Source organism: Schistocerca gregaria, chromosome 6 (assembly GCF_023897955.1).
Source record: "Schistocerca gregaria isolate iqSchGreg1 chromosome 6, iqSchGreg1.2, whole genome shotgun sequence".
Classification (NCBI taxonomy): Eukaryota; Metazoa; Arthropoda; class Insecta; order Orthoptera; family Acrididae; genus Schistocerca; species Schistocerca gregaria.
In genome coordinates this window covers 229,807,382-230,960,814 of record NC_064925.1, presented here as the reverse complement: position 1 = coordinate 230,960,814, position 1,153,433 = coordinate 229,807,382, and the positions used below count along the sequence as shown (strand labels likewise).

At 42.7% G+C, this 1,153,433-nt stretch overlaps 1 protein-coding gene, 1 long non-coding RNA gene and 1 other non-coding gene across 3 annotated transcripts; 2 read left to right on the top strand and 1 right to left on the bottom strand.

The window, feature by feature from the left end:
* The first annotated feature begins 184,618 nt into the window (after positions 1 to 184,618).
* LOC126278974 (vesicular glutamate transporter 1) lies at positions 184,619 to 1,070,430 on the top strand. Its single transcript, XM_049979269.1, has 13 exons — positions 184,619 to 184,720; positions 249,897 to 250,156; positions 899,304 to 899,363; positions 912,298 to 912,470; positions 914,651 to 914,715; positions 935,023 to 935,141; positions 944,948 to 945,062; positions 999,853 to 1,000,027; positions 1,008,736 to 1,009,025; positions 1,019,650 to 1,019,893; positions 1,026,114 to 1,026,241; positions 1,036,479 to 1,036,730; positions 1,069,883 to 1,070,430. Exons 2-13 carry the CDS (start codon positions 250,098 to 250,100, stop codon positions 1,070,072 to 1,070,074), a joined length of 1,872 nt encoding a protein of 623 aa, XP_049835226.1. The 5' UTR covers positions 184,619 to 184,720; positions 249,897 to 250,097; the 3' UTR covers positions 1,070,075 to 1,070,430.
* Positions 997,930 to 998,004, top strand: Trnas-cga (transfer RNA serine (anticodon CGA)). The gene has a single exon. It is a non-coding gene; the product is annotated as a tRNA-Ser (tRNA).
* A 4,439-nt stretch (positions 1,070,431 to 1,074,869) lies between the features above and the next one.
* Positions 1,074,870 to 1,104,451, bottom strand: LOC126278975 (uncharacterized). Its single transcript, XR_007550773.1, has 3 exons — positions 1,101,268 to 1,104,451; positions 1,081,549 to 1,081,660; positions 1,074,870 to 1,074,953 (listed from the first exon to the last, which is right to left on the bottom strand). It is a non-coding gene; the product is annotated as an uncharacterized LOC126278975 (long non-coding RNA).
* Positions 1,104,452 to 1,153,433: the final 48,982 nt, after the last annotated feature.

Below are 1,153,433 nucleotides of genomic sequence, written 5' to 3'. Positions count from 1 at the left end.
GACCTTATTTACAACTTGCTCTCCAAGTTTCTCACACCGAATTTTGGTATCATTTACTTTACATTCTAAGGCGGCATGATTAATTTAATTGGAATTCTCTACCACTTTTATGTGCTCACATACTTTATCTAATTCTGCATCAACATGGGATTTAAATTGCTGTTGATCCTCAGTAACCTGTTCGATTCGTGTCGTCAATTCACTTTGCACTTGAACAATATTTTCTGTACATTCTAGTTTAACCTGCTGTATTTCAACATTTACTTTACTACTGAGCACTGCTAAATCTTGCTTCCAACAGTCTCTGAGATCGGATATTTTGGAATCTAAATCAGCGCCCATTTTAGTCATCTCATTACTTAAATCAGATCCTAATTTAGACATTTTTGAATCCATTTGTGACATATTAGTTTCCAATTTTGATATACTGGAATCCATTTTTGACATACTGGAATCCATCTTACTTGACATATTGGAATCCAACACGTTCATCTTAGTTAATAGATTCATCAGCATACTGGCGACATTATCCTTCGCCCCCTCATTTGCTGATACAATGTCCCTATTAACATTAACTACCGGCATGGGTAACTGTAACTCACTGGGCACTGACATATTTGGATCTGACTCCAAACTATAATTAACATAGGATGAATCAGTCAAACTACTACTGAAATTGGGTTGAGACACGTCTAAACTAAAATTCATGGGGTCATTTTCCCCTGTCTCCATCCCACTATCACAACTTAGTTCCGCCTTTTTGTCACTTGGTTGAAACTCAGCCATTTTTCTCAGTTTGACTCCACAAACACACAAAGTTTTCAAAAGCACTGTACTTAACTTTGTGCTTCGGCGTGCTGCGTTGCTGCTAGATGAAACTGCGGGTCCGTTCACCATACACTGCAATGCTGTACCAGTTTCCGGGCCCCCGCTCGAATCAGCGCTGCCAACTGCCACTACTGTCGTCGCCTCTGGGTAGTCTCCGTAGCTCGTCGTCTGCCAGACGCCGTCGTAGACTGCTATTCCAATCGGCGCGTAGTCACCGAAAAATTCTTCCGTTCCGTACAACACATTACAGTTCACGGACACTTTCACTGTCCTTCCTATTCACGTGGCGATATCAATTTGTACGCTACACAGTTCCTACACATAGCGAGCACTTCTGTATTGTCCGGTAATTGTCACTACTGCTTTTTTTTTTTTTTTGAAATTCACTGGAATTTACTATTTTTATTTCCCGGCCGATGCACCACTTGCGACGGGTCAGGCTCTTATCGCGCAGTTTCCTTTCCCTGAAAGAAAATCCACCTACCTCGTTTCTTAGGTAGTTGCTGCACTCGCCTCTCCTGATAGCAGCTACTGGAAAAATTGCAGAAAAGCAGTGTTAAAGAAACTGCAATTTAATAGCCGCTCACCGGAGGCCGCGATACATGTTTGCTGAAATACAATCTATGAGCAATCTTCCTAAATAAATTGAGTTATTGGAATGGTAGTAATTGTTTACTCAAACGAGAACGCGAAGTTGGTAATTCTATTTAAGCTCTTTATTGTCTTTAAGCCTGATCATCAGCCCGCTAATCTACGTTTGAAGAAAGTTCAGTTCACAATTCTATCCACACTCAAACCCCGCCAGAATTAGCTTTCAAAGTTACGGAATTTACTTAACTGCAACACAGACGATTTTCTAACATACACGTTTGCAGTCGATGTTCAATAATAGTTCGTTTTTTAACGTTAATGCTCGCCATAAGCACTTAGTAAAAGTTTACGAAGTACCGCCACGCTTTTAATTATTAAAGTTACTCGCGTCTTTCGCGGAACGAAAAGTCACAACTCGCTCAAACTCACACTACGCGTTACTGGACTCTTCCAGTCTCAAATCGCACAGTACCGAACCGATGAAGCCGTTTTATGACTTCATTTTACACATTATTCGCGAGGACACATCAAGCATGTCTCTTCTCGATCACAGTTCCTTCGCGACTCTTCATCCACTCGCGACTCACTCTCCTAGTCTGCTAACCGTCCTCGCATCTCATTGGCTCACACATCACACAGCCAATCAGAATTAACTCTTTGGGTGCGCCTCGCGCCAAAATCTAGCACGCACCAGTCATGACTTCTGAATCATTTACGTCATGATTACAAAATTTACTGTATAATTTAACAAACCGAAAGGAAAACTAGACTTTACTTTATTTCCAGAAATTATTTAAATACTCGCGAACGTTCTGGCTGCTTGTACAATACCATACACTCTTGGACATCCGACATTCACTAAGATGGGGAACCACTGGCGACTCTGTTCCCACGGTTACATCGTCTGAACACTTGCGAGTTCCAACCTAGATTTTATACACTTGCAAAGAATGGCGAATGTCCCTCTTTCATTCACTCAGGCACACTCATTCACTCTCACCTACTCATATAAAATAACTGTTCACAAAAATTCAAAACATTTATGGTTTTAACAAAGTTATAGGTGAATTTCTAAAAGTAAAATTCTCAAAATAAATACAAAAGCACGGAAGGTGATTTTGTTTCATAGTTGGATGGTCACTGAAGGTGATCTATACATAATGGTATTTATTTAGACTCGAAAATTGTAGAAATTTGCGTTTTCTGTAAGATTTTTCTAATTTCCAAAATATGCAGGTTTCAAAGCTCAAATTTGGATGACTTATTTTTATTCATAACAGAAACTAGTATATTAACTTTTAATTTCCTCAGGTTCCTCAGTTAGAAGTTATTAAAGATGAAAGTTCCACGTTATACACGCGGCTAGTTAGCGCACAGGTCTTACATTCTCACGGTACAGACATGCCATATGGTCGTGACGTCAGACGAACGGACACCGGTAATCTGCCCGCTACAGCACATATGCTAATCTGATGGCTACTTTACAGTCTGTCTACATTTCACAGTAAATATTTGATAGAAAACTGTGCGCTCGCACTAGTTGCGACGCCACAAGGTGAATTTGTATTACGCATGGCTCTGCACACAATGCCTCGTTTACAATTCCTGCGTATAGACTCATTCCTTTAGACTGTCGCTCCAGCCCAGGCTTCTGCTGGCGCCGCGACATGTAGCACGGCATTGTTCTGCTGGAGTCCTGTCTCGACGAGGTACTGCCCAGTCCGTCCTGTACAGCTGTGGGCCTTTCCGGCTAGATTTACTAAGGGATGGGCTCACTGCCAAGTTCTTTGAACTCTTAACATGCCGTTCCTATGAGGTAATAATCATAAAAATACCTCATGCTCTTAGCTCCCTACCAGGCTCCATCAACGTCTGCTCAGGCAATTAACTTTCTAGAGTCTCGCTCAAGGTGCGTCAGGATGTATGGAAATCTTTAATAATTTTCTGTATGCGAAAAAATAGGTTTGAGAGTGTTAGAGAGTAACTTGTCGTCTCTTAAGAATGACACCAGTGTGCAGGACACTCACGAGGTACAAAGTCATAAGCAATGACCTTCGTGCAAATCAAACTGCAGGACGAAATTCGCTAGACATAGAGGTGAAATATATGTAAAAAATGTGAAGGATGTTAAATATGTGTGAAATGTATTTGAAGAAAACTTCAGGTTGGAATATCAGTAACAAAATGAAAAGAAAAACTGCTACTTACTGCTAACGCTACATTTCAAGTTACAGACCCTTACACATTTGATTTCGAAGGAAAAGGAAACACACATACATTCATTCACACAAGCAAGCACACTTCATTACGCATGACAGCTATCCCTGGCAGCTCGGACCAGAATTGCTTGTGCAAATGAAGGCTGTGGGCGGAACCTATGGTGTATGTGTCTTTTAGTTGCGCTTGTCCACAATTTGTCTTATATTTACGGAAAGTAGCATTCTGTATTTTCCTTAAATTGTTGAGGCATGTTTGATGTGTGCGTATCCGGACAAAGTCATCGGTAAAAACGTCATCCTAACCTACTGAAACGATTTCAATAAAATATGACACAGATATGAATTACAATCCGAAAAACTACCAGCCTATTAATGTAGTGACTATGGTAACGTTGAGAGAAGTGAGGACTTGGAAATGAACAGACAGCGAGGGGAAAGGAGGAGATAGGAATAGATAAGAGGAGGAGGTGGACAGAGATAGGGAAAGAGGAATGAACAGTGACGGGGGAGAGGACCAGATAGACAGAGAAAGCAAAGAGGGACAGGGACAGGTGGAGACAGAGATAGGAAGAGAGACTGAGGAGGAAGAGACGAAGGAGGAAGTGTACAGAGAAAGAACAGAAGGGGAGATGCGCGCAGAAAGGAAAGGGGACAGATAATCAGGGAAAGGTGGTAGGAGGAGATGAACAGAGAGAGGGAGGAAAAGGAGTTTTACGGGTGGGAGAGGAGGAAATTGATAAAGGTGGAGTGAGGGGAGGAGATGGAATTATAAGGAGGAGGAAGAAATCAACAGAGGGGAAAGGAGCAGATGGGCGGAGAGGGAGATGCAGATGACAGAAAAAGATGAAGGAGGAGATGTACAAATGGAGTGGCAAGCGGTGACGGACAGAGAGTTGGTGTAGAGGAAGTGGACGGAGAGAATTCTTGATGGACATGGACAGAGACAGGAGAGGAGGAAATGTACTAATAGAGGATATAAATAAATATATACCCAGGCAACAATGGAAACTCTTCTAGTATTAAATAAATGTAAATTAAACTGTGCTATTATCTTTCATTTCGTGCCATGACACCTTTCCTCACTTAGTCACTACTAAACCATGAAAGAATGGAATAGTTTCAACAGTCTAGGCTGTGGAGGGGAAGTGACTGGGATTTGGGGGCCGCAAAATATTTCATTAGTCACACATAACAAATAACAAGTAAAGCAACAACAAAAAAGTATTAATGCCAAACTGGACACACACTATTTCTAACCATAAAATTAATGATACATATTTACTCTCACGGTGTGCAGTATAATATTACTTTTCAAGACGGGATAATTGTACTCCAATATGAAACTGATTGGCATCCTCTAACCATTTATTTTCTGTCTCACAAGGATTCTCAAGATTCGGCCAGTCTGATTCCTTTCTTATATCGGTTTAAGTCTTTGAATGGGTTGCAAATTTAAACCAGTATATTTCGTCCATGGAGCACCTGTCGAATCAAACACTTGTTCACTAAATGCGTCCAGCCTATTACTACAGCCACATATACAGAGTAACTCCGTGATGATATTACAAACGATCAGGGATGATCCACAACATCTGGCACTGCTAAGAGTATCATACGACTACCACATCGCTGGCAATGGGTTATACACAATGCTGGTGACTACTTTGAAGGTCACTAAAACTTTGAAACATGTATCTATTTTGTACGAGCTGTAAATAAATAGTTCTCACTATTAAGGTTCCAACCTTCATATTTTTGTACTTCTGATTTCGGTAATCAATCGGTCATTCGTTTCTGATAGAAATTTTCAAGAAATTTCTCAAACTGATGCCGGAATCTGCGATTTGGTCTTTTTTCGTTTTGTAATTCAACCATATACCCACTTTCGTCAACGAATAAATAAGTACGGCACACACACGACCGCACGAATGCTCACTGATCCAACCTACGATTTCACATCGAGTTCACTTGTAACACTGTCGCAGTGCTGCCATCTGCTGGAGACCCCTCACACCTCATGAAGCATGGATCAGTCATCTGTCCCACCTTTATGCTATTCACCACGATGTCTACACAGCATTTTGGTAAGTAATACTTAACATTTGTCTTCATATCCATTCAATTCCCTAACGATCGATTTGGTATATTTTCGCATGTAGAATCACTTCAGACATTACGTGACGTTCCTCCTGAATCACCCAGCATAGTATCATCACGTCGCCTCCTCTTGTCACTGTTTTCAGCAATTTTTATTCCTGTCCCATCTATATCACCACTTAGCCGGCCGTGGTGGCCGAGCGTTCTAGGCACTACAGTCTGGAACCGCGCGGCCGCTACGGTCGCAGTTTCGAATCCTGCCTCGGGCGTGGATGTGTGTGATGTCCTTAGGTTAGTTAGGTTTAAGTAGTTCTAAGTTCTGGGGGACTGACGACCTCAGAAGTTAAGTCCCATAGTGCTCAAAGCCATTTGAGCCATTATATCACCACTTCTCATACGATTCGATTATCTTTTTTTTGTGTTGCAACTTTCCATGAGTCGCTGCCATACATTGCTGTGTTCCAAATGGACCATATCAGAAATTTCTTTCTAAATTTAAGGCATAGGTTTAATTTTACTAGACTTTTATTCGGTAGGATTTCCCTCTTTAGCTGTGTAGTCCGCCTTTTATGACCTCCCTGCAACGTCCACAATACGTTATTTTGCTTCCAAGATAATGGAATTGCTTTGTCTACTTCGTGGTCATGAATGCTGATGTGAAGTTTATTGTTAAGCCTACTTACAATAATTCTCTCAATTCAATTCATACCGAACACAGTAGGTCAGATAACAACTAACACATAATCAGATTAGTAGCTCATGCTTCCAGTTGTCGATAAGAACAACATACAGAAGAATGGAGAAGGGTATTGAGTATCTTTTAGATGACGATGAGTTTGGCTCTCGGAAAGGTGAGTACACCGGAAAGGCAGTTCTAGAGTTGTGATTGATAATTGAAGACCCGAGAAAAATCAAGACGAATTGACAGGATTTGTCGACCAAGAAAAACATTTTTCAGTGTAAAAGGTGCAAGATGACCGAGAGAAACTGAAGTGACCTATAGGTAAAGACGGGTAATATACAATATGTAGAAGAACCAAGAGGGAATAATAAGAATGGAAGACCAAGAACAAAATACTGTAATTACGTTGAGGTAATGAAAGTCATAGGAAACCTCCTAATAGCGTGTTGGTCCTTCTTTTTCCTGGTGTTTTGCAGCAACTGGACGTGGCATGGACCAATAAATTGTTGGAAGTCCCTTGCAGAAATGTTGAGACACGCTACCTCTATAGCCGTCCATAATAACGTACTGAACTCTCGATCATGTCCATAAGTACTCGATGGGATTCACGTCGGTCGATAATTTACTGGAACTGTCCAGAATGTTCTTCAAGCCAATTGCGAACAGTTGTGACCCAGTGACACTGCATTGTCATCCATATATTTGCATCGTTGTTTGGGAACATGCAGTCAATAAATGGCTGAAATTGGTCTCTAAGTAGCAGAAAACAATTGAGGAACCAGTCTATTCCATGTAAAAATGGACCACAACTTTATGGAGATAGCAGCAGATTGTACAGTGTCTTGTTGACAACTTGGGTCCATGGATTCGTCGGGTCTGCGCCATACTCGAGTCCTACCATCAGCCATTAAGAACTCGTCTGACTAGGACACGGTTTTCCAGGTGACTCGGTCCAACTGATTCAGTCACGAGCTTAGGAGGGGCGCTTCAGGCGATTTCGTGCTGTTAGCAAATGCACTGGTGTCAGTCGTCTGCTGCCATAACCCATGAACGCCAGGTCTCGGAGCACGGCCCTAGTGGGCACGTTCGTCGTACGTCCAACACTGACTTCTGCGGTTATTTCACGCAGCGTTACTTGTCCTGTAGCGCTGAAAAACTCTACACTAACGCCGCTGCTTTCGGTCGTTAAGTGAAGGCTATCGGCAGCACATAGCTCCAACTACATTCCTCGTACAGAGTATGTTAACTAACATCGTGCAGCCATAATCATGTCGGAAACCTTATCAAATGAATCGCATGAGTACAAATGACAGTTCCGCCAATGAATTTGCGTTTTATATCTTGAGTACACGGAACTACCGACAGTTGTATACGTGCATATCGCAATGCAATATTGTCACCTCAGCGTAAATTGGGTGTAACAGAGTGATGCAGCCTTTCGCCCCTTCTGTTCAATCTGCATATCGAAGAAGGCACGATGGAAATAAAAGAAAGATGCAAGAGTGGTGTTAAAACTCAGGGTGAAATGTTGTCAGGGGTAACATTCGCAGGTGACATTGGGAGCCTTAGTGAAAGTGACGAACATCTGTTGTATGGAATAAGCAGTCTAATGGCCGCACACTATGAATCTCTCGTTGGCATTATTTACTCGATTTAAAATAATCGATAGTTAACCATCATTGTTCTCGGTTAATAGTAACCTATTGTCTTTCTTCCTTTCTCTTTAAACCATTATGGTTTCTTGATATTAGTGCTACCAGTCGCCTTTTGCTTCATTCTTCAATTTTATAATCCAATTACCGTTTAGCGTTACATCATCAGATGGTGCATATTTATTAATTGTCTGCAGCAGTGTGGGAGTCGAGGAGCTGTGGCAAGATGTTTGAACGAAACACGTAAGCACTGAATTTGGCGAGAATTATTCATATAACGAGATCCATTTTGTGCCGTTACTCACAACTACTAGTATACGTTGGATGGTTGTTGGTGCACGCAGTATTCTGAAAAGCATAATGAATGTTTTCCTGTGACGATAACTTTACTGCACTTCACACTCTTAGCTATAGGTAACATGTTCCACATGATTTACGAAACGTACATGAACCAAAGGGTACAGCTAAAGTTATGTCAAAGAGTTTGTCTTAGGGCAGACAGTCTCTTTGTTCTACTCTTGTAATATACAGTGGCGACAATAAGTATGCACGTATTTCTCTGTTACTAAGATGGCATGTAGTTATATGGTAAAGCTGACATGTGCTACTTATAAATTTTACTATGCAATGAGTTTGGAGGATATTACATGTACAATTTTAGAACTGAAATTTCATTTGACAATTCATTTATAATTTGTTTAACTAACAATGGTCAATACTTTTGAAATAAAAAAATAAACATAACACCTAACATCTTTGACCAAAATATTCGAAAACTAAATGTGTACTAGAGCAGTTTCTCACTTAAGTGAAAACTGTTTATGTAGCATATCACAGTTTGAATTCCGGAAGGGTTGCTAGGCTGAGAACGCCATTTACACACTCACTAGTCAAATAGCATCAGCTTTAAAAAATAACATCGGTGAACTTGAAATCTTTTGTGAGATCGCAGATCATATAACTCTGTTAGAAAAATTTAAATTTCATGGTATCGATGGCTTTACACACTGTTCGTTGAATCATAGGTACTAAACAGAGTCCAAAAGGTTATGCTAAATAACTCACACAATGTCAGAAGAACAGAAATTTTAGTTACTAGTGAGAAATCACACAGCGAGTCTTACGAGGCTCAATTTTATGGCCCGTCCTAGTCCTTGTATATGTGAATGACATTCTGCTTAACATCCAACAAGCACAACTGGTACTTTTTGCAGACGACAGTAGTGCTGTAATAAATTCCATTAGCCAGAAAGCAACATAAGACACTGTTAATGATGTTTTCCAAAGAATTATTAGCGGGGTTCTCTGAATACGGACAATTCATAATCTTGAGAAAACACATTACACTGAGGCGAAAAATGTCACGGGATACCTCATAATATAGTGTAGGATCTTCTTTTGCTTGGCGTTGGGCAGCAACTACAAATGGCATGGACTCAACAAGCTCCATTCTGCCTCTAAAGCCGTCCATAATAATGAAAGTGTTGCCGGTGCAGAATTGTGTACTCAACCTAACCTCTCGATTATGACCCATAAGTATTCAGTCATGTCACCTTATCTGGGTAACCAAATAATTCCCTCGACAAGGCCACAATGTGGTTCAAAGCAATCGCAAATAACTATGGGCCACTGACGTGGCACATTGTTATCGTCCATAAAAAACATCGTTGTTTGGGAACATGATGTTCATGAATGGCTAAACGTGGTCTCCATGTGAACACAGACCACAAAATTATGAAGCCACTACGTGATTTCACAGTGCTTTGTTGACAAATAGAGTCCATGGGTTCGTTGGGTCTACACCACATTTGCAACCTACCATCAGCTCTTACGAACTGAAATCATGGATCACCTGACCATGCCATGGTTTTTCAGTCGTCTCTGGTCCAACCGGTATGGTCAGAGTCTAGGATAGGAGCTGCAGGCGACGTCATGCGTTTAGCAAAGTCCCTCTCGTCGGTCGTATTCTGTCAGAGCCCATTAACGGCAAATTTAGCCGCACTGTTCCAATGCATATGTTCGCCGCACGTCACACATTGATTTCTGCGTTTATTTCACGCAGTGTTGTTTGTCTGTTAGGACTGACGATTCTATACAAACTCCGCTGCTCTCGGTAATTAAGTAAAGACCGTCGCCTACTGCGTTGTCCGTGGTGACAGGTAATGCCTGAAATTTGGCAATCTCGGAACGCTCTGGGTACTGCGGACCTGGAATGTCCCATGTGTCTATCTCCAACCACCATTCAGCACTCAAAATCTGTTAATTCCCGTTGAGCAGCCATAACCACGTCGGAAATCTTTTTAAGTGAATTAGCTGAGTACAAATGGCAGCACCGTGAATGAACTGCCGTTTTCGACCTTGTGTATAACCCGTGGTCTACGGGTAGCGTCTTTGATTCATGATCAAAACTTCTTCAGTCCCGGGTTCGATACCCACCACTGCCTAAATTTTGATAAATAATCAGCATTGGCGGCCGAAGACTTCCGGCATAAGAAGTCAGCCCCATTATGCCAACGGCCTTGTCAAAGATGGCGGAGGAGCGGATAGAGGTTCAGGGCACTCTCTTGTCCTAGGGGTGAGAAACTGAGCCTAAAGGCGGAAGAATCAGCAATGACGAACGACATGAGGATGCAGAAGGCAGTGGAAACCACTGCATTAAAGACACGTAACGTGTATCCACAGGACATGTGGGCTGTAGTTGAAGAAGTGTCATGATGATCTCTCCATTGGCAAAAGATTCCGGAATAGTCCCCCATTCGGATCTCCGGGAGGGGACTGCCAAGGGGGAGGTTACCATGAGAAAAAGATTAAATAATCAAGGAAAGGATAACGTTCTACGAGTCGGGACGTGGAATGTCAGAAGCTTGAACGTGGTAGGGAAACAAGAAAATCTGAAAAGGGAAATGCAAAGGCTCAATCTAGATATAGTAGGGGTCAGTGAAGTGAAGTAGAAGGAAGACAAGGATTCCTGGTCAGATGAGTATCGGGTAATAGCAACAGCATCAGAAAATGGTAGGTGTAGGATTCGTTATGAATAGGAAGGTAGGGCAGAGGGTGTGTTACTATGAACAGTTCAGTGACCGGGTTGTTCTAATTAGAATCGACAGCAGACCAACACCGACAACGATAGTTCAGGTATACATGCCGACGTCGCAAGCTGAAGATGAACGGATAGAGAAAGTGTATCAGGATATTGAATGGGTAATGCAGTATGTAAAGGGGGACGAAAATCTAATAGTCATGGGCGACTGGAATGCAGTTGTAGGGGAAGGAGTAGAAAAAAGGTTACAGGAGAATATGGGCTTGGGACAAGGAATGAAAGAGGAGAAAGACTAATTGAGTTCTGTAACAAGTTTCAGCTAGTAATAGCGAATACCCTGTTCAAGAATCACAAGAGGAGGAGGTATACTTGGAAAAGGCCGGGAGATACGGGAAGATTTCAATTAGATTACATCATGGTCAGACAGAGATTCCGAAATCAGATACTAGATTGTAAGTTGTACCCAGGAGCAGATATAGACTCAGATCACAATATAGTAGTGATGAAGAGTAGGCTGTAGTTCAAGACATTAGTCAGGAAGAATCAATACGCTAAGAAGTGGGATACGGAAGTTCTAAGGAATGACGAGATACGTTTGAAGTTCTCTAATGCTATAGATACAGCAATAAGAAATAGCGCAGTAGGCAACACAGTTGAAGAGGAATGGACATCTCTAAAAAGGGACATCACAGAAGTTAGGAAGGAAAACATAGGTACAAAGAAGGTAGCTGCAAAGAAACCATGGGTAACAGAAGAAATACTTCAGTTGATTGATGAAAGGAGGAAGTACAAACATGTTCCGGGAAAATCAGGAATACAGAAATACAAGTCGCTGAGGAATGAAATAAATGGGAAGTGCAGGGAAGCTAAGACGAAATGGCTGCAGGAAAAATGTGAAGACATCGAAAAAGATATGATTGTCGAAAGGACAGACTCAGCATACAGGAAAGTCAAAACAACCTTTGGTGACATTAAAAGGAACGGTGGTAACATTAAGAGTGCAACGGGAATTCCACTGGTAAATGCGGAGGAGAGAGCAGATAGGTGGAAAGAATACATTGAAAGCCTCTATGAGGGTGAAGATTTGTGTGATGTGATAGAAGAAGAAACAGGATTCGATTTAGAAGAGGTAGGGGATCCAGTATTAGAATCGGAATTTAAAAGAGCTTTGGAGGACTTACGGTCAAATAAGGCAGAAGGGATAGATAACATTCCATCAGAATTTCTAAAATCATTAGGGGAAGTGGCAACAAAACGACTATTCACATTGGTGTGTAGAATATATGAGTCTGGCGACATACCATCTGACTTTCGGAAAAGCATCATCCACACAATTCCGAAGACGGCAAGAGCTGACAAGTTCGATAATTATCGCACAATCAGCTTAACAGCTCATGCATCGAAGCTGCTTACAAGAATAATATACAGAAGAATGGAAAAGAAAATTGAGAATGCGCTAGGTGACGATCAGTTCGTCTTTAGGAAAAGTAAAGGCACGAGAGACGCAATTCTGACGTTGCGGCTAATAATGGAAGCAAGGCTAAAGAAAAATCAAAACATGTTCATAGGATTTGTCGACCTGGGAAAAGCGTTCGACAATATAAAATGGTGCAGGGTGTTCAAGATTCTGAAAAAAATTGGGGTAAGCTATAGGGAGAGGCGGGTCATATACAATATGTACAACAACCAAGAGGGAATAATAAGAGTGGACGATCAAGAACGAAGTGCTCGTACTAAGAAGGGAGTAAGACAAGGCTGTAGCCTTTCGCCCCTACTCTTCAATCTGTACATCGAGGAAGCAGTGATGGAAGTAAAAGAAAGGTTCAGGAGTGGAATTAAAATACAAGGTGAAAGGATATCAATGATACGATTCGCTGATGACATTGCTATCCTGAGTGAAAGTGAAGAAGAATTAAATGATCTGCTGAACGGAATGAACAGTCTAATGAGTACACAGTATGGTTTGAGAGTAAATCGGAGAAAGACGAAGGTAATGAGATGTAGTAGAAATGAGAAAAGCGAGAAACTTAACATCAGGATTGATGGTCACGAAGTCAATGAAGTTAAGGAATTCTGCTACCTATGCAGTAAAATAACCAATGACAAACGGAGCAAGGAAGATATCAAAAGCACTCTCGCTATGGCAAAAAAGGCATTTCTGGCCAAGAGAAGTCTACTAATATCAAATACCGACCTTAATTTGAGGACGAAATTTCTGAGGATGTACGTCTGAGGACAGCATTGTATGGTAGTGAAACATGGACTGTGGGAATACCGGAACAGAAGAGAATTGAAGTATTTGAGATGTGGTGCTATAGACGAATGTTGAAAATTAGGTGGACTGATAAGGTAAAGAATGAGGAAGTTCTACGCAGAATCGGAGAGGAAAGGAATATGTGGAAAACACTGATAAGGAGAAGGGACAGGATGATAGGACATCTGCTAAGACATGAGGGAATGACTTCCATGGTACTAGAGGGAGCTGTAGAGGGCAAAAACTGTAGAGGAAGACAGAGATTGGAAGACGTCAACCAAATAATTGAGGACGTAGGTTGCAAGTGCTACTCTGAGATGAAGAGGTTAGCACAGGAAAGGAATTCGTGGGAAAAAAAACGCGATATTACCGCCATCTGTATATGTGTCTGTCGCTATTGCATGACTTTTGTCACCTCAGGATAAATTCAAGAGAAGTATACCAGTAGTTGGTATGGCACTTGAACAGGAGTCAGTAAATAAAGTAGAACGCTCCAAATATTTGCATGTAGTTACTGATGGAAACTTGAACTGGAAGAAGCATATTACTAAGCTTTTTAAACAATTCAATTCACCTACTTTGGCACTTCGTGTGAATGCTAATCTTGGAAACGAATCAATCTCCCGACGTATTATGCATATTTCCACTCAACAACGATTTATATAAATATTTTCCATGTTACTTGACCAGGAAGAAAGTACTGCGCAAAAGCAGCAATGAGAATAATACATGGTGTTCACCCATGGATGTCATGTTGGTACTTCTTCAAGGAAGTAGGCACTTTAATTGCGCCTTCACAAAACATATATTCGTTAATGAAATTTGTCATGCATAATCCATCACAGTTTGAGAAGAACATGATGTCCGTATCTACAACACTAAAGGAAAAAATTACCTTTATTACCAATTATTAAAACTCTTACTGGCTCAGAAAAGTGTTCAATATGCAGCAAAAGAAAAAGATGTTTTATCATTTGCCGACTAACATTAAATGTTTGACAGGTATTAAAGCGTATTTTAAATATGAGTCAGAATCATTTCTCATGGAAAACTCCACCTATTCTAATACTTAAAAACTGGAAGCCAGAAGAAAGGGAAAAAATTATTTTAAGTGTAACCGGATGAGTAGGACTATACTTATGTTCGAGTATTTATTGATGTTAATACTGGCCATTATACATAACCTGTAATCTGTGTCGTCACACATCACTATCATAAAAGGATCGTTCAAATGATCTCCTGGCGTCCTGGTGACAGACTTACTAGAACTTGGTTGTTGCCCTCCTCCTCCGTTCTACATGAATTTATCGTAGGTTGCGACATGATCTTTAGAAATGAGTAAAATTCTAGGAATCGGAGGAAAAAATTTAATATCAAGTGTACTCCAGCATCACGTTGGAATTGACTCGCCTGATGATGTAACTACTTTTATAAGTCATAAGTCTTTTGACTGGTTTGGTGCGGTCCACCACGAATTACTGTCCTGTGTCAACCTCTTCTTCTCAGAGTAGCAACCTACGTCCTCAGTTATTTGCCGAATGTATTCCAGTCTGTGTCTCTCTCTACAGCTTTTGTACTCTACAGCTCCCTCTACTACCATGAAAGTACAGTAATTCCCTAACTGATGTCTATCATCCTGTCCCTTGTCTTTGTCAGTGTTTCCCATATATTCCTTTCCTCTCCGATTCGGCGCAGAGCCTTCTCATTCCTTGCCTTACAAGTACACATAATTTTAAACATTCGTCTGTAGCAACCCATCTCAAAAGCTTCATTTATGTTCTGTTCTGGTTTTCCCACAGTCCATGTCTCACTACCATACAATGCTGTGCTCCAAACGTACATCCTCAGAAATTTCTCCCTCAAATTAAGAACTATGTAAGTAACGTTACGAAATCGGTCGTAATTTTTGGAACAAAGTAACCATACAGCTGCAGCGGTGTTTCTATTCAACATGATCTATGGAATTTTCAGATAGTTAACTAGGTCTGATATTTCCTTTCTTGTCTTCCGTGTTCATGGATTAGGTGATCAGCTGCTCCCGTGAGCCATCGGTTACGTGGTCTTCCCCCTACGTAGTCCCTCAGGTACGTCATACAACTGCAGCGGTGTTTTTATTGAACACGGTCTATGGAACATTTAACTGCCGGCCGCTGTGGATGATCGGTTCTAGGCGCTTCAGTCCGGAACCGCTCTGCCGCTACGGTCGCAGGCTCGAATCCTGCCTCGGTCATGGATGTGTATGATATCCTTAGGTTAGTTAGGTTCAAGTAACTCTAAGTCTAGGGGACTGATGACCACAGATTTTAAGTCCCATAGGCTTAGAGCCATTTGAACAGTTTTGGAACATTCAACTAACTAACTAACTAGGTCTGAAACTATTTTCTTTTCGTCACCTTCCCTCAGGAATTAAAGTGATCAGCTGTTCCAGTCAGCCATTGGTTACGTGATCTTCCTCTCCTATGGCAGTGATAGTAGCCAGTTCTCCACTGAGCCCTTCAGTTCGTCGTCAGAGACGAAGCGTTCTCTTTTGATTTTTTGCCATCTGTATTCGTAGTCAATAGTTTGTTTTGTTTTAAACTTTTGCGGGCCGGAGTGGCAGGGCGGTTCTAGGCGCTACAATATGGAACCGAACGACCGCTAGCGTCGCAGGTTCGAATCCTGCCTCGGGCGTGGATGTGTGTGATGTCCTTAGGTTAGTTAGGTTTAACTAGTTCTAAGTTCTAGGAGACTGATGACCTCAGAAGTTAAGTCGCATAGCGCTCAGAGCCATTTGTACCATTGTTTTTAACTTTTAAATTTGTGTTAAGGTCTTATGTGAAAACACTTCTGAGGTCATCGGTCCCTAAGCTTACACACTGCTTACTCTAACAAACTTTCGCTAAGGACAACACACACACCCATGCCCGAGGGAGGTGTCGAACCTCCAACGGTGGAAGCCGCGCGAACCGTGCAAGGCGCCTCATGTCACTGAGATACCCCGTGGGGCTGTTTGTTTTGAAACTCTATTGTCAGGCATACTATCTACGTGTACGAACCGTTTGTTTCTGTCTGCATCTGAAACTCACTTTCCCCCTGACAGTCTCTTCGTAGCGTATCGGGTTTTCTTTTATCCAGCAGCGTATTTACGCGAAGCACTCCTCGGTTCTCAGCTTCGGGATCCTCCCCTGGGTAGAAGTGAGACTTAAACTTAATCCCCCAGGAAAGCCGCTACACAACGAGAACAGTTTTGTACATCCGACAGGAGTCCACAGGGGCCGTTCTCTTTATTTTACTCTATTTCGCTGCGCTGCGGCTGAAATAATAAAGAGCCGGGCAGGCCGGGCAGCAAATTGTTTTTCTGGAAACGCAATGTAACTGCGCTACCGCGGCCCCGAAAGCTTTCAATAAACGGCCGCGGAATCCCTCCACCCTCCCTCCTTCCCCGCAGGGGCCTCGGCCGCCCCCCTGCCTCTGCCGCCGCTCTCCCCCGCGCGTACCACCAGGCGGTCGGAGGCCCGCGAACGCCGTGTCAGCGCGTTTACAGCAAATGAATACTGATGAGGGGAGCCGATGTCTGCTACACGGGCCGTAGTGGGCCAGCCAGCCAGCCAGCCAGCCAGCTAGGCGGGCAGCGGTGTCCCGGGCCAGCCAGGGACGGGATGGGACGGGACGCCACGGCGCGGAGCGGCGGCGGATGGCGTGGTGCGGGCCAGCCGGCGCAATTCGTATTGATCCCTCCCTCCGGCCCCAGGCGCCAGTGGCTCAGCGCGAGCACAGCCCCCGGGCCGCTGCCGCCGCCGCCACACTGGACGCTAAACGACGCCACCCCCTACCCCGGCCCCACGGCGACGTGTTACTCTAAACTGCCCTAATCTGGTTGGCGTTACGCTATTGTGACCACTTTGCAGCTGTCACCAGTAGTGTCCGTTTGCATACAGGAGTTACGGTTTCAGATTTCTTATCCTCACGGAAAGAGTGGCCATTAAAATTGCTACACCAAGAAGAAATGTAGATGATAAACGGCTATTTCTTGGACAAATATATTATACTACAACTGACATGTGATTTTCGAGCAATTTGGGTGCATAGATCCTGAGAAATCAGTACCCAGAACAACCACCTCTGGTCGTAATAACGGCCTTGATACGCCTGGGCATTCAGTCAAACACAGCTTGGATGGCGTGTACAGGTACAGCTGCCAATGCACCTTCAACACGATACGACAGTTCATCAAGAGTAGTGACTGGCGTATTGAGACGAGCCAGTTGCTCGGCCACAATTGACCAGACGTTTTCATTGGTGAGAGATCTGGATAGCGTGCTGGCCAGGGCAGCAGTCGAACATTTTTTGTATCCGGAAAGGCCCGTAAAGGACCTGCAACATGCTATCGTGCATTATCCTGCAGGGACCGAATTAAGGGTAAAGCCACGGGTCGTAACACATCTGAAAAGTAACGTCCACTGTTCAAAGTGCCGTCAATGCGAACAAGAGGTGACCGAGACGTGAAACCAAAGGCACCCCATACCATCACGCCGCGTGATACGCCAGTATGGCGATGACGAATACACACTTCCAATGTGCTTTCATCGCGATGTCGCCAAACACGGATGTGACCATCATGGTGCTGTAAACATAACCTGGATTCATCCTAAAAAGTGACGTTTTGCCATTCGTACACCCGGGTTCGTCGTTGAGTACACCATCACAGGCGCTCCTGTCTGCGATGCAGCGTCAAGGGTAACCGCAGCCATGGTCTCTGAGCTGATAGTCCATGCTGCTGCAAACGTCGTCGAACTCTTCGTGCTAATGGTTGTTTTCTTGCAAACGTCTCCATCTGTTGGCTCAGGGATCGAGACGTGGCTGCACGATCCGTTACAGCCATGTGGATAAGATGCCTGTCATCTCGACTGCTAGTGTACTCAACGACGAACTTTGGTGCACGAACAGCAAAACGTCATTTTTTCGGATGAATCCAGGTTCTGTTTACAGCATCATGATGGTCGCATCCCTGTTTGGCGACTTCTCGTTGAACGCACATTGGAAGCGTTTACTGGTCTTCGCCATACTGGCGGATCACCCGGCATGATGATATGGGGTGCCACTGGTTACACGACTCGGTCACCACTTGTTCGCACTGAGTCACTTTGAACAGTGGACGTTACATATCAGATGTGTTACAACCCGTGCTCTACCCTTCATTCGATCCTTGCGAATCCCTACATTTCTGCAGGATAATCCACAACCGCATGGTGCAGGTCCTGTACGGGCCTTTCTGGATACAGAAATGTTCGACTGCTGCCCCGGCCAAGGTATTCTCGAGATTTCTCACCATTGAAAACGTCTGATCAATGATGGCCGAGCAACTGGCTCGTCACAATTCGCCAGTCACTACTCTTGATGAACAGTGATATCGTGGTGAAGCTGCATGGGCATCTGTTCCTCTACACGCCATTCTAGCTCTGTTTGACTCAATGCGCAGGCATATAAAGGCCTTTATTACGGGCAGAGGTGGTTGCTGTGGTTACTGATTTCTCAGGATCTATGCACCCAAATTTAGTGAAAATGTAATCACATGTCATTTCTAGTATAATATATTTGTCCAATGAATGCCCGTTTATCATTTGCATTTCTTCTTGGTGTAGCAATTTTAATGGGCAGTAGTGTAATAAATTTAGTTTTTCTCTGGCCAAGATCCCAGCAGCATATCTTCAATGACTTACCCCATGACGAGCACCAAGGACTCACATACGAGTGCCACTCCTTATCTATCATAAAATCCCTTACATACAGTTCCTAATCCAGTATCTGATTTCTTTATAAAGTGACCTGCCCCTCACTAACTCATCTGATATAGATCCCTATAGCAGTTGGAAGGCTCAAGTTCTTATCTTCGGTGGCACGTGTTAATGTGATTAACGTGTTAATAGTTTTCCATATCTTGAAAATGAAAATCTGTATTAGTTGGTAGTAGCTTACATTTCAGTATGTTTACGATTGGTTTCTGATAATGCTTCTTTCTTTGATTTCACTCGCTTGAGTGTAGTATTGTTATAATGTAATATATTGACCATAAAACATATTACTGTCGAAGTTTTCTCGACTGGATTACTTTCAGGTTTGAAAATAAAATGTTCTTCCTATGGACGTGAGCATGTCCTACCTTGGAACACTTTTCACATTTGGGAAACTCTTAATTTTTTGAAGCAATTTTTGTAATTTCGGGAAAATAAATCATTCCACATAAAGTAAATGTTACCATTGTAAAATACAATACAGAAATTTAAACCTCTATTACAAGACTGGCTAGAGGTGAAAGTCCGAAAAATGTTCCAAGATCCAAAATTCTCCCTCCTCTTAAATATGTGGTTTATTATTTTATTGATACCGCTACATTTCTGACTCTGAAACTGCAAAGTAGCTGGTTCTTTGCACTTACCAACCAGTTCACCATTCTCACAGCAAAATGTCAGGAAGACTAAGTCAATAACTACTGAACCATCGTGGCACCATAATACTCATACCTTCTAAATGATATTTTGTGACCAGTTAAAGCCACGTCTGCATACAATGTTTTGCTTATGTCCTGTGATGTGTAGCACTTGGAGCACGACATCTTCAAAATCACTGGATCAGCTACATCAATAGTGGCACTTTTAGAATCTTGCAACTCCCTGAATAAACTTCTGTGGAAAACTGTGCATCCTACAGTGACTTTGTTTAGCAGAGTAGTATTATGGCACAGAATAGTAAAGGGTATAAGTTAGAAAAATTTTATTAGAACTAACTCACATTGCCAAAGGGAAAATCAAGGCAAGCCGGGAACTGAGGCACAAGCAGGAAGTGAACCAGTATGTCGAAAGTGGGCCGTATCATTTACACATTACCACACTATCTGCCTGTTGAAGATACGCGTTCAGCAGAAAGGAGACCGTGACAGGAAACTGAAGAAGGAAGACAACCACATTCGTTTGCCCGTAAGACATGTTCCAAGAAAGACTATCTCTTTCAGCAGAGCACATAGTGAAAAACTGACACAGCGGTCAGCAGCTTATTATTTGAACATAACAGGATAAGGAGGACACATGCACACGTTATAAACCAATCCCTGCGTCATGACCTTACGTCAGCTCTCTTTAAATACCCAGCTATCCAGATCTCATCATGAGTTGATCATTGGGATCCATGGCATTCACATTAATAGCACTCGGTTCCATTATTATGACACTGTAGCGAATGTATGTCCTGGATGTTGCAGCACTGTCTATGAACTAGTCAAAGATGCACTCGTATGTTGGCCTTCACCTGACGAACGCCGCTTGCCGCCTCGTACCTACTGGTAGAGCATGTCTTAGGAGCAAACGAATGTGGTTGTCTTGCTTCCTTAGTTTTATGTCACGGTCTCCTTTCTACATCTACATTTATACTCCGCAAGCCACCCAACGGTGTGTGGCGGAGGGCACTTTACGTGCCACTGTCATTACCTTCCTCTCCTGTTCCAGTCGAGTATGCTTCGCGGGAAGAACGACTGCTGGAAAGTCTCCGTGAGCTCACGAATCTCTTTAATTTTACATTCGTGATTTCCTCGGGAGGTATAAGTAGGAGGAAGCAATATATTCGATACCTCATTCAGAAACACACGAAACCTAGACAGCAAGCTACACCGCGATGCAGAGCGCCTCTCTTGCAAAGTCTGCCACTTGAGTTTGCTAAAAATCTCCGTAACGCTATCACGCTTACCAAATAACCCTGTGACGAAACGCGCCGCTCTTCTTTGGATCTTCTCTATCTCCTCTGTCAACCCGACCTGGTACGGATCCCACACTGATGAGCAATACTCAAGTATAGGTCGAACGAGTGTTTTGTAAGCCACCTCCTTTGTTGATGGATTACATTTTCTAAGGACTCTCCCAATGGATCTCAACCTGGCACCCGCCTTACCAACAATTAATTTTATATGATGATTCCACTTCAGATCGTTCCGTACGCATACTCCTAGATATTTAACAGAAGGAACTCCTACCAGTATTTGTTACGCTATCATATAAGCATACAATAAAGGATCCTTCTTTCTATGTATTCGCAATACATTACATTTGTCTATGTTAAGGGTCAGTTGCCGCTACCAGCACCATGTGCCTATCTGCTGCAGATCTTCCTGCATTTCGCTGCAATTTTCTAATGCTACAACTTCTCTGTATACTACAGCATCATCCCCGAAAAGCCACATGGAACTTCCGACACTATCTACTAGGTCTCGTCCCGTCTCCGTTGTGCTAAATGTTTATCTTCAGCAGACACATAGTGCCGTAATATCTCAATGATACAGCCCACTTGCGACATACTGGTTCACTTCCGAGAACACCTCATCGCAGATTGCTGACATGGCTGAACTGAGTAGAAGCCAGCAACAGAGCCTCTTTGGATCCACATTCCTGTATAACAGTTGGCCATCTCAAGGTGCTGACGTTCCGGGCATAGAGAGGAGATCAATTGAACACACAACTTCTGACACCAGGTACATTGTAAATGGGTCATCAGGGTCATCACAGAATTCGAAGTTACATTAGAGGGCACTCTTGCCACCAGCCTGAGAACACATCGCAATGAGCAATGGCCTCGCCTGCTCGCCAGCAACCTGCGCCGAGGTAAGTAGAGCACCCCTGGACGTGTAACCACTGAGCTCACTCGATGGACATAAGCTATAATTCAACGAAAAGATGAACGAAAAACAGCTTGGGATGGTGCGGAAAAACGATAACTAATAAACATCGAGAATAAATGATGGAATTCTAATAATGTTTCACTAGCGTCGTTGACACTTCACAGGTTCCCACCAGCTAGTTCCATACAGAGGTATCGTCTCTCGGCCATTTGTGGCACTCATGCAGATGTAGATAGCTATACTACTGGCCATTAAAATTACTACACCACGAATGTGCTACAGACGCGAAATTTAACAGACAGCAAGAAGATACTGTGATATGCAAGTGATTAGCTTTTCAGAGCATTCACACAACGTTGGCGCCGGTGGCGACACCACAACGTGCTGACATGAGGAAAGTTTGCAGGCGTCAAGGGTAACCGCGGCCGTGGTCTCCGAGCTGATAGTCCGTGCTGCTGCAAACGTAGTCGAACTGTTCGTGCATATGGTTGTTGTCTTGCAAACGTCCCCATCTGTTGACTCAGGGATCGGGACGTGGCTGCACGATCCGTTACAGCCATGCGGATAAGATGCCGGTCATCTCGATTGCTAGTGATACGAGGCTTTTGGGATCTAGCACGGCGTTCCGTATTACCCTCCCGAACCCACCGATTCCATATTCTGCTAACAGTCATTGGATCTCGGCCAACGCGAGCAGGAATGTCGCGATACGATAAACCGTAATCACGGCATGGTGCAATCCGACCTTTATCAAAGTCGCCAACGTGATGGTACGCATTTCTCCACCTTACACGAGGCATCACAACAACGCCGGTCAGCTGCTGTTTGTGTTTGAGAAATCGTTTGGATACTTTCCTCATGTCTGCACGTTGTAGGTGTCGCCACCGGCGCCAACCTTGTGTGAATGCTTTGAATAGCTAATCATTTGCATATCACAGCATCTTCTTACTGTCGGTTAAATTTGGCGTCTGTAGCACGTCATTTTCTGGGTGTAGCAATTTTAATGGCCAGTAGTGTACATTGTCAATGTCCGCACGTCATATGTAACATTAACAGGAATCTTAATTGATCACACAACTTAAGCAACATTTAACAAGCACAAATAAATGACATAGAACAAGCACTAGTCGCCTTCGCAAAATTTTCGTAAGAGGGATCTGAGATTTCATAGGAAATTAATGTACTAAAAGTCTTAATTACGGGAGACATAACCTCTGATTTTTAGACAATGACTGTAAATGGCTCTGAGCACTATGGGACTCAATTGCTGTGGTCATTAGTCAATGCCTGTAAAACCGAGCCAAGTGGAAATGGAAAAAAACGTGCAGTTTTTCTCGCTTGTCAGGTCATTGATGAGTGCATATGAATTTAACTGAGTGACGGAAAATGCCGGAGTTCACTCCTTCTCAACCAGCTGACGATGTCAGACGATTTCACCATAATTTATGTGTAGAGAGGCAATCAGCCCAAGGTCCTGGTGGCTGCCACCACAATTCTTCAGACAATGTACGGGCTGCCTCTTAGAGCAGAAGTCTCACTCGCCACTGCATCTCGTTGCTAAAGCCCCCAAGCCCAAATAAATGCACTCTTCGAAACTGTACACCAAGTCTTCTCCTCGCAGTCCTCACCCTAAGTAAGTCTGCGCAATGTCTGCGGTCACTGTTATGAGTAGAATCCATATTGCAATGTAACAATCACTGACAGCATTACTGTAATTATTAACCCATATAAATCAATCAGTTGGAACATAACTGCTGCTGGGATTGTTGGTGTTTATGGAATAAAAGTGACATGTATCCAACCAGGAATGGGCTGACGCATTTCATCATTCCTACCTCATAATAAAACATCGGGTGGGTGGCATTACCATGATGGATTTGTGTGACACCAACAATTGTATTTCCCGTTTCCATTCATTCCGTATCACAAGTAAAAGTAAGAATGTCAACGACATAGAAAGAAGGTTACTTTGGAATAGTTAAACAAAACAATTAGTCACTCATACTTATAGAAACCACCAAACTCATTATTCCCTGTTTATTTATTTATTGTTTTATTTTACTACTGATATCACCAAAATTTCATTTTAAGAACAACACAGCCTGGAAATTCCATTCATTCTAAAATAAAAAAATACAAATATTGCTAGTTTTAATCCTGATTCGTTATGGTGCTCTTGATTCCTTAAGTCTGCTGCAGCCTTCTCTTTATATTTTTACTGTAAATAAAGCAAGAGCTCCATTCACTTACCACTGGAGCTATCAGTATTATTTTTGTATCCACTATGGTACCATAGATGTATCCGTAAACAAAATTTTATTTTCTCCTATTACCACGATTTACTGTCACCAGTAAACGTGGTGACGAATTTATATTTCTCTTAACACCTGGTCAACCTTACTTCCATGTAATCTCACATAGAATTTATTTATGAGGTCATTGTGTAATTACATTATAGGGAACATTTCGTGTAATGGTAAACAGTACGCAGCGATTTTGAAGCCAACGCTTGTCAAAGTTTTTAACCAAGTTATGTACAGTAGTGTACAGTTATTGCGAGTGATCGCTTCAGCTGTTTCTTCTGAGGTTATATATATATTGTCATCAGTCTACTGACTGGTTTGATGCGGCCCGCAACGAATTCCTTTCCTGTGCTAACCTCTTCATCTCAAAGTACCCTTTGCAACCTATGTCCTCAATTATTTGCTTGACGTATTCCAATCTCTGTCTTCCTCTACAGTTTTTGCCCTCTACAGCTCCCTCTAGTACCATGGAAGTCATTCCCTTATGTCTTAGCAGATGTCCTATCATCCTGTCCCTTCTCCTTATCAGTGTTTTCCACATATTCCTTTCCTCTCCGATTCTGCGTAGAACCTCCTCATTCCTTACCTTATCAGTCCACCTAATTTTCAACTTTCGTCTATAGCACCACATCTCAAATGCTTCGATTCTCTTCTGTTCCGGTTTTCCCACAGTCCATGTTTCACTACCATACAATGCTGTACTCCAGACGTACATCCTCAGAAATTTCTTCCTCAAATTAAGGCTGGTATTTGATATTAGTAGACTTCTCTTGGCCAGAAATGCCTTTTTTGCCATAGCGAGTCTACTTTTGATGTCCTCCTTGCTCCGTCCGTCATTGGTTATTTTACTGCCTAGGTAGCAGAATTCCTTAACTTCATCGACTTCGTGACCATCAATCCTGATGTTAAGTTTCTCGCTGTTCTCATTTCTACTACTTCTCATTACCTCCGTCTTTCGCCGATTTACTCTCAAATCATACTGTGTACTCATTAGACTGTTAATTCCGTTCAGCAGATCATTTAATTCTTTTTCACTTTCACTCAGGATAGCAATGTCATCAGCGAATCGTATCATTGATATCCTTTCACCTTGTAATAGACTTATTATAGTCTATTAAAGATGAAACACGACAATCGACTTCCAAGCTATTAGATAGCCGCCACCTCCTCAATGTTCGATCCCTACCACGGTGTCTTTGGTGGGTCTCGCTGGAATGCAGTATTAATGTTAGCAAGACATTGCTATGGTAAATAATACGGACATTTCTGCTAAGTCTACAGCTGACGAATTGATAGAAATGCCCAAAGAGGGTGGTCTATATACAAAACCGATCAAATCATGTCTGCCATTGTACTTATTTATTTGAAGAAAATTTCTTGTGATCTATAATCTATGTAATTTTTTGATCAATTTTACTATACTGTTTAATGTAAAACACCTCTCGTAATAGTAACATGATTGCTTGTCAATGATGTAATGCGTTATGCGATGGGAGGGGATTACAGTATATATTCTCGAGGAATGCTGTTCTTCAGCAGTTGACGTCTGTGTTCTTTCGGATTTTGGTCCATCCACCGTCACCAGACGCTATCACGGGTATAACATTTTAATCCGTTATTGTTCTAGTTTTTCTTCTTCAGGTTTTTTGCCGTGTTAGAATTTCTTTCTGCAAAAATCCCTCTGAATATGTAATACTATTGTACTGCAGTAACTATGGCATAAGATGATTTAAATTATAGACCGAATCCTGTTGCTAACCAAAATAGGAGAACCGCCCTTAAGAGTATCACAGCAAGTCGGCCTAAACTTCGACAATTTAGTTGTTTTACTAGTTTACAGTGATGCGGCTCAATACCCCCAATTATTTCATCCAAAATGGTCATCTATTGCGATCGAGATTGTTTCACTAAATTTTTAAAATATTTTACACATATTGGTGTCCACTCTCTATTCAAAGAATGCCTTACAGAGTACTGACTTACGTTGCTTCAATAGCGAAACTTGAAATCATCTTATAATAGCTGATGTACATTCTTTATAGTTGTCACCCTGTTGTGATGTCAAAGCCAACTGACAAAGCATTCACTTGGCATAGATATGGCTTTTTGTATTCTGATACGGTCTCGTCAGTAATTTTGTAGCCGCTTTTGAATAAATACATTCATTCCTTCCTAGCACAAAAATATAGTTTTAGTGTAGTAGTACTCTAGTGATAAGTAGCCAAACATAGACATGAGTTTTACGAAAATAATTAATAATAAAGATAACTGTAATGAAACATAGCTACTGTTGCATACTGAGGTGACTCATGAGCAACATTTCTTTACATTTACTATCACACTGAGCCTGACACTACATTCAACGATACAGAATATCAGAAACGCTTACCTGCAATAGTGCACAGAGAAATGTAAGCTTACACATAATGTGTATCAATAGCATTGACTTTAAATGTACACAGATACAGTTCACGAAACACTGTACAGCGTAAAATAATAGAAAGGTAGTACTCCTGAAATAGAAGAACTTAAACGTGTGTAACATAAAAGGTACAGTAGACGATATATAGAGAAAAATTTTAAAATAAATTCTTAGTTTAATGCTCGATAGGTGTTTAGTGGACAGATCCACGGAAGAAATGATAAAAATACTAAGTACACTATATTACTATCTTCTTCATCTTTACCTAGCCTTGTGCAACCTAGCATCAACAAATAAACATCACATATAACACTCAATAACTGAACACAGACACTGGCCGAACGAAAAACAAGAAGCAAGAAACAGATGTGTAAAGAGGGTGGGGAGGGTGGGAGAGCTTTTATCGGTTGTCGTTGACTACTGGTAGTTGCGTACACAGTGGCAGGTTACGTGACGTGGCCTTCCAGATAAGCTCAACATTGCATCTGTTTGATGCGGAGTGATGGCGAGTTTCAAGATGGAAGTCAGGCACAAGCCTCTGCTCCCACATCGTATGTATCGTCTGGGTTGCATCGTTATACAATATAAGAGGAAATCACTCTTAACTACCGGCTCTACTGGGCGTGAAAGACCAAAGACAGAACTTCTGTGAAAGGAGTTGCTTCTTTGTTGACATCGGCGAGATGCTAATGTTACCCACAGGAATATGAGAATGAGCTGTAGCCTATACGCAGTAGTACTACCGGACAATGTATTGGTGTCCACACATATTTCTTAAATCTGGATTGCTTCTCTCAGCTACTTGAACATGGGGGTTAGCTTGACAAGTCCTTAAGAAGACAGGCTGGACAAAGTCGACTACATCAATAAAAGGTGAAGCAACAAGCGATCTGTAATCCCGCAATGTTTACCTCTCCAACCTGCACAGAGGTGTTTCTGAAGTCTGTTTGCTGTTGTTGCATAAGGTGCATGCAAATCATATTTCATCTCATCTCTCAGCATACATTTCAGGGTGGTAATAACAGGAGTGAGATCTATACGTCTTAACATCACTCAATTCAGCTGTTATGGTCTGCCAATAGTAGCGAAGCGAGTCGTCTACCATCCCTCGAGATTGTTTCTCCAAGCAGGTGAACATCCCATCAGCTACGCTTGTTCACAATAGTGAAAGAGAAAATGGGCAACTCTTGTCCAGGGTCCTCTCTTAGGAATGATGGTCTCTTATCACCTCTGTTCCATGGTAGTTTATGCAAGGCACAAGGGTTCGAGGTCCATGCTACATTGACAGGTAGTGAGCAGCCTGAATTTTTTCGTGCTCGTCCTGTTCCTTATGCATTACAGGATCAGTCTCTAAAGAGTTTCGACAGTTGCACTACGGTGACGTCATCAAACGCCGGCTAGCCAAGGGGCATCACCCCTGGTGGTTCTTACTAAAATGTCAGGTTATTTGAGACTCTGTGAAGACTATAAATCCACCATCAACACACAAACTGTGGTTGATTCTTTTCCATTGCCCTGGCCTGAGGATCTGACGGACAAATTGCGTCAGGATCACTTTTTCTCAAAAATTTGGTGTCGAGAGGTCTACCGCAACTGCTTTCAGATGAAGAGTCAACGAAGATTTTTGTGATCAACACATACAAGGGATTATTTCAGTTTCAGCAATTACCATTAGGTAGCGCTTCCAACCCAAATATTTTCCAAAGGTACCTTGAGCAACGGACGTCTCAAGTACCTTCTTGTTCTATTTAGATGATTTAGTTAGCTCTGGTAATAAACCTGCTGCACACTTACAGAATTTTGACGCATTGCTTCAAGTGTTGTTCAAAGTGGGACTGATGTGCACCTGTTGTAAATGTTCCCTGTTTCTCACTTAAATTGAGTGACTTGACCACATGATTAATGCACATTACATCCCTTCCGTCAATCACAGTGGCCATTTACGACTTTCCTACACCAACCAATATATCAGAGTTGCAAGCTGTGATGGAGAAGCTACCCTGTAACAACCGTTTCATCCTATATGCCCCTCAGTTCATGATACCGCTAAATATGTTGCACCCCAAGGGCGTTCCGTTTGTATGATCGGCCGAGCGTCAGACCAAATTCTGGCAGTTGAAAGAAGCACTACAAAGCGATCGGTGTTTGGTTCACATCGACCCCAGCAAGCATGTCATTCTTGCAGTAGATGTCTCATCCTATGGCAGCCCAATTGAGTTTCCATCAAGGACAAGATCCAATGCAAGTACAGCCAATTTGAAAAGTAGGGGTTAGCTATCATTAATGAGGTCATGCACTTCGATCAGTATATGCTTAGTCATCATATTTTTTCAGAGCAAAGACCACTGATGGCTCGGTTTGGGTCTTCTGGTCTCTCCTAGCGTGCACAGTGCAGAAGTAAAAACGATGAGCCCTTCTCTTGTCCAATTTCAAAATCGAGATGGCCTCTCAGCTCGCTACCAAACTCTCCAACGCCGATCTCCTGTTAAGGCTCCGTATTGTCTCTGATTCTGCGTTTAATTCCTCTGAGGACTCCTGCCATCACGTTGATTAAGAAGAAATCCCGCTTTTGGAAGATTCTCCGGTCACCTTCCGCCATTAGGTGCAAGAGATGGCATCTGATCTAGTGCGGCATATGGTGGTCGAGTTTGTTCATCTTAGGCGGCCACAGAATCTGAAGGAGATCCGCCAACTGGTGGTTCATCGCTACTCTGCTCATCGTCGTGCCATCTTGTATAGGGGGTGTCCTCTTGATGCATACCGAAAGTGGCAGTGCAAGAGTGATGGTCCCTCAGTCCCTCCAGCGGGGAGTTCTTTGCTCGTTGCACCTACGAGATTGGCAAGCGCCATTGTACATGGCTGGGAGTGGATGCACAAGTAGAGGCCAGTGTGTAATGAGTGCACAGAACCAATCCACTGCCCCACAGCAGTACTTTGAGAGGCTTCATCCTGTGAACGTTTGCAAATACATGGACATAGGTTTCGCTGGACCACACTGGAACATAAGCTAGCTAATTCTTGACGATGCATACAGCAAGTTCCCCTTCGTCGTTCCAATGAAATCTACTTCATCAGTCAGCACAGTATCGGCATTCACGTTGGTCTCCTGCACTCAAGGCTTATTTGAGGTGACATATCTCGGGAGTTTGAACAGTTTTTTGCCCTTTCAACCGCAATCGAATGGATGCACAAGTACAAGCCACCCACACGCGGGAACATGATTTAAAAGTTCTTCTGTCATTGTACTGCTCCCTGCCCAAAGATGGAAAGCCGCTAGCACAGCTCCTGCGTGGTCGATGCAATAGGGCTCTTATTCATTTATTTCCGCTGCAGAGACCTTATCTCCCTCTTTCTGAATCACAATTTTGGCTTCAGCAACTAAAGTTGTTTTGTGTGTTAGGCAGGAGCTGCAGATGGGGATGTGGTGTGGTGGCTGAGGTGTTGTCCCATTTCACCTACATCATCCATGTTCCGATGGGTTTGCACAGGCGGCATCGGAACCAGCTCTGACCAGTCCACTCGGGAGATTCTGTCGCCCATGTTTTTGTTCACAGATCCAGCACGTAGCCAGGGCGTGGGGCAGTCACCGTCACAATTGCTGATATCGCCCCCGGCAGCACCGTCCTCTACGTAGTAGGAGACGCCCATGGACGTCGACCTGGCGTATCCACCAGCGTCTCAGCCGCTGGCAGCCCTTGACTCAGCCAGCAACTGCATCTCGCACAGCCAAACGTCCCAGATCGCCCTGACGTCGTTTTCAGCGGCTCGACAGTCTATTCCTATGGGCGCAGACGCGCACACTACTGCTATTTAGCGTTTGAGCACCTGTTAGGGTGATATTGGGGTCCGAGTGGGTGCACGGCACCAACTGAAGTTTCAACATTTACCCCCCTCCCCCCCCACTTGCGTCGGCCCTGTATTCTGTTCGCTCCCCCCCCCCCCCTCCTCTTTGCTCCTGCCGTCGTGTCCCAAATCCATAACCGACGCTGAGGGGTATGCTAGTGAAGATGCACGCGCAATCGTCGGCTATCGAGAGCGGTGCAAAAGTATCGACCGACGCAGAGATACTGCACAGCAAAGTGGTGACATGATGCACCAATGAGATGCTAGCACTATGCACCAGTGAGATGCTAGAAAGAGGCCTAGTCTTCCGTAGTTACGAGGCGCCATCGCCCTGTAACAGCGTCGGCAGAGGCCACGATGTCAGTTCTCTTCGAGCTCGGATCGTGCCCATTTCTATGACGTTCCTGCCAGAGCAACGCTGTTTCTATCAAAGTAACAGCCCGTTCAAAAATGGTTCAAATGGTTCTGAGCACTATGGGACGTAACATCTGAAGTCATCAGTCCTATAGACTTAGAACTACTTAGACCTAGCTCACGTAAGGACATCACACACACCCATGCCCGAGGCAGGATTCGAACCTGCTACCTTGGCTGCAGCGTGGTTCCGGAATGAAGCACCTGGAACCGCTCGGCCACAGTGGCCGGATAAAAGCCCGTGTCAACCATCTGGAAGAGAAGAAACTTCCGCCTCCAGTGAACTGTGCCTATGCACCAATACTATAAAACTGTGTCAAGAAGTGTATACAAACTTTTGTTTTCTGGTGACTGTGGCAAAGCCACAGTAAGGCCATTGTCAACTTGCGTCAATTCGCCGCTCAGTACTGTTGGCTCATTTAGAGTGTTCTGAACCGCAAATTCACATGTGTAATTTCATAGCTATAGCAGAACCTAGTGAGCAAAGAAAAGTTTTTTGTCATTAATAAAGTATTACGCATTCAGGGTTTTCTGATTGTATTATCACTAATCGCCTAAGCGTCCAAGAAGTAGGACACAACAACTGAAACTTTTTTTAACAAAATAGTGCAACCATGAAAACTCATTGCATCATCAAAACATTTCAATTGCAGAATAGCTTAGCGCTCATGAATAAAAAGGTTTTATTACTGAGAGGGGTAGGTTAGGTACTTGGTTAGTCAATTTGTTAGTAATATCAAGACTCATAACATGTTTCGTCAGTCCATGTATCCCGTTATCTCACCTTGCAGGTACTTAAATTCAATATTGTCGTATCTACTGTCATCAAAACCTATTACACTAATAATAATAATAATAATAAGAAACAAAACACAATCGGTCAACCATTCTATGGCTACTGTCAAATAATTGGCTGGCCTGCCCTTCTACCCTTCGATGAATGAAGTTGTTTCTCCTTTTGTCATCATCTATCACCCTCTTCCATACTGCGAGTGCTCAGTACTAAGTTATGGCCTCTGACTTTCAGTTAACAAAGAACACGAAGCATCTACCAAACCTGTGAGCAGTAAATAGCGAAAAACACACAACACAAGATTTTCTTTCTCCATGGGCACATAGGAAACAGTATAAACAGCAGCATACCTTTAAGTAACAGATCACTTATTTACGCCTTTCACGCACATGCTCACTTGTAGTAACGTCAATAGGAATCACTTTCTTCTTACGTTATGCTGTTCAGTTATTTTCATTCTGTTTTCAGTGTATTCTGCTGAACGTGTTGCAGGGTACTCATACTTCTCTTCCTTAGTTCTGACATTCCGATCTCTGCTGTATCTCACTTCAGTTACTTAAATTGTAAACAATTATTATCTGAACCGTGTGGCTCGATCAGCGATATTCCCGGCGCCCGTAAGGGTCATCTTTCCGGCAGTGTGCGCAGACTGCGCGCTGGCGCCACCTACCGGGACGAGCGGGAGCGAGAGGAAATTCCGAGGAAGAGGGAGTGATTTTGCTTTGGGACGCCGAGCAGTAACGGCGTTTTTGGAACTGTGGCAGACAGCTAAGCTCCGGTGTCAGCCAGCAAGCAGAGCACGTCCAGAAGGGACTGTTTACCCGGGTGGCAAATATCGCCAGCGTGGAAAGAGATGTTACTGGGAAGCCGTTGGTGTATATCGCCTGCTTTATGTCTCCTGGCACCGGGATATGGGGTGACTGGCTTCGTCGAACAAGCAAGAGGGTAAGGGCCTTGCTTGTCCTGTAAATTGTGATCGGAATCCACTACTGGGCTCTGTGCGGTTGACTGTATTTTCTTGGGCGGCCGTCGCTACTCCTACTGAGTCTGGCCTACAATGTGTTGATTTTAATTGGATCAATACGTAATGTTTTAAGGTGTATGTGGTGTGATCATTAACGTTTAACAAGGCCTCGAGTGATGAGAATACCGTTTTAGAGCCCTACTGTCAAGGTTTAAGCGCCACTGAAAACAGTTTGCTGGTCCTTGTTTAAGTACCGCCTTGTTATTGTGTTTGTATCACACCACGGAGTTAAGATGGCCATTCGATATATAAGATATTTCCCTGGATATGTTTATCTCTGAATTGTAATAACGTTGCTTTTACGTTTCTGTTTGCACTAATAGCCTGTCTGAGAGATACGTGTATGATTTTGAAATCAATAGTTTCCTAAATTCTTACCAGTTATTGAAAGGCCAGTTTTTGTTGTTTGTTTAATGGCGTGAAACGGATTCCATTGATGGTGGAACTAGAATTACTTCAATGACAGTAGATCGATATTGTAATTAATTTCATGTTTTAATTTTACTGATGTGTTGTAATGAATTATTGTGTTTCTAGTTATTTAAGGCAGATGTCAATCTGTTGTAGATACCCACTACTTCTAGCATTTTCTCGTGCTCATTCGCGAGCGTTGCTGCTCCTGGATGGGGTTCCATGTCGAGCCTGTATTGGAAACAGCTGAATGGCCGGGCGTCCGTTTTCTGGGGTTTAGTTGTTGAATCTCACGAGCTTGTTTGCTCACATGAAATTTTATATGTTATATGCTAAATTAACTGAATTACTTTGGTACGAACAATCATTGTCGTAATGAAAGAGTACATTAGTTATAAAATTTAACTCATTTCAGTAAATGTTATAGTTCTATTTGTCAACTTCTCTTTTTTTAAGATACCAAATAAAATGTTAGGTCCAAGTGTCGAAGGTGTTTGCCTGATGTGTTACTTTGGTTTAGTCCTACCACCCTACAGCCTATGGTGCTGAGTTTGTGTCGTTGGGTGAAAGGTGTAATTACATGTTGTCTCAACACTTCATTAACAATTGAATTTCCAGTCGATAAACTGTATCATCTCTAGTCATATTCCTTTGGATACTCCATGATCTCAATTTCTAATCATCCCCTGTAAACCATGTAAGGCAAGATACTTGGTTGAGAAAAATGGCTCAAATGGCTCTGAGCACTATGGGACTTAACATCGGAGGTCATCAGTCCCCTAGAACTTAGAACTACTTAAACCTAACTAACCTAAGAACATCACATACATCCATGCCCGAGGCAGGATTCGAACCTGCGGCCGTAGCGGTCACGCGGTTAGAGACTGAAGCGCCTAAAACCGCTCGGCCACATCGGCTGGCCGGTTGAGAAAAATCTAGTAAATCCGCACGTTGTGTGCACCAAAACAATTTTTCTTTCTTTTTAATGAACCAAAGTCGACAAACACTCGTTTGGCGAGGACTCTAATACTGACTTCCTCCTCACATATTTCTCCCTATCAGTTGAGGTCAGTTACAGACTAGGAAAATTTAGAGATCCGAAACAACGTTAAATGAACAAGAAAAAAAGGAGACGATCCACACGTTACCAGTAACTTGATCGGGATTTCTCTTGTGATTTCCGTCAGACTGCTCTTTATTTGGCTACCAATTTGCAACTTCACATATATTTTACTTACTTTGCTTCTCTCTGTTATCTCTAATTCCATCCTCTACTTCATGAAATACGAGAGTAAAACGCAGCTAAGAGCTGAGCACTGTAAATCTATTACAGAACCTATCTAGATACCCAAAAAAATTCTCCCTTCCTGTTACTAGCAAATCAAAACCGAACTAGTCTATTGGCACCTTTCCAACGAAGGTTACGACTTATGACAGCAACATTAGAGGGAAACACCTCCCAGAAACAGGGCTTAATGTACTAAAGTCACAGTCATGACAAAAAAAACAGAAACAATCAAAGCAAAAGTGAAACACTTACCGAACATTTGTAATGGACTATTTCTATCACTGAACGAGAAAAATCTTCACCTAGCTCTCGCATATTACTTTACCAACATGCTGCAGTTTAGTTTCACTGCACCAATGCTTTGTGCAATACTTCTCACAATAGGACAAATGCAGGGATTCACTCATTATCTCCTTCACTAAAAATACACATGTAATGGTATCCCATCTCTTCCACATTATCGTGAAGGCAACGTTTTCATTTCACCCTTGCGGCTCTACTCAGACACTTCCTCTACTATTTCCATGTAATCCTTTGTATACTGTCGTCATACCACAACTATACCTTTGTGGTCCTCATTGCACTTCATCAGTAGAAAGAGGGTGGTTCTCCTCCTTCTTCCATGTCTTGTCAGTCACGTACCACAGTTCTTGCAACACCTCCCAGCATTTCTCAAGACGTTCCTTACCATGACAGGCAAGAGCCCGTGTATAGCTTTAGAAGTTACAAAGCACGAAATGAGGTGTAAAGAAACTTACTTTTATTTTTCATCTCTTGTTATATTTTGACGGGGCTACCTGCGTGATATTCTCACAAACTACAGCGCTGCACTATCTCTCGTCAATATTTTCGTGTTTCGCTTAATGCCAATAAATAGCCATAAATGCTTGCTTTTCCTCCTCGCATAATGTACACTGTTACGTCCACATTGTTGTAGCTGCATCTTGATCAAGGTAGTCACACAGAAATGCTAAACGATTTCTTAATGACCAATTATGGAGAAAGTATTGATCAAACTGCTCAAGCCAGGCCTTTGGATTTATCGTTTTGCCATCATCTACTTAAACCTGGAACCTCCACACAAAACAGAAGCGTTTGTGATTGAAAGACTCCTCTTCTTAGCATTCAACTCGAATCTCTGTCGTTTGATGCAGCTCTTCCTCATACATATGTGAAGTGGGAGCAACTTTCTTTACATCGTCTACTCTTTGTTCAGTGCAATTTTATCCTCCTGCGGTTAATTTCTGCTGGTTCACAGTGATAAACCAGACAGTTTTTTATGGTTCGTTCACTCAACGGTCTATGTCCACTGACCTTTGCTACACTCATTCTTCCCTGTTACCCATGAGCCTTTCCATTCTAACCATTTAGTGCTCCTGTACGTTTCGTGTTCGTTCTCCACTGCGGATGCATTTCTCAGCTCTCATCATTCATCCCAACCGAGTCAGAACGTCTGCTAAGTTTTCTCCTTGACTCATTTGTACCCTGAATGTTACTCATTCCACCTTTTGTCTTTCTCTTCTCCCATTATCCCCTTCTTGTCCCCAGCTGTGTGCTGTGCGACATCATGCAACAATACGTAATACTGCTCTCTAATATGCCTTCCGTTCGCTGTAAGTCACCCAAACATTGTGCCAATGATACAACATTTTTGCCACCACTTTCACCAACACAGCCATGATTGTTGCAGGATAGTTCGTCTGGAATTACAGGAAACGCATTACTCCATGATACTCCTTGCTAGCAAAGGGATATTCCATATTTTGACCCCTCTAGCAGTGTTCTACGGTGCTGCTGCATGGTAATTTCACGTGTACTAGGACTCTATGAACCGACCTAAGAAAGGGGAAGAAATATAGAGCATTTGTTTTTCGAAAGAAAACTTCGTGTCTACCTTTGGTACACTTATTTTCCTGAGGATTTAAAATACCTTGCTCCACTTACATAATCTAAATAAATTCCACGACTTTTTAACAGTAACTGACGAATAGTATACTGTTCGGCTTGGAAAATTCCTAAAAAATAAATTAGAAGCGTCTTGTATATCTTGGACTAACAACAAATATTTAATGAGGCCACTGAAAGTGATACTCCGTCATAAGGATATATGTGCGATTCATAACACGAATTATTAAAACAACTTACTCCATTTCCCTTTCTTTCTATTTCGGTCCTGAAAAATGTTTGCAGGAGCGTCTATAGAAAGGTCCCAGACCTGCTCTCATTAATAAACGGTCACAACGACCATATAGTTCTAGGAACAGAAAGTTGGCTGAAACCAGACGTAAACAGTAATGAAATCCTAAACTCTGATTGGAATGTATACCGCAGAGATAGGCTGGAGAGTGAAGGGGGAGGCGTATTTATAGCGACAAGAAGTGCAATAGTATCGAAGGAAATTGACGGAGATTCGAATTGTGAAATGATTTGGGTGAAGGTCACGGTTAAAGCAGGCTCAGACATGGTAATTGGATGTCTCTATAGGCCCCCGGGCTCAGCAGCTGTTGTGGCTCAGCACCTGAAGAATAATTTGGCAAATATTTCGAGTAGATTTCCCCACCATGTTATTGTTCTGGGTGGAGATTTTAATTTGCCGTATATAGACTGGGAGACTCAAACGTTCATAACGGGTGGCAGGGACAAAGAATCCAGTGAAATATTTTTAAGTGCTTTATCTGAAAACTACCTTGAGCAGTTAAACAGAAAACCGACTCGTGGCGATAACATGTTAGACCTTCTGGTGACAAACAGACCCGAACTATTTGAATCAGTTAATGCAGAACAGGGAATCAGCGATTATAAAGCGGTTACTGCATCGATGATTTCAGCCGTAAATAGAAATATTAAAAAAGGTAGGAAGATTTTTCTGTTTAGCAAAAGTGACAAGAAGCAGATTACAGAGTACCTGACGGCTCAACACAAAAGTTTTGTCTCAAGTGCAGATAGTGTTGAGGATCAGTGGACAAAGTTCAAAACCATGGTACAATATGCGTTAGATGACTATGTGCCAAGCAAGATCGTAAGAGATGGGAAAGAGCCACCGTGGTACAACAACCGAGTTAGAAAACTGCTGCGGAAGCAAAGGGAACTTCACAGCAAACATAAACATAGCCAAAGCCTTGCAGACAAACAAAAATTACGCGAAGCGAAATGTAGTGTGAGGAGGGCTATGCGAGAGGCTTTCAATGAATTCGAAAGTAAAGTTCTATGTACTGACTTGGCAGAAAATCCTAAGAAATTTTGGTCCTATGTCAAAGCGGTAGGTGGATCAAAACAAAATGTCCAGACACTGTGTGACCAAAATGGTACTGAAACAGAGGATGACAGACTAAAGGCCGAAATACTAAATGTCTTCTTCCAAAGCTGTTTCACAGAGGAAGACTGCACTGTGCTTCCTTCTCTAGATTGTCGCACAGTTGACAAAATTGTAGATATCGAAATAGACGACAGAGGGATAGAGAAACAATTAAAATCGCTCAAAAGAGGAAAGGCCGCTGGTCCTGATGGGATACCAGTTCGATTTTACACAGAGTACGCGAAGGAACTTGCCCCCCTTCTTGCAGCGGTGTACCGTAGGTCTCTAGAAGAGCGAAGCGTTCCAAAGGATTGGAAAAGGGCACAGGTCATCCCCGTTTTCAAGAAGGGACGTCGAACACATGTGCAGAACTATAGACCTATATCTCTAACGTCGATCAGTTGTAGAATTTTGGAACACGTATTATGTTCGAGAATAATGTCTTTTCTGGAGACTAGAAATCTACTCTGTAGGAATCAGCATGGGTTTAGAAAAAGACGGTCGTGTGAAACCCAGCTCGCGCTATTCGTCCACAAGACTCAGAGGGCCTTAGACACGGCTTCACAGGTAGATGCCGTGTTTCTTGACTTCCGCAAGGCTTTTGACACAGTTCCCCACAGTCGTTTAATGAACAAAGTAAGAGCATACGGACTATCAGATCAATTGTGTGATTGGATTGAGGAGTTCCTAGATAACAGAACGCAGCATGTCATTCTCAATGGAGAGAAGTCTTCCGAAGTAAGAGTGATTTCAGGAGTGCCGCAGGGGAGTGTCATAGGACCGTTGCTATTCACAATATACATAAATGACCTGGTGGATGACATCGGAAGTTCACTGAGGCTTTTTGCAGATGATGCTGTGGTGTATCGAGAGGTTGCAACAATGGAAAATTGTACTGAAATGCAGGAGGATCTGCAGCGAATTGACGCATGGTGCACGGAATGGCAATTGAATCTCAATGTAGACAAGTGTAATGTGATGCGAATACATAGAAAGATAGGTCCCTTATCATTTAGCTACAAAATAGCAGGTCAGCAACTGGAAGCAGTTAATTCCATAAATTATCTGGGAGTACGCATTAGGAGTGATTTAAAATGGAATGATCATATAAAGTTGATCGTCGGTAAAGCAGATGCCAGACTGAGATTCATTGGAAGAATCCTAAGGAAATGCAATCCGACATCAAAGGAAGTAGGTTATAGTACGTTTGTTCGCCCAATGCTTGAATACTGCTCAGCAGTGTGGGATCCGCACCAGGTAGGGTTGATAGAAGAGATAGAGAAGATCCAACGGAGAGCAGCGCGCTTCGTTACAGGATCATTTAGTAATTGCGAAAGCGTTACGGAGATGATAAATAAACTCCAGTGGAAGACTCAGCAGGAGATACGCTCAGTAGCTCGGTACGGGCTTTTGTTAAAGTTTCGAGAACATACCTTCACCGAAGAGTCAAGCAGTATATTGCTCCCTCCTACGTATATCTCGCGAAGAGGCCATGAGGATAAAATCAGAGAGATTGCAGCCCACACAGAAGCATACCGACAATCCTTCTTTCCACGTACAATACGAGACTGGAATAGAAGGGAGAACCGATAGAGGTACTCAGGGTACCCTCCGCCACACACCGTCAGGTGGCTTACGGAGTATGGATGTAGATGTAGATGTAGATATAGTGGCCTTACATTTCGAAGACGCTATGACATGCCGATATGCGGGATCGTCGAAACTCAGCCATACAACAGGAAGGGAACGATCGTTTGCATACGTTAAAAGCGATGAGCACTTACACATTTTCAATAAAGTGAAACAAATCTCTTCTACAGCAGTCTCCTTGCTTTCCACATTTTTGGAGGAGGTAGTATGGAGAAAACCAAGAAAATATAGTCCTCATCAGTAATAAGAAATAGACAGCTATCAGTCGCCAAATCCTTCGTTTATTGGGGCGACAGAGACTTCGGCTATTACATAATCATCAGTGCAGTTGCCACCAGCTGACGTAGATCCCAATGTGTCGCAGGATAAACACTAATAAATGACATGAGCAATCATGTAACTTACAGTTCCCATTATCACTTCGATTGAGATTTGGCGGTCCTCGACCACCAACACCTCTTGAGGATGTGTGTTACTGACAACTACAAGCATGCCCATTTCATATATTAGAGTTTATACTCCGACACATTGGCATCCACGTCACCCATTGGCAGTTTCACCGATGATGACCATGCACTTGTCGAAATAAAGACCTGTTCACATGAACGACGCATTTTCGGACTGATTACTTTCCTTTCCTAAATCTGAAATTTTCAACCGTCTCTGGTCATACAGGAGTACAATGGATTCCAGTTTAGTTAAAAATCGTCTAGTTAATATGGGTTCTAAGCTGCATACCTTAAGGACTATCAGCACTCGTTCAACAAAAGAGATGCATTCACAGTACCTCTTACGAAGATAAAATACTCGTTGCTATTAGGTAAACATTTTAGACCCCATATTTACAAGATTTTTTTCCTTTGAATGATCGTTCCGATGATATCCGTGAATAATGAACATTCCTCCTGGGACACCCTGCCTCATGGAACTTACGACATTCTGTCTCTCTTTCTCCACCTCTCTACATCTTTCTCTCTGTCCCTCTCTCTGTCTGTCTGTCTCCCTCTCTTTAGAAACGGTCCGAGTTGCTTTAACATGTTAAGATTTCTCTCTGTTAAGAAAGATTTTAGAAAAGTAGAGTAGAAAATTTAATTTCTGTTCTCTCTTTCATCATTCTCTTATTTTATACTCAGTGATCTATTGTAATTATTAAAATAAAATATCATTCAATTCTCTGTACATTATCAGAAAATAAAATATATGGCCATTAATAATGATATTGCACATTTTACAAAGATCGATGAGCTCCAATTACAGAATGATTTCTAAAATTTTATATTGCACTTTATTATACCTGTTGTCTACTACCTTATTGTACTGTTCTTCCTGCTGTTTTTCTTCAGAAATTATTGGCATCACGATACTGAAATCTTAAATGATTTAATGGTCAAACATTGTCAGGAAATTCGCGTCTACCATAACCAGCCCTGGACAAGGATGTAAAGTTTAAGTAGCTTCAGCTGACACCATTATAAGCTCTTTCCGTAACAAGTATTACCAGGGACAAGTTAGTCTCAACGCCCGCAGTTGACTGGCTGTCGTCTTACAGCAGTAGTTCAACAGCAGTTCACATTCGACTTATAGAAAGTTGGAAAGTTTTACTCTATTCAACAACTGTCACTCTGCTATGATTTCATTATTTGATTGTTTTCCTCCTCCCTGTATGAGTCTAACCAACCACCACACACAAGAAAGAAGCCTACACCTTGCCGCAAGAAACTTCTCATACGGGGTTTCTGGTGTTTATGAGATTACTCACGCGAGCAGCAGCTATTACACTGTCGTCCCTATGTACAGTGTCAAAACGTTGTGCAAAACATCTGTGGCATGATAAAGCAGCTGCCGAACAATGTGTTGAAATCAAGCACAAAGATGGCAGTGACTCACATTTTGGAGGACAGTGACTGAAATCACTGTCCAGTCATCTAGGTTTAGGTTTTCTGTGGTTTCCCAAAATCTCTTGACGTACGCGCTGGAAAGGAGCTCTGAAAGAGAACAGCCAACTTCATTCCCCAGTCTCAGCTTGTTCTCCTACTCTAATGACCTAATCAACGACGTAGCGATAAATCCTAATCTACATCTACACAACACATCTACTTTATGATGTGTGGCAGTGAATTTCTCTCATTTTCTCGCCCTAATCATTTGATGTGATGTATGTTGGAGGAAGTGATATCTTGCCTATCTCTTTTTGGAGTCTACTGTTACACCACACAGCACGAAAGTGAAAGGTGAAAGGCATTAAAATTTTTTTGACTTTCACGTTAGCATAGCCTCAGACGTCATCAAGCATAGGTGGTGACATAGATATGCAGCAGGAAGAAATAGTGAGCACTGTAAGTCTTTCAGTTATATGAGCACATATTGCTACATCAGTATCAGTTGCAATGAAAAAGTACCACATTCGGCAAAATGTCAGTTGCCAGAGAGAAGGAAACACAAATATATTCGTTACCTCTTGTTATGTGAAGCAATTAGCACTACCTCAGACGCAGTAACATGTTTCAGAGGTTTGACAGTGCAGTAAACAGCCTGTAACAAATTGTTAAAGAACTACAGAAGAAGAGTTAAGAGCCTGAAAAAAATTACTAAGCAAATGGAGCAGAACAAGGACTGAGGACCATTAGTAAAGAAGCACGCCACATTTTGTCACAATGAAGAAAACTCCTTATTAATACTCCTGCCTGTCTCCATAAATACCACAATTCTCCAGCTCTGAATTTAGTTGGCCATTAGGATCAGTGGTGTTCATACCAATGCACTTAATTCAATTATTAACACAGTGTGGCGAACTGTGTACTAAATGTCGCACCACTTCTTCCAAACACACAACTTGCCCTTCTCAAGATCCAAGTAACCATGACCTGCACTCATGGGAGCCGGCATTGGCCACCAACTACCACATTGCTGACCAGGATTCTGAGTGTCTTCCAACACCAGTGCATCTCAAGGTACTGATCACATTAACATCATCATTACTGCTCAATGAGAGGGCCATCTGGTGTGTCGTTACTGATCATCACCATAGGCACTTCTAGGTTCCAAATGCCTACATCTCTGATGGGACCAGGATCAAAACAGATTAGGTAACTTCCACCAGTACAGTACATCCCAAATGGTCATTTTGGATCATAGTCATCTTCTGGAGCCCCAGAGTGTAATGGAGGATTAACACAGTCTGGGCAAGTGAACGATGCTGAAGTATCTATCGAACAAGTGTTTTGTAGGCCACTTCTTTCGTTGATCTTACTTTGTTCACCATAAACAAGCCTGGGTATTGAGAGGCTAGTGAGGACTATTGTGAGTTGTTTGGTTTTCTACGGTATTAGAGGATTTAGTAGTGTTTCTGCAGGACAATGACCATGATCTCGTGGAACATATGTCAAATTTTCTGATCTTTTCTTGAGACCTGGAAGATGTGAATGGCCGTTACACACAAGGTGTTTTGAAAGTAAAGCGTCCCACATTCTTTGAAGAACAAGACTTGTTGAAATTTGAGCCATTCCGTCCTATTTTATTCATCCGTCTGTTTACACTGCTGGTGGTACCATATGGAATTACCGCTCATCTTTACACCCCCCCCTCCCCCCACTTCTCAAAGAATCACGAATCTACATGGCCACCGTCGGGCTTGGTTACGTGCTTGGATTACATACGTGCCGAGCAAGCAAGTCGTGCGACTGTTTGTTGTCTCTACTGTTGCCCGCAGTGAACTCCAAGCGCCACAAGCTGCTCACAGCTCTGCTTTGGTCTTAGTAGTTCTCGTCCCACATATGACAGTGGTGACGTTTAATTCTTACTAATGGGACTTTACTCGATAAAGCCCCCTTTCTCTTTTTGCGGATCTCTGTAATTTCCCCTTGAGTCACCATTTGATTCATGCATGTTCACTTGCCTGTCCCCGGAATGTACAACCATTCAGTATGTCTCATTTATGTCTTAATTTGGCGAGATCCATTCTCATTCCGCGAAACCATTTTCTTTATAGTTTTCCTTTGCTTGTAGCTAAGAATTTTGTTCATAATTCTTCTGTCGTCCATTTATAGTAGCGCTACTAATCCTTCCGGAGTCTGGTATTGTTTTCTCTTCTAAGCCTCTCCTCCCTCACTCCTGAACTGTCTATTTTTCCGATTACGTTCGATATTTTTTCTATGTGAAAGCACTTAGGTCTGTTAACTGTATCCAAATATTTTCATCTAGGTTCGCTATTTGAGGCTTCCGCAGTTGAGTGGCAATTAATTTCTGATTTCCCCATAAAAAATCGCCTCCAGTCCGTCCTCTTATACTGCTGCTCTCGATTACTTGAAGACACGTACCCTCTTCAGTTTCCCCTCTTTCAGCTCTGGCGTATGTATGACACGTTTATGTTACAGCTTCAGGTCACACATATCAGTTTTGCTATCCCTTGCTAGTGTTCTGATTCCTTTTTTGCCAAATGCATATCCGTGGTAAATGTTGTAACTGCGACCAGGACGGTTGCGGGGTAGCAATGACGGAAGGCGCGGCGGGACCCGAAGAGAGGACCGCGAGCAACAACACAACGGAAGAGGACGGAAACGACCAACGTAGGACGGAACGAATACAACAAGACCGAACAACAGAGTCACAAGGAAACAATCTCGTACACGAACTAGGAAGTAAGTAGTCTAGCGCAAAGCGAGGTGTAAACCGACGTGAGCGAGATTAGACTGACTGGCCGAGCTTTTTTTTTCTTTATTGTAATTTTAATCACCTCATACAAGGCGGGCTGGGAGCAGCATATTACCCTGCTCTTCAGCCTTGAGTGGTACAATAACATGACATATAGGTGGCACAGACAATAGAATAAAAACAGCGGGCAAAAAATGTAGATACAAAAAACAGTAAACATGAAGCTGTTCACGCTGGATGAGAAAAAACACTAACACTTGTTGACACAGCGCACATAACACGGATGACTGCGACGGCACACGTGAACGGTGGTGGCGTGACAGTGAAACGACACTGAAGACAAAACGAAGGCACACACACGAGACACTGATGGCGATGATCTCCGGCGCGCGAATGTTCACTGAGCATGTGCGAGTCCGGGGACCTACCAAGGGAGGGGGAGGAGGAAGGGGAGTGGGACAGGGAGAGTGGAGGGCAGATGCCATGGGCAAGGGAGACAGGGGGAGGGGAGGAAAAAAAGGGGAGAGCCCGAGGGAAGAGGGATGGAGGAAGGGGACAGGGGAAAAGGAAAGAGAAGGGAGGGAGGGTGCCAAGTGGAGAGGCCACAGGAAGTGAGGGTGGGTAGGATCAAAGTTGATAGGAGGGGTAGATGGAGGGGAGGAGGACTTCATCAGGGAGGGGAGCTGCCACCTTGGGAGAGGGTAAGGAGGGTGGAGAGATGAAGACCGGGTGGGACGTGGAAATACAGGTGCGGCAGTGGGCGGGGGTGGGAGAGGATGGGCGAGACAAGTGGGTGAGGAGGGTCGAGTTTGCAGGAGGTGTACAGGATCCGTATCCTTTTAAGAAAAATGAGGAGTTGGGGGAAAGGAATGAGATCGTACAGGATCCACGTGGGGGAGGGGAGACCGATGCGATAGGTGAGGCGGAGAGCATGGCGTTCAAGGATTTGAAGGGATTTATAAAAGTTAGGGGGAGGGGCGGAGATCCAGGCCGGATGGGCGTAGCAGAGGATAGGGCAGATGAGGGATTTATAGGTGTGGAGGATGGTGGAGGGGTCCAGACCCCACGTACGGCCCGAAAGGAGCTTGAGGAGGCGGAGTCGGGAGTGTGCCTCGGCTTGGATTGTCCGGAGATGGGGGGTCCAGGAGAGGCGATGGTCGTGGGTGACGCTAAGGTACTTGAGGGTGGAAGTGAGGGCGACAGGACGGCCATAGATAGTGAGATAGAAATCAAGGAGGCGGAAGGAAGGGGTGGTTTTGCCTACAATGATAGCCTGGGTTTTGGAGGGATTGACCTTGAGCAACCACTGGTTGCACCAAGAGGTGAACCGGTCAAGATGGGATTGGAGAAGGTGTTGGGAGCGCTGCAGGCTGGGAGCAAGGGCAAGGAAGGCGGTGTCATCGGCAAACTGGAGAAGGTGGACGGGGGTAACGGCGGCGGCATGTCCGCCGTATACAAAAGGTACAGAAGGGGGGAAAGGACGGAGCCTTGGGGCACACCAGCGGAGGGAAAAAAGGTGTAGGAATCCGTGTTATGGATGGTGACGTAGGAAGGACGGAGGGAGAGAAAGGAGTCGATCAGACGGACGTAGTTAATGGGAAGGGCGAAGGTTTGGAGCTTGAAGAGGAGACCGGAATGCCATACACGGTCATAAGCTCGTTCGAGATCCAGGGAGAGGAAGATAGCGGAGCGACGGGAATTAAGCTAGTCGGAAAGGAGATGAGTGAGGTGAAGGAGAAGGTCGTCGGAAGAGAAGGACAGCCGAAAGCCACACTGGGTAACTGGAAGGAGGCGGTGCTGGCGCTGGTGGATGCGGCGGGAGAGGATAGATTCCAGGACCTTGCTGAAGACCTAGGTAAGGCTGATAGGACGGTAGGAAGAGACGGCAGACAGCTGTTTGCAGGTTTAAGGAACATCAGGAGACGGGAGGTTTTCGACAGGTCGGGGTAGTAACCGGTGGACAGGACTACATTGTAGAGCCTGGCCAAGGTGGAGAGGAAAGAGGCAGGAGCTTCGCGATGGTGACACGATCGTGACCAGGAGTGGTGTTGCGTTTTGTGTGGAGTGTAGCAATGAGATCCTGTGTAGTGATTGGGGCATTGAGTTCCGTGTGTGTAATGTTGTCCAAGTACTGGAAACCAGGTGCGAGGGGAGGGATAGAGGTGTCAGTTCGATCGCGGACATCCGGGAAGAGGGAGTAATCGAACTGGGGATCATCGGGGATGGAAAAGACATCAGACAGGTAGGAGGCAAAGTTATTGGCCTTACTAAGGGTGTCAGGGAAGGGGTGATCATCATGGAGAAGAGGATAGTAGGGGGAGGGTTTAGTTCCGGTAAGGCGACGGAAGGCGGACCAGAACTTGGATGAGTTGATAGGGAGGGTAGAATTTAAACGGGTGCATGTCTGTCGCCAGTCCCGGCGTTTCTTGGCCGCGAGCAAATTACGAATGTGTCGTTGGAGTTGCCGGTGGCGTCGTAGTGTATCCGGGTCACGCGTGTGGAGGAAGGCACGGTAGAGACGGCGGGATTCACGGAGGAGGAGGACGGCCTGTGGGGGTAAGGTAGGACGGTGGGGGCGGATAGCGACAGTAGGGACGTGGGCCTCCACGGCCTCAGACAGGGTTTGCTGGAGAAAGGTGGCGGCATGGGTTACATCGTCAGGGTGACGGTAGGTGAAGGGGCGGCTATCGACCTAGGTGGAGAGGGTATCCCGGTAGGCATTCCAGTTGGCACGGGAATAGTTATGGACATACTTAGGGGGAGGGTCATGAAGAGGGTTGGGGCGGGGGCGACGACCGTCTGAAACGGTGAGGAGAACAGGGAGATGGCCGCTACCAAATTGGCTGACCGAGTGGCCGACGCTTAAGTACGCTATCGGGGGCGCCGCTATTGGCCGCTGGGATCACGTGTTCCACTGTGGCGCCTCTACACTAGAAGAGGCCAGGAGGCGCGCACCGCCACAGCTTAAGGCGTGATGGTGCAGAGACCTCTAGGGGTCTTCGACGTCCGTGACGTCTGGCGCGGATTCAAATTCCACCGCGCGCGGTACCAGAGTAAAGACTGCAACATAGCACGTGCATACCAGACAGCCCTCCCACCCTTCCACACCAAACTTCTCCCGATTCGGAATACGCTTTATGTGGAATTTCTTCCTTCTGTTGTCTCATCACATTGTGGATTAAATAACTGAACAGTACTGGGGAGAGACCACCTTCTTGTCGCACTCTGGTTTTCATCTGTCTTTCATGTATTATTAATTTCTTTTATAGAACATACTTCATGAAACTTCCACCATATGACAAAGGCACCTGGGACGACACTCACATAATCAATAGAAATATCTTACAGTCTAACACACATAAATAATATCTTGTTCATGAAGATGTTGTTACAGGCAACAAGCGCTTTTGTCTTAGGAGGTCACCACCCAACAGGTCCTAGAGTAAGGGATCGTAAAACTATAGAACATTATTTGTAACTAAGAGTACGTACTCTTTAAAACAGTTTATAAACAGAAAATAATATTAAGATTAAAGCGTCACTGTAAGTTACCTCACCTTGCGATGCTAGTTAACGTTAATAGTTTCGGGCTATATACACACTTAAAGCCGGAACTGCTACCGGCTAAGGATAAAAAAAATGGCTCTGAGCACTATGCGACTTAGCTTCTGAGGTTATCAGTCGCCCAGAACTTAGAACTAACTAAACGTAACTAACTTAAGGACATCACACACATCCATGCCCGAGGCAGGATTCGAACCTGCGACCGTAGCGGCCGCGCGGTTCCAGACTGCCACCGCGGCCGGCTTGCTGAGAATGTCAGGAGTTGGAGGCCAAATATGTAATACGAGATGTGTAAGCCCTTTTAGGTCGAATCATTGCTGAGGCAGTCGGAAGGAACAATGTCGTACTCTCGACGAAAATCGAACCGCACAGTTGTAACTAACTTGCACCCGTTGAAACAGAGTTCGTAAAACGCCTTTTCTTGCTGTTCCATGAAGGACAGCTCGTTTTAAACTATCAGGCTGTAGGGGACAGAGTTTCACGGGTCTGATAAGCGAGTTGGGGTGAGATTTTTCAGATAATTTCCGTTACCAACTTTCTCCTACGAATGTGAAATTGTTGACGGCCACGTACATGGGCAGAAAAGACCTTAGTTACCATATAAGATTCATCAGATATCGCAAAGAATGATATAGTTGAAACTTAATGGCAGATTACAACTGTGGACCCTTACGACTCACGACCCGTCCTCACATCTTTACTTCCACATTACTACACCTCTTAACTTCGATTCTTCACTGCAATTTTCCTGCGTATCTTGCGGGGGTAGCACTCCAGGGAGAACTCAACCCGCATTCTCATCCAGCCATCCAGATTTAGATTTTTCGAGGTTTCCCTAAATCACTTAAGTCAAATGGTGAAATGTTTCCTTTCAAAAGAGCACGACTGAACTCCTTACCTATCCTTCGCTAATTTGAGTTTCTGCTCCGTCCCTAATGGCCTCGATGGGCGATGGGACTTTAAAACCTGATGTCCCGTCGTTTTGAAATAAAGGATATTGCGAAGACATGGCTTAGCCACAGAGTGAAGGATTGACTCCTTTGTAGAAGCATATAGGTGTTCATTTTTCCCACGTTCTATTACAGAAAAGTCGAGAAATAGTCTGTAACTGGTTCCATGAACTCTCTCCCTAGCGCGGAATTGTGAATGTAGAGTACTCATCTCGATGTAAGTGTCGGTGTAACAAATTTCTGAAAACGCCGCTCGCAGAAATGTGCATTGGGTGGAGGGGGCGGTGGGGGGGGGGGGGGGGGGGGGAGAACGGAATCGGTTCCTATTTCTGCTAGGAACATGGTGGAAGAAGATTTTGTTTTAGGCCACACCAGCGGCCGTTTGAACATCTGATTTACTGCTGTTATGTATAGTATATTAAACAAGGTTTGACTGACGAACCGTATCTGGTGTTCGTCAAAGTTGTGCCAATCGATTAACTCCTTTAGAAAAAGATTTTAATTCGGCTGAAATTAATCCTGAGTTAATGCCACCATTAGTGAGTGATATTAGATGCAAAAACAATCATCTTTAAATAACTCCAGACCGGAGCGAGACTAATGGTGCAAATTTGAACCACTGGTGTATCAGACCCCGGCCTACGACAAGTTTTCACCTTTTAAAAAAATCTTGCTATATTTGGATTTTACGCACAAAAATACGGTTTTTGGTAGGTTCTCGAAGTGTGCCGATATGTGACGAGATAGTCCGCACATTTCCTCTTGACACCATGTGCCTAACCCTGTGTGAATCTCTTCAAACTTTACAAGAAGGTAGATGAATGGAGAAAGTCAAAACGACTTTTTTTATCCAGTAATCTTCGTCCGTAGCCGAAATACAATGATTTAAAGTCGAGCTGAATGTACTACGTAGTATTCTTTCTGATGTGAACTGAACACGCAGAAAAGGTTTAAAGTGAACCATAAAACATACATTTTATGTAAATTCGAGGTGTATGGGGGAGCAAATAAAGGAAAAGGAACTGATGAACTGATGATATTAGCTGCATCGAGATTTATGTGGAATCAACGGCGACAAGTGAACATGTGTACTGGACTGGGACTAGAATCTGGAATTTCCCTCCTTACAAGGTAGCTGTGTTAAGCGCTGCTCCTCCTAGGCACAACGTTAATCGCGAATATGCAGACTATTTCGACACTTTCCACAGCCAACCCAAATTTCCACCTAGCGCCACTACCTATCCGCAGCACCACTTCATTTTCTTTGTGCTCGCTGATTTTTAGATCCCCGCTGCAAGTCGAATGTAAATGTGCCTCTGCACTGATGTTTTGGGATTCCTAGCCCATCGGGGCTGTCAGCGCAGGACCCGATTCACGTTCGACTTCCAGTTGAAATCTAAAAGTTAGCTAGCACAAAGAGAACGAACTAGTGCTGCAGGTAAGTGGTGGCACTAGGTTTCAATATGGGTCGGTCGACGAGCATGCCGTGATAGTTCGCACATGCATTATTGACACCACGTTCAGGTAGCACAGTGGTTACAGCAACTGCCTCGTAAACAGAAGGTCCCAGTTTCACGGCCTGCTCCAGCACACATTTTAACTCGTCGCTAATGATCCTGTTTTAAGTCTCGATGCAGCTGATGTCATCGGTTCCTTTCTCCTCCTTTCCTTTCTCCCCCCATCCACCTTCAGTTTACATAATATATGTATCACAGCTGCAGATTTTGGGTGGTGTCTGTTCCTTCGGACATGTCCAAAAGAACACAAACCATGCATTCATACATGAGAACCGCATTGTTACAGTGAAATTGGAAACTCGCTTTCAGAATTCAGGCCTCATTTGGATGCAAAAAACACTTTTTGTGCCACTTCTGTACTTTAAACTTACCGATTCAAATTTTTTCAGAAGATAGGCAATGACACGTACTTAATGGCGGCCTTTGTTTTGTGGAAGCTCAATTTGCTGAGACGACGTAAGCAACATGGTTTGAAAGACAATAAGAAGAAACCTGCACCGGATCAATCATCACCTGAGACAACAAGTGTCTGCATCGTCTGCGAAGGTCTGTTGGTGTAATGTCAAGATTATAGCACAATACAAGTTCGAAAACACTACGGAAAATGATCCCACAACAGCAAAAAAAGGCGAATATGTCCTAGGCAAGGATAGGGATGCAATAGAAGGTAACTAGCTTTTAGACTTATGTGGCAACTTCAAAGAAATTTAAGCCGAAACATCTTGACATATACGCGCTTTTTTTACGAGTTAGTCGTACTGTCCAATGAGGTGAGCTCTCTTAGACCCGTTCCTGTTACGTCTATGGTGAAAAATGAAAGAACAGATACACACAATTTCATGTGCTTGAAGACAGTGGGATCCGTCCATAATAGGAAGTATCCCAGAATTGGAGTGGATCTAAAATGGGAAGTATCCCACAATAGGGAAACATGCATTCTAAACATTAATTACACGTAATGTTGAGCGACGTGACATACGCCATGTTGGGTGGCATGATGCCATGTGTCGTGCTACACGACGTGACAACATTTGTCGTGTTAGTTCGCTTGAGACAATGAATTATGTTGCATGACACGGGTACTAATGCTAAGAAATAGAAAATCGCGAATTTGACATTGTGTTTTGATTTAAACATCTTAGAAGCTGTCACACGAGGAGAAAGGCTAGTTCCCTTCTTTTATATCCCCAACTCTGCCTCGGAGCATTTTTCATTCCCGTTCGATAATGAACGTTCGAACGAGCGAGCTAGGTGCATCACGCGGATCGTTCTGCGCAGTCACAGGAACCGGTGATTCGTCAGCTGCAATATGCCCCACGTTCCTTCGTCGATTTCTGTAGAAGATACAGTCCGGTGAAAACGAAGGACGTTTTCGAAACACCATATGTTGTAGTTTGGAAATAATTCCAGACAATTACAGAATTGTAAGGAATGTAAATGTTCAAGCGCAATTAGAACTCTAAGTGAAAGGATAGCAATGATAAGATTTGCTGATGAAATTTTTATATGTACAGAATGTGGATTGTGACTAAACCAGAAAAAGTGAAAAGTAATGAGATATAGCTGAAATGAGAATAGCGAGAAACGTATGAAAATCATGAAGTAGACAAAGTGAAGGAATTCTAATATATTGGAAGCAAAATTACTGATGACGGACAAAACAAGGAGGAGATGAAAAGCAGACTAGCACAGGCAAAGAGGGCATTTCTGGCCAAGAGAAGTCAACTGGTATCAAACATGGTACTTAATGTGAGGAAGACATTTTTGCGAAAGCACATACGGAGCATAACATTATATGTTAGTGAATCACGAACACTGAGAAAACTGAAACAGAAGAGAATCAAAGCATTTGAAATGTGTTACAGAGACGGCCGGCGTGGCCGAGCGGTTCTAGGCGCTACAGTCTGGAACCGCGCGACCGCTACGGTCGCAGGTTCGAATCCTGCCTCGGGCATGGATGTGTGTGATGTCCTTAGGTTAGTTAAGTTTAAGTAGTTCTAGTTCTAGGGGACTGATGACCTTAGAAGTTAAGTCCCATAGTGCTCAGAGCCATTTTGTGCTACAGAAGAACGTTGAAAATTAGGTGAATAATACGGTAAGGTATGAAGAGGTTGTCTACAGACTCTGCGAAATAAGGATCATATGGAAAACAATGACAGGAAGAAGGAGCAGGGTAACAGGACATGTGTTAAGTTATCAGGGAATAACCCTCATGTTGCTACAAGAAACTGTGAAGTGTAAAAACTGTAAAGGAAGGTAGAGATATGAATACATCCAACAAATAACTGAGGATGGACATAGGGTGCAAGTGCTATTCTGAGACGAAGAGATTACTGCAGGAGAGGAATTCGTATTAAGCTGCACCAGGCAAGTAAGAAGACTGACGACGAAAAAATTTTATTTAATAAAACAATTAACCACAAAACTATGGATGTCGTCATATGAAACATTGAGCACAGTTCTTTCGAAATGATGAGAAATGGTGCTCGTAATCCACTAAGTGTTCTACTTTCTTGATTTAATCATTATACATTTAATATTCTTTTTTTTTAAGCTGCACTAAAATCGAAGGTTTTGGTCTTCATTTTATTCATGTTCTCTAAACGGCCTCCCTATGACATAACTGATTTCCGTTTTTCCTCTGGTCCCTTCCCCCATCTTTAGAAAAACCACTGATGACTTTCTTATTTTCTCTCTTATCCTAGAAAAATCCCAGATTTTACTTTACTTTACTTTACTTTAAAATGCATGGAAGAAGCATGGAGATACTGACAGGTTTCGGATTATATAATGGTACGACAGAGATTTAGGAACGAGGTTTTAAATTGTAAGACGTTTCCAGGGGCAGATGTGGACTCTGACCACAATCTATTGGTTATGACCTGTAGATTAAAACCGAAGACACTGCAAAAAGGTGGGAATTTAAGGAGATGGGACCTGGATAAAGTAAAAGAACCAGAGGTTGTACAGAGTTTCAGGGAGAGCATAAGGGAACAATTGACAGGAATGGGGGAAAGAAATATAGTAGAAGAAGAATGGATATCTTTGAGGGATGAAGTAGTGAAGGCAGCAGAGGATTAATTAGGTAAAAAGACGAGGGCTAGTAGAAATTCTTGGGTAACAGAAGAAATATTGAATTTAATTGATGAAAGGAGAAAATATAAAAATGCAGCAAATGAAGCAGGCAAAGAGGAATACAAACGTCTCAAAAATGAGATCGACAGGAAGTGCAAAACGGCTAAGCAGGGATGGCTAGAGGACAAATGTAAGGATGTAGAGGCTTCTTTCACTAGGGGTAAGATAGGTACTGGCTACAGGAACATTGAAGAGACCTTTGGAGAAAAGAGGACCACTTGTATGAATATTAAGAGCTCAGATGGAAACCCAGTTCTAAGCAAAGAAGGGAAAGCAGAAAGGTGGAAGGAGTATAGAGAGGGTCTATACAAGGGCGATGTACTTGAGGACAATTTTGTGGAAATGGAAGAGGATGTAGATGAAGATGAAATGGGAGATACGATACTGCATGAAGAGTTTGACACAGCACTGAAGACCAGAGTCGAAACAAGGCCCCTGGAGTAGACAACATTCCATTGGAACTACTGACGGTCTTGGGAGACCCAGCCATGACAAAACTCTACCATCTGGTGAGCAAGATGTATGAAACAGGCGTAATAGCCTCAGACTTCAAGAAGACTATAATAATTCCAATCCCAAAGAAAGCAGGTGTCGACAGATGTGAAAATTACAGGACTATCAGTTTAATAAGTCACAGCTGCAAAGTACTAACGCGAATTCTTTACAGACGAATGGAATACTGTTCCTACGTCTTACCTTAGAGGCTAGATTAAGGAAGGGCAAACCTACTTTTCTAGCATTTGTAGACTTAAAGAAAGCTTTTGACAATGTTGACTGGAATACTCTCTTTCAAATTCTAAAGGTGGCAGGGGTAAAATACAGGGAGTGAAAGGCTATTTACAATTTGTACAGAAACCAGATGCCAGTTATAAGAATCGAGGGACATGAAAGGAAAGCAGTGGTCGGGAAGGGAGTGAGACAGGGTTGTAGCCTCTCCCCGATGTTATTCAATCTGTATATTGAGCAAGCAGTGAAGGAAACAAAAGAAAAATTCGGAGTAGGTATTAAAATCCATGGAGAAGAAATAAAAACTTTGAGGTTCGCCGATGACATCGTAATTCTGTCAGAGACAGCAAAGGACTTGGAAGAGCAGTCGAACGGAACGGACAGTGTCTTGAAAGGAGGGTATAAGATGAACATCAACAAAAGCAAAACGAGAATAATGGAATGTAGTCGAATTAAGTCGGGTGATGCTGAGGGAATTAGATTAGGAAATGAGACTCTTAAAGTAGTAAATGAGTTTTGCTATTTGGGGAGGAAAATAACTGATGATTTGCTATGAAGAATGACGATAAGTAAATACTTAAGCTATTGTCTTTGCGATAACGTCAGATACCCCAAGGCGCCTGAATCTTCGGGTAAGTGTAGTTCATGATGTGTACACCACTCCTGCCACTCCCAAGCCGTGCCAAAGCATGATGCATCGGCATCTGCAGGCTCGCTGTCGATCACTGCGTACAATGGGTCATGGGAGGAGTAGAGATATGTGAATTGCACTATTAAAGTACGTATACATTATACAATGTGTAAATTATTGAAAAAATGGTAGAAATATGGCTTAAACACAATGAAGTTTGTATAAGCATGTTATACATTATTTTTGATCCCATCACATACCAACTGATAGAATCGTTTTCACAAATATGATAAAAATCAGAAATCAAAGAGTACCTACACTACTGGCCATTAAAATTGTTACACCAAGAAGAAATGCAGATGATAAACTGGTATTCATTGGACAAATATGTTATACTAGAACTAACATGTGATTACACTTTCATGCAGTTTAGCTGCATAGATCCTGAGAAATCAGTACCCAGAACAACCACCTCTCGCCGTAATAACGGCCTTGATACGCCTGGGCATTGAGTCAACACAGCTTGGATGGGGTGTACTGGTACAGCTGCCATGCAGCTTCGACACGATACTACAGTTGATCAAGAGTAGTGACTGGCGTATTGTGACGAGCCAGTTGCTCGGCCACCATTGCCCAGACGTTTCCAATTGGTGAGAGATCGAGAGAATGTTCTGGACAGGGCAGCAGTCGAACATTTTCTGTATCCAGAAAGGCCAGTATAGGACGTGCAACATGCGGTCATGCATTATCTTGCTGAAATGTAAGGTTTCGCAGGGATCGAATGAAGGGTAGAGCAACGGGTCATAACACATCTGAAATATAACGTCCTCTGTTCAAAGTGCTGTCAATGTAAACAAGAGGTGACCGAGACGTGTAACCAAAGGCACCCCATACCATCACGCCTGGTGATACTCCAGTATGGCGATGACGAATACGCGCTTCCAATGTGCATTCACCGCGATGTTGCCAAACACGGATGCGACCAACATGATGCTGTAACCAGAACCAGGATGCATCCAAAAAAATGAAGCCATTCGTGTTCCCAGGTTCGTCGTTGAGTATCTCATCGTAGGCGCTCCTGTCCGTGTTGCAGCACCAAGGGTAATTGCAGCAATGGTCTCCGAGCTGATAGTCCATACTACTACAAACTTCATCGAACTGTTCGTGCAGATGGTTGTTGTCTTGTAAACGTCCCTATCTGTTGACTTAGGGATCGAGACGTGGCTGCACGATCCGTTCAGCCATGTAGATAAGATGCCTGTCATCTCGACTGCTAGTTATACGAGGCCGTTGGGATCTAGCACGGCGTTCCGTATTACCCTCCTGAACCCACTGATTCCATATTCTGCTAACAGTCATTGTATCTCGACCAACGAGAGCAGAAGTGTCGCGATGCGATATACCGAAATCGCGATAGGCTACAATCTGACCCCTATCAAAGTCGGAAACGTGATGGTACGCATTTATCCTCGTTAAACGAGGCATGACAACATCGTTTCACCAGGCAACGCGTCAACTGCTGTTTGTGTGTGAGAAATTGGTTGGATACTTTCCTCATGTCAGCAAGTTGTAGGTGTCACCATCGGAGCCAACCTTGTGTGAAAGCTCTGAAAAGCTAATCATTTGCATATCACAGCATCTTCTTCCTGTCGGTTAAATTTCGCGTCTGTAGCGTCTTCTATGATTACCCCTATGTTTCCACTACAACCTCGCCGTTAATTTCCCTCTAACCGGCAACTACTTAACGTGCGATTTTATCTCACTTACTAGCTGTGGGACACAGCACATCAACGGAGTAGCATTGACTCAATATACAAGTACCTTTTCAAATGTCAGCCGCAGGATCTTCAATTAAACTTTAATGCGAGATCCGAGAAGTTTATCACTTACTTAATCGGGCTCCCTGGGAGATTTATGTTCTAACCGCTCGCTCCCTGCGTTCCTCCCGCGTTGAAAAGAACTTGCACGAAGTTTCCCGATTAACTCCTCCTTTGCTAATGATCTCAGCTGAAACAGAGTTCTCAAGTTTTCTACTTAGGTGCTCTTAAAACCAATGAATTCGTGCGCATTGACTTGAAAGACAGGTGTAATAAGACTAAGATGAAAGTAAGAAAAGGACATTGAGGAACTAATATCCTGCTAGGTCTTCAGAGAGGAGTAGAATGCCAGTTTCCAGGAGGATTCAACAGAAAATGGTCCACCACTTCTTTGTAGAAATGAGCACGGCATTCACCTAAAGTAATGTTCAGACACAGTGTAAATCTCTGTAGCCCTACTAGGAATTGAACTCTGCTCTCCTCAAAAACGACTACAGCTGCGTTCAACACTGTACACAACATAATTTCCCTCATTGTCAAATCAGTAGTTTATGCAAGCTGACTATTAGATTTCAAATGCCTTAATTTCCATGTCATCACCACCACTTTGCAACGCAGGGTACCCGCGCGGCTACACCTGTCGGAGGTTTGAGTCCTTCCTCGGGCATGAGTGTGTGTGTCATCCTCAGCGTAAGTTAAAGTTAGGTTAAGTAGTGTGTAAGCTTAGGGACCGAAGGCCTCAGCAGTTTAATTCCACAAGGCCTTAGCACAAATTTACAATTTTCCACCTCCACTTCGATTTGTTGTTCAGCGAAACACACGTGCAGTCAGAAATCTTCCCCATCCATCCAGATATTATTGAAGGACCTTTACATGTCCCAAATGTCGATTATCCTTCTTGACACAGTTACCGGTCTTCTTTTCTCTCTCTTGTACAAGATATATTCATATGGAGTACATTCGCATACAGCATACGTGAATGTCTCGATGAACGCACAGGAGGAAAGAAATGCAACATCCTAAAGAGCTGTATTAAGTACCACCAGAGTATGATACACTATGTTATCAAAAGTATCCGGACACCTGGTTGAAAATGACTTACAAGTACGTGGCGCCCTCCACAGGTAATGCTGGATTTAAACATTTTTTTGGCCCACCCTTATTCTTGACGACAGCTTCCACTCTTGCAGACATACGTTCAATCAGGTACTGGAAGTTTTCTTGCGGAATGGCAGCCCATTCTTCACGGAGTGCTACGCTGAGGAGAGGTATCGATATCGATCGGTGTGCCTGGTACGAAGCCGGCGTTCCATGTTCTATAGGATCCATGTCAGATGTCTGTGCAGGCCAGTCCATTACGTGGATGTTATTGTGGGGTAACCACTCCACCGTAGACCGTGCATTAGAACAGGTGCTCGATCTTGTTGACAGATGCAATCACCATCCCCGAATTCCTCTTCAACAGTGGAAAGTAAGAAGGTGCTTAAAACATCAATGTAGGCCTTTTCTGTGATAGTGCCACGCAAAACAACAAGGGTGCAAGCCCTCTCCACTAAAAACACGACCACACCATAACACCACCGCCTCCGACGTTTACTTTTGGCACTACATACGCTGGCAGATGACGTTCTCCTGGCATTCGCCGTATCCACACCCTGACATTGGATCGCCCTGTTGTGTACCGTGATTCGTCACTCCACATAACATGTTTTCACTGTTCAATCGTCCAATGTTTACGTTCGTTACACCAAGTGAGGCGTCGTTTGGTATTTACCGGGGTGATCCGTGGCTTATAAGCAGCCACACCACCATGAAATCCAAGTTTTCTCACCTCCAGCATAACTGTCATAGTACTTGCATTGGATCCTGATGCTGTTTGGAATTCCTGTTTGATTGTCTGGATAGATATCTGCCAATTATACATTACGACGCTCGTCAACTGTTGGCGATCCGTCTCTTCACGTTTCCACTTCACTATTATATAGGGAACAATAGAGCTATTGCAGTTCAGCAGTGTGGAAATCTCTCGTACAGACGTATGACACAAGTCGCACTCAATCACCTGACCACGTTAGAAGTTCGTAAGTTCCAAGGAGCGCCCCATTCTGCTCTCTCACGATGTCTAATGACTGATGAGGTCATTGATATGGAGTACATTAGAGTAGGTGGCAGCACAATGCACTTAATATGTAAAACGTATGTTTTTGGTGGTGTCCGTTACACTGTGTGTTGTAACGACTGTCTGGACATCCTTCACTGTGCCATGCGTGTTTAAGTTGTTCTGAATTTGTTGTCATATACTCCTACACAGGTGAACAACCACTAACCTAACTTGTCAATAAAATGACCTTGTCCTTAAAGGTGTTGCATTTCTTCCCGCAATGCATTTGACTAACAGAACACATTATATCACATGTAACAGTGAGTAATCCACAGGAATTGAAGTCCCATCGGCTGTGCCCCAGAGAAGAACAATATGAAAATCTTCTCATCACTAGAAGTGTGTTCACTGTCGACGCTGGTGTCTAGGAAAACATCGTCATTGAACCACCGTAAAGAAATGCAGAAAGACGGAAAAAACTTCAGCTGCTGTAATAAGTAATAGATCGCTCTAAATGCGAATAAATGCAAGGTAATATCTATATCAAAGGGAAATAACCCCACGATTACATGATTAAAGTTGCACCTCGAACGCGTGACATCAAATAAGGGAGAGTAATTATAAGAAGGAATATGAAGTGGCGCGTTGCGTAGAATCAATGTTAGGAAATGAAAATGGAATGTTTAGATTTAGTGATAGTTTTTTGGGAAACTGTTCTGCAATTGTGCTGCGTAAAAAACGCTAGTACGAATAGATCTAGAGGGTTTTCTGAGTATTTGCTGTTTTTATTAATCAATTCTGCTGACACCATCTTATTACTACCTTATGTTTCGTGAGAATACGAAAGATTAGGGTGTGTACAGAGGGACACAGAAAGTCATTCCTCCTTCGCTCAATGCGTGAATGACGTAAGACAAAAAAATTGATACCGTTGATGAACCGTGAACTTACGTTCTTTACTAGCGATTCATCAAGAACATTAAAACATTTAATCACACTATGTGAGAGTGGAAGTAGTTGCCAGTGGGTAACTGATGAAAACAAATTTCTTTCAACACATGAAAATTTTATTCCTAAAAGCCCCTTTTTTAAACAGATTTAAAATTATAATCAGAAAGCACCCTCTAAATATCAAGTTACAATTTATTCGGAGGCAGAAAGAACCATTTATGACAGTATGAGCTTTCGGGCTGAGAACCTTGCCGCTCCCTTTTGACACGGCCGTAGTCGCGACCGCTCACAACAACCTCTGAAAGACTACACTGGTGCAAATCTGCAACACACCACGTTACTTTAAGCCAAGAATTTCAACAACTCACACAAGCACATAAACTATGCACCCCATATGAGGGATGGAAATGGTACAAAACACTAACATTAAAAGAAAATTAACTTGCCACTGAAGGTGCAACTTGATTATAAAAAAAAACTCTTACGGTGGAAAATGACCATTTAAATAAAAAGCCATGAAATGCAGTCTTACATAAAATATACTAACATGCTATTCATTACACATATAGCGCCTCTCAAGATGATAGACGAGATAAAAACATGTTTCAGGAATTCGGCCGTTGCACTTCAAGGAATAAATTCGTTAACACCGAATCCGACAAACATGACAGAGGCAGCTATTAAAATATGGCAGATTGACAGAGAGATTACTGAACAACCCGAACCGCAGGTTGCTCTAAACCACCCCTACTCCACAAGGGAAAAACGGACCACCCACTTCATAAATAACCACCTTCCCGTGGATGGGCAAACGGAGAAGAATGGTGGGACGACCCCAAAATAAAGCGGCTGGTGACCTCACCAAGAAAATAAGTAGAATTTAACAAGAGTAAATCAAACAAGATATCACCAATCACTTAACTTATAAACTGCGATATCTGGCGAAGACTTGGCGCAGCACCCCTAACTCTCTTCCGAACAGTCCGCTGCCAGCCACTTTAACGGACGCAGGAAGGCGCGCCGATCTCCCGTCTCACGGCGTCGCAGCTCGTACCGGCTAGCCCGATGTCGTGGGTTGACTCCTGTTGCGCTCGTGTCGACCGCGAAGTCACTACCCCTCGCTATGCGGCGCGGCCCACTGGACTCGCGTGGCGACCTCACGTGCGCCGACGCTCAAGGCTGACAAGTCATCGTGTCTCAGTGCGTGACTGACCAACTCGAGCAGACTGGCGGCCTAACGCGCGGAATCAGATGCAGGAACTCAGCCCCGACGGGGCGACCACTCACTATGTTCTCTTACTGGCGGAGTGGCAAGACTCTCATTTTGTCGGCATTAAAGTTTGACCCAAACGACACACATAATAGCACTCCGACGACAGACAGACAGACACTAACCGCCGCACAAATGCGAACGAGAGACAGACCAGCAACTGGTGATGCGAGACTGACCCAGACTCACTCCGACTGACCAACCGCCATTGGCGACCTCATCGCACCCTTTAAATGCACGTGAACGGGGCAACCTTTCCCCTTTCCCACCAGAGGGAGACACCAAAGCTTCGACTGCCACAGCGGCGCCACCGCCAGAAACGGAGGGCGACTGCTTCACATAAAGCTGTGCGGCGCGCTCTTCAAAACAGCAATTTTTACCACGGCTCAAATGATGTGATTCAACTTCTCACGTGGGAATTTATGAAGAAGTAGTTCACAGGTGAACGGCTGGATGCCAGTGTCCAACTATAATATTAGTGGCTACTGCTACCACTACTCCTTTTACGGGAAAATACATGTATGGCACTATTGTTTATTCCCACATCACTGCCAATAAGGTTACGCCTGCTTCAGTATTTTAGGTCGATCGTAATCGTGTACTAATTTTAAGGAATCTGAATCTGTCTCGTTATCAGAAAGATTACTTATTGATGGCGGGAGCAGTAGTTAATTTAACGGGAACCGAACCAATGTTTCTGTGGTTGTAAAGTGAAACTATAGAACTGTAAATGAAAGACGTAGCCAGCCTAATTAGCCAATGTGGTTCCAAGTAAATATACTATTAGTAAAGGAAAGTAACTACTGTATGTATCTTTGCTTGGAACTTAAATCAATTCTTTAAACTGGACACTGAAACAACAATACAATCTAGCAAGCACTTTTAGAGGGAGCTAACCATTATGAACACGAATAAAAAATTAAAACTTTGTTGGCAATGAACTATCTCCCACTAATGAGCACTGTTTGTACCAAAGCAAGAAAAGTTAGTGTTAGGAACACAGTGCCATTTAGTAAGGAAGGAGCACGGCTAATTTGGACATGAAGTGGCTGTACCACTTGACAATTGAAGGACAGTAAAACAGGACGAATTGTCAAACTGTCACGCTAATTATCATCGTAACTATTAGTTTTCACATAGACCACGTACACTGTGTTATCGAAAGTATCCCGCCACCACCAGAAACATACGTTTTTCATATGATGTGCACTGTGCTGCCACCTTCTGCCAGGTACTCCATATCAGCGACCTCAGTAGTCAGTAGACGTCGTGAGAGAGCAGAATGAGGCGCTCCAGGGAACTCACGGACTTCGAACGTGTTCAGGTGACTGAGTGTCACTTGTGTCATACGTATGTACGCGAGATTTCCACACTCCTAAACATCCCTAGGTCTACTGTTTCCGATGTGATCGTGTAGTGGAAATGTGAAGGGACACGCACAGCAAAAAAAGCGTACAGGCCGAACGCGTCTGTTGACTGACAGAGACCGCAGACAGTTGAAGAGGGTCGTAATGTGTAATATGCAGACACCTATCCAGACCATCAACTGAAATTCCAAACAGCACCAGGATCCACTGTGAGTACTATGACAGTTAGGCGGGAGGCGAGAAAACTTGGATTTCATGGTCGAGCGGCTGCTTATAAGCCACAAATCAGGGCGGTAAATGCCAAACGACGCCTCGCTTAGTGTAAGGAGCGTAAACATTAGGCGATTGAATACTGGAAAAACGTTTTATGAAGTGACGAATCACGGTACACAATGTGGCGATTCCGTGGCAGGGTGTGGATATGGCGAATGACCGGTGAACGTCATTTGCCAGCGTGTGTAGTGCCAACAGTAAAATTCGGAGACGGTTATGTTATAGTGTGGTCGTTTCTTTCATGGAGGGCCCCTATCACAGCTCAGGCCTACATTGATGTTTTAAGCACCATCTTGCTTCCCACTGTTGGAGCAATTCGGGGATGGCGACTCCATCTTTCAACACGATTGAGCACCTGTTCAGAATGTACGGCCTGTGGCGGTGGGTTACACGACAATAACATCCATGTAATGGACTGACCTGCGCAAGGCCCTAACCTGATTTCTATAGAACACCTTTGGGATGTTTTAGAACGCCGACTTCGTGCCAGGCCACACCGACCGACATCGATACCTCTCCTTAGTGCAGCACTCCGTAAAGAATGGAAGAATGGGCTGCCATTCCTGAGGAAACCTTCCAGCACCTGATTGAAGGTATGCCTGCGAGAGTGTAAGCTGTCATCAAGGCTAAGGGTGGGCGAACACCATATCGAATTCCAGCATTACCGATGGAGGGCGCCACGTAGTTGTAAGTGATATTCAGCCAGGTGTCCGGATACTTTTGATCACATAGTGTACGACTTTGTGTTATGTAGAGCATAAGTGAATTATGGGGACTGAATCTGTTATGGGTTCAGTAAGTTGTTGCCAGTTATATTTAAAAGAACATAAATGTGTCTAGAATGATTATTGCACTTTATAGAAACTTTCATTGTGAGAATTACAGAACCATACAATCAACATTTGGTGTGAGGTCCGAAATAGTGTTCTATCTACGGCTGTGTTTTAGACAACGATTTCAATCACAACACAGTAAAGATACACACATAAACATATAGGGTGTTTCAAAAATGACCGGTATATTTGAAACGGCAATACAAACTAAACGAGCAGCGATAGAAATACACCGTTTGATGCAATATGCTTGGGACAACAGTACATTTTGAGGCAGACAAACTTTCGAAATTACAGTAGTTACAATTGTCAACAACAGATGGCGCTGCGGTCTGGGAAACTCTATAGTACGATATTTTCCACATATCCACCATACGTAGCAATAATATGGCGTAGTCTCTGAATGAAATTACCCGAAACCTTTGACAACGTGTCTGGCGGAATGGCTTCACATGAAGATGAGATGTACTGCTTCAGCTGTTCAATTGTTTCTGGATTCTGGCGGTACACCTGGTCTTTCAAGTGTCCCCACAGAAAGAAGTCACAGGGGTTCATGCCTGGCGAACAGGGAGGCCAATCCACGCCGCCTCCTGTATGTTTCGGATAGCCCAAAGCAATCACATGATCATCGAAACATTTATTCAGGAAATTAAAGACGTCGGCCGTGCGATGTGGCCGGGCACCATCTTACATAAACCACGAGGGTGTTCACAGTGTCGTCTAAGGCAGTTTGTACCGCCACCAATTCACGAAGAATGTCCAGATAGCGTGATGCAGTAATCGTTTCGGATCTGAAAAATGGGCCAATGATTCCTTAGGAAGAAATGGCGGCCCAGACCAGTACTTTTTGAGGATGCAGGGACGATGGGACTGCAACATGGGGCTTTTCGGTTCCCCATATGCGCCAGTTCTGTTTATTGACGAAGCCGTCCAAGTAAAAATAAGCTTCGTCAGTAAACCAAATGCTGCCCACTTGCATATCGCCGTCATCAATCCTGTACACCATATCGTTAGCGAATGTCTCTCTTGCAGCAATGGTAGCGGCGCTAAGGGGTTGCCGCATTTTAATTTTGTATAGATAGAGGAGTAAACTCTGGCGCATGAGACGATACGTGGACGTTGGTGTCATTTGGACCGCAGCTGCAATACGGCGAACGGAAACCCGAGGCCGCTGTTTGATCACCTGCTGCACTAGCTGCGCGTTGCCGTCTGTGGTTGCCGTACGCGGTCGCCCTACCTTTCCAGCACGTTCATTCGTCACGTTCCCAGTCCGTTGAAATTTTTCAAACAGATCCTTTATTGTATCGCTTTTCGGTCCTTTGGTTACATTAAAGCTCCGTGGAAAATTTCCTCTTGTTGCAACAACACTGTGTTCTAGTCGGTGGAATTCCAACACCAGAAAAATCCTCTGTTCTAAGGAGTAAACCATGTTGTCCACAGCACACTTGCACGTTGTGAACAGCACACGCTTACAGCAGAAAGACGACGTACAGAATGGCGCACCCACAGGCTGCGTTGTCTTCTATATCTTTCACATAACTTGCAGCGCCATCTGTTGTTATAAATTGTAACTACTGTAATTTCGAAAGTTTGTCCAACTGAAGATGTACTGTTGTCCCAAGCATATTGCAACAAACGGTGTATTTCTATCGCTGCTCGTTTAGTTTTTATTGTCGTTTCAAATATACTGGTCATTTTTTAAACACCCTGTATATTAATAAGAGCACTATTACAAACCTGCAAAGTTTGTAATAAGAATGGAAATTATATATAATTACAACATTTTCTTTGAACTCTTTCTTTTGAAATATTTCAGCTGTGGATTTTACTAATCATGTGGAACAAAGAACACCAAAGGCTAACTGAACACTTGAGAAAATCATTACTCTTCAAAAGTGAATGAACACTTCCGAAACATTAAATATTCTGTAGCCCATAAGAATCAGGATACACGGAAGTATTTTTACCACTAGCAATAGGAAACTTTCCAGGTAAATGTCTCAGGAATAAATCAGAGTTCGTAAAACAATTTTGAGATTATATCACTTTTCATTTGCAACATACTGAGCCATGCACATAAACACAGTTCTAAACTTCACTTGTACTGAGGGTAGTGCCCACAGCGATCTTCTGTGGCGGAAGTCTAAAGTCGTCGTACATGTTCATGGCTCTCGATGTAAAACTGCTTGGTAAATTATCTTCTTGGTTTAGGAATTTTATGACTGAGAGCAAACCAATAAATGCCATAACCTGATAGCCAATACACATCTCATCCGAGGCATAATTAATCCAATCTTGCAGCTATCCTTGCCTCATCAGTCCAGGGGCAGGGGGGAGAAGGGGATTCCCGCCTTTTACATATCGTGAGTACCATCGAACCCACTGGTATAACGACTGTAGGCAGTACCATGTGACCACTATCGAAGTACGTCATGGCTTCGAATATAAGTAGCACATTTAGCTGGGCGGCTTCCCAGGGTTACCTTGATCAACTCCCGGTGGATCCCCGGCGAGATGCAGTGGCGGTTCCAAGGAGCCTAAGTGTGTACACTGATATGATAAGATAGTAGTCTCGGCCCAGTGTGCTACAAATTAACTGATCCTACTACCTAACACTGTGTGCCATTTGAAGCGGCACATGTGTGTACATATAGCCCCGGCGACGGGACTCCTGGCGATTTGTGGTTTTATGTTCCACAAGATGGGGGCCTCAGATGGGTGGGCATCAATGCCAGCGCCTCTCGTTCGGATCTCGGTTAGCGTACAATGTGTTCGTCTACGGCCAGCAAGCGAGCATGATAGACCGGAATGTCGAGGGCCGTGGAGGCGGGCATCGAGTTTGCAGAGCCACAACGGTCTATGCCGTAAGTGACCAAGCTATGGGTGCATATCATCTACTTCGGTAGCGGCCTGTGTCTTTTGACGGTGTCCAGAAGAAGGCGGCCCACAGCCAGAGATGAGAAACGCTGAAGAGTTTATTTCTTGCAGTACTGTGCAGAGCACCAAGTGCTGCGCTTTTGCGACCTACATTTACTATTGAGTGGCTTGTAGGTTTTGTCAGAATAAACTAACGCGGGGTAATTTCCAAATGTGGTGCAGTCAGCTGGAGTTTTGATACCCGACGATCCCGCTATAAATTTGTGAAATGCATATCTGTATTGGACAGCAGGTCCGTGATAAATAAGAAAGTATCCAGAATGAGATTTTCACTCTGCAGTGGAGTGGGCACTGATATGAAACTTCCTGGCAGATTACAACTGTATGCCCGACCGAGACTCGAACTCGGGACCTTTGCCTTTCGCGGGCACGTGCCCTACCATCTGAGCTACCGAAGCACGACTCACGCCAGGTGCTCACAGCTTTACTTCTGCCAGTACCTCGTCTCCAACCTTCCAAACTTTAGAGAAGCTTTCCTGCGAACCTTGCAGGACTAGCACTCCTGAAAGAAAGAAGGAGACGAGGTACTGGAAGAAGTAAAGCTGTGAGTACCGGGCCTGAGTCGTGCTTATGTAGCTCAGATGGTAGAGCACTTGCCCGCGAAAGGCAAAGGTCCCGAGTTCGAGTCTCGGATAGGCACACAGTTTTAATCTGCTAGGAAGTTTCAATAAGAAAGTAATATTTTACTGCATTACCAATATTGAACTCACGCACAAAATGTGACTCACTTATTGTGCTTATACTGCCACAAGTTGTTTGTCTTTGTTGTGCTGCTTTCCTCTACGTGTATAGTAGGTATCCCTGTGTACTTGTGCTTCCTGTTAGCTTTGGTGGGCAGCAAATGCAACTTGATTCGGGTAAAGCGTATCTCTCTATGTGGCAATGCCTTCTTCTCATCACCGGTTTTTGTCCAAATTTGTGGCGTATGCAGCACACGTCCAGAAATAAAAGTGGCAGAAGTGAGAGCTGCAGATGGTCAAGCATTAAGAGTAAACAGAACTTTTGTTGCTTTGGGCGAGTCATGAATTAATTACGTTAGGCTAGATAACAGGCAGTTGTTGGCGCAGCAGAAAGAGGACAGAACAGTAGTCCAAGGGTCATTGGTCCGAATCCCTAGGTGGAAACTCCTTCTTCTTTCGTTTTCAGTCTTTACGTTACGTGCATTGCAATAGTGTCTAATGCATTGTATCGTGAATATATTCATGAGAGACGTGAAAAGGAAGCAAATGAAAACTTGCTATTGCAGCCGGCCGCGGTGGTCTACCGGTTCTAGGCGCTCAGTCCGGAGCCGCGTGACTGCTACGGTCTCAGTTCGAATCCTGCCTCGGGCATGGATGTGTATGATGTCCTTAGGTTAGTTAGGTTTAAGTAGTTCTAAGTTCTAGTGGACTGATGACCTCAGCAGTAGAGTCCCATAGTGCTCAGAGCCATTTTGCTATTGCAAATGTATTTCCAGGATACGATTTTCCTCAAATGGACTACGCTAGTGAATCCTGTGATGTACATTTTTATTCGTCAGATAGAGAATTTGATCTTAACGTTTCTAATATAATCTTATCTCAACAAGAGGGAAGAATCTCATCCCGAGAAGGCAGTATCAAATTACATCATATTGTACATCACCAACTATCCCCACTAATCTATAGAGAAATGAAACGCTACGCGTGGTTTGATGCCAAACTGTTGGATGAGAGGAAACATTTTGTGAATGTAAACCACTTTGCCTTTGATAAAATTGTAAAATTATGTCGTTTAAACATGAGTAAAATTCCAAGAATATTACTGTGTCTCCCGTTTTTACGATGAATATTACACCAGCAAGGGTAAAATAATAAAAGTATCTAACTTCACATACGAATTTCTTGTTTACGCATTACAATCCCTCGCGGGATATTTAATTGCAATTCAATATTAACTTTGCGTTTTCTTTTCGTGTCTTATATGAAAATATTTACAAATACGATACCCCGAGAATTGTTTCGGATTATTTGCAGCGTATGTGACGTAAAAGCGAAAAAAAAGTGCCTGGCAAGGGTCTCGACCCCACGATTCTCAGACTACCGTTTGGTACTCTTTCCGCTGCGCCAACTGCTGGCTGGACACCAGCCTAACATAAATGGCGCACGCTTCACCCTACCCGAGAAAAAAATGCTATTGTTTTAAAAGCATAAGTTATTCGCAGCTAAAACATCTACTACTTTCATTCATGGGCAATGGCTGCATGTTCAGTAAATTGGCACGAAATCGGTGATGGCAAGCAGGCTTGGTCCCCTTCTTAGTTACGTATTGTGATCCTGTGTCCCCTCTTGTAAAGCTACTACGGTGTAATATTGCGGTTCTTGTTGATGCCCACGTGTAATGTCACATGACACAAATGAGATTAGTGTTTATGATTATTTGAATCTGTTAGGACAAGTTTTTTATTGTTATAATTTTTTGTGTCCATTTTTTCTAAGATGTAGTCCTGGGCAGGACAGTGTTCATTTCTCATTTTAACTGTGGAAGTGATTTCTGTTGAAGTTATCGTATATTTTCATGTCATGGTTTATTGTGGTAAATAAAAGTTATCTAAAAACTAGCCCATGCTAGTACAATCCACAGTCCATACCTCAAACTGTGTACTTTGAAAATGATTCGTTAATTATTGTCTTAAAATAGTTCAACTGTCTTTTTCATGAGTTTGCGTCAACATGAACTCTTCGATTCGCAATTTAACATGTTTTAATGTACAATTTACTCATTTACATTATTCAACAATTGCTTATTCATGGTGTCATATTACTCCACCACGGTTGAGAAGTAGATCAATCCACTTAGTCGCGTTATCAATTTGGAACTCTCTTGAGCTTTTACACTGATGAGACAAAACATTATGATCACCTTTGTAAACAGATTTGATGCAGCTATGAAACATAATACAGCAGCGAAGGCCATTTTGCGTGGATCCGGAAAGATCTGGGTAGCTTTCCGGCGGTATGTGGGACTGAAGTCTATGCACGTATCAGCAATGAATATCTCTCGTCTCAGTGTCACGACTATAGAAGTTTGATGAGCGCTTTGCAATCACGCTCTTCCATGGCTGCGACTGGTATTTCTAATGACAGTTCGCCATTTACCATTTTGCAGTGGCTGCTCGTATAGGCTGGTGTGGGCCGGAATGTTCTGACGAGTCGGGGACCTCATCATCTCGGGTACCGATCGCGGATACGGAAAAAAAAATCTGTCCCGAATAAGTCCAGTTTTAAATTTTAAGACTCGGCAGATGGCTGAAGTGAAGAAAAAGTGGAAAGCGCTGAACCACGAGTCACATCCAGACCAAGAGTAACCCTCCATTTGTCGACAGCTTTCCTTGAGGCGTCGGGAAGGCACTTGACACAATCGTTCTAGCCACTCAAATAGAGGACTTAAGTGCTCCTGCAGTGAGCGATTTGGGTCAGTACATTAGCTCCCAACCACAAGATTGAAATGTATCTACCAAGGACCTTCGTGTTTTCAGAAGTGGTAACAGAGCGTAGCCACATTCCAAAGGTAGCATGTGGAACGGAGTTTGAAGACCAAACATAGCAGGATATCTGCAAGTGGTCAGCTGCAGACACAACCAAAAGATTACCGACAGACGGAATTCTCAACCTCATCACTACCGGTCTCCCATTCTGCTACTGAAAGTACTGGACGCTCATTTAACCATACGTCCATTCTATTGTCCAGGGTACCAGCAGGATTAGTACTGAAAGACTCACTCGACTGTTTGTGTTTTCTGCTACCGCGGAAACCGAACTTTGAGTGACGGCTGGTTCCTCGAGATCTGTGCGAAAGCTTCACCTGCTGCCTCTCTCAAGCGGAAGGAGTTCCCGTAGTCCCAAAGCCAGATATATTAAGGAGAAACAGCTATACAGGTATGAAATCTTAAGGAGGTGAGTATTGTTTAACGCCTCATCGACCACGAGATCATTAGAGACAACCCACAAGCACGGACTGGAGAAAGATGAGGAGATTGATCGGCCGTACCCTTTCAAAGGAAGTACCCCGGGATTTACCTGAAGCGATTTGGGGATATTGCGGAAAGCCTGGATCAGGGTGGCCGGACGCCGGTTTCAGCCGTCGTCCTTCCGAATGAAAGACCACTGTGCTAACCACGGCGCCCCTAATTCAGGAGCCCGCTTCTCGTGGTCGTGCGGCAGCGTTCTCGCTTCCCACGCCCTTCTTATCGGGTTCGATGCCCGGCGGGGTCAGTGATTTTCTCTGCCTCGTGATGGCTGGGTGTTGTGTGATGTCCTTAGGTTAGTTAGGTTTAAGTAGTTCTAAGTTCTAGGGGACTGATGACCATAGATCTTAAGTCCCGTAGTGCTCAGAGCTATTTGAACCATTTGAACCTTAATTCAGGATGGCTGGACGAGTGCTTGAGCCGTTGACCTCTCGAGAGAGCCACTGCACCACCTATGAAATCTTAAATTGAGTACAGAGAGATGAGATGTCTGAATTGCAATAAACTACGCCCTAAACACTCAGTGCGTACAAGTGAAATGTTAGAAAATAAGAACCAATCGGAAGAGAAATGAAGTAAGAAAAATCTCGAACGCAAATCAAGTATTAAATTAGATAAAAACGTGAAAACGCCTGAAACAGGTCACCGGCACACATAGTGGTTTGTTGGCGTCCCATATAGTCCCATATGCGTTATGTAGGTTCAAAGGACGTTTATGTGGTGGTTAAGCCATCAACGTGAATTCATTATGATTCTCCTTAAACCACTGTAGCATCATTATGATTACATGGACACTTATCACGTTGAAAGATGACATCGCCATCAGGAACGAAATCAAGTATGAATGGACGCAGATGTTATAAAGTAATAGTCGTGTTGGTCAAATGGCTCTGAGTACTATGAGACTTAACATCTGAGGTCATCAGTCCCCTAGAACATAGAACTACTTAAACCTAACTAACCTAAGGACATCACACACATCCATGCCCGAGGCAGGATTCGAATCTGCGACCGTAGCAGCAGCGTGGTTACGGACTGCAACGCCTGTGATTGGCGTCCATACGGCAAGAATACCGGTGCCAAAGTAAGCAGTCAAAATTCTAGAACGGTTGTGATATAACTGTGGATATATGTTGAGTTTAGAAAGTCTTTAAGACTTTCCTAGATTATTAATGCCAAAATTTAATATCAGCACTTCAGTTTTACTATATTAATGTGCTGTGCCATTTTATGTAGTCTGCTGTAGCAGCGTGCTACGTAACTGTGGCGCGGAGATACCATGGTACACCAGGGCTGCAGACGCACTTACACCTGCAAAATAATTAAACAGTTGTATTTTAATGTTCCTAGGTTTTGGTACTGAATCATCCTTTCCAGAGTCTTTGGATTCGACGTTTCGGCTGTCTTTCTTACAAGGAACCTCGTGAGTGCGAGGTCACAGAAGGACAATGTTGTTAACTGCGTTCGACTCCTCACATATTGTCTCGTCTACGTCTAAATCTACGTTATTCCTCTGCCTGGCAGAGGGTTCAATGAACCACCTTCGATCTGATATTTCCTGGCAGATTAAAACTGCGTGCTGGACCGAGACTCGAACTCGGGAACTTTACCTTTCGCGGGCAAGTGCTCTACCATCTGAGCTAACCAAGCGTGACTCACACCCGTCCTCACAGCTTTACTTCTGCCAGTACTGTGAGGAGGGGGCGTGAGTCGAGCTTGGGTAGCTCAGATGGTAGAGCACTTGCCCGCGAAAGGTAAAGTTCCCGAGTTCGAGTCTCGGTCCAGCAAACAATTTTAAACTGTCAGGAAGTTTCATATCAGTGCACACTTCACTGCAGAGTGAAAATCTCATTCTGGCACCTTCAAGCTGTCTCTCTACCGTTCCACTCTCGAACGGCGCGCGGGAAAAACGAGCACTTAAATTTTTCTGTGCGAGCCCTGATCTCTCTTATTTTATCGTGATGATCATTTCTTGCTACGTAGGTGGGTATCAACATAATGTTTTCGCAATCGGAGCAGAAAACTGGTGATTGAAATTTCATGAGAAAATCCTGTCTCAACAAAAAACGCCTTTGTTTAATGATTGCCACTCCAGTTCACGTATCATGTCTGTAGCACTATCTCCCCTATTTCGCTATAACACAACGCGGAGCAATGGTAACAACAAAGAACCTAATATTCCATTATTTCTACAATAATAGTTGCCGAAGTTGACAATTTGTCAGAATGGAACTCAAGGAATTTCGTAGAAATGGCAGATGAAACACTGGCGTTGCTGTAAGATGAATGCCGGTAGCTGTGGCCGAGTGGTTCTAGGCATTTCAGTCCGGAACCGCGCTGCTGCTACGGTCGCAGGTTCGAATCCTGCCTCGGGAATGGATGTGTGTGATGTCCTTATGTTAGTTAGGTTTAAGTAGTTCTAAGTCTAGAGGACTGATGACCTCAGCTGTTAAGTACCATAGTGCTAAGACACATTTTTTTTGTAAGATGGATCAGCGGTGTGGTGTCGTATACGCTTGACTGTGGGGACGATATACACGAGAAATATAATCATGACTACATGAACTTAACAAGTAGTTCATCATCCTTCTCGAACACAAATCGCGGCTGCAGCGAAGCTTAGTAAAGCACAATCGCTGTCCAAGGATCGGTACTAAATACACTCCTGGAAATTGAAATAAGAACACCGTGAATTCATTGTCCCAGGAAGGGGAAACTTTATTGACTCATTTATGGGGTCAGATACATCACATGATCACACTGACAGAACCACAGGCACATAGACACAGGCAACAGAGCATGCACAATGTCGGCACTAGTACAGTGTATATCCACCTTTCGCAGCAATGCAGGCTGCTATTCTCCCATGGAGACGATCGTAGAGATGCTGGATGTAGTCCTGTGGAACGGCTTGCCATGCCATTTCCACCTGGCGCCTCAGTTGGACCAGCGTTCGTGCTGGACGTGCAGACGGCGTGAGACGACGCTTCATCCAGTCCCAAACATGCTCAATGGGGGACAGATCCGGAGATCTTGCTGGCCAGGGTAGTTGACTTACACCTTCTAGAGCACGTTGGGTGGCACGGGATACATGCGGACGTGCATTGTCCTGTTGGAACAGCAAGTTCCCTTGCCGGTCTAGGAATGGTAGAACGATGGGTTCGATGACGGTTTGGATGTACCGTGCACTATTCAGTGTCCCCTCGACGATCACCAGAGGTGTACGGCCAGTGTAGGAGATCGCTCCCCACACCATGATGCCGGGTGTTGGCCCTGTGTGCCTCGGTCGTATGCAGTCCTGATTGTGGCGCTCATCTGCACGGCGCCAAACACACATACGACCATCATTGGCACCAAGGCAGAAGCGACTCTCTTCGCTGAAGACGACACGTCTCCATTCGTCCCTCCATTCACGCCTGTCGCGACACCACTGGAGGCGGGCTGCACGATGTTGGGGCGTGAGCGGAAGACGGCCTAACGGTGTGCGGGACCGTAGCCCAGCTTCATGGAGACGGTTGCGAATGGTCCTCGCCGATACCCCAGGAGCAACAGTGTCCCTAATTTGCTGGGAAGTGGCGGTGCGGTTCCCTACGGCACTGCGTAGGATCCTACGGTCTTGGCGTGCATCCGTGCGTCGCTGCGGTCCGGTCCAGGTCGACGGGCACGTGCACCTTCCGCCGACCACTGGCGACAACATCGATGTACTGTGGAGAACTCACCCCCCACGTGTTGAGCAATTCGGCGGTACGTCCACCCGGCCTCCCGCATGCCCACTATACGCCCTCGCTCAAAGTCCGTCAACTGCATATACGGTTCACATCCACGCTGTCGCGGCATGCTACCAGTGTTACAGACTGCGATGGAGCTCCGTATGCCACGGCAAACTGGCTGACACTGACGGCGGCGGTACACAAATGCTGCGCAGCTAGCGCCATTCGACGGCCAACACCGCGGTTCCTGGTGTGTCCGCTGTGCCGTGCGTGTGATCATTGCTTGTACAGCCCTCTCGCAGTGTCCGGAGCAAGTATGGTGGGTCTGACACACTGATGTCAATGTGTTCTTTTTTCCGTTTCCAGGAGTGTATAATTACTTACATGGAAGACTATCCGCAGCATAGTTAAAAACCAATTATGTACAGATTTCATAAGTCACAGGAATATGACGGTTTAGTGCATAAGAAAAACTACGGACATTCTTTGGAGGACAAAGCGCACTTGTTACAAAAACTGGGGTTTGTGCGATTCAAGAATGCTCGATGTAAATTTACCGGCTGTGCATGGCACTGACCTACTACGTTATGCACATCAAACTGGGCGCCATACACAATGATGAGCCAAAACATTATGACCACTGCTCAATGCGAGACTGAACGGCTCCTGTTGCTGTTGCAGGCGCGTAACGCAGTAAGGAATGAATGTAAGCGGAACAGAGACGAATCGGTGCCTTTGTAGCAGAGATACGGGCTGCATATGCTAAATCCACTGACGTAACGGTTTCGACAAATGTCATGTTGTTTTGGCACTGCGGATGGGAACGAGAATCTCTGAATCGGCGTAGCCGGTCACCTATTCGAGTACTACTCTCGTGAGTACATATGGAAAGTATTTTAAATATGGTAAAATAGCGAGACGACTGTATGGTATTGGACGACCACGTCTCGTCACAAAACGTTCAGGTCGGAGGATCCCTAGTGTTTAGTCCAAGACAGACAGCGTTGTGTGGCAGATATGATGACTGAGCACATTGACGGTGCAGGCATAAGTGTTTCGGAGCACAGCGTTCAACATGGAGCTCCACATCGTACGTCCGCTACGTGTTCCTGTGTTGACCCGATGACGTTGTAATTTATTATTACAGTGGGCGCAACATCACCGAGTACTCACCACGAATAAATAGAAACCTATAGCCTATCGAGTGTAACGCTGTTTTGTTACACCGGGTCGATGATTGGGTTCTTACACGACGTCAACCACACGTGCCAGTAACATGCAACGTACCACATTATTTGTTTATTTAGAGTATGGCTGTGCACATCATTTTACCCTTCTTACAAATGTTTAAACAAAGATATAGATAAAAACACAAAAAACATACAGATAATGGGCAATGCAATTAAATAGACACCAAGATTATATATGGTCGATACAATTAAGTACAAAGATGAAGATTATATATAAAGTCTTTTGCGGCGTCTGCTGCCATAAGAAAAACACTGAACTTGCCACTGTGTGCTCTTCTGTCGCACTCTTCGACGATACGGCGAATGGTCTGTCTGTTGGCTCCGCAGTCACCGTTGGGAGTTCCCCATTTGTAAAGAGTATCTGTACATCTTCCGTGATTTGTCCGTATTCTGTTAAAGGATGACCATATTTGACTGGTAATTTATATCCGGGCTGTCTCTCAGTGATGCAGGGGAGGGCGTGACAATGCTCAGGGCACACCTCTCGCCATTGTTCCCTCCATATCTTTATTGCACAAAGTTTATACTTTGCAATTCCTTGTTTGTTGTCATTGTCGGAAGTCTCTTTCTTTCCAGGTCAGGCATGTCGCAGTGTATAGCGAGCTGGGCGTTGTCGAGAATCCTCCTATATTCCTGGAGAAGAGCATTATTCAGATGTAGGTCCGCAGGTGGTATGTGACTTAGAATTGGCAGCAAATGTGTTGATGTTGATTTCATGGTTCAGCTGACAATTCTCATCGTGCTATTCAGCTGCACGTCGATTTCTCTTTTGTGTGCACACTATTCATCCAGACCGGAGCGCAGTACTCCGCGGCCGAGTAGACAAGTCCGGGTGCCGACGTGTGTAGCGTGTCAGCCGACGAGCCCCAAGTAGTGCCGCACAGCTTCTGGACAATATTATTCCTCGTCTTTAGCGTCGCTGCAGTATTTTCCAGATGTCGTTTATAAGTGAGCGCTCTGTCCAAAGTGACTCCGAGGTACTTTTGATGCTCATTAGATCGGAGTCGATTTCACTCGAGACGAACGTCAAGTTGTTTGCTTGCTAAATTATTATTGAGATGAAAACTTGCAGTTTCGGCTTTTTGTAGGATTTGGCTGTAATCTCCATTTACGAAAGTATTTACGTAATGTCTCCAGGTCAGATGTCAAGGTTGTTTCCATGACTTCAGAGTTCTTGTGTTGTTTTGACAAGACCCAATCGTCTGAGTGCCCAACCTCCCTGGAAGATGTGGATGGCGTAACGGCAATATACACTCCTGGAAATGGAAAAAAGAACACATTGACACCGGTGTGTCAGACCCACCATTCTTGCTCCGGACACTGCGAGAGGGCTGTACAAGCAATGATCACACGCACGGCACAGCGGACGCACCAGGAACCGCGGTGTTGGCCGTCGAATGGCGCTAGCTGCGCAGCATTTGTGCACCGCCGCCGTCAGTGTCAGCCAGTTTGCCGTGGCATACGGAGCTCCATCGCAGTCTTTAACACTGGTAGCATGCCGCGACAGCGTGGACGTGAACCGTATGTGCAGTTGACGGACTTTGAGCGAGGGCGTATAGTGGGCATGCGGGAGGCCTGGTGGACGTACCGCCGAATTGCTCAACACGTGGGGCGTGAGGTCTCCACAGTACATCGATGTTGTCGCCAATGGACGTGCACGTCGACCTGGGACCGGACCGCAGCGACGCACGGACGCACGCCAAGACCGTAGGATCCTTCGCAGTGCCGTAGGGGACTGCACCGCCACTTCCCAGAAAATTAGGGACACTGTTGCTCCTGGGGTATCGGCGAGGACCATTCGCAACCGTCTCCATGAAGCTGGGCTACGGTCCCGCACACCGTTAGGCCGTCTTCCGCTCACGCCCCAACATCGTGCAGCCCGCCTCCAGTGGTGTCGCGACAGGCGTGAATGGAGGGACGAATGGAGACGTGTCGTCTTCAGCGATGACAGTCGCTTCTGCCTTGGTGCCAATGATGGTCGTATGCGTGTTTGGCGCCGTGCAGGTGAGCGCCACAATCAGGACTGCATACGACCGAGGCACACAGGGCCAACACCCGGCATCATGGTGTGGGGAGCGATCTCCTACACTGGCCGTACACCTCTGGTGATCGTCGAGGGGACACTGAATAGTGCACGGTACATCCAAACCGTCATCGAACCCATCGTTCTACCATTCCTAGACCGGCAAGGTAACTTGCTGTTCCAACAGGACAATGCACGTCCGCATGTATCCCGTGCCACCCAACGTGCTCTAGAAGATGTAAGTCAACTACCCTGGCCAGCAAGATCTCCGGATCTGTCCCTCATTGAGCTTGTTTGGGACTGGATGATGCGTCGTCTCACGCAGTCTGCACGTCCAGCACGAACGCTGGTCCAACTGAGGCGCCAGGTAGAAATGGCATGGCAAGCCGTTCCACAAGACTACATCCAGCATCTCTACGATCGTCTCCATGGGAGAATAGCAGCCTGCATTGCTGCGAAAGGTGGATATGCACTGTACTAGTGCCGACATTGTACATGTTCTGTTGCCTGTGTCTATGTGCCTATGGTTCTGTCAGTGTGATCATGTGATGTATCTGACCCCAGGAATGTGTCAATAAAGTTTCCCCTTCCTGGGACAATGAATTCACGGTGTTCTTATTTCAATTTCCAGGAGTGTATAAGCTGAAAAGTAGTGGAGCCACACGGAGCCCTGCGGTAGGTCGTGTTTTTTCAGAATTCTGTGGACGCTTATCTGTTCAACTGTTACTAGTTGGAATGTTCTGGCAGCAAGGATGGCATCTATAAGTCTGGTAGATCTCAGGCAAGAGACAGTTAGCATGAATTTGTACAATAGGGCATGTCTCCAGACAGTGTCATAGTCTGCAGACAGATCTGTGAAACCAGCTGTTTAATTTCCTTTGGTACCCAGCCTCTGTGTATGTAGTTAGTGACATAAACTAGTCTGTACAGCTGCGGGCAGGGTGGAACACGGCTTGCTCCACGGAAACTGACTTCAGAATTTTGATGGAAATGCGGTTATAGAGAAGTCTTTGCAGGAGTTTACAGACAGAGCGCAATAATGCGACCTGACGGTAGCTCTTTGTTTCGTTGCTCGGCTTCCCTGGCTTTAGGAGAGCAACGGTTTTTGATCGTTTCATTTGCTAGGGGGCTATGCCGTGTGTTATAATATCTGTAAAGAACTCTGCTAACCATCTTTTCTCATATTTTCCGCAGTTCAGAAGCAACTCCGGATGGACTCCATCAAATCCAGGTGCTTTTTCCGATTTTGCGTCTTTGAGAGAACTCGTTATGCCTTCTGCCGAGAATGGACGGTTCACATGTTCAAATTGCTCAGAGCACTATGGGACTTAACACCTGAGGTCTTCAGTCCCCTAGACGTAGAACTAGTTAAATCTAACTAACCTAATAAAATCACACACATCCATGCCCGAGGCAGGATTCGAACCTACGACCATAGCAGCAGCGCGGTTCCGGACTGAAGCGCCTAGAACCCCTCGGCCATAGAGGCTGGCAGAATGGACGGAAAAATTCCGTTTGGTCATCGCAGAAGGATTTTAATGTTGTGAGTTCATTCTTTATCTGAGTGGTGTTAGCTCTATCTCGCGGAGGTTTAGAGGTTGACACTATATGGGAGGCAATTTTGTTTGGATGTATGGCTGTTTCTTTGTGGATGCTGTTATTGCCGTCATTTAGTTTTCTTTACAGGGAATATGCTTTTCTACTAGACGTTTTGAAGTCTAGTTCTTGAAAGGCTTCCAACCATCGTTCTCGCAGAGCCACATCAAGATTGTGCAGTAGGTCGTCAGCAAATTCCTGGTCGTTGCTGTTGAGCAATTCCTGGTATTGATTTTCACATCCTTTGTTCCATCCTGGGATATTTCGTTTAGGGTACCCTCTAGGTACTGCCTTTTTTTGCAGAGCTTATGACCGCTTCAACAGACCTATTGCAGTTCTTTAGTTTAGGAGGTGTCCATCACAGGCACTTATCCAGGTTGTTAGAAAAAATTTCCCAATATGCTTTCTGGAAGTGCCACTGCGGGCTAGGAGAGGAAGTAAGTAGGGGAATGCACGCTGCAGAGGGCACAATTATGCTATGGGATACTCTGAGTTGGGCTTCCTTGTGACCTGTGGTGGTAATCGAAGGTATCATGTCAGCAGTGAACTACTTGAACATTACTGCAGACCATCTCGTGCGGCGATGACATCTACCAGCAGGATAATTGTCCGTGTTACAAGGTCAGATTCGTGCTACAGTAGTTTGAGGAGCATTATAGTGAACTCACACTGATGTCTTGGCCAGAAAATGTGCCTGATCTGTACCCATTGTAATATATATCGGGTACTAGCTGTGTGCCTGTAAACTACCATCCAGTAATTTGCGAGAATTGCTTGACCTGTGCGTCCACATCTAGTGGCGCATACTTCTGGGATCCTGTCTGTGACTTGTGCAATCCATGCCAAGCAGAATCTCTGTTGTACTGTGTTTGGGAAAACATGCTATTCAGCATGTGGTCATAATATTTTGGATCATCGATGTAGAGCACAGTGATTTCAAGCGAAGCATTGGATGGCTGCATAGCTTCAAACAGTGCTACAGAATTGGAAGCCGTAAGACAACGAAATTTCAAACAAAGTATCAACTTGATTATGCACAGCAAACTGCGGAATCGCCCCAAAAATTTTTGGATGAGATAAATAAATTTATCCCATTGTCCAGTAAGGAATTTCTGTCCAACTCCGACCAATCGGGATTTGAAGAGGAAATGTACATGAATGGAACCCTGGAAATTAGACGCACCATGGGAGTTGCACCAAGATCTTTTAACATCAGTGTCTTAGTGTATTCCTATAAAATTAGGCAGACGATTAATTGGTACGGTAAAACAGATGGAAAGTTGTCAACTGTTCTGCGAGAGGTTGAAGATGGTCTGCCCCCTAGGATTCTTTCTCGTGTCCGTGATCTTACAAGGGTAGTAGGGAATATTTGCGCCACAGCAAGCAAGAGAGGGAAAATAGACTTAAGAGAACTATAGTTACGGTGACAGCGGTTTAGGTCAATAGCTGATGAAAATGAGTTGAGTCGCTTTTGTTTCGTTTCTGGTCTGCGTATATTAAACCATATTCCAAGTTCGTACCACTTCGAACCATGTACAAGTTGAGTCTCTGGAGATTTGTTTTTTCTTGCCTACAAAACATATAATTCTTCTATTTGCTGTTACACCTTAAAGGATAGAAAGTTTCACAATAATCTCCATGAGAGACTTCCCACCCATCGGTTACACGAACGTGATTGTAATGCAGTCTTTAGCAGTTGATACCTAACAGAACGTCCTGTACGGTTTCCAACTCCCAATGAGTTCTCCTTCGATCTTGTTGGCGCGAATCTTTGTGATAGCTGTGGCGCGCCATTTCACATTCGGTGTTCTTGGTGTAAGTTAACGGTTTGTTCTGAATATTTCTTGAATGTCGGCGATGTCAATTTCGTGAAGCGTTTTACATACATCCCATAGAAGGTTCAAATGACTCTGAGCACTATGGGACTTAACATCTGAGGTCATCAGTCCCCTAGAACGTAGAACTACTTAAACCTAACTAACCTAAGGACATCATACACATCCATGCCCGAGGCAGGTTTCGAACCTGCGAACGTAGGAGCACCGCGGTTCCAGACTGAAGCACTTACAACCGCTCGGCCATTACCATAGAAGGTTGATCTCTGCACCTCCCGGGCGTTTTCTGCCACACTCATGATGCCATTAACAGCTAACATATTTCCTTTCATAATTGTTAACGCAACACTTTCAAATGAGTCTTACTAATGATTGAACCTGCAATTGGTTCCTTGTTAGAGCTGCATTTGTGAAGTCGCTCCACATTGTGGCACACTGTCAAACGTTTGAATTGTAAGGGTAGCACGTCACCGTAAATATTCATAACGGATTATTCAATGATGTTTCCGTGATTGCAGAACGGCATTAACGGTTTCTACTATCTAGAGGGAGGGTTGTTTATGGCGCCTTATATTTTTTTCTGTTTATGTTTATGCATACAACAACGTCTATGCCTGCGCGTCTCTATGACGTCCTCGCAGCATAGACGCTCAGTAACCCAGCCCCTGACATCTTGAAGTCGTTGTCAGAATTACAATCAACCTTTAACAATACTTCAGGTCGCTGTATAACAAAAATGCACTTATTTTAAGAACTTTATACAGTGTGTTCGGAAATTCCCGTCACAAATTTTAGAACTTTCTGAGGGGGAGTGAGTGCATAATATTATGAATAGGAACCCAGGCCGGAAAACGTACCGGTTCCGTTCTACGACGGGTTCAGCTCATATGTTCCTGAAGAACTGAATTAGGCGTGGCTCTGTACAGTTATTAATTAATTATTTGAAAGGAAACATAACGGAACATCTGTTTATCACCTATGCACAATTCCTTGTCTTAATACTTAAACATTACGGGTTTCCATTATTTAAAAACAAGCAAACTCTACGTACAGAACAGTACTGATGCATTACAACGGCGTCTCGATGTGGACCTGCGAAGCATGCTGTGGTACACGCTCTCCATCCCATCTGGCACCCTTTCAGTTTCTAGTGCAGTGGCCAGAATTCGTGCCAGCCAAACCTTCCTTCTAATTCTACAGGAGTCTCTTGAATTAAACTTAGCATGCGACCCAACGAGAAGTAGTCCATAGGAGTTAGGTCCGGTGATCGCGACGGCCACACTGTTGGACCACCTCGTCCTAGCCATCTTTCACCGGATCATATGCACAGATGTCTCCGAACCGCACATGAGAAGTTAGGTGGACCGCTGTCATGCTAGAACCACAGTTCCTGACGCACATTCAGTGGCACAGCCTCCAAGAAGGGATGCAATACGTTTTCTAAGGAGATCAAGTGTGCAGTAGGAATTAGCTTGAGTGGAAGAGAGAAGGCTCAGTCTCATGGCCGTCCTGAAAACCTGACCACACGTTAATACAAACTGGTTCAGAAATCCCTGAACATGCGTCGTACAACGGCTTTCGTCTATTCAGACACGGCTATTAAGCGTATTCGGAAAACATTACCTAGTGAAACAAGGGCTTGTCGACGCTGCGGGGTAGAAACTAAGTGCAGTAGGGAAGATGTTCTGGAAAATCGGTTGGACCCATAGTGCTGTAAGTGACAGTGATGTAATTTTGCTCACGCAGTACGTCCCAGACGAAGCTGTGATTAATACTCTTTGCATGCGCAGTTGTTCGAGTACACGTTCACGGCTTCTCTCCAACATGATGCAGTATATTTTCTCCAAATTCTGGTGTGCGGCATCGCCGTAGACCACCACAGACCTGCCTCCGCAACTTGAAGGTACCTGTTTCTCGGAACCGCTGAGTAATTTGGGCAAAATATTTGTGCGACGACGTACTACGTTGCTGAAAACGTTCATGAAATAGCCGACTAGCCGCTCTTTCGTTGCCTCTATCTTCACCATATGCAAGGAGCATGTCTGTATTCCGAAACCGTGTCTGATCATGTTTACTGTATCGGAGGCGAACATGCATTGAATGTGTCTCGCAGCGAGGCAGATGTTAAGTGACATCAGGTGACCCGTCTCACGTCATCCTGTCTAACCTATTGCATACCAGGGCAAACGTTTCTGAGACTTTCGTTTTTCCTTCAGCAGACGTGAACGCCTTGCACATCTGAATCAAAAACGTCATAGAACTGAAACAGTATGTTCCCGGACGTTGAAAATTATGTACTAGCTTCCCTTTACAAATCCTAGAAGTTTGTAACGGGAATTTCCGAATACCCTGTACACACTTTTCATGCATAACCTGTGATCATAATATCATAAAAATGTTTGATGCAAAGAATCGTAGTAATGCGTAATCCTACCAAACTAGATACTCGAGTATAGTTAAGAGTCTGCTAGATAATTCGCATCGGCCGGCCGCTGTGGCCGAGCGGTTCTAGGCGCTACAGTCTGGAACTGCGCGACCGCTACGGTTGCAGGTTCGAATCCTGCCTCGGGGATGGACGTGTGTGATGTCCTTAAGCTAGTTAGGATTAAGTACACTCCTGGAAATTGAAATAAGAACACAGTGAATACATTGTCCCAGGAAGGGGAAACTTTATTGACACATTCCTGGGGTCAGATACATCACATGATCACACTGACAGAACCACAGTCACATTGACACAGGCAACAGAGCATGCACAATGTCGGCACTGGTACAGTGTATATACACCTTTCGCAGCAATGCAGGCTGCTATTCTCCCATGGAGACGATCGTAGAGATGCTGGATGTAGTCCTGTGGAACGGCTTGCCATGCCATTTCCACCTGGCACCTCAGTTGGACCAGCGTTCGTGCTGGACGTGCAAACCGCGTGAGACGACGCTTCATCCAGTCCCAAACATGCTCAATGGGGGACAGATCTGGAGATCTTGCTGGCCAGGGTAGTTGACTTACACCTTCTAGAGCACGTTTGGTGGCACGGGATACATGCGGACATGCATTGTCCTGTTGGAACAGCAAGTTACCTTGCCGGTCTAGGAATGGTAGAACGATGGCTTCGATGACGGTTTGGATGTACCGTGCACTATTCAATGTCCCCTCGACGATCACCAGAGGTGTACGGCCAGTGTAGGAGATCGCTCCCCACACCATGATGCCGGGTGTTGGCCCTGTGTGCCTCGGTCGTATGCAGTCCTGATTGTGGCGCTCACCTGCACGGCGCCAAACACGCATACGACCATCATTGGCACCAAGGCAGAAGCGACTGTCATCGCTGAAGACGACACGTCTCCATTCGTCCCTCCATTCACGCCTGTCGCGACACCACTGGAGGCGGGCTGCACGATGTTGGGGCGTGAGCGGAAGACGGCCTAACGGTGTGCGGGACCGTAGCCCAGCTTCATGGAGACGGTTGCGAATGGTCCTCGCCGATACCCCAGGAGCAACAGTGCCCCTAATTTGCTGAGAAGTGGCGGTGCGGTCCCCTACGGCACTGCGTAGTATCATACGGTCTTGGCGTGCATCCGTGCGTCGCTGCGGTCCGGTCAAAGGTCGACGTGCACGTGCACCTTCCGCCGACCATTGGCGACAACATCGATGTACTGTGGAGACCTCACGCCCCATGTGTTGAGCAATTCGGCGGTACGTCCACCCGGCCTCCCGCATGCCCACTATACGCCGTCGCTCAAAGTCCGTCAGCTGCACATACGGTTCACGTCCACGCTGTCGCGGCATGCTACCAGTGTTAAAGATTGCGATGGAGCTCCGTATGCCACGGCAAACTGGCTGACACTGACGGCGGCGGTGCACAAATGCTGCGCAGCTAGCGCCATTCGACGGCCAACACCGCGGTTCCTGGTGTGTCCGCTGTGCCGTGCATGTGATCATTGCTTGTACAGCCCTCTCGCAGTGTCCGGAGCAAGTATGGTGGGTCTGACACACCGGTGTCAATGTGTTCTTTTTTCCATTTCCAGGAGTGTAGTTCTAGGTTCTAGGGGACTGATGACCACAGATGTTAAGTCCCATAGTGCTCAGAGCCATTTGAACTTCGCATCAACGCTAAAATTGATGTTCTGTGTTTTTGGAGGAAAACCTCAATCAATATTGGAAAAAAAAACTGTACTGTCCGTCTAGATGCGTGTTTTTGTAAAATTTGTGACTAGTTTCTGTTCGAGCGAGTATGTGGGCTACAAGAGAATCTCTTCAGTATCTGTAAGAAAATTTACGTACTTCGTAACAGCGCAATTATTTTTCAGTCATATTCGTAGGTGGCTTAAAGCATCCGAATCAGCCCAAATTTTTACAATGCACTATCTGATGAAAATTATCCGGACACCTATCAGTAGGCATTAAATTGGCTGTGTCCATCCTTCTCATTTATGACGGATTGAAATCTGCTCGGAACACTTTCAGTAGGGTGGAGGAATGGCAGCCAATTCTTCCTCCAGAGCTGATACCAGATACTGTAGATACGATGGACACTGGGTTCCAAAGCGAAATCAGCGTTCTAGCTCGTCCAAAAGGTGCGTTATCTTTGGACTCGTGGCAGACCTGTCAACTACAAGAAAGTTATTGTTCACAAACAGTTGCCTCACACGTGCTGCTTTATGCCATGGTACATTGTCATGCTTCTACAATTATCGGCTGCGAACTGTACCTCTACTTTATCCAGCACACAGTGCTTTCTCATTTAGCGCTTTCTTAAGAACAGTAACAGGAGAATGAAAAACATCCCATGCCGGAACAGCATCTCCTCTGTATTTCACTGTAGGCATTTCACATTGTGAGAGTTAACGTTCTCCAGGGATCCGCCAAACCTAAATCTATCCATTTGATTGCCACGTGGTATAGCGGGACTTATCCCACCAAAGCACTCGTTTCTAGACAGTCAGTGTCCAGTGGTATGGATCTTTCCAGCACCTCAAGTGTCGCTTGGCTTCTTTGACTACAGAAATGTGTTGCTTATGAGGAACTGTTTGATCATTGTACCCATGGTCTAGGGATAGCATCTTTGATTCATAATCAAAATATCATTGGTCCCGGGTTCGAATACCGCCGCAACTAAAGATTTGATTAATAATCAGCATTGGAGGTCGAAGACTTGCAGCATAAGAAGTCACCCTCATTCTGCCAACCGCCTTGTCAAAGAGGAGCTGACAGAGGTTCAGGACACTCTCTTGTCCTAGGGGTGGGAAACTGCCCCTAAAGGCGGACGAATCAGCAGTGATCAACGGCATGAGGATGCAGAAGGCAATGGAAACCACTGCATTAAGGACACGTAACGTGTATCCACAGGACATGTGGCCTGTAATTGAAGAAGTGTCATGATGATGTGTCCATTGTGAAGAACCTCGTCCTATTACTCATCAAGCTGCGAACTGTCATTACAGACCGCGGAATGTGTAGGACCTACGGCTGGGGGTGTTTTCATTGACGCCCTTCATGCCACTGTCTGTGGCCTTTTCGTATCGATTCTGAACGGCGGTGGGTTGAAATGTTACCTTCAGCCACCCACAAGGAAACCACGTTATTTCAACCCCGGGCGCCGGACGTTTGACCTCAAACGTAGAGGAGCCAAAAGAAGGGTTGAAATGGAGATAAGAGAGGATGTGACGACTTTACAAACATGTGGCACGTCCACGGTGGCGTCGGACAGGATTCTGAAACAACGTGATGTCAATGTGACACTCTTCGCCCATTTAAGCCTCACATGAAATTCTGAGCTGTGGCCTTCTTTTAGCATGTGTGGACACATTGCTGTTTGAAGCCTCCCTGACCCCTAAGTTGATATCGCAGAGCTCCATGCAATTGCACCATTACAGAAAAGGTTCTAGGGACCTTTGAGCCTAGTTGCAAATTAATGCGTTGTAATGAGAGACAATGACGGGATCGCGAAAATTCATTCCCATTGTTACACAATGTACTTTAATTTATAGGAAGTTCAGCTCACGGGTTATAGCCCTTATTAAGACTTATTGGAAAAGGAATGCACCAGACTGTGAAATCTTACATTCTCACGAAATAATAAATAAATTGTATCAGATATTTTCGTGGTGATAACTGAAATTGTATGAAGGCTCCTCCCGTGCGTGGGCTGTTGCCTGGCGTTTAATAAACTGCCCCTACGAGACCCAGGCAGATACGACATTTCTCAGCAAAGTCTTTGGAGGTGCGCATTGTTCACTTTCCCTTGCTGCAGTTCGACGCTGAGCCACTCTGGCGGTGGGGTAGGCCGGCCAGACGCACCCGCCGCTTGTTGCTGCCGTGGGGGAGCGCTGCCCGCGCCCGGCCGGCACAATGGCTGGTAATGCGATTGCCTAAACGCCGTCCGCCATTAGGCGGGCATCGCGTCCAAATCAGATTATCGCTCCGGCGCTCTGCGCTGCTCTCCGCTCCCTCGCTGCACCCGTCGCCGCCCCCGCACTGATTCCTGCCGCCCACACCAGACCGCCCCCCACCTGCGAGTAAATCCAGCATTTCTGGCTGCGCGTCACTCACAAAGCCTGAGCCAATGCCGTCAGCTGCATGAACGACAACAAACAACAGCAGCAGCATCCACAGTCCGCGAAACTCGGCACGCGGCACGTTTCGACAAAAATGCAATATATTCAAGAAAACAGTGACTGGTAACAGTAAACTTATTGTTTCATTTAATTTAATATTCAAGAAATGTTAACAAAAAAAGCACAATTTCCCACTAGCAAGAAAGCATGTACAAGAGTCATTTAATAATGAAAAAGACAAATAGCTTTACATCAAGGACGTTTTAATAAGTCAATATACACTCATGCTGATATATTAAGGATAATGCTGATACATGGTGAAACAACGCTCTGGTGGGTGGTTTGCGGGTTTTTAATCACCTCGGGGTATGACCATGCGGTGCATTTGACTTGAGGTCGTCGCACGGCGGCGCTGGCAGCAGTCCACATACGCAGAGGTGTGTTGGTGCATGTCGGAGTGCGGTGCAGCGAGTAAGTGTGCAGACGTTTTCAGACGTGCTAATGCTGACTGCGTGTTGACAATGGCTCAAAGAACACATATTCATGACGTTATGAGGGGTAGAATACTAGGGCGACTTTAGGCTGGTGAAACACAGCAGGTCGTAGCACGGGCCCTGCGTGCGCCACAAAGCTAGAGATTGTACGGGACGTCTACACTGTACAACACCACAAGAAGACCAATATGCCACCATTAGTCCCCGCAAACCGCCACGGAGTACTGAAGGTAGCCTTGCTCGGGACCTTACCGCAGCCACTGGAACAGTTGTCTCCAGGCACACAGTCTACATACTACTTAACAAACATGGTTTATTCACACAGAGACCTTCAAGGTGCATTCCACCGACCCCTGGTCACAGGAGGGCCCGTAAAGCCTGGTGTCGAGAACACAGTACATGGTCCCCGGAGGTCTTTGATGGTGTGGGGTGGAATTATGATTGGCGCACGTACACCCCTGAATATCTTTGACAGATGAACTGTAACAGATCAGGTCTATCGGGACGTCATTTTGCACCAGTATGTCAGCATTTTCAGGGGTGCAGTAGGTCCCACCTTCCTTCTGATAGATGATAACGCACGGCCCCATTGAGTTGCCATCGTGGACAAGTACCTTGAAACAGAAGATATCAGGCGAATGGAATGGCCTGCCTGTTCTCCGGACTTAAACCCCATCGAGCACATCTGGGATGCTTTCGGTCGACGAATCTCTGCACGTCTTCAAACCCCTACGACACTTCAGAGGCTCCGACAGGCACTGGTGCAAGAATGGGAGTCTATACCGCAGCAGCTGCTCGACCATCTGATCCAGAGAATGCCAACCCGTCGTGCGGCCTGTGTACGAGTGCATGGTTATCATATCCCATATTGGCGTCGGGGTACATGCGCAGGAAACAGTGGCGTTTTGTAGCACATACATTTCGGGACGATTTTCTTAACTTATCACCGATTCCGTAGACTTACAGATCTGTATCGCGAGTGTTCCCTATTTGCCGATGCTATTAGCGCCAATTTTGTGTAGTGCCACGTTTGTGGCACCACATTATTCAATTATCCTTAATTTATGAGCATGAGTATAGTTTTGGTCTACTCATTCTTCGCAAGCCACCTTAAGATGTGCGTTGGAGGGTACTTTGTACACTACTGTCACTTCTCCCTCTCCCCCTTCCAGTCACAACCGGCTCGCAGGCAAAATGAGTGCTGGTAAGTCTCCCCGTGAGCTCAAATCTCTTACATTTTACCTTTATCGTCCTTTGGCGAGATGCACTTGGAGGGAGTAACTCAGTGGTTGACTCTTCTAGAAACGTACGCTCTCAGGACTGTAACACTAAAGCACGTCATGATCCAGAACGCCTCTCTCGCAGCGTCTGCCATTGAAATTGGCATACCATCTCCGCGACGCTTTTGCGCGTGCTAGATACGTGCATCTAACATTCTGTAAATGCAGTAAGTCACCTTCAGCGCTCTATTGCCAAATAGTGGTTGAATTCCACTGCCTTCTGGTTCCTAATCGCCTTCTACGAACTCTGTTGTCCACTGTTTGAATTGTCTTTTGTAATTTTAAAAAGATCGCCTAGTAATCCCTTGATTAAAAAAAAATTCTAACGGTGTCTTACAACGCTTTCTGTGTTCTCTGTTACCATTTTGGAATTTTCTTCAGTTATTTTTAAAAGGTTATCTAATGATCTTTCGATTAAATTTATTTTCTAACTGTATGTTGAAAACGCCTTCTTCGTTTCCTTTTATCATTATGGAAATATGTCCAGTAATTTTAAAAAGACTGTGTGTTCATCTTTAGGTTTAAAATTTCTTATATTCGTGTGTTGAACATTCATCAACGAAATCTTGTGCGATATTACTGCAAATGAATTTATCACTGGTGAATTCCACTCAATTTCTCTCCGCCCTCCCATTACCACCCATTATCAATGCCAACATGAACTTACGGCCATAACAGGAAATAGACAGTGTTCCTGATAACGTTTACAACAAGTTTTGACCTTTTATACTTTGAAATTTAACACCTGAACGGTGCTAAGCATTTAGCGTCCGAATGAGATGTTACGTCAAAATCGTGGTGGGACTTGGATGTTATTACAATGAATCGCTATATCACATCTGCCTTACCTGCGATATGTTTTATATGATCGGTCGTCTTTCAATCACTTCTTAAGACCCCTTTACAAGCTCCGGTTTGTCTGAGTAGACCTTGTTTGCAACGGCCGTCTCCACATGTGGTCCGCAGCATTCAAGGCGCATTCGCACCTTCCAACCACAACGTGCACAGTTCTGAATCAGTAGGTCGCAAGTGCAGAGATTTTTTTTCTGAAAATAATCAAATTAAGTAAACTTGCTTATTAGGTGATTAGGTTGGTTGGTTTGTGGGATTAAAGGGACCAGACTGCTACGGTCATCGGTCCCTAGGTAATTAGTCTGTTAACGCTATTACTTCGGAAGCTATAAAACGAAAAAAGTCAGTACGTGAAGAATGGACAAAAGAGTCGATTTTGCATCGTTTGAATGAGACAATAATTGAAAAATACCTAGGAGGAAGAGACATTCTTTTCGTTGATGAAGTATCTCACAACGTACAGAGAGTGTTTCATAAATGCTTTGACAAACTTTGGGGCAAGTTCCTTGCATCAAATCAAGAAAAACTGTCCAACAGACATAGGCTCTGAACTAGATAAGTTAAGAGATGTTTCACATTAACTAAGATGACATTTTTACTTGTTTTGGTCGATACTACCGTTCCCAAAATATGGAAAGCAAAGAGACTGCATTAGATCAGTTTAACACTATCGTATATGAATCAGTCCTCGTATCTCTAAAGGTATTCATTCCAGAGCCCCAGTTTATTAGACTTTTTTTTCTTCTTTCCTTGTGAGGAACCTGTTCCCGAAGTTCTTAAAAGCATTTCTGAGACGCCCTATACAAGGAGAAACTACACTGTAATGAGGAAATCATCAAGTGATTATGAAAGGATTACAGTAACACTGAGGTACTTGACATCTGGCAGAAGTTGCTCGTATCGGAAAAATTTGTTTTGATATCACCATCACCATTCAACCATATCATTCCCCATACACGTCGTGCCATGCATGAAGTACTAAAGCACTTCATCTGGTCTGCACACGTGGTCTGCATAAATTCAAGCAAAACCAGAATTCGCAACAAACTGAACACACACAGCAACACAGATGATTTTTTTCAGTCGGCGACTGATTCACACGCAACTGTTTGTCTGCGCAGAAAATGACTACAGACAAGACGGTGTAGGTATGTACATATAATATTAAGCATACTCCTAAACATGTTCTGGGTGTGACACCTAGCAGTGACTGCTCTACAACCGTGTTATCACACAATAATGGGTCTTTCTGCTAGCAACCTCTATGCACTTGCACCAGCTTCTTACGACTCTTCCTATCTCCTCATGAAAAAATCGTTTAAATTAATCGCAAAAAGTTTGTAGTTGTTTCTTTACCTCTTCCTTGCCATTGAACTTGAAGCCACACAAAGTTTTTCACATCGTACCTAACAGACAAAAATCCACAGCGGTAAGGTCGGTGCTGGAGCAACAGTTCTCAACCCATTTTGGCAATAGTTTCCACGGTCGGTTTTGCCATGTGAGGTCGATTGTACCTTGAAGAAGAAGTATGCAATTCCCCTGTCATCCGGACCGTTTATTCTTGAATGAGCGCTTGAATTTATTCCCAATAATCACTTATTAGTAAAGGCTGTTGACAGTGTGTTGTTCCTTCAAAACATCAGACAATATCGGACCATGTTCACTGCAAAAGAGGGCTATCATAACGCACGAGGTAACAGCATTTTGAACTTCTTATGGAACGGAGATACTAAATGAGGACAAATCACTCTTTCACTTATTTTCCTATTCTAGACTATTAATTAAGGTTATTCTTACACCCTAGATATCATTTTTGTGAGACGACAGGAAGTTATCAAAATAGCAGCATTGTTAATGCATGTGGGATCTTTACGGTAGCTCTCCTTCTAACAGCATTTTCTGGAGTTGGGAATAAACAGGAGGCTTGGTTATTTAACAGTAATCTGGCAATGGTCATTCAGGGCTTGGAAGCCATGATCAGCTGTTAGGGAGAGGAACATCTCAAAGAACTTATCGGGAATAGATCACTGGTCCAAAGAATTTCTCGCACTGGTGTGCAGACAATGCTTTCGGCCGAAGAAGCTAAAAACTGCCTACCTGCATCCACCCGTTAGGCGTGTCTGGCAATGTCAGGGGAAGAAACGCAGGAGAAAAGTGGGTCACCCGGCCATTGCATTTCGACAGTGTCGAAAATGCCCATTATGTTAAGAGCTCCATAAAAATCCACTAGTTTTCATGTTCAGCTTGGGCTGGACGCTATCGATGAAGCCATCAAGTTGTGTGGTTCCTGTGCCTACTTAATTTTCTTGGAAGCCTCATGTCTTCAGAAGAATTTTGGGATGGAATGCTACATTTATGGCTGCTTTTAAATGGTCTATGTTGCGACACAAAGCACTTTTCTTACTTTAGTGAAGGCCCCCGATCGAACTTGCTGTAAAGTTTGCCCCATCAAGATAATGACCTCTGTGATAACTGTGTTATTCATTTTAGGCCTAAATGAAAACTCAAAACCGGCTGTCAAAACTGGCAGTGAGGAAAAGATTTTGGAGTGTAACGTCTTTTCCTCCCTGTGCAGAAATTTAAGGTCATGGATTGGCTGCTTCTCATGTAGCGAAAATAATAATTCTAATTTTGGTTAGTGTTGGCCAGAAGGCAGAAGAGATGAGCTAGAGGGGAGAAATGGTGCTTGTGGTGTCTCGAGATTGACACAAAACCTTTGTGGGAGCTGTTGTATGGGTGTACGTTTCGAGTATACAGAGGTCTGATGAAAAGGGATGAACGGAGGATCGGGGCTTCTGATTCAGATTCTGGTCTTGACTCTTGTTATGAGTGTGTTGCACTTGGAACACTCGTCCTAAGCGTGACGTAGCACTTGCACTGATATGGCTGGGGAGCTTGCCGTGAAGTCTTATCTTAACCAACAGTTTCGACCTCAGTCATCGCAGACAACTCGCTGAGCCGATGAGAACCTTATTCGTATCAGATCTGCTGCCTTGACATTTGATCTCCTTGAGGCCACGGTCATGTATGTGAGTCAAACTTATCCGTGGTATGAGTGGTGAAGGGGAGTGCCACACGCTGGAATCTGCCAAGACTTCAGAATCGATCAGAGAGTAGCTGCGATCGGTCTAACAGATCGCCTACCCGCGATTCGTGCCCAAGATAAGGAATTACATGCGCTGCACTTCGCTACTCTGCAGACACTTGCGCTATGACCGTCACCTCAAACAGTACTACGCATCAAGAACGGGATGTATTATTGCTGATCTGGCTTGTTGGGGCAAACAGTATCACAGCCTCGCCACTTGTTCTCTGCTGCACTAACGTAGTATAACTCCTGTGTAGAATAAATCCATGGACATATTCTCAGCGTTAGATAATTTCACATTACATTATGCATGTTTTGAGCCAGGTTAGATAGATTAAACAGATGAACCTTAGTCTTTGCCAACCAAACGCCACCTAGTGGAGTGTTACGAGGGTTGTCCAGAAAGTAAGTTCCGATCGGTTGCAGAATAGAAACCACAGTGAAAACAGGAGATGTTTTATTAGCAACAGGTCGATACGCCTTCCACCTACTTCTCTACATAGTCGCTTTCGGCCAGTTATCTGCACTGGTCTGTAGCTCGATGTCTGTGGAAAAATTTTGCCTTCATAGCCAGCGGCTTTTGTTAGTAGAGATGAGACTCAAGGGGAGCCAATTACGGACTGCATTGTGGGTGATCAAACACTTCTCATCGGAAACACCGCAGGAGCGTCTTCATTGCCCCTGCAGTGTGCGCCCGAGAATTGGCATGAAGAAGGAACTGCTCGACAGTTGTGTTATGTGGGCTGCATGACACAGGCGAAATCTGTGACCTGGCCCTCCTATTTGGCGGGAGTCCCTACTCCCTACGCATATTTACATGTTCACTGTTCACTCAGAACAGAAAAGTGCGACGCGACACGATTAATGGGCATACTAGAGACATTGCCGAACACATGTGTGCATAGTTTTACCGGATTTTCCCAGTGGTTTCCATTTCGCGACCGATCGTAACTTAATTTTCGGACAATGCTCGTAATTATTTGTCGTTTCTACCTGTGTTGCCAATAGTTCATGATTTATTTGTCATCTCGCTTAACTTGTGTGGTTTGTCCTATTTTATGTTTAGTCAATCATTGCCATTTCTTACTAAACCAGAGGTATTAGACAGGTACATCGACGATTCCTTTGTCTCGCGTGCACCGCGGGGGTTTGATGTGACCTCCCTCTTCACCTCAGAGTAGCACTTGCAACCGACTTCCTCAATTATTTGCTGTATGTATTTCAATCTCTGACTACCTCCTCAGTCTTTACCCTCTACAGCTGCCCCTAGAACCATGGAAGTTATTCCCTGATGTCTTAACAGATATCCTATTATCCTGTCCCTTCTTCTTGTCAGTGTTTTCCATACAGTTCTTTACTCTCCAATTCGGCGCAGAACCGACTCATTCCTTACCGTATCAGTCCATCTAATTCTCAACGTTCGCCTGTAGCACCACATCTCAAATGCTTCTGTTCTCTTCTGATCTGCTTTTCCCACAGTCAATTTTTCACTACCATACAATGCTGTTCTCGAAACTTTCTTCCTAAAAAAATTACTCTGAGCACTATGGGACTTAACTTCTAAGGTCATCAGTCTCCTAGAACTTAGAACTACTTAAACCTAACTAATCTAAGGACATCAAACACATCCATGCCTGAGGCAGGATTCGAACCTGCGACCGTAGAGGTCGCGGTTCCAGACTATAGCGCCTAGAACCGTTCGGCGACTCCGACCGGCTTTCTTCCTAAAATTAAGGCGTATGTCTAATACTTGTAGACTTATCTTGGCCAGGAATGCTCTTTTTGTCAGTGCTACTCTGCTTATGATGTCCTCCTTGCTCCGTCTGTCGTGGGTTATTTTACTGTCTAGGTAGCACAATTCCTCAGCTTCATCTTCTATGTGAGCATCAAACCTAATTTTTTTTCTCTGTTCTCATTTATGTTACTTCTCATTACTCTCAACTTTCTTCAATTTACTCTCAGTCCATATACTGTACTCATTAGACTCGTTCCATTCAGCAGATCTTGTAGTTCTTCTGTACTTTCACTGACAATACTAACGTGATCAGCGAATTATCATTGATATCCCTTCATCTTCAATTTTGATGCTACTCCTGAATCTTTCTATTATTTCCAACACTGCTCTAACAGTAGGAGCGAAAGTCTACATCCCTGTCTTACACCTTATTCAATCCGAGCCCTTCGTTCTTGATTTTCCACTCTTATTATTCCCTCTTAGCTCTTGTACATGTTGTATGCTACCTGTCTCTGCTACAGCTTACTATTGTTTTCCTCTGAATTTGAAATCTAGCATTATTTGACATTGTCGAATGCTTTTCCCCGTTAGACAAATTCTATTAACGCGTCTTGATTTTTCTTTATTCTTGCTTCCATTATCAACCGTAACGTCAGAAATGTCTCTCTGGTGGCTTTACCTTCCCTAAAGCCAAACTCATTATCTCTAGCAGATCCTCAGCTTTATTTTTAATTCTATTGAACATTATTCTTGTTAGCAATCTGGATGCATTAGATGTTAAACTAATGTGTGATAATTCCAGGACTTTCCAGTTCTTCAGTTTCTGGAATTATGTGGATAACATTTTCTGGAGAGTGGGATGGCATATCGCAAGACTCATAGATTCTACACAGCAAGGAGAGGAGTCATTTTGTTGCCACTCCCCCTCGCCCTCCCAGTGATTTTAGAAATTTTGACGGAATGTTATCTGTGTCTTCTGTCTCATTTGATACTAAGCCATCCGATGCTTTCCAAACTCTGATTCTAATACTGGTTCGTCTATCTCTTCTCTGTCGACTCCTGTTTCTTCTTAAAAACACATCAAATATGTTTTCCCCTGATAGAGACCTTCAATGTACTCCTCCAACGTATCCACTCTCTCCTTCGCATTTTTTCGGTAGAATTCCCATTTCACTCATGATGTTATCACCCTTGTTTTTAATGTCAGCGTTCGTTGTATTAACTTTTCAATATGTGAATCATTCCTTCTGTCAATCATATCTTTTTCAATATCTTCACATTTTACATGCAATCATTTTGCATTAGTTTCCCTGCACTTCCTATTTACTTCGTTCCTATGTGACTTGTATTTCTGCATTCCTTAATTTCCCTGAACATATTTGAACTTCCTTCTGTCGTCGATCATCTGAAGTATTCCATCTGATAGTCACAGGTTTTTCACAGTTGTCCTCCTTGTACCTACGGTTTTTCCAGTTTCTATGATTTCCCTATTCGGAGACAGTCATTCCTCTTTAACTATACGGCCTATTGAGCTATTCGTTACCGCAGTGTCTACAGCCTCAGAGAAATTCAAACGCATCTCAACACTTATTGGTACTTTAGTATGCACTTCTTTGCACACTGATTCTTCCTAACTAGTCTCTTATTCGCTGTTACTAACTGATACTTGTTGCAGAACTCAGTTGGTCTTTATCGTCTCTCGTTTCTGCTACCAAGCCCATATTCTCACATATCCATTTCTTCCACCCCCTACAACCGCTTTCCAGTGCATCATGACTATTAGATTTTAATTTCACTTTACGTATTGAATAACCTGTTCAGCATCCTCATATGATTTCTCTATCTCTTCATCTTTAGCTTGTGTCGTCTTCATGTATATCTGAACTATTATTGTCAGTGTTGGTTTTCCGTCGATTCTGATGATAACAACCGTATCACTGAAATATTTAAAGTAACACATTCTCTGTCCTACTATGGACGCGCAAATGGATGACCAGTTACCCTTTCTAGATGTTCTGGTTACTAGGGACGGTGAGAACTTTGGACAATCGTCTGTCGATAACCGGCACTCAGGGAATTGCCGTAAAATCACCCTAGCCATTAAAATGGAATAATTAATATGCTTGAAAATCACCTAAGACTGATATATGCTCTTCAGAATCCCACATGAGAGATGCAAAACCTGAAAGTATATTGAGTGGCAACGCGTACTCCAGAAGTTGCATAAGAAGTCTTACAGAATCCAGCACTCGGCGAAGTGACACGTCGGAAGCACAAATGTCAGGTACCGGTTTTCTGCCATTTATTACCAATGTGACCGACTGAATCTGATCTATATTGCACAAAGAGTGTTTCTATCCCAGCGAAGAAGATCAAAGAGTGTTTCAGATTATATGTGCGAGCTCGCTTATCGGTAATTATTACCCTCTCCGATCTTTGTTCGGAGAATTCTATCTTCTTTGCCCGTCCGAGAGAGAGCGCAAACGAGAAAGTGATTTAAGCTGCTCTACCGGCGTGGAGAAGGGGGTATTTGGGTTAAGGTCTTATGGGGCCAAACTGCTGAGGTCAATCTAACTTAAACTAACTTACGCTAAGGACGACACACACAACCGCAACGAGAAGGAAGTTTCCGACTGCAGTGATTGTGGATAGTTTTCCTCGTGGCTGCTGGCTGGTCACAACACCGGGAGGCGTCTTAGTCGTTAATTGTGTGTGAGGCTACTCGGCGAACTTGGATCTACATTGAACCTTATACTCCCTGTGTTGCCGAAGGTGGTTAACGAGACTGATTTGGAATGTTTGGCATGATAGACATTTGTAGATGCTGACGTGGGAATAGTAGTTGACCCAGTTTCAATATCGAGGTGATAAGTTGGTAAAGCAAAAAATAATACAGTAGCCTGGCTATCCTGATAGTTTTCTTCTGGGTCGAGTTGATGAGATATATGTATGCTATCTGGAAATATGTGGTTCCTCGTATTTCCCGTCTTAATTCTACAGAATTTAATAGTGTTTAATAGTGTTTAAGTGTATGTTTTATCTGTTGTGGTACTGGCCACTATTGTGCGGCCTATAATTAGTGTTGGTTCAAGGTTTTAGTGGTCGGCCATTCAGCCGCAGTTGATCTGATGGTCCAAGAGCAGCTGAACTCTTGGAAGGCTACTGGCTGGGAACCCAGTAGTTCACCGTAAACTTTGAATTATCACCAATAAGAGGAAGCAATCTGTGGTGACTGGATTTTGGACGTCCTTGCTAACGAAATGAAATTAATTTTACTCTTTGCCTTTGTTTATGGGAGGCATTTAACAGTCCGTTCGCTGAAACTTAGCATTTCGCCAGTTGTCGTGTTTCTGTTCCATTTCACATATTCATAACATAATTTTCTGCGCGATTCGTGTTTCAGCCAAAGGCCTTACACTTGCATTTACTTTAAAATTGCTTTCCCTGAAGAACTCTAATTGAATAATATCAAATTCCATTTAATCAAGAGCCTAAAGGTCTTAGTTCTTGTGTTTCATTTTAATCTGCTCCCGTGTCTGGTAAATTGCTTTATTATTATGGATGCACATTTGCTAATTATTTTGTAAGTGTACTATTCTCCAAATGCAATAAAGTCGCCCTCTGCGCTATCTTGCCAGATAGTGGTTGTACTGCACTGTCTTCTGGTTCGTGATCGCTGTTTTAAGATACACGACAAATTAACAAGCCCAGGAGGGAATCGCACGCAAGCGTCAGTAACGGTGGCCGCTTGACACGGAAGCCCAACAAGTCGAACACGTCAGCGCACGAGAACCAAGAAAAACCAACGAATCATCCACGACAGACCGATCTTTGTTAGCTACAAACAGAGCGGCCGAAGCAGACTGTACAACGGCCAGTCAATTAACGGTTTGTGCAATTAGTCTTTATCGAAGTAAACTTGACGCCAAGTACGAACAGCTCATTCAAATGATATTAAATAACAGACATAATATAACACTTGTATCGAGACATTACTTAAGTCATTGTAAATATCCCTTGGATGACATGATTGAATTAATCACGGGTAAATACTTTCCACAGCTCGTGGCCGTGCGGTAGCGTTTCCGCGCCCGGGTTCCCGGGTTCGACCTCCGGCGGGGTCAGGGATTTTCTCTCCCTCGTGATGACTGGGTGTTGTGTGATATCCTTAGGTTAGTTAGGTTTAAGTAGTTCTACTTAAAGTAGTAAAAGAGTTTTGCTATTTGGGGGGCAAAATAACTGGTAATGGTCAAAGTGGAGAGGATATAAAATGTAGACTGGCAATGGCAAGGAAACGGTTTCTGAAGAAGAAAAATTTGTTAATATCGAGTATAGATTTAAATGTCAGGTAGTCGTTTCTGAAAGTATTTCTATGGAGTGTAGCGATGTATGGAAGTGAAACGTGGACGATAAATAGTTTGGGCAAGAAGAGAATAGAAGCTTTCGAAATGTGGTGCTATAGAAGAATGTTGAAGATTAGATGGGTATATCACATAACTAATGAGGAGGTATTGAATAGAATTGTTGAGAAGAGGAGCTTGTGGCACAACTTGACTAGAAGAAGGGATGGGTTGGTAGGACATGTTCTGAGGCATGAAGGGATCACCAATATAGTACTGGAGGGCAGCGTGGAGGGTGAAAATCGTAGAGGGAGACCAAGAGATGAATACACTAAGCAGATTCAGAAGGATGTAGGCTGCAGTAGGTACTGGGAGGTGAAGTATCTTGCACAGGATAGAGTAGCATGGAGAGCTGCAACAAACCAGTCCCATGGCTGAGGACGACAACAACAAGTTCTAGGGGACTGATGACCATAGATGTTAAGTCCCATAGTTCGCAGAGCCATTTGAACCATTTTTGGGGTAAATACTCCAAATCGTTACACACCAGCTAGATATTTATTACAATTTAGTGTCTCCAGGCCGTTTAAATATTCAATAGATGTTCATTCATTCGTGCTGCACCACGTAATCAAAAGTTACGTACAAGGCACTGTCATGAAGCATGAGTTAGATTTAGGATGAACAGGAACCGCCGACAAAATACTCAATATTCGTGCTAATGGTCCTAGTCCATCGCCAAAACCCTTCCGCTAACGCACAAAATTCATTGCGTTACGTCAGTTGCAAGCCGCTCTCACCCACAGTAAGTTGACAGTACCACTCTCGAGGCAGCAGAAACATCTCCATCCAACATGTCGTTCTAATAACTCCGTTGAAAACACAGGGAGGTGCCACGCCTGATGCCCACGCGGTTGGGCCGACTGAGGAAATACAGAAGAGCTGCTGGCGCAACAGCCTTCCCATAACAGAGCAGCAGGAAAGATAAACCACCAGGCTGCAGCCCGAAGAAGGTGAGCTTCCCTCAAGTGGAGTGCCTGTTGTCAGCTCCCTAACTCGCCATGCCACAACACAATCTTTGTGGCCTCAAACCAGACAGCCATCCCGCGACAAATGGATCTAGTGGCGCTAGGAATTCGAAATGCGACGCCAACAACCACACCACATTTCATACAGCATTCCTGATAATTGCTTACATCAATTCACAATGTTACACAGTTAACATCCCACTGAGATATTATGTCGAAATCATGCTGGGTCTTGGCCATTGTTAACGTTGTCTGCCAGCCTCACTCTTCAACATCGAAATGCTAGACTACCGAGTGCAATGTTCGTTATATGTTAATTTAAACAAATTAGTCACCATCTCCGATTTGTGGACACCTGTATTGCAATGGAAATACCGTCGCAGTGATACAACAAATTAGCAGATGTCTATATTTGTTGTTGTGGTCTTCAGTCCTGGAACAGGTTTGATGCAGCTCTCTATGCTACTCTATCCTGTGCAAGCTTCTTCATCTCCCAGTACCTACTGCAACCTACATCCTTCTGAATCTGCTTAGTGTAGTCATCTCTTGGTCTCCCTCTACGATTTTTACCCTCCACGCTGCCCTCCAATACTAAATTGCTGATCCCTTGATACCTCAGAACATGTCCTACCAACCGACCCCTTCTTCTGGTCAAGTTGTGCCACAAACTTCTCTTCTCCCCAATCCGATTCAATACTTCCTCATTAGTTATGTGATCTACCCATCTAATCTTCAGCATTCTTCTGTAGCACCACATTTCGAAAGCTTCTATTCTCTTCTTGTCCAAACTATTTATCGTCCATGATTCACTTCCATACATGGCTACACTCCATACAAATACTTTCAGAAATGACTTCCTGACATTTAAATCTATACTCGATGTTAACAAACTTCTCTTCTTCAGAAACGCTTTCCTTGCCATTGCCAGTCTACATTTTATATCCTCTCTACTTCGACCATCATCAGTTATTTATCATTTACTAAAGATTAGTTATAGGACAATCGGATTTGTAACTGTGAAGCATTAATGTGTGAACAATACAGGTTGCTTGTGAACAAAGTTCTATATGAACCGAAGATAATGATTACTAGGCAGTTACTATCACCAGAATAATCATTCCTCTGACTACTAACAGCAGACAGAGGCTCACTACAATTTTGTATGTGTTTTAATGTACCCCTGACACATTGCAGGACATGTCAGATCTAACTGAAAGATTACTTTTGAAGTGAAGCAAACGTTCGTAATCTTCATATGACGTAAATGCAAAGTTATCGAGTACCAGACTACCGAAATAAGACAAGTAAACAATATAAATTTTACTGCCAATCCTGCAAATTTTGAACAGCTCAGATAATGGACAGTGCTAATTGCAGCACGAGAAACTTACTTAGAACTCAAGCAAACATGCCTCCAAATGCGCAAATCAGCACCGAATTCAAAATGGCTCAGTTCATTGCTGAGAGTAACTGACACCAATGTCAGAACTGACCTCATGTCATCTCCATGGTAGATCTCGAAACATAACCTCTCTACCTTCCGAAAAATTCAGCATGGAGGGAAGGATTTCCAGGTGTTGCCAATGATAAGCAAGAATTATTTGGGTGAATACTGGGGAACCATGAGCAGGTTTACTTTTCTCAGTACACTGAATATGTGTTAGTATGCAGAAGGTTGATACTGACTCCTAGCTGGGTTCCACTCACTGGTAAGTAGCAAGAGGCCCTGCCCACTGCATATTATCAACAACTACAAAATCATCAGTTCTTTGCTTGAATTACTTTGACAGACACTGCCGCTAACGTCGCAACACTCCTCGTGTATGATGTCAGAAAATCATATTCGAACAAGAAACGAAGTCACACTCTTACATGACCAGCCCGCATGTGTAAAACTGGAACCACATTCTGCATTGTGTAATACGTCGCTGTAAGACACTTGCAGCAATGAGCATGGAGAAAATGAACGTCATATGGATTTTATTAGACCAAAGCCAGACAAAGAGAATGACAGCAATACCATTTGACAATGCTGGAGCCACTGATGTGCGCCATGTTCCGTGCTAGCAGATGGATCAGAAAACACTGGCCCTCTTATGTGCCTGTTGATGATGCACTAACCCATCATATAAAATCCATAGTTAATTTAAAGCATCTGTTGTCCATGCACTTCCACGTAATTCCCGTCCTGTTCTTGTTTATAGGCAGATGACCTCGACCTATTCGCACGATATTTTGGCTGGCAACCATTCACTCATTTTCAGTTGAGTGTTTTTCACTATAGATTGCTAGTTGATATTGTTAGTACTATGTCTAAGAGAGTTCTGATGCACAGAACATGCCAAAGTCAATTTACAGGATGCCAAACAAGAATCGAATTTCACAGTTTCCCCCAACCAATAAATTTAATTTGCCTATATCATAAAAGCTAGATTCTATATAAGTACAATGGAAAAAAGCGGAAATTACCGTACTGGAAATCTTAATTTAATTAAAAGGGAAATACAAAACCTTAAAAATTTGTTTGTTGTTGTGGTCTTCAGTCCTGAGACTGGTTTGATGCAGCTCTCCATGCTACTCTATCTTGTGCAAGCTTCTTCATCTCCCAGTACCTAGTGCAACCTACATCCTTCTGAATCTGCTTAGTGTATTCATCTCTTGGTCTCCATCTACGCTTTTTACCCTCCATGCTGCCCTTTAATACTAAATTGGTGATCCCTTGATGCCTCAGAACATGTCCTACCAACCGATCCTTTCTTCTGGTCAACTTGTGTCACAAACTTCTCTTCTCTCCAATCCTATTCAATACTTCCTCATTAGTTATGTGATCTACCCATCTAATCTTCAGCATTCTTCTATAGCACCACATTTCGACATTCAAACGTAATCATGTGAGTAGGTCGACCTTTATGCACTTTTTTACCTCAATAAAAACATATAAATCCACAGTTTCACCTAATTTACCATCATCATTGTTAAAGACTTTAGTATTTCGATCTGGAAGAGTAATTTTGTATTTTTGGTCTAAAAATAGCAAAATTTTACTAACATATTTAGAAGGTTCAACTTTTGAAATTATATATGATTCGTGTTTTTTTAAGTTCTGATAATTTAGTGAACAACTCTGAACAACCATTACTGTATATTTTCAGTCTAGATTGTAATTCATAGACATTTTTGTTTGTATAGAAAAAATTAAAGAATAAAAGATTAAAACATTTGAAGCCAGGAACGTTTTGTTCCTCTCTTTAAAAGTTTTAAATTTTCAAGAACTAAAGTTTTCAGTTTATATCATCTCTAGTTTTCTGAAAATATTTCAAAAGGAAATTAAAACAAAGAATTTAAAACTTCTATACATTTTTATAAATTTCCCTTTATTTATTAAATTAGAAATTTTCATTTAGTATTGTGTGTTGTGAATCACAAGTTAAATTATTTTTACAATATATAATAACATATACATTTCTATCATTAGGGATATTTTCATTATAGAATGCACATAATTTCGTTTTAGTTTTTTTGAGTAGTTAAAACATTTATCGTCCTTATCATATTAAGTACATAAACAGGATGGTATTGAATAAAACTAAATGAATTTACTTTTACATCATTATTTAATAGAGTTATTCTTTTAAAATCGCTAAAAGAAACACAAACTTATAAAAAAGTTATTTTGTGGATTAATGTTCCATAACTCTTGTGGAAAAAAAACAATCTCTTACATTTTTAATATGGATATTTTGCAATTTACCATGTTCAAATAAAGAAGAATCAAGTCACTGGTATTTTTCAATTAGTTTGGAAAACAGCAAAGATAAAGTAAGAAAGTCAAATTTTGTGGAATTATAAAAATTAATAATACCTAGTTCATAATTTCTTTTTCACTGTAAACCAGCCAATGCTGTTCTTTGTAGTTTGATGATTGATGAATTAAAGTAAATATTCTGGTTCATATTTCACAATAGAAATTCAGAATGGAACGCTATTTCCTTTTCTAACTGTAATAAGATCAATCAATTCTGGATAAGTTTAATGTTAGTTTAATCGTCATAAACACAAAAATCAAAGTGAATAACATAATGAAATGAAATGAAATGTCTTGTGACAATGGCCTGCCGTCAGGCAGACCGTTTGCTTGGTGCAAGTCTTTCAATTTGATGCCACTTTGGCGACTTGCGCATTGATGGGGATTAAATGATGATGATGAAGACAACACAACACCCAGTCCCTGAGCAGAGAAAATCTCCAACCCAGCCGGGAATCGAACCCGGGCCCTTTGGAATGACAGTCTGTCACGCTGACCACTCAGTTACCGGGGGTGGACTGAATAACATGAAAAGTCATTTAAGCTGTGCAAAGTTAGCATGAATTCAACCATCATCAACATTAATATTAAAATCAGTCTCCTTGTTAAGAAGATTTAAACTATGCTTTATTTTGTCATTAACAGGAAATAATTAAAATTAATAACATTCGACTTGGTTTATGAATAATTAAAAAATAATAAATTTATTTCCAAATAACTGTTACATTAGCAGCATTAAAGTCAATTAATCTCTCATTTTCATAAGCTATAGTTATTTGTAAATTCTGAAAAGTATAGAAAATTCCAAATTATATAGGATAACTTTTTCATAAATTATTGGGCCACCAAATTCTGCCTTAGATTTAAATGAAACAGGAAATTATTCTTGATGTGAATGATCATTATGTGAATGATCATTATGTTTAAAGAACATTCTATCAGTAAAAATAAAATTTATGTTAAGTAATTCAAATGGAACAATTTCAGGAACACATTCAGCAACAGTTGTTCACTTCCAACAAAAATTGAGTATTGATTCATGATTCATTTGCAATATTATTTTCTTTTAAGTACTTGTATAATTTTTTTTATCTCTTTCGATGGCAATTCTATATAAAATGTAATTTGTTTTAATATGAAAATTTGGAATTTTTAGGTGAATACATTCTTATAAATTTATCAAACCACGTTAATCAGCAGAAATTTCTATTGTTTCTCCAACACAGTAACTTTTTTCAATTTTTAGCATAATATTTGGAGTTACAACAGTTAAAAACTACCAAATAACGAAGCAATTTCAAAATTTCTCTTATTGGAACAGCTAATCGTCCTTTCAGAACAAAAGATTATCACTGAATTTAAATAATGATTTGTCTATATTAGTAAAAATTGTGAAAATAAACAACTGGTTGGAAATAAAATATAATAATTCCCAGAAATAAGTTAAAATACAAACATTCAGAGTGCAGTTATAGGATCAAGTGGTTGTAGAAAAACAGCAATAATAATTGATAATGCAATTAAAGCACCAGGTTGATTAAATTGGAGAAAAATTTTCAATTGTATGTTTATTAAAAATGTTAGATCAACCAAAATATCAAGCATTTATAGAAAGATCTGAAAAAATTGTAGATAAGGTTAAAGAAAAATTTGCTAGTTTTATTGCAAATTATGGTGAAATTATTCTATTAGAATAATGTGAATATATGTCACTTATAGATTTTGATGATTTGATTTTTAAAATCAAGATAGATTTTGTAATATAATTTCTAAAGGAAATATCAAGGAGTAGATAATTTATTTAAATCAAACACATTCAAATATTCAAGAACAATTAGAGATAAGTGTAATTTGTAAAATAATTTTTAAACAAGATGATAAAAATTTACATCATATTTATCGTGAATATTTTGTTCCAGATTTTATGTTTGATAAATTTAATTAAATATGTAGTAAATTTTGCAATAAAGATAAATTTGGTTTTATGAACATAGATACAAGAAGGAAAATTAATTAATGTCAATACAGAGAAAAGATTAAAACTCTTTTTAAATGTTGAAAATAGACGTTGAATGAAAACATTGAATTGACTTTGAAACAAAATGTTAAAAATGAAATGTTGGATACAAATGAGAAAAATAAGTATAAAATCTAAAATAAACAATGATTACTGTGTTTTATTCTTAAGAAAGTTTTGTGAAATAAGCTAATATAATTTAATAAGACAAAACATAAAACTACAAGAACAATTAAAAGAAATTGGATAAAGCCACTAAGATTAGAATATGAAAAATTACAAAACTAGATTGGCCAGTTATACAATTTAAAAAGTTAACAAATGAATTGCAGGATTAAAGAGAGAATGTTATAAAAGCAATTAAAGAAAACAGAGAAGTTGAATAAAAATGGCTACTTAATCACCAACATTAGTTAGAAAAATTAATGGAAAAATGTAAAAGATATAAATTTCTTAAAAAATAATTATAAGAAAAATAATTTTAGAATATATGAATCATAGAGTAGAACCTGTTATTGAAATTAGGCATTTGGTCCTTATTGATAAATTAACCACTAGAAAGAATTGGAAAAAGTTACCAAGACCAGAATATGAAAAATTAGAAAATGAGATCATGTAGTTGTACAATTTAAAATGTTAACAAATGAAATGAAGGATTACAGAGAGAATGCTGTAAAAGTAATTAAAGAAAATAGAAAGGTTGAATAAAAATAGTTTCTTAATCACCAACATTATTTAGAAGAATTAATGAGAAAATTAAAAGAAATTTTTTTTTAAAATGTTTACAAGAGGAAGAATTTTAGAATTTATGAATCATAGTAAAGAACTTATTATTGTAATTTGACCCGTTGGTCCTTAGTAGTAAATTAACCACTAGAAATCAAAAGAGATATTAAAAAATTTGCGCAAAAGGTGAAGGAACTTATGGATTAATGTAACTTTGAACCAATAAACAAAAACTATGGATGATCTAGGAACAGAATTTCATTGTCTTGATTTACAGTATTATGCAATAATTTTATTTGATTCAATTGCTGTATTTAATGAAAGTAATTGAAATATATTATAATTTAATTATTTGATTAAAGAAATTAATGTAGAATATTTTCCTCATTTTTTAGAATGAAAAAAACTAATTATTCATTAGAAAAAGTTTGTCGAATTAAGTAATAACATTCTGAAAAACCAATCGAATATGCTGAATGGATTATGTTTGACAATTAATTAATATATTAACAGTTAACATTGCTAAGAATTTAACAAAAATAAATTTATCACAATGATAAGATTGGAATAACACAAATAAAAACGAAAGAATTTAGCGATTTCATTATTAATAATGAAAAGGGTTTTCCATATTTTATTAGATTTTTGAATAATTTACCACATAAAATCTCTAAAATTGAAAAATGTGGAAACATGTTGGTTAATAGTACAATTAACAAATTACCATTTGAAATACATCACGTTGCCTATATATTTTGTGGCTCCTGAACTAAATTACCGAAAGATTAGCTAGATGAAATAAAGGAATTAAAACACTAGACGAAACATGTAAAGAACATAAAATTTCTTATGCAGATACTAAAGAATTAGAAAAAAGGAGATGAAGCTGAAACAATGTTCAGTTAGCTCCAAAAGAAAGAACGCATGCAAGTAATGGTTGATTAAGAGAAAGAACCTGCCACTTCATGTATATGAGGAAAACAACTATGAATGGACTTAGAAGTGGATTAACAATGGAAGTAGTTTATAGAAACTAGTTTATTACTTTTGAGTCTTTATAAATGAACACCTTTTAAATTGATTAAACTTTGCTTCCAAGTGGTAAAACTGAATCAAAACTAATTAAACTTAAACTCAATCATTATCAATTAAATATTACTGTAACATATTTACTGATGTTCAAATAAGAAATAAAGAGAAAAAATTGTTGAAATAAAATCCTTTCATTAACTACTCCTGTTGTGCATTACATTATTAAACATCAAACAAAGAAAAAGTTTTCTCATTACACTGTAGCAGTTGCAAACGCAGTTATAAATGAGAAAAAAGTTAATAAATAATTAGATGAACAATAATGACACAATTCGAAAATGGATAAGCAGGCTTCAGCCTGTGGCAAGTTAAAGGAGTAAAAAAGTTCAAGGAAATAATTTTTGAATGTTAATAACTATTCCATTTATCTAATTCTGACCTAGAACAGATAAACAAATAATCATTTTTGAGGCTTCTTTATGATTGATGAATTACCTAACCAAGCTGGTCATGTTGGAACACATTCCATTCCCGTTTATGAAAAAGAAGATATAAAATTTATTCTGATTTTATGGAAGATAGAGTCTAAAACACTTATAAAAAAAATTTTATACTAAAGTGTTGGAAGATCACAAAAATTCAGTGAACTAATTAGAAGTTATTTGTGTTTATTTTGCATGAATCACCACTGTTAATGAAAATGTTGATGAAAAACGTTCAGTGAACAAAGAATATTTACATGATGATTTATCATAAATTGTCATAAAATTTTTAAAATTGTTGAATAATGATATCAGTGAAACTGATAATCATATAAAAAAGTAAATGATAAAAATTAAGTGAATTTACATTTATGACTGTATATGAAGAAAAGTTGATTAATTTTAGTGAATACGATTCTTGGTTAAAGAAGTTCTTGTTATTATTGTATATGTATAAAGAGCTTTAAGATTTAATCATTTTTTATTTCAATGATTGTCGTTTGATAAAATAGCTCCTGCAATCCTTTGAATATAAATTGTAAGCACATCAGTATATCTAATTGCAATATTAAATGTTATTGTTAAAACTGTCCTCTTTAATGTGATGGTAATTGTACTTGGTGGAATATTTTAATTTTTCTATTATGTATAAACAATGAGCCATAGTGACCTTAACTTTTTGTTGGGCAAAAAGTTTACTGAATCAGTTCATTCTCAGAGATTTATAACTAAAAAAAGAATTAAAAGAATCAATGGACATTGCTCAATTTGTGAAGCAAAGAAGTAAATTAGTTAAAAATTTTTCATGAGAAGGAGTTGTCTCTGACACCCCATCTAATATTCGTGAGAAAATAAATCCTGAATTAGGGAAACAATTTAGAAAGAATTTCGAAATAAAAAATGTATTTTGATATGGATTGATAATTTATGGCAACCTAGTTCTTTGGAAATGTGATCTGGAAAGTTGATATGAATTTCCCTAATAATAAAAGCTATAAATATTAACAAACTATCATTAACGTTTTATTTTCAAAAATTTTCGTGGGATTCCTGTTACAGATATAATAGGTGAATATTTGATTCGAGAAAACACAAAAAAATGCATATAGTAGATGTTAAAAAATTTTATAATAAAGACTTTCTAGAAATAATGAAGAAATGAAACATTACCTATTATTCAACATTTAGTGATCTGAAAGAAAATGTTATTCACAGATTCAATAGAACGATGATGAAAATTCGAAACTAAATTTCCCTTCAAGGAAATTATAAATCTGTCAACTTAGTGTCAAAATTAATTGTTGAATATAGATACATAAAACTATGAGCAAAAATTGACCTAAAAGACTTAAATACAGAAGCTCGAAAAATCATAACAAAAACTATTTACATAAAAATTTCTTAGTTATTATCACTTAATATAGAACTGCTGATAGAATTCCTATAATTAAACTAATTGAATTTTTTCAGATAGGATATATATTATATTGGTCAACAGAAATTTTTCAAAACTGTAGATGTAACGAGTTCCAATTATATCAGTTGTAAATTAAATGATTTAAAAGGGAATGAGTATCAAGAAGAACTACTAAAATTCTTAAATATGACGGTAATAAAGTTAATATTAAATTGTTAGGTTTCAATAATTAACTCAATTTACAGGTACTTAAGATTAAATAATTTTTTTATTGTTAATAATGTTTAATAAATTAATTATGCGTATTGTTTTATTCAAAAAGATAAAATATGTTTTGCTAAGCAAATAAAAGGTAATAAAAACGGTTTAATGAGAAAATAATAAGAGAATTTTAGATTACAGTTGTGGAATAAAATGAAGGATTTATTGAATATTGTTTATTAGATAAAAATAAAAACCTTTATGGCTATTAGATTAAAATTTAATTACAAAAGAGTACTTGGAATTTAGTTTTACCTTCTAAGAAATTTTGTAATATAATTTGCATCTTCGTCAATTTGTTCTCGTGAAAATTATCTAAATTACTGAAATAACCCTGATGGTAAATTATTCCTACATTTGTTTCATTAGATTCCAAATATTTACTGAATTTGATACATAAATTGTGCTTACAATCTCTTCTCAATTAGTAGTCTGGCTGTAAAATATCTATTTGATTTTTAGTATTCTTAAATCTATTTGACTATCATAATAATCATTATTGTAACCATCATAATACAATCTTAAGTATGTCTTGAAATACGTAACTATAGAGCAACGAATAATAAGAGTTAACAATGCATTTAATTCTTCATATTTTTAGTTAACTCCTTCTATGGCCATATTATTGTTTCTTCCAAATTTTCTATTCATTTCTCATCCAATTTACTTACTTCTCCTGAGTATTTCATTTGACTCTTATAGTCATGTCATCAGGAGAAAGAAAACTGGCGTTCTACGGATCGGAGCGTGGAATGTCAGATCCCTTAATCGGGCAGGTAGGTTAGAAAATTTAAAAAGGGAAATGGATAGGTTAAAGTTAGATATAGTGGGAATTAGTGAAGTTCGGTGGCAGGAGGAACAAGACTTCTGGTCAGGTGACTACAGGGTTATAAACACAAAATCAAATAGGGGTAATGCAGGAGTAGGTTTAATAATGAATAGGAAAATAGGAATGCGGGTAAGCTACTACAAACAGCATAGTGAACGCATTATTGTGGCCAAGATAGATACGAAGCCCACACCTACTACAGTAGTACAAGTTTATATGCCAACTAGCTCTGCAGATGATGAAGAAATTGAAGAAATGTACGATGAAATAAAAGAAATTATTCAGATAGTGAAGGGAGACGAAAATTTAATAGTAATGGGTGACTGGAATTCGAGTGTAGGAAAAGGGAGAGAAGGAAACATAGTAGGTGAATATGGATTGGGGCTAAGAAATGAAAGAGGAAGCCGCCTAATAGAATTTTGCACAGAGCACAACTTAATCATAGCTAACACTTGGTTTAAGAATCATGAAAGAAGGTTGTATACGTGGAAGAACCCTGGAGATACTAAAAGGTATCAGATAGATTATATAATGGTAAGACCGAGATTTAGGAACCAGGTTTTAAGTTGTAAGACATTTCCAGGGGCAGATGTGGACTCTGACCACAATCTATTGGTTATGACCTGTAGATTAAAACTGAAGAAACTGCAAAAATGTGGGAAATTAAGGAGATGGGACCTGGATAAACTGAAAGAACCAGAGGTTGTACAGAGTTTCAGAGAGAGCATAAGGGAACAATTGACAGGAATAGGGGAAAGAAATACAGTAGAAGAAGAATGGGTAGCTCTGAGGGATGTAGTAGTGAAGGCAGCAGAGGATAAAGTAGGTACAAAGACGAGGGCTGCTAGAAATCCTTGGGTAACAGAAGAAATATTGAATTTAATTGATGAAAGGAGAAAATATAAAAATGCAGTAAATGAAGCAGGCAAAAAGGAATACAAACGTCTCAAAAATGAGATCGACAGGAAGTGCAAAATGGCTAAACAGGGATGGCTAGAGGACAAATGTAAGGATGTAGAAGCTTATCTCACTAGGGGTAAGATAGATACTGCCTACAGGAAAATTAAAGAGACCTTTGGAGAGAAGAGAACCACGTGTATGAATATCAAGAGCTCAGATGGCAGCCCAGTTCTAAGCAAAGAAGGGAAGGCAGAAAGGTGGAAGGAGTATATAGAAGGTTTATACAAGGGCGATGTACTTGAGGACAATATTATGGAAATAGAAGAGGATGTAGATGAAGACGAAATGGGAGATACGATACTGCGTGAAGAGTTTGACAGAGCACTGAAAGACCTGAGTCGAAACAAGGCCCCCGGAGTAGACAACATTCCATTAGAACTACTGACGGCCTTGGGAGAGCCAGTCATGACAAAACTCTACCAGCTGGTGAGCAAGATGTATGAGACAGGCGAAATACCCTCAGACTTCAAGAAGAATATAATAATTCCAATCCCAAAGAAAGCATGTGCTGACAGATGTGAAAATTACCGAACTATCAGTTTAATAAGCCACGGCTGCAAAATACTAACGCGAATTCTTTACAGACGAATGGAAAAACTGGTAGATGCAGACCTCGGGGAGGATCAGTTTGGATTCCGTCGAAATGTTGGAACACGTGAGGCAATACTGACCTTACGACTTATCTTAGAAGAAAGATTAAGAAAAGGCAAACCTACGTTTCTAGCATTTTGTAGACTTAGAGAAAGCTTTTGACAATGTTGACTGGAGTACTCTTTTTCAAATTCTAAAGGTGGCAGGGGTAAAATACAGGGAGCGAAAGGCTATTTATAATTTGTACAGAAACCAGATGGCAGTAATAAGAGTCGAGGGGCATGAAAGGGAAGCAGTGGTTGGGAAAGGAGTGAGACAGGGTTGTAGCCTCTCCCCGATGTTATTCAATCTGTATATTGAGCAAGCAGTAAAGGAAACAAAAGAAAAATTTGGAGTAGGTATTAAAATTCATGGAGACGAAGTAAAAACCTTGAGGTTCGCCGATGACATTGTAATTCTGTCAGAGACGGCAAAGGACTTGGAAGAGCAGTTGAATGGAATGGACAGTGTCTTGAAAGGAGGATATAAGATGAACATTAACAAAAGCAAAACGAGGATAATGGAATGTAGTCAAATTAAATCGGGTGATGCTGAGGGAATTAGATTAGGAAATGAGACACTTAAAGTAGTAAAGGAGTTTTGCTATTTAGGAAGTAAAATAACTGATGATGGTCGAAGTAGAGAGGATATAAAATGTAGACTGGCAATGGCAAGGAAAGCGTTTCTGAAGAAGAGAAATTTGTTAACATCGAATATAGATTTATGTATCAGGAAGTCGTTTCTGAAAGTATTTGTTTGGAGTGTAGCCATGTATGGAAGTGAAACATGGACGATAACTAGTTTGGACAAGAAGAGAATACAAGCTTTCGAAATGTGGTGCTACAGAAGAATACTGAAGATAAGGTGGATAGATCACGTAACTAATGAGGAGGTATTGAATAGGATTGGGGAGAAGAGAAGTTTGTGGCACAGCTTAACTAGAAGAAGGGATCGGTTGGTAGGACATGTTTTGAGGCATCAAGGGATCACAAATTTAGCATTGGAGGGCAGCGTGGAGGGTAAAAATCGTAGAGGGAGACCGAGAGATGAGTACACTAAGCAGATTCAGAAGGATGTAGGTTGCAGTAGGTACTGGGGGATGAAGCAGCTTGCACAGGATAGAGTAGCATGGAGAGCTGCATCAAACCAGTCTCAGGACTGAAGACAACAACAACAACAAGTCATCTACTATTTCTTTTCTAATCATATATTCACTATGTTCACAAACTACTCGTGAAATTTCAGCATATACACAGTCTGGAAAATTTTCTTCAAATGGCATTTTGCATTTCATACCAGAAGGGTTTAAACCACATTCGCTAATAAATTTCTTTGAAGATTTTTTTTAACTGCACAATTTCACAGCTATTGAAAATTTCATATTTTTTAAACGTTCTTCTTTAACATGTTAAGAAAAGCACCTGAAGAATATTGATATCCTTAATTATCAGAGACTTGATTTTCATAATACTAAAGTTTATTGTTTCATCAGTAATTACTAAACCTTTTTTGTTATTATAAATGGGTTCAGGTCCTTTAAACTTACAATTAACTCCATTTTAACATAATATTATATTTTGAATTTTGCATATTTTTAATTTTTTCCATATAATTTAAAAGTGGAATTAAAATTATTTGTCCATTGTGAAATCAAGATCAATGAATTCATCAGCAAATTAAAATAACAAGACAAAATTTGGCATCCAAGAGTGGTTGTAAAAATTGTCATACAAAGAGACAAATAGAACTTCTTCATAGTTGGCAGATTTTAAAAAAATGTTCTAAGAAATTTTTGAATTTTTATATTAAATGTATTTTATTTACACAGGGAACAAAGTAACCAGAGCATGAAAAACTATTAGAAACTAATCGATTTTTTATTTTTTATTTCATCTTCTGTCCAACTTTTTAATTCCTTTAATTTAGGATTGATATGTAATTATATGTCACAACGTGTTATTTACTTTGGTGATGCATCATATTTCACATAATAAAAACTTAAAAAACAATTTTATTTCTTCCAACTGTATATAATTCATGTTTAAAAATTCCAATCGAATTCATAATTCTGTATTGTTAAACTTTGTCAGTTACACATTTTTTGTTATCATTGAAACAAAATCCATTTTTCTCGCCCAATTTCTTAAGTGACTTAGATGTTCCTCTTCTTTTTCACCCACTTTAAAGCATAGATTATAATCTGAAACTAATAATTTGTAAAATAATTCTTTCAAATTTGAATCTTCAGTTTTCCTAAAGTTGCTTATTGAATTGCAGGAATACATAAATATTTCGTTTGGATAATCCATTGTATAAAATTCATCAATCATTGATTTCATGTTTCATAGAAATATTCAGTGCATACGACATATATATAGGTAGCAGATAAGATACATCAATATTTTCACCACTCCACTCGCTAAAAGCGTGCGGGAAAAACGAACACCTAAATCTTTCTGTTCGAACTCTGATTTCTCATATTTTATTTTGATGATTATTCGCACCTATGAAGGTTAAGCTCAACAAAATATTTTTGCATTCGGAAGGGAAAGTTGGTGACTGAAATTTCGTAAAAAGATCTCGCCGCGACTAAAAACGTCTTTGTTGTAATGACTTACATCCCAACTCGCATACCATATCTGCCACACTCTCTCCCCTATTACATGATAATACAAAACGAGCTGCCCTTTTTGCATCCTTTCGATGTCCTCATTCAATCGCACCTGATAAGGATCCCACACCGCACAGCAATATTCTAACAGAGGACGAAAGAGTGTAGTGTAAGCTGTCTCTTTAGTGGACTTGTTGCATCTTCTAAGTGTCCTGCCAATGAAACGCAACCGTTGTCTCGCCTTCCCCACAATATTATCTAAATAGTCTTTCCAAATGCAGTTGTTCGTAATTTTAACACCCAGGTCCTTAGTTGAATTGACAGCCATGAGAATTGTACTATTTATCGAGTAATCAAATTCCAACGGATTTCTTTTGGATCTCACGTGGATCACCCTACACTTTTCGTTATTTAGAGACAACTGCCACCTGCCATATCATACAGCAATCATTTCTAAATCGCTTTGCAACTGATACTGGTCTTCGGATGACCTTATTAGATGGTAAATTACAGTATCATCTGCAGACAATCTAAGAGAACTGCTCAGATTGTCACCCAGGTCATTTATATATATCAGGAACAGAAGAGGTCCCAGGACGCTTCCCTGGGGAACACCTGATATCACTTCAGTTTTACTTGATGATTTGCCATCTATTACTACAAACTGCAACCTACCCGACAGGAAATCACGAATCCAGTCGCACAACTGAGACGATACCCCATAGGCCGGCAGCTTGATTATAAGTCGCTTGTGAGGAACGGTGTCAAAAGATTTCCGGAAATCTAGAAATACGGAATCAACTTGAGATCCACTGTCGATAGCGGCCATTATTTCATGCGAATAAAGAGCTTGTTGCCTTGCACAAGAGCGATGTTTTCTTAAAGCATGCTGATTACGCATCAATAGGTCATTTCCTTCGAGGTGATTCATAATGTTTGAATACAGTATATGCTCCAAAACCCTACTGCAAACCGACGTCAATGATATAGGTCTGTAGTTAGATGGATTACTCCTAATACCCTTCTTAAACAATGGTGCGACTTGCCCTATTTTCCAATTTGTAGGTACATATCTATCGGTGAGCGAGCGGTTGTATATGATTGCTAAGTAGGGAGTTATTGTATCAGCGTCATCTGAAAGGAACCTCATCGGTATACAATCTGGACCTGAAGACTTGCCCGTATCAAGTGATTTGACTTGCCTCACAACCCCTAAGTTATCTACTTCTAAGAATCTCATGCTAGCAGCTGTTCGTGTTTCAAATTCTGGAATATTCCATTCGTCTTCCCTGGTGAAGGAATTTTGGAAAACTGCATTCAATAACTCCACTTTAGCGGCACAGTCGTCGGTAACAGTACCATCGGCACTGTGCAGCGAAGGTATTGACTACGTCTTGTCGCTTGTGTACTTTAGATACGACCGAATTTCTTCGGATTTTATACCAAATTTCGAGACAATGTTTCGTTGTGGTTCCTATTAAAGGCATCTCGCATTGAAATCTGTGCCAAATTTCGCGCGTCTGTAAATTTTAGCTAATCTTCGGGATTTTGCGTTCTTCTGAACTTTGCATGCTTTTTTCGTTGACTCTGCAAGAGCGTTCGGACCTGTTTTGTGTACCATAGGGGATCCGTTCCATCTCTTACTCATTTATGAGGTATGAATCTCTCAATTGCTGTTGCTACAATATCTTTGAATCTGAGCCACATCTCGTCTACATTTGTGTAGTCAGTCCGGAAGGAATGGAGATTGTCTTTTAGTAAGGCTTCTAGTGGCACTTTATCCGCTTTTTTAAATAAAACTATTTTGTGTTTCTTTCTGGTGGATTTGGAAGAATCGGTATTGAGCCTAGCTACAACGACCTTGTGATCACTAATCCCTGTATCAGTCATGATGCTCTCTATCAGCTCTGGATTGTTTGTGGCTAAGAGGTCAAGTATACTTTCGCAACCATTTACAATTCGTGTGGGTTTGTGGACTAACTGCTCGAAATAATTTTCGGAGAAAGCATTTAGGACAAGCTCGGAAGATGTTTCCTGCCTACCACCGGTTTTGAACAAGTATTTTTGCCAAAATATCGAGGGAAGGTTGAAGTCCCCACGAATTATAACCGTATGAGTGGGGTATTTATTTGTTATGTGACTCAATTTTTTTTGAACTGTTCTGCAACTATATAATCAGAGTCTGGGGGTCGGTAGAAGGTGCCAATAATTAACTTAGTTCGGCTGCTAAGTATAACCTCCACCGATACCAATTCGCACAGAGTATGTACTTCTACTTCACTACAAGATAAACCACTACTGACAGGCACAAACACTCCACCACCAATTCTGCCTAATCTGTCTTTCCTGGACACCGTCTGAGTCTTCGTAAAAATTTCTGTAGAACTTATTTCAGGCTTTAGACAGCTTTCTGTACCTATAACTATTTCAGCTTCTGTGCTTTCTATTACCGCTTGAAGCTCAGGGACTTTCCCAGCACAACTACCACAATTTACAACTACAATTCCGGCTGTTCCTTGATCCAAGCACGTCCTGTATTTGCCATGCACCCTTTGAGATTGCAACCCACCCCGTACTTTCCCGAGGCCTTCTAACCTAAAAAACCGCCCAGTCCACGCCACACAGCCTCCGCTACCTGTGTAGCCGCCTGCTGAGTGTAGTGAACTCCTGACCTATTATGCGGAACCAGAAACCCCACCACCCTATGGCGCAAATCAAGGGACCTGCAGCCAACACGGTCGCAAAATCGTCTGAGCCTCTGATTCAGACCCTCCACCCAGCTCTGCACAAAAGGTCCACAGTCAGTTCTGTTGACGATGCTGCAGATGGTGAGTTCTGCCTTCATCTCGTAAGCAAGACCGGCAGCCTTCACCAAATCAGATAGCCACTGGAATTCAGAGAGAATTTCCTCAGATCCAAAACGACACACGTCATTAGTGCCACATGTGCCACCACCTGCAGCTGGCTGCACCCTGTGCTCTTCATGGCATCCGGAATGACCCTTTCCACATCATGAATGACTCCTCCCAGAATGCACACAGAGTGCACACTAGATTTCTTCCCCTCCTTTGCCGCCATATCCCTAAGGGGCCCCATTACGCGCCTAACATTAGAGCTCTCAACTTCCAATAAACCCACCCTCTGCAATTGCCCGGACGTTGAAAGCTGAGAATGATCCTTTGAAACAGGCAGGCAGTTGCATCTGGCTCAGCCAGAGACAGTGCTTTAAACCGATATTGTTTTGTTTATTGATCTAAAACTTTATTATTGAATTTTTTCCGATCTCTTTTATATTTTTTATCAGGAATATTGACTTTATTTCGTCTTTAAAAATTACAATTATTTTGCAGCAATTTTATCATGAGGATAAAATTCTTTTTCACTTATTAAATCTAATTTTCTACCCCAAAATAATATGCTGTTTATCTAAATTGTTCTTTTGTAAGACTAGAATATAATCTAAGGCTGTTGGAAATGTTTACTTAAAGAACCATATTTTTTGTTAAAAATTTTGAGGCGCATCAATATTTTTACTATCAAATGCAAACTTTTTTTAAAAAAAAAAAAACTTCATAACTTGTTAAATTACGAATACACACTAGCATAAATTAGGATTTTGTTAATGAAGATTGTAATCTTGATAATTTACTGTTGAATGGTCATGCTCTCTTACTTTCGTTTTTTAAACATGTGACAAATTTTTGAAATTGCATTAGTTGATTACATATTCTTCAGTCAGCTTTTTAGAATAGTTTGACTATAAATTCAAGGAATTTCTGTTGATCCTACTTTAACCATTTCAACGAAATTTTCTGCTGCATCTGTACCTGTGTGTGTCACCATTAGAATATATAAACAAACGATTAAATGAAATTGGTAAATAATTTTGTTATTTCCTAATACAAGATTTTTTCAAGATTTGTTTATCCTCTTTTTATATCCTTTAATACATAATCAAATTCTGCATAAACTACAAAAGCTATATGTCATGAATGACTAGAAATTTAAAATTCATTGTTTGACATTGAAAAGGTATAACTAATAAATTTTTACTTCTTTATGTTCTTCAGTATCGTTTCAGCATTGCTTAAATTTTCTTGAGAATAAAAATGTCTTTAACATATGTCACAAAATAAATCCCTCCATTGTCTTTTCTTGTTTGTGTACAAGTTTATCTGGCTAGACCTTTTATTGAACAATAACGTGAATTACTTTTATTTGTCATCAAAAAAGTTTAAATATTTTCCTTGCTTATTTTGTGTCTCGTGAAAAGGATGTACTACAGTATCTTCTTCATTTCCTTCATACGCAGAAATATTAACTGAAATATTCAGTTTTTTTCAGATTTTGGGATTTACTTTAACTGCACATCAAAATCAGTTTCCTTATTTCCAAGACTCTCATCTAATTCTAATACAACATTGTTATATTTCATATCACTCTGATCATCTTTTACAAAATACAGTGCTGATTTTATTGAACAAATAAAATATTTTTGATGTTTCCTTTTTACATTAACTACAGCTTTTTTTATCTATATTTACTTGTGGTAAATCGATATAAGAAGAACCAAAATTGGATTGTGTCTAGTAACATTTAGTCCTAAACGATCTATATAAAATAAAGACAAACACGATTTATCATCTCCATTTCTTCTACTTAAATTGATAGTTTATATGTTGATTACAATGATAATCTTCTAAATCAGTTGTTCTTAATAAATCGTCATAAGCTGTAAAAATATTAATTGTTGTATTTCATCTTGTCTTTTAAAATTATAATAAAATTTCATATGAACTTTAATTTCCCGTCTTGGAATTAAAATATTCACTAATTTGGTGATTATTTCTTCTTCAATTTCATTAATAAATTCTTGTGATTCAACAATATTTTCAGTATTATAATAAGTTGTTAATCTTGATGCAAAAGTGGAATGTTTTGTATATATACGTTTGGTTGTTTTGAAAAAGTCTTCATCTAGAAAATTAATACTTGGCAACTATTTTTACAATTTTTGCTTAATTTCTTGAATTTGTCATCGAGACGTTTTTGATAGTAATTAAGATCATTATTTTCATTATTAATATTTTCTTAGATATATTGAAAAGAGTGATTAATTGTTGCTTAATAAGATTACATTTTTGTTACATTTTTTATTTGAAGATTTTATGAAGATCGCTTAAAGATATTTTATTGAAGTTGTTAATTTTTTTAATTTTGTTTCAGAACTTTCAATGAGATTATTAAACTGATTTTTTCTAAATCATGAATTATTTTATTATTTTTTCGCTTTACAGGTTTGATGACGTTCTTTTAAGGATTTGTTATTCAGTTCATACTGTTATCATTGATATTAATATTGTCAAGAGGGTTTACAAAAAGATCAATTAATTTTTGTCTATTGAGTCATAAAAATTCTTTTATTTTCCTTCATTAGCAATGATCAAAGTTCTTTCGAAGTTTTATATTTTTCTTCTTTCTTCTTTGTTTGGTTATTTATCTCATTAGTATTAAAATAACCAATAAATTGAAACTGATCTTTTTTAGTTTCATTTGAATAACCATTTTCCTTAGAATAACTTTCTAATCCTTTATAACTCAATGCATACTTTCTTTTGTTGTAATTTTCTAAGTTCTTAAATGGTTTCACTTTGTTTGTCATTTTTGTTTCCATTGCATTTACAGAGAATGAGATCTGGTTTTAATTGTTATTAAAACAATTTCAGTTAAAATATACCTTTGAAATTTCTTGGGTTTATTTATAGAGACTATTACTTATTAGTTTGAAAAATTTTAACATGAAGAAATGAGATTTTGATTTTTTAGATGTAGGCAAACAAGATATTTCAGTTATTATTTATAATGAATAAATTTAATAGATTTGAAAATTTAAAATTAGATAATGGGAATTAGTTTTATATATATATATATATATATATATATATATATATATATATATATATATATGCAAATATGATCTTTTATTTCTTGTTGATAAGAAATGAGATATATTAAATTTGAATTTTTTTGAATGGGTAAATGAAGAATCAGTTTTTTTAGAGAAACATAGACGAGATTTTCTTGTTGGGGGAAACTGAAATTAGATTCTTGTTTGGCAACCTGGAAATTTGACTCAGAAATCCTCTTTGCACCAGAACTCTCCTACACATACTACCACCATTACTTTTTTTTAGCAAAAATTGGTGTGAAGATGCATGGGCGAAGGCAGTCACTGCATGTGCAGTCTCTCTTGAGTTACACACCCACTTAAGAAATTCCTCCATTGTGGAATAAGAACCACATTAGGTATTTATACCTTTTTGAGCAGGAGATGATGTTACACATCCACAGCCTAAGAGTGAGTGAGATTTTTATGTACTTTGTGTTTTTAGTGAGATGCCCAGACATCATCCTCATTCCACAGTTTGCAAAAGTTATACATTTCAACAACTCCGCCAATATGAAGTTCGTCTCACGCAGGGAAAGCCTAGCAATAGTGAAGGAGTGGATTGGTTTTACTCTCTGTGCATTGGACACCATTTCAGAATAGCCTTTTCTTTCTGCGCATGGATATTGCTTCGACTCTCCCTTGTCACCTCACTCTTGTGTATGGTTCAGTTGTGTGACTGGAGACAATCTTCGAAATTTGCCTACCTCTCTGCAACGTTACCCCAAGAAGATCCTTTTTGTCGCTCCATGGTCAGATTAATTGATAAGGTTTTGTTTTAGACAAAATGATGCTGTAGGTAATTGGGAAAGGCTTGAACTTTGCACCTATGCCTAGAACCTTCCCTTTATACGATTTTATTTAGTTCTGCTGAAGAAGCTGTTAGATCTCTTAGCAGTGACACTGTAGAAATCAAAAACTTAAACATGTCGCACACTTACAAGAGCTCCATCTTAGAAGGAGAATATTTCTTCGTTGGTAAGTGCTGCACTAAGCATGGTACGAGAAAAGTCTTGCAAGACTATTCTTCCACCTAATACAGGAAGCGGCACTTTGATGCTACCACATGATATCTTTGACCAGGAGATTTATAGCCTTTTAAGTGAACCAACGTAACGGAAGACTGGTAAAGACCCAAGAGGGAGAATAGAAAGGAAAAAAATTTCAAAAATATTAAGACCTCACAAACAAGGTCTTCCATTTGTCCTATTGTAAGGAATATCGACGTTCCAAAGTATGACTTAGCTAGACATATAGCGTCTTCACTGAGACTTTTTGTGGGGAAGTATTCATATTACATTCGGAACTCGGGTGACTTTATTAACAGACTGAAGTCGCTTCGACTCAACGAGTTGGACTTATTAGCAAGCTTCGACGTCAAGGAAAGGAAGGAAGATTAGTTTTAACGTCATTAGAGACGGAGCACAATTGCGGATGGTGTCGTGGATGAAGAAGGAAATTGGCTGTGCGCTTTCAAAGGAACCATCGCGGCATTTTACTGGAGCGATTTAGGGAAATCGCTAAAAACCTAAATCTGGGTGGAAGGACGAAGGTTGGAGCTGACGTGGTCCCGAATGCAAGACCACTGTGCTTACCACCGCACTCAGTGTTTCGATTTCGTCTCACTCTTTACAAGGGACCTCCCATGGATTCATTGTCACTAATCAGCAGTAAGTTCAAAGCTGATATACACTATCTGATCAAAAGTATCTCGACACATTATGAACAGGTGCTCGTTCGTGCTGAAAGATACAATTGCTCTTCAACAGTGGGAAGCAAGAAGATAATTAAAACATCAATGTAGGCCTGTGCTGTGATAGTTACAGGCAAAACAAAAAGGGGTGCAAGCTCCCTCCATGAAAAAAAAGCGGCCACACCATAACACAACTACCTCTGAATTTGGCTTTCGGCACTACACAAACTGGCAGATGACGTTCACGGGGCATTCGCCACACCCACACCCTGCCACCGGATCACCACACTGTGTACCGTTATTCATTCATCACTCCCCACAACGTTTTTCCACTGTTCAATGGTCAAATGTTTATGCTCTTTACACCAAGCGAGGCATCGTTTTGCAATTACCAGATTGATGTGTGGCTTATGAGCAACCGCTCGACCATAAAATCCAAGTTGTCTCGCCTCCTGCCTAACTGCCATAGTACTTACAGTGGATCCTGATGCAGTTTGGAATTCCTGTGTGATGGTCGGGAACGATGTCTGTCTATTACACATTATGACCATCTTCAACTGTCAGCGGTCTCTGTCAGTCAACAGACGAGGTCGACCAGTACGCTTTTGTGCTGTACGTCTCCCTTCACACTTCCACTTCACTATCACATCGGAAACAGCGGACTTAGTGATGTTTGGAAGTGTGGAAATCTCGCGTACACACATATTACATAAGTGACACCCAATCACCTGACCACGTTCGAAGTCCGTGAGTTGTGCGGAGCACCCGATTCTGCTCCCTCACGATGTCTAAAGACTACTGAGGTTGCTAATATGGAGTACCTGGCAGTAAGTAGCAGCACAATGCACCTAATATGAAAAACGTAGGTTTCTGGGGTGTCCGGATACTTTTCATCACACAGTGTAACTGTGCTATTTCATCATGTCCTTTCCTCAACATATTTTTTATTTAACAGTAAAAATCTTGGGCAAATTGACGGTGCTACAATAGGTACTCCTCTCACCCCTCTGGTAGCAAACGTTTTTATGGAATACTTTAAAGAGAGGGGACTTTATTCAGCAGAACTTAAATCAAAGGTCTTCTGGCTTCGCAGGTGAGGAAGAATGTCACGTTTCTTGTAGCATCTGAATTCTGTCCACGAGAGTATCAAATTTAGGATGGAAATCCAGAAGAGCGACTGTCTGTCATTGCTGGACGCCTTGATCAGACGGAAGGTGGATCAGTCATTGGGGCAATGCGTTTACCGTAGGCCCACACAAACACTCTTGCATCTACAGGCTTGTTGCTGCTACCACCCGTCACAAACTATGGGCGTCCTTCGAACGTGTGCACTGGGCACATGTTCTGTCTGATGGCAATAGCCTTGCAAATTAGCTCCATCGCCTGCAGTCTGTGTTCAAAGGTAATGGATATGCTCCACGTGAGATTAGAACGGTGTAAAGGATGAAGGGACGTGGTCACCCAAAAGATGAAGAAAAGAAGGAGCGGTTCAAGTTCAGAGTTTTCCTCCCGTACGTCAGTAATAAATCGTCGAAATTAGGCATAATCTTAAGAAAACATCGTATCACAGTGCGTGGAAGATGCGTTGAATATGATCGCCACACTCGCCTTTCGCAGCCGAGTAAGTCAACCTCATAGCTGAGCATTGTATCTCCACAGGACGTTCGGACGTTCCACGGGTTTCTCTGCCACGGAAATCTTCTGGGAATCAGCTATTAAGAAATCGGTGGAAATGCCTTTAGTGCAAGATCTTATTAATCGTGATGGTAGCTTTCAATTGGCTGAGTCGTGGGTCCCCTTTAATTTCTATAATTTCTTCAGACAGAAAACATTGTATGATCAATGACACGCCTAGTGACTGTTAATGTTATTAAGTTTGTCATCTGAATCTTAACTCCGTTAGTGCGCTTTTCGATAGAGAGCACGTATATACAGTTTGGTGCAGGTAAAAGTAGTCCGTGCCAGTACAAAGGAAGTATTGTGAAGTTACAAAAGTTAAGACCTAAACCGGACTTCCCATTTATTTGCAATAAAAAATGCAGTGAAAAGTACATTTACAGAAAGTGCTGGAAGTGACCTTATGCAACACCAGTGCACGGCTGAGCACGTCCAAGCATACTCGGATACATCCAGCCTGTCTCCAATATCGATGACGGCAACTTCATGGTCGATGTTTTACAATTTTTGTATTGTCTGTAGATTTGTTCCATAGAGCTTGTTGGTCTTCAAGTGTCCACACAGAGGAAAGCCACATATTGTTAGATCCGGCCAATACGGTGGCCGTAAATGTTGACAGGCTGTTTATTCCTGAGTGAAGATGAAATGAATTCGTTGCAGGGACACCTTAGACGTATGGCATGTTGTTCCATCCTGCTGGAAGAACGGTATCGTCGTTCATATTCAGTTACTCGAACACAAAATGTATCAAAAATTTCCATATATGCAACCGTGTTAGGTCAAAAAATATCGGTCCAATGATGCCCGTTCCTTTTACACAGCACCAAACGCCGATTTTACTGTAGATTTATTTGGGCTCTGATTAATTTTTAGCAAATGACTGCAATAACTTCTGGTCAGCGAACAGAAGGAACTCTTTGTGGTTTTACATTTTGCACAGATCCGAGGGTGCGAAAAATTTTATACAGACTCTGTATTTCTCTTTGCGGATACCTGACCCCTAAAATTATACGTGTTTCCTTAATCGACTCAGTTTTCACATATGCTTCCACAATTTCAGTGCTTCTGTCGAGAGAGCCATTTTGCGGACCGCAGAAAATAACGTCTTACTTCACTAATAAAATAAGCTGAAATGCTAACAGAAGAATGCTAACAATCAATTATTGCATAAAAATGTCACTGTTGTAGCTGTTTGTTTCAGAAGTCGAAATATCGCATTCGTATGAAGGGGGAGGCGGGCAACTTTTAACTACGCCACACTACGCCTGCGCCTGCACGTCATTGATGGAGCAATACTCGAAGAGGGCACGAAAGTCGACAGAGGTCGCCCATGTAGCAGCAGCGTTTCAACACGAGTTTTCGCGCCAGTTTTTGGTATACAGGCAGCGATGTGAACTAGCAATCTACAGCCCAAAACACTCACCTGAAGATGGCTGAATGGTGGTCAGACGAAATATTGTGGAAAGAAGTCGATGTTGTGCGGCTGCACTCCAGAAACGTTATAGAAAATACTAGTCCTGGTCGCAGCACACGCAATAGCACCTCTTCTTACGATAAGAGGTTTTCTGTAAAACAATAGTGAACCCTCGTTGAAACACCGAAGGGGCTTGCAGTAACTTGGAACAAAATCCGAGTACATCCCAGTCACAATTTGGAAGATCAGCGTTTGTATAAGCAAGACGGGCACCAATTACGGTGAAGAGATTAATCTCGGAATAGCAAACATAAGGTATGGGACAAACCAATCAAACTCTACATAAATGATCAGGTGTTACTTTTTTTTTTCACTAACGATGCCACACAGTATTGTACAGGCATTCTAACAAACTGATAACTCAGACAAATCGTGCGGATTTCACGGTGGAAAAACTACAGACAAACAACGTGTTCACAGAGACCATCCTTTAACAATTTGTCCTATTATCCGAATCCCCATACCGTTACTTCCCTGATGAAATGATCGTGTAGCACTGACGGCCGGAAGCCGCCACCTCGAGAAGTTCGGCTGCCACGTTGCAGGTATTTTCAGTGTTGATTATAATGATATGGTGATGTGAACTACATAACAACCAGTCCTCGAGCTGAGAAAATGGCCGACCATCCGGGAATCGGGCCCAGGTCCGCTGCATAGCGATGAACAGAGTCGACAGACAAGTCCCCGCCTCAGCTGCGCACTATGTGACGACCACAGAGGGGGCTCGATCAACGGCCTAGGAGATAGCCGTCGGGTTGCGCCGACAAGTGAGGTCCCTGGCAAGTAGACATCCTGCATAACGGGTGGGTTTGAATGGAATGATGGACAGAGCACTGAAGGAGCAACATCACTTCCTGGAGGCACCACCGATCGAGTGGGCTTGCTGGATTTGACCGCATTCTTGAGTAACCGTGGCTGGGTCGCCACCCATTAATAAGAATTTGCTACCGAACTGTCGCAACACGGAACGCCTGATGCGGTTTGCTACAGAGCTATCTGACGTGTCGTTTCCGGTAGGCACAATTTGGGGTAGCTTATTGATCTGTGAAAATGCATAGTCATACAGTCGTTCCCTAAACTATTGCTGCAGCTGCTGTTAACGATCTCCCTATACCCTCGGTTGCTTAATCATAGGAGAGAGCAGAGCTGTTCTGTGTCTGCACGTTCCTAACAATGCTAGGGTCACACTATCTTTTGTAACAAGATTACAGCTATTAGGAATTCAGCGTGCGGTTTATTCAGTTCAGTTTTGCTGTACTACTCAGTTATTTCCGTCTGTTATTGCACCTTGCTCTTGTGAGCAAGTGTTAAAGTCACCCGGTAAAGACAGCAATGACCCTCAGAATTACCGTCCACTATATAAAGTCCTGCAGATAATGATTGTGAACAGCTTGACGAAAGCAACTGTGTCTGCGCCTGCGCCTCTCAGTCTTGTTTTACACTTGGTAAAAGCTGCACTTTTTAACTTCTCTCCCCCTGAATCTGAAGTTCAATTATGAAGACTGAATATTATATAGTTATAGGAATGGAAACGTTTGGCTGAGAGAGATCGCTTCCCCAATATTTTTACACAACTTCAAATGGTTCAAATGATTCTGAGCACTATGGGACTTAACTTCTGAGGTCATCAGTCCCCTAGAACTTAGAACTACTTAAACCTAACTAACCTAAGGACGTCACACACATCCATGCCCGAAGCAGGATTCGAACCTGCGACTGTAGCGGTCACGCGGTTCCAGACTGTAGCGCCTAGAACCGCTTGACCACCCCGGCCGGTCAATCAGAAGTAAGTAAGTCCATTGTACACATAACGTTCTACATTATATCCACAGAGTCGTTATATCACGAGTTTGAGGTAATCTCTCGCAATCGTAAGGAGTCTGCGAGCCATATAAATCACTTGCTCGGTTATGCATAGACATTTGTGCTAGATCACAAGAAGTTAGAGAAAGCGTGACATTACATCGTCACAGATCCTCAGTCTCATCCCTCAGTCCTGAATCACATATGAATACCGTTAGGGCTTTTTTTCATCTGTCTGCTGGGTATGACAGTGTAAACCATAAATTACTCTTGAAAAATACGACGGCATTACTAATGACTTGATTTTAACCAATTAATTGCCATCTTTCCCAGAAACAGGAGTTCTTGTAGTTTTTCAAGGATTTCGCAGTAGGTGGAGACTATAGAGACCAGTATTCTGGACTCTGCACTCTTTTAATATACACTGGGCTGACAAAAGTCACTGGATACCTCCTAATATCGTGCCGGGTCTCCTTTTGCTCGGCGAAAGTGCAGCCGTCCACTTTTCAGACTCCACACACTACTTTCTCTAAACTTTTCTGTGCTATCCCTTTGGAGCTAGTCCATAAGACATATACAGTCCCCGACATTCATTTGTCCATTTGGCAGCATTGTTAACCTGTTGCCTATGGAAAGTGTTTGGGAACCTGGCTGTCATCCTACAAAATTGCGAGGCTATGCATCCACTTTTTCTCATGTGCACCTTTCTTAACCTTGAAAAGTATCACCAATCCCCTTAACCTAGTTATCATACTTTGCAAAATTATCACTATTTCTTCAGGCTAAGCTACGAGCCCTAGATTTCCATTAAGATATTATAATATTATACATTCCCTGTAATTAGATAGTTCACCTAGGAGTTCCTTTCACCTACTTCCTAACCACCAAACCGTCTCCTTTATACACTTATGCAACCATTTTGCATGAATGCATATTTTTTTCTGATTCGAATCTTGGCATTCTCAAATGCATTCAAATGGTGCCACAGGTGATGATGTGCTGTTAGTAAAGTCACTCACATCTGCCGTCAGCTAAGATAGCCTATTAACGCCAACATCAAGAAAACTCACATAATACTAAAAACACTATGGTAGTGGAACCACAAAGAAATGCCGACCAAAGTAAGAACTAGTCAAAAACTTTTAAATTACTTAAAACACTTAAAATTAACTGTTTTACCTCGGCCAAAGCACCACATATTTACTCTGCTATAACAGAACACATTCTTGAAAGCTTGCTGTAAATGATAGTACTCACAGTCTGGCCAGCAAGACATATATGCTTTACCGACAACATTATCAGACACAAGCAGTACTGAAGCAATTTGAAAGTACAAGAAAGTAACCAAATGCTTTCAAAAGTTCTTAAAAATTTAAACGTTGTAATCAGAATGGGTTTATAACAACATTAATAGAAAGAAGCAAGTCTTCACTAACAATCATTGCAATAAGGAACAAGATCGAGACACAAACACTCTTAACAGAAAATATGCCAAGCACTTGTTTCATTTATATATCCTCAGCTTTTTTTTTTCTTAAAATTCGTTTCAAATGCATCAGTTACAAGGAAGGAAACAAAGAGCTTAACAGTTACAAACCTGTGTGAATGGACCATAGACATTAATACATTAAAACATGGAAACAGACAAACATGACAGCAATGAAATCATTTTCACCAATTAAATCACTTTCACGCATTAAGTTAGTATACAGTTGTCAGAATTTGTACATGGATAAACAGTCATACATGCATTTAATGGTGGATGGACATGAAATTTAATTTCGCCCAAAAATGGGTTCCGTCTAAAGCATTAGAGCTGGTCAGCATTAGAGCGTCTTCGATGCTGATAACCCTCGTCTACTACGTCAATCACATGGTTGTTTATCCACGACAAGTTTAGATGGCTCACATCATCATCTGCTGGTTGAGAACAGAGTTATTACATTTCGGAGGTTAGCATTAAGTACAGGCAGCTTTTCCCAGCATCAGGCCAAACGCAAGGCAGTCAAAGTAGCATGGAGAGTATTTCATTTCTATTTCCCTTTAAAAGATGAAACGTAATCTGCTTTTCTCTTAGTCTGTTGCTGAGAAAAGACGTCTGTGCTCTACACCAACACCAGGAATGTAATAACACAGTAAAACACCTGAAGATCATTGAACCACTGAACGGTGTAGTATCTATGCAAATAAGCGAATGACGCTGAAAGCTATTCCGTTTGTGTAACGGACGATTGAAAAGTTTCAGTTTGAGGTCGTTGCTGCAGCGTATAGGCAACGTACTACGTCGTCCATGCTGGTTTATAAGCACTGAAATTTAGGCATAAGATTAGTATAGCATTTGTGCTTTTCCGACGTGCATGCCGTAAATGTGGACACGAGAGCAATGGTAACATTATTACCAAAACGCGTCCAAGGATGACCGACAAGCTGTTATTCTTTTCTTGGCTGCCGGAGGACAAACACAGGCAGTCATTCATAGTAGAATGAAGAATGTGTTTGGGGAAGCATGTCTATCGAATGTTGTGGAATGGCCCACCAGGTTTCTTGCTGGTCGCAGTTCGACACGCAGAAGTTACGCCAACTCAAGTGGGAAGGAATCGGCCCTACAGTCATGATCTCTCCTCATGCGATTATCACACATTCGTTCACTTCAAAAAAGCATTCAATGATCGAAGATTGTTCTTAGACGATGTGCAGCGCTCAATTATGGACTTTCTGTGGGATTATTGCCTCAATGTGGTGGGTATATTGTCTGACTGGCATACCGATTCTGATCTGTGCAGCCTTCGAACGGAAATTTTGATTGCCACTTACTTTTATCAACAGCTGCAGCCCTCATAATATCGTCCTTAATGATGAATGATTTGCAACTGATTTCGAACTTCGGATCATCTTCCATATATCTTAAAGTTCTTTGCGACGTCCTAAAAGAGAATCTTAATAAACATTTTCTTAGGTGGCTATTAACAGCCGTCAAGTGCCAGTTGTTTTATTGAATATCTTAAGCATCAACCGGCTTACATCTTACAGGAGCAGCAACTTATGTGTATGCATAGGTATTAACATGAAAAACATAGTACACAGAAATTTGTTAAGAGATGACGAAGAGGTCCCAAACGAACTTGGGTACTTACAGGCTTGAAAACACTTCAAATAAATACATCTCTCATCTTATTGTTGAGAGTGGTTACCTCTCAGAAGTTATAATATCTAATAAATTCCAATGTAGTAAGTTCTTCATAAGACATTTGTGGGTGCAGTCAATAGTGATTTCAGTTAACAGAACAGTATATGCACTAATGAGAAGCTAGAGACTTAAGTACTATGACGGTACAAAAACACTGAAGAATTAGTCAGAGACCTTCACTTAAGTTTTTCATCTTGTAATAAAACGTATATCGACCATGAGCTAATTTTTGATTCCAGGAGACTAGATTATCTTTGGTGGTTCTCATGTAAACAGAAAGTGGAAAACAAAGTTGCCATTACGAATATCCTACAGCAAAAAGGTACAAACTTCTATAATTAAATGCCAAACAGCAGCATAATCATTGCGTAATACTCCATGAGATGTGTAAAGGCAAAAATCAACCCTAACATAAACGTAATGTAAACAAAAACTACTGTAGGCTTACACTGTTAATGAAACGTTAACCTTCAGGACATAACTCCATAACACAATATCTGTAATTTCTGAATACAAGTCGGCAAATCTCTATACATAAAAGGTAATGTCCTGAGTGACTCTCTGACTGTACACTGCCCAGCCCAAACCTCTAACAACAGAAACTTGAAATCAGGAAATTTTCGAAATTTAACCCTGTGGGGGTGAAACGATGGGTGACAATATTTTTTTTGGAAATATGTCATTATGAAAGAACTACTAAGGTATTTCTGAGGGCAATCTATGGACATTGGTATCTGAATTCTTGGTTACAAATGTAAAGTATGTGTTTCATTGTTTTTGAAAATTTAATCCCTAAGAGCGTGAAATAGAGGATGAGATTTTGGAAAAATATTTTATTGTGAAAGCGTTTTTAAAACTCGATGTTTGAAAATTTAAACTAGGATTCTCAGTTGCTTTTCTAAATTCTATTCCTAAGAGGGGTGAAACGTGGGATGAAAGCTTTTTATGGAAATAATTCATTGTGCAGTCATTTTCGGAGCTTAGTTAATGTCAATTTGTGTTTGGCTTCTTTGATAATAATAGGACACACGAAAGTCACTGTTTTTGAAATTCAACCACTAAAGACGTCAAATAGGGAGTGAATCGTTTTACGAAAATATTTCATTATGAAAGCATTTGTAAAGCAGAATCTCTGAAAAGTGAAAAAAATACGTGTTTATCTTTTTGAGAAAAGCAACATCTAAGGGGGTGAAATAGGGTCAGACTGATTCACCAACTCATCGTTGCCCAGGCCAAACGGCTAGAAATAGAAACTTGAAGTCTGGAGAGGGTGTGGATCTTATACTGTGTGCATAGTTTAACGAGGGATTGCCAGAATTTCCATTCCCAAGGGGGGAAAATAGGGAATGAAAGGCTTTTTTAAAGTATGTCACTATTAAAGGAATTTTGAAAATAGAACTACAGAAACTTGTATTTTGCTTCTGAGTTAGAAAATAAAAAGTATGTGTTTCATTAATTTTGTAAATTCAACACTACATTGGCATAATGGTGAGCAAAAGTCTTTTTGAAAATAAATACTTACTAAAGAACTGCTAAGGGTTTTTTAAGGCTGCATCTTTTTACAATTAGTACTAGACTTCTTGGTTAGAAAAAAAGAAAAAAACCGGTTTCAGTGTTTCTGGAAGTTCATCCAACAAGGGAGTGCAATAGGGGATGAAAATTTTTAAGGAAATATCTACCTACATTTAAAAAAATTTAAAGCTAAATTTATGAAAATTGGTTTTTCACTTCTCAGTTAGATATACATTAATGTTTGTTATGCTATGGAAATACCTCCACAAGAAGCAAAAGGCATGATTCACAAAAATTTTGGACTGCAGCTACCAGAACCGCTTTTTGGCCAGAAGTACATTCGGAAAAGACTATTCTTATATGGCCTTAATTAGCATGAAAAACGTAGAAGGTACAGCAAATAATGAACAACACAAAAATTCAATTAAGTCAAATGAAAATCTCAGCAGGCCATGCAGGCTACATGTGCAAAGCGGTGTGTGCTACCCTAGTTCAAAATAAAATTCCAACTTCTTCTGAGTAGAACTCAGAAGATTTACAATAAAAGCCCAACTTCTTCTAACTTGTATTCAGAAAATTCAACATTTATATAGTGGAGTAAGGCTCTAACACTTATCGTTTAATTTTTTTTTCATCTCCATTATTCGAACTTAAATTTCTATTCAATAAGTTGTCTTTTGTGTGAAGATATTTGTGATACAGTTTCTTTGTGCCTCAATGAATATGTGTAGTATATTTCTCAAAGAGGTACTATTCTGTGAAATTATGTAATGTGCATCCACTTCATGAAGTGTCACCACTCACATAGATACATGGCAGAATTTGACTACATGTTTGCTCTATGCAATACACAAATTGAATAAGTCAACTGTAGCCTCAGGACTATGCTCCTTGGTTTGCTTTTGGGTCAATATGCCTAAAAATCTATCTTTTTTTTGAGAATTATAATCCATGATTAGGTGAAATATTCCAATAGCTTATAAAATATGCCAATGAAAGATTATTTGATTCCTTTTAGGTACAATATATTTGTAAAATGACGATTGATTGATCTACATTATTGTGATATACGCTTACTACTAGCACTTCATAAAGCAAAAGTTTGTCACTCCTTTGGTTATGCTATGGTTAGCTATATTCTTGTGGTATAAATATTACTAATAGATCTGGTTTTGAAGTAACAAATATGATAATCACATATGATGTGATACTTCATATGTAGTTGTTACCCTGTGGTAAGAGTTGGTTACTGTAACTATGATGCATATGAGTAGTAGCTGACAATTTGTTCCTAGAGTAAAGCACTTTATTTTTAACCTTTTTAATGTTATGAATACCAATTACATAACTTTATATTGTGGCTGAGTTTTATTTTTGCACTCCTCATGTTTTGTTATGAAATGATAGTGCTACTGTTAATACTATTTGCGTTATCTATCATGAAGCCTTCTATGTCATCTGTTAATCTTCACCTATTGTTATAAATGGATATCACCTGCTCACGTGGAAGCTATCTATAGACTGGTGACTGTGCATATGGATTCTGGTTGTGGGCCAATGCAAAGATGCAAGATGGGATTTGATATTTGATGTCGTCACATTACTATTGTTTTGTAGCCTCTTGTAAACCACTTTAAGACACCTGAAGCTCATCTGAAGATTAAAATCATTTGTAAATGAAGAATTATTTATTAACACTTCTTGACAGTTGAACCATGAGTTTCTTCACTATGTCATCGAATTAAACAAAGTGATGGTGAAAGGTAGAGTCTTCAGAAAGTAAATTACAAATGTTGCCCCACTGGAAAACAACATTCGCAAAATGTCACAAGATAGGGCATGTTCAGAGTTTCCTGAAGACACAGTTCTCATGTAGTTCTCCCTTCTTGTGCATAACAGCAGGTGCATCACATTATGGGAGGGAAGTGACGTTGCAAATGGAAACGTACTTCATAGTTAAAGGGTGGATGAAAGTACGATTTTTGGGAGTAAGACTTCAAAATTGGACACAGATTCACCATGAAATTCTGCTGGTATATGGACCTAATGTACGTCGCATCCAGTAGTAGTGAAATAGTGCCAACATTTACACAAAGGCTGGAGACACTTTAGTGATGCTTATATGGAAGTTCACCTCTTGCACCATGACATTTCGATCTTTTTTGCAAGATGAAAGAACATCTGGAGGGAGTTTTCCAATGATGAGGACATTCACACAGCAATGCTCGAGTGGCTGAGAAACAGAGAGCGGATTTCCATCAAGGAACTGATTACAGACTTGGCTGTGATGTGGAATTATAGTGTGACGTTTGTGTGTCACCTTGGAGTGAGGACTGTATTCAAAGAAAGTTACTTGATCTGCCTTAAAAATGTGTAACGTCATTTTTAAAGGGCCACATAGAATTGGGTTAGGAAGTAAGACACTAAAAGTAGCCAATATGATTTGCTACACAAGCAGCAAGACAACTGACGACGTTCAAGCTACAAAGGATATAAAAAGCATACAGGCAATAACAAGAACAGCGTTTCTGAAGAACATAAATTTGTTTCTTAGTATAATTTTAAGTGAATGTTGAACTCTAAAAGGATCCCTTTCTGTGCATCGACCGGGGATACAAAATTATAAAGAATATAACAACCAGTCGCGGAAACGTTATTTATTTATCTTGTTGCAAATTGATTTCGACTAATATCAGTCATTCTCGGTGCATTTTTCTAACCGATACATGCCGTAACTAGAAGTTCTGTCCTTGGCAGATTTCTATAATTCAAAATCGATTTGTAACGAGATAAATTATGTTACCGCGACTGGTTGCTACATTCTTTATCATTTTATAGTTTTAAGTGTATCGAAATCTTTCCTGAAAGTATTTGTCTGGATTATAGTCTTGTACAAAAGTGAAAAATGGACGACAAACATTTTCGACACGAAGAGAGCAGAACCTTTTGAAATGTGCTACAGAAAAAAGTTAAAAATTAGATGGGTAGCTCGAATAACTAATGAGGAAGTAGTGAATATGTTCTGTGGAAAAAGAAATGTATACACAACTTGAATAACGGAAGGATTTGGTTGATACGACATATTCTAAGGTTAATTAAAAATTAGTCTACATAATAAAGTTTAGGTCATTGCATAATCATTTCCAGACCTTCAAAACTGTAATATAATACATGATATAGGTTAAAGAAACGCATAAAAAGAACTTGAAACAAACTATAAAATTATATATCATATATACACCCATATTAATATAAAAAGGCTGTACAAGAAGCAGGAACTTCTGAATGATGATAGTCAGCTGTTGGGGGAACAGTGCTGCTATTTCGTAAATACAGGAGGCTGTACCTACAGCTGACAGCATGATGTCAGCGTTAGTCAATCAGATCTAAGTCGAAAGAACTATATACAAAAAGTTGTACTTGTAAGTAAGTAGAAAGTCAAAATTACGTAGAATAATTTTATAATAAAGAGGAAACAGCTTGTTAAAGCAGCTATCGTCAAATAAATATACTGAGAACTTTGAAAAGGAACATGTATACATCGCAGTCGTTTCGTACAGGCTGCCCTCCAGGGGTATGTTCGAAAAATAATTACGATGTTTTCAGTCTCTATGGAGATGGTGGACGCCATTCGAAAGACTTAGCAGCAGACTACGATCAGCATTCATATGTGTCATCCAGCAGACGACATTTCATCTCCATAGAGACCAACGACATCGTTATTATTTCTTCAGGTTCCCTTAGAATGCAAGCTCTACATAATGAATGCAAAGATTAGTTGTTTCGCTTTCAAAATTCTTAGTATATTTATTTGACAGTAACTGCATTCACAAGCTGTTTCTTTTTTACTGCAAAATTATTCAACGTAGTTTTGACTTTCTGTTTATTAATAAGTGAATATGATTCTTTCGACTTATACCTGTCTAGCAATAAATTTATGCTGTCAGCATTTGGCTCAGCCTCCAGTATATAAGAAATAACTGTACTGGTTTCTTTAGCAGCATGCTCCATGTGCAGCCATCACCCATCAATATGGGTATATGTTTTGTAATTTTATAAGTAATTCCATATTATTTTTTTATATCCCTGTAATTTAACTCCCACATCGTAGTAAAGTTTTGAAGGTCTGAAGATGATGGTGCAATGATCGAAATCAGTCATTTGCCTTGGAGTTGTAATGGTTCTTTATTTTCGAAACCATTACCACCTGCTAAACCTATTTTTCGATACCGTAGATTAATGAATATTTTTCTACGTAATGTATCATATTTTTCACTCTATTCAAATTTGGTTTCATTTATATATGTAAGTACGTCGATATTTTGAGATGTAGAAATCTATATAATATCTAGTGTAAAAATCTTTGTACTTATTGTAATCTTTGATGCTTGTTTGTGACTTTTGGAGTGGAAGCGTACAGAGTAGTCAAGTTTTCGTGTTGAATATGAAGTCTTGACTTTCTGTTGGAAATGAAAAGATGAGTCTGAGTTGTGGACAATGGCCGGCCAGAGTGGCCAAGCGATTCTAGGCGCTACAGTCTGGAACCGCGCGTCTGCTACAGCCGCAGGTTCGAATCCTGCCTCGGGCATGGATGTATGTGATGTCCTTAAGTTAGTTAGGTTTAGGTAGTTCTACGTTCTAGGGGACTGATGACCTCAACAGTTAAGTCCCATAGTGCTCAGAGCGATTTTTTGTGTACAGTGAAAAGTATTGTGTGTTTTATTAAGAGCAGTAACGGCTGCGAAAATGTATGATGAAGTAATGTTTAGAACATGCGAAAATACAAAAAATGAGTGTCATGAATGCTTTTCAAATGAGCATTGTTTTAAAAGTGTCAAGCACATTGCAATGAAAAACATAAATCATCAAATTAATCCTGAAAGATTGTCTTCGTAAGTTCTTCAAGTTGGCGTAATTAACACCCAAGTGCCTTTCGCATCAGCAGAGATAGTCATGCTACCTTGACAACCTTTTTAATTACGAGAAAAAACCAGAGTGAGATCATCGTTGGATTGCAAATACAAGATAACTGATATTATTGTTAATTTTCTTCAGTTACTGTAATCAATTGATGCAGCCATACCTGCCACATTAGAGACCTTTTAGGTGCGCAATAAAAAGATCATACTTTGAGTGCGGGACGTGATAGTTTTTGAACTAATTAACTGTTAGTGGAGGTAGTGTTATAGAGTCTACACCATTTTATAATTTCAAATATTCTGTTTTGGTCGATGATTTGCAACAGAACAAAAATAACGCTTTCCGAGGCATCGAGAAAGCTTCAGTGTGAGTAATAAAAATATTAGAAGGTGACGAACGTTCAAATATAGTCACTTGCTTCAATAGATGTAGGTTGCAGGGGTCATACAAAGATGAAAAGTCTTGAAGAGTGGTCGGAGTGATGACCATGACAACAGCAACAAGAGCACGAATTTTAACGCCTTTGATTTTATTGGACACTGGCCAGCATACCCATTTCGTGGTGATGCCTGTGAAACCGTCGTGCCTTGACTTCTATGGTTTCTGCAGCGACGTTTCTGCACGCCGCCTATTGTAGTCCATTCACACGTAGCGCGCCTTCCCGCCAGCATGGTAGGCCTCCTGCAGCCGCTGGCGCCGCGCGGTCTGCAGAGGACGCCAACATGGCGGTGCGGCTGTGCGACTCGTGGCAGCGAGCCACGCCGGATCGATGCCCGGGCACGCTTGAGGCCCCGGCAGCCGGCTCAGGAACTGGAGCACGCAGCGCCGCTGCTGCCGCCACCGCTACGCACAGCAAAACACTCCAGTCCCCCATCATATGACTGAGAGTCTTGAGAGATCCAACACACGAGCGAAAAATTGCTGGCGATATCGCAGACGACATCATTTGCAACTGGTCTTTCGCTTAAACATCGCCACACACGTGGATTCACTAAAAAATTTCAACCAGTATTTAGAACGCCAACGTGTCAAGTTATGCTATGCAAAATACAGTTGGACAGTGTCCGTCTCGTTAGCTGCGGGTTCAGTGCGGTAGACTGCTGACCGAAGTGGTCCGGATTCCAATTCCGGTTGGTTCTGAGATTTTGTGTGCTCGGATAATGGGTGTTGTTTTGTCCGTATCTTCGTACTGTCATAACTGTGACGAAAATCGCCTGCACAACGTCACATGACAACTATAAGCCTTTTTAACTTCTTCGGTCTGCATGGAGGAGGCGGTGGAGGTGGTAGCTATGGCTGGAACCTAATCAGTGCTCTGAACTGTTGAAACACACTGTCGTTTCGTTCCACTGCTGACAAGGCCGTATGAGCTCGTAACAAAACACAATAAATAAAAAAAACACTCGTGACGGAATTTACCTCCAGTGCTTATTTATGTATTTTATTTCCATTTTAACACTCACCGTCGTCTTCCGGTAGCGTCGCTGACTAATAAGCAAAACGTTCTGGGTCTTCGGTTCGAACGCGTCCACTGTTTAACATTGAAGTAAATCATCAACAAACGTGGCAGAAGACTCCCGGCATAAGAAATCACCATTGTCCTGCCAATGGCTTTGTAAAAGAGGTTGGAGGAGAGAAGAGAGGTTCGGCGCGCTCTCTTTCGCTCGGGGTGGAAAATACCTAGAAATGGAGGAAGAATCTGCAATGAGGATGCAGAAGGCAATGGAAGCCACTGCATTAAGGCGCATTATGTATATACACAGGGTTTGTCGCCATTGGCAAAAGATTTCGGATTTGTCAACCGCATTCCGACCTCAGAGGGGAGGGGGGAGGCCGGGACGGGTGGGGGGGGGGGGGTGGGAGGCTTCCAAGGGGAAGATGGCCATGAGGAAAAGTTTGGAACAATCAACGCCGGTATAAAATCCTACGAGCCGAAGCATGAAATGTCAAAAGTATGAACGGAAACGCAAAGTCTCACTCTAGATATAGTAGGGACAGTGAAATGGAATGGGAAGAAGAAAAGAATTTCTGGTCATACAAATATTCGCTAACATTAACAGCAGTAAAAAATCGTATAACGGGAGTAGAATTCTTTACTAATAGGAAAGTACGGCACAGAATCAGCCTTGTGAACAATACAGTAATAGGGTTATTCTTATCAGAGTCGACAACTAAAATTTATGGAAAGGAATCATTTTATAAGATATTTTAGTTTCGATGTTTTTAACCGATAAGTAATAGTTCTAAATGTACTGTTAGAATTACTATTTTTTAGAAACACTTGAAATTATGAATGATTTGTATACTTCAAGTTTATATTATTAATTACGCAATCCCGTACTGTTTACTTTGTTCATTTCTGGGTTCATTTATGAAATAATAATCGAAATTAATAACGTAACGATTACCATTAGGAATTAATTTGTTAAGGAAAAGTGTAAACCCTTTGGAATATTGTTATTTCCGGAGAGTTTGAGAATAGTAAGCTTGCCTATGATATGGTCGGACGTATTTTTGTTAGGTGTGAAAAATGAAATTTCGGCTTTGTTAATGTGAGAAATCAGAATACTGCATGATATACTAAAATGTGAGAAAATCAGTCGAAAATATTGGTATCTGGTTTCGCAGGACAGAGAGGACCAGGTTATGGTTGTGGAAACCTTATTTTCCTGAAAATGCTTAATTGCACATGAACTTAAAAGAATTCAAAACAATACGGCTGATAGCCCGAACACAAGTTATTACAATTACTTCAAGGAATACAAGCGGCTGAAGGCCTTACATAAAATATTTCAGATGAAGGTTCGGCTGAATGCCACATACTGAACGTAGAACTAGGCTTAAGGCTTGGATAATAAGGATTTCAAATAGAGCAAAATCGCCTTTCTTTAAAATAAGTTTTAAACAAATCATTCTGGAAACCTTAATTTAAGTCTGCTGAAGGCCTTATTTTAAAATTGGAACAGACTAAATTAACAGGTGGCTGAAGGCCTCGCACAGTACTTGAGACTAAAAGAATATCACAATCTAAAAACAACAGAACAATGGTGCTCAGAAGTGTTCCAAGGCTCAGGCAGCCAAGAGTTGAAGTTAAATAATCGAATGGCAACCCAAACTAGGGACGGTCCAAGGACCCACCAACAATTTAACCAATTCCCTTCCGTCCGACCAACGGCACAACGAAGGAAAATATCGGCCGAGGACGAGGATAGGAACAGCACTACGTCTTCAGAAATTGGCGTCTAAAAACAGCCCAGGGAGCAACAACCCGCAAATGAACGAAGAGCTATCACAATAGTTGAGGTTTCATAACAGATTAACTGATCACTCAGCGTCAGCGTCCAGGTTCGGTGGGCAACGAACTTTGTCGCCCTAGTAGCTAGCGCCTCACGATCCGACAGCGCGTACGCACCGCCAGCAGTCTGGATCTTGGCTCGCACCGCGAAGACTTTCTCGCTGCTCCGTCCCAGCCGACTGACAGCCTGCAGCACGCAGACAGCATTACAATAGCTTCTCAATCGAACCACACAAGCTACACACAGTTCCACGAAACACTTCCACAAACAGCTCGAATAATACTAAAGTCAGTGACTGTGAAACAACAAGCACGAAAAACAAGTCGACACACACGGAGAACCCAGAAGCAGTCGGCGACCAAATACACGTCATCCGATGAGACGACTGACTGAACGACCATCCAAGGTCCCGCCCACTCAAGTCATGTGTGTCGGCAATTGTCGGGCGAGTCATGGCTGTCCGGACCTCACTGCTACTTCGCCACAACTCCCTTGATGTTCGTTCGCAACTCGGACACACGACGACAAGGAAACACTGACTCGGACCCAACCAGGCACATGGGACACCAGCCCCTTGGCCACCCGACATCTTTGTACAAGAAAGGAATCGACTCAAGTCCCGCAAGATGACCAAATACACGTCACCCCATGAGGCCACTGACCGAACGACCAAACAATGGTCGTCCCCGCTCAAGTTTCCTTCCGCCGGACAGTGCATATGTGTCGCCAGTGGTCGGCGAGTACTGGCTGCGCAGACGTTACTGGAGCTCCATCCCGACTGAACTCCCGACACACGACGACCCGGAAATACTAGCGGTCGCTCCAAAGGTATTACGACAGTGCTCTTATCGATAAGCGCTGCTGCTGCCACTCAAGGGCAGGCAAGGCACAAACTTAGTGACGCTAGTAAATCGAATAAGAAACGTGACGGCAGTACCGCAAAGACAAGATGTCAAGTAATAAACGGCACGAACAAGAGCCGCGCAAGGATCAAATATAGTTACGTAAAAAATTTTGCAACAACCTTCCAATTTACTTAGTTCAAACCAACCATGAGGAGCTGAAGTAAGATTTTCAGCTTCAAGAGCCAGAGTCATAGACAAGAATTGCAGCCATCTCAACATGACAAGCTAAGTAAACTGGAAAATTTATTGTAATCTTCCCTCTTCTCAAATGTTCATAAAAGACTTTTCTTTGCAATTATTTGGACTGGGAATTGTTTAATGTGGACAGAAGATGGAAAGAGGAAGGAGATTACAAGACACAGTAAGATTCCAGCTGCGTTAGATCATGGTCAGAGATTCCAAAAGCAGATACGGGATTGTAAGACTGACGTAGATGCAGGTGTACTCAGATCACAATTTAGTAATGGTTAAGAGTACAGAGAAGTTTAAGAGAAAGGTCCAGCAGAAGCAGTGTGGAACAGAGTGGGATACTGGAATACAGAGAAATGACGAGACGTGTTTGAAGTTCACTGAGGATGTGGATGCTCTAATGCGAAATAACAGTGGAATGCAGTTCAATCAAAGAGGAATGGACATCTCTAAAAGGGGCGATTTCAGATGTTGGCAGACAAACATATGTATAAGAAGTGTAAGTGCGAAAAAACTTTTGGTAACAGAAGAAATACCTCAATTGTACGACGAAGGATGTACCAAAATGTAGAGGGAAAGGCAGGATACAGCAATATAAATCCATTAAGATCTAAATAAATAGGAAGCTTGAGAAGAAAAGGCTGCAAGATTTATGTGAAGGATCGATAAAGAAATTATTGGTGGGAGGACTGAGTCGTCATATAGAAAATTCGAAAAAAATCTTCTGTGAAATTAAAAGCTAGAGTGACAACATTAAGAATACACTGGGAATTCCACTGTTAAACACAGAGGAGAGAGTGGATAGGTGCAAAGAGTGTATTGAAGGTCTGGTGTCCCGCTAGAATCAATAATAATCTAGAGAAGACCGGAATAGACAACGGAGGATTTGTTAGACGACGATCAGTTTGGCTTTAGGAAAGGTAAAGACAACAGAGGCAGTTCTTGGTAAGGAAAGCAGTACTGAAGAAAAATCAAGACACGCTCAAAGGATTTGCCGACCTAGAAAAAGCATTCGACGATGAAAAATCGTGCAAGATATTCAAAGTTCTGAGAAAAAATAGGAGTAAGCTAAAACGAACGGCATGTAACATTCAATATGTACAATAAGCAATAGGGAAGAACGACACTGGAAGAGAGAATGAAGTGCTGGGATTAATAAGAGTATGAGACAAGGATGCAGTGTTTCATCCCTACTGGTCATTCTACACGTAGAAGAAGTGGTGATGGAAAGAAAAGAAAGGTTCAAGGGTGGAATTAAAATTCAAGGTGAAAGGGTATCAACGATAAGATTCACTGATGTTCTCAGTGAAAGTGAAGAGGAATTACATAATTAGTTGAAAGCAGTGAACTGTCTGATAAGCACATAACGTGGATTGAGAGTAAACCGGAGAAGGACAAAGGTAATGAGAAGTAGCAAAAATGAGAATAGCAAAAACCAACATCGGGCATCATGAAGCTGACGAAGTTAAGATCTTCAGCTACCTTGTGCAAGAAGTGACTGTTGGGAGGGTGGAGGTAGAGATGATTCTGTGACACAAGGTACTCTGCCAGTTCGCTCCCTACCACCCATTTCAGGTCCAACCGTTTGCGACGCAGGCAGGCCTTGGTGTTGGACTCTGTGACGCGATTATGGCCACCTCTCCCAGTAGCTGCTGTCGTTGTTCAGTAGCGTGCGAGAAATCTTCAGCAGGCTTATAGAAGACGTCCCTTTACTGTACTCAGGAAATCGACAGTGAACGTTACGTGCACCATCGATCCGTCTAGCCGACTACCTTCCGAGTTAAAATGCTGAGGTGTTTATAGAGTGTAGTAGTAGATAATGTTTACCCGATGTCACTTGCCATGACCGCGTAGGTCTTGCTACTACATAGATACGCTTAAGGCGTTTGTTATAATATAAGACTAGCTCGTGAAAACTGTTGATGTGCGTTCGTTGTATTAATGATAACGTTTCATTCTTCTTCAGGCCTTAACTGACTGTGAGGGAGTGAACTGGAGTCCCATACATGATCCCATCAGAGGCCAACGTTCATGAACTGTCTTCGGAAAACCCCATAAACGCGACATTGTTTCTACAGTAATCAGCTATCAAATCAGTAGCTAATAATTGCAGACACAACAGCGCTTTTACAGTATTCTGCTAAAGTCAGGTTACAGTAGTAGGCCACCGACGGGTTCGTTTACACGAGTAGAGTTCACACTCTCAGAGTCGTTTAAGGCCTGAATATGGTATATTGAGGCACTGAAGTTGGCTGCAACATCGGTACGGCGGCTGTGGATGTTTCATTTTATTACACAGACATTCGAATACTCGCCCTATAGCCCCCTTATTTCCTCTTGCCATTGTCACGACTTTGGTCAATTAAAAAAGACCATGAAGAGTCGACAGTTCCTGTCGGACGGGGATGTGGAGCAGGCAGTTTGGGGTTTCTTCACGCAGCAAAACATGTTGCTTTACTAAAGGTATATCTTTAACCAGATGCGTCGGTGGGATGATATAGCCACAGCGATTTTGCCTTGTTAGAGTTCTGATTCTAGACTGTATGGGCTTCGAACGGAAACTTCTCATCGCCCCTTGTAATATTTTTTCCGATGAGTTCATAAGTCCTTGTAATCATAATTATTCTCATAATGTAAGAAACAGTGCATTACAGGATCACAAATATACCTCTGATTTTGTCCATTATAGATGGTTTTGTGAAGGCATGTGACTGTGAATGCAATGGATTTCTTTATAAATAACTTTTAACTTTCTGCTACTGTCACCATATTATTTTCATATTTTACACGACGCGTTTCGGGAAATAATCCCCATTTTCAAGTGCAAAGAGAAAACACATTACAAAATGGGAATCATTTCCCGAAAAGCGTCGTGTAAAATATGAACAAAAGAAAATAGTGACTGGTATCAGAAAAGTTATTTATAAAATAATACGCACTTAAAATGGTAATGTTTTGTACGTGTATTCGGTGTGTATAATTTCTCGGCTGATGCTACAGCGGTCTTGAAGGCCCTAAAGTACCAAGCTTAATAAAAGACTAAATAAGTTTCCACCTGAAACATGCAATCATGAGGACGCCAGAAGAGTAGCGTGGACCGGTATGACGCAGATACGTCATGTGCGCCACCCCCTGCCCGCAATGCGGACGCACCGCGGCCTTGCCTCGCCTTTACGCCCACGCTGTGCAGGGGCGCCTACCGCCCACAGCCCACCGCCCCCCGGCGCCTGTCGCCGCCGCTATTTTCGTGGCTGCCAGTCACCGATGCACGCGTAGGTGGCATCGGCACACCTCCCCACCCAGCGCTGATGACGACACGGCCAGCAGAATGGAAAGCCTCTATCTACCTTTTTTTCTCTTTGCATTTTCCCCGCTGCTTTTAGCCCGTGGTTTTTCAACTGCCGTTTCCTTCAAAACTCTTACCAGCGAGCGATGGTGGCCTTCGGACATGCTGTTTCCATCGCTTGAGATTTCTATTTGAAACAGAAATCAACTATGAAATGTGTTTGCCAAGGAGTACGATAGATTATGATAAGTTGTTTAATTAGTAGTGTGCTGTTAGATGGTTAGCCTTATGGGTGGACAGCAGTGTGTAATGGTTCTTTATTTACGTGACCAATACGGCACTCCAACCCCAGTTCTCGATACCAGTAATATCGTACTACTTTTCTGCGAAGTAACAGACATATTTTTGTGACAATATTCACATTTGGTTTCATTAATGTATAGATACTCCGACGTATCGAAATATTACATTGATATGTTTTTTGTGTGTATTCATTTCTGTGAAACTGTCGTAATCTTTGACTTTCTTGTAAACGTTTTGGCGCGAATGCGCACAGAGCAGTCTTTGTTTCACTTTGCAGAAGTTAAGTTGTTATTTCGCTTTGTAAAAGAACAGTAAGGTCTTGAGTTTGGTTAAAGTGGAAATTAAATATATGAAGATTGATACAAAACTGTTTTCTTGAGAATGTTTCAGTTAAGAAGAAGTATATGTGAAATTACAAGAAGTTTAATAAGAATGTAAATCGTGAACACCAAGTCAAAAATTATTTCTTCCATACCACTGTTCTGGTCTGAGATTGTTTGAACATTAAAAATTTCCTGAAAAACGCATTTGTTAGGTCTTCAAATATTGCTAACATACAGATCTGGACCTTCTAGCAGTCGAAGTGGAATCACCCTAGAATCAACAAGATCGCAATAATAACTTTGACGAAATCTACGTGGGAATCCATTCAAGATAAGCGCCAAAATTAATGACCTATTTACAGTGACTTCATTATTTCTATCCTGACGATACGATCCATAATCAAACACTTTGTTATTGCGCGATAAAGCGAACATATGCTGAGTGAGAAACATTATTAATTTGATTTCTAACCTACTTTGCAAGTGGTGGTATTGTTAGAAGCGGAAGACATTTTAGGAAAACACGTAGGCGAAGGTTACACAAATGAAAGGAGGGACACGCACACACATCTACCTGTTCTCGTTTTGGTGCTTTTGCCTAGAATTTATGTAGTTCTCTGCAGTGTTAACTCGAAGGCTTTGCCTTCATCTGTTTCGATTTTCTCTCCTCTCCTGGTTTCACAACACGTATTTTTCAAACCGATTTCTTGTCTGTTTGTTCTGTTAAAATTTCGCAGTTCATTTAGAACCAATTTCCGTGCGATTCACAGACTTGAATCTTTGAGATTAGCATACACATGGATGACAATAGTACAGGGTGTTTGTAAATGAATATCGGGGTTTTAAAGCTTTGTATTTATTATATTAAACCTACAGTTACAAATGATACGTCAAATGAAAGAGCAACTGAAACAGTTTTACCAAGAACCTTGTCAATGTTCACTGTGAGCACTATTTGTCACACGACACACATCAAGTCTATAGCGGAGTTCTTACCAAACGGCAATAACAGGGCTTGCTTTGCATGGCCTCCACGTTCACCCGACATAAGGCCATGTGATTTTTCCTTTGGAGATTCATCAAGGATCGTGTGTACGAGCCTCCGCTACCAACAAACCTCCCTGAATTAAGAAACAGGATTGAAGCAGCTGTTGCTACGAGGGCGAGTCAAATAAAAACCTAATGTTCGGTTGCTACATATCACTGGAGACTGGTGCCCTGTCTGAAGACATTTGTACTTGAGGGACAACGGTCAAAGGGTCACGCCTCCAAGGGCACATAACGCTGCGCTCACCACAACCTGAGTGAGAACAGGGTGTGAACGGACTCTTTCTCGGTCAGCTGTCCTTAGATCGTGGCCGGGCCCCTTATACAACGGCAAATATGTACATTTTGACTTGTGAAAAATAATGTGCATAATAAGTGATTAAATCAGTTATTGTCATTCACTAAAATCCGAATGGATTCGAACCAATATTTAGTCTTCCTAAATTCATAGTTCATTGATAGATTACACATTACATTTTCGTCTGCCGACACTAACGCACCCCATACAGACAGTGCTGAAAATTCGTACTTGTGAATTTTTAACAGCTGGGACAAAGCTTGTAACATTCGAAACGAAAATCAAAGAGCGCATACAGTGGATAAATAGAATGTGGGTACAAGCTATCGTTGAGAAAAATCTGTCCATATCACCTGTTCTAGAATAAAATTCTTATTGGCTTAAGTGAATTCTTCATGCATGAACAATGTATTAGATTTGTCCAAGTTTATGGTTATAAATTTTACAATTATTATCATAGCTAGTAAATAATTCACAAGCACACATTTTCTGGCGCATTTATTATTTTATACTTTTTAGATTTTTAAAACGTGTTGTAATAAATATTCTTTTATTCAAATAATTCTTGCTATTCTCATTTATTTTATGTTGTCAGGGTAAAGTGTGCTGCTTGGAGAGTAGTTACCTTCTTTTGGGGTGCGTTACGACTTAAGTAAGGCAACTACTAGCTTGTCGCGGTCGGTTTGTTAATTTCGCCTGCCAACTTGACGAATGTTGTGCATTAACTTTTTCAGTTTAGTACTTTCTACATCTACATATATACTGCGCTAGCCACCAAGCGCTGTGTGGCGGAGGGCACAATTCGCGCCAAAGTCATATTCCCCACTCTCTTCCACTCGCGGATCGCAAGTGGGAAAAACGACTGTCTGAACGCCTCAGTACGAGCTCTAATTTCCCTTATCTGTGAATGGTGATCATTGCGCGATTTGAAAGTTGGTGGTAATGATATATGCTCTACATCCTCGACGAAGATCGGACTCCGGACTTTAGTCACCAGCCCCTCCCCCTTAGCGAGTAGTCTATCTGCAAGTGTACCCCACTTTAAACTTTCTATGAGATATTTAACGCTCTCGCGATGGCTAAATATACCAGTCACGAATCCTGCCGCTCTTCTTTGGACATTTTCAATCTCTTGAATGAGATCCAACTGGTAAGGTTCCCATACAGACGAACAATAAGACTGAACGAACTAATGAAATGTAAGGAACTTCCTTTGTTGAAGGACTGCATCACTTCAGGATTCTGCCAATAAACCGCAATTTAGAGTTTGCCTTGCCCGTAACTTGTGTAATCTGATCATCCCATTTGAGATCATTTCGAATAGTCACACCCAGATACTTGATGGATGTTACCGCTTCCAAAGACTGGGCAATTACTTTGTACTCGTACATTAATGGGGATTTTCACCTTTTTATACGCAGTAGGTTACACTTAATAATATTGAGAGATAACTGCCCGTTATTTCTGGACACATGATAAGCAGTCATACATAAAATGTCAAGTTTCATTTCATGTTCCCGATACAACTTGTCGAGACTTCTAAGATTTGCTAGCATGTAATCATAAAATGGATTCTAAGAAGAAACAATTGAATTATCGTAGCTCTTAATAATAGATAACTGGTATTCTAACGTGAAGATAAAATTCGCATCTGGACGCAGCTACGGCGTACACTCAGGACGCTGATGTATGGCAGCAAACTCTCGCTGGCGGCCACATTGATTTTTGCGTTAAGCGAGGTCCTAGCGACGAGACACGAGGCGCTAGGTCAACGGCATCGGGCCGGTCGTTCGCCCAAAAAAGCAAATATGCCGCGTTACCTAGCACTCTACACGGTTGCCTTGCTTTGAACAGCACTAGCACGTCAGTGTGACATACAGAAAGTAATTTGAATGGAATTCCAGAACATCGTCCCGCGGCAGTAACCATTTGCTAAAATCCACGTTTTCCCTGCTTCCCTACAGTGGCCTGTAGTTCTTCGACAAGTTAATAGCCGGTAGCTCGGGTCGCTTTTGATAGGGAGATGTGCGCTATGGAAATATCAAACGCTCTCATTTTATGAAACTGTTATTGCATTCCTTGATATTATTTCTGATGCAACTTCCCTAGCGCTGGAACACGAGGAATTTGTCATATCACGTAGATCCTTACGAGTGCCAACTTGAGATTTTACTGGTAGGAATGGAGAAACAGATTAACTCACAAATGTCATTTTGTTATGGCTCCTCCTAAATGCACAGTTATAAGAAAATACGTCTTTAACATGAAACGCCGGCCGGTGTGGCCGTGCGGTTCTAGGCGCTTCAGTCTGGAACTGCGTGACCACTACAGTCGCAGGTTCGAATCCTACCTCGGGCATGGATGTGTGTGATGTCCTTAGGTTAGTTAGGTTTAATTAGTTCTAAGTTCTAGGGGACTGATGAGCTCAGAAGTTAAGTCCCATAGTGCTGAAAGCCATTTTTTTTAACATGTAACCCCTTAAGACACACTCAGAGCCAACCTCTGGCACATGATTCGCACTAGGTCTTAACATACTGTAAAGGCATTGTAACCACTATATTGTATCTATATTGTATCCTCCACACATGACTGGGGCACCGCATGTAAATAAAGGGCTTGTCCCAAAAGTTTCGAGCGAACCAAAAGTTTCTAGCGAACGAAAAGCGCTAGAGCGATGCATCATTTTAGCGGAAATTGCGGCGGGAGGTCTTGGCTAACGAATCTGACGAGGCATTGTCACCCCAGAGAAGTGATGCTTTCGCGTACTGTGTTTTGTCGTGAGCCAAGTTGCAGCGGTCTAAGGGACAACGACACGTAATTAAATTTTGCCTTAAGCCCTGGCTCTTGAGATCGTGGGTCTGATGCTGGACGCGTTCGGGGAGGAAGCCAAAACCATCCAATGGTTAACGGGTCGGACGACATCTTCCTGGAGGGCCGCACAATGTCGAGAACAACGAGCCCTTTTGGTGTTCGGCGGCACTACAAACGTGGAAAACGAGAATTCAGCCCCGGACGTAAGAATTATCTCTTACGACTGCAATATGACGAAATCGACTATTTATTGCGTTTTGCGACACGATTTTTTGGGAAGAGTAGTGGCTGGCGACGAGATTTGATTTTTCGAGTAAGTTCGTGAATCACGGGTTGTTGGATGCGGTAAAAGAGCCTTCAACGCACTGCCTTAAGGAGGTTCCTGAAGATACCTTCCAAAGAACATATGTAGGCTGACGAAAGGGTACCAGCGACGCCAGGATGCTGAATGAAATTACTTTCAAGATTTTTAAGATTGTACGTTAAAAGTTAATAAGTCATTCCTTTTAACACATTTTGTATAATTTCTGTCAGTGAAATTGCATTTAAAATGGTAAATTGTGAAAAAATTAGCATTAAATTACCAAGAAGTTCGTTCTCAATGGAACAAACTCTTGTGAGCGCTGCTAGCTTTCCTGTGGGGATTTAATTTTGTAATACTGTGCAGAGCTTGGTCTTTATTCTGAGTCTTAATGGTCAAGCATGTGAGAAAGTGTATGAAACGCGCGCGATGAGAAGCAATATTTAAGTCACGATTATAGGTTTTTCAGGAAAGAGGCTGTAGATGGGAAAGTCCAAACGGAGGGCATTGACAAAAGGCGTAAAGCTCACGGTGAAAATTCAGAGACAAGTGTAAGTGAAATGGATTTTTCAGCGATAGTGCTGAGAGATAGAGGGAGAGGGAGACAGAGACAGAGGAAGAGAGACAGAGAGAGAGAGAGAGAGAGAGAGAGAGAGAGAGAGTGAGTGAGAGAGAGAGAGACAGAGCAGCCAGTCTTCCTGATTAAAGCTCGCGGAATGGTGCGTGGCCATTTGGCCCTGTAGTTCCACCTGGTTGGCTCCCACAAAGGGAGAAGCATTGTTGCATCAACAATACTACTCTTATTTTGTCCGGTCCACTATCCGGCTGCAATTAAGTACACTGACGGAAAATAAAATCGCAACACCAAAAAATAATCAGAGCACAGTAATAGAACTCCGGGAATGCATTTGTCTAGGTAATATACACTACTGGTCATTAAAATTGCTACACCACGAAGATGACGTGCTGCAGACGCGAAATTTAACCGACGGGAAGAAGATACTGTTATATGCAAATGATTAGCTTTTCAGAGCATTCACACAAAGTTGCCGCCGGTGCCGACACCTACAAAGTGCTGACATGAGGAGAGTTTCCAACTGCTTTCTCATACACAAACATCAGTTGACCGGCGTTGCCTGGTGAAACGTTGATGTGATGCCTCATGTAAGGAGGAGAAATGCGTACCATCACGTTTCCGACTTTGATAAAGGTCGGATTGTAGCCTGTCGCGATTGCGGTTTCTCGTATCGCGACATTGCTGCTCGCGTTGGTCGAGATCCAATGACTGTTAGCAGAATATGGAATCTGTGGTTCAGGGGGGTAATACGGAACGCCGTCCTGGATCCCAACGGCCTCGTATCACTAGCAGTCGAGATGACAGGCATCTTATCGGCATGGCTGTAACGGATCGTGCAGCCACGTCTCGATCCCTGAGTCAACAAATGGGGACGTTTGCAAGACAACCATCTGCACGAAGAGTTCGACGACGTTTGCAGTAACATGGACTATCAGCTCGGAGACCATGGCTGCGGTTACCCTTAACGCTGCATCACAGACAGGAGCGCCTGCGATCATGTACTCAACGACGAATCTGGGTGCTCGAATGGCAAAACGTCATTTTTTCGGATGAATCCAGGTTCTGTTTACAGCATCATGATGGTCGTCGAGCGGTTCTAGGCGTTTCAGTCTGGAACCACGTGGCCGCTACGGTCGCAGGTTCGAATCCTGCCTCGGGCATAGATGTGTGTGATGTTCTTAGGTTAGTTAGGTTTAAGTAGTTCTAAGTTCTAGGGGGCTGATGACTTCAGATGTTAAGTCCCATAGTGCTCAGAGCCATTTGAACCATTTTTTTTTTACTTTACAACTGAGATTTATGAGAGTCTTATTCCAACGAAATGAGCTATTCAGGGTAGAGTCTTGTGCTTGACAGTGCATGTTTGTTGCTGGATTTTTATTTCTTGCGGTACCTAATGGCATAGTAACTTTAAAATTTAATAATGGGATAACGTAGTGTAAAAAAATGTGTTAAGTATATCACACATCCGTGTTTGGCGACATGGCGATGAACGCACATTGGAAGCGTGTATTCGTCATCGCCATACTGGCGTACACCCGGCGTGATGGTATGAGGTGCCATTGGTTACACGTCTCGGTCGAAGTCTTATTCGCATTTACGGCACTTTGAACAGTGGACGTTACATTTTAGATGTGTTACTACCCGTGGCTCTAACCTTCATTCGATCCCTGCGAAACCCTACATTTCAGCAGGATAATGCACGAACGCATGTTGCAGGTCCTATATGGGCCTTTCTGGATACAGAAATTGTTCGACTGCTGCCCTAGCCAGTACTTTCTCCAGATCTCTCACCAATTGAAAACGTTTGGTCAATGGTAGCCGAGCAATTGGTTCGTCACAATACGTCAGTCACTACTCGTGATGAACTGTGGTATCGTGTTGAAGCTGCGTCGGCAGCTGTACCTGTGCACGCCATCCAAGCTCTGTTTCACTGCATGACCAGGCATATCAAGGCCGCTATTACAGCCAGAGGATCTCAAATCTATGCACCCAAACTGCGTGAAAATGGAATCACACCTCTGATCTAGTATAATGTATTTGTTCAATGAATACCCGTTTATCATCTGCATTTCTTCTTGGTGTAGCGATTTTAATATGAGATTGATTAACATTGTAACATTACCTCATCAATAACCAGTGTAGCAGCCAGAATGTTAAATGCATGGATTCAAACGTGTATGAATTGCTTCATAGAGGTGCCGAATGTCAGTTTGTGGCATGGAGTTCCTTGTCTGTTGCGGCTGGTCGGTTGGAAGAGGGACCATTAATGCTGGTTACGGATAGCGCTGGAGTTAACGACCGATGATGTTCTACCTCTGTTCCACCCGAGACAGATCTAGTGACGGAGCAGGTCAAGGTTACATTCGATATCCTGTAGAGCATGTTGGAATACAAAACCAGTATGTGGGCGAGCATTATCCTGTTGGGAAACACTCTGGAATGCTGTTAATCAAAAGCGGCATGACAAGTCGAATAACCAGACTAACGTATAAATTTGCAGTCAAGGTGTGTGCGATAACCACTAGAGTGCTTCTGCTTTCATATGAAATTGTATTCCAGTCCGTAAGTCCAGATGTAGGTCCAGTATGTCTACCACGCAAACAGGTATGTTGCAGGCCCTCAATTGGCGTTCTCCTAACCAACACACAGCCATCACTGGCACCGAGGCAGAACCAGTTTTCATCACAAAATACAACAAACCTCCACCCAACGAGCTCTCGTTTGACACATCACAAGTCGCAAATGGGGGCAATTTTGGGTCAGTGGAATGCACTCTACGGGGCGTCTGGTTCGGAGCTGTTCTTGAAGTAACCGGTTTTTATCAATGTAGTGTCAACTGCTGGTCAGATTGCTACTGCACCTGCAGTACGATGCTCGAGAGCTATACGCAGCAATCGATGATCTTCCCTCTCGGGTGTGCCTTGTGGTCTTTCTGAGCCCGGTCTTTTTACGACGTGCGTTAGCCACGGAAGTGCTTTTGCTGGCACACGAAATTGTACCCCAGCAATCATGTACAATGGCTACAGTCCTGCTAAGTGGTTGTGCAGTACTGCAGAAGGAACATCCGCTTTCTCGTAGCCCTATTGCACGAACCAATTCAAATTCAGTGAACTATTGATAATGACGTCTTTGTCGCGTTAAAGATATTCTTGACATACATCAATTAACCACATCCAATCTCGAAAGTAACCAGTTCACGACCGTTACAGCGTGTATTTAAAGGAAGCCTGATTTTCGTCCCCATAGTGTCGCTACAAGTGCCACTCCTATATATCTGGCTTGAAATTTGAATAGACATCATCTTTAACCCACCATGAATTCATCTCATATACATTTCTCTTCATCTCAGAGTAACATTTGCGTCCAATGGACTCTATTATCTGTTGGTTATATTTAGATTCTGTAGCCATAGAGTTATGGACATCAGGTCGTACAGAGGAGCCGACTGTGCGTCAGACCACTTCCTCATTGTGTGCAAGCTTAAACTCATATTCACCTACATGCATAAAAATAAGGGAACACTAGAACCTGCTTCGAATGTTGAGAAACCACGAGAAAGTGCCATTTAAGAACAATATGCTATAGAAATCAAAAACTGTTCTGAGGTCCTAGAGACACTAGAACCAAGAGAGAACATGGAGGAAAGAAATAAAGTACCCCCTTCTAGTGGATCTTGGGGAGTCCACAGAGTCTGGGTGGTACAGGTGCTTTGGTATGAAGCCTCTTGTTGACCTGTTCAGCTAGACCTGTCTCCTTCAGCAATATTCGGGTCTTCTTGTCGACCTTGTTTGGGGTCGCCATCTAGTGGTTTATAAGCAGTGTCTTCCAGAAGTTGTTGCACCTTCCTATCATACTCCAACGTGTTTAAGATGACCGTGAAGTTACCCTTATCAGCTAGCAGAACTACAACGCTGTCATCCTCCCATAGCTGCCTAAGTGCCACACCCTCCTCGCTCGAGATGTTGGATTTGGGGCTTCGTCCTGGTGAGTGCCCTGCAGTTCTCCATGCGGATCTCTTCAGACATGCTGGAAGGTAGCGTGTTGACGACTTGCTCAACTGAGCTGATGAAGGCTGTAGCAGGTATGCTTCAGGGAGTCCCTGCAAAATTGAGGCCCTTGCTAAGTGCTTTTGAGGTGTCCTCATCGAGCTGTTGTACCTTCTTGTTAAGGCGGTCAAACATGGCCTGTTGAAATGCTGTTGATTTCATCATGGTGCATTCAGCCAAGGACCAGGAGGCACCATCAACTGGTCCCAGTCTTCTCAGGTCAGGGTGACTGCTATTGAAAGGTGGAGATGCAGCAAATTCTGGGATGTGACATCTAGGTGGTGGTGCATGTCACGCACTATTTCTCTTACCAGCGCAAGGCTGGCTCGGTGTTTGATTGTCTTTGCCATTCTGGTGTTAATATGATGCTTGAACCTGGCGAAGACAGGACCTACATCCCCCTCTTGGCATCTCAGAAGCAAACTATGAGAACTCAGCATCCTCCCCTTCCTCTGTCAAAGCTTATCCAGACTTTTGATGTTAAGGTACATCTCCTCCCCATAGAGTCTTCTGATGTAACTATTCAGGCTTTCCTGGCTAGACCTTGACATGTGGAATAATCGGGTCTACTGCCGGATGTTTGTGTCGCTCTGGAAGAATATTTCGGCCACGTAACTCGTTGCCTTCTTCAGGTGCTACCTGAGACTACCGTATTCTGCAGCTGCTGCTGCTGCTGCCTGTCAGGGACAGATGAGTCCCTGTGGGTCGGTGGAGTCTAAGCCGGAAGGCTATTCCTCCAAACTTACGGAGCGTGCGATGTGGCATGACTTCATCTTTGGTGTCCTGTCCGTCTGCTGGGACGGTGGTCTGGACAGGCTGGCAACTCAGTGGTCGCGAAGCAGGTGGGGCCACCTGGTCGCGTTAAGACACTACACCCGGTGGCCAAGGGCTCGAAGGAGCGGCTTTTCGGACTGCGCGGTCTTCTTGTAAAACAGCCGTGCAGCCTGTCGAAACCTGTCTCGAACAGTAGGGATGTTGGAGATGCGGTTGAGGTCGTCCGACCGGAAGTCTCGAGGGAGGTGCAATGCCAGACGTAGAATCCGGTTCTGAAGGCGTTGCAGGCGAGACTGCCGTATTCTGCTGCTGTGCCTGACAGGGACAGATGAGTCCCTGTGGGTCGGTGGAGGCTAAGCCGGAAGGCTATTCCTCCAAACTTACGGAGCGTGCGATGTGGCCTGACTTCATGTTTGATGTCCTGTCAGTCTGCTGGGACGGTGGCCTAGACGTGCGGGCAGGTGGGGCCACCTGGTCGCGTTAAGATGCTGCACCCGGTGACCCAGCGCTCGAAGGAGCGGATTTTCGGACTGAGCGGTCTTCTCGTAAAAGAGCCGTGCAGCCTGTCGAAACCTGTATCGAACAGTAGGGATGTTGGAAATGCGGTTTAGGTCGTCCGACGGGAAGTCCCCAGGGAGGTGCAATGCCAGACATACAGGGTGTGGTAGATAAGTAATGAGACTGGCCGGCGCGCGGCGCCTCAGTCGCTCGCAGGGCGGCCTCCACCTGTGCGTCACGTGGTGGGGGATCTGAGCTAACAATAGAACCGGTTCGCAGTCGCGTCGGAGCTCTGGTGCAGTGAAGGTCGAGCTTCGCGTATTACGTTGTTTGTGTGCCCGTGACACTTGTGAAAACGCTGAAGATGGATCGCTCGATAGAACAACGGTATGCAATCAAATTTTGCTTTCGCTTGGGCAAAGCTGCTTCGGAAACTTTTGCTATGATTACAGAGGCCTACAAAGAAGACTCCCTATCAAGAGCTCAAGTGTTCCGGTGGTTTAATGAATTTAAAAACGGGAGGGAATCCGTTGAAGACATGGAACGATCTGGACGCCCTTCAACGAGCCGTGTGAATGAAACGGTGGCCGAAGTGAAAGAACTCCTGGACTCCGAGCGTCGATTAAGTCTCAAAATGATCGCCGATGAGGTCTCCGTGAATAACTTTACGGTTCACCAAGTTGTTACGCAAGATTTAATGATGAGGAAAATTTACGCAAAATTGGTTCCCCGAGTGCTCACCGCCGAACAAAAGCAACAACGAGTGGACGTTTGCCGTGAGATGTTGAATGATCTGGAAAATAATCCAGACTTTTTAGACAACGTAGTAACAGGTGACGAATCGTGGACATTCCAGTACGACCCGGAGACGAAAGCCCAGAGCTCAGAGTGGCACACACCGGCATCCCTGCGGCCGAAGAAAGCAAGAATGTCAAAGTCCCGCATCAAGACAATGCTGATTGTGTTTCTCGACAAGCGGGGGTTAATTCACAAAGAGTTTGTCCCTCAGGGGAAGACTGTCAATGCCGAATTCTACAAAGAAGTCCTTCAGCGATTGCACAGAGCCGTCAAACGGAAGCGACAGGACCTTGCTCAACGCTGGCGTCTCCACCACGACAACGCTCTGGCGCACACAGCGTTCCTCATGACCTCCTACTTGACCCGAATTGGAGTTGAAGTTCTGCCACAGCCACCATACAGCCCTGACTTGAGTCCTCCTGATTTCTTCCTATTTCCGAAGGTCAAAAGATGCCTGAAGGGTCATCGTTTCGACGATATTCCGAACATCCAACGTGCTGTCACGAAGGCACTAACTGGGATAACTCAAACGGACTACAGTGGGGCCTATGAAGCTTGGAAAGCGAGATGGCAACGTTGTGTCGACGCCCAAGGCGAGTACTTTGAAGAATATTAACGATTTGTATAAATTGGATCAATAAATTTGTTTTTCAAGACTGAGTGTCGTTACTTATCTACCACACCCTGTAGAATCCGGTTCTGAAGGCGTTGCAGGCGGTCGACGTGGGTAGCTGCAGCATTGCCCCAAACCACAGCGGCGTAGTCGATAAGCGGGCGTAGAAGCGTAAGATAGAGCGCAACACCCAGTGAAGGCAGGAGCGCAGGTGTCGGATTGAGAAAGGGGTAGAGTTGAGTCAGTCTACCCCTGACCTTTTTGACGATGTCGTCGATATGGTGTCTCCATGTGAGCCCTCTATCCAGCGTCACACCCAGGTACTTGGCGATATTGCCCCAAGGTACGGCGGTTCCCCTGATGGTGATCTGCGGTAGGTCGGCTGGGATACGCTTCTTTGTGATAAGGAGGGCTTGCGTCTTAGCCCCATTGAAGCTGAGGCGCCATCTCCTGGCCCACTGACTAAGTGGGTCAGCCGCTGCCTGCAAGCGTCGTCGGAGCAGAGCTGCATTCATGCTGCGCGTGTACAGTGCTGTATCATCCGCATAGAGGGTGAGGTGGACCCTGTCCACTCGCGGCATGTCTGCGGTATCCTGGATGTACAGTATGGAGCCAAGGATGGAGCCTTGGGGAACTCCAGCCCTAACCCAGCGGCGCGTCGACAGGTTCTCTGTGCGTACATGAAAGCTTCTGTCGGCGAGGTAAGATTTTAAGAGACGGACATGCAGCAGGGGCACACCGAGGTCCAGGAGCTTGAAGAGAAGCCCCTCATGCCATACAGAATCGAACGTCCGTAAAACATCCAGGAAGATGGCTCCGAAATATTCCCGCCATTCGATGGCATTAAGGGCCTCTTCAACGAGGCGAAGCAGTTGGTGCGTCGTTGCGTGTCCAGGGCGAAATCCACATTGTTCGTCCGGTAGGAGAGGTTCTTCCCTGATGTGACAAAGGAGGCGGCAGAGACACAGCCTTTCAAAGACTTTGCTGACAGCCGGCAGCAAACTGATGGGCCTGTAGTTGCTCAGGAGACGAGGGTCCTTCCCAGGCTTTCGGATGGGGACGACCTCGGCGTGTTTCCACTCCTTAGGATAGCAGCCAGTGCGGAGGATGCTATTGAAAAGGCGAGCCAGATGTTCCGCGGCTGTCGGTGGCATTCGTCGCAGCATTTCATTCGTAATCTGGTCAGGGCCTCCTGCCTTGCGTTTGTTGAGCCGCCGAAGTTGATCGGAGACTTCAGCAGCATCCACCTCGTCGATACGTTCGTCACCTGTAGGGGCAGCGAGGAACACCGGGAGACGTTGAGCAACCAGGCGAACGTGATCCGGATCCATGGGGTCCATGACGGGCTGGAAATTTCGTTCGAAAACGTCAGCAATGGCGTTGGCCTTGTCCACGGGGCTGCTGACGATGTGTGTAACGGCGGAATCCGCTGACACCGGAAGAGCTGTGTGGCTTTCCAGGCAGTACCATCGTCAACCCGAAGAATGGCCAGGCGGTTGGACAATTCCTGATGGCGGTGGTTCGTAACGGCAACTTTTATGTCCCTCCTCATCCTGTTGAGAGCCCTCTTTGTCGCAGCGTTGCGCGTCAGCTGCCATTCACGAAAGAGGCGGTTTTTGGCAGTTATCGCCTCCATGAGATGCGGTGGTAGTTGCCGGGATCGATCAGGTGGGCGAGACCGCGGCCTCGGCGTGGCTCGGAGTACCGCTTGTAGAGTACAGTCGGGGAGGAATCGGGCACAGCCATCAACCCCAACATCGTCCGCATTAGGTGTGTCACGGAGACTCTCTTCCAACAGCACCTGATACTGGTTCCAGTTGGTGTTCCTGGTAGGGATGCCTCTCCGCATCACTGGCTGAGCATCGACATCGATGTCAAATAGAACTGGGACGTGGTCGGAAGACAAGGCAGTGCGAGTGCTGGCGGATATAACATAGGGCACCCCCTTTGCCACCGCAATGTCGAGCACGTCCTGAGGCCCACCGTTGTTGGGAAAGTGGGTGGGTTCATGAGGTCCGAGGATGACGGCATTCCACCGCTGGGCAGCTCGGAGAAGGTTGCGTCCGTGGTTGTTGGTGACACGAGAATGCCATTCGGTGTGCTTAGCGTTAAAGTCACCACCAGCAAAGATCTTTCCAGGTAATGCCAGCAAGGCTTCAACGTCCTGGAGGAGTAACTGTCAGCCAGGCGGACGGTAAATTGCAACAAACGTGATGCGCCCATGCGAGGTGTCAACAGCTACACCAGTGGCCTCCATCGCTTGTAGCCGTGGAAGAGGAACTTGATGGTGCACCAGGGAGGTCCGGATGGAGACTGCAGTGCCACCGCCATGACCTGGCCTGTCGGTCCGGTAACACACGTTGGCAGCCCGGACATAGACACCAGGCTTCAGAAAAGTCTCGGAAACCAGGCAAATGTCGACGGCCTCATCCCGCAGCAGCTGTCAAAATTCGCCATCTTGGGTGCGGATGCCCTGGGCATTCCACACGCAGACAGTGATGCCTCGTTGACTACGGGCCATGCTGGGAGGCCAGTGGTCCGGTGGAGATCGCCTGAACGGCTGCACTGACAGCGGCAATGAGTTGCTGCGGGATATCTTGGACAAGCTCCCGAAGTTCTTGCAAGAGGAGCTTCATTTCGGCCATGCTGGAATCGGCCGCCTGGGATGGGACACTAGCAGCTCGTGTGTGTTGAGCCGGGGTCGCAACGACGTCAGCCTGTCGTCCCTGTTGGGAGTGGTCGTGTTCGCCCCGGTCGTCACCCTGCTGCTGTGCAGAGCGCTGCGCCGCGGCCCGTGGACGGCGGTTCATCTCGGCGTTGGTAGCAGGTGCAACAGTGGCCGGCCTCGGCACGGGTGCGGAGGCCTGCGGTGAGGAGCCAGAGGTAGTAGCAGCAGCAAAACTGACGCCAGGTCGGACCGGTGCAGGCCGCTTTATGGAGCGAGGTCGTTGACCATGGCTCCGTGCCGCAGTCCGCTGGAAGCTGGAACAGCCGCGGTAGGAGACCACATGTTCCCCACCACATCCTGCGCATTTGAGCGGTCCATCTGTCCGCTGCCGTGTGCAGTCTCGACTGGCGTGCTCCCCCGCACACTTAACACAGCGTGGGGGCAGCGTGTAGAACCGGGCCACATGCCCAACCATTTGACAGTTGAAGCATTGCGGTTCTCCCCTCTTCGAGCTCAGCTTTTCAGTAGTGACAGGTGTCGCCGCGATCTTCGTGACCAGCCACAGCCCGCGGTTGTGTGGGATATCACAGGTGACCACGAGGACCAGCGGAGTCTCCTTTCGGGTGCGGCGAGAGGGTAGGCGGGTTATCGACCGGAGACCAAATCCATAGCCCATGTCCTCCAGTTGTCGCCGGACGTGATCCAGGCTGTAGTTTCGAAGGAGGTCCCGAAAGACGATCTTGAGCGTCTTGTCCGTTGCAGAAGGGTAAGTATAGAACGGCTTTCCGCGTTCCACGAACGTAGCCGTGACTTTTCTGTACTCTTCGGCCGATTTTAAGGTGACCTTATAGAGGTTGGCGCCAGCCGGCTTGATAATGACGTTATCTTGGCCAACAAGACGAAGTAGCAGCATGTAGAGGGCGTCGTAGTCCTCCTTGTGTTGGACCACAATAGGCGGCGGTTTGGGTTCTCTCTTCTGAGCAGGCATCTCCACACCGTCAGCGAGCTCCTCAAAGGCGTTTGCCGTCTGAACCGGCGGCGCTCAGGAGAGCTGAGCCTTCCTGGCAGGCCGTTTGACGAGTTGAAACCCTTCGTCATCGATGGCGACATTGGGCTGTTTCGCCTTTTTGCCCTTAGGAGGGGCGCGGGTGGTTCCTGTCGCAGTAGTCGCGCGCCTGGCGGCGGGAACGTAATCGCGCAGCGGAACTTGCAATGCATCCGAAACGTATTCCACTTCCGTATCCATATTCAGTGCCACGGTCGGCGTAGATGGGGGGCCGGATTGGGCCGCCGACAAAGCGGGTTTTGCCAAACGGAGATCCGCCACCCCCTTGGCTGTTCGGACATTCTCTTGCTCCGACATCTCAGCGCTCGCGTCGCGTGCATGCGTAGACTGCGTCAAGTGCGTGCGTGCGTGCGCGTGCGTGCGTGCGTGCGTGCGTGCGTGCTGCCGTATTCGAGGATCTTGTCCAGTATTTATGCCCAGAGGGTGCTGGGCGCTCTCTTTGCCGTCCGCGCCCACGCCCATGGCGCTGCTTGTAAGGTGTTGTCTCTTCCGCGGTGCTCCCTCGGACGTCCGCAATGGCAGGTGCTTACTGTGGTGTCGTCAGAAGAGCAAGGTGCCAAAGAAAGAGAAGATGGTTGTTGCAGGCTGCATTGACGAATTGCAACACAGACGTAACCACGCTCAGACCAGTCTGCGATCATCAGGTAAGCCGACAGTATCGTCTTCTAGTAGGTCATAGAGTGATCATTATACTAATCAGAACTCGTATTTTATATGTACCAAGTGGTACGTTAATGTTCCGAGACAGATTTGCCACGGAAATGGACTGTACAAAATTAAGTAATTCTGCTTATCTCTGCTACAATACAGCGAATCAACGTTTTATGTCTCCAGAATTAGATTTTCACTCTGCAGCGGAGTGTGCGCTGATATGAAAGTTCCTGGCAGATTAAAACGGTGTTCCGGACCGAGACTCGAACTCGGGGGCCTTGCTTTTCGCGAACGAGTGTTCTACCATCTGAGCTAACCAAGCACGGGTCACGCCCCATCCTCACAGCTTCACATCCGCCAGTACATAGTCTCCTTTCTTCCAGGAGTGCTAGTTCTGCAAGGTTCGCAGGAGAGCTTCTGTGAAATTTGGAAAGTAGGAGACGAGGTACTGGCGGAAGTAAAGCTGTGAGCACGTGGAGTGAGTCGTGCTTGCGTAGCTCATATGGTAGAACACTTGCCCGCGAAAAGCAAAGGTCCAGAGTTCGAGTCTTGGTCCAACACACATTTTTAATCTGCCAGGATGTTTCAGCCTTTTATGTGTTATAGTATTTACTCAGTTTCCTGCCTGAACAAAACAATGTACGTGCAAGTTTACTTTGGTCTGGTACAAAACTAACCCCATTCCAAATAGCATGAAAACCATTCATAATCTTGGGCAGTGCTGGTGTTTGTAGAAAATGGGCTTTAGGGGGTGGGTACTATCAGTTAGAGATGGCTCCAGATGATAGATGAAAGACTGCAATTTCAGTACCTCGGGAACATTATCGAAAAAGAATAATTCAGTTTGGTTTAAGGAATGCACCAGCAATATTCCAGCAACATTTCAGCATTTGTTAGGGTGCTGAAGGAGTGAAATGTAATACATCTATCTGTTTCTAGACAATGTAATATTTTTTCAGGAAATACGAGAGAACGTATGCAGTCACTGAGGAAATATTCAAGAGGTTGCAAGTTGCAAATTTAACACTGAGTACTGAGAAATGTCTTTTGAATCGGAAGAAATGAATTACTTGGGTCACGTAATTATTATTACGGTGTGACGACTGATATGAGGTACATACAGTCGGTGTGAGGTTTTCCTGTATGAGGGACAAGCAAAGACTTACACTCTTTCTCGTGCCCCATAAATTATTACAGAATTTTTGTGAGAGGATTCGCAGATATAGCACAACCACTTATGGAACTACCGAGAAAGGGCATCGAATTTATGTGGTCTGAGGAGTGCCAGAAAGCATTTGACAAGCTAAAGTCAGTGCTGATTTTAAGTTCAGTTTTGGCTTTCCCGAATTTTCAGAAGGAATTTCCATTATCTTGTGATGCTTTGAACGATGTCCTCGAGTTCATTTTGATGCATGAGATCGATGGAGGGTAACACACTATTGCTGTTGCGCCAAGAACATTGAGTGGAGCTGCGAGTACTTATTCTATGATGGAGAAGTAGATTGTTAGCCTGGTGAATGAAGTAACTTACCTTTCACAGCCACTTGTGCAACTACTGAGAAAGGGCATCGCTACCTGTCCTGGAGTCTTTCGCCGACCGAGATGTCATCGCCGCAAGACCTGGCATTGTGGAATCGACCCGAAGACTCAAAGTAGACCTAGTTTCGTGTATAGTAATATGCCTTTTACTTTGTAGGAGGTTTAGAGTACTGACTGACCATGTCGCTTTGAAGTGGTTATTAGGTTTGTAGGACCCTTCCGGTACAGTTCTAAGATCAGTATTAAAACGCACTAAATCTGTGTATGAAGCGATCTAGAAACAAATGAAGAAGCAAGAAAATGTGGACGCAGTAAGCAGAAAGACGGCTGCGATATGAATACCAGGTGAAGACCTTGCTGAGTGCCAAGCAGTGTAGAGTACTGACAGAGTGTGTAAGCAGCAGAAGTTCAGCTTGTGTGACGGCTTGTTATGTAAGAAGACAAGATTAAAATCGCAAGTGGTTGTACAGTGAAGCTAAGAGGAAAGGTACTGAAAGAAATGAATGATCACGTTTTGTCTGGTCATGGAGGATACAGAGAGCAATGAGGTGGTGAAGGGTAGTGGAGAAATATTGGTAGAGGCGAAGGAAACTTGCTTTATGTTAGCAAGTCATGAATTGTGTGCACTGTGTGCAATGTGTAGATCTCAGTCAGAAACACGTACTGTTTCAGAGGTTGAAGGAAGACATTCGTTTCGATTGATTGGGGTGTTAGGACCTTTTATCCGAACTAAAGTGGGATATCTTTTGTACTGACCGTAATAGATCATTTTTCTCGTTATATCGAAATGGTGCCGACGCCGGCCCAGGAGACTGTCATAGTCGCACAAGTGTTGGTGAGTGGACGGGTGTTGAATTTTAGGTCCCAAAGACAGTAATATCGGATCAAGGGACGAACTTCATGTCAGAACTGATCAAGGAACTGCGTTGGTTGTTGAGAGTGAAAAAATTAAGAACTATTCCACTTCATCCTCAGTCTGACGGAAGGCCGAAACCGGTTCGTAGGACGATCAGGAAGAAGCTTTGTTGTTATATTAACTCGAAACACACAGTCTAGAGTATATATTTATCTGCTGTAATGAGTGCTTTTAATACGAAACTACACACCAGCACAGGATTTTACCTATTCGAGATGATGTATCGTGAAAAGATGCCGTCCTCATTCGACATGATTAAACTGGAAGAGAGCAAGAGTGGAATGATTGTCCGAGAGTTGGCGAGAACTGTGAGAGAAGTTTTGAAGAGGGTCCAACAAGTGAACATCAAGGAAATGGAGAGGCAAGAGGAGGCAATGAAGCATGAATTTTACATGGTGGGCTAGTGGGTGATATTGTGCAGTCCATCAACCCCGAAAGGGTAGACACAGAAATTTGTAACATGGTAACAGGTACCATACCAAGTGATCGAAACAACGTCACCAATGAATGTGAAGCTACAGTTGCCACCGAGTTCAACGATTATCCATGTCAGACGCTTACGGTCGTTCAAGCGTGCGACAGAGTCGATCTCTGGAGGAATATAGGTGAAATATAAGGAAAGAGCCAAAAAATAAGGAGCGTAAGAATGAGTAACCGGAGGAGGATCGTGTACCTCGTATAAAACGCTCGTTAAGGTCGAGGAGGCAATACGTTTGATGTATTTTCTGATTCTTAAGCTTTTGCTTCCTTTTTTGTGTTGCGTAGGTTGTTAAGGTAATTGGTAAGGTCACGTGTTTACATCAGGGTAAGGATTATCTTTGATTGCTGTGTGAGAGATGGTGATTCGAGACAGCAGTCTTCTTGGGGGAGGGGAGCGAATAGTAGTCCCTTCCCCAGGTTACCGTCAGCGACGACGAGGAATGGATGCTACTAGTTTTGGCAGCGGTATACCTCTTCATCAGGGCAGAGGAGGGGCGCTGCTGTGTCATTGCCTGGGTGGAGGAGTTTTGTTTTTAAGGCAACAGGATGTGGTATTGTCCAGTCACAAATGGACGTTAAGTTCGAGACTTAATTTTTGGCAGCTATGGACGGAAGTAAGGACGTTGAAAGAGGTATTTTTGGCTTTCCAGCAGTTAGCAAGTAGTAGTGGATAACTCTTGGAGGTGTCTGGGGACCACAAAAGGCTGAATGAAAGTGATACGAATAATATCACATGGATATAGAGAGGAAAAAATGGTGGTATCTCAAGAAAACTTCACAAGCCAAGATTTACTGGATGACCGGTTTCTACAGATCTAAGCTGTCATTATCAGAGCTTATGCTTTTGAATCTGAAGCATAAGATTCGATGATTCCAGCAAGGCTCTATCGAAACCGGTCACCCAGTAAAATGTTCCTTTTTTATCAATCTTGACCTGTGAAGTTTTCTTCAGTTACCTTACATTGCAGTCCACCCCCAGATCGACGATTTCAGGAGTAAAACAGAAAAATGGGGATGGATAGATGCTATGGTGAGGAGAGGGGAGGATATACAAGACAATGTTTGGGGCAGCGGACGCAAACGACGCGAGTGGTCTGAATGAGAGAGCAGAAGCCACAAAAGAACTGGCAGAAGGGAATTGATCGATTGTAGAGTCTCGGTCCACACGGGTTGTAAATTTACTGAGCGTACTGAAGAACACATGCACACTTCGAAAGCTAACTACAGTGGTAATGAGACATGCCAGTTTATCATGTGGTACTCTAAACCGGAATTTCGTGGTAGTTCAAGCACGGATGAAAGAGATCGATGTAAGAATAAAGCTAATAGGAATGTTGGTAAGCTTGAAGGAGGCCGCTCCTCAGTCGCTACAAGGGCATTTGAGTCGGATCCTACGATCACCCAAGTAATTGCCAAAGGGGTTAAGGAAAGTGCGGAAATAATTACCACCGGAGCTATCTTTAGTTACAAGGCCTAACAGTCAGAAGCTACCTGTGTGTTATCATTGAAGCAACAGTGGAAGTAAAAGAGGATAGTGCTTGGCTGAACATGTCAGTGAAGATGCCAATAGCCGCAAACCACACATTGTTTTTGTGTTAGTAAGACGGGAACAGTGGGGAAATTTGTCCTGCAGATGGTATGTTACTGGTAGTGGAAGACGCGGATTGGTGGACGATAATAGCCAATGGTTTGTTGCAACAAATTCCGCAAAGGAGCTGTATTATGTGTCCCACTCGCGAGATACAGATGGGACCAAAGTCATGTGGCATGCAGGTGTACAGGGGCAAAGCAGAGCGTCGATATGCCGAAGCAGATGATGGAAACAAAGGCATACTTTCAGCAAACTGGTCAGCCTTAGGTGTACCGGATATATGATTATGCACAAGAATAGGTGATAGGAACAAGACACTTAGAGCTTGTAAGAGGCAGTGGGTTGTTGATTAATGCACCTGTATATGATATTAGGAGGCCCACATTTCATTTAGCAGCGTAACTGTGCCCTTCAGAGTCACAATGCCTAGCACAATAATGACTCTGATTTTCTTTGCCTAGCTTTTATTCATCAACGATGACGAGCCGTTTAGAAACACGTTCCACGGTAACCCAGATTCCAGTGGACTGGATCCTTCGAGCCAGGGATGAAGAGTGAAATTGTAGACTTCATGGAAGAGGGAAAGCAGCCGTAAAATTTAATGTGGTATATGTATAGTGTTTAAAATACCAGTCTAATATAATCTTGAGAGTATGTCACTTATGTTATAGACCCGTGTTGAAAGTAGTCACCTTGGGGAACTGGTCAGGGTCTTGGACCATTGGCGGACCGCCGCCCACTGCACGATCTGATTGCAGCAGTGCAGGGTGCTGGGGTATTTACCTCTTACCTGGGACAGAGGCCAGCCACCTGCTGGCCATCGGTGGCTTCCCATGTCGGGTCATGACTGACTCAAACTTTGAGCAAAGAGATGCGTAATTTAAGTCTAATTAAGTATTCCTGTCGATCAATAGACTGTCACTGGGCCACAGTGGCCCGTCACTCCACCGCTCGCCCTTTGGAGTGACGCCAGAAATCAGCCTCATTCCTACAACAATTACCTTCTTAAATTTTTGACGTATTTCTATTCGAAATAATGGAGTGTTAACTGTAAACGTTCATGGGTGAGAAAGTCAAATTTAGAAAGTTGTTCAGGGCTATTGTGCCGTGGTCCAATAGATATCTCTTAAAACCCAACGTTTCGTCCCCTCTGGTGTCGCACTGGAAAAGTTAGATGAGTAGGCATTGGATACTGTGAACAAGAAATCGAATATTTGGTTCCGGTACGTGGATTAGAAGTTCGTTTTGTGGTGGCAGGTCAGAGAAAAACTAGATCATTCTGATAAACATCAGAACGGGATCAATCCGAATATTCAGTTTACCATGGAGGAGGAGGCAGGCGAATGATTTAATTTTCTCGATGTGCTAGTTTTCAAGAAAGAAGGTGGTAGCTTGGACCACACGATTTACGGACAACTCACGCACACAGACCGTTTCCTACACCAGGCTTCGAACCACCACACACAACAAAAGCGAGGCATCATAAAAACATTGGCGGATACAGAATGGATAATACGAGGACCGGAGTTCCTTGATGCAGAATTAAAACATCTCACCAACTCATTGCTCAAGAATGGTATTCGTTCTTTGAGGTATAAATCGTGGTGATGCTCAAGCGCCGGCGATACCGAAAGCTTTTCCGCCTTTCATTGAGGACGTTGCTGACCGCATAAGAAAAACCTTGAAGCAGCAGAACATCGCGGTAATCTGCAGATCCACCAACGAGATGCAATATCACCTAAAATGGCTCACGCATGCTCGCAACCGCTGGAAGAAACAGGAATTCATAGGATTCCGTGTAGTTGTGTGGAGGTGTACTTGGGTACTACTGAAAGAACGGTCGAAAAAAAATGTTAAGAGCACAAGGACAATTGAAGAAGAGTGGAGATTGACAGATCAGGTGTTGCGAAACATACTTTGTAGCCAGTTGACCACCACATTCATTTTATAAGACTGAAGTGCTGACAGCTACAAGAAGACGCCATGACAGGTTACACAGAGAGCACATAGAGACTGTAAACGCCCAGTGAATTTCATTAAGAACGAGGAGGGCATGAAATTGAATGACATCTGGATTCCTGTGCTGAAGAAGATGAGTAATAGTCTTCCATCTCGAGGTGATAGAAACAGCGGACGACGGCAGTCCACAACGGTCAATTTTGCTCGCGCATTCGAAACATGTGACGTCACACCACTGCGCGAATGTGGAATTTAGCCTTGGTCAGAAGCGAGCCAGTGTGTGAATCGGATCTTCAAAGAAGCTACGATCCACCTTGAAAATGTCCTCCGAGGATGCGTACGAAACGTTGGGTTTTAAGATAAAATCCATTAGAACACCGCACGATAGGCCTGAACGTTTACTTTGAACTGCTCAATTAATACCTTTTCCTTTCGTGTTCCATTCTATGTTTCCCTCTTCTGTCCACTTTTGTCAAAATGATTGTCCCTACATACACTCCTGAAAATGGAAAAAAGGACACATTGACATCGGTGTGTCAGACCCACCATACTTGCTCCGGACACTGCGAGAGGGCTGTACAAGCAATGATCACACGCACGGCACAGCGGACACACCAGGAACCGCGGTGTTGGCCGTCGAATGGCGCTAGCTGCGCAGCATTTGTGCACCGCCACCGTCAGTGTCAGCCAGTTTGCCGTGGCATACGGAGCTCCATCGCAGTCTTTAACACTGGTAGCATGCCGCGACAGCGTGGACGTGAACCGTATGTGCAGTTGACGGACTTTGAGCGAGGGCGTATAGTGGGCAGGCGGGAGGCCGGGTGGACGTACCGCCGAATTGCTCAACACGTGGGGCGTGAGGTCTCCACAGTACACCGATGTTGTCGCCAGTGGTCGGCGGAAGGTGCACGTGCCCGTCGACCTGGGACCGGACTTCAGCGACGCACGGATGCACGCCAAGACCGTAGGATCCCACGCAGTGCCGTAGGGGGCCGCACCGCCACTTCCCAGCAAATTAGGGACACTGTTGCTCCTGGGGTATCGGCGAGGACCATTCGCAACCGTCTCCATGAAGCTGGGCTACGGTCCCGCACACCGTTAGGCCGTCTTCCGCTCACGCCCCAACATCGTGCAGCCCGCCTCCAGTGGTGTCGCGACAGGCGTGAATGGAGGGACGAATGGAGACGTGTCGTCTTCAGCGATGAGAGTCGCTTCTGCCTTGGTGCCAATGATGGTCGTATACGTGTTTGGCGCCGTGCAGGTGAGCGCCACAATCAGGACTGCACACGACCGAGGCACACAGGGCCAACACCCGGCATCATGGTGTGGGGAGCGATCTCCTACACTGGCCGTACACCTCTGGTTATCGTCGAGGGGGTACTGAATAGTGCACGGTACATCCAAACCGTCATCGAACCCATCGTTCTACCATTCCTAGATCGGCAAGGGAACTTGCTGTTCCAACAGGACAATGCACGTCCGCATGTATCCCGTGCCACCCAACGTGCTCTAGAAGGTGTAAGTCAACTACCCTGGCCAGCAAGATCTCCGGATCTGTCCCCCATTGAGCATGTTTGGGACTGGATGAAGCGTCGTCTCACGCGGTCTGTTACGTCCAGCACGAACGCTGGTCCAACTGAGGCGCCAGGTGGAAATGGCATTGCAAGCCGTTCCAGAGGACTACATGCAGCACCTCTACGATCGTCTCCATGGGAGAATAGCAGCCTGCATTGCTGCGAAAGGTGGATATACACTGTACTAGTGCCGACATTGTGCATGCTCTGTTGCCTGTGTCTATGTGCCTGTGGTTCTGTCAGTGTGATCATGTGATATATCTGACCCCAGGAATGTGTCAATGTTCTCCTTCCTGGGACAATGAATTCACGGTGTTCTTATTTCAATTTCCAAGAGTGTATTTATGTCTCGACTACCCTTAGCTACAGATGCATCACCCATCATAACATCTTTTCATATACCTGCGAGAACCGAGTCTTCAGTCTTTGCGAAATTTATTTTCGAACCTCACCGGTCGTATTTTTTCTTTAAGATTTTTTAACATATAATTAACCCTTTATTCTTGCAAAAGTGATCTGATCGTCAGCGAAATTTATGGAGAGCAGTATCTCATCACCTACATCAGTTCCCATGTTTTTGAACTTACATTTCCGATCTTTCACTGCTTTGTTCAAAAATATTTTAAACAGTGTTACTGCTAAGCAGCATCCTCGTCTCAGTTCTTTGCTCCCTTACGTTTCTGTAAAAGTAACTTTACAATAGTAATACAAAAAGTATCATCTGAATACAGATTGTTAACGGCTTGCGCATAAAGTTTATGAACGTTCTGGTTGATCATAACTTCCCACATTGCAGAAAGTAATACAACGTCATATGCCTTATGCAAGTCTGCCAAAACCACGTGTGCCTCTAAGTTATGTGCCACTCACTTGTCATTCGCCAGTCTAATACTGCAAATATTATCATTAGAATACCTGCCTGCACGAGAGGAACTCTGCTTTTCTATTTCCTCAATTAATCTCCCAGTTCTGTTTCTAAGGATCTTGCCATACAGTCTCGATGCAGAACTGAGAACTATGATCTCTCGATCATTTGTGCAGTAATCCTTGCTTATCTTGCTAAATATGAATGTAATCAAACTGACCAGTGTGCATTCCAGTTTTCTGTTATGCACATTGAATGCCAACAGCTATGACCCTGCTTTGCGTATCTTTCACCGTAACCTAAGAATGAGACTACGCTGTCCCGCAAGGTGGCGGTCGTATAGTGATTGAAGTCAGTGTGCCGACTTTCTTAACCCTCTGGGAACCAGTGGTTTCTGCCTGACACCACCATTCTATTAATCTTTCTTTTAAAATTGTGATCGTATTGAGTTGTCTGTTGACAGGTAATGTAAGTGTGTCTAAACTCATTCAACCTCAATCATAGTTTGTACGTCTGCTTTTATAAGTAGCTTCGAAATGAAACCACAGGAGCAGTATGAACTGCTGACACAAATTTATTTAGCTTGTTATTTAGGACTATAATCCGATTCAGGCATTAAGAATTCTTTGAAGTTTCGAGATGTTGGATTGTATGTAGGAAAACTCGAAACTGCTTTCAAAGATGTCTCATGAAATTGTGGGTGGTTGAAAACTGCATGTCCCAGTGGTTATAAAGTCAAACAATCGTCTTAAAACTGATTGTTTACTTTTTGAGAATTTTCTCGTTTATTTTCACTCACTATGGCAATAAAAGTTAATTTGGTGAAAAATTTTCAGAATTACATTTTACAATGAAAGCATTTCGTTAAAACAATTGATTGTTGACTTTTTGCCAATACATTCTTGAATTCGTTTCTTACTATGATGATTATAGTCAATTTTATGAAATTTTTGTAAATAATTTTTTATATTGTTGGGAGTCTGGTGGTTGAGGGGGCAATTAGATTGACAGATTGGAGGTGCTCAGTGCTGCTGACCAACCGCATTGGCAACGGTGCGTTTTCCCTTGCAGTGCTCAGCTGGTACTAATGCAATTTGCGCGTGGGATGCGTTTACGTTGAAAAGTCCTCGAGTAGTACTTTAATTGGTGGCGGTCATTTGATATTTCAATGGCTTTGCCAAACTGGTGCTTAAGCTAATTCTATATAGGATACGTTTATGGTGTAATGTCTGTTAATAGTACCTAAGTTAGTGCTGGGGCGCCACCTTAATGATTCCATAGAACCGTTGCTACGTCCTATGCCAGGAATGTCGATCGCCAATGTTTATGTACCGAAATTGTGTTTGTAAAATGGTAGCAGAGTGGGTTGTATTAAAACGGCAGGGTTTCGATCCAGTAGTGTCGTGGGGAGCATTAGGATTTGTTGTGTGCACTGTATTTTAGATAATGTCCCAGGTAATTGTAAAGGCCATGTGACTAGGATGCTTTGGTACATTCTCTCCCTTTATCCCGTCCCCTTCTCTGCTCCTCCTCCCCCCTCCCCCCCCCCCCCCACCTTGTTTATACTTACGGGGCGGAAGCTATGCACATGATAGTTTCCTGTCGCACGCATCGAATATCGATACCTTGATCCCTTTTTCATGACTTCGGCTGTTGCCTGGGAACGAGACCACGCCATCCTGCGAGGTAGCAGGCCAGTCGTGCGCTGATTGAAGACTGTGTGGTGGCTGGCTTCAAAGGACAGTTGAATTGACGGACTGGAGGTGCACAGCTGAATACGAAGGAAGTGAGGGCTTGGCCTCGCGTCCGTTGCTTTCAGTTAGTTATCTGGATTCAACCAGTCTAGCACCTTAAAACCTTGCGGTGCTAACCGCGGAAAGGATGTACTTTATTTTCTCAAAGCGGAGCAAACATTAATGGTAAGCGAGGCCTTTGGCGTTGTGCGAAGGTTTCTGCCTCGTCCTCGAAGTTCTTGCTTGTGTGAAGCAAGTGTCTTCCTTTCTCTTAGAGTGTCGTTCTGTAGTTAGATGTCTGCCAGTAGTTCTTTACTTGGCAGTTGGTATTTTATATTTCAGATCGGCACCAAGTTGGTACTCGAGTTATATGCACGTAGGACATGATGATGTTGTATTCACCTTCTGTAACGTACTAAATTATTACTACGTGTCATCTTACATTGAAAGCATAGCTTGCCGTGGAGGCGGAAGGAGAGCAGATTTTGTTTTCATACTGGCACAGCTGGCGCTGGCTACTGGGCCGAGCATAACGTTGCGTGCAATACGTTACGTATACCCTCTCTGAATCTGAAGAAGTACTATTAAATATAATTGGTCTTTTGCATACTTAGTAGATTACATTCTATGGATAACACAACCATACTGCTGTAATTTCAAATCAGTAACTTCAATACTTTTGGAGATGTAAATTTTATCTCAAACACACAATAACCGTGCTGGCATTGCGAAACTGAGTTAGGGACTGTAATGTATTCATTTACCCGTGAGAAAGTAGTTGTTCAATAGGGCACTTATTGACATGTATGTCCGAGGGAGCTTGATTTTGTCAAAGGCAACCAGAAGAGGCTTTGAGTATTAAATGTATTAGTAATTTTGTGGAAAGGAATCGTATTTTGTTTTCATTAAATTTTATTCAATTTCGGAATTACGAGTTTTCTAGTCTAAATGACTTGTGGTAAACTCATTGGCTGACATTATAAATACCGCGAGTATTGAAGTGCTGGTGATCATCTGATTAGCTATTTAACATACTAGCCAGTTGGGACTCACCATTTCCAGCGCTTTTGAGTAGGGCTTTGTGCCTGAACTCTATGAGTCGTCCTTTCATTCTACAACTAATGGTAGTCATTATTTGCAATTGCGAATTCATCTGATATAATATAATTTGGTCTGTAGTTGTTTTACTTTATCCAATTTGATTAAGTTGGTACTTGTGCTCTTAGTTGTCCATGTTTTCCTGTTCCGTTTATTTTGGTGTAATCTTTTAAGCACTTACATTTATAATATTCTGAACTTGCTTGCCATTGAAATTGTAGCTCTCAAGTTTTACTTATTGATTGTCTAGAAGCACTTATGGGTGAGTAACATATAATTATTTTTTTGTTACGAAATGTTTCGCCATCACCATGTCTAATTCTCCTATTAGCGTTTCATTAATTTTATTATTCATAGTTCTTTTGGTGATCTGCAGCACCGTATTTTATTGCCCAAATTTTATTTTCAGATTAGAGTTGAGTGTAACGGTCTAGTATTCCTAATTTGTCATGATTAACTGTGATAATCTTAACTGTTTTATCTAATGGTGATTGGAGTGTAAATTATTTAAATGCGTAATATGAGGCATTGTGGGTAACATGTACATTTAAGTAATTTATGTTGGAAGCTATATATATTTTACTCTCGTCCTGCCCTTTTCTCTGCCCCCATTTGCCTTCTGTACGTCCTGCTTCGAAGTTGCTGCACTTTGCTGTCATTTATGAAAGTTTCATCGTTGATTACTCATTTATCAATGAATTTCGAATGGATTCCATCCATCATTGTAATGACATCGAATGAGGAGTCGCACTTCACGCTTGCCGGGAAACTATTATTCCAGATACTTTTACGTGCTCACTGGGCGCTCAGAAATGACCAGAGCGACATGACACCATCAACTTGCATACTAGAGACACTGCACTACCCATTTGCGCAATGCTTCATCGGATTTTTCTCTGTGGTTTTAACTCTGTTTTGGAAAAAAAACTCTTGCATAATCATTAACCGAGTGATGTGGCGTGGTGGTTAGTATACGGGACTCTTATTGTAGAGGACGACCCCCATCCTGGTTTACGTTTTCGCGTTATTTCCCCAATTCGGTTTGAAAAAGGATCCATTATTATTACCTAGTACTTGCCTGTATACCTTTAATGCCTTCCTTGTCGACCATACGTTACAATCTAGCCTTTCGTTTCACAGACAATGCATTCCGCAAGACGTACGTCGACTTTTCATCACACAGCCAGACCAGTTTCACATTGTGAGAGAGAGTTATTAGCATGTTAATCTAAATTGACAAAGAGTAAAGAATATGTGAAACGGGAATGCTACTGTAAAGGTGCAAGCGTCGTATTAGAGCCCAGAGGGTTGTAAGTCCCGGAAAATTAATTATCTAATTGCACGACTGGAGAAGAACTGCACAGTGCTGAAGATGTAGGTAAGAGCTGTCCCAACGGGCAAGCCTGATGTAGCACCAACTAAGCCGTCCTAGACGAGAGAGCGACCCGTCCAAGAGGACAATGAGACTGAACGCCTTACAAGAGACAGCGGGTGTCGGCGCTGCACGGTGCTGGACCGTTCTACACCCACTCAGTCTCGTGCGAATCAGGATTCTCCATTCTCGGAAATCAAACGACCACCAGAATGTTGGCCTGCGCATTGGCCAGAACCATTCACCTTGTCCCACAGTTCAGAGGGACAAGGATACATTCAAAACTGCCCTTCGAGGTGGATCCAGATAGGAGGGATAAATGCACTGGTAGTGTACATTCGTACCATCTATACTTGAAATGAGGTGGATCAGAAAAGTTGGATTAGCCGTCCATATGATTTCCTACATCTTAGTGCTAAGATGAGTCTTAAGTTTATTGTCGTAAATATAAGATCAGTTGTTTTATGGGAACGTTATTACTTGTTAAAAGGCCATCACTTCCTAATCACTCGGGTGAACAGAATAAACTTCTGCATAGTAGTAAACATTTCATTCGCAATTACAGCATCCATCCTAACTTTACTTGTCTTGTGAATGAAATTTCTAAATTATGGAGGCAACTCACTAGTTTTACCAGTTATTAATGTGTTCGGTTCTACAGATTATGTTACTGCGAACCGTTGTGCACAGCAAGGGCCAAAGAAACGGAGATACGATGTGGTTGTAGAGTTTTGGTAATTATTTACTTACCAATGATGCGTTTCGCCTGATTCAGGCACCTCCATATTGGTCTATACAAAAAGATTGGCATTTCGCTGGAAGTGGCATGACCCCATTTCCAAAATGGGAGTTACTGGGAATGAATTGTAGATGGTATTGAACACATGGGGTACAGAATATGCTGAACGTCCCAGTAAATAATATGACTCGTCAAATACTCGGAAACATTGCGTAGTGTACTATAAAATAGATAGAGTGGATTATAGCCATAAAATAGTCACACTCGGCGATCGGATTTCACTTAAAAAACATTTTACACACCATAAAAATAGCAGAAGAATAATGAGAAAGCGACCGATTACCTTATGGAGGCATGAGGCGCGGTCCAATGAATGGAAACTGGATCAAGCCTAAAAAAAATGGTTCAAATGGCTCTGAGCACTATGGGACTTAACATCTGTGGTCATCAGTCCCCTAGAACTTAGAACTACTTAAACCTAACCAACCTAAGGACATCGCACACATCCATGCCCGAGGCAGGATTCGAACCTGCGACCGTAGCAGTGGCGCAGTTCCGGACTGAGCGCCTAGAACCGCTAGACCACCGCGGCCGACGATAAAGCCTACACAGACAGTGTATGCAGGGGTCCAGTGCTATGGTCTCAGATATATGTAGGCCTAGAATCTGGTCTACATAGACCTGAACACATAGCACTGGACCGCTGTTTTGCATTCATTGAACTATGTCGCACGCCTCAGTAAGATGATCGGTTGTTTTCAGGCTTTATTCTACTATTTTAATGGTGTGTGTTTTTGTGACAATGCCGGTCACAGGGAATGACAATTTTTCGGATATATTCCGTTCAATTTTTTTTTTTTGTAGAACACGGCGCACTGTTTCCGCTTATTTGACGAGAGCAGTTATTTTCTGGGATGTTCTGAATACTCGGTATCCCATGTGTCCAATTCCATCTAATAGCAATAATCAGTATTACAATTTCTTGTCAGTAACTCCAATTTTGGAAAATTGTGTCATTCCACTTCTAACGAAATGTAAAGTAATTGAGTAGGCCAATCTGAAGTTGGCTGAAGCAACCGAAGTGTGTCATTGGTAAGCAAATAGTTATTACAGACCTACAAACAAGACTGTTTATTTCTTCTTCGCGTGTTACTGGTTGCTTTACCATCCCTGTCATGGGTTGGAAAAAGTTTTAATCTGCAAGGTAGTGCGTGAAGCAGCACACGTGGGAGCGCAACATACTCACGTACTAGCATAGCCAAGGCGATCACGGACATAAGCTTCAACTGAAACGCTTACCTTATCCCTTCGGTGGGTGCGCCTTTCATACTTTCATGAGTGGAAGCGTCGCGGCTTTTACACCGCAATAAATATTACATTTTTAACCGAATTATAATTTAGAATAATATTTTAACAGAATAGGTACTGGTTTGTCACTTTGTTTTCTTTAATTCCGGGTATCCTGGTCGTCGAATCTAAGAGTTCTAAGCAGAAAGCGAAGCCTTTATAGCTGAAGAGAGCTCGTAAAATAATCATTTTTGTACCATTCACATCCCACAAGTCGCAGAAAATCGTGTGTCCTCCTTTCTTTATACCTATTAGATTTAATGCAGCTAAAAGAGTCTGTATCTTTGGTTTTGGGGTGTCTGTGCAGTCACGTTCTCCTGAATATTGAACTTCAGTTCTTTTACTATTCTGGATGTATAGGTTTCTATTTTCCACAATGTTGTCAATCATTCTCAGTAATAAATCGGTAAAACGCATCAATTTATTTTCCTGTAATTTCAGCACTTGCTTTTGGACCTGGCAAAACTTTTAGAAGGAGAAGGAAGCGGTTCATTTATCCAAATAACTTCTTTACCTTTTTCTGCGTAAAATCGGTAATCATCTGTTTGTTGTCTCCCCTCTTCAACCAGGTGGTCATCTGTTTCCTCTGTTGATTGTTCGGAGTCACTGCTGCTGTTTTCTGCTTCAGTAACTTCCTCTTCCGACTCAGATTCACACGAATCTGACAATTCTTGTAATTCTTCTTCTGAAAATTCTCGCAATACTTTCTCATGGTCTTCAGGACGTACAATTAGACAGTGTCTGTCAAATTCCTCCGTTTTGTCCATTTCCACGCTTTTATGAGACCTAAGGAAACACATGTATTTTATAAAAGTAATAAAATGTAGCAAATCAATATCCAAGATAGTAAAAAGTAATGAAAATTGCATATGAGAACTTTGATTCGATTCGAATATAAAAACACAAGTATAGAAAATACTTACATCCCAAGGCACGTAGCGGCAAACACACCGCAAACGCAACACTCACGTTTCAAATAACAATTGCGACCAAAGTGCTGAAAGCATGAATCGCGCAAATGTAAGTGGTGACATCTGTTGGTAATAACAAATACGTATCTGGAAGTGGACGCAAGTGTAACACTAACTGCGATACTAACAGAAAACTAAATCGTGCGGCTAACTGCGGCAGGCGCGCTCAACGAAGGGTAAGCGATCATAGTCACTTGTTTTCTTAGCCGTGCTTGCAGGTCTCTGGCAGTCGATATCATGGATGCTTGCCGCGAGTGTCCTGTGGTGCTGGTGACCTGTGGCCGACGTGGGTGTCGAGCAGCATCCGCTGGTGCGCAGACTCAAGGCACGAGTCGAGACCGGCTTGTTACGAGGAAGGAAGCATTCGATCCGCCACAGTGCCTTAGGTAGCGGCCACTGAGCACGGAGGGTACTCTTAACGTACGTGTACCGAGCGCAGGCTGTTTGCCACTTCTCGGTGTCAAGCACGGAAGGCGGCGGCTGCATGGGTGTTATGGCATCTGGAACAGGGTAGTACGCCCGTCGTTACCTTGATGCCATCTACCGAAGACTAATGCCAGGTGGATGCTGTGGATTCACCAGCAACGGTCGACCATTTTCTCGCTACTATGTGTTTGGGGTCCGGCAACCCTCGGGATATTAGCATGGTGCTCAGCTGAGGCTGCTACAAGTCGAAAACATGTGCGAGGGCCGTGTTATGTCCGTCGTTAGGCTTGGTATGGCGTTGAGTTATTTGGTATTTTAGCTGTCTTCTATGTCATGTTCGTCTTGTTCCTGATGCTGAGTTGTTGTTGCCTACTGCACGTGAGTCAGTGTCCTGTTAAACGGTGTGTGTCAGTTTGTTGATGTCTTCCGTATATGAGGGCGCCTGTTATGACACACCAAGTTTCATTCACGTTCGCTTCCGTTTATTACAATTAGCCTTAAATATGGGCTGGCGCTGGTTTATGGTTCAAATGGCTGTAAACACTGGACTTAACATCTGAGGTCATCAATCCCTAGACTTAGAACTACTTAAACCTAACTACCCTAAGTACATCACACACATCCATGCTCGAGGCAGGATTCGAACCTGCGACAGTAGCAGCAGCGCGGTTCCGGACAGAAGCCCCTAGAACCGCTCGACCACAGCGGCCGGCGCCAGTTTATATTTGTAATCATGTCCTTAAGTGCTGTAGAGGTTTGTCATGAGACGTAACGATTTCCATGGGTCTCACATTAACTGGTCTACATGCCATTCATGTTATTAGGGTAAGTTTTACGTCAATATGTAACTGCAAGTTAACTTTGAATATGATTTTTTTTTCTTATTTTCTTGAGTTATCAGATCAGAGTGGTTAAGGCCATTCCTGTTCACAACAAGGTTCCTGTTATATAGTAATTTTTAGTTAAAATGTTCTCATAATTTACTGCAACAGTAGCTGTAAGAAATGAATTGTGTTTATCGCCGCGCGGGATTAGCCGAGTGGTCTCAGACGCTGGAGTCCTGGATTGTGCGGCTGGTCCCGGCGGAGGTTCGAGTCCTCCTTCGGGCATGGGTGTGTGTGTTTGTCCTTAGGCTTATTTAGGTTAAGTAGTGTGTAAGATTAGGGACTGATGATTGTAGCAATTATGTCCCATAAGATTTCACACACAATTGTACTTATCATTGCATGACAAGGCACAGATTTGAAGTATTCCAGATATTTAATCCAATGGATAATTTTATGCGTAATCCCTCTGTAATATTGCGTACTGTTTTACTTCCACTTGAATTATCATCAACTGGGCTCTTAGAATTTAGTGTACTCGGAAATACTACGTGGAAATGTTTATTGTTGGCGTTCACGAGCACTCCATACTTCGACGCTTGTAGGCACGGTATCAAATCGGAAGTTAACTGTGTGTGTCCTGTGCTTGACATACGTATGGAATGAGAGGGGCAGATTCAAGGTTTTATGGAAGGTGAATAACTCTAATATAATCTTATTTTCCGTAAAAGGGAAGATATTTATGAGTTGTGTTATCTAGAGACTTACAGATTCGTGGTGCAGTCCTCACAATATCAAGGGAGAGTGCGTTTTTTTATGGCCATCTTTTGAAAATGTTGCTGTCAGCCAGAGTAAATTCACTATTGTAGTGATGTTTAATGTCTTGGTGTCTTTTAACAAATGCTAAATTTGATCCCTTAAACAAAGAGCACCTTCCACTACATCATTTCCTGCGGTCTCATTTTCATTGTGAAGTGCCGTATACAGAATAACAACACACTGAAAAAAAATTAAAAAATTACAGGTAGGAAGTAGGAGAACAGTTATGAGGAGATTACGCAAGTAAAAAAGGCTCCCGTTCATGGAAAAGAGAGCAGTTTTATTCCTCGCTTGGCATCAAAAATATCTTCCACAGTCCGCTTGTTGGCTTGGTGTATCCCGAATTACCCCATGTTATTACATCAGATATTGACTGATTTAACTGCTACACAGGCACTAACTTCATTCCACGCGGACTAAAAGCGTTGTGTGTTAAGTGAGAGGTGGCTGTGAAAAGGGGGAAAAGGGGGGGGGGTAGGAATTGAGCGATGAACACTGCCGAGGTGGTGGGGGACGGTAGGGGAAGAAACTGACTGTTCGCAGTAAGCTTCGAGATCGCCTAAAACATTCAGTTGCTGAACGTGGCAGCGAAAGGCACTGTTGGCTGAACAGCAGCATCGGATTTCGACATCGGTAATTTCAAAGTATTCAAAGAAAACAGAATGAATAGAGCGTGGAAGAGAAGATATGTGAATGGAAACACATACCCTCCGCCACACACCGTCAGGTGGCTTGCGGAGTACGGATGTAGATGTAGATGTAGATGGAGTGGACTGTAAAATAATCTTAACTCTACTGTTTTTGTGTCTACATTAGCCTCTATCATTTCTGGAGGGTGGAGGTGGTGGTGGTGGTAGTGGTGGTGGTGGGGGAGAGGGTATATCGTCACAATACTGGGGACAGACGTCACGCAGAAGCGTCGTGAATCAGACACCATTTGATATTTAAGCAAAAAAAAAAAAAAAAAAAAAAAAAAAAAAAAAAAAAAAAAAAAAGATTCTAATGGCTCTGAGCTCTATGGATCCTAACATCTGTGGTCATCAGTCCCCTAGACATAGAACTACTTAAAGCTAACTAACATAAGGACATCACACACATCAATGCCCGAGGCAGGATTCCAACCTTCTACCGTAGCGGTCGCGCGGTTCCGGACTGAAGCGCCTAGAGCCGCTCAGCCACCCCGGCCGGCCAGCTAGTATCTCGGCGACGTGTAATGTTCTGCGCCTTGCAGCTTGTGAGAGAAAATTACTTGCGCTAGGGGAGTTTGATACCTGTTCAATAGTACCATCATGCAGTTTCGTCCTTAGGATACAGGGTAGGGAAAGTAATCAATTAAAATTTCATGGAACTTCTGACGACTTGGTTCTCAGTGCTGAGTAAATAACGTTAATTGCAGTGGTTATGAACATTTAACGCTTAGTTTACCAAAGTACTTCTTATAAGGTGAAGTGGACTACTTTTATAACTGGCAGCTGTGGTCGAGCGGTTCTAGGCGCTTCAGTCCGGAATCACGCTGCTGCTGCAGCCACAGGTTCGAATCCTGCCTCGAGCATGGATGTGTTTGATGTCCTTAGGTTAGTTAGGTTTAAGTAGTTCTACGTCTAGGGGACTGATGACCTCAGATGTTAAGTCCCATAGTGCTCAGAGCCATTTGAACTGCTTTTTTCAGGAATGTGGACCACTTTTAATTGATACAGTCTAAATTAACAGTTGTGCGCTCCGGAGATGACGTGTCTGTCCCCAGTGGCTCCATACTGTCACACGAGATGGTGTTCTGCCTGTACGTACGATGGTGAAGAGTGTGTTCTAACAACGTTAGATCTGCTTGCAACCTCTACGAAGGGATTCGTCCATTATGAGACAGTACATAGAACCGGTATTCGCTCGAAAAGGTGAAGTGTCACCTTGTCTTCATCCAATATTGCGGCTTGGCGCGTCACCATCGGTCTACTTCTCCACATCTCTCTGCTGTCGCACCATGGGAAACCACAATAATGATCATCGTGCTGACAGCGCGTGATGCTCGAGATATCGTCGCACTGTACTGGTGGACAGGTTTTTCCTGCAAACTACCCCTTTTCCTAACTGAAGGTATCTTCTGTGGCTACTCTTGGTCGCATGCTTCAGGATCCATGGTGCGAACATCTCAATCGAAGTGGTGCCACAGATTCTCGACTAGGTTTTAATTTGTAAATTTTGGTGGCCAGGGGAGTATGGTAAAGTAGTCCTGGTGCTCTTCAAACTACGTATTCGCACTGTGAGCCGCGTGACACGTTGCATTGTCCTGCTGGTGGATGCCATCCTATCGACGAAAAAACAAACTGCATGTATGGAATGTACATGTTACCATAGGATAGACGCGTACTTGTGTTGATGTAGTGTGCCTTCCAGACTGACGAGATCACACAGGGAAAGCCACGAAAACATTCGGCAGACCGTAACGTTTCCTCCTCCGCCCCGGAATCTTCTGATGATTGTTGCAGAATCGTACACACCAACGGACATCAGTTCGCTGGAGCATGAAACGTGGTTCATCTGGAAAGACGACCTGTCACCATTCAGTGGACATCAAGTTGCGGTGTCGGCGTGAAACGTACAGTCTTCGTGGGCAATGAACAGCAGTAACCAAGGTTATGTGATCCAGGCACCTGCTCCGGGGTCCCACACGCAGCAACGCTCTCTTGGCGATCGTTGAGGAGACACGGTTAATCTAGGTGGTCATTTCCTCAACAGTTGCACGTATATTCGCCCACACACATCTCCATACAGCCGGCTGTTGTGACCGAGCGGTTCTAGGCACTTCAATCCGGAAACGCTTTGCTGCTACGGTCGCAGGTTCGAATCCTGCCTCAGGCATGGGTGTGTGTGATGTACTTAGGTTAGTTAGGTTTAAGTATTTCTAAGTCTAGGGGACTGGTGACCTCAGATGTTAAATCCTATAGTGCTTAGAGCCATTTCAACCATTTTTGAACTACAAGAAATTTGATGATGCATCGTAGGATGTTCAATATTAAAATATATAAAATCGAAATATTTTTTTCCTGCAAAAAAGCTTCGAGAACTGGGAAGCTTTGCCGAACTTGGTTCCATAGTGAGTACCACAAGTTTCTTTAGATGTCCATATGCTTCCAATGCTACTACTGTAGACACTGCTGTCCTGTGTATGATCCAGATGAACAAAATATCACCCTTCTAACTCTTGAGATTTTAATTCAAAGTTAGTTATGGGGATCGGTAAGACGTGAAATGCATGATTATAACATAGAAATGAAGACCACGTATGTTATTGTACACACTGTGCGAATATTAAATTATGATCTCATTCACTGCCTGCACTTGTTGTCGCTTTGTTCAATCGGCACATGTCGGTCTCCACTGTCATCTACGCCCCATGGTACACCACAGTTGCATCGGCATAAGTTTTGGATAGCGCGGAACATGTACAGTATACTTCAACCGAGGCGGCACGCGAACACTTTACAAACTTGGCCGTTTCGGAAAAGCTTTCTCCCTTGGCCCTCAAGCCAATGGTTATGCCATTTTGGACGTCAGATAAATCACTGCGTTTCCGCATTACGACAACGACTGCACTCTTGTCCGCGCCTCCATCACTCGCTTTATACTGCAAACCCTCCAATGTGGCACAACCTTACTAGAGGAAGGGATCGGTTGGTAGGACATGTTGTGAGGCATCAAGGGATCACTAATTTAGTATTGGAGGGCAGCGTGGAGGGTAAAAATGGTAGAGGGAGACCAAGAGATGAATACACTAAGCAGTTTAAGAGGGATGTAGGTTGCAGTAGGTACTTGGAGATGAAGCAGCTTGCACAGGATGGAGAGCTGCATCAAACCAGTCTCAGGACTGAAGACACAGAACAACCCGCCAATGCTACTCCTGCCAGCTTCCATATGTGAGTGATTGTCGCACGGCGGCATCGAACACAGGTGGTGGTCGGATTAATGAGACTGGATAGTTTATGCGCTGGAGCGTTAGTGGCATTGACATCCTGCCCTCCTAAACCCACCATTTCCATATTCACACGACAGTCTTTAGATGCTGACCAACGTGAGCAGCAACATTGCTGAACGATAAACCATAGGCTGGAGGGCCCAGGATGTCGTCATCTTTGAATTGCGACATGTGGTTCGAGATGTTTCTGCTTTTTACTCAAGTCATAAGCAATCTTCTCACCAACAAGCAACATTTATTTTTGTACAGAGTTTAAATGACGTTTTTATCTGCGGTGTGCATTTGTGCCAACAATTTGCATTTGCATGTCCAAGTGGGTGGTACACTACGTGGATATTTGAAGTACGTTTCACCTAGCCTTCGGCCGTGTTTCAGTTGTTGTAATGGCGAGGAAGCGCACGCCAAAATCCGATGTTCAATGCATGCATTTCCAGCGCGCCAATGTGTAAGCCCATATTTACAGAGCGACCAAGATGCAGCAGCTGTTGTCTGCAAACCAACATCGACCGGCCTCCGGTATACTGTGTACAGAGAGACCACGGCCGGAACTGTGACTGCAGAAATACGCCGAGCCCACGTGCCGGCCAGACAGGGCCGCAAGCCGACGCCGACGCCCGGCTGGTCTTATCGATCCTGAGCCGCCGGCTGGCCTATGAAATATAGTTTCCCGCTATCGGATAACGCCACAGCGCCAGCGCGCACAAACACTCGCATACAAGCGCGCGAGCACGTACACACAGACGGGCTGAAAAGTAATATTACATTGTGCCCGGCGGAGCGGGCCGTTTCGGAAGCTGTGGCGGAGGAAGGCGCGTGGGGGAGGGGGGGGGGGCGGCGGGGGTAGCGTCCAAGATGGCGCCGAGTGGGCGCCGGGCGTCGCGACGCTGTTGGCGGCGGCCCCACGGCCAATAGGCTGCGCCGCCCAATGGGGGCGCCTGCTCTGCGCACGCGTCGGCGGGGAAGCCCCCGAGGGTGGGGGGCGGCGGAGGCGGCGTAGGTGGCGTCGCGGTGTGGCGCTGCGCGTCGGCGGCGGCGTCGGAGGCGGAGGCGGCGGCCGGCTGCCCGCGAGTCGCACAGTGCCGCTGCAGCCACAGCAAACCAACGCTCCACGCCTCTCACAGGTTAGTCCGGTGGACGCACTGCGGGTACAAGCTTTGCAGTCCGCTTCTTTCTGTACTGTGCGCTATTCTTCTTGCACCAACATCTTGATGTTTTTAAAAGAGTAGTAGTGTTCAACAACAAAGTTTTCTCTATATTATACCTATACCTGTTCACATCTTAGTCTCTTTTTTTTAAACTTTTTACCGTCAACTTTGGCGTCTCATTTCCAAATTTATTTTCCCTTATGACTACTTACGATCAAATTTGAGCGTCTTTAGAGCTATGTAGTTGTGTAAGCAACGAGTGGTGTCCACACAGGAATTACACATCAGAGGAGAGATGTGTACTTCCCGCGTGGACACGACGAGTTGCTTACGCAACTACATAGCTCTGAAGATCTTCAGCTATGATCGAAACCATACCGCAAAACAAATGTGGAACTTAGATGACCAAAGAAACGATTAGCGATTTTAAATGTCAGTACTGTGCTGAATACTCTCGTGATGAACATGTCGAGAGCAGTGCGCAAATCTTGAGCAAATTTTTCTTTCATATTTTTATTTTCGTAATCATTCCTCGTGACATCTACAACAGTATTCGAAATTCAGGCAGCACGTGAATTTTGTTAGTATTTGCCCATAAACGCTACGTTATATTCATTTTTATTGAAGCTGTATGTATTTCGAATGTGAATTATTGGTTGTGAAATCATGGCTGTATCCAATTTCAGAAATGACACTATTGTGAGAACTTCGCACTGATGATCTTTTGTAAACGATTTCTATATTATGAAGATTCTTGTGAGATCTTCTAAACGCATTAAATTAGACATCTACGTTATTTATGGTTGAGGCAATATTTTAGTTTCTAAACTGTATGTGTTTCAGACCAAGGCTCCACTTTCATAGTAGATGTGTTTTAATTTAGGCGGCCTCTTGGCGGCCAGTTGGAGCAGTACTGCCTGTGTTTTCGGAAATTAAATCCATCTTAGACCAAGCGAGAAGCAAATTTTGGTGAGATTAGGCAATGCTATTTTCCAAGGGTACCTTGGGGCATCTAAACTACGACCTAGCATAGATTTCTTTAGCGTATCTGTTTCCGCACTAGTAATGTATTTTGTGGTCTTAATTCAGCTGCCATCTTTGTCGAACTGAAACTATAGAAGCAAATTTTGCGGCATATACTGTTATCATAAGCAATATTTTGTGTGGAAAACACATCCGTTTCTTAATTTATAGATAAATTTGTGATGTAATAAAGGTCTGATGGTGAGAGAAGAACCTTTATCATCGGCATTCTTATTTAGAACGTCTGTAGCTTTCGTAAATTACATTTCAGTTTGCTGTATTCCCCAAACTGACCTGTACGCACGCACACACACACACACACACACACACACACACACACACACACACAACCAACCAAGCATATACACACATTGTCGACGTCTTTATTAATTTTTTATGACGACAATGTGTGCATTTCATATCTCTGATCTACTAACCAATTTCATTTAACTTATATTTAATGAATGCTTACGAGTCAGAAACTTGGCATCATCCTATGCCTATTTGAGAGAAGTTATAATTGTTTACTAGTTGAAGTGAATTTAATTTTGTTGTGTTACTAATGTTTACAATAAACCTGTGAAACGAATCCTCAGTTTAACTTAAAATAGTACATTGTACAGCTGGATACGTGTTACGATTTTTTCCCTGTTGGAAACTTCTGAATATATTGCCACCAATGCTGAAATAATAATTATGTCTTCAGTTGTTGAGTTACCCATCAAAGTTGGTCGATAAACGAAAGTAGTCGTTCAGATTCAAATGGAATGGCTGTAGGAAAATGGATAATGGTTGCCATCAATAAGCAAAATGAATGAAAAAGGACGTGTCTAGAGCAACACCAATACCACTTCTTATTTTAACGGAACATTTATTATGAATGAGGATAACTAGAGAAAATTATTCTGTGTATGGAACACTAGATATTATAATTAATTAAGCTTCATCCCGGAACACCCACTTCTAAAATATGCAATTATAATTGTATTTTAAGGAATTTTTTTTCTAAATTTCCAACTGTTGGATGATCTGGAGTTGCCATGTTCAATACTGTTAACAGTGTTTCATCTGTATTTCTTGCAGGCTCGCTTACGTTGTCTACAGAAAAATCCGGTGACAATCACACTTCCCTTAGAGACTTAAAACTTGTACCAAGAGTTCATGGTGATAATTAAAGTGTTGCAGTATTGGTAAAAACCAGTAGCGGTCGCGCGGTTCCAGACTGAAGCGCCTAGAACCGCTCGACCACACCGGCCGGCTCACCTGCCTCGAGATGACTGGATGTTTGTGTTGTCCTCATTATTTCACTTTCATCATTCATGAAACTGGCGAGATTGGACTGATTAAAGGTTGGGAATTAGTACGGGCGCTGACAACCACGCAGTTGAGTTCCCCACAAACCAAACATCATCATCATCATCATCATCAATTTTCTGTGAGGTAAAGTTGTAGCCATGTTTGATTCTATGTCGGGGAAAAACATATATTCATCTAAATCCGTTTGAAAGATGCCATCGCGCAATTTCCTCAATCGATTTTGGAAAACCAGAAAAAACCTTAACTTGAACTGCCTGATCATTTATGAACCACCGTTCTCCCGAAAGCGAGTCCATTCTCTTGCTACTGCGTAACTTCGTTCTCTCATTAAACAACTTAATCTCATTCGTTAGGATAATTGGCTTCAGATGAATACCAGAATCATTCCTTTTCAAATACTACGGTCGTTTCCCCTTCTGCGCGCATTATAAATTTCTAATTATCTTAATGTTATCGGGACACACAATTGTACCTTCTCCTTCTACTTTCGTTTTTTAAATAGCTATTTAATCCTATAGCAACAGCACCTTGCGCTAAGATAGGAGTTCCCTCGCTTCACTCAGCAGTTTCATCACCTGTTTTTCTTCTTCTTCGTTCTCTTTTTCTTATGATAACAGCCTTTATAAGTTCACCAACAGTCTATGGCTTGTTCCATAAAATGTTCTTATTCCTTCCGTCACCTCATTAGTTGCCACAGATTCATCAGAATACATCTTACAAACATATATATTCAGTTGAAATATCCTTCTTTTCTTACTCACCCTCTCTAACTTATCGTCAGTTAGTTCTTAACATGCAGGTGTGATCTCTTACATTCTTTTCCAATCCCTGTAACTCAGTTACAACATTGTGCCTGTAACACTGCCACTTGTCTTCGCCTAGCTTGTAACACGCAGGTATTTTTCGGTTGTTGACTATTATTTGTGTTTGTTTAATTTCTTTCCCCAAAGGAAATGTTACTTGCTTATGTGAATAAAGCTTCTGCCGGCTTGTACAAATTTCTCACCTCAGTACGAGCAGTCAAGGTATTTCCTTCACTATATCCAGCTTTACTGGTTTAGGCAGATAAATAGGATATTATTTACGTTTCTGTCTTCTGTGTTCTCTGTGTACCGAGATATTTCTAACTTGTAATCTTGCGTCCTTCTTCCATTCATCCAGTATCTACTTTCTTAAAAACTGAACATGGCTTTTAAATGAAAACATGAGTGACGGACGAAAATAAAACCTTGTGTTCAGCGAGCGTCCAAAAAGTCTTTTTCCTAGACTGTGTGTCCGGAGAAACAAAATCTCAGCATCAAAAAAGTCAGAGTTGTCACTAAACGACAGTAGAGTAGCATAGTTGTTAATAATTGTTGGGAACAGCACTAGAGTCCAGTGTGGCTTTTGAAGATACAGACGCATTAGTTTACCCTCACGTTTCCCGAACAATACATAATATAAAGTGTCAAATATGTATCAGCGTTGTGTCAATAGTTGCAAGTGCTTCTGGTAGGTAAATCTGGGAATATGGAAAGAAAAACTGTCACAATCTCTGCCGGCGTATATTCTACTCCTCTTGAATTGCACAAAAGTGGGAGAGAGGCGGCATATTTCATGCCAAATTCCGCCGTCATTAACAGTATAAGGCCTTCTATCCATGAAAATGTGAAGAGAATGTAAAATTAAGAACACGTTCAGCAATCCATATTTTGAAATTTGACGTATTTTGGCGACCAGTTTCGGCGTTTCACCCCGTCATCTTCAGTCCTCCTGACCAACCTGTAGGAGGAATCCAACTCATTTGCAGTCGAAATAGGGTCCAGTATTAGGCAACTTCTGGTTCCAACAACGTGATCCCTTCGTTCATCAACTGAAACCGGAAGTCTACGGGTACCAATTATTTAGTGCTGACCCCTGTTTCGACTGAACATGAGTTTGGATTCCTCTTACACGTTGATCAGCGGGCTTGAACGTGGCCTAGTGAAACGCCGGAACTGGTCTTATAAACAAAGTAAATAAGAAAAAAGAGCGCTGAAGATGTTCTTCATTTTACATTATATACTGAACATCGTAAGTCCCACAACCATCTTTTACAAACGTCGACTTACAGAGACTTCTTGGACAGAAGTTTGGAAGCTAATTTAGGATGTTCGAATACAGCCTGGAGATCATAAGCTACGTGCCATAAAAGCGAGAAATTCCACACGAAACAATACAATCTGCGCTAAAGGACTACAAGAGATTTGATGATGCATCGAATGATGTCTAATATTAAAACATATAAAATTTGGATATGTGTTCCCTGCAAAAATAGCTTCCACAATTGGGAGACTTTGGCGATATTGGTTCCTTTGTGAGTACCACAAGTTTCTTTAAATGTCCATAGGAATCCGTTGCTACCACCGTATACATTGCTGTCATGGGTATGGTCCAGATAAACAAAACATCACCCTTCAAACTCTTGTAGTTTTAACTGAAAGTTACTTGAGGGGATCAATGAGACGTGAGATGTAATGATTATAAAACAGAAACGAAAACCACGGGTGTTACTGTACACACTGTGCCGATATTAAGTTATGATCTCATTCATTATCTGCACTTCTTGCCCCTTCTGTTCAATTGGCAAAATTTATGTCTTCTATGATATGAAGCTTATTTCAAAAGCAAGCCCTAGATAAAATTTTACATTACTCCGAAATAACAAGTATAAAGTTTCTTTACGCTCATTATGAGTAACCTGTTAAGCGTGTGGGATATACATTTCTTCAGTTCACAGCGTCCTTCCAACAGTTTTTACGCTCTGAACACCGAACGGGCGAGGGAGAGGCGCATGTTCCCGCAAGTGGAATGACCTGCAAGAAAGACTATGAATGTCGTCCGTGCCTGTTGCAGCTGTTTCGTGTGATGTTCTGTGGCATTCGGATCTAAGTGCAAGACTAGTGTTCGATCAACATGCGATGCATCAGAGAAAATAAATCTATCAGTGAAGTCGGTGATCCATACCTGATTGATGTAGGGTGTTGTGAAGCCAATTAAAGTGTGTTGGAGATTGTGTCCCGGCAGCGGTAGCAGTGAGGCACCGATTCTACTGGAACTGCTGATTCTGTTTCCCCCTTGGAAACACATTTACTTACAGTGTAATGGCTCAAGCTGGAGGCGTAGTCATGGTTAACAACAACAAGATCCTTATGCTTAATCTGTCAAACAGTTCTACTAAAAGTGGTGATGTAACACAGAATGAATGAAATGACTAGATTAATTGTAGTATCCGTATTTGTTAGCTTTGTAAGACGTTCACTCTTCCAATGTAAATTAAATAATCTTCTTTATTTCACTTCATTAAACATTTCGAGTAATACCAAGGCGACAAAATTCAATAAAAGGATCTTGACGCATATATTTTTATCTGTGAGAAAAGGGCGCTCAGCCGGAATATTACTTAACAAGTTTATATGAGTTTAAAAAGTCTTAGTCCGCAGCTCGTGGACGTGCGGTAGCGTTCTCGCTTCCCACACCCGGGTTACCGGGTTAGATTCCCGGCGGGGTCAGGGGTCTTCTCTGCCCCGTGATGGCTGGGTGTTGTGTGATGTCCTTAGGTTAGTTAGGTTTAAATAGTTCTAAGTTCTAGGGGACTAATGACCATAGATGTTAAGTCCCATAGCGCTCAGATCCATTGGAACCATTTTTAAAAAGTCTTAGTCTTTCCTATAGCCTGCCAAGGGTTTCGTTCTCTACTAGAACGTTATAATGTGATATTTTTTAACATCGTTGTACGACCTGTATACATTTACATTCTAGAGTCAGTGTGTGAGATTATTTGTCGGCACATATTTTTACGATGAAACCTGTGTATTGCGGATCATGTCGTTTTATGTCTCTTGTCCCTGCTTTCCCCCGTCCAGAAGGTGTGTTGTAGGACCCTAGGTTATCTCCTTCTTCTTCCAGTCTGTGATGTCAATCAGTTCCTCAAATGGTTCTGTGTAAAACAGTTTCGTAATAATGTCCGCTATGAAATAAGTCTCTTTCGACAGTTAATATGTTCGTCTATATGGTGCTGTTTTTCGTTTCAAGTGCCAGTTTAGTCGTCTGGATTTCTTCTATTCTTTATCACCAGTCTTACATTTTCCTCATTATATCTGTATTCCACATTATGATTGGCATTACTGCAGCTTTGAATGGGGTCACTGCCGTGTTTGTCGATTGATGAGTTGTGTTCGGAATACTACATGAGGTTTTGAAGGCTCCTGTTGGTCTTTCATGAATATTCATACCGAAAGATGTTGTTGTTATCAGTATCGTAATACCTAGATACATACAGGGTCACCCAAAAGTCCGTCAACATTTGAAAGTGCACTATTTCACGGAATAGTGTAGGCAGAGAGATAAAGCTTTGGGTTTTTATTGAAATCAGAAACAAGTCCAAAACTGGCCAACACATGGCGATGGACAGCAGTACGTCAGTGACGCCGCGTAAGAACCGTGTATAAAATGAACTGCAGTTAAAGTAGGTTTCAAATCATTCCTAGCCTAGCTGGAAGATATGACTTTCATGCAGGATTATGCTGCGCCTCACATTGCTACAAGTGCGAAAGAACTCTTGGGCACGTTGTTTGGTGAGGATCGCGAGCTGAGCCGCCACTTCTGTCATGACCGGCCTTCCTAGCTGGAAGATATGACTTTCATGCAGGATTATGCTGCGCCTCACATTGCTACAAGTGCGAAAGAACTCTTGGGCACGTTGTTTGGTGAGGATCCCGAGCTGAGCCGCCACTTTTGTCATGACCGGCCTCCCAGGTCGCCGACCTCAATTCGTGTTCGGGGGTTACTTGAAGTCGTAAGTGTGCCTCGTTCGTCCGACGGTAATTTTTCACCTCACCTACTGATATGCTGTACAGTGCTGTTCACAACATTGTTCCTCGATACTTCTTATGAATCACCGACACGTTGAGCATTTCTTTCTTTGCAAAACATCAATTGTTATGCTAATTATGGATTTTTCTCGCATGAAGCGCTATCTGTTGTTCATTTTGTGCACTTTTTCTTAGTTACAATAAAATCTCATGTCGTTACAAGCATGTGTGTCAATTTTTACTTCTCTACCTACAATATTCAGTGAAGTATTGACTTTACAGAAAGTAACGGACGTTTGGGACACCCTCTATATATTTCTATATTATTTGTATGAATTCAATGCATAGCTGATATTTTTACTCCCTTCCTTAGTGTCATTTGGACTGCCTTGCCTTAGTTTACCATTAGGTCATTTCGATTTGACCAAGTTTCTAGTCTTTGCAAGCCCTCCCTCACAGCCGGTCATAACACTATAATTTCGAACTCACCGGGTTTTCTTGAAAAATTGGTCTGTGTAATTTTCTCTAAAATTTCAACATTGTTCCTTATTTGGATAAGAGTGCACTGAAGGGACGCTTCGATTGCTTTCATTAGCAGATCTCCATCTCTGGTCACTCCCTTCAATTCTTACATTGGTTTTCTTCCAGTCGTATTTACTTAATCGAACGCTTTACTGAGATGGACGAATACTGCGTGGTATTTTCGTCTTTGGTATCTCAATGCCCTCCATCTGGCTCATTAAGTATTTCACTGCACTTCATATCAAGCTACATGCGTCCAAGGAGCCCTTGTAATAATGTGCACATTGGTGATTGATACTTCTTAAGTGGTCATAGTTCACTTGAGTTTTAGCACGCTATTGCTGCGCTCGTCGTCCGCTAATTCATTCTGCAGGAGATGCCAGATTGTGGTTTATTGCGCCAATATCCTCCTGAGCCTACAGTAGCGCTCTGTATGTGTGACGAACTGCGAATTAAATTCCGTTACCTAGGGGGAGGACCGCACCACCTACTCGCACTCACACAGGCGCCATGTAACCTCCTGGACGAGTCTTGCTTAGCACGACTGGCTGGTACACGTTTTTATTCTCACAGCAGTAAATACGGCAAAGCTGTTGTCAAGGTGGAGATATGGTGTAACACTATTGTGGTTTACTAGAGACGGTCCCATTAGCGGTTGTGTGCCCTTACCTACCTCTAACTTTCGGACTGACGTATCCGGTACAGGGAACATTCAGTTTGACGTGGACTCTGGAATACGGTCCAACTCAGCATTTTTCACATAAGAATCCATAAGTGGCAAAAACCAACCAAGAGCTGAAAGTGAATTGAGACCTGTGCGTTTACATTTCTAATCTGACACCCACATTTATTCTACAAGATTTTATTTTACCAATCGTAACATTTCACACAAGTACATCACAGCAGAAAACCAACTCATATTATAACTAACTGATTGCCTTGTAAGATGCACAGTTCACTGTTCAGTATGGAATATATGGAGTACGCCTTCTCCTTGTTATGCATCTTGATTGTCGTCTTTGGGATTGGAATCAATCAACGCTGTTCCTTCGTCGCAATTGTTTGTATAATATCCATTCGACTGTGGCTGTTATTTCTTTCTGGGTGTACTTGTTTTAAAATTACACATATTAGTGTAGCACAGTGACTATCAAGGACCTCTGAAGTTGTCGTCGTATATCCAATGTTATGTTCTGTAGCAATGTAGTAACTGTTGTCCGCTAGCCCTGCGTCGCTTCTCTTCGACATCAGGTAGTATGTTTAGCTGGCCAGTAGAAAGTATTAGCCGGCCGCGGTGGCCGAGCGGTTCTAGGCGCTTCAGCCCGGAACCGCGCGACTGCTACGGTCTCAGGTTCGAATCCTGCCTCGGTCATGGATGTGTGTGATGTCCTTAGGATAGTCAGCTTTAAGTAGTTCTACGTTCTAGGGGATTGATGACCTCAGATGTTAAGTCCCACAGTGCTCAGAGGTAATTGAACCATTTTTGAAGAATTCGTTATTTTTATTTCTGGACACGAGCTACACTAAACTCCTAACTTGACCTAATAGCAACATCGGGCCACTAATCATGTGGGCTGCACTTCGGTCTCTGTGTGTCTGTGCACTGCTGGATCAACAGAGTGGAACAAGAGTCATCTAGCAGTAGCGCCATTACTTTTTAACTTACTTTCTCTCGTTCAACTGTGTACAATGGTGCGGCTGAACAGCGCGTTTACTCATTAACATATACAGCAAGGGTTGGAGTGGACGACAATCTACCCTACCTATTTTAAAAGTTTTAAAATATACTGTAGTAAGAGATCAGTGTTACGTCCCAGTCCTATCAATCGTGTGTCTCACTGTCCGCAGATTTACGGAAATTATTTTACTCTAGACATATTTTCTAACAGAAACCAAATTCTGAAGGAACATTTTGCTGTTACTTCTTAAAATATTTAATCCGGTTATGAACATACTAGCAGAAATTTATGTAAAATCATGTTACGTACAGCATTGCTTATATATGAAGGTGATTTAGTTATGACGAATATAAATACGCCAAAACTGCAGAAGACGACAGTTTAACCTACAATACAAATATTATAATTACTTGTTGCCAAACTCTGCACTCAATTCTCAGAATCAGAGAGCGCGACACAGTGGAGACGTATTCAAAAGGTGATCGGTTCAATGTTGTGTATTACGGCACATTCCTCTACGGAAAACAGATGTGCCAGTTACAGAAAACTTTTACCCTAGCCGGCCGGTGTGGTCGAGCGATTCTAAGCGCGTAAGTCTGGAACCACGCGACCGCTATGGTCGCAGGTTCGAATCCTGCCGCGGGCATGGTTGTGTGTGATGTCCTTAGGTTAGTTAGGTTTAAGTAGTTCTAAGTTGTAGCGGACTTATGACCTCAGATGTTGAGTCCCATAGTGCTCAGAGCCATTTGAACCAATTTACCCGAATAACTGCTCGTTCTTCATGGCTATTTTGACAGAAACCCGTTTTCCCTCTCTCGGAAAACTGAAGCATTCACGTGAACAGCGCTCTACAGTGCATTCACTTAAATTTGCAGAAACGGGCACATGCATTTTTCTGATAAATAACTACAAAGCAATTGCTTAGCCTTTGTTTTAAATTTTTGTACATGCTCTTAGTACATAAGAGTAGTACTGGCGTAATAATGGATTCTAAACATGTTTTTCGTAAGAATTTTGTCCCTTACTGTGGAACATCCTTATGAGGTGTCACATATGCAATTTTATTCCAGAGCGTAGGGTTTCTTTATTGAAAAATGCAGTATCCATTACCGGTAGGTAGACTGAACCAAAAGAAAGCAAGTGTAACACGTTGTTTACCGTAACACAGTAGTAAAAATAAATGTTTAGTCATATGACGAGTAATACAAAATTAAGTCACTGTGTACACTTGGAGTCACTGGTAACATTCCAAACTATCATAAAATGGTTTTCAGTTTAATCCCAGAAACCTGCCCAGACCTAACAGACCTAGCTCTTCTCTTGCGTTACCTTGAGTGGTCCTGGATAGAGTAGATTTCTTCCAGATGATTGTTTCACTTATATCCATCCATTCATGAAGTAACTACACTACTTATCGTGTGTCAGCCAATGTTATTCGCAGCACAGGATTCAGCTGGCTTCAGGCTTATGAACTTAATATACTTTCACATTAGTTACTAGAATTCCAGACTCGGTTCTAGAAAAAGAAATGACTCAAGAATTCTATCACGTTTTGAAACAGTCGTATGTTATTTCACTGTGCTTGTGTGCATCGACAATTTCACACCACCTTATATTATGTGTCATTGTGAAACTAACCTACAGCTTCTTTGATATCTGTTGTATTCTAGCTTTCAATTAGAGTTATGTTCGAGTTAGTGCTTCAGATGCTTTTCTTGGGATTTGGGACGTACTGTTTACAAGTCATGCACTCATTAGAGTACTGGATTAAGCAAATTCCTCGTAGAGACAGTAGAACTGCAATACTAGGATGCCACATTATTTATTAACCTTTGTTGTTGATTCACCGAGACCAACTTCCCATTTTGAGAATGAGATTCTCACTCTGCAGCGGAGTGTGCGCTGATATGAAACTTCCTGACAGATTAAAACTCTGTACCGGGCAAGTGCTCTACCAACTGAGCTACTCAAGCACGACTCACGACCCGCCCTCACAGCTTCAATTCTGCCAGTACCTCGTCTCCTATCTTCCAAACTTCACAGAAGCTCTTCTGCGAACCTTGCAGAAATAGCACTCCTGGAAGAAATGATACTTTAACTTCTCATTTCTTGATATGAACTCCAGCTGAATATCCCAAAGTCTGTTCACGTCTTTGCAGTGATCATTGTTACTTCTCGTTGATAGTCTGTTATTCTCGTGTTTCTGTTACGAGCACGAGGCTCAACAATCAGCCACGTTTGCGGTATACAGCACTGTGCAAGTCAGCATATTGTATAGCTTGAAAATCACGTGACAGTGATCGTTGTAGTACTGCACCCAAGCGTGTACTACGGTAAATATTGCCACTAGTGTGAGAGACTGTTGTAAATAGTATTATTCCATCACAAACCCAACATTCGACAATTGTACCACACAGTGTTATTCACATGCAAGTTTCCAATTACCTACTCCTAACAACTGCTTCGAACTGAGGTCCACAGTCGGCGGAAAGGTATTAAGTGAACTGCCTTCTTTTATTTGCTGTGATAACTACGCGAACGTTTATGTGCATTGCGGAGTCAAAACTGTATTGCTGTACCTGAGTGAGCAGTTGTGTGAATTCTGCCTGTCGAACGTTTGACCTCAAGTGACTGAGAACGGAAAGGTACTGTTTATTCCTAACGTTATTGTAGAGAATTTGCAGCCTGGTAAATAGCTGAATATGATGTTAGGACGTTAACTGAATCTTGTTGTTGTTGTTGTTGTTGTTGTTGTTGTGGACTTCAGTCTGAAGCTCACCGCGCCAGTCTGTCCTATACAAGTCTCGTCATCTTGGCATGAAACTGCGCCCGACGTGCACTTAAATCAGCTTATCGCACACCTCTTCCTCCTACCACTACCAAAGCAACACTGCTTAATGCATCTAAGTTATTTGCACCTACAGATTACTTGAAAATAGGCATAAAGGCCGCAGCCAGTTGATTTTCTACATACATTTGTGTTATTACAGCCAAATATAAAAGAAATGATTTTACGTAATAATCATCTGCTTCTCAATTTTTTGAGTGATGTAGAAACGACTTTCTTGTGTCCACACAATATAGTTGCTGAAAGAAGCGTGAATCTCTTTCACAAAAATATGAATGAGGAAAATATAGCGCAGAAGGAGGAGGAGAAGTAAGAGATTAGTGTTTAATGTCCCGTCGACAACGAATTCATTACAGACGGAGCACAGGCTCGGATTACGGAAGAATGGAGAAGGAAAGCGACCGTGCACTTTGAAGAAACCATCCCGGATTTTATTTTAAGTGATTTAGGGAAGTCGCGGGTAACCTACATCAGGATGGCCGGACGCCGGTTTGAACCGTCGTCTTCCCGAATTCGAGTCCTTACAATGAAGATGACTACTCTTTTGAACATATCGTGAAAATTTGAGCTTTCAAAAGAATCATCAAAGAATATAACTCTCTCATTTCTTCCAGCACAAATATCCAAGGATAATCAGCTCTGAAAACCGTCACAATATCTCTCTGATACGCCAAAGTTCCAGCAAGAGGAACTACATTGTTACTTTCCCGCTCCTGGACGGTGTGACTCAGTTAGTGACATTCTGAGCCGCGCTGTGCGTCGAGTGGACTTTGCTGATGTGCAGATTCAGTGATCAGTGTCAGTGTAGTGCAGTGTCGTGTCTGTGTTGTTACGAAATGAGTGTGAAAACCAAAGGAGGCCAGACGCTGATGAAGCCCGAACGTAGACCACTTAAGAGACCGGCCAGGATTGAAGTCCCCCATCCGAAAGGTAGACCACCATCTGTAAAGCCACGTGCTCTTATTTTGTCAGAATAGGGCTCTAACACACAGTACGGTGACCAAGGAGCCTACCCATCACCAGCCTTCTCGTGCTGACCAATTAGTGATCATTTAACACACTGTTACAATTGAATCCATCTAACTGAGTCGAGCACCACCGCTCAAGCTTGCATCAACGGTTTGACATAGAAAGTGACTACATAAGGGCCTCATTTTCGTAATAATAAAGTCGCCATTGGTATTTCACGGATTGACCGAATCTACAACGCTAATTTTGCAACTCGCACTGATAAGTTTAAAATTCAGTGAATTTATTCTTGGTCACATTTTTTTAAAAATAAGAGCTCTTGACGGAAAACCAATGATATCGTCAAAATAAATTCTCATAGTGATATAAAATAATGATCTTATCTTTGTGCAAGGCTTCTCACATGACAACATGTAAAACTAGCAATTGGGATTTCAGTTAGTTTTACTAGGTTTCTTTATCGCAGTAGCACAGTAGCTATAAACTGATAGCAAGACATTATTTCCTACAAGAGTGTGTGTATACTGTGTGTAGGTCAATCTTACCGACATTAGACAATTTCTGTTACAGGGCGATTTTAATGCTGGTGTTGCACCAAACTCACATAGAAGGCACCAAACGATTTGTAGGCAATTTACAAAGAATCACTGCTCTTGAGAATTTTGAAATTAGAATAAACTTACTTCACTGTAAAAGAAAGTGCATGACATCCAAATACAAGAGATATACTACCACACGTAAACAACCACGGCAATTAAATACGTGACGTATCTGCAAACAAAAATACATTCTATGCCATGCACAGGGTAGTGATTGGGCACTCGTAAAAATTGTATTGTGTGCTCATATACAGATAGATGGCGTCATTAGGTGGCACAGTTGCTTATATATGGTTGGAACAGCCTGTTATTAGGATGGCATGTCCAGAGTTCAACTATGTATAGCGAAGTGAAGAACCGTTTAATTTTTAAATTTCCCGCCAAATTTTTTTTTAAAATTGTAGTAACCGGTATTTATTAGTATTATTACTCTTTAAGGATAAGGAATACTACTCAATCCATGATAAGAAGCTGCAGCACTGCAATGATACCAATGGTCATCACTTCGAACACCTTATGTAAATGGACGTTCATACCACCTTTTTGACCCTCGGTGACCATCAAAGACCTTACTGTTACACATCACTGGATTCGTCTCGATAGCCGATATCAGAAAATAAGTACCAAACTGTAGCATCCCGTTTAAAAAACAACGTTGAGCATATCTCTCCTGCCGCTCCACCTAGTAACAGAAAACTAACGTCATATTATGGCCTCCGTTGTCCCATGCAACTTTTGTCCCACAAACTTTCGCAGTTATCCTTGGTGGCTATAGTTAGTAACTCACCCTGTATAATACTAATACATTTCTGAGTGAAAGTGAGAATTCGAACTAATTCATATTTTGTAATACGTCGGTTGCTGTTACAACCTGTCGCCTGTCACCATCGCCTGGTAAATTGCTTCCAAATGTATTGAATCTTGACCAGCTTTAGCTACATACCTAGATAATGATTAAGTCAGTTATTGACTGTACACAAGTCTGTTAACATTGTTTTATTCATGCTACTCATTATGTGATTTCGGTAATCTGTTACGGAGTTTCTATTTCTCACGTCCTGCATTTCTGCTTCACTCATTGCAACACCCTTGGATACAGTACTCAGTACTTGTCATTGTAACGCGATTATTTTCGCTCAAATTCGTCATTCAGAAAAACAAAGGAGAGGAAATATTACGGCAATCATTTACGAAATGACATCAATATATTCACACCACCCAATGTCAGAAATTTCCTCGATATTATTACATAATTTTAATGTCAGATTTTATCATTTTAGGTCAAGGTTTCAAGAGATACACTTAGAACCGTAACGGTCTAAATCAGATCGTCATCGACTGTGAGACTGTATCATGTATGCATGCTCTAGACATCAATTCAACTTGCGGCGAATCAGTCTTATCTGTATAATATTTATCAATATTCACGAACAGCTGTCCCACCGATTTCTCGGATGCTTGGGTAATCGTTTCCATATAAGCTCAAAGCACAAAGCATATATTTGTTGCTGTGGGCTGCTCAATTGTTTTCTTGGTAGTGACAACGTAATTCAGTGTCCACATCATGTCCGCAGCAGTCACATTTCATAATCGAAGGTGTATTGGCAGCTATAGCTGAACCCCAACACACAGAATGTCCGTAATGAAAACGACGTTCACGAAGTGTTGGTGCACGCCATAAATGTGTGTGCGATACATTTAATAGTCGTTCTTTATGTTCTAAATCTAGTTCCACATTAACTACAAACCTTACAATTGTCAAAAAACACGATTATCACTAGCCTATATGTGGAACTTTTGTTACCTAACAATAATAATATACATAACCTGAAGTATCAATTAGTATTTCATATCATAAAGTCGTTTCATTATGTTTCATAGGCAGTACAAAATGTTGGAATTTAGTTAAAAAACGATTCTGTCCTATGAGACTGGTGGTTCATCAATAAACCTAATTTTCAGAAGTATTTATTTTTCTCAAAACTTTGTTTTTGTGCCTCAGTTATTAACGACTAGATTAGCGGGCTCTGCTTTCCTTGCGTATGGCCTGTAGGGTCTTTATTTTGTTTTTATTTCATCGAACTTCTATGTTGTTCACAAACTGCAATAGCTTCTAAGCTTTTCACGTAAATTAACGCCCTTTCCCAATGTAGTTCCGACCAAAAAGCGATTCAGCTCGCTCGAGTTCAAAGTTTTTGTTCGTCATGCCTTTTACTTACTTGTGGAGGTATTTCAATAGCAACTTTCATCACCTAACAAACATTTCTTTATGTCTAAGTGGGAAGTGAAATACTTATTTTCATGAATTTATCTTTAAAACTTTTATAATGCAAGAAAATATTTACTCAAAAATTTTTGTCCTCTATTGCACTCCCTGAGGCGTTAAATTTCCAGAAACAGTGAAACAAGTATTTTTTTCATCTTTAACTGAGAAAATGAACGGCAGATTTCAAAGACGTACTTTTAAAAATGCTTTCGCAATGAAATATTTACATAAAATATTTCACCCCCTACTTGAATTTCCAAAAACACTAGCAAGCGTATGTTTCATTTCTAACGGAGAAACCAATAGAAAATTTCATTGATTTAGCTTCAAAAATGCTTGCACAGTAAAATATTTCCATAAAAACTTCCACCCCGGTTTTCACCCTCGAAAGGGTTCAGTTTACAAAATCAGCCTCCTTAATTTGACAAGAAATACTCCATTAAACTTCTTTTGTTGATACTGACTGGTTCTGTAGTGATTTATCCATCTTGCTCTTTGTTAGAACTGCTGTCGCTGTTTTGCATTCCCATTCAAACATGGAAATTAATGTGACCGAGAAAAAGGAAAAAAAAATAGACATCCTTGAATCGTCGGTGTACCAAAATAATGTGCACAACATCAGAGCTCTGATCATATAAAGCACCTCATTCTTTAAGTAGCATGAAAAGCTTCAATCTTTTAACAGCCCAGAGCGTAACAACTACATTACCCTAAGGCTCGAAAAGTATCACTATCGACTGACTGGTTCAACGTAACCTGCATCATTAAGTGATTAAATGTCACAATAAAGTTAGGCGCTATTTTCTCTCAATAAATGTGCTTTCTACATGAAATTTCGTGGGAAGTGAAGAAAACATACCGAAGAAAATATAAAATAATACTGCAGTAAACAACTCTTCAGTTTGTTTATTCAATCATCGTAAAAAAAGAGATGTCATACTACAGAAACTAAGATAGCACTGGGAAAAAGGACAATTGGGAAGATTTATGAAGGTATTTCTAGCTTCGGTATTCACGTGATAATGAAGCGAGACCACCCGAAAACCTTTGTCGAAACAAAGGGTCTGGACTAATTGCAGTTCGATTACTGTTTCGGACAAAAATTGTAAGTGTGCGTGTTTCGCTCATAGGACCTTTGATCCTCAGGCTTCCAGCTTTGTTTATGAGTGGGAACGTTGAGCAGAGTTCGCTGTGAACGTCGTAAGTTTTTACTGTCGTGAATGCTGAAACTGTACTTTCTACTCTCAACCTTACGCACTGATGGTACTAGTGATAATTCTGTTCACCCCTGGATTATTTTTACAAGAATACTGCACTTGGGTCAATCGTTCTGTTATTGTGATCCATATTGTTGAACTAATATTTTCTGATCGAACGTTGAGGGAAGGGTATTAGATAATGAAAGGGACTGGCATCCTATTTCTGAATGGAAACCACCGAAAATAAGTTTTGGAACAGAGGTCGTATAGAAGAATTTTTAGGAAGTTTAAGATCCGAAACATCTCTTGAAATAATGAGTTACAGGAAATAGGGGGCCGCCACGCAATACTAGTTTTCCTAGGGAAAAAGGAGCTCAAAGAATTACAAAATGAACTAGTAGATCGTACGAAAAATCGTCGATGATAATCAGAGTCCACATCGACTTCTATATCATACTCCACTAGCCTCCTAGCGGTGTGTGGTGGAGGAAGTTTCTGGTATTCTAACTGATAACCCCTTTACTGTTCCATCCAGGAGTGGCGGGAAGGAAGAACGTTTGTCGATTTTTCTTTTTTGTTGTGGTCATTTCACGATATGCGTGGTGAGAGGAAGCAACGTTTCCTTCTTCTTTCCGGAAAGTGCTCTCTCGAAATTTCTATACTAAACCATTCCGCAATGGACAGCGCCTTTCTTGTGACGTCTGCCCTAGAGTTTGTTGAGCATCTCCGTAACGCTCGCGCTGACTAAACGAACCCGTGACGAAATGCGCCACTCTTCGTTGGATCTTCTCTGTTTCTGCTATCAGTCCTACCCGGTAAGAATCTCATATAGATGAACGAGTATCAAGAATCGTTTGAATAAGCGCCTTTTATGCAACTTCATTTGTGGATGAGTGATATTGCCTAAAGAAAAAAAAAAGTTCAAATGTGTGAGAAATCATATGGGACTTAACTGCTCAGGTCATCAGTTCCTATGCTTACACACTACTTAACCTAAATTATCCTAAGGACAAACAAACACACCCATGCCCGAGGGAGGACTCTAACCTCCGCCGGGATCAGCCACGCAGTCCATGACTACAGCGCCTCAGACCGCTCGGCTAATCCCGCGCGGCTTGCCTTAAGATTCTTGCTTTAACTCTCACTCTGCCATCTGATTTTCCTATTATTTGTTTTTTGTGATCATTCCACATAAGGTCGCTCCGGATGTATAGTTCTATACCTTTTACAGCAGATACTGTCTCCAGCAATTTGTCACCAATAATGTTATTGTACAATAGCGGATTTTTTTTCTATTTATTCACAGCACACTGATCAGCCAGAAATATCCATCATTCCTCTTGTTTTGGCAATGTTTTTACAGCCGGATGCCCTTCCTGCCACCAACCCTCTTCCCTTGTTAGAGGGGCGGAGGTTTGCTAGTTTTGGTTCACTCTGAATATTTTATTTCCCCAGTACCCACCATATCTGGTAAGCGTTCCTCTATCCGCCACTTGGGGAGGCGCCCAATGGGAGACTAGCAACTGTGTTATGTGACAAGGTGAGCATTGGGTTGAAAGGGAAAGTGTACAAATCAGTGGTAGGGCCTGCTATGATATACGGGGCAGAGACATGGCCAATCACAGTAGCCCAGGAAAGGAAGATGGAAGAGGCGGATATGAGGATGCTGAGGTGGATGTGTGGGGTAACAATGAAGGACTGTATTAGAAATGAATCTGTTAGAGGAGCTGTGAAAGTGGGACCCATGGGGAAAAAGATACAAGAGAGCAGACTAAGGTGGTAGGGACACTTACAGAGAAAAGGGGGAGAGTATATCGGAGACACAGTTGAAGGAGCGAGAAGGGGAGGAAGGCCGAAGATGAGGTGGAAGGATAAGATATCCGGGGACATAAGGGAGAAAGGATGGAAGAAGGAAGAGGCAATGGATAGAGTACTATATAGGAGAAGGATCGAGAAGAGCAACGCCGACGATACGTCACGTGGGACAAGGCGACGATAAAAAAGGAGAAGAAAAAGAAGAAGAAGAAGGCACTGATCAGCCAGAACATTATGACCACGGACCTACTACCGATATAAGCCCGTGCAGGTGATAGCAGCGTCGCCAGGCAAGGAAAGACTTCTGGTCAGACACACGCACGGTGCACGTAGTGTCGGTGAGCGTGTTGTCCATGTTGAGACTGGAGAAAGCCCGCCAACTATCTGAGTTTGACCGAGGGCAGATTTTAATGGTCCGGAAGCTCGGCGCGAACAACTGGGAAATTGGACGAACTGTCGGGTGTTCGAGGAATGTTGTGGTGAGTATGTCTTCAACAAGTGGAGAACACAAGGTCAAACCACGTCCAGACGTCATGGTATTGGGCGTCCACCTATTACTCTAGATGTCGGACATCTTAGACTGGTAGAATGGTAAAACAGGATCTTAGGCTGGGCTTACTCGTAACATGGGATATGCGGCGAACTTTGCCGGAACTATCATCAGACTTTAATGCTTGGCCGAGTAAGAGTCTGTCTGAACACACAGTGCACCGAACATTCCTAAAGATGAGACTCCGCTGCCAACGACCCATGCATGTGGCAATGTGAAACACCATGACATTGGCAAGTACGACTGAAACGGGTACGTGACCATTGGCACTGCACGTTGGACCGGTGCCAGAGATGTGCATGGTCTCATGAGTCCCGATAAATTTTTCATCACGCTGATGGGAGGGAGCGAATCCGTCGTCTTACAGGGGAACAGACCGTTCACACCTGAACTGCAGGACGGGGACAAGCTGGCGGAGACTATATTATACCCTGGGGAACATTCAAGTGGACCTCCATGGGTCCAGTGGAGCTCGTGCAAGGCACTAGATGGTCAGGGGGTATCGTAGGCTGGTTGCAGACCACGTACACCCTTTCATGACGATCACATTCCCCGACGGCAGTGGCATTTTTCAGTAAGGTAATGCCATTTGTCACAAGGCCAAGAGTGTGATGGAGTGGTTTGAGGAACACAGTGGCGAGTTCCAAACTATGTGCTGGCCCCACAACCCGCTAGATCTGAACCGTATCGAATACATCTTGGATTTGACTGAACGTGACGTCAGAGCCCCTCTTTCCCGGAATTCACGGGAGTCAGGTGATTTGTGTTTGCAGATGTGGTGTCAGTTCCCTCTACGAAGGTCTCATTGCTTTCATGTCACGATACGTCGAGGGTGTTATCCTGTGCCGAAGGTAGACATACCGGCTATTAGGTAGGTGGTCATAATGTTTTGGCTGATCAGCGGATATTACGTTTATTATGTACGGGGTCAGCTACCAGTCCCTGCACCACCCATCAGTCCTCCTTAGGTCTTTCTGCAAACCCTTACTGTCTTCTGGTGTTTTACCATCTTATAGATAACCTCATCATCTGTGAACAGCCTGAAAGAGCTTACAACGATTTATACTACATCATTTACATACATTGTAAACAGCAACTATCCCAAAAAGTAGTCGTTCAGAAGAGGTTCTCCTATAAAATTTATTTGCGCAGGAATTGAAACAGTTTCGCGAATCGTCACGAATTTTCCAAGTTCAAAGGGAAAGTATTTCTACCTGGTTGTTAAATATTTTGTAGGTATGTTGGTCTTGTTTAACTGTACTGCGTACATGCCCACCTGATACATCTGGATGATAAGGTGTCTTTTTCCAGATGACAGTGATAATGTGGTACGGACACACTGGGTCTTCAATTTCTAATTTGTTTCAACTACTTCCAATACATGTGGGTATAATACAAAACTTTTCAAGAGGCAAATGATCATTTCTTCACTAGCACAGACGCAAGGTACAATACATTACTTGTCTGGCTACTGATTTTGTATATTTAGTGATCTTCTCCCTTTACAAGCAATTTTATTTGCAGGTGCTAATTTCCGATGATTATGGGTTTGAAGAGACTGAACGTCTCAGGTCATCAGTGTCTTACACTATCTGTGTACCACAACCGTCTGCGTCTAGAGTAGACCCCATGTGCAAGAGTGAGAACGTTTTTAAAATTTTTGCCTGTTGTACAACTTAGGCGGGACGTGGGTACCAGCCCAGAATTCAACTAGTGGGATGAGTGTAACAGTCTAAAAAGAACATCCAGGCTGGCTGTCGCACCAACCTTCGTCGCTAAACCGCAGAACGGATTTGATCCAGGACAGGCTCCTCTCCTATGTCTCCGAAGCGGCGAGTCCACGCGCTTGGCTATCTGGGCGAGTGTTTTATTTGCTTTTCAGTACTGTTAACAGTACATTTAATGACTATTTTTTCTTTCTCCTGTTAATTTTCTGCATATTCTTACAGCACGAAATGGACATTCCGCCTTCTGTCATCGTATGGGGATATTTTTTACGTTTTCAGTGATTTTCTTTATTTTTAACGAACCCTTCTCAGCACATTCTCGATATCGTTTTATCTGTTTACAAATTCCTTCTTTTTTGGTTTGCTGACTCTTTTGCTTGTTTGGTCTCAGTTTTCTTTATTCGGCGTCATTATATATTTATGGAGCGATCATCTATGTATAGTTGAAGACTTTCTTTGTTTGGCAATATTTTTTTCTTTATTTGGTGTCCTTTTTCCCGTTATTTGGCAAACGTTTTCACCTCTCGTTCATTTTTAGTTGTTCAGAGAATTTTTTGTATTGTTTAATTATCTCTTTTCGTTATTTAGCAATGCAGTTCTCTTTGTCTGTATTTCTCTATGGTTTTGTTTGTTTCTCAACAGCTTTTTTTTATTTGGTACTGGTTTCCTCTATTTAGTACTATTTCCTCACAATCGTACCTCCTTTTCAAAAATCTTTATAGTACAGATAAAAATTGTTTCGTTTACGTCATTTTGTGAACATTCTTCCAGCGTTTTATTCGTCAGCGTACAGAAACGATTCACCTTGCTCTAACCATTCTTGTCATTCAGATGCACCATTCCATATTATCTTCCATTTTTTTTATAATTAGCTGCTCTGTAGCCTTCCCCTCAAATTTTGTTTATTTTCATCACTACAGATAGGTTCATTTCATTCTGGGAGTTATTAGTTCCGAAAGCTGGATAGTGTGTCCCAGTGCTACTCATTTCGCATCCTAGAAGTAAGTATCGGCCAGCTGTTCTGTTTCATAATTTATGTTTTGTCGATTTAATGTTTCTTTGATAAAACACTACATGTTACGACGTTCACACCGCATAGAGCGTCTCTGCGCGTCGAGCGCCCGAACCAGCAACTTTTACGACAAACACTCGCCCACGTACGGTAATTAATACAATAAGAACTTCATACCTTACATGTAACACCTTACTGTTACTTGAAGTCATAGTTGAGATCAACGATTATCATTTATTATGTTGAAGTAACCTATTCCCAACCACGTCTGTTCACTGAGAACTGACCGGGACATTCATAGACAAGGAATATTCTGCCCCGTCCTAGCTGCAACTTTAATGTAGTGTTTCAGGTATTTTTTACCATGATGGTATGGCTTCTAGGCTATGAAATCGGTGTTTAAAATTTACAGGAGCTGCCAAGTGGCTATTATTGCAGATGAATGTAACTATTGTTGTATCGTCAACAGAGCCATTTGTTCAGCCATAGATCCATCATTTATGACTACTCTTGAGGTGAAGAAATCTTTATTTCTGTGTTTTATGAATACGCCACCTCTCACAAATAGACATAGGATTCATACTTACGTGACAATGTGACTAATGATTACTCTCAGAATTCTCTGCAGCATGTCATTGACACCGCTTCGGCAACTTGCCCGCCGATGGGGATGGAATGGTGATGATCAGGACAACACGACACCCTGTCCCTGAACGGAGAATATCTCCGACCCAGCCGGGAATGGAACGCGGGCCCTTAGTATCGACATTCTGTCGCGCTGACCACTCAGTTACCGGGGGCGGACGAAATCATAATAAGTCACCCATATATTTTACTTGTGGTATCTGTTATCGAGTAACCTCGGTATCTCTTACAACATTGTCTATGTTTTATACCAGGAAAAAGAGCGATAAGAACTATTGTACGTGCATAAGAAAGAGAGAGAAAGAGACAAGAGTCTATATAGAAAATATTCCGTAATATGAGACTGTGCCCCGTGCTATGGCCCGGTGACCCATAAGATTCCGTGAAGTATTACGAGTAGTGGGACGAATGATGAAAGAAACAGCCTGGATGGTGGTTAAAATGCCACATCCGCTTCCTCCACTAGTGCTCATTTAAGGATATAATGCTGTTAAAATCATCATTATGGGACTAGAAGCTCGAGGTCCGAAGACAAGTACTTGCTGCTAAAGCCGGTCGTTGTGGCCGAGTGGTTCTAGGCGCTTCAGTCCGGAAACGCGCTGCTGCTACGGCCGCAGGTTCGAATCCTGCCTCGGGCACGGATGTGTGTGATGTCCATAGGTTAGTTAGGTTTAAGTAGTTCTACGTCTAGGGGACTGATGACCTCAGAACCCATAGTGCTCAGAGCCATTTGAACATTTTTGAACTTGCTGCTAGATGAAATGACTAATGAGAGACGTTGCCGTAGACGCACACTGCAGGGTTCCAGACTCCCGCCGCCATCACATGCTCACTTACGTCAGATTGGAATGCTGCTCATTCCCAATCTACAGTCACCGCCAAAAGAAATAGTATCGTCTCACTGCAGCCAGCAGGGCGGGGAGTGTTGTTTTACACAAAACCATGTATCAAAGTTTATAGTGAATTGTACTTTGAGACAAGAGCCTACTATCTGTACTTCATCAAAAGCTACCCTAGTATTCAAAGTGCTGAAAAGTTACTTATTTTATTTCGCTGAAGTTATAATGTAGTAGTCTAATAGTCTGTGTACGTTGTATTTACGACTCGCCTTCCTTCAGAAGTGTATCTACGAACTCAGCACAGAGCAAAGACTTATTTAGTTCATTAGAAGACTCTGTAGGATATTTTCACAGAAGTAAACCAAGACGCACTTAGGTGTCGAAGCGTGCCTTGGTAAATGTAAGAAACGATCAGAACGTTGGGTTCGAAGGCCGTATAGTCCAGAATTTGTATATCGATAAGGCAAATTACCGTGAGTCATCCCACCGACGTACCATGTTGAAGATACATTTTAGTAAAAGACGGCGTTTTGCTGTGTGAAGAAATCCGTAACAGTTTGCTTCACATCCTCGGCCGTTAAGAATAGTAGATCCTTTAAGGGACCGAGGGCATAATAATCGCACAGGCTAGCGGCTGCAGAATCGTTCTACAGTCTGTCTCAAATGGCGATTCTCTAAACTTTCTCAACATCGTTTCGCGAACAGACTCCAGGATTTCCCAGCACTGAACTCGGTCCACGTTTCCACAACGGTTGTGGGTTTTCAACAGACGTCCTGCTGCATAAACATTCTTCATTCTCCCGAGGACGTCTACCGCTGTTTTTCGTTCAGCAGCCGGAAAAGAATAAGAGAACGTTGATGCTGTTTGGACGCATTCGGTAGTAATTTTTCTATACTTCACGTTTCAGCATTTGCCGTACGAACAACGGGAAAACATATGAAAGCCACACTAAACTCTTTGCTTACATGTCAGTACATATATACCCGTATCGGAGTAGCTCTATGTTGCATATACGCTGTAGCGCCTTATAGAAAAGAAATACTGTTTTGCAGTTCATAAACTCAAATTCAGTATTGTTTGCTTTGCCACAAAAGACGTAGACAGTAATTTTACGATATTGTGAATAAAACAGGCCTTTTTACGTTTCCATTTGACGTATCCGAATGTAGCGATAGAAAACAAGTGTGTTCTTTAGAGCTGTTAGGAAAATTGGCGTAATGCCTGCTCCATTTTATTATTTATTTCCACTGAGCAAGGTGGGGCAGTGGCAAGACAAGACACTGTGCTAGTTCAAAATGGTTCAAATGGCTCTGAGAACTATGGGACTTAACTTCTGAGGTCATCAGTCCCCTAGAACTTAGAACTACTTAAACTTAACTAACCTACGGACATCACACACATCCGTGCCCAAGGCAGGATTCGAACCTGCGACCGTAGCGGTCGCGCGGTTCCAGACTGTAGCGCCTAGAGCCGCTCGGCTACACTGGCCGGCACTGTGCTAGTGTTCTGGAAGACGCTGGTTGAAGAGAGATCCAAGCATCAAGATTTATATTTTCCGTGATTTCACCAACTGACTGAGGAAAATGCAGGAATAGTTCCTATTAAGAGGACTAGGCCATTTCCCATCTGCATCCCTGTCGTAATGGAGCTTGTACTCCTCTAATAATACGCCGTCGACGGGACAAAGATCTTCCTTCCTTCCTTTTCTGCTGTAAGGAAAACGGGGAATTAAAGAAATATTTCAAATTTTAAACACTTACAATCTAGTTGAACAAAGCTGGCATTACTCATCATTTGCGATTTGTTTGAACTTGAACATAAAAAGTTGTCTTCCTGTTGAAATGTTCCTCAGACAATATTTTACCAGACAGTATTCTAGCTGTATTAAATCTGTTTGAGTTTATGTTTAGGAAATCAGAGTCGCTTCTGCAGATTTGTGGATATAATCTATCAGTACCCTGTGAAATTGCTCATAGCAACCCCTGGAACAAAATAATGAACTTTGTTTTCACTGGAAACGACTGAAAAATAATGTAAAAAATTCACTTAAGGCTAATGGAATAAAAAAACAGCACGTAAATGTTCACTCCGTATTTATGTCTACCAATCTGCGACTCACTGACGTCAGGAAGTCGATAGAGAAGAGTCGACATATGGTATAAACGTGATGATCTGGTGGTTCCTTACTTGCCAAATAGCCTCACTATCTGTTACGAAATAAAAAGTTTTGAACATGCAGTTTTATAACTCCATATAATGACTACCTGTGTAGTTTCTAATTCTAGAAGTTTCCCTTTAAAAAGGTCATTTAGAGAGAGCTAAGTAATTTCGTACGAGCTACTTACTGCGTCTGTTTACCCTATGATCAGGTACAATAAGGACAAATAATACACTGCTTGACGAAAGGAAAGGAGAGGACCACCCAGAAGATATGATAGGATGTCAATGTAACTATGTCCACATACACAACTTCGGCGCCTGAGTAAAAGATTGGAGTTGCAATGTTGCAATTTTGTATGACAGAGTGGCCACCAGTGCACATTAGTGTTGCCCGCATGTGGTGTTATTACTAGGTCTAGTGTGCTACACAAGAGGCTTGAACAGAATCAGTTGTTGAGCGATCACTTCGAAGGACACGACGACGACACGTACTCGTGTGAAACAAACAGCACAATCGGTATTTGACACAGTTTGAAAGGGGTCTCATTATGGGTCTCCATTTGCCTGGCTAGTTGAATCAGTCAATATAAGGATTTGTGGACCGTTAGGATGTGACAGTAGCTCGACGTTAACCGTGTCAGACCGCCAGAATGGAGCACCGCCGTCTTGTGCAATAAGTGTGCCGTAATCCCTTCATATCTGCCACTACCACTTGAGAACAAGTATTAAGAGTTTAAATGACGACCGCTACATGGCGATGTCGAGATACGACATTACCACGTCTACAGAAACAGTGTCATGAAAAAAAAAGAAGGAAATTTCACGTGAAAGTTTTCACTCCAGGTAACGAACCACTCAGACAAATACCGTCTATGTTCACAGTTTTACACATTAGTTGGTCACACGAGATGTTATTTGAAGATGAAAAGCTCCTGTAAGGTTTTACAGCTCCAAACCATTTGGCATTTCTAATTTTAGGGCGAATATGGCCAAGAGGTAGTGTGACTTTCCCATATATTATATTGTTACTATGTACACTTACGGCCAGTAACACATAATGTTGTTTTTTTTTTCACACTAGCACTGAATTAGTACGTCTGTCTGTGTAGTCGGGAAGGAATCAAGTCTGAATTGCGAAAATAATTTTTCTGTCGGGAGGGGGGGGGGGGGGGGGTGAGGGTTGAAGAAGAAGATCCAGGCTTGCTTGAGGTTGTTACTAAGAACATGATTCATGCCGAGCGGTTCTAGTCGCTTCAGTCTGGATCCGCGCGACCGCTACGGTCGCAGGTTCGAATCCTGCCTCGAGCATGGATGTGTGTGATGTCCTTATTTTAGTTGGATTTAAGTAGTTCTAAGTTCTAGGTGACTGATGACCTCAGATATTGAGTCCCATAGTGCTCAGAGCCATTTGAACCTTTTTTTTTTAATTTTGCGCCATGATTCAGGACTCATGAGGAACATCAAATAATAATTCTCTGTGTATGGTAGATGGAAAATGTTCAAGCCATTATTCTCGGGTGTTAGTATCACAAATAATTACAGAAAATGAAGCTTATCCTCTGTATCACCTCTGAAGGCAATGAAAAATCAACAACTGTCGAAGTGAGGTCACATACATTGAAGATGATTAAGTGCTGGATTGTTCTTTATTCGTCATTGCCCTCGAATACATTTGAAGTGCACGTCAGCGACGAATCTTGCCATTTCGTGAATCTGCAAGTATGTGACCAAAGGAAAGTTCTGATTGGAGCTGGAGCGAAGAATTCCGACAGTGAATGCATTATCAAATGGGCCGCTATGTTAGTAGTAACGAAGTAGGCTTTGATATTTACGAAAAGCCAACCATGACAGATCTTGCCATACACACGCAGTCAAGGCGCCCAGTGAAATATAAATCCCCAGCATTCCATGTTAAACCGTATGTAGGAAGTGCCCCTTACCAGAGATGCCGAAGTGGCTGAATATGAGTTTTTACAATACATAGCGTATGAAAACGGCTACTATCCCGAACCTGTTAATGAAATTAATAGAAGGATAATGAAAAAAAAATCTTCCTTCCCATCGCGTATTGAAGGCAGATTTTATTACGCTTAGACCAGCCGAGCAGACAAAGGATCGCCCTATTTTTTTTGTAGAATATCATATCTCGATACAATATCCAAAAAAATTGGCAGACGCATATGATCCGAAAACATTATTCCAGCGTATTTTACATTTTTATACCTGGGCAGGAAACTCAGGCACAAATAAAAAGACGTGTGAATAAATATAATGAAGCAGGTGTATACTTCATTACATGCAATGATTGCCCTTAGAAATATATGTAGGACAACCCGGTAGGTCATTTCGAATAAGATTTCAGGGATACCTTAACTTAAATAATCCGCGATCTGCATTAACAGCGCACCAACATGATGATGGCCACAGCATCACAAGCCCTTCAGAATATTTTAAAATGCTTCAAAGAAAAGGAAACAACCATATATTCAATGTATTAGAAGAGGTGGGCACCATAATATTCAGGCTAATTTTGATTGCTTGTATGATTAAACGCTAGTATGCAATAAAATTGAGTTATATTCGTGCTTGTAAAGGTAGTGATCCGGCGCTCCTTGCAATAAGTATATGACGCCATACTGTCCACGTGGGTAACTTCCGTTCGCCAGCCAGCTAGTCTTTGTCGTTACTGCTTGTCGCCTTTGCCTTGCCCTGCACTGAGTTGCCCTGCTGTCACACTGGAGAGAGACTGCCACCTGATTCTTACCATATAGTATCTTGGGTGTGCTGCGACTAATCATATTAGCATTGACAATTCTTTATCTCTAAGCCAGCCTTTTTTTCAAAACAACTTTTAGCGTCCTTTCACTATAAAATATCTTCTTTTTTCTTTTTATACAGGTCGTTTTTTAATAAACAACAGTTTTACCAACTGGAATATAAGTTCTTCATAACATCATGCCTTTCAACAGCTGCGGACGTCTGGAATATAAAATAGTTTATTCCTAGAACAGTCAACCAAGTACATCTCATGAACAGTCCTCGGCGGTAATAATCAGAGCAATTCAACAGTTACCAAAATTCATTGTTCCTGCGGACCATTCGTAAAACAAGTACCATCAATCTGGTCAGACCACAGGGAGACTGCCAGCGTGCACAAAGTACGACACTGATGGCCAAGAGCTTTTCTCTCTCTCTCTCTCCCTCTTTTCCGCTGCGTGGTTTGTTTAATAGACCTGCCGAAAAATAATCTTATCTTGGAAACACCCGAGGAAAGGCACTAAACCGTGATATTCAGCAAAGCAGCTCACTTCATATACGGTGTGTTTCACGTGTGTCCAGCGTTGCGAGCGAACCAATGACAGGGAGGTAGCCTCCGGATTCCCCTCCGGATTGCGTAGCTCACTAGCAGTCGCAGAAGACACAGCAACAATTTGTATTGTGAGTAATAAATGGAATAATCCTGTATACCGTTCTATTGCGTCTAACGACGTAACACAGGTCCTCGGTCTCCAGCCAGATAAAGAAGTAGGTGTTTCCAGCCCGGCAGTAGGCGACTCCTACAAATTGGTTACACAGTCACTGATACAAGCGGCAATGTGGAGAGACGTCATGGCGATCATGACAAGCCCCCTCTCCCCAACAGAAAATTTAGGAAATATTCACAGCAATCTATCGGAAAAAAAACGTCATGAAAACTAATAATCTGGAGAACTGTAGAGATCACAAGCTACGTTTATCGGATTGAAATGGATTTATACGTTCGTATATCGCTCGCATGATTCCAGTCATTTCATTGGAGTGCTCCACTGGACGACGAACCACAGCGATTAGCTGGAGATTACCGCGACATCGACAGTGAGTGGGCTATGGAGAGGAAAGAATGAGTATTGATCTGTGGAACACGGACTGAAAAGAAATGTTTGTGGAGAACTGAAATGGAATTTGACGGGTTTTTCGTAATGTGGTTTCACGTGTGACTATTTGCTTATATTTTTTGTGAAGGGAGTAAACTGGAATTACTGCTTACTTTTGGACATTAAATTTTGTTAGCGGTTTTAACTATGCAAAATGAAGACAAAATCACGAAAATGGAGCTTTATCGTTGATAAGTCCTTCCTCTCCTTGTGTTTCTAATTACAACAAAACAAAAATACAGTTTTTGACTTTACAGTAAAATGCTCTTCACTCAGATTAATTATTCATACACCCATCTCTACCCATTCTGAAAATTCATAGGAAGTCGTGAAGACAGTCGTTTCTCCCTCGCTCTATTTCCGAGTGAAAGAGGAAAGGAAATGTTTATTATGGGTACGGGGTAGCGTTCGCCATGCAACATACAGCGGTTTACGAATTATGCATGTACATTTGAATGTGGATGCAGGAGGAATCAACACTCACCTGTTTCTATTTGATGTTCGATGCCTTATTATAAGTAGTTAATCAAATTATTATTTCAACAGTCTTGCAAGGGAAAACGTAATACACATAACGGCATTTACAGACTTACTAGACTGCGTGCAGTCAGCTATGTATACTGAGCACTGGACACACTCACAAGTAATTTTGTGACGTAATTGAATACTTTTCAGGCACTTAGCATATAGTTTTCACATACTGAATTTATTTTTGTCCTCTTTTGCCATGCAACTAACTGCACTATCGTCGACTGCAGATGCTACATAGACTTCACACAGACTTTTGTGAATATTCCTCATAGTTTCATTCTCCACAGCGAGAAATTAAACGACGATCCGCTTCATGTAACGTACGTCACTCACACACGCCATTTTCAAACTCTGCGGCAGATACGTCATCAGCTACAGGAAACAGAAATGTTGCGTGTTAACTTACTGAGACGCAAAGAATTTATACATAACGTTTCACATTCGCAAACTGTTGCTGACTGAAAAAAAATGTGGGGCATTACTCTCTGGGCTAGCCTCTTATTCATTCACATAGCGATTAGAAGTTATTGTTGGGTGGAAAAAATAGATTACCGTACGCCGTTGACTTTCTAATCTAAAGTGCTAAATGACACTATGCTTTTCTCAGAATTCTCTCCAACGCTGTTCGTAACTGGTCTGGTTAGGCCTAAAACTGACATTCCGCTGCTTGAGTCCGAGGAATCGAACGCATTCTATAAGGTGACGTTTCTGGTTCCTGCCCAGTGCCGGGCACAGCGCGAGCACCTTGTAATTTACAAACAGTTTGCACACAGCTTAACTGCAAAAATGTCTCAATAAAGAGGTGTATGGTCTCATGTAGCAACTAGAAGGTGATTCCGTGAAGATATACACGAAATGAAATGATATGAGCGTATGGCATCTTTGGCCGGGAGGTCCCTTCCGGAGAGGTTCGGCTGCCAAGTGAATGTACTATTTCAGTCGACTCCACATTCGGCGAATTGCACGCCAATGATGAGGATGAAATGATGATGAGGACAACACAACACCCAGTCCCCGAGCGGAGAAGATCTCTAGACCGGTCGGGAATCGAACCCGGATCCGCTTGCATGGGAGGCGAGAAGGTTACCACCCAGCTAAGCAGTTGGACCACAATATACAAACTTTCGGGGATGATGAAGAAGGGCAAACGTATCAATTTGAGCTAAGGGACCTGGTACGGAAACTACGGAGTATCTTTCTGATACCTCTGACAATGCAATACATGTACCGGCATTATTGCTGCTAAGGGAGAGTAACCAACTTTCGAGGTGGTAGTATGGACGAAAACAAGAAAATGATGTCTGAAATGCATGTTTTATGATCTACGAGCACTTGTTCATCTTCACAACTGCGATACAGATCTCTTCTACTGAACAAGTGGACATACCCAGGAAATTTTATTGAAAGTCTACATAGCTCTTAGAGCACACAGTAACTGGATATATTTTCCTTCTTTTGGTCCATACTACTTTCTCGAAAAATATAGAAAACAAAGAGCTTGCAGTAGAAAACATGTGTTTTGCAGTAGCGAAGATGAACAAGTGCTTATAGCTCTTAGGTCTTCCTATTAGAGTCCATGTTTACTAGATTATTTTTTCTTGCTTTGGACCATACTAACTCTTCCATTAATGTGAAAGCAAAGAGCTGCCAGGAGAAGATGTCCAGTGTCAGAGTTATCACTTACAACTTTCGGCTCGGTCGTTTCCTTGAAGTTTCTCATACTGAGATCAAGTGAGGAGCAATCTGTAATTTGAAATGTTTTTTTACAGTGAAGACCGCATTAATAATGATTATTTATTACTGACGACCGGTTTCGAAAGTTGAAACTGTTACGTTCTGGTCTTAAAAAAGTTTTGCTTGTAAATCGTGTTCCATTATGAGTTAATCACTCATGTTGTGTCGTAATGGTACAGAATAAACAGCACACTATACATAGGTCTGTCAATAGTAATGGCATATACAGATAAAAAGCACAAATCCATTTATCTGTGTGTACTCTCGAAGTAAAACTGTCGGGATCCTCTCTTCCACCTTTAGCAATCATTTGTTAATGTGACAACTGCGAAGGTGTGCCGTGGTTCGGAGTATAAATCTACGTCTATACTGTATACTTCGACACAGACTTACCCTTGATGTACGTAACATGTCAATTAAACGTGAATATTTGTAAAAATGTTTTATATCGTGCACTACATGAACTAACAAGCCCCAGCGGAGTTATATGTGTACGAACATGCCCATTTGCACAAGGTGCTTTATGTGTCTATATGGTATTACTTTTGATAATCCTATGTACAGTGTGCTGTAAATTCTGCACCATAATGAGGACACGACCAGAATGATAAAATCATTATAGAACACAGTGTACAACGAGAAATGTTATAAAATCAGAAGATAACAGTTCCAGCTTTCGAAACATAAGCTAGATAATAAAAATTAATGCGATCATAGCTAGAAAAAATTCTTTCAGTACTTGCTGACAAGAGTCTCTTACCTAAAATAGATATGATTACCGTTTGATATCACCCTTGAAAGTCAATAACGTCATTACTCACTCACGCTGAATATTACATAGATATCAGCATCAACTTCGTAATTTTAAAATGAACAATAATAATGTTTGCTGTTAGTATTGCAGATAGCAGAGGGGAGGAAAAACGATCAGTAGTTTCGGAGTAATTACAATATTTAGAGAGTAGGATCTTCGTCTTGCACACACAACTGGTTTCTGACAAGTATGGAAGCTCGTCTCGGTATATGGAACTCTCAAGTGAAGCTGATTATGTGCTTCACCTTCGCGCAACCAATCTACATACCAGTTCGGAGTAGGTTGAAGAAGTTTAATTTGAAACTAATACTAATCTCTCTCGGCTTCATGTGGTTGCTCCGATATACCAACAGCAAGGCAAATGACGTGGCATTTAAGAATGATTCATCATTGTTCTATTGATAAATAAGACCTCTGACGTACGAAATAATTAACTTGACTTTATAAAATAAATTACAGGAGAAGCAAATCACAAAATAAATTTCATTTATGTTACGAAGTGCTTGAATATGCAAACTATACTACAGATTAAGTCTGAAGTTACTGTTAGAGGGATTTCTGAATGTGCTGAACAATTTCTAAGAATTTTTTGCACATACTCGAACAACATGCTGAACAGATTCCTCGAATTCGTTGGACGGTACAACAATAAGTAGTTTAAATCCCCTTGGGTCACCGGAAATTTTGAAAACACGTCATCATTGAGTTTACTCTAGAGAAAATTGTCGTTAAATCAGGCGAATGTGCACACCAAGTGATAACTCCTACACAGCCAATCCAAAGACGACGAAAAAGCTTTCCCTGTCACAAGTAAATAGTGATGCCGAAGATCTACAGTGCTGCTACAATATACACCTACTTATAACAAAGCCGGCCGCGGTGGTCTCGCGGCTCTAGGCGCTGCAGTCCGGAACCGCGCGACCGCTACGGTCGCAGGTTCGAATCCTGCCTCGGGCATGGATGTGTGTAATGTCCTTAGGTTAGTTAGGTTGAACTAGTTCTAAGTTCTAGGGGACTGATGACCTCCGATGTTAAGTCCCATAGTACTTAGAGCCATTTGAACCATTTTTGAACTTGTAACAAGCTTTGCTTCACCTGGAAGAATTAGAAGCACTTCCGTTAGAAAATTTGCAACTCTGTTGCCAGTTGATATTCAATGAAGATTATTAATTACATGACCTTAAATAATCACAGTTCAGACGTTCACTCTCCACTCCCTCTGATGTTCAATCTGACTCAACCTGTGCGGAATATCGAAATCAATTTAATGCGTATATCTCACATTTAGTTTTCCACGACTTGTGAATGTGTCTTCTATGGTAAAGCGATTTATCCTCCTGGCGTGGCCTCAGAATCGAGCAACAGAATTCCATACGTTCTCAGCAGTCACGTCGGTCTGTTTTCTGACGAAGTGACACATATACGATTGGAAAGCGTTCGTTTGTAAATTGCGAGCAACATTGGACTGATTTATGGCACTTACTCTGGAGCCGATGTGTTGATTAACAGTAACAGCGGCCAGAACATTTATTTCATTAGCGTAACATGTTCCAGGATGGCTCTTATCTTCTGCGCAGCATTAGAGTGCCCTTGCAGTAACTGTGTTCTGGACATCGACTGAACTGTCGTTTATATTTGACTCCGTTCATCAAAATACTTTTCTGCGTACAGTTCAAATGTTCAATAGTTCTTTCTGTGTTGCTTCTACTTTCTACTTTTAAAAAAATCTTTAATTATTCCTTTTTTTAAAACTATTTTTTCTTTCAAATTAACTCTAACTAAATTAAGTGAACCACACAGACGAAACAAGAAGGAATAATTCCTATACGCCCCTTTCTGCCGGAATACAGATGTGTGGGTAACTGGGGATATCCGCGAACACAGGTTGCACTGGACTGCAAAACTAAATGGCCTGGGTAACTTTCGCGTGATATGTCATTGCCAAGTAACATAGATGGATGAAATTTGGACCATACACGGAAAGAACTGTTACAGTATCGTACTGAAGGTAATTGAAAGAACCAAGCAAAGTGTCCAACAGAAGCGATATTTTCATTCAAATACAATAATTTAATCGAATTAGATGCGATTGCTGATGCGCCTCCGGACATTACACAAGGAGATAAATAATTATTAAAGGGGGACGTTAATGAAAAACACACACTATTTCAAAAATGCACAAAATCCACAGTTTTTGAGATACGGCAATGAAATTTTGTACCAAGCTTTACATGAAGGTAGCATTGAATGAAATTTGAAGCTTTCTTTTCAAAACGTAGTGTATGTTCCTCTTTCTCAGAAAGTATTCAAGACGTTTGTACTAAACTTTGTTTCATCTCTTTATACGTTGCAAGCTTCTCTCATTAGGTTTATGGAATAGATCAAATAGGAGAATTTTCATAATTTTTTAATTGTAATTCCACAAGTACAATTTTAAATTCATGTAAAATTCAAAGTACTTTGCCCCGTACCTCAGTTTGCAATCAGAATTTCAAATTTTGCTCTTGAGACAACGTTTATTAGGTCTACAGAAATATGTGTACAAAATTTCATATTTCTAGTATTCATAGAATCTGAAGGAAAGGTACATAAACTTTAAAAACCAAACTTTTCAGGAAACGCAATTTAAAGTTCATCCTATCTTTATTTCCTTATTTAACTTCTATAGGTGGCACCACTTTTGTACTCTGGGTTGTCTTTCCCTTCAAGGTTTCTCTTCTGGTTTCTCGTTGTCTGTCTTCTTTCCTTTACCAGATCTTCAACTGACTTTTCAGCTGCAGAGAGGCGCTGTAACTCTATTTTTCTCAGGATATCTTGAGTAAAATTTCCTATCTTGAAGCCCATTCTTTCTAATATCTTCATCCTCCCAACGTTCCCATCATTAAATACAGTAACTGCATCATAAATTGCAATTCTGACAACTGTACCAAATGCAAATGCTTTAGGGCATCGTTTTCATAAGAGTGAATTAGAGACTCATTTGGATTTTGGGTTTCGCTATGAACACAATTTCTAAGAAGTGCAGGATGAGCCAGAAACCTTTAAGGGGGCTTGACAAGATCCAGGCCACGATTTGGAAGCTCTCCTTGTAAATGTAGGGGTTGTTATCCCTCTGAGCTTGCAGATATTTATACCAGTTAATGTGACACAGATTATGAACAGGGTGTTTGTCTGACGGCCACTATGGCCGAGCGGTTCTAGGCCCTTCAGTCCTGAACCACGCTGCTGCTACGGTCGCAGGTACGAATCCTGCCTCGGGCATGGATGTGTGTCATGTCCTTAGGTTAGTTAGGTTTAAGTAGTTCTAAGTCTAGGGGACTGATGACTTCAGATGTTATGTCACATAGTGCGTAGAGCCATTTGAACCATTTTTGGTGTTCATCTGTTGTCAACAAACGGAAATATGTAGCCCATACTACACTTTTCATGGCATTTACACTGGATAGGTTATGTTTGATAGCCGTGACATAACACACTTGAAGAGAATCTCTCACCTTCTTTGTGAGTCTGTTGTGTCCACCAATGCCCTTTCCAGCATTTTGACCTTCATCTCACTGACAAGTTTCCTCAATCTTGAGCCCATTCTCATCTGGATGTGACCTATGCATTCAGGTTTCTCAATGAAGAAAGAACTGAACACTTGTATAAATCTCCGTCAGTATTGCAAGGCAGAAATAGAATTGCTTCGTCATAAACGATGCAGCTAGTTTGTTATTGTTTATAAGATTATGGAGACGCATTCCATCGAACCGTTGCTACGAGATGACGATGCTACTCGGCTGACAACCCGTGAATACTTCGTATAAGAGTCAAAGTTGATCTATAAAACCAAAGAGTGTGTATCACGGCCTTCTAGATGTATCCCGCACACGTTTGGTTGAAAGTAATACACAGAACCGTTGTTCAATGAGCTGGTGTTGAAGTGCTGCTTCAAAACGTGGGCGTGGCAGGGAGGCCGCGTCACACTTTTAATTAATTTTCAGGCACTTCGGTTGCGATTTCAACATTGAAACTTTGGTAACTTACTGTCCATGACTGGCCTAACAAGTAAAAAATAAATCGAAAATGGAGGTTATTGGTGAATTTCATCAACGTCTCCCATTAATAGGACTTGTGAACACCATGGCCGGCCGCGGTGGTCTAGCGGTTCTAGGCGGGCAGTCCGGAACTGCGCCACTGCTACGGTCGCAGGTTCGAGTCCTGCCTCGGGCATGGCTGTGTGTGATGTCCTTAGGTTAGTTAGGTTTAAGTAGTTCTACGTTCTAGGGGACTGATGACCACAGCAGTTGAGTCCCATAGTTCTCAGAGCCATTTGAACCATTTTCGATCACCATGGACGGCTATGCACGCTCTGCTACGAGCTTCCACTCAGGCCATAAAGTTGATACGAAGTTTTCGCGTTAGAGCGATCCAGTCCTCCAGCAATGTGGTTACAAGCGGCTGGCTGGTCGTTGGTTCATGTGAACGTTCTGTAGCACGTTTGTCGAAGGGATTTCAGTCGGGGAAACGTGCAGGTCCGTCCACTCGTCGAAAATCTCGTTCCAAGAGCTCGTCCACATGCACCGTTCGGTGCGGTCGCACATTGTCATCCATAAAAATGAAGTCAGGCCCGAATGCATCCCTGAAACCTGAAAATAGCCTCATGGTGAAGGAGTACCGTGTCGCAATAACGTTGATCCGTGAGTGTATAGGGTTCAAAGATTTGGAGGTCAGTTCGCCCATGCAACATTATGCCTTCCCACACTATAGCACCTGGACCAAGTTCGACAATACTCCTGGGTGCGCTGCGTACCTCCAGGTGGCGAAAGGGGAAACGACTAATTTATTTTTTATTTATTTATTGTTCTGTAGGACCACATTATGGAGAAGTCTCCATGGTCATGGAACGAGTCAATACATGAAATTATAACACGATTGTAGAAACAGATAAAATGAAATATAAGAAACATATTCAGGCGACAAGTCGTTAGTTGAAACAAAGAAAATCAAGAATGTAACACTGGAATTTGCTTAATTTTTTAGCTCTTCCAGGAGCTCCTCGACAGAATAGAAGGAGTGAGCCATGAGGAAACTCTTTAGTTTGGACTTAAAAGTGTTTGGGCTATTGTTAAGATTTTTGAGTTCTTGTGGTAGCTTATTGAAAATGGATGCGGCAGAATACTGCACTCCTTTCTGCACAAGAGTCAAGAAAGTGCATTCCACATGCAGATTTGATTTCTGCCTAGTTTTAACTGAGTGAAAGCTGCTAACTCTTGGGAATAAGCTAATATTGCTAACAACAAACGACATTAAAGAAAATATATACTGCGAGGGCAATGTCAAAATTCCCAGACTATTGAATAGGGGTCGACAAGAGGTTTTCGAACTTACACCACACATAGCTCGAACAGCCCGTTTTTGAGCCAAAAATACCCTTTTTGAATCAGAAGAATTACCCCAAACAATAATACCATATGACATAAGCGTATGAAAATATGCGAAGTAGACTGCTTTTCGTGTTGAAATGTCACTTATTTCAGATACTGTTCTAATGGTAAATAAAGCGGCATTTAGTTTCTGAACAAGATCCTAAACATAGGCTTTCCACAACAGCTTACTATCTATCCGAACGCCTAGGAACTTGAACTGCTGCGTCTCGCTTATAATATGACCATTCTGTCTGATTAAAATATCAGTTCTTGTTGAATTGTAAGTTAGAAACTGCAAAAACTGAGTCTTACTGTGATTTAGCATCAAATTATTTTCCACAAGCCATGAACTGATTTCATGAACGACATTATTTGATAATGTTTCAATATTACAAACTAGATCCTTCACTACCAAGCTGGTGTCATCAGCAAACAGAAATATTTTTGAATCGTCTGTAATACTGGAAGGCATATCATTTACATAAATAAGAAACAGCAGTGGCCCCAGCACCGACCCTTGGGGAACGCCCCACTTAACAGTGCCCATCGGAACTGAACATCACTACTACTCTCAATACTGCGGAGAATTACCTTCTGCTTTCTGTTCTTATAGTAAGAGGCGAAGCAATTGTAAGCTACTCCCCTTACTCCATAATGGTCCAACTTCTGCAGTAATATTTTGTGGTCAACACAGTCAAAAGCCTTCGTTACATCAAAGAAAACACCTAACGTTCGCAACCTTTTATTTAATCCGTCCAAAAGCAATTGTAAGCTACTCCCCTTACTCCATAATGGTCCAACTTCTGCAGTAATATTTTGTGGTCAACACAGTCAAAAGCCTTCGTTACATCAAAGAAAACACCTAACGTTCGCAACCTTTTATTTAATCCGTGCAAAACCTCACAGAGAAAAGAGAATATAGTATTTTCAGTTGTTAAGCTATTTCTAAAACCAAACTGTACTAATGCATCCAAGGACCCTACAGCAATTGTCAGACGTGCTGGTGAATGAGTGGACCGCCTACCAGAAGAACTCCTTAACAACCTCGTGGCCAGCATGGGAGCATGTCGCAGAACACAGCATATTCAGAACCACGTCCCGTCTTGTTACTTTCTTTGAATGAAATTGTAATTTCCGTTCGTCTCATTGCGTATTTCTGTCAGTTGCCTTCTTTTTGTGTATGGTCCAAGTTTCATCGGGGAATGTTAGTTGGCAGTGACAAAGGATGCTACAGCTACTTTCGTCATTAAGTTTGTGCACATATGTACATTATACTGACTCTGAAGGTAAAAGCCTACGCCAATGCAAATATCAACGCCTGTATCTGTGGATACCCGCAACATAAATTTCTTTGTTAATTTACAGTGTCGGCATTACAATTCTTTACATTCACATTGCAGGGATATAAATAAAATATGGCAGAATATCTGTGAATATATCAACATAATTACTATATTTAAAGGGTTCTGGAAATATTTAAGGTGAAGAGTTAATTGGAGACATCCAGTTCACATCATATAAGCTCGCTTTAAAAATAAAGGAAGTTGATTTGAAGGTGGAAATGTGCTATACCACACGCTACCTGCCGACCTTGCACGTATTGTGGGAGACATTATTACACCCGAGACGAGGCAAACATGCAGCAATTCTTCCACACTCCATCACTGACTGAGACGTGAAGGAACTTTAACACGCACTACAATACAGTAAAGCGTGTGTCACACACATTTCAGTGATTTTTAGAGAACAAACAGTAGCTCTAATGTCACCAGTACTGTTGTACTTTGGAGCATATGGCAATTCTGTGCTTTTTTATCAACGAAATTCTCACTTTTTCTTGTTTTATACACTGTTTGCGAAATGGAACTTACTTTTATATTCTCGGAGGTGGAACATATTATAAACTGACGGAAGACGTGTTCCTCATTACCTTTTCAGTCAAAAGAGTGCGCGTATTCTCAATATTATTTTCTGAATTTAGGTCAGAATGACCCTTTAACGAGTAAAAATAATAATTTCTCATCCACTGCGACCAGTCAGTTTAGACTACGTTATCTACATACATCAGAACAACATGCCGTAAACGTAATAAGTGCGGAAAATACGGCTGTTGGGGATCCGCCATTGCAGAGCAGGTGAGCAGCGACCGAGCCTGGTGTTACCTGTAACTGTGCGGAGGAGCCATCTGTCGGCCACAGCCGGTACTACCACGCAAGCGGCTTTCAAGCGCCAGCTGAAATCAATTTCCCGTTACTCATACACTTCTGTTACAAACATCGTTAGAGTGATATTTTCCAACTGAATATATTACACGTAAAATAATTCGCTGAGATTCACTAAAGGAAAAATCTGATTAAAAAAATATGGTGTAGTACTGAAGGAAAATGGTATAGCTCTCCACCAGTATTTGCGAAAGAGAAACCTTTATGGTTCAAATGGTTCTGAGCAGTATGGAACTTGACATCTATGGTCATCAGTCCCCTAGATCTTAGAACTACTTAAACCTAACCAACCTAAGGACATCACATGCCCGAGGCAGGATTCGAAGCTGCGACCGTAGCAGTCGCGCGGCTCCGAACTGAGCGCCTAGAACCGCTAGACCACCGCGGCCGGCAATTCTTTATGGGTCTCCAATAATTAATCATATTCAAATAAACATTAATCGGCCTTTCTGTGGCAATAATCAGCTGAAAATTTAACTATGGCTGCAGGGAAGATGTTGCACTAGAGACTTCGTATACACCATCCGTTCAAAAGTCTCCGGACAGCCTTTCATAATTGACCACTTGGTGTAACGAGAAGCAGACCCACCAGTGTAAAACAGAACGAGGAGTGTTGTCGTTAGAGAAGTGTTAACTACAGAATAGGGCGGCGAGGAGAGTTCAGTGACCTCTGGCATGGACGAATTACTGGGTATCCCTCGGGTAACAACACTATTGGGGACATTTTAATCTTCTAACACTGCCCAATGAATTCCAGAAAGTAAGGAAGGCAGGATTAGGTTACGATTGTGGACGAGGCCCGAATCAATTACTATTGGTTTGCTTTGCAATTTCACTCATTTATTTTAATAAATGATTTTTGAAAACAAGCCAATGAAGTCGCAATCAGAATTTTAAGACAAATAACCTCTATCACGACTGAAGGCCTTTAAAGACGAAATGGCAGCTATAAAAAATTTAACAAATATACTGTCAAACGGGAAATGGCATAGCAATATTTAATTTGAAAAAAAAAACAGATGACCAAAGAAGGTAACTTAATAATGCAATAATAAGATATAACACAAGAGCCAGTGACAGACGGTGTTCCAGGAATCGACCTCTGAGTAGGTCACACCAAAAACACTTTTGCGAAAGAAGAAAAGGCAGCCAAGAGTTGCATTCAGATCACAATATGATACGTTGGACAAGTGGCAGTCTAACGAGTGACTAATGATAATCTTGGTGAGGCTACCTGACATCCAACCAAACGAATGCCAGATTTAAATTTACGCCAAAGCCCGAACTGGCTGTCTTGGCTTCGCCCAAGGAATACTGTGCCCGGAACAGAAAGGAATGACTACCAGTAAGGTAGAAGAACGTTTCCCAACCTACAATCAAGAAGCTGTCAAACTTTGCACGCCTTACCGGACAGCAGTGGCGAGACGAGGAAATGTACACTGCCGTTACATACACTAGCTCCCAGGGCATGTAACTGGGGCATTATAGGCCACGAGAAAAAATACCGCTGGTTGTACTTAACAATGTAAGACGCTGAAAATAGTAAATAGTAATTAGAAGCTCAGGAAGGCTATCAGATCCGCCTTCCTCAGGTACTCCACTCGCTGCTTTTTGCCTCGGCGACGCCATGAGCAGCAACACGAACCCAAGTCACTGGAAAATCGCGAGATTTTACAGTGGTGGAGGTTTCTCTACAAGAATTGCCGACGCCGCCAGCGTTCCCGGCGTGTTGTCGCTCTACACGCGCCCTGCTGTTCCTGCGTCCCCAACCGAACTCCACATTCACACTCCATGGAAGAAGAACGAGGTCGCCCTAAAGATAGGGCACCAAAACCACATATCGGTAAGCACCGCTGCTGCCACTAGCGGACAGGCAACGCTTACGAAACCGAGTGAACATGAGAAGAAGTCAAGCAATGCAACCATGCCAACTAAATGATACCGTCTGGCAGAAACATACACACGGCATCAACGCGAGCCGCAGCATGGCTCACCCAAGTTGACTGTTGATGAAGTGATTGTAAAGTAGAAACGCTAAACCAAATCTAACGATATGAAAAGTATTCCCTGTCGGGAATATGAACCACCTCCAGCTGTATAATGGAATGACGACACTGAAAGTTTGTGCTGGGCCGGAACTAGAACCTATACGACTAACGATATCTGTTCTCAAAGAGTGAAAATACTGTGACAATTTTCCATGAACACATACTAGCTGTGCCGACACGATGTGCGGTCCCTTAGTGATAAAATCTATTTATCAGTTACATCGTCGAGTCACACTGATGTGACCACCTGTCAGAATCCTGAACAACAACCTTTTCCAGCACGGACCAGTGAGAGACGTTCAGGCAGAGTGTCACTGAGGATCTGGAAGATGCTGACGCCTAACTCCAGAGCAGTGGCCAGCTGCGCTAGGGTTTTAGGTTGATGATCCTTAGTGCGAACGTCCCGGTCTAGGCGGTCCCAAAGATTCCCGATTGGGTTGAACTCATTAGTTTCGTGGCCAAAGGAGTGTGGTAAGTTGATCATGGAGCTCTTCGAACTAAGCAGGTACACAGCGAACTGTGACACGCTATTAGATACAAAATGCTTATATGTAAGAAAAACAAACTGCATGTATGGAAGAATATGGTACACTAGGATAGATACATATTTGATACACTGCTCCTTCCAGAGTGACGAGTTCACCCAGGGAATGTCACGAAAACATTCTCCAGAACATAGAGCTCCCTCCTCCACAATGGTCCGTTCCGACGATTTCTGCATGGTGTTCGCCTTCAGACGCTTCAAGACGATGCACAAAACACGTGATTAATGTGAAACGGCCACCTGTTGCCCGTCAGTGAACGTCCAGTTGTGGCATTGGCTTGCAAATTAGAGCCTTCGTGGCCGATGTAAAGCAGCCAGTATGGGTGGCGCGGAGACCAATACGCAGCAACTTTCGCTGAAGGGTCGTTAGGAGGTAATGTCGATAGTCCCTTGGGTTATCTGGGCGGTCAGTTGCTCGTCATCAGTGGCACGTCTACTCGCTCGTAGACTTCTCCGCAGCCATCGTTCATCCTCGTCGCCTATGGCTCGTAGTGTACCACAGTTGACGGCCGCTGTGGCCGAACGTTTCCATGCGCTTCAGTCCAGAATCGCGCTACTGTTACGGTCGCAGGTACGAATCCTGCCTCGGGTATGAATGTGTGTGATGTCCTTAGGTTAGTTAGTTTTAAGTAGTTCTAAGTCTAGGAGACTGATGACAGATGTTAAGTCCCATTATGCTTAGAGGCATTTGAACCACTTTTTGTAACACAGATACCTCGGCGCCAGTTTCCGATAACACAATTTTGCACAGCACGCTATACTTTAACCACGGTGGCGCGTGAACAGTTTACAAACTTCGCTACTTCCACTTTTGGCCTGAAAGCCAACGATCATGCTGTTTCTGACGTCAAATAAATCGGTCCGTTTCCGCATTATGACAACGACTGCACTGGTTTCCACTTCCCCCGACTTCCTTTATATACCCTCCACCTGCCGTCTGTGAATGTTTGTTGCATATTGACGTCGAACACAGGTGGTAGTCACTTTATTGTGACTGGATCTCGTACTTCACTTCACCATGTGTTTGGAGCAATGTCCTTATGATCTGCTGCGTTTTATGTATGTCTGGCTGGCTGGCTTCCTTTTCTCAACGTATTAGGTGGGAGACACATCACAAAATTTTAATATGCATGTTACTGGGTGGCCACCGTCATCTGGGATAACTGACAGGTCTTCAGTAAAGCGGAAGGTTAGCCTTAACGTTGTTGTGTCCCATCCCATTAGTGTAATGAGCGAAGGAGAAACGACGATCTACACGTATAAGACAAAATTTGTGGCCCAGTCTTTCTAGTCTTATTCCCATGTGACTACGCGAGATAAGCGCTAGTTAAAGCTTGCTTGTTGGATAGACTGTCTAGAATAAAGGTCGTCCTAATTTATGCATCAGGGTTAAGTGTGGCATCACAATTAAGAGTGCAAAAGTAATTACACTGTTAAACACAGAGGAGAGAGTGTAAGTGGAAAGAGTACATTCAAGGTCTCTACGAGATGTAGGAATGATCTACATAGGTAACAGTCTTCCAGAATTTCTAAAATTTTGCAGAGAACTGGCAAACTGGCGACTATTCAGTCCTTAAGATTGGAGACATTTCATCAGACTTTCGTAAAAAAAATGTAGTCTACGTCGTCCCTAAGAGCGTAGGGGCTGATAAATGAAAGAACCATGCCACAGTGAACTTGACAGCTCATACAACCAAGTGGCTCACATGAATAATATACAGAAGAGTTGAAACGAAAATCGAAGAACTGTTAAATTACCGCCAATTCAGCTTTAGGAAAAAGGCAAAACACCATATGGGAGTTCTGCCATTGCGAATAGTAATGAGTACAGAACTTGAGAAAAACGAGAAGACTTCCATGTCCAAATGTAAAACGGGCAGCAGTCAGTAGAATAATCAATAATATGTTGCAGACGTGCATCTAGACTATAAAATAATCATCTCTGGTGTTAAAATTCATAATCAGAAAGAATCGAAAACTGGTACAAAATATGTATTAAGGCTGATATATGAATCCATATAGGTCCCTAAGTGGGAACATAGCGATAACATACCGTTACCAGAAAAGTCATTTAGGTACAACTATGTTAAAAGATAAACATGTGGTAGTTGATGCTACTGATTACATGGCAGAAACACAACTGAAGCCTTTGCTTACAATCAACGGAGACAGCAAGAATATGCATCACCGAGGACCAGTAGTGCTCTCTGTTGCAGCATGCATCCGAGCAGGTATAGCTCAAATTTTATTGAAGACTGCAACCTTGAAATGAGTATTAGATGGTTCAGATGGCTCTGAGCACTATGGGACTTAACATCTGAGGCCATCAGTCCCATAGAACTTCGAACTACTTAAACCGAACTAACCTAAGGACATCACACACATCCATGCCCGAGGCAGGATTCGAACCTGCGACCGTTGCGGTCGCGCGGTTCCAGACTGTAGCGCCTAGAACCGCTCGGCCAAAAGAGTCTTACTACGCAATACATCAGAGATATGCAAATTACATAGTGAATATATATGTATAAGGACAAAAAACGAGCTACAGAATTTAAATGTAAATAAAGTCATAGAAGACAAGAGGCGTATCCTACAGAATTAGACTGCAACAAAACCATGCCGAATTTTATAATAGGATTAATCGATTAAAAATCCATTAAAAATCTTTTATACAAAATATTTTATCAATACATGTCAAAAGGCATAAAGAGACATTGTGAACAGCATCTGAGAAATGTGCAGTATACAATGTAACATAGATTAGTGCCACAAGTGGCAAGAGGCGCCCTGTCTGGGACTACACTTCGGAGATCTAATAAGCTAAAAACATTTGTTTATCAAAACACTCCTTCACAACCTAAGTAGTTCTCAAACACGCAGTTGAAATATTACTAAGAACTAAGTTTACATGTCATGTAAAAGAATTTAAAAAAAAGAGCTATTACATTTTTTTTAAAGTTAAAATTTTTTTCACTGAGATTGTCGTGGAAAGACAATGCACAAACCGATGACAGTAAGAGCTATGGAATTTTTCACATTCGATAGTGCTGAACATCAATGGTGGCGTAATATTAACTCATCTACTAAGATGGGAAGGTAGGAGACGAGGTACTGGCAGAAGTAAAGCAGTGAGTTTAGGGGGTGAGTCGTGCTGGGTAGCTCAGGTGGTGGAGCACTTGCCTGCGAAAGGCAAAGGTCCCGAGTTCGAGTCTCGGTCCGGCACACAATTTTAATCTGCCAGGAAGTGTCATATCAGCGCACACTCCACTCCAGAGTGAAAATCTCATTCTGGAAACATTTACGAAGATGTTAAATTGGCACCATTAAGTCAAATATACAGTTGGTTTTCAAACGATTTTTTGACCTAGAAATGACGCTCAACAACGTAAACCGACGTAAGTTGTTTGAGATCCTCAGAAAAATGGATATGAACTGGTGTCGTCCGAAGAATGAGGTCCCGAGACTAAACTGATGCCACAAGACGGAACGACAAATAAGCATAGTCGCTGTCAGGTACAGCGACGAATGAACCCTCAAGAATTCCATTCGCCACCTCTGCAGCATGCTAACTGGCGACAGAGCGGAGTGCCGCTCAATCACAATCTGCGATCATCGCCGAGGACAACAGAACCGTCTCTCTTTCGAGCCACCAGTGAGAGTAGTATTACACGGAATCATGTAGGAAATTTTATAATCAATTGTACTCGGAGAGAAGAGACTCTATGTCGTACCACATGAAGTGATACATTAGTGTTCACCAATTCAGCTTTAGGAAAAAGGCAAAACACCATATGGGAGTTCTGCCATTGCGAATAGTAATGAGTACAGAACTTGAGAAAAACGAGAAGACTTCCATGTTCAAATGTAAAACGGGCAGTCTACAATCCTGTAGACGTGGACTGTTTGAAAGTTCAATATTTCATCTTGTTCAAGATAAAAACGATCTAACATTATCTGCGTGTTGTAATATCCAATCGGCCTCCTCCAGAAGTACCTCTAAAGACCCACTACAGTGCTGACAAGTGCTTTCTCATGTGGCACAACATGGACTATAAGAAGTGATGGGTAATATGCAATACGTACTAGAACCAAGAAGGGACAGTAATGTAATGTTTTCGTGTTTGTGTCGACCAATACGCTGACATCAGTGTTCCAGGTAGGCCACATATGACCCCAGAATAGAGTGTGTGGTAGGTTGTAGGAACTGGATCGTCTAGTTCCACTCTAGTGTGGAATCAAGAATTGTGGCTCATTAAAAGACGCTTTATTATTCGAAGGTTCTCACACAGTTGGTCGACGGCTACTTCGCAAGTGCCGACTGCAGCTAGCGACATCGAGTGAGTCTGCTGACAGAGCAGGATGCTGAGACAGCGTAACAATCACTGGTGGCGATGATAGACTTGCTGACGCAAGATCTGTGTCCACTCTGCAACACAGTGAGCCTATGGCTAGAATGGCTTACCTCCGCTCGTGGCTCTAGGCAGCTGGCAGGGACTTTCAAACTGCTGGAGTCGAACTTAAGAGGCTGTCTAGAGTACCAAGTGATGGCACACAACGAGAGGTGCTTCCAGTTCGAAGCCTGTGACCATGAGGGTTAGCTGGTGGGTCGTCAACCAGCGGCTCCACCTAGTCTGTGGCGCTGCTCGATGGAGCTTGGCTGCAAATCCAGATGAAGACTGCCTCAGAGACTGTGCCAGACTAATGAACGGTGTGATGGAATGAGGTGACGGTCAGAACTGTGGGCTTATACAATTTCCGTTTCTGGGCGTGATTGGGTTCCGTCAGTTACCTGACTGTGGGTCGTTGTGTTACGGTACTAAACGTTGTTTTGTCGTACAGCATGTAGCAATTTAGCACACCACAGTATTATATGGTTATATTGCTGAGTTATTGCAGCGATCAACTGCAAAATTCTGCAGGCTTACATTCCCCTGGTTCAAATGGCTCTGTGCACTATGGGACCTTACATCTGAGGTCATAAGTCCCCTAGAACTTAGGACTAGTTAAACCTAACTGACCTAAGGACATCACACACATCCATGACCGAGGCAGGATTCGAACCTTCGACCATAACGGTCGCGCGGTTCCAGACTGAAGCGCCTAGAACTTCGCGGTTATTTCAGTGACGATTACAAGAATCTGTAAGGGTTTCGTTGTTACCGACTGAGGTACAGAACCCTAAAAACGAAGTGCTATGTAAAGAAAACAGATTCTGATTAATGTTTTAACAGTGTAATCACCTTTATCCATTCTGAGAATTTTATATTTCATTTATAATACACGGGTGTTTCTTCCAGTGCAGTATGATTCTTGATAAGTAAATATTTGATATTTACATACACCTGGGCTGGTTGCAGTGCACTCCTCGCGGATACTGGCGCACAAGGAACAAAGAGCTAGGATTAAAAAGGTTATAAAGCAGGGGTACAGTCTTTCGCCACTACTATGCAATCTGCACATCTAAGATGCAATGACGGATGTATGGCAAAGAAGAAATTTCCACTTCTAGCATTTTGCCAACGAGGGTTGGAAAGAAGTGATGTAAATCTTCTGACCAGCCCTTGCGGTAATGTACCGAATTAAATTCCAGTCCTCAGCAGTTTCTCCTGTAGGGAGGGTTTGAGACACTGTTGATTAGGACCCGTCCGTTAGATGGGGACATTAAGCTCGGCGAGTCCCTAGCTGTTATTTCAGAGTAGGAGCCTACAGTGAGTACCGAGTTTCAGTGTCACCGTTCTCCTTACCACAAAAATGACCTAACGCTACACTCAGACACACACACACACACACACACACACACACACACACACACACACACACACACACACAGCTGCAGTTCAAATGGTTCAAATGGCTCTAAGCACTATGGGACACAGCATCTGAGGTCATCCGTCCCCTAGTTTAAACCTAACTAACCTAAGGATATCGCACACATCCATGACCGGGCAGGATTCGAACCTGCGACCGCAGCAGCAGCGCGGTTCCGGACTGAAGCGCCTAGAACCGCACGGCCAGTAGCTGTAGTTATCTGTGCTCAAAACACTTAAGTCAAAACTCTCACTCAGCTCACTCAGTGTGGGTAAGGTGCTACTGTGCACAGAGAAAGAACGTACAGACTTTCAGTATTCAACCCGTTATGGTGTGGTCAGCGTTTAGAAAAGTGGATATAAGATGAACAGCAACAATAGCAAAACAAGAATAGTGAAATGTAGTAGCATCAAAACTGGTGATGCTGAGGCAACTGGATAAGGAAACGAGACCTGAAAGTAGTAGATGGTTTCAGCTATTTATGTAGTAAAGAACTGATGATGACGGAAGGAGGGAGGACTGGCAATGGCAATGACAAAAAGCTGTTCTGTTGTAGAGAAAAGTGTTCACATTGATTATAAAAGTTTAAGTGTTAGGAAGACTATCGTAAAAGTATTTGCCTGGAGTATAGCCTTGTATGGAATTGAAACTTGGGCGATAGCTGTTGAGATATGAAGAGAATAGAAGATTTCGAAATGTGGTGCTACAGAACAATGCTGAAGATTAGATGGGTAGATCGTGTAACTAATGAGGATGAATTGAACGGAACTGGGGAGAGAAGAAATACGTGACACAACGTGAATAAAAGAGGGCATCTGATGGTAGGAAGCATTCTGAGACACCATGGAATCACCTATTTACTACAGGAAGGAAGTGTGGATGGTAAAAATCGTAGGTAGATGCGAAGATGTGAACAGAGTAAGAAATTTCAGAAGTATGTGGGCTGCAGTAGTTATTCGAAGATGAAGAGGCTTGCACAGGATAAAGGATAATGGAGAGCCTGCATGAAACCACTCTTCGGACTTAAGACCACAAAAAACAACTCACATTGTAGGGAGATGTCAGATAGAAAAATATGAAAAGTGGTTGCATACAAATCTGGATGAAGTCTATCGTGGTAATATAACTGTAAAGTTTTTACTCAACTTATTTTACTTCCTCACAAATGTTAGCTTGCTACTTAACTTCGGTGGAAAAACTGCATTCACAATGCACATACAATAGTTATACATTGGATACTTACAAAGTTTCCAAAATACGATAATTTCTGCTAAATGAAAGTGTAGTTTTCCATGCCTTCAATTAGCTCATAACTGGCTCCAAATTATTTTATCTATTAATGTACCTCTGGCTACAAAGTTCCTCTCATTACATGTTATCAGCTGCGATTGTAATCTTTAATCCCTTGCTCTCCAGCTCAACTAAATAAGTATACCAGCAGCACCGTTAATGCCACCGCATAGTTTACTTCTAAATAAAGGATAGTGATAATAATAATAATTACCTAGTCGACTTTAATTGATACACACCAAAATGATTAGTGCAATTCTTGGGGAAGAAATTAGCTTATATCAAAAAATGTTTCTTTAGATGTATAAAGAAATTCGGAGAATTCTATCAAGGAATATCAAGGTGCGTCCAATATTTTCAAACTAATTTTTACATAGAGCAGATAAGGCGCACACACTAGATATTCAACGTACAACAGGCTTTCTGCACTCATATTTGATCGCAATGCCCGATACATAAATGTAGGAACGCAGTGATTTATTGAACACAAAAGACCTAAAGCGATTAGATGTACTTTGTGCCTTGCTTAGTAATTAACCACACCGCACTGTATTTCAGTGCAACGTCACTTTATTCCTTCATTTACAGCACACAGCTTTTCTATGCCGTGCTCAGAATCTCAGCAACTATAATTACGTGGAATCATACGTGCTTTACTCCTCTTTTTTCACCAGTGTTAGTCCTCGACGCCTTCATATCCTCATTCCATACACTTAATTAACACAAGTTTTTACACCAATTCTCTTTTTCCCTCCCTCTTTCGACTTTTATCCAAGTGTCCGCTCCGCGGATTTTACAGTGATATTAGTCTGTCTGGGCATAGCTCTCACACAGTTTAAAATATAAATGTATAACCACTGAAAACATACAGCTTTACATATTTGACGTGACACCGACAGTTTTACTTAATATATACGCGCAAGTAAAAGTTTCTTCTCAGCATGGCGACCTTGTCGGGGTTCCCGAATGGCGCTGCGTTACTCGCCGCCCCTAGCACGCCAGTCTGAGCGCACAGCACGATCGCCGGCAGCTGCTGCATTCCGGACACGGGGTCGCATTCCACACCACTGGCCGCTGTCCCCTGCGTTCCATCCGTCCCGCTCTGCTGGTAGTTGCTAGGAGACAATCATACCCTGCCGGAAAACACTCGTCCGATCACTGTGAAAGAATGGCCACGGCTACCTCACTGAAAACCTATTCACAGTCTTACTTAACTTTTCTAGAGTTGAGAGCCCCTATAAGAAGACGATTGGTAGTTCCGTGAACATTATCAGAAGACAGTGTTGCATGTGACACACCAACCAGCACATCCAGTAGCGTCATTCTGCCACATTTGTCTACAGCACGCGCTTATTGGTGCGCGTTGAACATTTGGAGATCACTTTTCCCTTGATAACGTATAGTGTTGGTGCCTATACTGTTCATTCCGGCGAGCACAAAAAATATTATGTTAGAAAGATATACTAATGGAGCTAGGTCACAGAAAAAAAATCGTTGTTGCCATGGTCTACACAGGTCCAGTTTTCTGTTCTCGGGGTGGGGGGTCACAATTTGTTAGTGTCTATGTCACTCCCTACTTTTCCCTGGCCGCCCCGCCCCTCTCCAAATTGATTTTTAAAGTGAAATTTCTTTTCGATACAGCGGTCCTAGGTTAGTCTAGTGTGACATTCCTTTAATTAACATACACTCCTGGAAATTGAAATAAGAACACCGTGAATTCATTGTCCCAGGAAGGGGAAACTTTATTGACACATTCCTGGGGTCAGATACATCACATGATCACACTGACAGAACCACAGGCACATAGACACAGGCAACAGAGCATGTACAATGTCGGCACTAGTACAGTGTATATCCACCTTTCGCAGCAATGCAGGCTGCTATTCTCCCATGGAGACGATCGTAGAGATGCTGGATGTAGTCCTGTGGAACGGCTTGCCATGCCATTTCCACCTGGCGCCTCAGTTGGACCAGCGTTCGCACTGGACGTGCAGACCGCGTGAGACGACGCTTCATCCAGTCCCAAACATGCTCAATGGGGGACAGATCCGGAGATCTTGCTGGCCAGGGTAGTTGACTTACACCTTCTAGACCACGTTGGGTGGCACGGGATACATGCGGACGTGCATTGTCCTGTTGGAACAGCAAGTTCCCTTGCCGGTCTAGGAATGGTAGAACGATGGGTTCGATGACGGTTTGGATGTACCGTGCACTATTCAGTGTCCCCTCGACGATCACCAGAGGTGTACGGCCAGTGTAGGAGATCGCTCCCCAAACCATGATGCCTGGTGTTGGCCGTGTGTGTCTCGGTCGTATGCAGTCCTGATTGTGGCGCTCACCTGCACGGCGCCAAACACGCATACGACCATCATTGGCACCAAGGCAGAAGCGACTCTCATCGCTGAAGACGACACGTCTCCATTCGTCCCTCCATTCACGCCTGTCGCGACACCACTGGAGGCGGGCTGCACGATGTTGGGGCGTGAGCGGAAGACGGCCTAACGGTGTGCGGGACCGTAGCCCAGATTCATGGAGACGGTTGCGAATGGTCCTCGCCGATACCCCAGGAGCAACAGTGTCCCTAATTTGCTGGGAAGTGGCGGTGCGGTCCCCTAGGGCACTGCGTAGGTTCCTACGGTCTTGGCGTGCATCTGTGCGTCGCTTCGGCCCGGTCCCAGGTCGACGGGCACGTGCACCCTCCGCCCACCACTGGCGACAACATCGATGTACTGTGGAGACCTCACGCCCCACGTGTTGAGCAATTCGGCGGTACGTTCACCCGGCATCCCGCATGCCCACTATACGCCCTCGCTCAAAGTCCGTCAACTGCACATACGGTTCACGTCCACGCTGTCGCGGCATGCTATCAGTGTTAAAGACTGCGATGGAGCTCCGTATGCCACGGCAAACTGGCTGACACTGACGGCGGCGGTGCACAAATGCTGCGCAGCTAGCGCCATTCGACGGCCAACACGGCGGTTCCTGGTGTGTCCGCTGTGCCGTGCGTGTGATCATTGCTTGTACAGCCCTCTCGCAGTGTCCGGAGCAAGTATGGTGGGTCTGACACACCGGTGTCAATGTGTTCTTTTTTCCATTTCCAGGAGTGTATACTAATATGAACAGTAAAACACAGATCAATCAGTTTTCCTGTAACGGCGGCACCACAGTGGTCCATGCTGACTGCAGCGGCATGCAGCAGCGCTACCCAATTACTTGTTTATTCTTCGTGTTTTACTGTTCCTGTTAATACGTGTCGACTAAAATAATATCACATTACACTAACTTTGGACCGCTTATCGTATGGACACCTAAAATTCCGCTTTAAAAATTAATTTCGTCATAAAGGGAAACAAATCGTCGCTTTCCGTCGGTGAAGAGCAGTATTTGTTTGGGCTGACAGCAGCTACAAATTGCAGAGCAAAATTGCAAATATCTGCAGAGTCTTAGGTAACATGCGTCTGGTTACTCTTAAGACGGACACCTGTGTCATGTATTTTTATGAACGGTGGAAACTCGTTTTCCCGGAATTTCAGAAAAAAATTAAAATCAGGCAGGTTAATTGCCATAAAGTCCGCCCCTGGTAGCTGAGTGGTCAGCGCGACGGAATGTCATACCTAACGGCCAGGGTTCGTTTCCCGGCTGGGTCGGAGTTTCTCTCCGCTCAGGGATTGGATGTTGTGATGTCCGTATCATCATCATTGCATCCCCATCGATAAACAAGTCGCCGAAGTGGCGTCAGCTCGAAAGAATTGCACCAGGCGAAGGGTCTACCCGACGGGAGGCGCTAGCCACACTGCATTTACATTTTATATTGCCATAAACACAACAATGAAATTTATTTTCATGTACACACACAAATTATACATTACTTTGCGTAAATTTTCTCAGGATACTTAAAGAAGAATAATAATGAGTTTCATACAGTGAATTAACCAGGAAGGTTATTTTTAGCCAGATTAGTTCATGTCTCAAATGATCACACGGGCTATGTTAACTGATTTTTCCATCCGTTCTTGGCAGAACAACATTATAATAAATGAAAAGCGTATGTTGCTTACGTTCTACAAGATAAATTCATTCAGTTAACCGATTTTCTGCTTCCAAGGCCATCATCATACTTTATCTAACTTTCGTCCCATAAGAAGTTACAACGTTTTTAAACAATATTGGAAAAGATCTTACTTATCTAGATTGAGCCACAAACACACGGTAAACGTCGTATTTGACAGTGAGGTGGAAATGAAATGTAAAAAGTACAAAGTTTTGCAATAAATGAATACAGGATAAAGGGACCAACCAAAAGAAAAATGTTCAAATGTGTGTGAATTCCTAAGGGACCAAACTGCTAAGGTCATCGGTCCATAGATTTAGACAATGCTTAAACAAACTTAAACTAACCTATGCTATGAACAACACACACAAGCATACCTCTGGGAGGACTCCGGTGGGAGGGGCCACGCAATCCGTAACATGGCGCCTCGAACAAGGTGGCCACTCCGCACGGCAACCAGGTGATTCATGACACTATATTCGAAAACTGTGCCCATATAAAGCTTACGTTGATAAATAAAGAAAATAAAATGAGAACTTGCTGAGACTACATCAAGAAATATTAAAAAAGGAAAGTGATGGATAAACCAACTAAAAGAAAGAATTAACAGTTGTAACAATAGAATATATGGAATTCATAGGCAATCAATTACTATAAAATAATTAGAAATGAATAAAAACAGGAAAATGGAAGAAAATGAAGGAAGAGACACTGAGAAAAGTAATGTAAAACTGAGAGAATTACGTGAAGTTTAGAAGAGGGGAAGTATTTAGCTGTGAAGTTCAGAAGAGGAGAAGTATTAAGCTGTCATAGGTTATTTAAAATTCAATCAGGACTGTGGGTGAGATGTATGTTAATTTCCAGGGCTTCCAGCAGGTGAAGCTTTTAGCCTTTTTTTGCTAAGTGGGGAACATGGGCTGTGGTTGATATTTGTGACCCTCACGCAGCTAAGATAATGTGGAGCCATAATCCTTCTACCTCCAGCTGCGTTCAAAGCAATAATTGGAACCTGCATTCCTCCTGCACACCCAAGTTACTGTCTCCTCCACTGTCTGCAGGAAGGAGTACAATACCTAGGACAGGTATCAGACGCAGTAGCAAAACGGTGAAATCCTGCAGCTACAAAATTTCATACTATGTGAAGAACACTACAACCCACAGTATTTTCAAAAGCAAAGGTAAAAACCAATTGCTAAGCAACAGGGTGTATACAAATTTACTTGCTCTGGCTGTGGTAAGGTTTATATTGGTCAATCAGACAGAAAAATAGCTGCTAGCAACTTGAGGTTGTAGCATTCTGGCTCTACATTTGCAGAACATGTACTGAGTGAGGGCCGCAGCTTCCCAGCCACAGTCCTATGCCATTCACTTAGCAAACAAGTCAAAAAACTCTGTCTGTAGGAATCACTGTTAATCAATTAACGTCTAGTCGAGAGCCCTGATTTAATCTTAATGACCTAACACAGCTTAATATTTCCTCCTCTTATAAACTTCACATAATCCTCTCAATTTCCCGTAACTTTCCTCACTGATCCTTCATGTCCCTCCATTTTCCTGTACGTATGAATTTTATTTTATTTTATAGTGACCACTTATGTACTGCAGAAGGGAGACTAAATTTTCTGGATGTGCTAGTTTACAAGAAACAGGATGGCAGCTTAGGTCATACAGTTTACCGGAAACCCACGCATACGGATCGTTATCTACACCGGGATTCGAACCACCACCCACAACAAAAGCGAGGCATAATAAAAACGTTGTCGGATAGAGCGAGGAACATCTGTGAACCTGGGCTACTGGATACGGAACTGGAACACCTCACTGATGCATTACTCAGGAATGGTTACTCGGCTACTGAGATAAAAAGAGCGTTAAGACCGCCGCGTGAAAATCATAGCAATGCACAAGCGCTTGCAAAATCGAAAGTTTTCCTGCCTTTTATTAAGGACGTCACTGACCGCATAGGGAAAATATTGAAAAAACGGAATATCGCGGTGATTTACAAACCTACCCGGAAGATACAAGAACACCTGAGATTGGCTAAGGATGCTCGTAAACCGCTGGAAAAAGGAGGAATTTACAGGATCCCGTGTAGTTGTGGGGAGGTATATGTGGGTACCACAAAAAGAACGGTCAAAAAACGACTAGAAGAGCACAAGGGCAATTGTAAAAGGGGAGAGATTGATAGATCAGCTGTTGCGGAACACGCATTGCAGTCAGGAGACCACCACATTTATTTTGATAGAACTAAAGTACTGGCAGCCACAAGCGGATATCATGAAAGGCTTTACAGAGAGGCTATAGAGATTATGAAACACCCCAGGAATTTTAATAGGAAGGAGGAGGGCGTGAAATTGAATGACATCTGGATGCCGGTGCTGAAGAAGATGTGTACCAGTCTTCCGCCATGGGATGATAGCAACAGCGGACGGCGGCAACCGACAACGGCCAATTGCGCTCGCGTATTCAAAACATGTGACGTCACGTCTATGCGCGGGAGCACGCGAAAACAAAAATTTGCTGCAGTCAGTAGTGAGACAGTGTGTGTTTCGGAAGTTAACAGAAGCCACGAACCCCCTTGAAGATGTCCTCCGCAGATGGGGACGAAACGTTGGTTTACAATGCGAAATCCATCAGACCACGGCATAACAGCCCGGAAAAGAATTTTATTAATCATGACAGTTCCGGCCGTGAAAGTTTACATTTTACAATTGCTTATGTACTCCATACATTCGGTTGTTACAGCTATTTAATCTTTCTTTTAATTTGTTTCTGTATCACTTTTTATGTTTAATACTTCTCGAAGTATTCCTGTCAAATAATAATTTTATTTGGTTTGTTTACTGATGTCAACTGTTCTGCAGACATAATTTTCGAGTTCGGTACTTACGTTTTCCTGTTTTCCCCTTTGTATCTATTTATTGTTCAACATTTAAATTACAAGTTGCATTACCAACACACTCTCAAAGACGACTTTTACTGTGTGTTCTTCTATGTATCAATCAAGGTTACATCTTTTCAAATGTTGTTTATAAATATTGTAAGTGCATCGGTAGCAAAATTATGCAAAAATGTCATGCTAGCCTTCCAAGACGAAAATCGATTACAACAATACATTAATCCTGTGCATCACAGGCGTGTCACCACAAATTCTTTGGACGAACTTGTTTACCGCTGCCAGCCGGTGTGGTCCAGCGGTTCTAGGGGCTTCAGCTTGGAACCGCGCGACCGCTACGGTCTCAGGTTCGAATCCGGCCTCGGACATGGATGTATGTGATGTTCTTAGGTTATTTAGGTTTAATTAGTTCTAAGTTCTAGGGGGCTGATGACCTTAGATGTTACGTCTCATAGTGCTCAAAGCCATTTGAACCATGTTGTTCACTGCTGGCATTCCAAACAAAAAATTTATTTGGTCCAGATGCGTTGTTGCTCCTGTATGAGTCCTAATGTCTTCATTAAGAGCGCCAGCTTCGTCAGAAAATCCATCATCACCATCGTCATTGTTGGCAGATGAAAACAAATGGCTATAATTTAATCAGGAATCATCGCTTTGAAACAAGAATTCTTCCAGTCTGACGCCATTGAAGTTTCACCAAACCCGTGGACTACTTCTTCTAACTATTACCTTTATTTAATCTATGAAGTGAATCCAATTTTATTTCAGATCGACACCACCTTCTATATCTTCGCCAAGATCCATTAAAGGCGAATGGATGAAATTAAAATTAACTATTGTTGTCGCTGTTACTTCCGAGTTATCAAATACTGCACAGTTGTTGTACAGAAAGTATAAAATCGATCCAGATTCATTGTTGATTGGGATTAATAAAGGCTGAAGGGGTGGGCATCGCATGGGGGAGGAGCGGGGGGGGGGGGGGGCTTGGACAGACGAGGCCCCAGTGGAAGAAAAATTTGTTTAGCTCAGTGAACAGCCGCAACATATGGTCGAAGAATTTACAGTTCAGAAAATGTGGCCTTTGATAAACGTACGTCCGAAAATATGAGAAGTATCAGTGTCACTGAATTACACAACACAGAAACGGAGTGTTTACTCAGAGTTATCAGTATTTCACTAATCACTGCAACTACGAGCACTGGTCTCAAAACTGTGGCTATATGAGCTTGTAAATTAGTCGTTTCCGCTTTCGTTCGGGAAGTCAGCTTCTTTATTGTTTTGTGGGTCCTTCACTTTCTGGCTTGCTTTACTGAAATTCCTTTGGTTCACCGATTTTATCCGTGGATTTGCGAACCGCATCGGATTTGTTGTTGGCATCAGGTACTGCCAGCCTGGGAATTCCAAGTGAGCAAGATCTCATTCGGCTAACTGAAAAGTATTCTCTTGTAACGGAATACGTCACATGTGCTGGTTCTCTTAACTGGCGACAATAGACTTACACGAAACACCAACCCAAAAACCACGGCTAATGGTCCTCTTAAGATGACCAATATAGGCCTACTTATAGAAGTGATTTATTCGGAACTGGGAATACCATAAGACTTCAATTCCACAGTTTACTGGCGACGTACAACATTCCTAATATGAGCACTTCGTTCTTAGTCTTTCACTGCTATTTTTCCCTCCTTGTTCTTGTGCATATTGTATATTATCCGCCTCTCCTTATAGCTTATCCTTAGATTTCTCCTCATTTTTAACATATTGCACCATTGTACATTGTCTAACGCTTTTTCCAGGTCTACAAATCCTATGAAAGGGGATTCATTTTTTTTTCAGTCGTGTTTCCATTATCAACCTCAAAGTCATGATAGCCTCTCTGGTGCTTGTACCTTCCCTAGAGCTAATTAAAGAGATCCTCAGGGATACCGTGCGAAATTATGCATAACTGAAGGGTTAGGTCATCAAAATCCCGATCTGGTGGGAGAGCCCTGCCCATAATCCTCGAAACATTCTCATTTGGGGAGCTGGAGAATGTAGGATTTAGTAAGCACGAAGAATAGCGGTAGAAACTCCCCCGGTGTGCCCTCGAGCATTAGTTTCCTGAAATGTAAGCCAGTATGGCTTGCCACGAAAGGCAACAAAACGGTGGGTACAATATAGTCGCCGTACAGCTGTGCTGTATGAATGTCGCGGGATGAGAACCAAAGGGGATCCCGCTATGACAAAAACTGAAGCATGCGATTATCACTCCTGGTTATCAGGCTGTGTGGCGGGTGACATTCAGATTGGTATCCCACCTCTACAATGAGAGCTACCTAGCAGCAGAACCTTCTTCTTTCTGTTAGACTTTGCAACTGACCCGGGCTCCTAACTGCTGATGACTGCTGCATGTTCCCTACATCTACAGCTACAAGAGGCTCCTCTCCACTCAACTCTGACAGTTGGTCAAATCCATGTACGCAGAGTATAACTGTCTGAATACCTCCTTCTCCTAGCTGCCTTCTTCCCAACTGCCAGTTCCCGTTCTCCACCACTCTTCACCCTCCTCCACCTATCTAGTTCCTCCTTTGCGTGTCGTAACTGTACCTGAAAGGCACAGCTCTTACGCTCCGGCTCCTCTATCAACTTATTTCTACTACGGGTTCTGCATTCTCAGGAGAGAATCTCGCTAGATTGCCCACTGCCTTCCCCACCACTTCCACAAATGAAAATATTTTGAACAAATCCCACACAGTACACAAACCTACGACAGAGCCCACATTTGTCACTTATGGTAAAATTTTGCAGTTACTGAAAAAGAACTATACATCTACGTTATGGCTTTGAGCACTATGGGACTCAACATCTGTGGTCATCAGTCCACTAGAACTTAGAACTACTTAAACCTAACTAACCTAAGGACATCACACACATCCATGCCCGAGGCATTCGAACCTGCGATCGTAGCGGTTACGCGGTTCCAGACTGAAGCGCCTAGAACCGCACGGCCACACCGGCCGGCTACGTTATTTGAGTTACACCAGTAGAACTATTTATAGAACTAACAAAAGGAACTAACAATAGCCGTCTCTAAATTCTCTGTCTACTAAGAAAGCAACGAAACTAAACTAAACTCATTCCGAAGAGGCCCAAAGGTACCGACCGGCCGCCGTGTCATCCTCAGACCACAGTTGTCACTGGATGCGGATATGGAGGGGCATGTGGTCAGCACACAGCTCTCCCGGCCGTATGTCAGTTTCTGATACCGGAGCCGCTACTTCTCTATTAAGTAGCTCCTCAGTTTGCCTCACAAGGGCTGAGTGCACCCCGCTTCCCAACAGCACTCGACAGACCGGATAGTCACCCATCGAAGTACTAGCCCAGGTAATACCAATACCAACAAAACTTCACAAAATTATTAGCTTCATGAAATTCAAGCCGCCACTGGAACACTCAACGAAGTTAAAAGACTGAATGAAAAATTTATTGAAATATTTCATTGGAAACTATAGGAAACGTCAGCTGAAAACTACAGCACGAAATTTACTAAACGACTTCAACGCGCAGAAAGCTGTAAAAAAAACAACACAGTAAACGAACGTTTCCAAACGTTTATTAAACTGTTATTTCGCCACAAACAGAGCGAAACACCACTGGAAACTGTTAAATTTAATAACTGTGTAACAGTGCACAAATAACTTTGTCAGTACTTAGCTTTATAATCGCGACAGCAACAACTGCACGCCGCAAAATGTAAATGCTCTACTCCTGGCGTTAATGTTGGGTAATCAGTCATGGCGCCAGCAGGACAACCATACAAGAAAAGTATCTCCTTCTGCTACACTGTCTGCAATAAAAGTTTGAACACAACCGTTCCGAACCTTAATGTTCACGCCATCTTGTGGATGTCTTAATTTAACTTATTGACTGATGTTAAAAAATGATCCACACCAACATTCGAAGGGACTTCACTTAGACAACGCACCAGAAAATTTTGATTAATGTATTAATTTGCCGATTGAGATTATGGACATGCCACTTAGCTATGCAATAGGCCCATCATTACTACCATTGGACTCTTGAGTACGTATACTGCGTTAAGGGAACCACAACCTGCCTATCTAACCCATATTAATTCAGGCATGTATTTGACCCATTTCTGTAAAAACTATTTGACGCAGGACCTCAATATTTTTCTGTATGTTACATGATGCTAGTAGAGTGAACTGTACTAAAACCTACTTTATCCATATTATACTTTTTAAGAAATACGTTTTTAAATTTATTATCAATAAATATTAAGACGTTTCTGCAGAAAATATTTTTTGTGACCTTCCTAATGGGAGAATATTAATGAATGTAGTAACAGAGGTGGCTTTCTACGTTATGCAGCGTCTGAAAATTTCATTCATTTATCTATGATAGTTTCTGATATTATGGGGCATATGAACTGAAAATTTTAGTCTGCTGGAAATTGACTTAAAAGAAAAAGCTTTTGTAATTTGTTACGATACATACAGTTAATTAAAACTGTCCTGCTGCATATGCTGGCCCTTCTTTGACCTCTAGCAGGTCTTCAAGCTTCTTTTCACGTTCCTGGATGTTTGTCTTGATTTCTTGGACATATTAGATGCAGACCTGTCTGCATCGACAATCCTCATTTTATCGCAATGTTGCAGCCCAGTGATCATATTTTCACCAGGATTAATTCCCACCATTTTCAGTACCCAACAATTCATTCATTTATCTAAGATAGTTTCTGATATAATGGGGCATATGAACTGCAAATACAATACAACTGAATGTAATAACAGCATCATGAAATCCTAGTTTCATGGTAAGCACGCCTACAAATACAGTTTTAGGAAGGCGGTTCCAAATTGTGCTGTTGAAACATTAATTTGGGTTCTGCGTCTGCCCATGCAGGCATTTACTTATAACGTTAGGATGACCCAAGTCTCTGAAAATAGGTTTAATTGCTGTAATAACAGCAGCAGGAAGAGAATGCTGGTGAGAATAAGATTCTCCGGTTGCCTCAGACCTATTATATTTGCACCACAAATTTTCTCCTGATGGACTCAATCCATGACATAGCTTATCATCAGTAGAGGACTTATGGAAGAATATGCCCAAACATCTCACTTCATTGCCTCCAGTTTTTTTTTATTTCTCCTAATTGCTTGCCCATAGTATATCTGCAAGTTTTCTATAAAAACTACTCACAACCACACTTGAACAAAACTAACTGTCTGTTTGAAAGTTCGTTGTTTACAAACAGCACAAACAAAAGAATACCGACCGTTGCATCCCAAGGATATCCAACATACACGGGAGTAAAAAAAAAAAAAAAAAAAAAAAAAAAAAAAACGTAACGTGCAATGTAGGGGATATAAAGATCTACATCTAAATCTACAGCTTCATCTACATCTCCATACATACTCCGCAAACCACCATAAGGTGCGTGGTGGAGGGTACCTCGTACCACAACTAGCATCTTCTCAACCCTGTTCCACTCCCAAACAGAACGAGGGAAAAATGACTATCTATATGCCTTTGTACGAGCCCTAATCTCTCTTGTCTTATTTTTGTGATCTTTCCACGAAATGTAAGTTGGCGGCAGTAAAATTGTAATGCAGTCACCCTCGAATGCTGGTTCTCTAAATTTCCTCAGTAGCGATTCACCAAAAGAACGCCTCCTTTCCTCTAGAGACTCCCACCCGAGTTCCTGAAGCATTTCTGTTACACTCGCGTGATGATCAAACCTACCAGTAACAAATCTAGCAGCCCGCCTCTGAATTGCTTCTAAGTCCTCCCTCAATCCCACCTGATAGGGATCCCAAACGCTCGAGAAGTACTCAAGCATAGGTCCTATTAGTGTTTCATAAGCGGTCTCCTTTACAGATTAACCATATCTTGCCAAAATTCTACCAATGAACCGAAGACGACTATCCGCCTTCCTCACAACTGCCATTAATACTTGTCCCACTTCATATCGCTCTGCAGTGTTAACGCCCAACTATTTAATCAACGTCACTGCGTCACTACTAATGGTGTATTCAAACATTACGCGATTCTTTTTCCTATTAATCTGCATTAATTTACATTTATCTATATTTAGAGTTAGCTGCCATTCTTTACAATAATCACAAATCCTGTCCAAGTCATCTTGTATCCTCCTACAGTCACTAAACGACGACACCTTTTAACATTTTTAATGTTCGGATAATAAGTTGCCGTCTCTTTAATCTAAGAATTGAAGATCAATGCAGCTAGCCGCTATCTCTGTGTAATGTCTTGTCTGTATAGACGTGTATCTGTTGTCTTAATATCCCTTCACCTTCACACATAAGTCTATACAGTAAAGTAAGGCCCTCCCAGTTCTTGGCTGATCCGTGATGAGACAGGCGAAAAATTAGACTAATTGAGAATTATTAGTATTATCTCTATTTTCATTCGCTCTCTCTCTTTCTCTCCTTTATCTATGTATAGTTTTTAATATAAGATTTCATTACATGATACAGTGATAAAAAGAATCAGCCAAATAGAATCTTTGGTGGAGTCCTTCGTCTTGGTAATCAGCGGCTGGCTTGCTGTAAGAGACCTTTACATTTATTATTACTGTTAAACACTGCAGTCAGTCGGGAGAATCAATCGTTTGTACAATTTGTTCCTTTTACGAAAGATTACTAATTCCAGATGTGTACGAAGCCTGTTTGGACGATCTAACAGAGACTCAGTGATAGCAGGCTCTCTTCGACACAGCTGAAACTTCCCCACTAATTACAGGGCCCACGTGATCAACAAATGATTCAGAAAAAAACTCATTCGTTCATTCACTCCAGAACAAAAAATTTCAAACCTTATTTATGGAGGAAATCGTATATTAAACCCATCTGCATTACATGTCCAGATCTCCGGTGATTCCACGCCTTAATTATTTTTCTTTCTCTTCAAAACAAACCGCTAGCGGCACAAATGTTAATTGGCTCGCTTTAGCGAGAAGAAAAGCAGAATATATATCTCTCAGAAACACTTCAATCTCTCAACAGATACTCCAAAAGCTGTACTAGTTACCACTCTAACATCCATGGAGAATGCAAATATGCATCTCTGTTATTTCAAAGAAGAAATGCACTAAAAAATACTTTGGCGTCGACGAGTTGTCACCGCATATATTACCAGAAAATCAGCTTAGATAACTTTTCTAAAGCGAATGAATGTGGATGGTTTGATTGAAAATGATTAATTGGTGCGTGGTAGAGGGTATATGCTGTGGGGACATTACAACCTTCCCATACACCACAGCATCATCATAAACAGCCGGACATTGCTATCCACCCTATCCAAAAGATCATTTCTGTAGATAGAAAACAACAGCGGACCTCCACATATCCCTCGGGCACTTCAGATGATGCCCTCACCTCCGATAATCATTCATCATCGAGGAAAATGTACTGGGTTCTATTACTTAAGAAGTCACATATTTAGGGCCCAATCCCATGTGCTCGTACTTTAGTTAGGAGTCTGCAGTGCAATCTAAAATATATATGCAGAAATCTGGGTGACAGAAAAGTGAGCGTGGCACATAAACACACGTGATAGGATAACGCTCTTGAAATGCTGTAAAAAATTTTTTTTCACCAAAATCCTTTTCAGAGTGCTTAAATAAAACCTTAATCTATCGAAATATGATGAAAACAGAAAATTCATTTTTTTCGGCCTGAACCACGGTGTAGTCCCCTTAATATGTGATTGGAAATATGATTATTACGTAATCAAACATACTTTCTTTGTATGGGAGTGGAGTACACAGCTGCTGAGGCTTCTCCAAGTGTGGCTGATACGTCACGGAAAACTCTCAGGTTCACCCTTGCAGGGATTGTCGGTGAGACGCCCCCCTTGTGTTTCAGGAGATGGGCGGCGGCAGCACTGGGAGCAGCAGTACCGGTACCAGTAGCAGTAGCTGTAGCTGCAGCAGCCGGTGTAGCGCCTAGCGGCCTGGAGTGCTGCCGTCCCCGCCGCCGCCGCGTCGCCCACCGACCACCGGTCGACCTCCGCTCCTCTACACTCTATACTCTCTCGACCGCGCCGCGCACCCAGCAGCCGCCACCATGCCCGGCTTCGGCGCGCTGTCCGCCATCAAGGACAAGGCGTCCAGCGTCTTCTCAGGGTGAGTACCATCTCCTCAATTACCTGCTACACTACTGGACATTAAAATTGCTACACCAAGAAGAAATTCAGATGACAAACGGGTCTTCACTGGACAAAGATACACTCCTCGAAATTGAAATAAGAACACCGTGAATTCATTGTCCCAGGAAGGAGAAACTTTTATGACACATTCCTGGGGTCAGATACATCACATGATCACACTGACAGAACCACAAGCACATAGACACAGGCAACAGAGCATGCACAATGTCGGCACTAGTACAGTGTATATCCACCTTTCACAGCAATGCAGGCTGCTATTCTCCCATGGAGACGATCGTAGAGATACTGGATGTAGTCCTGTGGAACGGCTTGCCATGCCATTTCCACCTGGCGCCTCAGTTGGACCAGCGTTCGTGCTGGACGTGCAGACCGCGTGAGACGACGCTTCATCCAGTCCCAAACATGCTCAATGGGGGACAGATCCGAAGATCTTGCTGGCCACGGTAGTTGACTTACACCTTCTAGAGCACGTTGGGTGGCACGGGATACATGCGGACGTGCATTGTCCTGTTGGAACAGCAAGTTTCCTTGCCGGTCTAGGAATGGTAGAACGATGGGTTCGATGACGGTTTGGATGTACCGTGCACTATTCAGTGTCCCCTCGACGATCACCAGAGGTGTACGGCCAGTGTAGGAGATCGCTCCCCACACCATGATGCCGGGTGTTGGCCCTGTGTGCCTCGGTCGTATGCAGTCCTGATTGTGGCGCTCACCTGCACGGCGCCAAACACGCATACGACCATCATTGGCACCAAGGCAGAAGCAACTCTCATCGCTGAAGACGACACGTCTCCATTCGTCCCTCCATTCACGCCTGTCGCGACACCACTGGAGGCGGGCTGCACGATGTTGGGGCGTGAGCGGAAGACGGCCTAACGGTGTGCGGGACCGTAGCCCAGCTTCATGGAGACGGTTGCGAATGGTCCTCGCCGATACCCCAGGAGCAACAGTGTCCCTAATTTTCTGGGAAGTGGCGGTGCGGTCCCCTACGGCACTGCGTAGGATCCTACGGTCTTGGCGTGCATCCGTGCGTCGCTGCGGTCCGGTCCCAGGTCAACGGGTACGTGCACCTTCCGCCGACCACTGGCGACAACATCGATGTACTGTGGAGACCTCACGCCCCACGTGTTGAGCAATTCGGCGGGACGTCCACCCGGCCTCCCGCATGCCCACTATACGCCCTCGCTCAAAGTCCGTCAACTGCACATACGGTTCACGTCCACGCTGTCGCGGCATGCTACTAGTGTTAAAGACTGCGATGGAGCTCCGTATGCCACGGCAAACTGGCTGACACTGACGGCGGCGGTGCACAAACGCTGCGCAGCTAGCGCCATTCGACTGCCAACACCGCGGTTCCTGGTGTGTCCGCTGTGCCGTGCGTGTGATCATTGCTTGTACAGCCCTCGCGCAGTGTCCGGAGCAAGTATGGTGGGTCTGACACACCGGTCTCAATGTGTCCTTTTTTCCATTTCCAGGAGTGTATATTATACAAGAACTGACATGTGACTACAGTTTCACGAAATTTGGGAGCATAGATCCTGAGAAATCAGTAGGCAGAACAACCGCCTCTGGCTGTAATAACAGCCTTGATACGCCCGGCCAATGGGTCAAACAGAGCTTGAATGGCGTGTACAGGTACAGCTGCCCATGCAGCTTCAACACGATACCACAGTTCATCAGGAGTTGTGACTGGCGTATTATGACGAGCCAGTTGCTAGGCCACCATTGACCAGACGTTTTCAATTGGTGAGAGATCTTGAGAATGTGCTGGCCAGGGCATCAGTCGAACATTTTCTGTATCCAGAAAGGCCCGTACAGGACCTGCAACATGCGGCATTGCATTATCCTGCTGAAATGTTGGGTTTCACAGGGATCGAATGAAGGATAGAGCCCAGGATCGTAACACATCTAGAATGTAGCGTCCACTGTTCAAAGTGCTGTCAGTGCGAACAAGAGGTGACCGAGATGTGTAACCAATGTCACCCCATACCATCACGCCAGGTGATACACCCGTATGGCGATGACGAATACACGCTTCCAATGTGCGTTCACCGCGATGTCGCCAAACACGGATGCGACCATCATGATGATGTAAACAGAACCTGGATTCATTCGAAAAAATGTCGTTTTGCCATTGGTGCACCCAGGTTCGTGGTTTAGTACACTATCGCAAGCGCTCCTGTTGTGATTCAGCGTCAACGGTAACCGCAGCCATGGTCTCCGAGCTGATAGTCCATGATGTTGCAAACGTTGTCGAACTGTTCGTGCAGATGGTTGTTGTCTTGCAAATGTCCCTATCTGTTGACTCAGGGATCGAGACGTGGCTGCACGATCCGTTACAGCCATGTGCATAAGATGTCTGTCATCTCGACTGCTAGTGATACGAGGTCGTTGGGATCCAGGACCGCGTTCCGTATTACCCTCCTGAACCCACCGATTCCATATTCTGCTAAGAGTCATTGCAGGTGTCGGTACCGGCGCCAACCTTGTTTGTATGCTCTGAAAACATAATTATTTCCATATCACAGCATCTTCTTCCTCTCGGTTAAATTTCACGTTTGCAGCACGTCTTCTTCGTGGTATAGCAATTTTAATGGCCAGTAGTGCATTACACGCCCATTCAGATGAATTGAGCAGTCTTAAGGATATAAACATTCAAGTGAGCTTTACCACGCACCATTGTTATTTTTCCGTGACTATTCTTACATGATGATGGAAGATACATTTTTGGGTTACTAGCTGGAAGCTATACAAGATGTTTCACCGACGTATAATCACCCTCTTAAAAGTGAAACAATTAGATAAACAGATATTGAAAGTACTATGTGATAGCAGAGAGGGGTAAGCCAGTGAGGCAATGAATAAAATCATCTCAGTGTGCAAGCTCCGTCACCTCGAATAAACCACAGGAGCTTTCGATAGCTATTTCTGTCATCGTCATCTGGTGTAAAAACCATTAACAGGCGGAGCTGGCCTTCTGTTCTGGTTCTGTAAGTGCGATAGCAGAGCATACAAAATTCGTTAGAGGGCAGAAGTGACGGATGCCCGGAAAGCGAGCTAGGCGTCACAATAAATTCCAGTCCGGAACCTGTGACATCAGGTAGTGCAAGGGGCTACCGCTTCTATATGAACAGATCACCGTGCCAGCCACAGCATTCAGTCGGTTTTACTCCTGATGATGATGATGATGAAAATGAGAGGGACAGCTATCGAAAGCCTGACTATTTTAAACAAACTGATGCGGCTTGTAAATCGAGAAGATTCTATTTAGATAACCCAGGGCATAATATGCGAAAGACTCAGAGGATCAATGAAGCTATTAGTAACACCACGGCCACTTAGAAGCAGCCATCTGGCATGCAACTTGTGAATTTCATTTCGACCGGAGGTCATACGACATGTAATGCAGGCAGAGAAATACACGAGATAAACAACGGTTTCTTTCATCTTAACGTAGTTTGTCTACTTCTCTAGTTTTCTCACATTTTGTAGAGAACAAGGAAAATGCTGGAGATAGCACATATAAGCTACAAACTCAACGTGTTGTCCAGTGTTATCCGCTTCACCCATTCCCCATGGAACAAACCTATGTGCTGGAATGCGAGCACAACCAACAAAAATCCTCAGTTTCCTCCGTGATATGTCGAGAACTACGACCCCTACTGTTACCGGATGATACTGGAAGAGCTTCATCAGTAGCCGCTTTCGATCGTCCAGATTTCTCTTTCTCCTTATCTGAGCTAATTTCATGGAATTTTGCGAGATGATTCATCACAGCACTGCGTGTAAACTGTGGTTCGTCTAGGTAAGCCTTGCTTGTAATCCTCTGCAATAATACAGGTGCTCCTCTCCTCATGTCATCAGGATGACCTCAATGTATTAGGCGTAGGTTAACGCCATCAGCTTTCGCAGTACAAAGAACAAATATCAGTCATAACTCTATACTGAACGAACACTGTTAAGACCGAAATCACTCGCCGTCCCTGTAAGTAAAAGCTGCAGTTCTGACCAGATCAGTATTGATATTCTACAGCAATAAGCTTACGAAATAGGAAATCTACAAAACAAAAACGACTAAGATGTGGAAATATGTCGATGTTTTACACGTAAAGTGATAGTACAATCTGCCATCTACGCGCAGATAAGAGGAAATCTAAACTTCAGTCGGAAAAACTAATGAGTAATAATACATTATTGTAAAGACTGCATTGCGAACTGTTTCCTAAGCTGTAAGTACCCAACAAAAAAAGCAAAGCTGTATTACTCCAGATTGTATCCAGTGAGCATGTGTTAATGTAAAAGGTGAAATGCATCGTAAACTAAACAAATATAGACTGCATCAAGAAAAATGTGCTTCATTTTGTGAAACGATATTCATTTATTGCAGTTCGTAAAAGAGATGAATTACAAATATGTTTCTCATCGATGTATAATGGTTTTCCGTAATTGTGTTTCACTTATGGAGTAACTATCCAACACAGATTAATATTAACAGCAAAATTTAGTATTCTTTATATTAATTTTAACCAGGTGAAGTACTGCATAATACTGCGAAATAAGATGAACTATTGAATTATAGTGTTTTACACGTCTCTGCACACAGTGTTTAATCCAGAATGTTCCTACATTAGTTGAAACTACGTGTTTTTACATGATTCCGGAGAGACGATTTTGCATCACACGATTTGGTTCGGTTGGCAATGTTTCTTCCACCATTTAACATGAAGTACAGTTTCGCTTATTTCAGTCATCAAAATCGTATGCTATTAGCTATTAGCTATTAGAAAATGAGTTAAATTGCTTGTATTAAATACCATCATTAAATTGGCGATATTGACACAGTGGATCGCCATGTTTATAAAAGTATAGCGTATGGTATAAACCGTTAGAAATATATTACGTTGACAGAACTTCAATCAAATAAATCATCTGAATGATGGAACAACGCAATTGTGTCGCGATTATAAGAGTGATGATAGAATTCTTGAAAAGTGACGTAAATAAGATAAGACAGGCTGACTGAAAAAGTCACGTTTCTACCCTAGTGTGAAGCATCCTTCTTGTGTTTATATTGCAGCCCCATTTGCAGTTGTAGTATTGCTATAAGAACCCTCAAACGAAGCACATTCATAAAATGCAAGGATTATGTTATCGCTATTGCCTGGATTATGAAACGTGAAATTAATTTGTTCCCTACACTTGTAAGAAAATACAGGGTGAAGATCTGACATACTTGTCTTCTTCATTTTTGGAGTTATATCGTTACGGTACTTTTATGCATAAAGCTAAAAATTTGTGCCAAGGGTAAAGGAAAATGTAGCAAAGTCACATAAAAGAAACCATGCCTTTATGAGACCAAAATTTGATCTGCTTCAAAAAATATGTAAGTGAATCAACAGTTATGCGACGTTTCATCCCAAACTGTAGCCTATAAGGACTGGGTTTTCTTGAAATGTAACAATGCTGTCATAAATGATTATGAATCAACGTCATAGTTACTGAAAGCGAAATATTTTTTACGAGGGTAAATAAACGAAAGCGAGAACATCTGTTTCCCATGACGTGGCGTACTGCCACAGCGCCTAGCTACGGAGACGATAGGCATATCGCGGCGCTACTGGTTATCAAACTGTCTATACGAATAACGTTCACAGTCAGGATAGTATTTCGCTGGATGATGACGCTGATGAATTTGATTATCCTCCAGACTTCTCACAGCGAGATGTGATTATAAACTGTTAATCTGATGCGCGAATAGAATATATTATTAAGATACGAGTGGAAATGTCTCTGGCGTCACACACACACGCACACACACACACACACACACACACACACACACACACACACACACACACACACACACACACAGTGCTAACTGGTAAATAGCTCGGACGTAGAAGCCAAATAAGTTATATATAAAATAAAGAGAGTGATAAACTGACGGTAAAATATTACGTTAAATGTATTCATCCTTTCTCGCATCTGTAAAAATTTCTTATTCTATCTAATTTTCTAGAGTAAAGGGGCCCAGATATTCTGCAGCGAATAACTGAAAGCAAATGATTTGGGTAGCACCTACAAGATATCTTTATAACTCCTTTAACGTTAACCAGTGGCTTAATTTGAAGCTGCATACCAGAATAGCCACAGGGCGTAAAAACCTGACATTTTTATTTCACGCTGTACCTATGAAAACTGAGTTAAACTTTTTTCCGTCAGCCTTCTGGTTTGAGGCGTCTTACAAGACCTTCTCTTGTCTGCCAACTCACCACCTCAGAGTAGCAACTGCGGGCAAATCATCAAATATTTTTTGGATATGTTCCAATCTCTGTCTTCCACTACAGTTTTTCCTCCTCTACAGCTCCCTGTAGTACAATTGAAACTATTCCCTGAAGGCTTAATAGATGCCCTAAAATCCTGTTCCTACTACTATTATTTTTAGTGTCTCATTTTATGATCTAATTCAGTTATCATCATCTGATCTATAGTGAGGTGACGAAAGTCATAGGAAGCGTTATGCGCATATACAGATGGCAGTAGTATTGCGACACAAAGTATAAAAGAAATACTCTGGCGGAGCAGTCATCTGTACTCAGACGATTCACGTGAAAAGGTTTCCGACTGATTATGGCCACACGACGGAATGAGGCTTTGAACACGGAATGGTATTTGGAGCTAGACGCAAAGGAAATTCTGTATCGGAAATCGTTAATCAATTCACTACTCCCAGATCGACAGTGTCAAGAATGTATCGAGGATACCAAACTGCAGGCATTAACTGTCACCGTGGACAACGCAGTGGGCAACGGCATTCACTTAACGACCGAGAGCAGCTGTGTTTGCGTAGGTTTGTCAGTGTTAAGCAACAGTGCGTGAAATAACGGCAGAAATCCATGTGGAACGCAGATAGCACGACGATATTCTGCGTTGATTTCTTATGGCAACAGTCGACTCATGTGAGTGCTTTCGCTAACAGCACGGTATTGCCTGGAGTGCCTCTCGTATTCTCGTGACCCAGTCAGATGAGTGCCGATTTTATTTAGTAACAGCTGATGGTAGGGAAGTGTGTCGCGTAGATATCACGAAGCCTTGGACCCATGTTGTCAACAAAGCACTGGCTCTAGAATGATGAAGGTTGTGTTTACATAGTATGCACAGGATCCTCTGGCCCAATTGAACGGATTGTTGGCTGGAAATGGTTATGTTTCGAAACGTGGAGACAATTTGCAGCCATTCATGGAGTTCAAGTTCCCAAACAATGACGGAATTTTTATGGATGACATTGCGCCATGTCATGGGGCCACAATTGTGGTTGGTTTGAAGCAGCCTAAATCACTTAATAAAGGCAAGGCCCCCGGTGCAGATTGTATACCAGTCAGGTTCCTGTCAGATAAAATAGCTCCACATTTAGCAGTTATATACCACCGCTCGCTCACAGAAAGATTAGTACCCCAAGATTTGAAAATTGCTCAGGTCACACCAATACGCAAAATGGGAATTAAGAGTAATCCGCCGAATTACTGGCCTATATCATTAACGTCGACTTGCAGTAGGGTTTTGGAACATGTACTGCATTCGAACATTATGAAGTACCTGGAAGAAAACGATTTATTGACACATAGTCAGCACGGATTCAGAAAATATCGTTCTTGTGAAACACTACTAATTCTTTATACTCATGAAGCGCTATCGACAGGGGATGTCCAATTGATTCCATATTTTTAGATTTTCAGAAGGCTTTCGACACCGTTCCTCCCAAGCGTCTTCTAATCAAACTGCGTGCCTACGGAGTATCGCCTGAGTTGTGCGACTGGATTCGTGATTTCCTGTTAGAAAGGTCACAGTTCGTAGTAATAGACGGAAAGACATCGAGTAAAACAGAAGTTAAGTCCGGCGTCCCCCAAGGAAGTGTTATAGGCCCTCTATTGTTCCTGATCTATATTAACGACATAGGAGAGAATCTGAGTAGCCCTCTTAGATTGTTTACAGATAATGCTGTCATTTACCGTCTTGTAAAGTCATCAGATGATCAAAACGACTTACTAAATGATTTAGATAAGATATCTGTATGCTGCGAAAAGTGGCAATTGACCCTGAATAAGGAAAAGTGTGAAGTTATTCACATGAGTACTAAAAGAAATCAGCTATATTTCGAATACGCGATAAGTCGCACAAATCTGAAGGCTGTAAATTCAACTAAATACTTAGGGATTACAATTACAAATAACCTAAATTGGAACGATCACATAGATAATATTGTCGGTAGAGCAAATCAAAGACTGCGATTCACTTGCGGAACACTTATAAGGTGCAACAGGTCTACTAAAGAGACTGCATACACCACGCTTGTCCGCCCTATTCTGGAGCATTGATGTGCGGTGTGGCATCCGCATCAGGTGGGGCTGACAGACGCCATCGAAAAAGTTCAAAGAAGGGCAGCTCGTTTTGTATTATCGCGAAATAGTGGAGATAGAGCCACAGACATGAATTGGAGTTGCAATCATTAAAACAGAGCCGCTTTTCTCATGACATTTCAATCACCAGTTTTCTCCTCCGATTGCGAAAACATTCTGTTGGCACCCACCTACATAGGGAGGAATGATCATCACGATAAAATAAGAGAAACCAGGGCTCGTACGGAAATATTTAAGTGCTCGTTTTTCCTGAGCGTCGTTGGAGAGTGCAACGTTAGAGAGAGCTTGAAGGCGGTTCGTTCAACCCTCTGCCAGGCACTTTATTGTGAATAGCAAAGTAATCACCTAGACATAGACGTAGATGTAGGACATTCTGGACAGTTCGAAAGATGTCGTCATCCAGATCTCTTGACATGAATCATACAGAGTGTTACAAAAAGGTGCGGCCAAACTTTCAGGAAACTCTCCTCACATACAAAGAGAGAAAATATGTTATGTGGACATGCGTCGGGAAACGCTTACTTTTCATGTTAGGGCTCATTTTATTAATTCTCTTCAAATCACATTAATCATGGAATGGAAACACACAGCAACAGAATGTTTCAGCTTGACTTCAAACACTTTGTTACAGGAAATATTCAAAATGTCCTCCGTTAGCGAGGATACATGCATCCACCCTCCGTCGCATTGAATGCCAGATGCGCTGATGCAGCCCTGGAGAATGGCGTGTTGTATCACAGCCGTCCACAATACGAGCACGAAGAGTATCTACATTTGGTACCGGGGTTGCGTAGACAAGCACTTTCAAATGCCCCCATAAATGAAAGTCAAGAGGGTTGAGGTCATGAGAGCGTGGAGGCGATGGAATTGGTCCGCCTCTACCAATCCATCGGTCACCGAGTCTGTTGTTGAAAAGTGTACGAACACTTCGACTGAAATATTCAGGAGCTCCATCGTGCATGAACCATATGTCGAGTCGTAATTGTAAAGGCACATGTTCAACATTACCTTCCTTCAATTGGGCCAACTGGCGGTGAATCGAGGAAGTACAGTACTAACGGAACTAAAATGAGCTCTGACATGGAAATTAAGTGTTTTCGGACTCATGTCAACATCTTTTATTTATTTGTGTGTAAGGAATGTTTCCTGAAAGTTTGGCCGCACCTTTTTGTAACACCCTGTATATGGGAAGCAACCTAGAGGTCGTTGGATAAGATGCTGTACTGGCATCACATTAGCAGTTATGGACGGCTGTAGAGGCAGCATGACTCAATAATTCTTCAGGGGACCTCCAACGACTTATTGAGACCATGCCACTTCGAGTTGGTGCCCAATGCTTGACAAATGAGGTGCGACACGATATTAGAAGGAATCCGACGACTTTTGTTACCTCAGTGTAATTCGACTACAGTCCATTACTGTTACTATGCTTTCGTTGACTTACACTCGTATCGTTGTTGGGGTCACGTGGTAGGTAGTGTGGTGATCTAACCAAAGTCCGTCTAGACTCCTGCACCCCTCCAGCGCCACTGCTCTCGTCCCCTTTCCCACTCGCCGCTCTGCCCAGTGGTGGCTTGTTGACCGTCAGCGCCGACTCGGCCTCGTGCAGTAAGGAGGCGCGTTATTTACGAGGTGGCGGTCCGCAGACATTGATTGAGGCCCCGGGGGCCATCAGTCTCTGCGGCAGCGCCGACAGCAGACGCGGCTGCCTGGGGAGAGGTTAATGGCGGGGAAATGGCGACGCGGGCCACCGAGGGGCGCGACTCCAGCTCCCTGCTGCAGCACGGTCGCCGCAGTCTGGCTGGCGAACTCCGTCCTAGCTGTTAAACGCCGCGCTCAGCTGTAGTAGTTAGCTACCAGCTCATTACCATGTATTATCTCCCTCCAAGGGGCATTCACACCGGCCTTCTACGAGTTTCTTTGAACGCCAGTGCCCACTCATCAATTTCTTAAACTGGCACGATGCAGTTCTCTGAGAAATTGCTCCACAAACAGGACGACACACGTCCACGTATGGCACATATTTCTATAACTGGCTGCATGATGCTGAGGTCCTTCCTGAACCAGCAAGTTTTCCATATCTGTCCCCATTAGCGTGTGTGCGACCAGCTCGGTCGTCAGCGTATAACACTATCCCACATCGCATATTATATCAACACACAATGTGCATTACCAATTAAGGTATTACGATTCAGTAAATGTTACCGTCTTGGAGTATTTAAGTAAAATGGACCGTGAGGTACCTAATGGGTTTGGCTTATCGTACCTGAATATCAATGTTACTAAAGGACATAGAAAGTGACAAATCCAATTTAGAAAATGTTGTAGCTAGTCACGTATGCTCCATGGTATAGAATACGGTCGCCAGCCTAATTAGGCATAGATATATGAAACATTTCTGTTAAATAAACAGTAAATTGTTTTGATAGAAAAACACAACCTTTTCTTCTTCCTAAAACAAGTGCAACGGACCCTTTTACAAGCAGGCAAGTAGTGTAGTGGATATAACCAGTTTCAATAGTAAATGCAAGTTCTCACAAAGACATTTAACACTTTAGCACTCATCAACAAATACTTTACCTGGCATAAGTTATTTCATCAACAATAAAGGCCAGCCGGAGTGGCCGTGCGGTTCTAGGCGCTACAGTCTGGAGCCGAGCTGCCGATACGGTCGCAGGTTCGAATCCTGCCTCGGGCATGGATGTGTGTGATTTCCTTAGGTTAGTTAGGTTTAATTAGTTCTAAGTTCTAGGCGACTGATGACCTCAGAAGTTAAGTCGCATAGTGCTCAGAGCCATTTGAACCATCAACAATAAAAGTGGAAATCAATGTTATACTAAAAATGAACATGGACCTAGTTCTGTTCCATCAGATACTCTCTAAAGGGGACAAATTCAAATAAATTCACTTCCATTAAGATTTACACATTCCATAATAAGTAATGTTGTAACTGTTCTCATTATTAAGGGGCCTCATAGTAACTATAACTTCAGAAAGGAAAAAAAAAACATCAAATGGTGGGTCGCAAGCTGATATTACATTTTCCATCACACAATGTACACAAAACTCAACATTAACTTCAAATGCATTTAGTATATTCATTAATGAAGTAAGTTTATGCATTTTGAGCAATTTAAAATGGAGGACTCTTTATCTTGTCCATCTCCTTAAAACGATCTAAACACACTTTTATGAACAAACTACAAAAAGCAAACTTTGGAAACACTCTTCCTCAACTTTCATTCGCCTTGTATGAACTTTATGACAGTTAATGCAGAACATCTTTTCAACAGTATTTTCAAATATGACTTTAAGATCATTTACATCTAAATAACCTCAATATCGCGTTGCCCATTTGTCATCAGCACAAAAATTAATATTTTCAGACAGAATTAAATCAGTTAATTCTCATAACAGTGACACTTTGGATTAAAGCAATTCAGTTACTGCAGAGGCTTTCATAAAAGCAACATTTCTTCCCTCCCTCAACTTAAATAAATTCCACAGTAATTTTAGGGAACTTGTTAGCACTCAGGTTTAAGTAAAAGAAATTAAAAACCTGTTTTTTTCACCAGTTCCCACAATCAGGGTACTCAGAAATTGCCGTGTAAGGGGAGTGGATCCTATGAGGTATCATGATAAGAAACAAATCAAGGTTAGTACACAAATTTAACATGAGTTACCTCATTTCTGCACATACTTTAGTAAATGTGCTAATCCATACACTTTACAAAGATCTGACTTCTCCTCTCTGCTGAAGTGATAGCGCAATGATGGTGGCGAGCACATAACAACAGCTGGATTTCCCGTTGTAAGTAATTTTGCTCTGTTATTATCTTCTTGGCGATGATCATAAAATTTTATGGTGTTTTCCAGAAACAGAGCAATGTTTTAGAGTCATTTATCCACCTGAGGCATTTCCGCAATAACTCCAAGTACTGAAAGCTTCACTCGGCACCTGCGCTATGTACTTTCCAGTTACTAGTTGCCGACTGTGTGGTTGCTAGTCTCCGACTGACTATCGTTTCCACCTTTTCCTTCGCACCAACCACATTTTGCGCGCGCTAACTCACTTTCGCTGTAGAGGGGAAGCACGAAAAGTTTTTATTTATGCAATTCAAAAGTCCTAAATGTGAATCAGTATATACATAGTTGTGTATTCATACCTTTTATAAAATCCTTTCATTTACACATATTAGTTAAACAACAAAAAATTCATATAATTACAATCATCCTCCTCCAAATGATGGAAAGTGTTCTAACGGTGAAGAGAAAACATAGTGCATATCTTTCTACATCTTTACAGCATATCAAAGATTACATGCCGAAGAAAACATACTTTATATAAAGCATAATTAATCAGAAAATTGTTTTTAGGATTTTAACTATGGCGTTACAAGCTCCTTTCCAGTGAGAGTATCTGGGATATAAAGGACCAGTCGATAGAACGGCTTTGTGACACCCGCCCCAACGACATGAGTACATGAATCTAGGCTAAAGAGGGCGCAACGTCATACTGATAAATGGGCTCGTACATCCAAGTTATTTGTAAAAATGACACGATTTTGTAATCACTGAAATAATATCACATACCCTAACCACCAGTGAATTTACATTTCGTTTCCTCCTCCCCTTTACTTCTTCTGTCAGACAGGAATTTTCTTACGAATATTTATTAAATAAAAGATATTGTATTTCTATTAAAAATTATGAGCCGCGTGGAGTGACCGCACGGTTAGAGACGGCATATCATTGTTTGCGTAGCCCGTCCCACCGGAGGTTCGAGTCCTCCCTCGGGCATAGGTGTGTGCCTTGCTCTTAGCATAAGTTAGTATAAGTAGTGTGTAAGTCTAGGGTTAGATCATCTCAGTAGTTTGGTCCGTTAGGAATTCACACACATTTTGAACATTTCTGAAAAATTAAGATACAACATTAAGTAACAAACATTTCCAACTATGGCAGATACAGAATTTAAATAAGAATTTAAAAAAGTAGTTACTAACAAGAATTGAACCAGCGACTAGGAAGATACTACAGGTGTACGTCACACATTCTGCTTCCGACAATTTCTTTGAAATATGCCAAATGCTTTGTGATTAATTATCAATGGCCACTATTTTGAGTTTTTCCTGACAGTTTCCTCGTAATTCATTAGTAAACTAATGTCTGTGTACTGAACTACACATCCAATAAGTCTGGAGAGGATCAGTCTATGAGAACCCAGAGTTTGTTGCACAGGTAGCTTATAATTAGTCATTCCCAACTTGAGAGGGTCCCCACGAAAAACGAGTGATCGTACGGCACACAGCTTTGCGGAAACGTTTGTATAAACATGCGGAGGAGGAATCATTAAAGGAAATACATTTTCATATCCACGTGAGAGGGGTAACATTCGTTAATTGCTTACCATATTTACGTCCTAGGTTACAAACTTCCCTCAACGTTATTACCATTACATCCACGACAGCCTGGGACCTCACTAGGGATTGCTCTACTGCTGCCTGGAACAACAGTGAACCACGTAATGTTCAACTATCGTGACATGTCGTGCTCAGATTGAGGAACGCACATTTTCTACAACATTATCAGCAACGGCAAAATTAACATCTTCAACAATTTTTGGCGCAATTGCCCGTCGGTCTTCGCAGGAGCAATTCCCAAATCGCCATTTAATTTGAACATCGAGTCATGTGAACATTGATGTGGAAACAAGAAGTCTCTGCATTCCTATAATGTGTCGATACTCTCGGGCTTTAGGCATGTGGAGCTATTTACATCATTCATGCTGTTCAATCCGGCTGATCGAGTCCGTTCTGTTCTAACAGATAACTAACATTCAGATCTGATTTCATAGTGGAATACTTGTAGTGATACGAATATTTTGATTTCTTACCACAAATGTAGAAGTGTGAAGTTGAGGAAAAGAGATGTTTACAGACATAAGTTTCCAATCTGTCAGGTGAGCAAGAGAGGCGCCAGTGAATAACATGGCCCACATTTGGTGCCAGTTGGACGTTGGGCGCGTGCTGGGGGAAATATTGGAAAATGGCCGCCTCCTGGGACAGGAAGTGTAAGCAAGTCGATAAGTTCAAACTCAACGAAACAGAGATATTGTCAAACTCATGCCCATAGTAACTCGACCTTACCAGAAGTCTTATCATACACAAATTCCTCTGCAGTGTAGTGTCTGAGACACTACAATGGTGATTAACAACTTAATTTAGTTAAGAATAAACTACAAAATTGCGATCATGGTTCCATGTCAGCTGTAGAATGTTTGAAAACAAATGAAAATTTGTGCTGGAGTGGGACTCGAAACTGTATTTAGCACATGTCGTGAGCGGTTGCCTTGACCACTTTGGCTGTCTCAGTACGTTTCCATGTGTGTCCCAACTCTCCATTTGTCCTGATGTATGTTCTCTCTAGTACTGTATTACTATGATTCCTGCACATAGTGAGACACTGTTTTCTGCCACCATTGCCTTGTTATGGCATTAAATACTGCAGAGTAGTCTGAGACACTGCACTACTGACCAACAGCTTCATTCAATTAAGAATGAACTCGCAAACTGTGATTATGTTTCCGCGTCGACTGTAGAATATTTCAGTAGACACCAGGAAATATACAGATTTGGAGCTGCTCATGGAAGTGTGCTCATATAGCCAAAGTGCTTATGGTGACTGCTCATGACATGCGGTGTATCTCGGTTCGGGTCCAACTTGGCACAAATTTTCATTTGCTCTGTAATATTCCACAGCTAACGCAGAACCATAATCGCAATTTGCGATCTCATTCGTAACAAATTCATCTCTTTTTCCTGTGGGAAATGCGTGTCTACAGCTACGTGGGAAGACATGTTCTGAACCCAACTGCAGATGAGAGGCCAACGGTTTCTGCAGTGGCAGAAGAGATCTATCGCAAACAGAAAGTTGCAGACATGAAAGGCGTCCTCCTGCAGTCTCCTTGAAGAATAAGTCTGTGCTTCCGACCTGAGGTCCGTGTGTCTCTGATGCCAGTGTCGCCGCTTCAGTCCAGGTTGCAGTACGCCGGTGAACACTCCTTCCATGTCAGAATCCTGGCACAATTCTTCCTGTGTTTCCTCTAATTCTCATCGAATTTCGGTGTGCTTGTAACATTACAGCTTATGCACTGAAGTTCATTAAGAGTATAGGCAGTTTTACAAGGAGTATCATTGAATAACATGAATCTGTATTTTATGCAGTCACGGGTCCTTTCCTTGTGGCTCTACCAGTGTATGCATATGATGTATATATTTAACATTCCCCCCCTCACGGTCTGTGTGTCCACCTCAGCCTCCCTCGGTATGTCCACCTTCTCCTCCTCCCCACTCTCTGTGTGTTTTCAGTTCCTCCTCCAAATTCTTTGTACGTTTCCTCTAGTCCCTCTCTCTGACCATAGCTTTCTCCATCCTCTCTTTCTACCTTTTTCTCTTACTTTTCCACCTGCCCACAACCCCTCCACTCCTTCCACCTGCCTCCTGCATCTTCGCCTCATCCCTCTGTTCATTTTTTCCTCCCCCTCACTCTGTCCATCCCTACTCCTTCCATCTCAACATGTTCCTAGCCACACCTATCAGCACATGTAGCTCCCCCAATATAGTTCAATAAAGCAGGGAAATGTCACTGTCACAACACACCTGTCACACAGACAGGTTAAACACCAGGTGCTTCAAAATCATTTGTTTTCTCCTGAGGTCAGGCGACCGTGAAAAGCAAGTCAGTAAAGCAGGCCAGTACTACGTCAACAGAACACAACTGTCATGCACGCCAGCCTACATGTTGGTTCCTGGAAAACCATTTCTTGCCCCTGACATGCAGGCTGCCCTGCAAAGAAGGTTTATATGGCAGACCAATACTGTATGGAAGTTTCATTTCCTGCTGTGGAACATTTGTAAACTCAATGTTTCTCTTTCAGGATCATTAACCGTCTGTGTTACAAAATAAGGAAAGGAAATTGAATAGCTCTGTGCTACAGAGACAGCAAAGCTACTTTGACAGCATATAAGTTCTGTTTCCAATAACTGTGATCATGTACATTTCCACAGTCACAACATATAACTTGTATCATGCTTGATACGTTGCGTAAAATGTCCTTGTGCAGGGAATCACAAATAACGTATATGTCAACGAGTAAATTCAGTACCGAAGAAGATTACACGTCATAAGGATTGCGTTAGATGTAGCAGTTCTATTGCTTTCACTGTCTCTGATTATATGGTCTTAGCTCATCGCAATTAAGCAGGTCCACCTCATTCGGATATATAGGAAGTGCTTTTGAATATAATAGGCAGTTGTCGTATTAATCGCCGTCATTCTAACAACTACCAATAATGTTTGAACCAGAGATTCCCTGTCAGTGAACCTCTATAAATAAAATTTTCATATAATGTAGTCAGAGTAGTTTCAGTCTATGTACAATACATATTTTTCGCCAGATCTATGTAAATGGTAATATTCTTTCCTCTGACAAACTTATTCTATGGCGTAGTTAATTTCATTCGGGATATTTTTGAGTAGAGATAACTGTGTGTTGCATTATTGATAACTTTCACTTAAATTAACTTCTGGTCATAACGTCCAAGCAAATATCATTCCCCCCTTAATCACTGGAAATAACACTTGTCTTTATCGGGCATGGTAATGAAATGGCATAAACCAGTTGATCACTCTTCAACAAAACACGTGAATACTTGAAAGTCTCTTCGGGTTTGCAGCCGGATCCTAAAATCAACGCTATTCAATATTTTGGGAATCAAAATGTTCTCAGTGGGACTCAGCTACACCATAAGGATTCTCCAGAATATGGAGTACATATGGATCGCCGAAATGTTGAATCGAGTTCATTTTAGGATCCAGCAGCAAACCGAAGAGACTTTCAAGACATATTAGGCCAAGAATGACTGCAAAGTCACACGAGAATACTATTCATTCACTGTACTTGATAGGAGTAAGTACACACTTGGCGTTGTAATAAAATGCAGTGAACTGTGAAATACTGAATATATGACTCAAAACGATAATGGACTGAGTTACGATCATACACCATCTTCAGTAGTAATTCATACTCTGTGACTGGGTGTTGTGTGATGCCCTTAGGTTAGTTAGGTTTAAGTAGTTCTAAGTTCTAGGGGACTGATGACCATAATGCTCAGACCCATTTGAACCATTTTTGAACAATTCATACTGTACAATGAAGGCTTTCACGATCGGATGTTTCAGCTGCTGATAATTCTTCCGGGTTGTATGGCCGTGGTCCATGGAACTCTTCTACCCATAAGATTTCGTCCGAGGCTACGCTGGATATCTTCTGAGGTGCCCCTGGTTGTGCTGAGTCTTGCCGACTGACGAGTCAGACGTCGAAGAGCGGCGTAAATACCGTGGAAAGTGGGTGTGGTCTGGATGTCACGAGATAGCCAATTTTTACATGGAAAAATTTGAAGAATTAGCTGTGGAAAAGCGAATAAGTAACCATGCCGATGGTACTGATACGTGGGTGATACAATCGTGGTTTGGTTTCATCGCAAAAAAGCTTTAGAGGAATTCTTTTGTTATTTAAATAGTATAAAACCTAAAATACAGTTTACTATGGAAATGGAGAAAGACAATGCAATATCCTTCTTGGATGTCTTCGTTATGAGACAGACTGATGGCAGCTTGAAACATAAAGTCTTTCGGAAGGTTACACGTACCGACATATACTTGCATAAGGATTCCAGTCAAGAGAGGTATAATTGAAAGTCTCGTACACAGAGCTAAATGGATTTGTGCGTCGGAAAACCCTGACGCCGAGTTAAAACATCTAAAGCAGGCTTTTGAGAAGAATGGGTACTCTAGTAAGAAAATAAATAGTGTTTTTCGACCGAATAACAGGAGGTCTAAGGACAACGATAGGACACAACAATGGAACGACGCGGTTTCTATGTCCTTCATCAAGAAAGTTACGGATCGAATCGGCAAGATTTTAAGGAAACATTACGTTCGATCGATTTTCAGACCAACTAAGGAAATTGGCCAAGCACTTCGTTCTGTTAAGGATAAACGTTCCCCTCTGTCTGCAAGTGGTGTATACAAGATTCCGTGTCTGTGTGGAAAGGTCTACATTGGACCTACAAAGAAGTGTGAATACAAAGTCCAAGGAACATAAAATTCTTTGCCGACTAGGCAAAAAAGACAAGTCACCCGTGGCGGAACATGTTTTTCAGTCAGGTGATCACGTAGTGAAATTTTCGTAAACTGAAGTTTTATGTACTATGACGAACTATTACCCACGGCTATATAGAGAAGCCATCTATATACATAAACATGGGGTGATTTCAACAGAAAAGAAGAAGCCATGAAACTAAGCGATATATGGACAGTGGCGCTACAGAATGGAGGAGAAGTTTTTATGTTTGACGTACTATGATCTATAGTTATATTTTATCTTTGAGAGTGTTTACCTCTGCTATAACATGAAATCCAGACCACGCCCACTTTCCACGGTATTTAGGCCGCTCTTCGTCACAGTCGGCAAGACTCAGCACAATGAGAAGCACCTCCGAAGATTTCCAACGTAGCAATGGACGAAACGTCAGGGATGAGTTCCATGCAACACGGCCAGACATGGCGGAATAATTCTCAGCAGCTGAATTCATACTGTCACATCACAATAGCAGCGGGAGATTTTGTGTCACTTCGGCTTATTCTTTCAGCTGATGGTTGTCAACCAGCTACAATTTGCATCCATTGATGGATGATACTCAAGTCACGAGAGTTTTACCTATCCACTCTTCCAAACTATCCCCAGATACACAAACTATTTCTAATAACTGTGAAAACAAGTAACAGTAGTACAATCGTAAACCAATAATATTAACAACGTACAGCACCATATGTCGTGAGGCTGGTAATTTTTTTTGCGATAAGTTGTAGGTCCAGTATCACTACGACGGATAACGTCGTGCTCCTGTTTGACAGTTATACAGCTCAGAAATCTTCATCCTTCCGCAGCAGCAAACATCGACTGAAGAATCATGGGATTACCGACCGCAGAAATTGGGGGAAAAAGTTCGCTAGGGGGACGAGATGGAGGCGTCTCCGGGGGATTGCTCCGGCCTCACCCCGCCCCACCCCGTCGAGATAAGGGTTTGTCGCGACGTCGCGCCGCAGCACTGCTCTCGAGTCGGCAGCGGCGCCCGAGAATCGCCCAAGGCGGGCAGAAGGGGGGCGGAATACTGTTGGCCCGGGGCCAGGGGATTATTTTCGCTATCAGCGCTGCGCAGTCAGGCTGAAGAGGAACATTACATTTCATGAGGCCGGCAAGCGGGCGGGCTTACCGGAGTAAATCACCGCCCGTGGACGCCCACCCGGAGCAAGTTGTCAGCTGGGCGCCTAGCTGCCGGCGATTTGTTGCCAAGGGGGGCCGCACGCAGTGCCGTTGTTGTGCGCGATTAATTGGCCCGTGCCGATCAATATCCATAAACGCATTGTGCCACCATTTACATATTCTATCGCCCTACCATTTCTGAAAATTTGCGACAACCCGAAATAATCGAAACTCCAAAAATAAAAAAAAGCAAAGGCAAAACATGCTTTCCGAAAAACAAACGCTTATTGGAAATAAATTAGAGTGGATTTAGGGAAATGGTTGGTTAAATTCTTCGCGTTGAGTTGCTTCCTGTACGGTTGTGAAAAGCAGAAGAGAAAAAAAGACGAAATTGAAGAATTCAAGATGGGGATTTGGAGGAGAATGAAGGAAATGGATGGATAGAGTGAAGCATTTTGAAGTACAGCAAAATGTAAAGAAACGAAAAACCCTCCAATATTTAGTGAAGGAAAGAAAAGCAGCCTGGATGGAACATAAAGGATGATTGAGGTGCCCCTACCAATTTCGTTTTATGCAACTCGTAATGTTATACCTGGCCTTTAAATACCACGCATGAAACTATCGTATTCTCTCGCTCGCTACGCAAAAACTGTTGGTCCGTCAGAAAATTTAATGTACTTTTGCACTGGAATACGTCTTCGCTGGAGGCCACGATTTTCGAGTTGTAGAAGAAAACCGTACAAAACTGACCATCAAATTCACCTCCACCCTCACAACTATTCTCCAGCAGTCAGGATTTCTACTATGTTGTTCGTGGCACTACCCGCTACCACTGTACAAAAATTTCTGATTACACGAACTACTACTGATATCGGAATGTTTTTTGTCTCTATGGATTGGGCTGTTACGCCGCCAGCATATTCGGCTATTTCGTTAATACTGTTAATTTAAATGTGCATGTGATAACGAAAGGGAAGCAACATTTTTAAATGTTACGCTAAAGCTAATAACGTTGACAATTTGATCCAGATTTAACCCTTCAAAGCACGGTGGTTTCCCAGTCAAAAGGCCTGAAGAATCCGTTGTTAAAATTCAGAAAATTGTTAGCTAATATCTACACAAACGTCAATTTTTACAATTTGTAAGTGCTCGACAAAGCCTGAGGCGTAATAAGACCTGTCAACGAAGATCAAAACAGTCCGAATGTGGGAAATAATTCGTATAGCCACAAATTTTTGTACCATGGCAGAAGCGAATCCCATGAAGAACACACTAGAAATTCTCGCCGGTGTGGGTTGAATGTGAGAGCGAGTGTGAGCTTGAAAGTCACTTTTGCAGGTTTTTCTCATGTAACTCGGAAAATACGGCCTCTAGCGAAAACGTATCCCAGTACAAAATTGAACTAAATTAAATTTCCTACAAAAAGCCATCGTTAATTTTTTTCTGTAGGTATAATAGTTGGCGCATAGCGAGCTCGCCTGTGGTTTTTTCCGGTTGCATAAAACGACACAGCTGACTCACCACGTATACGACGAGGAAAATGAATTCTAACAAAACCTTTTGAAAATGCAGTGAACGGCTGGAAGAATATGCGGAGCAGAATAATAAACATGTTGGATGAAGGGAGAAGAGGGAAACCGGTCTACGAAGCTGTTGACATGGAATAAGACCGGATGGAAACCGCAATCGTACAAGAAACATTCCAATAGCCATAAATGTATTTTGTGGTGAAATAACTACAGCACGAGCAAAACATTGATCATCTTTGTAAGGCACGATCCGTAATTGAAAACTGAGGGCCGTATCAAACGAAATATTTATGGGAAGAAGACCGCTCCATTTTGAAACTAAAACCATCTACATCTACTTGATTAGACTGCAGTTCACACTTATTTGATTGACAGAGGTTTCAGAGAATCTCTTTCCGACTATTTCCCTATGGTTCTACTCTCAAATATTTTAGATTGGTCCATTAGTTCGTAGCGTTTCTTTTCCACATGTTGGTATCCCGGTTGCTTTATGTTTATTTATCGATTGTCATTTTGCAGGTCACTGTTGCTACTTGAGTTAACATGTTGTCATTTTGTCTTATGGAGATAGTGAGTGGAATTACGGACGCTTAAGTATGGAGTGCCAAGAGGAGAAATCGCGACATTTCCGACACATTCTTCTGTTTGAATTCAATAGAAATGTGACAGAAATGGAGGAAGCCAGAAATATTTGCACCGTTTATGGGACAGAGTACGGCAAAAGAAAGGTTTTCTCGTTTTAAGGAGGATCGTTTAGACTTTAGTGACTCCCCGCGTTCAGGTAGCTTTTCAGGTTTTAATGAAGGTCGTTTAAATGCCATAATCCTCAATGATCTGCTAGAGGGTACTCGAGAGCTGACAAATTTGCTGAACGTGATCATTTCACCATCGTGAGACATTTTCATACATTGGGGAAAGTCAAAATATGAGGCGTATGAGTACCGCACGCTCTAAGCCAAAATCAAAAAACTGCGGGTGGTCATATGTTCATTTCTGCTTGCTCGTTATCGTTTGACTCGTGAACAACGCCAAACATCCGGTATCGTTACTGCTGCCGAGAAATGGTGTTTTTATGCTAACATAAGAAAAAGAAACGACTGATTCAGCCCAAAAGAGAGCAACAACTCCGTGTATAAACACCTGCGCTCATCAACAAAGGTAATGTTTTGCATCTGGTGGAACAGCGACGGTGTTGTGTACTCCGAATAATGCTTCTCCGAGGTGTAACCACCATTGCTGACATTTGTTGTCAAGGAATACTGCGTGAAGTGATGCTGCTCCACGATAAAGCCCGGCATCATTCTACAAGACTAACAAAACACCCTGTGTGAGAGTCGGGGTGGGAAGTCAGTCCGCAACCACCTTATTCACGCGCTCTCTATCGAACACCCTGCAAGAAAATTCCTTTCCGGAGGAAAATGCACTCCTAACATGGCTCGACGAGTTCTTCGCCTCAAAAGTACGTGATTTCTAGAGTCGCGCAATCAAGGAGTTACCCTAGCGTTGACAGGCTTTTTAAATGGTGAAGGAGAATATGTTAGTGATGACTAAAGTCTGTGTATGATCATCTGTTGTGTTATTAACAGTTCCCCACAGTCGTTTAATGAACAAAGTAAGAGCATACGGACTATCAGATCAATTGTGTGATTGGATTGATGAGTTCCTAGATAACAGAACGCAGCATGTCATTCTCAATGGAGAGAAGTCTTCCGAAGTAAGAGTGATTTCAGGTGTGCCGCAGGGGAGTGTCATAGGACCGTTGCTATTCACAATATACATAAATGACCTGGTGGATGACATCGGAAGTTCACTGAGGCTTTTTGCAGATGATGCTGTGGCGTATCGAGAGGTTGCAACAATGGAAAATTGTACTGAAATGCAGGAGGATCTGCAGCGAATTGACGCATGGTGCACGGAATGGCAATTGAATCTCAATGTAGACAAGTGTAATATGATGCGAATACATAGAAAGATAGGTCCCTTATCATTTAGCTACAAAATAGCAGGTCAGCAACTGGAAGCAGTTAATTCCATAAGTTATCTGGGAGTACGCATTAGGAGTGATTTAAAATGGAATTATTATATAAAGTTGATAGTCGGTAAAGCAGATGCCAGACTGAGATTCATTGGAAGAATCCTAAGGAAATGCAATCCGACAACAAAGGAAGTAGGTTACAGTACGCTTGTTCGCCCAATGCTTGAATACTGCTCAGCAGTGTGGGATCCGCACCAGGTAGGGTTCACAAAAGAGATAGAGAAGAGAGCGCGCTTCGTTACAGCATTATTTAGTAATTGCGAAAGCGTTACGGAGATGATAGATAAACTCCAGTGGAAGACTCTGCAGGAGAGACGCTCAGTAGCTCGGTACGGGATTTTGTTAAAGTTTCGAGAACATACCTTCACCGAAGAGTCAAGCAGTATATTGCTCCCTCCTACGTATATCTCGCGAAGAGACCATGAGGATAAAATCAGAGAGATTAGAGCCCACACAGAAGCATACCGACAATCCTTCTTTCCACTTACAATACGAGACTGGAATAGCAGGGAGAACCAATAGAGGTACTCAGGGTACCCTCCGCCACACACCGTCAGGTGGCTTGCGGAGTATGGATGTAGATGTAGATGTAGATTAAACTTACAGAAAAATGCTACGAACTTATGTACCAACACAACAGAGCTTGGGAAATGGACATGTAAATCTTACCACGAGCTCTGGATCCTCTTATTTATTTACGATAGTCATTCCTCGCCATTTAGCTGGGAGGCAGCTAAATATTTTTGCATTAGGTGGTGAAAGTAGGTCACTGAAGATTTCGTGAAAAGATCTCCTCCCAACGCGGTCAGAAGAGATCGGAAAACCGTAGTGTAGGCAGTCTCTTCCTAACGTTTGTTGCAGCTCCTACGAGTTCCGACCTCTCGCTATATGAATCCAAGCAGGAACATAGTCAGACATGATCGTTTGGATGGTCAAGGCTGTCGGGAGACATGATTCTGCATCGGTGAATTGATCTCCAAATCTTTGATCACTGTCCACTCACCATTCAACATTATTATGACCAGGAGTACATTCGGCTCAGACTTCATCTTTATGGAAGACAGTGCGGGACCGCATCGAACTATATGGAGGGGCTCTTAGAAAGACAGGTTATTCGCCGAATGGAACAGCTTCTCGTTCTTCCGACTTCAATTCCAACAGCTGTCACCCGCGCTGGAGAAGAATAGTACGCCCTACCACGAGAACTTCTTACCACACTTGTGACGATCGTGGGAGTACGTTGCAGAGCATGCACTGCCGTCCGTGGTGATCACGCATCGTACTTATAACCACGTCCTGCCGTTTTTAATTTCAGAGTAATTATTGTTTTTGAATAGAAGTGTTATTTCTGTTCGTCTCGTTGTGTGTTCCTTTCAGTCACCGTATGTACTGTGCTGTATTGTACTGTACTGAAGGTATTCTTTCTATGTGTGGTAGAAGTTGAATCGAGCTATATCTCTTGGCAGTGACACACCAGGAGAAAGCTGTTTTCGCTCTTCAGTTTTTCACACCGTTGTATACTCAAGAGACAACAGAACCAGCGAATCAGGACACCTGGCTGCCTAACAGATACCACGTTGTGTGTGTGTGAAGTATCTAGGACATTATATGGACAATTACCTGAAATGTTCCCAGAACATAAATCAAAAGTATGTGGTTCTTGGCCATTGCACTTAAGCATTGAGTTAATGATAGTGAAATTATTTTGAAATTTAATAATTTTTTTGGAAAGCCAACTGTGGTGGTTTGGACGGGCTGACTGTTGCACCCAGAAACAAACAAAATAAAACCTATAGACATTAATTTGTGGGTGAAAAGAAACAATAACATCTAAAATCTATATTTCTGTCTGTTACGTTCTATTTATTGTATTTCGTTTTTGAGTGCAAAAGTGGCTCATGTTATTTGGAGTCATGTCTGCTTTTGAGTCTACACCAATGTTTGAAGTAAAGGCTAGACAGTGGTGTCAAGACTTTTAAAGAGTGTCTGTCCAACATGCATATGTAGAGCAGAGTGGCAACCCTAGGATCCACACCGATGAAATCTTGCAGCAACTGGACCAAACACTTTGCAGTCTTCTTAAGCCTATTCTAATTTCGAGCATATTAAATTTCCAGTTTATTTACAGGTACATTAGCCAGCACTAGCAGTTCTCATACTGTGTAAATATTTCTTGTTTGTGGACCTAACTTTCAGTAGCATTCCACAATGAAGATGTTAACTGTGGCCTCCGATGCATCCCAAAAAAACAAAGCTTTCTGCATTTTGTTCGCAATAGTCTGCGTCCTGGACCTTGCTAAAACCAACATTTTACCTGTTTCCGACTTCGATTCTAACATAGTAGCTTCTGGAGACCTTAGGCCTTGGAATGTCATATTTATGTTGTCTGTAGGATGCCCAGCGTCTTGTCAGGGCAACTCGAAAGGGGACCATGGTCAAGCGAGCGACACTGACCAGCGGCCCGTCCAGCACGTCCTTGTGAGATCACTCTCGGGGGTTGTTGCTCCATAGCTATCCTAGGTGCTCGTCCGAGGGCTTCCAGCTCGTCCAAGTGTGCTTCCCAACGGCTTCACAGTTATATACCCCAAGCAAAACTGAATAAGAATTGAAATTAAGATAATTAATTACTGACGATCGCTGATATTAATATGCATTTCACTTCTCGGTGTTGATTAACGATTCTGATCTAATGGATCTTTATATTCTCATTATATATTAGTAAAGAGAGAGTTTTGAAGAAAACGGTCCCATAACGCTATCCACAAAAGAAAAGGGGTTTATAAAGCATCGCACAAGATAAATTTATTTTGTTTTATCGCATTATATCTTATAAACCTGGTTCCATATTATTCCATATAATTAATTACTGACGATCACTGATATTAATATGCATTTCACTTCTCAGTGTTGATTAACGATTCTGATCTAATGGATCTTTATATTCTGATTATATATTAGTAAAGAGAGAGTTTTGAAGAAAACGGTCCCATAACGCTATCCACAAAAGAAAAGGGGTTTATAAAGCATCGCACAAGATAAATTTATTTTGTTTTATCGCATTATATCTTATAAACCTGGTTCCATATTCCTATATTTTAAGAAAACATCTGACACAAAGCCACACTGCAGACTGTTAAAAAACATCTGAATTTATGGAATAGATTCTGAGATATATGAGTGGTTCAAAGACTTTTTAAGTAGTCGAACACATTACGATGTTCTGGATGGTGATTCTTCATCAGAGACAAGGGTATCGTCAGAAGTCCGCAGGGAAAAACCGCTTTTGATCTCTACTAATGTGAACGGTCTGACGAGTTTTCTGATGACGTTGTAGCGTATGGGACAGTTGCATCCTTATGTGACTGTAGAAGAATGCAAGATGAACAGAATTTCCATTTTCACTAGTTCCATTTCAACTTTTGTACAGTTATACAAGTTACATAAAAATTAATAAGTATACATACGTATTTTTCAGCCAGCAAAAAGAAAAAGGTGCTTGTCTCTTCGTCGTTTACATACTTATGAAACGCCAAGCTTTGCTTTGTTTTTTGCTTCCTTTTTTTATCCGAACAAACCGAGTAGCCATTGATTCTTTAATTCATAGATTTTTTTTAAACTTTAGATTACATAAAGCTTTTGATTTCTTATTTCTGCCAAAAATAAAACATGACACGTAGGAAGGTTTTTATTTTTGAAGTTGATTTGTTTCTTTTTTGTATCCCGTAGTTTAGCTTCTTTGGACAAGAAAGGGTGTTGTGCGGGATTGCGGATCTCCATTTTAAAATCCGTAAATTGGATAAAATCGTATTTACTTATTCCCTAAAAAATATTGATTAGTAGTAGCGTTTTAACCAACAACGTTGTTACTTTCAACTTAATTATCCATATTACTACTTTAACTTAATTGTGAATATTGCTGCATTAACTTAATAACACAGCCTTAAAACTCATTATTTGCAAAGAGTGTGAGGCAGATATGAAGAGAAAATCACATTTTATTTGCAGCGTAATTATGCTTCGACAAAGTCCCTTTTTGCCATGGAACCAAATGGGAATATTCAGGCACAACCAGAAGTATTATCAGTATCTATTATTTGCTTTCATGTTTTTTTTTTATTTATTACATTTTTCTATGTTGACTTCTGTTTCAGCCATAAAATGTACAACTTTTAGTTTAGTAACTAGGTGTACAGGTTTGACGATTATCATCATTTTCATGCCACTGTGAAGAATCTGTCTGAAGGAACCTGTCACTCGAATTAAATCTATTTAAAGATTCTCTTATTTTATTATTAGCGAACTGTTCATCACGTTAGTCATAATTTTTGGGATTTAATCGACTCTTACTTGAATCATTATATATCTTCGTCTGTTGGTTCTGCATCACTACTCACTGTACTCACAGATTTCACTTTTCATTCAGAAGATTAAAGGAACAGAACATCGGATAGGAACTGTAAGTGACTTTTGCTTTCTTTTCTAAAGCCCTACGCATGATATCACTATCGACGACTTCATATTCAACTGTCAAGTATTGTGAAATCCAAATATCGTGATTCGTTTCCTGAAGCAGCACAGGTTCATGCTTCGATTTACACATTGTTAAGGAGAATACAAGTAGTACAAATTGTAGTCTCTTCTTGTGGTCGTAATTCAACTTCATCACGGAATTTAAATATGTTAAACACATCAAAGGCTTCGCTGTCCACCTTGCATGATGGATTCTGTTGGAAGACGGAAAAATAGTACATGAAATGGTTGTTCAAGAAGAGTAAATTCAAAACCTATCAATATTATCCTTTCGTACATTTTATGTGTGCAATGTAAATATAACAGATTCTTTCTCCACAGCTATTTTAATCAGAGTACATGCACCTCTATAAGTTTTCTGTCTTGAGAGCAACTAGTGATTTAACTAGAAAGTCATTCACTGCGAGTATAATGGACAACGTCTTCTTGCCCTTTTCTGTAATAAGTTAAATGACCAAATAAAGGCTTAAATTTTCAACTTAAAATAGCAGCGAACTTTTCTTTTATCTGGAAATAGACTTGTGTGTAAAATTTATATTTTAATACATTAATACACTTATACTGACTTGTTGAAATTCATGTCCAATTCTCGTCTGTTAGTGGCTGCCTTTGCTTGCACAGAAGTCCACTTTTTCAAATAACTGATGATTGATTGACTCCTTGTAAACAACTTGCGGCCCCTTTCATCTGATGATTAATGAAAAACTGGTTGTGTTTTTCTATTGTAAAGATCTTGAAAGCACTGATGTGTGGCATGTGGTAAAGATATTGGAAAAATCCTTGTTTCTTTTCACTTATGAAGTTCCGTCGATATCCCAAAACATTTTGTTTTCCCCATTGCTAATAGAAAGCTCCTAATTTTAGTATGCAATGTCTGAGCTCCTGTGTCGGAGTCGTGATTTTTCCTAATAAATATTTACTGTCTACACAGATGGCATGGGACTTTAATGCATAGTTAATTTTCACACCCACACATTGTAAAAGTAAACTATTAATGTTAATTTGACAGCTTGCCCTCAGTTACTTCATGTCAGTATCTATGACAATGCTCAGTCACATTAATGTTCCCACCTTTTAAAAACCTGAATAAGTACCTTTTGCACCGTGAGCAGTTGCGAGACGTACAAGAAGACAGTGAATGTGTTTCTGGAAGACACTGAGAGGGATGTGTAGCCAAGCCAACTCGGTTTATGATGCCAGCTGAGGTATGTTTCTCGGTTGAGTATCCGTGGCGCGAACAGTCCGTAATAGAAGGCAGCACAGATTCTCGACCGGCTTTAAAGGCGGGGACTTTGGAGGTCAGGGGCGTAAAGTAAACTCACTGTAGTGCTCTTCATGCACGTGCATTTAGAGGTGTGTGACACGCTGCATTGTCCTGCTGGTAGACGTTAACGTGCCGAGGTAAAACAAACTTCGTATAGGAGCGGAAATAAGTCCCATAGATTGATAAATATTTGCGTTGATCCATTGCCCTTTGCAGAATGAGATTACTCGGTGAATGCACCAAAACCATCCCCAGCCCATGACGGTTCCTCTTGGTTGCAGGGTGTTTGTGAACGCCAACGGTCATCTGTCCGATGGAGCATAAAACGTGATTCGTCTGAGAAGCCCATTCACTGGAATTCCAGATCGCACTAACGTGGCTGTACCGTTTATTTCTGTAAATGAGCTGAAACTATTAGGAACGTACCTTGAAAATGAATGACGACTGGGGTGGTTCATGTTGCATCGTAAAGAGAGTCCGTAATCCACACTCCCGTCCAGCCTGTTGTGACGCTTCTCTTCCTGTCATGTGAACACTGGCCCGTCATATCAGATTTTTAATGTGATGCTTCCTAAGGGCGCATTCAGCTAAGAAAATCAAAGTAGGCACTCCGTCTTCCTAAGGCTAAAGTAATGAATGAATTTATCAAGTATGTGTAAAATCTTATGCATACCTGATAATTTTTCTGAAAACGTTTCTAAATTCCAAGGAATATACACAATTATACAAAAAAGAAACGATCAGTGTATAAAAATGAAAGGTCCCCGAAGTGGAACCATTACCAGTGAATTATTCCCCAAAGATGAATGATGGTTCCCGTCCCTACGCAGCATATTGGAATTACGACTGCACTTAACGGTAGATCGCCACGTTGCAGAGCGCTGCAACATTCAGCTGAGGAATCACATAGGTGGCTGAATGGCATGTGTCCTGGCAGGTTGTAAGGTCTGCTTCAGGTAGATTCCACAGCATAAGGACGTGCAAGGACTACTGGACCTGATGGTGGCAATTGACTGACGTCATTATGAATCCTGGATATTTAACCCTCATAGAACCAAGGATTTTGAAAAATATATTACTGTTTTTAAAGAAGACTTCTTCCACATTACAGAAATGGTTTAAAATTTTAGGTAAACATAAACCAAAAATCTGAATCTTGGTAGTGAATGTCACATTTCACAACGAATGTTGTAATCAATATTTTCAGGTTCCGGTCATTACTTACATTTAATGTTCTTTAACCCTTTCAGATCCAATTTTTTTCTGTAAGAAGGAAATATTTTATTTATGTTCTAAGGGTCATAGGCGATTTTTGAATGATTTTAGAAGCAAGATTTTCAGAAATATACGTATTGGTTTTCAAGATATTCTTTGTATACTAAGGCCGTGCGGTTCTAGGCGCTTCAGTCTGGTACCGCGTGACCGCTACAGTCGCAGGTTCGAATCCTGCCTCGGGCATGGATTTGTGTGATGTCCTAAGGTTAGTTAGGTTTAATTAGTTCTAATTTCTAGGTGACTGATGACCTCAGAAGTTAAGTTTCATTTTGTGGAAAAATATTATTAATTCAACAAGATTCATTGTTGTAAAGTGTTATTTTTGAGGTGGTCCACAGCATCAACGTGTTTGGGAATGAAGACGTTGTCCAGGTAGTCTGTACTGTTTTTGTTATCTATACGACTGCTCAGTTTTATCCTTTGGTCATTTTCAAACATTTATCTTAATTTTACATTATATCATTTGTACATGAGGGCAGGAATACATCTTACTTCTGTGCATATGTGCCATATATGCACAGGAGATGCCTTCCTGTCCACTTGTACCAGCGACATATTATAATGTAAAATGAAGGTATGTTCTTGAAAACGACCAAAGGACGAAAGAATACCGCGTACCTGGACTATATTTTCATTCTCAAATCATTGTTGCAATAAATAAATCGATAAATGCACAGTTACCACGAAAAGCAAATGTAGTATCCTTCAATTGTAAAATTCGTGGTAGGTTCCTGTGGGACCAAACTGTTGAGGTCATCGGTCCCTAGGCTTACACACTACTTAAACCAACTTTAACTTACGCTAAGAACAACACACACACACCCATGCCCAAGGGAGAAATCGAACCTCCGACGGGAGAAGCTGCTCGAACTGTGGCAAGGTGCCTCAGACCGCGAGGCTCTTCAATTGTAGAGTGGAACATAAGTAATCAATAACTTCCTTGTATTGTGTTGTTAACAGACAGCAGCACACTGCTTTATTCACTTGTTGGTATTTTTATAGTGATATTGGACAGATAGCAGCATTTGTACGTGATGAAAGATTGAAATGTAACAAATGCGTTCATGATTTTCCATAGAGGAAACGTGTTTGTGTTGCAGCTAAGAAACAGTGAAACATTATGTACATGATTGTAGCCAGAGGGTATCAAATGGTCGAAACATAAGTTGTCAGTAAACGTTCAAAACAATTAACGAAATTTGATTTCAAAATTTTTTGTGGGGGTCATAGAACAGTTGGTAGTAAAGTTGCTGATATTGCCTTGACATTGCTAAGAGTGAGCTAAAGTTTATTTTCAGGTTCGGTACCATATTTATATAATAGTACCTCTTTAAAACATATCAGTTTAATCAGTCACGGCTGCCAAATACTAACGCGAATTCTTCACAAACGAATGGAAAAACTGGTAGAAGACAACCTTCGGGAAGATCAGGTTGGATTCCGTTGAAATATGGGAACACGTGAGGCAATACTGACCCTACGACTTATTTTAGAAGCTAGATTAAGAAAAGGGAAATCTACGTTTCTAGCATTGGTAGACTTAGAGAAAGCTTTTGACAATGTTGACTAGAATACTCTCTTACCAATTCTGGAGGTGGCAGGGGTAAAATACAGGCAGCGAAAGGCTATTTACAATTTGTACAGAAACCACATGGCAGTTATAAGAGTCGATGGATATGAAAGGGAAGCAGTGGTTGGGAAGGGAGTGAGAGGGTTGTAGCCTCTCCCCGATGTTGTTCAATCTGTATATTGTGCAATCAGTAAAGGAAACAAAAGAAAAATTCGGAGTAGGTACTAAAATTAATTTGGGCAGCAGAGGATCAAGTAGGTAAAAAGACGAGGGCTAGTAGAAATCCTTGGGTAACAGAAGAAATATTGAATTTAATTGATGAAAGGAGAAAATATAAAAATGCAGTAAATGAAGCAGGCAAAAAGGAATACAAACGTCTCAAAAATGAGATCGACAGGAAATGCAAAATGGCTAAGCAGGGATGGCTAGAGGACAAATGTAAGGATGTAGAGGCTTATCTCACTAGGGGTAAGATAGATACTGCCTGCAGGAAAATTAAAGAGACCTTTGGAGATAAGAGAACCACTTGTATGAACATCAAGAGCTCAGATGGAAACCCAGTTCTAAGCAAAGAAGGGAAAGCAGAAAGGTTGAAGGAGTATACAGAGGGTCTATACAAGGGTGATGTACTTGAGGACAATGTTATGGAAATGGAAGAGGATGTAGATAAAGATGAAATGGGAGATATGATATTGCGTGAAGAGTTTGACAGAGCACTGAAAGACCTAAGTCGAAACAAGGCCCCAGGAGTAGACAACATTCCATTAGAACTACTGACAGCTTTGGGAGAGCCAGTCCTGACAAAAGTCTACCATCTGTTGAGCAAGATGTATGGGACAGGCGAAATACCCTCAGACGTCAAGATGAATATAATAATTCCAATCCCAAAGAAAGCAGGTGTTGACAGATGTGAAAATTACCGAACTATCAGTTTAGTAAGTCACAGCTGCAAAATACTAACACGAATTCTTTACAGACGAATGGAAAAACTAGTAGAAGCCGACCTCGGGGAAGATCAGTTTGGATTCCTTAGAAATACTGGAACACGTGAGGCAATACTGACCTTACGACTTATCTTAGAGGAAAGATTAAGGAAAGGCATACCTACGTTCCTAGCTTTTGTAGACTTAGAGAAAGCTTTTGACAATGTTGACTGGAATACTCTCTTTCAAATTATAAAGGTGGCAGGGGTAAAATACAGGGAGCGAAAAGCTATTTACAATTTGTACAGAAACCAGATGGCAGTTATAAAAGTCGAGGGACATGAAAGGGAAGCAGTGGTTGGGAAGGGAGTAAGACAGGGTTGTAGCCTCTCCCCGATGTTATTCAATCTGTATATTGAGCAAGCGGTAAAGGAAACAAAAGAAAAATTCGGAGTAGGTATTAAAATCCATGGAGAAGAAATAAAAACTTTGAAGTTCGCCGATGACATTGTAATTCTGTCAGGGACAGCAAAGGACTTGGAAGAGCAGTTGAATGGAATGGACAGTGTATTGAAAGGAGGATATAAGATGAACATCAACAAAAGCAAAACGAAGATAATGGAATGTAGTCGAATTAAGTCGGGTGATGCTGAGGGAATTACATTAGGAAATGAGACACTTAAAGTAGTAAAGGAGTTTTGCTATTTGGGGAGCAAAATAACTGATGATGGTCGAAGTAGAGTGGATATAAAATGTAGACTGCCAATGGCAAGGAAAGCGTTTCTGAAGAAGAGAAATTTGTTAACATCGAGTATAGATTTAAGTGTCAGGAAGTCATTTCTGAAAGTATTTGTATGGAGTGTAGCCGTGTATGGAAGTGAAACGTGGACGATAAATAGTTTGGACAAGAAGAGAATAGAAGCTTTCGAAATGCGGTGCTACAGAAGAATGCTGAAGATTAGATGGGTAGATCACACAACTAATGAGGAGGTACTGAATAGGATTGGGGAGGAGTTTGTGGTACAAGTTGACTAGAAGAAGGGATCGGTTGGTAGGACATTTTATGAGGCATCAAGGGATCACCAATTTAATATTGGAGGGCAGCGTGGAGGGTAAAAATCGTAGAGGAACACCAAGAGATGAATACACTAAGCAGATTCAGAAGGATGTAGGCTGCAGTAGGTACTAGGAGATGAAGAAGTTTGCTTAGGATTGAATAGCATGGGGAGCTGCATCAAACCAGTCTCAGGACTGAAGACCACAACAACAACAGCAAGCCAACAATAACTAACGAGTGTTGCTTTTACTTAGAAATTTTTATTTTGTACACCTGCGCCCTCTACCCCCGCTATCGGTAAAGGACTTTTGGGAAATGCGTTCGTTCTTCTAGGGTTAAGTACCATATGAGGCTGAAATGAGAGCTACAGAGCGAGTCACAGGTAACCCAGTGTCTTGAATTTTGTTTGACAATTATTTAATCAAACGTAAGCGGCACGCAATCGGCGTCCTGCCCCTGTGTTACAAGCCATTAGCGGTGCTGTCCCCGCGGCGGTTGTGTCACCTGCACCTCCCCGTGCTCCGCAACCCCTCAGCAGACAGAGTGGAGTGGCGCCAGGCGATACGCGGTGAGTGCGCGGCTGTTTGCCGCTGTCCGGTCTGCGGCGCCGGCAGATGGGCCTCCTGGGACAGGGACAGCTACAAGCGGCGGCGAGGGGAGCCGAAGGAGCAGTCACGGGTCAAGGGGGCAACCGGCTCCTCCACACAGCGCCTCCGACACATCGTCCGGCCGGCCGTTCTCTGAGGCAGAGGGAGCGTGAGGCGGTATCACACACTGTTACGTCAACCATACCACGAACACTTGCCAACTCAAGTACGACAACATTGTGACCCCATAAGCCGTGACAAAAGTAATGAGAAGTAGCGGATGTGAAAATAAGCGAGAAACTTTTCAAAATTTGTGGTCATGTGGTAAACTAAATTAACGAATTCTGCTACTCCGAGCCGGGCGTTGTGCCCGAGCGGCTCTAGGTGCTTTAGTCTGGAACCGCGCGACCGCTACGGTCGCAGGTTCGAATCCTGCGTCGGGTATGGATGTGTGTGATGTCCTTAGGTTAGTTAGGCTTAAGTAGTCTAAGTTCTATGGGACTGATGACCTTAGAAATTAAGTTCCATAGTGCTCAGAGTCATTTGAACTATTTTGATACTTTGAAGGCAAAGTAACCCACGAAGGATGTAGCGAGGATGACATAATAAGCATGCTACCACAGGCAATGAGGGCATTCTTGGGCAAAAGAAGTCTACTAGTATCATACACAGCCCTTCATTTGAGAAATAAATTTCTGATAAAGTTCGATTGGAGCACAGCGTTGTATGGAACTTAATCATGACAGTGCGAAAACCTGAAAGGAATAGAAGGCTTACCTCGGCATGGTGAAAGTCCTGGTTTTAATATGTGAATGGTTTAATGAAAATCCCTTTACCGATTTATTGTTGCCTCTATCCCCTTTTCATTTTCTCAAGCACAGTAGAACTCCCGAGTGTCTTACACGGTGAAGACTGATCAAATATCATAAATCCAGAAAAGAAATATGGTAATCTGTCTAACAAATAACTGGTGACGTCGAGTGTAGCGTTCGCTCTGTGATGCTGATGTTGGTACAAGAAAGGACATCGTGGCGAGCCGCGTAGTACCGCAGACGACACGATAAATAAAAGAGAATAATATTTCCCTTCTTGGTACACATGTTTATCTTCTTCGTGAAACCGTTGCGTTGAGCATTTTGTACGGTGGCATGCTCAGGTGAAGCGACAATGAACACATTCCATTCGCCTCGATGTCAGTGCAGAACATTTATTGCTCCAAGATGATATCGGACAGTATGAAAAATCCAGCTTTCTATGTGTGGCTCCAAATTTATTGCTTGTAGCCGCGGTGTACTATCATACTTCTTAGCCGCCTCCATGTCAACACTCCGCATGCAGCGCGGAGCTGCGCGCCAAGTTTGTGAGAATCATGTTCGCCGCCAGCTCATATGAACGATACAAAGATGGTTCAAACGGCTCTGAGCACTATGGGACTTAACATCTGAGGTCATCAGTCACCTAGAACTTAAAACTACTTAACTAACCTAAGTACATCACATACATCCATGCCCGAGACAGGATTCGAAACTGCGACCGTAGAAGTCGCGCGGTCCCGGATTGAAGCGCCTAGAACCGCTCGGCCATCGCCGCCGGCGATACAAGGATGTTAACGGTGTGTATTTTGTCACTTGGGTACATTTTAGCAACTGTATGTATTTTATCGACTGGATCTACATCAAAACATGAATACGTGGGAATTGATTTTTATGCTTGACTTCATGTAATGAAACATGGCAATTTTATAGAAAATCCCAGAATGTATTTGGAGCATGATACATTTTATACATTGCAGTCTTCCTCCACCAACACCTCCACGCCCGTTATTATCTTTGTTTTTCCTTTAGATCAGATGATGGAAGCATAAGACCGCTGGAATCGCTCATCCTGGAGCAATAAATGTGTCTGCACCGCGATCGGGGCTTATGCAGTGTATTCATTGCTGTGCTGGATTACGCATTTCGTTCTGGTGAGTGAGTGAGCCAGCCGGCACCGCTGTCCCACAGCACCCTGCCTGAGGACGGGAGGCACGTTCTGCGGCCGGTGGCCGAGTAGGAGCAGCGCGCCTGCGGTCGTCTCATTACCGAACAACGTGGTCCTCCACAGCCGTAGGTGTGATGTCACGCTGCAGTTTAGCGAGGTGTTTCTGCTGTTCCCAGGCACTATACTATAAAAAAAAGAGAAAACGTTTTTCACTCCCCGGAGACATTACGTTAAAACTATGTAATTCTGCCCTTTTATTTCCCTCGGGGTTGGGGAACACCCATTAGTCTTCACATTGGTTTGAAGCGGCCCCTCAGCTCCCAACGACCTCAATTATTTGTTGGATTTATTACAATGTATGTTTTGTCCTATAGTGTTTGTACTCTATGCCCCCTACCATGGAAGTTATCCGCCAGTGTCTCAATACGTGCTGTCATCCTGTCCATTCTTCTTGTCAATCTTTTCATTATGTTCCTCTCCTTGTCGTTTCTGCAGAGGACCTCCTAGTTTCTTACCTAATCTGTCAGTTTTCCATACCAACACATGTATCGATTCCCTTCGTTTTCGGTTTTCTCACAGTCTGTGCTCCAAAGGTACATTTTTCAAAATTTTTCAGCTGATTATGCTGATGTTCGATGCTGCCCGACTTCTGTTCGACAGGAATGTACTCAGACCCTGTGATAATCTGCCTTTTATGTTCTCCTTGCGTGTGCGCCATGAGCTATTTTGCTTCCGCGGTAGCAAAATTCCTTAACTACATCTGCTTCGTGGTCCCCAATTTTGACGAGTTTATTGTTAACCTCATTACTGCTACTCCTCATTAATTTAGGCTTTATTATTTTATTCGCAGTCCTTATGTAGCCGTTAGACTGTTCATTCCATTCCACATGTCCTGTAATTATTCTTCACTCTTATTAAGTATAGATGATGTATACTACTTGATAGAAAACACTTGATAACTGACTGTCTGAGCTCGTAGTTTACATTACATCGTATTCCGCAGGCCACCTAAAGAAGTGGTACAACCAACTCATCAATCTTTCCCCGTTGCACTCGCGAATGGCTCGTGGGATGAATGATTGTCGATAAGTCTCTGTATTATGTATTATTCCGCGTCGTTAAAGTTTCGTGAGATGTATGCGGGAGGAAGTAATACATGAAACGTCCTGTCAGATTAAAACTGTGTGCCGGACCCAGACCGTGGTCCGATACTTTGTTTTAAACTGCCAAGAAGTTTCACGTCAACGCACACTCCGCTGCACAGTGAAAATCTCGTTCTGGAAGTAATATATTGTTCAACTGTACTCTAAAAGCAGTCACTAGAAATTTCCATAACAAATCTTTCTGTGACGCACAACGCCTCTCTTGTAACACGAGTTACTGTAGTTTCTTGTGCATTTCCGTAACGTTCTCACGCCGACTAGATGAGTCTGTAATGAAACGCGCCGCTCTTAATTGGATCTTCTAACAGTTACATCTGATAAGGATTACACAATGGCGAACAGTACTTAAGAACCTTTAGTGGATGAATTACTTTCTTTAAGATTGTTCGTATGAATATCATTCGGGCATCTCATTTTCCTGCTGTTTATTTCGCTTCAACATTAGGCTTAAGGTCGCTCTGGATAGTTACTGTTTCCAGCAATTTATCATCAGTAATGTAGTTACACAGTAGTGGATATCTTTTCCTACGTAAGCGCAATACGTTGAATTTATTTACGTTCAGAGTATATTGATAGATCCTGCACCGTTTAGCAATCATCTGTACGTCATTCTGTCGTCCGGCGTTCCACTTTCGTACAGACAACCGCCGCATTTGCGAACAGTTTTGAAGAGATTTCGAACTTTTTGCTAATCACACGCAATGTGAACCCTAACGTACGTATCACACGGTGCACGAAGACTGGTATTGTTGTGTGGTATTTAGTTTCTCAGTTGGGCTCAGTAGTTACCGTCCAATACTACCATGAGGACTTCGCCTTTATCGCACTTCCTGAACGGGGGAGGGGAGGGAGGTAGTGTTAATTGAAAGTACGACTTACTACTCATGTTGTAAAAACTAGTGCAGTGATCGCCATCATGGTGATTTCTTCTGTTGAACTTACAGACTTCATGAGCAGAAACTAAATAATCTTTATCTTTATCAGTCATTAACATACGGTTAAGTTCAGTCGGCAGGCAGTTATTTAATTCTATTTCTCGCAAAAATGCAAAAATACAAACTTCATCGACACTGATTTAGTGTGCTGACTCGATTTCAGTACAAGTTTGATAGACTTTCAAGCACAATAGAAGGAATCAAGACGACGGTAGCCTGTGAACTAGTATACAGTACGTACTAAATAAGACTTTCATTCAATTATCACTGTCGCCGACTCAGGTGGCAACGGCCTTGCCGCAGTGGATACACCGGTTCCCGTGAGATCACCGCAATTAAGCGCTATCGGGCGTGGTCGGCACTTGGGTGGGTGAAGATCCAGGCTGTCATGCGCTGTTGCCCATTTTCTGCGTGCACTCAGCCTCGTAATGCCAATTGAAGAGCTACTCGACCGAATAGTAGCGGCTTCGGTCAAGAATACCATAATAACGACCGTGAGAGCGGTGTGCTGACTACACGCCCCTCCTATCTGCATCCTCCAATGAGGATGACACGGTGGTCGGATCGTCCCTGTAGGCCACTCATGGTCTGACGACGGAGTGCCGACTCAGGTAGTGCGCCGAAGACAAAGTCCGTTTGATAGTATAGGAAGACAACTACTAAGCACAGTTGAAAGTCTGAGCTTTACGCAAGAATACCAGTCTAGCACCAGTGTGTCCATGGGGGGCCAAATTGGAGGAGGCAATGTACTCTTTTCAATGGTTGGCTGAGTGTACTGGCTGCAGACTGTGATGCTTCCAGAACAGCGTGATTTAAGTCCCTGTGGTTGAACTGGTTTAAACTATTTGCTGTGGCTCAGTGGACTGAACTGACAGAGAGAAACCAGCAGGCTGACTGGCGGAGTGATACCTACCCGATTCTTGGAAGACGGGTGATTCGCAGAAGCAAAGTTATGCTTCCAGTTGTAAGACTGTTGCCTGAGATACGTGCGTCGGTGATGTTTCGGTTGATGCCACTCCTAGCTAGAGGCGCACGTTTCCATCGTGCCGCCTGGTTCCACTTCAAGCACTTCCAGACAATGACTGTTTTGGACACAATCGCACTTCTTATTGTTGATTCGCCATTCCCGCAGTACTGTTGTCATCTGATTCTGGCAATTCTGGCAGGGGAGTGTCCCCTGCAGAGCCAGGGCTTCGGCAACTTACAAGCAACGTCTGTAATGCGGGTAGCTGGGGCCACAGGCGAAACCCTCCATACATCAATCAGCGAATCTTGTTAGTGATACCTTTTCACACTCAGTCCCATACTGAAACTTTATTTTATTTCCGTCACTGCTTCTTCGATGTACAGACTGAACAGCAGGGGTGGAAGAGTTCATTCCTGATTTTCCCCCTTTTTAAACCAAGCACTTCGTTTCGGTCTTTTTTTTTTACGTATTGTATTAGATTTTCAGTTTCCCTTACCTACTGCATTACCCATAATGTGTCCTCATATTCTTCGTCTTTTTTTGTGACATCGGTATCTATACAAGAACTGTTGTTGTTGGTGTCACTTCTGTCGACTCTTATGAGAATAGTACTGTCTCTCGATTTTTCATAGTAGCTCACCTTCTATTCACGATGAATCCTAAGCCGGTTACATCATTCTCTGCTTCTTTTCATATTATCTATTTCTCCTGACCAGACATTCTTGTCTTCATTTCACTCCAATAACCCCGTACATCTAGGCTCAGCCTTTGTCCCTTTTCAGATTTTCTAGCCTCCATACCTCATTCGGACATATAACATTACGCTCCGCAAATCGTAGAATTTTACCCTCTCAAGAAACATGTTATATCCGAGATTGGGCTCTACGCTACTTTTTATTGAGTGGTTTCGACAGGTAAAACCTCCATCTTCAGGACTCCAAAATGTTTTCGTGTTGTATGCCATGTTCCATTGTGCCTTCATTACTCTTGCCGTGTTAACACTTTAGTCGAAAGTATATTTTGCATTCCACAAAGATGTGTATTTCGCATTCCAAGTATAATTTTTTAAAAAAATTGAAACTCCGAGTATGACAGTTTTAACTGTCGAATGAGATACTTCAATCAATTAATTACACTGTCATTTGTTATGCAATCTTTTTCTTATGATTACATTCTCTTTGGCACTTCATTACAGGGGATTAGAATGGTTGCGTAATCTTTTACCAGCGAAGAGATTATCATGACGTTTCTTCAATTAGAGGCTCAATGTCCACAGGATATACATTACGTGTCGTTACTGCACCGGTTTCTATTGCCTTATGCATCCTAATGGCATTAATCATTTCTGATTAGTCCGTCTTTTGAGGCAGTTTTCCATCCCAAGAGCAAGAGGATGCCCAAAACCTCTGCCTTCTTCCGCATTTTTGACGAAGGCCGTTGGTGGAACGAGCGTGGCACCTGATACCGGATGTCTTAAGCAACCATGATTTATTCAAAATATGACAGCGACTGGAATCCAGTAACACTTTGAGGCACCATGTTGCGGACTGGCCAGAAAGATCATTGGATCCATTTCCAAATGAGACCTTCTGGAGCATTATGGAAAGGACCTCCAACCTGCTCAGAAATAATTATCTGACGCGTCAATCGAACAGAATTTGGCGCGATATCTCTCAGGATAAGATCCAACAGCTCTATCAATCACGCCGTGTAGCTGGTTGCATAAGTGCCAGAAGTGGACCAACACATTGCTGATTTGCTCAATTTGTAAAGGTCTTTCTCTTGGAAGAATCATCCACTTTTTCTGAAATTGTAATCATTCGTTTGGCTATACATGTACGTCAAAATTATCGACTTCCATCCCATTCGTTTTATTCCTTCGTGGGGCGTCGTTTCTTCGGTCTTAAAGTGGATATAGCTCAATGCGAAAGAGAAACGTCGGATGTCTCTTAAAGGGTTTGCGTAAAGAATTGGCTCAAATGGTTCAAATGGCTCTGAGCACTATGGGATTTAACTGGTGAGGTCATCATTCCCCTAGAACTTAGAACTACTTAAACCTAACTAACCTACAGACATCACACGCATCCATTCCCGAGGCAGGATTCGAACCTGTGACCGTAACGGTCGCGCGGTTCCAAACTATAGGGCCTAGTACCGCTCGGCCACCCTGGTCGGCGCGTGATGAATTCCACGGAGGAAGAGGCCAAAAGGCCCAATCCTCGAAGACGAAGATGATGTAAGGCGGTAAACAACTAAGGTCGGAGTGTGGAGTTAAGACCTATTGACACTGGGACCGTCACCACCCTACTCTGCGCCTGTAGAGAGATGCCGCCGGCCCGTAATCCCAGGCCATTAGTCTGACCCGAGCCAGGCTGGAACGAACGCCACCACCTATCGACGCGCTAATGGCTGCTAATGCCGGCGGCGTGCCCTCACATAATGTCCAGCGACTGCGGGGGAGGCGCGGACGCAGGCAACCCACCTCACTGCCACGGGGGCGTCCCCAGCACTTGTTGCGGAATGCTGACCCATCACCGTGGCTGACCACTGCCAGAGTTCAGCGGTTCATCCTTGGCGAATTACACACAGGACATTTCAAAACTAATGGCCCATACCGTCGACATAGAAAGTTTATATGTAAGATATAAGGTATGCCCAGTTGATAACGAGACCTTCCTTTTGTGATCCATGCTTCTGCCGAGAGACGCTATGGTGGTATTCTCGGTCTCACATGCAGAGTTAACGGCTCCTAGCAATTTCCTCCTTTTTGGAGAGTTGTTTCAAAGTTCGTTGCATGATGGATTCCTCCCGATTAGCACAAAGGCGGTTATCCAGTTTCTTAACTTACAAGGATAACATACCTGAAAAATTTATCGCACGACGAAAGTGTTGTGCGGAGGGTTTGTAACTCACAGTGCGCAATTCCGGCCAGCCCCGTCAGGCATGTAAATATGAAGGACAGTCACGACCTGGGAAGGCGTACGTTGTCACCAGCAGTGCCCCGATTTCGGCTGTTGAGGAGGTGATATGGACGAATCGTCGGATCACCGCACGTGACATCGCTGTTTAGCAGTCCATAAATAAAGGAACTGTGCATCGCAAAATTACAGACGGTTTGATTAAGCTTTGCTTATTGGAACGCTGTGGTTGTTTGCCAAAGAGTACAGCGATTAAGTAGTATTGCAACGTGTTCTGCCTATGTCTGTGGGAGTCAACAAAATATTCCGCAATTCGCTTCAAAGGGCTGACTGGCACCTCTGACTTAACAGATAATAAATGTTTCAGAGACAAGCCAGCTGGAACGCGGTGTCGGCGCTAAATTGTCTCACTCTTGGTTGTCTAGGGGAATAACTACAGTCACTCACACTACGTTCCACTCATGTTCAGAGTCTCTTAATTGTAACACCAGTGATTAATGAAATACAGTAAGTGAGAAATCAATAACTCTGCTTAATTGACAAAACAGGGCAATAAATGTAGGTAATGTAACACCTGTGATTAATGAAACGCAAATGTGAGAAATCAATAACTCTGCTTAATTGACAAAACAGGGAAATAAATATAGATATTGTAATGGAGATTGGGTATCTGTATATCTAGTTCAACATAAGAATGTTCCAGAGTGCTGTTTCCCTTCAGATCTAAGTTACTGTTTTTTGTCAAAAAATTCTGTAGCTTTTAGTACTGGAAATGAAACTGGAGACTACCAACTAGCGATTTTAGTTCAGAGTTCCAAATGTTTATTCTAAATCGCTAAAGTTCGATATCACTGCACCAAAATTCTGCTAACTCAGATGCGATATGCCTGACGAATGATTCAGAATTCCGTAACAGTACACACTTATCTTTTTTCCAAGCTGTCTGGAATATGTCTCGGTAGTACCCAAAAACACTTTCGACTCGTATAAGATGTGAATCTCACTCAGCTACCCCCTAGTCTACACACTGTACCTCTAACCCGCTCAGTCACTACACTCCTGCATCCAAATCTGATATTTTGTTGCCAAAATGAAGAAAATATGAAAATAAAAACTATGTCTTATACCACAGAGTGCCGCTTTTAATTTAGTTTCATTACACCATATGATTAAAACGAAGTATGGGCCCAATCATTTCCAGACGCTATTTTTCGGCTTTTTATACTTACGGTGATCATTTGTCCCTAACTTCAGCAGTTCTTACTATATATTCATATTAATTATATCTGAGATTTACGAGGGTCTTTCAGTAAGTAATGCCCCACCTTTTTTTCTCAGAACATATTATTAAGAGTCAGAATTTGGTGACAATATACATCGAAATGTCTTGCCAATGTCGTATTTTACTAGTAGTCACCATCACGTTCTATGGTCGTACTCCAACGTTGTGGAAGAGCAAGCATACCCTGCTGGTAAAAGCTTCTGTCCTATAGGCGTAGCCATGTTTTCACTTCATGACTGACAATCCCGTCATCCTCAAAGTGAGTTTCCAGTAGAGAATCATTAAGTGGCCCAAAGAGATGGAAGTCCGAAGGTGCCGGGCCTGTACTGTAGACTGGATGAGTCAGTGATGTCTAACCCAATTAGGCGATGTGTTCCCGGGTTCTCAGACTTGTGTGTGGGCGTACATTATCGTGTTGGAGCAAGATTTCTGCTGGATTCCTGTCCCATCGAACACATCGGAAGCGGTTCTTGAGTTTATTCAGGGTCTTCACGTATGCCTTTGATTGATGGTTGACCCTTTTGGCATCACATCCACGAAAATGACGCGATCACAATGCCAGAAGAATGTCACCATGACTTTACCAGCAGAGGAGGTTGTCTTGAATTTTTCATTTTGTGGTGGATGAGGATCATAGCACTCCATTGACTGCCTTTTTCTTTTGTTTTCGGCCCAAAGTCTTGCACCCAGCTTTCGTCCCCCGTAATGGGCCACGACAGAAAGGCCTCTCCGTCGGTCTCAGAACGCTGCAATTCATATGAAATGGCCTTTCTTTGAATCTTGTGGTCTGCTGTGAGCATTCGTTTAAAACATCGTGAGCAGCTCTTTGAATATCCGATTGTATCGATCATTGCAGACGCACTTCCGATGATGACTCACAACTGTAGAGCCAACTGTCGAGTTGTGATGCGCCGGTCGGCACGAATAACGGCATTCGCACGATTCACCAAGTCTGGAGCAGTGGCTGTGACATAACGTCCCGAGCGTGGCTGATCATGGAGCTCTGTTTCTTCATTTCCTGAAGCTGTTACCTTCTTTACCCATCGCCCAACTGTATTATAAAGTGCAGCATCGCCATACACTGCACACAGACGTTTATGGATGTTCACCACGTTTTCTTTTTCTGCACACAAGAATTCAATAACAGCACGCTGCTAGTAATGTGAGGTCATATGTAGAGGTCATTTTGACGCTGTACTACTTCTTTGCCATCTACCAGAACGGTTCGAAACTTCACCGGCGCACAGAACAAACAGCACCACAAGGGCATTTGTCTATGTATATTAATAGCTTACAAAATGTGGGGCATTACCTACTAAACGACCCTCGCAAAATAAAATCAATAAGAGAACAACAGCTACAAAAATTACTGCACAACTGAATGTCGCATAAGTAAGATCCATAAGTAAGGAATTACAGGGCGAACTGGAGGTCCAAAATCTTTCATCAGTTACGAAAATGCCCACGACTAGAAAACGTGGTGCCCAGGCCATAAAACCTAGGCTATGAAGCAATGGAAGGAAGTGATTCCGTCGGATGAACCATCTTTCGGACTATTTCCAGCCTCTGGCCGCGTTTACGACCCAGGGCTCACTGACGATTAGGGCAGCCATACGGTAGTATTCCATGGGCCCCTTGGCTACTCTGCTAGGGCGCATTACTGCCAAAGATTATCGGACCATTCTGGGCGATGAGGTTCGTTTCACGGCAGAATGTTGTTTCCCCAGTGGTGATATAGTGCTCCAAGGCGCCCAGTGGGCAACACAAAGTACCTAGAAAGCCGCACATAGTACACTAGTATATCTAAGATATATATCGTAGCAACCGGCAGCAAATGAATGTTTATTTATATACATATATAATCAAAGATGGGAGCACAGCTCCCCCATTGCCATGGTTCCCTCCTCCCACCCTTCTGAGATGTCAGCGGCTGTTGGTGATTCAGTATTTGAATGACTTGAGATGGGTCACTTACCATGACCCAATACGTTTCTATTTTGCTGTCATGTAATATTTTTTTTTATTTTCTCAAGGAAAGGACATGTACTTTATTTCAGTTTCTATTGTAATGTGTCACATCACCAACAATTTTAATCTTGGCACAATTCAGTGCACCTTTAACTTATACGGACACAGACACTGACTCATTTACTTTACGATTCCTTGTCCTATTAACCAACGGCATTGTAGACATATAGTAAGATGAACGGCGATCTCTGTTATCCACTTCACATATCTGAAATGTACGATAAGTAATAACTTCTGAGCTGTTAAAAGTCTCCAGCCCTGATACAGCCTCCACTTTACCACCACGAACTAGAGCCACAGTAGCCCAACCATTACCACGTGCATTAGTATCAGCATTAGCAAGCGTAAAATTCAGTACGCATCCACAAAACACTGAAAGACCATGAAGAATAACTTGCGCACCTACTCCACTCTTCGTAGTCATATTTTCAATGTGGATACTGTATCAGGGCTTGAGACTTTTAACAGCCGAGAAGTTATTGCTTATCGTACATTTAAGATATGTGAAGTGTATAACAGAGATCGCCGTTCATCTTACTATATATGTACAATGCCGTTGGTTCATAGGACAAAGAATCTTCCTAAAGTAAATGAATCAGAGTGTGTCCTTATGGGTTAAAGGTGCACTGAATTGTGCCAAGATTAAAGTTGTTGGTGATGTGACACATTACTATAGAAACTGAAATAAAGTACCTGTTATTTCCTTTCCAGTGCTGGTTTAGCGAGTGCAAGGATGAACTGTCGCCTCTACCCTTGCCAGAATATTCACTATATCTCAATGTTATTTGGCCATTGTGATCCGAGTCGGCACCTGAACTTTCCACTATTTTGCAGGAATTCCCATGAAACCTATACAGGACCTATATGTACCCATTTTGAGACGACTAGAAGCTGTTTTTATCGCCAAAGGATTTCCTACGCCGTATTAGGAATGGTAATGTGATTTATTGAGTTTCCATATTTTGTCCATCCCTGTAGGTGTAGATGTAAAGGACAAACAGTAGGAGAAGTTGAACGAGGAAAGAAGAATGAAAGCGGTTCTAAGAAGGAAAGCTGCTCCGTAGCATGAGGAGCGCCACACAGGGTAGGTGTGTGGCGGCGGCTGCAGCGGCAGGAGGCGTTAGCTATTCCGGGCACGCAGCGCGTTGCGTATTGCGGTCACGCCAACCCCCAACTCGCACCCCAGCGTCTCCCTCGCGTTCGCCGGAGACGGCGGAAGCGGCAGAGGGGGTATCGATGGCGATGGAAAACCACTTAATTAGAACGCCCTCACCTCCCCTAACGCATCACAACGTATGGCTCGCCGTGGGTCGCTCGTTTACCACCTCGAACTGCGTCTTTTCGGGAAACCTCGAGCACAGCTAATTGCATGCACTTTTCACTCCAATATCAAGGAAAAACTAGAGCTGTTCAAATTGAACGTTATGTGGTAAACTTGCCTTGATCGTCTGAAAGCAGTAATACGATTCAATGACCATATACAATAGGTAATATCCTTCAAGATTTCCTTATTCTAGTGTTCAACCCTGACGTTGGTTTGCAGCAGAGTGCCATTAATCTCTTCTGCCTGCCCTCCTCTTCATTTTCACGTACGTGTTACAACCAACGCCATTTATGATCTGTTGCCTATATGATATCCATGGTCGCCCCCGCCGATTCCTTCCGTCAATACCTCCTCCTGCTATCGTTCAAATGATGAGTCGTAGGATGTGCCCTACAAGTTTGTCTCTTCTTGCCTGGATGTGCCCCCACAGAGATCTGGTTTCCGGAACTCTTTTAAGCAACTTGTCATTTGTTACTTTCTCTCTCCAGCTGATCTTCATCATCCTTCTATAAAACCACATCTCCAGGACCTCCAGCTGCCTTCTCTCTTCTCTTTCCATTGTCCACGTTTCACATCCGTATAGCGCCACACTTTTTCCTGGTGACAGGTCCTAATCATGGCACACATCATTGTTATAAAAACTGAGTATCACACGGATGTCTGTGTCCGTCATTCCACTTTTCCTCAGCACTCTGAATATTTCTTTCCAGATAACGTTATCAACTGCCTTTTCCAGGTCTTCAAAGGGAAATACGTTGGTTTATTTTCTTCTAATTGCTTTTCGATATGGTGTCTGAGTGCGAGAATCGCTTCTCTTGTTCCCAATCCGCTTCTCAAACCAAACAGATCTTCACTCAGGATGTCTTCCACCTTCTCTTCAGTTCCCCTCAGAATTATTTTTATGAGAATTTTTGATGCATGTGATGTTAAAGTTCGGTGACGTTCACATTTTGTAGCTGCTGCCTTGTTTGATATAGGAACAATGATGCGCTTCTGGAAGTCTGTCGGTGTCTCTCCTGTTATAGATGGGCCTAATAAGTTTAAGCAGCATCGTTTTCATGCTGTTACCAGCATTCTTTATTAGTTATGCAGGAATGTCATCAATAACCGTTGATTTGTTGTCCCATATATCTTTTAGAGCTTTGTCAAATTCTTCTTGCAGAATGTCATCTCTCTTGCCATTTTCAGCTACTTGCTCATGTCTTCCTATTACTTCCCCCGAAAGAGGTGATCCGGCATACAACTCCTTAATGTATTCCTTCCATCTCTTCACCACGTCTTCAACAAACAGCGTTTTACCCTCTTCATTTTCTATTGTGCCTGAAAGTGTTGTCTTATTTACTGTTCTGTAGGCAGAATCAGTTCTTCCATTTTGTATATTTTCTTACACTTCCCTGGACATTTCCCCAAGAAAATTTTCTTTCCTAGCTTCTCTACAGACTAAACTCCTTAGCCTTCTGTATTCGGTTTTTCCTTGTCCGTCAGCTGCGTTTTTGTGTAATATCCTGTTTTCTAAAATCTCATTAACATCTGATGTGATTCAGTTCCTCTTGTTTTTGGGTTTAGTTTTTCCAACTATCTGTTCTGGTGTTTTTTATACACCAGATTTAATTTGATCCCAGTCTTCATTCACTCCACCATGTTGAAAATTTTTATCTAGGTTGCAAGTTTCATGAGCATAGCGCTTTGTCATTCCCTCGGTTTTCAGTTTTTCTAGCACCGCTTTATGTTTTACTGTCTTCTTCAGACAACTGAATTTTTTCTTGAAAACCATAAAGTACCATTTCTCTTCAGACAAAACTTGAGCCGGCAGGATTTATACGTAACGTATCTCCATGGAAAATGAGGAATGGGTCAAGCAGCCACTTTTACTATTTGGGAGGAGATTCGTGTTACAACCATAAACTAGTGTCAGTTTCTATAGGAAGTATCATTTTTACGTCAACGTAAAAACACATTGTAATATGGACAGCATGGTGAAAGAGGTTAACACATAAAACGTCATACTCAATTTAGCAGTTGTCTTGGTCAAAAAAAGGTACATAAAAAACCACCTGTACTGCTGTCATATTTTCTCTACATCACATACTTGGTGTAGACAGGATGTAGCAGCAGTACTGATGATTCTATTATAAATTTCTTTAACTGAGGCCACTTATAACTTGGAAATGACGTTTTACTGTCTTAATTCTTAAGCTCCTTATCAAGGAATTTTAATATAATGTATTTTTCCCCCTACTTGAAAACATTACTTCCTACCGAAACTAATCGTCCATGAAACGCTATTCATAAAAGCCAACCTATGGTGGCAACAAGGATTTCTTCAAGTATATTCGAACTGTGAAGCACATTTTACAAGAAACTGCTTGTGAAATTAAGTAACTGAATAATATATGGGTCGATCCAAAAGCTTCCGTCTGAGGACGTTGCTGCTGCGTACGTGCAATGTAGCGCGACTCCGTTGCGAGGATATAAGCACCAACATATAGGCAAAAGGAATTAATGCGGAATTCGTATATTTCGACCTGCGTGTGGTAAATGTCTAAAGATGAACCGTGACGACATTATTGCCAAATGCATCCAAATATCTATTGTTGTTAGCAGATGGTTGGAGACAACACCTTCGTTACAGGTAGTCTGTTCGTAGATGTTGGCCACTGCCACAGGTGAATCGTATATTGTATTGGAATGAACGCCCTCAGAGTCAGTGAAGGTCTGAATATGGTGTACTGAAATCCGAAACTGGTTTCCATGTAATAAATAACATCGTATGTGTTCCGTTTTATTAGGAAAGTTTTCTTGGTTATCATTGGGTGTAGATGCTGAGTTTTAATCCATATCCAGAGCCCGTCCGAGGTGGCCGATCGGTTCTAGGCGCTACACTCTGGAACCGCAAGACCGCTACTGTCTCAGGTTCGAATCCTGCCGAGGGCATTGGTGTTTGTGATGTCCTTAGGTTAGTTAGGTTCAAGTAGTTCTAAGTTCTAGGGGACTGATGACCTCATATGTTAAGCCCCACAGTGCTCACAGCCATTTGAACCATATCCAGAGAAAAACAATTCTGGATGTCATTTAAAGTTCAAACATGTACACAACTAGCTGCTCATGAACACCTTAGAAATTTAATGTCAGTTCTTGCTGGATGCTAGAAGCAATATGAAATTTCACATAGATGCACATGTCACCCTAAGAATAGCGAAATTGCTGTTGAAACGTTGTTGATGTTGGGGTTTCCGTAGTGGGCTTGGCGCTGTTAATCGTAAAAAAAAATTATAACTGGTTTCTTCATTAAGCAGGTTATGCAAAACCACTCGCCAAGTGAACCACGGGTAGTGAGTGGTTAGAAAATCTTTTAGAGAGCAAGAATACTACGAAATATTACAGAACGTTGGAAGCCCTGATATTCTTGCCTAATCTTCTATTCAAAGAAAGTAGTTTTGACTAAGATTCAAATGGTTCAAATGGCTCTGAGCAGTATGGGATTGAGCTTCTAAGGTCGTCAGTCCCCTAGAACTTAGAACTACTTATTCCTAACTGACCTGAAGACATCACACACATCCATGCCCGAGGCAGGATTCGAACCTGCGAACGTAGCGGTTGCGCATTTCCAGACTGTAGCGCCTAGAACGGCTCAGCCTTTTGACTAAGGATTTCTGAATGAGTTATGCAGTAGAGCTGTGGATATTAGTTCTCTCAGATACCATTTAGAGTGATACGTTTTGTAACGTCACTCATTGCAATGAATTTTGGACGAATTGTGTAAGTGCTGAGGACTGTCTCATCCCCAATAATGTGTTTCGTGATACTTGCAACATCGTGGTATTAGTTTACATCTGAATCGATTACGTTACAGTGCAGTGTTTTCCGGGGCTTTGTTGTGCCAAGACGACAGTAACGAAATCAGTGTAAAGGACCTTCAATAAAGTTTCATTATATGATGTGGATGCAAATCGGGCGAAAAACAAATAAAGTAATCTGGATACTTTTGAGCAAGATAGTGCATTTAAGAATGTCTTGAAATGATAAGTGAAATCTATGGCATAGTGAAATAAATGCTTCAGTCACACACTGAAATATAAGAGGCAGTCAAATGAGAACCGAACACCCCCCACAACCGCTCTATGGAATGGTTCCATTCAAAAGTAACAACCATGTTCCATAAGACATTTATCCCGATGGGAGACTCGATGATCATTTTCCGGTTCGTAGAACGAGAACAGCCGCTGACGGATCCACAACCGCATCCACTGTTGCACTTCCTGGTTTCACTCAAACCATCGTCCGCGCATAACTTTCTTCAGGTCACCAAAGATATTAAAATGACACGGTGAAAGATCGGAGCTGTATGGAGGATGTTACAGGGTTTTGCAACGAAGTTTCTAAAACATAGCCGTCGTCTGATTGCCAGTGTGATTCCGTCCGACAGGATTCCTAGGAGTTATGACTTTACGGCGGGCCGCTGTTTCTGAAAAGTGTCCTCGTAACGCTGTGCACTGATGTGATTCCACACTAGAGTAACTCGATAATAGGAAGGCCTCGGCAGTCGAAGAAGAACTGGAACTTATGTGAACAGTTTTCGATTTCTTTCTTGGAGAGGTGCGGGATGTTCTCAGTGTAACCTTTGCATTTGCTCTCGGACTGTGGGACTGCAGTCAAACGGAATCATTGTGTTGCTAGATAACGCCCGCGTACAAACTGTCAATCGGTTGAAGGCCCTCCCTCAGCGACTACGTTGGGAAACGCTGCAACGAGCTCCGTACAGGAAGGATCTTTCACCGTATGATTTTCACATCTTCAGCGACCTGAAGAAAGAGATGCGCGGACGTCGGTTTCAGTCAAACCACGAGGTGTAAAAATGGATGCTGTTGTGGATCCTTTAGCAGCCTACCGCTTCCAATGAAACAGGAATTTATCGTCTCGTCTCCCAGTGTGGTGATTACTTTTGAACGGAACCATTCCGTGATCGCGCTGTGGCGCGTGTTCGGTTTCCATTTGACTGCTCTCATATACTGGAAGTCCACTAGTTCTGTCTTATGCCCTCCGGAAAACTCACTATGGAGCGTCCACAAAACGAAATGAACCGTTAAGGTGGAACGAACCAGAAATCCTAGCCGGTGATGAAAGACAAGAACAACAAGACTCCGATGATGATGATGATTATGATGATGATGATGATGATGTGGTGGTACATGATATCCCTTAAGAGTTAAAATCGTCAAACAAGTTTTGCAGCACCCTCAAGAGTTGCACTGTTTAGTTTTTGTTGTTTTTACTGTAAATCTCTTTCTCAAAATAATTTTCACCACAGGAAATGGCCACTTACAGCAACTTACACTGATGAGCGAAAACATTGTGAGCAAGAACCACAGCGAGGTTCAATTAACCCTGCCGATGCTGCAGGCACTTGACGTGGTACGGAAAGTACGAGGGTTGGAACTAAAACAGTGGCAAGTATTTATTCACAACCGATACCAAACGATTGGGTTGTTTGGGGAAGGAGACCAGACAGCGAGGTCATGAGTCTCGTCGGATTAGGGAAGAACAGGGAAGGAAGTCGGCCGTGCCCTTTCAAAGGAACCATCCCAGCATTTGCCTGGAGCGATTTAGGGAAATCACGGCTAACCTAAATCAGGATGGCCGGACGCGGGGATACCAAAGAGTTACAAGTTTACACCTGTTACTGTCCTTCAGAGTAGACATCAGCGTTGTGTAGAACTCGTTGCCAGCGATGTGGAAGACATAATAGTGTACCGTTAATAGAGCCTGTTCTGTTGATGGTGCGAATGGAGCGGTCTACTGCCTTTCGAATCTCTGGAACAGCTCTGAAGAGAATGCCACGATGTAGTTCCTTCATGGCTCTGAGCACTATGGGACTCAACTGCTGTGGTCATCAGTCCCCTAGAACTTACCACTACTTAAACCTAACTAACGTAAGGATATCACACACATCCATGCCGGAGGCAGGATTTGAACCTGCGACCGTAGCAGTCGCGCGGTTCCGGGCTGCGCGCCTAGAACCGCGAGACCACCGCGGCCGGCAGTTCCTTCATCTTCGGAATCAAATCAAAGTCACAAGGAGTTAAGTCCGGGGAGTATGATGGATGGTACAGTGCTTCCCAGTCCCATCGACCGAACAGAGCAGCCACAGCGTACGCTGCATGCGCCCGCGTATTGCTGTGCAAAATGATGGGTGGGTTACGCGGAAAGTGTCACCGCTTCTTTCGCAAATCTGGTCGCAAGCGATACTCCAAATAAAAGCTTTGCGAAAGAAGCTGTGGCTGCTCTGTTCGGTCGGTGGTGTAACCTCCCAACAGTTTAATTCCATAACCTATGAATAAAAATGTGACTAACCTCCCAATGAAAAAGTGACTCACATATAACCTGTCAATAATTAACTGACTGAGAACCTGAACTGGTAAATCTGGGCTTCAGCAGTGCTCCGTCATGGCCCTCAAAAATCATTCTGAATAAACTGAAAATTCTTACCTCAGTGAAGTCGCCGGATAACGCGTATATATCTGCTCCTATAAGGAGTTTTTCTGGCACAGCCCAGTGCAATGCTGGGCACTTCGTTATGCATAAAAAGAAACGACTGGCTTTTTTTGCGATAATCGGGGTGAACATGGATAGGAGGAATTACTAAAATCTTTAAATTCAGATGAATGATTGTCAAAAGTCATCTTTGTAAGAAAGATTATTATTAAAAGTTAAAAAAACCTTTACATGGGACATAATATAACAATAGCACAAAATCAGTTGTTACAAATTACATATGTGCGCTGTTATTAATAGTAATTTTTGGTTTTACCTTATACTACATTGCTCAGGCATCGCCATCGCTCTCTACGACCAGCAACCTGACCCAACCGCCCGACTGCGAGCTACTACAACTACTACTACTACTGCTGCTGCCGACACTGCTCTCTGGTCTGCGATTCTGTTGTAGCACACATATCGCAGGCAGCGGGTGAGCAATCCATCGAAGTTACCTCTGCTCGAGTGTACTATACATAAATTCCTTACTCACGGACCTCTTACAATGGGACTGGGAAGTACTGTACCCTCTACCACACTCCTAGGGCTTATGTCTTTGATTTGATTCCGAAGATGAAGGAACTACATCGTGGCATTCTCTTCAGAGCTGTTCCAGAGATTCGAAAGGCAGTAAACCGCTCCATTCGCACCATCAACAGAACCAACGGTATACTAAACTTCAACATCGCTGAAAACCGGTTCTACACAACGCTGGTGACTACTTTGAAGGACCGTAACAAGCGTAAACATGTAACTCTTTTGTATCGGTTGTGAACAAATAGCCGCCACTATTTTAGTTCCAACCCTCGTATAAGAGTGGAACAGAGACAAATGGGAAATAATCCCATCGGCAATCCGGGCTGCAGGCGGGGAAACACACTGACGCAAGCGTCAAAGAGCAGTCGTTGCCGTTCGGCGCCTGGGTATGGGGATCTTGGAACCGGAAAGCTGGTCAGCTGTTTGAGTGCGCTGCCCTGATCAGTTATGGAAAGCGGTTGACGAAAAAAGGTGTTGGACTTTGACACCTCATTGCCGTACGTGGATATCGGAGGCTTTCCCGCTCTGTAAAGTAGGATAGGTTGGGCCTGTAGAAGGTGTGATGGCAGAATACTGTGCTGGAGCTAGCACAGGTGCTTCGGATCACACAATCCAGAGCACTATCGAGATAGAGCTTCGCAGCAGACGACCCCCATCCGTCTTGACTCAAAGACACCATAGTGCGTTTGGCACAGGATTATATGTACTGGACCGTGGACTAAGGATAACGTGTTGTTTACTTGGATTAATTACGTTTCTTGTTGCAGTAGATTGATTTTCGTGTCTCGACACCAAACCATTCAGGCAAATGGCTGCTCGAAACATGCGCATTGAGACAGACACAGGCCGGCGGGGGCAGTACTATACTGTGGGGGACATTCACCTGGACTCCCATGGCGTTGTGAGAGAAATCGAATGTACCATGATAACTGTGAACTATTCGCATAGTTAATGAGGCCCATCGGGTTCTCTCCATACTTGACGTATTCCCCGAAGACGACTTAATATTCCAGCAGGATTACCCGTTTCACAAGGCCAGAGTCGTGCGGCAGTGATCTGAAGAGAACGGCTTGGCCACCGAAGTCACCTCATCTCAAACTAATGAAACACTCTTGGAACGAAACCGAGCGTCAAGAAGAAATGCAGATGATAAACGGGTATTCACTGGGCAGATATACACTCCTGGAAATTGAAATAAGAACACCGTGAATTCATTGTCCCAGGAAGGGGAAACTTTATTGACACATTCCTGGGGTCAGATACATCACATGATCACACTGACAGAACCACAGGCGCATTGACACAGGCAACAGAGAATGCACAATGTCGGCACTAGTACAGTGTATATCCACCTTTCGCAGCAATGCAGGCTGCTATTCTCCCATGGAGACGATCGTAGAGATGCTGGATGTAGTCCTGTGGAACGGCTTGCCATGCCATTTCCACCTGGCGCCTCAGTTGGACCAGCGTTCGTGCTGGACGTGCAGACCGCGTGAGACGACGCTTCATCCAGTCCCAAACATGCTCAATGGGGGACAGATCCGGAGATCTTGCTGGCCAGGGTAGTTGACTTACACCTTCTAGAGCACGTTGGGTGGCACGGGATACATGCAGACATGCATTGTCCTGTTGGAACAGCAAGTTCCCTTGCCGGTCTAGGAATGGTAGAACGATGGCTTCGATGTCGGTTTGGATGTACCGTGCACTATTCAATGTCCCCTCGACGATCACCAGAGGTGTACGGCCAGTGTAGGAGATCGCTCCCCACACCATGATGCCGGGTGTTGGCCCTGTGTGCCTCGGTCGTATGCAGTCCTGATTGTGGCGCTCACCTGCACGGCGCCAAACACGCATACGACCATCATTGGCACCAAGGCAGAAGCGACTCTCATCGCTGAAGACGACACGTCTCCATTCGTCCCTCCATTCACGCCTGTCGCGACACCACTGGAGGCGTGCTGCACGATGTTGGGGCGTGAGCGGAAGACGGCCTAACGGTGTGCGGGACCGTAGCCCAGCTTCATGGAGACGGTTGCGAATGGTCCTCGCCGATACCCCAGGAGCAACAGTGCCCCTAATTTGCTGAGAAGTGGCGGTGCGGTCCCCTACGGCACTGCGTAGTATCATACGGTCTTGGCGTGCATCCGTGCGTCGCTGCGGTCCGGTCCCAGGTCGACGTGCACGTGCACCTTCCGCCGACCATTGGCGACAACATCGATGTACTGTGGAGACCTCACGCCCCATGTGTTGAGCAATTCGGCGGTACGTCCACCCGGCTTCCCGCATGCCCACTATACGCCCTCGCTCAAAGTCCGTCAACTGCACATACGGTTCACGTCCACGCTGTCGCGGCATGCTACCAGTGTTAAAGATTGCGATGGAGCTCCGTATGCAACGGCAAACTGGCTGACACTGACGGCGGCGGTGCACAAATGCTGCGCAGCTAGCGCCATTCGACTGCCAACACCGCGGTTCCTGGTGTGTCCGCTATGCCGTGCGTGTGATCATTGCTTGTACAGCCCTCTCGCAGTGTCCGGAGCAAGTATGGTGGGTCTGACACACCGGTGTCAATGTGTTCTTTTTTCCATTTCCAGGAGTGTATTATACTCCAACTGACATGCGATTACATTTTCACGCAATTTGGGTGCATAGATCCTGAGAAATCAGTAACCAGAACAAACACCTCTGGCCATAATAATGGCCTTGATACGCCTGGGCATTGAGTCAAACAGATCTTGGATGGCGTGTACAGGTACAGTTAACCCAAGCAGCTTCAGAACGGTAACACAGTTCATCAAGAGTAGTGAATGGCGTATTGTGACGAGCCAGTTGCTCGGCCACCATAGACCATCATGATGCTGTAAACACAACCTGGATTCGTCCGAAAAAATATACGTTTTGCCATTCGTGCACCCTAGTTCGTCGGTGAGTACACCATCGCAGGCTCCTCTGCTTTTGATGCAGCGTCAAGGGTAACCGCAGCCATGGTCTCCGGGATGATAGTCCATGATGCTGAAAACGTCGTCGAACTGTTCGTGCAGACGGTTGTTGTTTTGCAAACGTCCCCATCTGTTGATTCAGGGATCGAGACGTAGCTGCACGATCCGATACAGCCATTCGGATACGATGCTTGTCATCTCGACTGCTGTTTCGATCCAGCACGGCGTTCCGTATTACCCTCATGAACCCACCGATTCCATATTCTGCTAACAGTCATTGGATCTTGACCAACGCGAGCAGGAATGTCGTGATACGATAAACCGCAAACGCGATAGGCTACAATCCGACCTTTATCAAAGTCGGAAACGTGATGGTACGCATTTCTCTTCCTTACACGAGGCATCACGACAACGTTTCACCAGGGAACGCCGGTCAACAGCTGTTTGTGTATGAGAAATTGGTTGGAAACTTTCCTCATGTCAGCACGTTGTAGGTGTCGGCAACGGCGCCAACCTTGTGTGAGTGCTCTGAAAAGCTAATCATTTGCATATCACAGCATCTTCTTCCTGTCGTTTAAATTTCGAGTCTGTAGCACGTCATCTTCGTGGTGTGGCAATTTTACTGGCCAGTAGTGTAATTTACGAGATCGTACCACCTGTGATGTGACTTACTACCGAAAATGTACCAAAGTCTTATCGAATCCATGGTACGCAGAATCGTTGCTGGGTTAAGTTCTCAGATTTGACTGATGCGCTGTTAAACAGTTGATCATAATTATTTCTGCTCATTAGTGTTTATTCCGGGTACTTTTGTCCGGGCGGTAGTCCTCCCTGTCTACTAGGAGCAGCGGCTTTAAGACAGCCTGGGAGGGCCAGACGGAGATCGGCGTCCATTAGGGGTGATTAGTTTCACGAGATTAAAAGCTGGTGCGTCTGGGTGGCGCTGGCGGTGCCGGGCGGTCTCCGGCCCGCGCTGCCGGCCTGCTGCGGCTCGCATTGTCTGCGCGCGCTGGCTGGAACATTTGCTTAATTGAAACGTCGCGCGCTGGTCGCGCTTGCGGCTGTAATTTTCGGAACGGCGTGGGGAGGCGCCGTTGTTGATATATCGCACCGCTAACCGGGTTTCTGCTGCCTGCCGCCGGCTGCCACGCCGCCACGCTCATTTGTTCGCCACCCCTTGCCCGAACGCGCTGCCCCTCGCCGCCATTGCTATTAGTCGATTAGAATTCCACTGGACGCACACATGGACACTCGGAACAGTCCGGGCAGGCTGTCAACAATTTGCCACCGTACCGCAGCAGGAGGGCCAGAGAATAAGTTCCACAGCATAAAACTGAACTAGCATCCGTCGTCTGCTGAGGGAACGTGTCAGCTGGTGATCTACGAACGTTTTTTATCTGCCGAGCCGGGAATTTCTTTTCGCACTCACGCTGACGGACGTTTTGATTCACCTCACGGCTGGTTTGTCGTGTCCCTCCACGAAATTCTCTCATGTGCCAATCTACTCATTTCAGAGTAATTCTTGTGCCCTACGTCGAGAACTTTTTGTTGTAGATATTCCGAGAATAATATACAGAAGAATGAACAAAATAATTAATTTGATACATAATATTCAGATTGGTTTTCAGAAAGTTAAAGGCACCTGAGGACGGTTTTGATGTTGTGTTTGGTAATGGAAATGTGACTGAGGAAAAACCAAAACACGCTCAAAGTACCTAGAATAAGCGTTCTACAGTGTAACGTGGGGGAATATGTTCGAAATGCTGAGAAAAATAGGGGTAAGCTACAGGGAAAGACGTGTAACATACAATTTGTACATGAACCAGGAGGGAACAACAAGACTGGATGAAGTGGCACGAAGTGCTAGGATTGGAGATCGTGTAAGACAGAGCTACAGCCTTCCGCCCCCGCTATTCAATCTATACATCGAAGAAGCAGCGACAAGAATAAGAGATAGTTTCAAAAGATGGATTAAAATTCATGGAAAACGACATCCTAGTTGTTCAAATGTGTGTGAAATCTTATGGGACTTAACTGCTAAGTAGAGCATTTGCCCGCGAAAGGCAAAGGTCCTGACTTCGAGTCTCGGTCCAGCACACAGTTTTAATGTGCCAGGAAGTTTCAGATAAGTGAAATGTTTCAAGAAGGTACTTTTCGTTTATCTCCGTCGTCACGTGAGCACTACATAATTGCTTTGTATTGTATTGAACTCGGGACCCAGAAACGACGGAGATGCATCGTCCCCGCCGTAGGCTACAGCAGTCCACTCACCCCTCCGCCAACCCATACCGAACCCGGGGTTATTGTGCGGTTCGGCCCCCAGTGTCCCCCCCCCCCCCCTCCCCCGGGAACGTCTCAAACTAGACGAGTGTAACTCCTGTGTTTGCGGGGTAGAGTAAGATTGGTGTATGCGTACGTAGAGAAAGTGTTTGCCCAGCAATCGCCGACATAGTGTAACTGAGGCGGAAAAGGGGAACCAGCCCGCATTCGTCGAGGCAGACGGAAAAGCACCGAAAAACCATAAATCATCCACAGACTAGCCGGCACACTGGACCTCGACACTAATGCACCGGGCGGATTCGTGTCAGGGACTGGCGCGTCTTCCCGCCCGGAATCCACATTGCTTAGTGCTTACTCAATATGCATTTGCGACAAATGGTTGTCTAAAGACATGCGAGCTTTCCTGTGGCTGGCGTTGGTGCTGTTTCCAGGTTTCTGTCCTCTGTTGGAGGCCAGACCGTATCGTTTAGTTGACATGGTTACAGTTGTTTGTCTTCTTCTCGTGTTGACTGGCGCCACTTGGTTTCAAAAGCGATGCCTGTCCGCTAGTGGCAGCAGCGGTGGTTATAGATATGTGGTAAGTGTGGCCCTATCTTGAGTGCGACGTGGTGGTTCTTCTGGGTCGTGTGAGTGTGCAGTACGGCTGAGGACTCGGGAGGAGCCAGATCCACATGTGCGCGAACATGCCGGCACCGCTGGTGGCGCGCATGAACTGCTGGATCGAAGGCCTCTGGTCACGAGGATGCACGACCTCGTCGTAAACTGGATCCTGCAAGTTTTGAGTGCGTTTAGATTCAAGTAGAGAAACCTCCACCAATGCGAGATCTTGAGATTCACCCGTGACTTGTGTTCGTGATGCTGCTCGTACTGTTGCCGAGGCGAAGAGCAGCGAGTTGAGTGTTTTGGGAAGGCGGATCTGATTACCTTTCAAGGACTTCTAATTCCTATTTATTGCGAAACTTCCTGGCGCATTAAAACTGTGTACCGGAACGAGACTCGAGCTCGGGACCTTTGGCTTTCGCGGGCAAGTGCTCTACGAACTGAGCTACCCAAGTATGACTCACTCCCTTTAATCACATTTAACGTGTTCAGTTTGTTACTGTTTGTTAAGTTCAACCATCGGTATTTTTCCTGCCTGGTGGCCGCTAACGCCCCAGTTACCTGCCCTGGGGGTTAGTGCATGTAACGGCAGTGTACATTTCCTCGCCTTGCCGCTGCTGTCCAGTGAGGCTTGAAGTTTTGACAGCTTTCTTGACTGTAGGTTTGTTGGTGATTCTTCTACTTATTCTACTCCTTCCTCCTTCTGGGCGCTCTAAGCACAGTATTCTGTGGGCGGATTCGGGACCTCCGATTCCGGCTTTGACGTATTTTTACATCTTTGGATTTGGTTTATTGGACTTCAGGTAGCCTCAGCAAGATTATCACCAGTCATTCGTTAGACTGACAATAATCTGAGTTACCATCTTGTGAAGTGAATGCAACCCTTGTCTGCTTTTCTCATCGCTAACGAAAGTGTATTCTTTTTCGGACTTACTCAGAAGTCTTCCTGGCGCACCGTGTGTGACTGGCCCTTGTTTTATTATTGTATTTTCTGTTTCACTGTACGTGTTTTAAATTTTTCATGTAACTTCCATTCTTGGCTTTACAGTAGGTTTAAATGGTTGTGATATCAAGTTTACCATCATTTTGTATCACCCGTTTGGTGATCAGTTGCCTGTGTATTTAAATTAACCTTCCTATTGCGTTGCTGTTTTACAGAACGTTGGTTTAAGGCCTTCATCCGTGACTATGGTTGCTTGCCTTAAAATTCTAATTGGGCCGGCCAGAATGGCCGAGTGGGTCTGGGCGCTACAGTCTGGGACCGCGCGAAAGCTACGGTCGTAGGTTCGAATCCTGCCTCGGGCATGGATGTGTGTGATGTCCTTAGGTTAGTTAGATTTAAGTAGTCTATGTTCTAGGGGACTTATGACCTCAGCAGTAGAGTCCCACAGTGCTCAGAGACATTTGAACCATTCTAATTGTGATCACGTGGCTTGTTTTAAAAACATTATTTGTTGTGTCTGTATTTTATGTCTACTTGGTAAATTATAACGCACTGAAAGCACTAATAATTACACAGTTGTTTATTCCTTCATTAATAACGTGTGATATCCTTATTTATTGCTGAGTCTCGAATTACCGTTTTAAAATAAATGTGTGTTACTGGAAAAGGGAACAAACAGTAGCTGGTTACGGCCCGGTCCACTATTGTAACCGAATCCTGCCGTCCTTGATTACCAGGTTTCAATACAATATCGGTCAGTTTTGTATTTTTTAACACATACTATACGGCCAACCTAGATGATGAAAGGAACACAGCATGAACCTGGAAACCGTTGTCTGCAGTCACCTGTATGAGGACCAATGATAAGACAAAATGTCAACAACAACAAAAAATACAGTAAAACTGTGGTATCAAGCCGTTCACAGAGAAGTAATACAGGACCCTAGAAGAGTGTATCAGAACATTGACGGTGTGGAGACTAACCGTACAGCTGGTAACTCATATGAGCCAGGGTGGAGCGAGCAGAGTAGGGCAACGCACGCGTCCTCTCCCTCGGCCGAGGTGCACCGCGACCCTGGAGAGGCTAGCAAGTGGCCCATGAAAGGCCGATAGCGGAGCGCCCGCAAAGTGCTTGCTAAGCGCTCACTCATCCCACCCCTCCACTTGTCCGACATCACACCACGGGGCCCACGCTTTCGTGAAGTCACGGTAAGGACAATGCCTACGGTTCGATTGCAGATCACTGGTAGACCAACGCGTGGATAAAATTTCAAACATATCACCAATAGTGAACTGTGGACACATAACCATCTTAGTGTTTCATGCGTCCAGTTAGGTTGGTTGCGATTACCGATCGCGATATCTACTTTAACGGAACGTCTGCATGTACGAAGGCCAGTACCTAACGTCAGAGGTCAGTTGTCTTATCTCAAGGAATCACTGCACCCATCCACTGGAAGAAAATAGTCGCCGACTCAATAGTTTAATTTTTTATTAAGACAATTCTCATTTGTTCTTCCGTCCAAACTGCACATTTTTCGTTAGATTACATGTTTCGATAGCTCTGGATCATCTTCAGATCTAAGTAGCAGCGTTAACATCCCGCCTTGTAAATTGAGAACCACATATCACAGTATTCTGATATGTGGCTCTGAGTGGTCATCACGGGTTGCTGCTTAGATCTGAGTGCGTCCCTGAGTGATTGAAACGTGTAGCCTACTTAAAAATTTGCAGCTGTGACGGAACAATGACAATATCAACGCAGTTCTTGTGTTTGGATTCCTCTTTTAAAGCAGCACTCTACCATCAGTTTTATCTGAAAGATGTCAAATTGATCCTTATGAGAAGAAGGATCGTATTAGCCAACAGAATAATGATGTTCTTTGAATAAAGGTAAGAAATTTCTAATACGCTTCGTCAGTGCTAGGATGCTCAATGAGTAGTTCCACAGCCGTGGCCCCGATAACGTTTTTAATCACTCACAGATGAAATCGAATTGTCTGCACGTGCAGTTCAGTGAACTCTTCTTGCGTCGCTAGGAAGACAGGTGCGTACCCATTTCTTTATATATTGGTCTCACATGGCTTGGCTGAATGACTCATACAATCGAGTATAAAATTCAGAAAAATGGGTCAAAATTAAATTGCGTTTTTCTTTACCTAACAATTGAACAAAGTGAAATTTTAAAATTAATGTTTTGTTTCTGCTCCCGTGAGTATAAAACTGGCACAGCGCTCTTGAAAGCCTGCAACTACATTAAATTTCAACCTCATAATATACTATGACTCCAGTTTCAATGCCCTGAGACATTCACGTTATATGAATTTTGAGCCATAAATGAACAAAAAAGTGATCTAAATGACTTAACATGAACTTTGTCAAAGCGCATCGGAATAATGAAAGGGGCATTTAACATCAAATGACCCGAGATAAATTAAAATCACAAAATGTACAGCAGAAGTGCTGCACCTGCTCCCTATATGTGTTAATGAACCACTTTTTATAGGTGTAATGCGTGCAGTGCAAATGGATTGTATTCTACAACAGCAAATAAATTGGATGGTGCTAATATGGAACTAAATATCGACGTTTTGTCACTGGCAACAAGTGTCTTAAAACTCCACTTCAACACACACTAAATGAGAAGTTCATTTAAAAATTAGAACGTATCCCCTCTGTTGAATGCAGTTTGTAACACCTTTGCTGGATGAAGTTTATTTTCTCTTGTGTTTAAACGTAATGAAATCGGAGATACTTGTCACTTGAACGAAATTGTCCAGTGAGCAAATATGAGGATTTGAATAAAGATCAAACGAGTGAAAGATTCGAATTATGAGAGTACTATAAGTATATTGCAGGAATTAAATACAAAATTCACGCCTTACATACAAGTGGCCTTCAATGAAACTACATGACTCTATGTGACCATACATTTACAAAGCACAACGGAAAATAGCACTACGTACATATTGACGCGCTCAATATTATTCGATGAGCAGAAAAGCGTTCAGATAAGCAACATGAAGACTGAATTGAATTTTGAATACTAATCCATATGCCATACATTCCAGAATCGGTATGCCAACCGGTCAAAATTGCTGTGAGCATTGAAGCAATCATCACGCCAACGCACCGGGTTGCAGGTACCTGTTTGGTAGAACACCGTGCTACGTGAAGTAGTCGGTAACTGCCTGCTGCAAATCCTCGTCCGACAGGAATCGTAGGCCCCTCAAGGTCTTTCGTATAGGACCGAAGGCGAGATAATCGCATGAGGAGATATCACTAAAACAGAGTAGGTGCTCGAGAGTTGGTTGAGGCTGGTCTCCCAGATCGATCGACGTGTTGTTTAGAATCTGGACCACATTGGAGCGGCGCTACACTGTATAATCTCTCCGGCAGCGCCCTCGGAAGGAAAGTATTTGATCGCCCCTTATACAACTGCGAATCATCATGCGTAAATAAGGTTCATATTCCACGTAATGCATAATTACGTGAAGTTCGTGCAGAAAAGTAACAATCTCTCAAAAATCCGGATAAATAAAGCGTCAAGACTTCGACTTGTCTATCCGGGAGCAAGCAGCGTACGTGCACGGCAGCAACTGGAACAGAATAGTGTCCATTTGTCCACGAAACCATGGGGCTCTCTCTAACCGATTCTCCGCGGCAAGCAATCCGATTCGCTTGCTAGTCTCAGAGTTTAAGCAGCTTGCTTAAGACGTGTCTTCACAGATGAAGATACTGCAACAGACGGAAGAGTGATTATAGGTTTCTCGATACATACCAGAGCTTAGCGATACAGCTATGGTACGTAGCGTGAAATATGTCTACAGCCTGTCACCCTGATAGCAAAATACTACATTAACGCGTCTTTGCAATGCAGCTGCAGTGACACGTAACTCAAGATTCGTGAGCGATCGCATTTCGCATTTACGGGGTGCAGCCCGGTGCGCAGCGAAAAAAAAAAAAAAAAAAAAAAAAATGCTCTGAGCACTATGGGACTTAACATCTGAGAACATCAGTACCCTAGAACGTAGACCTACTTAAACCTAACTAACCTAAGGACTTCACACACATCCATGCCCGAGGCAGGATTCGAACCTAAGACCGTAGCGGTCGCTCGGTTCCAGACTGAAGCGCCTAGAATCGCTCCGCCATTCCGACCGGCGAAGTGAAAACTAGCTGAGCTATCTAAGCGGGACTGACGACTGGAAGTAAGGCAGTGAGGTCCGATTGTGAGTCATGCTTGGCTAGCTCAAGACCACTTTCCCGAGAAGGTCCTATGTTTGAGTCCCGGCCCCACACAAAGTGTTAGGAATTTTCAAACCTGCTCACACTCAGCTTTCGAATGAGAATTAATTCCGGATACATGCGCATATTAAATGGTAGAATCTTTGTCGATTAACGAACACGACATCGTGCCACCTCGCGCCTTCTATCAAATGACTGTTGAACCACAGTGCAATAAGAAATGAAAGTGCGTTGTACAATTATTCGAACAAAAGTACTGCTGCGAGCAAGCGGCTTGCCGGACAACATTCTCCAGGCCGCGGCGGGTGCGGAGTTACAATCAGCACGGCACGTGCATTTGTCTCCGCGGGCGAGGGGCCAGCGGCGAGGGGCGTGGGGCGGGTGTTTTGGTACAGCGTTCGGCTCTCGCAGTGATGCTCGCCGCCGAGCCGTGATTTGCAGCGGCAATACCCCGAGCACGGCCGTGACTCAACGCATCCATCTCGCGTCCCCCGGCGCTATCCGCCTGCTGACACGAGACCCTCCCACTTCGAGGAGACTCAGACGCCGTCTCCCTGTCCTCCGCCCTGCTGCTGCTGCTACCGCCACCTTGAGCTTTCCATTCACTCGTCTGAACAAGGATTCTACCACACAGAACCACATCACACAACACACTTGTTTTCTGGCAAGGATACCAAAAACAGACCGGTTAAAACCATTAACGGTATTTTAGTTCCAAATAACCAGTATTTTGAGTGGTCTCGATTGTAACTGATGTTTTTCTTTTTATTCATTTTCGCTGAAAGCTGAGTAAATAAAACCTAAAATATCAGTTAGCCATAAGAGCAGTACTAAAATGTTTCGTTTTTAAATAAACCTTTCTTAAAGAATAAATAATTTTTATACAAAAAATTTGAGTCATTTTAAACTATTGTGTTGTTACACGAAATGAGAAAAGCAATCAGTGCTCTTTTAATAACAATGTCGACAGGAACGAACACCAAACACAAGGCATAAGAATAGGTACAGAATTGCTGAGACAGTAATGTCGCTGTTGTCCGTGTCGTGGCGTAAGATACGCGGATACGTACGGCGTGCAAGACTTGCCCCCACCTGATCTGCACAGTAGTTTATTGGGGTCATCGCCGGACATCCTTTTTATTTTTTATTTTATTCTTTTATTTTATTTTGGAGTAGCAAAGTGGTTTTTTCACTTGAGTGCGTGTTTTCTGTAGGTCGTTAGTGCCTGGATGGTCAGATCTGCCAAACTGGTGCAGACAACAGCGAGATAAGTCGGCAGCAGAATTTGCCGTGATTGAATCATTGTCACAGTTTGATTGCTCAGTTTTGATAATTTGTCATTGAGTATGAAAAATGGGGCAGTTCAGTTTTCTTGTGATCATAACAAGCATGTTACTTTTCACTTTGTTTTATCACACTTGCAGACAACACGCACAGGTGGTACACAACCTGTTATTTTCTATTCTGTTCAGTTACTAATAAATCATTACTTTTAGAAAGTGACGTAGCATTGAAGTACAATGCTTCATTAGCTTTAAAAGACTAAAGATTTTTCTATAATTTCTACGAAATAATAAATGGGGAAGGAGATTATGATAACAGTAATAAATTGAAAACTTAACAACCGTTCGTTCATAATGCACAATAGAAAAAAAGAAAGTTGCTGATCTGCCGCAGGGGACTACATAATATGCCTCTATTTGCTGTAGCCGTTGAAACCGGACAAATTAACATGAAGAATAGATTTCTTCAACCTCAGTTTTGCCCTTTAGCACTGACTATTCGGAATGCCCAAATACTAATACGATCCCTGATCACAACATGACTTCTGCGCAAAGTTGAAAAAAAATTAGTGCCAGTGCGAGAATACTGGCGATTATTTATAGTATTCAACGACTTACAATTTTCTAGAATAGAAGCGAACAGTGGACGACGTTTTCTTTCACTTTCCTATTTAATTTCATATTTTGATTTTATGAATCTCGAAATTGAGAGAGCCAAAATTTTTCAATCTTTGTTCGATTTCTACATTTATTACAGGAAAGAGTCGGAACAAAAAGCCGAAAATGTTTCAGAAACAGGTTAGTTTGAGCGGTATTTGCAGTCAGGTTAAACTGGCATGGAAAAAAACCTATACAAACGAAATCTGGTTGTTTCAGGGATAACCGCCACCACTATTTTGTGGTCGACCTTCAGCCGTGCTTTATTTATAATAAAAAAGTGCTTATGGTACTGTGACGTTTCCGAAATGTAGACTTCTTAAAACGATATTTTAACTCTTTTCCGAGCATATTAAAAGAGTGTATACAACATCTGCACCGTCAAAAAAAACAAGTCTATGTGCACCAACAATCTTTTATTACGTGTTTATTAATTAAGTTATCTATTACCTTTCAATTTAATTTTTGATACGAAACAAATTACAATAAGGTGAACCGTCTGGAACCGTTTAAACGCGGTTTTACATCGCTTCAACCGCAGCAGAAGTTCTACCGTACCACATCTCAAAAACTGCAGTTCTGATTTTTTTCGTCAGTGGTACGAGATATCAATGCGTACCGTCACAAATCAAGCACTGATCATCACTGCTACTTTGTTAGTTAGTTGGTTAGGTACTTACGTGTTCCATATATCATCTAAAGGATTATTTTATCTAATTTACAGCCGTCCGCTGTGGGCCAGTGGTTCTAGGCGCTTCATTCCGCAACCACGCTGTGTGTGATGTCCATAGGTTAGTTAGGTTTACGTAGGTCTAAGTCTAGGGGACTGATGACCTCAGATGTTAAGTCCCTTAGTGCTTAGAGCCATCTGAACCATCTGAATTTACAGGATATGTTCACATGATTGCAGCTAACATTCGCGAACATATTATTTTTAGTCAGATACACGCAACTAAGCTATTTCTTTGCAAGTTACGAGTTTTTAAATAAGCGTTTATTTTACTGGGCAAAATGACCAAAAATTTTTCTTGCTTCGTATTGAACACCTTCCCGACTCACTGGCAGCCTTAGTAAGGGCGATAAAGACCACTAAGTCCTCTGGTGTGGAAGATAGGAACAGCACCATTTTTCCCAAATTCTCATGGATTTTCACGACGAGCAAATATACGTGTTCTTATAGGGCAATTAAAATTCCTTATTCCATGACGCAACTGCGGGTGAGCACCACATATCACTTTTACTGTTCGCGCTCTCGTGTAATTACTACTTCCCTTCTGAGTGATGAGCTACTCCAGAAAAATACTTCGTGGAAGAAAATACGCAAACTACACACATCAAAAAATGTTTTGCAATAACGCGGTTCCGAGAGTTCCGGAACCTGTACAGAAAATTGGAACAGAGATCAACATAAACATCATTTCTGCCATGTTTATTGCTAATGAAAACAACATATTGCATGTTGTACCACGATACAGCGAACCTTCAGAGGTGGTGGTCCAGATTCCTGTACACACCGGTACCTCTAATACCCAGTAGCACATTCTCTTGCATTGATGAATGCCTGTATTCGTCGTGACATTCTATGTACAAGTTCATTATGGCAATGTTGGTCCAGATTGTCCCACTCCTCAACGGCGATTCGGCGTAGATCCCTGAGCCGGACATTGTGGCAGAGCGGTTGTAGGCGCTTCAGTCCGGAACCGACTGCTACGGTCGCAGGTTCGAATCCTACCTCGGGCATGAATGTGTGTGATGTCCTTAGGTTAGTTAGGTTTAAGTAGTTCTAAGTTCTAGGGGACTGATGACCTCAGATGTTAAGTCCCATAGTGATCAGAGCCATTTGAGCCAAAACAGAAACGAATAGAATAGAACCTTTTATTCACCACTCAAAAACAGAATATGCTGCTCCGCCACTGACCGGGTAGAATGCCCATCGGCCGAGCCTTACTGCTCACGAAAGAGTGTCATCAAGGCAAACTACCAAAGCTGAGCAACAACTGACTGCACCACATATATCGACTCGTTGAAAAACTTCTCACGAGTTAGCAGATGCGTAAAACATGAGAAATTCGAAGTTGACAAATATAACATGTAAATATGAAGTGTATGCGGATTCGTGGTCTTCGACTCGAGCAGTAGTACTCATGATTTACTTGTGTAACGGAGGACTTGTGAGAATTTACTTATTATTATCACTCCGTTGTATTAACAGGTTTCTGTCTACCTGTCATCGATTTAGGTCATCTATAGATTCTTGCTCGGTAAATTTTGGCTGGTATACTCCGAGAAGCCAGCCGCGGTGGCCGAGCGGTTCTAGGCGCTTCAGTCCGAAACCGCGCGACTGCTACGGTCGCAGGTTCGAATCCTGCCTCGGGCATGGATGAGTGTGATGTCCTTAGGTTAGTTATGTTTAAGTAGTTCTAAGGTCTAGGGACTGATGACCTCAGATGTTAAGACCCTTAGTGCTCAGAGCCTTTTGAACCATACTCCGAGAGTATATGCTGCTTTTGTAATTCGGCATTTTCAATTGATAGGGTCGCTAATCATGTTACAAGAACTATAATGAGTGATACGCTAATGCCGTACCATTCTTCTGAGCTATTCTAGTCATTATGACTTGAGGCTGCCACTGTTTCCCACACGGACTGGTGCGAGGACGTGGAGAAGTACATGGGTCACAGTAGAATTTCCGTGGTCCTGGTCTGACCAACGAGTGTCTACAATGTGTGCAAACGATAGGGCAGAGAAATGCGAAGAAACAGTGTAAAATTATTTTTGATGTTGTGGGTTATTGTGATGGAATTTTGTGTTATTAAAATATCATCTCACAACGGAGACCAACGGAAGTCTTTGTCAAGACTTTGATCCAGTATTTAGTAGGATGGATTTAACTCTGCACGGCCATTCTGATTTATATTTTCGGTGGCTTTCCTAGATCATTTCATTCCGTTTCAGATATGTTACTTCTACATAGCCACGACGTTGACTTTTTCTGTTACGTTAAAAACATCCATACACATATATTGGTGGTTTATATGGATATAACAGGCAAACTGTCGTTTTTGAATTAGATAGATTTATTGTACTGTTAACTAGTTTTCGAGTCACTGTAGGCTCATCGTCAGCTGGAGACGTCACAGTAACACTACATGTTGGATGAAGTACAGCTAGATCTAAGGGTTTTGTTGATTGCATAACATTTCGATATTCATTAAAAATTCATTCTGTATTTAGATGCACTTTATTGCGCAGTAAATATTGCAGCGGCTCGAAAACTAGTTTATGTCACAGATTCAAGAAGCGGTGGGTTGTATATTATTCATATATAACACGCCAGCTTATGATCCTAGTTGCAGTTCGTCATTCATAATGGATATAATGATTAATTGTATATTCCGTGTTATTAAGTTGGTGCATACATTCGTAGCGTCTTTTCTTAAGTTTTACAAACGCAACAGATACACATAAAAGAGACTTTAGTCATGAATAATACATTATTCACAACTGAAAACAGCCTGAGGCAACTTCTCGTTTCTGCGGTTATGGAAATAACGTGGTTTTGTGGCGACGAACTCGTCGAACCATGTTCGGACCCCATTTTCATTCGGAATGGTAATTCCTTGAAGCTTGTTTGATAGGGAGCGGAAAATCTGAAAATATGAGGGTGCAATATCAAGTGAATTAGGTTGGTCTGGAATGACTTCCCAAACCAGCTCCCGTATACCGTTTTTTGTCAGTCCAGCAGTAAGGATGCGGGTCCTGACGCGGTGTAGCATCACTTCGAGCAGTATTCCTGGCCGTTGCATTTGAATTGCTTCTGCAAGACATCTCAGTTGTTGTGAATAAATGTCAGCAGTGACGGATACAGCGCCGTGCGGAGTGGCCGCGCGGTTTGAGGCACCATGTCACGGATTGCGCGGCCCCTCCCATCGGGGATTCGAATCCTCCTTCGGGTATGGGTGAGTGTATTGTTCTTAGCGTAAGTTAGTTTAAGTAGTGTGTAAGTCTAGCGACCAATGACTTGAGCAGTTTTGTCCCTTAGGAATTCACACACATTTGAAAATTTGGACAATGCTTACACCTCGGGGAAGCGATCTGTAATACGTCACACCTTCGATTTTCCACCAGACGCATGTTATCTTCTGTCGATGAACGCAGGTGTTGACGGCGAGTTGCTTTTTCGTTTGAGTTCAATCATTCGTTTCTTTTTCTTATGTTGTCAGTAACGATACAGGATATGAACGGTCTGTGTTGTTCACGAGCCGGTTGACGACGAGCAAGCGGAGATCACAAATAAAGCATCTGATTTTTAACCTTCCCAATTCCGTGCAAATGCCGCATGGTCACAGTTCATCACGTCTGCCAGTTTTCGAGTACACTGACCTGCAACATTTAAACGATGCTCATTAACCCCCGAAGGTCTTCCCGAACATGGAGAGTCACGATCCGCCTTAAAACGAGAGAAATATTTGCATATGGTGCTCTGTCGAATGACACTATCCCCATTCAGGGCGAAAACGTTCATAACTGCCTGCACCTCTGTGAGCTTTCTACCGAAATCAAACAGAAGAACACACTACTGGTCATTAAAATTGCTACACCACGAAGATGATCTGCTAAAGACGCGAAATTTAACCGACAGGAAGAAGATGCTGTGATATGCAAATGATTAGCTTTTCAGAGCATTCACACAACGTTGGCGCCGGTGGCGACACCTACAACGTCCTGACATGAGGAAAGTTTCCAACCGATTTCTCATACACAAACAACAGTGTACCGGCGTTGCCTGGTGTAACGTTGTTGCGTACCATCACGTTTCCGACTTCTATAAAGGTCGGGTTGTATCCTATCGCGATTACGGCTTACCGTTTCGCGATATTGGTGCTCGCGTTGGTCGACATCCAATGACTGTTAGCAGAATATGGAATCGGTGGGTTCACGAGGGTAGTACGGAACGCCGTGCTGGATCTCAACGGCTTCGTACCGCTAGCAGTCGAGATGACAGGCATGTTATCCGTCTGGCTGTAACGGATCGTGCAGCCACGTCTCGATACCTGAGTCAACAGATGGTGACGTTTGCAAGACAACAAGCATCTGCACGAACATTTCGACGACGTTTGCAGCAGCACGGACAATCAGCTCGGAAACCATGGCTGCGGTTACCCTTGACGCTGCATCACAGACATGAGCACCTGCGATAGTGTACTCAACGACGAACCAGGGTGCACGAATGGCAAAACGTCTTTTTTCGGATGAATCCAGGTTCTGTTTACAGCATCGTGATGGTCGCATTAGTGTCTTACCACACCGCGTTGAACGCACATTGGAAGCGTGTATTCGTCATTGCCATACTGGCTTATCACCCGGCGTGATGGTATGGGGTACCATTGGTTACACGTCTCGGTCACCTCTTGTTTGCATTGACGGCACTTTGAACAGTGGACGTTACATTTCAGATGTGTTACGACCTGTGGCTCCACCTTTCATTCGATCCCTGAGAAATCCTATATTTCAGCAGGATAATGAACGACCGCATGTTGCAGGTCCTGTACGGGCCTTTCTGGATACAGGAAATGTTCGACTTCTGTCCTGGCCAGCACATTCTCCAGATCTCTCAACAATTGAAAACGCCTGGTCAATGGTGGCCGAGCAACTGGCTGGTCACAATACGCCAGTCACTACTCTTGATGAACTGTGGTATCGTGCTGAAGCTGGATGGGCAGCTGTACCTGTACACGCCATCCAAACTCTGTTCACTCAATGCCCAGCCGTATCAAGGTCGTTATTACGGCCAAGGTTGATTATTCTGGGTACTGATTTCTCAGAGCCTATGCACCCAAATTGCGTGAAAACGTGATCACATGTCGGTTCTAATATAATATATTTGTCCTATGAATCCACGTTTATCATCTGCATCTCTTCTTGTTGTAGCAATTTTAATAGCTAGTAGTGTATGTCGGAAATGGTCCAATTTATCCACTCCGTACTGCATGTTTTGTCGTTCACTCCACTCATTATCTTTGAATGACGACATGACAATATGTAAACTGAAATGGCAACAGTAAACTGCAATTAAAAAATTACAATCGTAAATAAAACCATGTCAACTGGAATATAGAAATGAAAAACATGAATGCTACGAACTTAAGCACAACCTAGTATTAGTCTATGGTAGAGAATCCTGTACCATTGAGAGATATTTTCTGATTGATTAAATGAGTAAATTCATAGATAATTGCTTTGTAACGCAAAAATCACATTGTGAGCATAAATATTTGGTGCAGGGAGCCTTGATTGCCCTCTGTCTCAGCACAGATGACGAGTTTATACAATCGCAGAAGGCCCGGGCTTCCCCGGCCGTGGCCGCTCACCCTTTAAGGCGGGCCGTTAAGCGGTCCCTACAGAGCCGGCCGGCGTACACCATTAGCGTATTACGGCCCGGCCACCCTCCGCATACTGAGTCCGCAACTCGCCGCATAAATCGCGAGGCGCCGCTTTAAAAACGGGGACACTACTGCCGCGGGGTGGCCGAAGCGCCGGAAGTTGTTCTCGGCAGAAAAATTCGTGCTTTCGGAGAGCAGCGGGTGCCGAAACAATGCCCGGCTCAAGCTGCCATCGTCCCGATAAAGACCCGTAACTGCAATTTGGCTGAGAGCTCTGCGCAGGGAGCCACTGATGAGCGAAGCCCGTTTGGTGCCATTGAGTTCATTGTTCTCGTCTTGTCAGAGTTCCGGTAGCGCGTTTGCCATTCCGATGATTGCACAGTTTTCTTCAAAGTAACAAAAAAAAAAAAAAAAAAAAAATCGGACTCTAAAGATGCTGCTGTAGAATGGAAAGGATTTATTAAGATTCGAATTAAAGTGATCTAGTTGCCGTGATAGTTTTCTCGAAAGAAATAAGTTTTCTGCGTCGGTTCTTATTCATTTTAATTCTATTTTTATTTGACGTATTACGACATTTCAGCTGTGTAGCTATTCTCAAATCATATGTTTAGCCCGTTAGCTACATGAGTAGTGGGTTAGAGTCATTTTGATGGACAGTAGGTGATTGACAGTCCTGGAAAGCTGTAGTCAAGACATTCAGTACAGTACGAACAGTAGCCCACAATCACGCCATTTAACCTATTCGCAGACAGCGGCAAGTCGAAGCAAATAAGTTAAAGATAAACCTCATGGTTTGGCAACACAGCTGAAACATGGTAGCACGTAAAAACGTGCTCGACTTCCATTTCCTTAAGCTTCTCCCCGTCAAACTCAGCCTGTAATTTGTTCTTGCGTTTCCTAGTTGACTACCTGGCGTTGCACTTGTATGTATTTATCGCACTCTTAATATCCTTTCCTACTCCCTCCACTCTCTGCTCATCTCCTCCTGACCTCCTCTCTATCCATCTGCTCCTCTTCCCCCCCTCTCTCTCTTCATCTACTCCTCTCCCCTTCCTCTATCCATCTACTTCTCCCCTTCTCTCGGTCCATCACCTGCTTCCCTTCTAAGTTCATCTCCTCACACTCTGTCCATCTCCTCCCCACCCTGCTTCTCAGTTTTCTCATCCCCCTCTTATTCTCTATCTCTTCTTCCTATTTCTGAACATCTCCTCTTACCTCCTCCCTCTTACCGACTATCTCATTCTCTTTTCGTTCTCTCTCCTTCTCCTCCTCACCTTTCTCACTGTTCACATTCTCCCTATCTGTGTCCATCTCGTCCTTCTCCCGCTCGTCCCCCAACCACTGTTCATCTCCTCCTTCCCCCTTCTCCTTCCATAACCAAGTTATCATCCTCATCTGGCCGGCCGGTGTGGCCGTGCGGTTCTAGGCGCTTCAGTCTGGAACCGCGTGACAGCTACAGTCGCAGATTCGAATCCTGCCTCGGGTGTGGATGTGTGTGATGTCCTTAGGTTAGTTAGGTTTGAGTAGTTCTAAGTTCTAGGGGACTGATGACCACAGATGTTAAGTCCCATAGTGCTCAGAGCCATTTGAACCAGTCATCATCCTCACCTAAATAACAGGCTGGTGTCAGTTGCCCCAAAAATATTTCTTTTAAGATAATAAATACGTTCAAGTCTTGTCGAAATCGATTCAAAACGCAATAAGCGATTAATCTCTTCCCCTTCATCATTTTATGGAGGATTTTAGTGAGGAAAAAATTTCGTAATAGTTTGAAATTATATGTGAAGTTTATTGCAGATCACTAAGTGCTCTTATTCTTTACACCCATCCGGTTGTAAGGTTTTCTACCCCCACAGTGATTCTTTCTAGGCAGTAAGTGACATGTGTTAGCACCCGTGGTCTAGGGATTCCGTCTTTGATTAGTTATCCAACCACCGCTTAAATTTTGAATAAAAATCAGCGGCGTTGGCAGCCGAAGACCTCCAGCATAAGAAGTCCCCCTTACTCTGCCAAAGATTTGTTAAACGGCGAAGGAGAGGACAGATGTTGTGGGCCCTCTCTTGTCCTTGGGGTGAGAAACTGCCCCCAAATAATGAGCAATGACTAATGGCATGAGGATGCTGAACGTAATGGGAACCACTGCATTAAAGACACGTAATGAGTATCCATAAGACATGTGACGTGTAACTGAAAAAGTGTCATGATGATCTCTCCACTCGTAAAAGATTCCGGAATAGTATTAGTTGAAAACAGTCTTGGTTGCAATTTTAGTTTTTTTATTTATCAACTATGCGTTTCACCTTATTTAGGCATCTTCAGACTGATCGTATTATGCTAATTACTGAAGCCCCATCTTATTCTATTATTTGCTCCTGTGAACGTGTAAGCGATATGGAGGTCTAGGAGTCACTCACGTCTATCTCAAAAGTATTTACGGAGGTTCACGAAGGCCATATTTGCCTGATGTATTAAACGATGCCCTTTAGCTACTCTGTCTAATGGATCGCTCTAAGAAATATCAAATTAAGATCAGCCTGAAGATGCCTAAATCAGGTGAAACGTGTAGTTGATAAATAATGAAACTAAAATTGCAACCAAGACTGTTTTCAATTAATACTATTAAACACTGGTTTGCTGAGTCATGCCACAGATGGATTTGGAGGATTTTGGAATACCCCACTTCAGATTTCACTGCCAAGGGTGAGGTGACCAGAAGAAAAGATTCAATAACCGAAGAAAAGGTAACATACTACGAGTGGGGGCGTGGAATACCAGAAATTTCAACGTGGTATCGAAGACAGAAAATCTGTAACGTGAAATGCTGAGAATCAATCTAGATACAGTGTGGGTCAGTGAAGTTCAATGGGAGGAAGACAAAGGTTTCTGGTCAGATGAGCATAGGTTAATAACAAGAGCAGCAGAAAATGGCATGACGGGAATACGATTCGCTCTTAATAAGAGGGTAGTGAAGAGTGTGAGTTATTGCGAGCAGTTCAGTGATAGGAATGTTTTTATCAGAACCGAATGAAAACAATTCCGCCGGCCGAGGTGGCCGAGCGGTTCTAGGCGCTACAGTCTGGAACCGCGCGACCGCTACGGCAGCAGGTTCGAATCCTGCCTCGGTCTTGGATGTGTGTGATGTCCTTAGGTTAGTTAGGTTTAAGTAGTTCTGCGTTTTAGGGGACTGATGACCTTAGAAGTTAAGTGCCATAGTGCTCAGAGAGTTTTGAACCATTTTTGAAAACAATTCCGACAATAATAGTTCGGGTATAAATGCCGACGTCGGAAGCCGACGATGAAGAGATAAAGTATATCATGATACTGAGCGGGTTATTCAGTAAGTAAGGAAAGACGAAAATATAACAGTCTTGAGGGACTGGAAAGCGGGTGTAGGGAAGGAGTAGAAGAAAGGGTTTAATGGACAATATGGGCTTGTTACTAGGTATGAGAGAAGAGAAAGACTGAGTTCTGCAATAAATTTCATTAAGCAATATGGAATACTTTGTTCAAGAATCACAGAGGAGGAGGTATACTTGGAAATGGCCGGGAGATATGGGAAAAATTCTGTTAGAGTAGATTGTGATCACACAGAGATTCTGAAATCAGATCCTGGATCGTAAGGCGTACCCAGGAGGAGATAGAGACTGAGATCACAATATAGTAATGATGAAGAGTTGGCTGAAGTTTAAAGAGATTTGTCAGGAAGAATCAATACGCAAAGAAGTCAGACGCGGAAGTTACTAATGAATGAAGAGACACGCTTGAAGTTACTTAAAGCTATGGGTTCTGCGATATGGAATAACTCAATAGGTAGGTCAGTTGAAGAGCGTCTCTAAAAAGAGCAATCAGTGAAGTTGGGAAGAAAAACATAGGTACAGAGAAGATAACTGTGAGGAAACGATGGGTAACAGAAGAAATAGTTCAACTGATCGATGAAAGAAGCAAGTGCAATATGTTCATGAAAGTTCAGGAATACAGAAATACAAGTCAGTGAGGAAAGAAAAAGATCTGAAGTGCAGGGAAGTTAAGACGAAATGGCTGCATGAAAAACGCTAAGAAATCAAAAAACAAATGATAGTCAGAAGAATTGACTCAGCTTGTAGAAAAGTCAAAACAACTGCGGTGTAATTTAAACAAAGGGTGGTAAAATTAAGAGTGCAATAAGGTTCCAGTGATAAATGCAGAGGAGACAGCCTTATACGTAGATAGAGTACATTGAAGGTCTCTGTGAGCTGGAAGATTAGCCTGACGTGATTAAAGAAGAAACAGGAGTCGATTTGGAAAAGATAGCGGATCCAGTACTAGAATCAGAATTTAAGAGAGCTGTGGAAGACCTGAGATCAAATAAGACAGAAGAGATAAATAACATTCCATCAGAAATTCTAAAATCATTGGGTATAGTGGCACCAAAACGACTATTCATGTTGGTGTGTAGCATATATATGAGTCTGGCAAGCTTCCCTCTCTCTTTCGGGAAGTATCATCCACAAAAGTCTGAACATAGCAAGGGCTAACAAGTATGCACATTATTGCACAATCAGTTTATCAGCTGATGCATCCAACTTGCTGACAAGAGTAATATACAGAAGAAGAGGAAAAAAGGAATTAAGTAATTTAGATTCAAATACAGCAGCTGGTTTTTTCATTATACAAGTACTACGGTACTATTCCGTCTGGAAAAGAATCAAGGAGAAATTTCGAAAGAGAGCCAGAGTTCGTGGAGATAATCAAAACTTTACGGTCTGCTGATGATACTATAATTCTGTCAAATTCGGAGAAGGACTTGGAACAGGAGCTGACCTGAATGGATAATGATTCGACGTGAGGTTATAAGACGAACATCAGCACCAGTGAAACATTCTAATGGAATGCAGTCGAATTAAGTCATGTGGCGCTGAGGCACTGCAACTCTGAAAGTAGTATATGTATTTAGCAGTTCAGGCAGCAAAATAACTGATGATCGCTTAAGTAGTAATGCAATAAAAAGCAGACGTAATAGCAAGAAACGTGTTTCTCGACAGAAGGATTTTGGTAACATGGAATATAAATTTAAGTCTCATGAAACCTTTTCTGAAGAGATTTGTCTTGAGTGAAAAGTGGACGATAAATTGTTCAGACAAGAGAACAGAAATTATTGAAGCCCTTTACTACAGAAGCATTTTGTAGATTGGTTAGATAAAAATAGCAACAAATGAGGAGGTAAATTTTAGCAGAAGTCTATTAAAAAGAAGAGAAAGGTTAATAGTATATATCCTGGGGCATTACTGGAATCGTTAATTTCGATAGTGGAGTGAGGTGTGGGATGCAAAAAATTGCACAAGACGACCAAGACTTGAAAACAGTTATTGATTCGTATGACGTGGGTTGCAGAGATGCAAATTGTAGGGGTGAAGAGACTTGCACACTATAGACCAGCACGGAGAGCTACGGCAGTGCAGTCTCCGGAGTCAAGACCACATAAACAATACTCCCTTGCAGCACTCTCTTAATTACCCTTCTTAAAGTTCTTATTTTTATTCTCTCTATTATTTAATGAGCGTTTTATTAATGTGATTGCATATTATCAACTGATTTTTATTTATGGTTTGGTTTAGCGATTCCTTTTAACTGTTTGCTCCTTATATTTAAGTTGAGTCCTTTTAATTGCCGTGATTATGAAGTCTATATTGCTTACTGTTCTCCGTAAGGTAAAGAATACGGTAATACTATATGCGTTTCGCAGCAGCAGATCTCGTCAAGTCTCCTTGCTGGAACGTCTCCACCTGAAATCGCTAAAGATACTTTATCGCTCTACGGAAATAGATCGGTACAGCCAACTGCTATGCTATGTCATGTGTATAGAATGTGGGGTCAAACTTCAGTTCGTGAAATTGTTTAGGTCTTCGGAGAAATATCCCGACGAGCCACAACAGTGTAAAACTGCAGGTTCGCACCATCAAAGCACACAACACTTCCGAATGACTTGCGTCTTTATAATCACTGAATATTTCATTTGAAATGATTAAGGGTTATGAACTCTACACACCTGATACTCTTTTGTGCTTGTATATATATTTATTTTCTTCAATACCATAAAACATAGATTACTGCCTTAATGGTGGATTCCAACCAACTCCTCTCAATCCGACATGGAACATCTCTCTTCCACTGTCCAACATGGAATAATTATCTCTTTGCCGTATCTTAATACAGTCGGTATATCTTTTTTATCGAGTTCGCACGTAGATGCTTAAATTCCACTGAGTAATTATCTCTCGCGCAGGTATTTTACATTTGCTGTCTTATTAATATTCCCTCGCACTTTACTTATTTTTCCATCATAAAACATTATTTCAATTATGCCTAACTGTTAGTAAGTAGTGTTGTGTCTGATAGGAACTCCTGAAAAAGTTTCGCATCGGGTCTGACTCTCGGAAAGCATTCTTTCACATCAAACAACAGAGCGTGACTATCGAAAGCCGTAAACGGCGCCAGCTGTGTTAGTGATCTCGTGCTTATCCTCTGTTCGATTTCGCGGTATAAACTCAACGGGATGAAAAAACCCAGCAGGGTTGTGGATAGCCTTCGAGGTTCCTACTGGCGAAGGCACGTCTGCCACAATTAGCGCGTCGCGTCGTGGACGCTCTCAGGCTAACCCCCGGTAGCACTCGCTGCCAGAAGCCACAGACTGTCCCGACGCGTGCACTCAGCGTCCTCGTGTTTGCTCTCGCATCCCCCGGCAGCTGACTCACTCACACGCAGCGGCGGAGGTCCGGTATCACCGGATGCCTTCAGATGTTTAACTATTCGATCAATGATCATAATGCTGCTCTGCCCTGCAGTTTACTCTTAAAAATATACACCATGTTGCGCAGAACTCTACAGGTAGACCCAGATATATAAAAGGAGGTGGGCAGTATTGTGTTGACTGTAAAGAAGTGGTAACAGCAGAATGGATCCGTCAGGAGAACTGAGTGACTTCGAATGTGTATGTTACCTGAGTAACAAATCAATCAAGGACATTTGAACACTTCTAAATCTGTCCAAGTCGACTGTTGGCGACGTGACTGTGAAGAGGAAACGCAAAGCAACAACAGCAGTTAAACCAAGGCAAGGCAGATCTCATGCGTTGGCAGAGTCTGTGGAGCAATGTCGAGGGCGAGAGTAAAATGCCGCATGATATCAGCGGGAGAATTAAGTCGTGAGTTCCGAAGTGCTATTAGTAGTATGGCTGTGCGTAGGGACTTAAGAAAAGTGGATGAGGTTGGTCGATCAGTTCTTCACAAAACACACATTTCTGTAGTCATTGCAAAGTGAAGCTAGACGTATAAAAAGCAGCACCACCATACAGGGTGAAACGTCCCCTTAGAAAATTAATAAATGACAATTAAGGAATTACTGTGCTTAAACTGACAAACAATATTTTTAGCGCAACGCAATCTGACTTTCGAAAATCCCTACAAAAGAATGGTCCTGACTAACAATTACCTATACCTTTCATGAATCACTTACCTCACAAAAATCTTCGTTACCCGAACTACTGCAATACAGCGAGCGCCACTACTGCCAGCTAAATAGAAGATTCAAACTACTGAAGGGACTAACTACTGATACGCATAGTTAGCAAATGAAAGATTTTGATAAAGAACAACCAATGTATTTACTTTAATAGTGTTCAAAAGTCATTATATATATATATATATATATATATATATATATATATATATATATATATATATATACTTGTATTTACTTTAATAGTGTTCAAAAGTCATTTTATATATATATATATATATATATATATATATATATATATATATATATATATAATGACTTTTGAACACTATTAAAGTAAATACATATATATCAGTTCATGAAATCCAGTCTTACACATTTACTGTCTCTGATGGACACACGTCCAGATAATCCGCTCTTAAAACTCCGCCATCTCTGTCCCCACATCCAGCACTGCTGGCGGCTCACCTCCAACTGCGCAACGCTACGCGCTGTTAACAGCCAACTGCACAATACTACAATAGCAAATTCCAACAATGCAAACTAGCCACAGACTTCACACAGCACAGTCAGTGATTTTCATATAAAGCGCTACATGGCGTTACCAACAGAAAAACCTAAACAGCCTACTTACAAGGGGTACCGGAATCAAATTATTTGGAATGATGAATCAAACTATACCCCTGTGCAAACCCGATGGAAAACCTTCTGTTTGGTGAATGCTCGGGGAACGTTACCTGCCACCATGTATAGTGCCATCAACGAAGAACGAAGGAGGGGGAGTTACGGATGAGAATGTTTTTCGTAGTGAAGGTGTGACCTCTTTACTGCGCTTGACAAAAGATTAATCGCTGAAACATATGAACACATTTTGCACTGCCTGTAGTAGAGGGACAATTAGGAGACGATGACCGCTTTATCAGCATGGGAATGCACCCTGTAATAAAGCAGCATTTGTGAGGCAATGTTTGTGGGCAATAGTATTCCTGAAAGAAGCTGGAATGCTCAGAATCCCGACCTAGACTCAAAGGAATATTTTGCTTTACAAATGCTTCATACATATATATTTATACCTTAAGGAAATTTCTCTGAATTTCGAGAGTCATGACCCGTTTTACGTTGCCGAGTGCTTTTTCGAGATCGACAGATCCTACGAACGTGTCTTGATTTTGCCTAAGTCTTGCATCTGCTGTCAGTGGCAACGTCTTAACTGCCTCTCTGGTGCCGTTGCCTTTTCGAAAGACAAACTGATCACAATCTGAAAGAACCTCAGTTTCCTTTCCCACCTTTCTATATATAGACCACATCGGTAACTTGGGCATGAGTCGTTAAGCTGACAGGCGACGGTTCTCGGTCTTATCTATGCTACCTTCGGAGCTTTCAAGATAATATTTTGCTGCATGTCTCCCAGTTTGAACAGTCATTTACTTGCCACTTCCACAATGATTTCAGACATCCCAAAGGAATGTTATCGATCCATTCATCTTTATTTTGTCTGAAGGCTTCTAAACCTCTGTTAACAGGCAGAGTAATCGGCTTTACTTCTGCCTGCCTCGTGCGGTTATCCTGAATTGGTAATATGACGTTTGTGGCTTTCCACGGTACTGCAGTTTTTGTGGCCATGAGTGTGCAAGGGAAGAAAAGTATCTGCCTTAATCTCTCCACAATTTCAACTTTCAATTTTGGTTGTAACTTAGGTAGCTTTAAACCTCGCCCTACTCTCCGTGACGGACGCTGGTCGATTCCTGGTTGGAGATGTTGTCGGAGTCGCGTGGTGGATGCCGAAGACCCCTGCGGTCGATAAACAGCTGGAAAGCACGGCCCGGACAGTTGTGTGACAGTTCCGCCGCGTTAAGTACCGCCAGTGCAGCGAACCACCTACGCGCCGTTTATTGTGTCGTTCCAGTTAAACGTAGGCAGTCCCCGATTACCCGACTACAAAGAATTTAGCCGAGAACGATTCCGCGAGTGACCCATTCCACGAAGTAGAAGTTTGGGACTCAGTGTGGTGGAGTGCTTGCCGTCATTCGGAGCAGTCTTCCACGTTCTGCTTTCGAGGCAAGTTACTTGTAAGAGTGAAGAACTTTTTAACTAATATTGGAATCTACGAATGCCCGTTTTCCCGTCAACGCTGGTACGTACGAGGGACACCATTTATGGTTTTACAAAACGACAATGAAAGAAAAAGAACAGTATTCTTCCATTCCGTTTGTAATTCTTCGAAATTTCACGTTTAAGTATTATACACTTTTGCTTGCGATCTGACCAATGCTGGATACATTTTTTCCACGCTGATTTTCTTGTCTTGGAAACCCTGTTTTTCAAAAAATCAAATGCTTCTTTGCCATATACGTTGGTCAATACTGCTTTTTTTGCATTCGACAACGGACCGCTCCACAATGTATGTTTTTTTTTTATAAAATGTTATGCACTGTATGGAGCGACGTCGCCCAATAGTAACACGCTGGACTCGTATTTGAGTGGTTCGGGGCTTCAGATTCTGGTCCGCTTGTTCAGATTTTCGTTTTCCATAGTTTTCCAAAGAAGTTTATAGTGAATACTGGGATGGGCCCCCATGCCGAGTTTGTTCTTCGTCTCTCATTATCATTCATTTAGTGCCATACTGTATTATCTCCATAAACTCAACTGAGGGGAGGCGTGGCACTTTCTGTATGCACCCCTCTTCTTTCCTTATTTCTTGTCAGTACTGAACAAGGCATTGTGTTACACCACGGAAGTGTTTGTCCAACTGAGCTATCACTGTTTTTCTCAGTGTTTCGATTATCACTGGTCGTCCGCATAAAGTCGCACATCAAGCAGCATAGAGTTGTCAAACTAGGAGGGGCGTTTGAAAAGTCCGAGCACAGTCCGAGAGGTGGCACCACCGGCGCGTATCTAGGTCATGTTTCGTTAGTAGCATCTCTGGAAAGAACGCACACCAAGTTTCAGCCATATTGGTCTATTTCTTTGTGTGTAGAACTCGTGTGACTCAAAGAAGTCGAGTGATTTACTAAAAATGGGCGAAAAAGAGTTTCGTGTGGTGATTAAACATTACTTTATGAAACGCAAAACGCCTTAGGAGACAAAAGAGAAGCTTGATAAACATTACGATGACTCTGCACCTTTGATTACAACAGTTTATAAGTTGAAACTTCCTGGCAGATTAAAACTGTGTGCCCGACCGAGAATCGAACTGGGGACCTTTGCCTTTCGCGGGCAAGTGCTCTACCATCTGAGCTACCGAAGCACGACTCACGCCCGGTACTCACAGCTTTACTTCTGACAGTATCTCGTCTCCCACCTTCCACACTTTTCAGATGCTCTCCTGCGAACCTTGCAGAACTAGCACTTCCTTTCTTTCAAGAGTGCTAGTTCTGCAAGGTTCGCAGGAGAGCTTCTGTAAAGTTTGGAAGGTGGGAGACGAGATACTGCCAGAAATAAAGCTGTGAGTAGCGGGCGTGAGTCGTGCTTCGGTAGCTCAGATGGTAGAGCATTTGCCCGCGAAAGGCAAAGGTCCCCAGTTCGAGTCTCGGTCGGGCACACAGTTTTAATCTGCCAGGAAGTTTCATATCAGCGCACACTCCGCTGCAGAGTGAGAATCTTATTCCAGTTTATAAGTTGTTTTAATTTTCGGAGTGGCCATAATGGCACAAGTGATGCTGAACGCTCTGGACGCCCTGTGGATGTTACGACTCCAGAAACCATTGTTAAAATCCATGATATGGTGATGGATGACAGAAGAGGTAAGGTGCATGAGATTACATGTGTTGTGGGCATCTCGAATGAAGGGGTACATAATATTTTCCATAAACATTTGGAGATGAGGAAGCTATCCACAAGATGGGTTCCGCGATTGCTCACGTGTGACCATAAACGGTACCGTGTGAAGTGTTGCAAGGATGGTTTGCAGCTGTTCAGGAAGAATCCGCAGGTCTTTAGGCGTCGTTTCGTCAATGTGGATGAAACATGGATACATTACTATACTCCTAAGACCGAACAACAATGTAAACAATGTGTTACCAAGGGAGAATCTGCACCAAAAACGGCGAAGACCATTCCTTTGGCCGGAAAGGTTATGGCGACTGTCTTTTGGGATTCTCAAGGAATAATCTTCATCGACTATCTGAAAAAGGGTAAAACTATTACAGGTAAATATTATTCAACGTTATTGGACCGTTTGAAAACCGAGCTGCAAGAAAACTCTGGCGGTTGGACCGTAAAAATGTCATTTTCCATCACGACAATGCACCAACACACACCTCACCAGTTGTGGTCGCAAAATTAATGGGAATAAGATTCCAACCCGTTTCACATCCCCCCTATTCTCCTGACTTGGCTCCCTCGGATTACTATTTGTTCCTCAATTTGAACATATGGCTGGCGGAACAAAGATTTTATTCAAACGAGGAAGTGATTGCAGCAACTAACAGCTATTCTGCAGACTTGGACAATTCCTATTATTCGGAAGGGATTAAGAAATTAGAACACCGTTGGACAAAGTGTATAAGTCTAAAAGGAGACTATGTCGAAAAATAAAAAAGGTTTACCCCAAACACGTAAGTATTTTTTATGTTTGCACGGAGTTTTCAAACGCCCCTCGTATTTTATGCTGTCGCTCACTATCGTAAGTAATCGTAGACTAATGGTTATTTTCCTAGTAGCCTTGGTAAGTTAAGGTCGTAATAGTATCATCTGTACGTAAGATGTGTTGCATACCTATGGGGCATCACCTCTTCTCAGTCACGTTTTATTTGTGTATGCGATCAGTTTCTTAATAAATTTCTTTAGAAGCTTTAAGTGTTGAACCGTCTAGACACTGAGGATATATAAAGGGCAGCGTAACCTCCTGGAACACTGTTGTTCTAGATAGTAATTAAAAATAAATATTATTTATATATAAAATGGAAACTGTCAATATTTCATTGTGATTTTATTCGCGAATTGTCGATTTGTAACGTGAAGCAGAGGGACGCTGTGGTAAAAATAAAAAAAAGCAATTCAATTTAAGCATGTAGCGTTATAAAATGCAATTTACTCAAAAACAGGAAATATTGAAATAAAGAATCGGAATGAAGAATATATCGAAGATTGCTTGATAACCTCATCAAAGCTTATATATAACATGTTTCTGTTATCCATAAATAAGTTTCGGACTTACCAATAATAACAGAAAACTTCCCTTTGATCATGATGAATTTACTGTTGAGGACAAAATGACGACATTAATAAGACTGATGTTCTTATATTTGTGTGTGGTTACTGTACTTGCATCAAAATTAATTGCTTTTGTTGGATAAAAAAGTGCAAGTTACGCGATGAACGAACTTTTACTTCGTTACGGAGCACAAGCTCGGATTATGTCAAGGATGTGGAAGGAAATATGAAGTGCCGTTTCAGAGAAACCAACCAGCCATTTGCCTGGAGCGAGTTAGGGAAATCACGGGAAACGTAAATCAGGATGGTCAGACGCGGGTTTGAACCGTCGTCCTTCCAAATGCGAATCCAGTGCGCTAACCACTGCGCCACCTCGCTCGATAAGTGTGGTTCTGTTGCGAGATGTCAACCTTGCTTTGGCACCCCGTTCTTAGCACGACATCACAAGGTGAATGACATCTTTTATGAATTCCACCTAACGATTATGGACGGTTAATGCCATGATACTCTTTCCTGTGTAAGCTTCTTCATCTCCCAGTACATACTGCAACATACATCCTAATGAATCTGCTTAGTGTATTCATCACTTGGTCTCCCTCTACGATTTTTACCCTCCACGCTGCCCTCCAATGCTAAATTTGTGATCCCTTGATGCCTCAGAACATGTCATACCAACCGGTACCATCTTCTTGTCAAGTTGTGCCACAAACTCCTCTTCTCCCCAATTCTATTCAATACCTCCTCATTAGTTATGTGATCTACCCATCTAATCTTCAGCATTCTTCTGAAGCACCATATTTCGAAAGCTTCTGTTCTATTCTGGTCCAAACTGTTTATCGTCCATAATTCACTTCCATACATGGCTACACTCCATATAAATTCTTTCAGAAACGATTTCCTGACATTTAAATCTAAACTCGATGTTAACAAATTTCTCTTCTTCAGAAACGCTTTCCTTGGCATTACCAGTCTACATTTTATATTCTCTCTACTTCGATCATCATCAGTATTTTGCTGCCCGAATAGCAAAAATCCTTTACTACTTTATCATTTCCTAATCTAATCACCTGAGCATCACCCGACTTAATTCGATTACATATCATTATCCTCGTTTTGCTTTTGTTGATGTTCATCTTATATTGTTCTTTCAAGACATTGTCCATTCCGTTCAACTGCTCTTCCAAGTCCTTTACAGTGTCTGACAGAACTACAATGTCATCGGTGAACCTCAAAGTTCTTATTTCTTCTCCACGGATTTTAATACCTACTCCGTATTTTTCTTTTGTTTCCTTTACTGCTTGTTCAATATTCAGATTGAATAACATCGAGAAGAGGCTACAACCCTGTCTCACTCCCTTCCCAACCACTGCTTCCCTTTCATGCCCCTCTATTCTCATAACTGCCAACTGGTTTCCGTACAAATTGTCAATAGCCTTTCGCTCCCTGTATTCTACTCCTGCCACCTTTAGAATTTGAAAGAGAGTGTTCCAGTCAACATTGTTAAAAGTTTTCTATAAGTCTACAAATGCTATAAACGTAGGTTTGCCTTTCCTTAATCTAGCTTCTAAGATAAGTCGTAGGGTCAGTATTGGCTCACGTGTTCCAACATTTCTACGGAACCCAAACTGATCTACCCCGAGGTTGGCGTCTACCAGTTTTTCCATTCGTCTGTAAAGAATTCGCGTTAGAATTTTGCAGCTGTGACTTATTACACTGATAGTTCGGTAATTGTCACGTCTGTCACCACCTGCTTTATTTGGGTTTGGAATTATTATATTCTTCTTGAAGTCTGAGGGTATTTCGCCTGTCTCATACATCTTGGTCACCAGATGGTAGAATTTTGTGAGGACTGGCTCTGCCAAGGCCGTCAGTAGCTCTCATAGAATGTTGTCTAGTCCCGGGGCCTCGTTTCGACTCGTACCGTATGAAGTAAAATATTTATGGCCGAGCCAAAATTATTGATTTCCATTTTACATCGCAGCCCATAAAAGACGAAATTATTATTGTTGTGAAATGTTCTGAAAAGTGTAAGTGATTTTTGAAAGCTTTCGCATGAAAAATCTTGAAAATGATTGTGCCTCGCAATAAAATTGTTAAGATCAATTACGAATAGACTCAGGATGACAGGCAGTGGTTACTAAGGGAGTCCGATAAAGAGAGTAGAAATTTTGACTGTTGGCCGCCGGGGACCGGGGCTGGCTGAAACGTTGCTAAAAAAATGTCCTAAAGTAGCCGATGGATTGCACTTCATCCCGGGGGAGCAGCCGAATGGAGCTAAGACGGGATCGATTCGGACTACATCGCCGGCAAACAGGCGCCGACGGCAGCTTAGCAAAACACGGAGGAAAATAGCGGCGGAAGCTGGGCTCGCTGGCGCCGAGGGGGCGCGCCCGCTGCCGCGATAAGGGGTGGCCCCGCCGCCACCGGCGCTGCTGTTTGTCTTGCCGCGCGCAGTTCGGGGCTGTGGCGCCAGCCGGGCCGCCGTCGCGACGCCCTGGCGTCGGCATCCCGGCCGCGCCTCCTGCACCGCCCGATCTGGGTCACCTGCCGCTGCACTGGCCCGCACTGTGTGCACACCACTTCCTGATATGAATTTAAGGGGTTAATGTCAACATGGATGCGACAACAACATCACTGCACACAAATTGAGTGGCCAACCGTGACGGGGAAGATAGGTTCATTCCAAGTTTCTTATTTATTGGCCTTTGGCATTAACCGTTTTGCCAGCACTCTCTCCGTCTTCAGACCACAAGTGGTCCATCGGGACCATCCGACCGCCGTGTTGTCCTCAGGCGATCATGTGCTCAGCACACCGCTCTCCCGGTCGTTACGATGGCATTCTCGACCGAAGCTGCTACAAATCGATCGAGTAGCTCCTCAATTGCCATCACGAGGCTGAGTGAACCCCGAAAAATGGCAACAGCGCATGGCGGTCTGGATGGTCACCCATCCAAGTGCCGGCCAAGCCCGACAGTGCTTAACTTTGGTGATCTTATGGGGAACCGGTGTATCCACTGCGGCAAGGCCGTTGCCAAACCGTTTTGCCACATCTTAATTATTTACAGGTTTCGTATACAATACCCTATATACAGCATAGGTACTGGAAATTACATTAATACCTGTTAAGCTTCATCGTACAACTATCAGGTAGTTATAAATAAAGTGTAGCTACTCACAGAGCTCGTGTGTGGGCTGCAATCTTCAAATGTTCAAATGTCTCTAAGCACTATGGGACTTAACATCTGAGGTCATCACTCCCCTAGACTTAGAACTACTTAAACCTAACTAACCTAAGCCGGCCGCTGTGGCCGAGCCGTTCTAGGCGCTTCAGTCTGGAACCGCGCGACCGCTACGTTCGCAGCTTCAAATCCTGCCTCGGGCCTGGATGTGTGTGACGTCCTTAGGTTAGTTAGGTTTCAGTAGTTCTAAGTTCTAGGGGACTGATGATCTCAGATGTTAAATCCCATAGTGCTCAGAGCCAATTGAACCATTTTGTACTAACCTCAGAACATCACACGCATCCATGCCCGAGGTAGGATTCGAACCTGCAACTGTAGCAGCAGCGTGGCTCCGGAGTGAAGCGTCTAGAACCGCTCGGCCATAGCTGCCAGCCTGTAATCATCATATGTTATCTAAACTTAGTAGATGTTCTAATGCGATAATGTGGAATCGATTTACGATGAGAAAAAAATTATTTCCAATTTTGAGTCGCCAGTGGCAAATCTACCAACGGCCTTGTCGCAGTGGTAACACCGGTTCTCGTCAGATCATTGAAGCTAAGCGCTGTCTAGCTGGGCTAGCACTTGGATGGGTGACCGTACGGTCTGCCGAGCGCTGTTGGCAAGTGCGGTACACTCAGCCCTTGTGAGGCAAATTGAGGAGCTACTTGACTGAGAAGTAGAGGCTCCGGTCTCGAAAACTGATACACGGCTGGGAGAGCCGTGTGCTGGTGGCATGTTCCTCCTTATCCTCGTCCAGTGACGCCCATGGACTGAGGATTACACTGCTGCCGGTCGGTACCGCTGGACCTTCATGGCCTGACTGGGAGAAGATTTTTTTTTTCAGGCGCAAATCTGGGACTATGAATGCAAGAAAGAAGTATAGAAATGTTTCTATATATAATGGATTAAGAATGGTTCGTAAGCAGAAAAGGTAAAACATGTGAAAAAGGCAAAACATTGATTTTATGATTAATCGCCGCTTACACAGCTTGTTCAGCATCAGCATCGGAGAATTAGGCTTCATCCTGCATCCGTAAGACGATGTGTTGCTCGCAGCAGTTCTGGTGCAATCAGAGCAACGTGGCCTTCAGATCGCGTAGAGACCGAAGGTGTTCCTGGTAACGTTTTCCCTTAGATGTCCCCTGAGCGAAGTATCACATGGATTGAGATCAGGTGATCTTGTAGGCCATGCATCTCGAAAACCACTGGAGATAATACCTTTGTGGAAGGTTGCATTAAGCAGACCTTTCCCTAAACAAGTGAAGTGAAGTGTAGCAGCATCGTACACGAAAATAGTGGTTTTCACACAGTTGCGCACTTCGTCGACAGAAATAACATGCTGTGCAACGAGGTCTCTTAAGCAGGTGCACCTGGTGCAGTCACTTGAAAGAGGAACCGACCAGTAAAGCTGCTTCTGATTTCACATACGGCGAGTACTCTGATTGCTCATACGGCTTAACAGTACCCCAAGCCGGCAGTTCTGTGTATTCACTGCACCCTGTAGCGTACAATGTGCCTCCTCCCACCACAGAATATTTCCCGGCCACATGTCATCAGCTTCCATCTATGTCAGAAACGAAAGTCAAAAATTAAAAACGCTGCTGCGAATCATGAGTAGGTGTACCATCTGGAACTTGTTCTGGTACCAGTCTAAAATATACTGCAAAACGTGTCATACTGTTGACTGTGGATGGACAATTCTCGTGACACTGCATGAACATTAGCACTACCACGCTCACATGCTGCAACCTCTCCCGTTACTTCCACCATGATAGGACACCTTCCTCTTCCAAGAGCATGGGTTCGGTGATGATCTGGGGCAACTATATCGTGCCCACGTGGTTTATCTCAAAGTCACATTTCTGCCAAGGTTCACGTGGCCGCATTGGCTGATCAGCCCCCCCCCCCCCCCCCCATGGTATAGTGTTTGTTCCAAAATTAAATGTTCAAAGAGAACAAGGTCCCAGTTAACACAGCTCGCATCGTCCAGAACTGGTTTTGCAAGCCCGAATATGAATTGTCGCAACCTTCCCTGGTTACCATAGTCACCTGATTTCAATATTGTGGATCATTTGTCGTCTGCTTTGGAGAGAATGGTGTGTGATCGCTATCCGCCTCAAATGTCCTTACCTGAAATTGCCTGTATTTTTAAATAATAATGATACCAGATTCCCTTGAAAACCATACAACAACTGTATTTTTCCTTTCGTGACGTCTGGGAGCTGTTTTTAATGCCAACGTGTTTCCCACAACGTTTTAGGCATGGTTAATGTGTCGTGTTTTTGGCTTTTGTATGTTTTTGTCCACCATGTTTCCAGGCAAGACTCAGTTATGGTCTACACTGTGTGCACTGGATAAAATTATTGGATAGCGTAGAAGTACGATGAGATTTTCATGGATGATGCTGTTGTGTACAATGAAGTCGCAATGCTAGGAAATTGTAAGGAGATGCAGGAATACCTGCAGAGAACAGACGGTTAGCCTCGGAGTGGCATTTCACCTTCAACTTAAATCTATGTAACATATTCCAGATAAACAGGTAGAAAAACCCGTTATGGTATGACTATACGATTACAGAACAATGGCTGGGAGGAGCCACATTTGTAAAATATGTAGGAGAATGCGTACGAAGCGATTTAAAATGGGACGACAACAGAAAACTGAGGACAGGTAAGGCAGATGGCAGCCAAATTTACTGGAATATTAATTTGGAAATGAAGTCCACTCATAAAGGCGGATGGTTATAAAACCTTTGTTTGATATGATTTGGCCCCTGAGACCCAACCGAAGATATTTGGGATGATATGGACACATGTGTACACTAGATGAAAAGAGCGCCAGGTAAGCAAGAACACGTTGTGGGTAGCACTGCAGGATGAGAACATTTTTTTTTCGGCAACCGTTAGCAGCATACGTATAATTAGAATAATGAGTGACACAAATGACACAACCTTGTCTTATTAAATTATTTATTTACCGCCATATCTGCTTCTGTTCTTTCCCTAATCCGCACTTGGGCTTCATCTCTGCTCGCTACGTCGCCAGGCGGACGTCCTTTTTCCCCGAGAGGCAGCAACAAAAACGAATGAATCAAGAAGGAGAGTCGCATTTATGATTATCACTGTAATGAAATGTAAATGGAGATGGACGATGCAATCTGTGTAAGTCACAGATATGTAAATAACAATATTTAGGTCTATCAGCAAACGCTGCAAAATGTTTCAAATCCAATACGTCTGACAGGAAACAAAAGGCGAATATAAGGAATAGATGTGCGTTAAGTTACCAGACATCATCTAACTGGGAAATAATTGCATGCCATGTCCCACAAGGTTTCGTCTTAGTCCTCTTACTTTTTCTTGTGTATATCAAAGGCCATTTATCAGTAGCATTACCAGAGGCCAAGTTTGTTTTATTTTCAGACGATACAAACATTGCAGTAAATAGGAAATCAAGTGCAGTTTGAGAAAGATCTATCAGTGAATTTTACATGGCATTTTTCGAGGATCCATAGAAAATTCTTTGTTCCTAAATTTGGAAGAAATACAATATATGCAGTTCATAACTTGTAAGAAGTTTCCCTCCGATATATGGCAAGCAGATAAAATAAGCTTGCAATGTTACTTTCTTGAGATTGCAGTTCGAAAATAAATTCCACTAGGAAGACCATACCACATAACACAATCTCTATTTGCCATGCGATTTGTTGTCAGACATACTGTACGGGCACAAAATAAAAATGCTAATATACTTTACCCACATTCATTCCATAACATAGTACGGGATTATTTTTTGTGGCAACTTATTAATCCAAGCTAAAGTTTTCCGAGTCCAAATACGTGTAATTATACGTGTCGCGAGCTCTAGAAGATACTGCAGAGGACTGTTTAAGGACACAGGAATACTAACAATTGCCCACAATATATTTATACCTTCAGGAAATTCGTCATTAAAAAAAAGTCTCTTTTTCGGAACAACAGCTCATTTCTTGTTCTTCTGGACTTTCTGTACTAGGTCATTTGTGGTCTATTATGGAGCTCATCATTTTCTCGGCTGTCATATCCATTTCCTCATCTTTCCGTTTTTGTTTCATTTCACGTGGTAGTGTCTCTGGATCCATTCTGTGTAGATGTTTGTTCTTCTTTGTTTTCCTCCATTATTTCACTCCAAATCCTTAAAAGCTTTCGAATATCTTCATTTCGTAGTTCATCTATTCTTTATCATGCCCATAAGAAATCTCATTTGTATTACTTGTTTTGTTTTGCCTTGTATTCACTAACCACAACTCACTTCCATATAAGCGAGGAATCAACCCATAATCACCGTAAGTACAAGTCAATTTATTCTTAACGAACCGGGTTGGATTGTTTTGGGGAAGGAGACCAGACAGTAAGGTCATCGGTCTCATCGGATTAGGGAAGGACTGGGAAGGAAGTCGGCCGTGCCCTTTCAGAGGAACCATCCCGGCATTTGCCTGGAGCGATTTGGGGAAATCACGGAAAACCTAAATCAGGATGACCGGACGCGGGATTGAACCGTCGTCCTCTTAACGAACCGTTTTTCGATTTAAAAGCAATTAAAAATGTAAATAACTTAATTACAGACCGCTGCTGGTGCTTTACCTCAATAAAGTAAAAGGCGTCTGGTGAAAAATTACGCATTTTTATAGTTGCAACTACAGAACAACAATACCCTTAAGAATTCAAATAAAATGTCTGGCAGTGCGACTGTTTTGTAGTTCTCACTGAATGTTTTTCACAAAATTCCATTGACTTAGATTTATTGGAAGATATTTTCATATTGTATTCTGTATTCATTTCATTCAATTCATAAAGTCCTGTTTGTAGAACATCTTATATTGAAAAAATGAGTGTAAGACCACTAGCATATACACAAAAGAGTGAGTTTAGTTTTACCGAATTGTTTAATTGTATCCCAATGTTTATCTTACAGTTCCATCAGCGAACTGCATCGTACATGTAAATATTGAACTGCTCAGGAGGAAAACTACATCCTTGTCTCATCCATTTATTTGTTTCTATCGGTTCCTCACTATTGCCATTTACAACCAAGATTATTGATGTTTTTTATTCAGCCTTTTGGTAGTTGTTATAAGCTACAAAGGGTAAACTCTGTGCTCCGTTATTCTCCACAGCTTCCCCTAAGTGTATTACCCAAAGGCTTCTCAAAAATTGTTAAAGAATTATGTGTCTCCTTGCCAAACACTCTCTGCATTTCAATAAGCTGCTGCAAAACGTTGGTCTTCACTTTCTTAATCCGATTTGTTCTTCTACTAGTAAATATTCTGCTTTTGTTTTCGATCTCGTGGTTAAATTCAGGAGTCTGCGATGTCAAGTGAACTTATCCCTATGTAGTTCTCACATATATTTTTTGCCTTTTTATGTATCAATATTTTGCAATCCACCAACTTCTACATTTTTTTTTTTTGCTTCCAGCTAAGGTAGCAATTAAAGGTGTGGAGATAATCCTCCATAATAATTCATTCTGCTCCTCTTTTTAGTTTCTGAGATTAGTGCAAAATCTATCTGTTGTTCTGTTGATCTTTGAAAACTATTATTAATGCACTCTATGCACCTAATCTTCCATCTAAACCTATGCCTTTTCCAATTTTTGTGCTGTTAGAAACTGCTATAAGTTCTTTTACTGTTGTGTCTTCCAGGCTTAATATTTCTATTCCTTGTTCTTTCTCTTCTTGCATGGCAGCATCATGCCATGGGGTCTTTTAGCATTTAATCCATTCTTCTTTCGTAATATTATTGAAAGGGAATGTAACCTCTTCTGTTTTATTTAATGTTTCCAAATCTCATGTTTAACCTGTGGATAGCGATGAATATCATGTTCTATATTACTACTGCATATGTGCAAAGCTTGCTGGTGTGCTTCGTTCACTATTCTTTCAGTTTGAAACCTTTGCTCTTTATAGATTTGTTTACTTCCCAGGGAAGACTACTGAAGTGGTTTTTATATGTTCTTTTTTCTTCTTGTATTGTAATTCTTATTTACCAAATTTTTACTCCACAGCTTTGCCGATATTACATTTTCTTCCTTAGTATTTCAAGTGCAACTTTGAATGTTTTTTTCAATATTCGTCTATTTCTCCTCAATAGTGTCACACATAGCTAATTGCCCTAATTTGTGCCCTTCATAGTTCCATCCTCGAGTAGGTATATTTTATTGAGCTATTCTTACTTTTGTGAAGTAAAATGTTTCTTCTCTTTCCAATTAACAAAAATATAAAGTTGACATATTTCGTGATATTTATCAGTCCTGAAATCAAATCTACTGTATGCTCTTGTATTTTATACATGACCTTGAATTCTTCTACTCAATATTACATAATCTATGAATGATACGTATCCCCTATTGGTCCAAGCGTATAGTTGCAAATATTTTCTTCCTAGAAAACGGCAATAGCTATTTGTTAACCATTAAAAGTCGAAAAATCGCCATGTAATTGCCCATTTTGATTACAAGTTGTTTCTCCATACATTCTAACAACAATAAGTATTGAATTGTTTCCTACCCTTGTATATAGGCTATAACCAAACAGAACAACTTATTGTTTTTTAGCATACTGGTCCACAATTTTTGAACTGTATTATAAAAGGTAACTGATTCCTCAATTTATAAAGTACTATCAGTCATGTTTTCTCTTTCTCTTTTTATCATTACTATTATCATTCTTTGATTTATATATTCATAATTCTTCATATATTTTTTCTATTTTCAGTTTCCTAACATTAACATTTCTCTCTGTTATACTTCACTACAAACCATTTTATGTTTTCCGACAAATATAGTACCTTTCTGTTTCTCTTTAATTCCTGACATAACTGCAAAACTTTTTTGTTATTGTGAGGATAAGTTTGCTATTTTTTTCTTCTTCGTAAGCAATTCCTCTAACGTTCCATGTATTCAATCTTACTTTTTCAGACATTCATTTTATCCTATCCTTTTCTCTGGCTGACGTCATTATAGAGAATCCATTTTGTTCAAGCAAATTTCGGAATATGGAGTCTCTGGAAATGCCCCTGGATGGATTACTAACCCAAAGCAGATAGCGCTGGTGAAGGTGCTCCACCTTTGAGCTAACCAGTCAAACCAGTACCTCTCCTTAAATAAGTAGTGCTGCAACATTCCCTAAACAAACGTCCTCACAGATACCGCTGATACTCTGTCGTCAGGGCCTTGGACAGGCGAGGTTGATATATGAATGGGAGGGGCTTGGCATCAGTAGCCCATTAGTATAGCTCAGTTCATTGAATCTATACTAGAAACAATAATAATCCAAATAAAGCTTTAGAGTCACATTCTTTAGTTCAGTTAAGTCTCCACTATTCAGGAACATACATTTTCAATAACTTGCCAGACGCCATAAAACGTTAAATAGTAATACAGTTCAGTTTTAGAGAAGTCAAAAGGATTTATAGGTGGTCAGACTCTACCCCACTGATGAATTCTTAACAGTACCGTCTGATGTGTGTACGTTGTTACTAAAATCAGATAACGCGAATATTATGAACACTCTGACTTCTGTACGAATTCAGTGCATAAATTAATCAATGTAAATAAATGCTACAAAATGATTTTTTTGGTGTTATGATGCATCTTTAAAATGGCCTACAATTATCGTATGCGCTTTTGTGTATTGAACATGTAAGTATAATTTCATGAAAATATTCTTTCGATTCTTTTACCTGTTCCACGTCCATTAGGACCATTTCAATAGGGTTCTATGGAAGGTACATCACTGTGTATTCTTGTCGTCTGACATGTTATACAATCTGTACGATCTCTTCGCTGTGGATCTACAGGAATGAAAAGAACTTCTAATCTCATCTAATGAATAACACATTGAATATGGAAGTTTATTGCTTGATTCAGATAGACAAGAAAAGATCGAGACGACAACCTAGAGGAAACTGGTGTTATAATACTCGTACATACTTCAACAGCATAGATGCATCACATGATTGAATATCCTAATGGATGAAAACATTTTGTGGTGGTACATATATGTCTAAGCATACTCTCGTACCTATCTTTCGCCAGTGCAGCAAAGTCGAAGCATCGAAGCCTCCATTTTCCATAGTAACAATTTTCGTTGGTATTTATTGTTCGCATGATTTCCATTTCCTCAGAAGAGCAACAGTTTGTAAGCGATTCAAATAAGGGAATGCCGGTTACCTCGTCCACACCAGACTCTGGTTTTCTTAGGAAAGCCTGAGAAATCCATTTTACCTGTGGCTGCAATGTATCAGTACATAACCTCCAGACAACTGAACGTGTTAGCATTGGCTTTGTTCGTTAGCTTAAAATTCCAGAGCCATTTGGCCGCGCTGAGAGTTTTGTTACGCACTGCTCGTTGCCCTTCTGGGGGTGAGCCGGGATTTTACAGCCGATCTCAGCCCCTCGGGCAGCTGTGGAGGTTGCGGTCCGCTCGCCACTTTGCTGATTGGGGTTGCTTTCAACACACTGCGCCCTGCGCTCCTCGCCTACCGCGGTAATGGGACCTCGCTTGAAGGTCGGGTCATTTGGTAGCTCTTCTCCGTTTACCTTAATGCTAGACTTTCTTGTCCAACAGAAGCCGCGAGTATCAGTCGTTCGACGGAGTGGGTTCGCATCCAAACTCTCCTGAATGACAGATCAGAGAGGAAAGGTTCTTTCCTGAAAGCTTGAAAATATATGTGAGTACGTCCTGAAAAGTAAAGCCTCCGAATTTTTTATATGAAAACTCTTAAAACTTTTTCAATGAAACAAACATAATTAACATTCTGCATCTTTACGCTACATGTCTACATTTTTATTTCTCAATAGTCACCCTAGCGATGTACACATTTCTCACAATGGGAGACCAGTTTCTTGATGCTGTCACTGTAGAACGTTTGTTGGCTGACCCACATCCTCATCTCTGCTTGCACCGCTTCACGAGCATCAAAGTGAAGTTCTCGGAGGTGTTCTTTCAATTTTGGAAACAAATGAAAATCGGATGTGGACAAGTGAGAATGTATGGAAGATGATCGATGACAGCGAAGACAAGCTGTCGGATTGTACAAATGTCGCAACACCCGTGTTAGGTCTGGTGTTGTCATGTTGAAGAAGAATGTGTACCATGTGTGGACGAACACTTTCAATTCAAAACTCTATTACAGCAATGTACCGATATAGTTACGTTACATACCGCGACGTTACACTCTACTCTTGAAAACGCTGTAGCGGCATAGCGCTGGAAATGTGTTACAGTGAGAACGAAAATGTAGAATGTTTAAAATGTTTGTTCTGTTTTAAAAGCTTCAAGAGTTTTGATAGAAATTCAGAGGCATTGCCTTTGAGCAAGTACAGGTAAAAGAAGAATAGGTAGTTATGATCATATTTACTTTGTTTCTAATCGCGGAGAACACCTTGTAGTGGCTCCAACAACCCGGTATGCCGAAGTGAAATCTAACTTCAGTTCTTATGTATCACGTGTGTAGTAACATCCCGGAATCCAAGAAATATTATTCATGGTAGATCATACATTTTTAACTGGATTACTACCCAAGTATCAGACCAATGAAAAATGAGCCGCTTTGAGAGAATTACCGACGAGCATGGACTTGCAAGAGATGATGGTGCTAGTCCCTCCAATGTGACACATTTTTCCAACAATGAAAGATTTCGCGCAGACCTTGATTATATTGTGTGTGCCAGCAGTAATGACCAGGGATATGCCAGGAGCGATCTTTCAGGGCAAAATTCTCTAGTAAACGGGTGCTCTAAAATACTTAAGAGCTAAGAGAACTTCTTCATCTTCGAAGCTGTAAAGAAGTTTCTTCTACTGTAAGCTGTTTGCTTTATGTATTTTGAGAGACTGTAGTATTAACCAAAAAGGAAAAAAAACATAAACACTGGCTCGAAAGTGCGTATCTAAATAACTGTGAGCTCTTTAACAACAGAAGAAATGTGTTTCACAGTAGCGAAGATGAACAAGTGCTCATAGCTCTGGGAAGCCAAGACCTTGCAGCAGAAGGAATTTACTTCACAGCATCGAAAATGAAGTGCTCGTAGATCTTCAGACATGAATTTTAGTGCACATGTTTACTATATTTTTTGCTGCTAATGGTCGTTCCTGTCATGTCTCTGAATTCTGACCATACATCTACGGTTATTTTATAGATCTTGTGATATTATGTTGTACACGCATATGGTAAAGGAGAACAGTTTCTTAGCTCTCATACTCAAATAACACACCTCTTCATTTAGTACTTGATGACATTTATCGTAAGAGCTCTATACAAATGTGGCAGATGTGAACATGCTAGATATTATTTATACAAACAGTGGCAGCTGGTTATCGTTCGCTCATGTGCAACGGCGTACTGTATATATTGCACTAAAACTATTCCATTTTTCTTTGAATGCGAGCCAGAAATCCCACTGATATCATACTATTTCTCTTTGAATACAAGTTTATATAGAAATAATATGGACGAATACATGGTTTTTCACGCTCTCTCCGTGGTAACTAGAACCCAGTGTCGAGTGCTGGAACGATGGGTCATCCTACGATCATTTCAGAGAATGGATGCAGCTGCCTGGTTTTCACTGTATATGCTCCAATGCGATGTCATCCCCTTCGCCACTGCGAGGGCTACGTTGCTCACAATATCATGTCACCATTTTTCTTAGAATTTTTTGTAGTGTGTTGTGCTAACGTATAGTATGACGGTTTTATGTGGCCCTTGTTGACGTAAATGTGCCACGGCCAAGTGATCTAGAGCACGGACCGGAAAACGTCGACTTTGATTCCTGCTCCATGCACCAACATATTTTCTTTTATCTTTTATTTTATTCCAGAGTGAGATTTTCACTCTGCAGTTGCGTGTGCGCTGATATAAAACTTCCTGGCAGATTAAAACTGTGTACCGGACCGAGACTCGAACTCGGGAACTTTGCCTGTCGCGGGCAAGTGAACTACCTACCAGGAGCAGCAGCTTCCGCGAATAGTGGTTGATAATAACAGAAAAGCAACACTGTGTGAAATAATCGTAGAAATCTATGTAGATCGTACCACGAACGTATCCATTAGGACAGTGCCACGATATTTGGTGATAAATGGCTATGAGATCAGGCTACCGATGAGAGTGCCGTTGATAACAGCATTATATCGCCTGCGGCGCCTCTCTTTGCCACATGTCCATATCGATTGGATCCGAGACGACTGGAAAACCGTAGGCTGGTCAGATGAGTCCCAATTTAAGATGGCAAGAGATAGCGGTAGTCTTCGAGTGTGGCACAGACCCCACGAAACCATTGATCAGGTTCCCAACAAGGCATTGTGCAAGCTGGTGGTGGCACCATAATGATGTGGGTTGTGTGTGGGTGGAATGTACTATGTTCTCTGGTCCATCTGAACCAATCACTAACTGTGAATGGTTGTGTTCGGCTGCTTAGAGATACTTTCTAGCCATTCAGTGATGGAGTATGTATGGATGACTATACTCCATGTCACCGGGCCACAATTGTTCGCAAGGGTTTGGAAGAACATTCTCGAAAGTCCGAGCCAATGATTTGGCCACCCAGTTCGTCCGACTTGAATCCCATGGAATATTTATCAGGCACAATCTAGAGGTCATTTCATGCACAAAAACCGTGCACTTCCAACACTTTCTCAATTGTGATGTTAGGCTGACCAGATTTCAATAACAAAAAAAAAAGAGAGATCGGGGCACTTGAGTCTATATTTCAACCAATCTAACTTCATTACTACACTTACTCTTACGTTTCTTGTTACTTGTCGTTATATTTTGAAATCGATAATAGGTATATGATGATGCAGAAGCTGAAAAACCCATAGCAATAATGTACCTTCATTTTCTGAATTCGAAAGTAAAATGTAGGTACATTACACGTAAATAAAATTATTTTCTTCCACAAATAAAAAAGAGATATATTTTTAATAAGCTGGATATATTATTTGCAATATTTTGTCACTTGCGATTTTAAACAGGTATAATTTGTTAATCCTGGAAAACTATGCAATGTTACTAACAATTACTCGGGTACAAATTACACGTTTCATCCTATGATTTGTCCTTGCTATATTCGTCAGCAGAGTGAACTGATTCTAGCAGTTCCCCGTTAAAGATGAGTAATCTTAAAATTTCGCGGACAGATTGAAATGATGTATCACAATGATAATAGCTGTCGTATCAAAATTAACACAATATTTTTCATCTTGCTAGAAAGTATTGATCAAACTTAAGCTCCTTCCTACTGCAGCATTTGTAAGTGGTAGATACGACGCAAAATTAACGATTACCTCTACTTTTCCAAACAAACTTTACATATTTCACATGTTTTTAATATTTCAGTCCATCTTTCATCTACAGTCACTTTCTTTGTTACCCAACCTTCGACATAGGGTTCCGCTATGTTCTTAACATGTTCAAACTCACAGAATAATGAATTTTCATTGAAAGCAGACTGAGGAGCACCATAACGAGACAATAATCTGAAAGCATCCTGAAGATCAGTTCAGAGAGGCTAACTGTCGCAACGAATCCAAGATAAATCCTGAATGTCTGAATACAGACCTGACGCACACTTTCTATCTTATTCACACAGTCATCATAAATTGTTCCAAATAATTGGAACAATGCTTTTCCTGGAATAATTCCTTCTCCAACAGCATTTTTCAATATACCTACCGAGCGAGGTGGCGCAGTGGTTAGACCTGGACTCGCACTCGGGAGGACGACGGTTCAATCCCGCGTCCGGCCATCCTGATTTAGGTTTTCCGTGATTTCCCTAAATCGCTCCAGGCAAATGCGGGGATGGTTCCTTTCAAAGGGCACGGCCTACTTCCTTCCCGTCTTTCCCTACTCCGATGAGACCGATGACCTCGCTGTCTGGTCTCCTTCCCCAAAACCAACCAACCAATATTTCTCTAACTGCTGCTGTTATGACCCTGTTGCCCCTTCTCTAGAAGGGTATAAGGATGTAATGAGGTTGTCAATCAAACCAGAAATTTCAACGAGTGAGGTATTTTGTATTTCAATTTTAGTAATGATAACAACGAAACCTTCTGACATGCTAAAAATCTCAACCATAATGGGGAAGAGCTATTAGACAAAACATTTAGAAATATTCGAGGGCAGTTTTTAAGAGACTAGAAGATGAGACTTTTACTTTACTTGTGATATTGCGGTGTCTGTTTTATTCTGATTGCCATGCAAAGTTACTTTGGACATGCATCCTATTCAGATTTCTATGTTGGTAACGTCACATAGCGCTCTGTATGAAAATCACTGGCTGTGCTTTGTGCAGTCTGTGGCTGGTTGGCATTGTTGGAATATTTGCTATTGTAGTGTTGGGCAGTTTGATGTGAACAGCGCGTAGCGTTGCGCAGTTGGAGGTGAGCCGCCAGCAGTGGTGGATGTGGGGAGAGAAATGGCAGAATTTTGAGAGCGGACGATCTGGACGTGTGTCCATCAGAAAGAGTAAATCTGTATTACTGTATATCATGAACTTATATATATATATATATATATATATATATATATATATATATATATATATATATATATATATATATATATATATATGTGTGTGTGTGTGATAACTTTTGAATATTATTAAGGTAAATACATTTGCTTACTATGCCTATCAAAAAGCACTTTCTCGCATTGCTTCGAGTATCAGGGTAAGCGCTTCGGTCACTGGCGAACGTCTCGCAGCGCCGCGGTGGAAGTTCGCCACTAACGAGGAGGGGCGTTGACAGCTGACAGCCTCTGCAACCCGACGCCCACTGCGTCACGGTGCGGCGAGGAGCCGACGTGGGCCGGTAACGACAAAGACGTGGACTGGCCCGCTAAGCCGACCTAATGACGGCAGGAGAGGGCTTACTAGGCGCCACGGGCGGTGCGGTAGAGATAAAGCAGGGCGGTGTGGAGGGGGGGTTGATGTGGGGGAGAAGGGGGGGGGGGATTTAGCCGCACTCCCAGCACGATTGAAATACGTAACTGCCGGTCTTTGCGTGCACCCCTCCCCACAGCAAACCCTGCGTCCGAGAAACTGCCACTGGCAACCGTCAAACAAGTCCTGTTACGGAGATTGGCAGTTGAATCCGTCCAGTGACTTTAATGCGACCACCGCCTTTATTCGACATCAACTTGCAGAAACCATTCATAGACGGCACGTGGCAGCACTCTGAACATTCAGAGTACCAGGTAGAAGGAATGGTGGCGCGCGTAAACACGTTCAGAGCACACAAGGACCGGTACAAAGGCTGGAATATATTGGAAGAACCTTGAGGAAGGGTAGTTAATGCACGAAAAAGATCTCACAAGATCTTCGTTCGACTAATTCTTAAGTAGTATTCGTCGGTCCTGAACGAAATTCGATTAAAGTGACAGAAAATATTCAAAGGAGATCTGCAACATTTTTACAGGTTTGTCTGTAGCGTGTGTGGGTATTAAGGTAACGACAAAAAAATAACAGTGGGAGTGTGAGATGTAATATGTGTCATACGTTTCGATCACAGAGCCTTACGCACAAAATTACGAGATCCCTCATTCCAAAATGAACGAACACTTCCTTCGATATACACCACGCGTTGAAGGGTCAGGCGTTTGTAATACTCGTACAATGATAAGCCAACACATTATCACAGCTGATTAACAGAGTCAGGAACGCAATGCAGTGGCTGTTCTTTATTCACCAAGTCTTTGACAGTTTTCTGAAGATATTTGGCGCCAGATGTCACCACGCAGGTCACGCAGTTCCCTCAAATTACGGGCCGGTGATTTGTTGTAGTGGAGATGGTGCCCGATATCATCCTAGATGGTTTCCGTCGCGTTTACATCACGCAAATTTTGTTGGCTAAAACACCAATGTTAGTTCACTATTATACTCCCCAAACGTCTGTAGCGTGATTCTGGCCTTGTCAAAAGGATAATTATGCTGCCGGTAGATGCCATCACCGTCAGAGAGTACATCAAGCAGGAACGATGACGCTGGAATGCAGTAAGTTTAGATAGTCCACATCTACTGTGGTATCTCCGACTGCTACCACGGGTCCCATAGAATCCCATTCCAATGTCCACCACAGAATAATGCAATATTCAGGTATACATGGCGACAACACAAGCGGAAGATGAACATAGAGGGAAAGTATATGAGGATATAGAACAGATACTTCAGTTCATAATGGGAGATGAAAACCCAGTAGTCATGGGTGATTGGAAAGTGGTTGTAGGGAATAGAGTAGAAGAAAGAGATACGGGAGAATACGGCTATGGTAGTAGGAATGAGGGGGGAAAAAGACTAATTGAGTACTGTAATAGCTAGTAATAGCGAACGCTCTGTTCAATCATCATAAGAGGTGGAGGTATACTTCGAAAAGATAGGGAGATACGGGAAGATTCCAGTTAGATTACATACTGGTCAGGCAGACATTCCGAAATCAGATACTGGACTGTAAGGAGTACCCAGAAGCAGATACAGTCTCAGGTCACGATTTAGTAATGACGAAAATAGGGTGAATTTTAGGAGACTATTCGGGAAGAATCAATGAACAAAAAAGTGGAATACGGAAATACTAAAGGATATAGAATACTCTTGAAACACTTTGATGATGTAGTTGCGGTGGTAATAAATAGCTCAGTAGGCAGATCGGCTAAAGGGGAATGGACATCTCTAAAAAGCGCACTCACAGAAGTTGCCAATAGAAGAAAGGTAACTGCGAAGAAAGCGCGGGTAAAAGACGAATTACTTTAATTGATCCACTAAAGAAGGAAGTATAAAAATGTTCTGGGCGATTAAGGAATACAGAAATACAAGTGACTTAGGAATGAAATAAACTGGAACTGCAGGAAAACTAAGGCGAAATGGCTGCAATGATATCGAAAAGGAATGATTGCCGAAAGGACTGAGTCAGCCTACAGAAAAGATAAAAGAACCTTGGTGAAAGTATAGACCAGGTGTGGTACCATTAAGAGTCCACTACGAATTCTGCTGCTAAATGCAGCGAGCAGTTAGCTGGAAAGCGTACATTGTAGGCCTATATCAGGACGAGGACTTGCCTGATGACTCTTTAACAACTCCTGCATCCATGCAGCTGACAAGAATAATATATAGAGAAATGGAAACCGAAACTGTGTACCAGTTGGATGACTATCAGACTGGCCTTAGGAACGGTAAAGGCAATGGAGCGGAAGTTCTGATGTTTCGGTTGATACGATTGAACAAAATATCAGGACAAGTTCACAGGATTTATCGACCTGGAAAAAGAGTTCGATGATGGAAAATGAAAAATGTTTGAAAGGCTGTGAAAAATAAGGGTAAGCTGCAGGAAGTGACATGTTATGTCTACAAGGAACAACGGGGAACAATAAGAGTGCAAGACCAACAACGAACTTCTCGGAATAAAAATAGTGTAAAACGGGGTTGTAGTCTGTCACCCCTTCTGTTCAATCAGTACTTCAAAGAAGCAATGACAGAAATTAAAAAAGAAAGTTCAGGAGTCGGATTAAAATTCTGGGCGAAAGGATATCAATAATAAGATTCGCTGATGACACTGCTATCCTCGATGAAAGTTAATACGCATCACGGGATGTGTTGAATGGAATGGAAAGTCTGATGATTAAAAAATACGACTGGGAGTAAATTAAAGAAAGACGAAAATAATAAGAAGTAGCAGAAATGAGAACAACGAGAAACTTAACATCGTAATTGGTTATCACTAAGTTAAGGAACTCTACTATCTAGGCAGCAAAATAAACCATGACTCACGGGGCGAGGACGACATAAAAAGCAGACTACCACTGGATACCAGAATTCTGCTGGTATCACACATATATCTTAATTTGCTAAGGAAATTTCTGAGGATGTACACTTTAGGGCGTTGACTCACCACTACGACAAACGTCTTAAGTCCGACAGATGACTATACAACGAAGTAGCTGAAAAGTGTAGCTAAATGTTGCAAATAAAGTCCCTCTGATTTTCACTGCGTTTTTCATCATCAGGATGAAGGCAGCAGCCACAGGTCAGTCAGTTAACATTTGACAGTAGCTGAGATGCACTCGGCCGAAGACCCTGAATGTGTGAACACTTGATACTGTTGACAAGATTTTACTGCCATCACTGCGAAACTATGTGTTACGCTTTCACATTAATTGTTGTACTGCTATTGATAAAGGAATAACAGATTAATACTAGATTGCTCTTGTAGGCTAACTGGATTAATACGATTATTAGACGATATCTGAAGTGTAGAAAAAACCTTGGGGACTGATGACCTCAGATGTTAAGTCACATAGTGCTCAGAGCCATTTAGCCATTTGTGGAAAAATAAAATCATCTCTTACCAAGAAACTACACATACCAAGAAATGCAATTTAGCATATAGGAATAGGAAAGCGAATACTGGGAAACCTAAGCTGCCTGTCGTGTTAATTGGGACCTGCCACCGGCTCTAGTAATCCGTGTGGGAGCCAGCGCAAGGCCTAGCTGGGATTCCCCCCAGAGGTCGGCCTGCGGTGTGGCCTAACTCGCGCCTAATGAGGCGCCAATCAGACGGACTTCCGAGGCTGGCTGCGAACTCTCCGCAGTTGCTGCCGCTAGGGGTCGCTCCCCTCACTGTCACCACGGACCGTGTCAAGAGAACTACTCAGGAGCATGTCGTGAGACCGCGTCTGGTGGCGCCTAGGCGTAACTCTCAGCTGTCGGTTCCCAGTCCAACCGGACGGCGTCGCGGCCCCTCCCGCCGGAGGTTCGGGTCCTCCCTCGGGCATGGGTATCTGTCTTGTTCTTAGCATAGCGTAGTTTCAGTAGTGTGTAAGTCTACGGACCGATGACCTCAGCAGTTTCGTCCCTTAGGAATTCACACACTTTTGAACCAGGCGGCGTGGTGGAGCAAATAGTGGAACGGTCGTGGAGCGATGTGACATAAACATGAAACCGAGTCATGGGAAATAAATTATCTTAGCTTTTTATACGAAGCACGGATCGTACTTTGAATCTCTCAGTAACAAATATAGCAATTCATTTGCAAGATTTTCTTCAGCTAGTTTGATTGGAATATAGTTATTGGGATGTGTGTGTGAGAGAGAAATGTACGACGAACTTTATATATATATATATAATACCTAACATTACTGCACCGCCAGAGGGGCAGCGATCAGTGCTTAACAAAATTCTCAGCGCAGCCAAATGGCTCTGGAATTTTAAGCAAACGAACAAAACCAATGTCAACATGTCCAGTCGACTGGAGGTTACGTGCCGGCCGCGGTGTTCTCGCGGTTAAGGCGCTCAGCCCGGAACCGCGAGACTGCTACGGTCGCAGGTTCGAATCCTGCCTAGGGCATGGATATGTGTGATGTCCTTAGATTAGTTAGGTTTAAGTAGATCTAAGTTCTAGGGGACTGATGACCACAGCTGTTAAGTCCCATAGTGCTCAGAGCCATTTGAACCATTTTTTGGAGGTTACGTGCTGTTACATTGTATCCACAGGTAAAACGGATTTCTCGGGGATTCTTAAGGAAACCAGAGTCTGGTGTGAATGAGGTAAATGGAATTTCCTTATTTGGAACGCTAGCAAAATCCAACCTGTTGCTCTTCCGGGGAAGTAGAAGTCTTCTGAACAGTAAATGCTGACGAAAACTGTTCCTATGGAAAATGTTCCTACACTCGACAAAGATAAGTAGAAGTGTGTGCCTAAACGTATATGTACCATCGTCAAGTATTTGAAATTCATTGCTGTGTAACTCCCCTCCCCCGTCACCACCAAATGTTTTCATCCATTAGGATATTCAATCACATGCATCTATGCTGTTGAAGTATGTACGAGTATTATAACACCATCTGCTCAGTTTCTACTAGGTTGTGGTCTCGATCTTTTCTTATCTCTCTGAATCAATCAATGAACCTCCATGTTCCATCTGCTATTTATTAGATGAGATTAGAAGAACTTTTCGTTCCAGCAGATCTACAGCAAAGAGATCGTGATGAATGTATAACATGGCAGACGACAAGAATACACAATGTTGTAGCTTCTATAGACCCCTACTGCAATGGCCCTCATGGATTGGAATAACTAAAAGAATCGAAAAAATAATTTCGTTTAATTGGTAATAACAAACTCGAGGATATATATGTAAATATTCAATACACAAAGGCGCATATGTTAATTCGAGTCCATTTTAAAGATGCATCACCAAACAGAAAAAATCTTTTTATAACCCTTATTTACAATGAGCAAATTATGCACTGAATTAGTACAGAAGTAAGATTTTTCACAGTATTCGCATTATCTGATATTAATAATAACGTAATACACTACGAACCTTAGTATTTGGCATAAATTTCAACTTGATACGTTTAACGGTTTCTGAGAAAAGGTGTTTTTAGTACTCAGACAGGGACGTATGGAACCTTAATAACGTGATCTATCTGACTAGACGCCACTTATCCGTTAATCGTGGTCCACTCTCGATGATCCCATATCCACTGCAGTCGTCACTGACGATCTACACTCATGCTCATAGATTAAGGATAATTGCAGAATGTGGTGCCACACAACGTGGCACTACACAAAACTGGTGCTAATAGCATAGGCACATAGGGAACACACACGACAAAGATCTGTAAGTCCACGATATTGGTGATAAGTATAGAAAACCGTCCCGAAACACATGTGCTACAAAGCGCCACTGTTTCCTGCGCATGCACTCCACTATCAGTATGGGATATGATCACTATGCACACGTACACATGCCGCACAACGGGTTGGCATACTCTGTATCAGGTAGTCGAGCAGCTGCTGAGGTATAGTCTCCCATTCTTGGACCAGTGCCTGTCGGAGCTCCTGAAATGTCGGAGGTGTTTGAAGACGTGCAGCGAAACGTCGACCGAGAGCATTCCAGACGTGCTCGATGGGGTTTAGGTCTGGAGAACAGGCAGGCCACTCCATTCTCTGGATATCTTCTGTTTGAAGGGAATCCTCCACGATGCCACACGGTGGGGCCGTGCATTGTCATCCATCAGGAGGAAGGTGGGACCCACTGCACAACTACAAAGGTGGACATACTGTTACAAAATGACGTCCCGATACACCTGACCTGTTACAGTTCCTTTGTGAAAGACATGCAGGAGTGTGCGTGCACCAATCATAATCCCACCCCACACCATCAAACCACGACCTCCATACAGGTCCCTTTGAAGGACATTAAGGGGTTGGTATTTTTGGTTCCTGGTTGATGCCAGATGAAAACCCGGCGAGAATCACTGTTAGGACTATACCTGGACTCGTCGTTGAACATAACCTGGGACCACTGTTCCAATGACCAGGTACTGTATTCTTGACACCAGGCTTTACGGGCTCTTCTGTGACCAGGGGTCAGTAGAATGCACCTTGCAGGTCTCCGGGCGAATAAGCCATGTCTGTTCAGTCGTCTGTAGTCTGTGTGTCTGGAGACAACTGTTCTAGTGGCTGCGGTAAAGTCCCGAGCAAGCCTCCCTGCAGTACTCCATGGAGGACTGTGGGAACTGATGGCGCGATATCGGTCTTCTTGTGGTGCTGTACACTGTGGATGTCCCGTACACGTTTCCTGTCTGCTGAAATCGTTGCCATAATCTTGAGATCACACTTTGTGGTAAACAGACGGCCGGTGCTACGTCCTGCTGTGTTTGACCAGCCTCCAGCCGCCATAGTATTTTACCCCTCCGAACTTCATCAATATGTGTTCTTTGAGCCATTTTCAACACACATTCATCATTAGCACGTCTGAAAACGTCTGCACGCTTACTCGCTGCACCGTACTCTGACATACACAAACACACCTCTGCATATGTGTACTGCTGCCAGCGCCAACGTGCGACGACCGCAGGTGAAATGCACCGCATTGTCATACCCCGAAGTGACTTAAACCCACAAACCGCCCACCAGAGCGTTGTTTCACCATGTATCGGCATTGTCCTTAATTTGTGTGCATGAGTGTAGTTGCGCCAACTTGGGAACAAGTTCTATGGCGAGGTGTAGAAGTCCAACACTTTGTCGCCTAAAAGTGGTTTCACTACCCGCCACCTACATAACAGTCTACCTGTGGGGTCTTGTGCACTCGCCTCTTATAGGGTGCCTAAAGGATGCTGCTTTCTCAGGTAGCTATACAACAATTCAAGCAAATCACATTAATGGTTTTCATTACAACGAAGTGGATTGACAATACTTCACTTTGGTTGACAAGAAGTTGTCGCAAGCGAAGACCGACATGGAAGTATTCAGAGTCCTTCGCTATAGACAATGTCCGTACAAGGAATTAATATGTCTCAGTTTAACAGTTAGGATGACGGCTCTGTTATTGTGCATCTCCTACTCTGCAGTTCCTTGTCCCTGTCTGCTAGTGCCGGTCTACAACTGTCTGGCCGAAGCTGGCTTGAGCGGCGCTTACATTCTGTTCTTGTAGAAGCCGCTCCTGACGTGGTGGCGTCATACTCAGTGTCTTATTGGCTGACGTCGTCTCACGGCCTTCTCTGCTCTTGCGTTCTTCATTTTTGTGCCGGTGCTTATCGTTACGCCGGAACACTCTCGCGTGAAGTAGAGGTCATAATGCTCTGATTCATCAGAGTAAGGCAATGCAGTGAAAACATGTGGTCTCTCGTGTCAAATATTTTGATATTCGCAAACTCATGCATTAAAACCTGTAAGGTATTTCCCTTTGGCCTAGAACTACGAAATTTGGCAAGAAGCAAGATTTCACAGCACAAGCAGAGGAAAACATCAGGAAATTTTTAATATGCCATCATATCACCGAAAAATTTTCTTTTGTCAATTGTTATTCGACTTCAAAAATTACTGTTGTATCCATATTAGTAAGTGGCAAAAATTGTCGATATTCTTGTTTCCAGGGATGGGTAATCTACCTGTGTACATATCTAATTTTGTACGTAACTCTCAGAGTGCGCGTACTTTCCCTCTATTTTTTTTTTTTTTCATCAGTCTTCTGACTGGTTTGATGCGGTCCGCCACAAATTCTTCTCTTGTGCCAGCCTCTTCATCTCAGCGTAACTCTTGCAGCCTACGTTTTCGATTATTTGCTAGATTTTTTTACAGTCTTTGTCTTCCTCTACAGTTTTTACACTCTACAACTGTTTCTAGTACCATGGAAGTTATCCCCTGACGTCTCAACACATTTCATATTGTAATGTCCCTCCTCCCTGTAGGTGTTTTCCGTGTATTCCGTCCCTCTCTGATTCTGGTGAGAAACTCCTCATTCCTTACCTTACCAGTTCTCCTAAGTTTCAACGTTCTTCTACAGCACCACATCCCAAACGCTTCGACTCTCTTCTGTTCCGGTTTACCGACTGCCACTGTCTCTCTACAATACAATTCTGTGCTCCAAACGTATGTTCTCATCATAGACGGCAGCTCCTATTCTTTCCGTCAATTCTCTACGCTGGTCTGCAGCGTGTTGTTCGTGCCAAAATGCTGTCATAATTGCCAGTAGTTGATGTGAGCGAAAAGATTAAAGTCATAAGGAACCAATTCTGGCCGTATGGTGAGTGATGAAATACAAGCGACTTGGTTGCGAATACATAGGCGACTTTGTTGCAAACCAATAAACGAATGTATTGGATTTAAAATTAATTATTAATCAGTCTAGATCGTCAGGCACTTTTATTAAAAAGTTGGCTATCGTCGTTCAGCGACCCCTGTGCCATGCTCAGCTATTGCTATATGATTCAAGATCTGAAGATGATTAAGTGATGATTGAAAGAGGTCACCTTTTAACAAACTTGCCTTGCTATATAGACTGATTTATAGTTTATTTAAAATATTTGATTGTGATCGCTGACTTTACCCAAAACTGTTCATAAAAGTAAATGTTTGTTGCAGCTGCAGTGTGCAGCCGAGCATTGTCATGGAGATGGACAGTACCAGATGACAACATTCGTCTTAGCTTGTTCTGAATTGTCCTCCGCAGAAAATTTTCTCGAATCGCCTGATCCACGCACTGAATTAGCTCATCAGCTGACACTCGCTTTCCTTCCCTGATCACCGATCACCTGCGTCATGAACATCGTGCGTCAAACTTCCTGCACGGTTGCGCCACTTCGCTGTCGCACATAGCAGTTCGTTACGTGGGCAGCGTGAAATCAGGCGGAAAACCTCAGCATGAAAAAATCGCATGACAGCACGCACCTCAAACTTGGAAGGAGACACTATCGTTCTAGGCAAATATTCCATGCTCACTGTGCACTCAGATCTGAAATGTGCGACGTGCAGCGATTGGTCGGCGTACTAGACACACTGCGCCAGACATCTGCGCAAAACTTCATCAGATTTTCACTATGGTAGCGATTGGACCTTGAAAAAAGAAAAGAAAAATAGCCTTCCTACATCCATTGTACCGTCTGTGACGACACTGATGCGGACTCCATCGCCATGCAAGCCAATGTTTCTACATCTGTACTTGGCAAGATATCTTACGGTGTGTGGTGGAGGGCACATCTGGTACTACTCTTATTTACCTCCTACTTTCTGGGAAGAACGACTGTCGATAAACTTCTGTTTTAGCTCTCATTTCTTTCTTTTTCTCTTCTTTGTCATTTAGTGAAACATATGTGGGGAAAGGAATATTTTCCTGCTCTTCTTGGAAAGCAAGCTGTTGCAATTTCAGCAACAGTCCCCCCCATGTTACACAACGACTGTCTTGTAGCGACTGCCATTGGAGTTTGTTGAGCACCTAGTGAACGATCCCGTGACGAAACGCGCAGCTCTTCATTGGATCTCCTCTATATCTACTGTTCATCGTATATGGTAAGAGTCGCAGACTAATGAACAGTACTCAAAAGTTGATCAGAAAAGGATTATATAGGAGATTTCTTTCGGGCGTGAATCACATTTCTTCAAGATTTTTGCAGTTAAGGCCAAGTTTTCATCAAAATGAGCAAAAAGTTGGCAAAATTTAGAATTTTTTTTGAGACAACGAAGAGACATACAAATGATATGTTTGGGGATTATGATTGGTCATATTTTGAACTTTATTTCAGATTTTCAATATTAAAAGGAAAGGCACCCACAATTATGGTTCGATAAAGTGCCTATGACATTTGGGTACGCAGACTCCTCAGGACTTATCTGAAATCAAAAATGAGTAACATAACTCAATACTACATTAACTTTTTTGGGAGGTTACTTCTAACCACAATGAATTAAACTTAATTTTAACCATATAGTTGTAACTCGATTTTGAGTTCGAGATTTGGGGGTTTGTTTCAGTACTTATGGCTTTAAAAGAAATAATTAATATTAACAAATTCATATTTTATAGATATGAGATACCAAGAAAAGAGTTTTTCGAAGTTCAAAGGTAGATAATAGGCTGAACCGTTTTTATTGTATGCTGCAAGTAGTTTTGGAAAATCTTTTTTCGAGAAAAACCTGTTTAAAGTTTATGGGAAACTTTTATATATATTATCAGATCAATTTGCATAAAAACTAGATGTTATTGTATATTTTTGATGCCACTGATCACAAATCTGTAGAAAGATTTTCAAAATTCAAAATGATTAATCGAATATGGTGGATCAAATATTATGTTCTGACAAATTTTGAATAAAACTAGATAAAAAAAGTCTTTTTGTTACTTACGTTTAGTCTGCAATGCCAGGTCGGTATATGAACCTTTCCTTTAAACTGTAACCTTTCCTGGAGAGCAATTCCCTCATTCTTCTTGGTGAGAAAAGCCGACCTGGCTGAGGTGGTTATGCTCCGTTCGGTAGACTGCACACGTTGTTCGTCAGCTTTTTCGACGAATATGTTTCCATCCATACTCCAGTGTAAATCGTTTTGTGAACGTGCGTCCGGCTGAGAGCGCCCCACGGCGTCTGTCACACTGCTTCGAATAACGGGCTTTAGAGACTTTTGTAGCTGCACGCATTAAAAAACCTTTTCGTCCCAACATTGCAGACACATATGCTTTTCAAAAAATTTAGTAAAAAGAAAATCGAATTTTTAATAATTTTTAATGAGACCCTGGCCTTAATCCCAGCCTCCCGTCTGCTTTTCTTAATGTTTGTGACATGTGGTCATCCTATTGTAGGTCGTTCTGTATGGTTACTCCTAGTTTATTTACGATAGATACTAGTTCTAGTGATGTGGCTCAACCAGTGTAATCGAACAGTAGAGCATTTCGTCGTACATTTACTTGCAACACTTTACATTTCTTTATGTCCAGGTTCATCTCAAAATTCCTGCACCAATTACCACATCTTCCTCTGCTACGCTACAGGCTTTTGGCACTGCAATATTCCTACAAAAAAAAATCGTAACCAGCAACAAGCCTGATGCATCTTCTGCAGTTACCCGCATAGAATATATGAGCTCTAAAGAGTAATTTCCCCTATAACGCTTCATTCGGGCACTGGTGCCCCAAAAGTTACCTTTACATGTGGTATCAAATGAAATGTATATGGACACTCATAGTCAATGTAGAAGTTACCATAAACAGAGGCAGGGCGTATTGCGTTGTTAGTAGAAAACCACTAACAGAAAAATGCCTCGGTCACTTCAGACATATACTAGTCTTTGGATGTCGCCTAATAAGTGAAATTTCAATCTTTCTAAAGATGCCTGAGTCGATTTATACTTATGTCATTGTGAAGAGGAAAAGTGAAGGAACGACCACAGATGAACCAGGACCAGCCGAAACTCATGTACTGAAAGCGCACCAGCAGTTCATCTAACATAGTAACTGTTAGAATGAAGTTAAAGGGAATGGGGTAAAAAGATACCACACATTTATATAGTGAATGTTAACTGACTCCTGACGGAGGCGTAAAGAGGAATCGCACCGGACAGTGGATGGTTGGAAACGACTGATTTAGACTGATGAATCACGCTACACGCTGTGGAAATCCGATGGAAAGAATTGTGTTGAAAGAATGCCTGGAAAAAGTTACCTGCCCCCATGCGCAGTGGCAACATGACAGAGGAGGTGGAGGACGTTTACCTTTGTTGGATGTGCTCCTAGTACTGTGCTTGACGAAACGCTAAAAGCGGAAGGATGTGAACACATTTTATAATTGTGAACACATTTTACAAAATTGAGTACTACATACAGTTTGGAGACGAAGATTATGTCTATCACCATGTCAGTGGAAACTATCAGATAGCAGCATGTGTGGGGCAATGGGTTGTGTGCGATAAAATTCCTGAAATGGAATGGCCTGTCCGGAGTCTCGACGTGGACCAAGTGAAACCGTTTCGGGGTGTGATTAGATCATCGACTTTGCTCCAGACCCCAGTATCCAACATTTATACCTCCTGTTGGTATAGCTCTTGAGGAATAATTACTTGCCATTTGTGGTGTGCGTAGTGTAAGACCTTCGGTACACACACCATCAGATTATTTGACTTGTCGCTCTAGCGAAGTAGGCGAGTGTCAGCAATATGGTAGATATCGAAATAGACGACAAATGGGTAAAGAAACAATTAAAATCGCTCAAAAGAGGAAAGGCCGCTGGACCTGATGGGATACCAGTTCGATTTTACACAGAGTACGGGAAGGAACTTGGCCCCCTTCTTGCAGCGGTGTACCGTAGGTCTCTAGAAGAGCGTAGCGCTCCAAAGGATTGGAAAAGGGCACAGGTCATCCCCCTTTTGAAGAAGGGACGTCGAACAGATGTGCAAAACTATAGACCTATATCTCTAACGTCGATCAGTTGTAGAATTTTGGAACACGTATTGTGTTCGAGTATAATAACTTTTCTGGAGACTAGAAATCTACTCTGTAGGAATCAGCATGGGATTCGAAAAAGACGGTCGTGTCTAACCCAGCTCGCGCTATTCGTCCACGAGACTCAGAGGGCAATAGACACGGGTTCACAGGTAGATGCCGTGTTTCTTGACTTCCGCAAGGCGTTCGATACAGTTCCCCACAGTCGTTTAGTCAACAAAGTAAGAGCATATGGACTATCAGACCAATTGTGTGATTGGATTGAGGAGTTCCTAGATAACAGAACGCAGCATGTTATTCTCAATGGAGAGAAGTCTTCCGAAGTAAGAGTGATTTTAGGAGTGCTGCAGGGGAGTGTCATAGGACCGTTGCTATTCACAATATACATAAATGACCTTGTGGATGACTTCGGAAGTTCACTGAGGCTTTTACGGATGATGCTGTGGTATATCGAGAGGTTGTAACAATGGAAAATTATACTGAAATGCGGGAGGATCTGTATGGAATTGACGCATGGTGCAGGGAATGGCAATTGAATCTCAATGTAGACAAGTGTAATGTGCTGCGAATACATAGAAAGATAGATTCCTTATCATTTAGCTACAAAATAGTAGGTCAGCAACTGGAAGCAGTTAATTCCATAAATTATCTGGGAGTACGCATTAGGAGTGATTTAAAATGGAATGATCATATAAAGTTGGAAGAATCCTAAGGAAATGCAATCCGAAAACAAAGGAAGTAGGTTACAGTACGCTTGTTCACCCGCTACTTGAATACTGCTCAGTAGTGTGGGATCCGTACCAGATAGGGTTGATAGAAGAAATACAGAAGATCCAACGGAGAGCAGCGCGCTTCGTTACAGGATCATTTAGTAATCGCGAAAGCTTTACGGAGATGATAGATAAACTCCAGTGGAAGACTCTGCAGGAGAGACGCTCAGTAGCTCGGTACGGGCTTTTGTTAAAATTTAGAGAACATACCTTCACCGAAGGGTCAAGCAGTATATTGCTCCCTCCTACGTATATCTCGCGAAGAGACCATGAGGATAAAATCAGAGAGATTAGAGCCCACACAGAAGCATACCGACAATCCTTCTTTCCACGAACAATACGAGACTGGAATAGAAGGGAGAACCGATAGAGGTACTCAGGGTACCCTCCGCCACACACCGTCAGGTGGCTTGCGGAGTATGGATGTAGATGTAGATATGTCTCGTGTTCTTATTTTGGCGTGTTTATCTTCTGCCGTTAGGTCAGACGATAGAAATGCCACTTGCACGCTTAGAGTAGCAGATAGACTATGACTAATTTTAAACAGACCTTGATTAGTTTTCACACACATTTATTAAAATAATAAAAATCATAGATATTACGTAACTTGATTTTGGATGCTGTTTACAATTGACAATCTGAAGTTCCTTTCGTCTTGGTACGTTAATTTTATTCTCACATATCTCTGATATTTGACAAAAGTGTATATACATTTATCTTCATGGTTAAGTACAGGAATATGGTAGTCTTATTAATCGCAGACTGAAACTTGACTGTACACTGGTACAGACTGGTGCAGACAAATGCAGACTAATGCAGACTGACTAATCGGAAGACTGTACACTCGTTAAAATACCTGGCGCGTTTAGGTATCACTGCGCGAGTATGATCTGCGAGGAGAAAAGGTTCTACGTTAGCAGTAATCTCATTGGCTGCGTTACATATCAATACGCGGATCGGTGGAAGCAGAATTTGGTCCGTTTTTAAGACAGCGCCATCTCGTAGTGCGCTGTTGTGCTTAGCGGAACCACTGGAACGGTTTCGTCCAAACCTGACACTCAAATATCACTTTCTGTATGGAAAGAAGTTCAGTGAGTGTGTTCGGACTGAAAGACAAGTATAACACAACGAGGTCTGACACCCAGGCTAAATTTAACCAGTATTTTCAAATGTGAGTACTTGCCAACTTCCAATAAACTGTACACAATTGCAAAACTTTTTTAAACGTTTTCCGCTGTCACGCCTCACGAAACAATGAAAGAAACAATTTATCACTTACTATGTTTTCGTTGATCATCCAGTAACACTGCTGTCTTAGGTATGACGCTTAAATTTACTATCTCTTTTTTACTAATTATACTGCTAACATGTCATGCAGGCAGTACCCATCTAAAGCAAAATTTGCGTGCAAAATTAAATCATTGTACGATAAACTGTTCAGCACACATGACGTGATAAACAATGAGATGCGTGAAAAACTAATTTTTGTTTAAAATTGAGACCAAATTATCCAGACTGTACTCATTCAGAGTTTGACAATGAGAGCACTTAGCGACTTTGAACGAACTTTAAACATAATTTCAATATTTTCTAAACTTATTCTCGCTTGCAGGGCTAGCGTCAAATGTTTAACACATTAACTCCTTATCAAGCAACCACAATTTTGAAATTCCGATTTGAGTTCAATTATTTAAAGAACTGGGGAACTAGCAGCTACTTACTATCTGCAAACAAGCACTGTGGGGATCGAAAACGTAAGGTTTGGGATGAAAAGGGGTAGCTTTGAAGCAAACTCAGAACACCTAGAGGAATTTCAACCCAATTTGTTAGATAAATTATTTGTGTATACAAAACTATGGTGGTAAGATTCGCTATGACGATCGTAGTTGAGAAGGGGTGGTGTAAAAACGTTCAAGAACGACCTATTATTGGTATTTATTTCCTTTTGTTTATGTGACTTTCAATACTGTTAAAAGTATGGAGTGCAATTTGTATCTTTTGTTGTCCAGTGTGCCATCCAAGGCTCAACAATGAGCACAGTAAGGAGGCAATAATTTTGTCAACATGTTTCAGGATCTAAGATCAAGCCACACTGCTGAATACCACAGATAAAATTAGCATGCTCTCAGGACTCATATGGTGTAAAATAGCAGAGAAACAGACATATGTGTGAAATATATGCCACATACACATACATTCAACATTTCTTTCTAAGCCCCTGGATTGATTTCAACCAAATGTGATACACGTATTACATATTACCCAGAAAGAAAGACGCTGGGGATAAAAACCACTACCTTCTATTATGGTGGTGACAGGGGTAACAGTGGGGTGATGAACAGGGAAGGGAAGAGGAAGAGGTGAGGGAGAAGACGAGATGGACAGACAGATAGGGGAGGACTTGGAGAGATTGAATGGACAAGGAGGAGATTTTCAGAGACAAAAGGAAGAAGAGACGAAGAGAGAGGGGGAGAAGCTGGGTGGAGAGAGAGTGGGAACAGATGGGTAGAAAGAGGGGTTAGGAGGAGATGGACAAAGAAGGAAAAGAACAGAGGGCGGCATGGATAGGGAGAGGGGGAACAGAAGATGGATAGTGAAATGGGGAGAAAGAGATGGACAGATAGATGGTTCGGGAAGAAGATTTGCAGAGAGGGGAGGGAAAAGGAGATTGGCTAATCAGGTGGTACTGAATCGAATTGGGGAAAAGAGTGATTACAATAAGGGTTCAGTTGTTAGGAGACATTCTGTAACATGAGGGAATGGTGAGTTCGTTAGTAGAAAAAGTTTTTGGGTAATAGTGGTAGAGGGACACCAAGAAGTGAACACAGTAGGCAGTTTCAAATGAAGGGAAGTTACAGTAGCTACGTAAAGATGAAGAAGCACAGGATAAAGTAACATGAAAAGCTTGATGACACAAGTCTGGAATGAAGACCACAATATTTTTTTTTTCATGTAATGTCATGCCTAGCACATAATCGAACAGACAATTTGAACATCATAGGGGATTACACAAAAATTAGAAGACGTCGGCGATTAGAAGGGAGGGGGTAAATAGTCAAAGTGTTCACAAGTGTCCGGTTGCCCTAATTACGCCGCTAGGGTAGCGCGGTTTTTCTCAGTGTAGAGAAGTCGACTAGCTATTGCGGTCGTAAATGCCCATCACCGTTAAAAGACAGCTTAATCTTTTTCACAAATTCGCTGACATGCGATTGTTGAACCTTATTCGACAGTGCACTAGAACATAACGATGAAACTAACGATTTGAAGAGTAAATGCAGCTTCGAGTAACTAGATGCACCGGGGAAGTCAGTGGGCCTCCCCTTGGCCAAAGCGCGGCGCGGCTGTCGCGCCCGCCGCTGCTGGGTAGTGCGAGCTTTTGCCGCAGTGCGCCGCCACCGGTACTGCTGATGGTTCGTGGCAGCGGAGTAGCGGTCTTGTACTGAGTACGCAAACGTCATCTCTTTCTATATTTTCCTTTCAGCTATTTCCATCAGGCCTGTTCGTTTGAAACCAATGGTGCACAGTGATTTTCTCTAATTTACACAGATTTCCGTTTACGCTAAGAATCGCTGATCATCATTGATTTAATTAAAGCACATCGTTTTAGTTAAAACGGAAACAATCAGCTCCACTACGTCACATAAAGGCTCTGACACCTCTCCCCGTCTCTTGAGCCATCTTAATTGTGGCCTCCATTATACGCCCACTTCCAGCCCAATAATAATCCTGTCAATCCAAGATCTTTTCATTCAATTGAATTATTTATTTATTTATTTGTCATTTTTCTGACTGGTTTGATGCGGCCCTCCACAACTAAACAGTTGACTGAGTTTCAAACGCAGTGGAATGAACAGTATATACGCGTCATAAGGGCCATCTATGTACATGCTACACCGTTTTCAGTGTATCCACAATCAAGTATTCTAGTACCAAAAGCCAATACGATCATTTTATCCAAGTCTTTGCCGGGGGCTGTTTCAGTATGCAGTATTGTGATTACTTCAGTGAGATTCCACATGTACTTCTCGATGGCAAATAAGCGACGAACGCGTCGCAACAAAGCAAGATTTGTGACAAAGGCCACGGGAGCCTCTGTTTATATTTAAAGCAAGTTTTGTTTTGGGAAATATGACTAACAAGAGAACTCTCCCAAGTGTAAATAAACAATCATGATGAAACTAGAGGGTATGTAGTTGGCCGAAATAAGGCAATACATATGTTTCGCTTATGACCAACTGAACTTTTAAGGGGTAAAACATTCCTCGAAAGCTAATATGGCCTACTAGGTTTAGAGGAAATATTTTCAGAATCATGAAATACATAAAAATGTGTTTCATGTAAAAAGTGAAAGGTAATTAACCTTATTGAAAACTGTATGATCAACCTTCGTAGTAATTCGTAATTTTGCAAAATACCCCCGATCACCTTTCACGGCAAGTCCGCTCACGTGTAAGAAAACTGGTTTCTGAAACACTATTTCTGTAAAATACGTGGTATACCACGAGCTGTCGAAATGTTTTCAACATATCCAATTAAAATACACAAACGTTCATTGTTATTCATATACAAACGTTCGCTCGTAGAAAGATCCGTACCCACGGACTGGAAACTTCCACAAGTCACATGAATATCCTAGAAAGGAAATAGCAGTAATTCGCTGAATTACAGACCCATATCATTAACGTAAATTTGCAGTACGATTTGGAACATATACTGTGCTTCAACACATTGAATCATCTCTCAGACAGCGATTTATTTACAAATAGCCGATTGGATTCATAAAATATCGGTCTTGTGAGACACAACTTGTTCTTTATTCTCACGAAGTATTGTTATCCATAGGTAACGTCAAATTTATGTAATATTATTCAATTTCGGGACGGTTTTGTGACACCGTTCCTCACAAACGACTTCTATTGAAACTGCGTGGCTATGGATTGTGTCTCGGTTTCGTGACTGGAATCGTGATTTCCGTCAGTTCGTAAAATCTTACGGAAAGTCGTCGAGTTAATCAGACGTAATATCTCGAGTTTCCCAAGGAAGTGTTGTTCCCGATCTGCATAAACGATTTTGGAGGGAATCTGAGCAACCCTCTTTGACTGTTTATAGGTGACGCTGCCCTTTACCGGCTTGTTAAGTCGTCAGATGATCAAAACGGATTGCAAAATGATATAGACAAGATATCTTTATTTTAGGAAAAGCGGCATTTGACTCTAAATAACGAGAAGTGTGACGTCATCCACCGACTAATAAAAGGAATTCACTGAATTTCAGATAAACGATAAATCACAGAAATCCAATGCATGCCTAAACTCAACTAAATACTTAGGGATTACAATTACGAGCAGTTTATACTGGAATGTTAAAATGGCTCTGAGCTCTATGGGACTTAGGGACTTAGTTTCTGAGGTCTTCAGTCCACTAGAACTTAGAACAACTTAAACCTAATTAACCTAAGGACATCACACACATCCATGTCCGAGGCAGGATTCGAACCTGCGACCGTAGCGGTCGCGCGGTTCCAGACTGTAGCGCCTAGAACCGCTCGGCCACCCTGGCACTGAGATCGCGGTTATTCCAGTGACGATTACAAGAACCTGTAACAATTTCGTATTTACCGACTGAGGTACAGAACCCTAAAAACGAAGTGCTAGGTAAAGAAAACAGATTCTGATTAATGTTTTAACAGTGTAATCACCTTTATCCATTCTGAGAGTTTTATATTTCATTTATAATGCATGTGTATTTCTTCCAGTGCAGTATGGTTCTTGATAAGTAAATATTTGATATCTGAATGTATGGAATTGATCACTACTGTAGACACCGGACGAGAAGACTAGATAAGGACTATGGTGGAAGGGCTGGTACCGAGTGCGATGCCAACTAAGGACCTACGTGAGCTCCAAGATCTGGAAAGTCGGGAAAATGGCTGGGATAGCGGTATGCTACCCCTCAATACCGCATCCACCGGACACCGCAGAACATAGGATATCACGGCGGCCGGTCGCCATCCCTCGGGCCTTCAAGGCCTGCACGAGGAGCTCGTTCTCTCTCGTTGTTACGTTTACGCATTAACTAAGACTTACCCACGATTTTGTGCTTCGGATCACAACCGATGTATCTTCCATTTATACTAAGTATTAGCCATCCAATATGAGGAACTGGCTGCTATTAATCAAATATTCACCAAGCCAGCCATGTCTAAAGGAATTTTCACGCGTTGAAAGAGCGGACTACCCATCTTAACATCCATGTTACTCATTTTTAGGTTTCAGTATCCTAACGGAATCCTTATAGGATCACCTCGTTATCCATCTGTCTGTCTTCCCGACAGTTCATTACCTTTTCCTCAGTAACAGGTAGACTTACCAAGTTGGATTCTATGTCACATATTAAGTTCTGCGGTCCCTCGTGGATGTAAAAAGCTTAAGCATCTAAGTCAGTGCAATAAAAAGTTACGGCAATATATGTCATATACTTTGACACACGCAAACGGAGTCATGAAAATCTATAGGGTACTTCATGTTCTCCTACAATCATTAAATTTGCCAAGAATCAAAGTTTCGCACTATAACCAAAGGAAACATTCCGAAAAAAATGTTATCTCACCCAGTGCCAAAGCATCTGGTACACCTGCCTAATATCGCATAGGGCCCCCGCGACCACGCAGAAGTGCCGCAACACGACGTGGCATGCACTCGTGTAATGTCTGAAGTACTGCTGGAGGGAAGTGACGCCATAAATTCTACATTGCTGTCCATAAATCCGTAAGAGTAAAAGGGGGTGGAGATCTCTTCTGAACGGCACGTTGCAAGGCATCCCAGATATGCTCAATAACGTTCATGCCTGGGGAGTTTGGTGGGCAGTGAAAGTGTTTAACTCAGAAAAGTGTTCCTGGAGCCAGTCTGTAGCAATTCTGGACGTGTGGGGTATCGCATTATTCTGCTGGAATGCGCAATGGACATGAACGGATGCAGGTGATCAGACAAGAAGAGTAAGTACGAGTCACCTGCTAGAGTCGTATCTAGACGTATCAGGGGTCCCATATCACTCCAATTGCACACACCCCACACCACTACAGAGCCTCTACCACCTTGAACAGTTTCCTGCTGACATGCAGAGTCCATGAATTGATGAAATTATCTCCATACCTGTACACGTCCATCCGCTCGATACAATTTGAAACGAGACTCGTCCGACCAGGCAACATGTTTTCGGTCACTAATAGTCCAATGTCGATGTTGGCGGATTCAGGCGAAGTATAAAGCTTTGTGTGGTGCAGTCATCAAGGGTACATGAGGTGGCCTTCGGCTCCGAAACCCCATATCGATGTTATCTCGTTGAATGTATCGCACGCTGTCACTTGTTCATGACCCAGCCTTGAAATCTGCAGCAATTTGCGGAATGGTTGCATTTCTCTCTCGTTGAACGGTTCTCTTCAGTCGTCGTTGCACCCGTTCTTACAGGATATTTTCCGATCGCTGAGATGTCGGAGATTTGATGTTTTACCCGTTTCCTGATATTCATGGTGCACTGGTGAAATGATCGTACGGGAAAATCGCTACCTCGGTGATGCTCTGTCGCATCGCTTGTGCGCCGACTATAACAGTACGTTCAAACTCTCTTAAATCTTGGTAACCTGCCATTGTAGCAGCGGTAACCGACCTAACAACTGCGCCAGACACTTGTTGTCATAAGGGCATTGCCGCCCGCAGCAAAGTAACCTGCCTGTTTACATATATATCTGTATTTTATTTGAATATGCATCCTTATACCAGTTGTTTTTGGCGCTTCAGTATATAGTCTTTTGTTATCCAAGGAAAGGTTTTATGCATCACGTTGAAAATTATGGCACAGTGAGTAAAAATGTTAAGCTTCTTAAGACAGCGCAATGAAAAGATACGACCATGTATGTCACATATTTTGTTACTCGCGAATTCACACGTTACAACATATACGGTACTTCGACTTGATGTAGAATCAATAAATTTTGGAAGAATCAGAAAACTGTTAATAAGTAATTATTCCAAACGACAAACATATTTGTTTTGTCTTTTGTTATTAAACTTCACACTTAAAATTAAAACGTTCTCGAAAGTCTTTGAACGCGTGACACTGACATCTTGCCAATATCAATATCGATAAAAGGCACACATAGTCAGTATTCTCGATTCCCGGTATGGATGAGCTGCCTATATACATAACTAAATTTGAACGGAAACCTCGTGGAGTCCTACTCACATCTGAGGAAGTTTTAAATTTTAATTGCTCATTTTTTAACACTTTCATTTCTCCTGCACATCGCACCATACCGTAAAAGGTCATGTAGATATGCACAGTATTTTTCCAATGTTACACTAGTTCTAAAGAATTCTTAACACACATTGTTACTTATTCAACCCTTTTTTCTGCCAGTCAAAGTATCGTGTCACATTTATTGATGAACTCAACAAGTTCTAAGAACGTGTAAGGTGTCTGTTCCATTCCAAAGCCCCCTAATTCTAAGAGTGTACTGCTTCTGGGTTCTATCATTACATTATGTCTACTATGTTTCGATAGCCATACATCTGTGAAAGGATGCAGTAAGAACAAAATGTAACACTTATATTGGTTGCTCAAATCAAACAGAACCAAAGATCCAGGCCACTCCAATACAAACTCATTGAAACGGCCATAAACTGCGGTTTGTTAACACGTCTTTATCTCTAAAGCGCGCGCAACCTGGCGTTAAATCACTGACAGGTGGAATTTTAAGTGCAGAGGAATTACGTAAATATAATACCTGTGAATTTTATATTGCTGCAGACAGTAAATAATACAACCACGTAGTCTTTATAAAGGATACTTTCCAGACTTTCACCTCTAGCCACCCCTGTAATAGAAGTTTAATATGGCTTATTATCCCATTGGTAAAAGACGCCGTTCACCTCTTATGTGCTGTAGTATTTTTCCAAAATTGCAAAAATTACTCCGAAAAATTAAGGTTTTTCCAAAAATGTTCCAAGTTTAAACTTGCCCGTGTGTCAGGGAACAAATATTCCAATGAATTTGAAAAGCGTTGCAGTTGAGAAAGTCTTGTCAGTACTGTATTTAATTGTATACCTTTTACATTATCAGTCTACATCGAAATAATCAGCAATCAGTTGTCAACAAGATTTTTGGTTTCTTAAACAGTTTCAGGAACTTAGTGCCCTTCTTCGTGTTGCATTATTTGCTAGTGTCAACAATAAGTGGTCATGCGGTTCATAGTTCATAGCGCCATTTGTTTTTTCCCTTTTTTTTGGGACACTTGCAGATAATGCGATCGCTGACTGTTTCGATATATGCAACTACAGTTGCTGAGGACGAACAAAATACTGCATTACTAATCTACTACACACCAACAAACAGAAAGTGAAATCAAATTAACCGAAGTATTATCAAACATACATTACGTCTTTAATACATTTAGAAATAGAAGCTGCTGGAAACTAACAAAAATTTCCAGTTTCAACAACAGATAAAATTGTTAAGACATTGAAGAAACTCAGTTCATTTTCAGGTATCACGTTTCCATAGTAAAAGATTTTCCGTTTAAAGGTACCAGATGGTGCACAACCGACGAAGTGTGGCTTAAGGTTCATTCGTTATATAAATAGTTCTAAAAACATAAAGCGGTTTACTCACCATAAAATTGTATATCAGAAGAATGAACAATATATTCTAAATATCTTTAACATAGAATACGACTATTAAATGTGTAGAAGGCGAAATACCGGGTGATGAAAAAGACAGTATAAATTTGAAAACTGAATACTCACGGAATAATGTAGATAGAGAGGTACAAATTGACACACATGCTTGGAATGACATGGGATTTTATTAGAACCAAAAACTTACAAATGTTCAAAAAATGTCCGACAGATGGCGCTTCATCTGATCAGAATACCAATAATTAGCATAACAAAGTAAGACAAAGCAAAGATGATGTTCTTTACAGGAAATGCTCAATATGTCCACCATCATTCCTCAACAATAGCTGTAGTCGAGGAACAATGTTGTGAACAGCACTATAAAGCATGTCCGGAGTTATGGTGAGGCATTGGCGTCGGATGTTGTCTTTCAGCATCCCTAGAGATGTAGGTCGATCACGATACACTTGCGACTTCAGGTAACCCCAAAGCCAATAATTGCACAGACTAAGGTCCGGGGACCTGGGAGGCCAAGCGTGACGAAAGTGGCGGCTGAGCACACGATCGTCACCAAACAATGGGCGCAAGAGATTTTTCACGCGTCTAGCAATATAGGGATGTTTTTTTTAGGTTCTAATAAAACCACATGTCATTCAAAGCACGTGTGTCAATTTTGACCACTCTATCTACAGTATTCCGTGGTTTATTAAGTTTTCAAATTTACACTGACTTTTTTATCATCCGGTATTTACAAATGCTGCGCAAAACACAACGCCATGTCGAACAATAACTAAAACTGTAGAAAATGGCGGGAACTCTTGAAGGCGATCTCTAGCGCTCATTCCTCCATGTGATTCTAAAGGTCGGCTGGTGTCGCCGTGCGATTCTAGGCGCTTCAGTCTGGAACCGCGTGACTGCTACGACCGCAGGTTCGAATCCTGCCTCGGGCATGGATGTGTGTGATGTCCTTAGGTTAGTTAGGTTTAAGTAGTTCTAAGATCTAGGGGACTGATGACCACAGATGTTAAGTCCCATAGTGCTCAGAGCCATTTGAACCATTTGATTCTAAAATCTGGCACTAGAGGCAGTGCCGTGCAATGAACGTGTAAGAACGGCACTGTCACCTACTGGCAACAGCAATAGGCTAACACAACACTATCAGCTGACGTCTATGTCGGAAGGCTACAAGGGAAGTCAATTTGTTTCCTACTTTTTACGAGGACAATAACTGTCTCTGCGTGAATTTCACGCACAGCTGGTTCTCCGCAGCGGCGGGGAGTAAAGCCCTCCGCCTCCCACCCTCCCACCGACCCTCGGCTGCGATGAAAGAACGCCGACTGCCTCCGGTTGCCAGGCAACGCTGTGAAGCCTGCTCGGCTCGATGTCCGTCAAAAGTGTAATGGGAAAAGTTGGCCCTCGCTGCTGGAACGGGGCCTTGTTCGAAGCCGGCGATGCGTGCTTATCACCCTCGCGACTTCCACACTTTGCAGAAGTGCTCAGCCGTACCTGACTTTAGAGCTGAAGGAAGAATTCCAGCATCGGACAAGGAATTGCAATGCTAGGGACTGTTCTGAAGTGGCCGGTTCGATCACCGCATCATTTTTCACTTCTTTTTAACAGAAAAATTTCGAATTTTACGTTGTGAGTATTGATTACGAGAGATAAGGCAGGCTCAAACTGCCGGCCGCGTCGGTCTAGCGGTTCTAGGCGCTCTGTCAGGAACCGCGCGACTGCTGCGGTCGCAGGTTCGAATCCTGCCTCGGGCATGGATTTGTGTGATGTCCTTAGGTTAGTTAGGTCTAAGTAGTTCTAAGTTCTAGGGGACTTATGACCACAGATGTTGAGTCCCATAGTGCTCAGAGCCATTTGTACCAAGGTCAAACTATCTTTTCGACGATCTCCAATCTGATACATAGGTATTTTCTGAAAACTACTGTGAAGTGCATGATAGTGCCTACTTACTAATGTATCAATTTGTAGATTTTCTTTTTCTTCCATTCGCGTATGAGGAATGGGATAAATGACTACTTAAGTGTTACTGTGTGGCCTCATTTATCTGCTATTAACGGAAGCAATACTTTGTGGTTGAAGTATACGTTCTGTTCACACTAAAGTGACCGCCGCCTATGCTCGACGTCAACGACCGACAACCACCCCCTTTCGGCAGGCGACAGGTTTCTCAGTGGACGGTATATCAACAGGTCGAGGGCACACGGAAAACAATGCAATAGTTGTCGCAGTGTGTGACGTAGTGATTTATCTGACGTCCAAAAGGGCACGACTGCTGCCTTTTGGTCCCAGGGTGGCCACGAAGTAATACTATTTCATTCATCCTTGTCCTCCTCACTTGAGATAAAATACGAGTATTAGGAGATACCGATGTAGGACTGGAGCTATACTCACTCTCTGAACAGAGCTTAAGATCGTTTCACTCTAATGAGATTAATAACACAGCTCTCTATCTGTTTCAGTGGAACATCGTCAGTTTCTCTTACAAGGGGAGACCGCCAGTTGTGAAATTCAGATTCGATTCATAGTGCGCATAATAAAAGATCATGGCTAGAGCTGTAATGTGGCAAAGCACCAAGATGCACTTCTCAGACATTGTCGAGAAAATCGACAGTTAAAAGAAACCGTTGCGGTGAAATACTCTGTACGATTAATAATTTTCCACAGCGTCGTGCCGCAGCGGTAAGCGCTCGGGTTCGTAATCCGAAGGTCGCTGGATCGAATCTCGCGCTATGTAATTTTTTTATTATTAGTTTTTTGTAATTCATATATATAAGATACCGTCGCCGTTCTATACAGACAGTGTACAAAACCATCGAGAACATTGAGTTTGCTACAACGTCTGGAGACAAGAAGAATCGTATACCAGTCAAGTCTGTCGCTGCTCAAGCCTTTCTGGACGGACCTTCTGTGTTCTGTGGGTGCCGACTTAATTTTAGTTTATATATTAATGATTCGTTTGGTCATGGTAACCCATGGTTTACTGTAGCCATTGTCCGTGGAGGTTCTGGAGTACCAAATGTTGGTGGATTCGAAAGTTTCGTTGACAGAGACATTATTGCATTTCGCACCTACCCTATGGCCGAACTTATTAAAACTATTAATGAATACCTGATCCATGTTGGTGAGGCCGGATCACTCTCCATTTGTACCGCCTCCATTTTTCCGTTTCTTTAACAGGGTGTACCAAACCTCTCCCATCCGCACTACTTTTCGACGATGTTATAATTTGCGCTAGGGACAGCATCTACTTTCTTTCGAAGTTAGCAGGCAAGTACGCTGTTATGCGCCAGCTCGTTTCGGCCCATTCAACATCTTTCGTTCAAGTGTAACGAGCGAGTAACGGAGTTGATATTTCATACCTGCCACAGCAAATTTGTGATCGTGGGGTCTCTATTCTAATTCGACTGTTTGACTTACGCTATACGTATTCGTTTCGGAATATCGTTTCTACGTCTTCCGTTAACTATACGTGGTTAACATTATGAAGACAATTAAAAACATTTGTGAAATATAACTTTGTTTGAAGAAAACATAATGATGTTCGAAGTCGGCAGTTTTTGAACGACAAACCACTTTCAACAACTTATTATATGCATAACTGTTGCAACTGATTGCCGGGAATTATATATATATATATATATATATATATATATATATATATATATATGTGTGTGTGTGTGTGTGTGTGTGTGTGTGTGTGTGAATTACAAGAAACAAATACTAAGAAAAAAGTTGACTGGTGCGAGATTCGAGCCGGCAACTTTCGGATTACGAACCTCAGCGCTTACCGATGCGCCACGACGCTGCAGAAAGTTATTAATCGTAGAGAGTGTTGTGGTTGGCAGGAGAGCCAACCGTATTAGTAAAAGGAGGCCGAAATGCTCGCGTTTTAGCTCACGCAGGCTGGCGTGAGGTTTGGAACATGACAAGGGAATTAGAATTGAGACAAGCGGACGTAGCTGGTGGAATACTTAACTTTAATCCATTAATGACGAACGTCACTCTTTATGGTACATGATTCACAATATCAATAGTACGGATACTGGCGCCTTGCTAGGTCGTAGCAAATAACGTAGGTGAAGGCTATGCTAACTATCGTCTCGGCAAATGAGAGCGTAATTTGTCAGTGAACCATCGCTAGCAAAGTCGGCTGCACAACTGGGGCGAGTGCTAGGAAGTCTCTCTAGACCTGCCGTGTGGCGGCGCTCGGTCTGCAATCACTGATAGTGGCGACACGCGGGTCCGACGTATACTAACGGACCGCGGCCGATTTAAAGGCTACCACCTAGCAAGTGTGGTGTCTGGCGGTGACACCACAGAGAGTATTTCACTGCAACGGCTTCTTTTAGCTGTCGATTTTCTCGACAACGGCTGAGAAGTGCATCTTGGTGCTTTGCCACATTACACCTCTGGCCATGAGCTTTTATTATGCGCAGTATGAATCGAATCTGAGTTTCACAATTGGCGCCTCCCCCTGTTAGATACAATTACAGCTACACTAATTTTAACACGTAATACTTCTGCGTACTTTTCTTTCCATCGCTTGACATTCTTAATTCGTACTGGTCGTGACAGAGGACTTGCGCAAAATAGTGGTAGTGTGGAGAAATTCATAACACCTGAACCATGACGCACTTCGAAATGATATTTCAGATATCCAGTGATACAACACAAGAAAATATCCAATAATATACTGTTAAGAGTCCGCAGCTCGTGGTCTCGCGGTAGCGTTCTCGCTTACCGAGCACGGGGTCCCGGGTTCGATTCGCGGCGGGATGACTGGGTGTTGTTGTGTCGTCTTCACCATCATCATTCATCCCCATTATGGTCGGAGGAAGGCAATGGCAAACCACCTCTTCTAGGACCTTGCTTCGTATAACAGTGGGGGTCTCCCGCATCGTCCCCTACGATCTGTCATGGAGTATGGGACTTCATCATCATCATACTGTTAATCTGGAAATTCAGTCAGTAACTGGCTGGGTTTTGTGATAAATATGCTAGTCGGCGTTCAGTCACAGTAAAGAGAGATCTGGCTGCATGTTTCAAGGTAGAATAATGAATGAGCAAGTCTCAACGCATAGAAGATTCTAGCGAAGTTCACAACTGGAATATCATGAATTTTACAACAAAGAACTGCTGGTAAGAGTGAAGAAAAATTTGAACAACGCCGAAATCAAAAATATCCTAACTGGAGAAACTGCGAGGCTCTGACGTAGGAAAGACAAACTCTGAAACTCTGATACTTGGATAAAGGCTTCACGGTTTTCTCGCTCGTCAAATTTCTAAGTAAACTCAAATTCTCGGCGCCTCACTACGTCGCCATCTTCAGGATTAGCTGCATCTACATTATATTCCGCCAACCACCTAGTGGTGTGTGGTGGAAGGTACTTCTGGCACCACGAAATAAACCTCTCCTTCGCTGTTAAACTCGTGAAAGGCGCGTGGTAAGTATGATTACCGGTAAGCCTCTGTGTTAGCTCTAATTTTTCAGTCGTTGTCATTTCACGGGACGTATGTGGAAGGTAATAACATCTTGCCCGAGTGTTTATGGAAAGTACTCTCCCGAAGTTTCAATAGTAAACCTCTCAGTGATGCTCAGCTCCCTTTGTAACGCCTACCAGTGGAGTTTGTTCAGCATCTCACTGACGATATCGCACCGGCTATACGATCCCTTGACGAAACGTGTTACTCTTTGTTGGATCTACTTTACCTCTTCTGTCAGTCCTTCATGACAAGTATCCCACAACGATGAACAAAACTCAAGAGTCGGTCGAGAAAGCATCTAATGAGAAACTACTTTCGTGGAGTAGTTACATTTCCTCAATATTCTTTCTTTGAATCTCACTGTGCCATCTACTTTTCCTAATATTTGCTTTATGTGGTCATTACATTTAAGATCGGTCTGGATATTTTATAACAGATACTGTTTCCAGCAGTTTCTCATCAACAGCGTAGTTGGACAGTAGCGTTTTATTTACGTTCAGAGTCAACTGCCAGAGCCTGCACCATTCATCAGTCCTCTGCAGGTCATTCTGTAAATCGATATACGAGGTGCGACAGTAAAGTAATCAGACTGATTTTCTTTGCAAGATGTGGCAACCCTGCAAGCTTGCGTAGGCACAATATCTTTGACCTTGGTCTATAAACTGCACATCGATACAACTGCTCGGTCGTGAATTGTGCTGTAGTAAGTGTTTGTGTCTCTTGTCAACCCGCATAGTATTACGCAACGGTATGCCATTTCTTTTTGCGTTAAATTAGGTGAAAAAGCGACGACAACCTAACGTAAGCTTCATAAGTCTTTTGGAGAGGAGGTTATGTCTACAGCTCAAGTTTTTCCTTGGAATAAAATATTTGGTGAAGGCAGAACGAATGTTGAAGATGAAGACCTCAGTGGACGACCATCGACCTCACGGACGGATGTCAACTTCTCCACTGTGCGTGAACTCGAACAACCCGATCGAAGATTATCCGTGAAAATGATTACAGAAGAACTGAACGTCAATCGAGAAACGGTTCGTCTGATAATAACTGAAGATCTTGGTATTGGATTCTGCACGATGATGCGACTTGCCCATACTGCTCTGTCAGTACAGCTATTTTTAACCTCACAACAAATTTCAGCACTACCACAGCCACCTTATTCACCAGATATCGCTCCGTGCGACTTTTTTCTATTTCCAAGAGTCAAAACGGCAATCAAGGGACATCATTTTCAAACAGCAGAAGATGTCCAAAAAGCTTGACGAGGGTCTTGGACGATATTACAGAAGATGAGTTCCAGAAATGTTATCAAATTCAAATGGTTCAAATGGCTCTGAGCACTATGGGACTTAACATCTGTGGTCATCATTCGCCTAGAACTTAGAACTACTTAAACCTAACTAAACTAATAATATCACACACACCCATGCCCGAGGCAGGATTCGAACCTGCGACTGTAGCATCGCGCGGTTCCGGACTGAGCGCCTAGAACCGGGAGATCACCGCGGCCGGCAGAAATGTTATCATCAATGGCAGAAACGCTGGGAAAAGTGTGTGCAATCAGAAGGGATCTACTTTGAAGAAGACAACACTAAACTTGACTAAAACGGTAAGCAAAATTTTTTTTTTCATATCAGTCTCATTGCTTTATTGTCGCACCTCACAGTCTTCTTGCGTCACTACTTCATTATAGACAACTGCGTCACCAGCGAACGGACCCAAAGAGCTTCCAACTCTTTCTACTAAGAGGATCTATGTACATCGTCAACCGTAACTGTCTTATCACACTTCGTTGGGGCACTCCGGACATCACCTTTACGCCATTACATTTTGTTCCGTTAAGAGCGACGAGTCAAGTTCTGTCTGCAAGGAAGTACTGAATTTCGCCCAAATCTTATACGTTACTCTATAAGCTCGTATTTCACTCATTAAACGGCAGCGTGTGAAGGTGTCAGATGCCTTTCTGAAGTCAAGGCACACGGCATCTACCTGAGCACCGCCGTCTTCAACCCTATGAATCTCGTGGAGTAACGGAGCGAACTGGGTTTCGCTAGACCTCTATTTGCGGAATCCATCTCTCTTTCTCTAAAAGCGTCACAATTCTTGAGCCTAAGGCATATTCCGTAATTCCACAACAGACTGACGTCCACGATATATGTCCTTAATTTTGCGCATCCGTCCTGCGACACTTCTCGAAAAAGGGAATGACCTGTGCTTTTTTCCAGTTGCTAGGTATCCTTCGTCGATCCAACGCTTTAGGATTAACTGCTGCTAGAAGAAGAGCGTGTTTTTTCGAATAATCTTTTTAGATCTTATATTACCGCATCTGGTCGTGATACCTTTCCACTACCAAGCGCTTGTAGTTGCTTTTTGTTTGGCGATCGGCTATCTCACTATGTGCCATTTCGATTTAGTACGATAGCTGAGCATGTTATGATCTTCCTCGGTGAAACAATTTCGGAAGACCAATCCAGTAATTCGGCCCCTTTCTCTTTTATCTTCTGTTTCGTTCATTGAACGCTTGTCTCATTGCTCTCATTACGTTCATTTGCGCTTCGTTCCGTTTTTCGGTTTGTCAGCTAGATTTTGAGTTCTCTTGAACCTGTGGTGAAGCTGCCTTTGTGTATACAGTAGTTTTCGAACATGACGATGGGTCTTTTCAATCGCTTAAGACACTGCTCAGAACGTACTTGTCTAAGGTATATTCGACAACGCTTTTCAATGTTTTCCATTTGCGTTCGATGTCTTCGGTCTCAGCACTGAATATTTTATGCTGACTACTCAGACACTCTGCAGTTCGTATCCTGTTACTCTCAGTAATGAAAAATATTTATCTGGCTTGCTTAACATTTCTTTTAATAATCCTGTTCATACTTGTTACCATAGCCTTATGAACGCTGATACCTTCCTCTACGTTACGTGATACGATACGATCAGGTCTGTTTGTTATTAGGAGGTCTAAGGTACTACCTTTTTGTGTTGGTTCTCTAATTATCTGATCGAAGTAATTTTCGTACAAGACATTCAGAATAGTGACACACGAATCACTGTTTCTGAAAGTTGTCTCTGATATAGTCTACCACTAGAGCTTATGACCTTAGCGGTCTATAAAATGTATCCAATTACCATTTTTGATCGACTTTTGATGCTTGATTTAACCCCGTGTAATTCACTTTTGGAATCTCAGAGAACCATCTACATATTATCTAGTTCCTCTCTGCAATAATTATGTCGCCACCATTGGCAACTAACCTATCCTTGCGACAATTACTCCAAGACGACATAAGACGTCACGAAGTCACCTAACTTCCTTATGTTGATGTCAATGATATCGTTAGATGGTGGATGACTCAGATTATTTCTGTGTAGTTTTCTGCATCAAAGTTCCTTTCGGCTACACCACTGAGGGTATAGGTTCTGTCCCGGTTAAAGACGTCATTGCACATTGTGATCTCAACGGCTTCTTTGATGGCGGAATCCTAGTGCATTGGATTTACGTTTCATCAAATATATTCGTACATTATGAGGTTGTGTTTGGCAACAGCGGATTTATCAGTCTCGCGATATTTAATGTGCGGTTAACGCTCTGCGCAGTGTTCTGAAATCGTTTTTGTTAGCTTACCGATGTAACTGTTATCATATGCACAAGGAATATTATAAACTCCAAGTACACTGAGACCAAAGCTGTCTGTCATAGGGCACAACATCTCTTTAAGTTTCTTGAGTAGTAGGAAACTGAAACGAATACCGGGACTTTCCAGGAATTTTATTTGTTGTAGCTCCTAAGGAAGAAACGAGTGATAGGCTGTTCATCTTTTGATGATTGAGTGTCTATGTGTTTTTATTTCTTAGAAGCGGCTAGCGTAATATCTCTTTAATTATAGCCGTTCTTCAGGAACACGTTTCTTAGTTATCTAATCTCTGACTTCAAGTGGCCACTATCAGAAATCCGTGTAGCAGTTACACATGAACGTCGCCTCGAGAAGCTATGCCCCTTAAATTTGACGCTGTCTTTCAAATCAACTCAGATGCAATAAACAGTTTTTGACAACAATCAAGTCTCAAGGTGAGCTAAACGCCAAAGAGAGGACTTCCACTAGAAAAGCGTTTTTTCTTAAAAATATAGCTTTATAGGTGCAGTGTGGAAATCTCTATCTGGAGGGGGACTGATGACCATAGATGTTAAGTCCCATAGTGCTCGGAGCCATTTGAATCTATCTGGAGGCGGATAGTTACGGAGTGATTATATACCTGATTAAAAACTTGGTCAGGCTTCTTACAGGCCTTTGCAGCTCCTCTCTCACTAGCGGTATATATCCTACTGCGAGAAAGATTAATTACAACTGTTCCCAAAAATAGATGTGCTATTGCCTTCCGGGTCAGTAAATTTTAATAAAAATTGATTTGAACGTATGTAATGGTAATAAAAATAACAGCACAGACCAAGAACTTATCAAGTTAATTATAGCATTACTAATCCGACAGTCGCTGCTACTACCACCAGTAATAATCTTATATAAAAGACGATATCACTAACTCATCATTACGTAATTCAAACCACTGAAGATAGAATTTGCAGAGAACATTTATCTTGTACGATAGGCTTAGTTTAGTAAAGAATTTTTTGAAATTCCATCGCTAAGGTGATCAAGTAGGGGACGAAAATTTGTAATAAAGTTTTTCGATATGTTAAAAAAAAAGAGTTTGAACCTAAATCTACGGAATCTGGTATTTCACTTCTCAGTTATGTACAGACAAATATGTGTTAGGGGATGAAAAATTGTATCTAAATATCACCACAAGGAAGCAAAAGCTACCGTTAACAAAACATTTCGACTCCAGCTACCATAGCCACTTATTATTCAGAAGTACATTCAGAAAGAACCATGCTTCTGCGATCTTAATTAGTGTGAACTATTTAGAAGGTATTGCAATTCGTGCAAAATACAAAAATTCGACTGAAGACAAAACAAAACAAAAAACTCTGTGTGGAACATAGTGTACACAAGTGAAGCAGTGGGCGATAAACTAGTCCTTTACGTATACTATGTGATCAAAAGTATCTGGACCCCTGGCTGAAAATGACTTACAAGTTCCTGGCGCTCTCCATCGGTAACGCTGGAATTCGGAATGGCGTTGGCCCACCCTTAACCTTGATGACAGCTTCCACTCTCGCAGGCATACGTTCAGTCAGGTGCTGGAAAGATTCTTGGGGAATGGCAACCCATTCTTCACGAAGTGCTGCGCTGATGAGAGGTATGGATGTCGTTCGATGAGGCCTGGCACGAAGTCGCGTTCCAAAACACCCCAAAAGTCAGGTCAGGACTCTGTGCAGGTCATTTCATTACAGGGATGTAACTGTCGTGTAACCACTCCGCCATAGACCGTGCATTAGGAGCAGGTGCTCGATCCTGTTGAAAGATGCAATAGCCTTCCCCGAATTGCTCTTCGACAGTGGGAAGCAAGAAGGTTCTTAAAACATCAATGTAGGCCTGTGCTGTGACAGTGCCATGCAAAACAAAAGGGGGTGCAAGTCCCTCCATGAAAAACACGACCACACCATAACGCCACCGCCTCCGAATTGTACTGTTTGCACTACACACGCTGGCAGATAACGTGCACCGGGCATTCGCCATACCCACGCTCTGCCTACCATCGGATCGCCACATCATGTATCGGGATTAGTCACTCCACACACCGTTTTTCTACTGTTCAATTGTCCAACTTTTACGCTCCTTACACCAAGCGAGGCGTTGTTTGGCATATACTGGCGTGATGTGTGGCTTACGAGCAGGCGCTCGACCACGAAATTAAAGTTTTCTCACTTCCCGCCTGACTGTCACAGCACTTGCAGTGGTTTCTGATGTAGTCTGGAACTGCTACGTGACGGTCTGGATAGACGTCTGCCTATTACACGTTACGAGTCGGTGGTCTCTGTCAGTCAACAGACGAGATCGGCCTGTACGCTTTTGTGCTGGATATCAGGGCACGAAATGGTAGGTCGGCCTGTACGCTTTTGTGCTGGATATCAGGGCACGAAATGGTTCCTCTGCCCCAACATGTAGGCTGTCGTTCATGATACGTATCTTTTAGTAGTGTCGCTCTGCTTTTCCAACGTGCTTGCATGGTGGCCTATACATCAGGGGTAAATAAATTACACTCCTGGAAATTGAAATAAGAACACCGTGAATTCATTGTCCCAGGAAGGGGAAACTTTATTGACACATTCCTGGGGTAAGATACATCACATGATCACACTTACAGAACCACAGGCACATAGACACAGGCAACAGAGCATGCACAATGTCGGCACTAGTACAGTGTATATCCACCTTTCGCAGCAATGCAGGCTGCTATTCTCCCATGAAGACGATCGTAGAGATGCTGGATGCAGTCCTGTGGAACGGCTTGCCATGCCATTTCCACCTGGCACCTCAGTTGGACCAGCGTTCGTGCTGGACGTGCAGACCGCGTGAGACGACGCTTCATCCAGTCCCAAACATGCTTAATGGGGGACAGATCCGGAGATCTTGCTGGCCATGGTAGTTGACTTACTCTTTCTAGAGCACGTTGGGTGGCACGGGATACATGCGGACGTGCATTGTCCTGTTGGAACAGCAATTTCCCTTGCCGGTCTAGGAATGGTAGAACGATGGGTTCGATGACGGTTTGGATGCACCGTGCACTATTCAGTGTCCCCTCGACGATCACCAGAGGTGTACGGCCAGTGTAGGAGATCGCTCCCCACACCATGATGCCGGCTGTTGGCCCTGTGTGCCTCGGTCGTATGCAGTCCTGATTGTGGCGCTCACCTGCACGGCGCCAAACACGCATACGACCCTCATTGGCACCAAGGCAGAAGCGACTCTCATCGCTGAAGACGACACGTATCCATTCGTCCCTCCATTCACGCCTGTCGCGACACCACTGGAGGCGGGCTGCACGATGTTGGGGCGTGAGCGGAAGACGGCCTAACGGTGTGCGGGACCGTAGCCCAGCTTCATGGAGACGGTTGCGAATGGTCCTCGCCGATACCCCAGGAGCAACAGTGTCCCTAATTTGCTGGGAAGTGGCGGTGCGGTCCTCTACGGCACTGCGTAGGATCCTACGGTCTTGGCGTGCATCCGTGCGTCGCTGCGGTCCGGTCCCAGGTCGACGGGCACGTGCACCTTCCGCCGACCACTGGCGACAACAACGATGTACTGTGGAGACCTCACGCCCCGCGTGTTTAGCAATTCGGCGGTACGTCCACCCGGCCTCCCGCATGCCCACTATACGCCCTCGCTCAAAGTCCGTCAACTGCACATACGGTTCACGTCCACGCTGTCGCGGCATGCTACCAGTGTTAAAGACTGCGATGGAGCTCCGTATGCCACGGCAAACTGGCTGACACTGACGGCGGCGGTGCACAAATGCTGCGCAGCTAGCGCCATTCGACGGCCATCACCGCGGTTCCTGGTGTGTCCGCTGTCCCGTGCGTGTGATCATTGCTTGTACAGCCCTCTCGCAGTGTCCGGAGCAAGTATGGTGGGTCTGACACACCGGTGTCAATGTGTTCTTTTTTCCATTTCCAGGAGTGTATTTTCGAGCATCTTGTGTGTAGCTTGGCCTCCATAGCAGGCATGTTGTGGTAGTAGTATTGAGCTGATTTATTGAACTACACGTGCCAATGAGCATGGCTGCGGGCAGATAAGATGGACAAAGCAAGGAGAGCAAGAAATGGAGAGAGAGAGAGCGAAAAAGAGAGAGATTCAAGAGGTAGGTGATAGGCGTAGACGCGTAATGGGGTGGAAAAGGTAGAGGGGAAGGTGAAGATGCAATGTGAGAGGAGGTGGAAATATTCAGAGAGAGGGGGAGGAAGCGACGTAGAGGTGGAGAGAGTGGGGAGGAGGAGATAGACAGTTGTGGTAGGTTGAGGTGGACAGACAAACGGGGAAGAGGTGAACACAGGGAGGGAGGGGAAGAGGTGTGTTCAATATATGTCGCAAATGCATACGCTGGCGAAGCTGATTGGAAAAACCCAGCAATAATAAGGATAATAATAACAGTGGCATTGACAGTAGTTGAAAGATGGCTTTGTACGTGTATTAAAGCGATGTTTTCCGAGATAGCGAGATCGGAGTGAGTGAAATTCAGGTACACTGCGCCAGTTGTAGCTTTGAGATAGGGCAACAGGAGGAAGATCTCGCTGAACAGAAGGATACTTGGTTGCGATGGAACAAATGGTGGTTACAGCAACACAGAAATTATTGCTACTTCAGTAGTTATGTCGTTAGACCTGACATGATAGCCACGCACGTTAGCACGCTACTTCAGGGATGTGAGGAAATGTGCTGGCGAGGTAGGTATCTGTCCAGCGAATTAATGACGAGGGTTGGTGTTCTAGCCAACCAGGATATCATCTTAATAGGTGTATACTGGACCGGTGCCCACGTCTTGTCTCAGTCATACGATTTGCAAATAGAACATGTTTTCACACTTTCAAAATCTGAAATTCCTTGCCAGGATGTGCGAGGTTGATAGACGAGATAGAGAAGATCCAACGGAGAGCAGCACGCTTCGTTACAGGATCATTTAGTAATCGCGAAAGCGTTACGGAGGTGATAGATAAACTCCAGTGGAAGACTCTGCAGGAGAGACGCTCAGTAGCTCGGTACGGGCTTTTGTTAAAGTTTCCAGAACATACCTTCACTGAAGAGTCAAGCAGTATATTGCTCCCTCCTTCGTATATCTCGTGAAGAGACCATGAGGATAAAATCAGAGAGGTTAGAGCCTACACAGAAGCATACCGAAAATACTTCTTTCCACGAAAAATACGAGACTGGAATAGAAGGGAGAACCGATAGAGGTACTCAGGGTACCCTCCGCCACACACCGTCAGGTGGCTTGCGGAGTATGGATGTAGATGCAGCTGTATGGAGGGGCGGGGTACAGGAAGGGCAACTAGCCATGATCTACTACTAACATTCCCAAATGTAATACGTAATATGCTGACTCTGTCAAGATACGGGATAAAGACCTGTGTTTTGAAGCTGGAGTTGTTAGTGAGTTATGTGGTATAATGCGCCAGATCATTTGAGACTCGCGTTGCTGCTCCAGATAAAAATTTTGGGAAAGCTACTCACTACTGAAGTCTGGCACAAAGGATCTGCTCTTTTGGAAATTATTTCTGCTGCGCTGTTTGGACGAGAGCGTTGACGTTGAGGCTGCTGAAAGCATAGCCGCTCATTCATTCAAAGGCTTCAGAAAAGTCTATAATGATAGAAAACTACACTTCAGATGTGTTTTTCATTGGACGATCCTCGGCGTGAATTCTCGAGAAATGGTACATTCTCCGACGTGCTCCTTTTCTCTCACGACCCTTAAAGTATAATAGAAAAAAAGAACTATGAAAAACGAGGAGATTTCCGTAATCGGCCTAAGGCTACTTGCGAAACAGCGGCAGAGAGATTTCTGAGGCGATTCGTCGTCATGGCTGGTAGCTGCTCGCGGGTATCAATATGGAGTGGGCCTGGGGGAGCGCCCGGCGGGGTTTATACCGCGGCGTGGCGCGGGATTTGCTGCAGGGAATCGCCGCTGCAATAAAGGAGATTTTGTTGTCGAGGGGGCCGAGGCGCAGTGTTGGCAGCTTTGTGCGATCGAGTGGCGCCAGCGAGGGACGAGCGGCGAGCGGCGAGGGTGTGGATCGCTGGCGCCAGCGGCAGCGGCAGCGCCAGCGGCTGGCCACTCGACACGAGGGCCGCAGCACAGCGGGCACCTCCTGCCGAGCAAGTGGCCACTGTCCTGGCGCCAGTACAGCTGGCGGACGCTGGCGTATTTGTCCACTGCGGCACGCGACACCCACATCAGTGTCTGAGTGAATTCAGTCTGAACATCTTGAGAACCCTTTTTTCTTTATTCGAAGATCGCTTTTAGTTTCTGTGTTCGCTTTGACAATAAAGAGGCCCTACGGTGCCCTCAGAAATTGTTGGCAACAGCCTACTTAGAAGAGCGCCGAGCTTACTACTTCTCAGGCTGAGTTCCACTGAGGGTGCCCCCAGTAAGACCATGCTACGCTTCCACCTTACGTAACACAAATAGCTTGAAAGCAAAGATACAGACATGGATATAAGCAGACACACGGCTCTACTGAGCAGATAACGATACGGATGCGACATCATGCGCTACCTAATATGTTTCAAAACAATGCGCACAAAAACGGTATTTTTCTAGCATTCAGTCATAGGATTCTATTGGTGGCAGAAATGTGGGGATGAGGTATTTTGCATATATCTTGGGATAGAGACCATTTGAATACGTAATAAAGTACAACACAGGGTCAAAGTTTCAATATCATACACTTTCTCCAACTCGTAAAAGGAGGAAATAGCTTAGTCCCTTTGTATTCATAGTGATCTTTGGTGATACTTAATGGACTTACGGGGGCACCATCAGTTCATGGGCTATTTCTTAGAAAACCCCAAGAAATTACCTTTTTACCAATTTTTCGTACCAAAACTCAGCCGCGGATTCCAAGACTCCTGTGCACAGCAAATGACACATTTTGCGATATATTTCTAAGATTCCGATCCCAAAGAATCTTGAAAAATCGATATCTTTATCCGTTACCGAGATACAGAGGTTCAAACTTATCTTACATGTATACGTAAGAGACATGCGTAAAATCCGGTGTGAGGCGAAATCTAAATAATAAATAGTAGCAAAAAATTTCTCACAGTTTAACGGTTTATGCTCTAGGCATTTATCTAGAAGTAGCATCTTCCCTTTGTAAAAAACATTCATCCGTTATCCATAACACCCCCCACCCCAACTTCTTTTTTTAATCAAAACCGGAACACGGTTTCAAGATGGCTATGCGCAGCCGTTTCCGAGATAAAGAGGGCGAAAGTTACCCTACTTGTGCATGTAAAAAGCTCAAGTGGAATCCGATGTGAGGCGAAAACATTAGTTTGTAAAGTGATGCAGCGCGACGACATATGCGGTATTATTATCAGAATGGTTCTGGGAACCCCGTGTTGTATTACTGAAGCACATATAAAATTTCTGTAGGTGTGGAATCCGGTCTGAGCTTAAAATTAGTTCTGCGTTATTTCAATTTCACATACTTAAACTGCCAGAATTTACTGACCCATACAGTTCTTTTCATATGAGTGTCATGCTTTACAAGGGAAAAGAAGGGAACCAAAGGAAAATTGCTCCTACCGGTACACGAGAAAGGCGAATAAGCGGCTGTTTTAAGACTGACTGAAAAGTCGGGTACCAGCTGCCTCAGTGTACGTTCCTCAGAACCATCTACAATGTACCAAAAACTATTGGGATGCGAACATAATCGCACTTTTTTATGTTAACGGAGATGGAAACATTGGCAGGGTCAAGTAGACGAAATGTTATAAGTCCTCGAAGGTAGTATACGTGGTTGTGGTACAGAAAGAGCGGACAATGGTAGTGTGAGAGAAGCAAAGGGGAGTACTGGCAGTGGAGCACAGGTGACAGTGCCAGATCAGTACTAAGAAAAGAGCGAAGCAGACAGTGCCTGTGGGAGAGGAATAAAGATAAAGAGAAAATGGTGTGAGTGAAAGCCGTTCATAATGACAGAGTGTATGACATTGACGAGGGAGAGAGAGAGGTAGTGACAGTAAGAAGAGACAGCAGCAGTGGGAAGGAATCAATAAGATAGTAGCAGAACAAAGAAGACTGAGGCTATAGGACAGGAAATAGTGACAGTTAGAGAGGCACGAAGAGAGAATGACACTGAGCTGGGCTGAATGAGTGAATGAGAATGGGCAAGTCGGAGTGAGTAGGTATCAGCGGTGGATTAGCGGGTGTGAGCAGTTACAGTACTAGGTTCCAGTGGGAGTTAGACGTGAGTTGCATGTTAAAAAGAGCGCGATTGTATCCGTGCCATGTTTGGGATAATTTTCAAAGTTGATGTGGAAGGCAGAATGACGCAGCTGGTAACCCGTTTTTTCGTCAGTATTTTTAAAACAAGAGCATATTATCTTTTTTTGTGCTCCGATAGAAGCATTTTTCCGGTGGTTCAGAGAGTACGCCGAGGCTGTGTCTCAGGACTCGTCTAAAGTCACCGCCTAGATGAGCCAAACTAGACGTTATAAAAGTAATATTAGTCCTCTTTCATTTGATACGGGAATATATGAGTATTTAAAGACAAGTTAGTGCAAGGACATATTGAACTAACTTGCGACACAATCCTTCTACTACAGTTAGTACTGCAAGGCTTCCTTCAATAAATCGTCGTAAACTTTAGCCAATCTGTGTTGCCATATTTCTTGTCCAGCCCTGTATGGCCTTGTAACTATTCTGTGTAGTAGCTGCGAGCAAGCAAGCCACTTATTAACACTTTGCCGTCCGCACGTCTCCCACAAATTTATTCGCTTGGGGCCGACAGCGCTAAGACGGATTACTTGTCTTTTCGCCGGCCGCTTGTCACCTTTCCGTTGGTAACAAGTTTCAAACACATTGACCTTTGCGCGTTCAAATTTTCCGGAAATCCTCTATTTTGCCGTATCGTCCCACAAACTCAAATTTTCTTTTCACGTAACTTTTCTGAGCGTTCTACACTGCTATAATAATTATCCATGCAGAGGTGAAAACACTTTCCATCAGAAGGTGTCAATAGTTCCGTCACTGTTTTTGCTAAAGGCTGTTCAGCGCTGGAATATATCTTGAGTGAGGAAATGTATCCCGTAATCGAATCACACAGCATCCGAATGAGTATGCTGTATTTCGTAATTTTCGACGGATTGTAAACTTTAAAATTTAACCGTCCACGCCACGGTATCATTCCTTCATCAGTTGAGACGTTTTGACTTAATCTTTCTGGAAAAAGTAATCAATTACGAATTGCACTTTGACAAGCCGGTTGAAATTATCCGGTTTATTGTTGCTGTTGGAAAAATGTAAAAATGGTAATATTTGTCTGAATCGGTTGCGGGACATCGTTTTGCGAAATATCGGTGTGCCTGTCAACGGATTCGCTGACCAACAATACTCGATCCTTACTTTTTTTACAATTCCCATAAGGACAGCAAGCCAAAACCGTTTTCTAAGTTCGGGTCCCGCATCGCCAACAAATTTGGCATTTTTAAATCCAGTTTCCTTCTGTTGCAATTTTAACAGTAGTATTTATTGGTTTCGTTGCTAATATATTCAAATATATCGTTCCCAATATATAATTCTATGATATCCTCGACGCTCTGTGTGTCTTCGGGAAATATTTTTGCAGCCGGGGTCCTTCAAATTTATTATTGGTCCTCGGTTAATCAAAGCCTGACCACTGTGCACTGTTTTCTTCGTCTGATTCAGCCGAATCAGTTGGCAACCGTAGCGTTCGCCGAATTCTTCTTGGACGTATTGCACTATATCTTCCTACGATTCTGCTTCACTTTGATATCCCATGTCTTCTTTCCAAACGGCCAAGTCGTCCGGAACGACAGATAAGACGGCCGCGCATTCTTCGTAAATAATCCTATTACCTGTTTCATCCGCCATGATGGAAGGGCACAAGTACTTATAAAAACAAAACAATTGTTGAGGTGTGTAGCTTATCGTTACCTAAACAAGACACCAACAGAATGCAAAAGATACTAAAGTGGTGTCGCCGGCCACTGCGCCATAGTATGCTCACAACATCACTGTGTTGTCGCCGGCCACTGAGCGATACTATGCAGACGACACCAGTGTGGTGTAGCCGGCCTCTGACCGCCATTTCGCGCATGCACTACTGTGGTGACGCCCGACAGCACAGCATTAACAGCAGCTACTTGACGTTAGGGACTTCTCTTCCTGTCGTCCTCTCATGCTGGACACCAACTACATTTGGAGAAAGCAAAAGACATATGTTTTGAAAGATACTGCCTTCAAACACACTTCTTGGTTTTCTTCTCACATATGAAGGTACGAACAAAAATATGGAACGCAGTGACTGTTCAACGTAAATGAAGATAATAGTCAAACCTACAGGTTTCGTTGTTGTGTTTGACCACGAACGGCGTCTGTGCTATGTCCTCAATAGCAGCTGTAGCAGCTGTGGTCGTTCGGGTGTTGTGTGAAGTTGTGACTGCATTATGACGGAGCTAAGTGAATTCGAAACTGGGGAAACAGTTGGTGCTGGTATTGCGGGTGCTTCCGTAAGCAAGGCAGCCGAAATGTCTGCTGTTTCAAGAGCTACGGATTCGAAGATTTATACCGTACACAGGGAAAGCGGGAAAACGTCACCCACTAGTCACAACGCAGATGAAAGTGTGTGTCGAGAGATGTAAAGGATAGTCATCGAAGAGAACTGTGACAAAACGTACGAAAACGATAGCTGCAAAAGTCGCGGCAATACTCACTATCACATTCATGAACTCTGTCAGTACCAAAACACAAAGGGAGCTCCAAAAGCAGGAAACTGAGTGCGAGCTGAAATTAAAAAAACAGCACACGGTGCCGAAGCCACAAAACGTGGACTGTGAAGCAATACTAGAATATCATTTCGTCACACTTGTGTTGTTTCGCACTGTTTGCAACTTCTGGCTGAGTTTCCGAACTATGACTCAAATGTGGAGGTGGTTCGGTGACGACCTGGACAGCCATATTGTGGAGCTCTATGGGCCCCATGCTTATTCTGCAAGGTCACATTACCGCCATTGGTTATGTAACCATTTCAGCTGATCACGTCCATCCCATGGATCAATGTTCGTTCCCCAAATGCCATGCTGTATTGCAACACCACAGGCTTCCTGTTCACATAGCTCTCATCGTCCAGAACTGGCATTGTGAGCACGAGGGTGAATTTTCATTTCAGATCTAAGTATTACTGGGACTTTGTAATGTACTTTGGAGAGAAGGGTCCGTGATTGTTATCCGCCTCCAACACAGTTACCTGAATTTGCCACTATTTTGCAGGAGAATAGTATGAGGTTCCCTTGAAAACTATACAGGACCCGTGTTAATCTGTTCCGAGGCGACTAGAGGGCGTTTTATATGTCAGTGGCCTCCCTGCCCTGTATTAGACATAATAATGTGTTTGTGATGTTTCCATATTTACGTCTACCCCCTGTGTACTGGTCATGTTCCTCCACATTCACCGTTTCCTCTCCAAATTTGCTGTCGAATAATAATTAAAATTTCTATAACAATATATACTGGTTTCAAATTAGGATTATTTAATTCAAAATGTTTTCACATAAATAGATGCTTTATTAGCAAATTCTTGTCTTAGGTGAACAGCTGATATTTGAGTGTAGTTTGTCAATTGCGACTGCGAAGTACTTATCACACAAACTGTGCTTTACATGTAATGATAAAGAGTGGCCCTGTAATAAACTACAGATGTTGAGTTGTTTCATGTTTTTTAGTGTTATTTGTGGTTTATTTGCAAATTTCTGCTGTCAACGCTGCCCCATTAACTGTATTTATTGTACATTTAGTTAGTCATTGCAAACGATTAAGAAAAATGTTTCTCCTTGTCAACTGACACGCGTTCTGTTAAAATCGCAGTATCCGGCGACCCCTCAGAATCTGTTAGTGCATAGACTGGCCACAGTACTTCAAATCACTTGGCAGTTTAGTGCTGTATAAGAGAAACGAGTGAGCAGCATATCATCGAGACTAAAACAGGCGTTGTGAGGCACGGGATCACTAGAGCACACAGGTTACTTTGCTCACCATGTCACCACAGGGTAAACGGTGATGTCTTGAATGTGAGGGAGACGCCAAAATTGTAATTGTAAAGAAAATACCGAATCGCCTGAGCTAAGCAACAAGCCCAGAGACAGGCCACGCAGCATTGTTTTGGTGTGGCCTGGAGTGTCAGGAAAACGCCAGAATTGTAGTTCTGAACAAAATATCGAATAGCCTGAGTTAGGTTACAAGCCCAGGGAGAGCCACGCGTTGTGCCGGTGACGTCTTGAATATTATTGAGACTCCAGGATTGTTATTCTAAACAAATGCCCGGAAGTGGTGATCACCATTGTTTCTTTCTATCTTGCCCTATCTGCCAGAATCGTTCCAAATTATCATATCAAATAACTAGCCAAAACATAATGACCACTGCTCGCCGCTGGATTGAATGCCAACAGGTGGCGTCGCAGGGACATGACGCTGTAAGCCAGTGGAGCAGATACGATTGATTCTAGGGACGACAGAACCAATTGACATAAGGGACTTTGACAAAGGGAAGCGACACGACGCAGCTGGTCGCTTTTTCGCGTGATATGCCTTCGTCATTTATGGAAGATGGTTGAAGAACGCAGAAACCTCGAGTAGATAAGGTGTTGTACGTCCACACCTCGTCACATGACGTGGAAGTCGAGGACTTGGCCACTCTTTAAAGCAAATTTGTCCTTTATCAGACGGCAGATTACAGTATTGGTGCAGGTACAAGTGTTTGGGAGCACAATGTCCAGCTTACATCGTTGCATATTGAGCTCCGCCTCAGGCGACGTCTACGCGTTCGTATGTTAAATCAGATGGCTCTGAACACTATGGGACTTCACTGCTGTGGTCATCAGTCCCCTAGAACTTAGAACTACTTAAACCTAACTAACCTAAGGACATCACACTCATCCATGCCCGAGGCAGAATTCGAACCTGCGACCGTAGCGGTCGCGCGGTTCCAGACTGTAGCGCCTAGAACCGCTCGGTCACTCCGGCCGGCGTTCGTATATTAATCCAACGACATAATCAGTTACGATTACAGTAGGTACGGGACAATGGAGATTGTACCGTGGGTCAATGGAAACGTGACGCGCGGTCAGATTAATAAAATTTCCAGTTACACCGATGGTACGATCCGGAAAGGCGGTCAGGTAGGCGAACGGCTACTTGAAACATACTTCGAGCCACGGATGCAAATTGATGCGGACTGCATATTCTATGGGAGACATTCATCTTGGCTTCCGTGGGACTTGTAGAAGTAATCAAAGGCACGACGAGAGGTATGGACTGCGTAAACGTTATTACGGACCTCCTGACACCACTTCAAACATGATATATTCCTCGGCGGTGACTTCTTACAGCACAATGTTTTGTGTTGAGGCATAATGACCCATCTAGACTCTGAGAAGATCATCTGCAGAAACCAGCGCGGTTTTAGGAAACAGCGCTCATGTGAGACACAGCTGGCCCTCACTGTGCATGATATACAACAGGGTTTAGATACCGAATCCCAGGTTGATGCCATATTTCTCGACTTTCCAAAGGCGTTCGACTCAGTTTTGCACTGTCCCTTGCTCCAAATAGTGTGCGCTTACGGTCTATCCTATGACACATGCGGTTGGATAGAAAGTTTTCTAACAGACAGAGAGCAGTATGTTGTCGTGAATGGGGTGTCTTCAACAGAAATAAGCGTAACTTCAGGTGTGCCCCAGGGCAACGTAATAGGTCCGCTGCTTTTTACGATTTACATAAACGATCTGGTTGATGGTATTGACAGCGGCATTACACTGTTTGTCGATGATGCTGTAGTCTACAGGAAAGTAGTATCACACGAAAGTTGTGAACAAATCAATGAAGATTTGCAGAAAATAAATGCGTGGTGTAATGACTGGGAGTTATCTCTCAATACTAGTAAGAGTAACGTACTGCGTATAATAAAGCGAAAATCCCCATTAATGTACGAGTACAAAATAAATGCTCAGTCTTTGGAAGCGTTAACATCCGTCAAGTATCTGCGTGTGACTATTCGAAATGATCTCGAATGGAATGATCACATTACATAAGTAATGGGCAAAGCAAACTCTAGATTGCGGCTTATTGGTAGAGTCCTGAAGCGATGCAGTCCTTCGAAAAAGAAATTGCTTACAATACGTTAGTTAGTCCAGTCTTAGAGTATTGTTCGTCTGTATTGGACGCTTACCAGTTGGATCTGATTCAAGAGATTAAAAAGGTCCAAAGAATGCGGTAAGATTCGTGACTGGTACATATAGCCATCGCGAGAGCGTTACAAATTAAATAGAAAATTTGAAGTGGGACACACTTTCAGATAGATGACGCGTAAAATGGAAGGGGCTGCTTACTAAATTCCGAAATTCTACCTTCGCCGAAGATGTAGAGCACATATTATTACCACCAACTTTCAAATCGCGCAATGATCACCACTCAGAGATAAGGGAAAATAGAGCTCGCACTGAGGCATTCAGACAGTCGTTTGGGTTGGCGAATATGACTTTGGAGCGAATTGCGCCCTCCGCCACGCTTGGTGGCTGGCGGAGTATATACGTAGATGCAGGTGTAGAATAATGAACCGTCTCACATATGCAGAGTCATGCTACAATGGCTTGAGGAGCATGAGATACAACTCGCGTTAATGCCCTGACCACATCACTCATCTCATCTGAAGCCGATAAAACACATCTGAGACCCTGCCGAAACTCATATCCGCTCACAGAAATCACTGGCCCATTCTTTACGTGTATTTCGTGCCCTGTAGGTAGACATCTGCTGCCGCATTCATGTAGCAACCGACCAAGGAATCCATGCCACGGAGAACTGCTGTTGTATTGTGTTCCGAAAGACGGGCAACACGTTGCGGAGCTGGTGGTCATAATGTTCTGCTCTTTAGTGTATTGTAAGATCTTGCAGCTCGTTGGAACAAGTTCCAGAAAATTAGAGATGATCGAGTAAACAGTGGGATCTCTCACGAGTAACGGAGAAGAGTGAGTTCAACTAGGATCCAGAAGACAAAATACCAAGATATATGCATAAGATGTTGAGCTGTTGGTACGACTGCCGACTGATAGATATTTTGCAGCTACGAGATGTGGTTGCAGTCTTTTCCCCGTCATTGTTTTATTTCCTCTTCAGACATCAGTTGCAGTAACTGATCGGTGCAGTTTCTTATTGTTGGCCCTAAATAAGATTTTTACTTATTTTGACGGTTATTAACTATTTGCTGCTTTTGGATAATCGCTTACAATTAAATCTACCCATGGAATACTGTTCGATTTTGATCGTCTTTGAATGTGTTGTAGCGTAGAGCAAATTAAGAGACGTGTATCTTTTTACTCGCACCCATACTGCCGTTAAGAGGATAAAACACTCCGTTGAAACAGTAATAGCTATACTGCGGTTATTTACGTGGTTTCCATTTAGAGACGGTTTTGAGACATCCAGCTCGCACTACCCTCAAAGAGCTAAAAGAAAAGCAGAACAAGTGCAGGGAGCTATTCCGGTCTTTTCGCTGAAGCTACCTCCCTCGGAGATCCTTTTTTTAATACGAGTTTCCACTGAGGCCCTTAAAGGCGACGCCAATTTTGGAAGCAATACGCTGCCCCGCTTTTGTTCGCCGGCACACGGCTCTTCTGCACGTGTCGCGTCGAGTCTGTGACGTCAGACGACCACGTCGCAGGCACGTCTCGTGGTACGGGATCTGTGCGGGTTGCAGCGACGGTTCCTTTAGGCAACTGTCCGCATTTAAACATCCTCGGAACACTCTAAACGGCAATTCGTACAGCTAAAAAGAGAGGTAATAGCAGTACGACTTTGTTATTATTTATCACACAAAAAACTATAAAAAGTGAAGCTGCCGACTGTAAGTAAAAGATATTTCGCCTTGCAGTGACGTGACTTGAAACTGAGAGGCAATATACACTAGTGTCGCAAATAAATAAATAACAGGCCTGATTCAAAACACTCTTTGAATATAATTACACCTTTCTGCTACAAACCGTTGCTGCGAGGCTAGGTTGCTAACTACAACTGTGTACTGCACCGTATAATATGTTATCCGCTCTCGTAGCAAAATCTGCTTCCTGTGTGTATTGCCTATTGTTGTGACTGACAATTCACAATTTTTCACAAACATAACCTTTATTGACGTAAGTTCACAAGGTAGGTGGCAGAACCACAAACGAAAGGTAACAAAACCGATGCCACTAAAAGTCTCCCAATTCAACTAAACAAAAGTTCAATTCTAATTTCCCACAAAGGTTCGTGGTAACGCACACACACTAGTGCTCCCTGCCGCCGTTGGATAAGCAGCTGCCAGCAGCAAGTCGTATACTCTTAGCTCACTTATTTGTTACATAGTTTAATTCTTAATTTCTTTGCGTGTTTTTGGTACTTGCATTGTTTAATTCATAAATTTCGGGCGTATTATAGTATTTGAGAGTTGTAGAATCGCGTTTTAGTACCTGAATAGTGCAAATTCGCGTAGTATCCTTCCGCCGCCGAGCAGTGTGTCAGCAGTGCGCAAGTAGCAGCATTACTGCATTTACTAGTCAATCTTGTATTTTAATAACCATTTAAATTTTGTGGCGAATTGTTTGTGCTCTCTGTAGATTAGTTCAGACGTTCTTTGCACAACAGTTTTTAGCATGGATAGGGACTGCAACTGCTGTGTTCGGATGCAGGCTGAGTTGGCATCCCTTCGCTCCCAGCTTCAGGCAGTGTTGGCTTTGGTCACACAGCTTGAGGCTGTTGCCAATGGGCATCACTGTGGGGGTCCGAATGGGGGTCTGTCGGGGACGGCCAGCTCGTCCCACGCATCTCCCGATCGGACTACACCTGTGGCTGCCCGGGATACTGACCACACTGAGGGTGATCCCTCACCTGCGGTAGAGTGAGAGGTCGTCTCGAGGTGTGGCAGGGGGCCAAAGACATTCCAGAGGGCTGAACGGAAGGCCTTTCCAGTTTATCTGACGAATCGGTTTCAGCCACTGTCTCCGGCTGATACTGATCTTCGGCCGGACATGGCTGCTTGTCCTGTTCCAGAGGTTGCCCCTCAGTCTGCAAGATCCGGGCGGTCGCAGAGGGTGGGCTAACTGGTAGTTTGGAGCTCCAACGTCAGGCGCGTAATGGGGCCCCTTAGAGATATGGCAGCAAGAGAGGGGAAGAAAACCAATGTGCACTCTGTGTGCATACCGGGGGGAGTCATTCCAGATGTGGAAAGGGTCCTTCCGGATGCCATGAAGGGTACAGGGTGCACCCATCTGCAGGTGGTCACTCATGTCGGCACCAATGATGTGTGTCGCTTTGGATCGGAGGAAATCATCCTCTCTGGCTTGCGGCGGCTATCTGATTTGGTGAAGACTGCCAGTCTCGCTAGCGGGATGAAAGCAGACCACACCATCTGCAGCATCGTTGACAGGACTGACTGCGGACCTTTGGTACAGAGCCGACTGGAGTGTCTGAATCAGAGTCTGAGACGGTTCTGCGACCGTGTGGGTTGCACATTCCTCGACTTGCGCCATAGGGTGGTGGGGTTTCGGGTTCCACTGGATAGGTCAGGAGTCCACTACCCGCAGCAAGCGGCTACACGGGTAGTAGGGGTTGTGTGGCGTGGACTGGGCAGTTTTTTTTAGGTTAGATGGCCTCGGGCAAGTATAGAAAGGGCAACAGCCTCAAAGGGTGCGGGGCAAAGTCAGGACATGCGGGGACCAAACAGCAATCGGTATTGTAATTGTAAACTGTCTAAGCTGCATTGGTAAAGTACCGCAACTTCAAGCACTGATAGAAAGCACGGAGGCTGAAATCGTTTTAGGTACAGAAAGCTGGCTGAAGCCAGAGATAAATTCTGCACAGACGGTGTTTAGAAAGAATAGATTGCATGCAACCGGTGGTGGCGTGTTTGTCGCTGTAGTAGTTCATCTTGTAGTGAAGTAGAAGTGGATAGTTCCTGTGAATTATTATGGGTGGAGGTTACACTCAACAACCGAGTTAGGTTAATAATTGGCTCCTTTTACCGACCTCCCGGCTCAGCAGCATTAGTGGCAGAACAACTGAGAGAAAATTTGGAATACATTTCACATAAATTTTCTCAGCATGTTATAGTCTTAGGTGGAGATTTCAATTTACCAGACATAGACTGGGACACTCAGATGTTTAGGACAGGTGGTAGGGACAGAGCATCGAGTGACATTATACTGAGTGCACTATCCGAAAATTATCTCTAGAAATTGAACTGAGAACCGACTCGTGGAGATAACATCTTGAACCTACTGATAACAAACAGACCCGAACTTTTCGACTCTGTAAGTGCAGAACAGGGAATCAGTGATCATAAGGCCGTTGCAGCATCCCTGAACATGGAAGTTAATAGGAATATAAAAAAAAGGGAAGAAGGTTTATCTGTTTAGCAAGAGTAATAGAAGGCAGATTTCAGACTACCTAACAGATCAATTTCTGTTCCAGCACTGACAATGTTGAGTGTTTATGGAAAAAGTTCAAGGCAATCGTAAAATGCGATTTAGACAGGTACGTGCCGAGTAAAACTGTGAGGGACGGAAAAAACGCACCGTGGTTCAACAACAGAGTGAGGAAACTACTGCGAAAGCAAAGAGAGCTTCACTCCAAGTTTAAACGCAGCCAAAACGTCTCAGACAAACAGAAGCTAAACGATGTCAAAGTTAGCGTAAGGAGGGCTATGGGTGAAGCGTTCAGTGAATTCGAAAGTAAAATTCTATGTTCCGACTTGACAGAAAATCCTAGGAAGTTATGGTCTTACGTTATATCAGTAAGTGGCTCGAAACAGCACATCCAGACACTCCGGAATGATGATGGCAATGAAACAGAGGATGACACGCGTAAAGCTAAAATACTAAACACCTTTTTACAAAGCTGTTTCACATAGGAAGATCGCACTTCAGTTCCTTCTCTAAATCCTCGCACAAACGAAAAAATGGCTGACATCGAAATAAGTGTCCAAGGAATAGAAAAGCAACTGGAATCATTTAACAGAGGAAAGTCCATTTGACCTGACGGGATACCAATTCGATTCTACACAGAGTACGCGAAAGAACGTGCCCCCCATCTAACAGCCGTGTACCGCAGGTCTCAAGAGAAACGGAAGGTTCCAAATGATTGGAAAAGAGCACAGGTAGTCCTAGTCTGCAGGAAGGGTCGTCAAGCAGATGCGCCAAACTATAGACCTATATCTCTGACTTCCATCTTTTGTAGAATTTTACAACATGTTTTTTGCTCGAGTATCATGTCGTTTTTGGAAACCCAGAATCTACTCTGTAGGAATCAACATGGATTCCGGAAACAGCGATCGTGTGAGACCCAACTCGCTTTATTTGTTCATAAGACCCAGGAAATATTAGATACAGGCTGCCAGGTAGATGCTATTTTCCTTGACTTCCGGAAGGCGTACGATTCGGTTCCGCACTGTCGCCTGATAAACAAAGTAAGAGCCTACGGAATATCAGACCAGCTGTGTGGTTGGATTGAAGAGTTTTTAGCAAACAGAACACAGCATGTTGTTATCAATGGAGAGACGTCTACGGACGTTACAGTAGCCTCTGGCGTGCTACAGGGGAGTGTTATGGGACCATTGCTTTTCACAATATATTTAAATGACCTAGTAGATAGTGTCGGAAGTTCCATGCGGCTTTTCGCGGATGATGCTGTAGTATACAGAGAAGTTGCAGCATTAGAAAATTGCAGCGAAATGCAGGAAGATCTGCAGCAGATAGGCACTTGGTGCTGGTAGCGGCAACTGACCCTTAACAGAGACAAATGTAATGTATTGCGAATACATAGAAAGAAGGTTCCTTTATTGTATTATTATATGATAGCGGGGCAAACACTGGTAGCAGTTACTTCTGTAAAATATCTGGGAGTATGCGTGCCGAACGATTGGAAGTGGAATGATGATATAAAATTAATTGTTGGTAAGGCGGGTACCAGGTTGAGATTCATTGGGAGAGTCCTTAGAAAATGTCCATCAGGACACTCGTTCGACCCATACTTGAGTATTGCTCATCAGTGTGGGATCCGTACCAGATCGGGCTGACGGAGGTGATAGAGAAGATCCAAAGAAGAGCGGCGAGTTTCATCACAGGGTTGTTGGGTTAGCGTGATAGCGTTACGGAGATGTTTAGCAAACTCAAGTGGCAGACTCTGCAAGAGAGGCGCTCTGCATCGCGGTGTAGCTTGCTCGCCGGGTTTCGAGAAGGTGCGTTTCTGGATGAGGTATCGAATATATTGCTTCCCCCTACTTATACCTCCCAATGAGATAGCGAATGTAAAATTAGAGAGATTCGAGGGCGCACGGAGGCTTTCAGACAGTCGTTCTTCCCGTGAAGTATACGCGACTGGATCAGGAAAGGGAGGTAATGACAATGGCACGTAAAGTGTCGCCCGCCACACACCGTTGGGTGGCTTGCGGAGTGTAGATGAAGATGTAGGTGTAGTAAGAGTCCAATTCAGAGACGAAGACTTAACCTTCAGCAGTTGAAGTATACGAAGTCGGCATCCGGAGTGAACTGTATTTCGGGGCTGGTTTTAGTCCCTAAATAGCTGTCTCCAGCCAATCAGCTTTTGGCGTAGTGATACTTCCCGCAGGCTCTGTCTCGAGCTCCCCCTGCAGGACGTAGTGCTCGATATGTCTGTTTCCATTATCTTGTATGTAAATAGCCAGTGTTTACCATGGTACATTTGGTACTACTCGGCCATAGACAACCTAGTCCCCTGTAGTGTAATATGGGACACCGGCCCTCAGGGACTACCTTGGATCCGGCTTAACACCTACACTTACGTTGGACTTCGTGTGCAAGAATCCAAATGCTACGAGAGTGAGCTGGCTGAAATTATGAACATTCTATTATTATTCATGTATTTATACAGTGCTACAGCGAATGTCAACACTCCAAGGAAATTTGTGATTCGTTACATTTACTTTTACTTTTTATTATTATCGTTATTTGCCATTACTGACGCGTGTAGCATAAATTTACGTCGTAGCCACCTCAGCTGTGCAATCCTTAAGGCCGAAAGTAATTTTCGCTTGATGTGTCACTTCCATCTAAAATAGCTAGATATATGGACCAGTTAGTGTGAGCACCTTAGAATATAATACGGAATGTAAATGAAAAAAATACGCTATGTGACGAACACAAATGACACTTTTATTCAAACACAGTAATTATACTGAAGTCATCTCAATTATTTATAATAACCCCTGGGTATTAAAAAAGGTGGGACACGGTTGTTAATATGGTTTGTCAACACCACTGACGGATACGTAGGCTCTGCAATGTGCTCACATCCCGCCCACAAGTTTGATGAAGAGTTCGTCTGGTACGGCGTTCTATTCCTACACTAGCTGAATCGACAGCTGGTGCATGGTCGTTGGTGCATGTCACCGAGCTAAAATGCATCTCCCCTGCGCATTCCACCTGTGCTCAGTCAGATTTAAATCGGGCACGGGGGGTGGGGGGGGGGGGGCGAGCAGGCCAGTGCATTCGCTGAATATCCTCTCGATCCAACACCTCCTGTACCTGTGGTGTTCGATAGGGCTGCACATTGACATCCATAGAATTGTAGTCAGGGATAAGTCCTATCCCTCCCCCCCCCCCCCCCATCCCCAATAACTCTGTAAGAGCCATAATTTCTCTTATCTTCGTGGTCATTGGCGGCTGTAGAATCGATCTACAGTCAGCTTCTGTAAATTTTCTCAACAGTTTATGCTTATCCATAACGGATATTTTAGCGTTAAATAAAACTGAAGGTGAAAATGTAAAGGTTCTAAAACCGGTTCATAGAATAAAATATAATTATTCAAAACCCGATTCATGGAATAAAACATAATTATTCAGAAGAGTGACTGGTTGCAGTTTGGTGTAACTTATTTACATTTCTCAACAGTGTTCCGTGAAAAGAACTTCTGCCCTCCAGGTATTCTTACTGATTTCACGAAGCATCTCCGTAACACTCGCACGTTGATTGAATCCTCCGGTTCATCAGACCATCCAGAAATTGTGTCTAAGTCATCATGTTTCCACCTACAGTCGCTCCAGGACGAGACCTCGTCATATTGTCACAGTATCATTTACGAACAGCCGCTAACTGCTATTCACCCTGTCGGCCAGATCATTTATAAATTTGAAAAATGAGAGCGATCGTAGCACAATTCCATGGGGACTCTTGGCAGTGCCCTGTCTCTGACGAACACTCGCGGTCAAGGAAAGAGTACTGCGGTCTGTTACTTAGGAAGTCTTCGAACGGCTCACATGTCTGAGAACCAATTCCGTTTGCTAACACATTCGTTGATAGTCTGTAATGGGGCACCGTGTTAGACACTTGCCGGAAAGCTAGCAATATGTAATTTGCCCGTAGTCCTTCATCCATTATTCGGACGACATAAAGTGAGAAAAGGACAAGAAGAGTATCGCATGAATGATGCTTTCTAAAGCTGTACTGGTTTATGGACAGAATCTGTTTCGTTTGAAGGAAATTTATTGTATTCGCACTGAAAATATGATCAAGATTTCGACAGCAGACCGATGTTAAGGATATTGTGGGTTCGTTCTTTTACCTTCTTATACACAGGACCCACCTGCAAATTTTCGCAATAGCTTGGGACTGCATTGGGCGAGAGATTTGCGAGAAATGCAAGCTAAGTAAGGGCCCAATGCCTTAGACTAAAACCTCACTGGCATTCCACCCTAACCTGGCGACTTACTTGTTTTGAAGTCTTTCACTTATTTCTCTGAGTCAGGGTTGCCTATTACTTTGTCATCCATGTGGGAGTCTGTACAACAGTCAAACAACGGTATGTTTGCACGACCCTCCTGCGTCAATCATTTCTTAAGCACAATATTTAGAACTTCAGCTTTCTTTTTGTTACCTTCTATTGCTACACCAGATTGGTCAGCAAGCGACTGAATGGAAGCCTTCGATTTCAAGTAGAACACGGATTTTCTGTGGTTCTGTGCCAGGTCTTTTGCTGATGTAGTTGCTGTACACTTTGCACACCAGCCAATTTGGAAACATACGAATTTCTACCGTTGCTTGCTGGACAAACTATACTCGGTTGGTTAAAGTTACCAACAACTAATACCGTATGATGTCGGTATTACCGCGCTACTGCGCATGGAATGTCTTTGAATGATTCACAGGAAGATCAGGTGGCCAGTTAAAGTATCTCATAATTGAGTTCACCTAGATCTGTTATATGCATCCATATAACTTCTCAGTTAAGCTTCCATCTCATTAGCCACAATATTTTTGTGAGCTGAAGTGAACACTCCCCTTGCTATGATGTCTGATACGTCCTTTCGATATACGTTCCACGCTCCACTAATATTCACCCACCTCTCGGTTCTGAGAATAATATTAGCGTGAACTTCCCTGGAGAGCGAGCGGTAAATTCAGGAACTTTGTTACGACTGTTTCCACAGTTTAGTGTTAAATTTTGACAATCGAAGTGTCCTTTTTTCCTTTTGTATTCCGCCTCGTAGGTGGCTCGTGGGTCTGCTCCTGTAAACTGAAGGGTAGGCCGAATGTAGAAAGCGAACAGGAGCAGGTGAGGTAAAAATCTCTCGGTACAGCTTTTACGGTAAAGGTGGTTTTACTATCTCACCAAAGTAATAACTTGAATACATAATAACGTGAATACCTAACTGAGGAGCACGTAGGTGCGAAGCCGGATGTATCAAGGCTCACAAAAAGTTACACAAGCAAAATCTGTAGTAGTTTGCCCACTATGAAATAGAAACAATGATGCTTGGTAGTCTACTCGAAATCAGAATGGGCTCAATCCGGAGCGGCGCTCGTAGAGCTGCACAGCGCCGGCTAGAGGGCGCTGTCGTCGGTGTCGTAGTGCCAATGTAGCAGAGACACCTACGTTGTGGCATCGTAGCTATCGATACCACACTTTCCTCACGATTTTTGTCTACTGATTGGCGAGCATTCAGCAGAGGATCTCAACCTACTAGGTAGCCTAAAAACGCTATGTGCACTGCTCAAGTATTCTGCTACCCGACTAGCTGCTTACTTTGCGTTGTGCATCCCGTCCCTAATAAGAGGAGTCCTACACTTCGCCACCGCATAAAACAGGTCCAGAAATCTGCATCCAAGACCGTAACAGAATCTATGATTGAGACCTACCACTCGTCTCCAAATCAAAGGATTTCGATCAACTCTGGGAACGATGCTGCAAACTGTGAGATCTGCTTGCACTCCATACATGAGGCCAGTAGCCTTCATCACTTCTACCAGCTGGCCGTATCAACTTAGGATGGCCTCAGAATGCAAGCGACAAATGTCTGTGGTAGCGACGTGAGCCACGACTCTGAGACTACTTACATCCTGCACGATGTCTTTACATCGAGTCATCTTACTGTGCTTACTCCATACAGTGGACTGGGAGATACACACCACTTCCCTTCTATAGTATGTGCCAGTGGTGGAGTATCACGTGATCGGCTGTTACCAGATTTACAAGATCTACAGAACTCCGAAGTGGCCAAATAACAAATACAGGGTGTACAAAATAAAACTAGGTCGGAAAATACACTTCCGGGAAAAATGCAGCTTTTTCAAAGACAAGTTCATTTTATTGACAAGTGAGGTGACAGATACTTCATTACTGTAGGAATATACAGAGCGATTCAACTTCCCCCACCTCAGGGCTTTACGCAACCCGCAGCACCTTTAGCTACCACGTACAAGATTCTCATACTGTCTCTCTCTCTCTTGCTACGCTGAAACTATTAGTCCAACACAACAGAAAAACAACACTTTTTTGTTGAGAATTTAAAAAGTTAGACTTGATATTCGGATAGGTTTCCGCTTGAGACGACGGTTTTCAAATTATCAGGAAGAACGCTTTCGAAGGTCATTTTTGTATGGTTTTGTTGAGTAATTCGGAAACTACTACCTCTAGTGAAAAATTATCCCAATACAAAGTATTTCCTTCAAAGAGGTCCTGTTCATTTTTTCTGTAGTGCTGATACTTTGAACATAGCGATCGAAAGAATATGAAAATCTTGGGCGTCATATTTGAAGGCGTAATGGTTGCACGAAACCTAGCAGCAGGGGCAGCTCAAGCATCCACAAATATCCCAGTAAGGGGTGTCCAAACAGTGGCATCATCACACAGTGTATCCCAATCTGGTGAAAGTGCAGGCGTATATTATTGCATGCAAACGACCTTAACGGTGCCGAATGGTATCAGGTGACAGATTGTCACAAGAATCTTGCTCATTTTTTTTGCGATTCGGCAATGATTTTTGCAGACCCTGAAGTTGACGCATCATGATATCACATCCTTGTTCAATATGTTAGAGATCCAGCGACCTTCTTGGCCAGAGTAAATGCTGTACACCACCAACAACCGCAGCAGCCGAGCACTGTCATCCTGAAATGGACATCATCTTGCTTTCGAAGCAATGGCAGTTGCACAGCAATAACGGTGTGTGGAACAATGGGCGCTGGTTACTTTACACTTCAGGAACACCAGATCTGACCCTGAGTTGTAACTGATGGCCCCCATTCCATGAAGTCGGGATTGGACCTATGTGTCGTGGGCGAATGCAGTATGGTGTAGGCAGCTCACCAAGTCGAATCCATACACGTGTACATCCATTACTGGCATGCAGACTGAACATACTCTCATCAGTGAGGACAACAGAACGCCATTCCATTCTCCACCAACCCTGTCGCACTGTCTGTGGTAGCCCGCCCAGGCAGACGGGTCCAAAAGTTTCCTGATCAAGCTGCAGATGCATCTCTGCATGATGTTCGGTCGGCTACCACGGCTCGCACAATTAGTCGATCTTGACGCGCGTCTGCACTATGCAGACGTGCAAAACCTAGTCTACAGGTGTGGAATTGTTCCATATACGACTGTTGAAGGCAGCGACACACCACCGATACATGGTGACTACCATATGCATCAGTCTGTCGATTCGTCCTTTCAGTTCTGCACTGGCTCACAGTGCGATCCTGCTCAAATGGCTGAATCTGCTCAACAGAAATATGTACTAACCGGTGGGGCGTGGTTGTACCCTAGAATGAATGTTTTTAACACCGTTCATCTCTAAACTCAGCACGGTTACTGCCAGCAGAGTCAAAACAGAGTCTACATCTACATCTACATGACTACTCTGCAATTCACATTTAAGTGCTTGGCACAGGGTTCATCGAACCACAATCATACTATCTCTCTACTATTCCACTCCCGACCAGCGAGCAGTAAAAACGAACACCTAAACCTTTCTGTTCGAGCTCTGATTTCTCTTATTTTATTTTGATGATCATTCCTTCCTATGTAGGTTGGGCTCAACAAATTTTCGCATTCGGAAGAGAAAGTTGGTGACTGAAATTTCGTAAAAAGGTCTCGCCGCGACGAAAAACGTCTATGCTGTAATGACTTCCATCCATACTCGTGTATCATATCTGCCACACTCTCTCCCCTATAACGTGATAATACAAAACGAGCTGCCCTTTTTTGCACCCTTTCGATGTCCTCCGTCAATCCCACCTGGTAAGGATCCCACACCGCGCAGCAATATTCTAACAGAGGACGAACGAGTGTAGTGTAAGCTGTCTCTTTAGTGGACTTGTTGCATCTTCTAAGTGTCCTGCCAATGAAACGCAACCTTTGGCTCGCCTTCCCGACAATATTATCTATGTGGTCCTTCCAACTGAAGTTGTTCGTAATTTTAACACCCAGGTACTTAGTTGAATTGACAGCCTTGAGAATTGTACTATTTATCGAGTAATCGAATTCCAACGGATTTCTTTTGGAACTCATGTGGATCATCTCACACTTTTCGTTATTTAGCGTCAACTGCCACCTTACACACCATACAGCAATCTTTTCTAAATCGCTTTGCAACTGATACTGGTCTTCGGATGACGTTACTAGACAGTAAATTACGGCATCATCTGCGAACAGTCTAAGAGAACTGCTCAGATTGTCACCCAGGTCATTTATATAGATCAGGAACAGTAGAGGTCCCAGGACGCTTCCCTAGGGAACACCTGATATCACTTCAGTTTTACTCGATGATTTGCCGTCTATTACTACGAACTGCGACCTTCCTGACAGGAAATCACGAATCCAGTCGCACAACTGAGACGATACCCCATAGCTCCGCAGCTTCATTAGAAGACGCTTGTGAGGAACGGTGTCAAAGGCTTTCCGGAAATCTAGAAATACGGAATCAACTTGAGATCCCCTGTCGATAGCGGCCATTACTTCGTGCGAATAAAGAGCTAGCTGCGTTGCACAAGAGCGATGTTTTCTGAAGCCATGCTGATTACGTGTCAATAGATCGTTCCCTTCGAGGTGATTCATAATGTTTGAATACAGTATATGCTCCAAAACCCTATTGCAAACCGACGTCAATGATATAGGTCTGTAGTTAAATGGATTACTCCTACTACCCTTCTTGAACACTGGTGCGACCTGCGCAATTTTCCAATCTGTAGGTACAGATCTATCGGTGACCGAGCGGTTGTATATGAGTGCTAAGTAGGGAACTATAGTATCACCGTAATCTGAAAGGAACCTAATCGGTATACAATCTGGACCTGAAGATTTGCCCGTATCAAGCGATTTGAGTTGCTTCGCAACCCCTAAGGTATCTACTTCTAAGAAACTCATGCTAGCAGATGTTCGTGTTTCAAATTCTGGAATATTCCATTCGTCTTCCCTGGTGAAGGAATTTCGGAAAACTGCGTTCAATAACTCCGCTTTAGCGGCACAGTCGTCGATAACAGTACCATCGGCACTGCGCAGCGAAGGTATTGACTGAGTCTTGCCGCTTGTGTACTTTACATACGACCAGAACTTCTTCGGATTTTCTACCAAATTTCGAGACAATATTTCGTTGTGGAACCTATTAAAGGCATCTCGCATCGAGGTACGTGCCAAATTTCGCGCGTCTGTAAATTTTACCCCACACAGTGTACACAGACGGGCGCCCCGAGCGCCATCCGATCGCCGATGAACCTGACAAATTAACACTACGACTCCTCAGTACGCACATAGTCCTTGAGGGTGGTGTATTCTTTTTCCGGATGGGTGTTTCATACATCTTAAGGTAGGCAACCCAAATTACAACCTCGGTTAATGATGTAAGTTGGGATGCCTCTCTTAAGGTGCGTGGAACATCTACCGTGATACCTTAATTTGCGAACACTGTGCTTCCATGTGCAACACGATTTAGCGAGGTCGTTGTTGAAGCGATGTTTAGAGACTAACGCGAGTGAAGAGGAAATGCAGGGCAGGATGAAACCGTGAAATGGCTGCCGCATGTGGATAAACACTGGATAGCGGTGGCTGCCGGCAGTGACCTGCAGTGAGACTGGGAGACTGGTGTGTTACGAGTGAGAGTCGAGCCCCCTCCCTGTGGTCTCCCTGCCACGATTAGCGCTGCTGCGGCCTGCGGTCTGCGGCGGAGTGCCGATGGCTGTTGCCAGCACCAGCGCTAATAGCTTCCACCCAGCAGCCAGAGGGCGCGCTAAGCGACGCCGCCTCACATCCCAGGGAGCGCCCAGCAACATGCAGAGGCAACAAGCATTCCGTCCGGCCGCCACCATGGGTGAATCTCGAACCCGTTTTTGTGATTCACGTACGAAGGTGGGAACGACGGACCATGTGAAAGACACCAAGGCCTTTCTAAACGTAAAGAACATTTTGAGCTGCCAGCCGCGTAGTTCCTCTCTTCATTCCAGCCCGGAGTGGCATAGGCCTTACCAATCGGTGCCACCAGTGTGACACTAACAGCGTGCAGCCACGTAATGGACGGACGAGGGAATATCTTGTCATCAGAAACAAATCCCTCACTTTCGCTAGATGTTCTTACACTAATAAATGGTAGAACGATTTTTCACCTTGAGCCGAGTGTGAACGTTTATCATAGCCAGATCCAGATAGTTGTAGGAGACAAGTACTGGCCAGCGCCTCGTTATGGCTCTTACACTATATTTGCGTGTCGTTTAAACAGTCACATATGCGCCGGATTTTTGTATTATTGTAAAAATCAATTGTTTCTGAGATGCTCGTTTCTGCTGCCTCATTGATTGTTACAAAAATGTTCAAATGTGTGTGAAATCTTATGGGACTTAACTTCTAAGGTCATCAGTCCCAAAGCTTACACACTGCTTAACCTAAATTATCCTAAGGACAAACACACACACACACACACACACACACACACACACACACACACACACGTACAATGTATATCATATACAGAGGCCCAGCAGCCAGGTCGAAGCTGTAGCGTAGTTGATAGTTCGTAAACCTTATAGATAATGGTAGCAAGTTCGTGTCTACCTCCTTTAAATTTTTTGCTTTTGTTTTATAAAAGATTCTGGACCTTTGTTTTTAATTTAATACAAGTCTTATCTCAAAAGTTTTATTTATTATCAAAAATATATTTTTCTGTAGTTGTTCTTGCAAAGGTTAAGGATTGGAAAGTTTAACCATTGGCCAGAAATTTTAACGTGAGCGCCATTCTATGTCAAAAAATAAATAAGATATTTTGACAGCTTGAAAGAAGTGAAGAAATTGTTTGTAGTAACATTTCTCCCTTTTGTAAGTGAAGTTCCATGAAACGTAGCGGTATATGTTCTCCCAGTCTAAGACGCGGATCCATCGTTTCGTCTTTTACCAAATAATAAAACCACTTGGAATAAATCTAATTTAATCGTCTGTATTGAGTGGTGGCACGTCAGCAATTGCCTCATTTGCCACATTTACCAGTTGCCCGCGAAAGCCGAAGGTCCCGAGTTCGAGTCTCGGTCCTGCACAGAGTTTTAATCTGCCAGGAAGTTTCAATATGAATCTAATTCAGCAAAGTACTTCGAAAACTACCCATCTCACAACGAAAGTATTGTTTGAGCATAGACCACTGCTCGTTCGAGACCTGGAAATGCTGTAAATACCACCACACAAAGACTTGCATTATGAACCAGAAACTAGTCTCGCATTTATAACCCAAGGTCTGAGAATGTACATCAGAAACTAACTTCAACACAGCTTAATATCTAATTCAACCACAACAGCATCTCGTCACTAACCAATTAGGACCGATAGCACTGAGAGAAAATTCGCTTTGCGCATTTAAACTAAACATTCCCAGCAGACCACGGGCGCATTCGTCAGTAATTGACCGCCATAGTTGCCTCGCTAGAACGTTTTCTCAATTGCTCCTACTAATGGTTTCAAGGACAGTTACGCACTCGGAGATGGACGGCTCGACACGTGAACCGCCTTTGCAGAGCGTCTTCGATTTACAATGTTGTTGTTGTAGTTGTGGTCTTCAGTCTTGAGACTGGTTTGATGCAGCTCTCCATGATACTCTGTCCGGTACAATCGTCTTCACCTCCCAGTACCTACCGCAACCTACATCCTTCTGAATCTGCTTAGAGCATTCATCTCTTGGTCTCCCTCTACGATTTTTACCCTCCACGTTGCCCTCCAATACTAAACTGGTGACTCCTTGATGCCTCAGAACATGTCCTACCAACCGATCCCTTCTTCTAGTCAAGTTGTGCCACAAACTTCTCTTCTCCCCAATCCTATTCAATACTTCGTCATTAGTTATGTGATCTACCTATCTAATCTTCAGCATTCTTCTGCAGCACCACATTTGGAAAGCATCTGTTCTGTTCTTGTCCAAACTATTTATCGTCCATGTTTCACATCCATACATGGCTACACTCCATACAAATACATTCAGAAATGACTTCCTGGCACTTAAATCTATACTCAATGTTAACAAATTTCTCTTTTTCAGAAACGCTTTCCTTGCCATTGCCAGTCTACATTTTATATCCTCTCTACTTCGACCATCATCAGTTATTTTGCTCCCCAAATAGCAAAACTCCTTTACTACTTTAAGTGTCTCGTTTCCTAATCTAATTCCCTCAGCATCACCCGACTAAATTTGACTACATTCCATTATCTTCGTTTTGATTTTGTTGATGTTCATCTTATATCCTCCTTTCAAGACACTATCCATTCCGCTCAATAGCCCTTCCAAGTCTCTGACAGAATTACAATGTCATCGGCGAACCTCAAAGTTTTTATTTCTTCTTCATGGATTTTAATACCTAGTCCGAAATTTTCTTTTGTTTCCTTCACTGCTTACTGAATATACAGATTGAATAACATCGGATAGAGGCTACAACCCTGTCGCACTCCCTTCCCAACCACTGCCTCCCTTTCATGCCTCTCGATTCTAAAAACTGCCATCTGATTTCTGTAGAAATTGTAAATAGCCTTTCGCTCCCTGTATTTTACCCCTCCCACCTTCAGGATTTGAAAGAGAGTATTCAACATTGTCAAAAGCTTTCTCTAAGTCTACAAATGCTAGACACGTAGGTTTGCCTTTCCTTAATCTTTCTTCTAAGATAAGTCTTAGGGTCAGTATCGCCTCACGGGTTCCAACATTTCTACGGAATCCAAACTGATCTTCCCCGAGATCGGCTTCTACCCGTTTTTCCATTCGTCTGTAAAGAATTCGCGTTAGTATTTTGCAGCTGTGACTTATTAAACTGATAGTTCGGTAAATTTCACATCTGTCAACACCTGCTTTCTTTGGGATTGGAATTATTATATTCTTCTTGAAGTCTGAGGGTATTTCACCTGTTTCCTACATCCTGCTCACCAGATGGTAGAGTTTTGTCAGGACTGGCTCTCTCAAGGCCCTTAGTACTTCCAATGGAATGTTGTCTACTCCGGAGGCCTTGTTTCGACTCAGGTCTTTCAGTGCTCTGTCAAACTCTTAATGCAGTATCGTATCTCCCATTTCATCGTCATCTACATTCTCTTCCATATTGTCCTTAAGTACATCGCCCTTCTATAGACCTTCTATATACTCCTTCCACCTTTCTGCTTTCTCTTATTTGCTTAGAACTGGGTTTCCATCTGAGCTCTTGATGTTCATGCAAGCGGTTCCCTTATTTCCAAAGGTCTCTTTAATTTTCCTGTAGGCAGTATCTATCTTACCCCTAGTGAGATAAGCCTCTACATCCTTACATTTGTCCTCTAGCCATCCTTGCTTAGCCATTTCGCACCTCCTGTCGATCTCATTTTTGCGACGTTTTATTCCTTTTTGACTGCTTCATTTACTGCATTTTTGTATTTTCCCCTTTCATCAATTAAATTCAATATTTATTCTGTTACCCAAGGATTTCTACTAGCCCTCGTCTTTTTACCTACTTGATCCTCTGCTGCTTTCACTACTTCATCCCTCAAAGCTACCCATTCTTCTTCTACTCTATTTCTTTCCCCATTCCTGTCAATTGTTCCCTTATGCTCTCCCTGAAACTCTGTACAACCTCCGGTTCTTTCAGTTTATCCAGGTCCCATCTTCTTAAATTCCCACCTTTTTGCAGTTTCTTCAGTTTTAATCTACAGGTAATAACCAATAGATTGTGGTCAGAGTCCACATCTACCCCTGGAAATGTCTTACAATTTAAAACCTGGTTCCTAAATCTCTGTCTTACCATTATATAATCTATCTGAAACCTGTCAGTATCTCCAGGATTCATCCATGTATACAGCCTCTTTTATGATTCTTGAGCCAAGTGTTAGCTACGACTAAGTTGTGCAAAATTCTACCAGGCGGCTTCTTAGCCCCAATCCATATTCATCTACTACGTTTCCTTCTCTCCCTTTTCATACTACCGAATTCCAGTCACCCATGACTACTAAATTTTCGTCTGCCTTCACTACCTGAATAATTTCTTTTATCTCATCATACATTTCATCTATTTCTTCATCATCTGCAGAGCTAGTCGGCATACAAACTTGTACTACTGTAGTAGGTGTGGGCTTCGTATCTATCTTGGCCACAATAATGCGTTCACTATGTTGTTTGTAGTTGCTTACCCGCATTCCTAATTTCCTATTTATTATTAAATCTAGTCCTGCATTACCCCTATTTGATTTTGTGTTTATAACCCTGAAGTCATCTGACCAGAAGTCTTGTTCCTGCTGCCATCGAACTTCAATAATTCCCACTATATCTAACTTCAACCTATCCATTTCCCTTTTTAAATTTTCTAACCTACCTGCCCGATTAAGGGATCTGACATTCCACGCTCCGATCCGTAGATCGCCTTGTTTCTTTCTCCTGATAACGACATCCTCTTGAGTAGTCCCTGCCCGGAAATCCGAATGGGGGACTATTTTACCGCTGGAATATTTTACCCAAGAGGACGCCATTATCATTTAACCATACAGTAAAGCTGCATGCCCTCGGGAAAAATTAAGGCCGTAGTTTCCCCTTGCTTTCAGCCGTTCGCATTACCAGCACAGCAAGGCCGTTTTGGTTACTGTTGCAAGGCCAGATCAGTCAATCATCCGGACTGTTGCCCTTGCAACTACTGAAAAGGCTGCTGCCCCTCTTCAGGAACCACATGTTTATCAGGCCTCTCAACAGATACCCCTCCGTTGTGGTTGCACCTACGGTACGGCTATCTGTATCGCTGAGGCACGCAAGCCTCCCCACCAACGGCAAGGTCCACGGTTCATAAGGGGGGGGGGGGGGGGTGGAAACATCAGTGTTCAATAATGTTGCAATTGTGACAGACTTTCAAAAACATAGGGTCGAGTTCGATCAGCATCGTTCAACGAGCTAAGGCCGTCCTCTCAAGCAACGTGGAAACACACGTGAACGGGGATCTGGTGACGTCACAGCGTAGAAACCTACCTTCCGCTACAATGCGGAAGGTGAAATAAAGAATCTGGCACGCCAGATTATTCCCACGTCGGTAGGAGCATGGGCAGTTTTATATGACATCCCACGTCGGTAGGAGCATGGCCAGTTTGATATGACATCATTTTAGGTCAGTAGCTGAACTTAGGATCCGCCTCATTGTATGGCATTTTAAACATCGTATTTGGTCGGGTTTCTTTCTAACAGAGCACGTGGAATGAATACAAGCTGTTTCAAAGCATCAGCAAATTCAAGATCTCTCGAAAACTCGTCGTTTAGTCCACGATTTGTCTGAACAAGGTGACAGCAAACTACGTATCGACAGTCAAAGACTTCGTGCATTTTCCTAGTATGATAACTTGTGTGTGCTATGTAAGTACACCTTTACAGTGCTAAGTCACATTGATGATCTAGCAAAAGCGTCCCGTTTTTCTTCAATTTGTCGTAGTTAAATATGAAATAATAACATTTCTACGTATAATGTATATCATATACAGAGGCTCGGTAGCCAGGTCGAAGCTGTAGCGTAGTTAATAGTGCGTAAGCCTTATAGATAAAGGTAGCAAGTTCGTGTCTACTTCCTTTTAAATTTTTTGTGTTTGTTTTCTAAAAGATTCTGGACCTTTCTTATTAATTTAATACAAGTCTTATCTCAAAAGTCAATTTAATTTATTATAAATAATATATTTCCTGTAGTTGTTCTTGCAAAGGTTAAGGATTGGAAGGATATTGTGCATGTGGAAGGTGACATTTGGCACTGTACCATAAGTATATTCAATTTCAAACCCAAAGTTGGATGAAGAATCAATTGACTAACCAATAACTTCTACTAGTACATAAATAAGATTGTTGTTCCTCTATCACCAGTTCGCTGTTCAAGCCGTCGACGGGTCTAGAATCTTCTTCGCGAGTTTCTCCGCTCTTCGTCGACAATCGCTAACAGTGTTATCGCAGATACTTTAAGCGGTTCCATTTTCGTAAAGAAATTGTGCATTGTGCGCCAGATGCAGCCGGGCACTGCCACTGGATAGCGCAAAAGTTGCAAATCACGACGAGGAGCACGTTCCGTGATATGTAGTTGGTAGTTTCGGAGCGTGCCGCAACCACGAACTATACCACGTCCGGCGTGCTGCTCGAGGAAAAACACGGCCCATGTGAGGAGGTCTCTGTATTCCACCACTAACGATCACGCCGTCGACTGCATGCTGGCGCTGCAGTCATGGACTCTGCGGCTGGTCGCGGCGGAGGTTCGAGTCCTCCCTCGGGCATGGGTGTGTGTGTTTGTCCATAGGATAATTTAGGTTAAGTAGTGTGTAAGCTTAGGGACTGACGACCTTAGCAGTTAAGTCCCATAAGATTTCACACACATTCGAACTGCATGCTGAACACTTATCTTCCTTCCTTCCGTTGCCGAATAGCCCTAGACAGCTCGCCCAACATTTCCTCCGGCTGGCCTCGCGGCGTGGCCACGCGGTTTGAGCCGCCATTCACGGATTGCGCTGCCCCTTCCGCGCTAGGTTCTAGTCCTCCGGCGGGCATGGGTGTGTGTGTGTTGTTCTCAGCGTAAGTAGCTTCAGCAGTTTGGTGCCTTAGCAATTCACACACATTTGAACATTTGAACATTTGAACCTCCAGCTGTCAGTACTTTCGTTCACATTTGCCCGCGCCTTACCGTGCGGCCTTTCCTCCACCCGACAGCCACTTCGGCTCCACTGGACCTGCGGACGTTTCGGCGACGCCGCGCTGACTACCCTCGTCAGCGTGCCAGCAGCCCCTGACACGCTCATCCCACGCTTAATGGAGACTGATGACGCCGTCTGCCGCATCATGATTTATCACCACAGGCAGTCGCCAACTTGCTAATTCTTATGGGCGTCACTGCTTCAGATGACAGTGTCCTCGAAACGCGTCCCAAGTATCGCGCTCAAGTTTTCCGCATTAGCCTGCGCTCACTGCAGCGAACGATACAGTCACATGGAGGGTCACATGCCACAGCGAATCAAGAACATATTTCATGTTTGAAGCCATTCAGCCTTGAAGGTCAACCACACGAAAAAAATTAGTTCAGATATTAAGAATTGTATATGGTAGTCAACGGACCACTAGCACATACTCAATGTTGTAAGTACTTAACATTGTTCCAGTTTGGGGGCGGTTTAGATTAATATGAAAACAGAGTTAAAAAAAAAAACAGTCAAGCTCGCTGTTGTAGAGCCTTTATTTAGATCACTTGTTTCGGAAAACTGTGTTGCCATCTTCGGATCTACAATGCATAGACCGAGTTGTAAGCATAATGCGGTTGTACAAATCACGTTTGACGTGTCTACATAATTCTTTTTACAAAATGTGGATACGTAACGTACCTGCTACACCACGCTTCAGAGAACTTCGGCAATACTCCCATGCCGTGTCACACCATAAAAAGACATTTCAGAATATGCCAGTCATAGTATACAGGAATGCCATAAGTAAAGCTACCATTACATAAAATCTCACTCATAGGTCGCCGATTGTAGATGCTCATGTTCGCTTAATAGCTGGAGTGAACATTGCAGATGTCATGATCAGTCACCAAATGGCCCTATAGTAGTAGCAAATAGTAATACGTGGTATGGTATAAAGCAGAATTATAGATTTGAATTCACAATATTGTGTACATTGCTGTTATACAATATTGCTATACAAGGAGCCATCCAAATCGGAATACATAAGAAAAAATTTCTAAACAACTATAAATTTTTTAAAACATTTTAAATATTGAAATTCTTTGTGAAATATGAAAGAAACTACTGTATATTCATACTTATCATTTCGTGTATTTGCAATGAATCCAAACATGTAACATTTTCAGTTCAAATTCAACGACAGACAACTCACAAAAGACCACTCAAGGTTCAAAAAGTAAGAAATATAGTATAGATATCAAATATAAATTTTAAAAAATTCAAAGCCTCCATAAAATGAACTGTAACTCATTTCTATTATATGCTGGTGAAAGTGCAGTATGAATTCGATGTACAATGAACTTACTTCGATGCTCTATGCCTGGGTGAAATTAATCAGAATGTAGCTCAGAATGAAAGGGGGGGGGGGGGGGGGTAGGGGGAATTCTCAATTTTTGTTACATGTACAAATTATTTAATCACTGATTTTACAAATGGAATCGCACTATTCAGTATTGAGCTCGCAACATATAGTTCGAAGCTTACGTTCTGACATGATAAACGAGATTTAGTTGTAGTGAGAGGATAAAAGGTGGGAAAGAAAGTTTTAAACCACAAATATTAGTATTAAAAGCATAATATGCACTAAAGTATGAGTGCAACATGACACAATGTCAAATTTTTTGCTAAAAAATATTTCCTAGATGCTCCCTTAAAGATCAGAAACAAGTATACAGATACAACATAGACGGTATATATCAAGTATAGGATGCACCATGATAGGAATTGACTGTTACATTCTCCACCATTGTATGCAATGACACGAACAGTATAGCGCGTAATCCATGTACTACATAAAACTGTCGCTCGATGCCTAGGTATAGTTCAACAAAAATTTAAACTTCAGTGAACAGCATTTGGCTTTCCACATAAAACACACATGTTACAGGCCTTAGGAAATCCAGAAACTACATAAAACTGTCACTCTATGTCTAGGTATAGTTCAACAAAAATGTAATCTTCAGTGAACAGCAATTGGCTTTCTATAAAAACACAGACGTTACAGGCCTGAAGAAATCGTGCTCAGTACAAGGAAGTGCAATAAAACTTGAACGCCTTCATTTTCTCATCGTAGATGTTAAGAGTATGGCAGTCTTTCTTCACTCATCTATACGAAATGTTATGTGCCATTAATAGAAAATGTCTTTTAAAATTTCAACAGAATTGTAGGCAGTCTCATTCAACTTCTGATACTACATCTTCTTTGTAATATCGGGCGGTCTGTGTATTATTTGATAAGTCCGTGTAAAGATCACGGTGAACAGAAGAAATGAAGCAAGTAGTGACTCAAGGTCTCTCTTCATTGGACTGTTAGGTAGACGTCCTGTGGGGTACCAGAGGTTCAGGGAAATGTTGTGAAGTTCAGCTGGAAGACCTGTAACTGTTTTAGAGAATCTCACATTATAATATTGTACGTCGTCATTGTGAATGTAGTTAAAGAGTCTTACACTGAGCTTTATGTTGGTTATTCTGATGAATTTGGTGTTCATCCAGTCTATGGTTAGTCTATAACCTCTTTTCCTGCGCGTATAAGCTGACGTTAAACTGTCACAGCTGAAGAAATTGTCAATTTTCATATCCACCAAATAGATCTTTTGTTACTTCGCATGTTTAGATTGCCTTTATTGATCTTTTCCTTCATTTTTATGTGAACCTACAACGTACATATTCTCAGTTTTTGTCCTCAGGAAACCAATATGGCGTACATAGAATTTAAATAAAGTTTGACAGCAAGTGCACATTGAAAACGATGATATTTCGTACACTTTAAATGCAAAAGGGTACTAACTATGTTCCTGAGTTTCACACGGCTATAATAATCTATCAAAATCTATCGATCATTGTGTCTGTTCCAAGACATCGTTCACACTTTACTTCCAAGAGGGAAGCAGAGCATACCGATATACAGTTAGTTCACTTTCACGTATGACCATCGACTCACATAATAGTACACCACAAGGGAGTATTTTACATATTTTAACCAAGTTTTTGTAGTAGTAAGTGTAATACTTAACTTAAATACTTGAGTGACCTGAGAATTGTACGTATTCGTCACTAGAACAACACTCAACGTCAGCATCGCTGCCATTTGACTCGCATGAGGTAGATCTTCAATGTGGTCTGCCATTTTGTCATTGTAATTAGTTCCTTTCCCATCAGAGACAACTGTAGATAGAGATACGCAGGAAGCGAAAATTTTAAAAAATCCCTCACTGTGAAATCACAATCTTGATTCGTAATGGTGCATGAATATTTATGATGTTCTACACAATTTGCTGCAGCAAACTCAAAAATGTCCAAATACGTGTTTGCTCCACACTGGCGTAGTAACCTCCATACCCTACTTTAAAAATTATCTCAGTTCTTACCTTTCAATTATTCAGGCATTATTCTAGTTAATTTATTTAATATCTGGCAGGAGATATTGTGTTATTACACATAACTTGCTACCTACTCCAGCTTCGCACTGATAGCAATAAGTTACTGTACACTACCAAACGGCTTGTCATTCTTAGTGGTAATATATTGTGTACACTGACCTCACTCCTCAATAAGTCTACCTATTAGTGAATAGCGTTTTGAAATCCCTGAAGCGGCTACTCAGATTAGCCACCACATACAGACAGAAGAAAACGCAGCGTGGAGGACAAACATGTGTTCTGTGGTGGTGTTAAAAATTTTGAGGGATGGTGATAGAAGAGGCTAAATGTATCAGTTTGAGGTAAGGGACCGCGGACCGTAAACAACCAGGTCGAAAGTTATAAGCGAAAATCTCTTTGATATATCTGACAGTGGAACACATTTACCGGTCCTGTTGTTGCTAGGATTGAAACTTCCTGGCGGATTAAAATTGTGTGCCGGACCGAGACTCGAACTGGCAACCTTTCGCCTTTCGCGAGCAAGTGCTCTACCATCTGAGCTACCCAAGCATGACTCACGTCCCGTCCTCACAGCTTTACTTCTGCCACTACCTCGTCTCCTACCTTCCAAACTTTACAGAAGCTCTCCTGCGAAGTTTCATATCAGCGCACACTCCGCTGCAGAGCGAAAATCTCATTCTGTAAACATCCTCCAAAGCTGTGGCTAAGCCATGTCTCTGCAAGATCTTTTCTTTCAGGAGTCCTAGTTCTGCAAGGTTCGCAGGAGAGCTTCTGTAAAGTTAGGAAGGTAGGAGACGAGGTACTGTCAGTAGTAAAGCTGTGAGGACGGGGCGCAAGTCGTGCTTGGGTAGCTCAGATGGTAGGGCACTTTCCCGCGAAAAACAAAGGTCCCAAGTTCGAGTCCCGGTCCGGCACACAGTTTTAATCAGCCAGGAAGTTTCATATCAGCGCACAGTCCGCTTCTGGCTGAAAATCTCATTCTGTTGCTAGGATTGTAGGGTAAGCAATCCCGACGTGCACTTCGAGGTATAGGTTGAGATAATAGCTCTGATTATCCAGTGCAGACATTCTACTGTGTTCTGACGCGACCAGTCCCGGTGTACAAAGTCTGTACTGTAGTAGACTGCATTCAGTGTTTACATGTATTAACGTCGATCATCCCGAAGGAAATGTATTTGTTTCTGGTGACGAATCTTGCAGACTTGACAAGCATATGGAAGCAACAGAGAAGGGGAAATGTTATACAGGACCAAATATCCGCGTAGAAGACATTCGGCTCACATCGTGTTTCCAACACTGTTCCAACGATTAAGTGAAACAGCGTAACTGATACCACAATACAACGACCGAGGACGACGACGAACTAGATGGACGCTCGACGTAGAAGATGCTGTGTTTGCTCGAGTGAACGAGACGTGTGCAATCAGCACTCGGTCATGTGCACGTGAAATGAATGTTTCGAAGAGTACTGTGTGCCGAGTATTGCGGGACATGCTGCTACACCCCTACTACCCACATAAAGTGCATGCTTTTATGTCTGTTGACTTTGGACGTAGTGTCCTGTTCAGCCAATGGTTCTTGCAGGGCTTTAACATCTACATCTACATGTACATGGTTACTATGCAATTCACACTGAAGTGCCTCGCAAAGGCTTCACCGAATAATTTTCATACGACTTCTCTACCATTCCACTCTCGAATGGAGGGTGGGAAAAAGGAACACCTAAATCTTTGCGTTCGAGCTCTGATTTCTCTTATTTTATTATGATGATCAAATCTCCCTACGTAGGTGAGTGTCAACAAAATATTTATGCATTCGGAAGGGAAAGTTGGTGATTAAAATTTCGTAAATAGATCTCGCCGCAAAGAAAACCTCCTGTTTCAGTGACTGCCACCCCAACTCGCATATCATGTCAGTGACACTCTCACCCCTAATGCGCAATAAGACGAAACGAATTGCTCTTCTTTGCGCTTTTTCAATGTCTTTCGTCAAGCCTACCTGGTAAGGATCCCATATCGCGCAGCAATATTCCAGCAGAGGACGGACAAGTGTAATGTATGATGTCTCTTTAATGGGTTTGTCGCATCTTCTAAGTGTTCTGCTAACAAAGCGCAGTCTTTGTTTCGCCTTCCCCACTATATTATCTATGTGGTCTTTCCAATTTAAGTGGCTCGTAATTGTAATTCCTAGGTATTTAGTCGAATTGACAGCCCTTAGATTTGTGCGATTTAACGTATACCCAAAATTTATACGATTTCTTTTAGTACCATTGTGGATGACCTCGCACTTTTCTTTGTTTAGTGCCAATTGCCACCATACAGAAATTCTCTCTAGATCATTTTGTAATTGGAATTGATCGTCTGATGATTTTACTAGTCAATAAATTGCAGCGTCATCTGCAAACAATGTAAGGGGTCTTCTCAGATTATCACCTAGATCATTTATATGAATCACGAACAGTAGAGGGCCTATGACACTACCTTGCGGAACGCCAAATATCACTTCTGTTCTAATCGATGATTTACCGTCTATCACTACGAACTGCGACCTCTCTGACAGGTAGTCACGAATCCAGTCACACAACTAAGACGATACACCGTATGCACGCAATTTGGTTAATAGTCGCTTTTGTGGTACGGTATAAAAAGCCTTCGGGAAATCTAGGAATACGGAATCGATCTGAGTTCGCTCCTCACTTTTGACTATTGGTAAGGCTACAGTTGTGAAGAGTCATAGGCATATGTTATCAGTCGACGTGAGGGCAGGCAAAGTTAATGATAATGTACTAAGGCGGTTTCGTCTTCCTTCGCACTGAAATGTAGTGGTGTACACAATGTTTACCATAGACATATTACCGGCGTTTCAGGAACATACACCACTTTTTGTAATGAGGGATGTGTCATTTCCAGAAAATTAATGGACACAGGTGGCCTCTGCCACTTCATGTTTTCGTGCTTCCAATACAATTTCAATGCGGCCTTGCTTTGCTCAAACGGCAATCTTACTTCATTCCTTGCTATTCTGCCATCTGCTGGAAAACGCGTTCCAAGATCTGCTGAGAAAACAAAAACTGCGCAAAATTGCAAAGATATGTCGTATCGATCCAGAGGTATTAAGTTTCATGAAATGTCTACAATTTTCTAGGCATCTCTGCTGGTGTGAAAGTCCTTCTTTCCATTAAGAAACTAAATAAATCACGATTACTTAGCAACGCGTGTGCGAAGTTCTGTGAAATTGTTTGCTTCTGTCCTTATGTCTTTACTGCTTGAAAAGTTATTAAATAATACTGACAGTTTCTTTTCTTTGTGATCCTTGCTGTTGAGAAAAGTGAAATATAAAACCAAGTGGAATGTAATACACGTGTATTGCCTTTTACACGCGGTGCGTTTTTAGTTTCCCTTCCTCACGGTCAGACAGCTTGCCTTTGTGGTGGAGGGAAATGTGTAGCCATGCAGAGTGCTATTGTACTCATGTCAGGGCACACCTCGCATATCAAATTCTCTGCCGCCCCTACTACAGAGCTGCACAAGCACATCAATGGCAGTAATGAAATACAAATAAAACAAAGAGTGCAAATAACACCAATGGACAAGCTATTATGCACCCCTTACAGCACTACACTGGTCGATTTGGAGTGCAGTATTTGGCATAGAACCGATATCAGGGACTCATCCGACTCTCTATCACTGACATAAGTTACGGCTGTCAGGCTATACAGTGATGCGAATGTGCCAGTCGGTTGCATGAAATCAGCGCAGAAAAGGTGGTCTTCCAAGGATCCTAGACGCCAGGGTCCAGAGACAAATGTTTCGCCTTCTCAGTCAACTCAGTTTCTTACTAAACAGGACTTGCGAATTCTGGTCCACCTTAACCAGATCCACTGTCATGTCCCATTTTCAGTGGGTCTGTTATCCGTAGAACGAACGTTTGTGTTTAAGTGAATAACAAAAGGATTAATAAATCTTTCACTGCGACTCAATCGGTGAACTGAACTGTATGTGCAAATAAAAGAAAAAATTCTGGTAGAATAATAAGTAAATCTGAACTTGTGCAATCATGTATTTAAAGACTGTCCAGTCACATTACAAATGTCCACCTGTCAAAATCCCGAAGAACCACCTATCGCAGTGGAGGAAGAGAAAGTTTCTCTAACGTACCAACAGGAATATGGAGCCATACTGACTCCAGTCCCGTGGCCAGATGCCCTTCGTTGTTCAGTACTTTACGGATTATTGTTGAGTTGAGTTGAGGCGGCGGATGTGCAGTCAGCTTTGGCAGCAACAGCGCCTCTCCCCCCCCCCCCCCCCCCCTCCACCCGCCACCAGTCTTCACGGCGTCGGAAAGTCGCTCTCGAGAGTCGACGGCCTCCGCGTAGTCGAAGTCGGCGCGTCGTTGTGGGTCAGTCCGCACTGCGTCCTGCTACGTCGACTCGAAGTTCTGCGTCGTTACATGGTGGCGCAAATGTAGCGCCTACGCCTTTCTTGCTTTGAATTCCAATATGCCTAACCTCAAGGTCCGTACTTCCAATTTGGGTCCTACGTTGGGCGCTACTTGTACATAACGTCGCAGTCTGGCTAACTAGTGGTAGAGCTGAAACTTCCTGGCAGATTAAAACTGTGTGCCCGACCGAGACTCGAACTCGGGACCTTTGCCTTTCGCGGGCAAGTGCTCTACCATCTGAGCTACCGAAGCACGACTCACGCCCGGTACTCACAGCTTTACTTCTGCCAGTATCCGTCTCCTACCTTCCAAACTTTACAGAAGCTCTCCTGCGAAACTTGCAGAACTAGCACTCCTGAAAGAAAGGATATTGCGGAGACATGGCTTAGCCACAGCCTAGGGGATGTTTCCAGAATGAGATTTTCACTCTGCTGTGGCTAAGCCATGTCTCCGCAATATCCTTTCTTTCAGGAGTGCTAGTTCTGCAAGTTTCGCAGGAGAGCTTCTGTAAAGTTTGGAAGGTAGGAGACGGATACTGGCAGAAGTAAAGCTGTGAGAACCGGGCGTGAGTCGTGCTTCGGTAGCTCAGATGGTAGAGCACTCTCCCGCGAAAGGCAAAGGTCCCGAGTTCGAGTCTCGGTCGGGCACACAGTTTTAATCTGCCAGGAAGTTTCATATCAGCGCACACTCCGCTGCAGAGTGAAAATCTCATTCTGGAAACATCCCCTAGGCTGTGGCTAAGCCATGTCTCCGCAATATCCTTTCTTTCAGGAGTGCTAGTTCTGCAAGATTCGCAGGAGAGCTTCTGTAAAGTTTGGAAGGTAGGAGACGAGGTACTGGCAGAAGTAAAGCTGTGAGTACCGGGCGTGAGTCGTGCTTCGGTGGCTCAGATGGTAGAGCACTTGCCCGCGAAAGGCAAAGGTCCCGAGTTCGAGTCTCGGTCGGGCACACAGTTTTAATCTGCCAGGAAGTTTCATATCAGCGCACACTCCGCTGCAGAGTGAAAATCTCATTCTAGTGGTAGAGCTGTATATATTGACGTTATATAAAAAATATATTTGGTCTGCGCTGAAATCCCACTTAGTGCGTATTATTTGTCTCGATCAGGTCAAGCAATTACGTGCTCCCCGACGTATTTAAACACGGCTACACGTAGGAATATATCATTTCCTATTTCGGTATTAGTCATAGCTTCAGTACATACACAACACCAACATCTCCACTAAAGATTTTCAGTTTAGTTGAGCCTAATAGTTCGTAACAGAGCGATAATTTGTTAATGTGGCGAAGAGTACTTATGCATGCCGCGTTCCTTGGACAATCAGTGTCGTCGCCCATATAATTATTTACTGAGGACACAATACTGAAAGAAGTTATTAACACAGTAATAACAATGAATGCTGGTTTATTGCATTATTTTCACATTCTAACATTGCTGTAAGGAAGTAGCTTTTTCTATGTGGGTGGAACTAATGACATATACTTCAATCAAAGATATTAGGCAAGTTCCAGAGCCGATTAACTGATTTTACGAAAGTTAATTCGTTTCTGACAATTCGGTTCAAATGGCTCGGAGCACTATGCGACTTAACTTCTGAGGTCATCAGTCGCCTAGAACTTAGAACTAATTAAACCTAACTAACCTAAGGACATCACGCACATCCATGCCCGAGGCAGGATTCAAACCTGCGACCGTAGCGATCGCTCGGCTCCAGACTGTAGCGCCTAGAACCGCACGGCCACTCCGGCCGTCTGACAATTCGGTTTCAAAGTTTAATCTCTATATCGGTCCATCATTAATAGTTTCTAACTTTGGGTAATGTCCAGGCTTTTATTGAAAATATTCAATTTAAGATAGTTACGAAGCCGGCTGTTGGGGCCGAGGGATTCTAGGCGCTTCAGTCTGGAACCGCGCGAACTCTACGGTTGCAGGTTCGAATCCTGCCTCGGGCAGGGATGTGTGTGATGTCCTTAGGTTAGTTAGGTTTAAGTAGTTCTAAGTTCTAGGGGACTGATGACCTCAGATGTTAAGTCCCATAGTGCTCAGAGCCATTTGAACTATTTGTACAATTTCGAATCTTTCATTATCTGTATTCTACGTGATATCCTATTTGAAATTACTGATTTACTTCTTACAAGTTCAGTGCGTCGTAGTAGATCACAAATCTTTAGCGTTCAAAAAAACAATTTCGTCACGCCCACGTAAACGAGCACACGTTGTGGTACGACCTGCTCCGGCAAACTCTCGTACCCAAGTAGCAATGCATGGATCTTCTATGAGTTTATTTTGAAACTAATGGGATTTTATCTTTTTTATTTTTATATTTACAAAACACTAAGCTACTTGGCACTGAATTTCTTTTCTGTATACATGCTGCTATTCGGGCAACATTGTTCCAAAAGGGACTTGGTAATTTTTCTTTTTCTTCGTTTATGAAATTTGGAATTTGATTTTTGGGACTTTTGGGCTTTGGGGTACTATTTTTATATTTTTCATTTTTCGTCCAAAGGAAGTGGCGTTACAGGTACCAACAGGGGTATGGAGCCATGCCGACTCCAGTCCCTTGGCACTAGGTTTCTGGATTGTGAAACCACGATGCGAACAGCAGCCCTACTGATCCCACACATTCCCGATTCTGTTTAAATCTGCGGAGTCTGGTGGCCATGTGAGTGTTGTAATTCACTGTGGTGCTCTTAGAATCTCACACGTTCACTGCGAGCTATGTGGCACCACACTTTGTCCTGCTGGTAGATGCCATTGTGCCGGAGAAAAACAAAACTGCGTGCAGGCGTTGACATGGCCCCAAAGGATGGGCGCATACTTATGTAGATCCAGTGCGCCTTCCAGAGAGACGAGCTCACCCACGGAATTCAACGAAAATATTTACCATTCCATAAGGCTCCCTCCTGCAGCCTGTATCCTTCCGACGATTGTTTCAGACCTTTTGCTTTCAGATATTACATCCCGTACACGCCAGCCGTCACTTGTCTGATGGCTCATAAAAGGTGATTCATCTGAAAAGGCCACCTGTCGCCACCAGCATAGATTCTCGATGCAGGTACTTACCACGGAGGCCCACACGCAATAACGTTCGCCGAACGGCCGTTGAAGAAACACTGTTTCAGCCGTTTACATATGATAAAGATTGCCCAAAATTTCGGATTAATGAGCCCAGGATGATCATACACGTCTGCTTTTGTTTTGCCTGGACAGAGATTGAGCACCATCTCCTGTACCCATTCTGATAATACTCAGTAGTGGTACGACGTCCGGAGAAAAGAAATGATTGGATTACTCGAGGAGAGGAGACTCAGCCGTGGCTTAACGAACACAGAGCAGCAGTGACAGAGGGCGGACGACTTTTAGCGGCGACTAAGTGCTCGCTGCGCGCAGACTCGCGGGCTGGGGCGCCTAATGTGAAAACTTGGCGGCAAATCGAGTTAGGCAGGCAGCGTCGGGGCGCTGTTTGCAGGCGGCGGGCGGAGCCCCGCTAAACACGGTTACCGCCGCGACGCCGTAATGAAATAGAGACTTCCGGCAACATGCGGGGCAATCTGTGTGACGCACTGCGCCAGCGGCAGCAGGCGGGCCAAAGCGAGCAGAGTGTTCTTCTCCTCCATGCTGCGACAGTCTTAAGTAGTAACTCGACGTTTCAGCGGCTTCGCTGAACCAGTGGCCTTGCTCGTTGAATACATCGGTTATCATCAGATCACCTGAGTTAACCAACGTCGGGCTTGGCCAGGGCGTCAATGGGTAACTTCCTAGGTACGCCAAGTGCAATTGGCTTCTGGATGGTGGCGTAAAGCCTATGAAACGTCATTTTCCCAATGTCTGGGATTAAATTCCAAGCCACTCCGCAGGTCTCATGAAGTAATGGCATGTGTCACTGTCCAAGAGGCCGGCCGGAGTGGCCGTGCGGTTCTAGGCGCTACAGCCTGGAACCGCGTTACCGCTACAGTCGCAGGTTCGAATCCTGCCTCGGGCATGGATGTATGTGATGTCCTTAGGTTAGTTAGGTTTAAGTAGTTCTAAGTTCTAGGGTACTGATGACCACGGCAGTTCAGTCCCATAGTGCTCAGAGCCATTTGAACCCTTTGAACTGTCCAAAATCGCCCCCTTTTTTTTTCTCCCAACCCAGAAAACTAACTCTGGTCCAGCCACTTCTCTAAGAACAATTTTAATAAACATTTTTGGAACAGCGATCAAAAAATTTTTCTTTTTTTTCTTTTTAAACTGGTCAGTTGACATCACAGCAGCTGAGAAGAGTGCTCCACCTACAATTTTCGAAGGATGCCATGGGTCTGATGATGGTCATGTGATATGACCGAAACCGGTCACCTATGTTCTTGTAGCATACGTGGTGCGATGAAGACTGAATTTTAAAAAGAAAGAAATTTCAACTTCTCTAAGAGCTATCCTACTAATCTAGATGTGCACAATTTTACATGAATAAAGTGCTATTAGGCCTTAGATATAAGATCCTAAAATGAGAGATTTGCATAATAACTCTGACAAGAAGGTATCTGACAGAAATAATCTTTTGTTTGAAGAAATGTATTTCATTAAAACATTAATTATCATACTCATGAGAGAGAGACAGTGGAACAGTTGATATATTATGTTTGTATTAATTTGCTTATTATAAATAAATATGGACAGTAGTATTATTTTACTACCTGACAAAATTACCCCCAGTTAACTGAAATCCCGACCTGAGACTCAAATACAACCCCTAAAATTCCTGCCGAAAAACACGGTAGCTGGAAACTTGGTGATTGATTATATCGAAAATAGATTTAACACATGAACGCTGAACCTAAGGCGGGGACTGATGACCTCAGAAGCTAGGTCCCATAGTGCTCAGAGCCACTTTTGAACAGACAACGAACTGCAGACCAGCGTATAAAAATGGCGGAAAGCACAAGTGGCAGCCTTCTATGACGAAGGTATTGGAAAGTTGGTGCAACGCTCCGACAAATATCTAAGTCGGAGAGTCAACTATGTGGAGAAGTAGCTGGAGATGTAACTAACTGCAATGAATAAAACAGTTTTGATTTTCGCTGTAATTTACATTTTGTTACCAATCGGATCTTACTTTTCGAATAGCCCTCGTATTGTCAACAGCGAATACATTTTCAGCGGTCAAGATCAGCAGTTAAGTCCTATAGTGATCAGAGCCATTTGAACCATTTGAACGAAGGCCGTCAGCCAAGCTAATGGACCACCTGTGAGCGAAGTCCGTCTGTGAAACTCAGTGGTTGCTACCAACCGAAGTACGAGTATCAATGCTAAAGCTTTCCCTTCCTTTACACAGCGCGCTCTTTTATCCTCCCGAACAGTGTCTGTTGCCAATAGCAAAATTATAAAACACTGTGGCCTATTGGTGATGTTTCTCTGGAGCTTAGAGAGTCCCGCCGAAACAAAGCGTCACCTTCAGACACTAATCATATCGTAAAACTCTTTCCTACTGCTAAAAAACTCCCGCACTATCTCTGTGCTCCAGACGATAAACTCTAACCAACCAGTCCCGTGTCTTGACCCCACGGGTTTGGCCCCACTTCAAAGAGCCTCTGGAATTAGAAATTGCTGCTCGTGAGGCTAGCTCATTATTCTGTGCCACTTCTGTTTTCGAAAGTACGCAGTAAATATCTACAAAGGCAATCTGTACAGCATGAGAAAGCAACCCTTTCCTGCAGCTCGTGGCGCTTCTCCACTCCCTGGCGGTCTACTCTCCCGTCAAACGTTGAAAGTAGGACAATGCTCAGCGGCCCCTTGGGGCCAGTTCAACGGTAGTGGAAGTCCCTCTGGTCGCCACGCAATGTGCCGTTTGCAGTAACATTTTCTGTTCGCCCATCTCAGCTCCAAGCGTTGTGTCTTTCCACATACGCAGTAACGTTCTGAAATTTCTGAGTCCTTCGTTAAAGAAAGAAGGCACTGTGCTAACAGTCAGTAAGGTAAAAGATTCTTTAATAAATAATTGCTCATTGAAATCCTGGCCATTATCACTCTGTAAATTATTAAACCAGTATCAGCATTAATGGAAAAGGAGTGAAAATTTTCCTGCCGCATTTCAGTCGTTGACGGTGGTCCACCCATTGATTGGGAACATTACGCTTGGCAGCCTCCTTGGTGCTAATCGAGAGTAATAGCCTATTGTAACGGAACTCTTACAAAAAGGAAAGAGAGGATGGAGACGAATGGTTAATGCTTGCACTTAATTCTTGGAAAATTAAGTTTTAGGAAACGGGATACATCACAGTGACCACAGAAGGAGCGTAATAAAGAAAGATACATCATCAGTAGTTCAATTTTCATTAAACGCAACCTGCCCCTTGGTCGAAATAGAACTCCTGTGTTACCTGTTTCCTTTGCATTCAAGTGCAGAGTCGTTGTTGGGGAGCGAAACGTTCATGACAGTGGACCCTGGTAATGTTATGTATAGCAGCGCGGAGTGGCAGCGTGGTTTGAGGCGCCATTTCACGGATTGGGCTGGCGGCCCCTCCCGCTGGAGGTTCGAATCCTCCCTCGGGCTTGGGTGTGTGTGTGTTTTGTTCTTAGTATAAGTTAGTTTAAGTAATGTGTAAGTCTAGGGACCGATGACGTCAGCAGTTTGGTCCCTTAGGAATTCACACACATTTTTTGTGATATATAATGCAATGGAAGACGAACTGTCAGGAGACGGAAAGAGTAACAATTCCGAAACATCGCAGTGTGATCTCAAGAGATTGGAAAACGGCGAAGACTCTACTGTGTATGTAAGTTGAAGTTGGAGGGGAAGAAATGAAATGAAAGGAAGGGGAAAGGAATATCGATGTCAGTTGCATTGGGAGTATACGCACAATTAGTGGCGACGAGTGAAAATGAGTCCCGAGATGGAATTGGAACCCGTGATCTCCTGCTTACCCCGCTGTTGCGTTAATCACAGTGCCACCAAGACACAGTGTGTATCGCGACTGCGCGGAATGTCTCTGCACGAGTCTCGGCCAACACACACTCCCACCCAGAGCCACCTAACTGCAGTCCCCGTCTATGTTCTCCATGCTCGCTGCTTAGTGATTCCTGCACGTCAGACGTAACTGTACATACGCACTGAAGAAGGTGGATTCGTCGCCCAGCGAGCTGAATCAAGTAAATGCATGGGTCGTGCCTGTTCGCTTGGACACCTGTGAATGGGTAGCACAAGGTGGGCCGTTAAAAACAGTAAAGTGTAAAGTCGTAGGGCATGACTGGTTCGGAGACCCTGAGACGCAGGTTCAGGTGCCTACGGAAAGGGTTCTCCTATTATTCGCACACACTAGTAAATTTCCTCGCTAAGTCGGAGAGTTGTGTGTCTAAGAGCGTATGGAAAGAACTGGTTACAATAATTTGTGTGCATGTGTGTGTGTGAGTGCGTGTTTGTGTGTGTGTGTGTGTGTGTGTGTGTGTGTGTGTGTGTGTGTGTGTGTGTGTGTGTGTGTACGTCTGGTGTCATATTTGTGACGGGTAACGACGAAGGAAGAGGAACTGAACGTAATAAATCAATTTGTTGTGGTAAGTCACAGGTCCGGTTGTACCTAGTATCTCTTTTACTGCTTAAAGTAATTGCTTTGATATCGTTCTTCAACTTTAAAAGTAATTGAGGCATGTATAGCCTCCTTCCCTCTGCGTTCACGTAAGGACGCATTTCTTTGTTGCTTATAATTTAACGAATAATGATTATAATAGTATAATTCTTTTAAACTTTCATTTCGTACTAATTTAGTAGAGACCTTTTTACTAGTGATGTGTTCAGAATTTGTTCCTGTTTAACTTTTTTTTAATAAGATTACAAAGCGGTTGATTTGGTGACGGGTCGACTGCGCACCATCCATGCGTTCAAAATGTTCAAATGTGTGTGTAATCTTATGGGACTTAACTGCTAAGGTTATCAGTCCCTAAGCTTACTCACTCCTTAACCTACATTATCCTAAGGACAAACACACACACCCATGCCCGAGGGAGGACTCTAACCTCCACCGGGACCAGCCGCACAGTCCATAACTGCAGTGCCCTCAGACCGCTCGGCTAATCCCGCGTGGCTCCATGCGTCAATACATGCACTTTTGCATTTTTCGTAAATCGAACAGTGCAAACTAAATTTCTGGTCACGGAGTCCGGCTGCGTTAGTGCAAGACGTTACTGTGCAGAACATCGCTGACAAGAACCAAAGGAAATGAAGCTTGCCGAAATGCAAGATGACCGGCACACAGGAAATACATTACGACGGATGCATTGGTGTTTCTCAAACACGCGTGGAAGCGTTGAACTACTCCGCCCAGTAATATTACGGCGATCACCTGTCAAAAGCCTAAACAACCACCTTCTGCAGCGCGAGAACTGCAGAAAGAGAGTCAATGAGATTCTTGAAGGAACCGACAGGGAAGCGGAGCCATGCCGAAGAAAGTACCGTGGTCAGCTCTGCTAGGATCCTCGGTTGAGGCTCCAAGACGCGAACAGCCCGGTCGACGTGGTCCGACAGATTCTCGGCTGGGTGTAAATCAGGGGAGTTTGTGGCCAGAGGAGTACGATAAACCCATCTTGGTGCTTTTCTGCTCACATACATACACAGCGATCGGTGTGACACGTAGGATTGTCCAGTCGGTAGGTGCCATCCTGCCGAGGTAAACAAACTACATGTAGTGGTGGACAGGTCCCACAAGTATGGATACGTACCTGACTTGTGTTGATCCTTTGTCTCTCCCGGAATGGCCAGATCTCCAAGGGAATGCCACAAACACGTTCTTCCAGTGTAGCATCGTGCTTTTACTATATACGCATACTTTCACCATAAAAAAACACCATTCAGAAAGTAGCCTTCTACATTAACAGCTTTCTAATGCTGCACTTGTGTTTATCTCGTGTCGGATGAAACCATTCGCTTGCGTTCCTATGGTTACTTGTATTATTTGCTTGTTGCATTGTCCTCTACTCACCCCATTCGTTTGTACGAGGTCACACTCAGAAGGAATGCCTCTGAATTTTTTACGTAAAAACTCTTAATTTATTTGTCAATATAGTCCCTCTGGTGGCGAATACGTTACTCTCTCGTTGGGAATACGATTCTACCAACGAGAGAAGAGTTTTTTGATGCCGTCACTGAACAATGCTTGACTTTGTTGACGGAGCCACACCCTCACCTCTGCTTACAACGCCTCATCACAATGAAGTGAAGTCAGTTCTTTAAATTTGGTAACAGATGAAAATAGGATGGGAGCAAGTCGGGGCCGTATGAGGGGTGATCGATGACAGGGAACTTAAGGTGTCGAATTATTGTAGATGTCAAAGCTAAGCAACGCTCGCGGCAGCATAGCGACGCCACTCGATGCTGGATGACTGGCACTGAGTGACTGGAAGTGATGAATAACGCTATAGCCAGTGGCAATGTGACGGAAGGGTTTGTAATTATCGAATGCCTGGAGAAAGTCACCTACGATCATGTGTAGTGCCAAGATTGAAGTATAGAGGAGATACTGAGCGGTATGGGAGCTTTTTTCTTGCTTAGCACGTGTCCCCTCATTACAATTGTAAAGGCGAAGATGCGGAAGATTGTGAACACTGTGGACAGTATACAGTACATGAAACATCGGTAGACGATGATTATTTGTATCAGCCTCAGAATGTACGCTGTCATAAAGCAGCAACTGTGAGGCAATGGTTTGTGGACCACAACATTCTCGAAGTAGTCTGGTATACAACGACTGCAGTTCTGAAACCTATGAACACCTTTAGGATATATTAGAACGTCGACTTCACTGCAAACCAGAGCTCTCTACATCATTGCCATCTCAAATTTCCGATCTTGAAGAAGAATGGGCTACCATTTCTCCACAGACATTCAGACACCTCATTGAAAATGTCTCCAACACAGCTCAAGCCGTCATAAAAGCGACGGGTGGACACATCACATATTAATGTCCACTAATAGATGTCGGGGCTTTTGTCATATAGTACATAGACGTGTGGCATTTTTATTCTAGGACTATTTCTCTGTCGTCAATTGTACTGCATTAACTGTGGGCTGTGTCTGCCCCGATAGCTGAGTGATCAGCGTGACGGATTGCCTTCCTACGGGCCTGGGTTCGATTCCCGACTGGGTGGGAGATTTTCTCCGTTCAGCGACTCAGTGTTATGTTGTCTTCATAATCATTTCATCCCCATCCGGCGCGCATTCGCCCAATGTCGTGTCGAATCTAATAAGATCTGCACTACGGCGGCCGGATGTGCCCTGCAAGGGGCCTCCCACCCATTAGCGCCAAATGCCCATTTCCACTGTGAGCTGTGAAACGAGGAATCCACAGCAGAACTCACGTGGACGCAAGGTCGCCTGCCTGCAAACGTTTCTGCGGGCGACTTGTGAGGGTATTAATTTGTGAATGGTAGAGTGTGTGCGTGGTTTGACAATGCAATCTGCTGCGGGAGAGTTATTCCTCTTTATGTTACGGATTACTCCTAATATCAGATGAAATGTCACTATTTTCTCTAAGCTATTACAATTATGCAGTTCCTCATCTCCGAACAAGTTTCAGCCACCATTCCTTCTCCTTTGGAGTCCGGCAGTGAGCTGATACGGGTGTGCGGTGTAGCAGAAGAAATTACCCACTGTGGGAGCGTCACTCCAAAGAGGCCTGCAGCGGGCAGAGTTGTGGAAGTCAGTAACTGTGAGTGACGCCCGCGGGGGGCGGCCTTTATTGCCGGCAGGTCAACACCGGCGGTAATCCCGGCCTGATGAAGAAGCCGCTGTTGACTCGCCGGATGGAGATCAAATATTTGCCGCGGAAGTCCGGGGGCGAAAGTCGGCGGCGGCTCGCAATGCGGCGCCGAGCCACGGTGCCTGCCAGCTAGCCGAGTGCTCCCACTGGCTGCTGCCCTCAGTCACTCCACGATGCATGGTCATATCAAAATTGACATCTAGCTTCAAAAACTGGAAACTTTATTTTCTTAAACAGATGTACGATATTCGATTATCAGCTTGTGGTTTAAAATATACTGTTGTTTGATCACATGATGTTAAACGAGGAATCGTAACAAGACACCGCTTGAGTGCGACGTCGCAAAAGGACAGTGATGTTTAGGCATCAATGCCCCACATGTTGTCTACCTTGCAACCACAATATTGGCTGCTAATTGCAACAGGGGGCGGGACTGGGGGTATCCAATGATGAGCAAAGCATGAGGCTACGGGGCGTAGTTGAAGTGCTTAGTCGACAAGTAACTCACATCAGTGCTACACTGCTAGTGGTGCTGACACAAAAGAGCAATGGCAATGAAAAACGAAGCAAACATTGCATTATATGTACAAAAACAGTTACCGAAGTTGCCATTTCGTCAGAAATGAACCGAAGATTGGTGGCCAGACGAAGTGTTTCATTTCAGAAGTGTGATTCTGGAGCCATTCTGTAGCAATTCTAGACATGTGGTGTGTCTCATTGTCCGGCTGGAATTGCCTAACTCCGTTATAGTGCAAAGTGGGCATGAATGGGTGCAAGTGATAAGACAGGATGCTTACGTATGCGTCACCTATCAGAGTCTTATCTAGGCCTATCAGGGTCCCATATCACTTCAACTGCACACGCCCATTACAGGGCCTCCACCAGCTTGAACATTCCCCTGCTGACATGCAGGATCCATGGATTCATGAGGTTGTCTCCATACTTGTAAACATGCATCGGTTCGATGCTGTGTGAAACTATACACGTGCGATCAGGCAACACATTCCAGTCATCGACTGTCCAGTGTCGGTGTTGACGGGTCCAGGCGAGGCGTAAAGTTTTGTGTCGTGCGTTGATCAAGGGTACACGAGTGGGCCTTCTGCACCGAAAACCCATATCGATGATGTTACGATGAATTGTTCGCACGCTGACACTTGTAATGGCACAGCACTGAAATCGGCAGCAATTTGCGGAAGGTTGCACTTCTGTTACGTTGAACTATTCTCTTCAGTCGCCGTTGGTCCCGTCTTTTTCCGGCCGCAGCGATGTCGGAGATACGATGTTTTACCGGATTCTTGATATTCACGGTCTACTTGAGAAATGCTCATACGGAAAAGTCCCACTTCACCACTGCCTGCGCCGATTATAACACCATTTTCAAAGTCACTTAAATCTTGATAATCTGCCATTATAGCAGCAGTAACCGATTAAAGAACTGCGCCAAACGCTTGTCTTATATAGACGTTGCCGACCATAGTGTCGTATTCTGCCTATTTACATATCTCTGTGTTTGAACACTCGTATCTAGACCAGTAAAATTAAATTCGTATTTAACGGATTGCTTCTTTGCTAACAAAACACAGCTCAGTCTTCCAACATATATATGTCCGCTTCTGTTTTTCAATTTCACTACATGGCAACTAGGTCATGGGTAATTTCGTTTACGTGATAGGGGGAGGGGAATCCGGACCTCCGTAGATCACCCTCTTTGCCTACGTCCTAGCACAGACTTTCACCGGTATCTGAAAATACTTCAAATATACTTCGTATTTGTCACCAATGTTTCTGAGGCATGCTGCTAAACTGGCAACACAACCACTTTATAAAATATCATTGTCATTTTCTTGGATAAAGTACTTCAGATTACTGCGCAAAGAGAGACACATGTTCATTGGTCTGTTGTCTAGGATTAGTTTTGATAGGATATTTGCCTCTAAAAGCCTTATTCTTGCTTTTCTGCAGAGGTTTATGTATTATACCCCAAGAAGATGCACTGAACACAACACGAAAGTGGGATTTCATTCTCAATTTGTTCAATGATACCTTGACCATCAGCTAACAGCATTGTGTTCAACAAGGCATACAGTGGACTATGAATACGACCTTGTGCAACTGCGACTTTATAGCATCCCAATCAAATTCAGTTTAGCTACCAATTTGTCGACACTTGAGAGCCACTATCAGCTTCGGCTTTTCTCTGTACGACAAGAACAATTGTCGAGCGTTCACTTAATCCCGCAGTATTTAACTTCTGCGAGTGTATACGGCGGTCTCAAGAGTCACATGCTTGTGTTAAATGGTAGAATGCACCTACCTTTCTTGGAAGGCCGAGTAAGAGACTGGAATTGTAACAGGCAAATACTTGAAGTTCACAAGAAAAACAATTAGTACCTACTTCATGCAGCTATACATTTAGTGCTAATGTACTTCGCTAAGAAAAGAAAGAGTTATTTTCCCCGTTGACGATCTATCATGTATCCAATGTGGCAGCCTGAGAACCAGTTACGAATATTTGTGATACGTTACTATGGTTGTTTTCATGACATTGTCACAATCCTTCGAAAACACTGGGAATCTAGAGGCCAACATTTGCAGAAAAACAGCAAGTCGTTCATCAGCGATGTCTTCCACGCCTCACATTTCCGATGTTCAATGACCCACCGTGAACCCATGTAATGTTTGTATGACGCACGTAGTAATAAACACGTCAGAAGTTACTGGTGTTTAGCAGTATCGACCGATAATATCGTCAGCGTCGAGAACGGACATAAAGCAGCCCTGCACTAGAGCGTAAATATGGCGTCGCAGCATCAGCGGGAAGCATACAGAAGCAGTGACGCGTAATGCGATGGCAGCCCTCGCACCGAACGCACTTGCTGGGCGCCGCGCCGCGCAAACATTTATCAGAGACGCATCTAAATGGAAGCCGGTTGTCTTGCGAGAGATGAGCATTGTGTCTGGACCCTTCCGAGGGGGATTCGCTGACTATGTCGTTAATCCTCCCTTACTAGAGAGCCGCCTTCCCCATTTCCATAAAGCCCCTTTTCACAGAATTAACAGTTTCGCAAACGAGCCTCTTTTACTCCGAGTGCTGGCGAACGGCTAAATTGAAATGACGACCCGTCGTCAGCAGATTCGGACGGCGACTGTGAGTACCGGAATAGGAAGCCTAGTGCAGAATTGACTCTGGTATGTGAGTGATAGTGTCGATTCATAACCATTACCATCGAAGTAACAAACATTTTCTTGAATGCAATGATACATTTTGGTAAAAGGATGAGGTTTCCTGCATTGAAGGAAGGCGACGTACTGGTAAAACGCCGCATTTCTATCTGAAACACTATCATTTCGCTAGTTCATTCCTTGTCGCACAGATCATGAAAGTGATTTCTGGCGCAATGAGGGAGAACGAATCAGTTTAGAGCCTATATCTTCATGATTGGTTTGTGTGTGGCTCCTCAACGAGCCTTTCAGTATGAGTTGAACATACAGAAACTGGACGTCGAGTTTGACAAGCGACCAAAGTGTTTGCAGTGTGTGGCGCCTTGCAAAATGGGGAAAGTTATACTGCTACAGTTACCATCTTTTCTTGTCCGAGCTTACAATTGAGTATGTCCATGTCAAATTATTAACCGAGGTAACTATGTATTTTGGGGTCTTGGTTGATCAACGATTATATAAGTATCATAACCTAACTGTAATATATGCTCTGTTTGCTGGTTATTCTTTGGTATCAAGTATTGTGACATATCCTTGTATACAACAGATAGGTTTTGGTTTTTCATTTTCTCATTAGGGATAACTTGTGAAGAGAGTTGGTAATGAACGAGCAAAAGTCTTAAACCACTACACGTTAATTGAATGGAAATAAACTGTCAAGAGAAAGGGCTCAAATAAGTAGTCACGAGATCGCTGGTGAGACTCAAACCAGATTATGTGACTATGTATTTTATGAGTAAGTCATCAAGGTATTAATTACGACGGCGCGGGATTAATAAGAGCGTTGCTGCTGACGAGCCATCTACAAGGTCAACACCATTTTACACCTCCGCTAAGAGAGATTCCAGCTTCAAAATCGGGGCACGCATTACATCGTGCGGGGTCCCTTCGACCGTAGACTAATCTTGGTTCCAACTAGCTGGTGCCTCACCTGGACATCCTGTACAGACTTGCTTACTAAATCATAAACTAATTCTGAAAATTTAGCTGTAACGTCTAAACTCATCAAGAATCAGAATGACAAAAATGTTTCGTAAGGAATAATTAACTTCGTTAGGGCAGCACAATGATCCACTTCTAAACGACTCTTTTTTTTGTATTTTTTGCAAACTCAGATGTATGAACCGTAGCTGAAAACATAAAAAAATAATTATGTTGCTTCTGTATTAAATTTTTGAATGTAGATTGTTGTGACAGCCTGATCCATTGTGTAGCCCGAGGCCTAAGCTAGGTTAGTTGGTGACGGTCTAATTTTGAGTTGGCGAAAAGCAACGAATTTCAAGACGAAATACTATTTCGTAATATTGAGCCACAATCAGAATATATTTCCTTAAAGTCAGTACCACCATTAGACTGTTTTTTTATTTGCAGTGTTACATTTACACGATAATGTTTTCGGCTTTAAGTTGCCATTATTAAGTGTTTCAATGTTATACAGTGCCGAAGATGGCATACTGTCGTATTTAAAATATACTATCAGACACATTACTAGCCTACTGGTTTTACCAGAAATACTGACCCTTAGACAATGTGTCTAATAGTATATTTTAAATACGACAGTATGCCATCTTAGGTACTGTATAACATTGAAACACTTGATAATGGAAACTTAAAGCCGAAATCATTATTGTGTAAATGTGACACTGCAAATAAAAAAAAACAGTCTACTGGCGGTACTGACTTTAATGAGACTAATTGTTGGGGTAAAAACAGTGATATATAATTTACACGGGGACCTAGATTAGGTTGAAAGGTGTCACTGTGGTTTTGAGTTGGCGAAGCCAAGGAATGTGATTTCAGCAAAATAATTCTTGTTACGGAACGTATTTTAAGAATATTGGACTTACATGAGTTGTTTATGTTTCCTACCTTGATGATGTAGCGATTTAAAATGGAACAGCCATTTAAAACTAATCGCAGTAAAGGCAGACGCGAGACAGATTCGTTGGAAGAACTCTCAGGAAGTGAATTCCACCCAAGATGGAAGTAACTTACAATTCCCTTGTTCAGCCGATATTTGAATATTACTCGTCAGTCTGATAGATAAAGCAGAAAAGCTCCAAAGCAGAGTAGCATATTTCAACAAAGATTCGTTAAGTAGGCGCGAAATCATCACGGAAATACTTAGCTAACTTGAGAGGTGACTGTGTGAACCAGCTTCAACTTCTGACGGCTAAATTTTCGTTTGTAATTTGCGCAAATGACTTTTTTGTGCATGCTGCCTTGGGCAAAGAATACGAAGGGAGCGAATATATTTATTTTTGTGTCAACCAGCAGCCTGCACATATCTTATCCTTTTACCAGATAATCCCTGTAAAGTGTGAATCTGTACATATGGTTCAATCTACCTGCCAAGAAAGCAGAGAACTTCTTGTGTGTTTTGAGCTGTGTCGTACTAATATCGATAGCTTTAGCGAAGGGGCTTAGCTAAGCTGCTTCATTAAGAATGAGAGCACTCCACGCTTTCACTCCTGATCATCCGTATCCCCTTTTCCAAATGTAAGTAAAAAAAAAAAAGTCTCTGCCGGCAGCCGTCAACGGCCTACGTTTAATTTTTTGAAGCGGCGCTTGGGACCCAGTCGCCACCTTGCTAATACCCTACGTTCTTTCTAACGCATCTTGGTATTATTTTGTCCCGATTAGTGCGGATATTTTGGTTTGCTGGTTATGATCAAATCATTTCCTTTATTTGGCAAAGTAATACTGAGATTAGTGCTTGCTCTCTGCTCATACAATCAGTACTGGGTGCTCTTTGATTAATTATTTATCGTGTTGTGTTTAAGAATAGCGTATCTATTAAATTCACAAATGTTACAATCCTTAGATCACTTACATTCCCATTTTGAGTACTATGCCAACTATAGAAAGTAGTAGTGAGCTATGACTTGTTCATACGACTTATTTCCTTTAGCAGTCACTTGTATTTTTGTAGTGTAATTACGTGTTTCAGATCAAGGAATTCCAGAATTTATTTTCCATTTATGAGGCACAATTCTTTGTTTGGTCCTCCCGCCACATTTATACGAAGTAGTGATGTTGCCTGCCCAGGCTAGTCCACTGTGTAGAATATCAGTTTAATTGCAGGATGAACCCAAATTCGAACAAAATTTCTCAACTGGTTTTACGACTCTGGAATTTATCGCTTTCAGCGAAAGGTCTCTATTTCACCCGTATGTTTGATCCGTATAGATTCAATGGTGGTGGAATGAAGTGTTTCTTTGTCTTGCTGAGTTAAATACTGTTTGTTAACAAATAATACAGGATTATCCACTTTTCGCAGTACCCAATTGTTCTTGACTCCATCGTTAAGTTCATCACGCTGGTTTTTTTCATGATTTGTGATTCAATTATGGGCATTACGTTAGTAAGGGACTGTACTTTCTTAATGGTTTGTATGTTAGTTAATCTATTGAAGGTGTGTTGTTAACCACCATTATAAATGGCCCTTATAATTATGAATCGTTTTACACATATTTTACCACATCTCTCATTTTCTCGATTTCCGAATACTGTTCTCCCGAAAGATACAGGCGAAGTTCGTTAATTTCAGTATGAGAGTTCAGGGAGTTTCTTATTTATATGAGGCACGCCACGACTACATGTAGTTGAACTGCATCATTGTGATCGTTCTGTTGCATTATTTAATATCAGGGTTTTCCATGAACAGTTCCGATCGGTCGGCATTGCACACACTATAGACATACGTAACATGTAATTTTTCCGGGCGGGAAGGCGTGCCGGTCCCCGGCACGAATCCGCCCGGCTGATTTGTGTCGAGGTCTGGTGTGCCGGCCAGTTTGTGGATTGTTTTTAAGGTGGTTTTCCATCTGCCTCTGCGAATGCAGGCTGGTTCCCCTTATTCCGCCTCAGTTACACTATATCGGCGATATCTGCGCAAACACTTTCTCCATGTACGCGTACACCATCATTACTCTGCCACGCAAACATTGGGGTTACACTCGTCTCGTGTGAGACGTTCCGGAGGGGAGGGGGGTTGTCTACTGTGGGCCGAACCGCACAACAACCCTAGGTTCGGTGTGGGGCGGCGGTGGGGTGAGTGGACCGCTGTAGTGTGTTGTGCGGTTGCTTACCACTGAGGGCTACGGCGAGGACGAACCCTCTCCATCGTTTCTAGGTCCCCAGTTCCATACAATACAATACAATAGAAAATATAATTTACGTAAGTTACTTGTTCCTTCCCTACACTGAGTCAGGTGTTGTAATAAAAGTAGATCGTATAAGGACCTTGCTTGCCCACTCGACAAAGAATTCAGTAACCGACATTCAATTTTATTCATGCCGGCAGAGGCACAAAGTCTCCACCAGCAGACGCTGCAAGAGAGATGTGGTGCATCACGGTGCGATTTTCTGTCAAAATTTGGAGAGCTTACTTTTCTAGTAGTGCCAACCATTATATTACTCCCTCCTATGAATACCTCACGAAAATTCCATGAAGGTGCAATCAGAGATATTTGTTTCGTAAATAAAACCACGATTTCTTGCTGCACTGCAACTGACTTTTCCCAGACGGATTTCGACCGTTTTTTCTCTAAGGCATCTTCAGTGGGATCAAAATGGTTCAAATGGCTCTAAGCATTATGGGACATAACTTTGAGGTCATCAGTCCCCTAGAACTTAGAAATACTTAAACCTAACTAACCTAAGGACATCACACACATCCATGCCCGAGGCAGGATTCGAACTTGAGACCGTAGCGGTCACGCGGTTCCAGTCTGTAGCGCCTAGAACCTCTCGGCCACCCCGGCTGGCTCAGTGGGATCTGGAACGTCACAGTTTTGTTTTTATATGTATTATTTTTAGATTAACAAACAGTTCATGTGGCGTTTTTTTTTATTTAAATAGGTACCTTATAGTTTGTGGGCATCTGCGTTTCCTGTCATCTGGTCTGGGGGTCGCACTACCATTTAATTTCCGAAACATTACCACATTTTTATACTCCGAACTTTTTCTTCACATTGTTCTCCATATTTACCTTTGTTTTTGTGGTGCACTATTAGTCTTTTGCCGCTGGTTACTTATATTTGATCGAAAACTATCCTTTTAAAGACGTAACTATTGTGAGTTCATTATGTCATTCCTCCTGTTTGGTTTGTTTATCTACATGCTGCCAACCTAACGAAGTGTATGTTGGAAACTAAAGTCTGTTCATGATCTTTATATCCCACTTTCTGTGTGTGAGTGAGTGAGTGTGTGTGTGTGTGTGTGTGTGTGTGTGTGTGTGTGTGTGTGTGTGTGCGTGTGTGCGCGCATGAGAGAGAGAGAGAGAGAGAGAGAGAGAGAGAGAGAGAGAGATAGAGAGTGAGAGAGAGAGAGCGCACACACACACACACAGATACACCACGCACACGATTGGGTTATAAACATCATGACTAGACGTTCGTCTTCAACGTATCTCTCGTTAGGTTGGCATCAAGTAGGTAAACAAACCAAACAGAAGGAAACACATAATGGAGTCGTAATAGTTACGTCTGTGAAAGCACAGTTTTCGAACAAATATATGCAACCAGTGGGAAAATGCTACAAGTGCACTACAAAAATAAAAGTAAAAATTGATGAAAAATGTGAAGAAAAGTTCTGGATATATAGATGTGCTTATGTTTCGGAAATGAAGGGGTAGTGCGACCTCCACGCCAGATGAGAGGATATGAAGATGCCAACAAAGTGTAAGTAACTACTTATTTACATAAAAAAGCGAGACGTGAACTTTTTGATAATCTAAAAACAACACATATCAAAACGAAGCTGTATCGTTTTAGATCTCACTGAAGATACCTTAGAGTGAAAACAGATGAAATGTTTCCGGAAAAAGTAAATTGCAGTGCAACAAGAAAACGCTTATTTATTTACAAAACATATATTTCTGTACTTTCTGCGGAGATTGGCCACGCAAACAAACTTGATAAACAGAGAGATTCGAGGTCGCAAGGAAGCCTACCAACAATCGTTCGTCGTTTGAAGCATTAGCTACTGTACCAGGTAAATGAATAATTGACTGTGGAGAACAAAGTATTTTCCACCATATGTCATAAGGTGGCTTGCAGGCCACATAAGCATATGCAGATGCAGAATAGTTACGGCAGCATATGTGTTAGTAAAGCGAATCGTCTCGTTTGCCGTATGTCAGACCTTGAATGCAGCAGAGCTATGGTGTCGTATTCATTTATAGTTACAAAATATCGTACTATCGCAGGGGAACAGTTTTGCCACCCGCTGACGAAATTACGTACAGCATCGCAGAGGGTGAGACAGAGTGTATCACCCCGTGCAGGACGGGGCGGCATTACTCATGCTTGCTGCCCCCTTCCCTCCGCTGGCAGACAATTAATTCGGCAGCAAATCGGCCGCAGAGAGCCCCCCGCGGTTTTATGGCGTCGTTGTGTCGGCTCCCCGGCGCCGCCGCCTCCACGCCCTCACACGGTGCAGGGCGAGTCTCGCAGCCCATCTCACAAGGCAGCCGGCGTCAGGCGCTAGGAGCCGTACTACATCACCTCCTGATCGATCATTATCTCAGTCGCCCACTCTTTCCGTACATAGTCTCTTTGTTTCCGCGGAGAAATTTCCCGCAGTGGCCTGTAAATTTCTCTATTCACATACAGGGTTGTCCACGTGAAACCTCCTCGGTTTCCTAATGCATTTAAAAATAAATAAATATAGAAAAACGTATGTGACGTACATATCTGCAGTTTGTGGCATTATGTAAATTAACTTAAAAATTCTGTTCAAAAAATTACATTAGTGGCCATTAAAATTGCTACACCAAGAAGAAATGCAGATGATAAACGGTTACTCATTTGAAAAATATATTATACTAGAACTGACATGTGAATACATTTTCACGCAATTTGCGTGCATAGATCCTGAGAAATCAGTACACAGAATAACCACCTCTGGACGTAATAAGGGCCTTGATACGCCTGGGCATTGAGTCAAACACAACTTGGATGGCGTGTACAGGTACAGCTGCCCATGGAGTTTCAAGACGATATCACAGTTCATCAAGAATAGTGACTGGCGTATTGTGACGAGCCAGTTGCTCGGCCACCATTGATAAGACGTTTTCAACTGGTGAGAGATCTGGAGAACGTGCTGGCTTGGGCAGCAGTCGAACATCTTCTGTATCCAGATAAGCCCGTACAGGACCTGCAACATGTGGTCGTGCATTATCCTGCTGTAATGTAGGGTTCCGCAAGGCTCGAATGAAGGGTAGAGTCACGGGTCGTAACACATCTGAAATGTAACGTCCACTGTTCAAAGTGCAGTCAATGCGAACAAGAGGTGATCGAGACGTGTAACCAATGACACCCCACGCCATCACGCCTGGTGGTACGCCAGTATGGCGATGAAGAATTACACGCTTCCAATGTTTGTTTACGGATGCGACCATCATGAAACTGTAAACAGAACCTGAATTCATCCGAAAAATTTACCTTTTGCCATTCGTGCACCCACGTTCTCGTTGAGTACACCATCGCAGGCTCTCCTGTCTGTCACGCAGCATCAAGGGTAACCGCAGTCATGGTCTCCGAGCCGATAGTCCATGCTGCTGCAAACGTCGTCCAACTGTTCGTGCAGGTAGTTGTCATGCAAACGTCCACATCTGTTGACTCACGGATCGAGACGTGGCTGTAAGATCCGTTACAAATGGATCAAATGCCTCTGAGCACTATGGGACTTAACTGCTGTGGTCATCAGTCCCCTAGAACTTGGAACTACTTAACCCTAACTAACCTAAGGACATCACACCCATCCATGCCCGAGGTAGGATTCGAACCTGCGACCATAGCGGTCACGCGGTTCCAGACTGTAGCGCTTAGAACCGCGCGGCCACTCAGGCCGGCGATCCGTTTCAGCCATGCGGATAAGATGCCTGTCATCTCGACTGCTAGTGATACCAGGCCGTTGGGATCCAGCACGGCGTTCCATATTACCCTCCTGAACCCACCGATTCCATATTTTGCTAACAGTCATTGGATCCCGACCAACGCGAGCAGCAATGTCACGATTCGATAAACCGCAATCGTCAACGGCTACAATCCGACCTTTATCAAAGTCGAAAACGTGATGGTACGCCTTTCTCCTCCTTACACGAGGCGTCACAACAACGTTTCGCCAGGCAACGCCGGTCAACTGCTGTTTGTGTATGAGAAATCGGTTGGAAACTTTCCTCATGTTAGCACGTTGTAGGGTTCAGCACAGGCGCCAACCTTGTGTGAATGCTCTGAAAAGTCAATCATTTGCATATCACAGTATCTTCTTCTTGTCGGTTAAATTTCGCGACTGCAGCACGTAATTTTCGTGCTGTAGTAATTTTAATGGCCAGTAGTGTAATATACTTTTACATGGGCTCTTTTCATAAGTCTTAAAATGTCTACACGAGACTCAATCTTAACCACGTGTGCACGGATATGGCCCATTTTGTTCTCGGAAGATCACCAAGACGACAGGTGAGGCATACTCGAAGTCTAATCACATAACTCGACAGGAGAAAATCCAGAGTGGTGATTTCTGGCGGTAACTTCTTGGTTAGTTCATCAAGTCCTATCGAATGCTGTGGAAATGTTCGGCCCAGGGCGACAGTGAACCGTCCTGCTGCAAGATCACACTTGGCTGAAGGGGACGAAAATGATAGACAATAAATTGCGCAAGCAAGTCCAAATGTAAGGTTTATGATACTTTTTGTTCGATGAGGGAACAGGATCCAACTATGCTGTCTTGTATTGGTGCACAACACGCATTTATCTTCCCGCTGTCGGTGACATGTTCCCTAAAACTGTGGGTGTTTTCAGAACTCGTTATCTGAATTTTCTCCAGTTAAATTTCACAAATGTGTAGAAAGTTGCTTGGTCAGATAAAACGACATTTTCTAGATAACTGACGTTTGTTCGACCCGGTCCAATATGTATACAGAAAATTTGTGGCAAAGCTGCAATTCTTTTAGACTCATTTCTCCCACAACTTGAACTTCTTAAGCGTGCAAGTGAAGTAACGTATGCAGTACCTTGAGAACTATTGAGTGTGGGATGTTTAGCAATCGTGATAATCGGCGAACTGAATTTGAAGGGCTTCTTTCCTCGGTCTCACTGATCTCCTCTACCATTCCATTATATGTACGTTTTCTGCCAGCACCTGTCTGTCTGTTAAGACTGCCAATGTCGAGGAACTTTTCATATTAAGCCTTAATCATTTAATCGTTTAGTGGGTCCCTTCGAAATTCCTGTCCGAAATTTCTTTGGAGAGCACCGCGGTATTCCTCTCCTGCATACCATGCCACACATTCCGTTCTGTATTGAGGCTTAGTCATTTCTGGTAGCACTTGAAGTAAAACAAAAGGAATCGTTTAGAAAAATTCTACACAATACATTCGGAGGTGCTTTACATGATGCTACACACTGCTTCTCTGCAAGTATCTATGACTCACATTTGTTTTAATTGAGACTGGAAAACTGGGATATTTCCTGTGGAACCATGTGTGTGTAACAATACGTTCGACTTCCAGGTCATAATAAGGCTGACATACACAAAAATATTGTAGTAGCCCATAAAGGCGATATACTCGCCATCTTTAAGAAAAATACAATAATTCCTGTATTAATTTTGTTTGTTCAGAATTAGTTTCAGACTTCTTGGACAGTATGAAGTTAAACTACCTGTTAAAAGTAAAATTAATGTATCAAAAGTGGAAAATTCCACCTTCATTTAATAAATTCATTGCTATGGTATCCGCTATGAAGAAGTAGAAAATGTCAAAGTTCCTATTCCAAGGAAGACAGGTGCTGAGTGGTTTGAACGTCACCGAAACTCCTTGAAAGATGATGAAATTTGTTTTTCGGGTCGAGACTGTTAAGTTATAGCCCCTGGCAGCTAAAAGTAATCGATAAATGCCTTTTTGAAGTTGTAAAAGGTAGGTCAGCGGCAAACAGTGTTGCTATCAGGTAAAGTCGTTATTTAATGTTATAGGTGCAGGACTCTTTGTCATCCATTGTCTCAACGTATCATTAACATCGATATTAAAAGTATCAGAGACAAGTTGCGTCTTTGTCGTAAAGCTAGAATGGTTGTTCGTTTAAAACACTCTTATTCGGCAATTATCACCTTGGAATGTCCGTCCCCCGGTAGCTGTGTGGTGCCGGCACGATGGCTCAGCGTTTTCGGTCAGAGGGTTATCTGCCCTCTGTAATGAAAAAGAAACTTATTAAACGGCTCAACACTGAACTTGAACGGGTGTCATGGGACAATCGCACCGAACAAATGCAACGAACAATATAGAACAAAAAAAAGAAGAAAAAAAGTGGTCAGCGCGACAGGTTGTCAATCCTAAGAGCCGGGGTTCGATTCCGGGCTGGGTCAGATATTTTCTCCGCTCACGGACTGGGTGTTGTGTTGTCCCAGTCATAATCATTTCATCCCTATCGACATGCAAGTGGCCGAAGTGGTGCCAAATCGAAAGACTTGCACCCTGCGAACAGTCTACCAGGCGGGAGGCCCTAATCACACTTTTTTTACCTTAGAATCTTGGTACACTTGTTGGATTACACTCATTAACAGGCGTGGTATGCATTTCCTGACTATTTCTTACAACATCCTCCTGTCCATGTTGTCAAAAGTTTTGACATTGTTAATAAACACCAGATGTGCTTCTCAGTTAAATTCTACGTGCTTTTTAATTACTTGTCTGGTGACAAACTGTTCTATCACACTGTTTTAGAGTGGCTAAGGAGCAACTGCCTCCTGCTAAAGAACAACTGCGAATTGCTCCAGAACAAATCACAGTTGCTGCGGAACATCCTACCAATGACAGAAGAAGGTAAGGTGGAGGGCGGGACATGTCAACTGCAGCGAAGACTCCACGAACGCTATGGCTGCATTCAACAGTTCACGCAGTACCGAGTTTTACGAAAGTTGTTGTGGACTCAGTTAGTGTGACATTCCGTGTGGTACGGAAAAAAGCCTACAATACATCATTTGAATGGTTATGATCGTGGGCAAGCACTAGAATAGCTCCAAGTCGGTGAAAAGAATCACTGTTGCGGGCACAGTAACGGATGTGTCGAGAAGTGTCACCTCGGGATTATAAAAGGCCGCTGGGGTTGCAAATGCTATGCGTAAGAATGCCGCTTATCGTAGGCGGACCATCACACCATAAGAGGATCGATATGTTGCCCTAGTGGCGAAAAGAGGCTGATATCCCACTCACATGCAGATCGCTGCAGACATTTCAAGCGCTCCCTGTACACGCGTCTCTGCAAAAACCATTCCGCGGCGATTATCCCTCGTTTGTCAGTATATCCCAAATCCTGTTAAATGCATCCCGCTTCAACCAGGTCATCGTAGATAAAGAGTCCGTCGGTGCACGGAGCAGGTTAGGGTCACCAACAGTGATCCAGAGTGATGTTCTCCGACAAATCCCGCTTCACTGTGGCAAGCGATTCTGGCTATTAGTTGAGAGAAGAGAACGTTACACACGACAGAATTTTCATGAATCTCAACTAGGCGTAGGCGTTGTGGTGTGGGCAGTCATTATGCACAATGACCGAACACCGCTGCATATGCTGGCGTGAGGTACAGCCCTATTGGCAGGGAGATTATTGTGGATCATGTCCGTCTATGTATCGGTGCCGTATGTCTCGCCTCTCGGTTTATGGATGACAATGCCTCCCCACACAGGACTGCTGAGGTGTTGGACACACTAGAAAGTGAAGATATTGGAAACATGAGTGCCCTTCTTACTCCCTGGACCTAAGCCCTACGTAGCATGCCTGGGATGCTCGTGTACACGTGTTTTTTGACGAATACCTCCTCCCCGAGCCATGCAAGAATTGAAAACCACCTATATAGAAAAGTGGGACAATATCCTCCAAGGACGTCTCAACAATTTGGTAGCCTGCATGAACAACAGGTACTAAAATTATGTGCATTAGTGGCCAATGAAGGCATGTGCTTTAATGAGAGGCCAATATCGACCTTTATGTTGGGAATCTGACCTGTGTCAAACGTAGATGTCATTTATTGTATGTCATCCTGCTTCCCCATCTGGTGAAATCTGTACCATTTTTCGTTATAAATATAGCACTCACACTCTGTTACGTATGTACCGTTTTTCACATCGTCCGCCATTGTCTGTGATTATTCCTGCCCCACTATGTCTCTGTTCCTTAGCAATACCTAACAGTGTATAGGGTCCTATTCTGTTGTTTGAGAATTGTATCCATATTTTGGGCATTTCTTCCTGAGTAAAAACTTCGATAACAAGAAAGTGACTGTATAACTAAAAGACAGTGGGTGCTACACTCAGATAATACGTCTATAAGGACACAACATGATCATGACATTCTGTTTGCAAGCACCTTTGTATTTTCAAACCATTCCAACTAGAAATTTTATATTTTTACGTTGTCTTTTCCGGTGCTACCCGCATTTAAGTGTCGTTCTTTTCAAACTTAACTTCACATAAATTAGTTTGCTACACGTACGAATATATTCGAATTTCGTACGCTGTTCTTCTTGTACTCTGCATTTCCTCGGTCAAATTTTTCGAGCCATTCCTTACACCAAACCACGAGACTGTGTTTTTCTGCTTCGGTCAAATTGACGGAAACCCATGGGGCACAATCTTTCTCCCAGCTACATGTTGATGCAGAATCAAATGTACTGAAGTCTTCGATATGGCTGAGGATGCCTCTACCGCGCGTTAAGTCATACGCTGAGGCTACTGAACCGTATTGCGTGCAGCATCGAGGTTCCGTGGAAAACCTATCGACTTTAGTTGTCCTTCACGAAAGCTGACGGGAGCACGACCAAGGCGGAAAGATAGCATCATGTGTGCAGGTATATTGCCACCGACTGCTGCTGACCGTATCTGATTACGATAGACTTCATAATAAAATATTTAAGGAGACCGTTACCTTATTTTATAGAGTCCTAACTTTTGCCACTGCTATAAAACCCATAGATCAAGTTCTAACCGATGTTTAGTAAGATCAGCGAGAACTATGTGCTTCTTAAACTAAGATGTCAACTGTGAGCTGTATGTGTTGAAAAACCAATTGTCCGAAGTTAGCGTTGATTTTTTTTTTTAGTTTTCAAGTAACTTTTATGTGCGTGGCAAGGGGAATTACTATTTTAACGTAAACTGCAAAATAATGTTTTACTCGTGGGTAAATGTACTTGAAATAACCTTAATTTTGAATCTTTATTCATTGTGGATCGATTTCAGGAAATTTACGAAGAGAAAATAGTGACATCACTTATAACATAGCGGTACGCGTTTCCGGTATTGTACCCCTACAATGTGAGAAATTAGGAAGTATAGTGAGCTTAAAAAATGTGTTTAGCGTTATTGGAGAGACATAATCTTTACAATGTGGTGAATTTTCCAACATGTTCCTTACCCTAAGTTATTAAACACACAATTATTTTATGTTATCAGATAAACCCGGCATTGACATAATACACCTCCTGAACTATGTGTCGTACAATGATATAAATTTGTAGGTACATTCAGCGACATATGAGGATTCTTTCCCGAAAAGTTTTTGAGAATAGAATAAATAGCAACGAAGTAATAAATTTAAACGTCATGGACGATGCGGCAATTTTTCATGCATCTCATTGCTTTGTCATACAGTGATAAAATTTTGCACTTACATTCAGTGGAATATGTGTCTATATTCTGCAAAATGTGTTACGAATACATTTAGCAGTAAAGAAATAATAAATGATAACGACATGCCTCATGCGCTCCTTTTACTGAATGAACAGCCGAAAATTAGTAGCTGATAACCAGTTTTTGTTTCATTGTTTTTACGGATTGTCAGCGGAAAAAATTTCGTAAACGTTTGAAATTACGTATAACGTTTGTTGCAATTTTCTAAGTATTCGCATTCTCAGATTATGGGTGAATAAGGTCTGGAGATTAATGCCTCGCGGGCTACGCTTATTTTTCACCCCCACCCCTTCGATAGGTGTTTCTCACCCCCACAGCGATCATCGCCTGGCAGTAAGGTGTATGTGCACCAAGTAGGATTGAAATCAGTCCAGCGGTTTAGGAGGGGGTCTGGACCGTACACACACACACACACACACACACACACACACACACACACACACACACACACAGAAAAACACACACACACACACACACACATGCACAGTTTTACAATGTGTGTGGATTACAGCATGGGAACAGAAAGGAGTTATGAAATGTGGAACACGGATAAACTGCATTTAGCTGTTATAGTATGTCTAAATGGCGATCGTGGATTAAATGAAGGTGTACGAATATAAAGTGTGGGTAAGCCAATGGTTACAACACATGCTAAAAATGAGAATGACAATCCAAACTGGGATATAAAAATTTTGCCCGCAGTTAAGTGTCTTCAATCGAGGTTCAAAACGAATTGGAAGGGTATTTCTTAAATATTAGGTTTAAGCATGTCGGACGTTATACAACTTGCGTTTGACGTTGCAGACGAGGAATATTTGCCCCGTAACTTTGAGGTAGAACAAGTCATCACAGGCAAAGAGCGGGCAGAAGGTGTCCATCCTCGAAATATCACCCAATCCGAGGGAAATGATAAAAGCTGCGAACAAAACTTCCAAGACGCAGCCAAGGAGCCTAGGAGGTGAAAAGTCGTCCACATATTTTTGAAAGAGGGAAGATATAGAGTTTTTGGGTCTCTGCTGCGAATCCAGCACAGAAACTCATCCGTAAAACAGAGGAAAGGTATAGCGAATCATGTGAGGAAGATCGAATAGAAGAAATGATCAGATGTATAAAATGCAAAAGTTGCATTCACGCAGAGTGTGCAGTTGGGAGAAAGGAGGGAAATGTTGTACTCCTATGCCTGTAAAGAGTGATGTAAAAATCAAAATATGGAACATTCTCTTAATATGAGACCAGTGAGATTGTTTAAATATGGAGACATAGTTTGGTATGAATTACGAAAACAGATTCCTAATTTGTAGCACTTGCAAATTAAGTGCACTGTTTTTATTCTATTTTTTCCGAATTTTCAGTTTGTAGATCAGATACCAAGAACAACATCCTGTAGTTTAAGATGGCATTGTTTAAATACATTTTATCCATAAGGGATTCATCTGAATTCAGTGACTGTTCCTTTATAAGGTACAAAGTAACAACCGTTACCAGTCACTATAGAAGATGACTTTATGTAATACACGACCGATGTCAGGCTTGTGCCCATCTTCAGGTAGTTCACATTCATTTACACGTTTCCAACATTGAGTGTGCAAACACGTAAATGAATGTAAACGACGACACCGATCGTGTCACACTTGTTGTGAGTGGTAGCGGCTATTATCCTTTATCCCACTGTTTAAAATATCTTTTATCTTTGTGCTTAGGTTACAACAAATAATATCCAAAAAGTGGTACAATTTATGCAGCTCACTTGTATAACGAAGCACACATTTCGTGCTATGGAAACAATTTGGAATCGGAGCTTCACAATACTAGTACAGTAACGTTCGTTTTTTCAACAATCAAGAATGATTGCATTGTAGTTAAGAAGGAAAACAGGTGGATTTCCTAGGCTGTTCCGCTCACAGAACTGAGCTAAAAGTTACTTAGAACGTTAGAGATATACTAAAGCTTCGATTGTCTACCAAGTAGTTTCCTTCGAATCCCAACCACAACCAGTCACTCTGCTTTATGAAAAATGAAAGACATTCCCCCATCAGTGTATCACAACATACCCTGAAAGCATTTTTAGAAAATGAAACTCTGTGTAAATACCAAGGTGAACTCCAGACCGTAATAACTGTATTGCTAGCATCCCTGCAACGAACATCGATGATTTTATCGAGATTTTTGACGACGATGACTACTACAGTCCTGGTGGCTGCCAACTGAAATCGACTTGCAGCATTTTAAAAAATAAGGAGTTATAGTGCAGGAGTGTGTATTCGAACGTCTGATCTCGTGACAAGAAGCTTAACGTGTTCGCAGTTTACCGTCTCATACGAAAGGTTAGGCTGCAAGCTGCGCCAGACAGACGGGTCACACGTAATCTAAGGAAGTAGAGAGCAGCACCTCAGCATGTGCAATTACCGTGATATCATGATGAGGTAATCCTTTCAATGAAATGCCACCCTCTGGACATAAAAGTGGAAGCCTTGCCATTTTCCCTTAGCTCCTCACGACGATGGTGGAGACATTCATAGAAGGCTTGGGGTTTAACAAAATTCCAAGCGGTAAGTTGACCAAGAAATTTTTATATAATCTACGAGCAGTCGAAGAACCAACGGCGACTTAATAATACAAGTATTTGGTGTGTTCTGAATAGACGCACGTATGATACGCCAGGTATGTATCAGACCATTCCGTCTACTCTGATAGTTCATCTCGCTTACAGCTCATGTTGATTACCAGTATCTGGTGTGTTCTGAAAAGACGCACGTACGATACCCCAGGTATGTATCAGACCATTATGTCTCTTACAGCTCATGTTGTTTACCAGAGCGGAAATAAACTGTTATAACTTCAACGGTTTTTATCTTACGCACTGACGTCAGCTTCATGGTAAAGCTGATGTCAATAGCGATGCCTGTGTTTTTTTGCGTCACGCAAACAATTTAGTTACAGCGAGACCGGGGGCAAGCGGAAATGTCAGAGGTAACTACGCAACATCGTGAAATGTCATCAGATTCCGTCAATCCGGGGAATTCAAGCAGCAGAGTTACGCATTATGTGCAAGCTGTTTGAGAAGTTCCTGATATTAAATGACTATTGTGACTGAAAAGCGAGGCACAGACAAGGTCTCATACATATTTTGCACGTGATAACACTGATTACATCGGTTTTAGATGTAAAAATAGTATACTATCAAGTTCTTAACGGTCTTTTAAAATACTCGAAAATACAGATCTGTTTTATAAATCTGTAAACACGGCAGAGCCCAATCGACGCCGAGCGGTACTAGGCGCTTCAGTCCGGAACCGCGCGATCGCAGTTTCGAATCCTGCCTCGGGCATAGATGGGTGTGATGTCCTTCGGTTTGTTAGGTTTAAGTACTTCTAAATCGAGTAGTTCTAAGTCTAGGGGACTGATGACCTCAGATGTTAAGTCCCATAGTGCTGAGAGCCATCTGAACCATTTTTTTCAATCGACGGTTACATATTTATGGAACGCAGTCATCATGGTTACGCGCCTTAATGAGTATCGCTTTATGGGTTTCAGAGGAAGTGATCTGGCTAGCTTCTAGCAGTAGAGGAGCTTTGGGAAAGGCGAGATATCTGACTCGTGTGATATATGATAAGAACTGATTAGCAAATATTTGCCAGAGGTGGGGGCACCCTTGTGTGGAAAACGTAAGGAGGAGAGTAACTTCCATATGATGTTTCACTACCAAGTAAGACGACTCGATGAAATAAGGACACTATATAGAAGTATCTACTACAATATAGTACAGAAGGTTAATGAAAGAAATACGAAGTGTTCCTGTGCGCATGCGTCTTTCGATATCACACCATACGAGGATGTCTACATCTACATCTACATTTATACTCCACAAGCCACCCAACGGTGTGTAGCGGAGGGCACTTTACGTGCCACTGTCATTACCTCCCTTTCCTGTTCCAGTCGCGTATGATTCGCGGGAAGAAGGACTGTCTGAAAGCCTCCGTGCGCGCTCTAATCTCTAATTTTAGATTCGTTATCTCCTCGGGAGGTATAAGTAGGGGGAAGCAATATATTCGATACCTCATCCAGAAACGCACCCTCTCAGAAACCTGGCGAGCAAGCAACACCGCGATGCACAGCGCCTCTCTTGCAGAGTCTGCCACTTGAGTTTGTTAAACATCTCCGTAACGCTATCATGGTTACCAAATAACAGTGTGACGAAACGCGCCGCTCTTCTTTGGATCTTCTCTATCTCCTCCGTCAACCCGATCTGGTACGGATCCCACACTGATGAGCAATACTCAAGTATAGGTCGAACGAGTGTTTTGTAAGCCACCTCCTTTGTTGATGGACTACATTTTCTAAGGACTCTCCCAATGAATCTCAACCTGGTACCCGCCTTACCAACGATTAATTTTAAATGACCATTCCACCTCAAATCGTTCCGCACGCCTACTCTCAGATATTTTACAGAAGTAACTGCTACCAGTGTTTGTTCCGCTATCATATAATCATACAATAAAGGATCCTTCTTTCTATGTATTCGCAATACGTTACATTTGTCTATGTTAAGCGTCAGTTTCCACTTCCTGCACCAAGTACCTATCCGCTGCAGATCTTCCTGCATTTCGCTACAATTTTCTAATGCTGCAACTTCTCTGTATACTACAGCATCATCCGCGAAAAGCCGTATGGAACTTCCGACACTATCTACCAGGTCATTTATATATATTGTGAAAAGCAATGGTCCCATAACACTCCCCTGTGGCACGCCGTAGACGTCTCTCCATTGATAACAACATGCTGTGTTCTGCTTGCTAAAAACTCTTCAATCCAGCCACACAGCTGGTCTGATATTCCGTAGGCTCTTACTTTGTTTATCAGGCGACAGTGCGGAACCGAATCGAACGCCTTCCGTAAGTCAAGAAAAATAGCATCTACCTGGGAGCCTGTATCTAATATTTCCTGGGTCTTATGAACAAATAAAGCGAGTTGGGTCTCACACGATCGCCGTTTCCGGAATCCATGTTGATTCCTACAGAGTAGATTCTGGGTTTCCAAAAACGACATGATACTCGAGCAAAAAACATGTTCTAAAATTCTACAACAGATCGACGTCAGAGATATAGGTCTGACTCACCGGTAAACGTGGTTGTGACATTGTGCTTCTCCTCTCTCTCTCTCTCTCTCTATCTCTCTCTCTCTCTCTCTCTCTCTCTCTCTGTGTGTGTGTGTGTGTGTGTGTGTGTGTGTGTGTGTGTGCGTGTGTGTGTGTGTGTGTGTGTGTGTGTGTTTTGAAGGATGCATTCGGCCCTGTCTTTAAATTGTATGTGTGGCTGGCGCGACCGCATCGAACTGGGTAGTTTCTTTTTTAGCGAGAGTTTATTCGGTGAATGAACTGTCCTGCCAGATCTTACAAATAAAATCTCGCCGAGTAAATGCGGGATCCGTTGGAGAAAGCATTGCAGCACGTGCACACGCACCACCGTCCATCCAGCAGTTGTCAACCGCACTGGTGGAGGAATGGAAAACACTACCGTTCCAGAACATTAACGCCATTTGTAATGTTCGTGAGACTATCATGGAAGATGCTTACTTCAGTACAATTACTGCCTTGGAATAGAAGTGTCATTTCTCTTCGTCTCACTGGGTATTTCCTTCAGTTACCTTCACTGATATACTATATCATTTCTTTCTATGTTTGGTCCGCGACTTTCATAGAGCTATGTTACTTGGCAGTAACCTGAAACGTATGACGTATTCGGTAGTTCTTAAAATGAAATCAACAACTCTGTTAACTATCTAAGAGCACACCATTTTTCAATCATGAAATGTATTCGTAGTTACGAATATTGACTTCCATCAGCTGTCTAATGGAATGAAGATAATGCAAATTTGTGCCAGACTGGGACTCGAACCTGGATTTCCCACTTATCGCAAGCGATTGCCTTGCCATTTGGCTATCCGAGCACGACTCATGACCAGAGCCAAACTCCCATTTGTCCTCAACCATGTGTCTATAACCTATACTCGTACATCCATTATGTGTATTCTTGTACAGGGGAGACATTTTATTTGAAAGCCGCTCGCCCGATCTCAGTGGATAAATACGATATTGCAGTGCCTGTGTTACTAGGAATAACTATGTAAAGCTCTTTCGGACGATTATTCATGTGGAAAGAGTACATTTAGAGCCTCTACGAGAGGAATGACTTATCTGATACATGATAGAAGAAGCAACAGCATTCGATAGGGAGGAGGTACGGTATCCAGTTTTAGAGTCAGAATGTAGGAAAGCTGTGGAAGATTTAAAATCAGATCAGGCAGAATCGATGGATAACATTCCACCGGAATTTTTAACGTCATTGGAGGAAGAGACAAGAAAACGATTATTCACGTCATTGTGCCGGTTGCATGACACTGGTTATGTATACTATCAGAAGTTTGGAAAAAGAAACATTATCCATACAGTTCCCGAGATTGCAAGAGCCAAACAGTGGGAGAATTATCGCACAATAAGCTTAACAGCTCATGCTTTCAAGTAGGTGACAAGAACAGTATATAGAAGAATGGAAAAGAAAATTGAGGCTCTGTTAGATAAAGATCAATTTGGCTTGAGGAAAGATAAAGGCACCCTAAGACAGTTGTGTCGTTGCAGCTGTTGATGTAAGCGAGATGGAAGAAAAATCAAGACACGTTCATAGGGATTGTCGATATGGAAAAAGCGTTCGATAACGGAAAATGACGCAAGATGTTCGAAAACCTGAGAAAAATAGGGGTAAGCTATAGGGAAAAATATGTAATATGCAATAAGTACAAGAACCAGTAGGGAACAAAAAGAGTGGAAGACCAAGAATGAAGTACACTGATTAAAAAGTGTTTAATACAGTGATGGAGACCCCCCTCCTCCCCCATGTCTGCTCAGTCTACACTTTGGAACGGCAGTGACGGAAATAAAATAAATGTTCAAGAATGGGATCAAAATGAAAAGTGAAAGGATGTCAGTGTTAAGATGTGCTGGTGACACTGCTATCCCCAATGAAAATGGAGAATAATTATGGGATCTGTTCAATGAAATCAACAGGTTAATAAGTATAAAATATGGATTGACAGTAAATAGAACAAAGACGAATGTAATGAGAAGTAGCAGATATTACAACAGCGAGAAACATCATAATTTGTGATTACGGAGTAGATGGAGTTAAGGAATTATGTTACCTACGCAGCAAAATAACCCATGACGGACGGAGCAAGGAGGATATAAAAAGCTGACTAACACTGAAAAAGAAGCTCATTCATGGCTAGGAGAAATCCAGTAGTGTCAAAAATAGGTCTTAATTTGAAGAAGCAATTTCTGATAATGTCCGTTTGGAGCACAGCATCATGCGCCAGATGGACATGAACTGAACGAAAACCGGGACAGAGGACAACAGAAGCATTTTAGATGGTGTGCTACAGCAGAATGTTTGAAAATTAGCTAGACTGATAAGGTAAGGAATGAGGAGGTTCTCCGCAGAATCGGCGAGAGAAGGCATATAAGGAAAACACTGACAAGAAGAAGGGACAGGATGATAGGACACCACTAGAGGGAGACGTAGGGGGTAAAAACAGTAGAGGAAGAAACGGATTGATATACAACTGGTAGATAATTGAGGATGTAGGTTGCAGGTGCTACTCTGAGATAAAAAGAGTTGTCACGGGAGAGGAATTCGCGACGGGCTCATGAAACCAGTCATAAAGATTATACTTTTCGACGCTTCTAGGCATATACACTCCCCGAATTTTAACAGAAAATTACTCTGTGTAGCGTCTACTACTGGAGCAGATCCATGCCCCGTGCCGAAACGCTCTCTTTCGGATTTTCTCTGCTTCCTATATCAATTCTACCTGGCGAGTGCCCCCAACTGGTAACTAGGCCTCAAGTCTTGTTCGTACGAGGGTTTCAACGCTCCGTTTATAAATGTTACTCCTGACCCACCTCCTTTCATTACCAACCTAACTACTCTGTAAGGTGGCAGCAATAGATGGAGCAGAGAGTGACAAAGTAACTTGGTACCCGAAAGTTAAGTTCTTAGAGAAATTTTGTTTTATGTAGCAGAGACGTCTAAAAAGGAAATTTAGCACTGCTTACAAAAACAACCTTTAAGTAAACGTTAATACAGATTTTAAAAAGCAGAGTATCTTATAATATTTACACTAATGGCCATCAAAATTACTGAACCACGAAGATGACGCGTTGCAGATGCGAAATTTAACCGACAGGAAGAAGATGCTGTGATATGCAAATGAGCATTCACGCAAGGTTGGTGCCGGTGGCGACATCTACAACGTGCTGACATGAGGAAAGTTTCCAACCGATTACTCATACACAAACAGCAGTTGACCGGCGTTGCCTGATGAAACGTTGTTGTGATGCCTCGTGTAAGCAGGAGGATTACGTACCATCACGTTTCCGTCTTTGATAAAGGTCGGATTGTAGCCTATTACGATTGCGGTTTATCGTATCGCGACATTGCTGCTCGCGTTGGTCGAGATCCAATGAGTGTTAGCAGAATATGGAATCTGTGGGTTCAGGAGGGTAATACGGAACACCGTGCTGGATCCCAACGGCCTCGTATCACTAACAGTCGAGATGACAGGCATCTTACCCGCATGGCTGTAACTGATCGTACAGCCACGTCTCGATCCCTGAGTCAATAGATGGGGTCGTTTGCAAGACAACAACCATGTGCGCGAACAGTTCGACGACGTTTGAAAACGTCATTTATTCGGATGATTCCAGGTTCTGTTTACAGCATCATGATGGTCGCATCCGTGTTTGGCGACATCGTGGTGAACGCACATTGGAAGCGTGTATTCGTCATCGGCATACTGGCGTATCACCCGGCGTGAAGCTATGGGCTGCCATGGTCACACGTCACGGGCACCTCTTGTTCTCATTGACTGCACTTTGAACAGTGGACGTTACATTTTAGATGTGTTACGACCCGTGGCTCTACCCTTCATTCGATCCCTGCGAAACCCTACATCTCAGCAGGATAATGCACGACCGCATGTTGCAGGTCCTGTACGGGCCTTTCTGGATACAGAAAATGTTCGACTGCTGCCCTGGCCAGCACATTCTCCAGATCTCTCACCAATTGAAACCGTCTGGTCAGTGGTGGCCGAGCAACTGGCTCGTCACAATACGCCAGTCACTACTCTTGATGAACTGTGGTTTCGTGTTGATGCTTCATGAGTAGCTGTACCTGTACACGCCATCCAAGCTCTGTTTGATTCAATTCCAAAGCGTATCAAGACCATTTTTACGGCCAGAGGTGGTGGTTCTGGGTACTGATTTCTCAGGTTCTATGAACCCAAATTGCGTGAAAATGTAATCACAATTTGTTTATAGTATATTTGTCCAATGAATAACCCTTTATCATCTGCATTTCTTCTTAATGAAGCAATTTTAATGGCCAGTAATGTAATGTAAGGGGCGATCAAAAGCTTTCCGTTCGAAGGCACAATCGGTATGGCTATCAGGGTTTCAGCATTGAGACAATCATCCCACCGACGCACCCGGATTAAGATATCTGTTTGGCAAGACACCACCTCTTGCTGTGTAAATAAGTCCATACTGTCTGCTGCACATACTCGTCCGACCGGAATGGTCGACATTTGAAGGCCTTTTTTTAAAGGAGCAAAGGCACGGTAACCACATGGGGATTACAGTGCGGGTGCTCAGGTGTCTCCCACTTCCCTTGGTTAACTTCTGCGTTATGCGTACGTGCGTTATCAGGAAGCGGCAGCACACCTTGGTGCAACATTCCAAAGCGGTGGCCGCGCGGGATTAGCCGAGTGGTCTTGGGCGCTGCAGTCATGGACTGTGCTGCTGGTCCCGGTGGAGTTCGAGTCCTCCCTCTGGCATGGGTGTGTGTGTTTGTCCTTAGGATAATTTAGGTTAAGTAGTGTAAGCTTCGGGACTGATGACCTTAGCAGTTAAGTCCCATAAGATTTCACACAGACACATTCGGAATCGGTGGTTTTCGACAGACACGCAGTCCCATACACACTCTTCATTCTCCGATGAATGTCTACTCCCAATTGTCCTTAGACAGCCAAGAAAAGAATAACAACATGTTGGTCCTGTTTGAACGCATTTGGTAACAACGTCGTTGTAGTTCTCCTTATCACCTTTACCGTACGCACGTTGGAAAGAGACGACTGTCTCATTCCTCCCTTCCCTACATGTGAATGCTTATATACCTGCATCGAAGTTGCGTTATGTTGCACATACGCTCCAACAATGTCCTCAGTCGGAAACATTCTGATTATCCTAATACAATGTCCACAGACAATTTATCACAGTTGAAACAAGCAACTTTTAGTTAAGCTAATCACAGTTACGAAAGCAACCTTGGAGGAATTTAAGAGTCTTTAACTAAAAATTACATTTCTTTTTAAAATAATTTCATATGTTTGTTAAAACTTATGGGACTTAACTGCTAAGGTCATCAGTCCCTAAACTTATACACTACTTAACCTAAATTATCCTAAGGACAAACACACACACACACACACACACACACACACACACACCCATGCTCGAGGGACAACTCGAACCTCCGCCGGCACCAGCCGCACAGTCCATGGCCGCAGCGCCTGGGACCGCTCGGCTAATCCCGCGCGGCACATTTATTTCACCATTTGTAAGCGTAAACAGATAGAATAACCCCAATGGTTAAAAGTAATAAAAGAGCCAAAATCTCCTTGTCTCTAACAAGGCCACTGGGTCAACACTTCTTGAAGTTGACCGTGTAGCTTACAATTACGAAAGCAGGGTGCGCTAAGCGGCCACTTTACAACAAGGTAAAGAAGTAGCGATATACATGTACCATATACAGGGTGTTACAAAAGTTACGGCCAAACTTTCAGGAAACATTCCTCACACACAAAGAAAGAAAATATGTTTTGTGGACATGTGTCTGGAAATGCTTACTTTCCATGTTAGAGTTCATTTTATCACTTCTCCTGAAATCACATTAATCATGGAATGGAAACACACAGCAACAGAACGTACCAGCGTGACTTCAAACACTTTGTTACAGGAAATGTTCAAAATGTCCTTCGTTAGCGAGGATACATGTATCCACCCTCCGTCACATGGGACCCCTGATGTGCTGATGCACCCCTGGAGAATGGTGCATTGCATCACAGCCGTCCACAATACGAGCACGAAGAGTATCTCCATTTGGTACCGGGGTTGCGTAGACAAGCACTTTCAAATGCCCCCATAAATGAAAGTCAAGAGGGTTGAGGTCATGAGAGCGTGGAGGCGATGGAATTGGTCCGCCTCTACCAATCCACCGGTCACTGACTCTGTTGTTGAGAAGCGTACGAACATTTCGACTGAAATGTACAGCAGCTCTATCTTGCATGAACCACATGTTGTGTCGTACTTTTAAAGGCACTTGTTCTAGCAGCACAGGTAGAGTATCCCGTATGAAATCATGATAACGTGCTCCACTGACCGTAGGTGGAAAAACATGGGGCCCAACCGAGACGTCACCAACAATGCCTGCCCAAAAGTTCACAGAAAATCTATGTTGATGACGTGATTGCACAATTGCGTGCGGATTCTCGTCAGGCCGCATATTTTGATTGTGAAAATGTACAATTTGATCACGTTGGAATGATGCCTCATCCGTAAAGAGAACATTTGCACTGAAATGAGGATTGACACGTTGTTGGATGAACCATTCGCAGAAGTGTACCCGTGCAGGCCAATCAACTGCTGACAGTGCCTGCACACGCTGTACATGGTACGGAAACAACTGGTTTTCCCGTAGCACTCTCCATGCAGAGACGCGGTCAACGTTACCTTGTACAGGAGCAACTTCTCTGACGCTGACATTCGGATTATAGTCAACTGCACGAATAATTGCCTCGTCCATTGCAGGTGTCCTCGTCGTTTTAGGTCTTCCCCAGTTACGATTCGTAGGCTGGAATGTTCCGTGCTTCCTAAGACGCCTATCAATTGCTTCGAACGTCTTCCTGTCGGGACACATTAGTTCTGGAAATCTGGCCTGTAGTTGAAGAAGTGTCATGATGATCTCTCCATTGGCAAAAGGGGGAGGGGGAGGTTACCATGAGAAAAAGATTGCATAATCAACGAAAGGATAATGTTCTAAGAGTCGGGGCGTGGAATGTCAGAAGCTTAAACGTGGTAGGTAAGCTAGAAAATCTGAAAAGGGAAATGCAAAGGCTCAATCTAGATATAGTAGGGGTCAGTGAAGTGAAGTGGAAGGAAGACAAGGATTTCTGGTCAGATGAGTATCGGGTAATATCAACAGCAGCAGAAAATGGTATAATAGGTGTAGGATTCGTTATGAATAGGAAGCTAGGGAGAGGGTGTGTTACTGTGAACAGTTCAGTGACCGGGTTGTTCTAATCAGAATCGACAGCAGACCAACACCGACAACGATAGTTCAGGTATACATGCCGACGTCACAAGTTGAAGATGAACAGATAGAGAAAGTGTATGAGGATATTGAAAGGGTAATGCAGTATGTAAAGGGGGACGAAATTCTAATAGTCATGGGCGACTGGAATGCAGTTGTAGGGGAAGGAGTAGAAGAAAAGGTTACAGGAGAATATGGGCTTGGGACAAGGAATGAAAGAGGAGAAAGACTAATTGAGTTCTGTAACAAGTTTCAGCTAGTAATACGAATACCCTGTTCAAGAATCACAAGAGGAGGAGGTATACTTGGAAAAGGCCGGGAGATACGGGAAGATTTCTATTAGATTACACCATGATCAGACAGAGATTCCGAAATCAGATACTGGATTGTAAGGCGTACCCAGAAGCAGATATAGACTCAGATCACAATATAGTAGTGATGAAGAGTAGGCTGAAGTTCAAGACATTAGTCAGGAAGAATCAATACGCTAAGAAGTGGGATACGGAAATTCTAAGGAATGATGAGATACGTTTGAAGTTCTCTAACCCTATAGATACAGCATTAAGGAATAGCGCATAGGCAGCACAGTTGAAGAGGAATGGACATATCTAAAAAGGCCCATCACAGAAGTTGGGAAGGAAAACATAGGTACAAAGAAGGTAGCTGCTAAGAAACCATGGGTAATAGAAGAAATACTTCAGTTGATTGATGAAAGGAGGAAGTACAAACATGTTCCGGGAAAATCAGGAATACAGACACACAAGTCACTGAGGAATGAAATAAATAGAAAATGCAGGGAAGCTAAGACGAAATGGCTGCAGGAAAAATGTGAAGACATCGACAAAGATATGATTGTCGGAAGGACAGACTCAGCATACAGGAAAGTCAAAACAACCTTTGGTGACATTAAAAGCAACAGTGGTAACATTAAGAGTGCAACGGGAATTCCACTGTTAAATGCAGAGGAGAGAGCAGATAGGTGGAAAGAATATTTTGAAAGCCTCTATGAGGGTGAAGATTTGTCTGATGTGGTAGAAGAAGAAGCGGGAGTCGATTTAGAAGAGATTGGGGATCCAGTATTAGAATCGGAATTTAAAAGAGCTTTGGAGGACTTACGGTCAAATAAGGCAGAAGGGATAGATAACATTCCATCAGAATTTCTAAAATCATTAGGGGAAGTGGCAACAAAACGACTATTCACGTTGGTGTGTACAATATATGAGTCTGGCGACATACCATCTGACTTTCGGAAAAGCATCATCCACACAATTCCGAAGACGGCAACAGCTGACAAGTGAAAGAATTATCGCACAATCAGCTCAACAGCTCATGCATCGAAGCTGCTTACAAGACTAACATACAGAAGAATGGAAAAGAAAATTGAGAATGCGCTAGGTGACGATCAGTTTGGCTTTAGGAAAAGTAAAGGCACGAGAGAGGCAATTCTGACGTTACAGCTAATAATGGAAGCAAGGCTAAAGAAAAATCAAGACACGTCCATAGGATTTGTCGACCTGGAAAAAGCGTACGACAATAGAAAATGGTGCAAGCTGTTCGAGATTCTGAAAAAAGTTGAGGTAAACTATAGGGAGAGACGGGTCATATACAATATGTACAACAACCAAGAGGGAATAATAAAAGTGGACGATCAAGAACGAAGTGCTCGTATTAAGAAGGGTGTAAGACAAGGCTGTAGCCTTTCGCCCCTACTCTTCAATATGTACATCGAGGAAGTAATGATGGAAATAAAAGAAAGGTTCAGGAGTGGAATGAAAATACAAAGTGAGAGGATATCAGTGATACGATTCGCTGATGACATTGCTATCCTGAGTGAAAGTGAAGAAGAATGAAATGACCTACTGAACGGAATGAACAGTCTAATGAGTACACAGTATGGTTTGAGAGTAAATCGGAGAAAGACGAAGGTAATGAGAAGTAGTAGAAATGAGAACATCGAGAAACTTAACATCAGGATTGATGGTCACGAAGTCAATGAATTCTGCTAGCTAGGCAGTAAAATAACCAATGACGGACGGAGCAAGGAGAACATCAAAAGCAGACTCGCTATGGCAAAAAAGGCATTTCTGGCCATTTGAACCATTTGACCCAACTCGGGCGTGGAGGCATGCACTGACTGGGTTCTGAAATATGTCGTACTGGTGTTGTATCCTCTTCTGAGGAAACCTGGCCCACGACTAATAAACCTGTCTCTAGATATCCCTGTTCTGGCACTGGAACGGAGTTGACGTTTGAGCTGGACTCACACGTCTTCTGTTGCGAAGAAATGTGGGAACCTTTCTGGCAACAGGAGGGGCACAGACACTTCATACAGACGCATGCCATGTGTGGACCAACTTTTCCTGTTAAAACATGGCACCACGCTACTGTCGCATGTAAAATAAAACATGATGACGCAGGATGTCCGTGACGTATCACTGTGCTTTTAGAGATCCTTCTGTCCATACTAGTAGTGACCTGAAGTCATACCCGCCTACTCCTCACACCACACGAGGACTAACACTGCTGTACTTCTCCAAAATATTGAAGAATTGGACCTCTGCACATGCCGCCGCTTTGCTCGCCGACTACAATCATCACGGGTTGTTCGTCGCTAAACATAATGCGACACCATTCGACAGCATTTCATGCTTCCCGATCACGGCACCACGCCAAACACAGTTGCTTGAGTTGGCGTGTTAATGGCTCCCTACGCTTGTGGCGAGTGCTGCAATTTTCCATCCAATGGTGCATGGTAACACAGAACGTTGAATGGATTTCATTACTTGTTCTCGGATAGCAGGCGCGGATATATAGGAATTACGGTTACTTTGGTGCATAATACGGAGATCCTCCCTTTGATAGTTACACGTTGTCGACCGAGACGTTGACAACGAGTATGACTGCCGTTACTTTCCCATGAAGTCCATCATCGGGACACGGTCCAATCCCAAAGATCCGCATCTAGATATTACACGAATCGACCACCTGGCGAAATGGAGGTAGGTCCATTTCAAAACCTGTTAGGTGTTGATCACGGTGACTCACACGAGTACATGATCTATCCGAATCGTTCACAGTGATCATTAGACATCTGCCGCTCTGCATGTCCCATACATACCCTATCTGGACATCTAACATCACTAAACACTAACATACTAACGCACTCAGACGGCCGTTCCTCACTGACACCGAGAATTGCTACTCCACGTATTTTCATAAAAACCGGTGTTGTGTACGTGCATGTCTTCCGAGAGACCATATTATTGGTCAGTCAGTGCATTACTTCTTATTCTGTCAACGTCACCGAATTTAATTCGACTGCATTCTATCAATATTAATTTGCTTTTCTTGATGTTCATTTTGTGACCAATTTTTAACACACTATTCAGTTGTTAGAAGTGGCAGGCATCGCGTGAAGGGCCACAGTGACAGGAGTTAACGTACGGATGATTATTTGCGTATCCAATACATACCAACTTGCGTTGTCGATCCTGATGACAAGAGTTTTGAACATTAGGGCATTAGGGCAATGAATATGTGGGCATGCTGTCGTAGAGTGAAGCTAGTAATAAGCAAATAATGCGGACCTTGCCAATTTATCTGTTAATGAATGCTGTTCGCTCACCTATAGATCTGTACCTACAGATTGGAAAATCGCGCAGGTCGCACCAGTGTTTAAGAAGGGTAGTAGGAGTATTCCATCTAACTACAGACTTATATCATTGACGTCGGTTTGCAGTAGGGTTTTGGAGCATATAGTGTATTCAAACATTGTGAATCACCTCGAAGGGAACGATCTATTGATACGTAATCAGTATGGCTTCAGAAAACATCGCTCTTGTGCAACGCAGCCAGCTCTTTATTCGCACGAAGTAATGGCCGCTATCGATTGGGGAGCTCAAGTTGATACCGCATTTCTAGATTTCTGGAAAGCTTTTGACACCGTTCCTCACAAGCGACTTCTAAACAAGCTGCGGGCCTATGGGGTATCGTCTCAGTTGTGCGACTGGATTCGTGATTTCCTGTCAGGAAGGTTGCACTTCGTAGTAACAGACGCCAAATCATCGAGTAAAATTGAAGTGATATCAGGTGTTCCCCAGGAAAGCGTCCTGGGACCTCTGATGTTCCTGATCTATATAAATGACCTGGGTGACAATCTGAGCAGTTCTGTTATTTTGTTCGCAGATGATGCTGTAACTTACAGTCTAGTAAGGTCATATGAAGACCAGTATCAGTTGCAAAGCGATTTAGAAAAGATTGCTGTATGGTGTGGCAGGTGGCAGTTGACGCTAAATAACGAAATGTGTGAGGTGATCCACATGGGTTCCAAAAGAAATCCGTTGGAATTCGATTACTCGATAAATAGTACAATTCTCAAGGTTGTCAATTCAACTAGTACCTGGGTGTTAAAATTACGAGCAACTTCAGTTGGAAAGATCACATAGATAATATTGTGGGGAAGGCGAGCCAAAGGTTGCGTTTCATTGGCATGACACTTAGATGATGCAACAAGTCCACTAAAGAGACAGCTTACACTACACTCGTTCGTCCTCTGTTAGAATATTGCTGCGCGGTGTGGGATCCTTACCAGGTGGGATTGACAGAGGACATCGAAAGGGTGCAAAAAAGGGCGGCTCGTTTTGTATTACCACGTAATAGGGGAGAGAGTGTGGCAGATATGATACGCGAATTGGGATGGAAGTCATTACAGGAAAGACGTTTTTCGTCGCGGCGAGATCGTTGTACGAAATTTCAATCATCAACTTTCTCTTCCGAATGCGAAAATATTTTGTTGAGCCCGACCTACATAGGTAGGAATTATCATCAAAATAAAATAAGAGAAATCAGAGCTCGAACTGAAAGGTTTAGGTGTTCGTTTTTCCCGCGCGCTGTTAGGGAGTGGAATAGTAGAGGGATAGTATGATTGTGGTTCGATGAACCCTCTACCAAGCACTTAAATGTGAATTGCAGAGTAGTCATGTAGATGTAGATGTAGATGTCGATTCCATTTTCCATTCAACTGATCTTCCAAGTCCTCTGCAGCCTCCGACTGAAATACTGCTTAGCATATAGTTGTTTATTTTGTTTAGTTTACCTCTTCGATTGTTTTTCAAATATAGCCCTGTTTTTCTGTACTTCTTACCCTATGCACAGAGTAAATATGTTTGGTTTGTCTGTTATCAAGCAATTTAGAAAATTAGATGAAACTGAGGAGTTGTCAGAGCTATATGTTTTGCCCTGTGAAAATTTTACAGAAATGTTACGTAAATTACAGGTAGTGGTTCATGTTTGCTACATATGGTCAGCCAAATATAAGCAATGAACTATAGATATTGTATTTTTATATAATTACAGGTGTTTTACATTATAGTTACAGTGTATTTTAGGCTAAGAAGCTCTTTTGTCTTTCAACGTCTCTCAGTCAGACCTAGGGTACCTACTTCACACAGTTACTGTCATCAGCTGCAATTACCGCATGAAGCGTATTTATGACTTTGTATTACTTCCTCAACTAATTATTTCACTATAAGAGAAGTATGAAGCTATGAATACGTTTCATTTCGTCTGCAGTTATTTTTGACCCTTCTTTTCGGCTACTAATTAGGAATTGTTTCTCTACTTACTATAGTTATTGTTCTGGCACCATGAGCCTCTTGCCTGTTGTTTGTGCGGGCGTATTTACTGTGAGCACGTAGCTGACCGCTCAAACCAGCTCGACGATGTGCTCTAAAACGTACCACACACAGCTGGTATGAATGCTGCTAGTTACAGTTGTTTCATGAATAGTGTTTTTGACATTCCGGTACTAGTTGTTTCTCTACAGTCGAAGCACTAATAATCAGTTGTGACCACGCTTCCTTTTCTCTATAGCCATTTTAGCTGCTAACTGAGAATTATTTATCCACTTACTTCCCTGCTATCACGCTACTCACCCCACTACAAATGTTTCGGCTGTTAGTTCCTAAACTTCCCACCCACAGCGCCACATGTCGTTTGTATTAAAATGGTTCAAATGGCTATGAGCACTATGGAAGTTAACAGCTGAGGTCATGAGTCCCCTAGAACTTTGAATTACTTAAACCTAATTAACCTAAGAACATCACACACATCCATGCCCGAGGTAGGATTCGAACCTGCGACCGTAGCTGTCACGTGGTTCCAGACTGAAGCGCCTAGAACTGCTCGGTCATACCGGCCGGCGCCGTTTGTATTAACTTATTTTATTTATCATTAATATGTAGAATTTTATCTCTTAGTTAATATGCTGATTACGTACACTTACATTCTCGTCTATGTTTCACGGTAAACATAATTCCGTACGTTTTCGTTTTATTTCTTTACCTTACTTTTACCCCTACTCTGAGACCAGCCTGAAAATACACATGTCATCTGCTAGATAGCTCAAATTCTGCATTATGTCCCACTTTTCGTGTCCTTATACCTTATTTGTACAAGTACATACTTCGGACTATACGAGAGGAAACGCGAGCTCTTTCTCCATTAACGCAATTTATTATGGTATTACATAGTCTTCTTGTATATATGTAGGACAACAGGTCTGTGACGCATATACCCGTTTATTTTCGACGCTCTCTTATTATGCGTTAATTCTCGCTACCATACCATTATATTTCAATTTTTTAACTTTTCCTTGTTAAATTTTCTAATATTCTTAAGCATTTCGTAACTACTTGTGATTCAGTGTTTGTGTACAGTCTTCAGGAGGAGGACACTAGGTGACTGAAACGGTTAAGATAAAAAATTTCCTTTGTGCAACTCCAGTTGCTGATTTTCCCAGTAAGCACTTTAGGTTGTGAGACAAAGGGATTCTAGTCTGCAGGAGTCAGTTAACGACGTTGCATATGCAGTGGATGTATTATGTACGGATAAGTTCGTGGTGTCCGCTCCAGACAGCTGAGTGGTCAGCGCGACAGAATTTCAATCCTAAGGGCCCGAGTTCGATTCCCGACTGGATCGGAGATTTTCTCCGCTCAGCTACTGGGTGTTGTGTTGTCTTACTCATCATCATTTCATCCCCATCAACGCGCAGGTCGCCGAAGTGGCGTCAACTCCAAAGACCTGCACCCGGCGAACGGTCTGCGCGACGGGAAGCTCTAGACACACGAAATTTACATTTTTTTTTTTTTTTAGTTCGCGGTCGGGATCAGGGGACCGCGCGCTGCCTAGCGCCCCTACTGCATGATACGGATGCAGTACGGAGCTGCGTGGTGTCACAACACCGCTGTCTCAATCGTTGTTGTTTCTCCAGTTGTTGGTAGCGCACTTTCTCAATCAAGCAGCTCATCAGTTGGCCTCATGAAGCTGAGTGCACACCGTTCCAGTATTCTTAACAAGGCGGAATCCTTCGCAGTGCCGGGAGTTGTATAACGATTTTGTGTACCGCAGTCAGTCTCACTGACCACTCAACTACGGACGTGAACGTCTAATATTTATGAAAGGAGAAAAATAACTGGAATTATGAAACTTCCTCCTAGATTAAAATTATATGCCGAACCGAGACACGAAGTCACTGCCTTTCACGGCCAACTGCTGTAGCGAATGAGCTACCCAAGCACGACACACGAGCCGTCCTCATAGTTTTACTTCCGCTACTGCCTTTCAAACTTCAAATAATTTCTCCGTCCCCATGACACGCTTCAGACTTTGGCTGGTCCAAATGACTCTAAGCACAATGGGACACAGCATCTGAGATCATCAGTCCTCTAGAACTCAGAACTACTTAAACCTAACTAACCTAAGGCCATCACTCACATCCATGCCCGAGGCAGGATTCGAACCTGCGACTGTAGCGGCCGCGCGGTTCCAGACTGAAGCGCCTACAACCGCTCGGCCACAACGGCGCTTCAGACTTTGTTTTCACCGACAGGTTCGCTGTTGTTCTGCTACTGACCTTAATACACCTTTTTCGGGGATTTGTCCCTAAACTTTGCATTCATAGCGCCCGATGTCGTTTGTGTGGGGTAATTCAGTCAGCAGAACACTGCTCTGCGAAAAGCAAAAGTACTGAGTTCGAGTGTAGTTCCGCAACACAGTTTTAATCTCCCAGGAAGTTTCATATCAGTACACATTCCGCATCGGAATGAGACAGAGACATGGTATTTTCTGAAGATTACTTAAAATTTTAGTAGGAAATAGAAGCGAAAATAATTACAAGTGCACATGTAGTTCACCGTGAAAGATGTCCAACTACATACAACTGCAATACCTTAGTGAGAATGTTCGTAAGAGTGTTGTGGTGAGCCCCCCCCCCCCCCCCCCCCCCCCGTCACATAAACCTCTTTCTCCCTAGTCCCACATGTCCTGACGCGTAGGCTGGCTCGTTCGGCGCCTCAGCGTGTTTCGTTCCGCCTGAGAGTCAGTTGGCTGGATACATGGCGCCACCGGCTGCAAGTCCGCAGAACTCAATTTGCACTCTAGCGTTTCAGCGCGTCGCGTTTAGCACTCTGTCAACAAGGCGGCAGCAGCGTTCCGGCCTGCCGCTCCCATCTTCAGTAATTAACGCGGCACAATAGCGGCGCCGCCACGCGGGGAGACCATTAACCGGCTGCAGCCCGGGCCCGCCTGTTGATCTGCAGAACCCCCGTACCCTGCCCTCCCCTACGGCTTCCAGCCGTCCCTCTGGATACGCGTCCGTTCCCGATGCCGCGTCATCCGCCAGCTCTCCCCCTCCTCAACCCTCGCTGCCGGCCGTCGATCGAATTTATTAGGCTTTTGAATATCGCTCTCGCAGAGCGGAAATTCAATCAAGTAATTTGAATGCGGAGCTTCTGAAGGTTTTCCAAACAGGAAATGGGTCGTGAGCTGAGCACGTAGCCCACCGGCGCCACGCTAGAGGCTTCGTGCAGTCGGCTGGTTTCCTTCACTCGGCATGCCTCAAAGAAACGTCGAGGTAGCAGGGGCGCTAGCGGCCCACACACTGGAGCAACGCGCTTAGAACTGCCCATGGTGGAAACAGCTAAACGATCTGAATCTGTTTTAAATACAATTCTTACGTCTTGCATACATCTTACTCTGCACCATCGCCTTCAAAGCGGTCGCCCTGGGAGAAAATACACTTCCTCAGAAAGTTTCTGCCTCTTCTAAAATTTATTTTGGAAGTTTTTGTTTCTTAGGATGTTTGATAGCCTCTGCGATTTTCCTTGAACCTGCTCTTCTGTATCAAATTGTCACCCGTTGAGTTTCATCTTGGGGAAAAGGAGGAAGTTACAAGCAGCTAAGTCTATTGAGTACGGTGCTCATGTTTTTTGTAAGAAATCTCTGTATAGTGCAGGTTGCATGCGGTCGTACATTATCACCGTGAAGTGCTTAGTCGATCGTGACCCACTTTTGTGGACTTTTCGTGTCACGTCTTTGAAATAAACGTTGAATATTCTTCACGCATTTGTTGGAAACACCGAGAAGGCTTCCATGCGTCGTCACTTGTGATCGCCTTTAAGCAGTTGAGGCCGCAATCCATCTCATGTTGAGTTCTCCTAACATTACAGGTTCACATATGACATAACTTATTCCGAAGCTGTTTCAGACATCTTGAAGGATTTTACTCCATCATATTCTTCACCTTCTGAACGTTTCTTGATGTAGTGGCAGTTGACGGCTACCCAGAACGGTTGACTTGATAGTCGATTTTAGCCCGTTGTTAAAACTCTTATACCTTGGTTGCGGTGGACCCAAAGTTTTGTTTTCATAAGGTTGGTTCAAAATTTCGTCAATGTGATCAGTCTGAGTACAGATATGCATGGGAGCAGGAGAGTGGCCGGGAGGGGGGGGGGGTCATGTTGGCAGGGGGCAGGGGGGGGGGGGGGGGGTGGCAAAATATGTAAGTGGCACTCAAATGAAAACGAGAGAGTTGGAAAGTAAGAAAACTGTTTACTTTTTCAAAAGTAATTATTTCAAAAGTAACTGTTTATACACTTATCGTGCTGTGGGAGAAGAAGGTCACTGCTTTCATGGAGAAAGCTTTGCATTTTTCTACGTAACTATAGTTGTTCCCAGACGTCCACCACTTCGTCTGAAGCATGTCGACGGCGACGAATGCGTTTCTCAGTGTTCCAGAAATGTATAAGTTGCATTGGGAGACATTAGGAATATATCGACAACGTCTAACTGCTTTTCAGCGAACATTCTACAACGTTCTCGCAACCCCTTTCGCATGTTGCCAAGGTTGTTTCGAGTACGCTAGAAATGTTTCGATGGGAAGTTCTTGCACATCCTCCACACAACACCGATTTGCCTCCCTACGACTTCCACATCGTTGGAGCTTGGAAGTAGACATTAGTGACCGTCGATATGCTTCGGACGAAGTGGTGCATGCCTAGGCACAACAGTCGTTACGTAGGCAAAAGCATCTGTCGTCGTCTTATTGTTCACCACAATAGCGTTCAGAGTCCGTTTCTCACGGCCACTCAATACCCACTGTCGTCCGCGTTGTCTCGAGGATGACGTTTTCCCGCTTTCCTGTATGCGGTAAAATCTTCGATACGGTACCTCTTGAAACATCAAACACTTCACTAACTTGCTCACGGTAGCACCCATCATAGGAGCACCAAACGTTTTCCCACTATGGAATTCACTCAGATCGGACATAATTCCCTCACAGCTACACAGAACACTGTTGCGGCCGCTTTCGACTTTAGTAACGTAGTACTGAGAACACTGAGTATGTGTCGTTTGTAGCCGAATACAACAGCATACTCCGCAGGACTGTGTCGCGTCTTCATTTATGTTCAAGCAGACACTTCTTGCGATGTTGCCACATGTTCTGTTTAAATCTCGCAGGCCTTTGGGGAAATTGCTAGCCGTGGTCCAATCTGTTTTTTTAATCGCTCATTGCAAACAAACAACTCTGCAGTTTGTGAGCTGCTTGTTTTACCCATAACGAATAACAGTTTCAAGACAATAGTGTGCCGTGAGCCAGCGTATAATTTTGCGAGATTCCCGGGGATTCAGGATACCTCTGGCCGCAAGAGCGCATGGAGCGTTACTGTCGCCGGTAGAGGGCAGGTCGGAAGAGAAGGTAGTTCAAGGCTGGGGCGATGGGCGACCTGGAGAAAAAGGGAGTTTAGCACGGGCGGCGGAGAGCTTAAGTGAGCCGGCGTGTTGTTATAGCCAAGCGTCTGCCGTGGCCCGTTGGGAAGAGTGGTGCTTTTGCTCACTGCGGGTTTGGCGGGTCCGAGTGTTTACAGAAGTACTGATGTTCAGGAGGTCTTCTTGAAGAATCTCACAAGTCTTTCTAAATGAATAAGTATGGATGTAAGCTTCTACCACACAGATCTTTTTATTCACATATCATGGCATAATTTACGTTAACTTCTCAGAGAACACTAACTCACGCTCATAGCACTTTCAAGAGACAACTGAAGCTATATCAGGTGATCACGCTTGTCATAGATGAGTGCTGTGGAAACATTAAAATCACAGCATATTAATTATGTAGCAGGGCCTTTTTAATCTTGTAAATACTGTATTAGCAAGTGTAGTATGAAAACTCATTTTCACTTCACTTCACAATGTATACTGTGCGTAGTTTCTACCCAAGAGCTCCCGTAATAAAAGGACTATAGAAAAAAAGAGATCCTAACGCCATAGCCTACCGAGGAAACTGTAATCCTCAGAGTCATTGAGGCTCCAAACTCACTGCTAGGACATAGGAGAGTGCACACTTGGTGGCAGTGCGTTTTATAACCTCCTAGCTCCAATAAGAGTGTAGATCCGTCAAGAAACGTGTTTTTTCGTGCACCTGGCGTATTAGGTGGCATGTATAACCGATATGTTACATCGGAACAGTATAGACCTGCTACATCAACTTCCTTTGCAGAGCAGTATACAAGTCAGGAGCATGAAACGATTTTTTGGCGCCTCAATGTGTAGGCCACCCAACATGAGAGGTGTGTTGTGTTGTGGTAGTATCGGCCTGCTTTATCGACGTGCTGTGCATAGCGGGCCGTAAATCAGAGGCAAGTAAAAGATTTTCAGACCACTGTAGTGGAGCCTTCCCTGCGTGACAGCCATGTTATAGGTGTAGCATTGGCCTACTATACTGAACTTTTAGTTGGTTGGTTGATTTGGGAGAGGAGACCAAACAAAAAAGTCATCGGTCCCATCAGATTAAGGAAGAATGGGGAAGGAATTCGGCAGGGCCCTTTCAAAGAAACCATCCCGGCTTTTGCCTGAAGCGATTTTGGGGAAATCACAGAAAACCAAAATCAGGATGGTTGGACATGGGTCTAGTGTGCTGATCACTGCACCACCCTACTTTGTTATAGAACTGTATTGCAGGGACTACATATGCAGATGAATGTGGCTGGGTCAGGTTGAGGTGGGTGGAGGAGGGCATGGACAGAGAAAGGGGAGGAGGAACTGGACAAGGAGTGGGGAGAAGGGAAAATGTATGAGATGGGAGGACATTATATGTGCATGGTGGGCAGAAGGTAAAGAAAGAGAGGGATAAAGAAAGAGAGGGATAAAGAAAGAGAGGATGGGAATGTGGTAACAAGGTCAGGGGATGAGGATATGGTCAGAGAAATGGAAAGGGGAAATGGACAAAGACAGGGAGAGAAGGCGATGAAGAGATAGAGAGCTTGGTCACGAGTAGTTAGACTGTAGAGTCGGAAAGACGAGATGGACAGACAGCAGAAGGAACTGAAGGACACAGAGAGGGGGAGGAGGTGGTGTGTTCAGTATATGTGTCTAATTGATATACAGGTGAAGCTGAGAGGAGATGGCAACTACACTCCTGGAATTTGAAATAAGAACACCGTGAATTCATTGTCCTAGGAAGGGGAAACTTTATTGACACATTTCTGGGGTCAGATACATCACATGATCACACTGACAGAACCACAGGCACATAGACACAGGCAACAGAGCATGCACAATGTCGGCACTAGTACATTGTATATCCACCTTTCGCAGCAATGCAGGCTGCTATTCTCCCATGGAGACGATCGTAGAGATGCTGGATGTAGTCCTGTGGAACGGCTTGCCATGCCATTTCCACCTGGCGCCTCAGTTGGACCAGCGTTCGTGCTGGACGTGCAGACTGCGTGAGACGACGCTTCATCCAGTCGCAAACATGCTCAATGGGGGACAGATCCGGAGATCTTGCTGGCCAGAGTAGTTGACTTACACCTTCTATAGCACGTTGGGTGGCACGGGATACATGCGGACGTGCATTGTCCTGTTGGAACAGCAAGTTCCCTTGCCGGTCTAGAAATGGTAGAACGATGGGTTCGATGACGGTTTGGATGTACCGTGCACTATTCAGTGTCCCCTCGACGATCACCAGAGGTGTACGGCCAGTGTAGGAGATCGCTCCCCACACCATGATGCCGGCTGTTGGCCCTGTGTGCCTCGGTCGTATGCAGTCCTGATTGTGGCGCTCACCTGCACGGCACCAAACACGCATACGACCATCATTGGCACCAAGGCAGAAACGACTCTCATCGCTGAAGACGACACGTCTCCATTCGTCCCTCCATTCACGCCTGTCGCGACACCACTGGAGGCGGGCTGCACGATGTTGGGGCGTGAGCGGAAGACGGCCTAACGGTGTGGGGGACCGTAGCCCAGCTTCATGGAGACGGTTGCGAATGGTCCTCGCCGATACTCCAGGAGCAACAGTGTCCCTAATTTGCTGGGAAGTGGCGGTGTGGTCCCCTACGGCACTGCGTAGGATCCTACGGTCTTGGCGTGCATTCGTGCGTCGCTGCGGTCCGGTCCCAGGTCGACGGGCACGTGCACCTTCCGCCGACCACTGGCGACAACATCGATGTACTGTGGAGACCTCACGCCCCACGTGTTGAGCAATTCGGCGGTACGTCCACCTGGCCTCCCGCATGCCCACTGTACGCCCTTGCTCAAAGTCCCTCAACTGCACATACGATTCACGTCCACGCTGTCGCGGCATGCTACCAGTGTTAAAGACTGCGATGGAGCTCTGTATGTCAGGGCAAACTGTCTGACACTGACGGCGGCGGTGCACAAATGCTGCGCAGCTAGCGCCATTCGACGGACAACACCGCGGTTCCTGGTGTGTCCGCTGTGCCGTGCGTGTGATCACTGCTTGTACAGCCCTCTCGCAGTGTCCGGAGCAAGTATGGTGGGTCTGACACACCGGTGTCAATGTGTTCATTTTTCCATTGCCAGGAGTGTAGATATTTACCTACATTTACATCTGCATTCGAAATGAGCAAACCACCGTGAAAATCATGCCAGTTCCCAATATCCAGTTATTAGGGCTTCTCTCCACCCAATTCATGTAAGGACTGGGGAAAGAATGATTGCTCAGATGCCTCTGTGAGCGCTGTCAGTAGTCTAATATTGCCCTCACCACCCCTACGGAAGCGATACGAAGGGGAACTGTATTGTGTTCCTAGAATGATCGTTCAATCTGGGATATTGATGCTTTGTAAGGGCCCTTTCTCGGTACAGTTTGCATCTATCTTCAAGTGCCTGCCAGTTCTGATTTATTAGCACCTCTATGACACGTTCCCATGACAAAAACTTCTGACCACGCGTGTGGCCCTTCTCTGTATACGTTCAGTATCACGTGTGGTCTAGGAGTAGCGTCTTTGATTATTTATCAAAAACGTCCTCAGTCCCGGGTTTTAAACCCGCCACTACTTTAACTCTGAATAAAGGTTGGTTGGTTAGTTGTTGTGGGGAAGGAGAGCAGACAGCGAGGTCACCGGTCTCATCGGATTAGGGAAGGAAGTCGTCCGTGCCCTTTGAAAGGAAACATCCCGGCATTTGCCTGGAGTGATTTAGGGAAATCACGGAAAACCTAAATCTGGATGGCCGGACGCGGTCTGAATAAAGTTCATCAGCATTGGCCGCTGATGACTTCCGGCGTAAGAAGTCACCTCATTCTGCCAACGGCCTTATCAAAGAGGGTGGAGCAGTGGACAGAGGCCCTTACCTTTGGGGTGGGAAACTATCTCTAAAGTTGGAACATTCAGCAATGATCAACTGCTTGAGGATGCAGAAGGCAATGGAAACCACTGCATTAAAGACACATAGCATGTCTCTACATGACGTGTGGCCTGTAATTGAAGAAGTATGATGATGGTATCTCCATTGGCAAAAGATTCCGGAATAGTTCTCCATTCGGATATCCTGAAGGGGACTGCCAAGTGTGAGAAAAGACTGAATAATCTACATTAGGATGACGTTCTACGAGTCAGGGTGTGGAATGTCAGAAGTTTGAACGTGGTAGGGAATCTAGAAAATCCGAAAAGTAATATCAATAGCCTCATCCTAGATATGATGGTAGTCGGTAAAGTGGTATGGAAAGAAGACAAGGATCTACACTCCTGGAAATTGAAATAAGAACACCGTGAATTCATTGTCCCAGGAAGGGGAAACTTTATTGACACATTCCTGGGGTCAGATACATCACATGATCACACTGACAGAACCACAGGCACATAGACACAGGCAACAGAGCATGCACAATGTCGGCACTAGTACAGTGTATATCCACCTTTCGCAGCAATGCAGGCTGCTATTCTCCCATGGAGACGATCGTAGAGATGCTGGATGTAGTCCTGTGGAACGGCTTGCCATGCCATTTCCACCTGGCGCCTCAGTTGGACCAGCGTTCGTGCTGGACGTGCAGACCGCGTGAGACGACGCTTCATCCAGTCGCAAACATGCTCAATGGGGGACAGATCCGGAGATCTTGCTGGCCAGGGTAGTTGACTTACACCTTCTAGAGCACGTTGGGTGGCACGGGATACATGCGGACGTGCATTGTCCTGTTGGAACAGCAAGTTCCCTTGCCGCTCTAGGAATGGTAGAACGATGGGTTCGATGACGGTTTGGATGTACCGTGCACTATTCAGTGTCCCCTCGACGATCACCAGAGGTGTACGGCCAGTGTAGGAGATCGCTCCCCACACCATGATGCCGGGTGTTGGCCCTGTGTGCCTCGGTCGTAGGCAGTCCTGATTGTGTAGCTCACCTCCACGGCGCCAAACACGCATACGACCATCATTGGCACCAAGGCAGAAGCGACTCTCATCGCTGAAGACGACACGTCTCCATTCGTCCCTCCATTCACGCCTGTCGCGACACCACTGAAGGCAGGCTGCACGATGTTGGGGGGTGAGCGGAAGACGGCCTAACGGTGTGCGGGACCGTAGCCCAGCTTCATGGAGACGGTTGCGAATGGTCCTCGCCGATACCCCAGGAGCAACAGTGTCCCTAATTTGCTGGGACGTTGCGGTGCGGTCCCCTACGGCACTGCGTAGGATCCTACGATCTTGGCGTGCATCCGTGCGTCGCTGCGGTCCGGTCCCAGGTCGACGGGCACGTGCACCTTCCGCCGACCACTGGCGACAACATCGATGTACTGTGGTGACCTCACGCCCCACGTGTTGAGCAATTCGGCGGTACGTCCACCCGGCCTCCCGCATGCCCACTATACGCCCTCACTCAAAGTCCGTCAACTGCACATACGGTTCACGTCCACGCTGTCGCGGTATGCTACCAGTGTTAAAGACTACGATGGAGCTCCGTATGCCATGGCAAACTGGCTGACACTGACGGCGGTGGTGCACAAATGCTGCGCAGCTAGCGCCATTCGACGGTCAACACCGCGGTCCCTGGTGTGTCCGTTGTGCCGTGCGTGTGATCATTGCTTGTACAGCCCTCTCGCAGTGTCCGGAGCAAGTATGGTGGGTCTGACACACCGGTGTCAATGTGTTCTTTTTTCCATTTCCAGGAGTGTATGATCGGATGAGTATGGGGTAATATCAACAGCATGGTATAACAGGAATAGAATTCGTTATGATTAAGAAGGGAGGAAAGAGAGTGTTTTACTGTGAACAGTTCAGTGATAGTGTTGATATTACTAGAATCGACAGCAAACCAACAAATGGCTAAAAAAAAGATCACCTGGTAGTCCATTTTGGTATCGGCTCCATAAACTTGAGGAGTATTCTAGAATGGGGCCCACCACTGCTACTTCCTTTGACGACTGACTTTCTTTCCTTTGTATTCTACCCGTGAACCGATATCAGCCACCTGTTATACCTACGACTGAGGCTGTGTGATCTTTCCATCTCAAGCCCCTACAAACTGTTAAACCTAGGTATTTGTTTGAGTAGGCCGATTCTAGTTGTTTACCCGTCGATACTGTAGTCATAGGATACATCCAAACTGAAACTGCGCCATCATTCACTAAAGTCAGAATAAGGAAATTAGTTCACATTTTCATAGCGCTCCTTTGACCGTTGTACAGAAAAATGTGCGCATCTATGCTGACTGCATGTTCAACATGCCTTAATAACTTCCTATAGGAATAATAAGACAAAGATGCAGATGTGCTATTTCGTCAATTTAATTTTAACTCTTAGTTTCAGCATATTTGTACGTTTTGCATTAAAAAAAATTACATCCAATATATCAACGTAACCTTGTAAGCTTCTTCTGCCGTCCCTCCCCCCCCCCCCATCTCTCTCTCTCTCTCTCTCTCTCTCTCTCTCTCTCTCTCTGTCCGTCTCTTAACAATTTACGATGATAAGAACAAATGATTTCGGAAAAATTTCCTGCTTTGAACAGATTAACAGAAAAGCTTGCTGTCAGTGTGTTTGCGAAATTGCATTTTCATCACCTAACGCAACGTAATGTATAAGTCAGTCGAAGAAAGTCGATCCAGACAGATAATACCACCTAAGCCTCAATCACTAGTCGGTATGAACTATATTTTCACCCATCTTAAGTTAGAATTATGTGCAAAAGAAACGTTCCGGCTTAGCCAGGGCCCTCCCTCACGTGACAACAAAAATCTGCCTGTTCTTTATAAGTACCGGTACTTGGCCCCCTGGGCTCCTCACTCTGAAGTCGACAGCAACCGAACTTTGCGCAGGCTGCCTGTTTCGTTTTTCGGAACGACCTACGACGAGGGATCTGCACTGAGAACATTAAGAGGAGATCTGTCTGTATTAACAGGCCATTTTCTTAAGAGACTACCATCGATTTTCATTCCCCGTCCGAGAAGAGAATCCCCTTAATGTCTCCGAGATGGGGTACTGTTCCGCCGAGCTGCATGCAAATCAGGATAATCCATTACCAGACGGCTTTAATGCAAACTACACGATTCAAGCTGATGCCGACAACGTCCCGCCCAGGCACGGCTTTGTCCTGTGCGAGGAAACACGTTGTCGAATGAATACTGATCCAACATTTTCACACTTGGTAACATATTCCGACACTACACACATCGTTAGTAAAAAAATTTTTCATCATTCCTTTAAGTGATATTTTCCCTCTAACTCCCATGGCGTTATTCAGCTGTGACTGTCCAAAAATTCATAATTTTTTTTTATATATATATTCATGTCGCGTCTCCAGCCGGAACATAAGGTCAAGATCACGTTACGTTTCGGCTGGCGACCCGACACGAATATTATCAGTTACCATACCGGGAAAGTTTGCAGAGCCACGCTGTCATTTGTTATTGTCAAAATTGAATGATTAATTTTTTTATAGAGAGCACTTAAAGAAATCGTTTTGTGAAGGAGTCGAAAGTTCAGTTGAACGTTTTCATTGTATGATTTCTTACGATTTTCGTAAAGGCCAATCCAATTATTAGTGTGTCTCTTGTTTCTCAATTTGTACGTGTTTGTTGAAAGACATTCTGCTATATGCAGTACCATGAGCTTCCTGAAAAATATTTAACTGCGAGACCGGTCCACGGGTATACAGTTCATAGTCAACGGGCATCTGTTACATTGGACACACAATCAAACGTATACTTATCGATGTCTAGAACGCAATTTTATGTAGGTAATAATAGAAACATAAGGTTACTCACACATTGTGCTCATTCATAACAAATAACATGTATGTCAAATAATATATCTCTATGTCGAAATTAAGGTATATCTAAAGAATATAAAACCCCTAGATATTTAAAATACTATTTAACCTTGACTAAGCGACTGGGATAGGATCGATCGTCATGTCAACCGGGGCAAGGAAATACTAAAATATTTTACAGAGGACATGTAAAATCCTTATACAGCATTGTATATTTATGAGCCTGAAAGTGAGTAGCCGTCAACTGTTTGAGTTGGATCGACAAAAGTGCTTCGTTCCCGAAGCACTTTCATGAAAGTGGTAGCTTGTTTCTTCGGTTTCGCCGGTCATGTCACGGCTATTGCTGTTGAAAATCGAAGACAAGTTAATGCTGAATGATACACAAGGAAGTTCGTGCCACATCTCTTCCATAAAACAAGGGAAACAACCGAAAATCCGCATAATTCTTCATCATGACAATACCTGGTGTCATACTATAGTCAAATCATTGGTTATTTAGTGAAGGAAAACATCGAATTTATATCTCATTCTGTATATTCGCCTGGTTTATCGCCTAACGACTTACTTTTTCCTAATGTCGAAGAAAAACTGCGTGTGCAAAAACTTTAAAAGGTGGCGCTCTCATGTACTTATGCAGCCAAATTTTCTGCTAAACCAGATGTACATTCTAAGATATAATTTACACGTTTGTTTAGTCGTATTCTGTGTTGTTGAAGTATGTCTATACTAGGACACTGAAGATTTTAACTACATTTATTTACGTTTACAGCGGTGTACGCCATTACCACGTACACCTCACCCAGTGGGACTGGAAATGCTGTATGGTGACAGCCTTCGTCGTCCTTCACAATTAACAGACATATCTCCATTATATCTTAAACTTGGAAGATATATTTTATAGGACATTCGTAAAATGACCAAATAATAAAATTCCTGCAAGGTGTAAAACTACTCTTTTTTTTGGGGGGGGGGAGCCTATAGGGTACATTTGTATAATTTGAGACACAATAATGGATCTCCTACTATTCTGATCGTGGAAAAAAGCTACAAAACTATTAATTGGGCCACCTTCGTGTACTAAATAACGAGGATTTCGTAGTTCACGTAGATTTATTGTGCTTTTGTATGTTGTGTGGTTTTTATTGCTTATTAGTGGTGTATATTTACATCACAATGTTTCCTTTGTTCTGCCTCTCTTGGACAACTGATCATTTTTGTGTCTCACGTTAATATAAGAACGATTGTCTTCTACATTAAACTGTCTTCCACTTTTTCAAAACTTACTTCAATACATGTCACAGTCCAGGCATAATCGTGCCCTTACTGTTTCAAATGAAGTATTCTTCCATTAAGAAATTAAAGATCAGAAACGTGTAAATAGTTCACTTTATCCACTACGAGGAAACAGAGTTCAAATTAGTAAGAAAAGAGAAATTGTTTTTAACTCTGATTGCTTCTCAGTTAAGTAATTATTTTTATACACTCCTGGAAATTGAAATAAGAACACCGTGAATTCATTGTCCCAGGAAGGGGAAACTTTATTGACACATTCCTGGGGTCTGATATATCACATGATCACACTGACAGAACCACGGGCACATAGACACAGGCAACAGAGCATGCACAATGTCGGCACTAGTACAGTGGATATCCACCTTTCGCAGCAATGCAGGCTGCTATTCTCCCATGGAGACGATCGTAGAGATGCTGGATGTACTCCTGTGGAACGGCTTGCCATGCCATTTCCACCTGGCGCCTCAGTTGGACCAGCGTTCGTGCTGGACGTGCAGTCCGCGCGAGACGACTCTTCATCCAGCCCCAAACATGCTCTATGGGGGATAGATCCGGAGATCTTGCTGGCCAGGGTAGTTGACTTACACCTTCTAGAGCACGTTGGGTGGCACGGGATACATGCTGACGTGCATTGTCCTGTTGGAACAGCAAGTTCCCTTGCCGGTCTAGGAATGGTAGAACGATGGGTTCGATGACGGTTTGGATGTACCGTGCACTATTCAGTGTCCCCTCGACGATCACCAGAGGTGTACGGCCAGTGTAGGAGATCGCTCCCCACACCATGATGCCGGGTGTTGGCCCTGTGTGCCTCGGTCGTATGCAGTCCTGATTGTGGCGCTCACCTGCACGGCGCCAAACACCCATACGACCATCATTGGCACCAAGGCAGAAGCGACTCTCATCGCTGAAGACGACACGTCTCCATTCGTCCCTCCATTCACGCCTGTCGCGACACCACTGGAGGCGGGCCACGATGTTGGGGCGTGAGCGGAAGACGGCCTAACGGTGTGCGGGACCGTAGCCTAGCTTCATGGAGACGGTTGCGAATGGTCCTCGCCGATACCCCAGGAGCAACAGTGTCCCTAATTTGCTGGGAAGTGGCGGTGCGGTCCCCTACGGCACTTCGTAGCATCCTACGGTATTGGCGTGCGTCAGTGCGTTGCTGCGGTCCGGTCCCAGGTCGACGGGCACGTGCACCTTCCGCCGACCACTGGCGACAACATCGATGTACTGTGGAGACCTCACGCCCCACGTGTTGAGCAATTCGGCGGTACGTCCACCCGGCCTCCCGCATGCCCACTATACGCCCTCGCTCAAAGTCCGTCAACTGCACATACGGTTCACGTCCACGCTGTCGCGGCATGCTACCAGTGTTTGCCACGGCAAACTGGCTGACACTGACGGCGGCGGTGCACAAATGCTGCGCAGCTAGCGCCATTCGACGGCCAACACCGCGGTTCCTGTTGTGTCCGCTGTGCCGTGCGTGTGATCATTGCTTGTACAGCCCTCTCGCAGTGTCCGGAGCAAGTATGGTGGGTCTGACACACCGGTGTCAATGTGTTCTTTTTTCCATTTCCAGGAGTGTAGATTTTTGTTCACAGCAGGATTATATTTTACATGCTTATGTCTCAAGCAGAGTTTGATAGATATCTTTATTAAACGTTCCTTTAAGAGTCTTTTCTTAGGTATTGTAGTAGCTGAAGAGATCGGATATGTATTAAACGTACCAGTTACCTCTGACTCAGTACCGAAAAACCTCGTATTTCTACTGTTATAAATATTTCATGCAGTGCAGTGATGCCAGAAAAAGCTTACGGTATGATGTAATCATTCTATTAGTTGAAGTGTTTAACGTAACACTTTTTAAATGTTTGTGCGATATCAATGAAGTGATCTGATTAGTAAGCAAGCATGGAATTGCATCTTCCCTGCAAAATGATTGCATACTTTAGCTCTGAGAAACACAATTTTGCACTGCGCTTTTTACTAGCGTGTTAGCTCTAAACTTTTATTTGTAAACTTTACACAATAAAGTTCAAGGAAAATCCGAATTTGCAGCCCAGACGCTATGTATTTAATATATTCTGAAACAGATTTGCTTACGCTGTATAAGACAACACCGCTTTTAAATATGTTTCCTTCAACAACTTAAGTACCAATAGAGCTATACATTTTATATCACAGTTTAAGGGGGGATGTACTGAATATTAGTCCAAACAGTCTATTTCTCAAAAATATTATTTTCTTGATCTACACATTTTAATCTATATTGTGTGTGAATTTTATAGTGATAGCAGCTTTAGAAATGGCTTTAAAGTGTTACACTGATTAACTCTGCACTGGCTGTATGCGATATTGACAAAGTTTCTACGAAGAAAGCAGTGGAGGAATTGGTGGAAATAAATAAAAAACTAGATCATGAATTAGATATTTATGACAGTGGATCTCCTATAAATTATACTGACCTGTGTTTGACTGTAGATGGGACCTGGATGAAAAGGAGTCACACATCTCTGTATGGAGTTGCCTGTGTTATTGGTATTGACTCAGGGAAAGTTGTAGATGCAGAAATTATGTCTAAATACTGCCACCAGTGTGCAATAAGGAAAATATCCAACAATGAAGATAGTGAGAAACTGTGGCAAGAAATGCAAGCAGTACGATGCTCTAAAAATTATAGTAACTCAAGTGGGGGCATGGAGGCTGCTACAGTGGTGAGGATGTTTTCCAGATCTGAGGAGCAGTATGGTGTTAGATATACTAAATACCTAGGTGATGTGGACTCCTCTTCGTTCAAAGGCGTAACAGATAAAAATCCGCACAATACAACAACAGAAAAGTTGAAATGTTGTGTCCACCTCCAAATGAGGCTTGGTGGTGGGCTTCGTCGCTTGCTGAAAGAGAAGAAAGGTGAAGTACGCGAGGATGGAAAACCACTAGGACGAAAAGGTAGGCTTGCTCTAAAAAAATAACTGATGGTTTCCAGTAATTTTTTGGGAGAGCTATTAGGGAAAAACCACATAATGTAGAGGCAATGAGGCGTGCTGTGTGGGCAATTTTTTTTTCCACATACTTCCCACTGACCCAATGCGCAATCTGTCTCCGAAAGACGAATAGTGAAGTTTAACAATAGAAATGAGATGAATTCACACAGACACTCATTACCAGAACCTGTTATGAATGCAATGAAGCCCACATTCAGGTTTCTGGCAAACCCTGACTTGTTGAGGAAGTGTCTTCAAGGCAAGACAGAAAACGCAAATAAAATTCTTAATAATTTAATTTGGATTAGATGCTCAAAAAGGACATTCTGATGACTTAAAGTACTCAAAATACGTATCTATGATGCAGTTTTATGTTACAATAATGGCAGAGTTGGTATAGATCCTGGTGTGTTTACAACAAAATTATTTTACACCATCGACTAGAGCTGGGTAAAGAAAGCTAACGGATCAGTATCTTACCAGCAAATCCAGGCCAGGCAGATTCGAAGAGGAGAGAGAAGAAATCTGGAGGATGACGAGTATCAGTATGGAGGTTTTTAAAACTGTAGTAAGCTTATTACATGTAGAAGTACAACAAGAAAGTCTTTTTCTCTGTGTTACGTTTCTTACTTTATTACAAGGCTTTTCTCAAACGGTATATGCCATAATGCTATGAAATTTACAGGAACTGTTCGCAACGTGTTGCTGTCTCCCTGGAACTAAAAATTACGAAATCTTGCAATTACTTTCTGATTTTTAGATGATTGTATGTAGAAAAAAAGTAAATTGTTGAGGTGCGAAATTAAAAACTCCGTTAATGATAGAATTTGTGGTAATAACTATAGTTCACTGGTCTTATAACCTTCTCAAGACTCTGTAATAAAATTTTAATATCAATTGCATCATTAGAATTTGAGTAATGGCTTTTTATAAAAAAAGACAATAAAGAAATTAAAAATTAACATTTCTGGCAAAATATTAATCGTGCGTGTTTTACTATATTTTTCCGTTAAAACGCGGCTCTTTTGCTTTACACATGCAAAATTTTATATTTGTACCTGAATAAATATGGCTGTAATGATGCATCGATTTCATTTTATAATAATTCCTTGAACACAGACATGGAAAATGTGGAAGCTGTTTTTGTAAATGTGGAGTCAGTATTGGATATTCAGACCCAAAATCAGATACAATCATGTGTATGTGGTATTAGGTCTATGCTGTGCACAAAGATCCTTGCACACAATAACCTACATACCACCATTAAATGGCTTACTACAATTTCGTCTGGCCCTTCAATTTTAAATATGTGCTTGGACTACGAAGAACAAGCACTTTAAAACTATTGTGAGTCACGACAGTATCCATAAAACAACGCTGTAAGAAATTTTCTACGTAACTTGTTACTAAAGACATTTATTGGAACTAAAAAAAGTAATAAATAAGAAAAGGTAAAAGAATAATAAAAATCTACATGGCAGAATCCCATGCAAGGGGCACGGGTTCGATTCCCGGCTGGGTCGGACATTTTCTCCACTCGTGAACTGGGTTTTGTGTTGTGTATATCACTATTTCGTCTCATCGACACACAAGTGTCCCAATGTGGAATCATTTAAAAAGATTTGCAGCATGCGACCTGTTTAACCGACGGGAGGTCCTAGCCACACGACATTTAATTTGTTTCATCCGGCGTATTATGGCCATTTATGGAACGTTACGTAATAAAATCAGTTTTGAACATATTTTTGTGGTACTTTCGGCGTAATGAATTATTCCTCTGTTAGAATCACAATTTATTTCAAGTGCACTACAGCTACTAAAGGTGACCACTCCTCCTAAATGGCCTCTTTGTTTTAGTACGGCGCATGTTAATGTATTGCATGTATTGCTGTTTGGAAAGCTTTACAAGTAAAATAATATCAAATGTATAAGTACCCATACACCCTGCTGCTGACACTTATCCCAAAACGTAAGACTTTAACTACTTTTGATCCAAAATAACTCGTTACTTACGTTCACGTCTTAGAAGTTTGTTAGTCACGTAAACTGGCTAAGTGAAAGTAGCCGACGGATATCAAGTCGACATATTGAGGACTGAAATAAAAATTGGATTTTTTCCTGTTTCGTACGTTATTGTAGAGAAAGAAAATGTTTGATGTATGTTTGGAACTACATATCAACACGAAAGTAATTACTCTCTTCCATAAAATCAGGTTTCAGTTTAGTATTCAACAGCTCCTTCCCGATCTGTTGTGACGTGTTTCCCAATATTTGTAATTTCATGAGCCCAAGTGATCTGTGACTAAGTGAGAACTTAAAAGCTGCAATCAGAAATTCTGTTATTTCTCTTTGCCTTTACTGTCGAAGTAGTGCTCAGGTCAGGGAGAACGGTTCAGCCAACCAAACAGAAAGACGGCGAGTTTTTAGTTCGGGAAACCATTACCAAAATTTTTTACCTACAGCAATATGGCCAAAACCGTATAATATCGACAGATTCGGTTATCCTAAACCAAAAAACTAATTTCAGATAATTCTCGCATCGCGTCTGATCTGAACGCATTTTCAAAAAGGTGAAGTAATTTTATCAAATTGTGTTACTGCCCTCTACTGGGGACATCAAGAAACGTAAACAAGCAATTCCTTGAAAGAACGAGGTGTAAAACATGTGTAACACGTCCAACGTGTTTAATTTATTCTCTAAGCCTGAAAAAAAATGGATGTAACATATGCAAATTCCTAATTGGAGTGTTATTTAAGTAATAATATTTATTGAAGATACGATTTTTGGCTCGCATTCCGTGCATGAGTTGCCAATCAGGGCACAATGGTGCTACACAGGCACCACGACAGCTGAATGAAGGAACTCAACTGGAACCAACTGAGTACTTGACGCCAAAGATGTCCAACATATACTAATTCTTGAACCTTGTCGGAGTCCGTATCTCAGCTATACAGGGTGGTCCATTGATCGTGACCGGGCCAAATATGTCACGAAATAAGCATCAAACGAATAAAGTACAAAGAACGAAACTCGTCTAGCTAGAAGAGGGAAACCAAATGGCGCTATGGTTGGCCCGCTAGATGGCGCTGCCATAGGTCAAACGAATATCAACTGCGTTTTTTTTTTTTTAAATAGGAACCCCCATAATTTTTAAAACATATTCGTGTAGTACGTAAAGAAATATCAATGTTTTAGTTGGACCACTATTTTCGCTTTGTGATTGATGGCGCTGTAATAGTCACAAACGTATAACTACGTGGTATAACGTAACATTCCGCCATTGCGGACGGTATTTGCTTCGTGATACATTACCTGTGTTAAATGGACCTTTTACCAATCGCGGAAAAGGTCGATATCGTGTTGATGTATGGCTATTGCGATCAAAATGCCCAACGGGCGTGTGTTATCTATGCCGCTCGGTATCATGGACGACATCATCCAAGTGTCCGGACCGTTCGCCGGATAGTTGTGTTATTTAAGGAAACAGGAAGTGTTCAGCCAAATGTGAAATGTCAACCACGACCCTGCAACAAATGATGATGCCCAAGTAGGTGTTTTAGCTGCTGTCGCGGCTAATCCGCACATCAGTAGCAGACAAACTGCGCGAGAATTGGGAATCTCAAAAATGTCGGTGTTCAGAATCCTACATCAACGTCGATTGCACCCGTACCATATTTCTACGCACCAGGAATTGCATGGCGCCGACTTTGAACGTCTTAAACAGTTCTGCCAGTGGGCACAAGAGAAATTACGGGACGATGACAGATTTTTTGCACGCGTTCTATTTAACGAAGAAGCGTCATTCGCCAACAGCGGTAACGTAAACCGGCATAATATGCACTATTGGGCAACGGAAAATCCACGATGGCTGCGACAAGTGGAACATCAGCGACCTTGTCGGGTTAATGTGTGGTGCGGCATTATGGGAGGAAGGATAACTGGCCCCCATGTTATCGATAGCCATCTAAATGGTGCAATGTATGCTGATTTCCTACGTAATGTTCTACAGATGTTACTACAAGATGTTTCACTGCATGACAGAATGGCGATGAACTTCCAACATGATGGATGCCCGGCATATAGCTGGCGTGCGGTTGAAGCTGTATTGAATGGCGTATTTCATGACAGGTGGATAGGTCGTCTAAGCACCATACCATGGACCGCACGTTCACCGGATCTTTCTGTGGGGAAAGTTGAAGGATATTTGCTATGGTGATCCACCAACAACGCCTGACAACATGCGTCAGCGCATTGTCAATGCATGCGCGAACATTACGGAAGGCGAACTACTCGCTGTTGAGAGGAATGTCGTTACACGTACTGCCAAATCCATAGAGGTTGCGGACATCATTTTGTGTATTTACTGCATTAATATGGTACTTACGGGTAATCACGCTGTATTAGCATGCGCTCTCAGAAATAAGTTCACAAAGGTACATGTATCACATTGGAACAACCGAAATAAAATGTTCGAACGTACCTACGTTCTGTATTTTAATTTTAGAAACCTACCTGTTACCAGCTGTTCGTCTAAAATTGTGAGCGATATGTTTGTGACTATTACAGCGGCATCTATCACAATGCGAAAAAAGTGGTCCAACTAAAGCATTCATATTTCTTTACGTACTACACGAATATGTAATAAAAATGGGGGTTCCTATTTAAATAAACTGCAATTGATATCAGTTTGACCTATGGCAGTGCCACTAGCGGGCCAACCATAGCGCTATCTGGTTTTCCCCTTCAAGCTAGACAAGTTTCGTTCTTTGTAGTTTTTTCCTTTGACGCTTATTTGGTGAGATATTTGGCCTGGTCGGTGTCAATGGACCACCCTGTATACAGTGACTAACGTTCCATCACAAAACTATCTAAGGCGTGAGGCAACGACTATCACTGTGGAAGACTAGAGCACAATGCGACATATTGAGGTGCAATGCGGTGAGAGATTGACTAAGACAGCTCTGTAGGCGGCGGCAGCCTATTTGAGCGCTGCCCAGGGGGCGTTATCGGCGCTCGGTCTGGGGGCGTGTTTTCGTCTTCTCTTGTCATCATCGCTCCTAGTTCAGCGCTTGCTATACAATGTTTCCTGATGCCGTCCGGTATGCTGGCGAAAGGGTACGCCAGCACAATTATGACGCCAGCTGACTGCTACAATATGTAAGATGTTGCGAATCATGGCTGCAACACACAGGAATGTTGCTGTTTTGTGTTTGCCTAAATCAGTTTTGCGCAACGGCCTTGCCGCAGTGGATACACCGGTTCCCGTGAGATCACCGAAGTTAAGCGCTGTCGGGCGTGGTCGCCACTTCGATGGGTGACCATCCAGGCTGCCATGTACTGTTGCCATTTTTCGGGGTGCACTCAGCCTCGTGATGCCAATTGAGGAGCTACTCGACCGAAAAGTAGCGTCTCCGTTCAAGAATACCATCATAACGACCGGGTGAGCGGTGTGCTGATCCCACGCCGCTCCAATCTTAATCCTCCTTTGAGGGTGATACGGCGGTCGGATGGTCCCGGTAGGCCACTCGTGGCCTGAAGACGGAGTGCTAAATCAGTCTTGGAACTACGCCATCGATCTGCGATACCACCTGGATGTTGAAAACTGCTACTCGAACAGAGCTTGTGTGCCGACTAAAGTAAGTACGTGAAGACAGAGATCCTCGGGTTGGGGTTGCACAGTATGTAATCAGCGACGCGAAGAGAGCGGCGAGCGGCGCTTGTACCGGAGCGCTGGCCGGCGCTGGCGCCACTTAATATGTTTAGAGCACCCCGGCAGTCCGGGGAACCCCCTGTCCGCCAGGGGAACCCCCTCCCCTGTCTCATCAGGCGGAGTGCCTCCTCTCGCCGCCGCCGCCGCCGCTGTCCTTCCACCCCATTGTGTGCGTGGGGGCAGCCACGAGCTGCTGATGCCGCCGATCTGAATGTTAACCACGGACCGTTAAAAACAAAGGGCTAACGCCGCCTTCCCTACCCTACGTGCGCTCGTGCTGGCTCACTGGCTTCCACGCAGTCTTATCTCTCGGCGAAGGTCCTGTTCGAAGGGATTATCGAGTCCGTGGTCCACAAGAACTGGTACAAGGAAGCAAACTGTAAGGTAACCTTGGGAAAACGAAAAAATGATTCACATGATGGGCGAAAGAAGGAAATGCAAAGGTGTTCTGGTAGATGAAGAAATCCAGCAATGTAGGTCCCTAAAGAATGAACCGAGCGAGGTGGCGCAGTGATTAGCACACTGGGCTCGCATTCGGGAGGACGACGGTTCAATCCCGTCTCCGGCCACCCTGATTTAGGTTTCCCGTGATTTCCCTAAATCGTTTCAGGCAAATGCCGGGATGGTTCCTTTCAAAGGGCACGGCCGATTTCCTTCCCAGTGCTTCCCTAACCCGAGCTTGCGCTCCGTCTCTAATGACCTCGTTGTCGACGGGACGTTAAACACTATCCACCACCACCACCCAAAGAATGAAATCAGTTGGAAGGGCAGGAATGCAGAATGAAATGATTGCAGTAAAAAGTGGTAATTTCACAAGACGTATGTGGGAATAAATATTATGTTGCCCTGTTACATGGAACGTACGTTTTAGGAATTTCAATAGTAACACTCACAGTGGAATTCGTAGAACATCTGATAACATTCTCGTACCGAGTAAAGGGTCCAAAGACGAAACGTGCGGCTCTTGGTTCTCTCTTTAGTATTTATTTATCTATTCAACCTTACAAGATTGCAGTCATTGGGGTTTGGTTGGGTTGGGTTGTTTGATGGAGGAGACCAGACAGCGAGGTCATAGGTGTCATCGGATTAGGGAAGGACGGGGAAGGAAGTCGGCCGTGTCCATTCAAAGGAACCATCCCGGCATTTGCCTGGAGCGATTTAGCGAAATAACGGAAAACCTAAATCAGGATGGCCGAACGACAGTCACTGGGCCTTCAGCCAGGTGCTCTACATATTTTACATTACCTATACTACGATAAGCATGTTTTCATGGTCGGCCGGGGTGGCCGAGCGGTTCTAGGCGCTACAGTCTGCAACCGCACAACCGCTACGGTCGCAGGTTCGAATCCTGCCTTGGGCATGGATGTGTGTGATGTCCTTAGGTTAGTTAGGTTTAAGTAGTTCTAAGTTCTAGGGGACTGATGACCTCAGAAGTTAAGTCCCATAGTGCTCAGAGCCATTTTGTTGTAATGGTCGTAGGCTGGTACATCTATCATGCTTTTCCATTATCGCATGGCACTTTAGGTATGTAGATGCCTTTGATGGCTATGTAGACAAATCCTGGCATGAACCACGCTGCCACACTGGTTACACGTAATAGAGGATGGAGGTCGTTGTTGGGAATGGCGACATTCGCACCTCTGACTTATTTCATTTTTGGGCCTCCGATGTCTCCGTTTGAAATGTTAAGACAGCAGCTGAAGCAGTTGTGCGCTACCAACTACAATCTTCTGCTGCAGTGCACCAATTCCTCTGCTCGATGCTTGGACTTTTTAGATTCTTCTTGAACTGTTCCTTAAAGCGCTTCAGAGGTGCACCACTGGGCTTTCTATCTGTGCTGAATTCACTACACAAAATTTGTCGATGAATTCTCGCTTCTCATCCTTCTGTCATGTCCAAATCGTCTGCACTGGTGACCAATAACGGTGGCTTCTATACTGTATATCTTTGACCTCTCAAGAACAGTAGTGTTTGATACGCACGGTGCGGCTGGTCGACGGCGGACAGTTTCCGCGAAGACGCAGTAATCTGGGTTTGGAACTCTTAAACAGATTTGCCTACTGCATGTTGTGTATGTATGATGCGTGCATAGTTGCACGTACTCAGCGCGTACACAACTTTCCCACTAGAGCGCGCCCCGTTAAGCACAGCACAGCAGGCGCAGCCCTCGTCCGTCTCCTCACTACGAGATGGCGCTGCCATAGAGATGGACCAAATTCTGATTCCGCCGATCCGCGTATTATTATGTAATTCAGCCAATGACATTGCTGCTAACGTAGAACCTTTTCTCCTCGCGGATCACACTCGCACAGTGATACATGAACGCGCGAGGTATCATAACGAGTGAACAGACCTCCGATTAGTCAGTCTGCATTTGTCTGCACCAGTCTGTACCAGTCTGCCTTAGTCTGTGTCAGTCTGTACGAGTTCTACATTAGTATGTACCAGTCAAGTTTCAGTCTGCGCCTAATAAGATTACCATATTCCTGTACATAGCCATGAAGATAAATGTATAGACACTTTTGTCAAGTATCAGAGATTTTTGTGAGAGTAATATTAACGTACCAATACCCAAAGGAACTTCAGATTGTGAACTCTAAATAGCATCAAGAACCAAGTTAAGTAATTTCAATGCTTGTTATTATTTTAATAAATGTGTGTGAAAATTAATCAAGTTCTGTTTAAAGTTGATTACTGTCAATCTGCTACTCTAAGCGTGCATGTGGCATTTCCATCGTCTGACCTAACGGCAGAAGATAAACACGCCACGATACGACAACGAGACATATTGCTGACACTCGCCTACTTCATTAGAGCGACAGGTCAAATACAATAATTTCATACACTTTAGGATAGAATTTTAAAATCCTGAAACCGGGTTAGTTTCAATAAATAATTAGCACAACTGAAGTGGTTTCTCTGAATTATCATTCCTCTCATTTGCGGATGTCCTACATACCAAATATCAAATCTTATACCAGGTAAGTATCATGAGTTGATCAAAAATACTCAAACGTCGAGCGAACGGAAGTTTTGAATACTATATCTTTAGTGAATGCATTTCATTTGCTTAAGGTTCTTGCGTGTATGTCAGCCTTGCATCTCCTTTTCTTACTCTTTGTTTTGCAAGGTCGTTCCATTTTAGGTCAATCGGAGTGGATGCTCCCAGGTATTTCGCGCTGGTTGCCGTACCTAGTGATACGTCACCAATAGCGTCATCGACTATTTATGCACACTCCGTTACGTTTATTAACGTTGAGAGTCAACAGCCAGTTCCTGCACCGTCATCTATCCTACGCAGATCTTCCTAGAATTCGGTACTCTATTCTGGCACTGCACCTTCCTACAGACGACAACATTGTCCACGAGTAGACTCATGGAGCCCACAACGTTATTCACTAGATCATTGCTGTTAGTTGTAAAAGCAACAATTCAGTAGCATTCCGTTGGCGTACTCCTGAAATTACGTTAACACATCGTTCTTAAAGGAACTAAATGGACGGCTATACAGGGCGGGTCAAGACGAAAGGTGATGGTGTTTCTGAAAGAAAAAGCGTCATATGATTTATTAACATACGTCCAGTTATCATCAGTTTTCGAGTAAACTAATGAAAACAATGGGGAACGGGGCAAATGCAGATGATAAATGAAACATTGTCATATAATATTTCGTTTAATTCTCTACACTTCCTCACACAACATGTTCAAAAGTACCCAGTCAAATGCAATTTACAGCTCTTGTAAATAGCTGCTGTGATGCTGATCTCAGCTCGTTCGAATGCCCTTTTCTTGAGCGCACCAAGCAAATAAAAAACGAGTGAGAAGTTCCTCCTTTTGTGTCCTCCAACTATTCCAGTAACACATTTTGACGGAAATGAAGATATCAGACTCTATTGGGGCGGTTATCTAAAGCAACTGGACAGATGAATCAGTCATCAATAATATCGCATCAGATGTTCACTGCGAAACGTCATGGAAAATTCTTTCCCACAGTAGCGTGCAGATTTTCGTCTGCACGTACGTGAGAGTTGCACGTGTTATTGATGATGTCATGTGCATATGTTGATGATGATGATGTCTGGTAGGGGGGCGCTCATGAGCGTCCGTACAAGTCCCAATTTTTATACAGTCAAGTATGTTTCACAATCCAACCTAGCAACAGTCACGAACGATGACGATGGAATGATGAGGACAACACAAGCACCCAGTCAACAGGCAGAAAAAATCCCGAACCCGGCCGGGAATCGAACCCGGGACCCTGTGATGCAGAAACAACAACGCTAGACCACGAGCTGCGGACGGAGCAGAGGTTGACTCACCAGTGAACAGAATACTTGGATTACAGCGTTCATTGGCAATGATCCATTGATAGAATTCCTTTCGTTTATCATCATATCCTGCATACAGACGTGGTACACCATGCTGATGATATGGATGCAGACTTTGCTCATATACTGAGCGCATCTCTCGTGTTCGTGGTGTACCGAGCCGTGCGGCAGTTCTTCTAGAGCTGGTAGTTGGGTTGCCTTCCTTCTGTACAAGTAACGACATTGTAGAAAACTAGTGCAACCACTGTCGTACTGAGACGTGAGCGCATAAACACCGTATTCACTTCAAGGAGACGCCGCCCCAATTTGCTCAAGCGAACTGCTCCTTGGAAGGATCAGTAAAGACAATACTCCTTCGCTGATGTTACTTTGTTTGTATTCGTGTGTGAGCGCTGGTGGAGAAGGACATGCGACTGTCGGTATGGTTAAGATACCGGCATTCGCTCATTTGATGTTTTCGCTCAGAATCACCAGTACTACAACCCCTCATTGCATATACCTTTTCCCCTGACTCGCCTTATACAGGGAGAAAAGTATTTAAGCCGACAAACTCTGGGAGGTTGTAGGGGACATCAAAACAAATATTTTTCCCTAATGTCATTCTTTCTTATGAAGAGTATTTAAACCGGTAGAGGAAGATTTCTCTGGCGGCAAATTAATTAAACGAAGAAACACTTTTCCATTTTTTTTATGACCAAGCGACAACACAATAACACAACCCAATTCCAGTTACAGTAGATTTTCAAAAATGCCTCCATTGACTCGTAAACAAAGATTACACTGTCGGATCATGTCCTGTGTGACACAGGCAAAACCTCCAGAAGTATCCTGAATTGTTCCTGCTACTGCTACTATCCGGGCAACCAGATCCTCTTCTGATGCAACAGGAGTGGCGAATAAACAAGGATGCGCATCTCTCTCCAAACAAAAAAGTCCAGAGGGGACATATCTGCGGATCGAGCAGGCCATGGTACAGGACCACCTCCGTCAATCCACGTTTCTGGGAACCGTCGGTCCAGGAATCGACGAACACGGCTACTGAAATGTGCCGGTGCCCCGTCGTGTTGGAACTACATGCGTTGCAGGGAGCGGGACGTCTTCCAACAATTCTGGCAATGCTCTGGGTGGATAATCAACTGGTTCCCGGTTGTGGACACGCTTTAAGTGAAATGGACGTACCATTTGCTCTCGGAGGACTGTTCCTACATTCGTCTGAGTCGTCCCCATGTTACGTGCAATTGCACGAGTGCTGATTGAAGGATCCCGCTCCACATGCTGCAAGACACCTTCCTCAAATTGCAGTGTTCTTACCGTGCGACGGCGTCCCTGTCCAGGTAATCTGCTAAATGACCCGGTCTCACGCACACGTTGGTACACAGCAGCAAAGGTCGTATGGTGCGGGATACGGCGATTAGGATATTGTTGTTGATAAACCCGCTGTGCAGCTCGTCCGTTGTAGTGCGCTATGTAGTACGCACTAACCATATCAGTGTATTCACACCAGGTGTATCGCTCGATTAAAAATGGCTCTGAGCACTATGGGACTTAACATCTTAGGTTATCAGTCCCCTAGAACTTAGAACTATTTAAACCTAACTAACCTAAGCACATGACACACATCCATGCCCGAGGCAGGATTCGAACCTGCGACCGTAGCAGTCACGCGGTTCCGGACTGAAGCTCCTAGAACCTCACGGCCACCACAGCCGGCTCGCTCGATTAGTAAATAGAGAAAATGCACTACTACACTGGTGGACAGCAGTTGCCTACAACTGAAGAGCGTAATACGCCCTCTAACAACTGAAGATATTAATACGGCGTCTAACAACTGAAGAGCGTAATACGCCTTCCACAGGTTTAAATAATCCTCACAGGAAAAAATGACATTAGGGGAAAATAGTTGTTTTGATGTCTCCTACAACCTCCCAGAGTTAATACTTTTCACCCTGTAGAGTTCTATGTCAAAGAAATGTAGAAATCAGTCACAAATCTGGTCCAATACTCAGAAACGTATTTTCTTCACAACATGGCAGTGTGGAAGTGTGTCGAATGCCTTCCTGAAGTCGAGGAACACTTCTTCAGGCTGGGTCTATAGCGACCTGGATTTCATGGATGAGGAAAGGGACCTACGTTTCGAAAGGTCTCTCTTTACGAAATCCATGTTTTGTAGAGGAGATTTTCGTTCTCCAGGAACGTCATAATCCGTGAGCATAGAACATCTTTCAGGATACAAGGTGTCAGGGATATAAGTACAGATATTGTGGTCATTGGTATCTTAATATCTACCGATTTCAGTGCATTAGTTGTTGTTTTCTGTGAATCTAACAGTTGCTGCAAACACGACACGCCATTTGCTACCTGATTTTTCCTGCACTGTCATAACTGCACCAGTAAGTGGACTACGTCGTCAGTATAGACTAACAGTTTTGCGTCCATGAGCCCCACTTCAACACCTGATCTGCTGCCCAGAGGAAAATAAGTATTAATGACTTGCTCTTGCATATGTACTTGGAGATACTAACCAAACTAAAAACATATTACTCCAAACAGTTGTAATTTTTAGCCTGCAAATGAAGTAACTACTGAAATAACGTTGTTCAGTAAATTGTCGTCAGTCACCAAGAAAAATAACGGCAATTATACCGCTGACACCGTGTGTACGAGGCAATCAAAACGTTTCCGTTAGAACTACTTGCCTACATGTCGGTGCCCAGACACCCCCATTCGAGTGGCGCTGAGTTGCATATACGCTGCAGCAGCGTCCTCTAAAGGAAAATTTTTGATCTCCTCTTATACTACAACAGATTAACTTCAGTGATACAGACCTAAATTTTGCTGTCTAGACGAAGACGTGCCCCGCGCTTTTTTCCAATCCTACGATAAATTATAGAAGCGGAGCAAGTTCTTTCGCCTAACCTCTGTGGAACATCGCAGGTGTCTCATCCGATCCAGTTGCGTTTCCACTGTTAAGTAGGTATAGGTGATATACTATTCGTCGTTGGCCTATCTCAATATCTGCCATTTCGGGATTCTTGCGATGATCGAATGGAAGACCCGTATTACGATGCACCCGTATTACGACGCAAATTCGGAACACCGAATTCTGTATTTCGGCTTTATCCCTATATTCTGCTCGAGGGCTAGTAAGGACACTGAGCAACTGAACAAATGCTTCGATCGGGTTAGTGACTTTATTTAGCAACATATGAAACTGCTTAGAATTTTCAGACTAGTCGTTTGCCCAACATTTACTTCTGGGTTGCAGCATTTGAAACATTGTCTTAATTTTATTCGTGTAGGGCTCCAAATATACATGGTGATTAAAAATTATGACATTACATAATATCTTCGTCCGACTACGACAACAGCTGGTACGTTCTAAACTATGAGGGTTGCCTATGTTTCTTCATGGACGCGCTGCATTCTCTAAGTTGAAGAGGACGTACTTTGTTACGTAGAAGAGAACCCGAGGGCAAGCACTGTACTTGAAACTTTGCGCTTGCCATGTACTCCAACAGCACACTGGTCAAAGCTCATTGTCTCCTTTATGTGTGTATCGTGAAGTGGGAAATTTGAAAGTGATCCGATCCTCAAACTGATATTAGATCTAAACGGATCGTTTCCGGACATGGTTTCCTTTTCGATACGTCATCTACGAAGTCCCCTCTACAACCCCAAGATGATAGCAATAGGAATTTTGTATCAACCTGTACGTTATCAACACGACAGCAGAAACTTGTTGTTGTATACTGGAACTTTGCTACCATTACTGCTTACATTTAAAAGGTAAATAACTTACTGCTGTTTCAGCATTCACATACGCAGTCTACCAATCGTGTAAATACCACGCTAAACCAGTTTCATGGTTTGATAACGGTACGGTAAAAGTAATTATAAGAACTTCCTGGCATAAGTATAGAGATGAAAAGCACGTGGACGAGTTTTTGTACCGATGGATCATATCGTTTGTGTTCTTAATTCCTCAATTAGTAACCTTTTGCTGAATGTCAACAGAAGTTATCTATACATCATTTCTTGTCATTGACAGGTGTTTCCCTGTAGCTGCTGCAATTGTACTTTGACGAATGCAGTAAGATCAGTAATCTGTGCTAATGACGTGCCTTACATTTTCTGTTGCAGGTGAGTTTGGACAGTCACATGAGAAGAGTTCTCAGTGCGATGAAGCCGCTCCAAAGAAGCAGGTAACAGTTTCGCGAATGATACCTCAGCGAGCAGCGAACAAGCAGCCTGGCATATTGCTGGGCAGCCGAATGCGATCGTCCTGGCTGCGGGTGGAGAGCGCTGCGGGTAAATCTGCTGCTAGCTACGACTGTCATTCTTCCGAAACATGCAGAAAAAATATTAAGATCGCACAAAATCCGATTTCATTTCTTCGGGTATATACATGAATACAATTCACTAACGGATGAAAGCACTGTAACGGTACCGGATTCGGATTGCTCGTAAAACTTGCAACAATTTCAAAATGTATCATGCTAATGAAAAAAGACAGGAATTATTAAAATTATTTATTTTAGGTTTCTGCTAGTTTAGGAGGTGAATCCAGCTGGCAGTGAACACCATCACATTTGTCATCTCGATTTGTGGTGATCTTTGTGGAAATTGGAAATGCATATGCAGTGTGAAGCGGTTTGCAACACTGGTGCATAATAGGTTGGGAAAAAATCAAAAGTATAAGACCCAACGGTGACAGCATATCTCTGCAGAAACCATCATTCAACAAAACAGATTTTTAAGCATCTTGGCTTGTTCCTGTTATTCCTCTTTTTCTTCTGCTTCTTCTTCGGATACTTCTTCGCCAAATAATAAGTCCATTTTTGCATCTCAGCTACTATCATGGTGTAAGTAGTCTGAATTTGAGTATGAAGAATAATCAGTTGACTGTTCCATCAGTTTTCTTCCATTTTTTGGCACTGACGCAATGAAGTCCACCTTATGTCGTTTTGTTTCTACAGAACTCTCTTTTTTCTTTAGCATTTCTTTGCTTCTCAGTAGCAAGCTCTTCTTTTCCCATCCGTACTTCTTCCATTCATTCTTTACTGGGTGTCGACATCAGAAGCACGGCTTTCAATGCTTTGCCAGAACGCTTCCTCTAAAACTTTGCTTTAGAGTGGGGAGTGACACATTCAGGTGAGATATTCTCACGCAGTGTGTGCTGAACGTCATCTTTTGCAGCAGTGGTCATTGAAAAACTGTCGTCCCTTTGTCAGAGTTGCTGCGGCTTGTTTAAGATCAGCTACTTTCTCACAAATGCGCCATTGATGATTTTGAGAACCAACCGGAACAATTACTTCCACCTGCAAGTGAAGGTTAAATACAGTAGTTTCAACTAGTACTCGTTGATTCTTCTTTTAAAACCCTCCATTATAAAATATTCAAGTAAAACGTTATAAATGTTAGACGTAATTAGTAAAACAGAGACATACCTCACTTCCCCACCTCTGGAGCAACCTGCCTGGAAGAATTTTCATGGAACAGTAAGTGACAATGAGACAAGTCTGCCCCTGCTGGTCGACGTTTGAATTGATGGGAGTCAATACAAAAACTGGGTGCGGGTTATCTACCCACTCGGCGCATTACCCCCAACTACCCTAATCTTATTTTAAGTTACTCTCATGGACCTTTCTCAAAATATACGACGGTGGAATCAAAATGGTTGCCCAGTCTTCTTTGAATTTGTGTCCCACAATTTACCCACCAGTATTTCGCTTGAACTATGTCTTTTTCCTTTAAGAATTGCCATTAAATTTCTGTGTGGATTTGCCTTACACTTTCATATAGCCTACACCAAATACGTTCGGTCGTGGCAACTGAAATTGCAGTTTCTAGACACACTTACGAACCATAACATGATGAACACTGCCCACCGCGAGATTGTGGTTTTGGATGTCCACACCTAATCAAACAACGTGGGGCATGCACGCTGTCTAAAGGTGAATATACAGCGTTCTATGGTATACACGACGACAGAGTACGATGCTGGTTCTGGCAGATATGTTTTGGGATGTTCAAAACTCATTATTGAAAATGGAGCTCTGCAGTAGATGATCCTTACTTGTCTCCAAGCTTATTCAACAACATTGTCAATTACGATTTCAGTAGACACAGACATTGGACCGTGAATCAACGGAAAAATGTCAACTGATACGAAGAATCACGTTTCTTGTTACACTAGGTCGATTGTCGTGTCCGGATAGGCCATTCATCCGGCGAACGCCTGCCCGAAGCGAGCATCGCAACACAGGACGATGGGGATATTCACCTGGGCATCCGTGGGACCTCTGGTAGCCAGCAATTTGCTTTCCTTGTTCATTCAACATTTGGATATTAATCGATCCACTATCGCGTATCAACCATCTATAGCCAGCCTTACTCATGTGAAAGGCCAACTAATATTAAAACTCTGTTGGTCTGACGCGGCACTCCAGCATTTCCTATGCAAGTCCCTTCATATCTGCATAATTACTGCAATATACACTCATTTCAACCCGCTTGGTCCCTCATTCCGTCAGATTTCTATTTCTTCATGCCGGACGTTAATCTCACTTCTAAATTTTTTCTTAGTGCCATTTTCTGATTTCTTAATGTACATACTGAATAACGTTGAGCATAGGATAAAAATCTGTCTCTATAATTCTTCAGTTCTTGCCTCCTTTTCATGTCTTCAACTTCCAAAAATTCAGTAAGGTTTCTGCTCAAGTAGTACAAAGGCTTCCGGTCCCCAAATTTTAAGACTGATAGCGTCAGAATTTCGAAGAGCTTATGACAATCGACATGTCAAAAGCTTAAAAAAGTAATAAAAACAGGTATAAATATAATGTGTAAGGATAGTTAGTTCCATATTCTAAACATAATACTGACGGTGAACAATATGATGTGGAACCTGTCAGCTGATCAAAAGATTGCAGAGGGAATATGTGTGTTGCAGATTAGTGACGGACTAATTATTTCTACTGGGGAACTCACCTGTGGTGTGGAAGAAGTTGTTAAGGGGAAAAAACAATAATTTACATTTGAGAACACGTCTGTTGTCTGAAAGACTTGTATTTCAATGGCTAGATTATCGAATAATCTTATAGTTGAATACTGCACTCCTTAGAAGAGAGAAGAGCAGGTAAGTTTCCTTGTAGTGCTGTGTCGTTGAATATCTCTATTACTCTCAAACTGCAGTGGATTTTTGACAGAAAATTTCACGAATTAATGAACCAGGGGGAAACGTTGTTCTTTAAAAGTGCGTTAACAAGAACCGGAGGACAGATGCTTCAATCCTCATTCCACCATCCTCGCCAAAAATTTTGCATCCGCACATATTTATGCTTTTTTAGCACAGAACATTGCATAACCTTTTACCTATTCTGTCTCTAAGTAGTTAGCCTGTATATTAAGTATTTTCCTCTAACTGCCACTGTGTATGTACGTCTCCCACTGTCACCTTTTTCTTCCGTTGATTTACAGTTTATTCTCTCCTTTTTCTCCAGTTGATTCACAGTTTATCTCACTGCTACTGTCTCCCCTCTCTCTCTCTCTGTCTCTCCCTCTCTCTCTCTCTTTCTCTCTCTCTCTCCCTCTCTCTCTTTTACAGTGTCTCCTTTTGTCTTTCTTTCCCACTACCACTGTCTCCATGATACCTCTTCTGCTCAAAAATTCTGGGAATCCAACTTATTATTCCCGTGTACCCACGTGTTTAAACTTTCGATCCAAAATGCTGTCCTCCGCTACACATACATGTCGAGACCGCCCCAAACATATGTAAGGTCTCCACTCCTCTGTATTTCTCATTTCCCTGTCTAGTGTCTCTTTCAATCCCATTGATTCCATCTTTCTTTCTCTTTTACTGCAAGTGTCTTTCATTGACCATCAATATCTCCTCCCTCCCTCCCCCCTTCTCTCTCTCTCTCTCTCTCTCTCTCTCTCCCTATCTCTGTCTTTCTGTCTCTGTCTCTCCCACCCTCCCTCCCCGACTGCTCTGTCTCCTCTTTCTTCCACCGTCACCGTCTTTCTGATCCCTTGCATGACAAAATGTTTGTTGAGGAAGGCGAAATGAGAACTGAGGTAGCTGGTTGCCTCACTTTTCTGACAGCCTGATTTAAAGAGGAACGTACACATTTTTGTGCTTTGACAGTTTTCCTGGTGTCCCCTACTGGTCAGTAAAGTTTTGATGGCTTATTTGTTTGTTTCGACACATTTATGTAGTTTGACACACATAAAAACAAGCAAGTGCACATAATATAAGCTCAACACAAAACCGTTTGCTTTTCATTTTTTTCTGGATACTATGATCATCGATCGCAGTTCATCAAAATCCCTGGATTATGATTTATATCTTAACAGTAAAAACGTTATCAGAGAAATTTTTCTAAACTTTCAACTTTCCGAGTGTTACATAATTTTTGACAATAATTTTAAGTTCTTTACAGGCATGTTAACACTGCTTTTAGCTCTTTTTTGTCACTGCAGTGCCACTTTGGGAATATCTGCGTAGACATGAAGTGCTCATTATCGAGAGATTATGAGTTATAAAGTTTTATTGGCGAAAAAGACTGACTAAAAACATAGATTCGTGACTTCAGAACCCCTGCGATGACCGTAGAATCGTTGCTATGTGTTCACTACGTCAGTTAAAACTACATTAATGCCTCAGATCGGAACTCCTACATCTCAGTAGCGGATAGTGATATCAAAAAATATTTCAACATTTCCGAGAACATCATTTTTAGACAATATGGCAAAAATTTCGACGATTTGCCGAGAATAGAATTATAGAAGCGGCCATCCCCACAATTAGTACATTTAGAACCACACATAACAAATGGTGTTGCAGCACACTAAATTCAAAAGTACTAACGGATTTGGTCAATTTGCCTGGACTGGGCCAAGTGTGTAATATTTTCTTTCTGACCCTGTACTGTAGCGTTGCTATAGCATACCTATTCTTCCGATGGGTATACATACTGTCGATTTGCCATGGGCTATTCAAAATATTTTACCAATACCTCTGTAATCACCAGAATCCGAGATATGACTCCCAGAGAAATCGCATTTCACGCCTGGCTTTTTGGAACATATTGATGTTCTTAACAGTGTGAGTTGAGGCCAGCGCCTTGCCTAACAATAGGAGGATCTCCCTGGCTGATTCGAAACGCTCCTGTACACGTTCAAAGCTGTCTGTTAATGTTGCTCTTTTCTATCCGCGCATTTGTGGAACATACCTACGGACAAAGTTTGTCAATTTAACCTCGCCTTTAAAGCAGACGCTGTTCATTTCACGAATTATTTTGACACTAGAAGGAATGGCTACCAAAGCAGACAATCATTGCTTTCGTTGACTTCAGCTATTAGTATAAATAAGAAAAATAAAACAAGACGTGGTCCAGGGAATAGTTGAAACTGAGAGAGAAATATACACACGAAAATCTCCTAGAGGAAATGTTGCTTTCATAGACTAATGATTACATTAGCTTTCGCCAGATATACAGTTAAACGCTTAATTACGGAGTTATTTCGCCCACAAACTGAAAAAGAAACTCAAGTATGCGAAAATTGACTCTCTTCTTCTTGGTCTTCTATTGAGAGTTTATTAGAATACCACAATGTGAGGACAAATTAATTGTAGTGGGAGAACCAGAGGGCTCCGTTTTCTTTTATTTATTGCACTCTCGCTTGTAAGTTGTAGGTGGAATACTGATTTTCTTCTTGACTTCTTTCTGCATGCTATATGGCTGGGAAAGGTCCAATACTTGTACCATTTTGATAACTGCCAGCTATTATATTTTATCTTGATAGTTATTCTCATAGTTGTGGAAACTGTATTAGAACATACACGACAAAACATCAACACAAAGTATGTCTGCCATCTTGCCGGCCTTCCCGTCAATCAAAATTTCTCTCAAACGCGTCTAACACGCTCTGTGTTTGAGAAACACCACAAACAGTGCAATGCCTCGTCCAACATTTGAAAAACCTAGAGAAGTTTGATAACGTATGGGACGTTCATGGAGTTGTGGCACCCGCCGCTGAGCTTAAGTCCCCCGCGCAAGCTGCCACTCTGCGAACTCTTGGGAAACCCCAGTGTATCTCCGCTGATCCCAGCTCTCCAGACGCAGTGGCACTGTTCTCTACTGTAAAACAAATACCAATAACTGGAAATCCTTCTGAGCGGCGGCGTGCGGAACGTGTGGCTGCTGCAATCTTCTTGCCCGGACTCTTCCACTTTCTAGGCACTGCAAATTCAGTCATAGTAACAGTCGGGCGTCCAGTTACATCACAGTGTAGGGCATCATTAATTCAGCCTCAGTAACCAGGTTGAAATATGACATTGCTAGGTCTCTCTTTAACAGGGTAGCCTGTTACATGTTAAAAACTACAGCACATAGTCGCTCCTTGCAAAGTTAAAAAAAATTTGGGAAGGCAGAGTTCTCCACAGTTGTCACTCAACTGAGTGCTAATGTGATACTTAACTTGTACTTAAAAAAAGTCACTGTAGCAAGTCTGCTATTTAAGGTGGGTGGGGTTAGAGCCCTGCAATTTTCAGTCTCTCTAATATCGTGATTAGAGAGGGGTAGATTTTCCGGCGATTTTAACATTAAGTCATAGCTTAGGTTTTTACCTACAATTCACCCAAATTCTAGCGATGTCTGATTATTAATTACAGAGAAATTTACAATTTAGCTAAAACGAAACAAAAAGAAAAATCAAGACACGTTCATAGTATTTCCTACCCTCGAAAAAGCATTCGAAAATGACAAATGGTGCAAAATGAGCGAAATTCTGAGAAAAATAAGGGTAAGCTGTAGTGAAAGACGAGTTATATACGATATGTACAATAACAATAAAATGAAAAATGTGTAGAAGAATATGTACAAGGAGCAATAAGAGTGGGAGGTGAAGAACAAAGGTCTTGGATTAAAATCTGTGCAAGAGAGACATATAGCCTTTGGCCCCTACTGTTAACCGTATACATCGAACAAGCAACGATTAAAATGAAAGAAAGGTTCGAGGGTGAAATTTAAATTCAAGGTGAAACCGATATCAATGATAAGATTCGCTGGTGACATTGTATCTTCAGTGCAAGTGGATAAGAATTATACGTTCAGTTGAATGGGATTATTTGTTTAATGGGTGCATAATATAAATTGAGATTAAATCGAAGAAAGACGGAAGTAATGAGAAGTAGCAGAAATGAGAACTGTGAGAAACTTAACATCAGGATTGGTGATGATGAAGTAGGTGACGTTAAGGAATTCTGAAACTTAGGCAACAAAATAATCCATGACGGTCGGAGCAAGGACAACATCAAATTCAGACTAGCAATGGCAAATAGAGCATTTCTGGCGAAGAGAAGTCTATTAGTACCAAACATAGGCCTTAATGAGAGGCAGAAATTTCTGAGAATATACATTTGAACCACAGATATGAAACATGAACTGTAGGGATACCGAGACAGAAGAGAATAGAAGCATTTGAGACGTGGTATTACAGAAAAATGTTGAGAAGTAGGTGCACTGACAAAGTAAGCAATGAGGAAGTTCTCCAGAGAATCGACGCGGAAATACATGTCAAGAACAAGGGACAGGATAGTAAGACATCTGTCAAGACATCGAGGAATAACTTCAGCGGTACTAGAGAAAGCTGCAGAGGGTAAAATATGTAGAGGCAGACAGTAATTAAAGTACATCCAGCCAATAATTGATGACGTAGGTTGCAAGTGCTACTCTGAGATGAAAAGATTGTCACAAGAGAAGAATTCAAGATGGGCCGCATCAGAGTAGTCAGAAAACTGACGACTCAAAAAAATGTGGATATTTACTCTACAAAATGAAGTAAGCCCCAACACTATGGATCTTTGTCCCGTCTAAGATAAACGTGTAGAAAAATGATGACTGCGTACTAAAGTCACTTGAACTAACCCTATGTATCATAACCTGTATTGTAGCCAAGTTACCTAACACAATCCTGAAATGAAGTGTCTCATAAATTTGAACATAGTGCTTAAAACTACTTGTACAAAAACAGCACTTCCTTCTCCATGAAAGATGTGCGTTAAAAGTTTAACGTTTATCGTGGAAGCAATAAAAGGCTTAGAAAAGGTTTGAAACTACGTTCAACGTTTGTTGGGATGCGCTAAGTGCTCTCATTGTATAACAGTGGATGAGTACAGCCTCGTTAATTTGCACTCAGCTTTAAGAAAAAGCTAATATTTCACAGAGATCAATATTTACTGCTCTGTATCTCATGAATTGTGTGTTGTTCAATAATACAATGATGGAGGTACATTCAGCGGTATATGTGGATACTGTCTGTAAAGTGTGTAGCGAATAGAGACAGCAATAAAGAAATAAAAAATTAAGACATTATGCCTGACCCTGAAGTTTATTGCAAGGACTGCGAAAATGATACAGGGTCGCATTTTTCGGTACCTCATCAAGGCAAAGTAGTTTTCCTACTACATGACATGTAAAACGCATTATTTCTGATCTGAACTCAAGAACGTCGAACAGAGGCCTGCACAACAACAGGGAATACTAGTTACTCCATCCCAGTATATTTAATCGTCAATGAAACATCAAAAACCCATTTATTTTTGAAACTGTTCATGAAATCAGTTCTCGGGTTAAGACTTATCTACATAAAGATTTAAAGCCACTTACTTTTGTCGAAACAGACATCCATTCCTCAAATCACACATTTTGAATAATTTTCCGGTGATAGTAAAAAAGTTTCTAACAAAGATCAACAGGTTAAAACCTGATTGGTGGCAATCTCAGTCCATTACACTAACGAATTTCACACTTTGAGGGCGTGCTAAAAAGTACTGCCTCCACTTTTGTAACGTGAAAACTCTTAAATCTTTCTAAATAAAACAAACCTTGTTAACATTTTACATCTTTATTTTTCTTGTCTACCTGTCTGCAAGCATCTGCCTCCAGAGGCCTCCGATTTGCAGCATGTAATATGGCGCTGTGTAACCTAATTCTGCAGCTGCGTAGGAAACAGCTTGCTGTAATCGAGTTTCTACTCGAAGAGTTACCCCAAACATGCTAGCACTCTCTCGATCAGCATGACAATGTCAGCGCACATGCAAGATGTGCGACATCTGCAGCAATTCGACTGCTTGGGTCCACTGTGGTCGATCATCTTCTATGCATTCTATGCATTCGCGACTTTAAGCACCGTTTCGTCACTGTGGATGAAACACGAGTACATTACTATACTCCTGAGATCAAACAACAATCTAAACAATGGGTTACCAAGAGAGAATCTGCACCAAAAAAGGCGAAGACCATTCCTTCGGCCAGAAAGGCTATAGCGACCGTTGTTTGGGATTCGCAAGGGATAAACCTCATCGACTATCTGTAAAAGGGTAAAACTATTACAGGTGCATATTATTCATTGTTATTGGACCATGCTCGTGTAAAAATCGGCTGAAGCCTTATAGTAAAGAATAGTAATCTTATGACTTTTTTTAATTTTAGAGAGATTAAAACTCGTCTGAAGAACACACACCATGCAGAAAACAATTTTACGGCTTAAGGCCTAAATGGAAGAGGTTATAAATTTCAACTAAAATAGGCTAAAGGCTTTATCCTAAAATGCTACATATAAAACTCGGCGGAAGGCCACATAACAAACAAGAAAAAATTATTTTTTTACAGCTTAAGGCCTAAGAAGAAAACCCTTGATATTTTAATAAGCAAAAACTCGGCTTGTCAACCTTGTTAACATTTTACATCTTTATTTTTCTTGTCTACCTGTCTGCAACCATCTGCCTCCAGAGGCCTCCGATTTGCAGCATGTAATATGGCGCTGTGTAACGTAATTCTGCAGCTGTGTAGGAAACAGCTTGCTGTAATCGAGTTTCTACTCGAAGAGTTACCCTAAAGCATGACAATGTCAGCGCACATTCAAGATGTGCGACATCTGCAGCAATCCGACTGCTTGGGGCCACCGTGGTCGATCATCTTCTATGCATTCGCGACTTGGCACTGCCCGGTTTTCGTAGTTTTTTTTTAAATTTAAAGAACACGTTTGAGGAATTCACTTTCATAGCGATGAAGCAGTGCCAGCAGAGATGACGACCCTCCGTTAATAAAGTCAAAGGTTCTAGACTGACGGTACCGCCGAATTGGTTTCTCGTTGGGAGGAAAGTGAGAGTTTCCAGACTGATGAGAAAGAAATATGTGGACATGTAGAATAAAAACGTAGAATGTTAACAATATTTGTTTCACCTAAAGAGCTATAAGAGATTTCACATAATAATTTGGAGGCTTACTTTTCAGCCCGCCCTCGTAGAACCAATCCGTGTACGTTGTTGTTGTTGTTATCTTCAGTCGGAAGACCGAACTGTTGCATCTCTACACACTACTTCATATCTGAATAGCTACTGAAACTCACATCTACATGAAGCTGCTTACTGTACTCAGGCCGTGGTCTCCCTTTTGTTGCTATTGCGAGATTGCATTTTATTTCGTCTCTACTTCGGCCACCGTCAATACTTTGCTGCCTGAACCTGAAAAGGAAAACACATCTACTACTTTTAGTATTTCATTTTCTACTCTAATTCCCTCAGCATCATCTAATTTTTTTAAGAATACTTTCAATGAAATATTTTACTTTGTTCATATTCACTTTATAATTTCTTTTCAAGACATTACGTGTTCAGGTTAGCTGACCTTCCTGGACATTTTCCGTATCTGACAGAATTACAAGTTCATAGGCAAATCTCAAGATTTCTCTCTCTGCTCCTCGAACTTTTATTCTCTTTCGAAATTTCTCCTTGGTTTTCTTTACTGCTTCCTCTATGTTTCGGTATTTCCTTTTTAATGAAAAAATGTTTCAGAATTTTGGTCTAATTCCTGGTGTATGAGAACCTTCTTACTTAGTATCTATAGATGCAATGTTACCACGCCTCCTTTTTTCTTAGAAATATATGTTGTGTGTTCTAGTTTAATACAGAAAGCATCCATTTGAATGTAATATACATACAGGTAAGACGGGGAATTCACATCACTACTCCTGGTAATGATGCGCTTCCTATGTGATTATTTTTTTAAAAGTTCTCTGTGGTTAATGGAAAAGGTACTCTACATTAAATCCCTAGAAATGCAAATTGTGGTACGCTAGACCAGTCAGCTATCATTTACTGTTTCCACTCTTTTACTGGATTAATCAACAGCTGAAAGCTTCTAATAAAAAGGTAAGTCAGAAAAACCAGCTCTTGAGGAGAACGTTACTTTGACATTATCTTCTCTTACCTCTAAATCTTCCTCTTTAGAAAATGTAACTAGGGAAGTGAAAGAGAAAATAATTTTATATTTTTCTCTGAATAATTATAGCTTTACTTTACTATGAGACAATGTTGCAAGTCCAACAGTAAGAAGGATTTTAATTTTCTGGATATGTTACATTTTAATTATACTTGAGGAAGAGTAATTCTTTTCTTTTCTCATTTTCAAAGGAACGCATGTAATTGAAAGGAAATTATTTTTGATGAAAGAAAAATTATAGTGGAGACGTTCGTCAGTGAATGCATGACTGGAGACCATAAGAACGGTCTCGAAGGGGCTGAATGGAAAATAAAGTACAATGTGGGTCAGGGTAAAATACCGCGTTCTAGGTTCAAAGTCTCGGACTAGATTCGCGGCCACACATAGGATTTTTTTCTCTAACACTTAACAACTTCTTTCAGCTCTGGCAACGTTAATCAGTTAGCTGAGTGGTCAGTGTGTCTAAGTGCCATGCAGCAGGCCTGCGTTCGATTCCCAGCCGGGTCGGAGATTTTGTCCGCTCGGGAACCGTCTGATGTTTTGTCCTTGTCATAATTTCATCATCATCGACACGCAAGCCGCCCATTGGGACGTAAACTGGAAAGACATGCAACTCGGTTGTCGAACTTCTCATGGTGGGGATTCCTGGCCATCAACGCCAAACCTCTCTCAATGTTTGATGAAGTGAAAAATGCCGAGTTGCTACGTGCTTCATAGACCACGTTAATTATAGATCCTGCAAGAACTGACTAAGGTCGGAGGAAGGCAAGGGCTTACCGCCTGCGACAGGACCATTGCTAATAAAACACCAAATCTTTGAAAACAACTTTTTGACTGGTGACAGATTGACGTTTTTTATACGGTAGAGACTGACATTTTTGACACGGCTGCATAGGCAAGCGCGTTAAAATGACCGCTTCTGGGATACGGGAAGTCGCACCGGCCTCGGACCGAATCAGTTCGATGAATTAACGGTGAGGGCCGGAACGATCAACACGCATGTGTTGTTTTAGGCATTTTCCCCACATTCAGAATATTTAATACCAGGCTGATACCTACGACCCGTCTCTGATACACGATACACAAACATTCAGGAAACGGTACCACACTTGCATGTGCGAGTTACACTAGACGTGCAAACAGACGAGTTATGCAAATTCCGTCCCATTGCATGGGAGCTTTGGGTGTGTGTGGGGGGGGGGGGGGGGGGGTGGAGTAATGGTGCTGGGAAGGGAACGGGAATGGAGTCTGTGGTTTCCAGTTTACCACTAACGTTGGAGAGAAAAATTAAGATTTTCATTTTCCCACTAGAGATGTTCGAGGATCATCGGTATTTACAAACCAGGCTTTACCTGCGCTTAAACTTCAAATACTGACGTTTCAATATCGATGCCAAAGTCGTTTTAACATTCTAAAATCGATGTTACAGACAAAACAGTGATCCTCAATGTTGGCAAAATATGTGACTGCTTATTATAGCGTTAATAAATTGTTCGTCATGTAAACGAGTCTTTTTCTGAACTTATCACGTAACTACATCACTGAAGTTCTTATAGGAGCAGAAATTGTATATGGAAGAATGGGTCATATTTAGTGATTTGCGCACGTACTCAATTTGGTAGCAAAAAAAAAAATCTATTGAAACGACTAAGAAAATGCCCGAGTTGATACTGTTTTTAAAAGTACCTACCGCAATGTGATTTTAACGAAGTATGGTACCAAGTGATGAGACAGGAAAAGAATCAGACCTCAAATGAATTCGAAAATTCTCCATTTTATGGAGTTAAGTGTTCTATAAGATTGGAAGGCTTCTGCAGCTGCCTCCAGTGATTGCCATGCTACACACGACACATGCTAACAGTCTTACATATTACAGATACGGCAGATGGTTGTGACATTCTGCGTCCTGTAGGACTGACTACAAGCAAGATTTGCATAGAAAAAGACTTTGCGGTCAGTAAGATAATTCCAATAACTAGTACGTTGAATATCAAAGTAACTGGTGTTGAACCAATACAGACTATCGGAGAAAAGCTGAGAGTGACATCATAATGGCAATGAAAAAGCTCTCACTGCCAACTTAACAACTTAACGTATTACCCTTATCAACGTTGCTCGACCTTAGATTCGAGAACATTCACTATCGAGATGATTTAGCATGCTAGAAGGCAATAAAAAGCAACACAGATTTGTTTGCGGCTGTTGAAACGACTGTGAGTGAGGGTGAGAAACATGTTGAATAATTACAGCTAAAGAGCGAAACCAAATTGTGACTTATGGAGTGAACATTATAAAATAGGCAAGAAAACCGTAATGTTGGCAAACCGGAACGTAAATGGTCCTAGCACGATATTTCAGTTGTTATATAGATGATCGTCTTCCAGAGTATAAACAAGATCCATTAAAAGTAGGGAATCATGTTAAGGATTTGTTGTTGTTGTCTTCAGTCAGAAGACCTGATGCAGCTCTCCATGCTACTACATTACGCGCAAACTCCTTGATCTCCCATAATTGTTGCAAATTACATCCTTTTAAACCTGCTTACTGCATTCATCTTTTGGTCTCCATCTACAGCTTTAACCGCCTACACTCTACTCCAGGACTAAATTGATGATCCCTCGATTTCTCAGAATGTGTCACTTGTTTCAGGCAAGTATTCGACAAGTTTCTCTTCTCCCCAATTATATTCAGTTGCTCCGCACTGGTTACAAGATCTTTCCATCTTATTTTCAGCGTTTTGTGTTGCACCACAGTTCTAAATCTTCCACTCTCCTCTTGTCTGAACTTCTTATCGTTGACGTTTCACATCTGTACAAAGCTACACTGCTACTTAAGGAACGTTTTCGTAACGCTTCAGTTTATATTCGAGGTTAACGAATTTCTTTTCTTTAGAAACGCTGTTTTGGTCATTGCAGTTATATGGTTTATATTTTGTCTCCTTCGACCATCCTCACTTATTTTACTAATTAAATAGCAAAACTCATGTACTACTTTAAGTGCCATGAGTACTACCTGTAAAAATCCGCCGGGATAGCAGAGAGCGCTAACGCGCTGCTTCCTTGACTCGGGTAGGCGAACCGGCCCCATATCGAATCCGCTCGGCGGACTGACGACGGCCGGTGTGCCGGCCAGCCTGGATGTGGTTTTTAGGCGGTTTTCCACATCCACCTAGGTGAACACCGGGCTGGTCCCCATGTCCTGCCTCAGATTACCCGACGCGCAGACATTTGTAACACATTCACACTATTTCACGATTTACACTAAACGCGGACAGCTGGGGTGTATTAATTCCGTCCTGTGGGTGTGGGGTGGCGGCAGGAAGGGCATCCGGACACCCCTAACAGTTAACCATGCCAATTTCGTACCTAACCCTGCCGATCCTGTGCACAATGCGGGATACAGGCGGTAGCAAAGGAAAGAAAAGAAAGATGGAATGTACTACTTGTCAAAGACAATAAAAATTTCACTCAATGGTTTGAACTCTGTAGCCATAGCTTCAGCTTGTGAAGAACTATTCTCAAAAGCAGAATATGCCCTCTGTTAATATCTAAATAGAAAGAAGGCAAAACTTCTCTCAAAAATGTTATTCACAGTCTGTAGAAAAAGAGTTGTGGGACATATAATATTAATTATAACTGTGTTTATTGATGAATAAATACATTAAATGTACTTGCACGTAGCTTTTTAGGCCAGTCTACACATATAAATTCCTGATTTAACGTCAATCGTAAAGGACAGCGTCGTCCTTAGTAGGTTATATTGTTTTCATTTTTCATTGGCTGGGCTATTCCGACAATTACCATATTAAGAAACATCTAAAACGAAACATACCTGCATGGAGCATATTATAACGGCAGTAAATACTTTTCAAAAACACAATAAAAATTCCTGTCAGACAGGTCACCGTTCATAGTAACTGATGGAAAGTCATCGAGTAAAACGGGAATGATTTCTGGCGTCTCCCAAGGTAGTATTATAGGCCCTTTGCTGTTTCTTATCTATATAAACGAGTTTGGCTACAATCTGAGCAGCCGTCTTCGGTTGTTTGCAGATGATGCTGTCGTTTATCGACTAATAAAGTCATCAGAAGACCAAAACAAACTGAAAAAGATTTAGAAAAGATATCTGAATGGTGCGAAAAGTGGCAGTTGGCCCTAAAGAACGACAAGTGTGAGTCATCCACATGAGTGCTGAAAGGAACTCGTAAAACTTCGGTTACATGATAAATCAGTCTAATCTAAAAGCTGTAAATTCAACTAAACACCTAGGAATTACAATAACGAACAACTTAAATTTGAAGGAACACACAGAAAATATTGTGCGGAAGGCTAACAGAAGACTGCGTTTTATTGGCAGGACACTTAGAAAATGTAACAGACCTACTAAGTGGACTGCCTACACCACGTTTGTCCGTCCTCTTTTAGGATACTGCTGCTTGGTGTGGGATCCTTACCAGATAGGACTGACTGAGTACATAGAAAAAGTTCAAAGAAAGGCAGCACGTTTTGTATTATCGCAAAATATGGGAGAGGGTGTCAGAGGATTTGGGCTGCACATCATTAAAAGAAAGGCGTTTTTCGTTGCGTCGGAATCTTCTCACGAAGTTCCAATCACCAACTTTCTCCTTCGAATGGGAAAATATTTTGTTGACACCGACGTACACAGGGAGGAACGATCATCAAGATAAAATAAGGGAAATCAGAGCTCGTACGGAAAGATATAGGTGTTCATTCTCTCCACGCGCTATACGAGATTGGAATAATAGAGAATTGTGAAGGTGGTTCGATGAACCCTCTGCCAGGCACTTAAATGGAGATTTGCAGAATATCCATGTAGATGTAGAACAATCTTTAAGACGTGACATGCGCCTGTAGCTGTGCTTACTCGTGGATAATGAATATCATTGGAATGGACATGCTACTTAAATTCCTGTTCGGTAATGGAGACCATGATTTATATAGTCCACTTCCAAATATTACTCATGAATGAAAGAATCTCATTACATGTGCATGACCTCAAGACATTATGTGTAAGCTTTAACGATTCAATGTGTCAACTGAGAGCTGCAATCTGCTGTTACTCCGTGTTGCTAAAGACGTCGTTCATACATGCCGTCGACAGCTATCGGCCCAAAAAGGGCAATGTGTTTCACATCCTAAACAGAAACATATACAGGTCGATTCAGCTTACCCTACCAATGGATTTTTTGCAACCCAAAACGCCTTGAAATAAGATGCGCAAGATTTTCATATTCTATTGCTCTCGAGACGCAAACTACTAGTCCAACAGAAAGATATTGCACAAGACCGTTTTGTAGGAAACGTAGCGTAGTTAACTTTTGTACTGTGATGCGTATTCTCTAGAAGCCGGAGTTTTCGTATTACAAGAAAAAAACGCAGAAAACTGAGCCTCAGATGCGTTTTCCTCAAACAACTCGAAAACTATGGCCTTCAGCGAAAACACACCCCAGTACAAAATTTAACCGCACCATGTTTTGTACCTTTTTATGTAACACAAGTAGTTTGCATGTAGCAAATGGGATAATATGGAAGTTCGCACGTGGCTTATGAACGCATCGCAGATTGCATAAAACCTAAGGTTAGGGGCAGCTGACTCACCGTGTATGATTCAGTTAAGACACACAACCGTGAATTCACTTTCACATGAAGTACAATATACCATCTATAGCTCACGGAACAACTAATCTTCGATTCTATTCAACCACAATTGCCTCTTTTGTCGAATTTAAATTCTCTACGGATATCCACGTTACACAGATCTGAATCATGATAAAATAAATTGTACTGGCAAAAACATTATTTTTCGAATAAATTGTTACCGGCCACCTATATTTAAGGGTTGAATCGCGGAATCTAAATTAGCATCGATGACATCCCAACATCGTACTCCAAAATTCCTCACAAATTGTTGTTTTTAAGTTGCCCGTCTTTTTTATGAGCACCCAGCCCTCGTCTACACATCTGAAACCATCGGCAAAAATCTCGTAACCGTCAGCGAGTGTCTTGTCGCCAAATCGATGAGAAAAAGGGAGAATCACCGCGGCTGAGTGACGGCGCTGGCGAACGCGAGGGGGAAGGCAGCAGGGCGAAGGGGATAGGAAAAAAAGCCGTCGCCGGTTGTAATCCATCTCGAGTTGCGGTGTAACCCGACCAAGATGATACGAGGGAGATGCGCGCGCCTTTCAGGGCGCACGGAGCGGCGCGGCGCGCTCTTTGAAGCCATTGAGTCGCGGCCGCGTGGCGTGGCCCCCGGCGGTCCACCGGGAAATCAGCGAACCTGCGCGCCGCTCACACTGCCTATAATAGCCGCGGCTCTGCCCCGCTCTGCTCCGCCCGCTACCGCCCCGCCTGCGGCTTCATTATGTCGCACTTTTTCCCGCCGGGCGGTGGACCGCAGCCGCGCTTTGACCACTAGACTCCCCCCCCCCCCCTTCTGCCTCACCCTCCCACTCATTAACTCGACGCACCCTCCTCATCGTGGCGACCACCTCCTCCTCTGTTTACCTCTGGGAATGTAATACCCAGCCGCGTAATGGATTTTCTAGTGGTCGTCGCTGCAAGTCTGCCCCATCCCCACTTTTCCACAGCAGTCCCTAACTAGGCCGTCAGCACTGTCAGAATTTCGCTTGGAAAATTTCGGGGGTATGATTACTGGGGTCCAATTCTCCATTGAAGAACAGTTCGTCAACTCTTCTTAGTGGTAACTAATTAAGCGGCATAACACATCAGTCACCACGGTAATATACCACATTCAGTCATGTACAACAAGAAATAAGTGCCACAGGGTTCAATTTTGGGTCCACTCCTATTTCTTATATGTGTGAATCACCTGCCGCTTAACGTTCGTCAAGGAGAATAGCTGCTTTTTGGAGAAGATACTAGTGTTACAATTAATCACATTAGAGAGAAAGCAGCACAAGGAAATGTTAATGGTGTTTTATAATGAAATATTTAATGACTGCCGGCCGCGGTGGTCTCGCGGTTCTAGGCGCGCAGTCCGGAACCGTGCGACTGCTACGGTCGCAGGTTCGAATCCTGCCTCGGGCATGGATGTGTGTGATGTCCTTAGGTTAGTTAGGTTTAAGTAGTTCTAAGTTCTAGGGGACTGATGACCACAGCTGTTAAGTCCCATAGTGCTCAGAGCCATTTGAACCATTTCATGATTATCTGAAAATGGACTCCATTTGTTAGAGAACACACTATATTCAGTTCTAAAGGACAACTAAAGTCTTTTTAACAACAGATGTAGCACACGAACAGGAGTCAATAAAGACGGAAGAATGTTCCAAGTTTTTGGGAGCACATACTGATGAAAATTTCAACTTCTGAAACACGTTACAGACCTGCTCGAACAATTAAGTTCAGCCACTTTTGTTCTTCGTATAATTGCGAGCATAGAAATACAAACGAATTTGACATATTTCTACTTAATAATGTTTTATGAAATAGTTTTCTGTGGTAACTCATCACTAAGAAGGAAAACACTGTTTGTGCTCAAAACCGAGCATTATGTGTCTTATGTGCTATTCATGTATAGACAACTACTAGTGTCACTTCAAGGAGGGTGCCACATCACTTCCAACTTCGCAATATACAGGACCTCGCACCTAAATCTGCCAACTCATATATTTCCGAAATGAAGCGAAACTCGAAAAATGCAATAGGCCAAGGATGTGCCCATGCCAGGGGTCACATAGTGGGCAGGAGTGCACGATCTTTGCAAGTAAATAAAAATATAATTCAACGATATGTTACGTTTTATTAAATGCCACATGTACGTTTTTTCTCCGGAAACGAAATCTGGAAGTACAGGTAGTGATGGCAGACTTAGTTTCATTGCTCTAAACCTTATATCTTTTGGAACACTTAGATTTCACATAATAGAAACGGTGCCACAATTTCCGCCGTAATGCGGTAATACCGTAATAAGGCTGCCTGCACTGTCTTGAAGCCTACTAAAGAGAACTCTCGCTCTACCCACAAAGGCAGAAACTGTGTCGCCGTTACCATCTTTTGAAGTCTATGTGTTTCAGAAGGTATGATTTTTAGAAGAGTGAAAACAAGTCTGCCGTCAACAAATATATCTCTAACTCTCATTTCCGTAAACGAAACATTCATGTAGAATTTAAAGAAACATTAATTTATGTTGAAAATGGATTTTTTTATATTTATGGACTGTACATTCTCGCCAATTGTGTTAGCCCCTGACGTGGGTGCATCTCTGTACAATCTCATTTATCACTTATTTTTCATTTCAGGAATATATGAGCTGGTAATGTTCGGTAAGACACCTTGTAAATATTCGTCGTCAATTACCTATCGCCGAGCGGTCTTAGGCGCTGCAATCCTGGACGGTGAGGCTGGTCCCGGCGGAGGTTCGAGTCCTTGCTCGAGCATGGGTGTGTGTGTTTGTCCTTCACATAATTTAGGTTAAGTAGTGTGTAAGCTCAGGGAGTGATGACCTTTGCAGTTAAGTACCATAAGATTTCACACAGAGTTGAACATTTCTTTCAATTACCTATCACAATTGTTCTCAGATAGCGATTTCTATGCCTACAACTATAGAAGAAAGAAGTTACTCATTGGCTATCAGACGCTCAGAAAAGTATACAATATGCATCAACAAAATTTTCGATTATTTGCCCAATAACATAAAACGTGTGACAGGTAGTAAATCAAGTTTTAAATCTACCGTAAAATTATTTCTGTCGCACTTCTCCCTCTATTTCCTCTATAACATAGACGAAATTTTGTTTTAAAGGGAAGTTTAAGTGTAGTTGCATGCAATGGACTGAAATAGAACATGTTCACTAATGTCAAATTTACGCTAGTGCGTCATATAGAAACTACTATATGGCCAGATCTAGAAAACGATTGAAACCAATCATGTATGCGTATCCTCTAAAATGCCACACCACGCTGTAGACGATTTTGAACCGGGACGAGATCGTCATGGGAAACTGCACTAGTGACGTGAGTCACGTCAGTGAAGTGATGTATATGGGTCATTGGATTGTTTGGAATGAGCATAAGAAGATGGGTCAACGTGACAAAATGACAAAGAAGAGCTATCTCGCTTTCATGATGTAACTGCGTATGAACTGGTCTGATTCGTTGCTCTATCAACGAGGCATTTCCAAATCGTCTGTGCCACTAGCAGCCATGTACAGGGTGCTTCAAAACTGACCGGTATATTTGAAACGGCAATAAAAACTAAACGAGCAGCATACAAATACACTATTTGTTGCAATATGCTTGGGACAACAGTACATTTTCAGGCGGACAAACTTTCGAAATTACAGTAGTTACAATTTTCAACAACAGATGGCGCTGCAAGTGATGTGAAAGATATAGAAGACAACGCAGTCTGTGGGTGCGCCATTCTGTACGTCGTCTTTCTGCTGTAAGCGTGTGCTGTTCACAACGTGCAAGTGCGCTGTGGACAGCATGGTTTATTCCTTAGAACAGAGGATTTTTCTGGTGTCGGAATTCCACCGCCTAGAACACAGTGTTGTTGCAACAAGACGAAGTTTTCAACGGAGGTTTAATGTAAGCAAAGGACCGAAAAGCGATACAATAAAGGTTCTGTTTGAAAAATTTCAACGGACTGGGAACGTGAAGGATGAACTTGCTGGAAAGGTAGGGCGACCGCGTATGGCAACCACAGAGGGCAATGCACAGCTAGTGCAGCAGGTGATCCGACAGCGGCCTCGGGTTTCCGTTCGCCGTGTTGCAGCTGCGGTGCAAATGAAGCCAACGTCCACGTATCGTCTCATGCGCCAGAGTTTACACCTCTATCCATACAAAATTCAAACGCGGCAACCCCTCAGCGACGCTACCATTGCTGCAAGAGAGACATTCGCTAACAATATAGTGCACAGAATTGATGACGGTGATATGCATGTGGGCAGCAATTGGTTTGCTGACGAAGCTTATTTTTACCTGGACAGCTTCGTCAATAAACAGAACTGGCGCATATGGGGAACCGAAAAGCGCCATGTTGTAGTCCCATCGTCCCTGCATTCTCAAAAAGTACTGGTCTGGGCCTCCATTTCTTCCAAAGGAATCATTGGCCTATTTTTCAGATCCGAAACGATTACTGCATCACGCTATCTGGACATTCTTCGTGAATTTGTGGCGGTAAAAACTGCCTTAGACGACACTGCGAACACCTCGTGGTTTATCCAAGATGGTGCCCGGCCACATCGCACGGCCGACGTCTTTAATTTCCTGAATGAATATTTCGATGTTCGTGTGATTGCTTTGGGCTATCCGAAACATACAGGAGGAGGCGTGGATTGGCCTCCCTATTCGCCATACATGAACCCCTGTGACTTATTTCTGTGGGGACACTTGAAAGACCAGGTGTACCGCCAGAATCCAGAAACAATTGAACAGCTGAAGCAGTACATCTCATCTGCATGTGAAGCCATTCCGCCAGACACGTTGTCAAAGGTTTATGGTAGTTTCATTCAGAGACTACGCCATATTATTGCTACGAATGGTGGATATGTGGAAAATATCATACTATAGAGTTTCCCAGACCGCAGCGCCATCTGTTGTTGACAATTGGAACTACTGTAATTTCGAAAGTTTGTCTGTCTGAAAATGTACTGTTGTCCCAAGCATATTTCAACAAACGGTGTATTTCTATCGCTGCTCGTTTAGTTTGTATTGCCGTTTCAAATATACGGTCATTTTTGAAACGCCCTGTAGAAAGGTATAACGACAGTGATAGTCAAAAGATCATAGCTACAGGGAATTTCAGAAATAAGCGGCTTCAAACTGGATAGGAATTTCCTCTGTCAGTAAATTCTTTTCCATCTCAGACACTTTCCGACCAAACACTGGGAAATTTAGTAGAGTACGCTACAAAGGGCCATTACTTACAGCGGCACAAAGAGCTGCACGTCTCCAAAGGTCTAAACAACACAAACTAACAGCAGCTGACTGGAAGCGTGTTGTGTGTTGCAACGAGTCAAGAATTTGTCTCTTTTCAACCGACATACCATGGTTCTGGTTACCTTGAATAAGAACTTGGATGTTCATTTCAACATTCTTCGTGACTAAGCGTTGCACTTTCTTCTGTACCTTCACGATGAATGTGAGAGGACAACAGTCGTGTTCACAGGGGTGCAAGCGTACGCTCCTGGTTTGATGAATACCCGGGCACCATACTGCACTTCGCCTGGCCCTCTAAATCACCCTATCTCAATCCCACAGTAAATGTTTGCGACTATTTGAAACTGCGGGTCAACATCTCCAATTTTTGATAGCTCTACAGGAATTAGTCATCAATGAGGCTGGATGTCGAAGACGTGAAGAACATTCTGGACTTTCTTGAGGCCATTGACAAAGCTAGAGGCAGTATGACACAGTATTAGCTGATTGTCTCCTGGGTGAATCTAATATTTGTCCACCATATTTACATATTATACTATGTTGAGCAATGTGATCCAGTGCCAAATTGAAAAGTGAAACAATCATTCGCTCAGTCAATGATGATAGTGATTATAGTTTAGGGTGTGTAAATAACAAGTCATAAGCGTGCATACGCAAAACAAAAGAAGATTAATTGGAAATGACAAGGGACTCATGCTTTTAGTAGCCTGTTTTGTCGTTGACTCCCCTCCTTCCTCCAGAGCTACAAAAATAACAGTTGGTCAAAACTTTGGCTCTTCTATCATTTAATGAGTTAGTTTTAAAATTTAATTAATTTATGCATTCAATAATATTACGTCATGAATGTCCAGTTTAGGTTGGTGCGTTGTTAATTTTAATATTTTTTGTGAAGGGTTTAATATATACTGGGCGTTATTAGTATAGGTACAGATACTGCGATCATTGTTAACTTAATTTATAATCACTTCAGTGTATTAGTTGTTTTTTTCTCTGCATCTGACAGGAGAGTGAGATTTACATGTAACTGAAGTCAGAGGCTGTCGTAAATGCCCACATATCGTGCTGTAAATGGGTGCTTACCTTCTGATTCATACTGCGAGATTTGGCGTGTTGATATTGTCATACGTCAGAACTTAAACGACAATACGTTAGCAGCTTGGTGAGGTGCCGAAACGAATTTATATAAATACATGCGAATATTAGGGTATTTGAATTCATTATATGCCCGTTTAGAGAGCATATTATCTTATTGAATTGAGCATTTTACTATTTAATTCATTATATTATATTATATTTATAGACTGGAGCGTTTTACAATATCTTGGGATTCATACAGATTTTTCTGTCATTAAATACACCACCTGTAGAGATTACTTATACCACGTGTTTTGAGAATGGATGTTGTGTGCATCAGGACGGCTTTAATCATACTTTAAATACAGTTACCTATTTTCTTACTAAAGCTTCTCTGGTTCATTCGTGGTTCCTTATCAGTATCCGTTTTAATTTCCTTATGGCCGATCTGTATTTTCTAACTGCCGTTAATCTGTTTCATGAACTGGTCATTCAGCTTCCTGTAAAGATAGTAATTTCCATGAATTATCATTGCGATCAGTATATTTGTGTCTCGAAACTAGCTGTGATGTAAAATACCCTCGCATTAGCAAATCGAAATACAAGTTTCATAGTTAAGCCGCGATTCCATTGTAACTGGAATAAAGAAAGCGCAATATACGTGTCAAGCATTCCGACCTGCGACTATGTTGGTTAAAATGCCCCTTTCAGGGATTATTTAATGAAATGGATTCCTCCAATCTCTTCTCTATGAAGCTGTCATAGATGTTTTCCATCGAAGCAATATTGTAGCGTAATGAAGCCTCCAGAAGACGCATTAAAGTAACATGTGGTTTTAAGTGGTAGTCCGGGTAGCTAATTTATATGAAATAAGACCCGGGATGCCATTACGAAGTGTTTATTTGAAACTACCTTAAAACAGTAACATTTCAATATTCTCGAACGGTTCCTCTCAAAATTCAATAAAAACCCGTCAGTATGGTAAAACCGACTATCGCATAAGAACACGCTCCGAGCACGTCCCATTCCCGACTGCCGAAACTGGCATGCAAGCGTAAAAGTTCGTAGTCTTTCGTATGTCTTCGGTAAGGTAACAACATTCATTTGTTTACTAAATACACTGGTTTACTGCACTTCGATATTATTGTAATGAAACTCTGATGATCTATAGCCTCCACCTAGAACCGGTTATACCAAAAATGGATTTTCATTATTAATACTCAACAAAGTATGTGGTTCCCCTACGTATTTACTGCCGATCAAGATCTGGTTTCACGGCTTGAGTTCTTCTCCTCATCGCGTCATATACTACAGTCGTCACCACTTGATCCGTAGGAGCCATCTTCCTACTAGGTTCCGTGTTATTTTGCAACACTACTTGAGGGCAGCGAATACTTTTTTTCTCTGCCGAGTTCCAGTAAACAAAAAATATAGAAAAATAAATACACTCTCATCAGGAGGAACTTTACAGTTACCAATGCTCTTCGTCCATTCTTTGTGCATTATTTTCATAGAGTTCACCATTTTATGTATGATACAATAAGTTGTGTCTTTGAACATTCAAATATTTTTTTAATTCGGCTATGCTAACAGACCGGCTAGACATGTCTATAGCGTATTATTTGGCTAAAAGAAAAACAACTTACATTTATATGAGGTTAGGACATGTGCGTATCAGTACTTGCATCGACAAATATTTTAAATGTTTACGAAATTCAGTCTTCAGTTTTATGTCCATTAATATTATATTGCTCAAAGCAAGCTTCACCTGTTCCTGTGTCATATGTCCTTGTACACGTTGTAGTAACATTAATGCTATCATCGCCTACGTTCGATGTCAACGTGCCATAAACACTCGCACAGAGCAGATAGCAGCATTAGCAGTGGAGGATGCACAGTGAGGTGACTAACGACAAGGGACAGCAATATACACATGTACAGATGGCGCTAGCACCGTGTACACGTTGTATATTAGTGCAGTAAATTGACGGAGCTGACAGTTGTACTCAGGTGATTCATATGAAAAGCTTTCCGACATGGTTATGGTCGCACGACGGGAATTAACAGACTTCTAACGCGGAATGTTAGTTGCATCTAGACGCATGGGACATTTAATTTCGTTAATCGTTATTCCGAGACCAAGAGTGTCAAGAGTACGTCGAGGATACTAAATTTCAGGCATTACCTCTCACCAAGGACAGAGTAGTGGCCGATGGCCTTCACTTCGACCAAGAACAGCGACGTTTGCGTAGAGTTGCTAGTGCTAACAGACAAGCAACACTGCTGAAATGTAGGACATACGACGAACGTACCCGTTAGGACAGTGGCGTTATTGGGCAACGGCAGCAGTCTACCGACGCGAGTGCCTTTGTTAACAGAATGACATCGCCTGGAACGCCTCTCCTAGGCTCAAGACCGTATCGGTTAGGCCCTAGACGATGGAAAACGGCAGCCTGATCAGTTGGTAAGAGCAGATGGTAGTGTTGAAGTGCGGCGCAAACCCCATGAATCCATGGACCCAACTTATCATCAAGGAGCTGTCAAAGCTGGTGGTGGTTCCATAATGTTTTGGGCTGTGTTTACATGGAATGGGCTGGGCCCTTTGGTGAAAACGTACCGGCCATTCACCGGAAATGGATATGTTCAGCTACTGGGAGACCATTTGAAACCATTTATGGACTTCATGTTCCCAAACAACGATGGAATTTTTATTGATAGCAATGCGCCATGCCATAGGGCCAAAATTGTTAGCGATTGGTCTGAATAACATTCTGGACGATTCGAGCGGAGAATTTGGCCATCCAGGTATCCCGACGTGAATCACGTCCAACATTTATGGAACACAATCGGGAGGACAGTTCGTGCACAATATCCTGCACCGACGTCATTTTCGCCATTATGGACGGCTGAGAGGCAGCATGGCTCAGTATTTCTGCAGGGGACTTCAATCAACTTGTTGAGTCCATGCCACGTCCAGGTGCTGTAGTTCGCCGGTCAAAAGGAAGTCCGACACGATGTCACGATGTTAGAAGATATCCCATGACTTTTATCACCTCAGTGTGTAAATCTTGTCGGGAAGTTGCGGAAGATAGTGCAGTCATTCTAGAAATGGAGCCTTTTATGTTATGTACAAAAAGAAATAATCATTGGCTTTCGGGCTAAGGATGGAACGGCTTCCGGAACGTCTAAGTTCGTAAACTGTTCGCGTATTTGTATGCTTGAAGTACATCATCCATGGAAAAATGTTGCTGTCCAAAACCGGCGGCAAGGAGTGAAATACGCCTGCGGATATGTGTAAAGGCGAATGTGCAAGTATTGAGCAACTGAATGCCCAGATGAACCAACTGGCTGCCAACAGCAACTGCTCAACGACTGTTTAGCGGACGTTTCTGAATATGGGTCTCCATAGTAGGCGCCTGGGCCTTGCATCTGTTCTTGGCAAAGAAGGCTGGTATTTGCACAGCAGTACCGCAACTGGACTTCCAGTGAGCGGCGAGAGGTGGCCTTTTCCGACGAGTCACGTTTTGTGCCCAACAAGACAGATGGCCGTTGAAGCGTGGGGCGTGAAACGTCAGAAAGTGGAGACCCCGCGACCTGGAGGGAGAATTATGGTCTGGGGCATGCTTTCGTTGCATCCTCTGTGTGATCGCTTCATTCTGGAAGACGCTGTGGGTCGACACAACGATGCATCTACCCTTGGGTTGGTTCAAATGACTCTGAGTACTATGGGACTTAACATCTATAGTCATCAGTCCCCTAGAACTTAGAACTACTTAAACCTAACTAACCTAAGGACATCACACAACACCCAGTCTTCACGAGGCAGAGAAAATCCCTGACCCGACCGGGAATCGAACCGGGGAACCCGGGCGCGGAAAGCGAGAACTCTACCGCACGACCACGAGCTGCGGACCTACCCTTGGGGACCAACACAAGTATGCATCTATTGTTGGAACCATGTTCACTTCTGATTGCACCTTCGCTATTCCTGGGCACGATGGCATCTACCAGCAGGACAGTACAATATGTCACACAGCACGCAGCGTACGTGCGTGGTTCTAAGAGCAGCAGGATGAGTTTATTGTTCTCACCGGGCCACTAAACTTTCCAGATTTTAACCGAATCGAGAATATGTGAGACAAGGTTGACCGGGCTGTCTACACACCTAGCGCAACTGACCACGGAGCACTGCAATCGCCATGGCTCAACATCCCCGTCGGTACCTTCCAGGACCTCATTGATTCTCATCCTGCATGTCTCGCAGTGGTCCTTGTTGCAAAAGTTGGTTATTCAGGATTTGGCAGGCTGTCACAGCAATGTGACTGGGTAGTGCATGTGTAGGCATTGTCGCTTAAATTCATGGGTATAAATTCGTGGGATATTATAGATCACTTATTTGTGTTTAATCCGAAATTAAGGCGTGAACATGTAGTTTTTACACGTGGACACCAATGGAAGCCTGAAGGTCCCAACAGACCGATTTAAAAGTCGACTACTGAAGAAGTTTGAAGAGTAAAATGATGCGGCCTAACGACTCAGAACATTTCACCTCCAGTAAACAGATACATCTGGCAGTCACACGCAATCATAAAGGGCAGGACCTACATTATCTGTCAAGACTTCTTATCTAGCGACGGGCGGCGCGTTGCCGGCGAGCACCGGCGTGCATGCGCGCTGAAGCTGCTGCCCCGGGCGACGCGCGACGTAATCGGATCGCGGCGCCTGTTGCTAGGAGACGCCTTTTGACGGATTGCGGCGCTCATTACGGCAGTAAACTGCTTTGTCTCCGGCACGGCGCGGATCAGCCCCCGGGCCCCGACAAATCCTCTCCCGCCTAAAGCGAAGACTCCCTTTAGGGAGGAAAGACTTTGTTCCCTAATGCTCGGAAGCGCTCACCGTTCCCAGGAGTTACGCTCGTTAGCAGCCGCGCTGCTAGCTGATGATTCACGCACCCTGACTTCAGGACTAACCACTTTTAATTCTAGAATCAATCACTTGATGATTGTCTTTGTTGTTGTGGCATTCGTCAGTCCACAGATTGGGTTGATGCAAGTGTCGACGATTATCTATCTTCTACAACACTTTACATACCTGATGAAACAACTAAGCCTACATTCATTGCAATCCAACATCTGGTAAAAATAAGTGTGCGTATCAACGAATGTGTGTATGTTCCATACCTTCTCGTAAACCGTTGGACATATTTCAAACAAACTTGGTACACATATGACTTACTTTCTGGAAATAATCACTATGGGGATATGAACCATATCGCTATCAAAATTTTGCGGGTGGAGACGGAAGAGCCGTGTAGCCCAAGACGCCCGAATAACCAGACTTCATTCATCCAGTATTTGAGAATGAAAGCGATTAGTGTCTTGCAACAAACTTGATACATAATTTCAAACCTTTACCTAACTTTTCCTAGCTGACAACACCCACAAAATCATGAAAGGGAAGAACGAGTATTCCTTACTTTATTTTCGCTGTTCACGAAGTGAAAGTGCCGCATGAAGCAAGACCTTTAAAATTACTACTGCTTTATTGCTAACTGTACTAGTGACACATTTCACATACAGTCTCCACACATGTCACCGACTGTACCTAGAAAAATATACCATTGTATGACATACAGTTCAGGAGATTTCATGTCATAAAAACTGAGATACGTGAAGAAATGTTCAAATGTGTGTGAAACCTTATGGGACTTAACTGCTAAGATCATCAGTCCCTAAGCTTACACACTACTTAACCTAAATTATCCTAAGGACAAACACACACACACCCATGCCCGAGGGAGGACTCGAACCTACGCCGGAATTAGCAGCACAGTGCATGACTGCACCGCCCTAGACCGTTCAGCTAATCTCACGCGGCACATACATGAAGAAATGCAGCGTCAAGAGTGATGTTTCAATTTATTACTTCTTTACTCTTAACTCTCTTCACAATACGTATAGCACACAGTATCCACAAATACCACAGGATATACCTGTAAAATTATATCACTGTATGATACACGTTTCAGATGCTATGTCATGAACATTGAGCTACGTGAAAATGAAACTGCAGGGTGAAATTCTCTAGAGAGACAGCTGAAACGTCTGTACAGATACATGTAAAGTATGTTATGCATATGTAAAATATACGAGGGTTGTCTAGAAACTAAGATCCGATCGGTCGCGAAATGGACACTACAGTGAAACCCGATTAAGCTTTGCACAGATGTGTTGGGTAGTGTATGACCGTCGATCGCATCAAGACTCTCATTTCAGTTGTGAGCGAGTAAAGGTGCCCAGACCAACGATGTCTCCCGCCAAGTAAGAGGGCCCGGTGAGAGGCTTCGCCTTAATGAATGCAGCCCACCTTACACAACTGCCACGCACTTCCTCTTCATGGCAATTCCCAGCCGCACTTTGCAGGGGCAGTGAAGACGCTCCTGAAGACACAGCTGTAATTGGCTTGTCCTGAGTATCATCTCTGTTCACATGAAACGCTGGAAAAAAAGACAACACGTGGGCGCAGGTTAAGTGCTGTCGACCAGCGAAGAGAATTATCAGAAATCACAGGATGGCTGTCTTCTATGATGATGGTGTAGGAAATTTGGTATAACGATCTGACAAATGTCTAAGTCGGAGCTGCGACTATGTAGAGAAGTATCTGGAAAGTGTAGCTCAGTCTTGGAAATAAAATGTTTCTGATTTTCACTGTGGTTCGCATTTAGCGACCGATAGGAACTAACTTCTTGGACAACAGTCTCCACACATGCCGCCGACTGTACCTAGAAAAATATACCATTGTTCGACATACATTTCAGGAGATTTGATGTCATAAACACTGAGGTAAGAAATTACCCGAAATCAAAGAGAAATCAGAGGTTTATATACAAATAAACAAAAATATAAGTATTTGACGTGTTAGTACTTTGCAAGGCCACGGGTAAAAAGACAGTTATAAGGCCCTGTAAAGATTCCAGCCAAATTTGGTACATATTTGAGGAATGATCTGGAAATAAGTGCTACCTGGTTAAGGAGCACCAGCCTCCTGTAGGGTGAGGGTAACAACGTGGAGAGAGAAGAGGGGTGGCGGACAGACAGAAAGAGGGAAGGAGCAGAGAGCATTGGGGTAGAGTGTGGTGCAGATAGAGGGTACAAATGAAGATGGATACAAATATGGCTGAGGAGGGTGGGGAGGAGAAGATGGACAGAGAGAGGGGGAAAAGGAAATGGACAGCAATAACAAAGAGGAGGAGATGGACAGACGAACATAACGCGAGGAGATGAACAGGGGGAGGGGATAAACCGAAGTGGACGGAGAGAGGGGGAGGAGGAGATGGGCAAAGATGGTTTCGGGACTAGATGGAATTAGAGAGGGAAGGAGGAGACAAACAGAGGGAGAGAAGCGGATGGACATAGAAAGGGGCTGAAGGAGATGTAGAGAGAGTGTGACAGTGGAGGAGGTGAACAGAGAGAGCGAATGGAGGGGCTGGGTAAAGAGAGGGTAAAGTGGGAGATGAACAGAGAGAGGGGAAGGGAGTAGACTGACCAATAGGAGTCTATAACATATACAGATCCAGTCTACGTTGTGCACTCAGATAGTCTGTTGAGTAGTTAAAGCCTTTTACTCTCCCACCCCAACCCCCTTCCACTTCCCTGTATTAACAGTTTACTGTGTGATGATGAAATCTGACTGTCATCATTTGAAGAGACTTTCAGCATTTAAAGAGAACAGCACAACAGATTTTGCTAAACTATAAGACACGACGATCTCATGAACAGCTCCAGAAGAAAAAGAAAATACACAACGTCAGGAGTACCATTTAGCACCAACGTAATTAACAAAACGCGTGAAATTGTACACTGAAGTGGAAAAGTCAATAGCCATGTCCATATTACCAAACTACTCAGAGACAGGATTTATGATTGGTGTACAGAATGGCAGCTAACTCTAAATAAAGATAAATGTAAATTAATGCAGATGAATAGGAAAAAGAATCCTCTAATGTTTCAATACTCCTTTAGTGGTGTAGCGCTTGACACAGTCACGTCGATTAAATATTTGGGCCTAACATTGCAGAGCGATATGAAGTGTGACAAGCATGTAATGGCAGTTGTGGGGAAGGTGGATTGTCGTCTTCGGTAAATTGGTGGAATTTTGGGAAGAAGTGGTTCATCTGTAAGGGACACCGCTTATAAAACACTAATACGACCTATTCTTGAGTACTGCTCGAGCGTTTGGGATCCATATCAGGTCGGATTGGGGGAGGACATAGAAGCAATTCAGAGGCGGGCTGCTAGATTTGTTACTGGTAGGTTTGATCATAACTCGAGTGTTACGGAACTCGGGTGGGAGTCTCTAGAGGAAAGGAGGCGTTCTTTTCGTGAGTCGCTACTGAGTAAGTTTAGAAAACCAGCATTGGAGGCTGACTGCAGTACAATTTTACTGCTGCCAACTTACATTTCACGGAAAGACCACATAGATAATATAAGAGAGATTAGGGCTTGTACAGAGGCATATAGGCAGTCATTTTTCCCTCGTTCTGCTTGGGAGTGGAACAGGGAGAGAAGATGCTAGTTGTGGTACGAGGTACCCTCCACCACGCAACGTATGATGGACTGCGGAGTATGTATGTAGATGTAGATGTAGACCAGCATTTAATGCGTGGATGTAACCGAGTATCGGCTAACACGAATAGACCTGGCACACGTTACAGATGCGTATGTTTCCTACAACATTCCGGAAATATGTGCCACTTACGAGAAAATCGGTGTCGTACTTTTACTGCTAATCGTGGTGTTACATCACGTTTGTAAGTCTTTGTCCAAATCACACGCCACAGACGTCACAGATATCGCTACTGGTACAGCTGACAGAAACTAATGTAAACACGTTTGCCCAAACGCGAGTGCAGACTCACACTAACTGATATTTTCTACGGGGGTTAATGGTGTTAAGCAGCAGGACTGGACACATTTACTGCAGAGTTACTAAAACTTAGTCCCACCTTCACACATGATTGGTCTGCGTGCATGTCTGCTATGCGGAGGACCCGGGTTCAATTCCCGGTATTTCCAGGGTTGTTTCCATGGTGGGAGGACTGGAACTGGGTGCACTCAGCCTCGTGATGCCTACTGAGGAGTTACCGAGTGAGAAGTAGCAACTTGAAGGTCATTGGGTGACTGCTGGCGCATCCGAATTGGCAGAGAATGACACGTCATCCGATAGCTAATGAATGTCCACAAGACCAGTGGACGGAGTTTGAGATTCAGCTTTCTACTAATATAAGGAAGACGATTGCTGGAGCTACACTTACTGAAAGTAGCGAATTCTGGACGGAAAAAGAAGATAATGCCATACTCACGACAACAAAAGATATCATACTTTTATGGAAGGGAGGATAGCTTAATCATTGCGGTAGAAATTATAACCTATAAGCACGAGTAATAAACAATAGTCTTATAAACGTAGCCGATCCACTTCTACTGAATGAAACAGAATCGGTTTAGGAAAGAAGACGTTGGAGATAGTAGTGTAATAACACAAATCAATGTTTAGCAAAGTTGTATAAAGATAAAAAATTACCAGAAAACAAAGAGAAATCAGAGGTCTATATACAAGTAAACAAAAATATAAGTGCTTCAAATGTGGAAACAAAAGGTGTGAGGCTGTTAAAAAATAGGAATTCTCCAGGGAAAGATATGATTCCCAAAGAATTACCGAAATATGAAGCTAAACAAGTTAGTTAACAATGTTATAATTGGTAATAAAATTGCAAATGAATGGCGAACTAGCATTACAAATCTCTTGTACCAAAAAGGAGATAAGGGAAACATACACAATTACAGAAGTACAAATCTGTAGAGTTCATTTGCCAGACGCATAACAAGAATAATAGGAAACAAAATGAAGGACAGCATTGGAACCCTTGTATAGGAGCAATATGATTTTAGATCCGACAGGTCACGCACAGATGCAATCTTCATTCCCACACAGCTTGTAGAGAAATCCACTGAGTGCAGTAGACCAGATTATCTTTGTTTTATAGATTCAGAGAATGCTTTCGACAGGATACAGTTACAAGATACGGTAAACCTGCTCTACAATCTGGGGATTCATTCCAACTTAATAAAACCAGTTGTAGACATTTATTCCAACTACTACACCCAGGTGAAAGTTGATTCCAAGTCAACTTCCTGAATAACAGTTAATAGCAGTTTTAAACGAGGTGATTATGTGGGCCTACTACTTTTTAATAAGTCATGAGCGACGTGATAAGGAAGGTATTACCTGGTAATGGTTATAGAATGGGGGAAGAAGAAATAAAAATAATTTTTTTATGCTGTCGAAGTTCGGCTGGCAAACAGTGAAGGTAACATGCATAAACTCTTACATATATTTATCATAGCAGACAAAAATCTAAATAACCTCGTGTTGTTGTTGTGGTCTTCAGTCCAGAGACTGGTTTGACGCAGCTCTCCATGCTACACTATCCTGTAATATCCATTCAAAAAACCAAATGTATGACCACATCTGTGGAAGAAATTAGATGAAAACTGGAAGTGGGTGAAAAAATTATTCAATAGGTAATGACATTTAAATAGCTTGATATTGAACTGCGCAGCAGTGCCAGCAGTGTAACTGCGTAGAACGTAGTTAGAGAACAAGAAGCGAAAGCAAAGTGGTAGGATGTTTAACTGCCATTATCTGGAAAAACAAACATGTCGAAAAAGAAGCAAAGGCAATAATATATTAAACAATAGAGAAATCAGTTATGACATGCACAGGACAGACAATACCTGAAGCACTAAAAACTTGAAGTCCTTTGAAAACCACGAAGATGAGAACTCTGGGAAGGATTACAGGGAAGAGACAGAGAGACAGAGAGCAAAGTAAAAGCATTAGAGAAGTATGTAAAGTGGACTTCATTAATGAGTTGGTACATAAGAGAAAACAGGAATGGAATGAGTAGATAGACGATGGCTGAACGGAAAATTGTGAAAACTGTAAATAATAAGTCACAAGCTGACAAAATGAATATTGGCCATCCAAGGAAAGACGTAGTGACTGAGGGGTACTGAATGAAACAGGATTTATGCTATGAATAAAGGAAGAAGAAGAAGAAGAAAAGCCTAGTCATGGAAGCTAAATCATAATAAACAAGGGTAGAGAGAAGACTGTGCCAATAATTATTAATAAATGTGTGCGACAAGAGCTGAGAAAGATGGCGCAATGGTTAGCACACTGGACACGCATTAGGAAGAACTACGGTTCGAATTTCTATCCGGCCTTTCAGATTTATGTTTTCTGTGATTTATCTTAGTTGCTCTACGCAAATGTAGGATGGTTCCTTTGATAAGGGAGCCGATTTCCTTCCCCATCCTTCTCTAATCTGGACTTGTGCTCCGTCTCTAACGACCTCATTGTCGACGGAAGGTTAAACATGAATCTTCCTTTATTTTGTGAGACAAGGGTGTAGCTTATCACCCACACTTTTCAATTATACTGACGACAGCGGTACATATTAGCAAATCAAATGCAACAGAGTCATTAAAGTAGGAACGTATAACCAAATACACACCATGATGTTCGCCGACAGCAAAATAACATTACAGGAGAGTAAGAATATACCAGACATGCAAGTCAATATTTGTCACATAAGGAATACGATTATAGCCTTTAAAGGAAAAGACTCTGTACGTTCGAAAATAGTGCTAAGAAGTCATTTGAACCCCTTAAGTTGCCACATAAGCTCACAGCTTTAATATGACGTATACAATAAATGACGTGATGTGTGGTACAATGAAAGAACAATAGGAAACGAAATAAGAAAATAAATAGAGAAATTTTTTTATTAAGTGGTAGCTAAATCTGTTTTTACATACTGCTCAGAATCATGTACAATAAGAAAGCAAGTCTAAATACGTATACATGTCAGTGAAATTAAATTTTATGAGACCAATACAGGTTTCAATGCGACGTACTAGGTAAGAACTGAAGACGTCAGAGCTGAGTTGGGAATTCAGCCAACAAAGGCATTAATAAATACGAGAGGGAGTAAAACTGCTACAATATATCATAGTACGACAGAAAGAAGAATAATAAAACAAGTACTGAATTACAAACCACACGGAAGTGGTGGCTACACTGAGGTTGATACACGGGAGGGGCTTACTCCTTGAAAAACAAGAAGAAGGAGTAGCAGACTATGGTTATGATGAGCTGTATGCAGTCAACAATATCGCTCGCGTTTCTAATTGTCTTTAAGATGCAGACAGCAGCAGCGAAATTTTGATGGTATGGTGGTGGTGGTGGAGAAGAATGTTTTAGGAAAACCCTTTTGGTAAACTATCTGAGCAAATTTATCAGAACACTTTTCAGTGGGCGTTAATATGGGATGCATCCACCCTTCGCCTTCATAACGGTTTGAATTCTCCTGGGGAATCATTTTATGACGTGTCTATACGTCTGTGTAGGGATGGCGGTCCATTCTTCCACAACAGTCGGAAATCAAGAAGGTAGTTATAGTCCTATTGAACACTGGATTTTGAAATGCCCTTCTGCCTCATTCCAGAGGTGTTCCGTTGAATTCATACAGGGTCACTGGACACTCCAGTTCATTTGAGGAATGATATTGTCCACAAACCACAGCCCCTGCTTTAAGACAGGATGCATTGTCATGCCGATACAAACATATCATCTCTGATCAGTTCCTCTACTCTTCACAGTACACATTGCTGGTTGACTCCATAGAATGACTCTATCCCACGACCGTGATCCCGGACAGAAAGGTCAGCATCGGTCGCAATACTTTCTGCAGTTTTATTGCAGATCTAGATGAATACAGTTCAGCTGTCATTAGCGCGTCATAGTTTGCCATGAAGACTCAATGTAATTATAGCAGCGAATATTCCAATATAACTTAGGCATGTACCAGCAGTAGTCCACCAACTGCAGTAGCTGGACCGCTGCTAGCATTCTGGAGCACGCGAGTGATTCTTTCCGCTGATTTAATGCGATTTTCTACAAGTACCATTTACAATGCCTGACAGTCCCTGGCCTTCAGCAAACAAGGTGTGCTTGGTCCTGTCATAGCTGTAGATGTCCCGTCGCATCTCCTCAGTCTCATATCCAATAGTCGAGCGGGAGAGGTTTAGGAGGGTAGAAATCAGAGGTGTACGAATTCCCTTGCAGCCTGCTTGCCCCTAGCTCCTCTGCAACCATTCATGCAGGTCAGCCTGCCGCGAAGTAAACACAGGAGTGCGCTTGTACTGAAGCACAGTGGGTAATGCGGCCGACTTGGGCTCCCGCAAGTCCGGGCTACCTGGGTTGCCGCAGGCCTGCCAAGCTTCACGGGACCCGCTCAGCTTGCTGCGCCTGACAACAGGTTGCGCTGTCTAGCTACCGTGAGTAGAGTAGCCAGGTAGTTCGGCCGCAGTTCATTTATCGCAACAGTGGGGGCAGCACAATGAATAGGTCGAACTTTAGTGAGATTGAAAAAAAAAATTTGACAACTGGCGAACACATGCTGGTAACGAAACAGAACACAAGTGCCGCATGGGAAACGTTTTCGTGTGTTTATGAGGCAGCTTCAAATAAATCGGTAGGTGTGTCTCAATGCAAACTATGTAAAAAGCTGTTAAGTAATTATTCTGGAACTTCGAGTATGTTACGACATGTGTGCAAATTTGACAAGCAGTTCCTTCACTCCGTAAACATCTTGAAAGAGGACAACGATTTACAGGCCGAAAAGTGCGTCGAAATGTGTGCTACGGATCTGAGGCAGTATAGATGGAGATGGATTTCTTAATTTAGGGCAGACACTGATCGACATAGGTAAAAAATATGGCTCAGTTGATATTGAAAGTATTATGCCTTCCCGAGTGACAGTAGTTAGGAAAATTCAAACCTTAGCTGATAAGGTGCGCAGCAAAATGATTCCAGATATAGTGCATGCGATTCGTTCTAGTATATGTGCCAGTAAAATTGATCTATGGACAGACAATTACAAAGGGGTGCATTAAATGTCCGTGGCAATGCATTACGTAAATTCACACTGGTGTTTGAATAAATATGTACTGATGTGCTCTGCGTTTCCTGACTGCTCAAAAACTGGCTCGAATATTCGAAACGCAAGCCAGGTGCTATTACAAAGACGTGGCTGGTTTATCTTTCGCAACATGATGATTGCCGATCTGACTTAATTGCACACTGGGAGGCGGTAATCCGGACAAATCAAGCGAATTTAAAAATTCCGTAGGATAGTTGACTACATCATCTTGGTTAGAAACGGAATAAACCGACTTGTACGTCATCATTTCGCCAGGTATCATATTTTGAATCTGAAAATTCGTTTCGCTAACATCAAGGTTTTTGGCAGCCAAAATAACACGTTCGCTCAACCAAAAATGGTTTGGAACTGTTAAATGAAATTTGCTGTGCGCGGATTGTCAAACACGATGACTGTGAAGGTACCCGGTCGGAGTGGTCGAGCGGTTCTAGGCGCTACAGTCTGGAACCGTGCGACTGCTACGGTCGCAGGTTCGAATCCTGCCTCGGGCATGGATGTGTGTGATGTCCTTAAGTTAGTTAGGTTTAAGATGCACATGGAAATATTCAAAAACCGCCTCGATGGAAACATGCGTAAATGAGCAAAGTTTCATGGTAACCCGCAGACGATGTCAAAATCTTTTGTAAGGTACTCTATTCCATGCACTGTCCGAAATATTATGTAGACAGTAATGTTCCTCTTGAAGGTCAATAGCGCAAAATTTCTTCAAGATCGGAATAAAACTGTAGGTTGGAGTAGAAGTGTGTAAGTAAAGTACCCTCCGCCATGCACCGTTCAGAATTTTAAGTAGACAGCGCCCTTCATCCTGCTTTGAATATCAAGTGTGTCAAATTTCATCAAGATAGGAATAAAAACGTACAATTTGTCGAATTCCGTTAGGTGAGGTAACATCTTATGTAGACTGTCACCTTCCTCTTGGTTCCAAGGTAGAGTGTGCAACATTTCATCAAGATTGTATCCAATACGAACACACGGACACAATGAAAACACACTTTCAGTTTTTCTCAAATTTTCGAATTTTGCGGTCGATTTTGCCAACATTTTATTTTATAAAATTACGAACACAGCAAAAAAATTAGGCGAATTGGTCCAGCCGTTCTCGAGTTTTACGCTTGTGAACATATTTGACAATTCATTTTTATTTATATAGATAGTAAGCTCGAAATATACGCGTAAAGGAAGAATGTACAAATAAAACCCTATATATATATATATATATATATATATATATATATATATATATATATATATAATGTTGAGGTTTGTCTTTTGGTGGTCAGGTAAAATAAAAACTTTTAATTAACGTTCATAATACGACAATGACGCAGTAATATGGGAAGGCAAACAAGTTTTCCGCAGGCTGCCCGTGTAGGGTTTTGCTTGGCTTGGCTGGGAGTGAAGCAGCCTGCCCGTTCTGTTGACAGCGCGCGGCGGCCTGTCCGCCTGGCCACCACGCAAGCATGGGCGGGTTCAAAGCGGAACATGTACAGCACTGGTAGAAGTTTCCCTAACGCATTTGTTTCTCAGGTAACATCCACTGACTGGTACAAGTTTGTAGTCACTGAGCTCTCCTGTCTGACCCATTCTGCTGCTACTGCCTGTTTATTGACAACATAAGACACTCCACAACTATTGATGCTAGTGGTTCTGCCTCTAGCGATATCTAGTTGTCAATTTCGCATTACGTATGTTGTATGGAAGTTCGATACCACCCTCAATGGCGTCTTACCGCTGAGAACAGAAATCCATGTTTCCGGCAGGCGCCGGTAGCGGCCATGCAGGAATACACTCTGACTTAGAGCGGCCTATGCTGCCGTGATATAGGGTGGAGTGTGGCAGCTAGACGTCCCAACCTCAGTCGCAATCTTTGACCGCCTTCGACAGTTTGCTCGTGCATTATTAGCAAGAGCCTCATACTGCGTAATAATCAAATGTTCAAATGTGTGTGAATTCCTTTGGGACCAAACTCCTGATATCATTGGTCCCTAGACTTCAACACTAATTAAACTAACTTAAACTGAGGACTACACACACCCATGCCCGAGAGACTACTCGAACGTCCAAAGGGAGGGGCGGCGCAATCCGTGACATGGCGCCTCTAACCGTGCGGCCACTCCACGCAGCGCGTAATAATCATCAGTTTGTTTCTTGAAATAGCCGTTTGTTCCTCTGTAAAGTTTCTTTGCAGCACTTGGAGAAGGCTGCAAGTTACGTAAAGCTTCTGTTTACTTTATTTACGTGTTAGCTAATCAGTCCTCCCCTTGTTCAACTTCCCTGCGATGACAGCTGATGTTGCACAAACTTTCCTCTTAAACACGGCACTACTTCGTGAAAAGCCGTGTGACAGAGATCCACCGATTGGTACTAATGTAGCTAAGTGTAGAACTCCGCAGAATAGGTGTTATAAGCACCCCAGCAGATCAGACCGGCAGTGTGTACATACAGTTAGGACAGCTTTGGCCAATACCTACGCTGACTCTAGCTCCGCAGACACTCGCTGTAGTCTTTCGGTAGACATTTGTATCTTGTTGCCCGTAATGCCATTTTAGAACTGTGTAGCGTAAAATTTTGGTTGTTGTTACTTCTATTCGTTGTCTTGAAACCTTTATCTGGCTTTTGCCACCTTGTTGTTGTTGAGTTTTAAAATTAGTGCACCCCAAGAAGGCGTTGCAGTTAAATTGCGTTCAAACTTGATCGTTAGTTCTTTCCTGCAGACGACAGGACACTACACTCCGGATGCCTCTGATCAGAAATACTTAAGAGCAGTGTCAAATCACTGATGCTGTCAATCGGCTATCCTAGCACACGGTATTACTCTCCTGGAAATGGAAAAAAGAACACATTGACACCGGTGTGTCGGACCCACCATACTTGCTCCGGACACTGCAAGAGGGCTGTACAAGCAATGATCACACGCACGGCACAGCGGACACACCAGGAACCGCGGTGTTGGACGTCGAATGGCGCTAGCTGCGCAGCATTTGTGCACCGCCGCCGTCAGTGTCAGCCAGTTTGCCGTGGCATACGGAGCTCCATCGCAGTCTGTAACACTGGTAGCATGCCGCGACAGCGTGGACGTGAACCGTATGTGCATTTGACGGACTTTGAGCGAGGGTGTATAGTGGGCATGCGGGAGGCCGGGTGGACGTACCGCCAAATTGCTCAACACGTGGGGCGTGAGGTCTCCACAGTACATCGATGTTGTCGCCAGTGGTCGGCGGAAGGTGCACGTGCCCGTCGACCTGGGACCGGACAGCAGCGACGCACGGATGCACGCCAAGACCGTAGGATCCTACGCAGTGCCGTAGGGGACCGCACCGCCACTTCCCAGCAAATTAGGGACACTGTTGCTCCTGGGGAATCGGCGAGGACCATTCGCAACCGTCTCCATGAAGCTGGGCTACGGTCCCGCACACCGTTAGGCCGTCTTCCGCTCACGCCCCAACATCGTGCATCCCGCCTCCAGTGGTGTCGCGACAGGCGTGAATGGAGGGACAAATGGAGACGTGTCGTCTTCAGCGATGAGAGTCGCTGCTGCCTTGGTGCCAATGATGGTCGTATGCGTGATTGGCGCCGTGCAGGTGAGCGCCACAATCAGGACTGGATACGACCGAGGCACACAGGGCCAACACCCGGCATCATGGTGTGGGGAGCGATCTCCTACACTGGCCGTACACCTCTGGTGATCGTCGTGGGGACACTGAATAGTGCACGGTACCTCAAACCGTCATCGAACCCATCGTTCTACCATTCCTAGACCGGCAAGGGAACTTGCTGTTCCAACAGGACAATGCACGTCCGCATGTATCCCGTGCCACCCAACGTGCTCTAGAAGGTGTAAGTCAACTACCCTGGCCAGCAAGATCTCCGGATCTGTTCCCCATTGAGCATGTTTGGGACTGGATGAAGCGTCGTCTCACGCGGTCTGCACGTCCAGCACGAACGCTGGTCCAACTGAGGCGCCAGGTGGAAATGGCATGGCAAACCGTTCCACAGGACTACATCTCTACGATCGTCTCCATGGGAGAATAGCAGCCTACATTGCTGCGAAAGGTGGATATACACTGTACTAGTGCCGACATTGTGCATGCTCTGTTGCCTGTGTCTATGTGCCTGTGGTTCTGTCAGTGTGATCATGTGATGTATCGGACCCCAGGAATGCGTCAATAAAGTTTCCCCTTCCTGGGACAATGAATTCACGGTGTTCTTATTTCAATTTCCAGGAGTGTATGTGGAGAGGTCAGACTCGTTTACAGCGGCTGTAGGCAGCAACAGTTGCTCTCGAAGCAAATCCTACGGGAGAGTAAAGTTGAGCCGCCGACTGCGGCGGTGGAGGGGAGCGTCGGGCGTGTCGGCGCGCAGCTATCGCGAGCCGCACTCGCTGGGGGCGGCTGCCGGCTGTCGGCTGTGGCGTGGGGTGGAATCCTCGCGGGATACGGAAGTCCGGGGGCGGCCGGCGATCAATTAGCGTCCGCAAATACTCTGGCTTCCGCCACCTGTCAGCGGGCGCCACGAGGCTTCCGCTGTTCATCTCCAAATACAGGCGCAGAGGCAGGATGCCAATGGTTTCGGGCTATAGGCTTTACAGTGACTGGACAGCATATCAAGAACCTGTGCGTGGGGTACGGTCTAAATCTGACAGAAAATCCGCTGTGATTCTAGTCGTGCATCTTGCGGCAACACACAATGAACACCTTCAATGCCGGCCGCGGTGGTCTCGCGGTTCTAGGCGCGCAGTCCGGAACCGTGCGACAGTTACGGTCGCAGGTTCGAATCCTGCCTCGGGCATGGATGTGTGTGATGTCTTTAGGTTAGTTAGGTTTAAGTAGTGCTACGTTCTAGGGGACTGCTGACCACAGCAGTTGAGTCCCATAGTGCTCAGAGCCATTTGAACCATTTTTTGAACACCTTCAATGCGCGATATCCGTGGTAATACAGGATGGAAACGGTCTAAGGCGCCAAAATTATACAGATGGTACACCTCGGTGTGCTTGAAAAAAAAGTCTAATGACATTTTCTTGTATCACGTGCTTGATTTCTGTATTACTAAAACATAATGGCTCAAATGGTTCAAATGGCTCTGAGCACTATGGGACTCACCTGCTGTGGTCATCAGTCCCCTAGAACTTAGAACTACTTAAACCTAACTAACCTAAGGACATCACACACATCCATGCCCGAGGCAGGATTTGAACCTGCGACCGAGCGGTCGCGCGGTTCCAGACTATAGCGCCTAGAACCACTCGGCCACCCTGGCCGGCTACTAAAACATAATGTTCGTAGGACAGATAGTATACGCATTTCTGTTTACGTAGTCAACCGACAGTACACGACGTACCGAGCTTACTGCCAAAAATGACGGGGTGGCCAGAGAAAGGCAACGAGCCGACCAGAGGATTGAAATCATTGGACGTGGACAACGACGTGGTGAGATAATCAGGTGGTACCGAAAAAAGGAATGTAAACGGTTTTTGGGTTGTCAAGAATGTGTAATTCGCTTTACGTGAATTGAATGCTACCAGTCTGTTTCTCAACAAGTCGATAACGAAGGTCATAGTAGTAATGACAAGCTAATGTCAAATACAATGTATTTCCGTTAGTACAAATTTAATCAATCACCAAATAGATAGTTGTGCATTAATTACAGTCAACTGTTTCACCTTTTTACGGCAATGCCATAACGAATACTAAATTCACATTATTTTCCTTCTGTGCAACATCGTAATGAAAAGAAAACCCATCACTTCGTTTCCTCTTACACCAATACTACAATAAATGTTCGAAATGACCACCATTCGCTTCTACACATGCTTCATTACGGCGAACCCAGTTTCGTCGTACTCGCTCACACACATGCACATTGGCCTTTACGGTATTGGCAGCATCTAAAGTCTTCTGCACCAATTCGTCCACATTATTTACTGGCTCAGCATAAACAAGTTCCTTCATATGGCCCCAAAAACAAAAATCCAGTGGATTTAAATCAGGGCTGCGTGCTGGCCATCGACGTGGACCCGAACGCCCGATCCATCGTCCTGGAAATCGACTGTCCAAAAATCTGCGTACTCTGTGACAAATGTGGGGTGGAGCACCATCGTGGAGGAACCACATGTTATGACGTATGCCTTACGGAATGTCTTCTAACAACGTTGGTAACAATGTTTCCTCTAGAAACGTTCGGTAATAATTACCAGTCAAACGTGCAGGTAAAACATAGGGCCCAATAACGTAATTATCGAGCACACCCGCCCACACATTTACGAAAAATGTGTTGCCATTACGTGGCGAGGATGGTGTATATTACAAGTGTGCATGTCATGGAACTCAGTTATTCCGTCGCGAGTGAAACATGCTTCATTTGTGACGAGTATTTTGTTGACAAAATTATGCTGCGCTCTGTGTAACAAAAACCACTCTGAGAATTTACGTCGTGGAGGGAAATCTTGTTCTGCCAGTGCTTGTAAGCGTTGATTGTGGTAAGGCCGCAGACGCTCCTCTTGCAAAGTGCGATGAACGACAGTGTGCGAAATTCCGACGTGGCGGGCGATGGTTCTAGTACTCTGAGAAGGACCCTCCTGGGTGCGGTCCAGAATTCTTTCCTCAGCTTCCAATGTACGATCGGCGCGTTGTGGGCCTCTGCCTTCTGCGCGGAACAGTAAAGAGCCAGTATCGATCGATGTAAGGAAATTAAATACGTACTCGTCAGTTGTATACTGTCATGATGTAACAAAAACGGAAAGCATATCAGAACAAAAGATACGTTTCGCATACGGACGAAAATTTACAAAGGTTCCGATAACTACTGTACATTATTAAGATGTAAATGCATAATAATTGCTGGCATGAGAGGCCGTGCGGTTCTAGACGCTACAGCCTGGAACCGAGCGACCGCTACGGTCGCAGATTCGAATCCTGCCTCGGGAATGGATGTGTGTGATGTCCTTAAGTTAGTTAGGTTTAATTAGTTCCAAGTTCTAGGCGACTGATGACCTCAGAAGTTAAGTCGCATAGTGCTCAGAGCCATTTTTGCATAATAATCGCATACAAGTAGAGAGTTACAATGACGCAAACCTTTGGTGCACAGCAGCAAATGTATTTCGTGCAGGAAGTCGTCGTTGTGGGAAGCGTTCTTGTTAAATTCGTACAGCTGCCCTCTGAACACCTTTTTCCTCGCCATAAATTAAATGCATATCGCATAGTTCAGCTATAGTAAATCTCCTTTCTACCCTAACAGTTAACAGAGTTGCAATAACATCTGCACAGGTTACTCCCCTACTGTCGGCGCTCGGTGTATTACAATGACGGAGCCACTCAGGCCGCAGTTGCCTGTGTGTTCACGATTTACGCTCGCGATGTCAATACGCGCAGCGGGCAATAACAGGAACCGTTTGCTTACGTACGTGCACGGCCAATTATCTACTTTTCCAAAACCATTATCCTGAGACGAACTGTTTCTTTTTTTTTTTTTAGGACAACCATAGGAAATACGCAAACATGTTATTAGACATTTTTGTCAAGCATTGCGAGATGTGCCATCTGTATAATTTTGGCGCCTTATACCGTTTACACCCTGTATTAAATGTAGACAAGTGTAATGTGATGCGAATACATAGAAAGATAGGCCCCTTATCATTTAGCTACAAAATAGCAGGTCAGCAACTGGAAGCAGTTAATTCCATAAATTATCTGGGAGTACTCATTAGGAGTGATTTAAAATGGAATGATCATATAAAGTTGATCGTCGGTAAAGCAGATGCCAGACTGAGATTCCTTGGAAGAATCCTAAGGAAATGCAATCCGACAACAAAGGAAGTAGGTTACAGTACGCTTGTTCGCCCAATGCTTGAATACTGCTCAGCAGTGTGGGATCCGCACCAGGTAGGGTTGATAGAAGAGATAGAGAAGATCCAACGGAGAGCAAAGCGCTTCGTTACAGGATCATTTAGTAATTGCGAAAGCGTTACAGAGATGATAGATAAACTCCAGTGGAAGACTCTGCAGGAGAGACGCTCAGTAGCTCGGTACGGGCTTTTGTTAAAGTTTCGAGAACATACCTTCACCGAAGAGTCAAGCAGTATATTGCTCCCTCCTACGTATATCTCGCGAAGAGACCATGAGGATAAAATCAGAGAGATTAGAGCCCACACAGAAGCACACCGACAATCCTTCTTTCCACGTACAATACGAGACTGGAATAGAAGGGAGAACCGATAGAGGTACTCAGGGTACCCTCCGCCACACACCGTCAGGTGGCTTGCGGAGTATGGATGTAGATGTAGATGTAGATGTAGATATTACCGATGACATCGTCTCTAATGCATCGTTATTAAACACAGTTTTCGTAAATGTGAAGTAGAAGCAGCTGCAAGGCTTAATGAATAACTTCGCTGCATGATATCCATTGTAATATCCCCTGATAGCGCCATTAAAGCGAAGTTATTGAACACAGTTCCCGCAAATTCATCCACCAAATAAGATGAGGTAAATATTCCAGAATTCAAATCACGAAAACCGCCAACATGAATGACTCAGTCGTAGCCATCCTCGGAGTAGCGAAGCAGCTTACAGCTCTTAATAAAGGCGACTCTTCCAGCCAAGATATCGCCACAGAGAGTTTTCTCTCAGAATGTGCTGATACAATAAATATCCCCGTACTTAGCAGTTATACATAACGTCTCTTTGTACGAAAGTTTCATACTATGAACTACAAAGTTGAACAAGTGAAACCAGTATTTAAGAAGGGAAATAGGAATAATCAGCTTGAATTACGGACTCATGTCACTAATGTCGATTTACAGTAGAATTCTGTAACTATACATTATGAATTACCTCGAAGGTAACGCTCTATTAACACTCTCTCCTCCCGAACAGGCCAGAAGGGTCCAACGGTATTGACCGGACGCCGTGTCGTCACTGGATGCGGATATGGAGGGGCATGTGGTCTCCCGGCCGTATGTCAGTTTACGAGACCAGAGCCACTACTTCTCAATCAAGTAGCTCCTCAGTTTGATGCACAGGGGCTAAGGGCCAAACCAAAGACGACGTTTATTGCCAGAACCCATATAAGATGCAATAGGTGTACTAAAGAGACTACTTATACCATGCTGTCCGCTTTCTTGTGGAGTACTGCTGTGCGGTGTGGGATCTGCGCCGGATAGAATTAACGGGGGACATCGAAAAAGTACAAAGAAGCGCATTTCGTTTTGCATTCTCGTGAAACAGGGGACAGTGTGTCACGGATATGATATGCGAGTTTTTGTGGCAATCATTAAAACAAAGGCGTTTTACTTTTCTGCGGTATCTTCTCACGGAAGTTCAGTCACCAACTTCCTGCTTTGAAAGTGAAAATATTTAGCTGTCGCCACCTACAAAGGGAGAAGAGGAGTCAGAGCTCGTAGAGAAAGGTTTAAGTGTTCATTTCTCCCACGCGCTGTTAGAGAGTGGAATAGCCTTATGGTGGTTCCAGGATTTAGACATAAATGTGGATGTAGAAACAATCACCAGCGGCTTAAAAAAGAGGTCAACATCTTCTGGGGACCGGTGTTTTTCAATACTTATTGATGATCAATTTGATTCCGTACTACTACACTCCTGGAAATTGAAATAAGAACGCCGTGAATTCATTGTCCCAGGAAGGGGAAACTTTATTGACACATTCCTGGGGTCAGATACATCACATGATCACACTGACAGAACCACAGGCACATAGACACAGGCAACAGAACATGCACAATGTCGGCACTAGTACAGTGTATATCCACCTTTCGCAGCAATGCAGGCCGATATTCTCCCATGGAGACGATCGTAGAGATGCTGGATGTAGTCCTGTGGAACGGCTTGACATGCCATTTCCACCTGGCGCCTCAGATGGACCAGCGTTCGTGCTGGACGTGCAGACCGCGTGAGACGACGCTTCATCCAGTCCCAAACATGCTCAATGGGGGACAGATCCGGAGATCTTGCTGGCCAGGGTAGTTGACTTACACCTTCTAGAGCACGTTGGGTGGCACGGGATACATGCGGACGTGCATTGTCCTCTTGGAACAGCAAGTTCCCTTGCCGGTCTAGGAATGGTAGAACGATGGGTTCGATGACGGTTTGGATGTACCGTGCACTATTCAGTGTCCCCTCGACGATCACCAGAAGTGTACGGCCAGTGTAGGAGATCGCTCCCCACACCATGATGCCGGGTGTTGGCCCTGTGTGCCTCGGTCGTATGCAGTCCCTTTTGTGGCGCTCACCTGCACGGCGCCAAACACGCATACGACCATCATTGGCACCAAGGCAGAAGCGACTCTCATCGCTGAAGACGACACGTCTCCATTCGTCCCTCCATTCACGCCTGTCGCGACACCACTGGAGGCGGGCTGCACGATGTTGGGGCGTGAGCGGAAGACGGCCTAACGGTGTGCGGGACCGTAGCCCAGCTTCATGGAGACGGTTGCGAATGGTCCTCGCCGATACCCCAGGAGCAACAGTGTCCCTAATTTGCTGGGAAGTGGCGGTGCGGTCCCCTACGGCACTGCGTAAGATCCTACGGTCTTGGCGTGCATCCGTGCGTCGCTGCGGTCCGGTCCCAGGTCGACGGGCACGTGCACCTTCCGCCGACCACTGGCGACAACATCGATGTACTGTGGAGACCTCACGCCCCACGTGTTGAGCAATTCGGCGGTACGTCCACCCGGCCTCCCGCATGCCCACTATACGCCCTCGCTCAAAGTCCGTCAACTGCACATACGGTTCACGTCCACGCTGTCGCGACATGCTACCAGTGTTAAAGACTGCGATGGAGCTCCGTATGCCACGGCAAACTGGCTGACACTGACGGCGGCGGTGCACAAATGCTGCGCAGCTAGCGCCATTCGACGGCCAACACCGCGGTTCCTGGTGTGTCCGCTGTGCCGTGCGTGTGATCATTGCTTGTACAGCCCCCTCGCAGTGTCCGGAGCAAGTATGGTGGGTCTGACACACCGGTGTCAATGTGTTCTTTTTTCCATTTCCAGGAGTGTACTTCTAATCAAAATCAGTTTCATTTCTTTTACATCTACCTAAATACTCCGCAAGCCAGTGAGCAGTGCATGATTGAGAGTACATCGTAAGAATATTATAAATTCACTGAAGGAATAGTAGTCATCCCTTCATTCAGTGCCGAAACCAGAGATGGTAGCCATGTTGGAAGCTGGGTTCTGGAGCGAAGTCGACGTTCTAGATTAACCCAAATGTGGGACGATACGATATTCTAGTGTCCGTGTTATTCCGAACTACATGCAATGTTCCTTTCGACACACATATCCAAATGATCAGGCACTTTCATGACTACAGCCGTTATGAAATACATGAAAAGTATTCGCAATTGCGAATATGGACAACCATCAGCCGTATAATGGAATATTGCAATGAGAATTTGTACTGGACCAGGAGTCGAACCACAATTTCCTTCTTACTGCGAGGGTTCGCCTTCCTATTTTTTTTTCGCCCCTGGACAGGAAATGGAAACCACAAATAAAATCTCCTTGCCACCGTCACTTGAGTCCTGTGTATGTATTTTTATTTTCATTAAATAATTTATTTATTTTAAAATTTTTTACTAAATTATTCTATTAAGAATTCCAGGAGTCTCTAGCGCCTTCCCGTTGGTGGAACATCCAAATGTGTCTCGTCGAAATTTTAATTGAGTTTTCATGTCGGGATATAAGCATAATCATCTCAAGGCTTGGACGTTCCATCTGGAAGGCACCCCGTAGAAAACTGGAAAAGAACTGCTTGTATCTGCGGCTGCGAACACATGTACAGTGTCGATCGTTAAGGTATGTCCAATGACCCAGTTCTGATTTCTCGTCGGGGTCAAAACGGCAGCGGACCGTATGACCGCGAATTTTATACACTGCGTTAGTTTTTGTTATGGGGTAATGAATCACATCCGGGAATAAAAACGTAAGGAAACTGAGCTGAACAGGTGTCTGTCAGGTAAGGGAAGCGAAGATACGCTTCACGAGCCTCCAGACGTCAGACGACAGAGCACATGAGAATCAATGAGCGTCTGCGTCATCTACACCACAGTGAACACAGAGGGGTGTGTCAGCGAGGCGGATGGGGTGCAAAAGAAACTGGTTGACCTGTTTGCCATTGACGGTGATGTCCCAGGTGGAGTGGACGCTGGTGTAGACATAACCTGCATACACCGCTTTCCACCGACGACATATGATCTCGGAAAACTGTTCGATGGGGTTGGGGAGTCCTAAAAGGGGGGGTGGGTTTGTATTATAAAATGACTGGGGCTGAAATGGAGACTGGGGCATATTCATGTAAAAGCGGTCTGGTCAGTCTCGTTGGGCACCGGCGCCAGATTTCAGTTGGGAGCTACCAAAAAGTGCCGTAACTCTGTTTGGCACATGAAGTAAGCAAACTCCACCAAACTCTCGTGGGAGGGGAAGGGTGGAATATTGAACTTTAAATTACATCCCAGTGCAGACAAAGGATCTCATCGCCATCAACATACGACGAGCGAGGGTTATCGGAACTGGGAACACTTGTGCCACATGGGGGATGCCAGAGGCATGGTGAACATTCACGCATTGCGCACACTGTACAATGTCGAGGAATCTAAGGCGGTGATTCACTAGGCCACCTCTTATTATTCGGAGTAGACTTCTACTGTTTGTTGCCACTGAACGACGGAGGTCATTCATAAAGTAAACGCGCAGCCCAAACAGTGGAGGCTGATGGCCATGCCTCGAGGAGCGACATATATATCAGGTATACCCTCACCAATAAGCAGAACCTTCGGTTTGGCAACGTTAAGAGAACTGCCGAAAGCCTCCCCATATGTCGCCACCCAAGTCAAAGCGGAGCGAATATCATCTTACTGCGGAGGTAGAGGGCTAGACCGTCAGCATAGGCTCTATAACAGAAGCGGTGCCGTTCCAATGTCAGGCCCACCAGGCGTTTTCGGAGCACCTGGAGTAGGGGCTCTAACGCCAAAGAAGAAAATAGCGTGGAAAGTGGGCAACCCTGTCCGACAAAGCGCTGGATCTCTAGAGGCGTGGTGTGGCGACCATTACAGAGTATTCTTGAAATCGGGCCGCTCAAGAGGCGCATTATCACTGTTATTATGTGTTGGAGGACCGATTTCAGGAAGGTACAGTCGACACGGTCGAATGCCTTACTGGAGTCAGGTAACTGTTGCGACCTCGGGAGTGCGATCATGTCCCTGTCACGGAAAAGGGCCGTATGGATGTTGTTGTCATAGCTCAATGAAGTCTGATTAAGGGAGATGGGGTGTCTTGATGCCTTCTTGAGTCGTGAGGCCAACAAACGGGTGAAAATTTTCGTGTCACTGTTGAGTAGAGTGATGGGCCGGTAATCACAGATCCATGATCACCCATTCGGCTTATGGACCAGGATGATGACCCCATCAATGAAAGTGACTGGGATCCTCGTTGTGGGTGACTTCAGTTAACGACAGATGGGCGTCCAAGTAGGTACCAAAAGATACCTAAAACACACCTACAATTCGAGGGCAGTCTGTCAGGTCCAGGGAACTTGTTGGCAGCTCCCATCTTGATAGCTCCTCTGGCATGGTGTCAGTGCCACTTCTTGCTCAATTAAGGTGGAGGGAATGTGGGACGGCAGCGTACAGCCAGCTGAAATGAGAATAGAAAGCGTGAACAAAGGCCCATTGCGTCCTTTCGCATCGGTGAGGTCGTTGATGAGAGCTCGACGACGACGTCGGCGTTATGTGAGGAGGTAGTATATCGATGGCGTTTCGTGAGACTTGTGGTCACGGGTGCAGGAACTGACAAGGGTCCCTTCCAAGCGTCGTTGCATGAGTGAAGTGATCTGCACTTTGTCACAATGCACTACTGTTGACTGACAGGAGAGCATGCGAACGAAGTGCAGCCACGTAGCACCACCTAATAAAAGGCCATGGTACTGACCTGCCAAGCTTTGAAGTATTTGCCATATCCCATCAGTGCCCTGCGTTGACCTAGTTTCGCGCAGAATAGCCAGCAGGATAAGGTGGATGTGTATGCCTGGCGACGTGGGCCCACGCATCCTCAGCGACCCGTCGGCAGTCAGGGGCAGTGAGGCGGGAAACGTTTAATTTCCACATGCCGCGACTGTGCCACACCTGTTGGCGGACGAGGACGAAATCGCAGTTCTAGGTTCCATGTCAGAGAAAGCCAGAGGCCCTACTTCGGCATACCGAGTGTCGGAAGCAAGGGAACGTGAGAGGTATATACGGTCGAGGCGACTGGACAAATGCGCGCGTATAGTACGTAAAACCTGCGCGAGTGCCATTAACCTTTGTCCAGGTGGCCACAAGCTGAAGTCGGTCGACGAGGACAGAGAGGGTCACACAGGGGGAATGACGTGCAAGATGATCAGCAGGACCTTGTATGGAGTTGAAATCGCTACTGACTGCCATTTCATCCATGGGTCCCTCAAAAAGCACTATTACCTCGTCAGCAAAGAAGGTGTGTCGGTCGCGACGTCGACTGGAGCCAGACGCCGCATATACATTGAGTACGAAACCGCCAAAGATTGTGAGAGCTATACCACTAGTATTAGGAAGGTGCACTACATCTTCAGCAGGGAGTGCTGTGCGGAGGAGGATGGAGACTCCACTATCATTCTCAGAGGCGTGGGAGATATTTGCATGTAGCCAGTGGGGAGTAGAAATCAGTGATAGAAGTCAGCGACGATCACTTCTTGGAGGAGGGCAATGTCGACATCAGCAGCATAATTGGTCTCTCGAAACGTTGCGAGTTTGTGTCGAGCCCGAATGGTGGCCAGACTCATCGTCGCGATGCGATATTGTTGTGGGCGTGCTCCCACTATTGGCACAGATGGCCCGACAGAGATGTCCTGCTGGCGTGTAACATATTGCGCAGTCACTGTTGCCGCAGTCACTGGATGGAAGGTGCGCCAGGCACCTTGAAGGGCACTCCCTGATGGGCGAACCAACATCTCTATCCCTTCCATCGTCGGCATCGTCAGCCCAGGAGACGAGAAGGTGGCAAGCGACTATCGCACTAATCGAGGGCGAGGCGTAGTGACGCTGCTGTAGCGAGATCCTGGGCATCTCTTTGTACGGGATCCATCATTGTGAGGTGGGATCGCTCCTCAGAAGGGACGTCAGGAGCGGCCACTCCTGTCGTCAGGGCAATCGAAGGGAGATCACTGTCTTGTATCCGGTCTACTGCCTGTGATGCCACAAGAGGAAGTGTATCGTCGGATGGCGTTTGACATCTCTTATTCCGTTTTCGGGACGACCGCTACTTTCGGAGGTGCTATTCAATGTCTGAGGTCGCTCCCATCTGCCCGTTAGTAGACATTGTTTATTAATAGAGGCACATCAGAACGTCTGTGAAATACTGATAGATTGAACCGTCGTCCAAGACATGTATTGGAGTGTGTTGACCCGTGATCTGATTTAGTTAGATGCTCATCATTGATATAGATATCTTCTTTTAACATATGCCATACAGCTTTAGCAAACCCAGTCCATTTCAGGATGCCATTTCCCACAAACCATGGTCTTACAAACGCTAATTTCTGAAAAATCTTCCCTAAAGCAGCATCCACTCTGTACTTCATTGATGGCTCTACACGTGATGGCAGGTAAAGTTCTCCAATATTCGCCAAACCAGGAGCCCATCCCTCGCACTGCCACAGAGTATATCGAAACTGATAACTCTGATTCACTCGTTTCCAGTAATCGAGTATCAGTGTTGTCACTGTTTCCGCCACATCAAGAGTCCTTAGCACTGACCACAAACATGTGTGGCTTGTGATGAGCTGCTCAACCATTATACTCCATTATTTTTAAATCCATTCAAGCAATAATTGTGCTATCTGGCCTGTGGCCTGCTGATAACACTCTGAGACTATCGAGTGTTCCGTTCCGCAGATTTCAAGCGATTTTTTTGCAACCACCCTCCGCCATACTTGACATTTCTTGTCCGTGACTGTCTGGTTTTTGTTCATCTGCGATTGTTCCTTTGCGATCCCCCTTCAGAATCACATCAACATCGACCTGGGCACCCTTAGTTGCACTGAAATGTCAGCTGACATCCGATGACCGGTCCATATGAGAAGCCATTGAGCTTTCCTGGCCGATCTATTCTGTTGTTACTGCTTCGCTACTGACAACAACACACTTCGCCTCCTTTTACGCTGCCGAGTCCGCCTCTCGTGGTGAATTCTACCTTACGTAGATACTTTTGATCAGATAGAGTATACGCCTTAGTAAGCCCCATAATCTCTCTTATCTTTTTTCAGCATCCCTCTGGACATACGCTGGTGGCAGCATTACAGTTTCACTTTCATCTTCGATTACACCTTCTCCACACTTACCTAACTTGATGTCGAGAGAATTACGTCATCTTTCTTCCAGTTTAGCTTCATCGTGCATTTCTGTCGTACTTTCGTAGGTGTTGTATTGACTTGTAACTACCCTAGCATTGCGTCTCGGAATTCGCTCCACGTCTATGGTCAAGCCTATTATTAGGACTCCAAACATTGCAGCAGTATTCTAGAATGGCTCTCACTACCTTATTTTATCTATTGCCACTGTATTTTCCCAGAATTTTGCCAACAAATCTAGATGTTCCTGTTCCCCAGTCCTGATTTTACTTGATCATCCTATTTTGTATCGCTCATTAATATTCTTAGTGTTACCACAAATTCCTTACGCTACGTGTAAAGAGAATTATTGGCAGTGTATCTGAATTTGTCTGTTAATCGGAAGATAATGGCCATACATGTAAAAGGTCTTCTCTTCGAACCCATGCACATAAAGAATCTTTTCGTGGTAGCTAAATAAACTTGAAAGTCTGGTGTACCAGTATGTGTATCTCAGGCCGGAGAAGGCTGAGGTTTACTACATCGGCTAACACAATGTCTAGTAAAGTGCTGTGCTATTCATACCAGCCTTACGATTGGGATCAGCTTTACCGTAGAGTCTAATCGGCGGAAAAAGCTGTTCTTCGATACGACTGGACCACGCAAGATGGGGTGTTCACGTGTCCACTGCCCCTAGTAAAATCTGTCTCGTTGTTGTAATAACATACGGTCTAATCTGTTAGGCGTTATCAAATATCTTAGCGAAGCGGAAGAAGAGAGCTCCAGTTCGCGTGTTTAATGCTGCCAGACAGCGAACAGGATCCTGCGTTTTGTGTTTCGCACAGAGTTGAAGTCTAATTTTAGAGGTAACGAGCAGTTAAATGCATCGCGTAATTGAATCTGGCCGCTAGAAGCCGTGGGTGGTGACCAAGTTCCTCCGGATACAGTTTCATCGTTGGTTTTACGAACACAATACTCGAAATGCAGCTCAGAAAAAAGAAACACAATACTGTATCAGAAAATACTATGTCTTCAGCTGCGCTTTAACTGTGCTAGATAGGCAGGCTGGTAAACACACCGCTGGCGGGAAGTCTTCGTTTCTATCGACAGAAGACTTGGATTCAGAGGAGAACAATAAAAAAGAATAAACGAACACCAGTTCTAACACCCAAATAAATTACTTCCCGGGGCAACCTGCATACTCATACTATGCAAATAATGAAACTGCAAACTATACACTTCAAAGTCGAAATATGAACTTCTCCGAAACTGATGTGTGCAAGTGTCTTAGGATTTGTATGTAAGCTCTACTTCTGTTATTCTATTGTGTACCGATTTCGGTCTCAAACATCTTCAGATATGTTACAGCAATATAAAATAAAAACTACAGCTAACGACTCAATCACAAGAAACATACTAAACTACCACTCACATGTGTATACCCTCTACAACGTAATGTAGGTATGATCACAAATCATAGCAATTTTTGCCATTGCTAAATACAAAATGTAGCCTGCCGAAAGTTTTTTTATAGAGTAAGACACGTCACAATTTAAAACTGCTGTCGATGGTTGGTAGTGGCATTTTTATACTGGCATTTTTACACAGTCTTATGTAGATAAGGTAGGTGGCGTGTTTCATTTGTCTGATATAACGAACAATACGGTTTTAAAATAATCCGGTGTTTAAAAACAAATGAGTTTATATTTAATTTGTTTTTTTATGAAAGCTATACTTTTATTACATTATTTTCAGTTATTGGTTACTTAAAAAATCAGTGGAGTTTCCATATTAATGTAAATTTGTAGAGTTTTAAAACAGGTCACAAATTTCTCTTAATACACGATTTGGTCATTCTTTTGGAAATAAATGTAGATCTGGAATAGATGTGGTACTCCGTACAATGTTTATTACAAATCGAGACGTATTGCAGCTACCTGACTTTCTTGGACCATGGGCTTCAGGTTATGGTGACTGAAACGGTATAGCTTATAGGGGCCTGTATGTGGTAAACGTTTGAGCCTAAACTTAACACAAAAATCGACAAAGTTATTGCCTTCAAAACACTATTTACACAGTACACACGCTGGACATCTGAATACATTTAATCTTTAAGTCAAACACGCATACTACAATTATATAAGGTCAATAAATATGAAATAAAAGCGACGCCTAAATAAGGAGAGACTATGCACTTCCAAAATAACGTAAAGGCGCCTATAATTCAGCTAAAGGTCATGCACTTACAAATTAATTTAGAGGCACTATAGATTCTATTAAACAATGTCACATCGAAGAGAATTTACAAGGGTCATCCAAAATCAACGGAAGATTATGAGCGTAGAGAATAATTTAATATCGATAAGGATTACATTAAACAATGCCACATCAAAAGCATTTAGAAGTACCACTTAAAATAATTGAAAGAACATGCACTTAAAAAATAGTTTATAGACGCTGTCGAGCATTAAGACGAAAAATTTATTTTAAAGGTGGTAAGAGTAATCCAAAATGGTTTAATATTAAAAACTCATTTAAAAGACTCAAGGAATTAATTGATTCCAACAGGCTTCGATTAAGAGGCTAAATTTCAACGTTTCGTTTACATCAATCTCCTCAGACGGTAACTGACGAACGCTGAGGCCTCACTCCGAGAACCATGCCGCAGCGACATCGGTACCAACAGACCAGCCCGCTAGTTTTTTACGAACATGGAATAAAACCTGTTAAGTTTTAGAGCTGTAAAACAGAAAAAGAATAATGTTACAACACATACGACTACTTTAAGGACAATTACAAATCATTTGAGGTAAAGAACCACCCTTACGTCATTTGCATTTGTTAATTACGTGAACAAATTGTGTAGTGCATAATCATTGTTTACAGGACGCCTTTTGCCAAACAGCGTATCTCCAAAAGAGTGCCATGTGAGGTGGTGTAAGCGGACGTCGCTTACGGTAAAATACTGCCCGAGTAGTTCGACAGTTTTATAACATCTGAAACACACAAACTACCCTTGACACTCCTTTAGAATCTTAAATATAAGTAGTCATCCATGAGGGGGTACTGCAACACCCGCTAAGGCAACGAAACTCACTACAGCAGCTGTGTGATGGTAGTATCGGCCACACGGTACCCCAGCAGCACCTTCGTGGCGAAATAACCTTACTTCACAGCAATGAATGTTCCACATCAGCAATGGAAGCTCCGCGAAGAAAAAGACAATTTTGTCAGTGGTTACACTTCATGTAGCCATTTCTAAAGAAGGAACTTGCTGCCCTTACAGGTCAACACTCACCACTGTCCAGGCTGTATTGCGTATTCCAGCTGCTAGCGAAATGCCCACCACTGTCAGGCCAAACGCCACTTCACTTGAGCGCTTCCGTGGCGTCCCCAGACCGCCCATCCAGAAGTAACGTGCTATCGCGGCATGCCTCAGCACTCAATGCGCAGTCACTGGCCAACCAAAACGTTTCGATACGAACTTATTAACGCGAGAAAAGTGCGGGATGGGCTTTATACGATGGATGTTTTTGGAATCAGTGCTGGTTGGCAAGGAGGAGGTCATTCTTTTCGAAATACATTTTGTCTAAGCACAGAATATGCACTAAGATTGAGGAGGGTAGGGTTACAGTTATAGGAGAAACATATCAGTCGGATTTCGTTGCCCGTATAACGAAGCTGGTTGAAGTTGCAATAGGATATGGCATTGGTGTAGTTGATATGTGCATGGAAGTATATCAGGATTGGTGATGGATGGGAGAAGAATGGTGTTATTGGAGTCTAGATTTCGGATAGTGCAGGATATGCGTAGTTCACTTTAAGTGATGTGGGGTGAGATTTCATTTGACTTGCTCAAGGATTTGTTGGGAGTGATAGAACTTGTCAGCATATATGCCGGCAACGGCGGCAGGAGAGGCCAAGGCAGATCACCATTTTGTAGGTTTGGAGTATAGCGAGGGGTGTCAATCGCCTGGGCAATGTTTGTTCTTGTCCGTTGGAGGCTTGCTTTTGGGCGGTGAGGTTTCCATGGCAGTTGCAGGTCGAGCGGTAGTACGAAAGATTTTAGGGTATTAGTTAACTGGGAAGGATGACTGTAAACGGGTTAGCAAAACGTAAATGCGTACGGCATTATTTGCCTGGAAGACTAAAGGGCAGGTTGAGGCATCTAATTGGAAAGGTTTTCCTATCCTTCGTGCACAGTGGCACATTTCCTACATGAAGTAGGAGTCTTGTCTGTTTAAGTGCATTTTGTAATTGTATTAATGGGTGTATGTGTTTCGTATCATGTTTATGTTGGGTGATGACGAGAGAAGCGAGAGAGCCGGCCGATGTGACCGAGTGGATCTAGGCGCTTCAGTCTGGAACCGCGCTGCTGGTACGGTCGAAGGTTCGAATCCTGCCTGGGGCATGAATGTGTGTGATGTCCTTAGGTTAGTTCAGTTTAAGTAGTTCTAAGTCTAGGGGACTGATGATCTCAGATGTTAAGTCCCGTAGTGCTTAGAGCCATTTGAACCATTTGATGAAGCGAGAGAGTGAAACCCGATGCTGGCACAAAGTCAACTCCTCTTTAATATCACCAAGAGCGTCACCGAGCTTAGCATCTATATACTGCATATCATGAATTGTGTCGCTTGACATCACTTCTTGAGGCACTACGAAGAGGTTTTGAATTTAATCAAAGACAGTGGCGCGAAGATTGACAACGCGGGACTTCACGCCAACACTCCTCCTACCCCTTGCCGTAAAGGCAATCGAAAATTAGACAGGAGCACGAGGTGTGCTCAGGCAGCTACCCATTTAAGTACTGATCATCGTCCGGAGCTCGTGGTCGTGCGGTAGCGTTCTCGCTTCCGACGCCCGGGTTCCCGGGTTCGACTCCCGGCGGGCTCAGGGATTTTCTCTGCCTCGTGATGACTGGGTGTTTTGTGATGTCCTTAGGTTAGTTAGGTTTAAGTAGTTCCAAGTTCTAGGGGACTAATGACCATAGATGTTAAGTCCCATAGTGCTCAGAGCCATTTGAACCATTTTTACTGATGGTCCCAGAGCCGATTAACTTCAGTGACTTGGCGAAAACTGGTATATTCCTTGACACAAGGCCTTTCGTAAGTAAGCACCGATATGTGGGCATGGAATTAACATGTATTTCTTGTCTTCCGGACGTGCGTGTGGTAAGTGCGAAATTGTGAACTACTGATATTTTGTACTGTTTGAGACTTTCCCGACGTAGTATCTGCTACAGTGGTTCACGGGCGTCGAGTCACATAACGTTATGGAAGCTGCACAATATTTCGACGAGGCAGCTGCTCGTCATCTTCATGTGCTTACTGTCGTGTTGCTTCAAAGACTCCCCTATATACACTCCTGGAAATTGAAATAAGAACACCGTGAATTCATTGTCCCAGGAAGGGGAAACTTTATTGACACATTCCTGGGGTCAGATACATCACATGATCACACTGACAGAACCACAGTCACATAGACACAGGCAACAGAGGATGCACAATGTCGGCACTAGTACAGTGTATATCCACCTTTTGCAGCAATGCAGGATGCTATTCTCCCATGGAGACGATCGTAGAGATGCTGGATGTAGTCCTGTGGAACGGCTTGCCATGCCATTTCCACCTGGCGCCTCAGTTGGACCAGCATTCGTGCTGGACGTGCAGACCGCGTGAGACGACGCTTCATCCAGTCCCAAACATACTCAATGGGGGGCAGATCCGGAGATCTTGCTGGCCAGGGTAGTTGACTTACACCTTCTAGAGCACGTTGGGTGGCACGGGATACATGCGGACGTGCATTGTCCTGTATGAACAGCAAGTTCCCTTGCCGGTCTAGGAATGGTAGAACGATGGGTTCTATGACGGTTTGGATGTACCGTGCACTATTCAGTGTCCCCTCAACGATCACCAGAGGTGTACGGCCAGTGTAGGAGATCGCTCCCCACACCATGATGCCGGGTGTTGGCCTTGTGTGCCTCGGTCGTATGCAGTCCTGATTGTGGCGCGACACCACTGGAAGCGGACTGCACGATGTTGGGGCGTGAGCGGAAGACGGCCTAATGGTGTGCGGGACCGTAGCCCAGCTTCATGGAGACGGTTGCGAATGGTCCTCGCCGATACCCCAGGAGCAACAGTGTCCCTAATTTGCTGGGAAGTGGCGGTGCGGTTCCCTACGGCACTGCGTAGGATCCTACGGTCTTGGCGTGCATCCGTGCGTCGCTGCGGTCCGGTCCCAGGTCGACGGGCACGTGCACCTTCCGCCGACCACTGGCGACAACATCGATGTACTGTGGAGACCTCACGCCCCACGTGTTGAGCAATTTGGCGGTACGTCCACCCGGCCTCCCGCATGCCCACTATACGCCCTCGCTCAAAGTCCGTCAAATGCACATACGGTTCACGTCCACGCTGTCGCGGCATGCTACCAGTGTTACAGACTGCGATGGAGCTCCGTATGCCACGGCAAACTGGCTGACACTGACGGCGGCGGTGCACAAATGCTGCGCAGCTAGCGCCATTCGACGGCCAACACCGCGGTTCCTGGTGTGTCCGCTGTGCCGTGCGTGTGATCATTGCTTGTACAGCCCTCTCGCAGTGTCCGGAGCAAGTATGGTGGGTCTGACACACCGGTGTCAATGTGTTCTTTTTTCCATTTCCAGGAGTGTAGATGCCAACTCGCTAATAAAGCGCACGCACCTAAGGTTGAGGCTATAACGTCATCGTAGGTGAATCATAGAGCACGGTAACATCCAGTACCCCCTGTCGGACAGACTTTCATTCGCGACACGGGAAAGCGTGGCGGCAAATAGCGGCTTCGTACTGGCTAGCACATCAAATTAGAAGCTTCATCTGTGATCTATTATGGTGCTTTTAGTGTCTCCGCATACCGCAGCACGCGACATAGCTTTGCACACGATAAAATTAACCGTTTCAGAGAGAAAAGCGGCCAATATGACGATCTGGCATTAAGTCGATTCGATAGCAAATGATGAAAACGGGCAAATTTCTCAGGTTTTCACTACATATGAACAGTTTGCACATTCCCCCGTGCAAGGCGCCTGCCATACCTAACACTCGGACAGTGTGTTGGCGCCCAGTTTCAGTACGCGGCCTTTGATTCTGCGTTTGTGTTGATTCGGAATCGTTCGTCTGCGGCCGACGATGCCTCATTACCGCCAGTGCTGGTTCCCAAGCCTCGCTGAGTTTAAATCCCGTGTCTCTATTGATCGGGTCGTTACTTATACGAATTTCGACTGCTTCTTTAATGATGGAGTCCCACTACGTGGAACAGGATGGATCTTTGGTCTCTCCGTAGTTCATGCTGTGTCCAGTGTCAAAACAGCGTCGAGCCACAGCAGACTTTCCTGGCCTACCCAGTCTGGCGTGACGTCGATGTCCAGCACACCTATCCTTGAGGTGTTACTGAGCTGTGGTAAAAATTTGCTGTTTTGAAGAGCGCGCCGCAGCGCGTAGTGTGAAGCAGTCGCCGCTGTGGCAATCGCAGCTTTGGTGTTTCCCTCTGGTGGGAAAGGGGAAAGTTTGCCTGTTCAAGTGAATTTAAGGCGCGCTATGTGCTCGCCAGGGCGCCTCTTTTGTCTGTCGGAGTCAGTCTGAGTCAGTCTCTCGTCCGGATTTGTGGGGCCGTTGGTGTCTGTCGTTCGGAGCTGCCTCTGTCATGTTTGTCGGATTCGGTGTGTTAACGAATTTATTGCTTGAAGTGTAACGGCCTATTTCCTGAAATCTGTTTTTATCTTGCCTATCATTTTGAGAGACGGTATATGTGTACTGTAGAGCATATTTGGCCAACCTTGGATAATTTTATGTACGATTGCATTTTATTGGCTTTTATTTAAATGGTCATTTTAGTATATAAAGTTGCCATCCTTCCACCGTAAGACTTTTCTTAGAAGTTAAAATCAAGTGGCGCCTTCGGTAGCAACTTAATCTTTTAAATTTAGTGTTTTGTACCATTTCCATCCCTCCTATGGGGTGCATGGTTTGTGTGCTTGTGTGGATTGTTAAAACTATTACTTTAAGGTAATCTGGTGTGTTGCAGATTTGCACCTGTGTAGTCTTTCAGAGGTTATTGTGAGCGCTCATGACTACGGCCGTGTCAAAAGGGAGCGGCAAGGTTCTCAGCCCGAAAGCTCATACACTCAAAAATTTCTTTCTTTATATTTAGAGGGGGCTTTCTGCTTATAATTTTAGATCTGTTCCTAAAATTAAAAAAAAAAGGTTTTCGGAATAAAATTCCCATTTGTTAAAAGCAATTTCATTCTGATTTCATCAGTGACTCCTTGGCAACTACTTCCACGCTCTGATAGTGTGATTGAATGTGTTAGTGTTCTTGGTGAATCGCTAGTAAAGAAAGGAAATTCTTTAAAAAAATTTTTGAGAATAAAATCATGGTTAAATTACCAAATACGTCCAACCAGAATAAACATGCTGTCATTGATTTCCTGGCCGTTGAAGGACAAATGCCGGTATAAACCTATCAGAGAATGAGGAATGTGTGTGATGCAGCATGCCTCTAGAAAACAACGGCCGGGAAAACTGCGACAAGCCTCAACACAACGAACGTTCCCATGTCGCAAATTTTGTGACGCAGAAGTTATGCCAGCTCACGTGGAAGGCACTTAAGAAGTCGTCCAGTAGTCCTGATGATGCCTTTCATCGCTTAAAAAAGTGCCTTGAAGGGTCAAATATTTCGGTCGGTCGAGGTTGTGCAGGAGGTCGTTACTTCTTCACGCAGTGGGGACACAGGGTTTTGCCACAGAGGTATCTTCAAACTGGTTCGTCGGTGAGATGATTGCCTCAATGATAACTGTGAATTCACCTGATTGGCATACTAATTCTGGATTGTATTGCCCACGAACGGGTGCCGGCCGAGGTGGCCGAGCGGTTCTAGGCGCTACAGTCTGGAACCGCGCTACCGCTGCGGTCGCAGGTTCGAATCCTGCCTCGGGCATGGATGTGTGTGATGTCCTTAGGTTGGTTAGGCTTAACTTGTTCTAAGTTCTAGGGGACTGGTGACCTCAGTGGTTAAGTACCATAGTGCTCAGAGCCAAGCCTACGAACGGGAACTTTCTGCTCGCACCTTACGAATGTCATGAAGACAGAATTTCGCGATATTTCGCTCTACAATTGTCGTCTGTATTTTGAAAGGGTTTGTCTTCTAAAGCAGCTGTTTACACGTGGAGGAAAAGGGGCTGCGTTCGAGACATCATTGAGATTTCACCGAGCGACGTGGTGCAGTGGTTACACACTGGACTCCTATTCGAGAGGACGACGGTTCAATACCACGTCCGGCCATCCTGATTTAGGTTTTCCGTGATGTCCCTAAATCACTCCAGGAAAATGCGGGGATGTCTCCTCTGAAAGAGCGCGGCCGACTTCCTTCCCATTCTTCCCTAATCCGATATGACCGATGACCTCGCTGTCTGGTCTCCTTCCCCAAAACAACCCAACAAAAACGCAATCGAGACATCATTGAGATTTCTAGTTTTGGACAGAGATATAGGGAAAAAAGTGTATTAACATACTGAAGGAGGTGGACAGACTGGATTTGACATCAGCAGCGTATGGGATACAAAGGAAAGCTGAGAGGAAGCACCTCCAACAGGTCCTCGCATAGCAAATCTTACCTTTTACGAAGTCTAACCCGGTACTCGACAAATGAACAACACTTCCACGATATCTACTGCGTACGCTACCGGGTTCTTCTGGAAGCCACCAGGGAATGTAATTTCAGCTATGTCTTGTGACTAGGGGCTGCCGTCGGGTAGAACGTTCATTTCAGCTATGATAAATGGAAAGCAAAATTAAAACTCCCCTCTTTATAGGCGGACGCGCGCGATCGCGGAGGGTATTTTCCACGGCTGCGCTGGGAAGCCTTGCCTGGCGGAGCTTCCTCGGGCTCTGCCTCCACCTCCCTCCCCACGCACTTTCCGCCCTAATGCCCAGTTAACGAGCCGCCGGAGTCCCTTTCATGAAGCCCCGCGAGGAGACGGCGCCGGCGATAGGGCAGTTGCCGGCCGACAGGTTCATAAAGGAGCAAACGCCGTCTGCGGGCTGTGGACTGCGGGGAAGCGATGTTTCCGCGACCCCTTATCAGCAGGGCATCCCATCGCGGTGAACGGCGGGGGGCAGCGACGCGGCGACGTGCGCGCTGTATCAGGCAAGCGCCGAGCTTCGCCGGTCGTGATGGATGCCACGCAAGGACACTGCCGCACGCGCACCCACCAATAGGGATGGTAGAAATCGACCTCTATTTTACCAGGTGGACCGGTATAAATGAGCGTTTTTTTGTGTGAAAATGAAATACTGATTTTGAATTGAAAAGTAAAAACATTTTATTCAAAGTACTGACCACTGGTTTCTATACATTTTGACCACCTTTCTGGCAATTTGTGGACACCACACCAATAGAAATGTTCGTCTTTTGAAGCAAACCAATCAGACACCCAATCTTCTACTTCTTCGTAGGAATCGAAGTGTTCCTCAGCCAATGCGTGTCCCATTGATGTAAACAAATGGTAGTCGGAAGGGGCGAAGTCTGGTGAATACGGCGGGTGGGGTAGCAGCTCCCAGGAAAATGTTTTTATTGTATCCTGAACCAGGTGGATTGTCGTGTAAAAAAATTACTTTGCCACGTCTTCTGGCCCATTTTGGTCTTTTTTCGATCAATGCGTAGTTCAAATAGATCATTTGTTGTCTGTAACGATTAGTATTCACAGTTTGGCCAGGTTTTAGAAGCTCATAATACACCACACCTTTCTGATCCCACCAAACACAGAGCATTGTCTTCTTGCCGAATTAATCTGGTTTTGCAATCGATGTTGATGGTTGTACGGGATTAACCATGATTTTTCCCGTTTAAGATTCTTAAAATAAATCCATTTTTCATCGACAGTAACAATTCGATGCAAAATTGATTTTCTTTCATGTCTCTGAAGCAAAATTTGACCAATGGTTTTTTCGGCTTTCCATCTGCCTTTCATTCATTTCATGTGGCACCCATTTTCCGCACTTTTGGAACTTTCCCATAGCTTTCAAACGGTCATAAATTGTTTGTTGTGCAGCATTTATCATTTCTGCCATTTGCGTCTGACTCAAAGTATCATCTTCATCCAATATTGCCTGCAATTCGGCGTCGTCGAACTTTTTTGATTGTCTTCCACGTTCTTCATTTCTTACATCAAAATCATTATTTCTGAACCGTTGAAACCATCTTTTACATGTTGCTTCTGATAGAGCATGATCACCATATGTCTCGACAAGCATTCGATGCGACTCTGCTGCATTTTTTTTTCAAATGAAAACAAAAAATTAATGCTTTCCGCAAATCATCACTTTGTGGTACAAAATTCGACATTGTTAACACAATGAAAACATATGATGTTTGTTGCACATTTATTTTTTAACACTCATTTCATACCAGTACACCTGGTAGTTCCCCATAAACGATATTTTTAGGCAATCGTTTCGTCTCGTTTATAACAGTTTTTTTTTCAAATTTTTTATTAATAATAGGAAAAGGAAAAAGAAGGCGTGTCAAAAATGGCGACATACTAGAACTCAGGTAGACAGTGGAAGCTATATTGAAGAAAGAAACAAAGCCAAACAGATAATTGCAGCATCCAAGAAGAAATCTTGGGAAGACTTTGGAAACAGTTTGGACACTTTGGATCAAGCTGCTGGAAAACCATTCTGGAGTGTAATTAGCAGTCTTCGAAAGGGAGGTAAGAAGGAAATGACAAGTGTTTTGGACAGTTCAGGAAAACGGCTGGTGAATCCTGTTGATGCCTTGAGCAGATGGAGGGAATATTTTGAAGAGTTGTTCAATGTAGGTGAAAATACAAACTGTAATGTTTCAGATTTCGATGTACAATTGGATAGGAATGATGATGGAAATAGGATCACCTTTTTAGGAAGTGGAGAAAATGGTCAATAGATTGCAGTGCAATAAAGCGGCTGGGGTGGATGAAATTAAGTCGGAATTCATCAAATACGGTGGAATGCAAAGTCTTAAACAGCTACACAGGATAATTGAAATGGAGAGGGAGTCGGGACAGGTTCCATCAGACTGGACGAAAGCAGTAACCACACCAATCTTTAAACATGGAAAGAAAAAAGATTGTAACATCTGCAGAGGTATGTCTTTAGTGAGCGTTGTGGGTAAAATCTTATCACGTGTTGTTTAAAGGAAAGTGCGAGTATTAGTTGAGGACAAATAAGATGAAAATCAGTGTGGGTTTTGGTTAATATTATTTATGAATCACATGTTAGAACAATAGACTTGCTGGATGAGATCAAGATATGTGAACACAAAATAAGCAGTCTCGCATATGCGGATAACTTAGTTGTGATGGCAGATTCGATTGAAAGTTTGCAAAGTAATATTTCAGAGCTAGATCAGAAATGTAAGGACTATGATATGAAGATTAGCATCTCCTAAACGAAAGTAATGTCAGTGGGAAAGAGATATAAATGGATTGAGTGCCAAATAGGAGGAACAAAGTTAGGACAGGTAGACGGTCCAAGTACTTAGGATGCATATTCTCACAGGATGGCAACATAGTGAAAGAACTGGAAGCGAGGTGTAGTAAAGCTAATGCAGAGAGCGCTCAGCTTCTGCAAGAAGGAAGTCAGTACCAAGACTAAGTTATCTGTGCACCGTTCAATCCTTCGACCAACATTGTTGTATGGGAGCGAAAGCTGGGTAGATTCAGGTTACCTTACCAATAAAGTTAAAGTTACGGATATGAAAGTAGTTAGGATGATTGCAGGTACTAGTAGATGGGAACAATGGCACGAGGGTGTCCAAAATGAGGAAAACAAAGAAAAACTGGGAATGAACTTTATAGATGTAGTAGTCAAGGCGAACAGGCTTACATGGTGGGGTCATGTTACACGCATGGGTTCAGCAGTAGAGGGTAGGGTAGGAGTCGGGGTAGACCAAGGAGAAGGTACCTGCATTCGGTTAAGAATGATTTTAAAGTAATAGGCTCAACATCAGAAGAGGCACCAATGTTAGCACTGAATAGGGGATCATGGAGGAATTTTATAAGGGGGACTATGCTCCAGACTGAACGCTGAAAGGCATAATCAGTCTTAAATGATTATTATTATTATTATTATTATTATTAATTGGGTAATAAAACCGGCGTATCAATATGCCACAGCAGCAGTACAAAATTTTTGGTTTCCAAACACAATTTTTTTTTTTAACAAAGCCTGGTAATTGGATGTCTCTATAGGCCCCTGGCTCAGCAGCTGTTGTGGCTGAGCACTTGAAGGATAATTTGGAAAATATTACGAGAAGATTTCCCCACCATGTTGTAGTTCTGGGTGGGGATTTTAATTTGCCGGATATAGACTAGGAGACTCAAACGTTCATAACTGGTGGCGGGGACAAAGAATCCAGTGAAATTTTTTTAAGTGCTTTACCTGAAAACTACCTTGAGCAGTTAAACAGGGAACCGACTCATCGCGATAACATATTAGACCTTCTGTAACAAACAGACCCGAGCTATTTGAAACAGTTAACGCAGAACAGGGAATCAGCGATCATAAAGCGGTTACTGCATCGATGATTTCAGCCGTAAATAGAAATATTAAATAAGGTAGGAAGATTTTTCTGTTTAGCAAAAGTGACAAATTAGCAGATTACAGAGTACCTGACTAGTCAATACAAAAGTTTTGTCTCAAGTACAGATGTTGTTGAGGATCAGTGGACAAAGTTCAAAACCATGGTACAATATGCGTTAGATGAGTATGTGCCAAGCTAGAAAATCCTAAGAAATTTTGATCTGATGTCAAAGCGTTAGGTGGATCAAAACAAAATGTCCAGACACTCTGTGACCAAAATGGTACTGAAACAGAGGATGACAGACTAAAGGTCGAAATATTAAATGTCTTTTTCCAAAGCTGTTTCACAGAGGAAGACTGCACTGAAGTTCCTTCTCTAAAGTGTCGCACAGATGACAAAATGGTAGATATCGAAATAGACGACAGAGGGATAGAGAAACAATTCAATTCGCTCAAAAGAGGAAAGGCCGCTGGACCTGATGGGATACCAGTTCGATTTTACACAGAGTACGAGAAAGAACGTGCCCCCCTTCTTGGACTGGAAAACGGTTGAACATACACGCTGTGTATAACAGTGAGCAATGGACACACAATCACACCATAAACTCTTCATTAAATAGAAACTAAAGGTGATTCTGCAGTAAGGTTTCACGTCGAGAAACACATTAGGTGCCGCTAAGAATTTCAGAAAGATCAAAATGATGCTACAGTTTTTGTGTTGTTTCCTTCTTACTGTAATCAAATACATAGCGACTCAACCCATCCTGATTTTATTTCCACACCGAGTGATTATAAGTCCGTACTTTCCTGCAAAGATACTTTATTTTTGAGTCATCTATTATTTCTGTAGCATTTGTTCTCATTTTTCTTAGTAGCATAGAAAATGAATCAGAGAAGACTACACATTAAATTATTTTAAACTTTATGGCAGACCAAAATTGTGGGTGGGACTGGTCAACGAATTCGAGTGCCAGAACGGCACACAGTTTTTGTCCGTTACAAGTTTCATAATCATAGGCACTCGGATGTTGACTGAGTGGAAAAGAAATTTGTCAAAAGACACATCGTTGTTTAAAGTTGTTACCAAAACTCTCCGGACGCTCCTTGACAGATTTACTTCAAAATTTTGACACAGTACTTTGAAGAACGATTATGTGTGTATATAATAGGTAAATGTTGGCAGCAAAATCTCGAAATTTCTTGACCGATTTACTACAATTTTTTAGACATTCCTCTAAGAACCATTCACGTACATACAAGGTGTACAACTTGGCTTCCACCGTTTTCCCCCATGATTTGAGGCTTTAATGAAACAAATTGGTACACATTCAAAGTATTTTCCATCGCTGGTAACTACTTTCTCCCATCTTTAGGGCAGTGTACGAATCCCACGTCGAAAAACTTGTTCATCTTTTGAAACGATCCTCGAATCGATCCAATTTGTGACTTCTTCATGAGATCGGAAGTGCTGGTCAACCAGGCCATGCGCATTGAACTAAATAGGTGATAGTCAGAGGTAGCCTTGTCTGGAGAATACGGTGGGTGGGGTAGGACTTCCCATTTTAACGTTTCCAAGTACGTTTTGACACCTTTTGCAACCTGGGGCTGAGTGTTCTCGTGCTGCATTATCACATTATCGTGCCTCTCGTTGTACTGCGGCCGTTTATCTTTTAATGCTCTGCTCAATCGTATTACTTTCGTTCGATAACGAGCTCCTGTGATAGTTACACTTGGTTTTTAACATCTCATAGTACACGACGCCGAACTGGTTCCACCAAATGAAGAACATTATCTTGGAGGCGTGAATATTCGGTTTGGCCTTCGACGTGGAAGCATGGCCGGCATATCCCCATGATTTTGTGCGTTTAGGGTTATCATAATGAACCCAATTTTCGTCCCCGGTGAAAATTCCATGCAGAAATCTCTTCAGTTTTTGCTCTGAAGCAACTGTTCACAGACTGACAAACGCCGTTCAATGTCTCTTGGTTGCAGCTCACACGGGATCCAAGTTCCTCTTTGCTGAATCATGCCCATAGCCTTGAGACGTTCTGAAATGGGTTGCTGCGTCACTCCCACTAATCATGCCAATTCTTCTTGAGTTTGACGCGAGTCTTCACTCAGCAGTGTCTCCAATTCCGCATCTTCGAAAACATTCAGTCTTCCACCACTATGCCGGTCTACGACGTTAAAATTACCTTTATTGAAGCGTTGAAATTAGTCACGACACATTCTTTTACAAATAGCGTTCCGGCCGGGTGGTCGAGCGGTTCTAGGCGCTATAGTCTGGAACCGCGCGACCGCTACGGTCGCAGGTTCGAGTCCTGCCTCGGGCATGGATGTGTGTGATGTCCTTAGGTTAGTTAGGTTTAAGTAGTACTATGTTCTAGGGGACTGATGACCTCAGAAGTTAAGTCCCATAGTGCTCAGAGCCATTTGAACCATTTGAACTAATAGCGTCCTAACCATACGTACCTCAGAGTGTTCGATGAGACTCAGCCGCTGTTTCCTTCATATTGAAACAAAACAGTAACAGCTCCCGCAAATGTCGAGAATTAGGCTCGTAAACTGACATTTTCATCGAAGAACAACTTTATGATCGAGACACAAATCGACTAATGTTTGAATGAGGTTATGTTAACCGAGGTCAAAGCTAACTGCCTGACGTCTGCGATCTGTTTCTTTCGACCGCTACATATCACTGTTGTCACCTATCGGCAAACGGCGGAAGCAAAGTTGTACACCTTGTATATTTTAAACGACGATGTACAGCTCTTCCGTTAAATTTGCCATGCGTTGCTAAAAAAAAAGTGAATTCAAACATTGGATAAATTGTTTCTCCTACAAACGCTGATGGAAAATAATCTCAACACTAACAAAGACTTGTGTGACGTAAACGGAAGTTAGAGGCGTTTTTCTGGATCTGAAGATGTTTATTCAAATTTCGCGGGAGCGGCCTGAGAGTGGTGCTAGTAAATGGCTCTGAGCACTATGGGACTTAACTTCCAAGGTCATCAGTCCCATAGAACTTAGAACTACCTAAACCTAACTAACCTAAGGACATCACATACATCCATGCCCGAGGCAGGTTTCGAACCTGCGATCGTAGCGGTCGCACGGTTTCAGAATGTAGCGTCTAGAACCGCTCGGTCACCCCGGCCGGCAGTGGTGCTAGTACCGCCACTATGAGCATACAAACAAAGTTCGCTTTAAACACAGGTTGTAATGGTCGTGAGTGTTGGTTACTTTCGAGATTGAACTTGGTGAGTTGGTGTTAGTGAAGAATGCCTTTTAAAGCGACAAGGACGCCATTATCAACATCTGACCAAGTTTCAGCGAGGTAGTGTAGTAGGACAATGAGAAGCTGCGTTGTTACACAGAGACGTGGTAGGAATGTAGCCACAGTACATGATTGCTGGCAGTAGTGAGCACTGCAATGCACGGTCGCAAGACGATCGGGTTCCAGACGGTCACCTGGCACTACCGGGAGGGAAGACCATCGTCTTCGGCGTATGGCTCTGGCGTTTCGCACTGCGTTTGCAATTTGAGCAGCAGTTGGGACCACAGTGACACAACAAACTACTGCAAATCGGTTACTTCAAGGACTGTTGCGAGCTAGACGCCCCAAAGCGTGCATTCCACTGACGCCAAAAGCCACTGTCTGCGACTTCAGTGGTAGCGAGTGGGAGCTCGTTGGAGGCCAGGGTGGAGATTTGTGTTTTATGATGAAATCCCGTTGTGCCTCGGTGCCGTGATGGTTGTGTGTTGGTTAGGAGGAGGCCGGTTGACGGTCTGCAACCAACCTGTCCGCGTAATAGACACACTGGACCTATACTTTAAGTCATGGTCCGGGGTGCCATTTTTTAAGACAATAGGCTCACTTTCATGGTTATCCCACACACTCAAACTGCAGATTTCCACGTCACTCTGACAATTCGATCTATTGTGCTGCCATTCATGAACAGTATTCCAAGTGGTGTTTTCCAGTGGGATAACGCTAGCCCACATAGCGCCGTTGTAGCCACACCGTGCTCTACAAATGGCCTACTTGTTTCTTGGCCTGCTCGATCACCAGATCTATCCCCAGTGGAGCACATAGGGGATATCATTGGACGACAACTCCAGCGTCATTCACAAACAACATTAACCATCTCTGAACACGTGAACAGACATGGAAATCCATCCCACAAACTGACATCCAACACTTGTACTAAACATTGCAATGGCGTTACGTCGCATAGCGCTCAGAGCCATTTGAACCATTTGAATGGAGCGCAATGCAATTGACTTCTCGCGATTACAGTAACATGTGATCTCACAATGTTATCACTTCAGTATGATAACTACACAAATCTAGACAAAAGTAGACAAATTTCACAATGTTAGTCACTAGACAAATTAATTCACGAAATTACATTACTCTACATTAATTAATTTTTAGTGTTGACATTTTTTTCCGTCAGTGTATATTTTACTCCTCATGTCTAGATCCAAACAAAAATTCTGCACACAACTATGCACCGTTTGTTTTCTTGCACGCAATTTTTAACAGAAAACAGAAGAGCTGCACTTATAGCTTATTGGCTTATGGTTAGAATACTACCACGGGAACTGTATTTCCGACACTTGGTAAAACAACTCGTTTGCAGATTGAAACTACTCGAAATATTGTCACTGAAGCTACTTTGCTCACAGATCCAGCAGTAATTGAGGTCTCTCATATCGCGTATACCAATGACCCCAACCAGTTTACACAATTGTTTGAAACGAATTCAATTCCAAATAAGGATTTCGATGGCAATAACGTTAAAAAAATTGTTTAAATGCCTCTGAGCACTATTGGTCTCAACATCTGGGGTCATTAGTCCCCTATAACTTAGAACTACCTAAACCTAACTAACCTAAGGACATCACACACATCCATGCCCGAGGCAGGATTCTAACCTGCGACCGTAGCGGTAACTCGGCTCCAGACTGTAGCGCCTAGAACCGCACGGCCACTCCGGCCGGTAGTGGGAAGAGGTGATAAGCAGTATGAACCCTAGAATGTGTGTGTGGGGGGGGGGGGGGGGGATGAGAAGTTGGAGAGAGAGAGAGAGAGAGAGAGAGAGAGAGAGAGAGAGAGAGAGAGAGAGAGAGAGAGAGGGGGGGGGGGGGCAAGAGCAAATAAGGAAGAGAAGGGCAGGGAATGGTTAGAAAAGGACACCAGACGTACATCCGATTCCCTTACATACACTGACCAGCTAGAAGATTATGACCACCGATCTACTGTCGATAAAAATCCCTCCAGACGACATCAGCGCGACACCTGGCGAGAAATGAGTGCTAGTCAGACACACACACGGTGCGTGTAGTATCAATGAGAGCGCTGCAGAATACTTTGACCTAGGACAGCTTGCGATGGTCCGAGGGCTCTACACGAGAATTTCGGAGCCTGCACGACTTCTCGGTTGTCCGAGGAATGCTTTGGTGAGTGTCTTCAATACATAGAGAAACGCGGGTGCAAGGTCCAAACGTGAGGTAGGGTGGCCATCTCTCATTCATTACAGATGTCGCACGTTGTAGGGTGGCCAGACAGATAATACAGGAGAGGCACGGTGGCTCCCGGCTTCAGCTCTGCCATCTGGAGTCCCGGATTCAACCCCCACCGACCGCGCAACACCTCATTGGGTGGCAGTTTTGGACAACATTCTTCATTCATTGTTTATTTTTTCTTCAGAAACCCTCCAAGGACGGCCACTGTTTTACTGTAGACAGAGAAATATTAACTGTAAATGGAAACTCATGTTTTAAACCATGATCCGCCTAGGCAACGTACAATCCTATTGGTAGGAGACAAGGCCTTTCTACACAGCAGCTAGTTCCTTCTTCTCCACTGATAACCGTGGAAACAGTCGCGATCACTGAATAACAAACAACTTGAAAGACATTCTGGTTACAGTTCGTTGGAATACAAAGTCACGTTTGCTGGCGAAGATGGTGTAGCGGAGGGCCAGGGCCCCTGTAACGTCGACGCTCTGTAGCGACGACGGATGACCTTTCCGGTCACGAGTTCCTATTCCCAATTTGTTGCTCACGACACGCTCTAGAACCCCTCATAGTTTGTCGGTATCGTTTTGCAACAACCTGTCTACAAAACATGCAATGGTGAAACATTGTTAGGCAAACTTCGAAATCTTCATGACCAATTTATTTCAAACTTTAAACGATACTCCATTAAACATTCAGAGATCACAGACTCTATATTTTTTAAACAACAATGTACAGGTTTCCTGTTAAAACCAACTGCAGAAACAGGATTATCTGTTGTGTGCTGCTGTAAAAATGTGCGGTTTCGTGTCCTTTGTGAAAGCCGATTTTAACTAAGACAGCGGGGCATTTAAACCATTAGACACAATGTTTCTCCCTATACTGCATATTGTTTCTCATTGTATATACTTTCAGACGTAAACTGTTGACAAATAACAGGAAAGTCGTATTTCTACTTTATCGGGTTCCTACAGAATCTGAATTTGCATTAACAACAAACAAGGCTCAAGGTCCGAAACGGGGAGAAGAGGATATGGACAGAGGGTGATAGGAAATGGACGTAGGGACCGGACAGCAGGCGTCGTGCATAGAGAGGGGGCAGGAGCAGATGAAGAGTTAAGGGGGATGAGAAAATGGACGGAGAGAGGGAGCAGAAGGAAATTACGACATGTAGCCAATTTCTACACACATATATAATAACGTGAGTTTTCTCATCCATTTGTTTTCCATTTAACCAATGTGATCCAGAGTAACTCATGGTGAGGTACAACTAGAGTGAGTGTGTGTATATATACGGGGCATAACGGGTGTAAGTGTGTATATTTGGTACCTTAATATAAGGTGCGACAATAAAGTAATGAGACTGATTTTCTTTGCAAGATGTGGCTACCATACAGGCTTGCGTAGGCACAATACCTTTGACCTTGGTCTATTAACTTCTTCTAGTCCAAACAGCACATCAGCGCAACTGCTCAGTCGTGAGTTGTGCTGTAATAAGTTCACACGTGTTTGTGTCTCTTGTCACGGAAATGTAACCACATAATATTGTTAGAGCAAACGGAAATCAATCCAGAATTGGTGAGCCGTCTTATCACTGGTGATGGAAATTGGTTTTTTCAGTACGATCCAGAGACAAAATGCCGACGTTCGCAGGGGTGAGCAAAGGGATCACCCAGACCTAAAAAAGGTCTTATGTCAAAGTCAAAAGTGAAATGCATGCATGTGTGCTTCTTTGATTCCAACTGAATTGTTCATTAATAGTAGGTGCCTCTTGGACAAAGAGTTAACCAATATTACTACAAAGAAATTTTAGAAAGACTTCGTAAAAGAGTTCTTCTTATCCATGCCAACATTACTGATAATTGGATTCTGCATCTCGATAATGCGCCATCGCATACTGTTCTGTCAGTACAGCAATTTTTAACCCCAGAACAAATTTCAGTACTACCACAGGGACCTTATTCAGCAGATATCGCTCTGTGCGACATTTTTCTATTTCCTAGAGTCGAAACGCCGGTCAAGGAACAACATTTTCAAACAACACAAAATGTCCAAAAAGCTGTGACGAGGATCTTGGAAGATATTACAGAAGATAAGGTCCAGCAATGTTACCATCAATGGCAGAAGCGCTGGAAAAAGTGTGTGCAGTCAGGAGGGAACTACTTTGAAGGAGACAACACTAACCTTGCTCCATTAAGTTTCGGGAATGCAGCCGCATGAATTCTGCTTCTTCTAATATTTCGGCTGTATACCTTTCAGCCATCTTCTGAGAGTGCCGTACGACTGACGCTCCAGCGCTCGCTCCATCCTTTTAAACTCGCGAACCGCGCCACTGCGCATGCGGCCACAGATAAACAAGGCGCCAGTGAAGTTAATCGGCGTCAAAGACGTACAACATATGCATGAGTTACGCCTGTGGCTGCGCATTCGATCCATGCTGGGAGGTCGATGTGTTACTGGGAGCTGAACTGTAGCGACGTCTTTGTAAGTTCCATACTGAAAGTGCCGGATTCCATGATTTATCTAATGTGAAACCGCTGTCTCTATTAATTAAATTGTTCGTCAAGCGGATTTCGATGGCCTCTTTTACTACGGAGTCCCAGAAAGATGAAACAGAAGTCAGAATTTCGACATTTTCATATACCATAGAGTGACCAGAATCAATACAATGCTCTGCCACAGCAGATTTACTGGGTTGTAAAAGCCGAGTGTACCTGCGATGTTCCGTACAACTCTCTTGGACTGTACTATTCGTTTGTCCGATATATGAAAGGCCACATTCACATGGTATCTTGTAAACTCCAGGCTTGCGGAGTAGTAAGTCATCTTTAACGGAACCCAGGAGTGCAGCCGTCTTCGCCGGTGGACGAAAAATCACTTTTACTTTATGTTTAGTGAGGATCCTTCCTATTTTGGATGTAAGGCTTCCCACATACGGCAGGAAAGCCATGGATTTAAATGTTTCCTCGTCATCTTCTGCATTCCTTACGGACACCTTAACTTTTATTTGTAGTGCCTTAGGTATCTGTTGTGGAGAATACCCGCTGTCCTCAAAAACTCTCTTCAGATGTAAAAGTTCGTCTTTTAAACTACTTTCATCAGAAATGACGTGTGCTCGGTGTACCAAAGTTCTTAGAACACTACTCGTCTGCGAAGGATGGTGACAGCTATTTGCATGTAAATATAAGTCCGTATGGGTCGGTTTCCGATATACTGCATGACCCAAAGTGCCATCTTGTTTGCGCCGTACCAAGACATCCAGAAATGGAAGACATCCCTCCTTTTCCATTTCCATTGTAAAATGAATTTGTCCGTGGATGGAGTTCAGATGGTTTAAGAAGTCCTGCAATTTGTCCTCGTCATGGGGCCACACTACGAAGGTGTCATCAACGTACCTCCAAAAAACTGTAGGCTTCAAAATAGCAGACTCCAGGGCCTTCTCCTCGAAGTCCTCCATAAATAAATTGGCCACCAAGGGTGACAAAGGACTACCCATGGCAACACCGTCAGTCTGTTCAAAAAAGTCGTTATTAAATAAAAAGTATGTGGAGGTCATCACATGGTGAAACAAAGCTAAAATCTCCTTATCAAAACTTTTTCCAATGAGATCTAAAGATTCAGAGAGAGGTACCTTAGTAAATAGCGACACTACATCAAAGCTGACTAATAGATCAGAGGTGTTCAGTTTCAAAGATTTTAATTTGCCAATGAAATCTGCAGAGTTCCTTATATGATGATCACATTTTCCCACAAGCGGCCTCAATAGTGACGCCAGGTGCTTGGCACAATCATAGTTGGGAGAACCAATATTGCTCACGATAGGACGTAGAGGAACGTCTTTCTTATGGATCTTTGGGAGTCCATAAAGCCTTGGAGGCACTGCGCCGCTTGGTTTCTGTCTTCGTATGACCTCCGGTGGAAATGGGGAGGCATTCAAAAGCGACGCCGTCTTCCTTACCACCTTGTTGGTTGGGTCCTTACTGATCTTCCGGTACATACTATCATTCAGTAAGCTGTATATCTTATCATGATAGTCGTCACGTGACATTAAAACAGTGGCCGCATGCGCAGTGGCGCGGTTCGCGAGTTTAAAAGGATGGAGCGAGCGCTGGAGCGTCAGTCGTACGGCACTCTCTGAAGATGGCTGAAAGGTATACAGCCGAAATATTAGAAGAAGCAGAATTCATGCGGCTGCATTCCCGAAACTTAATGGAGCAGTCTTTGCGCCGCGAAAACTTGAAGATTCACATCAAGTACCTCTTCGGGGAGGAGATGGTTTTATGTGTTTGACGATTGGACAAGCTACGACATTTGAGAGCGAGACTATTGAGCTCTTTAAGTTTTTTACTCAGGTGCCGTGACCATGGCATAATTCCGAAGTTTGCCAAGTTAGTACATTTTCTATAATCGACTTCCATGAATAAGATTTTAATTAAAGCTGGTTCTGCTATCGTTAAGGAGAGGATCCGATTTACACGAAGGAAGCTGGATCTTGTTTCTCAAGAACTTTATCATCTGCACCTGAAGATGTCTGTGGAGTTACCCAGCAACTCTTGGAACTGGATAGATGGTACAACATGGGCCAAATCAGACTGGGTTCGTAAGGTAGCGACATCAAGACAGACTGCAAAATTCAGCCGACTTGAGCCATCTCCACAGCAAGAAAGTATCATTGGACGCTCCGTCATTAATATGACGGGTAGAGATTTGGACGATGCTACGATGATGGTCTTAAGCAAAGGACTGAATTTTGCACCCACGCCAAAGGTTTTGCCTATACCTGCATTCATCAGTGCCGTTGAAGAAGCTGTTCGACCACTCTCTACTGATTCTGCAGATGAAATAAGACGCGAAACTTGTCGAGCTGTTATGAAGGCTCGCCCACAAAGAAGCAATATATCTGTGGCAGAGAGGACTGCACTACGTAAGCTACGCCAAGATACCGAAACGGTGGTTCTCCCTGCTGATAAAGGTAATGCCACTGTTTTAATGTCACGTGACGACTATCATGATAAGATATACAGCTTACTGAATGATAGTATGTACCGGAAGATCAGTAAGGACCCCACCAACAAGGTGGTAAGGAAGACGGCGTCGCTTTTGAATGCCTCCCCATTTCCACCGGAGGTCATACGAAGACTGAAACCAAGCGGTGCAGTGCCTCCAAGGCTTTATGGACTCCCAAAGATCCATAAGAAAGACGTTCCTCTACGTCCTATCGTGAGCAATATTGGTTCTCCCAACTATGATTGTGCCAAGCACCTGGCGTCACTATTGAGGCCGCTTGTGGGAAAATGTGATCATCATATAAGGAACTCTGCAGATTTCATTGGCAAATTAAAATCTTTGAAACTGAACACCTCTGATCTATTAGTCAGCTTTGATGTAGTGTCGCTATTTACTAAGGTACCTCTCTCTGAATCTTTAGATCTCATTGGAAAAAGTTTTGATAAGGAGATTTTAGCTTTGTTTCACCATGTGATGACCTCCACATACTTTTTATTTAATAACGACTTTTTTGAACAGACTGACGGTGTTGCCATGGGTAGTCCTTTGTCACCCTTGGTGGCCAATTTATTTATGGAGGACTTCGAGGAGAAGGCCCTGGAGTCTGCTATTTTGAAGCCTACAGTTTTTTGGAGGTACGTTGATGACACCTTCGTAGTGTGGCCCCATGACGAGGACAAATTGCAGGACTTCTTAAACCATCTGAACTCCATCCACGGACAAATTCATTTTACAATGGAAATGGAAAAGGAGGGATGTCTTCCATTTCTGGATGTCTTGGTACGGCGCAAACAAGATGGCACTTTGGGTCATGCAGTATATCGGAAACCGACCCATACGGACTTATATTTACATGCAAATAGCTGTCACCATCCTTCGCAGACGAGTAGTGTTCTAAGAACTTTGGTACACCGAGCACACGTCATTTCTGATGAAAGTAGTTTAAAAGACGAACTTTTACATCTGAAGAGAGTTTTTGAGGACAACGGGTATTCTCCACAACAGATACGTAAGGCACTACAAATAAAAGCTAAGGTGTCCGTAAGGAATGCAGAAGATGACGAGGAAACATTTAAATCCATGGCTTTCCTGCCGTATGTGGGAAGCCTTTCATCCAAAATAGGAAGGATCCTGACTAAACATAAAGTAAAAGTGATTTTTCTTCCACCGGCGAAGACGGCTGCACTCCTGGGTTCCGTTAAAGATGACTTACTACTCCGCAAGCCTGGAGTTTACAAGATACCATGTGAATGTGGCCTTTCATATATCGGACAAACGAATCGTACAGTCCAAGAGAGTTGTACGGAACATCGCAGGTACACTCGGCTTTTACAACCCAGTAAATCGGCTGTGGCAGAGCATTGTATTGATTCTGGTCACTCTATGGTATATGAAAATGTCGAAATTCTGACTTCTGTTTCATCTTTCTGGGACTCCGTAGTAAAAGAGGCCATTGAAATCCGCTTGACGAAGAATTTAATTAATAGAGACAGCGGTTTCACATTAGATAAATCATGGAATCCGGCACTTTCAGTATGGAACTTACAAAGACGTCGCTACAGTTCAGCTCCCAGTAACACATCGACCTCCCAGCATGGATCGAATGCGCAGCCACAGGCGTAACTCATGCATATGTTGTACGTCTTTGACGCCGATTAACTTCACTGGCGCCTTGTTTATCTGTGGCCGCATGCGCAGTGGCGCGGTTCGCGAGTTTAAAAGGATGGAGCGAGCGCTGGAGCGTCAGTCGTACGGCACTCTCTGAAGATGGCTGAAAGGTATACAGCCGAAATATTAGAAGAAGCAGAATTCATGCGGCTGCATTCCCGAAACTTAATGGAGCAGTCTTTGCGCCGCGAAAACTTGAAGATTCATAACACTAACCTTGTCTAAACGGTAAGCAAAATTTTTTACACATCAGTCTCATTACTTTACTGTCGCACCTCGTTTGTACACACATTAGCTTGTTGCTTTTCGTTTCTCTGTGTCGAAAAGTCTTCGCACAAACACGTCACAAACTTTACAATCTGATGTTTTCTGCACAGTCGTACTGCACCGCAAAGGGGACTAGCTATAATTATTCATCTGCAAGTGACGAAAATGCTGATGTAAAGATTTAAGTACGCCGTCCTCAGTCATCAATAGAAATATCAGTTTTTATGCCCTTTGCAAAATGTAATTCCATCATACATTTACGACAGAAATTAATACAGACAAAAAGATTGCAAATGGGATGTAGTGCCAAAGAATGAAATTCAGAAATGTTCAAATGTGTGTGAAATCTTATGGGACTTAACTGCTAAGGTCATCAGTCCCTAAGCTTACACATTACTTAACCTAAATTGTCCTAAGTACAAATACAGACACCCATGCGCGAGGGAGGACTCGATCCTCCACCGAGACCAACCGCACAGTCCTTGACTGCAGCGCCTGAGTCCACTCGGCTAATCCCGCGCGGCAATGAATGAAGTCAGCACCACATCACGGACGAAGTTGCAAAATGTAATTCCATCATACATTTACGACAGAAATTAATACAGACAAAAAGATTGCAAATGGGATGTAGTGCCAAAGAATGAAATTCAGAAATGTTCAAATGTGTGTGAAATCTTATGGGACTTAACTGCTAAGGTCATCAGTCCCTAAGCTTACACATTACTTAACCTAAATTGTCCTAAGTACAAATACAGACACCCATGCGCGAGGGAGGACTCGATCCTCCACCGAGACCAACCGCACAGTCCTTGACTGCAGCGCCTGAGTCCACTCGGCTAATCCCGCGCGGCAATGAATGAAGTCAGCACCACATCACGGACGAAGTTGCAAAATGTAATTCCATCATACATTTACGACAGAAATTAATACAGACAAAAAGATTGCAAATGGGATGTAGTGCCAAAGAATGAAATTCAGAAATGTTCAAATGTGTGTGAAATCTTATGGGACTTAACTGCTAAGGTCATCAGTCCCTAAGCTTACACATTACTTAACCTAAATTGTCCTAAGTACAAATACAGACACCCATGCGCGAGGGAGGACTCGATCCTCCACCGAGACCAACCGCACAGTCCTTGACTGCAGCGCCTGAGTCCACTCGGCTAATCCCGCGCGGCAATGAATGAAGTCAGCACCACATCACGGACGAAGTTGCAAAATGTAATTCCATCATACATTTACGACAGAAATTAATACAGACAAAAAGATTGCAAATGGGATGTAGTGCCAAAGAATGAAATTCAGAAATGTTCAAATGTGTGTGAAATCTTATGGGACTTAACTGCTAAGGTCATCAGTCCCTAAGCTTACACATTACTTAACCTAAATTGTCCTAAGTACAAATACAGACACCCATGCGCGAGGGAGGACTCGATCCTCCACCGGGACCAACCGCACAGTCCTTAACTGCAGCGCCTGAGTTCACTCGGCTAATCCCGCGCGGCAATGAATGAAGTCAGCACCACATCACGGACGAAGTGGACTGAAGAAAGAAAAAGAATCCACGGACAACAAGTGAGGACTGCTTGTAGGCTGCAAAGATCGAAACAGAATGGCTCCGCTTAATCTGAAAGGGTACAATTGCAACAACAGAAATGAGCTATTCTAACGACCCATGTCATTGAAATTGTGGCTAACGTAGCGACAACGCCGCGATGCCTCGGTTATACTTGCGAATTCGTGTACTCGTTCTATGCTCGCACCCTTCAAGGCTCAAGCGACGACTTCCCGCTTATAAATGGACAGTGGCCGGGACTCGAGAGTCTAGTCTCGGAGCTGCGGCTTCGGAGAAGACGCCGGAGGAGCTGCTACCGAGTGACGGAGCTGCTCTCTGACCTCCGCAGTGCTCGCGGCAGCCTCGCAGCGAGGCCAGCGGCCGGGAGGCGCCGCCGCAGCGGCTCCACGTGGCCGCCCTGCCTTCTCCGAGCCACCCCGCGGCCGCCTGGACTTCCTCACTGTCACGGAAACACTAAAACCGCATTTCCTCGGCCATCCGTCGTCGGCCCCTAACTAAAAGCCGGCCGGACCCCTTGAAAAAACGAGCCCGGGGCGACCGCCGGCGCTCTGACAAAAGCGCCCAGTCTGGGGAGAAACCCGCCGGTCGCCCTGTTTTGTGATACAACTCGCCTCCCCCTAGAGTCTTATCCCCTAAAAGCTCGCAAGTAAGGCCGCTGGTACTCCCTCAATTAGCAAGTAGGCGTTTTGTATACAAGCGTCTTATCTCGACAGTGAACGTGCCTCCATTAAAGTGTTTTTCTTCTATAGACCTCAGAGAGGGTAACATGTCAAACCTGTCTTTCATATTCATTTCAGTTTTAAAACCTGTAGGTCATTTGTGACACACACTTAAGAGGAGGTTTACTAACCTTTGGATCAAAAAATCAATTAAAAAAATCGTATATCTGGATCCATAAAAGTGTTTAGAATTCACCCCTGAAATGGTTTTTCCGAATACAGAACGAAAATGTTTGTTATTCGCGGTCGAACAAAAAAAATACACCTGTCTGAAATCGGCCGTTTCACGCACCATGTTTTTTTTTTTTTTTTTTTTTTTGCTTTTTCTTCGGGGGATGAGTTATTGTACCGGTGCTTGGGAAGAAACACACAAAATTCAAATAAAAGTTTGAGCGATTGTGTTTGGAAGTTAGCCCCCATTGCATTCTGGTGTGTAGACTGTGGAGATTGCGACTTTCCTGGCAGTGAGCAGATTCAACGAAGGGTATTCAGCTATTCTGAAGATCATGACAACGATGGACGTCAGCGTGGGACTCTATTCGACGCTTTTCGCCGAGCATTCGGAAGACCGCCGGCCGCTGTGGTCTCGCGGTTCTAGGCGCGCAGTCCGGAACCGTGCGACTGCTACGGTCGCAGGTTCGAATCCTGCCTCGGGCATGGATGTGTGTGATGTCCTTAGGTTAGTTAGGTTTAAGTAGTTCTAAGTTCTAGGGGACTGATGACCTCAGCAGTTGAGTCCCATAGTGTTCAGAGCCATTTGAACAACTCGGACGACCACCGGATTCAAGCGGCCGAAAACCGATTATACCTTTCTCATGTGTTTGACCTTGTCTGCCCACGTCTAGTTCCTAATCCATTATATGTGGAAACATTTCTAAACGTCTTTCTTGCATTCAGAGGGCCATATTCGCACCTGGTGGTCAAAATTGGAACTGTTGTTTCCAGTTTAAATCTGTTCCGCATTAAAACATTGCAACACCTACCAAATTTCACTACCATATGATAATTCCAGCCCAGATCTATGCGTGCAGATGTACTTTAGTTTCAAACACCCGGTTTTTCCCGTTTATTTGACCCTTTCACTACCACTGGAACGTGTATATTGCACGATAGCTTATCAGAGAACCAATAGAAATTTGCTGTGTTTTATTAATTTATATCGATGTCCTACTGGTAAGGGGAAGCCTGTTAATGGGTTGCAGAATTATTATGATTACAAACTGAAACGTGGGTACTTAGGGAAAGCACGAAAAGATATGAACTGGGCCTTACTCAGCTACCGTTGGTTACACAAGTAAACACATACACTTTATTTAAGGTAATAATGAACAACAATCATTTTAAAGGAATTAATCCTAATACAAACTACACTGACCAGTGGAGGCCTTATTAAGAAAGAATTCAATTATCTGTCGACTGAAAGCCACAAGCCGTACTTCAAAACAATTAACGGCTGAAGGCCTGAATCACAAATCAGGAAGGCAAATACAGGTTGAAAATATTAAAATAAAATTTAAAACAATTATAAAATTACTGACTGTAACGCAAGCTACGCTGACAGCTGAAGGCTTTATTAAGAACACATTCGAATCACTTTCCGGATAAAGGCCGCAATAGGAATAATTTAAACAAAATATTTTTTAAACAATTAACACAATCTGACCAAATAAGAAGGGAGTGATCCACAGATAATAGTGATTCAGGGGTCGACCTGGGAAAGTCCCTCGAAAGTAAGGTGAGACAGGCAGCCCAGTGTTATACACACTTAACAGGATGGCAACTCAAACGAGTGACAGTTCAAACGCAAGACGAACACATTCGAAAATCTACCTAACGTATAACAGGTGTAGGATTCGTTATGAATAGGAAGGTAGGGCAGAGGGTGTGTTACTGTGAACAGTTCGTTGCTACTGTTGCTCTCCCCGCTGTTTGCCAGTGTGTAACTCTTCTAAACTAAACTAACTTTTTCATTTATATTTGTCGTGGTTGGCAGGAGAGCCAAGACAGGGTCACTAAAGGAGGACGAAATGCACGCGTTTTAGCTCACGAAAGCTGGCGTGAGGTCTGGAACATGACAAGGGAATTAGAATTGAGAAAAACGGGCATAGCTGGTGGAATACTTAACTTTAGTCCATTAATGACCAACGTCGCTCTTGACGATACATGGTTTACAATATTAAAAGTACTGATAATGGCACCTTGCTAGGTCGTAGCAAATAACGTACCTGAAGGCTATGCTAAATATCGTCTGGGCAAATGAGAGCGTAGAAGTCAGTGAACCATCGCTAGCAAAGTCGGCTGTACAGCTGGGCGAGTGTAAAAAAGTAACGTAGTATTCATAAATATAGAGCGAACAACAGAAACAGCCTCCGCTATCCCCAAATTAACGTTACTCTTTGCACGGAGAGAAGTAAATTGTACATCGTAAGAAAATATTTGCCCAGCTCTCTTTTGAATTAAAGGTACCGGCAGACAATGAATGTTTTATAAACAAATTTAAATCAATTCTATTTTACAAAGCTTTCCACTCCATAGATGAATTTTTCACTAATTCTGAGAGAAACGTCTACTTCTTTATCTTATTAGTCCTCCTCATTTTCAAAGTCCTTCTTCAGTACCACATGTCATACATTTAGATTCTCAACTTTTCCGGTTTTATCAGAGTCCACGATCTCTACCATACGTTACTGTGCACCAATAGAAACGTATTACGGCCACCAGTAGGACTCTTTTGCCTGCGAATGCCGCCTTTCCCTGTGCTAGTCTGCCCTTTGTGTCCTTTTTGCTTCGATCATCATACAGTATTTTGTTTCCAATGTAGAAGAATTCTTTCATTTTATCCACTTCGTGGTCACCTGTTTTGATGTTACGTTTATCGCAAATCTTATTTCTGCTATTTTTCTTTTTCAAAAAATTTATGGTTAGACCCTCGATATGAATCCTGGTTGGAGGCTGCCAATAGGTGGATAATTTTTTTTCTCGGTTTACCCTCATTCCCTATTTGTACTCACTAGACTGTTCATACCATTCAACATGTGTAATTCTTCTTCACTTTCACTGAGGAAAACAATGTCATCACAGCATCTTGTCACTGATATCCTTTCACCATAAATCTTAATCTCACTCTTGCATCTTTCTTTTATTCCTGTCGCTCCTTCTTCGGTGTACAGATTGAACAACAGGGGCGAGAGACTGCCTTCCTGTCTTACACCCCTTTAATAAGCCCACTTCGATCTTGGTCTTCAATTCTTCTTTTTCCCTATTGGTTCTTGTATTTATTTTATATTACTCTTATTTCCCGGTACCTTACTTACATTTCTATCTTTATATCAAATATCTTGCACTGTTTTAAATTGTGAAACACATTTTTTTGGGCGATAAATTCGTTGAATGTATCTTTACTTTTCTTTGCTCTTACGAGTACTTCCCTTATCAACTACAACGCCAAAATTGCCTGTCTGGTAACTTCACGTTTTAGAAGGTCAAAGTAATTGTCATCTAACAGATTCTCAATTTTCTTGTATATTCTTCAACATATCATTCTTGTCAAAACTGTCGATGCATGAGCTGTTATTTGTCCTCTCTATCTTCGAAATTGTGTGCATGGTGTTTTTCCGAACCTCTTATGACAAGGTTCAAATGGTTCAAATGGCTCTGAGCACTATGGAACTTAACACCTGAGGTCATCAGTCCCCTAGAACTCAGAACTACTTAAACCTAACTAACCTAAGCACATCACACACATCCATGCCCCAGGCAGGATTCGAACCTGCGACCGTAGCAGTCGCGCGGTTCTGGACTGTAGAGCCTAGAACCGCTCGGCCACCTCGGCCGGCTGCTGACAAGGGTCCAGACTCTTAGATTTTTCATCGCTTGGTTGCTTAAGGAATATTATCTCTCCTTTCTATCTTACATGATCGCAAGTCTTCCGAAGGTACGTTAGACTCTCATTCTGTGACTCAGATATCTGCGGACTCTCATATTTTTCCTATCACGTCTCCATCGGACATGTCCTCAGTGTGCTCTTTCCATACATCTGCTCTATCCTATGTGTTGGACAGCGCAGTTCCTATCTCAGTTTTAAAGTTGATGGTCTTACTTCCAATTTCACTGAAGAACGTTTTGATTCTTCTATACGCTAAATCTGTAGTCCCGACGACAATTTATTTATCGATTTCTTCACATTTTCCGTGCAGCCATTTCGCCTTCGATCCCTTGTACTTCCTGCTTATTTCGTTCCTAAGTGACTAATATCACTGTGCTCCTGTCCTGCCCTGAATACTTTTGTACTTCTCTGTCTCGTCGATCGATCGAAAAATTTCTTCCGTTGCCTGTAGTAACTTCTCAGTTCGTTGCATGCTACCTATCTTTGTCTTTCCAATTTCATAGGTTGCAGATATCCATTCGCCTTCAGTTGAACTGCCTGCCGTAGAATTCATTATCACTTTACCTATGCACCTCTTCGTTCCTCAGAACTTTAGAATCCCACTGCCAGCTACATCGATTCCTTCATGCGACGGTCCTTAACTTCAGCCTACTCTTCATCATTAAAAACTGTTTGGTGATACTATATGTGCTCCTGAGAAAGGCTTAAAATCCAATAACTCACTTCGGAATCTCTAGCTGATAATGCTGTAATCCAGCTGGATCTTTCCATCTCGGCCTCCTCCGCGAATGATTTTTGAACAGTGTATTCGCTTTTAGATGTTGAAATGAATTACAGACCTCGGTTATTCTACCCTCTCTCATTTCTACTACGGAGCCCATATTCTCACTAACTCTTCCTTCTATCACTTCTTCTACTACCGCGGTCCACTTTTCCATGGCTATTAAATTATTGATCCATTGTGCCTTCCAGAATGATGAGACCACCCAAGGAATGCTCTCCGGCCTGGAAATTTCTGTCGATTGTTGCTGGGTGTTTGCTTTCGGACGTTTCACGCCGTACATTGCAACGACCATTTGTCCGATGGGGTATACAATAGGGTTCATCTGAAAAGGCCGCATGTTGACACTCGGTGTGGTAATGGCGTGCCCAATCAGCCTTCGTCAGCGATAAACAGCGGTAACGTGGGTGCATGGATCAGGCGCTTGCTGCTAAGGCCCATATGCAGCAACGTTCACTGAACGATCGTTGAAGAAAGACTGTTGGTAGCCCCCAGGTTCATGTGGGGGTCGATTGCTCAATAGTTCACGTCTACTCGCTCGTACACATTTATGGCTCGGTATGAACCACAGTTTCCTCTGCTCCTGTTTCGGATGGTGCCGTTTTGCGAAGCACGGTATACTTTAACCGTGGCGGAAACAAATGGTCGGATTGCATGTTCTTTGTGTACATAGCGTATACCACACAAACAAAGCAACTCATAGAATTTGTTCAAAGTGACGACCGCCAACCTCTTATGCATGCATAGCAACGTCACCTGAAGTTCTACCGCAGTCTCTCAAAGACCTCTGGTGTCTATTGTACCAGGAGACAAGCACCTGGGACCCTAGAAAGCCAGTCTTCATCCGTGTCTCCTCGTACAACAGAGAACAAGGATCCTTTACAGTGCGCATCAAAAGTGAGGGCGCCGTTGCAGTACATGCATTGAGACTAGCGGTCGGGAGATTGAACAATTACTATGAGCTACGTTGCGGAGTACGGTTCTTATCGCCATAATAGAAGAAATATGCATTTGCGACCTTTGTTTCTCTGTCTCAGTGTAATCCGCAGCAGACCTCTTTCAGTCTGACACAAAAGGTTTGAGACACTCTGCCAGTATAGGGCAAAAATGAGAGAGGGAGATTCACATCAGGGAGCACATGAGGAAACATAATTATTTGAACAAAGTTCAGATGAGGCTTCAGAACGACCAGTAAAACATTTGGATATCAGCAACGTTCCATCGCAAGGCAGAAATGAAAATGCCGTGTTCTGGGAGTTAAATATTTTATTTTGTGACTGCTGTAAACTAAAATAATGTTTCATCCTATCTGTGTCTGTTTCTTCAAGAGAGAAAAATACAAATGAAGACCAGAACTATGAGAAAAACTGCCGCGAAACCTAAATCACAGTTAAATAAAATTTATTTTGTTAGCTCGCCTGAAAATGGTAGGCTCAATGAGCATTTTAAGAAGTTCCTGCACAGCACATCCTCCTAGAGAAAAGGGCAGTGAGCAGTAGATACACAAAATATTTGGAGGTCTAAGTTTGGTTTTTGGAGCTTCACGTAAATCTGGTCGTATTTTCAAAACGAGAACAAAACACGACGCACTAAGAATGGAACAATCGTGCTGAAACATATTTGGCGAATAAGAGGGACAACTTAATTCCCACTATAAATGTTTTACTGTTTTTGCGGGTGCAACGTGCTCAAGGCAGTCAAAGTATCTCAAATTTGGAGCTCGTATCTAGATCACTTTGCGCTTTTCTGCTAGAAGTGGTACTGTAATCATTAACAAGCATCATGTAATTACGTTACTTTTTTCGGTAGCCCTCGAAATATAAGATAGCTCAATCCCTGATAAAAACAAGACGAATAGCGTGGTTGGTGTTTCATTGTCTCAGAAACTAAAACAAGTTACTGGCATTACTCATCTAACAAAATTGCATTTTCAGCATGTTTCATTATCTTCAGTAATGTGATACGTTATAAACCCATAATTTATCGTCAAGGTCAGAATTTCAGTGCCGTTCCATCGTCAATATTACGATTACTTGTTTCTGGATTTGTAGCGTATATACCACACCATACGACTGAAGCAATTTCGTCGCAGAGCAGTGTGCATTACAATACGCATCAATTTCGTAGCTAATCAAACTCCAGAGTGTAAGATACCTGAGTTTCATAAAACTACATTAGCTCAAAGTTTTCTGCTCACAAGTGTCTCTCCAGAATTTTAGTCAATGATAACAGGTTGATTAACCCGATGCTCTCGATTAACAAGTAAGCCATACGTAATTTTCACGTCATACTCGTTGTTGCGATGTGTATTCTCCGTAAAGCTGTTGGCTGGTGGCGCCGCATTCGCTATAAATATTAATGGGCGCTCTGAAACTCTACATTTGGCGCTTAAAGTCCTAATTTTGCTGTAACCCACGCCTTTAACCATCTCGGTATTACGATGTCCTCAGTTAAAGGACAAACACGTTTCCAGTTTTCCGGCTTTAATTGTCGATAATAGCAGCAACATACGTCTTGTCGTCACTTTAATAACGCTAACTCGAATGCAGTCCAGGATTACGACTCGCAGTCACCGTGCGTCCTCTGTCCTTGGACACATCATAATTAACTCAACTGTGCCAAAGGAGACTCCAGTAAACTCTGTGTTCGCCGGACTGAGGGATAATTTCGTGCTGTGTTAAATCCCAGACACGTTCACGATCTCTCGCGGGGTGAGCATATGGGTCACTGTTTACGGCGGTACATCCGTTGGGCGCAGACACTACACTCGAGAAATGTAAGATGCACACATCCAGCATAATTGCAGGGAACTGCAAACAGTAAATTACACACAATCATGGCATAACAAAATAAAATCTGTATATTTGAAATTTCGTCATTTTTTATGTTATGCTGCATTTGTTGTTATAGGTACACTTTTCTTCATGAGTAAGAGAGTCTCTTCGATGAATTTTCCACAGCATACAAACCATACTTACAGGTGTACGAAACTAGAATTTTCCAACTCTATTAAAAACTGTAGTGAAAATTGAGATAATTAACTATAAAATTTGATTTTTTCCTAAACATGAAGTTTAAAATTTAACAGCTCATCATTTTTCATAAATTAAATAAATTCTAGAGCTAAATTAAATAAATTCTACACTACCTGTAAGTATGGTTTGTACGCTGTGCAAAATTCATAGAAGAATCTCTCTTACTTATGAAAAAAAGTGTACCAATAGCAACAAATGCAGCCAATAGCAAGCGAAAAAAATTATGAAATTTCTTATGTAAAAACAAATATTTCGTTGTTTTTGAATTTACACTGCTATTAGTGTGAATCCTGAATCCTTCCTCGTCATGATGAAAACCTTTTATGACTGTATTCATAAAAGTATATACAGTGGAAATTAAAATTTGCTGTTGTGCCTCACCTGCTCCAAGTCAGGCCGTTGACATCCTGCCCCCCACTCTCCCCCCTCCCACCACACCCACTGGCCTACACTCTAAAATGTAAGACTCACACATCCAGCATAATTACAAGGGTACTTCAGACAGTAAATTACACACAATCATGGCATTTCAGGTAACTTTTATTGAATGCTACATTACACTTCAATGCGACATACAGGTGACAGTAGTTTTCAACATAATTACCAAGTCTCTGTAAATGACGGTCGAACGTTCCACCGCTCGTTCAATTCCTCGCCGACAGAAACCCTTTTCTTTGTCACGGAACCATTCGAGAACCGCTGTGTGAACGACGTCAGCATTCGAAACTCTCTTTTCTCCTAGAAAATCTTCCAGTATGCCCAAAAATTGGAAATCACATGGTGTAAATTGTGGATTTTCCAATTGGGTCCACCCACATCAGTGCGGCCTTGGTTAACTTGTTGGCACCATTTCACTACGACGCGACGTGACATTTCATTTGATTCATATAACACTACAATTTCACTGTGTAACTCTGTGAAATTTAGACGGTTTTCCCCACAAGAATTGTAATGTTTCACAGTCATTAAAATATGTTTCCATTTGCAACGTCATTTCAGTCACACACTGCGATGCATCTGTTGTACGTTCCGCAGCATAATTGCCTCTGGAGGAAACCTGGAACATATAATTTCTTCTGATGATGCACCACTCTTCTTGCGTGCTAGTCTGAGCGTGGAAGAACACTGAACAACACTCGAAACGTATCGAAAGTTTATACCGCATACAACAAAAGCGGAAAAGCGTTACAACACGGATGAGAGTGCGTGATGAGTGATGGTGACAGAGAGGGTCATTGAAGAGGATTATGCCGGCCGCTGTGGCCGAGCTGTTCTAGGCGCTTCAGTCTGGAACCCCGCTGCTGCCACGGTCGCAGGTTCGAATCCTGCATCGGGCATGGGTGTGTGTGACGTCCATAGCGTAAGTCAGTTTAAGTTACATTAAGTAGTGTGTAAGCCTAGGGACAGATGACCTCAGCATTTTGGTCCCATAGGAACTTACCGCCTACACCAACTCCAAAATCACACATCAGGTCTAGATATTCCCGTAATAGGAAAACGTGGTACCGAAGCCGTAAAGCCTAGACTACGGAACGATGGAAGAAAGTCATTTCTATTTCTGGCCGAGTTTACATCTTAGAAAGAAAGATGATTGGGGATTCCGTGACCATTTCGGCAACCATATCGTGGTGTTCCATAGGCTCCAGGATTATTCTGCTATGTCTTCATCTACATCTACATTTATACTCCGCAAGCCACCCAACGGTGTGTGGCGGAGGGCACTTGACGTGCCACTGTCATTACCTCCCTTTTCTGTTCCAGTCGCGTATAGTTCGCGGGAAGAACGACTATCTGAAAGCCTACGTGCGCGCTCGAATCTCTCTAATTTTACATTCGTGATCTCCTCGGGAGGTATAAGTAGGGGGAAGCAATATATTCGATACCTCATCCAGAAACGCACCCTCTAGAAACCTGGCGAGCAAGCTACACCGCGATGCAGAGCGCCTCTCTTGTAGAGTCTGCCACTTGAGTTTGATAAACATCTCCGTAACGCTATCACCCTTACCAAATAACGAAACGCGCCGCTCTTCTCTGGATCTTCTCTATCTCCTCCGTCAACCCGACCTGGTACGGATCCCACACTGATGGCAATACTCAAGTATAGGTCGAACGAGTGTTTTGTAAGCCACCTCCTTTGTTGATGGACCACATTTTCTAAGGACTCTCCCAACGAATCTCAACCTTTTACCCGCCTTACCAACAATTAATTTTATATTATCATCCCACTTCAAATCGTTCCGCACACATACTCCCAAATATTTTACAGAAGTAACTGCTACCAGTGTTTGTTCCGCTATCATATAATCATACAGTAAAGGATCCTTCTTTCTATGTATTCGCAATACATTACATTTGTCTATCTTAAGGGTCAGTTGCCACTCCCTGCACCAAGTGCCTATCCGCTGCAGATCTTCCTGCATTTCGCTACAATTTTCTAATGGTGCAACTTCTCTGTATACTACAGCATCATCCGCGAAAAGCCGCATGGAACTTCCGCCACTATTTACTTGGTCATTTATATATATTGTGAAAAGCAATGGTCACATAACACTCCCCTGTGGCACACCAGAGGTTACTTTAACGTCTGTAGACCTCTCTGCATTGATAACAAGATGCTGTGTTCTGTTTGCTAAAAACTCTTCAATCCAGCCACACATCTGGTCTGATATTCCGTACGCTCTTACTTTGTTTATCAGGCGACAGTGCGGAACTGTATCGAACGCCTTCCGGAAGTCAAGGAAAGTAGCAGCTACCTGGGACCCTGTATCTAATATTTTATTGGTCTCATGAACAAATAAAGCGAGTTGGGTCTCACACGATCGCTGTTTCCGGAATCCATGTTGATTCCCACAGAGTAGATTCTGGGTTTCCACAAACGACATGATGTCGCACTACTGCAAAGGTTTATGGGACCATTTCTGCTCCTAAGCACTTTGCCTAACATCAAGTAAAGCGTATTTAACTCAGATTGTTGCCATGTTATGTGCAGTGGGCTTCTTTGACTCGATCTGCTAGCCCAGCCTTTCTATTCAGAAACCTGAAATTCAAAGACACAAGGCAAACAAGTCATATGTAAAGCGATGAACTGCTAGCTCTCTCAGCAACTATAGCTACTGGTCTGCATTACCATTCAGAGATAATAGATGAAGCCTGCTGCGAGTTGACATTTAAGAATTGATTGTGGTAATGGTTCAGAAAATTGATATCTCTTCTGAGAGCGGAAAGAGTACAAAATTAAAAGTCATAGCTTGGCGCCAATTACAACACGTACATTCAGCCGTTAGCATATCGTAATTTTAAGTTAGTGGCAAGGAATCGCGAATAAACCTAGAATTCTTTGAATAAGGATACCTTTAAAGCCAATTATGGTCGCCTTAATGAACACAATATCCTTGTGTGTAACACGCGGTACCATAAACCGTCTCAGGGAATAACAAAAAGACATGCACATTAAGGTACTGAAAAAGCTCACCGAGCGGGGGTTTGATGAATTCAACTACCTTCATTTTCGGATTTACTAATATCTTCCACAGTTCACGCTTCAGTTTTCTGAAAACACAATGTACCCGCGCGACAGACCACAAGTACCTCCCCCTTTTGGGTTACATCAACAGCAACAACCAGATACGGACGATTCAGAAGCGGCACAACCATGAACGATATCCCTGCTGAATAACGATCCTTTCCGTCAATCTGTTACGACGGGTCCATGTGCTAATACTCCGCTGCAACTAATGAAACTTTTGCCACCAACGTTGCCACCGGAGGCAAGTCTTACAACATTTCACAACGGCCTCACACACGCCATCACAGAACGAGGAGAATCAAACGCAGCACCTCTAGAACGGTAGCAGCTACTCCGTAACGGTGGTCTCCATCACTTTACTACGATGCAGATGCTTTCGGGGTTCTCCTTTTCAACAAGAAGGTACTCAAATGCAGCTGTTTTCGGACTCAGTCATTGCAATTACCTACGACATCCGCACTACAAAACAAGATATGGAAATCAACACTTCACGCACAAATGAAGAAGAATGTTAACAATTCGCAGGCGTTACCGGCACTTTAATACGACATGAAACACAATCAAGAAGCTAAGGAACCAATTTAGCTGTCTTAGTACGTGAAGTCAGCCACTGTAGCAACACCACACAGCTTCTTATCGTCAGCGTGGTCTATCGGCGTTGTCTTCTGAAGGAACGAATTACGACGACGCTGTTCACCATTAGACGGAACCTGGCCAGTAACGTTGGAGAAAGACGGGAATGAACAAACGAGCCTAACCATAGATCTTGGCTACGAATTACTCCAGTATCCTGACTGACTCCAGCCAACAACCAAAACGATGAACAGCAATGTAGAACTAAACCACCACAGGCGTACTTCAGCACTCTTTCTTGCCTTCTTTTGCTTGAACCTTTTCAAAATGTTTAGATGTGTGTGAAATCTTATGGGACTGTTAAGGTCATCAGTCCCTAAGCTTACACACTACTTAACCTAAATTATCCTAAGGACGAACACACACACCCATGGCCGAGGGAGGACTCGAACCTCCGCCGGGACCAGCCGCACAGTCCATGACTGCAGCGTGTGCCTCTTCCCGCAAGGACGCAGGGTCGGCATAGTTAATCGGATTTTGCAAGGTTAATTGAGGGGGGGGGGGCGGCGGATACCCCCCCCAGGACGGCATTAGTGTACCCCAACTGCCTGTGCCCTATGTAATCCATGGAATAGTGTGTCTGTGAGCCGTGTAACTCAGGCGGGACGTAGGGACCATCCCGCTATTCACCTAGTAAGATGTAGAAAACCGCCTAAAAACCACATCCAGGTTGGCCGGCACACCGGCCTCCGTCGTTAAGCGGCCGGATGGATTCCATCCGGGGCCGGCCCGCCTACCTGAGTCCAGGAAGTAGCGCATTAGCGCTCTCGGCTAACCTGGCGGATCCGTATTTCAGCGCTCTCGCAGAGCTTAGAGCGAACGGACACACTTGCTATCGGCAGCCACGGCGCTGGTCAACACAACTGTGCCTCATCGCTGAGGTGCAATTGTGCTGCGCTGCGGCCTTAAACAGCAGCAGTCAAGATAGCTGCGTGCCCGGCCTAGCTTGCACTACTCCACTTTGCCACCTTTGACACCACTAGTGCCATCGTCATTTGCTGGGACGTAGGCGCAACCAACATTCCGTGGAATACAGAGGAACTGTGGTAGAACCGCAACGGCGTGAAATTCAAATTGCCAGAGGAGGAAACCAAACAGCACAGTGCATTTGTTTCTTAAAAAAGAAAAAAAACATTGCACAAATCTTTCACAGTAACCCTCACAGCTCGTTCATTGGCTTTTTCTGTTTGGTTACGCAGCTCGATGAGCCTGGATTAGCTTAGAAATATACCAAGGTGACAAATGTCATGGGATACCTCCTAATATCACCTCAGACCTTTCTATCATCGCAGATCTCCTTTCGCCGGCGTAGTGAAGCATCTTGACATCGTATGCACTCAAGAAGTCGTTGCCATTCCCCTGCAGAAGAAATGAGCCATGCTGCTATTCGTAATTGTGAAACTGTTGCCAGTGCAAGATTTTGTGCACAAACTGACCTGACCGTTATGTCCCATAAATGTTCCATTAGATTGATATCTCGGGATCTGGGCGCCAAATCAATGGCTCGAATTGTCCAGTGGCGAACAACTGTGGTTCAAAATGGCTCTGAGCGCTATGGGAATTAACTTCTGAGGTTATCAGTCCCCTAGAACTTAGAACTACTGAAACCTAACTAACCTAAGGACATCACACACATCCATGCCCGAGGCAGGATTCGAACCTGCGACCGTAGCGCTCGCGCGGTTACAGAATGTAGCTCTTAGAACGTCTCGACCACTGCGGCCGGCTGAAACAATTGTGGCCCACTGACATGGCACATTGTCATTCATAAAAATTCCATCCTTCTTTCGGAAAATGAAGTCCTTCTATGCCTGCAAATCGTCTCCAACTGGCCATTTCCAGTCATCGATCGGTTCAGTCCATTAAGAGGCCACCACAAGTTTGCACAGTCCTTGTTGACAACTTGAGTCCTTGGCTTCGTGGGGTCTTACCAGTGAAGAAATAGCGGACCGTTTATTGCAGAGTTTTAAGAATCTCTCACGAACTGAAAAGACAAAGTATATTGACCAGGAAAGAGAACTACCTCATAGGCAAGTGAATTTATTTAGGTGAAAAACCGGAACAGAAGAGAATAGAAACATTTTAGATGTGGTGCTACGGAGGAATATTGAAAATTAGGTGGATTGATAAGGTAGGAGGTCCTTCGCAGAATTGGAAAGAAATATATAGAAAACACTCATAAGATGGGACAGGATGATAGGACATCTGTTAAGACATGAGGGAGTGACATCCATGTTACCAGAGGGAATTGTAGATGGCAAAAACTGTAGAGGAAGACAGAGATTGGAATACATCCAGCAAATAACTGACGTAGATTGCAAGTGCTACTCTGAGATGAAGTAGATTGACGACAAAAATAAAAAAATAAAAAAAAAAAAAATAAATAAAAATAAAAAAATAAAATTGAAGAAATTCACTGCCGGGCAGAGAAGCTTAAGCGCAGGTGAAGATGAACTAGATAGACACCTAGCTTCGTTACTTGAAGGTTTGTGAAGAAAAAGAGTCGAAGAGTCGTGTATGGCGCTTACTTTCTTTAAAGGCAACTGAGGGATTTATGGGGAACGCGATAGTCCCGCATGCCGCCTCGTTGCCGTATGGCCACTTCTCTCAGTTTTAGTGGAATGTGCGTAACGCGGCAAGAAAAATCGTGCTGAAGCGTGATTAAGCTGGAGCCCGTTCTTGCGCCGTCGCCGTCGCGGCTCCTACACGGTACCGCCGGCCGACGCCGTCCATTAATCCCGGCGCCCGCGATAGCGGCTCCCCGCTGCTTATAAACCGTGACGTCATCAATCTCCAGCGGCGGCGGCTTCCCTCCCCCGCCCGCTGCGGAGAAGAAGCCAAATGCGATTTAACTCGGCCTGAGTTATGATTCGATTTGTGCGCTCGCCGATGACGCGGGGCGGGCAGCGCCACGCTATCGCCGGTTCCCTGCTCGCTCGGCCGGCTGGAATCCAATCTGGCCTCATAGGGCTGGGCGGGGCCGCGCCATTCATATGGAACGTGCCGTCCCCGACTGGTCACTCAAGTCCGGCCCTCAGCTTGGAATTCATAGGCCGCGGAAAACTGCTTTCGTGAGCAGTAGTCAAGACCCTTAGCGACGTGTTTAATAACAACTGAAAATTCACACAGACACTCTCTTTCTTACAGAAATAACACAATATCTCTCACGTGTCCCTCATGCTCATTTGCACGTACAAGGGATGGACAGAAATATGTGAAATGCATGCTTGAACATTAACATAGATACTAGGCAAACCTACAGGTTGCAGTGTGGTATATGACTATGAATGGCGCCTGTGCAACGTTCTCAATACGTTCCAAGTGCCAGTTGTGATCCGAACAAATTTACGTGTAGTTGTGATTGCATTAAATCGGCCGGCTGGTGTGTCCGAGCGGTTCTAGGCGCTAAAGTCTGGAAACAAGCGACCACTAAGGTCGCAGGTTCGAATCCTGCCTCGGGCATGGATGTTTTTGATGTCCTTGGGTGAGTTAGGTTTAAGTATTTCTACGTTCTAGGGGTCTGATGACCTCAGAAATTAAGTCCCATAGGACTCAAATAGATTTGAACCATTTTTGAGCATTAAGTCGGCAGTAAGTGACTTCGAACGTGGACAAACTCTTGAAATTACCTCTTTGGATGTAAAGAAAGACTGAGCTGATAAACTTCTACGTTATTTGATATTGAAACAGCTGAGTAAACTTGAACGTCCTTGGACAGTTTTCTCTTTGCTTATTCTGATCATTTGTAAACTGACAAACAATATTTAAGCGCAACGCAATCTGTCTTTTAATAATCCCTACAAAAGAATAACCCTGACTAACAATAACCTATCCTTCATGAATCACTTACCTCACCATAATCATCGTTACTCGAACTACTGCAATACAGCGAGCGCCAATACTGCCAGCTAAATAAAAAATTCTAACTACTGAAGGCACTAACTACTGACAGGCATATAGTTAGCAAATAACTGATTTTGATACAGAACAAACAATGTATTTACCTTAATAATGTTATTCGTGACATCCAGTTTGGCAAATTTCCTTTTTCTGACGGACACACGTCCAGATCGGCCGCTCATATTTTACATCTCAAAACTATGGCATCCCACTCCCCACATCCACCGTTGCTGGCGGCTCACCTCCAACTGCCCATCACTACGCGGTGTTCACATCCACTGCCCAACACTACAGTAACGAATAATACAACAATGAGTCCAACCAGCCGCAGACTGCACATAGCGCAGTCAGCGATTTTAATACAGAGCGCTACGTGGGGTCACCAACATAAAAACCTAAACAGCCTACTTACACTCTTGGCGCTCAAATGGTGGATATTTCTGAAGCGAAGTGTTTAGTGCTTCAAGAAGCACCATTTCGAAGATTTATACCGCATATAGGGAAGGTGGAAAAACATCCACGAAGTCACAACGTGAACGAAAGTATGTGCTGAGTGATGGTGACAGAGGACTGTGATGAAGAATCCTGTCAGTACCAAAACAACACGAAGAGAGCTCCATAATCTGAAAATTGCAGCGCGAAATGGAATTCCGAACCGTGGAAATGCCCCTGACAGGAAAATGAGGTGCTGATATCATATAACCTGGACTGTGGAGCAATGGAAGAAAATCATTTGGTCGGACGTCTTCACATTGATTCCAAGTTCTGGCCAAATTTACATCACAAGAATAAAACATGGCGGGGTTTCGGTGATGATTCATTTGCATGTGCGTCATTGTTTCTCTACAAAGCCACATTATTGTCAAGGATTAGATGACCATTTTAGCTGATCAAGCCCAGCCCATGGCACAAGGTTTGTTCTCCAATAATGACGCTATGTTCCAAGACAATAGGATCACTATTTACATAGCTAGCATGGTTCAAATGGCTCTGAGCACTATGGGACTTAACTACTGAGGTCATCAGTTCCCTATAACTTAGAACTACTTAAACCTAACTAACCTAAGGGCATCACACTCATCCATGCCCCAGGCAGGATTAGAACCTGCGACCATAGCGGTTGCGCGGTTCCAGACTGTAGCGCCTAGAACCGCTCGGCCACTCTGGCCGGCTAGCTCGCATGTTTGCATGCCTGAAAGACATGACAAACTACGCTGTCAAACACAGACACTGCAGTGTTGACGTGTCACATTCCAACACAAGGACACGACACCTACCATAAGTGTCTCTTTAAGAGTAGGAATCAGAGCAATTGTAAGAGCACAGGATGTAGACGCACGGTAATAGATGGAAGTTTTGGTCGGTCCTGGAGGCGTGCTAGGACGGCTGACGCAAGTAAGGTCACCGCTCAATTGAAATGGGAAACCAAGGTTCGAGTCCCGACCCGGCACAGAATTTCAGTGTCACCAGTACATTGTGCAGCTAGAGTCTGATCATATTCGTAACTGTGGATGCATTTCTCGTATAGTTTCCCTTTAAAAACGTACAGGACTTTTATATATCCATTCCGAGACGACTGGAATCTGTTTCCAATGTTTTCCTATCTCTTATTAGGCATTGTAAGATGTCGTGTTTTTAGTGTTTCCATATTTTCGTCTACCCCCTACATGTTTCACTAATGTAATGGATGAGTATTGTTGCGCTCGTAGGAAAACATTGTTTCTACCTAGGTGGCTGAACGGCCTCTTGAACGCTCCCTCTGAAGGATAGTGAGCGATGTGGCTTACAGGTTAGCACACTGGACTCGTCTACGGGAGGATAATGGTTGATATCCGCGTCCGGCCATTTTGATTTAGGTTTCCAGTGATTTCCTTCAGTCGCTCCAGGCGAATGCCGAAATGGTTCCTTTCAAACAGACGATAGTTTTCCTTCCCAACATGCTAAAAATAGTATGGACTAACGTATAAGTGTTATATTCTTTAATCTGAACCTTAACAGGTAGTTTTACTTTGGGCAGTCTTCTGACTTATTTGATGCGGCGCCGTCTTCATGTCAGAGTAGCACCTGCAGCCTACGTCCTCAATTATTTGCTGGATATATTCCAGTAATTGTCATCTTCTACGGTTTATCCCTTCTACAAATCCCTTTTGGTACCATGGAAGTGGAATCCTGGGGTCTTAACAGATGTCCTACGGATCCCCCATCTTCTTGTCAGTGTTTTCCATGTATTCTGCGTAGAACCTCCTTATTCTTTACCTTTTCACTCCACCTAATTTTCAACATTCGGCTGTAGCACTACATCTCAAATGCTTCGATTCTCTTGTTCTGGTTTTCCCACCATTCATGTTTCACTACCAAAGAATTTTGTGCCCAAAATATACATTTAAAACAGGTTCTTCTTCAAATTAAGGCCTATATTTGATATTAGTACACTTTTCTTCGACATGTATACCCGGCCGCGTAGGGTATCAGCGCGGTCTAAGGCGTATTGTCACGGTCCGCCTGGTTCCCAACGTCGGAGGTTCGAGTCCTCCCTCTGGCGTGTGTGTGTGTGTCGTCCCTAGCGTTAAGTTAGGCTAAGTTAGGTTAAGTAGTGTGTAAGCTTAGGGACCGATGACCTCAGCAGTTTGTTCCCTTAAGACCTTACCAAAAATTTACAAATTTCCAAGAATATCGGTCTTGGTTCTTGTACATACTGTGTATTACCCATCTTTCCCAATAGCTTAACCTGTTTTCAGAATTTTGAACATCTTTCGTTACTTGATATTGTCAAACGATTTTTCCAGGTCGACAAATGCTATGAACGTGTCATGATTTTTTCTTTAGTCATGCTTCCATTATCAACAGCAACGTCACAACTACGTATCTGGTACGTAGACCTTTCCTGAAGACAAACTGGTCGTCACCTAACAGATCCTCGATCTTCTTTTCCATTATTCTGTATATCATTCTTGTTAGGAACATGGGCGCATCAACTATTAAGCTGATTGTGCGATAATTTTCGCAATTGTTGACTCTTGCTGTCTTCGGAACTGTGTTGATGATGTTTTCCAAAAAATCAGACTGTATAACGCCGGTCTCACACCATCGTGAATTGTCGTTCTGTTGCCAGTTCCCCAGTGATTTTATAAATTCTGATAGAATGTTATCTCTCCTTTCTTCTTTAATTGATCTTAAGAAACCCAAATCGCTTTTAAGTTCTGATTCTAACGCTGTATCCCCTTTATATTCATTGTCAACACTTGTTTCTTCCTCTCTCACGTCATCAGAAAAGTCTTCCCCGTCGTAAGGCCTTCAGTGTACTTTTTCACCTACTCGCTCTCTCCTCTGCATTCGACAGCACAATTCCCATTCCATTCTTAATGTAACCGCCCTTGCTTTTAATTCCACCGAAGACTGTTTTGACTTTTCTGTATGCTGAGTCAGTCCTTCCGACAAGGATTTATTTTTCGATTTTTTTCCACTTTACCTGCAGCCATTTTGCCTGAGATTCTCTGCATTTCCTATTTATTTCATTCTTAAGCAACAAACGACAGAGAGTGAGAGAGAGAAAAAGCCTACATTTAAAATCTATTTCGATTGTAACATATTTTGCTTCTCCAGAAAAATTTTTCTTAATATTGATAAACCGCATTTTATACATGTTTACCTAGGCCTGTCAGTTGTTTTGCTGATTTCAGTATCTCATTCAGCAAAGTTACTCCGTCACTATCTTTTGAGGTTAGTTAACTACACTCTATCAAACTTGTTTTATGCAGTGACAACTCATACAACCGGATCTCAGTGAATCGTTGGGACATATTTAGAGGTCTCTCACTTGTCAGTCTTACCGACTGTTGTCTCAGACGTCCGAGAGCGAACCACGTACTGAGAAAAAAACGTTGTAGAACTCTATATACAACAGCCAGAAACAATCCTAGTCAACGTTAAAACATAAAAATCATCTACATCTACATCCATACTCCGCAAGCCACCTGACGGTGTGTGGCGGAGGGTACCCTGAGTACCTCTATCGGTTCTCCCTTCTATTCCAGTCTCGTATTGTACGTGGAAAGTAGGATTGTCGGTGTGCTTCTGTGTGGGCTCTAATCTCTCTGATTTTATCCTCATGGTCTCTTCGCGAGATATACTTAGGAGGGAGCAATATACTGCTTGACTCTTCGGTGAAGGTATGTTCTCGAAACTTTAACAAAAGCCTGTACCGAGCTGCTGAGCGTCTCTCCTGCAGAGTCTTCCACTGGAGTTTATCTATCATCTCCGTAACGCTTTCGCGACTACTAAATGATCCAGTAACGAAGCGCGCTGCTCTCCGTTGGATCTTCTCTATCTCTTCTATCAATCCTATCTGGTACGGATTCCACACAGCTGAGCAGTATTCAAGCAGTGGGCGAATAAGCGTACTGTAACCTACTTCCTTTGTTTTCGGATTGCATTTCCTTACGATTCTTCCAATGAATCTCAGTCTGGCATCTGCTTTACCGACGATCAACTTTATATGATCATTCCATTTTAAATGACTCCTAATCCGTACTCCCAGATAATTTATGGAATTAACTGCTTCCAGTTGCTGACCTGCTATATTGTAGCTAAATGATAAGGGATCTATCTTTCTATGTATTCGCAGCACATTACACTTGTCTACATTGAGATTCAATTGCCATTCCCTGCACCATGCGTCAATTCGCTGCAGATCCTCCTGCATTTCAGTACAATTTTCCATTGTTACAACCTCTCGATACACCACAGCAACATCTGCAAAAAGCCTCAGTGAACTTCCGATGTCATCCACCAGGTCATTTATGTATATTGTGAATAGCAACGGTCCTATGACACTCCCCGGCGGCACACCTGAAATCACACTTACTTCGGAACACTTCTCTCCATTGAGAATGACATGCTGCGTTCTGTTATCTAGGAACTCTTCAATCCCAAAACACACTTGTTCTGATAGTCCATATGCTCTTACTTTGTTCATTAAACGACTGTGGGGAACTATATTGAACGCGTTGCGGAAGTCAAGAAACATGGCATCTACCTGTGAACCCGTGTCTATGGCCCTCTGAGTCTCGTGGACGAATAGCGCGAGCTGGGTTTCACACGACCGTCTTTTTCGAAACCCATGCTGATTCCTACAGAGTAGATTTCTAGTCTCCAGAAAAGTCATTATACTCGAACATAATACGTGTTCCAAAATTCTACAACTGATCGACGTTAGAGATATAGGTCTATAGTTCTGCACATCTGTTCGACGTCCCTTCTTGAAAACTGCGAAGACCTGTGCCCTTTTCCAATCGTTTGGAACGCTACGCTCTTCTAGAGACCTACGGTACACCGCTGCAAGAAGGGGGGAAAGTTCCTTCGTGTACTCTGTGCAAAATCGAACTGGTATCCCATCAGGTCCAACGGCCTTTCATCTTTTGAGCGATTTTAATTGTTTCTCTATCCCTGTGTCGTCTATTACGATATCTACCATTTTGTTATCTGTGCGACAATCTAGAAAAGTAACTACAGTGCAGTCTTTCTCTGTGAAGCAGCTTTGGAAAAAGACATTTAGTATTTCGGCCTTTAGTTTGTCATCCTCTGTTTCAGTACCATTTTGGTCACAGAGTGTCTGGACATTTTGTTTTAATCGAAAAGTATACTTGAAACTTTTCGGGACTGTACGTATAACAAGGCTATAACCTGTCGAACATAAAATTTACCTTTTATTCTATGGGGGTAAAGTCCGTATATCACTGACAACTAGTTTCAAGACTTACTCTTTTCTTCTAAAACTGGTCCCAAGCATGTCAAAGTTAGTCCTGTGGATTTTGTGGTCATGTGAGACAAAACTATGGTTAAGGAGAATTTCACTGAAAAGCACGCTATACTAAAGGTAGTTTTTAATTTCTGTATTTATTTTGTACCTAGCAGGGAAAAAAACTCTCTTCCTTTCAGACGTGTATTCAAACTTCTATTTTTAGTTCTAATTTAGAACTTATCATATGTACATCGAATTTTATATGCTCACATACCGATGGAGGAGGGCATTTGTACTAGAGCATCAGGAGGGATTGGAGGACAGAGAAGTGTGATGACTTTGTAAGCCGAAAACCAGTTGACAAAATAAATTATTAGTATAGGACATGTATTGTATGTTTCTCTTTTTTTATTATGGAATTGTTCTACCCAGAAGCGAAGCGAGATTCAGTTAACGTGACAACTGCTGAGAGCAATAGGAATTAGGGGAGAATTATCACTGCTGATAGGGAAAAGATACCTTCAACTTTTCGAGTTTGATAAACATTTCTTTGTATGAAGTTTATTCTCAAATAAAAAGAATAATCTGTGTTTCAAATCTTCCGATGAACAACTGTCGCACTCACAGAAACTTGTCAAGACGTGCTGGGAAAATGCCGAGTCTGAATAGTATCTTGAATAGAATGCTTCTAGTGCCCCTAAATTTATGGAACCATAGAATTCTTGTAGTACTCGGCTGAATGCATCCATAGAAGCAGCATTTCTCTTTCCTGCTTTTTGACCACGCGTCGAGCCATTTTTTAACGATCATTTGTTTATCAACCGCCTGAAATCTATATGTGTGAGAGGAATCATAATAATTTTGCCTTTAAGGGTTTAGCAAATCTGTCAGTTATATGTTATAGCGATTTCTGTCCACAGTAATTTAAGTCCTCTACACTGCCTATGTAAGATTTCCATCTCTTCAGCAATATTCATTATGTACAGGTTTATAGCCTTGTTACACATACAGTTCCGAAGAGTTTCAAGTATACTTTTTGAACTGAATGAAACATGAACAGTCATTTTTTGCAGTTTGGATATTGACTCAACGAGTAATACAGTAACAATATTTTATCGAAAATGCTGCAAGAAATTCGAAATTCAGAGAAAAATAGTAGGAAACTACAGGGAAAGATGCGAAACATACAATGCGTATAATAACCAAGCTGGAATAATAGCACTGGAAGATCAAGGACGAAATGTTCGGATTAAAGAGGATGTAAGACAGGAATGTAATCTTTTGCTGCTACTGTTCAATAGATACATGGAAGAAGCAATGACAGAAATAAAAATTGAAAAGCTCGATTAAACTTCAAGGTGAAAGACTATTAATGACAAGATTCGCTGATGACATTGCTGTCCTCAATGAGAGTGATGAAGAATTACAGGAGCTGTTGAAAGGAATCAAGAGCCTAATGAATACAGAATATGGACTGAGAGTTAACAGAACAAAGACGAATGAAATGAGAAGTAGCAGAAATGAGAGCAGTGAGAACTTAACATCAGGATTGTTGGTCACGTAGTAGGTAAAGTTTAATATCTCTGCCACTTAGGCAGCAAAATAACCCATGACGAACGGAGCAAGGGGGACATTAAAAGCAGACTAGCACTAGCTAGGGCATTACCGACCAAGTCTACGTGTTAATTTGAGGAAGAAATTTATGGAGCAGAGCATTTTATGCTAGTTAAATATGGACAGTGAGAAAATCGGAACAGAACACAATGCAAGCGTTTGAAATGCGGCGATACAGATGAGTATTCAAAATTAGGTGAGCTGACACGGTAAGGAGTCAATAGAGAAGAAGGAGGGACACGATCATAGGACATCTGATAATACATCATGGAATAACTTCCACGGTTCTAGAGGAAGCTGTAGATGATAAAACCAGTAGAGGAAGACTGAGATTGGAAAACGTCGAGAAAATAATTGACGAAGTAGGTTGTAATTGCTACTGTGAGATGAATAGATTGGCAAATAAGATGATTTCATGGCGAGCCGCATCAAGCAAGTCATAAGACTGATGACTCAGCTTGAGTCTGCGCCACCGGAAACTTTTCGCCATAAAAAAAAGTCGTGACTTGTGTTTTCACTTCGAGATATAATTAGTATTAGTGGTACATGCTATTTTGCCGTGCTAACCACCGCTCTGAGAGACACTTTAAAGAAGCACCCTCTTCCTTCCCTTCCCCCTCGAGAGGCAAAAGGCTCACAGCCCTGCCTTTGAGTCCACGGACGGCGCGTGTCCATTTGAGAGAAGTCGCGACAGTATCCCCAGAGAGGCCGTCTGTTCACCTAGCAGTCAGAGCCGGTGGGATTCGTCGTTAGAAGTGGCTGTAGACCTGCCGAAGTAGCAGCAGTAGCGCCCTCCACCCTCTGCCCACCAGGTACCTCTCACGGCTGGACGTAAGGGTTCTTAGCCTGAGTACGCGCCTCCGGAAACTTGTAGCCGTCGTAGTAACTGAAACCCTTTCCAGGGCAAGCATTGAAGAGAATATAGATCATGAGCGTTTCAAAATTTTGTATGGTTAGCTAACTCTGGTATAAAGTCAACGCATTTCAAATTCCATCCACCATCTTGTCCATCTCTACTAAAGAGAATTCGAACGTTCTTTGCTAATACATTGGCGGGGGCAACCACACACAGCAATAGAGTCTTGGGTTCCCGACATCTTCTGTTGAAGCTGAAGAAAATGTGATAAATATCTTCCGCACTGTCACATTCACATGAAAATGATGGGACCATGTTGAGGCGATAGAGATGCAGCAAGGAATTTTCTGTGAATAAATCGAAGTGGTGCCATTGTCACTATAAAGTTTCTGCTGTATTTGCAATTTTGCTACCGAGAAGTAATCATTGCAGCGTAATGACTCTCTGTAATTTCCTAATTCAGATCCAGTTTTTTTCTTGTTTTCCCTCTCACGCCCCGATCGTAGTCCTTATGGTATGAAAACAGTTGCGATAGTTCACTAAACCGGTGCAGACTACTTCATTGGGTGGAATTTCTAGTTCTTCATTTTATATTATTCCACTGTATGCTCTCACCCTTTACGTAATGACAGTCTTATGTAGGGTGAGAACGCTTCTGGATTTATTCTGTAATAATGTTGGGAAGTTGTTTCTTGACATAGTTTACAATCATTGGATTTTAAACAGTCAAGGTAGCAATTTATTATTTTTATTGCTTATCAATTGTAGCTAAAATTGTTAGCTGTATTCAGATCTGTAATCACACAGAAAACTGCGTTCAAGGAAAACTGGTCTAATACAACTGACAATACAAAATAATTTCAGAACATAAAAACATACCACAGGACGCAAAACATTTTTCCCAGTCCCTGATAGCGTGAGGGATGGGTCGTGCTCGTCGAAACCATGGCTGCGCATTGTCCTTCATGGTAATGAGAGCCTCATAATTGGTAGCTTTGTCTAGGTCGTTGTGAAAAATGTCGCTGAATTCGTCTCGCATCTCAGCTAATCTGTCCATAGTCAAAAAAGGGTTTACAGACAGAATATTGTCTTGAATGTGCAAACCAAACCAAACCAAACAAAAGAATCCATGCCAAAAATGTTTTGACTGTCAAATGAGCACACAACTGTGAATGAAACTGTCTCGGTAACGTTACGAAAAGTGGCAGGTAGGTTGCAGGTACCTAACATCGGAATTTCAGGTCCACCATAACCAGAAAGCGTTGCCTGTGGACTACGTAGCTTAGACTTGCTTAACAGTTAGTGAGAGGTGTTTTTTCCAACAAACTCACTGACACACCATCATCTAACTGCATATGTATTTTGTGATTGGCTGTCTTCAGAGTGAAAGAAACTTTATTGGCCTGACGCCGAACAGAAGAAATGTGCGATTTCTTTCTTGCTGAAGTTCATTTGCACTGTGTTACATTAGAGTCAGTATTTGGCTTAGAAAAAATGCTTTGACGTTCGTGGACATAGACATCTGAGACGCCGCAAAGTGCGTCTTGGACTTGCTGTTTTGCAGTAAGACAGCTTTAGCGTGACTGTCCTTGCCACAATGCCACTTAGCGTCACGCATGCATGGCCCCTATGCTCTGATAGACGCCGAGGGAAAGATTCAAAACCGCTAGCCTGCTGCCTAGAGCACTGAATCTATATATATACCATCTTAGTATATATATAGTTAAGGTTCGCAGGCCACTTGACCATTTTATTGTTCTGTGCGAATGCGCAAACAGTGCCCGAACTCTGACGGGAATCGGCAACGCGCCGCGATTAACGAGTATAGTGGGCGGGGGCAATACGAATGTAGTGCGGGACAATACGGTGAGAATGTGGGTTTCGCGGGAGGCGTGCCAGAGATAAATCCCTGCAGTCGCGCTATTCTCTGTGTCATCGGTGGCTCAGACTGCCGGCACGGTAGCTCAGCGTGTTCGGTCAGAGGGTTAGCTGCCCTCTGTAATAAAAAAAAACTGAGTGAATGGATCAATAACGAACTTCAACGGGCGTCAGGGGACGTCCGCCACGAACAATTGCAACGAACTATAACGAAAAAAAAATTTAAAAAAATGGATAGAGCGTCTGCCATGTAAGCAGGAGATCCGGGGTTCGAGTCCCGGCCATGGCACACATTTTCCTCTGTACCCGTTGACGTATGTCAACGCCTGTAAGCAGCTAATGGTGGTCATTTCTTTGTAAGTCCACACTGAATCTGTTTACGTTGCTTCCCTAGCTGCGAGGAACCCCTTGACTGCTAGGTCGCAAAAGGCCAGTGATGTTTACGGTATTCGACCCCTCACACATTGTCTACGATGCAACTGCAATACTGGCTGCCAATGGCAACAGGGGCGCGACAGAAGGTATCCAACGGTGAGGACAGCATGAGACTACGGAGCGTAACTGAACGGCTTGGTCGACGAATAACTTAAAAGTGCGACAGTGCTAGTGGTGTAGATACAAAGCAGAAAAATGGCTACAATAAACAAAGCAAACATTGTATTATATCTACAACAACAGTTTCCGAAGAGTTGTCGTTGCTTCAGAAAGGAACCCAAGGAATTTTGCTGAGTGACAGAAAGTGGCTGGTAAAATATTATCGTTCTTTCAAAATGTGCTAGTGGAGTGTATGGTGACGTATACGGGTGACATAGATTACAGTGATTTCAAGGGAAGCAGGGGATGTTTCATAACTTAAACAGTGGTACACAATTGGAATAACTAAGATATCGAGATTTCAAATGATGCGACAACTTTACGATGCACAGCAAACTGCGGACTCGACCCAGATATCTGTGAAATAGGTCAAGAAATTTATCCCATCGTTAAGTAAAAATCGGGATTTGAAGAGGAAATGCATCTGAAAGGAACCCCTGAAATTAGAGGTACCAAGAGAGTTGTATCAATATCAACTAACATCAAAGCCCATACGCATTCTAATAGAATCATGCCGACTTTTAAACTGGATTGTAAATTCGCTGAAAAGTTGTTTGTTGTGCTGCGAGAAGTTGGGCATGCTCCGCCCCCTATGGTTCTTTCTGGTGTGCGTGAACTTCCTAGGGCTGTAGGACGTCACTGCAAGCAAGAGTGGGAAAATGGGCGTAGAACAACTGTAGTATGAGCTCTTCTTTTGTTCAGTAGCCGGCCGCGGTGGTCGTGCGGTTCTAGGCGCTCCAGTCCGGAGCCGCGCTGCTGCTACGGTCGCATGTTCGAATCCTGCCTCGGGAATGGATGTGTGTGATGTCCTTAAGGTAGTTAGGTTTAATTCGTTCTAAGTTCTAGGGGACTGATGACCACAGCAGTTGAGTACCATAGAGCTCAGAGCCATTTGAACCATTTTTTCTGTTCAGTAGCTGGTCAAAATACCTTGCTTTTCTTTGATTCCTGGTACGCACATAAAAATCATTCTCCTTTAGAGCAAACTATGCTCCCGAAAAGTGTGTAACATTGCAGTTCATAGCACCTGGAACCATTGCGCAAATTCAGCCTCTGGATAATTGTTTTTTTCCGTGACTGTAAAACATTATCGCACTATCTGCAGCTACGCCTTAAACGATAGCCAGTTTCACGATAAGTTCCAGGACAGATGGTTTTGCATTCGGTTGCGTGCCTTCACATTCCATCATTTTTCATAACGCCGCTACACCAATATGATTCTTAATGCAAGAGTGGATACCTAGCTGAACGTCCTGCAGAGTGTATAACTTCCAAGGAATTCGCCTCCCACTTTAACGGTCCGATCTTTGTGATCCCTGTGACGCACCACTTTTCACCCGGTGTCCGTTGTGCAACTTAATGGTTTGCTTTGAACATTTCGTCAATGTGCACGATGTCCAATTGTAAAGTATAATACTTACATCCCGGACACTGATTTTCTGTCACCCTCCTAATGGCCATAGAGAACCATTAGCTGCTAATATTTTTTCCTGTTATAATTCTTAACACAACATTTTCAAATGGTCCTTAAGATAGACTCAACATGCGACCTCGCACTCTAGAGGTTCTCTGTGAGCCGCGCGGGATTAGCCGAGCGGTCTATGGCGCTGCAGGCCGGCAGTTGTGACCGAGAGATTCTAGGCGCTACAGTCTGGAACAGCGCGACCGCTACGGTCGCAGGTTCGAATCCTGCCTCGGGCATGGATGTGTGTGATGTCCTTAGGTTAGTTAGGTTTAAGTGGTTCTAAGTTATAGGGGACTGATGACCTCAGATGTTAAGTCCCATAGTGCTCAGAGCCATTTAAGGCGCTGCAGTCATGTAGTGTGTGGCTGGTCCCGGCGAGGTTCGAGTCTTCCCTTGGGCATGAGTGTGTGTGTATTTGGCCTTAGGATAATTTAGGTTAAGCAGTGTGTAATCTTAGGGACTGATAACCTTAGCAGTTAAGTTCCGTAAGATATCACAGATTTGAACATTTTTGGTTCCCTATGAGACTTTACGTGCCGGGGTGCACGAGCTATAGGAATCCGGCACAACCTGTTTACTACTGCTCTGTATGTTACAAATAGGAGCGGTATCCAAGCCAGCTGCTGAACAATCATACAAATTCAGACGCTCTATTAATTACAAAACCTCTTACAAACTAAGATCAGAATATTTAAGAATCTGTTCGCGTATGCGAGAATCTTACACATTTCGAGTAATGACGTCCCTGATCATGGCTTCACTGCAGTAAAGTCCCCATTCACTGCAATGGCGTGTAAGCCATTGTAAGTCTGTTACCCACTGCTTATGAGTTGAACTAGCTTGCCTCCACAGCGAAATAATTTGTAACGCCAAGCTACCACATTAACCTGTTCATCAAAGTATTTTCCTAGTACAGCAATTAATTCTGCATAAAGAACACTTTCAGGGCTGGCACTGGGGAAAAGTTTGCAAGCAAACCTCTACATTGACACAGCGATTGTTTGAAGCCGGCTGTGGTGGCCAAGCGGTTCTAGGCGCTTCAGCCTGGAACCGCGCGACCGCTACGGTCGCAGGTTCGAAACCTGCCTGGGGCATGGATATGTGTGATGTCCTTAGGTTATGAGTTGAACTAGCTTGCCTCCACAACGAAATAATTTGTCACGCCAAGCTACCACATTAACCAGTTCATCAAAGTACTTTCCTAGCACAGCAATTAATTCTGCATAAAGAACACTTTCAGGGCTGGCACTGGGGAAAAGTTTGCAAGCAAACCTCTACATTGACACAGCGATTGTTTGAAGCCGGCTGTGGTGGCTAAGCGGTTCTAGGCGCTTCAGCCTGGAACCGCGCGACCGCTACGGTCGCAGGTTCGAAACCTGCCTGGGGCATGGATGTGTGTGATGTCCTTAGGTTAGTTTGGTTTAAGTAGTTCTAAGTTCTAGTGGACTGATGACCTCAGATATTAAGTCCCACAGTGGTCAGAGCCATTTGAACCATTTGATTGTTTGAAGAAAATAAGGTTGCCTGTCCCCACTTTCAGTGTTATGCAACGCGAAGTGCGTGCCTCTGTCCTGAGTACTGGGACCATTACCTGCATGTTGAGTCCAAACCACGGAATGTTGGTACGAAAACAGTCACTGCTAGCAGTGGCTGTGATGCGGAAGACGTAGACGGTGGATGTGATATTGCGACGCGGGCAGTCTGTCATCACTTACATTAATATCTGTATATACTGTGTTAGTGAGAATTTTTGCGCTGAACTAGCCGTGACGAATACATACAAAAATTAAGATGAAAAATATGGATGATCACTGAAAAAATACATGAGAAACATAGAAAAGCGAAAAAAAAACCAGCCAAGTTAAGGCTAATTTTGGAACAACCGTGTGGTACGTCTCGTCATCAGTTGCTGGGTCGGTCCATAGTTGGTGAGGAATAGGTGGGTGCTGAGACAAAGAGCTAATTAGATTAATTATAAGGACACGTATTATGTATACACAGTCTTTTACTAAACTTTATTTTGCTAGTCCAAACAGTATTCGCCACTAGTCCGTTACATAGGCACGTACGTCATAAATTATCTAATGACAGGGAAGAAAATTAGTAACGCAGCGATGGCTCCAAGGAAACTCCACCATTAGACTGGCTGGCTGGCGTCGGTGCGGCTTCTTCTTAAGCAGGCTGAACCATAGGCTATGGCAGACGGTGACTTGTATTACTGCCACCCTCTGGACGTAGAATAATAGTGTATGGCACCACAAAACGGAATGAAGACGTAACTATTATCGAGGAAATGAAATGAAGGTCCGCGGCATGTGTAACAAGGCTAATTGACTGCAAATGGGCCAAGGAAGTTCTTCAATGGAAATGAGAAAGACCCAGATGAATAAAGGAGGTACTTGGATACTTGTACTGAAGACTTCCACGTTTGCAAGGTCCTAGAGGATGCCTTTACTTAGCGATGGAAGATAAATGGATGAAGATGATGGTGATAATGACGATGATGATCAGGTTCATGATGATGATGATGAAGCTTTGCACTTTTACAGTGACATTTATTGTACTTGTATGACTACACTGTAGACAGTAGGTTCAACTAACGTAAGTAAACAAAGGAAAAGTATCTCCTCGGCCACTATACACTGTAAACGATTTGCAACGTACTTACTGGAATCATGTGTTCCATTATGTGTGCTAAATACTAATATCCGGTTTGAGGGTATCTGTCACCCATGTATGGAACTGCAAAAGCGAAGTGTCATTCATGGAAAGCACAAAGTCTCCTTCGAATTTCGTAACGACGGAGTAAAGTGTCAGCTCAACAACGAGTGTTGTGCTACTTTCTACCGAAATACCGTGCACTACCAATAAATTTCCTTCTCAAAAGCCGGCTGGAGAGGCCGGGCGGTTCTAGGCGCTACAATCTGGAACAGCGCGACCACTATGGTCGCAGGTTCGAATCGTGTCTCGGACATGAATGTGTGTGATGTCCTTAGGTTAGTTAGGTTTAAGTAGTTATAAGTTCTAGGGGACTGATGACCTCAGAAGTTAAGTCCCATAGGGCTCAGAGCCATTTGAACCATTTTTGAACCTTCTCAAAAGATTTGTTCCACATTCGAAAGGCAATGATGTGTGATAAAAATCTACTAATCGTATCAAATAGAAGGTATCATGCGGGTTTACTGTGAATATCAAGCAAAGATGGAAAAAACCAACGCAAGTGACCAACAGGTGAATTTTAAGAGACTCAAGGCCCACTCAGGCACAGTATTGAATTCAGTGTGGACAGATTAGCAAAACAAGCGTTGAAAGTGTGAAACTCTTTACTCCGTTCAAAGTAAAAGGGAGGCTAATAACTTCGATAATAAGGATGAGATTCAAGCACAGTCCTTTTTTAACCATTTATCTCTGATCATTGTGATTCAGTTTCCGTGTTGTGAAGGTGATGGAAGTTCGATATCAGGTTAACGTTGATTTCTCTATCAGAACATTTATAGATCCTTTCAGTGCTCAGTTAATTAGTTCGTTACATGTTCCACGTATCATATTACCATAAATATTATGGTCGAAAACGTCATTTGAAAAGCACAGACCACGTGTATAAATGGTGAAGCAATGTTCATGGGATTAATTGTTGATCATTTACAGTTTTTTGTTGTATAAGTGAGTATTTATTTCCATTTAAGAATACCTCTGTGCTATAGAAAAAGTTTCCAGAATGAAATTTTCACTCTGCTGTGGAGTATGCTCTGATATGAAACTTCCTGGCTGATTAAAACTTTTTGCCAGACCGAGACTCAAAGTTGGGACCTTTGCGTCTCTTGAGTTTTATAGAAAGAGTTGTTGAGCACTTGAATCTATGTTTATAAACACTTCTACCATTTGGCAGACATTTCATTTTATTTGTACGGGTAGATGGTCAAATACGTATATAGCTGCGTTTTTCATACGTTCTTTGGGCCAAATAGTGTAATGCATATTATTTGTTCTTACGTGTATCTTGTGAATGTCTGTTACTCTCAAACTCAGCTGGATTGTTGATAACAAATTTCATAAGATTTACGTATGTGATCCCCACACATAATTTTCATTACTTTCTTTTGTGAGGTGAATACTTTTTGTCTACGTAAGGAGCTACTCCATAATATTATCCCATATCGCACAAGCAAATGAAAATATGAGAAATATGATTGCTTACTGACGTCTGTATCCCCAAAGTTGTCAATTATTCTTACGGCAAGAGTAATCTAAGCCAATAGATCTAGCAGGTCTACTATACGGTTACCATCAATACCCAAACAGCGGGCGAGGTGGCGCAGTGGCCAGCACACTGGACTCGCATTCGGGTGGACGACGGTTCAATCCCACGTCCGGCCATTTTGATTTAGGTTTTCCGTGATTTCCCTAAATCACTCCAGGCAAATGCCCAAATGCCGGTATGGTTCCTTTGAAAGGGCATGGCCGACTTCCTTCCCAGTCCTTTCCTAATCCGCTGAGACCGATGACCTCGCTGTCTAGTTTCCTTCCCCAAACAACCCAACCCAATACCCAAACATAAGAACTTAGAACTTTCTGCCTATTTCTTATTTCCTGTTGGTTGATAGGAGATGGGACACTGACAGTAAAAAATGAATAAGTTGGTTTCTTTTTTCCAGGGTTTAAAGTAGTCCATTTGCATTAGGGGCGGTGAAGTGTTTTCCATTGTGGACGTTGCTGCAGCTTATACGCAATGCTGCGCGACTCTGATGTGGGTGTATAAGCACCGACACGTAGGCAACGAATTGTTGTGGCATTCGTCTCCTTCCGATATGCATGTGGAAAATTCTCAAACGTGAACTATGACAACGTTATTGCGAAATGCGTCCAAACACGACCAACGTGCTGTTATTCATTTCTTGGCTGCCGAAAGACGAACACAAACAGACATCCGTCGGAAAATGAAGAATGTGTATGGGGCTGTACGTCTGTTACGAAAACCACCATTGTGGAATTGTTCACCAACTTAAGTGCCAGTGTTTCGATACAAGACGCCGGTTGATATGGGTGACCAGCCTCATCCATTACACCCGAGCTGTCTGTTGTTCCGATCTTCTCATGGGATTATCACGCCTTCGGTCCCTTATGAAAAGGCCTTGAATTGCCGACGATTCTTGTCGGACCAGGATGTGCAGCACTCAGTGACGGACCTCTTCACCGTGCAAGAAACGAGTATCTTGAACCAGGAGCCTCGGTGGGACAACTGACTGAAAGCTCACGGTGATTTTTCCAGATTGGCGTACCGATTGTGAACTGTACGGTTTTTGAATGGAAACATATTGATTGCCCCTTATACAAATCCTGTCAGTAACTTTCTCAGAAACATATTCATTATTTCCTCTGTTGATGCCTCCTTGCTCAGCTTCACAATAATAGTTTTATCATCTGCAAACAGGACTAGTTCTGCCGCCTGATCCAAATAAAGCGGCAGATCATTAATATAAATGTAGAAAAGTAGTAGGATAATGATCGAAACCTGTGGGACTCACGTTGTAATTTCTCCCCTTTCAGTTGTTCTGCCTAACTGCTATCAACTGCTGTCGACGTTTTGCTCTCCACAGACGAAGTAGGAGTTAATAAAATATTAGCTATCTTTTTGTGTGAATGTAATGTATTTATTTCAGCAAAACTGTAGTCTAAGCACAAAAAAGTGTCCTTTACTTGCTATGTAGAAACTTGTAATATGGAGATGACTTTTTAGTTAAAATGTAAATGTGGTATGATTAGGACCTCCTGTCATGAAGACCGTTCGCCGGGTGCAAGTCTTTCGACTTGAGGCCACTCTGGCGACTTGTGCGTCGATGGTGATGAAATGATGATGATTAGGACAACACAACACCCAGTCCGTGAGCGGAGAAAATCTCCGACGCAGCCGGGAATCGAATTCGGGCCCTTAGGATTAACATTCGGTCGCGCTGACCACTCAGGTACCGTGGGCGGACGACGTTTTAGTTAACACGAGCAAACGCAAAAGCAAGTAATAAAATTTAAAAATAAATATCTCTACCACTGCCTATGCCAAATGTTACGACAACTTTCATACACTGATCAGCTAGAATATTATGACTACCTACCTAACAGCCAGTATGTCCACCTTCGGCACAGATAACAACAGCAGCGCGTCGTTTCATGGAAGAAATGAGGCCTTGGTTGGTCACTGGAGGCAGATGGTACGATATCTGCACAGACGAATCATCTTATTCCCGCAAATTCTGAGGGGAGGGAGCGTGAGAGGATGAGCTCTGGTGAGTTCGGGGGGCCAGGACATCAATTGGAACTCGACGCTGTGTTCCTAAGGGCGGGCATCAATGCAAGGAGACGTGCTACTGCGTAGTAGAGGTATCGGTGTGTACATCAGTGTGGACCACCACCTCTGAAGGTCTAGCTGTATGGTGGTACAACACGCAATGTGTGGTTTTCATGAGGAATAAAATAGGCGGAAACGATGTTTATGTTGATCTGTATTCCAATTTTCTACATAGGCTCCGGAACTCTTGGAACCGAGGTGATGCAAAACTTTTCTTGATGTGTGTACTAGGTCTGCAACCAGTGTACGATACTGCTTAGCTTCAATGGTGCTTCACGAGCTCTATTGGACCCATGGATACCCACATACCACCAGCTTGTCTCTGTCACGCAGTACAGCTGTCAACGCGCTGTTGCCCTGGAAGACGACGGATTCGCTCCCACATGAAGATGTTATATGGATTCATCAGACGAAGCAACGCTCAGTCACCGGATCAAAGTCCTTTGTTGATTGTCACTTGCCCATTTCAGTCGTAGTTGCCGATGTTGTGGTGTTAAGACTGGCACATTCATGGGGCGTCGGCTCCGATGGCCCATCGTTAGCAATGTTTGGTGCTGTGTGTGTTCATACACACTTGTACTCCGACCAGCATTAGAATCTGATGCTAGCTCTTGCACAGCTCGCCCCCTGTTCTGTTTTACCAGTCTGGTCTGTCTACGACGTCCGACATCTGTAATGAATGATGGCTGCTCCACCCAACGACGTCTGGACGTGATTTCACCTTGGTTTCGCCACGTGCTGAAGACACTCACCACAGCACTGTTCGAGTAGACGATCAGTCTTGCTGATTACGAAATGCTCGTGCCGAGCTTCTAGGCCGTGAAAATCTGCCCTCGGTCAAATTCAGAATGCACTCCTCCCCTGTTCTATATAAGGACAGTAGACTCACTGATACTACTTGTACCGTGCGTGTGTCTGACTACCATACACTCCTCGCCAATCGACGCTGCTATCGCCTGAACGAGTTTATATAGAAAGGAGGTCGGTTGTAATAATGTTCTGGCTGGTCAGTGTATGTTACGTGAGTGTTAATAGGACAAACATGATGGGGATACAGGCGTCACGTTCGCTCGCGGATCTTCCGAGTTATTTACCGGCTTTCAAAGTACACAGCCGTGATTCAGACTTGGGACGGGAGGGAAAAAGGGAGAAAGAAGGTGAGGAGGGGGGCGAGGGGGAAGGGAAGAGGTGGAGTAACATCAGACGGGACTGCAACCACCCCCAGGTTCACGTTATTGCTTATCTGCCGCTTTGGAGAGGGAAGCGTCACAGGGGCTGCGTTGTGGCGTGAGAACGCGAGTGTTTGTCCGGCTCGAACTTCAAAAGATATAATCCCGACCGTACCGGCGGCGGCGGAGGGGACGTGATATTGCAATATAGTGACGGCCGCTTATTAAAACTGACTGACTAGCTGTGTGCGGCCGGGACTTGATTAGCTATCCGCGGCCTACCGTATAATGGACTCCCCCGTCCGTCGGTACACGTGTCCACAAGGCGGGATCGCCACTCCAGCCCATTTAAGTGGAACTAGCTGCAGGAGCTTCAACCAGTAATGACGAGGGCTGTCTCTTTCGCTCACCGTGTAACAGGTTTGTCTGATGCTAATAAGGGATCAGACGGACGGGAGTAGGTGACATCTCATTGATTACTTCTACATATGTGCCCCATTGGAAACGGCTCCTCTATACATTTTTATCAGTTACTAGCTGAGCACCAGGGGTTGCCCGGGTATTTATTCGTTCCAATTCCATTCATTCATCTCCTCCCACCCCATCCCACTGTCCATCTCCTCACACTTCCCTTGTCTTACCATATCCCCCTCCTCCTACTTCTCACTCTGTCCACCTCCTGTTCTTCACTTTTTCTGTCCATTTCCTGCCTCTCTCTGTCCGTCGTCTTGTCTCCCATATCTGTGTCCATCTCCTCCATCACTCTCTCTTTCTGGTTGTCAATTCCTCCCTCTCCCTTCTCTCTCCACGTCATCACCCCAGCCTCAGTAGGAGAATATTGGTTCATACCCTTATAGACAATATGTAATATGTCTACAATCTTTGGTTGAAACCGATACTGGGTTTTAGGAGCAGACTTTGAACCCGCAGCTTTGCTGAAACATGCACACGTCACGTATTTACATATTTCACCTTACCACTAGTGAATTCTGCACTGCAGTTAAATTTTGACTCGTCTCAACCCTTATGACGACGTATTTCGTAACTATGTGTCGTACAAGGACATAATTTTGTAACCAGGCAAAAAGGCAAATGGTTTTATGAATACATAATTGTAACTGCCAAAAACGAATGAAAGATAAACAAGTACTTATATCTCTTAAGGTACGCTGTTTCCGGGTCTTGTTTACTAGACTTCTTTTATTGGTTTTGGTGCAATGAACCTGTCCTCAAAGTCCAAAGGGAATTTAATTCCCCATGTATACATATACTTTCTTTAGTCTAAGAATTCCGTTACTGTTTAGCTTTGTGGCTATTGTTGAGCCGGCCGGAGTGGCCGAGTGGTTCTACACGCTACAGTCTGGAACCGCGCGACCGCTACGGTCGCAAGTTCGAATCCTGCCTCGGGCATGGATGTGTGTGATGGCCTTAGGTTGGTTATGTTTAAGTAGTTCGAAGTTCTAGGGGACTGGTGACCACAGCAGTTAAGCCCCATAGTGCTCAGAGCCAATTGAACCATTTCTTTTGCTACTGTTGACGCGCCACTACTTAGTCTCTGAAAAAGTTAAATTCTAAAGTACTTTTGAACTGTAACGCTTCGTAATGAAATCGAAACAACTTCATTTCCAGTTGTCTGAGCGTGAGTGTCTGATGATCTTTTTTAAAATAAAATGGCCTCCAAATCATCTTAGAGAACTGCTTTCGCATCCCGCGATAGCAGCTACATGTACCACTTCAGAAATGGTGTCAAATTTAACTGTAATATCAGCAGCCGGTTTACGCTAGTACAGCTCAGCAGCTTCCGAAGAAATTCCTGCCCTGCCACGTAGTCGCTCAGTACGGCATTTATAAGTTTTAAAGCGCCCATTTTATAAGTACTCTCCATAAGTGTGAATGCTATTGGCGATGACACAACGGAATTTCGTTGGAATCTTCCGGCTCTCGCTTAGTTCCTCATTTCTCTCCGCCGCACCTCTCCCACGCACTTTTCCTCTTCCTGGTGGCCTCAGCAGGCCAGAGGACCCTGGCAAAGGGAGCAGACACGAGGAAGGCGAGAACAATGTCCGGCGCGGGCAAGGCGACGCCGGAGAGATCAAGGAATTGTCCCCGGAAATGAACTCGGTAATAGCTCCGAGTTTATCTGAAACGCGGGTCGTTCTTTTTAAGGGCGGGGCGCTGACCCTTGTCGGCGCAGCAGAGGATCCAGATAAAATGCCGCCTCCCTGGTCCGGCCCGATCTCCGTGAAAGGCGGCGCGAGAGGGTTGTGCAGATTGGGGGACGGGGGCAGTAAATTGCGGAGCAGTTAAAAGCCAAATGAAGCCACCTCCTCCGGAAGAATGAACCGCCGCCCAGGCGAATTAAGTCTCGAGCGGGAAAGAGTGGAGCAGAACATTCAATCACTCACTTTCACGCGTTCTTTGTTCAGCCTAAACACGCATCTGCTTCTCGCTGCCTCTCTTGCTCTCTGTCTCTCCCTATCTATTCTCAACATCGCTCTACTCTCTCTACCACCTCCGTGCCCCACCCCCCGCGGAGACAAACTGCATCTTACATAAAACGTGGATATATTGGCAGCCGAACTAACAAGCAAGAGACAAAAATGCTAATTAACTGGGGACGTATACAGGGTGTTACAAAAAGGTACGGCCAAACCTTCAGGAAACATTCCTCATACACAAAGAAAGAAAATATGTTATGTGGACATGTGTCCGCAAACGCTTACTTTCCATGTTAGGGCTCATTTTATTATTTCTCTTCAAATCACATTAATCATGGAATGCAAACACACAGTAACAGAACGTACCAGCGTCACTTCATACACTTTGTTACAGGAAATGTTCAAAATGTCCTCCGTTAGCGAGGATACATGAATCCACCCGTCACATGGAATCCCTGATGCATGATGCAGCCCTGGAGGATGGCGTATTGTATCACAGCCATCCACAATACGAGCACGAAGAGTGTCTACATTTGGTACCGGGGTTGCGTAGACAAGAGCTTTCAAATGCCCCCATAAAGGAAAGTCAAGAGGGTTGAGGTCAGGAGAGTGTGGAGGCCATGGAATTGGTCCGCCTCTACCAATCCACCTGTCACCGAATCTGTTGTTGAGAAGCGTACAAACACTTCGACTGAAATGTGCAGGAGCTCCATCGTGCATGAACCACATGTTGTGTCGTACTTGTAAAGGCACATGTTCTAGCAGCACAGGTAGAGTATCCCGTATGAAATCATGATGACGTGCTCCATTGAGCGTAGGTGGAAGAACATAGGGTCCAATCACATCACCAACAATGCCTGCGAAAACGTTCACAGAAAATCTGTGTTGATGACGTGATTGCACAATTGCGTGCGGATTCTCGTCAGCCCACACATGTTGATTGTGAAAATTTACAATTTGATCACGTTGGAATGAAGCTGTGGTGTCTCCGCCAGACACCACATTTGTTAGGTGGTAGCCTTTAAATCGGCCGCGGTCCGATAGTATACGACGGACCCGCGTGTCGCCAATAACAATGATTGCAGACCGAGCGCCGCCACGCGGCAGGTCTAGAGAGACTTCCTGGCACTTGCCCCAGTTGTAGAGCCGACTTTGCTAGCGATGGTTCACTGACTTCTACGCTCTCATTTGTCGAGACGATAGTTAGCATAGCCTTCAGCTACGTTTTTTGCTACGACCTAGCAAGGCGCCAGTATCCGTACTATTGATATTGTGAATCATGTACCATAAAGAGCGACGTTCGTCATTAATGGATTTAAGCTAAGTATTCCACCTGCTACGTCCGTTTTCTCACTTCTAATTCCCTTGTCATGTTCCAAACCTAACGCCAGCCTGCGTAAGCTAAAACGCGTGCATATCGGCCTCCTTTAACCATACGGTTGGCTCTCCTGCCTAGCACAACAGAAGCCTCATCCGTAAAGAGAACATTTGCACTGAAATGCGGATTGACACATTGTTGGATGAACCATTCGCAGAAGTGTACCCGTGGAGGCCACTCAGCTGCTGATAGTGCCGGCACACACTGTACGTGGTACGGAAACAACTGGTTCTTCCTTAGCACTCTCCATACAGTGACGTGGTCAACGTTACCTTGTACAGCAGCAACTGACATTAGGGTTATCGTCAACTGCACGAAGAATTGCCTCGTCCATTGCAGGTGTCCTCGTCGTTCTAGGTCTTCCCCAATCGCGAGTCATAGACTGGAATGTTCCGTGCTCCCTAAGACGGCGATCAATTGCTTCGAACGTCTTCCTGTCGGGACACCTTCGTCTGGAAATCTGTCTCGATACAAACGTACCACGCCACGGCTATTGCCCCATCATCAAATGGGCATCTGCCATCTCCGCATTTGTAAACATTGCACTGACTGCAAAACCACGTTCGTGTTGAACACTAACCTCTTGATGCTACGTACTGATGTGCTTGATGCTAGTACTGTGGAGCAATGAGTCGCATGTCAACACAAGCACCGATGTCAGCATTACCTTCCTTCGATTGGGCCAACTGGCGGTGAATCGAGGAAGTGCAGTACATACTGACGAAACTAAAATGAGCTCTAACATGGAAATTAAGCGTTTCCCGACACATGTCCACATAACATCTTTTCTTTATTTATGTGTGAGGAATGTTTCCTGAAAGTTTGGCCGTACCTTTTTCAAAATTCAAATGGTTCAAATGGCTCTGAGCACTATGGGACTTAACTACTGTGGTCATCAGTCCCCCAGAACTTAGAACTACTTAAACCTAACTAACCTAAGGACATCACAAACATCCATGCCCGAGGCAGGATTCGAACCTCCGTCCGTAGCAGTCTAGCGGTTCCAGACGGTAGCGCCTAGAACTGCTCGGCCACTCCGGCCGGCTGTGGGCACATTGAAGGTCACTATCTAGAGGAACCATTACACAGCGCTGGACGATCTGTGTGGTATGTGAATCCATTTCCATTGAGACACCACAGGCTGTAATGCCAAATTTCGTTGTTCATTTGCCCCACCTGTGTATTGCGAGTCGTTTACATTTCGGGAAAATAGTGATGTGAGTGTAAAACTGCTTGCAGAGCAGAGTTTATGCACGGGGATACTGTACTATGTGAACAGCGTGCAGTGCCATGTGTCAACAGCGAATTTATGTATAACATTCTAACAGCGTTCACAATAAACACACCTTTTATTGCACTCGTCAATAGATTTTAGTTTTGAGATATTTCGCATTGAAATCAGGAACTGGTCAACGTGGACATACCTGACCTTGCTAAGGTAACTAATTCTCCACCAGCAGATAGGTTATAGAGGTGGGGGTGTAAATGTGGAAACCCAGTTTGTTTTTGCTGTATAAAAGAAATTTTTACTTCTCTTTTAGGTTCAAAAATTAGCCAAAGCTGATTCATAATGTATTAGCAATGAATGTAATGTTATGAAACACAAAAACTAAATATATTAAAGATTAAAAAAATATTTTCTGCATGCACAACTCACCAACTTTTCAAGAAGTCCTGGTAGTGTGGAAACGCCTTAAAATTGTGGTAAACTGACTACTTCAAACGAAAACTACGGAAAATGTCAGAAACTACTTTATTTTATACTAAATATAAATTACACACAAATATTTTTAAACGCATCTGTATTAGAAAAACGCTTAATAAGTGAAATTCACTTGCAAAAATCGCATATGTAAATATCTCTTTCATTTCCGGCACACAAGAGTGACTCGACACCTCACACACTGCACACGTAATCCACAATTCGCCCCTAATGTCTTTGGAAGATGGGCTTTCACAAAAAATACAAATTGCATCTTCTTCAGTAGGTTTTTCTTCCCCAACTGCGAGACCCAAAAGTAACTCGCCTGAAGAGACAGTTGGTGCATTGGGCTCTTCATCCGAATCCTCAGATAACTTAAGCCGTTTTTTGCACGGTTTTCTAGGAGGAGCTTCACGTTTTCTCTTGTTTTTGGCGGGTGCCTTAGGAAGCTTCTGTTCACCCTTCAGTAAGGAGTCTTCGAGGAGTGTTTTATAAGGCGAATATATCAAAACAGCTGATGAACCTGCATTACAACCTCTGTTTGAAACCGTACTCTTTAGAGGATGGACTCGCATGATATCTTGTGGAGACACACACGTAATTGATGAGGTATTGGACAACGATGTTGACCTTCTGTTTTATCCATTTCAACGAGGTACTCAATCGCATCAGGTAGTACAAGCTTACGTCCAAGTTTCAAAGAAACACATTCTTCAGGTGACATATCACTATGCACAAACTTTTGAATTGTCGTCTGAGGTACACTGAAAGCTTTTACTGCTCTTCTTAACCCCACCTGCTTTCCGTTAAGGCAATTATAGCCTTAATAATGTTTACAGCATCCCACTTCTTCACAATAGCTCTTGGTTTCCGATCAGTTAGCTTTTGTGGCATCTAGAAACAGACGCAAAACATATTAGAAGTAATGTATTTGATGTTGGTATTGTGGAAACGTTTCCACAATGCCATCGTATGTATGCTTCCACATTACCTACGCAATGGCCATTTTTAATTTCAGGCCGGCCGCGGTGGTCTCGCGGTTCTAGGAGCGCAGTCCGGAACCGTGCGACTGCTACGGTCGCAGGTTCGAATCCTGCCTCGGGCATGGATGTGTGTGATGTCCTTAGGTTAGTTAGGTTTAAGTAGTTCTAAGTTCTAGGGGACTAATGACCACAGCAGTTGAGTCCCATAGTGCTCAGAGCCATTTGAACCATTTTTTTTAAATTTCGGTAGATTAAATTAAGCAACTATCCATTTAAGATTGACAAAGGACTGCTAAAACCTTCTATGCACCTCCCTTTATAAGCTATCAGACGTATACTACAAAGTATATAGATAAATATAATAGCACAACTTACCTCGAAAAAGGTTTAGAAAATGCGCGAACTTAAATTGCATCACTGTCACAGCTTCTGTTGCTCAATTGCCTTCTAACCGTCTACCGTAACAAATAGGATCTATTGTAACAATTTCTGGCTGCCCTTCTACAGTGCAGCACTCTGCAGGCCAGATACTAAACGTTTCCACATTACCCACACGCTCCACATTTACACACCTATCTCTCTATCTACAGTATATCCGAATCCCACTCCAGCTACTGCCGGGTCTGGGTGCTGATGAGTCTTCTCCATTTGGCTCGGTCCTCCCGCCACTTTTCTTCCTCCACTTGCTAATTTTGTGGAGTCTCTGCCCATGCATCCTCTTAACGTGCCCATACCATCTTAATCTCTTTCTTTCAATTTCTTCTCTCATACTTTCCTCTTTTAGATCCTTTCTATTCACTACATTCCTTACTCTGTCCATTCTTGCTTTTCTCTTAACTACTCTGAGAAATTTCATTTCCCCTGCTTCCAGTCTGCTTTACTCCCTTTCTGTCATGGTGCATGTTTCTCCACCATAGGTGACAATAGGGATGTAATAATTCTTATACATAAGAATAAAATCAGCTGTTTTATTGTTTGGTAGAAATTGCCTCCCATCTGTAACCTCCTATTAATTTCGTTAGTTATTCTTCCATCTCTAGATATTGCAGTCCCTAAATAAGTGAAACTTTCTACCACTTTGAGGTAGAAAGTACCTCTAGTTAATGTAGAATGTATAGGGTGCTGGAAAATCATGAAGAAAATTTCTCAGCATTGCAGTCTCTACCTGGAGAAATGTATTAAGGAGCACATCTCCCTTGGGGAATGTCATCCAGTAGCAAAACAGAGAATCGAAAACAATAGGGACTCCACAGAAGATCTCCAGTGCTTTGAAAACCGATGTACAAATTTCATGAAATGCTTCGCTAGATGTGTCTCCAACATTCACAGTTGTCTGACAATTTGCGACTTTGTTTACGTGAGCCAAATTTAAATATATGCTGTGAGTCTCGACTGGGGGGGAACCGACGAAAGAGGCCAGTGTCGAGAGATTTGTCGGCGTCCTCCGACACAAAGGCATCCGTCTCGTGAAACAATTTGTCCTCCTCTTTACGGCTGGGCTTCCGGCCCCTCCGCATCCCGGCCTCTTCCCTCTGGCTCCGCGGATGTTTGTGTGCGCGCGCGGACAGCTTAATGTTGCCGTCTGTGTAGCGCATCTCGGCGCACAAATCTGTTTACCCGCTCTGGTAGCAGTTTAATCAGCGCTCCCGCTTTTTCCATCCCCTTCCTTCCCTGCCGATCTGCGCCGCGGAGAGAGCGCTTTCTTTGGGCGGGCCGCGGGGAACCGATCCGCCGTGATTGATACGCGGACCGCAAGAATGCTCCATTGTAGCGTGACAATGGGGGCCAGGCGCGCCGGCGGCGGCAGCCAGCGCCGGCGACGCAATCGCGCTAATGGCGCAGCCGGGGCGCAGCGGCCGGACCCAGGTGGCGCCGTCGCGCCGGCCGCGCTTCAGCATTACCCACTAAATTAGTTCACGCTGTCGGCGCACGCTGCCTCGTCACGGCCAAACTGCCGTGATAAATATTGTAAAAACCAGGAGGAAGGTGGCGTTTTTCTAAGGCGCCGCCTCTTGATATTCGACTGCAGACCAGTTTAAAAGTTCTGGGTACAGTCTAGACGTAATTCCAGTAAGTGGTATGAAATGGGATGAACACGTGAAGGCACAAACAACCTCAGGGGCAGAGTGAGCACCTGTTCACAGCTGTTCGCTTATGACTCTATGTTGTATAAAAGGTGTCGTCATTGAGGGCCAAGGTGATTTACACAACATTTTTAATTGGCGTCATAACGGGTGGCAAGGACAAAGAATCGAGTGAAATATTTTAAGTGCTTTATCTGAAAAATACCTTGAGCAGTTAAACAGAAAACCGACTCGTCGCGATAACATATTAGACCTTTTGGTGACAAACAGACCCGAACTTTTTAAAACAGTTAACGCAGAACAGGGAATCAGCGACCATAAAGCGGTTACTGCATCGATGATTTCAGCCTTAAATAGAAATAATAAAAAAGGTAGGAAGATTTTTCTGTTTAGCAAAAGTGACAAAATGCAGAGTACAGAGTACCTGACGGCTCAACACAAAAGTTTTGTCTCAAGTACAGATAGTGTTGAGGATCAGTGGAAAAATTTCAAAACAATCGTACTATATGCGTTAGATGAGTATGAGCCAAGCTAGATCGTAAGAGATGGAAAGAACCACCATGGTACAACAACCGAGTTAGAAAACTGCTACGGAAGCAAAGGGAACTTCACAGCAAACATAAACATAGCCAAAGCCTTGCAGACAAACAAAAATTACGCGAAGCGAAATGTAGTGTGAGGAGGGCTATGCGAGAGGCGTTCAATGAATTCGAAAGTAATGTTCTGTGTACTGACTTGACAGAAAATCGTAAGAAATTTTGGTCTGATGTCAAAGCAGTAGGTGGATCAAAACAAAACGTCCAGACACTCTGTGAGCAAAATGGTACTGAAACCGAGTATGACAGACCAAAGGCGAAATACTAAATGTCTCTTTCCAGAGCTGTTTCACAGAGAAAGACTGCACTGTAGTTCCTTCTCTAGAGTGACGCACAGATGACAAAATGGTTGATATCGAAATAGACTACAGAGGAAAAGTGAAACAATTAAAATCGCTCAAAAGAGGAAAGGCCGCTGCACCTGATGGAATACCAGTTCTATTTTACACAGAGTACGCGAAGGAACTTGCCCCCTTCTTGCAGCGGTGTACCGTAGGTCTCTAGAAGAGCGTAGCGTTCCTTAAGGATTGGAAAAGGGCACAGGTCATCCCCGTTTTCAAGAAGGGACGTCGAACAGTTGTGCAGAACTATAGACCACATCTCTAACGTCGATCAGTTGTAGAATTTTGGAACATGTATTATGTTCGAGTATAATGACTTTTCTGGAGACTAGAAATCTACTCTGTAGGAATCAGCATGGGTTTTGAAAAAGACGGTCGTGTGAAACCCAGTTTGCGCTATTCATCCACGAGACTCAGAGGGCCATAGACACGGGTTCACAGGCAGATGCCATGTTTCTTGACTTACGCAACGCGTTCAATATAGTTCCCCACAGTCGTTTAATGAACAAAGTAAGAGCATATGGACTATCAGAACAAGTGTGTTTTGGGATTGAAGAGTTCCTAGATAACAGAACGCAGCATGTCATTCTCAATGGAGAGAAGTGTTCCGAAGTAGGAGTGATTTCAGGTGTGCCACAGGGGAGTGTCGTAGGACCGTTGCTATTCACAATATACATAAATGACCTTGTGGATGACTTCGGAAGTTCACTGAGGCTTTTTGCGGATGATGCTGTGGTATATCGAGAGGTTGTAACAATGGAAAATTGTACTGAAATGCAGGAGGATCTGCAGCGAATTAACGCATGGTGCAGGGAATTGCAATTGAATCTCAATGTAGACATGTGTAATGTGCTGCGAATACATAGAAAGATAGATCCCTTATCATTTAGCTACTAAATAGCAGGTCAGCATCTGGAAGCAGTTAATTCCATAATTTATCTGGGAGTACGAATTAGGAGTGATTTAAAATCGAATGATCATATATAGTTGATTGTCGGTAAAGCAGATGCCAGACTGAGATTCATTGGAAGAATCCTAAGGAAATGCAATTCAAAAACAAAAGAAGTAGGTTACAGTACGCTTCTTCAGCCACTGCTTGAATACTGCTCAGCAGTGGGGGATCCGTACCAGATAGGATTGATAGAAGAGATAGAGAAGATCCAACGGAGAGCAGTGCGCTTCGATACTGAATCATTTAGTAATCGCGAAAGCGTTACGGAGATGATAGATAAACTCCAGTGGAAGACTCTGCAGGAGATACGCTCAGTAGCTCGGTACAGGCTTTTGTTGAAGTTACGAGAACATACCTTCACCGAGGAGTCAAGCAGTATATTGCTCCCTCCTACGTATATCTCGCGAAGAGACCATGAGGATAAAATCAGAGATTGGGGCTCACACAGAAGCATACCCGCAATCCTTCTTTCCACGAACAATACGAGACTGGAATAGAAGGGAGAACCGATAGAGGTACTCAAGGTACCCTCCGCCACACACCGTCAGGTGGCTTGAGGAGTATGGATGTAGTTGTAGATTAGAATGGCTGCTTTCCCTAAATGTAGCACAATGTAAGTTATTGCGGAAGAGCTGGAGAAACAATCCTGTAACGTTCGAACACAGCATTAGTAGAGTGCACACTGACACAGCCACATCGATTAAGTATCTAACTTTGCAAAGCGATATGAAATTGTGTGAGGAGGTCAGGGTAGTACCACAGTAGGAGAATGCTCGACTACGTTCTATTGGGAGAATTTTGCGGAAGTGTAGCTCATCCACAAAGGAGATCGATAGTGCGACCCATTCTTGAGAACTGTTGGAGTGTCTGGGATGTCCACCAGGCCGGATTAAAGTAGAACATCAGAGCAGTTCAGATGTGTGTTGCTAGAACCGTTACTGGTACGTTCGATCAACACGCAAGTATTACGTAAATGCTTCGTGATCTGCAATGAGAATCTCTGGAGGGAAGCGCAGGAAATTTAGAAAATCGGCATTTGAGGCCGACTGCACAAATATTCTACTTTCGCCAAAGCACATTTCGCTCAAGGAACATGAAGATAAGGTGAGTTTTTCCCTCGACCTATTTGCGCGTAGACCAGGGCAGGAAACATCTAGTAGTGGTACAAGGTGCCCTCTGCAAACCAGGATACAGTGGTTTCTGAAGTAAATATGTAGATGTACATGTAATGCAGAACAGAAAACGCAGATTACAAAAACATTTACAAGACGCTATAGCAGTTCATTCCAAACTTGGTGAGGTGAAGTGGAGTTCCCTGACAGGTAAAAGCGAACAATTGGCTTTTGTTTCAAGTGTAACGTACAGCTTGAAAAACGAATGTATGAATAAAATCTTCGTCCCGTAGTCGAACAAATACACACATAATTTACAGTTTCTACCATAATTGCAAGCATGCTGCTTTATTCTATAATCAGGACTTTAATATAAACGGCAAAGGTATTGTTAATCAGAACCCAGGAGTGAGTTGTAGTCCAAATATCAATGGATTTATTCATTCCTAACATCACAAGACAAAAAAATGGCTAAACAAACGTCACACAAACATTATTATTTGGCATCGCTCTCACTAATATGGGGTCTATTGTGGACAAAGTGAACAGCTGGGGATCAACACACGACACTAACCATAACACTAATCGCACTATCTGACTTCATACACGTGAATCCGGGGTATGGCTCAAAAACTATGCCACAATCAACCATCTACACTCTACTATTCCATAAAAAAATGTGGTTCCAAAGAGCAGGGTGCTGAGAAGCATATATTGGAGCCCTACGCCATAGCAGCGAATGCTTTACTCTCCTACTGGTCAGGGCGACACGATGCGTTCGGCGATTGAAGTCATGGACGGCAGCAATTTGTCATTAACGCCGAGCGCAAAAAAAAGTATAAGTACACGTTCTCGCGTCAGGCTAATTCGGAATGCAGGTACTTCCCTATGAGCCTCTGAAACACCGGTGGATTCCAGTGTGCAGGTGGACCCGTTTGCTGGTCTGCCAAACCAAATTGACTTCATCCTGTGACTAAGCGTGACGGAATATGTCAGTTGTTTAGATGGACGACTCGAAAGAAACAAGTACACCCACACATCACTTATTGTGTGCGTGATTCTAGAAGCAGTACCTCTGATGGCTCAGAAGATGGCTGGCAGAGGGCATAAGTGGCACACTAGCAAAGGACACGAGTCTCACCATTTAGGTAAAAACCTGCAGTTCTTTACTAGCGAAGCACCAGTACAAGAATGTCCTTTTGTTTTTCTCTCTATCTTCCTCACCAGCTGGGTAGAAAAGCACATTTACATCTTAGGCTACTCCCACTTTAGCACAAGCCAATCACGAGCTGGAGATCCGCATTCGAAGATGGGAGACTGCCCCTTGCTCTGCATATACAGATCTGACCAATCAGAGACAAAAGTTAATTTGTAGAAAAGAAAAAAAAGATTCAGCTTCATGGCCTCTTTGCCATGCTAACAACACGACCTGGATGGAACCACAGCCCTCCATAAAAATATCGTTATCTCCCCTGTTGTGTCCATTTCGAACTTTCCAAAGAATGCCCATAAACTCGCTAAAAGCCTCGTTCCTTCACAAATATGTTTTGTGATAGTGTCTGGACGTCTGGACGCCAGTGGTCTGTCCCACGGAAATTTGCAAAAAGCGCACAGTCGTCTCATCGACTTCCTGCCTAACAAGGCCATCCTCTGCTTTATTGCTGGTCTTCAATGCTCTGCCCATTGCGGCTCAGACTTCTCGACGCTAATCAACCTACATGGACCTGGCCGCAGACAGACTGGCGCCATCCATCGTGTCTGCACAACAAGACTGCAGAACTTGGCAGTCCGCAAATGTTTTCACAAACGTTCTGAAAAAAAAAAACAAAAAAAAAGAAAAACAGCCCTCAGCCATTGTACACTTTTGCTGTGGTTGTTTAAATCTGCACCCTATTGCTTTGAACGCAGGTAAAGCTAACCGCTATTCCCTCACTAGAGCACACAAGCAAGAGCGTTAACTACTTCCCACCATTTCATCATGATATGAAGTCAGATCGTATCCAGGTACAGCAACCAAGTAATAAAGATCAACTTCCCTCAGAACATTACACAGAAAAACACCACATTAGATGTGAGAGAGCCCTGCAATATCTCATGCTTCTACGGCAGTAAGATCGAGATACATATCGACATGTCACTCAAGTATCCCATGAAAATTCTGAGTTCGCGACTAGAAATTACTTCACAATTAGCAACAGATGAACAAGGCAACTGGCAATACAACACAAAAGGAACTATGCAATGGCTACTGTACTGCACTAGGGCTACATCAATTATTATTCGTATTATTATGATTAATATTAGTGACAGTGGTCAGATATAAAGCATTAGAAGCCTCAGGTTTACCAATATTGTTAATACTACGAAAGTAATGTGCGCAAACAAGTCATTTACAAGCAATAAGTGTTTATATTTTAAATGGGGGTGCAGGGTGTCAGTGAAACAAGTCCCTCAAGGGCTAGGAGTGGTACAGAGGAAGCATGTTTCGTAACAAGTGTCTGCACTCATTGTGCATGTGGTATCACAGGGCGTTTCCAGTCAATTTCATTGACTGGCTTGGAATTGGCTTCAGTGATGAGACTCGCTTCGAACTGAGCCCAAATGACTAGCAAAGACGTGTCTGGAGACTCCTCGGACAGTGGTGCGATACCAGTCTATTGCCCTCCTCACGGCCTGGCAACCAAGAGTGATACTTTTCATAGCAGGACCCCTTTGGCGTCATCAGAGGCACCTTCAGAGTACAGCAGACCGTCAACAATACGATCCATTTGGTTTCCCTTCATGGCAAGCCACCTCGGGGTTACATTCCAGCAAGGTAATATCTGCCCACAGACGAAGATAGTTTCTACTGCTTCTCTGAATGCTTGCCAAACACTACCTCGGCCAGCAAAGTGGCCGGATCTCTCCCCAACTGAGAACGTTTCAAGACTTATGGACAGGCCCCTTCAACCACCTCGGAATTTTGACGGTCTAACACTCCAATTGGACAGAGTGTGGCACGGTATTCCTCAGGAGGAAATCCAACAACTCTGCCAATCAATGCCAAGCCGTAAAGCTACTTGAGTAAGGGCTAGAGAGGACGCACGTGTCATTGACTTGCTCAGCATGTAAAACACTTTCTCTTGAGTGAGTGAGGTGGCGTGGTTAGCACACTGTACTCACATTCGGAAGGAGGATTGTTCCAACCTGCACCCGGCCATCCAGATTTAGGTTTTCCGTGATCCCTTAATCGCTCCAGGCAAATGCTGGAATGGTTCCTTTGGAAGGTCGTGGCCGATTCCTTTCCTCATCCCTGACACAATCCGAGACTAGCTCCATCTCTAACGTCTCTAACGACGTCTGCAGGGCGATTACGTCGAGAAGTAACGCCAGTTTCATCGATTTCGGGTGAGTAGTTAATTGGAAAAAAAATCGGAGGCCTTAGAACTTGAATGCACCTCGTACTGACAGACCAATATGTGATGGCGCATTATCGTGATGCAGAATCCAATTATCAGTAGTGTTGCCACAGACACGAAGAACTGTTTTACGAAGTCTTTCTAAAATTTCTTTGTAGTAATATTGGTTAACTGTTTGTCCAGGAGGCACCCACTCTTTATGAACAATTCCCATGGAATCAAAGAAACACTCAAGCATGCATTTCACTTTTGACTTTAAGATGCGACCTTTTTTTAGCCTGTGTGATCCCTTTGAGCACCATTGCGAACTTTGGCGTTGTGTCTCTGGATCGTACTGCAAAAACCAACTTTCATCACCAGTGAGGACACGGCTCAACAAGTCTGGATTGATTTCCGGCTTGCTCTAAGAGATCGGGTGCCACATTTTTCCGTGTTTCACGCTGTTGTGGTGTGAGATTTTTGGGGACCATTTTTGCAAAAATCTTTCTCATACCAAGGTCTTCAGTTATTATTAGACGAACCGTTCTCGACTAATTTTTAGTTGTTCTGCAATCATTTTCACAGATAATCTTCGATCAGATCGTACGAGTTCACGCACACTGGCCAAGATGACATCTGTCCCTGAGGTTGATGGTCGTCCACTGCGGTCTTCATCTTCAACATTCGTACTGCCTTCACTAAACATTTTATGCCAACGAAACACTTGAGCTCTTGACACAACCTCCTCTCCAAAAACCCTTGTGAAGCTTACGTAAGCTGTCGTCACGTTTCACCCAATTTAACGCAAAAAGAAATGGCATACCGTCGCGCAATATTATGCGGATCCATTTCCATGACGAGAGACACAAACATGTGTTGACTTACTACAGTACAACTCACGACTGAGTAGTTACATGGATGTGCCGCATGGACTAGAAGAAGCTTATAGACCAAGGTCAAAGAAAATGTGCCTATGCAAGCCTGCAGCATTGCCACATCTTGCGAAGAAAATCAGTCTCATTACTTTATTGTCGCACCTCGTATTAGAATGAATCCCGTGACGTTCTCATGCAATCCATCATCGGACCACTGTCACAACCGAACGCCCCGCAAATGTGGATATTGCAAAGACCTGACTCCTTCCAAACTCTGTGACTTGCTGATAATGCCGTCTCACTCGACTACACCGCATCTCCGTGTCTTTCACAATGACTGTTCTGCATCTCGCCAATGTTTGCGTGTCTGTACCGAAGTTATATTTAGAATTTACCAAGTCTTCTGGGAGCTTCACTTTTTTGTGAACCACTGTAGGTTTCAGATATATGGATGGATGTGGATGAGACAATCGACGTGCATGCTATGACGTAATCTGTACATATTCCTGTTACTAATAGCTGCAGCCATAAAATTCATATTTTATCCGTAAAAGAAAATTCTCTCGATGAACTATTTCTGCTCCTGCATGAGGAGTTCCACACGGACCCAGTAAACGGAATGAACAAAATCTCATATCAATAATTCTTGGCACTGAGATGCTCTGGCTTCTGAAACGCAGCTTTCATTGTTTTCTGGTTCCGAGTAGTGAGACCCACTGACTCAGTCACTGTACTTACATAAGGGAGGAGCGATGTTCAAACCCTGGAGCGGCCATCCAGATTTCCATTTTCGGTGAGTCTGCTAAATGGCTACGATGAATGCTCTGATGGACCCTCTGGAAAGGACGCATTTTATTTCCTTTCCTGTGATACATCTTAATTAACCTCGATCTCTATGGGAAGCTAGACCACGCTGCGTCATCCTATATGTTTCTAAGACTCCTTGTTGTTCCAAAAATGTCCTTTCGTGCGATGAAACAGGAAGAAGTCTATCGGTTTGGGACGAGTAAGGCGGACGGGATAGACAAGGTGGACAGAAACAATCTTAAGAGTTTTTAAGGGTGTGGTGGAATAGGTTATGCTGAGAAATCAATATTAAGAAAAAAATTCGATACGTTGCGTGTTCCTAAGATAATTAGCATTTAAGTTAGGGAATCAGGTTGCTGTGCGTGCAAACTGAAGAGGCCCGCAGAGATGTAGTCGCCAAACTTGTTTTTCATTTGGTTCCCTAAAATTGCACAATACAGCGACGCAAAAATTGGACATGCGATGATAATAAAGATCGAACCTGAGCCAAATGCTGGGCAGTCTCGAGCCCTACCATGTAGGCTATGAGAACAAGTGACACTAATTTTACTTGACAGACAGCTTGAATTGGCACGCACGACCTCCTGATAGGCTAACTTCAACGCTAATTAACTCGGAAACAGTGCAACGCATCGAATTTTTTTTTTTATATAGCAATTATTTCTCAGCACAACCTTGCCTGCAACACTCTTAGAAGCTCTTCAGACTCTTTCGGACCACTCTATATAAAGCATCGGTCAAGCGTATTATCTGCGGTAAATAATGTTTCAAATTTATCCTGGTCAGGTTCACACTTTTAATTTTATTTTTATTCTTTCTTTATTTTTTTACAACCTCCCACAGCCTTTTTGTGGAATCTCAGGTTACACTGTGCAAAAAGACCAATCTATTGAGCACGGAATATGGACTGAATGTAAACCAAAGAAAAACGAAAGTGCTGAAGAGTAGCAAAAATGAAGTCAGTGATAAAATTAAAATCAAAATTGGGGACGAGGAAGTAGGTTGATTGAAAGAATTTTCCTGCCTTGGAGGGAAAAACTGCGTAACGGATGAAGTAAGGAGGGCATAAAAAGCATACTAACAGAGGCCAAGAGTGTATTCCGGACCAAAAGAAATCTTATAGTATTCAATTCTGGCCTTGATTTCAGAAAGATGGTTCAAATTGCTCTGAGCAGTATCGGACATAACATCTGAGGTCATCAGTCTACTAGAACTTAAAACTACTTAAACCTAACTAACCTAAGGACATCACAATTATCCATGCCTGAGGCAGGACTCAAACCTGCGACCGTAGCGGTCGCGCGGTTCCAGACTGAAGCGCCTAGAGCCGCTCAGAAAGATTTTTCGAATGTACGTTTGGAGAATAGGAGTGTATGGAAGCGATTCATGGATAGTAGGAAAATCGGAACAGAAGAGAATCGACGCCTTTGAAATGTGGCGTATTAGAGTGATGCTGAAAATTAGTCGGGAGATAAGAAATGGAGTTCTCTGCAAAAACGACGAATTAAAGAACGTGTGGAAAATTGCGACATGAAGAAGGGGCAGAACGAAAGCACATGTTTCAAGAAATCGGGTAATAACTTCCATGTTACTAGAGGGAGCTGTAGAGGGTAACAGCTATAGGGGAAGACAAAGATCGATATCCAACAAATACAGTAACTGAAGATGTAGGCTGAAAGTACTAGAGTGGAATGAAGAAACTAGCACAGGAGAGGACGTCGTGGCAGACTGCATTAAACCAATCAGAAGATTGGTGACTCCCTCCCCCACCCCTCCATAAAAAACTCTAAAACTTTTGTTATCCTCATCATCTTGTTCTTGTAGTTTTGTGTGAAATCGTAAGGGACCAAACGGCTGAGATCATCGGTCCCTAGACTTACACGCTACTTAAACTAACTTAAACTAATTAACGCTAAGAACAACACACACCCATGCTCGAGTTAAGACTCGAAGCTCCGGCGAGAGGGGAGGGGTCGCGCAATCAGTGACATGGCGCCTCAAACGGCGCTGCCACTCCGTGCGGCTCCTCATCACCACTTTATCATCATCGACATGCTAGTCACCTAATGGTGCCAAATAAGAAGACTTGCACCATACCGCCAAACATTCCGTATGTTGCCTAGCAGCCAGTACATCCAAATGAACATTTCATTTTACTAATATGCGAGTGCAATTGTCGGTAACAGCAAGAATACAATGCTTATACACTCCTCAACGTGTTTATCCTCACTATTATTATTAAATGCGGAAGAACTGTGTCAGTTACATTTTCATGACTGAACTGCTGAACCAGGAACTTAATTTTTCTCTGACAGTGAACATAAACTATGTTAAAACGTATTAAATTTGTTGCATAATGTACATGTTGCAGTATGTTCAGGTGACTATGCCCCTCCACACGCACCATTCTGCGGTGACACTGCACTTGCCGCATCGTCTTGCGTTGAGGCAGCTGGTAGTTTGGCGCACATAACGAGATATGCTTACAGAACAGGCAGACTCATGGGGGCAGCAGAGGTTATTACACATATAACAGCTTATTCGCTCACCATCACATTTCATAAGCAAATCACTGATACACGACCACAGCGACAACAAAGTAGAATGATTTCTATGGAATGTCTCCTTGCAACTAAACTGTATGAACAAAGGGCGAGGAAGCTGAACAGAGAAAAACCACACTTAAACACATATTTGATCCTGTTCTGGCGTAATGTCAAGCTCCAGCAAGCCAGGCGAGAACGTTATAACAGACAGAGCTGTAAGATGACGACAACCAATTGCACACTGACCGACCCCTCTCCAGGACGACAATGCGACGGTAGCGCCCTCTACACGAGGAGGACATAAGTGCCGCCTCACCAGGCTGCGGCCCAATTCTACGAGTTCTACAGTAGCGAGTTCAAAAATAGCATCAAGACTAGTCATGTCGCTTCTACTATGTAGCATTGTCTATACTGAAGAGGTTTCTTATCTGTCTGTCGCCCTTTGCTCGCGACACATCTGTATTTCTCAAAGTTCAGTACTGTCATTTAATTTTTGTAAAATTTTTTTTTATTAATACGACTTGTTTCAATTATACATACTCCGCAATCCACCATACGGTACGTAGCGGAGGGTACCTCGTACCACAACTAGCATCTTCTCTCCCTGTTCCACTCCCAAACAGAACGAGGGAAATATGACTGCCTATATTCCTCTGTACGAGTCCTAATCTCTCTTATCTCATCTTTGTGGTCTTTCCGCGAAATGTAAGTTGGCGGCAGTAAAACTGTACTGCAGTCAGCCTCAAATGCTGGTTCTCTAAATTTCCTCACTGGCTATTCACGAAAAGAACGCCTCCTTTCCTCCAGAGACTCCCACCCGAGTTCCTGAAGCATTTCCTTAACACTTGCGTGATGATCAAACCTACCAAAAACAAATCTAGCAGCCCGCCTCTGAATTCCTTCTATGTCCTCCCTCAATCCGACCTGATAGGGATCCAAAACGCTCGAGCAGTACTCAAGAATAGGTCGTATTAGTGTTTTATAAGCGGTCTCCTTTACAGATGAACCACATCTTCCCAAAATTCAACTAATGAACCGAAGACGAGTATCCGCCTTCCAAACAACTGCCATTACATCCTTGTCCCACTTTATAGCGCTTTGCCATGTTACGCCCAAATATTTAATCGACGTGACTGTGACAAGCGCTACACTACTTATGGATTGTTCAAACATTACAGGATTCTTTTTCCTACTCATCTGGATTAATTTATATTTATCTATATTTAGAGTGGGGCAACGGCCTTGCCGCAGTGGATACACCGGTTCGCATGAGATCGCCGAAGTTAAGCGCTGTCGGGCGCGGTCGGCACCTAGATGGGTGACAATCCACGCCGCCATGCCCTGTTGCCATTTTTCGGTGTTCAGTCAGCCTCGTGATGCCAATTTAGGAGCTACTCGACCGAATAGTAGTGGCTTCGGTCAAGAATACCGACCGGGAGAGCTTTGTGCTGACCCCACACCCCTCCTATTCGTATCCTCCACCGAGGATGACACGGCGGTCGGGTGGTCCGGGTAGGCCACTCGTGGCCTGAAGACGGAGTGCTATATTTAGAGTTAGCTGCCATTGTTTACACTAATCACAAATTGTCTAGCGAAAGCAGGATTCCTAGACGTCCCATATTTGACTAATACGCACGATACAACAGATTCTGGGTCTCCTTTTCCGCTCGAGTGTGAACTCACGCACACCGATGAAGAGGTTTACCTCTACGAATTTCACTGTAGGCTCGTTTTGTAGTCTATTGCAACAGCTCTAGGGAAAGGCGGCCTATATAGACCACGGTGACGACTCGATATACAGGCGGCCTCCCGCAGTTATCGACTCCGGGCTGGCCGGCCGCACCCTGCTGGCCGGCTGTTCCGGCTGTCGCCTCCGCCCCCACCGCCACCCCGCCCCTCGCCCCCGGCTCGGGCCGCCGTGATTCCGCTGTCCGGCGCGACGCCGCGGCCGCCTGCCGCCCACTGCCTCCTCTGGGAGGCGGCCTTTCAGCGGGGATTCCCGGCTGATCCCCGTGATGCGGCGCATCATTTCCGGCGTCGGTCAGCCCACAATAGCCCAGGGGGCCGAGGCCGGGCGCTCCTTTGTACTTCCGGATGCCCGCCTCCCCGGCCGCCGCTTTCTTTTCGACCCTCAGTCTCACTGTAACTACCGTCCTTTCCGAAATACACTCCAACACAAAAAAACCTCACCGCGGAGGAATTATCCGAATGGGATGGACATCACAGGAGGTGATGTACATGTACAAACAAAGAAATCATTACAGTTCCAGATAACTGCATGATTCATTCAAGAGAAAGAGCTTAATTGAGCAAGTCTTCCTCTGGCCCTTCTGAAAGCAGTTCATCGACGGAATCGTTGCACGTCCTCCCGAGGGATGTAGTGCCAAATTCTGCCCAACAGTCGTGTTATATCGTCAATAGCTCGGGCTGGTAGGAGGGCATTACCCATAATATTCCATTCTCGGCAGGGGAGAGATCCGGTGAGCTTGTTGGTCAAGGCAGGATTTGACAAACACAAAGACGAAAAGCAGACACTCTTACCATTTGCAGGCTGGCATTATCTTGCTGAAATGTAAGCTCAGGATGTCTTGCCATGATGGGTAACAAAACGTGGTGTTGATCATTGTCACCGTGCTGTAAGAGCACCGCTGGCGACTACCAAAGTGGTGTGCTAAGAAAAGAAATGGCACCCCTGCTTATCACGCAGGGCTCTTGTGCTGTGTGGCTGGCGACAGTCAGGTTGTTATCCCACCAATGTCTGTGGCGCCCCCAGACGTATCTTCGGCCTGGAATCTCATTGACCGGAATTGAATTGTTATCAGTCCCGCTTCGAACTGAGCCATGACGACTACCAAAGAGGCATCTAGAGACACCGCACACAGCGGTCAGATACCAACCTGACTATTTCCAACCGTGTAGCCCGACAGCCAGAAGAGGTGATCCAGGGTGCCATTTGATTTCATAGCAAGATCCCCGTGGTTGTCATACATGGACCCCTTGCAGTACAGCGATACGTGGATTATATTCTATGCTCCGTTTGGTTGCCCTTCATGGTAACCGATCCTGGGATTACATTACTTCAAGGTGAGAGAGTTTCTACTGTTTGTCAAGCTCTACCTTCGCCAGCAGGGTTGCAAAATCTCTCGCCAACTGAGAATTTTTGAGCATTATGGGCAGGACCCTCCAACCAGCTCGGGGTTTTGACGATCCAAGCACCTGTTGCAAAGAATATGGCATCTATCTGTGAGAAGGATACCAAAAACCCTTTGAATCAATGCCAAGGCGAATAATTGCTTGCATTGGACCAACGCGTTACTGACTAGCACAATTTGTGAAGCTCTTTCTCTTGTATAAATCATCTAAATTTTGTGAAGCTGTAAGCATTTGTTTGTCTGTACATGTATATCACATCTACCAATTTCCGTCACATTCCGATAATACCTTCATGATGCACTTTTCTTTGCATAGAATGTACATCCAAACTACATAGACAACTTTCGTAGTTGGTTGCTACTTTGTTGAACTATTCCTTCCACATAATTCTACCGCAATTACGGAAAATTCTTTGTTATTATCAAGAAAGCGCGACGCGTTTTTTTTTAATTTGTTTCACACAAGAAAGAGACTACAGATAAACCTTCACTCGACCACCGTTACTAAAATCCTTTTTGTTGTATTATTACGTCTTCTTCTTTTCCAGTACTTCCAGGCTTAGGCAATATGCCTGTTCCTCCTTGATATAAACTCCGTCTCTTTCTCGGCTGTTCTAGATAGCTTCTTCCTTGGAGCTTCAGTCTGGAACCGCGCGACCGCTACGGTCGCAGTTTCGAATTCTGCCTAGGGCATGGATGTTACTTAGGTTTAAGTAGTTCTAAGTTGTAGGGGACTGATGACCTCAGATGTTAAGTCCCATAGTGCTCAGAACCATATGAACCATTTTTTTTATCTTCTTCCTAAGGGATTATACGTGTATAAAACGATTGGTATTATACGGGATGTTGATTCCCTTCTTTCCCATATCCTCCAATCGTTCTTCTTTATCGGTACTTCCCGTATTAGGCCATTTGTGGCCCGTTGTGGTTCCCACCTTTTTCTCGGTCTGGCATGATATCTTTTCCCTTTTGGTTAAAGTTCTTTATCTGAGATGGTAGACTTTCTGGATCCATTCCTTGTAGGCATTCGTTTCATTTTTTTGTTTTTTGTTTTAGCCAATTTTCCTTTACACTCCAGATTTTCAACTCCTTTCGAATATCTTCATTTCGTACTTTTTCTATTCTTTTACATCCCTTCTACACTCTAAGGAATCTCATTTCCACTCCTCTTGTTTCTCTTGTCTTTTATTCAATACCCACGATTTACTTGCACATAGTTGGGTTGGCAATGCAGATGTGTCATTAAATTTCAGTCGTGGTCATTCCGTATTTTGTGCTTTAATGTTGTGTTCCAAATGTAATCATCTTAATCTGCATATCTTCTTCATACTCACATAATATTTCATTTTTGAGATAGTACAAATATTTTGCGTGTCATACTTCTTTCATCAACTACTATCTTAGTTCTCACTAAATACTTTCCGCAAAATTCCATTGACTTATATTTACTATGAGACATTTCCATGTTATATTCTGTACATATTTTATTTAGTTCATAAATTCCTTTTTGTAAATCGCCTTCTCTTTAAAAAATACGTGGAAGATCAGCAGCATATAGGAGTGACTGTAGCTTTACTGAATTGTTTAATTGTACCCTAGTGTCTATCCTAGAAATCTATTACTGTCAATGAAAATATAGAACAGATTAGGGGTTAAGATTACTGATGTTGCTTTGTACAGACTTTTGATAGTTAATATGAATGGTAAAGGGTAATTGCTTAATTGCTGTGTTCCATTATTCTCCATAACTTTCCTTTTAAATTATGAATTCGCAGTTATTTCTGGATATCATCATTTTTTACATGGTCTCCCCTTGAGCACCCTTCGACAGTTATTAAAAATCGCTTTTCTGCTGACTCTTTTTCTCTCAATGAGTCATTCGCTACTATAACGGGGTAAAGGCACTGCCAGTGTTCTATAAAATTTCAATTTTGTGACTTTTTTAACTTGATTCCTCAAAGTTTTGTTTATAGTTGCCCATATATTTTGAAACTTGTATGACTTTTCTATGTCTTTGCCTACGTCCAGGTTTATGTCAGTACCTAACTAAATGAAACAGTATATTAGTTCAAGTCTTTTGCTTTCATGAAAAATATAATCTTTTGGTTGAAAGTTTTATTTGCTCAGATGCATGTACTACGAATGTTAGCTACAAGTCTCGGCAGGCTTTAATTATCATCTTCAAATCTCAAGTAATTTTTATGTTTACGATATTATTTTCAACCGTTTTTTACACTGTAATGCTCAATGTATACTTAGAAGGATACGTTACAAAACATGTGCATTACTTACCCACATAAATTTAGTGATACTGTATATGGTGCACTGTTACCTAGTCCTGAATAGAGAGGAACTTAACTATAACACAAATAAAAATAATTATGGAGCATTTAACGTCAAACGTACAGTAAAACGTGTCAGAAATGAACAGACCTCGCTGGAGCAGACGTATTAGTGTCATGTCACACATCAGACGATAAAACTGTACATATAGTACACATTCATAAATATTGGAGTTAAAATATATTTTGTATATAAAAATGTGGTTTGCTCTGTCCGTGCTGATAGCTTACGGCGCTCTGCCCAGCAATAGTCAAACGGACTGCATCGTGTTATGGAGTACCACCAGATGGCAGCAGGCTCAACATGGAAAACCTAATACATGTATGCCTTCCATCTATGTGTAGTATGTACAATGACTACACTACTCTGTACTTGTTAAATCTTTCTTATAATATTTTGAAACAATTTGTTTATGCAGGTCTATATTTACAGTTTATAGGCTAATATTGTGTTTCCAAGTTCTTCTTAAGAGACAATAAATGGCTGGACCTAGTCGCTGCAAATAGGCGCATTATTTACAAGCAAACAATCCAAGTAGCTAACGACTTTTCTAAACATCGTAATATAGTTTCACAGGATTGCACGATCAAAACCACAGGTGAAATAGACAGCAAGAAGCTTTTAACTAGACGTTTCGCTTCTGTCCTCAACAGACCATTAATTTGCATTTAAGCAACCTTTATAATGCATGCACTTTCATTAACAGTCTGACGGTGAATTACAGACATGGTTAATGTTTACTGACTAATTTGACTTTTACAGGAATCGCAAGTACTACAGAGGTTTACTGAGTACGTCCTTACCTTTTAACATCATCGGTAACATGCTGTTACAATCAATATGAGAATTAATTCATAACTGCAAGTTCTAAAATTATTCAAAATACAGTATCTCTGAGCCGGCACGGGTGGCCGAGCGGTTCTCGGCGCTTCAGTGTGGAACCGCGCTACCGCTACGGTCGCAGGTTGGAATCCTGCTTCGGACATGGATGTGTGTGATGTCCTTAGGCTAGTTAGGTTTAAGTAGTTCTAAGTTCTAGGGACTGATGACCTTAGAAGTTAAGTCCCATAGTGGTCAGAGCCATTTGAACCATACAGTATCTCTGTACGGCACAACAGTCAAACAATCTACATTGTTGCGCAATATAATAAACAGAGAAAGGGGTGGGAATAGGGGATGGCCCAGGTCAGGGAGAAGTGTTTGAAAATGTCGTTGGAATATAGGATCGTGTATTGAGACAGCTCATATCGAACTTTGGTGAAATTATTCAAAAGGCATCATATACGGCATGCATTGTTTCAGAAGGAACGTCATTCAAGCTTTGTACATAGCTGTGTTCTAACCATTAGCGTAGTCAAACTCCAAGAGCTATCATCTGAAATTAGTTTAGAATTCATATTACTGGATGTTTCATGCACAACGGGAAAACGCTGTGGAACATGTACATAATCCCAAGTTGGGTTTTGTGCAAAATGCAACCTCAGGTCTAGGTTAAAACAATTTAACTGAAAGACGAATTATTGGTACTAATCTAGGTGGCATTGAGAAATATCTGTCATCATTATAGCTGCCTGCCCACATATTGTTTATGCAGGACTAGATTTACAGTTTATAGGCTAATATTGTGTTTTCAAGCTCTTCTTCTTCAGGCATGTGAGCTCTTTAAAGAAACATGAAGCGTTTCGTGAGTATCTAAATCGTGATCGATACAATGTACAGCTTTGTATACTATAATACTTTACGCGAGGGAGCGGTAATCATCGTATTATATATATGTGCTGTATTGATTTCGAAGCCGTATAAATCCTAGCTCGATGTCTAGGTCACGGTAGGTGCCATTGCTCTTGCTTATTCATAGCTGCTACATGAGTGGTGCCTTCACGGGAAATTTTAAGCTGAATCTAGCGATTTTCTGCTGCATGTTACAGATTTTAGCCGGACACTGGCTCACGCTCGTTAAACTTCATAAGAGTGACACATATTCTTGTGTAAATGCAGCAGCTATTTTGTGTAGCCATAGCAATATAAATTTTTTACATATAAGGCTACATTCCTAAACCAACATATCATACGGCACGATATGGCTTGTATTCCTAGGTCTAGATTACGACTGATGTAAAATCAACATATATATAATAACTAATTTAGTAATTAAGTTATATAGTTTTATATGCGTGGTAAAATATTAATTTCACTTGTTATTTAGCCAGAGGTTTAGGGTATGGTAATTACAACCACGCACATTTCTTCGAGATAGAAAATTTATAACTCTGTCCCAGAATCGATATGTGCTGTTCGTAGTATCCACATAGCATAGTTTCGCTCTTCCTTATACTGCTACTTCAATTTAGGAAACACTTAAAATATTAAAGTATCGGACGAGCTGAAGCACTTCTCCTCGTGACAAGACTATTTAGTTTGGGCGCTGCAAAATATCGCGTTGTAAGCTTCCTGCTAATTTATGAAACCGTATTACCTATTACACTTTACATCAAATGAAGAAACTGCGACACTGCCACGTTTCTGCTGCAGAATCGCTCAGACAAAAATGTAGCATACACTGAGGTGACAAAAGTCGTGGGATAGTGATAAGCACATACACGAATGGCAGCAGCATCGCGTTCACAATGTATAAAAGGGCAGTACATATCGTTCCTGTGAAACACAACTGTCACTTTGTACTAGTGAAGTAATAAGTGCCATTGACAGGAGATTTCAAATTAAGTCCATATTTTTAGATTTCCAGAAGCGTTTTCACACCGTTCCTCACAAGCGTCTTCTAACCAAACTGCGTGTCTACAGAATATCACCTCAGTTGTGCGGCTGGATTCGTGATTTTCTGTCAGAAAGGTCACAGTTCGTAGTAATAGACGGAAAGTCATTGAGTAAAACAGAAATAATATCCGACGTTTCCCAAGGAAGTTCAAAAAATGGCTCTGAGCACTATGCGACTTAACTTCTGAGGTCATCAGTCCCCTTGAACTTAGAACTGCTTAAACCTAACTAACCTAAGGACATCACACACATCCATGCCAGAGGCGGGATTCGAACCTGCGACCGTAACGGTGCGTGGTTCCAGACTATAGCGCCTAGAACCGCTCGGCCAACCCAGCAGGCCCCAAGGAAGTGTTACAGGCCCTTTGCTGTTCCCTATCTACATAAACGATTTGGGAGACAATCTGAGCAGACGTCTTCGGTTGTTTGCAGATGATGCTGTAATTTGAGGTCTTGTAAAGGCATCAAATGATCAAAACGACTTGCAATATGATTTAGATAAAATATCTGTATGTTGCAAAAAGTGGCAGTTGACCCTGGATAAGGAAAAGTGTGAAGTTATTCACTTGATTACTAAAAGAAATCAGCAAAATTTCGATTATGCGATAAGTTACACAAATCTGAAGGCTGTAAATTCAACTAAATACTTAGGGATTACTATTACAAATAACCTAAATTGGAACGATCACATAGATAATATTGTGGGTAGAGCAAACCAAAGACTGCGATTCATTGGCAGAACTCTTAGAAGGTGTAACAGGTCTAGTAAAGAGACTGCTTACACCACGCTTTTCCGCCCTATTCTGGAGTATTGCTGTGCGCGAGGTGGCAAGGTGGTTAGACACTGGACTCGCATTCGGGAGGACGACGGTTCAATCCCGCGTCCGGCCATCCTGATTTAGGTTTTTCGTCATTTCCCTAAATAGCTCCAGGCAAATGCCGGGATGGTACCTTTCAAAGGGCACGGCCGACTTCCTTCCCCGTCCTTCCCTAATCCGATGAGACCGATGACCTCGCTGTCTGGTCTCCTTCCCCAATACAACCAACCTATTGCTATGCGGTGTGGGATCCGCATCAGGTGGGACCGACGGATGACATCGAAAAAGTACAAAGAAGGGTAGGTCGTTTTTTTATTATCGCGAAATAGGGGAGATAGTGTCACAGACGTGATACGTGAATTGGAGTGACAATCATTAAGGAAAAGGCATTTTTCGTTGCGACGTGATCTTCTCATGAAATTTCAGTCACCAGTTTTGTCCTCCGATTGCGAAAACATTCTGTTGGCACCCACCTACATAGGAACAAATGATCATCACGATAAAATAAGAGAAATCAGGGCTCGCATAGAAAATTTAAGTACTCGTTTTTCCCGCGTGCCTTTAGAGAGTGTAATGGTAGAGAGACAGCTTGAAGTTGGTTCATTGAACCCTCTGCCAGGCATTTTATTGTGAATAGCAGAGTAATCACGAAGATGTAGATGTAGAACTTTCATTTGTACTCAGCTGATTCGTGTGAAAAGGTTCCCGACGTTATTATGGCCGCACAACGGGAACTAACGGCCGTTGAACGCGGATTAGTAGATGAAATCTAAACAAATGGGACATTCCATTACGGAAATTGTCAGAGCATTCATTTTCCGAGATCCATAGACTCTAGAGTGTGCCGAGAATACTAAATTTCAGGCATTATATCTCACCAACGATGGAATTCACTTAACGACCGAGACTACCGGAGTTTACGTAGAGTTTCCATTGTTAACAGACAAGCAACGCTGCTTGAAATAACAACAGAAATAAATATGGAGCGTACGACGAACGTGCCCGCTAGGACAGTGCAGCAAAATTTGATGTAAATGAACTATGCCAGCAGACACTGTCCTGAGTGCCTTTGCTAACAGCACGACATAGCCTGCATCGCAATTTCTGGGCTTATGACCATATCGGTTGGATCCTAGACAACTGGAGAACCGTGGCATGTCAGATGAGAAGCGACTTCAGTTGGTCAAGCCAACCACATCGCCCAACATGAATCTCATCAAACATTGACGACAAATGATTGAGATGTTATTTCGTGTAGATGATCTCGCACCGGAAACACTTTCGTAGTTACGGACGGCTGTAGAGGCAGTACGTCTCAATATTTCTGCAGAGGACTTCCATGTCACCTCGGGTTGCTGCTCTACGCCGGGGAAAAAGACGTCCCTCATCATATTAGGAAGTATCCCATGACTTCTGTTACCTCAGTGTAATGGCCACACTACTTGGTTCTAATGTTGAGATTAATCTTCCGAGGAATTCCAGAAACTGAGGGCAAGTTGCACACTCTGCCCCGATTGACCGTGAGGTAATCAATTTTAAACTCCTTTAAATAGGAAATGGTGCCAAGGAAAGATAATTTGTGTATGACTTTATTTGAAAACAAATCTATGTAATTGTCTCCAAAAGTAAAAAAGCCACAACAGCACGGGCAAAATTATTGCTCAGAAAACATGTGGTACAAAAATCTTTCAAGTCGTATAAGGAAACGAGAAAAGCAAAATTCATACAAGTCATAAAACATTGTTATATGCCCATTAGCAGGGGCTGTGACGAAGGTAAATGTTTCATCATTCGGATGGATAACAACAAACAAAGCCTGTATAGAGCATCGTAAGCCACTCTTCTTACTAAAGGTGCATGAAAACCACTTCCAAGTCGTAAAAAGTACGCAGAAATCATGTACCTTATACTTCGTTATACGAACCAAGAAAGTACTTACGTGTGAACCACATGACCACTTGACAGATTACCGACGTTGTTTCGCGAACGAGCTCATGTAGCACACAGCGAAACTTCTCTTACCACACTGTAGAGCTGCAAACAGCCAACCGCGATAACAGACAGCCAAACAAGGCCCCAAGTTAAGCTCACCAAAGCTACGATGTCTCTTCAAACCCGAAACGTAGAATTCGCCACGAGGCGGGCTGGGAACTGACTGATCCGCTGAGCCCGGACACAAAAAGAGTTCTCTCTGCGCACATTACAGACTGTCTCAAAGATAACTATGTTGGCAGCAATCGACAACTAGGTAGAGAATTATATCCTTGCAGTAAACTTGAGGTAAATAATGCGGGAAACATTTGAAGAATGGAAGGTGCAAATGAAACAGACAACTTTCAGCTTTTCTAATGGTGTCACTAGTAATTACTAGTTTCATTTGTTCGTTTTTACTGGTTTCATGCTAATATTGATAGGTATTAAAAGAGAAGGAAGGGTATATGGCAGACTGTGTATCGGTTATTCTGATTGCTGACAACTGGTAGCTCGCTACGAATCAGCGACATGCTTCTGGGGGCCGCGTTCTGCTGCTGTTACTATCGGAGAAACAGTGCCTTTTGGACGAACGATGTTTGTTTAGCCGTTCGCGGCAATGTTTCGTGGAGCTGCTGCCCAGTGATCACACACAGCACATTGTATGGAGGTCGCTGGCAGTCACGACGCCTGGAGCCTGTCTGTAGTGTAGACGTCCTCCCTGTTGGTATTGCCAGGCTGCTTCAGGATGTCGATTGGCCCACTCATTTTTCGTGTGCACACCAACGGTTGTCTTGCAACAAGTCCTCATGCTTCTTGAAACTTGACAGATTGCTCCTGAGCTGTCTCAACACGAGCACATACATCATTCTCTGTCATGTGGGTGCTAGCATGCCTTCTCATCCTCTGTGGACCCTACCAAACTGCATCCTGAAAGCTGATTAATGTCATGTCGGTAGCCTAGTGAGAACGTCGGGAATGTGTTATATTGGGCAGGCCGGCGTGGCCGTGCGGTTCTGGGCGCAACAGTCTGGAACCGAGAGACCGCTACGGTAGCAGGTTCGAATTCTGCGTCGGGCATGGATGTGTCTGATGTCCTTAGGTTAGTTAGGTTTAATTAGTTCTACGTTCTAGGAGACTGATGACCTCAGAAGTTAAGTCGCATAGTGCTCAGAGCCATTTGAACCATTTTTTGTTATATTGGAGAACCTACACCGCTACTACTTATTTCTTGCACGGGGAAGCGTCTGCAACACAACAGAAGCATTATATTCTTTTCTTTTACTTATCAATTGAAGTATTTTGTAAGATGACACGGGAGAACACCGAGAGGGATTTTAATGATACTGACACCCGGCTCGGAAGGCTTGTTCGACCAATTATGCATTCCACTGAAATGAATAATGGACTACGGGCAAATCAGAAAGACAGAGAATCTAAGCTGAAAATCTGATCGTATTATTTCAATATTTTAAAAAGAGAGTAGTTTTAATGTTGGAATCACTATCTAGGTTCTGAATCCATACTGAACACCTGAATATCAGTATTGCTGGAACTTCTTGGCAGATTAAAACTGTGTGCCGGACCGATACTCGAACTCAGGACCTTTGCCTTTCGCGGACAACTGCTCTACCAACTGAGCTACCCAAGCACGACTCACGCCCCGTCCTCACAGCATTAATTCCGCCAGTACCTCGTCTCCTACTTTCCAAACTTCACAGACGTTCTCCTGTGAACCTTGCAGGACTAACACTCCTGGAAGAAAGGATATTGCGGAGACATTGATTAGCCACAGCCTGGAGGATGTTTCTAGAATGAAATTTTCACTCTACAGCGGACTGTGCGCTGATATGAAACTTGCTGGCAGATAAAAACTGTGTGCCGGACCGAGACTCGATCTTGGGACCTTTACCGCACTGAATAAAGGTCCCGAGTCCGAGCTTCGGTCCGCCACACAGTTTTTATCTGCCAGCAAGTTTCATATCAGCGCATACTCCGCTGCAGAGTGAAAATTTCATTCTAGAATCAGTATCGCTTTTCAGTTAATGTCGTTTACTTTTGCACTTAATACCTGGGAGAAACAAAGATTTTATCCACCCATACTGTTATCGGTACACACTGGTTCTTTTTTTGGACAGCATTCAATGCGTAACGACTGCCGAATGAAAAATTATCAACATTGTATCTCTTTTTCTACCTGTCGCTCTCTTTAACTACCACGAATACCCTATCTCCCTCCGGAAAAACGTGAACACACACACACACACACACACACACACACACACACACACACACACATACACACTTACACACTTCTCTCTCTCTCTCTCTCTCTCTCTCTCTGTCTCTCCCCTCTCTTTCTTTCTTTCTCCATGTGATATCGTCATAGCGTTGGAACTTCAATATTAAATGGAAATTAAATAATGTAACACGAGTATAAATGTTGATCTTAATGCTGATATTTACTGCATACGTATGTATCTGTAAAACGAACAAACTGCGCTCCACATCAGACCATTCGAGCCCTCGGTACAAGCACGTCGCGACAGCACTGACACGATGCGAAATTTCTAGGGAGTTTATTTCCAACCGTGATAGTGAATCTTCTCGTCCCCAGACCTGCCCCGCAAAATCTGATGATGTGCCACCCTTCCAGCCTCCGGAAGCGACAACACTGTTCACCCCCTGGGGAGGCAACACTTGTGTATTTTCCCACAGCTGCAATCTTACTGATCTTTGTGTTCCGTTTTACAGTAGGGGTCAAAAATTAAAACAAAGAGAAGCTGAAAAGCTCTTTGAACAACTCGGTAAAATCCACAATATATAAAAGCTACCGGACTGAATAACTCGAAAAACTGCAGAAGATATAAAACGGAATAAACACACTACCAAAAAATAGCCAATAGTAAAATTTCACTTATCGATGTCAGTAGCCGGAACATTATAAGTAAATAAAGCAAGCTGGGGACACGAACTGTGGGAGAGAAGGTATATAAAATGTGGAACCACTATGACCGCTTGCTAGTACGTAGTCCACAACACTCTCAGCAGGTGGACAGGATGCTACTGCCCACTCTGTTGATGATACGTGCGTCTTAAAGTCTACAGTGCAACACATAATTCTCGGAGGGGAAGTGATGAAGTACTCACTCAGAATAATCTGAAATCGTGGCATTCTCACAGATACTGTATTTTTTACGACCCCAAGAAACTTACTGTCACAGAAGTACTTTTAAATTTTGAATGCCCTCTTACAGACAGTTGAGGACTGTTCTACCATTTCCACAAGATGTAGTATGTAGTTCAAACGTTTCGACATTCTCTCGAAGACAGAGATGAAACGGGTGAATGTGATCTTTGAAAATGGCTATCTCTAAACATAGTTTCACAACTGAATCCGATTAGTAATCCTAGAGAGGATCTAGAAAGCATTCACAAAACCCCCCACTGCTGTATGTTTCTACAACTACGCTTACTAAGCGTCTGTTTTCTCCGGCGTTTCATCTTTATCAGAAAAATGTAGAAAATCGAGAAAAAAATTTTCGTAGCTATCCAGAAGGTATTCCATTCTGAACAGTTAGAACTTCACGATAGAGACAAAACTGAACAATTCTTGATTTATTTAAATTGTTAACTGTTCTACTGTAATATGACAAATACCACAGTACAGAGTCATAGGCAGTGAATTAGAGACGCCTACATAGTGCTGTGAAACATCCTGTTCTCTCTCCCAATCCCTTTCACGACTGCAGTGAAATGTCATTTATATTCGATGAGAGACCAAAGGCGAAAGGCGTTTGGGAGTGATCTCATCCACAGGTGCACAACAGCTATGCATTGTTCAGAGCCGAGTCCAAACGCGCATTTCTTTGTCATGGCGTCCCAGGTGTTTTCAGTATAACTGATGTCAGCTGACCTGGAGTTGGGACGGGGCTGAAGGGAGGGGTTTGCATAGAAATATTCGTATCTATGGAGATACCCTTAGCAACTGTGACTACACAGGAACGATACTGTGAATCGTGTGTTGTTGAAGAAATAGGGCTTCATGTTTCTGTAAAAGAGGGTTGGCTCTAAACCGACCCAGAGCCTTTCGACAACAGAACGACACCGCAGTATCATTTTGGGAATCAGGTCTAAAGAACCCGACATAAGGCTTCTCTTAGTCCTGTAGTTCAGTAGTTATGGTACAATGAAAGAGACAGACATAGGCAGTAGACAACATTTACAACTCAGCCTGTCTCGGCTTTGTTCGTTCCTTTTCGGAAGTATCCGGTGCAGCTCAACATTTAGTATTGCAGATTGGCATTTTCCGGTCGACACAACTCTCTCCAGTTCGTAAGAATGGTGGTGTCATCGCTGTTTAACCTTCGCTATTTGTTCGTGGTTGAAGAACGATCAAAAGTCCCGTGGCTGTTTGCACAGACGGTTTACATACGCTCGTGTGGATACTGAGGCGGTTGTGTATCATATTTTGTCTGGCAATATAGGATGCGGCATTTAAATCCTGACGAATTTCAATTTGAATTTCCAGCCATACTGTAGTTCCGCCGGAGGTCGCAATTGGTGTACTTGAAAGCCATAGGCAGCTAGTAAACAGTAAACAGTGAGAACCTCAAAATGCCCCGGGTGTTACGCACAAGTGCGGAGTACAATCCAAGAGACGCGATTATTGGAAGCCTTCAACATGGGCGTTCGCCCACTGAAATAGTTTGAGTCTTCAGCACCCGAGATCAACTGTTTTCGTTATTGTGGCCAACCATTCGAGGAAACACGTGTCACCAACTGCTTCAGTTATCAAAAACGGTCGGGCGCTAATTTCGGAGGACCCGGGGCATCAGTATTGAATGTCAACGAGCTAACAGTGGCAGAGCAAGACCTCATACGATTCATTTAGTCCAAAACTGGTCTCGGATAATGTTGACATGTTCTGATCGAAGGGGCTCTGGCCTTCGAATAGCCCGTATTTGAGCCCCCTCGACTACGATATTTGGAGCGTAGTCGAAAGAGTTGCCAATAAGACGTGGCAGCCTAATGTCGCACTATACGCAACGCTGTCGAAGCAGTATTCGTGAATATGTACAGCTCTGTTTTAAAGAGTGCGTGCGATAGCTTCAGGACAAGCTTGGGGACGGTCATCAGTAATGTTATTCTTGAAAGATGTCACTACTTACAGTAAAAGGGTTTGCATTTGTATTTTGTTCTAATAAAAATGCTTTTATAAAAGTTTCATTTGTCCGGATTTAAGCACCGCAGCTTGTACAGCCTGAGCCATTATGTTACAATAGTGGACCTGATGACTGAATGCAGAAATAGGTTACTTATGGAATAAATCATGCCTGAAAATACAGCTGTTGGTTTCAAACTTCCTGGCAGATTAAAACTGTGTGCAGGACCGATACTCTAACTCGAGACGTTTGCCTTTCGCGGGCAAGTGCTCTACCATCTGAGCTACCCAAGTACGACCCACGCCCCGTTCTCGCAGCTTTACCTCTGCCGGTACCTCGTCTCCTACTTTCCTAACTTTACAGAAGCTCTCCTGCGGACCTTGCTGAAGTAGCACTCCTGAAAGAAAGTTACACAGATTTAATCTGCCAAGAAGTTTCATATCAGCGCACACTCCGCTGCAGAATGAAAATCTCATTCCAGCTGTTGGTTTATTTATTGCTGGTTATGTAAATTTTGTAGTTTTAAGTGTCGTCCTTATACGACTTAACCTATAATTTTTTTTCTCTTGTTTCAGGTAAGCACTAGTGGTGTCGTGTTACGCAGTACTTGGATTCCTGTACCAATAAGGGGATATCTCAGCAACATCCTTTCACAGTGAGTTATTACCTCTCCATAGAGACGATACAGTGAATCAAAGTAATGTATTTGGAAGGCTAGAGAGGAGCATTTACATGCAGCAACAGCCAGATATATAGCCAACGTCTGTATATGACTGATGGTAACGGTTCACTCATTGAAGAATTTATCCCGGATGACAGACCCATGACACCGTGATGTGTACCATAGGAAAATGAGGTAAAACTAATCTAAGGTTCTGGTAAATAAATGGATTTTGTTCGTTTGCTGTGTTGCTTTTATGTTTACCAGATAGACTATGCATTTACGAAGGGCTTGCGTCATGACGATCAGCAATGTTCCTCCATATGTTGGAATCAGTGGTTTCACTATGTTCCCACATAGGATGAAATGTAGACATTTCATTTAGATTCAAATCATGAAAGCATTCATTGAAACGGTGGTGACCTGGAACTTTGCTTCCGCAATTGCTCAGAGTACGTAACAGAACATTCCTTTGGAGTCACATAATGGAAGAAGTCTTCTCATACACAACTACGCAAACATGAAACTGTCATTGTAACATTCATTCGTTTTCAAGTTGCGGTGCGTGTTATGAAAATATACGCGCGAATCAGTGGTGCTTTTTAACCTTTCGTAGACGTCAGATGAAACAGGAGCCTCTTTCCGAAGTAATTTTAACTCAAGGTACATCGAAATGCATTCGACTATGCATGACACACTTTTTTAAACGGAGGAACATTGTTATAAATGATGATTAAGGCCGAAATACACTTCACAGCACGAAATTTGCGTAGCAACAATAACAAAGGTGAAGTGCCTAATTGCAGACTATTTGTAGAGGGAATCCAGATTTGAAACCCATACTACAACATATTTTTCTGTTTCTTTGTACCGTAAGAAACATATCTGTTGGTTGACAATCCGGTGTATATGACATCTTAGATATTTATGCGTTGCAAACAAGAAAACACGTCACTAACTTACAAGAAAGAGCAGCTACTTGCCGGCAATAGACTTCAGGATGTTCAAGCTCTGAGTCAGTGAGGATCACTTCATTTTGCAGGTACACAAACACTGTCAGAAAGTTTAACTCAATGGCAGTTATTTCTTCCGTCTAGCCATTTGCGCGGCCTAATGTTGCTGCAGGGGTCCTGCTTTTTGCCAGTAAATGAAAGAATAATCATGTTAAAACTCTTCACAGCAAATAATATGACGCAGTTTACTACTGATGTGACTACTAATGATACTTCCGATAGTCACAATGATGATAATTTAATCAGGGCCATGATTTGAGTGTTCTCGGGTTTTCATCTCGATAATAGTGTTCTACTGGCACAATGTTACGTCGACATTCATCCTCGACATCATCAGGTACTCCTGACCTACTCAGGAGCATCCGATAAGGTAGGTGAGGCACATCGATGAAAGATTATGCCAGTAAGACTCGAACATCCGACTGAAAACCCGAAAAAATTCAGATTATCATCATGGGAAGTTATACCCAAGATGAAACAAGGTAGATATTACTGAAGCTACGTCACTATCCTAGTGAGATAGGCAGCCTAAGTTCATCACCGCCACAAATTTCTCGGACCGCCGCGAGACTGCGAAAGAAGGCTGTTACGTGGCCAGAACGCTGACGTCACCCGGTTAATATAACACGCGGTAGACTGAAACGCTATACGTCTGACACAGCTGTGTCGCGCTTGCTACTCTCGCGGACACCGTGTTTTGTTGTACCTGACCGTTATTTTGAATTCTGCATCCCTTGTTTTTTTATTTGGATTGTTTTACTCGGTGGTTGAATGTACTCTGGCGCGACTTTAAACAATCCACGTCGATCTTTAAGCTGCCGATTTACCAGATTTACGACGTCAAGGCACGGACTGATTTGCGTCCTATCAGTATACGTAATATTACGTGAAGCGTAGTCATATAAATAACTTTTGTTACGCAGGCACCAGATGGTACTACTGATAGTAATATTAAAAACAGTAATAATAATAATAATAATAATAATATCAATAAAAATTTATGGGGTGAAATTGAAAGGAAACTGAGAGTGCGACAGTAGTATAGATGGCGATGGAAAAGTTTCTATTCGAAGGCGATACAATGCAGAATGGGCATGAAAATCAGGTAAAATCGACACGAGCCTTGAGGCAATCACTCTACCGATGCAAGATGTTGAAGACACCCACTTGGAAAGAACACAGTGTCCGTTAACTGTCTGCTGCACATCCTCGTCCGACAGAAACCGTCGACCTTTTCAAGTAATTTTCAAGGGACCAAAGACATGATATTCGTGTGGTGACAGATCAGGACTACTGGGCAGGTGCTCGAGTATATCCCGCTTGAGATGGGTTTTTCTGCTTTATGGCTTTTCCTATATGGATAAAAAGCCGCGATAATCATTTTGGAGTTGGGTTTCGGTAGACATGTTATCCCACACTTATTTGTCTTCCTCTGATGTGTACATTTGTAAAACAACGCTGCAGTTATTAACCAAATTAACACCAAATCAGTTTAATGACATAGGCCACATCGCTCTCAGTTTATTCAAAATCTACAAAATTGTAGATGTTAATACGGGGAACCCGAACCGCATATCACGGTAATGCTAATAACTTTACCTTCTATCCTTCATGCTCTGTTAGTCAGCTAGAGCGCTGTGGTGTTACGTATGCACAGTGCACGGAGACAGAAATGTATCGATAGACCGGAGAATCTAGTAAGCATTCTGGAACTGGAAGTACAGAAGTCACAAAACCAGCCCTTACTGGGTGAACACATCACCCAGTAAACCGTATCAAAACGCAGCGCAGTTGAAGCACACATCTGCACATTACCCGGTCGAGAATATAGTTCTCATCAAGAATCGGAAGTGTGGTGTACATACCAAAGATGCGGTCGTCAAGGCGAAATGGAATATTTTCCGACGAAATGCTACTTTTTAACATGTTTATATTAGTTCCCATTCTTGTCTGTTTGCCTGTTCGGTGCAAATTTTGCAACTGATTTTAAATTCCTTTCTCATTAATTAAATACTTGAAACTTCCAACGTAGCCAAGATCTGGATGTTAGTGCTACATTAATTCGCTTTTTGCCTGGTGCGTGGCGGAGGGCACGTTGTGTAGCACTGCTATTCCCAAAGCAAAACCAATACTGATGGCACCTCACGACTGTTAATATAAACGATAAGACATGTACCTTACAGGTATTGTAACACGGCGCTATCCTGCTCGTGCAAACTATCTTGGAAGAACACAGGCCAAATGAAATAATGGAGTTTCATAACTTTACGAAGAAAAGCAAAATTTTCGCGTTCTGTCCCGTCCAACCGACCACCGCGTCCCCCTCACTTATGCCGTCATTGGATGCGGTATGGATGGATGTGGGCTCAGCACACGGCTCTACCAGCCGTTGTCGGTTTTCTTCACCTTGCAAAAGCCACTTCGCACTCAAGTAGCTTCTTAACTGGCATCACGAAGCTGAGTTCGTCCCGTTCCAGTCCTCTCACCAAGGAAATATTTTTGACATTACCAGGAATCGAACATTTGTCCTGAGTATTGCAGCCAAACACGCTGACTAATGAGTTACGGAGGCTTACGGTAAACCGATGGAACGACCTTAAAGTAGCAATTTAAATTCAACATAAAAAGGGCAAGAATTAGCGAAAAGTTAGAAAGAGGTGTCAGTAGATAACAAATGAGATGCCGGAATTAATAAATAGACGACTAAAACCTAAATAAATGGAAGTAAACAGCAACAATTTAGATAAAATGAACTGAAAGTGGATGGAATGTCAGAGATAAATGAATGGAGCATACATGTCAAGGGAAGAAAAATTAGAACTTGTAATTTATAATAACCTACTTCCGAAGACGCACACCAAAGAGCATAATGAATATAGATGACTAACGTAACTGTATAATGGATTCAGAAAACAAACCGAGAAGGTGATAACGAAATCGGGTGAAAGTTTATCATTGACCAGAAGAAACTGCATCAACTGAAGGTGAAAACATAGTTTAAGATAGTAACAGCTTTATCACTGAATTACAAATAGCTTTGTACGAACCCGTGACAAACGTTCATCTATTGATGATCACCCACCATTTATCTCACAGATATCACACAAAGATGTGGGAAACAAAAGGAATTAGAGCGGATACAAGTGAAATTGTTCGTAAGCTTGAAAACTAAACTGTCGACACACTCGTATTACAACCAGTATCTGTTCATCTCAGTGTAGCATTTGCACCCAATTTTTCGATTATTTTTTTGTGTATCTACGACTCTTTGTCTTCCCCTACACTTTTTACACTGTACACTATATATATATATATATATATATATATATATATATATATATATATATATATATATATATATATATATATTGTTTTACGAAATATGTCCTCTCATCACCTCCCTTTTTCTTGTCAATGCTTTCAACAGGTTCCTGTCCCTGTCGATTCTTAGGAGAGCTTCCGCATTTCTTACAAGTCCACCTAATTTTCAGCATTTTCTTACATCAACACCTCTCAAATACTTCGACTCTCCTCATTTTCGGTTTTCTCAGAGTACAGGATTCGCTACCATACAATACTGCAATAAATAAATAAATAAATAAATAAATAAATAAATGTCTCTGAGCACCATGGGACTTAACATATGAGGCCATCAGTCCCCTAGAACGTAGAACTACTTAAACGTGACTAACCTAAGGACATCACACACATCCATGCTTGCGGCAGGATTCGAACCTGCGACCTTAGCGGTCACGCGATTCCAGACTGAAGCGCCTAGAACCGCTCGGCCACACCGGCTGGCAAGCAATCTCAATATGTTTATTCAAAAGACGTAAGTACAGTAAGTTGTGTCCCTTGACATAATTACTAGGTACGTTTATGACAGAAATGTTAAGTTCAGTCTCAACATTGTTTATATGGTGTAATAATGTGGTTTCTAAAATTAATCCTGTATTAAATTAATTATATATGTAAATGTGCGTGTGTCATAGTTCATTATTGGGATTTTTGCTCTTGATTTCTACAAAAAAGTGCCAGTATAAATCTTAGTACCACAAATTCAGACCTTTTAAATTTGCATTTTCGTGAGGTTTCGCAGTGATGTTCCGCTAATTCGCCCAGCAAGTGAAGACTGCTAAGTCAATGTTAAGTGTACTCAGTCTGGAAGGAAACAATGTGAAATACTCACTGACGAATTTTTAAAAATAATTTTTGGTCAGGACATACAGTTTTAAAAATATGTCATTATTATAGATACATTTGAAAACAACAGCTTGTCCGATAAAAAAAGGCACATTGCATTGAAGTGTCTTATTAACGGGATTTTATTAAAATTTTACTTCTCCATTTCACAAAGCAACTAACTTGGCTTTTACCATTGTTTGCAGCCAAGGTCTTCAATTATATTTTCTTTATTTTGTCCTGAAAATACAATTTGCCCAAATGGGACGTAGCTGTTATACCACAGACACACATTAAGGTGGACAACAGTTCTAATATCCTCTCGCCATACAGATGTACGCTGTCCAGTCGTATTAAAGTGAACACCTGTAGAGAGCCTGAGTAGCTACCTTTTGCAACACGAAACATGCAGGAAGAGAGTCTGCAAGGTCCTAGAACAGTAGTTCCCAGCCCTTCTCAGACCATTACCTCTGAGTGCAGTCAGATATTAGCTAGTAATCTCCACCACCCTTTAAAAAGCATCATCAGCATTGCCGTTAATTAATTTTTAGAATGAAAAATAATTTTCTCTTAGTATTTTAATTTTGAATGAATGATAAACTACAACTAGTTGTTTGTAGGTGTTAAGCCTCAGTCTAATGAGATATTTTGTAGCATTTGATATATGTGGAATGATGAAACAGTTCTCTCTGCAACCTACAACTGGTGCACAGAAAAGACGTTGAAAGAAGACACTTGTTACAAAACATGCTTCTGCACCACTCCTCTCCGTAATGATATTTGCTTCACCCTCACCCTGCACCGCATCCAAAATCAATCATGAAATGGCACAAATTGAAAGACTGCACACTGTCAATGCTTCGTATCTGATTGCTGCCACTAATAATAGTAATAATAATTGTAATAGTAATAATAATAATAATAATAATAATAATAATAATAATAATAATAATAATAATAGCAATAATAGTAATAGTAGTGTGTAGGCCATACAACAGTGTAATCGCCATTTCAAATTTTCTGTTGTGTTTTGCTGTCAATTAGTTCATTTATTTCTGCGAAGTGATTAATTAACCAATTTCTTGCCTATTGGCACACGTCCAATAGGAGAACTGCCTACAACTTGTACAAGGCATTTTTATGAGGTGTTGTAAATACATGTCACATGCATAACTTAATTTTGCTATCATAGGTGCATGATACGAAGCAGAAAGTACGTTTGTTCTGGTGGACTATGCGATGAAGATGTTCGTGTCACGAATGATGATGATTAAATGATGAGGACAACACAAACACCCAGTCCCCTGGCAGAGTAAATCCCCAACCCGGCCGGGAATCGAACCCGGGACCCCGTGATCCGAGGCAGCGCATGATGGAGTCCCCGCTCGCTGTAGCGGCATAGCGCAATGCCACGTGGACAGTTACTTCCTATGTAAACGCACTGGTCGTGGAGGCCCTGTACCATGGCCAGCTAGACCTCCAGACCTAAGTTCACTGTGGGAACTTATATGTAAAACTATCTCGGTTTTCTTGCCGCGTCAATTCGGGATAAAATATCGACCTTTGGATCATTACCTTCATCGACATCGTCAAGAGCAGTTGACTGTCTTCACTGCTGCCGTGATAGACTTTTTTATAGCCCGTGGATGGCTTCTGATTGGTCGACTTGTGTTTGGTTGGCGATTACGTACTGCTGTCGCAAACGGTGTTAATGTGTGCGCCGGTGGCGCCACAGCTTCTGTTGGAACGTAAACCTTGGAAGGAACGTCTCTGCTGCTTCTCTGCATCAAGCGCTCATTTCCACGCAGAGCTCAGATCGTATCCCCTATCGCGGTTAAAGTTGTTTTGCTCATTCTTATTTCAACAGCCTCCTTAATAACAGAATCCCAGTACGTGGAGGCATGGGACAGAATTTTTGTTTCAGCGAACAACATTTGATGTTTGTTCGTGAGGCTACGCTCCGCAATTGCCAATTTTTCCAGTTCTCTATTTTTAATGTGGCGATGGTGTTCTGCACACCGGTCTGAAACGGTACGAATGGTCTGACATATAATTGCTTCCACACTCACAGGGGATGTTATAAACTCCAGGGACCCTGAGGCCGAGATTGTCCTTAACAGGGCGCATCATCTTCTTAATTTTCTTAGGAGGACGACAAATCTGTCCTATACCCCGTCTACGCAGGACTCTTCCTATTTTGCTGGAAATAGCGCCACAAAAAGGAAGAACCACAATCGGGGTTTCATCCTGTGAGTGTGCAGAATTTTCACGATTCCTTTTCTTGGGAAACGCTGCCGTTATATCGCGTGCGCCATAGCCACTCTTTCGGAACACGTACTTCAGATGCTTAATCTCGGACATTAAGAGGTCCTCGTCAGAAACAGTTTTTGCTCTATATACCAACGTTTTAAAAACGGCTCTCTTCTGAGCAGTATGATGGAAACTCTGTGCATATCCCCTGTGAATGTGGAAGCAATTATATAGGTCATACCATTCGTACCGTTCCCGACCGATGTGCAGAACACCAATGCTGTATTAAAAATAGAGAACTAGAAAAATAGGCAATTGCGGAGTACAGCCTTACGAACAAACATAAAATATTGTTCGATGAAACAAAAATTCTGTCCCATGCCTCCACGTACTGGGATTCTGTTATTAAGGAGGATGTTGAAATAAGAATGAGCCAAAAGAACTTTAACCGCGATAGCGGATACCATCTGAGCTGTGCGTGGAAAGGAGCGCTTGATGCAGAGAAGCAGCAAAGACGTTCCTTCCAAGGTTTACGGTCCAACGGAAGTGGTGGCGCAACCGGCGCACACATTGACACCGTCTGCGACAGCAGTACGTAATCGCCGACCAATCACAAGTGGACCAATCAGAAGCCATCCACGGGCTATAAAGAAGTCTATCGCGACAGCAGTGAAGACAGTCAGTTGCTCCTGACGATGACGATGGCGGTAATCATCGAAATCTCGAGATTTTATCCCGAATTGACGCGGCAAGAAAACCGAGAATATTTTACAACTAAGTTCTCTGGATTTCTTTTTGTGGGGCCATATGTGATTTGTGGATGAGGGAGTGTTGGTGTCAACAACCTTCGGTGGAGAATACAATAAGCCTGTGATGTTAAGCGAAGAGATACAGATATGATGGATCACATTCAAGAGTTCTTTCTGCGGAGAGTCGAACCTTGCCACACAGTTCATTTCGAACTGTACTTTTGAAATGACACTGCAACTTCTGGTCATGAGTTTCTGTGTTAGTTTGGGTTTATACAATTGTACTGTATTCGTTTTTATTAACTGAGACATAATTGACTAGTATTTTGTATTCTGATTCTTTGTACTCGTTTCTGAAGACTAATTCCAGGACACAAAAACCAAATAATGAGACATGCATGCACAATAATAAAGTACGTCGTCAGTTTCCTTCCCCACGTAAACTAGCCACAATAACGGTTGTCAAGAATGGAGCGAAGTGGACGTGGATGCTGTCATTGCTCGCATTGTCACGCCGGGCGTCGCTTGACGCCATATTCTTCACCTTGTAATCAGCGGCTTCGACTACCTACAACTCTCGCAAGTTGCGCAGCGTTGCAGGCTCTGAGCACTATGGGACTTAACTTCTGACGTCATTAGTCCCCTAGAACTTAGAACTATTTAAACTTAACTAACCTAGGAACATCACAAACATCCATGACCGAGGCAGGATTTGAACCTGCGATCGTAGCGGTCGCGCGGTTCCAGACTGTAGCGCCTAGAACCGCTCGGCCACACTGGCCGGCCAGCACAATAACACGCAAAAGGCCGCTTCGCATTTCACTATATTACAACATGCAATTGCATTGCCATTTAGTGAGACAGGAACACGGGGAAAATGAATTTAGGTTTGTAGCTCAACGTACGTCACTTACTACGAAATATTTTTCCGCATTTACAACTCACCCTGCACATACTGTTACAGGAAAAGTGAACTGGTAGTGATTTGCCATTGACGTAACTGTTCTGTTGTCGCAAACAAGGACTTCGCAAGAGCGACTCTGGAAGACACAGCTTGGTCCGCGATGCAGAAAGGAAGGATATTTCTGCTTTTCCTCGGCGCGCACTTCCCTCTTTAAGCCGGGCCGCACGCCGCGTGGCACGTCCGGACGATATCATAGCTTTCCCCCTAATATCTCGGCCGCCGCCGCTCGATCGCTCTGTGTTTGGTTTGCTCTTGTGGCGAACGGCTGAGGTGCGCCGAGAAAATTTCGAGGAGTGTCTGAGATGCGCAGCCTTCTGGTCAGAGGAATGGGAATTCTAGAGCAGAATTGTGTTCATGAGTCGACGTGCCGAGGTAAGAACTGTACACGACTCTACCGGCATTGGCCGACAGATTTTCCGATAAATGCTCACCTTCCCAGTACTGGAAGCTACGCTAACGAATTACGAGAGAATCGTAAGCCTCCTTTGTACGGATTATACAAGACACCTCCAATGATGATGATATACATTTCCAGTTTTATTTTGCTTTGTTGTTATTTCGTCCACCACACCTCACACGGCGAGGGTGTCAGCAGTAAAAATACATATGCTCTTCAGTTAGTGGAATTATTAGAATAATTCCATCTAGTGTAGAAAATGTATGACAGAGGCGCAAGACATTCAGACTTAAGGAAGAAAGTAATCATTCCAACTGCAAATAACACAGACGTGCAGGCCAGTGTGACCGAGCGGCTCTGGGCGCTTCAGTCTGGAGCCGTGCTGCTGCTAGGGTCGCAGGTTCGAATCCTTCATCGGGCATGGATGTATCTGCTGTCTTTGGGTTAGTTAGATTTAAGTAGTTTTAAGTCTAGGGGACTGATGACCTCAGATGTTAAGTCCCATAGTGCTCAGAGCCATTTGAACCATTTTTTAACACCGACGCTGACACCTGTCAGTCTTACCGAACCATCTGTGTAACATGTTATAGTTGCAAAATATTGACACGAATTACTTACAGAAGAATGAAAAAACTAATAGAAGCCGACATCAGGTGTTATCAGTTTGGATTCAGGGAAAATGTAGGAACACATGAAGCAATACTAACGTTGTAACATAGAAGACTGGTTGACGAAACGAAAATCTATCTTTACAATATTCGTAGACTTAGGGAAATCTTCTGACAATATTGACTGGACTACTGTCTTCGAAATTTTGACGGTAGCAGGGATCAAATAGAGAGCCCTGAAAGTTATTTTTAACTTGTGAAGGTACCACACTGCAGTTATAAGAGTCGAAGCACAAGATTAAATAGCAGTAGCTGGGAGAACGAATGAGACTCGCTTGTTGTCTATCCTTAGTGTTATTCAGTGTGTACATTGAGCAAGCAGTAAAGGAAGCCAAAGAGAAATTTAGAAAGGGACAAAAATTTAAGAGACAGGAAATAAAAACTTCGAGATTTGCCGGTGACATGTGTATGGCATGTATTAGGCAATAAAATTAACTATTTCTACAAACAGATAATTAAAGCCCAAAATTATTAAGCTACGCTGTAACATACGAAATTATATGTCCCAGAACGCAAGTAGGGAACGCTACCTCAGCACAAATAATTAAAAGAAATATCACAATCAGTTAGTTGGTTAATTAGTTGCTTGCCTCGTAGATAAAATTCGCGAAAAACATAATAACACGGAACATATCAACAGAACAAACCTACAACACTTATATACACTTAAAAAAATAAATAAAAAAGAATGATACTTATATGGCTACAACTGGTCAGTTACAGGTATTTTTTTACTTAAAAAAGTGTAATTACAACTGCTCAAGAATTTATATATAGAAAAGAGGCTGTTATTAAGGAGAAACGTCTCTATCTTTGAAAACACTTCTGCTGTCGGGCATTTTATTCCGATGGGTATATTGTAAAAGACCTTTAAATCTGCATGTTTTACCGCTTTCTGTATCAAAGTTGAATTCGAGTAAGGGTAATGCAAATCAATATTTTCCTTCTAGTGTTGTACCTCAGAATATCTCTGTTCATGTAGGACTGAAATGAATAGTTGATAACGAATTTCATAAGTGAAAAATTACTGTGACGTTGTGGTTAATGTTCCCAGTTGTTCAAAGAAAATCCTCCAATATTTACGTATGTGGAGACCAATTACATGTGTGTGAAGTCCACTCATAATTCTAATTACTTTCTTTTGTGCAAAGAATAGTTTCACCTAAGGGAGAAACTATCCCAGAATGCTAACCCATAAGACAGAAGTGAATGAAAATATGCAAAATATTTTAACTTGCTAATTTCTATACGCCCAAAGTTGGCAATGATTCTTATGGTAAAATTGTCATATGGTTTTTCTAATTTACTTTTTCATCAATAAAATGGCTCTGAGCACTATGGGACTTAACATCTGTGGTTATCAGTCCCCTAGAACTTAGAACTACTTAAACCTAACTAACCTAAGTACATCACACACCTCCATGCCCGAGGCAGGATTCGAACCTGCGACCGTAGCGGTCACACGGTTCCAGTCTGAAGCTCCTAGAACCACGCGGCCACAACGGCCGGCGTTTTCATCAATACCTATACCTAAGAAAATTTTCTACCCCGTTTATTGTTTCTTGTTGGTAGAGTAGGTTAGTTGACGGTGGGGAATTTTTGAGAGTGTAAAATTCGATGCGCTGTTGGCGAGGAATTCCGCCTAAAGCAAGGCACCGTTTTGCAGTTTCATTTTCATGCAGACATTTTTCAGCACATTTTATGCTAGCTTCAGAGGTTTGTTTGGTTATTTTCTTTCTGCAAAATTGTAGTTACACGTTAACCTCTAAAGCAACTTCTTCTACAAATATGTATATTAGTAAAATGAGCAATTATTGTCAAATACTTTACATTAGTTTACATACAGTACAGATCTGAAACGTGTATAACTGAGGCAATCTATGTTCTTCAGTTACGGTATATCTAAACGTTATAGTTTCATAGAAAATTTGGAAATAAGAATCTGTACATCTGTACTTCACATGAAGCTACTAGCTGTTTACGCTGGCAGCTGCAGATCCACTACACAACCTACTGCTTGCCATCTGCATACAGCAAGACGCATGGCACTTTTGTGTTTATAATGCATTACAGACTAGAATCGTTATACATTGTGTTATTTTGCGTGTTGTTGCACCACGCCGCTCAAGATGATGATGATGTCTAATTTGGGACAGTCAGAGGGCAGGAATTAATATAAACAGGGTTTTGTTGATTCGAGAAAGAAGTGGACTGCAGGTGATGGAAGAATGTTGTGGGAGGCTATTTTGAAAGGATATAGGATGGAAATGAATGAAGAAGAGGATCACATACCAAGGGCTTACATGAGGAGGAAAATAAGTATTTTAACATATCTGGAAGGGAAAATGTATCTCCTGGTGCATTTTGTGGTAAGGTAGGGAGAAGTAGTTAAAGTTTTCTTGTGGTTGGTTCGGTCTAGGTAATTAACCTAATTTTTTCTTAGAGGTCCCTATGTAGGACCTCAAGAATACCCCTAGATTTCTCTCTTAATAGTTGTTCTTGGAGTTTTATAAGTAAGCTTTCGCGAGATATGGAGAGTGGCTAAAAATATGGAAACAGGGCCAGAAATGCATGCTTGAACATAGAAGTTGGTTCTAGCCAAGGCTACAGGTTGCGCTGTTGTATTTGAACAACACCTGTGCGATTTCCTCAACACGTTCCAAGTGTCGGTCGTGGTCATAACAGCGTTCTTTGTAGTTCTGAGTGCATTATGTCGAAATGAATTTGAATGTGGGAGAATTGGAAATTTTGAAAATTCATAGTAAGTTCCTATGGGAGCAAACTGTTGTCATCGGTCCCTAGGTTCACACACCACTTAATCCAACTTACGCTCAGGACAACACAAAAACCCATGCTCGAGGGAGGACTCTAACCTCTGGCAGCAGGGATGGGAAAATTGTGCTCGCATGTTCGATAATACTACGTAGCCAAAGTGTTTCGTGTTTCTAGATTCTCCGTATCCAAGATCTCTACTGCAGACAGGGAAAGCAGAAAAACACAGTCCGTTGAGCCACAAAGTGAACGAATGCATCTTTTGGGTGACCCTGACACATGTTCATTGATGAGGATTGTGATGGAAACAGAGAGGAACGCATTAGGGATGGGAGTCTGTTGTGTTTCTGGTGCTTCTGATTTTTTTTCCAACCTCTGTAATTTGCGTCAATCTTCAAGAGTCTATCAATTCATGACTTCCATCTCCGTGAGTAAGTCAAACTAACCTGTGACCATTCGTGCCGCCTTTCTCTGCAGACATTCAATATCTCCTAATTAATTATAAATGAGAATTTTTAACTAAGTTTGTAATCGTGTCTGGAATTTTGAATTTAACTGCTTCTGAAATCATTTACAAGTTCAAATAAAATGCAAGTAGTGAAAATTGCAATTCCTGTAAAGAAAGTAATGGCTCCGTGCGGTGCCCGCCGGCTTGTAGAGCTCAACGAGTATTATGAGATGTTCGTGAAACTAGTTAGAGGCTATCAGTAGGCTCGCTCACAGTCTGATCAAACTCCACACCAGAATAAATGATTCAAATGGCTCTGAGCACTATGAGACTTAACACCTGTGGTCATCAGTCCCCTAGAACTTAGAACTACTTAAACCGAGCTATCCTAAGGACATCACACACATCCATGCCCGAGGGAGGATACGAACCTGCGACCTCAGCGGTCACACAGTTCCAGACTGAAGGGCCTAGAACCGCAAGGCCACACCGGCCGACCCAGAATAAATCCCCTGGTGTGAAGCCATAAGTGCCGGATCTGTGACTGCTGTGGGATAAGCCTCATCAAACTAGATCACTTGAAATGTTAGTGCACTTGGTACATTAATCGCTAAAGGACTGACTTAACTTCGCCACAAGTCATGGCATAAGATTACTGGATAATTTAGAACTGTCATTGACTATGAAAGCATCACAAGTAGCACCTAGTAACAAATGGTTCATGAAGTACAAACTGGAACATTTTGGAAGTTACGTTTCATCAGTTTAACAACTCGTTGGTCCTACACAGTGGTGTTCCCTCAAATGAGATCACGAACTGGACCAGAATTCTTGCGTCCTCTACACTATATTAACCTCAGCCTAAGGGTGCTCCTATGCTGAGAGGGAGGCGTGGTCACCTGGAGAGCCACCTACTGCTTCTTACGGGATGCAGCGAGGTCTTATTATTGTCTGTCGTATTGATTTGCGTTGTTGACTTTTGTGTGCCACCGCGATTCCAATTACACTCAGGTCTCCAGTACAGCTCCATATATAAAACGATTGTATTACAGTTCTTCACGACACAGAACAGAAACAGTAGAAAGCAGCTTGGAGATCAAAAGTCATAGAGTGCAAAGACTGCAAGGTACAAACTTTGACCAATAAACTGGCACATTGCCAGATTTGTATTTGATTTGCGTACCTAACTAAATAAAAAGTACATTTTACACTGCTTCACAACCCCACAACAGGCCACAGCAGGCCACTCACCACCCACCACCCACGTAATCGCCACCCCACACCGAACCCAGGTTTATTGTGCATGCGGTTCAGCCCCCAGTGGACACTCCCCCTTTCCCCCTCCTCCAACCCCCCTCCCCCCCACCCCCCCGGGAACGTCTATACCAGTCGAGTGTACCCTAAAGGTTTGCGTGGTGCGTGGTTGGGTAATGTGGGGGTGTACGCGAACATGGAGACAATGCTTGCGCAGGATCGCCGACATACTATAACTGAGTGGGAACAAGGGGAACCAACCCGCATTCGCCAAGGCAGATGGAAAACTGCCTTAAGAACCATCCTCAGGCTGGCCAGCATACCGGACCTCGACACTATTCCGCCGGGGGGATTCGTGACAGGGACCGGCACGCCTTCCCGCTCGGCAGGCAGCGCGCAAGACCGCGCGGATAGCCGGTCTGGCAGAACTACACTCCTGGAAATTGAAATAAGAACACCGTGAATTCATTGTCCCAGGAAGGGGAAACTTTATTGACACATTTCTGGGGTCAGATACATCACATGATCACACTGACAGAACCACAGGCACATAGACACAGGCAACAGAGCATGCACAATGTCGGCACTAGTACAGTGTATATCCATCTTTCGCAGCAATGCAGGCTGCTATTCTCCCATGGAGACGATCGTAGAGATGCTGGATGTAGTCCTGTGGAACGGCTTGCCATGCCATTTCCACCTGGCGCCTCAGTTGGACCAGCGTTCGTGCTGGACGTGCAGACCGCGTGAGACGACGCTTCATCCAGTCACAAACATGCTCATTGGGGGACAGATCCGGAGATCTTGCTGGCCAGGGTAGTTGACTTACACCTTCTAGAGCACGTTGGGTGGCACGGGATACATGCGGACGTGCATTGTCCTGTTGGAACAGCAAGTTCCCTTGCCGGCCTAGGAATGGTAGAACGATGGGTTCGATGACTGTTTGGATGTACCGTGCACTATTCAGTGTCCCCTCGACGATCACCAGAGGTGTACGGCCAGTGTAGGAGATCGCTCCCCACACCATGATGCCGAGTGTTGGCCCTGTGTGCCTCGGTCGTATGCAGTCCTGATTGTGGAGCTCACCTGCACGGCGCCAAACACGCATACGACCATCATTGGCATCAAGGAAGAAGCGACTCTCATCGCTGAAGACGACACGTCTCCATTCGTCCCTCCATTCACGCCTGTCGCGACACCACTGGAGGCGGGCTGCACGATGTTGGGGCGTGAGCGGAAGACGGCCTAACGGTGTGCGGGACCGTAGCCCAGCTTCATGGAGGCGGTTGCGAATGGTCCTCGCCGATACCCCAGGAGCAACAGTGTCCCTAATTTGCTGGGAAGTGGCGGTGCGGTCCCCTACGGCACTGCGTAGGATCCTACGGTCTTGGCGTGCATCCGTGCGTCGCTGCGGTCCGGTCCCAGGTCGACGGGCACGTGCACCTCCCGCCGACCACTGGCGACAACATCGATGTACTGTGGAGACCTCACGCCACACGTGTTGAGCAATTCGGCGGTACGTCCACCCGGCCTTCCGCATTCCCACTATACGTCCTCGCTCAAAGTCCGTCAACTGCACATACGGTTCACGTTCACGCTGTCGCGGCATGCTAGCAGTGTTAAAGACTGCGATGGAGCTCCGTACGCCACGGCAAACTGTCTGACACTGACGGCGGCGGTGCACAAATGCTGCGCAGCTAGCGCCATTCGACGGCCAACACCGCGGTTCCTGGTGTGTCCGCTGTGCCGTGTGTGTGATCATTGCTTGTACAGCCCTCTCGCAGTGTCTGGAGAAAGTATGGTGGGTCTGACACACCGGTGTCAATGTGTTCTTTTTTCCATTTCCAGGAGTGTATTTGGTAGGTATTCAGCCACTTCAGCAATATTCTAAGACGGGACACAGCGCAACTCTGGACGAAACGTTGGGAGCAGAAGAGTTTCGTGGACCACAACACAAGGTTAACCAGCATCAATGTCATCTGGTCGTGTTAGCCTTCTTTCTGTCAATATGTATGTATATTTCTCAGACTGTACTTCATGATACACGATTTAGTCACAGTAAAGTGACCGACCTGTCAGAAGCCGGAATAATCATATTCTGCAACGCAGACGTTGAGGAAGAGAGTCACTGAGATTCTGCAAGCCACCCGCAGGGATGTAGACCCAAGATGACTCTATTGCCGTTCCAGTTGTGCTAGGTTTCTCTGTTGAGGGTGCGTGGCGGGAAAAGCCCGATGCAAATGATCCCACAGATACTAGACTGAATTTAAATCCTGGAAGTTGGGTAGAGAGGGGAGTACGGTGATCTCATCCTGGTGATCTTCGAACCACTCACGTTCACTGCAGGCAATGCGACACGTTGCATTGTCCAGCTCGTAGACATCATCTTTCTGAGATCAAAACAAACTGCGTATAGGGGTGGACATTGTCCTCAAGGAAAGATTCGTACTTGTGTTGATCCATTGTGACCTCCAGAATGACGAGATGACCCAGTAAGTGTCACGAAAGCATTTCCCCAATCTGGACCCTTCCGACAATTGTTGCAGGGTCGTACATACCACTGGTCATCTGTCCGATAGAAAATAAAGTATGTTTCATCCAAAAAGGCTACCAGTCGCCCCTCTGTGGACGTCCAGTAGCGGTGAATAACAGCCACCATGGTTGCACTAACCTGGCGCCTGCTGCGAAGGTCGTTACACTTCAACATCCACTGAACGGTCGTTGAGAGACACAGTTGGTAGCTCCTCTGCTCACCCGGGCGGTCAGTTGCCTAACTCTTGCTCGTCTGTCTAACTGCAAACGTCTCCGTAGCCGTAGTTCACCCCTGTCATCTATGGCCCATCGTGCACCACAGTTGTCAGGGCATCGGTTTTCATCTACATCTATATCTACATCTACATTTATACTCCGCAAGCCATCCAACGGTGTGTGGCGGAGGGCACTTTACGTGCCACTGTCATTACCTCCCTTTTCTGTTCCAGTCGCGTATGGTTCGCGGGAGGAACGACTGTCTGAAAGACTCCGTGCGCGCTCGAATCCCTCTTATTTTACCTTAGTGATCTCCACGGGAGGTATAAGTAGGGGGAAGCAATATATTCGATACCTCATCCAGAAACGCACCCTCTCGAAACCTGGACAGCAAGCTAAACCGCGATGCAGAACGCCTCTCTTGTAGAGTCTGCCACTTGAGTTTGCTAAACATCTCCGTAACTCTACACGCTTACCAAATAACCCTGGGACGAAACGCGCCGCTCTTCTTTGGATCTTCTCTATCTCCCCCGTCACCCCGACCTGGTACGGATCCCACACTCATGAGCAATATTCAAGTATAGGTCGAACGAGTGTTTTGTAAGCCACCTCCTTTGTTGATGGACTACATTTTCTAAGGACTCTCCCAATGAATCTCAACCTGGTACCCGCCTTACCAACAATTAATTTTATATCATCATTCCACTTCAAATCGTTCCTCACGCATACTCCCAGATATTTTACAGAAGTAACTGCTACCAGTGTTTGTTCCGCTATCATATAATCATACAATAAAAAGATCCTTCTTTCTATGTATTCGCAATACATTACATTTGTCTATGTTAAGGGTCAGTAGCCACTCCCTGCACCAAGTGCATATCCGCTGCAGATCTTCCTGCATTTCGCTACAAGTTTCTAATGCTGCAACTTCTCTGTATACTACAGCATTATCCGCGAAAAGCCGCATGGAACTTCCGACACGATCGGTTGCGTCATTTTGTTATGCACAGTATACTTTAACCATGGTAGCATTCGAACGGTTTACAAACTTAGCCGTTTCCCAAATGCTTCAACCCTTGGTCCAAAAGCCAATGACCACTTCCTTTAGGACGTCAGATAAATAGTACCGTTTCCGCGTTACGACAACAACTGTGCTACTTTACACTACAGCCGTCCACAGTACGAGCTCGAAGAGTCTCTACATTTGGTACCGGGGTTGCGTAGACAAGAGCTTTCAAATGCCCGCATAAATGAAAGTCAAGAGGGTTGAGGTCAGGAGAGCGTGGAGGCTATGGAATTGGTACGCCTCTACCAATCCATCGGTCAGCGGATCTGTTGTTGAGAATCGTACGAACACTTCGACTGAAATGTGCAGGAGCTCCATCGTGCATGAACCACATGTTGTGTCGCACTTGTAAAGGCACATGTTGTAGCAGCACAGGTAGAGTATCCCGTATGAAATCATGATAACGTGCTCCATTGAGCATAGATGGAAGAACATGGGGCCCAATCAAGACATCACCAACAATGCCTGCCCAAACGTTCACAAAAAATCTGCGTTGATGACGTGATTGCACAACTGTGTGCGGATTCTCGTCAGCCCACACATGTTGATTGTGAAAATTTAAAATTTGATCATCAGAATCGAGGAAGTACAGTACATACTGACGAAACTAAAATGAGCTCTAACATGGAAATTAAGCGATTCTGGACACATGTCCACATAACATCTTTTCTTTATTTGTGTGTGAGGAATGTTTGCTGAAAGTTTAGCCGTACCGTTTTGTAACACCCTGTAATTGCGTTATCTGCGGAAATGCATCGTTGACTGCTGACGAACAAAGACTGGGTCTGTGTGAAATGGAGATAGATGGTGACATGTAGATACTGACATGTAGAAGGGGTATAACACGATTCCGTACGAAATGGGTGTGCTCCAAACAGCCGTTGTTGACGTTTGGTTTATTGGTCTCGTAGGAGAAGAATGATGCAGTCGGCTTCAGGTTAACTGTGCTTGGTTCCCGAAAAGGTTGACTTCAGATTACAAGTTGCGGTTGTTTATTCGTAACTGGAGGACATTCTGTGCAGAGAGTATAGCACAGTCTAGTAGCTCAGATGTTCACCGGAACTCCTCCAGGAGACAGCGTGTGGGTGGCGGCTGTCTCTGGAACGCGGGGGTGTGTCGGCGGCAGCTCAATAACCGCTTGGTGGAGGGTGGTGCGCAGGGGTGCGACGCCCACTGGACTAGGCGGCCGCCCGACGCACGTGGATGTGGGCCCTTAGGGAGCCGAAGGAGGCCAAGGGCCACTGACACTTGTGGAGCCTCCGCCACGAGGTGGTAAGGCTTTCAAACAGCCGTCTCCCAAGTACGCTACTGCATCGAAAAGACGAAGTGCCGATTTGACGCAACCCGCCACGACTTATACTGCTGACTCAGCCTATTCTTCTCAAAGTGTCACGTAAGCATCTCTACCTTACCTTACAGTTTTAATTTTACGCTCTAGTGCCATGGAGGTATTATTTTCTCTCTAGTCTTAGCATTTGCCCTATCATGTTTCCCTTCTTCTTGTGACTGTTTACCGCAGGTTCCTTTCCTCACGATTTCTACAGTGGACGTACTCGTTTCTATAATTGCAACTCCACTGAATTCTGAGCACCCTTCTATAACACCACGTCTCTAACGCTTAGATCCTTTTGCCGCTTGTCCTCAGTCATTGATTCACTTCCTCAAAATGCTTAGATTAAAGCCGATGTTCGATAATGCAGCGAAGCGCCAGAAAAACTGGTATAGGCATGCGTATTCAAGCCGGCCGCGGTGGTCTCGCGTTTCTGGGCGCTCAGTCCAGAACCGCGCGACTGCAACGGCCGCAGGTTCGAATCCTGCCTCGGGCATGGATGTGTTTGATGTCCTTAGGTTGGTTAGGTTTAAGTAGTTCTAAGATTTAGGGGACTGATGACCACAGATGTTAAGTCCCATAGTGCTCAGAGCCATTTGAACCATGCGTATTCAAGTAAAATGATATGTAAAAAGGCAGAATACGGCACTGAGATCGGCAACGCCTTTATAAGATAACAATTGTATCGCGGAGTCGTTAGATCGGTTACTGCTGCTACAATGGCAGGTTATCAAGATTTAAGTGAGTTTGTACGTGGTGCTATAGACGACGCCTGAGCGATGGGATGCACCATTTATGAGGTAGCAATGAAGTGGGGATTTTCCCATACGACCATTTCATTGGTGTACCGTGAATATCAGGAATACGGTAAAACATCAAATCTCCGACATGTCTGCGGCCGGAAAAAGATCCTGTAAGATCAAGACCAACGACGACTGAAGAAAATTTTTCACCGTGACAGAACCCTTCCGCAAATTTCTGCAGAAGCAGCGTCTGCCACAGGCAATTTGTTGATCCTCTCTGTGAAGCTTTTGTGCTTACTGAACGAAACACGCTCTTTGTTTTCTCTATGAGTCTTATCTGGTTCTGACGATCAATATTCAAATATTGGTAGAACGAGTGTTTTTTAAGCTCCTTTCTTAGTGGACTACATTTCCTGAGGAATCTTCCAATGGATCTCAGTCTGGCACCGGCCTCACTCGCGATTAATTTTATGTGGTCTTTCCATTTCACATCGCTCCGCACGCATAGTTCTAGCTATTTCATGGAAGTAACTATTGCCAATGACTGTTCAGCAATTGTGTAATCATACAAGACAGTGTCTTTCTACGTATGTATTCACAATACGAGACACAGGTGCCACACCCTGCAATTAGCTTCGATCCTCTGTAGATCTTCCTACATTTCGCCACAATCCGAGAAAAAGCTCATGGAACTTATGTCTACTAGCTTTCATTTATACACATCGTAAAAAGTAATGGTCTTCTAACACTCCCGTGTGGCATGTCCGAAGTTACTTTTATTTCTGGAAACATCGTTCCATTTAGAATGACATGTCTGCTAGAAACTGTTCAATTCAATCACACAATACAATCCCATACTCCAGTATTTTTTACATTAGGTGGCAATGCAGAACTGTGTTCCGGAAGACAGGCAACACGGCATCTACCTGGTCTTCTGTGTATGATGCTTTCTGGATTCCGTGGGCTAACAGAGGGATTCAGGCGTCTTCTATTCTTCCCAATCCTGGGTTGTCTTGCTATCCCACTGATGCAGACATATCTCAAATCAGTGTCCTATAAGTACATGATCCACCTACTAGCAATTTTAAGTAAGTTAATGGGACACGTCATCCTTCGTTCGCCAATGTAACATAGGTAACATTCACTGAATAGTATATCTTGATAGGAGTGATGGGTACATCTATGATCTTTTAACATTATTGGATCTGATGATGCGGCCTTAAGCCACGAAACCGGTTTTGTATCAATGAAACATCCATTTTACCAACTGTCTGCGGAATTCTTCTAAACATCAGCTACATCAAAGTCATGTCCATCTGTTTCAGGATTGTCGCATTACTCTCTGTTTTGAGGTGTACGTTTTGGTGATTGTGTAATACAAGCTTTCTTACTGTAGTGGAGGTATTTTCATGGAAACAAATTCCACTGGGTTTACAAACTGAATAAGTGGTAATTACGTTTCCGATTACCCGCAACTGCACTCGCATATCATACTATTGTAGCCGGCCGCGGTGGCCGTGCGGTTCTGGCGCTGCAGTCCGGAACCGCGGGGCTGCTACGGTCGCAGGTTCGAATCCTGCCTCGGGCATGGGTGTGTGTGATGCCCTTAGGTTAGTTAGGTTTAAGTAGTTTTAAGTTCTAGGGGACTTATGACCTGAGAAGTTGAGTCCCATAGTGCTCAGAGCCATTTGAACCATACTATTGTATTGATGGTTGACGTTGAGCTAATAAGGTACCGTACGTCAATAACGTCAGCTGCCCTCATGCGTCCGCCTATTCGGGTGCATAGCCTATGATGTTCTCCCATCCCACTCGCATCCTCCCCCTCAACTGCCGAAAGCCACAGCACAACCGCATGCAAAGCATCGTTGACGAGTGGTGTATGTCGAGGGGTGTGAGAAAGAGCGCGCATCTATCCATTGTGTTACCGAATTAGCTATAAATTATACAAAGTTTGAGTTATACAACAGATTTAATAACATTTTAACATGGACCATGTTCACTGATGTAGAAAAAGAGTTCCCATCCCCTACATCACACTGGACTCGCCTTCGGGAGGACGACGGTTCAGTCCCGTCTCCGGCCATCCTGATTTAGGTTTTCCGTGATTTCCCTAAATCGTTTCAGGCAAATGCCGGGATGGTTGATGGTTCCTTTGAAAGGGCACGGCCGATTTCCTTCCCAATCCCTCCCTAACCCGAGCTTGCTCTCCGTCTCTAATGACCTCGTTGTCGACGGGACGTTAAACACTAACCACCACCACCACCACCACCCCTACATCACCCTCTTATGCGTCGATTTTTTTAAATTTTATAAAATGGCCTATGGTCTTACTCAGGGTTCATGTTCTTTTCCAATCCAAATTTTATCTTAATCGGTTCAGTGGTTTGAGCGTGAAAGTGTAACAGAGTTACTTTCGCATTTGATAATATTAGTATGGAAGATGGGTTAAACACGTTGAGGATTTTATGAACGTTGCATTCGTTACGTCGAATGATATTATGTAGGACATACCAACAAATAAAAGAATTTTTGTAAGCACGATAAAGCTCAGAAGAAAACAGGAAATGGCATTCCCTAATTCCATAAGACTCCATGCCTGATTAGCACAACTTTCTCCAAATCAATGAATATTTTGTACTACACACTTCCTAAAATATCATATGTTCTTCCTCAGGTTACAATCTACATTCGTGTCAAATTTCATCTAAGTCAGTTCTGCGGTTCCATCGTGAAAACGCGTCATACAGGGTTGCTTTCTTATTTGTAATATTAGTACGGATTGTCACTCTGTGACGAACTATCAGTGGATACCACAGGTACATTACAGCATTATGTCAAAACAGAAAATATCCTTGCCACTAAAACTTTGTCCTTCAAGATCGCTTGTGTCTGTGTGTGTGTGTGTGTGTGTGTGTGTGTGTGTGTGTTTTATTTCTTTCCTCGGTGTGAAAACTGTTGCACAGAACGAAATGAACACTGTAGGAGAAGAGTAGTAATGGATAAATTATATAAACATGCTACGACTCGTGAAAGGTGAAGTGCAAGGAGGTTAGTGATTCACTAAATGAGAGATAGTAAATAAAAATTGTTTAATGTTACATACATAGATAGGTGTCATCACACCTGAGATTTGATTATTCAGTGCGTCGACTATTTATTATAATTTTCAGAAATTACTTCACAGGTTACTTCGCTGCTTGACTATCTGAATTAAGAAAATTAATGTAATAGTGTAGAACTAGAGAACATTTCTTTCATTAATCCATGCTTTTCTTTTTGAAATATATGTATGCTGTGTAGGTAGTAGGTGCAGGTACTATTTCTATTGCGAGAAGATTAGCAAATGAAGAAAAGACAATTAAATACCACGGCAGTCCATAAATGTTTCTTCAGTAATTTAGAAACTCACTTAAAATACGTTGGGACCTACGACTAGGCAACTTGAATGTAATATAATGGCAGAATTTCCTCAAGAGCCTGATTTTATATTGTAACGATGAAAATACCTTCTTCTAAATGAAATCGGTTGTCTACGCAGACCTTCTTATACTCCTGGGTCTGAATTTCATTCACGTTATTCATGTTTCCTCACAAATACTTGTTTGGCGCAACGCAGTTTACTCGATAGAATTATTTGCGTAAGTTGCTAATGAATATACTAAGAACAGCACACAGCTAACTTAAAGGGGATACGAAAAAACGCTTTAGTTATTGAGAAAATGAATGCAATAGACTTGCATCAGAGACAGAGTGCAGAGTTAGACTGTAACTTTTCGAACAACTTCAAAACCATTCCATTTATTAAGTTTTCGACGCCGGGCGAGTAATAGAATAACGTCACACGGCCGCTAGCATCATAACCGACTGCGTTTATAATGGTCCCCTGAATGGGCTGGTATATTATCTGCAGAGCTGTAACGCCATAAATCCGAAATTAATAGACAATAACCCGCAGTACCAGCGGGATGGGAGTAGCGGATGAAACGGGGGAGAGAAGGGGGGGGGGGGGGGGTAGGGTTGAATGACTCTCGAGATGAAAGGTCGTTGCAAATAAGTTCCGGTGTTCTCTCAATGGAAATATTCGCTTGTCTTCTTCATGCTCAGTCAGGTGACAAACCAGCAGTCAGATGCTCTCGGGGATGTTCTCTAACTTTTTCACTCTCACCCCTACCTGTGCAGTTAGTACCTTGAGCTATGTGCTGAGCATAATTGAACGTAATAGAGCCTTCTAAAATTATCTGTAGAATTTTTACACTTTTCTAGGAATCTTCATTAATTTCTGTTTTTGTATCTTCGTCCCCGTGCCAATTCTCGTCATTCTACTACAATGCATCCCCATAGTTTGCTGAAGCTAATCTGTTTCCTCATTTCGAATTTGCAGATGTCTTCAATAGCAAATATTTTTTATTTAATTACTAGTTTCGTTCAATTGAGATCGTCTTCGAGGCTGTTAACACCATGTCGATACTCAAACCTCTGTATGAATCACACACAATTGTTTGTCTTACAGATTTATTACGTCTTATATTTTCTATCGCTGCCAGCCTTGGCTAAAGAATTATATTTTTATTCCATTAATTAACAAAGACCATCCTGAAGATGGTCTTAATAATTAAAAATCAAGTACCCTATTGCCAAGCATTTTAAAAAATCTTCGTCTTTGAAGGCATACAGAGCCTACAATTTACAACACTTCATTACGATTGCATCACATTTCATCAATCTACTTCCTCTTTTCTCGTCAATGATTTTCAAACGTACGCTGTTCAGAGATACAGTATAACGATTTATACAGTTTTTTCCCTTGCTCTACAGAAATCAGTTTACATGGATCAAGCGAAGAAAAGTGGTATATTGGAAGAGTTCAAAGATGCGCTTTTTGTGTAAATTTCATCAATTACATTACTAATAATTGTGTATCTTCCGTGGTTCTAATATAATTTATAATGTAAGCAAATACATCAGTTGTAAATTACTCTTCGAAGGCCTCATAGTTTTGTTAACTGAAGATAGTACTTAAAAGAAATGAATTCAGCAAAATACCCTAAAAATATTCACCTGTTCCCCTTTTATTAGATTTTGACCAAACAACAACCATATACGCTATCTGAAATATTCAGAATAAGGACATGCTTTTGTTGCAGGGCGAGGGTAATGGGGAGCTTCAATCAATATTTTGAATAGATACAACGATACGTTTACGTCATCTACCTTCATGGCACTATCCGTCAGTGTAATTATAAACTCTCTTACAGGCACGTCTCGTGCGACGAGGATGCGTAAGCCCACAGGATATTCACAACAAGAACATGAAGATACAAGAGTCATGTCAGATATAGTCTGGAACAGTATGAATTGTCGCTAACACTGATGTATCTTACTGCCTGCAACATTGTGTAAAGAATTCTACGGAAGGCGATTCTATTTTTGAACAATAATTCCGCTGAAATCAGAACGTACGTGATAACTTGTTCTCATATCAAATACTGTTTCACGCTAAAATATAAGAACATACGGAAACAGTTCAAATATCGACAGAGTTTTGTACATGATAATTCAATAAGCAATGACAACAACCAAATTAAGTCTGCCTTAGCCTGATCCACGTGGAGTACAATTCCATGGAACTTACAACTCAAAAGATAAGTAAATTCTGTACGCTGTAAAATACTCGAAACAATATTAAAATCTCAGGGACGAGCAGCTAAAATACCCAGGGAACAAGAGCTCTCTCTTTGAAGAACGACTATTAAGCCTGGCCTCGACTGTAGATACATCTTTGGCCCAGAAAGCGTTGCGAACAAAATATTATGCCAAGCTGTGCTAACATAATCATAACGCTTGTTGATATTACCTTGGAAATGACAATCGAAGCATACTATAGCGTTATTGCTAGTACAGGCAGCGTTATCACGATGCACATGGCCTCAGCGGCATTAGAAAAGCAAGCCGTCTCCTTACAGTGTGGAGAACCAGCGCGACCAAAAGCAGGAAACAGTGTAAGTCTGCCAAGCGTTTATAGAGACGTGCTTCCCCCAACCTCTGCCGCTCAGAAACATGATGGTTCAGTCAGCTGTACTGTACTTTCCAAGGTGTCGACTACAGATAAACCTACACTTCCGCGACCAAATACTGTAGGAAGCTTAGTAGTCCATACCCTAGATATACGTCATTCCGATACTTCTGTGATTCACAATTCATGGAAAAAAATGAACTGCCTTAAAGCCGACTTTTGGGGCACGGTTTTCCTCTTCAGTGGAGTAGAATTAATCTACAATATAAATTACGTAGTTATTTACAACAGGATATTCTATTACTCACTATTACACACCCTCACAATATACACATGTATTTAATGTATCAACTGTTGTCAGAATATTGAGGTTTCTAAAGGCATCAGGACGTCAAGAAACTAACAGTCAGTATTATTTATATAGCAGGCTTCCGTATACTGAAAACGTTCTATGAGTACAATTCCCCAAGGTATTCCTGTAATTTGTTAAGATACGTAAGGAGAAGTATCAGTTTATTTCTTCATTGAACTCTTCTAAACTTTAATAGCGGACACTGCAACCGGAGCTAAATTTTGTGCAAAACCTAAGTATAAGAGTAGCTTCCGCATGATCTGTCACTGCAAACTAACACAGCTTGACGAAACTTGGACCATACAAAAAAAGAACAGCTACAGTAGCTGTATAGGACAGCAAAAAATGAGTAATGAGACGTGCAGAAATGACACTTTTATTCAAAGACAAGGTTTACACTTGTACCGAAATTCGTGATGGTCCCCTGGACATGATAAAAATAAAATGGTTCAAGAGGCTCTAAGTACTATGGGACAACTGAGGTCATCAGTCCCCTGGACTTAGAACTACTTAAATCTAACTGTCCTAAGGAAATCACCCACATCCATGCCAGAGGCAGGATTCGAACCTGCGACCGTAGCAGCGGCGCGGTTGCGGACTGAAGCGCCTAGAACCGCTCGGTCACATCAGCCGGCAGACATGATAAAAGACAGGACATACTCCTTAAGGGGGCATATGATCACAAAGGGCTATAAAGCATACTTTTCAATGTGTTCCAGGCTGGTCACAAGGGTCGCAAGGAGTTTGTGTGGTAGGGCGATCCATCCGTTCACCAGCGCGGGTGACATCTGCTGGATGGTCATGGTGGATGTGAACGTGCTGCAGTACGTCTTCCCAATGCATCCTACATGTGTTCGATCAAAGAATACACCGTCCGTTGTAGGCTGAATGTGTTTTATCGAAATCGTGCTATTAGCTAATTTCGACGGCGACCCATACCAAGCACAATTGCTGTGTCATATATTACACATCGTGCTAATCACATTCTTTTATGTTAAATACGTAAAACTAGAAGTCGTACCCTTTATTCAAAAAAATAATAATTTCACTTGTCACCGAAATTCGTGATGGTGCCGTGAAAGTGATAAGAGACTTGACATGCTTCTTAATATGGTGTGCGATAACCACGGGCCGTGAAGCATACTTTGCAACGTGTACCCATGCTGGATACAAGGCTCGTCAGTTCTTGTACGACCTCTGGTTTTATGTATGTGATAGAAAAGAATGTGATAAGCCTAATATCTAATAACATATGCATTTGATGGGGTCTGTCTTTAGCAAAACACAACATTGTTTTTTGTCGTAGACATGTTTCACTGCAGTTGCAGCATCATAAGTAGTTTATTATTATGGCTGTTAAACATAGTGAATGTTCTTTAGTGTTTAAAAACATATAAATATTAGTTTCTAAATCGTAATTACAGATTTTTGAAGAGCATATGATATTATGTTTTCATACCTTCTTACCACGTGGTGTGGTTTTCCTCGTGTATTACTTTTTTACAGTTTCTGTTTTCCTTTATTTTCTTTACAGTTTGTCATCCGCAACTATATACAACTGAATGTAGGCAAAACATTTACGCAAAAATTACGATTTCTAAAACTGTTATGGCTATCACTGAGATTAATAATTTATGTGAAAGGTTGTGTGTGTGTGTGTGTGTGTGTGTGTGTGTGTGTGTGTGTGTGTGTATTTATTTACACTATGTTTCACTTACGGTTTCTTTTCTCGTCATCTTCTTCGCTGTCAGGTTCTGTGTAGTGAGTTGTCACTGTCACTGTTTACCAGCTATAATAATTATATGGCGGACAGTGGAACAGCTCAAAGTGTGGAAAGCAAGATCGCGAACAGTTGAAGATGTCATTGGCGGTTGTTTTGAATTTCTCAGAGGTGTGTATGTCTCTCTCACTCTCTCTATCTCTCCCTCCCTCTGTCTGTGTGTGTGTGTGTGAGTGTGGGTGTGTGAAAAGAGAGAGAGAGAGAGAAAGAGAGAGAGAGAGAGTAGGTCTGAGGATATATATATATATATATATATATATATATATATATATATATATAGTTTTATGTGTGTGATGTATGTATGTGTGTGTGAGTGCGTGTGCGTAGAGCGGGGGAGGGGGAAGGGAGGAGTTCTATACATCGGTATTCTCTAATAGTTCTTTAAGGGCAGAGAACACAGTGAGATAGCAAGTGTCCTTGATAATGGCTCACAGGCGATTCTAGCTAACCGCACGATTTTAATGAAACACAGCACATCCTACAATGGACGGTGTATTCTTTCATTAAATACTTAGAAGCTCTGGATCCACACGAAAGCAAAATCTACAGATTTTCGATGGGTTCGAGGTATTTTGGGTCCGGGGAACAGACGGGCCCATCTATTCGCCGAATATCGACTCGTTCCAACAGCTTCTACACCTGCTGTGATCGATGCCATCACGCATTGTCGGCCATTAAAAATGAAGTGAGGGCCGATTACACCTCAGAAAACGAGCACACTGGGAACCAGTACAGTGTCAAGAACTCCTTCCCAAGCTTTTAGCAAGCATGAGAGCACGCTGCAGAGCACGCACTGCAGTCTGTAGTGATCACTCGTCCTATTGAGGCTACGTCTCACTTTTTGTAGTGTTCTGGGAAGCGCGGTGACTTCATTATCTTTGACTAAAAGTGTCATTTCTTTTGGTCTCATTGCGTATTTTCTTCAATAATCTTGTGTAATATACTGCAGTAATTTTTATCTACTTGACGACTTGGCGTGAGGTTCAACGTAAAATGAACACGATTCACAACAAAAAGATTTTTATAGTATGTAAATATACAGTTCCACTTACGGTTTTTCAGTGCCAAACTAAAACATTTATCTCAAATACTACGCCTTAACTCATGTTATGAGACATATTCCACGTATACAAATTTTATTCAAGATCTGAAGATGATAACAAAGTCTGTCGAAACCGGTTGAAATATTTTATGCAGTCTAGCCTGTTGAATGTTTTTCAGCAAGTGAAACAGGTCACTCCTTCAGTAGTCTCAGAATGAGAAAATTCAACTGCAGCAATTTTTTCTTGCACAGTACGAGTTTCATATTTTTATTTTTCCACAGCCTATTAATTCTCTCTTTGTTCATATATTTCTCGACATGTTGACGCTCTGAATATGTTATTGTTGTAAAAAATAACACAGCACATACTTGGTAGGCGCTGAAAGTGCTGGTATTCTCTTTGCTGAACTACTTATCTAGTTTCGTAAGGATTCTTTCGTGTTCATTACCACGCAGATTTAGATGAATAAAGCAGTTTGATTAATCCAGTTCGGTAATCTTACAGACGTGAACGAAATACACATTCAATTCCAGTTACCTTTGTTGACAAACAGAAAGAGAGCGTTGTAATGAAGAAGAAGTAGTTTGTGTACGTCTGGAGGTTGGATAACCTTTGTCATTGATGGAAAAATCTTTTGACCTGGGTAGTGGGTGACCTCAAATGCTCAGGTTATAAATTACCCAACCCCAAATCAATGGTATGAGCCATTCGAGTGAAAGACTGCACGTCTTGCCTCCAGAGATAACTGAATGCTTACCAATTCTGTGTATTAGAGACGAACGTTGGTAATGCGAAAAAAACAAATCTTCGATTTAATACTATGAAAAAACATAAATGTTTCACTTTAATGACTTACTGCTGTATTTCCTCCTGCTATAAACAATTACGCTGTCTGTACAACAAACTTTTCCTACTTACCGGTTAATGTTGCATAAGTATTTAGTTTTCAAAGTCAACGTTAGGGTTTCAGTTAAGTGGTTAAAGCAAAGTGGAAAAGAATGATACGCACATTTGACTAAAGTCACTTTTTCACATTGAGCATTTCTACACTCAAGGCAGCCCAATATCAAACGCCACACTAATTACATATTTAAACAATGATATTGGTATGTCAGTGTCAGGCAGCCGGAGTGGCCGAGCGGTTCTAGGCGCTACAGTCTGGAACCACGCGACCGCCACTGTCGCAGGTTCGAATCCTGCCTCGGACATTGATGTGTGTGATGTTCTTGGGTTAGTTAGGTTTAAGTAGTTCTAAGTTCTTGGGGACTGATGACCTCAGCAGTTAAGTCTCATAGTGCTCAGAGCCATTTGTCAGTGTCACAAACAACCTTTCTGCCAAGAACATTGTAGCATAGGCCAGAACTTCGGTGCGATAAGTTGACTGAATAGCAAACATTAAAGTATGATGACGAAATGACGAATGTATAACTTTTTTCTTTTTTACATTGTAGGATTACAAAATCAACTATCATTCTGATGCAGAACTTGTGCACGGTTTGAAGAGAAATACGACGTGACCAAAGGACACAGATTTTACCATCAAAGTAGTTTTTGGTTTCAAGTACCGTGAAAGAGCCATTAGAGATAAAGCGCAAGCTCAGAAAATGTAGAATAAAATCGTCCGTAATCTATTCGAGGAGTCCATCCTAGCACTCCCATTTATCAGTAAAGGAAACACTGGAAACCTGAATCTGACTAGACGGGCCCGGATTTGAGCCACTGACCTCGCGAAAGTGAGGCCATGTTCATTGTTTTGCTCCATAATTACAGCTAACTTTCACAGAAGTTGACGCAAGAGATAATCTGCTGCTGACAGGTATTTTTGGCGTAGTGTTTTTTTTTTTCTTGCATTAGGAGGCTTGTCCCGTACACACCTGTCTAAAAGAATGACATTTCATAAAGGGCAGTGTGTAACGGTGTCCGTACACTGCGGACTCTGCTCTCACAATTCCAAATTAAAGGGTATCACACGTTCTAATATAAAAGCGACGTTTGTAAATGGATGTGTAGCTACCGTAATTAATTTCCTGTTTTGCGGACACGAAGCACACATGTCACTAAATCATGTAAAAGTCTATGCGTGATAAATCGCTTTTCGAGCAAATTTCGAGGGCATAATTTCAGTCAGTCCATCATCGTAACATTATCCTCTCCAAATTGAGTTCTAGCACATTAGATATGATGAACTAAAATTGCTACACTTATATCCTCGGAGACAGCAGCTTAGAGGAACTCAATTTGGTGAGGAGGGGGGGGGGGGGCAGCAAAATTTCACCTAATCCCATTTACTAGGGGAGGCAATGAAAATCTCACGTCGGATTTTTAATTCACAGAATATGCACTACTATAGCGGACAGGGTTAAAGTGTCAACCAATCTTCATGGTCCCTCCGAGCTGAACTGAATGCGTACACGTGTACATGACTGGAATTTCCCGATTCGATAATTAATTTGTAGAGAACCGCCTCAGTTGTCCTAGTATTTATTGAAACAACTAGTAGTTTCGGGATTTTAAAATCCACATCTTCAGGTATATGAAATTATTGTATTCGGTAAGACATAACATGCGATCGGCATAGCCAGTGCGAGAGCTCGAATCATTGCATGTTGTCCGAAACTGTCCGCCACTACGCAGCAGTACTGTGGGAACGCCAACTACCACTGTCTGCTGTGTGGAGGGCCCTATTTGAAACAAGTGCCGCGCAAGTGTCAGCTTTTATTTGGGAAATTCTCTGCCGCGCCCCCGAAATCAGCGCTTGTCATTCATGAATACTGTAATGCATATGAAGCCGATGCTATTGTGATCAACATGAATTTGTATCAAACCATTTACAATGTGGATTGTGAGTGACATGCCGACAAATCGAAATACACGTTCGAGCACGAAGTTAATCGCTTGTGGAAGGGAGCTAAGCTGAAGTTCACGGACAGGAAATCTCTTAGACATCATATAAATCAAGAGACTGAAACGCCATGTGATCATACAGGGTGTTTCAGAAATGATCGGTATATTTGAAACGGCTATAAAAACTAAACGAGCAGCGATAGAAATAAACCGTTTGTTGCAATTTGCTTGGGACAACAGTACATTTTCAGGCGGACAAACTTTCGAAATTACAGTAGTTACAATTTTCAACAACAGATGGCGCTGCAAGTGATGTGAAAGATATAGAAGACAACGCAGTCTGTGGGTGCGCCATTCTGTACGTCGTCTTTCTGCTGTAAGCGTGTGCTGTTCACAACGTGCAAGTGTGCTGTGGACAACATGGTTTATTCCTTAGAACAGAGGATTTTTCTGGTGTTGGAATTCCACCGCCTAGAACACAGTGTTGTTGCAACAAGACGAAGTTTTCAACGGAGGTTTAATGTAACCAAAGGACCGCAAAGCGATACAATAAAGGATATGTTTGAAAAATTTCAATGGACTGGGAACGTGACAGATGAACGTGCTGGAAAGGTAGGGCGACCGCGTACGGCAACCACAGAGGGCAACGCGCAGCTAGTGCAGCAGGTGATCCAACAGCGGCCTCGGGTTTCCGTTCGCCGTGTTGCAGCTGCGGTCCAAATGACGCCAAAGTCCACGTATCGTCTCATGCGCCAGAGTTTACACCTCCATCCATACAAAATTCAAACGCGGCAACCCCTCAGCGCCGCTACCATTGCTGCACGAGAGACATTCGCTAACGATATAGTGCACAGGATTGATGACGGCGATATGCATGTGGGCAGCATTTGGTTTACTGACGAAGCTTATTTTTGCCTGGACGGCTTCGTCAATAAACAGAACTGGCGCATATGGGGAACCGAAAAGCCCCATGTTGCAGTCCCATCGTCCCTGCATCCTCAAAAAGTACTGGTCTGGGTCGCCATTTCTTCCAAAGGAATCATTGGCCCATTTTTCAGATCAGAAACGATTACTGCATCACGCTATCTGGACATTCTTCGTGAATTTGTGGCGGTACAAACTGCCTTAGACAACACTGCGATCACCTCGTGGTTTATGCAAGATGGTGCCCGGCCACATCGCACGGCCGACTTCTTTGATTTCCTGAATGAATATTTCGATGATCGTGTGATTGCTTTGGACTATCCGAAACATACAGGAGGCGGCGTGGATTGGCCTCCCTATTCGCCAGACATGAGCCCCTGTGACTTCTTTCTGTGGGGACACTTGAAAGACCAGGTGTACCCCCAGATTCCAGAAACAATTGAACAGCTGAAGCAGTACATCTCATCTGCGTGTGAAGACATTCCGCCAGACACGTTGTCAAAGGTTTCGTTTAATTTCATTCAGAGGCTACGCCATATTATTGCTACGCATGGTGGATATGTGGAAAATGTCGTACTATAGAGTTTCCCAGACCGCAGCGCCATCTGTTGTGGACAATTGTAACTACTGTAATTTAGAAAGTTTGTCTGCCTGAAAATGTACTGTTGTCCCAAGCATATTGCAACAAACGGTGTATTTCTATCGTTGCTCGTTTAGTTTTTATTGCCGTTTCAAATATACCGGTCATTTTTGAAACACCCTGTATGATTGAAATGAAGATACAAACAACTTTGTCTTTCATCTACAAATCAAGAACAGTTCACTGACATTTAATGTACACTCTGGTGGCAGAAGACCTGAAATACCTCCTAATATCGTGCCGCACCTCCATTTTCCCGGCGTAGTGTAGCAGCTGCACGTGGCATGTACCCAACAAGTCGATGGAAGTCTGCTGCAGAAATATAGCCGTTGATAATTGCAAAAGAAGTGTCGGTGCAGAATTTTGTGCAGTAACTGATCTCTAGATTACGTCCCAGAAATATTTGACGGGATTCATGTCGGGCGTCCTGGGTGGCGAAATCATTCACCCGAACTGTCCAGAATGTTCTTCGAACCAGTAGCGAACAATTCTGGCCCCGTGACAGGTTTGAGCACATGAAATCCACGAATGGCTTCGAATGGTCTCCAGGAAGCCACACGTAACCAACTGCACTCAATGATCGGTTCAGTTGGACCATCGGACCGAGTCCATTCCATGTAAACACTACCCACACTATTACGTTGCCACCACTAGCTTGTACAATGTTTTCTTAACAACGTAGGTCCATGGCTTGATGAGGCCTGCGCAGTACTCGGGCCCTGCTATGAGCTCTTACCAACTGAAATCGGGGCTCATCTGATGAGGCGACTTTTCCAGTCCTCTAGGGCCAACCGATATGGTCACGTACCCAGGAGAGCTGCACGCGAAGTAGTGCTGTTATCAAACCCACTCTGATCGGTCGTCTGCTGCCGTAGCCCACTAACACAGTATTACACCGCACTGTCATAACTGATACGTTCATCGTACGCCCCACGTTGACCTCTGTGGCTATTTCACGTAGCATTGCTTGTCTGTTAGCACTGATAACTCTACGCAAACACAGCTGCTCTCAGTCGTTAAGTGAAAGCCGGCGGGCAGTGCGTTGTCCGTTGTAGGAAGTAACGGCTGAAACGTGGTATTCTAGGCACATTTTTGACTGTGTAGATCTGGGAATATCGGATTTCCCAACGATTTCAGAAATGAAATGTCCCATGGGTCTACTTACAGCTACCATTCCGCGTTGAGTCTGTTAATTTCCGTCGTGCGGCCATAATCACATCGGACACCTTTTCACTTGAAGCATCTGTGTACAAATGACAGCTCCGCAAATGCACGGCCCTGTTATACCTTGTGTACGCGACACTACCGCCATTTGTATACGTGCGTATAGCTACCATACGGCTTGTGCCACGTCAGTGTATATAATACACCAATAAAATGTAAATTTTATGGGTATCCAAAAAAAAAAACAATTACTACTATTTTCATGGAGTCTTTTTTACGTCGGCCTTTTGGCTAGTTCAGAGTTGGCATACTTAAAATAGTAATTTTCATCAAATGTTTAAAAACACTGTTTAGTAAACTTTCTAATTACAACAATTTATTAAAATGTTTTGAATGTCAGAGCAAAGGGCTTGTTTTTTTTCATTTTACCCGATGCTCGGGAGGGAGGGGGGGGGGGAGGGGGAGAGGCAGGTCCCACCATATATCATCAAGGATGGAGGGGGGACTAAATGAGAAAAAAGGAAGAATACCTCACATAATTAATGGATGTTCCCTGCTTTCAGAATTGTAAGATCATTGTAGATCAAAACTGTGTACCGGACCAGACCTAGAACCTGGGACCTTTGCCAAAAACTCTACCAACTGACTTACAAGCCTGAGTCACGATCCGTACAGCTTTTCGTCCTCCAGTTATCTCCTGCCTTCCTAACTTCACGGAAGTTCTCCTGCAAATCTGTGGGGACTAGCACTGTTGGAAGAATTAGAGTCTGGAAGGTGGATAAAGTAGCACGTCTCTCTTCGCCCCCATAAAGTAAATTTCGAGTTTTATCGAGTCATTCTTATCTGTATTTAAAAACTAAAGCCCTGCTGTCGTCTCCCACCTGAACATGAAGCGGTAGAGCTTCCTTAGATGTAGTGGATTAAATTCCCATTGACCACTATCTAGGATATATATGCATGATTTCCTGAATAATTCAGATTCTTATCGATACCGTGGTGAATAGGATCTCTTCCCTCATGATGATGAAATCGGCTTTGAGTCTCGCGGATTATTAAATAGTGGCTCTTTTATCAAACATTTTGAAACAGTTACCATTATACAAACCATTGAAGACGTGTAGCTTTGCGAGTTCAGCTGTCAGTCTCAGATGTCACAAAGAACGTTAGTTTTGAAGCCATGCAGCAAATCACACTGAGGTCCACCAGTGTATAGAAATATCTACGTAGAGTATATGAACCATTAACATGGCGGTGTTCGGCTGTTAAATTATGCGACTACTAATGCTCATTAATTGACACTGATGTTTACATGCAACGTCATGTGGATAGTCCATGTACTCTCCTTACAAATTTGTTTTTCTTGATTGGTACATAAGTGATGTATCTAATATTTTAGATGATTGGAAAACTGTCTAGACTCGTTACGTCTTAGATAAATCAAGCAATAGTGTACCTACTGAGACACTTTAATATTTTTTTGTGGGATCCAAAATTTAAAAACCTTTCTCACACCGGCCTGATTTAGCTTCACCGATCAGGATAGTAAAAACATGCGTATGTTAAGGGAATTTTCATTCAAAAAGCAGGCTTATCACATTCGCACAGATCAATACTGTTCTATACTGATTAAATTGAGCTTAACCTAAATTCCATAAGGAAGTGAAGCAATTTCGAAGTCTCGGTGCGACGAAAATTGTCAGTCGATCTCCTGGAAACATTTCTAATAATTATTAACTTTCGGTGATCACATGGGGAAGACCGGAGATCTGCTGGTAAGATCGTGTTAGCCAATTTATTTGAAGTAACTGGATATCTTGAGCATACAAAACGGCAGGTTCTTCCAGTGTAAATCAGACGTTCCCCACAGATCACGTGCAACACAGCGTAGTAAGCAGACACTGTCAATAATAATCAATTAAATAATACGCGAACACACTTATTTTAGTTTAGTTCATGTATTAAATTCCTTCTCATACAGAATCTCATCAAGATGGCGACTAGCTCAACAACACATACATGTACATCCTCCTTCTTTTACGAATAATCGGCAAGAATTCCTTCATTCTTTTCATAAGAGAAATCATAGATAGCAGAGAAGCTATTCCATGGAGTAAATGGACGCTCCAAGGAATAATTGGGCTAGAAACTACTTTGCATTGATAATCGGTACGATAAGAAGAGATATTTCGAGATATGTACTGAGTTATATAATTTATAAAATTTCTGATAATATTGCGGAGAGACCGCTGCAAGAGACATTACAACACGCCTGCCGCGATAGAGTTGTGGAAAAGTTTCACTGTCGGTATTTGGCTGGGAAGGGCTGGAGACGTGGTGGTGTAAAGATCCTGATCAGCAGTCCTTACGCCAGTGTCCTGAACTCGTTTATTTGCTCGTTCACCACGCCCTCCACATCTAGAAGTGAAAAGTCGTCTGGATCGAGACAAATCAGAGCAAGGAGACCACATGTTATGGATCGTTATAGAAACTTTTTACATATCATGGCTTCTCACCCCCACCTCTATCCCGAGACCTGATAGGGGGTAATCACTCCCACAGCATTTTTATGAAAATGATTATATGAACAATATAAATAACGAGTCATGTGTATGCGAAAATTGTTTGAAATTGCTCCAGATATTTCAAGCTTGACTGAATTGGATCCACTGGTTAGGGAGGATACGTATACGTACAATCATTCTTTTAATGTGTAGCCAAATGATCCTAATAACAGTTGCTGCAAATATGTTCTACAGAGATGCACTCGGCCACCAGAAAGAACAACTTGATTGCTAGACTTCTAGAGAGTTCGGCTCTTCTCATAAGTGAATACGTCAGTTGACTGTGTCCAGTTTTTTGTTTCTACAAATACCGTACTCTACAGCCTTAGAGCACCATATTTATAAGTATATACAAACATATGTATATGAAGAAATAATGGGGAAGACCTATGATACGCCGTGCTAGGGTAAAGAGAGAGAACGAAATGACGCTTTTAGCGAGTGATGGATTTTGAGGAGATAAATGAAGACCAAAATAGCAACAGACATGGCGCAAGTGACGCACCATCGCACGTGATCCAAGTGGATGGTGGAAGACATTTCATATGTAATTTGAAAATGTTGACCGTATTATGAATGACGAACAATGGTCTGGTGCTGCTCACAGACGTGTCTGGGGTAGCCTTGGTAGAGATATTTCATTGCCTGGTCGCGGATCCACAAGATTGCATTCGTCCGAGCCCTGGTGCAGAATGTACCATTTCGTCTGTCGCCTCCAGGACCGGCCCAAACTACCATATATCACATTTCGTGATTTCCGCTCGGAAAATTCATTTTAGCCTTTCGAAGGCATGGACACATAAATACAGTCATTGTAGCCGTCAGTGATCGTACATGTCCACGGACGGGGACGAATGCTGGAACACGATCGCGGTCGAGAGCGGTCAGCTGTGGAGCTGTCGTCGCCTGAAAGCGCGGCCGGCAGGCTCGGGGCTACCTGCGCGCAGCCGCCGCCCTCGGCGCCGCCGCCACCCCGCCGCCCCGCCTCTCCCGCCGCCCCACTGCCGGACACGCGGCGTCGCGACGCCAGAGCGACGGCGGGCGTCGGTCGGGGTGCTGGGCCGCTGCTGCGCAACATGTGGCTCCTCCGGTAAGGTGCCCGCTGCGCGCGTTCGCCACCAGCTGACGGCCAGGCCGTGTGCAGTGTGCAGTGCTCAGCCTCAGTGCGTGGGGGCGACCGCTACTGTGTGCCCTACTTGCTGGTTATATGTACCCATCTCGAGGGACTACTGCTTCACGTTCGCTACACCTCACCACGATTTTTTTCTGAAATCCTAGATTACTGCTGTGTCAAGGTGGCATTTAGTCCACCACGGTGTCTGTGGAATTCTTCGCTGCTCGCTGGAGATGGGCGAAGGACGACGGCGATTTTCAGCGATAACGGCAATTCGTCGGTACTTCGACGGGCAGTGTCGTTATTGGATTTAATCTACGCTGACGTACTATGCACCGATTACGTTTAGATCCCACCAACCTACATTCTTCTAGAATGGAATAACTGAGCATACAGGGTAAGTCACGTAAGCCTTTAACCTCAATTGTATCCGGAACGATAGAAGATATCGGAACAATGTCGGTATTTAAACGAACTGTAGAATCATTAATTCACAGTATCTTCTGTCCCTGAATACAGTAATCTCTTTTCTTCTTTAAGCAACCGACGTTTTACTCAGGGTCCACCAGCTTTATTATGCATCAAACTATGGAAACAAATGAAGTTTCATTTTTGTGAACCCTTGAAAAGAAGAAACGAACTCGGTGACGCTCATTACGGTTTGCAAAATTATATTTTGAAAAAAAGTAAATACGTGGACTAAGACTGCTGACACATTGTAGTTTCACAGTCATTCCCAGGTAAATATCCGGCCATGGTGCGAAATACGTGTTGTGTCAATGGCCTTATCCATCATTATAAAGTTTGTCTCTTCTTCATGGTCTAGGACTAAGGCCTGTTCCGTCTTCTAAGTATGCAGTCTATGGTCTAAAATTTAAGCCTTGTTTTGTACTCTTGAATCTGGCATTCTTTGTATATCTTCTAGCCAGCTTTGTCAATTAGACTTCTCATTAATAGTTTATACTCCAAGCTCTTCTTATCTGTTAACCATTATACACGGGACATATCACTCTTCCTGACCTGCCACATATTTTGTGTTAAGAATAAGTGCTTGAGTGATTCCATACTTTAAAAAAGCTTACAAGCTTTGAAGCGTAGCAGAGCAGTCATCCCTACTGTTACACAACATTTCGAAATTATCTCTTCGATATCTTGAACCATTCCGGGAATATTTGTGGTTAAATGCTTACGCGACTGGCCATGTACATACTGTGATATCAGTAATATGTTTTGAGGTACTGACAAACGTTATTGAACAATATTGTAACAAAAGATCTAACCAAGATGTTAAGTCGTTGATTCCTTGATGTGACAGGTTTGTGTCTGAGCGTTTGGCTGTTAAATAGAATAAATAGCAAGTGGAGAATTTAACGCCTACTTGGGCCTCACAACCATTTTTAAATTTCTTTTTGGAAATGGTACAATGGCTCGTGTTTCATATGTGAGGACACAGTGAGTGTGATGTACAGTTTTCTCTTTTCCGTCACCATGTTGCACGTTACACTAGGATGTTAACTTGAGATTTTTGTGCCTTAATCAGTTTTTGTGTATCATTTGAAAGGATTATTTTGATACCAAGAGTAGTTGTCTTTTCCTTGGAAAGTTGCGTCTTCTGCCTTTTGTGTGATCAAAACATCAGTAAACGGGAAATCGCAATTTCGCCGTTTGCGATGACGAAGCGTTGGCGGTTTCGCGGCGGCAGGTATGCAGTAATAAAATAAGAGCGATACAGTTTTTGTGTTTGCTTTGTCAACATATCTAGTTAGCTGTAGCAAATGAAGTGTACCGTGTTATGGAGAGCGTAGCGTAGGCGCGTGTTGACCTGCCTGGATGACTGATGGGCTGCGATATTGACACGCCTCGTCGTTTGACTACACAGCACCTGGCTGTCGACGTTCGGCGGCGCTGCGAAACGTGGGGTCGGGCCCATATCCACCTGTTGCCAGGCGGCGGCGTTAAATGCTCGTCTGGTAGGGCGGCACCTGTTCCGCACGGTAGCCAGTGGGACGGGCGCGGTAAGTCACAACGCCGTGCGGGTAACTCAGTCACAGAGCTTGTGCGGCTCGCCTTTCCGATGGGACACATCGGAACTAGGCACAACCTTTTAACCTAGCAATTTACGTCAGTGATGTTCGTGACGTCTTGACTCTGAGTCACATTGGCAGAATAAGCACATCACCTTCTCTCCAGGGATTACCATTTGAGTTCAAGGAGCATTTCCGTAATGCTTGCGTACTGATCGAGCATAGCAGCAATAAACCTTCCAGGATACCTTTAGATTGCTTCGATGTCTTCCTTTATCGTGACCCCACGGAAATCCCAAACATTCGAGCAGTACTCAAGAATGGGTTGGACAAATGTTCTGTATACGCTCGTCTTTGTAGTTGAGTTTCACTTTCCTAGAATTCTCCCAGTAAACTGAAACTGACACCCGCCTTCCTACAGCCGACATTACTTGCTTTTCCGATTTACGTCGCGTTCGGACTTCACGCCTAGATAATTTAATCGATACGACTGCGCTCTGAAACAGACCAATAGTATTGAATTCGATCATTAAGGGACTGTTTATCCTGATCAGCCACATTAACTTACATTTTTCCTCATTTAGAACATTTTGCAATTCATCGCAACAGCAAAAGTCATCTTGTAGGCCCCTACAGTCACGCAACGCCGACAGTTCCAGGCACCAGTCGCAGATTGCTTCTGCCCTCATCTTTCTGATTTTGTTCTCGATACGTGGGACCAGAGCGATCGTATCACATTTCCCTGTGGCACTCTGGTCATACCTTTGTGCCTTATGATCTGTCACCGTCCAGCACAACGTACTGCGATTCTATTGCTCAGTAAGTCTTCGAGCCACTCACATATCTGAGAACCTGTTCCCTATCCTCGGATCTCCGTTAAAGGCGTGCAGTGTGACAGTGTCACACACTTTCCGGAAATCTAGGAGTGTAGAATCTCCTTGTTACTCTACACACATGCGACAACTTTGGAGATTTTACTAAAACAATGAAACAAGAAATTCGATGTTAATAGTTAAAAGCTTTTCGTAATAACTGTCTGTTTCAAATTTTCTAACCTTTTGCATGTATTCGAACCAATTCTAGAATTACATTTTCTACTCTCATTCTTTGTATCAAATAAATGGTTTGGCAGGATTCAACATTTTCTTCAGCTAATTTAATTGCTGTTCACACATTTTTTGTTTCGCGTTATAAAACGCAAAGAAGCAGTTACCGTAGGTGATGGATTTAAAGGCACGAAGTTTATAGTTTTCTGACGCCTTGGTACGTGAGGGGTAGACTGGTCCGCAATTTCAAATTGAAGTCATAGTTTGGGTTCTTACCCATTACACAACAAAACTCTATTAATTATTAATTACAGAGAAAACACTTCAAATTACCCTTTATTACATTATTGTATTATATGCATGTTAGCAAAGCATTATTGAACTGCATGTCTCGTAAATTTGGACATATATCTTAAAAATACTTGTATAAAATAATACTTTCTTCTCCACGAAAGAAGGATTAGCAGAGTAACCTAAAAGAGTTCAGTTACTGATAATAAGATGTCTAGGTGTCTTGCAAATAGTGTCGTTTGTTAGGTTTTCTGATTTTTTCTTAAAGTACCAGGCTCTTATTCGACTTCTTTTCCTTCGGTTACTTTTTTGCCATATAGTAAGTCCGTACCTATATCTGAGCTATTGTCATTATATGAGAAGTCCTGACCCTGAACTGTTATCAGCTGGCTCTTTGATCTATTTTCTTGATTTTTTGGCATTGGTGGAACTAAATCTGAGTTACGTCGTTTTGTTTCTGTAGTAAACCTTTTCCTTTCTTTGATACGTCTTTCTTTCTCAACATCAAGCTTTTCATTTCACATGCACTCTTTTTACGTTGGGTATCAACATTAGAGGCTTGGATTTCAACGCTTTGCCACGAAGTTTTACCTAAATCTTTTTAATAAACTGCTGAATTATATCTTCATGCAAGATATTCTCACATGTAACGTGCTGAACGTCATATTTTTCGGTGGTTATTGAAAAAAATCCAGTCACATTTTTATAGCTTCAGCGATTTACACCTAATACCTGCAGGTGTTTGTCACATTTCGCCATGTTCTGAGAAATAAGACGTTGCCGAATTTGGGGACCAACTGGGAAAAAATATTTCCACGCGAAAGTGAAGATTAAATGCAGGAATGCCGAGGAATAATTCGTCAGCTCTCTTTTCAAATCCTATATTATACAACATTAAGGTAAAAGATCAAGAATGTTGCATGTAAGTGGTGAAAAATAGACTTATCGCCATTTTCTCATTCTGGAGCGACCTGCCGGGACGAACGTTCATGGAACAGGTTTCAGTAACACAAATCTGCCACATCTTGGTCAGCTTCTGAATCAGTAGTAGTCTATTGAAAAACTCGAAACGGTATTTTAACCCATGCAGGAATTGACCCCACCTACCTTAGGTAACGCATTTGATGAACACGGGCAATGCGCTTCACCGTCAGGTAACGAATTGTTTCACGTGCTATGTGCAGCTAACATTGTCATGAAGAAGAATGTCAGACCATGATATTCGCACTGCAACTTCCACTTCACTTCCAGGTTCATGCTTCTACTTTCACTTTCAAAACAATTACTACCGTTGCAGACTCAATTTTTAAATAAAATTTCCTCCCAGTTTTGAGATGGACATACACTATTTCGTTCTTTTTTAGGACAATCGGATAAGTTCCCAAGACCTTTAATATACGCCAATGCCAACTACAAAACATTCAATCTTCGAAGATTGTTTGTTGTTTAAAGGGCAATCAAGCAGTTCCCGTTTGAGTGTTTTGGTGCAGCGTATATGTGACGTATAGAGACCTGTACGCAATCGATTAGCGTGGAATTCGTGTCTTTCCGACGTGCATGCGATAAATGTGGAAATGTGAGCTATGGTGACGTTATTACAAAATGCGTCCAAACAGGATCAATGTGCTGTTACTCTTTCCATGGCTACCGAAGGGCGAAGATCGGTAGACCTATACTGTCTGTCGAAACAAACGTTGTGGAATGGTGCAAAAAGTTCTGCACTGATCGTCTTTCGACACGCGACGTTTGTCGGTATGAGAGACTAACCAAATTATAAATATTATTATTATTTTCATCAGTCTTCTTCTTTTGTGAGGGCGCCACGAATTCCTCTCCTATGCTAATCAATCCATCTTAGACTAGTAATTGCAACTTACGTCCTTAATCATTTGCATGTTGCACCCTGTATTATTCTACACTTTTTTGCTCTACCGCTCCTTGTAGTATCATGAAAGTTATTCCCTGATGACTTAACAGATGCGCTGTCATACTGTTCCTTCTTCTTGTCAGTGTTTTTCACCTATTCCATTTCTCTCCGATTCTCCACTGAACCTCATCACTCCTTCCCTTATCAATCCACCTAAATTTCAACATTCTCCTGTAGCATCACATCCCAAATGTTTCGAGACGCCCCTCTTCCGGTTTTTCCACAGTCCATGCTTCATTACCATACAGTTCTGTGCACCAAACGTACATTATCAGAATTTTATGCCTCAAATTAAGACCTATTTTGGATACTAGTACATATCTTGACCAGGAACGCCGCTTGTGCCAGTCCTGGTCAGGTTTATATGTCCTCCTTACTCTGTTCATCGGGGTTGTTTCGCTGCCTAGGTATCAGAATTCTTTAACTTCATATACTTCATGATCCCCAATTTGGATATACCTCGCTCTCCTCATTTCTGCTACTTCTCATTACTTTCGTCTTTCTGCGATTTACTCTCAATTCATAGGCTGTAATTACACTGTTCATTCCAAACTACAGATCCTCTAATCCTTCTTCATTTTCACTCAGGACAGCAATGTTATCAGAGTATCTTATCATTGATGTCCTTTCACCGTGAATTTTAATGCCACTTTAAAACCTTTGTTTTATTTATGTATATCTTTTTCGATGTACAGATTGAACAGTAAGGGCGAAACCCTACAACTCTATCTTACATCCTTTTTAATCCGAGCATTTCGTTCCTGGTCTCCCACCCTTATTGTCCCCTCTTGGTTCTCGTCCATATTGTATACCACCCGTTTTCCTCTGTAGCATACCCCAGTTTTTTTCTCAGAATTTCGGACATCTTGCACTGTTTGTCATTGTCGAACACTTTTCAAAGTTTACAAATCTTATGAACGTGTTTCGATTTTTCTTCAGTCTTGTTTCTATTATCAGATGAAACGTCATAACTGTTTTTCATGTGCCTTTACCTTTCTTAAACTAAAACTTACATAATACAACGGATCTTCAGTTTTCTATTCCATTCTTCTGTATACGATTCTTGTCAGCAGTTTTGATGCATGAGCTGTTAAGTTGACTGTGAGACGTTCCTCACACTCTTTGCTCTTACTACTTTCGGAATTATGTGGACAGCGAAAGTTTGGTGATATAGCGCCAATCTCAAATGAGTACATTCTACAAACCATTGTTAATAGTCATTTTGTTGCCACTTTCCCCAAGGATTTTAGAAACCAGATGTAATGTTACCTGTCCCTTCTGTAATATTTAATCTTCTCTGGATTTAACAGCGGAATTATCATTTCACCCTGAAGGTTATCGCCCACCCTTTTAATTTCACCGAAGATTCTTTTGACGTTTTAATGTTCTGAATCAGTTCTTCTGGCAGCGATTTTCTTTTCTTTTCTTTTATATTTTTCATGTAGCCATTTCGCCTTATCTTCCCTGCAATTCGTATTTATTTCATGCATAAGTGACTTGTGTTTCCGTATTCCAGAGTGTCGCTAAACCTTTGTACTTCCTTCTTTCGTCGATCAGTTGAAATATTTATTCTGTTTCACATGGTTTCTTCATGAGCCTATGTTTTCCCTTTCAACTTCTATACTTTTAAGATCACCTTTCCAGAAATGTCCATCCCTCTTCAAATGAACTGTCTACTGTTCATTATCGCAATACCTATTGTCCCAGAAAGTGCTTATTTTCATTCCTTCTTATTTTCGTGTGCCACTTCTTTGCCCATTCTCTTACACTTCAGCCTACTCTTCATCATTACCAAATTGTAAGTCTATACAATTATTTTAATGAATGACGCCTTCTTCAACTATGCACCTCAGAATCCAATTCTGATTTCGGTATCTCTGCCTGACCATGATGTAATCTAACAGGTACACTCCCGTATCTCCAAACCTTTTCCAAGTATACCTCCTCCTCTTGTGATCTTGAATAGAATCATCGTTAGTACTACCTGACATTTATTGCAGAACACAGTTAGACTTTCTCTTATCATTTCAACTACCAAGCTCTCTTATCCTCCCGTATTCTTTCTTCTACACTTTCACCTACAACCTCATTCCAATTCTCAATTACTATTAGATTATCACCTCATTTTACGTACTGAATTAACCTTTCAATACCGTCATGTACTTTTTCTGTTTCTTCATCATATGCTTGCGACGTCGGCGTCTATACCTGAACTATCACTGACTGTGCTGATTTTCTGAAGATACTGGTGACAACAATCCTATCACTGAACTGTTCTCAGTAACTCTCTATTCACAATCAATCCCACTCCCGTTATCCCGTTTTCTGCTGCTGTTGATGTTACCCTATACTCATCAGACCATAAACCCTTGTCGTCACTGACCCTCACTTTATGTAGATTGAGCCTTCGCATTAACGTTATCAGATTTTCTAGCTCCCCTCACGCGTTCAAACCTCTGACTTTTGACACCCCGGCTCGTAGAACGTTACTGCTGTTACTGCTTGTTGTCTGACAACAAGATACTCTCACCCCCTCTGTTCTTATACTGGCGGGTTCCCTTTGGTGTCGTCTAGTGGTCAATTCTGTGTTGCATAGGGTATCCGGATACTTTAGATCAGATGGTGTATACGACCGAAATATGAGTTGTAGGAAAGCACGTTCGGAATCTAATGGATCATTATTGGATCTGATTCACAAATAATGTGAAGTTTAGGAATATATCATAAAAAAAGCTTTCTTGTCAGCTAAGTGTACAATAAACGTTTTGCATATCATTAAAATCTAATCGCAATTACCGCAAAGACCTCACACCTTTTCGTGTGTACCTTCATTAAACTCATATTAACGTTTCCCAATCCATTCTAATCAACACAATGCGTTTAAAATGTTCTCAGTTTCTGTTCCCTTGATTTTCTATGATGCACGTTACACAGCGGCACAATGATGTAGTTCTGAAGAACAGTTTGAGAAGCTTTCTTTTCAACTGCATGACAGTTAATGAGCTCTTTTGATGAATGACGCCTTCTTCAACTGTGCAGGAACACTTACTGCGGGATATCTTTCTTGGTTCAACCATAAAGGTAATCTTGTTTAGTAGACAGAATTTCTTTAGTTCTTGTATGATGGTGTCTTCCCAAATTTTGATGTAAATTAAGCACGGTTTTCTAGCAAATAATATTTTTCAGTCACACAAATGGGCTTAGTACCATTTTGGATTTATATGTTCAACATGAGATGAATAAGTCGACACCAGCAATGATACCGTTTGTGTGACCAGAAACTGTCATAACCACTGTCCAGTATCATTAATGTCATAATCTCTCAAAAGCTTGACTAACCTTCTTTTCAAGCGCAGACCTCTGCCACACGTGCAGAAAGAGAGCCATTGAGGTTCTGGATGGTACCGATACGAATGTGGAGCTATGCCACTGTGGCTAGCTGTGCTAGGTTTCTCGTCTGAGGATCCACGGCGCTTACAGTCCGATCTAACAAGGGAACCTCCACATCGCACCCCGCCTCAGATTTCGTTTTAAGTTGGCACAGTGGATAGGCCTTGATAAACTGAACACAGATCAATCGAGAAAACGGGAAGAAGTTGTGTGGAACTATGAAAAAAATAAGCAAAATGTACAAACTGAGTAGTCCATGCGCAGGATAGGCAACATCAAGGATAGTCTGAGATCAGGAGCGCCGTGGTCCAGTGGTTAGCGTGGATGGCTGCGGAACGAGAGGTCCTTGGTTCAAGTCTTCCCTCGAGTGAAAAGTTCAATTTATTTAATTTAATTTATGATTCTCATATCCACAAGAAAACCTAAATCGGGCAAGGTAGAAGAGTCCTTTTACCCATTTGCCAAGTGTACAAGTTATGTGGGTCGACAACATATTCCTGCCATGTGACGCACATGCCGTCACCAGTGTCGTATAGAATATATCAGACGTGTTTTCCTCTGGAGGAATCGGTTGACCTATGACCTAGTGATCAAATGTTTTCGGTTCCCATTGGAGAGGCACGTCCTTTCGTCTACTAATCGCACGGTTTTGCGGTGCGATCGCAAAACACACACACTAAACTTGTTACAGTGAATAGAGACGTCAATGAACGAACGGACAGATCATAACTTTGCGAAAATAAAGAAAGTAAAATTTTCACCCGAGAGAAGACTTGAACCAAGGACCTCTCGGTCCGCAGCCACCGACGCTAACCACGGAAAAGCGGCTTTCCTGAGCTCACAAATGTCCTTGGCGTTGCGTATCTTGCCCATGGACTACTCAGTTTGTGTATTTTGCTTATTTTTTTTCATAGTTGCACACACCTTCTTCCAGTTTTATCGATCGATCTGTGTTCAGTTTTTCAAGGCCTATCCACTGTGCAAACTTATAACTAAATCTGAGGGGGGCGCGATGGGGAGGTTCCCTTGTAAGTAGTCTCGATAGTGTTTCAAATCGGGTAGTTTGGTGGCCGTGAGAGTACGGTAATCTCATCTTGGTGCTTTTGGAATCACGCACTTACACCGCCAGTTGTGTGACACTTTGCGTTGTCGTTCTGGTAGACGCTATCGTGCCTAGGAAAACCAAACTGGTCCCCAAGGATAGATGCATACTTCTGTTGACTCCTTTTCTACTTCCAGATTGACGAGATCACCCTGGGAATGCCACGAAAACGTTTCCCAGACTATTACGCTCTTCCTCCGTTCTTGACCCTCCCAACGATATTTACAGAGTGTTTTTTTTCATACGCTTCACGCCGTGCACGCCAAAAGTCTTATGTCTGATGGAGCGTAATACGTGTTTTATTTGCGAAGACCGACTGTCGCCATTCAATCGATGTCCAATTGCTGTAATGGCGCGCAAACTACAGCCTTCGTCGCCAAAGAACAGCAGTCCCCATGAAACTGGAGACTTCTGTGGAGGAGACACTGTTGGTAGCCCCTTTGTTCAGTTGTGTAACAGTTGCGCTTCTATTCGCACAGACCCATCACTGCAGCCGTCTTTCACCGCTTTCATCTACGGCCGTAGTGCACCATAATTACCTTGGCACCTGTTTTGGACAGCACCATTTGGCACGCACAGTATACTTTAACGACGTAGGCACGGAGAATTTACAAACTTTTCCGTTCCGCCATTGGCCTGAAAGATAAATCTCTCAGTTTCCGCGTTAGGAGAACAACGGCATTTCCACGTCCCTCCAACAAGCTTTATGTACCTTCTAGTGCTGTCCCCTGCCTTCTGCGAGTGTTTATTGCACATTGACGTTGAACATAGGCGGTGGTCACATTAATGTGTGTATCGAAATGAGTTTAAGTCACGGCCACTGCTTCCATGAGGCAGTGTAACTAGTCTTTTCAGTCATTACTCTTATTTCTACTGCAATTTTGCGGTTAATTTGTTAGTATTTGCTCAATACTTTGTCTTACGTACGCATTTTACAAATTATATGACATCTTTCTTAAATGATGTCAGGGTGGTCATCTTCTTTCAGGCGTACTACGCATTTGTACATGTTCTTATTGCACTTTTTGCTAATTCCGTTCGTTGTTTCTTTGGCACAAACGTTACAGTACAATAAAACCAGCGAAGTGACTCCATATTTCATTTCCATTATACAGGGTGACTCGCTGGCTATTACCACTAACAATAACTTCGAAAGTATGATAGGAGCTGAAAAGTTTGTAGGACGAAAGTTGCATGGCACAACGGGGGCCATAATATGACGTTGGTTTTTTGTTGCTCGGTGGTGTCGCTTCTGAGATATGAAGGTCAACTTTGTTTTCTTAAATGGGATGCTATAGTTTGGTACTTATTTTCTGACAGAAGCTATCCAAACGAATCCTATGACGTGTTACAGTAAGATCTTTGAAGGTCAACAAAGGTCAAAAAGATGGCATGAACGTCCATTTACAGAAGTGTTGGCCATCGCTATCAATCCAGTGCTGCAAATCTTCTTATCATGGATTGAGTGGTATTCTTTGCCACATTGGCACTTATCGATGAACATGCTCCGACAATTCTCTCTCACACTTCAGGTGCAGTTGGAACGTCTTTATAAACAATGTCTTCTACGAATCCCTACAAGAAAAAATCCAGAGGCGTGAAGTATGGCGAACGAGCCGGCCACGACTTATCTCCTCTGCGTTCAATCCAACGATTTCGGAGTTGTCTCTCCAACTCATTTCTAGCTATCAGCGAAAAATGTGCAGTGCACCCATCGTGTTGATACCAGATTATGTTCCTTGTTCCTAAAGGTATTTCTTCCAATAACAGACCTAATGTTTCTTGGAGGAATGTGGTGTACTTCCTACCATTAAGATTTCCTTCGATGAAATAGAGGCCTATAATTCTGCCCACCAAAATCCCACACCATTCATTGACTGACCTCGGTTTTTGGTGTGCAGCATTCCACAGACAGTATGGATTTACAATTGCCCAATAATGCATGTTATGCAAATTAACATTTCCATGGTTCATGAATGTAGCTACGTCAGTAAATAAAATCAAATTAATAGACGTGTCATCCCTCTGAATCTGAAGTTGAGCCCATCGGCAGAATTCAATGCGTCGCAAAGAGTCCGTACCAGACATATGGTAAAGAGACTGATACGCTAAGGATGATATTTATAGCGATGCAGAGCACGAACAACACTACTCTGGCTCATGCCAGATGGCCTTGCGATTTGACGCGAACTAACGAACTAACACAAGGATATCGAACGACAGTGGCAAGAGTACCAATTTCCGTTTCCTCATTAGTAAATTTCCTTTGCCGGATATGTTTCCGACGCGTTAAAGATTCAGTTGTTCTCAATTTACCATACGCACATTTAAATGTACGACATGTAGTTTGAGTACGTTGAGGATATCTTTCAACGTTTAGTCCGTAGCTCTCACTGAATTTCGTTGGCATTCTCCGTAAATAAGAAGCATATCCACTTATTCTTGGAAGGAATAAAACATTCACATTCGCTTTACTCAACGATACTAGTCTTACCGCTCCTATTAGTTTTGTATTGCGAAACCGTAGAATGGTATACACATGTCAATGTCACATTAGATGGATACCCAGTTTTTCGGCGAATATTTACTATTTGCTCGATATACGAGAGAGAATTATCTGAGCATGTGCTTCGATAAGTGCCGAAGTGATAAGGAATACCACTCAGTCCATGACAAGAAGACTGCAGCACTGGGTTGATAGCAATGGTCATTACTTCGATCACCTTCTGTAAATGGACGTTCATGCCAACTTTTTGATCTTCCTTGACCGTCAAAGACCTTACTGTGCGTCATTGGATTCGTCTCGATAGCCTCTCTCAGAAAATAAGTACCAAACTGTAGTTATATAATAAGTTGACCTTCATTTCTCTGGCGCGACGTCACCTAGCAACAAAAAGCAACGTCATATTATGGCCCCGTTGTCCCATGCAACATTTGTCCCACAAACTTTTCAGCTGCTATCATACTTTGGGAGTTAGTCTAGGTGGCAATAGTTAGTGTCTCACCTTGTATTTATAATTACGTCCTCAAGCTCTACTAGTAATGTAGCTATATTTTCTGCCCGTTGATTGAATGGAATGGCAGAAAATGGGAGGGAGAAATGTTCCGGCAGAGTATTCCGATTGCTGTCGTCCTTTTGTTTTAAAACTCTTTGGACTGCAATCTCTCACGAGTGAAAGAAGAAAACCCCCATCACGCCGACTTGAGCATGCAATTTCTAGGACACGGAAGAAGAAAATGTGATTACTGGTACGAATAGCATTAACCCTCGTTCTCTGCCTCCCTGCCCCCTTCCACACTCCGACTCCCTGTCTCTCTCTCACTCTCTCTCTCTCTCCCTCCCTCCCTCCCTCCCTCTCCCTCCCTCTCTCTCTCTCTCTCTCTCTCTCTCTCTCTCTCTCTCTCTCTCTCTCTCTCTCTCTGTCTCCTTCCTTGCCTCCCTATCTCTTCGTGTGTGTATGTGTGTGTCCCCGGGATAAGAGCTTGAGAGAATCGCTTAGGCAGTAAGTGGGCGTGTGCCAGGGCAGCGCAGTGATTAAAGCGGCTAGCTGTTCGCTGGCTCGCTTTGAGCGCAGCACAGTATCACCTCTGAGACTGCTCCACGACACAACCCTCCACTCCCATTACGGGCCCTTACTGCCAACTGCGCAGGTACGTGCAGGCTGGCCATCTCTGCGCAACTCGTATTTTCATCGTTATCGAACAAGCTAATGCAGTGGTTAAGACAGAGAGAGAGTGAGAGAGGCGAGGCTCCAATCCAAGTCTACGTGTGCCGTGATTTACCTTTATGTAACGTGTCGTTTCATAGGCGGTCGTGTTTGGTTGCTCTATACATCAAGTTAAATGATCTGTGTGATAGAACTACAATTTTTTGGCCATGGATACGGACAGTCACCCGGTTGCAGACACAGAGGAACATCGTTTATCTGGCCACCATTAATCCTCATTTCCGGTCCATACGGGTCAGTTGGTGAAAAAGGAACCATAATAGTATCACCGCAACCCTAATATGATCACTCTGTTATCCGACTGTCTCTGTATATCTGTCCAACAGTTAAGATCCTTTTTCTAAGAACGAGTAGCAATTGTCAAGCTGAAATTTATGTCACATTCTAAGATCTACGGTCTCTTGAAGGTGTAACAAATGTAAGTTTCTTCGTCAGTGCAATCAGCAGATGCAGACTCTGTGAACTACGTGCATGCATTTAAGAGCTCATATTGTATTAGTGTATTCAGTATTGTATTGTTTGTTGCTCCTGTATAGTTTTAGGGCCATGCCATTTTGCTATATGCACTTTATTATTAACACTCGCAAATAATGCGATAGACATAACCATCTGAAGAAGGCCACTAACTAGGAAAGAAATTTAATTTCTTTATGCCACTGGTTGCTTATTATTTCATTATACTGCCATTTATGTTACATTCTTTGTTACTCGCTGACTGACTCGTCAAAACCTATAGGATAATTCCTGTTCGCCTACAATCACAAAATTTGGCAAGAAGCAAAAATCGCTGGAGTAACAAAAGCATTGCAGTGTAAAGTTTTGGCTACATCGTAGACAAACTGTGTTTGGTGCCAAAAAATTGTTGCATGAACTTCTTGTAGGTGGAAAAATACAAAACGGTGCCTGTAGATATCAAATTTTGACAAGATAGATCTTGTTTTAAGTAAATTTCTATGAAATTTCCCTTCATCAGTCAAGAAACATTGCATACAGAAATTTTTGTTGGTACTCAAATTCGCGATTTGGAGAAGGATTTCGAGTTCGATAATACAATGAGTTACAAGAATATTCGCATGGGCTTCCTACAGATCAGTTCCTTAAAACTTTCTAGGCAATGAAAAATATCCAAATTAAGAAATCATATCGGAAAATTTCAGTAGATTGAGCTATGATATGAATATAAAAGTCCACATCCTACTCTCTCATATCGCTTATTCGTATTGCCCTGATATTGCAAGACATTACAGTGAAGAGCAAAGACAGAACTTCCAGGAGGACATTAGGGAGAGGTGCTAGGAAAGATGGAAATAAAACATGATGGCTGATTATTATTGGATGGTGAAGAGGGACTGTAAAGTTGAAGCTTCTGCGAGGAAGTCGAGAAATAGAAAGTTCTCGTGTTCCGTGTTCTTAGAGTCTCTGGATTTCTATTCTGCACAAAGAGAACCGGATTTTGGTGGAAATTAATTAAAGTTTTACCTCTTTCCTCGTTGTCGTTGCTTTGTTCTTGGCAGGGAACATCCGTTCAGGCTCTGTTCCTTGCTGGTGCTGAAACTTTAGGAGTACAGAATTTCATTTAGATCGTGATGTGTCACATTTGTGACTAATAAATAAAACTTTTATACGTTCATCTTGTTTATTTGAAGGACTTCTGAGTGTTTCTCAATAATAACAATATGACGCCTCGTGCTAGAACTGCCAGAAAGCTGTATATTAGCCTGTTAGAATTTGCATTTGTACAAATAAAAAAAAGCTAAGTGAGAAATTTTTAAACTTCCCTATCAATATCGCAGTTGAAGGCTGTTACGCTCATGTCTTTCTTTTATTATCGCTGTTTAATCGAAAATGTTCGCCGCTTAAAGACTTTACAAAATTGGAAAGTTAAATGTAAAAGCATACTCATACTGTTTTAAGAAAACATTTTTAGCCTTTTTTTTAAATTTACGCCTGCAACAATAAGAATTTGATTAGAATTTTATTTCAGTACTTTTGTGACTCAGATACCTAAGTCTTTAAAAGATATTGAATGTTGGGTTCGTCGTTGGAAAGCCCGTCATTGCATTCGGTTGGTTTCAATTTCTGATCTGTTGACGGCGAGGTGGCTGAGGAGATTTCCGTAAAGCTTAAAGAAATTGTCGAAGAAAATGAAATGTTACGTCGGAAAGTCAGTAACATAGACGAGACAGGCCTAAACTGTAAAATGTAGCCAAACAAATAGCTCGCTGTATCACATGAAACTGTGGCAGGAACGGAACTTTTTAAAAGAAAAAGAGAGAGAGACTACTTAACCGTTGTTCCTTGCAGTACACACAAGCTTTTCCTGCCCTTATTGGCAAGCCTATGGCATTTATAAACATTATTAACTGTACTTCTGTGTCTGTTTATTACCGCAATCAAAAATCTTGGTTGGATTGCAGTCTTTTCAGGTCTTGGTTTCTCGACGAGCTCGTTCAGTCTGTTAGAATGAACTAGAAACAAAGTACAAGTGGCTGGTGTTTCACACGTCTGTAGACACTTTCCCTGTGTACTTATACATATCCCACCCGTGACAAACTAAGTTTACTTGATTTAGTCTCACTTTCAAGCTTGACTTGGTGTCTGAAGGGAAGTTTTACGTCGCACATCTCGCAATACCTCGTGACAGAAGTTCCATGCAGCTGTTGTCTTCCTTCCACAATCACAGGTTCGTATATCTGAGACTCTAGTAACTGTAAATCTCTACGTGATGTATCGCAGTTCCCTTGTGGTCTCTTCCACTGGAGCTCATGATCGCCTCCATGCCGTTATCCACTTCGGATGTTCTCTGTTTATTCCACAAACTGTCGAACGTGACTCAATAGCGAGTCGAAGACTGCTTTGTAAGCCACATCCTAAGTCGATAACTTACAGTTCCTTCAGATTTTTTGTTGGAAACAGTCTCTTTTGTGGTTTTTATTAATCATTGACATTAATGTCAGCTGTGGGCTCAAAATGATCATGAACCTCTCTTTGGTACATACTTTTTTTAGGATCCGTTTTATGTCGTCGTTCGACTTAAATCACTCCAGGCGCATACTCCTAGGTATTTTACAGTAGTGGCTCTTTGCTGTGAGTTTTCGCCAGCCGTTTGCTCAAACGTTGGTTCTTCCCACCTTTTTATGCTCGATACGTTACATTTATTTACGTTAATGGACAACTGCCACTACATGAACCAATTCTCGATTCTCTGCTCTTTCTGCATTTCACAACACTTTTATAGCGTTGCCACTTCCCTACATCATTACATCTCCCATGAACAGCTCTACAGAGATTCTTCCCCTATAGCAGCCCCCCGGCCATCTCTTGAGAACGTCCAAGTAGCGGTGGTGCCTGTTTAGAGGTTCTGAGGTTCGAATTGTACGAAAATTATATTATAATATAGACTACAAATTACAGATTCACAGAAATCATTTCAAGTATTTTCGTGCTACGGTAGAATTCTGAAGATTAGATGGGTAGACCACATAACTAATGAGGAGGTATTGAATAGAATTGGGGAGAAGAGGAGTTGTGGCACAACTTGACAAGAAGAAGGGACCAGTGGGTAGGACATGTTCTGAGGCATCATGGGATCACAAATTTAGCTTTGCAGGGCAGCGTGGAGGATAAAAATCGTAAAGGGAGACCAATAGATGAATACACTAAGCAGATTCAGAAGGATGTAGGTTGCTGTAAGTACTGGGAGATGAAGAAGCTTGCACAGGATAGAGTAGCATGGAGAGCAGCATTAAACCAGGCTCAGGATTGAAGACAACAACAACAATTTAATTAAGGAGTCAACTTTTCTAGAACTATTGATATTCAGTGACATTTTGCATAAAGGCAGTGGCTGTGCCTTGGAAGTCTAGTCAACTCCATGTGTTTGGAGGGGAGAGGGGCGTAATTAGATTCAGTCAATTATGTCTGAGGTAGTCGTAGCAGTCATCACAACATTTACATGTTCCAACGTTCCGCTGTTTTCAGCGAAGTGAAACGAACACAGTGGTGGGAACATCACTCTCTGTAATGATTCGATACTTATATTTATGTTATGTAATTTCATATTAATGTTGTGAAGTGTTAAAAACGTTTTCTTTTATCTGGCATTGCTTACTCTGTCCACCCGTGCAATATTTGTAAATACACTCCTGGAAATGGAAAAAAGAACACATTGACACCGGTGTGTCAGACCCACCATACTTGCTCCGGACACTGCGAGAGGGCTGTACAAGCAATGATCACACGCACGGCACAGCGGACGCACCAGGAACCGCGGTGTTGGCCGTCGAATGGCGCTAACTGCGGAGCATTTGTGCACCGCCGCCGTCAGTGTGAGCCAGTTTGCCGTGGCATACGCAGCTCCATCGCAGTCTTTAACACTAGTAGCATGCCGCGACAGCGTGGACGTGAACCGTATGTGCAGTTGACGGACTTTGAGCGAGGGCGTATAGTGGGCATGCGGGAGGCCGGGTGGACGTCCCGCCGAATTGTTCAACACGTGGGGCGTGAGGTCTCCACAGTACATCGATGTTGTCGCCAGTGGTCGGCGGAAGGTGCACGTACCCGTTGACCTGGGACCGGACCGCAGCGACGCACGGATGCACGCCAAGACCGTAGGATCCTACGCAATGCCGTAGGGGACCGCACCGCCACTTCCCAGCAAATTAGGGACACTGTTGCTCCTTGGGTATCGGCGAGGACCATTCGCAACCGTCTCCATGAAGCTGGGCTACGGTCCCGCACACCGTTAGCCCGTCTTCCGCTCACGCCCCAACATCGTGCAGCCCGCCTCCAGTGGTGTCGCGACAGGCGTGAATGGAGGGACGAATGGAGACGTGTCGTCTTCAGCGATGAGAGTCGCTTCTGCCTTGGTGCCAATGATGGTCGTATACGTGTTTGGCGCTGTGCAGGTGAGCGCCACAATCAGGACTGCATACAACCGAGGCACACAGGGCCAACACCCGGCATCATGGTGTGGGGAGCGATCTCCTACACTGGCCGTACACCTCTGGTGATCGTCGAGGGGACACTGAATAGTGCACGGTACATCCAAACCGTCATCGAACCCATCGTTCTACCATTCCTAGACCGGCAAGGGAACTTGCTGTTCCAACAGGACAATGCACGTCCGCATGTATCCCGTCCCACCCAACGTGCTCTAGAAGGTGTAAGTCAACTACCCTGGCCAGCAAGATCTCCGGATCTGTCCCCCATTGAGCATGTTTGGGACTGGATGAAGCGTCGTCTCACGCGGTCTGCACGTCCAGCAGGAACGCTGGTCCAACTGAGGCGCCAGGTGGAAATGGCATGGCAAGCCGTTCCACAGGACTACATCCAGCATCTCTACGATCGTCTCCATGGGAGAATAGCAGCCTGCATTGCTGCGAAAGGTGGATATACACTGTACTAGTGCCGACATTGTGCATGCTCTGTTGCCTGTGTCTATGTGCCTGTGGTTCTGTCAGTGTGATCATGTGTTGTATCTGACCCCAGGAATGTGTCAATAAAGTTTCCCCTTTCTGGGACAATGAATTCACGGTGTTCTTATTTCAATTTCCAGGAGTGTACTTCGCCGGAGCGCACTAAAACACAGCAACGTGCCACCATCTAGCGAAAGATTCATAAGCCATGAAACGAAATAAGGGTACGAAACGTGTGACGTTATTTTCAGTTGCTAAAGGCATTTCCTTGATAAAGTCGGTTACAGTACTTGCTACTTTGTTTCTGTCAGTGGCTTGCGACCTATTGCTTTTTGATGAGATGGTCCTATTTCAGACCGTTGTTAATCCCACTCTCGAGGTGAATTATGACGTTAGATAGAAATGCCAAAAATGCATTGTTTAAGTCACAACTGAAGGGAACAAATGATCGGTAGGATTCTTCAGCACTCAAAAAGTTAGAGCCGTCTCCAGCGTGGAAACCACGAGCACTCGAAGGTACTTTCACGTCTGTGTTTCCTCCCTCCTAAAACTGAGTTGCTATCTGTCCCCTAGAAACTTCTTAAATCGATCACGCCGGCCGAAGTGGCCGAGCGGTTCTAGGCGCTGCAGTCTGCAATCACGCGACGACTACGGTCGCAGGTTCGAATCCTGCCTCGGGCATGGATGTGTGTGATGTACTGAGGTTAGTTAGGTTTAAATAGTTGTAAGTTCTAGGGGACTGATGGCCTCTGCAGTTAAGTCCCATAGTGCTCAGAGCCATTTGAACCATTGTTTTAAATCGATCACAAAGCTGGTCGAGTATTCTGTAAGCTCGTATTTTGTTCATTAGATGACTGCGAACAGTATGGAACCTCAACCTAAGATTTTAGATGAAGGAAATACTGAGAATTATCACTCTAAATGTCTCCAAAAATCCTCTATTTGGATGCAGCTTGCTGCCCTGCACCTAAATGAGTAACGTAATCTTTCGATAGAATCTCAAGGAAACAGCACTTGAAACAGGTGCGGGATACGTCTATATAACTAGGACAATCGTGAAGAATGTACAAATAAATCAGCTGAGTGGAAACAGCTGAATACTCACTTTAGTTAGTACAGGGATAGATGAGGATTAAGAAGTATACCCGTAGTTTCACCTTACTCATTTGTTGCTGTCTCCAGTCCGAAGAAGAGTTTTTGCAGCTCTCCACTTAGTCTTTCCTGTGCAAGTCGCTTCATTTCAGCCTAAATATTGCAGCCTACACCAATTTCAACCTTGCCACTGGAGGAGAACCACGGCATCCCTCTACAATTAGTATCTAGCACATTTCCGTACGTTACGTCTGGTTATTGTGAGGTATCGTATGAGCGGTTTAGCATACCCCTGAGTTAATATATATATATAAGATTATGATCACTAGAACACTTTGGTTTATTCCCAGAAGCAGCGAAAGACGTTATACCCACTGACTCAAGAATACAGACAATAAATAGACAAGGGATTGTAAATATGTGCAATAGCCTTAGGATAGGTGGGCCGGCGCCCGAAACTGAAAGAGACGATATAAGATTGTGTCACGAAATGGCCAATGATTGCGGGAAAGGTAAATGAATAAGAAAAATGTCCCAGAAAGGCATGAAGAAACACAGATTTTGTCATGTAAGTACTTGGTGGGTGCATATAGCTGGCTGTGAGAATTAGATCAGCAACACAAAACCCTGATGCACGATAATTGACCTCGAACTTGCCTCGTCTTTCTGGATGCAAAGACGGTCCGTGCTTACCACACTAACATTGTATGAGAGAAGACGGCTGCAGTAGTGGCTGAGAATTCGAAGTTCAGCGGGTTATGCCAGCGTCAGTATCTTGCCAGACAATTGCAATAGACCTTTTGAATTTTGTCTTATGATAATTTAATAAACATCGTAAACAAATTACCTATTCTAACGGATTTTAGTGGTTAACTAATAAGACGTATTTCTTCCTTGTGATCACTTATCCTTGGACAACCATCCCACTGTTATCGGAGGTAAACAACTAAGAGCGAGACCATCCACAATGCCATTAAGTAGACGCGGTGCAGAGCCTGCAGGCCCTACTGGGGCTATGCAAAGCAGGGAGTTTCTTAGCTTCACAGGCAAAGATTCCATACCGTGTTTTCTATTTTATATTAAAGCACGGTATGGCTCGGTTTTCCACTATAAGAGTCTACACTCGAGACAAATCTCTCCAGTAAAGGCTTTCTGATAGTTCAATTTTCATTTGATGTCAAAAGATTTTTCTTACAACTACATCTGCATTTTATATTCTCCTTATATTTGTCATCGACAGTTATTTTTCTGTCCGAATAGCAAAGTGCAACTACTGCTGCTAGTACCCACTTTTATTTTCTAATATTATCCTGATTTAATTCAAATATATCATTTTTATTTTACATCTGTTAGTACAGCAGTAAATTTGCTACAGCTGTCTCCATCTCTCACATCCCAGTTCCTGTTGTTTGCGGTCGCTCCGGTCTCCTTCACTGAGGCCTCTCGCTGCTATTGCTTCTGTGACGTCATCTTCCTAGCATTTCGACGATCTACCACGCTTCCTTCTTTGATGAGGAGTCCATTATCATATTCCTTTTGGCTGTCTTGTATCTGGCATACGTTGTAAGCGACCACCCAAGCGTAGGCGCTTCCCTTCTATGTGCTATCGAAGTTCGTTATCTCTCTCATTGTGTCATTTCCAACTCGATCAAGCCCAGAAAACCTCAATTGCTCCGCTACAAATCCATCTCGACAGCAAGCAGGTGGTCGTTTTCGCCGTTGAGTTAGATCCCACACATGTCAAATACTCCCAATAATGGAACATTAAGCGGTATGGTTTGATCTGGACATCATGTTGTTGTTCCAGAGCATGCAATTTAGTTATAGTATGGCTCGCCTAACCTAAAAAATGTTATAGTTTATATCACCCCTGCTTAGACCGACTGACAATAATGTCACTCCCAACTAATTGAAGTTGCAACACCCTTCAGCAATATCTCATTAACAGTATACGCTCTCAGTTTCAGATATTCTGTTTTAGATATGTTTATGGTATATCCCCATTTTTTCGGTTTCTTATTTAATTTGTGAAGCATGTTATTAACACCTCTTTCGTCCACAACTACTATCACTTGGTCATCAGCAAAAAACAAAGTGTCATCGTCTATGAGATTTCAAGATTTCAACCCAAGGATGGGTGGGCATCCTTGGCGAAGGCCCTTTTCACCTCAAACTCATTTTTATCATTGCCATACTGCCGTTGTATAGCTATCTGACAGCTTTCACGTAGCTTGATTACACATCATTATCGATCAGACTTGTCAACAACTTGTTTTGTGAAACTGTGTCATAAGCTTCTTGGAGGTCTACAAAGACAAGATGGTTGGTAAGCTCACTTCCTGACCTGTTATAAATTACATTTCTCATAATGAATACTCCGTCTGTACAGGAGCGATCACATCTGAATCCGTTCTTTTCTTCAGAATCAGTGTTTTCTTCTACTATCCTTCTTTTTAAGATATGACCGTAGATTCTCGCCATGGATGACTTTACACTTATAACGCAATAGTTCCCACAATCTTTCCCGTTTCCCTTCTTAAATACTGACGTACTTGTAGCCTTTTTCCACTCCTTAGGAGCTTCGTCGCCTCTAAACCATTCGTCAAAAACACCTGTCGGTATCTCAAAAAGCTTCGATGGTGGTACTTTAATCATTTCCATGTAAATTAATCTTGGACCCGATTCCGTTCCGTTTTCAAAGGCATTAGTTGCTTGCTGGACCGTCTATGAATTTCACTTTCCGCTGGGACTTCAGTGATTGCCGCTCCGTTCTCAGTTAATAGTCCGAAAACTGCTGTACATATTCTTGCATGTTAATGAGGCTTTGTCTGCTTACCCTTTACTATATATTTTGATTGTTCTTCCACGTTTCATTTGCTCATTTGTTCTTCATGCTTTTTAACCTCTCTTCGCTAGTTTTCTGCCAAGCTTCGGTATTAGTCTCGATCACAGTTCTTTGTGTATCCTTCCTACTCTCCCTGTATTCCTGGAAATCATTCTCAGATTTTGAGTTTAACCATTTATTGTAAGCCGGTTTCTTATTTTATACTTGAATCAAATTTTCTATTTTTATCTTGGATTTTTTTCATCCATGCTGCCTTATGAATGGCCTCTTAACAGTTTCATACATCGTATACGCAGAAGTTTCTTCAACAATAACGAGTTTTTCTGCTGGACATAGGTGGTACAAAGAAAAGGGAGAATTATGGTCAACGCTTGGTATGGTGCATTGAATATTAGTGACCTTATGCGTTTCAGCGTCCAATTGAATCTCCGTATGTTGGATAAGAATATTAACAAAAAATATTTTCAAGAGAATATCCATTCTGTTGCACAGATCATCCACGTACTTTGCTATCTCTTCCAGAATGGTAATGTCATCGGTAAACCTTACAAATCTGTTTCTTTTCCTGGGCTTTAATTCCCCCTCCACATCTTTTTAAAATTCGATATACTCTCTTGTCGCCTTCTCATTCCATTATTCACTGAGCTGACAAAAGTCGTGGGATAGCGATATGCACACGTACAGATGAATGTAGTATCGCGCACACAAAGTATGAAACGGCAGTCCATTGAAGGAGCTGCAATTTTACTCATATGATTCATGTGAAAACGTTTCAGACGTGGTTATGGCTGCACGACGGGAATTTTGAATGGTAGCTGGAGGTAGACACATGAGACTTTCCATTTTGCACATCGTTAGGGAATCCAGTATTGCGAAATCCACGTTGTCAAGAGTGTGCCGAGAATACTATATTTCAGGTATTATCCCTCACCTCGGACTACACAGTGGCCAACAGCCTTCACTTGACGATTGAAGCAGCAGTGTTTGCCTAAAGCAGTTTTAATACACAAGCAACAATCCGTGAAATAACTCCGGAAACCAACTTGGGACATACGACGAACGTATCCGTTGGGACAGTGAGGTGAAATTTGGCGTTAATGGACTACGGCAGCAGACGACCGTCGCGAGAGCCTTTTCTAACAACAGCATATTGCTTGTTCTCCTGGGCTCGTGATCATATCGGTTGGACAGTTGATAACTGGAAAACAGTTTCATGATCAGATGAGTCCAGATTTCTGTTGGTAAGCACTGATGGTAACGTTCGAGTGTGCCGCAGACCCCATGGAGCCATGGAAACAAGTTGTTAACAAGGCACTGTGCAAGTTGGTAGTGGCTCCATGATGATGTGGACTCTGTTTACGTAGAAATGACTGGTTCCTCTCGTCCATGTGAACTTCTTGGAGAGTGTTTTCAGCCGTTCATGGGCTTCATGTTCCGAAACGTCGATGGAATTTTTCTGAATGACAAGGCTGCAGATCACCGGGCCACCGTTGCTCACGACTGGTTCGAAGAACTTGCTGGATAATTCCAACGAATGATTTGGCTACGCAGGTCGCCCGACATATATGCCATCGAATATTAATAGGACACAATCGAGAGATCAGTTCGTTCACAAAATCATGCATCAGCAACACTTTTGCATTTATGGTCGGCTATAGAGGCAACGTGGATCAATATTTCATCAGGGAACATCCAGTGACCTGTGAAGGCCATGCCACGTCGAGTTGGACGGCCGCTGTGAGAAAGCTGTTCTAGGCGCTTCAGTCCGGAACAGCGCTGCTGCTATGGTCGCATGTTCGTATCCTGCCTTGGGCACGGCTGCGTGTGATGTCCTTAGATTAGTTAGGTTTCTGTAGTTTTTAGTCTAGCGGATTGATGACCTCAGATGTCAAGTCCCATAGTGCTTAGAGCCATTTGAACCACGTCGATCTGTTGCACTGCGCTTGGTTAAAGTGTGTCCGACACGATAATAAGAAGCATCCCACGAGCTGTCGACTCAGTGTACATTATCGATGCTAATAGTTCTTATTTCACACTTGATTCCTATTGGTCTTCAGTATTTTGTTTATGTGAACTTGGAGAGCTTTCATAAAGCATAGGAACTGGATCATTCAATATATTTTATTTTGGCAGTCGATTTCGGTCACATTCTGTGCATCGTCCGGCCTTAAAAGACGTATTCAACTGGACATCTGAAATTGTAATAATTATTCATAATCCTGAAATGCTTGAGTGTGTTGTAACTTGTGATATAACTGGTCGTGTAATTCTGTCTTCCAGTGTAAAATACTTTACGGTTGGCACTACCCTAAGGGAGTCTGTACTTCCACAATAGCTGCTGCTGGCTCTAGTAGCTATAGACAAGTTGTGAAATGCAAGTTTCGCAGGAGAGCTTCTGTAAAGTTTGGAAGGTAGGAGACGAGGCACTGGCAGAAGTAAAGTTGTGAGGAAAGGGGCGTGAGTCGTGCTTGGGTAGCTCAGCTGGTAGAGCACTTGCCTGAGAAAGGCAAAGGTCCAGAGTTGGAATCTCGGTCCGGCACACAGTTTTAATCTGCCAGGAAGTTCCATATCAGCGAACACTCCTACGAATATCTTGCGAAGAGACCATGAGCATAAAATCAGATTAGAGCCCACACAGAAGCATACCCACAATCCTTCTTTCCACGAACAATACGAGACTGGAATAGAAGGGAGAACCGATAGAGGTACTCAGGGTCCCCTCCGCCACACACCGTCAGGTGGCTTGCGAAGTATGGATGTAGATGTAGATGTAGATGTAGATGCAGAGTGAAAATCTCATTCTGTACATAGTTATATCCTTTTTTTTCATAGCCAGAGGGTGGGCAGATTGTACCGTAATCGACTGTCATAATAAAAATAAGTGCAACGTTATATTGCATGGTGCAGTTCCTAATCACCAGTATTTCTTGCATTATAAGGCGCAGTCAAATGAAAATGAGACAAAATAAAAAAATTAAGTAAACTGTTTACCATTTCAAAAGTAATCCCCGTAACTGTTGATACACTGTCATCGCCTCCGTGGAAATATGTCTGTGGTTGCCTATGGAACCGTGGTTTGCCCAGGAACACAGATATTTGTCCGAAGTAAATCACTAGCCACGAACTTCTTTCCTCGGGTCTACAAAAACATGGAAATCGCGCGGGGGACTGTGTAGAGGACAAGCGCTTCCCAGAGAATCTACTGCGACCTACTCGAAACAACATTGGCACCTGCAAAAATTTTTGCGTGAAGCCAATGACAGACATGTCTCACAATGAGATAAATTACTTTTGAAATAATACACTAGTTTACTTACTCCGTTTTCCCTCTACCTCGTTTTTTTAATACTGCCTTTCATAAAAACACACCCCTAATATGGGACGCCTTATGTCGGTTAGCGTCTTGTTGGGAAGGTAAACAGTGGCAGTTGTCATCTGTAGAAGCTGGAAACCGTAGGATACGTTGCCCTGTAGCAGCTTTTTTCTCTGCCAAATTGAGCGAAATGGATCCTCTCCGGCGAGAGCGCCTTTGTCTCCGAACGCCGCTATCACTGTCTCCGCTTGTTAGGAGTCCCTAATAGAGACGCGCCGAGCAGAGCGCGCCACACTGGAGCTGCCACTACCCTCGCAAATATCGATTGCGCGCCTGGCCTCTCGCAATTTCTGCCGACGCCAAGAGTCGGTCCCCACGTCGTCGCTGCCCGCCCGCAGATATTGCTCAGGAAGGTCGCCGAAGCGGTCGGCAGCGCTCCGTGATTCCTTGCTCGAGACACGTACCTTCTCATACGCGCTGGTAACCGCGTCGCTGGAGAGAGGTAGTTGCTGATGGAAAAGCTCGGCCTCTCACAGGGCCGAGGTGTCAGACAATCTATCTTCTTTCTACACTACTGGCCATTAAAATTGCTACACCACGAAGATGACTTGCTACAGACGCGAAATTTAACCCACAGGAAGAAGATGCTGTGATATGCAAATGATTAGCTTTCCACAGCATTCACACAAGGTTGGCACCGGTGGCGACACCTACAAATTGCTGACATGAGGAAAGTTTCCAACTGATTTCTCATGCACAAACAGCAGTTGACCGGCGTTGCCTGGTGAAACGATGTTGTGATGTCTCGTGTAAGGAGGAGAAATGCGTACCATCACGTTTCCGACTTTGATAAAAGTCGGATTGTACCCTATCGCGATTGCAGTTTATCGTATCGCAACATTGCTGTTCGCATTGGTCGAGATCCAATGACTGTTACCAGAATATGGAATCGGTTAGTTCAAGAGGGTAATACGGAATGCCGTGCTGGATCCCAACGGCCTCGTATCACTAGCAGTCGAGATGACAGGCATCTTACCCTCATGGCGGTAACGGATCTGCACGATCCTTGACGACGTTTGCAGCAGCATGGACTATCAGCTCGGAGTCCATGGCTCAAATGGCTCTGAGCACTATGGGACTTAACAGCTGTGGTCATCAGTCCGGTAGAACTTTGAGTTACTTAAACCTAAATTACCTAAGGACAGCACACACATCCATGCCCGAGGCAGCATTCGAAGCTGCGACCGTAGCGGTCGCGTGGTTCCAGACTGAAGCGCCTAGAACCGCTCTGCCGCTCCGGCCGGCCCGAAGACCACGGCTGCGGTTGCCCTTGACGTTGCATCACAGGCAGGAGCGCCTGCGATGGTGTACTCAACAACGAACCTGGGTGCACGAATGGCAAAATATCATTTTTTCAGATGATCCAGGTTCTGTTTACAGCATCATGATGGTCGCATCCGTGTTTCGCGACATCGCGGTGAACTCACATTGGAATCGTGTAGTCGGCATCGCCATACTGGCGTATCACGAGGCGTGACCGAATGGGGTGCCATTGATTACACGTCTCGGTCACCTCTTGTTTCCACTGACGGCGCTTTGAACAGTGGACGTTACATTTCAGATGTGTTACGACCCGTGACTCTACCCTTCGTTCGATCCCTGCGAAACCCTACATTTCAGCAGGATAATGCACGACCGCATGTTGCAGGTCCTGTACGTGCCTTTCTCGATACAGAATATGTTCAACTGCTGCCCTGGCCAGCACATTCTCCAGATATCTCACCAATGGAAAACGTCTGGTCAATGGTGGCCGAGCAACTGGGTCGTCACAATACGCCTGTCACTACTCTTGATGAACTATCGTATCGTGTTGAAGCTACATGGGCAGCTGTTACTGTACACGCCATCCAAGCTCTGTTTGACTCAATGCCCAGGCGTATCAAGGCCGTTATTAAGGCCAGAGGTGATTTCTAAGGATCTATGCACCCTAATTGCGTGAAAATGTAATCATATGTCAGTTCTAGTATAATGTATTTGTCCAACGAATACCCGTTTATAATTTTCATTTCTTCTTGGCATAGCAATTTTAATGGCCAGTGCTGTAGAAATGAAACACCAAGAAGGATAGAAAATAGGAAAACTTTACCCATTGTGTATACAGAGAACATTACAAGAGAATATTGGTGTAACTGGAAGATACGTACCTATTATAACACATGCAGAAAATAATACTTGATGAGATACGGGCCAATCTGTCCCCTCACTTGCATCTGTGTGTTACATAGACGTAAACAACCAAGAGGAAACAATAAGACAGTTAGATCAAGAACAAAGTGCTCAGACAAAATACGGTGTAATACAGGGATGCCGACTTTCAGCTGTACTGTTCAATCTATACATCGAAGAATCAATGACGGAAATAAAGTAAAGGTTCAAGAGTGGAGTTGGATTAAAATTCAGGTTTGAAGCATATGAATGATAAGATTCGCTGATGACATTGCTATCCTCAATGAAACTGATGAAGGATTACAGGACCTGTACGATGGAATGGACAGTATAATGTCTTAAATCCTGCCTTGTCGTCAAATATGGGGTGTCTAGGAAACATGCTTTCTCGAATCACTAGTCAACATTCAAAGAAGTCATATTAATGACTTTTATTACAAAATGAAAAAAATAGAATACTTATTTTGTTTTACACAGATATGTCGTGAGCAAAGGGCGACAGACAAAGTAAGAAATCTCTTCAGTATAACAAAATAGTTCAAATGGCTCTGGGCACTATGGAACTTAACTTCTAAGATCATGAGTCCCCTAGAACTTAGAACTACTTAAACCTAACTAACCTACGGACATCACACACATCCATGTCCAAGGCAGGATTCGAACCTGGGACCATAGCGGTCGCGCAGTTCCAGACTGTAGCGACTAGAACTGCTAGGCCATCCCAGCCGGCTCAGTATAACAGTTCCCAAGCGTTACATAGACTCTACAAGTAAGTGATTAGAGTTGACGCTTCTATCCTTGTAGCCAGTCTTGATGCTGCTGTAGAACTGGGCCACGACCAGTGTGGCGCGGCGCTTATGCCCTCTTCGCATAGGGACTGCTATTGTTGCATTGTCCTCCTGGAGATAGGTTGGTTAGTGTGCAATTGGCTAACGCCTTCTCAAAGCCCTCTCTGTTCTATCGTTCCCGACTGGCGAGCTGGCAATTAATTCTAAGTTGTAAATTATGAGTAAGCAAAATGGATCGAGAGTAAACGGGAAACAGACGACAAGATATAGTAGGAAAGAGAATAGCGAATCACTTAACATCAAAATTTATGACCACCAAGTAGATGAAGTTAAGGAATTTTGTTACCTTGGAAGCAAAATTACCCATGCTGTACGAAGCAAGGAAGGGGTCAGAAGCAGACTATCACAGGCAGAGAAGACATTCGTGTAAATAAGAGAAGTCTACTACTATCAACCACAGGCCTTAATTTGAGGAAGAAATTTCTCAGAACATACGTTTGGAACACAGCATTGCGTGGCAGTGAATCAAGTACTATGAGGAAACCGGAACAAAAGAGAATCGAAGCGTTTGAGATGTGATGCTACAGAAGAATTAGGTGAAGTGATAAGATGAATGAGGTGGTGCTCCGCAGTACTGATGAAGAGAGGAACATACGGGAAACATTGAGAAGAAGAGATACGATAACCTCCGTGGTACTAGAGGAAACCATGGTAAAAATTGCAGAGTAAGTCACAGATTTGAATACAGCTAACAAATAAATAAGGACTAAAGTTCAAAGCGTATCTGTCAAATAAAGAGGATACTGCGGGAGAGGTCTTCTTGGCGGGCAGCACCAAACCTATAAAAAAGTACAGGGAGGGGGGATGGGTGGCCAAATACCATAAACATAAAACATTATCATACCTAATACAAGTCCTATATGGTTTTCAAGAGAATATTCTTGTAAAAGAATGGCACGTTTGGGTAACTATGATGAACATGGATAGCGATCACACATACTCCTCACCAAAATCGATCGGAAAGACTCAATAATACTGGGATCTGATGACTGTGTTGACCAGAGGAGGTAGGGTATTTCATCCTCTTGCTCAAAAAACAAGTCCTAGATTATGAGATCTGTGTGATCAGGCGCTCTGTCTTCTTAAAACAGAGCATCATCAACGAGGAACAAACGCTGTACCGCGGGATGGAGCTGATCAGCCAAAATAATCATATAATATTTGGAATGTATGCCACGTTGCAGAGTAAACGTGGAGCCCGTGGAGTACCAAGATATGGCTGCCCAAATCACCACTGAAACGCCGCCATGTTTCACTCTTTGGACGTAAACTCAACCATAACTTGAAAGCAGGGTGCAGAAAAAGTTATTCAAGCAAATGACAATCTGCCCTTGCTTCTTATCCCAGGTTTTATGGCTTGGGCACCACGTTTTCCAGTTTGTGGCACTGATGTGGGTTTTTGGAAACCGTGTTCGCCCTGCGGTTCCCTGCTTTTAGAGCTCCCTTCGTGTCGTTTTGTTTCTGACAGGATTTGCGAGTCCGACATTCAGTTCTGCAGTGAGTTCTGTAGCTGTCGTCCCCTTATTGATAATGACAATCCTCTTCTGTGGCCATGCGTCACTATCACGTAACATACACTTCCGTCCGCGTTGTGACTTAGCGGACAATGAGTCAGCGCTTTCCCTACACGCCCACATTCGATTCCCGGCAGGAGTCAGGGATTTTCTCTGCCTCGTGATGACTGGGTGTTGTGTGATGTCCTTAGGTTAGTTAGGTTTAAGTAGTTCTAAGTTCTGTGGGACTGATGACCATTGATGTTAAGTCCCATAGTGCTCAGAGCCATTTGAACAATTTTTTTCCCCTGCACGTGGTATAGATCTTCGTGGCGGTGCTTCTTGAAACACAAACACAACGGTTATATTCGTTAGGGAAACACCCACCAAAGGAGCACCAGCAAAATTTCCCCGTTCAAATTCACTGAGGTTCGACATAATACACTCACAACTAAACAGAATACTGTTCTGATAATGAGTGACACGTGCAACGCATTGAGGGCATTGCACACGCGTCGCTGGTGGTCAAATACAACAGTGCATCCTGCAGGATTGCCTAGCATCAGCATGTAATTGTGGCGATGTTTCCACATTTTTGTCGAATCCCTGTAGGCAGCGCTGCACGTGATAATACACATCCACATACGACATTCAACTCTTCTTCACGGTGCTTCAAGCACGCTTTCACAAACATGTCGCTCCAATCGGAATTGCGTAAGAAGTGCTTCTTACGAGCTCCTATAACGTCTGCGCATTCTCGATGCTTTCGACATATACCAACGCATTTAAATGTCTCCATAGCCAGAAAATCAACGTACTGAGGTGCGCTGAACGGGTAGACCATGCTACCCGATCACCTCGACCAACTGATCGCCCATGAAGTGTTGCTGCGATTTATTGCCGCGCGACCACATGGAAAATGATGTAGCGCTCCGTCGCGCGTAGCCATAGTTATTGTTGTTTTCATAGATAACGTAAAATAGCGCTGGTGATTAATCACACAAAAAATCGGTGACACGCGGCACCTGTTAATCTGTTTTGTGAGGTATAGTCTTATGAATCCTCCACCGACCATATCCACCCATGCACTGACACTTGAGTATTCTGTGACAATTCACTACGTCATCGTTTGTGAATCCTACCTCATCTGTAAGTAAAAGACTCGTTGTCATGTCACATAAGAGTATGACGAAGACATAGTCAAGAAATTAGCAAAGTGTGCAAATACACTCCTGGAAATGGAAAAAAGAACACATTGACACCGGTGTGTCAGACCCACCATACTTGCTCCGGACACTGCGAGAGGGCTGTACAAGCAATGATCACACGCACGGCACAGCGGGCACACCAGGAACCGCGGTGTTGGCCGTCGAATGGCGCTAGCTGCGCAGCTTTTGTGCACCGCCGCCGTCAGTGTCAGCCAGTTTGCCGTGGCATACGGAGCTCCATCGCAGTCTTTTACACTGGTAGCATGCCGCGACAGCGTGGACGTGAACCGTATGTGCAATTGACGGACTTTGAGCGAGGGCGTATAGTGGGCATGCGGGAGGCCGGGTGGACGTACCGCCGAATTGCTCAACACGTGGGGAGTGAGGTCTCCACAGTACATCGATGTTGTCGCCAGTGGTCGGCGGAAGGTACACGTGCCCGTTGACCTGGGACCGGACCGCAGCGACGCACGGATGCACGCCAAGACCGTAGGATCCTACGCAGTGCCGTAGGGGACCGCACCGCCACTTCCCAGCAAATTAGGGACACTGTTGCTCCTGGGGTATCGGCGAGGACCATTCGCAACCGTCTCCATGAAGCTGGGCTACGGTCCCGCACACCGTTAGGCCGTCTTCCGCTCACGCCCTAACATCGTGCAGCCCGCCTCCAGTGGTGTCGCGACAGGCGTGAATGGAGGGACGAATGGAGACGTGTCGTCTTCAGCGATGAGAGTCGCTTCTGCCTTGGTGCCAATGATGGTCCTATGCATGTTTGGCGCCGTGCAGGTGAGCGCCACAATCAGGACTGCATACGACGGAGGCACACAGGGCCAACACCCGGCATCATGGTGTGGGGAGCGATCTCCTACACTGGCCGTACACCTCTGGTGATCGTCGAGGGGACACTGAATAGTGCACGGTACATCCAAACCGTCATCGAACCCATCGTTCTACCATTCCTAGACCGGCAAGGGAACTTGCTGTTCCAAAAGGACAATGCACGTCCGCATGTATCCCGTGCAACCCAACGTGCTCTAGAAGGTGTAAGTCAACTACCCTGGCCAGCAAGATCTCCGGATCTGTCCCCCATTGAGCATGTTTGGGACTGGATGAAGCGTCGTCTCACGCGGTCTGTACGTCCTGCACGAACGCTGGTCCAACTGAGGCGCCAGGTGGAAATGGAATGGCAAGCCGTTCCACAGGACTACATCCAGCATGTCTACGATCGTCTCCATGGGAGAATAGCAGCCGGCATTGCTGCGAAAGGTGGATATACACTGGACTAGTGCCGACATTGTGCATGCTCTGTTGCCTGTGTCTATGTGCCTGTGGTTCTGTCAGTGTGATCATGTGATGTATCTGACCCCAGGAATGTGTCAATAAAGTTTCCCCTTCCTGGGACAATGAATTCACGGTGTTCTTATTTCAATTTCCAGGAGTGTAGATGTGCCAAACAGATGTCTAAAAACTAAAACGAGGAAGGAACAATGTTTGGAATTTTACAAGACTACAGCAGTGCCATTTCCTCCCCCCCCCCTTTTTTTTGCTATCTACGTCCTTCTTTACGGTAATGGCCTTGCCGCAATGAATACACCGGTATTCTTCAGATCACCGAAGTTAAGCCCTGTCGGCCGTGTCCGGTGCATGGATGGGTGACCATCCGGGCCGCCATGCGATGTTGCCATTTTTAGGGGTACACAGCTTCGTCAGGTCAGCTGAGGAGCTACTCGACCGAATAGTAGCTGCTCCGGTCACAGAAAACCATCATAACGAACGGGAGAGCGGTGTGCTGACCACACGCCCCTCCTATTCGCATACTCATTTGAGGATGACACAGTGGTCGGATGGTCCCGTTGGGCCACATGTGGCCTGATGACGAAGTGCTTTTTTTTAAGTCCTTCATTATTTTCTACATGTATTCTAGTCTCTATCTTCCGCTCTAGCTCGCTCTAGTACCATAGACGTTATTCCCTGATAGCTTCTCAGATGTCCAATCATCCTGCCCCTTCTTCTTGTCAGTGTTTCCCATAAAGTATTTTCGTCACAGATTCTGTGCAGAACCTCCTCATTCCGTACCTTATCAGTCCACCTAATTTTCAACATTCTTCTGTAGCGACATATCTCAGATGCTTAGATTCTCTTCTGTTCCGGTTTTTCCACTGTTCACGTTTCACTACGATACAATCCTGTGCTCCAAACGTACATTCTCAGAAGTTTCTTCCTCAGTTTAAGGCCAATATTTGCTACTGGAAGTCTACGCTTGCTAGGGATGCACTTTTCGCAGTTGCCAGCCGCTTTCTATGGCCTCCTTGCTCCGTCCGTCACTGATTATTTTGCTGTTGAGGTAGCATAGTTCCCGAAATTCGTCTGTTTCGTGACCATCGGCCCTGATGTTAAGTTTCTCGTTTTTCTCATTTCTACTACTTTTCATTGCCTTCGTCTCTCCTTGGTTTACTCTACTCGATATTCCGTATCCATCAGATCATTCCATTCAGGAGATCCTGTAATTCTTCTTCACTTTCACTGAGGATACCAATATCATCAGCAAATCTTGTGATTGATATTATTTCACCTTGAATGTTAATACCAACCTTGAGCCTTTCTTTTATTTCCATCATTGTTCTTTGATGTGTAGATTGAACAGTAGAGGCGAAAGACTACATCCCTATCTTACACCGTTTCTTACCCGAGCACTTCGTTCTTGGTCTTCCACTCTTATTATTCCCTCTTCACTCTTGTACATGCTGTATATTACTCGTCTCTCCCTATAGTTTACCCCTATTTTCCTCAGAATTTCGAACACCTTGCACCATTTGACGTAGTCTAAAGCTTATTCCAGGTCGACAAATCCAAGAACGTGACTGGATTTTTCTTTAGTCTTGGTTCCATTATCAACCTTAGCATCGGAATTGCCTCTCTGGTGCCTTTACCTTTCCTATAGTCAAACTGGTCGTCGTCTAACAAATCCTCAATTTTCTTTTCCATTCTTCTGTATACTATGCTCGTCAGCAATTGAGCCGTTAGGCTGATTGTGCAATAATTCTCCCACTTGTCAGCTCTTGTAGTCTTCAGAATTGTGTGTGATGCTTTTTCCGAAAGTCAGATGGTATATCGCCAGACTCATAGATTCTAAGAGCAACGTGAATAGTCGCTTTTTTTTGCCACTGCCCCAATGATATTAGATAGTCTAGTGGAATAATGTCTGTCTGCTTTGCCTTATTTGCCTTAAGTTTTCCAGAGCTCTTTTACATTCTGATTATAACCTTAGATGCCCTATCTGTTCTATATCGACTCTCCTTTCTTCTTCTATGATGTCAGCAGACAAGTCTTTCTCAACATAGAGGACTTTAGTGTATTATTTCCATCTATCCCTCTTTTCTGTGCATCTAACAGTCGAATTACCATTGCAATTCTTATGTCACCACCATTGCTTTTAATTTCACTGAAGATTGTTTTGACTTTCCTATATGCTGTGTCACTTCTTCGACAGTCATTTCTTTTTCGATTTCTTCCAATTTCTATGCAGCCATTTCGTCTTACCTTCCCTGCATTTCCGTTTTATTTTATTCCCCAGCGACTTGTATTTCTATACTTCTGAAATTCCATGAACATATTTGTACTTCCTTCTTTCATCGATAAACTGAAGTATTTCTTATGTTACCCATGACTTCTTCGCAGTTCACTTCTTCATACCTACGTTTTTCTTTCCATCTTCTGTGTTTGCCCTTTTAAGAGATGTCCTTTCTTCTTCAACTGAACTACCTACTGAGCTATTCCTCACTGAAGTATCTGTAGCCTCAAAGAACTTCAAGTGAATCTCTTCATTCATTAGTAATTCCGTATTCCACTTTCTTACATACTGATTCTTCCTGACTAATCGCTTAGACTTAAGCCTAATCTTCATCACTACTAAATTGTGATTGGAGTCTATATCGACTACTGAGAACACCGCTGTCTCACCATCTAACTGAAATCTTTTCGTTTCCTTCAATCTTTTCCAAGTATATCTCCTTCCATTTTGATTCTTGAACACTAGCTGAAATTTATTGGGGAATATAATTATTCTTTCCTGCTGCTGTTAATAGTACCCTGTACTCATATGACCAGAAATCCCTGTGCTCTTTCGATTTCACTTCGCTGACCCGCCATACCTAGATTAAGCCTTTGCATTTCCCTTTTGAGATTTCCCTACCACCTTCAAACTTTTTGCATTCCACGTACCAATTCGCAGAACGTTATCCTTTTGTTGGTTGCTCAAGCTTCTTCTCATGGTCACCTCCCCTTGGCAGTCGCCTCCGGGAGATCCAAATGGGGAACTATTCCGAAAGCTTTTTCCAACGGAGAGATCATCATGACTCTTTTTCAATTACAAGCCGTATGTCCTGTTGATACACGTTTTGTATCTTTAATGCAGTGGTTTCCATGCCGTTGATCGTTGCTGATTCTTCCTCCTTTAGGGGCAATTTCCCACCCAGGGCAAAGGGAGTGCCATGCACCTCTATCAGCTCCTCCGCCCTCTTTGACAAGGCATTTGGCAGAATGAGGGTGACTTCTTATGCCAGAAGCGTTCGCGCGCCATCGTTGATAATTTTTGTTGAAAATTTAAGCATTTGTGGGGTTCGAACCCATGACCGAGGTCGTTTTTCTAATACCCCTAGGCCACCAGTTGTCGTTTAGAGAAGTGAATTATGCGTTATCAATAAACGTCAAAACAGTCGCATGCAGGCAACATAGAAGCGATTTCTGTGAGCATTTAAGCGATGCACAAGAGCCGTGAAAATTCGGAATTAGGAAATTAGGGAAGAGCTGGATGTATTTAATATCCTGAACAAAATAGAAGAAAATGAAAAAAAACTGGAATGAACATCTCCAAAGATTGTGTGGAGAAAGATTACCTCTCTGGGGAAGAAGATTTAGTCAGTTGGGAGAAAAAGTAAAAAAAGACCTAGGAAACGATGGGTATCGTAACTGGCAAAACAAATATGAGATCTAATCGTTAATATTTCTTCTACTTTTAGGCAATACTACAACAAACAAAAAGATATGGCCAAACTTTCACGAAACACAAGTAGAGAAGTAAAATGTATTATATCGACATGGATTCGATACGCTTAATTTCCATCTAAGACCTCATCTTCTATTTCTCTTCATAATTACATTAATCCTGGGAAACACACAGAAACAGAACATACCAGCATGACGTGAAACATTTTCATACATGAAATGTCCAAAATACCCTGTTGGTCACGTTTGGAGTAATATAGAGTAAGCAGTAGATCACTAGTTCACTACCGGTGTTTGTTGTTCAAATAGAACAAAGAAAATCTTGACATGTTCCTCACTTTTTTGCTTCAGTTTGTAAGTGACTAGGCCGGCCGGGGTGGCCGAGCGGTTCTGGGCGCTACAGTCTGGAACTGCGCGGCCGCTATGGTCGCGGGTTCGAATCCTGCCTCAGGCATGGATGTGTGTAACGTCCTTAGGTTAGTTAGGTTTAAGTAGTTCTAAGTTCTAGGGGACTGATAACCTTATCAGTTAAGTCCCATAGTGCTCAGAGCCTTTTGAACCATTTTTGATAAGTGACTAAGGTAACTGTTCTTCTGCACAGAACACAGCTTCAACTGCTTAGTGTTGATCACGGGCTGTGCAAACATCTAGCGTCAACTGTTCAGTAATCATCACTGACTTGGCTTCCAGTACAGTGCAATATAAGGGTACAAAAATGCAGGAAATTGCCCATTTATAGTTCGGATTAACAAATGGTGACGGGCGTAGTGTTCAATTTTTGTGTCAGGCAAGATTATTTTCCAGAACGACGGTATCCTGAGAGGAGCACGTTTGAGCAGGTGATCGTCGTCTTAGGGAACATGGGACGCTTAAGCCTACTGCCACAAGTGATGAACATTAAACAGCTGACGCTCCGCGCTTAATGCAATTAGAACACATAATTTAGTTGCATGTCAACACAAACAATGGACTGTGTCACATGCCAACATCACCTTCTTCCCATTGGAACAATAAACATTGGCGGTGAACTTACAGATCAGAACTTACCGTACATTACATCAAACGTAGCAGAGAGCGTATTTTGAACATTTCATGTAAGAACTCATTACACGTAATACTGTTACGTTTTGTTCCAGCTTGTTTCCCACGATTAATGCGATTATGAAGAAAAGTAGAAAATAAGTTCTAACATGGAAATAAAATTAACCCATTTACAAATACATTTTACTCTTCTACCGTCGAGGGGTTCTAGGTGTTTCAGTTCGGAATCGCGCTGCTGCTACGGTCGCAGGTTCGAATCCTGTCTCGGGCATGGATGTGTGTGATGTCCTTAGGTTAGTTAGGCTTAAGTAGTTCTATGTCTAGGGGACTGATGATCTCAGATGTTAAGTCCCATAGTGCTTACAGCCATTTAAACCATTTGAACTCTTCTACCTTTTTTGTCACATGCTGTAGATTGATCAAATCGCTGTATTTCGCCTGACGGAGGGTATTTCGTAACAATATTAGCAAATATCTGTCTTCTTTTATTCAGATACTGAGAGACACCTATTCTCCTCTCATAATACCTATGCGAACGTATTCATATCGCTTATTATTCATATCGCTTATTATTATTACAAAAAATTGTTCAAATTACTCTGAGCACTATTTGACTTAACATCTTAGGTCATCAGTCCCCTAGAACTTAGAACTACTTATACGTAACTAACCTAAGGACATCACACACATCCATGCACGAGGCAGGATTCGAACCTGCTGACGTAGCGGTCGCGCGGTTCCTGACTGAAGCGCCTAGAACCGCTCGGCCACATCGGCCGGCTATTATTATTACCTCTTAAATATTTATACTACGTGACTTGTTCAGACTTTACAACCAGCTTTCATTTAGCAACAGAGCGTTCATTCATTTGAAACTTCTTCGCTTATTAAAATTGTATGCCGCACCGGGACTCAAACCTGGGACCTTCCAGTATATAATTCTAATCTGCAAGGATGTTTTTGTTCAGATTGTTCACCACTGATCTTGCTAATCGTATATTATTTGATGATTGCTTTGTCCTTTTACCAGCACCGCTTTCTTCTACTACTTCATAATTTTCTGTTAAACATAAAAAACATTAATTTCGTTCTCTTTACGGACAAAATTTCAGTGGCGCCTCCGTTCGGCACGAAGTTGCTCGACTTCTTTGTACTCGGCAGGCTTTTAGACTCTGCAGAACGGGTAGCGGCGACCGCCTTTGTCGCAAATTGGATCGCTCTCAGCATCCCCAAATCCGGAATTTTTCTCGGCAACCAGTTGTTCTCCTCTTTTTAGACGAGATGGACAGTCAACTAACCCGTTATAAAGCTTTCTCTTTTCCGTAATTTAATGACAAAAGTTTTCAAGCACGAGCTTTTTTGAAGTTTCTTCTTTTCCTGATCAATCTACTGACAAGTGCTATCGATCATTACCGAGAAGTTAGGTTCCATTTGACGAAAATGTATGATTTATTTGACACAATACTATTCTCTGTTAACAGCTTAAAATCGGTATACCGTTAGGCACCGTCAAAAGTAAACGTAACGATCATATTAATTTTAAGCACTTGATAACAGGATAATGTACGGATTAGTCCCGAAACCCGCCGTGGTAAATAAATCAAACATTTTCGAGAACTGGTGTGTAACATCATGATACGTTGTAGGATGCCTTGACAACAAATAAGCGCTATGGATATCTGATATACTGCAGGCGGAAAGTATACGATAACACTGGTTAGTGAAATTATTCTCCGTGTTTCAGCTGTTAATCATGGAACTAATTCGCGACAGATTCTTGTGGAAAGGTCAGCGGTGATGACACAACTGTTTCGTTACAGAAAACCAAAAATTTCAAAAGTGAAGTAACTTTCTCTAAAACTACTTTAACGACGAGTAGTAACCAAGTTTTAACTCTGATCATCCAAAAGTAATGTTCAGTACATAGTACTTTTATATACATGTGGTGTCTGATCTTTCGGACGTCTGCCTAGTAAACAGAATACCTAGGTCTCTGCCATGGCACAAATTTTAATTCATTGCTTCATCTTCCATTCTTATCGGAGGCAAAGTTGAGACGTATGTCTTCAGAAAATTGTAATTCCTTTAGATCGATAGATTACCTGTACCTAAAGTACGGGCAGGATTTACCCATTACATTCAAAGCTGGAGTTCCATTCCTGTGTTGGAGAGCCTTGTCCATGCTGATGATTTAGGAAGGTTGGCTGAAGGTACAGGTATGTACAGAAGCTACTGTTACGGAGGGCACTGAGGTAGGGTCGTCCGTGCAACGATTTGTAGCAAAAATAATATAGTGATGTAGTGGCTAGCACATCATCTTAGTAAACAGGAGAGATGGATTCACGTTAACTCATTGCTCCTGCTACCATCCTTATACATGTTTGTCAATTGGTTCCGCCAGCCTGTTTTTCTTCTTCTGGTGGCGTGTTACGGTACACTGTCAAGTGGACTTCAATGTGTTCCACAACTCTAAACATCCACCTGAAAAAAAATTAAAAAATGTTAACCTGCTTTTTGTGGTGATACTTAAAACCTTACACGTCATATGTTGCATGTCTATCCTAATAAAATCCTTTCCTTCATCCTCTTTCTCCTGACGCTCATCTTCTGCAACAACAAAAAGTGTGTCACAATTTCTTAATTCAGTGCTATGACGTCTGCGTGACATCTCCAGTCTGTCCCGAAATTCGTGACCAAGTCTCTGTACAACACGGGTATTTTTGTTCTTTCTCTTAAAATAAAAACATTCATTGTCCTAACGTCGTACGATTAATCTGTTGCTAGAAATTTTAATGAAGGAGGCCATGTAACAAAACTGCTTCATGTGATGTCACATATATGAAGCATAAGAGTAGGTGGCTAATGTACTAAAACGGTTCATGTTTGACATCAAGTGTTGTTGAATCTACGATAGGAACTAACTAGATACTATGTTTAACTAATAACATGCCTCTACGCAGTCATGACTGATATTATTGGTATACAGGATCTTCGTATGCATATAATAAAGCAGCACACACTTCTGTTGTGGACAAAGAAAACCATTTTGAAGATTGATATGTGATATGAATTGTAATTGGGTTAAGGTAGTAACTGCATCAAACTTCGTATTGTACCATATCTTTATTTATTATTTCGTGCATTGGATTGCTCATACGAGACTCCGGAGCAACGGCCAAAATCGTAAATCTATGATAATGCCCAGAGGACCACGCGATCTTGACTGCCCGCCGTGTCAGGGTGTGTGATTTGACCATTGAAAATGTAGGTGCAAGGTGGCAATAAAGTATTTAAAACCTTGACTTTTAATTTGAGAAAGTCGTTCTGTAAACACATACAGCTCGTAAGGTGGAAATAACTTTCTTATATTACCGATAAATGAACATCTTTAGATATAGCTTTTTATCAACATCTGCAACACATTTGTCTGTAAGAGGACCGCAGCTACGGCGTGGTACGAAAATTATACACTGCTCCAACTACACTTTTTTACGGTGATTTCTATTTTCGGTGTAACAAAGTTACCTTCAGATCGATGCTGCTGCCAACCATTTCCAGATTGTTGTCACAGTAAACTCGTTCCAACGTACATTACGATTTTAAACCCTAAATCTTTTTCATTTATCCACTTCCTGATGTTCATGTCGACTTCTTGCTAATCATCTGTTTGTGTACAAACTAGCTCGACGAAAGACACATATGGTGTTCCGTACACCTCAGTCTTAGGTCCACTATTGTTCCTCATTTGCTACATATGTGTAAACGATATTCCGTCTCATATGCAACATGCAGGATTACTTCTTTTTTCAGATAACACTAGTATTCGTAATCAATGTAAGCATACAGATAGAAACAGAACAAAGGATAAACTACGGTCTTATCATTGGTTTTCTGTGAATCGTCTCGCCCTCAATTTAAAAAAAATATAAAATACGCAATATAGTTGTGCACTTCTTGGAATACTGCATCAGTCATAATTGTAATACATAGTTAGAAAATAATAAATAGGGTGGAAACTTCAAAATCTTTGGTGTTTATATTGATGAGAACTGAATCTGGAAAAAACACAATTTGGAACTCCTAGAACACCTTAGTTCAGCCACTTCTGCACATAGAATCATTGCAAATATAGGGAGCAAAAAATCTCTGACCTGACATATTTAGCATCTTTTCGTTCAATAATTCCATATGGAATAATGTTCTGGGGTAGCTCAAGCTTAAGAAAGGAAGTCTTCATTGCTCAGAAATGTGGTGTAAGATTAATATTTGGTGCTCACCTACGATCGTCTGGTACAGATCTGTTCAAGGAGTTGGACATTCTGACTCATGTTTTGCAGTATATTTATTCCCTCAGGAAGTTCGTTGTAAATAATCCATTGCAGTTCAAGGACCAATGATGCACATGATTACAATACCTGAAGGAAAAATGACTTTCATAACACCACATTAAAGTTGTCTTTAGCTCAAAAAGAGGTGTACAATGTTGCAGGTAAAGTAAATAAATTTTAACTAATTGCCATTTCTCTTGATGTTACGCTTCTAATCGCCAATGAACAGTGTAAAGAATATAAAGCATTGTTGATATTAATGATCTATTTGTGGCGGGAACCTTCTGTCTTGTGCTCTTTATCTTTTTCGTGACATATCATGGTTTGAGAGTTGTTTTAACCTATGTTCTTTGCAAAAACTCTAGCTCCTTTTAGAAAAGTTGTTTATTCGGAGTAATAGGTTAAGGAAATAATGTACGAGGTGCTATTAAGAAATTTCATTCATGTTGGTAATAAAAACATACTGTTTCGTTCGACGGTGAAGAGGCATGCGGCTGTGTAATGAGTTTGCGTTCATGTAGAAAGAATTGACTTTCGAAAAGTGCGGACAGTGACTTACAGAACACAGAAGAAATTCTGGATCTTATGAGGACAATTTTATTTTACCTCTCTCCCCCGTTTTAGTTCAAAATCCTCTTTCATACCGAAAGGGTAAAGAAATTCCAAAACTGGTTCTTTCAAGTGACCTATGGTGACAGGCGCCTGGCTATTGGCTACCATTCACACTCCGTGGGATTACCTGTTGATACTTGCAGGAGCACTGGTGGAGCAGATAGCAAAGGTAGGCTCGTTCATCCCACAGGAGGAGTATTTCACCTGAAGTGGAACATCTGGGGGACTGTCTTCTTGAGGAGCATCTCTCTTACGAGAAAATTCGTCCCCCTGCTGACGTAACAACGTTGCTTTCCTGTGCGATGCATTATGACTTAACAGAGTGATTGACATAAGCGACTTAGCAACTTTTGGACTTATTTCTGATCATGACGTCCACGGCATATGAAAAGTGGAGGTGGGAGAGACTTATTTGTTAACAATCCAGTTAACTCGTTAACCAAAGGCATGACCAACGTGTTACATCCGTCAATGATTCATTTCCCCACTGAGTAATGTCCCAAATCGTGCCGCGGGCAGAAATGGGGAAATCCACTGACATAAGAAACCCTGCCAAAAGACAGAATGTTATGGCTCAGCGCTCAGGAAAGGGCAAGCACCACAATAACGATGAAATTGCTCGCTTTTTCACGTTCTGATTTCGTAGCTATATATATATATATATATATATATATATATATATATATATATATATATATATACTGGGGGGAGGACGGTGGAACCATGACAAGATGAGAAGGTGTTGGAAGGCCCCTGTGTGTTTCCTTATTGATACAATGGTGTCTTCAATTACGAATGCAGTGAGCATGGAATAATTGCTTTTGCATCGTGTATTAATAAAAACATTGGTGTGATGAATCATGTTTCTTATTGCACCACGTTGATGATCGTCCCACCAGCCATCTTGAAACATGCCTGGCGCCAAGAAGACAGAGTGGTGCTGCAGGACAGTGCTATAGTGGAAGTTCACATGAGCATTCATGCGACGTAGGGTAGTAGCCGTGGCACCATGTCATTTGTGGACACCGTGGGGAGGGAGAGAAGGAGATTGCCGCGCGGGATTAGCCGAGCAGTCTGGGCGCTGCAGTCATGGACCGTGCGACTGGACCCGGAGGAGGTTCGAGTCCTCCCTCGGGCATGGGTGTGTTGTTTGTCCTTAGGATAATTTAGGTTAAGTAGTGTGTAAGCTTAGGGACTGATGACCTTAGCAGTTTAGTCCCATAAGATTTCACACACATTTGAACATTTTGAGAGAAGGAGTTTGGGTTTAACGTCCCGTTTACGTCTACATCTACACTGAAGTCATTAGATACGGAGCACAAGCTCGGATTGTGTCAAGGATGGGGAAGGAAATCGGCCCTTTCAAAACATTTGCCTGGAGCGCCTTAGGGAAATAATGGAAACCTAAATTTGGGTGGCCGAACGCGCGTTTGAAGCGTTGTCCTCCCTAGTGCGACTCCGCTGTGCTGAAGACTGTGCCACCTCGCTTGGTGTGGACTCGTGAACAATACTGCGGACCACTTGCATCCCGTTATGGCAGATACCTTCTCCGACAGCGATGAAGTCTTCCAGCAGGACAATTGTCCGTGTCACAAAGTAACGATTGTTCTACAGTGATTGGAGGTGCATAACAGCGAACTCACGTTGATGTCATTGCCGTTAAATTCGACCGATCTGACGCTGGTGGGATCTAGCTCTGCACCCTCAAACCACTGGCCCGTAATTTACGGGAAGTGCGCGACCTGTCCAGAGACATCTTGTGCCAAGTTCCGAATCCACGCACACTAAAATCACTGCATTTCGTTCGAAAGGCGGACTAGCGATCTCTTTAGCACGTGGTCATAATGTTTTGGCTCATCTGCATATGTCTCATGAAACGCAGTCGGATATCTGTGAGCAGCCAAATGACACTGGACGATGTAGCATTCGTACTGCGCGACTCAGCTACGTGGATCGTAATAAGAGGGACATCACATCGAGTTTTTGGAGATCTAAACAGTAGTGCCAGACCAACAGACTGTAGAGACCATGCAAAATACAGAAACACAATGCACATATACAGGAATTTACAAATATTGAGAGCAACACCACAATATCACCGACTGAAAATAACGTGTGTGACAGTATATACACTGCTATACTTATGTATCATGTGAAGTAATATTAGTACCACATAACTTATAATCATAAGAATATTGGCCAACGTCACCTCACCGCCTTCTCTGGTCTTGAGTTCTTCCTCTTCGTTCTGGTGCTCGTGTTTCTGCCAGAACAAAAACATCTGACCACTGCCCATCGCGACGTTGGATACCGCCTGGTGGCTGTGTTGTCTCGTGACGCTGTAAGAAAAGCATGTAAGCGGAGCAGATACGGACGGGAAACACGGACGGGAGACCAACCTAGAGCGAAATAAGGGGTGCAAATGGGAAATCAACTCAGATAAGCGACTTTGACAAAGTCTGCGAACGAATATGTCGAAAACGGCGAAGGTGGTCCAATGTCCACGTTCTACTGTCGTGAGCATCTTAATGGCTGGACGTCCACGACTCTTCACAAAACGTTGGTCTCGGAGGCTTATCTGCTCTGTAAAGTAGGTTAGACGGTAATGTGTTGCATCTCTGCAAAGGAGCACAATGATGGTGTACGCACAAGTGTTTCGGAGCACACCATTCATCCTAAATTGCTGAACATGGAGCATCGCAGCAGACCACCACTACGTGACCCAATGACATCGTCAGTTACGATTGCAATGGGATCGTGACCGTCGGGATTAGACCGTCGATCAACTAAAACCTTTCGGCTCTTCGGGTGAATCACATTTCTGCTAGACTAGGTCGATGGTCGTCTCAACAATCACCGTCATCGAGCTGAACGACGGCTCGGAACGTGCAGGGTGCCATGGACGCAGATTGGTGGGTACGGTATTATGCTAGGGGACACATTCTCCAGCGCTTGCATGGGATCTGTGTAGTAACCGGAAACACGCCGACAGCTGCAAACCACATGCATTTCATCATTATTGATGTGTTTCCCGACGACAAAATGGTTGAAATTGCTCTGAGCACTATGGGACAACATACATGGTATCAGTCTCCTAGAACTTAGAACTACTTAAACATAACTAACCTAAGGACATCACACACACCCATTCCCAGGGCAGGATTCGAACCTGCTACCGTAGCGGTCACGCGGTTCCAGACTGAAGCGCCTAGAACCGCTCGGCCACCCCTGCCGGATCCCCGACGACAATGCCATCTTTCAGCAGTCTCGTAAGCGAAACTGTGCTACAGTGGTTTGAGGAGCACTATAGTGAATTGACGTTGATGTCGCGGTGTCCAAATTCGCCAAGCGTAAATCCTACGGAAACCACCTGGGTCGCTATTGAGCGCCATCACAGCGTAAGCAAATGAGCGGCTTGTTATTTTCGCGAATTACATAACGTGTCATCTAATGCCCCTTACCTCCACAAACCTACCAAGAAACTGACGGATAGGCAGAAACAGTGATTTATTTAGTTCCAAAGATGGGCAAATGTAATGGTTCTTTATTTGCGTGACCATTACGGCACTCCAACCCCAGTTCTCGATACCAGTAATATCGTACTACTTTTCTGCGAAGTAACAGACATATTTTTGTGACAATATTCACATTTAGTTTTATTAATATAGAGGTACTCCGATGTATCGACATATTACAGTGATATGGTTCTTGTGTGTATTCATATGTGTAAGACTGTCATAATCTTAGACATACTTGTAACCGTTTTGGCGCGAATGCGCACAGAGCAGTCTTTGTTTCACTTTGCAGAAGTTGTTATTTCGCTTTGTAAAAGAACAGTCAAGTCTTGTGTTTGGTTAAAGTGGAAATTAAATATATGAAGATTGATAGAAAACTGTTCTCTTGATGATGTGACAATTAAGAAGAAGTGTATGTGAATTTACAAGAAATTTAATAAAAATGTGGATCTTGAACACCAAGTCAAAAATTATTTCTACCATACCATTATTCTGATCTGGGATTGTTTGATCACTAAGAATTTCCTGAAAAACGCATTTGTGGAATTACCCTAGAATCAACAAGATGAGCCACAACAACTTCGGATGAAATCTACGTGGGAATCAATTAAAGATAAGTGACAAAATTAATGACTTTTTTACAGTGACTTCATTATTTCCATTCTGAAGATACCATCCACAGTCAATAACTTTGTTGTTGCCCGATGAAGCGAACATATGCTGCATGAGCAACATTATTAATCTGATTTATAACCTATTTTTTCAAGTGGTGGTATTGTTGGACAAACAAGCTATGAAGTACGTAGTCATAATTCTCTGGCTCATCGATCTATGTTTTATATGCTGCTCTTCACTGTTCTTATTGTCTAACCGATGTATGTCACACAACAACTACACAGGCTATGGTAGACACCAACCTTACGCAAACCGAGATCATTCTCTACTAACATTAAAAGGGCCTAATCTTAGATGGTCGTTAAGAAACACTTGGCACCACGTTTATGCAGAATACTTTGCTTTGAAGCCGGACCCGCCATGTTAGATGCTTCAAAATACTAGTAGACTAACGTTTACTATTGATTCTTGTTCTTAATTTCCGCTATATGCACGAAAGAGTTGTTTTAAACAGTGATTTTGTGAACAATACACTGTCAGAAAAGCATTTTCAGGTGTTTTTCTCCTCTTAGATGCATGTTTGATGCATTAATACGACTCATTTTCTCCGTTACTGTAACTTTCTTTTTATTAAACATTTAGTATAGCCACGAAGAGATTTATATTATGTGAAAAGGCTGCTTTGTTATTCGAGTATTTTGCTTAAAACGGATTGACGAAACTGATTTTTAGTCTACGTTATCTTCCCGAAAATGCTGAGAACATATTTTGCTATGAATGGTCGGTTTTCCATCTTTCTTCATCACAGCTTAAACCAGATATCTAATCCAGTTATTGAACAGAAATTTGATGTCAAATGACAGAACACAACTTCCGTAAAAGTAAGTAACGCAACAAAATTCATGTTTGCAGAAGAAAATCTGGTCAAACAAGTCCATACACGAATGAGATGTGGTTCCTTTACACTCAAGAGCACAATCAGTTCACCCGTAAACGAAGCAAACTGGCGCTACTGAGGAAACGCTTCCAAGAGGTTCTGACACGGTAGACGTCAGCTTCAAGTTTGTGACTTCATGACAACTCTCATTATATCTCCAAGGTGCAGAGATACGAGCAAAGATATAACTAAATTAGAAAAGACGTAGAGTAAGAACAGGGTCTGAAGGAGAGAATGAAGATCATAACAAATGTAGACAAAGAAAGGAACAAATTGGTATTGTAAAAACTGACCGGTGACAGGGTAGCTTAAAATGGCAAGTATTCTTTTACAGTCCGCTCTTTGCATACTAAAGCTGCGTCGCGACAAAAGCGTCACTGAGAAGAAACTTCCAGTTTTGAAGCAATTTAAGCTCCTCCAAACTCAATCTCGCTCTTTTGCGACTTGGGTAAAAAGCCTTCTCGCATCCCATTGAAAGTTGCCTTACTTCGCCTCGCTGTAATCCAGCTCTACATATTCAACGGATAGCGTATAGCTTATTAGAAGGACTGTCGCTGCACGTTTATTCAGTGAACTTCCTTACAGTGAGATTTAGAGGATAACAGATAAATAACTATACAATTGTAGCGAATCAGGGTATGTCGTTAACGCAGGTAGTGAACTACTGCCTCTTATTTCCCTTAATCACGGAGAAGATACTAGCCTGGTATTCAGATAAATAATTCGCGTAAAAAATACTATGTTTCTTCAACCTAACGCCAGGGTTGCAAGCGATACAATTTCACTCATGTTCGTCATATCGATGCAAAAGCTTCTTTATCTCTGGCACGAGACAAGGTTTGATTTAGAGATACGTTGAGCAGAGTGACCCCGATATAAATGCTAGGAAACAGTTTTTACTTGCTCAGACTTCTGTCTCTGGAGCTTTCCAAAACCGGTGTGTAAGCAGGAACGATCCCTTCAGAAAAGACGATCGCCATTTTTTCGAAGTGAGGCAGCGCTTTGTTCTTTACTTCCACGGTAATATCTAATATTTGTTGGTATTGATGATCACCTATATTTATTCATAAGTGCTTTAAGAATCAGACTTTGGCGAGGACACAAACGTATTCCAGTAATAATGAATCACTCTGTTTATTATGAAGTACACCAGTCTGAATTAAAATAACTTCGTTAATGAGTACATTCAACAACAGCAGAAATGAGTCGTATCTCCCACCTACTACACAGTAAGAAATTACACATAAAAGTACAGAGTCTCTGGAAATCTGTGTGTGGTGTCCGTCCTGCTGAACGGTTCTTCCATTGTCTCAGTTTGGTTGCACATAACGTCCAAACTCTTGTGCGAATTAGGGTGGACTGACAGCAGGAGGAGGAAGGGCAGGGGCGGTACTTGCGCGTGACTGAAGTGAATTTGAGTCAGATGGGAAGAATATGACGGCAACGGAATTTGGGTCGGATGAGAAGTACGCAGCTTGTTGTCGTGCGGTAGTGTTCCCGCGCCCGGGTTTCCGGGTTCGATTCCCGGCGGGGTCAGGGATTTTCTCTGTCTCGTGATGACTGGGTGTTGTGTGTTGTCCATAGGTTACTTAGGTTTAAGTAGTCCTACGTTCTAGGGGACTGATGTCCATAGATGTTAAGTCCCATAGTGCTCAGAACCATTTGAACCATTTTTTCGGATGAGAAGCGTGCCAGGTTAGCCGAAGCAGTCGCGGCAGCCACTCGCTTTCGGTGCCAAATCCGGGTTCGAGCTCCAGTCTGTCACAAATTTCACGTGTCGTGTTTCGATTTATTTCAATGCCCGAAAGCAGCTTCTGTCGTTAGTTTCCCTTAATTCATGCACGTGCTTCCTGATGGCAGTAAAATAGAGAATGGATTTCTCTGCAAGCCATGGTACAATTTGTAGTGGAGAGTACTTGGTGTGCCAGAGTCATTGCTCCTCCATATTCACCTTTTATGTTTCATTAAAAAAATGTTGCATGGGAAAAAAGGTAGTTGGAACTTTTTTGAACTTCCAGTATGCGATGTAATTGATCGTTTGTACATTTTTTGACATGGTTTTTGCATTTTCGGAAATACCATTTTTGGTTATGTTACGATGATTTGGTAATGGGTCCGGGCCTGAATTAGTAAATGAATGAATGAAAAATGTGAAGTTTGCAACTTTGACTGGCTTTTCGTTGTACCGAAACTTTTTTGTTTACCCCCAAACTTCTCCGATTTGTCCTCACTATATCATAGTACGAGATGTACAGGATTACTCACATGTATCTCTGGATTTTCAGAAGAAAACTGTATGAAAAGTACAAGACATACAGAAAATACAGGGAATCAAATATTGAACTATATGAAATAAAATCGTCATAGCTTCTGAACGGATTGCGTTAGAACGCTCGAACTGCACGGTTGGCTGCGGGGCATAAAGGGAATTAAATGTGCATACATGGTTTGGTTTAGCGACGAAGCCCATTCTCATTTGGATCGGTTCGTCAATAACCAAACTTCGTGTATTTTTTGGACAGAGAATCCGCATTTCGCGATGTCTTTTTACTCTCAATGGATGACCGTTTAGTGTGCAGTGTCCAGTCACGGAATATTCGGTGCGTTATTCCTTGATGGCACGGTGATGAACTAATGGTACGTGAAGGTTCTTGATGATGAATTAATCCCAATGATGCAAACTGACCCTGATTTCAACTAGACACGATTCTTGCAGGACGGATCTCGACTACATCGAAACGGTGAGTGATGTCCTGGAGGAGCACTTTGGGGACCGCATTCTGGCTCTGGGGTACCCAGAGGCCACTGGCATGAGCCTCGATTCGCCGCCATATCCTCCAGCTATCAACACATTCAACACCTTTTTGTGGGTCTATATTGAAGGTAATGTGTATGGTATGACAATAACTCAAAAACCCATTGCTGACCTGAAAACTGCCATTCAGAAGGTCATCGATAGCATCGATGTTCGGACACTTCAGTGAGTCATGCAGATTTTCGTTGTTCGTCCACGCTACATCATCGCCAAGGATGGCAAGCCTACCGAACATGTCATAACCTAAATCCGAATATCTGTAGTGATGTTACATGTTGAATATATAAGTAGGCTGTTTAGGTTTTTATATTGGTAACGCCACGTAGCGCTCTGTGTGAAAATCATTGGCTGTGCTGTGTGCAGTCTGTGTCTGGTTTGCATTGTTGAAAAATCTCTATTGTAGTGTTGGGCAGATGGATGTGAACAGCGCGTAGCGTTGCGCAGTTGGAGGTGAGCCGCCAGCAGTGGTGGACGTGGGAAAGTGTGATGGCGGAGTTTTGAGAGCGGATGATCTGGACGTGTGTCCATCAGAGGCAGTAAATTTGTAACTGGATGTCATGAACGACTTTTGAACAATGTTAGGTAAATACATTGTGTGTTCTTTAATAAAATCTTTCTTTTGCTAACTATGCCTATCAGTAGTTTGTGACTTCAGTTGTTAGAATGTTTTATTTAGCTGGCGGTATTGGCGCTCGCTATATTGCAGTAGTTTGAGTAACGAAGATTTTTGTGAGGTAAGTGATTCATGAAAGGTATAGGTTATTGTTAGTCAGGCCCATTCTTTTGTAGGGATTACTGAAAGTCATATTGCGTTGCACTAAAAATATTGTGTGTCAGTTTAGTCTTGATCAGAATAGGTGAAGAGAGTAATGTCTAAGTATGTTCAGTTTTGCTCAGCTGTATGAAAAGCAAATAATGTAAGAGGTTTATCAGCACAGTCATTCATAAATTTTTCCAAGGGGACGTTTCAAATATAGTCCGTGCGCGCCATAGTTTGTAATTAATTTAGGTTACTTTTTCATATATTTCAATAGTTGTAATCCAGTAGATACAGATCAGTGAATACGGCATCTTTTCAAGTTTTTAACTCACGTTACAGGTGGTCAGTATGGACATCGTCTGTGATCCGGAAAACATCAATACATAAAAACAGACAGGACGCCTGCGTATGTATCAGCGACCATGATTACACACAAACACAAAAAAATCTCTATCTTAACTACACTTTATTGTTTCTTATTTTGATTACGCGTTTCGGCTAGCTGCCATCGTCGTATCTATCATGAGGCGAAACATAAATCCCTAAATACTACACGTTTCTGCAAGGTACAGGTGCAAACTGACAGCGACGCAGCCACCTTAGTGGTGAAGGTAAATTATGCGGCCGCCATCAGATGACGGACAAAGCACAATGACAACACACCAGCATCAAAGCAAGAGCATTAAAACGACAAATCGATATGGATTGATACTTGGGCATCTGTATGGCTCTGGTGAGATTTTAACAAGCTTTACGCAACGCAAGGTTTTCATAAAGTGTGGTGGCATACAGTACAACAAAGCGGCACCTACACGTCGAAGAATATGTCATTTGAGTGCTTGGGAAACCAACCCTCTCATCTTCAGTTTACGTTTCTTAACTCCACATGGATTTCTCATTGGTTGCTTTTTATTATGTTGTTACTAACTGCGGGCTCCACAGTTTCTCTCATTTTGGTCCTCAGCCGGCACTGGCTGCCGCTTTATATACTGTAAACCGCCACATTTCCGCTTTATTGTCATTTCATTCCTATTGCCCCAAATGAGATGTCAATGGCCTTGCCGCAATGGTAACACCGGTTCCAGTTAGATCACCGAAGTTACGCGCTGTCGGGCTAGGCTAGCACTGGATGGGTCACTATCCGGTCTACCAGTGCTGTTGGTAAGCAGGTGGACTCAGCCCTCGTGAGGCAAACTGAGGAGCTACTTGACTGAGCAGCAGCGGCTCCGATCTCGGAAACTGACATCCGGCCGGGAGAGCTGTGTGCTGACCAAATACCCCCTGCATATCCGCATTCAATGACGCCTATGGGCTGCGGATGACACGGCGGCCGGTCAGTACCGTTGGGCCTTCATGGCCTGTTGGGGAGGAGTTTGGTTTTTCAGTTTTTTGCCGCATATTAGAGGGGGGGGGGGGGGGAGGAGAGGAGGGCTGCCAGCCATATGAGAGTAAAAAGTTTAAAACATACTATAAAAATTTACATAGAGGTTGACATAATTAAAGTGTGACTTAATAAAAACGCCTGGTTGCAGTTGTATAATTTTAAACATAAAATGCGGATTAGTTGATTAAGTACATGACTGACACAGATGAAGCCGTGAATGAATGTTTCACCAAACGTGAAATATAGAGGGACCATTGTGTAAGACATCATCATCATCATCATCACCATCATCATGGTTCATGGTGTGGGTTCCTGTAGTCATGTCCTAGTTCATGAACCACGGGCAACGTATGAGTGGCCAAGTAAGTGGTCCCGACAGTCGGGATACCAGTTACTTTGGAATAAGGCTGGGCATCTCGGGCATATTCTGAGTCGTTGTCACCTTTGTGCTCGTACGGCAAAGACTACCAAATCCACCGGTTAGTCCCTCAACCGTTAGGGGTAAAACTCAATGGGACTCGTGGCAAGTAAGGCTAGAAACCTGCTTCCCCGATACTTCAAATATGATGCTGGCATCAATCAGAGCAAAATGTGTATGACAGAAAACAAAAAATCCGGTGACTGATTAAGGTAGATATTAAAGTGATGAGTGAGCCTAAACTGCAGGGAAGAATTGTATCAGGGAGACACAGCAGTTGGAGTAGTGCGTAAGAGGATGTTTGTGTGGGTGGATGCTTGGAGGAGGAATTCGTGAGGCTGAAGATGGTTGCCGTTCTGCATCAAGCCCTAGGATGTGCATTCTCCTAGATGTGATACGACGGGTATGTATCAGGGCGGATTTCATGGTCGGGTAAGGAAAGGCGATTGAGGTTTCGTTGGGAGAAGACGTCGAGAGAGCGCATGTGTAGCGATGGGGAAATGTCGTGATAGAGGCGGAGCAGTTGCAGGAGCACCGAGCGGGGGGGAAACTAGAGGGTGGATAGTGTCGATTTTACGGGTAATGTAGGATATTCGCAGGCGTTCAAGATGGAAGAGGAGAGAGGGGAATTTTATAAGTTGGTAGAGGCGGACGGAGCAAGTCCTCAAAAGAGGATTAGCACTGACAAAAAGGGCATTCGTGGCCAACAGGTCTTCTAGTATTAAACATAGGCCTTAATTTGAGGAAGAGATTTCTGAGAATGTACGTTTGGAGCACAGCATTGTATGGTAAAGAAACACGGACTCCGGGAATACTCAAACAAAAGAGAATCGAAGCAATTGAGCTGTGGTGCTACAGACGAATGTTAAAAATTAGATTAACTGATAAGGTGAGGTGAGGAGGGAAACACTGACAAGAAGAAGAGGCAGAATCATAGGAAATCTGTTAAGACAAAAGTGAATGACTTCCACGGTATTAGGAGGAGCTTTAGAGGGTAAAAACTGTGGAGGAAAACAGCTGGAATACATCCAGAAAATAACTGACGACGTAGGTTGCAAATGATGCTCTGAGATGAAGAGGTTAACACAGGAGAGGAATTCGTGCCGGGCCGCTTCAGTCCAGTCAGAAAACTGATTACTCAGAAGGATACGGATGGGGAAGGGTAAGCCCATTCGAACGGCTAGCAGAAATATATGGCATTCTCCCGCCACACATTTACAGAACTTATGATAAACACAAAACTTATATCAAAATCTCACGAAAGCCTTGGAGATGCACATGTATAAAACCATGAGAACTTTTCAATTTAATGATTACTTAGCAATGTAACGACAATGGCAAGTATATTTTAATCAGATTTATATTTTATTTAAGTAGCACTTACCAGTCATCAATGAAACAGAGTTAGCTATTATTGTGCCTTGAGGGCTACCTGATAGCCGCCCAATAATTTACCTTCACCGGTAAGGTCACTGTGTGGCAGCCACGTAAAAGGTGTGCTTTTGGATTATGTACATTATAATGATGGTTTGAAGTATTTGGTATGAATTACCCATGTACATTGACGTATTTGTATCCTCTTTCCTGTGAATATTTATCATTCTGTGACTAACAGAAATAATGAGCATTCCATGGATATTTTCTCGTCTTGCGAAAAATATTTTGCAATGTGCAAAGAACTGTATGTCTGATGGTTTTATCTTTTGCCTCATGACATATCCGAGGATTGCAGCTGGCTGAAACGCGTAAAAATAATAAAAAACAAATACTGTGGCGAAGACCTAGAAATTTTTATTATTAAAATTCGATGTGTGCGTGAAATCCATCAAGAAATTTCCCAGCAGGGGGGCATAGCAACTCACTTTGTGCACCCGTCTCTTTCTGTAGGACGGAACTACTTCTATGTGATACGAGGCCAACGAGATATGCGGGCCATGCAACGAAATTTTGACGTCATACCTGTCGGCTTGTCCGCCAGATTTCGCGAAAGCTCGGCTCCATGCACGGCCCAAGGGAAATCAGTATTTAATTCAAAAGGTACCCACTAAAGATCTTAATTTCTGTCGAGTGCTTTCGGGAACTTACATGTATTCAAACACGCAGTCAAGAACAATGAAACTCGTCTGAAATAGTCACTCGCTGTCCACCGGAGGCCGATGCTGGCAGTCGTAAGATCTGCAACTGTCACGTACGCTCACGTACGCGCAACTCCCTGTCTTTCTTGTCGTCTCGATGCGACACTGCAGAGCGGATTATTTGCATGATAGCCGACTACGCCACGGCGCCTATTACGAGCCGAAACTTGGAGAGAAGCACTAGCCACTAGTGTGTGCCTTTTTCTTGTATGTCATTTAGTTTTTTCACAGACTTCTTCAGGATACCCTGAGATACTTAAAAGTAACCTCGTATGTTTCTTGACTCATGTTGGATCACATGTTCTAGAAACTTGTAGAGTAAGGGTTTCCAGATTACGCAAAGCTTCTTCTACGTTACAACGCTGACACTTTGAATTTGTATTCTTCCATCACTGGCTGCAACGCATTTGTCTTGATTTATTTCTTTCTTGGCTCCACAACCTATCAAAAGAAACTTTCTCATATACCTATGGAAGTTCAAACGTAGCTGTCTTGTCCTGCCGGCCGGTGTGGCCGAGTGGGTCTAGGAGCTTTAGTCTGGAACCTCGCGACCGCTACGGTCGCAGGTTTGAATCCTACCTCGGGCATGGGTGTGTGTGATGTCCTTAAGTTTGTTAGGTTTAAGTCTTTCTAAGTTCTAGGGGACTGATGGCTTTCTGATGTTAAGTCTCATAGTGCTCAGAGATATTTGAACCATTTGTCTTGTCCTGTTTCTCCTTTAGCTATATTAGAGTTCAAACATTTTTGTCTTAGTTTGTACTTCTCATTTAGAGGAAGCTGATTTCACATCTCTGAAAATGCCGTGGTATGTGAAACAGAGTGATTCTTGATATTTTCCTGGTGGATAGAATGTTTGACTGGAAGTCTTCTATTCATCGTCTGCATTGTGCTGTCACAACTATTAAGTTATATGTAAAACAACAATTCAGTTGCTGTTAATAAATGCTTTAATTTACACTAGCGATTATTCTGATTGACAATATTCAGGTGGCATATGCCCTGGTCCTTGACGGGCTATTTGGTACACAAAAACTGCTTTAATGTGTACAAGAATACTCGGCAAGATTTTACACACCTATCACCTGAAGATGGAAAACTTTGGAAATTTGTGGTAAGGTCTTATGGGACCAAACTGGTGAGGTCATCGGTCCCTAAATCTACACACTACTTATCCTTACTTAAACTAACTTACGCTTTGGACAACACACACAACCGTGCCCGACGGAGGACTCGAACCTCCGACGGAGGGAGTGCTCAGCTACCCCGAGCGATACCTGAAGATGGTCACCGAACGTAACTATTAGTGGATATTATAGTATTATGGACTTTTAGAACTGAATGAATAGTCAATCCTATTGGAGGAACATCCGCTAATGAACATTATAGCAGAGGTTGAAAGTACCTCTTCACTTGTAAGGTTCTTTTTATTTAAAACACGTCCAGTTTCGAGCTCTTATATGCGAGCGCAGAGCACGGAATGCTCGCTGTTAATACGCCGCTCCTTTACTCGTTCAAAACGGCGCTCACGGCCACAGCACAAAGTTATAACACCTGATAAAGGGCATATAAGAGCCCGAAACCGGGAGTGTTTTAAATAAAAAGAACGTTACAGCTGAAGCGATATTTTCAACCGCTGAATGGCCAGTATAAAGAGGGTCCGCAGCTCGTGGTCTCGTGGTCACGCCGTCGCGTTCTCGCTTCCCGAGTACGGAGTCCCGGGTTCGATTCCCGGCAGGGTCAGGGATTTTCACCCGCCTCGAGATGACTGGGTTTGTGTGTTGTCCTCACCTTATCAACATCATTCCTGAAAGTGACGAGATTGGACTGAGCAAAGGTTGGGAATTTGTACGGGTGCTGATAACCGCGCCCCACAAACCAAACATAATCATCATCATCAGTATAAAGAGTACAAAATACGGACTGTGTCAACGGAAGAAAGACTAAGGTAATGAAGAGCAGCAAAAATTTGGGTAGCGATAAATATAACATCAAAAGTGATGACGTCGAAGGAGACAAAGTGAAGGAATTATACTACTCCGGAATCAAACTGACGATGCGCGGAGCAAGAGGGACATAAGAAGCAGACTGGCACAGGCGAAGAGGGCGTAACTGGTCGAAGGAAGCCTGCTAGAATAAAACACTGGCCTTAATTAGAGGAAGAAATTTCTGAGAATGTGGGTCTGGTGAATGTCATTGTGTGGTGGATGTTCATGAGCTGTGGGAACACCGAAAAAGAAGACATTCGAACTGCTTGATTTGCTGCGCCTTAGAAGTGTATTGAACTGTGTTCCGACATCAGGGAATAATTTTCAGCACCCTAAAAGAAAATGCTATCTGAAAAATTCGCCATCATGAAAAATAACGAATCTCAAGAACAGTAAAATAATATAATGGAATGTGATCGAATGAAACGAAACGCTAATTGTGAAATTAAATAAATAAAAAATGCACTAACTGTAATAGAAGAGTGAAGCTCTTTGGGCAGCGAAGTACTGATAATGGATGATCTAAAAAACATGTCAAAAGAGACCCACCGATAGAGAAATATTTTATCTTCTAATATAAATGTAGCTATTGAGAATCTTATGAAAGTATTTGTGTGAATTATAGCCTTATACTAAACATTATACGTGAACGATAAATCGCAGAGACACAACTTTTGAAATGTGGTGCTGCTAAAGAATGCTGAACAGATGCGGAGAAAATAAACACATAGTGCAACTAAAATTAGGGGTTGATTGATGGGGCACGCCCGCAAGCTTTAAGGAAACGTCAGTTTAATAATGTAGGGACAATACTACCGGGGGGATAAAAGGGGTTGAGTACAGAAAGCAGATTCCAGCAGCTTGCAGCAGCTGCGCGGTAGTGAAGAAGCTTGCACAGAATTGACTGCCGTGGAGAGCTGCATAACGCCAGACTTCAGAGTGAAGGTCGCAACAACAGCAACGGCAATGACAACAACAACAACATCTGAAACTGCTATGCATCTCTATGGTGGTCAGCATGCCAGAGGCTGGTGCGCCCAAATAAAGAACAGTGCTCCACGGGTTGTAGTACTTACCAATTAGGCGTAAACAGCAGACCTCATATGAACTTGCATGCTTTTGTATAACACTATTAAATTTTTAAGCCTGATCCAATTATCAGAGCTTCTTCCAAGTGAATTCCACATGATCTCAGAACATCGCGCCCTGTGCGTCTGAGTAGCTACTTTAGCTGACCCGGGACCCTATCTCGTCGACAGCCGGCTCTGCTGATGACTACGCCGATAGCGCCATTGTCTCTGTACCGTTCCGTTCGAGGCAAGCACACAGGGTAGCGAGAGGAAGTTCAATAATTTTAGGCTACCGTGAGCTTGTGCGAGTATCACTAGTAATTCTAAGACTATACATTCATGCTACGCTTCAGTTTATGACCAGTTTCAGTTAATATTTTGTTGTAAGTACGATTTCTCATAATGATTATAAGTAATTCTGATATTCTCGCCCCTTGCACCTAACCCCCGTTCAGATAAATAATGAATACCATATTTGCAAATGCATTATTTGAATAAAAGCACTGAATACCTCTATGTATGCAGAAACTACAACAAGATGCCACAAAAGTCATCGAATACCTCCTAATATCGTAGTACTGTAGTTGCAGGTCTCATGCAAAAATATTGAGCCATGATGCCACACAAATTTGCGAAAGTGTTCCCGGTGCAGGATTTTGTGCACAAATTGACCTCTGATTATATTCCGTAAATGTTTGATGGGATTCAAGTCGTGTGATCGGGAGGGCCAAAAAAATTCGCTCGAACTGTCCAGAATCTCAGCAGTTCCGGCCCGGTGACATGGTGCATTGTCATCCATAAAAATTGCATCTTTTTATGAAAACATGAAGCCCATTAATGGTTTCAGTTGGTTTCCAAGTAACCTAACATAACAATCTCCATTCAATGATCGGTTAAATTGGACTAACTGACCAGTCCATTCCATGTGAGCATAACCTACACCCTTATGGAACCACCACCACCTTGCACAGCGCCTTGTTGACAACTTGGTTCCATGATTTCGTGAGGTCCGCGCCGCACTTGAGGCCTCCCATCAGCTCTTACTAATTGAAATCGGAACTCTTCTGAGTAGGCCACGGTTTTCCAGTCGTCTAGAGTCCAGTCGATAACATCAGGAGCCTAGGAGGACCACTAAAGGCGATGTCGTGCTGTTAGGCATCCGAGTCAGTCATCTGCTGCCACAGCGCGCTCTCCTATCGGATACGTTCGTCGTACGTCCCACATTGATTTCTGCGGTTATTTCACGCAGCGTTGCTTCTCTGTTAGCACTGACAGCTCTACGCAAACGCAGCTGCTCTTGGACTTTAAGTGGAGGCCGTCAGCCATTGCATTGCTCGTGGTGAGGGATAAAGCCAGGAAAGTGGTAATCTTGGCACACTCATGACACTGTGGATGACAGAATATTGAAATCCCTAACTATTTCCGAAATGGAGAGTACCATGCATGTAGCTCCAACTACCATTCCGGGTTCTGAGACTGTTCATTCTCGTCGTGCGGCCGCCAATAATCACATTGGAAACCTTACCATATGAATCACCAGGCTACATATGACAGATCCGCCAACGCATTGCCCTTTTGTACCTTCTGTATGCGATACTGCCGCCGACTGCATATGTGAATAATGCTATCCCATGACTTTTAGCACCTCAGTGTATGTCAACCGCCAGTATAAAGCGAGGTGGGGAGTAACGTGTTGTCAGTATAGACCGAGTAGCATCAGAACTGGTCAGTCCAGAGAGCACTGTGACGACGGAACTGGACTAGTCTTTGGTTGTCTCCTGAATAACAAGTCCAGGAACGAGTTAAAAAGAATGGGGTACAATCGTCGAACTGCTTATGCCTGTAGCCAGGGACACCTGGGATCATGTGAAGAACGACACCACTGGACTACGGGTGAATCGAAATGAGTGATTTGGAGTGATGAGTCACTGTACTCTGGGGCAATCCGATGCGAGAGTTTGGGTTTGGTGAATGAAAATATCTAAATGCAGAAGGCAATGAATACATTTACAGCATTGGGTAGTGCGTACAGTAGAAGAACAATGCGGAGACTATGACTGTTTTTCTGAGCATGACAATGCACTTTGCCATAACGCGGCATTTGTGGGGCAATGGTTTGTAGACAGTAACATTCCTGAAGAGGAGAGGCCTGAACTAGAAGCGGTAGATGGCTCTGGAGCGAAGTCGATTATGTAGCTCATATCAAGATGTTCCATTGGCATCAACTTTGGATTTGCGGCCACAGCAATCCATTTCAGGTATGTTACTGCCAACAACACACATGCTGCTTTATGACATGGTGATCGCCATGTCGATAAAATCTCCGAAATTTTCTTCTACTGCACACTTACACAACGCTGTAAAATGTGTTCATATCCGTTTACATTTCCCGTGTACTTAAGACCACGAGAAACACCCATCTGCCATTACGCTACCTTCTCCGTACATCACTGCTGGCACTAGACAAGATGTCAGACAACGTTGTCCAAGCAGTCGCCTAATCCAGACCCTGCCATCGGAATGCCACAGGTTACAGTATGACTCATCACTCCATATCACTAGCCAACAACTGTCCAGTGGAACAGCTCTTTACAATACCTTTAGCGTCCCTCAACAGTGACTGATAAGGTAAGGAACGAGGCCAGGAGAGAAATATTTGGAAATTACTAATAATGAATGAAGGGCTATGGAGGTGAAATAAGTGTACACCAGAATTGAAATCAGGATTAACGTGCTGATGAGATGTTTGCCTGAGATACAACATTGCATTTACCGAATTTGTGAAGTATTTTAAATGCTACAATATAGGTTGCTGATATTTGGCGGAAGTTTTTCTTTTTTCATTTATCTTACCAAATAAGTTTTGCTTTCTTGTGGACATATCACTGAAATTTGTTTGGAATTTCGCTATGGTCGAGTACCACGCATTCTTCTTTCCGATCTCGTTGCTGTAACCGTCATCTTTCTTATGGCATATGGTAGGCCACTTTTCAATCTCAGCCGCAACATCTGTACCGGCGTTTGGTTGTTTCCGTATCCAACACCACAGCCTACCAAAGTGCAAAGCTGCCACTCCCTCTTTACAGGTGCTACTGTGATTGGGACAAAGTGGTCCACGACTCTTGTGTTGGCAGCGCTGCCCTTGCGCCTTTGAAACAGTGGCGCGGCTGTGGCGCAGTCTGAACGCTGCCATTACTTTCCTTCTACAGTTGCGAGGGGAACCACATTGTGTTGCTAACCATCGAGGTAGCCAGCAGCGCCACCGTATCCAGTGGCTGTGGCTATGTGTCAAACAGCTCAATACCTGCGGCATTCACTATCGGAGCAGCTGCTAAATGGCTAAGTCCGAAAGTGCCCTTGCAGTCTCTTTGATATCTCTAGTCCACCTTCAATACACACACAAAATTTCGAATCCAATTGCAGTAAAAATGAATTTATATATAGCAATATCCTTACTAGTCACAAAGGCTTTTTAACCTGTAATTCGCTTAATGTAGATTTGGTGATATGTTCCAACTCCAGGAGAGCGTCAATTAAAAGATATGAACCCGCTGCTGCCAGTAAAATTGTGAGCATGACCGAAGAAGTAATTTTAGCTTGTGTGAGGTCGTGAGAAATGTTGTAATCGACTAAGCACTCCGGGCAAGGGTCTTGTATTGTGTACTTCTCCAATCCACGTTTTTAATCAGCCAGGAATTGCCAGACGTGTGCCTACTGTGCAGAGGGAGAGATACTGGGTTGTTATAATCAAAGTATAACTACTCACAGAAGTCTAGTGTGACAGCGAAAGTTGGTAGATACTCTAATGTGTGAATGCGGGGTTGAATTACACCGGAAAAAGATTAATGCTAATTTTTCCCACCAGGTGTAAATCTAGCGCTTTACAGCATCTCGTCGACGTCTCTGGTGTTCATATTGAACAGACGGTGTAAACATCCGTTAACAACAATATCAACATTGTGCCTATCTCGTCTGTTTGACCTTTTCTGACCACGTCTCGTTGCTATCCATTACACATGGAAACATACCAATGAGTCTTTCCTGCATTCACAGCGCTGGATTTAAACCTGTTGGCCAAAATTGGAACTAACTTTTTCCAGCGTAAATCGGCTCCACATTAACGCATCGGAATATTTACCACGGTCCGCTGTGACACGGTAATTACAACCCACGCTGGACTTGTGTGACCAGCTGCAGTTCAATTATAGCCACCCGGTACCATTCCGATGAAAGGTATGCTACAGGTTCAGCAGGAAGTTGACTCCTGGCCGCAGTCCCTGTAACAGTAGTTGGGTGGCACGCAGATGAGTACAGAGGAGCCTTTCCGCTCGCTGGCTTCAGCCGCCTCCACGGTTCGGCGAGTGCCGTCGCAATAAGGTGTGAGGCAACCCCACACCTCCCCCTCCCCCCCCCCCCCCCCCCCCCCCGCCGCCCTCACGCGGCTGCCGACCTGCCCGTACGTCAGCTGGCGTATCGGTCCGTTGGCCGCTCAATTCGGTATTTATCGAGGGTGTGGCTCGATCGATAGTCAATTTGACGCGCCTCCACAACACAGCCCGCAGACGCACTGGCGCTACCTCCGACCTTGCTGCCGAGCGACGACTATTCTTATGCATCGTCTCGTTGGCGGACGCCTCTGCTGTATAAACACAGCAGCGGCGTGCACCGCTCGCCGCGGTAGCATGTTTACGAGATGAGACACTCTGCGTCGCCATTTCAGGCGTGGCACGACTCTCGCAGTAGGGGCAGAAACCTAAGACTACAGTGACGTAAGAAAATATAAAAAAAACATTAATACACATAGTTAGAGGTTTCCATTTCATTTAAGTTCTGTTGTTGCAATAGTACATACGGAGTACATAAAAGGGTTACAATTACAGATCTGAGGTACCAGATATCGTCCCATGGTGAAACAATCATAACAGAACGCAGAATTTCATTCTCAATGGAGACAAGTCTTCCGAAGTAAGAGTGATTTCAGGTGTGCCACAGAGGAGTGTCGTAGGACCGTTGCTATTCACAATATACATAAATGACCTTATGGATGACATCGAATGTTCACTGAGGCTTATTGCGGATGATCCTGTGGTATATCGACAGGATGCAACAATGGAAAATTGTACTGAAATGAAGGAGGATGTGCAGCGAATTGACGCATGGTGCTGGGAACGGCAATTGAATCTCAATGTAGACAAGTGTAATGTGCTGCAAATACATAGAAAGAAATATCCCATATCATTTAGCTATAATATGGCAGGTCAGCAACTGGAAGCAGTTAATTCCACAAATTATTTGGGAGTACGCGTTAGAAGTGATTTAAAATGGAATGAGCATATAAAGTTGATCGTCGGTAAAGCAGATGCCAGACTGAGATTCATTGGAAGAATCCTAAGGAAATGCAATCCGAAAACAAAGGAAGTAGGTTACAGTACGCTTGTTCACCCAGTGCTTGAATACTGCTCAGCAGTTTGGGATCCGTACCAGGTGGGGTTGACAGAAAGAGATAGAGAAGATCCAACGGAGAGCAGCGTGATTCGTTACAGGATCATTTAGTAATCGCGAAAGCGTTACGGAGATGATAGATAAACTCCAGTGGAAGACTATGTAGGAGAGACGCTCAGTAGCTCGGTACGGGCTTTTGTTGAAGTTTCGAGAACATACCTTCACCGAGGAGCCAAGCAGTATATTGCTCCCTCCTACGTATATCTCGCGAAGAGACCATGAGGATAAAATCAGAGAGATTAGAGCCCACACAAAGGCATACCAACAATCCTGCTTTCCACGAACAATACGAGACTGGAAGAGAAGGGAGAACCGACAGAGGTACTCAAGGTACCCTCGGCCATTCACCGTCAGATGGCTTGCGGAGTATGGATGTAGATGTAGATGTAGTACGTTTTGTAGCCTCCACGTGTGACAATGCAGGCGCTGACTCGATAGTATAGTTGGCGAATACTGTCCAGGCATACATTATGCCACGTCTGCTCGATCTTTTGACGTAGGTCTGTGACAGGTATTGGTTGACGAGTGGCGTGAATCACTTTTCACCCCATTGTATCTCACATGTACTGGGCGCGGGCATTATTCTGTTGGAGCAACACATCTTATTCCTATTCCAAGAACGGCTAAAGAACGGGTCCTACAATGTTTGGCACGTAGTAAGCACTGGTTATCGTCCCCTCCAGAAACACCAAAGGTGAAAGAGAGTTGTAGTTTATCGCTCCCCTGACCATAACGTCTAGAATGGGACCAGTGTGTCTTGGACGAATGCACTCTACGTGTCAGCTCTCATCACGTCTGTTTCGTACGCGCAAACGATCGTCACTTGCGTGCACACAGAATCTACTTTCATCACTGAAGACCACGGTGCTCCATTCCATCTTCTAGGTGGTCTTCTGATGGCACCCGTAGAGCCATGCGCTTCGATTCTGTGACGTCAGTAGAAGACGGGCTAGAGGTGTGCGTGCCCTTAGCCTCGTTGCTGATAACCGGTTCGCAACAGTTTGTGTTTGCACCTCGGCTCACAAGATCTGTTACCTGTGCTGTGTGAGGTGTACGATCTGCCACTGCTGCCGTTGCAATACGATGATTCTGGAGGGCGTCTGTGCTGAGTGGACGTCCAAGAACCTCGTATATGGATTGGGTATTGACATTCCGATGGCAAGGTTTGGATTAGGCGAATGTCTGGACAACATTGTCTGACAGCTAGTGTAGTGTCAACAGTGATGTACGGAGAAGGTAGCGTTCTGGTGGGTGAGCGTTTCTCGTGGCCAGATGTAGTCTCGTCATTGCTCTTAAGTACGCGGAAAATGTAAAAGGATATGAAGACATTTTACAGCGTTGTGTAACGTGTAGAGTAGAACAGTTCGGAGATTGTATCGACATGGCAATCACCCTGTCATAAAGTAGCAATGTGTTGTTGGCAGTAACATTACTGAAATGGATTGCCCTGGCTGCAGTCCCGACATGATGCCAACAGAACATCATTGATATGAGTTACATAAATGATTTCGCTCCAGACCCCACAGTCTACCTCCTCTAGTTCAGGTCTCTCCTCTTCAGGAACGTTAATGTCCACAAGATATTGCCCCAGAGATGCCGCTTTTCGACAGAGTGCATAGTGATGCTCATACAAACAGTCATAGTCTCCGCATTGTTCTTCTACTGTACGCAGTACTCAGTGCTGTAAAACATATTCATTGCCTTCTGCATTTACGTGATGACTGAAAGCAGCACCGGTGCACAACCGATGCTGCACGTCGAACCTGTATCGCACTCAGAATGTCACAATGAGACCCTATTAAAACTCACTCGGCTGAAGGAAGCATCGTGGCATAGTTGCCTGCTTGCATCACACTTCTGCACCCCACTGAGCCTTCAGGCTACGATCATCTCCTATTAAAAAGTAGATACAGATGGCACTCTAGTAGCTATGGCAATATGATTTCTGTCGGCCGGAAGACGGTGAAATCATTATCAGTGCTCTTACTATCCACCAGGTGGCATATCCCGTCATCGGATCAAGATCGACGTCGTTTTTCCAGGTGTAATAATTATTTTCCGGTAGTGTATAAGTCTCCAGAGTGTAGGGAGGTGTCAGCATTGACAAGGGACGTGTGGCTGTTCTCACCGCACATAAAAAGGTCACTCCCTGCAAGGTCTGTTGTGTATATCTGCCTATGTTTGTAATATGTGGGTGAAAACTGCTACACATTCTCTTTCAGTGACTTCTCAAGCAACGATCTATCGGAAACGCACGTTGCTTGAACACTCAGGATGCGTAGGTGTTTCACGAGTGGAGCAGATAAAGTCGTTGTGCCTAACATTGTTACATCAAACGTTAATTTAAGATACATAGTACGTTCTGCTGTCATGCTCTTCGACACTGAACGCGAGGCAGTAAATAGCAGGTACCATTAGTGCACTAATAACCGATTTCGCATTCGGTGGACCGGCCGAGCAGGACCTGTACGTTGGCCTACAGGATCCCAGGACACGACACCAGCAGACTTCTTTCTCTGGGATACTTAAAAACCGATGTGTATTCTACGCCTGTTGTCTAGGATCAGGAACTATTTCCAAGAATTTTTGCAGTAACCACACAAATACAGAAAACACTATCCCTTTTCAAGTGAACACGGGACTCGCAATTACGTAGATACCTGCTCTACGCTGTTAATGGTGCTCAGTTTGAACACTTACTGTAGTGCAATAGCGATCACAAAAAATAAATCAGTAAAAATCATTTAACGTCGTTTTATGCTCAGTCACCAAAAATAACGTCCTACACACTCAGCACTCCAATAATAGGCGTTTCCAACACATGGTAGTTTCTCAAAATATATTTGGTTTTGCGTCCGTCATCATTTTTGTTGGCTGGTCTTTGGAGCTACTATAAATATTTCGTACAAATTGGCTGATCTATCACGATTTAAAGTGACGTCAGTCTCTTACAAAGTTCTATAATTCCTTATATGTCCGAGTATTACGGCGATTCTGCCGTCCTAAAAATCTACTCGGCGAGAATCTACATGGCTTACGTAAATCACAATCGTGTTCAACCCAGATGACTCTGTAGGTCCATCGGAAACCCGGACACAAAAGGCAAAAGATATCGGCGTCCAGATAGATGCCGTGCTCCTAGACGTCAGGAAGACTTAGTTAACACCTTCGTCCCGTCACCTAGTAGGTAAAATGAGGGTCTGATATCACCTTCTTTATTAGATTGAAGAGTTCCCAGCAAATAGAAAACCTTATTGTTAAGAGAGAGAAATCTTCGAAAATAAATGTAGCCTAGAGTGTACTAGAAAGGGGTGTCATCGAACCATTACTATTCACTATATGTGTCTCTTCTAAGAGTCGTAAAGCGCTTTTCCTCCGGTATTTCGAGAGAGTTTTGCAATTTCTTTTCCCCAGCACGCTGGAACTAACCCAAACAAATACCGTCTTGTTGAATATAAGAGGAGTTGCCATCTAGGACGTATGGATAACTCGGACATAGCGGAACATGTTTACCAAGAGGGTAATCATGAAATAAAATTAACAGAGACGAGTGTCATATCCAAAACATTACATAATCATGCTCGTATGTGTAGACAGGCTATTAAGATTTATGAACACCATAATAATTTTAAGGAAAGTGTTAAAGAGGACAAAATATGGATGTCAATACTGCACCGTAAGAATTACGATCGATTAATTTCTGTCGATAATGTTGGCAACACCAGCAATTATTGCGTAGCCGACGCCATATGGTACACTGCCGTGCCCTCTATACTGCCTATATAATCAGCACTCTTTCGAATTCTGGTTGCAGTTAGCCGTTTTACTTCTGAAGATGTCTTCCGCAGTCGTGAAGGAACGTTAGGAGAAAGTTTTATACATCGACCACGGCCTAACAGCCCGCATGTTTTAAGTGATATCAGAACTGTCGGTTTGTTTCCCGACACAAACAAAACTATTTTTAAAATGTAAGTCACGTTTGCGTTCGATAGTGCAGTTCCAAACTAGTCTGCTATTTGTTTTATCGATATCTGTTGACAGACAGGAACAGTAAAAGATGAAGAATATCAAGGACTCCAATAGCGATTGAGCAGCGCAGCGGCATCGCAGTAGTAGCGCAGACCAAGAAGGTACTGTTGTTGCTCAAGCATTGCTTATTCTTCTTGTTTTAGAGTCCCTCTTAATGAATATCGGTAAAGAAGTACTGCACTAGACAAATTTGGGACCGCTCTATCGAAGGAGCACGTACTATACCGCTTTAAAAATCAGTTGCTTCTAAAGGGAAAAGAAACTCACACTTTCCGTCGACACTGGGCATCTCATGAAATACGTGATGAACAACATATAGGCTGACTCCATCTACATACTGGAAATGCAAAAACCTGCCGAAATAACGGGGAAAATACACCCAAGGCGTGGTGGCCGAGCGGTTCTGGGCGCTTCAGTACGGAACCGCCCGACTGCTACGGTCACAGGTTCGAATCCTGCCTAGGGCGTGAATGTGTGTGGTGTCCTTAGGTTAGTTAGTTTTAAGTAGTTCAGTGTTCTAGAGGACTGGTGACCTCAGTCCCATAGCGCTCAGAGCAATTTTTTTATATCTACATGAGGCCTTTCGCGGCTGTTTTATAAGAGAATTAGCAACACTTCAAAATTTAATCGAATTTCAGGAAGACTGCAGAGGATCGACGCTTTGTGCAGGGACCCACCAACATAAACAAATGAAATGTTTTGCATATAAATGGGTAGAAAGGCCCACTGTTCTATCATTGCACGATTGCAGAACAATAACTGGAGGTATTCAGATCAATTAAATGTCGGGTAGTATGAATAAAGGGCGATTTTAAGTTGAAAGATCGCAAAAAGGTAGCAGTAATAGGAGAAGCCGATACCGAACACATTACCTGGCGAAAACCTCATGAAGTGTAGTCTACGTACAGAGGAGATAGCTCACAAAATCCTTATCGACCCCAAAGTATTACTCGCCAGTCTGGGACCCGTACCTGAAACGAAATAAACATCGAAACAAGTGCAGTGCGTAGCGGCAGGGAGATGCTCAGCCACGGAAAGTGGCCGACCCAACAGGTGTGCATCAAGCAATATTTTACTATTAAACTTCCTTGCACGTACTTTCCTAAAACATTAAACTAATAAGATGACACAGCGGCAGACTTTTTAGGAATTTATGGGTATGTTTTGTTCTGTTTATACTCTACTGGCCACTACACAACTAGGATGACGTGCTACAGACGCGAAATTTAACCGACAGGAAGAAGATGTTGTGATATTCAAATGATTAGCTTTTCAGAGCATTTACACAAAGTTGGCGCTGGTGGCGACATTATTAAAGTTTTCAACAAGCAGCACTTGACAAGAGTTGCCTGGTGAAACGTTGTTGCGATGCCTCGTGTAAGGAGGAGAAATGCGTACCACCACGTTTCCGACTTTGATAAAGGTCGGATTCTAGAGTATCGCGATTGCGGTTTATCGTATCGCGACATTGCTGTTGGCGTTGGTCGAGATCCGATGACTGTTGGCAGAATATGGAATCGGTGGGTTCACGAGGGTAATACGGAACTCCGTGCTAGATCCCAAAAGCCTCGTATCACTAACAGTCGAGATGACAGGAATCTTATCCGCATGGGTGTAACGGATCGTGCAGCCACGTCTCGATACCTAAGTCAACAGATGGAGACATTTGCAAGACAACAATCGTCTGCACGAACAGTTCGACGACGTTTGAGGCAGCGTGGACTACCAGCTCGGAGGCCATGGCTGCGGTTACCCTTGACGCTGCATCACAGACAGGACCGCCTGCGATGGTGTACTCAACGACGAACCTGGGTGCACCAATGGCAAAACGTCATTTTTCCGGATGAATCCAGGTTCTGTTTACAGCATCATGATGGTCGCATCCGTGTTTGGCGACATCGCGGTGACAGCAATTTGATAGCGTGTATTCATCATCGCCATACTGGCGTATCAGCCGGCGTGATGGTATGGGGTGTCATTGGTTACACGTCTCGGTCACCTCTTGTTCGCATTGACGGGACTTTGAACAGTGGACGTTACATTTCAGATTTGTTACGACCCGTGGCTCTGCCTTTCATTCGATCCCTGAGAAACCTTACATTTCAGCAGGATAATGCACGACCGCATGTTGCAGGTCCTATATGAGGCTTTCTGGATACAGAAAATGTTGGACTGCTGCCCTGTGAAGCACATTCTCCATATCACTCACCAACTGAAAACGTGTGGTCAATGGTGGCCGAGCAACTGGCTTGTCACAACACGCCAGTCGCTACTCTTGATGAACTGTGGTATCGTGTTGCAGCTGCATGGGCAGCTGTACTTGTACACGCTATTCAAGCTCTGTTTGACTCAATACCCAGGCGTTCAAGGCAGTTATTATTGCCAGAGGTGGGTACTGATTTCTCAGTATCTATGAACCCAAATTGAGTGAAAATGTAATCACATGTCAGTTCTAGTATAATAAATTTGTCCAATGAATACCCGTTTATCATCTGACTTTCTTCTTCGTTTAGCAATTTTAATGGCCAGTAGTGTATTTCTCACCTTCCGTCTTCCAGTGGTGGCCTTCTGACTCACTGGGTCGCAGCGCTCACCTGTCTTGCCGCTGTCTGCAGCTGTGATAGAGGTTTTAGATTAGAGCACCGCGTTGCATGGGGCTGTAATTGCCCTTCCACAGTTTGGCGCCGACGACTGTCTGCCGGATCATATGTGAAGCGTCACGATCTGCTCCAGAAATTTCATTAACACGCTGCCTGATTGGCCGTTCGAACAGAATATCGATATGAATCGCGAATTAGTCGGGCAATTTCGGAGCTCGGAGCGTATAATAGGCTTGTTACAACGCACCAGGCCTAAACGCGTTTTCAGCAGATTGGGCAGTGTGCCCCTGCGACAGGTAGTAGAGCTGACACACACGGTGTTTGGGCACACTGCGAATGACACTCTGGCGCAGTAACTGAAGTGAAATATGTTGTCATGTTTTTTTACAAACAACACAGCAACAGAAAATTTGGTTGTTGCACCGCTTTAAAGTCACTACCGGTTTAATGTCCCATTCGATACATAGCTTTTCATGTGATTTCACATCTTCGCAACTATTCTGCCAGCCATTGTATACTACGTCGTGGACGGCCTTTTTAACGCTGTCCTCTTACTTTTTACTCATACATTTCTTTGGCAATCAGAGGTGGCATGTGTGCTACTTACGATGTGTATCTGACAAAAAGTTTGACATAGGTTTAGTAAACAACGTAGTGTTAATGTGAAACTTGTCCTATCAATAGGATGTACATATTTCTGAAAATTGGCACCAGATTTGGCACTTTATCTTCTTTTTAAGGAATTTTCCGGTGTCCATGATTCCAGTCTCCTTCTAGGTCTTCCTATACCCTTAGATTCACAGAACTGTGTTTCAAAACCTGTTTAAACATTCCTTCCACCTCCTTCTGCCAGCTTTCATTTACCATTGATACCAAACTCTTTAAGCTCTTCTCTAACTGTATTGTTTCTTACCTTATCCAATGACGTATATTACCTGATTAATCGACGGAATTACCTGTCTATCGTCCTCTCTAATCATTACCCACGCTTCGCTTCCATAAACAATTTTGTGGTACAACCACAACTTTACAACGTCTTGGGTGTTTCTGTTCATATTTATCCTTTCAGACTAGGTTCAGCTGTTTCGCACATAATTGTGAAACTTCACTGTAGATTACTATCAACTGTTTTTTATTTTTATGCTCAGTGTTACCGGTTTCGATCAGTAGAACATTACCTAACTTAAACAAATGGTAACAAGCTTGTTAATTCAGCTAAAGGTCATCTTCAATGCAGTTTCAAATTTATTTGACAGATGTAAAGCCAAAACTCATCACAAATCTGGTTTCACCCATAGGTTAGATTCTGTTCAGTTTTATCTCTTTCTTGTCGTTTATAACTGAAAACGCAGCCAAATATCGAAAATAAGAAACTTGCTCGACTGCCTTAGGGACAGTTATTATTTATTTAAATGTATACTTTCCTACGAAACCTGCTACGTTTATTCTTTGAGATCAGTAAATTGCAGGTCTCATTCGGTTTAGTAAAGCGAATTGCAGTCTGTTTTCTGTGACATGTACAACTAAAAGATCATCTGTTGAAATAGACATCTGCAAGATCGTGCAGTTGGGCTCCCTTTTCATTTCCATCTTACTAAGAGGTAGATGTGTGTAAAAAAGCATAGGATGATTCTGGAAAGTCAGTCGCTTTTTTTGTATTACTTTAATGTTATATTCATGTTTTTGAAAATCTGCAGTAGATGTTGTTTTTACTCAACCGAAAGCCATTACGAAATGAGTAAATACCACATTAGTTCCTAGACTGAGCTCAGTACCCATACCACATCTCATTGTTAGAGCAGAAATGAAGCATTTTCTATCAAGAAACGAACATTTACGTATTAGATGTCCATGAAATGACTTTCACTTTCTCTTTTAGTCAGATTATGCAATAAATTTATCTTTCGCACCATTCGTTTCAGTACACTCTCAACAGCTATTCATCAAACTTCTGTAGTACCTCTTTCCTAAATCTTCTATTCACTTCTTGTCTAAACCGTATATTATTCACGGTTCACTTCCGTACAACTCCAAAAGCCACATAAATACTTTCAGAAATGCTTTTCTTGCAGTTACCAATTTTACATCTTCTCCATTTCGCCTACCATTCTTTATATTGCTGCCCAAATAGCACAGTTCACCTACTACTTTTAGTGTCTTTTTGTTGATGTTTTAACCACTTTTCGAGATGTTATCCACTCAGTTCAACTACTATGCTAAGTCCTTTGAAATCTCCGACACAACCCACAGATCATCAACAAACTGCAGTTTTTACTTTTTCGCCATGGACTTTAATCCGGTTACCAAACTGATTATCTTCACAAGATGTTCATTGTACAGAATGAGTTGTATAGAAGATAGGTTACTAGCCTGCCTCACTCACTTCTCAACTATTGGTTCCCTGTTATTTCTATTGGGTCTTACAGCTCCAATTCGATTGCTGTATAGGTGATAAATAATTTTTGTCCCTGTATTTTAGCCCTGCTACTTTCAGAATTTCAAAACGTGTAGTCCAGTGGAAACTAATCAGCTTATGAATGAAGCTAACCAGGTGGAAACTAGTTACCAAAAAACTTGTAGTTAAATCCCATTACAGTCGCATCCCTGTATTCTGACCTAGAATAGTCTCGATATCCTACTTTTGAACGCCAATATAGACTGTGTCGATCACTTTCGAGATGTATAGTGCCAATTGCTCTAAACTAATTCTGACGTTCTGTAAATAAAATTGAATACAAATAATCGCTATCAACAGTATACAGAATAGCTTCCTCATCAAATGATCAAAACACACTGGCTAAATGTCGAGTATGGACGTTGTGTCTTGTTAGAGATGCAACTACTAAGCTGTTTAAGGATTTCACAATTGAATGCCTTTCATAATTTCATCTCAGATATTCCTTTTAGGCCAAGCAATAAATAGTTTCTTACCTGCAAAGTACACCTCAGCTCTGCTCTGTATTGTTTCCCTGTAAGGATATGAAGTGCTCAACTGCATCTACCTTTGTCGTTTTTTTTAAGCTTGATTGCCAAATTACAATTTTCTTTGTTGTTGTGGTCTTCAGTTCGAAGAGCGGTTTGATACAGCTGTCCATGTTACTCTCTCCTGTACAAAACTTTTCCTCTCCGAACAACTACCGCAACTTATATCTTTTTGAATCTGCTTACTATATTCATCTCTTAGCACCCCTCTACAAAATTTACTCTCCCCCCTCCGCCACTCTTCCCGCCAATAATAAATTGGTGATCATTATGATGTCTCAGGTGTCTCCTCCTATTCAGGTAGAACCACTACTTTGTGTTCTGCCCATTTATATTCCGTACCTCGTCATTAACGCCACCATGCCCCTCGACTCTAATAACAGCCATCTGATTTTTAGATAAGTTGTAAAGAGCCTTTCGCTCCCTGTATTTTAACCCTATTACCTCCAGAACTTCAAAGGGCGTATTTCAGTCAACACTGTAAAAACCTTTCTCTTAGTTTGCAAATGCTGTGTAAGAAAGTTCGTCTTTCCTTAACCCATTTGCTAAGCTAAATCGTAGGGTCAGTGCTTCCTAGTGTGGTCGTTCATTTCTCAGAAATCCAAACTGATATTCCCAAGGTCGGTTTCTACCAGTTTTCCCATCTTTCTACAAAGAGTTCTGTTTGTATTTTGAAACCATGGTTTATCAAACTGATAATTTGATAACAGTTATATCTGTCAGTGCCTGTTTTCTTTTGCATTGTAATTACTAAGTTCTTCCTGAAGTCTCAAGCTATTTCGCCTCTCTCGTACATCTAGCACACTAGATGGAATAGTTTCGTTAGGCAGACTCCTCCAAGGCTATTACTACGTCTCATATGTTTATCGTTATCTTTCCAAAAATACAGCAAACTGTCCAATCAACAGTGCTAGGCGTGACAGTGTAGTAGCATTGCGATTTGCGTTTAAACTGTAAAGATAAACTTAGCGAAATGTTTGAAACTGAAAGATAGATTATCTTAAACTGAAGCGGTTTTCGGATCTTTTTATTAACACAGAAGTGGATCACATTAACATCAAACTAGATCTTTCCATCACATGCCCATATACAATTATAGCTTATTCAGAGACAAAGTATTTAAGTAACAATCTTTGCCTTTACCCTTCGTATAAAACACTTTCAGTTAAAAGTGAAAGCTGATGAAAAGTAATTAATATTGTAAACACATGACTGATAATTCGCCCTGGTAAAGAAACGCAGATATTGTTGAACAAAATGGAATCTTCACACTACGATAGTTACTTGGCAAGCAGTAGCTGCAAGTAAGAATTCTACTGATGTTACCTTTTTTCAAATGTGTCTGCTTTCTATGAAAACATCTCAAAATCTATCGTCAGTCACATCTTGGAGCATCTCGAATAAAATTATTTCTCTGTTCAGCATTTCCGCCATCGCAGATCCTCACTCACCACCTCTTTCGAAGCCGGTCACTCTCTCTGACACCTTCTTCTACTAATACACCCTCTGGTAGCCAAAGACTAACATATCATTCATGTGGTCAGGCATCCAAACACGCTCATGATGTCAAACATTGCAAACAAAACTGGCGTCTCCCATAACATATAAGCCCCTCACAGTCAATGTGGTCAAAACCTCGACCTATAAATGGTAATCACGTAGGTTTTGCTTTCTTTGACCTACCTTGTAAGGTATTTTCGTTCTTCTGTGAATAATTTGTTACAGTATATTAAAACTTTGATCAAACTTGTAATACGGTAATATTCATACCAGCCTGCACTAACATCTTTTACACCTGTGATTAGTACATTCGTCTTCAAGTCCTAGGTTATTTCGCCAGCGGCATATATCCTTCACATCAGGCCCAGTAATTCTGACATGGGTGACTCTCCCAAGAATATCAATAATTCTGAGGAAATTTCGTTTACTCCAGGAGCCTTGTTTCGACTTAGGTCTTACAGTACTCTTACAAATTCTTCTAACAGTATCACTTTCCTAACACCTCTTCACCTACTCCGTTTTCCGTTTCTATAATGGTGCCTTCATGTTGTTTTCTCTTGCGCTGCCCTTCTATATATTCCTCTCACCTTCCACATTTCAGCTTTCCCTTCTTTTCCAAGCACTGGCTTGCCACTTGAGCTCTTTACGTAAATGCATATGCTACCATTTCCTTCAAAGGTCTCATTAACATTCCCATAGGCGGCGTCTGTGTTTCCCCTGGTCATTCTCAAGCCATTCCTGCTAAGCCATTTTGCACGTTTTGTTACGCTCAGTTTTTAGGGGTCTATATTCCTTCTTGCCTGCTTCATTTGCTCTGCGTTTATAATTTCTCCTTACGTCAAGTAAAATAAATGGTTCAAATGGCTCTAAACACTATGGGACTTAATATCTGAGGCCAATAGTCCCCTAGACTAAGAACTACTTAAACGTAACTAACCTAAGGACACCACACACATCCATGCCCGAGTCAGGATTCGAACCTGCGACCGTAGCAGCAGTGCGGTTTCGGACTGAAGCGCCTAGAGCCGCTCGGCCCCAGTGGCCGGCAGTAAATAAAATATCTCATGTGTTACCCAAGTATTTTTACTGTACCTAGCCTACTTGTATTCGCCTATTTGATCCTCCACTGCCTTCACGAGTTAGTCTGTCAAAGATAACCATTGGTCTTGTTTGTATTCCTTGGCGTGTTTCAATACTTGCCAAACGCTCTCAACTTTAAATTTATCCAAGTCCCATTCCATTAATTTTCTACCTTTCCGTACTTTCTTCACTTTTGTCTCGCGGTTTATGACCAATGAATAAGTGGTAGCGTCCACATCTGTCCCTGGATATGCTTAGCGGTTTAAAATAGGTTTATAAATCTCCTGTCATAACATGTGCTTATGTAATTACATACAGATCTACATCTGGCTGTTTACACTAGTTCTAATGGTCCCCTTCATTGAGGGAGCAAAAGAAGAATAAGAAATTATAGCGGAAGACAGTCTTCGAGTCAAGGTAGATCTCAAAGAACAATATTGCAGGAAATATATCTGACACACTCAAAAAAGGTAGCAGGGATTCTGGTGAAAGCGTTAGTAAAGCATCCAGAATGTGACTTTTCGCCGATAATGGGCATTTTGTCTAAGGTTCTTAACATTAAGTAGCATGACGGTCCCACCTCGTTTCTTCCAGCGCGAGAAAAGTGTTCCCTTTAATGTGTGGAAGTGCGTCAGCTCCTTCATTGGCATGCCCGCCGTTCACAGACGAGATAACCCCCATGGAATTCAGATGGGCGCCGCAGTATTGTGTTAAGCGAGGAGACCACGCCACGAGGCGAAATTACGTTTGGGGCCTCCTCTCCTCGGCTGCTGCGTGAACAACAGTGTGTGTGGCCAAAGGTTCCTGTGCCTAAGGAGCCAGAAGAAGTTGATCTCTCTTGCGATGCAACCGTGCCTGTCTCGTACTATCTTCTGCAACCGCTTACCAAGTAACTAACGAAAGAGTTCATCTTCAGAATCCTGCCACTATACTATTACTCGATGTCAATGTGACTCTGAAGCACCAGTATTATTACTTTCTCAGTTTATGGTGCATACTTTGGGGATGTTTGTAGGAAACATTGTTTCATTGCCTTCGCGTGCCTAAGTACACCTTTATTATTGCAACAATTTTAGTTTGTTTTTAATCATTTTAATCATTTTTTTAGTTACTGTATCTGTGTGGAAAACTATACGACGCTCCTCCTCGATCTACATAACGCTGAAAGGTTATTCTTTGAGTTTCACTACATTTTAATCACTACAATTTTTCAAAGGAATCTGACATGAAGGTGAACCCGCAAATTAAACTAATACAAAATCCGCCAAAATAATTCAGAAGTCCACTACCAAAAGAGACATTAAGAGGTAACGAAATACACAATCCGTGAAACAGTATAAATAACAAGAAAATAATTGGGCCCATTGTTCGTATACGTGGGCTTCAGTTGCACAGACAAGAAAAATTATCTAATTCAATCTTCTCAATACTTGGAGGTAATTCTCGGCAAAAAGCTACTAAGGCATGTAAATGACTTACCTCTAGCCGAGAGAGGTTAAGTAAACGTTACACAAGAATGAATGATGAAAGACTGGTTGGCTGTCCACGTGCGCTTCAGTACGAAAGTTCAAATGGCTCTGTGCACTATGGGACTTAACATCTGAGATCATCAGTCCCCTAGAACTTAGAGCTACTTAAACCTAACTAACCTAAGGACATCACACACATCCATGCCTGAGGCAGGATTCGAACCTGCGGTCGTAGCGGTCGCGCGGTTCCAGACTGAAGCGCCTAGAATCGCTCGGCCACACTGGCCGGCGAATACGAAAGTCATAACTATTTGAAAATCACTGGTTTTGATTACCATGAGCTGAAAATAAAATGAATAAATTTACTGTGCATGAAAGAAACATTGAAGTTAAATTCTTGCAGAAAGTTAGAACAGCTGCGCACAGATGCATTGTAGGACCTCAGTAATATAAAAAGCACACAACTCTATTTAAACCTGTGTCCGCACAGCACCGAAGTTTTGAAGCAAGAAACAGCTCTTTCAAACCTTCGCCTGTCAAAATGCGATTGGCTGCCACTCGAAAGAGCTCCTCAAGATGTTTTTGTCACCCGGCCGATGTTACCCAAAGACAGTTGGCAAGCTCAACATCCACATATTTTTTGAACTCATTATGTGTAGCAATATATACTGAGCAATGAAACGTGGCGAAATATCAGACACGTATCAACGTTAGCTACATGATCTGGGCAAGATAACTCAATACGTAGTTTTTGTTCTGGCGTAACATCAAGCGCCTTCACTTCGGACTGAAACGTTGCAGCAGAGGGAACTGTGAGCCAATGTCAGCCAAAAGAACGCTGACTATGACGACACCACGGCAGGACCGGCCTCTATACGAAGAGAATATAAGCATCGCTCCGCCTAGCCGCGACGGCACTAGAAGGCGATCCGTCATCCAAACGCTTTAGCACTGAGTTTAAACTGTTGTGTTTTGCTTGTATTGAAATTGTATATACCAAAGGACATTGATTATTTGCATGTCGCCAGTTGCTTGCGACACCCCTTTGTGGAAAGTCTAAGTTAAGTATTGTCAATTTAACTTACTGTAATAAACTCCGTTAACAAGATTTGTTTGAATTGTTGTCTAGCTGTACGAGAAAATAGCTTTCTAGGCAGCCTATATTAGACGAGTGGGCAGGATACGACAGTTCTGTTTTACAGTTCGTGATACAGGTGTTAGACACGAAATACTCCTCCTTGGTACTCCTAATAGGAATGTATGGGGACTGCAACAAAATGGGGAATTATGCCAGTTTTTCTAGAGACTATGCATCGGTGTGTGGCGGAGGGTACCTTGAGTACCTCTATCAGATCTGCCTTCTATTCCAGTCTCGTATTGTTCGTGGAAAAAAAGGATTGTCGGTATGTTTCTGTGTGGGCTCTAGTCCCTCTGATTTTATCCTCATGGTCTCTTCGTGGTATATACGTAGGAGTGAGCAATATACTGCTTGACTGCTCGGTGAAAGTATGTACTCGAAACTTCAACAAAAGCACATACCGAGCTACTGAGCGTCTCTCTTGCAGAGTCTTCCACTGGAGTTTATCTATCGTCTCCGTAATGCTTTCGCGATTACTAAATTATCCTGTAACGAAGCGCGCTGCTCTCCGTTGGATCTCCTCTATCTCTTCTATCAACCCTATCTGGTACGGATCCCACACTGCTGAATAATATTGAAGCAGTGGGCGAACAAGCGTACTGTAACCTACTTCCTTTGTTTTCGGATGCATTTCCTTAGGATTCTTCCAATGAATCTCAGTCTGGCATCTGCTTTACCGACGATCAACTTTATATGATCATTCCATTTTAAATCACTCCTAATGCGTACTCCCAGATAATTTATGGAATTAACTGCTTCCAGTTGCTGACCTGCTATATTGTAGCTAAATGATAAGGGATCTTTCTTTCTATGTATTCGCAGCACATTACACTTGTCTACATTGAGATTCAATTGCCATTCCCTGCACCATGCGTCAATTTGCTGCAGATCCTCCTGCATTTCAGTGCAGTTTTACATTGTTACAACCTCTCGACATACCACAGCATCATCCGGAAAAAGCCTCAGTGAACATTCGAAGTCATCCACAAGGTCATTTATGTTTATTGTGAATGGCAACGGTCCTACGACACTCCACTGCGGCACACCTGAAATCACTCTTACTTTGAAAGACTTCTCTCGATTGAGAATGACATGCTGCGTTCTGTTATGTAGGAACTCTCCAATCCACACAATTGGTCTGATAGTCCATATGCTCTTATTTTGTTCATTAAACGACAGGGGGAACTGTATCGAACGCCTTGCGGAAAGCCGGCCGCGGTGGTCTCGCGGTTCTAGGCGCGCAGTCTGGAACCGTGCGACTGCTACGGTCGCAGGTTCGAATCCTGCCTCGGGCATGGATGTGTGTGATGTCCTTAGGTTAGTTAGGTTTAAGTAGTTCTAAGTTCTAGGGGACTAATGACCACAGCAGTTGAGTCCCATAGTGCTCAGAGCCATTTTTGAGCCTTGCGGAAGTCAAGAAACACGGCATCTACCTGGGAACCCGTGTCTATGGCCCTCTGATTCTCGTGGACGAATAGCGCGAGCTGGGCTTCACACGATCGTCTTTTTCGAAACCCATCCTGATTCCTACAGAGTAGATTTCTAGTCTCCAGAAAAGTCATTATACTCGAACATAATACGTGTTCAAAAATTCTACAATTTGATCAGTAGATGTCCTGACGTTGTAGATGGACAATTGTCAACTTTGAGTAATTCATTATGGCTGTCTGTAGTTGTTGGAGCCCCGATAAAGAAAATTTCGTTTTTCTTCAGCTTACGAATACCTCATGTTACGTGTTGATGTTTGTAGATAAGTGTAATTAATTTACTCATGAGTGTAAAAGTGAAAGCAGATTTTTACTCCTTTGCTTACTGTTGAAAATTATTTCGACAGGCGGCCCAGAAGGTATACCAAAAGAAAGTTTCCTTCTCGTTTATGATATTTTCAGTATTTCTGTTAAATACCAGGCAGCTGTGTAAGACTTCGAGGCTACAGTCGCAACATTCATATTATTAGCACCCTATTAGTATCCTGCCACATACGACTCACACGCTTCGCGTTGTGAACTGCGCTTTCAATGAAGATTGCTTAGATCCTGAACGAGACATAAACCAACTCGCGGGTTACCTGGAAAAGATACGAGATATAATCCGGCTGGAAGGATAATTAAAAATGAGATAGAACGTCTGATCAGGGACGCTTTTATGAATTTCAAGGACCAAGATTACTGACATTGCTTTTCTTTGTACAGAAATCCCACCCCTTAACATAATAAATTTTCCCAGATATGATTTTCTTTCTGACAGAGATGGCAAACATAGGACGCTGCGTTTTACTAAATTTAACGTAGAGCTATCTGAGACATCTCCGTCAAGAAGGCTGCAGATAAAAACAGACCGTTAAAAATAGACCGTGAAGTGAAGCCAGTAGCTGAATTTCTTATGGATTACAAATATCGCTTTCACAAACATTTTTCTTCGTCGTACTATAGTTCGGTTTAAACTATTTGAATGAGAGAGCCTAGGCCTCCCACTGTGTTGCGACTACCACTTTACAAAGAAATGTAAGCCAGTTTCAAGTAGGACACTCTTTGAATACTGAAAAAGTTCGTCTATTTCAATAAAGTAAATGACGGCGGACCTAATTAAAATCTGCAAGTTATCTTATTCCCAATGAATGTAGACTCTAACGTTTAAGTCATGCTAATAATAAAAGAACTTCAATGGAGCAGACACCTTGACAACTAATTTTTAATAATCTTTATTTATAGGACGTGACAGCTGTCGTTAGCCAGCTGCCTGTGCCTAATAAGCTATGAGGCTGGCGTTGCCTTGGGAGATCACGGACAATGGAGCGCCCTTCGGGGATCTCTGTTCTTCCTATTCTTAGCAGCAGCTGCCTTCTCCTCAAAGGCAAGAACCCTGGAGTGAAAAGTCCTGCGTCTATTTTAAACACGCTTCGATCAGCATCCTGCGAACAGCTAAAGAGCTGAGTTTAAATTGTACACTAAAATAGCAGTGGCCGTTCCGAGAACTTTTATACGCAAAATGTCATTAACTGTCTCCCTTCATCTTTACGTATTTATAAGTGACGACTAAGAAACTTCTTTATCTCAGTCTCTTCATCTCTGGGATCAAGAGGAAGTAATATAATTCCGAGACATTTCTATAAACCTTTTGCGTACGAACAGAGGATGTCGTTAGGTTTAGCCACTTACTCAGCGAAAAGAAATGGTTTCTGACTGATGGTCCAATTACACAGATGATTAACTAGAACAAAGACTTGTAAGAATACTAGAAATTGAGGGCTAAGGCTACAGTAAAAAGTCAAGAAGAAATATAATTTTGTTAGCCGCATCAGAAAAGTGTCTTTAGATTCACGACGATTACATGCTTAGAACCGAGGAGTTGCATGTGTGATGTTTTGTGAGCTCTAGTGCGCCAACAGAGAGAAAACGTTCACCTCGTGTGAAGTTTCCTTTCGCCTCTCAACCGCATCGCTTTGTAAGTGGTAACAATTCAGAATAGAGATCTAGGAATCTCCACTTAGTCTGCAGCAGTAATCATCTTTTAATTTTATTATATTATCACAGACGTATTAAGCTAGCATGTTTGAGCAGAGAAAAATAACTACAATTAAATAAACAAGTATCTATCTAATCAAGCACGTACCCTCATGGATCGAAATACGTTTCCATAACTCACCATATACGTGTGTTGCAGAAGGTATAAGATAGTCTCCCTCTTCCTGATATCCGCCGCTGAACCCGCACGTATTGTAAATAGCCTGGCTGCTCTATTCTTCGTTTATGTTGCCCAGAAGCACTTCTGATTCGCCGCGCGGGATTAGCCGAGCAGTCTAAGGCGCTGCAGTCATGGACTGTGCGGCTGGTCCCACCGGATGTTCGAGTCCTCCTTCGGGTGTGTGTGTTTGTCCTTAGTATAATTTAGGTTAAGTAGTGTGTAAGCTTAGGGACTCATTACCTTAGCAGTTAAGCCCCATAAGATTTCACATACACACTTCTGATTCCGGTAACATACTGAAAATGATATAAATCAGAAGGAAACTTTATTTTAGTATACCTCCTGGCCGGCCTACTGAAATAAGCTTATATGTTAAAATAAAATATCAAGCAGCATACTGCTTTACAAATCTCTACATAAAGACAAAAATACTATGGATCAACATAAATGTGATAAGCGACAAATATTGCTTGAAAATAGGAGACAAAGTAGTAGATGAAGTAAAGGAATGCTGATACCTAAGAAACAAAACAATGTATGATGAACATAAGGAGCAGACGAGCAAAGTAAAAGACAGCAGTCTCCGCTAAAGCTATTGGTATCAAACAATAGGCCTTTATTTGAGGAAGATATGTCTGAGAATGCAAGACTGCATCTGCAGTACTGTATTTTATTTGAGTGAATCGCAGAGTGTAGAGAAACCGGAAAAGAAGGGAGTCGAAATGTTTAGGATCCAATATTACACAAAGACGCTGAAAATTAACTGCACTGATAAGATGGGGATGCACTACACAGCCTCGGGAAGGAAAACACTTATCTGATCAAAAACATCCGGGTAGCTATTAGCTTATATTAATATAGATTTGTGTCCGACCTTCGACTTTATTATTGCGTGAACTCTAGTGGGGACTTTCACAGTGATGTATCAGTGTCTGTGGAGCCCGTTGTTCCTCAGGAGCCAAAACAAGTGAATGTAGTGATTTTGGGTGCTGGGGTGTAGAGCGAAGTCAACGTTGTAGCTCATCCCATAGGCCCACAGTTGCGTTTCACGACTGCACAGCACTGTTGTTATGCAGAAACCGTTGCCTCACATATGCTGCTTTATAACCTGTTGCAATGTCATGCTGATACAATCCGTCTCTGAAGTGCTCCTCTACTGTACGCATGCACAATACTGTAAAATGTGGTTATGTCCTTCCACATTTAACGAAATAATGAGAGTAAACCCTAGCCATCAAAAGCACTCCCGTACCGTAACACCACTTCGTCTGTTCTTCACTGATGGCGCCACACATCATTGCACGTAACGTCCTGCAGGCATTCGGTAAGTCTCAGTCCTTCCATCGGATAGCCACAGGGTATAGCGTCATTCAACACTGCAAATCACTCGTTGTAAGTCATCCACTAACCAAAGATATAACTCTTTACATCACCTCAAGTTTTACTTAGCCTCGGCTACAGTAATGTGAAGTTTATAAGGAGCTTCTTTTTAACTACTACGCACAATCACTCGCGTAGATGGCCGGCCCGAGTGGCAGAGCAGTTCAAGGCGCTACAGTCTGGAACCGCGCGACCACTACGGCCGCAGGTTCGAGTCCTTCCTCGGGCATGGATGTGTGTGATATCCTTAGGTTAGTTCTAAGTTCTAGGGGACTGATGACCTCAGGAGTTAAGTCCCATAGTGCTCAGAGCCACTTGAACCATTTGAACTCTTGTAGATGGACTGTCTGTAGGAATACTGAACTCACAACTCATTCCGTTTCAGAACTGTCCTCCGCTCTGCTCGAAGGACTCTGCCCCTCAGTGCATAAAGTCAGCCACATCTTGCTTTAGCTGTGGCCATTCCTCCGTGTGTCCATTTTACAATTAAGCCACCAACGGCCGACTTGTGCAGTTTAAGAAGGATTGCAGTGTCCCTGATAGATCTGTTCCTTAGGTGACGTACAATAGGTAGTTGGGTGCACTGCATTTTTCTCTGCTGGTGTCTCCTTTGCAGTCCTCTAAATCTCTGAGCAACTGCTCACTGTATTCATATCTAGATCACCCTCTACCATCCTCTCTTTTATTTACGTTGTGGTATAAATTCCGTATTTCACCAACTCGAATCACCACCTCCTTATTACACTACTGGCCATTAAAATTGCTACACCAAGAAGAAATGCGGATGATAAACAGGTATTTATTGGACAAATATATTATACTACAACTAACATGTGATTACATTTTCTCGCAATTTGGGTGCATAGATCCTGAGAAACCAGTACCCAGAACAACCACCTCTGGCCGCAATAACGGCCTTGATACGCCTCAGCATTGAGTCAAACAGAGCTTGGATGACGTGTACAGGTCCAGCTGCCAATGCAGCTTCATCAAGAGTAGTGACTGGCGTATTGTGACGAGCCAGTTGCTCGGCCACCATTGACCAGACGTTTTCGATTGGTGAGAGATCTGGAGAATTGCTGGCCAGGGTAGCAGTCCAACATTTTCTGTATTCAGAAAGGCTCGTACAGGACCTACAACACGCGGTCGTGCATTATCCTGCTGAAACGTAGGGTTTCGCATGGATCGAATTAAGGGTAGTACCACGGGTCGTAACACATCTGAAATGTAACGTCGTCTGTTCAAAGTGTCGTCAATGCGAACATGAAGTGACCGAGACGTGTAACCAACGGCACCCCATACCATCACACCGGGTGATACGTCAGTATGGCGATGACAAATACACGCTTCCAATGTGCGTTCACCGCAATGTCGCCAAACACGGATGCAACCATCATGATGCTCTAACCAGAACCTGGATTCATCCGAAAAAAATGATATTTTGCCACTCGTGCACCCAAGTTCATCGTTGAGTACACCATTGCAGGCGCTCCTGTCTGTGATGCAGCGTCAAGGGTAACCGCAGCCATGGTCTCCGAGTTGAGAGTCCATGCTGCTGCAAACGTCGTCGAACTGTTCGTGCAGATGGTTGTTGTCTTGCAAACGTCCCCATCTGTTGACTCAGGGATCGAAACGTGGCCTCAGATCCGTTACAGCCATGCGGATAAGATTCCTGCCATCTCGACTGCTAGTGATACGAGGCAGTTGTACCCAGCACGGCGTTCCGTATTACCCTCCTGAACCCACCGATTCCATATTCTGCTAACAGTCATTGGACCTCGACGAACGCGAGCAGCAGCGTCACGTTACGGTAAACCGCAATCGCTCTAGTCTACAATCCGACTTTAACATATTGGGAAACGTGATGGTACGCATTTCTCCTCCTTACACGAGGCATCTCAAGAACGTTTCACCAGGCAACGCCCTTCGATTGCTGTTTGTGTATGAGAAATCGGTTGGAAACTTTCCTTATGTCAGCACGTTGTAGGTGTCGCCACCGGCGCCAACCTTGTGTGAATGCTCTGAAAAGCTAATCATTTACATATCACAGCATCTTCTTCCTTTCGGTTAAATTTCGCGTCTGTAGCATGTCATCTTCGTGGTGTTGCAATTCGACCTACCAATTTAATTTTCAGCATTTTTCTGTTGCACTACATTTCATAAGTTTGTATTTTGGTCTTGTGTGAACTACGTATCGTCAACGTTTCGTCGCTACAGTCTAGACAGACCTTCAGAAAGGACTTGCTAACAAAAAATTGATATTAAATGATAACAAATCCTTCTTTTCACACGTTTCTTTCTGTTGTTGCCAGTCTGCATTTTATATTCTTTTTTCTCTAACCATCAATAGTTATTTTTCTGTCTAAATACCAAAGCTGATATATTACTTTTAGTTTCTTATTTCCAAACGTAATTTCCTCAGAATCGCCTGATTTGATTCAACTTCATTCAATTACCCTTGTTTTAATTCTGTTGATTCTTTAAGACATTACAGTCACCATTGACTGTAGAAACTATTTATATTCGATACTGGAGTTTCGGCCTTAAGACGATTATCTAGTGGTCGTCAGCAAAAGAATATGCTTTAACACATGTCAGATTTTGAGAATCTTCTGACAAGTAAATATAAGATAGTTAGTCTGACATATGCTGAAGCACACCCTTTTGCAGTAGAGCACTTGATAACGACCTTAAGGCCTAAATTACGAAAGTGACAATAAATAATTTCTACAGTCAGTGGTGTCTATGATGTATTCAAAAGTTTTACTTGATTGTGAACCCAAACCACGAGAAATTAATCACTGTTTTTGATGTTCATCTTATAACATCTTTTCAAGACACCATCCATTTCATTCAAAAGTTTTTCCAAGTGTTTCATCGTCTCCGACAGAATTACAATGTCTTACGCAACTCTCGAAGTTTCATTTCCTCTTCCTGAACTTTAGTCTCCTTTGTAAATATAATCATGTATTCCTTTACTGTTTCACTAAGGGTGCATTGTTTTTATTGCACGGTGGTCTTCATTCCTTTACAACTTGGGTTATATCAACTGGATTTTGTACATTGTTGTAACAACTTATGCATTGCCTTCTTCATCTCTATGGTTCTCATAGTTTCAGATATCTTATGACGTGGCATACAATGAATATATTTTTCATTTTAAATATTAAAACACCCTTTTACCTATAGAATTATATTACGTGCAGTGCTGCTATGGAAAAGTGCTTCCAATTTTAACATTTTTACAGTTACTAGTAGTCTGTGGAACGCACGCCAGTCTCACGAAAGTATCACAGATGATTAAGGTACCTCGAAATCCTGCTGTAGATTAAATTATTTACGTGCTCGTAAAAATCTAAACCTGTTCATATTTTAGCCTTCTGTCCCTATTTGTTTCTATTGACATATTATTGTAAAGCAGCATTGTTCCTCATGTCATACGAAATAATAGCCACAAAGCAAAACAATTGTTTCCTTACTCTTCTTTAATTAATTAAGAATATTACTACACGGCAGATATGAGTCCTTTGCAGGTTTTCATAACAATTATACAGCTCGTGTTTATTGATATCACTTCAGCTCGTTGCCGCCAGAAATTTTTTCTGCTCCGAACGATTTTACAAATGTAATTTCATCTCTGACTGCCATGTTTTCTGTCTCTTTTCCATCCTTTTATGTAGTTAATAATTTTTCATGCACAACAAGATACATCGGAATTCAGTGAGCAAATTGATATGCAGTATGTTTTTTTCTTTTTTTTTCCTCATCCATTCAAGCATACATTTTTTTAATTTATTCTTGTTTTTTTGACAATCATAAAATCGCAACAAACGCTTAATCTTTATTCGACGTCTTGGCTTCTTGTAACTGGATATTGAAACGAAATATTCCCTGATTGATGCTATGGTGGTGGCTACAACATACACACATTAAACAAAGTTTTGCATCACCCTGGTTCCAGGAACTCCTAAATATAGACGTTAACGGTGGATACTGTATCACAGACACAGTTCATATCACAGACACAGTCCCTTTGACTGATCAGAAACGTCACTAAACCCACACAAAGATGAAAACTACCAAGCATGAGCAGCGCCTATTAGACGGAGGAGGTCCGACAGCTGATCAGTTCCAGTCATTCCACCAGAAAGGAGGTACACGGCTTGTGTTGTTGTCGTTTAACCAAGCGTAGACGGTCAACACCGCGGTTCTATCGCGTCCGCATTACTTTGAGCCAGGAAGTGCTCTCAACAAGAGAAGTGTCCAGCCGTCTAGGAGCGAAGCAAAGCAACGTTTTTCGGACATGCAGGAGATACAGAGAGACAGGAACTGTCAAAGTCATGCCTCGCTCAGGCCTTCCAAGAGCTGCTACTGCAGCAGATGACCGCTAACTTACGAATATGGCGCGGGGAACCCTGACAGCAACGCCACCATGTTGAATAATGCTTTTTATGCAGCCACAGAACTTCGTGTTGCGACTCACACTGCGCAATAGGTTGTATTATCCGCAACTTCATTCCCGACTACTATGGCGCGGTCTGTCTTTCCAACCACGACATCATGCAGCGCGGTACAGATGGGCCCAATAACATGCCGAATCGATCGCACAGGATTGGCATCACGTTCTCTTCACCGATGAGTGTCACATATGCCTTCAACCAGACAATCGTCGGAGACGTGTTTGAAGGCAACCCGGGTCAGGCTGAACGCTTTAAACACACTGTCCAGCGAGTTTAGCAAGATGGAGGTTCCCTGCTGTTTTTGGGTTGGCATTATGTGGGCCGACGTAAGCTGCTGGTTGTCAATGAAGGCGCCGTAACGGCTGTACGATACGTGAATGCCATCCTCCGACCGATAGTGAAACCATATCGGCAGCAAACTGGCCAGGCCTTGGTCTTCATGGACGACACTTCGCGCCCCCATCGAGCACGTCTTGCGAATGACCTCCTTCAGGATAACGACTTCACTCGTCTAGAGTGGCCTGCATGTTCTCCAGACATGAACCCTACCGAACATGCCTGGGACAGATTGAAAAGGGCTGTTTGTGGAAGACGCTCAAAAATGGCTCTGAGCACCATGGGACTTAACTTCTGAGGTCAGCAGTCCCCTAGAACTTAGAACTACTTAAACCTAACTAACCTAAGGACATCACACACATCCATTCCCGAGGCAGGATTCGAATCTGCGACCGTAGCGGTCGCGCGGTTCCAGACTGAAACGCCTAGAACCGCTCGGCCACTCCGACCGGCATGGAAGACGTGAGCCACTAAGTGGGAGTGGGACAATTTGGACCAACAATGCCTTGATGAACTAGAGGGTAGTATACCACGACAAAATACATGCATGTATCAATGCAAGATGACATGTTAATGGGTATTAAAGGTATCGGTGTGTAAAGCAATCTGGACCACCACCTCTGAAAGTCTCGCTGCATAGTGGTACAACATGCAATGTATGGTTGTCATGAGCAATAAGAAGGACGGAAATGATTTTTATGTTGATCTCTATTCCAATTTTCTGTACTGGTTCTGGAACTCTGGGAACCGAGGTGAAGATAATTTGTTTTATCTGTGTACTTACGAACTGACAGTATAGTATTACGAATAAGTACTGAACGTGTCGAGGCCACGATAGCTTGGAAGTGGATATCTGTTGACATCACCAGCTCGAGGAAGCCTTCCCTCGTCCCAATGGATCGGTGCCCAAACTAATTGGTGGCCCGGGTGTTTTTCGCAAATCTGCGGCAAACACTGCTGTCCACATATCTCCCTGTCCGCATTTCTCTAGGATTCGGCCCGACAGTGGAGTGCAGGGTAGGGAAAGAGAAGTGGTATCAGAACGTGACAAATCATGATTGCTGGAAGGAATGAACTTCCTCGAGATCGTGCTCCCAGTCGAGTTCCAGTGCCAAGATTTCATGACTGTTCTGTGTGCTACTACAGTTTGTGGAAATTCATTGCTGCCATTAACGGTCGGTCCAGAAATTAATCACCATTTAATATGAAATAATTTTTGTATTCTTATTATGTACAGTTTTATACGTTAATCACATGTTACACTCGACATGTGCACCATTCACATCCCTACACAACTCCCATATGTTGGGTGTGGAACGAAATACACTACACAGCATTTGTGGTGTTATTGCTGCAGCAGCATGTCTACTTCATTCTCCGAGTTCAGGAAATGAATAGATACAGTGTCGGCGAAACACACGTACCTTGGTAAATCCACAGATCAAGAATTCCATCGGTCTCAGGTTGGGGGTACGCGTTGCCAATATCATGGGTCTTGCGTGACCAATCCATCCTCCAGGGAACACACCATTGAAAAACGTACCCACATCTATAGCATAATCGCATGGTGCCCCGTATTGTTCGAAGTAAGCATTATGGACACGTTTATCCTGCACAAGCTGTGGTAAGAGAATCTGGTACAGCACATGCAGATACACTGTATCGTTGATAGAGTGGGCAGTAGATTTCGTCTACGGATACTCCTATTCGTACATCAACTTTGAGGAAGTCTCGCTGGGATTCCAGGTGGTTTATTGGTGGTGCATCACTCCAGATATTGCAGTTATATCGGTTTCGTCACTGAGTAGGACTTGGCTGAAGATGTTTCGATTTGAACATTCTTAAGGCAAATGCGTGCACATGTTCATAATCTCTGACAAATACTCTTCAGGTAATTGGTGAAGGACGTGCAGACAGTACAGTGTTTCTTTCAGCGTTCACCGCAACATTGTATCTAGCGTCGAGAGCAGAATGTTCATTCCCTATTTCAATCGCCGCTTCAATTTTGGACTGCGTCCAATGACTGTTCTAATGTGTTGGATTTTGTCAGCAGAAGTTAATATACGGTCGTGTCCGCAGTCGTTCTTACCGGTAGAAGTGCGCTTAACTTTGTTCACTAACTCTTGAATTGCCTTGTCAGCAGGTCCATGTTTACGGACTTAGCGATCAAATCTCATCCGAATTTCACCTTACGACTGCTTTTACAACCTCCACATTACAATGGTTATCCTCTACTGCACAGTTAACATCACGCATGTCCAGGTACCTGTAACAACACAACACATATTCAGTGGTGTCAAGAAACCAGTCTATCGTTTTCAGCAAACCCCAACAACTTTTGTATCTATAGTCCACCTGCAGCTTACACGCATATTTGTCTTACTACAACATCACCGTTTCGTACAAAGTCAACATTTAATTTCTGACATCCTGTACAGCCGCGAAAGGTCACATAAGTGCCTGGTACTTCTACATCGTCTGCAGCGCACGAAAGCGACCGGTGTGCTCATTTAAGGGTACGAGTAATACACTACCGGCCATTAAAATTGCTACACCACGAAGATGACGTGCTACAGACGCGAAATTTAACCGACAGGAAGAAACTTCTGTGATATGCAAATGATTAGCTTTTTAGAGCTTTCATACCAGGTTGGCGTGGGTGGCGACACCTACAATGTGCTGACATGAGGAAAGTTTCCAACGTATTTCTCATACACAAACAGCAGTTGACCGTCGTTGCCTGGTGAAACGTTGCTCTGATGCCTTGTGTAAAGAGGAGAAATGCGTACCATCACGTTTCCGGTTTGATAAAGGTGGGATTGTAGCCTATCGCGATTGCGCTTTATCGTATCGCGACGTTGCTGCTCGCGTTCGGCGAGAGCCAATGACTGTTAGCAGAATATAGAATCGGGGGTTCAAGAGGGACGCCATGCTGGATCCAACGCCCTCGTATCACTAGCAGTCGAGGTGACAGGAATCTTATCCGCAAGGATGTAACGGATAATGCAGCCACGTCTCGATCCCTCAGTCAGCAGATGGGGACGTTTGCAAGACAACAATCGTCTGCACGAACAGTTCGACGACGTTTGCAGCAGCATGGAATATCAGCTCGGAGACCATGGCTGCGGTTACTCTTGATGCTCCATCACAGATAGGAGCGCCTGCGCTGGTGTACTCAACGATGAACCTGGGTGCACGAATGGCAAAACGTCATATTTTTCGGATGAATCCAGGTTCTGTTTATAGCATCATGTTGGTCGCATCCGTGTTTGGCGACATCGCGGTGACCGCACATTGAAAGCTTGTATTCGTAATCGCGATACTGGCGTATCACCCGCTGTGATGGTATGGGGTGCCATTGGTTACACGTCTCGGTCACCCTCTTGTTCGCATTGACGGCACTTTGAACAGTGGACGTTACATTTCAGATGTGTTACGACCCGTTTCTCTATCCTTAATTCGATCTCTGCAAAACCCTGCATTTCAGCAGGATAATGCATGACCACATGTTGCAGTTCCTGTACGGGCCTTTCTGGATACAGAAAATGTTCGACTGGTGCCCTGGCCAGCACATTCTCCAGATCTGTCACCATTTGAAAACGTCTGGTCAGTGGTGACCGAGCAATTGGCTCATCACAATATGCCAGTCACTACTCCTGATGAACTGTGGTATCGTGTTGAAGCTGCATGGGCAGCTGTAGTTGTACATGGCATCCAAGCTCTGTTTGACTCAATGCCCAGGCGTATCAAGGTCGTTATTACGGCCAGAGATGGTTGTTCTGCCACTACCCTCGCAGACATCGATTGTGCGCCTGGCCTCTCGCAATTTCTGCTGACGTGGTTGTTCTGAGTACTGATTTTTTAGGATCTAATCACCCAAATTGCGTGAAAATGTAATCACTTCCCATTTCTAGCATAATATATTTGTCCAATGAATACCCGTTTATCATCTGCATTTTTTCTTAGTGTAGCAATTTTAATGGCCAGTAGTGTATTTTATCGCTATGTTTACATGTGCAGCCCGAATATACATGTATAGATGGCATCTTCGCAGTAGGATATCGTATACGGCATCAAGTGGCTATCTTCTGCTCACGATGGTATAGAAAATATGACAATTTCGCGGTATTATATTACAGGTCCTACTCAATGATGCAGGAATTGTGTCATGTCTTTAGCGATAGTTTACATTTTTTGCTACCGGTTCCCCGTTTCACACGGCCACAATAAACTGTGAGTGCTGAACATCTGAAATACAGTCTCGGCAGTCGCAGCCAACAGGTGTCTTACAGCGGGCGCGTGTCTGGGAGTCTGCCTGCGACGACGCGGGGTTGGCGGGGGGGGGGGGGGGGGGGAGGGGCAAAGGGGAGGTTGCTAGAGCGCCTGAGGCTACGGAGAAGCGCGGAGGTGGGCGTTTTATTGGTCGACGTCCCGGCGTCGCTGAAAAGAGTTCCGCTAACGAGGTGAGAAGCCGTGTAAATCACGGCCTCCGGCCAGAGAGTCGGGGGACGCCAGCACAAAGGGGAAGAAGGGAGAGACAGAGAGAGAGAGAGAGGGTAGGAAGAGGCAAACGCCGCGGCACAGCCGGGGAATAAGTAACGCGAGGCCGCTCCCGGCAGAGACGCGCAAGCTCGCGTAATGGCCAAATGAGAAGCGATCGAGACCCGTTTTATTGTCACCGATGGCGGGACCTCCCCAATAATGCGGGGATGCCTTGTTAGGAGCCTATGACCGGGGTCGTGACTCTCCGTTGCTACGGCACGAGGGAGATATACGGCCAGAATGGGACGGAAGGAAAGCGATGCGGCGTCTTTACGGATGTACAGGTGATATTTCTCCGAGGAGACGGATGAATGCTCGGTCGTTACCGAACGCAGCGAGCTCGTCACTGCAGCCCCCTGTGATCGCGTTTATGTTCCTGTCCAGCCATCTCCTCTCCCTCTTTCCTTTCTCTCTGGTCGGTATGTATCATTATAAGATTGTGTGATCTGCGTATTTTTGAGTACCCTGTTTGCAGTGGTGAAGCAAACATTCCTGTAAAAGCATATGTATCTAGTTATTATGGCAGTGAGATTGATCAACAATGCTAAAACAACTTAAAACTAAAACTGTATACAGGCTAGAAAATAACGTTGGCCGGCACTGGTGGCCGAGCGGTTCTAAGCGTTCAATCCGGAAAAGCGCGACTGCTACGGTCGCAGGTTCGAATCCTGCTGCGAGCATGGATGCGTGTGATGTCCTTAGGTTAGTTAGGTTTAAGTAGTTCAGTGTTCTAGAGGACTGATGACCTCAGATGTTAAGTCCCATAGTGGTCAGAGCCATTTGAACCACTTGAAAATAATGTTGAGATGATTTTTGTGAATTACTAGGAGATATATGATGATGTGGCATTATTGGGAGGGAGATCCCGTCTCAAGTTGGTCAGCATCTTGTGCAAGTCTTTCCACTTGACGCCACTTCGGTGACCAGTGCATCAATGAAGAGAAGAAGAGACACAAATACTCAGTTCCCAAGCGGAGAAAATTTCCAACACAAATGGGAATCTACAGTAGGATCTCTTAAATATAATGGCACTGTCGCTTACCAGGAGCCGCGAACACGATTAGAATATAACACAAACTGATCAGAGTACGAACTGGAATATATTTATGACTGTAAGGAGAGAGGAATGGCCGTAGGATAGCGTATGATAAAAACCATCTAAATAAAACCAGATTATTCGTAGATTTTCCATTGCTTTGAAATGTTGGGGAAAGCGATCTGTGCTATTTTAATGACAAAGGTGATACTTAGGAACTAACAACAAAGACATGACATAAAAATCAGTATACCATTTCAGAGACAATACTGTACCTTTGCCTTGTGGAGTGGCTTTCAAACAGTGTGTGTGTACGTGTTGTGTACAAGACTTGGCCACATCTGGTATGTACGGTAGTTTCTCACTGTCCCCCTTGGACATCGCTTTTACTGCGCAATGGCACGATGTCTAGTTTGGAAGTGTTTTAGAAAGTGAAGTGTCTTAGGAAGTGTGTAAGCGACGAAATATGACGCTCTATTTTCTTTCATAAAAATTAAAAATGGAAGAAAGTACAACAAACATGGACATCATATAAGGAGAAAATATCTACAATGTTCCGTGGAAGAAAAGGAAAATATTTTTGATATACCTGTAATTTTATTGATCTCGGGGTAATAACTGAACTCTTAGTTTTGTGATTGTTTCAGGGAAGAAAACTGGTTCCATCCAAAAGTGACGATGCAGGAAAGTCGTCAACTTTGTACCTTTCGTTCTCGCCGTCGCCGCGTCCATCTCTTTCACCTTCGGCATCTTTACAGAAGATAATGAGACCGATTCCTGGCACAGTCTCATACCGATCGTGACCTTCAAGTCCTACACCTTCGTTAGAAGTTTTCACCTTTGTTCCGAGTCCACGTTTATTTCTTGTAAATAATAGTAATAAAAAACTAAAATCGGTACTTTCAGAAATCGTTTATTCTGAGCGGATTTAAACGTCAGATTACGCTGAAGATGAAAAAACACAGTATAACAGAAAAGCGGATATTTCATCAACAACCGCCAGTAATAAGGTGGAAGAGATGATACGGCTAATACTAGAGCGACGGTATTTCATTTCTGAGCCAGATTTCAAGAGAGCTGGCCGGTATGGCCAAGCGGTTCTAGGCGCTTCAATCTGAAACCGCCGACCGCTACGGCCGCATGTTCGAATGCTGCCTCGGGTAGGGATGTGTGTGATGTCCTTAGGTTCGTTAGGTTTAAGGAGTCCTTAGTTCTAGGGGACTGATGACCTCAGAAGTTAAGTCCCATAGTGCTCAGAGCCATTGGAACAATTCCAAGACACAGGAAAAGGTGGAATTGTAGGGAGCTAAATAACATTAAAAAAATCACTTGCTGAGTGGGGCAGCCTCAGCTGCAGTAATCCATTTCAATAAATAAATAGCCACAACAGCTGCTGTAAGAAGATTTAGTGAGTTGCTATTAGTCCGCAACCATCCCGACAATGAAGTCACATCGTCAGGTGCCAAGCAACTGACCGGGGAAGATGGTAAAGACCTTTTATTAACCAACACAGAGCAAAAATGACTTTATAAATAACAAAAGAAAGGCCACGGATATTTTTAGACATGGAATCTGTGCCTTAATAAATCATAGGTGTCTCCTATCCTCATGATTATCATAGCCAGAAAATGCCACCGTCAGTGGATTACATGTGACGTGGAGCCTAGAACAAACAGGGATACTAAGAACCCAATGAAATTATAAAAGAATGCTTGTCATAAATAATGATACCCACGGGAAATGGAGGGCCATTCGTACGTAGGTGGGAAACATAGGCCCTGCTAAGCGAAGTTGCAGCCTCGATAGTCATAATACGTGGTACAGTGTCAGATTAATATAAATTAAAATTAAAATACTTGCCAATTAGGCGTGTCAGGCCAACTCGTGCTTTGTACACTGCATTCTAGACAAAGAGTGCCAAAAATTATGGAATATTATCCATGGTCACTATAAAGCGAAGAGAAAAGAGGAAATAGGTATCACAGGGTCTGCTGCACTACAGACAGGCTGAGATTTCTAGAATGTGTGGAAGATAAATGGAACACTTTTCTGAACGTCATACCGAACACTGAAAGTATAGATAATTGTTCTAGCATCTCGTGGGAACCAAATAATGGATTTGGAAGCAACGCGACCGACAACTTGACAGAAGCAACTGGGTGTGAATCACTTTCCTTGGAATCTCAGCAAACATTGGAACCACTTCCACACTTCCTTTAATGACATGCCAACGCCCTCCGACCAGAAGAAGAAAGAAAATTATGTCCTTCTAAAATAACAGAATGAGAAATAATAAAACAGACTCCACTTTACCAACTGCGTGGAAGAGCTGCCGGTCGCAGGTTCAAATCCTGCCTCGGGCATGGATGTGTGTGATGTCCTTATGTTAGTTAGGTTTAAGTAGTTCCAAGTTCTAGGGACTGATGACCACGGGTGTTAAGTCCCACAGTGCTCAGAGCCATTTGAACCATCTGAAGAGCTGCCGAAACCACCATCACTAGAGGATGAAATATACTGAAAGGACAGAAAAACTGGTATAGGCATGCGTATTCAAATACAGAGATATGTAAACAGACAGAATGCGGCGCTGCTGTCGGCAAAAACTATACAGGGTGGGCCATTGATAGTGACCGGACCAAGTATCTCACGAAATAAGCATCAAACGAAAGAACTACAAAGAACGACACTCGTCTAGCTAGAAGGGGGAAACCAGATGGCGCTATGGTTGGCCCGCTGGATGGTCAATCGGATATCAACTCCGTTTTTTTTTTTTTTTTAAATGGGAAGCCCCAATTTTATTATATATTCGTGTAGTACGTAAAGAAATATGAGTGTTTTAGTTGGACTACTTTTTTCGCTTTGTGATAGATGGCGCTGTAATAGTCATGGAGGGCAATGCTGGGCAGTCAGATAGCTCGCTATAAGAAACTCAGTGGGATCGATGAAAACTGTTTTGTGGCTATAGACAGTTTGTTTTGTTGTTTGTTTCAGAGTTCAAGATGTTTACTTGTCGTGGAAAATCTTGAAAATGATAAAAAAATTACTATAGCAAATACAAGAAGTATGATTTACAGTTTATTCCCTGGAGAAAAAATGGGCTACTTATTAATGTTTTGCGTTCCTGCCGACGGCAAACGCCCTGACCTTTTCCTTGGAAAACCGGGCTTATGCCAGTCAGCGGCGACTGATGGCAGAGCTGTGAGCAGTGCACCGCTCCAGCGCGAGGCTGAAACGCGCCGTAAGGCGACGGGCGGATCGCGACCGAGCAATATCCGCCGTGCCGGCAGCGCGGGCCGCTTAATGCCTGAATTATGGGTCCGCGCCGTGCTCGCCGCTTCCACAGCGGAATAAAGTTAACGCGGCAGCCAGGCTGGCAGCGGCCCCTACTGGCTAGGCTAGCCCGCGCCGCGCTGGGCTCCACATCCCTGCCACTGGCTGCTCTCAGGGCGATTTTCGTGACGGCGATTACCGTGAAAATTAGAACGCACTGGTTGGGAGGTACAGTTGACCAATGCCGTAATTGTATTATCAGCTTTTTGTCACAGGATATGACCAGTGAAACCCCAGTTCTTTAAAGAAACCCTGTACAGGGCGAGGCAAATAAAACTGGCCTGGAGAACAGAGTTCCAGGGTACAAAGAAACACAGCAGATGAAAGGAAATAAGTACTCTGACTATAGCTTATGTCGAAAGTGACCCTCTTGGTACTTTTGGGTCCTGGTCAGCAAGTTGCTGAAAGCCGATCAGAGACTGAATTCAGAAATTGCTGCAGTCTCATCCCAAATGTTCTGCTGCAGTTCTTAAAGAGTGTGAGGGTTATGAAACTTCCTCACAGATTAAAACTGTGTGCCGGACCGAGACTCAAAATCGGAACTTTGCCTTTCGCCGACAAGTGCTTGTGTAGCTCAGTTGGTAGAGCACTTGCACGCGGGCAAGTGCTTGGGTAGCTCAGTTGGTAGAGCACTTGCACGCGAAAGGCAAAGTCCCGATTTTGAGTCTCGGTCCGGCACACAGTTTTCATCTGTCAGGAAGTTTCATATCAGGGCACACTCCGCTGCAGAGTGAAAATCTCATTCTAGAGACTATGAGGGTTGTTGTGATATTCCTTGGACCTAAGGGTTCCCCACAAAGTAATCGTACACTGACAGAGCAGGTGACCTAGGTGGCCAGTTGCTTTCAGCTGTGTCAGGCGTGAAGTTTGTGCAAACGTGCTCCAAGGTTAGGTCGGCTTAATGGAGAGTTGCTTGATGCTGTTGAAAGTAACTGTAGGTCTTTTGCTCCTCCGTCAATGCTCCCACAAATTCACGTCTGACCGTATCAACTCATCCAGGCCACTTTTATTTGCCCTACCCTTTATAAAGAGCCTCAATAATCTGGTAACTTTACAAATGAATTAATACGTTCAGTATTTGAGTTTAAGCATGTAAGTGAGAAAATATGAAAGGTTTTAAACAATGTTTAAAGTTAGTCGGAAGTCGCTAAGTACTCTCGCAATGTAACACTGGATGAATATAGTCTCGGTAATTTGCACCCCATTTTAAGTAAAAGCTAGTTTTTCACGTACTCAAAGGTTTATGACGTCACATTTCTTGAACTATGGCATAATTTTGCAGGTATATTCAGACTTATACTGTCTGCAAACTGCTTTGTGAATAGAGTAAGTAGTAAAGAAGCAATGAGTAGCGAAAATTTAGACATACATAAACTTTTTCTCTTTCATCATTTTGTGGGGGTTGTCAGCGAGAAAATGCTCTCATTCTCAGATATTGCATGAATACATTTCGGGTACCTTGTATGGCGTCAGCCATTCTATCTCAAGGGAGACACAGAGTTACTGTGTTGCTCGCTTTATTCGGTTAAGCATTCAACAAAAAAATGTTACCTCTTAATCAGTGGATGATGACAACATTTTAGATTTTTAAAAAGTGTCATTATCTATGCGAAACGTTGGAAATCAAATTTTTGTTACTCCAAGAAGCCGTTAGATAGGGTACCTGTAATTGGTTCTGGGTTCAGGATAATTCTTTAGTAATATCGATCTGAGTTGTCCTCTTAGAGTAAGAGCAGATGCCCATTACGTTTCCCCACTAGAAATGTTATCATAAGATTAAAGCGTAATGCAAAATGATTTAGGGGAAACATCTGTATCCTTCTGAAAGTGGTTATTGGCCCTAAGTAATGAAAAGTACTAGTTGGTTCACATGAGTACTAAAGAAAATCCTTTATGTTTCGGTTACACGATAAAGCACTCAATTACAGAGATCATCGATTCAACTAAATCATTACGAAAACCTTAAATTGTAATAATCACATAAAAAGTGTTGTAGAGGTGAATGTGTCCTAATTGCACAATACTTAGAATATGCAACAAATCGATTAAGGAGGCTGCCTCAGTATGCTTGTCCATACTGTTCTGGTATATGGTTGGGCGGTGTGGGATCTTTTCGAGATAGGATTGACGATGGACATCGACAAAGTCCAGAGTAAGACAGATCGTTTAGTATTATCGTGATGTAATATAGAGGGTGTCGCGGATATGAAACAGTAATGAACTGGCTGTCATTTAAGGACAGGTGTATTTCACTGTGGTGAGATCTTCTCAAGACTTGCCTCGCCAACTTCTTCACCTAAGTCTACATACATACTTTGCGAGAAAACGTACGATGCCTGGCGGAGGGTAATTTCTACCACTACTGGTCGTTTGCTTTCCTATTCCACTCACAAACAGAGCTAGGGAGAAACTACTGTCTATCCTTCACTGGCTCTTTTATGCAGCAATTTCAGCAGGGTCGGCGTTGATACAATCGGATCTGGCTTGGTTTGTTTGAAGGGGTGACTGGATGGCCTTCCTGCCACCACCCTGTAGCCGCCGGGACAGAATGAGTGTACCCCAGCTGTTTGCGTCTAGTGTAGACCATGAAACAGTGCGAACGAGTTACAAATGTCTGCGCGTCGTGTAACAGAGGCGGAACTTGGAAAGCAGCCCAGTATTCACGTAGGAGAATGCGGAAAACAGACTGAAAACCACCTCCAGGCTGGCCAGCACACCAGGCCACGTCGTTAATCCGCCAGCCGGAATCGATCTGGGGCCGGCGCGCCTGCCCGAGTCCAGCAAGCAGTGAATTAGCGCTCTCGGCTAACCTGGCGGGTCAAACGAATGTCTATATGCCTCTGGCTTTTTTACTTTGAGTAACCAGTTTTCTGTCTGGTTTGATGCGACCCGTCACGACCCAGTACGTTGACCTCTATGGTGAGTTTTCATCAGAGATGAGATTATCGTCAGGAGTGCCCCAGTGAAGTGTGATAGGACCACAGTTATTTTTAGAACATCAAGGAGGTGGAGAATTAAAATCACATTGACTATGCTGTGGGTGCTCAATTAACCAAAAACTAAGACCGTTAATTCACACGGTTGATTTCCCAGTGGTTATATGGTAAAGCAAAATCACATTCTTTGGAAGCATCCCTCTCCTCTTCCTTTTCATTGTTTCAGAATTCCTATTAAGTCCCTGTAGCTATTGGTATTTACTGTATGACCGTTAGAAATATAATGAATCAGCAGTAGATTTTTGATAACCCGAAACAGCATTATCATCAACTGTGCTAACATTGTTACCAAAAATTCGCCAGCAACCAGTATTTGTATCTGTAGTGAAAAAGTCATAAATCTATGGCTATAATCACATACAGTACTGTCGAAGAATGTAAAAGAATTAGTTTTTCGACCCAATGCGTCTGGTAACTCTTGAAGCTTTTTATCCATATTGTCATCAGAAATCCAATATCAAGAATAACCTATGGAAATAAATACGTAACTTCCATGTGCTCCATTTCAAGAGGCGCCTCAAAAGGCTCGAAAACTAATTCACCTTACAAAACAAATATCTAGAAATGTGCCCAGTCGAACTTTTCTGTAACTACCTTCAATACACGTTCAAGGGTTCTAATACATCCATATCTTTGTTCTACTTTATTAGATTTATGCACAAGGCTGAGTATAAGAAGTCCGTTTCACTCTGTGAACTGTTTTAACATTTTATTTCTCAGACACTCATGTTCTCACACCTATTTGCTTTTAAGTTCAAATCAAATGGCTCTGAGCACTATGGGACTTAACTGCTGAGGTCATCACGCCCCTAGAACTTAGAACTACTTAAACGTAACTAACCTAAGGACATCACACACATCCATGCCCGAGGCAGGTTTCGAATCTGCGACCGTAGAGGTCGTGCGGTTCCAGACTGTAGCACCTAGAACCGCTCGGCCACCTCGGCCGGCGCTTTTATGTACCATTGATCATCTTCCAGATTGTGACAACGATTGGTTTGCTCATATATATGTCATAGGCCTATATGTCAAGTATTACACACTTCAAAATAAGTTTTGCATCACCCTGGTTCCCAGAACTCTTGAAGATAGACATTGACTGTGGATACTGTATCACAGACACAGTCCCTTTGACTGTTCAGAGATGTCACTAAACCTGCCCAAAGATGTAAGCAACCATGCATGAACAGCGGCTATTAGATGGAGGGGGTCCGACAGCCCATCAGTTCCAGTCATTCCATCAGGAACGAGGTACACGGCTCGTGTTGTCTAGACGGTCAATACCGCGGTTCGATCGCGTCCGCAGACTTGTTTCATGCCAGGAAGGGCTCTCAACAAGGGAAGTGTCCAGGCGTCTCGGAGTTAAACGAAGCGATGCTGTTCTGGCTTGGAGGAGATACAGAGAGACAGGAACTGTTGATGATATGCCTAGCTCAGGCCGCCCATGGGCTGTTACTGCAGTGGATGACCACTACCTATCGATTATTGCTCGGAGGAACCCTGTCACCAACGCCACCAAGTTTAATAATGCTTTTCGTACAGCCAAAGGACGTCGTGTTACTACTCAAACTGTGCGCAATAGCCTGCATGATGCGCAACTTCACTCCCGACTTCTATGGCGACGTCCGTCTTTGCAACCGCGACACAACGCAGCGCGGTACAAGTGAGACCAACACGCCGAATGGACCGCTCAGAATTGGCATAACGTTCTCTTCACAGATGAGTATCTGTTATGACTTAAATCAGACAATCTCGGAGATGTGTTTGGAAGCGAACAGGCTAAACGTCCTAGATACACTGTGCAGCGAGTGCAGCAAGGTGAATCATCCCTGCTGTTTTGAGGTGGCATTATGTGGGGCCGACGTACGCCGCTGGAGGTCATGGAAGGTGCCGTAACGGCTCTACTATACGTGAATGCCACTATCGACCGATAGTGCAACCATATTGGCAGCATATTGTCGAGGCATTTGTCTTCATGGACGACGGTTAGCGTTGCCGTCGTGCACATTTTGTGAATGACTTCCTTCAGGACAACAACATCGCTCGGCTAGAGTGGCCAGCATGTTCTCCTCATATGAACCCTATTGAACATGCCTAGGATAGATTGAAAAGGGATGTTTAATGACGACGTGACCCACCAACCACTCTGAGGGATCCACGCTGAATCGCCATTAAGGAGTGGGACTATATCTACCAACACCGATTGATGAACTTGTGGGTAGTATGCCACGACGAATACAGGCATGCATCAAGGCAAGGGGACATGCTACTGGGTTTTAGAGGTACCGGTCTGTACAGCAATTTGGATCACCAGCTCTGAAGATCTCACTGTATGGTGGTACAGCATGCAACGTGTGGTTTTCATGAGCAATAAAAAGGGTGGAAATGATGTTCTTGTTTATCTCTATTCCAGTTTACTGTACAGGTTCCGGAACTCTCAGAACTAGGGTGATGGAAAACCCTTTTTGGTGTGTGTATGTTCTGAATATGGACAGTGATGGCTCAAACTGTCAGTTGTTAAGACTGCATCTTTCAATAAAATTGTTGTAATACGGGATACACTGTGAAATCAGTTTACGGAGTACTCGCATAATTTGTAAAACTGTCAGAGCTGCTCATCATCAATATCACCTTCATCATCGTCTTCTTCTTTCTTCTTCATCTTCATCCATTTGACATTCACTGTTGAGTAAAGACCTTTCCTAGACTTTTCCATGAATTCATCAACTATGTGCAACCATGTTCTCACTGCATGTTTTGAAATTGCCTTTAGGTTGTCGTCTGGGTCTTATCTCTTGGAATGAAGCGACAGCTTCCTTGGTCTGCTTATAATTATTCACGTGGTTACATGTGTCGCTCTATTTCATTTTCATTGCACGTACCGAGCTGGCTCTTACTCTCGTAAAGGGGTATTAGAAATTATTCCATATTGTTCTCTCTGTTCTATAGATCGTGTAAATTTCTGTGGTCATTTTCTTAGAGCCATATAACAGCGCCCTTCTTATAAGACGAAGATTGACGATTCGGCGATGTGGAGCCTCATAGCAGTAATACTGGGGCGATTTTTTTTTCAATACGATATAGCAGTGGTTCATAAAAGATGGGTTTATACGATACAGTTTCAAGGATACCACGGGCATTCGTGATTCGTAAACTTCACGACTTTCAATATCCTGTCGACGAGTATTTGGTGTTCCTTCGATGTAACATGATATTTAGTACAGTGTTCGCTGGAGCACTTAAATACTTCATTAAGTTCCAAGATGTACTCAACAAGAGGATGGACATAAGGTTTTACGGTGGCCCAGCAACGATTGTGGTGGAACATCAACTTTAATAGGAAGCGTCGTTCTACGCAGTTAAGTGCTCTGACGCAGGACAAAGTCTGCTAGCAAGAGATAAGTCGCGAAACGTCGTTCACCGCGTCACATACTTCCTTCCGCTGTCCAGTAAATGGCTGCGATAAAAAAAGTTCTTAACACAACAGTTTGGGCTGATATCATTCCTTGGAAAGTAGCACACAAACGCTGCAAGTTTCTTTTCCGTCAGTGGTGTGAGAAATGATTTCACTGAAAGAGTTCGATTAATACAGCTGAAAAAATACGTTGAACAACCTTCAGTCACGGTGGAACACCTATTCATCTTGATTGTACCAATAATTAAGTGGCAGGAGGTAGAGAAGCTGCTTTTATGGCATGTGAGAGGCTAAACTTATCGGGCACTATTGGCGAAAAATAAGAAGCGTCCGGCATGTGTGGTAAAATGTAGAAATTTCACACTCAATTTTCTCTTACGAGTATCGTTTGAAAGAGCACTGAAAATCTTATTCTGTTACAAGTGATGTTAGTCATTACAAGGTGTTTCGAATAATTATGCGTCAGACAGCTGCATTTTACACTTTAAAATCGACGTCTATTCAATTAACTAATAGTGAATCGTGATTTATTTTTCAAGAATATGCTTAAGAATTTATTTTATTTACTAGCGATTCATCAAGAACATTAACACATGTAATCACAGAATGTAAGCATGGAAGTAGTTGCCAGGGAGTAACTGATGAAATCATACCCAAATTCCTTTTAACAAATGGGAATTTTATTCCCTTTAATAGTGCCTAAAAGCATTTTTTAAAGAAAGAGATTTAAAATTATAATCAGAAAGCACCATTAAATATCAAAGTTACAATTTATTCAGAGGCAGAAAGAAACAAGTTTTGACTGTATGAGCTTTCGGGCAGAGAACCTTGCCGCTCCCTTTTGACACGACCGTAGTTACGACCGCTCACAACAGCCTCTGAAAGACTACACTGGTGCAAATCTGCAACACAACAGATAACTTTAAACTAAGAGTTTTCACAATGTACACAAGTACACAAACTATGCACTCTTTCCCATAGGAGGGATGGAAATGGTACAAAACACTAACAATTCACCTTTCCCCCCGAAGGTGCAACTTGATTTTAACTTCTAACAAAAGTCTTTCGGTAAAAGGGTGACAACTTTATATACTAAAATTATCATTTATATAAAAGCCCATGAAATTCAATCTTATATAAAATTCTACAAGGTTGGCAAAACAATAGTTAAGATGCTCTACAGTACACAGATACCGCCTCTCAAGATCATGGCAATAATATCAAAGTTTCCAAAGATCAAAACGTCTTTCAGGTGTTAGGCCGTTACACTCCAAGTAATAAATTCGTTAACACAACAAATCCGACAAACATGACAGAGGCAGCTACTAATGTACGGTAGATTGATAGGGAGATTACCGAACAACCCCAACCGCAGGTTGCTCAAAGAAGGGAAAAGCGGACCACCCAATTTTTAAACAACCACCCCCCCTCGGGTGGGTAAACGGAGAAGAATGGTGGGACGACCCGAAACCAAAACGGCTGGTGACCTCACCAAGAAAACAAGTAGAATTTAACAAGAGTAAATCAAACATCATATCACCAATCACTTAACTTCTCATAAACTGCGATTCTCGAGAGAACCTGGAGCAGCACCCCCAAATCGCTCTCCCGAACCGTCCGCTGGCAGCCGCTTCAACAGACGCAGGAAGGCCCGCCGATCTGCCGTCTCACGGCGTCGCAGCTCGCACCGGCCAGACTGATGTCGTGGGTTGACTCCTGTTGCTCTCGTTTCGACCGCGAAGTCACTACCCCTCGCTATACGCCGCGGCCCACTGGACTCGCGTGGCGACCTCACCTGCGCGGACGCTCAAGACGGACAAGTCATCTTGTGTCTCAGTGCACGACCGACCAACCGACCGATCCAACCGCCAATGACCATTGCCTGAGCAAACTCGAGCAGACTGGCGGCCTAACGCGCAGACTCAGATGCAGAAACTAAGATCCGACCGGGAGATCACTTGCTGAGTTATTTTACTGGCGGAGTGGAAAGACTCATTTTTCCGGCTTTATAGGTTAATCCGAACGATACACATACTAGCACTCCGAACGACAGACACTACCTGCCTAACAAATGTGTACGAGAGACAGACTAGCAAGTTGGGGACGAGAGACTGACCCAGACTGACCCACTGGCGAGCTCATAGCGCCCCTTAAATGCACGCGTACAGGCAACCTTTCCCCTTTCCCACCAGAGGGAGACACCAAAGCTGAGTTGGCACGACGGCGCCACCGCCAGAAACGGAGACTGCTTCACACTACGCGCTGCGGCGCGCTCTTCAAAGCAGTAATTTTTACCAAGGTTCAAATAGGATGTTGAAAGCAGGGTAAGGAAATATATTTGCAGCCTTTCGAATAATGCTTTGGATGTACTGTGACAGAGAAAATACCTTCAATTTTTCATTGCTTTCAGAGACAAATACTTAGGATGAAAATACAACTAGAGTTACGGTGAAAAAAACCACAAATCTAGTTTTCGAAAGTTTTTATGCTTTAGTAGTGAAGGTAAGTATCGACTTTTCAGCCTTCTGACATGTCTGATGCGGCACGGAACGAATTCTTCTCCTGCGCCAGCCTCTTGATCTCATGGTAGCACTTGCATTATACACTCCTGGAAATTGAAATAAGAACACCGTGAATTCATTGTCCCAGGAAGGGGAAACTTTATTGACACATTCCTGGGGTCAGATACATCACATGATCACACTGACAGAACCTCAGGCACATAGACACAGGCAACAGAGCATGCACAATGTCGGCACGAGTACAGTGTATATCCACCTTTCGCAGCAATGCAGGCTGCTATTCTCCCATGGAGACGATCGTAGAGATGCTGGATGTAGTCCTGTGGAACGGCTTGCCATGCCGTTTCCACCTGGCGCCTCAGTTGGACCAGCGTTCGTGCTGGACGTGCAGACCGCGTGAGACGACGCTTCCACCAGTCCCAAACATGCTCAATGGGGGACTGATCCGGAGATCTTGCTGGCCAGGGTAGTTGACTTACACCTTCTAGAGCACGTTGGGTGGCACGGGATACAGGCGGACGTGCATTGTCCTGTTGGAACAGCAAGTTCCCTTGCCGGTCTAGGAATGGTAGAACGATGGGTTCGATGACGGTTTGGATGTACCGTGCACTACTCAGTGTCCCCTCGACGATCACCAGAGGTGTACGGCCAGTGTAGGAGATCGCTCCCCACACCATGATGCCGGGTGTTGGCCCTGTGTGCCTCGGTCGTATGCAGTCCTGATTGTGGCGCTCAACTGCATGGCGCCAAACACGCATACGACCATCATTGGCACCAAGGCAGAAGCGACTCTCATCGCTGAAGACGACACGTCTCCATTCGTCCCTCCATTCAAGCCTGTCGCGACACCACTGGAGGCGGGCTGCACGGTGTTGGGGCGTGAGCGGAAGACGGCCTAACGGTGTGCGGGACCAAAGCCCAGCTTCATGGAGACGGTTGCGAATGGTCCTCGCCGATACCCCAGGAGCAACAGCGTCCCTAATTTGCTGGGAAGTGGCGGTGCGGTCCCCTACGGCACTGCGTAGGATCCTACGGTTTTGGCGTGCATCCGTGCGTCGCTGCGGTCCGGTCCCAGGTCGACGGGCACGTGCACCTTCCGCCGACCACTGGCGACAACATCGATGTACTGTGGAGACCTCACGCCCCACGTGTTGAGCAATTCGGCGGTACGTCCAGCTGGCCTCCCGCATGCCCACTATACGCCCTCGCTCAAAGTCCGTCAACTGCACATACGGTTCACGTCCACGCTGTCGCGGCATGCTACCAGTGTTAAAGACTGTGATGGAGCTCCGTATGCCACGGCAAACTGGCTGACACTGACGGCGGCGGTGCACAAATGCTGCGCAGCTAGCGCCATTCGACGGCCAACACCGCGGTTCCTGGTGTGTCCGCTGTGCCGTGCGTGTGATCATTGCTTGTACAGCCCAGTGTCCGCAGCAGGTGTGGTGGGTCTGACACACCGGTGTCTATGTGTTCTTTTTTCCATTTCCAGGAGTGTACGCCCTAAATTACTAGCTTTATGTATTCCAATCTCTGTCCTCAACTTTAGTTTCTGGCCTGTGCAGCTGCCTCCATTACCATGGCAGACAGCATAATTTGCAGTGGATGGTGTATGAAGCATGTCAGCGGGACGTGGAGTATAGTGGAGTTATTGTTGTAACGCTTAATGCCTCGGTTTCTCTTACTCCTAAAGGGCGTTGTCAGTAGCTTTTGGGCCATCGATGAAAGAATTTCCGAAACAGGTAGGTTTGCAAACTGTTCGCGTGCAGTCGCGGCCACAGTATATCGTGATTGGCAAAATGGTGCTGTCCAAAACCGGTGCTGAGGCAACTATGGAGCACTAAGGAACTGCAGAGATGTGTACGGCCGAACAGATGTGCAGCGGTTGAGAAGGGCCACCCAGGTGAGCCAAGGGGTAATCAACAGTATCTCCTCAACGACTGATCAGCGAACATTGCTACGTATGGGCCTCTGCAGCAGGGGTCTGGTTCATGGATTGCTGTTCATCAGCGACAAAACCTGGAATCTGCACGCCAGCTCCGCAGATGGACGTCCACTGAATGGCTATAGGTAGCCGTTTCAGATTAATCATGATTTATGTTCCATCCGACAGATGGCTGTTGGCATGTACGGCGTGGAACATCTGTAAACGAACATTCTGCGACAATCGCCGGAAGGGTACAGACTTGAGAGAATTCTCTGGGTGATCCCGTTATTCTGAAAGAGACGAAGAGTCAACACAAGTATGGTTTTCGTTTTCCTCGGCACGATGGTATCTACCAACATCAAGATGCAACTGAGAAACGTAGTACAGCTGGCTACATAAATGTCGGAACCTTTTAGAACGTTACTGACACTCTTCCTGCACGTCTCGCAACGGTCCGCGCTATTAAAGTTTGTTATTCCGGCTGTTGACAGATTGTCACTTAATGAGACAGAACCAGTGAATGTCATCAGGCAACAGCGGCCAGGTGGCAACTTAGATTCGGAACTATTCATAAGGCTACAAATATTTGAAAATCACTCCGAAGATGTAGGAATATTCCATAAATTAGGGAAGGCTGTAATGGAAAGTCGAAATCACAAGACAGGACATTCTCGGAACAGGTTCCTAGTGGATATTGGCGTGCTACAAATAAGGTGCAGTACAGTAAGACTGGGAGTTTGTTGGTGTTGTTATGGTGGTCGTCAGTCCAGAGACTGGTTTGATGCAGCTCTCCATGCTACTCTATCCTGTGCAAGCTTCTTCATCTCCCAGTACCTACTCCAAAATGCATCGATTTTTACCCTCCACGCTGTCCTTCAATACTAAATTGGTGATCCTTTGATGTCTCAAGACATGTTCTACCAACCGGTCCCTACTTCTAGTCAAGTTCTGCCACAAATTTCTCTTCTCCCCAATTCTATTCAATTCCTCCTCATTAGTTATGTGATCCACCCACCTAATCTTCAGCATTCTTCTCTAGCACCACATTACGAAAGCTTCTATTCTCTTCTTGTCCGAACTATTTTTCGTCCATGTTTCACTTCCATACATGGCTACACTCCATACAAATACTTTCAGAAACGACTTCCTTACACTTAAATCTATATTCAATGTTATGCTGGTAGCCATAACAAAAGTAGAACAGCCGGAGATGAATGGCCTACCCCGACGCCTGTCTTGAACCAGCAAAGCCTCAGCATCGAAGTGCTGAGTGCCATGCAGTAATAAATAATCTGTACATCCTGTATGTCATATAACGGAAGAACAAAACCGGTCTGCACATCCCACAGGTGATTCTGTAAAAACGCCTCTGGTGATTGGAAGCCAATATTTTTAGAGTAAGTGGAACGGTTTGCTAGAATGCAAATCAGGCCAATGAGCCGTAAGAGATATGTCGCTGTAGACGAATCTCCCAGGAGATACGTAACAGATGAACGGTTCAACACATTCAGCACTGATATCACTCCTCTTCGAATTCGTAGGGGAACTGGTGATTTTCTAGCAAATTTAAAGAATATTTACACAACAGTCAAACATCTTAGAGGCACACATCTATCTTAGTTTTAAATTCTATTCTTCATAGGTTAGCAAATATGCTTTCTTATACATGTGTTCGTGTCAGACTGAAAGCCGTTTTACATTTTCTCACAAAGATTTAAAGCAAAATAAGAACGAAAATATAACTTCACACGTTCTTATTTTATGATCATCAATGGTCACATGTAAATTATACATCATTTACTTCCAAATGGTAGCCTTCAAAGCATTGTGATACACAAAGCCCAACATTGCCGTCTTTTTATCACCATCAGCTTTCTTTTATTGTCCGCTTGACCGTCTCTTTCTTTCATTTGGCAGAGAAGACCTTACAGCAGCACACAGCATTGACTTTGTTTGTGGTGGGTAGTACCTTTTCTGGAAAATGGAAACCAAAATTTCTATCTGCGCTAGCAGTTGGTGTTGGCTCCAGCGATCGAATGTCTCCTGCTGCAGCTACCAAGCCCATGGTAACTTTTTTTTTAATTTCCAGTAGATACACCCTTTACTTGGTGAAGCGAGTGACTGCGTGTGACATCGCTCTCTACGTTTGTATATATTTTTAGGTTTCAGATACATATTTTAACGGTTTTTGTGAAATTATTTACTATAGAAGCGACTTATTAGTGGTATCTTCATTCACCTTTGCCTTTCTTGTGTTGTGACCTGATATTTGCGAGTGTTTCGTATCGAGAAACTTAACCTCTTACCTGTGTTTACATCCCGCGCTGACCAGTTGCAGCTGTAGCGGCGCATCGAAAGCTAAGTATTAATTAATTATGTGTATATAGTGGTTTTATTTAGGAACTTTAGTAGTCTGAAACCGGTGTTCTTGGTGTTTTCTGGTGAAATAATTTCAGAAGAACCTTTTGGGAACTGTTTCCAGTTTCGTTACTGTGTCATTAGACGTTTGATTCTCTTTCTTTATTAGCCTTTTGTTATATTCTCATTTGTTGTTGATTGATACTGTTAATAGTAGTAGTTACTTCCCTTGTAGAGTAAGTCTGTGATTATTGGAACCAGGTTTTTAACATCTTCTTATTGTATTAGCTGAACTTAGATAAGTAGTTTTCTTGTTTCAATAAGTGTAAATTTTACCATGAGTGAGAAGTGTGGGCTTTACCGTAGGTTCGTGATTAGTGGATTTCGGTGTGAGACTTGTTCGAAGTACACTCCTGGAAATGGAAAAAAGAACACATTGACACCGGTGTGTCAGACCCACCATACTTGCTCCGGACACTGCGAGAGGGCTGTACAAGCAATGATCACACGCACGGCACAGCGGACACACCAGGAACCGCGGTGTTGGCCGTCGAATGGCGCTAGCTGCGCAGCATTTGTGCACCGCCGCCGTCAGTGTCAGCCAGTTTGCCGTGGCATACGGAGCTCCATCGCAGTCTTTAACACTGGTAGCATGCCGCGACAGCGTGGACGTGAACCGTATGTGCAGTTGACGGACTTTGAGCGAGGGCGTATAGTGGGCATGCGGGAGGCCAGCTGGACGTACCGCCGAATTGCTCAACACGTGGGGCGTGAGGTCTCCACAGTACATCGATGTTGTCGCCAGTGGTCGGCGGAAGGTGCACGTGCCCGTCGACCTGGGACCGGACCGCAGCGACGCACGCCAAGACCGTAGGATCCTACGCAGTGCCGTAGGGGACCGCACCGCCACTTCCCAGCAAATTAGGGACGCTGTTGCTCCTGGGGTATCGGCGAGAACCATTCGCAACCGTCTCCATGAAGCTGGGCTACGGTCCCGCACTCCGTTAGGCCGTCTTCCGCTCACGCCCCAACACCGTGCAGCCCGCCTCCAGTGGTGTCGCGACAGGCTTGAATGGAGGGACGAATGGAGACGTGTCGTCTTCAGCGATGAGAGTCGCTTCTGCCTTGGTGCCAATGATGGTCGTATGCGTGTTTGGCGCCATGCAGTTGAGCGCCACAATCAGGACTGCATACGACCGAGGCACACAGGGCCAACACCCGGCATCATGGTGTGGGGAGCGATCTCCTACACTGGCCGTACACCTCTGGTGATCGTCGAGGGGACACTGAATAGTGCACGGTACATCCAAACCGTCATCGAACCCATCGTTCTACCATTCCTAGACCGGCAAGGGAACTTGCTGTTCCAACAGGACAATGCACGTCCGCCTGTATCCCGTGCCACCCAACGTGCTCTAGAAGGTGTAAATTAACTACCCTGGCCAGCAAGATCTCCGGATCTGTCCCCCATTGAGCATGTTTGGGACTGGATGAAGCGTCGTCTCACGCGGTCTGCACGTCCAGCACGAACGCTGGTCCAACTGAGGCGCCAGGTGGAAACGGCATGGCAAGCCGTTCCACAGGACTACATCCAGCATCTCTACGATCGTCTCCATGGGAGAATAGCAGCCTGCATTGCTGCGAAAGGTGGATATACACTGTACTAGTGCCGACATTGTGCATGCTCTGTTGCCTGTGTCTATGTGCCTGTGGTTCTGTCAGTGTGACCATGTGATGTATCTGACCCCAGGAATTTGTCAATAAAGTTTCCCCTTCCTGGGACAATGAATTCACGGTGTTCTTATTTCAATTTCCAGGAGTGTATTTTCACTGGGGGGAATGCAGTGGGGAAGCCAGTGGGCTTTCTGGTGAGATCCTCTCCTGGAACTGCAGATTATGTAGCAAGAGTAAGTTGATAGAGGACCAGGAGCGTAAGATCTGTGCCCTTCAGGTGCAGCTGAAAAACGCACAGGAGGAGCTACACAGGATGAGGAGGGAAAGGGGGTTGGGGAATGGGAGCTGGCTGTTGGCAAGAGGAGAAGAAGATTTTCAGATAGTTTTACTATTGGTGTTGGCAATAGATATGACCAACTGTCAGAGTCTAGTGGAGAGGAATCTCTAATAGCTGTAGATAAAGGAAGTATGCAGCAGACCTCAGCAGTTACGGTGGCTAGGACAGTTGCAAAGTCGAAGAGCAAGAAGAAGGTTCTGCTGTTAGGTAGTTCTCATGGTAGAGGTGTAGGCCAGCAGTTGCAGGAATATTGGGGAGTGAGTACCAGGTCACCAGCATTGTGAAGCTTAATGCAGGATTGGCTCAGGTGACTGTTAACATAGGGGGGCTATGTAGGGATTTTACTAAAGAGGATCGAGTAGTGATTGTGGGTGGGGCTAGTAATAGTATTGATAGGGATGGGGAGTATGACATAGATGGTGACCTGGAAAAGATAGCCTCTTAGACTGGCAACACGAATGTGCATTTCGTGGAACTCTTTCAGCGTCACTACCGGCCTCATCTAAATACGCCGTCAGGCGTAATAACATGAGACTTGGGGGTGCGCTGATGACAGAAAGCATGAGTCACATTTCAGTGGTGTCGGTGGAGTCTATCAGCAGGACGGGTTTCACTAGACATGGCCTGCACCTCAACAGGTATGGGAAGGGGAGGTTCGCAAAGCTTATAGAGAATAGCATAGGTGGGGGTGGTGGTGCCGAATGTGTTAACCATTACCTGTCATATATATATAATGGGCAGGGGCACTACGAATGTAGTGTGTGGACATTGAGTTGGGAATGTGGGCCTCACGGGGAGCGTGCAAGGGATAAGTCCCTGCAGTCGCATTATACTCTGTGCCTTCGGTGGCTCAGATGGATAGAGCGTTTGCCATGAAAGCAGGAGATCCCGCGTTCGAGTCCCGATCGGGGCATACATTTTCAACTGTCCCCATAGCGTAGGATCTTGATTTATTTATCATTTCATTACCTGACTTAGTATTTCTTTGTTCGCTAACAACCCTCTACGTACTACTTGCTTTTTCTAAGTGACTGTGAAAGGCTCTTACGCCCTCTAACGTTGTTTCAATGAAGTTGCGGCGGCGCGTTTCTTTCTGTCCCTTTACGATAGACCTGCACCTACCTGTGAACATTGTCTCAGCAGATCATCAGTAGGAAAGCTGAGTGAAACCTACTGTACTTCGACATGAATCAGGCTACAATTTAAGTCACTAATCTACGTTTCGGGAGAAAGTTTACAAACAAATGAATGTTTGGAAATTTTGTCCTCAATTAATATATTCTGACACTTAGATGAACATGTATCACTACCAAGCCCGTGCTAGTCTTAACACAGTCAATCACAATCCCTTTCACTCACGTTAGCAAGTTTATGGTGTTTCATTTCCCGAAAACGTAATAGTTACAAAAATAATGATTGTTTTTGATAGAGAATGCTCTCCAAATATTAAGGCTGGCGGTACCAAATGCAGTCACAGTTTTTAGCCACCGACCTGCTCAATACGCCACGCGGAATATATGCCTTTTCTCGTCATAAAATTCACTTAAAAATTCCGAAATTTCTACACGCCCTTTGTAATAATTATGCCGTCTCTTTACCACCCTTTTAGATGTATGAAACAGTGCTAGATCCGGAAACTTATCATTTTCATCGGAAATATTGCTCCACACGTCCGACCTGTTTTATGGCTAGGCACCGATTCCTCTCTAGAATACTCTCAGCCTTCTCTACCGGCAGAGAAAACCAAGGCAGGATCGTTATACGGTGCTACACCTCAAAGTCAGCCCGCCATTTCGGTCAAATCCTGTCTGTAACTAACGGAGACGCGACAGGCAGAACATGAGAAATATGCAAACACTTTATGGGATATTACCATCTATATTTGCCACTCTACTCGCACGAAGAATATTGCTTTACCATTGGTCAGTTCACTCAACAGCCAATAGAAAAACAACATTCTCCCGCGTCAGTCCCCTCATTTCATCAATAACCAATCTCAAAACAGTAAACCTAACGACTGTACTTTTTACCGACGTAATTATCTAATATGCTGAAGTTTTGCTTATGCATAAAGTTATTTACTATTGTTATTTATACCAGAATTAACTATTTATTTACCATAAACTTACTTTATAAATCTGTTCTAAAGAAATACCTTTTGTCTGTATCCATACTTCTTCGAAATGTTCCCACACTAAATCCTACTACATAACTCGTTAAACAATTATCTTCATTGTTGTTGTTGTGGCCTTCAGTCCTGAGACTGGTTTGATGCAGCTCTCCATGCTACTCTATCCTGTGCAAGCTTCTTCATTTCCCAGTACCTACTGCAACCTACATCCTTCTGAATCTGCTTAGTATATTCATCTCGTGGTCTCCATCTACGATTTTTACCCTCCACGCTGCCCTCCAATACTAAATTGGTGGTCCCTTGATGCCTCAGAACATGTCCTACCAACCGATCCCTTCTTCTAGTCAAGTTGTGCCACAACCTCCTCTTCTCCCCAATTCTATTCAATACCTCCTTACTAGTTATGTGATCAACCCATCTAATCTTTAGCATTCTTCTGTAGCACCACATTTCGAAAGCTTCAATTCTCTTCTTGTCTAAGCTATTTATCGTCCACGTTTCACTTACATACATGGTTACACTCCATACAAATACTTTGAGAAACGACTTCCTGACACTTAAATCAACACTCAATGTTAATAAATTTCTCTTCTTAAGAAACGCTTTCCTTGCCATTGCCAGTCTACATTTTATATCCTCTCTACTTCGACCATCATCAGTTATTTTCCTCCCCAAATAGCAAAACTCCTTTACTACTTTAAGTGTGTCATTTCCTTATCTAATTCCCTCAGCATCACACGACTTAATTCGACTACAATTATCTTCATATTAACCTTAAACCACACTCAGGTATCATTCGTGCAGCTAACTCATATTTATAACATTTCACATACACAAAAAGAAATAATAACACTTTATGAAAGTACTAGAACAGTTTATGAAAAACATTCTATTACTTTAGTGCACTCTAGTGGGCGCAATCTAAACTAAAATCACAGTCCCCCTATCCAATATTGTCCTCTATCGGCTGATACATAAACTACGTCACGTCTAGTCTCGCGTCACCATCTGCCACTATCCAGCTCTGAGACACATCTCCCACTTAACCACCTCCGAGACATGATCGTTATACGGTGCTACGCCTCAAAGTCAGCCCGCCATTTCGCTCAAATCCTGTCTATAACTAACGGGGACGCCACAGGCAGAACATGAGAAGTATGCGAACACTTTATGGGATATTACCATCTATATTTGCCACTCTACTCGCCAGTAAAGCTGCCGAAACATTTTCTTTCGTTTGGAGTGAAACTGGAGTCAATAAAGGTGAAGCGGGCGAACAAAACAACTGTACGGCTTTCAGCAAGAAGGCGGCCAGCGATAGCCGAGGGCGAGAAGAAGAACCGTCAGAGGGGATTGGAGACCCCAGAGAAGCGAGCTGCGGCCGGTGATAAGGCGAGGGGGCAGTGAGGGGCGGGAAGTCGGGTCACCGGGTCAGCAGGCGCAGTGTGTGAGTCAGCCCAGCCCCTGACGCAGGACGGCAATAGAGTGCGCCCGGGGTGCGTCAAAAAGAACGTCACAACTTGGACAATGTATGTTTTGGTATGAAGAGCCGAAATCTGCAACAACTGAGCTACGTAATTTTCGTACAGAGTATTGTAAACACCCTCCCTACAGCTCTACTGTTTGTGAGTAGCCAAGTGTTTTATTGAAACTGGATGTTCGGTAGGCCATAAAAATCTTCAGGAGCTCTGACGCCGTAGAGCAAGTAAGACAAAACTTTGTGAACAGTCGTAAAAAATCGACCTGACGTGCTTCTCTAGAGCTGGGCACCTCGCATAAAACTGCCTGGCGTGTGTTAAGAAACGGTTGCATCCCAAACCGCACAAGTTTACTATAGTGCAAGAACTAAAAAACACCACTAGTGTTGTTCATAAGGACCTTTGGATTGTAAATGTTACAGTGGTGGATGATGATGAAGATATCATTAAAAAGACTATTTTCCGATGTGAGCGGAATTTTATTTAAGTGGTAAAATTAATAAATGTAACTGTACGGTCTCCACAAGTCAAAATTCACGGCAACCCTGGAACAACGTGATAACAATAAAATGAATCTTCCTTGTGCACTGACCAACAGCAATGTTTACTGACATTTCTTTTTACAACAGAAAGATATCAACGGAATCATGTATTTAGGTATACTAAAAAACTTTTTAATCTCCCGAAATGATGTTATTGCCTGAGAACGCACGGTATTGCTTATGCACAAATGTTTAAATGAGTGTGAAATCTTATGGGACTTAACTGCTAAGGTCATCAGTCCCTAAGCTTACACACTACTTAACGTAAATTATCCTAAAGACAAACAAACACACCGATGCCCGAGGGAGGACTCGAACCTCCGCCGGGACCAGCTGCACAGCCCATGACTCCAGCGCCTTAGATCGCTCGGCTAATCCCGCGCGCCTATTGTTTATGCAAGATGGCGCCATTACCTCTCCGACCACCGGAACTTCCTATATGTCCGCTTTCCATATAAGTGAATGGGCCGATATGCCCCAATTGTAACAAATAACAAATGAAATTTTTTTAATGATATTATCACAAATTAACCACTTTGTGATTTTCTTCCTTTACGTGTCCTGTGAAATCTTGCTTCCTGAGCGTGTTTGCGGGTATAAAAACATGTGGAATGAATGTCCGTATCTTTTGACTGCACTGACTTGGAAGCCAACAAGGAACCACAGATCTTAGTGTGTGACATAAATGTCAACTTGACACGTTTACAAGTTCCTGAGGAAAAATATCTTCTACAGTCAGACAGACAGGCAGACACGAAAAGGGTCGTATGAGGGATCCATTTCTACCAAGTGAGATGCGGATCCCTAAAAACAGAAGGAAGGGGAAGGAATGACAGACTTAGTTAATGACTCATGTTGTTGCCACCCACATAATCCGGAGGAGGGAGCCCCATACCAGCAGTGGATCGTAAACTACTGGGAAATTTAAGTAAGGGAAGATCGACATGGAGAGACCGGAACGAGCCCTAGGCCTAAAACTGGATGATCATGATAACGAAGAAGAAGGATTCATAAGTTCTATAATTTAAAGCAACAAGCGACCACAAGCATGATTTAAAAAGATCATTTAAAACAAAATTTATTACTGTCTGATCATTAAAATGTCATAATACCATTTGTAATATAGAATGCAACTTCAGATTCGATCTTTATGCTCAGTTTTATCACTGTAACAAGATAATTCGAGGGTTGGAACTTAGTGGCAATTACTTATTCACAACCGATACAAAAGAGTTACATGTTACTGTCCTTCAAAGTAGTCACCAGCGTTGTGTAGAGCCCGTTGCCAGCTATGTCGAAGGCATAGTATTCCGTTATCAGAGCCTGTTCTGTTGATGGTACTAAGGGAGCGGTCTACTGCCTATCGAATCTCTGAAACAATTATGAAGCGAATGCTATGAAGTGGTTCCTTCATCTTCGGAATCAAATCAAAGTCACAAGAACTTCAGTCCGGAGAGTATTGTGGATTGTACAGTACTTCCCAGTCCCGTTGACCTAACAGAGCAGCCACAGCGGTCGGTCAGTACCTTTGTGCCTTCCGAAGCCTGTTCGGACAGAGTTGATATGTAGTTGAGTGCTCTGATGTCAAGGTGAAAACCGTTGTCCGTTATTACTTAAAAATTTTTCTGTAAAAGCACTTTCATCTGAATTCTGCTGTGTTATTAATGCTGTCGCTGTGCTTACCTCATTGTGTTATTATAGGAATCTTACAGCTACTGGGGGGAGTAGAGACAGCCACTTGAGGAAGGTAAAGGGAAGGTGCAGTTACATCAATGAGTCGACTAGGCCTGTCTCACTATGAGACCAGGCAGTATCGTTTCCTGCCGTGTGTACAAGCGTTAATGTGAAGAATATTGTTTACGCGTGTTAGCGTCTTTCTTATATTCGGCGATGTCTAGGAAGGGCATTAACTCACCATATCTTTTCTTTTATGTGTGTAGGTAGCATACGAGGAAGTCTCAAAGATATCACGTTTCACGGACCTTCAAAAACGCATGCGAGTTGTGTTCTGAATCAAAAGTGGTAGATGAAGGTTGCTCACGTTGCTCCCGCTGTTTAAGGAGCTAGTTGATTGGAACCCACGCATCTCTGCCTTTTGCCGTACCATAATTGTGGTGGGGACCTAAAGACTACATTACAGATTGCTACTTTCGTTTGATGAAAGTAAAAGTAATGCCAAGTAAATCAAAACACACAATTTGTTACCCAAATTTAGAATCCGCAATTCGCGCAGTTCCTCATTCTGATTCTCTCCTAGTTCCAAAACCAGCAACAGAATGGACCTGGAAGATGAAAGGACGGTAGTGACAGACCTACAGATAATCTTGCGTTCGCGCCATCTGTAAAGCGGCTACAACTACAGCCATTGTCACAGGCAGCATTGAACAATCTTGTAAAACACCTAAATCTTTCGGCGAGACAAACAGAATTCAAGAAAAGAACTGGTTACAACCAACACTAGTATTAAAATCCACAAACGACATTCTGATTTCTCTGCCTTTCTCTCATTGGCAGAGAGCTAATTATATTCTACTGACATAAATGAGCCGCTTAAAAAATTTGAGATTATTCGCAATCCGGAAGAATGGCGTCTATTTACATATTCCTCAAAGAGTTGTCTCAAAGTTTCTCTTACATAACGGAAACGAGATACCTTCGACACCAAATGGCCCATTTTGCTGAGTTATAGGAAACCTACGAAAACATGAGTCTAATCGTGAAGCGTATTGGCTACTCGAATCACAAATGTAAAATCCTCGGTGATCTCAACGTTATGGGACTTCTGGGAATGCAGACTGGTTACACAAAATACTGCAGTTTCTTGTGTCACTGGGGTATTAGGGCAATGAAGACCCTTGAGAAAAATTTTCAATCCTGGTCATAAAAATGTGTTACATGAACCCCCTGTTTACGAAGACAATGTGCCGTTACAACAATTCAATCTGAAATAAGGCTTTATGAAGAATCATGAGAAAAAAGTGGACTGTAAAAAAATTAAAAAAGAAATTATCATTGTCCTCAGATTCGTGACTTCATGAAAGATATTAGCTTGGAACAGTTATTGAGAAGTACTGGGAAGTCAGCTTGGGTTGCTTTTAAAGATGTATGCTACAGTTTCTTAGTATACATAATGGCTGAGAATTACTGAAAACTGATGGAACACATGCTGGCCAGTTAAATGTCCTTGTCTCTGAAATTAAATTTCCGTCTTTCCCATTTATATCTCTTCCCTCCTAATCTTGGAGATGTCAGTGGCGAATATGGTGAGCGATTTCATCAAAATATCAGTGCCATGAGGAAAAGAAATAAGGGAAGATGGTTACCAGACCTTTGGCGGCTTGCTGCTGGACAATGTTACAAGAACATACCACCGTTTGAGTGTCGTACAGATTCCCGCATGGAGCACATAGTGATAGACATCCCTGGGGTTGTGAAGCAGCTGAATGGGTTGAAAATAAGTAAATCGCCAGATCCTGATGGGATTCCAATTCGGTTTTACAGAGAGTAGTCTACTGCATTGGCTACTTACTTAGCTTGCATTTATCGCGAATTTCTTGCCCAACGTAAAGTCCCGAGCGACTGGAAAAAAGAGGACGGATCCTCAAAATTACAGACCAATATTCTTAGCATCGGTTTGTTCCAGGATTCTCGAACATATTCTGTTTGAATTTAATGAATTTCCTTGAGACAGAGCAGTTGCTGTCCATGCATCAGCACGGCTTTAGAAAGCATCGCTCCTGCGAAACGCAACTCGCCCTTTTTCCACATGATATCTTGCGAACCATGGATGAAGGGTATCAGACGGATGCCATATTCCTTGACTTCCGGAAAGCGTTTGACTCGGTGCCCACTGCAGACTCCTAACTGAAGTACGAGCATATGGGATTGGTTCCCAAATATTCGAGTGGCTCCAAGACTTGTGCAGTAGTAGAACCCAGTACGTTGTCCTCGATGGTGAGTGTTCATCGGAGGTGAGGGTATCATCCGGAGTGCCACAGGGAAGTGTGGTAGGTCCGCTGTTGTTTTCTATCCACATAAACGATCTTTTGGGTAGGGTGGATAGCAATGTGCGGCTGTTTGCTGATAATGCTGTGGTGTACGGGAAGGTGTCGTCGTTGAGTGACTGTACGAGGATTCAAGATGACTTGTACAGGATTTGTGATTGGTGTAAAGAATGGCAGCTAACTCTAAATATAGATAAATGTAAATTAATGCAAATTAATAGGAGAAAGAGTCCCATAATGTTTGAATACTGCTTTAGTAGTGTAGCGCTTGACACAGTCACGTCGATTAAACATTTGGGCGTAACATTGCTGAGCGATATGAAGTGGGTCACGCATGTAATGGCAGTTGTGGGAAAAGCGGATAGTCGTCTTCGGTTCATTGGTAGAATTTTGGGAAGATGTGGTTCATTTGTAAAGGAGACCGCTAATAAAACACTAATACGACCTATTCCTGAGTACTGCTTGAGCGTTTTGGATCCCTATCAGGTCGGATTGAGGGAGGACATAGAAGCAATTCAGAGGCGGGCTGCTAGAGTTACTACTGGTAGGTTTGATCTTCACGCGAGTGTTACGGAAATGATTCAGGAACTGGAGTGGGAGTCTCTAGAGGAAAGGAGGCGTTCTTTTCGCGAATCGCTACTGAGGAAATTTAGAGAACCAGCATCTGAGGCTGATTGCATTGCAATTTTACTGCAGCTAATTTTCCCTCGTTCTGTTTGGGATTGAAACAGGGAGAGAAGATGCTAGTTGTGGTACGAGGTACTCTCTGCCACGCACCGTATGGTGGATTACAGAGTATGTACGTAGATGTAGATGAAGAAGAAACTTTATCATCCACCAACAAAAGGAAAGTTTCCAACAAAAGTTTCTAACATGTATGTGCATTTCGAGCTTTATTCAGTTTTCTCGTACTATTTTCATTTTATGTTTTGTAGTACAAACATTCACACTTGTTACACGATTTCTGTATTAAACAATTAAAGATTCCTCCTATATTGTTACTGAGTCGTTTTCAAATTTTTCGAAAGCTGTATGCGTGGCGTATCCTTTCCAGAAAAACTGGTATGTGATGCCACATTTCTGATTTGATTTTCGCAATCAGAGTACGTGATTTAGTGAAGAACACACACTTTCTTCTCGCGGCAAGAGACAAAGACCAATTTCGCTGCGCAGGGTAATCTACTCAGTTAAGAGGTACAATCGCAAGTCAAAGGCCTAACACAATACTCAGTTATTAAAATTCGAAACTGCGTATATATGTTCTTTCTCATAATGGGAATTGACAGCGCGCAAATCACCCAGACATGTTATCCATCATTTGAGAATAAGTGCGGTTAGCTTCTTGTAGAAGATTTTATACGAAATTTCAAACCCTTTGGAAACATATTCTCTCTGACGCCCATGTATAATGCTGAAAGGAAAAAAAGTTTATCGCTTACCACGTTTCGCTGTTCACAGAACAAAACTTCAGTATCAGGCATTAAGTTTTAATTTATTACTTCTTTACTACCAGCTCTATTAACACTATATCATGCAGATAGTATGTACATATATAAGTGAATGTATCCATAAACATGTTTCATTGTATGACACGTGTTTGAGGAGATATGACGTCACAGATATTCATATGCGTACAAAACTATCTTTTCTTAAAACGGTTATTTAGAGAATCGGAGCGGGAGGGGAAGTAGAAGGTGTGGGGTTACTGCTACATTGTTGTTTAATGATGACGTACTGCTGCTCATACCTTCGTAAAAAAACAAGTAAACAAGAAAGGTAGCAACGCTGGTTAATGTGCCATTGGCATCCAAACAACATTTGCTTAATTTTTCTTCTTCTTCTTTTTAATGATCGCTATGGCCTGGGAGACCATTTGCGTTCTCTGCATTCCTCCACTAGTATGTTCCTGGCTTTCGTGGTTCATTCTTCTTTCCTTAGGTGCCACGACCAAATATATCCGTTGATATTATCTTTCCACCTCCTCTGTGGCCATCCTCCGCCTTTCTGCCCGCCACGCTTCCTGAGTATACTTCTTGCGGAACTCTTTTGTCTTCCATCCTAATTATGAATCTTTGTTCTTCAGCCTTCAACCAGTTTTAGCTTGTGACTATAGGCCTCCCAGTTCCTTGTTTTTTAACTCGCAAGCTCCTAAACCTTGATATATCGAATGTGACATTCACTAGGGAGAGTGATATCTACTACAAAGACTTAAGGCATTTGGTTTAAGTTTAACTGAAAAATGAAAAACGTTTGTGGAATCTGGCACAAGAATGTCTTGAAAACTCTATTTTCTTTCAAAATCTTAAAATATAACATGAGTAGAGTAGAATACTGCCCCATTGCTATTGCAGCGGCTAATATCCTCCATTCCTCTGACTCGGTTTTTCCTCTTGGGGCGAAATAGTCTCTTACTCTCGGAGAATAGCAGTATTTGTTCGTTTTCCTTAGTGTTAATATTTCAGTGTCATACAGAGCTAGTGAGAGAATTACACTGTGATATAGTCTTATTTTAAAACTTCTCGAAACCGCGCTACTACTCAGTACGTCCTACAAGTGAAAATATGCTCTATTTTGCTCTGCTTGACGCTGCCGTCCCTGCCTTAATTTCAGTTTCTAATCTACTCAGCTCGTGAAAACGTTTCCAAAACCTTTATACCTGTCTGTTCTTTTAAAAGTTACTCCATCGTCATTGTTATACCACCACGGGGTGCCTTGCCCATGACTATATACTCACTTTTCTTCTCAATAATTTGTAAACCTACTTTCCTTGCAATATTCCTATAAGAAGTCGTCATGAGCTGCAAGTCCTTTTTGCTGCCACTAAAAAGAAGAGCATCGTCCTCACATGCAAGCCGATTTATTGTGTTATTACCAAGTTGTTGTTGCGTTTACTCTATCTTTTCCGATATTAAAAAGCTTTATATATAATGCATCACCTTGTCTTCTTGACTAAAATTTATATATTTCGTCAAGATAAATTAGGCGCCCTGATCAGGCTTTCTGGGCAGTGGTACCTGGTGGTGACAGTTCACGTGCAGTTATTCACAGAAGTCCAGTGTGAGCTGTAATTATCTTACGCAACCGGAACCGATTTAAGCTGAAAAACAAAATTTCAAATTTTTGTCACCATGTGCATATCTGGCGCTGTTAATGCAAGAAAGACGTATAAAAATGTTTGCCTATTTAACAGATCAGGAATGGGATAAGTACAGAAAAGATAGAAAAGTGAGAAAGGCCTCCTGTTGTTTTTATTATTAACTGCAAAAAAATAGTTCAAATGGCTCTGAGGACTATGGCACTTAACTTCTGTGGTCATCAGTCCCCTAGAACGTAGAACTACTTAAACCTAACTAACCTAAGGAAGTCACACATATCCGTGCCCGCGCCAGGATTCGACCGTAGCGGTCGCGCGGATCCAGACTATAGCGCCTAGAACCGCTTGGACACTACGGCCGGCTATTAACAGCAGCTTACACTATTTGTTCAATATGAGCACAGGATAAGGAGTCGTAGAGACGTTGTACAGCGCCAGACTTGCAGGTAGTGGCCACAATCGGAACTAATTTTCTTCCTGGTGCATATAGGTTCCGCATTAACGCAGTAACATGACTACCAAGTTTCGCTGCCATAAGATAACTACAGCCCACGCTAGATCTCTGCGAATAACTCCACTTTTATTATAAGCGACAGGTATATTACATAGGGCTAATCGTATTGTCTCATAAGCAACTGTAGCTACACTACTGGCCATAAAACTTGCTATACCACGAAGATGACATGATACAGACGCGAAATTTAACCGAAAGGGAGAAGATGCTGTGATATGCAAATGATTAGCTTTCCACAGCATTCACACAAAGTTGGCGCCGGTGGGGTCACATACAACAACAGTTAAACGGCGTTGTGATGCCTCGTGTAAGGAGGAGAAATGTGTACCATCACCTTTACGACTTTAATAAAGATCGGATTGTAGCCTATCGCGATTGCGGTTTATCGTATCGCGATATTGCTGTTCGCGTTGGTTGAGATCCATTGACTGTTAGCAGAATATGGAATCGGTTGGTTCACGAGGGTAATACGGAACGCCGTGCTGGATCCAAACGGCCTCGTATCAATAGTAGTCGAGGTGACAGGCGTCTTAACCCCATGGCTGTAACGGATCGTGCAGCCACGTCTCGATCCCTGAGTCAACAGATGGGGACGTTTGCAAGACAACAACCATCTCCACGAACAGTTCGACGACGTTTGCAGCAGCATGGACTCTCAACTCGGAGACCATGGCTGCGGTTACCTTTGACGCTGCACCACAGACAGGAGCGTGTGCGATGGTGTACTTAACGACGAACCTGGATGCACGAATGGCAAAATATCATTTTTTCGGATGAATCCAAGTTCTGTTTAGAGCACCATGATGGTTGCATCCGTGTTTGGCAACATCGCGGTTAACGCACATTGGAATTTTGTATTTGTCATCGCCATACTGGCGTATCACCCGCTGTGATGGTATGGGGTGCCATTGGTTACACGTCTCGGTCACCTCTTGTTCGCATTGACGGCACTTTGAACAGTGAACGTTACATTTCAGATGTGTTACGACCCGTGGCTCTACCCTTCATTCGATCCATGCGAAACCCTACATTTCAGGATAATACACAACTGTACGGGTCTTTCTGGATACAGAAAATGTTCGACTGCTGCCCTGGCCAGTACATACTCCTGATCTCTCACCAATTGAAAACGTCTGGTCAATGGTGGTCAAGCAACTGGCTCGTCACAATACGCCAGTCACTACTCTTGATGAAGCTGCATTGCCAGCTGGACCTGTACACGTCATCCAAGCTCTGTTTGACTCAATGCCGAGGCGTATCAAGGCCGTTATTACGGCCAGAAGTGGTTGTTGTGGGTACTGATTTTTCGGGATCTATGCACCCAAAATTCGTGAAAATGTAATCACATGTCAGTTCTAGTATAATATATTTGTCCAATGAATACCCGTTTATCATCTGCATTTCTTCTTGGTGTAGCAATTTTAATGGCCAGTCTGCATGTTAGAATTGTAGAGACGGGCACAGGCCGTAGTCGTGGTGGAGGCACGTGACCCTTGGGTGACGGCACCTCCCTGTGTTCCGACCCCGGTGTACTTTTCGCCCTCCGAGCGAGCGAGAGCTCTTGAGTCGCAATGAATGGGGCGGCCCTCGCGTCGCGAGAAAATATACTAATTAGGCGCGAGGACTTGGCGCCGCGCCGCGTCTGTCTGCGGCAGGCGGCGAGGCCCGGAGCCACCGCCGGCGCTGCAGCTCCTTGAGACGCCGCCGTCTCCGGGCTCCTGGCGGCCGATGCTCACAATGGGCGACGACAATGGCGGCAATTTGGGCGGCGGGGGTGGGGCAGCGGGGGCGGCTGGGCTCTTCACGTCATGGGCGGCTGGCGGCGCCTTTCTCTCCACCCCACCCCATCCCGCCACCACTGTGCCTGCTCTCAGCCGGAGCCGTGATTGCAGGACAATTTAACCAGCGAGCGAGCAGCCACTCCGTCTCGTCACTCTGTTATTAACCGCACATGGAGATGACGCCTGTAGCTCATCGCGTGGTTCACGAGACTGGTATTGGCAAAGCACGCTCATTCGTTAGCGAGTGAATCAGAGACAACTGCTTTTTTGGACAAAATAATATTGGGTATCCGGCCGCGTCGCCACATTTAAAGTGGCGACGTTTCGACCTACCTGCTGCAGTCCTCTTCAGAGCGGTCCACTACTGTGTACTGGTGAATCTCTTGCTATATACACTGTCGTTTTCGATTATGTGGTGTTTACGGACATCACATATCTGAGACGTCCCTGGACAATTTGAGGAGGTTGCTATGAAGGGGAATGATTGTATGGTAAGCTATTGCCTGTGCAACCCTGGTGGCTGATTGGAAGGCGACTCTAGTTCGTGATTGGTAGACGTAACTGCTTCCTGTTGCCTGTGCCACTCTGGTAAGTGACTGTTACACAGAATCTCGTTGGTGATAAAAAAATTTAAATGTCGTGTGACTCGGTTCTAGGCGCTACAGTCGGGAACAGCGCGACCGCTACGGTCGCGGCACGGATGTGTGTGATGTCCTTAGGTTAGTTAGGTTTAAGTAGTTCTAAGTTCTAGGGGACTGATGACCTCAGAAGTTAAGTCGCATAGTGCTCAGAGCCATTTGAACCATTTTGTCGTGTGACTAGGGCCTCCCATGCGATAGACCGTTCGCCGAGTGCAAGTCTTTCCATTTGACACCACTTCGGCGACTTGCGCGTCGATGGGGATGAAATGATTATGACAACACAACACCCAGTCCCTGAGCGGAGAAAATCTCCGACCCAGCCGGGAATCGAACCCGAGCCGTTAGGACTGACATGCTGTCTCGCTGACCACTCAGTTAGCGGGGGCGGAATCGTTGGTGATTGGAATGTAATAGCAAATCGGCAGATTGTATCAAGTGGGTAGCATTTTCCAGCAGCGAGGCGTGCAGGCCGATCTGCAATCTTCTGACGGCCGCCTGGGTGCGAGAAAACATCATCCACTGTATAAAAACTGTCGATTTGCTGTTAGCTTCCAATCATCAACAAGAGTTTGCCAAACGGCCACTTACGAGATTGTCACAGGCATAGGCAGCGACGTTATACCAGTCACCTACTACTGTTGCCTTCCGACCAACCACCAAGGCAGCACTGGAAATAGCATACCTCCATAACAACCTCTTCAATTGTCCTATGACATCTCTGAAATGTCAGCTCCGTTACCATCACAAAACCGAAAACAGCAGTATATAAATTAAGATATTCGCTTGGCTACACCAGTAAGCCGCCTTGAAGAAAACAGCAGGAAGTCGATCGTAACGTCGCCAATCCAGCTGTTTAAAAGTTACAATGACGCGGCCAGTTCCAAAAACTGTTTTATCCAATATCAGACACTACTGCTGTCGTAAAGAAACAGCGCCTCGCCGATAGACGAAGAAGTCGGCAGACCTTTCACGAGTCAACTGAGCAAGCACGAAATACTGCTTCATGTTATGCCTGACATCAGATATGGATAAAGCAACCATTACGTCATTTTTTTAAATTTAATTTTTTTACAAAAGTGTTTTAGTGTATAGAACTTATTTATTTAAGAAAATTTAAATAAGATGACTGGCTAGTTTCGGTTGTTAATAATTGAGCAGGTCAATGACTTATTGTCCAAGATCTTCACCTTACTTGAGGGCAGAGGGCATGCTATCCTGCTGCCTTGCTAGAGTCGCGACTCTGCAAAATAAAGCAGTACGCACAGCCCGGCTAAGTGCTCCCTGGGTCCTATCTACTAACATTGTTTTCTGTTATATTCATATAGTTGACACGCTTGTATGGACTACGAACTGATAATCGTCAGTGCAGATGCCCACTCACGTTCGAGCTCCAGCGGGAATCTAAAATTAGTGAACACGGAGGACGTCGACAGAAACTGCGGACAAGTGGTGATGTTAGGTAGGAATGTGGGTTGCCCGATGAGTCTGCTAAAATACTCCACGCATTCGCGATAACCGCTGTCTACGGCTAGCGCGACAGTTAACGCAACTACCTAGCAAGCAGGAGATCATTGGTTCGAGTGCCAGTCTGGCACCCATTTTCACTCGTCTCTGCTGATTCCGCATAAAGTCCCGATGCAGCTGATATCATCAGCTTCTTCCCTTTCCTTTCTCCCCATTCACCTTAAATTTATACAGTAACTGCTCTATGTGACGCCGGACGAGTAGTGTCTGATGTTGTTGTAGTTTGACGAAAGATCCTGCGGGGCATGGGGATTTCGGAGTGGAGCAATGGAGTACCTGTGGTAGCCATCTACATCGAAATCTTCATCTACATTTATACTCCGTAAGGCACCCAACGGTGAGTGGCGGAGGGCACTTAACGTGCCACGGTCATTACCTCCCTTTCCTGTTCCAGTCGCGTATGGGTCGCAGGAAGAACGACTACTGGAAATTCACCACGCGCGTTCGAATCTCTCTCATTTTAAATTCGTGATCTTCTCGTGAGGTATACGTAGGGGGAAGCAATATATTCGATACCTTATCCAGAAACGCACCCTGTCGAAACCTGGACAGCAAGCTACACAGCGATGCAGAGCGCCTTTCTTGCAGTCTGCCATTTGAGTTTGCTAAACATCTCCGTAACGCTATCATGCTTACCAAATAACCCTGTGACGAAACACGCCGCTCTTCTTTGGATCTTCTCTATTTCCTCCGCCAAACCGACCTGATACGGATCCCACACTGTTAAGCAATACTCAAGTATAGGTCGAACGAGTGTTTCGTAATCCACCTCCTTTGTTGATGGACTACATTTTCTAAGAACTCTCCAAATGAATCTCAACCTGGCACCTGCCTTACCAATAATTAATTTTATATGATCATTTCACTTCAAATCGTTCCGCACGCATACTTCTAGATATTTTACAGAAGTAACTGCTACCACTGTTTGTTCCGCTATCATATAATCATACAATAAAGGATTCTTCTTTCTATATATTTGCAATACATTACATTTGTCTATGTTAAGAGTCAGTTGCCACTCCCTGCACCAAGTGCCTATCCGCTGCAGATCTTCCTGCATTTCGCTCCAATTTTCTAATGCTACAACTTCTTTGTATATTACAGCATCATCCGCGAAAACCCGCATGGAACTTTCGACACTGTCTACTAGGTCATTTATATATATATTGTGAAAAGCAATAGTCCCATAACACTCCCCTGTGGCGCGCCAGAGATTACTTTAACGTCTGTTGACGTCTCTCCATTTAGAACAACGTGCTATGTTCTGTTTGCTAAAAACTCTTCAATCCAGCCACACAGCTAGTCTGATATTCCGTAGGCTCTTACTTTATTTATCAGGCGACAGTGCGGAACTTCAGATCATCGTGAGAATCGCGTTTGGACGGAAATAGTTTTTTCGCTGGCACTAGAACAGGAGACTCTTTTGTACTCTGAAGGTACGGGTATGAGTCTATACTTTGAAGTTGCTCAATTCAACTAAATCTAAAGCTTTTGTTGACTCAAGAATTGGTTGTTTTACGAACTGAAGTTAAACTTTAAATTTTATTATGTGTTAGTTGATATAATGTCTTTTAAACATTCTGATTGAGTGGTTCCATTTATTTTAGCGCTGTAAAATTTCTGTAGTTCCTTTGAATTTAAATGGTTACGATGCTTTAAACAAGTTACGAAAGATTACGGGTAGCTTTCAAAGCTTTGTGGCTCTCTGTCAGCTGGGTGTACTGAGTCGAAATTGAGTTTACACAAGCTGCAAGCGTTAAAATTCTCTTTTAAAACAAAGAACATTTTCTGTTAAAAATTTTCTTTGAGACCTCTGTCCGTAAACCTTTTTAATGAATATTGAATATTATTATTGGTTCTTAAAGTCATCTAATTTAATTTGATTTGATTAGTAATGATGCAGTCAGACAAGGGCAACGTCACCGTGGCTCTGTACACAACAGACAACAAACCAATGGAGGATTTTCTTAGAGAACCAGTTCATAGGAATCTTCAGGGTGATCCAATATCCAAGATAATCAAATGGACACAAGCACTGCTCAAGAAAACTACAGAGTCCCCCAGAACAATGTATACACACTTAAAGGAAAGAAAAATATTACTTACGTGTTTATTTTACATTTAATAATTGATCACACATGTTGTACAACCAAACGTTTAGCACAGGGTTACTTTAAATGTTCAAAATGTTCACCGTTGGTGGCTATATACATAACAAAGCTACATGTGGTCGCCGTAACTACGTCAGTCAATATTACAGTGTAGGTCGCTGCATATGTCGTTGTAATCTCCTGGAGAAGTTCCTCCACCGTGGGCGGCTTACGTCGATAGACGTTATCTTTCACTGTTGCTCACAAGTAAAAGTCGATAGGTGCTAGATCAGGTGACCGTGGAGGGAACTCAATGGGTCCTCTTCGTCCAGTCCAATGCCCCAGAAAATTGTCATCCAGGAAAGCTCGTACGGCTAGGCGGTAGTGTGATGGCGCCACGTCCTGTTGGTAGAAGACTTCACCAGCTCTATAAAGCGCATGTATACCTAGCAAAATTGATGTGCGTAACATTTGTAGGTAGATTTCTCCAGTGACAGTAGCGTCAAAGAAAAAAGGTCCTACTAAGCCCCTAGATGATAGTCCACACCACACATGAACCCCTGGTAGATTTACAGCTTTGTCCACAAAAACATGCGGATTTTCCGGTGCCCAGTACACACTGTTATGCCGATTCACGGTCCCATTACGTTTAAATTGTACCTCGTCATTCCACACTACCTTCGTCGCAAATTGTTCGTCACCAGTTACCATTTGCTGATACCATTCTCAAAATTGCGTTCGGCGATCAGGATCATCGTTTTTAATCGCGTGCAGTGATCGTAGAATGTAAACTTTCAACTTTTCACCTTTCAGAATTCTTCATACACTTCTACTGCTAACCCCCAAACCACGTTCACATTTCGTAGCAGATTTCTGTGGAGAATCAACAAACGTTTCCAACACATGAGCCGATGAAGGACTTGTAGCTGTACACTGTCGTCCTGATCTTCGTTTGTGATATCACAAATCGTTCCCTGCAGTTCAAACTTGTCAATGATACGTTTTCTTGTTAGGCGGGTTGGCGTTTCTGTTTCAAACTCTCGCTTTCAAACTCCCGCCTCCACTGAACTTCAACGGCATTATCAAACTTGAAAAACCACTTTACAATACATTTTCGTTGCTCGAATGCCAAGGGTGCTCGGGCCATCTTGTTTTCTCAATATCGAAATGAACGTACTAACATCTGCTGAGCCAAAAACCATAGTAAAACACACTCATAACTCGAATCGAATGACAATATCTATATCTAGATAGAGCCTGACAAAGAGTGTATACACTTTTCTGGCGGTCTCTGTAGAATGAACTTCGACAAGGCAAAAAGATTCAGCCCGCAAATTTCACAGGCACGAGGGTTGAATGGGGGTACGGGAGATCCACAGAGCGTACTTTCCCTTAAGATCCATAATGGGTAGTATGAATTCATCGACCTACAAACTAGCAAAAGAACTGACACGGACGCTTCGACATCTAGCGAGCCAAACACTTTCGTATGTCAAGGACACCACCAATTTTGCGACACTTTTAGAAGGAAAGTATGTCCTAGCTAAGAATCCGATAATCAGTTTTGACATGAAGTCCCTAGGCACGAATGTATAAGTGTCAGGCCAGCTGATCATCTTAGAGGAACACCTGCGAACTAGTGCTCCACTGTTTAACGACCACCAGTATTAGGTGGAAAGGGGAATTTTAAGAACAGACGTACTGTGTAGGCATAGGCTCCCAATTCTCGCTTATTGCAGCAGACATCTTCATGGAGTCATTTAGTCCGCACCATTACACACTGATTACTGGCTCCGATATGTTGATAATACCTTCGTCATCTGGCCATATGGAAAGAAAGAACTATAGAAGTTCTACCAACATCTCAATCAACAGCATAGTAAAATAAATTTCCTATGGAGATCGAAAACAATGGGGTGCTGCGTTTCCTCGACGTCGACGATTACCGAAAGCCTGAAGGTAACCTTGGCCACAAAGTATAATGGAAAGTGACCAATACCGCCAGGTATCTCCGCACCTCCTCCCACCGTCGTCCTACGCAAAATCTGCCCTTCACACTTTAACCACGAGGGCCCACAGCATCAGCGATGACGGTCACCTGAAGGCGGAACTACGAAACCTCAGATCCATTTCTGGAGCCAATGGTTATGACAAGAATATGATAGATAAAACTATGGCGAGAAATGATGAAGGAATAGGGACGAGCAGAATGAAGCACAGAACATAGCTCAAATGCCATATGTACAAGGGGTGACAGAATCTGTGGGCAAAAATCTCCGCCGAGTTGGCATCAACTCAGTCTTTCGGAGAAATAACGGAATAAAAGATGCTCTAGGCTCAACGAAAGATGCAGTCGACAAACTAAACACCGCAGACGTCTACGATATCTGTTGAGAATGTGGACTACTGTAGGAAGGCGACACAATGAGACCGATCAGCACACGAATTACAGACCATGAAACATACACTCCTGGAAATGGAAAAAAGAACACATTGACACCGGTGTGTCAGACCCACCATACTTGCTCCGGACACTGCGAGAGGGCTGTACAAGCAATGATCACACGCACGGCACAGCGGACACACCAGGAACCGCGGTGTTGGCCGTCGAATGGCGCTAGCTGCGCAGCATTTGTGCACCGCCGCCGTCAGTGTCAGCCAGTTTGCCGTGGCATACGGAGCTCCATCGCAGTCTTTAACACTGGTAGCATGCCGCGACAGCGTGGACGTGAACCGTATGTGCAGTTGACGGACTTTGAGCGAGGGCGTATAGTGGGCATGCGGGAGGCCAGCTGGACGTACCGCCGAATTGCTCAACACGTGGGGCGTGAGGTCTCCACAGTACATCGATGTTGTCGCCAGTGGTCGGCGGAAGGTGCACGTGCCCGTCGACCTGGGACCGGACCGCAGCGACGCACGGATGCACGCCAAGACCGTAGGATCCTACGCAGTGCCGTAGGGGACCGCACCGCCACTTCCCAGCAAATTAGGGACACTGTTGCTCCTGGGGTATCGGCGAGAATCATTCGCAACCGTCTCCATGAAGCTGGGCTACGGTCCCGCACACCGTTAGGCCGTCTTCCGCTCACGCCCCAACATCGTGCAGCCCGCCTCCAGTGGTGTCGCGACAGGCGTGAATGGAGGGACGAATGGAGACGTGTCGTCTTCAGCGATGAGAGTCGCTTCTGCCTTGGTGCCAATGATGGTCGTATGCGTGTTTGGCGCCATGCAGTTGAGCGCCACAATCAGGACTGCATACGACCGAGGCACACAGGGCCAACACCCGGCATCATGGTGTGGGGAGCGATCTCCTACACTGGCCGTACACCTCTGGTGATCGTCGAGGGGACACTGAATAGTGCACGGTACATCCAAACCGTCATCGAACCCATCGTTCTACCATTCCTAGACCGGCAAGGGAACTTGCTGTTCCAACAGGACAATGCACGTCCGCATGTATCCCGTGCCACCCAACGTGCTCTAGAAGGTGTAAGTCAACTACTCTGGCCAGCAAGATCTCCGGATCTGTCCCCCATTGAGCATGTTTGGGACTGGTGGAAGCGTCGTCTCACGCGGTCTGCACGTCTAGCACGAACGCTGGTCCAACTGAGGCGCCAGGTGGAAATGGCATGGGAAGCCATTCCACAGGACTACATCCAGCATCTCTACGATCGTCTCAATGGGAGAATAGCAGCCTGCATTGCTGCGAAAGGTGGATATACACTGTACTAGTGCCGACATTGTGCATGTTCTGTTGCCTGTGTCTATGTGCCTGTGGTTCTGTCAGTGTGATCATGTGATGTATCTGACCCCAGGAATGTGTCAATAAAGTTTCCCCTTCCTGGGACAATGAATTCACAGTGTTTTTATTTCAATTTCCAGGAGTGTATATCCATCTGGCATAACACACCAGGTCAGTGGTGACGGAACGCCATGATGAGCGCTACAAGAAGAAGCCATTTACATTGAGAAGGAAGATTAGAGAGGCGATAAAAATAGCCAAGCGATCCGCCAACGTGAATAGAGAAGACGGGTGTGGGCTTCCCGCGTCCTGGCTGCCATCAGTGACAACGCTACTGGAAGACAGAGTGCGCGAAATAACTCACACAGGCGAGCCGGCGACCGCGGTGGTCGTAGGTACACGGATTACAGACACGCCGCAGCCCGCACCTGGCAACAAGTAAATAGCGCTACGTCACAGCTACTGCCCGTTTGCAATTCGCCAGTTTCCACCAATGGCAACATATATTGTAGACACCAATGACAAGGGATAATGTAAAGACCTGTAAAGCACGATTACCACCACTCCTCCTATCCCCAGTACACTTCAAATTGCGTGAACAGCTTCCTCCGCTATTCTATGAGATCTAAAGTCTCTCTCATTCAGCACAAGCCCAATACTGCGCTGAGGAAGGCCACCGGCAATAGTGATCGAAATATCAGACGATTTTATAATTATATTGACAATGCAGTCAACAGCCAAGAAGAATTTTATTGATGAGTATATACTTTTGTAATTTTCCTCTACTCACCACTGTCGTTAGTGACTGTAACAAGCATCCATATTTTTAGGAGGGGACAGGGGTATGTCATCAGACGTTTGATGCGGCCCGCCTCGAATAACCCTCCTGTGCTAAATTCTTACAAGTACCAAGGAAGTTATTCCCTGACGCCTTAACACACGTCCTATCATGCTGTCCCTTCTTCCTAAGATTTTCCACATATTCCTCTCCTCGCCCATTTTGCGAAAAACCTCTACATTCCACCTAACTTTAACGTTATTCGACAAGACCACAGCTCAAACACTACGATCCTTTTTTTCTACGGTTTTCCCGTAGTCCATGATTTTTTTCATACATTGCTGTGCATCAAACGTGCATTCTCAGAAATTTCTTCTTGAAATTAAGGACTATGCTTCATGTCGACTTCTTTTGGCTTGCCATGTCCTCTTTGCCTGTGCGAATCTGCTTTTTAGTCCTCCTCACTTCGTCCTTCATGTATCAGTTTCTCCCAAAATAATACAACACCTTCACTTCGTCTATTTTGTGGTGCCCAGTTTTGATGTTAAGTTCATAGCTGTTCATATCTTTCGTCTTCCTTAGGGTTATTCTCAATCCATACCCTGCCATCATTCACAGTTTATTCCTGTAATTCCTCTTTTCTTTCTGTTATTGTTTCTTCGGTGTATAGGCTGAACATTACCGAAGGCTGCTTTTCCGTAATATACAGTTTTTAATCCGCACATTTCGCTGTTGATCTTCAGTTCTAGCTACAATAACTATGTTTACGCCTTTTGGTCATGGCTCATCATCAGAAAAATTGGTAAAATTTGAAAAAAAAACAAGAAGAAACGAAATAACCCAGTTGTCGTACAAGCACAAATTACAGATGATACATTAAATGCAGAGCTTCTCAGACGTTCCACATTTACTTGTCCTTCACCGATGATAGAATGTAGTATCTAGCAGGAGTTCTGGTAAATATTGCTGTTTTGCCATGTGGCAAGACTGGCTCCAAACACATTGACCAACCGTCTGTTCACCTTCACGCAAAACAAGAAGATACGCACCACTTGCCTCACATAAACTGAGGCCGGCCGTTGCGATCGTGCGGTTCTAGGCGCTTCAGTCTGGAGCCACGCGACCGCTACTGTAACAGGTTCGAATCCTGCCTCAGGCATGGATGTGTGTGATGTCCTTAGGATAGTTAGGTTTAAATAGTTCTAAGTTCTAGGAGACTGATGACCTCAGATGTTAAGTCCCATAGTGCTCAGAGCCATTTGAACCCTTTTTGAACAGAATCTGAAAATGACATTAAAGAACGAAACATTTTGAAGTGCTCTGATTTTGTTGATTCAGTGGCATTAGAGGTCGATCCATATCGAATTGATTTGTCGTTGATGTCTCCTTAGTATTTTCGTTATTATAATGCTCCACATCGCTGATGGTAGGGTTCCCGTGTGGAACAGACAGCACAAAACCAAAAACCCAGGGTGTCAACATAGTACTATGTAAGCTGTTGGTGGCTCCATAATGGTGTGGGATGTTTTACATGGAATGAACTGCCTTCTCTGGGCCAAGTGAACCGATTATTGGAAATGGTTATTTTCGGCTACATGCAGACCCTTTGCAGTCGTTCATGGACTTCACGTTCCCAAACGGATTTTTTATGGAAGACTTTGAGCTGTGTCACTAGGCCACAATTGTTTACGATTGGTATGACAGTTAGAGCGAATTATTTGGCCACCCAGATTCTCCGACATGAATCCCATCGAAAATTCGTAGGTCATGATCGAGAAGGCTTTTCGTGCACAAAATCCAGCACCGGCAACATTTCCGCAGTTATGGACGGCTATAGAGGCAGGATGGCTCAATATTTCTGCAGAGGGCTTCCAACGACTTATTCACGCTACGTTGAGTAACTTCATTACGCCAGACAAAACGGGTTGCGACACGATATTAGGATCTATGCGCTGACTTTTCTCACTTCAGTGTATACCAGATAGCAAAATGAGGATATATTCACATAGCCACCGTCCTCATGTCTCGTGACAAGAGACGAACAATGAATTAATTTTCATTGGAATGTTCACATTACGCTTAAAGAGGGGAGGCCTTACGTCACCCGAGAGGTACAAAATGGCCCACCTTAAATTAAAAAAGAGAAAATGAGCTCAGTGTTGATCATAGTCAGGGGATTGCCAGCTGTTGGAAGAATGATCTCTGATATTCGAACTGAGCTAAAGGTGAAAGAAGATTCTAGCTTATGGATTTAAGCAAATTATGGAATATCCACAGACACCAGTCTATTCTTTACGTGGCCGCGGCAGTTACAGGAAACTGTCATTCGCCAATGGGCATCAGCAGAAGCGACGACTGGTTAAGGAAATTTAACCTACTTATCTTCGATGCAGAGAATAGATTGTAAAATCTAGATGCCTGTTGCGAAATTGTATTCAATACCGTGTTTGTATTGCACAAATATACACACTTAATACTAGCGAAACTAATCCTAGAATTACGAGAAACGATGTTGATACCGCTACTCAACTGGACGTCTCTGTTGATAATGCTGATATACTCCTTCACCACTTGGGGTACTCAGAGGTTGGTTCCCACTGGATTCCTCGCTGCCTAACACAAAATCACATAGATTAATGAAGAACCATTTGTGCTTAATTCCTTGCGCGTTACGACTCCGATCGTGATAATTTTTTTGTCGATCACCGTCACAAGCGACGAAACCGGAAACAAAACTTCAATGCATGGAATGGCGCCACACCACCTCCCCTCCTAAGAAGAAATTCAAAGCCGCATTCTCAGCCGGTAAAGTCAAGGGGACGATCTTCTGGGACTCTGATGTCCCCCCCCCCCCCTCCCCCCGTATAGGGCAACTATCAACTCTGAAGCTACTCTCAGGAAACTGAAGAAACGACTTCATCGTGTTCGTCACCACAAAAATGCAAACGTACTTTCCCTTCTCCAAGAGAACATAAGGCCTCACACAAATCTGAGCACCCGAAAGACGTTCACAAAACTTCATTGGATACTTGTTTTTTATCCACCACACAGGTCACATCACGCATCTTCCGAATTCCATCTGTTCGGCCCAGTGGAGGATCCACTCAGCGGGAATCAGCATGTGGATGATGGGAAGGTTACTGATGCAGCAAGACGTTGCCCCGACGACGACCAGTAGAGTGGTACCATACGAGCACAAGGCCGACCGAGTAAGGTGGTGTGACGTCGTCGTATTGAACAGAGATTATGTTGAATAATAAGGTTTTGTAGCTAAAAGAGTGGGGCATAATATGGTGTACTGAAACCCCTCATGAAACCAATTTGCTTTCAGAAATAAAAGAGTTGCATTACTTATTGAACGCCCCTCGTATGAAGAAATGGGGAAGAAAAGTATGCAAATGCTGGCATGTGTTGTTGTAGAAGGATACTGAAAAATAGCGTGGTCTGCCAACATAATAACTGAGAACGCTCTCATCACTCTCGAAAAATGGGAACAATACCAATTAGACGGGACATTGCGGAATATCGTCCATATTCCTAGAAGGAGCTTTAGAAAGCAAAACCCTGAAGGAAAATACAGACGTTGTCCTGCAAATAACTGAGGGCGATCGGTGCAAGCAACTGCTCAGAGACGAAGACTTTGTAAGGGAAGCAGAAAACTTGGAGGGTTACATCAAACCTGTTTGATGACTAATGGGAAAATGGCGTGGTGAGTCTTAGCCTGCTGCTTTTAATTTTTATTAGATTTAAATAGTAAATATTTAAAATATATTTGATTGTTGCCGAAAAGACACAAAGGATTACCCATTCCCCTATCCTGCAGATGGTACCGTTCAATAAAACCCACACATATAGAAGTAGAAGTACGTATGTATATGTGGATAATGTGTTCCAAATCTCCCCCTAAACCACTGGATCTATATCAACCAAACGTTGTACACAAATAACTTACTGTCTGGAAAGGATTTCTGTGGGGGTAATGGCCGCCCCCTTATCAGTGGGGTGGGAGTGGAGGCGGGATGAACAGTAGCATAGCCCATGACGTGCAAGTAGCTGGCCTAGAATCATCCTGTATAAGAGAATGAGAGCGCTTACCGACTTCCAACACACTTCGCACATCATTTCAAAGCCTTACGAAACCATAACTCGATGACAAGACTCATAAAATGACGAAAAAGTTTTTCGGTTACACTTTTTCGCCGTTCGTGCAGTAAAACTGCTGCATTATGGACGAAGTTTTAATTTACAGCTTCTTTAGCTACTAGCTTTATCCGCGACACACTTTTTAGACAATACTGAGAGGTACCACTGTATGTACCACCAACATTATATGACTGTAGACACATATTCAGGATACGTGACGACATAAACTATCAGATAGGTGAAAAACTGCCACATCAGTTATGACGTTTTAATTTGTTAGATACTTTCTGCTAACTCTATTCACAAAACATTTCGCAGACAGTAGCCACATGTTCCCCTGGAGGTACCTGAAAAATGATATCGTTGTACGGCAGATAATTTAGGAAATATGATGTCATAAGCATTGAGTTGCGTGAAAATGAAACTGCAAGGCGACATTCGCTATAGGTACAGATGACATACATGTGCAAATAAATGTGAAATATGTTTAGTATGTGTGAAATATATTTGACATGTGCGTACGCGAACAAAGAAGAAAGGTCAACCTAAACACGTGGAACGATTTCAACGAACTTTGGTATACATGTTAGATACAATCTGGAAAGAAATACTATGAGGGTAAGAATCACCATTCTTGCTATTGGGCGAGGGTGACAATGTGAAGAGGAGGCGATCGACATACATAAAGAGGAAGGGAGAAGATGTTCACAGATAGGGGGGACAGAATGGACAGACTGAGGGCGCAAGGGAAATAAACAGAGAGATGGGTTACACTTTTTCGCCCTTCGTGCAATAAAACTGCTGCATGATGCACGAAGTTTTAATTTACAAATTCTTTAGCTACTAGCTTTACCCGCGACACACTTTTCAGACAATACTGACGGGAAAGGAGGACAAAGAGACGATCAGAGAGAGGGTTTGAGGAGGAGATGGCAAAGAAGGGGACGAAAGGGGAAAGAGAAGCGCAAAGAGAGGGGTAAGGAGGAGATGGCCTAATCTAATAATGGAATAAATACACACGAAGGCAATGCCAAGAGCTGAGCTAGTTAGCATGTAAATTCTGCTGCCACTGCCAGGTGTATATTTAAGCAAATAAAATAACTGAAGTTGCACTCAGAATATATCTATGTCACCAGTCGTGTACATTTCACACACTTTCGCTCTAAATCTCGCGTCTGTCTACCTTTGCTTCGTTGAGTATTCCTTAGGATACGCTGCGGCAGCCTCTGTGCCTCACTAGCCCTGTCGCAAATATACTGTAGCAACATGGGCCCAGCGTGGACGCCAGAGGGCGCCGACCTGAGGCAACAAACACAACCGAGATCCTCTGGCCTCGGCGCCTCAGGGTCCCTGTTTGCTCGTTCCGGACACTCACCCACAGAGAACCGCCCCTGGTAGCGTCCGCTGGCGCACATATCGACCCAGAGCCGCCACCGTGACTGGTTCACCTACCATTCTACCGTCCCCTGGTGCAAGTTTCCAACACGATTTTTTTGTGGGCACCATCACGAAAAACTACGTGCTTGTCACACACACACACACACACACACACACACAGAGAGAGAGAGAGAGAGAGAGAGAGAGAGAGCGAGACTGAGGAGCAAACTGTTTTCTTTACAGATATCCTGTGCTTCAGACTTTCTATGGCTCAGTAAACAAAGCAAGTAGTAACCGAAGGATCCATTCCTGTAATGCTTCGAGTAATAAATACAAACAAAAAACTAGCTTTTAGAGGAAGACATTTCATGTTACACTGTGAGAGTATAACCATGAAACCTTAATTCGCTACTAGTTTTTATCTATTTGTTCTTGATCAGGTGACATAAATATTGTTGTTAGAGCCTAAATAGCAACATTACTGCCACGGTCTCGAAACAAAAGTAGATCTCTCCCTCTCTGTGCCCACCTCATACTCCCACCTCTATCTACCTCCTGCTCCCCATACTCTTCACCTTCTCCTCCACTTCCTTTATTCATATCTTCTACTGCCTCCCACTATATTTTCTCCCCCACCCTCTAACCATATACTCCTCCGCTTTCCACCTCCCCCTCTTCCCTTTCCATCTGCGCACTACCCCTCTACATATTCATCCTGCTCATGCAAATCCCATTCCTTATCTGTCTATGCCCATTTCCTCCTTAACCTCACTCTGCCTATCACTTCCTCTACCCATTTCAACCTGTTCCTAGCCATGATCATCAGCATTTGTAACATCTGAAAACAGTTCAATAAAGCAGGCCGATACTATTCAAAACATGGCTGTTCTGCAGGACAGGATGCACATTAAAACCTCTAAATTCATTTATTTGCTCATAATGGACAGGTTGCTATGTAAAACAGGTCGATAGTGCTCATGGATACTATGCCAACGCAGCACACCTGCAGGGCAGCCATGTGGAGTCCCAGAAAGCAATTTCGTATCTCAAAACTGTAGGCTGTCCTCCTGATTTGGCAGGCTACAATTGTTCCCACATTACATACCTGTCATGCAGGGCAGCCTGTATGTCAGAAGCCGTAGAAAGCATATTTTTCTCCACATCTCAATTTATTTTGGATATAGCAAGATATAAAGTTCACAATGCTGATACTCATGTGTCCATCCTTTTCTGTGCCAAATTGGGCGGAAATCGATCATGGGTTTTGGAAGGAGGTCCTGAACATATACACATACACTTTCCTTTATACACAGTGTGGTCAGAAATACATATTTACACGCATATACTCTGCTTTATTTAGATCACTGACTGTGTGGAACATTTCTACATCTACATGGATACTCTGCAAATCACATTTAACTGATTTATTGGAATTTGTTTGTTCTGCCGCCATGCAAATCACATTTAACTGATTTATTGGAATTTGTTTGTACTACCGCCTTGCAAAAGATCAATTCCAGTAAAATATTTTACTTTAAATAGTCCCATTTTTATTTGTTACAAAGCAACAGTTTTTAGACTGTAGCCTAAGTACACAGAGATATGAAGGCAAATTTTTAAATTCAAAATGTTGATTATTCATAAACTGCATGAAATATGGATCATTAGAAATCCAGAGGAGAAATTGATTTGAAATGTGGTGCTAATAATGAATTTTAAAAATTAAGTACACAGATATCGTACAAAGTCAAGAACGACTGAACAACAGAGGTAAGGAAAGAGGTTTACAGAAGACCAATATTCGATGGAAGGACCAATTAGTGGGGAATCTGCAATGGTATCTTGGTATGGCAAATTTGGGTCTAGAATCAGCAGAACAGGGAAAATGTAGTTGAGGACACGAATAACAAAAATACAATGCCACGCAAAAATATTAAGCACACAGAAGACACAGCTGAAAGTCAATGTAGCTATGCACAAGTAAACAGCACTGACTTGTTAGAAAACGATTATAATTTTTTGTGTTTTGTGTTGTTAGTAGGCATGGAAAATTATATTAGGGGCTTGAACAGTGCCAGACGTCGTACAATTTCTGTGAAGGACACCGGGCAGCTGCATACTCACGTAAGAGAATGGTACCAGCACCTGACAGAAAGGTGTGCCATTGTGGATCTGCATTGGGCCAACTGGTTTCTGGGGAATTCATTAGGCACTGGCCTGATGTAGGACTGCATGAGAACATGAGGGCAGGCATACTCACTGCCAAGTTTCCAGTCGACCTTGTCTGACCTAAAAGTCAGTGTCACCATATTGTGCGCCAATCACATCATAATCCCTTCACATATGCGACAGAGAACAAATAACAGACTCCTTACAACATTTTGTGTCATTCTACAGCATTGGTCAGAGACTGTCAGCAGTTGGCCCAGGGAATTAGCGTCCCATGCTTAGCACAACAACACAAATGGATGCCTTTTGAGTGGTATCGTGACCAGATGGCATGAACTACCCTGATGATGTCGAAGAGAATAGCGGCGACCTTGGGAGAGATCCCTTTCTTCCATGTTTTGAGAGGTGTCAGGAGTGACTGCACTTTACAGCGTGTGATGACTGAAAGAGCTCTGACATCACAACAGTATGTTGCAGACATACAGCTTCATGTTTTACCTCTCAAACAACTGTATCACTGGTCGTCTTTCAACAGGATGATACTCGTCACACAGGTATTGTCTTTATGCCTGCATGATGTGTACTCCTGTGCCCTGCAAGGTACACAAATTTGTCCCTGAAAGAACACTTGTGGAACATTGTCAGACATTAACTTAGTCACAGTGTGAGTTCCATGATATCAAGGACCGTTACAGAAGCTGCGGTCTAGCTTACCTTAGGAGATGATACAACAACTTTATGACATTTTCCAATCCAGAAAAATGCAGACATCCAAAAAGGGCAATGGTCATAATCCCAAGCTGCCTGTCAACTTGACTCTATTTAGGATAATCACTTACATAACACCACATCACTCTTAACATGTGAAGTTTCATTTCAGTTCCTCCTACCCTTCTGGGGGCTTCACTTGTTTTGTCAAGCCGTGTAGATCATAGAGGATTTTTGTTGTAGTAGCTTTGAAGACATGAAGTGGTTATTTCAAGATAGAGAAATTCATTTGGAACATATAATCATTTAGTAGATCGATGACATAAATTTTATAAAATAATATATAAACAGATTAGTCACTCGACCAGAAGCAACCAAACAGAAAGACCCAGGAAAAATAACATATCGCACAAGGCCTGATGACAACACTAAACATGAAAAATTCTGATAATTATGCACCCTGTTAAATTTTTGTGCTTTCTTACCACCTTCATCTCCAACTTCTTGTACGATGCCTCGAATGGTTCAGGAAGAAGGAGTGTACTTGCTAACAACAAAAAAACCTTTCATAAATAAATAGTGACATATCTATGTCGGTTTCGTAAGTTATCCTTCCTTTTCCTTGCAATTATCTTGGCAAGTGGTTAACTTGGAAAGGCTATGACGTACTCTCTGGCAAATGGCTTTTCAGATACTCTAGGAGACCTACATCCGTTTCTTAAGCTATCCCTTCCCCTTCCTTTCACTTGTCTTGCTAAGTAGACACCTTTGCAAGGACGCGATTTTAAAAGCTGACGGTTGCCCCAAGTTTTATGTTTGTACAACTGTTATCCCACTGAGAGTCGAACCGGTGAAAAATTGCAGCTCATGTTTGAATTTACTTGGTAATTTGAAATAATTTGATTTTTTTTAGTTTGTGGCACAAATACGCAGATGTTAGATCCATATACATTACGCCATCATTTTATTTTCACTTCACATAGACTCATTACATATATTACTAGTGTTGTCACCACGCATTTCTTTGACACACAGATTGCAAACATATCCTAACACCCTATCTTAGTTAGTATTCTATTCCTCATTTTATATGTTTATCTCCTCTCTGCCTATATCCTTCTTGCCATATTCTATGTGAATCTCCTCCTCCTCTCCCCACTACCCATCTCCTCCTCCCCTGCTCTTTGCCCCCTTCCCCTCTGTGCTTTTCACTTCCTGCCACCCTTGCCACTCTCTGTATATCTACTCCTTCATCTTCCCATCATTGCATACCTCCTCTTCCTTCTCCTCCTACCCATTCACTACTTCATCCCCTCTTACCATATGTTTCCTCTTCCCCTCTCCACCCATCTCCTCTCCAACTCTCTCCTTCCATCTTGTCTCCTATTTGCCTTTTCTTCTCTCTCTATCTCTCTCTCTCTTTCCATCCCTTCCTACCCCTCCTCTCTGTCCACCACTTCTTGTTCCCGTCTCCCTATTCATCTCCTCTCCCTATCCATGCCCTCCTCTCACTCTCTCTGTCCTTCCCCACATCTCTGTGTCCATCCAATCCTATCCCATAACACATCTTACCTCACCTGTCCCCACTTCTCTGTCCAACCTTTCCTCTGCGCATCTCAACCTTCTTTTGGCTGTGTACATCTGCACATGTAAGCCCTGCTAAACAGATTGATAAAGCAATAAAGCAACCATATACTATTTGTACTACACTCCTGTCATATTGCGGAGCCTAAACTTCAGGGCTTGGAAAAATAGCTTCTTCCCCTCTATGTAGGCGGCCCTGCAAATCAGGTTTGCAAGACTCTACTATTCCCACACAATATGTCTGTCATGCAGGGCAGCCTATACACCAGGGCCCAAAAAATACATTTTTGACCATATCTCCTCCGCTATTGGAGCTAGGAGCTTATAAGCACAAGAGTGCTGATACCAGTCAGGCCTCCTGTTTCTGTGTCATGTTTGGTTGAAATCGATTCAAGGGTGTGGATGGAGATGCTGGACATAGAAACACTCTGCTTTCTATATAGGGTGCTTAAAAATTGCGCTGACAAACAATGTGGGTATGTAGAGGATGTCTTGAGAAACAAAAATAGAATAATTACCTGTGTTAAACAATGTTACAGAGCCTCCAAGCTATAGGTGACAGTGCATGGACAGGTAATGTATGTATATACAGGGCGATTCTGTGATGATCTTACAAACTCTCAGAAATAATGGAGGATGATAAATTTATCAATTTGAGCAAGGGATCCTGGTCCAGAAACGAATGTTTCGAAAGTTACAAGTGAAAATCTTTCTGACACATTTGACAGTGGAATACATGTGCTGGTTTTGTTGTTGTTGCGATTGTAGGGTAGACAACTATCAGAGTTTATAGTATGGACGAAAACAAGAAAAAAGTCTAGTAAATACAGGCCCTAAAACGTATACCATAAGATCTACGAGTACTTGTTCAGTAGAGGGGATGTGTTTCATTGCAGTGACGATGGACAAGTGCTCATAGCATTTTAGTACCCATGTTTACATACTAAGACATCTGAAAGTTGCCTACCCTAGAGTGTTAGCAACAATCTGAAATTTATACACATATCCTTCCTCACCATTCCTGAAAGTTGGCATTCTCGGTAATTATGTCGCAAAATTAATGCACAGTAAGATAAACATGGTCCTCAACGCACTGTCAAGGTAAAGAGAGCTCCTGTTCCGTGGCTCACCACTGCATTACGCCAGTCAATGAATAAAGGTGATGCTGTACATAGGGCCTTCAAGCGTAACCCAACTCCCGAGACGGAAGAAGCTTATAGGAAACTCTGAAACGGAACCAAGCAAAGCGTGAGGAATGTCAAAATCAGACATGCCCGCTCTGTTGTATGCGGCATAAGCTGCGCATTTTCAGTATTGGGAAGCGAAGATCTGACGCTGTTTATCAAGCGTCTGCAGAAGAATTAAACGATTTCTTCTCAACAGCTGTAAACTGCCACTCAGCGACAAATTACCAGCCCCAAGATATCAATCTCTCGAGAGATAAGTTTTTCCTAAAACATGTCACTACCGGCACAGTACACAAGGCAATTATGAGAATCTCTTCCGAGGCAGTAGGAAATGATGGAGTGAGCATTGGCATGATTAAGAACGTCGTAGACACTATTATTCCAGTTATCACAGACATCTTCAACCTGTCTCTTGTCAGTAGTACATATCCTACTGAGTGGAAGCAAAGTTTAATTCCACCTATACCCAAGACTGACAGCCCTAAGTCGCCAGGTGACTACAGGCCGATCAGCATACTACCTGCAATATCTAAAGCTTAGAATACATCGTCCATGAACAGCTGACAGATTACCTCAAAACTCATAACATCCATGACGAATATCAGTCAGGCTTTCGAAAGCACCATAGTACAGCAACTGCATTAATCAAAGTAACTGATGACATTAAACAAGCTATGGACAGACGTGAAGCTACTATCCTAACACTGCTTGGCTTTAGCAAGGCTTTTGACACATTTGACTTCGATATATTACTAATTAAAATGAAACAGCTGCATTTCTCAAACAGCGCAATACACTGGTTCGACAGCTCCCTCAAAAACAGAAGTCAACAAGTCATTTGTGGGTCGGAAAAGTCATCATGGAAAAACGTGCGCTCTGGAGTTCCCCAAGGCTCCGTCCTTGGTCCACTACTCACTGTACATTAATGATATTTCTTCAGTGATTCACTCCTGCAACTACTATCCATATGCCGACGACATCCAACTGTACATAAGCGCAAGCCCCAAAAACATTGCTGACGCAGTATCGAGTATGAATGCAGATCTTTGCTCTGTTTCTCGATGGGCACAGAACCTAGGCCTGAGGCTAAACCCCAAGAAATCCCAAGTCATACTTATATCTCATCCAAAGTTAATCAGCCGGTACTTTCGCGAAACAGTCCCTCATATACTCCTCAATGGTACCCATCTACCATACCAAAAACAGTAAAAGACCTTGGAATAATCTTGGATGAACACCTAAACTGGGAAGAACAAACAGTCACCACTTGCCAGAAATCGCTCTCCTCCCTACACGCAATTCAAAAATTTAGAAAAATATTTCCGACCCATGTGAAACAAAAATTAGTCCAAACACTAGTCTTGCCTAATCTTTACTACTGTGATGTAGTTCAACACGGCACAAATAGTGAAAATTCTAGATGCCTCGAGCTAGTGATGAAAGCTTGCGTTAGATACGTGTGAAATATTCGGTTGTATGATCATATCAGTCCTTCATACTCCCAGCTAGGTTGGATACGCCCACATAAGGCACGCGATCTCCACACGATGTGCTTACTTCATCGATTTCTTAGGCACTGGTGCCCCCAATACATATCTTCTCACATTAAACACCTATCATCATTTCACAATCGCAATACCAGATCGGATAAGTCCAGCATCTTGGCTGCACCTTTACATAACACAAAATCTTTCTCCGTGTCATTCTCCATCTCAGCCATACGCCTATGGAACGCGCTCCCCTGTGATCTGCGTCTTATCCAGAACTTCTCAAAATTCAAGAGGGAACTCAAAACTTACATATTAGGGACGGTATAGCCACCATTGTTGTGCCCCTCTCATCTCTTTCTTTCTCCTCTCCATCACAGCTTCGAATTTTACCATTCCTCTTCCTCTATCCTATCTACCTCTTATATATCTCTTTTACCCCATTTTATCGTCTTATGTCTCTGCTCGATGAGAATAACTCACAAGCTGCAAGAACATAACGAGAAAATTCCAAACTAACAATAGGACTGACATGCACAAAAGAAAAGTATGTTTACTTTCATATACATAGTCATTACTATTATTATTATTATTATTATCATTATTATTCTTGATTGTTATAATTATTTTTTATTGTTATAGTTATCATTGTACTACTGTTGTAATCTCTACTTTTTTCCTTAACATCAATACTGTATATATATATATATATATATATATATATATATATTTCCACATCCCATCAAAGTTTGTCAGCGCAGTTTTCAAACACCCTGTACGTAAATGATAGGATTGCAGCAGTATTAAAACACACTAAAAACACCAGACAGCAGTTATAAAGAGCCAAATAACATAAAAGACAGTAATTGAGAAGGGACTCAGACAAGGTTGAAGCATATACAATACATCTAAGCAGATTATTAAGATGTAGCCAAGAACTTTTTTATTTATTTATTTCCTATCTTCTGATAGTCTGTTACCTAGGTTCAAGAACAGACCAAGTGTCACACACAAGTTAGCATCTATGGGTATAGCAGATAATATTTTAATGTAATTTCAAATGATTTAGTCTATCCAAGTATTATGCTGTCTGAGGGGGAAAATATACATAAAACACCTACTATAAAAATCAATAATATTACAAATTTGCATTATGTTCATCTGAAATCCAGAAGGCACATGCTACTGGTCTGCTACACTACGCTGCATTGCTACATCATTAATTTAGTAATTTTTAGTTCTAGACTACATTAGACTATGGTATGCAGCACAACACTATATAGCACTAAGCTACATTACCATGTTTCGTTCATGCTGTGCGAGGACATTTAAATCCGTGCTAGGATTGACTACTCCTGCCACAAACTGTAATGCAGCGTATGAAGGAAGAGGACATACATCGTAAACAACTAGCCCCATCTCACAACCGAAGATGGGTAATGTCAGAGGTTACCGAACATGAATATTAATTACCAGCAGATGAGCAATTAACATTAACACTGTTCCTCCACTGTTTAACCAACAATAAACGGAATGTTATCAGATATGTACATTGAGCAAGTAATAAAGGAAAGCATGGAGGAATGATGAAATAGAATTAAAGATCAGGTACGAAATAAAAATGTGAAGGTCGATGATTGCATTGTAAGTGAGGGAAGAGCTTGAAATATATACTGAATGGAACAGATAGTGTCTTTAAAAGAGGTTCTGATATTATAGAATAATCGAATTAAATTAGGCGATGCTGATTAAAATGAAATGTTGAAAGTATTCCCCGAGTTTTCCAATTCGACCATGACTGTCAAAACAACAGACAATGACTGGTGTAGAGAAGATATAAAGTCAAGACAGCCAACAACGGTTAAATCGTTTCTGAAAAGTAGAAATTTGGTTAGTAAGACAAATTAAAATTTAAAAGTTTGATTCTTGTAAGAAATCCTATATTAGTCCAATTAGCAAAAATTCTTTTATAATAACTGGTAACTAGTTTAAGTTAAAACATATCTTCAAATCAATAGGACAAACATTCCTGTGTCTAATCACCAGGGCAGTAGGAAACATGTTAAAATCAGTGAAATATGCTGATATGCATTATGCACAAGTATGCCCTATCTTGATGGCAATGTGTCTCCTACAGGCCTTGTTAACAGACACAGCAACGTTTGTCTTATTGATCTGAAGATGGCTAGCTGTTTCAGCCGAAAATAGTTATCAATGATTATAAATAATTTTAGCCATCTTGAGTAATAAAGCATTATTTGCAAGAATCCGTAGCTTTTAACATTTACAAATCACCAATATCCAACCTATGCCACGAAACAACATAATGTAAATGTTTGGAAGTCTTTTCTTGATTTATTTGTTCTGAGTCTGGCCTTATGCAGAAGCAAAACATTAGCGATAAACAGTTGAGACAATAATTTTTGAAATGTGGTACTACAGAAGAATGCTGAAGATAGGAGAGAGAGATCAGATAACCCGTGAAGAGGTACTGAATCGAATCGGGGAGAAAACAAATTTCTGGCGTAACGTGAACAAACGAAATAGCCTGACTCAGAAAGGTAAGGTTGTGGGGTAAGACATGTTAACAGCAAGCAAGACCTGACTGAAGTGAGTAAGTTAAAGTGTATGTGGATAGCAATAGCTGCTCGAAATGAAGAAACTTACGTAGGGAAGACTACACTATAGAACTTAGAACTGAAGACAAGCACACAAGATCGAGCACAAATTTTTTAATAAACTCCTATAGTAATTTCAGTGGCAATAATGCACGTAAAAGCTAAAGATTCAAAGAGTCTTATTTATCGTGTTAGGACACAGGAATCAGTAGTTTGTTCGACACTTGCAACTGTCCCCGTGATGAACACATGTGATCAACGAGACAGCTCTCCGTCTTTGCGGTATTTTCGAAAGGCGCCTCACAGGTGAAGCTGCTCACGTTCTTTTATCGAACCAGCAGCAGCGATGACGACGACTGCCCGAAGGTCGATTCGTAGTGCCGTTTGTTACAGCATTGCCGACAGCCTGACGAATGTAAAAGCTTCATTAGCAGATGAAATTTCCTCTAATGGATATGGAAGCGATGCAAATAGTGCCATTACGCATAATTCGTAAATGCCATAGCGTACGTACCTTGTCAGACCATTAACAAGGCTTTTTTTACGATTAGATATAGACGTGTTATCCAAGAGAATGACAACACTGCGACAGATAATCTCTTGTACCACAGGAAAAAAAGTCTGTGTAGACTGAAGTGAGATTGAAGCTTATAATCTACAGTGTACATGGACACAAAAACGATGGTGCAGGTGTGAAAATTAATAGAGTACAGAGAGTGTGCATATTTTTTATTGCCAATCTCCAACAGTTGTGTACTCTGTAATAAAGATCCCAAATCATGTTTAACTAATGAGTGAATTATCTCAAATAAATAGAGACGTGTGCCAGTAATTATATTTCAAGAGAGAAGTATAAGATGAAGATCGAGGCAAGGCTGACTAATGTAAAAAACACTTATTTAATATAATCATATACCAAAAGGTAATATAAAAATTAGTCAGCTGCGGGGAATGGCTGCCACATGATAGGACGGTGAGAAGTAAAACGCGCTTCTCATGTAGCAATGTGTAAAATAAAAAAGTGGGCAAGTCTCAGTAGGACTCGCGCTCTACGAGTTATGCACACAGTTAATTCATCCATCCCGAGAATCTAGATCCTCGACGATTGTTTAGCCGATACCGATATTGATATCGGAAAGATATCACGACCCCCCCCCCCCACCCCCCGGAATTCCAACACTGTCGAGAATGTTTCAGTTTTAAATTGTAAGTTGAAATTTGTTGAGTAATTTTGTATTTGCTATCCTGAGAAAAAGGCGTCTTTAAAGACGAACAGACAGACAGTCGGATGTCAAATGATAAAAAAGTATTTTTTCGTGTCATATAATTACAAATTAAAAATTTTTTTGGTTTTGTTCTTTACTTGCCAAATATCATGATTGTAAATCAACAAGAGGAACGCTATAGGTTTTGATGAGTGATCTTCCGAGTATCAAAATATGTGACAAACCTTTGATTGCAAAGACTCATAAGCTTAAAGTTTTTACACCGCCAAGGATCCGTAGGCCTTAGTATGTTACATAAATTTAAACTTGATACGTCAGTTCCTTCCTGAGAAGAAAGGTTCTTATCGGTCGGACGGTTAGACAAACGGACAAATAAACGGGTAGTCAACGAAGTGGCCCTCTGTACTGTGACTTTCCGGAAGGTTTTTTCAAGCTTACAGATCTTAAAACGTTATTTTAACGCTTTTCTGGGGATTTTAGAAGCGTTAATGCAATATTTGTGCGAGCAGAGAATAACAATCTCAATGCACTAACATTCCTGCATTACGTGTTTTATTATTCAAGTTACACACTATTTCTCAATTTACGATTTCTTACAAAAAGAAATTTTAACTATTAGATACTGAAAAAGGGAAAAAATCTGAAATGTTTTAATTTTGAGATTATATAAGAGTAAAAATCTTTGATAGGATTTCGTTGTACGTCCCTCGTGTTTCTTTCTTTTCTTGCTGTTGATGTCCACAGCTGAGTGCCGCCCAAGAAGCAGCCAAGATTCTACTGTATTCTAAGGGTCAAAACGAGTCAGCGGTGGGTCCTTCCACTTCAGAAATAGTAGTGAAGAAACACTTATTGTTAAGAGAAAGGCTCTGCTGTCAATAATGACCTGATTCAGCTTCACTGGACGACCCTGTAACTCTCGTGAAGGAGTTGGCAACGGAAGTTAATTTGTGGGATATTTTTCTAATTTTTTTACAACTTCCACCAAAGTTCTCACAATTGTCAAAAACATACGAACTGCGTTAGTCGTATCTCGTTTGCTCTACTGAAAACGAGCTGCTAGGTCTTGACATCTTTTTTCCAAAACTTTTGTCGTACCACATCTGGTTATCGGTGGTTCTGATTTTTCTTTCTTTTTTTTTTTTTCAGGGCACTCGGTACGGGGTACAAGTGAATACCGTCACAAATCAAGCACTGACTACTGACAATTATTGACTCGAAAACGAAATATCGTGATTGGTAGCAAACTAAGGAAGTGTTCGTTGTAGCGTATTACTATGCACCGAAATAAGCTTACCAGTTATTACTCGCACCTTAAAAGGGAACACTGGCCGCTTTGGGTCGCTATAATGTCATAGAATCGGTACCTCAGGCGCTGACACAAGTCAAGACAGTGAAGCGACGTGCACGTGCCAGTGGCGAGTATGAAGTCGAGCGCAGTAACATATGTAGAGAAGCGACACGATGGCAGAAAGGAACTGTGACATGATCACGGCCACACCGTCAATGAAGTAACGTTACTTTTTACTGTATCGACGTGAACTGATCAGCATATCCACGAGAAATGTTCTGCCCCTCGCAGCAGAGTAACACTGCGTATCAACATCGGTGATAAAAAAGTCCTAGCCTACAGAACTGGAGAAGACTGTAACGCCTCGTCGATAACATTCGGTTCCAAACCAGACAGGAATTGCTGTTGCCAGTGAATGTTGCTGCATCTCAACCAGTTTCAAAGCGAACACTGCGATAGAAAGTGTATACAGTATAGTGTTGGTGTCAAGTACCGTGGAAAAGGGCCACTGCTCACAACGAAATATACAGCTCCACAGTCCCAGTGAGCGAAATAATATAAGCATTGGACATTAGTGGAATGTAGTATGGTCCTACGAGAAGAGATTTTGCCTCTTTTTGGAATTAGCTCCGTTTCAATTGATATTAGGCGTAGAGTGCATCGACGGTTGTATGTTGCGTTTTACCCACTCTGCGGGGAGGATGCGTTCAGACCAGAGGTAGTTCTTTGATCCTCTTTTTTTCGTAACTTAACAGATTTTCTCCTTCAGGTTGCCGAGGACATGAACTGGGATCTTTATTTTGATATTCTCTGTGATCAACTGTCGCCATTTTTCGTTATAAGTGTCCTAAGGACACTCTCGTTGTTATGAATCACAAAGGCCGTGTTCATGGGGCTACATGCACACGTTCTTGCTTTATTTTTTATACACTACTGGCCATTGAAACTACTACACCACGAATATGACTTACTGCAGACGCGAAATTTAACCGACAGATAGAAGATGCTGAGATATGCAAATGATTAGCTTTTCAGAGCATTCACACAAGGTTGGCGCCGGTGGCGACACCTACAACGTGCTGACATGAGGAAAGTTTCCAACCGATTTCTCATACACAAACAGCAGTTGACCGACATTACCTGGTGAAACGATGTTGTGATGCCTCGTGTAAGAAGGAGAAATGCGCACCATCACGTATCCGACTTTAATATAGGTCGGATTGTTGCCGACCGCGATTGCGGTTGATCGTACCGCGACATTGCTGCTAGAGTTGGTCGAGATCTAATGACTATTAGCAGAATATGGAATCGGTGGGTTCAGTAATGTAACACGGAACTCTGTGCTGGATCCCAACGGCCACGTATCACTAGCTGTCTGGGTGACAGACATCTTATCCGCATGGCTGTAACAGATCTTGCAGCCATGTCTCGATCCCTGAGTCAACAGATGGGGACGTTTGCAAGACAACAACCATCTCCGTGAACAGTTCGACGACGTTACGACGTTTGCAGCAGCATGGACTGTCAGCTCGGAGACCATAGCTGCGGTTAAACTTTACGCTGCTTCACAGACAGGAGAGCCTACGATGGTGTACTCAACGACAAACCTGGGTGCACGAATGGCAAAACATCATTTTCTCGGATGAATTCAGGTCCTGTTTACAGCATCATGATGGTCGCATCCCTGTCTGTCGATATCGCGGTGAACGCACATTGTATTCGTCATCGTCATACTGGCGTATCACCCGGCGTGATGGTATGGGGTGCCATTGGTTACACGTCTCGGTCACCTCTTGTTCGCACTGACGACACTTTGAACAGTGGACGTTACATTTCAGATGCGTTACGACCTGTGGCTCTACCCTTCATTCGATCCCTGCGAAAACCTACATTCAGCAGGATAATGCACGACAGCATGTTACAAGTCCTGCACGGGCCTTTCTGGATACAGAAAATGTTCTACTGCTGCCCTGTGTAATGGTAATTGAATTACGCAACCATTACAGCACCTCACCTGAATGTCTCGATACCAGTAATATTCTACTGTATTTCTGTTAACTACTTAACATATTTATGAGACAACATTCAGATTTGATTTCATTTGTGATACATCGATATATTTATATTGCAATGATATTATTCTTATGTGTATTCTTTCTTTTGTCACAATGATCTTTGACGTACTTGTAACTCTGATTTTTGGGCGCGTAAGCGGTAGTTAGTTAGTTGTTAAGTTGTTAGAGAGTCAGACCTAAAAAAAAGTCAAGTCTTGGACGTCATGTTGGAAAGATGCATATTGTTGGCTTATAAAATGTGAGGAAGATGTTTTCAATTATGTTTTGTATTGTGAAGTGATGTTTGTGTTTCACGTGATATTGCAATAAAAACAATTAAAAGGAAATGTAACTTAAATTCTGAGTGCTGATTACTTTTTTTACATCACCATTGTCCAGTAAAAGTGTAAGCTTCAAGAATGGTTTGTGAAGCCCATCTACAAAACTTTTGAATATAGCAGAATAAAACCTATGCCTCTTTGCATCCGAGCTTGGAATCATAACCACCTAGATTTTCAACGATTGAGCCATGACTTTACGACGAGACCAACGTGGGAAACACAAAAACATGATTGCCTAGATTTTTCATTATTACATGAAATGGCTATTAACTGTGCTCTAATGACACCTTCTACATAATATGACTCTTGTTGCCCGATAATACAGCATTTAGCAGCGTCAGCAACACCACAACCGTTATTAAATGCTGACCTTTGTTGTGGTAGTGTTAATGGACCTGGCCAACACATTCTCCAGATCTCTCACCAATTGAAAAAGGTCTGGTCAATGGTGGCCGAGCAACTAGCTCGTCACAATACGCCAGTCACTATTCTTAGTGAAGTGTGGTATCGTGTTGAAGCTGCATGGGCACCTGTACCCGCACACGCCATCCAAGCTCTGTTTGACTCAATTCCCAGGCGTATCAAGGCCGTTATTACGGCCAGAGGTGTTTCTGAGTGCTGATTCCGCAGGATCTATCCACCCAAATTGCGTGAAAATGTAATCACATGTCAGTTATAGTATAACATATTTGTCCAATTAATATCCGTTTATCATCTGTATTTCTTCTTGGTGTAGCAATTTTAATGGCCAGTAGTGTATTTCCCCTGTTGCCTTATATTTTAAAAACAGATCCATTTCCTTCAATTTTACAGAGGTTGCCAAAAATATGGAATACACCAAAACTATATACAGTACCAGAACCTACTAGGGTGTGTGAAAACCATTGGCATTGAAAACAGTTGCCAGTCGTCACGGAATGGATAAAGAAAGGTCCTGTATGGTTTTCAAGAACATTTTATACCATTCTTCCTACAAAATAGTGGCAAGGAAGTTCAGGTAACGATGAAGGGGGCGCACAAGCAACACATACACTTCTCTCCAAAGTAGACCACGAAAACTCAGTAATATTCATATCTGGTGACTGTGGTAACCAAGGGAAATACGTCAAGTCATCCTTGTCCTTACGAAACGAGTCCTGGACGATACGAGCTGTGTGGATAGATGCGAGGCCCATGGAATAAAACGATACGGCTACTCAAATGATCAGCGAATTCCCGCTAAGTTTCACTCCTGCGACGTAAACTCGGCCAGAAGGTGGAAGCAGTGTGCAACGACACTCATCCGAGCAAATGACTTGCTTGTATTGCTCCATAGTCCAAGTTCTATCGCATCGGCACAACATTTTTCTCTGTCGGACATTTGCCTCACTGTAGTAGCGTAAGGACCGAGAACACAAGTTAAAAAAATTGCGAGCGGAATAGGAAAGGAAATGACTAGTAAAGGTACCACCCCATACATCATACACTTGCTAGCGGAGGATGTAGGAGACGTACACTGAGGTGACAAAAGTTTTGGGATACCTATTAATATCTCGTCGTACCTCCTTTTACCGGGCGTCGTGCGGCAATTCGGCATGGACTCAACAAGTAGATGGAAGTCCCATACACGAGTAGTGAGTTATGGTGCCTCTGTAGCCATCCATGATTGCGAAATTGATGCCAGTGCAGGACTTTGTGCATCAACTGACCTCTCGATGGGATTCATGTCGAGTGGTCTGGGTGGCGAAATCATTCGCTTGAATTGTCCTCTTCAAACTATTTACGAACAATTGTGGCCCGCTGATTTGGTGAATTGTCATAGACAAAAATTCCAACGTTGTCTGGGACATGAAATCTATGAATGGATGCAATTGGTCTCTGAGTAGTCGAACATAACCGTTCCTCATCAATGATCGGTTCAGATGGACCGCAGGACCCAGCCCACTCCACATAAACACGGCACACACCATTATGGAGCCACCACCAGGTTGCGCACTGCCTTGCTGACAACTTGCGTCACATCCGAAACCTTACCATCAGCTCTTACCAGCTGAAATCGGGACTCATCTGACCAGGTCATGGTTTTAAGGTCGTTTTTGGTCTAACCGATATGCTGACTAACCAAGGAGAGACACTGCAGGCGATGCCGTGTCGGACATCTGCTGTCATAGGCAATTAACAACACGTTTCGCCACATTGTCGTAACGGATACGTTCGTCCTGCGTACTACATTCATTTCGGCGGTTATTTGAAGCAGTGCTGCTTGTCGCTTAGCACTGGCAAATCTAAACAGAAGCCACTGTTCTCAGTCATTAGGCGAGGGCCGTCGGTCACTGCGCTATCCATGATCAGAGGAAATGGCTAATATTTGGTACTTCTGGGACAATCTTGACACTGTGAATCTCGGAATATTGCATACCCTAACGACTTCCGAAATCGAATGTCCCATGCGTCTAGTTCCAACTACCATTCCACGCTCAAGGTCTGTTATCACCCTTGTGTGGCCATGATCGAGTCGAGCGCGTTTTTACGAGAACCACCTGAGCATAAATGACAGCTCGGCCGATGCATTGCTCTTTCATACCCTGTAGACATGATTCCAACGCCATCTGCATATGTGCATGTCACTGTTCAATGACTTTTGTTCCCTCAATGTACAGGAAGTCATTTTACCGCCGTTACATTCGCAAGTGGAACAGGATAGCGAATGTCAAGCAGTGTTACAGGTTACCCTCTGTCATAAACCTTACGGTGGCTAACGAAATGTGAAGGCATATTTAGAAATAAATGTAATTGTAGTATTTTCCGCCAGCTCCTACTCGTTGCTTGACAGCTGTCACGTATAAGGACAAATGAAGCTGTACAGGCAGATGATGTGGTAAAGAGTCACAATGTGCTCTCCTCGAAAAGTCTAAATTCTCCATAATCTTGGATTTGGTTGGCGTTTCCAGACTGAGTTTTCGAAATTTCCCCATGTAAAAAATCTCCACAACGACACCATTTCAGCAGCTTTTCCTTATGTATCATACACCTAAGTATTGCTTTAAACTATTATATGCTATCAGAAGGAAGAGCTGGAAGTATAAGTTCAGAGCCATAACATTATTTTAAAACTCAAACTATTACAGTTCACAAAGTAGAATTTTTAATTTGTATATAAAAATAATAACCAGACTAAAAGAATAAAAAGCCTGCTATAGGAGCAACAATTGTGTTTCATTCGTAGTTTACTTCACTGTTCAGTTGAGTTACCTTTAACGCACAACCTATATTTCACTTCGTAACTCTGTATCTTTATCCCATACGCTAATGTGAACACATAAAACTCGCGCTTGTGTTTCTTATTACAAGTCGTGCTTGTGTTTCTTATTACAAGTCTTGAAATCTCTTAATCGCTGATGTCATTACCTTATATTTAATTATATTAATATGTACTTGTTTTTTGAGAGATTCTCAATATTACAAACATTATTTTTTTCTTTACTGTTATTACATCCCCCACGCCCAATATCGGCTGGGGGTGGACTGTCAGCGATACTATACTCAGATCATCAAGCAAGAGCATTCATAAAGATAAAATGAAGATGATGTAACAAATTATGAGGATTGCGTATGTTTCAAATAAAACAGATTAATGACAGACAGCTAAAAGGGAGAAAAACATATACATTTTATAAAATACAATTCCAATGAGCTGATATTCTTCTATGCAAAAAGATCTGCACTTTGCGGCCGGGGTGGCCGAGCGGTTCTAGGCGCTCTACTCTGGAACCGCGCGACCGCTACGGTCGCAGGTTAGAAACCTGTCTCGGATATGGGTGTGTGTGATGTCTTTAGGATAGTTAGGTTTAAGTAGTTCTAAGTTCTAGGGGACTGATGGCCTCAGAAGTTAAGTCCCATAGTGGTCAGAGCCATTTGAACCAAGCACTGCACTTTCACTTAACATCTGTTGACCTGCAGTGAGTGAGAAGTACTGTGGAAGGACAGAATATATTCCACAGAGGTTGAGGGGTGTGGGTAAATACATAGGGGTCTGCAGCACATATTAGTTTCACACACGATGCAGTACAAAGAAAATCAAATACAAGTTTCAGTGGAAACGACGAAACCCGATATGGCGTCTTCTGAGATCTCGATAAGATCACGAAAGTCGATAGACAAACAAAGCGGTAGAAACTGGACATCTACGCCCTGTAGTGTCGCCACAAAGAGGTATCACCTCGGTGAGCCTAACATCTTCCACAAAATAGAACTGCGGTGATTGAGTTGAAGAATAAGTGACATCTAGCGAATATCTAGAACTATTAGTTTCTTGAACTGAGATAACAGAGATGGCATTAGTAGTAAGACACTTCTCAACGTCCCGTGGTATCGAAATTTTTTTCCCCAAAAAATTCCCAAAGATTTACGTTTCCCCCCCAAAAAATATTTTTCCACGAACTGCTAAGAAAGAAACAATTTGTAATCGCGGGATTTAGTCAGCGCGAGTGAGTCCCTGCCCACACCTGTTCCTCCAGCCCCGATGCTATCACGGGCGTGAGCGGCAGCTGACGCGTGGCGCCGCCGCAGTGAGTCGCGCGGCCTGATTTCCGGCGGCGATAGACGCGGCCAGCCGCCGGCCGCCCCCGCAATCAGCGGACGCCGTGCATTAGCGGCCAGCCGGCTGCGGCATCGATTGAGCGACGGCTTTTAGCGCCGCGCCGAGCCGCGCCTCGCCACCACAACACTCGCCACGGTGCTGTCTCCAGTCACGCGACACCAGAGTCACCACCGACTGTGGTCGCCCACAGGCCTAGCATGCGCCAGCTTGGTGCACTTCCGGCACGTTCTCCTCTCACATGGTTTCGCTGTTCATCTTTTTACTTCTTGTGATATTTAAATTTCGGATCTCAGTTTACTTTTTAATTTTTTTATTTTTATTGCTCCTTTCCATATGACTTCGTCCGCGTGTGTGTTCAACACATATATTGTATACACCTACTCCTCCCACTCTCTGTGTTCACGCCTTTCTCCCTCTGCTGGCACACCCTGTCTGTCTGTACCCACTGCCCATTCTACATCTCTCTCCACCTCCTCCTCGCTCTTTCTTTGTCTGTTTCCTCAATCCCCTCTCCCTGACCATATTTTCCTTCCCCATACCTCTAACCATATCCTCCCTCTCTCTATGTATGCCCCCCGCTTTTCCTTTTCCACTTGCCCACCACCTTTCTACACATCACATCTGCCTATGCATCTCCCTGTCTGCCTCCGTCTCTGCCCATTTCTTTCTCTCCCTCAGTCCTACTCATCTCATCCTGTCCCTAAGTCAAGCTCATCAGCAAGTATAGTACTCACCATACAGTTAAATAAAGCAGGACAATACTACTCCTAAACATGCCCCTCATCCATGGCACGCTACACATCAGGAGCTTGAAAATTATTTATTTGTGCCTGACGTAGAGGCTGCTGTACAAAGGAGGCTGATACTACTACAACAAAACATGCCTGTCATGCAGGGCAGCCTAGATGTCAGGGCCTAGAAATCCATTTCTTTCCCCTGACATGTAGATTGCTCTGCAATTCAAATTGATTTGATATTCGGTTATTGTTTGCATGCAACTTACCTGTCATGCAAGGCAGCCTCTAAAACAAACATATCGCCAAATTTCGTTGAAACCAATCCAGGGGCTTGAGAGTAGATTCGAAACACACACACACACACACACACACACACACACACACACACACACACAGTACTTCATACATATATCAGCATATTGCTTAGTTTCATATTCTCAACACTATAGATCTGAAATAATGCATTTGTTTAGTATTATTTGAGGCGGTCAGAGTGGCAGAGCGGTTCTAGACACTACACTCTGGAACCGCGCGACCGCTACAGTCGCAGGTTCGAATCCTGCTTCAGGTATGGGTGTGTGTGTTAGGTTTAAGTAGTTCTAATTTCTAGGGGACTGATGACCTCAGAAGTTAAGTTCCATAGTGCTCAGAGCCATTGAAACATTGAGCCATATTATTTGATTATTTTTGGCATGATGATGACATAATAAAATTTATGTCCTACACAAACATTTTGTGTGAGGACGGACGTATACACATTTACAGATTGTCGTCTCTCAGATTGACATGTAATTGCGACTTATTTAGTTACATGATCGAAAAAATCCTTTCACACACACTGATATCACGCCTGAAAGCTCATTACAGAGACGGTGAAATTTTTCCTGTATAGCTCCTGAACGATTCCAGCATTGCAGATCGACCTCTTGCATCTGCAGATTTGCAGGAGCGCTTTCAACTGGATCTCGAAGTGATCTCAGAGATGTGAGACTGTAGTATCCTCATTTGTTGAAAAAGATACTTCTGTAATTCTTTCAGTGGCACAATGCATCATTCAAATTTCGTGTTTTCCTTAACGCCAATGAGCTTAGAGAAATTTACGGCGCTTCTTGTCAGAAGTTGTCCGTTAGGCAATGCAATTTATCTTTTTAAGTGCATGCCCTTTCGCCATTAAATCAGAAATAAGTTGCTTCGCACCTTTCTGTGGCTTACTGAAGGTAGTCTTCTGTCAACTCTGTTTAAAATACAACGTTTGCAGTTCATAACGGATCTAAATTTCATTCTTGCACGTGATGGAATTGGTTGCGTGGACAGAAAATTTCCTGATGTTTCACACATTATTATATCCTGTGTTTTTGGTGGAAGTGAATGAAGAATATGGCGACGTTCTGTCTTAGTCAAAGGCATACCTGGAACGAGATTTCGATTTACAGGTAAGTTCCACTAGTATTCCATTTGCACTTCTTGTCATACAGAATAATGAATCCCGTAAAAATTTTCTGTCGACCTTTATAATTTTCAGCTCATTCACCGTCAACTAAGTCTTTCAACAATTGCTGCATGCTTTTGTAATGCTATTTCATAGCAAATTCGCAGCACCTATAGATTATGCTACTACTTAATGTATATTCATAGTTCTCATTCTTCTCTTGTGCTTCCCATTCATTTTTAAGGAACTGCGACGACAGATCGCTAGACTCTCTCCTTTTAGACAAACAGCCTGTGGTGCTGTTAACTTCCCTTAATCTACGAACAAATAGCGAACAATAAACAGCGCTCGCGCCACGATTCTGCTGAGCTGAAGAAAGTAGTGCCGACCAAAATAAGCCGCACCAAATGCTGGAAGAAGTGTCACGGCGTACTACTGAAAGAAGCGTGGCGCTATGCCAAAAGGTACCGAGCGAAGTCGAGACATACCGAGTACTGCCGAGACAGGCCGAGCCTCTGCAAACATGAGGGGAGTGCGTTGTGCACGCGTGAAGTTTTACTTTTCGGGAGCGACCTTATCGTACGTAGGCCATTACTGGTTGCTAGACTTGGACCTGCTCCTTCCCCGCTTAACTGAGGTACTCCACAAGTGGTGAGAAGATATCCCACCGAGACTGATGAGAGTCTCTCGAATTAACGCATTTTTATAAAAATGATGTCGTAATTTGCGACGGCAGTCACCATTGTTAGTGTGGGAGAAACCAAGAGGCGAAACCAGAACGCGAAACTAACAGGGATGAAAAAACAGTGGAATCGCAAACACCCGACTTGATAGCAAAGCTGTAGCCGCTGAAGAAAGCTGTTACGTTAAACGTGGTTTCCAGTGACATGTATCAAGCCTACTCTAAGGCCGTGGTTGCTAAATTCTCAGTCTTCTAGCCTTGACAACGCTGAGCAAAGGCTTTCAGGCAGGGCGCTCCTCAGTCCGGAAAAGGAGAGGCAACAACAATCAGCTCTTGCCCAAACAAACGCCGTATGAGGAAAAAATTGTTAAAGCACCTTAGTTCACATGTAAAGAGTGTGCAACAACCTCAATTTGTAACGATTTACGTGAATGATGTTAACATTGTGAAAAGGTCTATTTTTCACGATGACATGTGTATGATGTCAAAAAAAAAAAAAAAGAATTAAAAAAACGGGTGCTTTTGATGCTTGTATGACAAGCATTCCAGGTGTTGAATTCTTTACATAGGGGCTCACTTAACAATTAAATTAGAAAATTAGGAAGACGTACTCATTTAATAAACTGAGACTAGAAGCACTATATAAACCCGAATTCAGTGAAGTTACTTTTACTGCCCCACACAAGAGAACTAAATAGGAATTTCTGGGGTGGTATACCATGTCTGCTAATTGAAAAGTGAGCAGCGCTCCTGTTGCGTGAAGCTTCATTTCACGGAAGAACACTACAACTACCGTATAGCGTTACTAAGAATCAGGTTCCACTCTAGCACTGTAGAACACAGTGCAGACATTTAGACTTTCAAATTCCCAACTTGTTGCACACGAAGCCCCACCTGTCCATTACCCTCATTTCTCGCAGCGTCACGCTGATTCCACAAGAGGTCACACAAAGAGTGCTTCTGCACTGAACGATCTTTTATTGCTGTCAAGGTGCTTACATGAATATGTCATGTACCTGTTCTTTCGGTCATGTGAACTGTGTACAGTTAAGTGATAGGGTTGTCCTCAACAGATTAGACAGCAAGCCAGTTCCGGTAACGATAGTTCAGCTATACACGCCAAACTCACAAGCAGCAGACAAAGATGTAAGGAAAACGTGCGATGATACTGAACAAGTAATTTAGTATTTAAAGGGAGATGAAAATCTAATACTCACGGGGGATCTGAACGCGGTTGTAGGGGAAAGGAAACAAGAAAGGGTTAAAGGAGAATGTGGGCTTGTCAGTGGAAATGAGAGAGGGAAAAGGCTGTTCAATTCTGCAATAAATTTCAGACAGTCAATACTCTCTTCAAGAATCACAAGACGAGGGAGTATACTTCGAAATGACAGTGGAACATTGGAAGGTTCCAACTGGATTACATCGTGGTCAAACAGACATTGTGAAATCAAGTATTGCATTGTAGGCTGTACCCTGGTGCAGATATGGCCTCAGTTCGCAGTTTAGTAACGACGAAACGGACACTGAAGTTTAAGGGAATTGTTCGAGTGTATAAATGTTGAAGGAAGTGTGATGCGGATGAATGACTAGACGCTCTTCAAGTTCGCTAAAGATGTGAATACTTCGATAAGAAACACCAGCGTGGGCTGTTCAGCTGAAGAGGAGTGGACATCTCTAATAAGGTCAATCACAAGTGTTGGCCAGACAAACATAGGCATAAGGAAGACAACACACGAGAAACCTTGGGTAACACATGAAATATTTCGACTGATCAACGAAGGAAGGAAGTAATAAAATGTTTAGGGAAAGGAATATAATGATATAAAACCCTTAAGAAGAAAGAAATTAGAGGTACAAATCAGCCAACGACAAATGGTGCCAGGAAGAATGTAAAGAAATCGAAAAAGAACGAACTGTCGGGAGCATTAGTTCAGCAAGTGGAAAAGTTCAAAAACATTCGACAAGTAACGGGAATTTCACTACTAAAAGCAGAGGAGAGAGGAGATTAGTGGAAAGAGTACAATGAAGGCTTTTATGAGGGGGAGGAATTGTCTTATGATGTGATAAAAGAAAAACTGGAGTCGATGGGGAAGATATAGCTATCCAGTATTAGTCAGATTTGGAAACACCTCTAGAAGACTTGAGATCGAATAAGACTGAAGGGATAGACAACATTCTATCGGAAATCCAAAAATTATTATAGGAAGTGACATCCGAACCTCTATTCAGGTTGGTGTGGAATCTATGAGACTGGCGACAGCAGGCCGGTGTGGCCGAGCGGTTCTAGGAGCTTCAGTCTGGAACCGCGCGACCGCTACTGTCGCAGTTTCGAATCCTGCTGCGGGCATGGATGCGTGTGATGTCCTTAGGTTAGTTAGGTTTAAGTAGTTCAGTGTTCTAGAGGACTGATGATCTCAGATGTTAAGTCCCATAGTGCTCAGAGCCATGTGAACCATTTCTGAAGCTGGGTGAGGGGTAATGATTATATTTCTATTTCAAATTTTCGCGGTCATGGTCATGGTGACGCGATTATATCGCGAGCATAGTGCTCAGAGCCGTTTGAACTATTTAGACTGGCGACGTACCATCAGATTTAGGAAAAAAGTATCATCCACATAAATCCAAAAATATCAAAGAACAGTAAGCGCTAGAATTATTGTACAGTCAGGTTAACAGCTGATGCATCCAAGTTGCTGACAAGAATAATATGCATAAGAACAGAACAGAAAATTGAGGATCAGTTAGATGAACGCCTGTTTGCCTGTGGGAAAGGAAAAGCGTCAGAGGGGCATTTTTCACTTTGTGCTTGATAAAGGAAGCAATTCTGAAGAAATGGCAAGACACTGTCATAGGATTAGTCGACTTAGAAAAAGCGTCCGACAATGTAAAATGGGACATGAAAAATTGTGAGAAAAGTAAGAGTAAGCAACAGGGAAAGACGAGACAAGAGGGAACAATCCGATTTACTTACCAAGAATGAAGAGCTCGGATTAGGAATGGTTTAAAACAGGGACCCAGCCTTTCACCCCTTCTGTTCAGTCTGTACATCGAAGAAGCAATAATTCAATGGCTCTCTAGGAGAATTAAAGCATCTGCTGGATGGAATTAACAGTCCAATGAGTGCAGAATATGGATTGAGAGCAAACCGGAAAAAGATAAAGGTAATGGGACGTAGCAAAAATTAGAGTAGCGAGATACTTAAAATCACGCTCACGTACTGAGCAACTGAAGCTCAGGGCTTCTATTACCTTGTCAGCAAGGTTACTCATAACGGACAAAGTAAGGAGGATATGAAAAGCAAACCAGCACAGGTAAAGAGGGCTTTCCTGGCCGACAGAAAGCTACTGGTACTGAATATAGGCCTTTGTTTGAAGAATGTATTTCTGGGAATATATGTTTGGAGCACAGCATTCTAAAGTAGTGAATCCCGGACTGCAGGAAAACTGGAATAGGAGAGAATCGAAGTGATTGAGATGCGACGCTGCAGAAGAATCTTGAAAATTGGGTTGATTGATAAGATAAAGAAGTAAGAGTATCTGTACACAATCGGAGAAGGAAAGAACACATGGAAAATACTGTTAAGAAGGGTCTGGATGATAGCACATGTGTTACGACAGTAGAGAATAACCTCTGTGGTACTAGAAGGAGCCATAGAGTGTAATAGCTGCAGGAGAAGACAAGGAATTTGAATACGCACAATAAATAAGTGAGAACATAGGGTGCAAGTACAGTTGCATGGGCAACTGATAAAGAGTTTTAAGATAACTGAAACCATGGTTGGGCGACAGTAATTGTAGATAATATCAAAGTCTAATTAAAGTCGTATACAAACATTTCAACACTTGATGTTAATAAACAGTTGAAGAAAGTTAGGCCTTTGCTGCCAAGCCCCGCAGTGTAAATCGCCTATTGTCTGTATCCGCAAGTACGACATGGCTACTGCTCGCATCTTCCTCCTCACACCCCGCGACCATCTGTCGTTTCGTGGGGATGGGGATTCTCATCAGTCCTAACTGCTCGCTGGCATACAGCCTTTTTACATTGCGGGATGAAATCTAACCGTGGTGAAATCTACCAAAATACGGTTCGACAAGGGACCTAAAAGCCACTGTATTTACTCTTGATGATATTTTGCTTCCTTACCTCAGACTGATACAATTGCCCTCCTCCATCGTACCTTTCGAAAACAGCCCGTCTGTCGGGCGTGGCTTTTACGGTACACAGAGTACGATGCTGTCGTCTCCTCCCCGGCACGTCTTTACGTAGAAGAGTCGCGTCGTGTCGCGGACCATCCATCAGTCGTGTGACAGGAGGGGCAGACAGCGGCGGGCAAGGGCGAGGGCCAGGGAGCGACGAGCGACGAGCCCTGCCGCAAGTCACTTTCTGCCTGGGTCTGATCAGGTTGGCTGCCGGGCACAAGCCGAGGCGTGCACCGATTCTGTCAGCATATGAGGTACAGAAAAAAAAGAATGGTCAAGTGAAAGCTTCACACCGAGGATTCCGTGAAAACTTAATTATGTACAGAGATAGTTCACCCGTCCCAGAATCGAGAATCTCCATGATTTTGGCCTGTTAAGGGTATCGATACTGACAAGATATCGGTCCCGTAAATTCCAAATGGTTCAAATGGCTCTGTGCACTATGAGACTTAACATCTGAGATCGTCAGTCCGCTAGACTTAGAACTGCTTAAACCTAACTAACTTAAGGACATCACACACATCCATGCCCGAGGCAGGAATCGAACCTGCGACCGTAGCAGCCGCGCAGTTCCGGACTGAAGCGCCTAGAACCGCTCGGCCACAACGGCCGGCGGAAATTACAAGATCATATAAATATCTTTACGATAGTGCTTCAGACTAGCCCCGACATACAAACGAAAAGGGACAGGGACTTCAATTTCAGTATGAAGAGATAGAAAATTTAACAAAATACTTTTTATCTACTTTCTAAAACACGACTCCAACTCACATTTCATGTTTGCATGAAGTAATATTGGTCACCAACTGCGACACTGTCGCTTATACAAACAGTGATCCAATACTGTTAAATGTTTTTCATTCTAGTCTTTGATCACAATATGAATTATTTAGACGATGACCGGTTTCAGTCCGTAATGACCATCCTCACATTTTTTTACACTATCACTTTAGGACATGGTGTAAAAAAGATCTGAGGATGGTCATTATGGACGGAAACCGGTCATCGTCTAACGAATTCATATTGTGATCAAAGATTGGAATAAAAAACATTTAATATTTGTCATTTATGTTTTTAACATGATGAATGTAATGGAAGTTCTAATGACAAAATGATATATTTTATTTGATGTAATTACAGTTCACGTATTTTAGGTTTGTTTTTCCTCTGCTTGTACTATGAAACCTGGCTTTTTGCCATATTTCAGTATTGCAAGTGAACCGAATTTAATATTTAGTTTTTGATGCATGAGTCCGCGAGCACCAAAATATGTATCAAAATATGTGACATAAATTGTCATATCTATTAATTTTTTTGACATAGAAAATCAAATTTTTACACCGTCACTGGTCGTAGACATCAGTAAGTGACATAAATTTCAATTTCATACGTATATCCGTCCCTAACAAAAAGGGCTGTTAAAGACGAAGACAGATACACAGGCGGTTAAGAAATGACAATAGGACACATTTTTCAAGTGATATAATTACAAGCTAACAGTTTTCTGGTTTATTTCCTTTACCTCATACTGTGAATCAGTCCTTCCAATTATATTTAATGATTCTAGGACAACGGAAAGTGTCCTACAACTTTGAGGAGTGAGTTTTTGAGTATCAAACTATGTGACATTAATGGCTGTACGTTTCGACGGACAAAAAAGCGAGCGTATGAGGCGTCATTTTCTAACAACTGAGATACGGAAGCCAAAAATAAAAAAAATAGTAAAACTTAGTCACCCACAAGGAGGGTGGAAATCTAAATGAAATTACTGATGTCATTTCAGTGATTACAAAATCGAGCGAACCCACGTAACAGCGTTTGGCAACGAAATTCGCCAAACAGCCGTGCAATTGAGAAGTTATTTTGTTTTATTTTCGGTGCCAGTTTCGGCAATTCATTATGCCATCTTCAGGTCCTATGTGCACCTCTCAAGAGCAATCGATATTAGCACACCGGGGCCGTATGTTTCTGGATGTCGTAAATTCGTACCTCAAGTACTTCTTGCGAAGACTTGACTGCTGCGAAGGAAGCAATTGAGGTACGAATTCACGATATCCATAAACATATGGAACAAGTATGTCAGTATGCCAATACCCATTATTTGGGAGACTGCGAAGACTTGACTGCTGCGAAGGAAGCAATTGAGGTACGAATTCACGATATCCATAAACATATGGAACAAGTATGTCAATATGCCAATACCCATTATTTGGGAGATCTAAAATAAAATAAAATAACTTGTCAACTGCAGAGATGTTTGGCGAATTTAATTACTGAATATTTAACCAACCGCTGTCCCAAGTCCACAATGGATCAATAGACACTTATCAGTATATCGTTGTATTCCCTCTGGCCTGTATGTATGTACTGATTCGGAAGGATGTTGTAAGACCTTTGTACTCTCTCCTGACGCAACATGGCCGACAACTGTTGTAAGAAGCCCTTGATATAATGAGTACTGGCACTGACGCGAAGTTGACGTCCTAGCTGGTCCAACACATGCACTATTGGGCACAGTTCTGGACACAGAGCTGGTAGTATCTTAACATTAACTAGACAGTTCGCAGAGACTCGTGCCACATATGGATGAACGTTGTCCTTTTCAAAAAGGGCACCACTGTATATCCAATGAGAGGTAACACATGAGGGCTCAAGATGTCCGTGACGTCCATTTGTGCCTTCAGAGCTCCGTCAATCACTATCAGCAGTGAACTGTAGCCACATGCACTGGGGATAATACTGTTCTGTCTGTCCAGACGATTGACATAACGATATCTCTTCCCAGATCACAACCATACTCGTCGGCAATCGCTGTCTAGAGTAGTGCAGAACCACTATTCGTCACTGAACACAATAAGCGTAGGTAGTCGTCCGTCTGCTGCCATCCGACCTTGTATGCAGGATGAAACAGACTGTAGCGTGTAGTCCACTATTTGTTCTCGGATGACGAGCACCGATGGGAAGGGGTTACGATATGCTTGCTGAACAATATAGCAACGCTCCCTTGTGATCATATGTGGTTGACTGGAACCTTGAAGATGAGTACGGCTGCCCTCATATTCTAATACATTCCATCAAGGGACCATGGTCACCTCCGAGTACCTGACAAGTCTGGATATTCAACAGTTCGACCAACCGACCAAATGACACCCATAATGAGACTCTTTTCAAACTATCTCAGGTGCTAAATACGCTGTCTTACACGAGAAAGCCGCTCTTCCGTGTCTTTGACACTGATCATGCAATAGCTATAGCTCTTCACACCTCTTATGTAGCCTACAAGATCTGGTAAAAACACTAAACACAAACAATACTACCGCAATCAGGTGACCGTACTTTCTGTCCCAGAGGACTGCAATTTTAATCATCTACATACCCGCCAATGGTGTGTACGTTTATGACGTTATGTTTTTTCCGTCAGTGTCTTCGTGATGCTTTACTTTTCTTGTCGGGCCATGTATCTAGCGGTTTTGCGCAGCGTAGAAAGCAATTCTGCACAGTATTCGATAACTGAAGAATGGTCAGACGCATGTAAACGACAACTCACTACTAAACTCACACGCACATGCGCACACACACACACACACACACACACACACACACACACACACACACACGTACGCACAAATATAACTTCCGCCCACAGGAATCACAAAACATGCTTTCCTCAAGGAAAGACGTAATGGGCGATGTTCCAGCCGCTGTGGTCGAGCGATTCTAGGCCCTTCAATCCGGAACCGCGCTGCTGCTACGGTAGCAGGTTTCGAATCCTGTCCCGGGCAAGGATGTGTGTGATGTCCTTAGGTTAGTTAGGTTTAAATAGTTCTATGGGAATGATGACCTCAGATGTTAAGTCCCATAGTGCTTAGAGCCCTTTGAACCATTTTGAATGGGCGAAGTAAAGTTCTGAGGTGAAGGTGGAAGCCATGGTTGGCTATCTTAATCAAAGGAGCGCTGCCAGCAGAAACCAAATTTAATGGTTAGAATCGCGGTCCGGCATACAATTTTAGTCTCCGCTACCTAGTGACATAATACCGTTCATAATTGCGATAACGTTGCCGGGACAGGATGCTGTGCACGAACTGACTTATCTATTAAGTCCCATAAATTTTCGATGGGATTCATGCTGGCATCTTTGAGCGGCCAAATCATTCACGCGCATCATTCTGAATATTCTTGAAGCCAATATCGAACAACTATGGCCCAGTGACATGACACCGTTGTTTGGGAACATGAAGTACATGAATAGCTGCAATAGCCTCAAAATAGCTGAAAAAATCATTTCCGCTCAACGATCGGTTCAGTTGGACCAGAGGACCCTGTCCAATTCATGCAAACACAGCACACACCATTGTGGAGCCATCACCAACTTGCACAGTGCCTTGTTGAGAAACTGCGTCCATGGCTTCGCGGGATCTGTGCCACATTCGTACCCTACCAATAGTCGTACCAAGTAAAATCGGGACTCATCTGAGCAGGTTACGGTTTTCCAGTCTAGGATCCAACCGATATTGTCACGAATCCAGGAGAGGCGCTGCAGGCGATGTCGTGCTTTTAGCAAAAGCGATCGCTGCCATAGGCCATTAACGCCACGCCAGCCCAACGGGAACGTTCGTCGTAAGTTCCACTTTGATTTTGAGATTATTTCACGCAGTAATGCTTGTCTGTCAGCACTGACAACTCTACGCAAACGCCGCTGCTCTCGGTCGTCAAGTGAAAGGCAGTCGGCCTCTGTGTGGCCTGTAGTGAAAAGTAATGCCTGAAATTCGTATTACCGGCCTCTGATCGCACTGTGGATCCAAAATACTGAATCCTCTAAAAGATTAGCGAAATGGAGTGCCCAAGCGTCTGGCGTCCGCATTCAAAGTCTGTCACTTCCCGTTGTGTGACCTTAATTACGTCTCACACCTTTTCACATGAATCTTCTGAGCACAAACGACACCTCATCCTATGTGCTACCCTTTTATAACTGCACATTGTGTACGTGATACTACCACCATCTGGATATGCGTATGTCGCTATCCTATCCCTGTAACTTTTGTCACTTGCTACTGTATATATTCCTACCTCCACTCTTCTCCCCCCCACCCCCTCCCCCCACCGACACATATTTGTGATTTAATGTTAGCGTAGCACACATGATAACTAACATACCGTGTCACATTTAGATTTCCCTTTAAAAAGGAGAATATATTGTCGGTATTTATCGTAAATTAACACTATTTCCGAATTTACTAGTGATGGAACCACAAAAGAGTTTCAGGGAATCAATAACTTTGATTCGAGGTTCTCTTTTGCCTCAACAGAAATCACGGTTCACGAATTAACTGCTTCAGCTGTAAAAAGGAGTTAGTAACAGTTTTAGCTAATCAGATACAGAAATTAAAATGGTTCAGTACCCTTGTTTTAGAGGTTAGTTGAATGTTCTTTGAAACATTGCTCCAGCGTCAATGCAGCCCCATTGAGTATTCTGTACTCGAACACTGGGTGAGTTATTTGACATTGATAAGCGATTGGAAATCATCCTAGCTACTGTCAAGCTATCCGAAGGTGCTGTGAACAGCCGTGTTGGCAAGTATGCCGAAAATCATATGGCAGATAAATCAAAGGTACCTTAAGTACTATCATCTCATGTGGATCCTGTTTAAATTACAGGAAGTACAGTACATATCATTACTCGCCCGCTTGACTGAAAGTAGCATGTCTGTGGTAGTGCAAACGCTATGTACAGGAGGAGCAGGGACTCCCCATGCAAACAAGTTCCAGGTGCTGTCTTCCACTGAAAACGAAACTGAGCCAGCGAGACTTCACCTGTTAGGAAACCTGCTGCGTCCCGTGTCATCTGAAAGCAAACAAACTAGGATATGGTCTATTAATCGTTAGCAGTTCAAACTACTAGCGAACAGTGGTACCCCTCATGGAAATTACAGCAAGGGATGGAAACGAACACGAGATGCACTCAGCATGCATACATTGGGCTCCATACCAAATTGGCTGTTCCGGCAACCATTGAGGAAACATTGTGGTGGATCAAAATGCAGAGTGTGGGGCACGTTGGATTCCTGGTGTGTGCAGTCTTAGGGTACACTTGGATCATTCCAGTGACTCGCAGAAATGGCTCAGGCCAGCACTCCCCCCCCCCCCCCCCCCCCCATCCCTCGCCGTCACAAACGGCGCAACGAAGCTCACTAACTGCAGACGTGTCCCCAGAACTGATTAGGGCACCCTGGTTCATCTGTAACAAGCTAAGCTGGGGCTTCCTAGATTTGCCCCAGATGTTTGAGAACTGTGTAAGTAGGCTGTTTGGGTTTTTATATTGGTAACGCCACATAACGCCCTGTATGAAAATGACTGGCTGTGCTGTGTGCAGCCAGTGGCTGGTTGGCATTGTTGTAATACTCGCCATTGTAGTGTTGGGCAGTTGGCTGTTCACAGCGTGTAGCGTTGCGCAGTTGGAGGTGAGCCGCCAGCAGTGGTGGATGTGGGAAGAGAGATGGCGGAGTTTCAAAATTTGTAAGACTGGATGTCATGAACTGCTATATACATTACGACTTTTGATGATATTAAGGTAAATACATTGTTTGTTCTCTATTAAAATCTTTCATTTGCTAACTATCCCTATCAGTAGTTAGTGCCTTCCGTAGTTTGAATCTTTTATTTAGCTGGCAGTAGTGGCGCTCGCTGTTCGTAGTTCGAGATACCAAGATTTTTGTGAGGTAAGTGATTTGTGAAATTATAGGTTAATGTTAGTCAGGGCCATTCTTTTGTAGGGATTATTGAAAGTCAGATTGCGTTGCGCTAAAAATATTTAAGCACAGTAATTCGTTAATTGTTCAAAGGGGACGTTTCATATGTATCAGAAGGTTCCAGGTTCGAATCCTGGCAGGGTCGACAAATGAAACGTCCCCTGTATTTACACTAATATCATCAAAAGTCATAATGCATGTAGCAGTTCATGACATCCAGCCTTATAAATTTTGAAACTCCGCCATTTCTCTCCCCACATCCACCATTGCTGGCGACTCACCTCCAACCGCACAACGATAAGCGCTGTTAACAGCCAACCGCCCAACACTATAATGGCGAGTACTACAAGAATTCCAACCAGCCACTGACTGCACACAGCACAGCCAATGATTTTCATACAGAGCGCTACATGGTGTTACCAATATAAAAATCTAAACAGCCTACTCACATAGCCCCCATGCTCCCAACAAAAAAATTTACAAATTGTTTTGGGCAGTGGCAAATACAGATTTGAAAATTTTTTTCCTAATTACAATAACAAAGAAATCAAATGCACACACTTATTGATACAATGTTAGTCAAAAGCTAAAATTTTTTCATTCTCCATAAAGACAGTCCTGATCATTCACCTCAGTAAAATGCAGTGTTTTTTTTTTTTCAAAGTCTGAGCAGCAAAAGAATATGCATACGGAAGTAGTGGATTTCCATGCAGTCTTGAAGAAGTAGTGTTGTCCTTCCAACGGAAAGACAGTGCTGACTCTCGACATGCAGACAGGTAATGGGCCACAACAGAGCAAACCCACCACAGAGTCAGTTGAAGTTTTGGAGAATATTGGTAGGTAGGTCATCACAGAGCAGACCCACTGCAGTCCTGGTAGAGATTATGGTATTGGTGGGCCATCAGAGGTGCAGACCCACTGCGGTCCTTGTAGAAATAATGCTATTGGTGAGTCATCAAAGATGTAGACCCACTGTAGTTCTTGTAGCGATGGCCAGCAGCCATCTGCTGTGACTGTGCAGGTGCACAATCACCATCGAAGAGTCTTGCAGAGAATATAGCAAGTCCATAAACCACCACCTGTGTTCTCACAAAACTTTTTTTTTCAAATGTCCTTAGAACCAGCAGGTTACCCAGTCCCTTGCTGAATTATTAACACACGTGCAAACACTATCAGTCCCTACTTCTCACATATTGTCCATATACTATGACCAACAGAAACGAGTGCAGTGAAATGAAACTTAATTTGAAGAACTGGTGTCTATACAGTTGTAAATTTATAACATAAGAATACAATTACAAAGGTACAAAATGCATCATTAAAGAACATACAATACAGATAACATTTGTAGTAATAGGGGCTTTATAAAAAACTAGAAATAAACATATATATCTGTGTTACAAGAATTATGACATAAGTTCATACATAAAAGATCAGAATAACTTTTGAAACATCAACTTTACACATTAGCATTAAAACAAAACAGAATAAATAATGTCTAAACATCTTTACAAAGAAAATAACATAGTATTTGGAAAATTCTACAACATAAATCTTATTAGCTAAACAAATAAAGACAGGAAAAGGACAAATACACAAGGGTACATAAACACATAGTGGGATAACACAAGGAAAGGACAGGGTTTGTTTTACTGCAGTATTTTGCAAACAAAACTTTCTTTACTTCTTGGAGATCTCCCTTTGTTCTTCATTATTTCCAAAAGGACCTATCTATACCTGCTTTCTGTACTTTTTTCGTATAACTTTTCAATGCATTTCTTCCAATTCATTGTAACTCATTCTCTTACAAAGCCTACCCCATCTTAAGCTAACTTAACTCTACTGAGCTCAGATGCTAAATTAAGGGACGAGGCAATGCAGCAGCACAAAAAAAATAAACACAAACAGCAATGACAAAAAATTCAAATTGGCAAAGCAAGCAGCGGTATTTAAGTTATCAAAGCAATAGAAATATTACAACTAATATAAGGCAATGTGCAGCAAACAAGAAAAATAAATCAGTAGGAAATCTGGCTTAGCAGAGTAATACAAAGTGAAATTCAGTAGCACTATGCCTGGTAAACAACAGCAGCAAACGCTATAACTTATACCTAAACATGACAAAGCTCAAGCAGAAAAAATATTGCAATAAAATAGCCATGTTTAATACCTATGTCACATATTAACACTAGGGTGATGCATCACCTTAACTTACACTACTAAATAAGTTACCCAGTCATTGACAAAAATTATGTATGCAATTCCTGTGAAGGCAAATGTCTTTTTGTTCAGCCCTCTTTTTTTTTTTTGAAGTAGATTATAAAGTTATTATTTACTGGATCTGTAGGCATAAAATATTTATATTAGTAGATCTATAAAATTTTATTTTAACCAATGCTGCAGTGCAGCTAGAAACTAGATATCAAACAAAATGAGAAATCTCTCAACTGCAAAGACAACAGATGTAAAATGTTTCTCATCATTTCGTTAGGCATTTTAGTAAATATCATACAGTAAGAGCTCCACAGTGTAATCATATGTTTTCAAGTTTGAGCGTGTCGTATTTGCGATGCTTTCGACAGAGAAATGTCAATAGCGAGGATAATGGCCTCTTTTCTTCACCTAATGGATTTCTTTTTTTTCTCCACCTGTGCCTCTGAAAGGCACACACTAATGCTTTTTTCCAGGCGACTGTCGCACAGCTGGATGCCCACGACGCATTACGTGCAGGTGGTCACTTAACATTCTTACCGAAATATTTACGACACCAGTTTGCACTACAGTGACAGTTTCATATAAAAATTTCACAGTTCGAGAATGTGCGTTGCAAATTTGTAGAAACAAAATCCTATAAATATAACAGTGACAAAAAAATTTTCGCCAGCATAGTGATACATTGACGCATATAAACACATTTCATAACTCTTAAAGTACGATTCTCGGTTTCCAACATCCTTTTTCACAAACCAGAGTCCCTAACCACTACCCATTATTCCTTGCTTTATTACCCATATGCATATTGTAGACACTTCTTCAATATTTCATCATAATAAATACGTAGCATAATCGAATTCCTCATATAGCATCATCTTATGGATCATAAACATACCGCAACAGCGTAATACACATCGTCATCATAACATCATAAAACCTCATCCAAATCTCAAAATCGTCGTAGCTTCCTCCAATAATTTCAAAACCTAGAAAAATTCTCTGCTCATGTCAAAAGTGTCATCTACCTACTTTAAAAATCATGATCCCATACCAAATATATCTTTCAAAGCTCTCATAGTATCACAATGGTTCCGAAAAAATATGAACATTTCACAAAGTACAGACAAAATACAATTTCATAAGTGTGAAGTTATCCAACTGTGTAATTACGTAAACATCTGTCACTGATGTAGTAAAATAAATATTTGTCTCTCTCAGTTAAATGATCAGATAGCTGTGTAATTCTGTGTTAGAGAAATATGCTACCGATGTGCAAAATTGTATAAGCAAATACCATATTAGGATTAATGTAATTATACCCTCAGGTGTTACAGATTACAGCAATGGAATGTATCACGGAAAAACTTTGTATCATTGTAATTCAAAAATCTTTAAAAATAAATGTTTTAAGTACAAAATTAGTCACTAAAATACGTGTACTGTAACGCTAAACTGTGTGTCGTGTTGTAAGATACTCTCTGTGGAAGTGTCGTAGTTATCGTCCTCCGAAAGCTAAGTTGTGCAGAAGTCAATGTACTTACCTCATGACAAACAAAAGTGAAATGCTTTGCGTATAGATACCTTAGTTATTACGTTTATTGCCGTGATGAAGAAAGTACTGTGCTGTAACGTATTGTTGCGCTACGGGAAAGGCTGTCTCATTGTATCTGTACCACAAAAGTTACTACGAAAACATGTTTTACTTTCCAGAATAATTCAGAAAAACTGTGCAGATATAAAACTGATATTGTGCAGATATAAAACAGATACAGTGCAAAACCAATAATATAAATTATATCACTCATTAGTAGCGTCGTGATATAATCGTGCAGCTGTCAAATAAACTGTGTCGTCTGGTATCTCTCAGAAAGTACTTTAACTCCAGAATGTATTTTCAAGTAAACCAAAATGCTGCATTGAAATCTCATTAGCAGTACCGATATATGTTTAATTATGTGAGCCTTATAGTCGTTACGTAATTGTGCAACTAACAACCAACAATGTACAAATAAAAACACTGTGTCGTCTGTTCACTATATATAATGCACTCGTAAATACTGTCTAAATATGTTCCCTAGGTTCCAAACTTGATAGTTAACTTAAAAACATTGTTACATGTTAACAGTTTCTCAGTGTGATAAATTGTTCTAGCCGCGTGAAGTGAAAAATTTTATGGCAAAGTCAAAGTTAAAAAGCAGATTATCTTTCAATAAACGGTTTTACATGTGAAATGTGGTGTAAACCTTTACTATTCCAAGTACGAAGAGTTTCAACTTCAACGCAATTATCATGTAGTATACGTCGCTAAAGAATGTTAAAATTGTTGTCAAGGTTAGCGCCTATGTTATTTATCTCTGAACCAGCTGGCGCACGTGGCTGCCTGCGGTGCGAGTTATTGTCTGTCTCTTTGTTGTTGCGCGTCGTTATTGGGATTAGGAGACCTAACTTCTACAAATTCACCTTGACGAGAAGGCCCTGCCCTGTTTGAAGCTTGCCAGTTCTGATGGAATTCACGTCTGTCGTTTTGTCGGTAGTTTACATAGTTTCTTGTTTGTCGGTCATGTGGTGGAGAATTTCTCCCGGAATCGTAACTGCGTGGTGGACCGTTGCGTCTGAAGTTATTCTGTCTTCCTTGATAATAATTATTTTGGTTCCCATATTGTCTGTTTCTCTGATTGTCTCTGTGATAGTCATTACCGTGGAGAGGTGACTTTTCCCTGTAATTATTACTACTCTGCCAATGGTTGTCATACGGGTGGTGTCTGTTTTGGTCACGATTTGTGTTGTGAGAATAGCCTTGTCGTGTCCAGTTATTATTTCTTTCATCGCGAAATTGGGACGGATGTGATCTGTAATTGTTGTGTTCCTGTTTTCGCGTTCCACGAATGTCAGTGTCAATTTCTAATTCTTGTAAGAGTCCCTGAAAAGCTTCAATGTCGTCTTTGCAACGTCCTGCCAAAATAATATGCCGTAAATGTTCAGGTAATTTGATTAAGCAAATGCGGGTGAGTTCTGAGGGGCTGTATGGGTTTGACTGGTACTGATTCTTGTGCAACATGTCTTCAAAATATTTCACAAGACGGGACAATTCAGATTGTTCGAAATGTTTCATCATTATGCTGCCATGTTTTACTCGGTTTTGTGTGGCTTGAGACCAATATGCTGAGAGGAAGGCATGGTAAAATTCTCCTTCACTGTGGCAATCCTGAATGACCGATCGCCTTCTTACAGCTGGTTCATTCCCTAAGTAGCCACACATAAATTCTAATCTGTTTTCTAATGACCACTTGGGAGGAAAACAATGTAGAATTGATGAAGCCAAACTTGTGGATGAATGTCGTTGCCAGAATTCTTAAACGTTTTGAATTTACGTGTAGTAATGAACAGCTTATAGTCAAAATCACATCGGTCATTGTTACTTTGTTTCGGGCGCTCCATCTCAAAATTCTATGCGCCTTGTCAATTTCTTTCATAATTTCAGAAGTGCCCTGTGTTATTATTTTGTAGCTGTTCCGTATTTCTATGTCCCTCTTCCCGTATTGGAGCGCGAGTCTCCTCTGAAATACGTAATTCTTGTATTACCTGCGTCAGCTGATCTTGTACTTCTCGGATTTCTCTTTTGTGTAACGTATTAATTTGATTCTGATTTTGTTTGAATTTCCTAATTTATTCACACTCTTCTGTGTCATTCAGATTATCATCTACCTTTGCAGATAAGTTAGTGAACTGATCCGAAAGTTCGGCTACTTTCTCCGATAGTGTAATTATTTCCTCAGTGTGTTTTTCTGAACCAAATTTCAGAGTGTCCATTTGTCTTGAAATCGTATCTACTGTGTCATTTAAGTTTTCCTGAGTTGTTGCAAGTTGCGTAACCGAATCGGTAGATGCAACTGAGTCAATTTTAGCTTGCAAGGTCTCATGACTTTCATGAACAATAGCTTGCAATTCTTTTATGGCTGACTCGTGATTCTGTAATGTATTTTCATGCCGAGAAAAAATAGGTTGGAAATGGTCACAAATTTATGTTTTTACGTCATTACAGACTTTTTGACATTTCGATTCGATTTTATGTAACTCATTAGTTAAATCTTCACGTGTTTCCAACTTTTGAAGCTTTTGCTGTGTTTGTCTCTGATTTTGTTCCATTGTGTCTAACTTTTGAAGCATTTGCTGTGTTTGTCTCTGATTTTGTTCCATTTGTTCCATGAATTGCAATAATAATGTATTAGTGTATGGAATCTGTTTCTCTATGCCCTTTGGCAGTGCATTTTTACCGGCAACATTCACATTTTGACAAGCAGAAAATGTGTCTTGACTCATTTGAGAAAACAGCGAGGACGCAAAACCTGAATCTACAGTATTTGAAGGATTGTGTCCTGTCATTTCGGATTCGTGAGGCAAGCTGTTGCCGACCGATCGATAGATAATGCTTCTCTTTTCACTACTTGTTTCATTGTCTACACCATTATTTGACGCCCGCTCCATTTCTCTATGCACAATTACCAAATTACTACTTCGAATGTCTGTTAATTCTCTACACAGTGGTGCTGATAGGCTACGCTCGTTGTCACTATTATTTCTCAGTTTACTTTGGAGCCTAGTGTTACGTTTTCCACACGCCATTATTGTCACAATATTTCACACGATAACGCATAAAAGCACAATTTGAAGAGAAAAATAAGAAAACACATTAACGTAACATTGAAAATAATATTTCGTTAATTGCAAGCGCAGCTGAGAAATATTTGGTGCAAATCTACATGCATGCGACAACTGTTTTACTGTACAACAATGAAAGACTGCAACTACAAAGGAGATTCTCTCTACAATTACTCGCTAGCAATAAACAAAAGCTACACTAATTACACTAACTACAAGAAAAAAATCAGAAGATTCCAGTCAGGTATCCTCGGCTAAGAGTCGACATATGAAAAATCCTCTTTGAGCAACTAATGAATTACTGTGCTTAAACTGACACACAATATTTGTAGCGCAACGCAATCTGACTTTCAATAATCCCTACAAAAGAATGGCCCTGACTAACATTAACCTATACGTTTCAGAAATCTCTTACCTCACAAAAATCTTGGTTACTCGAACTACTGCAATACAGCGAGCGCCACTACTGCCAGCTAAATAAAAGATTCATACTACGGAAGGCACTAACTACTGATAGGGACAGATACAAATGAAAGATTTTAATAGAGAACAAACAATGTATTTATCTTCATATCATCAAAAGTCATAATGTATATAGCACTTCATGACATCCAGTCTCACAAATTTCGAAACTCCGCCATCTCTCTCCCCACATCCACCACTGCTGGTGGCTCACCTCCAACTGCGCAACGCTATGCGCTGTTAACACAACTGCCCAACACTACAATGGCGAGTATTACAACAATGCCAACCAGCCACTGGCTGCACACAGCACAGCCAGTGATTTTCATACAGAGCGCTACGTGGCGTTACCAATATAAAAAACCTAAACAGCCTACTTACAACTGTAAGCTGGCCGGGGTGGCCGGCGGTTCTAAGTTCTAGAGTCTGGAACCGCGCGACCGCTACGGTCGCAGGTTCGAATCCTGTCACGGGCATGGATGTGTGTGATGTCCTTAGGTTAGTTAGGTTTAAGTAGTTCTAAGTTCTAGGGGACTGATGACCTTAGAAGTTAAGTCCCACAGTGCTCAGAGCCATTTGAGAACTGTAGAGTCCCCCTAAAAGGGTCAGGTATGCGCTACACGTCACAGGCTTCTACAAAGATAGCTAGTTATCTGTGCTGATTCTCCATCCAGTACAGATAACGCTATGAGAGACTTGAAAGCATCATAGTAAGATTCAATGAAATTCCGTCTGCACGCAAGAATGTTAAAATCATGTGATCAGCTCCAGAAGCATTCACAACCAAATGTCAGACTTTGAAAATCGTCGTAAACTTCATTGCATTATATTTCGGCTGGAGAACTGCCAGCCATCTTCAGGTGAGCGGATCGAGGACTGACGAAGATGTTCTTCGCTCCATCTTATATAGTGCGCTGATGGAACTGCCGCGCATGCGTTTAAATCGCGGGGACAGACCACCCAGCGACTGCGCCCTCACTGGTGCAACTGAAAGACTCATCTGTCGTCGTTATTGTCGTTGGCCGCAGCTATCGAAGACTTCTGGCGTGTTCGTCTCGAGCAGATTTCGGAGATTACGGGATTCCACGCGTTATTCAATTGGTAACCACTGTCACGCTTCATTAGATTTCCCGCGATGCGTATTTCAACGGATTCTTTGGTAATGGAGTCCCAAAAAGTTGTTGTTGTGGCCAAAATCGAAGTTTTGTCGTACTCCATTGAATGTCCTTTGGAAATACAATGTTCCGCAACTGCAGACTTACTGGGTTGCAGTAGGCGAGTCAAACGTTGATGTTCGTACGCGTTGTCTGTCCTATATGGGCCATGCCACATTGACACGGTATTTTGTAAATTGCCGCCTTCCTCAGAAACAGGGATCAGTGAAGGATGATTTGTTACGCGGAAGGCCGGAATTTACCACCGTGTCAATGTGTTATGGCCTATATAGGAGAGACAACACGTACAGTGGAAGAGCGTTGTACCGAACATCAACGTTGCACTCGCTTACTGCAACCCAGTAAGTCTGCAGTTGCGGAACATTGTATTTCTAAAGGACATTCGATGGAGTAAGACAAAACTTAAATTTTGGCCACAGAAACAACTTTTTGGGAGTCCATTATCAAAGAATCCGTTGAAATACGCAGCGCAGGAAATCTGATGAACCGTGGCAGTTGTTACCAATTGAATAACGCGTGGAATCCCGTCATCTCCGAAATCGGCTCGAGACGCACACGAAATTAGACTTCGGTAGTTGCGGCCAGTGACAATACCGACGGCAGCTGAGTCTTTCAGTTCCACCAGCGAGAGCGCCGCCGCTGGGCGATGTGGTCCTTCTGTCTCCGCGACTGCTACGCATGCGCGGCAGTACTATCAGCGCAGTACACAAGACGGAGAGGAGAACGTCTTCGTCAGTCCTCGTGCGGCTCACCTAATATGGATGGCGGTTGTCCAGCCCTGAAGATGGATGGCGGTTGTCCTGCCGAAATATCGTGCTATCAAGTTTACGAAGACCGGCTGCAAGCCCGTAATCTTTTTGAACACTTCATTGTATTCCGCATCCCAACCCTCAACAAGCCTTGTATATCTTCCACTACTAGTGCTACCATCTGCCGTCTGTTAGTGGTTATTGTACGTTGACGTCGAACATAGGCGGCGGTAACTGACCCTTGGTGGGATTGTGCAATATGAATTTTGCTTCGGTCATTAATAAACTGCATTATAATTGCTTGTTCTTTCGTTTTCTATTATATTTCGGTTTTTTCGTGAAAAGCATACTTCCTTATAACCTGACTTTCACCATTCAGATGCTCATCTGCACATCAGATATATCTCACAACAGACACATTTTTGCCCTCATGTGTAAACGGAAATAACCACTATAAACAGACGATTCTCAGCGAGTCCTGCGGCGTGGTCGATATCTTGCGCCCGGTGAGTTGTGCACTGTTTGCTCACGAGAGGATCTTTGGTTGGCGGACTCTGGGTAGGAGAGGCAGATTCTACCTGGGGCTGGGAGGTGGAAACTGAGCGATCGGTATGTGCCGATGTCCAAAGGCAAATGTACCTTTTTTTTCATTTTTTTGGAAGCGTGGCTATTGTTTCCGCCGCAGCCATTTTTCTAATGGAGGACTCACAGCCGTCTTGTGGGACATAGTGGTGAGACTGCTACCGCGGGGTGATTGTCAGTGCTGGTATTGCCCCGGGATGCATCGGGACTCTGTCTTCCCCCCTCGGGAACAGAGCCCCGAGATTAATGCCACTTACTCCACGTAGAGCATTGTTTTTGAAAATCCTCAAAAAAACCGTCTTCGGCATCTTGTTGTACTGTAGCAGCTTCGTGCATGCCTTCCCGAGTGGTTTGAAGCTACGAGGGCTATTCGGAAAGTAAGGTCCGATTTGTCACGAAATGGAAACCTCCTTCAAAATCAAAAACGTTTTATCTACAACTGTTAGTTACACCTTCCAGCTACTTCTCTACATAGTCACCTCTCCGACGTAGACATTTGTCGTAGCGTTGCACCAATTTTCCACTATCTTCGTTATGGAAGGTAGCCCCTTGTGCTTGCAGCCAATTCCCCACAGCTTGTTGCCTGTGCCAAAATATTCCCTTCATTACGGGCTCAATTACGGGTGATCAAACACATCCCAATCGAAAACTCCACCGGAGCATCTTCATTGCCCTACAGAGTGCGGTCGAGAACTGTCATCAAGAACGAAATGTGTGTCAGTTGTGTTATGCGGGCTGCATGACATTAGTTGGAATCACTCACCAGGGCCTCATACTTGGCGGGAGGCACTATTTACTTGGCATATTTACGTCATCATTGACCTCTCAGAACTGAGAACAGCGACGTGACGCAATCAGTGGGAGTACTAGAGACACTGCTCAATACATCTAGTGCAAAGCTTCATCGCATGCCCACTGTGGTTTCCATTCCACGCATTATCGCACCTTAGTTTCTGAATGGGCCTCGTAGTAATCAAATGGTCGCACGGTGACCGGTTGGTTCTTTACAAAACGAACCGATAACACGTGCTCAGCTCTATCCCGTAGAGCAATTGGTTTACCCATCAAAGTTTTTTGGACGCCTTGTTTTAAGTTAAGATTTAGTGCCTGAGACTTGTGTTTTGATTTTTAAGGCCTAGAGGACTAGGCTCTGCTCTACGTGGGATCTCATCTTACAACTGTATTGCATTAAGAAGAAAGGTCCGCTCTGTCATTTGGCAGCCACTGTGTTTTAAGGTACCACAGCCACCTAGCAGAACGGCCAGTAGTAGACTCCGTTTAATGCCCAGAATATTTTAACATTTGCTACGTTTCTGGATGAATAGTTCCAGCAGCGGTTTTTTAAAGCCAACTGAAGCGCTTAAAATTGGTTTAGACTATATGGTTAGCCTAGAACCATTCATTAGCGACGGTTAATGTACTTGTGGGTTGTCTAGGTTATTTCCTGGAGGCTAGTTTTGCATTTGTTAAGAGGGTTTTTATATTTCCTATGTTTAATACTTTAATCGTTTCTCAATTTGTCTGCGTTCACCTTTGTATTCGCCTAAACGGTCCTATCATGTGGGTGGTTCGAAGGTTTATGGTTGTGTCCTTGCAGCTAGTGGAGATTTTTTTCAGAGGCTTACTTTTACATTTGTTAACGTGGTTTTAGTAACTGTCAATGTTTAATGCTTTAATTATGCCGCTCCTGCATTTGTATTTGCCTTGAGTGTGGTATCTTTGAGGCGGATCAAAAGTTTATTGTTGTGTCCTTGCATAGCCTAAGAGGGATTTTCTGCGTGCTTTGTAGTTGCATGACTACTTTGTTGGTCTCGTTGGGGCCGGGGACTCGTGTCAGACATCTACCTCTGAGCCTTTTGTGCTTCCTGTGGGCTTGCGCCATATTCAACGTCAGCCAGACGAGTTTTAATTTATTCGTGTTTCCAGAATGAGATTTTCACTCTGCAGCGGAGTGTGCGTTGATATGAAATTTCCTGGCAGATTAAAACTGTGTGCCGGACTGTGACTCGAAAGGCAAAGGTCCCGAGTTCGAGTTTCGGTCCGGCACACAGTTTTAATCTGCCAGGAAGTTTCTTATTCGTTTTTGATATACTAAGTTCTTACGACATGAAAAACTTGAAATATGTTTAATGATTAAAGTGAAGCTGGAGTAAAATCATTGTATTCCTTAAAGTTTGTTGCTTCTAAATAAAAGGGACATTAATGCTCTGGCCTCGTAAAATGTTAGTAAAGAATTTTGATGTTCAATGTTATAACGATTCTTAAGTAATAAGCAACGTTCATTCAGTTTCCCAGCCCATCCTCTAGGACCTGACTTTTGGTGTCCTTTATCTTGGTATACGAAATTGTCGCATTTATCACCCAGCACAGGAGTAAAATACCAGGTGCACTGCAGTAGACTCAGTTACCCCAAGTAGTCATTTGAGACATGAAAGTTAGCCGTGTAAAAGGAGCTTACTAGAGAATTTTTCTCTTTTTCCTTCTGGAACATCCTGTCGATGTAGCTGAAAGGAAAGTAGGCAGACAGAGGGTAGTGAATTAGAATGGCGCGGCGCATGACGTGGTGCTTAATTCGTGACAACTGGCATGCGACACGCCGCCTCCGCCGCTGCCACCGCCCCCCCTGACGCCCGGGGGAGCGGACGTGCCGGCTCATAATGCACTCGGCGGTGGGGTGTGGGTGGGGGGAGCGTCGTGGCGCAACATTCATAACTGCTGGATTGAGCCGTAGGCAGCCGGGCGGCGCTAGCGCCGGTGCGTGCTGCGCAGTTTAGCGCGAACCGCTGCGGGGCGGCAACAGACCCATTAATATCCCGGCCCGTCCCCTCGCCTCCCCCTCGGTGGCAGAGCGGCCTCCCCTCACTGCTGACAACGACTCTACAATTATGATCCGCTTATGAGGGACGGTATCCGTTGCAATCAGAGTGCTCCATCAGAGCCGCGCCGTGCCTCCATTAGCCTACACGTGTTGCCGCTGGCGAACCTGCCACCCGTCGGCTCCTGTAGTCGCAGGCGGCAGACACTCGCCTCGGTCCCCCAACCCAAGTCTAGGTTGTCGGCGCCAACGTTCCGAACTTCTCCGCTATACATCTGCAGCGCGTTCCGAAATTCCCGTTGCAGACTTCTAGGACCTGTACAGCGCAGTGAGTACATAATGTTTGAAATTGGAACGCACGTCCAGTAAAGGTTGATATCGTGATGATGTTACAAACTTACAAAGGTGATGGAGAAGGGTAAATGTATCAGTTTGAGGTAAGGATCACTCTACGGAGATGAACGGGTCGAACGTTGTAAGCGAATATCGTTCTAACAACTCGTGTACTGGAATACTTGTGCCAGTACTGTTGTTTCTAAGGCTGTGAGGTAGGTAACTTTCAGAGTGTGGACCAGTTTTTAAAATAATTTGTGTATGTGAAGTACAAATCTGTCACAATTATTTGCTTGAATTAAAAAGTGGTACTACTAGAGGGATTAGTAGTTTACTGGTTTCTCGAATACCACACTCGTCTGCCGAGCATGCATGCAATGTCGTCTGTCCTTAACAGTACACATTTTATCTAACCTCCTAATTTGAATAGCCCCGCGAAGGTGTGCTACGAACATAGTACAGAGACAAAGAGACATAAAATGAATCAAACAAGCTGTTTTATTCAAGATGGGGAGATGTGGTACTCTTTCACATGATCTCTTGTAAAGCCTGAATTGTTGACAGTTCAGGGAAGTTCGTAGGACGAGGCAAAATATGTGACGCCTGTGAACATTTTCGGGTCAATTTAGATAAAAAATTATAGTAATGAATAAAAATTTTGATGGCTACAGTAATCTGAACGCGCACACAAGCACTCAAATGTTATCGAAACACTTATTTCAAGAAAAATGGTCCCTTAACATGCCTAATGACAAGATTCAGTAGTGTTGAAATATGTGACTTAGAGGGTAGTGGATCTGAAACCTAAAAAAACTTCAGGAAAGGGGCAATAACTCGCTTTTCATAGACGCTATCAAACACCAATAAAGATTAGGACCATAACCGAAAGCAATGAAACCATACAGACAAATGACAATGGGATGAATACAGTGGAATAGAATTCAACATCAGACCTTCCCCCACAAATTTTAATAAATTCAGTTACTTCATTTAAACTGGGTTTCCATCCCGCAAATAGAGGGTGGTTCTGCATAAAATACTTCAATCTATTCCAGGATTCTCAGAAGTAAGTGTTAAAGATGTAAATGACGATCTGATCTGATGAAATGATCGCCTTTTTCGTCTGCAGACAATGACATACTACTGATGGATTAGCTGAAGAAGCTGACACTCAGTCTTACGTCATTATGACACATACAAATGCCACAAAACAATGGTTTATTTAGCACGCAACACATAAATTACTTCAACTAACGCTTGCGAAACACTGTGTAATCGTGCTATGAGGAAACGACATAACAATCTGGCTGAAAAGAAACATACTGATTATCTCAGACAATAAAATTCACTGTGGCTATTTTCCAGTAACAGGGTAGTATATGAGTGACAATTTTTATGCTACGTGGAAACACATATAACGTGAGGGTTTTTAGGCATTTAACAGATACCACATCATTCTATTTCTCAATTTCCGGATTTTTTTTTTTTTTATATAATCTCGATGACCTACGGTCCCATCTATTCCGGATAAACCAGGTACCACGGTACCATGAAATCCACAGTAAGAAACATGGTCCACATATAAAGCATTAATCATCATACTAAAAGCAGAAGTAAAATTTGTATGTGAGAAGCCCATTACATTTTTCCCGTATTCTATGGACAGCAAAGTCGCGTATCAGCACTGCGATGGTAGTTTATTAAATAGTAGTACTTCGTCAAGTGTTACGAGTAATTAGGAACTGACACAGATATCACGTATGGTGAAATGAATTCGTCATCAAAACGTCGCTTACGAGCGGTGATGACTTACGGTAGATTGCACGCTATAATTAGGTAAACTCGATACATAGGAAATTATAAGAATAAAACGTTACTGTAAAAACTTGATCACAACCGTATAAAAGGTATCATTTACCTGCTTCTGGATCAAAACATAAAATCAATCTCTCTGCTAGTCATGTGTCCAGAACGATGGTTCAGCGCAGACTTTTGTTTCACGGGTTCTATGTTTAGCTGGATCATAATTTACTCACTTGCACACAGAATTTACTCTAGACGCAGACAGGTGGGGTACACTGATTTCATCGTCGAGGGTGAATAGGATACTAATGACCTTACTTATCTAGTCTCCTTAGACCCGTAATGAGTAGCAATAGTGCTTCATGATGGCAATACTTGAAACATGACAATGACGTAATAAATGTAAAGAAAGAACTTAGTAATTTAGACTTAATTATTCGCAAAAAATACCTGTTCTTTTTTTTTTTTTTTTTTTTTTGATTCTTTCTTCTGACCGGTTAGATGTGGACCGCTACAAATTCATCTCCTGTGCCAACCTCTTCATTTCAGAGTTGCACTTGCTGGATGTATTCTGGTATCTGCGTTTCCCTACCGTTTTTAGGCTCTACAGTTCCTTACAGTGCAATGGATGTTATTTCCCGATGCCTTAACACATATTCTATGATCGCGTCCCGTTTTCTTGAAAGTTTTCCACATCTTGGTTTCTTCGCTGATTATGCGGAGTACCTCCTCATTCCATATCCTTCCATTTCACCAGATTTTCCACAGTCTTTTGTCGCACTGCAACTTAAACGCTTCGATTCTCTTCTGTTCCTTTTTTCCCACTATCCATGGTTCACTACCATATAATTCTGTCTCCAGACGTACGTCCTCAGTAATTTAGTCCTCAAATTAAGATCTACGTTTGATATCAGCAGACTTCTCCTGACCCAGGGATGCGCTGTTTGCCAGTGATGGTCGGCTTTACATGTCTCCCTTGCTTCACTGCTCATGGGTTAACTTTGTCTACTTGTTAACTTTTGTTAAGTTTCTTGCTACTCACATTTCTGCTACTTCTCATTGCTTTTGTCTATTATTCCGTTTGCTCTTAATCCATTCTCTGCACTCATTAAACAGTTCATCCCATCCGACAGATCCTGTAACTCTTCGTCAAGTTCGCTGACGATACCGACGACATCAGCAACTATTATCATTTGTATCTTTCACCCTGAATCATAATACCACTCCTGCACCATTTTTCTTCTTTGTAATTTCATCATTGCTTCTTCGATGTACAAAAAAAGAAATGGAAATGAGCGTATGGCAAATTGGCCGGGTGGCCCCGTAAGGGAAGTTCGGCCGCCAAGTGCAAGTCTTATTTCAGTCGACGCCACATTGTGCGACTTGCGTGCCGATGATGAGAATGAAATGATGATGAAGACAACGCAACACCCAGTCCCCGAGCGGAGAAAATCTCCAACCAGGCCGGGAATCGAACCCGGGCCCGCTTGCACGGGAGGCGATTACGTTACCACCCAGATAAGCAGACGGACTCTTCGGTCTACTGATTGAACTGTAGAGGCGAAATATTGCATACGTTTCTTTCACCCTTTTTAAACAATGTTCTTCGTTCTCAGCCATGCAGTCTTGATCGTCCGTCATGGTTCTTGTACATATCTTATATTTTACATTTCGCTCAAGCTTACTCCTATTTTTCTCATAATTTCGAACATCGTGGAGCATTTTACGCTGTTAAACGCTTTTTCTAGGTCGACGTATCCACTGATCGTGTCTTTATATTTCTTCATTATTGCTTCTATTTCTAAGGGCAGCAGCACAACTACCTCTCTCGTACCTTTAACATTCCTAGAGCCAAACTGATCGTTGCCTAATATATCCTTAATTGTCTTTTCCATTCTTCTATGTTTTACAGTATTCTTGTCCTCAACCTGGATGCATGAGCTTTTCATATGAACGTTCGATAGACCGATATTTCTTCGTTCCTAAATGGGGAATTTTATGGATGGTTTTTTGTTTTTCGAAAGTCTAATGAGAAGTTCTCAGTCTCATAGATTATACACACCATCTGAATTAGGAGTTTGGGCGCCGTTTTCCCTATTGGTTTTAGAAATTCCCATAGACTGTTGTATATCTCTCCTGATTATTTTATCCCAAGTCTTCCTGCTCTCTTTCAAACTCTTATCAATATTGGACTTCCTTGTTGCTGTTCCTTCCCTTACAATCTAGTTCTAATACCCATTGATTATTAATTTTCATATGCCTTTACATACGGAATTACCCGTTCCATATCATCACATACTTTCTCTATCTCTTTATCTTCTACTTGCGACGCATATCTGAACAACCATTGTCAGCGGTGAATGCTGTCGGTTATGATGAGAAAAACGTAACACCTTAACCATAAATTATTATCCTGTTAGATAACCCATTGACAGTACTCAAACCTACGCTGTAAATCAGTAAAATGTAGCTTATGATGTAGGGATATAAGGAACTGGGGTTATTTTGTCCATGAAGATTACGCTTGAACATTTCCTTGACCGATACAAAGATTATATTGCATTCAACGTGAACTAGTGCGCGGAAGTATTGGGACACCTGGCAGGACCACTGCTTCTTTTACTTTGTTGGTAGCAGTTTTTAATAGAATACTTTTGCTTGGAGCAAAATTCCATTTTCGTGAAGTCTTCAGTAAGTATTAAGGAAGACGGACGCATCTAACTGGGAGCCGTTCTGCACACACTTATGCAGTTCTTGAAATATTTTGGTGACATTCACCATAAATTAAGAACATGTCGTGCAATCCTTCTTTACTAAATATTACTGTACTCCTGCTTATGATTTACGTGTTACTGACGTTTACTGAGAGTTTACAACTCTCCTGCATATCTATCGGACAACCACTAGATGTGTAATAAAATAGAACGTATACAGTCCTCCGTACGATGTTATTTTTGAAAAGGTTGAGAAAGTCAGACAACCATTAGCAAATCAAAGGTTTATTTAGCTGGTTGACTGAATGTTTCAACCTCTACAAATTTATACATTAGCTGAATCGCAGCCATGTTTAAGATTTTAATGTTATTTGTTAAATGGCTACTAGTTTAACAGTTTCGAAGCTTCAGAGCATCATCTTAAGGCCAGAGCTGACTCTGAAGGGGTTAACACTATCTATATACACGATTCATCAGTGACCAATATCTATAACTGGTTTTCGCAGACTACCTGTAACAACGAGGTAGTCTGTGAAAAACAGTTGTACGAGGGTTGTCCAGAAAGTAAGTTCCGATCGCTCGCAAAATGGAAACCACAGTGAAAACCAGAAAAGTTTTATTTGCAACAGTTAGGTACACCTTCCACCTACTTCTCTACAAAGTCACCGCTCCAGCTTCGAGTTTCGTCAAAGTGTTGTATCAACATTCCAATATCCTCGAAATAGAACGCAGCCGCCTGTTTTTCGGCCAGAAGAATTGTGGGTGATCAAGCACTTCTCATCGGAAACGATACAGGAGCGTCTTCTTTGCCCCTGCAGTGAGCGACCGAGAATTAGCATGAAGAAGGAACTGCTCGACAGTTGTGTTATGTGGGCTGCATGACACAGGCGAAATCTCTAGCCAGGCCCCTTTATTTGGCGGGAGATGCTATTACCTGCGCATCTTTACGTGCTCACTGTTCACTCAAAACTGAAAAGAGCGACGCGACACGATCGACGGGTCTACTATAGACACTGCCCAACACATCTGTGCAAAGCATTACCAGATTTTCCCAGTGGTTTCCATTTCGCAACCGATCGGAACTTATTTTCGGGACAACCCTCGTAGATCGTGTATACGGATGGTCAGCCAAGTCTTGCACCGAAGCTGGTACCCATATAATAAATAACACCGTAAAGATGGCTGTAGATGTTCTATTGTTCTATTTTATTACTTAAGTGAACGGCCGAAATCCCAATCACAAGGATGGACATGTGACTTGACGAGCAAGCAATATGAACACTAGCGGTACCAGCGGTCACGCGTCATCTCGATGTCTCAGACATAGCATAGCGTCATTGAGAACAACATATTCTCTGTTAATAATTTTCAGAACAAATGACCAATAAAGTCTGGCCTGTAATTTTACTTTAATTTGCGCAACAGAGTCAATACTGTGGCCAACTATTACGAGATTCAGCGTCTCACTATATCATCCCTGTACTAACGCAGCTCCAATCAAATGACAGTGCAGATTGTTGACTTCTAGGCTTCGTCACACTACGCCTTTCGTGTCAATGTTGCATATTATTAGGTTATGGATGAAGAAGGGACACGTCACTCATGGCGAGATTAAAATGTCTGCTAGGATGGACAAGAACCACCATATTAGCTCATTAATGTACATTACAGTATTTAAATCTACAAACCCCCCCCATGAACCATGGACCTTGCCGTTGGTGGGGAGGCTTGCGTGCCTCAGCGATACAGATGGCCGTACCGTAGGTGCAACCACAACGGAGGGGTATCTGTTGAGAGGCCAGACAAACGTGTGGTTCCTGAAGAGGGGCAGCAGCCTTTTCAGTAGTTGCAGGGGCAACAGTCTGGATGATTGACTGATCTGGCCTTGCAACATTAACCAAAACGGCGTTGCTGTGCTGGTACTGCGAACGGCTGAAAGCAAGGGGAAACTACAGCCGTAATTTTTCCCGAGGACATGCAGCTTTACTGTATGATTAAATGATGATGGCATCCTCTTGGGTAAAATATTCCGGAGGTAAAATAGTCCCCCATTCGGATCTCCGGGCGGGGACTACTCAGGAGGATGTCGTTATCACGAGAAAGAAAACTGGCGTTCTACGGATCGGAGCGTGGAATGTCAGATCCCTTAATCGGGCAGGTAGGTTAGAAAATTTGAAAAGGGAAATGGATAGGTTAAAGTTAGATATAGTGGGAATTAGTGAAGTTCGGTGGCAGGAGGAACAAGACTTCTGGTCAGGTGATTACAGGGTTATAAACACAAAATCAAATAGGGGTAATGCAGGAGTAGGTTTAATAATGAATTGGAAAATAGGAATGCGGGTAAGCTACTACAAACAGCATAGTGAACGCATTATTGTGGCCAAGATAGATACGAAGCCCACACCTACTACAGTAGTACAAGTTTATATGCCAACTAGCTCTGCAGATGACGAAGAAATTGAAGAAATGTACGATGAAATAAAAGAAATTATTCAGATAGTGAAGGGAGACGAAAATTTAATAGTAATGGGTGACTGGAATTCGAGTGTAGGAAAAGGGAGAGAAGGAAACATAGTAGGTGAATATGGATTGGGGCTAAGAAATGAAAGAGGAAGCCGCCTAGTAGAATTTTGTACAGAGCACAACTTAGTCATAGGTAACACTTGGTTTAAGAATCATGAAAGAAGGTTGTATACGTGGAAGAACCCTGGAGATACTAAAAGGTATCAGATAGATTATATAATGGTAAGACAGAGATTTAGGAACCAGGTTTTAAGTTGTAAGACATTTCCAGGGGCAGATGTGGACTCTGACCACAATCTATTGGTTATGACCTGTAGATTAAAACTGAAGAAACTGCAAAAATGTGGGAAATTAAGGAGATGGGACCTGGATAAACTGAAAGAACCAGAGGTTGTACACAGTTTCAGGGAGAGCATAAGGGAACAACTGACAGGAATAGGGGAAAGAAATACAATAGAAGAAGAATGGGTAGCTCTGAGGGATGAAGTAGTGAAGGCAGCAGAGGATAAAGTAGGTAAAAAGACGAGCGCTGCTAGAAATCCTTGGGTAACAGAAGAAATATTGAATTTAATTGATGAAAGGAGAAAATATAAAAATGCAGTAAATGAAGCAGGCAAAAAGGAATACAAACGTCTCAAAAATGAGATCGAGAGGAAGTGCAAAATGGCTAAACAGGGATGGCTAGAGGATAAATGTAAGGATGTAGAGGCTTGTCTCACTAGGGGTAAGATAGATACTGCCTACAGGAAAATTAAAGAGACCTTTGGAGAGAAGAGAACCACGTGTATGAATATCAAGAGCTCAGATGGCAACCCAGTTCTAAGCAAAGAAGGGAAGGCAGAAAGGTGGAAGGAGTATATAGAAGGTTTATACAAGGGTGATGTACTTGAGGACAATATTATGGAAATGGAAGAGGATGTAGATGAAGACGAAATGGGTGATACGATATTGCGTGAAGAGTTTGACAGAGCACTGAAAGACCTGAGTCGGAACAAGGCCCCCGGAGTAGACAACATTCCATTAGAACTACTGACGGCCTTGGGAGAGCCAGTCATGACAAAACTCTACCAGCTGGTGAGCAAGATGTATGAGACAGGCCAAATACCCTCAGACTTCAAGAAGAATATAATAATTCCAATCCCAAAGAAAGCAGGTGCTGACGGATGTGAAAATTACCGAACTATCAGTTTAATAAGTCACAGCTGCAAAATACTAACGCGAATTCTTTACAGACGAATGGAAAAACTGGTAGATGCGGACCTCGGGGAGGATCAGTTTGGATTCCGTCGAAATGTTGGAACACGTGAGGCAATACTGACCTTACGACTTATCTTAGAAGAAAGATTAAGAAAAGGCAAACCTACGTTTCTAGCATTTGTAGACTTAGAGAAAGCTTTTGACAATGTTGACTGGAATACTCTTTTTCAAATTCTAAAGGTGGCAGGGGTAAAATACAGGGAGCGAAAGGCTATTTACAATTTGTACAGAAACCAGATGGCAGTCATAAGAGTCGAGGGGCATGAAAGGGAAGCAGTGGTTGGGAAAGGAGTGAGACAGGGTTGTAGCCTCTCCCCGATGTTATTCAATCTGTATATTGAGCAAGCAGTAAAGGAAACAAAAGAAAAATTTGGAGTAGGTATTAAAATTCATGGAGACGAAGTAAAAACTTTGAGGTTCGCCGATGACATTGTAATTCTGTCAGAGACGGCAAAGGACTTGGAAGAGCAGTTGAACGGAATGGACAGTGTCTTGAAAGGAGGATATAAGATGAACATCAATAAAAGCAAATCGAGGATAATGGAATGTAGTCCAATTAAATCGGGTGATGCTGAGGGAATTAGATTAGGAAATGAGACACTTAAAGTAGTAAAGGAGTTTTGCTATTTAGGAAGTAAAATAACTGATGATGGTCGAAGTAGAGAGGATATAAAATGTAGACTGGCAATGGCAAGGAAAGCGTTTCTGAAGAAGAGAAATTTGTTAACATCGAAAATAGATTTAAGTGTCAGGAAGTCATTTCTGAAAATATTTGTTTGGAGTGTAGCCATGTATGGAAGTGAAACATGGACGATAACTAGTTTGGACAAGAAGAGAATAGAAGCTTTCGAAATGTGGTGCTACAGAAGAATACTGAAGATAAGGTGGATAGATCACGTAACTAATGAGGAGGTATTGAATAGGATTGGGGAGAAGAGAAGTTTGTGGCACAACTTGACTAGAAGAAGGGATCGGTTGGTAGGACATGTTTTGAGGCATCAAGGGATCACAAATTTAGCATTGGAGGGCAGTGTGGAGGGTAAAAATCATAGAGGGAGACCGAGAGATGAGTACACTAAGCAGATTCAGAAGGATGTAGGTTGCAGTAGGTACTGGGAGATGAAGAAGCTTGCACAGGATAGAGTAGCATGGAGAGCTGCATCAAACCAGTCTCAGGACTGAAGACCACAACAACAACAACAACAACAAATCTACAAACGGGCATTGCATGCAAGGTACAGAACTATAGTTTTCCTCTTTGGCCGCCTATGAAATTGATTAGTTGCATGAGTATAAACCCTAAGAGATTGTGTGTTCCCTGTAGGGTTTTATTTTACAAGACCATAGTCTATTAGCATAGTTAAAGTTGAGCTGTAGTGTAAAAGAACAGTTGAGGGTTGGTGTGGGATGTCATCCTTAGCGTACGTGCTATATTAATCTATTAAACCAAACACACGCTCTCTCAGCATTCTTACTCATGCAACGAAACAATTTCATTCTAATCGGCTTCCAAACAGGAAAACTATACCTCTGTATCTTGCATGCTAAGCTCGTCTGGAGACATGTGAAATCAACAGAAATTAATCTGAAAGTATTTATTTTACTGTTACAGATCTCACCCAAATATTGAATTATCTATCTGTATTGTTTTCTCTCACTTTATTTTAATCCAAATGCACATACCACTTGCCTAACTATGTAGTGATCGTGGCCAGTTATATATGCACTGTATCACTTGGTGCTGTTTTCTATACATTTCTTTGTGCTCACCGCTATGTATCATGATACGACTTGCTCAGCTCAGTATTTCAAATACGATATTTTTCCTGAGAAACTTAATTTTAATCTTAGGAACTACCATGTTCCCAGTGCAGTACGGTACTCGTGGAGTCGCTGAGCGAATGGCTAGTGCAGTCGCCATTATTTTCTTCACGGAGTGAAAAATCAGGGTTTTCACACGATATTAGTTATCTAAATTAGCCAAATAACACGAATTTTTATACTCAAGTTACTGCCATGGGTGATTGTTCATGCTGAACCCATTTCGTGTGTGCTGAAGCCAAAGCCCATCATTAATCTCACCCAAAATGGTATGAAAACGGAATTTCACACACACACACACACACACACACACACACACACACACACACACACACACACACACACACGCAGTCCTGAAATTAAGAATGATACTACTGGTCTGCTTTGTCGATGCGATTCATCGTGACAAAGGCTGTACGTCAATTTACTCATCCTTGAGGAAGTGCTTCACTTACTCGAAAATCTTCACGCGGCTCTGTTAAACAATCTCAGGTTAGAAACTAACACACAATAACATTTCGGCTTACATCTAGCACACGCAGTTACATTATTTACGAATCACGCCGAACAATGATGGACCGTTGGTCTGATGCAAAAAATTCTAACATTCCACATTTACATGCATAACAAATCTATCCAAGTACCGAATATCTCTCCTCATCATTTTGTCATACTTGTTATCCTGAAAAGAAGAGACATTGTTTCTAACTACAGCCTAAAATATGTCATATTCATACCAATCTGCAGAAAAATATTCGTAGCACACACAAAGGCAACCGTTCACATCAGGGATCAGCGCCAGAGTGCGGAATGGCTACATTCTCTTCTACAATGGCCACCCATAGTCCAAACTCTCCACCACTTCTGAATAGCTGCTTTCTTTGAGATACCTTAGCCGAGAAATGGCTGGTCAAAAATTAACAATGGCTACACCTGCACTAAGCCTGTCTCCACACAGACAACACACACACACACACACACACACACACACTCCATCCAGTCATAAATAATAATAAAACGGTACAAATCAGGACATAAGTCTCAACTGGGATAGGACGTGTACATTCAAATCATAGAATCCATATCTTCATTCTTTTCTACTTTGACTACCGGTAAACAAGTATTGAATAAATATTCCAAAATCGTATTCTGAGAAGAACAATGATGCTAGTAATTCCTAATGACAAACCTGATCTACTTAGACAAAGGTTACACTGGGTTCAATTGATTCCTGTAAAGAGAAATACATATAATCACGTACCCTTCCCTCAAAGACGCAGATTTCCGCTAACTGCGGACGAAACATTATGTAGCGTTTGGGTAGGCGGTACTAACTTCCGTGTGAAACGAAGTAACGTCATTCAAATTTTTGCAACAACAGCGTAATACTCTTTAATTTCAACATGTTCTTATTCCGTAATATCTTCTCAGAGGTGCAATTGAGTTATATGACTGCATCTGTGAGATACAAATCTGCTATTCTCGTATAGAAACCGGAGTTCAGTTTTTTGCAACTGATGCATACAGTATGTAGATGATAAATGAAGTTTCTTTAATGTGCTGGTCTCTTATGAGCCACTCTCTCTCTGTGTGTGTGTATGTGTGTGTGTGTATGTGTGTGTGTGTGTGTGTGTGTGTGTGTGCGTGTGTGTTTGGTTGTTTGTGTGTATGCGTGTGTGTGATTGCATATTCCATTATCTCTGAAACGCCTCGAGCAATTTCTACGTTGTTGCTCCAGGAAATGCAATAATAAATTGTGGTGCAAAAATCCTCAGTGAATCCACAGACATAATGTGAAAAAGAGCTGTCAAGTAAAAATCTTCGAAATAGACATTAATGACGAATCAAATGTTCTAAATGTTTCTAGACAAATTACTGACAGTTACAACAACATTCAAGTTCAGTCAATAATACAAACAGAGCTATGTGACACAGAACTTTTGTTAGAAACGAGTAACGTTCTGTAGTCTCTTTATAGGAACTGAAAGTGAATGCATTTTTTTCCAAAGTCTTTACGTTCGGAAAAATTATCCATCGTTCACTGGCGTTGATATTTTGATGTTGGAGAGATCAGGAGGAGGTGTAGGGAAACGTGTTACAATTTGTACGTTCTACATATTCTTTAAAAAAGTCGTAACTGAAACTGCTCATGGTTTACATTATGCGAATATCTCAATTCATTCCTGCCCAACAGAAGACTCAGATAGGTAAGTGACATTGCCACACTAAATAAAGAGCAGTTGAGCTATCAAAAGATTCATTGTTCACAACAATTACCAATTCAATAATTGAGACAAACAAGTTAAGAGGAGGTTTTTACTCTCATTTTTTGCTGGTGACTTTTGTGTTAGAAAATTATATGCAACGGTTGGGTATCATTGCTATGATTTCAACGAATTTATTGTAAAATGGATAGAAAGGTTGTGTACGCAACATGCATGCGAAATGTATGACTTTCGTTCTGCCCGTTTTCGCTTTTCAGACTGTGTTGTAGAGATGAATAAGGGATACCAACATGGGTGTAGATAACCATTGAATAAGCATGTCTAGGTTGGTTGGTTGGTGTACGAGACAGGAGTCGTTAATTTTCATCTTTTGCCTCGCTATCTTTCTAGTAAGTGTTCGTAGTTGCCAGTGTGTCTTCGATTACTACCTCAAGTCCCATGCAAGCGGATCGGAATGTCTCCCATGGCATAGCGCTGTTCCACCAGCCTGCGCCCGTCGCGCGATGCACGTTCCGAACCACCGTTCACCTGATTGATTGCATTTATGGAGACGACCATGGACCCATTGTAGCAGATTGTGATTCGCTCGAAGGACTGACACATTTCCATTGATCGACGTTCGAGTCCCGATCGTCACATGCCCACTGAAATCGTAATTTACGGTGTCGTTGGGTCACGTAGTGGTGGATTGCTGCGGAGTTCCACGTTGAACAATGCACAATGGACGGTGTGCTCCGAAACGCTTGTGCGTGCACCAGCATTGTGTTCTTTCACCAGAGATGCCACAGATCACCATCAATCCTACTCTACACAGAAAACAATCTTCGAAAACCATCGTTTGTGAAGAGACTTGAACGTCCAACTGCTTAGCGCCTAGTGGTAGTTTCACTGTCCTATCTCTTTCCGTAAATGTTCAGGATAGTAGCAAATGAGCATTCGACCAACTCTGCCGTGTTCAAGACACACGTTCCAGGCTCTGGGTAATAATAATCTGCCCTTCGTCAAAGTTGCCTGTCTCAACGTATTTCCCCCATTTGCAGCCCATATCTTCGCAAGGGTGATCCCCGTCCTTGTTAGGTGCAGTTACATACTTCTGTTATCGTGTTATATGCCCGCAACGCCACCAAGTGGGATCCCCCTTCGCGGTGGTCAGTGGTCAAAAAGTTTTGGTTTATCAGTGTATGTTCTGTTCAGACAGACAATAAAATTAATTTCTTTGTCCGTTTCTTTTGTTTCAGAAACATCCGGTATGAAGAATTCGAAATGCCTTCCAAGAACCTGAAACACATGAACATGGGGTAAGTTCCTTCGAAATATTTTGCGTCATCAAACTATCTGTGTGGTGCATCGGGTAGTATCTGAATATTACATTCACCAAATAACTAAACGATGAGTACGTGCTTTAACGTTTAGCATTATTTTCTTTATTTTTTTTTTATTTAACACATGGCAAAAATACAGCAAACTGCGTGACGTGTAAAATGTAAAAGTTAGGTATGAAATGAACATAAATATTTACAAATTAGTATGGCTCTGTTGTGAGTGAACACCTACAAATGTAATTTCATAGGCCTATGCCCAGGGAGGCTAACAGCGCAACAGCGTCTGGAGAGTCATTCATAAAATCGTTCCAGTCTCCTTTAACCTTCTTACTTTGCGTCCAAGAATAAAGTGGTCTGCTGCTTGCTCCATCGCACCACAGTCGCAAAGCTGTATATGATCTCTCATTTATAATGGGGCGCTTAGCATCCAGTATTTTTGCAACTTCGTTGACTGGAAACTTGCTAGGAACTGGTCCATTCTATACCTTACCACAGTTTCAGTCCACAAGGCAACTGGTCTAGATTTTGGCGTGCCAGTGAAAATTCTCACTTTGTCGTTAAGGTGGACATCAGTCTCGCTAACATGACTTCTTTTGTCACACACAGGAGCATAGTATTCAATTGCTGACTCAGTCGTTAATACTGCGATCTATTGTTACGGAAAGACATTTAGAATGTTGAAGCACACAGAAGCTAATGTTAAATTATAAGCCTGAAATCTTCTTGCTCGGGTAAAAAAACGGACGCTTATTTTCTTGCTAGAGATATATCATCTGCGTAACAAAAAGATTGTTGTAATCCTGTTTCCGGCATATCATTAGGAAAGTCATTTTCAGTTTCGTTTAATGCTATGACTTACCATGTATAACATTCAAGGCATTTAAATATTAACCTTCAGCGACACTTTTGTGTCTTGAGTTAGGTGTGGGTCAAATGGTGACGGGAAACGGACATTTGCACCAGACATCTGCAGCGAGCTTTCGGCTCTGCAAATTGGGCGAAGAGTAGCACTGACGCTGTTTGGAGAGTTCGCAGTCAGCAGTTATCAGGAGCGGCAACCCGTTGACTCGCGTGCGGACTTGAGGAAAGCGCATTCTAATGGAAACTGATAGGGTGCCACAAGTGCTTTAAAAGCCGCCCTTGAGCCCAGTCTCCCCGGCCCGGCATCCCTGACGATGGCCAATATCCGCCCCCATCTGCCGCCTTAATGACGATGCACCCTCTTCTTGCGCTGGGGCCCGCAGCCCACCCCACCCGTCGCTCATCGATCGCTCTTTAGTTCCGCCTCAGGAGACGAGCCAGAAAGTTGCCATCAGCATTCATTCCCAGGCACCAGTTCCCTCCAGCTGAGCGCTGCTGTCGCGACTGCAGTCCCCGTGCTCACTGTCCTCTCTTTCATGAAACTGATCTCTCTTCTAAAGACATCATTTGCAAATTTAATTACGTGAGAGTTCCTCAGGCTGCACATTATTCATCATATATGATCGATGTGAGATACTCATTCGATCATTACATATATCTGGCATATAAATCACATTTATATCGATTCAGTGTACTACGTCAATGTTTGGGTATGTGACGACCATAGAATTCTTGTCACACCACTTTACAGCGTAGGTATTTTACGTAAATTTATGCAAACTTTTAGACGTTACACAACACATACCAAACCCAAACGGACCACAGAGCATGTTTTAGTTGGTTCTCTCCATAATAAGTTTGTCTTTCATATGTGATGTGTGTAAGTAAATGTTTTCGGACAATTCTATATAATTTGTACAATAGCGAAATAGAAGAGAGAGTGCCGCACACATAGTAAACGAGATAAGGGGCAATGATTAAAAGGAGGCTTCTTTCGTTGCGGCGAGAATTTCTTATGAAATTTTAGCCACCAAATTTCTCCTCTGAAAGTAAAATTATTTTTGTTTATTCCCACATCGCTCAGTAAGAATAATGTGGATGTTTCATTTTCCCAAGTGCGATTGGAGAACGGAACGGAGAAGAAATTGATAGTTCTATGAACTAGCCGCCAAACACTTAAGTTCGAGTCGCACAGTAGCCATATAGATGTAAATACAGAATTTACCTGCGTGGTTAAGTGGTATGGATAAAATCCTGTGCTTATCGGATGTTCACGCAGGGATATATTCCATTGAATAGACACTGTAGGAAAAAAAGTTAATAGACCCTTTTAGAGATTTCCAGTCCACTAAAAAATTATTGCTGCAACAGGGCATATGGAGTACATGAAATGATCACTTTTACAGATTAATAGCACAAGCGGTTCTGAGGTAACAAGTATTGACCCATGCTGAAACATCCTTACGAATACTGGTACGTGGCGCTGTGGCCGAGCGGTTCACTTCGGAACCGCACTGCTGCTGCTACGGACGCAGGCTCGAACCCTGCCTCGGCCGTGGATGGGTGTGATGTCCTTAGGTTAGCTAGGTTTAAGTAGTTCTAAGTCTGGGGGACTGATGATCTCAGATGTTAAGTCCCATAGTGCTTAGAGCCATTTAAACCATTACTACGTGTCGTAGCCTCTGCGGGTGGCAATGTAGACGCTGACTCTGGCATCGAGTCGATGTTAAAGATGGCGACTACCGTCCTGTGGTATGATGCGCCACGCCTTCTCGAGCTATTCACGCAGTTCTGTAAAAGTTGTTGGTTGACGATTCGCACGAGTCACTTCTCGTCCCATCATATCACAAACGTGCTCGATTGGAGATCCAGAATCGTTAAAAAATGGTTCAAATGGCTGTAAACGCTATGGGACTCAACATCTGAGGTCTTCAGTCCCCTAGACTTACAACTACTTAAAAATAACATCCACACATTCATGCCTGTGGCAGGATTCGAACCTGCGACCGCAGCAGCAGTGCGGTTCCGGACTGAGGCGCCTAGACCCGCTTGGCCACTCTGGCCGGCCTGGAGATCGTGCTAGCCAGGAAAGATACCTCACGTCTTGCAGAGCATATTGAGTTAACGGTCACCCTGTGGGGGAGCATTATCCTGTTAGAACAACACAACAACTTTCTGTTGCACGAACGGTTCAAGAACGGGTGTAGCAACATTTTGCACGTTCCGTGCGCTGTTAGCGTCCGTTCCAGAACTATCCAAAAGTGAACGGGAGTTGTAGGTTATCGCACCCAAGCCCATAAGGCCAAGAATTGGATCAGTATGTCTTGGACTAATACACTCTACGAAACAGTGCACACCAGGTCTACGTCGTAATGCAAACGACCATCACTTGGGTGCAGACAGAAGGTGTATTCATCGCTGAAGACAGTGGTACACCATTCCATCCTCCAAGTGATCCTCTGATGGCACCATGCACATCAATATTGTGGTGTGATTGGAAGCGGTGCTAGAGGTTTGCCTGCCCTTAGTCCAAATACGAATAACCAGTTTGCAACAGTTCGTGATGACGCATGTGGGGCCCGCATCTCGTTGTCGTGCGGTAGCGTTCTCACTTCTCACACCCGGGTTCCCGGGTTCGATTCCCGGCGGAGTCAGGGATTTTCTCTGCCTCGTGATGGCTGGGTGTTGTGTGATGTCCTTAGGTTAGTTAGGTTTAAGTAGTTCTAAGTTCTAGTGGACTGATGACCATCGATGTTAAGTCACAAGCCCTCTTATTTGTGCTATCGTAGGTAATCGATCTCCCCCTGGTGCGCTTACAGTACTATCCTGGCGGGCGTCTGTTCTGTATGGATGTTCAGAACCTCGTCTATGAGTGTGGGAATGTTCACGCGACCACTGATACCACCATCGTCTCACAACTGACGCAGCTCGCCCAACTTGTGTAGTATTGCTTCAAAAGCATCATCCCACCACTCGTTAGGTCGCAATTGACCCCTTTCAAACTCACTCAGTTGGCTAGGAAGAACAAGTGCTTCACACAATTTCACCATACAGAGCCTTCTGGCTACACAGAAGGCTCTCAAGTAGCCATGATATTACGCTATCTGAAGAATGTCGATTATTATGATGGCTGGCTTTGAGCACTATGGGACTTAACATCTGTGGTCATCAGTGCCCTAGAACTTAGAACTACTTAAACCTAACTAATCTAAGGACGTCACACACATCCATGCCCGAGGCAGGATTCGAACCTGCGACCGTAGCGGTCACGCGGTTCCGGACTGAAGCGCCTAGAACAGCACGGCCACACCGGCCGTCTGATTATTATGAGCAGGAGGAAGTGTTGTACCCATTTAGCAGGTCCCAGCAAATTTCTTTTCTAATTTTCATTACTTCCGCTGTTTATCTTTTCTCGTTCACCCTTTGTAAAAGAACGTCATTCCTTATTTTATCTGTACGTTTCTCACATTTCTTTCTTCTTCAGCTGACATCACAAGCGACTAAGCATTTCTCCTCTCTCCATAGCAGTGTCCATGTTTCTCCATCATACAGGCCACACTCCATGGGAAACACATCACTCTTTCTTAATTATTTAATGGATCACAGAAAACGCTCGTCCCTTTTTGTTTCTATTTCTTTAGGGCGTGTCATGATACTGGTGATTTTACATCCTAAGAATCTCAAATTACGAACGGGTTCCACTAACACAGTTTTTCACTTTTATCGTCTTTGAGTATCTTGTAAAAACTCATTGCCTTTGTATTCTTCACATTTATCTTCATTCCACATTCCTCGCAGTTAGCGTTCAGTTCCTTTGGCAGTATCTCTTCATTTGCTAATACCATATCGTCTGTGATTCTTATACAGACATGGCGTATGCAGTATAATTATGTCTGTGCGTAATTCCAGTCGAAACGGATTGCTCAGAGATGTCCAAGTGACCATTGTAATCCACTGAAAAAATATGTAAAAGAATATACAGTACAAAAAACAAAAAGGAAAAATAAAAATAAAAGAAGGTCGACAGTGTTCTGACTGGCCTGATGGGGCCGCCACAAATTCCTCTTCTGTGTCGAACTACGTGTACCGCGCAATTTATTCCGTGACGTCTTTACAGCTGCCCTACTATGCTGTCCCTTCTTCTCGTCACTGTATTCCATATATTCCTTTCTTCGCCGATTTTGAGGAGAACCTCCTCATTAATAACCTCGTCAGTCCACCTAATTTTCAACATTCGTCTGTTGCATCACATCTCAAATGCTTCGATCCTTTTTTGCTCCGGTTTCTCCACAATCCATGTTTCACTACCATACAATGCACTGCTCCAAACGTACGTTCTCAGAAACTCTTTTTTTTCAAATTAAGGCCTATTTTTGATACTACTAGACTTATCTTGGTGACGAATATCTTTCATGGCAGTACTGGTCTGTTCTTTATGCCTTCAAAAAAATGGTTCAAATGGCTCTGCGCACAGTGGGACTTAACTGCTCAGGTCATTAGTCCTCTAGAGCTTAGAACTACTTAAACCTAACCAACCTAAGGACATCACACACATCCATGCCCGAGGCATAAGTCGAACCTGCGACCGTAGCGGTTGCGCGGTTCCAGACTGTAGCGCCTAGAACCGCTCGGCCACTTCGGCCGGCTTTTATGCCTTCCTTGCTCCGTCTGGCATGGGTTATTTCGCTGCATAAGTAGCAGAACTGTTTCACTTTCACTGAGCACAGCAATGACATCAACGAATCTTATCAATGATCTCCTCCCACCTCCAATTTTAAATCCACTCTTTAACCTTTCTTTTATTTCCGTCATTGCTTCTTCGATGTACAGACTGAAAGGTAGGGGCGAGACACATCATCCCTGTCCTACATCCTTTTCTAATCCGAGCACTCCGTTCTGAGTATTCCTCTCTCATTATTCCCTTGTGGCTGTTGTACATATTGTACATTACTCGCCTCTCCCTTTATCTAAGCCCTATTTTTCCCATAATTTCGAACCTCTTGTTTCATTATACATTGTCCCACGCTTTTTTCAGATCAACAAATGGTATAAAAGTGTCTTGTTTCTTCTTTAGTCTTGCTTCCGGTATCAATCGCATCGTGATTACTGCCTCTCTGGTGCCTACGTTTCGTAAAGCCAAATTAATGGTCCTCTTCAAGATCTTCATTTTCTTTTACATTCTTCTGAATATTACTCTAGCCAGCAACTTCAATGTATGAGCTGTTAAGCTGATCCTGCTATAGTTCTCGCAGTTGTCAGCTATTGCAATTTTGGAAATTGTGCGGATGATGCCTTTCAAAAATCTGATGACACATCGCCAGTCTCATATATTCTACACACAGATGTGAATGATGGACTGCTTTCCATCCCTTCTACCCTATTTGAAGTCTTTCAAAGCTCTTTTAAATTCTCATTCTAATACTGGATTCCCTATCTCTTCTAAATCTATGGCTGTTTCTTCTACCCTGCCATCAGATAAGTCTTCCAGTAATAGGAGCCATCAGTGTACTATTTCCACCTATCAACTCTCTTCTCCGAATTTAACAGTGAAATTCCCATTTTGCTGTTAACGTTGCTACTCTTACTTTTAATCTCACCTAAGTTTGTCCTGCTGAGTCAGTTTTTCCGACAATGATTTCTTTTTTTATTTCTTCGCATTTTTCATCCAGCCATTTCGCCTTCAATTCCCTGCGCTTCCTATTTATTTCATTCCTAAGTCATTTGTAGTTTTGCATTCCTGAATTCCTTTCATCGATCAACTGCAGTATTTCTTTTGTTATTAATGTTTTCTTCACAGTTACCTTCTTTGTTCATATACTGCAGTATTTCTTCTGTTATTAATGTTTTCTTCGCAGTTACCTTCTTTGTTCATATACTTTTCTTTCTAACTTCTGTAACTATCCTTTTTAGAGATATCCATTCTAGCGAGCTATTCGTAATGGCAGTATCTATAGCCTTAGAGTTCTTCAAGCGTAGCTTTCATTCCTTAATACTTCTGTATCCCACTTCTTTGCACATTCATTCTTCCTGACTGGTTTCTTAAACTGCAGCTTACACTTCGTCACTAATACATGTTAATCTGAATCTATATGTGCTGGTGGTTACGCCTTACCATCCAGTATCTGATTTCTGAATCTCTACCTCACCGTGATGTAATCTAATTGAAATCTTCCCATACTTCCCAGCCTATTCCAAGTATACCTCCTCCTCTTGTGATTCTTCGACAGAACATTCGCAATTACTAGCTGAAATTTATTGCAGAACTCAATCAATCATTCTCCTCTCATTCCTAATACCAATCCTGTATTTCCCTATAAACTTTTCCTCTACTCCTTCTCTTACAACCGCATTCCAATCCCCCATGATTATTAGGTTTTCATCTCCCTTTACGCACTGAATTACCCGTTCAATATCCTAATATAGTTTCTCTATCTCTTCACTTTCTGCTTTCGGTGTCGCTATGGAAGTGTGAATTACTCTTGTCGGTGTTGGTTAGCTATCGCTTCTGATGAGACAGTCCTGGCACTGAACTTCTTACATAGCTCTCACTCCCGGCCCTATCTTACTATTCCCTTTTCTACTCCCGTTATACAGTTCTCTACTGCTGTTGTTATTACACAATACTCATCTGGCCAGAAATCCCTGTCTTCTTTCCATTTCACTTCACTGACCCACACTGTATGTATAATGAGCCTTCGAATTTCTTTTCAGATTTTCTAGCTTACCTACCACGTTCAAACTACTGACATTCCACGACCCGACTCGTAGAAAGTTATTCTTTCGTTGGTTATTTAATTTTTTCTGATAGTCACCTCCCCCTTGGAAGTCTCCTCCCGGAGATCTGCATGGGGAACTATTCCGGAATCTTTTGACAATGGAGAGATCATCATGGCATATTTTCAGTTACAGACCATATGTCCCGTGCATACATATTATGTGTCTTTAATCCACTGGTTTTTCATTTTCTTCTCTATCTTCATTGCTGATTCTTCTGTCTTTAGGGGCATTTTCCCACCCCAACGCAAATAGAGAGCTCTAACCGCCTGTCCGCCTCTCCGCCCTCTATGACAAGGCCGCTGGCTGAATGAGGAAGATTTCTAATACCGAAAGTCTTCGGTCGCCATCGCTGATGATTTTCATTCAAAATTTAAGCTGTGGCCAGATTCGAACCATCAAAACTGGGACTGAGGACATTTTGATTCCTAATCAATAATGCTACCCCTAGACCACATATAACTAATAAAGCTTCAATTATCAGTCTGGCTGTGACCACTACATTAGGCTTTAGTTCTTCTCTAGATATTCACCATTCTGTTCAACACCTTACTCCCAAAGATGGATGACTAGTAGAGGACCTCCGTCATAGAAGTTTCCATTTTGTCTGTAAAGGAAACGTTCTATTTCGAAATCACCTCGTAATCACAGTGCAAATGTTTGCCATGTAACGTTTTCTTCAACGGAGGGTGCTTTGCCTGTGGAATAAAGGTGAGATAAAGTTCATAGCCCAAAGAAGCAACATTTGTGACAAGGTGGGACGTCGTCCTGGAGCAAAAACACCTCCTCAGATAGCTTCCCACGGCACTTCATTCTCGCAATCTTTCAGTGACCTCTCGGGAGACTTAGCTGGTATGCTAATGTATAATGTGTTACCTCTTCATCATGGGTATCCCAGGAAACAGCATCACATTGTCCCATTATGGCTGAGTCTTCGCCTTTTCCAGTAGTGTATTCACACTTTCCCATCGCTTGCTTAGCTCAGCTTGGTTATCCTGACGCAGCTGCAAAGTTTCCGCTACTACCACTTGGAACACCACCGCTTCCAATTCTCAGAGTTTCACATAGATGATGGTGTGTCATTTTATTCTTCGTGATTCAGATTAGTATCACCTCACTGCAAGCGTTTGCGCTAGTAGCCACTGTGCCTTATTACTATGCGCAGTGTACAATTCCACCATTTCAGCTGGATTGTTACTGCGTTGTTCCCCTTCAAACATATAAAACAAAAGATCGAATGATGGTCCACTTTATCAAAAAACTGTGATATTATTTTGGGTCCTTAGCGGCATGCTACGATAATGTCAGGCAGAGACTTCAGGATCCTCCAGCGTGCGTGCAACTATCAAATATATATATATATATATATATATATATATATATATATATATATATATATATATAAGTTTATAACGACCTCTCACTACTGTTTATTATTTTCACAGAAACATTACAGATCCATTTTTAACTTTTAAATGTTACACAATGCAAACGTGTCCCCGTCGTTGTGTAATTATAACTGGTGTCCAGATTGAACGTATAATAATATAAAATGTACAAGGGTCGGTTGATAAGTAATGCAACACATTTCTTTTCTGAAAGCAGATTAGTTTTATTCAGCCGGCCGCGGTGGTCTAACGGTTCTACGCGCTACAGTCTGGAACTGCGCGATCGCTACGGTCGCAGGTTCGAATCCTCCCTCGGGCATGGACGTGTGTGATGTCCTTAGGTTAGTTAGGTTTAAGTAGTTCTAAGTTCTAGGGGACTGACGACCACAGATGTTAAGTCCCGTAGTGCTCAGAGCCATTTGAACCATTTTGAAGTTGTATCCAGTATTCGAATACACTATTATGTGCCACTGTTATGGCTTCAGCATCCTGCTTTCCAAAGTAATCTTCATTCAATGCAATGGCCCTACATCACCTTACTGGGATGGCCTTTATGCCAGCATGCTGCCATTCTATTATTCTACGTCGGAGCCAACATCTTGCTGCAGCAGTAACCTCCAAGTCATCCATGTACTACTTCCTGTGAAGTTCATTCTTCATTCAGCCAAAAATATTGGAGTCGGAAGGTGCGAGGTCTGGGCTGTAGGGTGGATGAAGAAGAAGAATCCAAACACCGTTGAGTAACCCAACTGGCAGGCGAGTGTATTAGCACAACCAACAGAGACGTTCAGCTGAGCAGCGAGGTGTTTTCAGCTGTCGATCACCTCGAATAAGTCTGCAGGTTCCAGCATTGCTGGAGTCACGGCGGGTCAGTATGCAAAAGATCTTACAGGTTTGCGCGACCCTGCTGCGATGCTGACTGACGCCTCGCCCAACGATTCACCCCGCTTTTGGTCACTTCCAGCTGTCGGTAGATATACTGCCAGCGTCTATGGCTATCTGTGATGCTCTACCGCCAAAGGAAACTCAATGAACGCTCTCTGTTTGGAACGCATCTCCATTACAGACGCCATTTTGAAGGCTACGTATAGCGCTGCCACCTATAGGAACTTCATGAAACTATAAAAGCCGAAGCGGGAATATTCTACAATGTCCCACTGCAAATGCTGCATTATTTGAATCGAAACTGGGCGAGAAAAAAATGTGTTGCATTACTTGTTGAACGCCCGTCGTAATAACCTCAGACGTAATTGAGATATTTATTGATGACTTGCTTCTAGACGTATGGGAATAGAAAATTTTTGCTTGCAACAGTTGGTACCGTGTGCGCAAGCGCGTAACTGTTTCATTCACGTAATGGCGCATGTCGACTCTACTGTAGGTACTGTTCGAAGCGCTTTCTCTCGCGGAGCTAAAGTTTGTTACACTGGTACAGCGCCGTAACGTGACCTTTCAACGAGACGATACATCATACCATTTTGTGAACAATGTGAGGGATTTCTTGAATCTTGAGTTCCCAGATCACTGGACTGGGTGACATAGTCCACTGATAGCCTGAGAACCTAGAAAACCGGAACTTAAGCTACTTGGTTTGTTTTTTTCCTGTAGGGTTCTATCAAGAATCAAGTATACTAGATACTAGATCGTGATGTACCAGATTTGCGCCATTGCATTCGTGTAGTTATGGCAAATATTACGCCTGCAATGTTCTGAAAAACACTTGGAGAGAAGTGGAGTACGAATGAGATATCTATCGTGCGACTAAAGGAGGTATATCGAGGTGTATGAGGTGTATGAGGTGTGTAAAAAAACATTTTGATTTACCATTCTTGCCGAAACATACCGGCAATAAACATCTCAATTACTTCTCAAGATATTACATTTTATACTGTTATATGTTTAACTTGGACACCCCTTATATTAAGCAATTTACTGAAAGAAAGCGTTACTGCCTATTTTGTTGCAGACAAGGTAATAATGTTTGAGTATATCATTTTATATTACCAGAAAAATAAAGACATAAATATTAAATTTCTGTGTAAATGATAACTCAGTGTTTTTCGTGACACGTAGCACAAGAAAACGAGTGCGTCAGTACTGCTCGTCTACGGCTACCGAGTTGATCGAGTTTGATCACAAAACGTTACGGACACGGCTCAGTGTCGATAAACAGAAGTGCACCAACATCCTGCCACAAATTGTTCCTTATTAACAGGAGTAGTCTCGATTCTTCTGTGTCGTGTTAGTAGACCCTGTTTCCGATCTTACTCTCTCCATATTCATGTTTATTCCTTCACTCGAATATAAGCACAGTACATTTTGGATGAGCTTCTCTTCTAGAACCACTACAATGCATGTTGCTGTTTCCTCCTTCTTTGTACGTGGACTGGTTTCTCTCTGAATGGACATTGTTCGCAGATAGGGCTAATGGTATGGTCTCTACGTAATGAGTTTAACAAAACGATAGAAACATGAACAGAATGTTCTCTTGACGACCAGTCACAGAATTATCTAGATCGTATACGTTTACTAAATCTTCTTATAACGCATTTCACTGTCAGACATGATAAATTCTTTATACCTGGTAAAATACAATACTGAATATACAGCAGTAAGTGGTACTTACAACTGTATGTTCATTGTTGTATTTGACGAGCTGCTCTTGGTGATGACTGATGTCAAATGCGTCATAATGAGGTATAATGGATACTTGTAAATACGATACATAAAATCCTGTGCATAGGAGCCAAGAGGGATATTTCAAAGATTCTTCATCTATTGCCCTGCTTTTTTTTTCAATCCTTAGGGCTTTATGCCACTCTTACTAAAACATTCCTGGCTATTGGGCCGTAGTCAAACGATTTTTGTTCAACCGAGCGTTCCACCACCATCTGCGGAGGATATATCCACTAGAGAGTCAAGGTGCGAATCGGACATTCATAAATGCGTAGATGGAGATGAAAATTTGGATTTATCCAAGAACTTAATTCGACCACGGAAGAAACTGAGTGCTGCTATACGCAACGTAAGAATGATCTCCATTGTGTCCATCAGTGTACCCGGTAGGCTGTTTACATTGCTTAAATTCACTCTGCTGTTTTATATGGTGTTACATTTTGAGCAACTCTGTGGGCCCATTAAGAATATTCTTAGTCCAGAAGAGGGCAGTCGGAATAGCCTTTGGTGTCAGTCTCGAACTTTGTTTAGTCCGCTTTTCGGCTAGTTTGGAATTCCTACTCTGCTATCCCAGTACCTATAGTCCACCATTGGATTTGTTGTTGAGAGTGTTCACTCATTCAGAAGAAACTGCAACATCAATTCACTGAACGCTAGGTGGAAATACTATGTCCACTCGAATAACAGTTCCGCGAGGACTGTACAGAAAGACGAGCACTATTCACCAGGATTCGTTATCAACAGGCTTCTAGCAGAACCGAAAAAAGTTGAGAGGTAAACCCCAAATGCTCAAATACAGGTGGAAATGTTTGCTTGTGACACACACATTCTATTCTGTGAAAACACTCTCCGCAGTACTTCAGAACTGTTCTCTGTAACCTATTACAAATTCGTGCATTCACTCAGGCATTTTTTTTTTTTTTGCACTTTCTTAATTTTTCAATTCTTTTACTCAGATATTCTCTAACCAGCAGTCTCTAATTTATATACTGACTCACTTCATGATCAGGTAGTTTTGCTCGCCTAGTCGCAAGGGACCTGACATGTAAATCAATAAATAGCTCTGAATATTTTGTTGTGTGACTATTCCGACCGTGAAAGTTTACCCAGCACGATATCGCCGACGGGAGGGGCTCTTGCCTGTGTCGGATACTGACCGCTGGCAACGCATTGGTGTTGCCTTTGTGTCGTAACGTGAGGCCTTGCGACAGGTACAGCAAGTCGGAGGACGAGAAGGGCGTCGGCCCGGGTGACTTCGACGCCGGGACCCCCGAGTCGCTGCCCAGCCCGGAGCGGCCGCCGCTGCGACACATCGACAAGTACATCCGGCCAGAGTGTCCCTGCCTCACCAAGCGCTACACCATCGCCCTGCTCACCTGCATAGGTGAGTTGCCTCGCCGGTCAAATGCTCTTGCCGACTGCGGCTCTCCGACAACTCTGCAGCGCCTACAGGCAATGCTACTCCTTTCTAAAAGGGTCTTTTGGAAACTAAAATTGACCTAACCTCCTCACTCCTTAGCTTAGATTTCATGAATGAAAAGTTTATATTGGTGGTAAATAAATAGTTCTGGGACGAAGTAGGTTTAAAATACTAAATGTTAAAAATTTGAGTGAGTCACCAAAATTCTAGAACATGATAAAAGTGGTAGAACACTTGCCCGCGAAAGGCAAAGGTCCCGAGTTCGAGTCTCGATCCGGCACACAGTTTTAAGCTGTCAGGAAGTTTCATATCAGTGCACACTCCGCTGTAGAGTGAAAATTTCATTCTAGAAACATCCCCCAGGCTGTGGCTAAGACAAGGCTCCGCAATATCCTTTCCTTCAGAAGTGCTTTTTCTGCAAGGTTCGCAGGAGAGCTTCTGTAAAGTTTGGAAGGTAGGAGACGAGGTACTGGCAGAAGTAAAAATGTGAGGACGGGGCGTGAGTCGTGCTTGGGTAGTTCTGTTGGTAGAGAACTTGCCCGCGAAAGGCAAAGGTTGCGAGTTCGAGTCTCGGTCCGGCACACAGTTTTAATCTGCCAGGAAGTTTACTACTATTTATGTTAGAACAGAACTGCATTATGTAAAACACTCAGAAACTCGGTAACGAACACCTAAAACTTATGAAGGCAATGACACAGCAGTGTGAAACTGTAGATAGTTGCCGAATGTACTCCCACTATTACACAAAAAATAATCGTTCTTATAGAATAAAAATCATTTATTTTATAGCATAGGGTTCATTAGAACCTTGTAGCGTGTTCTAAACACACTCAAGTCAAAAATTACTAGAAAACAAACGGAAACTACCTTTATTTTTCGAAGACGTGCTGAGACTGCGATAAACAGATTTCTTTAGGCAGATGCTTCCACCTGCTGGGCACATCCAGAAACCATGACAAGTGGTGCACTGAAAGCATTTGGTGGGAAGTGTGTGTTACAGTCAGACACAGCGAGTTTAGTTCATTCGTTGTGCTAGGAAAGAATAAAAATTGAATGTAGCCAATATTCTGCATAATGACTGAGGAGGTTAAGGGAAATTTGGATAGTTTTACGAAGCTTGTAAATACATGCATCCAGTATTTAAAGTTTGCTATAGCATGATGAGGTCTGACAACTTTTGCTCTCTTCTTAGTCTTATAAGTAACAAACTGGAACAAGAGGATAGGCGCCATTTGGGTTTTGGAACTTCTGAGTGTGAGGTAAAATAACACACTTCAGTTTCTTGTTACTTTCAGCAGACAGGAGCGCGTAATCGTGTTGTCATTACTGATTTATTTTTATCCTAATATATTATTCGGATCTGTAATTCATTGTATCTTTGCAAGCACTTGCTTTCTAAATATGTTTAACGTACAGTATTTGATAGTATTATTTTGTAATGGCAGACGGGGGTAAATGTGACTGATAGACGAGTACACTTCCGCGAAAAAGAAGCTGGAAGATGCAGAAATGAATAATAAACCAGGGAATGAAAATTAAGAACAGACTGGGTTAAGGAACAAAAATTGGGAAGCAGTAGGTGGGTGCTTTACTGAACATCCAGAAAAGAAGCAAACGGAAACCAGTAAGAAGGAGAAAACACCAAAATTATTGAATATATCTTATGTTACCAGCCGTTGTGATAATTATAAGGAAAGATAAAGAACTGTGGTACAGATGTGTAGAGTGTCCCAATTAGAATCATGATTTTTGTTCTAGAGAAGACACTCCTGGACTGTATTTCTGGTATTTCCTTATTCAAGAAACCATCTTCCTGAAAGTTGGCAATGGATCATGTATGCAAATAAGTAAATATAGATTATTTGTGATGCTTTAGGCTGGGAACCGGACCATGTGGCTAGGTTAACAACCTATACTTAAGAAAACAGTATTCTCTTGTGTTTAAAGTTTATGTATATGAATCAGGTGGGCTGCCCATCTCTATAATAGCGGGGGATGCTTTCAGCAACAAGTTGGACAATACTGTCGGCTGCTGTTAAGATTACTCATCTTTGCATGTGTTGTTGCTTGTATGTATTACTTTAGTGCTACATGTTCATTTCAGATGCTAACCTGTATTAGCTTTGACCTCTTTATGTGTACAGGTTTTATCATCTCCTTCGGCATGAGATGTAACATGGGAATGGCGAAATTGAAAAAAATACACGGGGTAAGTAATTACATCACTTTTATACCCGTAATTTCTTCTGAATACAATCTTATTCCATTTCTGAGTAAAAGTCTATTTAACTAACGCATACATTTGCTCAAATTCTAGTAAAATAATGCTAACCCTCTCTCTGTCTGTCTCTCTCTATCTATCTATCTTTGACGTATTACATTGAGAAATATAATGCTGGAGTAAGACTTACTGTGACGTTTCCCTTGTCTGAACAGCACTCGTTTCCACATTTCTTCATGTCTCGTATCTTGATTGCATGAAATAATTTGTTGTTAACTGGTTTCAGAAAGGATAATGCCAAATGACGTGCGCTACACAATAGTTAAATTTAAATGGCTCCTTCCTACTTCATTTGCGCTTTGAAGATTTTGATGGTCAGTTCCAGATGCACAGTGCACAGTTTTCATAGGTAAAGAGAATCCACATGATGATAATCCGGTAACAAGTAATTCAGTGACACATTGTTCGTTAAATGTCACAGTGAAAACTCGATAGCCGCGCTTGGTAGCTGTGCGTTCTACGGCGCCTTGCTACCGTTCGCGCTGCTCCACTCCTCGGAGGTTCAAGTGCTACCTCGGGCATGGGTGTGTGTGTTGTCCTTAGCGTAAGTTCTTTTATGTTATACTAGGTAGTGTGTTAGCCTAGGGACCGATGACCTCAACAGTCAGGTCCCACAGAATTTATCAAAAATTTCCAATTTGAAAACTTTACACAGTGGCAATACATCATCGAAATAAACACAGTGCACACTTCATGCTCACGTAGGAAGACGACAACATAATCAAAATATCAATTCAGTAGATTAGTGGCACAATTACGTTTGGATGTTGCGCTATTACTGTAGCGCCTGAGATTTTAAGATGCGTAGATGAGACGCGGTTACTTCACGGTTGCTGTTTTTTACTAGTGAGTGAAACAGGTATGATCCAAGCTCAGTTTCTTTACTCGATCCGAGGTGGAGATATGTATTAGACAGCGCACCGGGATTGTCACGATTAAGTTTAAGCAACACAGTTGTTGCCTGTGGGCTCTAAATAGTAAATTAGACATAGATGTTACCTGGTTATTTTCCGGTGCTTACTTTGACACCGTATGTTAACGTTACTACTGGACTCCGAAGACTGGAGATTTTGTGGTTGGATTACGTATTTAAGGACTGACATACAAATATTTATCAATCTCAGAAACCACGTAATGTTTTGATAATCGACAAGGTTAGATCTTGCTGATTTAAATGAACTGTAAGACTTGACATGGTTTATGAAAAATGTTGAAGGTCAGTAAATTATAAAAGTCTTTAAAACCTTCTTATGGTTCCTTGTTGGAAATACCCTATATACGGGTGTGACATCCACCTCGAAAATTATTTTACATGACGTTAACTTATCTATATTCTTAATTAGTAGCTTAATCAATTAGTGAGGGGTGTCATTCAACTGGGAAAAATGTGGGAACGGAAGTACAGTGTCAAATTTCGGAATCTAACACATAATCAAAATTGGGAATGGAAAAATATGCATGTCATAAGTTTCAGTGTCATCCATCTCGTAAGTTAATTAATTTAATTTAGTTTAAAGTACGCTCTCAAAAGCAGTGGGCTGACTGTTTTCGTATGAATGGTGACAATACTTCAGAGTCTTCCGGTTAGATGAAAATGATTTCCCATTGCTTGTTGTAGCAGTACTTTCAGTTAGCCATAACTTTTAATCAATCAAAGTTCTACTAAAATTAATTGCGTCGGTGAACTCAGCAATTTCAGTTCAACCAAGTGAATAATAAATTTAAGTTGAACTTCGCATAAATAACACATGGAAACATTCAGAAACTTATTACATATTTCATGCACAACTACATTAAAATAGAATTAAAAGTCAGGAAAAAAATGGTTATTCATTGGAGTAGAAGGCATAACAGATAGAGAGTTTCCAAATTGCTACGTCTCAGTTCCTATTAAGTTTAAGGGGCAGGTAAGAGAGGGAGAAGGGAATGTCGTACAAATACCCAAGAATGAAGTATTTTAGTGCCGATTCCACAGTTTTAGAACGATCTACTTTTTTAATTATTGGTCCTCTGAATGTAGGATAGCACAGTGTACAAAAGATATGGACCATTTCTGAATTACTATACACACACCTTGAAATATTTACACACATCAGTTTACACTATATTTTGTTAGTCTACATGCTTTACAAAAACAGTAATAGTTGATACTGCAGATTTATTTTTCCAGTTGCTTTCTTAATGTATAGAAGCAATGCTTTACCAAATGTTGATTTAAAATTGTTTCTGTCCGTTAGTATTTTCATGGATTTCGGTAATGCATTATACAGTTTGATGCTGGGATAGGATATACCTTTGTGCAAAAGTGCTATATTTGTCGTTTGTATATGTACATTATTTATGTGTCGTGTGTGGTAGCTGTGTAAAGATTCATTACTGGAGATCCACGGACTGCTACTGTTTGATTTTAATTTTTATAATAATTACTCTTTCCAACATGTATAACCATGAAAGTGGTAGCATTAAATTTTTCTTAAATAGTGGCTTGCTTGATGATCTTCAATCTGTCCCTTCCAATAGTCTAAAAACCATCTCCTGTAATCTAAATGATCTCGGGTTTGCTCCATATTTTCCCAAAATATTACATCATATTGTAATATTGAGTGAATATCTGTCAAATACATGGTCCTGATATTATCATAAGGTATAGGTTTCTTAATAACCTTATTACCAAACATATTTTGGTCAGTTTCCTGTTCGTGTAGTCTATATGTTTATCTCATTTCATATTTCATTGTATCCACATATCGAAAAATTTTGCACTCCTTGTTTTCCGATTGTTTGCTCACGTTTAAAAAAGTGGTGTGGAAGTAAGAACGAGTATCACATGTAACTCATAACTCTGATACCCTTGACTAAATTTCAACCAAACTTGAAACTCTAACGTCTCACTGCGAGGAAAAAGTGTGGGACTAGAAGGAATCTGGATGGGGGCCAGGGAAAAGAAAGTATGACATGCAAAACTAACTCCGACCACTGAAGATGATCAGACATTCCTTAATAAATGGATAGGCAGAGATAGCCGTCAAGAATTCTCGCTGCCTGCGACACTGTTCAATGTACATTGGGGATAATACAACGAGTACAAAAAATTGTGCTGCGAAACCATGCCGGCATTGCTGCTGGCGAACCCCGTTTCGAACAGCTGTTGTAAATGTAGCAGTTTGTGAAACTTGTGTAGATAAATGTAATTCATTGATACAATATCGTATACTTCGGATTTTCGATCTCTATGGCACAAAGTTAAGCGCGCCATCAACAGGGGAAACTGTCTGAGAGTACTGTGGAGAATTCATAGGGAATTCCGCAAGTCTTCATGGGAGTTCGGAAGTTGGGGCCTTAGTTTGAGCGCTGCACGAAGCTAAGGCAGAATTTGAATAAATTTTCGCTTATACCTTTCTACTCGGTCGTTTCCGAACTAGCGGCTCTTACGTCAAACTAATACACTTACCCTTCCCCAAAATTTCTGAAAGCTTGTATCATCACTACGGATTCAACCTGTATAAACACTGCTCTTCCTAGATTGTGTCTGTTAAGACACACATTTATTCCCATTACCACATAATAACCACGTTGTTGTCTTTGTCGCATAGAGAGTACAGAAAAGCGAGGGAATCAGGCATAAGCGTAAACTGCAGTCTTGCAGTTCGTCCATCCACGTTCCCTGGAACATTCACAAAATTGAACAAACACTGTCTAGGAGGGAGAGCGCTCTCATTTATATTAAATAACACCAAGTGCTGCAGATCACATTCCTGGTAAATTAATAAGAAACACTCATAATCTTTTAGGAAACATAACTTGAAAAAAATACAGGTAGCGGACCTTAACGTCCGTAGTTCACAACTCTATCAAAATTACGCTCCAGTTTCAGCATGCTGAAAGCGTCTTACTTATGGTATACCGTGTACACAAATGTCTGAACGCCTTAAGCAGTGATGTCATTTTTGAAGTTTAACTGTCACAAACTGTGCCGACCGCTGCGCACTTTTGCTAAATCTTTAGTGTGCTGTCATAATGAAATTGAGACTTACATACCTATCACGAAAGCAATAATACCAAAAACATCAAATACGAGATGACTTTAATTACTGATATGCAGTTTCCCGCCTTTTTTATTGCAACAAATCGTATCAAAAACGTTTTTAATAGATCCTCATTGTGATGGTGCTTTGAAGTAGCTTACGTTCATAGCACGTACGTTATAACACAAATCTCAGCAAATATGGAGTTCAACTCCACATGCGCCCTCATATCGTTGTTTAGTGGCTAGCGTTGCCTCCTCTGGATCACAGCGTCCCGGGTTCGATTCCCGGCCGGGTTAGGTATTTTTTTTTCCCTTGACTGGATGTTTGCGTTGTTCTCATCATTTCATCACTGCCATTCGTGACAGTAGCTAGATTGGATTGTATAAAAAAACTGGCTTGTGAAAAAATATGGACTTGTACAGGTGCTGATGACCGCACAGTTGAGCGCCCCACAACTCAATCATTATCATCATCATCAACTCCATATACCTTAATCCAATAAGGCATCCCCTAAGTTTTGCTTCTGCCATAAAACTGATACAGCATCTCATTAACCTCATTGCTCGCCACGAGGAAAAATGTCTGGGTTGGCACATTCTCCCTTTCAGTTCTCGCAGTGTTGTCCTCGCTGGGACGCTACAAAATTCGCGCAGCTCCTCGTCCACTAGCGCCGTGCAGTGCACGAGACAAATTACGGGACGTATTGCTCCGTACACTTCCACGTTTATTGGTTGACCCTAATTTCTTGTATTTCCCGCTACACATGTACCATCACTGTAAACGAACGTCACTAGCCTCGCTTTAGCCCACGTCGCAGAGTTCGCAACCGAATTGGGAAATCAGCACCACAAACAATTGCTACAACGTCTACAGTTTGTTTGCAATAGTACTTCCTCCGTAAGCAAAACTGGTATAACAGTCTAATAAAGTTAAAAGGCCGAAAGAAGACACTCACACACACAAGTTTCCACTTCGGTAAGATCGCCTCATCGTTATCAAACGCTCCGTCCAGTAAAAAATAAAACTATAAATAAAAATAAAATATTAAAAAATCGGAAAACAAGTAAATTTATCACTGATGATCACTCACGATCGACTTGGTACTCGCAACACTTCAAAAATCAGAGCACCGTCCCACAGCGCCCTAGTAACGGCTGCCGGGTAACTCACGATTTCGAGAACTGCAAACCACCCTCCCACACACACACGAAATTATAACGTTCAGATCTCTCCACCATAGACTCCAGAGTAAAATAAGGGCATCACATCATACAAATAATAAAAAACGGCACCAGTTACTTATTTCTCATGAGTAGCACAACACACTTCGAGTATTTATTGCCATTTTCAAGTGAATATTTTAACGAAGTTCGCATGTGCAATTTTCTACCTCTTTTGCACTAAAGATGTCGTTTCGAGGTTATACTGCAATCGGAAAATCCGGCCAAACAAATGTTATGGTACTTTTCTTTGAAAATCTCAGAAACTTTATTTTACTTTTTTCTGCTTACAAGTATTGTGCCTCCTCCATTACATACAATGTCACAAACTCGCAAATCACCACTTTCACTTTTTGTTTTAGTAATCAAAACGTACGACTAAAACAAACATCGTTAGTGACTATTCGCCTGTGAGTGACATACTGGATAATGGAGGACGCACAATAAATGTAAGTACACAAACAAAATTACCATTTCTAACATGGCTGTTGTTGTGGTCTTCAGTTCAGAGGCTGGTTTGATGCAGCACTCCATGCTACTCTACCTTGTGCGAGCTTCTCCATCTCCAAGTAACTACTACAACCTACATCCTTCTCAATCTGCTTAGTGTATTCATCTCCCTCTACGATTTTTACCCTCTACACTGTCCTCCAATACTAAATTGGTGATCCCTTGATGCCTCACAACATGTCCTACCAACCGATCCCTTCTTCTAGTCAAGTTGTGCCACAGATTCCCTTATTTCTATAAATCTTTTTGTTTTATAGTGTTGTTGTTGTGGTCTTCAGTCGAAAGACTGGTTTGATGCAACCCTCCATGCTACTATATCCTGTGCAAGCTTCTTGATCTCCCAGTACCTACTGCAACCTACATCCTTCTGAATCACCTTAGTGTATTCATCTCTTGGCCTCCCTCTACGATTTGTACCCTCCATACTTCCCTCCAATACTAAATTGGTGATCACGTGATGCGTCGGAAGGTGTCCTCCGAGCCGATCTCTTCCTCTGATGTAGTAATGGCACAAATACCTCTTCTCCCCAAATCTATTCAGTACTGCCTCATTCGTTACATGATCTACCCATGTAATCTTCAGCATTCTTCAGTAGCAGCACATTTCGAAACCTTGTATTATCTTCTCGTCTAAACTATTGCCCATGTTTCACTTCCATACTTGGCTACACTCCATACAAATACTTTCAGAAACGACTTCTTGACACTTAAATCTATACTCGATGTTAAATTTCTCTTCTCCAGAAACGCTTTCTTTGCCATAGCCAGTCTACATTTTATATCCTCTCTTCTTCGACCATCATCAGTTATTTTACTCCCCAAATATCATAACTCATCAACTACTTCAAGTGTCTCATTTCCTTATCTAATTTCCTCAGCATCACCTGATTTAATTCAAATACATTTCACTATCCTCGCTTTGCTTTTGTTGATTTTCATCTTATACCCTCCTTTGAAGACACTGTCCATTGCGTTCAACTGCTCTTCCAGGCCTTTCTGTCATTAAAGCATATAAATTCACGTAAACAAATTCATTTGAAAATGATGACAAATTCTCGAAACGCCTTGTGCTAAGCATGAAAAAATAACGAAGTGCTGCAGTTTTTCGATTATTAAATCACGAACACCATATTTTCCGTCTTTCCTAAAACATCGGACATGATTAACGAAATAAAAGCAGTTCAATTGATCATTTCCTGCAAACGCTCATAGCACAGGGCTACTACACGGTCCAGTCATATTAATTGATCATCACCTATGTTCAACGTCGACGTGCAATAACTATTCACAGACGGGAGATGGCAGCACTAGCAGTGGAGGGAATATGAAGCGTGTCGGGAGGACGCGGATAACAGTGCAGTCGTTACCGTAAAGCGGAAACGCAGCGATTTATCTGACGCCCAAAAGACAATGATGACTGGATTTCGGGCCATGGGTGGAAGAATTTCCCAAACGGATAAGTCTGTAGACTGTTCGCGTGCCTCCATGATTAAAGTATGCCGTGCGTGTCGAATTGCGCTATCCGAAACGGCACCGAGACAACTGGGTGGTGCACCATGGACCATAGGTGACAGGGGTGAACGATGGCTGCGGAGATGTGTACGGGTGAATAGACATATAACCGCTGAGCAACTGACCACCAAGATGAACCAAGGGGCTACAAGGAGTGTATCCTCAACGAGTATTCACCGAAAGTTGCTGCGTATGGACGTCCGCAGCAGGCACCTAGTTCGTGCACCCATGCGATGAAGGCTGGAATTTCCACGCCTAAACTGCAATTGTACGCCCACAGAGTGGCCACAGATGGCCTTTTCAAATGAATCACGTTTTGTGCTCTGTAGGACAGATGGCTGTTAGCGTGTACTGCCCTGTAACAGTCGTCGGAAGGGGGCGGAGGAAGGAGCGTTATGTTCTGGGGAATCTTTGCCTGGCATTTCCTTGGTGATTTCTTCATCCTGGGAAGGCACAATGGGTCAACAAAAGTATGCATCCACCTTAGGGACCATGTCCATTCCTACATACAGTTTGTTTTTCTTCAGCACGATGACATCTACCACCTGGACAATGCAACGTGTCACACATCTCGCAGAGATACGTGCGTGGTTCGGAGAGCACCAGAATTATTTTACGTACTGCCCTAGCCATTACGTGTATTTGAGCCCAGTCGAAAAATCTATTGGACCAACTCGATCGAACTTTTAGCGCCACGGATTCTCAGCCAAGGAACCTAGCGTAGCTCGCCGTGGCACTAGAGTCGTCATGGATTCACATTCCTGTCTTTACCTTTCAAACCTCACTGACTCACTTCTTGCACGTCTCGAAGCGGGCCATGCTGCAAAACATGATTATTGAGGAATTTGCAGTTGGTCACAAAAATGTTACTGGACATTGTTTGTAAATGATTCATTCGTCTTCGACATTCTATAGGTCTATCTTCCGAAGAATTACATTTATATGTATGACTGAAGCACCAGTAGGTACGTAAACTCACAGAATTTGCGCTGTGCCCGCCAATTAGCGTTACAAATGCAGTGCTTGGACAAAACGGCAATATAGCTAGAACAGAATTTTTGTATCTTGGAATATGCGAGATGTTTTTGTGTAAAAACAGTGCATCGTGCATTCATACAGAATTATGGAAAAGTACCGCCAAGTAGAAAGACCATTTAGGGATGCTAGTTGTTTCGGCAGACAGGAAACTAACGGTCGAACAAATGTGCCAGAGGCAAAATCAATGGTCAGCCCAAGCTACGAACTTGGAAGAATACAGAAAATTGTGTGGAATATTTTGCGATGGCGGTTACGTTTCAGACAGTATCACCTAAAGCTAGTGTAACAATTACGGCCGCTGCCTTCAGTTTACATCATAATCTAAGAGGCACTCGAGGGTGCACATTTCGCCTCCAAGCTGATATTCAGCGACGAAGCAACCTTCCAGTTGTCTGCGGAAGTTAGTCGCCACAATGTGGGAGTGTAGTGTGCTGAAAATCCTCATGTGGCGCTAAAATGAAGTTCGCACTGCCACAGACGAAGCTGCATAGGGCGTTTCTCTTCAGTGGCAAGATGAGACGAACAGCACTTAGCTGACATGCTGTAGTTGTTGTTGTTGTTTCCACTGCTGACTGATTGATCCCACAATTTCTTCTTCTAACAAGTCGGGGAAACCTCTCATTGGAGCATCGATGTTCATCGCAACCTAAACTATGAACTCACGCATTGCTGGATTGCTCACAGTGGTGAAGGCGATGTGGCTGTGTTTGCTTTGCCGCTTGACATGACGCATTAGGCCATGGTGAAAAGGCCGCCTCAGCTGTTGCTATATACTTATGATTCATCTAGTTTCGTGGCGTTAGATTCACATCTACAGGCTCTGATCACTGTAGGACTTCTGAGGTCATCAGTCCCCTAGAACTCAGAACTACTTAAACCTAACTAATCTAAGGACGTCACACACAACCATGCCCGAGGCAGGATTCGAACCTGCGACCGTAGCGGTCGGGCGGTTCCAGACTGTAGTGCCTAGAACCGCTTCGCCACCCCGGCTGGCTCACATCTACAGGGATACACATTTATTCCATAATTTAGTTCAAATGATAACCAAGCAATGACTCAATATTCTTTGTCCAATGGTGATAAAAATGTTCAGCAGTCAAGAGGTCAATAGTCCAATTTACAACACGGCAGAATGCACGATAAATCATCCCAATACAGGAGATCAAAGGTGTAACACCATCGTGAAAACGAAAGGTATGCAGTGGCCGCCTAGACGAACTGACGGTTCAACATTTTTATTACAGTTGTAAAAAGAATGTTGAGTCATCTACTGGTTATCGCTTGAAGTAAATTAGCAATTCACTAGAAAATCTTCTGTCTCTCTTCGGGACAGGCTCCATGTAAGTCCAGTGGACTGAGTATGTTTTCGGTTAAAAGTGGCACGGAAAACATTTGTGTGCGTATTCACCAGTGTGCGACTCCAGAGTATCATTCAATTCGTATGGAGATAACTTTAAGAACTTAGACTAGTGCTCGATATGTAATGACTTTAATCCGTGTACTTACATTCAGCTATTACTGTTTGACAGGCTCCAACTACTGTTTATTCCATTTTTTTTATTAGAAACACGGTAGCATCCCATTACTTCGAGACCTTCATAAAAGAAGCGATTAGAATTTCTCGCTTAGCATTCCATTATTGACTGTCGATGATAAACTTGTATGGAGCCACAACATTCGGATTAGGATATGACCATTTGGGACCATGAGACAACTTTACAAGACAGGAGACAAGAAAGCCTCTTAATGGTGAAGTGGTGAATTGATGATGACCGAGGCACAGAGAATATAAAATGTAGATTCGCAATGACAAGAAAAGATTTTTGAAAAAGAGAAATTTGTTAATATCGAACATAGTTTCAAGTGTTAAGAAGCTTTTCTGAAAGTATTTGTGTGGAGTACAGCCATGTATGAAAGTGAAACGTGGACGATAAACTGTTTAGACAAAAAGAGATTGCCGTGGTTCTAGGCGCGCAGTCCGGAACCGTGCGACTGCTACGGTCGCAGGTTCGAATCCTGTCTCGGGCATGGATGTGTGTGATGTCCTTAGGTTAGTTAGGTTTAAGTAGTTCTAAGTTCTAGAGGACTAATGACCACAGCAGTTGAGTCCCATAGCGCTCAGAGCCATTTGAACCAACCAAAAAGAGATTAGAAGCTTCTGAAATGTGGTGGTACAGAAGAATGTTGAAATTTATGTGGGTAGATCACGTAACTAATGAAGTGATACTGAACAGAATCAGGGAGAGAAGGAATTTGTGGCACAACTTCACCAAATGAAGGGATTGATCGAAAGGGCACATTCTGAGACATCAAGGGATCACTAAATTAGTGTTGGAGAGAACTGTAGGGCTAAAAATAGTAGAGGGAGACCAAGAGATGAATACAGTAAGCAGATTCAGAAGGATGTAGACTGCAGTAGTTATTTGGACTTGAAGAGGTTTGCATATGATAAAGTAGCATGTAGAGGTGCATCAAACCAGTTTTAGGACTGAAGAATACAACATTCTGTATGAATGTTGTCACTCAAAATGTTGTGACAATGTGTTATGCCGCTGTGGCAACTATACAAATCAAGACTGTTTTTATGATACAAAGATTACTCATCTGTAGCTGAAACTAGGAATCACAACAAAATGTTTTTGTGATCTAGACTTCGAGAATTTTTCATCCTTACGATTTCAGTAGAATTGTTAATATGGATAATCTTATTGGAAAATGGACAAACTGTTTATCATAGACAACTGGTGCTCCACCAACAGGGAAAACCAACAGAATTCCAGTGCAACCTCGAGGGGTATTTTATGTTGAAATGTTTTGAGCAATGGAAAGCAAAGAATGTAGGCCTGTGTGAACTCAACACGCTGCTGTTTGATGCCGCCCATCGCTAGCTCAGAACTTAATTTGCAGCATCTGACTCTTTTCTTACACATGATACTTGGTAGTCTATTCATCCGTTGCAGCTTATTTAATTAATATTGGTGAAATTTGCCACGGCGTCAAGACGTATTTCAACCCATAATGGGCGATCAAAATGTTTCTGTTCTAAGATTGTACAGTCCAGAATCGTTTTCTTCAGTAAGGTAAAATCGCCGTCGGCATTGAGGCAATTAGCCCATCGACGCAAAAGGTTGAAGATACCTTTTTGCTAAAAATCTGCGTCCTGCTGCGTGAAGAAGTCCGTCACACCTATTGCACACCCTCGACCGACAGGAATCGTCACTCTTCCAAGGCCTTTCTTAAGGGACCGTTGGCGTAATAATCACATGGAGAGAGATCAGCGTTTTAGGGCGATTTTGCGTGTGTCCCCACTTGAGTCGGCTCAGCTTGAGCGTTACGACATTTGCGACATGGGACTTGCGTTATCATGAAGCAGAAGCATTCCGCAACGGTGATACCCGAGAGACGTGCTGCCCCATACACATTCTTCATTCTCCGATGGATATCTACTGGTCTTTCTTCTCAAGCAACCAAGAACAAAATAACAACACGTTGATCCTCTTTGGACGCATTTGGTAATAAAGTCACCATAGTTAACGTTTCCGCATTTACCGCACGCACGTCGGAAAGTCACGAATGCCTCACCAGTCTCTTACCCACATGCCTGTGCTTATATACCCGCGCAGTCTTTGAGCGTCCCTTATAGAAACACAGTAATGCGCTAGTTACACAGGGTAATAGTTCCTTAAATACGGTAGTAGTCTCGCTTGTTCTACGATTTTCGATGTAAACGTGTTTGTCTCATCGTCACTGTATTTCCGTTGTTTTTTTTTTTTTTTTCTTCAGTTATTTGGTGATCCCAGTTCTATCCGTTGATGTTAGATTGTTTCATTCGTAATATTTTGGCTCTAACGTCAGTATCGATTACAATTTTTGCACCTATGCTGGGAGCATTCTCTCTCTGCTGCATAAAACTCTGCCGCCCTCACAGTCTCTATTGTTCAGTTCGCGATCCATATACCAATTTTCTGAGTATTGCTTTCTGTGTCGCTATCGGGTCCCCTCCCCGTTCTTCCCTTCCCTTTTCTTCCAGTCCCCCCCCCCCTATTTTTTATAGATATGTATACACGCGCCCTCCTCCTCGCGGGCCATCTGTGGGAGGAGAGAGAAGTCGGAGAAGGATTTCCCTTTCATCGCACGCTTTTTGCCTTTTAACCGGAAGTGGAGTCCGTTTGGCAGAGGCCGGAGTGCTGCAGATGAATAGAATCAGAATTACAAATGCCGCCACCCTCTTCTTCCACCCCTGCCCGCGGCCCTGTTCCTTCCCGCTGGCGATGCCGGCCCGTTTCCTAGCGACGCGCCTCCGGCAGAGGGCTCGAGCAGCGGAGAGCAGCACTTCCGCCGAAAACACCGCCTCCCTCCTCCTCCCCCCCCCCCCCTCCCCCAATCGCTCACCCCACACAGGCCTCTCCAGCGCACAGAGCACAATCACAAGAGACCGAGAGTGGCGCCACGGCGCGGTGATTCGCTGACATACACCGGGCGTTGTTCCAGCGAACCAGTCCGTTCACGCTGACACGCTGAAATGTAAACTGCATATGCCATTGTTTGTTGGAGTGCTTCGAACAGAACGTGTTGCCACACTGTTAAGGGCAGAAGCGATGAACGTAGACTTCACCAGACTGAGAAACGTTCCGTTCGTCCGCCCTCGGAAATTCCGTGGCATCCCGCTAAATTACACTCACGACCACGGCAGGAATACCCGCCTTTTTAAACTGCCTTTTTCGAGGAGCTAAAATTTTGCGCCGCGTAGTACCTGAGGCACTGACTTTCTCTCCTTGACAGCGCAAATAGTGAACAAATGTGTTGTTAAAAACACTAGATATATATCACTGTAATCACCTATTGATTACTAGTTTGAGCTTATTCACGAGTCATCTTCAGACTAATAAAATTTATTTCTTAATTCATTGTATCAGACACCAGGTGTTGATTTGATTTGATTTTAACAGGAGAGCTAAAACAGCTGAGGTCTAACCCGCCACTGCCCGCACCGAAACTAGGTTTACTGTGCGGTATCGCTCCCTGTGTATCTAGTAAAGCCAACCAGTGCCCTTGAGTAGTGCAAGGAGTCCCTCTACCAGTTTTTTGTTAGACACAATTTCTTCAGTTGTCCCGAAGTTCTGTATCTTTTACTCTCTAGTGCCATGCATTCAAAGATTAGTTGTGATGCAGTTTCTTCACCCTCATCACAGATCCTACATTAGGGTCCTCTTCCATTATACCCACTGTGTGTAGGTGTTTTTTGAAGTTCACATGGCCGGTTATCAGTCCAGTCATGAGTTTGATCTCTTTCCGGTTCAATCCCAGGATTACAGAGCTTCTTTTAAAACATGGCTTGTGCATCATTACCTTATCATGTTTTTGTTTATGGACCTTGGTCCAATATCTTACGTGCTGTTTCCTAATCCAGTTCTGTAGTTCTAATTTGATCATAGCCTTGGTGATTGTCAGGACAGGTTCCGGTCCAATAAATGTTGCCCCCATCCTAGCCAATCTATCGGCTTGCTCATTGCCACATATACCTGAGTGGCCAGAGACTCACACTAGGTTTACCCTATAGGTTCCCCATAACTCCACCAGAGCCCTGTGGCAATCTGCAACAATCTTAGATCTTGTTGCAGGAGCTGCCAATGATTTCATGGCTGCCTGGCTGTCTGAATAGATGTAGATGCTATGATCATTGTAGCACCAACTCATATTCTGCTCCACAAATGCCATGATTGCAGTAATTTCGGCTTGGAATACAGAGGCCAGTTTCCCTAGAGCGATGCTGCTCTCCAGTCTTGGCTGAACCCCATACAACCCTGCCCCAACACCTTGATCTGTTTTCGACCCATCGGTGAACCAAACGATGTCCCCCGTATGGTGTCGAACTGGTTTCTCCCACTGCTCCCTACTTCCAATTATTATGTTGTAAGGCTTGTCGAAGTAGTTAGGAGTTATTATATAGTCAGCGGGCATTTCCCCAGCCATACCTATATTTACCTCACTCACTATGTTAGTGTGTGATTCTGGATATCCGAATGAGACCCAGTTTTGGGCAGTTTTAAGTCTGTATGCCCCATCTGCTGCCTCCATCTTAACCCTAACTTGAAGTGGAGGCATGTCCAGCATGGCTTCCATTACAGCGGCTGGTGTGCTGCTAATTCTGCCCGTTATGGCTAAGCAGGCCAATCTCTGTACCTTAGCAAGCTCTTTAGCAGCAACCCGCTGTTCTACCTTCTTCCACCACACTACTGCCCCATAGGAAATCAAGTCTAACCACTGTGGTGTATATCCAGTGCATACCCCTGGGGCTTACGCCCCAGTTTTTGCCACAAGGCCCCCTCGTACTCACTAAAGAGCTTTTTGCCTTGGATCAGATACTCTTAATATGAGGGGTCCAAGTTAGCTTCTCATCCAAGGTTACCCCTAGATATTTCACTGTCCCCTCCACAGGTAGAGTTTCATCAAAGAGCTTTAGATTCCAACTTACATGCTGAATATGTCTCTTCTTAAGTGGCACAACTACAGTCTTCTTAGGATTAACTCTTAGACTCTGTTTAATGTACCATTTTTGCACAATGTCCAACCCTCCTTGTACCATATTCCTGACTGTGTCAGTGAATTTGCCAAGTATTACTATGACAGGGTCATCTGCGCATCCTTGGCAGAAGCATTGTCTGGAATTTAGTTCCTCAATGAGTTCGTTCACCACTAGATTCCACAATAGAGGAGACAAAACTCCTCCTTGTGGGCAGCCTCTAGTGGTCTTAATTACCATCATTTCATTTATCATGGTAGCCTCTACCTTCCTTCCACTAAGCATGGCTCTGGTCCACCTATATGTAGTGGTCCCCAGATCATACACCTCTGCTGCCCTTACCATGGAATTTAAGGTCGTGTTACTAAAGGCCCCCTCGATATCCAGGAAGATGCAGAGGGCTATTTCTTCCCAGCGAGTTGGTGGAGGGCTGTTTCACATGATTTGCTTGGTTGATATGCGTGTTGGTTCAGATGTAGAGGAGCCCTACATAGACTCCTCTCCCCAACGTGTACATTAAACAGTTTTTCCAGTGTTTTGAGAATGAAGTAGGACAGACTTATTGGTCTCATATCCTTGGCCTTGGTATGATCAATTCTCCCTAGCTTTGAAATGAAGACAACCTTCACTGCACTCCAAACATTGGGAATGATTCGTACTGCTAAGCTAACCCTAAATAGTTTGCATAGTTTTCTTATAAGCTTTCCTCCTGTCTGTTGCAGGAGAGCTGGAAAAATTCCATATGTGCCAGGTGACTTGAATGGCTGGAATGTTCTCACCGCCCACTGGATTTTGTTGAAGTTCACACCCTCCTCTCTTCGGGTGTTTGAGAACCGTTGTCTCTCTGAGGTCACATACTAGTCTATGTTATCCGGCAGAGCATATTGAGGAACGTGAGTTCGAGGAGCAACTCCAGCGTCTCATGTGCTGTTTTTGTATATTCCCCATCCTCCTTCCTAAACGTACCTCCTGGATTAGTTGATACTCTAGTGAGAAACTTGTGAAGTCTGGCTTGTGCAGCCGAATGTCTCTTTTGCTTGTCTTATTGCAAGGTTGTAACTGACAAGGTCCTCACGATATTTAGCCCATTGTCCTTTGCGTCTCGCAATATTAAACAGTCTCCGTACCTGTTTTCTTTGCGTTTCCAATTTGTTATTCCATCATTTGTTGACTTCCTGGTGATTGTGCAGTTGTCTTGACATGAGGTCACTATGGCAGAGGTAACAGCCTTTGCTACTTCCTCAAATTCTACTGGCTTTCTTACCGAATTCAAATTTTAGTTTCTTCCTCTTTTCTACACTGTGGGTTAACAACAGTTAATACGTTATTAATGGCTTTTCCCGTGACAGGGGGGCGAGAGTGGGGGGTTGTTTGGGGGAGGAGACCAAACAGCAAGGTCATCGGTCTCTTCGGATTAGGGAAGGATGGGGAAAGAAGGCGGCCATGCCCTTTGAAAGGAACCATGCCGGCATTTGCCTGGGGCGATTTAGGTAAACCGCAGAAACCCTAAATCAGGATGGCAGGAGGCAAGATTAAACCGTCGTCTTCCCAAATACGAGTCTAGTGTAATAACCATTGCGCCACCTCGCTCGGTCTGCGTTATTAGTCTCGTATTTATTAGCGATTCGGACCTGACGGTATTTTGTCGAGGAAAGTTCGACTGATGAGCAAGTACACATCTTCGAGTCAAAATATTGCCAAATATATTTGCTAGAGTCCCTCTCCCCCACTCTAGCGCCCTCTACACACACGGGGTAGTCCTAGCGGCAGCGACACTCTCCTGACCATTAAGCCCGCACCTCGCGGAAGCCGGGGAACCCCCGCGTGCTGATGGCGCCATTCACTGTGCGTGACGTCACGCTTCCGGCAGCCGCCCTGTTTCTCCATTTCCGGCCGCGTGGCGCGCGCTCACGCTTCGACGCGCAATTAGACGGCGAGCGGCGGCCGCCGGCTGAATGCGCCTTTTGTCGGCCGGGCGCGCTGCTGATGCGCTTTTCGTTCAACGGCGGACCGGCAAAAAGGGGGTTAGCAACTCGTGATGGATGTGGCGTCCTGACAGTGGGGTAGAACGATTGCGATTGTACGCCGAGCCAATCTTACGATCAAGAACACGCTTATGTAGTTTATATACGGCAGTAAATAACGGCGTACAGGTTAATGCCGTGATCCTCAACTTCCGGAGGACGCGCGATACATTTCCGCAGTGTACCCTAATGAGCAAAATACTAGAGTGCCGAATATTACTGCGAAATATTGGCCATCATTTTGATTAAGGTGAGGTGTTGCTAACAAACAGAACATGAAATGAGTAGTGGTGCGAGGATCCGGGAGTAGTAAACGCCTGAACCCAGACCCAGCAGGAAAGCTGGCAATAAATGTTTCACAAACAATAATATTCATAAGACAGACCAAGGTAAATTGAGCACATTCGTTAAAGTCATATAATCACTGAATTGTAAGGCACCGAATATAGTTCACCGACCCCAATAAGCAATTACATTCACAATATTATAAAGGCATCAACAAATAAAATCTATATTTAAAAAAATTAAAATATTTTAAAGGCGCTAATGAAAATTGACGTAAATTATTTAAAAGCATCACCAAGTAAATTGAATGATACAAAGATAATGATTTAAGAGCGCCAATGAGCACTAACATCACAAAATTGTTTAAAGCCAATAACAAGATTTAAAAACCACAAGAGGCAAATTATACAAAGTAATAACAAAAAATTATTTTAAAATCGCCAACAATAATAAGAGCAAGAATTACCCATATCAAAATGTTTTAAGGCCAGCAATAAGCAGAACAAATGCTGTACCGTTCCATGTATCTTAACATGGTAAAAGCAGGCCTACAATGACGCAGGATAAATTACAACCCACGATTTGTGCCACCGAGGAACACAAATTCATCTCCCTGGAAACATTGCCTAGAAGCAGGAAATTACATTCCACGTTCTTCTCTGTAGGCCGTCCTACTAGTTTTACATAGGTAGAATAAAAATTGCTGATAAAAAATCTTACGTATTACAATCTAAATTAACATTCATTCCTTCTCTTCCATTGCTGGATGTTCAGGTCCATGCGTTGTGGGTGGCTTCCGTCGTTGTTCATTGACTGTTTGGTTCAAATGGCTCTAAGCACTATGGGACTTAACTTCTGACGTCATCAGTCCCCTACACTTAGAAGTACTTAAATCTAACTAACCTAAGCACATGACACACATCCGTGCCCGAGGCAGGATTCGAAACTGCGACCGCAGCAGCAGCGCGGTTCCACACTGAAATGCCGAGAACAGCTCGTCCACCATTGACTGTTTGACCGTGAAATATCGCGAAAGTGTAAGAAAAGAACGAAAATTAAATTATTGTACTTCACCTCAACGACGATAGTTTCTTTCTCTGAGGCAAAACATTCAACAAAAGAACCGGCAGGCAGCTCAGATGGTCTTGTCATTGAACAATGGAGACCACAGCCCTATTGAAATCGGCCTCCTATAAAATAACTGATAGGTTTGATTAGTTGGCGATCTATAAGACTAAGTATTTCAAATATGACTAGTGTATAAAAACCTCTACACAATTAATTAAGTAATTATTAAAAAACACTTCCATGAGCGACATTTACAATATATTACCAACGAAGAAGCAGTCAAAGAATCAACAGGATATAAATTTTGTCACGAGAGAAGAAGTACTGTAGCCTGTTTAGCTTGTTTTACATTATAAATACCAAAGATATGCAAACAGCATCGTAGGGTTCTGAAACTAATCTCTGCAATACAATTTCTTGAAATTATGTAACTGAGTAGAACAAGGTGAAGTCTCTACATATATTTAATGATTCTTTAAAGTAAAGGAAAAGGTTGTTTTGCATTACGTCAACTGGCAAGTAATTTTAACTACACTACTGGCCATTAAAAATACTACACCATGAAGATGACGTGCTACAGACGCGAAATTTAACCGACAGGAAGAAGATGCTCTGATACGCAAATGATGAGCTTTTCAGAGCATTCACACAAGGTTGGCGCCGGCGGCGACACCTAAAACGTGATGACATGAGGAAGGTTTCCAACTGACTTCTCATACACAAACAGCAGTTGACCGGCGTTGCCTGGTGAAACGTTGTTATGATGCCTCGTGTAAGGAGGAGAAATGCGTACCATCACGTTTCCCACTTTGACAAAGGTTGGATTGTAGCCTATCGCGATTGCGGTTTATCATATCGCGACATTGCTGCGCGTGTTGGTCGAGATCCAATGACTGTTAACAGAATATGGAATCGGTGGGTTCAGGAGGGTAATACGGAACGCCGTGCTGCATCCCAACGGCCTCGTATCACTAGCAGTCGAGATGACAGGCATCTTATTCGCATGGCTGTAACGGATCGTGCAACTACGTCTTGATCCCTGAGTCAACAGATGGGGACATTTGCAAGACAACAACCGTCTGCACGAACAGTTCAACGACGTTTGCAGCAGCATGGACTATCAGCTCGGAGACACGGCTGTCGTTACCCTTGACACTGCATCACAGACAGGAGCGCCGGTTATGGTGTACTAAACGACGAACCTGGGCGCACGAATGGCGAAACGTCATTTTATCGGATGAATCCAGGTTCTGTTTACAGCATCATGATGGTCGCATCCGTGTTTGGCGACATCGCGGTGAACGCACTTTGGAAGCGTGTATTCATCATCGCCATACTGGCGTATCACCCGGCGTGATGGTATGGGGTGCCATTGGTTACACGTCTCGGTCACCTCTTGTTCGCTTTGTCGGCACTTTGAACAGTGCACCGTACATTTCATATGTGTTAGACCCGTGGCTCTGCCCTTCATTCGATCCCTGCGAAACCCTACATTTCAGCAGGATAATGCACGACCGCATATTGCAGGTCCTGTACGTGCTTTTCTGGATACAGAAAATGTTCGACTGCTACCCTGGCAAGCACATTCTCCAGATCTCTCACCAATTGAAAACGTATGGTCAATGGCGACCGAGCAACTGGCTCGTCACAATACGCCAGTCACTACCCTTGAAGAACTGTGGTATCGTGTTGAAGCTGCATGGGCAGCTGTACCTGTACACGCCATCCAAGCTTTGTCTGATTCAATGCCCAGGCGTACCAAGGTCGTTATTACGGCGAGAGGTGGTTGTTCTGTGTACTGATTTCTCAGGATCTATACACCCAAATTGCGTGAAAATATAATCACATTTCAGTTCTAGTATAATATATTTGTCCAGTGAATACACGTTTATCATCTGCATTTCTTCTTGCTGTAGCAATTTTAATGGCCCGTAGTCTAGATTATGACAGTGTAGTTATGTGACAGATGTGTAGCGTAGCTCGTTCTGAGGCGCTTTGCTGAGGTGTCGGTTTGCTGTTGGCAGATGGCGGTGTTCAACTGGACGGTGGCCGTTGAGAGCGCCGTGGACTCTTCGTTCTTCTGGGGCTACCTGGTCACGCAGGTGCCCGGTGGTTTCCTTGCGTCCGCCTACCCAGCCAACAGGTGCGTCCAACGTGCACAGGAGCCTGTTCCATACCACCTCACTCCCACACCTAAATACTGTCAATTACAATCATCATTTACGTATGAATAAATGATATGCGTCATATGTAACTTAATGTATGCTGCGACAAGGAAAGAAGCTGAAGCAATGAATTGAAATTTGTGCCACGGCCAGGACTTGAACCTGGGCCCTTACTTGTAAGGCAGAGTTGATAGCCACTACGGCGCCATAGCCCTGTAGCTGCTACCGGTCCACGGGCTCAGATCGTGTGGTGCCTGACTAACAGAAACTTCAGTTCATCCACGCCTGAGCTACAGGCAGGATTCCGGCATTTCGTACAAAACGGGCGTGCTATTCCAACATTGGAGCGCTTCGGTTTAAGAAAAGGAAAATGGGCTGAAGGTGTGAAGTTGCTCTTTGGGAGGTCATTGGACAACGGTTGTACTTTCAGCTGTAGTAGACACAGTGCGGTTTTGTAGTTGTTAGCACATCTGCCTTATAAGCTGGAAGCCTCGGTTCAAGTCCTGGCAAAGGCCTAAATTTTAATTTATTGCTTCAGCTTCTATCCTTATCGAATATAAAACCGACTTGTGTGTCTCAAGGGAAATATAATTTCATCAGATCAATCAGTTTACTCTACTCATTTTGTGGTTGAAGCTCCCATTGTCCTTGTTTGCTTTCAAATATAGATAGTTACCAAGGAGGGCTGTTTCGATTACCGGCCAGGTCAGAGATCGCCACTGCACGGTGACAGATGTTATGTTGTTCTTATCTTCGTATCATCATTACTGACACGAAAATTACCTACCTAGAATCACAGACAAGTCTTAAGCCTGTTTAACTTCGTACCAAGGTATGACTCACAAATTGTGAATGTTCTAAATTGTGAAACACACCGTCGTATCTTCTTTCCACTGTTGAAATGATTTTATGGGCACCCCCATCCCCAAGTCAATAAATTGACAGAGAGAGGGAGAGAGAGAGAGAGAGAGAGAGAGAGGAGAGTGTTGCACCTTGAAGATATTTATTGGTCGATGCTTCAATCTAGTGTCCGATTTTAGAATCACATGAAGGAATGCTCGCCTGAAACCACCATAACCAATTTTCTTGTTGTGAAAATATGAGACTGTGTCTTGTACAGCGTCTGTAGATATTACTTCCACGCATTTAATTGTTCTACAATACAGTAAAGCTATTCATACCATTAATTCATCAGTGATAAATATCCCTGGAAGTAAAGCTCCTACTAAGGAACATGCGATATTTCCAAAAGAACTGACTTTCTTAAATGTCTTAACAACTTACCTGACTAGAAACTGGACATAGCTTCTATTTTAAAATGTATTCAACTTGCAAATGGTTTTTCTTAGTACTTCTATTATAGCTCTGGCTAAAAGCGAAAGTCTTAAAGAGATTCTAATGTACAACACTCTCTCCTACATTGAGCGATCGCAAATTGTTCAACACCTTTACTTTTTTCGGTGCAGTGTCACCATCAAGAGTGAGTTCATATCATTTTCTCTCAAATCACATATAAAACAGTTTGCGTGATAATATATACATCTTTGGGATTATGGTACCTGTATTCAGTATACTGGTAACAAAATATATACGTTAATATCGTGTAGTCATGTCCGTGTAGCTGTCTGTCATTTACGGTGCAGCTGATATTTGCTGCAGCTTGTCTTCTTCAGTGAATCAGGATTATTCTTATGAATATAAATACCAGAATCGAACATGCATATATATATCACCATGCAGACGTTTTTACGTGAAATTTGACAAAAGATAAAATGAACTCATTGGCGGTGGTCAAACTTCAAAGAAACATGTATGGGTGTTGAAGAAGAAGTTGTGTTTGCTCAAGACAGGACCACGTTTCCAAAATTGCGTGTGATTTTCATCATCGTTTTCTACAGAACATGTTCCACTTAATTGTGTTAGGCATCTTTTGTGGCCTAAGAGAAATAAAATAAATTATTATTTAACTATCAATATTTTGTTGTTGGATATGTAGTGTTAGATACCAGCTGACTTTCTTTAAAACTTGCATATATAGGATTGTGAAAAAGTTATCGGTTCACAGAACATATTCTGAAGCAACCCAGAAATCATCAGTTTGGAAGGAAGTGTTAAAAGTAAAAATTTTAGGGGAAGACCAAGACTTAAAAAAAGTAAGCAGACTCAAATTTATGTAGGTTGAAATAGTAATGCAGAGATGAAGAGGTTTGTACAGGGTAGATTAGCGTGCATAGCTTCGTCATACATCATACATTTCTTCTGGCTATCACAATAACAATAGCGAATTACTTCTACAGGTGATGCTTTGTGTTAATATTGCAACCAACCTCTCTTTAAAGATTTCCAGAACTTCTATTCGGTCATCAGCTACCATTAGATCCACTGAAGGCTGTCTGTGTTCAAAGGCACTTCGCATTTACAGCTAGATGTAGGTAATTTCTGTGGTCGTGGCGCTGGTGTAAAGTGCTCAAATTACATATATTCTGCTGCTTTGTGCACATAAATAAAGAATTGCGTTGTTATCTTGTCAATTAAACATTATACAGTTGCTCAAGTAGTAAGTAATGTTACTAAATCTATAAACACCAGCGCCGAAAAGACTGCAGTTAGATCCACTTGGATAAAAACTCTACCGTTAACTTGCTGTGACAAATTCGGATAAAATCCCAAAATCACGATGATTGCCTCTATTATCGTGGTCAGGAACTGTCTGTCGTGAAGGGGCTAGGCTTCCACTTATATGCCCAGAGGACAGCATCTGATTGGGTACATGGGTTCATGGAGATGCCGCATGCTGAGATAAAGCTCTCTGCCTCCACAGATTATGTTCGTGCTCGCTTTATAATGTTACTGCAGCACCACCACTCTTACGAGGCGATAAACTATGTTTCATGCTCTAAGTATACTGTATTCAGATCTTCTATCATTTTCGTAATTGCCACTTCATATTCAGCCAATACACCTTTCAAAACAGCAGATGACTGGAATCAGAAACATACAAAAAATATATGAATCTCTCGAAAGAATGAGCGCAGAGAGAGAAAAGTAACAAACTAAGTATTCGTGTATTTCTGAATAACAACTTACCAATACCATGAATTTCAGAAATGAGTAACGAAATATCAAATTACCAGAAATACCCAAAAATAAACTATTTTAAGAATAAACTAGTAAACTTAGAGATCTTTCAACAAAGGAAAAATAGGAAATATGCAAAAAAAAGCTGAAGAAATAAAAAGGCTACGTGGGAATAAAACAGAGAATTGGAAAAATGGAAAATACCTATGAACAAAAGTCTTGCCAGATGCTGAAGACAAAGTTAGGAAAAGCATATACTTATCACCAATCCCGCAACAGTGGAATTTAATAGGAATGCGTCACCCATTTGATGCGAAACACATAGATAAAAGAGGCAAATACGAAAGTAATGTAAAATTGTGAAAGAGATAGCAGAAATAATGACATGGTACCAAAATCCGACGCAACTGTTAGGTGACCGGATACAGAATGCAGAGAAGAGCCCAAGGAGAGACAGTCTTCTTTGCGTGATACTCTCTTCCTCAATATTTCGATAACCTTGTGTCTGCGAAGCTGCCGAATCCCACGAAGGAACTCTGAATGTTTCATGCAGTCGGTGGTCGATCCGACACGACATTTGGGATCTCTCAACCTCGTCACAAAAAGTTTATTCCGCTGAATGTTATCGACTACCCTCGGAGCATTGTTCTTATCTTTGAGAAGGCCTAACAACTTGCCGTTAACAAGATATTGCACAGCGAAAATAAAAATACTTCGATTAAACCAAGTACAATAAGAATAATTTAGTGGTCATTCAGCTGTAATGAAGAAATTCTACTTGCAAAATTGTCTTATTACATACCTCAGTACATTTCGACTACCTTTAAGAGTTTATAAAATCCACGTTTCATGACGAAAACGGTCACTAACTTTGCAGACAAGGGAAGCAATACCCGTGCCGGCTAGAATTATATGTCCTTCTCCTGCTGTCTCCAGAAGATTACGCCTAGACCGTGTTCCGGTCTCACCATCTCACCCTCGGTCTTCTCTTGGTCCATGGTTTACAATCCATTACTAGTTTAGGAAGCCTTTGTACTGGCATAGGATGTAAATGTCTCTCCATTTTTCTTTGTGTTGACTTGGCTTTTGGGTTATTGGCTGGATTCCTAATTCTTTCCTTACTATTTCCTTTCTCATTTTGTCTCCCCTAGCGCAGCCTTTCACAGACCTTAGAAATTTAATTTCGGATGCTGCTAAACGCCGTAAATGGTTTTTTTTTTCTAAGCATCAACTTTCTGCAACATATAATAAAGTAGGAATTAATAAAATAGATATTCCCATGACTGTATAAAAATTCAGTTCTCTCTACACTTTCTTACCATTAAGTGATCTTATTGTGCCGGTATTATTACTTTATTTCTGTGTATCCAAATCTTGATCATATGCGATGTCACAACCTAAATACTTGAAATGGGCTACCAGTTTTATTTGTTTATTTTTGATGATTTCCCTCGATCATACTGGTGACTACGTAAAAAAAGCCATGATTTTAGTTGTATTTATAGATATAGTCAGAGTATAGCTTGCACTTATCTCATTTAGTTTATGTAATGGCATTTAATTTATTTTCACTGTCTCGTATGGTAACTTAATCATCTGACAATCACATCGTGTTAATATTTTTATTCCTTCGAATATTTATGTCTTATGGTGTTCTATCTCCTTTCCATTTACTGATCATGTTCGTTTATATAGATACCAAATAGTGTTAGTGACACACCACACACTATTTTACTCCCTGATGATTTGTAGTTCAAGTGTTAGCTCTTTACCCATATCATTTCTAATTCTGACGTTCGTATAGATGCTTTTTGCGGCTTAAATGAGATGTCTAAGGATTCCTCTTTTTTCCATTATTTTCCATAGCTTGTCTCTGTGTATTCTGCCAAATGGGTTTCCATAATCGACAAATGCGAGTTGAGTTTCCAGATTAAATTCTCGTCTCTTGTAGGAAAATATAGTTACATTGGTCTGTCAGAAACATGGGCTAATCTGATGTTTGTATATGACACACAGTTATAAGTACACAGTTGTCCAATTTTATGAGTCTCTCTTTATCCGTACTCAGAGAAACGTTTGTCACAAACTTTCGTCTCTCTAGATTTACTTCGGTCTCACTAACTGAGATTTTGATAAGAAAACGTCCGTCATACATGGTTGTCGTTTGATAATGGACATACTTGTAAAACGTTTCCGGTTCACAACATTTTGTTTCCAAAGGGAAATTAATAGCAAATAACTTTTTTGAACAAATGCAAACGATGTCTGAAATAGTATGCACAAAGAAGAAAAAAAGAGCCATGTTCTACACTGAATCTTAACAACAGTGAAGTTTGCTACAGTACTGTCCACTAAATCTGCAGCTACAGACGGAAAGCAGATTGTAATTATTTTTCTACGCTCAGCCTTAATATCACCACTATAACTTACTCTTGCCTTGCCATTTTCACTGGATTGCTGTTTATTGTTTTATGTACCGTTAAACTGGGTAACTTTGAGACACTCTCAGCATCTATTGTGAGACAACTTTATAGAAATTTATACTGCGATATTTAATTTTCACATATATGGAATGTTTTAACTTGTATCCTTTGATCTTGATAGCAATAGAATTTATACGTGCAATGAGGTATTCGGAATATGGAATATTGATTGTCACTAAGTACTCCCCACCGCAAGCTCGGATAAACCTTGCGGCATGAAGTCTGATACAGAGAACGTAAACTTCAAAACTGATATTGGTATTGACCACTATATCTATCAATTTTAGCTACTTTACGAATTTCTATCCTGTATCATTCAGAAAGGCTCAAAAACGCTGTAACACATTTTCTTAAGTGACACGAAACTGAATTTGTCAGACATGGATACAAAGTATCTAGTCCACATTACTCGAACGTTTACGTATTTGTTTAGTGGAACCGTAAGAGAAGAAAATGGCTCACAACACATACACTTAATATCCTCTTTTGTCTTTGTTGTCTTCAGTCCAAAGACTGGTTTTTGATGCACCTTTCCATGCTACTCTATCCTGTGCAAGTCTCTTCATCTTCGAGTAATTACTGCAATCTACTTCCTTCTGAATCTACTTACTGTATTCATCTCCTGGTCTCCCTCTACGATTTTTACCGCCCCCCCCCCCACGCTCGACTCCAGTACTACATTGGTGTCTGCCCCCGGTAGCTGAGTGGTCAGCGTGACAGACTGTCAATCATAAGGGTCCGGGTTCGATTTCCTGCTAGGTCGGAGATTTTCTCGACCCAGGGACTGGGTGCTGTGTTGTCCTAATCATCGTTATTTCATTCCCATCGACGCGCAAGTCGCCGCAGTGGCGTCAACTCGAAAGACTTGCACCAGGCGAACGGTCTAACCGACTGCAGGCCCTAGCCACACACTACATTGCTGATCCCTTGATGCCTCAGAATGTGTCCTGCCAAGCGATCCCTTCCTGTAGTTAAGTCGTACCAGAAATTTCTCTTCTCTCCAATTCTATCCAGTACCTCATTATTAGTTACGTAATCTACCCGTCTAATCTTCAGCATTCGTTTGTCGCAGAATATTTCAAAAGTCTCTAAGCAAGGTAATTAGCTAAGACTGCTAGGACTAAGTTCAGTTGCAAGGGAAAAAACAGCCATGACACATTTGGTACAGTAGTCTGAGAAACTGTAAGCTATACTTAGAAAAAAAATGTTATATTGGGAATAAAACTTTGTCTTTTTTACCAAACCAATCATAAATGCCCATAAATTCAGTAATGAAACTTGGTCTCTGCTATTTCAATTGTTACACTTGTTTCCGCAGGTATGTGTGCTGTCACGAAAGTTACGTTTCTTATTTAAGGAAACAACTAATTCACTTTCCAGTGGCAGAAAAAAAATTATGAAGTATTATTCTTATGCAGTATGGCCTGCAAATTTATATCAACTTACTTTCAGTTAGGCATCTCGTCAAATTTATTAACTATAGCATAAAATTTCCAGGAAACCTATTGACTCGTTTTTCCACTAAGAAACAAAATGGCTTTGTGGTCAGCGGCTTCTATCTCTAATGGTAGCCACAGAAGTAGAGCTATATGCTGAAGAGTGACGTGACTTGGCGTGTTTAAGAATAAAAAGCTATGTTTTGTCACAAAGTAATATCTCAGTCACACAGGTGGACAGTTTTACGTTACCTGAAACATTTACACAAAAGACTACTCAATACAGTGCTAGACTCATATCATCTTCTGCTTTTAGGTTTTTGCAACGTTACTTCACCGCAAATGATGAGAACACTCCCTACATTAAGGGAATTAAAACAAAAAGGGAGAACAGGCTAGAATAAAAATCGTGTAACTACTGATCTTGGAGTTACATTAATGAATATTCTGAGCCGCACAGTTCTCAAAATAAGAATTTAGCAATAGTGGGAACCAAGTCGAACATGTAATATTACACAACATATGAAATTATACGAGCAATACGACTCACAGAATTATCAGATCGTATCTGTAAAAACTGTTTCATGTCCTCGTGTGTCCTCGTGTCTACTCTCTCTCTCTCTCTCTCTCTCTCTCTCTCTCTCTCTCTCTCTCTCTCTCTCCCTCTCTCCCTCTCCCCTTCTTTCTGACTATCTATCTACCTCCAATTTTAACTTCGTGTACAAATTTATTGATGTCAAAAGTCTTATTATATATCAAACCAACCTATCACTTCTAGTGGTAAGGATTTTGTCATCTATTCTTTCTGTTACCTCTCCGTTCCACATTTTATACGTCGACTTAAGTAAATGTTCATGTGTTCAGGCATCTACCTAGATGTTGTTGTGTCCTCTTTCTCGTTTTTCCCCTACGTCATGGAATGAAAATACCATTTCATAATATGTATCTCTATCAGCTGTCAGCAATGTTAGTTGCATCTGTAAACCGTTAGTCACCATCTTTTCTTTTCCTTTTCATTGCCATCACCACCATTATGCTTCTATTTACTTGGTTAGTAATACTTCATAAATATTTCAAGCGTCTGATTTAGTGCGTAGACGTAAAATATATGTTATTTTTCCTTATTATGAACTTTTTCCTTTTTGAAAAGTAGTTGTATCATTAAGAAGCCTGTTACCAATTCATGCCCTCTAAGACAAAAGAAACGATGTACTATGAAGGAATTATCCGAATGGGATGAAAATCAATAGATGTGATGTATATGCACAGATAAACAAATGATTACAATTTCAGAAAGATTGGATGATTTTTCCAAGAGAAAGAGCTTCACAAATTGGTCTAGTCAATAACGCGTTCGCCCGCCTCTGGTTCCTATGCATACAGTTGTTAGGCGTGGCACTGATTGATAGATTTTTTGGATGCCTTAATGGGGAATTTCGTGACAGTCCTGCCTCAATGTCGCTTTCGATCATCAAATACCCGAGCTGGCTGGAGTTCCCTGTCTATAATGACCCAAGTGCTATCCATAGGGAAGGGATCCGACGAACTTGCTGGTCAAGGTAGGGTTTGACAAGCACAAAGACATGCAGTAGAAATTCTAACCGAGTGCAGCCGGGCACTATATTGCTGAAATGTAAGCCCAGGATGGCTTGCCATGAAGTGCAACAAACCGGGACGTAGAATATCGCCGACGTACCACTTTGCCGTAAGGGTGTCGCGGATGACAACCAAGAGCATCATTCTACCAAATGAAAAGGCTTCTCAAACTATCACTCTTGGTTGTCGAGCCATATGGCGGCCGACAATTGGGCTGGTATCCCACCACTGGCAGGTGTGTTTCCAGACACGTCTTCCCGTTGCAATGTCACTGACTGCCGTAGAACTGTCTTCAGAGAGCGCTGCTTCGAACTGAACTCAATGACCAGTGAAGACGTGTCTTGATGCACCCCAGACGGCAATGGGATTCCTACCTGATTGTCGCCCGCCATACAGTCCGACAACTAGGAGTGTCATAGGAGGACTCCCTTGGTTGTCATTCGCGGCACTTTTTGACCACAGCGATAAGTCGACGGTATTCTGCGTCCTCTTTTGTCGCCATTAATGGCAAGTCATCCTGGCCTTACATTTCAGTAAGATAATACCTGCCGCACAAGACGAAACTCTACCTTAGCTAGTAAGGTCACCTGATTTCTGCTCAACTGAAAAACTTTGGAGCATTATGGACGGGGCCCTCCAACCAACTCGGAATTTGGACGACCTAACGTGCAAATTGGACAGAATTCGGCTCGATGTCCCTAAGGAGGACATCCAACAACTGTGTCACTTAATGCCAAACCGAATTACTGCTTGCTTGAGCGCCAGCGTTGGATCAGTGTTTTATTGACTTGCTCAATGTGTGAAGCTCTTTCTCTTTTTCTGAAACTGTAATGATTTGTTTGTCTGTACATGTACATCACATCTATCGATTTCTGCCCGATTCGGATAGTTCCTTCATGGTGCGTCGTCTCTCTTTCTCTTCCTCTCTTTCTTCTTTCTTTGGCTTTGACTGCATGTGTCGGTTGGTTCTGAGACTTTCCGAAGTTTCCTTCAGGACGATTATTCCTGTAAGCAGAGGAAAACATTTGTATGACACCATCTGTGTTATATCTTCTAATTTAATGTAATCCTGATTGAATGGATGAGTGGTGTCGGGTCTATTTAGCTCAGAGAGCTGTTGGCTCAGACGATGCTGGAGGTTTTAGCTGTGCTGTAGATACCGGAAGGACGTGGTGGTGGTGGTGTGCGCAGGATATTCGGGACGGCGATCGCCATCTCGTCGTTCATGAACCTTCTGGTGCCGGGCGCGACGTCGCTTCATCCCGCCTGCGTCATCATCGTCAGAATATGCCAGGGCTTCGTCGAGGTAAGTTCCAGCTGACAACTATGTCATTTTCATCTCTTCTCCTTGGTTAAACAAGTTTACAGATTGGTAATTACTGGCTAGAGTGAAGAGTTATTGGGTAAGTTGAATTGTTATTTATTTATTCATTCATCCATAGCCTGTTACCTGTAATTTAAACACAGAATGTATTGATTCTCACACAAATTACACATTTACATTATTACTTACTTATACTACACAATATTACTTCCCATCACCAATAATATTTCCACTATTAATAATAACAATAATAAATTTAAAATACTGTTTCTAATATAGATAAAAACTACACCTGCTACCAAATCTATTTCTACTCTTATTATAACCACAGTTCTTGTTTGGCACATTAAACTATGCACTCAATCGTTCCCAAGTCAATAGATCTGCCCTACCAATTCCTCTGGTGCTGTGGTGGGCATCTACCCCTTCCGTTGTTCGTTGGCTGCCTGGTTGCAGGGAACGATTCCTTTGTTCCAAGGACCCATCGTTGTTGACAGTAAGGAGGGCAGCCATAGGCCGACTCGCGTTACCCCAGTTCTAGTTTCGTGGGTGGCGAGACACATCTCATGACTGCCCCCTTCTCTGGTGTTGTTATGATGGCTGAGCGTGCGGTGTTGCCAGTTCTGCTGCTGTACCTGTTGACCTCAGCTGCCTTCGCTGCGTTGTTTCGCGATTTTTCGCTCCTCGTTCTTCGGTCGCATCCTGATGTAGTGCAGGAGACGGGTGTTGATGGATAAGATAATGCGCTACTCAAGTCTTTCTTGAAATGGCGTTGGTAGTGTAGTTCTATTACAGGAGTTCTTATATACATCATGTGCACCTGAAATGTTTATTTCCCGAAACCGGTTTTCACTTATATAACCTGGCATCAGTGTCATCTGATTACTGGAACTAACAAATGTATGCACTTCGATTTCTACAAAACGATAACTATACACATAACAGCAGTAATATAAGTCTGATGGTTCAAATGGCTCTGAGCACTATGGGATTTAACATCTGGGGTCATCAGTCCTCTAGAATGTAGAACTACTTAAACCTAACTAACGTAAGGACGTCACACACATCCATGCCCGAGGCAGGATTCGAACCTGCGACCGTAGTAGTCGCGCGGTTCTGGACTGAAGTGCCTAGAACCGCTCAGCCACCGCAATATAGGTCTACTTACATTATGTACCTCTACAGCACTGACATACGAAAGGTTCTGAAATATTTCCTATAACACAGTATACAGCTTATGTGTGTGTTACTGCTTTCGGATCCTAGGCTGTGGCGATTCTTGATAACGTTTGCCAAAACTGTCATATAATTTAAATGTGGAGCTGACAGGTCAAGGAGTCTACATTACATGTGTTTCGTTATTTCATGGCTGTGTGGGTCTGACACGCATTCAGATTCGTAAATTACAGTTTTAGGCAATTTGCCTATGAAGGTAGAACACTTAAAAGTAATAAATATGTTAACTGATTCAACATGTCACGTCAACTTGGACAACTTTACATGCACGACACAGACTCCAAACCAAAATTATATACAAGTGTCTAATCTGACATGACGGGGATCGTTTTGCACTTTTATACTTTTTGTGTATTCTACCTTCATATACCAATTGTCTAACATCTTAATTTACATATTTGAAGGCTTCTCACAAATATAAATAAATATGATTCTACACATAAAGAAAGACGTTTATTGTGGACTCTTGACCTGTCAGTTCAGTGTTTACACCATATGTCATTTACGTCAAAGTTATCAAAAATTATCACTGTCTAAGATCTTACAGCAGTAGCATACATGGGTTATTTGGAAAGTAAGGAACCATCAGTCGCGAAATGGAAACAAAAGTGAAAATAGGATGAAGTTTTGCACAGGTGTGTTGGGCAGTGTCTCTAGTATGCCTGTCGATCTTTTCAGTTCTGAGCACACAGAGGGCACATAAAGATACCCAGAACAATAGTGTCTCAAGCCAAGTACCAGGGCGTTGTGATAAATTTCGCCTGAAGCTATGCAGCCATTATTACATAACTGGCGCGCGGTTTCTTCTTCAAGACAATTCTCAGCCACATTCTGCAGGGGCAGTGAAGATGCTAATGTATCGTTTTCAGTAGGAAATGTTTGATTACCCACTACACAGCCCTTAATTGTCTCCCTCTGAGTTTCATCTCTGCTCACACGAACCGCTGGCTATGAAGACAACATTTTGGCACAGACAACGGAATGTAGGCCAGCGTAGAGAATTTGAGGAAAGCACTGGCGGCTCCTTTCTACAATGAGGCTAATGGAAAGTTGAAGTCAATTTGCATACCGTTTTCTTGTTCCGCTGTATCAGATGCTACTGATGATGGGTTGTAAATCCGAAAGCCGGTTTCGTCAAGTAAACGTTTCAACAGTAGATCATGGTGTATTGAAAATAACCTTTAACAAATACCTCAAACTTGCAGAGTACCAAGCATTCATGATTCCTGTATTTGCCATTCTTTCTCTCAACGCAATATTTCCCTGACGTCTTCGTGCCGATTCAGTTGGAGGTGGTCAGTGTCAGCAACATAGGTGTACAGTGCACCTCCTCAAACACCATGTTCTCACGTGCATTCTTCAGCAAAAGCAAACTAGGAGGACTGTCTCGTACTAATTTGATGCCAGTAGGCGGCATAGGATCCATGACCAGTCAAGAAGAGTGTCAGAAATTTGAGTGATTCCAGTTCTTCATTCCCAGTCTACTTTTTTATACACTAATGGCCATTAAAATTGCTAAACCAACAAGTAATGCAGATGATAAACGTATTCATTGGACAAATATATTATACTAGAACTGACATGTGATTGCATTTTCACACGAATTGGGTGCATAGATCCTCAGAAATCAGTACCCAGAACAACCACCTCTGGCCCTAATGACGGCCTTGATACGCCTGGGCATTGAGTCAAACAGAGCTTGGATGTCGTGCACAGGTACACCTGCCCATGCAGCATCAACACGATACCACAGTTCATCAAGAGTAGCGACTGGCATATTGTGACGAGCCAGTTGCTCGGCCACCATTGACCAGACGTTTTCAGTTGGTGAGAGATATGGAGAATGTGCTGGCCAGGGCAGCAATCGAATATTTTCTGTATCCAGAGATATCCGTACATGACCTGTAACATGCGGTACTGCATTATCCTACTGAAATGTAGCGTTCGCGGGGATTGAATGAAGGGTAGAGCGACGTGTCGTAACACATCTCTGGCCGTCAGGGGTGGCCAAGAGGTTCTAGGCACTGCAGTCTGGAACCGCGCGACCGCTACGTCGCAGGTTGGAATCCTGCCTCGGGCATGGATAAGTGTGACGTCCTTAGGTTAGTTAGGTTTAAGTAGTTCTAAGTTCTAGGGGACTGATGACCTCAGAATTTGTCCCATAGTGCTCAGAGCCATTTGAACCATTTTCGTAACACATCACAAATGAACCGTCCACTGTTCAAAGTGCCGTCAATGCGAACAAGAGGTGACCGAAACGTGTAACCAATGGCACCCCATACCATCAAGCCAGGTGATACGCCAGTATGTCGACGACCAATACACGCTTCCAATGTGCGTTCACCACGATATCGCCACGTATGCGACAATCATGACGCTGTAACCAGAACCTGGATTCATCCGAAAAAAATGACGTTTTCCCATTCGTGGGCCCAGATTGGTCGTTGAGTACACCATCGCAGGCGCTCCAGTCTGTGAACAGCGTCAAGGGTAACCGCAGCCATCGTCTCCGAGATGACAGTCATGCTGCTGCAAACGTCGTCGAACTGTTCGTGTAGATGGTTGTCTTGCAAACGTCCCCATTTGTTGACTCAGGGGTCGAGACCTGGCTGCACGATCCGTCACAGCCATGCGCGTAAGAGACCTTTCATCTCGACTGCTAGTGATACGAGGCTGTTGGGATCCACCACGGCGTTCCGTATTACCATTTTTGAACCCACCGATTCCATATTCTGCTAACAATCATTGGATCTCGACCAACGCAAGCAGCAATGTCGCGATACGATAAACCGCAATCGCGATGATCTACAATCCGACCTTTATCAAATTCGGAAACGTGATGGTACGCATTTCTCCTCCTTACACGAGGCATCACAACAACGTTTCACCAGGCAACGCCGGTCAACTGCTGTTTGTGTATGAGATATCGGTTGGAAACTTTCCTCATGTCAACACGTTGTAGATGTCGCCACCGGCACCAACCTTGTGTGAATGCTCTGAAAAGCTCAGAGGCAATGTTCGCTTGGGCAATGGTGGAAAACGTACCGCCGCGTAAGCCAACGAACACAAAGCTTCTATAAAAGAGTTCTTGACGTTATTTCGGCGTCTGCGTGCATTAAAGCTGTCGCAAGGTAAAATAAATTTAATTTTGCCTTCGACATCCTTCGAAGCAGATATGCCGTTGCCCCATCTGAATGTAGTGTGATTTTCAAAAAAAAGCTCTGACTTCGCTAGCGATCACAGCGTTCGAGGTTGCGTCCACTACTGTTCTAGTTCTGTTAGTCAACATCATGCTTTAAATGATAGAAAATAATTCTTTTACTTTACGATACAAGTTTCAGAGCGATGAAAAGTTTTCGTTCGAAAGTAACACTAACCCCTTGACTACATGTCGGTTCTTGTATGCTAGCGTTGGAGTCGAGCTTGGTTGCACAGAAGCTGCAGCAATACCCTCAGGCGGAAACTTTATCATCGCCCTTACATCATAAACCATTCCCACAAATGAATCAACGGGAAGTTAAAACTTCGCAAACCTTACAGATTGCTTCTCTCAAAGCGATATAACAATAACAACTAGTTAATAACGTAGCTCATAAAAGCATTTAAAATCTGCCTTTTTGCAGTAATAGTACCATACGTGCGAAGGCAGTACTCGAACCGGAAATTACGCGTATACAGGACGAATCAAGTAAAACTTGTAACGCAAACATTGCGGAAATGGAAAGTGCTAGTGATGTACGGTTCTTACAGAAAAGTTTGGTAGTCAGGGGCTCGTAACTTCAGCCAAAAAACAAATTGTTACAGATCTTAGAAAGTGTACTTTTTGTGCAAGCATACACTCTTCTAAATGGAACAATGCCTATTGACGTTAACAAACTAAAAGCAGGATAAATTAGAATGGTGTTTGTTGCAGGATTCTAGTACGAGTCTTTTACGAGATAACGCATGACATAACAAAAATGAACAGACGTTAGTTTTCAGCATATATTTCGTTAGGTTGGCCATATGTACGTAAACAAACCAAAGTGGATGAGACATAAAGGGAACTCACAGTAGTTACGACTGTAAATCATAGTTTTCTATCAAATATCTCCAACTAGCAACAGGAGACTAATAGACCATCACAGCAATCAGGGCAAACAGTTTGAAAATTGTGAATAAAGAAGTTCAAAATACGAAAACGTGATTATGTTTCGTAAGTAAAGCCAAGCATAGTGGGAACTCCAACATATGACCAGGTGAGAGGAAACGCAGATACCAACCAAAAACGGGAAGAACTGTAAGCAATCACTTACTTACGTAAAAGCAAGACGTGCACGGTTTTAGAATCTACAAATATCATATACTAAAACGGAACTGTGTCATTCTAGATCTCACTAAAGATGCCTTAAAGTAAAAGGCTTTACGTGTCAGGCAGAAATTCAATACGTAGCAGCAAACATTTCCCTATTTTCTGCTGATGATGGCTACGCAAATAAACTTCTTAAACCTCAATTCTGAAGTAAGTTAAGTTGTAAGAAAGTAAATTAAAACAACAAAGTAGACTAATGTGGCCAAACACAGAGTGGAACTTAAGGCCACAGCATGGAAAACTAAGGAACCATCAATACAACTTAAATATATTTCTGTAAAGGCGACCTCAGTTAACTGTAACAGTAGTCACGTAAAACTTCTAGATTTTACAATGTGTGATAAAAACTTAACTAGTAATAAAACAAGAACGTGCTACTCAACCGAACCAAACTTTAATCTCCTCACTTGGCTTGAAATTCAACAGCTCACAATAAACAAAACGTAATAAAAACAGGCAATTATCAGAATCTCTTAATTGCAATTAAGGCAATACGCAAGTGAGTAAATGATGTTAACAAGAGATTACTCAACCTATGCAAATGTTGTCGTATTGAGCCATTAATAGTACTTCACCTTCTGTCATAGAGGTCACTGCCATGAGAGTCTGCCACTTCCTATACCTCAGCCTGAGTTTGCAAAGATTTTAAAAGACCGAAACAAGCATGCAAAAAATTGCTGTGGCCAGAAGAAGAACTGGACCAACAACGACTGAAGAGATTCATTCAACGTGACAGAAGTGAAACCCTTCGGCAGATTGCTGCGGATTTCAATGCTGGGTCATCAACAAGTGTCAGCGTCAGCGTCATACAACGAAACATCATCATTTCGGAGCCGAAGGCCCACTCGTGTAGCATTTATGACTGCACAAAGCTTCACGCCTCGTCTGGGCCCGTGAACACCGACATTGGACAGTTGATGACTTAAACATGTTGTACGGTGGGACGAGTCTCGTTTCAAATTATATCGACCGAATGAACGTGTACTAGTATATATAGACAACCTCATGAATCCGTGGGTCCTACATGTCAGCAGGGGAATGTTCAAGCTGATAGAGGCCCTATAATGGTGTGGGGCGTGTGCAGTTGGAGTGATATGGGACCCCTGCTACGTCTAGATACGACTCTGACAGGTGACACTGACGTAAGTATCCTGTCTAATCACCTGCATCTATTCATGCCCATTGTTCGTTTCGACTGACTTGGACAATTCCAATAGGACGATGCGACACCCCTCCGTTCCAGAATTGCTACAGAGTGGCTCCAAGAAGACTCTTCTCAGTTTAAACACTTCCGCTGGACACTAAACTCCCTAGACACCAACATTATCGAGCACATCTGGAATGCCATGCAACCTGCTGCTCAGAATGGATCTCCACCCCCTCGTACTGTTACAGCACTACTTCAGACATTATTCGAGTCCATGCCACGTGATGTTGCGGCACGTATGCTTGCTCGCGGAGGTCCTACACGATACTAGTCATTTGTACTAGTTTCTTTGGCTCTTCAGTGTACATCACTTACAAGCTTAGAACGGATCTTCTTCTCAGTTTATAATACAACAGCAAATAACGCGAACTGAGCCAGGAAATTGTAAGGTTAAGCACTGCGCAGATCACTGCAAGTTACTTAAGCACTTACCGAAGCTTTCGGAGGATTCACATCAATAATCACTCTATAACCAGGGCGCTAAGAACCAGTTTATCAATAAAGAGAAATTTCTTACCGCTTTTTGGTGGGTCCGAATGTTGGGGAATGAGACGCCCCGCGTTTCTGCAGGACAGGACAGGTAGTTGTGGAAAGGGGCCAAAATAAGTGGCTGTCAGTTACACTCAAACATACAGCCTTTTATTTGATCAAACATTACAAGAGCCAAGAAAAATTTAAAAAAAGAAACACAGCATTAGATTTGGAACTTCATTAGTGTCTGAATGCGCCGTACAATCGCATGCCTTAAGGGCAAAGCCACTTTAATTTAATAACGGCTGAAAGCCAATAACTTATACTCAACCAGAATCATAAATTTAAAAGGCAAGCCTTATCTTAAAACAGTTCCTTAGTTCGGCTGAAGGCCCAAACAATCTGATTCCTTATGGGCAAAACAGCATTAATCTAAAAATCGGCTAGAACCCATACAAGAACAAACAACAAGAACAAAGAAGGGAAGGCAGTACATCCGAGGGCGCTCAGAAGTTCCGAGGGTCGGCCTGGAATCCAAACACTGACGCTCGCTTAGGTGAGTCAGGCAGTCGGCCCAACCATTGTCGATCCGACGACATTCCAACCGACAGACAGTCAACGGACCCACCGACAAGATAACCTCCGCTTCACTCGATCAGCACACATCAGGGGTTCAATGGAACAACATGGAAGGTATTGGCGCCCACAACCAATTATACATTGAACTGTCAAAGTACACACCGTGCTGGACAGCCACAACACGATGGGAAAAACACACTGTCTGAATTTACGTTAACGGCCAAAGCAGGTAACCGGAACGGAACGCTAACGGCCACAGTCAGAAGATTCCGCTTGTGCATTTCAGTTCAAATAACCATGTACCACCGGAGGGTGGCTAAAATTTGCCAACTTGAAAACACACGTTGTTGCTCGTGGAAATATCGCAACAGCCGACAGCGAACTACAACGACACAATGTGAACAGTCGTGTGTGGCAAGTAGATTAAGTCAAAACTCAACTTCCATGTTCATGATCGGTGAGTCACGAACTTCGTAGCCATGGGAACTGCATCACACACTACGACACCCCGGAGAGGCCACCAGAGGGTCGGGCCAAACTACGCGCCACAGAGATTTCCTCGCTGCTCCACGCCAACTGACCAACTCACAGGCACAGAAACGGTGAAGGACCAAATATACGTCGGCCGTTGAGGCAACCAACCGAACGACCAACCAACGGTCGTCCCTCCGTCGGACAGTGCGTGTGTGTCACCAGAGGTCGGCGAGCACTAGCTGTCAGCGCCTCACCAGCGCTCCGTCCCCGACTTCACTGCTGCTGCGTCCCGTCTGCACTGCTGGTCCGTCTCCGACTGACTGCCAGACACACGACGACCTGTAAATACTATCGGTCGCTCCAGAGATGGTACGACAGCGCACTTATCGATACGCGCTGCTGCTGCCTCTCACTGGCGAGTAAGGCATGAAATTAGTAAATGGAATAAGAAAACGATGAGGCAGTACCGAAATAGAAGATGACAAACAATAAATGGGATAAACGCGAGCCGTGCACGGCTCAGGGAACACGGTTTCAGTATTAAAGTTTCCTCTGACTGTAACGATGAAAACATCGTGGCGACAGACTACCGGAGCCAGAGAGTACGACCACAACTCTTGTGAGCAGCTTGACACAATGCTAAGAACGTGCCACAATCCTGTTGAGAACGCAGCTCTGATGTACATTCCAGAATGATGCCTGACCCGCCCAAATCCACCTCACCGCATGTCGAGGGCACCACCAAGCTACGCCCACCACTCGCACGACTGACGACTGTTGTCGCTGCCACAACTACCATGATGAGCCAGAAGGTTACGACCACCGACCTTCTTGCGATATAAACCCGCTCAGGCGTGCGCAGCGTCACCTGGGGAGGAGTGACTTCTAATCAGACAAATGCACGTTGCATGTAGTATCAGTGAGCGTGTTGTCCATGTGTATATTGAGAAAGGCACGCAGTCTATCTGAATCTGACACCGGTATTTCGGAAACTGCACGACTTGTGGGGTGTTCAACGAGTGCTGTGGTGAGTGTCTTCAACACGTGATGCAAAAAAAGGTGAAATCACATCTGTACGTCGTGAGGTTGGGTGGCCACCCCTCATTACAGATGTCGGATGTCGTAGGCTGGGCATAACGTTAAAACAGGACAGGTGGTGAACTGCGGCCGATCTCACATCGTACTTCAACAGTGGGCAGAGTACAAGTGTGTCTGGACGGTGCCTCTTCGAAGCCGACGACCCATGCATATGCCCACGAGTGTGACGGATTGGTTCGAAGAACACAGTGGCGAGTTCCAATTGATGTGCTGGAAATCCAACACGCAAGATCTGAAACCGATTTAACACATCTGGGATATGATTGAACGTGTCGTCTGAGCTCCTCGCTCCCTCCCCGGAATACGGAAATTAGGGAACTTGTGTGTTCATATGTGGTGCCAGCTCCCTTAAGAGCCCTACCATGGCCTCGTTGCTTCCATGCGACGATGCGTCGCCGGTGTTTTCCTTGCCAAAGAGGGACATACGGGCTATTAGGTGGGTGGTCATAATGTTTCAAATGATCAGGGTATATCCGCTTTTCAGTGACACACCATTTGGCGGCCGACTGTACAGGCCACTTTTTCACCTGAATCCCTTACCGTCGGCAACACGCAGCGGTGACAGGGGACTCGTGACTACAACATAGCACACACCTAAGTAGCACACATCTCTGCCCTCGCTAACATTTGGAGAGAAAAGTAAAGACCACATTCAATGAAACCAAAGAGGGAGCCAGGTGCGGAAGGATCGACAAGGACAACTAGACGCACAAATTTATGGCACATGACTCAGCAAGTAATGTAGGAGCTATTCCGTCTTTTGAAGCTGCTAATGGTCTTATTTGGAGGAGACGCGCTTCGCTTTGGATAGGTGTCAGTGGTTACTGTAATGCGTTGAAATAATATGGGACCCAAAAACAGAGAGCAATAAAAAGTAATTTGAAACATAAGAACTCATTACGGCTTGTTAAACCAGCAAGTGTTACAGTGACAACTGAAGACGCTTCAAATAAAGTGAAACGCATGAGATCCAAATCTGACTTCATATAGCCACGAAAGACAGAGTATCTTTTTCTTGATTTCACTGTCTCAGATGTAGAGACTACGTGAGAATAGGTGAGTAATAAGAATCATTTTTCTCTTTAAAAAATGTTCGCAACCCAGTGTACTACTGACACACACCAAAAGGGGCTACGTGTAGTTTGTCCGAGAGCCTGAAACCATTTGGAACGTTTGTATTTCTTGCTGGCTATGCCTCTCGTATCATGCGCATCTGTACAAGTACAACTAACTGCTATTTTCTTTTAAAGAGCACGCTGTGCGGCGCTAACACCTGTTGGCACTCAGTGGCCGTCCCCCACAGCGCCTGCGGTGACGCAGCCTGGTGTACTCCAGAGAGGGGCTGAGTGTTGCCGGGTAGTTAGGCGCGGAACGGCGCCGACGCCGGCAACGCGAGCAGGCGTTACGGCCGCAGGCAGCCGTTAGCCCGCTAATAAGCAGCGCCGCGAGCGTCCTGTTGCACGGGCCACGCACGTTTACCGCAACACATTCTCCGTCCTAGCGTCATCCGGAACAGGGTTTAATGTCCGGCTACAGTTATCCACACGGCTGCCTGCAGTGTTCTCATCCATTCATTTTACCCTGTTACGAAGGCTGACAGTATCCCTCCTAAGAATCGCCAGGCGCATTTTCTCTGCGGCTCCGACAGGTACTTTCAATTTCTGGTTTGGAATGTTTATTAGCTGTCTGCCCGAACAAATACTGCTCTTCACATCTTTCATTCGATGTCTCGTGTCGCGCAAAGCGTCAGTTTATCTGCCCTTAGAAAAATAATGATTTTTGAAGTGAAAATTTACGTACCCATTCGAGACACCCAAAATTAGTCTATTTCATTACTTTTCAAACTTTCAGAGATCAATACCCCTGTGAGAAATCACATATTAGGTAGTATCCCACACATACCGCCACACGATCATCAACATTTGTGCCTGAAGAAAAATAATTTTCTTTGGACTCTTTTATTATTTTGTTTTTATGACAACTGGTACAGCTTATTTCTATAAATCTGTTTTTTATAGTACGATGATGTTTTTTCTTAGAACACCGCAAGGACTCCCTACAACGCATTCTCAGAAAACAAAGCTAACTACTCACATTGAAGATATACACTTGTTACAAAACCAACTTCCTATGCACCACTCCACCCCTAGCCACGCTTTCTTCACCCACATACAGCATCCCCATTTAAGATCAAATAAATTAATAGAGAATTATTATGAAGGTGGTTCAGTGAACCTTCTGTCAGGCACTTAAATGTGATTTTCAGAGTATCCATGTAGATATAGATGTAAATGTGGGGACTGTACTTAGGCCTACTGTTTGTAAATCACTTGATAGCTGAACTTCCTACTTCTGAATTGACAGATATTGGAAAACGCCCGGCTATCACTGCTTTGTACCTGACCACTGCCACTAATAACATAATAATAGGAGTAATAATAATAACAATAATACTAATAATAACACTGTAAGGCCCTATACTAGCGTAGTACCCATTGCATACTTAGTCCCAACTATTAGTTTCTTCAGCTATTGTGATGAAGTGGATACTGAAGCAGTTTATGTCCTATTAAAAACATAGAAATTCGTGGTGTGTCTCAAATCGAACCTCTTAAATTCTTACACTAATATGTAAATCTTTACGTCACACCCTTCACTTTGTGTCACAATCATCAAGGTAACCTAAGGGAGGGAAGAGGTGAGGGCTGTGTGTCATCTGTGAATCGTGTGCTTTTTGCTCCATGTGTTATCGAAAGTTAACTGCTTGTGTGTCGTACTCTCTGCGGAAGAATTTTGAGACCAGTCGGACATTTGTATAAAGGAGAATGGGAAACCAACTGAAAACACACTCAGGCTGGCCGGTTTGCCTGCTCATGGTCGAAAATCGGGAATCGAACTGGGTCTGCTTCAAGCAAGGCCTCACAATCCCTTAATTGGACTACGGTGAACAGCGGACAAAGTGAATAATGGTGGTAATCATAAGCGCGAAATCTCCTACTAATTGTATCTCAGTGCCTTTAAAGTTCTATAGTTAAAATAAAACATGATATGTCTAAAACATGATATGTCCTATGGTTTTTCAAAATGAATTTACCTTCTACTATACAGGATTGCCGACGTAAACATTTCGGTGCATATATTTCTGAAACAGCAATAGATATTAAAAAACGGCTTTCGCGAGTATAAATGTAAGGCAGGGGCTCACGAAAGTAAATACTACGAGAGATTCTAAAAAGTAAGCAACTATTAGTTTCAACACAAGCTTTTATTTGTTGTTTTTCAATATCTATTGCTGTTCTACTGACATTTCCATTGAAACGTTTAAGTGGGCCACTCTGTATATAGACGGAGATGCACCATCTTTCAGTCTTCTGCACTGTACATATTTCACAAGGAAATAGATTCTGTCGAAATGTTCTGAACATAGAAAATGGTTTACTGTCGGTAGAAAACCTTGCCTCCTGACATTATACTGCATTTTTTTTAAAAAAACTGTGGTTTTGAAACAGGAAACTTCATAATAAATACGTGTTCGTTATATTAATATCACGTATTGGACAGATTTATTAGGCAACTTCATTAACGTACAAAACAACTAAAAATATCCACGTGCGTACGAAAGATTTGTTCTTTTCCCGAACTGTTTGTGCCATTAAAAGTTGCACAACTCCGCACCAATTTTCTTCACGTTAATCAAGTAGAATAGAATGTGTAGACAATGTAAGTATGATTAACAGGTACTGTGTATATGAGACTATAAATATATAAGGCGTTATCAAAAACTTACCGTTCGAAGGATGTATGTCATTGAGCTAATCATTCCCCTGACGCACCGTTTGGTAAGACGTCGCCTCCTGATGCGTGAAGTGGTCCGTAACTTCCCGCTGCACTTCCTCGTCCGACACGAAAAGTCGATCTTTCAGGGATTTTTAAGGGACCGAAAGCGGTATAATCGGATGCTAAGAGATCGGGACTGTAGGTCGGTTGCTCGAGTGTCCCTCACTTCAGCAATCATTGTAGCGCGCCGTTCCACAGCGGTGCTGTTCGAGAGCATGCTGTCCCATGAACATTCTTCATTCTAAGATGGATATCTACCGCTGTTGGACCAAGGAAAGAATAACAGCAAGTTTGTCCTGTTCCGATGCATTTGTAACAATGCATGTCCCTGCATTTACCACACGCATGTCGCAAAGACACGTATGTCACACTAATCACTTGCCTACGTGTATGTGCTTACATAACAGCATAGGAGTCGTGCTAAGTCGCATATATGCTGCAGCAACACTCTAGGACGGAAACGTTTTTGATTGCCCACTATACAGTGCCCAACGTGTGTCTTTGCAAGCCATAATACACTTCTGCTTACCAGAGTCTTGCCACCGAAATGGTGCCCAGTCGAAGGTTCGAAGTTTCCCGAAATTGCAGCGCCCTAGGGAAGTCCAGATATTTTGGCTTTGGCTCTATACTCTGGGCTGAAGGAGCGCGCTGCACGTTACGGTGTATGAGCACTAGATTAAAAAAATAGGACTTTCTGTCTGAGATAAAGTTCTGTTTGGTAGATTGGGTGAAGCTATGGAAGGGGTGACACGTAAAAAATAACTGAAAGCGAACTGCAGACATACTTCATTCCTTTGATATGTACAAGTACCCGGACTACACCGAGTAATCGCTTTGTTTTACAGGGAACACATGTTACACCACAACCGGGAAATTCGGGAAAAACGCGAGAAATGTTTTATTCGGGAAAAATCTGGGAAACCCATGTATTCTTGCGAACTGCTAGAATTTTTCATTGTTTTAGTGTTCATAATTTTTTTGTAATATTTACTGCTAACAACTGATCCTGTATTTTACTTTTATCCACTGGTGCAGTGAAATACTGCAGCAATAAAACATAAACGAGAGAATAACATCAAAGTAAAATTTTAGTTGGAAACAAAATGGGCCATTTACAGCAACAAAACACAGTGTGCAGACAAGCGTCTGCCGACAGCAATATTTGTCAAAGGTTTTCGGACAAAGACTATGCAGTACTTCGTAACAACAAAGTGCTTTCGATGAGAGTGACCCCAAGTCTATTTAAATTTCTAACAAGCCGCGGGGAAGTATCCAGAATGGTGGTTTGAGAAGGTTTACACGCAAAGGAAATTTCCTTTTTCGCAGTTTTATTTATGTTATATGCGTGAATGTACGACGAATTTCTTAAATCACGGAGTGTTTGCGTTCTTATATTTAGTTTACTTTTAATAGATTACAAATTATGCAATAAGAATGACAAAAAGTATAATTATCCTTTAAAAATGTGTTGGAACACTCGAAAAAAAAATGGTTCGAATGGCTCTGAGCACTATGGGACTTAACATCTGAGGTCATCAGTCCCTTAGACTTAGAACTACTTAAACCTAACTAACCTAAGGACATCACACACATCCATGGCCGAGGTAGGATTCGAACCCGCGACCGTAGCAGCAGCGCGGCTCTTGACTCAAGCACCTAGAACCACTCTGCCACAGTGTCCGGCCGAAACACTCGACTGAATACGTATTCTGCTAAGTATTCCATGAAATGTAGGGCACATCAGTGCAATTTATAATCATGCTTCTCAGAAAAATTGAGCTGCTGCAAATCTAAGCTGTGCTCTTACGATCCTGCCTTATCGCACCCTTAGAAATAAACAGCAAAACATTCTGAAGGCAAATATTATATTTGAAAGCTTTGCTTTTCTTATAGATATGCTTAGGTATATTGATTCTAATTTAAACCATTAATTTTTCCTGTCTCTGTTCGCGCTACTTAACAGGGACATTGCTATTGGCTGACTACATCTCGTGTCCTATACTTTCAATAGCTGCCATCATTTGGTGTCGAGATCACGCGACATGAGCTGTGATTGGCTGACAACCTTAATTTATGTGCCTCGGAAGCTAGGGTGCCGTACCTGGTGGCATTTTTATTTATGCTTCCGTAATACGAAAATATGCCATGTACGTGTTATCGTGCAGGAAAGATCTTTCCAAAGCCCGTTGTCCTTTGCTCAGTTCTGTTTCCTGGAGTGTCGGGAAGTTCTACGCCGGTGTATATAATCTTTTCCATTCAAAGGTTAGATGTTTTACAGTCTCGAGGAAAAGTAACGGGTGATCAAAAAGTGAGTATAAATTTGAAAACTTTATAAACCACGAAATAATGTAGACAGAGGGGTAAAAATTGACACACATGTTTCGAATGACATGGGGTTGTATTAGAACCAACCAAAAAAAAACCACCCCATATTGCTAGATGCGTGAAAGATCTCTTGCGCGTATCATTTGGTGATGATCGTGTACTCAGCTGCCACTTTCGTCATGTTTGGCCTCCCAGGTCCCCAGACCTCAGTCCGTGCGATTATCGGCTTTTGGGGTTACCTGAAGTCGCAAGTGTATCGTGATCGACCGACATCTCTAGGGATGCTGAAACACAACATCCGACGCCAATGCCTCACTATAACTCCGGACATGCTTTACAGGGCTGTTCACAACATTATTCGTCGACTACAGCTATTATCGAGGAATGATGGTGGACATATTGAGCATTTCCTGTAAAGAACATCATATTTGCTTTGTCTTACTTTGTTATGGTAATTATTGCTATTCTAATCAGATGAAGTGCCATCTGTCGGACATTTTTTGAACTTTTGTACTTTTTTTGGTTCTAATAAAATCCCATGTCATTCCAAGCATGTGTGTCAATATGTACCTATCTATCTACATTATTCCGCCATTTATTCAGTTTTTAGATTTATATTGACTTTTTGATCACCCGGTACATTGCCACTTAACTTTCAAAGAATGCACTTTCACCTAAGAAATAGTGCACTTTCATCTGGGAAAAAGAGTATTTTTCACCGCAAAGTGTGGGAAAAATCTGGAATGCTTTTTTCTTCTCCCTGTATACACCCTATTATAGGCACCGTCTTAGGACGAATCGCGACGATAAATCCAGCTGGGAGAAGGAAACCCTCGAGGGCGGCGAGTCGACATCGCCGGCCAGCGGACCAGCAGACGTGCTATGCTGTGGCGTGGCGTGGCGTGGCGGCTGGCTTACTGCCGCCTGTCATCGATTCGCAATCTGCTCAGAGAATGGCGCTGAGAAGGGAAGGGGGGGGGGGGCGCTAAGCCTGCACAGATGAGGCCCCACACTCTGTATTCTGGCCGCAGCCCCCGAAAGAATGGCCCCACGCTGGAGACGGGTAAACTCGCTCATCTCTGAGAAACAGTTCACATTTGATCAGTCATTTTCGGGACCCATTAATTTTTACTTTTCACCGGTTCTTTTTTATCTAATTATGTAACACTGTATGTCTGTACCAAGCCCTAACTGATTTCCGTACAATCAGTAATTTAAAAATGTTGGATTTATTTTAAAAATTGTAGTTCAGTATTTCTTAATTAATATTGCAATTTCAGTATACATATTTCGTAGTTATAATTAAAGTGCAGCTACTAAAGGAGGACCATTGTGGACTGTAATTTTCGTATGGCAGTGGAACCTTCTAGATGTCCTAATACATGAATGCGGAACCGATTTATGGATGGAAAAAAAAATTGGTTCCAATGTTGACCACTTGGTGCAAATCTAGCGCTGTACATTATCATGTCGACGTCTTCGGTGCTTGTATTAACCAAATTGTGTGAAAAGCAGTTAATAATAAAACGAACATTATGGCTTTCTCACTTGTTTGAATTTTCCGCCAACGCCCGATTCCTAATCCATTATATATGGACACTTTTCTATATATGTTTCTTCCACTCACAACTCCAGATTTGTCCAGGTAGCCAAAACTAAAACTAATTTTTTTCCAGCTTAGAATTTTGGAAGAAGTATTATGTTCGAGTGTAATGACTTTTCTGGAGCCTAGAAATCTACTCTGTCCGAATCGGCATGGGTTTCGAAAAAGAAGATCGTGTAAAACCTAGCTCGTGCTATTCGTCCACGAGACTGAGAAGGCCATGGACACGGTTTCCCAGGTAGATGCCGTGTTTCTTCACTTCCGGAAGCCGTTCGTAACGGTTCCACACAGGCGTTTAATGAACAAAGTAAGAGCATATGGACTATCAAATCAATTGTGTGATTGGATTGAAGAGTACCAGAGATAACAGAACGCAGAATGTCATTCTCAATGGAGAGAAGTCTTCCGAAGTAAGAGTGATTTCAGGTGCGCCGCAGGGGAGTGTCATAGGAACGTTGCTATTCACAGTATACATAAATAACCTTATGGATGACATCGGTAGTTCACTGAGGCTTTTTTGTGGATGATGTTGTGGTATATCGAGAGGTTGTAACAATGGAAAATTGTACTGAAATACAGGAGGATCTGCAACTAATTCACGCATAGTGCAGGGAATGGCAATTGAATCTCAATGTGGACAAGTGTAATGTGCTGCGAATACATAGAAAGAAAGATCCTTTATCATTTAACTACAATATAGCAGGTCAGCAACTGGATGCAGTTAATTCCAAAAATTATCTGGGAGTAGGCATTAGGAGTGATCTAAAATGAAATGATCATATAAAGTTGATGGTCGGTAAAGCAGATGCCAGACTGAGATGCATTGGAGGAATCCTAAGGAAATGCAATCCGAAAACAAAGGAAGTAGGTTACAGCACACTTGTTCGCCCATTGCTTGAATATTGCTCACCAGCGTGGGATCCGCAACAGATAAGGTTGATAGAAGAGATAGAGAAGATCCAACGAAGAGCATCACGCTTCGTAACCGGATCATTTAGTAATCGCGAAAGCGTTACGGAGATGATAGATAAACTCCCGTGGAAGACTCTGCAACAGAGATGCTCAGTAGCTCGGTACGGGCTGTTGTTGAAGTTTCGAGAAGATAACTTCACTGAGGAGTCAAGCAGTACATTTCTCCCTCCTATTTATATCTTACGAAGAGACCATGAGGATAAAACCAGATAGATTAGAGCCCACACAGAGGCATAACGACAATCTTTCTTTCCACGAACAATACGGGACTGGAATAGAAGGAAGAACAGATAGAGGTACTCAAAGTGCCCTCCGCCACACACCGTCAGGTGGCTTGCGGAGTATGGATGTAGATGTAGATATAGATGAAGTCGGCGGCGCGCTAACGCTATAGAACATTTACCAATTTTACCTGTCATAGGGTAATTACGGGCTACACTGGACCTCTGCGAGTAGCTACACTTTAACGCTTCCAAACCTTCTACCTACATTTGTGTACATAACTGTTACTGTGTCTTAGCTGCAGCTGAAGTATATTTTGCCAATGGAAACCTGAGGTACACATTTGTGAATGTTCAACCTTTTCATCATGCGCAGCTGCTGTCAACTCTTAAGCGTCATTATGAAAACATCAGCAAATCGATGTAGCAGTGTGCAGTAGCTCATGACCACCAGAATACACGGTTGTGGCTGGTTTGCTATAGTCCACTGTACAACTGAATATTGTTATCGTTATTTTCCTGGTGACTATTTAATGAAGATTTTACTGTTTATTACTATAGAAAATATTTCAAAATTAGTTATTTTAGTTCATAAAATGAAGCCAAGTGTACAAAATATGTTTTTAAAATGGATACATTTTTTGTATAAAATTGTCATCCAAAGTCATTAAAAAATCGTCTAAGAGCACTACCACATAAAGAAACATTTTCCCTCTGCCAGAAAAAATTCATGTTTGGAATGGTTAATTATAGCCACACAGTTAAACTTGCCAGTGCTTCCAGATCGCCAAATATATATATATATGGGAATTGGACATATGCCCCTAAGCGGGGTATCGCTGGGAATTATCTCAGGACAAATGTTTGGGTTTCTTGTCGGGACTTTCCCCACTTTGAAGATATAAAACTAAAAACTACAATAAATCATAAAGAATATGAATGAAAAAGATCTCTTTACTTCAGATTTTTACATTAAATTGTAAAAATTATTCGGACTGAGCTATTTATTTCCATGAACAATAATACACAGAATTTCTGTTAAAAGTGAATGAATGGAAGAAAATGCTGCGCTGTGAGAATGTGTGGCTTCCCCTCGATAAAAATTAGTATATATTTAAATAAAAATAAAAAAGAAGATGCTATTAATCAGATACATATCAGTGAGTTTAAGGGTAGAAAACCAACTCCACACACTTCTTTCTGGCCATCCACTGGTACCTGTTTGCAGTAAGATATTTTTACATGTAATCATAAAAGTGCTACAGGCTCAGTTCAACAATTCTTTTACTTAGTACCACATTTTTCACTTAGGGGTTCATATATCACTTACAGTAAAAGAAATACAGTATTCTATAGGCCAAAAGAACTTAAATAGTGCTAAAATAACCAAGCACAAAATATTCTTTTGACAACAAGTGTACAATGTCAAACATAGAACAAATTCAGTTCTGTCATACAACGGATCACCAGGTAACAACGTAGATATTAAAATGTCTGGCACTCTGCCTTAATCGGGAATGACAACAGAAAACTTACGACGTGAAAGATTATTTCTTTAGGATCACTACCAATATATCCTCAAAGTACACTTGTTTTAGTATTACTGCCATCACCCAAGAACTAAGACACCAGTTACCAACAACATTACCAACTACCCAGGCTCCCTCTGAATCACTTCTCATTCAATAAATATGTTAAAATTCGTTACATATTATTATATGATAATGACTTCACTTAATGCAACGACAAAATAAAATTTCAATGGAAAAAAGTGAACCACTGGTTCCATCACAAGAATTCAGTACAAAGCAGGTTTTGAAGACAATGAATAAACAAACACTTCATGCTCACGGTGAACGCAACAAATATCTTTTTACGCGGAAGTTTCCCAACACGACCCTTTATTTGAAAAGATCACTAGAGTGTTTAAAGTGATGAATAGTTTTCGCAAATCTGAATTGCCATTTACAAATCTGAAAATGTATAGGATGAAAGCTACTAGCGAATGTTCGACTTTAATATGTAGTACAAGTTAATAGAGAAATTACATACTGCATTAGTACAAGCAGTACCGTCTACAGTAGAAATAACGTTATTGTAAAATAAAAAATTGATGAATATGTAGAAAAAAATATCCACAGTCATAAGTAAACTAATACAAGGTGTTTTCATAATTGACATATCTCACAATACAGGTACTGTTATACATTCAACATTCCATGGCAGTTGCAGAAATGGAATGTACATCAAACGTTGCAAGTCGTTGATAGGAAGTACAATTAACCAGTGCACTGACAGATAAACCTCCATTTTAGCAGGTGGTGGACGACCAGCATACCACTTGTAAACATATGAAGGTGCTCGAGTCAGCTACCAGGTGCAGTGATATTTACATTAATTGTTTTTTCGTACCGAAAGTAATACGCATACAAGCGTGTATGTACCATACATATGCTATGTCACAGAACACAAGTTTTACAAAGTCAGATATTGTGTGAAACAGATAAAGAGGTAGGCACACAAGAGAAACTCGTGGCAAGGTCGCATCAAAGCGGTCAAAAGACCCATGGCTCAATTTTTAAAAACGTCAAGCATTCGGGCATGGTTACGGCTATGCAAAACAGACGTTTAGACGTTGCCTATCACTGGATGCCAAATTTGTTAAGTTCCAAGCCACCATAAATTAAAATGGACGCGACAAATCCATCTAATGGATCTCATCGACTACACCAGTGTATCTGAAATGACTAGTCCATTACAGGAGACTGGTCTCTGGGTTTCCTTGCGCCGTGCTCCAGATATAATAAAAAAATTGGAAACATTTGTTCACAATAGGTGGCTTATGGTTAACTCCGTTCACAGTGTTCAGAGGAATCGTAGTCCAGCCGGGCGATGTGGCCGAGCGGTGCGAATCCTGCCTCGGGCTTGGGTGTATGTGATGTCCTTATGTTAGTTATGTTTAATTAGTTCTTAGTTACAGGGGACTGATGACTTCAGCAGTTAAGTCCCATAAAGCTCAGAGCCATTTGAGTTGTAGTCCACACAGTAACAAAGAGTCAGCCATATTGTTTCAGTGTAGCCAACTAAATTTTGACAGGCAATCACAAAAACTCTACGAATGTTAAATGACACATCCTGCCCCAATACCATCTTACAAAGAAATACAGTTGGTGTCTCTCAAAATTGTGTTTATAGACATGCCTCTCCCCACCAGATTAGGAGAAAGCGCAGTACAAATATATACTTCATAGTAGAAGTAAGCTTACTGGGGAAACCACTATTGCAACAAGAGATAGTCACTCGTAAATTATATCGATTGATGTATACTGAAGTGTTAGCAACAATATTTGAGTCATCTATTCAATCAACGAACTGTTCTGCCATTTCAGCAAAATGAAATAAGTGTAATTTTTGCGGTTTTAAAAACAGGTGTAAAATGTTGTATAAAGTAAATTACCTTAAAACATTTGTTGTGCCGATTCGAAAACTGGTCTCAGAATTCGTGTAATTATATTACTTTCAAAGTTATGCATAAGAAACTATTGAGATTAATGTACTTAATATTTTGCAAGTTGTGACAGAATAACGAAAAGTTTTGCAGCGATCCAGGAAAGTATTTGCATTATTATAATTTTTGTCTTGGATCTTAATGTTTATTTGTAATTAGGTAATTAATTTTAGTCGGTATTGATCATTTTCGGATCTGAGTTTCTACAATGCTCGTCCAAACACGGCACGAGTCTCTATTGAATGTATGCGTGCCCATTTCCTTCCGCTATAGACCATGTGTCGGACCATCTTGAACGACAGCTCTGCCCCAATGACAATGTACAAATATCGAGGACCACTTACAAGAGTTGTGAGCCAGCTTGCCTCAGGTGAGGATATAACGGCATTAAGGCAACCTTCCCAAAAGAATATGTGTTCTTACTCGTTTTGAGGCATGATTGGGCACCAAATCATTCTGACAAATTCCTTGTAAATAGGACTCGGTTTTGTAGTCATTGCAATAACAATACACACCGCCTCAACCCGCGAATTTCATTTCTTTTCCTACTCCCTTTTTCTTGTCAAGCAGTCTGTTGCCTCCATAAAGTCCAATAAATTCTCTATTGTTTCGAAATTTACTATCAGTATATATTCATTCATTCACTGATTGTAAATTATCATTCGTTACTTATAACTTACTCTTAATTTTATCAGAATGTCGGACATCTTGCTCTATTTAGCTTTTTCTAAGTCGACAAATCCTATGACCGAGTCCTAATTTTTCTAATGTTTTGCTACCATCGTCAAGCGGAATACCAGGCGGCGTAGCGCAGTCTGTAGCACACTTTATTCGCATTAGGGAGGAGGGCGGTTCAAACCAGCGTCTTGCCATCCTGATTTAAGATTACCGAGATTTCCCTAATTCGTTTAAGACAAATGCCCCAGATGTTTCCGTCGAAAGGGCACGGCCGCTTTTCTTCTCCATCCTTTTCTAATCCGAGCTTGCGCTTCGTCTCTAATGACGTGTTTGTCGATGGGACGTTAAACACTAATCTCATCCTCCTCTTCCGCAAACGGAATGTCAGAATTGAGTCTGTTGTGCCTTTACCTTTCGTAAAACCAAACTTATCGTCAGTTGAGAGGTCCTCCCGAAACCTTTCGCGGAAACTAAATAAAGCTGATAAAAGTTATTTCTGGCTGGTAACGTTCTGTCTCAACAATTCATTACCATTCACTGGCTGACCTAACAATGACTTTGTGCTACGCTAGAGATCAGTATGTCCCTACCATTTACTTTCCCTCCGATCAGAAGTATCTAGTATAAGAAGAGCTATTAAAGTACATAAAAATAGGTGCGCCTACCCTTCGCGCTTAAGACGAAATCTGTTGGGGACATTTTTAGTGAGATGTCTGAATGTCTGTGGAGGAATGGAATAGAAGACAAGAACCAAATTAGAGAAGTGGTATCTGGAGCGAGATCGATTATCTATCTCATCTCAGAGGTGTTCCATTGCGTTGAGGTCGGGACTCTGGGTAGGCCAGTCCATTTATGAGACATTATTGTCCACATATAATTGGCTCACACATGCTACTTATGACAGGGTGATTTCTTATTCTGATATCATCAATCCTCGTCTCCTAATTGCTCCTCTACTCTAAACGGTACACAATGCTGTAATTTGTTACATGTCCTTTCGTATTTAGCGTTTCTTAAGCGATATAGGGGACCACACCTTAACCACAAAAAACACTCCACCCCAAATCTCCTCTGTATTGTCCGCACGATACACAAGGGTGACGTTCCCCATGTTTTCGCCAGACTCAGAACTTTCCATCTGATTGTCAGACATTTTTGCGTCATTGATCACTCCAAATCACTAGTTTCCAGTCCAGCACTGTTCAGTTCCGTCGCTCTTTACACCACCTCAATCGTCGCTCAGTACTGACTGCAGGGATGTATGGCTTATGAGAAGCTGCACGACCTCTGTACCCAATTCATTTAACGCCTTACGCACAGACACTGAGCTAGCTGGACTGCTGGGCAACACTTCGGCCCTCACTAGTCATTCCATCCGCCGGTTACATGCTATTCTTTTATAGTCACACTCTGTAATGCACAGCGGTCCCTGTCCGTCACTACATGGGGTTTGTCTCGTCTTGGATTAACTGTAGATGTTTCTCCACGTTACTACATGAAAATCACTTCACCAGTACTTGATTCGGGCTGCATCAGCAGGGTTCAAATGTCCCTTATGGATCTGCTACTCACGTGATATCCAATGGTCCGTCCACATTCAAAAGGCCCTGAGCTCTCCTGAGCGACCTATTCTGCTGTTATTGTTTCTCCGCTGGCAAAACAATAGTATGAGCTTTCTTATACAGTGACAGGTCCGCTTTTCGTGGTCTGTATTAGGTCTACAGCTTTATTTCCGCCGTTTTGCAATAGTCGGCAGTAGTGGCAAGTGGGGTTCAGGTGGTTGGTATAGGTGTAGTACAATAAGCGTAGCCACCTGTACCCATAATGCCACAAAAATATTAGTCCATTTGTGATTGCCTCATAAGGTTCCTCTCGATGAAATGCGTCAATTTACGTACGACGTAAGAGCTTGCATATGAGCAAGTGCAAAATTGAATCTATTCATGGATCCCCACAAAAGACGCCCAGTTCTTCCGCCACGAGATTCGTATGCTATCCGAAAGTTGGAAGAATGTAGTGGCCAACGATGGGCAATACTATGAATTATAATTTTTTTGTAAGTTTTATTATGCGTTATACACCGACTGAAAAAAATCACAACACCAAAATATAATTACTGTGGGGTAATGAATCTTCGAGGAATACATTTGTCTAGGTAACATTTTTAAATGATTAAGATTGAGGATCATAGGTTATTGTAACCGTGAGATAAGCCCTTGCAAATGTGAAATGTTGGTACACTACTAATCGATGTGACCGCAAGAACATTGAAAGCAAGCACTCAAAATTACATGAATTCTGTTGTACAGATCTCGCATGTTAGTTTGTGGGATGGAGTCTCATGTCTGTTGCACTTGGTCGGTCAATACAGGGATGCTTAATGCTGGTTGTGGATGACGCTAGAGTTGATGTCCCGTATGTGCTCCATTCTACATCTACATCCATACTCCGAAAGCCACCTCACTGTGTGTGGCGGAGGGTACCTTGAGTACCTCTATCGGTCCTCCCTTCATTTCCAGTCTCGTATTGTTCGTGGAAAAAAAGATTGTCGGTATGCCTCTGTGTGGGCTCTAATCTCTCTGATTTTATCCTCATGGTCTCTTCGCGAGATATTTCTAGGAGGGAGCAGTATACTACTTGACTCTTAGGTGAAGGTATGTTCTCGAAACTTCAACAAAAGTCCGTACCGATCTACTGAGCGTCTCTCTTGCAGATTCTTCCACTGGAGTTTGTCTGTCATCTCCGTAACGCTTACGCGATTATTAAATGATCCTGTTAAGAACCGCGGTGCTCTCCGTTGGATCTTCTCTATTTCTTCTATCAACCCTATCTGGTATGGATCCCACACCGGTGAGCAATATTCATGCAGTGGGCGAACAAGTGTACTGTAACCTACTTCCTTTGTTTTCGGACTGCATTTCCTCAGGATTTTTCCAATTAATTTCAGTCAATGAATCCACTGGAGCCAGATCTGGTGATCTAGAAGGACAAGAGAACATGTTGGTACTCTGTAGACCATGTTGGGTTACAACAGCGGTATGTGAGCGAGCGTTATCCTATTAGAAATTACCCCCTGGAATACTGTTCATGAATGGCAGCACAACATGGCGAATCACCAGACTGACGTATAAATTTGCAGTCAGAATTCGAGGAATAATCACGAGAGAGCTCCTGCTGTCATACGAAATCGCAACCCAGTTCATAGTTCTAGGCGTAGTTTCAGTGTGTGTAGCACGCAGCCGGTCCCCCTAACCAACGCACGGCCATGACTGTTGCCGAGGCAGAACCAGCGTTCATCTGTAAAGATAACAGACCTTGGCCCTGTCTTCCAATGAACTATCTCTTGACATCACTGTAGTCGCAAATGACGGTGGTTTGGGGCAGTGGAATGCATGCAACAGGACACATGGCTCGGAGCTGTCCTTGAAGTAACCAATATGTAACAGTTCGTTGTCACTGTGGTGACAAATGCCGCTAAACTACAGCTGCAGATGCAGTACGATGTACCAGAGGCATACATCGCACCCGATTACCTTTCATCGCGAGAGTGTTACGTGACCGTTCGGAGCCCGATCTTCTTGTGGCTGCTCATTCTCGTGATCACCGCTGCCAACAATCATTTACAGTTGCTAAATTCCTCCAAGTCTTTCTGAAATTTAGCAGAAGAAGTATCGAGCTTTTCTTATCCCTATTACACGACCTTTTTCAAACTGAGTCAGGTGCTAATAACGGTGCCTTTGTCGTATTCAACGTATGCAGATGAAATTGTGGGGGATTACCACGCCGGCTTTCGGAGGAACAGGTCAACTATAGACCAAATATTCACTCTGCGTCAAATTTTGGAAAAGAAATGGGAATACAATAAATCAGTTCATAATCTTTTCACAGATTTTACAAAAGCATATGATTCAGTATTGCAATCAAAATTGTGCAGAATTCTTTTGCAACTTGGAATACCAAAGAAGTACACTCCTGGAAATTGAAATAAGAACCCCGTGAATTCATTGTCCCAGGAAGGGGAAACTTTATTGACACATTCCTGGGGTCAGATACATCACATGATCACACTGACAGAACCACAGCCACATAGACACAGGCAACAGAGCATGCACAATGTCGGCCCTAGTACAGTGTATATCCACCTTTCGCAGCAATGCAGGCTACTATTCTCCCATGGAGACGATCGTAGAGATGCTGAATGTAGTCCTGTGGAACGGCTTGCCATGCCATTTCCACCTGGCGCCTCAGTTGGACCAGTGTTCGTGCTGGACGTGCAGACCGCGTGAGACGACGCTTCATCCAGTCCCAAACATGCTCAATGGGGGACAGATCCGGAGATCTTGCTGGCCAGGGTAGTTGACTTACAGCTTCTAGAGCACGTTGGGAGGCACGGGATAAATGCGGACGTGCATTGTCCTGTTGGAACAGTAAGTTCCCTTGCCGGTCTAGGAATGGTACAACGATGGGTTCGATGACGGTTTGGATGTACCGTGCACTATTCAGTGACCCCTCGACGATCACCAGAGGTGTACTGCCAGAGTAGGAGATCGCTCCCCACACCATGATGCCGGGTGTTTGCCCTGTGTGCCTCGGTCGTATGCAGTCCTGATTGTGGCGCTCACCTGCACGGCGCCAAACACGCATACGACCATCATTGGCACCAAGGCAGAAGCGACTCTCATCGCTGAAGACGACACGTCTCCATTCGTCCCTCCATTCACGCCTGTCGCCACACCACTGGAGGCGGACTGCACGATGTTGGGGCGTGAGCGGAAGACGGCCTAACGGTGTGTGGGACCGTAGCCCAGCTTCATGGAGACGGTTGCGAATGGTCCTCGCCGATACCCCAGGAGCAACAGTGTCCCTAATTTTCTGGGAAGTGGCGGTGCGGTCCCCTACGGCACTGCGTAGGATCCTACGGTCTTGGCGTGCATCCGTGCGTCGCTGCGGTCCGGTCCCAGGTCGACGGGCACGTGCACCTTCCGCCGACCACTGGTGACAACATCGATGTACTGTGGAGACCTCACGCCCCACGTGTTGAGCAATTCGGCGGTACGTCCACCCGGCCTCCCGCATGCCCACTATACGCCCTCGCTCAAAGTCCGTCAACTGCACATACGGTTCACGTCCACGCTGTCGCGGCATGCTAACAGTGTTAAAGACTGCGATGGAGCTCCGTATGGCACGGCAAACTGGCTGACACTGACGGCGGCGGTGCACAAATGCTGCGCAGCTAGCGCCATTCGACGGCCAACACCGCGGTTCCTGGTGTGTCCGCTGTGCCGTGCGTGTGATCATTGCTTGTACAGCCCTCTCGCAGTGTCCGGAGCAAGTATGGTGGGTCTGACACACCGGTGTCAATGTGTTCTTTTTTCCATTTCCAGGAGTGTACGTTGCTGCGGTAATGGACTCTCGAGTCCGGTATGACCAGTGAGTAAGTAAGTAAGTTGTCGCATTCAACGTATTCCGCACTCAACATGTCCATTACGAAAGGTAGGTAACCCTCACGACAGTTACAGCGTGTATTAAAAGCAAACGTGATTTCGATCCTCATAGTGGCGCTACGTGCGCCACTCCTAAGCGACTCCTTCAAAAGCTGATTAGCAGTCATCATTCAGGTGTAGAATCACAACTCGTTCTTGGTGTTCTGATTCTTTTCCGTTAGGGCAGACGCAAAACAAATGTTGTCAGTGTTGCTTAAGATCTCCGAACGCACATGTACGACTCCAAACGCCGATATATGATTACGTCACGGATCAAAATTCCGTCCGGCACCTGTAGCTTGAAACGACCCCCGCCCACTCCCCTTCCGAATGATCCTTGAGCGGGACTCAAAGCATGCTCACTTCAGTCGTGAGAACTGTGCCGTCTTGCCTCAGACCACCGGCTGCCTTCCGCTTGTACTTGGGCCAATGGCTGTGTCACAGCGCTTCCCTCGCATCCCCTCTGAACAGCGACGTGGCGCCAGCCTCGCGCCGAAGGAATCTCGAGTGCGATTACTTCATTAGGGGCTAAATAAGATTTATGGGCGGCGCGGCCGCGGAATACGCAAGGAGCGAGCGCGACCGGCAATCTGATCACGCGTCTCCTCCTCCCACCGGCGGCTGCTTCTGGATGCCGGCAGACACCCGAGCAGAGCCGAGCCACGCGGAAGCTTCGCCTCTCTTTTCCTTCTTTGCGCATTATCTCCTTACTCCCCTGAGGCGGAACTCACCACCGTCTAAGCGTCCGCCGGCATAAATCCGCTCCAGGCAGTCGCTTCGCGATTGTTTTCCCTGGCGTGAGAAATCCGAGTGTGTATCCGTGCGTTTTTTCCCGTCCCTATTTCACAGTGTCATCCAAATTCTGAGCGTCTCACGAGAATACAGACTAGATGTTATCGGATCACGTGGGCTTACGAAAGTAGATTTTGTCGAGATAAGCGAAGAAGACAAAAAAGATTTTATTGTAAGATCTGTAGTTTATTTATTAAATCTAGCTTTTTGCCCACAGCTTCGCTCTCCCCGCTTCCCCGAACACGGTCACCATTATTCCTTCCTCCAAGTGTTCACCTGTTCCTGCTCCCACCTCTCTGTTCACCTCATACTCCTCTCTCTGTCCGTTTCCTTCTCCCTCTCTGTCTGTGCCCATCTCTTCTTCCTCGCCATCTTTGCCATCATCCTCATTCCCCTCCCTCTCTCTGTCAGTTTCCTCCTCCTTCAGCACACTTCCGCCCTTCCCCTCTTCCTATTCCACCGGCACACTGGTCCACTACCCATCTGCTTCTTCCACCTGCCTCTTGCATATTTCCCTGCCACCCTCTGTCTCTCTGTTTTTTTCTCTGTGCCCACCTCCACCTGCCTAAACATCCCTGTAAATCTCCTCCTCTTTCCCTCCCTTCTTTCCCCCATCAATTCACAGCCATCTCCCCTCTCTGTGTCCATACAGTCCTGCCTTCTCTCTCTCCTTGTCCATCTCCTATTGCTTCCTTCACACTGTACATCTCCTCCCCGGGTCATCTCAGTCTTTCCCCATCCTTAGCCATTCACATAAAACATCAATAAATCAGGCTGATATTAATCCCACAACAGAAGTTTTTTTTGTGGTTTTAAGGGGCAAAACCGCTACGGTCGTTAGCGCCCGGTCTATGACTTAGAAAGAGGTAAAAAACGAAACTGGAAACCAGCAGCAATGGGAGCGAAATTCAAAAAAGTGGCGAAACTGAAAACAGAATGGAAGCTTAAAAAACCACTATGGAAGAGGGGTTGTTTGTCCCCAAAAAGAGCTTCAAATGACTGACGTCATCTCACTGGCACGAATAAACTCGAGAACACGATCGGCTGAGCGCGTGTCATCTGCTAAAATTGAAGGTATAGTAGGCGACAGCTGTAGACGAGCGCGTAACGGAGTAAAATAGGGGTCCTCGAGTAAAAGGTGTCTCACCGTCCACAGTTGAGAGCAGTGGGGACAGAGTGGGGCAGGATCGCCATTAAAAAGTTGTCGATGGCTAAAAAGACAGTGCGTCACGCAGGGCAGCCAACACATCAATGGCTTCAAAATTATTTTTACGCCTGTCATTAGGCATCCTTGAAAGCAGATCTTAAGATAAGCCTCTGCTATAACCGCACAACCCGTGTGTCATGCAGAACATTATACATGACAGGGTCTCAAGAAAAATATGATTTTGCGTGTATCTCAGCTACTATTGGAGTTATGCGGCTATAAAGTGTACACTGCTGTGTGTGTGTGTGTGTGTGTGTGTGTGTGTGTGTGTGTGTGTGTGCGTGTGTGTGTGTGTGTGTGTGTGTGTGTGTGTGAATGTATGTATGCATGAACGACTCGGCCTCATAAGACAATACAATGCACCATTACCTATGTTTGTCACAAAATAACGCAACACAACATTTCGATGCCCAAAGAAGAGTGGACACAAAATGCACACTGGCAATACCAGCAAGTGTGTTGCTGTAAAACAGATATTTTTCATAGAATATAAACATTAGAAAGTCTTTTCCGCATAAATTTTATGCAGAATAATGTAGCACAGGTTATACTTTACAACTTACAACACCTGTCAGAAGTCTGTATAAGGAAACATTACTAATCTTATAGAAGACATATACACTGGACCGATACAAGGAAATAAAGGGATGAAACAAGATTGTAGTTTATCCTATTTTCATGCAGTTTTCAGATGGTGTTCTATGATAAACACTGGGGTGAAACTAAACACTTCGGTAAATCTTAAGTCATCCGTAAATGCTGACAAACATCCATTGACTTTTTCAAGAGATGATTTACAAAAAGGAATTTATGAATTAATAAAAACTCTAATGAATATACGGTCATAAAACATGTTGGAGACTACGTAACAATTAATACGTTATGAGAAAAAAAATGGGGCATTACTTATTGAACAACCCTCGTACTTGACCGATTTACTTCAAATGCTCTAAACGTTGTTAACAAATTCTCGAAGGTTTTTTGACTGATTTACTTCAAAAGTTTTTACTATTTTAACATAAATGTTCGGAGTGACAAAGGCTACATATTTTTAATGTATATAATACATAAATATATAGTCTATATGTACCGTACATAAAAGGGAAACGTTGTTGGCAAAAAACTCGAAAAGTTCTAGACCGAGTTTTGCACACTATGCTAATAAACATACAGACGGACACAGACTATTTCCTTTTTTTAAACGAATATATACGAATTTCTGTGAAAAGCGACAGCTGTAAAGTAGACGCTGTGCTGTGAAAATTGGGCGCTTCCTTTTTTTGTTTTTGTTTTGCCACAGTTGGTTTTAACTACAATTGCAGGACATGTCAACCATTAGACAAATTGTTCCTCCCATATATATTACTTGGTCTTAGAGATAATTGTAAACAAAAGTTCCATACACAACAATGTGATGCTTCGATACCTTCCTCGTCGTTTTAGAGAAAACAGGGGAGTTGTATTTGTGGCTTATATGCTTATGATTAGAATACCAGTACTTACACTGCTACTATTACTGATTTTGAACCGTTTGAAAGTTGATAATCGTACACATTCATGGATTTAAGCTATGCGAAATACTGTTACTGTGTCTACTAGCCTCACAGATCCAGCATAGGGAGAGGTCTCTGTCATATATATGAACGGTCCACCAGATTTACTCATTCATTTTAAGCGACTTCAATTCCCTTATCAACTTTTTGTTTCCAATAAGAATAAAAACGGCTTAAGTTCAAAGAGAAGGGACAAGAAGAGATGGAAGGAGAGACGATGAGGAAATGGACATACAGAGGAAAGGGGAGGAGATGGACTGAGGGGATGGAGAGAGACAGGGGGCCATGGATAGAGATAGAGGTGAGGAGACGACGCACAGGGAGCAGGACAGGAGCAGGAGGAGATGGAAAAAGGGAGGGAAGGACAAGATCGAAAGAGAAAAGACAAAAGCAGTTTAGTATGTATATCTAATTCGCATACATACAAAGGGCGCTCAATAAGGAATGCAACACACTTTTTCTGGGAGGAGGGAGGTGTTATTCAAGTGTCCAGTACGCCATATTATTCCTGCGATGGTCTTGCACCTCCTTTAACTAGCACATACGCTGTTGAGTGGTAGAACTGGACCAGACAACAATGGACAGCATTCACAGTTGACAACACCACTGTTACGTTATTCAACAGAACGTTAACACAAAACTCTTAACAAGAAAAATTTCTCAGATTATCAAAACCCGCCTTTTACCTAGAAAACATTCCATTTAAAATAGATTTCAAAATCCTTTGAATTGACTTTGGGTATGAAATTTAAACAATGCAATTAAATTTCACCACAAACTGGTAGTAAATACACAACAAATGCGTTGCGCCAGTTGGTGATGTAAGTTTAGAATAAAGCGAAGTTATCTTCATACAATTCAGACTCCGCTACAGACCGAGCGAGGTGGCGCAGTGGTTAGCACACTGGACTCGCATTCGGGAGGACGACGGTTCAATCCCGTCTCCGGCCATCATGATTTAGGTTTTCCGTGATTTCCCTAAATCGTTTCAGGCAAATGCCGGGATGGTTCCTTTGAAAGGGCACGGCCGATTTCCTTCCCAATCCTTCCCTAACCCGAGTTTGCGCTCCGTCTCTAATGACCTCGTTGTCGACGGGATGTTAAACACTAACCACCACCACCACCACCACCACCACCACCCCGCTACAGAATGTGTTAATGCAACGGACGGGATGGGCGGTGCACTACCACCGCCCCACAATTGGCCAAAACACCGTCCTAGTACAGAACTGGTCTCCATACACAGAGGTTAATATGTCAGGGCTTAAGGGCAGTAGACCGTCTCGTGCCCCCAGGTGTTCTTTCCGCCTTCTTTAACAGTCTCCACCTGCCTACCCATGTACTGGGCAAACAGCCATGTGCAGCGAATTGCATGGCTATCGGACCGAGCGATCGAAAACACCCAAACTTGCATTTTCAATCTGTAAAATTTACACCCTTGGAACTTCGCCCCTGACAAGGTTGCGTGGCGAGAGGCTGACTCAGTTCAGCACTTTGATGGCCTCTCATGGGGTCGCAAATCAGTCGTATAACTTAAGCGATATGGTCACGTCACCATGACCATGACTGTGAAACTTTGAAATAGAAATGTGATCATCACCCCTGACCCAGCATCCACGGCGAACCTTATTATAGCGCTGTGCCTGCCTCCGGTATGCGAGCTCGATGTTCTTCCTGGCTCTCTTCCAATTTTAGTGGGTGACATCTGGGATGACTTTATCCAGAAAAAGATCATTCACGGACCGTAAATAAGGCAGGAGGGAATTCAAAGGGTAACTCAACATCAAGGAGGAGGGTGTTGCCTTAAGATCCCGTGGCAAGCCGGAGTGAAGGCTAAGTTCAACCATGGGGTAAACACATTAGACTTGTTCTCAGACTCAGCTTGAAAAATGATCTGCGCAGATTTCAAATTACGATTCAGTCTTCCGGCAATTGAAGGCTGAAGGCTGAGGGTACTATGGTATGGCAGTGAAATGTGTGATTGCGTTCTTGAAACAAAAACGCTTTAATTGGTTGAAAAAAAAAAGGCTACACCATTGTCACCGACCAAAGGCTAGGGAGAGCCGAAAGTGAAGAGTATCTTAGACAAATGGCGAACAGTTAAGGCCGTAGTCACCACGGTTCGGAAACAATCACGCAAAACTAGTGAAAGCGTCCACCGACTCAAAAAACAACAGGTCCCTATTCGTTGAACGTGGGGCTCAGCCGGTATAATCAATGAGCAATTTTTTCATGGGCCTACCTTCTCGTGTGGACCCCCAGAACTAGGGGCTGGGCTTGGCGACATAGCATTCTTCGTACTCCCCCACTGATATGTGCACGTCTGTACACATAATGTGTGGTGTCAGGTGCTGTTTAATTTTCAGAATGGTTTTGTTCACATCCAGTTGCCTGCCAATAAGGGCGTTGTACAAATACTTAACTCTTGGCAAGAAAAAAATTCTCAAATTACCAAAACGTACCTTTTTCACTACTGGCCATTAAAATTGCTACACCACGAAGATGATGTGCAACAGACGCGAAATTTAACCGACAGGAAGAAAATGCTGTGACGTGCAAATGATTAGCTTTTCAGAACATTGACACAAGGTTGGCGCCGGTGGCGACACCTACAACGTGTTGACGTGAGGAAAGTTTCCAACCGATTTCTCATACACAAACAGCAGTTGACAAGCGTTGCGTGGTGAAACGCTGTTGTGATGACTCGTGTAAGGAGGAGAAATGCGTACCATCACGCTTCCGACTTTGGTAAAGGGCCGATTGTAGCCTACGGTGATTGCGGTTTATCGTATCGCGTAGTTGTCACCACCCGCGCCAACCTTGTGTGAATGCTCTGAAAAAGTAATCATTTGCATATCACAGCATCTTCTTCCTGTCGGTAAATTTCCTGTGTGTAGCACGTCATCTTCGTGGTGTAGCAATTTTAATGGCCAGTAGTTTATTAGGCGGCGAGGAACCCAGCGGCCACGTACCTTTGAGTATCCCAGCTGGTTTATGAGTGTGTCAGCACTACCAAGAGACGTCCAGCTGAGCAGTGAGTTGTTCGACTGTGATCCATCGATCACCTCGAATGAAAGTGTGCGCATGTTCCGACATTGCCTGAGTCACAGCTGTCTGCAGCGGGCTTGCGCGCGGGAGGTAGTTCATGTTGCTGGACCTGATTGCAGTGAAGACAGACGTCTCAACCAACGACTCACCATGCTTTTGTTCACTGCTATGTCTCCGCAGTAATTCTACTAACGCCTATTACTATCAGCGATGCTCTGGTTTTGCGGCAAAAGAAACTCAATGAATACTCTCTACTCGGAACGCATCTCCGTAACGGACGCCATTATCAAGGATACGTACAGCGCCGTCACTTATCTGAACCTCATAAAACAAAAGGCTAAACCGAAAATGTTCCACAATGTCCCATAAAATCATTTATCAAACCGAAAAAAGTTTTGCATTAGTTATTGAACGACCCTCGTATTTAGCAATTGCGAACCATTGCCTGATTCCCTAGTTTGGACAATAATTACAACAACAACTAAAAAACTAAAAATCAAACACTTGTTTGCTGTGGGTGCCAATACGTAGACAACTAGGACCCCTTTTCGGCAACTTTATGATACAATACACAAATGGTGGCGTTGACATAGTAAAGTTACTACTTGTGAGGTCTTAATCTTCGTGGAAGAAGCACCGGGTGATAAAAAAGTCAGTATAAATTTGAAAACTTAATAAACCACGGAATAATGTAGATAGAGAGGTACAAATTGACATACATGTTTGGAATGACATGGGGTTTTATTAGAACCAAACAACAACAACAACAAAAGTATTGCTAAACGCGTGAAAGATCTCTTGCGCATATCGTTTGGTGATGATCATGTGCTCAGCCACCACTTTCGTCATGCTTGGCCTCCCAGGTCCCCAGACCTCAGTCCGTGCGATTATTGGCTTTGGGGTTACCTGAAGTCGCAAGTGTATCGTGATCGACCGACATCTCTAGGGATGCTGAAAGACAACATCCGACGCCAATGCCTCACCATAACTTCGGACATGCTTTACAGTGCTGTTCACAACATTATTCCTCGACTACAGCTATTTTTTAGGAATGATGGTGCACATATTGAGCTTTTCCTATAAATAACATCATCTTTGCTTTGTCTTACTTTGTTATGCTAATTATTGCTATTCTAATCAGATGAAGCGCCATCTGTCGGACATTTTTTGAACTTTTGCATTTTTCGGTTCTAATAAAACCTCATGTCATTCCAAGCATGTGTGTCAATTTGTACCTCTCTATCTTCGTTAATCCGTGATTTATTCAGTTTTCAAGTTTATACTGACTTTTTGATCACCAGGCAGCACTTTTTCCAGGAACATTTTGAAATCACATCTGGAGACTCAATTCGTACACTTATCTCAGACTCCTCAAAATACGTAGATTGGGTTCTGCAGCTGGCTCAAAGAGATATGCAGCTTCAGCCTCTTTCTGAAAAGAGCTGAAGGAATGTAAACGGCAGAAGGTTGCCAGAATGTTAGGGGAGCCGACGGCGGACACCGGTTGCTGCTCTGAGGCGGCAACAAACTGTCCCCTGGGCGACGCCGCGGACTCGTAAACTGCCCACAACGGTTCCTCCGCACCGCCTCTGGCAACACCACGGCCAGCACTCACGAGCCTAGCTGCCGGCAGAAAACACTGTGTCTGAACGCAAGGTGAACGTGCCGGGAACGCACAGACGCAACGTGCTGTGTACTTGTACCATACCTGCTGTGTAGTATGTACATTTCCATACGCATACTTATTTTCCATTGCAAAACTGTATGTGACAATATTAGACAACATTTACAGAACATTAAAAGAAGGGAAGTTAGTTAACACTGTCGTCGGCATCGAGATCTATAAGGTCAAAGCAAAATCTCGACTCGGACCATATATTCACAATATATATAAATGACCTAGTGTCTGAAGTTCCATACGGCTTTTCGCAGATGATGCTGTACTATACGGAGACGTTGCAGCATTAGAAAATTGCAGCGAAATGCAGGAAGATCTGCAGCGGATAGGCACTTCGTGCAGGGAGTGGCAACTGTCCCTTAACATAGACAAATGTAACGTATTGCGAATACATAGAAAGAAGAATCCTTTATTGTATGATTATATGATAGCGGAACAAACACTGGTAGCAGTTACTTTTGTATAATATCTGGGAGTATGGGTGCGGAACGATTTGAAGTGGAATGATCATAAAATTAATTGTTGGTAAGGCAGGTGCCAGGCTGAGATTTATTGGGAGAGTCCTTAGAAAATGTAGTCCACAAAAAGGAGGTGGCTTACAAAACACTCGTTCGACCTATACTTGAGTATTGCTCATCAGTGTGGGATCCGTACCAGGTCGGGTTGACAGAGGAGATAGAGAAGATCCAAAAAAGAGCAGCACGTTTCGTCACAGAGTTATTTGGTAAGCGTGATAGCGTTACGGAGATGTTTGGCAAACTCCAGTGGCAGACTCTGCAAGAGAGGCGCTCTGCATCGCGGTGTAGCTTGCTGTCCATGTTTCGAGAGGATGCGTTTCTGAATGAGATATCGAATATATTGCTTCCCCCTACTTATACCTTCCGAGGAGATCACGAATGTAAAATTAGAGAAATTCGAGCGCGCACGGAGGCTTTCCGACAGTCGTTCTTCCCGTGAACCATACGCGACTGGAACAGAACAGAGAGGTAATGACAGTGGCACGTAAAGTTCCCTCCGCCACACACCTTTGGGTGGCTTGCGGAGTATAAATGTAAATGTAGATGTGGATGATTGGACAGTAGAATAAAACCAGCCGTGGCCATGTTAAACACATTATCCTAACACTGCCACCAAAGGATTTAAGGAAAATGCGGAAGACTTAAATCTGGATTACTCTTCATTTCAGAGTTGCTCTTACACCCCAGGTTCCCTAATACTTCTTTTATGTTCTATGTTTTCGCCCGTTATTCTTGATGTCATAGTATACTTCCGTTTTATCATCCTGTCCCATCTTCTAGTCAGCGGTTTATGCATATTTCTTTCCTCGCCGACAGTTTGGACAACTGACTCATTTCTTATCTTGAAAATGCACTTAATTTTCATACAGGGCGAACAAAAAGTTCTATTTTGGGGGCGTTGCTGCAGCGTATATGCAACGTACCAGGAATCAGATGCGGGTATATAAGCACTGACATATATTGTGGGGTTAGTGTGACATTCGTGTCTTGCTAGCGAGTGTGCAGTAAATGCAGAGACGTCAACTATGCGACGTTATTGCCAAATGCATTCAAACAGGACCAGCGTGCTGATATTCTTTTCTTGGCTACCGAAGGAGAAACAGCGGTAGGCATCCCTTGGGGAATGAAGAATATGTATGGGGCAGCATGTCTGTCGAAAACCACTGCTCTGGAATGGTGCAACAAAGGATGCTTCTAATTCAGGATTATCAACGTCCACCATTGTGACGTCTCGTTTTGTCTCGGCTCGATGGTTATGGTTGTCCCAGTTAAGAGAACGGCGCCCCTCGATCACGATAACGCCAATCTGTAACCATTACAAAACCAAATTCCTCTCGCGGTTTGGTCATTTTTCAGAAGCTGTCTCTCAAAACTGATATCAACGTCTCGATGGACCAGCACGCCGGAGTGTGGGCGCCGCCCTCGCTTGTAATTAAAGCGATGGTGTTCGATGTCTATCGATCTTCTCCACTTGTAAATATAGCGACTGCAACGCTCAATAACGCGATGACTACCTTTTTTTTTGAAAAAAAGTTAAATTTAAGTTCATTGTTCTTCGTAATTATTTGCCCCTACACTGAGCACACACACACAGATTTTTCATTCAGGGAATTGCGTCTGCCAGCATCAGCAAAGCTGACTTTGACGGTAGCTTCTGATAACACGGCGCAATTGTAAGTTCTTCGTGACTGCGTTTATCTGTTGCCTACTCAAAGCTAATAATTAAGTTTATGTCGGCGATCAGTCTCAATTTGTGTCCTTTGATGTTCGTGACTATTAAGTAACCTACCACGAAGGCTAAGTCCCATCACAAATCAGCAATCAAACGAGTTATTTTTCTGTCACATATATCAACTATCCCGTTATCTCTCTAAACGGTAAAGATGATTTTACTTCAGTCCGACCTCTGACTAATACTTCCAACCGTAAAGCTTTTAAACTTCAGGTCGGTTTTAAAACAATCTAGTAGCGCTTAACATGTGTACTACTATTGCAAGAGTACAAGAGAGAAGTGAACATCTCCATTCCCGAGTTACACTGTAGTCATAGTGAACTTACATCTCGGTGCGGCTGCAACTATCTTCTAGGATAATTGGCATCTTTGGTCAGTTTATGGTCTTTACCTTCATAAATAATTTTTTTTAATTATTTCTTTAAAGTTTCTGTTTCTTATCATATGGTATTCTTTCATTCAGTCCTTTCTTTATGATAAGCTTTAGTATTTACATTTTATCCTTGTTAATCAAACTGGCAAGACTGTAAATTTTGTTGTCAGTAGCTCTCACCACTGTCAGGATGAGTGATCTTTCTATTTCTTTTTGCAACAAAAGGGTGTTCATTATGGGTTCTACAATTGGAGTGTTACACCATGTCACGCTGTGTCGTAATGCAGAAGTTACGGCAAATCAAGTGGGAGACACCTGAGCACCCACCCTATAGTACTGATCTACCTCCATGTAATTATCAAGTCTCTGGTCCCTTAAAAAAGGCATTGAAGTTTCGAAGATTCCTGTAAGACGAGGATGTGCGGCAGGCAGTTATGGATTACTTCACGTGGTGTTTTTCCAAGTGGGTATTTTACATCACTGGTCACTAACATAATTGTCTCGATACTAATGACCTAGGCGTAATGGGTATACGTGGAAACAGATCTGTTGGTGACTGCAGAAGGTGTACTGATCACCAACATGAGATCAGTACCTACTTTATTTGCGTACTAATAATTATAGCTATTAGGAGTAGTATGGTTTTAGGTTGGCTACTACACTCCTGGAAATGGAAAAAGAACACATTGACACCGGTGTGTCGGACCCACCATACTTGCTGCGGACACTGCAAGAGGGCTGTACAAGCAATGATCACACGCACGGCACAGCGGACACACCAGGAACCGCGGTGTTGGACGTCGAATGGCGCTAGCTGCGCAGCATTTGTGCACCGCCGCCGTCAGTGTCAGCCAGTTTGCCGTGGCATACGGAGCTCCATCGCAGTCTTTAACACTGGTAGCATGCCGCGACAGCGTGGACGTGAACCGTATGTGCAGTTGACGGACTTTGAGCGAGGGCGTATAGTGGGCATGCGAGAGGCTGGGTGGACGTACCGCCGAAATGCTCAACACGTGGGGCGTGTCTCCACAGTACATCGATGTTGTCGCCAGTGGTCAGCGGAAGGTGCACGTGCCCGTCGACCTGGGACCGGACCGCAGCGACGCACGGATGCACGCCAAGACCGTAGGATCCTACTCAGTGCCGTAGGGGACCGCACCGCCACTTCCCAGCAAATTAGGGACACTGTTGCTCCTGGGGTATCGACGAGGGCCATTCGCAACCGTCTCCATGAAGCTGGGCTACGGTCCCGCGCACCGTTAGGCCGTCTTCCGCTCACGCCCCAACATCGTGCAGCCCGCCTCCAGTGGTGTCGCGACAGGCGTGAATGGAGGGACGAATGGAGACGTGTCGTCTTCTGCGATGAGAGTCGCTTCTGCCTTGGTGCCAATGATGGTCGTATGCGTGTTTGGCGCCGTGCAGGTGAGCGCCACAACCAGGACTGCATACGACCGAGGCACACAGGGCCAACACCCGGCATCATGGTGTGGGGAGCGATCTCCTACACTGGCCGTAACCTTTGGTGATCGTCGAGGGGACACTGAATAGTGCACGGTACATCCAAACCGTCATCGAACCAATTGTTCTACCATTCCTAGACCAGCAAGGTAACTTGCTGTTCCTACAGGACAATGCACGTCCGCATGTATCCCGTGCCACCCAACGTGCTCTAGAAGGTGTAAGTCAACTACCCTGGCCAGCAAGATCTCCGGATCTGTCCCCCATTGAGCATGTTTGGGACTGGATGAAGCGTCTTCTCACGCGGTCTGCACGTCCAGCACGAACGCTGGTCCAACTGAGGCGCCAGGTGGAAATGGCACGGCAAGCCGTTCCACAGGACTATATCCAGCATCTGTACGATCGTCTCCATGGGAGAATAGCAGCCTGCATTGCTGCGAAAGGTGGATATACACTGTACTAGTGCCGACATTGTGCATACTCTGTTGCCTGTGTCTATGTGCCTGTGGTTCTGTCAGTGTGATCATGTGATGTATCTGACCCCACGAATGTGTCAATAAAGTTTCCCCTTCCTGGGACAATGAATTCATGGTGTTCTTATTTCAATTTCCAGGAGTGTATTTCGAGTTACATGCGGCAAGACCAAGCCATTAATACCTGTTTTCCCCCGGGCGGAGGATCACATATTGAAGTGTGGACGCGTGGACGCAAAATTATTAATTTCTATCGAAAGAGGTAGTCTACTTTCGTGTTAGTGGTGCAGTTGCGACCGTGCAGAAAACATCTGATAGTAAATTGTGTGACGTGTATGTGAAAGACTGTTGGACACAGAGAACAAAACAATCAAGCCCGCATGTAGTGAAAACTGAAGCACCCAGAAGGTAATGTTAGTTCAGTGATTAAAAAATCTAATCAGGATCACAAGGAATTTGGGAGTCTTATATTTTTTTGTAATTCTCTTTCATGTGTTTGTGTTTCGGTTGTATGTCTCTGTCTGAAGTTTAAAATTTTTGTAATGTTTAGTAAGCTTAAAAATGGCACTATATGGCATTATACTGAAATGCGTTCGTCAATCTATTGTAGGATACAATTCGTGTTTAAACAGTTCCAGTACTTCATTATTTTGTTTTTGTGCTTATGTGCTTCTCAGATTGTTTAATAAAGCAAAAAAGAACTTTTCAGTACAACGTTGCACTCCCTCTGGCCTTAAGCGATATACTGATTCGCTTGGGAAGGGTCTGATAAGGTCGTTGTATTCTCTCATGGGGCATGCTGGCCCACAATTGGCGCAACGATCCCTGATATCTTGGATTATCGGCGCTGTAATGCCGTCGACGTTTGAGCTGGTACCACATTTGTTTTCTAGGGACCAGATCTGGGTATCCTGCTGACCACAGGAACACGTCGACAACGTGCGGACATCGATAAAGGCGTTACATATCAACAGTGGCGTACGAACACACAGTAAATGTCATCTTTGACAGTGCAGTGTTAATCGTATCAAAAACATTATACCGAAAATAAAAATAAAGGCTACAAACTAAAAAAAACATTGACACCTAACTTGAATAAACAACGCCTACATAACATTTTAAATCAAATTAAAAATCCCAACATAATTCACACTAAAGTATTAAGGAATAACCTAATGAGATATTGCATACGGAAGGTGATACAGCAGCAGATAAAACATAGAACTGACACTTGCAGCAACAGAATGTATGGACTACATTCACAGTGACAATAAAAAAATACAGAAAAAACGAAGGAACGGAATGGAGCACACAGAATTGGAAGTATTGGCAAACTATGAGAATTGTCTGAATTTTAGAAAAGGGTGAATTATTGGGCTTACTTACACTGCAGAGAGTTTGCATCCAACAAATAATTGAGTATGTTGTCTGCAGGTGTTATTCTAGCGGGGTACTTCGGTACTATAGCGCGGTAATGGCAGTGTGCATCATGGTTGTGGAAATGTACCTTCTAACGAAGAAAAACACAATCACGTTTCTTTTTCTTTTCAAGGTGATAGTTAAAATTTTATGCATTAATGCAGTGTCTATATTTGATAGTTTGTTGCAATGTTCTTTCGGACATAAATGCATGTCCAAAGGATCACTGCATCGAACTGTATATACAGTATCAAGAAAGTCTAGCAGGAAAATTAAAGAAGACTCCCCCTGTGCGGGAATCACATACTTGTTCGACCACTACAGGAGGTGTAATTATGGAGGAATGGCCTGTCCATGAAACGTGTTCGGATAGTCGAAGCAGTTAAGGTGATTGCTCGCGTAAAGCAGGAAATCCGGCTTCGAAGCTCGGTCCGGCATAAGTTTTCGTTTGTTGCCTGAAAATTTATTGCTGTGTTGCTACCGTACTCACAATTCGCGAATACATTTCGCAATAAAATTTTATGACTGGTCATAGTAGGTGTGAAGGCCAGGAGTAGCGATTCTTTCGCCTTCGCATGCCGCAACTTGTGCAACACATCTGCAGACACGGAAGCATAACCGTTAGGCGATTGCCGAAGCAGGTGGCGGAAGGTACGTAGCGGCGCGTCGGCGCGGCGTCTGGGCGGTTTCTTTCCGGTCGATAGCCGGCGCGGCGTAGCGCGGTGGCACCAGTCTGCCAGCGGCGCCGGCACCGTCGCCGTATTTAAAAAAGCCGCACGCCGTCCCTTTGTGCCCGCATAAAGGCGCTATTTGTGTCCCACTGATACTCAATTTCACAGCCGTCCTGATCACGCGCCATACAGTAGGAGCTTGGCCTGCGTGACGCACAAAACGCCGACTTTAATGAGGAGCCCATTCTCTCTGTAGAGGCCTCGTAGACTAGACTGACGTCTGTCAGTCCACTTTATGGAACAGCAGACGCACTGTCTCGGTTACTTTTAATAGTGGCTGATTGTTGATCGGTACACATGCGACAGCATGTACCTTATAATACGTTCCGAAACACCGCACATAAAAAGGAGATTTTTCCATAGCTCACTCCTCGGATTATATTGGTGATAGAAAGGCAGCGTCAAGTGTTTTGGATAGCCTTTGGGATAGAAACAATTTGCATACCTAACTAATGTATCGTCTGACTGTAACCACACTCCAGTGCGGGACCATGATTTGAATATTACACACTTCCTCCATCTTAGGCAAATGGAGAAAAATGGTTGGTTCTCTTTGCATTATATGTGGCCTATGGTTGTCTAAAGGGGCTTATGGATGCACCATCTACACTCATGCACAAAACTGGCGCTAATAGCATAGGTACATAGGGCACACACGACACAGATCTGTAAGTCCACGGTATTGGTGATAAGTTGAGAAAACCATCCCGAAACACATGTGCTGCAAAACGCCACTGTTTCCTGCGCATGTATCCCAACATCAATATGGGATTTGATCGCTATACACACGTACACAGGCCGCACAACGGGTTGTCATACTCTGGATCAGGTGGTCGAGCAGCTGCTGGGATATAGCCTCCCGTTCTTGCATCAGTGCCTGTCGGAGCTCCTGAAGTGTCCTAGGGGTTTGAAGACGTGCAGCGATACGTCGACCAAGAGCATCCCAGACGTGCTCGATGGGGTTTAGGTCTGGAGAACAGGCAGGCCACTCCATTCGCCTGATATCTTCTTTTTCAAGGTACTCCTACGCGATGCCAGCTCGGTTTGGGCCATGTGTTACCATCCATCAGGAGGAAGGGGCGACCTACTGCACCCCTGAAAAGGCGTACATACTGGTATAAAATGACGTCCCGATACACGTGACCTGTTACAGTTCCACTATCAAAGACATGCAGGGGTGTACATGCATCAATCATAATCCCACCCCACACCATCAAACCAAGACCTCCACACAGGTCCCTTTCAAGGACATTAAGGGGTTGAATCTGGTTCCTGCTTCACGCCATATGAAAACCCGGAGAGAGGCACTGTTCAGATAATACCAGGACTCGTCCGTGAACATAACCTGGGACACTGTTCCGATGACCATGTACTGTGTTCTTGACACCAGGTTCTGACCAGGGATCAATAGAATGCACTTTGCGGGTCTCCGGGCGAATAAACCTGTCTGTTCAGTCCTCTGTAGACTGTATGTCTGGAAACAACTGTTCCAGTAGCTGCGGTAAGGTCCCGAACAAGGCCGTCTGCTGGCACTGATGGTGAGATATCGGTCTTCTTGTGGTGTTGTACACTGTGGACGTCCCGTACTGTAGCGCATGGACACGTTTCATGTCTGTTGGAATCGTTGCCATAATCTTGAGATCACACTTCGTGGGGCCCGTGCTACGACCTGCTGTGCTGGACCAGCTTCCAGTCGCTCTAGTATTCTATCCATTATAACGTCATCAATATGTGTTCTTTGAGCCATTTTCAACACACAGTCACCATTAGGACGTCCGAAAACGTCTGCACACTTACTTGCTGCAGCGTACTCTGACATGCGCCAACACACCTCTGCGTATGTAGACTGCTCCCAGCGCCACCGTGTGGCGACCACAGGTCAAATGCACTGCATGGTCACAACCCGAGGTGATTTAAGCTCGTAAACCGCCCGCCAGAGCGTTGTTTCGCCATGTATCAGGATTATCCTTAATTTAGGAGCATGAGTGTAGTACATTGGCGGTTTCTCCCAAAATCCGAAAAACATGCTTAACTGGTACTAAAACTGAGTCGCTCACTCCAAGACGGCTACGCACACAAAAATGGCTGGTCATCGTACGCTTTATCTATCTTCTCACCTTGTGCCTGCGGCATCGGAATGTACACCTGAAATTTCCTATTCATAATGAATCCTCCTCCCGTTACACCAGTTTCTGCTGCTGATGATATTACTCTACTTTTTCCGATTCAGGTTCTTTGTCTTGTTGATTTCACTTCACAAATCTCCACTACATCTATATTGAGGCTTAGCGTTTCCCTTTTCAGACTTTCCTCATTCCCTGCCCGTTTCAAACGTCTGACACTCTACGCGCCGGCACGTAGAACGTTGCCCTTTCGTTGATTATTCCAACTTTTTCCCCTTTGGTGGTCCCCTCCGAATGCTACGAATGGGGAAAATTTTTGCAAATAGAGGAATCATCATCTCACTTTCTTGTCCTGTATATAAATGTGTTTAATGCAGTGGTTGCCATTGCGTCCTGCATTCCCTTGGTACTGAACATTTCTGTTTCATACGCGCTTTAGGGACAGTTTCCCAACCCAAAGGCAAGAGATTGTGCTTAATCTTCCTGCTCCTTCACCCTGTTTGATAGGTCCTTCGACAGAACGAGTGTGGCTTATTATGCCGGAAGTCTTCGGCCGCCGTTGCTGATGACTTTGATTCAGAATGTAAGCAGAGGCTATGCTCGAACTCGTAACCCAAGACGTTTTATTTACTAGCCAAAGAAGACACCTCATGAAACGGGCTATGTATAAGTTGTATTGAACGTTAAAGAAACTTGAGTCATCAAGGAAAGGGAAAAGTTTAGGTGCGAGTAAGTTAAATAAAGTTATTGAAAAGTCGGGTCAGAGTAACAAACAAGGAAGAGATGACAAATGAAAGTCTTAGGCAGACAGCACATGATGAACTACTACAAGCGAATATAAACGTAGGCTTCCGCGGCCTTTGTCACAGTCAAAAACACCCTGAAGAAGGTCACTTGCAACAGTGACCGAAATGTCAGTAGTTTTACATTTTGACAATGGGCTCACAAACACTGAAAAGTTTTATTGACTGCTACAAGAAAAGACTGGAGACAAAGACAAAAATTGTATGTGCATGTGAAGAGAGTAAATGAGATGAGGATGCCTAATAAAACGTACGGAATGAAGCGAAGGGCAAGAGACCAAAGAATAAGCAGCTACGAAGGACAATCATAAAGTTTTAATTATCACATCAAAAAACAGAAAACTAGGCTGTGCCCATGAAACTTGGTCATGCTATTACTCATTCTGTACGTAAGGATGACCTTACGGGGACCACGTTCAATGTCACCGTCATTCTGGATATACCTGCCACACGCTGGTTTCTTCATCAGAGCAAAGAGAAACAGTGACTGGGGAATCATGTCAGAATACTACGTCCGCGGGAGATGGAGAGGCGGCGGGGAGATGAGATATGTAAAATATTATAGCCCAAAGAAACAGAAAGCGTGGCTTTCCCCGTTGTAGGTTGTTCGTACCCCTTCAGACCGTTTTCTTTCGTAGGGAAGCCTTGAACGGTGCCTACTCACTCCAGTAAGGTCAAATGAGGAGCTGCTTGAATAAAAACGCTGCGGCATCGCTAAGACTCGTCTACTTTCATTAACGGCTGGAAGAATCGGTGACATGCTGGTGACATGTTTCACGATCGTGTTGTGTAGCAATTTTGTTCTTCAGCTTCAGGGTGGCGCGAAAAATGATGCAACCTTTACCGTATTTTAGCATTAAGTTTTTTAGGTTATCTGTTGCTATTGCGTGTCGTGTTGGCAAAAGTGAGAGTAGCTCATGGAGATTATTTTCTTTTATTTCCGAGTGCGCTGTCTATATATCGTTCCAAGACGGCTGACAAAATGTTGAAGCCGTCAAAGTAGCGGGAGACTTCCAAACAAATCAACAAGGAAAACAGCATCACCGCTTGGAATTTCTTTATGTTCTCGACAGCGAATTTTAAAAAAATTATTTGCATTTGCATCCGTACGAAATAACAGTGTTTGGTTTTCGTATAAGGCACACTTTCACCTCGACGGCATTTTTAATAAACAAAATGTGCATTTTTGGCTTCCGAAAACCCAAACCTGCCTCATGAGAAGGTGAATCACGCTCTAAAAACTACTGAATTGGGTGCAATCTCAAATTAGGTGTAATAGAGCCATTCGTTCTTTGAACACACAGTGAACAGTGAATGTTATCTAAATATGCTGCGTAATAGTTTTCATCCTCAGCTTGTTGAAAAAAGGTTTCAGACAGAAAACAATTAGTTCATGCAGGGTGGAGCCAAACCAGGCACATCTAATGATGTCTTAGACTTCCTGCATGAACACTTTAAGGCAAATTCCAGATTTCCTAACCGTTTTCCTTGTGAAATAACTGCCCCCAAAACAGTCCTGATTTAAGTCGGTGTGACTTTTTTCTGTGGTGCTTTGCAAAGGAAAATATTTTCCCTAAACATTCTCGAACAGTGATGAAACTGCGAGAACTCTTAATTGAGGCGTACAACGAGATAACCTAGGATATTTATCGGCGAGTAACTCGAAACATAGGAGTTCGTGTTGACTAAGTTGGTAGAAATGATGGTTTTCATACTGAATACGTCATAAACAGAACATAACTTTCATTTAGATATTTAGAGTGTTCACATGTTGTATTTTACAGTTCTGTATGAGGGCTATTCGGAAAGTGAGGTTGGACCGGTCGCAAAATAGAAACCACAGAGAAAATCAAAAACGTTCCATCTGAAACAGTTCGCTGTACCTTCCAGCTACTTCTCCACGTAATAGCCGCACCGACTTACCGTTGTCCGTGACAAAACTTCTTCATTGCAAACAGTTCGCAATGAATCAGAGGGAATCAAGTCGGGATGTGTGGTGGGTGATCACTTCGCGTCGAAATTGCAGCAGGGGCGCTCATATTGCTCCTTCAGTGTTTTTGATGCGAAGAATTGTCATGGAGAAGGAAATGCATGACAGGTACGTTATGTGGGGTTACATAAAATCAGGCAAATCCTCACAGCTGGCAGCCATACTTGTCGGAAGACACAGTGGTTGCCCACCGTTCAGGAGTACGGTACGAAGATTACTGACAGCATTGCTTTGTCCGAATTGATGGTTAGAAGTCCAGCATTCAACAACTGGCAGAGGGCATCTTCAAGGCTATGTTTGCCACGAGTTCGTGCGTCTTGGACGCGAATGACTTGCCGTTACTTCCACAAGTCGTGCTTGCGCAATACGCTGACGATACAGCGATCCTCGAACAACACTGCACTCCATCGCATAAATCAGTTGAAATACCCGTAAGTAATATAGAATGGGAAACTCTTCTTGAAGTATCACGTTCAGGGAAGACGCAACAGCATTAGTGACCTGCTTCACAATTATACCCATTGCTGTCGAGTCAGCATCTGAAAGTCAGCATCTGAACGTGAGGACCAAACTGCACCTTTACCTAACAACGATCCTGCCATCAATCTTATATGGATGCTCCTCCTGAGGGATACCCCGTATTTTAACTGAATACTTTTTTTCATTTCTGTCTTTTTTATGAGATCTCCCTTCGTACCATCTTGTCAGAATACGTTTAAAACCTAATCTGTGAGTGGTGTTTACGTCTGACGTATATTGTGCGACTGTTCAAAATTACGATGCGTAAGCACTTGAAACTGGCGCAACTTCGAAATTAGCTGATCGTGTAAGTAGAAATAAATTTGATCACAATAGCGACCAGGTGGAGAATGGAATTGTCCTTTAAATTTCCAGGGGCGTATCCAAAGCCTCTTTGACTCCATGACTGAGTCCGCGTCCCCCGTGCGCTGAAGCGCCGGCCACGCATGTAGGTCAGCGTTCCCCTGGCTCCAGGGAGCGGTTCCTCGCCTGCTCGTTAGCACCCCACCAGCGCTGCGGTCGAGGGGCGCTGATGGGGTGGCAAGAATGCTGGAGCGGCGCGATGCGATGCGATGCGCTGCGGTGCGGTGCGAGGCGGGGCAGCAGCCGCCAGGATCCCTCAGGCCGCACCGCCGGCTCCCGCTGCCAGCCTCGTTAGCACCCGCCACGCTGGCTGCTCTCTTAAAATTTCCAACGGCGCAACTTACGCAGTTTTACCTCGTTGTGTATGCATTGTAGCGCCAGGTCGCCCATGTCTCAGTTCAGTAACTTTTTTTTCTCTTTTTTCCGTCACTTCCTCTTTGGTACAAGGCTACAGCCGTCCGCGACGAAATGTGCAAGATAGCCATACCACAATTTTCATATTCGACGGTGACATTCTGACGTTTTTCCATGTTCATCCTTGTCAACAGTTGGTGGTTAGAGAGAGGACACCACTATTACAGATAGTCTGCGTAAACCAGTTATGTTGACCACCGATCCATTGTATGTATGAATCGTGATAGCCCCTTCAGCATGCCTTGAAGATGGTGCAATGAAACGCCGAAACTAATAGCTATACAAAAAATACCATCATAAGGACGGCTGTAGGTGTTTCTTTTTTTTAAATCCTGACGTTTTTGTCTTTTTTTGTCACCAGAGCTCTGTTCTCATTCATCCAATGATTCGTATTTAAATTCTCGGGCTATCTATTATCCTATCACGTGGGTAATGGCGTAGGTAGTTCGGCAGCCGGTGCAGTATTTTAACTTAGGGTAAGTGTGGGAGAGTTGGAGCACTGGGTGTGACGGACTAGCGGCGTATTTCGCAAATGCGACGCTAGAGAGCTGCTCCCGCTATTTGTGAACAAACTTGCTGCTGAAGTATTTTGTTATTTTCATTTTAGTCCTGGAGAAAAATCAAATTCTCTGCTCTTCTAAACGGAAACGTTTCCCGTGTAGCTATATAATATTACTATTAAGGTTCAGTTTGTGCAATTTATAGGCATGAAAACAACCTAAAATGGCCATCCATTTCGTTACCTCCAGATAGAAATCAGTGTTCCATCTCTCCCAGACAATCTGGAGATTTGAACCAGTGTTATTTGGGAGAGATGGACCACTTGTTTCGATGTATGAGAGAGGGAGCACAATTAAATTTATGCCCCACTGAAGATGGCAGCAGTCTCCGACTCTGCTTATTTGCCGGAACATGTGTCTTTTCCAACAAATGGAAGAGCGGAATCTCAGACACATCCCAACCAACCATTTAAAAGCTCATCAAAAGGCCTACTGATTCCAAGCACATCGAAAGAGCAGATTTATCTGCTCAAGTCAAATTCCAACACTACACAACTTCGGACTTATTAAAACTAAGACATCCCAGATTACCACCTGAAAACTGACTAGACAACTCCAAAGGTAACGCAGATACAACTTTTGGAAGAAATATCGCCTGTTCCTTTTGTTGATAAAATGATTAATTTCAGTGGAAGGCAGCAGCTGCATCCAAAGGGTTAAACTCTGCTGAAAATGTTGAAATAGTAAGGAAAAAATAAGAAAAGAAAGGAAAAACAGAAAAAAGACACATGAAGATCATCAGAGGGAAAATACTAGTGGAGAGAAATACGGACTGAAGAACCTAAAAAAAGATCAATACTGCAAATATCTCACCGTATTTATCAGATGCAGACAATGTAGAAGCTTACAAAAGTAGTTTTGCTGAATGGAATGAAGATAAATATGGTTCAAATGGCTCTAAGTACTATGGGACTTATCACCTGAGGTCATCAGTCCTCTAGATTTAGAAGTACTTAAACCTAACTAACCTAAGGACATCACACACGTCCATGCCCGAGGCAAGATTCGAACCTGCGATGGTAGCAGCATCACGGTTATAGACTGAAGCGCCTAGAACCGCTCGGCCACAGAAGATACATGTGTTGGGTGTGATAAAATCTATTATGAAACTAATAAAAATGACGATTGGATTCAGTGTGTTTCCTGTTCACGATGGTAACATGGTGATGCGAGAAAGACAGGCTAAGCTTGCAGAAAACCAACAACTTATTAGAAAAGCCAGTGTAGTGCATGGTTCGAAGAACATCAGGATGAGTTTACCGTTCTGCCCTAGCCACCAAACTCCCCGGAGTTAAACCCAATCGACAATCTGAATCTGTGGGACCACCTCAATCGGGCTGTTTCCGGCACGGATGTTCAACTGAGAAATCCAGTGCATTTGACCACAGCACTGGTGTCGGCATGGATCCACATCCCTGTCGGTACCTTCCAGACCCACACTGAGCCCCTTCCTGGGCGATCGCGCTGCAAAAAGTGGTTATTTAGGTTTTCCACGTATGGTCACATAAATACGACCGGACCGTCTAGAAGAAGTTCGCGGTATTTCGCATATCATTTCGTTTTAGTGACGAGTGTACTGTGGTGGTTAATCCACCCTAATCAGCCAATTGCTGTTGAGCGGGAGGGCCGGCCAACATAAGCAACATTCACAGTTAACAACAACAATTTTACTAACTTTTCTTTGGCCAAATAAAATTTTTATGTTTAAAATACCAAATCCTTACAAGCACTAGCAACCGCCCTATTCAAACAACAACATAAATCTTTAACCAAGTATTAAGTGATTTCTAAGATAATTAAATTCCATACTCACTAAAGCTGCCAAAGGGAGAGTACAATAATGAGATAAAGTTTCCCAAATAATGAATATAAAAAATTTACACAAAATAAAATACAAAAAGACACGCTCCTTCGTGACAGATTTTCAAATTGGTGACGTCACATATGCACGGGGGGCCCCACTGGACTCAGACCAGCGGCGGCTAGACCCAGAATCCACAGCAAGCGGGCGAGCTGTACAGGATGCCGAACACAATACACTATAACACACTGAAAAAAAGGTGTTTTAGAGCCCGTGCTACTATACAATTTCAGAGAAAGGGGGGCTGGGGGGGACGGCAAATATTAATTCCTCAAACGTAAAATAACTACTATGCATAAAATGATAGCCTATTTCACAAACATTGAAATAAAACCGTCAAGGGTGAATCAATAACTAATAACCTTGAAGAAGGCAAAGAGCATAATACCAGGTCAGGTTAGAAATTTAAAATACACTAGTAGGTTAACATATGCTCACTGAAACTGGAGAGCTCATTTAAATTACCCCTTAACAGGATGCTGATAAACTTACACATTCAAGTAAGGCTACCATTTCACTGTTTACGAGCGAACAAGTAATGCAATTAGATAACACAGAACGTATAGATTCAATGTTAAGCCTGTGCATTCAACCAAGTATACCAACATCCAGACAGCTCACTGTACCAGGAAAAAAATTCGAGTTTCACCACATTGGCTTATGCCGTCCGTCACTCCGAACAGCAATAGTACCAATTAATACACCTCGCTTGCTCGGGATGTATCACATCACCAGAATCCAGATAGACCTTTAACCAAACATAATAGCACGTCCAGAATGAGATTTCCACTCTGCAGCGGAGTGTGCGCTGATATGAAACTTCCTGGCAGATTAAAACTGTGTGCCGGACCGTGACTCGAACTCGGGACCTTTCCCTTTCGCGGGCAAGTGCTCTACCAGCTGAGCTATCCAAGCACGACTCACGCCCCGTCATCACAGATTTACTTCTGCCAGTACCTCGTCTGCTACCTTCCAAACTTAAAAGAGGCTCTCCTGCGAACCATGCAGAACTAGCTCTCCTGCAAGAAAGGATATTGCGGAGACATGGCTTAGCCACAGCCTGGGGGATGTTTCCAGAATGAGATTTTCACTCTGCAGCGGTGTGTGCGCTGATATGAAAGTAAAGTTTGGAAGGTAGGAGACGAGGTACTGGCAAAAGTAAATCTGCGAGGAGGGGGCGTGCGTGAGTCGTGCTTGGGTAGCTCAGTTGGTAGAGCACTTGCCCGCGAAAGGCAAAGGTCCCGAGTTCGAGTCTCGGTCCGGCATACAGTTTTAATCTGCCAGGAAGTTTCACAATAACACGTGTTTACTTAAACAGCACTAAATAGAGGGGACCTTTTGGTTGGCAAGACAACAGTTTCCGGTCATGGTGCCGATACTCGGAAAGCAAGGACCAGTATAATATGCGCACCAAAAACATGGCAAGCGATTCCCACCAAATCTTTTACAGATCCAAATCATGGGCTCACGACTCGATTCGGGTAATGTGGCCGAGTCCAGTTCCCACACTACAAGCCAGGTTCGGTCTTGCAAAACGTGTCAAACACACCACAACCTCTGCATTGTGCCCCGGCCTGCTCAACCACGCTCGCCTGGGATTCTCCCGCGCCGCGCGGCTCCCGGCTGTCCCTGTGTAGCGCCACACGCCCGTCGCGGCCAACAACCACGTCAAACGGCCGAGCCCCAAAGATCACACCATGCCGACCCAATCGATCAATGGAGACAAGCACGGCACGGCTATAAAGTAAAAAGAAACATAGATTTAACTGAAGAAGTAAATTTTCACTAAACTGAGGAGCGACTGCTTCACCAACTCGTTATTAATCGCTTGGGCTGAAAGTGATAAGGTGAAGGGCTCTACCAGGAGCATAGATTATTTTAAATCTTTATTCTTCAATATATATGATACATAACAACCCACCACCTTATGCAGTTAGTGGGTCCTAATTGATACAACTCAAGTGTTAATACTACAGCTTACCCTATGTTAGTTGCTTTGCTCTCACTATGGGCACTACTGTTATGTCTATACTATGTCGTTCTGTTTCAATTTATGCTAATCTACTTCTACCTGCAGCGTTACAGACGTGCCAGCATTGTATAAACCTATGATGTTGGCCGTGTTCACCGAGCTAATCCTGGTGAACGTGCCCCTGGAACCGGGCTGGCCGGAGTTGTCGATCGCTGCAGTACTATGCTACTGCTGCTATCCTAACTTATCCTGCATCTAACCTAACTTAACCTAACCTAACCTAACCTAACCTAACCTAACCTAACCTAACCTAACCTAACCTAACCTAACCTAACTTAACCTAACCTAACCTAACCTAACCTAACCTAACCTAACCTAACTTAACCTAACCTAACCTAACCTAACCTAACCTAACTTAACCTAACCTAACCTAACCTAACCTAACCTAACCTAAACTAACCTAACCTAACTTAACCTAACCTAACCTAACCTAACCTAACCTAACCTAACCTAACTTAACCTAACCTAACCTAACCTAACCTAACCTAACCTAACCTAACCTAACCTAACCTAACCTAACCTAGTGTCAAAATCGGTGAGTGTCTGGATCGGTAATAGGGCGCACCCTCCCCCTAATCCCAGACGTGGCGGATTCCAGCCGTCAGGCGGCTGCCCAAGTCCACGCCTCGGCGGAAGCCGGACAAGTGCGGTTGCGATGAAGACTTAATCGTTGTTCCTTAAAAATTTCTTCATCACTTTAAGTGAGATCTCGTTTGCTAGTTTGTTCAGGATTGAAAAATGGTCCTCATGCCTGAGCAGGTGGTTCGTGTCGTGGTTAGGTAGCTGGTGGCACGTCGAAGAGGTGGCACTCATACAACAAGTGTTCTGGGGTGCCTGGTGTGGCCCCACAGTCACACGCTGGGGTAGCCCGTTTCCCGAACCGACATAGGTATGCCGGGTAGGGTGCGTGAACTGTGATAAAGTGCAGCAGTCCTCGTGACGGTGTGAAGTATTTTAATTGCAGTCTCTGCCTGATATTGGGCAGCAGTTCGTATGTTCTGCGACCAGTTTCTTCATTGTCCCACTGTTCTTGCCAGAGTTCTTCCTCCCTGCATAGCTCGTGACTTGTGTGTGTGTTGCAGGGCGTGACTTACCCGGCATGCCACGGCATCTGGCGCTTCTGGGCGCCGCCGCTGGAGCGCTCGCGGCTCGCGACGCTGGCCTTCTGCGGCTCGTACGCCGGCGTCGTGCTGGGCATGCCGCTGTCCGGCATGCTGGCGGGGGGCATCAGCTGGCAGGCGCCCTTCTACTTCTACGGTGAGTGCTTGCGCCGCTGTCGCCGCTTCCGATGCACCTCGACTAACGTCTCCTGCAGGCGCCAGAGGCATCCATTTGGGAGAACTAGCCAGATGACTAATACACCAGCTCATCAAAAGTATAAAATATATGATCAGTTGAACGCCTGAAAATGAGGAACATTTTTATACAATAACAATCCGCTGTAGTTGCTAATAATTTTCTTAATTTATTCCATCAGCTGTTACAAAGTTATATTTTATATACATATTGTTACATTAATAGTATAGAGTCTGTAAGTGTCTAAAAATTTATTACAGTAGCGTGTAAAAATTTCAAGTAAATCGAAAACGTACATTTTGATATATTTTGGTAACCATTTTTCACTTTATATTATAATATCCATATATAAACGAAGTGGGTACCTAGAAACACGCCCTTATTACAAATCAACGTTGTGTCAAAATTTCAAAGCAATCGGTTAAGAACTTTCGGAGATTAAGGATTTTGAACAAATCTATATCTACCCTTTTACAGTTTTCCCCTTTTCTTACATGTATATTACACATATACCAGATTTCGATCTTGTAGGACTATAAGAATACTTCGATATTCCAATACAATGTTGCATCAAAATTTCAAAGCAATCCGTGAAGAACTTTCGGATATCCGAGTTTTTGAAGAAACAAACGACTACATCTGTACTTAAGTAGAAACTGTAAATGCTCCTAATCGTAAATCTCCGAAAGTTTTTGACGGAATGCTTAGAAATCTTGGCGTAACGTTGCATTGGAACACGCGTGTGCTTTTCTATATCTATTTTTAATATATGTAATGTATAATTTTTTGTAAATCTAATAATAGGGAAAATCTCAAGAAGTTATACATGTAAAAAAATATGTACCTAGAAACATGCCTGTATTAGAATCCAACGTTGTTTGGCAATTTTAAAGCAACCTATCGAGAAGTTCCGGATATTGACGATATTGAATCTACGTTTTCATTTGTATAGATAGGTAACTCACAAAAATTTGTATGTGCCGAGTACACAAGTTACATTGTTGTTGTTGTTGTTGTTGTTGTGTTGTTGTGATCTTCAGTCCAAAGACTGGTTTGTTGTAGCTCACCATGATACTGTGCAAACCTCTTCATCTACGAGTAACTACTGCAACCTACATTCGTCTGAATCTGCTTGCTGTATTCATCTCTTGGCCTCCCTCTACGATTCTTACCTCCAAGCTTCCCTCCAATACTAAATTGGTGATCCCTTGATGCCTCAGAATACGCCCTACCAACAGGTCTCTTCTTCTACTCTAGTTATGCCACAAATATATCTTCTGCCCAATTCGATTCATTACCTATACATTAGTTACTTGATCTACCCATATAATCTCCAGCATTCTTCTGTAGCACCACATTTCAAAAGCTTCTATTCTCTTCTTGTCTAAACTATTTATCGTCCATGTTTCACTTCCATACATGACTACACTCCGTAAAAATACTTTCAGAAACGACTTCTTGGCTCTTAAATCTATACTCGATGTTAAAAAATTTCTCTTCTTCAGAAACGCTTTCCTTGCCATCGCTACACTACATTTTATATCCTCTCGCCTTCGACCATCATCAGTGTATTTTTCTCCCCAAACAGGAAAACTCATCTTTTACATTAAGTGTCTCATTTCCTAATCTAATTCCCTCAGAATTAACAGATTTAAATAGACTACATTCCATTATCCTCGTTTTGCCTTTGTTGATATTCATCTCATATCCTCCTTTCAAGTCACTTTCCATTCCGTTCAACTGCTCTTCCAAGTCCTTTCCTGTCTCTGAGAGAATTACAAAGTCATCGGCAAACTTTAAGGTTTCTATTTCTTCTCCTTGGATCTTAATGACCACTCTTTTTTTTCGTTTCCATTCTGCATGCTCAAAGTATAGATTTAATAACGTCGGGGTTAGGCTACAACCCTGTCTCACTCCCTCTCAACCTCTGCTTCCTTTTCGTGCCCCTCGACTCTTGTAACTGCCATTTGGTTTCCGTACAAACTGTAAATAGCTTTTCGCTTCGTGTATTTTATCCCTGCCATCTTCACAATTTGAAAGGGAGTATTCCAGTCAGCACTGTCAAACGATTTCTCTAAGTCTGCAATGCTAGAGACGTACCTTTTAAGATAAGTCGTAGGATCAGTATTTTCTCACGTGTTCCTACATTTCTACAGAATCCAAACTGATCAGCTTAACCACTTTTTCCATTCGTCTGTAGAGAATTCGTGTTAGTATTTTGCACTCGTAACTTATGAAACTGATAGTTTGGTAATTTTCACAAATGTCAGTACCTGCTTTCTTTGGTATTGTAATTATTACATTATTCTTGAAGTCTGAGGGTGTTTCGCCTGTCTCATAGATCTTGCTCACTAGGTGGAAGAGCTTTGTCATGGCTGGCTCTCCCAAGTCTATAAGTAGTTCTAATGGAATATTGTCTGCTCCCAGGGCCTTTTTCGACTTTGGTCTTTTAGTCGTCTGCACTATTCTTCAGCCAGTGTCATATCTCCCATCTGATTTCCATCTAGGTCCTCTTCCATCGCCCTTGTATAGACCCTCTGTTGCTGCCCCTCTTTTGCTTAGAACTCGTTTTCCATCTTGCACAGTGCTACACTGAGTTGGTGTTATTTTCGTAGTGATGCCCAAGAGTTGGCAACACTTGTGCATGGTGAAGAGGCTGAACGTTCACAAGTGTGTACCACAGATTTCCACTGGGAAAAATTTTTTCTGTTGCAGCTAAGGTACAGTAAAAATTAAGGTACGCAGTTGCTGCCAGAGTGTCTGAGAGACTTCAAACAATCATCTCCTCTGCTGTACGCAGTACACACTGCTATAAAATGTGTTTAGATCCTTCTGCATTCAGCGTTTTCTTAGGCACAATAAGAGAATTACATCCTAACCACGAAGCATACATCTCTTCAGTATTTCACTGTTGGTAATAGACGTGACGGCAGCTAACGTTCTCCGGGTGTTTACCACACCTAAACACCAGGTTTCCATACAGTATAGCGTAATTCATCACTGCAAATCATTCGACTCCAGTCATTTAGTATCTAGTGGTTTCGCTCTTTACACCACCTCAAGCATCACTTAGCCGTAACTACTGAAATTTTGTGGCTTACGAGGAGCTGCCCACCCATTGTGCTCCATGCTTTTTAACTGCATACCCACAATAATTGTGCTAGCTCGGATACTTGTACCATTTTGTAATTCACGAGTGACTCCTTCTTCTGCTGATTTGATATGATTTGTTATAACCAATCCGATGTGCGCTGAGCGTCAGTATGTGAGTTAAGCCTAATCGTGGTGGACACGCGCAGTGACAACCACAGCTAATGTGTTGTTCTGCCTCACAGAAACTTGGCGTGTGCTCTTTCCAAAGATGCTAGTAACTAAATATGACCTCGATACGCGCCGGTGGTGGCAACTCTCGGACTTTGCACGGAATTTTTCAAACACCCCTCGTAGTGTATCGGTTCACTCTGTTTAGGAAAGGACGCTCTCGGGAAACCGCACGATGATCCCTATGATGCACAACTCCACTCTTGTAACTTCTGCCACTCTGGTTACATGAGCACCTCGGTGAGCTTTCGCTCTTTCTAAAACAACCTTTGACGAAACGCGCTGCTCTTGTGTGGATGTTCTCGATTTCCTCTATGTATCCTTCCTGGTACGGGTTCTACACTGAAGAGAAATATTTAAATATCGGTAGCCACAGACTGCCCTTTCTGAGGTATCTTCCAACGAAAGCAGCCATTTGCCTCTTCTGTGATTAGTTTGTCTGATAGATTCATTTATAAACACATCTTATGTCTCCTCATCAACATTTAATGGACGTGACTGGTTCCAGTGATTATTCTTTATTAACATAATCACCCAAAAACGGGTTTTCCGCCTGTTTATGCGCGAAATGCTTCATTTCGTTATGGTGGGGGTCAACCATTAATTTTGCGCCAAGTGTCGATCCTTTCATGCATTTCACTTTAATATTCTACCACTGCCACTTCTCTGCAACAGCACCATCCGGGAACAGCCCCATGGAGAATCCTACATTATGCTCTGTGTCACACACAAACTTTAAATTCTGAAGGTGTCTCTCCATCAAAAATAATGTGGTATCTTCTATTCACTCTTGCGACGTGCTAAGCGGGATAAATTACGTGGCGCATTGTTCCGACGTGTAACCTCGAAACGTCCATTGGTGGACACTGATTAATTTTCAATGCTCCATTTCCGAAAAAAAAAAATCTGGACAAGTGCTAGGAGGACTCGCGCTGAGTGAGTTTATATCAAAATATCTGAGATAAATGGCCGTATCTGTTTACTGCATTGATTTAAAAGTTTAAACGTGTTTCACTGTCAAGGACAGCGTGGAGGGTAAAAATCGTCGAGGGAGACCAAGAGATGAATACCCTAAGCAGATTCAGAAGGATGTAGGTTGCAGTAGGTACTGGTTGATGAAGAAGCTTGCACAGGATAGAGTAGCATGGAGAGCTGCATCATAGCAGTGTCATGATTGAAAACCTCAACAGCCTGCATCTCGTGGTCGTGTGGTAGCGTTCTCGCTTTCCACATCCGGGTTCCCGGGTTCGATTCCCGGCGGGGTCAGTAATTTTCTCAGCATCGTGATGGCTGAGTGTTGTGTGATGTCCTTAGGTTAGTTAGTTTTAAGTAGTTCTAAGTTCTGGGGGACTGATGACCATAGATGTTAAGTCCCATAGTGCCCAGAGCCATTTTGAAGACCTCAACAACAACACTGTCAAGAACATAGACGTATTTGAAATAAATTTCAACTCGATAACTCTATCCGTTTCTCAGAAAAAGTGACCTTAGCAGAACAACAGACAGAGGGACAACTAAGCTAGTTATAAGTTTCCCGTTTTTACCGACTGTGATGTGGTGTGGTGGTAAGTTCCTACGGGACCACGTTGCTGAGGTCGTCGGTCCCTCGGGGGTTACACATTACTTAATCTAACTTAAACTAACCTACGCTAAAGACAACACACACACCCACGCCCAAGGGAGGACTCGAAACTTCAACGGGGGGAGCCGCGCGAACAGCGTTAACGCGCCCTAGACCACGCGGTTACCACGCGCAGCCCCAATGAGATACAGAACCCTAGAAACGAACGCTTCATCCTTTCTTTGTCCTGTGAGGCAAGGTTAAATTTGTTACTGCTCCATAAATAATCGTTAACTCCCCACAATTGTGATGCTGCTTAACGTAATTTATCGCTATCAATTATCTGTTTCCAAATTCCTCACATTAAACACCTATCATCATTCCACAATCGCAATACCAGATGGGATACGTCTAGCATCTTGGCTGTACCTTTACATAACACAAAATCTTTCTCCGTGTCATTCTCCATCTCAGCCATACGACTATGGAATGCGCTCCCCTGTGATCTGCGTCTTATCCAGAACCACTCAACATTCAAGAGGGAACTCAAAACGTACATATTAGGGACGGTATAGCCACCATTGTTGTGCCCCTCCCATCTCTTTCTTTCTCCTCTCCATCACAGCTTCGAATTTTACCATTCTATTTCTCTTCCTCTAACCTATCTACCTCTTATATATCTCTTTCACCCCATTCTATCGTCTTATGTCTCTGCGCGATGAGAATAACTCACAAGCTGCAAGAACATAACGAGAAAATGCCCAACTAACAATGGGACTGACATTCACAAAAGAAAAGTATGTTTACTTTCATATACATAGTTATTATTATTATTATTATTATTATTATTATTATTATTATTATTCTTGATTGTTATAATTATTTTTATTGTTATAATTATCATTGTACTTCTGTTATAATCTCTATTTTTTTTCTTTAACATCAATACTGCATAATACGTTATATGTCCTTAATGTTCTGTAGAAACTGTAACTCGTTCAATCTGAGTATGCCTGGTTAGGTGTAAGAGAGGGCCTGAAGGCCCTAATCTTGCCAGGTAAAATAAATGCATAGATAAATAAATAAATAAGAAATTTCTACTAAGCTCCAGGGACCAATGAAATACCTGTCAGTTTGCGTATATAATTTGTGACTGAGGTAGTCTATCTCTTCGTGGTGTCAAAGTTTATTTCGAATGTATTTAGTATCCAGCATAGGAATGCAACCAATTAGCCGGCAGTGCAAGGTTGCTACTATCCAAAGCCTTGGTTTTGGCACTTACCACCGTTTTAATATGCACACATTCTGACAAAGTTGCCATTAGTGAGATTGTGAAATTGAGGTGACAAGAGTCATGGGATAGCTATATGCACACATTTAGGTGGCTGTAGTGTCGCTTACACAAGGTATAAACTGCTGACCATTGTCGGAGCAGTCATTTGTATTCATGTGAAAAGGTTTACGGCGTGATAATGGCTGCACGGCGTGAATTAACAGACTTTGAAAGTGGAATGCTCATTGAAGCTAGACGCATGAGACACTAGATTTTGGTTATGTGTCAATAATGTGCCGAGAATGACAAATTTCAGGCATTAACGTCTCACCATGAGAAACGCAGCGGCCGACACCATTCACTTAATGACCGAGAGCAGTGGCGATTGCATAAAGTTGTCAGTGCTAACAGGCAAGCAACACTGTGTGAATTTACTGTTGAAATTAATGTGAGACGTACAACGAACATATCAGTTAGGACAATGCAGTACAATTTGGCATTAACGGGCTACGGCACGCGAGTGCCTTTGCTAACAGCAGATCACATACAGCGCCTTTCCTGGGGTCGTGACCGTATTGGTTGGTCCCTAGTCGACTGAAACACCATGGCGTGGTCAGATGAGTCACAATTTCAGTTGGCAGCTGTTGATGGTGATTCGAGTGTGGCGCAGACCCCACGAAGCCTTGGACCCAAGTTGTCAACAAAGTACTGAGGAAGCTGGTGGTGGCTCTAGTCCAACTGAAGCGATTATTGACTGTAAATGGTTATGTTCATCTACCTGCAGACCATTTTCATCCACTCATGAACTTCATGTTTCCAAACAATAACAGAATGTTTTATGGATCACAATGCACCATGTCACTGGGACATAATTGTTCACAATTGGAATATTCTGGACAGTTAGAGCGAGTGATCTGGCCACCCATATCGTTCGGCAGTACGTAATCGAGAGGTTAATTCGTGTACAAATTTCTGCACTGGAAACACTTCGACATTTATGGACGGCTTGGAGGCAGTATAGCTCAATATTTCTGCAGCGGTCTTCCTGCCACTTGTGGAGGTCATGACATATCGAGTTCCTGCACTAGGTCGAGCAAAAGAATATTCTACACTGTATTAGGAGGTATCCCTTGACTTTTGTCATATGAATGTACGAGGTCACTCCAAAAGAAATTCACACTATTTTTTAAATCCATCTTTTATTCGGCATATGTGGAAGTTTTACAGCTAGGAACAATATCTTCATTTCTCCACATAATTTCCATCCCTCTCAACTGCCATACGTCATCTTGGATCCAGCGCCTGTGTACCCGCACGCTAAAATTCTGGACCAATCTGTTGGAGCCACTGTATGGCAGCATGCACAAGGGAGTCATCATCTTCAAACCTTGTTCCACGAAGAGAGTCTTTCAGTTCCCCAAAGAGATGATAGTCACATGGAGACAGTTCAGGACTGTAAGGAGGGTGTTTCGGTGTTGTCCATCCAAATTTTGTGATTGCTTACATGGTGTTTTGACTGACATGTGAGTGCATTGTCGTCCAACAGCAAAGCATCCTGCTTTTGCCGATGTGGTCGAACACGAATCTGTCGATCTTGAAGTTTCTTCAGTATCGTCACATATGCTTCAGAATTAATGGTGGTTCCACTTGGCATGCTGTCCACAAGCAAGAATCCTTCGGAATCGAAAAACACTGTAGCCATAACTTTTCCAGCAGAAGGTGAGGTATTGAATTTTTTTTTCTTGGATGAATGTGCATGATCCCACTCCATTGATTGCCTCTTCGTCTCTGGTGAAAAATGATGGAGCCATGGTTCATCACCTGTCACAGTTCTTCCAAGAAATTCATCTCCACCATTCTCGTACTGTTCCAAAAGTTCTCTGCATACCGTTTTTCTTGTTTCTTGTGAGCCACTGTCAACATCCTGGGAACCCGTCTGGCACAAACCTTTTTCAACGCCAACACTTTCAGTATTCTGCAAACACTTCCTTCCGCTATCCCAACGTAGCGTGACAATTCATTCACTGTGATGCGTCTGTCAGCAGTCACCAATTCGTTAACTCTCTGCACATTGTCTAAAGTGTGTGTAGTACGAGGCCTGCAGCTGTGAGGACAATCCTCAATATTGCCGTGCCCGCTTTCATCACGTAACCTGCTTGCGCACCAACTAACTGTACTGCCATCGACAGCAGCATTTCCATACACAACCTCTTGTGGATGTTTCCCACTGTTTCCGTTTTGTCTTAGGCGGTAATTATGTCGCAGTTGTTACCAGGAAACTTGTAGCGTCGCCTTACATTGGCGTGCGGGATTAGCCGAGCGGTCTTAGGCGCTGCAGTCATGGACTGTGCGGCTGGTCCCGCAGGAGGTTCGAGTCCTCCCTCAGGCATGGGTGTGTGTGTTCGTCCTTAGGATAATTTAGGTTAAGTAGTGTGTAAGCTTAGGGACTGATGATCTTAGCAGTTAAGTATCATAATATTTCACACACATTTGAACATTTTCGTGTGCCCACAGGCGTGGTGGGCCTGCTGTGGTACTTGTTCTGGTTGTGGCTGAGCTTCGAGAAACCGTCGAAGCACCCAAGCATATCGGCGCGCGAGCTGCAATACATCGAACAGTCGCTGGGGCAGTCGGTGAACCAGGCCATGCCGACAATGTCAACGACTCCTTGGGGCGCCTTCCTCACATCGCTTCCCGTCTACGCCATCGTCGTGGCCAACTTCTGCCGCTCCTGGAACTTCTACCTGCTCGTGCTCTTCCAGGCGCCCTATCTCCAGAGCTCTTTCAACATGACCATAGAGGAGGTAAGTGTCGCGTTTCTGGATTGACTCTTATCGTTCAAGTTAGAATCAGTTATGAAATACAGATTAATGAATTACAACCACAAGAAGACCAAGGCACACGTAACGGTACTGCAGGAAATGACCCATGTATATAAGGGAACTTAGTGCAGTACTGAAACCCTTAAAAATGTGGACAGAAGCTGAAGTAATGAAGTGCTGAGGTCGTTACTTGAAACCATTTCTCCTGCTGATGATAAGTGAATTGTTTGTGTGAGTGAGGCCATCGGACTAAGACAGTCTGTGCAGCTGTGTCTGCCAGAAGGCCAGGGTGGGGTAGTGGGGTAGTGGAGTAGTGGAGTAGTGGAGGGGACCACGTTCAAGTACGGCCTTGGCACAATTTTAATTCAATACTTCGGATTCTATCGAAGATAAAGTTGAGACTTAGTGTGTTTCCAAGCAAGCCTGAAAGTTAGATAAAATAAATTTGGACCTGGAAATTGAAATAAGAACACCGTGAATTCATTGTCCCAGGAAGGGGAAACTTTATTGACACATTCCTGGGGTCAGATACATCACATGATCACACTGACACAACCACAGGCACATAGACACAGGCAACAGAGCATGCACAATGTCGGCACTAGTACAGTGTATATCCACCTTTCGCAGCAATGCAGGCTGCTATTCTCCCATGGAGACGATCGTAGAGATGCTGGATGTAGTCCTGTGGAACGGTTTGCCATGCCATTTCCACCTGGCGCCTCAGTTGGACCAGCGTTCGTGCTGGACGTGTAGACGGCGTGAGACGACGCTTCATCCAGTCCCAAACATGCTCAATGGGGGACAGATCCGGAGATCCTGCTGGCCAGGATAGTTGACTTACACCTACTAGAGCACGTTGGGTGGCACGGGATACACGCGGACGTGCATTGTCCTGTTGGAACAGCAAGTTCCCTTGCCGGTCTAGGAATGGTAGAACGATGGGTTCGATGACGGTTTGGATGTACCGTGCACTATTCAGTGTCCCCTCGACGATCACCAGGGGTGTACGGCCAGTGTAGGAGATCGCTCCCCACACCATGATGCCGGGTGTTGGCCCTGTGTGCCTCGGTCGTATGCGGTCCTGATTGTGGCGCTCACCTGTACGGCACCAAACACGCATCATTGGCACCAAGGCAGAAGCGACTCTCATCGCTGAAGACGACACGTCTCCATTCGTCCCTCCATTCACGCCTGTCGCGACACCACTGGAGGCGGGCTGCACGATGTTGGGGCGTGAGCGGAAGACGGCCTAACGGTGTGCGGGACCGTAGCCCAGCTTCATGGAGACGGTTGCGAATGGTCCTCGCCGATACCCCAGGAGCAACAGTGTCCCTAATTTGCTGGGAAGTGGCGGTGCGGTCCCCTACGGCACTGCGTAGGATCCTACGGTCTTGGCGTACATCCGTGCGTCGCTGCGGTCCGGTCCCAGGTCGACGGGCACGTGCACCTTCCGCCAACCACTGGCGACAACATCGATGTACTGTCGAGACCTCACGCCCCACGTGTTGAGCAATTCGGCGGTACGTCCAGCTGGCCTCCCGCATGCCCACTATACGACCTCGCTCAAAGTCCGTCAACTGCACATACGGTTCACGTCCACGCTGTCGCGGCATGCTACCAGTGTTAAAGACTGCGATGGAGCTCCGTATGCCACGGCAAACTGGCTGACACTGACGGCGGCGGTGCACAAATGCTGCGCAGCTAGCGCCATTCGACGGCCAACACCGCGGTTCCTGGTGTGTCCGCTGTGCCGTGCGTGTCATCATTGCTTGTACAGCCCTCTCGCAGTGTCCGGAGCAAGTATGGTGGGTCTGACACACCGGTGTCAATGTGTTCTTTTTTCCATTTCCAGGAGTGTAAGTAATCTACTTTGGGAAAGGAAAATCATATCCAATGTATGCAGAAAAACTAAAGTATTTTCAATTTTAAAGCAAGGTAAATGAAGTCTTTGTAATAAATATCGTGTAATAAGTCTGCGATATTCTGCTTATATATTATAAGCTAAAATAATAAGCAATATGCTGAAGATTATAACACACTCTGTCTTACTGGAAGAAAAATGTGGATTCAGAAAAGTGATTGGATTGGACTGTTTTGAGGGAAGAGACCAAACAGCGAGGTCGTCGGTCTCATCGGTTTAGGGAAGGATGGGGAAGGAAGTCGGCCGTGTCCTTTCAAAGGAACCATCCCGGCATTTGCCTGGAACGACTTAGGGAAATCACCGAAAACCTAAATCTGGATGACCGGACGCGGGGTTGAACCATCGTCTGAAAGGTGAGATCTTGCACAGATAATATATTTAGCTCAAACGAAATACTGGAGAAGACAATTTAACTGAAGAACTGGTTCACCTTCGTTAGTTACGCAACATTTTTTTTTTAGTTCCGTCATTTTGTTGACACAGGGCAGCACCCTCTTTAAAATTTCATGAAGCGTTCGTTAACAATCTGCCACATTTACAGTACATATGTTTGACTACTAGTTTAGAGCCAGCCGCTTCATTCTCAAGTCTGGCCTGTCGAGGCTGCACTGAAAATATCTGACCTTAACAACAACCATCAAACCAATACATACAATCAACTTATCCCTGCTTAGCCAGTCAGAATCAAACTGACCTGCTAAGTCAGCACATCTTGATTGTGACAGTCAATTACGAACATTTTATAAAGCATGTATTGCCCTTTTGATGTGTGTTATTAAGATCGAGCACTTTCAGTGCAGTCTCAATAGGCCAAGCGTGACAGTGAATCAGAGGGTTCGAAACTAGTAGCCAAAGATATGTACCGAAACTGTGACGGATTGTTGATTACATAATATCTTCTGATACGGTAGACAGGGAGCAGTTTTAGAACATAATGAAAAAAAATTCCAACCCCAAATACTTGATTCACGTTACTCGAGATACGTGTACAGAGACAAAAATTGCTTTAGGTCTGGAGCGAAAGTTAACGGAAGGAATTCTAATTAAAGTTTCAGCCCGTCTTCAACTCACCTCAGTATATGTCGAAATTATTGGACCTGTAAACAATATGTCCACTCTGGAATAAAACTGAATAACAATATGTACATAAACACCATGCTTTCTGCAGATGATTAATTCATACTAAATATCATTTGTAAGAGCTATAATTTTCAGATATCTGGGACCATAAAAATTATGGTATAGCAAAGAAAGTTCCCAATCACAGCGGAGATGATAACTGACGATCAAACTAGAACAAGTTTCAAGCTTTATTTTTCTTAATTGTAATTTATCTTTTAAAGATGATGACAAACTGAAGAAAAAGTTCCATCGATTTCAGTATATGTGAAGAAAACTTCGGTGAACATTGAAATGTAAGGTGAGAGAACAGACTAACTTAAATTGTATAAGACTATGCCTGTGACAAACCTCATTATGTATGGAAGCGAGAACGGGGTGAACAGAACAAAGTATCGAAACAAAGCTTCAGCATGTGAAACGCGGTTCCTCAAATCAGTGAAAGTTTACGACTTAAATAAAAGGAATCAATAAAGAGATTAGGTAGTTATTAAAACAATACACTCTCGCTAAATGGCAGAATTTTCTAAACCATGAGAAACATGAAAGACTATAGTTTTAGAAAGTAGGGCAATGGAATTTCTGAGCTCTCCTTTAGATAGCGTCCTACTGGAAGAAGATACGTTGGTCATCTCATGTACAGTTGGCAGCAAAATTGAGGCCAAAACAAGCTGACAGCCTAGTCCTGGAACAGGAAGTAAAATAAAGTAAAAACAACACTCTTAAGTGAATCAAAATTTGGGTTCCGAATTGGTAAAAGTATAGAATTAATCATAGTACAATTTACAAAACTGGCACTTGATGCTGTTGACAAAAATCTATCACAGAAATTTACTTAGGTCTGGCAAAGGCTTTTGATGTGGCTTGCCCTAAGATGCTACTATATAAGCTACGATGATAACGAACAAGAGGTGTACCTCATGACTAGTTCCTATCAAACTTACAAGATAAGCTCAAAAGAGTAGAGACCACACAAACGTCAAATACAAGAAAACACCAGAAACAAAACATATTAACATCAGTGTATTAATATGAGTGTTCTTCAGGGCAGAAAATTACGACCAATAATGTTCCTAACAGACATCAGAGATTTTCCAAACAGTGTTACTCTATAAAGAAGTAAGAAAACTCTCTCCCTACAGAAGGCAAATTATACCGTCATGGAAAAAACACCTGGGCAATATGCAATGAAGTTGCATTGGAGATAGAGACATCACATGCTATAAATGCCATTTTGAACAGGAGAAAATGACACTGTTAAATGTAGACTGTGAGACAAACTCAAAATATCTATTAATGAATATTCATTCTGAAACTGAAGTTTCATGGTTTCGCAAACTATCCCCTCAGTTACCAATGTGTTAGGTCTAAACTCAATCACTTGGGAGCATGCAGACAGTCGGAGAGGTTATAATTTTCTTAATCAAAATTCACCAAATTTTCAACTGCGTAGTTTGTTGTTAAAAGATTGTCATTCGTAAAGAAAGTACTACACGCTAAACGACGTATGAGATGGCATACTAGACGACGTAATGCAGAGTATGAACTTCGTATTCTCATTGTAATATCTCTTCATCTTCTCAACAAGGAATTATGGAAGGAGAAACTTACATCCAGCTAACATTAATGACAGAGCGTTCTTGAGAGTAAATAAGAGAAAAATGAGGATCAGCAATAGAGACTCAGCATCGAATTTTTACCTTTGGTTGATACACTGGAGACCGTCGCCGAACAAGACCAAAGTACAGAGCAGCCAGTCGGAAATGCTGAGCTGTGCTGAGAGATTACTTGGCTTTCTATAGCTTCTGATTCCCAATATTCTGCCTTACTTTGTCGCGTGAACCAGGCCACTGGCACAGTTTTTTATATTAATGAAGGGGCGAAATATACAAACAGAGCTCCAATCACTAAGTTATCGTCTCATAGTTCTATCATCAGTGTGTAACAGCCAGTGCCTTCTAGTTTCATATGAAACATCAATCCTTAGCAGTGGAATTCTTTTCTGGGCAACAAATGCACGAAATATTAATACAGATTTCAAACTATACAGAACGGTTATATGAATAATTACAAAAATAGTAATCGGGCTCATTGTAATGACATGTTCAAAACTTTGGGGGTTTTAACTAATCCATGTGAGTAGATTTACCAATTAATTATTCGTGAATTACTATTATTAGTGATGACATGGGAATGGTAAGATGCTAGGCCACAAAAACATGACTTTTAAACCAGAAATAATTTCATTTTTTGAAAGGCATTCCAAAAAGCTGTTTAAAGACTGAGACATTCAAGTGAATGCAACAAACTGAGAAATTCAATTTTAGAATTAAAAACTGAATAATTCAACTACAGATATCAAACCGGTGACATCAACCGCACTCCGGTTGTTATGTATCAACACAGATTTTAAAAGAAAGCAGAAAGTGAAGTAAAACAGACAGAAAAACATGTCAGTTAACGTGTGTACCATAATCATAAATCCAAGATGAAAGAACTTTAGTTATCAGATCAAAGCAGACAATGAGTCGCTATTAAAAACAGTGAAGAAAATGGGTAACGATGGAAGGTGTGTAAGTAAAGTTTAAAGAACAATGTCCAACTGACTTCAGTAACAAGTAGTAAAACTAACCCTAGGTGCCAAAGTGAGCTCACACATTACTGATAAATCACAAACCGTACTCGAACGCGGTAGATACGAAGGTCTGTAACGTGGCATGATAGAGATTTTTAGCAATGTATATAGTATGATTTTAAACTGAGATTACTAAGGCTAATTCCATTAAGGAAAGCCCAAATAAAATTAACGAGAACGCCAACATGACTTAAATTAAGAACGAAAATTGAACTTGAATTTATGCTAAATACGCATTAGATCAAAGAAGCAAGGTACAACAGTCACAAAATATTAACATGGCTCAAAGCCAAGCCAATACACAGAAATAACAATGACAAAAATAATTTACCAATGTAAGTTAGGACGACCGGCAAACTCCTTTTAAATAACACTGGGGTGAACTCAGGCATGAAACACACAGTGTAATGATCCCTACGGCGCAGAGGATATGTGCGAAAGTTCAAATAGTCTACTTACTATTCTCCTCACCATACTAGTCCAACGGGTGCCAATTTACATCATCATCCAACGACTACTCTGCAGTTCACAATCAAGTGCCTGACAACGGGTTCATCGAACCACCTTCAAAGTATACCTCAGTCGTTCCACTCTCGAGCGGTAAACGGGAAAAACGAACATTTAAATCTTTCCATAAGAGCTTCCATCACTCTTATTTTATTACAATGATCATTTCTCCGAGTTCAAATGGGCACAAACATATTTTTTTCGCATTCGGAAGAAAGAAGTTGATTATTGAAGTTTCATGAGAAGATACTGACGCAACGAAAAACGCCTTTCTTTTAATGATTTCCAGCCCAGTTCACATATCATATCCGAGGTACTCTCTCCCTTTTGTTTCGTGATAATACAAAACGAGCTGCCCTTCTTTGAACTTTTTCGAAGCCTTCTGCCAGTCTTATGCTGATCGCACATCGCGCAGCACTACTCCAGAAGAGAAAGGACAAGCAGAGTGTAGGCACCCTCTTTTATAGACCTCTTGTATGTTATAAGTGTTTTGCCAATATAATGCAGTCTTTGGCTAGCCTTCCCCATAACATTATCCAGTTTAAGTTTTTCGAAATTGTAATGCCAAAGTTTTAATTCGATTCACAGCCTTTAGATTTGAGTGGTTTATCATGTATCTGAAATTTAGCGGATTCGATTTAGTACTCATATGGATAACTTGTCATTACGAAGAGTCAACTGACACTTTTCGCACCATACAGATCTATCTATATCCGAATCCCGCTCCAGCTACTGCCAGGTCTGAGTGCTGACGAGTCCTCTCCATTTGGCTCGGTCCTCCCACCACTTTTCTTCCTCCACTTGCTGCCAGGTCACACCTCTCCTTTCAACAGATATTCTCACTCCCATTTTTCACCGTGTTCTTAGGCGCCCTCTAGGTCTTTTCCCATCCATCTTTAGCTCTCCCATAATTTGATTGTGGCACCATACATAATCATTAACCTGGCTCCAGGGAGGTAGGATGCCCTTCCCTATTCCTCCACTGGAGTAATTCCTGTCTGGCGCGTCCACGTCGCGGGGTTGGGCATCCTACACTTCAGTAGGCCGGAGTGCTAGGATGGCTGAGTTCAGGCAGGGACCCAATCCCATGGGGTATAACACGGAACCCATGCCCAGGGTTACGGGTGAAGACCTTAATGCCAGCGACGGCGGAGAAGGAAGACTTCGGAACCGCGTAGCTGGCAGATGAGGCAACCCTCCTTTCTGGGGATTAAATTAGAAGGCAACCCTGCCTTGTGGTGGAGGATAAACTCCAAAGGCTAAGGGAGACAACCCCAACAGAAAATCCTTCCTTGCGTTAGGCCTAGCAAGCCAGTAGGAAAGTCGTCATATATTGCTTTCAAAACACAGACGAGCCTCGGAACGAACCACTCAGGATTTGACCCCACCATACAGATCTCTTGTCTAAATCACTTTGTAATTGGTTTTGGTCATCTGATGACTTCTAACGAGACGATAAATGACAGCATCATCGAAAAAAGTCTGACAGGGCTGCTCAGATTGTCTCCCACATCGTTTATATAAGTGAGAAATAACAGAGGGAACTTTTACGGCACTTCCCTGAAGAACACCAGATATCGCTTCTGTTTTACTCCGTCAATTACTACGAACTGTGACCCTTCTGACAGGAGATCACAACTGAGAAGATACTCCGTCAGCACGCACGTTGATTAAGAGTTGCTGGTGAGGAAACGTGTCAAAAGCCTCCTGGAAATCTAAAATTGTGAAATCAATTTTGAGATCCCTGTCAATAGAACTCATTACTTCATGTGAAAAACAGCCAGTTGTATTTTACAAAAACTATATTTTCTGAATCCATGATGACTGTTTGACAATAAATGGTTATCTTCGAGGTAACTCATAATGTTCGCGTCTGTATTTTCAGTTCATCCGTGTACTATGTGAGCATCAACAACATAATAAATTTCCAGGCCGTCATCCACCAAATACGATCTGTGTGCTTCTGGGACGTGTGTATTCATAGAACGGCGCCACACATTCACTTGAAATGATATACAGTTCCTTGACCTCGGATGGCCATCCTCCAGCTATCGGTGGCAAACAACAGAGACCAAACTGATGGGGGCTGCCCTTACGTCGGTGCGACAGAGAGCGCCCACCCCATGGCGGTACACGAAAGAGGCTGTTGCTTATAAGAGACAAACCAAGAAGTTTCCGTTAGAAGGCCCTACTATCCAGACTCGGTATGCCAATAAAGCAAAATCGCCCTGAACATCGAGGCAACCATCCCACCGACGCACCAGGATGAAGAGACAGGTCTGGTGAAACATCGTGTCCTCCTGTGTAAAGTAGTCCGTAACTGCCTGCTGACGTCATCGTTCGACTGGAATCGTCGACCATTTTACGCCTTTTTTGAGGGACTATAAGGCCAGTTGCTTGGATGTGTCCCACTTCAGCTGGTGTAAATTTTGCGTTGCGACCCATTTGAGACATGGGATCGATCAGCGTCTTGTGTCTAATAGCGACCAGCGCCGAACATGGGGCACCATTTCACAACGGAGGTTTTCTACAGACAAGCTGCACCGTACACCTTCTTCATTCTCCTATTGATGTCTGCCGGTGTTTGTCCTTCGGCAGCTATGAAAAATACTTCCCCGACATTATTCCTCTATGGACGCATTTGGCAATAATGTCGCCATAGATCACGTTTCGTTATTTACCCCACGCACTACGAAAGATGAGTGATACGCTAATCCCTTGCCAACGTATCGCTGCTTATTTTCCCGCATCGGAGTCGCACTACGTTGCATACACACTGCAGCAGACCCTCAAACGGATTTTTGATCGTTCTTCATATAATTTGTTTCGATATACAACGATTAAAGCGAAGCCGCATTTACACATACTGCAGAAGATTCGATAGAGAACGCCAAACTTTACTACAGAAATGTATAATTCACTGTTCTCTTTTAACTAATAAAAATGTCAGTTCTTCCTTTGTACAATTTTTGTGAAATAGTGTCACTGTTTACGCTTAAAAACACTGACAAACTTGATTTTCAACTATGTTGGTCATAATAAGTCTCAACTTTAGGGCAAAATACACGTGAGAGAAAAATCACAATGTCACGCCTGTTGAACACAGCTTAAGATATAACAATTTCACGTCAAAAGTGATCTCGGGCTGTCGTCACAGGTTTGTGATGCAGTGATCAGAGCTTCAAGTCCAGTTTGAGAGACAAATATGATTGTCATCAATGCTGTCAATGCGTCTGTCTTCAACATGAGCACAAAATAAAAGGTATTGATGATTAAAAATTACAAAAACGTAATTATTTTATAAATACAGAAGAGATGGACGTGAATTAGACTGTTGGAAGGCTTGTGAGGCCTGTTACACGAATGCCGCTCTAAAATATGTTCACTTCAGGAAATCATATTAAAAGAAACAATTTCCAGTCAATTAAAAATGAAGCTGGAAGTTCGTAAATAAGACACATTTGTTATGCCAACGGAAGCTCTCGCAGGTACTTCAGTGAAGATACAAAGTCGCAAGCGGTACTACGACATTTCCAATTTTCATCTCAGTCTGGGAAGCCATTGCACATGCCCCTTATTCTCAAGCAACGATAATAAATTATAGTTCGTGTTTTATTGTATTTCTTCACGACCAAAAAATAACCTCGTACACTTTCAGCACAGATTCTTTTCTCATTTTACATTTTTTATGTTGACACTTGATTTACCCCAACTCAAAATCGGTGTTAATGCCATGAAATCAAAGGAAACCGCGTACCTCTTGCTAAATTTTAAAGCTTCAATCTCCTTCGAAATTTATAGGGATATGGTGTCTGTTCTATTGGACACTAATAACCTGTAGCCGTCTAGAACGAAATTAGAATTATATTAACACCTTGACCTGCTGACGGGCGTTGATACATATCAATGGTGACAGGTGAAAATGTGTCCCCCGACCATGACTCGAACCCGGGATCTCCTGCTTACATGGCAGATGCTCTATCCTTCTGAGCCACCGAGGGTACAGACGATAGTGCGACTACAGGGACTATCTCGCGCACGCCTCCCGCGAGACCCACATTCTCACCTTGTATGTCCACAGACTATTCATAATGTCCCACCCCAACACACTCATTACTCGTGGAAGACATTCTGACATTCTTACCAAGTCTCGTAAGAGCTCGCGGAATATGTGTGCATCCGCACAGAAGAAGGTTATGGCCGGTATTGACAGAATTATGTACTTATATGTGTATGGTGTCTGTTCTTTCGGACAGAGCCAGTATTGTGATAGAAAAAATCGTGCTTCTGGTGTCTTATTTTATCAGGAAAGATATTCGCTGACAGAAGTAACTTTCGGCACAATACCACAATGTATCCAACAGGAATCTTACAAGACTGGAGGGCAAATTGTATAAGCCGTCGTTTACGCTCTTGCGCAGACGGGGTTCGTCGGCGCGCTGCCCCACTTGCTGATGACGATCATCGTACCCCTGGGAGGTCTGCTGGCAGACCACGTCCGCAAGAAGGGCTACCTGACCACCACCAACGTGCGCAAGGTGTTCAACTGCGGCGGCTTCGGCATGGAGGCGTGCTTCTTCATGGTGGTGGCCTACGCGCAGACCAAAGTGGCCGCCACGGTAGCGCTCACCCTCGGCGTCGCTTTCAGCGGCTTCGCCATCTCCGGTGAGTGACCAGCAGTCGCCTACAACAACCTTACGGTTCACGCACATAACTTAGGATCTAAATCCTAAACAATTCTCTTTTTTATCTCACATTAGCAATCTTAGCCTACGTTGTCAACTATTTGCTGGATTGTTGGATGCATTGTAACCCCTGTACTTCTCTTCCTTTTTTTACCCTCTCCGGGTCCCTCTAGTTCCATGGAGGTTATTTGCTGATGTCTCGTAACACGTTTCCTATCAGCCTACTCCTTGACTTGACAACTCGCTGTGAGATGTGGGAATGCGGTTTTGCTCCGTCGCGTGGTGTTACCTGCGGTTAAACGATTACTTATAAAAAATGACCTGGGTATATGCTTATTCCAATCTTCTATCAGTCGATCTCCCCTCTTTCTCCCTCACTCCCCATCTATACCACTCCCCTCTCTGTCCATTCCACTCATTTCCCACTCTCTTTCGAGTTCTTCCTCCCACCCTCTATGTCCATCTGCTCCTCCCCTCTCTCCCTCTCCACCTCCCTACCTCTCGCTCCATCCCCTCCTACCCCCACTCGCTGTCCATCTCCTGCACTTTTCTTTCTATGCCCACCTTCTCCTCTTCCCTCTCCATCTCCTATCTTCCCTTTCTTAGCCCATTTCCTTCTTTCTCTCTCTCTGTCCACTTCCTTCCCCCTCTCTCCTTCCACTTACTCCACCCTCCTTATCTGTATCCATTTCCTCCTCCTCCATGTCTATCCATCTTCTCCTCCCTCTTCTCTCCACGTTATCACACGCACCCCAACAGGAAGATGATGGTTCTTACTCTCACAGTATTTTTTCCAAGTAGTAAATAGTACGTGTTCCAAAACTGGTTTAAAACGTTTCATGGGTTTAGAATGGGCCTTTTACTCGTGTCTTTGCCCTCATACGCACATGTCAAGTGAGCATTTGCAAGCATATTTCACCTTATCTCTAGCGCATTTTACACTGGAGTTTCATTTTCAAGCATATCGCTATTTATAACTTCGTAATTCCTGAACTAACTGCCGAACAAAGATATAATTTCGGTGATAAATTGAGTCTTATATACGAATACTATCTACAAAATGCTTTGCGAATAAGGTTAGTAGAACAGTAGTAATAAATGAAAACGTCACGATTCACACGGCAGTGATAAACTACTTCCCTTCGTCAGTTTGTGGGGATTCTAAGCGAGAAAAAGTTTCATAAAGATTTGACATTATGTGTCAAGTTCATTGCACTGGATGAGTAAAGTATGGGTTTCGAGTGTCGTGGGCTACACCTCATTTTCACCCCCACCTCATCCCCTTTGATGGGTAAGTATGTATATTGTAGGCTATTTGTAAGTATATATATTATATAAGTATATAAGTATTATAAGTATATAAGTATTATGTAAGTATATATATCATTTGGATTACCTAAACAGCAATGCGTACAGCAGCATCTACCGCAAGCGTGTTAAAGTGACTAAATGTCGGTGGATAATAACATGTGTACCTTCATTCAGCAAACGATGTAGGTGTTTTGCAGAAACTTTATGGGCGTTCTGCGTGTGAAGAACGCGGATATCAACGCTTCATGGTACAAGGTTTGTTGCTTGGTCAATGAAAACAACAGTAGATGCGAGGCGAACGGCACGTGCCAGAGCTATGTGGTACGGACCTGAAATCGTTCTGAGAATGCAGGCAACTGTAATGACGTGCCCCCTCTTGGTTACCCTACGTCAAAAACTGAGGCAGATGACCGGTGCATGTGATTTCTAAGCCGCAGGATCTCCCAGCCGACTCCGCTGAAATGACAATAGATTTGTGAGGGCGACTGGGAGACACGTGCCCAACCAAACCATACGAAATAGACTCAGCAACACCTATCTTTAACCAAGACAGCCATAGAGAAGACCAGCCCTTAAAGCAAGACACCATGCTGAATGGTACAAACTCTCTAATCTTACCGCAAAATTCTCCTCACAGATGCCACATATATCGGACACTGTATCACTATCGTTTGGAGGAAACCTGGTAGTCCTCCATGCCAGAGATATTGCGTTAATCGACTACAGCAAGGTGACGTATCAGTGATGTTCTGGTGTGGTATTACGTGCGGCCGTCAATATAGGTCAACCTTAACGCTCCGTGGTACAAGAAAACCATCCTCCAACCCATAACTGAACTATTCCATCAGTATTTCGAGGATGAATTCAAGTTTATGGCTGCGAATTCTCGAGTCCATCCTGCAGCCATCGTCAGCTATCTCGTCAGTCGTGCCAGTATTCACAAACTGTATTGACCAGCCTGTTCCCCCAACAAGAACCCCATGGAACAGTATTGTGATGCACGCACCGCAATAAATTCATAGGTGCTTGCCGAACCTGCAGGTGGCACCGTTGTACTTGACCACGAACGCCAACCGTGCAATGACCTCAATACGTTGCCGGTGCCCTGTGTGGTTGTGAATGTATATTGTAGGAACTAAGTGAATTTGAACGTGAACGCTTCCGTAACCAAGGGAGCAGACGTGCTTGGCGAATCGAGAGGAACTGTATAGAAGTTTTATACTGCACACAGGGAAAGCGGAAAAACATCATCCGCTAAACAGTAACTGGAACAGAAGACTATGTTAATTGACCGTGTAGAGGATTTTGAGCAAAAATAAGAGATCGACAACTGTATAAATCACTACAGAACTGGATGTCGTACTAGCTAACTCATTCAGCGCCCAAACAACGCGAATGGATCCCCATAAACAGCGAATTTCAGGGAGAGGTGGAATTCCAAAACAACTCATCAGTGATGGAAATGCCCATAACAAAAAGACGTGAAATCCAAGCCGTAAAACCTGGACTATCGAGCAATGGGAGGAAGTCATTTGGTCGGATGACTCTTGCTTCATACTGTTGCTAACTTCCAGCCGAGTTCACGTCTCTGGAGTGATACATAATGGGGTTTGGTGGTGAAAGGTGTCAACTATTACGTGACAGTATTAACTGATCATTTGCATCCATCGATAAAGTGTTTGTTCCCAATTGTGATACTGTGTTCCAAGTCGACAGGGTTCCTCTTGACACAGCACACATCGTCATGAACTAGTTTTGCGAGCACGAGGATGAAGTGTCCCATATCCCATGATCACCACCGTCACCAGATTTCAAATTATTGAGCATTTGTGGTCAATTTTGAAGAGAAAGGTGTGTGATCTACCTGCATCATCGTTACCTCAACTTGCTCCTATTTTCAAGGAGGAGTGGTATAAGACTCCCTCAAAAACTATATACGAGACAGCTGGAAGCTTTTTTTCAATGTCAAATGGTTTTGTTCACCGTATTAGGGATGTTAATGTGTCGTGCTTTCGATGTTTCCCTATCTCTCTCCAGCCCAGTATTTAAAAGATGTGTGCCAGGTCATTTCGATCCAACATGAATGAACACAGGGATGCAACGGAAGAATATGACAAATTAGAACATCAGTCCTTACAGTTCATACAAGGGCATTGACACTGAGGTGACAAAAGTCATAGGATGGCGATATGTACATATACAGATGGCGCTAGTGTCGCGTACACAAGTTGTAAACGGGCAGTGCATTGGCGGAGTTGTCATTTGTACTAAGGCGATTAATGTGAGAAAGTCTCATACCTGATTACGGCCGCACGACAGTATTTAACAACGCTGAAACGGAAACAGGAGTTGCAGTTAGGCTCATTAGACATTATGTTTCGGAAATCGTTAGGGAATTCGGTACTCTGAGATTTACAGTGTCAAGAGTGTGCCGAACATACGAAATTCCAGATATTACACCTCACCTCAGACAATGGAATGCCCGATGCCCTCACTTAACGACAGAGAGCAGCTCCGGTTGCTTAGAGTTTATCAGTGATAATAGACAAGCAACACTGCGTGAAATAGACGCAGAAATCAATGTGGGACGTACGACGCACGTGTCCGTTAGGACAGTGTGGCGAAATTATGCGTTAACGAGCCAAGGCAGCAGACGACACCCGCGAATATCTTTGCACGAAATCACCAGCAGCGCCTCTCCTGGCTTCGTGATCATACCGGTTGAAACCTAGACGATTGGAACACCGTGGTCTGGTCAGATGCGTCAAATTTCAATTGGTGAGAGTTGATGGTAGGGTTCGAGTGTAGCCCACATAACACGAAGGTATGGACACTAGTTGTCAACAAGGCACTGGCAAGCTGGTGGTGACTCAATAATGATGTAAGCCGTGTACACGTGGTATGGACTGGGTGGGTCCTTTCGTCCAGTTGAACCGATCATTGACAGGAAATCGCTACTTGGATTTGCAGCCCTTCAAGGACATCATGTTCACGAACAACAACAGAATTTATATGTGTGAGATCGGGTCATGTCGCTGAGCCACAATTGTTCGCTAATGTTTGGAAGAACATTCTGGATTATTCGAGCGAATGACTTGGCCACCGACCAAACATTTAAGGGTCATAACTGAGAAGTCAGTTCATGGACAAAATCCTGCACCGGCAGCACTTTCACAATTACGGGTAGCAATAAAGACAGCATGTTTCAATTTTTGTGCAAGGGACTTCCAACGATACATGTGGAGTCCATGCCACGTCGAGATGCTGCAATACGACGGACAAAAGGAGGTCCGACACGATATTAGGAGGTTTCCCAAGACATCTGTCATCTCGGTGTGTGCTATAAAACAGGGATACTTCAATAAAGGAGTTTTTTTGTTTCTTTTAGATTATAGTAGAAATGATTTGTGTGGATTTGGTTGACAATAAATTAGAAGATTTATTAATCAAAATATCCACGGGTGTACTGCCGGTCTATAGTGTCCAACGGGCACAATATTTCGGCGATCAAACATGTCGCTATCATCAGGTGATGATGATGGCGACATGTTTGATCGCCGAAATATTGTGCCCGTTGGCACTATAGACCGGCAGTACACCCGTGGATATTTTGATTGTCAAATACGCCGGGAGAAACTCAAGAATCACAGAAGATTTATTATTTATTACTTACTTTTCACCATTGAACAGAGTACCTTAGAACCTTTATTTGAGTGGTAATGTATAGCTTTCTTTACATGTGTATATCTGTTAAATCGTAACTCCCACGCAGATGTTGCAATTTGATTTTTTAATCGTAGTTAACTGCTGACTCATCAAACGGTCTGTTTGCCTCTTGTTGCAGGGTTCGTCGAGCACCAAGAGGCGTGATGTCACTGTGCCATAGGGGTGACATGGCATTAGCGTCCATTATGCAAATAAGCAAGTCATTGCGGTAGAACCCAACCGCCTCTTTTAACTGGTCGATATACGGTCTTTCTCGGTGCTTGTACTGAAAGTACATGTTTAGCACGAAAAAGGTGAAATCGCCAGTATTTATCTCGGCTAACACCATGCATCTGTTGCTTAGGTGCGCCACTTTGACTGCTCTGAAGGATCGATTTAGCACAACGATTGCTGCCATAGGATGCTCTCCCCCAGCCAGGATCTGAGCTGTTGTCGGCATATATCGGACCTTTCCGTCCCTGGAGTAGGGCTCTTGCAGACATAATATGTCTAGAGACTCCTCCTCCGCTCGGCGTCGTACCTCCTGCATCACCGCTTGCGTTCGCGCGCAGTTCAGCTGTCCTATCTTAACCGACACTGGCATTGTGATTTTTCACAGTCCGGTCGGGGACAGGAGAGGTAGCGGCCGGTATGGAGACGGTTGACGAGAGGTCTTGTCTCCCATAGTCTGTCCGCTGGATTTTGCGTTGAGTGAGAATCCTGTAGTAGGCACACTCTTTGCCTGGCGTTTCGCATGTGCGATTACGCTTTTTGCACGGGATACAGACCGCTCGGTCCCCCGCTTTTCTGCAGTCCTTCCTCATGTGGCCGTTCTCGCCACAGTGCCCACATGTTATTATACTCGGGTCCTGCTTGCAGAACCTTGCCGAGTGGTTCACATCCTGGCACCGCGTGCAAACGACTAAGTCCAGGTAGTCGTCAACCGGCATGGACTCGAAGCCCATGTACAGTCGCTTCTGCCTCAGAATCGCGACTCTGAGTCTGGGGCTTACTTCCACCACGAGATGTGATGTTTGTCTGCCCCTTGGCTCAGTCCGGAACTTCGGCTTAAACTCCTGGCGAAACTGTGTTTAATCGTAACTCCCACGCAGATGTTGCAATTTGATTTTTTAATCGTAGTCAACTGCTGACTCATCAAACTGTCTGTTTGCCTCTTGTTGCAGGGTTCAACGTGAACCACCTGGACATCGCGCCACGGTACGCCAGTATCTTGATGGGCATGTCCAACGGGATCGGCACCATCGCCGGCCTCATCTGCCCCATCGCCATCGATAACATCACCAAAGACCATGTGAGGAGCTCTCGTAATGCGCCGTTCAGCCACTAGCATTCCGATACATGTTTCTCCGATTTCTGTCCGCGCCAGATTTGTTTGTACGCTAAAGACGTAAATGACTTCCTCTGTGATCACTTTCGAGAGTTAACAGCTGTTGTTTTAGGGCTTGTGGTACTTTCGTACGTAATTTACCGAAATATGTCATGGAAAAGGCCTGAAGAAAGGGAACTTCCATATGATACTCGACTTTACTGCAAGGACGATATCTCCGACAAAAGTTAATGGTTCCTTTTTGTTATTTTGAGTCATCAGTCTTCTAAACGGTTTGATACGGCCAGCCACGAATTCGTCTTCCGTGCCAACCCTTCTTCAGACTACCATTTACAACTTCGTCCGCAATTATTTGCGTATATATTCCAATTTCCGTTTTCCTCTACAGTTTTTCCCCTCTACAGTTCCCTATAGTACCATCTTAACAGACGTCCTATCATCTTGTCCCTTCTTGCCAACATTCTACATCTACATCTACATGGTTACTCTGCAATTCACACTTAAGTGCCTGACAGAGGGTTCATCGAACAATTTTCTTACTGCTTCTCTACAATTCCACTCTCGAATGGCGCTTCATAAAAAGGAACACCTCTGATTTCTCTTATTTTATTATGATGAACGTTTTTCCCTACGTAGGTGGGTGTCAACAAAATATTTTCGCATTCTGAAGAGAAACTTGGTGATTGAAATTTCGTAAATAGATCTCGCCGCTGAAATTTCGTAAATAAATCTCGCCGCAAAGAAAACTGCTTTTGTTTCAATGACTGCCACCCCAGCTAGCTATCATATTAGTGTCACTCACACACATAATTAACGATAACACGAAACGAGCTGCCCTTCTTTGCACTTTTTCCATGTCCTCCGTCAATCCTACCTCGTAAGGATCCCATACCGCGCAGCAATATTCCAGCAGAGGACGGACAAGTGTAATGTCGGATGTCTCTTTAATGAGTTTGTAGCATCTTCTAAGTGTTCTTCCAACAATGCGCAGTCTTTGTTTCCCATTGCCCACTATATTATCTATGTGGTCTTTCCAATTTAAGTTGCTCGTAATTGTAATCCTAGGTATTTAGTCGAATTGACAGCCCTTAGATTTGTGCGATTTATCGTATACTCAAAATTTATCGGATTTCTTTCAGTACCCATGTGGATGACGTCCCATTTTTCTTTGTATAGTGCCAGGTGCCACTTTTGTCACTATACAGAAATTCTCTCTAGATCATTTTGTAATTGGAATTGATTGTCTGATGATTTTCTTAGACGGTCAATTACAACTTCATCTGCAAACAATCTAAGGGGGCTGCTCAGATTGTGACCTAGATCGTTTATGTAAATCAGGAACAGCAGAGTGCCTTGACACTACCTTGCGGAACGCCAGAAATCACTTCTGTTCTACTCTATGATTACCCGTCTATCACTAAGAACTGTGACCTCTCTGAGAGGAAATCACGAATCCAGTCAAACAACTGAGAAGATGCGCCATATGCACGCAATTTGATTAACAGTCGCTTGTGAGGAATGGTATCAAACGCCTTCTGGACATCTGGGAATACGGAATCGATCCGAGATCCCTTGTCGACAGCACTCGTTACTTCATGGGAATAAAGAGCTAGCTGTGTTGTGCAATAACGATATTTTCTGAATCCGTGTTGGTTATGTACCAATAAGTCATTTTCTTCAAGGTTCAAAAATGGTTCAAATGGCTCTGAGCATTATAGGACTTAACATCTGAGGTCATCAGTCCCCCAGAACATAGAACTACTTAAACCTAACTAACCTAAGGACATTACACACACCCATGCCCGAGGCAGGATTCGAACCTGCGACAGTAGCGGTCGCGCGGTTCCCGACTGAAGCGCCTAGAACCACTCGGCCACGCCGGTCGGCTTTTTCCAAGGTGATTCATAATGTTCGAGTACAGTATATGCTCCAAAATCCTACTGCAAATTGAGGCCTGTGATATGGGTCTGTAATTCAATGGGTTTTTCCTATTTCCTTTCTTGACTATTGGTGTGACCTGTGCTACTTTCCAGTCTTTAGGAACAGACCTTTCGTGATGTGAGCGGTTGTATATGATTGCTAAGAAAGGCGCTATTGTGTCTGCATACCCTGAAATGATCCTGATTGGTATACCATCTGGACCGGAAGACTTTCCTTTCTTAAGTGATGTGAATTGTTTCGCAACACCTAAGATATCTTCTTTTATGTCACTGATGCTAACAGCTGTTCTGGTTTCGAATTCTGGAATATTTACTTCGTCTTCTTTCGTTTTCCATTTATTCGTTTCCTCCCTCATTTTGCGGAGAACCAATTCATTTTTACCTTATTAGTCCACTTAATTTCAACTTTCCTCTATAGAACCAAATCTAAAATACTTCTATTCTCTCCTGTTTCTGTTTCCCCTCAGTCCATGATTCACTACCGTGCTCCAAACATGCAGCCTCAGAATTTTCTTCCTCAAATTAAGAACTACGTCTGAAACTAGTTGACATCTGACGGTCAGGAATACCCACTTTCCCCGTGCTAGTCTAATTTATTTATGCCCCCCTTGGTCCGTCCGTCACGATTATTTTGCTGCCACGGTAGCAGTATTCCTTAACTTTATGTACTTCGAGATTCCCAATTATGATGTTAAATGTATCGCTGTCCTCCTTTCTGTTACTTCTCATACGTACTATAGTATATCATCTGATAAGGAGAGAAATGAAGTTAACAGCAAAGAATTAAACACATTTAATCCCTATCAAGAAACAGGAAAGTAAAGGAATAAAAGGAATGAACATGTAACAAGAATGTAATTAACCATAGACACTGTATAAGAATAAGCCAAGAAAAGGAAGTAACAGATCGGCAGAACAAATAAAAAGTGGTCCAAGCAAATTTCTTGAGATCGGAGCAAACCAGATATGGTTTAATCTTAGATGCTATTATAACACATTTTTGTCCTTAAGTCATTATATAAATTAAATATTTCAAGATTGATCTACTTTTCTTCTTTCTTCCTTTGCTGCTGGCAATATTCCTTCGTACTTGTACCGCATCCTATTTTCTCTGCTATTGCCATGTTTTCCCTGGTTTCCTCATTTCTTTTACTTCAAAAATCGTATTCATGATTTTTCTTCTGAATCTGTCTCCTTCGTATACCGTTTATCTACTGATTCCTGCTTATTCTAGGTATTCTTTTTATTCTTTATTTTTTTATTGAGTCTTGTTCTTTGTGAGTCTGTTGTTAACGCAATGAATGTGTCAATAGAATGTTAGCCGTCGTTTTCCGCTCATGTCTGTGAGTCTCTCCATGTGCTCGTGTAATTCTGTAGTTGGTCTCTTCAGCCAGATACGATCTCTGTGAACTGCTCGAAACCTTTTCTGGGGAGTTTATGTTGTCACTTTTCTGTCTGTATTCTTGCTGATGCTACGATTGTGGTCATTTGTGATGCGTAGAGTTCATCTGGTAGTGCAGCTGTATTTCAGTGCTAGAGTTTGCCGTGTCGTGAAATGTTCCTTTTATTGTAAGTTTGTACGCTTCCAGAAGTTTTTCTTTTGCATGTCTTGTTTGATGTTCTATTTCTAAATACTCTCATAAATACTTCAATTTTTTTTCACTCTGTTAACGTTTCCATATTTTGTGTTCATGGCTTCTGTGATGCTGACTTTCTATGTACTGCTTTTTTCTCATATGATATCTGTAGTTTTGTTTTGGCAGAGACTTCAAATAAGTACTCTTATTCAAGTGTTCAAGTGCTTTTTGTGCTTATTTTTTATTGTTGCTGAGTATTGCCTGGTCATCTGCAAATGCCAGGCATTTTATGGCAATCTCCTTTGCACGTGTTATTCCTGAAGGAACGCTTTTACTTTCTCATTCTTTGACAATTCTGTCCAAGACCATGTTGAATAAAAGCTATGAGAGAACATCTCCTTGCCTGGCCCCTGTCTTTCTCTCGAACGGTTCTGAGATTTCTCCCATAAATTTTATTTTAAGTAATGCGTCTGTGGAGTCTGTTGTAAAAATGCTCTTGTTTTTCTGTCTATTCCGTATTATTCCAATGTGTCAAAGAGAGTCTGCCTGTCTAGTGAGTCACATTTAAGTAGTGTTGATGTGGTGGTAACAGATTAAATAACAAGTTATCAATAAGCAGACTATGTTATCCAAGAACCCGACTTGGAAGAAGTAAGTTCAGCTGAGTACTGCAGTTGGCAGCAAAAAAGGATGGTATTTTATGTCATGTAGGATATTCATAGTCCATTTTGTTATAATTAGGGTGTCTAATAATACCACAGGAGCGATATGTACAAAGTTAATCCTCCACGTGACGTTATACTCATCTTCCGTGTTCTCAGTTTATCTGGTCGTCTCCACATTGCAAATTATGAGTGCTGGATACACCGATGTTTGTGGGGGTAGGAGACGTGTACAGCTTTATTCTTCACAGTTATGTGATCTTGGGTTTTTTTCTGTCGTCAGTCGTTTTACTGGATTGATGCAGCCCGCTACGAATTTCTCTCCTAGACCAACATGTTCATCTCCTAGTAGCACTGGCAGTCTATGTCCTCAATTACTTGCTGTATGTATTCCAGTCTCCGGCTCTCTTTACAGTTTTCCCCTCTACAGCCCCCACTAATACCATTGAAGTCATTCCCTTATATTTTAACAGATGTCCTATCATCCTGTTCCTTCTCCTTGTCAGTGTTTTCCACATGTTCCTTTCCTCTCCGACTCTGCGCACAACCTCCTCATTCCTTACCTTGTCAATCCACGTAATTTTCAACTTTGGGCCTGGCCGCCAAGAGCTGTTGCATAACGATTTGATTCACGGATCCAGTTATATGGCTTCTTCCGTGTATGGCGTTTTTACGACTATGACGTGTGGGGCCTGAAGATGGCATCAATGTAATGCCGAAACTGGTACCATATAAGAAGTTCATAAAATAAATTTTTACAATATATACTTCTGTTGGTAAATTATTGCATCAAGAAATACATGCCAGCCGTCGTCCCACGTTCCATAATGGATCAACGAAGAGAAAACGCAACATGGTCGCAAAGAATGTTGAAATAAACATCCTGATTCATGTTCACAGTAGCCACAATTAATAGGTCCGAACCATCGTACGATAAACATCAGAGGACAACATCCAGAGTGACCAACAACCTACAGGCACTATGGGTTAAAGGTCTCATTGCGTCGTCACTCCATTCGATGACTAGCATCATTTGAAAAGAGGGAAAATGACGACTCGTTGGACCATTGTACACTTCTGAAATAAGATACCACACAGTATCTATGTTTCTTGTCCACTGAAAACGTTTAACGTCACATCCCACTGTGTTCAGGTCCTTTCGGAAGGTACCCGACTCAAAAGGCCCGTTTAGTGCAGTTCGCTCCACAATGTTATCTCGAAAACTAGTTGAGAAGGATTTGCATTCAGAGCTTGTAGCGATTCTTGTTGGGCTTTAAACTGCTTGTCACTGACACGGAGTGACATTTGTCCCTGAGCGTTGGGTGTTTTCCTTGCAGTCGCTGTTCTTATGGCTTAAAAGAAGGCTGCGAGTGGCATGTGGTATGCCATTCCTTGTATGCTCTTTAGACTGCACTGATACATCAACAAATCGGGAATCTTTCCATCATGGTGTAGACATGGAAAAGTCCAAACCAAATACCTGCTTTCTGCTATTCTTTCACGATTCCGACTCCTCTTACGGCACCGATTCCACACAACTAACAAGCACACACACACATACACAGACAGACACGTTAATTCCATGCCACGAGTTACGTCAGACGTGGTGGATCACAGAATCATCTACTACTAGTTCTATATCCCCTACAGAGCCCAGAAGCTATCAGATTTCCCTTTTAAGCAGGGTTCCTAAATACTTGAAAATTGCTCAGATCACACCAATACCCAAAAAGGGACTTAGGAATAATCAACTGAATTACAGGCCCATATCACTAACGTCGATTTGCAGTTGGGTTTTGGAACATATACTGTGTTCGAACGTTGTGAAATACCCCGAAGAAAACGATTCATTGACACATAGCACCGATTCAGAAAATATCGTTCTTGTGAAACACAACTAGCTCTTTATACCCATAAAGTAGTGAGTGCTATGGACAGGGGATGTCAAATTGATTCCATATTTTTAGATTTCCACCCCTCCTCACAAGCGTCGTGTAACCAAACTGCATGCCTATGAAATACCGCCTCAGTTGTGCGGTTGGATTCGTAATTTCCCTTCAGAAAGGCCACAGTTCTTAGTAATATACTGAAAAACATCGAGTAAAAAAGAAGTAATATCCGGTGTTCCGTAAGTAAGTGTTATAGACCCTCTATTGTTCCTGATCTACATTAACGACACAGGAGACAATCTGAGGAGTGCCTTAGATTGTTTGCAGATGATGCTGTCATTTACCGTCTTGTAAAGTCATCATATGACCAAAACGAATTGAAAAATGATTTATATAAGATATCGGTATGGTGCCAAAATGACAGTTGTCCCTGAATAAAGAAACGTGTGAAGTTATTCACATGAGCACTAAAAGAAATCTGCTAAAATTTCTGTAACGCGGTAAGTCATACAATTCTGAAGGCTGCAAAATCCAACTAAATACTTATGGATTACAGTTACCAATAACCTACATTGGAATGATCTCGTAGATAATGTTGTGGGTAGAGCAAACCAAAGACTGCGATTCACTGGCAGAACCTTAGAAGGTGCAAAAGGACTACCAAAGAGACTGCTTACACCACGCTTGTCCGCTCTACTCTGGAGTACTGCTGTGCTGTGTGGAACCCGCATCAGGTGGGTACGTGAATTGGAGTGGTAATCATTAAAATAGAGCCTTTTTCGTTGAAACGGGATCTTCTCATGAAATTTCAATCACCAGTTTTCTCCTCCGATTGCGAAAACATTCTGTTGGTACCCACGTACGTAAGGAGACATGATCATCACGATAAAATAGCAATCACGTAGATGTAGATTTTATCTGTTGAGCTTTCTTTCACAGATGCAAAGGTAACTGGATAATAAAGTGCAGAAAATTAAAATTACTTCATTACTCTGTAGCGAGCCACTTGAGATCGCGGGGCCCGATCGTCATCTTCAGTGTTGTCAGTGGTGTTCAGGCTAACGTACGAGGCGTGGTTTTTAAGTAAGTACCGTTCTGAAATCAAAAAAGACGTGCTAAGATATCTCAATAATTTTATTTTTACATGAAATCCTGTACCTTAATCTACTCACTGACGCCATTACTGTCTGATTCTTCCTTGTTTACGTTTTGTAGTGAGTGTTTAAGACGCCTCAGATAATCGTGAGGCCCGCCGACTGTGAAGTACTGGCTGTTATAATATTTCTTAGTGCTAAAGGCCTAAAAGTGATCGATATTCATCGTAAGATCTGTGCAGTTTACGGATAAAACATTACGAGTGATGGAATGGCAAGGAAGTGGGTTAGATCATTTAAAGATGGCCGCACAAATGTGCATGATGAACAATGGAGTGGGCGTCCTTCGGTCGTTAATGAAAGTTTGGTGCAGGAAGTGGACAGTAAGGTGAGAGAAAACAGGTTCTTTACGATTTCCCCCTTGCGGGATGACTTTCCTAATTTTTCTCGTAGTGTTTTGTATGGATTGTGACAGAGCACTTGAATTACCGAAAATTGTGCGCACGTTGGGTACCGAAAATGTTGACGGATGTGCACAAAACCAAACGTTTAGACAATGCCTAAACTTTCCTTGAGCGGTACCACAACGACAGTGATGATTTCTTAAGACAAATTGTTACTGACGACGAAACATGGGTGGCCTACGCCACACTAGAATCGAAGTAACAGTCCATGGATGTTGAGCAAGGGCATCGTTTTGCTGCAAAACAATGCCCGTCCGCATGTGGCGAATGAGGCGAAAGATCTCATCACATCTTTTCGATGGGAAACATCCTCCGTACAGCCCCAATCTTACGCCCATTGACTGCCACCTGTTCCTGGGGGGTCAGCATCTACAAGACTGCTATGTCTGCATAAGCAGAAGAAACTATCGATCAAAGTCCGAAAACTGTTTTTGGACTGTTCAATTAACCAAGGCAAATTCTCCAAGCATAACACCAACACAAAACAGTGACCCATCTTTGAATCACAACTACATACAAGAATAATATAGAAAACACCTGAAATGATTTCCTACTAGTCTCCGCCAGAGACTTCTCCGATATACCAAGCCTAATCCAGAGATAAACGTGAAGATTCAAGCCGGGCTGCCGGGGCGGCAGCTATCCATGTTTGCTGGCGGTCGATGAACTGCCGATGTGCGGCTTCTTTTTTTTTTTTCTTTCTTGAATTTCGATTCCCCCCGAAGGGGGCGGGCTGGCAGCAGCTTAGTATGCCACTCTTCAGCCTACAGACTTTGTTAAAAAGATGAAGAGAATGAATAATAAAAACAGGCGATAAAATCAGAGACTTAAAGAGTAACATGGTGAAAAAAAACGTGGAACTTAAAACATAGAACAGAGGGATGACGATGCTAATAAAATACATACGAAGCAGGCAGGTAAAACAAAAGACAAACAATTAAAAGAACACGGCGACAGTCTGGTTTCTGTTCGCAAAAGACATAAAATTCACACCTAGCGACAGCATGGTTTCTGTTCGCAACACGAGAAAGACGAACAACACTGAACAGTCACTGCACTAGAAAGGTGGCAAATGTGACATACCACAGCCGACAACATGTGGGGGGAAACTGGACATATTATGGGAAAATAAAAAAGGGGGGAAGGAGAGGAAAAGTGAGGGGGCAGGAGGGAAAGGAGCCGATGGAGGATGAGGACCCATAAGAGGGGTGGGGGGGGGGGGGGTGCTGGGAAGACGCGACAGGGAGTGGGGAAGGCAGAGGAGGGGAATACAAAAGGACTCGGGGGGGGGAGAAGGGAGGTAGGGAGAGGTTTGGGGGGGGGGGGAAACAGGATGGAAGGGGGGGAAGAGGGAGCACAGGGAAGGGAAAGAGGAAAGTAGGGGGGGATCAGAGTTGATAGGAGGGATAGATGGAGGGAGAAAGGGCATCATCTGGGAGGGGGAGTTGATGGAAGCCACCTTGGGAAAGGAAATGAAGGGTGTAGAGATGGAGGGTAGGGGGGACACAACAGTGAAGGAGTGGCAGGGGGCAGGGACAAGAGAGGAGAGGAGCAACTGGGGGTGAGGGGGATCAAGGCGGCGGGAGGTGTAGAGGACGCGGATATGTTCAAGGAATAGGAGCAGATGGGAGTAAGGAACGAGATCATAAAGGATGCGCGTGGGGGACGGGAGGCATATATGGAAGGCGAGGCGGAGTGCAAGACGCTCAAGGATATGGAGGGACTTATAGAATTTGGGTTGTTGTTGTTGTGCCCAGGTAAGACTGGCATAACAGAGGAAGGGACAGATTAAGGATTTGTAGGTGTGGAGGATGGTAGAGGGGTGCAACCCCCATGTCTGGCCAGAGAGGAATTTGAGGAGTTGGAGGCGGTTGTGGGCTTTGGATGATGTGCAGCCGAGCGCCGGCCTTTATAGCGCTTCAGCGGATAAGTACCTCGGAACTATTTTCCATCACATGGTTTGGGGTGTGAAAATAGTTCTGCGATCCTCAGCGACCTCTTCCTTACGTTTATGTGGGCCGGTATTGGCCCCTGGTGCCCGCTGGTGTCTTTGCTGCGGGGTTGTTGTTGTTGTGCCCGTTCATCAATATTGCCTGTCGGTTGTGCAGTGCTTCGGTGTGTCTGCGAGGCGGGCAACACGCGGCTGCAGACTGTCAGTTTGGTTGCTGATACTCTAGGCGCCGTGATGTCTGGTGGAGAAGGCCACAGCGAAGACAATGACGAAGTAAAAACAGTGGTGATGCGGTGGTTAACAAGTCAGGCGGCATACTCCTATGAGGAGGGTATTAAAAACTGGTACAACGTTATGAAAAGTGCCTCAATATTGACGGAAATTACGTAGAAAAGTAGATTAAGGTACAGGCTTTCATGTAAAAATAAAACTATTGAGATATCTTTTTAATTTCAAAACGGACTTACTTAAAAAACACGCCTCGTACATAACCCAGGGACGTTTAGTGCATGTCGATCTTCAACGTCTACAGCCTGTTGCCCCTAATATCAAAGTTTGGGGGCACACTGATACACAATACGATGCGACATGTAAACCTCTCCATATTTGTACTCTCTTTTGCAGACTCGAGATAGCTGGAAGACTGTGTTCATCATGGCGGCGATGGTGCACCTGTTCGGCGTGACGTTCTACGCGCTGTTCGCCTCCGGAGAGCTGCAGCCGTGGGCGGAGCCGGCGGCCTTGTCGCCCGCCGCAGACAAGAAGTGGAACCCCCTGGACGAGGCCTACCAGCTGGACCCCGGCCGGCAGCTGCCGCCCGCCGGCGACCAGCCGACGTCACCACCCCAGCCCCCCGCCCCGGGCGTACCCCCCAAAGTGCGTGCCAACAAGCCGGTAGCCGTCTAGCCGTGTAGCCGTCCTGTCGTGCCTCTGCGCCCTGCACTCGATCGCGGAGCTCTCTCGTACCTCAGTACCGTCGGTAGCTACATAAGAAATGCCTGGTCGGCACAAAATAGCGACAATAACAATAGTCAACTCAGACCGCGGCTCGGTTCAGCTACCTTAACCAATCTGTCGATAGAACAGTGGACTCACACAGGTAGCTGAAGTATTCTGGTTGGAGGAAGAACAACTGGGTAATAAAGTGAGAGTACGCAGGGAATGTCGAATCGATGAATATTTTCGATATAACCATCGATTATAAATGTACCACTGTCGAGCAGTAGCTATACAACGGCAGCCAATCAGCGACGAATGCATGGAAGTGGGTGCTTTCAAATAAATTTGTCCCATAATCGAAGGCTTTGATGAATAATACCCCACTTTTAAAGGTTAATATCTAACAAATGTAGTTGAAAGAAAGGTATAAATATGCAGAATCTCGAAACAGAACGAACGATAATATCTTAAAAGAAAACAAATTGAAATATGTTATCTTTCGACTGACTTTACTGTATGAATGATTGTAACTAAATACTTTAACATAAAGCTAAATTAAAAGAATTAAACAAACCATTAGCATGAGAGCGAATTATAGAAACGAAAATACAAAACGCAAAGCACCAACATTGGCAACTGCTTTGATAATAAGATTTCTATTACTCGGATGAATTAATTACATCAATCATATATTTGCACGTCTAGTATCATAACGTACACCTTCTGCACTAATATCAGTTATACAGGGTGAAAAGTATTTAAACCGACAAACTCTGGGAGGTTGTAGCGGACATCAAAACAAATATTTTTCCCTAATGTTATTTTTTCCCATGATGAGTATTTAAACCGGTAGAGCAAGATTTCTCTGGCGGCAAATTAACTAAACCAACAAATACTTTTCCATTTTTGTATGACCAAGAGAGAACACATTAACACAACCCAATATCAATTACAGTAAATTTTCAAAAATGTCTCCATTGACACGCAAACAAAGGTTACACCGTCGGATCACGTCCTGTCTGACACGGGCAAAAACCCCAGGATTATTCTGAATTGTTTCTGCTGCTGCAGCTATCCGGGCAACCAGATACTCTACTGATGCAACAGGAGTTGCGTAAACAAGGTTGCGCATCTCTCCTCACACAAAAAAGTCCAGACGGGACATCTGGGGATCGAGCAGGCCACCGTACAAGACCACCTCTGCCAATCCACGTTCCTGGGAACCGTGGGTCCAGGAATCGACGCACACGACAACTGAAATGTGCCTGCACCTCGTCATGTTGGAACCACATGCGTTGTCTTGTAGGGAGCGCGACTTCTTCTGGCGATCCTCTTGAGAGAAAATTGTAATAGCGCCTGCCATTTAATGGCCTAGGTAGCAGATACGGCCCAATTAAACAGTACCCAACAACACCGACCCACGCATTAACGAAGAACCGCACTTGATGAGCGCTAGTAACTGTGGCATGTGGTTTATCCTCACTCCAAACATGCGAATTGTGCATGTTGAAGACTTCATCATGCCCGAACTTTGATTCATCTGTAAACATCGCAGTGGATGAAAATGTAGGATGCATTTCACACTGTTCCAGGTACCACTGCGAAAACTGTGCTCCGCGTGGATAATCAACTGGTTCCAGGTTGTGGACAAGCTGTAAGTGTAATGGACGTTACAATTGCTCTAGAGGGACTGTTCTTACAGTCGTCTGATTCGTCCCCGTGTTACGAGCAATTTCACGAGTGCTGATTCAAGGATCGCACTCTACATGCTGCAAGACAGCTTCCTCAAATTGCAGCGTTCTTCAAGTGCGACGGCGTCCCTGTCTAGGTAATCTGCTAAATGGCCCGGTCTCTCGCAGACGTTGGTACACAGCAGCAAAGGTCGTATGATGCGGGATACGGCGATTAGGCTATTGTTGTTGATAAACCCGCTGTGCAGCTCGTCCGTTGTGGTGCGCGCTGAACTCACTTCAGGTGTATCGCTCCATTAGTAAAGAGAGACAATGCACTAACTACCACACTGGTGGACAGCAGTTGACTACAACTGAAAAGCGTAATACGTCCTCTAACAACTAAACATCGTAATACGGCCTCTAACAACTGAAGAGCGTAATACGGCCTCCACTGGTTTAAATAATCCCCGTAGGAAGAAAATGACATTAGGGAAAAATATTTGTTTTGATGTCCCCTACAACCTCCCAGAGATTGTCGGTTTAAATATTTTTCACCCTGTAGTAACGGTTAGGGAAATGTTATTCCTGTTGTACTAAATAGTACAGTTACTAACTAAACTAAGCTGAAGGTGACAGTTAAGCTGGAAAGTTAAATCATGTAAACTTTCCGTGGCTGGTTACATTAAAAGCGATTGTCTACTGGATAACGCTATTAAAGCAACTACCATTAATGCCATTTATTTGTTAATTCATTGTCTGCCTGCATAGCTGGGCGGTAACGTGCTCGCCTCCCATGCAAGCGGGCCCGGGTTTGATTCCCGGTCGGGTTGGTAATTTTCTACGCTAGGGGATTTGGAATTGCGTTGTCCTCATCATCATTTCTTCCTCATAACCGGTGCGTAAGTCGCCCAATGTGGCGTCGACTGAAACAAGACTTCCACTGGGCAACCGAACTTCCCCGGATGGGACCTCATGGCCGCACGCTCATTTCATTTCATGTAAATTCATTAAGTGCAGAAAGAGCACTGCAGCAGGACTGTCGATATGCTGTACTGTAAAGTGTAATATTATTAACAATCAAATCTAAAGGTTGCATGTTTTAATATTTACTTCTGTGCGGAAACCGTGAACGAACTTTTATTCTAACAAATACGGAAGATCAGAAAATGGTGAAACGGAGAACAGAAATTAAATTTCCTACGCTCTTCTCTTCTCAAATCACATTTTCTTGCAGAAAATGCTCAAAATCCTGTGCTCCAACATCACTAAAACGTTGAGATCGTCGATGAAATTGTTGTCGTACCTTCTCAAATATTCCTCATCATCCATAAAATTTTCCCTGAGCTGCTCTTAACGGCTGTTGACTTCAGGACACTTGTCACCGATTGGCTGTCTTATGCCCGTTGCATTTCCGCCCACTGGATATTTATAAAATTTTCATCGATTCGACGTCGGTGCCCTGCTCTGTTATTATTAATTCGTATTTCTCCACCATGTACATGCGTACGTCATATGTAATTCCTGGTCCTCTAGTCATAAAGTACACACGTCATAGATTTTACTTTGAAAATATCTTCGTACTAGGTTAGTGTTGAGGCTGCGGACGACAGCTGCAAGAAATATCGATTCTAATATCCGTACACCCTAATGTCACCTGTAGATACAATTATAACCAAAATATTGACTAATCGTTCAAACCACGGTACCAATTTCAGTTTCCCCAGGTATTAATCAATCTCTATTCAGTATTAGCAGCAATTTGTAGTTCACAACTGAAACGTGTATCTTACAATGATGCACAATTTTACTGGAGAAAAAATTAGTCATCTACGTCTTAACACAGAGTAACAGCTCCACCAACCATTACAATACAGCAATGCTCCGTGGCGTGGACTGAATAAAATTCACAGTGTCAGAAACATCGACATCTAGTCTTTCTAGAGCTGCAGCTTGCAGGAGGTGCAGCCTATCGCGTGGATGCTGTCACTGAACATAAGAGCATTATTAAAATGAGATCCCAGATATTCTCAGAAATGTTACGAGGAAATAAACTAGTGTAGTCGGTTAAGACAGGGCTAATAATATTAACACCCATTGCTAAGACGATGGTCACATGATGCAATCTACAACTCGACACAGCTTTTGTAATACATGGTGATTCTTCTGCCCACATTACACGTACCCCGTCCTTCCCGCACTAATCAGACAACTTTATGATCAAATGTGAAAGAGAAAGTGTCTAATTCTACTCCAAATGTCTCTGCGATACAGTTCCACCCTTTCTAGTTCTCCCTGCGTTTTCAATGGGAGATGCGTGAGCAGTAACCAGATTTGGCCCACTGCTTCGCATTGAACCAGAAACGCCAGTTACTCTGCCTTCCCCAGATTCGTCTTTTGGGTTCAATTCTGGGGTGTGTGTCTTATCAACTTATGACACTATAATGAGTTTTCGTGACGTATATGATAGGACAACGAAGCATGGCTGCTAAATCCCTAAATCCGCCACTCATTCACCTTCAAAGGTTGCCCCCCCCTCGAACCCTCCCCCCTCCTCCATCGGTTCGTCCCTATAATTGTTCTATGATCGTATAGGCTTTGCACGCCACTTTACACGGTTAATAGATACCTCCAAGAATCCTACTCAATCGAGAAGCGATGAACTGACGGCCGTTGAAGACTGGTAGGAGGCTGTCGTCCTCACGCGCTATCCATAACAAGAAAGCGGGGCGTCGGCTCCGGAAGCGATTCCGCCTGTCGGGCCGTAGGGCACACATAAATACCCAGCGGGCAGAGTGTTACCGAGCTAAGCTATGTGACAGGCGATGCAAAGTAAGGCAGCCCGGGACCACTCGCCCCTTAACGCCTGCTTTGTAGGCCACCCAAATGACACTACAGTTAAGCGTGGAGCGACCGTGCTCCGCGGCATACAGCAGTGAGTAAGGCACCCGCGGATGAACACTGTTTTTTTTTTTTTTTCACTGTAGTTTGAGAATTATTTCTGTAACACCCGTACTGTGACAAACCGAACTCTTTAAAGATGGATGCAATTCTTCTTTGAATCTATTTTCTCTTTGCATGCAATTAACCCCGCTTGGTAAGTGTTGTAGATCGTCGATTAATTCGAATTGGTGGAACGAGAGTTCTGTAAGCGAGCTCTTTCCTGCGTGAATTACATTTCTTCAGTATTCATCTAGTAAATTTCAGTCCACCATCTTCTTTTCCCAAGACTAGCGTCGTTCACCCTTAAATCGACCCGGAAAGATAATCCTGAACATCACCCGGCTGTAACTACTTTCAGTGAGTTTACTTGTTTGTATTTATTTATTACTATTTCATCAAGACCATCCGTCTTGAATTTCTACTGCAGCTCGTTTGACACGCGATTTATGCTATATTAAATCCATTATCGTTCAAATTACAATTCCAAAATGACTATCGTACCGCCTACTTTCACACATTAATTACATTTATGTATGCTGAGGATAAGCCGGCAGTCTGTTCACTAAGCAATAATAATCTGCAGATCTCTGCAAGTGAGTATTCTAAACTCTTGACTACACTTCGCAAGTGTTAATGCACTGCTCCATACTTCAGTCCACTACATCGGCATTCGCCTGAGTTTGCCGATAGCTTCTAAATGACGCGTCTCACAACCCCAACACAAGTGAAGTGCAAGTGAATCATTATCCCCTTATATACAGCAGCACCACTACATATTCAAATTAGACCGAGACAAGGAAGACTGATTCTGTAAATGACTGCTGTAAGCTTACTTATTGATATTCTCACCAACCAGACCAAGATGTAGCTACAATTGTAAGGTAGGGCTAACATAACGGCGACTCCTTATTCAAAAACGACAAACCATGTGCTCCCAGCTGCGACACATCTATCTCATGGTTGTTCTATTGAATTATCGTCATAGTCAATAACCCTCTTCATCGTTCTTTGCCCACGTGTTCAGATGGCTCCAGAACATGTTGCCCAACTATATTGTACAAAACATTTCTTCTGGTTTCGGGACGAATGTGGGTATTTGTGGAGTTTGCAAATTAGTAGCAAATTTAATTAGTAGGAAGTTTAATTTGGTTATGAGAGGGAAGATAAGTTGCTATGAAAAACGACTCTGAAGCAATTTCATCACAGTATGTTCATATCAAGGGTTGCCACTTAGATACGGCTCAGAAATAGACCAACGTCTACAAAAACATATATTTAATGAGATCCTCAACAAACAGGTCATAATTATTCAATGTACATCACCTCGCCCCTTCATTGCCACCATTCATCGCAGTTTTTCAGTTACAAACAACAGCTAGCAGAAGATATTCATAATTTCCATATTTGTCAATAACCTGTGACAACAGATGTTCCATACTAATCTGTACAGTCCTGTTCGCTATAGTTCTACCAATATATTTTCAGAAATTGTCGCCTTGCATTTAATGATTTAGCTGCGTTTGGGAAAATGCACCTTCTGGCTGATCTTTGTGTGAGAATAAATACCATTTACAGAAGTTAGTACGTGGTAAAAGAAGTGCTGCAGTTGTTTTTAAAGTAAATTGCTTCTGTCTTACCTTAAAAAAAATACGATCCGTCCGCATCCTTTCAAGCTTATGCTTATGCCAATTTCCTCTTCACTGACGGCTGTTTCCTCCAGTATTATTCCTCTGAGGAAATTCAACCATGAGCTTCAACAAAATTTAACACATCAGAAGCTTGGGAAGATTTAGACTCCATTCATTTGTTGCTAACGTTCCAACTACATTTTTGCTTCTGTTGGGATGAAAACGAAAGATAAAAATCTTGTTTTTTGGTTCAGCTTTCTCAGATTTTTTTCTGCAGTGGGATATGGCTGCCAAAGACTGAAAATGCGATAACTTCATGTAACTACATTTGTCTTCTCGAGAAATTCATAGCACGACGCAAAAGCAGACCTACTGAAGTGACAATACAAAAAAAATTATTTGGTTCAGTTCTGATCTGTTTTAACAGTATACATACTTTAAGCAAGTTACAATTAACAACGGGAATGTAGCACAGACAGAACTGTTGATGTGCTGTGGAGTATTAAATAAAATCAACTTAATCAAATAAATAACTTCTTTTCAATACAATGGGATTTTTACTTCTCAAAGACGTGCTCCTGATGCAGATAAAGTGGCCATCAATAAGGGTCGTCGATTTTTGTCCTTGAATACGCTAGGTCCATGGTAACCAGAAAACAGCAGATTACTCCAATTTGCTTTCTAGCGGATTAACAGAGGAGTTCAGAAAAAATTCCATTGGAAATTTAATGCAATGCAAAGCACACAAAACTTACAGTCTCCTCTAATCGGCATTCACTGCAAACTCTCGGGATGTGGATGTGCTGGAGGAGTAGGTGAATGATAATGGAGTACCATTATTGCCTCCATTGCCTAAGGTTAATTTTGCCTATACACCAGTAAGATAGTATGGTGACATGTACTGGGTGTTGGATTGTAATCCAGATACAATGAAGATGGCTATTTATAGCAGAGATCTAGATATTCATGAGTAAGAAAACTAATGGAATTGGGACTGATTGTTGTGTGCCTCTTCTTTCTTTTAGTCTATGGTCACTGTGCACAACAGTTCCTTATGGAATCAAAGTTGGTAAAAATTACTTATTCTCTGGAAAATGTAAAAGTAAGCTTCAAGTGATGGTTGTTCCCATACACCAGATTTTTTTCAATTTTTTATGTATCTGCAGTGCACTTATAAGCAAATCCGGACCACAGTTGCAATACTTATGAAGTGTTTTTTTCTTGCTTTTCCCTGCGTCACAGATTCATACTCTATCAGAAATGAGAAATTTTCTAGAAAATCATTTGTGCATTCCGTTCACAGGCAGCCTTTAACGAAGAAATCCGTCCGAGGGAGAATCTTATTAAGCTATTTCAACTGACAGATGTCCACATACCATGTCCTCGTTGGGTTCCCTCAGTATGTGAAGCAATGGCTAAATAGGAGTGTGTGTGTGAGAGAAAGAGAAAGAGAGAGAAAGAGAGCGGGAGAGAGAGAGAGAGAGAGAGAGAGAGAGAGAGAGAGAGAGAGAGAGAGACGGGGTAGGAGTGAGGAGGTTAGAGACGAAAAGATAGGACGAAGACGACACTTGTCACTATAAAAACGCAAAATAACACAATATTTAGGCACAGAATGACACTTGCCTCTCATTACGTGGCTCCTTGTTCCTTATAAGAACATGAACACCATCTTGCACTCTCGTTGTCTGACACATTCCTCCTTCAAGCTTCATCGTCCACCATGTACCTCAGAACTTCAAATAATCCTCTGTGTGTGTGTGTGTGTGTGTGTGTGTGAAGACAAATTAAAGAGCTCATCTTGTAGTTTACCCAAACAGGACATTTAGTTAACGAAATCATCTGGCACTATGTAGGCGTAAGACAATCCTTCAGCGTGCTTGGTAGCACTGATATACAAAACTTAAGTTCTGGTTTTTGCAGAATAAATGTTCTGTATGAAACGAATGATGAGACGACACAAATTTTCTGGGGTTTCTCAGAGTAATCACGTTCGTCTATTTATCTGTTGCCATCAGATGGTGTCAACAAATAGTGCATACGAAGATGTTTCATAGTTTTCCTTTTTGCTTCTCTAAATAATAAACAACTTGAGATGGCTTGATGAATTTTGCGGTCACTATTTCAAACTGTAACGTAATATCAGCCTGACACTGGATAACACTGTATAAGAGCTCTCTGATGTTAAACAAAGATAATCTAACTCGATCCAATATGTACTATTTCAAATCACAGGGTGTATATTACACAAAAAATAACCTTCCATTTTAAATTTGTCTTTTTACTTAGGTATCAATGAAATCTTGCATTTCAGCTGAAAATTCAAACGAATTTTCGCCACTTTTTTAGGGCTTAATCAGAACAATTGCGGTTAAAATATCGAAGCAGAGCTTCTGTTTCACATCTGGTAGTTCTAATTGCTTTCACTGAAAATCAGGAATATAGATTAAAAATTTCCTCACGGTGCTACGATCACAAATGATGCGTGCAGTGTAGATTACCTTGTTCCGGTAATATTCCATAAAATGGGAAAAGTGATCGCAGACCCAAATTTCGATTCTGGATAGAGCAGAGGACGAAGGTAAGTGGTTTGCCTTCAAGAAGCTGGAGCCAGCCAACATCGACAGTTACTGAACGAATCGTATGAAATGTGTAACGTATTTATTTACAGCTTTTGATGCTGTGTTGAGTCTAGTTACGCAATCCCATAAGTCAGAAACGCTCAGTGGTACAATATTTCCTCACATGTCCTATTGTTATGAAAAATCCACTTCAATCTATATGCAAATGTTAGTGAAGTACTACTATCGTGACAGCATTTACTCAGCTCGAAATGACTGAAGCCTTGCACAGATTCTGAAAGAATGTCAATGGGCGTGGAAAGCTCCGCTTACAATTCTGGAAATCCATTTTCACAGAAGATTTTCAGAGCGCATCACACTCCATGGACAACCACTATTAAGCAGGCAGACACACTATTGTTATTTTCATTTATAGTAAACCTTCAAAGAGAAGAATCGTCTATCTGAACTAAACACATACAACAACATCACCTCAGCTCACTCTCTAAGCAAGATCACAAAAGAGATCAAGTTGTCAAAAAAAAAAAAAATGGTTCAAATGTCTCTGAGCACTATGGGACTTAACATCTAAGGTCATCAGTCCCCTAGAACTTAGAACTACTTAAACCTAACTATCCTAAGGACAACACACAACACCCAGCCATCGCGAGGCCGAGAAAATCCCTTACCCCGCCGGGAATCGAACCCGGGAACCCGGGCGAATGTCGCGGTGGGGGATTGTTTGACGTGTTGTGATTAGGACGTTAGACATATTGAACAGTTACCATAAAGATCATTTCTGAACTCTTCTATACTGTACGAACACGAGATGCGGGAAGATCAAGTTGTCAACATGTGCCAAGATCACCGAGGCTGAATATTAAATTTAAAAATTTGTTTACAAGACGATGTTCCCCTACGGCAGCGATTTTTAGCCTGTGGACTATAGGGGGCGGGGGGGTAACACTGAAATGGAGGGGTGGGGGAGGGGGAATCCCGAACTTATCTGAAAGAAAAAAATGACTTAAAAGAATTAACCAATTTGCTGACAAAATGGCAACGCAAAACACATTGTGACACAATAAAAAATTAAAATCCATATTTACACTGGTATAATGCCCTCTTATACAACTGTATCAGTACTGCAGAATGCTTTTAATAATTAAATTTTCTATACTAAATTAAAAACAAGTTTTGCAATTATTAGTGACTGCTTTGGGCCTGGAGTGTAGAGCAAATATTTGCGAAGAAGGTTTGAATACTAGAAATACACATTCAGAGCCCCTTTTTCTACGTTTAGCTGCGATTTATATTTATCTTCATGGCAATCAACACAGAAAATCCGGTTACGCAAAGGCAGAATGTTGAAAACGGCAAAAGTATACGAAATGCTCTCGTTTACAGTGGCGAAAATTCATCAATCTACCCTAGCCGAAATTCAAATAATGAATTTTTGCTAAATTTAATTTTTATAGCTCTGCCTGCGTAAAGTCTATGACAACAACTTCTTAGGCGTTTGAGAGACGTTTGGGAGTATTTTCGCGTTATACCTGTAAGAAAGAGAGCAATAGAGGGCTATCGGTTTTGGCTTTGTCAATGTTGCGGATTGGTGTTGCGAAATAGTGACAAAATTTACTTGTTCTTGGTAATTAGCAAGGTTTGTAAATTAGTAGCTTTAGCGTCAAAATACTCGAAATGTAGTTATAGTATAAGTAAATAGGGTAAGGCGGGGGCCGTAAAAAATTTCTGACTGAAAAATGTGGTCGCTAATTCTAAAACGTTGAGAAACACTGCCCTACGGAAATACTCGAAGTCTGTGTCTGTTCTTATTTATTCACGTCCTCCCAACACCCCCCCCCCCCCTCCCCCCGCCTCTCTCTCTCTCTCTCTCTCTCTCTCTCTCTCTCTCTCTCTCTCTCCCTGTCTCTGAGTGTGAGTGTGTGTGTGTGTGTGTGTGTGTGTGTGTGTGTGTATGTGTTTTTGTGTTGTAGTTGGTTACTGTGTGTGTTTAGTGTAGTTGGTTAATGTGTGTGTTTAGATGTGGGTTTGTGTTTGTATTTATTTGTATCTTACGTCTGAGTTGGTTTGGCTAAAGCACTCTCGCCAAAGTCAAGAAATACCACGTAAAAAATTATAGGTTTCCAGAAGGTTGATAGCACTTGGCACGCCTGTAACATTACCGGCTGGTACAATTTTTTTTTTCAGAATAAGCTATGAGCACGAAGAGTAACAAAATAACACAGAATACTCTTCAGGGAAAATTGTTCCCGCTACTAAGTAACATGAAGCATGTGTTCAGGAACAGGTTAAATGTAACAGAAGGAAAACGCTTAGAATTTGTACACGAGAATTTTGAGAATCGATGAATATCCAGGCAAGAGATATAGTGTGTTCGAAACACGACGCCTGAAGGACAGAGTTCGTCTTTCCGGAGAAACGCTACGTCTAAAGGAGACGTGTCTCTGTCAGCCTGAAATATATACACCCCGGTCCCTTTTCTTTTACAACATTAAACCTAATGGAATATACGTATTGGAACTCCGCTGCTAACCATTAATACTACAACAGCAGGGAGCAATAAAACTTTATTTATTGTCCGTATAGAGATAAAAGAGTGCATGATTAAACTTGTATGGTAGTTTAGGGACACACACAGATTAGCCATAACATTATGACCACCGACCGAGTATCAGTATAAACTCGACCACACGATAGCAGCGTCACCTGGCGAGGAATGACTGCTAGTCAAGCACACGCACGATGCATGCAGTATCAGCGAGCGTGCTGTCCGTGTGTAGGATGGGAAGGCGCACGATCTGAATTTGACTGAGGGCAGATTGTGACGGCGTGGAAGCTCGGCAGAGCATTTCGGAAACTGGACAACTTGTCGGGTGTTCGATGAGTTCTGTGATGAGTGTACACAACAAGGTGAGGCTACCCCTCATTACAAATGTCGGACGTCGTAGGCTGGACAGTCTGCTAAAATAGGACAGGCGGCGAACTATGACGGAGCTAACATCTTACTTTATAACTGGGCGGAGTACAAGTGTTCCTAAACAAACAGTGCAACGAACACTCCTAACGATGGGCCTCCGCAGCCGGCAACCCATGCCTGTGCCAAAGTTAACACCACGACATCGGTAACTACGACTGAAATGGGCACGTGACCATCGACACTGAAAGTTGGCGCAATGGCAGACCTTTACATGGTCTGATGAATTCCTATACGTTCTTCATCATGCCTATGGGAGGGCGCGAATCCGTCGTCTTCCAGGGGCACAGTTCAGTGAAACCTGAAACTTCCTGGTAGATTAAAACTGTGTGCAGGACCGAGACTCGAACTCGAGACCTTTGCTTTCGCGGGCAAGTGCTCCACCAACTGAGCTACCCAAGCACGACACGCGCCTCGTCCTCACAGCTTTAATTCCGCCAGTACCTCGTCTCCTACCTTCCAAACATCTGCCAGGAAGTTTTATATCAGAGCACACTCCGCTGTAGAGTGAAAATTTCATTCAGTGAAACCTGTTCGGCGGGAAGGAGACAAGCTGGAGGCGGCTCCATTATGCTCTGGGGAACATTCACGTGGACACGCATGGCTCCCGTGGAGTTCGTGCAAGGCACTATGACGGCTAGGGAGTATCATACACTAGTTGCTGACCACGTACACCCATTTATCACGATCATGTTTCCCGACGGAAGTAGCATTTCTCAATCTTGCGGGCACTGGAGCAGATGCGACTTTCTCCCAGTGTTAGATTTCTCGTCTGTTCAGATTCTTTGAGCGCCCTTTACTCTCTCCAGTGTTGATATCCAGCAGATAAAGGAACCCAGACTATCCAAGACGCCCTCCTCCAACTACAGCGACTGGGGAAGCAGGTGTCTTTCTGCTGGGTACCAGGGCACCCGGGAATACTGAGGAATGAAATGGCCGATTGACCAGCCAAGGAGGCGTGTCGTGACCATCAGTATGCTATCCCACTGCATGCCCTCACCTCGTTGTTGAGGTATAAAGTCCTGTGTCGTTGGGAACATGAGTGGCTAGAAGTGACCGACAACAAGTTCCGTGTGGTCAAGCCCACAACTCGACCGTGCCCTACTTCCTCCCAGCCACATCGACCGGACGAGGTCATCCTTACTCGTCTTCGCATCGGCCACAGCCCTATGACGCATGGATTTTTACTCCGGCGAGAGGACCCTCCGATGTGTGGTGCTTGTGGCATCCAGATCACGCTCCACCACATTTTATTGGACTGCATTTTATTTGCTGACCTGCGGACTGCAGCGGATTTGCCGGCGGATCTGTAGTCTATTCTATGCACTACTCAAACGAATGTGGTTCGGGTTTTAAAGTTCTGTGAATTGTCCCACATTTTAACAAGATTTTGAGGAGATATTTTTCATGTGTCAACGGGGTGGCTGGCTCACCCAATTTTTTTCTCAAGTGGTCAGCCATTCTCATTTCCCTGTGCCGTTCTTCTAGCTCTCTTGTGTTTTGTTTTCCCTCTGTTTTAATTTCTCGATTAGCTATCTTGCCTCCACATTGGTTATAATAAATGGGAGAGTTCCTGTGCGATAGTCATTGTGTGGTCGTTTCATGTGCATGCATGTACGACAGTTTTCGTTCTTATCGACATTCCTTTGTTTTCATCGATGTCAGGGCGCTGATAACCTCGCCGTTGGGTGCCCGTAAGTACCCAAACCACACACACACATTTCTCAGCAAGACAATGCGCCGTGTCACAAGACCAGGAGTGTGATGGAGTGTTTCGAGGAACACACTGGCGAGTCCAGTTCAAGTGCTGATACCCCTCCAACTCGCCAGATCTGTAGCCGATCGAACACATCTGGGACTTGAGTGAACGTACCGTCAGTGCTCATCAATCCCCTCCCCGGAATTTACGAGAATGAGGTGACTTGTGTGTGCACATGTGGTGTTAGCTTCCTCCAGCGACCTACCGAGGCCCCATTGCTTCCATCCACGACGCGTCGCCACTCTTATCCATGCCAGAGGTGGACATACCGGCTGTTAGGTAGGTGTTCATAATGATCTGGCTGATTAGTGAATATGGTGCGGAATGCAGTACAGAGAGCATAATCGTAACTGCCCTAAGGTAGAGATAGAAATCATTTCACACCATACTCTGAATTAAGTTCTTTTGTCTAATATTCTGTTGATGGGCTTCACACGAAACGCACAAATAAAACAAACGTTTAACACCAAATGGACTGTTGTTGTTAGTAGTCAAAACTCGGTTTTCAAGTCCCGCTCAATATTCACTTAAATAATATTTGTTTCCTGGTATTTTCAACACGCCAGCCCAGCGGCTTGAAACCGTCGCTTCTGCATTCATAAATGGAAGTTACTTCCCGACCTGCAGATTCTTTTGCAGTGTGTCCCTTTTTACTGAGTGTCGTAATCGCGTTTTCAGCATTTGTATGTGAACGAACGAACAGTTATTCAACGCCGGCCAGAGTGGCCGTGCGGTTCTGGGCGCTACAGTCTGGAACCGAGCGACCGCTACGGTCGCAGGTTCGAATCCTTCCTAGGGCATGGATGTGTGTGATGTCCGTAGGTTAGTTAGGTTTAATTGGTTCTAAGTTCTAGGCGACTGATGACCACAGACGTTAAATCGCATAGTGCTCAGAGCCATTTGAACCATTTGAAGTTATTCCACCCTGATATTTTTCAGCAATCGTAAGTCAATCCTGTCACTAAAATTTCATCCCAATTTCAGCTGTGATCAAAGGCCTGTACGCGACCTGTGCGTGCGATGAAGTCGACACTTTATGTGATCTCAATCTTCAACTGTTTACGAATTGTATACGTGACGATTTATGACAAACAAATCTACAATTTTCGTAAACAGGTAAGTAAAACCATCTAAAAATAAAATTCCTGGCAGACTGGTGTTTTGTTGTGACCCTACACGCTGGTAAGATCCAGGCCTCGGTCAATTCTGTGGGCTACAAAACAATGCTCTCTTCGTAGAAATATACGAGAGTTCCGAAGTGCTTTTCTGTTGCGTCACTCTATCGAGAAAGTTCCTTCGTCAGGTACCATTGCTTATTTTTTCCACGGATAACCATTCAATCACATCGATTCTATAAGAGATTTAGAACATGACCAGTTCTATTAGGAGCATGCTAAGCTCTTGAAATCAAGCTAGCGTCATCAAACTCAGAAAGGACCCGTAGCACTCAGTGTTGTATAATGACACCTGCAATCAAAGTTCTCAGTTACTTGATGAATATAAAGGGTGGTCCATTGATCGCGACCGGGCCAAATATCTCACAAAATAAGCGTCAAACGAAAAAATTACAAAGAACGGAACTCGTCTAGCTTGAAGGGGTAAACCAGATGGCGCTATGGTTGGCCCGCTAGATGGCAGTGCCATAGTTAAAACGTATATCAACTGCGTTTTTTAAAATAGGAACCAACATATTTTATTACATATTCGTGTAGTACGTAAAGAAATATGAATTTTTTGTTGGACCACCTTTTTCGCTTTGCGATAGATGGCGCTGTAATAGTCGCAATCGTTTAAGTACGTGGTATCACGTAACATTCCGCCAGTGCGGACGGTATTTGCTTCGTGATACATTACCCGTGTTAAAATGGACCGTTTACCAATTGCGGAAAAGGTCGATATCGTGTTGATGCAAGGCTATTTTGATCAAAACGCCCATCGGGAGTGTGCTATGTATGCTGCTCAGTATCCTGGAAGACAAAATCACTTCCTTTCATTACCGTCATTGCTTCTTCGATGCACAGATTGCAAAATAGAGGAGGTAGTTTACATGCCAATTTTTCCCTTCGTTCTTGAACTTCCTTTCTTATTCATCCTACTTGATACTTACATATATACAGGTACCATACATAAAAATTGTATTCTTCCAGGACTCGTACCTATGATTTGCTTGGTGATAGGAAGTTTGGATAGTCCTAGGGATAGGGACCATTTGTATGCCCAATAAAGGGATCGTCTTACTTTCATTATCCTACAGAACAGGATAAAAGTATGATTACACATCCTCCTCGTTATGCAAATAGAGCAAAGTAAGTTCGGTCTTTCTGCATTTGTTCCGATCTACGTTGGGCCTTAGGAGGCTTTTGGAGGCACCAGTGGGTGGTTCCTCAGAATAACCCAAGGAAAAGGATTCTAAGACGGCTATGCACATAAAATGGCTGAAATTTTAAGTTGTTTCCTAAGATCCCGATCTTGAAAGACCTCGAAAATTTTACTGATATCTTTATCCATTTCCAACATACAGAGGCCCAAACGTACTTCACACTGACACGTAAAAGACGCACGTAACATTTGGTGCGAGAGGAAAACTTAGTTTGATGTAGCACGGAGAAATATGCTGTCTCAGTTGTCAGAAGAATTGTTGGAACTTATTTTGTGGTACTAAAGCACATAGACATGCAAAATCAGGGCTTTTGTGCGAAATTAGTTCTGCGTTATCTCTGTTATCAAAATTTTACTGACCCACACAGTCCCTTTCATATGGGTAGCATGTCCTGCTGCGGCAGTAAAAAGAAGAGAACCAGCGGGAAAATACTCTTATCGGAGCACAAAAAAGGTGAATATGCTCCTGTTTAAAATTCTCTAACTAAAAATTTGGATACCAGTTGACTTAATCTACCTCCCTCTGAACTTTTAAAAGTTTCTCCAAAAAATTTTGACTGCAATATTTTCGCGCCCTTTTAACGTGCAACTCACTTCTCACTCCCACACTCCCCTAACTGTAACTCACTAAGTTTTCGAAGTCTCCCGACTGCTATCTAATCGGAAAATGGAAATTCAGATGCCGACATAAAGTGTACGCGTAGCAATGCTTCTTTATTGACCTTGATGGTTGTTACATTCTATCGGTTTTTTCCGAAACTTAATACTTAACCAACTGCTGCCTCACACATTTTGCCTACAGAACCCTCCTCGGCCCTGATTTCATTTTGTCGATAGATTTTCTCCAGCGCCGTCGTCAGCCAGGTAGTCACCCATTAAGTGACTCATTGGTCCATGGTTGTAAGTCGCTCATACCCATCCACTCCCACTTGCCCATTCGCACTCACTTTCTCAGCCCGACTTACTGTCACTATCTTTTTCCGGCTTTCTGTCTCTGTCTCGTGCCACACAGTCACAGGTTCCTTCGTTCTGTCCTACTACTATCTTCACTGCCACCCTCTTGCTCTCTCATTCCTCTTCACTACTCCTGTGTCTTCTCACTGTCACTATTTCACTCTTCCTCGTTTTCATTGTCACTGGCTCTCATCCACTTCCACTTTCTCCTTTTTATTCCTCTCCCACTGGCACTGTTTCCTTTTCTCTTCTCCAGCACTATTCTTTCACTGTCAACTACGTTCCACTCTCATTGTATCCCTCACACATATTTAAATGTGCTGAGGAAGACATAATGTGGCAAATAGTAACCCACTTTTGAATAAGAATCTTTTAAATAGGAGCATATTCGCCTTTTTTGTGCTCCGATAGGAGCGGTCTTACGCTGGCTCCTTCCCTTCCCTGTTACAGCGAGGCATGTCACTCCTGTGAAATGAACTTGATGGGTCAGTAAACTTTTAATTGTTTTGTATGTCAAGCTGAAGTAACACAAAACTAATTTTAGACGTCAAACCGAATTTTACGTGCACAAAAATTTTGCATATGCTTCATTACTGCAGTACAGGATTTTCAGACGCCTTCAGGTGTTAACGGACACACTCTGTAACTACGTTTCCACCTCACACCGGATTTTGTGTGTGCACTTTAAGTGTTGAGGTAAGCTCACTTTAACCTCTGCATCTTGAAAACGGATAAAGGTATCAAGAAAATTTTCAGGTTTTATCGACATCTGGACCTTAGAAATACATAGCATAAATCTCAATCATTTTCCGTGCACAGTCACCTTCTAATCTGCAGCTTAATTTTGGTACCTGAAAATCATGGTTTTTGGGTGTTTCTCTATAACAGATAAAGATTCTTGAAAATGGAAAAATGGTACCTCTAGATAAATTCCTAGAGAATATACGTTAAAATCTGAGCTATTTGCTGCAGTTAGTTATTTAGATATCCGTTTTTGACGGCGAAAAACTGATGAAAAACGCTTTTTCCTGGTTTTCTCTAGAACCACCCATGAACAAAGTGGCATCTCCATAAACCTAAAGGGCACCGTAGCCCACATCTAACGCAAAAAGAACCAACCGATTTACTCCATTTGGCTAATCTGAAGGAGGTGTGTAATATTCAAACTTTGAGCACGTTCGTTGCAGCATGGCGATCTTTCATTTGAGTATTCAAAGAACTGTCCAGAACACTTGACCCTACCTTTCTCTCACCAACAGAACCAGAGGTATCAGCCCCGGAAAAATCCTGTTTTTATTCCCGGCGTTTGGAACATATTAGGTAGCACATGCTGTCGCATGTATAACGTAAAACATAAACATAAATAAACAAATCAAAATCAACAATGGTACTCTTCAGTCTAAAGAAATAATAAAAAAAGACGTTATGAAGAAATGTGACCATAAAAATAAATTTAAATAGTTAGTCATAAAAAATAAGTATAATGTATGGAGTAATATTGTTGAGGAAATACTTTTGTTTGGAAAGCCACTGAATGGGTTGATTACTTGACTCACGATGCTGATGGAGAAAATCTATCGACAAACTGAAATCAGGGCCGAGGAGGATTTGTAGGTATAAGGAGTGAGGCTGCAGTTGGTTAAGTATTAAGTTTTAAAAAAAAACCGTTGTAATGTAACAACCATCAAGGTCAATATAGAAGCAATGTTACGCGTACATTTTATGTCGGCATCTGAATTCCCATTTTCCGAATCGGTAGCAGTAGGGAGTCATCGAAAACTCAGTGTTTTTGGTCGAGTCGCTTAGCTGTCAAGGAGTGCTGTATAGGGGTGCCACCTTTGGAAAGCCATAAGTCGGGAGTCTTCAAACGCAAGGTAGCACTTCATATATTAAATGTGGAATTCTTGCTAACGTTCGTAGGTTTCTATCCTCATACTAAAACCAAACTAAAAATTCCATACTTGAAACTTAAAAGATATAAATGTTACAGTGTTTGACGTACATTAATAATTGGTGAAAATCATTGGGGCTGTGGATGGAATTTATAGACGTATTTTTTACCTGATGTATAGGCCTTTAGAAGTTTCTTCTCGTGTAGTAGAGCAGCTCATGTTAAAGTTTATTTAAATAAGAAGTTTACTTTCCACAGAAAATATGAAACGCGTTGCAACAGATGGGTGGGATTCATTAACTTGTATGAAAATGAGGCGGAGAAACAATTGAGTTTTTAACCCATTGTATTGTTGATTTCTAATGTATTTTACACACACTGGCTTTGGCTAACAAGAATAAAATAATAAACTTTGAGAATGAAACTAAAAGTTAAGCAATATGAAATAAAAGAAGTGTAACTGTAAAGTAAACAAAAACTAGGGATTTGAGTGTGTTCTATCATACTCATGTGTGTGCACCAGACAGTCCCATAAAAATACGGGTAGGTGGCAACCTCAACGCCGTGTGCCATGTGGCTGTTGTAGTTAGATATTGTCGAATCCTATTTGTTTCATTCGGTTACTACATAATTCCTACAGTCTGATTAAGAATACATGTTATTTGGTATATGATCTTAGAGCCGATTTCTTTCTGTCAGAGCTTTCAGTGTCATGTGGAAACTGTCCACTGTTGGCACAACAAAATTTCAGTTTACTTGCAGTGTCGAGTGATACGGCACATAGTAAATGCGTGTTCTGTTACCTTCAATGTGTATACTAACTTTCGTTATCAGTCTTCTATGTGATCCCTCATGTTTGTTGAAACGTTCTATAAAAGAGATATAGCACTGGTCTGGAAGCCCCACACAACATGGATAGGTAGGCAAGGAGTTATGCTTAAAGGACAAATCATAAATTTTTGTGCGATGTTCAGTTTCCAGAAAGGTTTAACATTTCTGCCATGGCAGGCGCAAGGTGGGATACGTTAGTACATGAGTTTGTCTGAAATCAATTGCCACAAAAGAGTTGGTTTGCCCGGATACTTAAAACGAGCTGCCAACATAGTGTCTTATATTCACATCACACCTTATCGCCAAGAATGGTCTGAGAAATACGTAAGAAATAGTAATTCTGAATGTGACCAGCTAGCTGCACCTGAGTCATCCACAGCAGTGCAGCAACTGACAGTCAATATGGCCACGCTGTAGTTCAAATGGCTCTGAGCACTATGGGACTTAACTGCTGAGGTCATCAGTCCCCTAGAACTTAGAACTACTTAAACCTAACCAACCTAAGGACATCACACACAGGATTCGAACCTGCGACCGTAGTGGTCGCGAGGTTCCAGACTGTAGCGCCTAGAACAGATCGGCCACTGCGGCCGGCCACACTGTAGTGCCACGTAACAAACGCCAAATAACAAGCAGTGTTAATTTGACACCTGGATCTTACAGACTTGCCCTTGCGAACTGCTTCATACTTCTAGAATGTGAAGGTCAGAGTGCGGACGTTAATTATTTCCTAAAGCAGTACTACACAGTACTAAAAAAAAAAAAATGCCATTCAAAATTAGAAGTTTTTCATACACAGCTCAAAAATGTGAACCGTTAAATATCATTTTATTTCTCGACGTTAAACAATATTATTGATGTATATAATTTTTTTCAATTAACAGGTAAGATATTTTGCATGTCTGCATCAAATTTTAATTTATTTTCATCGTTCAGTTAGCCAAAACAAAAAGCTGTTTTTATCAAAAAATATGATTCAATACTTCTTAATTGATTTCTCTATTTGGTAATAAACACATAAATAAAATGAAACAAAAAACGTCGTTTGTTACTGGCAAGATTCAAACCAGCGACTCCACATAACAAAGCTTATATGCTACACAATCAGTTTCAGTTTGTTAAATTAAATGTTTCATTGGATTGAAATTACAAAAATTATATGATTTTACAAATTTCGAGTCATAGCTCAACATATTGTTCAGATTCTTTACAGTGAGCAGGGAATAATTAATGACACCAGTATGAAGCGGTCTGGGGGTTCTGTAATAACTTCTGTGCAGGATTGGGTCATGGCGTTATGCTGAAGTCATGGGATCAGGCCATTAGTTCCTTATTCAAACATAATCGAAAGACAAAACATTTTATGAGCAATCACTTGACTATACTGGAACCGTCTCAGTGAAGGCGCTGGCCACGCCCCCTCACAACACTTGATGACGGCAGAAAGTAACGGTAGTGAGTGACAGCTACCGTGTGGTGACCTTATTCTGCGCTCAGCGGTGCTGACTCCAGTAGCTTACACAACAACTTGTGGCCAGCAAGTTGGACTCGGCTGTACCGAGAGCTACTGAAGACTGCCAGTTTATTTGCATGAGACCACAGCGTCTGTTGTTGGTGGTGACAGTGGTTGTGGAACTCGCCCTAACGGGTGATAGTAAGTGGTACGGAAGTGCTGGCAGCTGTGCCACCCGGGTCTCGTTCCACTGCCCTCCAGGTCAGAAGTCTTGCAGTTGCTGGAGTGGACCAGGAGGCAGCCAGGAAGTCCAGTTTGGAGATCTTGGCATTACCAGACAGTGCAGCAGTTCAAGCCTGGACCTGTGACGCCTTCGTGCTGTCATCCGTCAATCGGAAGTCCGGTGTGGCCCTCTCGTCCCCACAGGCGCTACATGACTTCTGATACCAGTTCTCAAATCAACGATTTAAACCTGTTTTCTGCTCACTTGTTTTCTTGACACGCTGTTCCCAGCTGTGCTCGATACAACAAATCGGTGGCCTGGGAGTGTGAAAATGGCTTGTCTCGACCTGCAAAGCTTCCTTTTTTCCGCTGCAGTTTCAGTCTTTCGGTGCTTGGGCTGGTATGCGTCATGGAGTGCAAACAACCCTGAGGCTGAAGTTGGCATGTCAGCACGTTAGCGTCCGTCGGCTGCCTTCCACTGCTGTAGCTGAACTGATAGTCTCTGAGGTAACGCCGAAAACATAGTGGCGGCATTACAAATACGATGATGAAAATGCAAGTTATACCAGTGGGCATTTTTCGTCCAGAGGGACATATTTTTTGAAGTAACATTAATTGTTTTTGGTTCTTCTTCTACATGTTCTTTAATACTTTGCTATATAGGGTGTATAAGCTCACATACTTCTATTGGTCACTGAGGACAGTGTACTGGTTAAAATTACATCACTATTTATGTGATTTACAGAGTATATTACAAGTAGTTTGTTTTTAGGTTGTTTAGTGTCTACAAGTATATAAGGCAAGAGCAAGTCAGTAAAGCTTATTTTCCCTAGTGCAGCAGGTCCTGTGTTGAAGTATGCACGTGGATGCAAAACAGTTACTATATACTGACAGGCGTGGTCCACTTAGTGGCGCAGTGCGAGCATGCAGGAGACATCAGCTTGTAAAGTTTGTGACGTGTTTCTGGAAAGGCTGTTCGATCCAGAGAAAAAACAGTCAACACACTGGTGGGAGTACATTTTAAGACAGCACATATAGAAATATCTGTGCTTGCACACGTTACTCCCTGTATATTATCTGAACTGTATTTAAGTGTAAATTGAATGAAAGATTTAAACAGCAGAATTACAAAAATTGCTGTGGTATTTAAATCCTTCTTCTAAAACAAGCATATCCCGTGTACTGCAAGAAAATTAACCAGTGACGTTTATGTTAACCAGTAACACAATGATACAGATATTCTATACACAATAGCTCACAGAGATCTTCTAATCTCTAAAGGCTGTTTCTTTTTCGGTAATTCATGTACAGGCAGTGACTTTCAGATTATACTGTATAAGTATGAAGAAAATTCCAGATCCCCTCTGTGTAAGGCGTTGTGATAGTCACTAAATCATGTGCAAATTCACGGAGAGACAGGGTGGGCATCAGGTAGGTCAAAACCGTCCCACCCTCCCCCCCCCCCCAAAAAAAAAAATTATTTTAGTAAACGTTAATAGTTTTACATGCATTCGTTTCTAAATTCCTCTGCTAGTTTCTAGGGAATAAAGTATTAAAGAAATGAAAAGTCGTAAAGTTGGCAAGGAGTTCTAAAGAAAATTACAAGCTATGTTTAACACAGGATACTTTTCAATGTCTTGCCCAAGTTGATCACTTTGCATTCTGACAACCTGCATAGAAATTTTCATCCAGGTACAAACACCCAGTCTGAGGCTGGGCTTACCTGCAGCCTACAAGAAAGCCGACAAGTACGAGTTTCCATAGGAAATAGACTAAACCAAAATAAAAAGAGAGTAATCACCCCCAAGAAATGAAAAACAGAAAGCCTGACTTCTACAACATAGGCATGAATGGATAAAACAAACAGAATACTCATCACTTAAAAGCTAGGATAAGTTTTAGTCTGCAGACTTGTGTTGGCAATCAGATATTGGTAAACAGTAAACCATTTCTCCAGCAACGCGCCGAGGTTGGAATCAACAGTGATTCATAAAAAAAAACAGTTGCACAAAATTCCTTATTAACTTTAACTTCAGAACAACGCGTTTCGCCCTCTTAGAGTAATAAGTAGGGAACGAAATAGGAACCGAAAAATGCATATTACCTCATGAAGGGACGACATGTATAAGAGCGCAGGAAAGGACTCTGCGTACAAACTGTAAACACAGCCGTACACAACGACCCCGTATTCACATAGTGCATACATATGAATGATAGGAACTCATGCAAAATATTAGGCCGGTAGTAATGACAGTCACCGTGCTGCGTTGTCGTCGAGTATATAGTGTGATAACGGCGGGCGTAAAACTCAAATACTAATGGATTGATTAAGAAATAAATAGAAACATTACAGAGCACATGGGGATGTAAACAATACCGGACATCCTAGATGGAAAGCTCTGCACAGACGGATAGAAAAACCACTCTAAAGCAGCTAAAAAGGTTAAGTTCCACTGCATACCCTTGACAAGCGACGTTTCTCTCTCTAATTTTATTCGGTCGGTTCTTTAAGCTTATTTTGCTTTTATAGTAGTTCAGAAACGAACCACGCCGAATTTATTGTAATGTCGTCGTCCTCTTGTATTTTCAGATGAGTCGATGATGCCATCCGGGCAACTTGTTCTTAAGTTAATAAAGAACTTCGTGCAACCTACTACTCTTTTTTTCAGTAGTAGCAATTGGATATTGCTGTATCGCCTCACCGAATTGTACTGGAATAATTTTGAACAATGCTTATTGAACAGAAATATTCTTTGTTACTTGATACCTTCCACACATTATTTCAAAGATAGCGGCGCAAGTGCCGGAGATGGCTACAGTCGAATTGGTGTAAGAAGGTTCCTGACAGCTAGCAGCACTGTGGCCAGCTTTCAGCTGCGTAGCACTAGAGGATGCATGCAAAAACAAAAACAATAGTTGAAGCTTCCTGGCAGATTAAAACTGTGTGCCGGACCGAGACTCGAACTTACGCGAAAGGCAAAGGTCCCGACTTCGAGTCTCGGTCCGGCACACAGTTTTAATCTGCCAGGAAGTTTCATATCAGCGCACACTCCGCTGCAGAGTGAAAATCTCATTCTAAAAACAATAGTTGTCTATCTAGCTGAGACAACACTGAGATGGAGCCTTAAAGGCGTTTACATAATTGCGTTATGTGAGAAGCTTAGGTAGACGTGGGCAGCTGCCACTTTTTCCTCCGAATGCGAAAATATTTTGTTGACACCGACTTGCATAGGGAGGAACGATCACCAAGCTAAAATAAGGGAAATCAGAGCTCGTACGGAAAGATCTAGGTGTTCATTGCTCCCGCGCGCTACACGAGATTGGAATACTAGAGAATTGTGAAGGTGGTTCGATGAACCCTCTGCCAGGCACTTAAATGTGATTTGCAGAGTATCCAGCAGATGTAGAAGCCAGGTGGCGGTCAACACCGCTGGTGTTCCAAGATACTGGCGGGAACTGTGCAGGTCCCGTATAGAACCCAGAACCCTCGAGGACTGGCTGTAGTCTCAGGGGATGACAACCGCGGGGCGGCCTGGCCTCGGCAGATCAAGACCCAGAGCTATTAGTGCAAAATAACTGCTCTTCGATCAGCAGATTCGCCGAGTTCGTGAATGCGAGATAATTCTGGCCCTACGTAAGTCAGTAATTGGGTTGAAGGCTTTATACAGTCACTTGCTGACCAGTCCGTTGTGTCAACAGAGGACAACATAAGGAAAGTTGAAGTTTCAATTTCGTCTTTAAAAAATGATTCATGCAGGAGACTCCCATATGGAGGAAATAGTAACAGAAATAACTGGCATTCAGAAGCAGCTAAAAGAGTTGAAAACAAGTAAGTTACAATGTCTGTATGGAATCCCAGTTCCGTCATCAGCAATTGTCCATCAATTAGCTTGCACCTAAGGGAAATTTCTAGCCTATCGAAAAGCCACAACCAACTGGAAAAAAGAGCAAATGATTCCTCCATATAAGAAGCGTAAAAGAAGGGACCCGCAAAATTACAGAGCAATATCCTGAATATCGGTTTGCTATAGTATTCTTGATTATATTTTAAGTTTGAATGCTGCAAACTTCCTTGAAACAGGAAAGCTTCTCTTTGGAAATAGGAACTTGCTTAGGAAGCATCCGACCTTTTGTCGTAGGATATCCTGCCGACCACTGATGAAGGCCAACAAGCACATTCCATATCCGTTGATTTCCGGAAATCGTTTGACACTGTGCGCCACTGCAGATTGATAACGAAGGTAAGAACATATGGAATGGGCCCCCAGATGTACGAGTCGCTCTAAGACTTCTTAAGTAATAGAATTCAGTACCTTGTACTGGATGGCGAAACGAGGGTTTCGTCAGGAGTACCCCACAGTAGTTTGGTAGGACCACTGTCGGTCTCTGTATACATTAATCATCTGACAGACAGGAGGAGTAATCTACGGCTTTTTGCTGATGATGCTGTGGTGTATGGAAAGGCATTGTCGTTCATTGAGTGTAGGAGGGTAAGGTATGAGTTAGGCAAAATTTCTAGTTGATGTGATGAATGGCAGCTGGCTCTCAGTGTAGAAAAATATAAGTTAATGCACATGAGTTGGAAAAACAATACCATAATGTGCAGCATTAGGTGTGCTGCTTGACACGGCACATCGATTAAATATCTGCGAGTAAAGTTGCAGAGCGATATGAAATGGAACGAGACTATAAGAACTGTAGTAAGAAAGGCGAATTGGGAGAATTTGGGGGAAGTGTAGTTGATTTGTAAAGGAGACCTGCATGGAACACTAGTCCTAGCCATTATTGAACACATTTCGAGTTCATGGGGTCCCAACCAAGTCGGATTAGGGGAAGACATTGAAGCAACACTGAAATGGACTGCTACATTTGTTACAGGTAATTTTGATCAGCAGGCGATTATTGCGGACATGCTGCATGAATTTTATTAGGAATCCCTGGAATGAAGACAGTGTTCTGAAACAGTACTGAGGAATGGAACTATATGGTTCCAGAGACTTTTTCAAGCCTGAAACATCTATAATGTATACATGCTGACTGAAGCGTGGAAGGAAATTTTGAGTCAAGGCTTGGTTTCGAACCCAGGTCTCCTGCTGATTAGGCAGATGTGCTTTAGTACGCCTTCCTGGCAAGGTGGCTTTGGTCACTGCGTAGTAGAACTGTCTGTGCAGTCTGCAAAGCCACTTTACCAGGGTGGTGTACTAAAGCACATCTGCCTAATGAGCAGGAGATATGGTTTCAAATTCCGACTTTAGTACAAATTTTATTCGATGCTTCAGTCTGCAAATGTACAATAATGCCGGCCGGGGTGGCCGATCGGTTCTAGGCGCTACAGTCTGGAACCGCGCGACCGCTATGGTCGCAGGTTCGAATCCTTCCTTGGACATGGATGTGTGTGATGTCCTTAGGTTAGTTAGGTTTAAGTAGGTCTATGTTCTAGGGTACTGATGACCTCAGAAGTTAAGTCCCATAGTGCTCAGAGCCATTTCAACCATTTTTTTATACAGTAATGAGAGAATTTAGAGAACCGGCATTTGCGGCTAACTGGAGAATGCTTCTACTACCGCCGACGCACATTTCGGGTAAGGAGTACGAAGACATGATGAGAGCTCCTATGAAGGCATTAGAGAGTCGTTTTTTCTTTCCCCCCATTTGCGAGTGGAACAGAAAGGGAATGACTAGCAGTGGTACAAGGTAACCTCCGCCATGCATTATATTTCGTCCTGCAGAATATAGATGTAAATGTAGATGTTTGATGACGCTAGAGTATCTTAGATGTATACACGACTGAGGCCTGGCGCGAAGATTGCTCCAGGAGTGCACTACGCCAAAGGTGCGATGCTACGAGCTTGGTTGAGATCAACACAACATCGGTATCGCAGCACACAGCTGCAATAGAGCTGGCACAGCGACTTGCAGCGTGGTGTTCTGCCGCCAGTGGTTGGCTGTGTTGCCACATGTAGCACAACGTAGCGCTTCCACACCTGACTATGACCCCTTGACTGTCGTCATTTCAGTCTTTAGTTAGACTCATTGCCAAGTGTTGTGTTAATAATTACGACAGGAAAAATATGAGCTGCTAATGACTCACCATGTGCATGAGGAGGGCGACAGGAAATGAGTATCCGGGACGTGCAGACATCAATCTTCTACTGGATGTATGTATTACACTTCACCAAATGGACGTCGTCGACATTCAAGAAATGTTCGAAACGAACCATTGATTTGCACCATAAGTAACGAATGAAAAATGGTGCGCAACAGTGATCACAAAGGTTCGCACCATCGAGTTCGAAGGCGAACTCCTCGGGAGTTACAAACTGTGCAGGAAGTTCAGCTTGGTGTCCACTCTTAAAGAGTGCGTATAGAATAATATTGGTACAACGCAGTGATGAGAACAGTTAGAATGTGACCCTGCCGAATGAGAAACAGTCTGTCTCACAGTTTACAGTGAAACGGTCTATCCTTTGATGCGTAGCTCCAAATACCGCGATAATGTATAGGCACGGAGAAAACGAACCTCCAGAGGCTGAACTTGTCCAGTGGTTCCAGTTGGTATGAACTGCAATTCCAAACACTTTTTAGGGAAGAATAGTTGGCTCCAAAGGAGCAAGATTTTAATAAGCAGTCCAGGGATAAAGGGAAAGCAACTTATTTCGACCAGCTATTGGCCAAAAACAGTGCTCATACCATATTTGAAGTTCTCTTACGCCCATTTTCCCTCTTAGCTTGCTGTGACGTAAATATTCCATACTGCCCTTGCAAGATCTCGTACACGAGAATGAATCGTAGGAGACGGAGCACTTCTAACATTTCGACACTACAGCAAATAACTTTCCAGATAATTACTGTCCAGATTAACAAATGGTATAATTGCATACGAAAGCGTTAAGGCGTTGATTTTAGTTGATCTTCATACCTCTCTTCTTGGTACCTCTAACTTCCAGGATTCCTTTCATATGCATTTCCTCTTCAAATCCCTGTTGCCTGGACTGAAAACAAATTCCTTACTGAGCTATGGTGTAAGTTTGCCTCTTTTATTCGCAAATATTTGGGCCGATTCCGCAGTTTGCTGCGCATCGTCAGGTTGACGCTTTGCTTGAAATTTTCTTATCTTAGACCTTCTAATTCTATAACACTGTTCGAAGTCATGCAATCATCCACTGCTTCACTTGAAATTAATGTAATCTATCTCACGCGCAATTTGATGTGCTCAACACGTCATTGAAACGTGCAATCGCTAGTTTTTGTAACAGTTGCACCTTGTCCTCCCTTGACTATCCATAGTTTTTCTTATGCATTACACGGTCATATTGCTGCATATGTATTCGAAGTCTGCTCATTTTTTTTCTTGTTCTTTACTATACTGAGGCTGATCTTCCACGCAGGTAATTATGTTAAGAGCCCGCTCCATGTACAATGATTGTCGTTTTGTTCTTTACTACGTTTCATTGGAAATGGGTATTGTGGCTCCCTGTCCGACAAGGATGATGAATTCCATGGCTCGAGATCTGTTTCAATATCACTTTCATTTTTGAAGCACGTGTCGTCATCACTGGACTCCTCATGGATAACTCCAGTCCGCCTCTCCTGTTACCTCTAGCACCCAATATTGTGATTGTATGGTGTACAACGTATAGGGCATCGAATGCCGTAAACATCATTGGCATTTTGCGTTCACGCACTGAAGAGGTTTCTTGTGAGGATGTGAAATGCGCGGGTAGCTGGCCAGCATATCACTTGGCTGGCTGCGAAGGCCTTTCTGTTGCTCAGTCAGTAGCACACGGTAGTGGACATACCATCTGAACCACATTCCGCCAAATGTAAACATCTTTCACATGATTGTAGCTCCACCAGATGCCTAAATGGTGTCCTCTTGTAACATAGTATGGAATGCCTCATAAGATTCATGCCGTACACACATCCCACCATTTCCCCTTACTTTGGGCGTCAGATGGTATCGAACCAGTGGTAAATTTATTCGTCCTGTGAGTTAAGGTACATGTCTAAAGCAGTCGCTTCTGGTCCTTATAGTGAGGAAATGTTAATGCTTAGCACGGCTATTACTTTACAGTGTAACTAATACTTGCTGCCCTAGTCTCCACACACTCAGCATGCTAATATATGAGAAAGCAGATCACGTAGCCGCTATGTGCAATTAGAAACAGTTTTTTTCGCAGTATCCTCTCTGCCATAAGTGCTAGTCTTGTAAGTTTCACAGGAGAGCTTCTATGAAGTTTGGAAGGTTGGAGACGAGGTACTGGCGGAAGTAAATCTGTGAGGACGGATTGTGAGCTGTACTAGCTCAGTCGGTAGAGCACTTTCCGGCGAAAAGCAAAAGTCTCGATTTAGAGTCTCGGTCCGCCACACAGTTTTAATGTGCTAGGAAGTTTCATAGCAATGCACACTCCACTGCAGAGTGAAAATTTCTGTTTGGAAAGAAATAGCTTTTTGTAATGTTGTTCATCTTCTAGACAGTGCTTTAAGAGGTCTATTGTGTATGCAATGTCAAAGGAAAACTCTAGTGGTCTACATAATGTAAGATACTCATACTAAGTGCAACCTCAACTTCTGTGTGTGCAAGAATATTGTCAAGAACCATACCTGCAATGTATACTCATTCGCGGCGAGCCTGAACCATGACTAAAAGTTTTAAGACACTGGCCACGTGGCTAGCAGAACGTTTTGATGTACAACACCCTGTGCCTTATACGTTTCCTTAAAGATCTGGTCATTCGGTTTGTCAACCCAATATTTTCGGCTCTATTGCAGTGCGCATATCTGGTATGTGATATAAACTGGGATAGTCTCAGTTACGTCCATTCTTTCTTATCCGTTCCCGCCCAGGTCTATCCTTTAGGATTGGACCCTCTCAGCTGTAGAGCACTATCAGGTGTACAGGACCAGATAATGAAGACTGACAAGACATGGATCAACACGATACTGCAATGTACAGTACAGAAGAGTTCAGTAATGATCTTTATGGTAACTGTTCAATATGTCGAACGTCCTAATCACAACACGTCAAACAATCCCCCACCGCGACATTCGCCCGGGTTCCCGAGTTCGATGCCCGGCGGGGTCAGGGATTTTCTCTGCCTCGTGATGACTGGGTGTTGTGTGATGTCGTTAGGTTAGTTAGGTTGTGATGACCATAGATGTTAAGTCCCATAGTGCTCAGAGCCATTTGAACCATTCTGAACCGCGACATTGCGTGCCTCCTCTTGGTGTTGTCGATACGTGACGCCGTGAGAGGAAAATATGAAAGCGAATCAGAGACGAATGGAGAATTATTCCTTCAATGATACAGACCGCAAATGGGGAATTTTACTAACATAAGTGACTTTGACAAAGAGCAAATTGTCATGGCCAGGCGACAAGGAACGAACATCTCGGAAACGGTGAATCGGCTGTTCCCCTGCCATAGTCTTGAGAATCCATGGAAACTGGTTGAACACGCTGAAACCACTTGTAGGCGACAAGTATTGGTTGTCCATGGCTCACTACAGAACGTTACGGTTGCAGGCTTGCTCACTCTGTAAAGCAGAACAGGCTGGGATCTGAAGGCAGAGTACAGTGCTATAGCAGGCACTGGTCTTTCAGAGCACATCGTTCAACTCACGATACTGCTCTGCAGCAAACGAAACCTACTGGTCCCCATGTTGACAAAACCACATCTTCAGTTACGAGTGCAGTGGGCACGTGATCATCGAGATTGTACCGCGGATTGAAGGTAACGTGTCGTCTGATCGGATAAATTACATTTCTTAATAGATCAAACCCATGGTCGTGTCCACAGACGCCATCATCCAGTCGAACAGTTGCACGAGACATGCACTCCACCACAGATGCAGGCCGATGGATTCGGCATTACTCTTTGGGAGACATACAGCTGGGGTTCCATGGGACTTGAGACAGTAACTGAAGGCACCATGACAGCTGTTGACAAAGTGAAGATTGTTCCGGACCACCTGCTTTCTCTTTATGCTTGATATCTTTCCCGATGACAATGGCATCTTCCAGCAGGTTAACTATCAGGGTCAAAATGCCAGAGACACGCTGCAGTGGTTTGAGGAGCATGATGCTGAATTCACGGTGATGTCTCGGCCAACAAATTCTTGTATTCGTTAAACCTGCGTGCAAGTCTTCACACAACTGAAATGATATCAGTCACCAGCTACGTGACCCCAACCACTAACCCGTAATTTAAGGCATTTGTGTTCTTCATAGACGCCTGGTGTGACTTAGCTCTGGAAACCTAACAAGAACTTTTAGAATCTATACCACGCAGAGTCGCTGCTATATTGTGTCCCAAAGAAGTTAACTTGGGGACCATAATCTTTTGTCTCATCAGTATGTAGTACACACTGATGTGTACACACTGATGTGTACACACTGATGTAGTATAATTGCGACAAGTATCAGATATTGAAGAGTGCCAGGCTATTGGCACACAGACCACTGGATATGAAAATCATGTACACTATGCAGGTTGAGTCAGCTGCACCTAACGCTGGGTTTTACGCAACCCTCAACGCCTACAAACACCACGCGCAAGATTGTCACTCTCTCTCACTCGCTACGCACAAACTATTAAAGCACTCCGTCTTCAGGCCACAAGTGGCCCATCGGGACCATCCGTTCGCCGCGTCTCCTCAGTTGAGGTTGTCCTTCAGTAAAAATGAACAGGACGTTTTGGAGGAATTTCAATGTAGTCAAATCCTGTATGGGGATGCGTTTTCACTGGAGGCTCTAATTTTCGAACTATTCAATAAAAGCTTAAAAAGTGACCTTCAAACGAGAAGCGCGGGATTAGCCGAGCGGTCTTAGGCGGTGCAGTCATGGACTGTGCGGCTGGTACCGGCGGAGGTTCGAGTCCTCCCTCGGGCATGATGCGTATGTTTTTGTCCTTAGAATAATTTAGGTTAAGTAGTGTGTAAGCCTAGGGACTGATGACGTTAGCAGTTAAGTCCCAAAAGATTTCACACTTTTTTTGTCTTCAAACGCGGTTTTTGTGAATAACTATAAAACCGTGGCCTTCAGCAAAAACGTATACCGGTACAATATATAAAGTTTAGTTATATTAAATTTCCTACAAAACGGCCCTGTTCATTTCTTCTGTAGAACTATTAGTTTGCACATAGAGAGCTAGAGAATGTGAAAATTCTTGCGTGAGCTATATCGAAGGTGTTGCAGGCTACATAAAACCCAGCAATAGCGGTAGCTGAATCGCCCTGCATTTCTGCTTATATGAAACTAAAAAGGCTAGAAACAAGTCCTGAAACAAGATTGACTAGTAGGCCTGCACAGGTGAATTTTGAGGGCGAGGGTATTTAAGTATTTTCCCTGACTGAGAACCATGAGACCAAGGAAACATTTTTTGTATAAGTATCATACAATTGCACATTGTACGCATTAAACTTGTGTGCAAGACTTCTCGCAACACTGCTTCCACCAAGATAACTAAGGTAGTTAACCCAACAAATTGTTCTGTGCCGATCTGATGAAGAACAAGGATTCCTCACATCAAAAAGCGGAAAACCTGATCAGATTCTTAAAGTACGCCAATCGAGTCCATTCCCTTCCACTGACAATATCTAATTCATTGCCATTCTTACCTATAAATAAGAAATGTATATGTTTTCATCTCAAATTTCAAGCATGTAATTAAATTAATTTTCAAACTTTGTTCTTTACAATGAATTTACGAAATAATGAACACACATACCTTGTAGTAATAATAGTTACTTGCAGTCACTGATTTACGCTCTTGTTACTTACACAGCATAATTCTGTTTTCTGCTGACAGAGGCCTCCTCCTCCGACGCAAATGTCGACCGACAGCATGACGCAGTCTGCCGGCTGGGGTCCCAACTACGGAGCAGTGGAACAGACGCTAGCATCGCAACAACCGCCCCCTTTCTCCAACCACATCGAGCCCGTGCAGCCAGAGAACAGAGACGCTTACTACAACTACGGGGACAAAGACAGCGGTTTCTAAGTGCAGAAAGTTACACAACTTTCTTCACCTACGCTGTTCGTGCGGCCTGATTTGGCGAGGGATTTTTAATGTGATAGCGATAGAAAATAGCGTCCAAGAAAATTCACATTGACTTGTGATTACTAATGAAGAACAAACGACGGTTGTTAATATGTTTTGTTTGGAGAGCAATTCTATAATCGAGCAATAAGCAGTACTTGTGCTTTGATATCTTGCTCTTGCATGTAATGTTAGAGTTGAATGCGAGGGGACTGAAATGCAGTATTCTGTTTCTACTGTGACTTATTTGTATCTGATATTAATTTGTTTACTTTGTAAGTATATATATGCAATAAAGCAATACTAGAACATCGAAAGTGGTACTTCAGACGTCGTCCATGTAAATAAAAAATCAGATAACCTGACTTTAGCTGCCGTACCTTAAATCGGAAAAGAGCGGCGAGAAGTTAATTTTTTTCACAACTGCTTAAAGCAATATTTATATAAACAGTATAGTTACAAATACTGAACCTTTGGTACAAACACGGAATATATGCACAAGTAAACAAATTCCTCTCGATTTTCTCTCCCATCCTTGGTAACATGGCCTACACCATCTAACAACTTACCACTGCCACAATGTTTTTTATGAGAAAAAAATGTTTTCAGCTATAGATGTGAAATGCACCAGTGGAGTAAATATGGATTATCAGGATAGGGAAGACTATCATATAGTATGCTGTCTCAAAATCACAAGATTCTCTGTGGTTGCTACATGATAATCGAATTTTGGTTAGACATATTCTACTTTATGTTGCTTTCAGATGTCATTTCGAACTGTAATGATTCCTCCACTTTCCCTTTTTTCCCAATAGAAAGTCAGTTCCTTTTTTTGCAAACAAAAAAAGATTCAGTTAAACTTATTTCTACATGAATATTTCTTAAACAGAATCAAAACTGATTATTACCTGTAGCTGACAGGCTTGTTAAAGCTTCGGTAGGTTATCAAAATATTGCTGGGGTAAACCGTTAGGTATAACTTAAGTAGCTGATATTTCTGAGACACTCAGAGCTCATGCATTACGTAGTTTAGATATTAAAACATTATTTCTACCCATAGAACACATTTTCCGAAAATTTATGTTTAATTGTACAGTGTTGCTGATGGGTGCAGGAAGAACAGAGTTACTGAGTTTGTTGTTAGCTTTGGAGCCTCCATTTTATCGTAAAGGGCCGAAGAAATAAACCTGAATTCTTAGTTGTGCTATATACACAAAGGAACAATCCTAACATTTCAATTAAAGTGTTGCCACAAATGTCGATTACTGAGAAACTCTTGGATTTCCTACACGACTTAGAAATATCGTTGTCATCTAAAATTAGTCATAGTACATTACAGATATTTCCTTTACGTACAGTCTCATCTGCCATCAATATGAGGAACATTTATTGCACAATTCAGGAAACCTCATATGACATTCCTTGATAGTACCAAAACATGTGATGAAGCGTATGAAAATATTTGCACAAGGACATCTCAAATGACAACATATTAAAACAATACGATTTTCTTTTAGTTCTACGACTTCTAGAAAATGGAAAAAGAGAGAGCCATAAGAAAAATGTTATACTCGCTGTATACCTAACGTGCTTCTACAAGCCAAAAACATTTGAGCAGGAGTACTAAATCATTCAATTGACAGACAGACATGCGGATGAAAACTAAAGCTACAAATAACGTATATCCTGACAAATGATGCCACACAGCTGTTCGAGCAATGCAGCCCATATGTATACAATCGACAGACAGATTACATTGCAGATTCAGGTATGGAAAATCAACAAGAATCGTACATTGATCGACATTTTTCTTAGACATTCCTCCTCTCAAACTGTCTCTTTGCTAGCATTAATTCACCGTATAGTGAGTGAGAATACTTTTGTTCTCTAAGACAATGGGCGTTTGGATCATGATGCTTCAGTTTCCCCACCACAGTCTTAGGAATTATGTCTTTTCCTTTGTTATGGCACCTTTTAAAACCCCAGTCCCATACGTAAAACAGTTTTTTCTGTAAATTTCTTTCCTAAGCTAGACGTTGTGTTATTGACATAGCTTTAGTAGAAGGTGTAGTCCCTTTTTACTTATTCATATTTGGGACGGATAATCGAATCTCAATCCCTTTGGAATCGTATCCCTTCAGAAAATCCACTCACCACCCAGTTTCAGTAAACAAATGGGTGTAATGAATATAATACCTAGTCGCCGCGCCCATCGGCTGAGACAATTGTTTCCAGGTACCATCTTGGAACTGGAATGTGTTTGTAACTGATCACGTGTTGATGTAGTTTCTGCTACAGCTAACATCTCAGTTGATATTGTGGAGTTGCACAACTTCATTTCTGACTCACCAACCATTGACGACATTGCCTCATCCAAGGTAAGAAAAAGTGGGTGAGCACTATCTATGGTGATCTGCTATTAGTTGGGTGAAAGTTGCACTAGTGTACAGTGAGGAAACGGAGATGTAAAGTGGAATATTTACCAAAGAAGGATATTGGAATTTCTTACTCTCAGACTTGATTTTTCTGTATCTTGTGGTACTTTCATCCATGAAAAACCCATTATCAGTTTCTCGTAAGTCTTTTGTTTGCTTACAAACAGAAAAGTTCTTACTAAGGACAGGTTCCACCAATACTTTTCGATGTAGCTGTTATGCGATTTCCCTTACCATCGTGATCCCTTGTCCATTTAGCATTTTTTGTGTCTGAAATGCTAAACTTTTATTTGAAAAAGAAACTTCAACTGAAGATTTGTGGTTCTCGGAGGAGCATGCCAATCTTCCAGAATATTGGTCTTAAGACGTGGGCAGGGTTTTACTGACCCACCAGAAGATGCCACGAAGAGTTATGAAAACAGCTGTGTACCTGTTGCACCCCTTTGTCTGCCGTTTGCATCTCACAACGATGTATCATTGAAAATGTTGACACAGAGTTTGGGATAACAACTTCTGTCGCTGGTCTTCATGTTCAACTGCACCATATTTGCTTGTTTTACAGGCCAGTGCCAACTAATGGATGACAGCTTGTAGAACACAGGTACAGGAGGAGTTTCCCTTAGTAATTACTCCTTACATATGGAATCAGTCTTCAGATAGTATCATTTTTAAGTTTCACATTGGCAAATAGCTTTTAATGATGATTTAAACTCCCTTCTTCCTTTTCATATAAAATATTTCTGCAGTTTTATTTCCTATGCTACCAGTATCATGCATCGAAAGAATACAAATTTTATGTTGTTTGCATGGCCCTCTATTTTGTTTCAAATTGTACAGCACATAGCCACTAGAAACAAAAGAAGCAAAGACTTCTTCTGCATTGCTCATGGCAGAAGGAATAAACACATTCAGAGTAATACTCGTACGTCATGATTTTCTAATATCTTACTCCATATTATTCTCTTCACAAAAATTCGGCAATGTTTCATTAAAGTTGACGTCATTAAACAGCAAATTCCCATATTTTTGTTTTTTTAAGTTGTGATTAACATTCCTGAATTGCACGGAAAAGTCTAGCTCAGTCGTATTTGAAGCATCAGATTGTTGACAGTTTCCATGTCTCCTTGCTGAGCAGAACAGAAGTGGTAACAAATGTTCAGGCTTACTTGATGTTAACCACTGAGTGTGTCGGTATGAAAATATTATCAACAAATATTTCCTGTCAGCCTTTTCTGGTTTTCACAAGTATTGACAACACTGATGTTCCCCTTAGTGTTGTCCCTGTGACTGTTTGTATCAACAACTTCTTTTGTGTAACTTGATAACACTGTATCATCCTTCCATTTATGCTTGTAGTAAGTGTGTGTTGCAGGTGTATTATTCTGAGTAAAACAAATACACAAATTCAGAAGTTATTAACATGCTAATGTTCCCAATTATGCAACAATGCTTGAACAGAAGTAATTATATGGATCGATTTTTGATAAATCTGAAGTACCACTTTGTCAACAGTAGCGAACAACTTCATAACTGTCTTTTTGATATATATATTACATAGGCCCAATAGGTGTGTATTGTATCTTGCTGTATTCAGTCTCTTTTGTGAGGGAAGTCTGCATTTTTAGGTGTGATTCTGGAGAGCTCAAGTAAACATATTAGTAATGGTTACAACTGACTTAAGTAATTTAGTGTTTGAGCAGAATTGTATTTTTGATAGGCAGTTGAAAAATAACATTGGAGCTATGCTATAAAGGATTCTTAAGTTTGTAATATTGTTTTTCATAGATTTTCCAATGATTTTGCAATAGAGTTTGTTATTGACATATCATTCTTGCATGTATAAACAAATAAGTCATTGAAATATGATTGACATCAAACTAATTGCATCTCTATCATTTAATATTTTGATTTAATAATTGCTGTACATTTTGATACACAACCACTTGTTACTTTTCCTCATTCATTCTTATTGTGAGTATAAATGTTACTATTACTTGCAATATTTGTGGAAAAAATTCATTAGCCATTCCTTTGAAAAGCTGACTGCTACATTGAGGCAAATGCATAGCAATGTTTGCATGGTTCCTTAAATATTATTCATGTTGCAAGCTGTTATTGAGTTCTGAGTTGTCAATGAATAGTAGTTTAAAAGCAAACCATAAGCTTCACAGACTTTTATTACCCAAAAATTAGAGCAATATTTAAATACAAATGCCACTTCTGATAAAATCAACTTAGCATTGTTTTCATTGAAAATATTCAGGATAGTAATGTCAGATTTCTTAATAACAGTATATTCTTTGAAATCGTATCTGCACTACATTCAGTCTTCATTTGTTGAATGTGATGTAGTATTTTTACTGTAACTGATGATTTCTTTGGCTATTTCAGTGGGTACAACTGATCTGCAACACAAAGGATGATAGAAATGAGTCTTTTTCTGTTTACATTTAAAATCTATCAGGTCCAACACCTGTGAAAGATAAAGCTATATTGAAATATTTTATTCTTATAGGTATTGTTGTCTACTGAGTGGTTTAAACATATAGAACAAGAGTGTCTACTGTTGTATAGTTTAAATGAATGACTATATTTTGAGATTTAATGTCAGTAGCTAGTTACCTGTATCTTTAACTAATATGAATCTTTTTGAGAATGCTGGTTTAATTGTACTTTTATTTTAAAATGGTATATTGTGAGATACAACTCTCTAAGGCTGTGTTGACAATAATATATCTGGTGCACAAACACTGTGCATCCAGATAAAATATGACAATATAAGCTATAAATATAAGTGAAACATGTATGTATATGTCTATGTGAACGAGTATCAGTCCCTGTGTGTGTGTGTGTGTGTGTGTGTGTGTGTGTGTGTGTGTGTGTGTGTGTGTGTGTGTGTGTGTGTGTGTGTGTGGTAGATACGACCACTGAGACCTTAGAATTACTGAATTAAATACTAATTTATAGTAGTGCTTATCTTAGAATTGTTTGTTTCAGTTTCTCACTGCTTTTGGCTGAAATTCCTTGAGCAATGTATTAATACATATTACCATACAAAAACAGCAGAATGCTGATAGGTATCTGTAGTTTATTCCTTCATCAAAACTACAAATTCCTCATACTTCTTTCCTGCTCTTCTCACAACAGATAAAAAATGTTCTTCATGGCCTATAGTATGATACAGAAATGCACATTATATCTGATTCTTGGATTTTTCCTTTTAGAGAATGTTATAAGCGAAATTATTCTTAATTCTTTTTATGGGTAGCTATCTAAATGACACTTTGTGACACTAATAAGTACAGCATCATTACGTTGCATACAAAACCTAACTTAAGTATCATTCTTTCATTTTGAAACAGGTACATCATGTCTCATATGTAAAACAGAGACATCTAGATACTTCTCATGGGTACGTTGAGAGTGAAAATACCCCATTTTGAGATAATGGCTGATAGATATTTAAAAAATATGATTACAGCCTTTTGCAGTAAGTGTCTATACAGTTTTCTTTCCTTTACAATAAACAGGCCTATTTGAAAACCCTAGTATAGTGGTCATTTTAGGACTGTATGTGTATGTGTGTGTGTGTTTGTGTGTATGTGTGTGTTATTTGAATGTAGTAATTTTGCAGATTTCAGTATTAGTGTTATTAAAATGTTGTTCATTGTATGGTGATTCATGTTAACCAGTTGACAATAATTTTCTGACACCGAGAAAAATATGTCAGACATTTTAAAATGTACCGTTAGAAATGTTTAGCTCTACTTCTTGCTATGTGTGAAATAACAAAATGTGTGTTTTTGATGTTTACAGTTTGTATCCCTGATAACTGACAAGTAATGTACTACAAAACAGAAGTCTCCTGTACAAAATATCCTGTATTTTCTCTGGGTGTTGGTTGAACTAGTTGTAGATGTGTCAGCGTTTTACAGACTCAAAATTGTTGTTTCAGAAATGATCATTGTAGTTGGATTATCTTGAACCTGAGGCCTCAGACCTTAAAACATAGCAATAAAGGTGTTTCAGTCCACCAGTTAGTGTATGTGTATTCAAGTATGTTAAATAGTCATGTCTCATGTGCTGTTTGCACGGAAATTGCGAACACATAAAACTGATGTGGTTGTTAATGTACAAATACCCATTTTTGTCATCTCCATGTGTTTCATTTCTTTTATATAGTTTTTACTTTTGTGTATGAAACTTCTTTGCAGTTTGTGAGGTTTGGATGGAAGATAATGCTCCAATGGAAGAGTCACATTGGATCATGTATTGTTGGTTATCAGACAAAGTCTCTACCTTCAGTTTCACAAGATTGATGCTTGGTTTGACACTGTGCATCATGTGCTGTAACGAATGATGTGCAGATATTAGAAATAATGACTCTGGGGGAATGAGGAATTGCTTGCATTTAACTTAGCAGTCTTAGCCATGAACTAGGTTCAGAAAGTTCAATTAGAAAATGCACTATACAGCAGTGCAAGATTTTGTAAGTTCAAGAGTGTTCTGTAGATTTCCATGTACATCACTCTTTCACTCTCTTTGTAAACTTTGAGGACACAGATGAAATCAGCCATATAAACAGTAGAACAACCTAATTGTTCTAAAACACACCGATAATACTTCAAGATATTATTTTATAGCTTATGAGCATGGTTTGTAAGATTATAGTTACTGTTCATGTGTGACAGACTTGTTGGAATCTTCATATGTATCTGTATCATAAAAGCCCTCTAAAGAGTTCTTTGTTCATATTTATGGAAGACTTTTCAAAATGTAGTATCTCTATAAAGGTTTAAGTTTGAATTTCTTGTTATAATTCCAGGAATTTTAAGCCTGTCCTAAAATTATTTACTCCTTCTGAAAACTGTCCATGGTGAAATTATTGCTATCAAAGTATTTGCCCTGCATACTTCTCACACAGAGAAAAATAAATATGCAGAGTATCAGAGAATAGGTGGTATTAGGTACACTTTTTGTATTATATGACGATGCTACTATACACAAGTTTTGATGTATCATGTAGATTTCAATTCAGGTAAATATATTTCTTCCATCCAAACCTTACAAAATAGTGCAAAATAGTTCCTTTATTCTTGGCAAGTACTTGTAATGCATTCTTTTATAGATAATTTCATTTGAATCCTACAGTAATGAAACTCATAATTTTAGTGTGTTACATATGACTACCTAGTTTCCACATTGTTTCTTATAAAGGAGAAGGAGTTAGTTAGTAATTTTATTCAGAAATATTTTAGTTATTTCTATAGTATAATTTCCATTCGCAGGCTAAAGAGATTAATCTGTGGAAGAATTTCTGTGTTTCAGACATTCAGAGAGTTATTACATTTATGCTTGTGGCTGCTGCAAAACGGAATGCTTCAGAAAATTTAAAGAAACAACTTACATGTTGCCAGATGTATAATTATATGAATGTTAAATATGTTACTGTTTTGCATAGTCTCAGTACTAAAATGTTACAATGATGTGTAAAGTTAGAGAATCAGGTACAGAATGAACTAAATTCTATCTGTGCCTTAGTTGCATCAACTTTTAATGTTTTCGGTATTTCTGTATCCACCTGCTGTACATATCTGTACAATATCTATGGTTACTGTACAATATGTTGTTTTATTGCTAATTCAAATACTACTCTTATTAAAAGTACCATGTTTTATTTATTAAAATATATAATTTTATAAATATTGTTGAAATGGCAACAGTTGTATTCACTGGTTTGGATGGAATCCTATAGCAATGTATATGTGTAATCCAAGGAGTGTAGTTAATAAAAATGCATCCTGAACTACTTAATTTATTTCTTTAGTTAGTCTCTTCAATGTTGGTTTAAACATTTTATGAAAATAAATTTACAAATGAAATGTAGAAGGGCAAAGTCAAGATGGCTTTGAATCATAGTTAAGTTGTGTTGTTACAGAAAGAAATTAAAAGAAAGCAGCATTTAGAGCAGGAAAATCATTAGAATTGCTTATGCTGCTATGCTAGATATGACCAATAAACTTAAATATTATAAAGAATGGAGAGGTTTTCCTGTGATTCTACATTCACAGAAAAACACAGAATATGCAAATGGAAAAAACTTAATGTTAGGTCACAGGCAGATATCCCTGCAATTTTTATAAGCTCAAATAGAGATATACCCTCTTCTTAAGGCACATTATAAAATTTTCTATACTCACCATAAAAAAGATAAAGGAAAGAAGTGGGAAAACACTGAGAACAAACGATTTTCTTCTTCTTTATCAAATTATCTTACATCATCTTAGCTTTCTTCAACATGCACAATTGGCTATTGTGTCTGATAACTTTCATTTGCTGTAAGTTATAACAAAAATTTTTCTGATTTAATGTCATCCGCATAAACGTTACCTTAATATGTAATGAGTAAAGTCATGAACATTATCCATCAGTATATTGCCTTAATTGTGTTGTACGCTGCAGTTGGATTTTATCCACTTTTAGAAACACATATGGAAAGAGTATAGCTTACCACATATGTTGCCAACATCAAACTGGGATAGTTATACGTCTTTGGTATGCCTCTGGTTATTGGCAGTTTGCGCCTATGTCCGAAACCTTTATATTACACGTATTTGACCTGTCTGTTTCCACGCATTGATTTATCAGTGATAGCATTATTGGTGAATTATTGCAGCTACAGATGCAAATCGGAATTCAACAAAGGAGAAAAAAATTGCTTCTCATAGGTAAAAACAATAAAGATATAGTTATAGTCATCACACTGGTAAGAGGTCCTTTATGTGTTGATTAATATTGGGACACATTGTAATTAAGGGTTGACATCATAGGGAAATTTACGTGACTCTATACCCCACATAAACTAGTCCTTCAATATTAAGTCTTTATTGCTGACCATATCTCTCCACGAACAAACTAAGAAAGGAAAGCTGAAAGTGGAGGAAATACAGAGAAGGGCTAGACAAGGGAAATGCGCTTGAACTGGAAGACAGTGACATGAAAAAGGAAGAGGAAGTGAATGAGAGTGAGATGGGAACTATGATACTGCGATATAAATTCGACAGAGACTGGACTAAGTTGACCAGACGATATCCTCTCAGAATCATTGAAACCTCTTTGGGCAAGCCATGAAAAAACTATGCCACATGGTGTACAAGATATATGAGGGAGGTCAAATACCATCAGACTTCAGAAGAACGTAAGAATTAAATCGGTGTAGTAAACAATGGTTGCAAAATACTAGCAGAAATTATTTCCAGAAGAATGAAAAAACTGGTGAAAGCTGACCTGGAGGAAGGTCATTTTTGGTTTCGGAGAAATGTAGGAACAAGCACAGCATTACTTCCCCAACGACTTATCCTAAAAGATAGGTCGAAGAAAGGCAAATCTACGTATATAACATATGTAGAATTAGAGAAAGCTTTTGCAATGTTCACTGGAATACATTCTTTCAATTTCTAAAAGTATCAGGGATAAAATACAAGGGAAAAAAATGTTATCTACAGCTTCTACAGGAACCACATTGCAGAATTTATAAGAGACAAGGAAAATGACAAGGTATCATTTGTTAAGAAACGAATGAGATAGTCTTGCAGCCTACCCCTGATGTTATTCAGTCTGTGCATTGATAAATCAAGCAGAAATTTGGTAAGAGAATTAAATATCAAGGAGAAGTAATTAAAACTCTGAAGTTTCCTGATGACTTTATCAAAATGACAACAAACGTAAAGCAAGGCTAATGGAATGTAGTCTATGCCGCGAGAATTAGATAAGGAGATGAGACACAAAAAGTAGTGGATGAGTTTTGTTATTTGCGCAGCAAGGCCTAAGTAGAGAGGAAATTGCCAACAGCGAGAAAATAATTTGTGAAAAAGAGAAACTATTATCAGTGAATATAAATTTAAACAATAGAAAGTCTTTTAGGGCAAATGTAGCCTTGTACGGAAATGAGATCTGCGCGAGAATTGTGGTACTACGGGAGAAGTTCAATCGATATGGATAGATAAGTAATTTAATGCACAACACGATGAAAAGAAGTGGTCCGGTGCTATGTTACATCTTGATGCACCAAAGAATCATCAAACTGATGATGGAGGGAACTATATTGACATACATCTTCTCAGGCCGATCTTAACAGCAACCGCAACATCGTTTCTCTCTTAGTTCACTCCAAGTGCCTTATGTCAGCAAAACACATGCGGGGCAATATCGGGAGAGAAAAGTGTAACCTTTTTCGAAGAATGACAGCTATCACTATTTTCATTGTATCTCGAAATACAGTCGTGGTACGAACGGTGACATCATTTGCGAGACCCCTCGTCTCATTAATGTACTGAACTACATAGCTTTATTGTTTTGATAACACAGAATAACGTGCAAGGGGACAAAGTGCTACCAACATATTACCATTGGAACATCGTGAGACTATTGCAGATAATGTGGAAGACCATAATGCTGCTGATTTATTTATTTTCATCTGCTCTCGACCTGCGTCTGCTACTTTTAGTGTCTCATCTTCTGGTAGTTGGTACGGTAGCTCAGCGTGTTCGGTCAGAGGGTTAGCCGCCCTCTGTAATAAAAAATCTGAGTTAATGGAGGCACGATAAACTTGAACAAGCGTCATGGAATGTCCGCCCTGAACAAATAGAACGAACAATCACAAATAAAACGAGATAAAAAAAAGTGGTAACTCGTTTCCCTACAAGGCAGCATGCACGTGTTCGATTCCCGGCTGGGTTGGAGATTTTTTCCGCTCGTGAACTGTTTAGTGTGCTGTACTTATCATCATTTCATCGTCAGCGCCGATAGGCAAGTCGCCGAATGTGGCATCACCTGAAATATGACTTGAACCCAGCGCCCGAACTTCCCCTGATAGGGCCTCCCGGCCATCAGTCGCACATAATCATTTCTACCTTTCTTCTATCTGCTGTGTTCAATAAACTAACGAAAAACTACTATTCAGTATAAAAGGAAAGGAAATACGGTATACGTTACTCTCACGTGCTTTTGGTTTTTCGCTCATGGCGCCGCAACCTCTTAACTGGCATCACGAGGCTGAGTGCACCCAGCTCCTGTCCTCCCACCAATGACAAATCCCTGAGCATGTGATGTACTAAAACAAATGAATTACAACTTATCATGATAACGTTACGAAATAAGTCGTTTTTAATGAAGCACCTTCTCCAAAACTGTCACGAATTAGTAGGATAATATGTACTTTCGTCTCCGAAACAGTCTGTGTCTATGTTCCGTACACAGTGATAATGAAGTTCCAGGAGTGCACGAAAGCAAGCAATGTAGTTGTAGAGGCAGATAAATAATAAAATCCAGTTAACAAATCGTTCAGTGCTACAAGTAAGTCAGTACAACTGTCAGAAGCAGAAAAGAAGGCACTAACACGTGTGAAATTCAGCAAGATTTTCACCTTTAGATCCACGAGTTACAGAACCACGGTAGCGGAAGTTGTCTTAGGATTTCTTTACCGACTGCCAATCTGCCTGCTAGGAGGGCCCTTTAGAAAGGGCAATCACAGATCATGGAAACAAAAACATAGGTACAATGAACGTAACTGCAAATAAACCATGGGCAATGGATGAATATATTTCAGTTTATCGATGAAGGAAGGAAGTACAAAAATGTTCAGGGAAATTCAAGAATACAGAAATACAAATCTCTAAGGAACGAAATGAACAATAAGTGCAGGGAAGCTAAGATGAAATAGCTGCATGAAAAATGTGAAGAAATCGAAAATTAAGTGGTTGTTGGAAGGACTGACTCAGTATATAGGAAAGTCAAAACAACCTTCGGTAAAATGAAAAGGAAGGATGGCAACTTTAAGAATACAATCGGAACTCTACTGTTAAATGCAGAGGAGAGAGTAAATACACTCCTGGAAATTGAAATAAGAACACCGTGAATTCATTGTTCCAGGAAAGGGAAACTTTATTGACACATTCCTGGGGTCAGATACATCACATGATCACACTGACAGAACCACAGGCACATAGACACAGGCAACAGAGCATGCACAATGTCGGCACTAGTACAGTGTATATCCACCTTTCGCAGCAATGCAGGCTGCTATTCTCCCATGGAGACGATCGGAGAGATGCTGGATGTAGTCCTGTGGAACGGCTTGCCATGCCATTTCCACCTGGCGCCTCAGTTGGACCAGCGTTCGTGCTGGACGTGCAGACCGCGTGAGACGACGCTTCATCCAGTCCCAAACATGCTTAATGGGGGACAGATCCGGAGATCTTCCTGGCCAGGGTAGTTGACTTACACCTTCTAGAGCACGTTGGGTGGCACGGGATAAATGCGGACGTGCATTGTCCTGTTGGAACAGCAAGTTCCCTTGCCGGTTTAGGAATGGTAGAACGATGGGTTCGATGACTGTTTGGATGTACCGTGCACTATTCAGTGTCCCCTCGACGATCACCAGAGGTGTACGGCCAGTGTAGGAGATCGCTCCCCGCACCATGATGCCGGGTGTTGGCCCTGTGTACCTCGGTCGTATGCAGTCCTGATTGTGGCGCTCACCTGCACGGCACCAAACACGCATACGACCATCATTGGCAGCAAGGCAGAAGCGACTCTCATCGCTGAAGACGACACGTCTCCATTCGTCCCTCCATTCACAGCCCTCTCGCAGTGTCCGGAGCAAGTATGGTGGGTCTGACACACCGGTGTCAATGTGTTCTTTTTTCCATTTCCAGGAGTGTAGATGGAAAGAGTACACTGAAGGCCTCTATGAAGGGGAAGATTTGCCTCATGTGATGGAAGAAAGAACAGGAGTCGATTTAGAAGAGATAAGGGATCCAGTATTAGCATCAGAATTTAAATGAGCTTTGGGGACTTAATATCAAATAAGGCAAAAGGGATAGACAACATTCCATAAGAATTTCTAAAATCATTAGGGGAAGTGGCAAAAAAACAACTATACATGTTGATGTGAAGAATATATGAGTCTGGCAATGTACCGTATGACTTTCGAGAAAATATCATCCACACAGTTACAAAGACTGCAAGAGCTGAAAAGTGCCAGAATTATCACACAAATAGCTTAACAGCTCATGCATCCAAGTTTGCTGCCAACAGTAATCCACAGAAGAATGGAAAAGAAAATTGAGGATGTGTTAGATGACGATCAGTTTGGCTTTCGGAAAGATAAAGGCATCAGCGAGGCCATTCTGATGTTGAGGTTGATAATGGAAGCAAGACTAAAGAAAAATCAAGACATGTTACTAGGATTTGTCGATCTAGAAAAAGCGTTCGACAATGTAAAATGGTGTTAGACGTTTAAAATTTTGAGAAAAATAGGGGAAAGTTATACTGACATACGGGTAATTCACAATATGTACAAAAACAAAAAGGAAATGATAAAAGTGGATGACCAAGAACGAAACACTCGGATTAGGGTGTAAGACAGAGAGTGTAAGACCGGGATGTAGTCTTTCACCTCTACTGTTCAATCTGTACATCGAAGAAGGAATGTTGGAAATAAAGGGAATCAAAATTAAGGTGAAAGATTATCAACGATACGATTCGCTGATGACATTGATATACTGAGTGAAAGTGAAGAATGATCTGCTGAATGGAATGGACAATCTAATGAGTACAGAATATGGATTCAGAGTAAATCGAAGAAAGACGAAAGTAATGAGAAGTAGCAGAAATGAGAACAATGAGAATCTTAGTATCAGGATTGACGGTCGCAAAATAGATGACGATAAGGAATTCTAATGAGTACAGAATATGGATTCAGAGTAAATCGAAGAAAGCCGAAAGTAATGAGAAGTAGCAGAAATGAGAACAATGAGGATCTTAGTATCAGGATTGACGGTCACAAAATAGATGACGATAAGGAATTCTGCTTCCGAGGCAGCAAAGTAACCAACGAAGGGATGGAGCAAGGGGAACATCAAAAGCACAGTAGCACTGGCAAAATAGGCATACCTCGCTAAGACAGGTCGACTAGTATCAAACATAGGTCTTAGTTTGAGAAAGAAATTTTTGAGAATATACGTTTGGAGCACAGCACTGTATGGTAGTGAAACTTGGACTGTGGGGAAACCGGAACTGACGGCAATCGAAGTATTTGAGATGTGGTGCTACAGACGAATGTCGAAAATTAGGAGGACTCATAGGGTAAGGAGTAAGGAGGTTCTGCGGAGAATCAAAGAGGAAAGGACTATGTGGAAAACAATGACAATTAGGAGGGACAAGATGACAGGACATCTGTTAAGACAGGACTGACTTCCATGGTACCAGAGGGAGCTGTAGAGCGCAAGAACTGTAGAGGACGACAGAGATTGGAATACATCCAGCAGATAATGAGCACATAGGTTGCAAGTGCTACTCTGAGATAAAGTGGTTGGCACAGGAGACAAATGCATGGCGGGCCGCATCAAACCAGTCACAAGACTGATGACCAAAAAGAAAAGTAAAAAAAAATGTGGCACTTTCACAGAGGTTGTAAAAATTTTGTTTCCAGTGAAATTATAACTGAAAACTAACGCACTCTTCTGCCTGAAGGGCAAGCACTTTACTGTAAGCTAACATATTTACTGTGTCAAACAGCGCTCTCTTGTTGTCCCAATGATAACTACGAATGGAGAATTCGCAACGTAAATGGTGAAGTAATATGCAGCCTCTGTTGGAACGAGATTGCTCGACTCAAAACTATAAGTTTTCTACCTCTTTGTCATCTCTTAAGAGAGAGTGTTCAGGACATTTAATCTAAATGTCAATAAAGTATGGAATGAATTTACCAGGATAATTCTGCATCAAACCAGGAAATAAATCTACATAGTATTCTACAATGTTGCAAATTATCCTTTAGACTACCGACAGGAAGACTACATTTGCTGAGTTCATGTGAATCTTGAACTGACTGATAATTGGGGAACTCGCCCTTCGAAGGTGCGCTTTTGTTGGCTCCCACCGCATTGACTTCGAGCAGAAATAACTAGTACATACAAGTGAGTTTTATTCGCGCTTCTGTAACAATTATTTGGATCTGCAGCGTAGTACCGGTACGAATAATGTCTGGATGCCCCGATTGCAACTCAAACATTATAAAGTAAGAGTAACCAAAATTATTTCAGTGATTCTCCTCCCCTGGGTCTGTCATAGGTATTTTTTTGTTTCTGCCTTAAGCAGACTACAAACCAAAACCCTCATTCACTGGAAATGTTTCGCTTTTTTCAGTGTCACATGATGCTATTAACATTGCGAGAGAATAACATTCACTTTAATATTATATACTTGAAAACAGTTTTCCTTATGAATACTTGCATTGGCACAATATGTGATACATAACAACACAAATGAAAAGACAACATAATACTGTTTGTGGATGTTTGCGTTTGGTGATTAAAACTTCTTATGCTGCGAATAACGTATACTTTGAAATCACAAACAAAATCACGCAAGTGAATGTTTCGCAATGACAGAAAAATAGAATTCAAAAACTGAGAAGATTATTAAACTTGTGAATGATTGCAATGCAAGTTCGGTTCCGGATCCTGGTAACACGAAAAGATAAGCAGTTCTGATTGAAGATCTTTTCGAATCATTTTAAACCTTTCAGTAACTGCAATGTGAAGCGTCAACCACGCGATATTGTCATGATCTCGGGTCCCTGTGTGATGCAGTTCGAAACTAGCCTCCTACAGCTGCATTGAAAAGCTCAGAGACCAAAAACCTCAGGAAATGAAATATGTCATTTCCAAGCACTCAATGCCACTGTATCAGTTCGCAGATGCCTTGTTATACCAAGCGAACTGATAGCGTAGTTCCATTTTTTTTCTCCTAGTTCAAATCCAATCTTATGACGTTATTTTTTTCCCATTTGTTGTCTCAAAAGTTGGCCTATGTGGCATCAATGACATCAGCATTTTTGTGACATCAAGGAATATGACAAAATTATTCACGAAATAAATAAGTATTTAAAATATTATCAAAATTAGATTTTATCTCCACAAATCTTATATAACAATATGTAACTAACAGTAATTTCAAATGAAAAACATATAAATTCTGGTACATCAGTTTTTGCTGTGATTTTTACTTTTCTACAGAAAGAGATTTAGCGTATTCTGTGGGGTAATACCTATCATAAAACGTTCAAAGCATCAAATAAGGAACCCCACCAGCAACGCATGAAAGCACACGTCACAGCCACGTTCTTTCATGGGATCATTATTAGAAAAAGCAACTTTGTTAACGTTCTAAGTACCTCGCGACAATTTCGCGGCAAATCAAGCAAATGAAAACATTTTCGCGAAAGCTGGAGCCTGCATTTGATTACGGACCCAGGAAAATATTTTGTTAATTACATCGCTTCTCCTTGTGTTTTCCGTTTGCTGTACGATGAGAATAGGGCACTTTTGTAATTGGCGAATGTAATTCTTCACCCGTCATTACACGTATACGTCTTAGGGTTGGCAGAACGGCATACACTTGGCGGAACCACTTTTAATGAAAACGCCAATACTGCTATTTCATCGACAATTATTCCATCATATCAGCAAGGATAACTTTTCACTCTCAAAATTGTACAGAAACAACGATATTTTTTGGGTTCATTACCTCACTCGGTATAAATGGGACCCTTATAAGATCACTTCGTTGGCCACCTGTGTATCTGCCAGTCTGTCCGAGTGTTAAGACCACCCTTTCTCAGGGACGGGTAGAGGTTCCAATGGCTCTGAGCACTATGGGACTTAACATCTGAGGTCATCAGTCCCCTAGAACTTAGAACTACTTAAATCTAACTAACCTAAGGACACCACACACATCCATGCTCGAGGCAGGATTAGAACCTGCGACAGTAGCAGTCGCTCGGTTCCGGACTGAGCGCCTAGACGGGTAGAGGTATCAAATTTAAATTTATGTCAAACACTAATATGCCTGGTTCCTTCTCCCTTTCAATAATTTAAACTTCTTAGCCAAGGCAATCAGAAGATGTGGCCCTGTATGACACATTATTTGATGCCAGAAAACTCATTCCAATGTTCAAATGTGTGTGAATTCCTAAGCGACCAAACTGCTGAGGTCATCGGTCCCTAGACTTACACACTATTTAAACTAACTTACACTAAGTCAACACACACACCTATGCCCGAGGGAGAGCTCGTACCTCCAGCGGGAGGGGCCGCGCAATCAGTGACATGGTGCCTCTACAACTACACGCCCACTGCGCGCGGCTAAACTCATTCATAAAAACACGTAGATGAATTATCCAGGTACATGTCACACGCGATAATTTAGAGGTAAAGAGCGTGCCTGAACACTCAGAGTTCGTGCCATAACTGGAATCTCGGTTGGATCACGGATTTCTCTATCTTTGTTTTAACCTAGCCTTCTCCTCTCAGCTACATCAGCAGCCGCCCGAAACAACATGTGATTTTCGTAAAACCTTGAACTGTAAGTTCCCATTCTCATTCATTCATTAGGGACGTGCAAGTCGCCGAAGTGGCGTCTTATAGAAAGACTTGGACCAGGCCATGGAGCCACAAGAAATTATTATTATTGTTATTATCTACATACATAATTAACTTTGCACCGAACCTTCAGAGCATGAGTCCTAATCGCACTTGAGCGGGTTTTTATGTAAAGTAGCAACACATTGTCCAAAAGCTGTCGATAGATTTCTTTGTTTCAGTTGGCCGACAGGTATTTCTGTAACTTTCTAACCTCAAAACAATAACATTGTCTTACAGAGACGTAATACATTCTGTTTGATTAGTACTTATAACTAAATCAGGGTTGAATAGAATATATATTCACCTTTGAACATGTTTAGACCTACATGTAATTGGTGTCGTCATATGTTTTATAGTTACAGCATTACAGTTATTTTACAATTATCCTTGCCTAATTATTTTGCAAGGAGGCTTTTACATAAGTAACTAGGTACTTTACAAAAGTAGATTGTAACACAAACTGATCACTTGTTGCAAACCAAATGCCGGGCGGAGTGGCCGAGCGGTTTAGGTGCTTCAGTCTGGAACCACGCGACAGCTACGGTCACAGGTTCGAATCCTGCCTCCAGCATGGATGTGTGTGATGTCCTTAGGTTAGTTAGGTTTAAGTAGTTCTAAGTTCTAGGGGACTGATGACCTCAGATGTTAAGTCCCATAGTGTTCAGAGACATCTGAACCATTTGCAAACCAAATACAGTATGCCACAATGGATCAGCATATCATATTAGTCTCTTTGTATCTAAATAATCTGTATACAATTAAAATAATCATAAATTTTATCTCTATATTGCCTTATACACTATGGCACAATGAATCAGCTTGCCACCCCGGTAGCTTCATAAAATATTACAATTTATTATTAAGCATAGCCTCATCTAAAAACTCCAAATCATCTGTTACACATTCTTCAAATTCTTTCACTGTATAGAAGGCTCTGCTTTTTACCCACTTTGTTATTACACTTTTGAATTTATACAGGTCACTGAGTGGGCATTTTTGGTAGTTTGTTAAAATTTCAATGCAGTGGACACTGTAATGCTCCGTTTTATACACTTATTTTGCAAGTTCACATGCAGTTTTTGCTGTGGCAGTGTGTTATACTTACGTTTCAGTTCCATAATATCATTCAGCAGCACACTGATTGCTTCATTTGTACAGTTTTCATTCCTAAGTTTTAAACCTAACTCATAGTCATCATATTTATCGCGCATCCAAATCTTTCTCTTGGCATTTTCTTTAACACAGCTAAAGTGGTATATGTCTTGCATTTTACGCACATTACACCATTCTCCGCATGTTTTTCGCAGGAGCATGTATCAGTGTTCGTTATTCTCGAGTAATCATGATACGACGTTGTCGCTTCACTCGAGATTTAATTTATATGTTTTACAGTTTTTTCGTTTCTTACTTCCACCACTTTTCTTATTATATTGTATGAAATACACTTTGTTTCACTGTATACTCATAAATCTTTGCATTACAGACATTTTTCTACGGAATTTTTAACAGCATTTACGGACCTACTAAATACGCAGTTTACACTCGGTGCCATCTCGGATTTCAGAAATTATAGAGATAGTTTAAAGTAGAAAAAGTGTTGCAGTTTCTAATAAATCATCAAACAACAGCTTGTCATTGGTGCTGGTGTGTTCGGGTTGGTGAAACGACACTGCCTAATTCTTTGTTTCCCCTGGGTGATTCTGATCAAGTGTTTCAGGCAGTGAGGCTTCCGCATCCTTTGCCACCTGCCACTATGCTCGTCTATGAACCACATTTCCACTGTGTCTAGCCTCTGTAAAACTATCGGACACCCACGAATCAATCATTTTATAGTTACCTCGTGACGGTCATTTGCTTATCAGATGGGTCTTCACGGAAGCTGTTTTGTTCTTGTGAAGCCATATATCGATTAACACTTTCCGACTAACTGTTTCTAACAGAGTTTTGTTTATTTCCTAGAAGTTAACGACAAGTTTGCACCTCCAGTCTAACAAGACCTAACCAGTCAACGGAACGGCATCGCAATGTGTAGGCAAAAATAACATACTCAAAAAAGCTAATTAAAAGTGCTGTCAACAGTTTTTGCACCAAGTTTCGCGGCCTTACATATAAATGGAGTCGTTCCTATGCATTATTGACTCGTGGGACGGAAGCCGGAATATCGACGTGTTCATTAAAAGTAATTCTGTCAGAGTGGATGCCGTTCTGTCAAGAAGGTATACATCATACCTTCTTTTTTTTTTGTTATCAGTCTACTGACAAGAGAGTGCCCTGAACCTCTATCTGCTCCTCCGCCCTCTTTTACAAGGCCGTTGGCAGAATGAGGCCGACTTCTTATGCCGAAAGCCTTCGGCCGCCAATGCTGAATATTTATCAAAATTTAGGCAGTGGCGGGGATAGAACCCGGGACCGAAGACGTTTTGATTATGAATCAAGGGCGCTACCCTTTTGTTTTTTAGTCGCCTTTTGTTCGTTATTTTTCGTTTCAATTGTTGGTGGCGGACGTCACCTGACGCCCATTGAAGTTCGTTATTGATCGATTCACTCAGTTTCTTTATTACAGAGGGCAGCTAACCCTCTGACCGAATACGCTGAGCTACCGTGCCGGTAACCCCTAGACCAAGGGTAGCCTTTAATGACAGTTACATTTGGCCATTACAAAATTGTCCCATTTGCACCGTATAGCAAGCGGAAATTACACCTAGAAACAATGAAATTAGTAAAATATACGCCTCGATCCAAAAGCAATTGCAAGCTCCAGCTTTCGACAAAATGCTTTCCATTGCTTGCTTCCCCTGAAATTATCGGCAGATCGTGATGTATTTACGAGACAATTAACGAAGTTACTTTTCCTAATGATATTCACAATAAAGAAGATGAGTGTGACATATGTTACTTCGTACGTTGCTGGTGGTGCTTGGATTTTTTATGCTCTGAACGTTTTTATGATAGTTACCAGCCCACGGGATACAATGAGTCTCTTGAAGCAAAAAAGTAAAAATCAAAGAAAATGGATGTATTAGGATTTATATGTTTTTCATATAAGACATCCGGCATAAGAAGTCAGCCTCATTCTGCCAACGGCTTTGTCAAAGAGGGCGGAGGAGCGGATAGAGGTTCAGGGCACTCTCTTGTCCTAGCGGTGGGAAATTGCCCCTAAAGGCGGAAGAATCAGCAATGATCAACGACATGAGGATGCAGAAGGCAATGGAAACCACTGCATTAAAGATACGTAACGTGTATCCACAGGACATGTGGCCTGTAGTTGAAGAAGTGTCATGATGATCTCTCCATTGGCAAAAGATTCCGGAATAGTCACCCATTCGGATCTCCGGGAGGGGACTGCCAAGGGGGAGGTTACCATGAGAAAAGCATTGAATAATCAATGAAAGGATAATGTTCTACGAGTAGGGGCATGGAATGTCAGAAACTTGAACGTGGTAGGGAAGATAGAAAATCTGAAAAGAGAAATGCAAAGGCTCAATCTAGATATAGTAGGGGTCAGTGAAGTGAAGTGGAAGGAAGACAAGGATTTCTGGTCACATGAGTATTGGGTAATATCAACAGCAGCAGAAAATGGTATAACAGGTGTAGGATTCATTATGAATAGGAAGGTAGGGCAGAGGGTCTGTTACTGTGAACAGTTCAGTGACTGGGTTGTTCTAATCAGAATCGACAGAAGACCAACACCGACAACGATAGTTCAGGTATACATGCCGACGTCGCAAGCTGAAGATGAACAGATAGAGAAAGTGTATGAGGATATTGAAAGGGTAATGCAGTATGTAAAGGGGGACGAAAATCTAATAGTTATGGGCGACTGGAATGCAGTTGTAGGGGAAGGAGTAGAAGAAAAGGTTACAGGAGAATATGGGCTTGGGACAAGGAATGAAAGAGGAGAAAGACTAATTGAGTTCTGTCACAAGTTTCAGCTAGTAATAGCGAATACCCTGTTCAAGAATCACAAGAGGAGGAGGTATACTTGAAAAAGGCAGGGAGATACGGGAAGATTTCAATTAGATTACATCATGGTCAGACAGAGATTCCGAAATCAGATACTGGATTGTAAGGCGTACACAGGAGCATATATAAACTCAGATCACAATATAGTAGTGATGAAGAGTAGGCTGAAGTTCAAGACATTAGTCAGGAAGAATCAATAAGCAAAGAAGTGGGATACGGAAGTTCTAAGGAATGATGAGAAACGTTTGAAGTTCTCTAACGCTATAGATACAGCAATAAGGAATAGCGCAGTAGGCAGCACAGTTGAAGAGGAATGGACATCTCTAAAAACGGCTATCACAGAAGTTGGGAAGGAAAACATAGGTACAAAGAAGGTAGCTGCGAAGAAACCATGGGTAACAGAAGAAATACTTCAGTTGATTGATGAAAGGAGGAAGTACAAACATGTTCCGGGAAAATCAGGAAAGCAGAAATACAAGTCGCTGAGGAATGAAATAAATAGGAAGTGCAGGGAAGCTAAGACGAAATGGCTGCAGGAAAAATGTGAAGGCATCGAAAAAGATATGATTGTCGGAAGGACAGAGTCAGCATACAGGAAAGTCAAAAGAACCTTTGGTGACATTAAAAGCAACGGTGGTAACATTAAGACTGCAAAGGGAATTCCACTATTAAATGCAGAGGAGAGAGCAGATAGGTGGAAAGAATACATTGAAAGCCTCTATGAGGGTGAAGATTTGTCTGATGTGATAGAAGAAGAAACAGGAGTCGATTTAGAAGAGATAGGGGATCCAGTATTAGAATCGGAATTTAAAACAGCTTTGGAGGACTTACGGTCAAATAAGGCAGAAGGGATAGATAACATTCCATCAGAATTTCTAATATCATTAGGGGAAGTGGCAACAATACGACTATTCACGTTGGTGTGTAGAATATATGAGTCTGGCGACATACCATATGACTTTCGGAAAAGCATCATCCACACAATTCCGAAGACGTCTAGAGCGGACAAGTGCAAGAATTATCGCACAATCAGCTTAAGAGCTCAGGCATCGAAGCTGCTTACTAGAATAATATACAGAAGAATGGAAAAGAAAATTGAGAATGCGCTAGGTGACAATCAGTTTGGCTTTAGGAAAAGTAAAGGCACGAGAGAGGCAATTCTGACGTTACGGCTAATAATGGAAGCAAGGCTTATGAAAAATCAAGACACGTTCATAGGATTTGTCGACCTGGAACAAGTGTTCGACAATATAAAATGGTGCAAGCTGTTCAAGATTCTGAAAAAAGTAGGGGTAAGCTATAGGGAGAGACGGGACATATACAATATGTACAACAACCAAGAGGGAATAATAAGAGTGGACGATCAAGAAAGAAGTGCTCGTATTAAGAAGGGAGTAAGACAAGGCTGTAGCCTTTCGCCCCTACTCTTGAAACTGTACACCGAGGAAGCAATGATGGAAATAAAAGAAAGGTTCAGGAGTGGAATTAAAATACAAGGTGAAAGGATATCAATGATATGATTCGCTGATGACATCGCTATCCTGAGTCAAAGTGAAGAAGAATTAAATGATCTGCTGAACGGAATGAACAGTCTAATGAGTACACAGTATGGTTTGAGAGTAAATCGGAGAAAGACGAAGGTAATGAGAAGTAGTAGAAATGAGAACAGCGAGATACTTAACATCTGGATTGATGGTCACAAAGTCAATGAAGTTAAGGAATTCTGCTACGTAGGCAGTAAAATAACGAATGACGGACGGAGCAAGGAGGACATGAAAAGCAGACTTGCTATGGCAAAAAAGGCATTTCTGGCCAAGAGAAGTGTACTAAAATCAAATACCGGCCTTAATTTGAGGAAGAAATTTCTAAGGATGTACGTCTGGAGTACAGCATGGACTGTGGGAAAACCGGAACAGAAGAGAATCGAAGAATTTGGGATGTGGTGCTACAGACGAATGTTGAAAATTAGGTGGACTGATAAGGTAAGGAAAGAGGAGGTTCTACACAGAATCAGAGAGGAAAGGAATATGTGGAAAACACTGATAAGGAGAAGGGACAGGGTGATAGGACATTTTTTAAGACATGAGGGAATGCTTTCCATGATACTAGAGGGAGCTGTAGAGGACAAAAACTGTAGAAGAAGACAGAGATTGGAATACATCAAGCAAATAATTGAGGATGTAGGTTGCAAGTGCTACTCTGAGATGAAGAGGTTAGCACAGGAAAGGAATTCGTGGCGGGCCGCATCAAACCAGTCAGTAGACTGACGACAAAAAAAAAAAAAAAAAAAAAAAAAAAAAAAGAAGTTTTTCACTTTCAATTACTATGAGTTACATAAGACTGTGTAAGAATTTTGTTGATAAAATCTAATTTTAATAATAATTGAAATCTTCATTTACGTTGTATAGAAATCCATTGTATTTATCGATATCACAAAAACATTGATGTCACATAAATCAGCGACACCAAAAGGAAAAATTTTACAGCATAGGATTGTATCTGAACATCGAGTACAAAAATTGTAATCTGTACTGTTATGCAGCCAACTGGCTTGGTATAACAAGACGTGTGTGGACTGATACAGTAGCATCAAAACTTTTTCTAGGAAAGTGTTGACTGTTGGCATCTTAAACAAAATAAGTGTCGATTTGTTTCCACCCTTCTTTCACCAAGTGAAGTTTCAAATATGTCAGAGTGTGGCCCAATCAACATGTCTCCACTGCGTAAGACATACTTTCAAGAAACTCCCGATATTTCTCCATGCCCACACATAGAGCATTGCGCTAGTTCACTATTTCCACGCAAGATTTGCAGCTCCGCCAATATCTGTCGATTCCAAATGTCTGTCTTGAGAAACTTTTTTTTTTTAATCAGTCTTCTCATTGGTTTGATGCAGCCCGCCACAAATTCGTCTCCTGTGCCAACGTCTTCATCTCAGAGTAGTCCTTGTAACTTACATCCTCAGTTATTTTCTGGACGTATTCCAATCTCTGTTTCCCTCTACAGTTCCCTTTATTGCAGTGGAAGTTATTCCCCGATGTCTTAACAGATGTCTTAGCGTTCCGTTCCTTCTGCTTGTCAGTTTTTTCCATATATTCCTTTTCCTCGCTAAATCTCTTGAGAGCCTCCTTATTCCTTACCTTATCAGTCCAGCTAATTTTGAATATTCTCCTGTAGCACCCCATCTTAAACGCTTCGATTCTCTTCTTTTCTGGGTTTATACACCATTTTTCACTATCATACAATGCTGTGCTCCAAATGCACATTCTCAGAAGTATCTTCTTTTTACCGGCATATTTCACATTACTCTCCTTGACCTCACCAGCGCAAATGCATAGGAGTTTATCCACCCAGAGAGCTGCGAATAATTCTATTGGCTTTATTTTATCTCTTTCGGTTCTGTAACACTGTAAAAATTAAATGAAATTTTGCAAATCGTGTAGTTCACACCAAAATTATTATTTAGCCACTGGTCATTCTTATGATATATAAATATTTTCGTAATCCTTTGTTCATGTATAATTCAAATAGGAGAATGTCGTTGGTGATGAGCAGGAGGAGGTGTTGTACCCATTTGGCAGATCCCGGCAAATTTCTTTTTCTGATTTTAATCACTTCTGCAGTTTATCTTTTCTCTCTCCATAGCAGTGTCCATGTTTTTACACCGTAGAGGGAACACTCCACAGAAAACACATCACTTTTCCTTAATTATTTAATAGATCTCAGAAACCCCTCGTCTTTCTGAAAACATTTCTTTGTTTTTATTTCTTCAGGATATGTCATGATACTGTTGATTTTGCACCCTAAGAATCTCAAATTATGAACGTGTTCCACTAACATCACAAATTTTCACTTGCATCGACTTTGATTACCTTGTAAAAAGTCATTGCCTTTATATTCCTCACATTTATCTTCAAACCGTATTTCTTGCAGTTAGTGTTCAGTTCCTTTGGCAGTATCTTTTCATTCACTAATACCATACTGTCAGTGAATCTTATGCAGACATGGCGTATACAGTTTAATTATGGCTGTACGTAATTTCAGTCGAAACATATTGCTCATAGATGTCCAAGTGACTATCGTAATCCACTGGAAAAAATATGTAAAATAATATACCTCATAAAAAACGAAAAAGAGAAAGAAAAAAAGGTCGACAGTGTTCTCACTGGTCTGATGCGGCCGCCACGAATTCCTCTTCTGTGTCAACCAGCGTGTACCGTGGAAGTTACTGTGTGACGTCTTTACAGCTGTACTACTATGCTGTCCCTTCTTCTCGTCACTATTTTCCATTTATTCCTTTCTTCGACGATTTTGAGGAGAGCCTTCTACTCCTAACCGCGTCAGTCCACCTAATTTTCAACATTCGTCTGTTGCATCACATCTCAATGTTTTCTCACAGTCCATGTTTCACTACCTTACAATGCTGTGCTCCAAATGCACATTCTCAGAAATGTCTTCCTGAAATTAAGGCTTCTGTTTGATACTAGTAATACTTCTCTTGGCCTGGACTACTCTCTTTGCCAGTGTTGGTCTGTTTTCTATGTCCTCTTTGCTCTGTCCGTCTTGGGTTGTTTTGCTGCCTAGGTAGCAGAATTCTTTAACTTCATCTACTTCGTGATTACCATTCCTGATGTTAAGTTTCTCGCTGTTCTCATTTCTGTTATTCCTCATTACTTTCGGTTTTCTTCAGTTTACTCTCAATCAGTATTCTGAACTCATTAAACTGTTTATCCTGTTCAATAGATCTTGTAATTCTTTCTCAGTTTCACTGGGGATAGCGGTGTTACCAGCGAGTCTTATCATTGATATTCTATCGTCCTGAATTTTAATTCCATTCACAAACCCTTCTTTTATTTTCATCAATGCTTCTTCGATGTACACATTGAACAATACAGGCGACAGACTACATCTCTGTCTTACAACATTTTTGAGCTGTGCACTTCATCATTGGTCTTCCACCCTTGCTGCTCCCTCTTGGCATTTTTATTTACCATATATTACCCTTCTTCCTCTATAGCTTACCCCCATTTTTTCAGAATTTAGAACATCTTGCACCATTTCACACTGTCGACCGCCTATCCAGGTCTACAAATTCTATGAATATGCGTTGAGTTTTCTTTAGTTTTGCCTCCATTATCAACCATGTCAGAATCGCCTCCCTAGCACCTTTACCTTTCCTAGAGCCAAAATGATTGTTATCTAACACATCCTCAACATTATTTTCCATTCTTCTGTATATTATTCTTGTCAGCAACTTGGATGCATGATCCGTTAAGCTGATTGTGCAACAGTTCTCCCACTTGTCGGCTCTTGCAATCTTCGGGAATGTGTTGATGCTGTTTTTCCGAAAGTATGATAGTACACCATCCAATTCATACAGTCTAAAGACCGACGTGAATAGTCGTTTTGTTGCCACTTAATTAGTCAACGCATCATACATCTCTCATGACTGCAATGATGATATTAGTATTGTTAAAGCAAGATTTTATCTCATTGATTTCTTGGAAACTGACTAGTTTCAGTTCCTGTAATTTGTGGACTATTTTGTTCTCTCTTCCTCACTGTGTTCCCGAAATTATGTCATTACTAAGCTTTTCACTGGAACTGTAGGATGCTAGGTGGGGATTGTGTCGAACCAGAACTATAATGACGACAGTATTGGGTGCCGAACGCTTCCCACCACAACCTCTGGTTACCAAAGTCTTTAAAACTAATAGAAGAGATCTTCAGTTAAAAGTATTTGGCATTCGTTAGCTGTGTAGGGGCGATTTCAAAATGGAAATTCTTATGGAAGAAATTATTTGTGCTCCATCTAGAGATGTTTAATTTATTTCAACAACTCCATTTCATCTAAATTCGTTGCCTTAACAGTGCTTAACTTTTTCAAGTTATTCCACAGTGATGCAAAGAGTGAGGTGCCTATTTGTCCTTCTGGTTTTACCTTGTTTATGTGACCCTCGACTTTTTAGCTAAGCAACAGCCAATGAGCAGTTGTAACAGGAGACAAGCGGTTATGTGTAGTGGCTATCCTGAAAGCGTTATTAAGACTTCCCAGTAGTCTCCAAGATGAAATTAAATTAGAAATTGGGTTTCCACTGAGTCAGATCCGGCCACAAATGCCGTAATATTTAAAACAGCAACATATTTCAACAACTACACCTCGATAATTCACACGTGAATGTTGTGATTGTCCAGTGGACATCCTAAGAATGCACCATTTGCGAGATACTGGACAGACATTTCGCCCCACGCACACCTAGGGTAACATCTTCTGAATATTTGGTTCCTGTCTGTCTTAAGCTGGCTGAAACTTGAAAAGCTCATTCATATGGCGCTTTTCGCTGTTGATTAGATGATTTTTTCATGTCTTTGGTTTTTATAGAGTGAAAGACAATATAGCGTTAGAATGACATATTCGACACATTGCAGATGGCCTCTTATGTTCCTTGTTTCACGTTCTCATCACAACTGCATCCGGTTTCGTGTTTTCAGATTCTCGAACTGAACTTGCACAGCAATCATTCAACCTTGTTTAACTTCACAGCTTTCAAATTCAATTCTTTGGTCATTGTGAAAAGTTCAATTGCATGGTATTCTTTAAGATTTGAAACTTTTTGTTATTTGCAACGTATGTAAAAGAAACCAAATTTTGGAGGGGTTACCATTACTGACACACTTACATGGAAAAGACGTATTGAAATAACCTGCACCAAATTGAGTAAAGTATGTTTCGCCGGCCGCGATGGTCTCGCGGTTAAGACGCTCATTCCGGAACCGCGTGACTGCTACGGTCGCAGGTTCAAATCCTGCCTCAGGCATGGATGTGTGTGATGTCCTTAGGTTCGTTAGGTTTAAGTAGTTCTAAGTTCTAGGGGACTGATGACCACAGATGTTAAGTCCCATAGTGCTCAGAGCCATTTGAACCATTTTGAAAGTATGTTTCATGATTAGACAAATAAGGAATACTGTTAATACCAGCACCCTCACATCAATGTCTTTTCCACTCTATACTAAGCTACAGAATTATCTTTTGAGACCACGGTGCTGAAGCAGTGTTTTAACTGCAAAAAAAATGTACTTAGAATAATACTATTCAAACAGCAGAAAGAATCCTATAAACCTCTGTTCCAGTCAGTATAAAGCATACTTGACCTACTATGTTTCACCAAGAAAAATATTAGCAACTTAGATATAAACTCAAACTGTCACCAACATGATACAAAGTCAAAGAACTCTCTCCGAGTAATTCCCCATTCAACCAAACTATACACCAAAGGTGTCAAATATATGGCAACAAAACTCGACAATTATCTACCAACAGCAGTGAAGAACATTACACAAGTGAAGGATTTTAAAGTAAAACTACGGTCTCTCCTAATTAAACACTGACTATACAGCATACAGAAATACCTCGAAAACAAGCTGGTATAAGGAACTGCTGTAAGGAACCGCTCAACAAAAACATCAGATAATGGATCCCAAACAACTGACCTTTCGTAACATACCTGAAAGTAAGTTTTATTGGTATAAATGCTAAATTCTGGCACAGAATAAATATAAGACCTAAGTACATAACACATGTGATATAAGTATGTAATCATTTTATAGATTCATAGACATGTACCTCTTCTTATAAATGCCTAATATCTATCAAATGACCTGTCCTATATCATGATGTGCATTTCTGTACAATGTGTGAGTCAGAGGATCAAAATAAATAAATGAAATCTGATCGCCAAACGTGAACATCTACAAACTACGTTATGTTGTCTTTTGAATTGTATTATTATCCTTCAGAAGCAATGCGAATGCAAGCATTAATAAGGAAAACTGTTTTCAAATACATAATACTAAAATGAATGTTATTTACTATTAATGGTAACAGCGTCTGGTGAAGCTAAAGAAACGAATCGCTTGCAATGATAAGTATTTTAGTTTGCAGCTCAGTGAAGGCAAAAAAAGAAATACGTCTGCGACAGCTATAGAAGAGGGGAACCACGGAAATCATTTTTACTGCTCTCTATGATGTTCGAGTTGCAGTCGGAGCATCTAGATATTATTAGTAACAAGACGTTAGAGCCAAATAGTAGCAGTCAAATGGAAATTTGGGAACATTGTACAATACATTTGGCAACTATGTGATTCTAGATCTACTTCTTAGAGTAGTTCTGTTTTATCATAGTAAATTCAGTCAATATAGTCTTGTTCTTTAGATTAAATTTCCGCACTGTTCTCATTTAAGGTATAACAAAGAGGTAGCAAATTAATGTTTTTGAGTCTAGAAATCTCATTCCAACAGAAATTGCAGCTTCCTTCACCATTTACATTGCAAATTCTCCATCTTCGTCATCAATGGCACAATAAGGGAGCGCTGTTTGACGTAGTTGTATGCTGGCTTAACAGTAAAGCTTTCGCCCCGCAGGGGAAAGAGTGCTGTCATAATATCTCTGGAGACAAGTTTTTTACCTCATTTATGAAAGAACTACAAGCAGGCAGATTTATAGTAAAGATATGCTACCACTACCTTGATTCTGCATCCAACAGATCTAGAGGTTGTAACATTACAGGACATATTGGGACATATTGAAGTATTCGATACTGTAGACTTTTAGGGGATGTCGATACAGATATGCAAAATGTAAAGGGAAACTTTGGTGATGTTTAAATATTGTAATGTGTCAATATTAGGACATTTTGCACAGAAAGAACAAAAATAGAATTAATGTAAATATATATTAGTGTTAGTAACCTATTTTCATTCAATTTTGTAATTATATTTCATTTTGTAAAAGAAAGACTCACTGTTTGCTGTAGCTCTGATTAATTGTATAAATTATCAGTTTTGAGCTAAATTATTTCGTATAATATGGACAAGATACTTTTAAAAACTCACCAGCTAAAGAGAAAGTCTGTAAATGAACGTTTAATGCACACTTCTGGAACTTTCTATGGAGAAATTCTATATTATGATCGCAAAAATACGAAAACTTGTGAAAACTGTTTTATAACCTAATTTCGAAAGACGATTTGTATCAAGAAATATTGCTAAAAAGATTTATTTACGTTTTGAAACACGATTTAAATCATTTTACATATAAATAGTTGTTCTAAATCACTCAAGAAATATCCAGAATCAAATGTCAAGATATTTCTGGAAACATAGGTACAAATCTGGTGAAGGTTATCCAGAAGGTGGTAGAAAAATGTTATAAAATCTATTTGGAAATTATGCTTGTAAGAATTTATATGTAGTGATCCTTTTACTTACTTTAATCTGTACTAAAATTCTGTAATGTCTAATTTAGTTTTAAGTCGTGAATTCCTATCGTATTGTAAACAAAACATTGTCAAAGACTCTCATTGTTTGGAAAGATATTAATACACCTAGGAGTTGTCAGTTGCCAGTTCGGATATGCAGTGCGGTTAGCTCGGAGAGTCAGTTGTTGAGTCTGTGAAGTCTGTCAGTTTTGTTTGTAAATAAACGTCTGTAATGAAGAATTACTTGTTGTCGTCAATATGAACTCAAGACCTTTGCACGAAGCAGACACCTCCTAATGCAACGTTTTAATTTGGTTGAGGAAGCTGGGATCGCTATAAGTGCAAACAAATTGAAGTGGAACGTTTTAATTTGGTGTTGAGGAGCTGAAATGTTATAAGGTTAAAAATTTTCTGAATTGCACAGTTGATAGCGACTTCTTCTTCTGCTTCTGTCAACTGCATAAACCTAATTGTGGCACTGAATGAACTGTTAAGTGCATTTTCTTATGTGTGTACTGCTGCTACAAGACTTGCATAGGTTCTTGGTGGATCCGTAACGTTACTTCCTTACTTCAGTATGACTGTGGACAGAACATGGATACAGACTGTTTCGAAGGCAAAAATGTATATTAGCCTGCTAATTTGTGACAATTTGGGATACTTTATTTTATTAAAAATACTGTTCTGTAAAGCTATAATCATAACCTTTAGTTCGGTTTTATTTGTTAATTCCATAAAAAATTGCTTTTTTTCGTTAGTTTGTTGGACGCGACAGACAAGCGTGAGACATACATGAATCAGTAGCAATATAATCTCCTATATTTACCTAGAACATTCTCACAATGGTCAGACTGCTTTTTCGACTGCATGCCTGTAATATGACGATAGCACCTCTCTCCTTGCGCATGATGCTGTGTTAACAGAGAGCAAGTTTTGAAGCTCAGCATTACAATGAGGCAAGGGGTCTTGTGAATTCTGTCACCGACTGTACTATACGACATTATCGCTATGAACTGGAACGTTTGACCTACGCACAAAGAGAGTTTTATGTCGATAAATACAATATACAGCTTTACAAACGTATACCCAAATGAATGACTTTTTGAACAATGTTGCAGAAACGATCAGGTATTAATTTAATGACAATGACAAATATTTTTAGTCGATAACTCAAAGAGTATAGTACATGTTGATTTTTAAACTCGGGTAAAAATCAGAATTTTTTGTATGATGTACTAAAAGTATTTTGTTGCGTTTGCAACAATCTGTTAATTTTGGATAGTCCCACATATTAAAAAAGGATGAATAAACACGAAACAAAAATTGTGGGTCCCGAACAGCAAAATAAACGAATGAACTGACATCAAGGAAATGTCCATTGCCAATGTTATAAAATATTAATAGGGCAAAAGGTGCATCATGCTATGTGACACATTACAGTTGCATTGCTATCTACTACACTTCACAGTCATAGATGTGTAGTCTCCCTATAATACCCCACATGCAATACAATGCGCACATTTGGATGAGATTGTGTGGTCCTGTGAATAATAATTTCTTATTTCTTTCCATCTTCAATTTAACTGATTTTTGAATCTGAAAAGATATAAATTGATGACTTCATATAGTTTCATACTCTGTGAGTCAATAATTGCATAGTAACATATTTACAGTATTATTACAACAGTATTTACTGGTACTTCTTATTCTTCATAAGAATACAGCTCATTAAGATTGAGAAATTTAAGTATCTATCTTCTTACTCTGCAGACAAAAGAAGTTTTAAGTTCAGTTGATTTATTTCACACAAGAAAAATTGTACCGTAAAATGGGGTTACTTTGTGACTGTAGGGGCTACTTTATGACATATGTTAATTTTCGCTTATTTTGAATCTCCCGCTGCGTCCAAGATGCCTAGAAACCAAAGATTAGCTCCAGCAGCTTGCCTGCAGTGCTGCACCATCTTGCGGCAGCCAGCTGAATCTGCTGCGCTTCTTTTGTTCGTTGGCACTGCGTTTGTCTTGAAACCAGCTTTGGAACCATTGTTTGAATTGTTGTAAACGTCGTGTTCTAGAGCCATTCATGTGAAAGAACACCAGAAAACATGTATGTACGCCTGACTGTTAATATGTTGGCTACATTACGGCGTCATTTGACGTTAATTGTAGTATTTATGTAAACAGTATAATTATACAACCATAAAATCAGCATACCAGTAGTAGAAGCGACCATTGGTAGGACGAAGGTGAAATCTTCAAGTCCTGGTACCGGCAATACTCAGCAGCTGAAGGAAAAGTGTTCTGAAGTCTCAAGAAGAGTCACTGATAAGGTCAAGTCCTCAGATGAGAGTGAAATCATCAAGTGGACCGATGAAGATTTGAGTGAGTGACTCGGAAGTTCTCTGTGAAAGTTCATCAGATGAGCCATGAGACAGAGACGCACCTTCGACTATTGGTAAGTTACATCGAGACACAAGAAACGTGCACCACTTGAAAAGGGCCACTAAGAAGTCCCCTGAATGCACATTCAAACTTGATGACTTTGTGGTAGTGAACTTCGAAGGGGAAATGTTCCCTGGAAGAGTGACTGATATCAAGCAAGGAGGCTACATGGTAAGCGAAATGGAATGGTGAAAAAAATGCTGCAAGTTGCCAGAACAAGACGATTCCATTTATTATTCAACGGAGTAAGTTCTGTATGAAAATAACACTTCCAACACCAGTAGGAAAGCGAGGTCTTTTTTAATGTTAAAGATTTATTTTTAGATTAAGTAGCTACCTTTGTAAATTCTTTATGTTGTCAAACAATAAACCAATGTCTTGTATATTGCTTTTTAACAAACATCTGATGGGGTAACTTTGTGTCAGTGATTATTTTTCCATGTGTTTCGAAGCAAAAACAAAGCTTGTCACACAGTAGCCCATCCAGTGGGGTAACCTTGTGACAATGTGTAACACTCATATAATGGTTTCCTGTTGAACATATTTATTTGTATAACATATGGCCACAAATTGGAAGGTTTCAGCAACTTCTTGGTATTACTTATTAAACTTCATAATTTACACTGTCTGGCCCGTGCGAGTAAAACCTTAAAAACTGTCACAAAGTAACCCCATTTTACAGTAATTAATATTCTTTTTCACTTCTCCAAGATACTACAAAAAATATATAAATTTACAAATTCGCATATGACACTTTTCCCCCAATACATCACTTCACACTCAGGTTTCAAGTTCAGAGCGATTCCAAGACCATTTCTTTCATAACTGTTCACACAAAATAGCAATGTTTTTAACATTAACTGAATTCTCTCTCAGTGCTTGGCAGAACATGATACAATATTAAAGAGGAAAGCAATTCCTAATGTTCTGAAAAATAGTATTTATTTGGTAATGAACTGGCTTTCAGATTCTCAGTCATCTTCAGGTGTCAACTGAATGTCGTAAGCACAGATAAACACAATTTGCAATTTAAACAGATATTACTTGTACAGACAATACAACAATTAGAAAGTGATAACCTAGGAAAGCATTACAATAATTACATTAACTAAAGAAGGGCATAAACAAAGTTTTATGTAGAGATATATTTAACAAATGATGAGAAATAAGATGAATTTACAGTCTGAATATATTATTTGTAAAGAAAACTAAATTTAACGAGAGTTAAAATAGAAATTGAGTCTGATCATTTAAATACCAGTCTGGCATTCTGTATCTTGTGTTTGTTGATTTCCAATACTTTCAGTAGGGTCATCTTTCTGTCCTTGACAGAATGTAAAATTTCCATTTTCCAAATCAGCCATTCAATCAGAACTACAAATCACCAAACAAACTGCTTCCAGCAATGTTTATAGCATTGATGACATTCCATTAAAAAAGAAAGTGAATAAAATCACACCACTTCTGTATGCAGGTCAACTGCAGTCACTCAGCATGCTAAAGTTACAAAGTGTGGTGCAACATTCCATATACTGACAATGTTTCAGACAATCTTGCAAAAAAAGTTAAGGTCTCACAACTACAGATATGAATTTGTAATGCTAGTATCATATTAGAAATTTTATTCTTCAGTAAATAAAAATTTCAACCCTTAGGATGGAGTGGTGTGTATGAAATACTTCCATGTTGTGTGAAGAAGTGTGTATTGGTCAGTCAGGCAGAGCTGCGGCAGTTAGTCTACATGAATTTGTGCAAAGCTTGTGGTAAGGGAAATTTTTTTTTACCTTTAGTGATGATTTATTTAGCAGGAAAACATTCATGTGATGCTGAATGTGAAGTTCACATTCTGTCAAGAAAATCCAAAAGATGACTAATTATTCTTATCTTGTACTTTTTAGCGATAAATAGGGGGTTGCAGTATATTCCTAGAGTCATCATTTAAAACTGGTTCTTGGGATGATTTACATCTATCTTCAACAGACTGCCAGTTCAGTTTTTCCAACATTAATGTAACATTCTACCACAGGTCAAACAAACTTATGAACATGGATAACACAAGTAATTTGTAAACAATCTACCTTACAGATTGATTGCCCATCCCAAGTATTCTACCAATAAACTGAAGTCTACCACTTACTTCAACCACAACTGAGCCTATGTGACCATTCCATTTCATGTCCATACAAATTTTTACAAGGTGTACCACTTCTACTTGCAAGTCATTGATATTACAGTCACAGGATACTATGATTTTTCATTTTTTGCAGTGCACAGTTTTAGATTTCTGAACATTTAAAGCATGTTGCATATCTTTGCATCACTTTGAGATCTTATCAAGATTTAACAGAATATTTGTGCAGCTTCTTTCAGACAGTACTTCATTATAGATGATTGCAACATCTGCAAAAATATGAGGGTACTTTTAACATTTCCCACAAGGTCATTAACATAAAAAAATGAACTGCAAGCGTCCCAACACACTTCCCTGGGGCACACCCAAAGCTATTTCTACAGTTGATTATGCCTCTCCATTGAAGAAAACATGCTGTGTCCCCCTTACCAAAAAATTCCTTAAGCCAGTCACAAATTTCACTTGACACTCCATATGATTAAACTTTTGACAATAAGGGCAGATGTGGTACTGAGTAAAAAGTTTTTCAGAAAAGTATTGTACCTGCCCGACTACCTTGATCCAAAGCTTTCAGAAAGTCATGGGAGTAAAGTGGAAGTTGGGTTTCATGTGATCAATGTTTTCAGCGTCCATCCTGGTTGTCATGGAGTAGGTCATTCTGTTCAAGGAACCTTGTTATGTTTGAGCTTACAATATGTTCTAAGATTCTACAACAAATTGATGCCAAAAATATGGGCATTAGTTTTGTGGATCACTTTTACAACCCTTCTTGTTGTTGGGTGTTAACTGTGCTTTCTTCCAACAACTGGTATCAGTAGTTAGAAGAGGAGCTAACTCAGTCTCATTTTCAGTACAGAATCTCACAAGAATTCCATGAGCCCCTGGGTCCATGTTCAGTTTTAATGGTTTCACCTGTTTCAGTCATATAAGGATTATTTCCCTTTGGAAAGGAACTTTTCATTGGAGTTAAGCATTTCAGCTTTTTCTGTAGAACCATCAGTTTCAGTTCCTATCGGATTTTCTGGGGAGTTGTCACTAATATTTTTGCCAGTAATAGCCTTTACATACTATCAGAATTTCTGTGGATTTTGTGAAAGGTCATTTGACAATATTCTGCTATAGCAGTCACTGAAGGCTTCACATGAATTTCACTCTTGACAGCTAAATCTGCTTCCTTCAGCATTCTCTGTCCATAGTTCTATGCTCCATTTTAACTCTATTACACAGTAGTCTCTGCTTCTTTACAAGTTTCTTTACAGTGATTGTATACCATCGAGGGACCCTCCCATTATGAACTGTTCTAGTGGAAACATAGTTACCCAGTGCATAGTTGACTATTCTTTTAAACTTGAGCAATAGTTCCTCTACAAGCTCCTAACTTGTGCTGAAAGTTTCAAGTTCCTCATTGAGATGTGACACACTGATATTTTGATTCGTTATCTAGGTCACTCAATTGGAAATAGAAAAAAGAACACATTGACACCGGTGTGTCGGACCCACCATACTTGCTCCGGACACTGCGAGAGGGCTGTACAAGCAATGATCACACGCACGGCACAGCGGACACACCAGGAACCACGGTGTTGGCCGTCGAATGGCGCTAGCTGCGCAGCATTTGTGCACCGCCGCCGTCAGTGTCAGCCAGTTTGCCGTGGCATACGGAGCTCCATCGCAGTTTTTAACACTGGTAGCATGCCGCGACAGCGTGGACGTGAACCGTATGTGCAGTTGACGGACTTTGAGCGAGGGCGTATAGTGGGCATGCGGGAGGCCGGGTGGACGTACCGCCGAATTGCTCAACACGTGGGGTGTGAGGTCTCCACAGTACATCGATGTTGTCGCCAGTAGTCGGCGGAAGGTGCACGTGCTCGTCGACCTGGGACCGGACCGCAGCGACACACGGATGCACGCCAAGACCGTAGGATCCTACGCAGTGCCGTAGGGGACCGCACCGCCACTTCCCAGCAAATTAGGGACACTGTTGCTCCTGGGGTATCGGCGAGGACCATTCGCAACCGTCTCCATGAAGCTGGGCTACGGTCCCGCACACCGTTAGGCCGTCTTCTGCTCATGCCCCCCCAACATCGTGCAGCCCGCCTCCAGTGGTGTCGCGACAAGCGTGAATGGAGGGACGAATGGAGACGTGTCGTCTTCAGCGATGAGAGTCGCTTCTGCCTTGGTGCCAATGATGGTCGTATGCGTGTTTGGCGCCGTGCAGGTGAGCACCACAATCAGGACTGCATACGACCGAGGCACACAGGGCCAACACCCGGCATCATGGTGTGGGGAGCGATCTCCTACACTGGCCGTACACCCCTGGTGATCGTCGAGGGGACACTGAATAGTGCACAGTACATCCAAACCGTCATCGAACCCATCGTTCTACCATTCCTAGACCGGCAAGGGAACTTGCTGTTCCTGCACGTCCGCATGTATCCCGTGCCACCCAACGTGCTCTAGAAGGTGTAAGTCAACTACCCTGGCCAGCAATATCTCCGGATCTGTCCCCCATTGAGCATGTTTGGGACTGGATGAAGCGTCGTCTCACGCGGTCTGCACGTCCAGCACGAACGCTGGTCCAACTGAGGCGCCAGGTGGAAATGGCACGGCAAGCCGTTCCACAGGACTACATCCAGCATCTCTACGATCGTCTCCATGGGAGAATAGCAGCCTGCATTGCTGCGAAAGGTGGATATACACTGTACTAGTGCCGACATTGTGCATACTCTGTTGCCTGTGTCTATGTGCCTGCGGTTCTGTCAGTGTGATCATGTGATGTATCTGACCCCAGGAATGTGTCAATAAAGTTTCCCCTTCCTGGGACAATGAATTCATGGTGTTCTTATTTCAATTTCCAGAAGTGTATATAATAGAGGGAAATATTCCATTTGGGAAAAATACATCTAAAAACAAAGTTGATGTGACTTACTAAACAGAAGCGCTGGCAGGTTGATAGATACACAAACAAATACAAACATACACACAAAATTCAAGCTTTCGCAACCAACGGTTGCTTCTTCAGGAAAGAGGGAAAGGCGAAAGGATGTGGGTTTTAAGGGAGAGGGTAAGGAGTCATTTCAATCCCGGGAGCGGAAAGACTTACCTTAAGGGGAAAAAAGGACAGGTATACACTCGCACGCACACACATATCCATCCGCACATACACAGACACAAGCAGACATTTGTGAAGCCTTTACAAATGTCTGCTTGTGTCTGTGTATGTGTGCGAGTGTATACCTGTCCTTTTTTCCCCTTAAGGTAAGTCTTTCCACTCCCGGGATTGGAATGACCCCTTACCCTCTCCCTAAAGACCCACATCCTTTCGTCTTTCCCTCTCCTTCCCTCTTTCCTGAAGAAGCAACCGTTGGTTGCGAAAGCTTGAATTTTGTGTGTGTGTTTGGGTTTGTGTATATATCGACCTGCCAGCGCTTTGTGTGTGTGTGTGTGTGTGTGTGTGTGTGTGTGTGTGTGTGTGTGTGTGTGTGTGATACGGACATCCACAAAGAGGTCAGGCCTATATGTTGCCTATTGATCCAATATATTTAGATAAAGAGTAGATTTCGAAACTACCTGTTCATGGTAGTTTTCAGAGAAGGCATTTAGTAATGTTTCACAGGATATCTTATCACATTCGCCACTAACAAAACTATAGTTTTCTGATTTGACTTCTGGATGAGTAAAGTCTCCACCAATGATTACAGTTTGATAGTGGATATTACATACAAGCAAACTGAGATTGTTTAAAAGTTTTCAGATACATCAGGAGATGAGTCTGGTGGACATTCAAATGATCCAATTAACACTTTATGCCCCCCTCCCGCTGATCTGAGACTTAAAAAAAACTCTCACATGCAACTTCAATTTCTATATTAGTGAATTTGATTCTCTTGTGTATTGTGACAGTGACACTGCTTCAGTTTTTGTTTAGACTACACTTTTGACATACACTTAAATTTTCCCTAAAAATCTTACTGCTTGTAATTTCAAGTTTCAACCAGCTATCTGTAACTAGTATTATGTGAACTTCACTGCTTTTCAGAGGGCTTCAAGCATTGGCACTTTGCTGTGAATGCTTTGGCAGTTGACAACAAGGATTTTAATACTCTCACCTGTGGGTGGCATTTCTTTTGATCTTATGCTGATACTTCTGTGTTCCCTACAGTTATCATTATTTGGACTGGATGGAGAGTCACCTAATCTAAAAGAAATCCTGGTATGCACCCCACACACAATCAACTGCCTGTATTTTTGTATTGTCTGTGAAAATAATATCTGTGTAAGTTGCACATTGAGTTTATCTGTGTCTGTAACATTCGGTTGACACCTGCAGATGGCCTGAGAGGCCAAAAGTCAGTTCATGACCAAATAAACATAATGTTGCACAACATTATGAGATGTGTTCGTTTTTAATATTATTAATGTTTTTTTCACTCACATGCCTTTCCTTTAGAATACTCTGAATGAAATGCAGCGTTATCTTTCTCCTCGTTGGCTCTCAGTTAATACATCCATCATCTTTTTCCTTTTGTAAAAGGTATGACGTAAAAAATGGAAAAATTTGTTAATAAAAGAGAGAGACAAAAAGCAAAGCTGTTATGGCAATTGATTATTTTTTTCCTACAGAGTGACTTAATTTTCCTTATCAAGAATATGTATCATTAAATTAAAAGAGTACACAAAAGAGCACAAGGGAAGTATAAAGAAGTATAGTATTAGAAATATGCAAACAATATAGATCCCCAACCAGTGAACTATTTCATTACTTTCTACAACCCTAACCAACCTGACTACCAACAACTAAGTCAGGAGGTCTTAAAAAAATAAAAGTAGAGAAAAATCTTTACCATTAGTACAGCTCTCTCTCTCTCTCTCTCTCTCTCTCTCTCTCTCTCTCTCTCTCTCTCTCTCTCTCTCTCTCTCTCTCTCTCTGTCTTTTCCTCCCAATCATTTAAGTGACAGGGATACTGACAACTGAGTCAGGTGGTCTTTTGAAAGAACAAAAATTAAAATAATAGAAAAATGAATGTGGCACTGGTTCAGATCTTGCTCTCTACCTTCTTCCAAAGTTTGTTTATATTAGTGACTCACATTACTGTCCAAGTACTCTGACAATGGTACACACTGCGGCTTTATTTTGACAATAAGAAAAAATACTATTATTTTCTCAAGAATAGTGATTGTTCTCAGTAAAATATTTATTCACATTAAGCCTCAAATATAAAGTACCTGGTTTCAATGTGTGTATTATACAAATGAACACACTGTACAGAATTAGAGAGTTTTTTATTTTAAATTGGAAAGTCTTTTAAATTGATCTCACAAGCAGAAACAATCTATATTTTTGCTCAATTTTGATAGTCAGACTAATAACTTGATTTATATTTTTCATTATCAATTACTTATTGTCAGCTACATCATTATGATCATCAGTACATCTTACCACTTCAGTTATTTCATTGAAATCATTCATATGTCAATTCTGTGTTGATACTGATCAAGATGTACACATCATAGATATGTCGGACCAACAACTATTACTTCAGAAAGTTATGACCTTCATCATAGTCCAAATTTGACCCCAACAAACATTACTAACCTACCAAACATATCTCTTCATTTTAGTCAGAATTCTGTCATAAGTGAGAATAATATAAATTACACAGCAAAGCATCATTATATTCCTAACACCTCCTCAACCTTATTATCATCACAGTTAACATTACAACTATCATCAAAAAATACTCAGTCACTTAAGCTTCCACTCACATCATCACAACATCAAATATCTTCAAATAATTTGCTAATTTTCTCCTGTCAACACCATAAAGTACGTAATATTCCTTGGGATTGGACACTACTTCTGATAAGTTTTTCTCCAGACGACGAGCGTAACTAGACAACTGACACACACTGAAAAAGTTAACCTTATATTTTTATTTCGAGTTATTATTTTCCCCATTAACTGCATAAATAGTTTTTGACTGTATTTGCATTGACCATTAAATTTAGTTTCAGCCTGAATTGCATATCTCATTTCACTAGTGATTCAGAGATATTTATCTTATATCATTTTTTGCTGCAATTATACAACATAATAAAAACAGTTTGTAACGTCAGATGAGGTTATGAGTGTACAGAATTTGAATAAAGCATAAAGATTTTTCTAGCAATATCACATATGTCAAATTTCCCTGTCCTCATCATATTTCATTTTCTATCATAAATATGAACAGTAACTACATATTATCTCTTGCAACATGCAAGGCTTTTCTCAACTTTCTTGCTGTTTGTACTATAGTAAATTTACGTTACCACTTTAAGATCAATATATTTACCTATGATATTGATTCACTTACTACTTAAATATTTACATAACACATAAGAAGTTAGAATGACAGTAGAAAATATTTTGTAAATGGTAAGTAGAGAAAGACATGCAATATAGAAACGAAAACTACTGAAGTAATAAGCAAGAGTATCAGGGCTTTGGTTTTGCTAATCCAATATCACTTAGAGTTCATGTAACCCCCTGAGAGTATTTTCTGGAGACTGTTCCCAATACTATAGACAAATGAGACTTGGGAACATGATAAGACAGTAAGAAAAAGTATGCAAACAACACAGAGTTCTCAGCTTCTCAAACACTACTCTAAACTTTTATATTATTTTAACATTCACAAGAATTCTGGTAAATGAAACTTGGGATCATCATATGACAGTAACAATAAGAAATATTTGTGGTTTGCAGTGATGAAAATGGTTTCTCATATAGATAAATGGTGGCTTATTTGGATAATGTCTAGTTCCAATGTAAATTTTGCTTTAATACGGCAGCTAATGTCAGAAAATGTATTTTATTCTGCCTCAACTGTACTGTGATATTGTGCATCAGTTAGACCTTCCTTAGTATGATCGCTATTTCCTTGAAAATATTCTCTCTCATTTGTCACTTCCTAATTTGTTTATTACTGTTTAAACAATTCAGTGTATTTAATAATGTCTTAGAAAAAAATTGATTTTTTTGGTTCAGTAAATATGACTTCCTTGTTTGGCCTGTGAAGTTCCATTCTGATCCTTACAATCTAGCCAATATCTAAAACGACATTTTCATTCAAATCTGGTATTACAAGACACTCCTGTGTAAATTCTATACAACCAACATTCAGTGGTGGTAGTACTTGTTTCCTCACAACCTTACTGTGTCTGCTAATTTCATTCTACACTACAGGAATCTCAATGAAATCAGAATTATGCTAAGTTCTGTGTCTTAATTTTTCAGGCATCCCCCACACAGGATTGCCATGATCTACCAAACAGTTATCTTCTCAATTTTCAGTTAAAATATAAATGCAATGACTTCCCTATATCTTGCATTCACTTTTGTTATCTTCTTCATTTAATAGATTGCCTTCAGTTTCATTCAGACACATAATTTCATCTAATCATTACCTGTGATTGCATCTCCTTCTGGCTACATAACAATTTATATTACCGCACCCTTAAAACCTGAGTTTCTCCATGCATATAAAAAAGTCCAAATCACTTATGGGACTACATCCAGGTGATGTCTTTGACAACCATCAATATTGCAACATGTGCACACCCTGACACCACACCACTCATCTGAATGTGACTGATGTCAGAAATTATTGACAGTGAATATTAATAACCAATGCGTGGGGTAGCATTATCCTACCCCTCTGTTTTCTAACAAACAGAGAGCAGAATTCCATGCAGAATTTAGGCAGAAACCTCCATCTCTATTTATAAGATCACTTGCTAGCTTAATTTCAACTGCTTTCTTACTATCACTATCCCAGTTCTGGAAGTGCATGCCGGAATCTTCATGTAGTTTCTTTCATAGGATGACCAGGACCAAGGCAATGATGTGCAATAGCAGATTTTCTCAGCTACTGTAAGCATGTGTGACACTTACGCTCAGTTTACCAGTCCTCTATTATCCTGAAGGTCTGACAATGTATGACATGCCACAACTGTAAGGAATATGATAATAACCATCATATGCAAACCAATATCGTACTCCGTGTACCCTAGAAGGACCCTAATTATACATGTTGATGAAAACATGTCTTTCAAATCATGTTTCTGCAAAATACAATCAATCCTGCTGGAAACGCTTCCTGAGTAAGGTGAAAAGGCCAAAGACTGTGGTTCCACCTCATTATAATCGTCATTCACTCAGGGCTCAGTTGGTCAATAGTGCAATGCTTGTCTGATCTGTCTCCACTATAACTATCCTGACATAAGGTGAAATGAAGAAGGGCTATCTCAGCTGACAAACTTTCAGGGTCTGAAATGATGTGGGCACTGTGAATCAAAGTATGCAATACACTTTCGTACTGACCCAGGAGCTGACAACTATTAGTCTGTTGATAGAAGTTGGTTTCAGGTAAATGGCATGTCCCAATGTATCATTAACTGCCCACATGAGACATCAGAGGGGAAAGTAGTTATTCTTTTCCATTTCCATCATGAGATGAATGTTGTGGTGCATTGAATTCAGATGTTGTAAGAAGCCATTTAAAGTATCACTATTGTGTGGTCAAAGGAAGTTAATACAAAGATAACTTGCAGCCAGAGTAGTATTAAAGACTCATTGTGTCGTTGTAGAAACAGTAATTCTTAAAAATAAATTTATTGACAATAGTTATAATTTGTTAATTTGCAGGAAAACTTAAATTCTGAGACTGAGCTGACTTTAGTACATGTTATGTACCTAAATCCAGAGTAGTTTAGTACAGTATCACAGACCACCATAAGTTTTATATTATTCAAGACAATGATAAAATAATTAGAAATGTATCATTTAAAATGAATTGAAAAAATTAAAACTTTCCACACACAGGACAAAATTGGAAACACTTTAACATGCCACTGACATGAGGCACTGGTTGTTACTCCCATAAAATATTGGCACATGTACTGTAATACTTCAAGGTATATTGTTCCGTAAATTGAAAACAAAAAAGTGAGATAAATTAAATTGTGTTAATGTCTTGAATTTCCTGTGTCATTTATACATAACCCTCCAGTTCAGCAAAAGTTTACAACAGACAACACTGGCTGAAGAGCCTCAGACTTTGCAAAAGCGTTATAAATACATTAGAGATGCATCTAGAAATTTTTAACCGTTTGCATTGTCTTTCATAATGAAACCAACTATGAATCTGTTCAAGTTGTGAAATACAGATTATATTTCCAATTAACAGATATTACTTAGATAAATTTTCTAAGTAAATTCAGTGTAACAAAACTGTGCATTTGTCTGTGCTTTCTCACCAACATTAAACTTGTAGAAGTGCAATACATTTATCTGGGTGATCTCTCTTTATGATGATCTTTTAAGTGACTTGATGTCTTGTTTTGTTCTTTGTTGTTATGTTTTGTGATCACAAAGTGAATGAAGTATATCATTATGATAAAGTGGTGTCAAACGTTATTATTTTGCCATAATATCATTATTCGTCACACTGGTGACCCAGTGTTACATGTTTTTTGTGAATGCAGTGATCCGGACAATTTCCGCAATCAAAATACCACAGGACAATTAGCAACAACTATTATGATGCATCAGCCAACTCCATCCACAGGCTCTACACCTACGCAAATGTCTTCTGGTTTAGTTTGCCACCATTGTGCTTCAAATCATGTGAAAATAATAAACTGTGACCAACTGGCATCATCACAACTTGCTCAAAAAAGTGCACAGGTGATGGACTTTGCTGCACATTTACATACACCCTGTGTACTTTTTCCAGGACAATTTACTTGCTACACTGCTTTGTTGAAGGGTTTCTGTGTGCAAAATAAGGCTGCTGTGTCACAACTCCCTTTATTACCCTTTCTAATTCCAACCTACAAATGACATCATTGGCTCTACACCATGGCGCAGATTCACATAACCTTGTTGAATTCAACAATAAACCACAAGTGTTTGGTTCACTGCTACCGTAATGGTCTTTTAACAGTGACATTTTATTAATGAACAATGTGACTTTTCCTGCCACCCCGTCCAGTGCTCCTTGACTGAGCATTCCCAGTGCACCAGCAATAGTAGACAAACCTTTGCAGTGTACTATGTCGTGTATTGAATCTCTTGGCCGCCACGGCAATTTCTACCGTGCCAGTAACCCCTGCAACAGTGTCTGCCACTTCAGATTATACATATGAGCATCAAGAACAGTATAAAGTTGAGTGTACAGATATTCCGCACGTTGCCACAATATCATCTGTGTTCACCAAACTGTTCCTGCTTGTTCTTTCAGGGCATCTATAACAAGTATGGTCAAAAGACATGGTTTGCTCTTGTGGACAACATCCACAGAGTCTTATCTGATGAAGCGCAGTTCGTATCTTTGATTGCAGCTCCGCAGGGTTAGGGATTGTCTCTTTCCCAATGACAGTGATGCATGCGTCAAGCTTCCCGTAGCCTTCTTCTCATCGCCAACACTGCCCTCAACTATGACCACATTAACTGTCAACATCTCAGCATTCCCAATGGACAAAATCTCAGTGCAAGTCATAATGACTATTTGTGTGTATTTTGTGCCTCTTCTTGTGTCTGTAAGTTAACCTCATGCACATCTGAGCTGAACACTTAACCAAAGATTTTGTTAAAGGCTCCCTTCAAGCTTTTATCAATGAAGATGGCATACTGTCAATTGTCATCCTATGCAACCATCCACAATCCTTCCCTTCCCCTCCTATTCAGATCCTTCTGGCCTGCACCGATTGTCCCCTATGTAAACCAACACAGATAAAAGATTATTTTGTGTCTTCCCTGATCACCTCCCTGATACAATTCCCTTCTCCTTTTGCTCCTACACCTTGCTCCACACTTGCAAGGGGGGAGAGGGGGGCAGGGGGGGGGGGGGGGGGGCTTGGTGGGTTGATACATCGGTCCATGTGATCTCTCTTTATGATGATCTCTGAACTGACTTGATGTGAAGTTTTGTTCAGTATTGTAACGTTTTGTGATCATGAAGTGAATAAAGTATATCATTATGATGAAGTGGTGCTAAATGTTATTATTTTTTTGTAATATCATTACTTACCATAGCCTCATTAATACACTGTGAGATAAATGGACATAAAGAAATATAATACAATTCTTTTCAAAGATAATAAAATGATTAACAATAAGATTGAATGGAATTCAGATTACAATACATGGGTTCATGAGTCATATATGTTTAAAGCAACAAGATATCTGAAAATGCAAATCTAGGAAAAATAACATCATTGCACACATTTCATATAGTTTACCACTAACTAATTTAAGTGAAAAATTCTTTACTTGTTATATGTTATTAAAAAAAATTCAGTTCAAACATCAGTTAATCTTAATATCTGAAGCACGGAAAATTATATTTTGTTATGAGATAAAAGTATTTCAGTACCTATCATGTCTTAGATCAAAATGCTCACAAACCTTCTGCTGAAACCTTTTGATATTGGACATAAGAAAAAAAAACTATGTGACTCATGTATTACAAACAAAATGCGGCATTGTGTTATGAAATATTTATCTGAGATTCAGATTTAACTGAGTTAAGTACATTTGGAAACATATTAATAAAAAGCAAAGTCTTGCATAAGTTTGCACGTTTATGTTGTGGTTTTCAGTCCGAAGATTGGTTCGATGGAATTCTCCTGGCTCTCTATCTTGTGCAAGCTGCTTCACCTCTGAATGGCTGTGGCAACTTATATCCTTCTGAATCTGCTTGCTGTATTTATCTCTTGATCTTCCTCAACAATTTGCACCCCTCAAACTTTTCTCAGTACTAAACAGGTAATACTTGGGTGTCTAGACACATCATCTAGTCAGATTATGCCACAAATTTATTTTCTTTCCAGTTTTATCCAGTACTTCCTCATTAGTTATGTGATTTAGGCATCTATTCATTAGAATTCTTCTGCAGCACTACATTTCAGAAGCTACTGTTCTCTTCCTGTCTCAACTGTTTCTTATGGCTGCACTCCATACAAATACCTCCAGAAAAGACTTCCCAGTACATAAATCTACAGGGTGCCTATAATTAAAGTTAAACTTTCAAAACTGCTGTAGAAATAACACCACTGGTTAGAATGACATCAAATTGCAGTGAAATATTATAGGAGAAGGGGGGAAAATGTATGGCAGAAGAAAAATAAATATTTACAAAATGTTGCAGTAGATGGCACTGTAAGCATCATGATTTAATAGTGGTTGACTACAAATGACAAATGAATTATATAATAATGCCTAAAGTGTACGTTTGACATTAAACAAACTGTACTACTCAGTGTGCATGGGTGTACAAGTGTGATACTATCAGTTACATAAGCCCATCCACCACAGCAAGGTCATATCAGATCAGATGGGAAAAATTGGTTTTTAATTATCCTGAGGCCAGAAACCACAACCCAATGAACCACATAAAAAGCATCAATCAAAATCAAATTGGATTATTAATTTCTGTGTGACTAGCACAAAACATGTTCAATATGCTGTCCATCGTTTTCTGCAACAAGTTTAAATCGAGAAACAGCATGTTCCACAACTGATCAAAGTGTTTCCAGGGTCATGTTCAAAATGTGTAGTGCAATGCTTGCCTTCAATGCAGCTAATTTTTCAATCAGAACACTGAACACAACATCTTTCAGACAACACCACAGCCAGAAGTCACACGGATTAAGATCAGGTGATCGGGATGGCCAGGCTGTAGGAAAATTGCAGCTGATAATTCTAAATTTCCAAAATGGTGTTTCAGCAGCAGTTTAACTGGATTTACCATGTGTGGAGGTGTGCCATCTTGCATAAAAATGATCCCACCCACACACCCAAGCTGTTTGAAAGCTGGAATGATGTGTTGCACAAAAGACACTCATAGTGCTTACCAGTGACGGAATAGGTGACAGGACCGGAGGCATCTGCACCTTCGAAAAAATATGGCCCTCTGATAAATGATGCCATAAACCCACACCACACAGTGACATTTTTAGGATGAAGTTGTACTGGTTGATTTTTGTGTGGATTTTCCGTAGCCCATATTTGACAGTTCTGTCTATTGACATATTCTGTCAGATGGAAGTGGGCTTCGTCTGTCCACAAAATCTTCCGTGGCCAATCATTGCCCACTTACAGGCTGTAGATGCATAGTTGACAACATGTGGAAGTTTGGTTCTGGCCTTGGGTTGTGCACTTATAGCCAAATGGTAAGAGAACTGGATAAGTGGAAAATCCGGGTTCAAGTCCCAGTCCACCAAAAATTTTCATTGTCATCAATCCGTTCTACATCTGATGGTAGTGCTTATTTGCAACTGCGAATTAATTTGATGTGATCTTTCTGAGGTTGGCTTCTACCAGTTTTTCCATTCTGCTGCAAAGAATTCACATCAGTATTTGCAATCATGACTTATTAAACTAATTGTTCAAAAACAATCCCATCTGTTGGCAACTGCTTTCTCTGGAATTGGAGCTATTAGATTATTCTTGTAGACTGAGGGTATTTTGCATGTCTCGTACATCTTGCACACCAGATGGAAGAGCTTTGTCATGTCTGGCTCTCCTGAAGCTAACATTAGTTCTGACAAAATGTTGTCTACTCCCAGGCATCTGTTTTCAATTAGGTCTTCCAGTGCTAAGTCAAATCCTTGTCACAGTAATGTATTTCCCATCTCATCTTCATCTGTGTCCCCTTTCTTTCTATAACACTGCCTTCAAGTACATGTCCCTTGTATGGATCCACTACACAGGGTGTCCCATTTATCTTGACCACCCTAAATAACTGTTTGTCCAAATGCAAATTACAAAATGTTTCAAGCAAATGTTCTTTAGCTGTCAGAGGGACATCAATCAGCATGATTGCCTCCTTTGTTGTAGCTCATCCATTTGCTGGAGTTGCCAGAAAACAAATTAAAACCAAGTAAAACAATAACACATAATTGACTTTGACTCTCCCGTACCATTGCCCAGGAGCAGAACATTCAAAGGTGCTGAAAGTGATGACCCTGGACACTGATACACTGGTGCACTCATTGAATGAAAGAATTATTTGCTGCTTCCTGTGTCGTCTACTGAAGAGAATAAAAAGCAAGCATGAGATGTTCCTGCACGTCCTCTGGAGTTGTTGGAATATCATGATAGGCAACTTCTTTAATGCATCCCCAAAGAAAAAATCCAGAGGATTTAAATCAGGGGACCTAGCAAGCCAAGTAACTGTTCCTCCTCAACTGATCCATCTGGCAGGATACCTTCAGTTCAGAACACGACATGCATGCAAGACATTATGTGATGGACACCCATCTTGTTGATACCACATAAGCATTCTGGTTCTTAGCGGCACTTCATCCAAAAGAGGAGGAAGAATTTGCTTGAGGAAGTTGGCTAACACTGCGCTGTTTAGACTACCAATGATGAAATAATGGTCAATAATTGTGGTACTAAGCATCCCACATTGGACATTAACTCTCCATTGATGCTGAGGTTCCACCTGTCTAAGCCATTGTGGGTTGTCACTGGACTAATAGTGCATGTATTTTGTATTTAACTGTCCTTTGTTTGAGAAGGAACATTCATCAGTAAATAGAACATTGGAGAAGAAGTTTGGGTTGGTGAGAATTTGCTGACAGAACTGTACACAATTCTGGAAATCATTCTTCCTATGAATTTTTTTATGTAAGTATACATGGTAAGGATGGAACCAGTGACATGTCAGAATACAAAGTACACTGGTTTTAGGAAAGCCAGTCTCATGTTCAAGCTGTCGTGTGCTCACATGTGGATTCATAGCAACCTAAGCTAGAACAGTAACTTCGGCAGCTTCGTCTGTGTGAGTGCTACAATGATTGCGTTGTCATGAGTTGAAACTTCCCATTTCCTGAAGCATCATGACAAGGCGAGATAACATCCATCGGGAAGATGGGTCCTTGTCAGGATATTGCTCTCTGTACAGTTCTGTTGCCGGCATAGCATTTCACCTACCTTCAACAACAACAACAACAACAACAACAATAAAAGAAACATTATGTTGATGCAGTTTGTAGGATGGACAGCCTTTACTGTATGCTTATGCTAGACAACAGTATTTTAAAGGACAAAATGTTCACATACAGAAGAAAACAGTACTGCAATTACTGTCCTGTGAACTTACATTCCCCATAGATGAGTAGCATTTCTGCCTTCTCTTAGTTGTTGTACATTCTGCTCACACAACTCTTCAACTAACGATGGTTGACAGAATGATAGGTGTGCATTCTACTTGTGTTTACATTTGTCCTCTGACAATGTCAGCACGTGGACATGTTCCATTACCCCGAGTACTTGCGCTTAGTGCTGGGAGCGTCAATGTTGGTCTTGTGTTATGTAATTAATAAGATTGTGTTTCAGTGAATGGTACCCTGTGATACATTTTTGAATAGGTCTTCTGGAGATAAAATGAATTACTGAATAAAAAAATACATGATGCCATTTAAAGAAATCATACCACTGTTTATACGTTTGTAAAAAAACAAAGCTACAATGAAGGCACTCATGCTGATTGATGTCCCCCTGACAGGTAAAGAACATTTGCTTGAAACATTTTGTAATTTGCATCTGGACAAACAGTTATTTAGGGTTGCCAAAATAAATGGGACACCCTGTATGCTTCCACCATTCAGCTGTTCCTCCTTTGCTTAGGACTGGTTTTCCATCTAAGCTCCTTATAATCATACAGTTGCTTTTCTTTCCTCCAAAGGCCTCTTTAACTTTCTTGTAGGTGGTACTCATCTTTCCCTTAGTGATATATGCTTCTAAAATCCCTACATTTGTCCTCTAGCCATTCCTGCTTAGCTATTTTGTACTTCTTGGCAATCTCATTTTTGAGACATTTGTAACCCTTTTGTCTGTTTCATTTACTTCATTTACTAAATTTGTTTAGTTTCTCTTTTTGCCATTTAAACTCAAGACTCCTGTGATCCAAGGATTTAAACTAGGCCTTGTCTTTTTGATCCTGTTCTGCCTTTTCTATTTCATCTATTAAAGCTACCCATTTATCTCCTATTTTGTTCCTTATTCCTGTCAATCATTGCTTGATGCTCCCTCTGAAACTCAGAACAACCTCCAGTTCTTTCAACCTATCCAGGTGCCATATCCTTAATTTCCTAGCTTTTTCCAATTTATTTAGTTTTAATTTAGAGTTCAAAATCAATAAAATGTGGTCAGAATCCAAATCTGTCCCTGGAAAGTTCTTACAATTTAAAATATGATTCTGAACTCTATGTCTTACCTTTATACAATCAACCTGAAACCTTCAATGTCTCCAGGTCTATTCCACGTATACAACCTTCTTTTATGATAAACCATGTGTTAATGATGGTTAAATTATGCTCTGTGCAAAATTCTACCATTTGGCTTCCTATTTCACTCCTTTCACTCCATCCATATTTAACTACTATTTTTCCTTCTCTTCCTTTTTATGCAATTGAATTCCTGTCCTCCATCACTATTAAATTTTTGCCTCCTTAAACTATCTGAATAATTTCTTTTTGTCTCGCCATAAATTTCATCAATCTCTGTGTCATTTGTGGAGTTAGTTGTTAGATAAACTTGTGCTACTGGTTTGGGGGTGTGCTTCATATCTATCTTGGCTACAATAGGGTATTCACTATGCTGTTCATAGTAACATACCTGCATTTCTATTTTTTCTCATTGTTAAACCTACTCCAGCATTACCCTTATTTGATTTTGTATTTATAATCTTGTTTTCACCAACAAGATGTCCTGCTCCTCCTGCCACCAAACCACTATGCCTAAAATTCACCTATCCATCTCCCTTTTTAAATTTTCTAACCTAACTCCCCGACTAAGGGATCTGACATTCCACATCCCAGTAGGTAGAATAGAATTTTTGTTTCTTCTGATGATGTCTTCCTCCCAATTATTCCCCACCCAAAGATCCAAATGGGAGACTGTTTTACCTCCAGAATATTTTATCCAAAAGGGTATCATCATCATTTAAGCATACAGTAAAGCTGCATGCCCTTTGGAAGAATAATGCCTGTAGTTTCTCCTTGCTTTCAGCCATTCGCAGTACCAGCACAGCAAGGCCATTTTGGTTGATGTTACAAGACCAGATCACTGAGTTATCGAGACTGTTGTCTCTGCAACTACCGAAAAGGATGCTGTCCATCTTCAGAAATAACAAGTTTTTCCAACCTCTCAACAGATACCTCTCTGTTGTGGTTGTACCTGCAGTACTGCTATCTGTATTGCTGAGACAGACAAGCTTCCCAATGAATGGCAAGGTCCATAATCCATGGACATTATGGACTTATAGAAACACAAAAAAATATTTCTGCATCTCCTTCACATCGAACACTGTTCATGAGATGAAAATCAACACCACAAAACTGAGCAGTAAATAAGAGAAAACTTTTATTATTAGAGTAAAACTGGGTAACTTTATAACATGTATAACTTTGTGACAACACATGGGCCTCCAACTGTTCAACAATCTTCCCACTAGTATTAAGTCCATCGAAAACAACATAAAATTTAGCAAAGCCGTGAATTCATATTTGTTGTGTCACTGTTTTTACTCTGCAAATGAATACTTAGAACAGTAATCTTGCTGTTTGTGTTAAATTGAAAATATTGAGCAATATAATACATTAAGATACTATAGGCCTATGTTAATATATGTTAACAATGTTAAATGATATTTTCTGACATCTGCAACACACTGTGTACCATCAGATCACATGGAATGAATAAATAAATAAATAAATGTTTGCAAGATGCTGTGTAACTTCAAAGAATGATAGGTAAGAGTTTTAAAATTTCGGTGAAAGAGACAATGAAATTCTTCAGACAAATAAAAATGTGAAGAAAATATGTATTGACTTCCAGCAACAACATTCCTCTTCTGCACCTTCCAGTCAGTGCTGTATTCTACAAAAGAAAATCACCGCTTCATAATTTTGCTGTTACAGATTTGAGAAGTGGTAAAAGCATGATATTTATATGGACAGATGGTAAAACAAATAAAGGAATGAACAAAGTTCTTTCATGTTAAAATACTTGCATTAAGGAAAATCTTCCTGAAGTCCACAAAGATCTGTTTTTATTTTCAGATGGGTGCAAAGACCATTATGCTATAGTTTTATGCTCAGGTTTATATGCACATATTACAGAACGTTATTTAGATGTTCACAGTGAGCAGGTATTCATTCTTGTCTTTTCACCAGCATTTTTTCTGTCATTGAAATGATGAAGAGAAGAGAGGAGAAAATGGAGATGTATGGATGGTAGATAGAATAAATCAAGACCATTTTTTTAATATACTGTTTATAAACAGATGATGATATTGATTTGCAAAAAGGATTTACAGAGTATTTCAAATGCAGCATAACAAAAAACAAGGAGAAGTTTTGGCTTATAGAGTATAAACTACGAAGTTTGACAGTTACCACATCTGACACCACAATGACTTGGATGATGCCACATCACTACCACATCTTGAAGCCTAATATGAATCACATAATCCCTGATTGTAATGCTTACAATGAACCTGTGTGTCTAGGAATCCTGCATACTTGTTTTTCTAGATAAAAAATCAAATGACTATTATTAATGAGTTTTATTATAACAATTACAACACTTAACTTTAATAGATGTGTCACAAGCAAAGGGCTACATACAAAATAATCAGTCTTCTTCAGAATAGACAAACACAAGTCTGTGCTACATAGAGAGTGCAAATGATAAAGGTAGCAATGCATTGGCTAATGAAGTGGCTAATGTAGAAGCTGCTATGAAAGTGAGCTGCCACAAGTTGGGTGCAGCGCCTATGTCCTCTTCACCTAGGAGCCAGTGCCATTGTGTTTTCATCATGGAGGGTGTTTGGTCAGTGTGCAATTGGCTGACATCTTCTCACAGCTGTCTCTTCTCTGTGATTCCTAACTGGCAAGCCGTGCTGACATTAAGCTGTAACAGAAACTATAAGAATTTAGCAGAAGAAAACCCAGATGCTGCAGGGTTGATTACCTCACTTGTTCGAACAGATAAACCATGTAAAGAAGATGGAGGTTATGATAACGTTAAAGAAAGACCATCATAATGAATCCTGGATGAAGAATGCAGCATTAGACAATGCTTTTGTCACAATGTTTGCTCATGAAATATTATATCTTTATATAGTTTGTTGGTCGGTTGGTTGATTTGTGGGAGGGGACCAAATAGTGAGGTCATTGGTCCCACCAGATTAGGGAAGATGGGAGAGGAAGTCTGCTGTGCCCTTTCAAATGAACAATGCCAATTTTGCCTGAAGCAATTTAGGAAAATTACACTAAACCTAAATCAGGATGGCTGGACACAGGTTTGAAACACCCTCCCAAGTGGGAGTCCAGTGTGCTAAACATTGCGGCACATCGCTCAGTGCATAAATTGTTCTTAGAATGTTTGACATACAGGATATTTGAGTAAAATATTACTAGAAATATGATTATCATTCTTGTGTTTTGTAACAAGCTAGACATTCATTAGTTTGGGGAAATTTTTTTTTATTAATAATGATTACTGATGATTTCTAAAACATCCCAAATCTAGCAATATTGTAAAACCCTCAATTATCAGGGATGAAATGTATAAAATCGATGAATGCTGAATGAACTCATATCTAATGGAGGAGGTTAAATTCATTATGGTTTGCTCATTATTTGTAACAACATTTAACTTTTTGTATCTCCTGAAAGAGGACTTGGGGAGATTTGAAATCACTTTTCCAACTGAAACTGTAGAAAACAAGTCTCATTAATGTAATTAGAGAGATTAGTGAATGACTTAGCAAAAAAGACAAAGTTTTATTTTGCATTACAGGTTTGTTTTTAAATGTACAAACATTTGTTCTGAACATTGTATTAAATATGTAATGACAGTTTCTTTTTCTCTCGTGCAATTGAGCTTAAAGATTGTAAATGGTTACCAAAGAAATAGTTAACTCAGGACTAGAGTGAAGGAACTCAAATGAAAAAGGAATATGGAGACATGTAAAGAGAATCAGAAGACATACAGCCAGTTAATAAAGTCAGTTCAACAAAAATAGTCACAGAAAATTCAAATCATGAAAGTAAAACAGCAGAGAACATAATCAACAGTGTAAGATGTAATAAAACTTGTGTAAATAACAAAAAGTGTATTGAGTCAATGAAAACTGAAAAACCATGGTTATAAATGGAACAAAAATTGTGAATATATTTAGCAACAGTTTCATAGATACTATAAGAAATTAGAAGAGTTTGAAGCACTCTAGGACACTTAGGACACCACCTGATTCAACATTATGCTCAACAAAAAAAGCAGAACTCATAAAAGTAATTCAGTACCTAAAATTCAAGAAGTCTACAGGACATGATGAAATATCAGTTTATGTAATAATGCATGTTAATGAAGAAATAATTGAACTACGTTAGGTACAGCAAACAGCTCATTCAGAGAAGGACCATTTCCATAAAAATTAAAAGTAGTCAAAGTTCTTTGATCCACTAAATCCTTTAGAAGCTTTTGATATCATCACCCACACAGCATTAACTGAAAAACTTTAAAGCTATGGCATATGTGGATGTGCATGGATAAAATTGTTTGGTGGTAACAGAAAGCAGTAATAACATGTAGAAAGAATATATCACTTCTCATCACATAGAGGTGGCACTGAGTCACTGGCAGGCACAATGAAGAAGACTGTTAAGATATTAAGCTTTCAGCCAAACTCAATCATCCATAATAGAAAACACACACACATTCTCACAAGCACAACTCACACACATGGCCACTGTCTCTGGGTGCTGGAGCCTGGGGACAGTGGTCATCTGCGTGTGAGTTGTGCTTGTGTGAATGTGTGTGTTTCCTGTTTAGATTTTGCAAGAAGGACTTACTCAGAAAGCTTAAAATTTTAGCAGTCTTTTTCATTGTGACTGTCTGTGACTCAATGCCTACTGTGTGTGGCAAGTAGCTATCTCTCCTTTCCATATTACTGTTATTTCATTCAGGACTTTCCACTGTTTGATTTTGCATAATAGAAAGTAGTAGATGACAACAGAATCTGGATGCAGATCTGAAATCAGGGATATTAAGTACAGGATACCTCAATTATCTGTATTTGGCCTACTTTTGCTCAGCGTATTTATAAACAATATTGTTTTCAGTGAGAAGTCGTGAAAAGTACTGCATGCTGATGAATGACATTAGTAAACATAGGAGAAAAACCTAGAAGCACTGGAAAGAGATGTGCTTATTTCAACAAATAACATAGTACAATGGCTCATACAGAATTACTTAATTATAGATTTAAAAAATATGTGTTCATGGAAAGAGAAAAGGAGGACCATGTAGGTATGTTAATGGAGGAAACAAGATTAGTGGAAGTTACCTTTACAGAATGTTTGAGGATTACATTTGACGATAAGCTCCAATGGACAAACACCTTGAACATCAAGATAAAAAAAATTTCTGTGTATGTTTACCATGCTCTTTTTGAGCCATACTTACAGAATGAAATTACTGTTTGCCAAAAGTCCAGCAACAATAACACAAAAGGAATTTTTATGTTACAAAAAAGACAATTAGGATAATTCTGAATAGAAAACACATGGATACATGCAAAACTGCCTTCGATAATCTAAAAATATTGATATTTTCATCCCTGCATTCAAAACAATATTTCATAATGAAAGGCAATACATTTCTGTAAAAATGTAGATGTGCAACCAGCACATTACAAATCAGAGGACAGACTGCCATGCCAAAGAAAGTCAACACAGCACACTGCTACTGAGAACCATAGATGTATTTTTTTTTCCTCATGGCAACAGTGTTATTGACGGAGTCCCCATAGAAGGAACATCCCAATAATGTGGAGGCAAGAGGCAACAGGTGCTGTCATGCTGGAGTGATGCTTCTGGCTGAATGTCACGACATACATTGCAACTTTGGCAGGGTGCAAGTGGTACATTTTGTGTTGGGACATATGCTGCAGAGAAATTGGCCACAGCTGATGAATAATGCTAAAGTAGTAATCTTACAGATATTGGGGTTAAGGACGAAACTTCCTGAAGTGAGACATATCTGTGTCAGCTGGAGTCAAGTACAAGACCATTGGAGGTGCGATCAGGATGGCAGCTGAGCCATCAGCCATCTGATCTGAAGCATAAGGCTGAAGCATTATAATTCTTGGTGCTGTTATGTGCAGTATCCCATCAGCAGAGAGGTGCAGCATGAGTCAGATGACACTGGGATAGTGCAAGAAAACTGGGGTGCGATAGATGTATTGTACAACTGATGCTCCCTGTTATGGGTGTCAATTATGAAGTGGTTGCCAATTAACTTTAAATGAGTGTCTTTCAAGAGAAAATCATGGATGTCAATGTTGAATTTGAAAGTGCCAAGTACACGAGGTGTGACTAGCAAGTTTTAAGAATGAGCTTGTAACTGTACAAAGTTGGTACTTACATGCTACTGCGATGCAGCTCCTTCAAAGTAGTGCCCGTCTGACTAAACACACCAACTCCAATGGTGTTTCCACTTTTGGAAATATTCTTGGAACTTTTTTTCCTTAAGTGTGTTAAGGACACTCTACGTATTTGCCTGGATATCTACAGTCAAATCAAATTGCTTCCCTTTCAGGGAAAATTTCAAATCAGGGGAATATGGAGGATTTGGAAGCACAGGAATTTTGAATTTGGTCAAAAATTCAACAATGGAGAAGGCACGACGAGCCAGCGCAGTTTCATTGTGTAGCACCCAGCTCCTGTCTTTCCACAATGCAGGCCTTTTCTTCTGCACCTTTTCATGCAAACACTCAAGGACACATTTGTAGTATTCCCAGTTAATTGTCTGTCCTCCAGGGGTAAATTCATGATGCACAATACCAGTAAAATCGAACCTGAAGTCCTCCAATGCAAAGACTGCCTTTTGTTTCAGGATCATATCCATATACCCACAATTTGTCACCTGTAATTACTCTGTTTAACAAATCTGGGTCATTTTTTGTCTGATTAATCAGTTATTGGCACACTTCAAGTCAGTATTGTCTATGGTCACTTTTGGAATGAATTTTGCAGACAAGTGATGCATATTCAGATCTTCAGTTAAAATTGACTGAACTGCACAGAAACTTAAATTAAGTTCATCAGCATCTCCCTAATTGTAAGTTTATGATCAGAGCACACTAAGTTGTGGCCTTTCACAACATTTTCACTCATTTTTGAGGTGGAAGGATGGCCGGACCATGGTTCATCTTCAAATGATTTGCCACCATTTTTAAATTTAAATCTGTTGAAACAGGCAAAAACATTTGACTGGGTCATACAGTTATCTCCAAATGCTGTTTTTAATAGTTTGTAAGACTCAGAACTGATTTCCTGGTTTTAAGACAAAATTTCACACTAACTCGTTGCTCTGTTTTTATGTCTATTCTCACGCAGACAGAATGTGGCAACAAGCCCTAACAGACCTGCACTTAGCCAGCTGCCACAAACAACTGCAGAAAGGAAATTCAGTTTCCTGTCAGAGGGCATTCAAGGACAAGGAAATGACTCACTCCTCCCCCACTGTGTGCCTGCCCACCAAAGTAAGCAACAGTGGATCCATTCTTAAAACTTTCCAATCACATCTCATACTTGATGGGGAAGGAGGCACATCCAGCACACACACACGGTGCCATTGGTGTCTGATAGTGTTCATGCAGGCTTTCATTTGTTAACAGAGTTGATGGAGCATATACCATTTACAATAATGTCAAACATGTTTGTCGTGCTATATGGGTCAGAATTGATGGGGCAGTTGTGTGTAACAGGCCTGATTATGTCATTACAGAGCATGACATATGAACATGAGGCTAACACCTTGAGAATAAATATGAAAGGTGTGGGGTGTGGAGTGGAAGGAATAATGTACAAATAGGCTATATGGCAGTGCATACACGTGAACAGTCTCAGGCGGTCTAAGTCATCAGGTTGGGGAAGGGGTGGGGGATGGGGTAGTATGGGTGACAAAGTTAGCAGGGACAAATAAAGGTTCACCATTCAGGTTCTCTGCAAAAGAGGCATGAAGGTTCTCTTGCATACACCCAGCAACACCCAAAGAAGGATCTCAGTCCACAATTCAAAATGGCACATCATGGCTGTCTGGGGTCTGATGTCAGCAGTCAACCAATCTGTTGCTCTACAGGTGGTATGCTATGATGTTGTATCTCTGGGTGCCACATATGTTACACAGTTCTATGGCTGACTCAAATTGATCTTCCTGATCTCTAGAAATAGAAACCAGGCACCCTAACCAGGAAAATTCTTTGGCAACTGGCTCTGTTACGATGTGACTTCCATTTATTGAATAGCTCTGTTTATGATGTAGAGGATATATCAGAACTCCTTTCACTCTGGAAGTGTCCTGCCAAGGTACATGTGGACACGTTGTATATGTTCAAGGTGAATCTTCAACCTGCGTAGTGAGGGCAGCTGAATTTAATCCTTTTGCAGCCACACACCTGTGAGCCCAGATGTTACAGTCTTTTTTTTTACATTTGAGCAGATGAACCATTCTGTTACAAGTTTGACTGACTGCTGAATCCTGGGGTGTGAAAGACTGTGCAGATCATTGAACACAGTTTTCCACAAAGGGCTGGGTACAACTATGCCAAGTCTGTTCTGAGAAACATCACACGGCACATGTTTGCTAAAATCCAGAAAGCAATGGTGTTTGAAACATAGTCTGGTGCTTAGGTCTTGGAGTAGTTTATTGATCACTTGGTCATGGGATTGTGCCTCAACTAGTTGATCATAGTCTATTTTTGTGAAGCACTCATAGATATGCTAGGCAGGTAATCAGTGATGACAGTTTCCACACCATGAGATGTCTGACATTAGTAGTAAACTGGGCAATATAGTCCAGGTGGCAGATATGCTTGGGGGTGGAATCAATTGATGGCTTTATGATGGCATCCATGAGGGGAAAGTGATCTGTGTAGATTGAAAGCATTTGGCCATTGATGTCATCCTTAAAGAATTGTAATGTTTCATATACTGTGAACAGTTCACAGTCAAAGGTGGACAATCTTCATTGGAAATTGGAAAGTTATGTGAAAAGAAGCACAGCAGTTGAGTAACACTCACTAGCTCCTGTTGTGGAATAGCCCCTATAACATAGTCACTTGCATCTGTGGTGATTGAAAGGTAGGTGCTAGGAGAAGGACGGGCTAGGGTGGTAGGCTTGGCAAGGTCATATTTGATGCTGTTGAATGCTAGTTGCATAGATGGAATTCACTTGAGGTGGCACTTGTCAATTTTATTTCTGCCTGAGGAGTATCAGAAATTCAATAAGTCAAAATAGTGAAACGATAGCAGTCTTTGGAGTGTTCCCCTCACTTATAGAAACTTGTAAGTATGCTTCCTTGCAGTCTGTCACACAGGAGACTGGTGCACCAGTGAGAGAATGTACAAAGTCTTGCATATTAGAAATCAGTTATGGTGTGAGTTAAAAGCTCTGTAATCACCATACAGACACCAAGTACCGTCTTTCTTTAAAACAAATTTAATAGGTGATGCCCAAACACCATTGGAGGGATGGATGATCCTGCCTTTGAATAGCTCATCTACAGTAGCTTTTGCTGTGCATAGTTTGTGTGGAAGTAGGCAACATTTTTGTCATCAGAGAGGCAGAACTGAGGTGGTATCAATCTAATGTACAGTTGCTGTTACAGATAGCACAGTGTGCAAAGGGCATAGTGTTACATGAGGCAGGCATGCCTGTCACGCCAGTGGTTTCATTCACAATATTTGATATGGGTCCTTCACTCACCTTGTGTATGAAATCAGGTGAGCTGGTTCAGTCAGTTTGCGAGGTACACCATTGCTCTGTCAGAAGAGAGTGGCATCGATGCTTTATAGGTTGAAGTCAAAATAGGAGGGAGTGCATGATGTCAATGTGAATCAGCGAGATCACACTGTGTATCTTGCAGTGTGGCAGTGGCTGTAGCGATACTCTGGCAGAGGTCATCATTTTTATCACATGTACCAGCATTGGAGAGGCATACATTAAAATATTGAGCCTAGAATGATTAAATCTAATCAAGACTGGTGAGGGTCTTGGTGAGGTGGTCTTGTGGATTGACATTGAGAGGGCTTGCAGAGATTGACAAAGATCCTTGGCTGTGGGAGTGAGGTTTGTTGCTGATGATGATGATGATGGTCAAATGCTATTTTGATCAAGTAAGACACTGTGAGCCAGTTCTGGTAGCAGCCATTACTGTCACAAGAAGACAGCAGCAAGGGTGGGTTCTGTGACATCAGTGATGGAGAAGGTCCATGGTAGTGAATTGCAACCCAGACTGACATTGATGGTGGTTGAATCATACACAGTGATTGTAGTGTTTTTTGCCATGGGAAGTTGAATGTGTGACATGACAGTATGATAGGGGATGCTGGTCAAGGCCATGGCTAGGTTGCTTACTTTGATACCTGTACTGACACGTAGGTAGTTTTGTTTAGTGTGGTCAAACTCATAGAGATGACAGCTGTAAGGTTTTGGCCATAGTCATTGCATGTCACAAGCATTCTGTTTACTGGATAAGAGGGACCCAGTGCCCCTACTGCAGGCTGTTGTCAGAGTTTGGGGATGTACATCGTGCCTGGCAGTTGCATGCCATGTCCCCTAACTGAGAATGAACCAGCAGTAGCATGGGGAGGCTGGCTGGGGTGGCAGTTAAGGCTGTGTTACTTGGCATGTGGGGTTGCATATCAGTTTGCCAGAGGTCATTGTCCCTTGTGACAGCCAACATTGGTAGCAGGGAATGAGATGGGTGAACCTAGTAGGCATTGGCAGACTCATGGCGAGGTGGCTATGAGTCAGTGAATTGTGCATTGTTGGTGGATAACTGGTGCTTTGTCAGTGCTGGCTGATAGCATGTATTCTATCTGCCAGCCATCATTTCACATTGAGGGTTTCCTGTTCGTACTAAATCATTGTCAGTTGCACCTGTATGGCAGTTTAACGACCCACAAAGTCTACAGAATTTGGTAAAGCATTAGACTCATATTCACCAGAGTTCGGAGGTGGCACTTTAGGCATTGAGGAACAGAGCTGCCAATGGCTGCCCCATAAATAACCTGTCTCAGTTGTTGTCCTGGTGTCTGCAACAGGTGCTGCAGCAGCAGTAACTTGGCCATGTCATACTTGTTTGCTGCTGACACATGAAAAATAAGTCACTAATTAAATGTGCCCGCTCAGTGAGGTGGCGCAGGAGAGTGACAAATTTAGCATTGCCATCTATTGTACTATATGGTGCCATGAAGCACTCACTGACAGCAAACAACTTCATAAGTTAATCAACATGGGATGAGAAAGCTTTAATATTGAATGAAAAGTAGACAAGTCGTACCAAGGCGGTAGGCATAGTGTAAATGGAGTACAAGCAGAGCTAGCAGGAACAGCAGCAGTATTGTTAGTTTGTTACGATTTGATTGGGCCATATCATCTGTTGTAATTCAGGCAGCAGAATTGTAGACATGCACACCATGGCAGATACAACATAGGAGGAGAAGGAGGAGGAGGAGGATGAGGAGGAGGAGATTAGTGTTTAATGTCTCGTCGACAACGAGGTCATTAGAGACGGAGCGCAAGCTTGGGTGAGGGAAGGATGGGGAAGGAAATCAGCTGTGCCCTTTCAAAGGAACCATCCCGGCATTTGCCTGAAGCAATTTAGGGAAATCACGGAAAACCTAAATCAGGATGGCCGGGGACGAGATTGAACCATCACCCTTCTGAATACGAGTCCAGTGCGCTAACCACTGCACCACCTCGCTCAGTCAGATACAACATACATGGGCGAGGAAAACAGCTCGGGATGCTGCACAACCTATTGCACAGAAATTCACAGAAAACACTGGAAAAGCTGTGTGTGTGGTAGAAACACCATGCACACTCGAAAAAATGTCTATCTGATGCCACTGTTTAGGTGGAAGTACAAACACACACAATGCGGTAAGCACTACATGCTGAAGTGGAGAAAATGGATCAAGCATTGGACAGTCCAAGGTGTGGATAGTACCAAAATTATCAGGGTTGTGGTAGATATACTGTGGATACTCAACAAAACAACTGTTGGATGCCATTGTTCAAGTAGGAGGTTGATGTTGTTTACCATTTATAAATGGCACTGTTAAAACACGTCCTCGATTTTATGCTCAGTCTGGTGGGATGCACTTAGTGGTATGGTGTTATAGCAGGGCACCTAACATGAAGTAGCAGGAAAGACACTATCTGTTCATGGTAATTTTGAAACTACAGAGTCCAATAATGGCTGCATTATTACTGCGTAGTTCTGAGTGTGATTGTATGAGTACAATGAGAAAATGCCAGACATTGTTGTTGTGGGCCATCAATGTAGTTATTTGCCTGCGTAATTAATACAGGCAAACTGGTATAAATGGCAATTTATTATCAAGCATTAGAGATTATACAAAGTGTGAGAGCCACATTACAGGTCAGAGAGCAGACTATCATGCCAAAGAAAACCCACATAACACAATGTTTCCAGGACCAGTGAGATATTTTCCCTTGCAGCAGCAGTGTCATTAGTCAAGTCCCTACAAGGACAACATGGTATTGGCAACACATTCTGCAGAAAAAAGTCCAGTAAATTCACATGATTCTTTAGCCAACTGTATTTGCCACTAACCTATAGTTAGTTCAACACTTGTCATAAACTTAATACCACTAAGCCCTTTTATTGTATCTTCTATATGTCCTGGTTTATTGAATCCCCTCTGCACTATATTAGCACTTGTGCTCCTCCATCCTTACATACAGCTACTAAGGCATTATTTTATTCACTGTTGCTCCTTTCACCAATTTCCATTTTTTTCAAATGAGCCAACTCATCTGCACAGAAATCCTTAGAACTACAGGAATTGGGTAACGCCTTATAAAAAAAATGGAGTATGTGATTTCATGTTCAGTTTACTTTCAAAATTATTTACTCATCCAAGTTTGTTATAAACCTCTCTGTCATTTTTAAATAATATATTTTATATTTCATGGATTTGGCTTTCACAAACACACTGAATTTGATCTCCTTTCTCCTTGGGTATTTGCCTCTTTTCAACATTCACCACTTCACAATTTTTATAATTTTCTGATTCATAAATATTACTAGAGGTTTCCTGTGGTATTGAAGTTATTTTCATACATCCTATTTGTTTATCTTCATCCACTATTTGTTCACTAAATGCTACTGATACTTTACTCCACTACACGAAAATTTTAATCACCCACCTTTTCACAGTCACTCTTTACATTTAATTTGTTCATAAAGTAATCCCTTAAATTCTGTTTAAAAGTAAGTCAGGTATGACTAAAAATTCATGCTCTATCTCATACTCCTCAGTCACAAGTGTCAGGTACATGTCTAGTGTCTAACATTTTATCATTTTTCTTTAAATTTTCAAATTAACTTCCAAGAAGGTGCAGATTTCACTCCCAGTGTCCGGTAAAACAGTTTCTTTTAGGTCATGAATGTTAATCATTATTGTATGTTGACCCTTCTTACATAATTCTCTTTCATTTTCCTCCTTTAGCAAGTCCTTTCCAGTTTCCTCAGCCATCCAGACAGACATCGTTAAACTATTAATTTCTGCATAAGTATTTATGCTCTTTTATTTTAATCCTGTGTTATTTCATCTCCAATGTCCTTATTTTCATCAGAATTCCTTCATTGATCTTATACTTTCAACTTACCTGTCCTCCTCATTACTCATAAAAGACTGATCTCATTTTCCTGTTAATTATCAGATGCTAGACACAAAGGAATTACTGACATTGACTGAGAGTGGGTATTGACTTAAATCTATGGGAAAACTAAAAATTTGTGCCAGATTGGGAATTGAACCCACATCTCTTCCTTGCTAGGCAGATGTGCCAACCACTGCATCATCCACCAGACAGAATGGTCATTGTAGCTACATGGACTATCCAAAAACACTTCCCAGCAGACCCAAATTCTCAACATTTCATCATTTCCTGTAAGAGTTAGAGCCTGTTGTGTGTATGCACTGGAGAGATCACTGAATGTCCTGTCTTAATTGTATATAAATCTGGTGTCTGTTCTTTTGGGCATTTCTGAAAGAACAGACACCAATATATATTAACTGCTAGACCTTTTCTTTATTTTCTGTCTCCTGTCCTCCATATTTGACACCAGTGACAGAATCTACTTGAAGATTCTCCCCAATTTTCTCTTAAATAACCAATTCTTCCCCATTATCAAGTGATTCACTATCCTCACTACTAAATTCTATTTCAGCCTCTTAATTTCCTTTGCTATTGTTCCCTACACTTCTTTCAAATCTTCCTATAATTATTTCTCCCATTCCTTCTGAATATTCATTAAGAACATTCCTTAACCCATTATCTCTTCCACACAAACATTATAGATTATTTTATAGGAGGAAACATCTACACATTCTACTGAAAATATTAACATTACAATTAATACCTACTTCATCTACATTGCAAATCATTACACTTTAATCCTCAGTTTCTCTAGTGCATCTCACCAATCTGTTTTCTTCATTCCTATCTGTCTGCAGACAATCCCTCTCGTTAAAATTGGAGCCTCTTTCAAGCCTGTAGTATCTGTTTATTTTTCTGTTTTCATCTTCCCTGTTTGGAGATTGAATCTTCTTCAAACAACACCTTCTTTTTTTCTTTATTCCATCCATTACCATTATTAAAGTACCAGAGTTGACCAACTTTATCTTTATTCCCACTGTTTCCAATATACCTGCTATTTATTTAACTAGTTTTGCTGTCACCTACTGTCTGCATGCACCTGTAATCACAACCAACTTCAATTTGGCCCCTCACTATTCTGACATGGTGTTTTGCTCATCAGATCTATCACAAAATTATCTATTTGTGGTCTTCCAGGTCACCATAAAACTTCCTCCTCTTCCTGCTCCCCTTCCCCTTATCTATTGCAATCATTCATATACAAAATTCTTTGTTTCAATTCCTTTGCTTGTTGTTGTCTTCAGTCCAAAGATTGTTTTGATGCAGCTCTCCTTGCTACTCTATCCTATGCAAGTCTCTTCATCTCTAAGTAACAACTGCAACCTACATCCTTCTCAATCTGTTTACTGTATTCTTCTCTTGGTCGCCTTCAATGATTTTTACTCCCCACAATTCCCTCCAGTAGTGAACTGGAGGTTCATTGATGCCTCAGAATATGTCCTGCCAACTGATCTCTCCCTCTAGTCAGGTTCTACCACAAATTTCTCTTCTCCCCAATTGCATTACTTATGTGATTTAAACTTCTTCATTCTTTTGTAGCACCACATCTCAAAGATCCTATTCTCTTCTTGTCTAAACTACTTATCTATGTTTTGCTTCCATACATGACTACACTCCATACAAATACTTTTTGGAAGGGCTTCCTGACACTTACATCTATACTTGATGTTAACAAATTTCTCTTCTTCAGAAGTGCTTTTCTTGCCATTACCAGTCTACATTTTATAACCTCCCTACTTTGACCATCATTAGTTAATTTGATTCCCAAATAACAAAACTCATCTATCACTCTAAGTGTCTTATTTTCTAATCTAAATTGCTCAGCATCACTTGATTTAATTTGTCTACATTCCATTATCTTCATTTTGCTTTTCATATTCATCTTACATCCTTCTTTCAAGACACTGTCCATTCTGTTCAACTGCTCTTCCAAGTCCTTTTCTGTCCCTGACAGAATTACAATGTCATCGGTGAACCTCAAAGTTTTTATTTCTTTTCCCTGGACTTTAATTCTTACTCCAAATTTTTCTTTTGTTTCCTTTACTGCTTGCCCAATATACAGATTAAATAATGTTGGGGATAGGCTATAGCACTGTCTCACTCCCTCCCAATTAATGCTTCCCTTTCATGCTCCCTGCCTCTCACAATTGCCATCTGGTTTCTGTACAAACTGTAAATAGTTTTTTGCTTCCTGCATTCTACCCCACTACCTTTAGAATTCGAAAGAGAGTAGTCCAGTCAAATTTTCAAAAGCTTCCTCTAAGTTAACAAATACTATAAATGTAGGTTTAGCTTTCCTTAACTTTTCCTCCATAAGACATCATAGAGTTGGTATTGCCTCATGTGTTACTACATTTCACTGGAATCCAAAATGATATCCCCAAGGTCATCATCCACCAGTTTTTCCATTCTGCTGTAAAGGAGTCATGTTACTATTTAGCTATGCCATCCAGAATTATCATCAAAATTTCCATGCCTGTCTCAGTTCCAGCTGTCTGCTTGCTCCCCTTTTCTTATAAAGCTTTTCAAATTGGAATCCCCCCACACTGATATATCCTCTCACAACCTATGGCAGTTTTCTACGTTTTTTTATCAACTAGTTTGCTTGGGCACTCAAATGTCAATATGCTCCAATTTGCTAAACAGACATCCACAATGTACTTTCATTTTTCTTATGTCCTTAAGTCTGTATGGATGTGCATCTGAAACTCAGAGAGTTCCATCTGTCTACTCTGTGAGTAAAATTTTTAAAGAATTTTTCCAAAATTTTTTGCAAAATATTATACCATATGACAGCTGTGGTAACCTAACTTCACATCTTTTATTTTATATCACATTTATTATTAAATAATTCCTCTCATTTTAGTGCTAAATCAGACATCTGCAATTGTCTTCTCTGAAAAATAATTGAGATATTCTTTAGATGCACTAGTTTAAAAACCTCTGACTGCTTAAAAATTTCACAGGCATCCATATTCATCTTCGTACCTGCTGATGGTGTAACAACCAAAAACCAGTTTGTGAAATAATAATTATTAGAGAATATTTTGTCAGCATCATGTGCTTTTTCATTTATAACATATAAAATATTTTACAAAGAACCAATAGAAAAGTCATTTTATAAATGTATTAACTAGATATTATTAACAATTTTGTATAATTCAGACTGCTAATCACAATGCAGAAAAGAAATTTGAGCTAAACAATAATAATAGAAAAATTAATGGGAAAGAGGGACATTAAAGAGAGAGAGAGAGAGAGAGAGAGAGAGAGAGAGAGAGAGAGAGAGAGAGAGTAACTGGAAATAATGGGAGCAACAATTGTAACAACTGCAATGGCACCTGCTGTCAGATCCTGGGAAACTAATGTTACTCCACTTTGGGGTTGCACTAAGGCACATGTGAATTATGAGCCACTTGGGAATCATTCAGTAACTATTGCTTTGTGCCCATTAAGTTGGGTAAATAATCTAAAGAATCAATAATCATAAACTCAGTTTTAGATTGGCCTGAGAAGCAACTAATTCTGATAACTAAGAGCTGAAAATACATCGATCAATAGTGCAACCATATTGGTAACATATTGACAAGCCATTGGTCTTCATGGATGGCAATTAGTACCCTCATCATGCACATCTTGTGAATGACTTCCTTCAGCATAACAAAATCACTCGACTAGAGTGGCCAGCATGTTCTCCAGACATGAAGCCTATCAAACATGCGTGGGATAGACTGGAATGGGCTGTTTATGGATGACCACTCTGAAGGATCTAGGCCGAATCACCATTGAGGAGTGGGAAAATCTGGACCAACAGTGCCTTGATTAGCTTGTTGATAGTATGCCATGATGAATGCAAGCATGCATCAATGCAAGAGGACGTGCTACTTAGTATTAGAGGTACCGGCGTGCACAGGAATGTGGACTGCTGCCTATGAAGGTCACACTGTACTGTGGTACAACATCCAATGTGTGGATTTCATGAGCAGTAAAAAGGACAGAAATGATGCTTATATTGATCTCTATTCCAATTTTCTGTACAGGTTCCAGAACTCTTGGAACTGAAGTGATGCAAAACTTTTTTTGATGTGTGTATAACAACTCTGTACATCAGGACCAGATGAGATATTGGGACATTCTACAGAGTGTATTTAAGGAACCTGCACCTCTTCAAGTACCAGTTTATCATAGGTCAGCAGGGCAACTTTGGGTACCAAGAAATTGTAGAAGAAGCACAAGTCATTCCCAATGACAAGGAGGATCATCAGATAGGTGCACATGATTATGAACCTGCATTGCCTACATCAGTCTGTTTTAGAATTGTGGAACACATTTAATGCTCACACATTACGACATTTTTTCTGAAAGAAAATTTGAAAATGATGTTGGTTGGTTGATATGGGGGAGGGGAAAAACAGCAAGGTCGTTGGTCCCTTTTGGAATAAGGAAGAGGGGAAGAGTGCAGAAGGAAATTGGTCATGCTCCATTTTTGATGTGTTTAATTTTGAAGTACTGGTGGTGGTTAGTGTTTAACGTCCCGTCGACAACGAGGTCATTAGAGACGGAGCGCAAGCTCGGGTTAGGGAAGGATTGGGAAGGAAATCAGCCACGCCCTTTCAAAGGAACCATTCCTGCATTTGCCTGAAATGATTTAGGGAAATCATGGAAAACCTAAATCAGGATGGCTGGAGACGGGATTGCACCGTCATCCTCCAGAATGCGAGTCCAGTGTGCTAACCACTGCGCCACCTCACTCGGTTTTGAAGTACTGCTAAGGAAATAGGTAAAATAGAACTGCCCATTAAGGTGGGTAAATAATCTAAAGAAGCAGTAATCATAAACTCAGTAAGGAAGAGTTTTAGATTGGCCTTGGAAGCAACTAATTATGATAACCAAGAGCTGAAAATAATTTTGAAGTATTGCTAAGGAAATAGATAAAATAGAAAACTGGTTGGAAGTGTTTTGATTGGCCATTGAAGCTGGGCATTGAAGCAACTAATAAAGATAAACAAGAACTGAAAGTAATTTTGAAATTTTAGTTAAGGAAAGATATAAAATAGAAATATGCAAAAAAAGTCTAATGTAAAAGGATTTGACACACTTAATGTTTGTTAAAGTCCAGTAAATACCAAATAAAACAGGTGATTGAGGTTCATTACATTTTGCTCAATAGAAAAAAATAAAGAGATAGTCTGGCAATCATAGCTAGAAAAAGTGAGCAGTGATAGTAATTCTGATATTAAGTTTGGTACTGTTGTAAATGGTTCAGATGATGATGAAGGGAAAATATTTGAATTTGTATTTAATGATGAGAATAAGTTGTTAAGTAAAGATAATGTTGTAGTTATTGCGGATTCTGAGGATGAAAGAAAAGGAGAATGAAATTTTTAATCTGATAATTTTGGAGTTTATCACCTTACTGTAGAGCAGGAGGCTAGTTCTAGGTGTGAGTACTTTTATTCTAGAAAAAAAGTATTATCAAAAATTTGTTGCATGAGGGGAGTGTCATGGATAATGTTAACAATCCTTGGCACTCTACTGTCAACATAGAGATATCCATTAAAAACTTTACTGGTTAGTGGGATTTCAAGTGTTAAATGAAATTATTAAGAATAATGAGGGAGTAGATTGTGGTTGTCATAATTTTAATAGGAGTAACACCTAAGATTTCAAAAATTATTGAGCACGAAGTAGAGTGTCCAATTTTAGGCCAAATGATTAAAGAGGGTAAAGAAAGACTGGCTACAAAAATAATGAAAAAACGAACAACAAAGAAGGATAAAGAGATATGAAGAGAAAGGGATACCTATAAGTTTTGAAGTTAGTAGCTTTGTGCACATGAAAACAAAGAAGGAACCAAGTAAAGGAGATCAGGAAATTTTTACATATGTACCATGGTTCCTTTAAAGTAGGAAGAACACCATTGAATTAGTAAATCCTGGAACAAACAGGTTGATAGGCCTGAAAAAAATGTTATAGAATTGAAGCCAGGTGTGTTAGCAAAGAGATGTTCAGTGATCAAAAACAACAATGTGAAATAAAAGAATATTTCCAAAACTTGATAAGTATCCAGTTCAGTGGCATATGTGATGCTATGGTACTGAAAAGAGACAGTAAATAAATGAGATGGCAATGGCATGTATTGAAACACTGGTGTGATGCATTATACATATTAGGATGTAACATATATTCAGGGCACTGTGTTATGTGTAGAAAGTTGGCAACCACACTCTCCCCGCTGGATGAAATTCTGTTTCCTTTTTAAATCTCATACTTCACATCGTTTCTATCCCAGTATTGTGTAATCAACAGAATGAGGTCAAGTGCTGTAATAGGTATTTGGGTGATTTGAAATTCATAATAGTGCTGACAAGAGTTAACATAAAATTTAAGGATTTCTATGTAGTAAAAATTGATGTATATTTTAATGAGTTGATATTTTATTAACAATGGAAACAATTTATTTAAGAATGAAAAAGTCAATACAGCATCCATACTTTCTGAATTTTACCATGGTAATAGAGCAGTTTGTTTTTTATGTAATGTGATTGGTGTATACATTGTTGTTGTTATGGTCTTCAGCTCAGAGACTGGTTTGATGCAGCTCTCCATGCTACTCTATCCTATGCAAGTTTTTCATCTTCCAGTACCTACTGCAACCTACATCCTTCTGAATCTGCTTAGTATATTCATCTTTTGGTCTCCCTCTACAATTTTAACCCTCCACGCTGCCCTCCAACACTAAATTGGTGATCCCCTGATCCCTCAGAATATGTCCTACCAACCAATCCCTTCTTCTAGTCAAGTTGTGACACAAATTTGTATTCTCCCCAATTGTATTCAGTACCACCTTTTTACTTATGTGATCTACCCATCTAATCTTCCTCATTCTTCTGTATCTACACATCTCAAAGCTTCTATTCTCTCCTTGTCCAAACTATTTATTGTCCATGTCACATGGATACACTACATACAGTCCACAGCTCATAGTCATGCGGTGGCGTTCTCGCTTCCCGCGCCTGGGTTCCTGGGTTCGATTCCTGGCAGGGTCAGGGATTTCTCTGCCTCGTGATGACTGGGTGTTGTGTGATGTCCTTAGGTTAGTTAGATTTAAGTAGTTGTAAGTTCTAGGGGACTGATGACCATAGGTGTTAAGTCCCATAGTGCTCAGAGCCATTTGAACCATTTGAACACTTCAGACAAATACTTTCAGAAATGACTTCCTGACACATAAATCTATACTCGATGTTAACAAATAGCTCTTCTTCAGAAATGTTTTCCTTGCCATTGCCAGTCTACATTTTATATTCTCTCTACTTCGACCATCATTAGTTATTTTGCTTCCCAAATAGCAAAACTCCTTTACTACTTTAAGTGTCTCATTTCGTAATCTAATTCCCTCAGCATCACCTGACTTAATTAGAATACATTCCATTATCCTCGTTTTGCTTTAGTTGATGTTCCTCTTATATCCTCCTTTCAAGACACTGTCCATTCTGTTCAACAGCTCTTCCAAGTCCTTTGCTGTCTCTGACAGAATTACAATGTCATCGGCAAACCTCAAAGTTTTTATTTCTTCTCCATGGATTTTAATTACTACTCCAAATTTTTCTTTTGTTTCCTTTACTGTTTGCTCAATATACAGATTGAATAACATCAGGAATAGGTTACAAACCTGTCTCACTCCCTTACCGGCCACTGCTTCCCTTTCATGCCCCTCGGCTCTTATAACTGCCATCTGTTTTCTGTACAAATTGTAAATAGCCTTTTGCTCCATGTATTTTATCCCTGCCACCTTCAGAATTTGAAAGAGAGTATTCCAGTCAATATTGTCAAAAGCTTTCTCTAAGTCTGCAAATGCTGGAAACTTAGTTTTCCCTTTCCTTAATCTATCTTCTAAGATGAGTCATAGGGTCAGTAGTGCCTCACGTGTTCCAACATTTCTACAGAATCCAAACTGATCTTACTCAAGGTCGGCTTCTACCAATTTTTCCATTCGTCTGTAAAGAATTTGTCTTAGTATTTTGCAGCTGTGGCTTATTAAACTGATAGTTCAGTCATTTTCACACCTGTCTACACCTGATTTCTTTGAGATTGGACTGTCATATTCTTCTTGAAGTCTGAGGGTATTTCGCCTGTCTTGCTCACCAGATTGTAAACTTTTGTCAGGGCTGGCTCTCCAAAGGCTGTTTGTAGTTTTAATGGAATGTTGTCTACTCCTGGGCCTGTGTTTCAACTTAGGTCTTTCAGCACTCTGTCAAACTCTTCACGCTGTGTCATATGTCTCACTTCATCTTCATCTACATTCTTTTCCATTTCCATAATATTGTCCTTAAGTACTTCACCCTTGTAGAGACCCTCTATATTCTCCTTCCACCTACTGCTTTCCTTACTTTGCTTAGAACTGGATTTCCATCTGAGCTCTTGGTATTCATACAAGTGGTTCTCTTTTCTCCAAATATCTCTATAATTTTCCAGTAGGCTTTATCTATCTTACCCCTACTGTTGTATGCCTCTACATCCTTACATTTGTCCTCTAGCCATCCCTGCTTAGCCATTTTGCACTTCCTGTTGATCTCATTTTTAGGACGTTGCCTGCTTCATTTACTGCATTTTTATATTTTCTCCTTTCATCAATTAAATTCAACATTTCTTCTGTTACCCAAGGATTTCTACTAGCCCTTGTATTTTTACCAACTTGTTCCTCTGCAGCCTTCACTAGTTCATCTCTCAAAGCTACCCACTCTTATTTTACTGTATTTTATGCCCCCATTCTTGTCAATTGTTCGCTAAGGCTCTCCCTGAAACTCTCTACATCCTCTAGTTCTGTCAGTTTATCCAGATCCCATCTCCTTACATTTCCAACTTTTTGCAGTTTCTTCAGTTTTAATCTGCAGTTGATGACCAATAGATTGTGGTCACAGTCCACATTGCACCTGGAAATATCTTACAATTTAACACCTGGTTCCTAAATCTCTGTCTTACCATAATATAATATATCTGAAACCTGTCAGTATCTCCAGGCCTCTTCCATGTTTACAACCATCTTTCATGATTCTTGAACCAAGTGTTAGCTATGATTAAGTTATGCTCCGTGCAAAATTCTACCAGGAAGCTTCCTCTTGGGTAACAGAAGAAATATTGAATTTAATTGATGAAAGGAGAAAATACAAAAATGCAATAAATGAAGCAGGCAAAAAGGAATACAAACGTCTCAAAAATGAGATCGACAGGAAGTGCAAAATGGCTAAGCAGGAATGGCTAGAGGACAAATGTAAGGATGTAGAGGCTTATCTCACTAGGGGTAAGACAGATACTGCCTACAGGAAAATTAAAGAGAGATTTGGAGATAAGAGAACGACTTGTATGAACATCAAGATCTCGGATGAAAACCCAGTTCTGAGCAAAGAAGGAAAAGCAGAAAGGTGGAAGGAGTATATAGATGGTCTATACAAGGGCGATGTACTTGAGGACAATATTATGGAAATGGAAGAGGATGTAGATGATGATGAAATGGGAGATATGATACTGTGTGAAGAGTTTGACAGAGCACTGAAAGACCTGAGTCGAAACAAGGCCCCCGGAGTAGACAACATTCCATTGGAACTACTGACGGCCTTGGGAGAGCCAGTCCTGACAAAACTCTACTATCTGGCGAGTAAGGTATGAGACTCGCGAAATACCATCAGACTTCAAGAAGAAAATGATAATTCCAATACCAAAGAAAGCAGGTGTTGACAGATGTGAAAATTACTGAACTATCAGTTTAATAAGCCACAGCTGCGAAATACTAACACGAATTCTTTACAGACGAATGGAAAAACTGGTAAAAGCGACCTCGGGGAAGATAAGTTTGGATTCCGTAGAAATACTGAAACACGTGAGGCAATACTGACCTTACAACTTATCTTAGAAGAAAGATTAAGAAAAGGCAAACCTACATATCTAGCATTTGTAGACTTAGAGAAAGCTTTTGACAATGTTGATTGGAATACCCTCTTTCAAATTCTAAAGGTGGCAGGGGTAAAATACAGGGAGTGAAAGGCTATTTACAATTTGTACAGAAACCAGATGGCAGTTATAAAAGTCAAAGGGCAAGAAAGGGAAGCAGTGGTTGGGAAGGGAGTGAGACAGGGTTGTAGCCTCTCACCGATGTTATTCAATCTGTATATTGAGCAAGCAATAAAGGAAACAAAAGAAAAATTCAGAGTAGGTATTAAAATTCATGGAGAAGAATTAAAAACTTTGAGGTTTGCCGATGACATTGTAATTGTGTCAGAGACAGCAAAAGGACTTGGAAGAGCAGTTGAACGGAATGGACAGTGTCTTGAGAGGAGTATATAAGATGAAAATCAACAAAAGCAAACCAAGGATAAAGGAATGTAGTCGAATTAAGTCTGGTGATGCTCAGGGAATTAGATTAGGAAATGAGACCCTTAAAGTAGTAAAGGAGTTTTGCTATCTGGGGAGCAAAATAACTGATGATGGTCGAAGTAGAGAGGATATAAAATGTTGACTGGCAATGGCAAGGAAAGCGTTTCTGAAGAAGAGAAATTTGTTGACATCGAGTATAGATTTAAATGTCAGGAAGTCTTTTCTGAAAGTATTTGTATGGAGTGTAGCCACGTATGGAAGTGAAACATGGACGATAAATAGTTTGGACAAGAAGAGAATAGAAGCTTTCGAAATTTGGTGCTACAGAAGAATGCTGAAGATTAGATGGGTAAATCACATAACTAATGCTGAAGTATTGAATAGGATTGTGGAGAAGAGAAGTTTGTGGCACAACTTGACCAGAAAAAGGGATCGGTTGGTAGGACATCAAGAGATCACCAGTTTATTATTGGAGGGCAGCGTGGTGGGTAAAAACCGTAGGGGGATACCAAGAGATGACTACACTAAGCAGATTCAGAAGGATGTAGGTTGCAGTAAGTACTGGGAGATGAAGAAGCTTGCACAGGATAGAGTAGCATGGAGAGCTGCATCAAACCAGTCTCATGACTGAAGACCACACCAACAACAACAAAAACAACAGCAGCTTCCTCTTTCATTCCTTACCCCCATTCCATATCCATCTACTACATTTCCTTCTCTTCCTTTTCCTACTCTCGAATTCCAGTCACCCAAGACTATTAAATTTTCATCTCCGTTCACTACCTGAATAGTTTCTTTTATCTCACCATATATTTCATCAATTTCTTCATCATCTGCAAAGCTTGTTGGCATATAAATTTGTACTACTGTAGTAGGCATGGGCTTCATGTCTATCTTGGCCACAATAATGCATTCACTATGCTGTTGGCAGTAGCTCACCTGCACTCCTATTTTTTTAGTAATTATTAAGCCTACTCGTGCATTACCCCTGTTTGATTTTGTATTTATAACCCTGCATTCACCTGGCCAAAAGTCTTGTTCCTCCTGCCACCAAACTTCACTAATTCCCACTATTCCAACTTTAACCTATCCATTTCCCTTTTCAAATTTTCTAACCTACCTGCCCAATTAAGGGATCTGACACTCCAATCTGTAGCACACCAATTTTCTTTCTCCTGATAACAATGTCCTCCTGAGTAGTCCGTGCTCAGAGATCAGAATGGGGGACTATTTTACCTTTGGAATATTTTACGCAAGAGAACGCCATCATTATTTAACCAAATAGTAACGCTGCATGCCCTTGGGAAAAATTGCGGGTGTAGTTTCCCCTTGCTTTCAGCCATTTACAGTACCAGCACAGCAAGGCTGGTTGTGGTTGCACCTATGGTACGGCTATCTGTATCACTGAGGTATGCAAGCCTCCCCACGGACAGTAAGGTCCTTGGTTGATGGGGGAGGGGGGGGGGGGGAGGGGGATAAGAGGGTAGTACATAGTGTAATTAAATAAAGGGATAACATGTTGAAGGTAGTGTGCAGCAAGTCTGATTATTACAAAAGTTTCAAACAGTAAATATAGTATAGAAATGGATTCAGTAATATAACAATAAAATTTTGCAGAGATAAATTCTGGAAGAACCTGAGCCTCAATTAGGGCTTCATGTATTTCTGTAATGTTAATGAACAAAGCAATAACATTGTGTTCCACTTAAAAGCTGAATATTTTTTGTAAACCTTTAGATAAATAAATCAAAATTTCATTGTACAATTTATGGCAAGAATGTGCAGCAGAAACATAATAAAAAATGATAACCATAAAAGAAACATGTAATAAAGGAGGTGGTTTGAGTTTATAATTTGACAGTTGTACAGTTTACTGTAACGGGTTGTAGGATATGATGTGTGTAAGTAATTCTTTAAATATCTTACAGTATTAACCCTGTAGAGCAGAGGTAGGTGAGGATGCTCCAAACTAAATACCAGAGATCACAAATATCACAAATCTACAATTTATTATTATATCAGAGAACATGTGTACACCACAGATGCTTAGAATGAACTAATTCAAAGATTTTTCTGCAGCAGACCCATAGTACAGGTCAGAGAGTTTCTCCATGCTGCATCATGCAATTGCTGCTAGGTTGCCACAACCCAATAACATCAAATTACAAATAGCATTCACAGAGGAAAAATAAGCAAACATTTGCACTAAGTGGATTACTTAAGATATTAAGTAATTGATTGTATAGGCTATTTAGAGATGAATGGGTGCAATTGAACCATTGAAAGCTGGATAAAGGATGATGTACTATGTTCTTTACATGTTTACAATATTGAAAGTATTTATTACCAGTGATGAACATCAGTGATGTTTTGTAAATCTGAAATGCCTAGTGTACACTGAGGTGACAAACGAGATGAGATACCTCTTAATATTATGATAGACCTCCTTTTGCCAAGTGTAGCGCAGCAACTCGACTTGTCATAGACTCAACAAATTGTTGCAAGCCCCCAGAAAAAACATGAAGCCATGATGCATCTTAAGTCATTTATAATTGCAAAAGTGTTGCCAATGCATTTCAAGATTTTGTGCATGAACTGACCTGTTGATTATGTTCCATAAATGTTTGATGGAATTCATGTTGGATGACCTGGGTGGCCAAATCATATGCTTGAATTGTCTAGGATGTTCTTCAAGCTAGTCATGAACAGTCATGTCCCGGTGACATGGTTCATTGTTATTCATAAAAATTCCATCACTGAATCGCTGCAAATGGTCCCCAAGAAGCTGAACATAACCATTTCCAGGAAATGATTGGTTCAGTTGTACCAAAGGAACCAAACAATGCCACAACCAGCTTGCACAGTGCCTTGTTGATACCCTGGATCCATGCCTTCATGATGTTTGCATCACACTCAAACTGAAACCAGCACTGATCAGACCAGGCCAGGCTTTACCAGCCATCTAGGGTCCAAGGTTATGAGCCCTGGAGAAGCACTGCAAGTGATGTCATGCTGTTAGCAAAAGCACTTGCATTGGTCACCTGCTACCACAGCCTGTCAGCACCAATTTTGCCACACTATGCTATTACATATGTTAGTAATATATCCCACATCATTTTCTGTGGTTATTCCATGCAGTGCTTCTTGCATGTCAGCACTGGCAACTCTATGCAAATGCCACTGATCTCAATTGTTATGAAAGCCTTTAGCTACAGTGTTGTCCATAATTAAAGGCATTGTCTAAAAGTTGATATTCTCAGTACACTCTTGATACTGTGGATCTCAGAATACTGAATTGACTAATAATTTCCAAAATGGATCTAGTGCTAACTACCATTCTGCATTCAAAGTCTGTTAGTTCCTAACATGTGGTCATAATCATGTCAGAAACCTTTTCACATGAATCACCTAAAACAAAACACACCTCCACCAATGCACTGCCCTTTTACATCTTGTGTACACTGTACTACTCTGTACGTGCACTCAGCTATCATCCCAGTGTATGTGCTTCACCATTTACACCTGGTAATCAACAAACAGATCTGTGTTGTTGCCTCCTTCATCTTGAAATAGAAAGTTCACAAGATCAACTGAACTCATTTTTCCCCATAATAATCCTTACTATGTATGTTTCTAACTGCAACATCTTCTCTTTCATCACCAACAATTTCAGAATTTAAATTATCTTCACATACTTCCATATCCTACCCCCCCATGAACCATGGACTTTGCTGATGGTGGAAAGGCTTGTGTGCCTCAGCGACACACATGGCTGTACCATAGGTGCAACCACAATGGAGGGGTATCTGTTGAGAGGAAAGACAAATGTGTGGTTCCTGAAGAGGGGCAACAGCCTTTTCAGTAGTTTCAGGGGCAACAGTCTGGATGATTGACTGACCTGACCTTGCAACACTAACCAAAGAGGCCTTGCTGTGCTGGTACTGCAAACGGCTGAAAACAAGGGGAAACTACAACCGTAATTTTTCCCAAGGGCATGCAGCTTTACTGTATGGTTAAATTATGATTGCGTCCTCTTGGGTAAAATATTACAGAGGTAAAATAGTCCCCCATTCAGATCTCCGGGCGGGAACTACTCAAGAGGACATTGTTATCAGGAGGAATAAAACTGTCGTTCTATGGATCAGAGTGTGGAATGTCAGATCCCTTAATCCGGCAGGTAGGTTAGAAAATTTGAAAACAGAAATGGATAGGCTAAAGTTGGATATAGTGGGGATTAGTGAAGTTTGGTGGCAGGAAGAACAAGACTTTTGGTCAGGTGAATACAGGGTTATAAATACAAAATCAGATAGGGGGTGATTGTCTGGATGTCTGGATGATTGACTGATCTGGCCTTGTAACAATAACCAAAACGGCCTTGCTGTGCTGGTACTGCCAATGGCTGAAAGCAAGGGAAAACTACGGCCGTAATTTTTCCCGAGGGCATGCAGGTTTACTGTATGATTAAATGATGATGGTGTCCTCTTGCGTAAAATATTCTGGAGGTAAAATAGTCCCCCATTCATATCTCCGCATGGGGAATACTCAAAAGGATGTCGTTATCAGGAGAAAGAAAACTGGCGTTCTATGGATCGGAGCGTGGAATGTCAGATCCCTTAATCGGGCAGGTAGGTTAGAAAATTTAAAAAGGGAAATGGATAGGTTAAAGTTAGATATAGTGGGAATTAGTGAAGTTCGGTGGCAGGAGGAACAAGACTTCTGGTCAGGTGACTATAGGGTTATAAACACAAAGTCAAAAAGGGGTAATGCAGGAGTAGGTTTAATAATGAATAGGAAATAGGAATGCGGGTAAGCTACTACAAACAGCATAGTCAACGCATTATTGTGACCAAGATAGATACGAAGCCCACACCTACTACAGTAGTGCAAGTTTATATGCCAACTAGCCCTGCAGATGACAAAGAAATTGAAGAAATGTATGATGAAATGAAAGAAATTATTCAGATGGTGAAGGGTGATGAAAATTTAATAGTCATGGGTGACTGGAATTCGGTAGTAGGAAAAGGGAGAGAAGGAAACGTAGTAGGTGAATATGGACTGGGCCAAAGAAATGAAAGAGAAAGCCGCCTGGTAGAATTTTGCACAGAGCACAACTTAATCATAGCTAACACTTGGTTCAAGAATCATAAAAGAAGGCTGTATACATGGAAGAAGCCTGGAGATAGTGACTGGTTTCAGATAGATTATATAATGGTAAGACAGAGATTTGGGAACCAGGTTTTAAATTGTAAGACATTTCCAGGGGCAGATGTGGACTCTGACAACAATCTATTGGTTATGACCTGAAGAAACAGCAAAAAGGTGGGAATTTAAGGAGATGGCACCTGGATAAACTAAAAGAACCAGAGATTGTACATAGTTTCAGGGAGAGCATAAGGGAGCAATTGACAGGAATGGTGGAAAGAAATACAATAGAAGAAGAATGGGTAGCTTTGAGGGATGAAGTGGTGAAGGCAGCAGAGGATCAAGTAGGTAAAAAGATGAGGGCTAGTCGAAATCCTTGGGTAACAGAAGAAATGTTGAATTTAATGGATGAAAGGAGTAAATATTAAAACGCAGTAAATGAAGCAGGCAAAAAGGTATACGCACGTCTCAAAATTAGATCGACAGGAAGTGCAAAATAGCTAAGCAGGGATGGCTAGAGGACATATGTAAGGATGTAGAGGCTTATCTCACTAGGTGTAAGATAGATACTGCCTACAGGTAAATTAAAGAGACCACTTGTATGAACATCAAGAGCTCAGATGGAAACCCAGTTGTAAGCAAAGAAGGAAAAGCAGAAAGGTGGAAGGAGTATATAGAGGGTCTATACAAGGGCGATGTACTTGAGGACAATATTATGGAAATGGAAGAGGATGTAGATGAAAATGAAATGGGAGATATGATACTGCGTGAAGAGTTTGACAAAGCACTGAAAAATCTGAGTCAAAACAAGGCCCCCGGAGTAGACAACATTCCGTTGGAACTACTGACAGCCTTGGGAGAGCCAATCCTGACAAAACTCTACCATCTGGTGAGCAAGATGTATGAGACAGGCGAAATAACCTCAGACTTCAAGAAGAATATAATAATTCCAATCGCAAAGAAAGCAGGTGTTGACAGATGTGAAAATTACTGAACTATCAGTTTAATAAGTCACAGCTGCAAAATACTAACGCAAATTCTTTACAGACGAATGGAAAAACTAGTAGTAGCCGACCTCGGGGATGATTAGTTTGGATTCCGTAGAAATGTTGGAACACGTGAAGCAATACTGACCCTACGACTTATCTTAGAAAATAGATTAAGGAAAGGCAAACCTACATTTCTAGCATTTGCAGACCTAGAGAAAGCTTTTGACAATGTTGACTGGAATACTCTCTTTCAAATTCTAAAGGTGGCAGGGGTACAATACAGGGAGCGAAAGGCTATTTACAATTTGTACAGAAACCAGATGGCAGTTATAAGAATAGAGGGGTATGAAAGGGAAGCAGTGGTTGGAAAGGGAGTGAGTCAGGGTTGTAGCCTCTCCCCAATGTTATTCAATCTGTATATTGAGCAAGCAATAAAGGAAACAAAAGAAAAATTTGGAGTAGGTACTAAAATCGATGGAGAAGAAATAAAAATGTTGAGGTTCGCTGATGCCATTGTAATTGTGTCAGAGACAGCAAAGGACTTGAAAGAGCAGTTGAATGAAATGGACAGTGTCTTGAAAGGAGGATATAAGATGACCATCAACAAAAGCAAAACGAGGATAATGGAAGATAGTTGAATTAAGTCTGGTGATGCTGAGGGAATTAGATTAGGAAATGAGACACTTGAAGTAGTAAAGGAGTTTTGCTATTTGGGGAGCAAAATATCTGATGATGGTCAAAGCAGAGAGGATATAAAACGTAGACTGGCAATGGCAAGGAAAGTGTTTCTGAAGAAGAGAAATTTGTTAACATCAAGTATAGATTTAAGTGTCAGGAAGTCATTTCTGAAAGTATTTGTATGGAGTGTAGCCATGCATGGAAGTGAAACATGGACGATAAATAGTTTGGACAAGAAGAGAATAGATGCTTTCTAAATGTGGTGCTACAGGAGAATGCTGAAGATTAGATGGGTAGATCACATAACTAATGAGCAGGTATTCAATAGAACTTGGGAGAAGAGGAGTTTGTGGCACAACTTGAAAAGAAGAAGGGACCGGTTGGTAGGACATGTTCTGAGGCATCAAGAGGTCACAAATTTAGCATTGGAGGGCAGCGTGGAGGGTAAAAATCGTAGAGGGAGACCAAGAGATGAATACACTATGCAGATTCAGAAGGATGTAGGTTGCAGTAAGTACTTGGAGATGAAGAAGCTTGCACAGAATGGAGTAGCATGGAGAGCTGCATGAAACCAGTCTCAGGACTGAAGACAACAACAAC

Bases quoted from the DNA above. Each gene is read 5' to 3' on its own strand.
- LOC126278974 (XM_049979269.1), top strand. From the start codon at position 250,098: ATGCCCGGCTTCGGCGCGCTGTCCGCCATCAAGGACAAGGCGTCCAGC. The intron at 945,063-999,852 runs GTAAGTTCCAGC...TGTGTGTTGCAG, and splicing joins TATGCCAGGGCTTCGTCGAG to GGCGTGACTTACCCGGCATG. The intron at 1,026,242-1,036,478 runs GTGAGGAGCTCT...TCTCTTTTGCAG, and splicing joins ATAACATCACCAAAGACCAT to ACTCGAGATAGCTGGAAGAC.